The sequence below is a fragment of the Cynocephalus volans genome, chromosome 5, assembly GCF_027409185.1.
Source record: "Cynocephalus volans isolate mCynVol1 chromosome 5, mCynVol1.pri, whole genome shotgun sequence".
Taxonomy (NCBI): Eukaryota; Metazoa; Chordata; class Mammalia; order Dermoptera; family Cynocephalidae; genus Cynocephalus; species Cynocephalus volans.
This window is the reverse complement of record NC_084464.1, coordinates 4,997,876-6,151,308: the sequence shown is the minus strand read 5'-3', so window position 1 is coordinate 6,151,308 and position 1,153,433 is coordinate 4,997,876. Positions and strand designations below refer to the sequence as shown.

Sequence of the window (1,153,433 nt, the reverse complement as noted above, 5' to 3'; positions counted from 1 at the left end):
TATATTTTTTGATTGTTTTTTGGGGGGAGGCTGGCTGGTAAGGGGATCTGAACCGTTGACATCGTTCCTGGTGTTAGTGGGAATGTTTTTAAGCAGTCTAAAACATTTAGATTTAAAATGATTGCTCTTATGAATATTTACTGTTGACTCTCCTATCAAAAATATTTACTTCTGCTTGGTTTCCACTTAAGTTATAAATGCCTTTGAGGGCTTGAACTGGCTGGAATTACATCTGTGAATGTGTATTACAGTGCTTTCCAACTGGTCTGTACACAAATGTAAATTTATAAAAAAGTAAAATATCCATGGTGTTTACATGTGAAAGTATAGGAAATTCGTACTTTGTATCACAAAGGCTCTTGTTTGGAATTAACTGGTAACAATGTCCAGGTTCAAAGATTTGTATCTGGAAAAGATGAGTAGCAACTATTCTTATTGCATCAGTTGGAACAGTTCTCTGCAAGTCATCATTGTCATCATTGCTGTTATTCAAGTGTGGCTGCAGGAGGCAAAACTACAAAAACATACCTGGAACATAAGGAATAAACTGTTCGGTGACTGTATTAATTGCTTTTTCAGAAACAGTACATCACTTGCAATATTTAAACAGCTTACATAGGGAAGGGCTGCCCCCAATCAGTGAATTCCGTTTCTTTCACACTCATGCTTACTATGCTGTGTGCTACATTTCAGGTAGTGAATACCTGCTTTAAAAAATTTGAAATACGAGGAAGAAGACACAACAATCACAATTCCTTGAACTTAAGACAAGCGAACAGATATGATGTTGACGGAGGGGAGAGAGGAAGGGGGTAGGGAGGATTCGGGAAAGGGACACGAAAATCAATTACAATGTATATTGATAAAATAAAATAAAATTTAAAAAATTGAAATAAAAAACTCTGCTAGTATATTTTAAGATTTGTTGGAACAAAAAAAGCACCTCCTAACTTTCGAGCTTGATTCTACAATTACAGAAAGGTGGAGCCCAGCCCACACCTCTAGTGCAGCGCAGGGACTGTACTTTGCTTTCTCCCCAGTTCTGCTGCTCTGTGAGAACAGACACCTGCCTGCTTCACACGTGATGACGGCCAGAGCCATATGTCTGATAAAATGAACAGTCTCAAGTAGCTGGTTTGTTTGAGTTACAATGTTTAAATATTTTATTGGATTTATGGTGCCTTTATCACCATTGGACTCAGTCCCTCAGCAAACCAGTCATAACTGGTTGAAAAGGCTTGTTTCTGAGGTCATATCATCTTTTCCTTTTTTTTTTTTTTTTTGGCAGCTGGCCAGTACAGGGATCTGAACCCTTGATCTTGGTGTTACAAGACGGTGCTCTCCAGTTTCCAGGTTCCATCACAAGCACACTTCTTATCTGGAAATGACTGTATCCCTTAACAAAAAGTTTGTTTTTTCAAAATCAAGGAAAAATTGAATTGTAAATCTCTTAACGAAATATTATTAAAGATGATGGGTGAATCCATGTTCCACCTAAACCTCCACCAAAACTACAATAAAGGAATCTTTAAAAGTCATCCCATTTAAAAATGGGGAGAACAATGGCACCGTCATGCTGGAGGGTGGGACGATGGACAAGTGGTCACCGACTTGGCAAATCTAGTGGGGAAAGTGAAGAACCCGCCTGATCAGTATAGCAGGCATTGCAAAGTCTTGGAAGGTGGCAGAGGGTGGAGAAGTTAAGGAGATGGGTTCCCAGACACCCAAGCCACAGGAGGATCTCTGAACTGGAGGACCCAAGACAGAGCCGAGGGCTTAGGTACCACTTCAGTCAGATCAAGAGGGACGCATGCACACTGACTGACATATGATGCCTTGCTTCTTTATATGACACCCAGAACACAGGGAGCCATATTGAGACCAACTGACCCAGCAGGAGAACAGAAGAGTTTCTCTGGGGCTCTAATCAGCCCAAGAAGAAAGCCTGAAAGACGCTGACCTCCAGGGTTCTCAACAAGTAACACAGCAAGGATCAAAGTCAACGCCCCACCACCACGTGCTCAGAGCTTCTGATCTGCTTTCCAGTTCACACCTAAACATGAGGAACAACCGATACAAAAGATAGAGGCCAAAAGAAACAGGGAAAACAAAACATGGGAGGGAAGAGGGAGAAAATAAAAAAAATAATTTCATGTCCTCAAGGAGATAAGCAGCCACTAACCAAACAAGTATATAAACACAGGCTATCACACACAAAAAAAGGAACTTCAAGAGAACAAAAGTGAGCTCTTGAAAATTAAAAATGGGACGATGGCAATGAAGGAGTGAAAAGTTGAGGGAATCTAGAAACTAGAGCAAAAAGACAGAAAGGGTGAAAAATAAGAGACTGGTCCTGAGAGGGCCAACGTCCATAATGGGAGTTCAAGAGAGAGGGACCAGAGAAAACGGAGGGTGCAGGTGGGTAGGGGTGAGAGCTTGGGCCGTGTCACTGTGCCAAGTGCAAATCCTGCCTCCACGACTTATGAGCTCGCTGGTCCTGAGTAAGTTACTAAATCTTTCTGTACCCGTCTTGTGATCTTGAAAATGTAAATAATGGTACTCTGCTTACTTAGTTATTATGAGGATTCAAATAAGTGTCCATGCAAAGTGCTTAAAACCAAGGTGGTATACATTACATTCTCAATAAACGAAAGCCAACATGAACTCCTCTTTCACATATATGCACTACATACAATATGTCACCAAATTCTGTATTCATCATCAGACAACTTCTCACTATCTCGGCTGCCATGACCCTGGTCTGATCTACCTACCATCACCTCCCTGGACGCTGCAGATTCTGAGTTCCCCTCTCCTACACTTCCCTCCCTACTACCTAGTCTCAACACTGCAGCAAATATGATCTTTCTAAAATTTAAGTCCAATCATGACACTCTTTTGCTGGAAACCCTGAGTAAAAGCCAAAGTCCTTGCTATGACCAAAAAGGTCCCACGTGATCTGAAGCACCCCCCCCCGAGCTTGGCTTCTACCACCCCAGTTCCTCCACTCCAGTTACACTGGCTTCCTTACTGGACACTGAATCTGCCAAGCACCTTCCTCCCTTAGGGCCTTTGTACTTGATTCCCTCTGCCTGGAGTGATCTCTTCCCAGGCATCTGAACGGCACACTCACTTCCTCGAGTCCAATACCACCTTCTCAGTGGGTCTACTCTAACTAAAACTGCAACCACACCTCCCCACCTTTATCTCCATTCCGTGATTCATTATTTCCTCCTTAGCATGGCTTCTCCTTAGCATGGCATCTACCATTACCTGACATATTAACACATTGCTTTTCATACTACCTATTTCAGGATCACAGGGTTTTTTGTCTTTTGCTCACTGATGTGTTTCCAACATCAACAAGACTGCTTACATGAAGCAGGTACTCAATGTGCACTGAATGAATAATGTAAGAAACTTCCCCAGAACTGAAAGACAGGCGTTTCCAGATTGAAATGGTATACTAAGTGCCTAGGAAAACCACTGCAAAGTTTCACAACACCAGGAACAAAGATTTTTAAGTTGCAGAGGTTACAAACAGAAGATCACAAATCAGAACATCTTCATACCTCTCAACAGCAATGCAGGACAGAGGAAGACAGTGGACAATTTCTGACCTAGAATTTATTTCCAGCCAAACTATCAGAGAAGTCTGAAGGTAGAAAAAAGCATTTTCAGTCTTTCAAAGTCTAAAAATATTTTCCCTCCTATGCATCCTTGCTCCCTAAAGCTACTAATGGGTGTGTGCCACCTGGGCAAGAAAGCAAGCCCAGGATCCTGCAATGGAACATGGTGTGCGGGGAGAGGCAATGCTGGAGGGAGTCTCAGGACACCAGCCACGCACTACAGCACCCCCAGTCCAGATGCAAGAAGGGAGGCCCACGAGTGCTGACGAAGCCTCTGCAATGCACTGTCTCTCCAGCCTGATGAAACTACTAGATGTGTTGTACCAAAATAGTGGAATAAACCAAGAGGCAAGACATAACATCCAGGAAATAGGACTTCTCACCCAGGAGAAAGGCATAGCAAGCCCCAGGATGACAGAGGATCCCCAGGAGGGACCACACCAACGGGGGAAGAGAACTGACCCACTAGCTGAAGAGACCATCCTGTGTGAATGTGCACCGCATGGCAATGAAGGAGTTTGACAAGAATCAGCAGTAGGTATGACGAACACTAGCTGAGGGGGTGCGGCACAGGCAACTTCAGGAAACACAGAGTAAAACAGGAATCACTATGCAGAAACAGGAGCTGCAGGAGGAAACAAGGAAGTGCAGAGGGACAGGCAGGGGACCACTGGAATCTCACACAAGCCACTCAAAACTACGTGTGCGAATTCTTTAAAATCTCATAACTAATGTTCAGAAAGATACTCTGACTTTTCGTTAAGCTTTCCAGTCTTTTCACCTACGATGACTCTTCTTTCACAGTATTTACCTATCAAAATGCAATAGTGACGGATATTGGTACTTAGCATCCCAGGCGGGAAAAACATTAAAGAATTAGAGTACTTTGAAATAGTTTTATTGGCTCATAAGACCTTTGCATATAAAAAAAATACCCAAAACACTATGCAGTATTAAATCACAATTACATTTTTTTTACCAATCGAAACTACCCAGAATATACATTTTTTAAAGAAAAAAAAATCCTACAGAACTGAATTCTGAAATGACATTATGACTTAAATACTATGACAAAATAGATAATTCCTTATAACATTTATTCATTGCACAAAGCTGCCAGATATTTTCATAAGCATAACCATTGCACAGAGTGCAAATGAACACAATTTCAATGTTACACATTTAGTTGAAGTAACTGCTCCTCCACCTACGGAACTCTTATACTTCTAGCACAAAATGTTGGTCTGTTTTAACTTCCGCCAGGCAACCAACTTCACAATCCAGTTACTCTTTCTTTCTGGCCCTCCCTAAAAAAAGCAGCATCCTTCTGCTGTCACATCCTAAGAGAGTCAGCACCATCTTTGCTTGAAAAAATCAACTCCTCTCAACTCCTCGGGCAGGTACTCCTGATCCACAGGCTCGTTGTACATGGGGTTATACTTGTAGCCTTTGCCATAGCCCAGATCCTTCATCAGCCTGGTTGGTGCGTTCCTCAGGTGCAGGGGGACCGGGGGCAGAGGGTCCTGATGGTTCCTCAGGCAGGCCTTGACATTGTTGTAGGCATTATATACCTCAATGGACTTTGGGGCTCTGGCAAAATAGACTACACACTGGGCCAGAAGCACCTAGGAATGACACAGAAGGACACACTTACTAGGAAGGTGTCAGAAAGTTTCTGTTTCACAGAATATTCAAGGATAGATAGCTCTAGTTAATTCTTAAAAGATTCTCCTATGCTTTTATCATCCCCCCTTTTGCCTACAGCCTGGATAACCACCTATCATAGAGAGAAGAAATTCCTATGAAGCAAGAGGTAAACAAGACCACTGGCCTTTACTTATTTCTTTTAAACTGAATAACTTTTAACTAAATGAAATTTTTCTTAAACCCTAATATATGAAAGTATTTTAAAAAGGCCATGGAAAAATAGAATTGAAAAAATAATATGAATTCTTCCATGAACTGTCTCAAGACCCTCCATATAAAACAGAAGAATAGAAAGCTGCTCTACTTGGGGGTGAACTTGCAGAGGCTTCCTGTTCAGCTCCTTCAACTTTTCTGCCCCCTCCCCCAAAGCCTGGGGCACTTCCTCGGAACCCCAGGACTCCTGAGGACGGCTCAAAAATGTGAGCTCATTCATACCAAAGGTCTCATCTCTCTCTGGACATCTAAGATTCTATAATGGGAGTTCAAAAGCCAAGCAGCTTATTCAGTGGGCCCAATATATCAGTGGTGAAGAGGGGGACGTACATTCAAATCCACAAAGGGACAGAGACCGAGAAAGGAACTGATTTGCAAAGAACTGAGCTGATTACTTTACCTCACATTCGGGCATGCCTATAAAATGACAGCCTTGGTAGGCAGCAACTGCTTGTGTTAATGCAGACGGGTCTGCCAGACCTGCCACACACACAGAAAGACAAAGGAAAAGTTAAGTCATACTATCATTCTGATTTATCCATGTGCTGTTGCAACCTGAGACCATTACTGCTTGTAGACCTGGTGACCAAAACAATCCCAGTTAGCACAACAGATTGGCTTAACTCTGATCACGTTAAGTTATTCACGAAATATTTACTGAGCAGTTACTGTGTGGTGTCAAGAATTATTTCCTTGTGCATAAAAACTCTACATCTTCTAGGAAAAATAAGAGATGATGTAGAACAAACATAAAGAACAAAGGCCATGAAGACATTCACAAGGTTGCATTCATTAAAAACAAAACATTTAGTAAGACAAAAGAAAAATAAAGCTCGTCTGATCTTTTTCTTTAAATAGTGTCCAAAGTCTCCTACTTCTACTTTGGGAGCTGTCCAATGAAAACCCGCACACCTGACTGCAAAGCAAATTTAAAAGTGCCTCTTTTATTTCAATACTCTTAACAGCCACTTGTTAGTAAGAACATTCTTGAAGAGGAGACAGAAAATGGTGACTTTACGAACACAAACACTCAAAAGCACGTGCACACCACGGAATAAAAGACTGAGCTCACACATAAAGCCTTATCTTCTTCCACTGTCATGCCACCCCACCACATGAACCTGGGGCTGTGGGCCCCTCCATCACACTCACCTATGTCCTCGCTGGCAAACCTCACAAGCCTCCTGGCCACGTAGAGTGGGTCCTCTCCTCCCTCCAGCATCCGAGCCAACCAGTAGAGGGAGGCGTTCTGGTCCGAGCCCCGCATGGACTTGTGCAGGGCGGAGATGCAGTTGTAATGTTCTTCTCCTAGACACCACAAAGAGCACCACTCACACACGGCTCCCAGGAGGGGTACCTGAGCCACACCTTTATTTCAACCAGCTGATTGTAAGGAAGGAAAGATGAGGAGAGTGGGGTTTGACAGCTGTCCTCTAACTATGCTCCAACAGCAGGAGGTTGCAAATGCCATTTGTGTGAAATCCTGGAACATGTCCCAGCATGGTTCTCTGTGGGGCTGGGGTGCCTGTTTGGAAAACTAGATCACTCAGAAGAGAGGATGCTGCTGGAGAAACCTGTGGCTGTCCACATTGAGGGCACGCACAGACACTCAAGGTGAGGGGAAGGGAATATTCACTTTGAAAGGTGATCCTCCTAGACCACAGCAGGTAGGCCAGAGACAAGAGTGAATGGAGAGTGAGTCTCATGTCCTTGTTTCATCCTGTGCCCTCACTGTCTATTTGAGGAAAATTGACTATGGGCCTGGTTGTCGCCATTAGGATGGGGACTCAAGGGGCAAGGGGCAGCTGTTATAGCCCATTTGTTCCTAAAAGTCTTTCCCAGCTGCCTTTCTGATATCTGAGGCCTGTGGTCATTTAAAACTGCCTCTGCCAGCCTCGGCATGGGGACACCTGCATGGCAGGACCTCAGAAGGACTGACACACGAACTAGCAGCTCTCACCTGAAGGCACTGGAGCCCCGCTCTCTCACTACTTGGGCTTATCCCATTTTTTACCCTAGGTTCATATGGAAACAAAGCAGTGAAATGTGTTACAAAAAACATATTTAAGTGTGGAAAATTATAGCTAAACAATTTTCAGGAACTAGGCAGTGGCATGTGCAGACATTTCACTATTTTCTAACCATCCTCTCTTACTTAGGCTCAAGACAAGGGCACCCCCTCCTCACGAGGAGACAAAGGATGTCACTCTTATGAGCACTAGCCCTTCCAGAGAGGCACCTGGTCTATAAGTCAATGTCAACAATAATCCCGCGTCCTGCTGGGCACAGCTTTCAGGCCCTAGTAACAAATCCTGGCAGCTGACTGCACTGGTAAGATGACACTTGGTCTTCAGATGGAGAGGAGAGACAGTGACAAGATGCTGGCCTGCCAAAGGGGAAAGACCCCAAAGGCTGGTGGCCAGGCCCAAGGGACTCTGGCTTCCAAGGAGAACCAGGGCAGATCAATGGTGTCAGCCCAGATTTTTGTGGACAAACCAGGTGGTCCCTGTCTCAGGGCTTCCTTAGTGAAATCAGAATGCCATGGACACAGGCTGGGAAGGTGTCCTGCATGAAACTCACATGGTCTGGCCCACGCTCCCACCCTGCTGGCCTGGAGGTGGGGAGGAGGACTGGGGCGTGCTGGCCCGGCCAAATGCACAGGTATGAAAGGATGGAAATATCAACCTCTAGTCCACTTTCTGTCAACACAGGCTACTCATCCTCTGCCACCTTTACTGGGGTCAACATGAGGGACAATCCCACCAGCAGAGTGGGCAAGAGCATGGAACCAGGTAGTCAGGCCTGACCCCAAACTTACCAGCACTGTGGCCACAGCCAAGTTACTGATCCTCCCTATGTCTCAGGCTTCTTATCGGTAAAATGCAGATAGCAAGACCACCTACCTCACAGGGTTGCATGAAGAATACACACCTGGTACAGAGCAAGCACTACAAAAACACTGTATCAGTGTTAGATACTATGATTATTTGATGCTACCTTCTATTTTTGCTTTTACTACATATTGCTTTATAGCCTGAAATTTCACATTGTTATATAGAACCCTGATGTCAATGCATGGCAAAGAAGTTCTCATTTGGAAATCTCTGCACTTTGACGCAGAAACACCTGAACTCATTACTGGATCCTACGAGTGGGTAACTACATACTAGGGGACATTAAAAGAAATAATAAAAACTCTGGGAGTAGGGTCTTTGTCTCGACAGTTATAAAGAGGCAGAAGTGTATAAGCTAACAGGTTTCCAGGGCAATGCTTCTACCATCCCTGCTTATAGAACAAAGCCTGTAAGGGAACATCTCTCTAGCACCTCAGTTGTCCTGAAGAGTGTCTGCAGGAAGATGTGCAAAGTGCAGGGTTCTCACGGCTCTGGCACCATGTAGCTTCCACTACCGCAGCTCCTCCTGGGCAGCACAGAGATGGAGACAAGGGGGTCCCATGGCTCCTTTTGATGCAATGAGGGGCTCAGGAAGTAGGACTTCTGGTACTGGATACCTTCAATACCTGCTCTGCATGTACATGTGTGCGCATGTATGTGTGAGGGGTGACCACTCAGGAACAGGGCTGGCGTGGAGGCAAGCACAGACAGTAGGGAAGGACACTGTCTTGGTAGACAGTCTGACCTGGATTTGAGGATCAACCTTACCACTTGCTTTGTGAACCTAGGCAAATGTTGTCATCTGTAAAATGGGGATGACGTTAATAGCTATCTCCTAAGGTTGAGAATTTTTTAAAAAGTCTGTAAAATACTCAATAATTGACTGTTAGGGAATGTGATGCTATATGGATTTTAATTGACAATCTGATAACATGTGAAAGAATGGTCCCAGTCGGTACAGCCAAAATGAAGAGTCTCCTTTGGGACACTCACAAGAAGGGAGAAAGCCCAGGAACAATGGGGAGTCCAGCATTTGGGACTCTTTTTACCTCTTACAGTTTATTTTGTTTATATCTCCAATTTTCGTATTTGGCCAAAAGCAAATAGGGCTCTACAACTAGAATGTTTTACTTTTCAAACATTCATATGATACTCAAGAGCACCAGGGAGAGCTAGCCATCTGAGAAGGGCCTTGCTGAGAGGCACGTTCATGTCAGAATGCAGACAGGACTGTTTGGTCAATGTGTCAATGTGTCTTTAGCACTAATTAACAGCCTACACTACCATCAGCTGAGTGCATTGGGGCCAAAAAGCTTCAGCCAGTCTCCAAGGCTGTGCAGCGAGCGTGTTCACTCATGAAGAGGTGGTACCTAAGACCAAAGTCATTCTTAAACTCCTACACCCCCTTTTCTAACCAGTAAGAAGGACCCTCTGTCATCAGAAAATATTGTCAGTCTGGCACAGCCTATGCGAGATCTAGAATGTTCAATTATCAGCCTCCTTTTCTGGCATAGCTTTTAAAGGTGTGGAAAGTCTATTCCACAGTTACTGCCATAAGATTCCATCCAGAGTCACACAGATGCTCAAGCACCAGAAGTCCAGCCTAACCCACGGTACATTATCTTCATCTCTCACCTCTTTTATAAAAAGATGCAAATGTGCCACGCTTACGACACTTCATAATGCCAGGTCACAGATTTATTAATAAGAACTGTTATCAAATCTGGTATCTGTTAATACAATTCTATGCAAACAGATAAGTGCACACTATAAAATTAAATTTTTAAAAAATCTACTACAAAATGAAAGCATCATGATCCATGTATATTTAATTTTTAGTTTAGACTCAAGAAATTACGAATTTTAAGTCTCAAACTAATAAATCATTTATTGCAAAAATCCTCTTATTTACCACCATTACAAATGATCATAGAATTATTCACTGTCAATTGAATGCACCAGCTTTCAAAAGTGCTTGTGTTCTACAAGGTGCTACCAGAGAGTAATGGGAAATGATCTCACTACCTTATAAGACGAATGTGAAGCCTGCATTTGCAAACCCTAAAACTCCTCTTGATTCTTATTAGGCAGCTTCTGTTTTATGCTCTCTTCAGAAAGGTCAGGCCTGTATGGGAGGTTTATTAATTCTATTGCCAATTTGGAGACCCAACTGAGAACCATGGGCATGCTCAGGGCACCTGGATATAAGACTGTGTGCACTCACTCACTGCTCTAGTTTCACTTACCTGCTCGGTCATATAAAATGTGGGATCGCTGGAGGCCTTCCTTCACATCATTCTCAGTGATGAGAACTCTACTGGGAGAATAGGTTTGTCCACTCTTCTTACAGAACATCTTCCTAGAGCTTAACCTGGCCAGCACTGCCAGCTGCAGTCCATTCAACCCAGCTCGGGCATCCCCATCACTGAGGTAAGCCAGAGTGTCTACTGCTTTATCCTCTATGAACACGGAGGGCCTGCAACACAACAGTGTTAGTTACTGCCACGCTCAGGTTAAACGCTTCTCATTCTGTAGCAGGTGTTAGGAAACTATACTTCTCAGCAAGATCACTAAAAAACTATCTTAGTTCAAGGCTTTTTTGCCTTATTCCAAACTCACATTGTTAACGTGGTTAAGCATTATCAAGACTAACAACTAACCAGATCTTATGAGTGGCAAGGGTACTGCACTGTATTTTATGAGCCATGAGGGCATCTCACTGGACAAGTTCACACATATAAGCTTGTGTGAAGCAGAAGCTGAATGTCTGTTGACACATGATCTCTCTGGTTCTATGTAGCAGTGAAAACTATTAGAAACACTTGCACTTCATTACAGTGTATGGAAAACATGCTTCAAAGGCAGCCCACATCCTGAGGAAACAGGTACGCTTCTGCTGCTTTTCACACAGGGAAGAGATGGCATCGCATCAGAATGTTAGCTCTGAAAGGCTAATATTCCCTCACTTCACAAACGTCAAAGTGAGGGAACTGTGGCTCAATTCTCTCACTTTATAACCAACACACCAGGTCCCCAGTTACTTGCGCACAGCGAGACCTAGAAGCAGGTCTCTGGAATGTTGGCCCAGGCATTTTCAGAACTGCAGAAGGTCGCTCCAGAGTGCGTGCTAATCACATGAAATCTGCACAGGGGAGCAGAGACTTCGCAATCCAGGGAACTGATAATAAACGCTGCCAGAACTGAGCCAAGAGAGCCATGGAAGTCATCTGACCTCTCTCTGTATGTCAGGACTAAAATTTACAATCACATTTCTAAATATGGACCTTCATAAAGCAGGTCTGTGATTAGTTTTTAAGTCTGATTCAGCAGAATTTTCTGTTCCTACTTGAGGTAGACAATATATTTAAGACATTTTGTTATTTAGAGGTCTTACTCATTCCTTGTTGAGCTGCTACCTGCAAATGTGCAAAGTAAAACATAATTTTTCAAAGTTACAGTTCACCCATGTGATTACCAACCTTCAGCTGAAAATATCTACAGTAATTAATAAATCCATCAGGACTGTCCAAATCGGCTACTTAGAGAACATCGCATAGGTACCAACTGGGCTGGGCCGGGATAGGCTTCTGTAGGGGGGCCCAGCTTGTTTGCTGGGGTCAGTGCAGAATTACTTATTGGACTCCCACCCACACTACTTTGCTTGGTGAATAATGTGAATAACACCAATTTGTATTTCGTTCACAGAAAGATTTATTTCTAAAGTCTTAAAGATGCCTCATCATGCTCCCCTATTTACCAAAGCCAAGATTTCCAATTATTCATTGTGGGTCTCTCATCACTCATAGACACCTGGCTTGTCTTAGCTTTACAATGAACAACTCTCCTCGGTCTCACTGACAGCCTGGGCCCCAAAGCCATGGTTACAGGCTGGAGACCATCTTCCTTGTTCCTGATGGCAGGGTCCTCTCAGCAGAGACCTAACCAGAATACTCAACACACAGGCTGAGGCCACATCACTGGCACTTTGTAAAGTTTTCAGACCATTTCTCAAATGGAAGCTGTTTAGCAGATTTTCTGGAAAATGACTTAGAAGAAAATGACAGAATACATACCAAAGAAAATGTATAATGGAGGGACCAGCAGCAGAGGGGTGTGGCAACACACAATGTGCCAGAGGGGGAAGGAACACAGCTCAGTTACTGCACACTATCTCTGTGTGTTTGTGTGTGGGGGGGGGAGGGGTCGTCGTCAAGAGAACCAAAATTGCCTGAACATCTCATTTCTGCCTCGGAACTAATAAAAGCAAAGCTTTCCATCTTCTTAGAAAGCTTCCTAGCAACAAAATGCCTGCAGGATGATTGAGGGATGAAAAAAAGAATAAAAGCAGGTGCTCTAATCAATCCTAATTGACTGAACTATCCTATATTCTGAGCCCTGCATTGGGTTATTTGTTGGTTACGTTCATCATCTCTCTATCCCCACTAAATGTTAAACACCTCAAGGACAGGAATCATGTTTTATTCTTATCAGGGCACAGTAGAGAATAGGCATCCAATATTTTTGCACAATGAATGGTCTAACTTCAATTTTCTGACAATCTCAGAGTGAAACATTCACTTTAAAAAAATTATATAGGAAGTATAAAGAAAGAAAAAAATCCCTATCTTCACCACCTACAGATAACAACAGCTACTATGTCATTTGTTGAATTTCCTTTATGATCCACCCACTCATGCAACTGTGCACCTTACATACAATTTTTTAAACAAAATTGGGATCATACTGTGTATAGTTTCACATCCTTAACAACAAAATAATTGTCCAAAAAACAAGTAAACTATTCAGACCTCTGAATACTACTTTTTAAAAAACTGTACATTATATTAAATTTTAAGAATAGACATAGGGAGAAAAGTCATCTATTGCTAGACTATCTTAACATTAGTGTTTTAGTATACATCCCTTTCCTATGAATTTGTCTTTTATATGCATTTAGAAGCATGAAGTGCTCTTGGGGAAAGGACAAGATGGGTGGCTTTATCTACCCTGGTACTTACTATTTCCATTAGTCCTTGTACATAGTCAGGGGGCAGGCCTCATTAATTAGGAGCCAACTAGCAGACTGCTCCATAGACTTACAAAAAAGTATGCTGTGAATAAACCTTTAAAAATGGGCATGCATTCTATGTGGTTGGAAAACAGGGTCCCTCCTTTGATTGTGAAACTCCTAACAAAAGTACAAGTTGTTCTACTGTTCTGGTTGGCAGTCAGGGGGATGGGGGTGCTGCCACAGCAAAAGCCATCCAAACCTCCACTGCTCCTTTCTTCTTCCTCCACTTGGGTATAACTCACATTCCAAACTTCACCCCTGTCCAAAAGGAGAGAGTGTTTTTAAATCCAAGTGAATCTGTCAGCAATCCTGTGCAATAAAATGGGCTGCTGATGGAACCCACAATGGTCACACAGGAAATTACAAAATGAAATTCACTGTTCAGAACACTGTGAGTGTTCTAAAGGCTCTACTCATCACCAAATATACCCTGACCCTGTATGCTCAAGCTAAGTTTCAGAGTAATAAAACAGGATGTACTAAAATACCTTGAGACCTTAGAAGGGGAAGCAGATGAGAGAAGCCAGGCCAAGGACAAAGAAGTGAGGGGTATTTGTATTGACGTGTGCAAAATCCCTCAGCAAACAGTAACTATTACACAAAGTGTCTTAAAAAAGTGCTCCTACTCTAGAGAAGTTAACATTATTTTAAAATTTAAGCATAAACTTATAAAATGGTTTGCATTTGGAAATAACCTTCTAAAAGTAGAACAGAATTAAATGAGGTGAAATCCACTTTGGGGATAGAGTGCCCAAAATTTCATAGCATCCTACAAGGAAATACTCAATAGATAGTAAATTATGTTATTACAATGTAATAAAAAACTGTTCCATCATATGGAGGAAATACAGCTAAAATAAATGCATTGGAAAAACTCATTTTCCTAGTTAACAAGACCGGGAAACAAAACAGACTTAGAGAACCTCACTTTTCCAACTGAAGAGAAAAGCTTTGATCGTAACAGGGGAAGACAAGAAGCTTCCTCCTTCCCTTTTCTCTTCTAGGGCTTGGATCCTTCTGCACATTAATCTCCTGGTGGATGATATCAGGATTTGGAGAATACCACTTAGGTGGCTGATGTTTAAGTTGGAAGAGGAGTGAAGTAAATAAAAATGTACCTGTTATTTCATGTCAGAACAAAAGAATATATGTGGCTTGGCTAAACTCTTCCACTAAATTATAAACCAAACTCCGGGTATCTCTTTCACTAAGGACTACATGGTCAGAGTAACACGTTAGATGGTCAGGATAACAAGCTCTGTCCAGTGGTTCTCAACCAGGGATGTGCACCAGGTTAGAGAATTATCCTCAAACACAGATGTATACCTTGCCACAGATTTTCTAATTCCCAAATCTCCAGGGACAGACCCTGGTCATGTATATTTTCAAAATGTATTCCGGGTAAGTGTGATGTGCAGATCTGGTTAAAACATACTACTGCTGCATTACAGTTGAAACTCTTTTGTCCCTAATCAAATTAGTACAGAGTTGCCCTTACACAAAGAAGTGTATAGCAAAAGGTTGGAACGGCAACACTCACCAGTAGCACTCTCTTTTAACTTGGTGCCTAACTCCTTCTAGCAACTAAGGCAGCTTAGTAGTTAGCAACATGCCTTAAAAATGGGCTTCATCATGTTCAAGCTGGTGATCTTGGGCACATGCTAACCTTTTTTTGTCTCAGTTTCCTCATCTCATAAAAAGGAAGTACTGATACCTATTTTGCAGAGCTGTAGAGGTAAGACACACAGAATGCTCAGAGCAGTGCCCGCCATATCATGAGCACTCAATAATTTAGCTACTGTTATTATCAGTGATGAGTGTAATTAGACTGGCCAATAGCATATGTTTCCAGAATCTCAAATCTTCAGTGTCCAGCCCCAAACTCTGCTGCTTCTATGATAACCAGAATGAAAACAAAACAAAACCAAACTTATTTTCTCCATAAAGAAAGAACATATATTTCACAGATGATGTTATCTTTCTATTTAACCCCAAGGAAGCATATGTCTTTCCAAATTCACTATACCATATACCTGGCAGGGGGGTCAGCAGTGGATTGAATAATGACCCCAAAAGACGTTAAGTCCTAATCCCTGGAAACTGTGAATGTGACCTTACTGAGAAATAGGGTCTTTGCAGATATAACTTACTTAAGGATCTTGAGATGAGATCAATGACAAATGTCCTTACAAGACAGAAAAAGAGAAGACACAGGGAAACAAAGAAGGCCCTGTGAAGACAGAGGTGGAGACTGGAGTAAAGTGGCCACAAGCCAAAGAATGCCAGGAGCCACCAGATGCTGGAAGGAAGGACTCTCCCCCAGAGCCTCTGGAGAGAGCTGACACCTTGATTTTAGTCTTCTCGCTTGCAGAACTGTGAGAAGAAAGTCCTGTTGTTCTAAGCCACCAGTTTGTGGTAATTTGTTACAGCAGCCACAGGAAACTAATACAAGGTCCATGAGATCTATGTTTCTGGTTGTTGATGTTTTTATGGCATCATTTCAAGGGGCCTTTCTTCTTTGTGTTGTATATTAATTAAAATATATTAATGTACCTTTTTCTATATATTAAAACAGCTATATTAATGTACTATATTAATACGCCTTTTTTCTTTATAGTAAAACGCTTTTAAGATTATTAAAATTTACTTTATACCCAATCCATTCTTGCCAGTACCTTCTACTACTTTTATTTTTATTCCTTGGTAGAAAAGATTACTTTTGAGAAACAAGCAAAACAGTTTAAACTTTTATCAAAAAAGGAAAAAATCTGTAGTCATCATGTTTTGGGGCACCCCTCTCCAGATGATTACAGAAAAGCCCCAGACTCAGAGTGAAGCCATAGCACCTTACACAAGGGCAGACACCACTTCAACTCTCTCAAGCAACTCTTGGAACTTGGACTAGCTAAACAGTCAGTGGGCAATCACCATCTCTCATTTCACCCTCTTCATCTCCACAGACTTAGGCACTCTATCTGGTCCACAAACAATTGAGTCGTAGAAGTGTTTTTGAATATGCATATGTCTTATGATCTGAGAATCTACAATCCTTCAAGCAGCAAGTAGTGCAAGATGATTAAACACTAGTTCACTTTCTCATTTTCAGCAGCACAAGCTCATCATACCACGGAGCATGGATTTTGCTTCCTGGTCTCCAAAATCAACCCAGTATACAGATAGCATGCTTCACTGTTTGTATCATGGGATCAAAATGCTTTTAGAGAGCAAAATACATGAAAACTCTTGATCAGCCAGCCATGCAAACCAAAGGAACTGTGGCACAGATAATGAGCTTTCTACTCCATCCAGTTAAATTCTGCTCATCCCTCAAAACTCAACTCAGCATCCCCTTATCTAGGAGGAGAAACATTTGATTTTACACATTCTAGATGCTTCTTCTCTATACCCCACTGCCCCTGCACATAGCTTGATCACTGCATGGTACTGTAAGTTGATTTGCTCATTTCAGCCTTTATCACCCTGTACACTCTCTAAAGGCATTGGCACTTAGCCAATGCCTCAGGACCTTTAGTTTCGACCAAAGAAATAAATATAGGAGGACAATTAAAGAACACTTTTATCTTGCTCTAATGGGAATTTATCACATACATGTGTATCCTGTGTGAGATCTCACAATTCCTCAAGTCACAATCAAGAATGGTCTAAGTATCAGTTGATTAATTTCTAAATCCAGTGCCTTTGCTTGCTCATCCCTCCTCTTATGCATAGGTTCCAACAGCCTAGGGTTTCTCTGTAAATGTTCTACTTGCTATTTAGGGGACCAAAACATGACACAAGAATACAAATGCACACTCATAGCTTCCCAGAGAGAGAAAGTAATCATTTGGGGTTAAAAGTCTTTTCATCCAGCTAGGTTAGTGCAATCAAATCTGATTTATGAGCACAAAGATGTATAAACAGCTGATGCCAGTCAATAGGGATTTGAAAGTGAAATTTTAGCTGAAATAAATGAAAGACAACAAAATCCACTCTTAATTACCCATGGCACCTGTGGTGGCAGGTACTTCTACTATGAAATCACTTATAATGTAACTTAACTTATTTTCAGAGTTGCTAACAAGTAGACCAATTAATGGATCTAAGCTCAATACAGGTAATCTTTTTTACTTTTTTAAATACAGGCATTCTTTTATTTCACTCTGCTTGCTGATGAAAAGGGCAATAGTATTAAATACTATTTGATTTAATATCTGGCCAATTATTTCTTATATGCTGGACTATATAAAAAAATTAAACTAGTTCTCATATCGAAAGCTAGGATTTATTATTCACTAACCATTTACCATGCATATAATATAAGCTAGGCATATTGTGCTGGATGTTAGAGATATGAACAAGAAGAACAGGTTCCTGTCCTTCCAGCCCTCCCAGGAAGGCAGGAGACATAAAGAAATCTGAATTCTTTCACTGGATCCTCTCAAACTTTAATGTGTCTATAATCACCTGGGGCTCTTTTAAAGTACAGAAAGAAATCCTGCATTGTAAAAATGAGGATGAGTTCCATGGTTCTACTGCACATCTCCTGTCACTTACACTATGACTAGGGAGAAGGGAAAAACCTGAGGGTTTCTGAATAACTCATTCCCGGGAAGGATGACATAAATTAAATAAAAATGGCCCTAGATAAACAAAAATGCAGCATATAAAGCTGTGGACATCTTATGATAACCAGTTCACAGAAAAAAAATACACTGGAAAAATGTTAGGATTTTTTCTCCTTTCTCTTTCAATTTGTCTTTACCACATGGTTTGTTGAGCCTGTGATGAGAATTTTGTTAAGGGAAATCTGTGCTAGACACAAGGGGCTGGCAGGAGCCCCCTAGACCCTGACAGGCATCCAGCACACAATGGGCTCCTCAGTAGGAGCCCACCTGACTGATGCCAGCAGGTTCCATACTTCACTTTTAGCCACAGTTCTAATGGCTACCCCATCACAACTGTACTCTAAAATGAAGCAGCTCCGTTCTGTCCAGGGGTCTGTGGCCAAATGCTTCCAGTCTTTCACGAGGCACAGCAGAATCCTACAAGAGCAAATGGGAGAGGCAGACATACAGGGAGACTGTTGAAACCTAAACCCGGAGCCTGAAACTATGCCTTGTACTTTAATCCTCACAGAAAAGCGGCTCCAAAACTTGGCCCCAGGGCAGGCGTGAGCAGCTGGGGTCCACAGCAGGAGGCAGACGGCAACAGCCTCTCATCAGATCATGTGTGACTTCAGCCAACACATGAACAAAGGACATGGGAAGAAGATGTTCTAATACAAATAAAGGAAAACTTCTAACCCAAGGAGTCAGACTGATCGCCTGTCCTGTGCATTAATGAAGTCATGTGGTACTCATGGTATACAAGCAAATCACTAAGAGGAAAGGGACAGCCTTCAGTAGGTCATTTTCAGTCAAAATTCCTTTACTTTCATGGAATTGAGTTTAACTTTTTGAGTGTGCAGAAAGGTTTAAATAATTTTATGGTTACAGTTACGTTAATTTTCACTTAATGTTTTTAAAATTAGTAAACTATGGGAAAAAACAGAAATTGGAACCTGAGTACAAATCTCAAAAGTTTTGTTAAGTTGTCTAGAAATTTGTTCTATTCAATGAGGGGGATAAACCCTTTAAAATAATCAATAAGTCTTCCCATAAGTCTTCCAAGCTTTTAAAAAAATGTGCTAGGAAAAGAACGTTAAGCACAAAAGCAAACACCAAGAAGTAAAAGAACAAAGTAACATTGAAGCTTGAAGAATTATAGTCACACCCATAAAAGGCTGAAACTGCATCCTAAAAGAAAGGAAACGTTTGTGGAGAATCCTTGTTCCCATAACTGAACACTTCTCTCCTCTTTTGTTTCCATTGCTAGCAGATCACCGTTTCTTCCCTGTCCCCACCCTCTCACTGCGGATGCCCAGCCCCTTCTGGCCCCACGCCAGGGGATTCTCTGGCAGGAGTGTCCCCAGGACACTGCACACGGTCAACTTACTCAGAGCTGCTGTTGCTGCTATGGCTCAAAGAATCAGTGGGACGGCTGGAGTCCAGGACGTGTATTCCCAGTGAGTTGACCGCTCGCATTAAAACAGTCACCATTGCCTCTACTGGAAGCTTCTCAAGCACAATTACCCGACAGCGGCTCAGGAGAGCAGCATTGACCTGGAAGGAAGGGTTTTCAGTGGTTGCTCCAATTAGAGTGATCGTCCCACATTCCACGTGAGGAAGGAAAGTGTCCTAATCATGGGAGGAAAACAGAAGAAAATGATTCCAGTCAACAGCCACCTACAGAATCCTACGTAAGTTGGCTATCCATTCCTTCCTTTTTATCTTTAGTGTTCAGGAATAGCGGCTTTATAGTCACTGAATACTGATGTAACATTCAGAGGAGCCAGTGTCTAAGTCTGATCTCTTGTTGGTAGACTAACAGCTTTAAGTAGAATTCTAATTTAGTTTCAACATAAATGACTTTTTTACTTAGAAAAGCATCTTCTACCCAAGGCTGAAATGGCACACAACTTATACACAAAAGCTATTCATTTACAGAAGAGTAAAAAAACCACAAAAACATTAGTATTTCCAAAATCTCCTTCCTGTGCAAGTACTCAATGGTACTGTTATTCTTCCTGACAAACATGCTGAATATATAACTACCAGATTCTGTCTTATTTGGGGGAAATACTAAGATGAGTTAATAGAAACCCAGAATGCTAACATCCAGTCAGAACTCTAAAGGGTCTGTTTATTCAAAAAGATTTGAATCAGGAAAAAAAAAAAAGCTTAGCGGGGTTTTGTGAAATATTTCTACTTGTCATTAAATAGCTGCAGCAAAATATATCAAGGAAATAAGAATACCTGAAAAAAATTGTAATGTCTATATAGAAAAAAATCCAAGTGGCATTGGTTTATAAAAATAGTGTCCTTTTACTTTTATTTCACAAAGCCATTTAAATTAACAGTAATGATTAGATCTTGTAACATTTCAGCCTGATGAGAGCCTGAAGTCACAGAAGATAAAGACTCTAATTTTGAAAATAAAAAGTAATAGTTTATTGAGGAGAAATAAAAAACATTAAAACAACGATCTTAGAATCAAGTTAAACTGTTCACAATGACTCCTAATATTTGGAATAAAAATTTCTAAAAATTGGAAACCTGATCCAAAGCTACTTTTCTGATATGTATAGCTCAGGCATATACCAACCAATTCATTTGTCAGATAGAGAAAGCATTTTCTTGTCACCAAAAAACACTATGAAAAAGTGTGGGGAAATAGGCTGGAAAGTGATGATGCATTGACAAGCCTATGTTTCCTTGTAGACAAAGTTAATAATGACAACAAGTCCCTACCTTTCGTATGGTGCTTTATACTTTTCAAAGCGATTCCGCATACTTTATACTCTATTTGATGTTTGCAATGACCAAAACGTAGAAGGAAGTTAATATACCTGCTGAGATTTATTGAACCGATGAATCTCATCAATAAAAAGGATGGTTTTCCTTTTGAAAAAGCTCTTTTCATTTTGAGCTTGTTTTATGACATCTCGCACATCATTTGTCTTGGCATTTGTTGCAGACAATGTCACAAACCTTATGCTATGTTTCTTGCTATTGTTGGCAATGATGTGAGCCAGAGTGGTCTAGAAAAGAAGACACACACAGTTTGAAAAGCGGATCAGATGCAGAGTGACCAGCACTCATGGGCACTACCACAAACAGCATTAGCTCTATTTACCAAGCAACGTGAATTCTGAAGAATGCTTAGCAGCACAGATACAATCTGAAATACCATAGCACATTTTAAAAAATTTTTTAAAAAGTTATAAATAAAACAGGAAAGTATTTAATAACCTTTAGAATAATCCTGATCTTTTCTTCTTTGTCCCTAACGCCTTTTGATTCCTTTTTGGGGGACTCTTTAAGATCTTTGGAATCCCAGTAAAGAGCGGCTGTCTTGATTTAGCAGAGCCTGGGTGACAGCTGTGACCTCTCGCCAAAGAGAAAAGAAAATTCTTCCTCTTCTGGCCGAGAGAACATTGCTGCTGAAGGACCTAGGTGTAAGCACAGATAAAACTGGAAGCTCAGCAGAGCAGCTGAGAAAAGGAGAGTGAATGAGCCTTTGAGTTGGGAGACCAAAGACAACTACCTAGCATTTGAAATGACTGCATGCCACTTCTGAATGTCCACTCTAGGAGGAGAACAGCAGCACTTGGGTCATGTTAGCACTTACCATAAAACGAAGGAAAGATCTAAGGAAAACACTGTTCAGTACCTGGTATTTAACGGGAGCTCCATAAATACGAATATGCTGTTATTAATATTATTTTGTCAGCGTTATAGTGGTTAAGAATGACAATACAGAAAAAGGGAAGACTGCTTAATGAGGACAAATTTGCTCCTGAATGGAGAGGTGGCACCTTATTTTCTAAAAGTTGCATGGTGCCATTAGATATCATGCCTGCTTCTGTACCAAATCCCAGCCTACCTACTTTTTGAAATCAGGCTCCCATGTGACATATTCGTGGGCTTGTGACTACCACCAGCCACCTCACTGAACAGCCTGGCCCATTAAATCTCTCGCCTGGCATCTTTTCTGGAGCTTATCCACTCATTTATCTCCCTAGGAATCTTTTTTCTTGCCATCTGCGACCACCAAGAGCTTATTATCCATTCTCATGACCTTATGTAAAGACTTCACAGACAATTGCTAAGAATGTTACTGCTCAGTGTCCTAAATGGGGTAACAACAAAATCCACGGGGACGAAATCAACAACTCCACAACCATCACAAAATGTTATGGGACAGATCTGATTTACTACTGGCCAAAGGGAAAGCATAAGCACAAATAAGGCACAAAAAGAGCAAGACACATTCCAGGAACTGGAGTAAAGGGAGGCGTGGTTAAGTTGTGGGAGATGAAGCTGGAAAGAAAAACAGGAGTAAAATCATAAAAGCCCTTGTTCGTGGATGAAGGGGTCTGAACCTCGGCTGTCTTCTCCCTCTGCCCTCTTGCTATGGTCAAGAACAACCTGTATTTAAGTACCTCTTAGCCCTCTGTTTTTTCAGGCTTAACTCCTACACTTTTTCTCAAGCGTTCTTCCAATGACCTGTCTTCTAGACCCACAATATCCTAATTGCCCTCCTCTGGACTTGTGCTAATCCCCAACGAAGGTACACAGAACTGTACTGTTTCTTCTCTAAACTACAAGGCGTTATGCGAAAAGTTATGGAAACATGAGGTGAAAATGACTCGCAGAGAGGAGTTTTCATATTAGTCCTGTTAAACAAATACATTCTCAAGAATAAGTGAAAATCAGTCTGTTAGAATAAACCAACAACTACTGAGAGGGGAAGGAAGCACAACAGAAGTAAAAAGAATTTGTTTTTTTCAAAGCTGAACCCACATAGGTACAAATGCGATATATAAATGTTCCTTTAAGATTTTTGTCGCATGCTGTTTCCTTGAGAACTGGGTCACTAAAAGTTGGGGGGCGGGCGATGGAACACAAACGTACATCAAATCTAAGCGTCCACAGCTTCTTGTAAACCTATAAATTCAGACAGCTTCCTTTTGAAAACGACCAGCAAATGTGTCTTACGAATCTGGGGGGTGTGCCTTGTTCACGCCCATCACCGACTCCACCTGTGGACCAGACACTGCCCCAGTTCGGACGGTGTCTGCGCCGCAGGGCTTGCTACCCAGGCAGGCCGCGCGGATTTTTCGGGGGACGGCACTCGCCGCCCGTAAGAAGCACCCGCGGCTCTGGGACCGTTAGCTCCATCCACTCCCGGCCGTCGAGTTCAGACGCGGGAGCCCTTCGGCCAAGGCGGCACTCACCTTGCCGCAGCCTGGCGGCCCCCACAGGATGAGCGAGGGGATTTCGTTGGTCTCCAGGAGCGAGCGGAGCAGCGTCTCCTGCCCCACGGCCCTGCTCTGCCCGATGTAGTCCTGCAGCGTGTCGGGACGCATCTTGTCGGCCAGCGGCTTGCCCTCCAGCATCTGCCGGATCTCCTCGGCCGCCAGCGCCCGGGGGTGCGGGCGGCCCCCGCCGCTGGCCCCGAAGGCGGTGGCGGCGTCGGCAGCGTCCGCGTCCCAGTGCCCAGGGTCGTCCTCACCGTCCGCATCCGCGTCCCCATCGCCATCGCCCACCGCCTCCTCCTCCTCCTGCGCCTCCGCCTCGTCCCAGCTACGCGGAGACGCGCTCCCCGCCGCGGCGGCCGCGGCCGCCGGCCTCTTCCCCGACCCCTTCCTCCCGGGGCTGCTGGAGCGGGCCACCGGGAAGTCGGGGATGAGGCGGGCGCCGCTGGGCGTGGGCGGCGCGTCGTAGCTCTCCCGGCTCTCGGTCTCGCCGCCGTCGTCGGCCTCCTCGCCCTCGCCCTCGCTGCTCTCCGCCGCCGTCGGGGTGGCCGGCTGCTTCAGCGCCGAGCTCTCCGACAGCCGCCGCCTCTTGGCGCCGGGCGGCGACGGCCCCTTGGCCCGCTCCCCGGCGCGGTGCGGCCCGGCCGCGGGCTCCGCGTGCCCCGCGGGGTGCAGCAGCAGACAGCGGTCCAGGTGCGAGTTGATGTGCGCGGCGGGCATCATCTGCTGGCACACGGGGCACTGCACCTGGTGCAGCTGCGACAGGAAGGGGTCGTCTTCCGGCCCGCTCACCTCCATGGCGGCCGCCGACCTCGCCGGCGCCCGGCGCGGCCGCAGTAGCCCCTCAGCACGCCGAGGCCTCCGATGCCTGCCGTTAGGCCCCGCGTCGCGCGACCCTCGCTCTGGGAGTCGGCAGGACGCGCGCTGGCCGGGGGAGGGCGCCGCTCATGCCTCACGTCCGGAGCCCCCGCGTCGGCCCGCCCTCGGCCGGTCGCGGGTAACGCCACGCGCGGCCCGTCGGGAAATGTAGTCCGCGGCCCTTCCTCCAGGCCGCCGCGCACCCACGTCCGGCTCCACGAACCGCCTTCTCTGAGGGGCCGCTGGGGCGGGCGAGTTGCGCGTGCGCGAGGCTGTGCCGGGGGCGGGCCGGAAAGAGCGCAGCTGCTGGAATTTCGGGGACCGCGACGCCGGGGAGGAGCCTTGGGCCACGCGACTGGATTGGGGCGTGGAGAACGGCTTTCCAGGCTCTTCCCATCCGGGGAGCCTAACGGGCGTGGGGAGCAGCGCGAGGAGGCTGCGGCGGGTTGCTCGTAATGGAAGGGAAATTGGGGGAAAACCCCCACCAGGCTCCAACAGAAGACGGGACAGAGGACCTGAACAACAGAAAAAACAAAGTGCGCACGAGAAAAACGTTCCCCTCAGTAGTGGACAAAGGTAAATAAAGGGACCCCCCCCCCAACCCCTGTCCCCTGTTAGATCTGTTGGCTTTTTAGCCAACGGCCTTTTCTCTTGTCTGCCATTTAATAGTTGCAAATTGAGCACTGACGGCGGCGTTCTGTCTCCATAACAACGCAGTGATGGTAGGTAACCATTTCAAATTGCGTTGTAGTAGGGACAAAAAATGCCCACCATAATGGGAAGAACATCATTAAAATTTAAGTTGGTATTCTGCATCTTTGAATGTCTTACTATTTTCTGTGATTTTATTTTCTGCTTTTCTATAAACCTCCCTCTTTAAAAAATGTATCTTAAACATGCATTTTTGGTCATCAGAAGAGGAAAATGAATTGAGGGAGGGTGAAGGCTTTTCTCAAATTTGGCAAAAATGGAGTTTTCATTTCATCTCCTGCACAAGAGCATCTCGTTGAAAGTTATCCAAGAGCAAGCGCGTAAGGATTTTGTGAGCCTCTTCATATTGAGATGATTTTACGAAAACTAGAGTTAGAGAAAGGATAGTAACAAAGAAAGGGCACAGGACGCATTTTCAAAGTTAAAGCTGGCTGTATAGTATGTGTCCCAACCTCCTGCCATTGTACAAGGAGTGAAATCCGAGTTTTTGATGGTCTTGAGTATTCCTAACTAAAAATCTTAGGCCCAAAAATAAGATTAATAGAAAAGTTAAAGAAACATGAGTTAAGTTAATATATATTTCTTTGACCATCATACAGTTTGAAATTGTGCAAAATATAGAGGATCATGAGCTTTTATTACAGTCTTCTGTTTGTCTCCCAAAGCAACCACCCCAGGAACATCACAGAAGCAGCTATTTCTTTGAAAAGAGGCTAGAGCTTTCCTCAAAACAGGTTTTGAAGAAAAGTGTTTCTAAATTTGGATATGTAATAGACTACACTGATTTTGAACATTTATAGAAATATGGTGAGGGGTCTTCAAAAAATTTATGAAAATATTTGTATTATCTTTTAATTCTACTTTTCCACAGACTTTTTGAAGTACTTTTGTATATGGACACATGGTCGTCCTTAACCCATGCAAAAAATGTTCGAATAGTAACAAACTAGGCAACTGAAGTTTTTTGAATGTCTTTTTTTTTTTTTTTTAAATAGCGTAAGGCCTAAAATTTCTTTTCTGTAAATAATACATATTCATTGGGTTGGCCAGTTAGCTGAGCTGGTTATAGAGCACAGTGTTAAAGCACCAAGGTCAAAGGTTTGGATTCCCATACCAGCCAGCTGGCAAAAAAAAAAAAAAAACTTATGGTAAATAAAGTCATGGATAATCATTGTTAGTATTGTAGCACCTTTTTAAAGATTACACTGTGTACTTACATATTGATGTAAGTGGTTCTGTGTCCGTCTTTATTGTTACTTAATACATGTTTTCAAAAGTATTTGTTATGAGAAAATACTATGTAATATGGAGTAAAAATTAAAAGATACAACACATTTGTATTACAATCCTGCTTGCTTTTTATACATGTGCTTTACCCACATATAGTATATAAATAAGGAAAATAAGAAAAATGAAAAAATACAAAGAATTCTCCATGTTATGTATGTATATTTTACTCCCCTGGCCACGTTTGTGAATAGAGTTGAGCCGTTTGGATGTACTATGAGATGAAAATGCCACTGGAGTTAGACTTCAGGAATCTGGATCTGAGTTGGCCACAGTGTGACCTTGAGCAAGCTACTTAACTTCTTAGACTCAGTTTCCAAATCTAAAAGAGGATTAATTATCCTACTTCACAGTGTGTTGTGAGAATTAAATGAACTTAGAAATGTGAAAGTGTTTCGCACCTGGCACACAGTAGGCCCTCTGTTATTATTTCCTGAATTCCTTCTGTCTGAAATTCAGGGTTTTCTCCACTAGATGGTGATGGTAGATAAATAAGTGAATAAACCATGCCAGTGATGACCTTTCAAAAATCACCCCTCCTCTTATTTTGCTTTGCTAACCAAATTTAAACTTTCTTTTTGAATCAGTGTAAATACAAATAAATTTAAACTCTATTACAAGGTTACGGGAGATGAAATCAATGTAAACAAAAATTTAGACTTAATTTTTCTCACTGCTAATTGTTTTCATCTGGCCTTGGTGGTTTACTTTGATCTGTTTAACCATCTTCTTCTTGTCCTCCTTTCTCAGAGTCAGAATGTGGATGATGGATTTAGTGGTGACTCAAATAGACTCCTTGTTCAGTGACTACAGCTAGAGTCTCTGCATGGCTGCAGTGCCCAAGCACAGGTGTACCATAAGCCTTCTAGTGTTACCAAGTCTGTGGGCATCATCTTGCACCCTCATATTCATACCCAAGGTGTGTTGGACCCTGGAATCCAGTTGATCCCACATGACGTCATCCCTGCCGTCTTTAGTCACCTTTCTGAAAGTTAGCCCTGGGGTCATCTGGTTCCTCTCCCCTAACCCAACCTCATGCTCCTTTTCTTTCCTGACTTTCTCCTGCAGCCTCTGGAACCTATGCCACATTTCTCACTAAGTTTACACTAATACATTTTATACATTTTCTTGCTATTATAAGTAGGACCTTTTAATTGCTCTGTTTGCTTACTGGTTTCTTTTAGTATAAAAAGAAGTGCCTTGATTTTTATTAGTTTCTTTCATGTTTGGCCTTTTTTGTGAACTCTACTAGTTTTAAGTGATTTTCTATTGATACTTGTAGTATAATAAAGAATATATCTGATCTTTGTCCCTGGCTTCTGGCATAGATTTTCAGAATCCCTTGGGATTTCCTGAGTGATCGGAGTCCTTTTTTATGCTAATGAGGTGACTCCTGTTGGGCCCCTAGGGTTGGAGCTTGGAGCCAGCCAAATCTCTAGGGAGCAGTTGGGGACTGGAACTTGAGTTTAGTCATGTATCCAATGACTTAATTAATCATGCGTACATAATGAAAGCCTAATAAGAGCTTCCCGGTTGTGAACTCACTGATGTGCTGGGAGGGTGGCGTGCCTGGATTCCAAGAGCAGAGAGCATGGACGCTCTGTGTCTGGCGGCCTCCCAGGCCTCGCCCTGTGTGTCTCCTTTATAATAAAACTTTAGTTAAGTGTAGTGCTTTCAGTGAGTTCTGAGAGTTCTAATGAATTAGCCTGAAGGGTCATGGGAACCCCTGAATTGTAGCTTTTTGGTCAGAAGTGTGACTGGTTCCTGAGAGTTGTGGCTGGTGTCTGTAGTGGGGGCTATCCTGTGGAGGACTTTGCCTTTAGCCAGTGGGGTCTGGCATTAACTCTGGGTGGTTTAATGTCAGAATTGCATTATAGGACACCCAGTGGTGTCCGAATAATACTTTTACCTCTTCCATTCAAATACTAGGTATTGTTCGATTATTGGAGAAAGCAGGTCTCTTTATCTTATAAAGAGGAATGTGAAGTGACATTTGACAAAATTGTACTTCGATCACTGATTTTAAAAAACCTCTAGTAAAGTAGAAAAACAATCTCCTTAACACAGTTTTATTTTTTGCATCAAACCAGCAGCCATCACTATGTTTAATGGTGAAAAACACTAAAGATAGTTTTCATAAACTCTTGACCTTTGCATTATCCCTGCACGTCATGCATCTCACCATGGAGTACCTTCCCAGATCCCCACTGTGTCTGGGATACTATTTACCTTTCAGCCTAGAGATGTCCTTGTTAGCCTTCCCTGACCATCCAGACTGGTTTGGGGTGTCCTTAGCCATATGCTTGTTTGACACCCTGTGCTGTGGATTGATTGAATTGTGTCCCCAAAGTTCATATATTAGAAGCTTAATTCCCACTGTAGCTGCTGAGGGTGGGAAATCCTATTATCGTAATTGAAAGTTGGGGCATTGAAGAGGTGATTAGATTGTAGGACCATGCCATAGTAAATGGATTAAGAATGGTGGTCATGCCCATGGTTCTGAGGGCTTTAAAAGAAGAGTACATGAGAGGTTAGTCTCTCTTTGCTCCTCCATTTTCTGCCATGTGAGACACCTGGGTCACTGTCGCCACCACCAAGACCTTCACCACCAGATGGGTTTCCTGGACTTTGGACTTCCTAGCCTCTGAAACTGTAAACAATAAATTTTGTTTTCTTACAAATTACTCAGTTCCATGTGTTTTGTTATAAGCAACAGAAAGGGATTAATACACTTTGTCTACCCCTTGTAACTGTTACCTTGCTGTATTAGGTAGTTGCTAGTTTCCATGTGTGTTTCCACTCCTCCTGCCAACCTCCATTAGAGGATAGAGATTTTCACCTTGCACCCTCAGTGCCAGGCACTGTGCCTGACATGTAGTGGACACTTGGATGTGCTTTAATAGAATCAGTGAGTGAAACAACCAGACATGCTTAAAATGTAGGCTTAATTCATTTCTCCTAAGGCTTATGTTTGGAGCATTCTGTTTCTTCTGGGGAAACCACCTAAATGGGGCTTTTAGTTATGAAAAATTTAGATGAAAATTTTCTGTTGATTCAGAGATATTTTGAGAACCTTTCCAAAAAGAGAAAAAGAGAACATTTTTGGAACTGAGAATAAAATTGTCATGTAGGAAGAATGGAGAGTTGAGAGACGGATTTTAGTTGAGGAAAGAAGAGAAGGTAGAGAAGGCCGTGGCATCTGGTACCTTCTTGTTCATTGATCTGGATTTGAAACCCAGTGGTGAGAGGGCTGAAGACCAGGAGACAAACGAGCCATTCATGGGAGACTGGGCGTAAATAGTGTTGCTTCAGGATCTAGAAGACCTAGCAGCACTGCGTTGAAGATGAGGCCATATTCTGCAGCTCTACTCTGAGCTCCAGGAGCACCTGCTGGGTGGGTCTTGACCAGCAGCCTTCACTAAGTGAGGGTGACAGAAACCTGCGGGCGCACATGAGGGCTGCAGCCAACAGAATGGTGTGCAGCACAGGTAAGCACCTCTTTGAGGAATTCCCAGAAATAAGTAGGGTCTACGTTGGGAGCTGCTAAGTGAGTGCTTGGTAGAATGGAGTTAGTATAAAGGAGAATCTCAGAGACATTGTTAAGGCATTCAGAACTAATAGAGACATGAACGAATGGTGTCAAAATCTGAACATCCAGAAGAGAAAAAATGAACCTTCACCTCTATCTTATACCACGTGCAAAAATGAATTAAAGATGGGTCACAGGCCTTACTGTAACAGCTGATGCTATAAAGCTTCCACAAGCAAACATAGAAGAATATGTTCATGGCTTTGGGGCAGGTGATTTCTTAGAGTGGACACAAATAGCATTAACTATGAAAAAAGATAAATTTGACTCATCAAAACTTAAAAATACCTGCTTCTCAAAAGACAAACCACACACTGAGAGAAAATATTTGTAGTGCATATATCTGCACTGGACTTGTATCCAGAATACATTAGAACAGAAAAGACAGCCCAGAAACAAACATGGGCATTTGATACATAGCAAAGGTAGTCCTGCAAATTAGTGAGAAAAGGATAGACTTTTCATGAAATGATGCTGAAAAAATACATTTAAAAAATTGAACCTATTTTATATTGTAAGAAGTAAAATCATCTAAATATGAAAGGCAAATTATAAAGTATTATAAAATAATATAGAATAATTTCTTTATGATCTCGGTGTGGAGAAGGGAGGAAGGGTTTCTTTAAAAGATATAAAAAGATACTAGCCATAAAGGAAAAAATGTCTTACATAAAAATGAAGAGCTTCTATTTATTTATCAAATGATATCACAAAAAAGTGAAAACAAAGCACAGAGAGGGATGACACATCTGTAACACATTACTGTCAAGCACAGTATTTAGTATGTTTATTTTAAAAAGCCTACATAGCAATCAGAAAAATGATAGAAAATTTAATCAAAAAATGAATAAAGAACTTAAATATTTACTTTATAAAAGACAAAGATTGAATGTCCAATATGTATGTCAATGAGAAAGTCCTCAACCCTTTAGTAATCAGATAAATGTAATTTAAATAAAAAATGATATATTATTGTACACCCACTAGATTAGCAAAAATTAAAGTATTGTTAAAGATAGTAGAGCAACAGGAGCCTTTCTAGGTTGCTGGTGGGAGTATATATTGGTATGTACATTTAAATATACATCATGCGTACACAATATGTTCATAGCAGCTCCATTTATTTTGAAAATAAGCAAAATTTCCATCAATAGTAGAATAAATGCATAAATTTTATAATATTTATACAACAGAATATTACATAATAATGAAAACTAGCAGACAGCTATACACCCTATACACAGCAATATAATGAACCAAAGACAATTTTGACTGGAAAATAAAAACCAAGACACAAAATAATACAAACGGTATGAATACATACACAAATCCCAAACTGGCAAAACAAAGCTATATATTTAGAGTGCACATGTAAGTAGTAAAACTGCAAAGAAAATCAAGGAAATTATTACAAAAAAATTCAGATTAGTAATTCAAGAGGGGGAGGACACAGGAATAGGATTTGGGGTGTTGGCAATATTTTAGTTCGTTACTTGATGGTGTCTTTATGGGTGCTTATAATTATTTTTTAAACCATGCTTATAGTTTTACATATTTTCCACATGTATATTTCCCAATGAAAGAACAAAAATATTTTGACAGTAGCTGATCTTGCAGTGTGTATTAAGAAAAGAGATACTCGGGAATATTTTTTCTCTTTAGAATCCAAACTAAATTTTTCAGATGGTAATCTTTTTTTTAATGAGATTTGATAAAAATTGATAACAATAATAATACCAATAATAACATAAAGGCTGCCACTTACCAAGTCCCTCTGATGCATCAACTACTTTTATCTCATTTCTTATCCCTCAACAGCTCTGTAAAGTAAATGTTGTTATCCTCGTTTAGCAGATGAGAAAAACTGAGGCTCAGGAAGACTGAGCAACTGTTCTGAATTTACATGGGTAGTGAATCTCAAATTCAAATCTAGGCTGTCTTCAATTCCCACGAGTTTTCCATTAGGCTAGTCTCTGTATTGTAGCATTTATAAATAAATATATTTTAATGACAGCCTTTCATATCAGAAAGGAAGCACATGTTTATTTTAGAAAAATTGGTAACGCCAGAAAAACACAAACTATATTTGGCGTTAGCAATCTTATCTATTTTTCTAGTTCTGTATCTATCTGTATTATCATGCATCTGTATATTAGTAATGTATTTTATTTTAGTCAAAGTTGAGATCATACTGTTTATCCTCATACTATTCTATAATCTGCACTTTCCCCCCTAACTATAACATTGATTTTTTATATTGTTAAATATTCGACACATGACTAATGGAAGCATAGGTTTCTTTTTTATGGAAGTACCGTATCTGGTCAACCAACTGTTGTACTTAGGTTCTATTTCAGTGTTTTAAATGTAACCATGAATGTCATGATGTTATCTTCAAAGGTAATATTTTGTGTACAGTTCTATTCCTTTGAGGTAAAATTCTTAGAAATGCAATGGTGGCATCAAAGGGCATGGTCAATTGCCTTCCATAAAGATTAGAGCAATGTACATTGCTACGAGCAGTGCATGACAGCGTCCATCTGCCCTGTCCTCCCAGGCTTCATACACACTGGAAACGTGTTCTGGTAAGAACTGGGACTTACAATGCCTTTTGTCATTTTATCATCTGCAGTGGTCTTTTTTGCCCCTAAATTTTCCAATACTTTTGAGCATATAGAATAAATGCTAACAACCTTTTATGAACCATTACATAATAGACCAATTTATTTTCTACCTAAAAATACTGCTTTGCCTTTAATAGGATATAACATATCCCTAAGAGCACATGAAATTTTCACCCAGCTCCCCATCAGCCATTTATATGCTACATAATGCAGTAATGCAGTGTTTTTCTCTGTGGAAAATTCCTCCTCGGAACCTTGCATTCTTGGGAAAAGCAGGCCGACATTTGATCAGAAGAGCATGACTCGGGCTTTGCACTCCTGTAATTTCATGCCTTGTTACTATCAAAAGCTTTTCTAGCTTCTGAGATCCCCCTCCAATTTAGAAAGTAGGAAAGCATTCCTAAGAATGCAATATAAATATACTCTTCCTCCTGTTCCTAAAACTAAAACATGGTGATTCATGCTGTAGGATGAAATTTTTAAAAATTGGGCATAAACTCTCTCAGACTTTCCCCAATTGTTTAGAGTGGATAGTCTCAACAGTAACATGATTTTTACCTTGCAGCAAGCATTTTATTTTGCTCTTTTATTTTTAGGCTTAAAGAATCAATGGGCGGGAGATTCATATGGAGAATGGGGTAGGGGCAGAAAGAATTGTATGGTTTGGGTTGGAATTAGAAATATGAGTATAAACTCATAGTTTAAAAAATATATATATTTTCTAGCTCTGTCCACCGAAGGGACTAGAAGCAAAGAACACTCCCAATGCCCAGGTCTTGATTTCTAAATATCATTCTTCTCTAAAAGGAACCTGGGCTCCTTGAAGAAATGGTAGATCCTAGAAATAGGGCAGAAAAAGTACAGAAAGTAAGGAAGTGCTTAAAAAATAATAGTGACATGTCAAAAGTACTTAGGAGCTGGCTTGAAGGTGCTCACACTGGCCAAATCTGGGACACTTTGAGCATCAATATGAAGACTGTTGGGAGTGTACTTTAAAAAAAAAAAAAATCCGTGAGCTTATACTGATACAAAAAAAGGGAGGGGTTCAGGATGGGGATGGAAATTCTTTATAGAAGAATACCAGCTAACAAATGTAGAAGAGAGGTAGAATTAGAAAATCACTATTTCATAGTCACTGTGATAATTTATTCAGGCAAGAATAGATACTAAAAACACGGGGTGGTGGATTGTTGGAAAACAAGATACAAATTCCTACAAGTTACTTATCAATTATGAAGAGGAAAGAGTAACTTCACATTGGAGAAAACTGACACCTTGTTCCCTCTGAAATATCACACATGTTGTTATCTAGACATACATTAACTTAGTGACACATATTTACATTTTACAAAAAAGTGAAAAGGGATATAATTAGAGGGACAGTTAATGCAACCACTACAGAAGTAATGAACTAAAACATTATTTGATATTTCTAAAAGAGATTAATTTTTAAGTGACTGCATATTTTTATCTAGCTTTTTTAAGCCCTCCTATTTTATCTTCATTTCTTATTGCACAATATTAAGCAACTTACTGTCACTTGTAAATTCTAAGGGTCTGATATCAAACTGGGCTGTAAACATTTTGTAACATCATTATACTCTTTGCTCAAAGTATCCTATCTTCAAGCAGAAAATAAGAGACAGCAGTTATTTTTAAATTACCATTAATTTTCTATTGATTACAAAATCTTATAGTACGTGGTATTCTTGCCAGAAGAAGACAAGTGTGAGAGTCTTAATTCCCTTCCACTCACCATTTCCCCTTCCTTTTCTTTGGCCCCAGGTGACCCAGCAAGTTGGGTATAATTTTTGTCTCCTTGGATGCCAGCCTTGGTCACCTGGAACAGCTGGTTCAAACTGTTTAGTAGTACTTTTTTTCTTCTTTTAACAAGCTTACTTTTTATTAATCACATTATTCGGCTCTTTTTTCTTAATGACATTATTGAAGTATAATTTACATGTCGTAAAATTCACCCCTCTTAAGCATGCAATTCAGCGATATTTTAAGACATTTAATGAGTTGTACAGTCATCTGCCACAACACAGCATCTTAATCCTCATCTCTACTTCCAGCCCCGGGCAACCAACAGTCTAATTTCCATGTCAATAGATTTGCCTTTTCTGGACATAACATACAAATGGAATCATATAGTATGTGGTCTTTGGTTCTGGCTTTTTCATTTAACACAGTGTTTTTGTTCATCCACGTTGTAGCAAATATCAGTATTTTATTCCTTTTTGTTGCTGAGTAACATTCCATTACCACACTATGTTTTCCCTTTCACCAAACCAAGTCATGGGTGTTTAGGTTGTTTCCAGTTTGGGCTACTGTGAATAATGCTGCTATGAACATTCCTGCACAAAGATTTGTGTGTTCATACGTTTTCCTTTCTCTTGGGGTAGGCACCTAGTAGAAGAATTGCTAAGTCATATGGGAAATAACTTTTTAGAAATGGCTAAACTTTTCCAAAATACCTGAACCATTTCACATTCCCATCAGCATGTCCAATGAGGGTTCCAGTTTTTCCACATCCTCATAAACATTTGCTTTTCTTTCTCTGTCTTTTTTATAATAGCTCTTCTAGTGGGTGTGAAATGCTGTTTCCTTGTGATTTTAACTTGCGTCTCCCTGATGTCTAATTTTGAACATTTAAAAATATGCTTATTAACCATTTGTATATGTTCTTTGGTGAGAGTATTTTCAAATCTTTTGTACGTTTTTTAAATTGGGATGTTTGTCATCCTATTTTTGAGTTGTAAGAGTTTGTTGTATATTCTGAATACAGGACCTTTATCAAATATGTGATTTCACAGTGTTTTCTTCAAGTCTGTAGCTGGTTTGTTTATTTTCCTAATGGTGTCTTTTGAAGAGCAAACGTTTTGGATTTTAATGAAGTCCAATTTATCAAATTTTGCTTTTATAGATTGTACTCAGTAGTGCTTTCTAAAAGGAAGAAAATTTATTTATAATGTGGATAACAGGGATGCAGTAGCTTTTCATTTGCATTTTGGTATTTGGGATGATTGCTCTACTTTTGTGCGTAAATGTTGAAGAGGTCTTGTTGTTCTGGAAGCATGCATAATGCTGTGTGCACATAGAAACTACTACCATTATCCAGCCTGGTTTGAGTGCCAACCAGTAGACAGAGCTGTCGGTGATTCACCTTTGTGTGGCCCCTTTGAAAGCACAGTCTCTTACTCAGCTAATGGAAATGATTGTTTTTCATGGCTCTGTGAAATGCTGTTTTCCTGATGTTAATTTTTCTTTTTTTAAAGACGTCTAACTCCAAAATATCATGGAAATACTGGGAAAGTATTGCTGGGCCTGCTCATAGCCTTACTAATGAATTTTTCCAGGCGTACGAGCATCTTTAAGGCATTCAGAACATTCCGTGGGATCCTGAGGCTAGGTGGATAGACCATAATGAGTACGCATGTATCACCTGTTTTTTTTGTGGTCAAGTGTTGTACCAGGCTGCTTGTCTTCTCTGTCATCAGAAGCTGGGAACAGGGTGACTTAGCAGAACCAGACTACTGTTACCTTTTAGAAGACAAGTAGCATGGATTCTTTTAATCAACTTGTTTTTGAGAACAAATATACACAAAGATCATTTCCTCTCATGATTAATCAATAAGTATTTATTGAGTACGTATCGTGCACGGAAATATCTACATGTGGATGACTTCCAAATTTATATCTCCGATCTACACCCCTCCCCTGAACTCTAGATTTCTTTCTCCACAACCTATTCAACTTGAATGTTTAATGGGCTTGCCAAAAACTGAACTCCTGATCTTTCCCCCCAAGTTTGCCCGTCCCATGGCCTTCTCCATCTCAGTTAATGTCAACTCTGTCCTTTCAGTGCTCAGGAGAAAACTTGTAAAGTCATCCTTGTCTACTGTCTGTCTTTCATACCCCATGTCCAATCCATCACAAATGCTATTGGTTCTAATAGTAATGTGGAATCCTGCATGGGATTCTGAAACAGAAAAGAGACATTGGGGGGAAAAAACCAATAAAATGAAATACTGATTTCAGTTAATAATAATGTATCAACATTGGTGCATTAATGGTGACAAATGTACCATACCAACATAAGATGTTAAAAATAGGGGAAACGTAGTGCAGGGTATAGGGAAACTCTCTGAACTATCTTTACACCTTTTCTGTAGGTCTAAAACTACTCTAAAATAAAAAGTTTATTTGCGGAAAAGCAAAAGATTCTGTGGCCTCTGGCTCACTAGAGACTCTGGCTGGTTTCCTGAAGCTGAGGGAATGGAAAGTGTGGTTTTGCTGTTTTGGTGGTGTGGAGGATTGGTTGAATCAAAGCAGGCCACACACATTTTTCTTCTGGGGGTGGGATTTGTCACCTTATCAGTACTTTTACACAATTTAATTATACCAATAAAAAAACTGACCATAAGACAGTTCAGTCTTTTCATAATAATTTTGTCAGATAATTTATGTTTCACATGTCTGTAAGTTCTCTAATCTCGGAAAAATACTGAAGTTTTGTTCCTTAAAAAGATTTTTCTATAATTCTTTAAGTGCTACTTAAAATAGAAGCATGTATTTTTATTTTGTATGGAATACATTGATCTGAATTAAAAATAAGAACTTAGAAAAAAGGTGAGAGAGCGCTAGTGGCTGGTGTTGGGGTGGGGTGTAAAGGGGTCAATAAAGGTTCCACATAAGAGGTGACAACCAGCTGGGCCCTGAAGAATTGTAGGGTTATCTATAATGCTGATTCCTGTTCTGAGCAATCAAGGTTTTATGCCGCTTAAATCTAGGAATGCACTACTGTTACAATTGGGCAGGTGGTTTGTTTCCACACTAACTCCTTTTTCTTGGTCTGTGGCAGAAAACTAGGGGGAAGTCACAGTGTTGCTTACTTGTAAGGAGAGTTCATGAAAAATTCATCCCTGTTCTTCATACCTACCTGGATGCCTGTACCTTTGACCTATTCCTAGAGCCGTAAACAGCTGGAGACGTTGCAAATACCTTTAAGGATTGAGAAAGTTAAAGCAAACTTGTGCAAGTGCTTTTGGTAGATCTCCTATATTCCAGTGGGATGTGTTCAAAGTGTAAGATGGGCAAACAGAGGTGGCTGTGGGACTGTCACACTCAGAATCCTCCCAGCTGGGAATAAGCACTTAAATAATCATGAGTTTGAAAGGGGCAGGAGGGCCAGGCATGTGATTGCCAAGGACAAATCCAGCTTTGTAATTTTGATAGTGTTGCCACACTAATGAGAGGGAAAGGTGAAGGTGATATTTCATCGTGTTCCCAGTTCATCCTTTCCTTACCTGACCTCTGAAATGGAGCCATGGGCCTTGAAAAGCCTGGTGTCTAAAATTAATATTCTTCCCCATCTGACTAAGAAGGCAACAGCTGAGCAACATGAGATCAAAGACCATATTAGTTTAAACCGGGGCTCAAAGTGGCAGTTGAGAGAGGGAGGATACTTCCTCTCATAGTGACATTTGTCTTCTCAGAAGACTTACACTGACTGAGTAAAGACTTTCACCAGATAATTCCATAGTCAGTTTGAATTCTGCAAAATTTCCCTTTATCTGCTGGAAATTATATACTCTGCACTTGGAGTAGCTCAGACTTGAAGATGTCCTCGTATAAATGGTAATGACTTTAATTTTGTTTATTGTTATAACCTGTCAAATTTCCTTCTTTTCCTTTCTGTGTTGCCTTACATAACAAGTTGTACCAAACTTGAGGTTGAGCTTAACGTTTAATATTTCTTTGCAAAATTGTATGTCGCATCTAAACTTTTGTTTTAATGTGTTAATTTTTATGTGGCTTTCTAATCGAACCTGAGTGCCATCTGCAATTAAACATTATATTTTAATCATAGTTTGCCTTAGAAATAGCCATACGTCTGTTTCTTTATTTTAATGATTTTTTTAGGGCAATTTGAAGGGATGCTGATAATGATCTATAATGTATCTGTAGAGCTCTGGTTGATAGTATTTGCGTTTTGATTCTTTTCAATGTACTAAGCCACTTTTTATGTGGCTAAGTAGAATTTTGTAGAGCATTGAAATTTAAATACTTTGGAACTCAAGGGTATCATTTTACTATACGAGTTGACAAAATGAAAGATAAAATTTCACAGAGAGAATTACAGATGATTTTTAAGTTGAGAAAAAGCTCAAAGAAGCAATTTTCAGGAAATTTCCAGCAGGGGGCCTCACGAGTCAACCATGGGAAACTACCACAATGTCACGTCTCTTTTTATGTCTCTCTCCCTCTCTCCCTATATAGTCAAGTTATGTGTAGCTATATACTTCCATATGTATTTCTAGTATCAAAGCAGTATCATGGATTAGGTTCATTATTTAATTTGTGAAGAAAGTATTTCAAGGGGAGCACAAGGACCCTGAACTCCCTCCCTAGTATGTAGCTGTTCATGAAGTTACAAAGAAAGGTTATCTTCTCCGCTGGAGAGAGCTAGAAGGAAACAAATGTCTTTTAAAAAGTAAACACCAAACGTTTTAAGGTGTAGACAGAGAAGTGCTCTGGAAAAGGACTCCTTTGGTGGAGACCCCTCCCAAGAGGGAGGCAGAATTCCTGGGGGATGCACGAGAGACCCTTGCATGCTAAGTCCTTCCTGCAGGGATGCCAGGAGTAAAACCTGCAATCCAAATTAAACCGAACGATGCTTTTATTCTATATTTAAACTAGCCATTTGATATACATCTTATTGTATGTAATGAGGAAAATATTTACTCACCCACTGAAACTTGACATTGCTTCTTACTGTTTACTTTTGTAGGAAAAGTGAAAACCCTTTTTCCTTTCAATGCTCCAGCGTTGGAAATTTGATATGAATATTAGCATTTCTTTATCTAATTTTGGATCCTCTGTCCAGTTTAAATAGAAGAGACATCCAAATTCTCACTGGTCATTTTCCCAAAAGTCAAATATGTGAATAAGTGAAGAGAATTTTCTTTGTTTCCTTTCTTTACAGTCAAGAGAAAGGAGCACTGCAAAGTCATGACTGTGTCTTGATTTACAAACCGGAGACAGAGGGAGATGAAAACCACAGTTCAGACAGTAGCCTAATCGGATTCACCAGCAAGATGTTAAAAGTGAAGAGGCTGGAAGAAATCAACACGTGCTATAACAGCAACCAGCTGGAGAAAATGACCCTTTTTCAGTGCATGGAAAAGGTTGAAAAAGTGAAATGTTTTCTGGAAGAAAATTCTAGTGAACAGAATTCAAGAATTGGAAAGAACGAGGTAATTAGGCACTAATTTAGTCTCCTAAAAGGTATCGGTTCTATTTTAGCTTTTCTTGCACCGTGGAACTGTTTAACCCTTTTCAAATATTGTCTCATCACTTGTGTGTAGGATTAAGGGAAGTTTATGAATAGGTGAATTTCTATTTTCCTTCACTGAGAATTATGTGTGCGAAATATACGATTGAGTTTGCTAAGTAATTAGGAGGGCTTTGAATATGGATTTCTATCTACAGGCTACTCCACACTGTGGTTAGTGGCTTAGGAGTTACAGAGAGAGCTTGTGGCAACACACATTGAAGAAGAATCCTTTAAAATGATGGATTTGGGCTTGAAATTCACAGAAGCCTGCGAGGGGCACAATTGCGCTGTGGAAGAAGTTTCTAATATTCTCCAGACCTTGAGCTCCTCCCAGGGTAGGTGGCAGTAGAGAAGGGACAAAGCAAGACTTGCTGATGGCATGATGGTGGAACCCTGTGTCCTCCTCTGCACAGAATCAGAGCCCTCAGCCCAATTCCAGATGCTTGTTCTTTGGCAAGTTCCTAAATTCAACCAAGGGGTTGCCTCCTCTGAATAGCGGGATGATAGCTGCTGTGAAAATTAAGTATGATGCTGTGTACAAAGTGCTCGGCCTAGTACTGTCACCATAGTAAGCGTTTAGTAAATGTTAGCCAGCAGCGGTAGCAGCATCAGTTCCCTCTCCTGCCTCAGCTCAGTGAATTCCCGCTCGTCATCCACTGAAGTACAGCTTCTGCTCCAGGGCAGGCCTCGTGGCATTTGGCCCACGCCTTATTCTAGCGCATGTGATTGTTTTGAACGTGTTTATCACCTTTCCCTAGACAGAGTTCCTCAAGGTTGGGACCTTGTGTTACTTGCCCGAGCATTCTCAGTTGCTTTCCCAGTCACTGGCATGTAATAGGCATCCAAAGAATTTGTGGAATGAACAGATCTATTCAAGTGAATTCTGCATTCCGGTTGAGGGCTGGGAGTTATTATCTTTAATAATCAGGGCAAGTGATTCTTATTAGAAAGTTTTGGGAAACATCCTTTTTTGCCTAGTTACTATTATGAAAAACGCTATTCAGGTAGGATGGGCATTTCTAACCACACGATAGACAATGAATTAGACATAGTGTATATAAAAGGCCTAGGAGGCTTTTTATTCTAAGTGAATAAGGAATGACAAAATGTGTTGGAGAAAAGAAATGAGTCAGATTGAAATAGGTATCTTGAGACCTCCATTTTCTCTATAAATTAATATCTTGTTCAGTATAGACCAAAAAGAAATTTCTACAGGCAAAGTCTAGGTGAGACATAAAAGACTTTTTCTTTAGGGCTGTGAAAAGTACAGAGAAATCAACAGAAAGATTTTTTTTCTGTTCATTAATTTCTGTAGGATATGAAACACAAAAATATTCTTTTTGAATAATTTTGAAACCACCAAGTAACTGTAATAGTTTATGTGAATTTGATTATTTTTCATGCACTGTTTTTCTCCAAGTTCTGTGATACAATTTTTATAAATAGGCAACATCTTTAAAGAATGAGATAGTGCTAAGTTGGAACATAAACATTTTAGCGAGAGTTAGTTTTGTGATAACCAACTGCTCCAGAATCTTAGAAATCGATGATGTGGAAGTTTAATATTTTTAGGTTATTTTTGAGGGACAGACAGAATGGTGTGTCTACAAAAACCCTAAAAGATGTAAGCCTCATACCCCTTTATTTCCTGGGCCTCCTGGCTTCAGTCCCGCAGTTTATGCCATGTGGAAGGTAAGAAGGAATGACCAGTAGCTCCGTATTCTCGTTCGATTTCTTTTCTTTTTAACACGAGTCAAACTTCTTATTTGTACATTTCCTGTACTTGGAGCACTCTGTGATGACATTGTTGGCCTGAGGTTCTCTGCCAGAGTCCTTAGCTACCACACAAATGCAACCAACCACCTTACGTGGTTTTCCCTCTCTGTCAGTTGTACAGAGGCCCACCCATTCCCCTAGTGTCTTGTTACCCACCTTAATTAGGTTGACTTGGTGTTCAGCACAAAGGGTCTCCACCAACTTGACATACATAAGCTCGTCACAGTTGAATGCAAGCATGCAGAGATGGGCTTGGCGCTTGTCTAAGGCTTGGCAGCTTTGTGAACTCCACGTGCTAGCCCATCATGGATGAGGGCAGTCATCAGAACCTCTTGTAAAGCAGTATTAACATCCATCACACCTCCAGCAGCAGTGCGTTCCTCGGCCATGGCGGTGGGTTACGGGTGAATCTGAATCTTGAATGCACCCAAGCCTCTACCTCAGCAGGACTTGGTGTTTGCAGGGAAAGAGCCTCATTCAATTTCTTATTTGTGAGAAGGGCTCAGGCCCAGAGATGTCAGCAGTGAATTTCCCTGTTCCTCTCTCTGGCCAAGTGGCGAATGGGTGGGTACACGTGTCGGAGACACAGAGCTCTTCTCTCTGCGTTGGCCAAGGCCACACACTGGAGGTCCCACTTGCTCAGTCAGTGGGTGCCTGAGCAGCCAGCAGTCTTGGCAGGGGTGGGCGAGAGGTCATTCCAGCAGCTCAGATGTCTTCAGGTATGTAGACAGAGCTAAATTAACACGTCTCCATCTTCTGCTAGGGCCGCAATAAATCTTTACAGTAACTCTCTTTTCTCTCCAGGGACTATGAAAAAATGCTTGTCGATTTTCTCCACTTTCTCTCTTTGACTTTCTCTCTTTGAGAAGATTAGTACTGCTAATCCTAGTAGAAATATTCACCACAGTATGCTGAAAAGCATTTACTCTGAATTTCAGACACTCTGGAAATGGAAGCTTTGTTCTGGAAGCTTGCATTACAGTTTCTTTCTAGAAGGATTTTTATTCACCATTCCCAACAGGGGAAACATGGCATATAAATTTAATAATTTATGTCTGTTAAAATAGTTTGGTAAAACTCAGATTCTTTTTCTTTTGCTGCTCTTAACCAGATTTTTCTATTCCGTTTATTTTTCCTCATTGAATTTATTTTTAACTATCTTCTTGTTGAATTTATTAAATACTACACATTCTACTTTTCTTCTTTCTACTTAAGGCTTATTCTTTTAATTTTTCTATTTTCCTTTTTATTCTGTTTTCTCATGACTTTTCTCATTCTATTATTTTCCAAAGGGTGGTCAAAATCACCTGAATTCTACCTATAGTGTAGAATTTTTTAAGTTTTCAGCAGATAACCATATACCATAATAAACCAGATTTAAACATACATAGTATAGTGCTGAAATCAAGTAAAACTACAGCAAAAATTAATCTGACACGTGTAAGTGATGAGCTTAATAGCTACTATGTATATACCATTAAATTATAAATGATAAATGGTTCTCATAACTGTAATTAGTATTACTTTTGTACAACCAAATCCTGAGTTTTTCATTTGCCAGTTCTCTTGTACTTATAGAAACAGCCCTTGTGTTCCGTTTTCCTCAGATTCAATTTACTGTTTAATATAATCTCTCTCCCTTCCTCTTTCTCTCTCTCTCACACACGCACACACACACACTCCTACTTGCTCAAGGAAAGACAAAAGTGCCATATAATGTTCTCAGACAACCATTTGGCTCTGTCTGCTTCTCACTGCCTTCCCCAACATACCATACATACTCCTACTTCTTATGTCCAAGATGATCTGTGCTCACCTCCTTGGGCCTTGGTCTTCTCCACATTCTTGTACACCCCTAGTTACCTATCTTCCACCAAAAGTCATGGTCAGAAGTATAAAAGCTGTAGGACACAAGAGTGTGAATGATTGTCCTGAAGAAATATGTCAGCGTGGACCCCCACTCCACGTCTGTGCTTATAGGACTTCTTCTAAGTGGACTATTTCTGAATTTATCCTAATAACCCTCATTGATCTGTGTTTAAAAGTCTTGCTTATTAGGGAATAATTCTTTTTTAAAACTAGGTTTGAATTCTTTCATATCCCAAAGCTGTGGGGGGTAGAAATAAGGATGTCCCTAACAGCTGTGGGACCTCACAGCCCCTGGAATGTTTAAACGCCTGATACACATGCTGCGATGACCAAACAAAACAAAATATTTATCAACAGGATGTGCAAAAGAATAGAGTGGGTTGGAGTAAAGCATGGATCTCCCTATTTTGATTGCAGTTGGTGGATTTAATAGCAGGTGGCATTTCCTGACCAACTGCTATGAAATTGTATCATCAGTGGCACTCATAATGACTAAAACTTAGACTTCAAAATAACAAGGCTGAGGGTGGAGGTTTTGTGATTTTTTCAAGTTGTATTTCCCCACCCCGGCCCCTTTGCTCCTCACCCCTAAGAGCAAATGAAAGCTCCCTGGCGGTGGCCCAGTTACAGAGGTCAATGCCAGCTACAAAAGTGCTAATAGTCCTTGAACTGGGAACAAACATATTCGCATTGGTGTGAATTGTCACCAGTCAGGTCTCCCTCTGCCCTGCACCTGTTTCAGATCTGTCACACAAGGCCATCATGTTTTTCCTTTTAAAGAGGCAGATTATTTGTTGATCGTGTAATTGGACTCTGCAAGAACCCTCTGCAGTTCTGCAACACCCACTCCTCAGAGCAGAGCAGCGTGTGATGGTGCTTGGGAAGTGCTTGTGCTAGATTGGGGCAGGGCATGAGCATATAAGCCAAGTGGTGTCCACAGCTGCTCCCAGAGAATGGATGTAACGCTTAGAAGAAGAGACGTCTGGATTGTAGGTGGTGTGTGCCTTCTCTCATCTTCAGTTCTCTGGCGCCTGTTCCGGTCCGTGATGACACTGGGAGGCCACAGACAGGCTCCTGCTCTTGAGGATGCACAGGTAGTAAAATCACTTTTCACTAAGACAGATTCATTTTGCAGTTCTATTCGAATGTTTCCAAGCCCCCTGGGAGTGGTGCTTGCCAAAGGAAATGGAATGCATGCCCTGCTGAATCCTTGCCCAGGACTGCAATCTTAGGAAGGGTTGGGATAAGAATAGCGGCAAGTGGCACATTTCAACATTTCAAGCGCTGGCACCAACTTTTGGGAAACCTCGAGGCAGCCATTCCTGATACATATTAAAATTGGTGGTCTATTTTTGTTTGTGAGAGCTAAAAATAATAGTCTCCATTCTCCTATTTCTTATGTAACTTAATTACTAAAATGAAAGAAAGCATAAGCAAAACAACTTTTCTTCTTCTTAAGAAGTCTGTTGCAGACACAGCATCTGAAGAGTGACCAGCCCCTCTGAGCACAGCCTTCTGTGCTTTGTCCTTGGGGCCGCTGCCTGATCGAGCTTTTCAAGTGAGACCGTAGCTATTCCAGGAATAACTCAGTCAGGAAAACAGTAGAATTCTGGAAGAAGAGAAGTGATTACTATACTAAGGATTTTAGTGCTTTCTAAAAGAGGGTATTCCTATCTCAGAAACACAGCTCTTTCCACATATTTAATCCTTTTTCCAATTAGTGTATGGTAAGTTATTTTTAAAACAATGTAAGATAGTTTAGAAAATAATACAGAAAACAGTCTGAGTCATTGTTCCTTCTGAAGGTGGGTTTATGGTGGTGTTTCTCAATCTTTTTTATTATTGACAACCTCCTCCCAGAGACTTTTCAGGGTTTTCTTCCTAGTTGACCCTTACTGTGAAATTTTAATACCACAGACATACTATGTACCTGTTGATGCATTGTATGCATATCTGTGCTTTATACATAAAAAGAGTAAGCTTTATTCATCCCTCCCTCCCCCATAGAACCAATTTTCAACCCTTGGAGTGTTATCATTCCTCTTGACAATGCATGATTAAAAATTAAAAATTAAAATTAAAAATTTTTTTCTAAGGGATTGGATGCTATATTTCTATACCTGTGTATAAATGCCTTATTTATATCTTCTTCAACAAGAAAACACCAATTCAGCATTTTGGTGGTGTTTAGAGGACAGAGAGCTCCAGGAGTCAAGCTTACATAGTAGCCCTGAGCCTTTCCAGGGGACCCTGCCACAGTGCATATTTCTGTGACCATCAAGTCACATTCAGAGGAATTGCCGAATCTTGGAATGATTTGTCAATCTTTGATCTATCTTAGTTGAGGACAAGGTAGAAGAGATGGGGGAGAAAGATAGGAATAGAAATAGTTTTAAGAAATGTAAGACATCACAAAACATTATGACTGTCTTTTATGTCTGACCTAACATCGTGGTGAAGTCTCTGTTTTCAGACTTGGTTATTGTCCTCCAAGTGTTAATCATTTTTGGCTGTTTAACATATCTCCTACGGTAAATACTATGAGGACTTTCACCTTCCATGCGGAAAAGAATGTATTATTTCTCCTAAGCTATGAGAATGTAATCTTCATAGTATTTCCCAATGAAAAGGTCGACAATATATATATATGGGCTAATTAGGAGTATTGTGGATTTATATTTGAAAAAGTTTTTGTGACTTTTTAACTGTGAAGAAAATTTCTCTCAAATCAGATGTTACAACATATTCTCTTAGCTTGGTGCCTGAGACCAGGGCATGTGTGCAGGTAGTTTGTTTTGGGAATGACTATAGGGAATAGGTGTGGGGGTCTGGGGAGTGTGAAATAGGGAAGGTGGGGATCCCCAACAGGTCACCTTGCCAAGCTGATCGCTGCAGGCAGGGTGACCTCAGAGTTGCCCACCTGAGGACTGAAGGGAGCACTGATCTATAGGGCTGTCCCCGTGGGGTAAGTAACCCTCTGGCATTTTCAGTTGTATATGCGTAAATGCCAGTTCCTGAGGGGTCCTGAAGCAATGCCAGAGGACCCTCCTGGAGAGAAGGTGAGATGCAGTAGCCTTGTGGGGAAGCGCTTTCAGACAACACCTGTGTAGAGTTGGTTGCTACAGCAATGGCAAAGGTGGGCCAGGTGGTGTGTGGAAGACAACGGAGGACATGGAGAGGTGCACATATTCTGATGCATTTGAAGTCTCACTGTCAGCCTTTGAGGTGGGTACTATTATCTCCACCTTACAGACACAGCATGGTTCATTAACCTGCCCAAGTTCCACATGCAGCAAGATGGGGAGCTGAGCTTTGAACCCAGTGGCGGGTTGTGAGCTTGCTTCTAAGCCACCAGGGAGGATTGGCTACACACACCCAGCTTTGAGCTTCACAGTTAGATATCCTGTTAAAGATAGACTTAGCTTATAGTCCTGACTCTCCTACCTCAGGGGAGTTGTTTAAATTCTTTGCATAACAGTGTGCAGTCTGTTTCTTCAGCCCCACCTACCACATAGGGTTGCTCTCAGGGCCAAATAAAGTACTCTGTGTGTGTTAAAGTGCTTTGTAAAATGTAAAATGCTGTGTATTGTTGCTATTATTAGTATATTGTGCCTAAGTATCCTCAGGTTCTTATATGTTCATACATTGGAGACAGACAGCCTGTGTGGTGCCTGCTTGCATTTTGTATCAACTTTAGTGATTCTTTCAATCTCATTTACACTTTTTAATAGGGAAAAGGGTCTGATTTGCTAGTCCATCGATGGAGTTAGAAGGACGTGCTCATTAGGATACCAGAGTAAATCTGTAATATAATCCGTGACTCACGGCTTCATCCACTTGGGAATTCTGATGTGTGCAGGTTATTAATGGCATTTCCATAATGAATGGGATACTAAAGGCCTGTGCTCTGGCATATAGGTTGTGACTTAGAGATCAGGGACCTTAATGCTAGACCTTGAGAAAGCCTGGAATTTAGCTCACCCAAATCCTTCTTTGATGGGGGAACTCAAAGTTCCAAGAGAGGTTAAATGAACTTGCTTTAGATTCATTACATTGAGGGACTATGCTTTCTGAAAATGAGGATTTTCTTCCAAATGAGGCTTCCATGCTGCTTTGCACATTTTGTTCTGTCAGAGCCAGCCTTTGTTACAGAAGGGATAGGCAGTCCTGTGCACGGCCGCTGTCAAGGTTCCCTCGTTTTCCACGTTTCCCACAGCAGCTAACAGGGCAAGTTCTGGATCAGGCCACCCAGAGCCCAGCAGTTCAGCCAGGCCTACGGACCTCACGCCTCGGCTCCACCTCTTTCTGGTTTTGCATTCCAGCTGCCTAGCTTCCCTGCGCCCCAGGTTTCTCTTCCTCCAAGGAATGCTCACTCCCTAATGTCTTAGTCTGTTTTTTGTTGCTTATAATAGAATACCTGAAACTGAGTAATTTATAAGGTAACAATCTATTTCTTAAAGTTCTGGAGCATGGGAAGTCCAAGGTCAAGGTGGCACATCTCGTGAAGGCCTTCTTGCTGGTGGGGACTCTGCAAAGTACCAAGGCACAGAACATCACATGGTAAGAGGGCTGATTGTGCTAGCTCAGGTTTCTCTTCTTCTTCTTTTAAAGCTGCCAGTCCCACTCCCATGATAACCCATTAACCCATTATTCCATTAATCCGTGAATGGGTTAATCCATGAGGTAGAGTTCATGACCCAGTCACCTCTTAAAGGCTCCACCTCTTAATACTGCTACATTTGGAAGTAAGTTTCAATGTAAGTTTCAGGGACAAACATCCAAACCATAGCACCTAGCAGTCCCCTGAAGGCCTCAATTTGGGAACTGGGATTCTGAGCAGCTTGGAGCTCAGTTAGAAGACTCAAGTTGCGACAGGTGCAGAATTAATGCTCCTGTCAATGGCTCAGGTGTCAGGAAATTCTAAAAAAGGCAATGACTAGGCTAGAGGCCGGGGGTGTGTGAACCCAAGCTCTGACTTGTCTAGTTAACCTTTAGCTTCTAGTCTTTGCATCCCAATGTGAACAATGAACAAGGATGCAGACTGGGCCTGTTCTTACATTTTTTACACAGTTTAAGGCTAATACTAACTAAATTAGGATAAGGGGTAAGTGTAAAAGTGAATTACAAAGACAAGATTTTAATTTATAATGTATTTAGTCATCCTACATCAGAGTGTAAGTATTCATTTAACTCTTTATACCTAGATTCTATATTAATTTACTCAGTAAATAATTACTGAGCCCCTACTGCATGAAAGGCACCCTTTTTGTTCTGTACCTACTTTCTGGTAATGGTTGCCAAATATGATTCTGGTTTGGAGGGCAAGTACATGAAACCCAAAGACACAAGTAGTTTCACTTATTAATGGTTACTGATGGTCCCCAAAAGAGGAAGAACCTGATGAAACAAGATCGTTTCATTTATCTTTAGGATATGTATTCTGTTTGTGAAGTGCTCTTTTCCTTTATATAGAGATGTTTTATGTTAGGTGTCCCTTTAGACTACTTGGCAATCCCTAGTTATCTAGAAACTTAAAAACGTAATGATAAGAGTTAGGTCCTATTTCTGTTTAGCCTTCTACAATAAGCATGTTGAACTGATGTGATAACATAGATATATTCTTAAAGCCGTGTTTGTGTGTTACCCATTTAGGATTTATGCTTTTAACTTGGGTGTATTTATTTATTTACTTCCTTATTCTATTTGACAGATATGTAAATATTCCTCACTGTGTGCCAGACCTTGTTCTAAGTACTTTACAAATATGCACTCAAACCTTGTCAAGACCTCAGGAGGTCGGTACTCCCCTGATTGACTCTATGGATAATAAAAATGACCTCTAACGTTGATGTCGTGTTACTTGTCTTCCAGGCACTGTGCCAAGTACTTTCCATACAGTGTATGTTAACCTTCACAATGGCCCCACGAAGTTGATATAATCTCTGTTTTATAGTAAGTAAACTGAGCCTTAGCAACATTAGGAACTTGCCCAGAGTTGTGCAACTGTCTACCATGTTGTCTCTTTCTGAATGGATAAGCTGGCTCGACATATGAAACCGGTGCTTAGGTTTATTTGTAGAAATATTAGCTAGAATTTTTGTAAGTGACTTTATTTCTTAGAGCAGTTTTAGTTCCACAGCATAACTGAGAGGAAGGTGCAGAGATTTCCCATATACCCCCTGACCCCGCACATGCACAGCCTCCCCTACTATCAACATCCCCCACCAGAGTAGTGAATTTGTTACAAGTGACGAACCTACACTGATACATTATTATCACCCAGAGTCAGTAGTTCACATTAGAGTTGACTGTTGGTGGTGTGCATTCCATGCATTTGGACAAACATATAACGATATGTGCCCACTGTTATAGTAATTTAAAAATTAAAAATGTAAAAATGAAACGTTAAGTATTTCAAAATAAGCTGTTACCACTGATGAATTTTCTAGGGATAGTTTGTTTTATCTTCACATGATCTGAAATAAGTTTCAAATTTGAGGGTGGTTTGTTCAATTTCCTTACGCAAATACGGACAGACTGGATAGATAAAAACGTGCAGTTTCTCCGTCAGTGCAAATTGAAGTTCTTCTCTGGAACTGCGAGGTAACAGCGACCTCCAGTGGGTAGAAGTTGCAAAAGTGACTGCGGAGGCGCAGTGAAGTCGGGCATTTCGGGCTAATCCTCCTGATTGTTGAAACCAGGGTCAGCCCGTTCTCAGCCTTCCGTTCATGGACATAGGGGCAGCCAGGAAAGAGTACAGTGGAACTAATGATTTCCTCAAGCGTATATAATAAGGTTGGAAGATTACAAACTGAATGCTTTTTGTCAGCATGCTCTAAAATACTTTCTTGTTTTGCTCTACAATGCATTAATAGTTTCTACATGCTCAGTACTTCGTTAATTGTAATTAAGTATTGACTACTAATAGAATTGACATAGCACTAAAGATAGATCTGGAAGGTGGCTAATCCACAGGTTATCCTGTTTTTTCAGGTTTTCTACAGTATCACTTGGTATCTTGCAGTTTGCCTGCTCACATTTTGCCCAATGAGCAGCTTCAGTGTGAGACAGTTTTACTGTGCAGTCCAGTTTCACGTAAGACCACAAGCTTGAATTTCATTTCTGCCTCTTGCTACCTCTATGACACTGAACATATTATTTAGCCTTTCTCAGCCTCTTTCCTCATCTGGTGTTAATGATACAACCCCACAGGGTTACAGCATAAAGCAGTTATCACAGTGCTTGGCATAGAGTAAAGATAATTCAATAAACAAAACCATAAGCTTTTACTATTAATGGCAGCTAAACTTTTATACTACTCTGAGCATGTTTTTCCTGCTCAGAGCCCCACAGATCTAGTTTCCTAAAGGACTTTTCTCCTTTCATATCTCCTCACGCCTAATCTCTGTCTGTGGGTGGATGTGGCCACATATCCTGGTGCCTGGGCTGGGGTCTTCAGACATCCTGATGCTGTGCTGTCCTGTGCTGTGGACCCTGCTCCCTTCCCCATCATCACATCCTGTCAGATACCAAATCTGCGTGTGACTTCTTGAAATGTGCCTTACATCTCTCTTTTTCATTCTCTCTGGCAAGATGGCAACATGTGTTAGTTGCCCCCATTGCCATCTAAAGATGTGTACAGAATTACCATCAGAGACTGTAAAGACAGAAAACATAAACTCCATCCAGTCCACCACAAATAAGACACTCAGCTCTATCATCAAGGTCACACGTGTGAACATGCCATGGAAAATCAAAAGCACTGAGCACATGCTTATTGGCGGAATCGTATTACTCGATGTGCATAAGAATTTCGCTTCACATAAGAGAAGGCAGAGACTATTTATTCTATGAGACACACACTAAGCATGCCTCAGGAGCCAGGTGATGCGTGGCTATTTGAAGCCTGACACACAGAGAGAGATTTCAGATTTATTAACTCTGAAATCATGACAGTTTTTAAAAATTATCATCAGTATAACAAAAGGGCAGGAGAGATTCCTTGTTGTCCCAGCCAGAACCTTTGCCTCTTGACATTTCAAACGGTGAGCAACCAGACCTGACTCACCCAGCTGTTAGATGCCACAGCAGGAGCTACATGCTGCACCTTCCACTCTCTGTCCTTGTTCCCTGGGAGCCGTGTCTGGTCCCATGGTCAGAGGGCCACATGCAGTTTGTTACAGAGCTGTGTATTCTAATGAAACTAGCTGAGGATAAAGGGAAGAATGGAAAGTCACCAGGCATAACGTCTAGCTCCTAAGCTAGTCTGACATAAGATAATGACTTATAATTGAAGCCTATCAGAGTATACTTCCAGTTATTCTAATATCATGTTTCTGCATGATCAATATTATCTTATGTGGGACTATTAATATTATTCCCCAGCACATAATATTTGACATTTTCAGAGCAGGTTAGAATACTGAAGGCTCTGAGAGTATTCTATTGAAACAGCAACAACAAAACTCTTTTTAATGAAGCGCATGGGAAGCATTCAATAAATGTGAACTCATATCTGTAACATTATTAGTGTTATTACTTCTATTAAGAACTTTCAAAATTTGACCACTGAACTCTTCCGTTTCCTTACTCGCAATTAACATCTTAAGGAGCTATAAATTGTGCTTTGGGGAATGCTGGTTTAGTGTGAACTGATTATTGACTTTTGACCCAAACTTAAATCCTCGTGGGATCACTTATTAGTTGTGTGACTTTAGTTATTTAAATTTTCTGAGTTTTAATTCTTGGTTAATCAGATTGGTGTAATAATGCCAACCTTGAGGGATTATTGGATGGATTAAATTAGGTGATTGATCTGTTAATAAGTGTCTCGGTGCCTTTCCAGTTCTTTATTTTCCCCCACACCCTTCCTTATTCTCTCTCCTCTTCTATGCCTTTTGAAATCCTTTGAGGCCAGATTCAAATCCTGCCACAGTTGATTCCAGTCTGACCTCCCAGTTTGCATTGATTACATCATCCTTTAAACACACCGTTTAAATACACTAAGCCATGTGCGAGGATAGCTTTGGTGTCCTTTGTGATAATTACCATCACGAAGAGGTGTGGGCCTCTGCTCTGGAAAAAGCTGAAGCTGCCTCTCCACAGGCATAATTCCCTTATTTCTTTGTGTCCTTCACATGAGACATGTCCATTCTCCTTTGTGTACTAGTTATGACTAGTACATTTTAGGTATAACTTCTTATTTGAAATCTTAGAAGTGAGAATAAAGAATAATATACCTATTTCAAATATTTAAACAAAGTAATGAGGAGGGCCAGCCTCCATATAGCAGAATATTTGGAATAATATTGGGTTTGTATATTTTTCCCAAGAGCTTCCAAGAGGACATATTTGAGTGGGATTAAATCATTCCTAGACTGGCAGAATCAATTTCAAGAGGTCAGTGTGGTCTGACGTGCCCCAGCTCTCTTCATTTACCCCCAGATCAGAGTGTCAGCAAAAGAGAAAAAAGAAAACATCTGTAGTTCTAAGTGCTTTTCATCCCTTTCTGAAGAATAAGGCAGTCTAGTTCTCTTAAGTTGAAATTTGTTAACTTTTACCCTGAAATGGCTCTAATACAGAGAAAATTGTTTCTGATGATAGCCAAGACGTATTGCCCAGATTCTGGAGTCCCTCTTGTAACTATCTAAGAAAGAGTAACTTAATTTGAATAGTTTTTTGTTTGTTTGTTTTAGATATTCTACTCTTTGGCAGTTTCTATTTTATGTGAGAAGTAAAAATTCACCACAGACTCGCACCTTACTACTCAGAGTCGTCCATGCCTTGTCAGAGCCAGCATTGGCATTGCCTGGGAGCCTATTACAAATGCAGGATCTCAGGCCCTGCCCCTGACCTGCTGAATAGGAATCTGCATCTTAACAAGGTCCCTGGATGACCCATGTGCACATTAAAATATTTGTTACCTCCTGCAATTGAAAAATGTAGGGTTAACATTTACTCCAAAAAAATCACTGACAGAAAAATAAAGGTAACATTTACTACTGCGGTTGTGAATACATGAGTATGCTTACCTAAGTAATATACGTATATATGAAGGTACTTCGAAAAGTTCATCGAAAGATTCATATTAACTTTTTTTTTTTTAAAAGATGACTGGTAAGGGGCCTTGGTGTTATCAGCACCACACTCTCCCAAGTGAGCCACGGGACGGCCCTGCATATTAACTTTTAATTCTAGTTTTCCAGGAATTTTTTGAAGCATATATCGCAAATATATATGTGTGTGTTTGTGTGTGTGTGTGTAGTATGTATTTATGTATGTGTATATACATGTGTATATAGACACACACACATATATATATTCTCCCAGGGGTCTCTCAGGCTATTCCTTGGGAACCAGGCAGTATCCTTTCTTGAACATTTTAGGAGCATATTTTTGTTGATAAAATAAATATGTCTAATTATAGTTCTTTCCATTAGATTTCCCAGGCAGACAAAACACAGAACTTGTCCTGCGGCCAGTCAGATAAGCTGGAGTGAGTGGACATGTGAAGTGACAGCAAACCCTGCCCTCCTGAGAGGGTCACACTGGTCCCCTGGGAGGTGGGTCTGGACATCGAGTTCCTTGCCCATTTGAAAGGTGATGGCCCTCTGACAAGATACTTTGACAGATTCTGCATCGTGGAGATTCCTTGGTCTGCCCTTGTCGGCCAAGGAGCAGGTGTTTTAATTGAAAGCCATATGCTGAGCAAAGGAGCAATTCATGAGCTTTTATCTTGTAACTGAGTTATTTCTGCTAGGTGCTTGCTAGCATGGGTTTTCAAGCAGGAGTAGCTGAATCCCACTGCTTTCTAGTCGCCAGTTTTAGCATGGCTTGTGGTTCTCAAGTTCTCAGGGTCAAGTGGAAAGGTCACTGATGGCTGGAATTTGTGGGTCCATCTGTGCTTTGCCACTTATGTCAGATAAGTGACCTTGACTTTGAGCAAGTTGTGGGATTATGATATGTATTTATCGGGGATGAGAAGCACTGAAGATAAGAATCACCTGGGCTACTAGGTAAATATACAGATTTCCAGGCCCTTTTAGAACCACTAAAGCAGAATCCCTACGAGTGGAGTTTGGGAATCTGTGTTTTTAATAATTCTTCAGGGGTGCTTACGAGAAGTGAAATTAGCACTATTCAGGGAAGCCTCTCAGCTGCTGTCCAGCTCACTTTCTTTCTTCATCCCTCTAAACCTGCTCTTATCAGGAGATGCCAACTGGTAACTGTGAAGAAGATATGACGTCGCTGCTGGGGGTGATTAGGTTATAAAAATGCATTAAACTTTAAAATATTTGACCTCTTTCTGGACTGACTACTCATCACTCCTACCTCTTACAGTTCAATTAGTCTTGTGACCAGTTAAGTTTCCGTATCTGTAGAATGAGGCTGATGGTAACACCCACGTCTTAGATGGTTCCTTCTTCTGAGCAAACGCTATGTGCTTGCTAACTGATATTGTGGAATTTTTTTGCTCCTACTGTTGCTTACTTGGTTTCTGAGACTATCAGTTCATGGGAAATTGTGGGAACTATAGTTTTTAATGTACATATCTCCATTTCTGCCATAACTCTTTGCATCAGTTGCATTAAGACTGAAATAAGTAATGTTTTGTGGGATTAAAAATTTGGTTCTCTCACGTCTGGTTGAGTGAGAAAACCTTCCTCTGACAGAAGGTTAGCTTCTTTTACAGTCCGTAGAACAGATCTAAGATCATGTAGCTGAGGTAGCAAAAGCAGATTTGTGCATGATAATACCAACCGATGAAAAATAATTCAAAAAGAAGGGTATAGTACAATGGTTTAAAGAGGAATTGAGTTGAGAATCTTTTTGATCTGTGTGAAAGCAGGTAGAAGGGTCTTTCTCTGCCTGAATAATTATACTAATAAACCTTTCTTGAATGTACTTGAGAAACTGAATGAAATTCAACTCCAGTATTCTTGGCCCTAAGCACATCCACAAATAGATCAAGAGAGCAGATAGGGACAGAGGGTCAAGGAAGGTTGTAAGTGGAAGAATGTTTGGGAGGAACAGCCAAGACTAGGTGGAGTGAAGCCCAAACTTTTTGTAATGTGGAGTCACTCTCAGAAGAAACAAAGCACTAGTTCAGTCCCTTTGGCCTTTCCTGTAAAATCCTTTGGATTTTCACTTTTATTGCATTAATGGAAGATTCAGCATCCTCCCGTCGTGTCGGTCCCAACACCCTCCATAGCTTTACTAGGTCTCAGGATTCACTCTGGCACAGTATGGCATTCCTAGGATCATTGCAGAGCTGGCCAGTGAACTCTGGCAAGACGAGGGTCTACACAGGCAGACTCTGTGGCTGTCTGTGTGGGCCCAGGTGGGAGCTACTGTAAGCTGAAATACAAGGACTTGTTCTGTTCTGTTCAGGCCAAGTCAAGAGGATTTATTAAATGCTTCCTGAGTGCCCAGGTATCCACTAAGATCTACAGAGGAGGCCAAAGAAATGGAATTTACAGTGCGCATCGTGATTAGCTGTTAGACCTGTATAAATTTCTGTAGCTTGCTGAGTAGGTATCTGAAATATGAAGTTAGAGCTATTGCTCTCACCTGGGCTGCTGTTCAGGATAAATAGATGCTATGTATAAAATGCTTAGCACTGTGCCTGGTACAAAGTCAGCACTCAGTACATGGTAGCTAAAGTCATTATTAATATTACGGTTACCGTTACTGCCATGGTTTGAATATATCCCCCAAAGTTCATGTGTTGGAAACTTAGTCCCAGTACAACAGTGTTGAGAGGCGGGACCTTTAAGAGGTAATTAGGTTATGGTGGGAGTGGCTCCTGGTAAAAGGATAAATGCAGCCCCCTTTTCTTTATGAATTACTCAGTCTGTGGTATTCCACTAGAGCAACACAAAATGGAATAAGATAGTTACTCTAGAAGTTTAACATTTCATTGAGGTTGAAATGTGTAATTATATGAATTAGGAAGAAAACAAGACTGGGGAAATTCTTGCCTGAGTCTTGGAAACTGTAATCCTTCAGGTGCATTCTGCAGGTATAGGGCAGGCTGGTCCAGGCTGACTTCCAGGTCTGTTTAGGGCTTTCTCTACTCTCACTTAAGTTTATGCAGAAGTGGGGTCCCTGCACAGGCTGTCAGCCTGCTTGCCTGTTAGGACCTAACCACTGTGTAGAGGGATAATGTTAAGGCTATCTATTTTAATGGCTCCCCTCTTCTTGATGCCAGTTTTTCTTCAACAATCTACTTAAAACTCTAACTTCAAAGCCAAATGTCCGAGTCCTGATGTAATAAAGATAAACTAGGCATATAAAACTGGAATCACAGGAGTGGCATTTATTCATTTCACTGATATCCACTGAGCACGCAGTAGGTGGGTATTGAGTGGACGGGTGAGGGCAGTGGGATACAGAGGTAAATTAAAGGAAACAATCCCCCTCCCCACGGTCTTAAAAAGAAGTGAGGTGACTGAAAAGGATGAAAGAGTTAAGACAAGAGCAGGTGCTATAGGAGGCCAGAGCAAGGGATTTTGCCTAATATGTAGGGATTAAAGAAAGCCTCTTTAAGCAAGTGAAGTTTCAGTTTGCACCTGAAGGACGATCAAGGACTATAGCCAGGGCAGCATACAGGAGGCGCTCAATAAAGGCTCTGCAGGGAGTGGAGGAATGCAGCAAAGCAGAGAGACAAGAGTCCTGGGTGGCCGTGGGTCCGTGGCCAGGTGCCTTTTCAGACCTACCTGACTCGAGTCTAGAGAGTGGAGCCTCCTAGCCGGCCCCAGGGCCAAGACACCCAAGTGCAGACTGTTTCCATCCTTTTGACAGGTTCCATTTCCTGCTAATATTCCTACCATTTTTTTTTATCACCCCCAAAAGTTAATTCTGGCAGTTCCAGGCCTCATTCCTGGGACTTCTTAGAAATGAAATTATACTTGGTGCCGTTTCCCTTCCTTCTGAAATTACTGCTGCTATATTTTTAGTATGTTTTGGGGGAGTGAAAACCTCCAGTTTTCCATATAACCTCTTCTGATGACTACCCCTTTTAAATACTTTTTAAAAAGACTTTCCAGCCTGAATTAACTTTTCTGTAAGAAAAGGTCTTTCGTGGTTTATAAATTTTAATGCAGGATGCTAACTGCCAGGATATTCTTGGACCACAACCAGGGGTTTAAGCAGCCTCCCGTAACAGATGAAATGAGGCCAGCCTGAACTGCACCTGGACACAGTGGTCCTTTTATCCTTCACGTTCAAAGTCATGACACCTCCTGGTTTCAACCTTAGGATGTCAAGTTTTTTTGTGTGTGTTTTTTTTTTTTTTGACTCATTTCCTGGAAATAGGTCTTTGCTGTGCTAATGTATAATTTTTCATTTCATAATTTTTAAGGTGCATAAATTCTATATTTTTCCTCTTGCAAATAAGAAAAAACCATCAGGTTGTAGGAGGCCATCGTAAGTGTCTCCTCTGTCTTAAATAGTACAGGCCATTACTGTCCTGGATTTTTAAATATTTCATTAGCAAGAAGGAATTCCTACACTGCCCTATTCATTCCCTGTTCCTCCTCAGACACTGGACTGATTATTTTGGTTAAAAGTGCTGACTAAGAGAATGTTGCCTGAAAATTAGCCTCTTAAGTGAATGCCAGAGCCTTTAACCACTTAGAGACCTGCTCCTGTGGCTACTTAAAATCCCTTATTCAACACTGCAGTGAAAGAAAACTGGATTTTTGAGACTTAACTCCTTACCTGTGTTTTCTGTTTCCGTTCTTCACTTATGCTGGGCAATTCTCCTGGAATAGAGGGTCACTCCAAACTGGCAAAGTGCTTTTCTGCAAAATTAAAAAAGTTGTTCCCTCTGGGGTAGTAGCTTGATGGAGACATCCTTCTATATGTTCTGTGGGCTCACATCTTGGCCAGCTAAGAATGGAAGAAGAAAAAGTGCTCACAGGAGAAGAAAAAGACATCTCCTTGGGCTTAGCCAAGAGGGCATAAGCTTGCATTCAGCCCATTTGCCTCCTCAAAAGGCAGCTCTGTTCAGTGCACCACATGCTGCAGGTGGACGTCTTGCCTGAACACATCCCAGCACTTTGTTCTTAGCTAGCTGTTCACTCATTCTTGTTGAACCTCTGACATTTTATTCCAAAGACCCCAGATAATGCAGTTGTGAAAGAGGTATAGTGGGATTTTTGGCAAAGCAGTGCTTTGGGGTGAAAAGCTAGCATTTGAAGATCGCCATCTGTGTTTCCATCTGATTGGAAGTAAGAAGTTGTCTTGAGCCCACTGATCTTGTTGGGAAGGATTGCTCCAGTGGCCTTTCTTGGTTATGTAAATGAGAAGTAATTAGAGAAGCCACTGCCTCTGGGACTGGTTCTAACAGGTCTTTTGTAGTTTGTCAGAAACTTCTTTCCGAATGGTCTTGGTGAGTAAACGCTGAAAATGCCTCTGGGGAGAAGCTTCCTAGAAAGAAATGAAGTGAGACCTTCATCCCCTTCCCAGTGAGGTTCAAAGTTATTAAAACACATCTGATGAACTGAAGTCTGTAGTCTGGAAAGCATCCCCAGAGGCCTTGAGAGAGACTCCCATTGAGGGCACTGGCCTATGGCTGTAGGCAAGGTTTAAGGTAGGTTGCCAAAGATAATACAGGACCCCCAGTGAAATTTATTTTTTTGTTGTTGTTTAGTTTTGTTTTGTTTTTTGGTGGCTAGCTAGTACAGGGATTCGAACCCTTGACCTTGGTGCTATCACACTGTACCCAACTGAGCTAACTGGCTGGCCCCCCAGTGAAATTTGAATGTCACATAAATGATGGATCGGTTTTAGTCTAAATATTTCCATGTAATATTTAGGATATGCTTATATCAAAGAGTTATTCGTTGCTTATCTGGAAAGGCATCCTGTATTTCATTTGCATGGTAACAGGGTCACGGCCTGTAAGTAAGGCTGGCACATGAAGTGGGCGTTGTAATCGTGGCTTTGCATGAATGTGAACTAAAGAGCTGGAACCTTGCGAGCCTAAGTGTGAGCACAGTTGGTGGACTGTAACACAGGAGCAAGTGGGAACATCTTTTGAACCATTGCGTTGTGAAATAACTTCATTCTACTGCTGGGCACTATAATAGTGAAGTGGGGAGGCAGCAACAGAAAGCAGAGGTGCCGACCCCCGAGCCCTGTGGTGCACTGTTGATATTCTCCAGCTCCTTCCCCTAGGTTGGAAGCAGGGTAGCTTCTTGGGTGGGTGGATGAAGCAGGAGAAAGATGCCAGAGTCTGCTGATTGGGAGGTGGTTGCTTGACAGACTGTTAGGAAAATCAGGAAACAGCAAATGTGAATTTACTTGATTTCCAGGATGGGGAAGAGAAGCCTGCCGGGTGCAGAGGAATTTTGGTCACTGTGATAACCAGAACAGAAGAGAAATACCTTCTGTGGACCACCAGTTGTTTCCCAGCCTCAGACACAGCCTCAGCTGGAGTTCCAGCCTTGCTGGGAATGTCTGGAGAGCCAGGGGACGAGGGGGTATGAGGAACGTCCCAGAGAGAAAAGAATGCATTGCCGAGCAGGGACCCACAGCAGACGGGGTGAAACAGGAAGGGGCAGATGAGGCTAGAAATGTAGGTAGGCTCAAGGTCTCAGAGAACCTGATGAAATAGCTTTCATCTCCTTTAGGCTGGGAGTTTTTAAACCTTTTTTTTTTTTTTTTTTTAAATAAAAAGCTGTTTCTTCAGACTACACAGTGAGTTAAATAAATGACATAAAAGTGGTCTCTCCAGAAGGGCAAGGGCCCAAACCCCTCCCATTCTGCAGAAAACAGTAGGGTTTCACCACACCACCTATGTCTTACATAGAAAAATACCTTAAAACAAATACAAAGAAACCACGTGTACTGCAATGGGATTTGCTGCCTGATGGCTGATGCCATTTGTTGAGATTTTGCTTTCTAAACTGTGGTGCCTGGATCACCTTTAAAAATAAGGACATCAGCTCTGCTGCTTACTACCCCAGTGATCTTGGACTCATTACTTAAACTTTTCTGTGTCTAGGCTTACTCATGTGTAGGATGGGGGGAAATCGAGCACATAGAAGGTTGAGGGGAGCATTTAATAAGGGCCATGCCAGGGCCATACAAGCCTTCAGTAAGTGAAACCTGATAATAATAGTAATAATAATAATAATAACAATAATGAGATATGAACCAGTCCTGGTATTATTATTTTTTTGATTTTCTAGCCCCATTCCAGACTTATGAAATTAAAGCCTCTGATCCTTATGTTTAAGTGCAGCACTGACTGCTATTTCTGTGAAAGAACAGCTGTCCTTGGGGGCTTCCCCCTTCCTTATGCGAGGGGGTAGGGCTTGGGGCTGTACCTGAGACTCTGAAGGAGAAGGTAAAGCCTTGTAGTGCCGCTGCCCCCGGCTCCGGGGCAGCCCTTTTTCCTGGCATTTCTCTCATATTTCTCAACTTCCATTTAATGCTGAAGGCTTTGTGGGGCTTTCCAGGATCTTGCTCTTTCCTGGTTGCCAGAATCATAGAGTAGCAGAATCAAAATGTTTTATGTTTGAGGCTAACCATGGCTTTGTTCTGTTTTAATAGGTAGCAGCCTTTGATTTTCACTTAGTTAATGCAGCCAGTTCTTTAAGATTTGTGAAGAGTGACAAAGAGAACAGAAAGAGCAAATTACCCGTGCGCTTTGGGTCCCATTCTGCCTGCGTCTATACTTTCTGAAACCACGCAGAGGACTTTACAAGGACCACCTTTCAGATCACAGAATCTGTCACATTTACAATTTCAGAGTATTACGTATCACAAAATTGGTGCTTCCTGCTGTGACGTAATAGTGTGGGTTTAAGATATTTACATAGTAATTTGTTGTAGCCTGAGCTATCATTTGGTTAATTATAGAGTAGGCAAAGCTAGGGATTTGGGGGCTACTTTGGTTTGGGGTTCCTTGGAACCACTACTCCTTTTCACTAGGCTTTCTCTCAGCGCAGCACTCTACCAAGTGCGCCACGGGCTCGGCCCTCACTAGGCTTTCTCATCTTTGGTAGTGACCTGACAACTCTGGGCGTGGCTTTTGTCTTCTCTAAGTTGGAGTGAGTAATTTTCTCAATGGAATCAAGGAAGGGATTTGCTTAAGCAGGCACATAACACTGAGGTCTGATTTCACACCAGCTATTCACCTACAGTCTAAAAACACTTAAAACCATTTCCTGGCAAAATGACTATGGTTTTGTGTGCCCAGAGCTCCTTACCTCTTCTCACCTACTATGTCTTCTCTGCTTTTCATTACGTCTCTCTGTAACCTGAAACATTTTACATTTTTGCAATTCTGCCCTTGGAGAGTCTCAATACCATTTCTGGGCTTTGGTAAGCAATGTACATTTCTTAAGTACATTGGATATGTGGATTATTTCATAGCCATTTTAGAAATGCTTTAATGCCCCTTAACTCCGTGAGATGTCTGGTAATGTGTGCATCTGATGATGAGAGGAAGCCAGGAGAAAAGGACAGGCCATAGCCTTTAGCCACCGTTTGCTCCCTGGAAAACCCCTCAAAGTCAGTGTTGTAAAGATAAGAGACCAGGAGTGCTCACCTTGTTGTGTAAAAATAGACCTTCCAAATACTGAGCTCATTCCACATTGGACAGGCTCCTGAAGTAGAGGGTTCTTGGCTGGATGACCATATATCAGGGGTATTATAACAGTAGGGTCAATGAGATATACTCACACGCCCCTCCAAACTGTAGGAGTCTTTGAATTTTTTTTTTTTAAATATTGAATCCTAATGTGTTTTGAATTCTGATGTGTATGCCCCCAGGACACATGAGGTTATTTCAAAAAATGCTCTGCCTATCAGGTCCAACATCATACGTATCTACACCATATTCCCAATTATATATATTTTTAATATGCTTGAGTTGTATGTTTTATGACCTTTAACTTAGAAAATTGTATTTCTCAAGTTAATAAAACATGAGAATCACCATCTCATATGCTCTTTGTCATCATCACATTTGCTAATTCTCTATTTGTGTGGTGCTGTGCTACTACAGCACATAGAAACTTAAGATGGGCTAGGCTGGGATCTTGTGTTAACCCCATGATGATGAAATGGATTCCCTCAAGGTAACCTGCAAATAGTGAGCTTTGGAGTAGGTTCAAAGGTCTTGGTCTTTTTAGCAACTGAGCATAAAAGTCTAAAGGGTGAATTTCTGTAGTGTGATTTTTACTTGACAAAAAAAAGCTTTATTTTTTCCTTCATGATTTCCCTTATGGCCCTCACTGACCCTTCACACTTCCTTTATCCAGCACAGAGTGACAAAGATCCCTAAGTACCTTTCTCCAGGAGTTAGGGGTTGGTTTTTCCTCAGCTAGATGGAAGGTGGAAGAGCCCTTTCATAGCTCCTATAGATCTGAACCCTCTAGGATTGCTGTTGTTGTTTAACATGCCCCTACCCAGAGCAAAGCCCTGCTGGAACCTTAAGAGCAGGAACATCAGGAGACATGGGTTTTTGGTAATGATGACTAAGCAGTCATGGGATATGTGTACAGCTCATCTGCAGCCGATGCTGGCTGAGCAGAAGAAATGTCATTCTTGGTTGCAGGAGCCTGAAGGAGGACAAGATCATCTTTAAAATCAGCTATCAATAGAGCCAGTGTGAAAGGTTTCAGAAACTGACAAAATAACTTTGGGTATGAGACAACCAAGTTGTCTTAGAGCCCAGAAATAGTGAGGCTTCTAAGAGTGCTAACAACCTAATGAAGGGCGTCTGTCTAGCCAGAAATGACTGGAGCCAGAGTTACCCACAGTCCGACCACTTCCACCTGAGCTCTTATTGAAGATGCAAAAAGCCAAAACCATAAGTTTATGAGGTGCTCTGACTGGGCTGTGAGCGAAGAGGAAATATGGAAAATTGATTCTAAGTGAAAGAACAAACGTAGGCCCTGGGGTTCCACCGAGGGAGAGGGAACCTCAAGGTAACTCAGTAGGAAGGAGGTCACCCAGTTTGCATCGTTTGCATTTCGAAATATTTAAATGCTAAATTGCTTGAGCAAGTTTGCTTCAAATTAGATCTTAAAAATAAACTCTTCCTGATGTTCCACAAGGATGGGAAACAGAAAGGTTATGTTTAAAACCTTACTTAATCACCTTAATAATTATCAGCACTCATATATATATATATTTATATATATTTTTTTTAATTAAAGAAGTAAAATATGAGAAGTTGGTGTATCATTGAAAAAATGCCAGTTACTAAGTTGATACAATAGGGTCTCAAGTTGTCACACTAAAAACTGGGGCAACCCACTTGCAATTAAAATGTTTTATATAGAAAATGTATAAAATACTTTTACATAAACATCTTTATATTTTTTGTATTCATTATACATTTTCATAATTGAAAGAGTCATAAAGTTCTACAAAGCTTTTGGTGAGAAACAGCAGCCCCTACCCCTACCCTTTCTGTCCCCATTTCCCCCTCACCAGAAGTAAATATGTTTATTTGTTTCATCTGATTCTTTTGTTATTTACCTCCGTATGTATAAATAACATACATGTGTTCTTTTAACCTTCCATATTGAAGTGTTTATAATTGACTTCTGTAGAGAGAAAGATAAGGATTATGTCTCTTTCATCTTCCACCTCTAACACACACACACACACACACACACACACACACACACACACACACACACACCTTTTATATCCTGCTTCTTGCACCCTTTCTCCCGACATTGTTACATTATAATTTTTCGTTAAATAAAAGTTCAGCATTTCAATTATTGTGATTTTGAAAACATGATTCATGGCTGAGAGCAATGTAGAGCACTATTGTAAACTTTTATTTCTTGCTCAGTTTTTTCTTTTCCCTGGAGTTATTGATTGCCTTGATTTTAAAAAATTTGCTTATTTTTAAAAAACACATCACTGTTCTAAAAACAAACTGGATACTAATTGTCTAAGCCCTTTCCACATACCTTAAGATATATTAGATAGTCCATCAATTTTATCTTCTTGAATAAATTTCTCCTAGAGACTTCTGACCAATCTGGACTTTATTCCATTCTAGTGTATTGTTCTCTAAGCCTGAAGCACAGCTGATATCCTAGGATTTCCATTTCCCATCAGTCTGGAGAGACCCTCTCTCCCGTGTTGGATAGCCTGTTTCACTCCTTATTTAGATGAAATACATCTCCCAGTAGTTTCCTGAGAAATGATGGAGTAGTGTAATATTTTTGAGACCTTATATTTTTGAAAGTGTCTTTATTTTACACATATACTTGGATAATAGTTTCTGTGGCTATATAATTCTAGGTTGGAAATCATTTCTTTTCAGAGTTTGGAAGGCATTGCACCATTGTCTACTAGCTTTCATGTTGCTATCAAGATGCCCAGATAAGTTCAAAATCCTGATCCTTTGTATGTGACATATATTTTTTCTCTCTGTCAGTTTGTGAGACCTTTTGTTTTTCCTTTTAATTTATATAATTTTATGAAATTTTAAAATGATAGGCCTTGTATGGATGTTTCATCCATAGTGCCGGACATTTGCTGGGTTCTCACAACCTTCAGTCTGTGAAACTTTTCTTGGGCAATTTCATGTTCTCTTATTTTTGTTCTGGATCTCCTATTATTTGAATATTGGATCTTCTACTCTAGTTCTCTAAATTTCCTACTTTTCTTCTCTATATCTGGCTGCTCTCCTTTCAAGGAGACTTCTTTATTGTTGATGCTTTCTTTAAGTTTTCTTATCTATGATCATAGTCTTAATTTCCAAGAATTCTTTTTTTATTCTCTGAATGTTTCTTTTATATGATTTCTGTTCTTTTTACATAGATTTTATACATTTTCTTATTTCCCTGAGGATTTCGATGAGCATTTTTTTAAAGTTTTCTTTTCCCTGAATAATCTTTGTTTTCTCCAACTTGCTTTGTCTTGTTAATTTTAGTCTCTCTTTTTCACATGAGGGCAGTGGTCACCAACTTGTTTGTATAGTAGAGTCACCTGAGAAATATTTTAAAATCCCAATGTCCAGGCCAATTAAATTATAACCTCCAGGAATAGAGCATAGAGATCAGTATTTTTTGAAGCTTTCCAGGTGAGCATATGGGGATTCTGGGGTAATTCAAGTTGCTTCTTGACTTTCTCCTCTGTTGTTAATTTAAGATTTAGCTTTCTTGGCTCTGCCTAGTTATTTATTTGCCACTATGTTATTCCTATGCCACTTATTCATTTGCCTCCAGCTTCCAAAATTTTGTTACTGTTGTCTCCTCTCTTGTCTTTTTTGACTGTATGTATGTGTGTGTTTGTTATTTCACAAATCCCTTTTCTATTATTTTAGTCAAGTTTATAGAAGGAGCAGAGTTTGGGAAAAGGGTAGATAGGAGATGATACTTTGAGGAGGTGGGTTTTGAGCTGGAGTGGTCCTGCTGACATATATACAAATATACCGACTTTATTTGTTCAAAAGGGGCTACTAGCTTAATAACAACCCAAATCGTCTTTAAATACGAGACGACTGGCATCATAGTCAGTTACACAGTAAGACCTCATGTAGTCAAACTTTACTGTGACAATGGACTTAGTTAAAGTTTACCTTTGTTCTGTTTGGTAGGGAGAGAGTTCAATTGAAGAAATTAGTGTGTACAAGATTACATATTGGCTGTTAATCTGGGTAAGAGAAAATATTTAAGAATATTGTTAGAACTTAAGGTAGAAAGACAATCTAGCTCTGATTGTGAATGCTCCTTGTTGATGACCTGATATGACACACACTAGAATCACAGTTTGTTAGCTATTAACTTGTATTACTGAACAGACAGGACTCGAATAAAATTTAGCCTTCTTTTTAAGCAAATGTTATAATTTTTTTTTTTTTTTTACAGACTCCTCATCTATTTGTACTTGAAATTGTTGAGGGCTTACTCAACAGAAAGACAAATGATGAAATATAACATGTCATTTATAATGAATAAATCACTAAATACAGACAAGAAAGTCAAGGGCTATAAAATGCCATGCATTTTTACAGCCAGTTAATACTAAGTTATTTGGCACAGTCAGTCTTGTGGCTGGGTGGGAAATTAGTGTATTTAATTGCTTTCAACCTCAGAATTTTACCTGTGCAATGGTGGTCCTCCTTTAACTCTTTCAAGGACTGTTATAAACATGGATGGAGATGGGGCCTTAGCCTTCCTGGTCACTGAAGTGGTGCTGTTGTGTTTCTTTTTAATACTGCCCATGGCTCTTGTCGCCCCTCTCTCCCTCCCTCCCCTCCTGTCTGCCTGGCTTCCCTTTCCTTCCTTCCTTCCTTCCTTCCTTCCTCTGTCCTCCCCTCCCTCTTCTCTGTCTTTGTTTCATTCCTCCCTCCCTTTCTCCCTTCCTCACTGATAAACCCTCACTGTGCTGTTCTTCATGTGTGAGGCTGGCTGGAGTGTTTTTTCCCATGTGTGGGTGGATGTGACTCAAGAATGTAACCCAAGATTTAGCTGCACATCCTGCCCTTTGAAGAGTCTTTTTTTTATGAAGAGTTCTGGCTTTCACTAAGAAGTCTCAGGACTTTTGCTCAAAACGAACCTCCCATTTTCACTCACCCCTTGCTGGTATGGTCTGTCTGCAGTAGCCATCCAAAGTCATGCCAGTGGGAGGGTGGAGGGACAGCCACGTTGTGAGGCCACATTGTGAGAACTGGCCGTAGAAACGCAAATGAGACTAGTGACTTCCAGCCTTATCAAAAGTGAAAACTCTTTTAATGTAATAGAAAAAAGTTTATAGACTCCTTTTTGTTGAGAAGATACATAACTAATAGCTATTTTTGTACCACATCAGTCTAAACAAACATTTGAGCGATAGTCGTACATTTCAGGAGTGCTAATATTTAGTCAGTGTGTCAATTAGGAATTGTATGTAGCTTCTAGAAACAGAGACCTAACCATGGTGGATTAAAGGCATAAAGATTTAGGCCCTCGTAATAAAGAAGTCCAGGGGTATTGGTTTGTAGCCCAGGTCTTTGACATTTTCTGGCCTTTTCTTCATGGTCCCACAGTGGTTGCTAGACCTCCTGCCACATCTGCTTCTCCTGCAGCTGGAAGAAGGAAGGGTGATAGAAGGGCAAAAAGCTTTTTTTGAATTTTTTTTTCTTGTTTAATATTTATATATCAATGGTCACCCCATCTGCAAAGGAGGCTGAAGGACGTAGTTTTTCAGCAAAGTACATTATCCAGGTATCTGTTTGAACAGGAGATGGGAGAAGGCTATTGAAAAGGCCACTAGCGATCTATGACTTGCTCAGTTTATGACAATGCTGGGAGTGCATCTGGAACCATGGGTATAGCGGGGGTTCTCAGTGCATAGTTTGGAGACCACAGGGCTAGATGTCTAGGATTTTTTACCTGTCTAATATTCTAGGATTCCGTGAAGCTGACATCTTGGGATGCTGAGTTTAAAGCACCTCTCAAAGGAGGCAGCATGTAGCAGTGAACAGAGCACGGAATGTGGAGTCAGAAAACAGATCCAAATCCTGAACTCGGGCAAATTGCTTGACTTCTCAGAAGCTCAATTTTTCTCCTACAAAAATAAAATAATAATGTCTACTCACAGGTTTCTTGTAAGAATTGGATGAGTACATCTTAGTACAGCGTCTAAACATATAGGTGCTTACTCAATGTGACCTTGAGTTGAGGATCCCAAGGTTACAGTCTAACCTCAAATATGGGGACATTTGGGGAAATGTGACCTACTGGACCCTTACCTTTGAATCCCACCTAGTGGGTGCCAAACCGGACAGGTCATAGGTCATCTCCCAGTGCCAAACAGCCAGTGCTGTAAATTCCTTGGCCCCAGAAGCAGGTGTCAATTGGATTTCGAAAGGTGTGAGACCTGCTGCATACTGCATGTCTATGCTCTGGAGGTCTGCTTAGGGACCTGCTTTATATTTCAGGGTTTTCATTTTTTATACTAGCTCATTTACAGATGTTTGATCAGGTGTGAACTTCTACCAAGAAGACCATAAAAAAGAAATTTAACAAGGAAGTCTGAAATACCGTACGAAGGGTCAGACTTTACACAAATTACGTACTGGACTTGAAAAATGAACAAAGTTGCTCTTTCTTTTTCATTTCCTTGAGGCACCCCTGCAAGGAAAGTTCAAGAGTTCACATTGCCTGCAGTGGCTACCGACCTGCCTTTGCTCACACCGTTTCTTTCTCCTGAAATGTCCTTTCCCTCTTCTTCACCTGGCAACAATCTACTCATCTTTGAAGGCCGAGCTCAAGCAGCATCTTCGCTACAAAGCCTTGATAACCCAGGACCCAAGCAAAAGAAATCCCTCCTTTCCTGGTGTGATACCTGTCTCATGTCTTTACTGTAATAACGTCAGACGTTTATTGAGAGCTTGCTATGTGCCAGACACTGTTCTCAGTGTTTTACGTATATTCATTCATTCAATATTCATTAAAACCTCTGTAAGGTAGGAACTACTATGATCCTCATTTTACAGATGAAAGTTGAGGCACCGAAAGGTCGCCCATGATCACAAGTCTAAGAAACAGCCACATCAGGATTTGAACCCAGGTCCTTAACCAAGTATCATACACACAAAATGACTATTTTAATAACGTGTGTGTCAGTTTTCCGTATGAAATTATAAGAAGTTTTCTGTTAGGGCTCTGATTTACTCCTCTGAGCATAGCCAGCATTTTATCTTGAATAAATGAATGAATGTTTATACACACATACTAGCATGAGGTAACAAATTCAAACTACAGAAAACTCTAAAATGAAGAGAAAGTGCTCTGTGTTCCCAGTTCAAGTTTCTGTCTCCACAGTTAACACTGTTAATAGCTTCTTCCAGTTTTTTCCAGAAGTTTGAAGGTACATACTAGCATATATTTATGTTCCTTAAAGGATTTATTCAAACAAGATGACACAAACACATTCTGCTCCTTGCTAGTTCATACAGGTCTAAAGGAGATTATTTTCAGCCTATATATATTAAAAAAAAAAAACAGAGAAGGGATGATTTATGATATTTTGGTTAACGTTGATACCTTGAAAATTCCGTTGATTTCATGTCCATAAAAATTGTTGTTCTAACCACGTGGTAGTAACCTCAAATCCTTTGAGGAGGAGGGAAAGAAATGAGGAAAGAGATAATTATCTATCTTAACCAATGTGCTTGCCAATCACTAAAGGATTGTTCCTTTACTTTCTGTTATGCTACATTTACAAAGAAGTATTTACTGGAGTTAAAAACAAACAAACAAACAACCCCCCCCCCCCAAAAAAAAAAAAAAAACCAGGCAAGGGAGCAGAGAGCTTTGACCAGAGCTCTGTGGATTCAGGCAGCAGTCTTGGTAGCCTGGGTGGTGGCCATGCATAATAAACCATGAACTCCTGAGCCAGCACCAGAAAGGTTCCACAAATCTTGGGTTTTCCAAGCGACTTGAGTTTCACACATGTTTGAGTTCTTCAACTGTGCAAATATTTCATCTCCTTTTCTGGCAGGGAAAATGCTTTCATTTTCCATATGTTACAAACACACACCTCTCTCAGAAATGGGGAAAGAGCAAGAATTTGTATGGACATGAATCTGAAAAGAGCATATTTGTTAGCGATTTTGATCCTTACCTAGAAACCAGAAACTCAAAGTGGGACGAGATAGAGCTCATTCTTGGAAGTCAGCAGAGAGCTTTGACTCAGAAGCCCTTTGGGATAGGCTCTTTCCTCTTGATATGCAAAATCTGTGCTTAGGCCTTTCATGCAACAGGGAAATCTTAACAACACACTTTTCTCTGCCCCAAATTGTCTGAATCAGCCTACTCTTTCCTCAGAAAGGTCCCAAACAGCAACAAAGATGAAATTGGCTTTTATGACATTTTTTTTTAATTGTGATAAAATGCACATAACATAAAATTTTCCACTTTAACTATTTGCATTAAGTCCACTCATATTGCTGTGCAATCGTCACCACCTCTCATCTCCAGAACCTTTTCATCCTGTAAGGATTGAATTATGTCCCCCAAAACTCTTGAAGCTTGAATTGTGTCTCCCAAGTTTTATGTATTAGAAACTTGGCCCTCACTGTGACTGTTAAGAGGGTGAGAAATCCTATTACGGTAACTGAAAGGTGAGGTCTTGAAGAGGTGATTGGATTGTAGGACCATGCAGTAGTGAATGGATTAATAATGGTGGTCGGGGGTGTGGTTCTGAGGGCTCTAAAAGAAGAAAGAGAGTCTGTCTTTCTCTCTGCGCTCTGCTTCCACCGTCTTGCAATGTGAGACCCCTGGGCCATTGTCACCACCACCAGATGGACTTTGGACTTCCCAGCCTCAGAAACTGTAAGCAATAAATTTCATGTTTCTTTATGAAATACCCAGTTCCATGTATTTTGTTATAAACAACAGAAACAGACTGATACTCTCTGTACCCATTAAACAATAACTCCTAATTCTGGCAACCACATTCTGCTTTCTGTCTCTATGAATCTGATTACTCTTGGGTATCTCATATAAGTGGATTCATGTAGTATTTCTCTTTTTGTGTCTGGCTTATTTCACTCAGCGTAATGTTCTCAAGGTTCACCCATGTGTCAGAATTTCCTTCCTTTTTAAGGCTGAGTAATATTCCACTGTGTGTATGTACCACATTTTGTTTATACATTCATCTGTCAATGGACACTTGGATTGCTTCCACCTTTTGGTGACCATGAATAATGCTGTTATTCACATAGGTGTACAAGTAGCTCTTTGAGTTCCTGCTCTTGTTTTCTTGTGGATATAACCAGAAGTGGAATTGCTGGATCATATGGTAATTCTGTGTTTAATGTTTTTGAGGACCTGTCGAACTGTTCTCCATAGCAGCTGCACCATTCTGCATTCCCATCAACAGTGCACAAGGACTCCAATTTTTCCACATCCTTGCAAACACTTGTTATTTTCTTTTTTTTTTTTTTTGACAGTAGCCATGCTAATGGATGTAAGGTGATATCTAACTGTTGTTTGGGCTTGTATTATTTTTTTACCCAAGAAATATCATTTTTTTTATCGTGGTTTGGGGTGGGAATGGCCATGACTTATTTGTGTTTTGCAGAGGAATTTTTAAACAGCCAGATTCTCTACTGAATGGTAATTCAGGGCACATTTGCCAACCTATGCTTAGGCCTAAATATGGGATACGACCTTTAAAAGGTACTGGCTGCACCAGGCCCTGCTGGTCCTCAGTGACCTCTCCTGAGGACTCCTGACAGTTAAAGCCTGTCTGGACTTAGGGGGAAGGGAACTTGCTTTCTCTAACATAATGCCAGTGGCAGCTTTGTGTTAGCTGTTACATAAAAGGGAGAATGTTCTTCCAAGTGACAGAGTCAGGCATGGACACTCCTCCTATTTCAGCAGTGGTGACAAAGACTTGACACCGAGACACACACAGAGAGAACCCTCTCTTTTGGCAGTAGAGGAAAGACTCAGTGCCCCGCTCTGCCTTGCAGAACATGAAAATGCTTGTTTTTCCAAAAACACTTTCACATTTTTCTCTGTACCTTAGACTCACAATAATCTTTAGATATTATGAAAATTATGCCCATTTGGCAGAGAGATACACAGTCTTTGACATATTAAATGCCTTCGTCAAGGACACATGGTTGGTTAGCGGAAACGGGACTAGAACCCAGCATCTTGGCTATAGGCCAGTAATTGGTTTTGACAGAGATGATTCCATTCAGGAGTTAGCATTTCATGGATTTGAATAGCCAGCTATCTTCAGGACTTTTCAGGGCTAGGAGCAAGGTACTCTGCTGAGTGGTGGCCATCAGTTGTCTGTGTCTGGCCCTTTCTCCATTAAGTCTTGGTGTATTAAAGCCCAAGGCAGGGGCCAGGCTCCATGAGGAGAGGCACATCTCAGCTGCGTCTTCTTAACCTCAGTGGGTACCACTTAGTACCCCTCAGAACCAGCAGAGATGTGGTCTGGTTAATTCTGCTTAACTTAAGTTTAGAAACTATTGCTTATGACGTTCATGATCATTAAGACCAGCTTCTCAAAACATGAATGTCATAAACTAATGAATTTCCTGGGTTGTGCTGTTATTGTTGTTCTGCTTAGCACAAATCAGTGACCACTTGAAATTCCACATCACTGACAATGTCCTGTGAATGGCTGCTGGCTTTCTACTTGAGTTTAAATGGCCTGAAGTAGACACACAGGTCTGGCCAAGCCTGTGCTCCACCTTCTGGAATTTGCTAACCTAGGACCTGTGTGTCCGAGAGGGAACATGGATGCTCATGGGCACAGCTGGCGAATGCTGTCCACAGACAAAAGGGAACCACATTAGATTTATGGCTTCTCTCCAGAGATGCCATCCCTCAGCTCAGGTGGCCTCTGCTGAATATGAGCCCCAGAACATGATGAAGCTGTTGTTCCAGGGAAAGGAGTATCAGTGCTTGAGGGTTTTAAATTACATGGAGTATTAGTGGGAACATGGTGATGGTTTCTTTAAATAAACTAGTTAACAGTAGACTCTTCTCTGCTTTTAAAACAGAAGATGAGAAAACCTACTTCAAGTGGCCTACTCTGATATCTATTCTGATATTTATCTGTGTAATGTATGACTTGTATTTTCATGATTTATATTTTTACCTTTTGCAAGGATACCGTGATTAGAGGAAAGAACTTTAGTTACTCTGAAAAACATTTATCATCTGTATGTTTCTCTTTGGAATGAAATCCTCAGAGCCTACTTTAAAATTATATGAAGGTACTTGAAAAAGTTCGTGGAGAGATTCATATTAAGTTTCAATTCTGTTTTTTCATGAGCCTTTTGAAGTACCCTTGTCTATCTTAAAATTTGCCTTATTATATTTTTAGCCAAAGATACCCAACTTTAGCTTTCTTAGAAGTTGCTTTGAATTAGTAGATAGTGTTGCATATTATCTGTAGGCCTCAGATGCCCTTCCGAAGCTTCTTTGCACCTCGTAGTTTTTCAGTGCTGCCCTGTTAAAGCTCGTTCATGTGCTGTCCGGCCATTCCACGAGGCTGACACTCCATGACAAAGCTCATGAAAGATAAACAGAAAGTTGTCTTCCTGTGTCATAGTAATGCAAAGTGTTAAAATAAAAAGAGAGCCTTCCCCCCACTTCATTTCATCTTTTCTGAGCCACAGGCAAGAGGATTAGAGAACCACCTTAACATGAAGGTAGGGAGATGCTAGCACATTCAAAACAGTAACAAAAATTTGTAATGTGCGTTCACTAAGGAAATGTCATGCTAAACTCATCTTATTCCCTCTTGTCTTTGGCTACTAAACTAGCTAATGAGGGGAGTACCATGATTTAGATTAATTTCTGCAATCAAGTTTCTTACAATGTCCGTGTGAGAAATTCAGAGGCATGTAAACTGGATAACAAGAGCTGGGTGAAGTGTGGTTACTTAAAGAACCATGTTCAATATGCGTTAATTAATGCATCAGTACGAACCGGGAGTGATGGTTCTCAACATGTTTTCTGCTGCGGTGCACGTGGAGGGTGATGTTCCCATCCTGGACTCGTGTCCATGGTCGTGTGCACTTTATGCACAATCCATCAGACTGACCACAAGCTCACCCCACTCTCTCCCACTCAAGAAAACATCCCTGGAGACAAGTGAGTGCAAGAAACATTATAAGAATAAACTTGAAACCAGTGATTTGAAAAAAGAAAGCCTGGCAGATTTCAGTACCTTGGATATTATTGGTAACAAATTACTTGTGATACTGTAAGCTACCATAAGACAGTCTGTGCTGTGATGCAGCCCCTTGTCCCTCGGTTTCACCTCACCCTTCTAAACACTAGCTTTAGACAATACTAAAAGCTATGCTTCTGATCTCCTAAGGAACCACATGGCTTGAGAGCTTCTAAAAAATGCTGAAAGAAGACTGCAAGAGTAAGGTGTTATTCAAAACTGGAAGTGGTGTTCAGTGCCAGAATGCTTATAGATGAGGGAAGCTTTAAATCAGTATTTAAAAGTTGTTAATTTTAAAGAATGTACTTTGATACCTCCATATAAAGAAATTTATTTCTATAAGTCTTGCTCCGAATGGACATCTCTCATAAACAGAGATGTCAACATGGCCAGTTACTATTTAGTTAAATATTTTAATATTGTAAAGGGATGATTTCTTATTTTAATGAAGTATATATTCAAGTGTGGAAGATTTTATTTTATTTCAGCTCTGTATTGTTAGTTCCTTGAGGACAGAGAGAGTGTTTTGTTTATTTCTCTGTTGTCAAATCCTAGCACCTACCAACACACACTATTAAAGTTTGGCGAATTAAACTTTCACTAATCAAACCTGAGAGAATTATCTTGTTTGGGGCTATAGTATTCATTTTCCACTTAAGACAAGCTTTGTAAATTAGAAGGATAATATGCTAGTGAGATAACCTTAGGGCAGTTATTCTCAACCCTTGACTGAACATTAGAATCACTTAGGTTGCCAAAGAAAAATGGACAGGACACTAGTTAAAATGGAATTTCAGAGCAATGTTTCTCTGAATCCCCATTTGTTGTGCTCTGCTCACTTGTTGGATTCCTGGTGCCATTCCTGTGTCTAACCCCCAGGGCTTGCCATGGCTTTGAAGTCTGACGTGGGTGAGCCTCCTTCGTGAACTATGCCCAGTGGGAGGGTCCACGGCGCAGATCTGGGTCTGTCTTGCTCTAAGTGGGGCCCCATGCCTCATTGGCAGATCCACGAATAAGACCCAAGTGTCATAACAATACTGACGGAAATTGGAACAACAGGAAGACAAACCAGTTTGGGGTGTAAGATGTTGATGTGAAACAATGTTTTCTTTTTAATATTTAGAGTTCAAAATCCTTACAGGATGACCAGATGTTAGAATTTAGTAATCATTGGGTAATAGGAATAAAGACAGAATTTTGGAATGATTGGTATGGAGTTGAAAGAGCCAATGTGTTTTCCAAGAGGAATACATCTCAGTTCAGTGTTCACAGATGTCAAGTAGACTAGTAGACGGGAAGACTAATAGAGAGTTATGATGGCTAAAATAGGAAGAAAAGTCAAATAGTTTTCAGTTTCTGATGAAGCATAGACGATGAGTACCACTAACAAGACAAAATCTATAGCAGCCATGGTCAATTTGTTCTTATCAAGCTGAAGAAGTCAAATTATCTTCTAAGAGTATGGGGACAATTTGATAATACATACGTGGTTTGAGAAGGGAGGTTAAACTCCTTAGATTTTTTTAAGAAGTGCTATATCAGAGTTGCTCATTTAGAAAGAAACCAGATAGTATTTTTAAGGAAATAAGCTGTGTAGGAAAATATACTAAGATGTAGAAGCCAGAAGATGAAACCAGGCCTTCCTATAATATAAATTAAAGACCTCTGCATTGAGGGAACCACGTTCCTTCACGGGAACCAGAACTTTTAGTTATGAATTGGAGTGCAAAGTAAAAAGATTAAGTGGACTAAAAAGATTAAGTGGACTGGAACATAGAGTCCTGGACATAACCAGAACAACAGCCCTTGGGAGGAGTCGAGAGCTGCCAGAATCCTGAAGCACATTAGGAGTAACTGACTGACTTCTGGGCTACCTGAGACTACTGAGACTAATGGCTTAAATCGATGTAAGTATACTTTTTTTGAGATTAGATAGATCATTCCTTCTGCTTTGTTAGCAGAGGAAATGGCAAGGTGAGCCATAATTTCCCCCCCACAGCCAAAATGACAAGGCTACACTGTATGGCAAATCTGTGAAGTTAAACTGTGATAAGCAAAAATCAACTACTTGGCATACTCTGAAGAATCATTCACAAAACCATTGGAGAAGAATGTAACAAAATATAATGCTCAAAGGTATATTTTTTAAAATGGGGTTTTGATCAAGGAATATTACTCATAAGCACACATTTTTATTATTTCTAAGTTCAAGTATGTTTATAGATCTACTGTCAACTTTCACAAAGTTTAGTTTGGAGCTGGTGTTCTTTGATTATCACTTGAACTTAGTAAGGAAACTTACATTAACGTTATTAATTATTAGAGTAAAAAGAGGCAATGTGTTTCAATATAGGATCAAAACTAATACTATCAAAATTTCTATTTTTAAATTTTAATAAAGATATTAGATCACTGGGTAAAGGTCATATACCCTCCTTGAGTGTGAATTTGGTTGAATCAGTATTGTTGGGGCAACATTTTAATAAACATATGCTGCATACTTTAATAAAAGTATGCTGTTTCATTAAAAGCATATATCTGTATTATATAGTAAACTAGTCTTTGTTAGTTAGTCACTTGAAAAAGATACAGATTTTAGTATTTTGATTTGAGGGTTTTTTGCAGCTGGAGTCCCCATTTTACAAAATGTGATTTTTATAGGGGTTGTAATCCTCATTTGGTTCGTTTGTTTTAAAGTTCAAAAGAAAAACTGCATTTGACTTTGACATTTAGGGTCACAACTTATAGTAGAGAAAAATTTTGAGGTGATACTAACTAAAAGTAGAATTTATAAAATGTGCTTAATACTTTTTATAGCATCTACCTGGAAGCTGAACTAACTTATGTTTAAATAACACCACTTCTCTATTAGATAGAAGAAGTTTGTGCCAATATGATTAATTCTGTGGTGGTGAGTAGAAAATGAACAGCAAAGTAATAGCACGTGAAGAACTTTTCATGTTCAGATTTGACAGATGTTGCTATAGCAAGTTATGTATTTGTGTAAATGTGCTCCACCAATAATGAGATCAGTTTGAAAAATATATTGCTATATAACTGAATTAAATCAAAATGAAAAATTTTACAGTGATTGTTAAATGCCAAATTGAATGATCTCATTAAAAGTGAAATTCAAGTATATTTAGACTATTGCCTAAATTTTAATACATGAAAATAATGAGATATGACCAGAATAGTTTGAAAAACTTACTTTATTATTTTTTTTTTTGCATTTCTCATTTCACAATTTAGATTTATTTTCTAGAATTTGATGACATGGCTTAGGACACGAGTGTGAACTATGTAGTACCTCCCAATTAATGAAGGAAGAGAAAACATGTATTGTCCCATGTTGTTTTATGCAGGTATTTTGCTCATGAGATTTACTTCAGGTTGTTACCTTTCTGTATAAGTCAGCATTCACAAAGAAGAAAAAGTTCATTAAGCACTTTGAGAACGGCACAGCTGCATGTAGTAAACACAGATGGAGCACAGTTTTATATGAGGCTCCTAACTGAAAACAGACTTTAATTCAGTTCTTGGAATAGCCATAATTGAACTTTCCATCTGTGATGTGCGTTTCTGCTGCACAGGCCAGCTGTCAGTTCATCGTCGGCATGTATTTATTTATTGCTGCTCTGGGTGTAGTTCAGCAAACAGTCTGCATGAAGGAAGAAGAGCCAGTCTGCATTGCTGTTTGCTTCCCGTGGAAACCCATGCCCTGCAGGAAATACTGCTCTCCTGTCCTGCCATGGAGGATTCCAAGTGGGGCTCTCCACAAGTCAAGGAAGCCCCTCTGGTCCCTGTGCTGTCTAGCCTAAGGCTAAAGATTCTCTTTAGATACTTACTATGGGTGCTAATATAGTTTCCTTAATCCTGTCCATTATTATGTCTTTTTTTTAAAAAATCTTTTATTCAGGTATAATTGATATACAAAAAAATGCACGTTATCTATTTTGATGAGTTTGGACATATGCATAAACCTGTGGATAATGTAACCATGATCAAGGTACTGAATTTACCCATCACCTTCAAAAATTTCCTTGTGTTCTTCTGTAGGTTTTTTTTTTTTCTCCAAACAAACAAAAATAATCACTTTAGAGTTAACTTGACTAACAATGTACAGTATTTCTCACTATAGCAACCTAATAGCAAAACATAGATTAATGCTTATGCTTATACCAGTACATAATTAATCTATAATTGCCTACTTCTAAACATCATTGGAAACTAGTGTATAATAACAAATGGAATGTTGGGAACTACATGCACATTTGAAAAATGTGTTGTGATGGTTGGGTGTTTGATGAGAGAAAATAGAGACAGATTGTTTACTGCAATGTCCTATTACGTTTTTAAGGATGAAGGGGTGTGAAAAAAATCACCGGTATTATTTAGTGTTATCAACAGTCATCCCTTTTGGCAGAAACATTTTAAACATTAAAATCTCCTGTAATTAGGTGAAATCTCCTGTAATGAAGTAAAATCTCATTTTCTCATCTCCAGTTGAGCCGATGGGGCTACATGCTATTCAAGGTTTTTCAAATTTAAATAGATTATATGGTTTGAGATGTTTTTCTTTTCTTTGCCTTATCTTGAGCCTTTAAAATATTATGTTCTTTTGTGGTAAATTGTACAGTTGGGAATACAATCCAGTTACGTTTCTAACCCAGTAGTTTGCGAGGCAAACTTTCTGCATTATCTAAATTTCTTTCTAATATCTAATTTAAATCTGTGATGTTAAATCTAAGCTGACTTTTCAGATTCCTTTTTGTTCCACCTTCAGCCAGCATAGAAAATAAATATATGATTTCCGCAACAAGAAATGCTCCCTTTTTACTTTGTTTTGGTTTTGTTCACTGAATCAGCCATCTCCTGCCTTGAGAATAAGAGATTGTTATTTGAATCAGCAAATAAAGCACCCTGTTTAGAAGAGGGGAGAGGGTCATCGTCATGGCTGGCTGAGACCAGGCATTTGCAAGGAACTGGAGGGGCTCTGTCTCCTCTTCTCACCGTCTTTCCCGTGAGCTTACCCAAGTATGTCATTAGCTCTTCAGCTCCTTTGTGGATGGAGGCAAGATGGAAATAGACACGTGAGGCCATGACACATACTTTGTGAAATATTTCTTCACACCAGTTCAATATGTATACCTTGTAGGTCAGTGTGCATAGGAGCCACCTGGGGGTTGGTTGAAGCACAGATCCTGCCTGGGGGGTGGCGGGGAGGGGCTGAGAGTCTGCACTTCTAACAAGCTCTCAGGTGATGCTGCTGCAGCTGGTCCACAGACCCACTTTGAGTAGATAGGACCAGACAACTGAATGTTTGGGGCAGTCATAACTGGTTAGTTTTAATCTAGAGTTTTATTGCACATTCCAAGTTCAGAGGTTTTTAAGAGCTTTCCAACTACTCATTGCTTTTCAGAGGTGCTTTGCAGTGTGCTTGCAGTATTTCCTATACCGGGGAAGAAAGGTAAGCCATTAGGGGATTAAAGATTTCGGTCAGTGAGTCCCAGCTCCAATCTCTGAATGTCCCAGCAGCCTATGGGACCACACATCACCTCACCTTAGGAAACAACTACTTGCAAGCCTCTGCCAGCGTACGCCACCATAGGAGCCGGTCTGATGGGAGACGCTGAACTGAACTCATGCTCAGAGCAGTAGACAGGAGATGGAGTGATAAAAATGAACCTAAAGTAAAAATTAAAAAGCATACTGAGAACACCATGTGAAATGAGTGCTCTTAATACTGTCTGCGGCGGGAAGAAATCAAAGAGTTTTATTGGGTGGTGAAAAAACACTGTAAACTTCATGTGAAAACATTCCAAGATTTGGTCTTGTGTAGTCTAAAGGAAGAACTTTACTAAATAAGACTCATTTTAATCAAGTGGACGTAAAGGAGCTCTAATTCCATTTGACTTTCGTTGTTAACACACACGCACTGACGCTCTCAGCCTCTTAGTGGACTCGCTGCGCAGGTTTTGAAGTGCTCAAGTGCTGCTCCAGTGACAGATTCCCAAGAAGTCAAAAGCATGCCGTGATGTATGGTTTCCAGGGACGCTTTTGTGTCAAGTACTGTAGATAATTCTGTGCCCTGTCAGGCGGGGGTCCTCCACTTCAGCCTGAGTCCGCTCTCTTCTGCTCTCCTCTGTTTTAGTGAAGGAATTAAATCACTTCCAATTATTAAATTTTGACCAAGGCAGAAGTATTTCAGGCAAAGGACCAGAGGCATGGGTGGGAACATTGGCGTTTTTATTTGCTGCCCTCCCTGGCTGTCCCATAGATCACTTCGGAGGGGAGGGTCTGTGTTCCCAGGTCAGTATACTGTAGACTCATTCCTTCCCGTGGGGGGGGGGGGGGTGAGGAAGAGGCAGAGGTTTGCTGGATAATCCATCTCGGATAGGATCCAGGACCCTTGCTGGTGGGTGGGAGGACCAGGGATTCCAGTGTTATTACTGTCATTCCAAACTGTGGCCAGAGGGAGCCTGGCTGATAAGAACTAAGAAAAAAGGCCAGAGTGACCAGAGCCAACAGAGGTCATGGCTCCCAAGCCTTGCAGTACGTTACAATCACTGGGGTGTTGGTGGAGTTAAAAAAAAAATGCCAGTTTCCAGGCCCCACTCAAGACCAATTTTATTAGAATCCTTGGGGGTGGAGCCCAGGTATAAATAGTTTCAAACACTCCCCGGCTGGTGGAGAACCACATGTCAGAGCACAGGAGAGTTTGGGTAAGACAAGACAGGTGAGGAAGGTGGGGGCAGTGGGCAAGGCACTGGTAGTTTGAGTGGGAAAAATACAGCAGTTCCAAGACAGACAGCTCAGTATTTTCTGTCTGGGGAGGACTGGGAAGGTGGCAGGGGGAAGGAAATGAAAAACCCTGAGTCAGTTATAAGATGTCTTAGGTCAGTTCATCCATCACATATAAGATGGGGAAAAATAAAACCTATATTATCAAAGTACCCAATGGGACTACATATTTAAGTGAAGATTCTTAATTTGTTCATTTTAACTGGTCCTTTCCAAGGCCACAGAGACAGGCTGGATAGAAGAATGCAGGCGAGCAAGTCTTTGTGACGGTTTGCAGCTGTGATCCGCAGCCCGGCCCTGGTGGCGGCTGGGCAGGTGTCAGGGGTCGGCCGCTCTGCTCTGCGTCTCTGACCTCTGCCGCCACCATCAGTCAGTGGTCTTGTCAAACCTCCACAGGACCAAACAGATCACTCACATGGTTTTTGCCATGACAAGGGGGTTATCAGGATAAGAAAACTTGAAAGTGTATTTAAATTTAAAAAGTCTGTTGTCAACAAGGAATAACCAAATAGAGTAAGTTTGACCAATACTCTGTTCTACTCAGTCTTTTCTTGCTAGAAGAGGCTGTTGAATGGGTAGCACACTTTTTTTTTTATGCTGCTGCTCAATACATATTATAATAAAATAAAAATAAAATTATCCATGTATCTTCACTTGACAGATGGTCCAATAGACTTTCCTGAATCAGCATCTTTAACTCCAGGTCCTTTCCTTATATAGATCGTTGAAGAGTACTATTTACTTGGTTTCTGAATGGAGCACTGTTCACATAATTGGGGAGGCATCAAAAAGCTTTAATTTTCCTGGCAGGGTTATTTTCTCAGGTGACTGTGTGATTCTGCTTGATGTCATCATCAGCCCAGGGAGGATCCACTTACTGAGTTCTGAGGGCAAAGCAAACACTTTCCCTTCCTGGACTCGGTCAGCCAGATCCTGGCCTGCCTTCTACCATGCCAGTCCCCACAGACCATGAAACAGGTTGTGCTTTGTAAGAATTCCCTTTATTGGACTTCCGGGCGTTTTCTCGCTTAATGCACAGAGAACTTGAGTGTGTGCTGAGGATGAAGGGAAATAGGCATATTTTACAAATGATCTCTAAAATTATCCTCTGTGCTCAGGCAAGGAAATGTAGTCTTAATGTTTTCTTTTGCAAAGTTCTCTCTTTGCATTCTTTCATGATTGTTTACTTTTAGGATTTATTTTTTTCTCTCCCCCATTAGGAGCCTAATCAAAGTTTAATAAAGCCATTATAAATTGTTACAATTTTGTTTTTATGTTTTTAGGCATTAGGTTAAAATGACCAAAAAGTGTTCATCTCGGCTTATTCATAAGCAGTAATATGAAAAGCCATTACTCAGGGCACATAATTTATCTGGTTATATTGCATATGTGATGTAAAAAACATAATTTTCTGTAGCAACTATAATCCCCAAATGCAGGGCTGTGGATATCACTTAACATTGGTTAAATGAAGCAAAGAATGTGGGAAGCAGAGGCAGGGATGCGTTTGAGATGGTTCCCAGGGCAGCTGGCTTTTCAGTGATGCAGCCTGATGACAGAGCGTTCTCACGAGGACGGTACCATTCCTGAAAGCACTTCTCCCTTCCCTCGTCACACATCGCTTCTCCAAGCACTTTTAGAACCCTCACCCCACTGTTTGGTGCTAAGGAAACAAAGGCGAAGAGAAAGGTCCATATTCCAGTGGGGGGACAGACATGTTCACCAACAGTACAATAACACACAAGATGGTCACAATATCGTTGAAGTCTGGAGGAGGTGGGTACTATCTTAGCCTTTCTGTTTTTTAAGGTTAAATCCATTTTAGGATTGATTTTTTAGAATTGTTTTTTTACTGAATGGAAATGAAAGAGGGATTAGGCAAAGTTGTCCAGTTGAGTTAATTTTCTTTTCGGTTATTCCACCACTTTCAGGAGAAGTAGTTTTAATGTAGCACTGGGTCAGGTTTGTAGTATAGGACGAGAGTGAACTTGTGCCAGGCAGCCGAGCGCACCTGTGGACTGGCGTGGCCTTCCTTGTCAAGTCTGGATCCTGTTCCGGTAAGTGGAACTGCAAATGTAGACAAGAGCATGATGTGCTTACTTACAGTTGGTTCAGTCGTCAAAACAGGCTTTTGAGCAATGAATCCCGATCTCTTAGAAGCAGCACTTTGTAGGAGAAAAAGAGTTTGCAAGAATTGAGCTGATAGTTCTGATTATGTACTTGCCCTTGAACCTGCTAGTTAGAATGGTTCTTCTCCAAAACACATATTTCAGATAACCAGAATGTGAGAAATAATGTTATTTAGAATAAGTCTCTAAACTATTTTGATTTGGCACTGCTACCAGTAAAAGATTTTAAAGCATACTTCAATATATTCATTTATTTATTTATAAATTATATACATTGATAACCAGTATATATGTTTTTATATAACATAATATATGATAGATACTTTTATTCATGTGTCCAATTTAAAAAAATTTTTTTTGAAGTGTGAAGTTTTTGATTATTATCAGAAGAGTAATTACCAGCAAACTGCCACACTTATGGAGACAGCAACAGATGTGTGACAGCTGGGTTAACTAGAATGTCTGGTGGGCCTTGTTTTTTTGCATTTTTTTATATTGTGGTAAAACATATATTACATAAGAATTGCTGTATTAAGCATTTTTAGACAATGCTGTGCAATCACTACCTCTATTTCCAAAACTTTTTTGTCGTCCTAAACGTAGGTTCTGTACCCATTAGTCAGTGACTTCTCATTATCCCTTCCCCCCATTCCTGGTAATTTCTAATCTACTTCTATCTCTAAAAATGTTTTTTTCTTTGTAATTTACTTTTCCTTAATTGACTCATGATAATTATATATATATATATATTTATGGAGTACAATATGATATTTGGGTACATTGATACAGTGTGCAATGATCATATCAGGGTTTTTAGCATATCCATCACCTTGAACATTTGTCACCTCTTTGTGTTGGGAACATTCAACGTCTTCTCAACTAGCAACTTGAGGTTATACAGTAACTTGTTGTTGGCTGTAGTCTCCCTATATTGCTAAAGAATGCTAGATCTTATTCTTCCTATCTCTGTACCATTTTGTATGCATCCGATCTTATTAATGTATATTTAAAAATACATGTAAACTATAAATTTTAAAAGAATGGTGTCATAGTTTGGACTGCTATAGCAAATTCCATTGACAGGGGGTGGAGGTGGGGGTGAGGGGTGGGTGCTTAAACAGCAAGCATTTATTTCTCAGTTCCAGAGGCTGGGAAGTTCAAGATCAGGGTGCTGGCAGATCCAGTGTCTGGTGAGGGCTCACTTCCTGGTTTACAGATGGCTGTCTTCTCATTGTATTCTCACGTGGCAGAGCACAGAGAGCAAGCAAGCTTTCATGTCTGTCCTGAGAAGGACACTAACCCCATTAGTGAGCGCTTCACCCTCCTGACCTAATAGCCTCCCAAAGGCCCCACTTCCTAATACCATCTCATTGGGTGTCAGGATTTCAACCTGTGAATTTTGGGGGAACACAAACATTCAGACCATAAGAAATGGAGTAAATAGAAATGTGTACTAACATTTCCTTCACACTCCCCAAAAGTCCACTGCAGACACTCCCTGGTGACATATGCCCCACTTAGGAGGCCAGTCTAGTAAACCAGACAGGCAGAGAGAGCTGAACCGTGTTTTGAATACTTGAACATCTGGGCCTTGTCACCATTCTTCCCTGTGTCATCCTAAATCCACTGATAAATTATTATAAAATAAATTGGTAGATAATTACAAAGGAATCTATATGCAAATATATATATGTCTTAAGTCAATCGATAAATGTTGCATTTGAACGGGGTGAGGTCCTTAGATTCATCTCAGCCATCAGAGTGCATTCAGCGGAGGAGCCCTGATGAGGTCTGCGTCGTGTTAATGGGGGATACTGACTGGACTGGTTTCAGGAACTTCATGCTAAACAGCGCTTGTCATTTTGTGTAATCAGTAGAAAACACGTTTTGTTTTCAGACAACAAATAGGATGTATCTACAGACTTGTGCTTCCTATTTTAGAAACTACTATACCTAACTTGGAAATGCAAAGTAAAAACGCTTCATACTGCAGTTCACGAGGTTGCTGTCCAGAGACAGAAAAAGAGAAATGCAACTTCTGTTTATTAGAAATTCTTCAGTTCAAAGTTCCTCTAGATGTCAGTATTACATAAGGAAATGAAAATAGAATAGCCTGTGGCAATGAGTAAAGACCTTCTCGTATTATTTAAATGGTAAAACATGTGACATAATTGTGAAAGAAAAAAGAAACAAAAAAACCAGCCCTGTTTGGAAGCTGGTTTCTTCTGTTCCTCAGGATCAACAGCTTCTACTGTTGGTTAAGTCAGACTCTGCATCTGAAAAATGTTGGCTCAACATCTGGACATTTAACAGCTGACACTTAGATGGCCTGAGAGGCAAATGCTGATCAATCAGTGCTCCACGGAGTCTTATAGCCAGATTCTCAGTTTTACTTATTTCGATGGACTGAAATGGATTGATACACAAAAGTTTTCATCATTCAGTCCACATATGCTGTTACCATTGTGTTCGTGCCACACAGAATAAATCGAGAAGCACAATTGATACACCAGGAGTTTTCATTTCAAAAGAGAAGCATGGAAAGACAAATATCTCATGCGATTTGTTAAACTGTCTTTTATGAATAATATGGATATATACTTTCAAAATTGAACTTGAATTCTCTCTGTTTCTTTTTTTTTCTTTCTTGCCTCTCTTCCATGTTAATTCTCATCTTTTGACTAATAAATGTTTATCTCTTCACACTGCTTACTTTGTATTTTATGCTCTTCTGTCTCAATCTTCTTTCTTATGTCCTGTGGTGCCAACTACGTAGCAGATCTCAGTAGATATTAACAACATGACTTGGCTACAATCCTTCATTCTTTTTTGGAGAGATAGTAAAGTGTAGTTGTTTAGAGCACAGACTGAAGTAGGCAGCTAAGTTTGAATCCTGTCTCTACCACTTCCAAACTTTACAACCTTGGGAAACTACCTAATTTCATTTATAAAATGGGGTTAATAGCATCTATCCCAAAGGATTACTATGAGGAGAAATTGAGTTAATAACCTAAAATTCTTAGGACAGTGACTTATATGTGGTCTGTGCTCTAAACTACTTGATAGCTATCATAATTATCATCATCACCATCACCATCATCATCCTCACCACCATCACCATCACCATTACCATCATCATCACCATCACCATCACCATCACCATCATACCATCATCACCAACATCATCACCATCACCATCACCATCACCATCACCACCATCACCATCACCATCACCATCATCATCATCATCACCATCACCATCACCATCATACCATCATCATCATCACCATCACCATCACCATCACCATCATCACCAACATCATCACCATCACCATCATCATCCCCAACACCATCATCACCATCACCATCATACCATCATCATCACCATCATCATCACCATCACCATCATACCATCATCACCAGCACCATCACCATCACCATCATCATCCCCAACACCATCATCACCATCACCATCACCATCATACCATCATCACCATCACCATCACCACCATCACCATCATCACCACCATCACCACCGTCATCACCACCGTCACCACCACCATCACCACCATCATCACCATCATCATCACCACCATCACCACCATCACCATCATCATCACCATCATCGTCATACCATCATCATCATCACCCTCACCATCATCACCATCATCATCATCACCATCATCGTCATACCATCACCATCATCACCATCACCATCATCAACATCACCATCATCACCACCATCACCATCACCATCATCGTCATACCATCATCATCATCACCATCACCATCATCAACATCACCATCATCACCACCATCACCATCACCATCATCGTCATACCATCATCATCATCACCATCACCATCATCACCATCACCATCATCAACATCACCATCATCACCACCATCACCATCACCATCATCACCATCATCACCATCACCATCATCGTCATACCATCATCATCCTCACCATCACTATCAACATCACCATCATCACCATCATCATCACCATCACCATTGTACCATCATCATCATCACCATCATCACCACCATCACCATCACCATCATCACCAACATCATCACCATCATCATCACCAACATCATCACCAACATCATCATCACCATCATCATCACCATCATACCATCATCATCACCATCATCACCATCATACCATCATCACATCATACCATCATCATCACCATCATACCATCATCATCACCACCATCACCATCATCATCATCACCATCATCACAATCACCATCATCATCACCACTATCATCATCACCACCATCACCACCACTATCATCATCATCACCAACATCATCACCACCATCACCATCATCATCACCATCGTCATCACCACCATCACCACAATCACCATCACCATCATCAACATCACCATCACCACCACCATCACCACTACACCATCATCATCACCATCATCACCATCATCATCACCACCATCACCATCATCATCACCATCATCACCACCACCATCACCACTACACCACCGTCATCACCATCATCATCACCACCATCACCACTACACCACCATCATCACCATCATCATCATCACTATGTGCTGGTCTCTGGGCTAGGCACCAGGGAGTCAAAGATGAACCAAACAAAGCCCACAATCTTGTGGGAAATTGTCAAGAAAAAAAGAGTTCAATAAAGTGTTGTACGGGTTTCCAAGGGTGGGGGTATATGCTGAGTTCTAGCACAGAGGAGGGAACAACAAGTTTTGCCTGAGGAGACTGGAGGTCATTTCCCCTGCAGAAAGAAAAGTATGCATATGACATCCCTGCACTGTCACTCAAATGAGAAACTGAGGCTCTAATCTCCAACCTTAGTTTTCCACAGATGTACTAAACATGCCTCTTCTGTAAGGTCCCCATCTAAAAAAATGGAAATACTCTGAATGTGTAGAATTGCCCTGGGAATTGTTTAAAAGTACATTTGCAGTTTGTCTTGATACATACGCTCTGCACTTACGTGGTATTTCATGTTTGCAAATCACCCTAAGGCAAACTGCGTTCTGTTGCAAAGGGGGAGAAAAGACTGATTCTTTGGACATCCATACAGTTTCATTAATTTGTATTGGATAACTTTAGAATTTAGGGTAATTTGGGTGGGTTGGGCTAATTTTTACCTTTTACGTGGTGCTTCGAAAGGGTTTGCTTAGCTAATTAGAGAATCTAGTATTGTGAGAAGAATGTTTATCTACTTAGGAAAAGGGCCATCTGAACTAAGAAATGTAAAAGCTCCATTTATAAAGCTTGCTTTCATCTCCTACTTTCTGGTTTACAAAGCTCATTCACGTATATTCTCCCATTTTTATCTGATTTATATGTGAACCATATGGAGACATCTTAAACAGAGGCCAACGGTGACTTACACATCATCCTTCAATCTATTCATGAAGATGGGCTTTCTTCTACAAACGATGACAGAGTTTCACAGAATTTCTTTGAAAATAGTCCATTTGCTTTCAGATGCTGTAGGATATCATTAATTTAGACTGATCTGCCCTCACATTACTACTGTATTATTTTTTGTGGTTTTTTCCTTTTTTATGTTCAAATCATATAATATAGTGGCTCTCAACCTAGGGTGATTTTGCCCTGGGGAACATTTAGCAATCTTTGGAAACATTTTTGGTTGTCACAATTTGGAGGGAGGGTACTACTGGCATCTGGTGGATGGAGGCCAGGGATGCCCCTAAACAATCCTATGGGGCTAGTGATATTCCCTACAACAAAGAATTATTTAGCCCCAAGTGTCAGTAGTGCTGCGGTTGAGAAACTCTGATGTTTTATGTAACCTCAATTACTTAATTGTATACCCACAGGCAAAGGAGAAGGTGTGGTCAAACCCTGGCCTAAAGGAGAGAACACCTGTCAAAGGCGAAAGGACGTCAGCCCTCACAGGTAACATCTTTAGAAGACTAGATAATTATGGATAGAGAGAGTTCTGTTATAAAAGTCTTGTTGCTGCTATTAAGAGGAAGTTAAACCTTCATGAAGCCCTGCATAGGCAGAAGTGCTGTTTTTTTTAAATGCCTTTATTAGACTGGCTTTGGGTCCTACCACTTACAAACAAGAAAATCATTTGGAACCCAAGTATCAGCCAATTGGTCATACTTCCTTCTGGTTTGCTTTTAAAAGCTTATATCTGCTGATAAAAAAAGACCTGAATAGAGATGCCGTTATATGAAGCCAAAATTATACTGATCACATGCGTTCTCCATTAAAATATTCTGTGTCCTATGGTGGCTTCTAGAGAGATCTTCTCAGAAGAACCAACTCTCCTCTGAGAAAGAAAAGGTTAATAAATTCAACAAGAAAAATGATGAGAAGACGAACGCCTCTCTAGTTCAGAGACGTTTTGCCATATTTCATACAGAAAGACAAGATGAGGTAGAAGATTTTGCTCCAAGAAATTCCACAGAGCCAAGAGAGGATATAGACGGAAGAGACATTTCATGCGCAAAGAGCCTCAACAGACAAGAAAATCATAGTCTTGGAGGTGATAAGCAAACCACTGTGGATAAAAATGAATGTCCAGTGTTCAGAGGAGAGAAAAGTGGGCCTCGTTTTAAGGAAGATACTAGTGGAAGAGAAGCTGAGAAAAAAGGAAGATTGGCAACCGCGAGTGAAACAGAGTTGGACCAGTGTTCAAACGAAAGGCAGTACTTTGGTAAAGTTAGTGGTGATCAATTCCATGAAAGGTAGGGTCACAGCATTACACATCCACAGTCGATGCTCTTTGTAGATCTATGTGCCATTGCAATTTAAGGCCATATTGAAAGAATAAAAAGATTTAAAGCAATGATTTAGAACACGGTTTCCCCAGGTTATGTGGCTATTTCATGGCCATGTTTTCTTGCCATTATTTTTTCTTCCTGCCTGTGATATTTTCAGGCATTTTATTGTTTTCTTAGTCTTCTGCCAACTGCTAGACAAAGATGATGATTTTTAGTATTTACAGGAATCAGTATTTTTTAAAGATCAAGTGAAAAGTTTTTAATTTTAGCAATATAGAACACATCCTTCCTAAGGTTAAGAATTAAATAATGACTAGATTTATCTATAAGTTAAGAATTTAAATCTGAAAAAGTTTACCTACCCCATTATACATGACAGATTGGCTGTTTTCTCCCAAATATTGTGGTGATTAAGTAAGTAGATAATTGAGTGACTTTCTTCATCAACAGCAAAGTTTCACGTAGAAATTCACCTAATTTTGTAGCCAATTAAAATTAAATACTCCAGGTTTTGATGAATCACAGCATCTATTTGAAACAAAGAGTATCCAAACACCTGTGTGGTCTTTTTTAGGGATTTAATACATAATTCTTGTTTTATCTTTTAATAATATATTTGAAACCTAATCTTGGAGAAATCTAATTCTCCAAGAATTAAACATAAACACTAACAATTACTAAGAAAGGTCATCACCGCAAAGATTGCTTAGTAAGGTCAGGAGCTGCCGAAAAACGGAAATTAGGTCAGTTCTTCCACCCATAAAGATTTACTCTCGCTGCTGTTAATATTTTGAGAGATTATTGCTTCTTTTATTATGCTATAATTTAGTTATTTCTCTCTATAAAGAAAGGAAGTGAAAACGTTGAAGGTCAGATTAGTCGGGTATTAACAAAATGACTGCTTTTGCAAAGGGTCAGTGGACTAATGTGGGGTCACGCTGAGGTCACTGGGAAGAGTCTCTGGGATCTCGGTTATCTACACCCATTATGATGCTACTGAGATTTGAGGTGGGGAAGCGTACTGCCCCTTTTTGTCCCCAAATGCTGAAATGGTCAACTCTCTGTCATGGAGCTTATGTCCTCTTCACCAAAACACCATTTTAAGAAAGTATTAGTTCTAAGAATTTTGACCATCTGAAAATTTTCTCCTTGAAGCTTTGAGAGCTGCTACTGGGTTTTATTTTCCAGGTGTATCACCGGCGTAAAGACCGTTCCTATACCACGAATTCCAGGAAATTCAGCAGTAGGATCTTTTTTCCAGAATGCTGAACAAAGAGGGTACATTGGCAGCAGTAAGCGTAGAGTGACAGAGGGGTGCTTCATCAATGAGGACAGCAAAAAGAGCAGAGCAGACGTAGTGGGTACAGGTGAAGAACACGCATTCAAAAGGACAAAGCAAGACAGACGAGCCCAGAGGAGCTTACAGGGCAAACCCTGGGAGTCCGCTGGGATGAAGACCTCCAGAAAGCAAGACCTGGTGACCCCACTGGGTAGGAAATGCCTTTTGTTTTGGCCTTTCAAGGCTTCTTAACCTTCTTCAGCAAGCATTTCCAACTAAATTGCACTTAGTGTAACAGCCCGAAGGAGACATAATGCCATACTGATGGTGCGTGCCATTTGTGTGTTTAACTCAATCACTCTTTTTTTTTTTTAACTCTAAAGCAATGAATACCATCAAAATAATTCTGTCATGACTTCATTTTTTAGCTTATTTATGGTATAAGAGGTGAATGTCCATATCAAGTCAGATTCCCAGAGATTTATATTATCTGAATTCTTAAAATATATTAACACTTGACAGAGTAATTGGAACAAGAAGTGCTTAAGACATATGTCAAATTAATTTTTTAAAGCAAAGCTATTATCTACTCACCTTTCTTTGTATCCTCATTGTATGTGTGCAGTAGCTGCTTAATAAATGAATAAATGGAGAATAAATAGGTTCATGGCAAGCAAATTTTAGCAGCAGTTGTCATGGAAAAGTAAAAAGAATACTTGGGAGAAATATCATTGAGCAATTATGCATGGTAGAAGCGCTGCTGCTGTAGACCACAGTTCAAACACTTAAGATGGAAGGTGGAATGTGGGAGAAGTCTGACAGCTGTAGAACACACACTTACCTAGTTTTATTGAGTGTTTGATTTCCAGTCAGCCATGAAAAATTCATCTTTGTGCCTTAAATGTGTCTTAAGTAAAGCCTAAATCATTTTGGAAAGTAACATACAATATCAAACATTTCAATGACACAAAATGTTTCACTTTTTTTTCTCTCTGCTTTAATTAAAATAGCAGACTATATCAGTGGTGCTTTATAAAAAATGGATCAAACAATTTCTTACGTTTGAATTAAAATGGGCTCAGTCTTGGAAGTATTACTTTTTAAGACTGTACTGAGGTTGGAGATTTTCAACTATTTTGGCATTTCTAAAAGTGGTCCATCTTGAGCATGGTATGAACACTAGCTGAGTGGTCCTGACATTCTTTCTCAAAGATGTCAGATATCACCTTTATGAGTCACAGGTCTTAATATAAAATGAGAATTTATATTCCTGGGTTGTTAGGAATAAAGCAGAAGGCCTATTGTATTTTATTGCTAAATGAGCAAGTGTTTACTATGAGGCCCAATGCTTGCTGCCCCTGAGAAGTCTGACTGCTTGACAGATGGCCCTTCTTCTCTCACCTTCTAGATGATGTCCTGGCTCCTCCTGCCCCATTTGATCATCGTATTGTAACAGCCAAACAAGCAGCGGTCAACAGTTTTTATACTGTGAGCAAAACAGAAATTTTAGGAGGGTAAGTAATGCTCAATTTTAACAATCTTTCAGCCAAAAATGAGAGCTTCCAAAGAGACAGATCCTGAGGACTTCATACAGGTTTGCCATTCTCAGCCTGAGAACTAGAAACATCGTAAACAAATGTTTTAATAGATTTTAGCCATTTCTGAAAATTGTCACTGATGCCAGAAAGGTTGATGTGGTGACTAAACTCGGCATTTATTATCTGCTTTACTTCCCATGTTGTAATGTCTGAAAGTAAGTAAAACACAACATGAGTCACCAGAAGGTTTAGAAGCTGTCCAAAGCCATGGCATAACCACCAGGAGACAAGATGTAGAAACGAGTCAGTGTTGTGTATTCCTTGTGGCATGTATTAAATCTTCTTATCACTGTTGCTGGTTTTCCATTGACATTGTTACTTTATTAATTACTATTGTCCATTTCAATGCATTACTTTCTTCACTGAAAACCTTATTTGAGGGACATCCAAATGCACACTTGTCTCCCTAAAGAAGGAATAGTAAAGTCCAGCAGGGAGCAAATTCATTCTTTCCTCTTCTACTTCATTCATAATCTCCCTACGATATCTTATAGCTCAAAGCCTAAATTATAAAGCTTACTGCCATCAGCACGTCTATGTAAAATCGGAAGAGGAAAGCAGAACATGTACACACACGTATATACAATTTCCTTACATACACGTGGAAAACATGCACAGCCGTCAGGGCACAGGTTTCTGCAGTTGGTCGTTAATGTCCTTGTAAAGCCTCTTGTTCCTCTTCGCCTTCCGTATTCCTTTCACCCTCTACCACGTGGAACCGCCTGAAGTTTTTCTTCCTCAGCTGAGTGACCATAGAGAACTCCCCGTGAGACTGTATGATGGGCTGAGAGGGAAATGGGAATTCCAAACATGGACTGGCGCCACGGAAGTCTGAGGTATTTGGGTCCTCAGGGACTGCAGTGGCAAGCCAGCAACTGTTTCTCTAAAGGAGAATAGGTATTTGTAGAAGAAGCTTTGAAATAATTCCCAGGACTTGGGCTGCTTTTCCAGTCAAGGTTTGTCCTTTAAAACTTCCCTCGGCCTCTTCGGGCACCACTGGGTCTTCTTGGTTGTGCTGCAGTCTGGATCGGCTGCCGGTCATTGCTTGTTCTGGGCTCCACTCTAGCATCCATAATCCCCTCAGCAAGTCAGTTAGAGGAGCACCAGCGAATGTGCGTTGTTGCCTTCAAAATGCAAAGAGATCATCAAGTGCCGTCCCTCCTTTTTAGTGGTTGGAAATTCAAGATGCAGCAACTTATCTTTTACTTTTGGCAGAGATATTGCAACCTGCAAAGAGAGGCCCCTGAATTTTCCTGGAGTTCATCTCCTGCCCTGTGGCCTCTAGGGTGTTTATAATCCCTGATAATCATGTTCAGTTAGCATGAGGTTATTAGTCTGGTGGACGAGCATGAATCCTGTGAGGTGGCCTCAGCATTCAGGTCCTTTGCAGACTAAATCATGTGAGAGACCTAGAGAGTAGGGGTTGCAGGAAGACAGACAGTGATGAGGCGCCACTGCTGGGCCAGGAAGTTCTGGGGTCCATGGCTAATGAAGGGAAAAAAGCATTTTCTTAATCAACAGCCACATAGGAGGTACCTAGGGCAGTGTTTCTGTCCTACAGTAGAGAGTACATCTGGAGCGGTGGTTGGAATTGAAGTCACCACTTGGCTATGTTTACAGTAATTCAGTGTCATCCTCCAAGGTCCCTCTGCTTGTGCACTGCATGGGCAGCTGAGTTGAATGGGTTGTAGTAGCCGTCACTGCCTGTGCGTCTGTCATCTCTGCAGTCCTCCAGGAATGCAGCCTTCCGCAAGTTCACGGTGTTGTTAGGGAGGCTCCCCTTTTACTCCCTTCCACGAGAGTCACCATTGCACAGAGCAAAGATGTGTGTTCCATCTTTATTAAACAAGGAATCAAAGTAAGCAAATCAAATTTAAAAATTGTTTATGGGTGTGCATTTCTGTATGTGATCACATAATAAGCTGTCTTACAGAGTACATACAGCTTTATAGTCAAGCTAAACTGTCAAAAATCTCATAGACAACTATGAAAATATGTATTTTTGATTATATGTATCTATATGCATTATTATTATTACTTCTAATTTATTTATATGCAGTTTCTAAAAATAATTCAGTATCCCTGACCACAGGCTGTATTGTTCATATGCTGAGAAAGTCCAGCTTATTATATTCACACACATTCAGGAAGATTCCATTCTGTCTGTAACGGTGGTTCTCAGATTTTAGGGTGTATGTGATTCACGCAAGGAATGGTCTGAAAATGCAAATTCTGGGGCCTCACTCTGGATTCCTGCCTCAGTAGGTCTGGTTTCTTAACAACCCCTCATGTGATTCTGATGTGAGTGACCCACAACCACACCTTGCCAAATACTGTTCTAGCAGTTTATTGGATACAGTAGATGCATAAATAGGTTTGCTTATTCAAAACTCAAAAAGAGCACTGCGCAGGGCACCCTGCATTATCCACCTGAGCGACTGATGCTGGTTCCTGGCAGAGGACAGTGCCTCACGTCGTGCTTCCTCCTCTTTGACAGGGGGCGTTTTGGCCAGGTGCACAAGTGTGAAGAGAAAGGAACAGGCCTGAAGTTGGCAGCCAAGATCATTAAGACCAGAGGCACGAAGGACAAGGTAAAGGCCATGGGAGGTGACGTCTTCCTCCGTGTGCTGTTCTTTACCACACTAAAGCACCTTTCCCTCTTCTCAGGAGGATGTGAGGAATGAGATTAGCGTCATGAACCAGCTGGACCATGCGAACCTCATTCAGCTCTATGATGCCTTTGAGTCCAAGAATGACATCATCCTGGTCATGGAGTAGTAGGTGTCCCTTCCCGCTCCCCTCCCTCGCCCCTCCTCCCTAGCACTCAGGAGCACGTGGCTGCAGCCCTGTCCTGCCTCAGCAGGGCCAGAACAAAGCTCCATCCACCATTAATTCTGATTCACACCAATCACACAAGCACATCAGTTTCAGAAAGGGAACTACTTATGAATACGCATCTCTGTATGTGATTTTTGTTGATAAGTAGCAGGACAAAGTAGATCTGGCTTTGTATGTAGGCCATACTGGCCAAAAACAAGCTTAAATACTATCCTGGGCAACCTGGGAGAGAGTGGAGTCAGTTTTGAACTATACTTCGCGTTCAGTAAATTTGCTAATACAGGGTTTATGTCAAACTCTTGATGATTAGGGCTAAGTATCTTCACTTTAAAATGACCTTTATAAAAACTTAATGACTGGTTAATTAGAAAATGAGTAGTTCTGACTGACACTGAATCAGTATTGTGATTCAGTTTGTTTTTTCTTTTCATTTTGGATTTTGTTTATCACTGTACAGTAAGGCATTTTGGATAAAAAATTCCTAGCGTCAGCCACACAGAAGCACGTTATCACTGAGATTAGTCTGGGAACTTAAAGGGCTGAGACCCTAATAATCTTCAGTCAGTGTTTAGAATTCCCTCTCCCCGCTTCTCAGTGTCCTCTTGATCTTCGATATGTGTTGGAGAACAGGACACGTGGCCTCACCCGGAGCTGCACCTGCTGATGGTAGGGACTTTGAGACTTTCCATTTGTGAAACTGAAGGTCTATGAAATAAGGGCCTTCAACATAAGAATCGTCTCACCGAGATAGCAAAGGAGGCAGAGAAATTATTGCGCACACATATGTTTTTGGAAGAGTTTGAGGACCTTACACATGAAGTTGCTACAAGAAAAGAAAGTGGTGGTTGAGGAATCAAGACAAAGGGTTTCACTCCTCTTCTCTCTACAGTGTGGATGGTGGGGAGCTGTTCGACCGCATCATTGATGAAAACTACAGTTTGACCGAGTTTGACACCATCCTGTTCATCAAGCAGATATGTGAGGGGATAAGGCACATGCATCAGATGTACATTCTGCATTTGGACCTCAAGGTAAAGCCTGTTTTGTAGCATATGAGTGTAAATGCTTCCCCACCCCTCCCCTCACGCTGATCAGTGGGCCCTGTCGGATATTATATACCAGCTCAGGAAATTTGTACTGCCACTGGTTGCATTTTCATGAATTAATAAAAACCTGGATTCTTATCCTCATTTCCTCATTCCCAACTTCTGTTATCCTCTAATACGCATTTCCCATCTTTAAGGGCTACTATGCAGATTTTTGTAACATGCCTATGTTATAGAAATCTACAGGGCAGATAATTTCCCTAAAGGTTTAGAATGAAAACAGCTACCACCAGCCAGCAGTATCCTTATGGCATCTCTTTCATTATCAGGATAAGCAAGTGGGAGGATTTTAGCTAACTCAGAATCCCGTAGTAGTAGCCAAACTTTGCAGATCTCTAAGAATCCGCAGCACGCCAGAGTACTGAGTAGAAACCTATAAAGAACAGAACACAGGGCAGCCAGAGGGCTGCAGAAATGCGAAGGAGCAGAGAGGGTGGTGGGGTGGGAGCACCATGCTGGAAATGATGGAAAGCAAACATGGGAAGTCAGGTGCCTTCCTCTCTCCTCTTATTTATAGCCTTTATCTTATTTATCCCTTTTTATCTCTCTCTCATTATGAAATCCCTAGAATTGGACTATACGTAGTCCTAGTTATACCCAGTGAAAGACTCAAGCCCGATAAATAACCCTGATCAAGTCTAATATTAGGGCTAAGTATCATCAAGTGCATCTTCTTGTGTGGCTCAGTCATTTTACCATCTCCCTGTTTGCACAGCATGACAGTGAGATAAAATATATACTCTGTGTTACACACCAGCTATTGCAAGTCAGCAGGGATTGCACAGCTAAATAGATTTAGCCTCCTTACATAGGTTTCCACGGGCCTCTCTTCCTATGACTTGCCTCACTGCCTTGATTTATGTGCCTTGCCTTTCCCCTTCAGTTTTGAGTGGGAGGAGGGCAGGAGGAAGTGGTGTATAAAATGACAAAGTCAGGGGTTAGAAATCATTAGCAAAGCCCTTGGCTGTGAACTGAGTTTGATAATGTGAACTTTCATGGAGCGTTTTCATTGAGTGTAGATATTCTGCAGATATCCCTAGAGAGATTTGATTGGCAGCTGGAACTAGGAGCTGACCTATTGTAAGTCAAATGACTCCATATGTGGCTTCATAATGTTGACTGAGGACTTGCAGTGGGCAGTTTTAGTTATGGCTTGCATGCGAAGATAATAATAAAGGCAACAGCTGGATGGGCCATTAAGGACTAGCTTTTCAGAAAGCCCCTTGGAAGGAAAAGGGCCAAAAATATTGAGTGCTTGTCACTATATGGGGGAGATTATAGGTGACTTAAAAATGGTCTCCTTTATATTTTGTTTTCCAGATCTTATTCAATGAATGTTCTTTAATTTCATAATCATATAAAATTAACTTTTTGAAGTGCTTCAAAGCTGCTTCTTTACATTCTACAAACACATTTTTTGATGCCATAATATTCTTTGACAATTGGACAGCTTTATACATGATTGATCAGTTATTTAAGCATGAAACCAAATGTTCTTACATGGCACCCACTTTTTTATAAATGGTTTTTACTCACAGACATCTGTTTTAGAGATATTTTAGAAAAGGGCTTCCAAAGATATTATGCCTAGCCAAATGGACTATTGAGTATTGATAAGGAGACAGTACGTCATTTCATAAAGTGCTCCTGAGTTTCTGATCTCAGTTGAACCTCTTCTCCACCCAGACAGGTGGGGGAGTAGGGAGCCGTGATCCCACCTGAAGGACAGGGAAATGCAATGCCGGGCATTCAGCAACTTGTCTGATGTTCCCTTACCCCCACTCTTAAGGAAGAGTTGGGACTAAAGTTTAAAGAGTTCTTGGCTCTTCTTTAAAAGCCTTATTTCTCTTTTATGGATGACCTTGACTTTACATCAAATCCCTTATTTTTCCCAGACTCAGTTTTTCTATCCCAATAAGTGTAGTTACACTTGTAAGACATTCCATGAATGCTGAGTGGCAGTGCTACTACCCACAGTGTAAAGTCTTCCCGAAGTCTGACACAAACAGAACACTCAGTCAAGTTTTAGGCTTTGAGACCAAACTCAGCAAAACCTTGGAATTGCTGAGAATGAAGACTGACTAGGAAAGAAAAGCCTTCCTCTTACGTGCGACTTTCCCATAGACAAAGTGCAACGGGAAAATCTAGAGGTCGGGAATGTTCACATTATACTGCATATTCAGTGTGGTTGTTTAAATGAATCAGGCCATTTCTCTCAGAATTCATAAATCTTTGGGAAAAATATTCCTCCAAGAAGGGGAAATTCATACTTAATAATTTCAGGGGGACAGATGTCAAGTCTGAGCTGGCCTCCCCACCAGTCCATTTGGAAAGCACTGAAGCAGTCTCCTTTTCTTTCTCCCCTCAAGGAGGCCTCTGCCTGAACTCATGCATTATGGTAACTGTAAAACCATGGAAAGGGACAGGCAGAGTAATGCAAGGTTGGCAGGGTACCCACAACCTCACCCACCACATAATTAAAGGAGAAAATACCCACACAGACAAGCCAGCCCCAAAGTGAAAGGTCTGATATGTTTTTCCTGAGCATCGTTGTATTTTTAGTTGTGGTTCAAGGACAATTTGAGTGAATGATGGTTGTTTTTATTGCTAATGTGTCTCCTTCTCCTGGCAGCCTGAGAATATCCTGTGTGTGAATCGGGACACTAAACAAATAAAAATTATTGATTTCGGATTGGCCAGAAGGTATGTCTATTTGGACACAGGTGTGTGAATGGAGTTAGAAAACATGATGGGTGCTTTCTTCACAAAGATAAATCCGATGTGCTCCTTGGTTTCTTGCCCTCATTTAGAATTAATTTAACAAAAATTATGTTTAAGCTTACCTTGCTTAATTTGAGATTCGAGTGTTTAGAAGTTTCTACAATGCATGCAATGAAAAATATGAAAAATTAAAACCGAATGCAGTGAACTTTATTAAATTTGAAGCCATTAATTTAGGATTTGTAAGAGTTTGTCTTAGTCTTTTATATTTGCTCCAGCTGTACAGAGAAGATTTACTTTAAAAAACATTAATAGTATAAACAAGATTGCAAAGGGTTCTGGCACGCATAAGCTTCTTAAAAGAACAAAGAGTTCACATGGACACATTAACAATTCAGCACATAAGCAATGCATATAAAATGGATGTTATAAATTATTGCAGCATTTTTTTTATTCCTTAATCATGCTTATTCAAGCTGTCTTCATGTCAAGGACTGTATCAGTTTTCCTTTTGTCAAATTCTGTAATTAGATGTTCTAATTATTCTGAGTGGCTTTTCCCACAATAGTTTGAGATTACTAAGGTTTTATAGTATGAATTGTGACTCTTAAAACTCCAGGGACTTCCTTACAAGTTCTTGACAGTATCGATAAAATATGTGATTTCCTTTAAAGTCTATTTATTTGAAGTTCGCTGTACAGCTGAAGTTATTTTCCCACAGATTGCAGTTTTTCAATTTTCCATGAGTTTTGGTTTTTGATTGACGCTCTCCATCCTTCTGCTTTGTCTCCTAAATTTCAGATACAAACCCAGAGAGAAGCTGAAGGTGAACTTTGGAACCCCAGAATTTCTTGCCCCTGAAGTTGTGAACTATGATTTTGTTTCCTTTCCTACTGACATGTGGAGTGTGGGGGTCATCGCATATATGCTGTAAGCAGTTTACGGTCTCTCTGACACTCGTTCTCAACCTCCACACATATTCTATGAGGTTTTGCTATCTTGAATGAAAGCCCTAATTTGGGTCTTTTAAAAATAAATAAATACTGTTGCATATTCAGTTGCTTTCTAGGTTCTGTTTAATCCTGTGGGTGAAAGCATTGAATTCTTTCCCCATACGTCATCTGAAAAAGTAAATGTGTTCCTTCTTCACTAATCACTTTAACTCCTGAAGCCCTAAAAGCAAATTAAAAACAAAAAACAAAAAACATGTGTCCTGATCTCCTAAATGACTCATGCTAGCCTTACTCTTCAGAGGTGACATTCCTGGTGTGTGCTGAGTATGTGACAGCACTTCACCAGCTGTAAAGGGCTTGGGAAAGGAAATTGTACTGTTCTTTGAGATTCGTATTCGAGAGTAGCTGCTGTTGTCATGGCTGCAGTTGTTTATTTAGGCGTTGGGGTGTGGGAGGTCATTTTCTTGATTGTGATAATAGAATATAAATCACACTTCATTATGAGGTTATTTTCCTTCTCTCACTTTTAGATGACAGAACCAAAAAAGCAACCTGTCTGTAAAGGCTTTAAGGCTGTGTAAAAAACACTCACTCTGGATCCTGTGTCCTATAGACTTAGCGGTTTGTCCCCTTTCCTGGGTGATAATGACGCGGAGACGCTGAACAACATCCTAGCCTGCAGGTGGGACTTAGAGGAAGAAGAATTTCAGGACATCTCGGAGGAGGCCAGGGAGTTCATTTCGAAGCTTCTGATTAAGGAGAAGAGGTCAGTCAAGCTTGTCCTGCAGTCAGGGAGAAGGGGGTCACCAGGAAGCAATGTATACCTCCAGGGTAATTAGAATCCATTCCCTAGTCATATCTGCACTGTTATGCACAGTTGTAAATAGAAAGAGGTTTGATTCTCTTGACTCAGTCTGCTGAGGTCTGGGACTGCTTTGGTCATGAGACTTGAATGGGCTGTGAAAACTTCTCTGCTTCTGCCTTTAGAGACAAAGCTCTAGCGATCATGGGCTCCTGTGGGGCCTCAGCTGCCTCATACTCACAGCAAAGGGTTTGCGATATGTTATTTCTATGATCCCTTTCACCTCTACAGAGCACATACATGGCTCTCTGTAGCCGAATCCTTAACCATTTCATTTCAGAACCTACTGTGGGCAAGACTGTGCCAAGTGCTTTATAGACGTTATCTCTTTTAACACCACCCTCGACCCCCAACTCCATGAGGTAGTAGAAATTATCATTATTACTGTTTTATGGATGAGACTGTAAGTAGTTTGCCCATGACCACATGGCCAGTAAGTGGCAGAACTGGTACTTAAACACAAGTCCACCTTCCCCCAAGGCCACACACTAGCTGTTGTATATCACATGGCCTTCTATTTTCTCTCATGCCAAAACCACATTAATTCAAAATTCAGCAGATGAAGAAGAGCCATGCTGAAATACAGGGGCTTGTGTTTTAGAATTATAGAAGGGGAAGGACATTCTGATTTACCTGTCAAACACACTGTTTCAGGTGACTTTCTACATAAACTTTGTAATGGTAGATAGTATTTAAGATTTTGGGGGCCAATAATACTTGTTATATTGCTTTATTATCTTTATGGCTTTTAGGTCATTAATAAACATGACCACAAATCAACGGAAAGGAGTGTGCCATGGAGAGAAGGAGAAGCAGCATGGGTGATGGGTCTAGCACAGCGGCTGACAGGAGATTCTTTCCTGCAAGCGTTTAGTTGATCATCTACTATACACCAGGAAATGTGCCAGGCGTTGAGAATAGATGTATAAAGTCCCTGCCTTTTGTAACTCACGATCTAATGGAAGATATAGGCATTTTTAAGAAGATATAATGCAATGTGGTTAACACAAAGATAGGGCCAGGACCAAGTCCCTGAAAGGTGAGGAGGACTCAGCAGCCTGGGAGTGTCAGTCTGTGAGGAGGGCAGTAAACACATTGTCCTCTTTGTCCCTAGCCAAAAGGCACGATGACAGCCAAGGCTGTCACTATTATTTGCTCATTACTGTACCCCAGGCAGTGAAGAGATGGAAAGTGTCAACCCTATTCCATCTTTGGAGGATAAGAAACCCATTTGCTGAGAGCCTATCTTACATGTGTACTTTTTACGTGTCACCTTATTTAACCTCCAGATAATCCTGTGGTGTGCGGATCATCATTGCTGTTATTTTACAGATGAGGAAACTGAGGCTGAGCGCGTTGTAACAGACCCACGGCTAGTGCAGAGCAGACTCAGAGGCAGGCCCTGTGCTCTGCTCTCGGCTTCAGTCTGAGGCTTCGCTGGTCCCTAAGGAGCATCACGGGCACATTTGGGAGGAATGGCAGCTGGCTTAGTATTCAAGTCAACGCTTGGATGAAACTAAGGCCAAAGCCAAATATCACTACCATAGAATAAATTTCTGGGGTACAAAAATAAACTTGAAGTGTTATTAAAAGTTTAATTAGTATAGTGTTATGAACTTTTTAAGAGTCAGATTTTAAAAGTTTGACATTAGCGTGCAAGAATAATTACTTTTCGGCACTGTCAGCTATCGGAATGCTTCAGAGTCCAATACTGAAAATTTGGGATATTAAACAGAATCACATCCCAGCTGAGGTTGGTGGAGGTCGAAGAGTTTTTTAAAAATTACCTCTGCTGTTTAGTGTTCTATAATGGTGATGTTGCCAGCAAGTTCACCGAGCAAAGACTTATTTCCTCTTCAGGTCTTATGCTTAGAATATTTGTTATCTGATGAAACGACTGTGTTGGAGCAATCCTACTAACTGAAGCTCCGTGACTGCTTGAAACTACTTGATGTTTTTTGGAAGCAGACTTCAGATTGTTGCACTCACTCACAGTTTTTATTTTCAAAGGCTGTTTACTTTAATGTGATACATGTTAGCACAACAAACAAGTTTACAAAGCTTAGAATTAGAATATACCAAAATCTTTATTATTCTTCCTCATAGTTTTCTAAAATTATATAAACCTTTGTTAGCTCCAAAAGTGTATAGTTTCTTCATAAAGGTATCTAATGTATTCTCTCAATAACTATATTAACTCTATTTTGCTATTTGACTCTTCAGAACTTCTCAGTTCAAGAGTTAGTAATACTTAGTTTTCAAAAGTTTTAACATATAAATTGCTTTTGGATTCATCCAGAATCACTACAGCATTTTGTTCTTACAATAATAAGTGTATATTTATTCTTCACTGACTGATAGGAGTTCGATTTATGAAGCTCAGATGTTATATCACAAGAATGTTTACTTATCTTTGAAAGTAGATGCTCAGTTATTAACACGAATTTTGATTATTTGGCTTGTTTTTACCCTGATTGGATCTGGTGGTCACCTACACCGTCACTGATTACACACACTTCCAGAAAAAGCAGAATGGACAGTGAATTTAGCCCAGGCAGCAGCCAGAGTGGAGGCTGAGTGGCAGGTGCAGGCCTCCTTCAGAGAGTCCCTGCTGATGACCTTTTGTGCTTCCCTTTAGTTGGCGGATAAGTGCGAGTGAAGCTCTCAAACACCCCTGGCTGTCAGACCACAGGCTCCACAGCAGGCTCGGTGCACAGGTAACGGCTTCTCGTGGTCCTCTTCTCCTGTTTGCCTGTCTTTTGACGATCAGATGCTAGAGGAGTCCTAACCTTAAATGACATTCTTTCTAATTCCTTTTCTCACAGTCTTCAAATCTTGTGTTAGTTTTAAATTGCTTAAAATGCTTTTATGGAGCAGCTTGTATTTTTTTAAAAAAATGTAAATTATGTTGTTGAACAGAGTATTTTCAGCACAATTGTTTATTGTGTTTATTATTAGATCATTGTATCCGTTATAAAATGAGTTACATTATTGTACTATGCACACACACTTAAACACATGTGAGAATACTCTGGAAAGTTCATGGAAAAATTGAATTAAAAGATATTACGAATCCTTCCATGAACATTTTGAAGACCCCTCATATATTTAGCCTAGGCTATGTAAACATATAAAGTTTTGGAGAATATATTCTAATGTACATTTGGGAGAAATAGGCCCCCTTAAAACAGAATTTAGAATTCCAAATTCTGGCCTTACCTGATTTAGCCTGCTCTAGGCGACACATCTCAACTGTTATACTCAGCTTGGTCCAGATGTCTGTACGAGAATATATGTGAAGGAGACTCTTAGCAGAGACCAAAGACTGAGCATTCATTGAGGCTAACTGAGCCACGCTCTGTGATGCGTCCTGCAGTGGAGTCTGTCTACTCCCACTGCCTTCATTACCGTCTGTGGTCCAACTCCCTCCTCTTCTCCTTGGCACAGATTTCTTTCCTAAGCTTCAGGTCCACACACCCACCTGTGCACTAGATGGCTCCGCTCGTCTCCCTCACTCCGCCTCATCCCACCCTCAGCTGTCCTCCCAGCGAGGGGTGCCCACTGAGCGGCCCCAGCCAGCCCCGGGCATCCTCCTCCTTTCCTCCCTCCCCCTCAACCCCCATCTCATATTTAATTTAACGCCAAGTTCTGTACATCCTATCACCTCTGGCATCTGTCCGGTTCTTTCCGTCCCCGTGGTTGTCCTGGCCTGGGACGTCCTCTCCTGAATCATTACAATGGCCTCCTAACTGGCTTCTCTGCCTCCTTCATGTTGTCCCCGTCCAAATAATTGTGGATTATGTAAATGACACAGGAACAGATGTGTAACACTGCAGTAACTTTACTAGACACTTAGGGTGCTCGACTGGGCAGGGCACCCAGAGAGGCAATAAATAAGCAGCGTGGGCCCCAGGTCCCCGGCGCAGCCCAGTGCGCTACGCACTGGCACCCCCTGACTCTCCGCTCTGCTGCTCGTCCCCTCCGTGCCTGGGGTTGGAATGGAACTTTTTCACTGACCAACAAACCTTGGAATGACTATGCTTCAGGTACTCACTTTTTCCACATCCAGTTTTTATTGAAATTAACTTTACTTCTAAATTCAGAATCAGCACTGTTTTATTTGTGTCTGAATATACCTTTCCTTGATAATTGGTACTGATGTCAAGTAAAAATAGACTTATTACCTAGTTGGTACCTAAGCCAGACTACATAAACTGCTTATTAGGCTTACCAACCCATTTTGAGCCAATTTTCCAGCAATGTATTTTTATCCAAGCTTATTGGTGTCTAAATACACTTTGACGTGGTAGGACAATATAGAAACCACAGAAGATAATTAATGACATTATATAGTTTTAAAAGGGTTTAAAAATATTTTTAAGCCATATAACAACAACAGAAAAATCACCTTTTTTGTTATTCCATCCAACTCCTGGTTACCTGAGGTGAATAGATATTCAGGAATAGTGACAATTAAAAAAAATAAAAATTCCTTGTGTAAATCTAGTAATCATTAAAGTTATAATTATACAGCACTGTGCCAGGCACTGTTTTAACTGCTTTACAAAAATTAACTCATTTAATCCTCATACCAGCGCTGTGAAAGAGAACCTATTATTACCCATTACATTGATGAGGACACAGAGGACAGGGTGAGGTTCTGAGCCTGGGGCAGAGTGTCACCACTCTGTTGTCCTGCTATGCGGAGGGGCCTGAATGTTTCCAGAGCCGTTCCTGTACTGTACATTTTTGGCATTAATGAAAACCAATATTCAAATTTAACATAGTTGGCTTTTCAATAAAATATTGAGACTAAATTTTTCCAGAAGCTTTGTTTTTAGAATATCTTGGTTCTGATGTATTCTACAAGATTAAAATTTACCTTTGTGTTGAAATTTTAATTCTGGTGCAAAACTATTTACCATTTCAACCTGAATTCTATTTTTAAAGTCTTTTATACATTTTTATTTATCTATTGTTTCATGCTTAAGCGCACTTACTATTTCTTAACCCCGTGAGCACGCCTATGGCCAGTCACTAAATTTAAGAAGGATTTTTTTTTTCCTAGAAATCAAGGTCCTGAAGCTCTCTGCCTTCTGTGTTGTGCTAAAGGCAGCATGCAGTGGTCCCCAGCTTTCTTATTTCCGGTCCCTGCACATAATCCATCTTCCATCAGAAACAGCTCTCAACTGGGGTGGCAAAGCACTCCCAAACTATGACCCTAGTGAGCTTAGCAAGCACCGACTGCAGAATTAATCAATGCTTTGGGGCCGAGGAAGGAAACTGAACAAATCTGACATGGTTTCTTCCTTCCGATTCCCAGCACTACTTACTACCTTAGCTCATGCCCTTCTATTAATGAACTAATGAAATAACGCATGAGCTGATGTTCCACCTCCATTTACTCTCTTCTCTAATCCTTCAAATCATTATCTCCTCAACTATAACTCTGAGCATATTACTCCCTGATCAAAAAATCTTCATGCTTTCCGCATAGACCACACCAAACCAAGGCCAGCCCCCAGTCAAGGACTCCTCCCATATGTCCCCAACTCTCACTTCCAGCCTTGTGTTTTCTCCTCCTTCCAGGTCAGCCCAAATCCTAGTGGTTGTCTAAGGCCCATATTCCATGTCACCTCCTTTACGACAGCTTTACTCAGTCCCCAAACTGGAGGTTCTTTCTCAGTCTTCTTGAATCTCTCTGAGGCACTTAAATAAACTAGAGTAATCTACTAGATTAGAGAACTTCTGGAAGAAGCTGTTTCTGAGTCTGACTCATCTTTGTAGTCATTGTAGCCCAGTATCACAAGCATTGACACTTGCGCTTTATCAAAGTGAGTTTTGGCAAAATATACCTGGGTAAAAATTCAGTGTGATTAGGTCCTGAGCTGCTTGGCCCTGGCTGTAAGTGAGAAGGAAGGGTACTGAGGCCGGGGGCATTCAGGGAGAGGGGGACATGCTTGAGCCGGCCTCTGAGGGCCGGCCAGTGTTTCTGCCAGGTGTCTTTAGCAACTTAGGCTTCAAGAACTTCTCTTGAAGAGCATTTTCTACTCAGAAGCAAGTGATTGATTCTTCCAGTGTTCTCCTATCATAACTGATGAAAACGGCTCTAATCCTTCCAAAATGTCTTCTGGGTTTCCTAGAAGAAGAATTGCGGCTCTAATGCTCGGGACCTGGGGACCAAATAGTCTACAGAAGACACCCATTTGAAAGGTTAGTCTCGGGTTTTTCCTGCAGAGGTGTTTGTGCAAGCCTTCAGAGAGAGGAGGAAGAAAGGAACGCGGCGTTGTTGCACAGACGCAGGAAGCAGGGCAGTGTTTCGGCTGGTGGGCAGGGTCCTGAGATCAGACTGCTGTGCTCGCATCCTGGCTCTGCCATTTCCTAGCGGAGAAAGCACAGTTTCCTCATTGGTGGACCCGGGATAGTCTCACTCCCTAAGTTTATTGAGTGGCTCCAGTGAGATAATCCAAGCAAAGGCCTGAGACCAGGGCCTGGTACCTAAGGGGTACAGAATAATGAGCTCAGTAGGAGCCAGTAAGGAAACAGAAACTGTCTCAGGTAGTTCTTGCGAGAATTGTGTGAGATCAAAGAAAGTAATGCTGTATTTTGTACAGATGGAGAAACTGAGTCTCAGAGACTCAGAGACTAAATAAGTCACCCACGGCCATGCAGGTGTCTCTGAAGCGAAAGCCTGTGTTCTTTTCCTCCTCTGAGCTGCCTCTTGAACTTGACCCTCTCTCTGACCCCGAGGAACACCTCTCCATACAAACCCAGATATGTGCTCTCCACCCCACTTAGAGTTGGGTTGGCGTTATTAACAGATAGTTTTACACATCAATACCTGCTTTTATATCAATAATCTAGCTCAATATATGCCCTAAGTAATACCAGTGCACTTTTTATAGGGGACTTTTAGAAATCCCAACATTTATGTCCTTGTTTGGGGGCAATTGACCCTCCAGCAAGGCAGCTCCCTAATATTGAGCAGTAAGTCTACGGCTGTTTTTGCAGCTCAGTTTTAACAACTGTGAAGGATTTATGACATGCGAGTGTCTGTGTTCTTGCTGCCTGCTCGTCTTAGTCCTTTATTCTGATCTATATTTTTTTGAGCCTGAGGTTTTTATTTTTCTGTTTGACTGTATGTATTCTTGTAAGCTGCCTTGAATCTTTTGTAGAATGAGAGGGGGTAGAAATAAATCAGTACCTCATAATAAATGTCACACACCAGTGTTAGGAAAGCATTTGGCCTTTGCTGTAAGGGTTACTTCAGAGTCTATCACTTATTTAGAGATCTATGAAAAGTCAACAGGAAGGACTGTGCTTTTTACTTACAAAGACCATTCTTGTTTGTTAAAAATAGCAAGATATTACAGTTTTGAGAAGCATAGGAGGTAGTTTTATTTCTGTGACAACGTGGAGAAAGGAAGGACTCTCGTGTCCCCAGGCCTGGTTGATGGTGCTTAGCGAGGTGCCTTCGCCCTGAGCCATGAGCTCCCAGCTGCACAGGCAGCTGGGCCCATGACCTTTCCTCTCCCCTCCCTTGCCCTCTCTCCCAGAAGCAGTTTTGTCCTCAGCTACCACAAACCCCGTGGGTTTGCCACAAACCACCTTCCCACCATAAGAACTGGAGTGGCTTTTGAGGCCTGGTGGGAATGAATTCACTGGGTGACAGGGGTTGCATTCCAAGGCCAGCCTGTCGCCAGAATCTGGCAGGGAAGCAGGAGGAGGAAGTAGCAGTGGGAGGGCTAGAGTCCGTCCATGCCACAGTTGGTGCGTTGAACCCAATGCGATGGAAGACAGTGGCAGCCCAGGTAGTGACAGTTACGCAGAGGATGATGACGGAGGCATTTGGGCTGGTCACATGGGCACAGTTAGATACAACCTTTGCTGGAGTGGCTTCCTGAGCCCTGTCTGGACTTGGTCAGGTCTACTTCCTGACAGTCACTTGGGCTGGCTGCTGTCCTCTCGTGGACACAGAAACTTACCTGGGTCCCACCATAGGCCAAGAAAAATCGTTTCAGATCCACATGAACTGGATGTTTCCCAGTTTACTTTCTTACTTTTTAAAAAAAATTAAAACATAAATTTAAGATATTAACCCTAAGAGCAGTCTCATTTGAGAAGTTAAAAAAATAATTTTTCACAATAATATTCCCTGCCAGGGTGAAATGGGGTTTTTGGCAAGATATACTAGGAGTGAAACCAAATTTGAAATAATATTGATTTTAAAAATCTGGTGGTTGGAGATTATTCCTGTGGAAAAAGAGAGAGTTCCAGGCCCTATGAATAAAGCATAATCCATAATGTAAATTGAGGCATATAAATCTCCTCCAATTTGTCAGAGGTTTTTTGATGCATCAAAGAAATAGTCCAAATATCAGCCTTATGGTGTTTCATTTCTCGTTTCTTCTGTTGCAACTTTTGCCAGCCTACGAGACATAAATTTAGGGCACCTCCCCAGGTCCGTAGGGATGACGGAGGGCTGACGGAGGGCTGCGATGGTGTGTGGGCCCCAGGTCAGACGTGGCCGTAAAGCAAATGGAAGTACCCCATGCACGGCTGCGGGACTCTGACTCCTACCAAGCGGACGGGACAGATGGGCGACAGCAGCTTGACGAGCAGCTGTGCTTCAGATGAAACAAAGAGGCCTTGTCCTTTGCTACTGCAAATAGTACTAAAATATCTCTCATAAGCTAAAAAGAAAAAAAAGCCCAATTTTAGAGGGCTGGTAAGCAGTGAAATCCATCAAGAGGTTTATTTTTTTTCTCTCTCTCTCACATACACACTATGCATAAAAAAAAATTCATCTGTGGTTTTCCTAAGGGGCACAACCAACTAATTATAATTTTTAAAGCCCTGCTGAATTAACAAGATTCATATTTTGTTTGCTTTGCAGGAAAACTGCTGCGGTTGCTGCTGCTTTGAGAAGATTTTTGAGAAAATCAGCAGTTCTGATGCCCTGACCCCTAGGATGACTGTGGCAGGGGTAGCCCTCAGACTTGAACTTAGAGCGCCTCTGCCATGCTCAGGGGACCCAAGTGTCGGGGTCCCCGAGGGCACAGACACATCCCCACACCCCATGGCAACACACGTGGGGAAGATGTTTCCCTGCCACCTTGAGTTTCTTATTTTTATTTTTTGATCTTAGTCACGGAGGCAAGGGGTGCATTATGTCTGCCATTTCTCAGATTACTAAAGCAATCATACTTGAGATTTATTTGAGATTTTAAAACCTGGAGGATGCATTTAGAGGAAGAAAACTGCTTCCGGTCATTAACCTATGCCTTTCAAATGGGTGATCATATCGCCAGAACAAATTCTAAGTCTGGTGCAACCTTGAACACTTAGTTTCTAAGACTTTATCATTTTAATGTGATCGGAAATGAGGTGAATTCAATGGATAAATAATTTGCTTGCTGGAACATAAGCTTTCTTTGAATTCTGAGGCAAGAGGCACCAGACATTGTATCTTCCATTTATTCTGAATTGTCTCCCAAGCGCATCAGTTTCTCCCAGTAGTTGACTCTTTCTTCACGTTAGTGACATGCCTTTTCACAGTGCACTGCCTGCTCTCTTCTGATTGACAGTTCATCCCCATGAAACTCATGGTTCTGAGAGGCAGTGCCAAAGGTATCTGTTTATGGTTAGTCTTTAAAATTGCAACTTTTGGGGAAACGTCAACAGTCACAAGAGCTTTGCTCAAGCCCCAATTGTCAATGAGAAGGGATGGATCTTTGCCTCCTTGGGAAGGACAGTGCTTGGCTTCCAGTTTGGAAATGACTTGGTAGAATAGCACTCAAGTTTCTGGGTAAACGCAAACATTTTTGAAGATCAACAGCCTCACCTGTGCAGAGTCCTCAGGTGACTTGGTGGTCATGAAGAAGTGGCAGTCAGAAACCAAAGGTGAGGGGAGCTCTCTGCTCAGCTCACTTCTTGGACATGAGGTTGACCAGTGGAGGCTTCTTTTTCCTGAGCTCGGGTGCCATTTTATGACAGGTATTTGACAAGCTCTACTGTGGATGGTGTGTGGGACATTGGAAGGCACTGGGACATTTAAAGAGCAAAGCACGTGTGTCATTTCCTTATGAAGAAGAGACCCTGCAAAGCCCCTGTCATTCTCTGACACACTCCACACCTCGTGCCCCACTCAGTTTCGGAAGCGTTCCTCACATTTTCCATTTCCAAATAACTGCTTGTTGAGATCAGCTAGAATACTGCATTTATTTTTAGCCATAAGTCATTCTAGGCGACTGTTGTCACGACAGCAGTGAAAGGTCATAAGAATAACTTGGTGGCCACATCGGAGAGGGCAGATTTAATTTGCATTGGCTTTTTTCCATTATCTCTCATATCCACTTAATGAATCCTTACAGCGTGGCCAAGAATAATCCTTGTAGCATGCCCAAGAATACATGTGCAGCATTCTTATTCTCTTGTTTGAGGTACAGGGGAAGTAGAGATAGAAGAAATTGTGTAATTTACTGAAGGCTTCATGCCAGCTTCGTGGTCATGCAGTCTATAAAACTGGCTCTTTTCTAGCCTTTCTCTTACATTATGATGCATTTCTTTTTTCCTTTGGCCTATGCATTTATCCAAGGTTGGTTTCTTATGTTCCTGTTATGTGACTGTGCTTAAAATGTTTAATTTAGTTCCCTTAAACTCTCTCTCTCTCTCTCACACACACACACACACACACACACACACACACACACACATGCATGCAAAACCCTGTGACTGAAGTGTTATATTACTGTGCTGTCTTTAGCTGACGCTATTCATTGAATGTGGAAAAATACAAGCCAGTGCGTGCATTAATACTCAGACCGCAGAGAGCTGGCCTCACTCAGATGCTAAACAGGACACAAGGGTCTGATTTGAAACCCTGCATGGAAGGGCATTTTCTGTGCTGTGGCGTGTATTCTCTGATGGCTGTTGCAGGAGGTCTTTTGCATGACATGCAGCTTGCATCCAGCTTCCATTCTGATTCATGTCGGCAGATGAACTTTCTCCAGGCGCTGCCACCCATGGAAGAGACAGCTTAGGCCAAACACAGGAATGATTTCTTTGCCAAATTAGTCCACTGATGACCCTACAGTTAGTGGGGGTTTTTTTTGGGTTTTTTTTTTTTTTTTTTTTGAGGTTTAGAAATGAGAGTCTACTTTGAAAATGGATCTTGTTTGAATAAGTTAAATTTCCACATTTGGGTGGGACGGCGTCCCACACCAGCGGGGTGATTTTCCTATGAGAGTGGAGAGGAGCTGGCATTGCCGAGTTGATGATCACAGTCTGGAGTTGCGGGTGGGACGGGAGATGCTCAGCCCGTGCTCATCCCATCCCCTCACTCCACACCCACGTGTGGCTGCTGCAGCAGAGACAGGAACTTGGTAGACTGCCATTCTGAGGGGGAAAGGGGGCTTTGCAAAGCCCAGGAATCAAACCAGATGCAAGCGTGGGCTCAGAGAAGCTATTGTGATCAGTTTTTCCACGAAGCCATGGAGACGTGAGAGACTGTTTCTCCTCTGCCCTCTTAGTGGATGCTAGGGCTTCACTTACTCTCGCTAGGAAGTTCCCCGTTCCTTTAGCAAATGGAGGAAATGAGGCCTGGATTTGGCTCTTCCCACTGCCTAGAGAGAATGCACCTCACAGAGCCGTAAGGACAAAGCATGCCCATGCTCTCATTATTTGGAAGACACCAGCTCTGACCCAGAATCTGTTGCTATTGAAAAGCAGGGAGAAAAACGCTCATGCCCCGACTCGTTACGTAAAGACTTTGGAAGGGATTCTCACCTGATCTAAAACGGGGAAAAGACTTGTAGGTTGAAATTGGGTAACATTCATGTCTGTGGGGTACCGTGGGTTTGTTTTTAGTTGCTTTTTGTCTGACTTGATATTAATCCACTTTCCTCAAAAATGTAAATAGGCATGCTGCCATCGGTCTGGCATACTTTTGAAAGATGTATGAATACTTACATTTTCATTCATTTTACGGAAATTAGAATAGCAATCGTTTTCTCATTTTAGAATCCAAGTATGGATTTGAAACTAGGGAAACGAGACTGCTGCTGTTTATTTCATTCCTTTTTCGTCCCTTCTGCTCCCTCGCCGTTCCCCAGCCACTCTGCCGGGGCTGCTGGTTTGCATGCATGGGCTCCTTCAGGGTGGGCTGCGGGTCGACTGATGGACCTTGTTGGAAAATCCATCTGTAAACACGCGCGAGAGGAAGCAGCAGGGTCCCTCGAGGCTGTGTTCATCAGACCCAGCTCAGCGCTCTGTCCCTGGCCGTCCTGTCATCCCTGTGGGCTGCAGCATCACCTGGGCTCCCCTTCTCCATATCTGTGACACTCCTACCTTACTTCTGCTCCCTCTTTTTTTTTACTTCTTTTTTTTTTTCTTAAGTGAGAATCAAAGTCTGTCTTCTCATCCATTGCAATGGTCTTCTAGAGCCTTTTTAGATGAAAATGTTATTTCCAAAAGGCAAATTGCATTCTGACCTAAAGGAAAGTCGATGCTGGACTTACTAGATGTCTGGTTCCTGGATTAAGATGACTCCCTTGCACAGCTTGAAGTCTACCGTTTTCTCACATTGGAAGTGCCCCTTTTTCTCTTCCTCCGCTTTAGCGAGGCGTGCTTCGTGTGCGTGGTCTTTCTGTGGGCAGCTTCACCTTCCGTGAAGGCGTGTAACTCAACTACTGCTACCACCCAATCAAAAGAGCAGAAGACATTCAACACCTAAGTGTGCATGTGTTGACCTGTGGCTTTCACTGTCATCCCAGCTGACAGATGTCAGCAGGGCCTTCTGATGAGGTTCATGGATGTAGATAGGAAATAAAAATGGATTCATAATATGGTCATTGCGTATATTATGCATATTTGTTATTTCTGAACATAGTGTCATTCAGCTGTGCTTCTTTGCCTTATAAAGATGTGTAACAGTCATGTATATGGATTACATTGAGGAATAAATGCAGACCTTGTGTATCCTTTGTTGATGGGTTACATTATTCAGTGACGTGGACTTGGCAAGTGTAGTACAAACTTCCTCTTTTACGACAGGGTCCGATGTCAATTCCAGAGACAGAAGGAGCACGAGGTACCCTAAAGGAACCTCACACTTAGAGGGGCTCCAGCCCAGGCACACCGGCCAGCCTCATTGGGGAAAGTAACTCACCGATCTGAGAACATGGGGGTCATGGTGTACCAACACAAGGTTCAGGGTTTTTTCTTCCTATTGACACAAAAATATTGACTGAGATGCATGTAAAGTGTCTGGCGTCAGAACAGAGTTTAGTAAATTATCAAGGCAATTAGTCCAACCCCTTTCATGTGCCTTAGTGACTATTCCTAAGACACTGAAAAGTGCCTGCTTCAGAAGACCTACCACTAAAGAACTTCAGTAGGAAGCGGCCACCCCGTCCCTGGCCGCAGCATCACTTTCCGGGGTCAGTGTCTTGTCTGGAAATGTGACTGTTCAGCTCCCAGGCCCACAGGGGCACCTGCAGCAACAAACCCCCCACTTGGCTCAAGGTGGGCCTGCTGGGTTTTCCATGGCCTCTGTAGCAAGAAGGGGTGAGGGGTGCTGTGTTCTCACACAAAGAAATCCTGACCCTCTCTTAAACCTAGTCTCTTCCCAGGAACCTCTAGGCAAGGCATTCTGACTTCTTTCCTGAACAGGAAACCGTTGGCCCTTCAATATCTGTGCAAAATAGGTCCCAGCAGATGACTTCACCCTTTCCCAGGAATAGATTTTCAGAGGTAGAATTTCAGGGGCTGCAACTTGGAGATCAGAATCAGTCATCTTCTTCCTCCCCAGCCCTTCCCCTCACCCTCTCTGGGGGGAAAGTGGAGTGGGCCAGTGCCCCTCGCCATGCCCACAATGGGTGGGTGCCAAAACCCCTTCACTACTTCCCTACTTCCTGCTCAAAAGGGGACACCCCCCCCCCCGGATGATCCTGACCCATTAGTAAGTCAAGGGGTCCCTGCTGCTCCTGCTTCAGTAACTTCTTTCCACCACTCCTGATATAGGGCTTCCCCAAGAATGTGTACTCTCCAGACATCACTGTGACAAGTCAGGTCTCCTGAAAGATACTGGACTCTATGTAGCTGGCTCATGGCCACAACTGCACAGCTCAGGACCTCTGAGCTCCTCAAAGCTTACCCAGTTGTTTCTAGAGACCTCTGAAATATTCTTGCACTAGTCTAGAAACCAACATCCCAGGGACAGTGGCCTCTTCTGGCAGGATACCACCAAGGGCACCTCCCTGCTGCTACTCCAGTCCCCCTGATAGACACAGCTGCCCCTGCAGGGTGCTGGCTCTTAACACCTTCGAGAGGCCAGCCATCTAGGGAGCAGGACGCGGCATTTCCCGGAGCACCCATCACCCTAATGCTATGTGCAGTGTCACCCAGAAAGCTCGCCACTCAGTCTTAGCCTCGTTCTTGGACAGACCTCAGCGAACTGGGCCGTCACAACCATCAGGATCTTCTTGGGAGCATTAGAAACTTGCAGTAGTTAGAGATCAGTGAAGGCGATGGATCTTCCCCCAACCCTTATAACCTATCTCCTAGGTAGTATTTGGTACTATGAGAGCAAGGTTTGGGTTGAATTCTGCCAAACGCACAAATGATGATTAGTGGTACAGCCACCATTACACAAACTGTAGTGTCACCCAGTGAAGTCCCAGCTCTCTGGCCTTTTTTAGGCCCTCTGACAGTGCCTTGCCTAAAGATGTGACAGTATCTGTCCTGAGTGAGCCTTGTGATTTTGACTGCAAGATCCAGCTCTCTGGATGGATCAGATGACAAAGTCCTCTATTAATGGCTGAACACAGGACCCAATGGAATTCTAAGGCCTGGGGCCATTGCCAAGACTATAGGCTCCTGAGCTTGCTAGATTCTTATATTATTACATAAGAATTGTTATATTCTTATTCTTTATTTGAGAGTGCAAGTATCTGTACAGCATTCCTAGCCAATCCATGCACTTTAGACACTACTTTTTCACCAACTAAAAAAAACCAGTTTTAGCATCCATTATGCACATTTAAAACTCTTCTGGTATTGAACAGACCTAGGAGAACAGATTGTAAAACCCAGACTTCTTAAGCTAATTTTAAATGCTACCCACCAGCCTGAAGTGTACACTCTTGATTAGGTCATCATTCTTCAAACGTTAATTAACTTCTGTGCCAGAATGTTCTATAGTAAATCGCAGACAAAAATCTTCCTGCTCAGCTGCAGCATCTCACACGATCCTTCCTGAAAAGAGCTCGTAAGCTCTGCCTTTGGCCCCTCGTGTAGCAGTTGAAGAAAACACACATTCCTGGGAATGTGCCCCAGACCCTCTTCTTCTCGCTTCACTCCCACGAAGTCTTGCTCTGCTCCAAGACGCACATCTTGGCAAGTCCACCAGGCCTGTCTGAGTCCCTGAATTCCTGCCTGCTGTCTCTAGGACAGCTCTGCCTTACAGAGTCCACCAGTGCTAATGGGCCATCCCAGGATTAGTCAATGTGGGTGTTTCCGTCTCCCTCAACAGTCTAACGAAGTATGCCCTAGAGTAGACGTGGACCACAAAGGAGAGTCTCGCTGCTCCAGAGGACTAAGGGCCACACTCCTCCCTTGGAGAGGGATGGCCCTTCTGCGTCTGCATTCCTCTTGAAATTAAGATCCTGTAGCTTTCTGTGGAGAGTTGAACTACTAATAAGCAAACCCCTGCCTTACATAGCCGTCTGCTTCCTTCCTCTCCATCCCTCATCCCCAGTTTTGTTGTTGGGAGCAACACCTGGGACACACTCCTACTTCATACATCTCGCCAGCTCCCATCACTGGCTTCCTGGACTCCTGTCTTTTTCTCCCCCCACCATCCTGCACTTCAACAATTATTTCATTTGTAAAACACAAATTTAATCAGATCACTTTAAAGATTAGAAATGTAGGCTCAGAATTTTTTTTAATTCCTTAGTGTCATATTTAAGATCCTCATGTATTTATGTGGTTTACTTTAATTTTCAACATCATTTGCCACATTTTCCCCACCCCTCTCTACTCTAAAGACACAGGAACTATTCCCTAGGCCTCCAGCAGGGTCATAATATGGCTGCTTTGGCCAAAGTTGGCCTACAAATGTTTATCTTTTTGGACACCACCGTTGCTAAAAAGTTGGATTTGAATGCCTTTAGAACATTCAGGCTCTAATAAAGGGTCCAGACCACTTGTGGTGTTACATCTTCTGATCACAGCCAGTGCTATGAGAGAACATGCCTGGAGCTGGAGGATCCATCCCCAGATGACTCACGTGCACAAGCTGGCAGGTCCATGCTGTCCGTTGGCAGGAGACATCAGTTCCGTGCCAGGGGGCCTCCCATAGGGCTGGTCATGTGACACTGGCTTCTTGGAGCGAGTAATAAAGACTTAGATAAAGATCTCAATATCTTTTATGACCTACCCTCAGTAGCACTGACACTCCCTAATTTCCACAATGCCCTATTCAATGTGGGGGAGGGGGATTACATAAGGCACAAATAACAGGAAGTGAGAGTCATTGGGGACTATTTTGGGGGCTAATGACCATCATCCATCCTATGGCTCCCTACTGATACATGTCCCTCCCCCTGCAAAACACTCTCACCACCTCCAAATACCCCTCAACATACCGTTCTATTACAGCATCTGCTCAAAGTCAAGAATAGTATCTTCTAAATCAAGCCTAGTGGTGGGTGAGTCGTCTTGAGTAAAGTTCCTTAAGTGTGATCCTTGAGCATAGTTCCTCTTGATCCAAAGACATGTAAACTAAAGAGGAAAGTTATCTCTTCCCCACTATATACACACCTAACATACAATGGTGGAAAGGCAGAGGACAGTCACTAAAGATATTACTATTCAAAAAGAGGGAAAAGGAGCAATGTACAAGATTCCCTGGCTCATAGCAATTCTGAAATTCAGCAGGGCAAATGTTGGGAGTTCTTTGTTCAGGACTCAGTCTTGCTCCTTCCCAGGAACAATTCACCATGGCTCTCGGCTCCACCCTCTGAGATGTTCTTCCCTTCGATGAAAGCTAGTTGGTGCGTGCAGTCTGTAGGTTTCTCAGCTTACTTCCCGCCAGTGGAAGTTTGAGAGTGTCAAGTCCTCTTTCCTCTTGTGCTCTCTCTGCCTGTTTCACTGCAAGCCGGTGGTGATTTAGACAATACAGATCTTTTTAAAAGTTTATAGGTCTCCTGTGAATTTTATCGAGGTTCACCCCACTAGATAAAGATCACACCCACACATCTCTTCAAGATAAGCTTTTCTCTACCTTGGACTTCTGCTGGGCCTATTGAGGGCCAACACCCTTAAATATCTTAGAAGCCCTATTGTTTGAATGTTCCTCATCTTGGGAACAAGTATTTCTGAGGTCTGAACAAAGAATTTTAAACTCTTGGCTCATGATTAAGCCATGTTTTCTTCAGAGTGCTCTGGATTTGATCTTTATCTGGAAGCCGTTTCTTGATTGTAGCATCGTTCGCTGTCCAGAGAGTCTGGAATTTCAAAATACTTTTTCTGTTTAAAAGTTCGTCCTTCAGTTTATCTCTTTCTTCTTACATTATATTATAAGGAGCAAGAAGAAACCAGGAAACTCTTTCAGCACTCTCTGGAAATCTCCTTAGCTAGATCATGCCGTTTATTAGGTAACTTTCCTACTTTTCTCATTATTGCAGGTGACGTTGTTGCTAAACTATCTACCACTATACAGTATAACAAAGATCTTTTTTCGCTAGTTTCAAATAAGATTTTCTTCACTTTCCTTCAAGCTCTCACTCCCAGCCTTCTTCTTAAAGTCATCAGGATTTCATAAAACTCTCTGGCTTCTTCTCACCCACAGCCTGGCTCCACGGCCTTGTGCACCTGTCAGGCTTTTGTTATGGCAGTACTCGAGTGAGGACTGTCACCTTCTGACAACCCACTACGGAGGTCTGTTTATAATCCTGAAGCTTCGTGCATTTTCTTCTCTCTGTCTGAAGTGTTTTCCACTAATCTTGTCTACCTGACAAACAGCCACATCCCGCCATCGTCCCCAGCCCAGGGCAAAGTCCTGCTGTCCTTGACACATCCGCTAGAGGCTTCCCCAAATACTGTCAGTTCCAACTTAGGATTTTATTTTTGGCATAATTATCCTTTTCCTCCTGAGTCTCAACAGAGACATTTCGTGAATACATGTATCTTTATTTTGCTGCATTTGGAATGAAAGCATTTTAACACTAATAGCAAGACTTATTGAATAAGCTTCCAAAAATATTTAGAATCATGTTTTTCTTTTAATTTAGATTATTTTTTTGTTTTCCTTCCATGTCTCAAGAGATTGATGGCAAAAGGACACAATATGGTGAATAAATAAATTTTATTTTCCATGCGCATTTATAATTTAAAAATATTTTCTTTATATATATCCTGAAAAATATGTCAACGAGAGAAAACAATCCAACAAGGATGTTCATAATTCTTGCTAATTAATGACTGAACTTTTCCCCCCTCAATTATTTCACACACCTGTTCACAGTAAATTTCCTTGGCAATTTTTATATCATATTAATGCTGCCCAGAACTTGGACACGCACCTGAAGTTTTTCTGAATTTTAATTATTTTCAAATTAATTTTAATATTCTGGATAATTTTAAACTTACCCATATGTTTAATAAAATTGAACTGTATATTTCAAAAAATGATGAAGTTTTCTTAAGGTTTCAAAAGATAATGTATGGCCTGTTTTTATAAATGCGTTTGAAATAGTGTTTAGATATTCTCTCACTGGAAACATTCCTACTTGCCTCCAGTCTAATCATTCCATGATTACTTAGCAGTTTCTCTTGGGTGCAGCAGCTCACAGACTTCCAAGATGAGACGTGGCTTTTGCTACTCTGCCGAGCTCAGCTTCTGCCAGCTTCCCTTCAGTCAGATTACACAGCGTTGGTCACTGTTTTCCAGCAATGATTTTCGCTTTCCTTCTGCCTCACTCAACAGTCCTTTTGCTCTAGGTTGTGCTTCCTCACACATTGGGCTAGCATCCAAATGTTTTTTAAAACATCGAATGTTGTTTGGATAAGATACTTCACAACATCAAGACTTCACTAATACCATAAAGAGGAACAAATCAAATAATGATTGGTGCTAATGTGGCAATATATTGGGAATTATCCTCAAAATAATACTTTAATGTATAGGATAAGAGGAGGTCTTGTTTATACTGGCAAATGAGGTTTTCATTGGCTCACAACAAGCAGTAAACAGTGTTTACTGCTTAGCCTTTATATAGTAGTTTATATGCATAGTAACTTAATAGCCAGTTTTACTAGTTATTGGTAATTATTGTGTCATAACAGTACAGAGGTGGCTAGGGAACAAAAAAAATAGGTTTAGATGGGTATACATGGCACGCAGACTTTCTGACTTTAAAAATAATCAGTCATGATTCATACATGCACATATACCATACACACACATCCTAGACTTATAAACAGGTGGTTTATTGTCAAAGCAATGGAGAAAAATAAAATTAAGATCAAATAGTAACTCATTTAATCAATATGAACTTGACTGAAAGGACGAAACTCCTAGACCCATTTTTGCCTACTTGCTGTTTCCAATTTCTCTTTATTGCAATAGAGGCAGATGTAATGATAACCACCTGGAATTAATGGGATACATAAAATAATTAATGAGGTATTGAGGATACTTACTTTGAAGTATGCCAAAATCTTATACATTTGAATCACTGTTGTACTCAAAATAGTCATCCTCTATAGCTAGGCAATTATGCCAATCACGTGTTTTTTCTTTCTTCGTGAATGTTTGACATTCTTCTTCAGGAGCTGCCCTCTGATCCCGCCTCCATCGAGATCAATATGATTTCTTTAACCGTCCCCTAGTGCTTCGGCCAACCCTGGGACCGTTTAGCTTCGCCACTCACCGTATTCACTAATGCAACTCCAAATGACTTCTGCTTTCAAAAATTACACGCAACCTTCAAACTTAAAGAACTGCCATTATTCAAGACTTTTTTTTTTTTTTTTTTTTTTGAAACCTATGATGGATACCCGAAAAATTATTCCAGGAAAGTCCTGAAAGCGTTTGGAGATACCGTAGTGTAAGTGAACAGGTGTAACTCCGAGACATGCCCATGACGGTAGCCACGCCCATTTCGAATGCAGGTGTTTGCAGGTACGTGTTTCCCACAGCACAGCCTTAGCTGCACCTGTGTTTCCACTCGCTCTGGTTTCATTGTCGTTCTCATTCATCTCAAAGTGTTTTCTGATTTCCCTGTCATTTTTTTTTTTTTTTTTGACTCATTGGTTATTTAGGAGTGCGTTGCTTAATTTCCACATATTGGTGAGTTTTCCAAATTTACTCTTGTTATTGATCCCTAATTTAATCCCTTGGTGATCAGAGAACACTCTTTGTATGATTTCAATCTCTTAAAATTTATTGAGGCTTGTTTTGTAGCCCCACATATGATCTATCCTGGAGAACGGTCCGTGTGTGCTGGAGAAGAACGTGTATTCTGTTGTTCTTGTGTTTGCCATGACATTTGGGAAGTTTGCGGCCTTTATTTTTTAAATTATGATTTCTGCTCCCTCCCTCCTCCCTCTGGGACTCCCTTTAAGCATGCATTGGTGTGCTCGATGGAGTTTCACAGACATCTGCAGCTCTGCTCATTCTTCATTCTTTTTTCTTTCTGTTTCTCAGATTGGATAATCTCAACTGACCTATTTTCGAGTTCTCTCATACTTACTTCCACCAATTCAAATCTACTGTTGAACCCCTCTAGTGAAATTTTCCCTTCAGTTGTTGTAACTTTTCAACTCCAGAATCACTAATTTTTAAAAATAATTTCTGTCTCTGTATTAATATTCCCTATTTGGTGAGATATAATTCTCATACTTTAATTTTTTACACATGGCTTCCTTCGGTTCTTTAAATAAATTTGTAACAGCTATTCAAGAGTCTTCCTAGTAAGTCCCCAAATCTGACTTGCTCATGGACAATTTCTATTGAATGCTTTTGTCCCTTTTATAAGCCATACTTCCCTTTTTCTCTCATAGTCTCAATTTTTTGTTGAAAACTGGACATTTTAAATAATATAATGTGGTTAATCTAGAAATCAGATTCCTCCCTCCCCAGGGTTTGTTGCTGTTGCTGTTGATGATAAAGTCAGTTTAGTGACCTTCTTGGACTAATTCTGTAAAGTCTATATTCCCTGTCATATGTGGCCACTTAAGAAATAATTGGACAGATATTTTTCATAAATGTCTTGAATAGTACGTCTTCCACCCTTTGCTAAGGGGCTTTTTCTGTGTTTGGGGGAACACTTTAATGCAACAGCCATTGAGAACTCTGCCCTAGCCTTCACTTCCTGCTTTCATAGGGCCTCATGGTCCACCAGAGGTGAGAGGTGAGGGCCTTCTCAGGTATCTCCTATGCACGTGCACAGCACTGCACATGTGCATGACTTTCTAGGTCCCCTGAAATGTGTCAGAGCTTTTCAAAGCCTCCTATGAGCATCTCATTTTCCAGATCATCCTTTTAAGGTTTTATATTGCCATCTTCTTGTTTGCTCAACCTCAGGCAGTTGAGATGTTAAACAATCACCACTGGCTGTTTTGATAATGCCTCAGGGATAGGACTTTTATCACAGAGCAAGCTCTGAGTCAGATCACACAACAAGCCGTGCAAATGGGGATTTCCCAGGAAGCTGCCAGACAGGTCTCCTAGTGGTGATGCTTTCAGGGTGGAAATTTCTGAGGAATTTCAGATCCATCATGCCCCCAGTAGTGGCTGCTAGGCTGCTGGTTTGCAAGACTACCAAGGAGCTGGAGAGAAGAGAATGGGAGTAGGTCAAGTTAAATGCCACAAAGCTGACTGTTCTTATGATATTTTGCTGTTCTTGAATAAACATTCCTTGGATTGTTGTAAGCCTTTAGTTAATTTCCAGAGTTCTGAAAAAGCTGATTTTGACTTTTCCCAATGTTATTGGCTTTTTTACTATGGAGCAGTGCTATTCAGAAGTCCTTTTTCCATTATCCTGGGCCATGCCCATTTTGATGTTGTGAAAGGAGCTGGTTGCTCCTCCTCCTTTCCCAGACTTTCTTGCAGACCCAGTCCTGATGAATAGGGAACATGTATGCTGGAGTAGTGGTTTTCAATAGACAGTCGGGATTGTTTGTTTTCATTTTCAATCCATCTCAAACTGATACTTTTGTGAATTAAAATGAAAAATTAATTACTAACAAAATGAAATAGAAGTCCTAATTTGTCATTATTAGAATCAACAGACGGAAAGTTACACTTTAATATACAGAATAAACACAAAATAGGACATATGTACATATAGGCAACTCATAGAAAATACTTCATGTACTCATAATTTTAAGTTTTATTGAGATATAATTAATATACAACAAACTTTGCATACTTAAAGAGTACACTTTGATAAATTTTGACACATGTATATACCTGTGAAACTATCACCACAATCCAAATAATAATAAACATACTCGTCACCCCCGCCAAATTTCCTCAAGCTTCTATGTAAGCCTTTTTTATCTGCCCCTTTAGCTCACTCCCATATTTCAATACAGTACAAATACTAATGTTTTCTGTCACTATGAATTAGTTTTCATTTTCTAGGATTTCATGTAAATGAATCATATAGTATGTACTCATTTTCTGTCTGGCTCTTTTCACTCACGACAGCTATTTTGAAATTCATCTGTATTATGACAGCGGTTCATATTACTTGTATTGCTGAGCACTGACCACTGTATGGAGATACCCCCTTTTTAACGCATTCATTCACCTGTTGATGGACATTTGGGTTGTTTTCACACAAAGCTGCTGTGAACATTCGTGGACAAGTCTTTGTATAGACGTAAGCTTTCATTTTTCTTGGGTAAATACTCGGGAGTGGAATGGCTGAATCTTATGGTAGATGAATATTCAACCTCTTCAGAAACTGACAAACTGTTTTCCACATTAGCTGTGACATTTGACATTCCCACCAGTTTCTCCACATCTTTGCCAACACTTGGTATAATGAGCCTTTTAATTCTAGCCTTTCTGACAGAGGTGTAGAGGTATCTCACTGTGGTTTTAATTTTCATTTCCTAATGATTATTTGAGTACCTTTTTGTATGCTTAAGTCACATCCATATATCTTCTTCAGTGAAGTGTCTGGTACATTTTTGCCCCTTTTTACTGGGTTGTTTATTTTCGTATTATTGAGTTTTGAGAGAACTTGATATATTTTGGATATAGGTTCTTTGTAAGGTATACAATATGTGAATATTTTGTACCAATTTTTGGTTTTCTTTTAATTCTCTTAATGGTATCTTTCAAATGTCAGAACTTTTTTATTTCAAAGACAAATTTATCAACTTGTTCTTTTATGAATTATACTTTTAGTGTCATATCTAAGAAGTCTTTGCCTAACCCAAAGTCAGCAAGATTTTCTCCTGTGTTTCATTCTGAATGTTTTATTATTTTAAACTCTAAATTTAGGTTTATAATGCACTTTGAGTTAATTTTTGCATGTGGTGCAAGGTGTGTATAGAAGTTGTTTATTTATTTATCTAAAGATGTCTGATTGTTCTAGTACTATTGCAGGAAAAAAATATCCTCTCTGCATTGCACTGATTTTACCCTTTTGTCTAAAATCAGTTGAACTGGACTCTCTATTCTGTTCTATCAATCTATATCTATTTTGATGATAAGACTCACTGTCTTGATTGTTGGAATTTTACAATGTCTTGAAATCACTTATTATCTGTCTCCCCTAACTTTGTTCTTTTTCAAATTGTTGTGACTGTCCTATGTTCTTTACACTTCCATATGAATTTTTGAGTGAGTTTGTTAATTTCTACAAAGAACATCTGCAGGAGTTTAATTGGGATTGCATTTAATCTATAAGCTAATTTGGGGAGAATTGATATCTTAAAAATATTAAGTCTTTTGACACATAAACACAGTGTATTTATACATTTAATTAGATCTTCTCTAATTTCTCTCATCAGTGTTTAGTGGTTTTCAGTATTCAGGTCTTTCACTCTTTCTGTCAGGTTTTATCACTGAGCCTTTTGTTAATGGTATTGTAAATATATTTTTCAAATTTTAGTTTCTGATTGTTTATTGCTATTATAGAAATAAAATTGATTTTGTATGTCAATCATCTATCCTGCAACCTTGCTGAACTCAATAATTCTCATAGATTTGTGTATATTCTCTTGTATCTTCTACATACATGATCATGTCATCTGTGAATAAAGACAATTTTACTTATTTCCAACCTGAATGCCTTTTATTTCTTTTCTGCTCTTATTACACTGGCCGGAACATCTAGTACAATGACAAATAGAAGGGCTGAAGCAGACAGCCTTGTCTTGTTCCTGATCTTACAGCAAAGCATTCACTCTTTCCACATTTTAACATATGATATTAGCTGTTTTTTCATAGATGCCCTTTATGAGGTTGAGAAAGTTTCCTTCTATTCCTAGTTTTATGAGAGTTTTCACCAGTAATGTGCAATAGATTTTGTCAAATACTTTTTTCATCTATTATAGATGATCATATGGCTTTTCTTTTTTAGGTTATTATTATGGTGAATTATACCTATTGATGCTCAAATATTAAACCAATCTTTCATACCTGGTATAAACCCTAAGTTAGTCATGGTTTATTATCATTTTATCCTTTATTCTTGGAATCAATTGGTAAAATCTTACTTAGAATTTTTGTATCTATGCTTGTGAGAGATATTTATTCTGTGGTTTTGTTTAATGTCTTTTGGCTTCAGGATGTTGCCAGCCTCATAAAATAAATTGGTTACTATTTCCTCTTCAGTTTTCTGGAAGAGTTTGTGTGGTGTTGATATTACTTCTTCCTTAAACGTTTGGTGGAATTCACCAGTGAAGCCATTTTGCCAGACTTTTCTTTGTGGGAAGATTTTAAACTACGAGTTCAATACAATTTCTTTAATAGATGTAGAACTATTTGGGGTGTTCATTTCTTTTTGAATGAATCTTGGTAGTCAGAGTCTTTCAAGGAATTTAGCTGTTTCATCTAGATTTTTGACATAAAGTTGTTCATAAGATTCCCTGTGACCCTTGAATATCTGTAGAATCTGTGATGACGCCACCTCTCTCATTTCTGATTTATCTCTTGTCTCTTTTTCCCTGATCAATCTGACCTGAAGTTTATCAATTTTGTTGATCTTCTCAAGGAACTAGCTTTTGTTTTATTGTTTTCTCTATTAATTTTCTGTTTTCTATTTCACTGATTTCTGTCCTTATCTTTACTTTAGGTTCAGTTTGCTCCTTTTCCCCCCTAATTTGATAAGGAGAAAGGTTAGGCCACTGATTTAAAATTTTTTTTCTTAGCGCTAATGATGTTCCTAAGTACTGCTTTAGCAGGTAGACTGTGGTACAGAAGGGAAGCAACCCAGCATGCTTTGTAAAATAAAATACCCAGCAGTCTCCCAATAGCATGGCATACGGGATCCACTCCATGAGATATCCTTGCAGGCAAACTGCATCGACTCTTTCATGGCTATTCTCCTTTGGATACAATCCATGATAGGTTAGTGTTGCTGAGTTTTATGCTGTCATGTACCATATTAAAATGAGAATCTAATGTGGTGCCCAGAGAGGCAGTCTGGCCCAAGACAAGCAACTCAAGGAGATATTTAAGCATCAGTGCTTATGTGCGTGAAAGGTGCATCTGGTATACCATGTTCATAAGTATCATTATCAGCTGAGCAGATACTTTGTGCCTAGCATTTGCTAAGAGGTTTACCCTCATTATCTAATTTAATCTTCACAACAATCCTTGCAAAGTGATATGTCCTGCTATAATGCCAATTTTTCAGGTCAGGAAACCGAGTCTTCTACAGCTACATAATGTGTTGAAGGTCATTCAGTTAAGAAGTGGCCAAACACTTAAAGACTTTCTAACCCAAACACCACACTGGACCACTCCCTCACACTGCCTCCAATGCCTGTTCACAGCCCCCCTTGAGCATGTGGGGGCTGATCTGGTGCGGGTGGCATCAAAACATTGGGGTACAGGAGAGGCGATGTGAAAAGAACCCATTTGAGAAAGCATGAAAATCTCTCCATTATGAGAAATGCATCTTTCCCTGAGAGGTTACTGAGAAGATGTTCCTCTGACATAAATCATTGCACAATATTAGCTGTGGTCATAAAGGCAGCCAGCACCTACGTGTCACTTACAGCTTCATACAGAAACTCTTTATGCCTGTTTTCACTGGTATTATTTTCTGTTCTCTACGAACTCAACACACCTGCACCCATCCCCTGCCGCCCCCCCCCCCCCACACACACATGCTGTTTCACCCTCAGGGAAACTGTAAGCAAAGGTTGAGATAAATGATCACGGGTTCATAGGTAAAACATCAGAGTACAGCAAAGTTGGCTTAGGGATGAAAAATTGTTTAAACAGACACACACAACTGGGGATTCCTGTACATTGCCTTACACCTGCTGTTAAAGGCACAATTGTAAGTGGAAGACAGGGAAGCACATTTGGGATAACATAGTATCCCAGCCTCTTTCCTAGGCTAGGCCAGTGTTTACCAGACAATTATTCTTTGTGAACATGTCTGTGAGCTTGACTTATCAGATGCCTTTATCTACCATCTATATTTTACAATCAATCTGTTCATTCAAGATGAAAGTATTTCATTTTTTCTTTGCTTCTACTTCTAGTCTAAAGTGTTGTTCATATTTGTTGGCCATTCTGGAATTGTTTAAATTAGTGCAGATTTTTTATTGAGTGTCAGATAGACTCTGGGGATAGGCTGGCCTTGCAGTTACCCAAAGTGTTCAGCCAGGTCCTGGGAACTTGTGAGACAGGGGAATACCATTGTTAGTAAAAGGTTTTCGTTATTAAGTGCTTATCTGAGATCCCTCCCCTTGCCCTCTGATTTCCCCTCCATGAGCTGCTTGGGGTTTCGTTCTCCTCCTTTGGGAGGGCAAGAGTTTTGTTCCAGGATGTGAGCCTCTCAGAGAATTAGAGACATTTACTCAAAGCTCCAGGTGGAATGACCTTCATGGGGCAGGCGGGGCTGATATTTAAAAAATGGGGAAACCTGCCGATCCTTCCCTGTCTCCAAAGAAAAATTGTAAAAGCACAGATTATCTCTCAGGGCATTTGGTAAATGTCTGGTCACCCCTGGAGCTCTTAATACACACGTGCGTATTATGCACACCTATCCCAGGAATAAGGCTGGGGTATCAGATTGTCCCCAATGCACCTGGTCTCCCATTTAGATCTGGGGCCTTCATTGCAGGTGCGAGGCACAGGAAGTGGCCCCATCTTGCCTTGGAGGAATTGGAAACCATTAAAGTTAAACCTTCCCCACAAGTATGTTCATGAAGTGCTTGGTCTAGGTCTCAGGAGGAGAGGCATGTGGTAACAATGTCGCACCTCTGTTTCTTCCAGAGTTGGGGACATCTGCTCCATCACAGGGTCACAAAATCAGAGGGCCAGTGGCAACCCGGGGGTGTCTCCAAGTTGCCTCCCTGTCTTTGAGCAGCCCTGAGGAACACCTGAAGCATTTCATGGAGCAAATTCCCCACCCCACCCCTTCAGCTTCTCCTGGGTGACAGGTTTGCATGTCTTCCATCGGGAGGGCGGTCACTGCTGGCTGCCCACTTTGGCTCTGAAGCTGCAGCCAGCGCTGTGGCCCTTTGCCACCTGCATTCGGTACAGCTGTGGAGGCCGGTCCTGTGGCCACTCACCTGTGCAGCCCAGCTGTCCCCATTCCGCCCCAGGACTTCTCCTAAGCCCCAGAAGGAGCTTTGTCCAGGTGCACACGGCCCTGGCGTGGGGACCTCAATCAGTGGGAGCTGGGAGTCAGTGGGAAATGCCCAGCTCCCTGCCTTTGGAAAGGGGGGCATGTTCTCCACAGTTCCTCAGAAGACCCCAGCAGAGCTGAGCCCAGTTGCTCACTACAGTCCCCACATGTCACAGTCTCGGTTGGACTTTTCCTCTCTTTTGTCTTTCTCTCTCTGCCCCTCCCTCTGTTTCCTGGGTTGCTTTCCACGTAAACCACCCGCTTCCAAGTGTGTGTTTCAGGCTCTGCTTTCACAACAGCTCCAACTACAGCAGACCTGGCCCCAGCCTCTGGAGGCCGGGTCCGTGTGCGAACAAAATGGCCAGCTGGCTTGGCCACTTCAGCTGACCCTCCGCCTCTCGGTACGTGGAGGAGGAGGTCAGCCAGTGGTGACCTGGTTATGTGAATACGTTGGTGGTCTTGTATTTATTCTTGATGCAACGGGAGGTGAAGCATTGCCCCCTGCCACCAGTGTCTCCGCTGGATCTGAGGCTTGTTCCCCAACCCCCTTTCCTCAGGCCTGCTCCACCAGTTCTCCCTGGAAGGCTCCAGCCATCCCAGTGAGTGGCTAGGGCTCCCTGGAACAGGGAGGGTGTCTAAAAACCTCTCTGCCACTAGCCTGTTCCCTGAGCTCTGCCCCAAAGGGTTGACTTCACGGGCTGCTGTTGGAAGCAGAAGGCTCTTGCAGCCCCGCAGCTGCTCTGGCCAGTGCAAACGCTGCCGCCCCTTTAGAAAGCACAGAGGTGGTGCAGCCACGCCGAGACCCGTCCACCGAGTGCCCAGAAGTGGGTGGTGCTGGCCGCGGGTGGGTCAGCAGCACCACCTGCCCCAAGGACGGTGCCCTAATGACAGTGTAACATGGGTGTTGCGTGGGGAATAATCGGTTTAAAATTGTTTTCTAGCTTTATTGAGGCACTATTCACATTAATAAAATCCAGGCATTTAAGCGCACACACTCTACACACACACTGTAGTGCACAAAGTGATGAATTTGGGTAATTTTTATATGGAAGCCATCACCACAGTCTAGATATGGGACATTTCCGTTACCCTAAAGACGTCTTTGAGTCCCTCTAAAGATGACCCCCAGGTGAACAGCTGAGTGCCTTTATGCCACTGTAGCTTTACATTCTCCAGGCTTTTGTGTAACTGGAGTCGATCCATACGCGCGTGTAACTTTTTGTTTGACCTCCCCCACTTAGCGCGAGGAGTTTGAGCTCTGTCCACGTTGCTGCTCGTGTTAATACTTTGTCTCTTTCCATTGCTCAGTAATTTTCACTGTTGGGATATCCCAGACTCTGTTTATTCATTCAGCAGCTCATGTGCAGTTAAGTTGCTTCCTGTTCTTGGTTGTCTGAATAATGCTGCCATGAATGCTGGTGTTTGAGTCTTCGCATGGACATGTGATTCATTTCTCTCGGGTAAATATGTGGGTTTGGATTGCTGGGTCACATGTAACTGCATGTTTACCCTACTGCCAACACGGTTTTCCAGAGTGGTTGTACTGACCTGCTTTCCCACCAGCAGTGCGTGAGCTCCGTTGCTCCCATGCTTATCGACATGTGCTGTTGTCAATCTTTTTAACTTAGCCATTCTGGTGGGAGTGTGGTGCTATCTCAGTGTTTTAAATGTGCATTTCTCTGATGAATAATAATGTTGAGCAGCTTTTTATGTGCTTATTTTCCAGCTAATAATTGCTGCTAAGCAATATCCTAAAATATTCTTAAGGGATACACCCTCTCTAAGGTAGGTGTTATTATCCCTAATTTGCAGATGAAGATCTGAGGCCTACAGAGGATAAACGACTGGCCTGTGTTCCTTCTGGCAGAACTGGGGCTGAGGCCCCCTGAAACAGCATATTCTCCATGAGACCACATGTTCTCAATTGCTTGGAACACTGTTCTTGAAGGGTTTTGTAGATACATTAGTAATCTCAAATTGTGACAAACTGGTGGTGACTTTTGACATTAATATTTTGTCATACTTTGACATTAATAGTCAACTATTCAACATTGCCAAGTATTTCGTTCTTTTAAGCATCTCTACCAGGTTTAATAAATGGCACTGTCACATGCTTAATTAGTCAGTGCTGATGGCTTTCGTGCTGTGAAGTGTTCCCCTCCACCTACTTAGCCCACTCGGGGTTTGTAGGATGGAAGCCTCCCGTTTATCCCCCCTTGTCCTGGAGCAGGTGGAAAAGACCCCATGTCACTCAATTCCCCCTCCTCATTCATTTTGTCCCAAATGCTTTCTGCCCTGGCAGGGCCAGTCTGTTAACTAAAGGCTTAAAGCCCTGTGGGAATAAGTGCCTAATGTATACCTGTAAGCAGAGAGGCTAAAAACAGGACCTCCATGACACGAGAATCCTGCAGGGCACAGGGAGAAGGACGGGGTGGGGTGAAGTGCCAGTGCTACCTGCAGGAATAAAATGAAAGACCCGAAGCCATCGGGCTCCCGGGCCAGCCACTGGGAAACACGGACAGGAGCCAGCGGCAGGGGATGGTGTCGAGTGCCTAAGGGGGCAGTTTGAAGCGTTGGAACCACGGTGAAAAGAACCCTCCATCTTTCTTGATTCTCTGTTATCTCCTGAGCTTGTCATTTCTCCAACCTTGTCTATTTCCCTGTATTTTCTTTTTTTGTTGTTGTTAAAAGAAATTCTCTAAAACAAAAAAAGACTTGTAGACTTATTTTTAGGAGAAGTGTAGGAGAGAGGTCCTGGGAAATAGATAATCTTAGAAAAAGAGGAGCGGGATTTTAAAAGGCAAAAAGAAAATTAACTTTCTAGGACTTGAAGGAAGATGGAGATTCATACAGTGTGATTAGCACAGGAGAGTGGCCTGCCGCTCTGGGTGTGTGTGTATGCGCACAATGTGTACACGCATGCCCGTGGGGTGTGTGCGCCCGTGTGTGAGCACATGCACGTGTATGTGGAGTGTGTGCATGCTGAGGAGTGTGGGGAGGAGGGATCCAGTGTGAACACTCCAGAAAGACACCACTCCGGTTTTCATTGGTCATTTAGTAGTCAGAGCAAATTAATTCAGCCCATGTGTTGAGAGCGATCTTTAATGAGGAGAGAGGAGGAAAGTTCTAAGGTACAGAGTCCTTGGGAGGAGGCAGCTGGGTGAAAATGGGATTCACAAGACCGCACCCTCGGTTTCGGTTTTTGCATCGTTGCTGATGTATTTTGTGCTTTGCTTTATTTTGGAACTGCCTAAAAAGTCACGACTCTCTCAGAGATCAACTTCACTCTGCCCAAGTCAAAGAATCTTTGCTCCACTATTTCCTTTTCATTACCTGTCTGCACGACCAGATTAGCCCTGGAAAGTTGTGTCTGTCGCTGCGAGGCGGTGGCCTCCAGCCCGAGCAGCACATGGGAATCTGCCAGGCAGCGTTTGCGAATCCAGCCCACGGGGCTGGGGCAGCCTGGGCCTGGGGCTTTGAAGACCTGCGCAGGTGAGTCTCAGTGCGGCCAAGGTTGAGGAACACTGGCAGGAAAAGGAACAGAGGAGACAGCAGAGGTCATGGGGTCCTAGAGCCTAGGGGGCGCCTGCAGCAAAGAGGAAGGACGATAACTTCCACAGAGTCCCCTTGCTTGGTTTGTCACTCAGGAGTCGAGAGTGCCATACTGTCCCTAAGGCAGTTCCCATGACTGTGGGATCCTCTGCTCCCCAGCATCCCATTTACAGCCCCCTGCAAAGGGCAACACAGTACTGAAGCTCTGGCTGGTGAAGAGTTAATACAGGCTTTTCAGTAGGAAACCAAACGAGATGAATGTTGGGATGCAGAAAAGAAGCGATCCTTTCTTTTTATGTTGTTTTAAACATTCAAACGCCAAAGCAGGCGGATAAATTGTGGGAAGCTGTGCACATCTTCCAGCCACAGCAATAGTCTAGGGTTTTAAGTCTCTGGTACTTACAATAAAGTCATTTCAAATGCAAATAAAAAGCCAGTGATGAAGATGTTTAGAACAATCATGCTAGAGGCACCAACTCTCATGCAAAGTGCCTGAGAAAGTCAGATCATTGGCTATAAACAGGCTATATTTAGCTGATTTCCCATCTCAACTCATTCCCAGACCTAGGCAGGGCTATGTGGCTTCCCACTTGGTCATTTCTGTCTATCAGGGTTTTGTTCCCTTAAGCTCTCGGGTCCCTCCCTTTTCCCAGGCTCTCATGGAAGCCACTGTGTGGTTGCACATCAGCAGAGGACCCCACCTGATCGGGACGGCCACCAGCCCTGGGCGCGCTGGACCACGAGGCTGATGAGTCTAGGGTGTTGGAGCCTTGCAGTCCAGCCTGGCTGCTGCCACCCAGGAAGCCAACCAGGCCGCTGGCCGCATGGTCTCCGAGGCTCCCCAGAGTCTTGGTGTCCTCCCTCTGCTAACTCCCACTCTGTTCAGGTGGTGAGGACTGGAGAGGTGGGCTGGTGGGGGCAATGATGTGCAGGAAAAAGGGAGCGTCCCTGGGGAGGTGGGGTCACGTCTCAGGCCTGTGCTGAGTAGATCCTGACCTGCTAAGTCCACTAAGCTGCTTTCTTTTCTGAGAGACCAGAGGAAGAAACCACCTTTCTGTAAAACTGCTGGCAGAGGGCGTGATGGTCACGTTAATCAAAAGGAGGTGGTGGAACCGAACCGCCTCATGCCTGTCAGGACTGTTCTATCAAAAACCAGAAAACAGCAAGTGCCGACAAGGATGTGGAGAAACTGGAATACTTGGGCCCTGCCAGTGGGACTATAAAGTGATGCAGCCTCCGTGGACACAGGATGGAGGCTCTGCAAAAAAATGAAACATAGAGTTACCATACGATCCAGCAATTCCTCTTCTGGGCATGGACCCCAAAGAATTGAAAGCAGGGTCTTGAAGAGATATGTGTACACCCATGTTCACAGCAGCGTTATTCACAATAGCCAGAAGGTGGAAACAACCGGAGTTTCAGATAGATGGATGAACAAAATGTGCATCCATACAGTGGAATATTATTCAGCCTTAAACAGGAAGGAAATTCCGACACGTGCTACAACATGGATGAATCTTGAAGACATCATGCTAAGGGACATAAGCCAGTCACTGAAGGACAAATACTGTATGATTCCTCTTATATGAGGTACCTAGACTTGTCGTATTCACAGAGACAGAAAGTAGAATGGTGGTTGCCAGGGGCTGGGGGAATGGGGCGTTGGTGTTTAATGGATACAGAGCTTCAGTTTGGGAAGATGGAAAAGTCCTGGAGATGGACTGTGGTGACGGTTGTACAACACTGTGAATGTACTTAATGCCGCTGAACTGTGCACTTAAAAATGCTTAAGATGGTCAGTTTTATGTTAGGTGTATTTTACCATAATTTTACAAAAGAAGGCAGCTTTAAAACCAGTGAAAGATGAGCTCCTCTCAACCTGGAGGAGACCATCTCACACGTCACTCGGGGGACCCCTGCTCTCCCGAGCACACACATCACGGCATCCCCGGGGTGTCCAGTGTTCCCCAAGATCAACAGTGGGGAGAGTACCCAGTCTGTACCACAGTGTGGGCCTTCTGCACAATCTTTTTGTGTTTGTTTGGGTTTTACTTTTCTGAAATCTGATACTTAGAACTTCATTGGAAAACATCACTTGTTTCAGACTGATACTTCTATTTATCAGGCACTTATGCTTCAAAAAATAAAAGGTACACATTCGCTTTCATGTTTCCTTGAGTTTCTATTAATTTATTTAGGGGTAGATTTGATCCATAGTGTTCAGAGCACTTCCTACTCTGGAGCATCATAGCTACACATTTTTTTCCTACTTTACAGAAAGTAACTCTCATAAAGCTGTTCCCTTGAAAGAAGCTCAAAGTCCTTTACAAACGTCTATCTTATTAATCTTCCCTACACAATAATGCGGTAGAAAGGATTCCTCTAGTTTACGCAGAAACTGGGAGGGTTGAGGCTTCAAGATTACACAGCTGGGGGTGGAAAATGCCAGAAGGATACTCCTTCTTGGACCACACTACTCCACCCCAATTTCCAAGCTGCTAGACTCTTTCCTCAGCCTGCACTGGAGATATTTACAGTGAGTGGTTGAAACTGTCATGAAATGCCCTGGGAAAGACAGACCTCATCAAGTGTTCATCACATGTTCCACCCACCTCGTGGGGTTCTCACTGGGTTCGTGGATGAGCACAAGCCAGGCTTCTGTCTCACAGAGAACCTAAGTTCTGGGCTTAAATGTAAAGTACACGGTCTGAATCATTAAATATAAAACAGAGGCATTTTTTACTTAATGCAAAAGAAACACAGACTCCTCTTCCTCTGGGGTAGTTTCACAAGCATTTCTGACCAACAGTAACCCCCACTAACAGAGACAGCAATGGTTTAAACGTTTTGCTTATGAAAAGCAACGTTATAAAATGCCCTAAAAGGTCTGAGCTGCTTTTGCGAGCTTCTGAATTATTCGGAAATTCGGCTTGTTATCTGGGGACCCCCAAAAATTCATACTCTAAGTAAATGAGATTTTTATTTGGATTTTTTCTAGTATGCTCCTTCCTGGCCTCACTGATTCCGGGGAATTCTTTTCATTGCTCAATTAAGGTTTCTAGGGGATTAGTGGGAAAACTGCACAGTGCAGGAAGGCGCGGCACCCTCTGGCTCTGGCTCGGGCTGGCCACCAGAGGGCAGTGTTGCCATGCACTAGCCGCGCCGCTGCCGCCCCGGCGGGATACTGAACCGTTTCCAGCCTCCAGCGCGCGGCATTATTATTTTTTGATTTATAAAGCGCCATTCCTCAGCAGATTCCCCACCCCCCAGCCGCTTCGGAGAAAGCTCGCAGAAGCATTCACAAGCAAGGACAGCAACCCTGCAAAGCGTAAGGTGGGCCGATGGCAGCATACAGGTGGACATCTGGAAAGAAACCTGCTGACGGAAGGGCCTGGGGGCACCGGCAGCGCCAGGTGGGGAGGGGTCCGCAGCAGGGTGACACGTGTCCCTCCCCCCCCCCCCCCCCCCCCAGCAAGCAGGGAAAACAGCTCTGTGCAGTGGGGTGCGTGCATGAGTGTGTTCCCGTAAAAGACAGAGGGAACACCAACGTTGGATATTAGCAATCAAAACGTTCCGGCCCAGCCAAGACCTGCTGGGCCACGGTCGGTGCTTGCTCTCGGCCCAGCCCCGTGCCTGGCCCTCCGCGGGGCGGAACGTGCTCCCCGCTGATTAGGAGCCCATGCAAACCCACCGGCCCGGGCTGGGAATCGCTGGGTCCCAGAGCCTCTAAGCAGGGCGGAGGTTACAAATGGAACCTTTTAAAGGACAGACGAAAGAGATTATCGATATGGTGTGCTGGGACGTTGGGGAGGGGCGAGTCCTGAACCGGGGCAAATCGCGGGGAGAATGTGGATGGGATAATAACGAAGACGAAGAAGCTCGACGAAAGTGACACAGCTTTTGGAGTCAGTGAGAATGGGCAAGTTCCTGTGACACAAAGCAGGACAAAGAGGGCCAGACTGGAGCCCCCCTCGGCACAGGCCACGCCTCTGCTCCCCTGGTTCTAAGGCCTCCCCGTTTAGCAGGTGCAGGTGCTGCTGTATTTTAAGCAATCGTCCCAGCCATCTGGCAAAGTACCATTTTATTTACACAAGAACAGCATTTTGCTTTAGATAGAAAATCTCCCTCTGCTACAAAATTGCAAGCCCTGGGAAAAGTCCCCAAGAATGTTTGATGTCACCATAAAACAATAGCATGTTCCTTGAGATGGTAAAACAGTGCACAGAGCATGACAACAAGGAGAAGATGCTTGAAGCCCGAGAAGAGCGGATGGGCCGGCGGTGCCGGGTCGGAGGGTCGCAGAGAGAGACCTGCCCGGGAAACGTGTGATGACCCAACGGTGGGTCACCAGCCCTCGCAGGGATTTAAGCTAAAATGGAACAGACAGAAAAGCTGGCCGGGGATTTGTCTCCAGCTAACCTGTCGGCTTCTGGAAAAAGACTGATCACAAAGGCCGGGGGTGGGAGGAGAGAAGAAAATAAAGAACAAAGAGGGGCCTTGGCCGCGGGCACAGGTGGAGCGCTGGGCCAGCGTCCCGCTGGGGGCTGGTTTCGGTTGTGTAACGGCCGCCCCGATGTCATCCCTCAACAATGAGGGCTGGCAAGGGAGGGCACCAGCCTATTTTTGTCTCATGCATTTGTGGACTCTATTCAAAGGCTCCAGGATGCCAAGTTAAAATGGAAAGGGGTTGGAGTCACCACCACCTGGCCAGGGCCTCCTGGGTGGGACAGCCAGGGTGGGGTGGGTCACATGGGTGGCTTCATGTGGCTTCTCTGAGGGCTGAATTGCAGTTTGGCTGTGATGCTGAAACCTGAATGGGTGGAGACCGACATTGTCCTCGAGTGTCAGCGTCTCAAGGGCATTGGAGGGTGAGGTGGAACGTTCCCACCTCCAGCTCTCCTGGGGTAGACCGTGATGAGGGACAGTCAGCCTCCAACAGCGCCAACACCTCGCTCCTCAATTCTGTGACTCATTAGCTCTGCAAACCTGGTCTCCGAGTTCCCTGAAGTCCACTTGCTCAGCGGTCAATGCGGGAACTATTACTCCGTCTGCCTCTGAAGGGCAGAATGCCATGGCCGTGGCCGTGGCCGTGGAGATGGGCAGTCATATCACCTTTCTAATTCTTCCCTCTGGGCAGGAGGACCACAATCAGAGCTACTACTCAGCCTGGCTTCAAGACTGTTGTCACTCCTGACAATGCCATGGCAACAAGAGGAAGTACTGGAGTCGTTCGGGCACACACAGCTGGTGGGTGCCAAGACTTGAATGCAGGTCTCTCTTAGGCATCAGAGCCTGGGTTCTGTGTCCCTGTGCCTCACTGCTTCTTAGTCACACCCCATACCACATGAGAGATATTTTGTGAGACGAGGCTATAGAAAATACTGATTTGGGGCCAGGAAAAATTAACAGTGAGCAAGGCTTAATCTGTCTTAACCAACAACAAAAAGGTCCACACATCCACCCCCTGTACTGTGCTGACATGGCCTATCCCCTTCTTTTTGAAGTGTGTGTAAATAAACAAACCTGTGCTGGTCTGAACTCAAAGTTGAGTGGTTTAACCACATTTGGCATCCAGTCCAACCCATGAAAGCTGCTTTGTTTTTATTATTGAGTAAAAAAGTGTTCTAATTACAATATGCTTTTCTGAGTCAGGGAAGAGAGGTAAATTACTTGGCTATGAAGTGGTATTTGCGAAATCCCAGTGGAAGAGATTATAAATTGATTTTAATGCATGCTTACTAATGGTTTAATAATCTTAAAGAGAACTGACTGGGCTCTAAAAGTGAACAGAGAATTTTGATGGCAGGGTCTGTAAATGCTAATGTCCAAGGAGGTCAACAGATTCAATAATGAGACAGATGTTTCTAGGGGCGTGCATTAGTCAGGAAAAACAGGTCATGCTGCAGAAACAAATAAGCCCCAAGGTCACAGTTTACTTTTTGCTCATTAAAGGCCAGGCAGGGCAACTGTCTTCCCCAAGGTACACAGGGATCCAGGCCACTTCCATCTGGAGCTAGGCCACCTGGAGCACGTGGCTTCCGAGGTTGCTAAAGAGAGGGCCAGAGGATAGGAGGGAAGGTTTTAAGACCATGTTCTAATGCTGAAATTAAAGGTATTGTACCATTCAAGTAGAGTAAGAGCTAAGAGCCACTGTGCACATCAGATCTAATCATCACACTTGGAAATGTCTTTATTCTCTCTCAAATATATCAGCATATATTGGGATAATAGTTCCAGAATTTTGGAAGCAGAATTGAAGCCCGTGATGGTAAGGAAATGTCATTGGATTTAGGGTCCACCCTAATCCAGGATGACCTCGTCTCCAGATTCTGAACTTAATTACGTTCGCAAAGACTCTTTCCCAGTTATGTCATTTTCACGTGTTTGGGGGGGCACTATTCAACCCACTACAACCACCATCTAGAAAGAACAAATCTTAACGTCTTATCATGTGCACCCAATATATTTTTCATAACAAAAGTAAATATTGCTAATAAAAGTGAAGTCTTCTTTGTGCCCCTTCTTGGCCCATTCCTTCCTGTGCTACCCCCACTCTGTATCTCCCCAGAGGCCACCCCTCTGACATTTGACATGTAGCCTTCCAGTCCTTGTCTTTATATTTGTATGTACTTGTATTTTTTCATAACTGAAGCATAGTCATGTTTTATATTTTTAAAATTTACACAGTTGGCATCTGTTGCATACATTGCTAGGACTATTTTGTATATTCAACATTTTGTTTTCAAGAACAATTCAAGTGGAAAGACATAAAATTAATTTATTCATTTTAATGAATGTTTTGTACTCCATCATATAAATATGTCGCATTTTATTTATTGGCTCCATTCATGTTGGGAATTTAAATTGTGCTCATTTTTTTTTTTCTTACAAACGGTATGAGGTTACTTCAAAAAGTTCACGGAATAATAGTATTAAAAGATAAAATGAATCCTCCCATGAACTTTTTGAAGACCTCTCATATTAGTCAGGGTTCTCCAGAGAAACAGAACCAGTAGGATATGTGTATATCCTACTGATTAACCGAGAGAGAGAGAGAGAGAGAGAGAGATGTTAAGGAGTTGACTCCCAGCACTGTGGGGGCCGGCAAGTCCAAAACCCGCAGGGTGGGCCAGCGGGCTGGAGACTAGAAGAGCTGTAGTTGGAGTCTGAAGGCCCATCTACTGCAGAATTCCCTCTGTCCAGGGGGAGGTCAGTCTTTTTCTTAAGGCCTTCAACCAACTGGATGAGGTCCACCCACATCAGAGGGCAATCTACTTTACTGAGAGTCTACTGATTTAAATGTTAATCCCATCCCAAAAACACCTTCACAGCAACATCTAGAGCAGTGTCTGGCCAAGTATCTGGGTACCATGGCCCAGCCAAGCTGACTCACGAAATGAACCATCACACAAACCAACGTTTCAATCACGCCCTCACACGAGTTTTCTTCCTCTGGGAGAATGTTTTCAGACTGAGGGTCCTGAGCATTAACGAATCACAAAATAAATGTAGTGGGCTCTAACTGGCACTTTATGTTTGTAAATCGAACTTGATTCTTTAAATAAAAATGATTATTTTAGTATATAAATAATATGTGAGCACACATTCTTCGGGAAATATTCAAAACAGTATTAAAGAGCAAAGGACAAAAGTCAATGTCAGACTTGCAGAACACGGCAGTTTGAAGGGCGAGAAGGGGCACCCCGTCTTCTTACCGTGCACTTCCCTGATCCTGAGGAGCGGCAGCATTTCTTCAACTATTATTGAGTAACTGGGCTCCTGAGAATCACATTCTTCAAAGATCAAGCTGGAGTGGGGTCCCTTTTCCGGACCCGAGACAGCGTCTGTCCCCCGTCTTAGGAGCCGATACAGTCAGGGCCATTCCCGGCATGCTCAGGCCGGCGTACCCTGGCAGCCTCGGCTGGACAGGATCACTCACATCCTGTAGGATCCAACCCAAATAAGCAATCATCCTCCAGCTTCAAAAATCTGTTCCAGAACCTACTTCCACCCGCAGACACGTCAGACGCTGTCACCACCTGCCGTCTCCCTCCTGGCCCTCCCTGGGCACCGTATTCATCCATTTTTCTCTGGATCATTCAGTTCAGGGTCTCTCAACCTCAGTACTTCTGACATTCGGGGCTGAGTGACCCTGTTGTGGGACTGTCCTGTGCGTTGCAGGACGTTCATAGCTTCCCTGTCCTCTCCACACCAGATGCCAGGGGAACCCTCCCCCAGTACTGACAATCAAAAATGCCTCCAGACATTGCCAGATGTCCCCTGGAGGACAAAATAGCCCCCAACTGAGAAACACCAACTTAATTAAAACAATCAAAATAAAATACTGGTGGCAGTTACTCAAAGAAAATACTTGTCCACCCAGCAAATACTGAAACAGGAAGGAGAGAGCACTGGAAAGCATCACCTGCCTCACTGATTTAGTCCCTTCTAGGGCTGCCTGCTTTCTGGTTGCTCTAAACCTTTAGGTTCTGGCCAAGGCTTATTTCTCTGCCTGGGTACATATTTAGGAGGAATAATTTCACAAGTGAAATGTTATGGTCAAGACAAATTGAGAACAAATATGGAAAGAATCTGTCCTTTGTTTCTATGACAGGAAATGATAGTAACCTCAAAGTGAGTGTTGCTCAGTTTTCTGTCTCCTTAATTGAATTTTCTCTTTGGCTTTCGCAGTGGGAACTAGGCTACCAGATGTTGTTATTCCGTTTTGCCTTTTGATGTTAAGGGAAGCTTACAACCAAGATACACGGGACGAGGGTCTCCCTTATTCCCAGGTCAGAGACATGTCAATTGCTACAATCCGAGACTCAGTTAGGAGCCTGAAAGAAGGAAAAGTGTTTTCCAAAGTTCTGGAATGCACATCCTGGGTGCATTTACAGGATGTTTATGATCCTGCTCACAGGGAACCCTTCTCGGCATGGGGACTTGTCACTCAGTACAATTCTCACGAGTTCAGTTGTTATTGGTTTTCCTGCAGGAGATTAGGAAAGAGTGGACACCACACGCAAGTCCTCTGAAAGCAGAGAAAAAGCATTGCCCACATCCTGGTGGGAGGAGACGACACAGAACAACAAGAACAAGAGGGACAAAACACACCATCTCAAGACTTGAAACCCTCAGCAGCCTGAGGTTATCTGATGCATGGGGACAAAGAGCCACAGACACATCCTCCATCCCCGGGAGCAGCATTAGGACGCAGTGCAGCACTGGGTATGTCTAATGACGGCACTGAGTCACCAAGGAAAAGCTAATTTATGTTAAAAAGCTCGGTTCTGACAGATGGTGGTGAAGATTGCACAGCAGTACAAATGTACTTAATGCCACTGAACTGTACACTTAAAAGTGGTTGGGATGGTAAAAGTTATGTTTTGTATATTTTAGCACAATAAAAAAAAATGAGTTCATAAGATAGTTGGGAAGTTTGTAATATATATCAGGGAAAAAAGGAACCAAAATGGCTTTCATTTAAAATAAAAATGTGTTGCTTAAAGAGTTAAACAAAAGTTATCTTGATGATTCACTCACGAAGAGGCTCTGCTCTATCAAAGAAGCTCTATAAATAAGATGTCACTGGAACTAGTTCAAAAATAGTGAACAATCATATTCTAATAGAAAGAATTGAATGTCATGATTTTGGGGGACTGGGTTTTATTTTTACCTCTGACAATGAAATATGTCGGGTCTGCCGCTGGGGGACCGAACAGCCCTAGCCTGGTTCCTTTCGGTGGGCGAGCAAATGGCCCGGATTACTCTTTACCTCCGGTCCCCTTTGGAAGGACACGGGGAAGAGAGCCGTGAAGAGAGGTGAGCACAGCCGCCAGCCCCAACCAGCCCGGTTTAAAAGACACTCAGACGCGGCGGGGGTTCTGCCTAGCAGTTCCGTTTATTATCACACAAGCACTTGCTTTTTTATTTTTATTTTTATTTAATTTTATTTTATGTCTTTTTCGTGATCGGCACTTAGCCAGTGAGTGCACCGGCCATTCCCATATAGGATCCGAACCCGCGGCGTGAGCCTCGCTGCGCTCCCAGCGCCGCACTCTCCCGAGTGCGCCACAGGCTGGCCCCAAGCACTTGCTTTTAAAGGCAAATGGGGAAGGGAGGTTTTTACATCCTCCAGTCAGCTTAAAGGTTAGGAGAGCATGCATCCTGCCTCAATGCCTAGCTATTGCAACCACGCAGTGTTCACGAGCGCGGAAGCATGTATTTGGCCAATAAGGGCTAAGGCAAGGTTCCCGCAGACACCCCCACCCTACTTCCTCCTGGTGCCAGCGCCGTCTTAGGCTGCCACCTTAATACGCCCTTGTGGGCCCATAATGGCGCCGCTTGTAATGTCACTTAAGGTGGCGTTAGTTTTTAAGGCCCACAGAAATATAACTACAAATCTTGTGGTTTGATAATGGAACTTAAAAAAGAGTCCCATGCTCTATGGCTGGGCTCATGCTATGGCCGAGCGAGCCCAGCCCGGCCCCTCTGCTGAGTGTTGGCTTAAGGTTTCCACATGAGCAGCCAGGGGTGACGGACGAGTACACTTGCTGTCGGGATCGATAACAATGAACAGATTCCTGGTGGGAAGCCCTTAACGCGTGCAGCCCTCACAGGCCTCCGGAGTAACTGCTTTTATTCAGCAACACAACCATTTTAGGGTCTGTTGCAGCCATGATGACAGACACTGTTCGTCACGTTCCCAAGACCACACCAGGTTCATCCTAAGGCTTTGTGTCATGTCAAATGAGGAAGCTGGTCATTGCTTGCTGCTGCCTGGTCCTTATTCTCTAAGACATTCTGCTTTTCCAATTGAAATGGGAAGAAACCTGTAAGAAGGGCCGATGATTGACCAAGAGGTCATGCTGTGTTTGGAAACAGTTGATTTGTACAGATTACCTGCCATCCAGGTAACTTTTTTTTTTTTTCTTCAGTATTTGGAGGGACTTTGCATTAGCATTCTTACCTTAAGTTTTGGGGCACAGTGAGAACCCTAATGTTCTGTGAATGAGTCTGAAATAGATATTATTTGATGAGGGCAAGTAGATTCATCCAAATCTTCATTTCCTTCACTTGCAAATCTCAAAGTCCATTTCTCAGTGAGGATGAGGGAGCTACAAGAATAGGCAGACACCCTCCATCCATAGATAAGCAGAGTTTGGACAAGAGTTTGAAAATATCAGTTCGCTTGGGAGCTTTGGGCAGCCATCTGGGATGAAATTTTTGGAGGATAAAAAGGATTTTTCTGAATCATTTTCTTAGGAGGGAATTAACCACACCAATTTTAGTCTCGAACTTTCTAAATTATTTCTCAAAGCCTTTGGAGGCTTTTCAAACCAGTCTCAAAAGTTTTTGTAAAGTGGAAATGGCTCTGAAATCGCCTGGCCTAGTGAAGAGACCTGCACTAAATGGATAGGATGTGATGCGGTATTCTGAGAATTTGTTTGAATTTCAGGACTTGAACAAAAGCAGAATGGCCTTTTCCTGCCCTGACTTTAAAACAAAGAAAAGAGGAAAAGAAAAGGAGAAAAAAGTCTCCCCCAGAGATGCTTGAAAGAAACCACTCACATTTGCTAACTTCAAAAGAACAGAAAATCGACGAGAAGAGAAGAAAGTCACGATTAGAGGCCCCGGCCGCCGCAAAGATGGTGAGGACGGCGACACGGTGGTGAGGAAGCTGGGACCGCACACAGCTCTGAGCTGCGTTTTCACTCAGCATTTGCTTTAGCTCAGACTTCCCTGTAAGGAAGGATGAGGCAGAAATGCACCTGCACGGTCTGCAGGGTTCACTTTCCTTCTGCCATGTGCTTCTTTTCTCAGCTGTTCACAGTCAGGAACAGGACTAATCTCGGCAGGGTGGGAGGGTACTGTGAAGGCTGTTTCAGAGAAGTTCTGCACTGATGAAATACATGGTTGAGAGCCGAGATGCGTTTTTGCTATTTTTTATTAAACTAAAGGGCCACATTCAATGTATGGACAACTTTAACAGGGTGGAATTTCTGGGGGAAAGATCTGCACAGTTGCTTCCTGGGAGGCTCCAGGCATGGATGTTCACTCTGCAAAAATGTGAGTATATCACATTCCCCTGGGCAGAGGGTTTTTATTACCACCCTCTTTGGAATCCCACTCTACCCGCAAGCCCATTCAGCAGCATCAGGGAGCCACACTCAGCTCTTCTTTCAGGAGCAGGAAAGAAGGTTCCAGATTGGCCAAGCCTTGGACACAGAGACTTAGGGGATCTAAGGTTCCCTCTTCAACAAGGAGACCCCTCACAGCCCCTCACAATGAACAGGTGACCTGTACTCACTGCACCATCCATTGGAGTGCAGTCAGCTAGCTTGGACTGAGGTTCCACAGCTGGGGGACACCTGCTAACCCTGAATCTCATTTTAGACATGCATTAGAGGGGACGAAGCGCCCCACCTCTCACCTCCAGGCTGGGAGCACCTGTGCAATGGGGTCACGTGGAGCCATGGGGTCGGGGGCTGCATTGGCTATCACTGTCCCTGAGGCTTTTGCTGTCTTTGAAAGAAGGCCTCGTTGGATTCAGATCCTGAGAATCCCAGATGGCCATTTCTGGGAAAATCCAAAAAGCCCACCTTTCCCTTCTAATTGTATCCCGTACAGGCTAGCCAAATACATAACATAAAATATTCCATTTCTCAAAAGGAAGTCTTACATGTTGGGAAGAATGCACTATTTGATTTGACTTCATTTACAAAGCACTGTGACCCTTGGACTCCCTGGGAAAGTGAGCAGCCACCAGGGGACAGGCTGAATGAGCTCCATTCAGCTCTAGTAACCCACTGTTTGGCTTTGAACGTGCCTCAAGTTCTCTGAGCGCTTCTTTGCTCATCAGTAAAATCCAGAAACTGCTGTCCACAGCAGATGTGAAGTCACTGTCAACAGTCCACGAGAGATGGCCAAGCACAGAGCAGTGGCCCTAACCGATACTCCTGTCTTTCTCTGCCTTGTCTGCAGGGAGGCTGCCTCTGTAGAGTGGCCGACAGTGGCTCACGACATGGATATTGTTATCCTGGGTCCAGGCTCATAAAAGTTAGGAAGAGATGCAAGATTTTCAGTGATTGCTTTGATAAGATCCTTGAAAATTAAACTAGCCTCTGCTGTAGAGGCTGAACACTATTTCCAGGAGATCAGCAATGGAAATGATCAGTGTTCCTTTGTAAACCGGCATATTCTAACAGACACAGGAGACTAAGCAGAAGAAAGCACAAGTGCTTGTCTTTCCAGCCGTCCTCATGCATCCACCCCGTGATCCTCTCAAGAGCACACTCTCCTCTCCCCAGGGGCAGGGGAGGGTGCTTTCATCTTTCTTGAGGGAAAGGGCATTTGATGGGGTCTAGCCACTTTGCCAGGTGCCAGGCCCCCTCTGAAGGGCTGTGACATGCCTCCGCATAGCTTCCGGGCTCCTCTCCTCCCTCTGGTCCTGCCTCGCCCGGCCCCAACCTCTGCATTTCTCCCTTATCTGTCCACTGTAGTTGCTGTCAGACCCTTACAATTTCCTCTGTCACCCACGGGTACCATGCGCTCCCAGATCAACAGTGACCAGGTCACTCCCTGACACCTGAAGCCTAGAGGCCCTCCTCTGTCAGAGAGAGATGAGAAACTGAAATGTTCTGACCTCTCTCCCTGCACCGGCTCACAAGGATTCCATCCTCTTGTCCCATTCACTGACCCCAACCTCATAGCCCCCTTCGGGTGAGGAAAGGGCAAGGAAGAGGAACCAGCTGGTTAAGACACAGGACTTGGCCTTTTCTCTAATCACTAAGTGATTCTCTCACTCTTCTGCTGAAATTCAGCAAGAAGTTATTTTGAAGTCACGCCAGTAAAAGCTCGGAAACAGTGATGGGAGGTGCTGCTGGAAGCCTAGGACATAGCTCCATGCTGATTCTCTACTCCTCTTATTTATTTGCATGATCTGAACTAATGTCTCAGCTGTAATCTACACCACCCACCACCTAGGACGTTCCCAGAAATGTCCAGCAGGGGAGGGGCGGGGAAGGGGAGGAATGCTCCCAACTCTCCGGAAGGGTCTATTTCCAGACTGCCGCGGCCGACTCAGTAACCCACTTAGATGATCTCCTTGAAATAAGCAAAAACGGTCGGCAGCAAATCAAAGGAAAATACCCCAATTTTATTAGAGAATAGAATCTGTGGCTTTATCAGAGAGTTAAAATGTGTTAAAGAGTGAGTTAAAGTGTGAAGATGGGGTGTCCACTAACAGTGATCCAGTCTTTAAATTTCGATATTTTCTTCGTCCTGAATTTTTTTTTTTTTTGGCATTAATTTTGATCTTTAAAAACTATTACCTTAGCAAACTTAATTGCATATTACTAAGTGAAATAAGCCAGTCTAAAAAGGCTCCACACTGTATGATTCCAAGTACATGACACTCTGGAAAAGACAAAACTAAGGGGACATGGGATCCCTTCTGCAGCCTGCAGTATGTCTGGGAAATGGACTTGAGAAGACTGGCTCGAATTAGATCATCGTCATGTGTGATCCCAGCATGTGTTCACTGGAATTTGTGTTGCATGTAAGGCAGTCTTTCCTGTTGTGAATCTTCCTTTCTTTATGTCCACATATTTTGAAAAGTATGAATAAACATGAAATTTTAAAAGCTAAAAACAACAAAAGAACAAAACTAAGGAGATAGCTAAAACATCAGTAAAAAGTAAAAAGGGGAGGGGGAAGTATAAATAGAAGGAAGGGGGATAAACAAGATTTTATCTGATCAAAGAAGGTAAAAAAGAAAAGAAAAAAAGATTTCAGGGCAGTGACCCCATTCTGTGTGATACCGTAATGGTGGGTACACATCACTATACATTGTCCAAACCCACAGAATGTACAACACAGAGAATAAACCCTAATGTCAACTATAGATTCTGGGTGATGATGATGTGTCCCTGTCAGTTCACTGACTGTCACAAATGTGCCACGCTGGCAGGGGCTGTTGATTACGGGGGAGGCTGTGTATGTGTCTGGGCAGGGGGTGCATGGGGAAATCTCTGTAGCTTCTGCTCAGTTTTGCTGTGAATCTAAAACTGCCCTAAGAAAATAAAGTTCAGTGAAAACACTGCATTAAAATGTTATGTATCTGAGTTACTCATGAACGGGTGCAGAATCTCAGTTTTGCAAGATAAGAACTCCAGAGACAGATGCTGGTGATGGCTGCACAATCACGTGTACTTACTGCTGCTAAACTGCACACTTAACAGGGGTTAAGACGGTCACTCTTATGTTGTGTATGTCTCACTGCAATTAAAAAATGTTCTCGATGACTGAATTTTGGGGCATCCCCTTAAACACTGTACCTAAGGCAAGGGCCTCACCTGCCACCCCCAGTCCCAGCCGAATGCTTTTCAGCCTCTGCGAGGCAAGACTGCCGGTGCCACAGTGGAGAGCCAGCCCCGCACGGGAATCCCCCGTCTACGCTTCTTGTGGTCAACATGCTGTTTTGCTTTGTTTTTAAGACACCAAACCTTAAATGACAAAATATGGTTATAGAAATATCTCTTCCACCTTAAAACATATAAAGGACTCTCCTCTTTTAGACTTTCAGAGATAAAATGATTCTCCTATGTCTGGCTTACTTTTTATTTTATGTACATCAGAGATAGAGAACTAGAGCGAGTGAGAAGGAAGGAGAAAGACAAACAGAGCAGATATAAAGGTGGCCGTGTTTGGTTTCTACTGCAGAGTGCTCAAGCACCGCAGACGCGTGGCCGAAAGCACCATGCACTGATCATGTCAGTTTCTGCACAGCAGATGTCCACGCAGCAGGCTGCGTTCCCTGCTCAGGGTAAAGGCTGGAATCCAGGTGTCGGCTGGGCTGAGTACTCGTGTGTAGGTTCTGGGGGAAAAATCTGCTTCCAAGTTCATATTCACCGTCAGCAGAATTCAGTTCCTGAAGTTGTAGGACCGAAGGCCCCTTTTCTCGCCAGCAGTCAGTCAGCCGGGGTGCTCCCAGCAGTTAGAGGTCCCCGCATTCTTTGTCGTGTGGCCCTCCATCTTTAAGTTGGAGAGGCATCGAATCCTCCTCCTGCTTCCTCCATCCGTGACCCCCTCCACCTCAGACCCCTGCATGCAGGGCAAAGGGCTCATGCCGTTAGGTCAGGCCCCCAGGTAATCTCCCTATTTTAAGGTCAAGTGATTTGGGAACTTAGTTACACATGTCAAACCCTTTCACAGCAGCACTAAGATCTGTGTTGAATTGAATGACTGGGGGGGAGGGGCGGCACACACGAGGGGACAGATCTCTTGGGGCCTTTGAAATATCTTGGGCTTTGGGGTGAGCGGCTTTGGGGTCTCAAGTCCTGTGCTTGCTCTGTTCATGTGGCTAGCATGCCTCCCCTTGCTGATAGGCACGGAGAGCCCTGGAGCTATGGCAGCCGTGCCTCCAAGAGCAAGGGAACAGTGGATTCTGCCTCCCTTCCTGATCAGCGTGAACCTGCGCCAAGACCACCAGCACAGGTGATAATTGTGACAATTTTTTTCGAGATCAGATTACTGGCTGACCCTATCCCCTCCTGTCATACTCAGCCCCCCAGCCTTCCTCAGATGGAAATGATTTCCAGAACTTGAGTAACTATGCTCTGGAGGCCAAACCCTCCCTAGCTCGTTACAAATACCATTTGGCACCAATTCCTTCCTAATCTCAAAGCATGTGGTATATCTTAGTGACATTTGTGATTATTGCTCTGAGATATAGGTCATAGGTGCATATCATTCTAATGGAAATAGCACAAAAAGAAAGAAAAGAGTGTAGATTACCAAATTTGCAATTTGGGTTGGGAGTATTAACTAAAGTTTACTTTTGTTCTCTCCAAGGAGAAAGGCTATGTTAATCGTGCAAATATGGTAGAATATTCTGTCTACTAACAGTAATAAAATACTCTAAACAATTGAAAACCATTTCTATGTAATTCATGCATTGAGTGTAAATGTCTTCTTATTAAGTGAAGTTCCTGTTGCCCCCTGACTTCTTAGGTCCCAAGAAAGGGGGCTTATCCAGCTTGCTTCCTGAGTGGTTTATTTTGGATAAAATTGGCTACTAGCATCCAGAAAAAGAATAAGGAAACATTTTCTTTCCAAAAACAGGGTCTGGGGGGGTCACTTACGGTCCCTTCCCTCCTCCCCTCATCACCAGTGCCTCCTGGTATTGAGTCTATTGTCGTAAAGGCAGGAGGCCGACGCAGGTGCAAGTCTCACTGCTGGGTGGGCACAGCTTGGGCTTCACAGGTCTTTTGTTCAATCAGAAGAGCACACATGTGTCCCCCACTGCCCTCACTCCAGCTGACTTTTCCATTACTCCAGCTACTGAAGGCCCAGCCTTTTCTTCATAGTCATCTGTGTACTCCTGGCCCCTAAAACCCTGGGAAAGGAGGCCTTTTGGGGGGCAGATCCTTATTTCAAACTGTCAGTCTCATGCCAAAATATTCGCTAGAATTCTTCCAACTACTATGCTCAGAGTTTGCCTGTCTTACTGCTCTCTCCTCCCCCCCACCCCCTCCTCCTCGTCTGAGTCCCTCAGCCCTTTTGCCACTTCTGAAATGAGCCCCATTTTGATGAGCACTTTCTGGACCTCCCCCACCCTGTGATTTCATTATTTCTCTAGCCAATGGGTTTTCTCAGTTCGTCCTGGCTTCTCTTCCTTCTGTGACATTTTACTAGAGTCTCCGAGGTCCTCTGAAACTCTACCCGAAGTCTTTACCCTTCTGATGGGTTGGCATGTGGTTTAGAAAAGGGATAGTGGCATATCCATCCCTTACGGTCTCTCACTTGCTCAAATATCCCTAACGGGACTCATCAGGCTGGGGGCCCCAGAAGGATGGAGCATTTGGGCCACTGAGACCTTTGCCACCTCACCAAGACTCCTGGGCCCCTTTTGTGGCCCAAAAGCTGGAACCACTCAGCCATCCTGAAGGCCACAGGAGGTTGCACCCATTCCTTTCCAGCAGTTTTGATGTAAGGGACATTTGCTGCAGTATTTAAGAATTTAGTAGGAAATATCGTGAGCCTATGTCTAATGACTACTCTTGCTTGAAAGTAATAATACTGCATTTTTATGAGGCTATAATTCAGAATTTTCATTAATTTAAACCACCCTTTCTGCTAATTATTTGGAAACAATTCAATTTTTCCATGGTTTCCTAGCAACAGAATTTTCTGAAAACATTGATTGACCTCCGTTTGTATATGGTGTAGTGCTGGGTTACGGCAGGGTCTTTACATGTTACTGTCAACTTTTTACAAAGAATCCTGGGAAGTGTGCCACATTTAGACTTAAGAAAAGCAACTTTATCTTTTTACCTTCCTTTCAAGTAGAGTCATCTTACTTGCTAAGGACATGAACCAACTTGCTGTAGTTAGTTAAAGACGGCCACAGCTCTTTTCTGTCCCTTATATTGAGAAGGGGAATCCACTTTTCCTCTCTTAAAATCTGGGCTCCCATTAAGTTTGGGGGCAGTTTTTTAAAATTAATAGACGGCTTTTAGTGCAGTTTTAGCTTTACAGAAAGGTTAATCAGAAAGCAAACAGAGCTCTCACGTGCCCCTTTCCCCTGCCCACACCATCTCATTATTGCCTTAGTTTGCTGCTCTGGTTACCACCACGAGGCAGCACTGGGACATTATTACTAACTAAGGTCCACAGTTTACATCAGGGTTCACTCTTTGTGCTGTTATTCTGTGGGTTTTAGTAAATATGTAATGACATGTGTCCACAGTTACAGTATCAGACAGAGTGGTTTCACCGCCCTGGAAGTCCTCTGTGCTCCACCTTTTCGTCCCTCCCTACCCCTGAACCCCTGGAACCAGTGATCTTTTTAGTGTCTCCATAATTTTGTCTTCTCCTGAATTTCACAGAGTTGTACCCTTTTCAGATTAGCTTTTTTCACTTAGTAATATGCTTTTGAGGTTCGGGGGCAGTATTTTCATACAGCAACAGGTAACCAAAATAATTGATATATCAAGAAAATCAGTGTGTCGGTCACTTAGGTGACCGAATGGATTCCACACACACACTTTCATTAACTGAGTCAAGTTAACCACAAGGTGTAAGGACAGATTATTTCGTGACATTTCAGTAGTACTGGTGGTGTGTGAGGCACACGGCATGGTGTACAGCTTGTTCAGAAATAGAAAAAGTCAACTTCGCAACTATCGCCAGAGAACTCTCTCTAGCTTGGAACATGTTGGTCACTTCCTGTATGCCAGGCATAGTGCTTACCATCTCTCCCGCATTTTCTCAGTGCTCACAGTAACCACCTATTTCAAAGAGGAAACAGTGGGGGCCTGGAGAGCCTGCGTGTCAAATATCATATCTTCAGCAGGAGGCGATTGGGATTTGAGCCCAGGTTGGTCTGCTTCCAGAACCTCTGTGACTAACCCCAGGCCTCTTACTGAACATGTATAGAAAATATTATTATTTTGCATATCCATCAGTAGAGCTGAGGAATTGCTGAGCCCAGCTAGATCTTCAGCATGTAAGTTATTCTGGAAACTCTATCTGAGGTCTTGTGTTGTTCTAACATGGGTTTCCGCCCCTGGATAGGTCAGCTTGCTCCAGCTCTCCCTATCTGGTGCATTTCTGCTGCATGAACACACAATGAGGTCTAAGAGCTGGACAGAACAAAGCCCGAGAAAGTCCCCAAGCAGGCTCACTTCCTCAGGATGTTGTTTCCATTTAGAAATGTCTGGGCCCAATGTGCCAGCTCATGGTTTAGCTCCAGGCTCCCGAGTGCCCACATCCCCAGCTCTAGCACAGCGTGGTGCTCTTGAACTGCCCTCTCACAGAGCCATGCCCTTGCAGGGGCTGCTGCTCAATGGACACGAGTTTTTTCACCACTTCCCGCCTCAAACTAAACTCAGAGGCCTTTACGTATTCACTTATCCATCCGGCAGGCCTAAGCCTCTCTTTGTCTCAGACCCTGAAGGTATAAACAACCCTTAAAAAAACCACGAGTGCTGTCTTGAGGACAGATGGGGGCAGTGGTTGTGCGGGGACGGCTTGGTGACCTCTGTCTGTGGTCAGGGCAGGCTCACGAGAGTGGCAGTCTGCATCTGGTTACAAGGGACAGGAACAGTGGCACATCTGGCAAGCGCTGCACCGTCAGGTATGTCTGGAGCCTAAAATGTGTGGGAAGAATGGGAATATGGGACCGGAGAGGTAGTGGCTGGAGAGGAGGACGCGGACAGGAGAGGATGGGGTTCATGTACAATTAAGATATGAACTTGAGGAAGCGGAGTATTTGCACATTTAAACCTTTATTTCCACCCAGGATGTTTCAAAATTAATAAAAAATCTCCAGTTCTTGACTCCTACTCTTGTCCTTGAAATCATCATGAAACTCCTAACTGGCATGGTGTTAAACCGCTGCTTTTTCCTGGATACGCACACAAAAAAGTGCTCCTTTCCCTACAGATTCAGGAAGTTCAGTCGTTTCGAAACAGAAAAATTTAACTTTTAAAACAAAGAGTTTCCTTCATTGAGTTCAGAACCCAGGAAAGTCTGATGCGAGTCACTGGTCACAGGCACATCCTGACTCTGCCACTGACTTGAGGGTGGCCGTGGCAGGTCCCCTGAGCTTTCTGGGTTCCACTTACTCCACTCAGAAACTGGTAAAGTCGGGGCAGACAAACATTAAGATCTCTTCCAGTTCTTTAACTGAGTGGATGTCAAGTGCAACAAATTTATTGACCTAAACACTAAATGTCCTTGAGAATCAGTTGCTTTCCTGATTTATGGATAAGGTTTTCTATGTGTTACAGCCTTTTACCTAACTCAGAAATAGAAAAAGTCTAGTAGGGTAAAGCCAAGGCCCGTGTTCCAGGTATCCCAGCTACTGAATGGGAAACACTGGTGTGGTTAAACCTCTGTGGTGCTCGGTGGCAATGTCATTGTCACTATCACTTAGTGCATGGAGAGCCAAGGTCATGTGTCTCATTGCTTTCTTTTTAGCAAGAATGTCCTTTTCTGTTGTCACAATATCATATTCATTGACAAACAGGAAGTTACACGAAGTATATGCAAGCAGAATTGAGATTCTGGCTTAGCAGAGGAGATTTTAAACAGCAAAGTGGCTATAATAATAATTATAAAGTACGGTAAGGCTGATGGACTCTCATTTTTAAAATGGTATTTATTTTTCTAAGTCCCTTGAGGTTCTAGGAATCATTAACCAAGAGTCTATGAAATATTATTTCTTGTAGACACTCTGACATTTCAAGGTTCTGGTACCCAAGCTCATCCACGCGACAAACTGAAGGGAGAAGGGCTTCTGTTACGACCAAGAGCTTCCTACAAGCACTACTTAGTACAAGCACTGATTTATTACAGGATGGGGTGGTGAAATCTGCATTTTGCTCATGAGATTCTTTTACAATAGTAAAACCAGGGGGTTGCAGCTGAATTTGACTATTCTCAAGTAGAATATTTGTACTGTGAGAGTGAATTTGATTGATTACAGCAACAATGTAAAATAGCTCCAAAAATCTCTCTTCAGATTTATATTTTCAAAATATTCCTGAAATAGCATCTCCAGAGTTAATGTATCAGGAACATATTAATACTACATCTTAAATATTAGGGAGATCAAAATAAAAAAAGAATATGTAACTAGAATATCAAAGTAGACATTTTTGGCAGCTCTGATTTTCTTTTCTTTTGTTATTTTTAATCTGATGCATTATTGCATTTTGGGAGAGGAAACTTAACTGTTTTTTAAAAAGCTTAGTTTCCCAAAATCTTAAAATATTATGATCTGACAATTCTCAGACCACTGGTTCTTCCAATGGCCTCTGTAAACCATTTCATCTTGTATTTCTAACCCTTCTCAGCTGGAAATGGGATCACAAATAAACCTCATTAAGCCAGGGACTGTGTCTGGTTAACCATTTGTAGTAGGCAGAATAATGGTCCTAAAGATAGCCACAGCCTAGTTCCTGAAACCTGTGAATATGTTCCCTTAAATGGCAAAAGGGCCTTTGCAGGTGTACTTAAGGCCTCGCAATGGGGACATTATCCTGGATTACAGGGGTGAACCCCATGTAATCCTTCTAAGACAGAGGAAGGAGGGTCAGAGTCAGAGGAGGTGATGTGATGATAGAAGCGGAGGCTGAAATAATGGGATGGGAGGACTCCACCTGCCATTGCCAGCATTTCAGATGGAAGACACGGACCATGAGCCAAAGAATGCAGGTGGCCTTCAGATGCCGGAAAAGACTGTGAAGTGAATTCTCCCCTAGAGCCTCCAGAAGGAACACAACCCTGCTGACACCAGTGAGACCCATTTCAGACTTTGAACCTTCAGAACCGTAACACAACAGACTTACGTTGTTTTAGGCCACTAAGTTTGTGGTCATTTGCTACAGCAGCTACGGGAAACTAATACACCATTGTGCCCTCAGCATAGCCTAGTGCTGAGCATAGAATGTAAGCTCAATGTCTATCAAAAGAATATGTGGTCCAAAATAAAAGTCATACCTGACATGTGTATCTAACACACAGCAAGAGCTTTGCATAAATTACGTCATTCAATCATGACGAATCCCTCTGTGATAGATATTATTATTAACCTCATTTGAAGATGAGAGGACCAAGGTAAAAGGTGAGATGACCAGTCCAAACTCACACAGCGAGTAAGCATCAAGCTGGGATTTGCACTCAGGCATGATAGCAGAGAGGGTGCAGTGCAGGCTCTGGAACCAGACAGCCTAGGGTCTGCTCAGCTTCGGGCAGAGTGCTGCGCTTCTGTCTTCTCACTTATAACTTGAGGATAGTGACAGTGTCTGCCAGAGGTAAGTGAATTAGTACAAACAAAAATCATAGAACAGAATTTGAGACACAGTGAGGACTCTACAAGTATAAACGTTAACTATGATTATTACAAAGATAAGTCTGTAAAGAAAGTCTTGAGAACACAAGATGAGAGAACATGTGAAGCCACTTTGTATGTTCTAACGTGCAAGAGAAATGTTAATTGTCACTATTATTAATCGATCGTTGTTGTCACCATCTATTAGTAAGTTAGAAACTTATCCCCCATGATCAGGAAAATGCAATTTACAAAATTCAGAACTAAAACTGAAAATGTACGTAGGTCGCTTAGGGAAGAGGAGAGCACTGATCTCAAGCTACCTGATGAGCTTTTCTGGGGGATTTGGTTTTTGAACAGACTCCTGTTTACCACCAGCACCTCAGAAACAGAGTGACAACTGGGATGGAGCCCTGCTCCCCTCTTTCCCGCAGCCACTCAGCTGGCCCATGAGGGGCCACTGAACTGGGGCAGGGGTGTCATGGGGCCCTTTCCAGAGTATCAGCAGGTCCCAGATTCTCCTCAGGAAGAAATTAAGGTATGAAAACATTGCCAGTGACAAGCACAAAGTGGCCAGAGGCTACAGCAATGACACTGAGACTCAGAAGCATTTGTTGCCATGTAGAGCTTCTGGAGAGAAAATTGCTCATGTTGTTCCAGAAGCCCTATTATGGTAATCCACAAACATTTACACAGCTGTAAGTGAAAAAGGCTATCAAGAGAATGAGAAGACAAGCTACATTCAGGGAGAAAACATTTGCCAAAGACACATCTGCTAAAGAAGCATTGCACAAAATATACAAAGAATTCTTAAAACTCAACAATACGAAAACAACTCCACTGAAAAATGAGCCAAAGAACTTAACAGATTTCTCACCAGAGAAGACATACAGATGGCCAATAAGCATATGAGAAGATGCTCCACAGCATAGTCATCAGGGCAATGCAACTCGATATGAGTTATTACTACACACCTACTAGAATGTCCAAAATCCAGAACACTGATGACACTAAATGCTGGTGAGGATGTGAAGCAACTGGAACTCTCGCTCATTGCTGGAGAGTGCAGAACAGCACAGCCACTTTGGAAGACAATTTGACAGTTTCTTACAAAACTGAACATACTCTTATCATATGATCCAGCAATTGTGCTCCTTGGTATTAACCCAAAGGAGTTGAAAATGGATTTCTACACAAAAACCTGCACGTGGATGTTTATGGCAGCTTTATTCATAATTGCCAAAAGTTGGAAGCAACCAAGATGTCCTTCTGTAGGTGAATGAATGAACAAACTGTGGAATGATCAGACAATAGAATATTATTCAGTGTTAAAAAGAAATGAGTTACGGAGCCATGAAAAGACACAAAGGAACCCTAAATACATGTTGCTAAGTAAAAGAAGCCAATCTGAAAAGGCTACCTACCTATGGTGAGATTCTAACAAAATGACATTCTGGGAAAGGCAAAACTATGGAGACAGTAAAAAGATCAGTGGTCGCTAGAGGTTCAGGGGGAGCAAGGGGTGAATAGGAGGGGCACAGAGGATTGTAGGGCAGTGAGCCTACTCTGTGTGACACTACGGTGGTGGGTACATGTCAAAGCCCATAAAATGTTCACCACCAAGAAGAGCTCAACATTGCTGTGAACCTAAGACTGCTCTGAAAAATAAAGTCTTTTAAAAAGGCCATACCATTGTAATTTATACCCAGTCTCTGTTTGGGGGAGTCAGTAGGAAGAGACACACAAGAAAGCACAGTCTTGGAGAAAATGGAAAGAGCCCAAAAAACTTGGGCAAAGAAAGACTGAGGCCATACTTTATGAAAATAATAAAACAATCAAGTACTAAATTTACTTTTAAAGCTTAGACTTAAACTAAAACATCCATCTCTTTAACACTGGATTGTTTTGGTTGGTTGGTTGGTTTTATAAAGCATATCCCGGTAAGTGTATTTGCTTTGTACAAAGCATTGAATGAGGGTTGGCAAGCTGTTAGGTGCTACAGTGCAAGGAGAACGTGTAAACCACAGGGCCACTATTCTGATATTTTTAGTGTCATCGGTTTTCTCTCAAACCTCAGACATGTATCAACCATATTAAGCATTCAGCACATCAGATCTCTCGAGCAATGGCAGGACAATGGGTAGTAAAATTTGACACACTGAAAGGATCAAACACATCTTTCACAATTCAGGAACCTTCATAGCACAGAATTTATAAAATTATCCTACCTGCCTTCCCATAAAACTTCACGAAACTGTTCATAGATATTTCCAGCACACAAAGAACCACTAAGAATTCACGGCCTCTGCTGCCTTTCAGATGAGGCCCGTCTTCTTCCCTTGCATGGTTCCTTCAGGCAGCCTGACAGCACACCTTCTCTGTTAGATCAGAAGTGAGTGTTTTATTCTTCTCCACACTCTTGTCACTCCAGAACTAACCCTTCTCCTCTGTGGCTGGAAGGGTTCTGCGGGCTGCCCCCATCTACTGTCTGTCTCTGCGCATGCTCCTCCCCAGCCTTACGGATAGTCTGTCTATTCTACTTTAAAGATGCCAGCATAGGAAAACCTACGTCTGACCCTATTGTCCCTCCAACAATGGTCTCATATCCCAGTTCCTTTTCTTGTCTTTTAACAAAATTTTTTTAAGACAATCTATTCCTGTGTATATTGGTTTGTTTCTGTTGCTTATAACAGAATACTTGGAACTGGGTAATGTGTAAGAATACGAAATTTATTGCTTACAGTTTCAGAGGCTAGGAAGTTCAAAGTTCATGAAACACGTCTGGTGAGGGTCTTCTTGGCGGTGGCTTTACAGCAATGCAGGGGTCTCACATGGCAGAAAGTGGTGGAGCAGAGAGAGAGACTCTCATGTGCCCTCCTTTTAAGGCCCTCAAAACCACAGCCCTGACCACCATTATTAATGCATTCACTATGGTCCTACAATCCAATCACCCCTTCAATGCCCCACCTTTCAATTACCATAATAGGATTTCCCACCCTCTTAACACTGTCACAGTGGGGGCTAAGTTTCCAACACCTGGAACTTTGGGGGACACAATTTAAGCCGCAGTGAGTTGGGGGGGACATTCAATCCATAGCACTGTGCCATCTCAAGAAAACTATTCTTGATTAACCTTGTCCTTCAGCACACTAGACAGGTTTTGGTGTTTGGGTCTTTACTTATTCTATACTTAGTTTTCTCTCTAGTCTTATGTGAATGCGCGTGGGCTTCTCGCCCGAGCAAGTCACTGTTAGAGCTTCTGGATGGGATGATATTGCCTCGTGCTACGTATACCACAAATAAGCCAAACACTAAATGGACAACCTGCGTGGGCAGGCCAGTCTAGTTCACTCCTTACTGGACACCCAGTGCCCAGCACAGCGAGGGGCATCGGGACACTCCTGCTGCGTCAGCAAGTGACAAGAAGCACAGTTCCTGTGTGAGTGCATGAAAAGGCACGCTAGGCGCGTCGTTGTGTGATGATGTACATGACGCCAAAACAATCATTCTCTTTCATCGAAAACTCAGCTAAGTAAATAAAGTAGCCTTGGATTACAACCCAGAGTATAAAGTAAATATCCATGGACCCATGCTGATATCAACAAATGATTGAAGAAATAAATAAATGGGAGAAGAGAAAAATAAATCTGTGCAGAAAATTCCAAATAGTTTAGGTACAGATGCTGCCCTCCAGGAGGGGGCAGACCTCCCACCCCTTCCGTGTGGGCTGCACAGAGTGACTTCCTTCCAAAGAGGACAGTATGGAAAAGTGGGAAATGGAGTAACTTTTCTTCTAGGTGAATAGATTTTAGAATAAATTCTTAGAAAAATAACTTTGGGTCAAAGGGCATATGCATTTATAAATTTAATAGATATTGCCAAATTCCCTATAGAAGCTGAAATCAATATCTATCCCCATCAGCTTTTTATAAATGATGTTTTCCCTTACTCATTTGGCACCACAGAATATTATCCTTTAAAAAAAGAAAAAACAACAATCTGGAAATTGGAAAATGGAACCTCTGTATAGTTTAATTTGCATTTTAATTATTATGAATGAGAGTGATTATCTTCTCATCTATTTAAATTTCTGTGATCTTGTCTATAAACTGTCATTCTCCCAATTTGCTACTGGGGAGTTGGTCTGTTTCTTACTGACTTGTGGACGCTATTTTGGCATTCTGTGTATGAATTACAAATATTTGTCTGTTTTGTTGTCTTATGAAGGCTACCGTGATGTGGAATTTAGATTTATTGTCAACTGACTCTGTCTTGGATCCACTTAAGCACATTGTTTTTTAAATTAGAAGCAGTTGGTAATTTATACCGTTTCATCTCCTGGACTGACTTGGGGGACCACAGTGTAAGGAGTAGTCACACATAGTGTGATTTTTGATTCTTTTGGTAATGAGTAAGTCGGGATTGGGTTATCCTCCCATTTTGTAGAAGCTTTATGGAATGCCTGTAATCCTACCCATCAATTATAAAAATAGAATAATGGTGATAAATTTACATATTTGCTCCACATAAGCCCATCTTTATTACTCCAGCAAGATCTAAAGTTGGTTTACTAAAAAGCTTTGGTCAAAAAACAACAAGTTTATCTATACCTCCTGAATATAGATTTCATGGAACCGTTTGGTCCAAAGGGCAACAAAAATTCAATAAAATTTTCCAGAAAAAATATATGTAGTACTGCCCTTTCTTGGATTAAACAAGTGTCTGACTGCTGACTGACATGTCACGGGACATCACCAGCAGCTCTGTTCTCTGATGTTTGTCTGTCGGAGGTGTCTGGCTGAGCTTTGCAAAGGCGTCGTTCAGTAGCGTGTTCCCAGCAGCGAGACAGCAGAAAGGAAAAGTTATGGACGGCCTATCTGGTCAGGTCACAGGTGAGGGCATCTCACCTGCCATCCTGCTCTCTCCCTGCATCCAGGAGCCTCAGGTGACGTTGACCTTGGAGCCTTTGTAGCAGGCCCTCCATCCCCTCGGGGAATGCAGAGTTAACACTTTCAAAGTGGTTTTCTATTGTTAGAAAACGTGTGGCTTATCACGACACTAAAAAATGTCCAATGACTGGGATCACCCTCTTTGTCCTCTCCTGTGTGCCTTCAATTAGCTGAAGGAAAGCAAACCCACGGCTTTAGAACCCGAAATAGCTGGAGCAAAGTGACGCAGATCTCAGCGAGATGAAAGAGTGGAACCCAGAAGCCTAATTAAAAGCAACTGAGAAACCAGGATTGGATACAGAGTTTACTCACCTGAAAAAATAAACCGAGAGCTCCGGCAGGCTCTGCTGCGGGCTGTGGCGAGGGGCCGAGCGCTGCGCGCAGGTCACAGGAAGGACCCGCCCGGGGACACGGGGTCAGGGCCAGGTCAGCCGGCGCTGGAGCTGCGGGGGCCGCCGCACGGGAGCTGTCAACAGACAAGGGGCCCTCGTCCTGGGGGCAAGGGCGACATCACCCACCTTCCTTTCTATCTCGAAGTGTGCGTCATTGGTCACACAGCACCCCCCACCCCCTCCCCGATGTCCCAGGCTTCTTTTCATCCTCATCCTCACGTCGCCTTCTTCAGGTCAGAGCATTTCTGTACACTCAGCACGTGGATTGATTGTGACGGCAGGAGCTATCGAGGACTCACTGAAAGAATCAACCCCCCTTTACCAAGAGGAAAAATCTCGCGGTTTTGAGATAAATCAAGGCCCAATAAATGAGTCTCTTTCGTACATTGCGCGTTCCTAAGCCACAAATCAGCTCCGCCGATGGAACGCTGGCAAATGAAAACGGCTTTTGTCCCCTCGAAATGCAAGTGCCGTCCTGTCCAGGACTGGACTCGGAGGCAGGAGAAAGTCGTCTTGGTCCCTGACAGCGAGGGGTGGGAGGTGCGGAGTGTGGGAAGAGCTGCAGTGTCCCCAAGCGAGGGCGCTGGTTCTGCTACTGCGAGTCACTGAGACGCGGCACCGTCTCCGCAGCAGCCTGCGTGGGTCGCAGCCGCCTCTGCCCCACGCTGCGCTTCTGGGGCCCGAGCTCGGGGACACCAGCAGCGGGGACGTCAGCTACCCTTGCGCAGTGGGGGACGGGCTCCAGAAACAACAGTCCAGGGAGAGTCCTCTCCCTCAACACTGCTGCTGCAATCTCATAAAGGCTTTGGGGATACCAGGTGCCTCATGCTTTGCTGCGTGTTGCAGATAGGGCTTATAGGAAGTACTGAAGACGTGGCCCTTATCAGTGAGGAGCCAAGCACCTTCAAGAAACACTCACCACTGCTCCCAGAGTTCTAGTTCTGCTCTCAGTTTTCCCTCCCTCCCTCCCTCCCTCCCTCCCTCCCTTCCTTCCTTCCTTCCTTCCTTCCTTCCTTCCTTCCTTCCTTCCTTCCTTCCTTCCTTCCTTCCTTCCTTCCTTCCTTCCATCCATCCATCCATCCATCCATGAAGACAATCCTCTTTCCTGCTTCTATTTTTCCTGCCCCTGTTTCCCATCATGAAATGTCTCTGCCTGAAGCTTAGGGCCAGTGTTTAAAGATCGTCACCCTCTGTCCAGCACAACAGGAGGGCTACTTGCTCTGTCGAATGATTTTTTTGTTCTTGCTGTTTATTGTGGAGACCTCAACCAGTCATATTTCTCAGTACATTCTGCACAAGGCTCTTCTCTTCCTGTATTTTTCCCCTTTTATCCCTGATTTCACAGCTATTCCTCCATTCCTACCCCAGGCCCAGTGTAAGGCATTGTATATAAGCCTTTAAATAATTCAATAATCATGTATTCTTTTGATGAAATATATTGAGTTGTTTTGTATGTGTATGCGCCTTGACTTGCATAAATGGCATTGTGGTGTAAATTGCATCTTTTTCTCACTTTTGCTTCAAGGTCTATCCACGTTGTTGTGTGCATGTCTCATTACTTCCACTTGCTACATAGATCACCATGGTGCACACATGCCACACCAGCCTCTGCCACCGTGCTACCATGTACACCAGTGGTGGGGGGGAAGGACTACCCTCCAGGTAAAGGAGATAAAGAAGTCAGAATTACTTGTCCCAATAGGGACAGCTACATAAAGTACCAGATAACAAAACGGCAGTCCCTGTCCCTGAAAAAACTGATAACCCTGGTGGGAGGTAAACCGTTGCACTTAGGTCCCCTGCCATATGCCCACGTGGCTCCTGGGCTTCCCTTTATAGCACGTCACAGCTGTAATCGTACGGTTATCGGGTGATTATCAGTAAGTACCCGAGAGCTCCTAGGGGGCAGGACTCTGCTCCCTCATTTGCTGCTACGTCCCCAGCACGTGGCCTGTTGCCTGGGGAATAGGAAACGCTCTGTAGATCTTTATTGGATGAGCCTAGCAATTAGTGCTAAATTGATAATGATGATGATATAATGATTAAAGGCATGGGCATGGGAGTCAGACGAATGTAGAGTTCAGTCCTGACTGTACCACTGGGCAGTGCAGTCAACCTCTCTGAGTCGCCTGTCTCTGCTGGAAAATGAGATACCAGAGTTGCTAGGATGATTATGTGACATGATACGGACCGAATGGCTCACAGGGGATTCTGCACTTAGTAGGATCTCAAAAAAAACCAAGATATTTTCAACCCAACATAGTAGTCCTCCCTCATCCTTAGGCGATCTATTCCAGGATCCCCAGTGGGTGCCTGAAACTACAGATAGTACCAAACCTTATACGCATATATATATTTTTTTATCTGATAACCAAGACGGCTACTAAGTGACTGAGGGGAGTGTAGCCTATATAATGTGGAGATGCTAGGCAAAGGGGTGATTCACGTCCCAGGCAGGTAATGGCACGAGATCTCACCATGCTATCAGAACAGCATGTGATTTAAAACTTACGCATTTTTTATTTCTAGAATTTTCCATTTAATATTTTTGAACTGAGGCTGAACATGGGTAATGGAAACCATGGAAAGCAAAACCACAGATAGGGGTTGAGAAGGCTACTGTACCACAGTGGTTAAGCATCATGCATGTGCTACAGCAGTGTACACAAGGACCCAGGGTTAGAGGCACTCTGGGGATCGCAGGCATTAGAGTGGTCTTTTCCTTTGTGTGCAAGTGTGCTTAACGCAAATAGTAGCTAAAAGCAAAAGCAGTGGATGTAATGCTCTTAATAAATGGCCACAAAGAGAAAATTCAATATAGGATGCCATGGCTTACAGAATTAGGACCATGGGTTGCGAGGCTTGTCTCAGCAGCACCGGCCATTTCACAGCAGACTGAGAAATGCAGAAAAGACACTTACGGAAACAACCACAAGTGCCTACCTTGGGAATAAGAACCCAGAGGAATAGCCTTCAGTTATACCAGGTACTACAATGGACAGAACCTTATTTTCCCATTATTCATTGTTGGAGGGCTAGTCACATTATAGATGCTGAACAAAATTTGGAAGAAGCAAGAAAAGGAGATGGAGTAAGTAGAAAGCAGGACATGAAGTTCAAAGGTTTTCACCAGTACAGGGATCCACAAACTCCGGCCTGTGGGCCAAATGCAGCCCACAACCTGTTCTCATGGATAACCTTTTACTGGAACACAGCCACACCCACCTGCTTGTGGATTGTCTATGGCCACCTCCAAATGGCAGAGTTGAAGAGTGTGAGAGACCATCTGGCTCCACAGAGCTTAAAATATTTACTCATCCTGTACAGAAAAAGTTTGCTGACTCCTGGATGAGAAGGAGGGGGACAGAATATCATGTTTACAATAATTTAACAGTAAGCTGCGCACCTCAACAGGTCAGGTGACAGTCAGAGAGGAAATGAAGACCTAGAGAAGCAAAGTGTAACCTCCACATTTCTGATCTTTGTGGAGTGTGCATAAAGCAAATGTACTTCACAGGGTCTGGTTTTCCAAAGCCTCACAGCTTCAAATATTGACCTTGCAAAGGACAGGAAATTTTCCCCAGGCTATTGTTTCTGTTGTAAGATAAAGAAGTGTAACACAGCAAGGTTGCTGGCTCAAAGACAGACAAGTTACTGATTGATATGTAAAGATACTGGGAAATTGCTGTAAGAAGAGAATGTTTGCTAAAATCAAGCTTTTGTTGCAAATTGCATTATAGAATGTCTCCTTGCCTGTCTTACTGAATGTTACCAGTTTCTATTGTTAAACTTTTTAAATTGTGCTTAGCAAAAACCCCACCTATGTTCTTTTCCTGTAACTTCCTGGTCTGGAGAATAAATGCAGGAAAAGAACCCAAATTCAGGGTTAATTTCCCAAATGGAAGGAATGCCTTGCTCTTGAGGATTCCAGATTAACCCCTTTTTGGGGCTTCTCACTGCTCCGAAGAGATGGGCTTTGAGTAATCTTTGGTGGCCCCATCACCCAGGGGGCATCAAAAGGGGTGACAAATCTGTGGGAGGCAAAGCAACAGATCTTTACTAGTCTATACAAGAAGATTTTTTTTTTAACCTTTCAATATCCCAGTACACAGGCTCAGATCAGGTAACTCATTCCTGACAAAAGTTTGTTCACAAAGTCCGAGCAGAGGCCCTCGAGGTTCTCAACTCCTGACTTTCCACCACCCAGTAAAATCAAACAGACACAAGGAAACGGATATCTAAGGAACGTGAGCAGCTTCTTGGACGTTTAAACCACCAATTACTGACCTCTGTTCACAGCTAAGTGGCAGGACCTGTAATTTAGCTGCAAAACTGACATGAAATCTGACCTTGAGCACGTGGATCTTCCCTTTCAAATTCTCCAGCCCCCTTGGGTACATCTGTGAAAACAGTCCATGAAGGGCGGTGGACCTGAGACTGCTTCCCTCCAAAAATCCACCCTTACGCCAAGCTTGGCTTACAGGTTATGGCACCAGCGCTTACCACAAAAACACCCACAGAAACACCTTCTGTTACCAAGGTCTTTCTCTTATGAGAAAAAGAAGCAGAAACATTTGTTAAGGCACCCAAGAAAGAATTCAGATTAAGAGAGCAAAGAACTGAAGAGTGTGAATGTGGTTTGAATTCTTTCCTCCCTTTCAAGAATGAAATCTTTCCAGGCTTTATTTTCCTGAGCTTTAGAAAAGGGTGATGCTAACACCAACTACCCACAGTCATAGGGTCATCTAGAGGGTTACTGCTGGTCTTTCACGCCACTCTTGCTGAGCATTGCAATTTTTTATTGGGCCCCCAAAGCAGGGTCTTTGTTCATAGACTCTGCCGACGCCCCTCCTGCTGTCACACCTTCGTTATCTGAGGCCTTCTTTTAGCTCCCTGGAGACCCCTTCCTTCAGCCACTGGTGATGCAGGGTGTTGCCCCATAAGCCTCCCTCCCCACGTGCCATCCTCAGGGCCCCCATCTTGTGTGCGGCTCCTTCACTGTCTTCTACGAAGGATGGGCTCCTCAACCAGCAGGCTCCATGACAACCGCCTCCAGGCTTATTTCCTTAGGATGAATTTCAGGAAGAAGAATCGTTGGCCAAAGAATCTGTCTTTTACCTACTGACTTGCAGAAGCTTTTTATATTTAAAGGACACTGGTCCTATATCTGTAATATAGATGGCAAATATTTTTCTTTTTTGTGAAGTGACATTTTGCTTTGCTCAGGAGATTCACAGAATTTATCATTTATAGTCAGAGCTGTTGAAAATTTCGTTTACTGTCCCTGCCTTTGTGTTATTTTTAGAAAGGGCCTTTCAAACACCAAAATTACATAAATATTTACTTAAATTTCTTCTACTACTTGTAAGGTTTCATATTTAACATTTTATCTCTTTAATCCATCTGGAATTTATTTTAATACTTGGATTAAAGTAAAAAGCTTACTTAATTTTTTCCAGATAGGTAAGTAGTTTTCCCGGTACATTTAATAATCTTTTCTTTCCTTGCTCACATAAAATGCCCCATTTATCATATATTAAATAATTACATACACTCGTGCCTGTTTCTGAATTTCGTATGCTGTTCCTAAATCTGGTCAGCCTCTTTTTGCAGCCTAGCTATGTAGCATCCTAGTATCAATATGTGACAATAAAAGTAAACCCATCACCATTTTCAGATACTATTTTCAGTTTTTCTTAGTTATTCTCCCCCAGTTACTCCTCCAGCTGAAATTTGTAATCACTTTGCAAAGTTGAAAACATGGGTTGGGCTGCAACTGAGATGCATTGACATTTCTCATGCACTTACGTATCATTTACCCAGTCGTCCAACTTCCCGCCAGCAGCAGGATCCGTCTTTCCATTTAATCACCTCCTTTTCTAGCCACTCAATAAAGTTTTTAAGGGTTTTTTTTCCCTAAATATGTAACTCTTCTACATTTCCTCTTAAATTTAATTCATAGATATTTCTTACATTTTAAAGCTATTGTGAACATCTTTGCAATGCCGTTTAATTATTCCCAGTGTATTTGTTTTTTTAGCTTTCTGTTGTAGCTGGATGCCTCACTACAATTGCTAATTGTCTGAATATTGTAAGCAATATTCAACTAATTTCTTAGTATCTGTGCATAACTCTGAATTTCGTTACTTTAAGGATAAACGAAGTGCTGTCACCTCCCCAGTATTTATTCCTCTTAACACCCTCCTGTTTCTCAACAACAGTAGGCATGTGTGGTAATCACAAGCCTCTTTTTCCTGACTTTAATAGAATACTCCTTGTTTACACAGTTAATATGATGTTGAAACAGATATTCTTTATCATATTAAGGAAGTACCCGTGGTTATCTGAGAGTTTTTGCTGGAAATAAATGTTGAGATTTCCAAGTGCCTTTTGTCTGTCTACCGAGATCATTAGTGGGAGCTCCCGTGTTCATCTGCTTTGATTGAAAGATACAAACAGGTAACTACTATTAATCCACCTTAATTTTTAGAATAAATCCAATTTAATTGTGAGTTTATGCATTGATATTCAAAATTGATGTTTGCTTACGAATTTTTTTCCTTTTCTTATTTCTATTTGTTTTAAAATTACTTATTATTATTCCTTAAAAGTTTAAAGGACTTGTCCATAAAACAATTGATTTTGTAGGACTCTGGGGACAACTTTTCCCAATTTCTTCCACAGTATTGGTCTGTTCTAATCTTCTACATCTCTTTCTTCTTAATTCAACTGCATTCCAATTTTCCATTTTATTAGCACAGTTATGCACAATATAATTCTTTATCATAATATGATGTTCAAAATGTGAAAGCTTACCTCTTCAGTGTTCATAGATGTCTCAGTCAGTTTGGGCTGCTATAACAAAGTACCATAGACTGGGTGGCTTACAAATAATAGAAATTTATTTTTCACAGTGCTGGAGGCTGGGAAGTCCAAGATCAGGGTGCGGGCAGATCTGGTGTCTGGTGAGGGCTCTCTTTCTGGTTTGCAGATGACCATCTTCTTTTTGTATCTTCACATGGCAGAAGGAGAGCTAGAGAGCTCTCTGGGGCCCCTTTTATAAGAGCTCTAATCTCATCATGGGGACCCACTCTCATAACCTAATCACCTTCCAAAGGCCCTACCTCCTGACTCACACTGGAGGTGAGGATATCACAGCATCAATCTGTGGGCCTCGGGGCCTTGAGAAACCTGAGGAACCAGAGGGTTCTAGTAGCTTGGACATGTGCCTCAACTGCTTACAATGAAGATGGGGTGGTTTATGATGTGAAAGTCACACACAGCTTGTTGTAGCTGGGATGGCCCAGGCATGCCATGGTAACAAGCACAGTTTCTCATTCATGCTCCGCCTCTTACAGGGGTAAAGGCTGTGCTGGTCAAAGACCCTCAGGGTTCTGGGCAGACAGAGGCTTCCCCAGTCACCATGGACTGTGATAGGAGGTAAAGAAGCATGACCTGGCACTTACAGCTTCAGCCCAGAAGCAAAACACACCATGTTCACTCACATCCATTGGCCCAAACAAGGCTGGTGGCCATAGTCAACTCGGAGATGGTGGAGTACAAACTCACCACATGCTGGAAGTGAGGAAAACAGCCCCAATGACCACCATCCGCTCTGAAAGCCAGTGCCACTGCTCTACCATCTTGCCCAGAGTAATTCCCTCCAGCTCTGACTTCTGTGGCCCATGATTTGCCCCCTAAAGACAGTGGTATAGGAGGTTAGGGTTTCTGGAAGAGAAGAGGAGAAACATTCTGGGGGTGGGAAGGGCAGGAAGCTTTTTTGTGCTCATCAAATCACTCACCAGAAGTGACAGTTGGCTTTGCTAGGATGTGGCCATATGAGAAAGAAAACCGTGATCTTGGGTAAGTGTACGAACCGCAAACTTATCTAAGGAGGATTTTCACAGTAATAACTGCTGATATCATAACAGGAATTATTCACTGCAATAAAGAACATCCAGTGTTTTCCCGAGATGCAGAAGTGTGTGGCGCCCAGTTGTGTGGTCAGCACCAGTCCAGATGTTGTGGGAAGGTATTTTTTAGACGTGACTGACATCTACGTCAGTAGACTCTGAATAAAGCAGATCACCCTCTGTGATAGCGATGGGTCTCATCCAGTCAGCCGCAGGCCCTAAGAGAAAAGGCTGAGGCTTCCAGAAGAAGAAATTCAGTCTCAAGACTGCAACATCGACTTTCCTGATGAAGGTCCAGCCTGCCAGCTTGCCCTGCAGATTTCAGACTTGCAGGACTCCACCATCATATGAGCCAGTCCCTTAAAATAAATCTCTTTCGAGGGGGGGTGTGAAGACAGAGAGAGAGAGAGAGAGAGAGAGAGAGAGACTGAGACTGTTGGTTCTGTTTCTCTAGAGAACCTTGACTAATATAGGGAGAACCTTCAGGAGACAATTATTTCCTGTCCGTGAGACCACTCAGTAGAGAGGCTGTAGAGCAGTGCTTGATCTGGGCTTTTCTGGAAAATTTGATAAAAGCTAATGACTCTCTCCTCAGGGGGAAAAACCACACATATGCACGTGCACACGATGTTGTTTAGAGTTTCATTGACTTCATGGTCTCTGAAGTTTATTCCATCCTCTCTGAGTCTCACTGAACCGCGATCCTTCCAACCCTGCAATTCTAACAAAGTCGCCTCGTATCACTGGATGATAGAAGAATCTTTTTTGTCACCTCCCCCTAATCTGTGGTGACCGTGCAGTAGCCGGCACTGCACACAGGAGGGACGAGTGTGATGCTGAGTGTCATGAGGGTGGACTGCGGTGGCGCTGGCCCAGGCAGTAGCAGCAGGAGCAGCCTTGGGGAGCGGCCAGCCAGGGTCCTCCTCCCACGCAGCCACCGAGGCTGTGCCTGTGAAAAAGGAGTTGTCCTTTGCTGCCTGTAAGAGAAGTAGAAATAGTCAACCAGGACGAAAGAATGGTTTTAAATATTTGCATTGAAAAGAAAACGTCAGGATCAATCCTACCCACGGGTGGGGCCTTCACAGTATAGTCACAAAGGAGGGCACCAAAAGCTATCTGCTGTCCCTGCCGCCTGCTCAAAAATAGGCTCTGCCAAAATGGGGCACCTGGGCACTTAGGAAGGTCAGGGTCCCCTGTCACAACCGGGACTTGGGTAAAGCCACAATTCGCTGGGGCTGTGTGGCCGGAACGTGGGCACTCACCTGAGGTCGCCTTCTCTCTGACTACAGTGTTTGTGTCTCTGAAAGAGCGAACTCAAAGTGTCCTAAAGAGTCGTCCTAACAGTGCTCCTGAAACCCAAAGTGACGAGCCAGCTTCTTCTTCCTGATTCAAAGAAGTGGAGTGGAGACTGCTGGGGAGAGAACTGAGGTCTCCTCGTCGTTAGTACAGAACTAAACCCGTTTCCGAGGCTGACGTGTAACTGGCCCTTCTGTGGACTTTTTGATCCCCTCTAATTCCCTGTGTGTCTCGGAATATGTTGGATTTTGTTTTATTTTCTTAAACCAGTAACAGACCTCCAGTTTCCATTCACTTTATTTGAACAGCGTTTTTTTCTCTTAAGGAATACTGTTTCTGGAGCTGTTTCCATGTGAAGGAGGTGTGTGTGGTGCCGCAGGAAGCCACGTGTCCACGGCCCACCCGCTTCTCTCACTGGGGCGTGGCCTCAAATAAGAACCTGCTGCTGGCCAGGTCAGGCAAGCAGTTCCTGCGTGAGCAGTCAGCGTGGGGACTGTGGCCTCACACATCCCGATCCCTGCTCTTCCACAAACCCTCAGCCCAGAAGGGCCTGTCTCCCTTGTTAGCCTGCACAGGAGCCTGTGATTCTCCAGTGGAACACTTCTCACAACTGCAGTACAACAACTCACTACGTAGTTAATGGTTTAACTCTTGCCTGCACAGCTACGAGTTAGTCTCATGAACACATGACCAATCCAGGGTGGGCTTCACGAGTGAACGACCTGTGCAACTGCACAGGCCCCCGCTCAGGAGCGACCGTGCTGGTTAATGCTGTGCTGTCATGCTTTTGAAATTCTTAATAATTTCTGAACAAGAGACCCTGCAAGTTATGTAGCCGGCCCTGGACCTCAGTCTGTCTTGTTCTTTGATGTGTCCCAGCCCAGCACCTTGGCAGATTCTGGAAAGGGGGAAGATGACCACTGCTTCAGGCCAGGTTCTCAGGAAGCTGACTCTGAGATGGAGATTCACATGGAAATCCTTGGGGAGCCCTCCTGGGATAGCACCTGTGGTTGGGACCATCAGGGAACAAGCTTGGGCAGAGGGAGAGGGTGGGCTGATCAGGCATCACAAGGAAAGCACTCTGGGACAGAAGCACAGTCCTCGGCAAGGTGGCTCTCTTCATCGGTTCTCAGCTGGGGTGATTTTTCCCCTGGGAGACATGTGGCAACATCTGTGGGCGTTTTAGGTTGTCATGACTGAGGGGAGGGCATCTGGAGGGTGGAGGCCAGGGGTGCTGCTAAACATCCTCCAGTGCACAGAACAGCCTCCACAACAAAGAACGACCAGCTCCAAATGTCAGCAGCACAAGGTTGAGAACCCTGGCCAGGTGCGGGTCCGAGAGAGGATGAGGGCTGAGCTCCATGCAGGAGGCTCCCAGCAGCAGGCAGATGTGCCCTGCAGACTCATGGGGCCTCGGGGACAGCTCAGTAGCCCCTGAAGGGTAGCCTTGCATGGCCGGGCTGGGTGTCACAGACCAGCACCTCTCCCAAGAGCTGGGTGGTCTTATTTCCTGGGGGAACTTAAAGAGCAAGGAAGTAGGACAAACTTCAGCCCTGGCTGCTGCAAGGGGACTGGAGATGACAATGGATGTGTTCCATTCTAGATTCCCCTCACATTCAGCGGTTACCTCTGCTGGCCTTTGTGGCTTACCTAGTGGCACTGCTTCTCACTGCCAGGGCTGGGTGGGGCTGCCGTCCGAGCTTGGCTCACACTCGCACGCTGAGCCAGCCCGCTGAACAAATCTCGGCATTGTCCCTCACTCACCAGCTGGCCAGGCGCTCCAGGAGGGGTTGCGGGAGAGACACTCCTAAGTGTGGCAGGTGGCTGAGCGCCAGGCCCTGCTTCTGTGGCTCACCTGTGCCCTCCAGCCTTGCTCCCTCCTGGTTCCTCAAGTGTCACTTGCATGTTATGGTTGATGGCTTGGTTGGGCCCTCCAACCTCATGATGTGATGGATCTGATAGAACTCAGCTCATGATATGCAGCTCTGGCTTCAGGGTCACTTGGTGACAGTTTTGGCAATCCAGCTCTACCAGGGTCTAATAGCTCACCAGGAGCTGTTTTCCATGAAATGTTTAATTCTCTTCAGACGGCATGGCCTTGACCCAAGACCCTTGGGGACTGTGTTGTAATTCTCCTATTGGGGCTTGTCATGCATTCCACACAGCAGTTTCCCCACAGATACCTCCTATACCACAGAGTTTGCTAAGTTGTACAGCAAGTGGCAGGAGCACTTCCTTGTACCACAGCCTGCTCTGCACCCCACTCAAAGCTGAAGCCTTTGTGTTGCCTGATGTAGCTGATTTGAGATAGGAGGTGCTCAGTTTCCCTGGGTTCAGGTTTCAGGCCACTCCCCTGGGCCTCACACCCTTCCCCTAGGACTCAAACCCCTCCCCTGGGACTCAAAGCCCTCCCCTAGGTCCTGAGTTACTGTTGTTTGTTGCACCTGTTGTGGGCAGCAAGGCAGGAGGTGACCACGGGAGGCAGACATGTAATTTCAGTGGCTGAGCATGCTCAGCTGAAAGGAGTTTAATCCTTGAACCACCTTCCACTGGAGGCGCTAGAGAGCACTGAATATGTTCTAAGTATTTTTCAGTGTATATGTTAGAATTTGACCAATGAGGGCCGACCCCGTGGCACACTCCAAAGAGTGCAGCGCTGGGAGCGCAGTGACGTTCCCGCCGCAGGTTCGGATCCTATATAGGAATGGCCAGTGCACTCACTGGCTGAGCGCGGTGCAGAGGACACCAAGCCAAGGGTTGCGATCCCCTTACCAGTCACAAAAAAGACAAAAAAAAAAAAAAAAGAATTTGACCAATGAGCATGCTCCAAAGAGACTAACAGAGCACATGTAAGGCCCCATTACAAACCAGTCACATAAACTGGAATACCCCTTTAGTTAAATATTCATTGGATAGCATGAATATGTATAGAACAGCCAACTATAAAGTTGGAATCCAGGAAGAAGGTGGGGCTGCAGCTCACTCTCAAGCCAGCCTGCACTTTGTCTGTGAAGTGTCTACTTCTTTCTCTTTGCATTAACCGTGTTTTTGCTTTCTACTCCAACTCTGCTCTTGAATCCTTTCCTATGGTGGAGTCAAGAACCTGGTAGAGGACAGGGTCAAGGTCCAGCATCCAACCTCCCCAGACCCTCTCCCCTGGCATTGTATTGTATCCCTCAAAAAAGATGTGTCCAAGTCCTAAACCCCAGGACCTGTGAATATGACCTATTTAGAAATAAGGTCTTTGCAGATGTAGTTAAATTATGGATCCTGAGATGAGATCATTCTGGATTTAGGATGGGCTCTAAATTCAATGACAAATGTTCTTATAAGAAAAAGAGAGGGAGATTTGGAACACACAGAAATGCACAAGGAAAAGGTCATGTGAAGATGGAGGCAGAGATTGGAAAGATGCTTCCACAAACCAAGAAATACCAGGGGCTACCAGATGCTGGAAGAAAGGATCTCTCTCTAGAGAGAATAAAATTTTTGTGTGGTGGTCCTTAACTCTTCATGATTTATCTTCAGCAGGAGCACGGCCCTGTTGATACATTGATTTTAGACTTCTGGCCTCCACAACTCTGAGAGAACACAGGTCTGTTGTTTTAAGCCACCCACTTTGTGTCATATGTTACAGCAGACCTAGGAGACACTGCACTTGGTATGTGGGCCAGGTATGGAGTGTACTATCTCCAGAACCTCTTAGGCACCGTGCTACCTTCTTTGTGGTGGGAGATATCAGAAGCAATAGTGTGTCCTTAACTTTGGAGGGATGTCCTGGCATGCCCAGACCCCTGAATCCTAACATTTTTATTGTGTGATGGTCCTTAACTCATCATGATTTATCTCCCACCTTGTAGAGTGCATGTGTCTTACCATAGCCTCCAATACACTTGCCATATCTTGCTTGTCTGCTCTGATTAGCAGGAAGTCATCAGTACAGTGGGCCAGGGTCATGGTCTGCAGGTGTCTCTCAGACTGTATTATCACCAAGAGCAGAAGAGCTGTCATAGCTCTATGCAGAACCCTCATTTACTGTTGTCTGTTCCAAAGGAATGTGGATTGTTTCTGGTCCTCCATTAGGGATGGAAAAGAAGATCAATGGCTATACCGTTCATGTGCTTTTGCAAAAACGCCACGTCTGGCACAGCAGCTTCAACTGGGGTGATGGTTGTTGAAGTTGCAGTAGTCCGCTGCTGTTTTCCAGGACCCATCTCATTCTTCTGGGGAACAACTGGTGAATTAAATGGAGATTTGATCGTGGATTACCAACCCTACGTCCTTTAGCATTTTAAGGGTGGCACCCATCTCTGCCATTCACAGGGGATGCGGTATGTTTCTGATCTACTCTCTTCACTGGGGGAGGGGCCGAGCTTCAACCTGGCCCTATTGATACATGTTCCCCACTCTTGCGGCTTTTCCTCCACAAGCCAATGAACCTACGCAAGAGTGTGCCAATTATCACGCATGTCTATTCTAATTACATGCTCAGGGATGGGGAACATGACTATTGGCTGGACCTGTGGCCCCAGAGGACTCATGTGACTCTGGCCTGGGCCAGGATACTACTTAGTACCTGGCTTCCATATGCCCCATTCTATTGAGGGTGGTGAGCATCATGATATTTGGGATCACTGGGTATTAATGTCAACTTGGATCTGTGTCCAACCATCCTCAAAATATTTGGGCATTCCTTCCTGTTTCCCCAGTGGTCAGTGAACTGAGTAAACAGCCTTGCGCCCTTTTGGAGAAGGATGAGGAACATGTGCAGTCATGGTGTGTGTGAGGTCTCATCCAGGTGGCCTGGCCCTTCTTCTGTCAATATGCTCAGGTCTGGAAACTGGGCAAGGGGATCTCGACCTTTTATGGAAACAGCTGTCCTGAGCCTCCTGCTCACCCATCCTTGACATCTACTGGTTTACAGATGAAGTGATCCCGCTCTTGTTGCCGGCCCATTATTCTTGCCTCAGGACGTTGTCACCACCACAGCTGTCTGCAGGGCAGGCCTTCTGGCTGCCTCCCTAATCTCGCCACTCCTCAGGATAACTGACGCGCAATACTCTCACCTGGCCTCTGTTTTCAGGGCCTCGTCCCACTGTCATCAGGGAGCCCGGTTCTGTGACCACTTGTCCCAGGGTCTGCCCAGCCTGAGGAAGAAGGCTGCCACCGAGCTCCTCAGGGTTGTGGGCACGTTCCTCAGTGCTGAAGTGGGCAGAGACCCCTCACATCCCTCCTGCAGAACATGGTCATCTGGTGGGATTCCCGGTCTTGCCTAATCAAGCTGCCCCAGCAGGCCGCATTTCCTGAGCCTTCTGGGTTCGTTCCTCTACCACATGCTGTAGCAACATGGGCCTTTCTGCTTCCCTTGGTGTGGACCGTCGTTCTTTCCAGCTTCTGGTAGCATGTCAGCACTATCCCTGGGCTCCTGACAGGGTTCCAGATCTCACATCCTAGAGGGATCCTCCTGTCCCCAAAGTCCTCCTTATCTGTCTCCAGCTCTGGTTCCCTCAGCGTCTGGTCCCACATGTCCTCCCAATTCCTGCCACCACGATGGCTGGGTGGCAGCGACCCTAAGGAGGAGTTTCTTACCTGCTCTCACAGGCCCAGCACACCTCCAGCCAGGTTCTGGGGTGACTTAACCCTAGTTGGGGGTCTAGGGTGGCCAGAAGGGCAGGGAGGACAGATCCAAAGTGAACATGTGTGGTCTTACAGGGGAGAGACCTCTGCGTTGTCGTCACAAGGGGATGGTGCACTAGCCTTGGACAGGGAGAAGTGGGTTGTTTCTGTAGCCCAGAGGGTTCCAGGGATTTAAGATTTCCAAGTGCATCCACCCAAATGTCCCCACTATGACTTAGAGTCCCATTTCCCAAGCAGTTCCCTGACCCTGGCTCAGCAGACATGCTTAGTCTGAGAATTCAACTTTCTCTGGTCATTCTTATGTTCAGCTATGAACCTAGCATTCACCTGGTGCTCACCTCTTCTGCCCTTCAGCTGCAGGATGTGAGAGTCTCTCTACATTTTGCCAGGGAGGCCTCCAGCTCTCACACCCAGCCTTTCTCTGTTGAGTAATCTCTTTCAGTCTTTCCTTTGTTTTGTGAAGAATCTGTAGCTTCTGGAAATAGCCTTTCCATTCCACTGTCCTTATCATTTCCAGTTCCTCCATATATCTCAAACACTTGACACATTGGACCCTTTAGTGCCACTTTTTCTATCACTATGACATCCCTGTCACCACTGCCACCCTCTTCCAGAGGCCACCTACAGGGAATGCCAGGACTCTTGTGACCCGCAGCTGGGGACGCAGCTCTGGAGTCCTTGCAGCATCTGCTGCCTTGGATGACTCCTGGGGCCACAGCTACAGATGAAGGTCCCCGCGAGGAGGCCTCCAAGGCAGGTAGCATGCAGGAACTCACTAGGAAGCACCCTCGGGAGGAACAGACCCAACAGAGGACAGAGATCTAAGCCCACCCTAGGGGTGCTGCAGAGCTGGGGTGTCCTGTAGAGCTGCTTCAAATTGGAGGAAGGGGACCAAGCCTGAATACCCCACACCAAACGGTTATTTGGACACAGGCTGTCCCCAGTAAGAGGGCAGGGACCTTGAATGAGGTGGCTGTCTTTAGCTAAGAGCAGTATTGTAGAGGGCTAAGAGCTAAGCTCCGTCAGCCAGCAGCGCTGACAGCCACTTCTGGGCAGGTTGACACAACATCTGCTGCTGCTGCTACTGCTGCTTCTATCAGTCCCCACAAGTGCAGTGAGCTTAACATATAGTGTAAGGTAATGTAATGCAAGTAATATATATCATACATTGTTGTACATTATAATATACATGTAATACACATATCATTATACAGAACACATAAACATATAATTATATAATAAATAATTACTATTATTGTGTAATATATCATATATATTATAGAATTATGTATTATATATAATTACATGTAATTACCTAATTATATATGAAATTATATATAATACATAATTATATGCAATTATATAACATGATGCAAATAATATATATTACATGTTATAATATACATATATACTATAGAATACATAATTATATTAACGTAATTACATATAACGTAATTATTATAAATGATTATAAATTATATCATGATATATAATTAATATACTTACTATATATTATATATAATATATTATATATACATGTATATCATATGTATATTATACGTATATTATTGTATTTTACTGCATTTGTGAAAATTGATGTAAGTAGCAGTAGTAGAAGCTGTGTAATATCACATACTGCTGTGTAATAGTTATATGTATTATATTTTAAATTGTTAGGTGTCATATGTTATATCCCATTGACTTTTATTAATGAATATTTAATTATTATGAACCTGATCTTTCCAAGATCTTAGGATCAAGAATGTACTGGGTTGGCAGTAGAGTGACTGGCAACTTCATCTAATCTTAGCAGAATCAAAAGGAGCATCAGAACTTGTCCACCACCCCCACCGTCTCCATTCACTTTGGAGCTGGACTCTGGCAGGAAACACTGGGTCCCCCACAGGCCAAGCTCAGCTGGCTGTCAGCTGGAGCACAACTTTGCTCCTTCCAGACAGCCGTGCTGGCTCCAGCACTGGCAGCATGCAGCTGGGTGGTGGCCACAGAAGTCTGCCAGCTGCCACGCCCAGGCTCTCCTGGAGCCAGGGAAAGCACAACTTTATGGTCGCCAGCAATGACCTGAAGACCGCAGTTCTGAAACATGGTGCAGTCAGGTCTCAACACACGAGAGTGGAGCAGCTCTTCTCAAAGGCACTGATATTTGCCTCTACGAGGCATTGTGTGTGCAGGGTGGATAGATTTTTGTTTTAAGTTATTTTAATTTTTGTCTCTTGCAGATTTAGCATCTCAATTGTATTTTGCTTAGACAAATTGGGCTTTGTTCCCTCTGTGCTCTCTGGCTGAAAGACAGAGTGGCCAGAAGCTAGCCCAGAATTAAAGTTAGATAAAGAGCAGATCACAGTCCTGCTGATAACCAAGACTTTGCTAATTAATTTCTGGGCTTAGTTCTCTGGCACAAGGGAATGACTGTTTTATTTTAAGCTCATGGTGTGCCTAGGTCTCAAGCCTATCTAAGTTTTGCAGGTGTACCCAACAGTAAAACTTTGAAACTCTTGCCACCGCAGTCCCGGCAATGCCACCAGTGTCTCCAGTGCAGGCCACAGCGTGTTTCTCCCATTCTCATGTCTGCACCATGGGATGAGGCATAGGCCCTGCCCATACTGAGCCCTCCTGATAGTGGCAGCTGTAGAGCTGGGGCTCTTGTCGGAATCCTGCCAAAGTCGCCAATTGTAAAGCTACTCGACTATGCCAGTTGTTGAGCTAGGGCTGGGTCTGGAGCTCACAGACCCCTCACACACCAGGCTGGGTCGCCAGATCCCTTACACGCAGGTCTATGAGCTAGGTAACCAGCAAACAGGTCCTTGGAAGCCATAGGTTGGAAAGCATGGATGGTGGAGCAGCGTCTGACCGAGGTAGTGGCCAGCAAAGCCGCAGTGCTGCGCATGCACACTAACTCTGCCCACACACAACCTATTCACAGCAAATGCTCAGCAAGATTCTGAACATCTGAGGGGCCCTGACCATTTTCCTATATTTTCCCAACAATCCACCCTTCAGGGTCCCTCACTGTATAATCTAGACATTCAGAATCTTCCACGACATTCCCTTAGCAAGGATAAATGACCCTTACACTCACACATTACACATTCCATCCCAGTCCCAAAAGCCTTTAGCTTGTTGCAGCACCAACTCAAAAGTCCAAAGTCCAAAGTCTCCACTGAGATCAAAAGCAAAAGTCCTTCCAGCTGTGAACCTGTAAAGAGTCAAAAACAAGTTTATCTACTTCCATGATACAGTGGGACAGACACTGGGTACACAATCCCATTCCAGAAGGGAGAAATAGAAAGGAAAAACAGTCCCCAAACAAACCCAAAACCCAAACAAGGCAAACGTTAAGCACACTGGGGCATCTGGACCCATAAAGCATTTGGCAGCCTCGCTCCCACAGCTCCGCCAAGTGCAGCCCATTGAGCTGCCCTGGTCCCTGCAGCTTTTCCAGGCTGGTGCTACACATTGCCATCAGCCCCACAGTTCTGGGCTCCTGGTGGCAGTCCTACCATCCTGGCTCCACTAGACATTTCCTCAGTGGGGGTTCTCTGTGGGGGCTCGGACCCCACTTTTCTGCTCCACATTGCTCTGTAGATGACCTCCGCAGTAGCTCCACCGCTGCAGCAGGTCTCCGCCTGAGTCCCCCGGCTTTTCCATACATCTTGTGAAATCTAGGTGGAGGCTGCCATGCCTCCACTGCTCTCACACAATGCTGGCCTGCAAACTTCACACAACGTGAATGCCACCAAGGTTTTCGGCATTTTTTCCCCCGGAGGTGCTGAGGCAGGATTGCTCCAGCCAGAGAGGCTGGGATGCGGGCAACAGTTTGCCAAGGGCAATGACACCTCAGGTCTGTCCTCTGGGACAAACTCAGTTCTCCTAGGATGGGAGGGGTGCTCTCCCAAACTTCTCAAATGCCTTCAGGGCCTGTGATGGGTGGGGCACCCATCCAGACTTCTCAAATGCCTTTAGGCATTTTCCTCATTGTCCTAGTTTTTAGCATCTGGCTGCCTCACCACCAAGATAATGTCTTTAGCCAACAGTTTGTCTTCTTCACCCTCGCGGTTTTTCTCCTGCTCTCCATTTTTCTCTGCTTCTCTACCTCATGACCAGGCTGCAAACTTTATAAATCTTTATGCTCTGTTTCCCTTTTAAATTCTTGCTTTTGAATCACTTCAATCAGCTCGGTTTACACTGACTACTCACTCTATCTGAGGCAGTTTTTTGCAGCATTCACCCACAGTTCAAACAGCTGCATTTTCCCAGTCCATCAAGGAGTGGCTGTCCTGCCCTAGGGCATATCTGCAGCTCTTCTATAACTGCTGCCACCAAGACAGGTGCGTAGTAACAGAAGCTAACTTTTCCACCTTTTCACCAGGTGAAAACATACTTGATATTCTGCAGGGTCACCAATCCTTGGGTCATCTGCCCATCTGCATGTGGCACTCTTTTCTCAGGTTTATATGGCACCTGGCTGGCCATCGGGTTTAAGTGGCACCCTCCAAGCCTTCTGCCTTCAGATAAATGCAACATGCATTTACTGTATCATCTCTAAAGCATGTTACACTCTCCACCTCTAGGTCTCATAGTTGCAGTAGCCAGGGACTCTCCCTGTTTCTGCTGCTTTACTGTCTCAATTTCTCATGCACAAGAGGTCGTACCTGGAAACACACGGTTTCCCCCAACTCACCACTGGGTTCGTCATCTTCCCTGGTGTGAGAGGCAGGAGTGGCCAGTCACTCCATGTCATCCTCCAGGATAATCATCCTTGCTACCAACAACTCTGCTTCCTGCCACAAATCTCGATCTGTTTGCAGCATAGTTAGCAGGAGCCAGGCTCTGGTCAGCAGAAAAGTGGCCACCAGGCACCACATGCTCAAGGATAGTCACATTTCCTCCCCTCCCAAGGGGTTTTGCATTGTAGTACCTGGTCTATGCTGCCTTGCAGTACAGTGTGCAGCAACCAGATCCCAGTCAACAGGAAGGTGGCCATAGGGCACAACATGTCCAAAAGTAGCCACATTTCCTCCTTCTTCCAAGGGCTTTCGGCTCCTGTAACTGCTCAGAATCCTGTTGCAGACTACGCCAATTGTGGCACTCTATGACTGGGTCAATTGTCATGCTAGGGCTACTGTCAGAATCCTGCTCACAGCACCACTTGTCATGCTCTTTTACCTGCTGGTAATCCTGCCCTGACTGGGCCAATTGTCAAGCTACTTATCTCATTTGTGACACCATTTGTAAAGCTACTCAACTATGCTGGTTTTTGAGCTAGGGCTGGATCTGGAGCTCACAGACCCCTCAAGCCCATTGTCCAGACTGGGTCACAAATCCTTCACATGCCAGGCTGGGTCACCAGACCCCTCACACGCCAGGCTGGGCCACCAGACCCCTCACACACCACGCTGGGTCACCAGCCCCCTTACACACAGGTCTATGAGCTAGGTAACCTGCAAAAAGGTCCTTGGAAGCCGTGGGTTGGAAAGCATGGCTGCGAGGAGCAGCATCTGACCGAGGTAGTTGCCAGCAAAGCCACGGCGCTGCACAGGTGCACTAACTGCGCTCACACACAACCTATTCACAGCAAATGCTGGGAAAGATTCTGGACATCTGAGGGATCCTGATCATTTTCCTATATTTTCCCAACAGCAGCCAACATGGTTCCGAAAGCTGACATCTTTAAAGGCGTGTGTGACCCAGAGGGACAATCATTTATACTTCCTTCTCTGTTTGTGGGCTCAGTCTGACAAGACACTTGCACCAATAGCACAGGCCAGGATGCAAGCCTTCCCGTTTCCACCTCCCACCAACCTTGACCTCCCATTTGATACTGAGACCAAAACACTGAGCTGAGCTACAAGTCAAACCTCTACGACACTGAGTGACTAATTTTCCACCGTTCTTGATTGGTTTTGTTTTGTTGTTGCCGTTTTGTTTGGTTCTGCATTTTGGTAGAGGGACTGCCACTAAAGCATCCTTTTCTTCCTGTCTGGAGGAAGCTGAAGTCATTGCTCTCTCTACCCCAAATGTGCCTTTGTAATTGTTTTTCACCCCACTGCACAGGAGTCGTGGATTGCCAACTGGGTCTCAGGTTTGTTCATTGTGCTCGGGTTGGAGAGAAGGAGAGAGGGAGACGCCGGGATTTAGTGCAGAGAATTGTGGGGCAATTTCTGTAGCCATGCCCAGATTCTGACAATGGTGCACTTTAGAGATAGGAAAATAAATAAGGAAGAGACGAATAAATCCGAAGAGATAGTATCAGAGCCTCGGGGCTTGATCAAAACAATGGGACCAGCCGGAACTCTCAGTGAGTCCCAGACTGGGAAACCAGGTAGGGATTTGAGGGCTGGTTTTGCTTGTCCTTTCGTTTAGCTAAAATAATCTTAGAGTATTTTGGTTCATTTTTGTATCCTTAATTCCCTGTTACCGGTTTCTCCTTCAACTCTATCTTCAGTTCAGTTTTGTCTGAGGAGCAATGGTTCTGGAATTGCAACTCAGAAACAGAGGGAGTCTCTATGAATTTTGTGCCTCGTTCACACAAAGTCATCCAATGTCTGATGCCAAGCGCTTCGGTTTGGGATCTTCTCTGCCACTCTCCTTTCTTCTAGTTTCTTCTCACGTGGAGTCTGAAATCCTGCATCCAGGAGCTGTGCTTTCCCTATGGGCTGTTCTGTCCCTGAAGTCAAATCACATTATCCTGTCCTTCCTGAAGGTGATATTTGATTAAATGGCTGTGCCTCCTAGTAAGGCTCCCTCACCACCCCCCTGATTGGTGGCCCTTGCTCTTTTTCTCAGGGCCCACATCTCATCATTACCGATAATGAAGGCCCCATTCCTCCCTCCTCCCCAAACCCGGACACACCAGAAGTTCACTACCCCATGACTATTTACTCAGCTCCTGGTATTTGTCTAGCAGTGTGTGCATGTGTCTGGTGAGGGGAGGTGCTTCTGGGATAGAACACAGTAGAAAGATGTCATTGTCTTTGCCCTTCAGGAACTTACAATGGAATGAGGTAGACAAGATGGCCACATTGAAACAAACAGGAAAAATACGATAAAGGAGAATAAGAAAAAGTACAGCAACAACAGCAGAAATGTGTTGAGTGATTATTCATTAATTGCCAGGCACTGTACTGAGCACAGTGTGTGTGATATCCCACTTAATTCTCTCTACGTCCTTATAAGTTAGGAACTATGATTAGTCCCATCTCACAGATACGACAATGAAGTCTCTAAAATGTTAAGAGACTTGACCCAAATCACACAGCCACCACTTACAGGTGACATCTGGTTCTGGGGCTTAAACTTATAACCAAGCCAGTCCTTGCTGTTGGTGTAACAGAACTCAGAGCAGGTACAATTCAGGAGGGACCACGTGAGTCGGCGGCTGCACAGCTGAGCTGGGCTTCGGAAGATAAGCAGAGTTCAGAGGGACAAAGGCATTTCAGGAGGTGGCAAGAGGACGGAGTAAGTGCATGATGAAGAGGATACCAAATGCCAGGAAAGGAGGGATCAGGGGCTTGGACACAGAAGGCAGACACACACATGGACTGGACAGACACCAGCAGGCTCCAGGCCAGAGAGGCGATGTTGGCCTTGGCTTTGTCTTGGCAGAGGCTCAGGAGGCCCTGGAGCCGAGCAGTGCAGGTGACACCCTGAGCTGGGCTGGACTGGGCTGGTGTCTGCGGGGTGAAGCAATGAGAAATCCCTTGTTTATTCCAGTTTTGGTTTAGTTCTTTTCTTTTATGGTAACTTTAATTTTACTCACTTTTGTAAGCACTGACTTCAAAATTGTGACTCAGAAAGGTCAGAAAGAGAGACATCCAGAGACCGAGATCATCAGCAGGGCTGGGGACAGATTTGATATGAAGAAGAGAAAATCAAATGTTTCACAAAGGCCCTGCTCTGAGTGTCTGGAAGTGTGGTTTTGCCAACAGAACTGCCAACAGAGCCAGTGAGGGGGAGGATGACCTCAGTTTTGGATAATTTGAATCTGAGGTGACATCAGAAAGCCAAGTGGAGCAGTCCAGACAGCGGCCTGGGGTACAGTAAGAGGTCAGGGCCGAGGATCCAGACTTGTTATTTTCTCTCTCTTTATTTCCAGGAAGTTCCACACTACCATTTCCACACCCCCTTCTTTTTTATTTTCTGTTAAATGTGGCTACCATCTGGGCCCTCCCAATCCCCACACACTCTGGCACTGCCTACACAACCCTCCATCACAAGCTTGGTAAAACTGCCCACCCTGGGAAAGTGCTGCTGATTCCTTGCCAGAACATCTCTCCTGGGCAGCTCAGACTCCCCTGGTGCCGTGGGAGCGTGGCTCATTACGGATGGTCTGTCCAAACCCTGCTGTCTGCACAGAGGGGGCTCTGACTCTAGCGAGGTCTGGAATGATGCACTATCCCAGCAAGGTTGGCTGCCAAAATCTGAGCAGAAATATATGGTGACAGTTTCCATTCACAGATAATTTTGTGTGTGTGGCTGGCTGCTGGCTGGAAATGTGGATCCTGTCAGTACCACTGAACTCACTCTGAAAACACGGCTGCAATGTGTTACTGCACAGGCCAGCACTGGCCAGAGGCTGGGACCCAAGCCCTGGGGCGGTGGGAGCTGTGAACGCACTGGCGGAAACGTGGGCCCCATCACAAACACTTCATCCATTCAGCCCCCAGCCCGCAGAGGCTGGCAGGACCCCACAAAGCCTTTCAGTCCTGTGACCCCATGAATACACTTCCTGTGTTCCAAGGTTGCCACCATCTTCTCCAGCCCAGCGAAGGCTGGGATTCTGCTGTGGAAAGCGGATTAGAGAAACACGTTATTAAACAAAAATTATGGGAGGACTGTTTTGGACTGAGTTCCTACGCTGGGCACCAACAGACCAAACCAAAATGGAGTCACTCATGCTAAATGCCACTTAATCAAACTGAAGCTTTAAGGAAGCGGGTAGATCCCCAAACAGAGCAGTTTTTCCTGAAAACAGGAGATTACAGTCTAACCAAGTCAGCATAACAAGGAAGTCCCCTCAGCTTTAACCCTTATTAGAAAAAGTAACCTGAAGTAACCTGATGTTAACCAATTAGCTCTGTTCCTGTTGTTCTGTTTCGATGCTGCACCTTACAAAACCCACTGGTCTGCCGTGGCCCAGTGGGAGCCCTCATTCTACTTTATTCAAGGGATGCTGCCCTGATTTGTGAATTATGAATAAAAGCCAATTAGATCTGTAACTAAATTTGTTGTAATTTTGTCTCTTGGCAATGGGTTGGATTTGGTGACTTGGGTTGGAGGAGAGGGTGAGTGTGGCCTCTGTGAGTGAGGCCCCGTGGCCTCTCGGAGCAACATGTAGCTGCCCTGGCTGCAGGTTCGTCTAACCACACAGGACAACGAAACTCTGAAGCTGGAAGCAGCCCTAAAGTCATCCTGCACAGCCCGCTCCTTGTAAAGGTAAAACTTTGAAGCTCTGAAAAGATGTGTACCTTGTCCTAGCAGGAGTAGAAGAGAGAACTTCGACCCAAGTCTCTGGAATTCCTTATCTACCCCAACCCCTTTTCAAATTCTTCTCAGAATTAGGAAGTGAAGTTAACAATTTGTCAGAGGTGGGAGTTGCTTTATGAAATAGAACTTCAGATTTCTTGGTGGCACAGACACAGTGTCCCTCTCCTTTCTCAAAGTGCTGTGACTCCTCCCTGCCAGGCAGTTGACAAACAGCAGATGCTGTATTTTCTGAACTCTGTGAAGCAGGGTTTCAGGCAGAGTTCCAAGGCTGGTCAGTGTCTGCTCTCTTCAAGGCTGCAGCTGTGGCTCTAAGTGGCAAGAAACAGCTCATTCACATGTCCTCTTGTCACTTCTCTTCTCATCTACACAATCAAAGTATCAGATTAGGTGGCCTATAATGTTCTACCAAGCTCTCCAATGGTATTATATACATATAATCAAAGTGGACCTTTAGTCTCCTTGGGACGTCCTTACATGTGGCAGATCTTACACGTGATCACATTCAAGCAGGCAATGGTGGCAAAGGCCCTTGAACTCTGGTGGACTGTACATGGGCTGGACCTTTCTAGAGATCAGTGGGCCATGTGTATAAAGAAATTTTAAAATGGCGCATATATTTTTACCTTCTAAGAAACTATTCTGGGGAAATAATCTGAAGTACAAAAGATATATCTATATTTATTCTAACATTATTTAGAGAAGCAGAGAATTAGAAACAATTTAGTGTCCAAATTAGGATAGGATAGTGGTTAAATCAGCCATACCAGTAACATTACGCAGTTATAAGAAGCTATGTTTACAGAAAGTATCTGTGAGAAAAATATGCATATTATGTTACACATTAAATATAATATATTAAAGTAAACTTACAAAAGTCCTTATTTTTAGAAAAAAATCTATAATTTACATGTGAACTTTAAAAAACTGGAAATAAAAAATAGTAGTATTGGACATATCAGAAATTACAGATAATTTTTTTATTTTAAAAATTTCCTTTCATGAACATGTATATCTTTTATACTCAGAAAATAAACAATGGGGCAAAAATGACTCGATAGGACTCTGCTTCCAGGAAGATGGAGTAATGTACGACTAAATACCCTGAGCATGGCTAAATACCCTGGGCATTACATATATAGTGAATAAAAAGACTCTGAAAGATGGAGAAACGAAGGCAGACCAGTCGAGGACATCAAAACCCAATGAACAGCACAGTGATGAGTTCCCTAGGTTTTCTTTTTGTCTCATATATTCCAGTCTTGGAGCTACAGAAGCCAGGAACTCAGAAACATCAGCAGGCACAGGGGGAAAAAAAAAAAGAACCCCAACAAAAGCCTGCTCTCTCTAGCCAAAGAACCAGGAAAATGGCAGGTTAGCCAGACAGATACTTTTAGACAATAACCACTTTATTCCAGTGAAACACCACAGAAAAAACTTTGGTCCTACCCACACTAACCAAGGCCAAGTGGCAAACCCGGACTTTCACTCCCATGAAGCTGTAGTGAGTCCAATCCCCCACTGGGGTAGTGTCAGAGAAGACTGAGTGGGGAGCTGAGACTTTATTCTTGCTGGAGGGCAATGAGCCTCCTGATCCCCTGCCCCAGCTTCCCACAGTGCCAGTGAACATCACGTGGGGAACTTGGACTTCTACCCCCACCAATCAGCAATAAGGTGGTAGCTCTTTCCTGTCCCCTGTTGGAGCAGTGTCATAGAAAGCCAGCTAAAACAGAAGGGTTAAATATGATCCAGAGTCTCACAACATAATGCCCAAAATGTCCAGCCTAGATAAAAAAAAATCACTCATCCACTAAGAACAAGGAAAATCACAATTTGAGTGAAAAAAGACAATTATTAGATGCTGTATTAGTCTGGGTTCTCCAGAAAGACAGAATCAAAAGAATATGTTATAATTATATGAGAGGGATTTATGAGGGGAATTAGCTCACACGACTATGAAGAAAAGTCCCATTATAGGGCATCGATAAACTGGATGCTGGAAGCATGGCTCAGTCCAAGTCCAAAGGCCTCAAAACCAGGGGAGCTAGTGGTGATGTTGGTGTAAGTCCTGGAACCCAAAAGCTGAAGAGTCTCAAGCACTGATGTCCACAGACAGGAGAAAAGAGTGTATCCTAGCTCTAGCAGATCGAGAGAGGGCTTCACCTCTTTCCTCTGTCTTCTGTTTTCTCTGGACACCAAGCAGATTGGATGGTTCCCACCCACACTGAGAGTGGGTCTTTCCCACCTAGTCCATTCAGATTCTCATACTAATCTCTGCTGGAAACACCCTCCCAGACACACCTAAAAACATAGCTTTACCAGGTTTCTCAGCATTCCTTCATCTAACCAAGTTGACACCTAGAATTAACCTTCACAGATGCCCACACTGAGATTACAGAGATGTTAGAATGACCTGACAAAGATTTTAAAGCAGCCATGACAAAAATGCTTCAACAATAATTACAAACACTCTTGAAACAAATGAAAAAAAATTGTGTCAGAAAAGAAATTCTAAGCAAAGAAGAAGGTATAAAGAAGAGTCAAATAGAAATTTTAGAACTAAAATAATACAATAACCAAAATTTTAAAACTCAGTGGATGGCTCAACAGCAGAATAAATGGGACAAAGGAAAAAATCAGTAAAGTTGAAGACAGAACAGGAGAAATTTCCCAATCTAAACAACAGAAAGAGAATAGGCTAAAAAAAGAAAAAAAATCTAACATCAGAGTCCCAGAAGGAGAGGACAAAGAAAACAGTGCTGAAAAAGCACTTGAAGAATTAATGGCTAAAAATTTCTTAAATCTGGCAAAAGTTGTAAACCTACAGATTCACAAAGATGGGCAAATCTCAAACTGAATCAACCCAAAGAAATCCACACCAAGAAACTTCTAAAAACCAAAGACAGAAAAAAATCTTAAAAGCAGTAAGACAAAAAAACATTCAAATGTCATCAAATTTCTCTCATCAGAAACCATGGAAGCCAGAAGGAAGTGGCACAACATTTTTCAAGTGCCGAAATAAAAGAACTGTCAGCCCATAATCCTATACCTGGTGAAAGTGTTCTTCAGGTATGAAGGCAAAATATTTGCAGATGAAGGAAAATGAAGATAATTTGCCACCAGCAGATATACCCTGAAAGAATGGCTAGAGGATGGTTCTCTATCACTAAGGAAATAATAAAAATTTAAAAATAAGGAATATCAAACTATCAGTAAGGAAGAAAAAACAATTGAAAGAGTAAAATATAAGTGAATACAATACACTTTTCTTCTCTTGAGTTTTCTAAATTATATTTGATAACTGATATGGTTTGAAATGAATTTAGAAAAAATGTTTAAGACAATTATATCATAAATGGGGAAGGATAAAGGGACACAAAGAAAAGTCAGGTTTTTACACTTCACTTAAGCAGACTGTAATGTTATGTATATATAATTTAATGCCTAGAGTAACCATTAAAAACCTATACAAAGAGATACACTAAAAAACATTATAGATTAATCAAAATGTAAAGAATGTTTAAGAAACCCACTTGTGGTCTTAAATCACAAGTGTCCTTACGAAAGGGAGCCAGAGGGACGTTTGACACAGAAGGGAAGTAGGAGATGTGACAATGGAAGCAAGAGGTTGGAGTGGTGCACTTTGAAGATGGAGGAAGGAGTCGTAAGCCAAGGAATGCGAACAACTACCAGAAGCTGAAAGAGGCAAGAAAACAGATTCTCCCCTCACAGCCTCCAGAAGAAAACAGCCTTTTGATACCCTGACTTCAGCCCAGAGTGAGACCGATTTTAGACTTCTGTCCTCCAGGAAAGTAAGAGAATAAATTCATGTTTTGAGCCACTAAATTTGTGATAATTTGTTACAGCAGCAACAGGAAACTAATACACAGGCTTAATGAAATTACTACCAAAATCCTAACAAAATTTCTTTTAGATACAGATAAGTTTATCCTAAGTTTATGTAAAAAGGCAAAAAACTAAAATAAATAAAAACAATTTAAAAAATAAAAACTAAGTGGTATAAATCAGTCTACTCAATTTCGAGATTCATTAAATAGCTACAGTAATCAAGACTGTGCGGTATAGAGGAAGGGATAGGCACATAGATCAACGGAACACAATACGGAACACAGAAATTGATGCACACAAATATGCCCGATTGATTTTTGACAAAGGTGCAAAAACAATTCAATGAAAGAAGAACAGACCTTTTCAACAAATAATGCTGGAATAAGTGGATATCCATAGGCAAAAAAAAAAAAAAAAAAAAAAAATGAACCTTGACCTAACCCTCATAGTTTATACAAAAATTAATCAAAATGGATATCAAAAGGAGAGAACAGAACTGAGGCCACCAGAGGTGGGAAAGGGGGAGGGCGAGAGAGGTTAGTGAGAAATTGGTAAAGGGCCACAAAAAATAATCACCTTCTGTAATGCTCAATATGCTAATTATCCAGATGTGAGCATCACACATTGCACACAGGTATGGATATTCAGTGATGTACCCCACAGATATATCTGATCGATTATGTTTCAATAAATTTTTTTTAAAAAAGTCAAAATGGATCATAGTCTTAAATGTAAAGCTATAAAACTTTTAGAAAAAAAAATAGGAGAAAATCTTTGTGAACTAGGGGTAGGCAAAGACTTCTTAGACTTGGACACCAAAAGCATGTTTCATAAAATAAAAAAGTGATAACTTGGACTTCATCAAAACTAAAAACTTTTGCTATGTGAAACCCCTCTTAAGAGAATGAAAAGACAAGCTAAAGACTATGAGAAAATATTTTAAAAACCACATATCTGCCAAAGACTTGTGACTCATATCTATAAAGAACTCCCAAAACTCAACAGTAAAGAAATAAACAATAAAATTAGAAAGTGGGCAAAAGTCATGAGCAGACATTTCACAGAAGAGGATATATGGATCGCAAATAAGCTCATGAAAAGGTTTTGATATTATTAGCCACTAGGGAAATGTAAATTAAAACCACAATGAGATATCACCACACATCCATCAGCATGGCTAACATTAAAAATAGTGACAACATCAAATTCTGATGAGAAAGCAGAGAAACCGGATCATTCATACATCGCTGGTGGTAATGTAAAATGGTGCAGACATGTTGGAAAACGGTTTGGAAATTTGTTAAAAAATAAATATGCAACTATTTTACAACCTAGTGTAAGACTGGCCCGAAAGCACGAGTCTTACTTGTTGAGAAGGCTCATCTCGCAAAGACCATGAGACAGAGATCATTGCAATCGAGCAAGAGGTTTTTTTATTCCAGCATGCTGGGGTCACTCCGTCTTCAGGACAGAAGCGGCCCCAAGCTCTTAACACGAGCACTTTTTATACAGTTTGGTAGGCAGACTTTGACAACAGGATGCATTGTATACAGCTTATTGGTCACCTGAGGTGACTTTTAAATTCATTGGTGGCTTTCAGTGGGGTGGTATACAGATGAGGAACTGGGGAATTGCCCAACAGCCCACCCCTTGTGTGTTTAGGCCCTTCCCGGAACTGGGTGAACTTTGGGCAGTTTGGGAAGTCCTTCATCTGCCCTTACCAGAAAGTCCTACCCGCAGGGGCTTGTAAAATCTTGTGCAAGCTAATTACAGAAGCAGAAAAGCTAGTCAGTTAATATTTAAGGGTGGAGGAAGGGGTTCAGGTCCACACTAGCAAGTGCAGTTCTGAGTATTTATCTCAGAGAAATAAAAACTTATGTTCACATAAAAACCTGCATATGAATATTCACACAGCTTTATTCATAATAACCTCAAACTGTAAACATGGGTGTCCTTACATGGGTATATGTTTAAACAAACTGTGGTATATCCATATCATGGAATACTACTCAGCAATTAAAAAAACAACTATCAATATGTGCAACAATATAGATAAATCTCCAGACAATTAGAGTAAGTGAAAAATCCAATCCCCCAAATTTACATGCAGTATAATCCATTTATATAAAATTCTTGCAGTGACAAAGGTATAGAAATGGAGAACTGATTAGTGGTTGCCAGGGGTTAAGTGGATGTAAGTATAAAAGGGCAACATGAGAGATCCTTGCAGTGATGGAAATGTTCTATATCTGATGGTATCAATGTCAATATCCTGTTCATAAAATTGTTCCTTACAGTTTTGCAAGATGCTACCAATGGGAGATACTGGGTAAAGGGTACATGGGATCTCTGTTATTTCTTACAACTGCCTGTGAGTCTACAGTTATCCCCAAATCAAAAGTTTAAAACAAAGTCAAGATTTCCAGTTTCAGTTCTGACATGTAAAAACCTTGAAAGTCATCATTGTACCATTATATCAAGAAGAGGCTAAACAAACTGAAATCAACCACTTTTCTTGGGCTCACCAGAAAACTAAGGTTGCAGGGGAAACCACTACCCCAAAATCTTGAGAGGCAGGCACATCTAGAGAGACACAGCCAAGATTTACTCACTAGAGCAAAAGCTGCTGGAGTCATAAACTGATAGGCACACTTAAGTAGTAATTTTGATGGCTTAGTCGAGGCTGAACGTTAACTAGCATAATAGTGAGAAACTTCTGGGGGTTCTAGTCTTAGGGTGGCCACCACACTTTTATGGCTTTTACTTCCAAGGAATACATCAGTTTCTCATGGTTAAGATCTTAGTAAGATCCCTTCAAAGCTCTTGCACTGGGAGGGGAAGAGCAATCATAGTGACATAAACCCAGAGTCTTCTCCATAACAAAGATCTAATCTCTGGAGGAAAAGCCTTTGCCAGAGGCTTATCCTAGCTCTAGGAAAGAAATTCCTCCCATTTGAACCTCTCCAGCTTTCCTGTCTCACCTAAGGGGGATGAGGGGGAGAACACAGTCAATAGGAGTACAAAGTACAAATGTAATAAATTGAAACAGTTACAAACATGACAGGTGTATCAATAATCACATTAAATTGTGAATAATCTAGATATAATAATTAAAAGACAGAGATTATCAAAATGGATAAAAAATGAGACCCAAATAGATGTTGTCTACAAGAAATTCACTTTAAATACAAGGACTCAGATAGATTAAAAGTACAGAGAAAGATACATCATGCTAACATTAATCAAAAGAAAGCTCAAATAGCTATATTAATTTTATACAAATCAGACCAAGGAAGATTATCAGGGACAAGGAGGAGCATTACATAATGATAAAAAGGTCAATTCTTCAAGAAGACATAACAATCCTAAAAGTTCATGTGCCTAACAAAACATCATCAAAAAATACATGAGCCAAATGGGCAGAACCTACAGGAGAAATAGACAAAGCCACTATTATACCTGAAGACTTCAACAGTTCCCCATCAGTAACTGATCAATTAAGCAGGAGGTCAGTGCAGATATAGATGATCTGAACAGCACTATCAACCAACTTGATCTAGTTAACATGTACAGAAGACTCCATCCAGCAAAAGCAAAATACATATCCTTCTCACATGGAACATTCATCAAGACAGATGACACTCTGGGCCATGAAATACACTTTAACAAATTTAATAGAAAATAAATAATATAAAGTGTGCTCTCAGACACAGTGGAAATAAAATGGAAATCAATAACAGAAAAATAGCTGTAAAAATCCCTAAATACTTGAAAATTAAACAACATGCTTATGAATAACTGATGGGCCAAAGAAGTCTGAAGAGAAATTTAAAAATTTTTTTGAACTAAATGAAAAGGTATGTGAAAATACCACTTACCAATTTTGTGGGATGCAGTGAAAGTAGTGCTTAGAGGACAATTTATAGCATCAGTCATATATAATATGAACATATATTAGAAAACAAGAAAGTGCTAAAATCAACAACTTAAGATTCTATCTGTGAAAAGTAGAGAAAGAAGAACAAATTAAGCCTACAGCTAGCACTTCCTAACTCATTCTGAGGCCAATATTACCGTTATTCCAAAGCAAGATAAAGACATTACAAGAAAAGAAAACTACAGATTAATATCTTATGAGTATAAGCACAAAAATCCTCAACAAAATTTTAGTAAATCAAACTGGACAATGTATAAAAACAATTATACACCATGACCAAGTAGGATTTATTCCAGATATGCAAGGCTGGTTCAGTATTCAAAATGCAATTAATGTAACCCATCATATAAGTGTGCTAAATCATATGATCATATCATTTAACACAGAAAAGCATTTGATGAAATCCATTCATAATAAAAACACTCAGTGAACTAGGAATAAAGGAGAACTTCCTCACCAAAACTTCTACAGTTATCATAATACTTAATGGTGAGAAACTAGACATATCCCCCTAAGATCAGCACCAAGTCAAGGATGTCTTCTCTCACCACTTCTATTCTTCATGGTACTAGAAATTCTAGCTAGTGCAATAAGACAAGAAAAAGAAATAAGTAAAATAGTTGTTTTTTACAGAGCACATGATTGTCTGTGTAGAAGAACCCAAAGATTCTAAAAAATCAAATCAAAACAAAAAACCAAAAACTCTCCTGAAACTGATAAACAAATATATCAAGGTCACTGGATTAAAGGTCCACCTACAAAAGTCAGTTGCTTCTCTGCAATAAGCCATTGGAAATTGAAAAAAAAAAAAAAGCCTCACTTAATATAGCACCAACAAATAAAGTGCATAGGTATAAATCTACTACAACATGTACAGTATCTATATGCAGAAAACTATAAAACACTGGTACAAGAAATCAAAAAAGATCTAATAAATGGAGACGTATTCCATATTCATGGTTTGTTAAGATGTAAATTCTTCACAACTTGATAGATTAAATGTAATCCCAGTCTAAATCCCAGCAAGCTATTTTGTAGATTGTCAAACTGCTTCTACAATGTATATGGAAAAACAAAAGATCTAGAATAGCCAATGTAATACAAAAGAAATGCAAAGCTGGATGACTCAACTACCCAATTTCAAAACTTACTATAAAACCACAGTAATCAAAACAGCATGGTACTGGCAAAGAACAGACATACATATCAAAGGGACAAAACAGAGAACCCAGAAATAGACAGCTGATTTTTTACAAAGGAATAAAGGTAATTCAGTGGTAGGACAACAGTTTGTTCAATGAATGATGCTAGAACACTGGATGTCCATATGCAAAAAAGAAAAAGAACCTAAACACAGACCTTATCCCTTATACAAAAATTAACTCAAAATGAATCAGAGACCTAAATAAACAAATGCAAAATTATAAACCTTCTAGAAAAAAAATCGATGTGTCTTTGGATTGGTGATGAGTTTTCAGATACAACACCAAAAGTATGATCTATGAAAAAAAAATTGATGTTAGACTATTAAAATTAAAAACTTCTCTTCAAAAGACATTTTGAAGAGATTAAAAAACAAGCTACTGGCTGGGAGAAGGTATAGGTAAAACACATATCTGATAATGGAATGATAATCCAAAATACAAAGAACTGTTAAAATTCAACAATACAAAACAAACAATCCAATTTAAAAATGGGCAAAAGATCTGAACAGATACTTCACCAAAGATGATATGCAGATGGAAAATAAGCATATGAGAAGATGCACATTATTTGTCATTAGGTAAATGCAAATTAAAACAACAATTAGATATCACTTCATATCTATTTAAATAGCTAAAATTAAAAAAACACACAACAGCAATTGTTGGTGAGCCTGCAAAGCAAAAGGGACTGTCATTCATTGCTAGTGGGTGTGCAAATGTTCCAGCTACTTTGAAAGGCAGCTTGGCTGTTTCTTCCAAAGTGTATTAGTCCATTTCTGTTGCTTATAACAGAATGCCAAAAACTGGGTAATTTATCAAGAAATAAACAGTATTTCTTACAGTTTTGGAGGCCGGGAAGTTCAAAGTCCAGGGAACAATCTGGTGAGGGCCTTCTGCAAAAACTCAAGTGTGCCGCATGGCTAGAGTGGGCTGAGCAAGAGAGCTGAGCTTCTCACTGCTCTCCTTAAAAAGCCATCATAACTACTCCCATTACTCCATGAATGGATCATTCCATTCACTAGGGCACAGTTCTCACAATCCAATTACCTGTTAAAGGACCTACCTGTCAAATACCGTAATTGTATTGCCCACCCTTTTAGTACTGTCACAATGAAAGTCAAGATTCAATGAGTTTGGGGGGACATTCAATCCACAGCACAAAGCTCACAGTCTTACCAAATGATCTGGCAATTGCACTCCTACGTATTTATCCAGCTTATATGAAAACTTATGCCCACCCCAAAACCTGCACATGAATTATTATAGGAGCTTTATTTATAATTATCCCAAACTGGAAGAAACCAAGTTATCCTTCAATAGGAGAATGGTTAAACACACTGTGGTGTATCCATACAACAAAATACTACTCGGTGATTTAAATAAGAATGAGTTATCAAACTACAAAAAAGACATAGAAGAACGTTCAGTGCATATTTCCAGGTGAAAGATGCTAGCCTTAAAAGGCTACATACTGTATGATTCCATTTACCTGTCATTCTTTTTTTTTTTTTTTTTTGTCTTTTTGTGACCAGTAAGGGGATCGTAACCCTTGGCTTGGTGTTGCCCGCACCGCGCTCAGCCAGTGAGCGCACCGGCCATCCCTATATAGGATCCGAACCCGCGGTGGGAGTGCCACTGTGCTCCCAAGTGCTGCACTCTCCCGAGTGTGCCACGGGGCTGGCCCTACCTGTCATTCTTGAAAAGACCAAACTACAGAGATGATAAACAGATCAATGGTTTTGATGTCAGAGGTAGGGTCCAGGGCGGGGGGCCCAGTAGTTGGCTTCAACCCACCCAGTCCTCTTACCAGTTTCTTGACTCTGCCACAGGAAAGAATTCAAGGGAAGAGTCACAGCAGAAAGTGAGAACAAGTTTAATAAAATAGGTAAGAAATACAGGTTCCATGGAGAGAGTGTGGTATGCTCCAGGGACTGAGCAGGGCCCACACCAAGTTTAACACAAAAGTAAGTTCATTACAGGCATCAAGTCTAACACACAAGCAAGAAAAACATACTTAAAGTTCAGTACGAAGCACAGGCTGGCTCAAGAGGGTAAGCAGCTGCTTGCTGAAAGTAAGCTTAGCTACAAAGTAAAATATACACACCCCAACCAGGGAAGTGTGGGCTGCCTCCAGGAAAGGGAGCAACAACCTGCCTTCAGCTGGGACTCAGTTTTATAGCTTTTCTATCCAGTGAGTATTCAGTTAAGGGGGTGGTTCTCAGTTGTATGAACCAGAATGTTCTGTGCTCTCTATTGAGCATGCCCAGTCACTAGATTGTGTAAGCCAGGCCCCTGTTGTCTCATTTTCCCCATGTGGGTGCCAAAAATAGGTCTAACTGGCAACAGCAGCTTTCCTCCAGAGGAGAGCTCAGAGGAGGGGCCCTGAGGCCTCAGGGAGTGTCTGTAAACCCAGAGGCCTGTCCTGAAACTTGTGCCCAGGGAAACTGAGCACATCCTGTATCAGTTTGGGGCGGTGCAAGAGCTGAATAGGTGAAACAGATAACTTTTTTAGAGTTGTGAAACTATTCTAGTGGACAATGACACTATGCATTTGTCAAAACTTATAGAATTTTACGGCAGAAAGAGTGAATCTTAATGTATGCAATTAAAAAAAATCATTTAGTAGGTTGGGGGATCCTGTGATGAAATGTGGACTATGACAAAAGAATATAACTATATTACAAACGTGTAAAACAGCCCCACTGAGGGGGCCAGAGGGAAAAGGTGCTTACCTAAGTAACTTTGAAAATGAGTGGAGGATGTAAGACAAAAGGCAAAATGAACTGCACATGTGCACTGTACTCTAGTTGATAAGTTGTTTCCATGAAGGTATGGGTTAATAATTCTAAAACCACTATACATGTATTCTGGAATGGAGCAATTAAAAAAATAGATGACAGATGGTAGGAGTTCAGTTTTTCACTATTGGAGCGGGAGGTTATAGACAAGCAAGGTGAAGAGGTTAGAATGATATATTTGGTAATAGATTGAGTTGGAGACATTCGTATAAACCCATGTTTTGCTTAACATACATACAGATGGATATACATATATATAGTAATACTTACAGATATGTGCATGTACACAGGTTAGTACACACACATGTATTTCCTTGCTGTGTTAGCTGAGAGGGTCCAGAAGCAAGGACACCCCAGTGGCCATGAGCACCCCTAGTGCCCAGATCTTGGTTTCTACTTACCATCCTCCAATAAAAGGAACAAGGGATCCTTGGAGAAATGGCTGATTCTAGGACTGGGGCAGGAAATATACAAGATGATCTTGGGGCATCTATAATACCAGAAAATAGGAAGTGCTCAGAAATAAAACCCCCAACGATGGGATATGTCAAAGGGACTCAGGAGCCAAGTGAAAGAGCTCCAGTGGTCAAAGGCAGAACAATCTGAACAACAAAATAAATGAGGTAGTACTGGATTAGAACCCAAAGTATAAAATAAATATCCATAATTTCATACAGATGTAGATAAGTAATTGAATAAATAAATAATTGGGGGAGAAGGGACAAACATACTATGCGAGAAATTCCAAATAATTTATGTAGATACCCCACTGTCACAGAGGGAGAGCACAGCTGTTCCCTCCTTAAGCAGGGGCTGCACATAGTGACTTTCTTCCCAAGAGTACAGTAGAGAGAGCGGGAAAAATAGAGCAACTTTCCAGTAGAGAAACCTGACAAACACTGCACTAGCTGGGGATCCAGGTCAACCTCCTGGTGATAAGTCATGTGGCTAATATGTATCCTGGATGAGGTGTGATGGGAACAGCTCTTTACCTCTGTGGTGTTCCTCCCCCAGATCACTGGGGCTACCCAGTTCAATCAGGAGGAAAATATCAGACAGATCCCAGTCAAGGGTCCTTCTACAAAATACATGACCAGTACTCCTCAAAATAGTCAAGGTCATCTGAAACAAGGAAAGTCTAAGAACTGTCACAGTCAAAAGGGAGTGAAGGGAGACATGACATGTACTGTGGCGTCCTGGATGAGATCCTGGAACAGAGAAAAAAATTAGGTAAAAAGTGAGCAAATCTGAGTAAACTATGAACTTCATTAATAATGTATCAGTATTGGATTATTAATGGTGACAAATCTACCAGACTAATGTAAGATGTTAATATAGAGAAAATTGGGTGTGGGGCACATGGGGACTCTGTGCTATCTTCAGAACTTTTCTGTACATCTTAATCTATTCTATAATAGAAAGTTTATTAAATTTTTAAAAACTAAGCTATCCCTTTTCTGAAAAGGCTAATATTTGTTTATATTAAAGGTCAGCAAATAAGACAGCTTTTAATGGCAGATGATTACAAAGTTACAAGTTTGTTACAAAGGTAACAAATTATCTACCTATATCTATCTATCCTTTTAAGTTGTATTTCCAGCCTGATTCTGTGCTCAGGCACTCTGGTCAATGAGAAATGATCCCTGCCCTCAATAAACACAGATCTCTTTGACTTGCACCTGAGTTTCTACAACTGTGGGTGTTCAGGGTAAAAGTCATGCATGCTGCTCTTCTTTGCAAGGCCTTGGGACATAACCCAGCTATGTGGACACACACAGCATTCTAAGCCTGGAGTTTTACAGGTTTTTGTACTGTATTGTTTTTAACATATTGATTAGAATTTCAGAAATTTTCAGTCTGTGAGAGAACTAGCAGAAACCTTAGTCGCCTCAGTGCATCACACTGGTCTTCACGTCCAGCTCTCCGGTCAACATCCTGCATCGCTGAAGGCTGTGGAAATGTTGCAGTAAAGAGCCTTTTAATGCAACTAATATGGTTCTTACATTTCTATCACATTCTATTCCTTCCATGCCATTGGGACCCAGGGAATGTGGGGCAGCACCTAGCCATGCCTACCCCATTTTCATGACATGCAGTAGAAAGGTCTTCAAACTCTCTCCTGTGTCAGAACTCATCATTGGTCATTTGAGTAAGATTTTGTTTGAACAGTCCCTCTCATTTTTCCAGAAGGGAACCAAAACCTAGGGAGTGAAGAGCTTGGCTCTTGAGAGCCCAACGTGGCATCTCTTTCCAACCCTGCAATCAGTGGCGTCATGCTGGTAGCTTGAAACTGACCATGGTGGGAGCTTTACACCATGGAAATCAGCAAATGCCATCGATCGGGATTTCCTTGCCACCCCTCTCCTCCCAGTACCCCAGTTGTTAAACATTTACCAGCACACTTCTGCCAAGGGTCCACATCTAGCTTTACTCGAGGAAAGGAGTTCTGAATTTGTTGTGATAATGGCCTCGATATTCTAGCTAGAGTGAAATTTTTGAAAGGTGAATCTGATCCTGTGATTTACTTGCTTAAAATGCTTTCCATTGCTCTTAAGATAGAGGCCTTAACATGACTTCTAAGGCCCCAAATGCTTTGGCCTCTTTCTGTCTCTCTTGCTGGACCTCATCTAGGGTGGGTACTGCCAACTTTTTCCAGCAACCCTAGACTTCTTTCCATTCCCTGAATGCTCCATGCTCCCGTCTGCAGTGAGGTTTTTGCACACTCTGTACCCTTATGTGTAGGTTTTCCTGGGACTGTTCCAGTTTTAGCATGGAAGGCTCCACGTCCTGGAAACTCCTCTGACCCAGCAAAGCTACTGATGTGAGAGTGTTCTCTTCCTCAGCTCATCTTGCAATGCTCTGCTCAACCTCGGCTCAATACCGTCAAAATCCTCTATCCATTTCCTTCACCCAGACAATGTCACACACACCCCCATTACATGCTTTGATGACAAATCTACTTCATAGTACAATACTTACTGTAGTTTTAATTATAAATTCATTCTTGTGATTATTTGACTAACGTCTCTCTCTCCAACTGTACAGCCTGGGAGGGGGCCATGTCTGCTGTGCTTATCATAGCATCCCCAATGCCCAACACAGAGCCCAACGTCCTTGCTGAATAAATCAATGAATAACAGAACTCCCCATCTAGTGACCTTTTGCTGCGTGGTTACACCCCTGTGGACTGGAACACAGAACGGTTTGAGGGAGGGGCAGAGGAGCGTGGAAACGATGGCTCTTGCTGGGTGGAAAAGCAGAGGACCGAGGCTTAAAGGGGGAGGAAGGCTGCAGAGAGTTGGGAATGTCTCAGAACCAAATTTCTGCCTTCTTTACAGTTTGTGCCTTGATCAAGTCCCCAACATGGCACAACCTGTGCAGTTCAAGGTGTCAACACATGACCATGGTAGCTGGAAAGTCAAACACATGCTTTCATTTCTGGCAAGCTACACGCCTATTTGAGGCTTATCTTGTAATGCTTGATCCACCGCAATGTAATTGGAGTAGAAAAGCCTCTCATTTTAGAACCACAAACCAGCACTGAAGTCCATCATCCTTTGCACGGAAGGGGTGTGCAGCAGGAGCTCCAAGGCTGCCCCCACCGCTGTCGAAGACTGGAGCAACTCGCCCCCCAGCTGTGTTAGGCCCAGGCAAAGGCTCTGGAAAATGTAATCCCATGTACACTTTCAGTTTACTGACAACACTAATTAATTAGTGCTATGGTGGGAGCAGCAAACACTTTGTTTGAGGCTTATTTCTTCATCCATTTTCCATGTCCCCCAATTAGGCAACACTTGTGGGTGGGAAGTGCTTTTGCTTTTAAGGAATTGGTTAAAAATAAAAAGGATAATTTTGCATACTGCAAGGAAAAGCAGTCCCCCTCTCTGCCCAAACAATCACTTCATACATTCCCATTGCTGTCTGCTGGAATCACAGGAGATTATGCCAACTGGCAGCTGTGGGTGTGCATTTTTAACTCACTAGGGAGTGAGGCAAGGAAAACATTTTTGTAGGGCTGTTTAAAAATTATTTGCAAGGGAAACAATTAAAAAAATGTGTGGCCATTTTCTTGATGTTGAAGAAATGCTATATCCAACATCTAATTCCAGTGGGCCAATTTTCTCCTGCAAGATTTATGAAGCAAATGCTGCCAAGCAGACAGAAATCTAAATAGTAACATGTTTCACTTTAATAGAACTTTAACTTAATAAGAGTAATACCCAAAATACCCAGACAGTTTTATAGCATTCTAGTTATGGTATCTTGCTTTCCCTCCGGAGCCTTCGTGATGATAAATATGCTCTTGTACATCACCACCAGAAGCTGCCTGGTGAACAGCTGTCAGGATGGCCCTGGCTGGGCCTTCAATCTTCCAAAATTAATTGAAAATTCCATTTCTGGACAAGCACACATATCCCACATCTCTAGGGGGATACAATGGTCTCTACTTAGAAATTCCCACTACTTGTTTGGTAAATCTGAAGTTTGAGTATAACCTCTATACACACTGACAAGACACAGTTCGTTGTCAAACTCTTCTAACAAAGTTACGGGAAGGTTTTATTTTTGTTCTTCTTCTGGAAAGAGTACTTAAATGCAGTAGAGACCCTTTGTAAAATTGCAGATTGGGGGGGGGATGGACATTGATATTCTAATATATTATTGTCTCTGACTTTCCTCTAAGATTTTTTTCTATTTCAGGAACTAACGTTTGATCCACAGTGCACACGAATCATTGCAAGAAGGATCCCTGTTACAGGGGACTCTGCTGTAGTTCACAGCTGCAGCAAGGAAGTCTGTGTTTCAAACTATTTTAACTTTGCACTGATTCATACTTGGGCTGTATCTACTTCAAGATTGGCATGTTGGTGGCATTGTGCTGTTCCTGCCTCCACACAAGGAATCAATGGCAACCAATCAATCAAAACACCATTTCCTTTTGACACCTAATACAATCTCAGAATCTTCTCAACACAGGGCCCCAGAGAGCCACCACCAATCCATTAAATGAGCTCAGCATTGAGACCTTCCTACCACTCCCTGGTCTATCTATTTAGATCATTTAAACAAAACAAAACACATTACTCCCCAAAACAACAGGCATTTTGGGGAAAGACCTTTGTAATCCATTATTTAAAAAATAAACAGTTATTAATGCCTTATGTATCTCCACTACATGCTCCCGCTGTACTTAATTTAAGGTGCTAATGTTACTTATAACTTCATATTAAAGTGTGTCTTCCTTTTCTGCTGGGCTGAGTCTCTTGAATTCAGGGATATCAGGCTCCATCCCCAGTTCCAAGCATATGATAGGAATGTTGTTTATGCTCGGTAGATGCTCATTGACTGAATGGAAAGTTATTTTGATATTCCAACCATGTTCCAGAGTTCCTGGAAGAAAAACTAAAAGCTTTAGAGAGTCCAGGAAGCACTTCTGCTACAAGACAAAACCAGGGATGGAAAAACACAAGAGTAGAGTGTGGGCTTCCAGCACCTTAATTGCAATGAGAACCAAGAAACTGTCTCAAAGCGCGCTTGCTAACCCAAGGTTCATCCAAACTGGGGAATGCTTTGGTCAGCAAAAGTGGACAGGAAAACCTCCTGAGAACAAGCTGTCTCACAAGATTTCCGTTACCTGCTGCTTCCAGTCGAATTGAAAATCCCTCCGGGGCAGCCTTTCCAATGGTGGTTTTGGCACTTTTTCCCCCAGATGGAGCCCAGAAGTGCAGGAGTGCACAGAAATCAAATGTCCTGGGAGGGGACTTGACTAAATGTTTTCAAACCTCAGAAAAGGAAAAAGAAAAAATCAGTTCAGGTAGAGTTCAAGTTTTGGGGTCAAGCTTTACGCACCCCTGGGACTCTTTTGTAGTGGGGCCATTAACTTGCTCCTTGAAATCATACCCCGGAGAGCTTATCAAGAGCAACAGTGTTAGCTCCCAGCACTGCCCTTCTTTGTTTTGTGTGGTCCGTTTGTCACGGAGTGAACCCAGATTCTTGCTGGATTCTGTCTGCTGAAGGAAAAGGCGAGCCAAGTCACAGAAGAATTCAGCATTCATCCAGAGTCAGACGCTGTCTCTCCCTTCCACACTTCCTTCCACTTTCCTCTTGAAATCAGAACTTCAGAGGGCTGACCCTTGCACAGATCTGTTTTTCCTGCGGAGATAGTATCATTTCAAGCTGCTTTTTCACACGCAAACCTTTAAAGACTCTTGGTGACACGACCATCACCCTCCCGAGATGCTGACAGATGAAGCCGGAAAAAAAAAAAAAAAAAAACCCAGTCCTGCGTATATTTGAAAATGGAGCAATTCCATGATTTTTACCTAGTTTCGAGTACTTTCTCGATGTTATCCAGTGTGGTTGGCTTTAGAGATGAATTGCTATTTTTCTGATTAGGAAACCAGGCCTCATTTTCATTTGCATGCAAGAATAATTCATGAAATGACTCTAGAGACATCTTATCAGCCAGTTCACTGAGGGCCTCTCTCTCCAGCTCCCAACCCGTCCTCTCTTTGTGTGCTGCCTGCTTCTTGCTCTCTGAAAAGTTGTGAATTTTGTTTATTCTTTACACAAGAAGGCTAACATCATCCTCCAACTGCAGAAAAGCAGAATCATGACATTTCAGAGCAGGGCCTGCAAAATTTGCTGTAAAGGACCAGATAGTAAACATTTTCAGCTTTGCAGTCTCTGTGTCACAACTACTAAATGCTGCCGTTGAAAAAACAGCTATAGAAAATATACAAAAATATGGCATGAGTGTGTTCCAATAAAACTTTATTCATAAAACCCAGCTGTGGCTGGGTTGGGCCCTCCAGCCTAGTTTCCCCATCGCTGTTTTACTGGATTCAACCTCTGCTTGCTCATTCCACTCGTAGTTTTCAGTAAGGAAAAGTAATCGTGATGACAAATCACAGTTCCCAAGATGCTCACTAGCATCTAAATATAGGAATATTCTTCTTCTCTTTTTTATATCAAGTATTTACATATTTCATGTTCATTGGGGAATATTCTTAATAAGCAGGTGTTTCTGCTTGGCCACGTATCCTCCCGAGAGACCCCTGACTTGCTGCTCCCTTGCCCAGCCTGATGACATGAGAGCTGTTTTCAAGGCTTGACCTTGGAAAAAAGGGGCAAAAGTGTAAACATTTTTTATCTGAAGCCTCCAGGGAAATTTTAATTTGAATGGCTCACACCGAGGCATCCTCCCCCACCCCTTCCCTATTAGATACAAAACTTCCTTGTCCCCTGATCCTATTCATTTGGGACATAGGACGGTTTACATATTCAGAACTATCCAGTCTGAGCCTGGTCCAAGGAGCCATATGGGCCCTGCTAGAACCCACTGTCCCCACCAGGAGGAAGAGCAACAGAGGAGGTCAGCGAGAGGTCCGCACCGCCCCCGAACACGTGCAGAAACTATCTGATTGCACCCGTGGCTTTCATTAGGTTAACACACTGAGCACACTGAGCCAAACAGGTGAAACTGATTTCTGCCAGGCTTCCAGGGCCGGGGGCTGCCCGAGCAGAATGGGCTTTGTGTGAGAGGACCGGGATCCTTCTAGGTTGAACTTTGTGAGAAATTCAATTTGAGTGTGCACCCTTTTCACCTCTGAGGCAAGCCTGAGGCCACCTGAATCAAAACCAGATGGATTCTCAGGCCTAAAGACAACAAATAGCAGTTTGAATCCTGTCGGCAGAGGACCACCAGAGCAAGGGCTGGCCAGAAACGCAGCCACTTCTTTCTAGAACTCTGCCTTGATGCATATTAATGCTCACCAGATCTGGAGTCCAGCCCCAGCCCTTTTGCTACCCCTGACGCCCAAGAACATTGCATCATTGTGAACTGGTTATTTGAGACTGTTCAAGTGAAGCTGGGAGCGCCCTGCTCCTCCAGCCCCCCTTCCTCTGCAATGTGCCCCTCGCGGGGGCTGGTTTGTTTTGGCAGGGCCAGCAGGTGCCCTCCCTGCACTGAGATCTGAGCTCTGTCGGTGGTCAGTGGTGACCTGAAGTCTTGGGTGGCCGCCTTCACGCTCGCACTTCCCCGTCAGCTGATCCATCTACCACCCACACACTGGACGGTTCATGAGCTCAGAGATTCCTGAAGGAGGGAGCGTCAACCTTCCTGCCCCCATGTCCCACCAGCCTGGCCCCTGGAAGAGAACGGCTGGCCGCTTGGAAGTCTCAGGCTCTGCTTTTTCATCAACAATGAGGGAGGTGTGCATTTAAACATATGGTCTGTAAGACACTAGCTCCCTGCTGATCACTGAAATGGGGACTTGTAAACAAGTGATAATTTAGGTGTCTAGAAGTTTCTTGTAAAATCACCTTTGAATAGAGAAGACGGATCAACTGGTTATTTTTCAGAGACTAAGTTTGTTTGGGGACCTCAATCATATGAGCATCACCAGAGTGGGCCCTTTTCTCCTACCTGATCGTTAAAGTCCTGTGCATCACAGTGGAAGCCCAGGAGAGTCCTAAGCAGCCCAGGAAGTCACCAAGCAGCCCACTCCACTGCCATGAAAACAAAGCCGGGGGAGCCTGTGGGGGTGCCGGGCTTGGCTTTCATTTCTCTGATCAAGACGTCCATTCAGATTATGGAATAAAATCCCCCTGACTGACTTCCATCTATTTCCATAGCACTGCCCAAGCTCTGGCCTTAGTCCCACCTCTGGAAGTCATCGTGAGATTCCTGCTAACTGCCGAGTGAGTGAGCCCTGGGCCGGTGGACCGTGTGCAGGTGCAGTGTCCTTGCGGCCCACACATCCTGCTGCCGGCCTGGCCACCTGCTAGCTCTGCTCCTCCCGGGAGGGAGGACGTGGATGGAGTGGGAGGCTGTGCTCTCTCAGCCCCATTCACTGCATTGCAAGAAATGAGTGAGGGAAACAGAGTACCTTGCCCACCTGAGCAAGCAGAAAGTGCAGGTGCTGGTGACATCCAGAACAGGGGCAGGGATATGCCCGTAGCAGCTCCCTCCCCGCAGGCAAGGCTTCCGGTGGGTCTTGCCTACCATGAGGGATTTGCATTACAGTGGACTTGGACTCAACTGGAGTCATTTCTCGTGTGGGTATTACTGAATCTTGCCTTTGCACAGAGCATTTAACATCCTGCAGAATGACCAGTGGGCTGGAGAAAGGGGCAGGAAGTACAAGGGGCCACACAGAGGCTAGTCCTGCTTTCTGGTGAGCTGATGAAGTAAATTCATATGAAAGAGTTAACAGGTCTCTTTGTGGCTTATGACATTTGTTTAGTGCTTACCGCATGCCAGGTGCTCTGCTAAACACTGTACACACGTTACTCTAGTCTATTCTCACAGCAACTTTTATTATATCCACTCACACAGGAATAACTGAGGCATAAGGAAAGTGACGTGCCTAAGGTGGGGGAGCTGATGGGTGGGGAGGACGGAGCTGACTGGAGAGACCCACCCCCCAGCGGCCCAGCACCTCATCACACAGGTGTCCATCCAAAGCAGCCCAAGGTGCGGACCTGTTCTCTGTGATCAAGTTAGGGCACCAGGGGTAGGGGGAGTCCAAGATGCTGACCCAGGAGATGTAGGCACACTTCATATCGAAGACAGCAGGCACTCTCAGAATGGGAGCTTGAGCGTTGGAAGGAGACCATGCACACGCACGTGCAAACCCCCCAAAACAGGTCACTTTAGCAGCCTGTGGGGTCAGTAAGGAAGGAGGGGGGTAGCTGCTGAGACAATGGTCTTTCATCTACTTTCTCTCCCTTCTCTACATCTCCCCTCCTGACAGGGGTAAGGGGAAGGTTGTGGGGATGTTGAGGATGGAGAAATCGCATGTGGTGCTTTAAAATTAGAAGTCAGGTGGGGAATGTGGCAGTGCTTGCAGGATGGGCTGGGCAGGTCAAGGACCGAGTGTGTCTTGGCCTCCAGTGGCTCTCCAGCTCTGCCCCACACGCCTGGGAGCCCGCCAGGCCTCTAGGTTTGTTGGGAACAATGGCCATCAGGCCAGGCCCAACAATCCACCTGAGGTCAGCATGACCCAAGTCCCACATCCTGGGCAGACCACCACAGTGGTCATAGTGTGAGTTGAGGCCAATCCTGAAGTGTCCCTTAGTTCAAATATTTAACATCCCACTTAAGTTTCTAGTTTAAAATCTCGCTGTAACTTGTCCTCACAGGTCGAGTGGTGCATAAGGAGCTCAAATTTGGGGCAAGAAGAGAAACAAAAGGCAAAAACTGGCCTGTGGTTCTTGATCCTAGCTGCTCCTTGCAACCTCTAGAGGAAACGCTAAAGTATGCTGAGGATTGAGCCCAGATCCCTCGAGTCAGAGGCTCACTCATGGGACCCCAGCATTAGGCAATTTATTAAAGTGTCTATGCACAGGATCCTATTGTGCAGCCAGGTTAGGACCCCTCTGCCAGCAAGGGAATTGGGGGTGGGTGGGTCCTGTGAACAGCAGGCAGGAAGGACCCAGGCTAAACCTGAGCGTTAGGATGAAGAAAAGACTTGACTGGCCACAAATCACAGAACTTAGAAAATCTGATCTGGGGAACCCAAAGAGACCTATAGCCTGTGTGTTGTTTGGGGGATACTTTTTCTCTTTATTGATTAAAATTCAGTGCACTAATTAAAACAAGCTTCCTGTTTAACTACAAGTAGGAGGCATTCGCACCCTAACCAGCTTCAGAGAGTACCAATGACCCTATCGCGAGCAGCAGGGACAATGTCTTCTCTCAGGTGACCTGCTATTTTTTACTTTTGAAAGAAAGAAAAGGAAGGAGGGGTGGAAGGGAGGGAGGGAAAAAGAGTTTCCTCGTAGAAACTTGAACCAAGACGTCTCTAGAAACTAAATGAGGAGGTGAGCCCCAACGCTGGTGGCACGCGTTGTCCCTAAAGAACCTTTGAAGCAGCCACGTCTGGTAGCCTTTAAGAAAGCTGCAGAGAGTAGATTTTAGATGCTCTTACCACAAAAGAGGGGAAAAAAAAGGTAACTACGGAAGGTGAGCTGTGCTTTCAGGTGAGCAGGGTTCGATGCGCTGCAGGGAAGTCGCCGTCCACGGGGGGCGGGGGCTGCGAGTGATCAGAAGAGACGTGTGTTGGCTCCACCCAGATGGCCAAAGAGCCGAATTTGCTTTCGCCTTGTTTGAGACTCTTGTCAGATGTTGCTTGGAGAGGTAGCATGTGCCAGGAGGGGTTCTATGTACATTTTCTTTTTAAAAGTCTGTACTCTGCAAGATTCAAGTCGCCACAGTCACTCATCGTGGCTGAGTCAGAGGCGGAACCGGCAGTGTGTCGCCGTCATTCATTGCACCGCCCCGTCAGGCAGCGGTTACGCTGCACTTTACTTCTGCGGTGCATTTCACATTGCAGTAGTTCTCACCAAGGTTTTCTATTTAAAGGTTTCGCTGGGTAAAATTACAGAAGTAATTTAACAAGCTATCCACATTCGGAATGACAACCCACTGAACATGTCCGATTTTTTTTGTCACAGATAAAACTGAGATTCAGGAAAATTCAAGCTTTCAGTAGCGTTTACAGGTGTTTTCTGAGCTGGACTTTAGAAACTTGGGTCCCTGCGTTTGTGCTGTCTTTTCACCTGCAGAGCTGTTCCTCTTTATCTTCCCACGCACATCAACTCCATTTCGTTTTCAGTTTCTTTTTATTATTTTTAACCTTCTTATTTCACATTTTTATCCGTGCATATTTTTTGAATGAGAGTTTGAAGTGTCACTGATGAGAAGAAAATTCCTATTTTGGTCGTATGCCAGAGTTTGGACTTGCAGAATGTAATAAGGAAATAGTAGGGATTCTGTTATTTTAATTTTTAAATCTTTGTTTGTTGTTGTCCTTTTCAGTGAGATTATTACTGTCCCTAATATGTTTATCAACCATCTCAATCCTTTTTGTAAACAGGACATACATGTGTGCAGGCGAGTGTGTGTACTCAATTTTCAGGCTGATTTTTCTTCATAATATCTCTGTGAGGGGTGGGGGAAGAGTTATCTTCGTGTTCTGCAAGATGGACCTGAAACCAAGATTGGCTAATCAGTTACCATGTTCATGAAGGACCTTAGGGAAGCTGTGTAGCAGTGGGACTGTGAGGAGCCATCCAGTAATCAATAAATGAGGTCTTACTTAACTGTAAGAAGGTTTTATTATTTTCAACAGCAAAACTGAAATATCTGCCATGCCTAATATCCTGTTATTATGACTACCAAAAGATACCATGGCTGGAAAATGTTTTGTAAACTTCAAGTTACTATCGATTTGTGTATAAAATTATACATTATTATATATACATTTGTATATGTATGATAGTATATGTACACATACATATTTAAGTAATGCATTTTTACTAAAATTAGTGCTGAAATAATTTCATTTCAGAAAGAGCAGATGCATTTTCTAACTGACACAGGAGGAAAGTGTCTGGGGAGGCCCAACAGCCGGCATCAACCCACCCTGTATTCTTACCAGCTTGACTCCGCTACAGGAAAGAATTCAAGAGCAGAGTCACAGTAGAAGATCAAAACAGGTTGAATGTAACAGATAAGAAATACAGACTTCACAGAGAAAGTGCAGCCTAGCTCCAGAGACTGAGCAGGACTTACACCCAGTGTAATACAAAAGGGAGAAATACACACTTAAAGTTTAGTACAGAGCGCAGCCTGGCTCAGGAGAGTGAGCAGCCACTTGCCAAAAGTAAGCTTGATACACAAAAAACGCATACACACCGCAGACAGTGAAATGCAAGTTGGTCCCAGGAAAGTGACCAACAGCCTTGCCTTCTGCCAGGGTTCCACTTTTATATTTTGCTATCTAGTACATATTCATGAATATAATAAATATTTAATTAAGGGGTGTGGTTTCCAATTATGTAACATAGTCTTGCCCATGATCGGTTGTTCTCCTTTTAGGGCATGTTCATTGGTCAAATTCTATCATCTGTACTAGATGTATTCAAGAATATTCTGTGCTCCTTAGCACCTCTAGTAGACAGTCATTCAAAGGATAAACTCCACCTTACTGAGCATGCTCGGCTACTAGGGTTCTATAAGCCCATTCTAGCCAGCATGGCCATTCACTGGATTTGCATAAGTCAGCCCCCTAGGGTCTCCATTTCCCTGTGTTGATGCTGAAAATAGGTTTAACTAGCAATAGTAACTTTCCTCTAGGGGAGGACCTGGGGTGGGGGGGGGGTGCTGAGACCTTGGGGAGTGGCTTGAAAGCCAGAGGCATGTCCTGAAACCCAACCCACAGAAACTGAGTACCTCCTGTCTCATAACTTTGGTAAAAGCAAGTTTTTGCTCTAGGTCCCTTGAGACAATGTAACTGATTTTTAAGATAATTTTATGAGATTCTCATTTAAGTGAGAACTATTTAAGGAAAAAACAAATCTCAAGTACCTCCAATAAAAGATCACTGCAAGGAAAAAGCACATTTTATGAACATGAATAGGCTTCAAATTAATACTAGTCCTTCAAAGACATGTGGGATGAGATTACATTGCTGAAAATATTACTTTTTGTTTCAAGGGATAGTATACTTTCTCTCCCCTTTTCCCCTTAGTTTATGGAAGCCAGGAAACATAAGAAACCCTGAAAGAGAAGCTCAGTGATGCAAGGGTCCCGGGTCACTGTACAGATGCTGCCCTCGAAGGCGGGCTGAAGCAATGCCCGCCCACAGCTCTTCTCCAGTGTGGTACTGTTATTTTGAAAGACTTTTCTACTTCCTAGGAAACTACCATAAGAAAATAATCAGAATGTATACAAGATTTACATGCAAGGATAGTTATCAGAGTGTTGCTTAGAATTAACAATAGAAGTATGCTTAAATATATTTTTGTATGCATAGGTGCAGTCATTGATACAGTATTGTCAAAGAATGTTTATTAGTATGGTAAATACTTCATGCTGCAATGTTAGATGAAAAGGGTGAAATACAATATCAGAAATGCAATGATTCTGATTTTATAAAGGTATATGTGCACAGGGGAAAAAAAAGATTAAAAGAAATCATATCTAAGTAACACCCATGACTATGGTATTTAATGAGCCTGTTCTATGTGCTAGGACGTTGGATTTGGAAAGGAAGTGTAATGACTGGTCCCCACATTCAAGCAAAGCAGCAATGTTTTCCTACTGCTTAGATGGCCTGATGTGTGCCTCCTGAATAACTGTTTGTTGTGTAGTTGGGAGAAGGCAATGTTATTTCATTCCTCCAGAGGATGCTTCAAACTTTGCCATTATGCATTTTCACTCTGTCAGTTAGTTGGTATTCAAGCACTACTTAGTACTTGACCTTCCTAATTCTTTTAGTAAACTTTAAATGTACCCTCACAAATAAAAAAATGGCTTTTCCCCTCTATTTATAAATCACATAAAGCTAGTGTGGACAAGAGAATATCACAATCTCCAGTCTTTTAGCTGTCATAAATAAAGCTGAATTTGTTTAGTACATGTTACTATTCTGAATATATTAATACTAGATTGATCAAGATCACCCATGAATTAAAGTATTTATCCCAAACAATATACAAAAGTAGCCCACCATTTTTCCTAATACTTCCACTTCTTGGCACTCCTTGGGGTCCAGTCATTGATTCTGGATTCAGAATCAATGTCCTTTCTAATATTAGAGGTACGTGACAGTCCATAACAAAAACCCTCTCCCAACTTGTGACAAGTTTAAAAGTATCAAGAATATAAGTTAGTATTCAGTAACCTGGCAAAGCTGACAAATAAAATCTATGAGATGGATGCTTATAACAAATATTGCATTTATGAACAAAATCTTTTAAAAACTGTTTTTCCCTGTATATGCTAAACATTTTCCACTATGTACAATCATTATCACAGAGCTTCTCAAGTTTTGATGTGCACACAAATCCCCTGGGACCATGATGCAGATCTTAGGAGGTGTGGGGTCCTGAGAGTCTATATTCGAACAAGACCCCAGGTGATGCTGATGCTGCCGGTCCATGGACCACACTTTGAATAACAAGGATCTTTAGATTTATAGTGTAGAGAGAAATATGAGCATTGGAGGAAAATTCTGCACTATCAAAAAGAAAGAAATCTTCTTATAGGGCAAGATAATACATTCTTTGAGGTGTACGTGGGGACCTTGTCTTTGGCAGGCCAAGCATGGTAGGGTCACCGTTAAGCACACGAGTCTGCACATCACCAGGGCCTGGGGGTGGGAGTCACCGTGAATAAACATGGCTCAGCAGCCCACGCCTTGCAGGTGGGGTGTGAGAGCAGCGTGATTCAAACACAGCCAAGTGAGCTACGAAGTGTGACAATGCTTTGTGAAGTACAGTAAGAATGTTATCATCATCATTATTTGGCACGGTGTTCTGGTCCTGAGGCACAGTTTCAGCGGGTGTGGACAACGAAAGGCACTCCATTCCTATCCCAGAAAGCACCAGACGGCACTGAGGCTCCTCGCGGAAGGTTCCTTGGGGCAAGGCTGGGGGCGCGCTGCAGGGGAGGGGCGGACGGTCCCCACCGACTCTCTTGTCTTCCCCGCTTTTGTATCAGCTCACTTCTCCTTTGACTCCAGTCTCTGCCCGCATCCCTGTTCCTCCCCATGCCCCCATCCTTGCCCCAGCACAGAGCGAGTTTGCCCACAGGAGCTGGTTCAGCTGCTCGACCACACGCTTGCTCGCATGCACTCGGCAGCTTTCATTCGGCCTCACCCAGTGTCTCACTCCCTACCCGCCATGGAGCACAAAGTACACAGAAAATTTGCTCCTCTTAGCATCAGTCTTAAAAAAATAATAATAAATAAAACAGGGCTGGCTGCTCAGTGAGAACATGGTGCCAATAACACCAAGTTCCAGGGATCGGTCTCTGGTACCACCATCCGGCCACCAAGAAATAGATATAAATAAAACAGGCTGGCTTCTCCCATTCTATTCTAGATTTTCGCTTCATTCATCTGTCTATTTATCTATCTGTCTACACAGGTATGTGTGTATATGATATATATGAGGGGACTTCAGAAAGTTCAGAGATTCTTACTATCTTTTAACTCTATTTTTCACAAACTTTTTGAAGTATCCTCATATATGCATATTTTTTCTGCACTTACATTTTCCATGAGGTCGAAATTTCCCTGTCTTTGCTGCTGCATGTGGTTAGTGATGTTGTTTTATTTTATCTTGTTGCTTTTTTCCCGTGTTGTGGTTGATCTTGGACAGTTGGCATTAATTTGCCACTTCACTTGCTGCTGTTTGCTGGTCTGTCCACACTCTCATTGACCTACTATCACTACAAACAATTGTGTGCCCAAGAGCAGGAACTGTTTGATTTTTGTTTGTCTGTTTGAGTCTCTGATGGAAACTATTCAGAGGATGGAATTACCTTGCTTTTGACAACTCTCTTGAACTCTATCTCATTAGTTGTTCTGGAAACTGGGGAGAAGTAATTGGGCTTCAAAGTCCAAGTTATTATCAGTGGACTCTCAGCTAGAATCACAACAGAAAATTTCTGATCAAATGTTTAACCAATTGACCATAAGAAGTGCATATACTGGTACATTATTCCTCATTTAACATCTATCCAACAATTATTTATTGACCACGTACCGTGAGCAAGGAGCTTGGGTGCTGTGGTGAACTAGACACCATCTTGCCCCTGAAGGTGCTTGCAGCCCGTGTGTGTGTGTGTGCGTGCGTGCGTGTGTGTGTGCGTGCGTGCGTGTGTGTGTGTGCATGTGTGCGTGTGTGCGCGTGTGCGTGTTTGTGTGTGTGCGCGCGTGCGTGCATGTGTAAGGGAGAGTGCACACAAAATGGCACATCAAAGAACAGTAGAGATAAGTCTAGAGCACTGAGGGGCACCTAGGAGGGCACCTGGCCCAGTCTTGGAGGGTGGAGGAAGGCTTCCCACCAGAGTGGCACCTAAATCGAGTCCGGAAGCGTGAATCGGAATGTGGCCAGTGTAGGAGGAGTGAAAGTGCTTCGGTCAGAGGAAAATGCATGTCAAAGACCCGAGGTAGCTTGAGTGTGGGGTAGGAGCACCTGTGAGAGTCAACGTGGGGGAGGTAAGTGGAGACCAATCACCTCCCAGGCCCAAGTGCGAGCAGAAGCTCCGCGCCACGCTTCCATTAGGCACCTCTGTGGGAATAACAACCTCTGGAGTAGTCTTCTGTGGGTTGTTCACTGGTAGAACCTGAAATCCTCCAACCTTGTCTCCACCCCTCTTCTTCCTGCTCTGTGGCGTCATTGCGCAAGGCTCGAGCAGACCTCACAGGGTAGGTGTTGGACAGGAGAGGAGGGCTTGACCTCTCTCTCCACTGAAGCCATGAGCTCTTTGTGAAGTGTTTCTACCTCCAACTCAGAAAACATTCAAACACCAGGAGGCATTCAAACAAATGTTTTAGTAGATACCACACTCCTCTCTTCCATAGTAATGCAAGGACACGAAGGCCTCTTTCCTGTGGCCAGTGGTTTGGATTTGCAGATTTAGGCAAGCTTATGGAAAAGATCTGATGGGGCTGCTGGGATGGATTTCCAAATAAGCAAGTTCTTGTTAAAATGGAGCACAGTGATGTGGAGACCCACAACGTGATGAAAGAAGCGCAAGACAGCATCTGAAATGACCCAGTAGAGGGAGAATTGGGGCAGAGGTGATCGGCATCCCAGCTTTTGCTAATGTAACATGACTAGCCAAGTAAGAGAAGTCATTATAGAGAAAATGTGGAAGTCCAGCCAAGAGTTTGGGTGATGGAAAACTAAATATATATGAGACATAAAATTTTACAATACAGAGATTGTAGAATGACTGGATGTCTTTCATAGCGTAAGAACGCAGTTCAGTGGACCATCCCTTAGCTTATACTTTTGATTAAAACCATAAAAATCTATCTTAGAGATCCAAGCAAGAGTGTGCATACCTTAAATTCAAACATTCTACCATCTGGACCACTACTATTCTCATTTTCCTTCTACTTTTAATATAATTAAAGTAGCCATGGCCAAGCTAGAATTCTTGTATGTGGGCTTTGTACAGGAAATTCATAGAAATTAGAGATTTTTAAAGATTATTTAAGAGTTTGCCCATAGGATCATTTTCAAGGAAGACAGACCAGACTCAAACTTAGCCACAGTGCTTAGAGAAATGCTTGGGAAAATGACTATGAATGCATCTCGGTGCTGCCTACCTGGAGGGGCTGAAGGCTGAGTGGGGACAGACTGCAGCATGACCCACGTGAACAGTCCTGTGGCCAATCAGAAGCTGATTTGGAAGATTGAGCAGGAGGAGGTGAGCTGGAGAAAGGCTGGATGTGAGTCCTGGCTGGGGTCCTGTCCAGATGCTGCTATGCTCATTTCTACCTTGTCTGCTTCACTTACATCCACCTCCTAACTCAGCCAGAGCTGCAAGCACTCACGTAACTGCACTGGGCTAGATGACGAGAGAACGCCGAGGTTCGGAATGACTAACGCCAAGATCTGTCACACTAGAGAGCATTGTGGACCGTAACGAGAAGCCCAAAGGAATAAAAAAGTAAGAAAATAATAATCATGGTTATGAGGTGTTTAGCAAATTCAGATTTCCCGGATATGCTAAATAATAAAAATATTTCTCAAGACACATCTGCCCTAATAGGAAGGAATCTCATGGTTTTAAATCAATTGAGTTCAGTTCAACCAGCCTTTATTGAGATTCTCTTATATTTAAGGCACTGTAAAAAACAATGAGAATAAGCAGATGAATCACACATTGTCACACTGGTTACAATTCTGTCTCTCTCTTTCTCCAACATCAATGGAATGGCCACATTGAGAGAACAGCAAACATCAGCTGATTGCCAGCCCGAGGCCAGGCACTGTGCTAGGCCCTGAGGCTATGAAGTTTACTAAGACAAAGTTCTCACCCGCAGGAGCTCATAGGCTGTACGGCCATTGCTGTTTTTCTTCTGCTTTGTGAAGCACATAAATTCTCGGGATCAAAAGAATCATCATGCAGTGCAGGAATAAAACTCTGAAAGATGCTAAAACTAGTTCTAGCTATTTGGGAACCTGCACAAGGGAAGCAAACCATGTAGAAACGACAGAATTTCTAACACAGAGAAATGGAGAGACAAGAATGAGGAAAAACTCTCAGTCACTTCCTTAGCATTGACCTTTATGACAACGTATATATTCTGATTTGGCACACCTTCATCTTCTGTGGCTATTTTATTCCCTTGTATTCTAAATAAGGCTACAAGATTTAACATATATATGTATACACACACATATATGTATATATAGGAAATTACAGTTAAATTTAAATTCCAGATAAAGTTATTCATTCTTTATCCAATATTCAAATTCATCTCAGTGTTGTGAATTTTATCTGGTAACCCTGATTAGAAGTTAGCTGTGTGTTATAGGCAGGAGGCACTGAGTTCTGCAGCGGACCACCCTTACGTCTGAGCAAGCTCTCTGCTTGAAGCTCCCTCTGGATCCCTGCTTAAACTTAGCCTTGCTGTTCAAACTTATTTTATCTACATTTGATTTAAAGCCAAAAATCTCTGCCTGTTTCTTTGAAGAATTTTATTAGCTTTTTTTGAGTTTTTACCTAGATGTCTCTCATTGCTTTTCAATTTTCATTTGAACTCTGTCAGATTAATCAGTTCATCCTTGGACTTCTTTTCTTTTTTTTTTTTTTATTGAATCATAACTGATTATACATATTTCTAGGATTCAATGTTGACATATGTTGATCAAATGAATATTACTAGTATGTATATTGTTACAGATCGTATTCTTTATGCCCCTTGTCCAATCTCTCCCTATCCCTCTCACCCTCTTGCCTCCCACCACTGATAACCCTAGATTGCTTCTCTGCTTCTGAAAGAATAATGGTTACTCTGTTGATTTGTTGCCTAGATGACCTGTCCAATGCTGAGAGGTGTGTTCAGGTCCCCCAATATTATGATAGACCAGATGCTTCTTCTGTCACTCTGAAATGGGCTTTGTGGAGAGAGACATCCTCTTCTTTTCTTTGGTCTCTGCTGGTGACTCTCCTTGTGTCAATGCACTCCAGTGGCTGGTGGACCATCTGCATGGTGGTTGTGGCGTCTAGCCACTTTTCTGGCAGCCATGGCTACTGTGGTGGCTGTGGTGGGACACCCACATGGAGATGATGTTTTTGGCATACTCCTTGGTGCTGGTGATGTGCCTGGTTGTCGGGGGGTCCAGTCCCCAGTTCCATGCCCTGGGTCCCCAGGTGGGCCCCGAGGTGCTGGCAGTGTGCCTGGTTGTGGGGGGAGAGTCCAGTCCCTGGCTTGATGCCCTGGGTTCCTGGGTGAGGCCCCGAGGTGCTGGCAGTGTGGCTGGGGCAGAACTAATTTTTTGTCCTTTGCCTACTTTTAAAATGGGGGAACTTCCTGTGGGAAGCAGTATGTGAGCTGTGTGGTTGAGCTAAATTGGTGCTTTGCTGCTGTTTCCCTAGGGAAGACTTTTCGTGCAGCTCGGGGTTTAATGGTTGACCTTAGAAGTACTTCCAGCTCTCCAGAGACTGGGTGCACCTGGGTTGTGTAGAAACTCTGATCTGGGCCTGAATCTTTTCATCAAGGTGCACCCCATGCAATTCTGCATTCCCAACCAGTTTCCTCTGAGTTGTCCTGAGCTGATTGGGGGGCAGATCGGCTGTCCTTGCTGTGCCCCAGTGTTCCCCCAGTGTGTCTGTCTCCCCCACCTCCCATGCTCCAAACACTTCTCATGGGATGGGCTGTGTGCCAGTCCCTCGCGATGACTCATCGGCCTCTGAATGGCTCACCTTTTTCAGCTGTTGTGGCTCTTCACTCCTACGTGAGTCCACAGGAACCCTATTAGTGGTCTTGCTGTCCACCAAGGCCCTCTTCTCCCCTGCCACCTCCAAGTAACTCCATGTGAAGGGCACAGCTGTGGCTTTTGCCAGTTCCTGCTCCATGTGCTCAGCAGCTCCAGCCTTAAAGTGGCTGTGGCCCGAAATGCTCCGAGCAGTTTTTTCTTTCTCTCATCGTGGTTACTCTCGCCTTCATGAACTCTGTACGTCTTTCCTCCTCTTCCCCTGAGCTCCAGTGGCCCCAGCTTGGATGATGTTACATTTTTATAGTTGTAAATTGGTTGATTTGTGGGAGAGAGTGATGCTGGGGACTATCTATTCTGCCATCCTGACTGGAACCTCCTTGGACTTATTTTCTAAGAACTATTGGTACATGTGATCTATCTATCAGTGAGTTTTTGTCAGATGAGGCATTACATAGTAATTCTTGGAAAATTACTCATCATGGACCCAAATTTCTCTCTGGGAATGGCCTTCTCAGTATCATCCACCCCCCTGGTCACCTCTCGGCTTAGACATGGGCTCCTTGGGGAGGCAAAGCTTTGTGATAGGGGTGAGTGCCTTTACTTACCCCAATTAAAATCACCTGTTTCCTTGTCTGCCTCTCCTGAAGCAGTGGCCAATACCAGGTCACAGAGCACAGGGCAAAGGCTGTGTGACAGCGACACAGACATCTCTCCCTTATGTCAGAGAATGCCAATACATGATCTCAAATACACCCCTGAGGGTCATAAAGTATCAACAAGGTGAACCTCAAGAATGATGGCAAACAAAAAAAATTTATCTGAAAATAACAAAAATGTTTTTTCAAACTGAAAATTTCAAGAGCCCAGAAAAGTCATCAAAAACAACTGAAATTAAAAAAAAGAAAAGTATGCATAGGCACACGTGTGTGTCAGAGAATGAATTGGATCTAGGAATGACTGACTTTCTAGGGGAGCTTCTGAGCTGAGCACTTTCCCTGCATCGTGTCACTTATTCCTTACGAGGGCCCCAGGAAACAAATCTCGTTATCCACATGGAACAAACTAGGAAGTTGAGCAAATAACTTGGCCAAAGTCATACTAATAACTAAGTGGCTAAGCCAAGAGTTGAAAACTGGTGCTCTTAAACACTGTACTACACATAAAAGTAAAGAGAAGAAATGGGAAATATCAAGCAAGGTCAGGACTTTAAGAAGTGACTTGACTGTCACTGTCTGTCCGGAGTCCCTATGCCCAGCACTCACTGGACATTGATGGGTGCACAGGGAAGCAGTTCCTACCCAGTTCCACTCAGAGGACTGTGCGTAGTTCTATACTTTCCAGAAAAGTATTGGTAAAAACAAGAGACCTAAAAAAACCACAATTTGCCTTCTAGGAATCTAGAAAACTCAGGAAAAGCATCACTTAAAACATGAGAGTAGCTTAAACAGGAGTAATATTAATAAATTATTATATAATGTTATATTATGTAACCACATAAATGGTATTATTGAAAAACAGTAATGATATTAGAAAATGCTCTCATAATTAAGGGAAAATTTTCAGACTAAAAATTATATAATTATATAGTATTATAATTTTGTTATTTTTAAAGAACATATGCATATGTTTAGAAAAGAAATAGGAAAAAGTCCACAAAACATTAATAATGGCTACTCCTGAGTACTGTATCTACTAGTGATTTGTATTTTCTTCTTTAAATTTTTCTGCTTGTAATTAATATATTAATGATATAATTTTTAAAAAAGGACAAAGAAATAATAAATTTATGATAACTATTTTATGGGAATAATTCTTTGACTTCTTAACCCACAAAAGAAACAATATGAGCCTGGCCTGTTACCTCAGTTGGTTGGAGCACGATATTATAACACCAAGGTCAAGGGTTTGGACCCCCGAACCAGCTGGCTGCCAAAAAAAAAAAAAAAAGCAATAAAGGAAAAAGGAAAAACGATAAGGAAAACAGGAAAAAATTTGAAGTAAAGGTAATAGACAAAATTTTATTAATTGAATATAATTTGTAATAGTGAAACACTGGAAATAGTTCATATGGTCAATGATGGGGAAATTGTCATATTAATCATAATATATGAGTTTAGAGATGTTTCTAAACATCCCACAATCTAAGAATGTAAAGGTTTTGGAGATATATATCTATTTATATATCTCTATATATGTGACAGAGATGGAACGTGACCTTCAAAGCCTGAAATATTTGCTATCTGGCCCTTTATAGAAAAAGTTGGTCAACCCTTGCCATAAAATATTATGTACACATTAAATTAATAAAGATAAAGTCTCTGTGATAACAATATCAAAATGTACATATAAAATCACATTATGCAATATCACAAAATGAAAGAATACCTAAAGATTAGAAGAAACCAAAAATTCTGATAGCTCTTTTTTATTCATTCATTCACTATCGAATATTTTTGGAACACTTACTGTGTGCCAGACACTGTTTCAGCACATAAGAAACATCAATGAACAAAACAGACAAAAATTCCAGTCTCATGGAGCTTACATTCTAGCAGGAGAAAGGCAGACAGTAAGCAATGACTATTCAGTGTCCCTGACGGTAAGTGCTATGGAAAAGGTTTGTCGTCTAAGGACTGTAAATAGAATGGGTAACACACATCTCATTGAGAAAGTGAGGGATAGTCAAAACCCAGAAGGAGGGAGGGAAAGGTGTCGTTGATGTGGATTTTGGGCAGAAAGGCATTCCAAGCAGAGGCCCTGAGAATGGAGAATGCATGGGATGCTGAGGAGCAGCAGTAGAGCAACACACTGGACCTCGGTGAGCTAGAGAGGTGGCAGAGTGGGGCCAGACTACACAGGGGCCTTTGAAGACCTTTTCAATGTCTGGGAACAGGGTTTGAGCAGAGGAGTGACATAGTTGCTATGGTCTGAATGTGTCCCCCAAAGTTCATGTGTTGGAAACTTAATCCCCAGTGCAACAGTGTTGGGAGGTGATTAGTCATTATTGTGATTAATGTCATTATTGTGGGAGCGGGTCAGTTATTTGAGACAGTGGGTTTGTTATCAAATTGGGTTTAGCTCCCTCTTGCTCTCTCGCTGTCACCCTCTCTTGCTCTTCCACTCTGCCATGGGATGACACAGCACGAAGGCCCTTGCAAGATGCTGGCACCATGCTCTTGGGCTTCCCAGTCTCCAAAAGTGTGAGCCAAGTAAATTTCTGTTCGTTATGAACTACCCAGTCTGTGCTATTCTGTTATAGCAGCAGAAAATGGATTAAGACATGGTATGAGCCCCGTCTTGAAGGGATTGCTATGGCTGCTGTAAAAGTCAGAGACTATAGGGGCAAGGGTGGCACTAGGGATACCAGCTGGGGAAGCTACATACACGAGCCCAGAAAAGAAATCCACGGTGGTGGCTCAAATAGTTAGGAATGGTCAGATTCTGGATATATTCTGAAGGAAAGATAGAGCCAAAATGATTTCTTATGAGCGTATGCGGGTTGGAAGAGTCAAGAATAACACCAAAGTTTTTCACCTAAGCAACCGGAAGGATGGAGTTGCCAACTCACTAGATGGGGAAGACTCAGGATGGGGTTTGGGTTTTGATGTACTAAATTGGATCTATCTGTTAGAAGTTCAGGTGAAGTGTTATATATAGGTGTCTGGGGTTGTCAGCATATAGATCCAAGTCATCAGATCACCCAGGGGTAAATATAAATAAAGAAGAGAAGAGAACCAAAGGACCAAGCCACTCAAGATGTTGAGTGTCCCAGAAAAGAGGAACCTGCAAGAAAGACCAAGAAATCGTGGCAGACAGAAAGCCTGGAGTGTTCTGGAGGTCAAGGGCAGAAAGTGTGTCAAGGAGCAGGAAGTTGTCAATGGGTCAATGGAGGAGTCAGGTAATAGGACCGGGAATTCACCACTGAATTTAGCAATGTGGGCATCACTGGTGACCTTGACCAAGGAGCAGGTTTGGTTTAGCAGAGGGATGGTGGCAGAAGCCCACTTGGAGGAGCTTAGGAGGGAATGAGAAGACAAGAATTGGAAACAGCAAGTTAGCATTTCTGAGAGCTTTTCTTGCAAAAAAGAGCAGAAAATAGAACCATAGTTGTCATGAGAATTGGAGTCCAGAGAAAGATGTTTTTTTCTTTTTCGTTGCAAGAAATAATAGCATGCTCGCATGCTGATATGAATGGTCCAGTAGGCAGGAAAGCCAGATAGGAGCGTGACTGTGAGCTCATCCATGGTGACACTGAGCTTACCTGCATGTCAGAGACGTTGCTGTACGTAGGCATTTCTCACTTAATCCTTGTAATGACCTTTTGCAGGAGAAACTATTATTCCATTTGATAGATGAGGAAAGGGCCTTTGAAAGTTGCAGTAATTTCATAAATGGAGATATCATTCATGCCCAGCTCTGACTCAATGCCCTTATTTAATTCTTTTTTTTTAAAACCGTGGTGATAAAATATACATAGCATGAAATTTACCTTTTTAGTCATTTCTGAGCGTACAGTCCCGTGACATGAAGTACATTCACGTTGCTGTGCAGCCATCGCCGCCAGCCATCTCCAGCACGGCTTTATCTTCCAACATTGAAACTCTGTACCCATTAAACAATAACTCCCCATTTTCATTCTTTTAAATAAACAAATATATTTACAAAAACAAATTAGACTGTCTTAACTAAATGTAAACAGTTATTACATTAAAGGTACTAGGTTGAGGCATATTTTGGCAATATTGTTAAAATAAAAAATATTCATTAAAAAAACATTTTTTTTTTAATTGTGCACCAGGAGGACTGCCCTTCCATCTTGAGTGTTGAGATAAGATAAGGGAAGTAGCTGATATGAAAGCTCATTGAGCTCGCTCCCAGCATGAGAGGTCCCCCAGTTTCTTCCTGGGTCCCGAGGGTATTCAAAGGGCCAGACTGCGGGGTCCAGACACCCGGCTGCGTTCCCAGGACAGGTGAGAGTCAAGCTACACCTGCTCCACACAGAGTAGCATCACCATGTGGGGCCTGGGTGGTCAGTCTCACCCGCCCAGCCTCAGCTCAGTCTCCAAGAGCTTGACGGGGCTCTGGCTTCAGAACACTCCCGGCTTCACCTCAGCCCTGGGCTCAACTCCATCCTACTTGAGAGGTCAGGTCGCCTCCCCCGAGACCCTCAATAAATCTCCTCTCCTCGGAGGCCAGCAGGTCACTTTGGTGAGTCCTCAGCTTGCTGGAAATTCTTGCACAGGAAATGAGGACTCTTCCCAGGTGACCCTGGGTTAGAAGTAGAACAAGCAGAAGTATGGAGAGCAGCAAGACTTACATGATTTCCAGCCTAATTCCCTTCCCCAGGAGCTACTTTGAACAGCATCTGCAGCCTCATGTATTCATGTTCCAGAGCCTCCGGCTGCAGCGAGCTAACTTGGGGAGGAAAAACCATAAGACAAGAAAAGCACAAATAGAACACACATTTCGGTTCCAATACATAGAGCATTTTGGGGGGACCCAAGTTTTGAAGTGAAATATAAGAATACAACAACTTGAAGTGTTTTCCTCCATTTCTGCTTGTACGGTGGTGGAACAGCTGCTGTCGACTGTACCCAAAGCTGTACTAGATGACGCATAATGAAACCTGGGATTTCTACAGGAAGAAATAAGGGAAAAGTCTCAATTCACATCAAATACCTGGGTGATCACCACTTTCTCTTTTGAAAATGTTCATATTTTTAAAAACCTTTGCTGATTTTTTAGTAAGACCAGAAATAAGACATTTAATGTGGTTTATCTCCATAAATGTTTCTAGGCCAAGTGAAACAACCTATAACAGTTAATTTATTAAGCACTAACTCTGTCGGGCATTGTTCTAAGAATTTGACATGTATTAACTCGTTTAATCCCCATAACAATTCTATGGAATAAGTATTATTATGACCCATTGTGGCAGTTACTGAGCTATTATAACTTTAACTATGAACAACAACAACAAAAATCAATAACCTGAAAACGTGCTAAGTGAAAGAAGCTCGTCCCCGAAGCGGACGCACGGTGCGAGTGTCAGTGGCTGCCGGGGACCGGGGCGGGGTGCGGCGGGGCGCAGCGGCTGGTCGGGTTCCTTTCGGGGTGATGGAAATGTCCGCGGTGATGTTTGCACAACTCCGCGAATACGCCAGAAGCCATTGAACGGTACGTTTTAAAGGGAAGGATTTTATGGTATGTGAATTACGTGTCCGTAAAGATGCTTAGAAACACGCCGATTCCGGTCCCTGATCAGCTGCAGCTACAGGCGTGGCAGCAGCTGCACGCGCTGCACGCGGTCGCACAAACATTGCGACTGTGGGACGCGGGCTTTGGCGCAGGTAACGGTCTTTGAGCCGCAGCGCACTCGGGACCACGGCTCCGTGGCCGCAGCACGGACGGGGCGGCGGCTTCTGCTCACTCGGAGGCGGAGGCGACGCTGGAAACACGCGCTTGTGCCGAGAACAGCCCGGTCCTGCCGGCTGGAAACACGGAGCTGTTTTTGGTGTTGGAAAGAAACGTAAGCGGAAGAACGGGCCGGCTCGGCGGGGCGGCGCTCTCGGCCCCGGCCTCTGCTGTCCACGGCCCGCCGTCTGCTGTCCTCTGTCTGCTGTCCACTGTCCGCTGACCTCCACTGTCCACCCTCCGCTGTCTGCTGTCCACTGTCCTCTGTCCGCTGTCCACTGTCCGCCGTCTGCTGTCCTCTGTCTGCTGTCCACTGTCCGCTGGCCTCCACTGTCCACCCTCCGCTGTCCACTGTCCACCCTCTGCTGTTCGCCCTCCATTGTCCTCTGTCCACTGTCCGCTGTCCGCTGGCCTCCACTGTCCACCCTCCGCTGTTCGCCCTCCATTGTCCTCTGTCTGCTGTCCTCTGTCCACTGTCCGCTGGCCTCCACTGTGTCCACCCTCCGCTGTCTGCTGTCCACTGTCCTCTGTCCGCTGTCCACTGTCCGCCGTCCGCTGTCCTCTGTCCACCATCCACTGTCCGCCGTCTGCTGTCCTCTGTCCTCTGTCCACTGTCCGCTGGGCCTTACTGTCCATCCTCCACTGTCTGCTGTCCACTGTCCTCTGTCCGCCATCCACTGTCCACCGTCTGTTGTCCTCTGTCTCCTGTCCTCTGTCTGCTGTCCTCTGTCCACTGTCCGCTGGCCCCTACTGTCCATCCTCCACTGTCTGCTGTCCACTGTCCTCTGTCCGCTGGCCTCTACTGTCCACCCTCCGCTGTTTGTTTGCCCTCCGTTGTCCTCTGTCTCCTGCCCTCTGTCTGCTGCCCTCTGTCTCCTGCCCTCTGTCTGCTGTCCTCTGTCTGCTGTCCTCTGTCCACTGTCCGCTGGCCTCCACTGTCCACCCTCTGCTGTTTGCCCTCCATTGTCCTCTGTCTCCTGCCCTCTGTCTCCTGCCCTCTGTCTGCTGCCCTCTGTCTGCTGCCCTCTGTCTGCTGTCCTCTGTCTCCTGCCCTCTGTCTGCTGTCCACTGTCTGCCGTACGCTGTCCGCTGTCCGCAGACGGTCCACGGTGCCCGCAGAACTCCACAGATGCAGCGCAGCTCCTCCGGCGCATGCCGTGTTAGGCGCTGCCCACTGGGCTGGCCGGGGAGAGACCAGAGGAGCGAGGGGAAAGGAGGGATTTGCCCCTTCCGGATAGCTTTCTATCTGCATGCAGATCTTGCGAGGGTCACCCCAACACTTGTCAATCTGGAAGCTGCAGTTTCTTCCTGTAGTTTTCAAATTTGAGCTTTTTCTAATACTTTTTGAACCAGTGTCACTGCATTCCCTCTGAGTCACCAGCACCAGGTGGCTGCCGTCCCCTCCCTAGGGGTCTAGGGTCCATGCCAAAGGGACCCCTCCTCTCAACTCAGAGATGCTAGTGCCAGCCAAGTAGCAAATCCCCCTCACAGGTTTGTTTTGACTCTACATGACCTGTCATGTTACACCATGATGTAGCTGCTCCCCAGCCACACATGAAGAAATGGATTCATGTGGCAGCCATGGTCATGGTCATGTTTCCCTTAGATCTCTTCTTGAAGAAAATCTGCTGCAGGGAGCACAGTTGACTAACAGCCTCAAGCCACTGCCCCTTTAAATCCACCATGGTGGTTATGCCAAGGCCGTGTTTTCCCCAAGCTATGGCCAGCCATGACTGAGCATGACAGAAGTACTAAAGCTGGCCCATTCCTGCCAGAAATGGGATCCTTCCAATGGACTGAATTCTGTCTTTCACAAAATTCTTATGTCGAAGTTTTACCTTGCAGTACCTCAGACTGTGGCTTTATCTGGAAATAGAGTCATGGCAGATGTAATTAGTAACTTAAGACGAGGTCATTACTGGACCGTAATCCAGTATGACTGGTGTCCTTGTAAAAAGGGGAAATTGGGCAAAGAGACGCTCACAGAGGGAGAGCTGCCATGAAGCTGGAGGCAGAGATCAGTAAAAGGCGAAAGATTTATACGATCTGAAGAGAAACCAGAGTATAAGGAGGCAGAGATCAGATGATGCCTCTGTGAGCCAGCAAATACTGAAGACTGCCAGCAACCACCAGAGGCCAGGGAGGAGCCGGGAACAGACTCTCCCTCACACCCTCAGAAGGAAGCAGCACTGCTGACACCTTGACCTTGGACTCCCAGCTTCCCGACTGAGACAATACATTTCTGTTGTTTAAGCCCCAGCGTTTAGCAAGTTACAGCAGCCCTAGCAAGCTAATACAGGGCTCTTTCTCCAAGCTTCTAAATTTAATAATTCCAAACTTCGCCCTTTATTCTCTCAATCCTGGGGGTGGTAGCTGCTTCCCGCTGTTACTTTCTCTGTGATGTCTTACTTTTTTGTATTTACCTTTTGAGGTACCTAGTTAACAACTTTATACCAAGCTAAAGATTCTTTATTCTAAATTCTCTGTTCAAATACCTTGTGCACTTTCTTTTCTCCAGCTCAACTGAAGCATGATTGACAAATAAAAATTGTATATATTGAAAGCATACAACATGATGTTTTGATACATACATGCATTGTGAAATGATTGCCACAATCAAGCTAATTAACATATCTATCACTTCACATAGTTCTCTGTGTGTGTGTGTGTGTGTGTGGTGATAACACTTAAGATCTACTCTCTTATCAAATTTCAAATATATAATACATATTATTAACTGTAGTCACATGCTGTACATTAGGTCTCCAGAATGTTTTCATCTTATAACTGAAGTTTGCATCCTTTGACAAACATTTCATTTGCTCCCGCCCCCCAACCCTAATACCCCGGTAACTACCACTCTACTCTGTTTCCACGAGTTAGGCTGCTTTAGATTTGACATGTAAGTGCATCATCCAGTATTTGTCTGTCCATGCCTGGCTTATTTTGCTAAGCATAATGTCTTCTGGGTTCATCCATGTTGTTGCAAATGGCAGGATTTCCTTCTTTCTTAAGACTGAATAATATTTCATTATTTCTTTATTCATCCATGACGGACACTTAAGTGGTGTCTATATCTCGCCTATTGTGAATAATGCTGCAGTGAACGTGGGAGTGCAGATATTTCATCAAGATATTATTCTATCCAGATATCTTTGAAATACCTTATTTCCTTTAGATATATACCCAGAAGTAGTATTGCTGGATCATATGGTAGTTCTATTTTTAACTTTTTGAGAAACCTTTAAGTTGTTTTGCATAATGGCTGTGCCAACACACACAGTATATGAGTTTCCTTTTATCCACATGTTCACCAATACTTTTTATCTTTTGACTTTTTGATAATAGACTCTAAGAGGTATAAGGTGATATCTCACTGTGGTTTTGATTGAAGAAGACACAAATAAATAGAAAGATATCCCCATGTTTATAAGTTGGAAGAATTAATATTGTCAAGATGTTCATCCTACCTAAAGTGATCTACAGATTAAATGCAATCCCTATCAAAATTCCAATGAGAGTTTTCACAGAAATAGAAAAACAATCCTAAAATTTGTATGGAATCACAAAAGACCCCAAATAGCTAAAACAATGTTGAGCAAAAAGAGCAAAGCTAGAGGCATCATACTTGCTGATTTCAAATTACATTACAAAACTATGGTAATCAAAACAGTATGTTACTGACATAGAAACAGACACATAGATCAACAGAATAGAATAGAGAGTGAGAAATAAACCTGTGCATATACCATTAATGAATATTTGATAAATGCACCAAGAATACACACTCGGGAAATGATAGTATCTTCAATAAATGGTGTTGGGAAATACTGGATATCCACATGCAAAGGAACGAAATTGGACCTTTATCTTAGACCATACACAAAAATAAACTCAAAGTGAATTAAAGACTTAAGTGTAATACCTGAAGCTGTAAATTTTCTAGAAGAAAACATAGGGGGAAAGCTCCTTGACATTGTTTTTGGCAATAATTTTTTGGATATGACAACAAAAGCACAGGCAACAAAAACAAAAATAAACAAGTGGGATTATATCAAACTAAAAAGTCTTTGTACAATAAAGGAAACAACAAAATGAAAAGGCAATCTATGGAATAAGAAAAAATATTTGCAAACCATCTATCCAATAAGGAGTTAATACCCAAAATACATAAAAACTCATACCATTCAACCAAGAAAAAAAATAATAACCCAATTTAAAAATGGCAAAGAACCCAGATAGATATTTTTTCAAAGAAGACATACAAATAGCCAACAAGTATATTGTACTCAGCATCATGAACCATCAGGAATTTATGTTGAGCTCTAACGTGCTGAACATCACGAATCACCAGGGAAATGCAAATGTGTACTTTCTACCTCCTGACTGAACCTTGGCAGATATACTTAGTTTTCATCATAAGGAAACCAAGCATGGAGGAATTAAACAACTCTCCCAAAGTCAGAGACTAGTGAGTGCCACAGCTAGGGTGGTGTGACCCTAGAAGCCGTGCTCTTAACTACAACACATGACTGCATATCCACAAACTAAAAATCTGACTAAACAGATCACTACACATGGAAGATGTAAGATAGGATAATATCCTTTCCTTTCAAAGTGGATGACTGACTTCTTCTTTAACTAACTTCTTGTCTTAGTAGATATTTGTAATCTGCACCAGCTCAGGTCCTCAAAGAAGCAGAGAAAATCTTGGGCAAGCTGGTAAGGCTTTGAGCAAAAGAAAGACTGCCCATTGGAAGGATCCCATTTCTGGCAGGAATGGGCCAGCTTTAGTGCCTCTGCCATGCTCAGTCATGGTTGGCCATAGCTTGGGGAAAACACAGCCTCGGCATAACCACCGTGGTGGATTTAAAGGGGCAGTGGCTTGAGGTTATTAGTCAACTGTGCTCCCTGCAGCAGATTTTCTTCAAGAAGAGATCTAAGGGAAGCATGACCATGGCTGCCACATGAATCCATTTCTTCATGTGTGTCTGGGGAGCAGCTACACCATGGTTCCAAGGGCTATTCCTGAGAGGAGACTTAGAAGAGGGAGACGATTGGGATATGATTCTTAATTTTATGTGTCAACTTGACTGGGCCACAGGGTTCCCAGATTAAACATTATTTCTGGCTGTGTCTGTGAGATTAGTAAATGAGATCAGCATTTGAATCAGTGGACTCAGTAGATTGCCCTCCCCGATGTGAGTGGCCATCATCCAACCCATTGAGGGTCTGAATAGAACAAATGGCAGAGGAAGGAAGAATTCACTCCACTTTTTCCTGTCTCACCTTCTATTTTTCCACAAACTTTTTGAAGTACCTTTGTATACTCCTCATCCCTTCTCCCTCCATTCTAAATTCTCCTCACTCTCAGCTTCACATTGGCCAAGGTGGCCTTGGTGGCCTGGGGGTGGGACTCGAATCTTCATTTCATTTTTTAAAAAACTAATTAATTATTATTATTTTTATACATTCTAAGATGTTGTGGAGCTCTTGGTGGGGAGGGGGAGGGGAAAAGGAGAGGGGGATAGGAAGGGAGGTGGAGGAAGGGGGGTGTGGTCAAGGCCCGTGGCACCCCCCTCATTCTGGCTGGGGAGCCCAGGGGGCTTCTGGTCATCTCTCGGTCATGGCTGGGCTGGATTGGTACTTTGGGGGTCATGGCTGAGGCCCCCAGTGCCCCACTCTGGGAGTCTGGGGTGCTTCCAGTGGCAGCTTGATGGTTGTCACTGGGCTGGGTGCAGACATCAGGGGGCATGGCTGAGGCCCTTGGCCCCCACCACCCTGGCTTGGGAGCCCAGGGCACTTCCTGCAGCAGCTCTGTGGTTATCTCTGGGCTGGATGCAGATGTCGGGGAGGGGGGCATGGCTGAGGCCTTTGGCCCTCTCCCCACCCCAGCTTGGGAATCTGGGGGGCTTCTGGTCCTTCTAGGTTTTATAGGTGTTCTTTGGTGGTGTTAGAACTTTACTGGTTAATATCAGAACTTTGTCTTTGATCTGTGCTTATTTTGTTTTTCCTTTCAGTTCTGTGTTTGATTATTCACTATTCCCACTACTTAAACTCTACATTGGAACTAATTTGTTGTCCTTTGGTTACTTCTAAAGTGAGCAAACTTCCTGTGGGAACCAGCACTTGACCCTGTGCTTGAGCTGAATTGCTGCTTTGCTGCTGAGTGTTTAGGAAAGGCTTTTATGCAGCTAAGGTTTTAATTGTTGACCTTGTAAGCACTTCCGGGTCTTGTGAGGTCCATTACATCTGGGTTGTGTGGAAACTCTGGTTGGGGCCTGAGTCTTTTCAGGAAACTGCAACCCTTGCAGATCGGTATTCCTGACCAGTCTCCACTGAGTGGGCCTGTGCTGACTGGGGCAGATCAGCTGTCCTTGCTGTGCCCCAGTGTTCCCCTGGTATCCTCATCTCCCCTATCGCCCATACTCCAAACACTTCCCATGGGGTGGGCCATGTGCTGGTCCCTTGCGATGACTCACCAGCCTCTGAGTGGCTCCTTTTTTTCAGTTGCTGTGGCTCCTTGCTCTTACGTGGGTCCACAGGAACCCTGTTAGTGGTGTTGCTGGCCTGGGGGCCACCAAGGGCCTCTTCTTCCCTGCCGCCTCCAAGCAACTTCCTATGAAGGGCACAGCAGCAGGTTTCGCCAGCTCCTGCTCCATGTGCTCACCACCTCCAGCCTTGAAGCAGCGGGGCCTTGCAATGCTCGGAGTGATCCTTTGTTTCTCTCCTCGTGGCCTCTCCCGCCTTCATGAACTGTGTAGATCTCTCCTCTTCTTCCCCTGAGCTCCAGCATCAAACTGTCATTTCCAAGGCGTCTGAGCTCTTGGTTGTCATACCCTTCTCAGGTCAGGGTTTCTGCACATTTCCATTTGCAGTTACAACTGGGCACCTGAGAGGATGACCTGAGCTCTGAATGTACTCCGGGCGCCTCCACTGCGTAGCAGCAGCCCTTCCTCCCTTGCTGGGGAGACAGCACAGCACAAGGTCGCTCATGTGAGACTTATGCTGTGTCCTAAAGGATGGCACCCCATCCGTTCAGGGTTTCCTCTGAGCTCTTGCCTCAGTGTTGCCTTTAGTAGACTGCAGGGCTCTGCGAGGCCAGCTGCTTCTGGAGGGCATGGTAGTGACATAACCAGTGGCTGCCATCTGCACCTGCTTTGCTCTGAGGTGGGGCCCTGGTTGAATGTTACACTCTATGGGGTTCCATACCTGTGGGTCAGGCTTCTGAAAGCTCCTGGCTAGTGGTGCTGGCTGAGGCCCTGAGGCAGGAAAGGCAAATACCCATGTAAAGACAAACTTCTGGCCTTTCTGGGATGGAAGGGATCCAGGGTGGGTCTTGCCAGCAAGAGCCTGATTTCTCCTTGAGAAATAGTATCACATTAAGGGCTCAGCGCAGCTCTCTGCTGCTGGCAGTTTGGCCATTTGGAAGTAGCAGTAGCTAGACTGGCGTGTTAAGTGAGGACCAAGCCCTGGATCCCACTGTGACCACTCCACTCACCTGCCCGCTGCACTAGCTTCAAGCAGGCTGGTAACAAAGGATGGTCAGCCGGAACTGGTCAAGTCATTTGTCCACCTCTTCGGTGTATGATTTATGGTGGACACCAACATGTGATGTGAGATCTGATTTCTCTGTGCCCGCTCCCCAGCCACATACCTGACTTCAGATCTCCTCGTCTTTGATCTTGCCTTTCTTCTCCTCCCTTGCCCATGGCCAGCTGGTGGAGCCATTTGTCACTGCCCAAAAAACTGTACACTCCCATCTCAGACCACTTCTCCTTCCACACAAAAGGGACAAGCAAGCGTATATTCACAGCTCTGCCCACTGGGAGGCTTCTCTTTGCACTGCTTTGGGGCCACCTCTGAAAGTGACTGCAGTGCAGCCTCTGTCCATTTGGGGCTTGCACCCACATACCAAGTTGAACGTCTCTAACTGAGCTTCTCCTCCAGCTGGTCATGGAGGATCCCCACTGCCATATGAGCTGAGGGAGGGGTGTGGACAGCTATAGTTGGTCACACGCAGGTCTGGGCTCCCTGCTCATGCAGCTGGCTGTGCCCTCTGGTCCTTTTCAGGCTCCATCCCAGATGTACCATTTCCATCTGATGATGGGTTGGGCTGGGCCTGTTCAACCTTATGACACAGTGGGTCTGATGAGCCAGCTCGTGGTGGGCAGTCACCCCATGGTCAAGAGTTCCATTTATACCAGAGCCCAGCAACATGCCAGATGCTGACTCTCACAAGTTATGCGATGCTGCAGCGCAGGTGCAATTGGCATGGCCCCACTCCAGGACCCCAGAGACACAGTCTGATCCCTCTGCAGGGGTTAAACACAAATTCACACAACATCCAGCCCCACCGACACCTCTGACACCATAGGGTCTGCCAGATCAGAGGGCCCAAGTGGCAGGACTGAACGCTGCATCATGTGGACCTGTTTCGGGCCCCACTGAAAGCTGGCAGCCTTCCCTGCCATCCAGCACATGGGCCAGAGCATAGCCTAGGTGTGCAGGTTGCCTGTAGAACTCAGGGAGGCTGGCAGGCAGCCTGCTACCTTCCTCGTGCTTTGCACACAGGACGCCACAGGTTATCTGTTGCTTTGAGGGGGATATCTGAGCACCCTCCCGACCACTGGACCCCTAAAAACTTTACCCAAATAGCAACCCCTGAATTGTTCTATGATTTTTCCCCTACTCTTTGAAGCATATGTATCTTACCAAGGCCTCCAACATACTGGCCACCTGTCTCTGGTCCTGGCCCATCAGCATGATATCAGCAATTTAATGAATCAATAGGACATTTTGTAGGACATCCAGCAGTCCATATCTCCCTGGACAGATACAAGGGGCAGGAAAGCCAACACGGTTCTGGGACAAAATTATAAATGCATATTGCTGCCTATTTCATGTGAATACAAATGGTTTCTGATTCTTCTCTTATGAAGGAAATAGAAAACACATGCACCAAATCAATACCATGTACCTGAGGCCTTATGAATCTGCTCCAGCAATAATACCACATCCAGCCTCAGGATAGTACAATTGACCCTTGAACAATACAGGGAGTAGGGGAGCCAACCACAGTGCAGTCGAAAATCCACGTGTAACATTTGACTCCCCCAAAACTTAACTATTAATAGCCTATTGTTGACCATAAGCCTTACCAATAATATAAACAATTAACACATGTTTTGTAAGTTATATGTATTATATACTGTCTTCCTACAGTAAAGTAAGCTAGAGAAAAGACAATGTGAAAAAAGACAATGTTATTAAGAAAATCATAAGGAAAAGAAAAAATCATAAGGAAAAAAACCCACGTGTAAGTGACCCTCACGGTTCAGCCCCTGTTGTTCAGGGGTCAACTGTATTTGTGGAGCTACTACTTGGTTGAGCTTGGATAGTCTACTCAGACATGGAAAAGACAGAAAACTCATGCAAGTTCACATGGAAAATTCTTCCCAACATGATGTGGAAGTTTGCAAGATTAGCAATTGTTTGGTAAGGAAAACACGCATAGACGCTCGCTGACGCTAAAGCCCTGACACCGTCCCCATCCGTCCTTGGTGCGGGGCCCGCCTTCTATCCTGCTGGAGGGAATTCTCCATCAGAGCTTGCTACTCGGATGGCCGCTGACCACTTTTCTCTTTGCCTTTTCAGCAGGAACACTTGCCTTGTGTATGTCTGGTCACAGAGTTGCCTTGATAAAAACCATATGAAAATACCACAAAGCCAAAGGGCAATATTGTTACATCAAGCATGTTTGGTTGAAAATCTTGGTTTTAACATTTTTAAAAATATCTCTTCCTAAGGCACATGCTCCAAGTTCAGTCTACTTGATCCAGCCCCTTTCTCTGTGATAGCTCTAATCCAACAGTCAGAATACGGGTTTGTCATTTGATATCAATCACAACTGTAAGAAGGAGAAAGGCGACAAACTTAGATCAGATGACTTGTGGGTCAGGTTAGCACCAACCCTGAGGCGGCTCAGAGTCAGCGGCTTCCACACTCACAGAAAGGGCCCATCTCCTGTCTCCCAGCTGCCTCGATGACACAGGGGCCGCCTCACACTCTCCCAAGCTACCTCCCATTGTCCCAATGCCAGCTTCTTTCCTCTGCCAAGGGGAAAATTATTAGGTGCCAGCACATTCAATGATGGCTATTCAGTTGCACATGAAAATGTTCATTTTCTGTAACAGGCTCATTATTCTGGGAATGTAATTGGAGCCCAGACTGTTATGACCTCAGGAAATAGAATAAAACAAAGCTATGCAGAAATATTAGCTTTGCCCCAAAGCAGGACAGCCTTTTCCTCGAGGGGAAGAAGAGTCCATCACCTTCCTGTTCTCCCATAAACCTGCACATGGTTGGATCTGGGAACTTTAGAGGACTTCCAATCAAAAATATGTCATTGGCCCTGGGAAAACGGAAGCCTGTCAGCTTTTAGAGAACATCTACCGCCCTAGAGAAGTTTTTCTAGTGACCACTAAAACTTGGATTAAGCAAGAACTAGTCAAGGAAGATTTGTGTGTACAACAGGGAAGTTGTTTGGACGTAACTTATTTCCAGATATTATGATGACAAGTACTTAAAACCTTTAAAAAGTTGGAGGAAAATGAAGGGGAAGGGGTGAAAATTGAAGCCCATGTGAAAAGCCCACGTGAAACAAAATTATTAGACAAGACGACAGGAGTCCTATCCAGTTCTGACATTCTACTTCATGATGTCCATTATGCTTTTAAAAATTATTAATAACACGGAGTTTAACATAAATATAACACACTGTACACCCTTCAAATGCCAATGCAGGAATCTGGTTTGGTATTAATGATTTAGACTGGAAACTGTTCAACAAATGAGCCTAAAATAATTAGAAATGTTATCCCCTTCAAATGAGCAATGCTTAGGCTAATCTGGGACCTTAGTTTCAAGCCTCAGAAGAGCTGTATTCCAGAGACCTCATTTGAGTTCAGTTTCCCTTTTTGGAGAAAGATTTTATGGCCTCATGTGACTTTGTAAGAAGGACATCGTTATATGCACACACATACATATAAGCCATGTTTGAAATTTCTAATTTCAGCCTCTGAACAAAGACTATTTTGTAGTATAATAAGACATATTTACTAGTACTAAAGTGGCAGACTTATTGTAAATTTTACAACATTTAAAAATGCAATGGGATTTTTCAGACTGAAAATAATTTATAGCGCTTAGCATTTCACAGTTGGGTTAAAAACACAGAGCCAAGACCAACGATCCAATAGAAAAATGGGTAAAGGACATAAGCAGACAATTCACAGAAAGGGAAATATAATTATCTCTTAGACATAAGGAAAGATCCTCACTGCACTTATTACAAAAGAAATGCAAATTAAAACTATGCTGAAATGTAATTTCTCATAAACCAGATTGGCAAAAATCCAAACGTAGTTAATACTTACCGTTCACGACGCCACAGGGAAACAGGCATCCTCATATGTTGCTGGTGGGAGGGTGAATTGCTACAGCCCAGTGAAGGTCTGTTTGGCAATAACTATCAAGATTACAAATGTATATTACTCTTTAATGCAGGAATTCACTTCTGTAACTTTATCCTACAGATACACTTGGGCATGCAAAATGGCATGTATACAAAGTAGTGCACTGCAGCATTGCTGGTAACAGCAAAGGATTGGAAACATTCCAAATTTCCATTATGAGGGACTATTTAAATACAGTATGATACATGCAGTCACATTTTGAAAAGGGAGAGGCTGTCTATAAAATGACATGGAAAAATCTCCAGGTATACAATTTGTAAAAAATCAAAAAGAAAAATGAAAACAAAGCAAGGTGAAAAAACTGCATGCATAGTATGTTCCTTTGTGTAAAACTGAAAGGAGAGATAAGAATGCATAATTGTGTTTGCTAATATTTGGTTCAAAAACTCTAGAAAGATTCACAAGAAACCAACAAAAGTTTTATAGGAACGGGACAGATAGTGGATAAAGTAGGAGGAAGACTTTTTACTGAATAACTTTTCATATCTTTTTTATTTTTAAAACCACATGAATTGGTTACTAATCAAAAAGGTTAAGTAATTTAAAAAATACAGACATTAAGGAATAACTTTGTCAAAAAAATCAAAACTCCAAATATGTTTGATTTGGTTTATTTTGAGTTTATATTGCAATATAGTTACAATCACCTACTACAAATACCAGCATGCATTTTTTGGTGATTGAGTTTTTAAATGTTCTTTAAAATATACTTCTTATTCCTTTCTTAGGCCTACAGTTACCGGTGATGGATAAAGTTAGCTAAGAAATCATAAAGGTCCAGATAAAAATATCTTTATTACATAAATTGCAAGCAATATGCTCGATTCTTATTGCAGCAGCCTCCTCACCAGCTTCCATCCTGCCTTCCTTCAGTCCCTGCTCAACTCAGCAACCATAACTATCCAGCTAAACGTGTGAAAAAGATCTCATCAGTCTTCTGCTCAAAACCCTCTATTGGCTTTCCACCTTGCTCTCAGTAAAAGTTCTTGCAATGTTTACGAGGTCCTATGAAAGCACAGCAGCCCCCATCTCCTCCTATGCCAGGTGTCACTCTTGGCTCCAAGTGCACGCTTCTTTGCCTGCCACCTGATATTGAAGCAGGTCCCTGTTGATATGCTCCTGGCACAATGCCCAGCTTTGTCAGCAGAGGGCGCTGTGGGAGGAAGGGATGAAGCAGTAACCTTTTAAGTCCACAGCAAAGAGCAAGTGGTTCAGCATCCAGGTCATCTGATTCTAGAGCCTGCACTTTTAATCTTCTTGCTCTGCTGCTTCCCAATTGCAGTAGACAGTTAGGTAGTGGGTTAGGCTGTCTCCTCCAGTTGACAAGGGCCGTTACCAATATTATTTAGGCAAAGTATTTAACAAACTTTGAAATCATCTATCTGTAGCCTCATTCAGGTTGGGCTTTGACAGCTACCAAAAGACAGAGCTTCAATGTCTTGCGGGAATTCTGAGATGAGATGCCTACTCTTTGTTTCCATCTATAAGGTCTTTGTTGCAACCCTATCAGAAAAAGAAATGATGGGATCTACTCTATCTGTGGGTGATCTCTTCTGGCAAATATTAATGTAGGGATCTGTCCTAGAATGTGTCTGAGGATTGATTTCAAGCTTACTGGGTTCATAATTTCCAAAATTCAGCTATTATGCTTAAACAAGTAAACAAACGGGACCTTTCCGAGCTCCATTTTTCTGGTCCTACTGCTATTATGTTCCATGAGTTAACATAACAAAGTGATTCTGAAATTACATCACCAAGTTTTTTCAATAATCTGGATTTTCACCCATTCCTAATTTAATATTTTGCTAAATTTTTTAAAATAAAAATTCCAGTAGCTAATATCCCATAATAAAATACTAAAACATCCATAATCCTCAATTGCTTCTGATTTTTTAAAATTAGGTTATTTTCCTGATAGATGAATTTGTAACTGAGTTATCATTAAATTCAAGGTACTAATTTTGTTAAAAATCTATGGTGGCCTGGCTCAATCTAAGGCATCCTAGAGCTATCCTATGCTTTTGCTGTAATATTTACATGCCTTAAAATAAAATGTTGCCCTGTATTGATGAGTCTTCACATCTTCTAGAGAGTAGTTAGGTGGGGATGAGGCTAATGAAAGCCAGTGGCCCTTCGCCCTTCCTGGCCACTGTGTGCTCTGTGCAGTTAAGCGTTCTGAAGGCCCTGTGCTGATACATGCCCACCTTGTGACAAAATTCAACACCGGAGTCCAAGCCAAAGATGTGTTCATCTAAGTTATGGTGACAGTTGTGAGACATCACTCTTTCTTTATTTCCAGATTTCCCCCACATGAGCCTTCAAAGTTGGCCTTGTGCCTCTGCACAACATGTCAGGGCCAAGGAGTTGCTCTGAGCCCATCTGAACTAGAGATGGGATTACCTGTCAGACGTGGATTTTGCTGCCTTTGCAAACGAGTGTGTGGGAAAGAGTGGCACAGAGTGACAGTAAAAGCATAAATAACTAAGTGACAGACTCTTGAGGGTGAGAAGCAGAAGGTGTGAGGCTGCAGGGCTTAAAGCCCACGTGGTCAGCACTGGCTACTTCCCACTCGTGGGAGCTCACACGTAGTCACCTGCACATCCAGTGTCCCCGAGGTCCAAAGGTGAGCAGCTGCGAGAGAGCAGGAGCCAGAAGGCATCTTTCTCGGAAAGAAAACACTTCTTCGAGAGACATATGTCAGGAGACTGAGAAGGAGAAGGTAGAAGAGGAGGGGCTGAGAGGAAAGGGGAGAGATGGAAGAAGAGGGGAAGGAAGGGAATGAGTTTCCACCTGGGGTTAGAGGATCGGCCGTGAGTGAGGCCCTGTGGACAGCCTTTTGTTCTGGTTTGGTCTGGTTTGCTTTGTTTAAGGAGGTTCAAATATGTGCAGATGGAGAATTTTTTCTGAAAGATACTGCTGCCTAAACCGAATCCATTTTCTGAGACCTGGGGAAGCACACTTTATAGCAGGAATTTTAGTGCTATCATCATAAATTTAAAAGAATTAGGGTCATGTCTGTCCCTGGACTCGGTTGGTTTGTGTTTGCAGAACAGCTGTGCTGTAAAATATGCTCTCGAACACAGGTACTTTAAGGGTCAGGATCATGGAATTCACAAAGAAACACACTATAAAATGATGGAGTTTGCAGTCCCCAACCGTGATATAATGGTTCTGAATCTGCACCACGCAGCATAGCACCAACATTCACAGAGTAAGACCCACAGGAAACACGAGAAGAAATAAGCAGAAATCCATTGACAGCAGGTGACTCAGCTCCTGTTCTATCAAGCATGTGCACACACACACCACATAATACACAAGACATAAACAACAATTAACGAGGTAGTTCTAATTGCTATATATCAAACTCCATACCCTGAAATGAGAGAATGAATCTTTTTTCCAAATGTCCTAGTAAGAGTCACAAAAAATTGACTGTAGTCAGCCAGAAAGAAAACCTCGATACATATATTTTACAAATCAAAATGTAAAAATAACGTTTTCTGATCAAAATGCAGTAAATTGGGAATTAATAAAATTAGAAAACTAGAAAACAAAACAAACCATTTATCTAGAAATATTAAGACTCAATTCTTCAGTCACTGAAAAATCAGAATAAAAATTTCAAAATATTTGGAAAATAATGATCATGAAAATAATATGTATCAATATCTATGGGGTATAGTTAAAATAGTAGCTTTAGATATTATTAAAAAGAAAGTATGGAAAATGAGTAAAATAAGCATACAGTTTAAGAAGTCGGGAGAAAATACCAGAATGAACCTAAAAAAAGCAGAAAGAAGTCATTTCTATGGATAAAACCAGAAATGAATAAATTACAACAACAGAAAATCAATCATACCAATAAATAAACCCAAGTGTTGAATTTAGTAAAACTCATATCAAAAAACAGTAGAATAAATAAGGGGAGAAGTACAAATAAAAAAACTAGAAATAATAAAACAGGTAGAATAAATTTTTAAAATTTTAAGAGACTAATTTTAAAACGTCATACAAATAGATTTGTATTATCAAAATTGACCCCCAAATAGAAAAAATTTACTCAGACCAATTAATGCAGAAACATTGAAATTATTAAAGATCTTCCCGTAACTGCATCAAGTCTGGATAGTTTCACAGATTTCTACCAGACCTGAAGAAATAAGGAGCTCCAGTGATACTTAATTTGTTTCAGAGCATTAATGTTCGGTTTATGCAAGTAGCAGAACATGGATAACACAACTTTACAAAAATTATTACAAAAGAAAGCTATAGGCCAATTTTATCTATGAGTTCCCATGGAGAAAACATACACAGAGTGGTACACACAGGGCAAATGGCCCCACTGAGCAGAGTGCACTGGGGACACTCAGAGAGAAAGAGACAGACAGACAGACAGAACACGCTGGCAACGGTGCCGTCCCTACAGGTGTCTGGTGGAGCCAGACTGGAGACAGGGAAAGGAATCTTTGCTGATTGACTCTTGAATCGATGGGCTTTTATTTCACGTTACTAGAGAAGGACCAGGCTCTTACGTGGTATAACCAGGGGCCAAGATACAGTGTCGATGTGGTGCCATGGAATCCGGGTTTCAGCTCTATCCTGCCAGCCCAGGGGTCATGGACTGGGGAGGGGAAGCATCAGACCCTGCCCTGATGAGAAAGGGATCAAACCCTGGGCTATGGTTAATAAAGGAATAATGTAACAGCAGGACCTATTGTTGCATTTATGTTTGGAGAAATACCTTAAGCATGATCGGGAGGCGGGATCCACGCCTAGGAATTAACCAGAACTGATGCTGCAACACTGTACTGTAGCCAGTTTCCACGTAGCTTAGAAGACCAGCTCCCATTCTGGAGGCCAGATTTCAGGAGCTCAATCTTGGACAGATCAACCCTTAACTCTCAGTAAATAGAATCCAGAAAAACACTGAAAGAACACGGAGCGCCCACGTGTGCTGAGGTCCGAGCGCTTCTGCAGAACGCCCAGGGCAGCAGCCGGCGGCAGCGGAGCTCCGGGTGCGGAAGCGGTGGCCGCAGGTGGCCGCAGGTGGGCGAGGCTCACTGCTCACCGCACACGCTTTTGCAGTTTTTGACATTTTAACAAATCCATGCAAAATACTCATTAAGAGAGACAAAATCGCATGCAGCGGCCTCTTTCGTTCTCTGTTCTCCGAAGTGTCCGTGAGGACGGATGGTTCAGACGGGCGGTAGAGACGCACAGGTAGGGGGAATACCCGGTGCCGTCGCCGTCTCGCGCCTGGTGTCCCCGCTCAGCCCCGCTCCGCAGCCCGGCGAGGCCGCCTCTCCCTCCGCGCGCCGCCGCGCCTCGCGGGAGCCCGGGGACCCACGCAGGAGGGTGCGCGCCAGAGACCTGCGGCCCCTGCGGCCCCTGCCTGCCCCTGCCTGCCCCTGCGGCCCCTGCGGCCCCTGCCTGCCCCTGCCTGCCCCTGCCGCCGGTTACCCCCCTGGAGACAGACATCGGGCGCCCCGGTGCCCCGGCAGCAAGGCCTGAGTGGGGACCTGCCCCAGAGCCAGAGGCAGAGGCAGAGCCGGAGCCGGGCTCACCCTCGCAGCCCAGGTCTAGTGCGCCCCGGAGGACGCGCGCAGCCCCGCGTGCTGCTGCCTCCTAGCGGGGCGCCCCGGGCTTCGGAGCAGCGGATCCCAGGGCGAGGGCACGAGCGCAGGAACACCTTCTGGGACAGTTAGGCAGTGAATGCTGGTGGCCCCAAAGTTCAAATGTTGAAGGCCCAACCCCCAGTGTGGCTGTATTTGGAGTTGGGGTCTCTAAGGAAGTCATTAAGTTTCAATGAGGTCATAAGGGTGGGGCCCTGATCGGCCAGCATTAGCGTCCTTATAAGAAGAGACACTAGAGCCCCCAGCCCGCACCCCCTGACGCGCTGAGGAGGAAAGGTCATGTGAGCACACGGTGGGAAGGCTGCGCAGCTCCCCTGGAGCACACGGCCACCGGGGACCCAGGACACGGGACGAGCACCCAGTCTCTTTCTGCTCCCACCCGCTCTCTGGTATCCCACCGGTGTTGCTCGTTGGTCCAACCCAACTGAACCCCAGCCTCCCGGGACACAGAACAGCCACAAAGGGTGGAGCATAGATCTGAGCAGGTGGCCAGTAAAGGACAGCTAGCCCTGCCGCCATCCGCATCCGACGCTCGTCTGACTCTCACAGAGGGGTGTCTTTCCTTCAGAGATCGCCCGAGTGACAGAGTTTCCGGAGCTCGCTCCTGCTCCTTGTTCGTAAGGATGGATAGAACTTACTCTTCTGCTGGGTATGAACTAAAGTCACCGAGACGCTGAAGCGTGGTAAGGAGAACCCATGCATTATTAGGTCAGCAAAATCATCCAATGCATCTCCAAAAGTAAGTAAGAATTCAACAAGACCAAAGCAAAACAGAAAATAACAGGAAGGCGTTTTCTATGGGGGAATTGTTTGGACACCTTGAAAATCAGTATTGGCATGAGATGTTCACAAAAGCCAAATTCACTCAGGACAAATTCCATCATCCACGAAATAGGATTTCTGGGTTCCCTGCGGCTAGCACAGGCACAGGGATGAAACACAATGATGTTTGGGAAGTATTCAACTGTGAAGAACTAGGCACATATACGTTTATATTATTTGCTTACAGGTTCCAAAGAAATTGTTTAATTTACTCTTTTATCATACAAGTATTTAGTAAGAACCTACCATGATCCTAGGCTGCAGACATAAACATCACAAGTCCCAGCCCTCAAAGATATTATACTCGGATAAGTACAAGAGTCAGAAAACCATGGTCTGTGGGCCACAATCATCCTTATGGTTTCTAACAGCTTTTTTTTTAAGTCCAAAGAAGACTCATATTTTGTAACATGTAAAAATGATATGAAATGCCAATTTTATTATTCATAAATAAAGTTTTATTGGGACACAGCCATCTGCATTTGTTTATATATTCACTGTTGCTGGTTTGTGCTATAGCTGCAAAGTTAAGCAGTTGTTACAGAGACCAGATGGCCCACAAAACCTAAAGCAGTTATTATCTAGCCCTTTACGGGAAAGCATTGCTGCCCCTGGTCTAGTAGAAGAAGACGGATCTATAAACAAATAATTTCAACAAGCATAAGTCTACTTTGCATGGACGAAGTGAGGACAAAAAGCAGGAAGAAATTCCATCTGCTGGGGTAAGGGGTGGGAGGCGCAGGAAGAGGGGCTTGCCTTTAAGAGCAGACTGCACTGTCTACGCTGATACAAGCAGGACTTCTTCCAGAAAGTGTTCTTCTAGTGCTGATGGTGGGTTTATGCAGATGCCACCAAACGTTCATCCTTTTCCTGGGTCACAACACCCAGCACTCACTGGACTGCTGGATTCACAGAGGGCGGAACAATTTAAAGACAATGTAGAGACATTGTAGAGACTGCAGTGTAGCTGACTCACTCAGAAAGTGAAACCATGTCAACCTATGTACTTACTGCCATTGGGGCGCCACCAACTACACTAATTACCCATGGATAGAAATGGGGAATTCATGGTTAGAAGTTACTCAAAGAGGAAAAATAACAAAAAGAATTGGGTTGAAAATCACGGCCCCTACCTTGAAGGATACCTCTGAGAGCTTCAGGAAAGCCATCCCCTCCTCTCTGGAGGACTGAGACAAGAAGCTGCATCCGTGAAGGCCATCAAGGATGACAGCCTGGTGAGCAGCGCACCCTAGAGAGCAAGCCACAGGTCCCCAAGGAAATACCCATCGGAAGGCACGGCCTCCTGGGCAGGCCGCATGCACAACCTCACTTCCTCTCCCCAGAATCTGACAGCAAAAAGGCCATGCCACACACTGATGTGAGATGGACTAATGGTCCTGCCAGACGAGTGACTTTAGAGTGTTTGGTGTTGTTGACAGGGTCTCTCTTCCTCTCACCTCTTGCCACGTGTTAGCCACACCCTCTGGCTCACCAGGCTCAGGCTCGTGGTGACAGATGCTGGTTAGAGGACCTCCTGCTAGGACGTGGGAAGGACTCCCAAAGAAGAGCCTAAGGAAAGAGATAGGATCCTTGGTGATCAAGAGTGGTGAGTGGCCGTCCCCCGCAGCTCTCGTACATGCAATCAGAAGAGATCCCAAGCTGTTTGAAGCCTCCCGTCTTGTACCCGAGCTCTGAAGGACCAGCCATAGCCCACCTTTCTGCCATCTGGTCACTGCTAGTAAGCTGGGTCCCTGCATGGCAGCCGGCCAGCATTAATGGAGCAGAGGCACGGCTCTGTCCCCACACACTCCTGCCCAGGGGTCCTGGCCCATCTTCCCGATGCCTGGAAGAGCAAAGAGCTAAAGGAATCTTTGCACAGAGCTAAAGCTCATTTCTGTGTTCTGGAAGATAGGTTTCACCCTCATCCTCCTGATTCACGTGTATTATGCTCTTCAGGACCCCATGGCACTTTGACATGGGATTGTAAAGGAACCCCGCTTAGACCTGGTCCTTGCCTAAAAGGAGACAGCTAATTAGTAGCAGTGATAACTATTCTAAAGCATCTTACAGGTTTATAAGGCTTACATCCTATGTATCCTCACAATAATGCTGTGGGGAGAATCATTTCATTCCCACCTTACAGACAAGACAGCTGAGACCCAAAGAGGCAAAGTAACTTGCCCCAGATGCTTTAGCTAGTCAGCAGTGGAGCCAGAGTGTGGCCCGATCTGCCGAAGCAAAGTCCTCTGTGTTTCCTTGTCTGAGGCTGCCCAGAGACACACTGTGAAGAAAATCATCAGCTGAACTCAATACATTCTATGAGTTAGTATTAGAAGTTATTTGCTTAAGTCTATCTCCAAAGGGCAAGATTCTCGTTTGAGGAATAAGGACTAGGTGGAAAGTGAATAAAATAAACATAATGCTGCTCATTTCAAAAGTCTCGTATTTGTATCCCCAATCTGCTGCACTTTTGTGTTTTTCACTCACCGTATTTGGATATTCAGTACCACTGGATGCAAAAATGCACCACTATTTCTAATTTCCTCAGTAGGGTCCTCTAGCAGCTGATAATCAGAGAAACATCATCATGTAAGTTGGTAACTAGTATGAATTTAAATATTCTGTTAGCTAGGGAACTACCTAAAGCAAACTTGTGAGCTACTAACAATTTTCTTCAGAAATATCTGCAGTGAATGACTTAGCAATTATTATTATTATTGTTTTTTCATTTAAGAAATTCCACTAGAAGATTTAGATTCTGAAGTACGTAAGTATTTTAAAGCTTCCTTGTTTTTTAAATGCCATATGCCTTCTGTGAGTCAAAGAGCCACCTCAAAATGCAGGCTGCTTAAAAGCCTAAAGTGAGCAATGATACATGCCGTTCATTGACTGTGTGGAGACTCCACCAAGCACTTCAAATAACCGCACACGTTTAATTCCTGCTGCAACCTATGAGTCCGCCTACAGCTTTGTGGATGGGAAACCTAAGGACTGGTGTCTAAGGCAAAGGGACTTGTCCAAAAGCACACAGTTCTTAAGTGGCTGAGCTGGGATTCAAACTGCCCTGCCTGACCCTGAGGTTTGCAGGAGAAAGGTCAGTTCTTTGTCCACCTGTTCCCAAGGTGTCGCCATCCCCAGCAAGGCTCCCAATCTCCCTTTTTCTCATTATCTTCCACATACCAGCCAGGCACCCCACACCTCTTCTTTTTCCACATGAAGAGGAATGTTCTTTTCCCCTTTTATGTTCTGTTTCCACATGCACCCAGTGAAATCCCCTCTCGGGAATGATCTGCTAAACTTGCTGAGGGAATGGAAGTGCCCAGAGAGGATTAATGTGTTCTCTCTCTCTCGAGGTCGTCTAGTGGAGGACAAAGCCCTTGCCTGGCAACATTGAAAGCACAAGAGGGTGTGACTATGAAATTTCAGGCCTCAGTGAGCCAAGGGCAAAGTATCTGGAGAGGCAGGAAGATGCAGAAGTCACGCATTCAGACGGCTCCCACAGCTCACGCTGTCTTCTGTCACAGTGTCCTGTCCCACCTCTCTTACCCTCCCCGCACACCTAACGTACGAGGAATACAAACCTGCTTCCTTACCTGCTAGTAGAAGCCCTGAGTTAGTTTTAACAGACCCTTATGTAGTATTTACCACGTCAGACACTGTTTTTAAGCACTCGACAAATACTGATTCATTTAATTTTCGTATTAATCCTGTGAGGGAAGTGTTATTCCCATTTTACAAATAAAGACACGGAAGCACAAAGAGATTAAGTAACTTGCCCAGTGTTGAAAGGAGGTGACAGAATGGAAACTTGAGCCCAGGCAATCTACGGTCTTACTCCATTTTCATATTCACAGACAAGGCTAACCTTAGGTCTGGCAACCTCAGAGCAGAGTTTCCAAATGAATGAGTGATATGAGTGCAGTCCGTTGGGGGTGGAGAAGCCTTGATGCTGATATTAACCCGTTGAAACCAGTGAGATTGTTGTGGCGACTGTGGTTATATGCGGAAATTTCTCATAAGTACTATTAAAATTACAGAGTAAGTTCAGGGAGCTGGAGATGCCTCACTGATCCCAACTCTGGGCATTTTACAAAACCCTGAGACTCAGAAAACACTGTAAGCCCATGTGATACATTGTAACAAATATAAACATAATATGATATAAAAAATAAAGAACAGGACATGGTCCCTGTGTTCAAGGACTGCAATAGAGTTGGGAAGGTAAAGCAATCTACTAAACACAACACCAGCAACAAAAACCCACAAAAGACAACAGAGACGTGGGAAGGAAACACAACTACACAGACCGCGTCGAATTCCAGGCTGTTGGTAGGAATTTGAAACAGCTCTGCCAGGGAGGCCTTTCAGGACAGGGGACTCCCGGACCCTGAGAGTTGGGAACCCAGATGCTGTGCGGGGCTCCGGCTCCCCGTCCACCCATGACGGAAAGGCCAGTCCCTCATCCCACTGCCAACTTTTCTTGCATGTTCATTTCAGTCCTGGGGCGTTTTTGACAGGCAGCTGCAGACACGGGTGTTTATGAAGGTGGAGGAAGATGAGGGTGTTGGCGGTCGGGGCATGACTTTTACTTACAATTCCCCGTGACAGTTTTAATCCTATTGGCGCTCCTTACCTTACTCTTCAGAGAATTTTTATTCGTGAAAAACAGCAAATCATTCATCCCTGAAACACTGGATAGTTTTGTGACTCTGAGAGTATTATGGAAATTATAATGATAAGAAAACTCTGGGCCAAATTTAAGTTTTATGTGACTCTCCGAGAATTATATAGGATGGGAACCTGGCCCTTTGAGAGTTAAAACTATTGTAAGGTGGAGAAGGGCTAACGCTAAAGAGCCAGAGCGCATTAAATCATATCGGTAGTGCAATGATCTCTCAGCAAAGGCCCGCGGAGTGCAGGGTCAAGCTGGGGGTCGGAAGGATGGTTAGGGAAACAGGGTCCCCCTTGTTCAAATAAAGCAATCAGTTTAATATATACTGTAGGGAAAGGAGAGAAGGGAAGGGAAATTCCCCTTGTCAAATGTTGAACATTTAGAATACCGCTTATAGCAAAAGTAATAAGGCACTCTTCATGAAAAAATTGGCTGTATACCATGTCTAAGTGCAAACATGTGTGTTCTTTATGTCTTTAATTCATTTCGACTTCTGTTAGCTGGGAATATTTTTATGTGCATCCTCAGTCGTTCCCTTCCTCACTCAAACAAAAATGTGTCAGGGGGCAGGAATGGTGCCCATGGTTGCAAGCACATTTAGATACCATAAAACATTTAACGGCTCTTTCTAGTATGGTTAAGCCCCACCAAATGGCTAAACCAACTTTAATTTACAATTCACAGGCTGAAGCATTCAAAGGCCCATAATATTTTGCTGCTGCTAATTTATATCTCTTAGAGAGACATTAAATTTAAAATGGGCCATTTAGGAGTTCCAAAACCCCACATTCCTTTTTGTGAAATAAAGAACTAAAATATCTTTATTTCTAGGCGTTTACTTTCTTTGCCACAGAGGGGAGCAGTATTTCTTTGATAGTTTTAAAGGTCTTTGTTCCCTGTAGAGATTTCATAAATCACCTTGGAAAATAGGTGATTTTGATTCAACTGGTATCTAGAGTTTGTTTCTTACAAAAAGAATAAAAAAACAAGTTTCTGCAGTGATCCATACAACAACCTGGATGATTTTCAAAATATTATGCCAAAAAAGTATTTACTATATGACTTTATTTATCTGAAGTTCTAGAAGAAGAAAAATAATCTGTACTGAAAAAATATCAAAAGAGTGGGTTGTCTGGGTGGAAGGAGGAGAGATTGGCCTGGAGGGACGAGAGGGAACATTCTGGGGTGACGGCAATGTTTTAGGTCTTGCTCGGGGTTTGGATTACATATTCATCAAAACTCAGCGGATATACACTTAGGACGCACATTTCATTTTATGTTCATTGTATCTCAAAAGAAAAGAGTAAACAAATACAGAACTCTGGTTAAAGGTGTAATTAAGGAGAAGTGTACTGATGTCTGTAATTTACTCTGAAATGCATCCAAAAAATAAGAAGTGTTGATGGATGGAAAGATTTGAGATAAGACAAGTGTGGCAAACTTGTCTACTCTAAATGGTAGAGTCTAGGTACTGCATACATGAGGGTACTGCAAAAAGTTTGTAGAAAAGTTGAATTAAAAGATAATACAAATCCTTCTGTGAATCTTTTGAAGACCCTTCCCAAAGCTAGTCTCATAAAATTTTTTTAACTTTTTTGTGATAACGTGGAATCTCTCGTGATAATAAGTTGGGGAAAAAGTGAAAGAAGATACTATTAGCAATTAGGCCAGGAACACAGACCTTTGTTGGGAGTGTCTCAGACAAGCTTGAACATAGGGCCACCCCAGGCACAGGTAATCCTGACTCCTCCTTTAAACCCTCATCAAGGCCACTTTCATGGAATCAAGAAATGTATTTCCTCTGGATTATCTTATTTTAGTACAAAAGTACTAAAAGCTATGCAACTCCTTTTCCTCCAACATGGAACCTGGAGAACTTGTGCAGCAAAGGGTAGATGTAAAGTTAGTTTCGGGCTATGAGATGGGAGTGACTGTCTTAGGGCAGAGCAAACCAGAAGCCTTTGGAAAGAGGAAAGATTCAGTAAACCTGCTCTTTTTGCCCTTTTCCAGTCATTTGCCCCTTTTCCTTCCTTCATCTTCCTTCTTCCCACCTGGAGGTGCAGCAGCCGTTTTGCAACCATGAGGATGAAAACCCACACATCAAGGATGGCCAAGCAGGAAGACAGACAGAACCTAAATGTCAGCCCTGTTCCAGCTACACTGACACTTCTTGCTCCCTGACACAAATAAATTCCTTATTATTTAAACATGTTCAGGTTTTCTGTTACATTCAGCCAAACACATGCCTAACAGATATTCAGGGTGTCTTCAATTAGTTCTCAAAACATTTATGTTTTAATTCACATTAACTTGAACAACTCCTTGTGTTGAAACTTTGATTAGGAAGGCAGAAAGGTGGAATGCCACGCAACTAAAAAGTGGAAGGGGTCATGTAGACCAGATATGAGGGGGACTAAAAACGAATCAATACAGCCGTCTTTCCGGATCTGCAGGGGATTTGTTCCAGAACCCCATGGGTATCAAAATCCGCAGATGCTCATGTCTCTGAAATGAAATGTGAAGCACTTGTGTATAACCTATGCAAATCCTCCTGTACACCTTAAATCATCTCTAGATTGCTTATACAAGGCTACTTCAAAAAGTTCATGGAAAGATTCACATTATCTTTTAATTCTATTGTTCCACAAATTTTTCAACGTACCCTCATAGGCACTAGCAATGCTATGTGAATTGTTGTTATACTGTATTATTTTTTTGTATTGACTCTATTATTTTTATTGTTGTTGTGTTATTTTTTAGTGTTTTTCCCCCCCCCGGATATTTTTGAACTGAGGTTGATTGAATCCGTGGATGCAGAACCCGCGGATACTAAGGGACAACTATGTATGTCTTCCTGCTCCTCCTCTACCCTCCTAAACATTTTTGTACTGAATCTGGTTAAAAGAAACACAAAGAGCAGACTTGAAATGTAAAGAAGCTGTCCCTGAGAGCGTGATTCAGCAGTCTGGAAGGGGCTGTAGAAAGAACAGGGAAATTGTACTAAGCAGCTGGCCCTGGGGTCCGCTGATTGATTATGCACATGAGTATTTATGAGGACCTCAGGTGACTCTTCATTCCAACTTCCAGCCACCTACCTCCATTCCCAGTAGATGGCCACACCTGGTAGCCAAAGCTATATGGCCTTCCAAATGCCTGGGGTCTGGGGTAACTACGTGAACTGAGCCCAGGGACATGTTGGTGACAGTGGTGGGTAATCCCATCTGTATGCAGGGCTGAGAGTCACTAGGATATAGTAAACGAGGACAGCCACGGGAATTGCCATGACTTCCAACACCAGGGTCTTAGACAAGGCTTAAATCTAATAATTTGAGCAGAGTGAATTCACATTCTTCATGAAAACATAGAGGAGATTCAGATCTGCACCTCTTATGTTCCCAGAAACTGCTGGCTTCCTGCCCATGGCATATGTAAAACTTTAATCTGCTAAACTTTTTAAAAGGATGATTTCACTTAGCACTGGTATGTGGGACACTTTAAATAAAGGTCTTTCAACATCTCGTGATTAAGTATCACCGCATCATTGTGATACTGTTTAAGCTTCTGTCATAAGCAAGGCGGCAACACTGGGTGTGACGTAGGTGGCACTTGGCGGGACCACTGCAGGCACAGGACTGCCAGGAGGCGGCGTTCTGGGGCGCACATGGTGAATTTCACTGGACACTTGCTAATTGCAGAACCTAAAAAATACTGTAAACATCTTTTAAAGCCAAACCTTGCTCCACTTCAACAACTAATGTGACATGAGTGGCCTGTGAGTTTATAAATCTGGAAGTCACATTCGATCACGAGCCTGAAAGGGAGTTTACTTTCATGGCCAAACCTGTTTTCTGCTTAGGACAGGATTTTTTCAAATTGCTCATGAAAATTGCGATGCACAGATGGAAAATTACCAAGCACTGACTATTTCACTATGTGGTGATTATTTGGCCCTCTTTTGTTTTTGAAAATAGTAGCTTTGTTAAAAATAGAATATTTTATTTTTTAGCTTTAAAGTTCTTACCCTGCTTTAGTTACACACAAGGTTTAAAACAAGCATTTTATTCCAAGGAATGTACCTGCTTGAAATAGTTACAAGTGAACATGCTAATATTTACGTATCCAGTTTAATCATGCCAGCCATCACCCGAGCCTTGACCCGTGTGATTTAGTGGGCACAGAGCTGGCATGCTTGGATATCTGCGCAACCAGCACATCACACTCGAGAAGCTGAGTTCAGCACGATGCAAACATCTGCACAGGTGGGGCTTTGACTTGGTTGCCCTTTTTAACACTGATGTTCAGCACCCTTGGGATGTGGCTTCAGTTACGTGTGTTGCTCACATAAACCCAGACACTTTGCCACCTGCTCTCTGCAAGGTTTAAATACAAAGAAACACTGTCTCTCATCCACAATGTTAATTGGAAAAACAAATTAGAATATGTTTTATTGGTGTCTTAGAAATGCAAAAGGGGATTTTATTAATTAAAACTAAAGCACATGAAGGGCTCAGGAAACTATTCCTCCACACTGACCTCCTTCTCTTAATGTCCCCTTTTCATGCCAACTCCCCTAAACTTCTCTCCTACTTCTCTCCCGAACCTTCCACCATGTCAGTCTAAGCTGACCTTGCTGTCTCCCGCCTGCCTGTCCCTTCTCTTCTGCTGTGACTTTCTGGAAATCAGTCAACTCTTCCTGGATTCTCCAGCTTCACTGCTCTCTCATTACTTATCTCTGCCTGGTGAAGCTCAGAAGTGCAATTGGTTAGGACAGAATCCTCCTCATGTGATGGCGTGGGGGAAAGATGCAAGTACTCACATATCAATCACTTTCCTGTCATGCTTATATTGATGGGGATGAAGATTCTACAGTTAAAGGGAATATTCAAATGCTTGAAAAGTTTCTTTAGCCAAATTCCAATGTCTTTTCTAGGTAATCAGGACTAATAGTAAACCCCGAGACTGACAGACTGGAGTTAGTCGTTCATCCAGCTAACTTTTCTGACTGGCCTGAGGTGGCCAGGGTGACCTAGGGAAGGGAGGGGAAGGTGTTATCCTGTCTACCCTCATGTGACATAGAGGTACACGCAGCCATCCCCAACAGTCAGGAACAAGGCAACAACCACAATGGCCAAGCCATGGGTAGAATTACCTTCAGATCCATTCACAGATGTCTCAAGTCCGCCTTTTTGTTAAACCTTCCATCAGCTGGACTAAAATAGCTTATGTCTAGCCCCATGGATAACTCAGAAATACAAGGACCTTTCTTGGAGCTAATCCACAGCCTGGAGAAACTCCACAATGGACTACACAAGGTCTGCTCTCTGTGTGTGTGTGAGTGTGTGTGTGTGTGTGTGTGTGTGTGTGAGTGTGTGTGTGTGTGTGTGTGTGTGTGTGTGTGCGCACGCACGCTGGCCACTGCGGTATACAGGACCCCTCTATAGGGTTTACTTGGCCAATAGCTTGGGTAGTCATTTGCTTTTTTACTCCTCCTCCTTCCCCTGCACTGGAAACAGTGTAGATGCTCAGCAAAGGAAAAGGAGCAGAGTTGGGAACACACTTGGAGTATCATGTTTGCAGTTTCGTAAAATGCAGACAAGTCGTTGCTATGCGTGCTGGAGATGCCAGCGTGAGGCGCTAAGCATTTGATGCTATTAAGTGTTGGCCGCGGGTCAACTGCCCTCGGTTGACTTCCCAGCATGTCGTCTCATTATGTGTGCTTGAGCAGCCAGCTGATCTCTGCTGCCCTAATCTTTCTGTCATTAATGACTGGCCTTCATTCTGGCAGCTTTTTGGCTTGAAACTGAACACTTCTGACAAGTTCTGCAAAGATGAGAACTTAGCCAAGGGGCTCTTTTGTCAATTAAAACATGTCCCACAATTGCCATCAGGGGCTTTCCAGGGCTCATGAGGTTCCACTGCTGTCTGGACTTCAAGAGTAGAGTAAAAATGTAAGACGTTCTGAAGTCATTCCTTCAATCACAGGAAAGGCAAATTTCCACCAACTCACACAAATACTCGCGCTTCTGAAAGGAGACATGCACACGAGAAGGGCATTTCCCCATTTTCTCCATGAACGATTATCTGGTGACTTGGAATTATCTCGACAGCCAAAACAAATAAATCAGACCTAAGACCCACTTTGGGGTCTGAATTGTCCAAATTGGCTGTCTAAACAAGCTGCTAATTTAGAATGATTCTAATTCACAGGAAAATTGTTGAAACTTCTCCTTCAGCTGTTGAAAACTGGCCTCAAGTTTCTTAGTATTGTATTACACGGTGAATGCACAGACATGTTCCTTAAGCATAATGCACTTATTATTATATGGCAATGGGTGTGTGACTTAAATTTGATGGCAGTCTGAGATGGTTCTCCACGGCTTTTTGCACAATTCACAACTGTCTGTCTGGTATAAAACACCAGGCTTTGTTCTGATGGTCATTAAAAAAATTACTTGTTTTGCTCAGGTTATATTTCCCTTTTATGAGATGATTTAAGAATTTTAATAAGCTGTAATCCAGAAACTCTCAGGACATTCTTCGTGCTCTTCTGGGAAGAAGAAGCAAGAATGAACCTAGGGCTGAGACTGAATTATGTTCTGAAAACCTAAAGGCCAAGATATCGGTGCCAGAGTGGCTGATTTACAATATCACAAAATCCCCATGGACATGTAATCACTCCCTGTTTCCACCGGCTTTGTACATTTTGTGTAACTCGAGGATGTCAACACAGAGACAGAGAAGCAGCATAAGCACACGCTCGCAAGCCGAGGGCCTGCACCCAGGACTCAGGCCTCCACTTGAGAAACGACCCTGGATAGGGGCAAACTTTCACCTCTCGCAGGATGGGAGACCCATAGGCTTTCTGATCAACGGGTTTAGTTCAGGTGTGTAATGTGAAAGGCTTTGGGGAAAACCCACAGAAATCGTGAAGAATGAGCTGAGATGGCCGTGAGCTGAACTACTCTGGATTTCAAGACATTGCAGAGCTGGGTATTGTTCAAAGTTCTCCTCAAACCCGGAGTTCCCTAAATTTGTGGGAATTCTTTCTCTGAGAGAGCTCCAAGGTCACATATAACTGTAAGCCAAAAGACCAGGAAAACAGAAAAAGCAAGAAAGGGGATAAATCACCGAAATGTTAGAAAATTACCATATGCAGAATGCACTCCTGTCTTTGTTCTCTCCTTAAAATGGTGAAAAGGGGGGACTTAGGAGTTCTGGGTAAGTATTTTCAAAGTTAATTTCTGTAGAATCAAATTTTATTGATGATATTACAGATCCATTTACCAGAGTGAGTTTTTAGGTTTAGGTAATCTTTTAGGTTTGCTCTTCTAAGGCTGCTCTTAGCATAACCATTTCCCTATTTCTTATCTTGTCTAAATTAGGGCAAACCACAACGGGTAAGAGCATCTTAGTAATGCTCGAGGACTGAATGGTCAGGCTCTTCATGGGCACGGCGGCCACAAAAACACTGTTAGCAATTTCCTACTCAGTTAGGATTTCACCTATTTATACTATCAAGACAAACATATGGACAGCAAAAAGCTGTTTTCTTCCTCCCTGACTGAGAACCAGGAATTAGGGTCCTCAGTCCAGCAACAGGTACAATACGTCCGTCGATCTTGTCCACAGTCTGTGGCTAAACCCCCCAAAGCCTCACGCTGCACTCTGCTGGGAGGAATCCTGTCTCCTCTTAGAGGACTTGGCGCAGTTTGGACAGCAGAAAATGACTAAAAGGAATGCCGTATTTATTGGATGGCATAAACCTAGTAGTTTTCTTTTCCCATTAAAATGACAGTTTTCTACACTCTCGCCTAACTCTTCCAACCTTTCTTTACCGTTTGTCCCCTCTCTGATGGTCAACAGCTTAAGTCAGTGTTACGTATTATACAGTCAACACTGTAAAAAAGTATTCAGAAGATCCAAGACTCGCACAGAATTTACTCTGGGAAGAGTTTGGCACTTTGAAATCTAAATTTACCAGTTAATAATTTTTTTTGTTTTTTTAAAAAAAATCTGTTTTAGCAGGTTTTCAGATAAACAAACAAAATTGCAATTTAACCACTGATGGCTATCTTCTGATCAATCTAAATTTAAAATACATTAATTACATCTATCTATTCAAAGACAGTAGGTTGTTACAGAAAGAACTTATACGGTTCTACTGTTACTCCTTCCTCTTTCTTCACTTATGAATCTGTAAGGAAGTAACTTTATCTCTTTGGACCTCAGTGTTTTCATCTGTAAAATGGGAATATTATTACCTGGCTTCATAGGGCAATGTTTTATAAAATGAGTATTTATATGAACTGTCTTAGATGTACACATAAAATCTACCATTTTATTACTATATGAAGGCAAACTATTATTTTGCTAAACTTAAAAAAAAAATCATACTTTTCCTGCAGTTTTCTTAATGTCTTTTTCTTCTTGAAACAACCTGTCATCAGTATTCCTTCTTCTGGCTGGAAGTAGTTAGGAGGCCTGAACTTTATCATGGGATGGGAAGACTGTGGAGATGGGCGCTGGGCACGCTCATGAGCACGTGTCCTTGGACATGTCATGCATCCTCGTGAGCCTCACTTTCCTTACAGCGACTTCATCTCAGAAGACTTAGCAAGACAGCAAAGCGCCTGGCGTACAGCAGGCTTTCCATGGACACTACTGCATGTTCCTTTCTCCTCTGTCCTTCCCAAAGCCTCTTGCAACCACATGAGCGTCCCCCTCAGAGTGGGACATTTCACAGTGCTGGCGGCCACATGGGAGGGTGGCGGCCCCTGGTGGGTCCTGCTGATGAGGACACATTCTGACCGCTAACCACAGTTTCTACACAGAGCATCACTAACCACCCTGTGGGAGTCACTAACGCTGAAAGCCTCCCAAGGCAATTCCAGATCACGCAGATGTGAAACATTAGAGTAACATTTCAAAAAATCATTTCTAAATGTCTTTATCTCCCCAGATATACCCTGTCCTTGCTGTATGTCCTCTTCTGCAGCTGGCCATCAGAGCCACAGCGGGGGGCCACCCTCCTAGCCCCCCGGGGCCGGCCACAGCAGGCTCTCCCGCATCTCTCGCTGCCTTCCTCCTCTCTGGGAGGCCCCTTCTCCTGAAAGCCTCTTGCAGACAACACCGCAAGAGACCTCACCAGGAGATGCCCTCTCTGCTGTTGCTGGCTTAAATCCTGGCTCTTTAAGGCTCTGCCCAAATGTAACTCAGTATGACCCATGGGCAGAATGGTTATTTTTGGAAGGGCACTTCTGTTTGCTTTGGAGAAAACTCACCAGTGCTAGGAGTGACAAACACTTTTCCCTTCGCTCAACGATGTTTTCTTTGGGGCAATTTGGCAATAGCCAAATGTTTAGAGTGTTTTTAAAGGGTCAGCATGTGAGCCATACGTGGGAACTGTGCTGGGGTTTTCCTGTAAGCCCAAGAGAGGTTGATAAATGGGTCGGCTTGGAGGAAATCGAAGGGAGTTGCCAGCAGCACGGGGACGTTGGGTGGCCCTGCTTCACATTGTTACTGCAGGAAATGCAGAATCAAAACAGACTCAGACAGCACAGACCCTCGTGATGGATGGAGCACTAGGCTGAGCTCCCCATCATTCTGCCTGGACCCCCAGATAGCCTTCTGTGATGACTGACCTTCCCGCGAAGACATGACCCAGAAAGAGTATTGCACACACATCCCAGCATGTCGCTGTGAGCTCATCCTCGGTGGCCCCCTGCTTTCCAGTGGCAACGAAGGCTGTTGACGCATGCAGAGCTTCAGTTTGGGAAGAGGAAAAGTTCTGGAGGTGGACAGTGGTGATGGCTGCACAACACTGTGGATGTACTTAGTGCCACTGAACTTAAAGTGGCTCACGTAAAAATGGTTAAGTGGTAAATTTTATGTTATGTATATTAAAATGTCAGATTATGGTTTGTTCTTATGCCATTGGAATAGAACTCAAAATATTTCAGTATCAGAAAACATTTTAAATAGCAGTCATTCCAGCCGCATTGCAGGGCACAGTATTCTGATGTGATGTCAAGTGTTTTCCTCTACCATGCCTGTATCCCTCAAAATCAATCTATCTGTTCCTCATGTAGAAACACCTGCACAAGGGCTTTTTCTATACTAAGATAAGAATGGAAGAACCATCCATGGAGATGGCAGAAATAAGAGGATAAGTACATGCACAAGGTTTGGAGCTGGCGTTCTTCAGACAAATGCAACCAGCTATGCTCGACACCCAACACCTTGCTCTTGGAGATGGCCACATCCTGCTCTCTGGTGCTTCAGAGCTTGTCTGTCATTCAAACTTCTCAGGAGGCTGCTTAAAGTTACTACTTTCTGCTCAGAAATCCTCACAAAACTATTAGCTTATATTAAAGTAAGGACACTAAATTCTTTCCTAATGACAGAGCCATTCGAAGTGGCTAGTTTGAGACATACAGCTAACTTTACACCAGGGACATTTTATGGAGAAACTAGACCTAGCAATGCTTTCCTTAAGTGCTCCCTCAATTACCCCAGTGGGAGTTGCCCTGGGGCCATTGGGAAAGAAAGTCACACCAGTGAAAAGGAATGGTTTGCATTTTCCCTTTGCACCAGACCTCTAATGGCACACCCAGGACCAGCTGTCTTGCTTTTGAATTGTGGCAGCAAAAGACTGTCAATCATCACAGACAACAGCAGTAGAGCATCACATTTAAGAACCACCCTTCATCCCCTGAATGCTTGGCAACTGCCAAGAAATTATTTCAGCCACTACTCCTTCATGGTCTTGACAAATCTTGAAGTGATAGCTTCCCAACAGGGTGGCACCTGGGGAGGAATGATCACAGGCGTCACGTTTGCCAATGGAAGGGGGCACTCTCACAGCACTTTTGTTTACACGTTCCCACACGTGTTCACAAATTGCCAGCGTGGAGAAAATTGGTATAATTTTGTTTGATAGGTGAAAAACCGAGGCCATGAAAAACTGAGGCCATGAAGAACCAGGACTCCAGCCCAAATTCCATCTCCTAACTCAGTGCTTGCTCAGAAATGTGCATTCTAAAGTACCCTGGGGACTTTACTAACCCACAATTTTTCAGAGGATTTTGAGTTTTCCTGGGAAACCCTTGATTCGTCTTCAAGAAACTTCCTCAGGTGTTGCATCCAGTGTGGGGAAAGTGCTGGAAGGAAGAACACTTTTGTCTTTGATCCAGAAGCAGATGCTGAATGCCAGGCACTCCTCTGAGAGCAGGGAGGTTAAAGGCATTGCTGTGATGTACTTCTCTTGGGGACCACAGTGACAGTTACTGAATCCAGTGAGCACTTAGTGTGTGCCAAGCACTGTTCTCGCTCAAGTGCTTCACCTGCGGTCTCTCATCACATCCCACGACTGGGAAGAGGAGGCATGAGCCACAGAGAGGCTGGACAGCTTGCACAGCTTGAACCAGGCAGAGCCAGATTTGGAACACAAAGGGTGTAGCTTCAGGGTGCGACTTCCCAACCATTGCTGCGCCCAACTGGGGTTGCTCCTCAGACTGCATCTCCCACACGGGTGATGTAAGAGCACCTTTATTCATCCTCCCCACCATATCCTCACCCTTTGTACAGCAAGGAAGTGAGGGGACTCTCACACCCTCACACACACATGCTCACACACACGCACACACACACACACAGAGTTTCCTCCCCCTGGGAGCACGAGGAAGGACAGTGATGTGCGTGTGTGTGTGTGTGCGTGTGTGTGTGCGCGTGCACGTGCGTGCACCGTGTAAGCAGGGTCTTGGAAAGGAGCTAAAAGTGTAAAGACCTGGCCTCCACATGATTCTGCAGGTTATCCTACTTTATGGGACATCTCAGCTCTGACCTAGTCATAGCAGAAGTGGCGGACTTCTGGAATGTTTATTACTCCTCAAACCAGTGCTCACTCTGTCTTTTCTTTGTCTGTCTAACGCCATCTCATCCTTTGAGTCTCAGGCTGAATGTCCTTTCCTCTAGACAAGCTTTCAGTCTTCAAGTTCACGTAAGTCTCACTGTCACAAGGTGATGAACAGCAGACTGTTTGTAACCAGTGGGGGAGTGCCTGAGAAGTGAGAGGTTTGTGGGGTGGTGGGTCCAGTATGGGATACCTCAGAGGAGACTTGAACCCAGGGCCCCTCGCACCCCTGGTGCCTGGCACAGTCTCCAGCACCATAAACATCAGGAATGGAATGAACTCATGGCTAAGTGTGAACACAGCTTCCTCTGGCCTGTCACACACTATTTTGCATCTACAGTGACACTAAACTCTGGTGCATAAAGATCTTGGATTTCTTTATCCCCTTGTGTCAACTTTTGGCCAGAAGAGTGAAGGGTGGAGATTGTGTAACTGAGGAGGCAGTTGGGGCCACTGGGTCCTCCAGGACTCAAACAGAGTTGGCTAAGCCTCCGTCCCACATCCTGTGGGAAGTCCAGGGCCCTACCCAAGATTTCTGCAGGCTCCGTGGGGGTGACGTTCCCATGGTCACCTCTTCTCCCAATGTCCTGTACTCTCTCAGTCACAGCTAGCCTCCTGGAACGGTTCCCTCTCTCTGCTCCATGTCTGCCGGAACCTGGCCGTACACCTTCCCTTGATTTCACCGAAGGCCACTCACACGAGCTGGTGGGTATACAGGAGACATTACTTAAGCCTGAGGAAGATGCGGGTGGGGTGCCCGCCACACAAGGGCAGGCAACTCAAGGTGGACAGCGAGGCACCCCTCTCCCTGCCCCGCTCCATGGAGCGTCTGGTCGGCTGAGGTCTCCGCGATCTCTGGTCTCCTGCGTCGTGGAAACGTTTCCTCGCAGCTCTCTCCTGCTGCTGCTGCTGCTGTCCACCCCCAACATTCCGTCCTTGCCTAAAACCTGCAGCTCCTCCACCTCTTGGTTCTTTCCGGGCCCTTGCAGGCCATGCCCTGGTCTTCATAAACAAACGTGCCCATTTAGATACATTCCTAAGCAAAGTCAGTTCTTTCTAAGAGGGGGCTTCTGCAGTCAGTTCTTAAAGTAAGAGTTTCCCCTACATGTCCCTGCAGGAGTCATAAGGTCCCCGGCATAGAGAGGGGGTGGTGGACATGGGGCGAGACGTGTATGGCAGTCAGGCTGTGGACCCCAAGTAGCCCACATGGTACATGGCCAGACCAGATAGACACAGAGCCCTTCCAGTTGGTTTGTAAAATATCAAGCGCTTCACACGTGATGGTCACGGTAAGAGCTGGCCCTAAACGCAGCAGGAGTTGCCCGCACTCCAGTGCTCATTGCCTGGGGAAGACAACTGGGAAATGCAGTTTTGGGGCCAGTTCTGTGACACACTCATGAGGCCCCAGCGCCTTCATGGTGTTGCCAAGCCTGAGCACCAGGGATATGGAGGGTGACACTGAGGCCATAAGAGCCCTGGGTCTTTCCTTTGTGCTGGCCCCTCCTGCTGCCGTCACAGGAACGTGGTGAGCAGAGGCCACAGGACGGAAGCCTCTCCGCACTCATCCACCTCTGTTTTCTGTCAGGTCCTACCCAGCCATCAGTCAACACTTCACCGGTCTCAACACTCTAGGCACCATCGATTGCCTAATTTACATCCCCAATCCCCCCTTTCCTTCCCTACAGAATCCCCATTTTAATCCGGCATCTGCTCTACCCACAATGACATCACCTCCTGCCCCAATACTATAGTCTGAAGGTTTGTGTCCCCTAAAATTAGTATTTGAAACCTAATCCCTAGTGTGACAGTGTGTGGAGGCGAGGCCTCAGGGAGGTGACCAGGGGATTAGTGCTTGTATTAGTCCATTTCTGTTGCTTATAACAGAATACCTGAAAGTGGGTAATTTATAAGGAAATGAAATTTATTTCTTACAGTTTTAGAGGCTGGGAAATCCAAAATCCAGGGAACACCTCTGGTGAGGACCCTGTTCTTGGTGGTAACTCTGCAGAGACACAGAGTTTCACACGGTAAATGGATGAGCAAGAGAAAGCTAACCTGCTCACTTGCTGTCCTATCAAAGCCATAAGAACCATGTCCATGACCACCCGTTAAACCATCAATGGATTAATCCACTCAGGAGGGTACAGTCCTCACAATCTAATCACCGTTTCCAGGCCCCACCTTTCAATTACCGTAATAGGATTTCCCACCCTCTCAACACTGTTAACAGTGGGGATTAAGTTTCCGATCATGAACCTTTGGGGGACACATTTAACCCATAGCAATGCTCTTATGAGAGAGGCCCCAGAGAGACGTCTTGCCCTTTCTGCAATATGAGGACACAGAGAGAAGACACTATCTACGAAGAAAGCAGGATTCCACCAGACAATGAATCTGCTGAATTCCTGATCTCAAACTTCCCAGCCTCCACAACTGTGAGAAATAAATCTCTGTTGTTTATAAGCTGCCTAGTGTATGACATTTTGCTACAGCAGTTCAACAGACTAAGACACTCAGAGAAGTGACCGATCGAGACTACCTCCTTTGTCCCCATGAGGGGTTGATAAATGAAAGGAGCCTGCAGAGGGAGCATCTTTGACAGTCCCTACTCCTCGGGTGGCATCCATGTCTGGCAGGTGCTGGACTGAGCAGCCATCCTGAGCCACCGGAGGGTGGCAGGACAGGAGGGGGAATCTGGGTCCCTGATTACATCACTGATCTGCTGTTTCGAGAGATCATAAATTATTGGGTTGCTCAAGCCAATCGGAGCCAGAGATTTATGTCATTTATGACTGAAAGCAACTTCACTAGTACACACAGAGCACAAGAACTGTTTCTGAAGATATGTATTAGCTTATATCAGTGCCTCACCAGGAACAGTGGGAAGGAACGTTTTGGGGTTGTCATAATAATTGGCGGGGAGATGTCCTGAGATGTGTGGCACTACTCCACGAAATCATTATTTCACATTCTGCAAGATTCTAGAAAATTCTCTCATACAGCTATGGAGGTGAGAAGCCTGGTGATAACATTATATATGCCTAGAATCTAACTCCATCCTACAGACAAGCACAAAATATCTTTGCACAGGCTTCATGTACAGCTATCACATAAATCTGAGGACTTCTACTGTTGGAACAGTAACAAGACCTGAGCACAGTCTGGAAAGTCATCGCACAGACTGCAGAGCTGCTTATGGTGTTTGAGCCCCAAAGGCAGCCTGGAGGTATTTTTTCTCATTGATACTTGCATTCCTGATGATTCTCTCTACAAAGACACCCATCAACATTTTCACTACATCTCCTGATACAAAACTACCTGAGCATTCCATAACTGATCATTATACTGATTTTTAAAATATGTGTGTAGGTGGGTTATATTATCTATGAATTTATTACGTGGAGTGTTACAGAATACTTTCAAAAGGAGATGACGGTGGTAATGGTTCCAAAGGTAGACGTGTACAAACTGACCAAGTTGAACACATAAAATACGTACTACCCTTGTATCTCCATAAAGTTGAGGGAAAGGGCGTCTTGGTCTGAAAGGGTTGAAAGCCACTCGTTTAGATAATTGATGAGGACATTTCCAAATCCTAAAATTTCACAGAATCACATTACTGCTGTATGAAGAATCTTGGGTCACAAGCATAAACAGGTAAGCAACTTTCAGAGATTTATATCACCACAGAGGCACAGGTTGACCCCTTTCAGTTTGAATTTTTACTAAAGTAGAGAAGACACTTGATAAATATTGTCTGACTCAAGAGACTGGTCATTCTGGTGTGCATCTGATGCTACCAGACCATCTTCTTACTTTGCCAAAGATAAATTTCGGGAAATCTGAAAGTGAAAATCACTTTCAGATCCTCTCCACCTCGCCCCCAAATCTGATCCAATTTGCTTTATGAACTCTGTTACTATTCTGTTCAGTTTGTTTGTACTTAGAGATTGGTGTGTGGCAGACCCAGAGCCACTAGTGTGCTGGAGCTGGCTTGTACTGGCTCTCGAGAGAGACCATCAGGTGCTTCTCTTAAATCAGCCATGGAGGGAGCATTTACACCACAGAAATGGGCAAATGCTACAGACCAGGGCTTTTCACTCCTGAGAGCCAGTCGCTAAACATTTACCAGCACATCCCTGCCCAGAGCATGCCCAGACTGCAGCTGGAGGCACATAGGGTAGCGACTCTTGTTCAAAAACTTCACATAAATTGTAGCTTTGTTTTAAATATTAGAATCTGCTTCTCTTTTATCAGAAGACTGGGGACATAAAATGCGATCTTGACCTTTCTAGGAGTAGGTAAAATATCTCCAGATGGTCTGTGAAAAGGTGGGTAGCAGGAAGTAAAAATGTTGCCAAATGCACGTGTGCACGTGCATGTGTGCATGTGTGTGCGTGTGTGCACACGTGCGCACGTGCGTATGAAAGCTGGCTAGAAATCAAAGCTAATAAACTTTGGCTTCAACTAACAGGCCTGACATAAGTGGTATGGCTGCTGGAAGTTCATTAGCACCCTGTTACTGAACAGTGTTTGGCCGTGGGCTTGTTTTCCATTGGCAAGAGGGACTTAGGAATGAAACTGCCAGCTAGTTCTTTAGCCAACCAGATTAGCATCAGCATGCTCCACCTGAACCTGGTGCCTACACAGCCCTTTCAGTTAACACCTGGAAGTCTCCAGTACTTGCTGGGAAGCAGATGAAAAGATTCAGAGTTGGGGAAAACATGTTAAGGGGCTGGGCCTGGAGCTCACAAACAGAGACTCCGCAGCCCTGTGAGATGAAGTAAGCCACGTGTAGGGAGACAGGAGCCTGGAGTATAAATCACACTGACAAATACATCATTCTGTAGCCTGTAGACCTTCCCAGTCCAGGGAGAAGGCATAGAGACTCTCCAGGCATCTAGGATCTACCCAGGGTCCCAGGGAGTTTCCTGGTGGCCATGCCCAGGGTCCCCTCTGCACTCTTCTCATGGGTCTGTTTGGTGTGTCCTCACCACCCTGCAGGCACATTTGCCTGGTATGACTGTTCCCGCCAAGCACAAGCTGTCCTCGATCTCTCTCTCCACTCCACATCAAAACCCACTCCCAGAAAAACCATCGTCTAGTCACCCAGATCAGAGGAGACATCCATGCAATGTAGCAGTGTGCTGCTAGGGCCGAAGCATCGTGTGCGGTTCATCTCCACACGGTTCCTCAGCCTGGGTGAATTCTAGGTCCTGTGCTTGGCTGTGGAGTTGGCACATGTGAGGAATGTCTGGTTATTTTGCAGATACAACTGATTGGCTCCAGACAAAATCAAGCTCTCCTCTGAGTCTGATTTCTATAAATGATAAGTTTGTCTTTTTTCTGAGGGTTGGCAGCAAGAGGGGTGGCCTCTTAGGGACTGTGTTTCACTCAAAAGATACTGGAGGTGTAAAAAGAGAAGAGCAGAGAGCAGAAAACAAAACAGTGCACTTGACAAATAGGATTTGGACTATTTTTGCTCAGAAAAATTCCTTGGAAATAGAAAGTCAGAGCCATCTCTTCAGACACGACTTTGAGGGGAACATTAGACAGTGACTCAGGGAGAGAGTGGATGGATCTACTGATTGATGCCAAAACGGTCCCTTCTGTTTGCAATCAGCCCCGAGCAGTGGTACGTGGTAACACCTGGGTGGTTCTGAGCAGAGAGAACTCTGCCAAATTAAAGGACTAGGACCTCTTCATATACCTCCACTTCCACACACACCTGCTCAGGTGCCTTGAGGAACTTGTGTTCATCCACACAGCCCTTGAAATTGTTTAATCAGGATATTTTTAAATTTTGGTGGAGCACATAATGTTATTTGTCCTGGACCTTAGAAATGCCATATTATGATGAAAAAGCATAACACTACAAACTGGCCATTTGTTAGGTAAAATTAATATCTCAGTAAGTTCCAAAATTATAAATCATACAGGTCAAGTTTGTTTTCTGTGATATATGTATGTATTATATACATGCATATATATGTGTGTGTGTGTGTGTATGTGTATCAGAATTTTTAAAAGGTGAAATCACCGTGACATTTTTATTTTATTTTATTTACATCATTAACCAGTGAGAGAACCAGTAAGATGCTAATTACAACCAGTTCAAAATAGAATTCAACAGAGACAGAGAGACAATTAGAAATGTTGAAATGAACATACAAATAGATGCAAAATGTGTCGATATCCACGGATACAATAATTAATTGTGTCACCTCTGGACACAATTGTGCATTTCTTTGGCGAGGAATTACCTGCGTTACTGTGCAACTTCTTCAACATACGGAGTTCTACAATAGCTCAAAGATGATGAAGTCAGAGATAATTTGGAACAGTATGCTGCAAAGGACACCCAGTAATCTTTCTGACCATTTCAAACTTTTCAAAAAATTTTCAGTGTGTGTGTTTGTAATTTTTAATTGGATTTATGCATGCCTAGACAAAAACTTATTGTCAGAATAAGAAAAAACTCAGCAATAATCCTTTTGCTAATTTTGTTTTCATACATGTAAATACAACAAAGTCCTGTTCACATAAACAAGAAGATGGTAAGTGAAGGATTTGTGGAAGCTAAGTCACTCCATTGTTTGAATTTCTTCTGAGTTATATGCCAAAAATCACATCATGATCAATAATCAAAATTATTTTTAATGATCCATTGGCTGACAACCTAGTTAGGTCTTCCTTTAATTTTACTAAAAGCAAGGAAGTAATCTGACTTGTAATGTCCATAGAGTCATTTACATTCCCCACACCAGTGTTTTGAACAGTTCCCTGCTGCCCCAGGACTTTCCCATGCTAGGCAGTGCCCCTAACTCAGGAAGGGCCCACTTCCCTTCCCTACAACAGCAGAACAGAAAGCGAGGCTGGGGGGGTGGGGGGGTGGGAGCTGGCACTGTCACCGCAGGGCCTGGTGCACAGTAGGACTTTTAAAAGTTAACAACAAAAAGAATGAATGAATAGGTGTCAGACGTAGACTTACTATAAAACAGATAAAGCTCAAGTTTCAGGGCCCTTCACTGCATGGGCCCCTTCTGAGGGCCTGGGTGGACCCCCCAGGAAAGACCCCCCAGGAGCCTGTTTCTTAAGTGGTCCCCAACACTGTGTTCTCACGTTCATATGTAATAAAATTTCCAAAAATGAGACACTTTAACAGCAATGAATTAATGTCTTTTCCTTTCTTATTTTCCGTCCATCACATTTTACCTTGGTAGGGTTAGTTGGGACACTTGCAATCTAGTTAGAGGACAGCTGAGCTGGGGATATAACTAGTTTGGATCAAATGGTGTAAATTTATGTCATTTCCAGGCACTCTTCTGTACTGTTAGGTTATTGCTAATTATCCTAGTGTAGGGGTGGTTTCTAGGAATGTCCCTATTGCACACTTTGCAGACTCACCCGAAGATGCAGGGCCAAAGATAAAAGCAGGTCCTACAGCACCCAACCTGCACAGTGAGGGCGAAGCGAGGTCCAGCGTGAAGCGCTTCCTCCGGTCATCAGTCACATGTGCGCTATGTCTTCAATATCTCATCAAACCCAAAGCTCACTATGCTTTTTTTTTCTTTTTGGATAGGAGTAGCATATTTGATTAAATTTGAACACATTTTTACCGCAATTTAGAAAGATGAAACATTTTAGAAAAATAAATGAATCCTTAATTTGGATGTATATAAAGGGTGTCTTCTTTTGTCAAGCTTAAATTTATTAAAGAACGGAGAGAAAAATTCACCTTAAATTCAATGGAATATAAACAAAAATGGAAAAGATATGCAATGGAATTAATAGGAATTATTCTGATATGGAGAACTGAATTTTATCCAGAAAAAGTTCAGTTCATTCAGAAAGTAACTCATCAAAAGAGACAGATACATTCTGAGTCAAAATTATGAACAGGCCATTGGATTATTGGAAAACACAATTAATGAAGATGTAAGAATCTTATAAACACATTGGGGATAAGATTTAAATGTTTTCTTGATTTGACACAAATTAGTCACATCAATGAAAACAGCATAAAACTCATGAAAGTTTGCTGTGACAAGACACTGAGAAAACCAGCTAATACATCGCCATCAGTTAAAGGTTGCCTATGCTTAGTCACATGCAAAAAAACCCCCAAATGCCCTGAGATCTTACGGTTCCCATAAAGGAAAAGTTTTCCCATATTTTGGCAACAATCCTAAACTTTACATAATATGAACAATATTGAGTTGAAAAGTGAAAGTGAAAATGTTTCTAAACCTTCAATAACAAAAATAAAATTTTAATCAACCATAGTAGAAGAAAGTCTGAATCATCTTTCAGACTAGAAAACGGTGCTGTTGTGTCAGGAAGAGGTGGTCAGAGAGGGAACAGCCAAAATAGGTACGGAAAGGCGTTTTAGGGGTGTATCCGGCACTTAATGAATAATAAACTTTTTCTTTTAGATTTTGTGATTTAATGTACGTTTTAATTTTTTTACATTTCTGATTTATTTGGGAAGTTCTTAATCCCATTGTTTTCTGCGATATTGTGAAATAGATGTTTGGTCTTTTTCCAGTTTCCTGACATACTGCTCCTAAAACCCTTGCAATCTCCTGAGTGGTGTCTTTTCTATGCTAATGAGATGGCTGGGGGCCCTAGAGAGCCGCAGGGTGGGGGCTGGTTGCCAGGGGAGCCGACGCTGCCATTAGAGGGTTGGAACTTTCAGTCCCGCGCCCCCAGCCCCCATACTCCTCCCCCACCTCCAAGGAGGGGAGAGGGGCTGAATGTTGAGTTGATAAACCAATGACCAGTGACATCGTCAATCATGCCTACATAAGGAAGCTTCCATAAAAACCCAAAAGGACCGAGTTCTGGGGGCTTCTGGATAGCTGAACCCATTCCTGGAGGGTGACACGCGAGGGACAGCAGGACGCCCCACACCCCTTCCCCATACAGAGGTGCATACTCTGTGCATCTCCTCCATCTGGCTGTTCATCTGTGTCCTTTGTAACATCCTTTACAATAAATGGGTAAATGTAAGTGTCTCCCTGTGTTCTGTGAGCTGCCCTAACAAATTCATCACACTCCATGGAGGGGGTCATGGGAACCCCAATATATAGACGGTCAGTCAGAAGCACAGGCCACCACCTGTCACTGTGACTGGCATCTGAAGTGGAGGCAGTCTTGTGGGACTGAGCCCCCACCCTGTAGGATCTGACGCTATCTCCAGGTAGACAGTGTCAGAATTGAATTGAGTTAGAGGACACACCCGGCTGGTGTCCACTGCAGAATTGCTTGGTGTAGGGGGAACCTCCACACGTCTTGGGTCACAGAATTGTCCTGTGTTGTGAGAGTATAGTAGAAGAAAATAAATTTGTTTTTCCTATATCCTTACACTTCCAGAATTTCTTTTGCATATTCCTTCTTTCACAGATGTAAAACCTTATGACTATATATCTCCGTCTCTTACCACTCTTCTGTATTTTTCCATTCTTTGTCTCACCATGATTTATTCTATTTTCTTCTGACCTAAGATCCTGCTTACTAAATCTCTCCTCAATTGGAACTAACCTGCTGTTAAATCCATCCATCCAGCTCTTGATTTTGATTATTGAATTTTGGAGTTTTGGAATTTGCCTTTGGTTTTTGTAGCATGTACTGTAGCCTCCCACGTCTGCAAAATTCTTAATATTGTCTTTTATTTCCTTGAACATAGTAAGAGTGATTATATGAAAGTTTACATTTCTATTAAATTTTCCATTAAATTTTTCTATTTTTATTAACTTTTGTTTTTTATTTCTAGTAAAACTTGTAACTCCACTCTCTGGGGTCTGTGTGGGTCTGTTGCTATTTTTAGTTGTTTCAGTTGACATTTGCACATGTACTAAGAAGTCTAGTTTTTTTTTACTGTATGCTAGACTTTACAACCCAAAATTGTTTGTAGAAATAATTTGAGGCTCAGGTGCCGACAACATTGTGAATTACGCGGCTAGGTTCCAGAAGAGAGAATTGAGCCCAGAATCCGAGGTCCCTTTTTCTTTGGAGGCATCTGCCTGTCTCCGAGGGAAGATCTGAGAGGCTGCATGTGTGTGTGCTTGTGTGTGCATGCATGTGCCGTGCAACTGGGGCACAGGCCTTCAGGGCCCCAAATCCAAGTGAGCGGAGGATGTGGATGCACTAGGTTTGGGTTATAATTATATGGATCGCCACCACCTCCAGGTACGGTTAAATCTTTGCGGCCCTCCTGGTACATTTACAGGCCTCCAGGAATGTTCATAAAGCCCATGCTGCCGACGCACACAGCATGGTGACCCCAAAGTGCAGGTCACAGGTCACGTCACAGTCCAAACACACTCCATGGAGCCTGGCACTGGAAGTATGTGGGGAGGGGAGGAGAAACCAGGTTTGAAAAGGGTGAAGGCAGAGCCAGTCTGTGGGAAAGTTTTCCAAAGCTTACAGCTTACACAGGAAAGAAAGTTGATAGATGTTATCCAAAATTTGACAGCGCTAAAGTGTACATGCCATTATCAATGAGTTGCAAAACTGAAAGAAAATTTTCCAAACTACTGATAGGAAATAGATTTTGATCAGTTGTGCTAGAGGAAAGACTAAATTATCTCACCATATTCTCTACAGAAATATTACAAAGTTGTGGTCACAAGGAAAGGCAATCAAAGAATATGAAGCCCAAAATATAAGAAAAAGACTTAAAAGATGTGGGTTGGACAGTTAAGTAATAGAGATAACATTTCCCTGGATTTCATACTGTTTGTGGTATTTTGCAGGTTTTGAAAATTTGTAATTCATTGTGATTTATTTCATCTTTCTAAATGATAAAATTTTTATACTTTATTTTGTATTTCGTCATTTTTGAAAGAGGGCTCCCAAATTTTGCGAGCTTCAGGCCCCTCTCGGCCCGGATCTGTACCTGAGTGTGTTATAAAGCCTGCCTTCCGCTGAGGTATTTGAGAAGAGATTCTCTGTCTCTTGTCATGTCTCTTTTTCATGGATTTCATTTCAGGTATCTGTAAAATGAAGGAACTAACCTAAAGTTAGTTCTGGGATCTACTGCAGTTCTAAAGGCAGTGGCTCTCTGCTGCTGCAAATTGTAGAGGCAAGACTTAGGTAGGGCTTTATTCACTTCGACCTTGTAAAATGACATGTCATCGTTGGACAGATGAGGAAAAAAATGACCCAGAACGAAGAAAACCACATATACAACCGCAGAACTCCGACAAGGAGCAGATGATACGGAAATGGGAGGAGAAACAAAACGGCAGGCGGCCAACTTGTGCACACCCCAGGTCAAGGCATTGGGACACCTCACCGGGACCCACAGGGAAGGTGGCCGAGGCCGGCTTTGCAACTCTCGACCCAGCACCACCTCAGCGGCATAAAATACTTAACACTGAAGAAGACAGAAGAGAGGATTTGTTTGGACAAGGTTTTTAGAGTTCTGTGGCATTTTCTTTCCCTTTACCCAGAGGTTTACAGTTAGTATTCTTGTGTAGAAGTAGACCTTTTAATTATTAAAATTAAACTGTTTTGGTGACTAGAAATGACCAGAAGAGGTTGTTTTTTTTTTTTTTTAAAAATGTACTGTGATGAGAGAAATCACAGGACTTATCTCAGATTTTATCCAGGGTAAAGGAGAAGCCACATGGCTGGTTTGTGGGGCAGTCATAAAAAGGAATAAACGTGCTATACACTTGCCATTAATTTCCACTCTTAACTAAATTCTTTAAAGACACTAGAGACAGAAACGATATGTAAACTATACAGTGCTTTACAAATTTTTATTTGCTTTACATTGGCGATATGAGCCCATAGATTTCATGGATAAGTAAAATTTAGAAACATTTGAGAGGTCCATATTAGGTTGCCGAATCTTTGTTTTGCCAAGCAAAAACATTTTTTTAAATCCAACATCTAAAATCACTAACATTTCATAAGAGGAAGAAAAATTTTATACCAAAAAAGCAGGAAAAGATATAATGACATGCTATCAGAATAACAAACAGCACTAGAAATTTAATAAATTTAACTTTAAGGATGTTTACCTGATAAGTGTTTTTCCCCATAGATAAGTAAAAACTTTGTTACCTACCTGGGTGTGGGATCTGCAGGTTAAATGCTTTTGGGGGGCATTGCTTTGGTTGTGGCATTTCAACAAACAGAAACAAACATGATGGCCGTATCAGTATTTCGAAGCTATGTAAGTGCATAGGAACCACAAATCTCTTTTATTTTCTCACATAATAAATCAAAACATAGAGTCTGAACATCGCTCTCTGAAGTACTCCCTTCCTAGAATTGTCCGTGAACCCCAAAGATCGACTGGTTCTGGCAGCTCAAGAGAAAACCCCACCATCGCGCGCCTGCCATTGCTTCCACTGCCACATGGTGGTGCTGTTGAGGCTTGGTCCTGCGCAAACCAAAGGGCGGTGAAGGCCACCCAGGACATAAGGGGTCTTCAAGGCAGGGCAGCCCCTTCCTAAGATTGCTCGCCACTAAAAGTATGCTCTATTTGAGCTCCAAGGTTACAGCTCTTAAAGATACATTCTTTCATCTCACGTAGAGAGGAACTTTCCGGAAATCCCCCCTTTCTCCTTCAAGGTACAGGATTGGCAGCCTCTTCTCCATCTTGACCTCTCAGAAGGACTGGGTCAGATTTTCCTTTTAAACTTTCCAAACACAAACATGCTTGACGTATCCCCTCCCCGGACACTCAGATCTCCTTGCTGAAGAACCGCTGAGTGGCCCCGCCACACAGCAGATCCTTTCAGTGGTGGCCAGGTGATTGTCCCTAAGGCCGTCACTGCAGAAAGGCTGCCATCTCTCTGCAATATCCCCAGCAGCCCAGCTTATCCCTCTCCCCCGCCCACTCCCTCCCTCCCACCAAAGGTGTTGCTCTGGAAAGGATGCCCCTGTAAACTGCTAATCTCGGGTTACTTCCAAGGATGCCAAACAGCAACACTGGGCCACCTTTCAGAAATCCCAGTCCTGCTAGCAGGATTCCTCCAAATCACGACAGCCAGCACGCTTGCACCGGGCGCAGGTGCTGCAAAGGACCCTGCAGATGCGCAGTTCTGCAGCAGGGTGCAGCTCCAGCGCCTGTCCAGTGCAGCACGGCTACAGACAGCAACCGCCTATCCTCTCACTCAGGATTTACACAGATCTGGTTGCACTGTCAGGTGTCATTTGGTGCAGTGTGTCTGCCCCACACCCCTTGAGCATGGCCCACGTGTGGTGGCATCGAGCATGAGCAGGTGTTCACTCTGTAGACAGGGTGTCATGTCTCTGATAAACTTGCTGCCCAAGTCACACAACTAACCCTGGAGACCAGTGGGGGCCCTTTCTCAAAATGTGGTGATGTGTACCAGACAACACTAAGGACTGCTGGACTTCTTTTTCCTTCCATCCTGCACCCCTGAGCAATAGGCAGTCTGGCAAGCTGGTTTAGAGAGGTGACTCTCAGCGTGGCCCCTGTACCAGCAGCATCAGCATCACCTGGAAAATTGTTAGAGATGCAAATTATCAGACACTGCCCCAGACCCACTGAATCAGAAACTCGGGGTGGGGCCTCACTCTGCGTTCTTACAAGCCCTCCAGGGGATTCTGATGCTTGCTGACGTTTGAGAACCAATGGTCTAGGGCAGCATTTGGTAAACTTTTTCTGAAAAGGGCCAGATAGTTAATAAATATCTCAGGCTTGTGGACCATGTGGTCTCCGTCTCAGCTACTCAGCTCTGGTACTTGCGTAAGCAGCCATGGGCAGTATGCAAATGATAAAACTATATTTGTGGACAATGAAACTTGAATTTCATACCATTTTCTGTGTCATGAAATATCTGTCTTCTTTTAATTTTGTCAAACATATAAAAATGTAAAAACCATTCTTAGCTCTCAGACCATACAACAGGCATGAGGCTGTATTGACCCACAGGCCATCGTTTGTCCACCCCTGGTGTAGAGTTCAAACTGGATTGGAATCCTGGAGCTCCCCCCGGTAGGCAGGCAAGCTTGGGCGAATCACTTAGGCTGTGTGCCTCAGTGTCCTCAGATGTGAAATGGGACGAAACTAAAACCTGTATCATAGGGAGATTGTTAACATTGAATGACCAGCACATTTAATGTAGCCCTAGATAGGAGGCTTCTATTATTTTCATATCTGTGCATAATCTACCTCCTTCTTATTGTCAGATGTCCATGTCATGAGACATCTTGTTTCCCGCACTCCCCAGTGCCCTCCAAGAAGGGGCAGTAAGCATGACCACGCTTGCTCCTAAACACGAGAACCCTGGGCTCTGCGTGCAGGTGTCGGCAGTCAGCAGGGTGGCTCTGCCTCCCGGCGCTGCCCAGGCTGCCTGCTCTGCTTCTTCAGCGCCATTCTCTGTGACATGCCACAGCTCCAATTTAATGGTTTACAAAGTTGGACTGCCCTTTATTTATTGCTGGACCTGCAGGATGCCAAAAGCAATGTTTTGTATAATAGCAGGGGGGTGCCTGTGTGTGTGAGAGAGGGAGAACATGGCCAGCGAAAGTGACCAGAGGAGGAAACTGACAATTCCCATGCCGGGAAGTCACTGGGACAGTGAGAGAGAGCCTCGGCTGGGCATCTCGGGTGGTCGAGACGTGGAGCCAGGGCTGAGTCCCAGGCACATGAAAAGCACAGTGGTGGTCCTGGGCTGGGGACCGGGCACTGTGATGCCCACACTTGCACTGTGTCTGGGCACCCTTCTCCCACCGTGGCTCCTTCTGGGAGGCACGCCCCGTGCTCCAGAATGCTCCTAGCCCACTCCCGTCAGAATGTCAGCTCTCCCTCTGCTCCAGAGCCTCGGGCCCACGGGCGCGGGTGGCCGCGCTCTTCAGGCGGTAATAAACACTCACTTCCAAAGTAGGGCACCGTGTGGTTTACGTCCTAGGTAACCCGTTCTGGCTGTCCATGGCGTAAGATACTGAGACATGCTACAAGGGAAAATGTGAAGTATTTGCCTCCAGAATTTAAGCATTTTTGATGTAAGAGGCAGAGGGGAACAAAGTGTTTTTGCTGGTTCAACACTTCCCTACTTTCCTAAATAAAAAGTCAGAGTCTGATGCACAATACGAAATTCAGTGTCACACAGTTTATCTAGATATTAGCTCACTTATGGGTCACAAGAACTCCAAGAGGTGACTAATATTCTTTGCATTCACATCTGAATCCACAGAGGATCAATCGTGTTAACTAACTTTCCTGAGGCCCGCAAGCAGGTGGTGGAGGAGCAAGGCCAATGAACCTGAGCCAGAGAGGAGAGCCTCCAGAACCATCCATGCGGGAGAAAAGAAGAGGCGCCCCTGTAGACGGCAGCCCCGGGTAAGGGGAGCCCAAACACACTGCCAGAGAGATGATACATATTTACTCAATTGTCACATCTCTGTGGCTGTTTTAAAATTAATTTTCTCTTCTTAAGGCAAGCTTTCCAAAACAATGCTTTCCTTGTCTTCTAGTTACCATTTCTTAAGATCCTTGGTGACATTTCTTCCGTGGAGACAGCTAATAGGGTTGACATCTCGAGCCATTTCATCATGTGAGAGTCGAACATGGGTCTGTCCAGCCCGTCCTCAGAGGCACGTGCTCTGAGCCAATACGACATTTCCCTTCTCTTCCCTTTGACCCCAGCCTTGTCTCGACTGTCACTCTAGGTCAGCTCTGATTCCCCCATGCTCAGGCCGAGGTCCAGCTGAGCTCTCCGCAGCACCACCTAGACACAACGGAGGTGCGGGGTCCCAGCAGGTGGAGTCCCTAGCATGCCACCTGGGCTCCATTCTTTCCAAGTTGCCCAAAGGCTCTCTCTTTACCCTGGAGCATTTTTAAACGAACATGTGGACAAATACATAAACCTCCAGCAAAAGTCGGTGAAGAAGCCAAGCTGAGAGCAAGTGGCGAACGTGTCTCTCAAAGGTTAGGGTCAGACGCAGGCCACGAGCCCCAGAACTCAGGCGGCCAGTGTGGGGTGAAGCAGGTGCCTTGTTCCCGCTTCCTCAGCAGAGGCCAGCAGTGAGAGGACCCTGTCTGACGTCTGACTAGAACTTGTCCTCCAGATTCTTAATCGTCTTCCCGTACTCTGCACTCTTCTTTCAGACTCTGCAATCTGATACTCAATTTCATCCCAAATTCAGGGAAAATTCCCCCTTAAAGTTGCACCTCCCCCAGCCCCTTCTCCTTCCCTTTGTCCTCAGGTGGCGTTTGTCATTGTTACCGTTTCCATGACCCTTGAGATCTGACACTGTGAGAAAGGTTTGCCTGGGCTCATGCTCCTGACCCCCTTGGGAGGGCCCAGCCATGTCCCCTGCACTGGTCCCCCACAGACACTTGCACACTGGGGATGGTGTGTGCAGCGGCACCTCGTGTGAGGGACAATCAGCATGGCAGGGGGCGGGGGTCCCAGTTCCTCACTCCAGCAGGGATGCAGTGCTGACTCAGCCCTGCCAACTGTCCTTGTACGTCTTGCCTCCAAGTGTGTGAGTAAGATGCTTCCTTCAGCATTTTCCCCAGAGCTCAGGGAGGGAGAAAGAGAAAGATGAAGGACATTCGCCCTCTGGCCCTGCCCGGAGGCTTCGGCGGGCCTCCCGCTGGCAGCAGGATGACAGATGTCATCCCTCCCCTTGTGTGCAGGGGAGGCCGCCTTTGCCTGATTCTGTCCAGTTAGCAAAACAGGGGAGCTGCCAAGACAAACAGCCAAGGTATGAGAGTTAACAGCTAGCCATCACCGCAGCGCAAAGCGGACGACGAAAGGACACGTCGAGGATCGGGTGGGAACGGCGGGCCTGTGGCGCATTCTTTCCCAGTGGAAGGAAGACGGAGGTGGCCCAGCAGCAGTGTGGGACACTGCACCGGGGACGCAGGCGCTTCTCAGGGCCGGCAGAGGGGAAGGACCTCAGGGGGCCCCTGGGGGGTCAGGAGGCACATCTCACCCATCCAGAGCCAATGTTCCCTGCCACCCCCCACCAAAAAACAACATGGCTATTAATAGGTCATATCAAAAGAGCCCTTGTAGTTTATAATCACTTTCATCTGGCTTAGGGAAAGGCAACCATAAAATGTGTCTGGTGACTGCCGGCCCGAGAGGCAGGTTTACATTAGCTGGGACTCAGAGCGGCCTGGCCACTGACAGGCCGGGCAGAGGATGGTTTATGGTCTCTAATGCCTGTGCTGACACGGAGGATCGGGACAAGATTTATTTTATGCTCGGGCCATCACCGAACACTGAAAAGCAGTCATTACAAGCCAGATGACAACTGGAATGCAGTAATCACTTGAAGGAATATTTATTTGGGTTTTAAGTTTTTGGATGAATCTGGTTTTCAGAAAGTGAGGGACTGCTAGGAAGTCAGAGTAGGCCATTATTACATCCAAACCATTATACATCTGCTAGCCAATTATGTAATCCTATATGGAAAACATAACCAGAAAGTAGGATAAGCCCCAAGACCCGAAGGCTCATTATTCTAGGTCTCACCACCAGAACTTCATTTGCGGTCACTACACACCCTGAATATTATTAATGGACCAAAAAAACCAATTCTTGTAAAGGCTGGTCAATATCATTAAGTCCACAGCCCACTGTGACAGTGAATTTGAAGGAGTGGCAGTACGTATTAGATTACTTTTCTTCTGACTCATTCTACTGAATTTCAGGTGATAAAGTAGCAAAAATAGGGCTGGACATTTTTATTAAGCCCATTGTCAGCTGAAAGATTTCAATGAAGTTTCTATAAACACATCATCTTTTTACAGTAAAACCATCCCAAATGCTAACATTTCTGCTCTCCCGCACATCGTGCCTTACAATTAACTACATTTATTTGTGACATTTTTAATGGTTTTTGCTTCTTCCAGATCAGTAAAGGAGGTCGGGGGCAGATGACTGACACGCCACTATTTCTATAAAATATGGCATAACGTTTCCTGTATTATCTTCAGTCCATTCCGCCCCACTTAACTATCTTGTTTTTCCTTTCCAGAACCCTAAGCAAGCATTTTTCGGTGAGGATTTTTCTCCTCGGGAAAATCCATCATCTCACATGAGGGCCTGCTCTGATTCCCGCCTCTCCCGGCCGAGTGTGTGCAGAGCTGCGGTGGCCCTTACAGCCTGGTGACTGTCGTTCTGTGTCCACAGTGAGAAAATACAGTGAGCCGTTTGCCTGTGCAGACACATTTTTGAGCATATGTCATACCCCAGCAATGTTTTGCATGTTTTAAATGTACATGAACCATAATGAAAGGAGTGCGCCCTGTCTCTTCTGCATTACAAAGTGTCAAGTCCGTCAGTGCCAAGCCCTCCAGCGCATGCCGGGCTCCGGAGCTTCGGGGTGGGTCATGGCATCCTTGCGAGACAGCCAGCCAGACAGACAGACAGTGGACTGGAGGTGGCCGGGACAGTCCCTCCCACAGAAAGGATGGGAACAGCTGACATACTGCTAAACCCTCACGGGGCAGCTGCAGGAGGGCAGATCCAGGAGGCCCCACCAGGCAGGCCGCCCAGCCCCATCCTCACGGAGGCTTACAGGGAGGATCCCACGGCCGAGCCGCAAGGGCCGGGCTGCAGTTCACCTGTGGCGCCACCTCAAAACCAGAGCCCTCAGGGAGCTGCCCCAGCCTGCAGGCTCGCCCCGTCCCAGCACAGACCCGGGAGAGCACCAAGTCACCCCAGCTCTGTCCACACAGCCAAGCCAGCGAACCAACCTAAACGTCCATCAGCAGATGACTGGATAAGGAAAATGTGGTATATGCACGTCGTGGAATACTACTCAGCCCTGAAAACAATGAAATTCTGCCATTTGCAGCAACGTGGCTGGGCTTGGAGAAAATGATGCTGAGTGAAATAAGGCAGGCAGAGAGGGGAAAATACCACGTGTGCTCACCCACGGGTGCCAGCTAAGAGCGTTGATCTGATAGAGAGAGTAGAATGGTGGCTATAGAGACTGGGGGGGGAGGGAGGGTGGCCCAGGGGTACGACATCGTAGAGAGATGGGAAGCCTACAATCCAGTGTTCTGTGCAGTACCGGGAGGCTGCAGCCAGCAACAATTACTGTATAACTGCAAGTAGCTGGTCCAGAGGATGTTGGATGTTCCCAGCACAAGGAGCTGACAAGTGTTTGAGGTGATGGATATGGTAAATACTCTGATACCATCACTGGGGTAAAGGTACCCCAAGGTCATATTGTACTCCATAAATGTATATAATTACCACGGGTCAATTAAGAAAAAAATAAAAAGAAGAAATAATTCAGAGACAGAAGTAGATGAGAAGTCACCAGATGCAGGGGAAGAAATAATGAGAAATTATTGCTCAGTGGGTACAGAGTCTATGTTTACGATGATGAAAAAGGTTTAGAAATAGATAGAAGTAGTTGCACAGCACAGCGAACATGATTAATTCCACAACTGTATGTTTATAAATGCTTGGATGGCAATTCTTGTGTTATATATGTTTTATCACAATAACAAAAAAGGAAAGAAAAGAGGTTTCGAAAAGGAAAAAAATCATCTTGCTGTGTTTTTCTTCCAGGGCAATCCAATGTAAGGAATTCATTCAGCTTCTTATCTAAGAACCCTTCTTTTGATCACGTCAGTCATCAAAACCTTTCTAAGACGGTGTTTAATGCGAATGCATTAGGCAAACACAAACCCATATTCTTCTCCCATCAGAGCCACGATGTGGAGGTCCATGATCACGGCACTCAGGTCAGGCGGCCACTCCTGGTCACAAGCGCGGCACGCTGGGTCGCGCCAGGAGTCTTCAGCTCTGGCTCCCACAGATCCAGTCTGCATCGTCCAGGCACAGTGAGCCTCGGGAGGCCAGCCTGTGGGGGCCTCCCCGGTGGGCTCCCAGTCCTCTGACTTCTAGTTGGGAAAGGGGTCAAGGCATTTGTTCTCTCAGCTCCCTTCCTGAGGCTATGTCCCTTGAGCTAAGGTAACAATTCTTCTCAAGGTGGCTTCTCCACAGACTCGCCTTCAGCAGAATAATAGCTCCCGCTGTTCCTATCACTGTCACTTTCCTGTGCCCTCCTGTCAACTTCATCAGTGGTCCCCTCATCAAATCGCCCTCAAATTGTTATGATTTGACTTACATTTCTTGTGCAGACCCTGACTTGACCTGGGGTCTAGTGAGAAGCTCTGGTCAAGCACAAAATGGAGCCCCACACCCTATCCTGATTGTCCTGAGACTCAGAGATGCTCATGGCCCCAGACAAAAGTCTGGGCTGCCCTCCACTGTGGTCCACCAGGATTCCACAGAGCTAAGGGTCTTTTCTGGAAAGCTCTTGTCAAAGTCTCTGGTCGTCTGCCTCGTCGTTCTTGGTTGGTCTGCACTCGAGCACATGTATCTTTTTAGTCATTTCTTAAGTATACGTGTATGTTGAAATTCTCCTATTAGGATTCTGGAACAACAAAGGGCCTTGGTTTAAGGCCCTGATGAAAAAATTTTTCAGGCTCTCAGGCAGACTGGTGAAAACTCTCTAACCGCATTTTTATCAATGAGAGAATAATCAGGGTCTGGGGGCTGTGATTTGTACTAGCTTCCCCCCACCTGCCCCTTTACCCCATGTCCCCTCCTGGTCAGCACTGTTCAGGGCAGACAGAAAAAAAAAGGAAACTGGGTTTGGGAAGAGAAAGGGAGATAAAGTTTACAGCAAGGCTGCTGTATAGATTTTCAGAGTGAATTTGAGAAAGATGAAAGAAGCAGGGACAGGGTCAATACAGACCCTAAAACCATCCGGCTCCTCAGAGTGTATGGCCTTGTGTGCTGGCAGGAGAAGCCCCATATGGAGCACACCCAGAAGAAAAATGCATATTACTTTGCACTGTGTGCCATGAAGGAAAATAAAGACACGGCATCTCATAGGGACGGATGCAGAGGGAAATCCCGAGAAGTTGCCATTGAGTAAGGACTAACAAATGGGAAATAATTGTGTAGTCCCCACCACTATCAATGTAAGATGCGTTAAATGCTACTGATAATCTCTCTAGCTGGTGTTTAATCTCTATGGGTTCACTTTATAGGACAGATAACTTAGTAAGGGCTATTAACAATTATTCACAGTTCTAACACCCTGTATTAATTTCCTAGGGCTGCCATAACAAACTATCTCAAACTCGATGGCTTGAAACAACAGTGGTTTCTTCTCTCACAGTTCTGGAGGCCAGAAGTCAGAAGTCCAGGTGTTGGCTGGGTTGGTTCCTGCTAGAGGCCCTGAGAGATCATCTGTTCCAGGCCTCTCTCCCAGCTTCCAATGGTCACTGGCAATCCATGGCATTCCCTGGCCTGTAGTGGCATCTCTCCAGTCTCTGCCCCCATGGTGTTCTCCATGGGTCTGTCTGTGTCCATGTTTCCCTCTTCTTATAAGAACGCTAGTCACATTGGATTTAGAGTCTATCCTATCCCAGTCTGACCTCATCTTAACTTACTAACATCTGCAAAGACCCTATTTCCAAAAAAGGTCACAGTCACAGGTTCCAGGTAGACATAAATTTGGGGGGAACACTCTTCAATCCAGTATACCTCCTACAAGATTTTTCTCCATAACCTTAAGATTTAGTATGATTTTTTTCTCCCACATAGATGTCCAGAAGCATAATTCTTGTGTGTAATGAACCTTGAGTTGGAACAAGAATGTGAGTAGGGAGTGGAGAACAGGCTCTGGACCCTTCTCTGGTATGTGTAGCTCTTTGGTCCTAACTCAGCAGACAGGAGAACTAGTGGAGGAGGATCAGAGGACGGTTCCTGGTAACGCTGGCCGAGGTCCTCCAGCACAGTGAACTGGCTCATAAGCCTTGAGTGAAGAGTGTCCATAAAGGGAAAAATGCAGTGGGCTCATAACCAGGAAGAAACAGGCTTTCCCTGTGTTTTAAGAAGCTAATCAACACTTGCCAGTGGCTGACTTCCAGACAGCCCACAGAGCCCAGCTTGCAGGAGAGCACAGCATACAGGGGTAAAAACTGTGTAAAACTTGGCTTCAGTCTGTGATGCAAATTGTATGTCTGTCGTGCGTTTTCTCTGTCAGTTTTTCCTTTTTGTCAAAGTGCTTGTAGCAGGGCCTCCCAGGATGTGATGGCGGGACAGCCTGCAGATAGGAAAAGGGAGAGAGGCTGTTCTGTTCCAAGAAATGTGTTCTCAGTGGTGCTGAGCAGGAGCAAGCCAGGCCAAGGCGACAGCTGGAAACCTTCTCCTGGGGACCTGGAGAAGGGTGCAGCTAACTTGAGGACTACCACGGCATTGCCTGTCCTCGGACCTCTGTGTCGCTATGATTTAGTGCACCAGAATTTGCAAGGCCTGGTGACGTTCATGTAACTCTTTTGATTAATGATGATGCAAATAGGACTTTAGATTCAGATGACTATTGAATCCAGTACACAGAAAAGTGGAGGGTCTCCATTCATCATGGACACTTTTATTCTGTTAAAAGGCAACTCAGATCACTCAGTCCAGAGGAATGTGTGCTCAGAAATGCCCAAATTCACTCTATAATTTTGAGCAATCTATTTTAACATTTGATTCGTGACTAAAGAAGCTTTGAAATTTTGAAGGCAGTTAACTCTACTGCTTAACAGCTATAGCTGATGATAAAAACCCACAGTCCCAGTTCAACTCAAAGCAGAATGTATTTGCATAAAATGGTCCTTTTAAAAGTAGCAGCTGAAACGTGGTTATCAGGTTAGACCTGCTGTTCAAGTTGGAGATGGTTGCCTCCATAGGAACCCCTGAAAAGGGGAACCTGTGAAGTGGGAGTTGTTTCTGTAAGAATTGCATGTGTAACAGAGCTGAATTACCTTCTCTTTCAAAACAGCTTTGGTCAGGTGAGGTGCCATCCTGAACTGCGCTCCGACCGCAGGCTCTGCAGACTCCTCTCCACCTGGGCTCTCTAGCTGGCTGTGGGCACGTGCCAAGTGCAGGCTGACGTTCAGAAGAGGGTCACAGAGGCATCACCAGGGAAGCAAATGTGAAAAAGAAACGAACCAGGAAATTCGAATTGAGTGGAAAATACCCCCATTGGTCACTAATTTCATAGTGGAGTTGCAGCTCACCCACAGACAAGCTTCTGTATGAACACACCCTAGACGGTCCTCAGAAGGCCCCACACTGGACACATCTTCAGCCATTTCCTTCATTGTCGGAAGCATTGGTTTTGGTAGGACACCACGCAGAGGTGTTGACACGGGTCTGGTGGCATCTCTCCTTGATCTCTGGCCTCCCTCTCAGTTCACGGGACGCTCACACTGTGAGGAACACTTGGACTCACACCAACTGGCACACAGTGCTGCCGGGGCACCCACCTCCTCCTCCCTGTGCGTGTCGCTGATCCCAGAGCTTACCATCCTGTTTCTTTCTGCTGAGCTCCTAAAGGTGAATTCATAGAAGTGAAATGGGATTTTGATACAACTCCATACTGTTTCAAACAGACATCCCTCTCTGAGTGGTGACGCGTGAGGGCATGTACGCTTCTCCTGATGTACACGGTTAGTACACAATTAGTAGCTGCGTAGTTAATGCTGTTAGGTTTGCTGGGCCTGTGCACTTCGTGGGTAATGAATGAGCAGACCCACTTATGGTTATCGGTCTAAGAAGATTCAGAGTGGCAGAAACACATCTACAATTAAGACTAATGAACTTAAGTAAATCATCGGTTTTATGATAGCTCTAAATCTATAGGCTATAAATGATAAACATTTAAAGATATGTTTTATGAAAGATTATATTACTACAAGTTGGAGACAAGCAAGAACCAAATAAATGTCATCGGCCTGCAATAATGGAACTAATCAAATGTTGAAGATATACGAGTATATATATTTTTTTGTTGTTATTGGATACTGGGCTATAAAATAAACTCAAATGCAATTTTTTAACAAACTATTTTCAAACACCAAATAAATAACGATAAATTATGACCAATGGGAAAGTCCAGCAAAAGATTTTAGCAAATAAAAATAAAAAGAATAGAAGGCCTAGTGACAACTACAAGGTCACTTATTTTAAAATATTGCCATGTTAAAGCAAAGCATTATTAAATTACTGATGATTTTAAACAAATTCCTCATAGAAACAGATGGAAAGCATTGGCAAGCCTCCTGATCTTTATAGGATTCCCTGCTCCCCAAAAGCCATGGGAGAACCAAATACCCGTGTGGGCATTTTCTCAACTAGTTTGACAAGTGGCAATTCTTTTTTCCTCTTTCCCCAGCAAACTCCCCCTCACCCCTCTCTCTCAGGCAGGAGACAACAGTATAAATCTCATGGAAATCAACAGGATTGCCTCAAACACCAGTCAGAAGAGCTTGTGAGACCCAGCTGACCTATACCGAATAGAAACTACAAAATCAAAGACAAATCACAACTCCTCATTGAATCTGCAATATTAGAGTTTTATTCTTGGAGAGGAAAAAAACCCGACCATTTGCCAAAACATCCCTCCCTGGCCTCCTTCCACTGGGACTTCTTGTCCTAAGGAGGTAACTGGAGTGAGCTGAGAGCCCAGGCCCACCTGAGGGCTCCCTGCTGTGGGAGGGAGACAAGCTCTCCCATGGGAGGGCAGATCCACCCTCATCCAGAGAGGCCCAAACAGGAGCCAGGTCTGGACACTTGGACTGGGCCCACCTTTGAGTCCAGAGGCATAAACAGCTGTGTCAACTGTCTAAAGACAAAGAAACAAAATATGTTTCCTCGGAAATAGACCATTTGGGAGAAAAGCTGATTTGTCATAGGAATAGATTGATGCAAGGATTCTTAGCTTGTCACAGATGCAACCAGCTATTCGTGATCCATCCTGAAGTCAGTCCTCCCCTGGGATCACCAAAACCCCATTGTGCATGCACACAGGCACACACACGTGCACACATGCATGCACACACGCACACACATGTGCACACATGCATGCACACGTGCACACACACGCACACACACTCCGAGGCACATAAGCTGTGCTCCTTCTCGGGCGTACGAGTATCCTACAGCATCCGCACCTGCCCGGGCGCTGGGCATGGGGAGAGGCATGGTGTAGAGGAGGCTGCGGCAACTGATCATCAAACCCGAGGGGGCTCCTTTTTGGCCACTGCCAGCCCCCAGCACAGCACATCTTCCAGGCCACTCTGGACCTTCCTGGGATGTGCACCAACTCACTAGAGCAGGGTGTGCATGTGTGTGTGTGTGTTGTGTAGGGCCATGTGGACAGGAGCTATGAGCACTAGGTCAGGAACACCAGTCTTGTTTTTCCGTCCAAACCAAGCCAGAATTTAAATCCAGGTGTCCAGAGGGGCACGCAGGCCAAGCCACACACATCTGCCATAACCACCAGGGCTAGCTCCACTGCAGGCAGACATTCTGGGAACAGAAAAGGAAGCTCAGAGGAGAGAGTCCACCTTTGACATTCCCTGAATCCAAACCAGCGTGGCCCCAAGCTCCAAAATGGCTCCCTTGAGGGACACTTGTTTATCCGCGTGTTTGCATCCCTCCGTCTCCTCCTTTTTCCCCAAACCAGCAAAAAGGGACAAAGGACACTAAAAGCAGTGGCACATTCTTGCCATATTTCTCATCCATTAAGAACGAGGAAGAGTCAGGAATCTTGTGGGAAAGCCACTTCTCAAGAGATTTCTAACCAGATTTCTTAACGACAGTGGTCGGGAGCTTTTGCCTAAATTTTAGACAAGGTCTTAATTCCTGGTCGCTTGGCTGCTTAGATTTCAAATTCTTCTCAGGTTCACATCAATCATTCCAAGACAAGCAAAAACATTTCACATAGTAAAATGTGCTGGTTTTTAGCATTTCTTTGGTCTGAATGTATAAGACTTCTATGTCTTTGAGGAAAAACACATCTCCCAAAAAAGGCCTCGTGCTCTCTGCACTCCCTTTCTCTCTCTCTCTGTCTCTCTCTGTCCCCCTCGCTGTCCCCCGCTGCTCAGCTCTGCACCGGGCCTGCTCCCCCACTGCAGCCCAGACTTCGTCACTGAGCCACTGAACCAAGTGCACGCTAAACAGAGTGTGTGAGGAAACCACAGAAATGAAGACAATTAGGGTAAATAAGATCCAGTGATCAAATATAGCTAATTTGTATCCATAATATCTGGGAGTTACACAGTCTGCTTCAATTTGAAAGATATCTTCCAGACCACACTGTTTTTTTTTTTTCCACGGGGACTGCCTTTTGCTTTTAATTATTGAACCTTAAGAATTCTTGCTATAATTTGGGGTTAGCTTGTAATTCTTGAAGAAGAAAAAAATCGAGTCCATAAATCCTCCTATATCCCATCACTTCCAATAACAGGCTTCCGTGGCCAAACTCACCCCCAATTAGATGTGTTTTTCAGAGGGAGTGGGTGAACCGGGGCAGCAAAGCCCACAGCGAGCGTGGCCTCAAACAGAGCGGCTGAATAAAAACCCCTTGGCAAAGAGCCCTGGCTAAATAAATGCATAAAAATGCCTCAAAAATAGAATATGTCATGAGGAAAAAGTAAACTCTAAATAGCAAGGCTTCACCCTCAGAGATTTTGAGCACTCTTATGGTAAATGACAGTCAGGAGTTCAATGACCCGGTCCATCATTTAAGAAATGCATTCCGAGGCTCTGTCTTGGTCCCGCCCAGGTGTGCGGGGAGTACGGGGTCCTGCAGTGATGGTGACAGCAGTGGAGGAGGGGCTGCAGCCTGGGCCGTCCTGCCAACACGTGAGCATTTCACACGCTCCCCCTACGCTGTCAGCAGACGCCATCCATGAGCCTGCGACAGACACACTGCGCTGACCATGTCTTTTGTCTTCTGCACTCTGATGCTTCTGGAAATAGCAGACAGCTCCACTGCAAGCACACCTTTCACATGCAAACCAACCAGTTCACACCCCGACCACTCCGTCTCAAGCTCTCATGCACTGGGCCACCATGGCCCTGCCCTGGTCACCACATGGCCAGGTACTATACAGCCCCTGCACCCCAGAGCCACTGAAATTATCCAAACTGGCCCATGCTTTGCCCACACCTGCCTGCCCTGCCTCACCTGCTCCTTCCACAGAAGCCAGAACAGCGGCTCCTGCCTCTCTCCCTCCTCCTGACCGACCCTGGGGCTTCCCACGTGGCCCCCGATGGCATGGCATGTGTCCTCCTTCTGGGACCTGTGAATAAGAAGCTTTTTCAATGACAGTCACTTATTTGTTGGCCTCACCATACCTGAATAATAATAAAACCTACATTTTAAAACATAGGTGTTCCAGCCAGAAACATCAAAGATCCAGGAATTTATTTCTTAGGAAGAACAGGTTCATTTTTTAGCAATCCAACCAAGAAAAAAAAGTAAGGAGGAACAATAACATTCCAAATTTTAAAACATGAGATATTTTCCATGTATCAAATAGGCAATTATACATACACACACATACACACACACATTTGCAAGAGCCTGCTGTAGGAAAACGGACCCTCTCACAGACTGTTGTGGGAATGTTAGTAAGAACAACTTTTCTGGAAGGCTATTTGGCAAAAGTATTTAAAGCGTTAAAAATGTGCACACCCTTTGACCCAGAAATTCTACTTTTAGAAATACACCTGAGAGAAAAAAACTGCAAGACTTAGTAAAATGATTTTCCTGGAAGTGTTGTTTGTATTTGAAATAAGTGGGAGGGGGTGGATTAAATAACTAAATACCCACTAAAGGATGACTGGTGAAATAAGTAACAGTACACACACAGCACGGGGCCATCCCGCCATGAAGATGACGGGAAGCTTATTATGTGTTAACATGGAAAAATGTTCACAACAAAATTTTAAGTAAAAAAAAAAAGATATGACAGAGCAGCCTGAATAAGTCAACACAATTAAAAAACAGTTATGTCTAAATATGGAGCATCCCAATTAAAGACATGAGGACTTTATCACTATATGATCTGACAAGAAGAAAAACAGTTATTAACCAATATCTCTTTGAATCTCTTAAAATCACAAATCCCCCACCTCCAGCATCAGTGCATATGGAGAACAAGGTCAGCGCCCAGGGATCTGGGAAAGGTTATTGGGGCCTTAGGGACAGACATATAAAAGGACTGGAAAGGTATAGGCCAAAGCAAAAATAATGGTTATCTTTGAATGACAAAATTGTGGGTGTTTTCAAATTCTCTTGTTTTGCTTATTTGTATATCTTATGTTTCTATGATAAACATATCTCTTTTGCATAATAAAAAATATATACTTATAAAACATCTTTAAAACAGCCATTTCTAAGGTATGGCAAGAATGACAACTCAAAGAAAGTATTGATTTACCTCACTCAAGAGAATGCATCTTTCCATTTTCAGGACTATCAGGATTCCTTTAGGTCAGTTGGGCATAAGTCAGACCATGAGGACTGATGACAACCTGCTTTGCTGAATGACCACATATTCTAGGCCAAAGAACAGGGCGGAGTTTGGCAAGTGTGCCTGCTCTTTGGAAGTAAGACCCCCTGGGACAGGTCTAGCCTTTGAACTAGTCTCGCCTTTGAAAACAGTGGAGACCGACAGCTCGAGGTTTAAAGGAAAATCAACCTGACACAAAACAACAAGCAAACGTGGTTTCTAAGCACTGAAAAGATCGCCCTTTGTTAAACTCAGCAACACTGCGGAGCACCTCGTCTGTGCCAGGCGAGGCTGGGAGCTGAGCACAGGGGCAATGGAGCATCTTCTCACCTGGTGGGGCAGAGATTACAGAGGCCCCTGAAGGTATGAATGCAAGAAAGCCTAGACAAAACAGACACAGAGTCAGATTCCAGTGACTGCTGTGACAGTTAACCACTCTGAGCCTTGGTTGCCATATCTGCAAAATGTGGGTAATGACAAATATCCATTCGGATGCTTTGAGAACCACACCTATGAGGTGGTTAAGTCAGTTCTTATCTCATCATTTTTGCAAACTGTTCTACACCACAATGAAGGAATGGTTAGCAACTGCTGGACCCTGCTGCACAGCAGATCCAGCATTTTCACCGTATCACTTAAAATTGTTATTTCAACCAGCAACAATGCAAGAGGGCATAGTGCATGTTGAGCGTTAGTATCTGCACAGAGTTCTTGACAGTCTTCATTTGATCGTCTGCCATTTCCTAACAGCTACTCTTACAATGCTTTTATAAAGTATAACTGCTTGAGCTAGCCAAAAGAAGAATTTGTGACATGCTTGTCATATATCTTAACTGATTGTTTCTTCACAATTAAAAAAAATCAGAGATTGAATAATTAGCATAACAACTCTGTATCAATCCTTTTCTTGCCTCAATATCGGATCGTGCTTATTATTTTCTATCACATTTTTCTTGTGCACATTTAAGGAATTTTTAATTGCCTTGCAAACCTGATTCATCTTGTAGCTCTACAGACACTGGCCATTCAGTTACTACGCAGGAGTGAGAAACAATAGATATTTGGTGACTCGTCACAGAGTTCAAGATCCACTTTAAGCTCCTGGGATTGGCACATGAGGCTTCTTCACCGTGTCTGCTGACACTTGCTGCAGACGCAGGTCCAGAGAGAAGCAGGGGCAGCAGGTTCCCAGACAGGATAAGATGTGCAAGGGTTGCACAGGTGAGAGTCAATGGGAACAGGGAGCCAGGTGAGCCTGGGGGAGCCGTCGGTCGTGAAGCTGGTCTCACCCTGAGTGAAGGCTGTGGGAAGCCTCCTGGACCACTCTGTAGTCATGTCTCTGCAGGGCCATCAGGGAGTTGTCGAACCAAAGTTGCTGCTATGGTTGGAATGTGTCCCCCAACGTCTGTGTTGGGAACTTAATCCCCAATGGAACAGAGTTGGGAAGCGGGGACTAGTGTTGTTATTGCAGCCATGGGCTAGTGATCGAGACAGTGTTTTTGTTACACAAGTGAGTTCAGCCTCCTCTAGCTCTCTCACTGTCACCCTCTCTTGCCTGTCTGCTCTCCGACAAGGGACGACGGAGCAAGAAGGCCCTCGTCAAGATGCCAGCACCTTGATATTGGACTTCCCAGCCTCCAGAACTGTGAGAGATAAATTATTTTCTTTATGAATTACTCAGTCTGCAGTTTTCTGTTATGGCACAAAATGGACAAAGACAGCAGAGCAGAGGAGTCCGCTGGCTCCCGGGAAGGGGCTGCCTCAGAATCCCCGCCACTCAGTCATGGCCGGGAGGCAGCCTGTGGGAAGCTCAGAGCACAGGTGCAAGCACAGCTGTGGCTTTCAGAGCTAGCGGCTGGCCCTGCAGCCACCACACCTGCAGTGGGGACAGCTCACCATCCTCAAGCATTCATGCATCTGTGACTTCACCCTATGTCACTAGAGCACCCACAGCTACCACAAGATCTGCACAACACTTTAGTACGTGTGGCACTTCATACTTTTCAATACATGCCTGTGTTTTCTCCTCAACTAAATTCAGCAATGCCAACTAGGCACCGGGCACTGCGCTGGCTGCCCAAAGTGCATGAGCACGCGGCTGCCCTGGGACAGGGCCGGCCCAGCACGTGAGGTGCACATGGCCACCCCGGGAGGGGACAAGAGGTGAAGAGGTGGATGGAGCAGGAGCAGGAGCAGGCTGGAGGCACTGGAGCGTGAGGCAGGTTAAGCCAGGGTGTGTTCACGGAGCCAGAGGGGAAGAGGATGTTGAGGAAAAGCACTCGGTTGGCAGACAGATGAGAAGCCGTACACCTGCGTTGCAGGCAGGGAACACGTATCTCCATGACTGATGAGACCTGGAGACTGGTTTCTTTGCTTAAGTGCATGTGGGGTCAGGACCAGGGCTCAGTTCTGGGGCTCACTTTGTGAACTTGCCATCTAAGCATTCCTTTTCCCACTCATTACCCCTCACTCATTCATTGCTTTTATTGCCACAGCAACTCTGTGTCTTCCTGGGGTCTCCTCCTATCTCTTTCCCCAGCTTCCTCACCATGTCAGAGGTGCTACTGAAGCCCCGTCTACCAGGACAGATCACACAGCGTGGGTCTCGTCGTGTTCAGCAAGATCATAACTGAGCCTCCACCTGTCACGCACTGAGGTGCAGAAGGAATTCCAGAAATCACAGTATATGAGCTGAGAAACAGGCCTTCTTAGACAACCTTATTCATCCAGGGCCAACAGAACAGAAGGCACAGCTGCCCGTGAACTTCCCTGTGTTCACAGAGAGATGCACCAGACCACGGCACGATGGCACCTGCAGTAGGGGTCTGCCTTCCAGTGGAGGGATAGGGGTCTCCCTTTTCATAGGGTCATCATGGCCGAGCAGTCCTGTGAACGGAGGAAGAAACAGGCCACTCAGTGCCAGACAGTCTGGGTCTGAGGTGGCGGCTATTTACACGACTAAGCAGCTACGGCACAGCATCAGCTGCCCTGAACCCAGAGGTTTTAGGCGCCTGTAGGGAACTGCAGTCTTCCCTATGAGGCCTACAAGGCGAGGAGTCCCCAATCTTAAGGGAAGAAAAGCTCGAGGCAGCTCCTCTTACTGGAAAAACAGGGGACCCCTGGTACCAGAGAGTTTCTCAACCAGGCAACGCAAAGTCAGCCCCCACAACACTTTCAGACAAATTTGCTCATGGCACCACGGATCTGTAGCCAAAATCACTGTACTACACACATGACATGTGGCATTAAAAATGAGTGCTGGGTAAGTGGAATGGCTGTTCAGTACAGTGGAAAGAGCTTCAGCAAGTGAGCTTACGAGGCGAGGCTTCACACAAGAGAGAGTTTGATCAGGGCCTGAGGGGTAAGTAAGGTGTGGACATGTAGCGAGGTGGGCTAGGGCATTCCTAACTAAGACGGGAGTCTGAACCAAGGTCACAGAGGACAGAGAGGAGCAGGGAGCACGCACCGTATCAGTATCAGAATGCACCTGAAATACCCCACACTTGGATCAGCGTTGACCAGGAACCCTTTCCTCCTCAGCTTTCGTTACAGAACCTAGAAACACCATTCCCATCAGGTGGATTATAACACTGGTGAGTTACGCTTCGAGTGTGCTCGCTGGAGTCTGCTCTGCTGTTTTCATACAGTTCAGTCTTTTGTTCCATTGGAATCCAACAAATCTTTTTTTTTTTTTTAATTATTCTAGGCCTCAAAGTTTGCTACTTATTTAACATGGAAATCACCACAATGAAATTCTTTCTTCTTCCCAAATAAGTTGTTCTTCTCAGTTCAATTCAGAGGTTGGAATTTCAACTGCTCAACATTTGGGGGCAAGTTACCTGGTTTGGGGATGTCTCAGGATAAAGAACTTCTGGAACAAAACATCAGTTTCTAAATACTGACAAGGTATGTCTAACAAAAGTACTTTCTGCACAAGGGAGGATCTGTGGGCCTGAGCTGGGGGCCTCACACCCAGCATCCTCTCCCTGTTTGGGGACTCTGCAGCTGCCTTGTCACTCCAGCTGTGATGCAAGTGCTTCCAAATGACCCCCAATGTTTTCCTCTGCCTTATATTATTTGTCTTGAGGTAGACAGGGTGTTAAAGATAAGCCAAGCTTGGAACTGGAGTTGGAACCAAGTGTGACTAATCACCGGTCACTCGTGCAATGAATACCTTACCTCCCCACGCCAGAGCACGTCCTCCCTCACATGCTCTGTGGGGTCACATCCTGCTTTTCCTTACCCCATCCATCTCCGAGCAAATGCCTCCAGTGGATGGGCAGTCAGCTGGAGCCACTACACCCCTCTTGCAGTGCACAGTGTGCCACTGCACAGCCAGGCCGATCAGCGTGCACAGCCCTGGTGTCTGCGGTCTCCCCTGGTTGACACCTCATTTCCAGAGTATGTTCCTCTGCTCAGGTGAAAACCCAGGTTCTACTCTAAGCTCTGCCTCTAGCACACAGTGGGACTTTCCATAAGTCATGGGCATCTGTTTCCTTATCCATAAGAAAGTCGGCAAAGGTGAGGCACGCCACCCTCCCCACTTCTATGTCCCTGGCAGACGTCTGACCACTCATGTCCCGAGCTCCAGCATGAACTCAGAATCCTCCTCAACCCAGGGCTCTAGGCAACCACTGCCAGCCAACTACTATTGGCTTTTTTAGTAAAAAGTATATGCCATTCTGGACTCAACTTCCTTTCAGATCTGTCAGTCTATGACTACATTAAATGAATGCAACAGCAATATAGAATGCAGAACAGTGAGACAGACTGACCGATCCTGATCTATAGCCGTCTTTTTGTAGTTAACGTTAAGTGAAGGCTGATGTAATTTTTTTAAACCAGCACATACCTTCATTCGAAGCAAAATGCCTCTAAATTCAATGATGAAACTTGATGCTCTCTGAGCAGACAATAGAATTTCTTTGGTCTTATACTTTGCACCTGTTCCCAAATGAGGACTAGCTTTTTAAAAAAATTTTGTCTTAGCTCAGACGACTGATGTTCACTTACATTATGTAAGATCTTTTTCTTCCCGGTTGTAAATTTTACAAAATTTAAAACACTCAGATGACAAAGAGCTAATGACAAATCTTTCTTTGGTGAAATGAAGTAAATAGATCTAGGAGCCCATGCACATCTAAAAAAGGAGAACAAAGTCTTCTTTAAAAAAAAAAAAAAAGTCATCAAAAACTACCCAAAGCTAATGGCAGGAGCTTTAGGCTGAGGACTGCAGGACCTGAGGAATATAAAGGCTCACTGTGCTTCTGGCCTGTCTCAGACTCTGCCAGTTCACACGTGTCTTGCTCTGCAGGCCTCTGAGATCCTGAGGAGGGAGATCCTGCTTTACTCACCTCTAAATCCCTAGAGCCTGGGACGTCAACCAGCCAATCATGCATAAATGGTTTTTGAATAAATTTTGCCATTGCTCAGGACTTCAAGAAGCAGACTCGAAAATACATGGAGGTTTTAGAAGGCAGCCAGCACTCTGCCTGAAAAACATACTCATCATTATTGTGAAAAGATCCCAAGAATCATTTTTTTCTTGGACTTTTCCTGGAAAAGTGAGCTGGAATATAGCTCCCAGGCTTGACTACGGTTTCTGTGAGGCTGATCCAATCTGCTCCAGCGGGCACTCAATGCCCAGAGGCAATGGGGGACTGGTGGGGGACAGGTTCTTTGTAGAATCAATATCAGATGCTGCGACCATCCAGTCCTTGGCCTTGGGCAAAACACATAAACTTGAAATGGCAAAACCCCCAAGAAAGTTCATTAGAACATCTGGGCATCTTATCAGGATTTATCAAGCTTTCCAGAGTTGATCCAAGCCCCATTTTAATGAAAATCGCCTGTTGATGAGCGATTCATGCCAAGAATTTCTCCTTTTTTCTCGTCCTCCTCTCCTTCCCTCCCTGGCTTTGATTGCTGTAAAAGCTAATTCTGAAATGGTGAACGAGCTTTATATTTCTAGGTTGCTATATACACAGTTATCAAACGTGTGCTTAGATTAACCACTCGATGTCAACATAAAGTGAGTGCAGTGAACATCCATCAGCACAGCTTGAACTGGGGAATTCCACGAGGTTGAATTACCCTCTACTTTTGCAACTGGGTCCTCGGCCAAGACAACATAACCTTTCCGTCTTGATTTCTATAAGTAAGAAAGATCTTCATATGTTTTACTGATTTTTAAAATGGTAATTTTATACCAGTCACGTATTTCAATTAACTAATTGTTATTCCTCTGTACTTATGCCTTGAGATGACTTAACCCTAGAAGTTGCAATTACAAAATTAAAATAAATAACTGTATTCCAACAGAGTACTGCCCATCTATACAAATCAACAACCTTGGTTCATGGCCTTGGGGAAAAATAATGCTCTTTGAACAATCAAAATGCTATTACCGTAACATTACCATGCATTCCTTTATTTCCCTGCCCTGCCCTGACTCAGTATGTTTTGTTTTATAATTCCTTCATTTGCATGAATAAATTAGCTTATAATGGCAGTTGATGCGACAAAGAAACCAGCTGCAGTTGCAGGCTAAGAAAGGAACAATCTGACTTCAGGACTGGAAACTCTCAGAAAATTCTCAAGGGTCTAAAGATGGAAACTCAAGAGCCCCAGTGGTCTGGAACACGTAAAAGATGCCAGAAACTGGAAAGATAAGTTCAAACACAAGGACCTGAAAAGCCGTTGGGTGGTGGTAAACGGATTTTATGGGAGGCCATTGTTTTGGACTAGACTCCTGCACAAGGAGGCCGCACAGACCAGACCAAACCAGAATGGAGCCACGGTGCTAAGTGCCACGTAATAAAACTGAACTTTGAAATGAGACAGTTTAAAAAAAAAACAAAAAACACCAAAAAAAGGAGATTTTGGTCAACTAAAATTAGAATAATAATCAGAAGTTAAGGAAAGAAACTTTGAAACGACCAATCCACTTTTTGTCCTGTTTCCACTTTCTTCAGCACTTTTCTGCCCACCCATAATGCCACCTCCTCTGCTCGGCTCATCTGAACACTCATTCCATTTTACAGAAAGAGTTGTGGCTCTGTTTTAAAACCACAAATAAAAGCCAATTCTATCTTTAAACTAAATTTGTCGTACTTTTGTCTTTTGATAATGGGGTTAGCAGGAAGGGAGGATGAATATAGGCAGAGCACAGAGGATTTCCAGGGCAGTGACACTACTCTGTGTGACACTGTAATGGTGGGTACACATCACTATACATTTGTGCAAACCCACAGAATATACAATGCCAAGAGTGAATCCTAATGTCAACTATGGGCTATGGGTGACAATGTTGTGTCACTGAGGGCTCACTGATTGAAACAAATGTCCCACTCTGGCAGGGGATGCTACTAGTAGGGAGGCTGTGCGTGGCAGGAGCTGTACGCAGAATCTCTGTACTTTCTGCTGAATTTTGCTACAAACCTAAAACTGCTCTAAAAAATAAAGTCTATTTAAAAAAAAAAAAAAATCTCCTGACGGAATAAACCAAAAACATACCAAAAAAAAAAAAAAAAAGAAAAGAAAAGAAAAGAAAAAAGAATCAATACAAGTTTATATGGGAGACATGGCATTACCTGTACGGTAGGAGAGTTCTATTAAACGACATAAAAATGTAGTTCACTCACTCTTTCATGTATTTATTCAATAAATACTGAGTATAAAAGAAAGCCACCTGGTCGAGTAAATACAAAAATGTCCACTGAATTTAAAAATAAGATGAGGAATGGAGATCAGTAGATGACTAGATCTTATAGAGAAGTATCCACTGAAGAAAAACAGTGAAGTTCGGACTAAGAGTTCAAGGACACAGGCATGGATCAACCAGTATACATGGGTATATTTTGGTTTTGTTTTAAATTGCATTTGAAATATTATAAAGCATAGTTCTAATATTTTGAAAAAATACTGAAAATCACAGGGTATGGGGTTTTTCATTTCTAATTTCTGACTGAGGAGCACTCACACCTGATTGAAAGAATAACTTGGCATGCTCTTCAGCTACAACCCTATGACCAGACCAGACTTCCCTCATCCGAGAATTGAGCACTTGGTGTACTGATGGGGTGACACTATGCACCAGCAGGACCTCGAGAGAGCACTGCAGCCCTTGTCCCCACATCTCCAGTGAGCAGAGAATCTACAGCATGGGTAGTTGCTGACCAGAGTGTGCAATGGGATTCACATTTCCACAGCTGTGGGTTCAGCCTCTCACTGTCCACATGCAACAGAACAGTACCGGACCCTCCATTTGCAGATAACCAGCCTCAGAAGTAAGGCATTTGAGTCAGGTAAGAACATCTAACCAGGGGCTCTCTGCCAGCTTCCTGTTTGCTTCTTTAGCACATCATTCCTGATGACACTCAAGCTGCCACATGCATTCAGCCATTCACCTGGAGGTCTACACTACTTCTCCCACCAGATCCCAACACCCTATGGATGAGGTCTGAACATGGCACCGGGTATGCACTGCACAGTCAGCCCAAAAGGACCATAGGCCAGTATGGCATGGTGGTTAGATGAGGCATTTACAAAACTGTTTCTCCTTTGAGTCCCAGGAGAGGAGAGAGCATTCCCGGTTAGAGGCTAAGGCAGAGGAGTGCGATTCCCGACTCCTTAGGTTCCCTAAGAGGGGATGGAATTTCCACCACACTCCTCTGGAGGAAAACACAGAGGAGTCTTCTAGCTTCTCTCTGTCCCTCACTTCCTTGTCCTCAGAGAATAGGGATATTTGTTTAATTGGTTCATTTGGGAGAAGGCAACAGGGGCGAACAAGCCTCTGCCTTCCCCGGACTCTGCATCTGCAGACCCGGCCTGAGGGTCCTGCTCTGCTCTCTGTGTCTGGGGGGAGGGCTGGAGCTGTGCCTGAGGCTCGGGGGGAGCTTGACCAATTCAAGGGTTATTGACTTTAAAAGTCCTTGTGGCTGCTGGCCCAGCTGCACTGGCCAACAGAGCTGATAGTTTTTCATCTCTACTTGACTCTTGTAATTGCATCCAACCTCTGCTCACCCATGGGCAGACAGGATCCTAAAAGCCCAGCAGGGTAAGGCAGAGGATCAAAATCTGTGTTCAGGGAATGGGGTGGCCACAGGTCTCGCAGAAGTTGAGAGGCTCTCGTGTTCAAGGACCGACGAGTGCCCGGTCCTCCTCCCTGCTGTCTCTCTGGCCAATGGAGGGAGCTTCTGGTCCCCTCCTCTGCTTAGGGCCACTCGCCTTTTCTCATTATGCCTTATACTTGCATTCCTGTCTCCAACCTGTGGATCTAGTGCATGCCAAGCTGTCTGTTGACTGTTTTCATTTTATTCCCTCCTTTATTTTAAAACTCATTTTAGTATCTCACAACTAATGTATAAATATATTCTTCATTACAAAAATTTCAAATGCTACAAAGTGAGGATCCTACCTAAAGTTCCCCCCCAACCCCTCTCCAGAGCCCTGGTCCATTATTCTCTGAGAACCATGACCGCAAACATTTCCTGAAGGCCACAGGCAGGGGCCTCTGCAGCATACCTCTCCAGAACATGCTATTCGCCACCCTCTCTCCCACGGACCAGATTCAGCTTACTTGAAGCCCAATGTAGCTATAAATTAAAAGAAACATAGTGACCAAATGCAATGTACAGACCGTTTTTGGATCCGTGATTCAAACAACCCAACAGTACAATAATTAGAAGACATTGATGAGACCATTGGAAATGTGAGCAATGACTGGATATGGGATGATAATAGAAATCCCTGTTAATATTGTTGACATGTGATCATGGATTCATATCTTTATGTCAATGAGACCTTATCTTTTAGAGACATAATCTGAAAGCTTTATAAATAAAATTATATAAGGCCTGGGATTTGCTTCACAGTGGTAGTAGGTGAGGAGAGTGGGTGGGAGTAGGTGGAAACAAGATTGGCCGTGCATGGATAATTGTTGAAGCTGGCTGAGGGGTACCTGGAGGTTTGCTTTTGCATGTGCTTAGAATTTTCCATAATAAAGGTTTTTTAAAAAAAGAAGCACAAAGCTCTGGCTGAGTTTCACTGGCACAGTCCTGGGGGAACAAATCCATTCCGGCTGTCCTCGGGACCTATCAAGTTGGGTATGGCTGAAGGAAAGGGAGGGCTGGTGGCAGGTGTGGGCACGAACTGGGCTGAGAAGGGACTCAGGTAGTTGAGTGGCTCTGACCGTGTTCATTGAACTTGACTACTCTCTGCAGAACGCCAAGTCCAGTCGTGGACTTAGATGGAAAACATGAACGGCATCCTTTGCAATGACCCCTGCTTTGAGGTTCCTGTCATTTTATTGCAGGAGGAGGTTCCCACACTCTGACTTAATTCGAAACATTCCTGCACATCTCTTCCTCATTATGAAGAATGGAGAGCTGAAGGCTTAGAGACAGCACCGCTCCGTGACCGCACGGCGTGTGTCTGCCCTGGAATGCGGGTGTCCCAACCCACGTGACGCCGGAAGCAGATGGGGCTGAGCAGGGCTTAGGACTTTGCCCAGGAGTGAGGAGATGATTGGAATATTTACTTTGAAAAGTAGCCTCTGTAGATGGGAAATGATTAATTCACCATGAGGAATTTTATATTCTACAAGGTGATACCCTCAGGAAAGAAAGGGCCTCTGAGAAAACCAAACTGAGAAGGTCTCCCTTGGTGTCCCAGAACATCAAAGCCCTTCCCTCCCACACTCACTGACCCTGTGACTTCACAGAGGAAAGAGGCAGCCAGGAGGAAGGGAGAGGGGAAGAAGAAAATCCACTTTGCCTGCTTTGAAAACAATGTGAATCATCAAAAGACATTATCAAGAAAGTGAAATGACAACCTGCAGAATGGGAAAAAATATTTGGAAATCATATGTCTGATAAAGGTTTAATATCCAGAGTATATAAAGAACATCTACAACTCAACAACACAAAAATAAGCAACCCAATTTGAAAATGGGCAAAGGACTCAAGTGGATATTTCTTCAAAGAAGGCATACAAATGACCAATAAGCATATGAAAAGACGCCAGACGTCATTAGTCGCTAGGGAGACGCAGATCAAACCACAAGGAGATACCGTCTCATATCCACTAGGATGGCTATAATAAAAATAAAATAAAGCACAGAAAATAAATATTGGTGAAGATGTGGAGAAATCAGAACTCATACATTGCTGATGGGAATGTAAAAGGTGCAGCCACTATGGAAAACATATAGGTGTTCCTCAAAAAGTTAAACATAAAATTGCCACATGATCCAGCAATTCCACTTCTGGTTATATACCTCCGAAATTGAAATCAGGAACTCAAACAGATACTTGTATAGCCATATTCACATCAGCATTATTCATAAAAGACAAAAGGTAGAAACAACCCACATGTTAACCAGCAGATGAATGGTGTTATGTGCACAACGGCATACTGTTCAGTCATGGAAAGGAAGGAAATTCTGACACCTGCTACAGCTTGGATGAACGGTGAAAACACTATGTAAGTGCAATAAGACAGACACAAAAGGACAAATATTGTGTGATTGCATTTACATGAAATATCTAGAACAGGCAGATTCATAGGCAGAAAGTTGATTAGAGGTTAACGGGGGGACTAGGAAAGGGGGAAATGTAACTTATTGCTTAAAAACCATTAAGCAGAGTTTCTGTTTGGGGTGATGAACAAGTTTTGGAAAGAGATACGGTGACAGTTACACAACAACATTGTAAATATAATTAATGCCACTGAATCGCACACTTAAAATGGCATATTTTGTGTTACATCACCACAATTTTTTAAAATGAATAATGTAATATACAAAAACCATTGAATTGTACCCTTGAAATGGGTGAATTGTAAGGCATATGAATTACATCTCTGTAAAACTGAAAAATTTTTTTAAAAAATCTCACACAAACACAACCCGAAAAAAGTTGTTGATCATCACCAGTGTCCATGCTGATGTCCCCAAAGTTGTAGCTCCTGGAGGTGATGAAGCCTCCAGCACCCAGTGTTAAGTGAGGTGGCATTTCCAGTCACCAGCACAGTCACAAAGGCACCTCCTCACTCTCCGTGTCAGCCAAAACCAACCTGGGCCCATCCTGCGGATGCTGACGGGTGTGGCCTGGGGTCATCACACCGTCCCATGTTTCTGGGGAAAGGGCTCTTCTGGTGCCTACTCAGCCCCTCTGTCGAGGACATAGCCCAGCATGTGTAAAACCCACTTTGGGACCCTCTTGGTGAAGCTGGATGACCGAACGATTCACTAGTCCTTAAGCTGAGCACTAAGGGACAGCAGACACCTCCACCAAGAAGTGGCATCAGTCCCCCTCATGCAGAGCAGGCTGAGTCGGGAGGGGCCTGCCGTCCCACCCGGGCCACGCGGGGCCTCTCCAGCCTCTGGCCCGCCCCTGCTGCGGCCCAGGTCCACCCTCAGCACCCACGCCCTCGGGAACCTCGGAGCCACGCAGGACCCTGCAGCCTGGAAGCAGCCTCTGCCTCTTCCTGATGCCAACGCCCCCGCTGTTCCTAGTCTCAGTCCCCTGGGAGCTCATCTTTGAACACTCCCAAGACCCTCCACATCTGAGTTAGTTGGCCTGCCTTTGTGCACCTCTCTTTAGCACTGAACTCATATTCTCCTTGCCTGTCTCTCTTTCATCTGTGAAGTACCGCACCTGAGGACAGGGGCTGTCTGTTCATCTCTCTATCCCCATCGCTGGGCACAGTGGCTGGCATATAATATGTTCCCCGTGTTCGTTGAATGAATGGCAGAGCCATGGCATTGGACAACCCAGGCGACAACACTCAATTGAAGGGGACAGAGGGTGTTGCCTTCTCGTGGAATAGAAGTGGGCCCTGGAGCTGTAGGGCTGGGGGGCCTTGAATGACCACCTCTCTGTGTCCCTGTCAACTCAGCATTTCCCCACATGGGCTCACACCCTCTTAAGGTAGTGCACAGGGTGGGCTCTCCCCAGCTTTGAGACCAAGATGTCACTCATCCAAGACCCCCAACAATGACGCTTCATAAATAACCACTGGCCAGTCTTGGTCATGCCCATTCCTGCATCCTACTTTAGAGAAAGGGTCCTCCTTCACGCCTGTGTGTGTGGGGCGGGGGCAGCAGTGCCAAGGTGGAGAACTAACCGATTCCATTTCCTCCATCATCACACCAGTCTCTTCAAATTGCTTCATTTCTGATTTCAGTCAAAGCTACAAAAATAAACTATATTTTCCAATTTTCCATTTTCTGAATATTACATTCGTATGTGGGAAGCAATATTGGTGGTTGTGTTTCTATTTTTCCCTGAAATGTCTAGTGATCACTTTAATAATCTATGAAGTATATATAAAAGAGCCCCCCAATCAGAGAAGCTTAACAATAGTGGATTGTCAACCGTAACTCCTACCACGTATTCATATTCAAACCTGAAATTTTCCGCCAAGACTTCCAAATGCATCTTGGGGCCTTTGGCTAGCTCCAATTCGTGCTCCTTCATGCTAATATGGAAACTACAATCAACTGAACATTTATTGTTTTCTTTTTAGTAAATGAGTATGTGTTGGAGATTTTTTTTACTGCATAATAAAACCAACATAAAATGAATTTACTCCAGTGCTTCCTCACCCTTTAAAACTGTCATCCTCCCCTGCTTGTGCTATTCTTATTGGGCACGCTGCCCGGACCTTAACTAGGTTATCAGCTGGTGACAGCAGGCAGCGCGAGCCTCAGAGCCTCAGCCTAGCCTGAGTGTCCCACTGTCTGCCCGTTTGGGGTCTGCGTGGTGCTGATGGAGACCAGGATCAGTTTGCACCCCCAAGGGGGCTTGGCCACTGTGGATATTGCTTTTATAGACTCTGGTTGTTTCTGACTCTATGTTTTTTATTACATTCCTTTGCAATTCTAGCAGCTGTTTTTGTCAAGAGTCTTAATAAAGTTTGAACTGCTCAACGAACTTTATGGAAATTGGTCACAGAAGAAGTCTATGCGGCACCTTTCAGAAAACCAGAAGCCAAATTGCCCCTGGGCTGCATTTCCCAGTTAACAATAGTGACAAAATAAACCCAACAGTGTGGGTGAACGAGGATGGATTGGCAACCGATTTCTAACTAGATTTCCAGACTAGATTTCTAAGTGACTACCATCCACACACGGTTACTTCTTTAGCCCCGTTTACCACAAGTTATTAGAAACATTTGGCTGTATGACTCGGATCATGAAGATGCTTTAAGGACCTTTAAAGAGAGTCAACTCAAGCTTCTTGTTTTGCTTTGTTTTTGTTTCACGTTGCTTTTCAATTTTATAAAGCTAAGACTCAGAAGAATTAAACTCAGAGATGAGTTCTTCGGCCTACGAAAGAAAAATAAAGTGTTTGAGATACTATTAGTTTATTTCTCATTTAATTATAAAATACTGTTCCATTTTGCTAAGCACATTAATTTGGCCATGAAGTTAACTTGATTTGACGGTATCTGTACATACCAGTAAGGAACTCTAAACTTGTTCTAGACCTGCCTTGAATATAATGATTTCCCCTCCACATACCGGTGTTATGGAAGAACAGTTCACCAACAGACCAAAACTAACCGTTCCTCTATTTGGGGTGTGACTTCATACATTTCCATGAAGAAAACAGGTTCTAAAGGCAATAAAAAACCAAGTGTTTCAGGAGCCTTTGCCAGGTAGCTAAGCATCCACCATCCCAATTTCCTCTACAATGGGTCCTTTATGTAACGTCTCTTTGAAAATTAATTTTGCCACCAAAACTGAGAAGTTTAAAACAGAACGAGTTATGGGCAACACTGCAGCCAGTTGAAGTAAAATATTTATATACAGATGATTCAGTCCCCTTGGACTTGTGTAAAATGAAGAGGTTCAACTATAGGGTCTTTAAAGATTCTTGCACCTCTAATACCCCGACATTCTAGGACATGATGAGAATTCTAGAATGAAATGAGAAATCTGCCACAGCAGTGGTCACTGCCAACAGAACACTTTCACCATAGAATACGCAGACACTTCCAGCCTCCAGAAGCAGCTGACCCTCAGGGGCTGCTGGGTCAAGGTCAAACACGAACTGAAATGCACAGAGCCTGTGGCTCCAGGATCAGCACACAAATCAGCTTCTCTCTGGACTGTCGAGAACCGCATCTGATCTTGATGTGCTTTTGAGTGTCCGAATCTATCCCAACACAAAGGAGAGGAAAACTGTAATCACGGTGAGGGCCTTACATGCTTTGTGATGACATCATTATGAAACACTTGAGGTGATTTACAGCTCCGTTGTTAGCTACCATCAAGAGTGAGTGGACACTTCTTTATAGCACGCTGGCCATTTTGCAGAAAAATGTCCTGATTCCTATCAGTTACTTATGTTCTGATACCCTAACACCTGTGCTTCAAGTAGCAACGGAACCTGCCTCTGGTTAGGATGACCTCCTATAACTAACTGCCTTGTCTTCTGTCTGCGTTGCAGAAGCATGCATTTCCCTCACGGAGCAGTGGAGGGTGCTGCTGGACTTGGTGTGTCTGCACAGACCGGCCTCAGGGAAGTTCTCTTCTCTGAAGGGAAAGGGGCTCTTTCCCATAGTAATAGGAACATGATGTACGATAATGAAAACAATAACTACATCAACATGTTTTCCCCAGAAGTTTTTTTTTTTTTTTTTCCAGAGTGTGAATGTAAGGCTCTTAGCTTTAACATACTGAGATAAATGAATGGACTTCAGAGAAGTGTGGAAGGTATTGAAAACTACTTTCAAGATGAACATGGGCTTCCCAGACTTGGTAATTTGATGACTTTGACTACCGTATATTAAGAGTTTCATTACATGTCATTGTTCAGCAGTTTAAAGATAATATAACAGCAATAAAAATATAGCAAACAGCAAGATTAACATCTGGCCACAATCAGCCCAGTGTCATAAGACAGACTCCCTGACTGCGTTTCACAGGGCATGAGCCTGGCAAGAACGATAGAGAGACACACTTTGAAACTGAGTTATGACAGCTGAATATTATTTTCAAGCGCTGCACTTAAGATCTGGGCTGGGCCCTCCTGCACCCCTTCCCTGAAGTCTGACTCCAAAGACCCAATTCCTTTCTTGCCTTCCCCTTTCCCACAGAAAACTTCTGCTTCTATGTGACAATGCCTTTTTTGTAGTTTCTCACTAATCGGATACTGCTCCGTACCACACAGGTAACTTAATAAATCAATCTAAGAAACATAAGCATGCTTATAGCATGTTCAAAAGACTCTAGAACTGCAAGTAAGGAAGGCTGGCATTAGTTCAAGCCCACTTTCATAAACTCCTAGGAGGGCTGCCAGATAAAATATACGACACACAGTTAAATCTGAATTTCAGATAAACAACAAATAACTTTTTTAGTATAAGTATGTCCCATGCCATATTTGGGAAATATTTATGCTAAAAAATTATGGATTGTTATCTGAAATTCAAACTTAAATATGCTTCCTGTAATTCTGTTTGCTAAATATGTCAACCCTAACCCCTGGACACCAGAGACACACAAATTGAGAATAATGGTACTATACAGTCTCTACAGAATTTCAAGTTTAAAGTCCAACTTGCCTATGTTACATGAAGATATAAAGGAAAGCCTTTGAATTTACATACATTTAGAAACATGCCTTCTCTACATCTTTTAGAAGATAGAAGACAGGTTTTCTTTTCTCTCCTAACCTAGAGAGTATGCTGTTGCCAAAAGCCAAATGGAGATAATTTGGCTGATTAAATACTCTGTTTGATGGAAAACTCAGTTCAGGGAATAATGTCTCTGTGAAGTCAAGCTAACAGCTAACAACAGGATTCAGCCCAAGTCACACCAAATAAGAGTCAAAGACTCAGCGCCTCTTCTGCCAAACCCAGGGAGAAACCTGGGCCTGAGTGGGAACGGCCCGCCCCAGCGTGATCCCTTATGTCGCATCTGTGCTTCGTTCACTCTGCTCCCATCTTGGACATCTGAGCAAAAGATGCAGCTCTAGCTGCGTCCTGGTTTTTTTGCAGGAACAACCAAGCAGGTGCTGTGGAATGCTTAGCAGTAGGGGCTCCTACACTGGAAAGGGATAACAAACAAGGCTGTCCCCAGCAGACAGGAAAGTGAGGCACTGAGGGGTGCTCATAGACTTCAGACAAGGAGATGCAAGCACAGGAGACCTAAAACGCATCCCACTCTCTAGCTGCTGGTTGCCACTGGTCCCTTAGAAACCCAACGTAAGTGGCGAGGATGCAGAGAAAAGAAAACCCTTGCACACTGTAGGTGCGAATATAAATTAGTGCAGCTGTTATGGGAAACCACATGGGGGTTCCTCAAAAAACTAAAAATAGATGTACCATGTGATCCAGCAGTCTCACTTCTGGGTATGTGTATAAAGAATTTGAAGTAAGCATGTTTTTTGTTTGTTTTTATATTTTCTTTTTTTAAAATTTAAAATGTTTATTGAGACGTATTGATTATACATATTTGCACAGTTGTATTTCAGTACATGTTTACAATGTGTAGTGATCAAATCAGGGTAGTTAGCAAATTTATCATCATAAAAATGTATCATTTCTTTGTGATGAGAACATTTAAATCTCTTCTCTTCCAGCCATTTGATAATACACAGTAAATTATTTTTAATTATGGATGCCTAGCTCGACTGCACACCTATAGAACTATTCAATTACTAATTTTGTCTTGTAAACTTTATAAAGCAAGTTTATGGGTGCTATCTTAACATGGGAAACCCAAAACAAAATAATCAATCATATCTATTCATACCTCAAAACTTCTACCTAAGCTTCTTTAAAAAAAAAATAACGTCAAGTGATAAGGAACAACTTTAACACAAAGATTAACATCCTTAATGAAAAAAGAACTCTTAAAAATGAATTAGAAAACTCCAGGCATAAACGTGCTGAAGGACTTGAGCAGATAAGTCACACAACCCATAGAAACACTCATGTCTAATAAGTGGACTCTAAGACGTTGTTGGGGGGGGATTAGGGGGAACAGGGATAAGGCTCTCAGTCCCCCATCTCAGGGCCCCAGGGACAAATCTGAAGTAAGTATGTTGATGGGATGTCTTCACCTATGTTCACTGCAGAATTATTCACAATAGCCAAGATATGGAAGCAACCTAAGTATCCATCAATGGATGAATGGATAAAGAAATGTGGTCTATATACACAATGGAATAATATACAGCCTTAAAAAGGAAGGAAATCATGTCATTTGTGACAACATGGATGAACCTGGGGGACATTATGCTAAGTAAAATAAGCCAGGCACAGAGAGAAAAATACTGCATGATCTCACTTATATGTGGAATCTAAAACAGTCAAACTCATAGAACTAGAGAGTAGAAGGGTGGTTACCAGGGGCATGGGCCAGGGGATGGGGGGATTGGGGAGATGTTCGTCAAAGGGTACAAAATTTCAGTTAGACAGGAGAAATAAGCTTTTGAGATCTGCTGCATAGCGCAATGACTATAATCAATCATAATGTAATTATATGTTTCACAATTGCTGAGTCAATTTCAAGTGTTCTCACCATAAAAAAAAAAAAAGCATGTTCAGGATGAATACATTAATTGGCTTGATTTAATCATTCTATGTTGTGTACATATATCATAGCATCATGTTGTACCCTATAAATATATACCATTATAATTTGTTAATTAAAAATAAAAATACATTTAAAAAATGAGTACAAGAAAAAACCCACTTAAAAATAAAAGAGAAATGAAATTCTACTCTGGCTGCAAAAAAAAAAAAAAAATTGTTAATAAAAAAATTGCATATTTTCCTTAAAAAAAAAAAGGAGCCCAAGTCAATACCAGAGCAGCCCACGGACGGGGCAGAGGAAGCCTGCGGCACCGCCGCTACGCAGCAGCACGAATGAAGTCAGTACAGACTCCCCAAAACACCGCGGGTCAATCAATTGTGAATGAAGCAAAATTAAGTATATTTGAGCTCACTGCTGTAAGAGAGAACACCGCCTGGACAGAATCTTAGCAGAGTCTCAGAGCGGCCAAGTCAGAGCAGAACATTTATAGGGCTTTGGGCTCTGGGCTCAGGTCGCATCAGGCAGGTCTTTCAAGGCAAGGAAGGACAGGGACTGGGCGTCTAGGATTGGTGGACACAGAAAATGACTGTCTCGAAGTGAGTGTCGGGAAGCAAACTGTTGTTTTAACAAGCAAGCTGTTTGCCCAGGTGAGCAAACTATTTTCTCCAATAAATTGATTGTAGGAATTCCCTAAAGCAAACAATGAAATTAACTTTTGATTTGCGGCCTTATCTTTCCTGGGCAAAGTTTCCCTGGAACAAAACAACGAATTCATGTTGACGTAGGTGGTCTCAGTTCTCTCTCCACATGGCAACCTTTGGTTTCAGTTGAGCCCTGATATAGAATTACTACTTAATGAGCACCTACTGTATGCCAATCACTTTCTACACGTTTTTGTGTGTGAAGGTAGGTATGGGTATCCCCACCTATTGACAAAGACGCAAGTCTAAAAGATATTAAGTCGTTTGCAAAACCCTCTGGATTAATTATCATCTGAAAGAAAAAGATAGGACAGAAGCAATTCTTATCTGGCCTAAATAGAAACTGAGTCAAGTTGGAAAGTTTTGGCCAAAGTCTGCAACCCTATTGAATGACTCTAGGATAACATAGAAGATTGTGAAGTTTATTTCCCCTGACCTTTGTCTAGAATCTTTTCCTACTTTTTTATGCCCTTTCAGACACAGTCTGATTTGTGAACACTGTTAACCGCGTCTGCTCTACCTCCCTGTAAACTGAATGCTACGGACATCTTAAAAGCCAGCACCTCGGGCCCAGCTTTGGGCTCAGAAGGCTGCCTTTCCCCAGTGAGGACTTCATTTGAGGCATGAGAAACTATCACGTTACTTTTGTAAGGAATTAAATGGTCTGAGCATTGTCGCAACTTTTCTTTCCCAGTATAATCCATCAAAAATAGAGCCTAAATCATGACAACACCGAGTCCCAAATTTTCAAAGCAGGACATGAAATTATATCTCAGTGACTTCCTCTGACCCAAAAGAAAAATGCAAAGTTGGCCTTACTCGGTTTATCTTCACGTTAATCAGGAAGGAGGAGTGTGTCTAACACACTGAGCAGATTAATGCCGTTTTTCAACCTTTTCCTCACAATGTCAGGTGCCTCTGGAGCTTAAGTATTTGCTTAAATCATCGACTCCAGTGAGCTTACTCTCTGTATTTATTATGCTTTGCATGAAATAATATTGTAGGAGTTCCTATTTTTTAAATTCCATGCTACTATAAAATATACACTGGATCTATCACTATTTCACCAATCTGTTCATGACTTTGAAATCATAAATGGGTTAGCTTCAAACCTGCCTTTTCTGAGAAAAACAAGGTAAACTCTTTTTCATTTACTTTGGAAAGTGCTAGTTTCTTTGTTTTAAATACACAGCTCAGATTTATGGGGGTTTTTAAATAGGATTTTCTGATTTTCTTCTGCCTAGCCTGGACAGTCCTTTTCAGAAAACAGAACTGCTTTTGGACAAATGCTGATATCACAGATAAAAAGAGCATATAATTCTTTCTACAGGAGAGGGAAGATTTTCTTAGCTCTTAACAAGAACGGCAGCAATAGAATCTATCCAAGAAGTTTTAATTATCTACTTCAGCACGATGTTTTCATAATAAAGATAATTTAATTTTTAACTGATTACAAATTAAATATCTATCATAGTGTTGGGCCACATTTGCCTGAAGTAGATGGCCTAGGATTTGCCATTTTTTCTTTCTAAAGTAGACTATCCGGAGTTCATTCATGGGAGTGGGAGCAGACTTGATTTACACAGCTAGTACAGCAATGTGAACATGGGTGTGATATAAATTTGTAAATTATCAGCAACACTGAAGCTAGTTGAAATAAAATAGTTATATTTTGTCTGTTAAGATCAGCAAATAATTAGAATAGTTGATATACCTATTATTTCTACCCTGCCCAATCTAGAGGATCTCTTTACGACTAAATGGAGTCATACATTTTGAAACTATGATTAGTGTTACAAATAGCAAGTCATCAAAAATGCAACGATTTAGAACCGTGTTTCTCAACCTTTTATTCATCATCATACCCCGCAGGAGGCTCTTTCAGACATTATTTCCTCATCGATCCCCTATAAAATTTTAAAACCACAGATATAGTGTTTTTGTATTATATGTACAAGGGTACTTCAAAAAAGTTCATGGAAAAATAGAAGTAAAAGATGATACAAATCTTTCCATGAACTTTTTGAAAACCCTTTGTGTATCTTGTTATGACTTGTACATAAACAGAGGAAGATTTTTCTCGCACACACATACACACACACACACCCCAAAATCGACTTTTACTCCTTAGGAGAACTATTACTCTGGTTGATTTTGAGGATTTTAAAATGTAGAGGAAGATAATGGCTCCCAAATTCCCACTTGGGAAGAGGTTTGTTCCACCTTTCTTGAGGAGAGCCAAAAGAATGGGCCTAAATTAGGATAAATCCAAAATCACTTTCTGGGCATGGGTGGGGAAAGAAAAATCTTCAGTTCTGAGCTGATGTTTTTCCCCTGAAAATATTAGCTGTTCTCTAAGAGCTGTGAGTCTACTGCTGACTGAAAGAAAGTGCTGGCTTGTGGCGTGCAGCCCTGGGTGTGCGCGGCCCTGCGTGTGTGCGGCCCTGCGTGTGTGCACTGACATGCCTGACCATTTGTTTACTGTCACTCATGTGTTCTCTGACGGACTTAGCTGCCACACAAACTGCATGTTCAGAATTAAAGATTCAAAGATGAATAACACGCAACTTGAATTTTTTCATCCTGCTAAAGGAATCACAAATTTCAGAAGTAGTAAAAAAGTCAATAAATCTCCATAATCCAAGACACCTAGAATGTCTAAAGAAAGAAAGTGTACTGCTACCTATAGAAAGCAGGCGTGACACTCAGTGGCGGTGACTGCGAGCCACAGCTCAGTTGCACCGTGCGTGTGTGCAGAATGTTTCCATTTTTCCGAGCACACAGACCCACGGCCTCACTTTGGCCATCTACAAGTATGTTAACAAATCTGCCTTAAAACCAATTGGCTAATGTTTAAATTACAACTTCAAAGTGCCCAGAAAGGAAGAGTGAGATGGTGTCTTGCAGTGGTCAGCCTCTACTTTGAATTTAATTAAGTATTGCAACCATTTCAAGTTAAAATATTGGTTCCCAGATGGGGATGGGCATGGTTGGAGTTTCCAAACCCCTCGCCGGCTGCATTTGTTTTTCTCTCCAGCTGGTCTTGAACCTCAGCCACCACTTGCTTTAAAAGTTCCCTTTAACATCCATGATGTAGTGGGAGTACTCGCAGCTTTGGCAAGCCCCATGGTTCACTGAAAAGCAACTTTGCACTAGCACACCATTTATTTCTGAAATGCTGGCAAAGTTGAAAAAGGCTTTAACTCCACAAGGGGCCACATTTCTCTTCAGAAACATTGTCAACACAGGTAAAACAGCTGCGTGTAAATTAAGAGAAATTAGCTATTGAGTCAAATTCCTGTAGTGCAGGGATGATTTTCATTGACATAAACATATTCTAAAGTAATAAAAAGTAGTGTTTCCCCAATGAGATCCAGGGGCACTGATGATCGCGCATCTGTGATCTATCGTCCGTCCGAGGATGAGGAAGGATCACACCATCTCACTATTTGGCAGCTGCACTCTTGTTAATGAGGGGCTGGGGCTCCAGCAGTCCAGGAGTGGGAGGAAGGTTAGCGCAGGTGGAGATGGCAGGACAAATCACACACACATGACACCAAAATGGGAGCTGATGTCTGATGTTCTCCCACAGGATGGCCTGGCCGAACTTACCAGACGGTCTCCCTCTTCTCTGTGATTTAATAACTGCCAAGAGTATGGATATTGTGAGAGACAATTTTGAGGACGTAAGTGGAAGTATTGTAAGAAATCTGGAAAAAAGCAATTTGGGAAGCCCCTTTTCAACTAACTGAGAAAGAAAATATAGCCTTTCCATAAAATTCACTAGTAAGTCGGACTTTAAAATCGGCCACTGTCGATAAAATAATAATAATAGTAATACAAGGGTTTGCTTTGTACCAAGAGATGAGCTATCTGTGTTTACAAACAAGTATGTATCTCACTTGGTGTTTATTTCACAGTGGCTATTTCTATATTAAATTCTCTAGGAAATTCTACAGTGTGGGACGTTTTCCTGCTCTTTGCAGCAGACTGCGCATGCAGACGTCAGTTGTGTTGTGGAGCTAGCTTACACCAGTTCGCGAGAGGTGATTTTCAGGAATTTGCAAACAGGTTTAGTAAAACAGCCATTGTTAAAAAATAAATGATATAAACTTACAATTACATAAATTATATTAAAAACAAAGGTAATAAGCCCCATCCAGTGAGTTTTTTATTTCAGTTAGTGTGTTTTTCAGTTCTGTCTTTCCATTTGTTTCAAGTGTATCCACAATTGCTTTTTGGAACATTTTAGTGATAGTTTCTCTAATATCTTTGTCATATAATTCCAACGTCTGTGTTGTCTCATTAGTGTCTGTTGATTGCCTTTTGCCATCTGAGTTGAGATTTTTTAATTTTTACTATGCCAAGAAAGTTTGGGTTGTGTCCTAGACATTTTGACAATTTATGTTATGAAACTCTGCGTCTTGTTTAAATCCTGTGAAAAATGTTGATATTTTTATTACAGGAGACCATCAAAACGCTTAAGTTCCAACCCACCATCTCTGGTCTGTGGATTCCAGGTCAGATCAATTTTCAAGGCCTTTGCAATGTTGCTTGGATCTGTCCTGCTTGTGTGCTATGCAATGATTAGTCTGGGACCTAGATGGTGGTCTGTCTGTCATTTCAGTTCTCACAGTTCTCTGTGTGGTGAATGGAATCAGGTTCAATTATGTGCAGTGCAGGGGTGAGCCCAGGATTTCGTGAACAGCTTTCAAGGCTGCTTCCTCAAACTCCTCTCTCTCTGTGCTCTTGTGAGGACTTTCCCGTCCCCTGGGGCCCGCGTCTCATCATCCTTTTGAGCAGGTGGAACTTCCGCAGCTGCACACACATTCCAGGTGAGAGAACCGAAGGAAAAAGCGTAAACTCACTGCCAGGTCAGTGGCACTTTGAGTTCTGGTCTTCTCCCATCCACCTTCCACCACTTACTCTTCAGAGTCCTGGAACAGCAGCTCCACGCCTTCTCCCCTGGCTCCATAGCTCCATTCAGGGAGAGAGAAAGGGAGGAAGTCCCTGCAGCTTCTGCAGACCCACCTCCGCTCTGCCCTCTGAGGAAGGCTCCGTCTTTTCCTGATTTGTTTCCTTGAATGATTTCTTATAATTTACCATTTCCAGATTCCCCTTTACCTCATTCACTTGCCTCTGGATTTTCTCAAATTTGTTAAAGTGTGGTGCCCATCATACGGGACTATTACCTCCCTCAATCTGAATATTATAAATCTATTAACGCAGTTGAAAGTGTGTTTGTTTTTTCAGTAATTGCATTTTATTATTGGCTCAGACTAAATTTTTTGAAATCTCAGGTCTTTTGCATGTGAATAATGTCAGGTCTTTATCACATGACTGCATGTACAATATTTTCACCCAAATGCACATATTTAGAACTGTTCTATTATTTTTTACCTTATTGGCTCTAGTTTGTCATTCTTGCCTATTGGAGTGATTTGGAATTCTGATACCATTATCTATGCTATCGGTTATGTGTCTTAGCTTTATGTAGAGGGAATAGGTGCAAGTTTTACTATGTTCTAAGGGGCCTGGTAGAGTGGAAAGACTTTCAGAAGTTAAAGTCCATCTCTGCAACAGAAAGGACATTGTTGGGGGGGAGGAGGGGAGGGAGAAGGGAGGGAGGTTTTGGTGATGGGGAGCAATAATCAGCCACAATGTATATCGACAAAATAAAAAAAATAATAAAAATAAATAAATAAAAAATAAAGTCCATCTCTGCATCCTGACTGCAGTTGTAATCCCCTCCCACACACATCCCATTAGCTTTGCCTGAATATATTTATTCCCTAATTGTAGAAAGAGTTCAAGTTCTTTCCCTTGGAGCTCTTCTGCCCCATGCAAACAGGGGCTATGTCTGGACACATATTTCAAGGTGTAAGATGTCTAAGTAGACTTCTTTAGGCCAAAGCAGATGGATACCCTACAGTGGCTCAGCACTATGGCCCACCTGCTCCAGAGGAGTTTGAATTTGAGAAATAGCTACAGGACAGCTTTCCCACACAAGATATAGGACAGATAGTTGAATTGGCACTGAGAGAAAGAAGAAAAGAGAAAGGACGAGAAGAGGAAACATTGAAGGGAAAGAAAGGGAAGGGAGAGGGAAGAAAAGGAGGCAAGGATGGACCTGGAAGGGAGCAGCCTTCAGCCCAGCCTCACTGACTTTGGCCTGGGCTCCCGGTGGGGCCCACATCTGCTACACCTGCCCTGACAGAAGCTGGAATAGCAACACACAGATGCACAGCATGATCAGCATTGTCTCACCGTGCTGAGAAATCTTAGGAAAAAGCTCCAGAAATCCCATTGTCAGGGAAAGCAAACTGGGCAAAGGCGCCCTTTCCAGAACAAAAAATCTGGGGTCTGGAGGAAAGAATTACAGATCAATAAACCATGGTCCAGAAAAAGCAAAAAAGTGAATCCTGGAGAGAATTGAGAAAAATTTTATTTACGTAAAATTTCAAACATGCATTAAAACAGAATTATACAATAAACTTCTACATGCTAGCATGCAGCTTCAATAACAGTAAGCTCACGACCAGGCTGGTTTCACCTGAACCCTCACCTGGACCCTCCACCACCTCACCCAGCTGGATCATTTTGATGCAAATCCCAGAGCTCAGATCACACCATTTCCTTCATAATAGTTCGGTACGTAGGGGGAAGGCAAACTAGGGTAATTTGCTCTGAGAAATTGTGTATAAACTCCAAGGGAAAGGAAAACTTGCAAAAAGCAAATGTAATGCCACGAAAGAAGAACTTGAAGAGGCAAGTGGACAGGAAGAAGGGACTCATTCCTAGGCATTATTCTCAGATTTTGGTAATATTTTACTTTTTAAATAAGACATAAGATTCCGTTGCCTCTCCTTTTAAAAAAAGAAACACTACAGCAGAAACCAGACTGTTCTTAGAGAAACAAGACCAATATTGGGAGGAAAATCTAACTACCCCATATGGTTAAACATGAAAGAAATGTATTTGAGCAGCGTTGGTCCGTGGTGACAACACTTTTTAAAATATATGGGCCGTGACCATATTTTTAAAGTTTGTATTTATTTTGCTTCATTCCACGAGACGTAAACTGGGATATTCAGTTATAAAACAGCATTTTATTGCTTCTGGGTAATTCCCCAAGAGAGGAAAATAAAGTTTCTTTCTCCCCCCCAAAAAAGTGATAAATGTTTAATGAAACATCTAGACCTTTCCCCTTAAAGGTTTGGCATGACTTTCGAATATTTTTATAAGCATCTGATATCTTCCACCTGAATTTAGCTTATGAGTCAGAGTTCAGGTATGAATGTGGAAACAGGAGACGCAATGCTTGCTGCTCCCGAAACAGGATTTACTCTTCAGTTCAGGGAATTGCCCATCTAATGAGACTTCTGTCACTAGGAAGGCTCGTGGTTGCTCAGCCCCTCGGAAACTACAGATAAGGGCTTGAGATGTCAGTTTAGCTCAAATTGCTATGCTTATTTTCTCTTTCAGACACATCCACGCGCACAGTCCATAAAGGATTTTTCAGCATCAGGTGGTTTTTAAATCAATTAGTTCCAGAGAAATACAAAACAAACCAGGACAAATGCATGCGTTGTTCCTTAGAATACACAAAGATTTCCAAGCAAAAGAGAAAAAATCTTGGCAAGGTCCACTTAGAGTCTCACCGAACCATCCTCGATGGATTCGTGACCCGGGGCCCGACAGGCAGCTGTGCCCTCCCGGGCTGCAAGTGGCTGCACCCGCAGTGCCCGCTCCTTATGCAAAGTGCTACCTTTTTTCCCCTTCTTCCCTTTTATTTCCTGTCATGGTGTTATTCGCTGCCTTCTTTTTTTACCTCTGGTTTTCATTAAACATAAGTCAGAAGCAGAGACTGTAAATCTCTTCATGCTCGGTGCGGCTCCGAGGTCCCCAGGCCCCAGCCCCACCTCACGACTCCACTGCCAAAGCCACTGCGCCAGCCCCGGGGGAGGAGGGGAGGAGGCTTTCCTGCCCAGGGCCTGCTAACCTGAGCACACTTTCTCTTTCTCGGGTTTGTTTTCTCAGCTGGGGGTACACGCTCTGCTGCAGTTCCACCAGGTCCAGTGGAAAACAGCTTCCTCCAAGAACGAACGGTTCATTTTAAAGACGTGGTTTGAAACTAGGAAGAAGGGAGCTCAGTTATAGTTTGTGCCTAGCTTTCTCTGTTTTTCTTAGAACATGGATATATGAGCTGTGTACACAGTGCCTAGTTCACATTCCACCTGTAGCAACACCAGCCAAAGCAGACAAGGAAGGCTCCCTAGACGTTTCTCCACCCCTGTTACTACCTTCTTTCTTCCGCCATCACCCTATTTTCTACCAAACACACACACACACTCTCTCCACTGTCTATATCCCAAGGAAAAATACTGTGTCTTTTCCCAAAATATTTCAACCTTGCAATGTCCTGTGACTCATGGACTTTTCCTCCAGAGCCCCCAGCTCTTCACAGCAATTGGAATCCTTGTGACCCATCAGCACTCAAAACAAGGTTTTATTCATGCTTTTTCCCTCTAACCAAACATTAGCAAAAGTTGGTTCAAGAACCTACCTAACATCTTTTAACTGGGAGCTGAAGAGGAGAGAATCAAAGATGTTCAAGGCAACCTGAGAAGTGACCCACCTCCTTTCTCTGGGCACCCTACAAATGGGCCTCTTTCCTTTTATCTCATCTGTAAAATGGTCCTAGAGCTTGGGTAAAGAGCCCCCACCTGTCACGTAGTAAACACTTACCCAGGTCCCTTTCATTGAATAGAGGAAGATCAATATGAAGGGGAAATAAATGGGTGATTAGAGATGACACACCGACTTTGCAAGTCACCGACAGGGGAACCAGTTCCACCTGCCTTCAAGGTCACCAGCTGTAACTTACACCTATGCACAGGCAAGGGCTTGATGGCCTTTGGGTGTATCTAGTGGTAAGGTAAAAATGTCCCATTAACCAGCAGCGCTGCCCTAGGCCAAACCCAGAGGAGGTGTGCTGGAGTTGGTAATGCTGAATTCCTAGTCCAGGTGGCTCCTGTGTTGCAGATGGGAGGAGGCGAGGGGAAGAGTCTTTGTGCCTTACGTTCTCAAGGTTCGTTGAAACGTTTCAAGGAAAGAATGAAGCAAAAGATGAGACCACACAGGGAGAGAAGTGGGAAGGGGAGAGACAACGTTGACAAGGAGGACAGGGACTTCCCTGGGGATGGTGTGGCCGGCGCTTCCATGTGGCCATCACACCAGCTTCCAATTTCCAGTTGTCAAGATTCATCTCCCAGAAAAGTAAAAGCCGAAAAGAATGTGTGATCTTCTTGAGACCCCACAGTATCTCCAGATGTTTTGGGTTATTCTGTGGGGAGGGGAAAAGCCTAGGCCGAGAGAAGCAAATATGTTCATTCCCTGAAAGGAGGAAGGTCACCAAATGGGAACAGTTTCTACGCCTTGGAAGTTTCACATTTCAGCAAAAGGAGCCAGCAATAAGATATCATTTGTTAACTTTGCTAATCCATTAAGTGGATGTTGGACAACTGAGCTATTCTTTGGAACTCTCTGCTTTGTATCCCCTAACAAGGAAACAATGTCCTGCTGAGTTTAGGTGTAGTGTGTGCTAAGACGACATAAAACTTTCAGCAGCTTTAGATGAAGTTGATTTTTATTTTAGAGAACAGCACAGACTGAGTCAGTAGGAGCAAGAGAAAGCACGCCTTCCATCCCTCATCAGGAAATGCATTACTCGTAAATTACTGGGTGGTTTAAATGATTTACGGTGATTTTTATCAAATTTACCCCCAGAATATAGAGTTTGTAATTTTTTTCTTTTGTTGGTGGGGTTTTCTCCCTAAATGTAATATCTCAGAATTGTGGAAACTTTTTGAACCAAAAGCAGTGTTTGTGTCCCAGCTTCTCACTCTACTGATAAAAAAAAAACCCCGAGGCCCAGAAGGACGGTGAGCAGGTAGTTTAATGTGGAGGCACAGCCAGGGCTGGGAGCGCAGATGGTCTTCAGTAGCCCTGGGCACCACCACCAGGGTCACCCCGGCCACTCCAGGGCTGTCCACTGTCCACAATTTGTCTTGGCTTTGGCTTTAGGACAGCAGCTCTTTCTTTTCTACAAACATCCCTTCGATTAATGGTTTGAGCAAGGGCGAGGAGCAGGGGCACAGGGCCGGAGCCCTGGGCCAGATCCTTGTGAGCTGCGGTTCCTGGAAACCTGACCCCTGCAGAGCCTGGTTCTGCGTGACTTGCAGGTGATTCACCCAGACTGGCCAGAACCGGCAGCCGCACCACGCTTCCTCATTCCCACACATGGAACGGGGCATGGCAGGTAAAGACAGAGGGCGGATTGAAAGCACGGGCTGAAAGGCTCCCTTTCTTTGATTGCTGCTCTCCTGACGGTGACCCGTGGACTAGGAAGTGTGAGGTCAACAGGAGAGACAGGCTGACGCATGCAGCGAATCCGAGGCTGAACCACAGGCACGAAGCTGGGCTGGACCAGGAGCAGCTGTTGTTGTCACTGGGAGCCCCACCCGAGCCAGGGGTCACCAGCTCCTCCTCACACAGGCTTCCAATGGGCAAGCGCTGCTTTGCCTGGCCAACACGAACACCCACCTCTGCTGCTAACAGCACCTCCATTTTCCTGTGGGGACCCACTGGACCCCGGGCTCGGGCCTTCTGATGGGTGGCCTGACACCAGCTCCTAAGTGGGCTGGGGCAGGTTTCCACCTGCCCAGCCTCGTGATGGGCACAGGGCAGATATCATGAGCTGAGTCGGGCCAAAGAGACTCTGTCTGGGGAAGTTTGTTGGGGAGACAGGACAGAAGCTTCCTCCTTCTTCCAGAACTGCCAACTGTCACAGCAATGTGAGGCCAGAGCAAAGCCCACGGGCACAAAGGCAGAGCTCAGACAGAGAGGGCAGAGGAAGGGCAGACCAAGTCTAAATGACACCATCCCAGAGGCCTCTGGATTCAGTTGTGCCCAAGGTCACACCTGCTGCTCTTCAATTCCTCCCCTGTGTGCTGAAGTCAACAGTTACCTTCTGTCACTTGGTCACACTAACACGGGGTTCACCCTACCACTGCCCACACAGAGCCAGGGGAAAGAAGAGGGAAACTCCGAAGCAATCGCAAGTCCTGTCGAGAAGAGTGGACACCGTTGAGCCCGATCACATCGTGCCCTGCGTGAGCAGGACGGCTCCTCGCAGAGCGGCTCAGGAGCCTCACCTAGCGGGGAAGGTGCGACAGCGCCTGCTTGTGGTTTGTCCAATGCTCTGAATCGAGAGTGAACCGTGCGCCGGTACAGCGTGTGCAAGGACAGACCAAAGGGTAGGGAGAGGCCCCCTGACAGCCTCGGAGAAAAGACGGCCCTCGAGACCCCTTGCTGCTTGAGGCAGAAGAGGAGGCGCCGTGTGGGAAGGAGAGGGGTGAAGAGGTCAGCCTCAGAAGAGTTACGCTCTGAGCTGTCTGCAGGACACCCGAGTGGCGCTGTCTGACTGGCATGTGCACACACAACTCTTAAGGCAAGGACGGAAATACAGGCTGCAGATTCCAAATTTGGAGTCGACAACATTTGGGCAGTGGGGGGCAGGGGGCTCACTGAAACCACGGGCACAGACAGATGAGGCTACCCAGAGAAAAAGATGAGAGAGACAGACGACACAGCCAGCCCTTGTGGGGCAGCGACATGTGAAGGGCAGGCCTGAGGAGAGGGGACCAGGAAGGAAATGTCACCGGAGATGAGAAAGAGAGCGTTTCCAAAAATGAAAGCCATGGGCAAAATCAAATGCCACAGGGAGGTCAAAAGGTGGAGATGTTGGGAAATATCCCCTGGATTTGGTGACCTTCTGCAGAGCAGTTTCATCTGTGTGATGGTGGCATAAACCACGCCACACACAATGGGCCCCTCTCGCCTCTTCCTTCCCCGTGCCCGGTGCCTGTCTCTGCCTCTCCTCTTCATACTTACCTCTATGGCAGCATTTAGCACACGGCAGGGGAAACAGCCTTTCTACATTTTTCTCTCTTACTGGGCTATTAGCTCCCCCAGGCCAGGAATTCTGTACTGCTAATCTTTTTCTTTTAAGCTGTTGAATTCAGGTTTAACTTACATTGAGCAAAACGCACACATCTTAAGTACGCAGCTCAACCGATTTTTACCTAGTATCCACCTGTGTAACCTCCACATAGATCAAAATATAGATATTTCTAAGACCCTAGAACCCTACCTAGTGCCCCTTCCCAGTCAACATTATTCTCACCTCTGTCACCATAGGTTAGTTTTGCTGGTTTTGAACTTGCTATAAATGGAATCCTGAGTCTCTGCTCTTTAGAGATGTCTGTTTTTGCTCAATGTTCTGCCGTCCGGGTTGTCCCTCACGACCATCATCTGTTCCTGTACACTGCTGTGCATTGAGTGAATATGCCACAATCTATGCGTCTGTTCTTCTGTAGCAGGACATTTGAGTTGTTTCCACACTGTGGCTGGTGAGAATGCTGCAGTGAACACTCTGGTCCACGTCTTTTACTGGACGTAGAACTCATTTTTGGAGATAAACGCCCAAGCCCTGGGTCTGTCCTATTACCCTCCACTCTCAGTGCTTCTCCCCCCCACCCTATATATAGGGCCACTAGACACCTAATAAGTACAGATTGCCCTTGAAATCATAAGCAGCTTTTGCACAGATCTCTTATAGGATGTTACACTTACTGCCATTTAATAAGGTCTTTGGGGTATTATCAACAAAGATTTTTGGATCAATTCCCAAGTATGTGTATCAAAGCATAGGCCAAAAAGTTCAATTAGCAGAAGATGTAAGCCCCTCTACTTAAAGACGTCATAATGCAAGCTCAAATTGGTTGGAAAAAATAAATACAATTTCAGTAAATAAGGTAAACAGCCTCTGTAATGAACAAGACAGAATATGGAGACTTTGGTTTAAAGGAAGATGAAGATCTGCAGTTTTGCCAAGGGAAGGGATGAGGTATGTATTCTACCATAGGTAGGAATGACGTCTGCCTCAATGGAACTATTTTTGCACCAAAAATACCTTCGGGCCGAAACAAGACCTCAGCAGGTGCCTCAACAAATGCCTCAGGAACAAGATGGCAAGAAAGTAACCTTGCCCCTCGAGACACCACATTTTGTTTTTCTCATGCATACCTGCTTCGGTTTTCATGGTTAGAGGAAACAAATACTATGGGAAAGCCAGGAAGCATGAGAAGTCAGCTTTCATCACATGGAGAACTTGGCGTGGACGGTGCCAGGGCGGAGACCGCAGCTGCTCCCTCCTCTTCCTGCCCCCCAGATGGGCAGATCTGCCTACAAGCTTGGCCTGTGTTTGTGTGAACAGAAGCGAGATCTTACCTGAAAGACAAACAATGTGACTTCTGGTTTGGAGGGAAGCCTTTTTCTTAGTTCCGTTTCACTCCTTCTCTCAGCCCCCTGCCCAGCCCAATTGCCCGCAGGCACGACTCAAACCTGAACTTGAAGTCACTAGGATTTATCAGTGTTTTTCTAAGTATCTTTGTCCCCTGCCTATCTAGCTTAAACTACTAATACAAAATGATTAGAGAAATAATTTAGACAGAGGGTGCTGGTGGGGGTGAATTCAAGGTCATTCATTCCCCGTGGCTGGTGGCTGGTGGCTGGCAGACACAGATAAGAAATAGAGGACAAGTTGAAAAAGAAGTGAACACAAAGAGAGGATTGGCTCTTTCGGTTGCGTCTGCCCCAGAGGGTGCAAACGAATGTGTTTTCTCTCAACATCCTACACTTTTTCTCCATGGTCTCATATTAGTAATATAGAAAGTTTCAGTGGAAAACAGCCTGGAAAGAAAGAAAACTTTATGGAAAAGAATGGCATTGTTTTTGCCTTCAGTATAAGGATCTGTGGAACTGGTGATACTGGGCAGACAAGGGGAGTGAGTGGCCTGCTCGCCACTGCTGGGGATGCCAGCTTCCTGTGCCACCTGCCCTGGCAGTTCAGAAATCCCAGTGGGTATTTCCAAGGAGGCACCGGGCCAGAGTTCACAAATCCAGAACAACACGTACTCCGCATGCCACTGGGAAACAAAACGGGAATGTTGTCACTGTAATTGTATTTTCTTGTGGAACATTGGCCAAGTGTCCTGAAATATCCAGGACACTGTTGAATTTTAAATTGGTTCTTTCACTGTCTTGGCAAATTTACTCAAAAGTGTCAGGGTCACAACTATGTTTCAGGGTTTTGAATATGTATATGTACGATGTAAGTATGCAGGATGAAGGACAGGGAAGGAAGGCGCTGCAGAGGCTGTAAGAACCAACCCCACACCCAGGAAGCGCTCATCCCTCGAAGAATTGCTACTAACACACATGTCCCTGTTGCCAGCACCTTCTCCATACGCTGGGAACGCTGATTGTCAATGCACTATGTTTAGTTCCTGACTAGACATTCTTAGAAAATGTTACAGATCCAACAGGGGATAAAGTAGATGATAAATAAATAATTCTTATGTGACCTGATGATGCCCCCCCCCCCGCTGCCCTTTTCTTTTAGTATTTGCGGCCACATATGCTAAAAGTCTATTTCCTAAGGAATTAATCTTACTTAAGGAAAATACAGTTTCTACTATCATAAAAAAATTTATCTCTGACCACTGCCCCTTCTTTCCTGCTCCGTCCCTCTGTTCCCCAAGTGCAATAACGCCCCCATCTCATTGGAATGTCCAGCCCATCAATCCAGGCTTTGCACGGTCCACACTCATGTCCTGCCCTTTGAACCCATCAGTTTAAATGCACCTGTCATCCCTTCTTTGCACATTTCCCCAACTCGCTTGCTTCCTCTGGCTTGGTCATGTTTCTTTAACAAAAACACAATCTCAATTACATCTAACTCTCCAGAAACTTAATTCCGCCTTCCTGAGAAAATCAAAGCACTCAGAAGAGAACACCTATACTCACATGCCCCACCTACCCACCTTCCAGCACCTACACCCATGCATTCTGTCCCCTTACTTTACTGCAGAAAAATTTTACAGTCTCCTGCTAAAGCAAAGTCCTGTTTGTGCAGTGCATACATACCCTCCCGTCTCCTACCTCACCATTTTTCCCCATCACTGGGTCATTGCCATTACACAATCATGCTGCACTTCTCCCGTGTAAAAAAAAAAATCAATTGACTGCCACCATTTCCAGCTACCACCCCATTTCCTGGCTCTCCTTCGTAGCAAGATTTCTTAAAGAGTTGTCTATCATGCCTCTCCACTTTCTCTCCAGCCGGGTTCATCCCCCACCGCTCTGCTGGAACTGCTTTCTTCAAGGTCACTGCTGATCTTCAGGTTGCTGAGTTCAGCGGCGCATTTTCAGTTCTCACCTCACCCGACTCATCGGCAGCTTTGGAGGTTGCCGATCACTCCCTTCTTGATCCACTTTTCTCGCTTGGCTTTGGTGACTCACACTCTCTCTTTCTCTCTTGCTTCCCTGGCCCTTCCCTCCCCATCTCCTTTGCTGGTTCCCTCTGTCCCCTGACCTGGCATGCTGGAGCTCCCCAGAGCCTTGCCTTAATTGTCTCCCCTTCTCCCTTGACCTCCTTCCCCTGGAGATCTCATCCAGTCTCACAGCTGTAAACACGATCTACACCCCAGATCTCTCTCCCAGACTCCAGAAACCTAGTCCCCAGACCCTGTAGATGTCTAAAAAGCACCCCAACCTCAGTGTGTCTGAAACCAAGCTCATGATCTTCCCTTCCCAACCAGCAGCCTTTCCCATCTTGACTGATGGTGACCCATCTTTAGTGTTATCCATACTTCTTTCTTTCTCCTATTCTCCTTTCTCCTGTTCTTCCTACCCAACTGGGAATTCTGTTGGCTGTACGTTAAAAATATATCCAAGAGCAAACTCTTCTCACCACCTGCCCTGCTGCCATTGAGTCCAGCCCTGTCACCTGCAACCACATTCCCACAGGCTCCCTCCTTCTTCCCCTGCTCGCCTCGGTCTACTCTCCACACAAGAGCCAAAGTTACTCCCAGGAGATGTTCTGTGGATTATTCACTCTTGTGCTCAGCATGCTCAGATGGCTTCCTATCTCCCCATGAGCAAAAGCCGGTACCCCACCTCCCCGTGCTCCTGTTACTGCCTCTGCCCCTCATCACTCACCCTGCTCCGCTGCAGCTTCTCGAGCCCCTGCTCTTGCTCTGCCCGGCTCTCCACGCTGCCTAGACTGCACCTCCAGTCCTCCCGGCCTGACTCCCTCTTCCTTCCAACCCCGCACGGAGGCCCTTCTCTTTGACACTGCAGCCTGCCCCATCTGCACACTCCTCTACTCTCCCCACCCCACCCCCGTCTATTTTTCTTTAGTCATAGCCCTCATCACCTTCAAATTGATCATCTAATCCCCCAATTTATTATGTTTATTATCCGCCCCCTCCACTGGAATATGAGCTCTACAAGGGCAGGGTCTTTTTGGTTCTCTGTCATTCTTCAAACACTCAGAACAGCTTCTGCATGCCATAGGTGCCAAATAATTTGGAATGAACATACATCCATTGAGCCAGCTTTCTTGACTCACTAAACCAACTCTTCCTAAAGCTGTGTCTCTGGGCTTGTTAAAATGTAGAGTGGGTCTCACCGGAGTTAGGGACTCAGACTCTCTGGGAGTTAGGATGGGGCATCTGCACTTTTAACAAGCTCTGCAGGTGGTGCATATCCACGACACCCACAGGCCAAATCTCTCAGACTTTGGGATGTCAAATGTCTTTTCAAATGTCTTTTTAGCTTTTGGACCCTTTCTTCAAATGTCAGTCTACAAATTCCTGATAGTTCAGACAGTGGAGGTCTTTGGAAACTCTCCTTGTAGTGGCCTCTGAAGGGACAGGGTCAGTCTCCCCAAGGTTTCTGGTATAAAGTGTGGCTCAAAATTTCATTTAGGAAAGTTTTTCTAGGGTTAACTTTTTTAACTACTGAAACATAATCGATATTTGTGGGGTGCAGAGCTGAGTATCGATTCTTGTGTACAATATGTGGTGATCAAATCAGGATAATTAGTATACGCATCATTCCAAAATGTGACTCCACCTTGAAGGTGCTGACGTGTAAACTCCCCTCTGCAAATACAACCCTCCACTCTCTGCTGCCCGCTCCTATTCCCACCTCATCTGAGCAGGACACTCGCCCTCCTTCCCACTGCCGAGGTCACTGACTTCTGGCCTTTCTGACCCTATTCTCAACAGCCTCCTTCACTCTTGCACGTGGACCTTCTGCTGCCCTGGCCTGTACTAATTCCAGCCTGGATCACCCTGATTATCTCTTTTCTCCATTTCTCTTCCTCAGTTTCCCAAATAGTGCCAAAGGAAATGGCCCATGAGAAGTAGCTCCTTTGCAAATTCACATTTGAGCACACACTCCCTTGATCCCCTCCACTCTTTTACAGACCTTATTAATGTCTTTGCAGTTGCTGTTTCTGAAAATATGTCCTCAACCTAATGATGTCTTTCAAGATAATCCCTGTCATGCTCCTCATTCCATCTCCTCCCTTCTCCTCTGACACATTTCCTCTTTTGCACCTTCTACCTCTTTCCACCATCCTTACCCTTCAGCTTGAAAAAAAAAATATAAAAAAGAAAATGCATACAGTAAACACCCTCTGCCTCTGTGTTCCCTCAAGATTCTTGTTGTCTCACCTCTTTATTTCTACTCACCTCCAAACTTTGTGAAAATGTTCTGAATGACCATCACTACATCCTCACCTCCCATCTACTCTTGTCCAGTGAAAACTAACTTCTGTCCCTTGTCCTTTCAGGAAAATGCTTACTCAAAAATGAGAAATCTTACTTTCTCACTGAATCCCCAATACCTAGCCCCGTGACTCTCAAATATTTGTTGAAAAAGCCATTCTTAGTGATTTCCTAATTTCCAAATACAACCACCTTTGTCACTAAGCCTTGTCTCCCTGCCATTTGCTTGAGAGGTCTTATTAAAATACGTATAGATGTGGTAGACAGACCTTCCAGTGGCCTTCATGACCCTACCTCCTGGAGTTCATATGCATGTCCACCCCCTTGAGTAAGGATGGAAACTGTGACTTGCCTCTAACCAATAGAATATGGAAAAGGTGATGAAATGTCATTCCTATGACTGTTATGTAAGACTCCACCTTGCTAGTAGACTCTCTAGAATCTTGCTCTCCTTGCTGACTTTGAAAAAGTAAGTTGCCACGAATCCTATGGGAATAAGAAAATAAAATCTGCGCACAACCTAAGGGAGCTTGGAAGTACATTCTTCCTCAGTTGAGCCTCCAGACGAGAACACAGCCCAGCTGAAACCCTGATTGCAGTCATGCGAGACCCCGAGCAGGGACCCATAAAGCCATGCCCAGCCTCCTGACCCACAGAAACTGTAAAATAATGTGCGTTGTTTTAAGCTGCTAAATTTGTGGTAATTTGTTATGCAGCCTAGAAAATACATCAGATCACACCACTCTCAGGCTCAAACTCTCCAATAGCCTCCATTATATTCAGAAAAAAAGTCCAAAGTCCCTACCGTAGTCTGTAAGCTCTGCATAACCTGGCTACTACTCCTCTCCAGATGCATCTTCTTTCAGTTCTCCTCTGCAGCCACACTGGTCTTCACACTCTTTCTCAAATACCCACATCCATTTCTGCCTTGGGGCCTTTGCACATTGTTTCCCTTGTCTGGAGCTCTCCACCTCCAGATCTTCACATGGTTTACTCCTTCATTTTATTCAGGACTTTACTCAAATATCAGCTCCTCAAGGAATCCTCCCCAGTCCCCCACCCCTTATCAATACTTGAAATTAACTCAAAATTCACCAAAGACCTAAGCATAAGCCTAAAACCATAAAACTGTTAGAAGAAAACTAAGGGGGAAAATTTATGACATTAGATTTGGCAAGGACTTCCTGGATATGATACCAAAGTACAGGTAAAATTCAGAAATAGACAAATTAGTCTACATCAAAATTAAAAACTGTCAACAGAGTGAAAAGGCAACCTATGGAATGGGGGGAAATATTTGCAAATCGTATATCTGATAAGGGGTTAATATGCATAATTTATGAAGAATTCACACCCATTAGGATGGTTACTATCAAAAACAAAAACAGAAAATGACAAGTGTTGGTAAAAATTTAGAAAAACTGGAAACTTGTGCACTGTTGGTGGGATTCTAAAATGGTGCAGCCATTGTAGAGAACAGTATGGCAGCTCCTCAGAAAATTAAGAATAGAATTACCATATGGCCCAGTAATTCCACTGTTAGAACTATGTCAAAAGGAATCCAAAGGAAGGACTCAAACAAATATTTACACACTCGTGCTTATGTATAGAGCATTATTCACAACAACCAAAAGGTGAAAACAACTCAAGAGTCCATCAACACGGAACTGGACAAAGAATATTATTCAGCCTTAAAAAGGAAGGAAATTCTGACACATGCTGCAATGGATGAACCTTGAGGACGTTATGCTGAGTGACATAAATCAGCCACAGAAGGACAAATACTATGCGATTCCATTTATTTGAGGCACCTAGAGTCGTCCAATTCATAGAGACAGAAAGTAGAATGGGGGCTGCTAGGGCCTGGAGAAACAGGGAAATGGGAGTTAGTGTTTAATGCGTACAGAGTTTCAGTTTTGCAAGATGAAAAAGTTCTAGACATAGATGATAGTGATGGTGGCACAACAATGGGAATGTGCTTAACACCAATGAACTGTACACTTCAAAATGGTTAAAATGGTAAATTTTATGTTATGTGTATTTCACCACAATTATAAACAAAAAAGCAAGCAAACAAATAGCATTCGTGGGTAAAAAATCCATTCAAAGTACAAAATACCCCCAATGGATTCTAATGTAACAGGGTACCAAAAGTTCACTGATATTGTTCCAGGTTCTACATTACAACCAACCTTTAAAAACTATCATTTGTTTAATTTTTATAGACTCAAAGAAAAATATTTATAGTTATCCAAAAAGCTATTTAAATACTCCTCTTCTTTCAACTACTTATCTATATAAGAACAGATTTTCCTCATACATTTCAACCAAAACAATATTTTGCAACAGTTTAAATGCAGAGCAGATATGTCCAACTGTCTTCTGTTAAGCCAGACATGATAGAAATTTGCAAAAAAAATATAAAATGCCACTCTACGTACTGTTTTTTGTTTTAGAAAATATAGCCATTTTTCATAAAAATATGTCATTTATGTCAACATGTGATAGGTTAATTTTATATAAATTAATGAATGTTATTTTATGTATTTTACATGAATTAAATATTTTTAAAGTTGCTCAGTTTTAATTTCAGATGTGGTAAATATCTATAAATATACTTCACATAAAGAAAAGCTTTTTGGGGTTCTCAATAATCTTTAAGAGTGAAAAGGGGTACCTGAGACCAAAAAGTTTGAGAATTACTGATTTAGACCAATGCATTGCAAAAGATAAGACATTTAATCCTTTTCTGACTCTTCCGCCCTTGAAAGACTACAGTTTTAATTTAATAGATACAACTTAGATAATTCCATTCTGGGGGGCAGAAGTCTGAAATCAGGAGCATTGGGATGAAATGAAGGTGTTGGCAGGGCTGCACTCCCTTCAGAGCCTCAAGGGAGAATCTCTTTCCTGCTTCCAGCTTCTTGTGGCTGCCAGCATTCCATGGCTTGTGACAGCATTCCATGGCTTGTGACAGCATTCCATGGCTTGTGACCACATCCCTCCAGTCTCTGCCTGCATCTTGACATGGCCTTCTCCTCTCTTCTCTATGTGTGAAATCTCCCACTACCTCTCTTTTACAAGGACACATGGGATTGAATACCACTTTTTGACTTTACAGGTTGAGCAATTGTTTCATAATTATATTCATTGAATGAAGTCCAAACAGTGTCAGTAAGAAACAATTGATTTGTTCACAGTGTGCTTTTCTAGTTGTGGGGAAAATAGGATAATTTAGTCAGGCTCTCTGGGCTCAGGTCTGGTTGGGGGTGGAGCAGCACATTTCTTGTAAACAAGTTGTGTGTGGGTGGAGTTAGTGAGCATGAGCACCCATGTATCTTTTTAGTTTGCTGCTATTGCGTGTCCTTCAGTTTGTGAATCAGGGATGGCTGCAGAGCTGGTGTCTAAAAACAGAACATGTTTACTCTGCTTGCAGCTGCTCAGTTTTTCTTTGGACTTTGCCAGTAACAGTTGAGTTTCTGAGTTTCTCTGTGTACTGCTGAGCTATTAGATGTGTGTGTGCTGAATGAAGACTACTCTTTCTTCAATCAAGGCTCCAAGGACCTTTTTGCCAGTTACCTAGCTCGTAGACCTGCGTGTGAAGGGTTTGTGAACAGGCTCGAGGGGTCTGTGAGACCTAACACTGGCTCTACACTAGTCTTTTCTTAATTTCCAATAAAGGGATATCAGTAAGGGAACGGGTCTGGAGCCCACCAACACAGGTTTGAACCTCAGCCCCATCATTTCTAACTTATGTGCCCCCAAGAAAGTCAGCTGCTCCTTGTGCTCCAGTTTCCTCGTGTGTGAAATGAGGATGATGGCAACGCCCCCCCACTTGGGTCTGTTGTGAGTATAAAGGAGTCCGTGCTTGTAAAGTACTTAGAGTGGTGCCCAGCACATAGTGAGCATTATATAAATAACAGTTGTTGTTGTTATGATATGAACAAAGTTATGGCTTAGGGATTAGATCATTGGAACTGGAATTGATACCACTGGCATGATCGATATAGGCGAAGTAGACACAAGACACTGTTAAAAGTCACAAGACACTGGGACCTGGGTACCAACACGGCGTCACTTTGCATTCATTCAGTAGACACCTCACCTATTTTGCAGAGGTTTCCCTGACCAGCAGTTGTGCCCACCCACCCCAGGGGCATCCCACACAGCCCAGAGTCAGCAAATCACTGTGGGGGTTTTTTTTTTTTTTTTTCTCTTTCTTTTTCTTTCTTACTCTTTCTGAAAATGAATAGTATATATTTACAGAGGAAAAATAAGAGCATGTTTTCTGTGAATAGCCACATCATTTTTATTCCACTTCCTGTTTCCACCATTTAGAGTATTTATAAAGTTTCCATTTGGTCCTTTTTTTGGACAGACTGCTCGTTTGGAAAAAGTGGAGGCACAACAACTAAATGAAATGGAGCGCGGGGACCAGAAGCTGTGCGCAGCCTCACCCGCACTGCCCTGGCGCTGGACGGTGGCCGGAGCTGTGGCACTGGGCCTCAGCAGCAGCTGGTGCAGAACCAGCATTCAGACTTGCACAGAGCAGACAACACGCGGCACCCGGAGTCCTGCTCTCGCCTGGAATTCATTTGCAGGCATTACCATGTGTGTGTGAAGAGAGAGGCAGTTGCCCAGAAAACAGAGGATGGAAAATAAGGGTTATCGCAGACTGAATTAAATAGCTGTGTGGTTTCTATCCCGAAGGAATCCAGAAAGTGAAGGCTCTTAAAAAGCTGTCTCCAGATAGTCTCTAAAGACAACCTATTAGCAGAAATCAAGCCTACATAATACGAGTAGTGAAGTGACAGCAAGCCACAGAACGAAGGGAGAACGGTGACGACTGGACAGCAAGAGTGACAGTGCCTGTCTCTCAAGGCGCAGTGGCTTTCTGTGCCTGGAACAAATGATTCAGTGCATTTCCCAGAATGATTTTTCAAGCTGGCTTCTCTGCTGGATCTGAGACCAAACCCGTCCGTTTATAACATGTTAATTTCAGGGCAGAGTGAAAACCACTGATCCAGAGCTCGCCCAGAACCAAAATAGAGCGCACTCGCACAGGACGGCTTGGAGCCTGCCTGCTCAGGGCCCCTCTGGCTGAAAAGCGTTCCCTGCAGCTTGCAATTCCTCAAAGGAAAGTGCCTGCTTTTATGAAATCCCTGTGTGTTACATCAAGGGACACAGCTTGGTTCCTTTTTTTGTTGCTTATATTTAATCCGTCTGACCTTTAAGAAGAAAAAAGTCCCTCCTGAGTTGGCTCCCACCCCTGCCACCACAGAACAAGTGCCGGCAGCGCCTGCTGAAGTCATGCGGCGCACAGGCCCTTGCTCGTGGCAAAGCTTTTCTCCTTTTAAAAGCACCTCCGTGGTCATGGGTCGCACTGAGGCGACTGGAGGAGGTCTGACCTGCCCAGACAGCTCAGGGAAGGAGGCAAGTCCCTGCCCAAGGCGGACGTGTCGCATGAGGCTGGAGCCATGGGTGACGATGTGAATTGCCCCAGGATCCAGGAACTGCTCAACTTACAGAGGATCAGGAAAGGCCACCAAAATCGCCGTCAGGATGTGCAGCCGCGAGATGGCCTTGGAGGGGACCTGGAGGCCGTTGGTAAACAGGTGTTCGCACGTGCTCAGGTGCTCGAGCAGAAAGCACGTGGAAAGCACGCACATGCCCTTCTTGAGGTTTTATCCAGATGAGCAGTGTAAAAGTTGCAGCAAAGTATTTAGCCCCGTTAAGTAACTGAACCATTTATCATAGTAAAGGAAGGGAATTGGGGGTTAACGTACTTCTAAGTGTTTCATTCAAGGGAGAAAGATGAGGGAAAACACATAATATATCTTAGGAACAGTAATGTCCTGTTATTGTTTAAAACTTCTGGGACCTCATTAGAGCCTATGAAAACATCATCTGTACGTACTGAAAGGCAATAAATCTCCAATAGCCAAAAAAGAAAGTGGGCAAAGAGAGGGAAAGGAAAAGAGGGGAGAAAAAGAGGGAGAGGAGGAGAAACGTGAAACACAGAAGGAATTACCAGCTGTCTGTTGGTCCTTCCACCGAGCTGGGCGCCAGCAGGCTCCACGTTTGCCTGCCAGACAGCTTCCCAAAATGGGGGTGTGAATCTGGTGGCTTGATAAGGTAGGCGACTACGTTAAATATTTTAAAATAATTATCGACAATGAAAAGCTTAGGATAGATTTCGTGTCTCCTCATTTTTCATACGATAACCTCTCAGTGATCTCTGTTCCTTCCTTGGACACGGAAATTCCTTTTCATAAACTTCATCCTGGGACTAGAGTTGAGCCAATTCTGAATATTAAGCAGTAAAGGTTCAAGTTCCTCATCTTGGATGAACTAAACGTTGTCCCTATAGCCATTGTTATTGGCACTCAGCCAAGGAGCATCTTCCAGGCCAAATGCCTCTACAGGATTATAGGGACTGCACAGTTCATTTGTTCTCTAACAAAAGTGAAAAACAGTCACAGGTAATCAGCAACCATGTCCTTTTTGCAAAAAGGAATTACAGCTTCAGCAGTGAGCTCTGTGGCGTGTGTGGACAGTCGGAACCTGCACAGTAGTCACCTGAACAGAAAGCTGCCAACAGGGAAAAATCTCCGGACAAGTAGAGAGCACAGCACACTCTGTATTCAATAAATCATACCCTTTTTTCTGTGAAAGAGTTCCGTTGACTCCTCAACCGGCCAGTCTGTACGATGCTGCAAATTTCTCAATACCTGAGTGGCTTTTATGTGTGGAGAGGAAACTATACCGTTGTTTGTACGTTTTTATTGTCAATTGATTATTTTTTAAACACTTCACACTTCTCTAAATATTTACACACCATTTTCATTAACTTAACTATTAAATAAAAAGCCAAATTATCAAATAACTATTAAATAAAAAGGTGTGAATTTAGCAAATTTGATTCCTCTAAACATTTAAACATTGATTGATATAAAAAATTAATTGGACTCTTTCAAACATTTAGCGGGCATAAGTCTTATTAATGCTTTCTTTTCCCAAGTGCCTCTCTTTTAATTTGGGGAAAGAAAAAAAAATCCCAAAGTCCCAGTGGTAGAACAGGGTCACAGGCCCACTCCTTACCCAAAGTCTTTATTTTTTATTTTATTTTATTTTATTTTAGCATTTACTTGTACACATCTGTGGGGTGCAGTGCGTTGTCTCAGTACATGCATATGCCTGTACGATGATTCCCTTAGGGTAGACAGCATAGCTTTGTACCTGTTAGTCCACCTCTTTCTCCCCCACTCCCCCAGCCTCTGTTAACCATTATTCTACTCTACTTATATGAGAACCACTTTTTAAAAATTTGTTTTTAGATTCCACACGGAGTGATATCATGCAGTATTTGTCTTTCTGTGCCTGACTTACTTCACCTAACATGATGGTTTCAGCTCCATGTTGCTGCAAATGATATCATTTTTTTAAATAGCTGAGTAGTATTCCATTGTGTATATAATATCCCAGATTTTCTATCCATTCATCCATTGAGGGGCGTTTTGGTTGATGCCATCTTCTGGCTATTGTGGGTAATGTTCACGATCAACTTGGGAGTGCAGGTGTCTTTTTCATATATTGATTTCATTTCCTGTGGTCACATGCCCAATAGTGGGATAGCTGGATCGTATGATAGATCTATTTGTAGTTCTCTGAGGAACCTCCCTACCGTTTTCCACAGTGTCTGTACCAATTTACACTCCCACCAACAATCTAGGAGGGTTCCCTTTTCTCCACATCTGTGCCAGCATTTATTTTCTGTTTTGTTGATAGTAGCCATTCTAACTGGAGTCAGATGATAATTAGTTGGCTAATTAGTGAGTGAAAATCAGTTTGCTGTAAGTATGTGGCTTTAATTTGCATTTCACTGATGATGAGTGACTGTGAGAGTTTTTTCATGTGCTTGTTGGTCATTAGTATGTCTTCTTTTGAGAATTGTCTGTTCAGGTCCTTTGTCCATTTTTTTAATTGGGTTATTTGTTTGCTGTTGAGTTGTTTGAGTTCCCTATATATTCTGGATATCAGCCTTTTGTCTGATGTGGAGTCTGCAAACACTTTCTCCCATTCTGTACGATATTTCTTCACTTTGTTGATAGTGTCTCTTTCTGTGCAGAAGTCTTTCAATTTGATGCAGACCCATTTGTGTATTTTTCCTTTAGTGGCCTGTGCCTTTGTGATCTTGCTCAAAAAAGTGCTGCCCACTCCCATTTTATGTAGTGTTTCCCCTATGTTTTCTTCTAGTAGTTTCACAGTCTTTCGTTTAGATCTTTAATCCATTTTGAGTTGATTTTTGTGTATGGTGAGAGATACAGGTCTAGTTTCAGTCTTCTACTTATGGATATACAGTTTTCCCAGCACCGTTTGTTGAAGAGGCAGTCCTTCCCCACTGTGTATTCTTGGCATCTTTGTCAAAAATTAGTTTGCTGTAAGTATGTGGGTTGATTTCTGCATTCTCTATTCTGTTCCATTGGTCTCTTTGTCTGCTTTTATGCCAGTACATGCTGTCTGGGTTACTATCACTTTACAGTATATTTTGAAATCAGCAAATGTGATGTCTCCAACTTTGTTCTTTTTGTTCAAGATTGCTTTTGCTATAGAGGGTCTTTTGTGGTTCCATACAAATTTTAAGATCATTTTTTCTATTTCTATGAAGAATGTCATTGGTGTTTTGATAGAGATTGTGTTGAATGTGTAGATTGCATTGAGTAATATGGACATTTTGATGATGTTAATTCTTCCAACCCAAGAACATGGGATATCTTATTTGAGCCTTCAATTTTTCTCACTAACATTTTATAGTTTTCATTGTAGAGGTCTTTCACCTCCTTGGTTAAATTTACTCCTAGATATTTCATATTTTTTTAGTAGCTATTGTGAACAGGATTGCTTTTTTGATTTCTTCTTCAGCTTTTTCATTATTGGTGTATAGGAAGGCTATTGATTTTTGTGTGCTGATTTTGTATCCTGACACTGTACTGAATTCATATTAGTTCTAGTAATTTTTTGGTGGAGTCTTTAGGGTTTTCTATGTATCTGGTCAAGTCATCTGCAAATAGAGATAGTTTGACTTCCTCCTTTCCAATTTTTATGTCCCTGTATTGTTTTCTCTTGCCTTATTATGCTGGCTAAACTTTCCAGTACTGTTAGGAATGAGAGTGGGGAAAGTGGGAATCTTTGTCTTGTTCCAGATCTTAGAGAAGAAGCTTCCAACTTTTTGTGTGTGTGTGTGTGTCCATTCTGTATGATATTAGCTGTGGGTTTGTCATATGTGGCCTTTATTGTGTTGAGGCACATTCCTTCTATTCCTAATTTATTGAATGTTTTTATCATGAAGGGGTGTTGGGTTTTATCAAATGCTTTTTCTGCATCTATTGAAATTATGTTTTCTCCCCCTTTATTCTGTTGATGTAATATATCACATTTATTGATTTGCATATGTTGAACCATCCTTGCATCCCTGGGATGAGTCCCACTTGATCGTGCTATATGATTTTTTTACTGTGTTTCTGGATTCTGTTTGCTAATATTTTACTGAGGATCTTTGCACCTGTGTTCATTAGGGATATTGGTCTGTAGTTTTCTTTTTTTGTTTTTTGGGGTTTTTTTCCAGTTTTAGTATAAGGTTAATGATGGCCACGTAGGATGAGTTTGGACATGTTCCCTCCTCTTTAATTTTCTGGAAGAGTTTGAGAAGAATTGGTGTTAGTGCTTTAAATGTTTGGTAGAATTCGGCAGTGAAGCCATCTGGTCCTGGCGTATCTTTGTTGGGAGACTTTTTATTACAGCTTCAATCTCATTACTTGTTATTGGTCTCTAGGTTTTCTAGTTCTTCATGATTAAATCTTGGTAAGTTGTATGTGTCCAGGAAATTATCCATTTCTTCTAGGTTTTGCACTTTGTTTCCATATAGTTGTTTACAGTAGTCTCTGATGATCCTGTGTATTTCTGTGGTATCAGTTGTAATGTCTCCTTTTTCATTTCTGATTTTATTTACTTGAGTCTTCTCTCTTTTTTTTCTGTTAGTCTAGCTAAAGGTTTATCAATTTTGTTTATCTTTTTGAAGAAACAACTCTTTGTTTCATTAATCTTTTGTTTTTTTAATCTCTGATTTCTTCATTTCTCCTTTGATCTCTGTTCTCTCTCTCCTTCTACTGATTTTGGGTTTGGTTTATTCTTGTTTTTCCAGCTCCTTGAAGTGTAATGTTAGGTTGTTTATCTGAAGTCTTTCTTCTTTTGTAATGTAGGCATTTATTGCTATAAACTTCCCTCTTTGAACTGCTTTTGCTCTGTCCCATACATTCTGGTATGTTGTGTTTTCATTTTCATTTGTCTCCAGGAATTTTTTAATTTTCTTTTTGATTTCTTCTTTGACCCATTCATTGCTTAGGAGCATGTCATTTAATTTCCATTTATTCATACAGTTTCTAGTGTCCCTTTTGTTGTTGATTTCTAGCTTTATTCCATTGTGGTCAGAAAAGGTAGTTGATATGATTTCAATTTTTAAGAATTTGTTTAGACATGTTTTGAGACCTAACATATGGTCTGTTCTGGAGAAGGTTCCATGTGTTGCTGAGAAGAATGTGTATTCTGCAGCTGTTGGATGAAATGTTTTATACATATGTCCGTTAGGTCCCATTGGCCTAGAATAGAGATTAATTCTGATGTTTCCTGGTTAATTTTCTGCCTGGATGATCTGTCCTTGGCTGAAAGTGGAGTGTTAAAGTCCCCAACTATTATTGTGTTGGAGTCTACTTATCCCATTTGGTCTAATAATAATTGCTTTATATAACTGGGTGCTCCAGAATTGGGTGCACATATATTTAGAATTATTATATCCTCTTGTTTAATTGATCTCTTTATCATTATCATTGAACATAATGACCTTCCTTATCTTTTTTGACTTTCCTTGGCATGAAGTCTATCTTATCTAAGTATAGCTATCCTGCTCTTTTGTGTTTTCCATTTACATGAAATATCTTTTTCCATCCCTTCACTTTCAGACAGTGTGCGTCTTTATAGGTGAAGTGGGTTTTTTGTAGGCAGCATATTGTTGGTTCTCGTTTTATAATCCATTCAGCCACTCTGTATCTTTAAATTGGGGCATTTAATCTGTTTACATTTAAGGTTATTATTGATACATAAGGACTTGTGACTGCCATTTTGTTACCTTTTTCTGGTTGCTTTTTGACCCTTTTTTCCAATCTTACTGTCTTCCTTTGTGATTAAGTGGTTTTCTCTAGCAGTGCATTTTGATTTCTCACTATGTATTTTTGGTATGTCTCATAAATTTTTATGTTATGGTTACAATGAGCCTTACTAAAAACATAATACAGTTATAACAAATTACTTTAGACTAATAACAACTCAACTTTGATATCTAAGAAAAAAGAGAAAAACAAAGCCAACTTGACACTTTGGCATCATCCCTCCCTCTCCCACTTTTTGGCAATTTTTTGGTTCAAGTTACATCTTTTAATATTGCCCATCTCTCATATGTTTGTTGTATATGTCAGTGTATTGTTAAGGTTTGTCCTTTAGTCTTCGTACTAAGGATGTAAGTGGTTTATTCGCCACCCTCACCACACTGGAGTATTCTGAGGTTGTCTGTGCACTTACTTTACTAACGAATTATGCATCTTCAGATGTTTTCTTGTTGCTCCTTAGCATTGTCTTCTTTGAAATCAAATAACTCTAGCATTTCTTATAATACAGGTCTAGTGTTGATGAATTCCCTTAGCTTTTGTTAGTCTAGGAAAGACTTTATTTCTCATTCATATCTGAAAGTTAGTTTTGCTGGATACAGAATTCTTGGCTGACAGTCTTTTTCCTTCAGCATCCTGTTGTATGGGGTCTGGTATTTGAGAATTATAGTATTCCTTTGGTGATGTCATACTTCTTTCTTTATTTTTTTCATATTTCTAGTATCTCTATGTTGATCCCTCATCATCTGGTGGTTGTTTCTTCTATTACTCTGGGGTGGCTTTTCAGGAGGGACATTCCCTCCTATAGCTTTGTTTATCTTACCCATTGGGTGGGGTGTTTCGGTTTTGGTTCCAGGTAGATTCCATAGATTCAGTAGTTCTGGGTAGACTCAATTGTTCTAAGTAGACTCAATAGTTCTCAGTAGACTCAGTATTTCAAGGGGATGCTGGCAGCTACGTCTGTGGCTGGGGCTGCATGCATGGCTGGGCCCATGCAGATGAGTGGGGGCTGCGCAGGCAGTGGCTGGGGCTGCACAGGAAGCTGGATGTCTGGGCCCACATGTGGGGACAGGGCCACACAGTTTCTGTGGCAGCTGAGACTGCACCAGCTCCTTGATGGCTGGGCCCATGCAGGTAGATGGGGCCATGCTGGCAGCTGGGTGGTTTCGGCACAGTGATTCTCTAAGTCTGATCCCCTGACTGGCAATACCACCTGGGAATTTGGGAGAAATTAAAATTCTCTGGCTCTGTCTCAGAGCAATGGAATAGGAAACTCTCTGAGTAGGGTCCAGCAGTCTGTGTTTTCACAAGTTCACCCCTGTGACTCTGACACACACTGAAGTTTGTTGACCACTGTGGCAGCACCATCATCAAGCACGTTAGTCTTTATGTAGTCATCATATTAAAGGTGATAGTGAGGTTCCCCAAATTTTAAGATTACTGTTTCTTGGGGATGAAATCAGCAGGAATGAATGCTTACTGGAACAGTTTTGTCATGCTCAGAAATAACCCATCCTAAGAAAGGTGTGATGCATGTGTCAAAGAAGTCAAAGAACTGGGATGTAGTTGAGAAAACAACACTCTAAATCATCGAATTACAACTTACATCTAGAAGAATGAGTCTCAAAATAGAGCAATTGTGTAGGAAGAGAAGGAAGGAATAGAACAGGATTTTATGCAAGAGAATGAGAATTCTGGACACTAGCAAGGTTGTGTCTGCTCTGCCCAGGGACCAGCTGTCTCCTTCCTGCCCTTCACCCAAGCTGGTTATGCTGCTGGAGGAAATCATGCAAGAGCACAGATGAGTTCCACTATGACCTGCTGATTCTCAGCCTTGGCTGGGTCAAGGGTGGATTCTATCATGCTCCTACCTGCCCTTAATCTGGTGGTTCCTCCACCCTTTACAGAAGTTCTTTCCTGTGGTCTTGACTTTCCACAATTCATTACCCCATCCCCTGGCCCTTCACTCTCAAAAAGTGACCCTGCCCCCACTTCAGAGAGAAAATAAGTGGTCAGATCAGAAACCCCTCCAATTTCTATCACGAAACACACAGATGTAGCCTGCAAGCTTGCCCATTCTACCTCCTCCCTGTTGAAATGAAGCAGGTAACCCCCATCCTGCTCTAAGGCTAACACCTTCACCTGTGCCCTAGAGCCGCCCCTTCTGTGTCCAAAGGGATTTCCCTCTCAGGATTATCCCCTCTCATGCCTTTTGCTTCACTATCTCCTTCTATACAGGCTGATTTCCAACCACATATAAATGTACTCAAATCCCTCTTACTTTAAGCAAAAACTAACCTAGCCCCATATTTTCTCCAACTATTTTTATCCCTCTGGCTACTTGGCATTCTAGTATGAACCCTAGGTAGTCTCTACATTAAAAGAAATTCACAAGGTTCTACCAAGAAATATCTTTATTCGCTCCACCTGCTCATTCCAACCTGTTCTGTGGAGTTCGTCCTCGGCCTCCCCTGGAAGGAGGATTGGGCAAACACCATAGCTTATCTGCTCACATTTAATTGTAAGAATAAACAAGAATAGTCTTCTTGTATCCATCAGTGTGTCTGTTCCCTTGAAATAATCAAAACTCGGATGCTTTATTTAAAGCATCTCCCCTCTCTCAGCTGCATCCTGGTGGCCTTGGGGTGGGCAGGGGTCTCTTCTCTGTTTCTAAGCTTCGTGCCTCTGCTGCTGCTCCAGGAAGAAGAGCAGGGCCAGGGCGGGTCCAGCTGGGAGGCAGTGCCTTCACTTTCTGGATGTGCGCTCTGGCCTTAGGGACACTCACATCTGACTGTTTTTCTTGGAGTACATTCGCGGGTCCTTCAGTGACATTCTCTCACAAACGGCTCCCCACTTCCTCTGTTTGGCCACTCACGATTTCCCACTACGTCTTTGCTCCTGGTGTCCCAGTCAGCACAGACTCTCTCTGGTGGCGGCTCTGGCCCTACAGGCAGCCCTCTGTGCTGTGGAATCTGTTCACTCAAGACATTTATCTCCAACAGTAGGGTGAGCTAGAAACCCTAACGACCCAGCCCCCACTTCAGAAAAGAAAAATAAATGAAGCCTGGATAAATATGAAAAAAAGAAAATAACATTTTCATGAATCAGTGTGCCGGCAATAAAGTGAGGAGTCTATCTCACTTTGTAGGAACCATGAGTTTCCAGTTTCAAAGTAAGACATTGAGCCTGGGAACCAAGAAAAGTAAGCAAGATCCAAACCAGCCTTCACCCGAGACTATGTACTGAACTCTGATGACCTTCCGTTTTCATGTGAGAGCTACACAGTGACATGAGAGACAGGAAATTGAGCCCTGAGCCCACCCATGGTGGAGAGACTACCATATAAAGTGAGGCCCGTAATGTCTATAGCCTACGTAGAAGGGTAAATGGGAAATAAACTCAGAAAAGAAAGGGAGAGCAGGGAACATGCCTATTTTGAGAACGCTTATGGGTTTTCAGCTAATACACACTACCTTTGTGTTCTGAAAAATCACAGACAATTTAACTCAAGGTGGCCCCAAGTTGGTCATGCCCCCAGGCAACTAGTAGAAGAAATCTCATATACTCTCAAAAGGAGCCCAACTTCACACAAGTCTCAAAGAATTCCAACAGATGAAGTTTCAAGAAACATGAACACAGAAGGAAACAAGGTACTTTGAGCAAGAAGCAGCAGAACACACCACACACACACTCACACATACACACACCACATGCACACACAACACACACACACATAAATATGCATGCACACACACATACACATGCATCACACATATGCAAACACCACATACACACACATGCACCACACATACATGCCACACACACACACACACCCCACACACATACACAACACATACATATACACAACACATACATACAACACACACACAAACACAAACACACATATACACACCACACATACACACACTACATACACACTATACCTACATAAACATGCACACGTGCACACACATACATACACACACACACCACAAATAGAAACACACCACATACACACATGTACACACAACACACACATACACATGTAGCACACATGCATGTGCACACACACAGCGTATACACACACGTTGCAGATTGGGTCCTCTGGAAGCAGCCACAGGGCCAGAACTGGGAATACAAGATGTTTTTTAGAATCAGCAACTGTGAAAGGGAAGGGGAGAAAGCAAGATTAAGCAGAAGGAGAAAGTGATCGGCAATGCAGCTCTGACAAAACCTTGTCCAACCCAGCAGCAGAGAACACTGATAAGAATATTGTCCATCGGAGGTGGCCTGAGCCAGGTCCTGACACTCTCACTCAGTCCCCAGAGGCTACCTGCCAATCTCATTTCTTCCCACAGCTGGGCATCAACTCTTTCCTTAAAGAGTATATAGATGGCACATGTCTGTGTCAGATAGATATCAGAATAGATCAAGTAAGGATTTTAAATATAAATTAAAATATTAAATAAGCATAAAATTAAACTATATAAATATTTAAATATTTAATAAAATATATCAAATATCATATATATATAAAAATACTAAATTTTGATTTTATGTTCTATATATTTTATATAGAACTATAAAATGTATTTATATAAATATATTAATAGATACCAATTATCAAACAGAATATAAAATAAGTATTTTAATGTTTTTTTAAGATCTAAAAATTGTCTTAATTTTATTAGAAATATCAAAGCACAAATCCAAGAATCTCAATGAACCTCAAGAACATCTTGGCTCATTGTAGTCGAGAATATTCACTGCCTTCTCTTCAGAAAGTATGCATGCCAGAAGACATCTTTAATGAGCCAGGGGAAAAAAACTCAATCTAGAATTCTTTATCCAATCAAATTAACTTTTTTTTTTTTTTAGGGCCATTTCCGAATTCCTATTTAATATATTATTACTAAAAAACTATTATCTAAAACTAATACTTATTTTAATGTTTTAATAAATATTTCATTCTTTTAGAATTTTGAAAGTGACAAAGCACATTTGTAAAGAGAACCAAATTTGTAAAGTTTAGAACCTCTAGAAATGAAAATAATAATATTCAAGTTTAAAAATTCATGAGACATGTTAAACAGCAGATTAAGCACATCCAGAGAAAGAATTACTAAAGTAGAAAATAGACTTAAAGAAATCATTAAAACGCAGCCCAGGGAAACAAAGAGATGGAAGATAGAATGAAAAGACGTGACACGCACTTAAGAGTTCAGTAAGAGATAAGTGAGAGAGTAAAGAAGAGACTGTATTTAAAAAGATAATGATTGAGCTATTTCCAGACTTGTTGAAAGACTCAAACCCTCTGATTCTGGAAGCCAGACCAATTCCTTGTGGGATAAAAAAAGTCCAAAGGTAGACACATCATAAGTAAAACTGAAGGACATCGAAGACAAAGAGAAGGTTTTAAATGCAAGTCAGAGTGAAAAGACAGAAACCATCAAGGGCAAGGCATTATCTTGAAGGTTGACTTCTCATCAGCAATAATCAAAGCCAAAAGAGATTGGAATTTTTTTTTTTCAGTTTGCTGAAAGGAAATTGCTGTCATCCTACAACTCTATACCTAGTCAAATTATTTTTTCAAGAATGAGGAAAAAATAATAACCTTTTCAGACATTCGAAACCTGAGTTTGTCCCAACAGACCCTTACAAGCAGATATTCTAAAAAACACAAAAAGTACTAGCAATCAAAAAAACAGAGAAAATGCTTGATAATCTGAAAATGTAAAGCTTTCTTTCATTCAAAGATATCTTGAAGAGAGTGAGAGAACAAGGCAAAGAGTAAAAGAAGATACTTTTAACATGTATAACCCACAAAGTCTAGTATCCATAATATGTAAAGTGCTCCTACTAATAATTAACAAGAATATGACCACCCAGTAGAAAAATAGGCAATGAACTTGAACAGGCATTCCATACAACAGAAAATTCAAATGGGCAATAAACATATTTTTAGATGCCCAAATTGAATAGTAATCCAGGAAACAGAAACTAAAATCACAATAAGACACCACACCACTAGAGTGTCAAAAATTTTTAAGTTTGCTAATAATGTTGGCTGGGATGCGAAGCAACTGCAACTTTCATACACTGCTGCTGGGGATGTAAGCCAAGAACAGGTGGTTATGGAAGAGAAGAATAGGGGGGTTTCTTCAAATTGGGGGGTTTAAGACAGCATTTCTAAAAACACTTTAGCTGAGAATGAGAAGGAGTTGTTCAGACCAAGTAAATCCATGCAGAGAACAATTTGTAAAGAAGCCTGAATGGTAACCGCTTGGCATGTTTGAGGAACTGAAAGACAACCAGTGTGGCTGGGGCAGGGCAGCACCAGGCACATGGCCAGAACAGTACAGGACGAGGTTAAGGAGGCAGGCAGGGTCCTCCAGGTGTGCTTCAGGTTACCCTAAGGATTTTGATTATCATCCTAGGAAGCCATTAAAGGGTTTAACGAGCAAGGGAGTGACGTTATCCTATTTACATTTTTCAAAGATCACTCTGACCAATACTAGGAAAATGGGGTGGGAGTATGTGTGCACAGGAGCAGATACAGGGAAACCACTTAGGAGCCTTGGCAGTGATCCAGGTGATGATACCATAGCAGAGTCTAGGGGAAGCAGACAGGCTATGAGTATTTAGGAAGGAAAATCAACCAACCTTGGGGATGGTTTGGATGTGGTGGTGAAGAAAAAGGGAAATGTAAAGGATTACTACTGGTGTCTGGGGTCTGGCTTGCAAAACCCATTGCACTGTGGTGCCCTTCACTCAGACAGGAAACGCTGGAGGGGACAAGGTTGAATGTGGGCAGAGAGATGGTCAGCTCCAAGGTCAGTTCCATTTCATACCTGTTGATGTGGAGATGATTATTTGCCTCCAAGTGGACATGGAAAGGACACATTTGACATCAAGTTTGGATCCAGGGGCTCACACTGGGTCACAGGGGCCAATTGTCCACACCTCTCCCCAAATCTACATTCAATGACATCCTGTCAGTAGCTTGATATTGACCACAGTAAGAATATTTACACCATGGAAATGGGCGAGTGTGATGATTCAGGGCGTGTGGGATTTTTTCCTTTGGAGTACTTGTTGTTAAACATTGACCGGCCACCACTCTTTGGATCACAGAGAAGTCTGGTACAGAGATACAGAACTTGGGCATCATCACAAGGCAGCAGAAGGCTCTCAGCTGTGCTCCATTAAGCAGCAACACGTTGTCCACACAGAGCTGAAGGTCTTAGCAGAGTATTTGCTCATGCCATCCCCATAAAGCTGCCTCTTACCAATATACGAATGGCTGCCAGACTCTTTGGACAGGTTGGGCATGATTTTATAAGAAAAAGAGTGAAAAAGAAATGTTTGTCCAAAAACCCTCAGTTCTCCTGTTTGGCCTTGGAGTGGCAAGGAAGGGAGCACAGTGCTGCGGGTTTATGTGCATGGCCTCTGCTGCCCTCAGAGCCATTTGTGTTTGCTTCCTTAGGAGCTCCGTGGCCTGGCACCAGCCCTGCCTGCACCCAGCACCAGGTGGCAGGCCTCCTGCACCCAGCCCCTCGACCTGACATCAGGCACAAGCAAGCAGACACAAGCAAAGAGCCCTGCCCACGGCCTGTTTCCACCCGCAGCACTGTGCGCTTCCAGGCAGCGCATGGAAGCAGAGCTTAGGAAAACACAGTGGCCAAGGTGTCTGACAGCTGGAGCAGGACTAGTGGCTAATGCTGCTCAAGGAAGAGCTCACAGGGGCTGCAAAGCAGCAGCCAGACACGGCTCTGGGAATGGGGCCTGCCCGGGGAGGTCTCTCACAGCTGCAGAGATAACAGCTGTGACCAGGGGCAGGGAGCACCTTTCGCTGGTATAGAACTCCTAGCATTTTCACATATCGTTTCTTATTTCTTTTTTACAACGGTCTGTGGAATTCAAAGCACAAGTGTTACTCATCTTCCTCGATTTTACAAATGAAGTAACGAAGGTTCAGAAAGAACAGTTGCAACTATAGCGTTCCAGCCCCTTTAAATTAACACGGACCACCCAGCATCGCTGTGCTAGGACTGGGTAAAATTCATTCCAAGTGTTTCCCATTTATCTTCTAGCCAATGTCTTGTTGTTGGCAGCTCTGATTTCCTAAACTCCCTACCTTCCCAACCCTTCTCCTAGTTTGCATTCCAGGAAATGGTATATATATGTGCACATATAATGGAATATATAATTCTAAATACAATTGTGTCTATTAGTTAACAGTATATACTTTACCTACTGAAACATCTGAACAGACAGGCTGCTTTTCTATAAGATTGTAAGTAGAATTTCAAGGAGTATTTATCATATATGTGTTAACATGTATACATAAAAATATTTTTAAAAATAACTTCCTTCTGATTATAAAAATAATACATGGGTTCATATTATAAAATTTGGAAAAATAACTTTCTTCTGATTATAATATATTACATTTGCTCATACCTTTAGAAAATCAGGAATAAATTATCATTCATAATTAATATTAAAAAAATTGGTGCAGTGGAAACATCATTAGGATAAATATATAGCCTATCAAGATGGTGGTTATCTTGAAAGTATACTCATTTGCGTATGTAAGTAATGCTATTTACATATATAATGAATATTTATGTGCATGCATACTCATACATATATATTTTCAATCCTTCTCATCCTACAGAGTCTCCTCAATTCCCCTCCACCTTGTGTAAGAAGTAGCTGTGGGATTATAAAATACATAGTGACTATGGGAGCCAGTCTCTATGTTACCGCCAATGATCCTTGCCTCCTGGTATTACCCTCATGTGTAGTCCCCTTCCTGATACAGCAGCATAACTAATTAGACCTGTGTAACTAATAGGATATTCCTAAAGCTAAATAAAAAACATGTGCAGCCATGTAGGTGTGCCATCGTGGAAGCAGATCCTCTAGCCCCAGTCGAGCCTTCAGATGACAGCAGCCCCAAATGACATCTTGACTTCAACCCCATGAGACACCCTGAGCCAGAGCTAAACTGCTCCTGAATTGCTGACTCACAGAAACTGTGAATTAATAAATGTTTATTGTTGGTTTAAGCCACCAAGCTTTGGAGTAATTTATTATGCAGCAATAGATAACTAATATACAGTCTTTAAGCCAGACAGCCTAACTTAAATCTGTCCTCTATCACTTACTAGATAAGTGGCCTTGGGAAGCACATTTCATCTATTAGCTACAACTTTTTAAAAATAGAAATAGTATTACCTCCTCAAAGCATTGCTTTAAAGAGGAAATATGATCATATAACACAGAAGTGCTTAGCATAGGGCCAGCATTCTTTGGGTGACTAATTCATTTCAATTCACCCAGAACTTTCTCAGTGTCAGCACTGCAAGTCCAGGATCTGGGAAACTCCCTCAATCCCAGGCAGATTGAGAAGGTTGGTCACCCTAGTATTCATTGAAAATTGTATGAAGATGAAAAGCAAGAAAGTCTGGAAGCAATAGGTAGACTTAACCCACACCCCACTTGCCTACACAAAGAGAGACCCTGGCCACAAAATTGCATCTCCACATCTATGAGACCTGAGTTTCCAGGCTGTGGTAATAAAATAAAGTTGCACGTCTTAGACATCCTGCAGTGCCCCTGGAGACTCCTGGTCTGCTGGAGAATTCTGCTGCCTCCATCGCTCTGGTCTCACAGTGGAGTTTCCAGGGCTTCCTATGACCACCGTTCCTGAAGAATGGGACAGAGCCTGATCCACACCAGAAACGAGACCAGTCTAGAACATCTCACCATCCCATCCATCCCACAAGTGACCAGCTCCCTCTCCTCCTTCAGGTCTATGTGGAGAACTGCTCCCTCTTGGAAAGTGTCCCTACTCCCAGGGAGCTCCTTACGGTGCCCAGCACTTACCCTGGTGGTCCCGCACTCCAAGCTATATCAGAGTTGCCTCTTTGACTGTCTCTCCCCCATCACAAGCCGGCGAGCTGCTCGAGCTCAGGACTGTTCTTGGTCAGCCTTCTTTCCTCAGTGGGCTCCACGGTGCCTGCATCATCATAGATGCTCGATAAATAACTGCTGGTTCAATGAATAAATTCATGAAGACTGACATCTGGGAAGCAGAGTAAAATGCTCCTTTTTTCCCCTTGGAAGCTGAAGTTCACTCTACCTGATGAGCCAACAAAGGGAAGGGCAGGCAAGAGCCTAAGAGCTTATACTTGTACGGACCGCCCAGAGTGGAGGCGATTGTCAGCACTTTGGCAGGGGAGCACCTGTCCTGAGCCAAGGCCGGGTGCGGTGGTGACTGTGTCTAGACTGATCAAAGAAGTAAGAAGCAAGGATAAACTAGTGAGTCCTGAATGAGTTTTCTTTCTTTTGAAAAACAATATGACACAGGCCTGGACTGGGCCATGCGACAAACTCCAGCACTCATGGATTCTCTGCAATGGGGAGCTTGTGCCTCAGCCACGGTGTTGCCCTGTACCCCCAGACGACCACAGGTGCCTGCGGCAGCAGACTCGGGAACAGCACACTGGAGAAATCTTAGCAGGCAGGAGCAGAGGGGGCGGCCCTCTGGACAAGGGTGGGAAGCATGCGAGCGCGCGTCCTGCAACGGAGGCCTGTGGCTCCCAGCCAGGGGCCTACTTCATACATCATGTTCGTCATCAGAGACTGAGAAAAGGACGTCTTCCAGAACTCCCAGTCACCTCGACATCTGGTTTAGTGCTCTGTCAAGCAGCCCGAATAAAGTGACTTGCTACTTTCAAAATCAGGACAAAGTAAATAGAGAGGAAGAATGTTTTAACAAACAGACTTTGTTCCATCTGGTAAACAAGAAAAAGGCAAGCCCTGTGAAGGGCAGCGGCCCAGCGGGCAGCCTCAGTGCCTTTGGGGCGAGGGGAACACAATGCACCTGAGGCTCTGTGAGGGCTCATTCGCAGGACACTAAACAGGGAGGGAAGTGACTGCCGTTCGCGAGCTGGTTTTACTAGGAATTTGCTATTAGGTGGCTTCTATTTGGAAGCCAAGCACTGGACTGTACATGGCTCTCCACGACAGCTTATTACCAAAGCCCATAAAGTGTCAGGCTGAACGGCTGCGCAGCCCTGTAGTTAAGAGAAGGGAGCGAACATTAACTGAATGCCCTTGTGCTCTTACACACACTCTTTAATGTGATCCTTGCAGCCCAGCTGTGAGGAGGTACTATCACCCCAGCTCTATGAATTACACTAGGCAACTTAACCAAGTGCATACGCTAGTAAATTTCAGAGCCATGATCCAAACCCTGGACTCCTGCCATTGTTCAATAGCGAGCCATACTGCCTTTGGGCTGTGACCCCTGAACTGCCGTCTTATGCCACTCTTTGCACAAGGGCTGAATGCCTTTGGTTTCTTGTTCAATGGTGATTTCACTGGATCCATAGCCAGTCACAGCAGGCTATTGATCAGAGCGTTCTCAGGGAGCATAAACCTGCAGGCTAACCCCTCTGCTTCACCTTGCAATCCTGCCTGCTACCATATAGGGATTTAGTATGTTTTCCACAAGATAGAGCACCAAGGTGACGACATAAAACTCACACTCACTTATGCTTTTTTTGAAAATCCAAATTCCCCATCTGCTCACAGAGTCTTGTCTGGCATCAACCAGACAGAGTGATATCCTTACATTACAAAGTGGGTGCAGAGTTAGGGAAACAAATGGAATTTACAGTGGTAACCTTTCCTTGCCAGGAAAATCATCCAACTGAGGTTGGAAAACCAATCCTGAAGTCTTGGGTATTAATTGGACCCTTGGCCAAAGCCATCACTCTATCAGCCAATTAAGTCCTCAGAGCAGGAGCACACTGTCACCTGGAGCCAGTGCAGACGGCCTCAGCCCTGGTCACACACCATTTCTTTCCCTCTGCTGCCAAACCCACGATTTGCCCCTTTGTCTCCAGTGACTTGACTTTCCCTTCTTCAGTCTGCTGGCAAAATGAGAGGCTTTCAAAGCTCTCCCGGACCCAGCTACCCATGAGTATCAAAAAAGAAGCCATAGCGAGTTTATTGAAACTTGTGAAAAGCTGTGAATTTTCAACAGGGGCCCTTGAGAGGTTTGTGTTCTTCTGGAAGAGACAGAGAAGGGGAAACCGAGAGAAGCAGGCATTCTGGAGGCCAGCTGATGGGTTGAAATTGTGTAGACAACTTGCCAGCCTCTCACCATCTTTCTTTCCAATATGGAAAGACATACACATTCAGGACCTGCACTCTTTTCTGCTGTTTCTGTTCTCAGCATCATATTGCCTTGTATGTTCCAGTGACACTCATGTTTCCATGAGCATTCTCCGTCACTTGTGGGGGAGACACATAACAAATGCTCTAGTGTCCACTGGCTGTAGGTTGGAGTCCAGACTCTGTCCTTTTCTTGTTATAAAACCCTGGACAAGGAATTTAAACTCTCAAAACTTCCATGCTGTCAACCTTAGGCTGCCAAAAGGTTTAAATGAAAACTATTTCACACACAACACATAGGATGTCCTCAATAAATGTTAATAACTATTGTTATTGTTCTCTGCTGACCCTTTTTCCAAATCCTCCCCAATTAAATCAGACTCGCCTCAAAAAAAAAAAAAAGTATAAAATTGGACATTTCCGTGAGCCCCAAATCTGGATAATTATTTTCTAACCTAGACCAGTGGCAATCTTCTATTAGGATACACAAAGAAGAAGTTAAACTCTCTGGAGAGTCTGGTGAATTGGATAGTGTGGACGCTCAGCCCATGTATAAGAAGCAGAAAGTCTCTTTTGATATTTGACCAGGGAAATGGAAAACTGAGGCGATTGCAATTTTGACCAAAGAGAGCATGTTCACTTGAAATATCCCAAGTTTTGAGGAAAAAGTGAAGGCTTTTATAGATTTAACTATCTGGAAAATTGTGTCAGGCTCCCAGAGCACTGTAGACACTGGAGCAGTTCCCCAGAGCACACCATCCTCACGGCGGCCCAGAGACACACCAGCAACCAGTGGAAGATAGACTGAACTGGTAAGAAGCGAGGGGATCGTTCCCTGACTAACCCTTGTCAGTTCACAGGCCTGGCCGGAGCATGCAGCCATCAACCAACCGAGTGGTGGCACCACAGGGCAGTGTGTCAACGTGGTCTGGCTGCTGGAAACAAAGCCAAGTGTGATGTTCAGAAGCACAGGAAGTTTTCATTTGGGCTCTTCTGACATTATCCCTAACAGTTATCCCAGATTCAGGATGGCTGGCTTTGTCCAAGAATAATTGCGTGGCTACCACAATGACAATTCTTGCGGTAGCCTTGGAATTTTTCACTTCCAAGCCAAACATAAGGAGTATTATGAAAAAAAAAAAAAAATCATCCCTGTCCATTACACCTACATTCCATGACTTCCTTCATTAAAGTCCTTGACACATTCACATTTCTTGACGTGGTTCCCTTCCTCGCATTGGCCCTGACTGTTAAACCAACGATGACGATGGGAATGTCCATTCAAACATATATTTGTTGAGTTCCTGCAGCCCGAGTGACATGAGTGTACGTGAGGGGACCAGGCTAAGACTGCACACTGGGAAAACACATCAACACTGATAAGCTTGGAGTGCCCAGGGCCAAAGCAATTAGTCTACCATTAAGACCAAGGAATGTGCCAAAAACTTTGAGGACCTTAGCAGAAAAGATAGAAATTTATCTTCAAGGCAAAGAGACCCATTAAAGCGATGGCAAACTGTAAAATCAATCAAAAGAGATTCATAGTCATGCCGGGGGATACAGGTACCCCAACTGCCTCCTACTGTGCACAGCCTTGCCCCGCCGGTGCTCTATCTGCTGCCAGGTCAGCAGCCTCGCAACACCTTCTCTGCCCCATGCAGACCTGCTACCCATGCAGCCCTGCCCCCTGCATGGGTATAGTCTGTGTGGCATCTGTGGCCTCACACCTAGGGCAGGATGGACAGGACCTTGCTCCAGAGGTCATGAGTTCAGAGGGCCTAACCATAGCTTTTAAAGACTGCAATTTTAAAATTTGCTGCATTTACAAGTTGAAAACTCATGAGTTCTTTTAATATTATAGAAAAATAGTGTTAATAAAAATACCAACTGAAATAATAAAAGTAGGCTGTTACTCAGCTGTACCCATTGCTATCAACATCCGTGACAAGGCACCTGAAACACAAAGGCGATTGGAAGGTCTGTGTCATGCTCCCTGTCACAGCACCAAAGGGTAGGGTTGAGTTCTTAGAGCCCCTCTGCTAAGAGCCCTGGCCTGGGTCCTAGGGCCCAGGGCTGGGGCAGAGGACGCAGGTGGGTAACTATCGTCTCCATAGCTACCATTCCCAAACACTGGGTGCTAAGAGCTTCACCTCCGTTCACTCGGACAATCCCACCAACAACCTTATAGACCAATAGAGGCTACAGTCCAACCATTCCGTAGTGTCTATAGAGTAGGTCTTCTACTGTGCACATTTCACAAGTGAGGGTTCCAGGACTCCGACAGCTTCAGGTACCCTGCTGCAGTTAGAGTTCATATGTTGCCAGATGTGGGTCCAGAATCTGAGTGCAGATTGTTTGCTCACAAAACACCCGTCTTAAACACTATACCAGTGTGCCTCAAACTTTAACGTGCATTTGAGTCACCTGAGGAATCTTGTCCAGTGCAAGTTCTGATTCTGTAGATCCTGAGATTGATTCTAAGCTCCCTGGGGATGCGGATGCTGCAGGCCTTGGACCACACTTTGAGGAGTGAGATGCTACCTAGAACTCCCTCTTCTATGTCAAAGGAGTGCTCACAGTGAGAGAGAGAGAGAGAGAGAGAGAGAGAGAGAGAGAGAGAGAGAGAGGTGTAGGAAGGGAGAGAGTCAGCTTTCCTTCTGCAAACGTTATCCTGCGGGGAATGTATACCTGACAGTTAAGACACCCACAAGGTCGATAGCTTTCATCCATGAAAGCTCTTAGCTAGGAACTAAACTCAGGCTCTGTGTATCTATGTCATATATCTTTTCTGGAACACTTGAGCCTCAACAGATTGACCCAATTCTACATGTTAAGAAATCAGCCTCCAAGAGTAAGAACTGGTCAGTCTTTCAACCAAGATGCAACCTGAGGACACGGGGACACTCACGACTAGCGAGCTCAGAAGCCAGTGTGTGTTCCACTGCACGCACGGCGGGAAAGTGAAAGCTGCCGCCCTTTCAGGACACCCCAAGGTCGTCCAAGGTCACCCAAGACTCCTGGCTCTCATCTGGGAGTGGTGCCCACTTTTCTGGGGTATTTCCTCCCCCAGAGAGCTTTGTGGAGACGCTCCATGGGACATAAGTTTTATTCTCAATGAGAGCCGGGTGGGGGGTGACTCGCAAGTGCGGCTGGACACAGGGGTGCTATGGGGACATCGCGGCGCCCGCGGCGGCCCCACACGCACGACCGAAGTGACCCGGGAGCCCGCGCCGTGTCCCCGGAACCCTTTCCCGCATTCGGCTCCCCCTGCCTCCCTCGGGACACCCCCTGATCCCCACACTCGGAGCGCAGCCTGTGGCTGGAGAGTGGAGGGAGCGACAGTTCCATGAAATCGTCATCCACGGGTCTAGTCACTCGGCGAACACTTACGAGTGCGACTGTGTGCGAGGGACGTGCGAGGCCCCGGGGCTATGTGGATCAGCGTCGTACAGTCCCTGGGGGTGAGCAGAGACGTGCAATAAACGACAGTGACGGCAATGGCACGTCACTGAAGTGCAGTGACACAGGCTCGGAGGTGGGAGGGGACAGGAGTCCCGGGGTCATTGAGCAGCCGCCGTGTGCGGCGCCTGCACACGCTCCTGCCACCACGCTCCCCAGTCTCTCCGTGTACACGCGCTCGTCCGGAAACCGGGAGCAGCCCTGTGACAGACTGAGCTCAGCTGGGCGGCTCTTCTCAGCTGGAGGCCCCCTGCCGGGCTCCCGTCCCCTAAACTGAGGGAACCGCCCCTCGGCACGTCCTGACCCCTTCTGGGTCCACCGCCGAGCCGCCGAGCCAGGGAGGGGCGCGCTGCGTTCACCACGGGAGCCCCACACCTCACACCCCACACGCGCTTGTCCAAGGTGTGACAGCTCATGAGAGCTGAGGCTGAGATCCATACCCACGCCTGTCTCGTCCAAATTCACGGGGGTTCCCTCTGCTGTTACACACATTGCCTTGCTGAGGCTCTGCCTCGCTGAGGAGTGGCCCCCGGAAAGGGACCTTGACAAGGGCTTTCATCGCAGGAAAAGGGAAGAAAAGAGATCTCCAAGCATAAGAAATAGCACGTGCAAACACACAGGCGCCGTGACACAGGCTTTTCCATATCCCAAATTAGGAACCATGTGATAGTATTCATTCAAGAATAAAAGGAAATTACTACCGAGCAGTTACTTGTAATCATTTCCCTCCTCCTCCTCCACCTGTCTTCTGGCTCACTTTCCTGAATTAGATCTAGCTTGGTTGAACTCCCTCCTTGTAGTGGTAAAATGGTCAGTGGAAGTTCCAGGCTTTCACTGTCCTTTCTGCCAGTGTGCCCAGAAAAATCAGAGTCCCAGCTTTTACCCCCACATCCATGGGTATTTCCCAAAAGGTCTCTGATGAATCCAACTAGGTCTGTCATTTGTCTCAGACAAGCCCTCAGGGGCTGGCCCAAGTAATTGAGGCCCCAATAGAATTGCATGAAATGTGCTGATGGGGAATATGCACGCATGTGCACGCATGAGGAATATCTGTGCATGGGTGTGTGTGTGCATGCACAGCATGTGTGCACCTGTGTGCATGCAGGGCTGTGGGTTTGGGGTATGTTCAGGCAGTGTATCCATGTGTGTGCATGGGGGTACATGTGTGTGCATGCATGGGTGCAGTACATATGCACATGTATTTCTGTGTGTGCACACGAAGTGTGTGCACGGGATATGTGTACTTGTGTGCATAGGTGTATTGTGTGTGTGGGTGTATATGTGTGCAGGTATTGGGGTGAGGGGTGTGTGCAGACTGTGTGCATGTGTGAGTGCACGTGTATGTGGGTATGGGTGTATGCAGGAAGTATGTGTATAGGTGTCTGGGTAAGGGTGTGTGCATGTATGGATGCGTGGGTGGATGTGTGTGTGTAGCAGTGGGGTGGGGAGGAGGAGACTGTTTCCAGAAGAAAAAGAAGAGGTCTATTAGCAGCAAAGTGGAAGCAGGGTCCTGGTCAGTCACCTGATCAGAGCTATGTGTGAGGAACTCCCTGGGAAGGCAGAAAAGAGATGGAGTGGACAGGGGGCAGGAAAGGAGGGTCCAAGTAACTATAGGATGAAATGACAACTCCATCAGGGGCAATGGAGAGGAGGAGACAGGTGCAGGGATATTAAAGTGAGGCAGCACCTATTTCCAGGTGGGACATAAAACCCTCCAGGTGCTGGCTGAGGGGACATGATGTAGATTGAAATAAGGAATAATGGAATGAAAGCAGGTTTAGTTGGATGGCTTTGGCTTCCTGGTTTTGTTACTCTTAACACATTCTGACTTACTTATAAGTCAAAAGGTTATGCCTGAAAGGGACGTGTACATGCATATGCACACATGTGCAGTATCTGTGCATGTATGTGTGATATGTGATCAATAAATGACATTGTCATCAGAGCTGCTGTGTGGGAATCTACAACGCACAGTCCCCTTCTCTTTAGAGCTTGAGAACTAACACAGACAGCATTGACGAACACCCTGAGATGGCACAGACACAAACCCAACTTTGCTTTTAATATATATGTACATATGTTGATATCTATGTATATATGTAATAAAAGGGAGTACAGAAATCAAATACTGCCTCAAATTGAGAATGGTCAGAGTTTATTACTTTTTTTCAGTAAATAGGTAAATCCTTTTGAGAGTAGATGGGATAATTAAATTTGTATAATTAAATAAATAAGAACAGATTGGCAAAAACAGAGATACAGTGAGAAGACAGCATTGAGGATATTAAGAGGACAGATAGACAGACAGATAGATAATTCATTTCCTGTAGCCACCATAACAGATTGTCATAAACTGAACAACAGAAATCTATTCTCTCCCAGTTCTAGAGACTAGAAGTCAGAAATCAAGACGTCAACAAGGCCCTCTCCCTCCAGAGGCTCCAGGAGAGAATCTGTCCCTCACCTCTTTGAGGGTCTAGTGCTCCAGGTGTTCCTTGGCTTGTGGGTGCATCACTCCAATCTCAGTCTCTGTGATCACAGGGCCTTCTTCTCTCTGCCTGTCTCTTCTCTGTGTGTCTCTTATACAGACACTTGTCACTGGCTTTAGAACACACCCACCTAATCCAGTCTGGTCTCCTCATCTCAAGATCCTTAACTTGATTCCATCTGCAAAGATCGTTTTTCCAGATAAGGTCACATTCACAGGTTCTGGGGTCAGGGTGTGAACATACCTTTCCGAGGGCTCATCATTCAGCCCACTATAGGTAGACAGAAAATAGATATGCCTCCCAGTTATGTATCAGATTTTATGAAATTACCCCTGTGTCCAATTTTATTTTTCCCTTCTCTCAATTTTTTAACTGTTGCAACTTAAGTCACTGCAAGTCACCAATATTCATTTCACCATATCATTTTGGTCACAAGCTCACAATAGACTACTTTTTTAAAAAGATGATTGTTAAACCAGATGCCAGAACTTCACATGGGACACCCTATAATTCAAACCACAAGCCCCTCAGGCTATGTTTTAAGAAGGACAATCCTATAATAAAAATAGTGTGTATCGTTCTCCTTGACCTTCGCCAGGCTCAGGTGCAGAGAGACTCCATTACCTGTGAGCAGGCAAAGTTCTGGAACTTGTTTGGGTGGATGTAGAGTGAGTGCTTGCTTGAAATCTTCCTGCCAAGAGGTAGTCACCATGTCCACAGCCCCACAAGCACACAGTTCCAGAGACAGCCTGTCACATAGGAATGTCTATGGAAAATAGATTTTTAAGAGTATCCTTTATTCCTCATTGCTGAAAGAACTTCCAACAAAAAGTTATTTGCTTGGGCTGGTGGGAGAGGAAGACTGAAGTTTTTTTCTGTTTAATTTCCAAAATGCAAAGAGCCAAAAGAAAACTTTTGATTCCTTTTGCATCCCAGATTGGTCAGGGTGAAAGTTTGTTTCAATGAAAGCATATTAAATAGTGGCTTGGTTATTAGGCGGCATGCCCAGAAGAAAGGAAAAAAATGTAAAAAGGACTGGAAAAGTAAAAGAAGAGATTAAAAAAAGAAATTTGTAGCAGAATAATATTTAAATGTACAGTAGTTAGGTATAAAAAATATGCTTTTCATTTTACGTGATCAAACATCTCTCTTCATCAGTAACATCTCATTTTTCTTCCTTTCAGTGAAAATTCTGTGACTTGAGCTATAAAATAGCTAATAGCGTTTTTTGATGGCCATAAGCTAGACATATTTCCATCAATGTGCCAAAATAAAATGTAGATAAATTATCATTTTTATTTTTAGAAAGAATTAATGTAAGCCATCATACGTCTCTTTAGTATACCTAGCACAGCTACCGAAGCTTCCAGGGCCGTCCTCTCCAGGAGACGTCCTCACATCTGACCTACATCTGCTTGGTTGGAAAAGTTTCTGTTTCATTTTATTTTTCACTTTATGCTAATACTTTTTGGTTTTTCCAAATGTATTCTCAGGCTTTTTAAAATATATATTATGGCCTCAAGTAGTTCCATATTTATTCAAACATTGACTGACATAACCAAATTACATTAAGAACTAGAAAATGCTCCAAGCGAAAACCACCTTTACCTCTCTGGGGTTTGTTCCTGAATATTTCAGACAAAAAGAATTTTTTTTATTCCAAGAATCCATATAAGTATCTCAACATTTATCTTCATTTTTCTCCTTTGTGTTTCTGTTGAAAGCTTCTTTACTTAAAAAAATTTTTTGCAATACAGAACTCCTTTGAATAAAAATTCCATTAATAGTCCAGAATTATATATGAAATAAAGCGAACTAGGACTAGTATTATTCACTTATACTTACAGTTTAATACCATATTATTAAATTCTCAGTTCCTATTATTAAAGTGACATTTATATCCTGTTCAACTGCCTGAATAAAAAAAAAAATAATGGTCCTAAGAATCAAGATGCCCCAGTGCAGAGTAAACTATAATGCTTAAAATTAATTGCCTCTATTACTCAGCAAAAATACAAAGCATAATGTAAATGGTAAAGTTTGCAGGGAACAGCTGGAAGATACTGCCCTCTTGATAAAAGTTACCTTAATTGTCAAATAATTCGCAAGCCAGGATACCACTGTTTGAATTTTGCTTTTCTGTCCCATGGGCAATATTTCACTTTTCTGCATCTCGCTAATAAAGTTTCTCTCAGTTGTTTACTTACAGTTATTGCTGTCAGTTGCCAAACCAATAAAATACATAAAATGTATTATTTATCACAAGAAATCTGTGTGGTTTTATAGACATATATAGTAATTTTTCTGTGCATTTTATAGGTTCTGTAAACAATACTAAGTCTCTAAACATCTAAGACAGCTTCTGCCCTGAGAGCACCATTTCCCAGCTGTTACATTAAACATTAGTCACTACTTATTTGTAAGATTTTTAATTTCGAATGTTTTACACTGTACATTTATTTAATATTCTATGCAGTCTTCCAATTGGGTACCTACTGGGTGCCAGGTGCTATGTCAGGTCTTGGAGATAAATAAGATCTTAGCAGTTAGGCAGGACACATGTTTCCTGGTGTTGTAGACCGTGCAGCCTACCAGATGCTGAAACCTGAGCAGTGAAGACATACTTGAGGCTTTTACCCTAATGTCCACTTTTAACAGACACTCTTTACTCAGGAGCTCACAATGCCAACTGCCAAAACTAAAAGATAATAATAGGAAGATGCTTTGAAGAACATTAAGGACAGCAGGACAATCTAGGAGACAGAATCAGGTTCTGTCTACAGCAGACCAAGCGGATAGGAGGTAGGACCACTAGCAGCCTAACTTGTCTGATTTGCATACAGAATTGCAGACTTAATGATAATTACAGACATAAGTCCCTGACATACAATGGTCCCACTTATGATTTTTTGACTTTAGGATGGTGTGAAAGCATATATGCATTCTGTAGGAACCATACATCTACCACCCATAAAACCATTGTTTTTCATTTTCAATACAGTATTCAATAAATTACATGAGATATCCAATACTTTATTATAAACAGGCTTTGTGTTAGATAATTTTTGCTCAACTGTAGGCTAATGTGAGTGTTCTTACATGTTTAAGGTAGGCTGGGCTAAGCTATGATGTTTGGAAGGTTAGGTGTATTAAATGCACTTCAACTTAATGATATTTTCTACTTGCAATGGGGTTATCAGGACATAACCCCATCTAACTCATGGATATCTGTACATGATTACACGATAACAACATAATCAGCACTTCCATAGTGCTAGTTAGATGCAAATGAGATACATTAATATGTTAATACAGTTGATTCTTGTTATTAAAGGTCCACTAAATTAGCAAAGACCAAAGCTTTGCTCCTAGGAGAAATACAGGGCTAGGTTCCTACAAGCCTCTGGTCACAATATTTTCATCAGTCATTCAACATATAACCTTGTTTTGTGTGTGTTTCTGTTTAAAGACACCTTCTTTAATATACAGTCATGTGCAACCTAAGGCTATCTTGGTCAACAACAGACCATGTATACAAAAGCAGTTGGAGCAATAGGCTTTACCACATAGCCTGGGTATACAGTAGGCTACACCGTCTTGGTTTGTGTGAGTACACTCTGGTGTTCGAACAATGATGAAATTGCCTAATGCTGCATTTCTCAGAATGAATCCCCATCAAGTGACGCATGACTGTATACTGTTGATTCATTAACATTGAACTCAAGCCAACAGCATCATAACTCATGCCTAAAGGAAGCTTTTCGAACACATGCATTTTCTCTGTAAAACAATTCCTTGCACTTAGGAACACTAAACAGCACTTCAGCATTACACTTGGGGGCCATTTTATACGGTGAAATCACCAACAAAAAGCACAAAAGTGCAAAAAACATACATTAAATAGACCACAAAAAGGTCTCTTGCTTACAGTATGAGAGCTGAAACAAGAAGGCAGACCAATGTCCTGTTCTACCTCAGCTGGGACTGTGTACACTGGGCAACTTAAATTTCTTACTGTTCTGTGCATGTCCATGAATGACCACAAAAGTGCTGCAAGTGTTGATTTGGGGGTTACCAGTAAATTTTAGTGGGTAGGCAAATTTGCAAATATGAACAAGCAAATAATGAGTATCAACTGTATGTGAGACTATCGACACATTCTTAAACTTAATCATGAAATTTTTCAAATCTGCACAAAAGAGCTGTTATAAATATTTTGTCTATCTGGATCCCTTTTTTTAACATTACCTCTATGACCTACATATTTCAGGAGAAGATGGAAATGTGTGCTTGCTCTTTTCAAATAACACAAACATTAGCACATAGCCTGTCTGCTTTGCCCGGTTGAGTTCTTTGAAAATCAGTAATGAATAAAACCATGCTGAACATATTATAGTGAACAAACAGGAGATATAATGAAGCAGGACTGGTTGATACAAATATATGTAAAAGATAAGTCCTTTATTTGGGGGAAAAAAAAAACAACAGCGACAGGAATTAATAGGTGGAAAACAGAATTTATTCATCAAAGATATGTAAATTATATTTCATGTAAATTAGAGTCCTACGTGAGCCCAAAGTTAACAGCATCCAGCAGCTGCACATATTTGAAAGCATTTTGGTGGACTCTAGACAAGCGAACTAACGTACTGTAGAGAACCAACCAGAAAAAGCTGGCAAATTGCATAAGTGTCCTGGTTGGAAATATCACATGTGAACTCAAGTATGGGCTAGATGGGTATAAAATTACTGCTCTGAGAAATTACATAATCTTAAAAAAAAAAACCTCTTTACTCAAGAGTTCACAATACCGCTGGCCAAAACTAAAAGAAAATTATAATAATAATGATAAAAACCAAATTGGTAATAAAGCAAAAAAAAAAAAAATCCTTCTTTTTGGACAAAAAAAAATTTAAGAATTCTTTTTCTCTGTTTCACATTCATCTATTTTTAAACACTCTTCCACAAAATGTCACAGCATGGTAAGTACTGCCACCATAAAATCACAAACATGATTTCTAAGAAGTTTTGTTTTCAATCTCACACTCCTGAAACGGATACAGATACTGAAACATCCGCCTCCTGCACACGGATTTTAGAGCCTAGGCACACACTTCACCGACTTCCAGAGACTTAACCAAAGACCATTTGGACCACTTTTCCCTCTTCTATTCATGCCATTCTCCATACCAGGAAAACGTATCGTGTATCCTATCATTTGCCCAAAACCAATTTTTCCAAGTTTCATGGTCATCGTCTCTCTTATTCCTGGAACTGAACAGTCTTGCAAACTTTGCCAACAGTAACTCAGACTTGAGGCGAGTCACTTTCTAGACAAGGCTGTTTTTGACGACCAATGCCTGGCTTCCCAGCACTTCAGTGAGATGCTGCTGCCCGTGGCATGGATGGAGGCTGGAGTAGGTGCAGCCTCAATGATCCATTCCTGACCAGTCAGCAAAGGTGGAAGTAACTGGGATAGTGGTGTGGGTTTTTTTTTTTTTTGGGGGGGGGGGGGGTTAGGAAGCCAGGAACTAAACAGGAGACTGGCCACATGTTAAACATGTCTCTCTCTTACAGCACCAGGATGGGGGAGTGGTGGGAAGGACGTTAGGGAGAAGGAAGCCAGGATCAAATGAGGGTGGTTGGCTTTGTCCTCATCACCCCAGGGCTGGCTCACTTCTTGGACCATCCGATTTATCTTCATTTTTGGGGCAGTTGGCATTTGCCTGCAGCAAGGCATTCCTCAAATGATATGATGGAAGAACGTCTTCTATGTACATTATGACACTCAGCCACAGCCCTTGTTTCTTAATACACATAAGTAAAGACATCTTAAACTCCTCATTTAGCATAAAGCAATACACTGTGTGCTGACTGAAGACAGTAACTGTTGGGTTCTTTTTGCCTGGTTAATTTCAATGCAATGTATTTCTTCAGAGAATTAGCAGCCTCATTTCTAAAAAAGAGAATAGTAAAAGAAGAGCAGGTAGTGAGCCTATGACTTCAGCAAGGAACTGGCTGTCAAATTTAGAAGAATCATCTGCAGGTTACATGTTCCTTCTGAAAAGATCGGCAATAACTGATAGTTATTCATCCACTTTATTCATCCGGTTGGGTTATGTTTCTTGGTGACATTTTTACCTTGGTTTTAGAAACTGCAGAGTGTTCCAAGAGTGAATTCCTTATTCAAAAAAAATTTTAAATCAACTTTTGCTTCAATTTGGAGAAACTTTTCCTACCCAAATAAGAGATATCTATTTATGCATAATTACTGGGCACTGTTGATGCTGAAAAACTTTAGTAAAATTAGGAGTTTTTTTTTTAACTGAAAGAGAAATATTGTCATGATATTCATTCCCACTACCCCACTTATCTCTTTCACATTCCATATTCATTATTTCCTAAATTGCAGACACTGTGTACACCACACGCTGATCTTATATCTGGAGGATCCAAATACCACTTTTCTGACTCTGTGTGTGTGTGTGTGTGTGTGTGTGTGTGTGTGTGTGTGTGTGTGTGTGTGTGTGTGTGTGTGTGTGTTAGAAATGCATTTACTCTATCAGCTATGTCACTACCTTAATTGATTCCTAACATGGTTCAGTCATTCATACATGTAGGCATATGCATATGATATCTATGTCCTGTGTGTTTTTGCCATGTAGACAAAATCTGGACTTCATCTATCCAATTTGCTTCTCCTGAAGGTTCACTGGCCACAAGCTGGGTTCTGTTGCTCAGTCTTCCCACCCACTAGCGCTATTGAAAAAGCCATTCATACTGGCTCTGACTGCAGTGGGGAACGTGATACTCTAACTCCAGTTCAGCAGAGCATGTCCAGAACAGATGCACATTACCAGAGTGCAGGAAGGGCATCTGGCCAAGGGGAGCATGTGCACAGAGACAGGGGGCTCTTTCTAATGCGCCTGGGTACTTTTCTGGCCTCCCCCTCCCACCTTTTAGTTAGTAGTTAGCTTTTCCTTGTTAGAGTCTGCCTGCCTTGCTCCAGCCCAGATAATCAAGGACTATGAGAGGGATTTGCTCAGTCACTCTGTCATTTGCTCCTCTATTCAAGTAGTATCGTTGAGGGCCTACTGTGTGCCAGATAGTGTAGGCTCTAGGGACAGCACAGGCAGAAAACAGACGCACACTGTGCCTTCACAACTCCCACAGTTCAATGGGGAGACAGGCACTAACAAAACTATGAGCGATTAATTGATAAACTAGCATTGTAAAAACACAGAGCATGAAGAGAATAATATATTGTGTTTCCTGTGGCTCTTCCCCGGTGCTGTAGCCTAAAGGCCTTCTGGCACCCAAGATGCCACATATTCTACCTTAAGTTGCTGTAGCGCTGGAAAAATCAGTAAGAAATTCAGCAGGACTGAGGCCCTCTTGTAACTGTATTGCCTGTTCCAGCATCTAGGGCTCTAGGTATTAAATTCTAGTCATTTAGAAATCTGAAATCCTCTGTGTGACTTGATTAGTAACAATGCTTTACATATCTACAGTGCATTAGAGTTTGAAAGCACATTTATATACTGACCAAGTTGTTTTACAAACTTTAAAAAATTTTCTGGAACACAGCAGGATATTAACTAGTTATTTAGCCAGTTGATCTTCACAACCATCCAGTGAGACAGACAAGGCCTGGATTTTTTTCTAGATGAGGATATTGCAATTTCAAGGCTAAGTGATTAGTGCAAGTCTACACAGCCAAGAAGGGGCCAGGAGGCTTCCCATCCCACCAGTCACTTCTCTGCTTGGATTGTATGTTAGATTTTATTAGAGTGACACATGTTTGCATAACGTGGCCACTAGGTGACAACCATTCATTCATTTTTCTGCCCTTGTTTTTAGTGAAGTTGAGCAAGAAAAGACTGAAGAGCAAACAAGTGAAAGTGTGGACATTTAAATATAAATCTTTTTACATCACCTGAAAGGGAGGGAAGTAAACAGCCTGTTCCCTCCACGGATACGTGCCTTATTTATATTTACAACAGTATAAGTGTTATAACATCAACCCATTTTTCCCTGACAACATACAATGATTTAGTTAGAAGTTAGTGACATCAAGCAACTTTTTTGTTTTGTTACAAGAAGTACTCTGAGATGGGTCCTTGAGTTCCCATGACATCTTGCTGCCTTGATGTTTTTTGCAAGATCTATCCCAAACACGTGTACTGAGGCAGAAAGTTAGCTTGAGATCTCATGCAGCTATCTAAGAATTAAAGACCTAGTCAAAGCAATGGTCCTCAACATGAGTAAAATCAACAAAGAAGAATAAAACGAGCCTGCCAACGAGCCTCCAGCTGACACCTTGCACTGATCACGTTCTGTTTACGTGTATATCTGTGAGGAAAATGGAGTTAGTTCGGTCAGGCCCCCTCACCTTATATCCGGCTGGGTATGACTCAGCACATCGGTTGTAAACGTTTCATAAGAGTAGTGTTACTGCACATGCGCGCCCCGAATACTCCTGGTTCAGTGCACTACTGTGCACTTTTCGGTAAAAGACAGCGGCTCTGAACCGCTGGCCAGCGGAGCTCGCATCTGGAATAAAGCATGTCCACTTTGCCGGCGGCTACTCGGTTTTTCTTTTCAACTACCTGTCTCAGGACCTGCACAGGATGGGGCGGAAGGGTCTGTGACTCAGCCTGACAATATCGCACCAAAAAAGACAATGTTTGGCATTGAGAAAATGTAGTAGGAACAGCTATGAGTCTCATATACGTGTAAATTGTGTAAGATGATTTTTCAATGCTTGTTTAACCTATTACAGGTTTTGGGGGGTGGGGGTTGGGGTGTTTTTTAAGGCAGCTGGCTGTTATGAGGACTCAAACCCTTGACCTTGGTGTCATCAGCACCAGGCTCTAAACAACTGAACTAACCAGCCAGCCCTAACCTACTACAGGTTTCATCCTCTGTGATCCTCACTGTAAATAACTGTGTGGTAAGTTACTTGTCAAATGACATCACCACCTGTCCTACCTCAGAGGGTAACTGGGGAAATTAATAAAATTATACACATATTTACCTTTTATTTGTCTTGATCATCATTATCATCATCATCTTATTGGAACAGGTTACATAATGTCTGCAAGGATAATTTTAGCATTGATCATTTAAAATACGTTACATAAACTTTCGTATGTCATGGTGATACCAACCCTTTGTAGGCTGGCAAAGATTTATGGCTTATTAAATTGTTGGTCAGTCTGCACATGTTTACAAAAATCTGCTATGATCCAGGAATGCCCTTTTAATCCTTTTTCATAACTTTGCCCACTGTTCAGCACCTCCACACACCCAACCTCATTAAGGTACATCTTCTCCAAACTGCCTAGCATATAGCAGGTGCTTGATAAATATGAGTGTTGGAAGAAGGAATGGACAATCTTACACAACTGTCTCATGGCCCTGCTGCTGTGGGGAAAAGAAAATTCAAGTAACCAGTTGCCTTGCAGGTGTTAAGAATTTAACATTTTAAAGAGGCCTTTCTCATGAGGGCATTGTGTAAAACCCACAGGGACAACTGTAATCTGGGATTATCAAGACCAGCTCTGCAAATAATGAATCTGAGGTCAAGTTTGGTAAAAATTCCTATGCTGACCTCCTCTGAGAAACAGTAAAGGCTCTGAGATGTCCCACAGTTAACAAACCTGCTTAACAGTGCTTAAAAATGGAATTGACTGTAGGACCCTCCCTCCTTCCCTTCCTTCCTTATTTCCTCCTTCTATTTTCAGAGCACCTTGAAGACTATTTAAGGAACACTGTTGGGGGTAATTGTAATCTAACAAACAGAACTTGTCAAATGCAGAGGGGAGACATTTGGGTGCAGCGAAGCCTTCCGAGGGTCTCTCAGCAACTCCCATGCAGCTGTCTGCCTCCTCCTGTGCAGCAGGACAGTGCTTACCTCACAGGGTGTGAGGATTTGCTGAGTTACTGCATATAAAATGCTTAGAGCCGCACCTCGCACAGAGTGAGTACTCAGTAAATATGCACTAATGTCACCGTATTATTAATTACTAAGGTTAACCATAGGACTAGTCCTGAGTGAAGCTTCTTTGAAATGTTAACTGGAGTATATGTTCAAAACATTCTTCTTGGTGGCAAAGATTTTTGAATCAATAGATCAACTGGCTGACCCAGGGTATGCTATTTTTAATATTTTTTAGAATGACCTCTCTTACTGTTACTGGGTGGGTGGGCAGCTGTTTGCAATTAGAGCCATATATGTGGTCCGCAGGTATGCCAGGGTTGGGGAATCTTTTTGTGAAATGTTTTCAACTCACTTGCTGCCACATTGCACTGGGCCGCCAAACCACACCAAATGGAAATGTACTAAAAGAGCTGGGCAGAGAAAAGTGCTCCCTGAAAAACAGGAGTGACTCACGCTGGTAAAATATCATTGCCATGGTGACTCTTTCAACACACTGCCCAGCCTGGGGGCCGGCGCAGAGGGCACTTCCACGGACTGGCTGCTGGCCCTGGTTGAGAAGTTGGTTTTCCACAACGGCTTCTTATTTCTTGATTGGTGTGGCCAGAAGACAAGCTGGTGCTGGAAGGAAAGGCCCTCTGGGCTCCGCAGGGAAGGGGGTGACCTTTCCCGGATTGCTCCAGACCCCAAAACATAAACCTGCGGCCAAGGGCACCACAGCAGCGATGAAGAGTGTGGGGGGATGTTTTTGGTTTTATTTTGCTTTGTTTTACAATCACGAGGTATTACAACCAAGCAAATAGTCACATAAGAGATTTCTGGCAAACGCACCCTCTTTTCTTCGCTGAGAGCTGTCAGGCCTGGGATGCTGGGGAAGGGGCCGGGAGAGCCCCGCGTTGGGCTGGGCTCGGGGGCCTGAAACCCAGCCGCGTCCCCCACTGCGGCCACCTCCGTCCAGGCGCCGCCGCTGATCCCGCTGCTGGCTGTGTCTTTCCGAGGGGCCCGAGCTCCCCAGCCAGCTGCGCGTGTGTGCACCGAGCGTGCGGTGTGTGTGCCTGCACCTGCGTGTACGCGTGCGTTGGGTGTGTGTGGTGTGTGTACAAGGAGTAAATGCTCCTCGCACGAACAGGAAGCATTTCTGCCCCAAATGGTAACGCATTGCTATGCCACCCCCTGTGGTCACTGCCCGGGCCACAGTCCACCCCGACTCCCACCGCAGGAGAAGCTCGTCGCCCACCCGGCTGGCACACGCTGGAGACTAACAACGCCCACAAAGCAACCAGAAGTTGCCAGCTGGTGTTGCCCTATTTTGTACTATGCTGGCTATGTTGGTGACTGACAAATATTAAAATAGTATATCTACTTTTTTTTTTTTTTTACTACTTTTTCATCGCCTTGGAGCAAAGGAGGAAGAAATCGAGAAGAAAGGGAAAGCAGGGAGCGGAGAGGCAAGGTGGGAACGGGAAGAGAGACACACTGAAGACAGCAGGCGCTGTCGGCTGGCACGGCCTGCACGTGGCAGAGGAGCGACACCCTCTACCCACCCGGAAACGCAGAACAATCGCCTGAGTGTACCCAAGGATAAATGAATTAATTGCTCCAGAACTGTCATCACCCCCTCACTAACACATTCTCACCTGTGACATGTTGGCTGGCCCAGGTTTGCAGGTTCAAAGCCGGCTTTGTATACCCCTTCCCTTGTGAAATGTGCTGAATTTTCCCCACAAGCGCACTTTTACCTAATTGTTGCATGTTCTTGTGCTTAATGAGAATAACATGATACTTACGTAGAGAAGCCCCAGGTGTTCTGGAACAGAGGGCTTTCAGATAAGAGCTTCGAGGGGGCAGGGACATGACCACGGATCTAATCCGCCAGACACTGTGCCCAACTGCACAACCTCCCCGCCATCCCAATTTTCCTCAAGGTGAACCAAGTCAAATTATTATGATTGCCTAACAGTCGACTGGCATAAAAGACAGGAGTAAGCAACCAGAGGGCTTTTGCAGGTATGCTGGTTTCTCCATAAAATGCTGCACTAAATAAAATTCCAGCCTGTCTAGGGATTTTGAACATGTTCTATAGATTCATTCACAGGATGCTACAGCTAGAAGGGACTTTAGTGATCACCTAGTGCAAACACCTCAAGCCCAAATGTGTGACACGACTTGCCTGGGGAGCCTCAGCAGGTTGTAGAGACCCAGTCGTGACCTGCGCACCAGCTGCCACAGCACCCACCAAGTATACGTGTGCACTCGCGAGGAAGAGCGACGGTGAGCTGGCTCAGCACTGCTTCATCGCAGACTCATTTAATGAGGTACTTTTAAGTGAGCCGGTTTGCAAACCCCACCCCCAGCACCCTCTGTGCCAGCCCCAGGGAGAAGACCGTGCTTGGTTTGTCCTGAGTACAGATGCTCACAGCCATTAAGCGGGGTTTGCCCTGACAGATCTCGTTCAATAACACATTTCCTCTAAAACAAACCCTATGCAGGATGAGATACACTTTCCACTCTCGTCTGAGGGCATCTGTATCTAATTGGCCTAGATGAGGCAAGGGGAGAAAGTACCATTAAGGAACATTCTGAAACTTGAAATTAGGCATTTTTAAACTCCTATGAAATAGGTGCATATGAGTTTGTCTTGCCCATAGAAAGAAATATGAGAGCAAAGTTTCCTTCTTTGGGGGAAAGGAGAGATAGGTCAATGTATTACCAGCTCAGAGCGTAAGAGAGTTTGGCAAATACAGACTGATCTGTCTGCTTTACTACTTTTGAAATTATGTAGGAACAAGGTGGATGGGAAAGTGTACCCTCTTCCTGTGCTTGCTAAGAAAACGGTGTAGAATTGAATGTCAATGTACCTCAAGCAATGAACTATCCCAGAGATGATTTCCTCACATTTTAACGTGGACCTCAGGCCGGAAAAGAAGCTGAAAGGCAGTTTGCAAATCACACACATGTATGTGGCCAGTGTATCCACAGACATCTTCAACTTTTTCATTCCTCCATAATTTTTAATAAAGTACCTGAGCACATGCTCTGTATCCTTCCTGGAAGTGTCTTCCTATCCTCTTGGCTCATCCAGCTTCTACATGTACTTAAGGTCTCAGCCCAGATACATTTTTTTCCCAGATGAGTTTCCAGCTCCTGCTTTGCCCTGGGTTCCCCTATTGTGGGACCCCATGGTGTTCATCGTATCTCAGCACACTTGTGTAAAAGCCATTCGTCCTGCCAGCTTACCTGAGGTAGGAAGTGTGTTTGTCCTGTTCACAAACCCCCCAGCGCCTGGCAGAGTTCTTGGAGCTTGGAAAACGCTCAGCAAATATCTGTGGACAAATAGTAGATGCATAACCATTCTAGTGTCAGAGGCTACAGTATTCGAAATGCCTCTTTTCAAATTACAGGGAAAAAACGCCTTCTTTTCCTTCAGTCCTCTTTTTTTGACCACTTTCCTCCACTGAAGTCATTTTCTACAGAAACACAGGCATGCGGAAGGTAAGGCAAACTGGCTGCCGTTTGCATTGGCCTAGAATTGAACTTCAAATGTCCATGAAATAGGTGATACACAGGAGAGATGTCAAATTACCTTGAATCCAAGTCTTGAAATAAAATGGCCCCCCTAATTCTAGCTCCATGAACTGTGTCTGATTTGTTTTGGTTTTCAATAAAATTTTGTTAAATAATGTCCATTTTTCTTATAGACCAGGAAAGCATCTTTATATAACGTCAACATGTAAATTAGATAAAACATAGTTTACGTTCACCAATAAATTGTCCCCTCCTGTCTTAGTCTGTTTTGTGCAATGTAACAAAATTTCTGAGACTGGGTAATTTATAAAGAATGAAAATTTCTTTCTCACAGTTCTGGAGGCTGGGAAGTCCAAGATCAGGGTTCTTGTGAGGGCCTTCTTGCTACGTCTTCACATAGCTGAAGGTGGAAGGGCCAAAAAAGGACAAATTCCTCCCATCAAGTCCTTTTATAAGGGCATCTAATCCCATTCTTGAGAGAGAAGCTCTCGTGGCCTAATCACCTCTTAAAGGCCCCAGCTCTTAATACTGTCACACGGGCAACACCTGAATTTTGGACAGGACACATTCAAACCATAGCACCTCTAATTTAATGTCAGTGGCAAACTTCAGCATTAGGTAGTGTGAAGTGGCCTAAATTATTCCAGAAACAACCCATAATTGGTAAACCAATTCTGAGTCATTTGAATGGCTGCCCCCGTAACTCAGTACAACCCCTGGATATCAATGCCACCTTCTGCATTGGGCATTATGAGGGCACTAATGCCAGAAAATATTACTTGAATTGCAATGAGCCAATAAAAGAACAGAGCTTATCCAAAAAATCAAGGGTCAGCAAACATTTTCTGTGAAGAGCCAGATAGTCGATATTGTAGACTTTGCATGCCTTTTTGGTTTTTGCCACATTTACTCCACTTGCCAATGTAGTATGAAAGCAGCCATAGACTATATTTATATAAGTGGGCATGGCTGTGTTCCAATAAAACTTTATTTATAAAAACTGGTAGCAGGCTGTGTTTGGCCCACGGACCATAGCTTACCCACCCCTGGTCTAAACGATGCAGAACCAGGTGACAGCCAGACGATATAGCAGAGTGTTACAGGAAAACTTCCTGGTGGCTTGCATAGACAGAAATGAAGAATAGAATCATTTTTCAGAAGATGATAAAATGGTCATAATGAATTAAAAATAGGAGAAAAAAAGAACCTTAATAGTCAATACTATATTCACATTGAAAGCAGGGATTTGGTATAGAATCTATGTACTGATAAAGTTTATAAGTAAAGAGAGTTTATGAATCGCTTTATGGACTATACATACTTAAGTGTTATAGCACAAATAATTTGTTTAAACACTGGGGGATTGTATGAAAAACTGTTTTTCTTAAAAGAGGTTTTATACAGATGTTTCTCAGGGTTGAGAATCACTGGCCTAGATGAAACGTAGACTCTACCGACTCTCTTCAATACCAGGAAAGCTCGAGAACCAAAAGCACCACTGAAGTTTCAAAGACCAGCCTCCAGCAGAGAACTCCTCCAACACACTATTTGTGTGACCACAAAAACAGCTACACAATCTGAAGGGAGTCCTGATCAGGTATCTGATTTCCTTATGGCCCATTTCGTTTTGTTTTTTTGAGTTCAGCTAAAGTTTCCTTAGGTTTCAACATTTCAAACAGTGTTTCAGTCAACACAGAAGTGAACAAACACTCAGTCCTCAGAGTCTTTTTGAAAAGTATTACTGTTTATGAAGCCAAAACGTATGTGTGTGCATGTACGTACACACACGCATGTGCCACTAATAAATGAGCTTTTGTGATGCATGTTTGAAGTCTGCTTGGTTAGGGCCTCAGTATCCCCAAAGTTTTAATGTTTCACTATTAAGTATAATGTTTGCTGCTGTGGGTTTTTTGTAGAATCTTTATCAGATTAGGGAAGTTTGTATTTCTAGTTCGCTGGGAGTTTTTATCATGAAGGGGTGTTAAATTTTGTCCAATTTTTTTCCTTCATATGTCAAGATGATCATATGATTAACCTTTTTTTTCTAGTAATTAAATGAATTACATGGATTGATTCTCAAAAGTTAAATCACTCTGAGTTTCTAGAATAAACCACATCTGAACATGAATGTGTACTATCCTTTTTATACATCACTGGATTTAGTTTGCTAACATTTTGTTTGGGAATTTAGCACCTTGTAATTTTTCTGTCTTATAATGTCCTTGTTGGGATTGATATTCAGGGAGATGCCTCATAAAAAGAGAACGTGTTCTTTTTTTCTATGTTCTGGAAAGGTTTGTATAGCATTATTATTCTTTCTTAAATGTTTACAAGAATTGACCAGTGAAACCATCTGGGCCTAATTTTGTCTCATATGAAAGATCCTAGAAAACCTTACTTATTTCATCATAGTAGAGCACAAATCCACACAGATGTCAGATGATAGACTGAAGCTGTCATACACTATGCCTCTCAGTACTCACGCCTCACCCCATCCCAGCACCCCAGGGACCCCAATAAAGCATAGCACAGCTTTATTGAAAAGCCTCCCGCACATGCGCAACCACAGGCCAGCGGCAGAGCAGAGCTCAGCACACTGACATGTGCTCCTCTCGTCCTGTGCTCTAGGGGTCCAAACCTTGTAAGACCAGAAGTGCCAAGGGCCCCTGAGTCAGTCAATATAACCACACTCTGCTGGGGAAGCAACAACTGCAGGATCCCAGGACTTACTGCATCAGAGATTTTCCACGTGCTCACAGTGCCTGTGCATTTCAGGTGGGGCCTTGGTACGCTTTCCCCGAGCATCACGTGGCTGAGGGGGAGGAAGCAGGCAGGACTGGGTGCTGGCTCTCAGAGCTCCGGGGAAAGCGGCAAAGCACCTCCACTCCAGCTTCCTCAACCACAGCAGGAGGCATCCAACAGAGCTGGGACAGGGCAGTGTCCTCTGCATAGAGCCAGGTCTGCCTGTGGCCACTGGTCTGGACAGCTTGCACAAGCTGTCCAGGCCTCAGCTGGCTCACCTTCTATGGGAACAGAAACAGTAAGTTTGTCATAGGGGGCTCCTTTGCATTCAAGGTGCTGAGCACATAGTAAGCACTCGATGGCGTTAGCTAGTATTATCACTTCTCTTTGTGTGCAATAATTTTTAATGGGGGTGGGGAAGGTACAAAAGGAAAGAGAGAAAGAGCAGATCGCCAATCACTGTTCTAAAGATTTTGGGGTTTTAGGCAAAACAAAAGCACTTACCACCCTCACCACCCCAACACAAACACACACCCACACACACACACACGCACACGCACACATGAATGCTCGAGCACACGGGGACACTCACGGAGACACACACACACAGAACTTGGGGTCCTATGGAAGGATTCCTCAGCAAGTCTGGTGCTCCTGAATCCATCCTGTTTCCAGCCAGAATAACTGTATGGGCCCTGGATTACTTTGGGCCCCAGATGCCCCCTGAGTTTTAGGTGCTCGTCATAGGGGCCACAGCCTGGGGGTACTGGAGCAGTCTGTCTCCGACGGGAAAGTGTGGCTTTTGCTTCCACATGCGGTATTTCATTGATTTTGCAAAGAAACACCCAAAATACACTTTGTTGAATACCTCCCTCTAAGCCCTGTTCTGCTGTCGGTAGACGGGACATTTCTCTCTTTCTCCTCCAGTTAATATCCATATGTTCACTTTTCTTTCAGTGAAACAGCACTTCAGTTTCCTCTAGAGACTCCCCCTACCCCCCAACTCCCTGCTCTGGAGCTGGGCTGAGATTGTGCTAAATCCATCAATAGGTTCCAGGGACCTGGCTGCAGAGATCGCAGCCCACCTGAGGCAGTGGGGTCGGGCAGCTGTTTGCTGGGAGGCCCAGGAAACAGAAACATTCTCTCCCTTTAGAGGGGGTTACCAAAAGGAAATCCCTTTTCCTCTAAAGGATATGCTGCAAGGATGGGAGGCTGGCAGCTGCCACGGTCACCTCAGGGTCTCTAAATCTCAGCCCCGGTAACATTTAGACTGGATCATCCTTTGCTGTGGGGACTCTCCTGTGCATTGCGGGATGTCGAGCAGCATCCCTGGCCTCTACCCACGAGATGCCATAGCACCCCCCACAGTTGTGACAAGCAAAAATGTCTCCATACATTTCCAAATGTCCCCTGGCGGGGGATGGGGGGAGCTGAATAGCCCCAAGTTGAGAACCACTGCTTTATCTTAAAGCCAGTTCCAGCAGAGTGTTCTGTCCTTTGTAACAGAAACCTTTTACAAATACACGTGAGTTGTATCTTGTGATCGTCCCTTGGAAATATTTTAAAGTGGAAAACCATAAATTCAAATTCCTCCAGTGAGCCTCATTCGAATGTCATGGGTGCTTGTTTTTCACATACTTATTTTAAATAAATTAAAAACTTACTTTTGTTTATATGGCTCTAAAAACAAGAAAAGACTTGATCGACGTTGGAAGACCACCTTTGAAATACTGACCTGGTTTAAGTATCAAATATGGTTGGAAAAGAGAAACCGAGTTTTGAAAGATTACTCAAAACATAGGTTTTTAATTGGGACACAGATTTCAAGGAAATTATCGATCTGTACAAAAGAAAGAGCAAGATTAACAAAAGACCACAGTTACTATGCTCTCTGCTTTCTTAGAAATGACCAAGCTGACTATTTTGTGCTCTATTAGCAAAGAAATTAGGTCATTGCAGAGCAAGGCTAAGAAAAAAAATCAGCCCCAGTTACTGGTGGGGGACTACGTCTACATCACACACATCATGGACAGTCAATCATCAGATGTGGTGCTTCCGAGGAAGGGATGAGATCCTGGACCTACGCCATTCTGCTCTGCTGAGAGCAGTACCCACAGAGGGCCTGGCCTTTCTTGTTTCTCACAGCGTTCGGAGCATCCAGAACAGAGCCTGGCCCATGGTATTTACTGATCAATAAAAATGTGTTGACCAATTAGTGCTGAGACAAGCAGTTATCACTTCACATGTGCTCATGCTGATCACAGCAACTCAGATCCCATGCAGCACTGTCAGCTGAGTTTTCTGGACAAACATTTTCCTCTACTAAATTGCGTAGGTTCATTATTTCTTACAAGCATTACAAAATTATGCAAATGTAGGTAGAAAGTCCATTTTAAACAGCACAGAGCCAACCATGCACTTGAGAGGCATCTCCTCACTGGCAGGGGAGCTGGGCAGCAATCCTCAGTCATGGGGTGATGGGGGAAACTCAACCACCCCAGTGTCCGTCCCTGAGGAAGGGGGGCCTCCTGCACCTAGCACAGCCTCCAGCCCAGTCAGCTGGCAAGGGAAAAATACCGAAATGGCTGGGGTTCTTCTGCGGAAAAGGGGTTGGGAGCATTTTGGACAGTGCTTTGGAAAGCTGTAAAATGTAATGCAGTTCAGAGCACATGGTGTTTGATCAGACAGAGCCTCCTCTGCAGTGCCAAGACCCAGCTGAGGGCCTCAGAACTGCATACTGTGGGCTGGTGCTTGCCTTCACATGCGTGTGCGTGCTGTCGCATTCACTCAGGAGGAGAGCCAAGTTGCCAAGACGGGCATGGGGCGTGTGTGTACGTGCATGTCTGTGCACATGTGTGTACGTGTGTGTGCCGTGTGCATGTTTGTGTGTGTGCATATACATCTACATGTATGTGTGTGTGTGTGTGTGTGAATGCTGGCACACAGTACCTTCCATAGGACATTTATTTCTCAGAACATGAGACAACACTTTCCCATTTTATAAAATTGTCTTCTTAGTTCAAGTACATTTTCTCCACAGAATAATTGCCCTTTACAATTACAAACTGAGATCAGGGGTCACTAACTAATTTCTTTTTTACTTGAAAGATTATTTTCCAGATGAGTCACTTTTTTTGATTTCCAAAGAGGAGAAGTTGTTATCAGTGTATTAACTGGCTGATGGGACACAGGTGCTGTGCTTTGCTTAAACATATAGTGTGGAGGCTGCCAGACTTTGCTTGTTTGTTAATTTTTAACTTAATTTTGTTTGAATAGTTAGCACTTACTTGGAAATGATAACACAATTCAAAAGTGTATGTAGGGAAAAATTGAATGTCTCTCCTTCCCTCCTTAATTCTCCTGACCTCAGTTCCTTCCAGAGTGGTCCTCGGGCATTCACTGCTACCAGCCTTTTCCCCCTCTTTATGTACAAATGGGTGCTTAGACTGCTGCACTGCTGTGCACCTCACGCTGTCACCTCCCCATACACCTGCGAGGACACTCCATGTCAGTGCAGTTTCCTCATTTTTTTTCGTAGCTACAAAGTATTAGCATTTAAGATATTTCCAATTATTGGCTATTATAATTAATAATTTTGTAGATATGTTGTTTGCACGTGTGCAAGTATAGCTGCATAATAAAATCCTTGAAGTGGAATTTCTAGGTCAAAGTATATATAGTTTTGGTAGATAAGAACAAATTGCTCTCTATGGAGAACGTAATTGATTCACATTCCTTCCAGTGATCTATGAGACTTCCTGGGTTTTGTTTGTTTGTTTTGTTTTGTTTTTTTACTTTTTCTCCAACAAGGTATGTCAATCTTTCAAATCTTTGTCAATCTGATGGACAGAAAATAGTATTTCTGAGAAGTGCTGATGGGGGTGGGAGGCGAATAGATAAAACAAGACTGGCCACGAGTTAACACACACTGAAGCTGTGTAAGGCGTACAGGCCGGGGAGGCTCACTGCACTATTCTTTCTATTTTAATACAGATTTGAAGTTTGCCACAGTAAAAAGCTTAAAGAGCCATTTATTTGTATTTGCTTTTCTGGGTCCTGTCTATTCACATCTTTTTCCATTTTTTCTATCGTGTTGTTGAAACTTTTCTATTAGTTTATAAGGTGTAATTTAAATATTAGGGAAGTTAGCCCTTTGCTAGTGAGACAATTTCTAAATATTTTTCCTACTTTGTCCTTTAACTTTTGCACTTTCGGATTTTTAAAAAATATATTTGAGTTTAACAAACTTTGTTTTATGATTTCTGAGATTTGTATCGTAACTAGAAAGACCTTTCCCACTCCAGGATTATTTTTTAGGTTCTTGTATGCTCTGTCATAGTATTCAGTGTTTTCATGGTTTCTTTCTGTTTTGTTCGTTTACACTTAAAGCTTTGGTAGATCTATAATTTAAATGGAGCCAATATTTGAGCACAGGGGTCCAGTTTTATTCAGAAGTTTGTCCTGTTGTCCCAGCATTATCTCTTATATGATTCATCTATTCTTCATTGATTTCATCTCCCTTTTATAGCATACACTGAACCTCTGGAGGCGTTAGAGCCTGTTCATGGGCCGTGCCCCCCACAGTTTGTCAGGGATAGCTAAGACCCATGGCTTCTTTCTGTCATCCAGTTGCACTGGCTAGTTCCACCAGAACCTTGCTAAACAGTAATGGTAACTGGGTATCCCTGTTCCTGACCTTAATGGGGATACTTTGTATTTCCCCATTAAGCATGATGCTGGTTTAAGATTAAAATAGGTATCTTTTACTTTCAGGTAGTATCCAACTCCTGCTCATTTCTAAAACAACCTCAAAATCTCAGCGACTTAAACAAATAAATGTTGTTGTTCTAATCACTCAAATCACAGCCCAAGGTGGGTCGTGGAGGAGTGTGAGGACTCTGCTCCCTGTGGCCATTCAGAGACCCCTGCACCTTCCAGCTACTGGACTTACCAATCCCAGAGCCTATGGATTCTCTGCATCTGGATGGCAGAGAAGCAAAGAGAAATGGCCAATATCACTTCTTTCTGCATTGTTTTGGAAAGAACTCCTACCTACAAGAGAAGCTGAGCACTGCTGCCTGTTTTTGTGCCCAGGGAGGAAAAAGAGTTTGGTGAACGCACTGCTGTGTCCATTATTGCTATTATTTACTCCCCACTATGTGCATATTCACCTATATGTGCGCTTTTATGTGCATGCGAATGTAGTTTGCCAGCCAGGACTGGCTAGGTCTTTTTTTAAATTTATTTTTTATTGGAACATAGTTGATTGTACATATCTGTGGGGTACAGAGTTGAGTATCAATACCCGTGTGCAATACGTGATGCTCAAATCAGGGCAATTATTATATTCAACACTATATAATGTAATCATTTTTGTGGCCTTTTACAGATTCCTCCCCTACCTCCCCTCCACCACCACCACTTCCCACCTCTGGTAACCTCAGTTCTGTTCTCTCCTTTTGAAAGTTCAACATATTATTGTGATTGTTGTATCTTTTTTTGTTGTTAATTTTTTCGCTTCCACTTATGAGTGAGGACATGTGACATTTCTCTTTCTGTGCCTGGCTTATTTCACTTAACATGATTTTCTCTAAGTTCATCCATGTTGCTGTGAATGGCAGAATTTCATTCTTTTTTATGGCAGAGTAGTATTCCATTGTGTAGATATACCACATTTTCTTTATCCAGTCGTCTGATGATGGGCATTTAGGTTGGTTCCAACTCTTGGCTATTGTAAATCGAGCTGCAATAAACATGGGAGTGCAGGTATCCCTTCAAAATGATGATTCCCTTCCTCTGGGTACATACCCAGCAGTGGGATTGCTGGATCATATGGCAGTTCTATCTGTCGTTGTTTGAGGAACCTCCATACCGTTTTCCATAATGGCTGCACCAATTTATAGCCCCACCAACAGTGTAGGGGGGTCCTCTTTCCCCACATCCTCGCCAGCATTTGATATTCTCTATCTATCTGATAATAGCCATGGACTGGCTAGGTGATGCTGCAGTAACAAGCAACCTAAATGTCTCAGCTTATTTCTTACTAAGAATCTGTGTTTCCAATGCACAGGAGCAGTTCTGTACATCCTTGTCACTCAGGGGCCCAGACTAACGGAGGGATCATCTAACACTTGCTTCCAGGATTGCTGTGGCAGGTGAGTAAAAGGCTAGAAAATCAGACATCACATTGCATTGACCAAAGCAAGTCACCTGGCCATGATTGACTACCAGGGGAAAAGGAAATGCAGTTCTCCCGTGTGCTCGGATGTAGAGGCAAAACAGATGTGCATTAACTATGGAAGTACCCACCCCACTCGGTGTGCATAAAACTACAAACCTGTGTTCTAAAGACTATCTCACATCTAATCTGTGACTGTTTTCATACCCATAGACATATTCATGTGCAGTAGTTAGAAAACACTAAAATGCACCTCATCCCAGGAATGGGATAAGGAGTTGAAGAGATTGTTAAGGGCTGAGCCCGTGGCGCACTCGGTAGCGTGCTGCGCTAGCAGCGCGGCGACGCTCCCGCCGCCGCGGGTTCAGATCCTATATAAGGATGAGCGGTGCACTCCCTGGCTGAGCGCCGGTCACGGAAAAAAAAAAAAAAAAAAAAAAAAGAAGAGATTGTTAAAACCTTTTTCACCTGCGTGTATTCAGGGTTCCATATCAACAGTCAGCCCCTAAACTCAACATAGCCTGTCTAGAAAGAGTATATCTGCATTTGTTTATTGTAAAACTGATATATCAATCCTTAAATCTCACTAAAGCATTGCACAAATCTTCATTCCAGAGACTACTGTGGGTAAAGTTTTTATTTCAGTTGGAATCTGTCAAATACCACAGAGAGGCCAAAACTAAACTCTCTGTTAGCAAAGGTCAAGAACTGTGAAAATTAACTACACTATACAAAAAATCTTTTAATCTGTTACATTTTCAATAGCTTTCTCCCTTAAATTTTAGAAATAAATTACCCCTTTTTACTTTATGGACTATTGGGTACAAAGTATTACAAGAAAATATATATATATTCTAGGGAAATCAATCAACCTAGAAATATGAATTAAGTTCCTACTGTGTGCAACAGCACTTGGAATGTGGGTAATTTATTTTCCATCCCAGCCATTATTCAAGTTTCTAACCAGAACTTTATTGGTTCTTGATGGATCAGAACAGGTTGGCTTGAAACCTGAGCTGAAAGTGCGATTTGTGATGGCTTATCTTCCAGGATTTGTCACAAAGTAAGCATGGAGTGTATATTATAGAATAATTATCACCTGTCCATCAATTCCTTCCCCCATCAAACGGGGACCCTCCTTTTGAGAAAACCGGCAAAGGGGATCCGTCAATGCCCTCAGCGTGCAGGATCCGCCCCACGCTGCTGGGAGCGCTGCGAGGGCTGCCCCGTTTACTTTACATTTCCAGATCAAATCAGAAGCAGCTCGAGCCTCCACCTGCAGGTTGGCAGGAATTCCAGGATCACAAACGTGCACTTTCTTGTCCTCCTGGATCATCTAGGGATCCAGGAAGGCTCCACCACCAACTTCTTCCAAATGAGGGAAAGCCCTGGTGTCCCCCAGGCTGCCGCTTCCATTGCTGACCTGGTCCTCACTGCCACGCAGCACTGCAAGTCACTTGTTGCTCACTCATGCTGCAGCCAGGGGTCCTTCAAAAGAGAGGTGCTCGGCAGGTTCCTACACCCCCTGTCCTCCATCCACGGGGGCCCCCATCACCCGGCCTTCCAGGGCCATGGCTGTAAAGACCCGGCGCTTCCAGACTCCCTTCCTGCATCTGCATCCTCTTCCAAGTTCTCACCTCCTGGAGGTGCAAGCTTCAGAGCCTTCATGGACTCCACAGTGACCCCTCCTCTTCCCAGGCCTGAGGATACGCCCCCCCCATGACTGCTTTCCTTTTCAATCCCAGAAAGACAAAGGCTTTTTCCCTCTCCCCCCCACCCCCCTGCACTGTTGCCATGACGAACCTAGGTCTTTGAACTACCTGGCAAGCAGGAGGTCCTCCTCCCAGATGTTCCAGTGGCTCATTCTGTGGTCTTGAATCAGGGCCACAGCTCCCAGTTGTGAAAACCATGCATTGCACAACTTCAAGACTGGGATTGCTGGGTCGGAGAACAAATGCACACTTAATTTCACAAAGAAACTGACAGTTTTCCAGAATGACTATTCCAGTTTGCACACCCACTGGCAACACCCTGTCTCCCCACATCCTTGTCAACGCTTGAGTCATCCACCCATAAAGTGGTTTCTATTACTATTATTCCTAGAGCTGAACTCTTGGTGACACCGGGCTCTTCTCATTTATAGTCTGTCTTCGTCATGAACGGTTATGGTCTGAATGTTTGTGTCCCTCCAAAATTCATATGTCGAAATCCTAACCCCCAATGCGACAGTCTCCGGAGGTGGGGCCTTTGGGAGGCGATTAGTCATGTCAGTTACGAGGGCTCCACCCTCATGAATGGGATTAGCACCCTTGTAAGAAGAGAGAGCAGAGAGCTTTTGCTCTCTCGCTCTTGCTCACGCTCTGCCGTGTAAGGATATAACAAGAAGACAGCATCTACAAGCCAGGAAGAGAGTCCTACCCAACCCCATCATGCTGACCCTGTCACCTCCGGCTTCCAGCCTCCAGAACCATGAGAAATCGATGTTTGTTCTTTATACACAACTCAGACTATGGCAATGTTATTGCAGCCCAAACTGAGACAAGGACCGTAGTATTTGGAAATGTGCTTAATCCACGTGGCTTAATCCACGTGGAAATGTGCTTAATCTGAAGGATGCAAACAGTAGGTCGGGCCCCTCCCCGAATGCTAGTCCTTTGGAGGCGCTCGGAAGGCGCCCCCTCCTGGGGCCCGCAGCGCCCGTGTCCACAAGCCCCGCGCTGAATTCAGCCCAGCCTCACTTCGGCCAATCGTTTAAATTACGCGTATGGCAAACCTTTCTCATGCTGCAAGCCCTTACTCATTAACAGATGCTCAGGGGACGCCAGGCATTGCTCTACGTGCCGGGACGGAGCAGAGCAGATGGCAGAGGCCCCTCGTGGACTCGCCTCTCCTGGAGGTGATGCTGCTAGCGGTGCGCTGGGCCACAGTATTACAAAGTATATCTTCGTGGGCTGGACGTGGTAGAGCCATGAGCCCCTGAGAGACGGACAGGGTAGAGCCACCTGGTGGGGTCCGCGGGAGTCCGTTCTCTGAGGACACCGTGGCTCTCAGTCCTCGATGTTCTGGGCCTTCTTGCCCCTGCCCACCTTCCAAGCATGCAGCTCACCAGTGATGAGCACAGTGCAGACTCCAGGCTCTCCCGGGTGAGCAGAGAGAGGTGTCTGCCCTGACTCCTGTGCCAGTCTGAGGCCTCTCTCCTGGCTTGCCGTTGCCGTCTCCTCCCGGTGTCCTCCCTCTGTCACATGGTCCTCTCTCTGTGAGTGTTTGTATCTTCATCTCCTCTTCTTATAAGGTCACCAGCCACATTGGATTAGGGTCTACCCTAATGACCTCTGTAAAGACCCCATGTCCAAACATGATCTCATGTGAATTTGAGGGAAACACAACTCAGTCCACGACACAGAGAAAGCACAGGCCCACTAAATACATCTTCAAATCAACGGAGACTATCAGGTGTCAGAGGAAGGGATACAGCAGCAATACAAAATCACCCAAGCCAACAGCAAACTGGAAAGGAGCTCGTTTGAGCATTGTCAACTTTTATTTCCCTACGCCTTCCTCTGTTAACAGCAGAGAGGGGGCAGCTCAGTGGTAGTGGAGGAGTGGCCGCAGCCATGAGCAGAGCAAGTTTTAGTGACAATGGCAATCAGAACAGGATCTGAAGTCAGGAGAAGGTAAGGGCCCAATGCTCCTCTGTGACGCGATGGTAAAACACAGCTGATATCCTTGCAGATTCATAAAAGAGAATTAAGTGGAACGTTTCATCAAATGTTCTTGCCTGTTGCATAGAAGGACTGAATTCGTTTTGTGTATGAACCCAAAGGGCAGAACTGTGAGAGGTTAAAAAGATAAAGGGGGAGGGGGATTAAAAGCTGATGTCATGAAAAGCAGCAGCTGGTCCACACAGCTGCAAAGTGCAAAGGCCTCCTCCGAGATCCCCTGGGGTACGCCTTGCAGCCCAAGACCCAGCAAGGAGTCAGCCCCTAAGCAAGAGCACAGAGGCTGAGGTGCTCAGGTGGGTTGATGCTTTGGGGTAAGGGGTAAGTGCAGATGGAATAGAGGGTCCACATTAATGGTAAAATGACAGCCTACGTGGATCAAATTACATTAAACTGTCGTCAATCCCTCGTCGATCTTTTCCCCTCAGTTGGTATTTTTGAAGCAAATATTAACTCATAAATACCCTATTAGGCACTATCAAGAACTACCATGATCTACATAAGCTAAATCTTGACATTTCCTTTTCTACTTAATAGTACAATTCTGGTAGTGTGACTTAGAAATCAAGAAAAACAAACCAATCAAAATGCATGCATTTAACTGCTACAACTCAACAACAGTAACAAAAAACTCAATTAAAAAATGGCAAAGATTGAACAGACATTTCTCCAAAGATATACAAATGGCCAATAAGCACATGAAAAGATGTTCAACACCATTAATCATTAGGGATACGCAAATCAAAACCACAATGAGATACTTCACAGCCCCAAGAATGGCTATTATCAAAAAAATGAAAAGAAAGAAAAAAGAGGAAAATTACAAGTATTAGTGAGGATGTGGAAAAAATTGGAGCCCTGTGCATTGCCAGCAGGAATGTACAAATGTTGCAGCTGTTGTGGAAAACAGTTTGGTGGTTCCCCAAAAAGTTAAACATAGAATTACCGTATGATCCAGCAATTCCACTTCTGGGTATGTGCCCAAAATAAATGAAAGCAGAAATTCAAACAGACACTTGTACACCAATATTCATAGCAACATTAGTCATAACAGCCCCAAAGTGAAAGCAACCCAAGTGTTCATCAACAGATGAATGGGTAAACAAAACGTGGTGCTAGTAGAATATTATTCAGCCATAAATAGAAATAATAATATGATATATGCGACAACATGGATAAACCTTGGAAACATTATGCTAAAGAAACAAGCCAGACACAAAGGACAAATATTGTACGACTCCACTGTGTGGAGGACTAGAGTGGTCAGATTCATGGAGGCAGGAAGGAGAATGGGGCTGCCGGGGCTGGGGGAAGGGAACGGGGGGCTGGTGTCTAATGAACACAGAGTCTCAGCTGGGAAGGATGGAACAGTTTTGGGGATGGTTGGTGGTGACGGTGGCGCAACACTGTGAATGCACCTAATGCCACTGAACTGTACACTTAAAAGTCGTTAAAATGGTAAATTTTGTTATACACATGTCACCACAGTGTTGGAAGTCACTCTGCCGCTGTGTGGAGAAGAGGATGGAGGATGAGAAGCAAAAGGACCTGTGAGAAGCGACCACAGTAGTCCAGGCAAGAAACGGTGGCTTCTGTGAGAGTGGCGGCGGTGCTGGTGGGGACAAGGGCGCAGATTTGGAATAGTCCAACATTTCCCACTCAACTTCATTAATCTGTTCTTGAAAATCAGATGTTCTGCACAAAAATGCTGACAGCCTATTTTCTATTGTTTGTAAATGAAAAAAATTTACCCCACATTGCACAGCAACGCATAACCCACCAGCTTCCTAAAACACAACTGCAGCACAGTGAGGTGTCTGCATGTAAGCAACGAACTGTAATGTCGGGATGTAAAATGTTTAAACATCATTTCCTGATCTCCTAATTTGTTGTTATATGTCATATATTAATTTTATTTGTAGGCAGTAATATGTACAGTTTATATGCTTTTGACATAAACATTTTGTTTACAATGGGCCATGACAAATAACACACAGCAATGGATTCATTGGTTAGAAAAAAATGCAGACAGAAATTTAAAATACAAAATAAGGCTATTTCCTGTAATGAAGCAACAGCTTGCCATATTCGAAGCTTCCAGGGACTAGGGTGTAGACATCCCTGGGGGCCATTATTCCATCTCCTATGATTCTGAAAATGCTGGCAGGAAGAATGAAGAAAACATGAGCTCTTTGTGATGGTACTGAGCTGCGGAACCTGGGGTCTCTTACCTCTGAATTTCTTAGTATATGAAATAATAAATTTCCAAATTGTTTAAGCCAAATATATATATATAGTTAGTTAGTTAGTTAGTTAGTTAGTTAGTTAACTTTGTGGTTTTCCAACTGATATTAGCAACATTGTCATGCTATATAATTTTATGCCCTTGATAATTGTCATACTAAATTAAGAATGGCACTTGTGAATGCCAAAGTACCAGACTACAAATTCAGGTGAGTTACAGAAAAGGGCCCAGATACACAAGGAAAAAAATGCTGGTCTATGGACAATCTACCAAATTCTATGATCACTGCTTTGAAGCATTTAGAGCAAGAATATAATTATTGATCAAATAATTAAAACAATTAATCTTTGTTATTAAAGACTTCCTGTATATATTTAAAAGGAAAAATGCAGCCATTGGCTAGTCCACGCTATTTTAATGTGAAAATATAATATGCTAGCTTTTTCTAAATTTTCTCTAGAACAACTCGACGTCTCAGGAGTTCTTATTAATAAAACATTATGTTGCTTTAAGCAGAAAGGGGCTCTGGGGAGTGGCCCTGAATATAGGAAAAAGGCCAGGAAAGATCAGAGTCTGCTTGCTCAAAAAGAGGACGAAAAGAGCCCGTAAGTAGGAAAATAAGAATCACAGGGGGAAATACAATGGCGTCTTTTTCTTTGATCTCCCTGTCATTCTGTTTCTCATATGACCTAACACAGGGTTTGCCACAATAGGCTGTCAATAAACGGAACAGATAATGAATAACGAATGAACAAACGAAAAAACAAATGATTGAACAGGAGGGCTCATCATTTGGGGTCATTTCTTCAAGGGGTAATAAAGGAAATATGAGGTATTATTCAGGAGCATAAAGTTTTCAATCATTTATCTCCTCCTTCTCAAGCAATAGCAGCCACACTTTATCTCCGTACTTAAGCAGATTAATAGCTGCATGGAAAACTAAAGTCTTCTTGTGAAATTTTGATGAAGACCTTAATCTTGAAATCACATGGACTCTATCAGTTCTTATTTTGTATATTATATTCATCATGCATCTACACACAATATAAATTTTAAAAATATACAGACCCAAAAGATTGTTTTAAAACATGGTGGAAACAAAGTGGACCAATTAATATGTAAACAACACTCTAAAAAAAAAAAAAAAAAAAAGGTTTAGTTAATGCTGCATACGAGCACTCGTTCAATTAGGAAGCAGAGTCCAAGCACCCACTATTTATTTAAACCTACATCTCAGCCCTGACTCACTTAGAAACATATTTTGATGCTGTAGATGATTTCCTTGGCCATGCAGGGCCTCCATTTCCCCAACAAAAGAGAGTTGAATCAGGAGGCTGTGTGGTGCCTCCCAGTTCCAAACCCTGATACCATTATCTTGGTGAGTAGTAGTTTGGACTGATGGGTAAAATAGTCAAATGCCGAGCACTCCAGCTAGACTTTAACCACTACATAAGAAACTCTGGGCTGTTCTCCAAGAATCTTAAAACTTACTTAGAGTCTAAGGAGACAGAATTGCTGAAAATAAGTCATGTTGCCCTATGAATAGGAACCAAAATATGTTTTTAACCAAAATATTTTGTTTTTGTGCTCGTACAGACATGCTTTTAGTTATCTGCCCCAACTTTCAATATTATAAATGTGATTTTAAAGTCTAAAACCATAATTAATATGATGGTTTTTAATGTGATATTGCACTCAGCTTTTTATTGTTGTTATATGGGAGTTTTTTGTTTCATTTTTTAATTTGAAACTCTAAAATCTTGTCTAAGAATAAAGACTTCCTGTCTTTGAGCATATATGCTAAACTTCAAGTTACACGCTTTGGAAAATTTAATCGTGTTATCATCACTGTGTGTAGATTTAGGTACTTCAGCTGACACTTTTACATGGAGATTTCCCTAAATCAACCCTCCCCCATCACCACCACAACCACCTATTTTTAAAGAATGTGGCCCATTACAAGGAAACTAGCGTTGCTTACATATATTTTTTTCCAGGCAGCTCTCATAGTTTGCAAGCATTCTATTAAAAAACGAACACAAAATAGTTAGATGCAGCCACATTGCAGAGATAGTAGCAAAAACATTTGGTTCAACTAAATCAAATGTGTGGCTCAAACACATTTATTGAGAAGTAAATGTTTGCAGCTAAAGAGTATATACAGATATAAACATTAAAGCCTTTATGCTTAAATCATAACATAATTAAATCATAACACCATTAAAACAGTGCTCTTTTTCAATGAAGAACTGGTTCAAAGTACAAGAATCAGTAACCACGTTATAATCAGTCATTTTAAACTTCCCTTCCACCAGACATTTAATGAATGCTGCCAGCATGAAACACAATTGGTTGATGTAAGTTTCACCCTCTTTTCCTCAATATGTCCCGCTTTGCGTATATTTTTAAAAGAGGAAGACAAAAACGTGGGACCCAGGGGTATTTACAAAAGGAATTACTAGCACCACAAAGATTCATAACTCCCATAACTTTAAACGTGAGTAACTTGGAAGTCGTTTGTAGCTGCATGTGATGTCAATTCACATCCAGTCGTATCAAACAATAGCAGTCACACATAACGGCACATTTCTGTGAAAGCCATTCAAAAAATAAAAAATAAAAAGGAAAGAGATTGAATTTTGACATGATAGAGCTTTGCACCACCCTGCCGGGTGATTTATTTTTATTGCATAGTTTCTATTAAAAGGGATATTGACACAAATACCTTTCCTCAATTAAGCCAGCAGGTGGCAGTGTTGATTGCATACCAGAACTGCCTTAACCTGGCTGGAACTTATTGTTTCAAAAGAGTAATTCCCAAGAAATACAAATGAGTTCATCTTATCTGTGTTTTGAAACTTTCAAAGATATTATTCCATCCTATCAGAGACTACTGTGAACTCCCTTTGTAAAGCCCGGTGATCCATCTATTTCTCTTGGCTCCCTGTAGGGCATTCAAGAGATGGGACGTGTTTCATTTCCAAGTGTTAGTTAACCAAGGGATATGCACTATCTGTTTCACAGCTAGAAAAGCACCACTGTTTACCTCGCCTAGGACAGAGCTTGGCTACTGCGTGGGAACTTTTCTTTAAGCAGAATACAGGGCAGCTTGTGCATAAGAAAAACACAGGTTTATATTTGGAGTTAGAAACAAAATAGTTCAGGCTACTCTCAGATTAATTTATATACATACCCACTACAGTAATGCAAATCAGCGTCTTCCCACAAACTTCTTTTTAATTGTATTTCTTATTGTGTTTTTATTTAATGTGTCCTTATTTGTGTTTTTTTTTTAATTTGCTTACTAAATGGAACACTCTCTAACATGAGAACTTTGAATCACACCAAGATAAACTGAAATCGGTTATATTGTCAAAGACACTTTCATAAATACAAATACTACTATGTCATCTGAATAAAAATTTCTCATTGTTTTTCATTACCAGCTTTCAGGTTGCTCTCTGCACATTCCTCTCTATGGGCGTTGCTGAATGAGTTACTCATCTCTTTCCTACAGAGGAGTCTTGGCGAACTTTTCTTAAAGGGCCAGAGAGTAAATGTTTTAGGCTTTGGGGGCCAAGAGGTAAGTGGAGGATATTACAGGGCACTTACATAACCATTTAAAAATGTGAAAATCATTCTTAGCTCAAGAACAGTACAATACCCAGGGGCAGGCCAGATTTGGCTGAAGTTTGCCAACTAGCTTTTATAAAATAAACTCTATCATGGATGTATATATATATTTTCCAGCAAAATCCATAAAGACTGTCAGAAAGATAGACTCTCGCCCTGTATATTATGTTAAATTTCTCTCTTTAAAAAAGTTTCCTGTTTAAAGCCACATAGTAGAATTTGATACTAATCATTTATATTTTGTAGAACACATATTATTATCATTAAGAAATAAAAATCCTGGACATAAGATCAGAAAATTTGGTCCAAGAGACACTCGTGATACTGCCCAGTGGGCTGGGTGTGGTGATGGGGTGTGGGGGGAAATTGGGGCTGGAAAGAAGACAGCCAGAAACACCCACAAACTTAATGTTTAAGTTAAAACTTAAACATTAAAAACTTAATGTTTGATGACCCAATACTTTTCATTTAAGTTTATAATTTTTTGGAATCATGGGCCCTGTAGGTTTTCAAGAAGAGATCCCCCTTAATCTCAGACTTTGGACTGCCCAGTGAACCCTCCTGAGGCCAACACAAAGGAGCACTGGGGTTGGGCTGGTGCTGGTGTCTGTTTTCCCTGGAGATGTGAGGGAATAAGGGACTGATCTGTAGAACTAACTTGGGATGCCATGGAGTTTCTTTTCCTTCCCTTTCACCAGGCGCACAGGGTGTTTTGCCGAGTACATTAGCTGGTAGGAAAAGAATGACATAAAATAACAGCCCTACTTGATAATTATTTATCTTTGACTTTTGCAATATGTTCAAAAATATTCTCAAAAGCTTGCTTTTTAAAAATGAAGAAAAAGAACTTGTATACATCTCTCTGCAGTACTGGGCCCTGACCTCGAGCTTGGAGAGAGTAAGCAGCAGCCTAGAGAACTGCTGTGCCTGCCCAAGGCCACACAGCAAGAAGTGGCTGTGCCCAGCTTAAGTGCAGTCAGCCTGCTTATGAACAAACTGTCTAGTTCCAGGGGCAGGCCTAAAAGCAAGTTATTTTTCATTCAGTGAATGGGTCTTCGACTCACAAGATAAGGTTGAAACCCAAACTACTTTGAATGCCTTCTCACATTGTCCAGAAATCCAGTAAAACTGGGAATTAAGGTGTACAATTCTAACTACTGCAGGCAGGGTAAGGGGCAATGTATGGAGAGATGTGGGGGGTGGAAGTGCTCAGCCATCCTGCAGATGCCTAGGAACCTGAACCCTGCCACCTCTGGATAGGGGCCAGCCACACTGTGTCTGAGGGGCTCCAGTGACGGCACAGACCACCAGCGTGTCTCCTCCTTCCGTGCACTCAAAGGGCAGCCCCCAGAGAGACCAGGCATTTCAAAGCTGGACTCAACACCAACAACAGACCAATCCTTAAACATATAAATCCAAAAGCCTCTCGCATCTTTACATATAAACATACCCAACTGGTGCTTTATTATCAAGCCACAGCAGCCAGTGTTGTTTTAAAGATTTAGGGCTTCTACTTTATGGGATACTCTGTTACCCATAAAATAAATTTTTATCACAGAGGGGTATTTTCTCAGGGGGTTGCTGCTAAACTGCGTTACCCTTGGGCCCCCTAACGGGATGTCTAAATTCCAAGGGAACAGGACAGTTTTTATCCTACTGAATCATGCCACCTTGTAACCCACAACGTCAGCACCATTCAGCCTCTCCACTCCTTGACCCGTCTATTCCAGAAGGAAACAGGACAACGACTTTTTAAATTTTATATTACTTTTCTTAAAAAATTACATAGGAAAGCAGACAAATGCCAAAATTATGCCAAAAGCAATTTCAAACTAGCTTCTAGAAGGCAAATACAGAAACATTCCCTCCCCAAGCAGGTCATCTTCTTCCACAGCAGGGAGAGAATCTGCTGCTGCCAGTACAAGAACAGTCACGAGGGGCCCTAAAGCTGACCTCCATTACTTTGTACGGAATGTTCACGCAAACCATGGGGCTACAGCAGGGACAGCCAGTCACAGAGTTCCCCACTCCCTAGCCACTGGCCGGGCCAATCAGGGCCCATCCCAGAATTTCTTTAGCTGTGGATGTCCTGGAAAAACTTTCTCATCTTTGGTTGCAAGGTCCTTAAGAAGTGAGCTCAAACCTCCTAGGCTGACGCTGGCTCTGTGACGAAGCCTGTCTCGAGTAAAAGAGAGATGCAGAGAGAGGTAGAGAGACGAGAGAGGTCACTGGAGCAAGAGACAGAGACAGGAGAGAGGGGAGAGGGAGGAGAGGAGAGGAGCGGGGGGCCTGACAGCTCCAAGTCCCTGATCTCACCCCCTCTGGCTTCACCCTGGCCCTACCCAGTTAAGTAAAATGATGAACCTCTTCTTTTGCTTAAGCTAGTGTGACTTAGAATTTAGTCACTTGCAACCACAGAGTCGTGACTGAAGCAGAAACTGCTGCAGAGGCCGAGGTGGCCGCTGCTGTGACGCAGCAGTGTTGAGATGTTGGGGGACAGTAGTGTCACGCTCCAACCAAATGAAAGAGTGGAGTAAACTTTCCTCTGTGCTGTCTGTCCTGCAAAGCCCTGCGCTCGGGATCTGGCGTTGGGAGGGAGGCAGGCAGGGGCAGCACTGGTCTCTCCTGTGTGCCCCCGTGGGAGGGAAGGAGCCCGTGGAAGCAGGACGGGCGGGCTCCACCATCCTCGGGAGCAAGGACTGAGCAGCTTAGGTCAGCCAGCGTGCATGTGCTGCTGACCAGGACCAGGGTCAGGACCAGTGCAGACCAGGAGCACAACACAGGTTAGCCTGCCCCCGAGGAGCTTCGCCACAGAGAAGTCAGACACACAAACAGATCAACTCGGCATGGTCCAGCAAAGGGTCAGACCGGCGGGTGCTCAGGTGCCTGGGAGCCCAGGGAGGGCTCTTTAGTCTTCCCAGGACCCACTGCTGGGGATGGCACAGTGAGGCCTCAAGGGGACACGGAGCAAATAGGGCCAAGAGGTGGGAAATGGCCTGGCAGGTCAAGGGACCCTGCGCTGCATGGGCGCTTAGGGGCTCCCACCCTGGAATGGGAGTTAGGAAGGAGGCTGCCAGGCAGCGAGGCTGCTCCTGTTGGCACTGCGGAGACTTAACTGGGGGCGACGTTGGTCAGGTTCACGCAAGGGTGCAAGACAAGGCCAAGGCCAGGAGACGGGGTTCCTCTCTGGAGCACTGATGGGATGAAGGGAAAGAGCAAGAGGTGCCTTAACGGCAAAGGAGGATTTCCACGGTCTCCAGAGCTTTAGAGGAAGCGGAGAATGTGCCACGTCCCCACAGGCAGGGCTCCGAGGCCTGGGGGCTGAATGTGGCCTGCCCATGTCCTGTTTTGCCTGCAGTGTCAGTCTGTTGTTTTCAGTAAATCCGATGCTAACATTGAAAAACAAGCCTTTTCTGCAGAAAACGGGGATTCTGGCTTTAGTGCCCGAGTGCAGAGGGAACAGCGGGGCCTGCCCTCCTCCTTGACCACAGTCACCTGGGCCGAGGGGCCATGCTGGGCGCTCCAGACCAGGCTGGCTCCGGACCAGGCGGGCTCTGGGCCAGGCGGGCTCCCTCCCGTACCTGAGTCTGCTGGGGGCCAGAGCTGGCCACCTGCCCCACTGCACCAGAAACACGAGAGAAACCCACCCTGTACAGTCAGTGTGATGGTCTGGGGACATCGGAAATGCCCTCTCTTTCCAGAGCCGGGCTATGTTAATCAACCCAATTTATCCAACAGAAACGTAAGTCTCTCCTTTAAAATGCAAGGTTAGGGCATTCCATTAGCTGGCTACTGGGCTCCCCAATTTTTTGTTTCAAACTAAATTTTATGTTGGCATATAATTAGAAATATTTCTATTGGGATGCTGTATATACGCTATACTAGCTATTATCGAGAATAATATCTATCATTTTTCTCCCAAGTTTCAAAGTATTCTGTTAAAAGCTAAACCAAACTCCCCCCAAGCCTACATTGCTTGTGATCCTTACCTGGGGTCTGCATCAGACATAATGGAAGAGGCAAAGGTAGGGAGAAGCCAGAGCCAACACATCCTAACTGTGAATGGGGGAGTCTGCTGGACCTCAGGAAATGGTCCCTCTGGTGTGCATGTGATAGTACAACTCCATCTGCAGAGCAGGTCTCTCCCTACTAAATTCTCAGGGGTGGTGTCAGAGGGCAGGAGGGGCTCAAAGTTGTGGTTAAGGGCTGGGAGACTGGGAAAACCTGTGGGTTATTTGAAACACTGTTTACCTGCCTGTGTGCTGTGTTTATGCTGAGGAAGCGGTTGACCACAGGTGGAAGGGTTTAATGTAGAGAGAGTGTCTACCAGCAGTTAGTGAGAATAACCACCTGCGTTTGTAGTCAGTTTACCTCAGTGTTTAAGGGAGTGGCAGGATTTAGGCACTTTGTCCCTCTTCAGAGAACCTTCATTTTTGTTTTGTTCAGGTGGGGGGTGAGGTGTGTGCACACACATGTATGTGTATGTGTGTGTAAGATGGGATAATCGTTTGCCAGTTTACAAGGTATTCTGGTGTCCTTATCAGCAGATGAGGGGCTGCGGAGTGGGCCACTCAGCTGTTGATGTGCAGGGCCACCATTTATTTTAGATCCCTTCTAGTTTTTGTTCTAAAGCCTTTTCAACTTGCTCGGCGTCTGCCAGGTATTGTGTCCCATTCTGATTCTGTTCTCAAATTAGGACTTCAATTTTAGGTTCAACTTTGTTGACAAAATGAGATGAAAGGGCTGTTGTTACATCAGCACCTTCTTTAACACTCAGTGTTGTCCAAAGGTATTTCTAATCTATATCAAAAACCTACAGTTTCATCACTTTTGTTTGTTCGCATGATTAAATTATGGCCCATAACTCTCACCCTGCAGACCTTGGGGTCCCTTCTGGCTGCTCCCAGACAACCCATGTGGCTTTGCTGCAGCCCCTGTCATCCTGCAGTGGCCACACGGGCAGGAGGGAGGATGCTGGGACACCTGGAAGCCGGGAAATGGAAAAGAATGGAAGAGCAGAACATTGAAGATCAGTACAAAAGTCCTAGGACAACTCTAAGGAGTTACATGGTACAGAGGGTCTGTGAAAGTGCTGTAGGTGATTAATGTGGGAAAACCCTCAGCCAGGTTCCATGTTGTCATCTGAACAAGGAAACTCTTCCTGGAGTAAACCAAGGGAAAACAGTGTGCATGGAGAAGTCCTCATGTGTCATTCATCCCTTAATAGACGTATCAGGGCTCACACTGCTCACAAACCATGTGATTATCAGGAGTGTGGAGAGAGTCTATATAAATGTAAGAAATGTGGGAAAGCCTTCAGATATCACCACTCTTTTCAAATACATGAAAGGACTCACACCGGAGAGAAACTCTATGATTGTAAGCTACATGGGAAAGCCTTTGTTTCTCCTGTAAGCTTTTGAAGGCACATGGTAAAGCACACTGGAGACGGATCTTATAAATACAAGGTGATGGAGTTTGGATGTGTTGATCCCTCCAAAACTCATATGGAAATTTTATCTCCAATGTGGCAGTGTTAGAAACTGATTGAGTCATGGGGGCGGATCCCTCATGAATAGATTAATGCTCTCCCTGGGGGAGGGGGGATTAATGAGTGAGTTCTCGCTCTATTAGTTCCTGCAAGAGCTCGTTGCTTAAAAAGACCCTGGCACCTTCTCTCTCTCTCTTGCTTCCTCTCTCTTGCTTCTTCTCACCATGTGATCTGCTTGTACCCGCTGGCTGCCTGCCACTTTCTGCCATGAGTAGAAGCAGCCTGAGGCCTGTGCCAGATGCAGCTGTCCCAGAATCATAAGCCAAATAAACCTCTTTTCCTTATAAATTACCCAGTCTCAGGTATTTCTGTTATAGCAACACAAAATGGACTAAAACACAAGGTGTGTGGGAAAGCCTTTGCTCATTGTAGTTTTTTTCAAATTCATAAAAAAACACACATTGGAGAGAAACTCTAAGCAGTGTGGTAAAGCCTTCAGTTGTCCTAGTTTCCTTCAATATCATGAAAGCACTCACACTGGAGAAAAGCTCTATGAATGTAAAGAATGTGGGAAAGCATTCATTTGTCTCGCAAGCACTCAAAGTCACATGGTAACACACACTGGAGATGGACCTTACAAATGTAAGGTGTGTGGGAAAGTCTTTGTGCTCACAGGGCATTTCAAAGACATGAAAGGACTCACACTGGAGAGAAACCCTGTGAATGTAAGTAATGTGGGAAAGCCTTCAGTTGTTCAAGTTCTACTCAAAAACTTGAAAGGATTCACACTGGAGAGCAACCCTGCAAATATAAGGCATGTGGGAAAGCCTTCGGTTCTCATTGAAGTTGCATAAACACATGATACTGCACACTGGAGATGGACCTTATGAATGTAAGGTATGCGGGAAAATCTTTGCTTATTGCAGTTTATTTCAGACACATGAAAGAACACACTGGAGAGAAACCCTAAATAAATAAGGTGAGAAAGCTCTCATTATCACACAGCCTTTCTAGCACACATGAGAATGCATTGTGGAGAGAACCCATATAAATGTTTAGTGTATGGGAGAGACTTTAGTCATGCCAGTTCAGTTCAAAGCCATAAAAGGACACGCAGGGGAGAAGCCTCTTGAATACAAGCAATGTGCATGTGCAGAAGTTTTCAGCTGGCCTGCATGTAAGAATGTGGAAAATACAAGGAAGTTTGTAGTTTTAGCAAATATTTTAAAAGTCATGTGAAGACTCCTGATGTGGAGAAAACCTATAAATATGATTAATGAGAAGATCCTGATGCAAAGTAATAAGAGGTGTAGACAGCTCCAGAAAACACACAGCCTGAAGGAAGTTCTCTGGAATTTGTAAACATATTGTCTTTACCAGTGACTCCTTTAAGTAGCTCTCTGGACTATGGATTTCTAATTCTTACTCTTAAAAACTAATGTTGAGCTGACAATTCTGTAAGTACCATTTGGACATCAGATTCTGGGACTCGAGACCTCATTACTTTGGACCACAGCTGTTTGTGGGGTGTCTGTTTAACATCCTCTGAGAACTTTAAACTCCCTTTTATATTTTGCATTATTGTTTTCGTATTGTGGAGGTTGAGTGACATGATATGTCATGTGTCGTGTAACATGGAGCTCCTCCTGTTTAGAGAAAAGTTTATGGTCATCTGCACGGTGCTCGCCCATCATGGGTTTTCCCCAAGACTATAGTAATGTCTGTGCAAGTTCACTGTGGTTTCCCAGTTGAAACACCAAATGAGCTCTGAGCATTTAGAGATCAGTTATCCAAGGAAAACTTTAGATGAGCTGCAGACGTGCTTATCACTTTGAGTAATGTCCTAATTTAGAGAAAATGGTATATATTTGACATCCCCAAAGTGAGAAAATCTTAATGTCTTTTTAGAAGAAGAGCAGTTGGGAGCTCTGTGTTTCAGTGATCCATAAAGCCCCACATCCGTTTTGTTGTTCTCAGGTGTTGTTTCCATATGCTTAGACTTCAGCACATGTTATGAAGTGCGGGAGGGGGAGAGAACAGCTTTGTGTTTTATCGAAGAACAAAGGAAATCCAAAAAATAAATGAATAAAGTAAATTATGGCCCAACAGATTGTTATTGGAAACCTTTTAGGTATGGTTTTTAGTAGACTTTGGCCTACATTTTTGGCCTTTTTATGGCCTTCAGGTTTATTGTGGAAAGACAGATCCTCTGAGGCCCTTTCTGTGTCAGTCCAATTAGCTTTTAACATCCAGAATTTAGCATCTCAAGTTCTGACCAATACCAGTTAATATAGGTCAGATAACCCTGCATAATATGCCCCCAAAGGGATTCTAAATTGCTCTATGACTATTTGCTGTTCTGTGTGGGTTTAGGGATATCTTTAATCATAGCTCTTAATTCAACTCAGGTCCAAGGTTTAAATTCTACAGTTGCCTGCACACCTGGCTCACGGAAGTTTAGGAGACCTGTTTGGAAAAGGCAGAGGGTCTGGACAGGGGAAGATGAGGGAGGAGATGTGGAAAGAGATAAATCAGAAGAGGGGAAAGACCTGGATATGGGAAGGCAACTGGAGGGCAGTGTGGGGGGGTCTCCTAGGGAACTGAATCTAGTTAGTTCTTGCTTAAGTTTGTTGAGTTGCTCATTAGCTTAGGTCAAAGAATCTTTTAGTGAAACAATTGTTGATTTGGGATTATGTTTGGAAACCTCTGCATAACAATCAAAAAATGCTGCTTGTTGGGCCTGAGAAAAAGGATTCCCTTTCTTCTACTCAAATAAACAACTTTTTTTCAAATCAACTGTTCCTCAGGGTGACCGTTGAAGGTGCAAAATATACTTGGTAAAGTGACGCCATTTAGAAACACAGGCACAAAAGTTAGCACTGTGGTCAGAGCACAGGCAAGAAGCAGGGGTTTCTCCAGTAGAAGAGAGGATTTGGACTCAGACGACCCATGAGAGCTGGCGATGGCTGGTGGGAATGTGATGCTTGTGCACATCATGTCTCAGGCCCCAGTCTGAAACCTCCAAAAGCAGACCTGACAATCTGCAGCCCTAGCAGGCAGGAAACCAGAACGAGTGCTGTCTCTGGATGAAAGCCAGGCTCTCAAGATGCTAAATAGACAAGAACAGAGAACCTCATCTGGTTTCACTGGTGACCCACAGCAAAGCCCATCTGAGTAGATGCTGGTTCAGTGAGAACTGCAAACTCTGTGAAGCCAGCTCTCATGGCAGGTGTGTAAGGTCCAAGCCTGTGTCCTATCCTGTAATTCTCTTTCTTATGACAAACCACACTTTTAGACAGCACAGCACAGAACAGTAACGCAAAACATAGCAGAAGGGGATGAAAAATAATGGCCTGATTCAAAGGGTGCCAAAAATGGGAACTAATACCATTATTATTAGCAAAACCTGCAGAGCATGCCCAGGATCCTAGGCAAGAAGCTGAGGGCCACAGCTCTCACCCAAAAGCAGGCAAGAGAGCATGCTGAAAACACCACTTCCACACAGATGGCTCACCACAGCCACTGCCACAGCCACAGCTGCCGAAAAAGCAGCTCAGTGCCACAACATCAGCCACAGCCACCATGCAAGTGACCCACCAGACACTCAACTGCATTGATACAAGGAGAGTCACCAGCAGAGACCAGAAAAAGAAGAGGATGTCTGTATTAGTCTATTTTTGTGTTGCTAGAACAAAATACCCAAGACTGGGTAATTTATATTGAACAGAGATTTATTTGGCTCACAATTCTGGGTCAGTTACATCTGGCATGGGCCTCAGGTTGCTTCTACTCAGGGTGGAAAGTGACAGGCAGCCAGCAGGTACAAGCAGATCACATTGTGAGAGGGAGCAAGAGAGAGAGAGGAGGGAGGTGCCAGGGTCTTTTAAACAACCAGATCTCATGGAAACTAATAGAGCAAGAACTCACTCACTAACCCCATCCCTCAGAGATAGCATTAATCCATTCATGAGGGATCTGCCCCCAGACTAAAACAGTTCCCAACACTGCCACATCGGGATGAGATTTCCACATGAGTTCTGGGAAGACAATACATCCAAACTCCATCAATGACTCTCTCCTCAAAGCCCACTCTAGGGGCTGAGCCCGTGGCGCACTCGGTAGCGTGCTGCGTTAGCAGCGTGGCGACGCTCCCGCCGCGGGTTCGGATCCTATATAGGAATGGCCGGTGCACTCACTGGCTGAGTGCCGGTCACGAAAAAGACAAAAAAAAAAAAAGCCCAATCTAGAGCAACAGAAGAAGCAACTGCTCTTCTCATCAACTGGTCATCTGCTCAGATGACTAGACATCAACATATACTAGAAATACAAAAACTCAAGAAAATAATACATCACCAAAAGAATGCAGTAATTCTCAAATACCAGACCCTACAGAGCAGGAAAACCTTGAAATGACTGAAAAGGAATTCCAAGCAACAATCTTAAGGAAACTCAATGAGATATGAGAACACTCAGATCACATAATGAAATGAGAAAAAAAAAATCCAGGATATGAAGGAAGAAATTTACAAAGAGATTAATGCCTTAAAAAAGAATGTAGTAGAACTTATGGAACTGAAAGATTCACTCATGAAATAAAAAACAAAACCTATCTGTTTAAGCCAGACTAGAACAAGCAGAAGAAAGAATTTCTGAGCTTGAAGATAGCCTTTTCAAAATAACACAAGAAGATAAGAAAAAGGAAAAAATTTTTTTAAATGAAGGAAATCTAAGAGAGCTAGCAGACAACCTTAAGCTCACAAACATTTGAATCGTGGTTATTCCAGAAAGGGAGGAGAAAGGAAGAAACATTGAAAACCTACTCACTGAAATAATAACAAAAAACTTGCCTGATGTAGGGAAAGACACAGACCTTCAGATCCAAAAGGCTCAAAGATCCCCAAACAGATTCAACCCAAAAAGATCCTCTCCAAGACACATTACACTCAAACCAGCAAAGCTCAAAGACAAAAAGAGAATCTTAAAAGAAGCAAGAGAAAAGCATCAAGTCACCTATAAGGGAGCATCTATCAGACAAACAACAGATTTCTCAAAAACAAAACTCTACAGGCCAGAAGAAAAAGTGATGATATATTCAAAATACTAAAAGAAAAAAACTGCCAGCCAAGGATACTGTATCCAGCAAGGCTATTCTTCAGAGATGGGAGAAAAATAGTATGTTTTCAACACAAACAAAAGCTGTGGGAGTTCACCACCACATGACCAGCCCTACAAGAAATTCTCAAGAAAGTCTACAACTGGAATCCAAAAAATGATAGTTACTACCACAAATACACAAGAAAGAATAAAACCCACTGGTAGAACAAAAATGCAAACAAGAAAGAGAAAGAGACTAAATCTTACCACCACTGAAAGCCATAGTGACAATGTGATAATGCCTCTATTTTTTATTTAAATAATTTCATCTTGGTCAGTCTAGATAAAGGATTCCAAATTTTATTGATCTTTTTAAAGAATTAATTTTTGGTTTTGTTGATATTCTCTATTGTTTTTTAATTCCCTATTTCATATATTTCTGTTGTAATCTTTGTTATTTCCTACTTACATTTACTTCTGGTTTAGTTTGCTGTACTTTTTCTATTTTCTTAAAGTAGAAGTTTATATTACTGACTGAGGATTTCTCTTATTTTTAATATAGGTGTTTAGAAGTATAAATTTTCTTCTAAGCAGTGAATGAGCCCTGCATCTGGTAAGTTTTGATACGTTGTGCTTTGATCTTTATCTCAAAGTATTCTCTAATTTCCCTGTGATTTTTCTTTTTACTCATTATGTATGAGACTGTTGTTTAATTTCCACGCATTTGTGAATTTTCTAAATTTCCTTCTGTTAATGGGGTCAGAGAACATATTTTCTATGATCTTTGTCTTTTTTTTTTTTAAAAAAGGAAAAATTTAAATAAACAAAAGAAAGAATAATGTTTTGAGCTTTGGCCACATTATTGTCTTTATTGTACTTTATTTTTATTGTTGAGTTGTATTTCATTGTATGGATATACCACTATTTCTTTTTCTCTTCTCCTGTTGATGAGCATTTGGAGTGTTTCCATTTTTGATCCCTTATGAATAAAATTGCTATTAATGTTTTTATATATATTTTATATATATATATATATAAAATAAACACTCAGAAAACTAAGCAAAGGAAAAACAAGATAATAATTAATTCCAGCAAGAGTAGAAAGTTGTGCTTGAAAGGCAAAGAAAGCATAGTATGCAAGGGTACTTCAAAATGTTCATGGAAAGATCTGTATTGTCTTTTATTACAAATAAAAGATTATTATATTTTTTCATGAACATTTTGGAGTACTCACATATACATGGCTCAGTTTAATCATATGTTTCTTACATATTCATATCCATCTGAAGATTGACTAGTGACCAGAATTTCCATATGACTCTAATGGAAGTAGGAGGGATGGAAAAGTCTGCAAGAATGACAAATAGGAGTGTATGTGTGTGTGTTGGGGACCTGTGCAGCTGTGTGTGTGAAAGACAGTTCGATCCTCATCCTGCATAGCTGGAAGTCAATGAATCATGTCTAAAACTGAAAAATCAAGAAACAGCAACATAAGCATGTTTTCTAAAACTATACAGGTAGATATGGAAACAATCAGTTTGCCATGGGAACTGAGAAAAAGGAGGGGAAGGAGGCAGATGCTTTATTGAATGAAACTTAGCAAACTATTTGATTGTTTAAACTATGTGCATGTACAATTCTGATTTTGAATAATCATGGGAAAAGGTACTGTAGAATATGGACTATGACAGGGAAAATTACGTTTAAGAGAAAAGAGTTATAAAACTATTTGATGTACTCTTTGTTTTCTTTTTGTTGTTGTTGTTCTTTTTGTTTTTTTTAATTTTTATTTTGTTGATATACAATGTGGTTGATTATTGAGGCCCATCACCAAAACCTCCCTCCTTCCTCCCTCCCCTCCCTCCCACGCAACAATGTCCTTTCTGTTTCCTTGTCCTATCAACTTCAAGGAATTGTAGTTGTTATATCTTCTTCCCCCCCCCCCCAGTTTTTTTTTGTGTGGGTGTGTGTGGGTGTGTGATTTTATTTATTTATTTTTAGCTCCCACCAATAAGTGAGAACATGTGGTATTTCTTTTTCTGTGCCTGACTCGTTTCACTTAATATAATTCTCTCAAGGTCCATCCATGTTGTTGCAAATGGCAGTATTTCATTCGTTTTTATAGCTGAGTAGTATTCCATTGTGTAGATGTACCACATTTTCCGTATGCACTCATCCGATGATGGACATTTGGGCTGGTTCCAACTCTTGGCTATTGTAAAAAGTGCTGAAATGAAGATTGGGGAACAGGCTTTCTTGATTTCTCTTTCCGCATGTTCACTATTGGAGAAAAGAAATGCTACTGATTTTTGTGTGTTGATTTTGTATCCTGCTACTGTGCTGAAATCATTTATCAACTCCAAGAGTTTTTTTGTAGAGGCTTTAGGCTGTTCGATATATAGGATCATGTCATCTGCAAACAGGGACAGTTTGACTTCCTCTTTTCCAATCTGGATGCCCTTTATTTCCTTCTCTTCTCTGATTGCTCTGGCTAGTGCTTCCAACACTATGTTGAATAGGAGTGGTGAGAGTGGGCATCCTTGTCTGGTTCCTGTTCTTAAAGGAAAAGCTTTCAGCTTTTCCCCATTCAGGATGATATTGGCAGTGGGTTTGTCACATATGGCTTTAATTATGTTGAGATACTTTCCATCTATACCTAACTTATAGAGGGTCTTTGTCATGAATGAGTGTTGAATTTTATCAAATGGTTTTTCAGCATCTATAGAGATGATCATATGGTCCTTGTGTTTGAGTTTATTAATATGGTGTATCACATTTATTGATTTGCGTATGTTGAACCAACCTTGCATCCCTGGGATGAATCCCACTTGATCGTGGTGAATAATTTTACGTATGTGTTGCTGTATTCTGTTTGCTAGTATTTTAGTGAGGAATTTTGCATCTATATTCATCAAGGATATCAGCCTGTAGTTTTCTTTTTTGGTTATATCTTTTCCTGGTTTTGGTATCAGGATGATGTTTGCTTCATAGAATGAGTTTGGGAGATTTGCGTCTGTTTCAATCTTTTGGAATAGTTTGTAAAGAATTGGTGTCAATTCCTCTTTGAATGTCTGGTAAAATTCTGCTGTGAATCCATCTGGTCCTGGGCTTTTCTTTGTTGGGAGCCTTCTGATAACAGCTTCAATCTCCTTTATTGTTATTGGTCTGTTCAAATTTTCTATGTCTTCATGGTTCAGTTTTGGGAGCTTGTGTGTGTCCAGAAATTTATTCATTTCCTCCAGATTTTCAAACTTGTTGGCGTATAGTTGTTTATAGTAGTCTCGAATGATTCCTTGTATTTCAGCTGAATCAGTTGTAATATCACCTTTCTCATTGCTAATTTTTGTTATTTGAATCTTCTCTCTTCTTTTTTTTTTGTTAGCCATGCTAATGGTTTGTCAATTTTATTTATCTTTTCAAAAAACCAACTTTTTGATTCATTGATCTTTTGTATTGTTTTTTGGGTTTCAATTTCATTAAGTTCTGCTCTGATCTTCATGATTTCTTTCCGTCTGCTAACTTTAGGTTTGGATTGTTCTTGTTTTCTAGTTCTTTAAGGTGAAGTGTTAGGTTGTTCACTTGCCATCTTTCCATTCTTCTGAGGTGAGCATTTAATGCAATAAATTTTCCCCTTAATACTGCTTTTCCCATATCCCACAGGTTTGGGTATGATGTATCATTCTTTTCATTAGTTTCAATAAATATTTTGATTTCCTGCTTGATTTCTTCTTGAACCCATAGGTCATTAAGTAGAATGTTGTTTAATTTCCATGTGTTTGTATAGTTTCCAGAATTTCGTTTCTTATTGATTTCTAGTTTTAATCCATTGTGGTCTGAGAAAATACATGGGATAATTCCAATTTTTTTGAATTTGTTGAGACTTGATTTGTGACCTAATATGTGATCTATCCTGGAGAATGATCCATGTGCTGATGTGAAGGATGGAATGTTCTGTAGATATCTGCCAAGTCCGATTGGTCTAGAGTATTGTTTAGATCTTGTGTTTCTCTGCTGAATCTTTGCCTAGATGATCTGTCCAATATTGACAGTCGGGTGTTCAGGTCCCCTGCTATTATGGTATTAGTGTCTATTTCCTTCTTTAGGTCTAATAGAGTTTGTTTTATAAATCTGGCTGCTCCAACATTGGGTCCGTACATATTTATGATTGTTATGTCTTCTTGATGCATCAGTCCTTTTATCATTAAGTAGTGTCCCTCATTGTCTCTTTTTATGGTTTTTAGTTTAAAGTCTATTTTATCAGATATAAGAATAGCTACTCCAGCTCGTTTTTCTTTTTTGTTGACATGGTAAATCTTTTTCCATCCTTTCACTCTTAGTCTATGTGAGTCTTTATGGGTGAGGTGGGTCTCTTGTAGGCAGCATATAGTTGGGTCCTACTTTTTAATCCAGTCAGCCTGTCTGTGTCTTTTGATTGGGGAATTTAAGCCTTTTACACTAAGAGTTGTTATTGAAAGGTGTTGATATATTCCTGGGATTTTATTCGTTGTTTGGTTGTCTTAGGTGTCTTTTGTTCCTTGCTCTCTGATTTACTGTTTGTTTTTTGTGTTTGTTGGTTCCTTAGGTTGTAGATAGCGTTTTTGTTTCTTTGTTTTCTCTTCATGAATGCCATTTTTATTATACTAGTGGGTTTTGATTTTTCTTGGGTTTTTATGGCAGTGGTAGTTATTTTTCAGGAACCAAACCCAGTACTCCCTTGAGAATTTCTTGTAAGGGTGGTCGTGTGGTGGTGAACTCCTGCAGTTTTTGTTTGTCTGAGAAATATACTATTTGCCCTTCATTTCAGAAGGATAGCCTTGCAGGGTAGAGTATTCTTGGCTGGCAATCTTTGTCTTTTAGTATTTTGAATATATCATCCCATTCCTTTCTAGCTTTTAGTGTTTGTGATGAAAAGTCTGATTTTAGCCTGATTGGGGCTCCCTTATAGGTGATTTGACGCTTCTCTCTTGCAGCTTTTAAGATTCTCTCTTTGTCTCTGAGTTTTGCCAATTTGACTATAACACATCTTAGAGAAGGCCTTTTTGGGTTGAATACGTTTGGAGAACGTTGAGCTTCCTGGTCTGAAGATCTGTGATTTTTCCTATACCTGGGAAGTTTTCTGCCACTATTTTGTTGAATATGTTTTCAATGCAATCTCCATTTCCCTCCCCTTCTGGAATACCCATGACTCAGATATTTGAGCGCTTAAGGTTTTCTGATATCTCTCTCAGATTTTCTTCAATGTCTTTGATTCTTTTTTCTTTTTCTTTTTCTTTTTTTTTTTTTTTTTTTTTTTTTTGTCTGCTTGTGTTATTTCAAACAGCCCATCTTCAAGTTCAGAGGTTCTCTCTTCAACTTCTGCAAGCCTGTTGGTTAAACTCTCCATTGTGTTTTTTATTTTGCTGAATAACTTCTTCAGTTCGGCAAGTTCTGCTACACTTTTTTTCAGGACATTGATTTCCTTGTACATTTCCTCTTTCAGGTCCTATATACTTTTCCTCGTTTCATCATGATGTCTAGCTGAGTTTTCTTGTATTTCATTCAGTTTCCTTAGAATTATCACTTGAAATTCCTTGTCAGTCATTTCAAGGGCTTCTTGTTCTATAGGATCTAGAGTTTGAGATTTATTAACTTTTGGTGGTGTACTTTCTTGATTTTTTGTATTTCTGGTATCTTTTTTTTGATGTTTATTCATTGTGGCAGGGGGTTTCACAGTCCACAGGTTTGACACTATTGACTAACTAAGGTGTTCCTGTGGTTGCCAATTTCATATGGCTACCTCCGTGACTGCTCAGTTGGCCTCTAGTGCCTTGTGTGTGTGGTTGCCTTGGGTCTTGGGCCTCTCCGGGGAGCCACCTCTCTAGTCAGCTTGGACTCTGCTGGGCTGCTGGATCACGGGGCGGTACCACAGGGTGTGTGGTCTCTGCTGAGCTTCCACTTCCTGTGCTGGACTTCTCCCTGTTCTGTGCGCTCTGGCCCGGGCTGCTGGGATGCACCGAGGCACCACAGAGTGTGTGGCCTCTGCAGAGCTTCCCCTCCCCCTACAGGATGTCTCCCTGCTCTGTGCGCGCTAGGCCAGGCTTGGGATGGAGCCAGGTGGTGGCAGTGAAGCCTACCTGCTGCTAGATTGCGCGGCAGTGGCCCCCCCACAGGGTGTGTGGACTCTACGGAGGTTCTATTTCCCTTGCTGGATGTCTCTGTGCTCCATGCACCTTGGGCCGGGCTGCTGGTTCGCATGGCAGCAGTTTGGTCCCCGTGGAGTTCCCGCCTCCCCTGCTGGACGTCTCCCTTTTCTGAGCGCATTAGGCAGGGCTGGGGATGGATCCGGGTGCCTGCGGTGAAGCCTACCTGCTGGATCATGCATTGGCAGCCCCACAGGGTGAGTGGTTTCTGCCCAGTCTTCGCCTCCCTAGCTGGACGTCTCCCCACTTTGTGCACACTGGGCTGGGCTGGGAATGGAGCCGGGTGGCAGCGGTGAAGTCGACGTGCTGGATCTTGCAGTGGCGGCCCCGCGGGGTGTGTGTTTTCTCTGTGGTTTCTGATTTGAGCTTCAACCTGATCCTCTTTTGCTGGACACTGCTCCATACTATCCTCTTCCAGGGCTCTGAGTCTTCTTTTGATTCTTTGGAACCCAGTGCCCGGTGCTCTCTCTCTGCACCAGGGCTGCCCACCATCCCAATGCCAATGTCAACTGTTCAGAATTCAAATGGCAAACATCTGGGACCACTGGTTCAGAAGCATAAGCAGTGGCTCCTCCCATCCAGTAGAGTTCACTCATTCATATAAAGCACTTAGTATAGTGTCTGGCCCAAAGTAAGCCTATGCGAGGGTTACTCATATTTCGGATTTGCCAAAATTAAGCAAATGAAGCAAATGTTCTCTCTTGGACAGGAAGATCAGCTGTAGCTGTTTTCGGCTGTGTTTGCTCCTTGCTCTGGGGCTGTTCCAGTTGTCAGCTCTTCTTCCTGCTCCGCTCTGATGTACTCTTTGTAAAAAAAATTACATAATAGGTTTTTCTAGGTTTTAGAATTACAAGTTATTTCATGCAATGGCTCTGAATTATTAATTTATGAATATTCATGTGTTGGGTTTAATATATTTTTAGGTTTGTTATGGTAAGGTCTGACTTATTGGATATTGATGGTATGTTATAACTTTCTACGCTATTACTTTCCGTAAGTGCATGTTTCTTCAACCAGTGTTGTGCGACACAGTCATCTGACAACTAATTCTATTGGTTTACATGTAACACTGCTTTCTATAAGATAAACATTTTAATTAAAATGTTCATAAAGGAGAAACAAAACAAAGCAAAACCTGAGTACCAAACTGAGCATAAATAGCCAAGGAACTCAACACATAGAGAACACAGTTCATACCCAGTGCTGACTTAGTTCATCTGCACTGCGAGCAGCAGGGCACAAGGGGCCTTTGTGGGTAGCACACCTGGTTGAAGGTTGCGGTCCAGGCCAATAGGGAATCAGGATGTACCTCAGTGGGACCTCCACTGTAACTGTGGAGGTAATCAAAGACCAACCAAATGAGAAGAGCAAAGGCTATTTATTCAGAGATTGCTATAGCAAGGGAAGTCACTCATCTGGCAGAGATGTAAAGGCAGGCAGAGAGGTGGGGAAGCTTTAATAGTGGGGAAAGGGGAAAGATCCAGGTGTGCCCTGATTGGAAGCTGTTGGCATGGGGGAGCTGAGGCAGCTAACTAGGAGCAGGGCCTCCCATGTGATTGGTTAGGGGTGCATATTTGGCTTTCTCCAACTGATCCTTAGTTGAAAGTAGGGACAAATATTACAGAAGCTGTCGGTTATTAATCAAGTCCTGGCCCATTGGGGGCAATTGTTACAGAGATTACTGTTTGGCTTCCTGGACTGGTTACTGTAGAGGGTAGGTTGGCTTCCTGGGCTGGTTGCTGCAGGTTGTAGGTGAGAGTTCTATTTTTATATATGGCCTCGCCATCATCCATTGGGATGTTCAGTCTCTCAGCACATAGCCTTCAGCTCAGCAATTCCACTTCAGAAATTTGTCCTACATGGATGAAATGAGCCATGTACAAGGTTAGACATGGCAACATTGTTTTGATAGAAAACAAAAAAAGATTTAAAACAACCAAGACTTCCAAGACAGATGAGTGAGGGTACAGCCTTATAACAGAGTGCTAAGTACCTGTCCTAGTTATCTGCTGCAATGACAACATTCCTCACATGCCCGACCCTCTACTGCACTCTTAAGGGCTCAGAGCAAAATTTAGCTTTATTTATCTTTGTGTCCTCTCAATAAACATTTGTCATTTGAGAATGAAATACAGGTTACCTGTTCCTCTCCACCCAGGGTTTAGATTTCACTAAGAGAAAAACATATTTTGAGGAACAACTTTATTCTACCATGAATTTGGGTATTAAGCTATATTTACAGAAATAATATGGCTGTTTAAATTAAACAAGGTTCTTGGACATTATCTTAAAGAAGGGGTCAGCAGAGTTTCTCTCCAAGGGGCCAGATAGTAAATATTTGAGGGCAATATTGTATTTGTCACCTATTTCCTGTTGTTATTGTGTTGTTTTTCAAACAAACTGTAAACAAAATGTAAAACCTTCCTTAGTTCAAGTCACAAGCTAGAATTGGGGCCCACAGACCCCTGTCTAAGAGTGAAAGTTCTTTGACTTCTTTCTATTCTTAAGAGTCTGTTTTGGAGAAATATTTACGTATGAATATCTGTATTAGTCTGTTTCCATTGCTTATAACAAAATACATGGAATTGGATATTTTATAAAGAAAAACAAAATTTATCACGTATGGTTTCTGAGGCTGGCAAGTCCAAAGTCCGAGAGAGAGACAGGAACCACGCCCCTGACCACGATTTTTAATCCATTCACTACTGCACGGTCCTATAATCCAATTACCTCTTCAAGTCTCCACCTTCCAATTACCATAATAGGATTTCCCACCCTCTTAACAGTCACAGTGGGGGCTAAGTTTCTAATACATAAAACTTGGGAGACAATCCAAGCTTCAATGAGTTTTTGGGGAACATAATGCAATCCACTACAATATCTAAACATCATTGGAAGGGTAAAAAGTGGATTTTTTCAGGCAAAGAAACAATATGAGAGATTGAAGCGCCCACTGACACTTTAGAATCAGAATCACCTGGGTAACTTATTAAAACCCAGATTGCTGTGGGGTCCAAGTTTCCAAGGGACGCTAATGCTCCTTGTCCAGAACCACATTTTGACAACCACTGCTGTGGACAATGGAAGCCTCCAAGATTCCTATTTTGTGCACAATTTTTCCTTTGCTGTGTCATTAAGACTCTTCTCATCACTACAAGCAAAGCATTAATCCTCCTCCTAGCTGCCACTGTATTAGACTATTCATAGATGTCACACTGACAGTTCACAGTCCCACCCAACTCCAAGGACAAAAGGAGGAAAATGTTGTCAAACCAGTAGCACCCTCTGAGGAGCAGCTTGGAAAAGGAGTCCAGCAAGAATCTGGGAGTGTAATCCCTTTTGAATGGAGAACCTTCTGTACCTGCCCCTGAGGTAAGTGAGCACTGGTATTGAAGGCTGCTGACCTGAGAGGGCCAGAATGAATATAGTGACAGCCCCATCTTCAAGGGCTCCAAGATGGTTTGAGGTGCAGATCCTTTTTTGGTGGATTCAAGTGTTCGGTTTGGTTAGTTAACCTTTCTTAAGACAGCTAGCCACTTTTTACTATTGTCCTTACCACATTATATGTATATATTTCCCCTGGAGTCAAAAACCAGCTTATTTGTCTTTACGGAGTGAACACATGCTAAGACTTAGAACAGTACTGGCACATAACGTGTGCTATACAAGTCCCAGCAATTGCTATTATAATTCATAGCACCTAGCATAGGGCTGGGCACTTAGTAGGAGTTCAATAACTATTTTTGAAATGAATGAATAAACAAACAGTAGAACTCATGGTAATGAGCCCACTCCCCCAAAGGTCTTGTAGTTTCCCCACTATCCTTGCAAACACTAATAACTTGGGACGATCCAGACTGTGCGTGGCTGATTTTGGAAGAGGGCCCACCTCAGGAAGGTCTGAAGCCTACACCAGTCCTAACACTCACCCGAGGTGTTCCATGTGAGCTGAAGTTTCCCGTGAGGACAGGTACGCAACTCTACCAAGGAGAGGGTACCCCTCAGGTACCTCTGCCTGAAAGCACAGGTACAGGAAGCCGGTGGAGGGTTGTGTTTATGTTCTTAGCACCCTAGGTCATGGGTAGTATTTCCAGTTTAAACAGCCTGCAGGGGATGAGGGTAGGAGTGGGTGGAAGGAAGAAGCAAGAAATTTTTTAAAAAGCACGTTAAGTAGCAAATGGAGAGTGAATATTTCATTCACTTTCAGAAAGAGAAACGCAGAGGGAGCTCGTAGCAGGACTGTGTATCTGCTCAGAGAGAAAATTCTTAAAAAAAAAAAAAATGGAGGAGCCATCCTCACTTGTAGGGAGAAGAAAATAGGATTAGGAAATGACCAGGTAGAGTCACAGAGGATGCTGGAGATCAGCCATATGTAAATCATGGGACTTGAATACATAAAAGTCTTCATGGTCTCCCAATACCTTTAAACACAGAATATTTTTAGACAAAATCTTAACCACTTCCAAATTTTGTCAAGAGCACAAGTATGACATTACATTGATGACATCCTCCTGTGAGGATATTCATTTGACAGACTCATTTAAGACGTACTGAACACTCACAAAAAGAATGGGAACCTTTGCCCTACACACGTTGCAAGGCTCCACCACCTTGATTAAATTCCCCAAAATTATTTGGTAAGCCAAGAGCCATTCCATTTCTGACACTGTTAAGAAACAACTATTGACCCTTTCTACATCCTCATTAAAACAAGCTCAGTGTCTCTTGGGCCTTTTTGGATTCTGGAGGCAACATATTCCTCATTCACAAATTTTACCTAAGCCCACTCGTACTGTTACTCACAAATCAACTCACCTGAGATGGGGCTTCCCACAACAAACTGCAGTACAACAGGCATTGACATCAGTGTCCCTCCCACCCTCAGGCATTCCCCTAGGGGCTTTAGCAACCTCCTCTCACACTGCCTGCCATCTCTGGACCACCCAGAATGGCCGATAGTTGTCTGTGGGCTTCCAGTACAAGAAGCTGACCTCCTCAACCCCATGCTATATGCCGTTAGCGTGGGAATCGCTCACCACGTACTTGGCTCTCACGGAAATAAAGGTCCTCACAGGCCCTGAGCCCATGATACTCCTTTCCTAGCTGCCCAGTTGTGCCTTTGATGCTGGAAGAGAGGGCCTGGGAGGCCCAGTAGCCGGCCTCCACCCACCCCGTCCTCTTACCAGGTACTTGACTCCACCACAGGAAAGAGTTCAAGGGCAGAGTCACAGCAGAAAGTGAGAACAGGTTTAATGTAACGGACAAGAAATACAGACTTCACAGAGAAAATGCGGCATAGCTCCAGAGAAGAGTAGGGCCCACACCAAGTTTAACACAAAAGGAAGAAATTCACGCTTAAAGTTTAGTAGAGTGCAGGCTGGCTCAAGAGAGTGAGCAGCCACGTGCTAAAAGTAAGCTCAGCACAAAGTAAGGCACGCACACCTCGGCCAGCAAGGTGCACGTGAGCCCCAGGAAAGTGAGCAACAACCCGCCTTCTGCCAGGATTCGGCTTTTATACTTCCACTATATGATACATATTCATGAGATCTAATGAATATTCAATTAAGGGGGAGGTTCTCCGTTATGTAACATAGTCTCGCACATGCTCAGTTGGTCTCCCTTTGGAGCATGTTCATTGAGGCACTGAGGAGACGTTCTTTTTCCAGTCTCCACGGGTCTCTCTCCTTGGGTCAATGCAGTCAACTGTCCCGCAGGCTGCCTGTATGGTGGCTATGGCTGCTGCTATGGCATCGAGACACTCTTTTGGCAGCCATGGCTGTGACAGTGGCTGTGGTGGGCCACCCGTGCAAAAGTGGTGCTTTTAGTGTGCTCTCTTGCCTGTTTTCACGCAGGGGTACTGCCCTCAGCTCCTTGCCCTGCGCCCCAGGCATGCTCTCTTGCCTGCTTCCAGGCGGAGGCGGCTGTGGCCCTCAGCTCCTTGCCTAGGACCCTGGCTGTGCTCCGGGAGGTTACTATTTAATGGGTACAGAGTTCCTGCTTGGAATGGTGAAAAAGATGTGGAGATGGATGGGGATGATGGTTGTTCAACATTGTGAATGTACTTAATACCACTGATTTAGACACTTAAAAATTGCTAAAGTAGTGTATTTTATATTGTATATATATCTTAACCACAATAGTAAAAGAAAGAATGGCTATATTCACCGTAGAACAGAAAGTTGAAACTCATTTGTGACAGAGGGAAGTGAGATTCGCAGGTAAGCAGGCACTGGAGATTTGGGGGACGAGGTCTTCTTCACCATGACGTACCTCGGTGAGATGAAACAAGGTGACTATTTCACAGAAAAGAGTGAAAGCCTCTTCCACTTCACAGTAGAGGCATATGCATTTCTCCCACACGACCATACTAGACTAGAAAAGGAAAGTAATTCTCTAATGGCAAAATTCGTTTCATTTTAAATACCTCTGGGAAAAATAAGCAGCAGCTGTGAGTGAAAACATCCCATAACTCTTCTACTGCCCCACTGCTGTCCATAGTACAAGGATTATGCAATATTTAGTTAGCCTTGTACTTTACAATATTCATATTCTCTGTATCCTTGATTACTTTTGCCTACTTGATCTGTCAAAATATAAAAAACATTGTTAAAGTCTGCCACTACAGTACCTCTATCAATTGCTTCTTGTATATATGTTTATTCATTTTAATGCAATAATAGTAAAGGCAGAAAGATCCATGAAAGTTGTCTCCTGTATGTGGAATAATATTCTTGTCAGTTAGTTTTAAATTAACCTATTTTCCTATATATGGTAGTTGGCCTAGAATTCCACTTTGATTTTTTATTGCAAATCCTTTTTCTTTCTTATGTCAATATGACTAGTATTTTTAAGTTCTTTGTATCACTTTAAGTGTGCCACTTATGAAGAACACACAACTGGATTTTGACTTTTAATCCAATCTGTGTGTCTGTCTTTTAATAGAATTTTAATCGATCTATATTTATGGCAATAACTGATATGTTTAGTTTTATACTGACATCATGCTTGAGTTTTCTTTAACATTCTGCTTCTTTTCTTCTTGCGAGCAATGTTTTGAGTTTTTTAAAAGTTTTTTATTGTGAGTTATAACATAGAGGAAAGCAAAAATATGCAAAAGTTAATAAAGCAAATATTGCCACCTCCATAGTAGCCCCAAGTGGGCCAATGCCACTTCTAATCATAATCCTCTTCCATCCCAACCAGAGGAAACCACTATCATGACTTTTGCAATAATCACTTTCTTGCTTACAGTTTTCCATTTGTGTACACATCTCTAAATGATATAATTTAGTTTTGCCTGTTTATAAAATTATATAAACAGAATCATACTGAATATCTTTTTTGGTCTTACTTCTTTAACCTAACATTATATATGTAAGATTCATTTATATTATTATGTACAATTGTAGTTAATTTGTTTTTAATACTGCATTATACTCCATTGTACAAATATACCAAAATTAATTTATTAACATAGCAATACCAGCCTCTTTTGAGTATTATGTGCGTGGTGTATCTTTTTACTTCTTTTCCTTTTTAACCTCTCTGTACCTTATGTTTTGGAAGTGTTTCTTGTAGATACCGTGTAATTTGATTCTTGTGTTTTTGTGTTTTGTGTACTCTAATCTGGTAATCTCTGTCTTTCAGCAGGAATATTTAGTCCATTTACTTGTAATGTGATTAATTTATACTTGGACTTGAAGCTACTCTTTTCCACCTATTCAATGTTTCTTTTTTCTTCTTGCTTCTTTTGGAATATTTTTTATCATTCCATTTTTTCCTCTACTGGTTTCAGCATTGGATAATTTGATACTATTGTTTTCACAGTTATATTAGAAATAAAAAAATGAATACTTAACAAAGTCTGAAGTTATCCTCTTCCCGGATAATGCACAAACCTTAGAAAAAGTTGATTTCTTTACTTTCCTCCTGCTTTATATGTTATTGTCATGACTATTAAATCAATTTGTTTTTTCAATACCACTAGATATTATTATTTATTTTTCATTTAGATTTATCTAGATATTATTTGCTGTTCTTTATTCTTTCTTGTACATCAGCTCTTCCATTGGGATTATTTCCTTTTGCCTGAAGTACAAATGGTACCGGACTTATGATGGTTCAACATGAAATTTTTCAACTTTATGATGGTGAGGAAGTGATACACATTCAGTATGTTCCTCAATTTACAATGGGGTTACATCTTAATAAATCCATCGTAAGTTAAAAATATCATCTTACCATTTCTGTGAAGAATGTCACTGGTATTTTGAGGGGGATTGCATTGAATCTATAGATCACATTGGATAGTATGGACATTTTCACAATATTAACTCTTCCAATCCAAGAGCATGGAATAGCTTTCCATATCCTTTTGTCCTCTTTAATTTCTCTCAGCAGTGATTTGTAGTTCTTGTCATAGAGATCTTTCACGTCCTTGGTTAACTTTATTCCTAGGTTTTTTTTTTTTTTTTTTTTTTTTGGTGACTATTGTAATTATGCTAGCTTTCTTGATTTATTTTTCTGCTAGTTCATTGTTGGAGTATAAAATGCTACTGATTTTTGCATGTTGATTTTGTATCCTGCCATTTTCCTGAAATCATTTACCAACTCTAAGAGATTTTTGTAGAGACTTTAGGCTTCTCCATATATAGGATCATGTCATTGCAAACAGGGACAATTTGACTTCATCTTTTCCAATCTGGATGCCCCTTATTTCTTTCTCTTCCCTGATTACGCTGGCTAGTACTTTTAGTACTATCCAGAGTGGTGAGAGTGGAATGGGAGTGGTGAGAGTGGGCATCCTTGTCTTGGTCATGACATTCTTTATATAAATGGAAAAATCCTAACATTCATGTGGAACAACAAAAGATCCTGAATAGCCAAAGCAATGCTAAGCAAAATAAATAAATAAAGCTGGAGGCATAACACTACCAGACTTCAAATTATACTAAAAAGCTACAGTAACCAAAATAGCATGGTATTGGCATAAAAACATGGACCAGTGAAACAGAATTGAGAACCCAGAAATCAGCTTATAAACCTACAGCCATCTGATATTTGACAAAAGCACCAGGAATATACACTGGGGAAAAGACTTCATCTTTGATAAATGGTGCTGGGAAAATTGTATATCCATATGTAGAAGAATGAAACTAGACCATATACTAGTTTCTTACATATATGGTACCTCTCACAATATACCAAAATCAACTCAAAATGGATTAAAGAATTAAATATACATCCTGAAACTATAAAACTCCTAAAAGAAAACATAGAGGAAACACTTCAGGAAGTAGGACTGGGCATAGACTTTATGAATAAGATCCCAAAAGCACAGGCAACAAAATGAAAAATAAACAAATGGGATTACATCATACTAAAAAGCATCTGCACAACAAAAGAAACAATTAACAGAGTGAAAAGACAACCAACAGAGTGGGAAAAACATTTGCAAAATATGCATCCAACAAAGGATTAATATCCAGAATATATGAGAAAGTCAAAAAACTTCACAGTAAAAAAACAAGTAGCCCAGTAAAAAAATGGGCAAAGGAGCTGAATAGGCATTTCTCAAAGGAAGATATAAAAATGGCCAACAGATGTATGAAAAATGCTCAACATCACTCAGCATCGGGGAAATGCAAATCAAAACCACATTGAGATATCATCTCACTCCAGTTAGGCTGGCTATTATCAAAAAGACTGAGAATAACAAATGCTGGTGAGGATGCAGAGAGAGGGAAACCCTCTTACACTGTTGGTTGGACTGTAAGATGGTGCTGCCATTATGAAGTTTCCTCAAACAACTACAGATAGAACTGCCATATGACCCAGCTATCCCACTGCTGGGTTTATACCCAAAGGTACGGAAATCATCGTATCGAAGGGACACCTGTACTCCCATGTTGATTGCAGCTCTATTTACAATAGCCAAGACTTGGAACCAGCTGAAATGCCAATCATCAGATGAGTGGATAAGGAAAATGTGGTATTTTTACACCATGGAATACTACTCTGCTATAAAAAAGAATGAAATACTGCCATTCACAGCAACATGGATGAACTTAGAGAAAATTATGTTAAGTGAAATAAGCCAGGTGTCACCTCTCACAGAGTGACAGAGATGCAAAGGATGACTCAGAGCCCATGTACTCAGAGCAGTGAGAAGCCCGAGGGGACTGCACCAGGGAAAACTCCTTCAAGACAGGAGAGCCCAGGCACAGCCCCGAGTTAGTTTTTGATTCGGTTTTTATTGTAAAGACAAGAAAGTTACAGAAGAAACACAGGTGGTTAATCGATCATAGTGAAAACATAAACAAACTGGCTACATGACAATCTTCATGAAAGCAGGTGTAGTTTTAAATAGTTCAAGCAATGTACCATCAGAAGGAGTCATAAAACTAAGCTATGTGACTACAAAAAGAAACAATGAGATAATCACCAAAGAGCTTAACTCCCCAAAAAACTCAAAGAAACAGCTGAGGGTGAGATGTGGAACAGTCCCCCAAGCACTAACGAGCAGAATGTCCTTGAAGATTTTAGCTCACAGACTTTCCCAGCATCTAGGTTTGGCTGCACCAAGGGCAACTGCCCCAGAGCAATCACTCTTTGCTGTGCTTCAGTTCTCTTATCTACACCAAAGACTTTAGTCCTGTGAAAATTTTCTTGTCTTTCTTAATCTTAACATTTCTACGTGTTTTCCTAAAGGGTTGGGCTTTGGCCCCCTAAACTAGAGGCTTTGGCCTCCTAAACTACAGGATTTTGGTCCTCTAAACTACAGGCTTTGGCCTTCTGCACTAAGGATTTTGGTCCTGTGAAATACAAGTGTTTTAGTTCTATCTCATTAATAATTTCTTAGCCAATATCCTCCACAGCCAGGCACAGAAAGAGAAATACTGCATGTTCTCATTTATATGTGGGAGCTAATAAAAATAAATAAATAAACAAATAACAAAAATAGATACAACAATCACAATAATTTGTTGAGCTTTTTAAGAGAAGAGAACAGAACCGAGGTTGCCAGGGGTGTAAAGGGGTGGAGGGAAGGGCCATAAAAATCGATTACACTGTATAATGATAAATAAAGACCAATCAATCAATCAACTTATGATATTTTCAACTTACGATGGGTTTATTGGGAGGTAACGCCACCGTAAACTGAGGAGCATATGTATATCCATTAAAATTCCCTTTCCCTTTAGTGGGAGTCAGCTAAGAGTGAATTCTCAGTTTTTGTTTATCTGAAAATGTCTTTTTCAAGCTCATTTTTGAAAAGGTATTTTATTGTCAGTCACAGAATACAAAATTGGCAATTATTTTCTTTTAGCACATTGTCTTCTGGTTTAAACTGTTGCAGTTAAGAAGTTTGCTTTTCACTCTGTTAGTATTTTGAAAGTAATTGCTTTTAAGATTTTCTCTTTGTCTTTGGCTGCCATCGCTTTTGTTAGTATTTGTTATTTTACTGTGATGTTTATTTGAGGCTAGATGAAGACTTCTTTTTACTTCATGGGCCTTATCGTATTTGTGAATTGGTAGTCTCTCATTACTTCTACAAAATTCTCAGCCATCATCTCCTCAAATATTGCCACTTTTTCTCTGCTTCTTTGAAACTTTTATTCTCCATATCTGTTTTTGGTTTTTGTTTTTTGGGAGAGGGGCAGCTGGCCGGTACTGGGATCCAAACGCTGGACATTGGTGGACAGCACCACATTCTAACCAACTGAGCTAACCACCAGTCCTGTTCTCTACCAACTGAGCTAACCAGCCAGCCCTGTGCTCCACATCTTCTAATACTTCTTCCATAATTTGCATTTTTTTGTTTGTTTGTTTGATTCTCTATACTCCATTCTGGATAATTTGTTCTGACCTATCTTTCAGTTTAATAATTTTCTCTACAGTAGAGATGAATCCTCTGTTAAACACACCCCCCCCCCCAAAAATCTTAAAGTTCAGGGTTTTTTATTATCCATTTCTTGCTCTATTTCATTATTTTTTTAGATTTTCTAAGTGTTTTTTATAGGATTATATTTCTTGCATATATTTTTTCTTTAAACATAGTGAATATGATTGTTTTACAATCTATGACTGATAATTCACCCCCTAAAGCCTTTGCAAGTTTGTTTCTGAAAATGAATGCTTAGGCTATTTTTTTGCCCACATGTAGTACACTTGATTTATTATTGTGTGCTAGGCACTTTCCATGAAAAATTATTTGTGGAGATTTTTTTGAGGTCTAACATAAAAGATATCTTTACCCAGGTGCCTAGTGTCTCTACCAGTCCAGGAAGACTTTTTTTTTCCCTTTCACTTTTTAAGCAATGTTATTGAGATGTAAATTACATAAAACAGTTGCATACATTTTAATTATACATATCAGTGGCTTCTGGCAAATGTTTACAACTGTGTAACCACCACCAATGTCAAGTTATAGAATATTTTTCTTCCCATAAATTATCCTCGTACCCATTTGCAGTTCAGTCTTTCTCTTGCCCCCAATCCCAGGGAACTAATTTGCTATTTGTTGTTATAGATTAGTCTAGCCTGTTTTAGAATTTCAAATAAAAAGAATCATGCAATTTTTGCTCTTTTGTGTCTGCCTACTCTTATTCATCATAATATTTTTGAGATTCATCCATGTCGTTGTGTGTATCAGTAATTTCTTTTTTAAAATTTCTGTCTAGTAATTTATGATATGAACTTATCATATTTCTCATATAAACATATTTCTCAAAGGTAGGTTTCCCTGCCCTTCATACCACCCAGTGCAGCTTCAGGACAAGTTTTCTTGCAGATGCTTGGTGAGAGTTCACTTCTGACTTGCTTTACCTTTATGGTACAGCCCTTTTCACTCCATCTTAATGTGGAGAATGTCACCTCCTCTTAGGTGGAACAGAAGATTTGCTTTCTGTCACCTCCTGAGGATGTGAAAACAGAGATAAAGTTTATCAGATCAGCAAACGCCCTCAGAACCCAAGAGGCTTCTGTGCTCTGCTTCCCTTCCTGGGCTTCCATTTTCTGTTAGATTTTGGACTGGAAATTCCTTACATTTGGGCAGATTTTTGACAAGTTTAAGAAAACATCTTTGATATTTTATCCAAAATTTTATGTGTTTTCAGAAGGAGGGTTGGTTCCAATAACTTAATTCACATCAACAATTTGTTCTTTTCTTTCACCTCTGTGTTATATCAGAAGACTGATCTGTTTTGTATTTTACTCATGTTTCTAAATCATTCAGATTTTTATAGTGGATATGCATTCCACTCATAATCAGAAAAAAAAATATTTCCAATTTGAAAAGAAATCTAGTAGTGCTTATCTTTAAATTTTTCTGAAAACAAGCTGTACCTTATTTTCCTGCAAGTTCATCACGGAAAACTATGAGAAGTATTTTCCCTATTTCCTTTTAAAAAGCAAGCTACGCTGTGTATCTTGAAATCAGAGATGGGGTGAGGGCAAGGGTGGGCTACCCAGGGTAGCATGCACAAGACCAGAATAATTGTGATGGCTTGAAATGTGGCACCAGAAAAGATATGTTTAAGTCCTAACACCTCATACCTTATTTCCAAAATTAATTTGGACAAAGAGTCCTTGCTGACATAATTAATTAAGACAAGGTCATACTGGAGTAGGGTGGGCCTACTCCAACATTAATCCAATATGATCAATTCCTTATCAAAAGAGATAAGACAGAGACACACAGGGAGAACATCAAACGAAGATGAAGACAGAGATTGGAGGGATGCATCTACAAGCTCTGGGACACCAACAACCGTGAGCCATCAGAAGTAGAGGAGAGGCTTGGGTCACATTTTTCTTCACAGACCTCAGAAGGAACCAAACCAGCCATCACCTTTCTTTGGATTATAAACCTCCAGAGCCGTGAGAAAATAAATTTCTACTTTTTAAAGCCACCTAGTTTGTGGTACTTTGTTCTGGAAGCCCTAGGAAACTAACACACTAGTAGAGGGGAAAAGTGCTAGATTATTAGTTTGAGATCATGGAGTTATCTCATATATCATGCAATATATGCACCTAATTGCTGCGAAGCAACTTCTTACTTTTTATTCATATTTTAATCACGTATACATGTGCATTAGCCCATTTCTGTTGCTTATAACAAAATACACAGAACGGGGTGATTTATGAAGAAAACAAAATTTATTATTTACAGTTTCTGAGGCGGGGGAGTCCAAAGTCCAGGGAACACAGCTGGTGAAGTCTTGGTGGTGGTGGAAGGGTATTATATTGTGAAACTGGCAGAGCAGAGAGAGCAGGGAGAGAGCAAGACACTCGTCATGTTCTCCTTTTAAAGCCCTCCAAACCACCGTTTTTAGTCCATTTACTATTGCGTGGTCCTATAATTTAATCACCTATTCAAGGCCCCACCTTTCAATTACAATAATAGGATTTCCCACCTTCTTAACAGTCATGGTGGGGGCCAAGTTTCTAGTACACAAAACTTGGGGGACACAATTCAAGCTTCAGTGAGTTTGGGGGGGACATAATTCAATCCACTACAACATGTCAGAGAAAAACGGAATAAAATTTTTAGAGATCCTCCTTTTTAAACTTGGAAATTGACACACTTTTTCTTTTCGGTCCCTCAATTTTACACAGATATTTGTCTTCAGTTCTTACACTTCCATGGAAAGCCAGGTGTTTCCGATGGCAACTCCAGTACTGTCTGTGGTCCCTGATCTGGGATATTCCTGTCCATTACCATCTATGGCCAGCTTGAATGTGGATGTTGCAGTGTATTTCCAGTTTATAGAAATTACAGGGGCTAGAAGAACATAGTAAACAATAACATAGAGATGCAATCAGCCAAAACAAGAGTATTAGAATTTCTAGAGAGTGAATGATCCCATTTGTTCAATAAATACCTCTCAAGAAAAGTAAACGAAGAAGGGAGAACCTATAGCTTAAAAGAGACAAATGTAATAATCAAATGTAATGTGTGGATCTTATTTGGATCCCAACTGGAACAAATGATTAATAAACTAATATTTATGACAATCATAGAAATTTGAGTACCAATCGGAAATATTATATTGATAAGGAAGTTTTCTAAATTATTTAAGTTGGATAATGATATTGTAAATTTTTTAAAGAGTTGTTAATTTTTAGAGTTACAGTCTGTAATATTTATTGAATAACATATGGTACTAGGATTTACCTCAAAATCATCCAGTGTGGGGCAGGGCACGAGGGAGTTAATATAAAAGAAACAAGATTGTCCATGAGTTAATAAGTACTGAAGCTGGCAATGGATGCAAGTCGCTTCATAACTCTATTTGCTATAATTTTGAGTAGTTTTTTAAAAGTTTTATAGTAAAATATTTTTAAAAGCTCATTCTCTTGAATATTTCAGTGGCCATAGAGAAACAAAGCTGAAACAAGGGAACATTTAGAAGATTAAAAGTTAAGCATATGCGGGAGCTCAGGGGCGGTGGGCCCGGAACCTCCCAGTAGCCCCTTTTATCCCCTGCCACGGGATGAGCAAGAGAGGGAACCGGTAGGATGACTCCTGCCACCCTAGTGGCCAGGAGAGCCTGGAGGAAGGTGAGGATGCTGCCCGCCTATTCAGCCCCACAGAGAGACACTCAGACGCGGCAGGGGTTCCATCAAGCAGTTCCGTTTATTGTCACACAAGCACCTGCTTTTATAAGCATATGGCAAGGGGATTTCCTAACTTCAACCTATCATCTTAAAGGTCACGTGAACATGGATCTTGCTCTAATGCTTTGCGATTGCAACACGTGGTGAGCACGAGCGCGGAAATATCTTTTATCCAATAATTTTAAACTATGTTTTTCCTTGGTCATGCCCCGGCTGCTTCCGTCAGGCGCCATCCTTATCTCTCCTGTCCAGGCGAATGTTTTCAACAGATGACATACGTGTATGTGGGTGGGGTCATGGCTAGTTCTCTGCCCCGGGAGGAGGTGTGTGGCCTCAACGCCCCAACAAGCATATAAAAAAGATTCTGAAGAGTAATTAAATTTTACCAGAGGAAATTTGTTTAGGAAACTCAAATTACATATTTCACAGTCGGAACTGTAACTTAATTTTCAAATCTCCATTCTAAATTATCCAGGTAAGCCTATCGTGGAGTATTACATAAGCAATGGTAGATCTTATACACAGAATCAAGACTGTGTTTATACAGAAAAAATATTTATTATACTTTGTGCTTATTATTAATAATTTTTAAATATTGGCATTAGCAAAACAAATCTCTCAAGATAATCTCTCAAAAAATTTAACTATTGGGACAGTCCCCTCCCCAGCAGAAGGCAGGAGCAGGAGCCGAGGGAACTCAGCAGGAGGTGCAGGCAGCCTCCAGCCTGACAGAAAGCAGGAGCATGCCTGAAGACCACAGACCCCACCACTGCCACTAGCATTGCTTCCACATGGGTAGTCCGCCACAGCCACAGCCACTGTCAAACCCACTGCCACTACAAGGGTAGCTAGCTATCACAGCAGCAGCCATGGCCACCGTGCAGGTGGCCCACCAACCCCTTGACTGTATTGACACAAAGAGAGTCACCAGAGGAGTTCAGAGAAAGAGGAGGAAGTCTCTCCTCAAAGCCTATTCCAGAGTAGTAAAAGAAGCAACCGCTCTACCAGATGACCAGACATCAACATAGAGATACTAGAAATATGGGGGCATGGGGGCGGAGACCAAGAAAATATGACTCCTGCAAAAGAATACAGTAATTCTCAAGTACAGGATACCCTTGAAATGACTGAAAAGGAATTACGAGCAACAATCCTAAGAAAACTCAATGAGCTACGAGAAGACTCACTTAGACAACACACTGAAATGAGAAACAGTATCCAGGATATGATGGAGGGAATTTACAAAGCGGTCGATACTCTAAAAAAGAGCATAGCAGAACTCCTGGAACAGAAGGATTCATTCAAAGAAATAAAAAACACAACCAAGAGCTTAAGCAGCGGGCTAGAGCAAGCAGAAGAAAGAATTTCTGGTCTTGAAGATGGTCTTCTCAAAGTAACTAAGGCAGACCAAAAAAGAAAAAGAAAAGAATAAAGAATTTAAAAGATGAAGAAAACCTAAGAGAGCTAGCACACAACGTTAAGTGCATAAACATCCAAATCATGGGTGTTCCAGAAGAGGAGGAAAAAGGAAAAGACATGGAAAACCTATCCAAAAAAATAGTAATGGAAAACTTCCTAGGTGTAGGGAGAGGCACGTACCTTCAGACCCAAGAGGCTCAAAGATCCCCAAACAGATTCACCCCAAAAAGATCCTCTCCAAGACACATTATAGTCAAACCATAAAAGCTCAAAGACAAAGACAATCTTAAAAGAAGAAAGAAAAAAGCATCAAATCACCTTTAAGGGAGACCCTACCAGACTAATAGCAGACTTCTCAACATAAACTCTACAGGCCAGAACAGAGTGGGGATGATAAATACAAAATACTAAAAGAAAAAAAAACCCTGGCAGCCAAGAATACATATCCAACAAGGCTAACTTTAGAAATAAGGGATAAATAGAGTATTTCTCAGAAAAACAAAAGCTGTGGGAGTTCACAACCACATGACCAGTGCTATAAGAAATCTTCAAGAAGACCTGCATCTGAAATCCAAAAAACAATTATCAATATCGTGAATACACAAAAGAACAAAACCCTTTGGTAGAACAAAAATGCAAGCGAGAAAGAGAAAGAAATTAAATCTTACCACATTAAAAAACCAACAAACATCAAAGACAAACAATAAAAGAGGAAGAATTCAACAAAAGATATTTAAAGCATCCAAACAAAAATTGATAAAATGCCAGGAGTAAGACAATACTTATCAATAACAACCCTAAGTGTAAACAGATTAAATGCCCTGCTCAAAAGACAGACTTTGATTGCATTAAAAAGCTAGACCTAACTATATGCTGTCTTCAAGAGACTCACCTCACCTGTAAAGACACACACACAGTGAAGGGATGGAAAAAGATATACCACACAAATGGAAAGAAAAATGAGCAATAGTACCTAGTTTTATATTGGACAAATAGACTTTAAACTGAAAACCATTAAAATAGGCAAAGAAGGCCACCACTATATAATGATAAAGGGATCTATCCTTAAGAAGACTTAACAGTCATAAATATACATGCACCCAGGTATTTAAAGCAAAAACTATTAGGCTTACAGAAAACTATTAGGCCAATACAATAGTACTGGGAGACCTAAACACACTCTGTCATCATTGGACAGATCATCTACACCACAAATCAACAAAGGAAAAAAGGATTTAAGATACATTTGAGACCAAGTGGACTTGGCAGATATCTACAAAACATTTCATCTGACTACAGAATATATATTTTTCTCAACAGCATGAAACATTCTCCAACATAGACCACATGTTAAGTCACAGTCAAGTTTCAACAAATTTAGAAAAATTGAAATCATTTCAAATATCTTTTCAGACCACAATGAATTAAAACTAGAAATCAATAACAAGTAAAACTCTGGAAACTATAAAAATTCATGGAAATTAAACAACATGCCCCTGAATGACCTATGGGTCCAAGAAGATATTAAACAGGAAATCAAAAAAATTCTTGAAACTAATGAAAATAAAGACACATCATACAAAACCAGTGGGATACTGCAAAAGCAATACTAAGAGGGAAGTTTATTGTGATAAATACATCAAAAGAATAGAAAGATTTTAAATTAACAAACTAACACTACACTGAAAAGAACTGGAAAAACAAGAACAATCCAATCCAAAAAGTAGTAGACGAAAAGAAATACTTAAGATCAGAGCAGAACAAAATAAATTGAGGCCCAAAATATGATACAAAAGACCAATGGAAAAAAGTTGGTTTATTGAGAAGATAAACAAAATACACAACTCATTACCTAGACTAACTGAAAAAAAAGAAGAGTGAAAACCCAAATAACAAAAATCAGAAATGAAAACGAAGACATTATAACTGATACCACAGAAATACAAAGAATCATTAGAGATTATTATAAACAGCTATATAACAGATTTGAAAATCTGGAAGAAATGGATGAATTTTTGGACACATACAAACTACCAAGACTGAATCAAGAAGAAATTTCTTGTCCCTCTTCTGACTCAGTGCAGTACAATTGGGAGAACTTAGCTGTTAGCTGCTCCCCAGGAAGGGAAATAGAACACTGAAACACACATCCAGTGTACAGACTTCTGGGGGAGCTTCCTGAAATACTGACTTCTGTCCTGCTTGAATCCAAGCACTGAAAGGAAAGAGTGCCATGTTGGGGTCTGCTAAGAACAAAGGGGAACATCTAATTAGCAGAAGCTCGTTTATCATAGTTCTTCCTCCCAGCACAGCATGGAATGAGCAGAAGGAAACCCACAACTCCTGGCTTCTCCCTGGGGAGGGAAATAGTTGAAGCATGCATCCAACATTGTGGCTTTTTAGGGGCATGCCCAAGAGATTGTTTTTTGTCTCACCTGTCTTGTAGCCCTGCTGGGACCCAGCATGCTCTGGAAGCCTGGGGGCCCTCAAAAACAAAAGAAATCTTGGCAGTTTGTTTCTTCCCCTGAGGACCAGCAGTACAGCGAATAGAGGCTTATACATCTCAGTAATCTCTCCTTCATGGGGTGGGAGGGAGAAAGGAGTGCAGCATGTATTCAACATTTTGGCTTCCTAGGTAGCTACCTGAAGGACTGGTTTCTGTCTTGCTCAACTTGAATAGCTGACAGTACCTGCCAAACTCTAGAAGCCTGGGGGCTGTTGAGAACAAAAGAGCTGAGCACCTTGTGGCAGCTCCAGAGAGCCTGCAGTATCACGGATTGACACAAGAGAGAGCAAGAAATTCGGAGCACATGAGAAAGGAAACCAGCAAATCCCTCTGAGAATTTACACATGCAAGTTCAGAGAAGATGTATCCACATAAAAGGTTTGACAAGCCCACAGAATCTCTAGCCAGGCTGACTGGTGAAGGTCTTTCCCTGTACTAAATTAGTTTATAAATGTTGGGAGAGATGGCAAATGCATGGATCAACACAGAGCTACAAGGTGCATGAAGAAATAGGGTAATGTGGCCCAATCAAAAGACCAAAATAAATTTATAGAAACCAACTCTAAAAAATGGAGGTATATGAATTATCTGACAAAGAATTAAAAATAAGCATCATAAAGATGCTCAATGAGCTCAGGAAAACAATGCATGAACAAAATAATAATATCAACAGAGATTAAAAATATATTAAAAATAAAAGAACAAAATAAGTATTTTGGACCTGAAGAATGCAATAACTAAATTGAGAATGTATGAGAAGGTTTTGATAGCAGACTTGGTCAAGCAGGAAAAAAAAAATCAGCAAATTAAAAAACAGTGTATTTGAAATTATCCAGTCAAAGGAGCAAAAAGCAAAAAGAATGAAAAAGAGTAAAAAAGCCTAAGGGACGGGCCGAGCCTGTGGCGCACTCGGGAGAGTGTGGCGCTGGGAGCGCGGCGACGCTCCCGCCGCGGGTTCGGATCCTATATAGGAATGGCCGGTGCACTCACTGGCTGAGTACTGGTCATGAAAAAGACAAAAAAAAGCCTAAGGGACTTATGAGACATGATCAAGTGGACCAATAAATGCATTATGAAACTCTCAGAAGGAGAAGAGAGACAGAAAGGGTTAACGATTTACAATGGTTCAACTTACAATTGTTTGACTTTACCATGGTACAAAAGTGATACATTAAAAACTGTACTTTAAGTACCCATAAGCCATTATGTTTTTCACTTTCAATGTAGTATTCAATACATTATATGAGATATTCAACATTTCATTGTCAAATAAACTTTGTGTTAGATGATTTTGCCCAACCTCAGTCTAACGTAAGTATTCTGAACACATTTAAGATGAGCTAGTCTAACCTATGTTGTTCAGTAGGTTAGGTGTATTAAATGCATTTTCAACTTATGATATTTTCAACTTACAATAGGTTTATCCAGATGCAATCTCATCATAAGTCAAGGTATATCCATATAATTAAATTGTTAAAGGTTATGGACAAAAAGAAAATTTTGAAAGCAGCATGAGAAAAGCAACTCATCACCTACAAAGGAGCTGCTGTAAGAAGATAAACAGACTTCTCAACAAAAACCTTTCAGATCAGAAGGGAGTGGAATAATATATTCAAAGACCCAAAGAAAAAACTGAAAAGCTAGAATACTATATCCAGAAAAACTGTCCTTCAAAAATGGAGAGTTGCCCCACCTCCAGCCATACCAAGCAAGCAACAGAGCAAGCCCAGAGTCCTGAGGCTGCGGCCGAGAACCACCGCCCCCAACCACAAGAACATCTTAGAATGCATTTATTAGCCACATGTGTTTTTCTGGGTGTGTGACATGTCTGCTTCACTAAATTTCTAAGATTTTAATTCATTTTTAAGAGTTTAAGAGTTCTTTGTGTGTTAAGGATGTTAATCTTTGTGCATTAAATTTGTTCCTTATCAATTGACTTTAAATTCAGAAAAAACAAACAAACGAACAAAAAATGGAGAAGAAATGAAGACTCCCAGAACAACAAAAGCTGTAAGGATTTATCACCACAAGACCTGCCATATAAGAAATGCTAAAAGGGGTACTTTAATTGAAACAAAAGGATGCTAGACAGCAACACAATAATATATAAAAGCATAAAGCTTATTGGAAAATGTAAAAATATAGACAAATACGGAATATTGTAATGGGACATAAATCACTTGTAATTCTAGCATAGAAGTTAAAAGAAAAAGGTATTCAACTATAAAAATATGTTAATGGTACACATTATAAAAATGGAATTTGCAATATCAATAACAATTTACACACATATAACAATTACATCAAAAATGTAATTGAACTTAAGTTGTTATCAGCTTAAAATAGAATGTTATAACTATAAGATGTTTTTTGTAAGTCCTATGGTAAGCAAAAATAAAATACCTGAAAAAGATAGGAAAAAAATTAGAAAGGAGGTAAATCAGGTCATTACTACAAAAAAAAATCCACAAACACAAAGGAAGACAGCAAGAGAGGAAAAGGAACCAAAAGGTATAAGACAGAAAGTAATTAACAACAAGCAATAGTAAGTTTTTCTCTATCAGCAATTACACTAAAGGTAAAAGTGTTAAACTCCAAAATCAAATGATATAGAGTGACTAAATGGATTTTTAAATAATAGGCAATATCCAACTATATGATGTCTACAAGAGACTCACTTTAGGTTTAAGGACACATATAGACTCTAAGTAAAAGGATGAAGAAGATAACCACATAAATAAATGATAATGAGGGCCGGCCCCATGGTGCACTCGGGAGAATGCAGCGCTTAGGAGTGCAGCGGTGCTCCCGCCGCAGGTTTGGATCCTGTATAGGAATGGCTGGTGTGCTCACTGGCTGAGCACGGTGCGGGGGACACCACACTAAGGGTTGCGATCCCCTTACCGGTCACAAAAAGACAAAAAACAAAAAAAACAAACAAATAAATAAATGATAATGAAAAGAGAGCAGGGTGGCCATACCAATATCAGGTTAAATAGACTATAAGTCAAAAATGGTTACAAGAGACAAAGAAAGACATTATCTAATAATAACAGGGTCAATTTATTAAGAAGATATTAGAATAATAAATATACATAGACCTAATATCAGAGAACCCAGTGTATGAAGCAAACATTGCCAGAACAAAAAGGAGCAATAGAAAGCAACACAATAGTAGGAGATTCCAATACCCAGTTTTCAATAATGGATAAACCATCACCTAGACAAAAGATACATAAGGAAACAGAAGACTTGAATAACACTATAGAACAAATGGACCTAACATATATGGAACATCCCATCTAGCAGCAGACATTTTTTTCAAGTGCATATGAAACATTCCCCAGGATAGATCACATATTAGGTTACAAAACAAACCTTAACAAATTTAAGATAATTGAAATTATACCAAATGTCATTTCAGGCCACAATGTAATGAAACTAGAAATCAATGGCCAAAGAAAAACTGGAAAGTTCTCAAATACATAGAAATTAAACAACATACTCTTGAAGCACTTGTGATTCAAAAAGAAATTGAAATATAAATTAGAAAATATCTTGAGAATAACAAAAATAAAAACACAATCATGCATCATGGAATGTAGCAAAAGTAGTACTAAGAGGGAATTTTATAGTAGTAAACACATACAATAAGAAAGAAGAAATATCGCAAACAAACAACCTAACTTTACACTTCAAGGAATAAGAAAAGAAGAACAAACTAACTCCAAAATTTACAAAAGGAAGGAAATAATAGACATTAGAGCAGAAATAAATAAAATAGAGAAGAGAAAAACTACAGGAAAAAAAATCAACAAAAGTAAGAGTTCTTTTTAAAGGATCAGCAAAATTGACAAATCTTGAGCAAGATTAAGAAAAAAAGAAGACTCAAGTAAATAAAATTGGAGATAAAAGTGGAAACATTATGAGATAACACAGAAATAAAAAGTATTATAAGAGACTGTTATGAACAATTACATGCCAACAAATTGGATAACCTAGAAAAAATGGATAACTTCCTAGAAACATAAAACCTACCAAGATTGAATCATAATAAATAGAAAATCTAAACAGATCTAAAACTAGAAGGAGATTGAATCAGTAATAAAAAACCTCCTAACAAAGAAAAGCCCAGGACCATATGACTTCACTGGAGAATTCCACCAAAAATTGTAAAAAGAATTCATGCTAAATCCCTCTGTTGGGGTTCAGAGCCCAATACCCCAAAGAACATGGCCCCGTGACATGTTGAGTACTTTGAACTGAAGAAAACCAAAAGGGCCTCAGAATCAAGATCTTTCCGATCTTTTTCCGCCCTTCCTTTGCCTTGCTTTCCCTTTCCCCCAAGAAAGGCCACAGAAATTAGAACTCTTCTTCCCCAAGATGGGTCATAGAAACCAGAACCCCTTTTCTCCAAAGCCAGCCATAAAAACTAGAATTATTACTCTGATCTTCACCTGCCTCTCTGTGTGGGAGCTGGCCGTAAGAAATTCTCTGACCTACCATTGTCCAAGAATAGGCCATAAGACTGTCATTCCAGAAAGGGTCCTGATTTATAATTAGGAGGAAGGAATGTTGCACAGAGAGACCAAAAAGAATATGAACAGACAGGCCTTGCTGGGTGTTATGGTTTGAATGTATCCCCCAAATTTTATGTATTGTACTTCCCCAAATTCATATGTTGATAAGATAAGGTCATCAGGGTGGACCCCCATGATGGGACCGGGGGCTTTACAAGAAGAGGAAGACACACCTGCATGCCCTTGCCCTCTTGCCTTGGGGTGTTCTCCACTATGTTATGACGCAGCAATCAGGCCCTCACCAGGTGCTGGCACCACGCTCTTGAACTTCCCAGCCTCCAGAACTGTGAGCTAGCTAAATTTATTTTCTTTATAAATTTCCCAGTCTGTGGTATTCTGATATAGCAACAAAAAATGGACTAAGACACCGGGTTTTCCGCGTCTCAGTCTACAAGCATTAGATCATACATTTATCGTCCAATCATATTTCTACACAGTTGTCTATTCTTCATCAAATCTGAGCATAATAATAAACATTTTCCAGGGGTCTTTGTGTCTTTGTTCTGAAGACTTCTGTGTCACATAAAGCTTTAAATAAATAAATTTGTTATGCTTTTCTCTTATTAATCTGTTTTTGCCAGTTTCATTTCAGAGCAAGCAAGAAACACCAGGAGGGTTGAGGAAATTATTCCTCCCCTACACTTCTCAAACTCTTCCAAAAAAAAAGCTAAAGAGAACACTTCCAAACTCATTTCATGAAGCCAGAATTACCCTGATATCAAAGCCAGACAAAGACCCTTCAAGAAGAGAATACTAAAGAGGAATATCCCTGATGAATATAGATTAAGAATCCTCGACAAAATACTAGCAAACCAAATTCAACAGCACTCAAAATCCATTATACTCCATAACAATGTGGGATTTATTCCTGGCATGAAAGGATGATTTAACACACAAAAATGAATCAATGGAATACCCCACATGAACAGAACAAAGGACAAAAATAACATAATTATCTCCACAGATGCAGAAAAAGCATTAGACAATATTCAAAACACTTTCATGATAAAAACACTCAACGAAGTAGGAATAGAAGGAAATTACCTCAACGTAATAAAAATTTTTAAAAAAGAAAAGAAAAGCCCATAGTGAATATGACACTCAATGGTAGAAAGCTGAAAGCTTTTTCTCTAAGATCAGGAGTAATGCAAGCATGCTCACTGCCAACCCTTTCATTTCACATAGTACTGGAACCCTGATAGGGTTTGAATGTATGATCCCCCAAAGCTGATGTGGAAATCTGATCTCCAATGTGGCAGTGTTGGGAACTGTTTGAGTTACGGGGATGGATCTCTCATGAGTGGATGACTGCTCTCCCTGGAGGGTGGGGGTGGTGAGTGAGGTTCTTACCTGATCGCTGTTTTAAAAACCCTGGCACCTCCCCTCTCTCTCTCTCTTGCTTCCTCTCACCATGTAATCTTGTACCGGCCGGCTGCCTGCTGCTTTATGCCATGAGTAGAAGAAGCATGAGCCCTGCACCAGATGCAGCTGTCTCAGGGTCATAAGCCAAATAAACCTCCGTTCTTTATAAATTACCCAGTCTCAGGTATTCTGTTCTAGCAACACAAAAAACAAACTAATACAAACCCCTACCTAGAGAAACTGGGCGTGAAAAAATAATACAATGTATCCAAATCAGAAAGGAAGAGGGAAAATGATTTCTGTTTGCAGATGACATGATTTTATATGTAGAAAATCTTAAATATGCCACAGAAAAACTGTAAGAACTAATAAATTAATTCAGCAGTGTTGACTAAATTTTAGAAATCAAAGTTGCAGAATCAAGCTACAAAAATCAGTCACATTTCTATAAACTAACAATGAGCAATGCCAAAAAAAAATTACGAAAACAATCCCATTTACAACAGCAACAAGAAGAATAAAATAATTAAGGATAAACTTAACCAAGGGTGTGAAAGATTTGTATACTGAAAACGGTAAAACATTAACGAAAGAAGTCAAAGAAGACACAAATAAAGAGAAAGACTTCCTGTGTATACGGAGTGGAAGATTTAATACTGTTAAAACATTCATACTACCCAAAGCAATCTACAGATTCAATGCAATCCCAATCAAAATACCAATGGCATGTTTTGAGTAGAAAAAACAACCCTAAAATTCATATGGAATCACAAAGGCTAGCCAAAAACTACCTGAGCCTGAATAACCAAAGCAATCTTGAGAAGGGAGAACAAAGCTGGAGGCCTCACACTTCCTGAATTCAGAACATATTAGAAACGCTGTGGTAATCAAAAGAGTATGAGACTGGCATGAAGACAAAGGTAGGGCAATGGATCAGAATAAAGAGCCCAGAAATAAACCCATCCATATGTGGTTAAATGACCTTCAACAAGAGTGCCACGAGCATTCTACAGGGAATGGACAGTCTCTTTAACAAACGGTGATGGGAAAATTGGATATACATGTGCCAAAGAATAAAACTGCACCCTTATCATGTACCATACACAAAAATCAAATCAAAATGGATTAAAGACTTAAACTTAAGACCGAAAGCTATAAAATTCCTCAAAGAAAAAAAACATGGGAGAAAAGCTTCATGACATTGGGTTTGGCAATAATTCTTGGGCTTGATACCAAAAGCACAGTCAACAAAAGCAGTAATAAACAAGTGGGATTGTAACAAACTAAAGAGTTTCTGTACAGCATAGGAAACAATCAGCAGAACGACATGGCAACCTACAGACCAGAAGAAAGTATTTGCAATCACATATTTGATAAGGGATTAATATCCAAAATGTAGTTATGCACCACTTAACAACAGGGATATGTTCTGAGAAATGTGTCCTTAGGTAATTTTGTCATTGTGTGAATGTCATAGAGTGCACTTACACAAACCTAGATGGTATAGCCTCCTACACACCTAGGCAATAGGAGGGTATTTCAGGAAGTCCATGGAAAAGTAGAATTCAAAGGTAATATGAATCTTTCCACAAACTTTTTGAAGTACCTTCACATGGTATAGCCTATTGCAACGACCACCATTGTATACGCAGTCTGTCATTGATCTAAACATCCTTTATGCAGTGTATTATACAGCATTATGCACAAATAACCTGATTTTAAAATGGGCAAAGGACTTGAACAGACATATCTCCAAAGAAGGCACAAATCAGGTACATGTCAAGATGCTCAACATCATTAACCATCAGGGAAATGCAAACCAAAACCATGGTGAGATATCACTTCACACATGTTAGGATGGCCATTATCAAAAAAACAGAAAATAACAAGTGTTGGTGAGGATATGAAAAATTGGAAGCCTTGTCCACTGTTGGTGAGAAGGCAAGATGGTGCAGTTGCTATGGAAAGCAGTTCCATTTGGAGGTTCCTCAAAAAATAAAACAACAATTACAAAAATCAAAAATACAATCTAGCAATTTCACTTCTGGGTATTTCTCCAAAAGAATTAAAAACAGGATCTTGAAGATATATTTGTTCCCCCATGTTCACTGCAGCATTATTCACAAAATGGAAGCAACCTAAATGTTCATTGATGGATGAATGGATGAAGAAAATGTGGAATACACATACAATGGAACATGGTCCAGCCTTAAAAAGAAGGAAATCCTGTCATACACCATAACATGGATGAAGCTCGAGGACACTATAGTTAATGAAATAAGCCAGTCACAGAAGGACAAATACCATAAGATTCCACTTATGTGAGGTATCTAAAATAGTCAAACTCATAGAAGCAGAAAGTAGAATACTGGTTGCCAGGAAAGGGGCAGGGGAAAATAGGGAATTCCTATTAGTGGGTATAGAGTTTCAGTCATGCAAGACAAAAAATGTTTACAGATTTGCTGTACAGTCATGTGCATGTAGTTAACAATACTGTACTTTACACATAAAAACTTGTTAAGAGGGTAAACCTCACGTTATATGTTTTTTTTATCACAACAACAAAAATTTAGCTATTATGCTTGGCAAACATCCAAAAGTTCAACAAAAAACTGTTGACAACACTATGAGGAAACAGATGCTCATACATTGCTGACAGAAATGCAAAACTGTACATCCTGTATGAGTATCTGGCGATATTTGGCAATATTACATACATATTTCCTCTATACACCCTTTGACCCAGCAATCCTACTTTCAGGAATTTATCCTACTGACACACTGGCAAAGATATTAAAAGATATATGCACAAAGTGATTCATTGCAGGAATATCTGTAACACCAAAACCAGAACAGAAGGAAGTACTATGTGGCATTAAAAAGGAATGAGGAACATTTCCATTGTTATGGATTGGATGTCTATGTCCCCAAAATTCATATGTTGAGGCCCTAACCCCGAATGTGATGACATTTGGAGGTGAAGCCTTTGGGAGCTAATTAGGTCTAGACGGAGTCCATGAGATGGGGCCCCATGAAAAAATTAGTGTCCTTATAAGAAGAGAAAGAGAGATCAGAGTTCTTTCTCCCTTTGTGCCATATGAAAATACAGCTAGAAGATATCTCAGAATACCTTCTGCAAGCCAGGAAGAGGTTCCTCACCAGGATGAGTCTGCTGGCAGCATGATGTTGGACTTCCCAGCCTCCAGAACTGTGTGAAACAAATGCCTGTTGTTTAAGCCACCCAGTCTCTGGTATTTTGTTACAGCAGTCCAACTAAGTCATCCATATACTACTAGGGAGGGATCCTCAGAATATGTTGTTCGTGAGAAAAGCAAGATAGAGAAGAGCAGGTGTTGTATATTACTGTTATTCTAAGTAAGAGAATGGCATATGAATATATATATACTTCTTTAATTGAAAGATAAAGCATAATTTTTTAAATTGTTATTCTAGGAGAAGAGGAAAATAGTGCAGAGGAGATAGGGGTAGAAATCAGAAATTTAAAAATATATATCTGTATATTAGTTTTCTATTGCTGTGACAAATTATTACAAACTTAGTGGGTTAAACAATGCAAACTTTTTATCTCACAGTTCTGAAGTCCAACACAGGAGTTGCTGGGCTAAAGCCAAGGCTTTGGCAGGGCTGTGGAACCTGTGAGTATTTTCTTGCCTTTCTCAGCTTCCACATTTTTCTGGCTCGTTTCCCCTTCCTCCACGTTTAAAGCCAGTAACAGCTGAGTGCTTCTCACATTGCCGTCTCTCTGGTTCTTTCTCTTCTGATGCCAAATTCCACTTTTTAGAAAACTTGTAACTACATTGGGACCACCTGGGTAGTCCAGAATAATCTCCCTATTTTGAGGTCAGCTGATTAGCAACATTAATTCCATCAACAAGCTCAATTTGGCCTCATATATTCAGGAGTCCCACGGACTTGGATGCAGACATCTTTGGGGAGTCATTATTTTGCTTACTACAAACTGTCTGGTTTAATTGACTTTGGAATGGTGTGAATCTTTTACATGTATAGAAAAAAAGATAATTTTTTGAAGACCTCTACAAATTGAAAATAAAACGTAACAAATGAGATGAAATGTGTATCCAGTTGGAGACATAAACAAAGAGGATAAATATTCCAAGTGACTTTAAAACACAGTAATATCACTTCATCTGAAAAGGGATATACCCTAAAAAAATTTTTTTTTAAAAAAAGAACTGCAAAACAATTTTAACTATTTTCAGAAATTACATTGTTGGTGATAGTTAGTATCATTATTCTGAAACTGTTGTACATGTTGTGTGGGTTAAAGGAAATAAGTAACTATGTGATATTCTAATTATGTTTCTCAGTGTCCTTAAGAGCCATGGCTCACATTTGGGAAAAAGTAGATATAGATGTAAGCTCAGATAGGCTAAATAAAACCCTAGAGACATAAATTTGAATCAGAAGAATCAGCATCAACTCAAAAAGGCCTAGAAACAATGATCAGCCCAATGATAATGAGTCTTCCTGGAATTCTGACTGCAATTTCCCTGTATCATTTCCCACTAAAAGGAATCAGGGTCCGTTGGAAAAAATGGCTGATTTCATGTCTTGGGCAGGAAATGTTAAAGTCGAGTCTGAAAATAGAAACTCATCAAAGGCTACCTGCATTGTGTCAAAAGTACTCAGGAGCCAATGGAGAGACCAAAGGTGAGACAATATGAACTTCAAAAAGAAAAACATCAATTAATGAAACACAGCAAATATACCTAAACCCATAAATTCATAGATACTCAAAATAATAATGATAAGGAATGACAAAATTCAAGTATAGGGCTGGCTAGTTAGCTCAGTTCGTTAGAGCATGGTGCTGATAACACCAGGTTCCAGGATTTGATCCCTGTCCCAGTCAGCCACCAAAAAAAAAAAAAAAAAAAAATTAGACTATGACAGTTTTGCAACACCTCATAACACCTAAGGAATTTGTGCACGTAGGTATTGAGCCTCAACCACTGACCTCACACTCACAGAGACACACAAAAACACACACAAAGTCAAACATATTTTATGTGCTTCCTAATGGAGAGAAAATGTAACACACCTGTAAAATGTCTTGCTAAGAAAAGATTAGAGACTTAATGTGATCAAATCTTTAGACCCAATTGCCACTTTATAGGAAACTCAGAGGACAGAGGAACCTGTTAAACTACACCATGGAAATGCAATCAGAAAAGCCAGGGTATAGAAAGTTCTGTAAGACACAGACCCAATTGGTTTTACCCAAAAAATTCCAAGGAAAACAAAGAGATGAAGGAGAATCTTACATGTTTAAAAGAGACTTAGCATTTATGTTAACGTATTGTAATCTATGGATTTTATTTGGAGCCTGATTCAATAAAAAACAAAGGGTACTTATCTTTTAGAGATACATATTAAAATACTTATGAGTGAAATGATTGAATGCCTTGAACTTTCTTCAAAAAATACAGAGGAGAGGGAATAGGTGGCAGTATAGGTGAAATGAGATCAGTCATGGGTGATCATTGTTCAAACTAGGTGACAGGTGCACAAGAGTTCATTGTGCTACTCTACTTGCGTCTTAGTTCAGGCTGCTATAATAAAATACCATAGACCAGGTGACTTAAAAAACGAACATTTATTTCTCCCAGTTCTGGAGTCTGGAAAGTCCAAGATCAAAGTGACTTTGTGCCTGACGAGGTGCCAACAGATCCAGTGCCTGATGAAGGCTCTTTCTGTTTTGCCAGTCACAGTCTTCTCATTGGTCCTCACACCATGGAGGAAAAAGAGAAGCAGCAAGGTCTCTCTCCTGTCTATAATCCTCTCAAAGGGGCTTGTAGTGGATTGAACTGTGTCCCCCCAAAACTCCCTGAAGCTTGAATTGTGTCGCCCAATTTTTATGTATTAGAAATTTAGCCCCCACTGTGACTGTTAAGAGGGTGGAAAATCCTATTACGGTGATTGAAAGGTGGAGCCTTGAAGAGGTGATTGGATTGTAGGACCATGCAGGAGTGAATGGATTAAACATGGTGGTCAGAGGTGTGGTTCTGAGGACTTTAAAAGAAGAGGAGAGTCTCTCTCTCTCTCTCTCTCTCTCTCTCTCTCTCTCCCCCCTCCCCCTCTCCTCCCCTCCCCCTCTCCTCCCGTCCCCCCCTCTCCTCCCCCTCTCCCCTCCCCCCCTCCCCGTCCCTCCCCCCTCACCACCCCCTTCTCCTCCCCTCCCCCCTCCCCTCTGCCCTCTCTTCTCTCCCTCCCACAGTCTTGCAAATCTTGCAATGTGAGATCCCTGGGTCACTGTCGGCACCACCAGATGGCATGGAATAGAAAGATTAGCTGGCCTTGTTCCCCAAAGAGAAATTAATGCATGTGTTTTGGTTCCCTTGATGTCTTGCTCAAGATAAGGGCCACCTGGTTTAAATGAACCAGAAGTTTCTTTCTCCCTCACGTAGTTCTGGACTGGGATGGCAGCTCCAGGACCATCAGAGAACCAGCCTTCTTTCATCTTGTTTCTCTGCCATTCTGGACACACGATCTCTGCGTCAGTGTTCACACTGGCTTCTCAGGCTCTAGCCAGCAAGAAAGCAACGGTGAAAAATGGCATGCCTTTGTCTTTTTAGAGCAGTAACTAGCTAAATGATTCTTTGCATCAGGTAAAAAGTTCTAAGAATTTATTACCAATTTCAATAGAACCTAGAGGCCTGATATGCTGGCTTCCTCCTACAAAGTGGGAGGTTTCTCACATTTCCACCTTATGGCTAATATTTTCTGGTAGCAATAAAATCAAATTTCTCACTTTTTTTTTTTTTTTTTTCCAATAGTCTTTGCCAGGATGCAAGCAGAAACACACACTGGTATTCAAATAAAGCTCCTTCTGACATGGAAAATGGCAAGCCTTATCCCATAAAACTTCAAAACTGATCTAAAACTGGTATAAGAACTCCTAAAGCACTCTTACATCATTAAAAATGGAGGGTAAATGTTAAAATTAAATTTGTAAAGACCAAAGATATATGACATCTTTGCTTAGATGTCAATAAGCACGCTTCAGTTGTACCACGTTGCTGAAATGCGAGTATAACTGGGCTGGTGTTTGTATGTATACTTATGTGTGCTTTCTCCTGAATTCTCATTATCTTTAATTTTCTTGTTCCTGGAAAAGGCATACTCAGCCCTGAGGCTCGTTTTGTAATAAGATCTTTCCAAAGGTCTCTGGTTCAATGGCACTCAATAAATCTTTTAAAATAGTAAAATTGAAGGCAACAATTTTTAAAAGCCCCAGGACAATATCCTGTCTCACAAGCATTAGGATTAGTACTCAAGAAAGAGAATTTTTGTAAAACATGGGCAGAGCTCGGTGCAGTGTGCTTCTCTCCACTGGAAAAGGATTTCTAAGTCTGGAAGAGATTTCTAAGAGCTCACTCCCTAGTAAATAAGGCCAAAACTTTCTAAACAGGCTGATGATCAGGTTATTGTGGATAATCTGGTCCTTGATCCAGTAGTGATTCCCTACCATCAACAACTTGATGATGGGTAGGCTATAAGGAATCATAAAAAAAGATGTAATAGACGTTCCAGTCTCTTCTGGTGATATATACCTCGTTATTCCAGGCAAAGATGAGATATCCAGCTGTTAAAGTTTTCTGAATTTCAGAAGGGTAATAAAATGTTTACTTATAAGGAATACCTACTTGTGGGGAATCTTTTAAAGGAGAAATTAAATAAAATGATTTTGTTTCCTTAGAAACTTGAATTTGTCGGTTTCTAAAATGTGGGTAAGCCATATTTACTACTGTGGGGACCCATTTGGACCCCAGAGCAGCTATAAAGATTATTTTTAAATGAAAATATTTGAGCTACAGAAATGCAGAAATAAATCTTATCTGAACTTCTCTTATCTGATTATAGCAGACCCTCCCCAAAATACAGCTACCATGAATCCCCTCCAGGGAGTTTCCTGCTAGTTCAGCTGCCATGGAGACAGACTGTTTTTTTCTGTTAGCATCACATAGTCCAATAGTATTTTCCATACTTTCCCATTAGAACCCTAAACTCCACCTCCTTCACTCCCACCCTTATTAAGTTGGTATACAAACATACATATCTGGCTAGTCAGTGACTTGCTTGTTGCAGAGCAAGTCCCCCATGCGCGTGTAAATATCCCTGGGCTTTCTCCCTGTTAACCTGTGTATTGCCAGTTAATTCACAGGCCCCCAACCTCAAATGGTGGGGAAAGATCACCTCCCAACACTACCTAATCCTAAATCTCTAAGATTACTTGGCTTACAAAGACATAAATTGACGGTGGAGGGTGTCCGACAATAAAATTTAGACCTGAAGATATAAAATTAACTGTTTCAGGCTAAAACAGAGTAGGCTACCTATCTGGCTGGTAGCTTTAGCTTGATGTGGAAAATTTTGTATTGTCTCCAGCACTCTGGCTCTCAAGAGTTGTCCCAAACTAGACCTGAAGTTTGCTCTAGGAGGGTTATCAAATGTGATTTGTATTCAAGTGAATCCATTGAATTCATTTATTTATTCAACACTTAATGTGCCAGGTCTTGAGATAGGCAACTGGAAATCCAGAGAGTAAAAGACAGTTTTTACTTTTAAGGGTTATAGGTCTAAGAGGGGCTGGGGGGAAAACTGGCAAGAAAGAAAAGGACATTAGAATTTATAAGTGGAACATTACAGTGGGTGTGAGCCCATCAGAGGCATGGAACTCAGTGGTAAGGTAGCTGGAATGGGGGATGGGGTAGGAAAGAGGACAGAATTGTCCTCGGCCGAGAAAAAAGCACAAACAAAAATAATAAAATGGGAAAAACTACTTTTAGGAAACAGCAAGCATTTCAGTCAAACTAGAACGTACAGAATGGAAAGGAGAGGACAGGAGAGGAGAGAACACTAGATGATACTATCCAGGGCAGGGTCCACACAGTCTTTCGTGCAATACTAAGGAGTTGGAATTTCGACCTGAAGGCAATAGGGAGCTATTGAATGCTTTAGAGCAAAGGAGCAAAATTATGAGGTACATAATTTGAGAAGGCAGGTTAGCAAAGTTATGAAGAATGGATTAGAAGTGGGTGAGACCAAAAGAAGGGAAACCAGACAGAAAGTCTTACATTAAATCCATCAGGTGAAACTTTATGAGTGCTAGCATAAAAGTCCTTATTAATACAGTCAGCAGAAATAGGTAATGCAAGAAATACCCACATGAGGCCATTTACCTACACCCCATATGTTGCTTAGAGCTCTTTGCCAGTAGCTACAACTTTGCTACACAGATGGAAGCCACAGAGAAGTTGTGGGACGGAGGTTTGCAATCGGTGTCCCAGACTTTGGTGACTGGATGTAGACTTCAGCCAGTGTTCCACCATCTCGTGGAACTGCCTCCCCTTCAGCAACTTGATGAGCTGGTCGATAAGGCAGCTGCTATGTGACAGTCACAAACACAAAGGACAGTTTCTAGAGGCAGGGAGGGAGGGGGGTGGGGACAGGGAGCATCCTTGACTAGTGGGCATCGCAGGGGAAGAGCAGGAACCAGTCATTTGTGTGAGGGAGCCATCCGAGCATGGTTGACTTGATGTCCTGGTGGGCGGCTCCCCGCCCCAAGGACAGCCTCTGCAGCATCCCAGGCCGTGAGCTATGATTGTGGCACCCGCCTACATTCAGCCTCACAGCCAGCACCTGCTGCTTGACTTCCCACTCAGTCCTCAGCCATTCTCCCCATGCCTCTGCCTTTCCATGCAAGCGGAACTACAATAGGAGCAGAAATTCATATTGGGGGTATTAAAGAAAAAAATATCCAAATACTTGTTAACGATGGCAAAGCAGACTTTATTCAAGGGGGCCACAGCAATAGGTATAGGGACCACAGCAACGGGGTCTTGCAGTGGGGGAGAAAGATTGGATTCAACTCCAACTCCAACAAGAAGTGGGAATTTCAAACCAGGGAGGAGGTGGGGGTCTGTGGATGGAAAACTACTAAGAAGAAACGTCAAGGATAAGGGGGTTTCTGACTAAAGTAATTTGGTAGGATTATTGCTGAAGGCAGGCCAGGATGATAAGCTAAGAGGGTGGTCAGATACAAGAGTGAGAGATTTTTGCTTAAGTGACTCAGCAGGATTCTTGCTCAAGCTGGATTCTACAAAAACAGAAAGGCCAAGGCTGTGCCTAGGAAAGCCAAGGACTCAGAGGAGCCCAAGTGAATTTTTGGTCCAAGGAGAGAATCTTTGTCAGTTCGCCCTCTTCTTCAAGGAAAGAAGAGACTCTCTTCCTTCCTTTGAATAATATAAGTCCACTTCTTGTTTGGTTGTTGTTTCTTTTCATTAAAAACCATGCTGTGATTTGAATGAGTCACCACCCAAATTTAGGTGTTGCTAATGCAATAGTATTAACAGGCAGGGACTTTAGGAGGTGATTAGGCCATGGCGGCTCCTCTCTCGTGAACGGGATTGAGGCCCTTACAAAAGAGGCGTCACACACTGTTAGGTCGGCTTGCGCTTCTGCCTCCTGCCACGTGGGGACACAATGTTCCTCCCCTCCAGAGGACACAGCAACAAGGCACCATCGTGGAAGCAGAGCGCAGCCCTCTCCAGACACTGAACCTGCCAGCACCTTGATCTTGGACTGCCCAGCCTCCAGAACTGTGAGAAATAAATTTTTATTCTTTATAAATTACCCAGTCTCTGGTATTCTGTGAAAGCAGCCTGAACGGACTAAGACAGAACAGCTGAATCATCTGCCGAGACTGTGTACTAGAGGATATTTGCTAGATGGTGGAAACAGTAAGGCATTTAATGAGGGGACTTTCTATGAAATAAAAAAAACCCACAAAGGTTAATAGCTGAAACCCAGTTTTTTAGTCCAGAGGGCAGCCAGTCAAGAAAACATCTAAATGTTGGGTTCAAATCATGTGTATTTGTCTGGTTTTTTCTGTTGTTGTTGTTGCTATAACAGAATACCTGAAACTGAGTAATTTATAAAGAAAAGAGGTTTATTTGGCTCACAGTTCTGGGACAGCTGCATCTGCCCTGGGCCTCAGGCTGCTTCTACTCATGGTGGAAAATGGCAGGCAGCCAGCAGGTGCAAGGAGATGACATGGTGATAGGAAGCAAGAGAGAGAGAGAGAGCCTCTCATGAGCTTTCCTTTCAAAGCCCCCATAACCACACCTATGACCACCACTAAACCATCAATAGGTTAATCCACTCACTAGGGCATGGTCCTCACCATCTAATCACCTCTCCAAGGCCCCACCTTTCAATTACCATAGTAGGATTTCCACCCTCTTAACTCTGTCACAGTAGGGCTTAAGTTTCAGTTAGCTTTGCGGGGACATCCAATCCACAGCAGCATGTTTCGATGGAGGAATGAGGATGGCAGTTGCAATCTATTTTCCTGGTTTGCAGTTTGAACGTCTTTAGTGAGGGCACTGGGTGTTCTGGTGAATTTTCTGAGTGGCCCGCACAGCAGCAGGTACAAAGGCTGTCCATACATGATCTGTTAGGATGACTTCTTTGAAGTTTATATCAAGTTGTCCAGCTTCACCTTTTAGGGATTCATAAAACGGAAAGTTTTTCTTTTCAGTGATGCCAGGTCTGGAGAATGAGAAAAAAACTGAAAATGTTAGCTTGGATAATCATAGCCAGATACTGGGGGAAACTGGAAGAATTCAGGATCCAGTTCTATTTACAAGTAACAAAACCTCAAAGATAATGAACAGGACTAGAATCTAATAATGGGTGCATTATAGTTTTCTACTGAAACATAATTTCACTCTCTGCAGTTACTCCCATTTCTTTGAAACTGCTTCTGCCATTTTTTTCTATGTGATACCCTGCATTGCTGTAGAGCCAGCACCAAGAACAGGCCCTCACCAGATGTGTTCCCTGGACTTTGGACTTCCCAGCCTCCAAAACTGTAAGCAATAAATATTGTTTATTTACAAATTTTAAAAAAGAGATGAATTAGTTAGAAAAATAGGTATAGTGTCATTAAACTTGGCCTGATTATTCATTTAAGTGCAGCAAGAACAGTAATTGAACATATAGGCTTTTTCTGAGACTGATTTGCTGGGAACTTTTAATGATAAATCTCAGATTAGACTTTTAAAAGCCTCTCAAGGCTAGAAAGCCAAGCCAAGGACTTGCCATCAGACTTCACCTGCAATGTCTATAGATTTGGGTGAATTCCTTTCTTCCTGAGGTCCCCAAGTTATTCTGAGGGTCCTGGGCCTGCCAAGAACTGACATTTCTTACTGCCTGTGCATCCAGGAACACTTTAAGCCAGTTTTCCAATGGGGTAGGGGTTTACTGGCTTCATAAAGTCAATCTTAGTTTCTTAAAGCTGTCCAGTTATAACTGATTTCATGCACATTCTCAAATATGACATGCTATTGGTAAAATAATCAATATTTCCAATTTTGTCTCAGTACAAAGAGAACAGATTCTTATTGAATTTATATAAATAATTGACCTGGAAATAAGAATACTCGTTAGTAGTTTCCAAATTCTGAAGGGGTCTGGTAGGGAGAAAAAGTAGTTTTTCATTCTGTTTACAAATTTATAATCCACCAACTTGCTATAAACTATAGATAGCTTAAGAGAATACAGAAAAGGTTTACTTAAATCAAGAGCACAAACCACTAAAGAGCCAGCAATATTTTAGACAAAAAGTCACACAAATTATGACCATCCTCATAAATGTATTTAGTCCCATGTAATTAATTCCTGTTCTGCTTGATCTTGGGCTAGCAGTTATATGAACTCGTCCATTTCTTCATTAGAGTTCTGGCAATTCTTATCCAGTCCAATGGCATGATCTAAAAGTTATCAGAAACCTATCAGAGTCCTTCTCATGACTCTCCGTGAAGATGAAACACTTTAGATTATACTTGCTTGCAAAAACTTTCAGGAAAGCATCAGAGTAAAATGATTAACTGTGCAAATGACAATAGATTTAAAGTGGCTATGATTATGATGAGAGTTCACACTAATGATATTGACAGGGAAATGTGGTTATTGCTTTCACATACCTGATTTTAACATAGCTGAAATTATGACTGATAACGTTATACCAGACATGTCATGAACAGTGAGGGTACTGACAAATTTCCATGGACTTCATACAATTTTTGAAACATTTATACTGGGAACATTTACCCATACAAATATAAAACAGAGAAGGTAAAACATCACTTTTATTGGACAATGCTTCCCACATCATTCAACATATCAGATAAGCCTAATTAGTCTAATATTTCTCTTTTATGAGGTGAGAGATTTTTTCAGCAATAAGGGCTTGAGCCTAGGCAATGCAATAAGAACTCCCTGGAGAAACTTCATGGAAGGAGAAAAGGCAGAACTTGGTGTAAGGACCAGGTTGAGAGGAGAGGTAAACTTTTTTTTAATCAACCTCATTTGCTTGTGGGGTATTAGTCTTTTCTATTTTCTAATGTTTTATAAATTTTTTTCTAGAAATTGGTCTTTTTTTTTTCTTGTATATTTTAGAGTAAAGGTCATGCTGGCCTTACAAAAGAGTTGGGAAGTAGTCCTTCTTTCTATTTTCTAAAAGAGTTCAGGTAAGACTGTTGTTATTTATTCATTTAATATTTAGAAGAATTCACCAGTGAAACCACTGGGTCTGGAGGTTTATTTGTGTGGGGGTTTTAATTATGGATTTTCAATTTTAAAAATAGATATATAATTTTTTATTTCTCCTTGCATCTATTTTGGTAAGCTATATTTTTCTAGGGCTTTCTGAATTTTGACAAAATGTTAAATGGCATATAACTATTTACTATATTTCTTATTACCTATTCAATACCTATAGTGGAAATCTGTGTCTTCCCCTTCTATTCATAATGTCACTCTAAAGAATATATCAATTTTATTATTTCTTTTCACATAATACACTTTTGGTTTTGTTTGTTTTCACAGTTAAATGTTTGTTCTATAAATTTCTGTTCTTATATTTATTATTTCACTCCTTTTAATTGCACATAAATTTTAATACCCATAAGACATTAAATTATTGATTTACATGAACATTTATTTACATGTACCTTCATATTATCCCTTGCATTGGTCTCTATTACTTTTCTGTGTTTTCATGCTTCCGCATAGGATCATTCTTCTCTTGTCTAAAGAATTCCTTATAGTATTTCTTTTAGTTCACATCTGCTAGTGATAAATATTTTCAGTTTTGTTTTTCTAAAAATGTCTTCAATTTGCCTTCATTTCTGAAGAGTATTTTTGCCTGGTATAGAGTTTTTAGATTGACAGTTATTTTCTTTCAGCTCTGTTTAAATGTTATTCCATTGTCTCCCATCTTCCATTGTCCCAGTTGAGAAGTCAACTGTAAGTCTTTTGTTGCTTTTGCAGGTATAGTGCCTTTTTTATCTAGCTACTCTAAAGATTTTTATCTTTGGTTTTAACAGTTTAACTATAACTGTTTGGTTTAACAGTTTGACTATAATGTGCTGAAGTTGTATTTTTAAAAATTCATCCTGCTTTGGGTTTGTAGTCTTGAATCTGAGGCTTACTGTTTTTTATTAGTTTTAGATAATTTGCAGACATTATTTACTAAGATATTGCTTATGACCCATTTCTGTACTTTTCTCCTTTGGAGACCTCAAGTTCAAGAATATGTAATATACTCTTTTCTGTACTATCCACCATTTTTACTCATTATGCTTCAGCCTGCATATTTTGTGTTGACCTTTCTTCAAGCTAACTAATATTTTGGTCTTACATGGCTAATCTGCTGTTAAACTCATTTGGGTTCTTAATTTCAGATATTGTGTTTTTCAGTTCTAGTACTTCTATTTGTTTCTTTTTTTATGAACTCAGATTTCTAGTAAAACCTCCATTTTTGCTCTGTTACTCTGACATATTAATCATAGCTATGTTAAATTTCTTTTCTAATAATTCCAATATCTGGCTTTCCTTGGGACTGTTTTTATTACCTATTTTTTCTATTGTTCTTTTTCAATCATAAGGAATGCCATGCCTAGTAATTTTTTTTTAAATGTTACACATTGTATACAAAAATTTTTAGGGGTTTTAGATGACTTTATCTTTCTCCAGAGAAGGTTTACTCTTTCCTTTGCTAGTGGATAAAGTGAACAATTAATACTTTGTTCCAATTAGGGACTGAGGTGACTATAGGGTCAGTATACTTCTAGATCAACACTCACTCTTTGGGCATAGCATCCAGGTGCTCCATGTGAGGACCTACAAGGGCCTGATCTCTAATACTTCTCTTCTCAGCACTGAGTAACTACCAAAACCTTTGCTCTGCTTTTCAGAGGTTTTTAAATTTGGCCTCTAGCTGTCACCCCAGCACAAACTGAGAATTCAGCAAATGTCTTGAGGGAAATCTACCAGAGTATTGGGGTCAGTTTCTCACCTCTCTTTTCTTAAAAAAATCTAGCCTCTAAGTCTCTAATTTTGTGTTTCTAGTGTGAGACTGTGAAAAGCTCTGCTGGTTTTTCTGCCTTGTAGTAGCAATTTTCTCCCCAATTCCTTTGCCTGAATTCTTGGTCTCTTGCCCTGCACTCAGAATTTTAAAATGCCCTGAGGAAAAAATGGCCACATAATGTCAGCTCAGTTATCTATATGGTTCTCCTTTCTCCAAGAGTTTGTCTCCTTAATTCCTATTTGTCTCAGCAACTCTTTGATGCTTTCAAGCATATTTTTAAATATGTATTTATGTAACTTTTCTAGCTGTTCTTGGAGAAAGTATTGTTCAGTATAAGCTATTTCATCACACCTAAAAACTGGTTAGCTTTTTAAAACAAAAATGTTATTATATTCTGATCAGCTTGAGTTCCTTATTGCCTACAGAATAAAATCCAAATTCTTTACCAGGTCAGATGAGTTTTTGTTTGTTTGTTTGTTTGCTTTTTTACCACCTCATGTTTGCATAACTTTCTAGCCTCATCTCCTGCTGCTCCCTTTTATTCACCCTATAATTCAGTCAAATTGAACACTGTTCATCAATCTTCAAATACACCATGTTCTTTCACCTTTGTGAGCCATGCTATATTTCTTGCTAGAAATTCCCTTTTCCTTATCCTGAGTTACTACTGATCATCTTAAATGACACTTCCTCTATGAAGCTTTTGCCAGTGCTCTGAGACAAAGTGAGATGTTTCTTCCTTTATATGTCTATGTTGATGATGCTATTTTAGCATTTTCTTTGTTATATTTGTTAATGCATCTATCTTCTCCAATAGACTTTGAGATACTTGAAGGCAAGGGTGTGATATTGTTATTAATTGTATCCTCACTGTCCTGCATAATGCTTGGCTTAAGTCTAGGAATCCTCATTGTATACATTTTTCACCAAGAGCCATTGATTTTTTTTTTCTATCCATCATCCTAACCATTCCATTTTCCATTCTTACTTTCATAGCCAAACTTCTGCAACAAATGGTCTACAACTCTACATTAATTACCTCAATTTCCTCATCACGCAATATTTCTTCTAATACTGAAATTTGACAATCACCCTCACAACTTTACAGAAACAACACTCTTGAAATTCCCAATAATTTTCTTCTCATTGCATACTTTGCTGTAAAATAATTTCTATACAACTTATTTTTCTGACAGATCATCAAAAATTGATAGTGGAAATTTTGTGTCTGATTATATCACAAAACCTTACACTTACTAAGTCAGACAACTAATGAAGGCTATCTTCAAAGGTCCTACCAAAGTGCTATATCCTCTATGTCTTCTCTGTATCAGCTGACACTGATGACTATCTTTTTCTTCTAATCTATTCCTTCAGCCTGAGACAATACCCTAATCCAGCTCTATTCTACCTCCACTTCTGTGTGTTCAATCTTGTGGGAATGAAAGAGAATTCAAGAGGTAAATGGTAAAATAATATTATTGTATGTGGATAAGAAATGCCACTGTGGGTTTGACCATAAGAAAGCAACAGGGATTCCACCGCAATCACAGAGGTTTGCAGCTAGCTTAGCAATGGTCACAGGAAGTTTCAACCTTTCTAATATCCACAGCCATGAGGTAGGGGCTGAGGATATGAGCTGAACACTAGTCACAAGGATCAGGAGTAAATCAGGAGCCACTTGATCTCATAGCAGCTAGGCATGAAATTACCAACTGGAGCTCCTAGTCCTACCCAATTTATTCCCATGCCAGGATAGGTACTAGGATAGACTCTGGCCCAGTGTAAACTTCCCTAGATTTTCTTTTTCCTCTTATTCAAGCTGTGGGCATTCTCCCACATTATCTATTTTTATTCCTCTTCTCTTTCTATCACTTCTCTTCAAAATCTCATTTGCCTACCTGATTTCAATTATCAGCTCTCTGCAGATATCTTTATTTTGCTGCCTTCTATAGTCTTTGAGTCTATGTGATCACCAAATTTATATGCTAGCCTTATCCTTTCATTGAGGTGAGCCACATATTTCTAACTTCCTACTAAATATTATTATCCTGCAAAAATCCTCAATAAAATCCTAGCAAAATGAATTCAACAACACATCAAAAAGATTATACTCCATGATCAAGTGGGATTTATCCTTGGGATGCAAGGTGGGCTCGACATACACAAATCGATCAATGTGATATACCACATTAACAAAATCAAAGATAAAAGCCATGTGATTATCTCAATAGAAGCATAAAAGCATTTTACAAAGTTCAATATTCATTCATGATAAACACTCTAAACAAAATAGGAATAGAAGGAAATTTCCTCAACATAATGAAGTCCATTTAAGAAAAGCCTACAGCTAACATCATTGTCAATGGAGGCAAACTGAACGTTTTCCCTGTAAGATCCAGACAAAGCAAAAATGCCCACTCTTGCTACTTCTAGTTAACATAATACTGGAAGTACTAGCAAGAGCAATCAGACAAGAAAAAGGAATAAAAGATGTCGAAATGGAAGGAAGAAGTAAAATTATCCATGTTTGTAGATGACATAACCATTATATGCAGAAAACGATAAAGATGCCACCAAAAAAAAAAAAAACTATTAGAACTAATAAACAAATTCAGTGAAGTTATAGGATACAAAATCAACACATAAAAATCAGTTCTGTTCCTATACAACAATTACAAACTATCTGGAAGAATATTTCTAAAAATACCATTTACTATAGCATCAAAAAGAATAAAATGCTTAGGAATAAATTTAACCAAGAAAATGAAAGATTTATACACTAAAAACTATAAAACATTGATAATAGAAATTGAAGAATAAATGGAGAGCTATCCTGGGTTCATGGATTGGAAGAATTAACATTGTTGAAATATTTATACTACATAAAGCAATCTACAGATTCAATGTAATCCCTATCAAAATTACAATGACATTTTTCACAGAAATAGATAAAAACAATTCAAAAATTTGTGTGGAACCACAAAAGGCTCCAAACAGCCAAAGGAATCATGAGAAAAAAGAACAAAGTTAGAGGCATCACACTTCCTGATTTCCAATTATTGCAAAGTTATAGTCAAAACAGTATTGCATTGACATAAAAACAGTTACATAGACCAATGAAACAGAATAGAGAGCCCAGAAACAAACTTCCACATGGTCAACTAGTCTTTGACAAGGGTACCAAGACTACCCAGTGGAGAAAGGCAGCCTCTTCAATAAATGGTGCGGGGAAACTGGATATCTACATGCAAAAGAATGAAGTTGAACCCTTTTCTTAAACAATGTACAAAATAAACTAAAAATGGATTAAAGGCTTAAACATAAGACCTGAAACTGTAAAACTCCTAGAGTTTAGCTTAGGAGAAAAGCTCCTGGACATTGGCTTTGGGAATAACTTCTTGGATATGACACCAAAAGCACAGACAAGAAAAGCAAAAATAAACGAGTGGAACAAGATCAAACTAAAAAGCTCCTGTACACAGCAAAAGAAACAATCAACAAAATGTAAAGGCAACCTATGGATTGGGAGGAAATATTTGCAAACTATATATCTGAAAAGGAGTTAATATACAAAATATATAAGAAACCCATCAAACAACTCAATAGAAAAACAAACAATTTGATTTAAAAATAGGCAAAGGACCTGAATAGACATTTTTCTGAAGTAAGATATACAAATGGCTAACAGATATATGAAAAGGTGCTCAACATTACAAATCATCAGGGAAATGCAAATCAAAGCCACAGTGAGATATCACCTCACACCCGTTAGGATGGCTATGATCAAAAAGACAAGAGATAAGTGTTGGTGAAGATATGGAGAAAAGGGAACCCTTGTGCACTGTTGGTGGGAATATAAATTGGTACAGCCATTATGGAAAACAGTATGCGGACTCCTCAAAAAATTAAAAATAGGACTACCATATGATCCAGCAATTCCACTTCTAGGTACATACTCAAAGAAAATAAAATCACTACCTCAAAGAGATATCTGCACCTGTTACACCTCTCGTTGTGTAAGAGAGACACAAAAAGATTACTTAAAACAACATGAATGCCCAAAGGGACTGCACCTCAGCAACTCCTCTGTTAGAAGGAGAAAACTAGGTACAGCTCTGAGTAGGTTTTTGCTTCAGGTTTTATTGAAAAGACAAGGAAATTACAGGGAAAGAACAGATGGTTAATCAGTCATAGTAAGAACATAAAGAAATTGGCTATGTAACAATCTTCATCCAAGCATGCATGGTTCGAACCAGTTTAAACAATATGCCATCAAAAGAGTGATAAATTTAAGCTAGGTGACATGCAAAAAAAAACAATAAAACAATCGTCAAAGTGCCTGACTTCTCAGCTTAAAGCAAAATGTGGAAAAACCCCTATGTACTAACTAATCTATCAGAATGTCCTTGGAAATCTTAACTCACATATTTTCCCATCATTTAAGCTTTGTTGTATTAAGGGTTATTGACCTCAAAACAATCCCTGTTTAGTTTCAGTTCACTTGTTCACATTAAAGGCTTTAAACCTGTGTGAGTTTCCTTCTCACAAAATCTTCCAATGAACCCATTATATTAACAATCAGTGTATATAATCGCTCACCTAAATAGTGATTAGAATTGATTTGGTGGGCTCTTGCCCCTAGCTGTAGCTCTTGCCTCCTATCTGAGAACTTTTGTCCCATACATGCATTACCTAAAAACTCTATACTAAAAATCAACTGAGAATCAACATATACTTGATTAGAATTGATTCAGTGGGCTCTTGCCCCCTAGCTGTAGGCTCTTGCCTCCTATCTGAGGACTTTTGTCCCATACATGCATTACCTAAAAACCGTATCTAATAATAAAATAGGAATCAAAACTTCTAACCCTCTACATGCATTCCCATGTTCATTGCACCATTATTAACAATAGCCAATATATGGAAACAACCAGTGTCCATTGATGGATGAGTGGATAAAGAAATTGTGGTATATGCTATATACACAATGGAATATTATTCAGCCTTTAAAAAGGATACCCTACTATTTGTGACAACATGAAGGAACCAGGAGGACATTATGCTAAGTGAAACAAGCCAGACACTGAAAGAAAACTAGTGCATTATTTCACTTATATGTGGAAACTAAAAAAGTCAAATATATAGAAACAGAGGGTAGAACAGTGTTTGCCAGGGGAAGGAGCTGGGAAAATGGAAAGATGTCGGTCAAAGTTTACAAAATTGCAGTTATGTAGGATGAATAAGTCTAGAGATCTAATGTACAGCATGGCAACTATAGTTAATCATGCTGTATTGTATACTGAGAGATTTCTAAGAATAGATCTCAGGTGCTCACTACAAAAAAAGGGGGAATAACTATGTGAGGAGATGGACATGTTAATTTGCTTGACTGTAGTAACCATTTCACTGTGTATATGTAAATCAAAACATCGTGTTGTATATCTTAAAAAAATAAAATTTAAAAATTATCATCCCTTCAAAATCAGACTCATCATTTTCCTCCTCAAACTTCTCCTGACTTTCATATTTTGTTTAAAGTTTAACCAGTATGGGCTTTTGTTTCTCATCTGTAAGGTGGATTAATATTATTTTGCATACAGAGTTTTTGTGAGGTTGAGATATAAACTATGTAAAACACGTGCCAGAATACCTGGCACATCACTGGGGCTCAGTAAATGGTTCCTATCAGTAAGAATAATACATTTCTTCTCCTGGTCTTCTGAGCATTGAGATTCATGGTAACCCCCTCATTCCCTACATTCAATTATACCAAGCTTCACCAACTGCAAGGGTAAAATACCACTGGTAAATACCAAAGGTAAAAAATACCAAAGGTAAAAAGGCCTCATTCTCTGCTTCGAACTTCTTTTCTCCTACACTTTATTATGAATATTTTAAAACATACAGCAAAATAGAAAGAATTTTACTGCAAACATCCACCTAGGTTCCACCATGACCATGTTAACTATATTTGCTTTATCATATATCTCTTCATCCATCAATCCATTTTAGTTTTTGATACATTTCCAAGCAGATTACAGATGTCAGTACTCTTCTCTCTAAATACTTCAGTATGCAATCATTCACTACAGTTCCATATTTGGTTACAGTTTTTTCTTCTGTGATAAAACTTACTTATGTAATGCACAAATCTTATGTGGACTTTCACTGATTTTTGCAAATGAATATACCCTTTGAATCCAAATCCCTGTCAAGATAGAAAATATTACCATTACCTCAAACAGTTTTCTCATGCCCCATCCCAGTCAATCCCCACTTTTCCTCCCAAAAGCAAACACTGTTTTGATTTCTTTCCAATATAGACGAGTTTTGTCAGGCCCTTGTTAATTCACACCAACCTAGATTATTAAGTAAATCTTCTCATTAGTTTCCTACCTCACCTAGAATTTCTCTTTACCTATCATAATTTGCCGTTTATGCAGATGCTAAAATAATCTCCAAAGCACCGCTTTGTCATGCTACACCCCACCCCACCCCATTGCATAAATTCCTTGTTGCCTGGGAAGTCCAAACTGCAAACATTTCAGGCCTTTCCCAGGGTAGCCCCGGTCTATTTTTAGCTTCCTCTGCACCACTCCTGAAGAATAAAACTGAACCTCTCTCAAGGACTTGTACACCGCCTTGGGTTTAGTTAGTTGTGGAAAACTCGACTACAAACTCCTGGAAAACCCGAGCAGTATCCTAAGTATTTTTTATCACTACAATATGTAAGAATAGTACCTTGTACATAACTGGCAGCCGATAGATATTCATGGAATAAACTGATGATAAATTTTTTAAAGGGAATGAATGCGTTTTTAACTCTCTGACACTGCCCGGGCACTGACTTGGATTAGTTACATTTACTGTGTCTGTGTCATAAGAATGTGGCGAGGTAGCTGTGCACAATTCCCCAAGGAATCCTATAAAATTTAGGAATCAGAAAGAGAGACAGTCGGTGGGCAAGAAGGGAAAAAAAGAATCCTTTGACAGATTTTGATTAGGACTGTAAAGTGTCCTCTTACGCCACTGACGTGGAGATTGAACTCTTGATTTTTCTGCTAGTTCTCGTACTGACGTCGCCTGCAAGCGCAGGGCTGAGAGCCGTCGCAGGCGCAAGCGCAGGGCTGAGAGCCGTCGCAGGCGCAAGCGCAGGGCTGAGAGCCGTCGCAGGCGCAAGCGCAGGGCTGAGAGCCGTCGATCTCAACCTCGGCTGCTTCTAAGGAGCGTCCGGGGAGCTTTCGAACCTACCGACGCCCCGACTCCAGCCCCAGCGATTGTGATGCCATCGGTCTGGGGTTCCGAGTAGGCACTGGTGTGTTTCTAAAGCCCCCGCGTGATTGTCATGCGCAGTCATCACCGCTAGGTGCGCGGTTCTTCACACGCGCTCGGCTTCACCGAGCACCGCTGTTTAAGCGGATCCCACGGTTCTTTGTCCCTCGCTGCTTCCCATCGCGGCAGTGCCCCGCGGGGCGCATGCGCATCTTCCTCCCGCGCACGCCTGTCTGGAGGGACGCTCAGGTGGCTTTCAATGTCTTGTTGCCACGGAAGGGTATTCTTCGTCTACCATTGAAGAAAACTTCTTTACTGTTCTCAGCTGGAATCCAGATCTTTCACTCCCTTCAAAGCATACTTCTTCGAGTCTCAGAGCTTTTCCTTTAAGTTCGTTGCCAAATCTACTGTTAAATACAAATGTTAAATCATAATGCAAATGGATTTCCAGTCCAGTTGAACGTTATTATATCAAGTAACCCAGAATAGTTTTGGATTTTTTCCTCAATATAGTCTCTATTGTTTTGAATAATTGCATTCAAAGATTCAAATCACAACTCCACTAAGCATCTCCAACGAACCTCACTGTACCTCACTTTCCCAAGGTTAAAGTTTTTGCCATCACTTCTTAAATTTTGTCAGTACACAATAATATATTTTTTCACACAGCCCTTGTAGTTTTCCTGTTCCGGGTAAAAGTCACGACTTGGATCAGGAAAATTGCAATTGATGCCTGAGGCTTACCCTGTTTTCTCTCCAGCAACAGGCCTGACCTGTTGCAGGTGGGAAGTCTGCCATGGGGAGAGGCAGCAGGTTTCTTCCTTCCCTTTGTATCTTGGCTCCTACCCTTCCTCTGTGTCTCCTGTATCTTAAAGGAACACACATCTCTGTGGTGCCGTCCAAACCCTTTTTCTGGGTTTTGGGAGAGTTTAGACAATCTCTCCCCCCAGCATTTCCATGGGAAGAAATCAACCTCTCTCATAAAACATCAGCAATTTGCTCCAAAAATCCCCCTGAAATCTGCCTCAATCTCCACTTTTAGTGTTTTTCTTAATTTTAATTTATTTTTTTCATTGTGCATGTTTATGGGGTACAGTTTGTTTCAATACATGTATATATATTGTATAATGATCTAATCAGAATAGTTAGCATATCTATCACTAAACATTTATCATTTCTTGGTGGTTATAACATTCAAGATCCTCTTTTCTGGCTGTCTGGGTCCACTTTTGGTCATTGATACAGGTCATACGACCCCCATTCTAGAAAGGGTCCTGCCCCATGCCCAGGAGGAAGGAATGCTGCACAGAGAGATCGAGAAGCATCTGGACAGACAGGCCTCGCTGGGTTTCCCCACTGAGTCTATTAGTGTAGATCATACTTAACTAATCGCATTTCTACTCGGCTGTGCCTTCTTCATAGAACCTGAGCATAAATATGGACATTTTTCTCTATATCTCTGGGTCTTCATGTAAGAAAATAATCTAAGTGATTCATTTTCAGAAATGAGTCAGGCTCAGCCCGAAAGTTGTCTGACTGGCCCAGCCCATTCCTGGAGGGTTACTGAACAGGTTGAGCGCTTCTTGAGATGGTGATTAGTTAGTAGCCCCTGTCGTTTTCTTCATTCCCTGGTGTTTCTCCTTTCACCGGGTTTTAGTAGGCCTTTTTCACGGACTTGTCCTGAGCCCTCAGACAAATTTCTTACAAGGAGGTAATAAATCAGAGTAACAAATTTTAGGTGCTGTCCGGGAAGATTGTGTGCCCTGTAGTACTCAGCCAATGAGGAAGTGGGGCAAGGGACTTGCATATTAGGGAATAAATTGCTTGCTAAAGCCTTTTTCTGTGCATCTGTCCCATTCACAGACACCCAGACTTGCAAGGCTATAATTAAAGAGCATCTCACTTTACTGCACCTCACGTCTCTGTGGCCATCCTTTGGCATCGGATGGGTGAGGGCATTTCTCACACTTCATTCGGAAGGCTCCCATGTCATTAGAACTATGATGTAATGAAATGCCTTTTCTTCATATTAATTGGTGTTCATCAGGTGATTTTTCAGAGATCCTTCAGGGGAATGAAGGGGATATCGTCCCTTGAACCCTACTATACATTACCTGTCTTAGTTCAGACTGCTATAACAAATAGTCATAGTGTGCTTAAACAATAAACATTTATTTCTCAGTTTTGGAGGCCGGAATTTCGAGCTCAGGGCAACAGCCTGCTGGGGTTCTGGTGACAGCCTTCTTCCGAGTTGTGGACTGCTGACTTCCTGTATCTCACATAGTGGAAAGAGGGCCAGAGAGCTCTCAGGGGTCTACTTTATAAGGGCATTAATCCCATTTATGAGGGTAGAGCCTAATGAGGTAATTAGGTTCACTAATTAGGGTGGACCTAATTACCCCCTGAGAATTTTTCCTATGCTCTTACTCAGCAACAATCAACACAGAAGACTTCTGTGACCAAGTTAGGAGGCTTTCCTCCCACACATCAAGCAGGCAATCAGTCCTGCAACTGACACCAGCTTGGTGTCCTCTAATTCAGTTCAATTCCAATACTATCTACCTGGAGATAGCATCAGATTTCATGTCTTAAGGACTCAGTCCCCAAGACGGCTCCACTTCAGACACCAATTGCAAGTCTGGGCCTTTGACTGACTAGCTATAAATAGGGGTATCCATAACCCCCTCCTTGGATTTGATTAATTTGCTAGAGTGGCTCATGGGACTCAGGGAAACACATCCTTACGCCAGTTTATTACAAAGGATATTACAAAAGATACAGATGAAAGATGCACAGGGTGAGGTATGAGAAAGGTGCACAGAGCTTCCATGCCTTCCCCATGTGCGCCACCTTCCAGGATCCCTCACATGTTCTGCTATCCTAAAGTTCCCTTAACCCTAGAGGGTGGGAGTGGATCTTCTGGAAGCCTTATTATGTATGCATGATTGATTAAATAATTCAACTTAACCTTCAGCCCCTTCTCCCCTCCCCTGGGGTTGGGGGATGGGGCTAAAAGTTTCAACCCTCTGAACACTGGGGCTTAAAGTTCCAACCCACTGGCAACCAGCTCCCCATTCCATGGTATCTAGGGGCTTTCCATAAATTGCCTCTTTAATATAAGTTCAGGTGCATTTGAAAGGGCTTGTTGTAAATAAAAAGAGACTGTCTTTCACCTTTATTTGCTCAGGAGCTACTTTGGGAACCAAGGACAAAAGGCCAAATACTTTAACAAAATATATTCTGATTGTTCTAGACAGTTAGAAATTGACAAGGCTTATAGGAGCTAAGAGCCAGACAAAAATATATACATCATAATATCACACCTCCCAAAGGCCCCACCTCCTAATGCCATCACATTTTGGTTTAGGATTTCAATTTATGAGTTTTGGGAGGGTACATAAAAATTCAGTCCATAACACAATCAACATAGAAATAATGAAATGTTTTATATTCTTTTCTTTGCTTTTGGTACTAAGTCCTCAAAATCCACTGTGTATTTTACACTATGGCACATCTCAATTTAAACGAGCCATATTAAGTGCTCAATAGCCACAGGGAGCTAGTGCCTACTACAGGGGACCTTGGTGCTCTGAGTGTGGTCCCTGGCTGAGGAACACACAATCTCAGACTCACACAAGATCTACTGAATCATGATCTGCATGTGAACAGGACCCACTGGTGATACGGCTGCACACTACAGTTTGAGGAGCTCTGGTCTGGAGCATGCAGTCAGTCCTCAATAAAATCCCCATATCCTCCACCTTTCCCTGAACGTTCCTCCACCTTCCTGCTCTTACTGAAACCTGGCTGTGTCCTGAGCACACTACTTCCCCTGCTGCTGTTCAGTGGTGCCAGTGGGCCAAGGCAAGGCAGATGTCCTCCTGTTCCTCTCTGCCCTTGTGGCCTCCCTCCTTGCCACCTCCCCAGGGCCTCTCAGCAAATGACATTATCCACTTGCTCCCCTCGTTGCTGTCCTCGCCTGAGCCCTCACTCCTGGCTGTCTGTCTTTCCCACATGGCTCAGCAATTCCAATAGCTCATGACCCATCCAACGCCCCCACCCTTGGCTTCTTCCTCTCCTCCAAGAGCTTGTCTGCCACTCTTCCCCAGACACTTGCTCCTGTGATTCAACCTTAGACCTTCTCGTAACCAAAAATACCACAAAACCCTGTGTCCTCACTATCAGCCCGATTTCAAGCAACCACACTCCTGCCATGGTATGTTTCCTCCTTCCTCCTCCCAGCATTTCAACAGTCCTTCTACTGCACCAGGACCCACAATTCAGTTATAATAATGACATTTCGGTCAAAGGCAGACTGCACGTACAAGTGGTCCCATAAAGTTATAAGGGAGCTGGAAAATTCCTGTTGCCTAGTGACATGGTAAGGTCATAGCACAACGCATTACTCTCATGTTTGTGGTGATGCTGGTGCAAAGGAACCGACCATGGACTATGTTGGGGAGCAGTGCCCAGCTTACCCACAGGTGACCCTCCCAAAGGCAGCTCAGAATGTTAAGACAGAAACCCAAGCATTTGACTCATTAGGTCTGACTCCGGGCAAAAGGGTTGTTGTCTACTTTAGAATTCTTATATTTTTAAATAATCCCACCTGTCCCCATAGCAAAATAATAGTTAAGAACAGTTAGCTAACACTCCTGAGTGCTCGCTGAGTGCCAGCACAATCCCTACCTGTAATTTAATTTTCATAACTTTGTGGGGGTGGCATTATTCTAATTCCCATTTAACAGATGAGGAAAGTGAGGCACAGAGAGACTTAGTAGCATGATTAGAGGCCCACACTCATGCAACTAGTGACCAATATAGGTAGCAGGAAATTTCATTGCTGTTCTTTTTCATAATACATTTTCTCACAATGATAAAACCACCTAACAGTGCATTTCTCAGAACATATTCCCATAGTTAAGTGACACATGACTACATATTGGTTTGTCCACTGTCTCACTGTCTCTCACCCCCTCGTTTCTTCACTTCTCCCCTTGTTGTGGTTAATTCCACGGTTCATCATTAAAAGCTCTCTCCTCCATACACCCCCCTCTTCTCTCTTTTGGTCATACCTTCTTGGCAAGATCACCATCTTAGGTTGAATCCAGCTCTCTGCCTACCCCATGCCATTGAACATAACCCAAGAAAAACCTATGACTATGCTGACTGGTCTTGTTTTATTTTTTTAATCTTTTAAATTTGTTTCATCTTATTTTAAATACATGATAATTAATCAAGTGACCCCTTAGTGCTTCCAGGCAATTTCCCTAATCTATTCTCTCTTTTGTTCTCCTAGATGACTATCTCACCCCCGCTCCTCAAACTTTCAACACACCTGCCACATCCTCACTCTTGGTCACTGTCATGGTTAATTTTATATGTCAACTTGACTGGGTTAGTGGATGCCCAAATACCTTGTAAAGCATTTTTTCTGTGTGTGCACGTAAGGGTGTTTCCAGAAGAGATTGGCATTTGAATCAGTGCACTGAATAAAGAAGATCACCCTCACCAAGGTGGGCTGGTGTCATCCAGTCTGTTGAAGGCCCCATAGAACAAAAAGGCAGAGGAAGAACAAATTTTCTCTCTGCTCCAGAGGGAGATCCGTCTTCTCTTGCCCTCAGACATCAGCTCCTTGTTCTTAGGCCTTTGAGCTTGGATGAGATCTACACCACCTCTTACCTGAGCTTCCAGCTTGCACACAGTAGACTGTGAACTTCTCGGCCTCCACAGACATGTGAGCCAATTGCCGTAATAGATCTCTATGTGTCTACATACATCCTATGGGTTCTGTTTCTCTGGTGAACCCTGACTAATACAGCCAGTGACCTTACTTTCTATTTAACTGAGAAAAATGGAAGTAATTGGAAAAGAACTTCCGCAAGCCCGCACTACCACAAACCACTCATATCAACTGGTGCTCACATGCTGGGCCTTGTTACTATGGGTCAGTTGTCTAAGCTCCTAGTAGAGGTGACCTGTGCTTGTGTGCTCACTGGATGTCACCCCTGTTGTCTGTTCAAGGACCCTACTCCAGCAGACCTCCCTTCTCTCTCCTGCATCATCAGTTTGGTCCTTCCCACCGGATCATTCCCATACACTACAAATATGCTCTTCTTTACATGACCCCATGTCCACTCTTTGTTCCATTTCTTTCCTTCCCTTTACAGCAAAACTCCTCAAAAACTCCAACCCTTGCTATCTCCAATTCCTATCCACCTGTTCCCTCTTTGGCTTATACCAAGCACCACTCCAGTGAAACTGCTTTACCTTTTTGTTACTAAATCCAGTGGCCAATTCTCAGTCTTTATCTTATTTTAACATCTAGCAGAGTTACACATAGGGTTCACTCTCTCTTCTTTAAAACACTTTTTTTCTTGGCTTCCAGCACACAGCGTTCTCCCGACTTGTTGGCTATTCCTCACTTCTCCAACCTCTTCATGTGGGAAGACCTCAGATCCCAGATTACTCTTTTGTGTCTACGTTTGTTCTCTTTATATGTCATCTATGCGCTGACTGACTACTTTTACCTTGTATCTCCAGCCAGTTCCTCTCCCCTGACCCCCAGACTTAAGTGTCTTATGTCCTGCTTAATAGTTTCATGCAGATGCCTTTGGATGTCCAAAGCTGACCTCTTATCGCCCAAACCTGCTCCCTTCCAGTCTTCTCGATCTCAGTAATAGCAAGTTCACTGCCAAGCTCACTCGTGTAGCTGTTGACAGGCTTCAGTTCCTCACAGCAACCCACCATGCCATGTGGTCCTCTTCATGATGAGAGAGAGAGCGAGCATACCTCATGGAAGGTAAAAGACACGAGGTGGAAGCCACTGTATTAAGTCATTTATGTTGTTCAGAACAAAATACATGGAACTAGGTATTTCATAAAGAAAATGAAATTTATTGCTTGCAGTTACAGAGGCTAGGAAGTCCCAAGTTCAGGGAACACATCTGGTGAGGGTCTTGGTGGTGGTGACAGTGTCTCTTGGTGGAGCCAAGAGACAACAGAGAGAGAGAGAGAGAGAGAGAGAGGGAGAGGGACAGGGAGAGGGAGAGGGACAGGGAGAAGGAGGGGGGAGGGAGAGGGGGAGGGGGAGGGGGAGAGAGAGCCCCTCCTATCTCTCCTATTAAAGTCCTCAGAACCACGCCCCTGACCACCATTTTTAATCCATTCACTAGGGCATGGTCCTACAATCTAATCACCTCTTCAAGGCTCCACCTTTCAATTACCTTAATAGGATTTCCCACCCTTGACAGTCACAGTGAGGGCCAAGTTTCTGATACAGAAAACTTGGGGGACACAATTCAAGATTCAGTGAGTTTTGAGGGACATAATTCAATCCACTACAGCCAGTCTCAGAAGTCCCGTCCTGTCACTTGTATTGTTTTCTATTTGTTAAAAGACAGTTAATAGTTGCAGCCACACTCAGAGGGAAGGGATCATGCAAAGGAGGGAATCCCAGGAGCTGGGACCTTTGGGGCCACTGTGGAGGCTACCCGCTGCTGTGATCTTCGTGAGGACTGTCCCTCCCCAGCTCTCAGTGCTGCAGTCTTTCTGGTCTCTCTTCCGTCCTCTGTGGAGGCCAAGCATGCACTGCTCATCTATCTGATTACTCCCTCACTTCCTTTAGACTTCTGTTGAAATGTCACCTTTCCTGACCACACCATTTAAAATCACAATCCTCTACACTAACCTCCTGACACTCTCTACCTGCCTCTGCTCTATTTTTCTCAATAGCATTTACTGCTGTCTCACATATTAGCTCTTCTACTTTTTTTTCTAGCTCATTCCATTATAGAAATATACCTCCACTGACTCTTAGACCTTCAATTTTGAACTCCTTCTATAACTAAATGAGTGTGCTATTTAGAAGGTAAATCTGATGATTGTTGATTCACATCCTGAAGCTCTTTGGTGACTTTTTTCTTTTTTCAGTGGCTGGCTGGACAGGGATCCAAACCCTTGACCTTGGTGTTATAACCAATTGAATTAACTGGCCAGCCTCTTGGATGACTCTTGATTGCCTGGAGCAGTTGTCTTGCTAGGTGGGACAAGACCACTCCAGGGTACCCTGACCTCTAGAAGAACATTTAAAAATAAATAGGCTATGTAGCAGGTAATGTTTGTTCAATGACTATATCCCTTAGGACTTAACACTTCTGTATGCTCCAGCCCTTCCAACTCCATCTGTTTTTTTAAGAAAAATTCCACACGCCCTAACCATGCCAACAGCCCTCAACCAAGACTGACAGAACTGGGGTAAAATACCTCTCTGCTCTCTCAGCCTGGAGAGAGAACTGTGAGGTGCGCTCTATACCATTTCCAGGTTTTCCCACAGGATTAGGCTTGACAACATACTCTTTATTGGTTTCATCCCATACTTTCTTTCACTTTCTTACTCTCCTACTGGCATTGCCTGCACCTCCCCAATAAATTATTTGGATTCAAACCTGTCTCGGTATCTTCTTATGGGAGAATCCTAACCAAGATAGGGCATTTGGGGATTGCCACATGACTGGGGATCAGGAGCCTAAATGTCCTGCCATGCATGGGACAGTTCAACCCAGTGATGAATTGTCCCATCCAAAATGCCTTCTTATGCAAATAAGACCCTTCACTGTCTATTTTCTGCTTTCCTCTCCAGTCTCACTTTCAACCTGCCTTGTTAGATTCAATCCCTGGTTTTATCTTTGGATACTATTTTTGATGGTTCATGTTGTTTGTTTTTAGACCCTAAGTCTGTCATTCCAGATTAAATTCAGAATGGCAAAAAAGTGTAAAATACCATTCATTTATACCCACCTAAGTATAGTTCTGAGATCCATTCCTGTGAATGGTCTCGGTCCACTCTGGTGATCCTCATGGGGTCTCTGAGAGAATCTACAGACGTGGAAATCCTTAATGAAGCCACTGGGTCTAGCAGTGTCTCCCCACCACACTCTCCGAGTTGCTCTAGAATGGGATGCCCCTGATCTACTTTTGTAACTCAGGGTTTTCAAGGAGGCAGTAGAAGGTGCAGTATGATTGTGGAGTTACAGCCAATTGCCGATTCACTAAACCACATTATGTTATCCTTCGCTAATGCTTCATTTCATTCCACTTAATTTCATTACTGGAAGGTCAGGTAACAGAATGGTGCCCATGGCTTTGCTTCGCCCTGTCAAACTTTATGATCTTTCAACACCATCTAAGCCAGAATGCCTGAGATTTTTCTGATCCTGAAATTTGTGATAAGTATGGAGTCGGAGGTAAGGGCACTTTGAGTTTTACCTAGTTCCATTTCCTATTTTCCTGTTGTTCCTCCAGGAGAAAGGGTTTTCTCACTTCTCATCATAGATCTGTAATGAACCATGTAACACCCCTTCAGTAGCTCACTCCAACAGCTAACCCAGCATTAACAACCGGTAATCACCGTGCCTGGTATGCAGTAGGCACTCACAAATAATTGCCGAGGGAGGGCTGAATAAATAAAATGTTCAACAAAAATTTAAATTTAAGTCTTTTTTGTATTTCTTGGACTTTAGCAAAAAAGAAACTATTCAGCATTTTCTCAAAGCCCCTGATGAGACTCAAAGAGAACACTAAAGAAATCTTTCTCTTGGCAAGATGGCTTTTTAAAACTTTTAACAGGAGCCCTTGTTTTTGTTTCTTATTTTACAGTAATTCTGGTGACGAGTCTGTATCTTATGCAGGGAGGAATTCTGACTACAATAAGCTGAAAAATGTCTTCCAGGAATATGGAGTGAGGAAGAAGGAAGGACATTCCTAACCTTGAATGTCATAATCTGAAAGGATTAATTTTTAAGCTACCCTCATAAAACAGAAGTAATAGTAAGAAGGACAGCAATATCTGTTTCTCATCAAGATTCAATTTAGTAAGCATTTACTGAATATCTTTGCAATGTGTTCTGGGTGTGTTCAAAGAAGTAAAATGCACAGTCCTTCTGAGGAGCTGGTAACTTCAGAGGTTTCCTGCTTTCTCAACAGTGTGAATTAAGATCTCTGTTTTGATTTAGCATAACCCATGAAGGCTTTTGCAGGAAACACTAATTTCTAGTGTTTACTTGCCTTAGAGCTTTGAATCAAGAGGCAGAGAAAGGCAGTTAGGGAGGTGTGAAATTTTTTAACTGACCAAGAGTTTCCATTCACTTTGAATTCTCTTTCCATTTTGCTATTGCATGGTTTTGCTTTGCTTTGGTCTTTTTTTTTTTTTTTTTTGCCTCCTTTTTTCTAAATACTATCAACAGTTAATGCTGGATTCCAAAGAAGTTCACGTAAACTTTGCATATATAAATGGAATTCCAGCATAGCAGAGTAGAATGTATGCTATTGTGAGTAAATGCCTTGTAACTTTTTCCCTTTACTTTTTCCTATTGCTTTTTACTCTCCATGAATTCACCCTTTATGTGAATTTTTTCTTCAGGGATTTTTAAAAAGACAGGCAGCAGTTTTTATAAGTTGCAATAACCACTCTGAAATGACACATTTAACCAGAAACATTTACAAAATAGAAACATTTGAAAAGTATCCATTTTTCATACTTTGGGTGAAATTTATTTTTAGTTAATGTTATTCACTCAGCAATATATTTATTTGAACTCTTGTTGTTTAAATGCATGAACTTCCCTCTGCAGATGAGTTTAGTAGAATTTTTCAGGACTGACTTAGAAGATACAGAATAAGGAATAAGGAGATGTTTTGGTAACATTCTTAGCTCAGAATATCAACAAACAGTAGTAGTGTTTGGCCCAGTTTATGCTTTGGTTAATTTAAATTCTTGCTAATTAAAATGTGAAGGAAAACTTAGCTTAATCAGGAGGTATACCATACTTTTTATTATTAGAAGGGGCAAAAAAACTATAATTTTCTCCAGCACACTGAAATAGAGAGGGAGGAATAGAGAGGGAAGCATCTTCCTCCTGCGTAACTGTGAGGCGATTGCAAGGATGAGGTGGTTCCTGAGTTATGTAGCCAGCAAGGGCTACCATCTCAAATGTCCTTAATCCTCTGTGTGACATGACAAGAAATATATGTAAATATAAAATAATATAATATATAAATAGATCTGCACCAAGTTCCTGACACAGAACTCCTAACGACTTTATAGCTGCCTGAGTGCTGGGGTGACAGAAGCATCTTTTTGTTATAATATTTGGTCTTAGTCCCCCGTTTCTGACACACTGGCTTCTAAGACCCTTGGAATCTCTGGAGTGACAAGTGTCTTTTGTATGCTAATGAGAGGACCAGTAGGGGCTCCAGGGAGCTTCGGGATGGGAGGAGAGACCAAGGCATGATCAGAGCTGGGACTTCCAGCCCCACTCTCCAACTGCCAAGGAGAAGAGAAGGGCTGGAGATGGGATCAATTGCCAATGGCGGATGATTTAATCAATCATACCCACGTAATGAAGCCTGTATAAAAACCATTAATATCTTCTTTTTTCCCTACTGCCACCATCCTCCTGCCTTTGCCATCTTGAGACTCTTTTTCCTCTAATTATTGAGCCTAGCTACAGTCATCTCTGACAACATTGGTGATACTGAAAGAGAAAAAGGACAGGACATTTGTCGCCTTCCTATAGGCTGTGTCCTGTACTACCCTGGGGGGAAAAAGTTGGCTCGAAGCAGATGAGTCAGTAATTGGGCGACTACTTCCTCCCACCAGGGCACTTAGCGTGCTTCTCTTTCCCAGATGTGGCTTTGTTCATCTTTAGCTTGCACACGGCGGGTGCTCACTACATGCCTTTGACTGGCTGATGGTTTTCATCAGTCCCAGCTTTCATTCAAGGGGACAAGTGTCTTCCTGACTCTTCATAGGATGGTCTTACCTAGGCTCTACGCACATTCATACAGGTGAAAGAGCCAAGCCCCAGTAGCAGATTAGGACTCTGTGATCGGTATGTCTTATGCACTGGTCCTGCACATGAGTGAAGGCTCTATCCATCTGTATGAGGATTTCTAGAATCCGAGCATACCTATCCAAAGGGCCTCATACCCTTTCATTCCCTCCATGCCTCCCCAAGGCACACTGGTTCCTTAATCACTGGTGGGGAATCTTCATAGGATGGTCTTACCTAGGCTCTACGCACATTCATACAGGTGAAAGAGCCAAGCCCCAGTAGCAGATTAGGACTCTGTGATTGGTATGTCTTATGCACTGGTCCTGCACATGAGTGAAGGCTCTATCCATCTGTATGAGGATTTCTAGAATCCGAGCATACCTATCCAAAGGGCCTCATACCCTTTCATTCCCTCCATGCCTCCCCAAGGCACACTGGTTCCTTAATCACCAGTGGGGAATCCATCCCTTCGTTCTGCCTACATGTACACAGCTTGTCATAGATTAATAGAATGGCAGGTATTTTCACCCTATTGACTTCTTCACACAGCCAGCATGCTCCATTTACAACTGTGACAATCAAAAAGCTCTTTATCAAAAATCTGACTTAAGATGGTAGGTCTTGGGGCTGGCTGGTTAGCTTAGTTGGCTGCAATGTAGCCTTGTAACACCAAGGTCTGCAGGTTCAGATCTACATACTGGCCAGCTGCCAAAAAAAAAAAAAAAAAAATGATGGTAGGTCTTTGTCTAACATCAGCATTCAAGGCTTGATGAAATTTGTCTTTCTCTGCCTGGGCTGCCATAATAAGATACCACAGGCCTTAAACAACAGGATTTATTTTCTCTCAGTTTTAGAGGCAAGAAGTTTGAGATCAAGGTGCCAGAAAAGTTGGCCTCTGGTGAGGCCTCTCTTCCTGACTTGCAGGTGGCTGCCTTCTTACTGTGTCCTCACAGGGCCTTTCCTCTGTGTGGGTGCAGAGGGAGATAAAGACTCCAGAACTTTGGCATCTCTCTCTCTCTCTCCTTATAAGGACACCTAGTCCTACTGGATAGGGTCCACCTTTATAACCTCATTTAACCTTAGTTAAGGACTCCTTAAAGGGCCCATCTCTAAATATAGTCACCTTGGGGGTTTAGGGCTTCAATCTATAGATTTTGGGGGGATGCACTTCAATTCATAACAGGGTTATGAGGGACCAATCCAGACATTATGAATGTCCCCTTTCATCTTGGTTCCTGGACATTGACAATTACTCTTCTTACTTTTCATACACAAACACAAACAGTACTTAGGTATAAATCTAACAATATGAACAACCTCTATACAAGGAAAACTACAAAACCATGATGGAAGAAATTAAAGAACTAAATAAATGGACAGATATTCCATGTTCGGTAGTTGGAAGACTCAATTTTGTCAAGACATCACTTCTTCCCAACTTGATCTGTAGATTTAAAGCAATTCCAATCAAAATCCCGGCAACTTATTTTGTGGCTATTGACAAACTGTTTTTAGAGTTTATATGAGAAGACAGAAGACCTAGAATAGCCAACTCAGTATTGAAGGAGAAGAACAAAGTCCTGGGCTGACACTACCTGACTTCAAGACTTACAAGAAAGACACAGTATCCAGACAGTGTGCTATTGGCAAAAGAATAGACAAACAGATCAAAGGAACCAAATGGAGGAGTCCAGAAATAGACCCACATAAATATGGTCAACTGATCTCTGACCAAAGAGCAATGGCAATTCAGTGCAGAAAAGACAGTCTGTTGTCAGCAAACAGTGCTGCAAAAACCAGACATCCACATGCAAAAACCAACTCTAAATGGATCATAGACCTAAACCTAAAACGCACAATTATAAAACTCCCAGAAAATAACAGGAGGAAATCTAGATGACCTCAGATGGATGAAAACTTTTTCAATACAATGTCCCTTCCTGTTGAGAAATTTCCTTGAGGATCCTAAGATGGCGGTGGCTGTGGCGGTTGGCGCGGAGTAGCTGAGGTGGAAAAGGCGGCCACTGGGCCTTAGGCAGCTGGAAAACTTGTGGACCTTCCTCTTGCCATCTCTTAAGGGAGGACCGCTGCTGGTGGCCGGTCGTGGAGGCTGACTGCCACTTTGCCCTCGGCAGGAGAGGCTGCCTCGTTTACAGGCAACAGCTCTGAAGTATGGAGCAGGAAAAAAACTGTTTCTTAGCTGCAAAAGTGAGTCTCTAAACAGGGAACACGGAACTGGGGCCACTGTTGACGCTGCCAGGATCCCGGAGGCCAGGGCCGCGCTGAAGGCAGCCAGCTGCCCTATTCAGCATTCAAGGTTTCAGGCCGGCATAAAAGAAGATTCCTGGGAGCACCCGAGCCGCGCCACGGGACCGACTGAGCAGCCTGAGGCGGCGGAGGCCGAGAACGGGGACGGTGACAAAGCAGAGGCAGAGAGGGAGCCACCTGACCCCGCACAGCCCTGTGAGTTACCCCTGGCCCAGCCCTGCTCGGGGGACAGATGCCCGCCCGGCTTCTGCCTGCCCCACCGGGCCACTCACAGCCCTCGGGGCTGCCTCCATGTTCTCAGGTGGTGGCAGCTCCGGCCTGGCTCGGCCAAGCCTGTCCTCCTCTCCTGGCTGGGCTCCTCACTGAGCCTTCCCACTTGCTTGCCCCGGCGTGGGGCTTCCCAGGGCCTGCGGGCCGGCCTCCCCTCCCACTCCCTCTACGGTTCTCTGGTGGGGCTGGAGGCGTGGGGCGTCCCCGGCTAGCGTCGGGAGGGCAAGGAAGTACGGGTGGGGCCGACTGTCACTCCACCGCACCCTGGGCTCTGGCCCCGATAACTTCCTGTTACTGGGAGGCAGATACCATCTCTGTGGCCACCAGTTTGGAAAAACGCCTAACCAATTTCTGGTTAGGAATAGTGTGGTTGGAGAGTTCCCAAGTTTGCTTGAACCTGCCGGAGAGCTGACTGCGGGCGGGCACTGGACTCGGTCAACGCCAGGGGGATTCAAAGGTGAACCGTGTACTGTGGGCTCCTCCCCTGAGGAGCTCATGCTCTGGTGTGGGAGATAAGGCAAGTACACAAATAACCGTGATACCAGGAGGAAGGTGATAAGTCCCGAGAAAGATCTACACAGTGATACAAAGGCACCCAGAGTGACCAGTCATCTGCGCTTGGCAGAAACCTGGTAGACTTCCTGGGCAAGGCGGTGCTGAGCAGGGTCTTGAAGGCCCAGCTGATAGACTAGGGTTGCAGAAGACAAGTCCCAGCCCAGCCCAGTGCACACAGAGCGGGGAGATGTCTGGATAGGGAGGCAGAGACTCGGCAGAAACCACACACCCTGTGGGGTCGCCACTGCAAGATCCAACAGCCCGGGCCAGAGAGCACAGAACAGGGAGAAGTCCTGCATGGGAAGTGGAAGCTCAGCAGAGACCACACACCCTGTGGTACCGCCCCGTGATCCAGCAGCCCAGCAGAGTCCAAGCTGACCAGAGAGGTGGCACCCCGGAGAGGCCCAAGACCCGAGGCAACCATACACACAAGGCACTAGAGGCCAACTGAGCAGTCACGGAGGTAGCCATATCAAATTGGCAACCACAGCAACACCTTAGTTAGTCAAAAGTCTCAAACCGGTGGACTGTGAAACCCCCTGCCACAATGAATAAACATAAAAAAAAAAAAAGATACCAGAAATACAAAAAATCAAGAAAGTACACCACCAAAAGTTAATAAATCTCAAACTCTAGATCCTGTAGAACAAGAAGCCCTTGAAATAACTGACAAGGAATTTCGAGTGATAATTCTAAGGAAACTGAATGAGATACAAGAAAACTCAGCTAGACATCATGATGAAACGAGGAAAAGTATACAGGACCTGAAAGAGGAAATGTACAAGGAAATCAATGTCCTGAAAAAAAATGTAGCAGAACTTGCTGAACTGAAGAAGTTATTCAGCGAAATAAAACACACAACGAAGAGTTTAACCAGCAGGCTTGTCAAAGTTGAAGAGAGAACCTCTGAACTTGAAGATGGGCTGTTTGAAATAACACAAGCAGACAAAAAGAAAGAAAAAAGAATCAAAGACATTGAAGAAAATCTGAGAGAGATATCAGAAAACCTTAAGCACTCAAATATCTGAGTCATGGGTATCCCAGAAGGGGAGGAAAAGGGAGATTCCATTGAAAACATATTCAAAAAAATAGTGGCAGAAAACTTCCCAGGTATAGGAAAAATCACAGATCTTCAGATCCAGGAAGCTCAACGATTTCCAAACGTATTCAACCCAAAAAGGCCTTTCCAAGACATGTTATAGTCAAATTGGGAAAACTCAGAGACAAAGAGAGAATCTTAAAAGCTGCAAGAGAGAAGCGTCAAATCACCTATAAGGGAGCCCCAATCAGGCTAACATCAGACTTTTCATCACAAACCCTAAAAGCTAGAAAGGAATGGGATGATATTTTCAAAATACTAAAAGACAAAGATTGCCAGCCAAGAATACTCTACCCTGCAAGGCTATCCTTCCGAAATGAAGGGCAAATAGTATATTTCTCAGACAAAAAAAACTGCGGGAGTTCACTACCACACGACTACCCTTACAAGAAATCCTCAAGGGAGTACTGGGTTTGGTTCCTGAAAAGTAACTACCACTGCCATAAAAACCCAAGAAAAATCAAAACCCACTAGTATAATAAAAATGGCATTCATGAAGAGAAAACAAACAAACAAAAACGCTATCTACAACCTAAGGAACCAACAAACACAGAAACCAAACAGTAAATCAGAAAGCAAGGAACAAAAGACACCTAAGACAACCAAACAACCAATTAAAATGCTAGGAATAAATCAACACCTTTCAATAACAACTCTTAATGTAAAAGGCTTAAATTCCCCAATCAAAAGACACAGACTGGCTGACTGGATCAAAAAGCAGGACCCAACTATATTCTGCCTACAAGAGACCCACCTCACCCATAAAGATTCATATAGACTAAGAGTGAAAGGATGGAAAAAGATTTACCATGCAAACAGAAAAGAAAAACGAGCTGGAGTAGCTATTCTTATATCTGACAAAATAGACTTAAAACTAAAAACCATAAAAAGAGACAATGAGGGACACTACTTAATGATAAAAGGACTGATGCATCAAGAAGACATAACAATCATAAATAGGTATGCAACCAATGTTGGAGCAGCCAGATTTATAAAACAAACTCTATTAGACCTAAAGAAGGAAATAGACACTAATACCATAATAGCAGGGGACCTGAACACCCCACTGTCAATATTAGACAGATCATCTAGGCAAAGAATCACTAGAGAAACACAAGATCTAAACAATACTCTAGACCAATTAGAATTGGCAGATATCTACAGAACATTCCATCCAACAACCTCAGAATATTCATTCTTCTCATCAGCACTTGGATCATTCTCCAGGATAGATCACATATTAGGTCACAAATCAAGTCTTAATAAATTTTTTAAAAATGGAATTATCCCATGTATTATCTCAGACCACAATGGATTAAAACTAGAAATTAATAACAAACGAAACTCTGGCAACTATACAAACACATGGAAATTAAACAGCATTCAACTTAATGACAAGAAGAAATCAATCAGGAAATCAAAAAATTTCTTGAGACTAATGAAAATAATGATACATCATACCAAAACCTGTGGGATACTGCAAAAGCAGTATTAAGGGGGAAATTTATTGCATTAAATGCTCACCTCAGAAGAATGGAGAGATGGCAAGTGAACAACCTAACACTTCACCTTAAAGAACTAGAAAAACAAGAGCAATCCAAACCTAAAGTTAGCAGACAGAAAGAAATCATTAAGATCAGAGCAGAACTGAATGAAATTGAAACCCAAAAAACAATACAAAAGATCAATGAATCAAAAAGTTGGTTTTTTGAAAAGATAAATAAAATTCACAAACCATTAGCATGGCTAACAAAAAAAAGAAGAGAGAAGACTCAAATAACAAAAATTAGAAATGAAAAAGGCGATATTACAACTGATTCATCTGAAATACAAGGAATCATTCGAGACTACTGTAAACAACTATACACCAACAAATTTGAAAATCTGGAGGAAATGGATAAATTTCTGGACACACACAAGCTCCCAAAACTGAGCCATGAAGACGTAGAAAATCTGAACAGACCAATAACAGTAAAGGAGATTGAAGCTGTTATCAGAAGGCTCCCAACAAAGAAAAGCCCAGGACCAGATGGGTTCACAGCAGAATTTTACCAGACATTCAAAGAGGAATTGACCCCGATTCTTTACAAACTATTCCAAAAGATTGAAACAGACGCAAATCTCCCAAACTCATTCTATGAAGCAGACATCATCCTGATACCAAAACCAGGTAAAGATATAACCAAAAAAAGAAAACTACAGACCGATATCCTTGATGAATATAGATGCAAAAATCCTCACTAAAATACTAGCAAACAAAGTACAGCAACACATACGTAAAATTATTCACCACGATCAAGTGGGATTCATCCCAGGGATGCAAGGTTGGTTCAACATACGCAAATCAATAAATGTGATACACCATATTAATAAACTCAAACATAAGGACCATATGATCATCTCTATAGATGCTGAAAAAGCATTTGATAAAGTTCAGCACTCATTCATGACAAAGACCGTCTATAAGTTAGGTATAGAGGGAAAGTATCTCAACATAATTAAAACCATATATGCCAAACCCACTGCCAATATCATCCTGAATGGGGAAAAGCTGAAAGCTTTTCCTTTAAGAACAGGAACTAGAGGAGGTGAAAAATCTCTGTAATGAGAACTACAAACCACTGCTGAGAGAAATTAGAGAGGATACAAGAAGATGGAAAGATATCCCATGCTCTTGGATTGGAAGAATCAACATAGTGAAAATGTCCATACTACCCAAAGTGATATACAAATTCAATGCAATCCCCATCAAAATTCCAAAGACATTTTTCTCAGAAATGGAAAGAACTATCCACACATTTGTATGGAATAATAAAAGACCACGCATACCCAAAGCAATGCTGAGCAAAAAAAATAAAGCTGAAGGCATAACACTACCTGACTTTAAGCTATACTACAAAGCTATAATAACCAAAACAGTATGGTACTGGCATAAAAACAGACACACTGATCAATGGAACATAATAGAGAACCCAGAAATCAACCCACACACTTACTGCCATCTGATCTTTGACAAAGGCACCAAACCTATTCACTGGGGAAGGGACTGCCTCTTCAGCAAATGGTGCTGGGATAACTGGATATCCATATGCAGGAGAATGAAACTAGATCCATACCTCTCACCGTATACTAAAATCAACTCAAAATGGATTAAGGATTTAAATATACACCCTGAAACAATAAAACTTCTTAAAGAAAACATAGGAGAAACACTTCAGGAAATAGGACTGGACACAGACTTCATGAATACGACCCCAAAAGCACGGGCAACCAAAGGAAAAATAAACAGATGGGATTATATCAAACTAAAAAGCTTCTGCACAGCAAAAGAAACAATTAACAGAGTTAAAAGACAACCAACAGAGTGGGAGAAAATATTTGCAAAATATACATCTGACAAAGGATTAATATCCAGAATATATAAGGAACTCAAACAACTTTACAAGAAAAAAACAAGTAACCCAATTAAAAAATGGGCAAAAGAGCTAGGTAGGCATTTCTCTAAGGAAGATATACCAATGGCCAACAGACATATGAAAAAATGCTCAACATCACTCAGCATCCGGGAAATGTAAATCAAAACCACATTGAGATACCATCTAACCCCAGTTAGGATGGCTAAAATCCAAAAGACTCTGAATGATAAATGCTGGCGAGGTTGCGGAGAAAAAGGAACTCTCATACATTGTTGGTGGGACTGCAAAATGGTGCAGCCTTTATGGAAAATGGTATGGAGGTTCCTCAAACAATTGCAGATCAATCTGCCATACGACCCAGCTATCCCACTGCTGGGAATATACCCAGAGGAATGGAAATCATCAAGTCGAAGGTATACCTGTTCCCCAATGTTCATTGCAGCACTCTTTACAATAGCCAAGAGTTGGAACCAGCCCAAATGTCCATCATTGGATGAGTGGATACGGAAAATGTGGTACATCTACACAATGGAATTCTTCTCTGCCTAAAAACGAATGAAATACTGCCATTTGCAACAACATGGATGGACCTTGAGAGAATTATATTAAGTGAAACGAGTCAGGCACAGAAAGAGAAATACCACATGTTCTCACTTATTGGTGGGAGCTGAAAATTAATATATAAATTCACACACACACACACACACACACACACACACACACAAAAACCCGGGGGGGGGGGGAGGAAGAAGATATAACAAGCACAATTATTTGAAGTTGATACGACAAGCAAACAGAAAGGACATTGTTGGGGGGGAGGGAGTAGAGGGAGGAGGGAGGGAGGTTTTGGTGATGGGGAGCAATAATCAGCCACAATGTATATTGACAAAATAAAATTTTTAAAAAATGAAAAATAAAAATAAAAAAATAAATAAATACAATGTCAAAGGCATGATCCATGAGAGAAATGATTGATGAGCTGGATGTCATTAAAATTAGAATTTTCTGCTATGTCAAATGTTTAAAATACAATATTTTAATTAATGGTCCCCATCACTCCTACAAAGTAGATACCTCTACCCCCGTTTTCTTTAGAGAAGAGCAAACTGGGGATCAGCAAGGTTAAAGTAACTTGTAAAAGGTCACACCACTAGTAAGCAGAGTGTTGAGTTTCAATCTAATGTCAGAACCATTGCTCTTAATAATTATGCTACACAGACTGCTTCTGAAAAGAGCATTTAACTTTCGAAGTAATACTTTCTAAAGAAAATTTTATGCTCTGGAATGAATGTGAAGTTTTAAGGCCTTAAGATTTATCGCATGAGAAGGGAAGGGAGGAGGGGGGAGGGGGAGAGAGAGAGAGAGGGAGAGGTTGGTTTACATACAAATCTACAGCTAGATTGAACAGTAAGTTCTAGTGCTCTGTAGTGGTGCTAGGTGACTATAACTAACAATAACTTATTGCATATTTTCAAATGTCTAGAAGAAAGGAAGTCAAATGTTCTCAACACAAAGAAATGATAAATGCTTGTGGTGATGAATATACTAATTACCCTGACTCGATCATTACACATTGTATACATGTATTGAAATGTCAATCTGAACCCCATAAGTATATACAATTATTATGTGTCAATTTAAAAAGAAAAAAAAAAGATTTATTTCAAAAACAAGACAAAACTTCTGCTCTGTGAAAAATCTGTCAAGAGAATGAGAAGACAAGCCACAGACTGGGAGAAAATATTTGCAAAACACATATCTACAAATCAGAAAATCTTCAAACATTTGAAAAGATTATTAAAATACCCCACCCTTCTCGAACTACATACCTGAATGGGTCTGCACTTTATCCACCCACTTAAATCAGAGCTGCATAGGGCAGCAGACTGCACACGGAAGCACCTGTGAGAGTTCAGCTGCTGCTGTTGAGCCGGACACCAGTGAAGTTCACAAAGCATAAACTGATGCCACTCTGGGCCTCACTAAGTGTTTTTGCTTTGTTTTGTTTTAGAAAGTATGAACATTTTTCAACTAAAAAAAGTTGTAATGGTTTTGTTATTGATATTTTTAAATAAATTAATAAATAAATACTTTAAACATTTAAAAACACATATCTTATAAAAGATTGTTCTCTAAAATATACAAAGAATCCTTAAAACTCAATAATAAGGAATTAAAAAATGGGCAAAAGACATGAACAGATATCTCGCCAAAAAAAAAAAAAAAAGATATATAGGTGGCATATAAGCACATGAAAAGATGTTCAACATCATATGTCATTGGGGAAATGCAAACTAAAACAACAAAGAGATCACCTACACATCTCTCAGGATGGCCAAGATCCAGAGCACTGAGAGGACCAAATGCTGCTGAGGATGCAGCGCAGCAGGGAGGCTCATCCATCGCTGGTGTCACGCAGAATGGTACAGACACTTTGGAGGACCGTACGGCAGTTTCTTACAAAACCAAATGTACTCTTATCCTATGCTCTAGCAATCACACTCCTTGGCATTTATTTAAATGGGTTAAAAGCTTTTGTCCACACAAAATGTTCACATGCACGTTCATAGCAGACTTGTTCAGAATTGCCCAAGGTTGGAAGCCACCAAGATGTCCTTCAGTAGATGAATGGATAAATTAACTGTGGTGGATCCAGACAGTGGAATATTATTCAGTGCTAAAAAGAAATGAGCTATCAAGTCATGAAAAGATGTGGAAGAACCTTAAATGCATATTGCTAACTTAAAGAAGCTAATCTGAAAAAGCCACATACTGTGTGATTCCAACTATATACTGGAAAAAGCCACATACTGTGTGATTCCAACTATATACTGGAAAAAGGCACATACTGTGTGATTCCAACTATATACTGGAAAAAGCCACATCCTGTGTGATTCCAACTATATACTGGAAAAAGCCACATACTGTGTGATTCCAACTATATACTGGAAAAAGCCACATACTGAGTGATTCCAACTATTCTCCATAGTTTTGCCTTTTCCTTCTGCAAAAAGCAAAACTATGGAGAGAGTGACAAAACAAGTGGTTGCCAGGGGCTGGGGTGCAGAGGGATGAAAGGCAGGGCACAGAGGATTTTTAGGGCAGTGATGCTATTCTGTGTGATACTACAATGTTGGATTTGTGACATTACCTATTTGGCAAAATCCATGGAATGTACGGTACTGAGTGAATGCTAATATAAACTGTAGGCTTTGGGTGATGATGATGTGTGGTATAGACTCATTGATTGTAACAAATGCACCACTCTGGCGGGGGATGTTGATAGCAGAGGGGCTTGTGGGTGTGTTGGGGTAGGGGGTACACAGGGACCGTTTGTACTTTCTGCTCAGTTTTGCTGTGAACCTAAAACTGCTATAAAAAATAAACTCTATTTAAAATACAAGTAAGTATATATATTTAATTCCTTAAAATTTCATAACAGTACTAGAAAGCCAAGAGAGGTGGAACTAGCTTATTAGAAGAGAGAGGACTTTCGGGAGATGTAAAGAACAGATAATAGTGAAACTCAACACTGTGAAAATAAAAATCAAGATATAGGAACCAACGGTTTCCTCCTTTTTAGCAATAACCTATAGGAAGTATCAGGAAAAATATGTTCCCACTCACAATAGCAACATTAATTTTAAAACATTGGCATAAATCTAATATGAAAAATATAAGAGCTATATGACAAAAACATTAAAACTTTAAAGTCCTAAATAAATGGGTGAAAAACAATTCTATAAATATTAATATAAAATATAAAGATTTTATATTAATCTATAAATTCAGTATTATTCCTCCTCCCCCCATAAAATAACAGTGCAAAGAATCTGACAAGATAATTCTGATATTTTTAAAAAGAACATGCATAAAAATAGAAAAGAAATTATGAAAATGAAGAAACATAAAGATAAGAATATTATAATAAATATAAACTATTTGATAAAGCTATTATATTAAAAGAGTTTGATATTGAAAAAGGACATAGAGAATTTAACCAATGAGACAACTGAGAGTCTAGGAAAAAATTCATATATAAATTCCAATTCATAAAGATACAATAAAGTAAAATATCAAGTTAGGAGAGAAAGGATGTATTAATCAATAGGGTGACTTTGAGATTATTAATTGTCCATTTGAGAAAAAAATTTTATTATTTTTATACAAAAATACATATACAGAAGAAAATAAAAGGGCAGTTCTATAACTTTGCTGTGGGGAATATCTTTCTAAATAATGTCAGAAACAAAGTAAAATGAAAAGCAACTTAATGGGAGGAAATATTTGTAACATAAAATGACACAGTGTTAATATCTATCATACATATAAAGCTGCAACAAATCTATAAGATAAATAACCCAACAGAAAAATTCCTATCAAGGCAATTCAGAGAAAAGGCAGTATAAATGGTAAGATAACCATTTGAAGAGATGCTCAACTTTACTATTAATAACAAACATGCAAATGAAAACAAAATACCACTTTTTACCATCCAATTTTGAAGAATTCCGGAATGTACTCAGTGTTGGGAGTGGTCTGTGGACTCAGGCACCTTTATGCACTGTAAATGGAAATGTAAACTATGACACTTCTGTTGAAGCTTTGTTGAAGGCAGTTTGGCAGTATCCATCCTGACACACCCTGGGGTCCAGTACCTGGCATGTGCTATGCATACAATAACTACTTGTTGACTCGGTGCTCTGCCAATTATTTACTGAGTAACCTTTAGGCAATTGACTTAACTTCCCTGTGCTCCAACAGCCTTGTCAACGAAATGCGGACACTGTGCTTCCACCTTGCAGGGGTGTGAGGAATGCAGAAACAACCAATGCAGTGTTCCATCCAATGGCTGCCAAGTTGTAAGTGTTCAGCAGAGAAAAGACTTTGTTCTCTCCCACAGGCTTTTTCTGGCAACCCAAGAAAAATGCATTTCCTCGGAAACTTCACCCAGGTTCTTTTTACATTCTCCTTCCTCCTCATTCAGATTCCCAGATCTGCCCTTGGGCTCCTTTTTTGCTGCCAACACAGTTCATTAGAATCTTCCAACTGAGGGTGACGTTCATGGCCACATCAGTTCTTCAAGAGACTTGTCCATTGTGGGTTGAATTGAGTCCCCCCAAAAGATATGTTCAGATCTCTAGTACCTGTAATTGTGACCTTATTTGGAAGCAGGATCTTTGCAGATTAAGATTTTTTTTTTCTTTTGCAAGTTGTAGTGGGTTGAATAATGCCCCCTCACAACTTCCTGAAGCTTGAACTGTGTCCCCCAAGTTTTATGTATTAGAAACTTAGCCCCCACTGTGACTGTTAAGAGGATGGGAAATCCTATTACAATAATTGAAAGGTGGAGCCTTGAAGAGATGATTAGATTGTAGGACTGTGTGGTAGTGAATGGATTAAAAATGGTGGTCAGGGGTGTGGTTCTGAGGGCTTTAAAAGGACAGTACAAGAGGAATTGTCCCTCTCTGCTCTCTCTGCTTCCACTGTCTTGCAATGTGAGACCCCCGGGTCACTGTTGCCACCACCAGATGGACTTTGGACTCCCAGCCTCCTAAATTGTAAGCAATACATTTCATTTTCTTATAAATTACCCAGTTCTAAGTATTTTGTTATAAGCAACAGAAACAGACTAATACAGAAAATTGGTACCAGAGAAGTGGGGTGTTGCTTATAACAATACTTAAAAATGAGGGAATGGCTTTGGAATTGGGTATTGAGGAAAGGTTGGAGGAATTTGGAGGACTCAAGAAGACAAAAAGATGAGGGAAAGATTGGAGTCTTAGAGACTGGTTAGGTGGTGGCGAGCAGAATGCTGATAGAAATATACATAGTAAAGTCTATTCTGAGAAGGTCTCAGATGTAAATGAGAAGAGATTTATTGGAAACTGGGGCAAAGCTCACTCTTGCTGAGAACTTGCAAGGAAATTGGCTGCATTGTGTCCATGCCCAAGGACTTGGTGGAAGTTGGAACTTAGGAGTTGTGAACCAGAGCATTTGGCAGAAGAAATTTCTAAGCAGTAAAGCATTCAGGAAGCTGCATGGCTACTTGCAACAGCCTATGCTGAGTTAACAGCAGCAAAGGCACAACATAAAGCCAGACTTAAAAGGGAAGCAGAACGTAAAGATTTTGAAAATTTGCAGCCTGGCCATGTGGTAGAAAGCAGAGAGCATTTTCAGAAAAATCCAATGGTGCTAACAAGATTAGTACAAAGGAAAGGGATTACTAAGAGAAGGGGGGAAAGGCTCTGAAGGCATTGCAGAAGCCTCTGGGGCCAACCCTTCCATTCCAAAGGAAGACAAAATGATCTTGGGGAGCAGGCCTGAGGTGCCCTCCACAGGCTTACTGCTCAGGGCCACCTCGGGAAGCTGCTTCCCACACCAGCACCCCAACTGCTTTGGTTGCCCCATCTGTGTCTAAATTGGCCCCAGGTGTGGGTGGACCAGCAGCTTTGGAAAATACAAGCCAGAAGTATTGGCAGCATCCATGTGGCACTAGTTCTGCAAGCTCACAGAATGCCAGAGCTGGGAAGGCTTGGGAGCCTCCACCCTGGTTTCAAAGGATGTATGGAAAAGTCTCGGGGCCCAGGAAGAGATCTGTCTCAGGGGCGGTGTCATCACAGACAGCCTTCACTAGAGCAATGCTGAGTGGAAATGTGGGGTCCGAGTTGCAGCAAAGAAACCCTATCAGCATCATGTCTAGTGGAGCCATGAAAGCAGGACCTCCACGGAGACCCCAGACCTGTGGAGCTACCAGCCTGGAATGCCAGCCTGGGAGAGTGGAAGCATCAACTGAGACTGGGAAAGCCATGGGAGCGGAGCTGCCTGAGGACTTGGGGACCTAACCTCCACACCACCGTGCAGAGGATGTTGAATATGGACTCAAGGTACATAATTCATCAGCTTTGAGATTTAATGCCTGCCCTGCTGGGTTTTGGACTTGTTTGGAACCAGTTCCCCTTTCTTTTGGCCTATTTCTCCCTTTTGGAATGGGAATATGTACCCTGTGTTTGTCCCACCATTGTATCTTGGCAGTAGATAACCTATGTTGATTTCACAGAGGGGACTTGGAACTTTGGACTTCTGAGTTGAAAAAAGTTAAGACTTTGGGGATGAAACGAATGTATTGCTACGTGAAAAGGACATCAGTTTAGGGGCCAGGGGCAGAATGTAGTGGATTGAATTATGTCCCCCCAAAACTCACTGACGCTTCAGTTGTGTTCCCCTATTTTTATGTATTAGAAACTTAGCCCCCACTGTGACTGTTGGGAGGGTGGGAAATCCTATTATGCTAATTGAAAGGTGGAGGCTTGAAGAGGTGATTGGATTGTAGGACAGTGTAGTAGTGAATGGATTAAAAATGGTGGTCAGGGGTGTGGCTCTGAGGGCTTTAAAAGGACCTTGTATGAGGAACTCTCCCTCTCTGCTCTCTCTGCTCCCACCATCTTACAGTGTGAGACACCTGGGTCACTGTTGACACTACCAGATGGACTTTGGACTCCTGGCCTCTGAAACTCTAAGCCATAAATTATATTTTTCTTTGTAAATCACCCAGTTTCAGATATTTTGTTATAAGCAACAGTAACGGACTAATACCCAAGTTAAGATGAAATCCTCTTGGAGTAGGGTGGACCCCAAATCCAATACAACTGACATTTTTATAAAAAGAGGAAAATTTGGACACAAACACACACAGGGAGAACATGATGTGATGAAAGAGACAAAGATTCCTGATCCATCTACGTGCTAAGAAACCCCAGGGATTGTCAGCAACTGCCAGAAGCTAGGAGGAGGCAGGGAAGACCCTTCCCCAGAGCCTTCAGAGAGCGCTTGGCCCTGCTGACACCTTTACTTCTGGCCTCCAGAACTGTGAGAGAAGAAATTTTGGTTTTAACTCACCCAATCTGTGGTACATTGTTACAGCAGTCCTAGGAGACTGATACGCTGCCCCCAAAAGGGTCGTATGACTCTAATTCTGGGTTTGGTAATAATCTATGGAACAGATGGAGGCAAAAACAGGTTTTGGATAATTACGGATGAATCTCGTAAAACACGATCTTGGTTGTCCCGCTTCAAGCCAGGCTTAGAACGGGGGAGAGTGTTTGCCTTAGTCCGTTTTGTACTGCTAAATGGAATACCACCGACTGGGTAATTCATAAAGAACAGGAATTTATTTCTCACAGTTCTGGAAGTTGGAAAGTCTCAGATTAAGGTGCTGGCAGGTTCAGTTCCTGGCTCCAAGATGACACCTTGTTGCTACATCCTCCAGGGACCTCGTGTCCTCACATGGCAGAAGAGCAGAAGAGAGAGCGCACTCCCACAAGCCCTTGCTATGGTGGCATGAATCCATTCATAAGGGCAGAGCCCTCATGACCTGATGACCTCCCTCTAGGCCCTACCTCCCAATACTGTTGCACTGGGGATTAAGCTTCCAACAAATGAATTTTGGAGGGAACACATTCAAACCAGAGCAAGGTTTAAGGATTAGATGGGTAAAAAATAAAAAAAGTTCTAAGGCAACAAAAGACAAGCTGTTCTCTCGGGCCACCGGGTATCATGAAGGAAAGGTAAAGGGGTGGATTCCAACCACTCAGCTCCAAAGCCCCCAAATTTCCCTGGCAGGGTGCCAGATGATCACATGTTCTCAGTGGCCATTAACGTTCCTCTGCTGTGGCTGCCAGGTGCCTATCTTCTCCACAGCTTTGAGGCCTGGAGAGATATATCAATAAGAATGCAGTGAGTGGCAAGTGACAGAATACCCAGTAAAGTGGTTTAAAATATAAGGAACTTATTTTTCACATAGGAAGTTTAGAGGTAAGAAGTTTCAGACTGGTTACTTTAGTGGCTCGTTTATGTCAGGGTTCTGAGTTGCTTCTCTACAAGTTTTTGCTTTCCCCTCATAGTCACAGGATATCTGCTGCAACGCCAGGCACTGTCTTCAAAGAACAACACCAACAAGCAGAGAGGTGAGTTTGTTCTTGCTTATCTCTTTTCAGGGAAGAAAAGCCCTTTCCAGAAGCTCTGAGAGGCTCTCTCTTATGATCAGTCCTGGCCTCTCAGGTCTTGAGCTATCAGAGATAATGTACAACACATACCCATGGTTTGCCATGGTTACACGGTTTCAACGTGACTATGTGTGTTTGATGCTGGCTTTATTAAATAACCAGTGGACAATGAGCCAACATGGCATTGGTTGCTTAGTCAAAAATTGCACCTGGAATCTGCATATGGATCTAGGTGATATGCCTGTGAGAGGTAGTCTTTGAAATCATATATAGTAATTATGCTGATTTTCCAGGTTGATGTATTTTAAGTTTTAGTAGTTAATATAGTTAAGTTTTAACTGTCTCCACAAATGGCTCAGAGGATTCATGCTCTAGCATAGTCCCCACCCCTTGAATCTGGGCTGGCCTTGTGACTTGCTTTTGACAGTAGGATGTGACAGAAGACGCAGTGCATGGCTCCTGAACCTAGACCACACAGAGCCTTGCAGCCTCCCCCTGGGACTGTTGGAATGCTTACTCTTGTGAAGCCAGCTAACATGTGATCAGTCAACCACTCTGAGACTGCCACATGGACAGAGAGAAATGCCCAGTCAGACCTTAGCACCCCAGTCATCCCAACCCAGACACAAAACATGTGAGTGAACCAGTCATCTTGGACATCCAGACCAGTGTAGCCCTCAGCACATTCCAGCCCCATATGCCATCTGACATCCCAGGTAGCATTCACACCTGAGACCTGCCAACACACAGAACTATGGAAGATATTTTTGTTTAAATCACCAAATTTGGGGCTTCCAAAGAGGGGATGTAATAGAAAGACCCTAGGGTCAATAATTCCCACCTCCAGGTATTTATGCTTTCTTCCCTTGCATAAGCCCGAGAACCATAACTTCTAAATCAATAAAATACAGCAAAGGTGATGAAATGTCACTCCCTCCATCAGGTCGTGCTATGTAGGGCACCGTCTTAGCGCACTGGATCTCCTCACTGGTTTGATGGTGTGAGGGGCCATGTTGAGGAAGCACACACTGTAAGCTGCAGATGGCCCCTAGGACCCATGGCTGGCCTCTCTGACAGCTACCAAAAAGCCAGGGCCCTCAGTCACACATCCACAGTGGAACAGATTCTGCCACCCACCCAATGAACTTAGAAGCAGATTCTTCCCCTGTCAGGCCTCCAGATGGGAACACAGCCCAGCTGAAACCTTGATCACAGTCATGTGAGACCCTGGGCGGAGGACCCATAAAGTCATGCCCAGACTGCTGGTCCACAGAAACTGTGAGATAATAAACGTGTACTCTTTAAGGCTGCTAAGTTTGTGGTCATTTGTTATGCAGAATAGAAAACTGACATAAGGGGTGAGTGTATTTTGCATGAGGAAAGGATACGAATTGAGGTGACCCAAGGATGGCCTGAGGTAGCTATAGTTTTGAAGAGGCAGAAAGGCATGATACCTTTTCTCACCCATCGTAAGAGTCACAACCAACACTCCTATTAAAAAAAAGAAAAAAGACAGGTTAGCAAGTGGAAAACATAACAAATTTATTTAATCAAAGTTTTATGTGACATGGGAGCCTTCAGAAATGAATACCCAAAGACCTTGGGATTATGTTTAGGTTTAATGAGGGATGCACAGCCATACGTTCACATGTGAATAAATGAAAAGGTATAATCTATTGGTAATAGACCGTGGGGGAAAACCCAGCAAGGCCTGTCTGTTCAGATTCTTCTTGGCCTCTCTGTGTAGCATTTATTCCCCTGGGTATGGGGCAGAACCCTTCTGGAATGAGGATCTTCAAGGCAGAAGGGAGAGAGTGATATTTCTAGGTTTTATGGCTTGCTTTGGTGGAAAGCAGTTTTAGTTTCTATGGTCAGCCTTGGAGGTAAGGAGTTCTGGTTTCTATGACTCGCTTTGGGGTAGAAAGAGGGGTGGGAGACAGGAGAATAAGAGAAGGTCAGAAAGACCTTGCTTCTGAGGCCCTTCCAATCTCTTTTAGTTTGAAGTACGCAGCACGCCAGATACTTCAGAGTATCATGCTCTGAGCCCCTATAGTTTCCAAAGACGGCCACTATCAATTCCTTTTCTCTCTGTGCATTCATGCTGTTCTTGTTCCTTTGAGTTTGGACTGGTCTTGTTAGGTGTCTTAATTTGCATGATAGAATGTGATGGAAGTGATGTTCTGAGACCCCAAGCCTAGGTCATAAAGAGCCTTGTGGTTTCTTCCTGGGTCTTTCAGAACCCTACTCTTGGCAGCCCTGACCCACTGTGTAAACTGTCCTATGCTGAAGGGACCATGGGGAGAAGCTATGTAGAGAGGCCAGATGGAGGGGGGGCCTGGCCATCCCTCTCTTAGATCCCAGCTGAACCCAGCCTTCCCTGCCAAGGCACCAGACTGTGAATGAAGACTTTTTGATCCCTTTAAACCATAGTGGCCATCATCTGAATACCACCAAGTGATCCCAGCAGATATCACAAGGAGCAAAAGAACTGGCAAGCATAGCCCTGCCTGAATTACTGACCCACAGAATCAGGAGTAGTTTGTTACCCAGCAATCAGACAGGATCTCGTTGGATCTCACCCAGGAGAGGCAGAACACCATCAACACTACCAGGGGATATCTCCCATAGGAGGTAGGTAGGAGGGACTCAATAGTGGAATAACTTCACCCATCACATCTCAGTGGTGAGGGTTGCATCTCATGTCTGTGCCTAAGTCCTTCACTAACAAGGGGAGTGGAATTATCAGGATGGCTTGGACTAATCAGCATTCGCTGGTGCTCTTTTCACTGAACACTTGCTGGGAGTCAAGCCCGAGCATCTGCGGTAATGATTACTTGCTGCCATGGTCATCTTCTTGCCACAACTATCTCCACCGCTTGCTGGCGGCTGAAGGTTCTGTCCTAACCAGTGCTTACTGCTCTTTAGTGAGTTTCCCAGAGAAGCAGCTTGCTTTTTTAGTGCTTACAGTTCACTTTGAGAATTTGGGACAAAGTACCCCAGAGCTTCATCTGAGGACTATCTAGTAGTTTCATCCACTGTCATGTCGAAAGTGGGTCTTCTCACTAATGATTAGGGCACAAGCCAGGAAAGGGCCAGATTTTCTTTTTTCTTTTTTTTTTTTTAGGATCCGAACCTGCGGCCTTGGTGTTATCAGCACTACACTCTCCCGAGGGAGCCACGGGCTGACTCAGGGCCCAGATTTTCTTCAGAATTTTTCTATCCTAGGGTGAATTCTCTAAGGCATGCCTCCCAGAGGTTGACAGAAGCTCTCTCTTGGTTGGAAGAAGGCGACCATTTAAAAAATTCATTAGGATCCAAGTTCTCTTTACTGCTTCTCCTAGGAGGTCTAGCAAATTCTCTAATGCATAGGATTGTGGTACTTGCCTTTCTAATCCTAGGGTTTCTCCATTAGCTATGCAGATTAGGTCCTTGGCCAAGAGCTTTACGAGGCATCTAAGTATGAGAAGGAAGATTAGAAGCCATTACTAGTTGAAGTGGACTCAGCCCGCAGGAGCTTGAGATTTATGACAGCATCTTGAATATGTTAAACATATTAGAACAAAATGGTAAGGTTTCTCTAGCATTAGAGTGCTTAGAATTTAAAATGAGACCAATATCTTAACCTTGAAGTAATTTTGACATATTATAAGGATCAGACTAGTAGCTAGGAACTGGAAAGTTTCCTTAGGCAGTCAAGGTTGTTTTATTACCTCATCTAATTTAAACAGCAATGTTTTACTTCATTTCTAGTGTTTTATGTTATTGCAGATCCACTTTTATTGAGCAAGGAGGCTTTAAGAAATGTCACAGAGGGAGGAGTGGGCACGTATATGTTCTCAAATCCTGAGAGGAGAACGCTGAAAACAGGAGCCAAGGAAGACTTAAAGCTTTTCATACTTTTCCCCTCTGGGTTTGATGCCACTAATGGAAAAACAGTGTTGTGCTTCTTGAGAGGAGATTCTAATTAGACAGTACAGCAATGATTCCAAGGCTCTGCTCTCTGGGTTTCTGTGCATTGAGAAATTGAGATTACAAGAGTGGAAAACTTTTCCAATGAAACTTTCCTAATAAATAGTTCTAGCTTGAAAATCATTGGTCCTACCAAAAAAAAAAAAAAAAAAAAAAAGGAGCTAGACGCAAAGACCAAGTGACTCTAGGCACACATACATGCCCTGCTAGAGACAGAAGGACAGATAGGGTCCAGAACTCATCTCGTAATACTCATTCACCTGAAGGCAGAGAGCTGGAAAATTATATGAGTGAGGATGTAAGAGAAATAAACGTCTCCAGTTATTTTTGAATACTTTTTTCATTTTCTAAACATATCATCCAAAAAACTTACTACAGTGTGATTTCAATAGCAGCATGGTATATTCCAAAGTCGAGGTGATAGATTTCAGGAAGTGCCTAGGAATTTCAGAGCTCTCTCATTGCCTTCTTATTCTGTTTCTAAAACTCTGCTGCTTCTGCTACACACGCTAAGTAAGAAGAGTCATGCAATATAATTTTATTCAAGGGGAAAAGCGGGGATCTAACCTGTCTCATGTCTAACAGAGTTGGATTTTCTAAGATTTTATTCCAAAATCTAGTGCTTCTTTCCTACTTTTCCTCAACTAGAACACTGGTATAAATCTTGAAGTGAAAGGAAGGTAAAAAGGAAATGGTCTCTGCTTCTCCTCTGTATGCTTTCTGTTGCTCCAACCCTTTTCTATCAACCATATTCATACTCATATGACCATATGAGTCTTTGTTAAGAGCACTGAGTCTGGAGTTTGAGTCTTGTCTGTATACCATGTCAGTCAGGGCTTAGAGCTGGACGCAGAAACTGCTATAGGCTTTTCAAGCAGAAAGGGACTTAATGCAGGACATTCTATGTTTACAAAATCCTTGCATGAAAAGAGTTCAGCAGTTTTGAAAAACTAAACACATAATTACCACAGGACCCAGCAATTTCACCTTTGGGAAAAATGAAAACTTATGTTCACACAAAACCTGTACATGGATGTTCATAGCAGCTTTATTCCTAGCAGCCCTGAACTGGAAACAGCCCAGATATCTTTCTGTATTAGTTTGTTTTTGTGTTGCTATAACAGAATATTTGAGACAGGGCAATTTATAAAGTAAGAGTTTTGCTTGGCTTATGATTCTGGGAGCTGTGTCTGGTACAGGCCTCAGGCCACTTCCACTTAGGGAACTAATCCATTTCTGTGAGAGCTCACTTGACCCCCTGCCCCGGCATCCCCCAGGGAGGGCATTAATGTATTCATGAGGGATCTGCCTCCATGACCCAAACACCTCCCAACACTGCCACATTGGGGACCATATTTCAACATGAGCTTTGGGGGGACAAACATATTCAAACTATATCACCTTCAATGGGTGAATGGTTAAACTGTGGCAAATCTATACTATGGAATACTACTCAACAATAAAAATGAATGAACTATCGATACACAAAAAAAACTTAGATGAATCTCCAGGAAACTTAAATTGAGCAAAAAAAGCCAATCTCAAAAGATTACAAAGTGCATGATTCCATTTACACTTTTGAAATGACAAAATTTTAGAAATACAGGACAGATGAGTGGTCTCCAGGGGTTAGGGATAGAGGTGGGAAGAGGTAGTGTGGTTATAAAAGGACAACATGAGGCATACTTGCGGTTTTGGAACTCTTCAGCATTTTGACTGTGGTGGGGACATATGAGCATACACACGCAAATGCACACGAGTACAAAACCTGGGAAAATCTGAATAAGATTGGTGAATTACATCAATGTCAACATCCTGCTTGTGATATTGCACAATAGTTTTTGAAGACATGTCTGTATTATTTCTTACAAATCATTTGAATCTACAACTATCAGTTAAAAAGCTTTACAAGGGATGGAGAGACAGAAGTCAGAGGGCCCTCACTGGCTGATGATGTGACATACCACATAGCTGTATACCAGAACTTAGAAAACTGCACCTGCCCCTCCACCTGGAAACATGCAAGAGAGCATGCCAAAAACACCACTTTTGCACAGATGGCCCAGCATAGCCACTGCCACAGCCACAGCTGCAAAAAAGCAGCTCAATGCCACAGCAATAGTCACAGCCACCATGCAGATGGCCTGCTAGACTCTCAACTGGATTGACACAGGAGAGTCACTAGCAGAGACCAGAAAAAGAAGAGGACATCTCTCTCCTCAAAGCCCACTCCAGAGCGGTAGAAGAAGCAACTTCTCTACCACATGACCAGGTATCAACATAGAGATACTAGAAGTACGAAAACCCAAGAAAATAATACATCAACAAAAAAATACAGTAATTCTCAAATACCAGACCTCACAGAGCAGGAAATCCTTGCAATGACCAAAAAGGAATTCTGAGCAACAATCTTAAGGAAACTCACTGAGATATGAGAAGACTTAGTTAGACAACATAATGAAATGAGAAAAAAATTCCAGGATATGAAATAGGAAATTTGCAAATAGATTAATACCTTAAAAAAGAATGTAGCAGAACTCATGGAACTGAAAGATTAACTCAACAAAATAAAAAACACAACTGATAGCTTAAGTAGCAGATTAGAACAAGCATAAGAAAGAATTTCTGATCTTGAAGATAATCCTTTTGAAATAACCCAGGTGGACAAAAAAAAAAAAAAAAAAAAAAAGAAAGGAAAAAAGAATTTTTAAAAATGAAGAAAATCTAAGACAGCTAGCAGACAATCTTAAGTATTCAAATGATGGGTGTTCCAGAAGGGGAGGAGAAAGGAAAAGGCATTGAATGGAAAACCTATCAACAAAATAATAACTGAAAACTTCCCAAGTATAGGGAGAGACATGGACCTTCAGATCCAGAAGGTTCAAAGATTCCCAAATAGATTCAACCCAAAAAGATCCTCTCCAAGATACATTACAGTCAAACCAGCAAAGCTCAAAGACAAAAAGAGAATCTTAAAAGAAGCAAGAGAAAAGTGTCAAGTCACCTATAAGGGAGCCCCATCAGACTAACAGCAGACTTCTCAACAGAAACTCTACCGGCCAGAAGAAAAAGGGATGATATATTCAAAATTTTAAAAGAAAAAAACTGCCAGCCAAGAATATGGTATCCAGCAAGGCTATCCTTCAGAGATGAGGGAAAAATAGTGTATTTCCTAGACAAAGAAAAGCTGCAGGAGTTCACTACCACATGACCAACAGTATAAGAAATCTTCAAGGAAGTCCTGCATCTGGAATCTGAAAAACAACAATCACTATCACAAATACACAAGAAAGAACAAAATCCACCGGTAGAACAAAAATGCAAACGAGAAAGAAACTAAATCTTACCACCACAAAAAGCTATCCTGACAATGTACTAATGCCCCTGCTTTATTTCTGGTTTTCGTAATTTCAGTCTTCTTTTTTTTTTTTGGTCAGTCTCAATAAATGTTCGCAAATTTTGTTGATCTTTTTGAAGAATCAATTTTTGTTTTTTAATTCCCTATTTCATATATTTCTGTTGTAATCTTTGTTATTTCCTACTTACATCTGCTTTTGGTTTAGTTTGCTCTTCTTTTTCTATTTCCTTAAGGTAGAAGTTTACATTACTGACTGGAGATTTTTCTTATTTCTCATATAGGTGTTTACAAGTACAAATTTTCCTCTAAGCATTACATGAGCCCTGCATCCTATAAATTTTGATATGTTACCCTTTGATTTTATCTCAAAGTTCTCTGTAATTTACCTGATTTTTTTTTTTTTACACATTGTTTATCTAGGACAGTGTTGTTTAATTTCAACACATTTGTGAATTTTCTAAATTTTCTTCCATTATTGCAGTCAAAAAACATATTTTCTATAATCTAAGTCTTTTTAAATGTATTAAGACTTGTTTTGTGGCCAAAAAAAACAAAACCAGAAAGGAAACTGAAGCTCAGGGAGATAAAGTGACTTACCCAAGTCCCACAGCTGGTATGCAACTGCGAAGGCTTTGTTCTTCCCAGTAGGCCATGACACCTCTCAGTTGTCCTCAAGACCTACCAAATTACCCACTTCCCCAGCCCAGTCTCTACATCCTTATAGATTCTCCCTCCCTGGGAACTCCTGCTTCTATGAAGATGGCATCACCTTTCCTGCTGGTCCCATCACCTGCGTACACCTAGTGAACCCAGATCTGGAAGTTCTTGCAGACATCCCGAGTCCCTGCCCCTGTCACTGAGGGCACTGCTCTACCTGAGATCAACTCTTTAATTCTTAGTAAAGATTTGAGATGATTTACAGTGAAAGACACAAACAAAATACAACTGTTCAATGGAAATAGAAAATGAATACCATAAAACAGAGAAAAGAACAAATTTATTAACTTTGAGAGTCAAATTGCTGAGGCTGGCCAGTTAGCTCGGCTGGTTAGAGAGCAGTGTCATAACACCAACGTCAGGGGTTCAGATCCCTGTAGCAGCCAGCTACGGGGAAGAAAAAAAAAAAAAAGAGAGAGTCAAGTAGATAGCCAAAGGTTAAGTTTTCTTTGAAAAATAGCAGGATTCAAGGTTGTACATACATGTGGTTACCTCTATTTTTTGAATGTATACATAGTACAAAAGACTATTTAAAATTCTCTGAAAATACTAAAAAAAAGAAAAAAAAAGAAATTGGTTATTCTTGGAACTTTATTTTTCCATATGAATTTTACGGTCAGCTTATCAGGGTCCATGAAAACATGGTATCTGTTTATGTAACTATTTTTTGTTTTACAATAAAATGTTCAGATTTATGTTTATATATTTTATGCTTATTTTGTTAGATTTATTCCCAGGTTGCTCAAAGTTTATGCTGTATTGTGAATGAGATCTATACTTACATACAATTTCTAATTGATAGTTAGTGTTATATAGAAAATTTATTTAAAAAATATTTATTCAGAATCCTGCAATTTTGTTCATCTGTTATTAGTTCTAATGTTTTGTGTACATATATTTTCTATGCAAATATAGTCATCTGAAAGGTTTTATTTCTTTCTTATTTCTTTTCCTCAGAAATTTGCATTGTATAGGACCTTGCATTGTATAGGTGATCTTGTTTTTGCCCTGACTTTAAAGAGAATATTTGTATTTTACTTTTAAATCATTTATCACATTAAATCAACTGCATTTGAACACTAAAAAAAAAAGAGAGAGAAAAAAGAAAACTGCTCCAGCTGCCACATTGCTCCTGCCACCCCAATTGGCTTTCATACCCATGAAACTGGTGACTAGACCGAAACAAGCTGCCATAAACCCTCATGTCTGGTAGACCAGAAGTAGAGAGATGTCTTCTGTTTTACGTCCACCTGTCAACAGTGAGCAGGAATATATCTGTCTAGCAGAACTCAGCTTGCTTCCAATGTTAGATGCAAAATGGCTTGGGAAATACGTTTTTTAGCACTCGAATTCTTCCAAACAGAATATGAAATGGGGTTGGAGGAGCCAATCATAATATCTACCATACCGAGCCACTAGCCATGGGACCTTGGGTAAGTTTATTAGTCTTTCTGATCCTCAGTTTCTTCCCCTATAAAATAGGAATCATTATCATATTTACCTTCTAGAATTAACTGAGATACAACACTGTGTATGACACATCTTATATGCTTACTCAATCCAGGCTAGCCATTATCATTGTTTCTCCAATCTGAGGTATGGTGGAAGGAAGTGTTCTATAGGTGAAACACAAAGGAAAGAAGGATAAAAAAGGAGAGGAGATCACCTGGAGGGGAAGGCAGGGGAATTATTCTTGAATAATTGGCATCTCCTGAATGGCAAGAGATGGAAAATAGAGATGTGGAAAAAGTTATCCGACACATTAAGTACTGTATAGAATAGTTGACTTTTATCCAATTAGAGACCTTGGAGTTGGAGGCCTTGCCCTTGTCTGCATACTGTATATCTGTGTATTAATTTAAAGCATATTTACATGAAAACAAACGTAAGTTTTTAAGATAATCCACTAGATTTCAGAGACATTTCTTTCTTATAGCCAGTTTCTCTAAATGGTAGTGTTTACTTTCCTCTGCTTTAAGGGCCTCTTCACGCATCACTCTGAGACAGCCTCCTCTTGGTCCAACAAACATCTGTCTATTCAGTCACTCTCCTTATAGAATGCAAAGAAGAGAGGCAAGGTGTAAACACCAGACAAGTCTATCAATAAAGCTAAGGAATGTTCACAGGGGCCTGGGGGAGAGGGAGCTTTTTAATTGAATCCTGAGCTTTCCGGATTTGGGGATTCCAGGCCTGCAACACGTCTTGCATGTTATCTTGGGCACTGTCCTCATCACTCAGTTTGTAATTTGAAGTGACGGATCTGAGGTTATCTACCGGGGAGAGGAATATGCACACACAAGCAGAGCAGTGGAGATAAGTAAGTTTCCGCTTCTTCTCCAGATTCCAGCCAGCTGCTAAGGCACACATACCTGCTGTCCTCCCAGGGCCTGAGTCACCTCACGCCTTTCCCTGCTAAATGTGCAGCTGCCAAACGCTATCCAAATTCAACAGACACCAAGCTAGGACCCCACCTTGTGTGTCAATTATTTTCTTTGAAACCTGCCACGTCCAGGTTTACTGACCCTTGCAGTCGTTTCAACATTTCCTTATGCCGCACACGGCTGTGGCCAGAGACTTTGTTGTGCACCACCAGTGCTGAGCGAGAACACTCTGCCTCGAGTTACCTGGAACCTGGTGCCCAGCTCCAAGCCTAAGGGAAATGCCAGAAGAGCCAGACAGCGCGATAGGGGTGAGGCTAGTCCTGATCCACATCTGTGGCCCCATTTAGGGGCCGTGTAACGCTGGCGCCATTCAAGTAATGTAAAACCACACTTCTGTAACAGGTTTCCAGAAATTACTTATGAAAGTCGATGGCCCTGGCCCTGTGACGCCTGGATCTGGAGTTCAGGGCTTTTCTTAAGGGAAAGTCAGCCCATAGTTGCTCCCAGCATCCTCGGGTGACACTAGGATTCCTGGGAGACTCGGCAGGGCGGAGGGGAGGCCGTGCGGTGGAGGCCGGCCGCCGACGGTGCGCCCTGCACTCCGGCCCTGCGGACGACGGTGCGCGTGGCGATGCCGGTCTCCTTTCTCTTCCCGGAGGCCGCGGCGGCGGCGGCGGCGGCAGGCCCCGCCCCCCGCGCGCTCCCGCGCGGCCGCCGGCGAAGGGGCGTGGCGCGGCGTCGGCAGGGGCGGGGCCTGCCGCGGGCGCCACAGCGGCGGCGCGGGTTGACGCGGACGACGCGGCGCCGCCAGGCCGCACCCCGCCGCCCGCCGCCGGCCCGCCTCGGCCCGCCCCTGGCCCTCCCCTCCCGGCCTCCGCGCGCCCCTGTCATATTGTGGCGGCCGGCCGCGGCGCGCTCGTCCTCCCTGGCTGCACCCGGCAAGGCGGCTCGCGCGCGGGCACACCCCCACGTCCCCGCCGGCGCCCCGCTCCGCCGCGCTCCGCCCTGCCCTCGCCCGCCCGCCCTCCCTCGGGACATGGCTCACGCGTCGGCACGCTGCCCCAGCGCCCGGGGCTCCGGGGACGGCGAGATGGGCAAGCCCAGGAAGGTGGCGCTCATCACCGGCATCACCGGGCAGGTGAGTGCGGAGGCGGGGTGAGCCGGGCCTGTGGCCGTCCGGCACGTGTGCGCTCTCCCTCCGCTCGCTCGCGGCGTCCCGGAAGGTGTCTGCTGCCGGGAGGTCGGACCGAAAGGGTGGCTGGGCCCGTGTGCTGAACGCCCCACGGCTTCTGGCCCTCCTCGGGGGTGTGAGCGTGTGTTCGCACGGAGGTGCACCTCACGCTCGGGCAGGACTACCCTCTCACCTGTCGACCGGGTGACCGCAGCGCCTGTGTCTCCAAGCCCCCGAGGGCGCACCTGGACTCTCGTTTGCAGATCCTCCTGCCTGGAAAAGGAAAAGAACCGGTTATCAATAAATGCGAGTGTGGAATCCTGTTGCTTTATTTACCTGCTCACGTTTGGGAAGCAAGGAAAGGGGTGCTTTGCTAATTTGTTCTCCTCACCAAATTTCCGTGTAGAAAAGACAAAATGAAGTAATGCTGTGGAGTCACTGACTAGGACATTTTTAGGAAAAAGACCTCACTAAAACTTTTAAAAATCACACGATCTTCTGTGATTCATATTCACACATTTTGAAGTGTATCTGACAGACTGGTACAAAAGTGAGGCTAGGGTTTCATTTCCAAAGAAACAAGTTCCTTGAGTGAGGTAATCAGGAGGAGAATGCTGAAACCCCATATACAGGCTGAGCATGGCTAGTTTGTGACAGTCATCTCTTAGAGGATGAACCCCTCCAAGGATGTGATCACTGTGTCTTCTTAAGCTGTGTTGTTTTAGATTCATTGGTGATGAAATAATCGTGCCCAAGTATTGCTGTAGAAAAAAGTGCTGTGTGTGTTCTTGGATATCTCCTGGTGGTGGTCTATAACGCCAAAATAAAGATGATGGTAATAGCTAATGCATGTTGTGCTTGTTATGTTCCAGTCTCTCAAAGCTCTCTAGCATTAGAAAAAGAGAAGTTGAAATTGGTCAGGTATGGAGTGACAGTATATTAGACAATTTCAGCTATTGGATACCTGATTACTTTCTGGTTATTCATGAATCTTGCTTCGTTTAAGGTAATTGCGATAGACAAGTGTTTGAAAACTGGTAAGAGAGGTTGGTAGGGCAAGGATTTGAGGTTGAGGAAGAGAATTAAATTCACGCAGTAAGACCGGTGAGGGCCTACATACTGCTCTCTGTCTTTTCTAATGCTGGGGCCTTTCTACAGATGATTCCCCTTTTTCCAATTTCTGACTGTATCTGAAGTGCAAATGTTTACTAAGTTTATGTAATCTCTTGAAAGTAGAGATTTTTTTAGTATCATCTTAAATTAGTTAAGATGTTAATGGCTATATTGGTATGGCTTATACGAACTTAAATGACCAGCAGTGTGAATAAGTGCAGGTTAGAAATGGAACCTTATTAGCTCTTTGAGAGAAGTCGTTTGGCTGGTACTGAGTGGCCAGGAAGGTGTGGAAGTGGCCTCCCACTCTAGATTGTCCTGCAGGCTGCCATAGGGGTGTCTTGCTGAAACATCATGCTTAGCATGTGCCCGTGACTCCTTGACCAGAGTTTTTTGGCTCCCCACTTCATTTCCAACTTTAAAACCTGCTTGGCTTTTAGGTTCTTTTTAATCTCTGCCCCCGTGTTACTCACTTTCCTCCAACATCTGTCCTCTGCATCATCTCCTTACTTTTTGGGTGTTGCATTGTCTTCTGTAGCCCCTAGCACAGTGCTGAATTCTGTAGCTGCCACATAAACACTTCCTGATGGGATTTACTTCTGTTCTGTGCTTTTTATTTATCTTGTAGGACAGTGACCTGGGTATCAAGGATCTCTGGAGGACTGTGACATTAACGCAAGGGGTCTGAAAATCCATGCCTTCTTGTACATTTTCTTAATAATATTGGCTGAGAACTGACTAAGCTACTCACTCTGCTAAGCATTTCGTGTGTCCCTATCTAAGAGGCAGGTATAATTTTTATCCCCATTTTACACCTGGCTACATAAGGTTAAGTATGTTTCCTGAGGTCATGTACCTAATGAGTGTCAGAGCTGAGATCTGAAACTAGGAGGCAGACTCCAGAGCAGTTGCTCTAAGCCATTTTGTTATATTGCCTCTGTGGCAAGCCACATACATTAAATTACGAGAGAGAAAAGAAAGAAATTGTCTTATTCTAAGAAGAGGTCTTAGATTCAAGTGCCACTGTACTGGCACTTAGGGCTATCATGGCAGTTTTCTCAAGACGGGTTCTTAAATGGGTGGTCCCAAATTCCCACTTGAGAATAGTGCAGATGGCAGGATGTCCTATGCACTGTTGTATCTCTAATATATATTCTCAGGCTGCTTTTTCTAGCTTTCCCTCCCCTCCAATCTATTCTGGACACAGTAGTTGTGAATCCTTTTCCAAAGTGTGTGCATTAGTAAATCACCTTCAAAGGGATCCAGACTCTGGCTTTGCATTGCTGCCTCCAGGCCTCTACCCAAGGCTCACCTCTGCTGTCTAATGGTGCTCGTGGCTCTTGACTGCACTTGTGGAAGTGTTCGTGTTGTTCTCTGAATACTGTCACTACTTGTACCTCTTTGGAGTCATTATTTGTGGCTGAATGGCTTCACAAATCTAATTCGTTTTAACTTGATTAAAAGCCTCAGTGTTTTCAGACTAATCCTGCCAAATGCAGCCATTCCAGGAACTTTCTTTGTATTTATCTATATGCAATTCCTGTTGGTTTGTATTTGGATTTTAAACTGCTTTAAGGTAGAAATCTCATTTTCAGACTGTTTCAGCCTCACATGACTTTACCTAGTGGGCTTTGAAAAATGTTGACTTACCTTTTCCATTAGCAGATGCATCTTTACTGCCAGTCTGCAGAATGCAAGGTTTGTTTTGATGCTGCTGGGTAAATAAAGATATGTACTCTCTGCCCTCTAGGATACCATAGTCTTTGAGGAGCTTAAGACAATGCACATGAAGAAATCATGATTGCACAAGAATGTTAGGAGCCAAATGAGTAGTTCATCCAACCTGAGGACTCTGGGAGAAGTCATTGAATGCTGGAAATAGAAGCAGCTGCGTTTTGGGTGAATAGCATATGCAGGAATGTAGAGAGGGGAGAGTTTTGGGGGACAGTGAGGACAGATCTATAGTAATAATAGGCGGAACATTATTTTTTAGATATTATTTATATCACTTCCACAAAAAAATTTTGAGGTGGTTTCAACAAAAACAACATCAATGGACTATATAAAAAAAAATGAAAAAACCGAGGAGTATGCAATGAAGGCAGTGGAAAGATGGAAGTAGTATGCCAAAACCCACAGCTGGGGCAGCTGCTGTCAGTTGAGCATAAAATTTAGCTTTGACCTTCCTGAGAGTCAAGACAAGTGGATAGGTGAGTAAGAAATTTTATTAGTATTCAACTCTCACATAGATTTACTTTTAAACATGAGACTCAGAAAAACATGACACACGACATACTTAATAGTTTTTGAAAGAAGACAGAAGCATCTTTCTAGGATACTTTCATAACTCTCTATGAAAGGCAAAACACACTTTTTGGTAGGTAGAGACTTCAGAGTATTAAATGGTTAGAGTGTCGGTGGATTTTTTTCCTTTCAAATGTCAGTTGTCTCAAGCCAGTCTCTGCCAGGAGAGCAGCAAGTTGGAACTCTAGATTACTGTGTGCTGTGCACTGGGTGGGAAGAGAGCCTTGTACTCGGAACACGAAATGTGTCTGATAGTAGGGTTAATACTGGTGTTTAAGTGGGAAAGAATTTGACATGTTGAGGTCCTTCCCACCTGCCAGTAGTCCTAGATTTCTTTAGGAGGTGATTTAGATCTGGCTAAGCACTTAAAAAAGTACTAATTCAAGGTTCCAGACCACTGCACCATGAAGAATGGAAGACAAAGCATTGATCTTTAACATGGATAAGCTAGTCATGGTCACGAGGAGGTAACTTGTCTACAGGTGGAAGGCAGTAAAATGCAGGTAAGCTTCTCACATGTGGGAGGGGTGCACCTTTGACTTATCAAGGTTGGGTTATTTAAGCCATATTTTATTTCAAGATTTTATTTTGATGGTCTTATTTTTTATTTTCAGTAATTTCATAAGTTTCTTTTGAGCATATTCTGTCACAAAACAACCCTGGCCTTTAAAAAGAACACATGTAAAGTGGATAATCTGATTTACTAGAGTCACACAGTCTTCATCTTCTTCGTTTAAGAATTAATTTAGAATGTTAGAAAATGGAAATTCAGAATTGGCAGGAAGTATACCATCCCTTCCACAGATTTCCTTAACCTCTTTAAATAATGCTTCAGTTGAATTATAATAGCTGACAGGGACATTTCCTCTTATGGTTTTACTTTTCTAATATATATTCAGTTTTCCATGAATTTTTACATTCCAATATAGGTATCAGAATAGTCCCATATGTAGATGGAGATTTAGGGAAATGTGATGAGGTCCATTAAAATAAAGCCATTTGATTGGTAATGGCTATGGAACCCTGGAGCCAAGGCCGTATCCAGTTAAGGGAAAGATTGGTGATGTCTGCCTTGAAGAGGGACGGGAGTGATGGCACATGCGCTGTTTCTTTACAGGATTGTGAGGGCCAGCTGAGGAGAGGAAACGTGGTCTTAATCACTTACCTATCCTAGTATCTAACACAGCTGGTACAGGGTAGGTACACAAAATATTTGTCAATTAAAATTAATCTTTAGGTACTGATGTATTTTCTCTTGCAGAAAACTTGACTGGAAATTGTAGATGTCTGTATCCATGGGAATAAAATGTTATAATGCGGTCCTTGTTGGTTGGGTAAAGCGAGACATTGTCAGGGTACTGGGGAGAATTGGATACTATATACCTGACAGACAAGGTGAAGTTTGGGGAATGGAATGATTTGTGAGAACTTCATATTTAAAGGACTTGGAATATATACATTTAAGCGGAAAAGATAACATGTCCAGTTTTGCATGATAGATTTCTTACTGTTTTTGTGCTTATATTAACCACTGAATTTAAAAAATATTCCCTTGGCATACATGTTGGGATTTTAGAACTAGAGTTAGATTGCCATATTATATAGAGGACGAAAAGAGACTGAGAATGTGTGATTTTCCCAAGTCACACAGCAATTTAGTGCTAGAGTTATGATTGGACCCCCAGAGTCTTGTCTGGTTTTTCATTGATCTTTCCCTTGTCCTATGAGTCTGGTCAACACTAACAACAGGAAAGAGAGACTGCTATGAACCAGGCAAATTGGAGTGAAAGACTGTTAGTACAGTATTCTATAAAATTGAATAACAAATTAACATCTGAATGAGTCAGTTGAATCTATTTCAGTACTCAAGGAAAAACTAACTTTATGTTAACTTTATATAATGTTTAACATCTTATTTTAACAAAATATTTGCAGTTTGAAAAGATTGAGGGGCTTAGAATAATTAGGATTGGATCTACAAAGGAAAATTAACAAAATTATAGAGACTAAAGAAAAGGGTTACCTGTAGACAGCCCTTTCTTTAGAGCGCTTAAGCAGTCACCGTTCATTCAGGGCCATGTGTTGTCCTTGGCTGGTAGTTTGCCTCCTTGGCAGCCAGACTTATTTGCATGCTGCTTTGTCCGCTCGAGATCTGGGAAGACCCTGTGCTGCGCATCTTCATGTTTGGCTTCAGGACTTCAAGGATGATGTTGCGGGTGAGTTTTACTATTTCCCAACTTGATTTCTCACGTGGACTGAAATCATTCTTAATTGTCCTTGTGATCCTGAATGGCCTTCTGCGAGGTGTAGAGTCCTCAACTTGCCTGTCCTTTGAAGCAGCCTTTCCTGAACCTTTGTGAGACAAAAGTGATCACTAAATGTGATAAATAAACCAGAATTATTTGGCTGTGATTCCTTGTAAATAATCTGGTATAAGGGGTGAAGCAAAATGTTTGCCTTTCACCGGGATTCTGTGTACTTGGTAGATATATCTTTTTGCGGGGGAGCAGGGAGCTGGCCAGTATGGGGATCCAAACCCTTGACCTTGGTGTTAACAGCACCATGCTCTAATGAAGTGAGCTAACTGGCCGTTTATTTGGTAGATAATTATTTGGGGGGCAGGTACAGAAAAAAAGTTTACTGTGTGCCAGGCAGTGTGCCAAGCACTTTACATAAATTGTCTAATGTCACCCTAGGTGGCATGCGTTTTTGCTGTCTGTATTACATCAGATGAGGAAACCGTGACTTGGAGAATTAAAAACTTGCCTAAGGAACCTGGATGTACTGTTTTTTCAGGACCTTCTCTTGTGTGGCAAGTCAGACTAGTTCTGTTGGCCAGTTTGTACAACAAGTACAGTTTGTACTGTACAAGTTTGCTGCTCTCAAGAAATAAGTTGTTTTTAAAGGCTGCTGTGTATTTGAGAAGTGCTTTACCATGCCCATTGTGCAATATTAATATGATTAGCTTGTATATCTTAATAGAAGTCTGGATTAAGGGTGGACCAGGCAGGCAGGTGGAGGGCTATGTTCTTGAGGCTGGTGAAACCATAAGCATTTTTCTCATTTCCCCATTGACGGTTCTTATAGGTGAGAGATTACAATTTTTGGAGCAAAATGCTTTTCCCTGTCCATAAACCTCTGCTTCTTCTGACAAAGGGTCAAGAGCCAGTAGCCAATTAATGTGATCCTCAGGAGTAGTTAGGTACCTGGGGCTGCATGTAGCTTGGGTGGTGGGTTGTCTGGGTGAAAGTTATGCCTGGAGAGAGAGCCTCCCTGTGAGTCCTGAGAGCACACGGACAGTCCTAGTTCCCAGTGAGGTGGAGAGAGGCAGCTGAGAGGCTGGTACATGATTGTTTGGCTGCCACAAGTTGTTCTCAGCGACACACGCTGCTGCCTCCTGCATATGGATGTGAGTGTTATAGCTCCCAGATGCAGGTGCTTCCTGTGCCCTTAGGTAAGTTACTTCATTTTTCCAGTGCTTCTTTCCCTCTCTGTAGAGTGAGGTTTGTGCTTGCTGTCAAGGCCCAGGTTGGATTTTCCTTAGGAGACTCAGGATTCTCCTATTCCAGATTGTTGTAACCCATTATGTACAAAGAAGCCTGTCTAAGCCTGAAAATCTCTTGTCCTGCAAAAGGCTGTAGCAGATATTTTTGATCTGACTTTTCTTTTTGTGGGTTAGTTTTATCTGAAGAGATGCTTCCTCTATTTGAAGGTAGCCTTCTCTCTTCTCCCAATAAACACTGCATTTGGGCTACTGGCACTTCTTTCTCACCTCTCCTAAATTTCTAGGCAGCAACTTGTTTTGTTTTTAATGCTTAATTTATTTTTTTCCCAGTGACATCACGTTTTGATGCACATTATCCTGTGCTTAATGATAGAAGTAGTTATAATCATAATTAATTCATCCAACAAATGTCTGATTGCCAGTTATGTGTCAGGCACTGGGGACTAAATTACCATTGTTATGACATTTATGTACTAGTGATGCTGATGATGATAGTTATGGTAGATTACAATAATTAACATGTATTGAGCATTTATTTTGTGCTAGGCACTGTTCAAAGTGCTTTACATTTTGTTCAAAGCTTATTAATTGTTGAAGCCACAGAGCACTCCTGTGAGGTAGGTTTTCTTATCACTGAGTTGTCATTTGCAGGGACAGATTTCAAATGTAAATCTCAGTAATTTTGTTTTCTACTAAGTTTGTTTTTACTATCAACAAATAAATTCTAAGGAGAGGTAAACAAATTGTATATAAAATTTAAAAGACAAAGCATTTCAAAGAGTCTTTTGCAGTTGTGGAAAGGTGGATTATAGTAATGAAATAAGCCTGTATTAATTATTACATTATTTGCTCCCTGTTTTATTTTATTTGCTATATCATTTGGGTAATATCTTCAGTTAATTCTTTGGAGTGCCCATCTGACCGCTGCTAATCGTGCAAACTCCCTGAAGACTGGGACTCTGTCTTAGAGTGGAGAAGAATGAGTTAGTTTTCTAGGCCAACTTGGATTTGAATTATTACTTCTGAGCTGCATGGCTTTGGGCAAGTTACTTATCTTTTCTGCCAGGTTGGAAGAGTAATTCCTACCAAATAGGAAATAAGTCTGCCACATAGTAGGGGCCTTTGCCTAATTACTAAAATGGACCTTCCCTTCACAGTGTTAACAAAATAATAAAAGATTTCCTGACTTCAAGGAAAGGAAGTTGAGTATCGGGGTATTAATATTTAGCTTTGCTTTGCATGGGGAATCTATTATCCAGGGGCAGAAAATTCCGTAGTTTTTTGAATCAGCCATGAGCCTATAAAGTCTAGAGGCCAACAGATTTGATGTCCAGTGAGTCTTATAGACTGAATGTGCAAAGCAGATCTAGGAGCGGGTCTTATCTTCTCATATAAGAGGATTGTGGGCAGTGACTTCCACTCTTAAATCTTCCTTGCTCGGATTTGCAGTTCCGGGATGAGAGGTTTGGCATAATTGGAGATGAGAGATGTCTTGAGTACTGTCCTTCTTTGATCAAAGATTGTTATGTGGTGGGAAGGCTTACGTTACATGTAATTTAATTGAGAGAGCTCTGGACTAAGAATCAGAGGCCGGGTTTTAACACCAATTAATTGTATAGCCTTAAATTTTTCTGAGTCTGTCTCTTAACTCGTAACATGAAGGGATTACATGGTGATCTCTAAGGTCTGTTCGGAGTCTAAAGCACTGTGACTTTAGGATTGCATACTGAACTATAAATGATTATGTGTAAAATAAAAAAATTATATGTATAAATATGTTTAAGTAGTATTGTCATTTACTATCAGTTTCAAAGAAAAGGCCAATAGGATTTTTTTTTTTTTTTAGTGAAACCAATGAACTATTAACTTTAATGAATTTAAAATTAAGTGTGTAAACTAAGAAGAAATTCACTTGTAAGTTGTATTTTACTAGAATTTGTTTACAAGGTTAGAGTAGGAAATCTGAGCTATTCACCTTGGTAGGTCATATCAGATGAATGAAGTGCTTTTTGGTGAGGAAAGATTTTTTAAATTCCTGTTATTTTTTGTGGTAGAAATGAAATATATATAAACATTTGTATTTTGAGCCTAGAGTTTATATAAGTTGAGGTTTTATTCATTCAGCAAACATTTGTTGGTTTACTATGTGCTGAGGTAGGTGCTGGGGATACAGCAATGAATGAGATAGATAGGATTTTTGTCTTTAAGGAGCTGATAGTCTAGCGGGGGATAAGCAGTTAGACAGGAAGTTATACAGTGGTCGAGTGCTGTGATCATAATAAATTAATTACTGCATTACAAGAAGATCTGCCCGTAAATAAAAATGTTCTAAAATATCATTAATTCCACAGTTTAATTAAGCACCTCTTACCATGAAGTTTCAGGTTGTAAATGCCATGTTGTTAAGCGGTTTAGTTGTGAATCCTTTTTGTAGGAAGCCGAGCTGCTTAAGGACCACCTTTATGCTTTTTTATTCTTCTTTGATTTTTATTTATTTATTTTTTATTGGAACACAATTGATTGTGCATATTTGTGAGGTATGGCATTTGAATACCAATATGTAATGTTCAAATCAGGATAATTAGTATATTCAACATTATACAATGTAATCGATTTTCATGTACCTTTACCAATTCCTCCCTTACCCCCTACCCCTTATTCTTCTTTTAGACATAGAAATCTTTTGCAGAGTCTTGTATTCAGTGAAGCCTGGTTAAAGATGTTACTGTTTTCATTCTTATTTTCCTTACGAGTTATAGTTTCTGCCCTTAACATTTATTACAGTTGGAGGCTTTGCTAATTATTTGATCACGTGTATTTGTGTATACACAAGTGAATCGTAGACCAAGTGGAGAAGCATTTGATGAACTATCATCTTGTTGTGATGACATAATTTAGAAGGTGGGTCTACTGGTAGGCCAAATTTTTCTTTTTTGCCTATCATAGAAGGCCTGGAAAACCAGATGGAGGTGCTTGGACTTGATGAAATAAGCGGTATGGAGTTAAAGACACTGTATGTAACAAACAGAGTTTAGCCTTGGCTCAGGCTGAAACCTGAGCTCAAATCCTGCTTTCAAAAATTAGTGCATTAAAGAATGTCTGCCACTTTCTAGCTGAGTATTCCTAGGTAAGGTATCACCTTGAGGCTTTGTTTCCTCTTTAAAATGGATTTAATTATATTCACATCACAAATCAATGTGCAGATTAGAAATGATGATGGTAGTAATGCCTAGCACAGTGCCCAGCAGATACTGTTTATGAAATGACAGTTCTTGTTTGTTATGTACAACAAGTTCTCACGATGGGGAGGAATGCAACAAGGATGGAGAAAGAGTGTTTTAGAAATGCAGTTTAGGGAGGTATGCAGAATGAATTTGAGTAGTAAAAGAGTGGAGACAGGAAGTCCAGCTCTCGTAATTATGAGGGTGTGAGACAGAGGGTGCAAATAAGTGTGGAGGAGGAAAGGGAATCAAAGAGACCACAGTGCTTTGTGATCAGAACGTGAGAAAGGAAGTGTTGGAGGTCTCCACGTTGTTCTAAGTTTGGAGACCGGCCGTATGGTAGGAGGATAGTGAATTATTTTGTTCCTCTTGAGTCTGAAGTGAGGACATAACTATTCAAGTTCAGATAACAGGTGAGCTGTTGGAATGCAGGTGAGAGACACGGCCTCACTGCGTCATCTGGACAATGTGATCAACGGTCAGAGGTGACTGCTTTGGAGCGGGAAAGGTGTCCATGTTGCTCTGCTGTATTCTTAACCAGTCCTCTTTCCCATCTCCCAGACCTTTCTGTGGCTCCCACTTATCCGGCATCAAAACTAACATTTTCCCTTTAGTTTTATGATCGAAGTTAGGCAGGCTACTACCATGTACTTCAGTTTTCTCCTCCCTTCCTCCCTCCGTTCTTTATTTAGTAATAATTTGCATTTCCTAATGCCACGACCTTGTTTAAAATCCCACCAGCTTTCAGCTGGTCCCCCTTTTCTTCCTTCCTTGTGGAGTTTTTGGAATCTCACATTTTCAGACTAACAGGAAGCAAGGTGCTCATGTCCACTAACCATTCCCATACGAATTTAATACGTACGACACGAGTGGGTGAAGAGTGCTTGGAAGATAGTCTTGTAGGATTGTAATGTTATTGGCAGCGGGGCACCAGTTTGTCAAGCCTAGTCTTTGGCAAGCCAGTAAGCAGTTTTTCTGCCGAATCTTGTGACTTACCATAAAGTAGTAACCCAGTTGTTCATATAAATCTGCTCATTGAAATGACTCAGCTTTCCAGAATATGGTTTCGGTGCTCAATTAGGTAGAACTGAGTTACATAGAAATGAAATGAGATGATTTTGTACATAGTGACTTTTCTGAGGGGTGTTTACCTCATTTTTCTCAGACTGTTAATACTATGCCTTTTAAAAGTTTTATTACTACATGTGAATTTTAGGGGAATCTTTTCTCACACCTTCATGTTAATTTTTTTTAACTTCGCGTGTGAAAAAAATAAGGGTGTTTAGTAGGTATTTATATAAAGTATTTATTTATGCCCACTAATTACCCTACACTTGGAAAATGTACCATGAAAGCTTGATCATATTGTATATATTATTATGCTTGAGCTTTGGGTTTGATTACAGTGTGAATGAATTGTTTGGTCATGTTTAATGGAAACATGTTCCTTAATGCAGAGTGAAAAAAGCCTCTAATTTGCACACTTAGCAATCTTTTAAAATTAAAATGTGATTTCTTATGTTTCTTAGGAGGCACTCTATTTGTATAACTTTCCCAAAGGAAGTTGGTTTTTCACTAGTTCTTTGTTCAAACTGTTTTTTTTTTTTTATACCTATTCTTTAAAAAGGATGAATTGGAATTTTGCAGGCAGGTGCTAGTAGTATTTTTTGGTGATCTATATTCATATACACAAGCATATTTATTGTAGCTTACAGTGGAATCTCTCAAAATATAATCTCTTGGTTGCAAAAGACCTGCAGGTCACAATGCAAGTGTGGAATATACTACTGTTGGAGTGAACCTAGTCAAGGAGAAAGACAGTGGGAACTCTGCTTGTCAGTAGTTGTGGGAGGCCCAAGACTTCACGCTACTTGCAGTCTAATAAGTTAACTTCCTACAGTTTGGTGGATGATGGCAGAAGGCATAGTGCATCTCCTTGGTCAGAGACAAGGAGTTTATTACTCACAGCACAGCAGGCAGCATGAACTTCATGTTTGTGGCAGTTCTGTTTGTATAGAATTCTTTTACCCATAGGGGGGCAACACAGTAGTGTGTTTAGCTGGATGTTGCCCAAGCAGTAGGTAGGCACCAGCACTGAGAAAACCTGAGGTTAGGAAACCTCTATCTTATAAGGCTATTTGCTTTACAGGTGTCCTTGGAAAGTCAGTAACGAACAAAAGCTGTTGGTGCATCTACTCTTAAGACATGCAGAAACGGGAGAGACCCATGGAGAACTGCCTCCCAACACTTTTTGCTGTGTTATTGAAACTCACCAGTTTGACAGCACAGAGCAATTTTTCTCTTATTTCTCTGTGTAACTCTGTGGGGAGCTTGAGTTTCACTTTCGATTCCTTTTCTTCTTGCTTGAAAAACAAAATAAGACCTGGACTCAAGTGCTTACTGTGGAATGGATGACTGTGTGTTGCCTTGGGGAGGCATTTCATATTTGCTGCACGTGAGTGTATGTGACTGGGTAGTGAAGTAGGCTTGCCTGTGATGAAGCATTTAGTAAATTTAATCTGAAAGATTAGTCTCAGTTGGCCTGAAGAACCTCAGCTCAGAAGGACATTTTCCCAGCCCTGGAGAAGAACCCACATCCATGCTTCTCCTGAATGTGATCCTAATTGGATGATTCCAACTTAGTTGGCTTAGGACCTTCCCTTCCTTATTGGGCCCTTGTGTGAACACATACCATCACTTGTTTTTAATTTACTTACTGAGTGATTGTAAACTTCTTTCATTAATTTTAATGCTTTCTCTTGTTTCATTTTCTTTTTTTTTTTTTTGAGATTATTTATTTATTAATATTATTTTTTTTACATTCTATGATGTTGCAGAGCAGTTGGGGGAAGGGAAGAGGGGAAGGAGGAAGGAAATAGGGTGGGAGCAGGAGGAAGGAGAAGGAGTGGGGTTGAGGACTGTGACATCCCCCTCATTCCTGCAGGGGAGACCAGGGGGCTTCCAGCGGTGGCTTGGTCATTGCTGGGCTGGGTGCAGATGTCAGGGGGGTGTAGCTGAAGCCCTTGCCCCCCACAGCCCCAGCTTGGGAGAGACAAGGGCACTTCCTGCAGTAGCTCTGTAGTCATCGCTGAGTTCATTGTGGGTGTCGGGGGGCATGGCTGAGGCCCTCATCCCCCCAGTACTCTGGCTTGGGAGAGCCTGGGGCACTTCCTTTGGCAGCTCGATGGTCATCACTGGGCTGGTTGCTGGTGTCAGGGGTGTGGCTGAGGCCCTTGGCCCCCCACCACCCTGGGTCAGGAGAGCCCGGGGTGCTTCCTGCGGTGGCATGGTGGTCATCGCTGGGCTGGTTGCAGGGTCAACAGGGTGTGGCCAAGGCCCCCAGCCCTCGCCTGGTCTGGCTTGGTAGCCCAGGGGACTTCTGGTCCTTCTAGGTTTTATAGGTGTTCTTTGGTGATGTGAGACCTTTACTAGTTAATATCAAACTTGGTCTCTGATCTGTGGGTATTTTGTTTTTCTTCCAATTCTGTGTTGGATTATTCACTGTTTCTACCACTTAAACTCTGCGCTAGAACAAATTCGTTGTCCTTTGCTTACTTCTAAAATGGGGGAACTTTCTGTGGAGACCAGCACTTGAGCTCTGTGTTTGAGCTTAATTGTTGCTTTGCTGCTGATTCTCTGGGGAAGGCTTTTTGTGCATCTCAGGATTTAATGGTTGCCTTTATAGGTACTTCCAGGTCTTGTTTGATCTGGTACGCCTGGGTTGTGTAGAAACTCTGGTCTGGGCCTGAGTCTTTTCAGCAAACTGCATCCTCTGCATTTCTATATTCCTGACCAGTCTCCACTGAGTGGTCCTGCATTGAGTGGGGGGCAGATCAGCTCTCCTTGCTGTGCCCCAGTGTTCTCCTGCTGGGCCTGTCTCCCCCATTGCCTGTGCTCCAAACACTGCCCATGGAATGGGCCATGCACTGATCCCTTGCAATGACTCACTGGCCTCTTGAGTGGCTCCTTTTTTCTGTTGTTGTGGCCTCTCGCTCCTATGTGGGTCCATAGGAACCCTGTTAGTGGTCTTGCTGGACTGGGGGCCATCAAGGCCCTCTTCTCCCCTACAGCCTCCAAGTGACTTCATCCAAAGGGCACAGCAGCGGCTTTTGCTAGCTCCTGCTCTGTGTGATCACCAGCTCCAGCCTTTAAGCGGTTGGGGCTTAAAACAGTTAGAGCGGTTCTTTCTCTCATCATGGCTTCTTCCACCTTTGTGCACTCTGTAGGTCTCTCCTCCTCTTCCCTTGAGCTCTAGTGGCCCTAGCTTGGCTGTTGTTGCTTTTTAATAGTTGTAAATTGGTTGATTTGTGGGAGAGAGTGGTGCTGGCAACTTTCTATTCCGCCATCTTGACTGGAAGCTGATTGTGGGACAGCTGCATCTGGCGTGGGCCTCAGGCTGCTTCTACTCATACTGGAAAGTGGCAGGCAGCTGTAGAAGCAGATCACATTGCGAGAGGAAGCAAGCTCTTGTTTCATTTTCAAATCATACCCAATTTAAACTCTCTCAGCTTCATTTTGAGATTACTCATGTCATTTCTGAGAACGTTTATCTGGTGTCCATTGTGTGCTAATAGGCCCTGCCCTCAAAGTAAGAAAACTGTCTTTTCGTATTTTCTTAAAATTTCTCTAAGGTTTTGTTTTGATTTTCATGAGTTTTGATGTTATCATTAGAATAAAGTCTAGAAATTTGCATGTTTTTTTTAAAGAGAGTCTGCTTTTTGTGCTCAAGGAATGCTTTTTCCTAGGTAAGTGAGGCCTCATATCGTAGATAGGAAATGTTTTAGTCTGTTATGTGTTGCTATGACAGAAATACCCAAGACTGGGTAATTTATAAAGAACAGAGGTTTATTTGGCTTACAGTTCTGGGACAGCTGCATCTGGCACGGGCCTCCAGCTGCTTCTACTGGTGGAAAGCTGTAGGCAGCCTGCGGGTACAAGCAGATCACATGGCGAGAGGAAGCAAGAAAGAGAGAAGAGGTGCCAGGGTCTTTTAAACAAGCTCTCGGGGGAAGTAATAGAGCTAGAACTCACTCATTAATCTTCCCTCCCCCAGGGAGAGCATTAATCCATTCATGAGGGATCTGCCTCCATGACTCAAATTAGTTTCCAACACTGCCACAATGGGGATCAAATTTCCACATGAGTTTTGGAGGGGACAGCACATCCAAACTCCATCAAGAAGGAATAAGAAAGATTGTGAGAAGAGAATCAAAGGGCTTAGCTACTGATTGGGTTGTTGGATTGGGGAAACTAGGGGAGAAGTAAGAGTTTTTGTTTTGTTTGTTGTGTTTCTCCATGGTTGGTACCAGTGACATTCAGTTTGTCTATGTCCATTAGGCCATAGGGATTGTATTTCACTGGTGTATTCCTAGCACAGTGCCTAGAATCTGGAGTGTTCTCAACATATATTTGTTGAATGACATCTGGAGTTAATATCTCCTCCATAAAGATCCTGGAGGGAATATACTGCATAAAAAAAAGAATTTGGGAATGTAGGTGTGCAATATATCATACTTTAGAGCAAGATCAACAAACTGTAGCCCATGGACCAAATCCACTTGCCGTCTCTGTTTTTGTAAATAAAGTTTTATTGGAGCACAGCCACACCTATTTGTTTAGAGTTGAAAAGCTGCAACAGAGACCCTGTGGCTTGCAAGGCCTGAAATAAGATATTTTCAAATGGAAGAATGGACACAGAAGGGATGAGGATGAGATAGAAAATGTTCACATTTCAGGATTAGAAGTGAAGAAAGCAAGTGAGGGAGAAAGAAAGAGAACAGAGCACTGAGTAATATCATGGAATCTCAGGGAGGCCAGAGGTGTTTTTGTTGTGGTTTTGGTTTTGGTCATAAAATACACATAATGTAAAATTTACCATTAGTGATATTTAGTACATTCACAGTGTTGTACAACCATTAACCACTATCTAGTTTCAGAACATTTTTTATCACCCCAAAAGGAAAACCCATACCCATTAAGCAGTCATTCCCCATTCCCCTATCCTCTGTCAAACACTAATCTTCATTGTCTCTGTGGATTTCCCTATTCTGGATATTTCTTATAAATGGATCATATGATATATGGCCTTTTGTTTCTGGCATCTTTCACTTAGCATAATGTTTTCACAATTCATCCATGTTATAGCATGTGTCAGAACTTCATTCCTTTTTATGGCTGAGTAATATTCCATTGTTGTATATACCATATTTTGTTTATCCTTTCATCTTTTGATGGACATTTGGGTTGTTTCCACCTTTTGACTTATGTGAATAATGCTACAGTGAACCTTTATGTACAAGTATCTGTTTGAATACCTGTTTTTATTTCTTTTGGTTATATACCCTGTAGTGGTTTGTCAGTTTCCCTGGTACCATTTGATATTGAGCATCATAAAAGGTGTTTGGTAAGTATTAGTTACTTGGTTGTTTGAGATTTCATTTTTGGCCGTTTTCTTTGGCATGCAGGGCAGACTCCTTAGGCAGTTTCGTACCTCACAAAGAATATGTGCAGAGGCTGGTTGAGTCAGGTCCACAGTGAATCCTTGCAGCTCTGCAGAAACAGTACGCTTGGAAGAAAGGAGTATGCAAACCATTGATGTGTTGTTTCAGCTCTAACTTGGGGACCTGAAACCGAAATCAAGTTTTGGGGAGCACCTGGGCGGTGACAGATCTTGTGGTTTTGACCCTTTCTTATCTCCCTCTCTTTATCATGTTGACTTAGGCATCCAACACAACTGCTTTTGTGAGTTGGTCAGCTGGGGGCATATAGGGGGTGGGGGAGGGGAAACAATGTTAAATGTATTGAATGAATTTCTCAAGGTGGCTGGGAAGATTTTGGGGGTTGCTTTTGAGGGGAAGTGATGATACACATAATAGATTTTGCAAAGTTTTGCTTTTCTGACTTTAAATTTAAACCTTGAAAAGGAGAAATAGGAATTGGACAAGTATTGAAGTCCCTGTATTTTTTTTCCCTTCAGCTTTTTCGTGGATTTCAGTTGTTTTTCACTCTTCATCCATTTTGCTATTTTGACTAATTTAAGAAGTTTTAAATTATTTTAACTTATATAGTCTTTTCTTTCTGTTGAGTTGTCTTTTAATCCTTGCTGATGTTTGAACTTGTAGGTTTTGACCTGTTTAAGTATAATCAAAAGTTTATACTATTGCCAGACTGTTATTATGGGAATTTTGATTTTAATTGCTAAAAACAAGGGAGTGTTTTAAAAGGAATTCTTTTATGTAGACCAGGCAAATGATTGGGAGCACAACTGGAAATCTTAGAAGGTTCTCTATATAGGGCACAGTGGTTAGTGGAAGGCTTAGGGTTGGGTCCAAGAAACCTGAAATTACTACTTAGCTCTTTGAAGAGTGCAGATCACTTAACCTTTATGATAAGGGCTTTGGTTTTTCTTCTGTTAAAATATACATTTCAGGAAATAGATGTAAATGTACATAGAGAATAAAGGCATATAAATTTTTCTTTAGCTTTCTTAAGTTAAAATTTATAGAGTGTATAATGGAAACTAAAATATAGTAAGAACTTGACTAATGTGGACAATGTTTAATGTTTGGGTTTGGGAAGGGTTTCGGGAATTAATCCACTGGTAGAACTCTGAAGAGGAAGTCAGTTGTTGGTTCTACAGAGGGGTCTTCAGAGGAGGCTCACAAAGGCTGTGATGGGAGAGGCAGCAGTGTTGTTCCACAGTATCTTGGGATGTGGCAGCAGAGGCTGTTCCTCTGGGGCTGTAGGGAAGAGTGAGCCTTTGAGGTTTGCAAGGTGGAACCACATGCAGAATGAGTGGGTTGCAAGTTAGTCCTCTGCAGGTGGAATAACCAAGTGTGCTTTGAAAGGTTAATTTAACTTTATAACGACAGTTTTTGTTTTCTATTTAATTGCAGTAAGATTGTGTTAATAGGCAATTATTTTTGTCAGGGATGATTTGGGCAAAGTCTCCTTTTCTGATATCTGAATCTGGCTTTAGAATTGAGAGAAATGTGTTCTTCAAGGAAGAGAAGAACCAGATGAACATGTGGGTGATTCCTGACCTCAGTACTTACTGGGTACCGTGGGCAAACTTCTGAATCTCTCTGCAGCACTCTTACCCGTACCAGGAGGTAAGGAAGTGCTTTGCACGATGGCCTTCAGGGAACAGGTGTGTCATCATCCTGGAGGATTGCCTTGCTTTCTCCAGTCCAGACCAGATGCAGGCAGAGCCCTCCTTCCTGACAGCCAGTTGTCTGATGGCCCTTTTCCTGACCAGCCACCATTCGCAAGGGAGCCCTGTGGGAGGTGAAGCCACAGGAGTCCCTACCACTGGAAGTCCACTTTAGGGACCCTTACTGATCCTCTCTTTTCCTTCCCTTTTGTTGGGAAATCAGGGCCCTCACCTTGGGTCCAGGTGGGAGTTGTTCAGCATTCTTTGTAAGCAAATTGTGTGTGGGGGTGGGGGGGTGGGGGTGGGTGTGGAGTTAGTGCACATGTGCTCCAATGTATCTTTTTAGTTTTGTTGCTATTCATGTGTTCTTTAGAGAGAGAGAGGGAGAGAGAGAGAGAGAGAGGTAGAGAGGAATTTTAGTGAAGCAGGCAGGCGGGCATCTGCCTCAAACATCTGCCCGGCACAGTCATGCTTTCCAACCTATAGCTTCCAAAGACCTTTTGGCTGGTTACTTAGCTCATAGACCTGCGTGAAGGGGTCTGGTGACCCAACCTGGCGTGTGAGGGGTCTGGGTACCCAGCCTGGCATGTGAAGGGTTTGTGACCCAGTCTGTGAATGGGCTTGAGGGGTCTGTGAGCTCCAGACCCAGCCTTAACTTCACAATCGGCTCAGTCAGTGCAGGATTACCAGCAGGTAAAAGAGCCCGACAACTAGCATGGTCACCTAGCTTTATAATTGGCGTCACGAACAGGATTAAGAGCTAGACAGTTGGCGCTGTGAGGATTCCAGGCCTTAGCCTAGCCAGACACCCTTGCTTCCCACCCTCCGTTATACATAGCTGTGGTATAGTGTGTGTCTCCTGGTGCTCTGGTGGCTGAGAGCCTGGCTGTTCCCTTCTATTCCCCCATTGTCCACTGGAGCCTCATTTTACCCCATTCTGCAGATGTCATATCTGGATCCCACATGATGAAGCTGTCAGCAAAGAGTGCTGGGGCTAATTCTGGAAAGCAAAAGGAGCTCTACAGCACTGTCCAGTTGGAACTGAGAAAGCCATTCCGTGCAGCAAAAGCATTATTATGTCTTACTCTTAACCGTACATATCACGGGCTTCAGGAACTAAATTTGTGTTTAACTGAATGCTCTTCCAATGGAGAAATGGGCTACACATTTAAGTAACTGATGTCCAAGTGTATTTTTGGAAGGAGTTGCTGAAAAAGCACACCCTTTTGATCAGTTCGTATCACCAGTTCAAAAGCTTACCAAACTCAGGTCTAAGCAGACTGCCCTGAGGATGGGGAAGGGTTGCTTTCTTGATTGTACTCTGCAGTTATGTGGTCCACTCCTCTTAAAAGCAGTTTTACCTGCTGAGAAATGGGCTCAGCTCAATGCATATCATTTAAGATGGAGGTAGGGAGGGGTTGGAGTGGGCAGTGAAGGAAAAAGGGAGAGCTTGTGGAGGAGGAAAGGGGGAGAGGTAGAAAGTCCCAAAAGCACTGGGAAGCTTAGAAGGATGGTGCTGGCTCTTTAGTTTTCATTTGCCTCTGTCGGTGGATCCTTTGAGATCAGTGATGAGATGTCATAAACATTTAGTCCTGACTGACGTTCACGTCGATGCAGCCTTGCTGTGATCACTGCCAGCATTATTTTTTTTTCCATTGCTATGACTAACTTGTTACTGATTTCGCATCGCTGCTTTTTAGCAAATATTATTGGCCTAGAATTGGATATGGATCTTATATTGGGTCTGGAATCTTTTCTGAATGATTCTTTGGTTGTCAGCAAGTACTGGCTGAGTGCAAGGGATATAAGGGAATGTATTGAGGGGTTCAGGGTGAGGAGAATCTCAGCCTCAAGAGATCTCGCCAGGTTACTTGCTTAGCACCTCTTGAGCACTATTACAGTTGTCACAGACATTTGCTCTTATATTTTCATTCAAATGTTAGTTGTTTTTAATGGCTTTATGTTATTTTGAGTGAGATGATGTAATTTAGGGGCAATAAATACAAATAGAATCAGAGTTCATTAATTTTTGACACGTTACATGCAAACACTTAAAAAAATCCCTGTGATGTTTACTGAAGATTGCATTTTCAGATACACATATTCCATTTCTGCTTATCCTGATAGGGAGGTTATGACACCTTTGTTGTTGGGAATATTGCTCTCCTGTAGTTTTCAATTAACTTTGTTAATGATGTACTCAGTGAAAGCACCCTACTAACTTGATTAATATTTAAATTTAATTATAGTACATGGTAATGACAAAATTTAGTTGCACTTTTATTCTTATGGACAGTTATCATAGCTAAAATCCAACTCTTGGATCCAAATAGTAATCATGATCTCACAGGCCTCCTATAGCTCTGACAAATTCTTGCAGAATGTGTGAACTGCATTCTGGGTCTCTACTATAGAGGAGACTCTAACTTCATGGGTTTTATATTATTTCTATTCAAGAATCAGGATTCTGCACCCAAGGCTGGTTCTGAAAACAATCAAATATGTTGTTGGTGAGTGCTCAGAACAGGGTGAAAACTGGTAGATTGGAGAGGGAGAGTCCTCACCTGGCAGAAGGGCCAGGTTCTATCTGGATTTCCTCCTTGACTTTCTCTTCCTGAAAGTGTTATGTAGCTGCAGTGATAAGTTGGAAAGCTCTGGTAAACTGAGCACAGGGTGCAGATCTTGACTGCTAGCTTGCACCATGTGGGTCTCTTAGAAACTGTACCTTACGTAATTATTGTCCTCACCCCTCCTCTTTGTTTTCTCCCTCCCTCCTATTTCTTTCCTTTTACGGTTTTTTCCTTTTCTACCTGCTTCTCCCCTCCACCCCACGGCCCCCATTTTTTCCTTCTTCAGGTTAGACCTTCAGGGGTTGGAGTGGGAGCAGCTTATCATCTGGGGACAGAGGTCACATGCCCAGGAGGTAAGATTGGCCGTTGAGCTCTAATTGCAGAGTTTGCCCTCCTGCGGTTGACAGTGATTGCCTTGTGGGTGGTGACTGTGCCTCAGGAGATTTTAGAGAACAAACAGTGGAATCTTACTTAAATAGTTCTGGAAGGAGCATTAATGGTGTTCCTAGGTCATGGTCCAGATGGAAGCTGGCACTTTTCTGACTTATCTTTTCATTTCACCCTTGAAACATTTCCTTATTCTGCTCTACTCTAGGGTTTTGCAATCATTGCCTTCTGATCCCTAGCTTACTGAGTAATTACAGATGCTTTTCTACTTCCTTTGTGCTGTGAGATTGATCATCAGTGTTGGTTGGTCTATAGCAAACACACTGATCCGGATGCCGGCTGGAAAATCCTCATGGTTAGCAAATGATTCATCATTTGCAGAGAGCAGTTTAGGACCCACTTAAAATGAACCTCAGAAGAGAGCTGTGGTATAGGAGCAGGAGAAAGTACAAGTTATGGGCAGTTTGCTCTGTACCTCTGTCTTTAATAAAATCAATAGGATAAACGTTCGTTGTTAACCTCAGCCAGTGTCTGAAATTGTTCAGACACACCTGCGTTCAAATCTCTCCGCCAATCTGTAGTTCTTTGTCTTCGAACCAATTATTCAACCTCTCTGTGCCTCAGTTTTCTCTTTTTAAAATGAGGATAATAGTACTGCCTCCCTTGTATTTGAGTGTTAAAGGACACAGTGCATAACACATAATAAATACTCATTAATGTTTTACTACTAACCATACTGAACATTAGTCTGCCTTAACCCAGAATTCTTTTCCTGAAAATATGCTATAATTTTGATAGGAATAGTCAACTAACTATTCTTCGTATGTCCAAATAAACATGTTTTTATGAAGATACTTGGTGTTAGTTAACAAATGCTGTACTCATGATTTTTTCTTTGTTGGCATTCATTCTGAGACACAGTACCAAACTTGTATACAAAATATTTCTGATCACTTATCTTTTTCACTCCTATAGCTATAAAATTATATGTAAAATAACTAAGAACTACTCAATACACTCTTTTCAGAACAAATGTGTTTCTCCTGTAAGAAGCATCATTGAGATCCTTTATTCAGGAAGTGATTAGGTTGCAAATTGAGAATAGTTTCAGCATCATAACCCAAGTGAAAATGCCAGGTCATGTGAGTCTCATGACCAGGAGTCATTGTTACCCTAAGGTCTCTGCTTTAGAGAGCCCTGCAATGAAAGCTGAATTAAAAAGATGAAGTGTAGTAATCCAGCATCTGTGTCAATAGGGATGGACCATTTTTAGGGTTCTACAAAGGGCCGTCAGAAAAGCTACTCCTCTAATTATTCCTCTGGCCTTTGTTTCACAGCCCAGTGGCTTCAGTCACTTTGTCCACTTTCTCATCTCTTGGGGACTGTTCAATGTGCTGTATTCGGTTACTCTTGCCATCATACCCTAAAGCATTATTATCTAAGATCATCAATGGCCTTTCATGGCTAACCCAATTTAACTTCAGTCTTTGTCATACTTGCTTTGTTGGCACCTTTGGTCACTGCTGGGCACTTTTTTCGTGGCCTTCCATCTCCTGAAAGTTTTCCTGCTACCTCACTGGCAGTGCTTCCTTGTTCTGCCCACCTTTGAAGGGTGACGCATCTTAAGATACCATTCCTGTCTCTCTCTTCTACGCTAGGCACTTCGTGTTCATAGCTGCAGTACTTTGTTCTTGAGAGTTCCAAAACATTGTCTCCAGACCCTTAATTCCAAATGCCTCAACGTTCCCATGTAGGTATTTCACAGCTGTCTCGTACTCCACACGTCCAAAGATGAATTCATCTCTCCCTCCTATCATCTTTCTGTTTTTCCCCATCCTAATTCAGAGCAGCACTGCAATCCATTCAGGAACCTGTGTCAGAAATCTTGGAGTCACCCTATTCTCTTCTTCTTCCTTCAGCCCTCATGTCTTCACGAGCAAGTCTATTGATTTTACCCCAATAACATAGCTTTGGTAGCTGTTTCATCTCTGGTCCTCTCCTTCCTCAAATCGGTCCTCTTGTCCTGCCTAGGCTATTGCAGTAAGCTCCTACCCTCTCTCTTTTCTATTTAGTTGCTACTAATGAGTTCTAGCTAAAATGACCATCTGATCATGTCACTTCTGCTCCAACCCTTGGTGACTGTCTCTTGCCCCAGGAAGAAAGGTCAGTTCCCCAGCATCTAGGCCCTTTGTGACTAGCACTTTTCCTGACCTTGCACTACATGCCCTTCACTTCTGTGTGTGCACTTTGTACTCCAGCCATTTTGTACTACTGACAGTTTCTTGAAAATCACTGTATTAATCAGGGTTCTACAGAGAAACAGAGCCAGTAGGCTGTATGTCAACGGGGAGAGAGAGAGAGAGACAGAGACAGAGACAGAGACAGAGACAGAGATTAGATTATTTTAAGGAATTGGCCGACATGATTGTGGGGGCTGGCAAGTCTGAGTCTGCAGGGCAGGCTGGAGACCCAGAGAAGAGTTGCTGTTGCAGCCCCAATACAAAAGCCAGGCCTCTGGAGGCAGAATTCCTTCTTTTTCCAGGGAAAGGTCTTTGCCCGAGCGGATGAAGCCCACACACATTATGGTTGCTTTACTCAGAGTCTACTGATTTAAATTTTAATCACATATAATCTTCAACATCTTTACTTGTGTTTGACTAAAATCTGGGTACTACAGTCTAGCTAAGTTGACACAAAATTAACCATCACAGCATCTTTCTCAACTTTGCCTGTGTTTGTATCTCTCCAAGTTGCCCCCATACCTACCGTGGTGTCCACCGACTACCTGAAAACCCACCACTCATTTCTGTACCCAACTCACAGCCTGTCCTGATCTTCCCAACCAGTACAGCATTTCTTCCTGAGTGCTTGGTGATTACCTCTATTACAGTATAATGCCCTTGCTGTGAGTATTCTTAAATTGCCTGTCTTCCCTAGCAGAATCAAAGTGCCTCAAGGACAAAGTTTCTATTCTGTTCACATTCACCAAGGCTTCAGCACAGGTGTGCCTAATAATTATGTAATGAGTCAATGGATGAATGGAGAAGTTCTGGCCGAAGGGTCAGAGATAAGCAGTGAGAATGTAAGCAGTTGAGGAGGGAAGCAGAGATTTTGGAGCCATCTTGCAATGGAGGAATCACCAGTCACAGCAGCAGGGTGTGCTCTGGAATCCCTAGAGGAGCATTTAGAGATGTCATGGGAAGGTAGCTCTGCAGGCAGATTCAAGAGAGGATCAGAGGAAACCTCTGAGAAGCTCCAGAACTCAGTCCCGGAGCATACTTCTTACAGAGAATGCTGGCCTGATGATTTCCAGAGAACTTGTGGCTCTAATATACTGATTGGGTGACAGAATGCTAGAACTGTCGCTTGTGAGACTTCAGTGCATTGGATGCTCCCTACCGATCAACTCCATGCAAGGGAGCTCTGTCAGAAACATGTCTGACTGTTGTTTTCATTATCTAGGAGAATAATTTGGGTGGAATTACTGTATAATTTTTGTATTATTTAAGAAAGCCTGTCCCTTTATAGCCCTTCAACTTTCATTTTCTCTTTCTTCTTCTTAATGACCTGGCTGCCTCTTAAAGGGCAGCACTATGTTTCTTGCTTGCCCTGTTGGCAGTGGCTGTGGATTGGTTTCTTCTTATTCCCTTACACTATATGGCACATTCTGAAAGTGATTGTTTTTTTGTTTGTTTTGTTTTTGTTTGGGACTACTGTAATGTAAATAAAAGTTGCTAATTCTTTTACTCATATTGTAAAATTCACTACACTCACTTTGTTAAAGTAATGTATAAGATGGCACTATTTTTAATAATGTAATATTGTATTTAAGGGAGCTTGATGAATATAACAGGATAAAATGCAGTTGATATCAAACAGATGGATAAGTTGTGACACTATAGATGAGAACTGGAATTCTCGGTGAAGCCAGGAATAAAGGTGAGAGGTGATTTTGTGCCACAATTCTGTACAGCCTTTTTTAGGAGAAGGCCACAGTGTTGTCTTTAAGCGCTATTGCTGGCAGCAAGCAGAGGGAAATACAGTTGCTTGCATAACTTTATGGTATTTGAAGAGAACAAAAGTAACTGGTTGCTCAGGAGCAATATTCATGATACTCAAATCAGAGTGAAATTTTTTCCAAGTTCCGTGTTTAAGTGGGTGCCCGGAAGGTGTGGTCTGTTGACTGCTGTGGTTTGTACTCTATTTGTTCCTGGTTTGTGAATAGTACAGAAAATGAGAGTGAGTTTAGGAGCTTTTATAGCAAGTTGACATTCCTGTGACATTCAAGTGTGATCATTTTTCTAGCAATTCACTTTTAATTGTATTTTACAAAAGAACTACTTCTTTTGTGATGAATTAGAAATTTAAAATGACGACAATGGTAACAATTATTTCTTCACTGCAGACAGTTTGAGAAGCAGTGGTTTAGAGGATCCTGTGAAAGGTGATTAGTTGATAACATCCATACAGTAAATTCCATGTTGTCTTCTCATTTAACATATTGTCTTGTTGGCTTTTACTTAGATTTTGCTTTATCTTCATGTTTTATTTATTTTGTATTTATTTATTTATTTCTGCATGGGTAATACATTCACCTAATTTAAAATATAAAGATGCAAGTGGGTGTTAAGTTGAGTCTTCCTCCCAACTGCACCCTCCATGTCCCCTTTTGCTCTTCTCAGAGGAGCCACTTGTAGCCTGTTTCTTAGCTTTATTTTGGTATCAAAGAGTGGATATCCTCAGATAATCCTTTGTGAGAACTTCTTGAGCTTTGGGTAAGTATGGGGCTGCAGTGTAGACATGGGACTCTATTGTCAAGACTATTGAGTCTGTATTGCTGTTTTTATTTCACAGATGAAGAAAATTGAAACCCAGAGACCTTAAAGGGCCTAAGATCCCACCATTAGTAAATGACAGATTAATGAGCAACTGCAATTAGAATTTAGAACTGCAGTTTTCTTCCCCCCCGCCCACTGTGCTTCACTGACTACCGTAAATCAAAGGACTCCTATTTTCATCATATTTTGAGACACTCTTGAGTCCAGACAGTCTAAAAGGGCTTTCCTGAGTGAAATTTGTCCCCTTTTGTCAAGCTTTTACTTTGGATTATGGTTTTATGATTTCTAATTCTGTGAACAGAAATAGGTAGTGAGGGCACATGCTCCCTTTATTAAGTTCTAAAATATTGGGAAATAAAGAATGTGCAATAGGGGTAGTTTTAATTTCTTTGTCCGTGAGGTTCTTAAGTCACCTGGACAGGAAGTACCCTTAGGGAAGAGAAGTAAAAAATGACATGTACATACAGGGGAAATAACAAGAATAGCGATATTTTATTTTAAAAAATTTACAGCAATTTAAAAAAAATTGAATTAACTAATCAGAATTAACCACTTGTCTTACTTTTCAAGGGGGTGACAGACAACATGCTCTTATGGTCTGTTGTCAGAACCCATGTTGGACTGCACAAGTATAAAGGTACTTCACAAAGTCCGTGAAAAGTAGAATTAAAAGATAATACGAATCTTTCCGTGAACTTTTTTGGAGACTCCTTGTACAAGATGGTTGTAAGGTTATTCTCAAGTAGAAAGCCTAGTGTTTCTAATTAAGCTTCTAAAAAAGTTAATATAACTTTGATATAACTGAGAATGGTGAAGGTAAAAGAAAAAGAGTAAGCAGGCCCTTTCTAACACACAGGCTACCAAGGATTTTTTTTTAAAGCAATAACATTCTTTATAGTAATTTTATAGTTTTTATTCCCTTGCCAAATGTGAGTTTGGGGCAGTGCAATTTTCAGAGAATATACATTGTTTAACTCTAAATTTTAAGTGTTTGAGGGATGTCTTATAACTTGTATTATTATCTAAAAGGTGTTGTAATGTTCTTGAAATTTTGTCCCTTTGATTTTTGTTACTTTTACTTGTCAGCCAAAATTCTTTGAAAAGATAGTCCTGCAAATGCTTGCTGCCGAAGCAGTGTTTTGTGTAAGTTCGGGAGGATTCTAAATCGTTAACATGTTTATATGCTTCCCTACTTAAGTCCTTGAGAAAGACCTCTTTGAACTCTACCTTTCCCCAATAGAAAATAGCACTAGAGCCACTTAAGGAATTAATTTGTTGAGGTATTGCTATTTTAAAATTGAATCCATTTGTCTTGGATAGTATAACTTTTCTTTATCACATCACAAAATATCATATCTAGTTGGCTTTTTAATCAATTGAATAACAGAGAAATGTAACACAGTTTCTAAATTAGAAACAAATAGGTACTATAACATTAAAATTCCTTGCACAATTCTAATATATTTACTAACTTGAATGAACTGTAACTCAAAAGGGATGGGTTAAATTATTACCAATTGTTGAAAGTTTAGTTAAATTTCAGGTGATTAAACTGGGAAAAGTGATAGCAAAGTTGCATTTTTAGAATGCTTATGTATTATGTTCTCAAGAGTACTTGATTTTAGTTCCTATTTTGGCTTGCCTGAATGATAGAAGTAGTAAACTTGGTAGTCTTGTTTTCATGACTGCACTATGGACCAGGGATTCTAATCTGACACTTTGATTCCAGAGCTTGCATCCTCAAAATGCTATCCGTGGAAAATAGGAAGTATATTTTTGAAATATTCTCTACAAATTTGTTTATAATAGAAAGGATTCAGGAGCTAAAGTGGTCACCTTCAATAGCTAGAACACTCATTTATATGAAGCTTCCTGCTTCTCTGCAGTGTGGAACAATGATTACTTTTTTCTCCAATTAACAAGACAGAATATGTTACCTTCGTATATGTCAAGGCTATCTTGTTTATGAATCATTTCACATGAATCTACTGGTTTTTGGGTCCTCATGGGTAAGGAGAGTGTGTTCCATCTTCCTTTACCTGGCTCATGGCGGTAGCAGTGCACTAGGCACTAAGCTCACGTCCCTTGTATCATCTGAAACAGCTTAAGAATCTGCCTTAAGACTTGGATTAAACATTGTGGCAAATCATGTGTCTGAACCCTCCAAGATAGATTCCCTCCAGTTTCTAAATTATTTAATCTTACTGTATCCTTCACTTAAGACCACTTGTCTGATTTCTAGAGGTTTTAAATAAGTGCATATTTGATAAATCTAAATATAAGTGATATAAGCAGTAAAAGATTTTTTTTCAAATTCCATTCTTTAAGTATGTGTGTGTGCGTGCGTGCATTAGAGATGCATTATATGTAGGATTTGAATCATGGCTTTCATAGTTTTACTTGGCACCTGCAAACTCTTAGACAAGTGTGTTGGTGCCTGGTGTTATTGAGGCAGTCTTGGCTAATAGACACCTGTCTGTTGTGCAGGACTGCTCCCCCTGGAGGGGAAAGATAAGCTAGTTGGCCGGTTCAGGAATTAGAGCTGAGGAAATGTAAAACATCTGATTTGGAAGGGACTGTCTTATTCTGCAGTGCAGATGTATTTCCTTTCCTTATTTCCTTTATTTTTATCCACCACCCCCCCCGCCCAGTATATGTTAATTCAGTATGGGGCTACCAGTGATCTTATTTTGTCGCATAAGAACAAATAAAAACAAACCAAAAAAACCCCTGCCGCATACTAGTACTAACTATTGCCATCATTTAAAATAAAGGCTGTTTTAACATCAGAATAGTTAGGAAGTAATCTCAATAGTAGAAGATCTTGTAGGAAGTGTGGATATTGAGTTGTGGGCCTGTCTGACATTAATTATCTTGATTTCTTTTTTCATTTTGTAATGGCCTGGTGAACCCTTAGTCAGGGACCTGACTGTTAACATTTAAGAAGATGGACATCAAAAACAGTGATCTTGAAGTGATGGAAGGTGTTTCTAAAACTGAGCTTGAGGTTTAATTTAGTTTACTAAGATCCTTGCTTTCATCCTCAGGACAGAACCTCCTGGGTCAAGTTCGTGTCTGTGCCAGCAGCCAGACACATAGCTATTAACTGTGCCTTTGAGAATGTTAGATTGCCCTAACCCAAGACATCCTTATTTTTCCTTAAATGTAGATGGTGATAGTGAGTTTCCAGATAGATGTTTCATAGTTTTCTTAACATATCCCACTCACTGTACATGTCTTAGAATTCAGTTAATAACAGTTATTTAACAAAAACATTCAGGTTTTACTTGAAGAAAACTGTAAAAAATGGTCTTTCTAAAATTGTGGCTTCTCAAATTACCACATCTTAGGCATGTGATTTTCTAAAGTGCTTTTACTTTCCTTTGGGTATTTCAGTTGCACTGAGCTCTTCCACAGTCTGGGCTGTCATAAATCTGTGGGAAAATGCTTGGAACAATCCTGCAGACAGTTCTTTCTAAGCATCTAAGAAGATATGTGGCTATGATCAGTACCACCTGTCTGCAGCCCTGTAAAGCTGTGATAAGATTGTATGGACAGCCTGCATACAGCAGTGTATGGTTCTCGTGTGACTGCAAGAAATGTGGACTACTGGGGATCAAGAACAGCAGCTTCCATTTTCAGCTTTGTTACTGATTCAGTATTTATCCTTATGTGACTTGCTTAGCTCTTCTTCACAACAATTTTGTCATCTATAAAACTGGGGATGTTGAATGCTGATAAACTAGCCACGCTGTTCAGCCTTGATGCAGCTGGTGACTGAACAGGTCACCATCAAATGGGTAGGACTGTGACCTCCAGAGGGGAAGGAAAGATCTAATATGAAAACCACTTTTACTTTTGTGTAGTGATAGTTTGCTGATTGCTCTTAGGGATAGTATTCATTCCTTCAACAAGTATGTCTTGAACATCTGCTAGGTGCCAGGAGCAAACTGGTTCTAGGAACAGTGCAGAGAAGTTAATGAGCAATTGGAATGTGATATACATTCTGTATGTTTGGTTATAATTCTGAACTGTGTCATCATAGGCTCAGTATTTTGTTCTCTTTGTGGCATGGAGAGCCTATTAGTTGTTTACCATCCTTCCCTTCGTCCTAATAAACAAAGTCTCTGTATTATTTAAGGTCAGCTCTGTGCTTGTAATAAAAAAGGATTAAGAGATGACATTTTCTAGCTTCCTTAGAAGTTAGTGTTACTCTATGACTGAATTCTGGCTAATGAATGTAAGTCAAAGTGCTTTGTGGGACTTCTCAAAAGGCTGCTTAAAGGGAGTTGGGGGTCGAGAGATGTGTCCCCTCTGCCTATGCTTTTACCTTCTTTCTGCCTCCTGGTATGCAGATGTCTGGAGCTCCAGCAGCAATTTTGGATGATGAGGTAACCTGGAGGGTAGAAGACAGAAAGATAGAAGGAGCCTCAGATTATTGTTGACACAGTAATCAACATCCCTGGACTGGCTACCACCAGACTTATATGTGACATATGTTAGGTTCTAATTTATATGCAGCTTCACCTAATCCTAATAGACTAAGCACATATTTTCATGGTCATCTCTGACCTTGCAGCACAACTGTGAATGCCACCACCATGCAGGCTTCTAGGAGTGTGGTTTTTAAGTAGTTTACCAGTGTGCTTATTCTTCCTTTGTGACCCTGGTGACCTGATGGAGTAATTCCAGATTGCAGGTAAGACAGTCCTCAGATTAAGGGATATCATCTGTACTGTTTATGAACCAATGTACCTGGAAATACTTTAAAACAGTGGTTCTCAAAGCGTGCTCCCCAGATCGGCAGCACTGGCATCAACCTGGGAATTTGTTAGGACTCTTGGGGCTGTCTCCCAGACCTACTGAATCAGGACTCTAAGGGGTGGGCCCCAACAATCTGTGTTTTAATGAGTGACTTGAATGAAGGCTAAAGTTTAAGAACCACTGAAATATGATTTTCTATGTCTTGTCATTCAAACAAAGTGGTATATATAGGCTAATGAGTTTGGGCATGTGACAGTGGGCTGGTTAGATTTGAAGTTGATGAAAATGACCACTCAGACTCTGTTCAAGTTTTTTCTTCTTAATGGACAGATGAGCACGTCAAAATATACATGAATTTGTACAAGAGATAAAAATACCTGCAAGGGAGTGGGTACAACTCCTCAGTGCCTCCTAGTGCTTCCCTAAAGCATCCCTGGAACTTACCAGTCATTGCAGCCCACTCAGGGTGAGAACCTAATACTAAAGGAAGCAACACTTTGCTTGAATGGGACAACTGATTTCAGAATTGGATATCTGTGCTTTTTATGTTCTTTGTACTACCACTAAACTATTTCATTGAAAAGTGGACAAATTGCTTGAAAAAGACAACCTGCCCAAACTGGCTCACCATTAAACAGAACACGTCTAGTAATATATCTATTAAAATAAATTGATATCATTATGAAAACACACACACACACACACACACACACACACACACACACACACACACACACACACACACACACACACACACACACACAGCCCTCTGAAGGCTTAGACTGAGCAATGCAAAGGACTCAGCCAGGCGGTAAGAGCAGCAGGTGCAGAATAAGCCTTCTTGGTGAGATCTCTGTGTGTGCCAGGACCATATCATGTGGGACTTGGTAAGGCTTTTTGTGCATGTGTGATTCAGCAAGCCCATTCTGACTGCTGCATGGGAGATGGATTATAAAGGACAATACTGGAAGAAGGGAGAATATTTAGAATGCTGTTAGAATAGTTTGGTGACTTGGACTCGAGGACACGGTGAGAAGAGTTCAGCTTTGGAATGTATTTCGGAGAATGCATGGAATTTGATACAGGACTCAACTTGAGAGGACGAACTTTTTAGTGAGGGAGTTTTATGTGTAGACTACTGGTGACTTTAGCAGAGGATGAATAATAATATCTTAAATCACAGAACACACAACTCTGAGTTGGTTGCTTCAGCTCTGCCACTTATCAGTGTGGCTTTAGCCAGGTTATGCTGTATTTTCAACTTCCTCATTTATAATATGGTGATATTAACATCCATCTTGGAGATAACCAAGAGAGTTAGAAAAATTATGTTAAAGTGTTTTAAAACAGTATTGGCAGATAGTAAATACTCAATAACTATTAGTCATTACTAATTTCCTTTGTAAAACTTTATGCATAAAAGATTTCAATATTAGAAAAAGCTCTTGATCAAACCACACCTACTGCAGGTTGATTTCTGTTACAGAAACAAATGGTCATCATAGCGTTAGGCCTTATAGTAACACTGTAAGAGGTAACAGACAGATGGCTCCCACCACAAGCATGGGCTAAAAAAAGAGTGTTACAGTGAAGTTGTGGAGTTGTCTAAGCAGAATGCTACCTTTTGCCAGTAGAATAATGAGATAGATTATATGATAACCCCTGGTTTTCTAACCTGATCTAAAACCATCAGTGACAAAGGTAACCTGTCCACTAGGTCCAATAAAACTTTCTGGAATGACTGGAATGCTCTATTCTGCACTGTCTGAAATAGCAGCCACTAGCCACATGTAGTTATCAAGCATTTGAAATGTGATTAGTACAACTAACTGAATTTTAAATTTTATTTAATTTTAGTTAATTTACATTTAAGTAGCCACATGTGGCTAGTGGCTACTGTATTGGACAGCACAGTTCTAAAAAGCAAGTTCTGTAAATGCAGGGATTTTGTCTCATATCACTGTACCTAAAGGCCTAAGACAGCACTTGGCACATAAGCAATATTCAATAAATATTAGTTGAGTGAATCAAACATAAGGGATATATGCAGGCAACAAGTAAACTATGTCATTTCTGTTTTATCATTGCATTATAGTAGTAGAGGGATGAGATAGCACTGACCAAGATTTGGGTGGAGGAAGGGAGACTGCAGAGGGAGCAAGAATACTTCTTGATACAGAAATTACCTCTACCTACAGAAAGGCCAACATGAAGATGTCCAGGAAGATGACCTTTTGTTCTAGTCCGTTTTGTGTTGCCATAACAGAAATACCTGAGACTGGGTAATTTATAAAGAAGAGAGGTTTATTAGGCTTACGATTCTGGCACAGCTGCATCTGGCATGGGCCTCAGACTGCTTCTACTCATGGTGGAATGTGGCAGGCATCTGGTGGGTACAAGCAGATCACATGGCGAGAGGAAGCAAGAGAGAGAGAGAGTGTAGGTGCCAGGGTCTTTTTAAGCAATGAGCTCTCGCGGGAACTAATTGAGTGAGAACTCACTCATTAATACCCCTGCCCCCAGGGAGAGCATTAATCCATTCATGAGGGATCTGCCCCCATGACTCAATCAGTTTCCAACACTGCCACGTTGGAGATCAAATTTCCACATGAGTTGTGAAGGGGACAACACACCCAAACTCCATCACCTTTGTTACAGGCCAGTCCATAGCTCTGGTGATAGGAATATAATACATGATGTATACTTGGCACTTAGAGAAAATGGATTGGAAGATAAGCCTATAAGAACATAGACAACCTACGGTGCTAGGTTTGTAGTCACCCCAAACAAATTTCCTTAAGATCGTAAGTCACCCAAATTGAGGAAGTTTTGAAAGTTAGGTTGTTCAGAGATACCTCAACTTCGCTTAAAGGGAAAAATATTAAATGCTGATACATGTTGACCCACAGTAATTTTGTCTTGCTGATACTTTTTCTCATAAAATGCATTTATCTTCCTAAGGAATTGTGAGCATTTAAAGTTTTTCATTCCTTGTACTGTTGTGAAGGTGCTTCCCCATCCTCCCTCCTAGTCTACCTCACTGCAAGGCTTTTTATCAAAGTGCACCCATCTATGTAGAAACAAGGCAAAGCTGTTGGGATTAACCTAAACTACTTCTTTGGTATACTAGTTAGAATTTGTCTTAAAAACACAATTCATTATAGAGTTAACTACTTTCCCTAAATTACAGAAAACATTGTTTTAAAGAGTCACTTTAAAAAGTCTTGACACATAAAAATTGTAGTCTCAATGTCACAACAGAATTCACACTGGGCTTCCACAGTGGGCCTACTGTACTATGTCTAAAGAAACTTGGCACTGTGTTTAAGACTAAGTCAATAACAGGAACTCAACCATAAATGCCCTGGTTTCCTGCTAACACAGGGCGCTCAGCTGCTGACTGACTTGCACTAGGCAGGAGCACACCCATTTAAATAACAGCTGGCAGCAAAGCCTGACAGGGAAGGCGGCATTATTTTTAAATTGGGGAATTATTTTTCTTAAATTTCTTTTCATACATATTCTTTTCCAGTTTTAACATCATTTTTCATTTCAAAATTGAGTAAATGTCCTCAAAGTGACAGAAAAAAGTACATTGAATCAATAAATGTTAACTCCTTTCAGCCCCCCAGTGGCCTAAAATAACTCCAGTACATAAGCATCAGCCTTTTATTAATCAGACAAGTCTTCAAAAATGAGGAAAAGTAATTTATGTCGGCAGTATGATTAACAGGCTTCCTATGAACACACATTCCTTTAAAGTTAACAAGTATGTACCATTCAAGGCGCACCGAGAAAAGTACTTAGAAGCCTTTCAAGTGAAAATATAGCAGAATAGTCATGGCAAAAAGGGGGTGCACAGCCCCCATCCAGGCACTTTTGTTATTTGACTCAGGTGGCTTTCTGCAGACTCCATCAAGGGTAAAAGGCCAGGATTGCTTTTCTAGGATCGTGCCCATGATCTGGGACCTAGTTTGTTTCCTCCTTTGCCCCAGCCACTCTGTCGACTCCAGTTCAGAACCAGGGGCACAGCTAATCATTATTAGAGCAGCAGGGATTTCAGGGCAGAAGCAGCATATTCCATTCCGGTGAACTACATAAACTTGGTGCCATGTCAGACTCGGTAGCTCTTCCTGGGCCTCCGTTTGCCAGGACGTAGGCCACAAGTCCATTCTCTGAGCTTGTGGCTACCATGACTGTTCCCACCTCACCTGGGTCTGTCAGTTAACTCATTCCCATGCATCAACCAGTCTCCTCCTCCCAGACTAAGGCCATACAGACATTTCACTAGTGTCATAGAAAATTGTATCTCTTTTTTTTTTCTTAAAAAAAAAAAGAGAGAGAAACTGAGAAACTGATAATAGTATTACGTGACTGTGCTAAGTCCATATCTAAGTTACCCAGCACCAGCTAGATGCAACTCTCATTTTGCCATAATGTAATTATTTACTTAAGGTTATGTCAGTTAACAATAATAATGACTGACAGAGATAACACTGGAAAATACCCCATAATAGATGTTGAGTTGAGTGCAAACAAATGTTAGTATTTTTAAGTTTTTTCCTTAAAATGACTCTCTATAAGGCTTAATTAATAAGTTTTTATTGAAGCATAATTGATTATACATATTTTTTGGGTGCAGTGTTGACTATCATTATTTGTGTATAATATGTGATGATCAAATCAGTGTTATTAATGCGTTCATTATTACAAATCATAATTATTCTTCATGCCCCTTACCCAATTTCTCACTAACCCCTCTCTTCCTCTCCCTTTACCACCTCTAGAAACTGTAGATTTGTTCTCTCCTTCTGAAAGTTCAATGTATTTGTGGTCTGTCTTTCTTTCTGTCTTAGCATCTACTTATGAATGAGGACATGTAGTATTTCTCTTTTTGGGTCTGGCTTATTTCACTGAACATATTTTTCTCCAAGCTCATTCATATTGCTGCAAATGGCAGAATTTCATTCTTTTTTATGCTGGGTAGTATTCCATTGTGTGTGTGTGTGTGTGTTTGTACACACACCACATTTTCCTTATCCAGTTGTCCGTTGATGGACAATTAGGTTGGTTCCATATCTTGGCTATTGTAAATAGAGCTGCGATAAACATGGGAGTGCAGGTGTCTCTTTGACATGACGATTTCCATTCCTTTGGGTATATACCCAGCAGTGGATTGCTGGATTATATGGCAGTTCTATCTGTGGGTGTTTGAGAAACCTCCATATTGTTTACCATAATGGATGCACTAATTTACAGTCCCACCAACAGTGTAGGAAAGTTCTCCTTTCTTCACATCTTTGCCAGCATTTGTTATTCTCTGTCTTTTTGATAGTGGCCAGTCTACCTGGTGTGAGATGATACCTCAACGTGATTTAGATGTGCATTTCCCTGATGCCGAGTGATGTTGAATATTTCATGTGTCTGGTGGCCATTTGTATATCTTCCTTTGAGAAATGGCTATTCATCTCCTTTGCCCATTTTTAGATCAGGTTGCTTGCTTTTTTTTAATGTTGAGTTGTTTGAGTGTTGTATATTCTGGATATTAATCCCTTGTTGGATGCATAGTTTGCAAATATTTTCTCCCATTTTGTAGGTTGTCTTTTGCTCTGTTAATTGTTTCTTTTGCTGTGCAGAAAATTTTAGTTTGATATAATCTCATTTGTTTATTTTTTCTTTTGTCGACTGTGCTTTTGGGGTCTTATTCATAAAGTCTTTGCTCAGTCCTACTTCCTGAAGTATTTCCCTTATGTTTTCTTTTAGGAGTTTTATATTTCAGTCTTTAATACATTTTGAGTTGATTTAGGTATATGGTGAAAGGTATGGGTCTAGTTTCATTCTTCTACATATGGATGTCAGTTTTCCTAGCACTATTTATTGAAGAGGCAGTCTTCTCCCTAATGTATGTTCTTGGTGCCTTTGTCAAAGACCAGTAGGCTGTAAGTATGTGGGTTGATTTCTGGGTTCTCTGTTCTGGTCCATTGGTCTGAGTGTTTGTTTTTATGCCAGTACCAAGCTGTTCTGGTTACCATTGCATTGTAGTATAATTTGAAGTCAGGTGGTGTTATGCCTCTGGCTTTATTTTTTTGCTCAGAATTGCTTTGGCTATATGGGGTGTTTTGTTGTTCCATATGAATGTTAGGATTGTTTTTTCTATTTCTGTGAAGAATGTTATTTGTATTTTGATGGAGATTGCATTGAATCCGTAGATCACTTTGGGTAGTATGGACATTTTCACAATGTTAATTCTTCCAGTCCAGGAGTATGGGATTTCTTTCCATCTTTTTTTGTCCTCTTTAATTTGTTTAACAATGATTCGCAATTCTCATTGTAGAGATCTTTTATCCTTGGTTAAGTTGATTCCTAGGTATTTTATTTTTTTTGGTGACTATCATAAATGGGCTTGCTTTCTTGATTTCTTTTTCTGTTTGTTGGTGTATAAATACACTACTGATTTTTGCATGTTGATTTTGTATCTTGCAACTTTACTGAAATTGTTTATCACCTCTAAGAGTTTTTCGGTAGAGTCTTTCAGCTTTCTATATATAGAATCATGTCATCTGCAAACAGGGATAGTTTGACTGTCTTTTCCAGTCAGTATGCCCTTTATTTCTTTCTCTTGCCTAATTGCTCTGGCTAGTACTTGCAATACTATGTTAAATAGGAGTGGTGAGAGTGGACATCCTTGTCTGGTTCCCATTGTTAAAGGAAACGCTTTCAGCTTCTCCCGATTCAGGATGGTATTGGAGGTGGGTTTGTCATATACAGCTTTCATTGTGTTGAGATATTTTCCTTCTATGCCTAATTTCCTGAGAGTCTTTATCATGAAGGTTGTTGAATTTTGTCAAAGGCTTTTTCTTCATCTATTTAGATAATCATACAGTTTTTGTGTTTGATTTTGTTGATGTTGTGTATCATATTTATTGACTTGCATATGTTGAACCATCCTTGCATCCCTGGGAAGAATCTCACTTGATTGTGCTGTATCATTTTTTTTTTTTTAATGTGTTGCCATGTTCTGTTTGCTAATGTTCTACTGAGGATTTTTGTGTCTATTTTCATCAAAGATATTGCCCTATAGTTTTATTGTTCTGTGTATCTTTGTCAGGTTTTGGTATTAAGGTGATGCTGGCCTCATAGAGTGAGTTTGAGAGAAAGACCTGTGTTTCAATTTTTTGGAATAGTTTGAAGAGATGTGGTATTAATTCCTGTTGGAAGGTTTGGTAGGATTCAGTTGTAAAGCCATTTGGTCCTGGGTGTTTGTTGGGAGACGCTGATTGCTGCTTCAATTCCGTTGCTTGTTACTGGTCTCTGCTGGCTTTCTGTTTCTTCTTGGTTCAGTTTTGGAAGTTTGTATGTGTCCAGAAATTTATCCATGTCCTCTATGTTTTTAAATTTGTTGGTGTATAGTTGATTATAATAGTCTCTAATGATTGATTCTTTGTATTTATGTGGTATTGGATGTAACGTCTCCTTTTTCATTTCTGATTTTTGTATTTGTGTCTTCTCTCTTCTTTTTTAAGTCATCCTAGGTAATGGTGTGTCTATTTTGTTTATCTTCTCAAAAAACCAACTTTTTGTTTCATTGATCTTTTGTATGATTTTTGGGGTCTCTATTTCATTTAGTTTTGCTCTGATCTTAATTATTTCTTTCCATTGACTAATTTTGGGGTTGAATTGTTCTTATTTTTCTAGTTGTTTGAGGTGTGCCATTTGGTTGGTTGTTTGAGATCTTTCTATTATTTTGATGTTAGTGTTTATTGCAATAAACTTTCCTCTTAGTACTGCTTTTGCAGTATCCCACAGGTTTTAGTATGATGTGTCTCTATTTTCATTAGTTTTGAGAAATTTTTAAAATTTCTGGTTTAATTTCTTCTTTGACCCATAGGTTGTTCAGGAGCATGTTGTTTAATTTCCAGTATTTGTATAGTTTCCACAATGTTGCTTGTTATTGATTTCTAGTTCTAATTTGTTGTGGTCTGAAAAGATAATTGAAATGATTTCAGTTTTTCTAAATTTTTTGAGACTTGATTTGAGACTTAACATCTGATCTTTCCTGGAGAATGTTCCATGTGGTGATGAGAAGATTGTGTATTCTGTTTTTCTTGGATGAAATGTTCTGTAGATATCTGCCAAGTCCAGTTGGCCTAAAGTGTGGTTTAAATCCTGTTTCTCTGTTGGTTTGTTGCTTAGATGATCTGCCCAATTTTGGGAAAGGGGTATTCAGATCCCCAGCTATTATCATATTTTGTCTATCTCTTTCCTTAGGTGAAATGGTGTTTGCTTTACCTATCTGGGTGCACCAATGTTAGGTGCATATATATTTATGATTATTATGTCTTCTTGCTGGATAGATCCCTTCATCATTACATAGTGGACTTCTTTGTCTCTTTTTATAGTTTTTTGTTTAAAGTCTATTTTATCTGATAGAAAAATAGCTTCTCCTGCTCATTTTTGATTTCCATTTGTGTTGTATGTCTTTTTTCATTTCTTAACTATTAGTCTGTGTGTGTGTTTACAGTTGAGGTGAGTCTCTTATAGGCACCATACAATTGGGTCTAGCTTTTTAATCTAGTCAGCCAATATGTGTCTTTTTAGTGGGAATTTAATCCACTTACATTTAGGGTGTTATTGAAAGGCATCTTACTCCTGGTATTTTATCAATTTTCGTTTGGATGTTTTAAATATCTCATTTCTTTCCCTTTCATTGTTTGTGTTAGGTGATAAGATTTAGTTTCTTTTCTCTTTTTTGTTTGCATTTTTTGCTCTACCAATGACTTTCATTCATTTGTGTATTCATGGTAGTGATTATTATGTTTTTGGATCCCAGGTGCAGGACTTCCTTGAAGAGTTCTTGTAGGGCTGGTCATGTGGTGGTGAACACCTCTAGTTTTTATTTGTTTGGGAAATACACTATTTCTCCTTCCTTTCTGAAGGATAGCCTTGCTGAATATAGTATTTTTGGCTGGCAGTTTTTTTCTTTCAGTATTTTGAATATATCATCCCATTTTCTTCTGGCCTGTAGGGTTTCTGTTGAGAAGTTTTCTGTTAGTCTGATGGGGACTCCATTATAGGTGACTTAATGCTTTTCTCTTGCTGTTTTTAGAATTCTTTCTTTGTCTTTGAGTTTTGCTGGTTTGACTATCATGTGTCTTGGAGAGGACCTTTTTGGATTGAATATGTCTGGGGATCTTTGAGTTTTGTGATCTGAAGGTCCATGTCTCTCCCTACACCTGAGACGTTTTCTGCTGTTATTTCATTGATTGTGTCCTAAATAATTTTTCCTTTCTCCTCCTCTTCTGGAACACCCATGATTTGGATGTCTGTGCGCTTAAGGTTGTCTGTTACCTCTCTTAGATTTTCTTCATTTTTTAAAATTATTTTTTCTTTTTTATTATCCTCCTGAGTTATTTAAAGACACTGTCTTTAGGATCAGGCATCCTTTTTCCTGCTTGCTCTAGCATGCTGCTCAAGCTCTTAGTTGTGTTTTTTATTTCATCGAATGATTCCTTCAGTTCCTTGAGTTCTGCTACATTCTTTTTTAAGGTATTTTTCTCTTTGTAAATTTCCTCCTTCCTATCCCAGATAGTTTTTCTCAGTTCATTGTGTAATCTAACTGCATCTTCTTGTATCTCATTGAGTTTACTCAAGATTTTTACTTGGAATTCCTTTTCAGTCATTTCAAGGGTTTTCTGCTCTGGGGGGTCTGGTACTTGAGAGTTATTGTTTTCCTTTGGTGGTATCATATTTTCTTGTTTTCCCTTATTTCTAGTGTCTCTGTGTTCATGTCTGGTCATGTGGTAGAGCTGTTGCTTCTTCTCTTGCTCTCCTCTGATCTCTGCTGTTGAGTCTTCTTGTGTTAAAGCAGTTGAGTAGTAGTTAGTCTGCCTGCACAGCAGTAGCAGCTGCTCCTGTGGTAAGGCCACCCTTGTTGTGGTGGTGGCTGTGGCAGTGGCTTTGGTGGGCTGCCCATGTGGTATTGGTGGCTCCATATGTGGTGGGCTGCTCGCATAATGATGTTGGCTGCCTGGTGACACTGGTGGTGGTGCTACAGTAGTGGCCCCTGCAGCTGTTCCTGTAGTGGCCATGGGGTTACTTTGTGGCATCAACAGCTATGGCGGCTGCTGGTGTCTGTGGGTCTTGGTGACAATTGGGTTATATCATGGGGGTGGTAACAGTGCTTGTGGTTACAACTGCCTTCCTTACATCTGTGGTGTCTGCAGCAGCCTTGGGGTTACCTCATGGGGAGGGCAGTGGTGCTAGCAGCTGCATCTGCCTCCCTTGCATCTGCAGTGTCCACAGCGGCAGTGGGGTTACCTCATGGCGGCTTTAACCATCTCTTTTGCATCTGCAGTGTCCTTGGCAGCAGTGGGGACAAATACTTTGTATCTGCTCTGTATCTAGTACTATTTCTGTGTACTGCAGAAAAGTGGTTTAACCAGGTGATAAGGTTCCTTTTATTAAGGAGTTTATGCCTGAATGAAGAATAATGAAATAAATGAAGGTAATTTCAACAAATGATAAGTACTATGCAAATAATTTTAGGAGTAGAGATTGAATTGGGTATGGGGCTAGGGCTTTGTGTTAGATTGTTGGTGTCAGAAGGCCTTTTGCAGAGGTATCATAGGAGCTGAACGTGGAGAGAAGGAACCAGTCGCCTGGAGGTGTTTCAGGCAGCTGAAAAGGCAGTGCCAAGACCCTCAGTAGGTTGTATTCCAGCAAAAAAAAAAAAAAAGGCCTAGGTGGCTATAGTATACTGAAGGGAGAGAGCAGAGATTGGGGAAGGTAGAGAGCAGGACAGGGAGAGGAGCAATTTGAGGGCAGAAAGTAAGTAGGGGTTGTGTTGGATTTTGTAGGCCAGAGTGTTATTTACATTTTATTCCACTTGAAATGGGACAGCATCTGATTTACATTTTGTAAAGATCTCTGGCTGCCTATAAGTCATTGTGTCAGAAACTTAATTTATTTGGGGTTCCCGTTAAGGTCTAACAGAGAGCTTTCAATATAATACTTAATTTTTATTGCCATTGATAAAACTAGAATTCTTCGTTAAGTGAGTTTTAAGAAATTTTTCAATTATTTAATAAACAACACCATGTATTGTGGATGTGAAAGTTGAAAACACACAGTAAATCACTCTAAATATTTACACCATTATAACCAAGAAGAAATGAACAATGTTGGATTATCAAGTCTTTTTCTTTTGATGGCTGGCTGGTATGGGTATACGAACCCTTGACTTTGGCATTATCAACACCAACTCAGCTAACTGGCCAGCCATCTTTTATATGAAGCCAGTCTTTTATATGAAGTAGGAAATTACATTAAAAAAATTTTAGGGTAGGAAAATGAATAGATGGTTAGAACTTACAGATTCAGCAATGTGAATAAGGATACTGTGTTTCTTCTTTAGGATAGCAATAGCAAACTCTTGGTATAAGGATCACCATAGGTAAAGCGAAGAAAGCCATTACCACGCCTGAATTATCGACTTCATAAATGGTCCCTTTTCTGCCTCTTCCCGTTCTAACCAAGACTGGTCTTAAAGATAGCCCAGAGACACCTCCATAGATAGACTAGTAAAATTCCACTGATTTAAGATCCATGGTCTCTAACCTTTCTATTCCCAACACCATGAAGTTCAAAATACTTAGGTTTTCTTGAACTTGATGAGAAGCCTGATGTGGTATAGAAAAATAACAGTTCTAACATTTTCCAGTTTCACACAGAGAATCATAATTTTCTGATTTTATAAAATACCTGATAAAATAAAGTAAAATTTTCCTAACTCAGTTCTTATATGTAGCTCTACTTTTCTTTATAGCTCAGTTCCCTTGTCTTTTATGTGTTTAATTCAGTGATCTCTGGAACATGATTAAAAGTTTATATAACCTTGGACCTCTGGTCATTGAAGAGTCCCAGCATGCTTTCACATTTTATAAAAGAAAAATAAACAGAATGAAAGCTGTGTCATTGAAGGGGACACAAAATACATTAGTTTACGGCAAAGCCTTCAAAGCCTCTCTTCATATTTTGGACATATTTCATTTCCTAACAAATAGATTTTTCCTATTTTGAGGCAGGCAGTGATGATACACCTGTCAAGACTGCCCCTTCTTCAGATATTACATATATTTGTGTATGTGTACTTGTATATACATATCATGGGCAGGGAATTAACCCTTTAGCTTCTGGTATAAGTTCTGCGTTCCTTGTTACTTGTCTTATTGGCCCGTCCTAGTCTCCGCCTCTAGTGGCTGCTTATGTTAGTAATTCCCCACACCTTCTCATTATTTGGTCGCCGTGGGCTTGTGGGGCAGTGTGCATTATTTGCATAGTGCAGACGGGGAGAGGTTACTTTGTGCAGCACCTCCCCCACGGTATATGACAGAGCTGGGAATTGCCCAGGACTTCTGACTCTAATACCTGTGTTGTTTCTTTTTCTTTTTTGACAGTTTTTTTTATTGAAAGATAATTGATTATATATATTCGTGGGGTACAGAATCAAATATCAATACATGTGTACAATATGTGGTGATCAGTCCGGATAATGAGTGTACTCATGTTTACAAAACATAATCAGTCTTTGTGACCCTTAACTAATTTCTTGCCAACATCCCCTTCTTCCCACCTCTAATAACCATAGTTCTGTTTTCTCTTTTTTTTTGAAAGTTTATGTATTATTGTGATTGTTTCTTTCTTTTTTTCTTTTCATTTTCTTTATTTTAGCTCCCACTTACGAGTGAGGGCATGCAGTATTTCTCTTTCTGTGCTGGCTAATTTCACTTAACATAATTTTCTCTAAGTTCATTCATTTTGCTGTGAATGGCAGAATTTCATTATTTTTTTATGGCAGAGTAGTATTCCATTGTGTATATATACCACACTTACCTTATCCACTCCCATCTGTCAATGGACATTTAGGTTGATTCCAACTCTTGGCTATTGTAAATAGAGCTGCAATACATATGGGAGTACAGGTGTTCTTTGACATGATAATTTCCATTCCTCTAGGAATGTAACCAGCAGTGTAGCTGGGTGTATACCTAAAGAAAAATACCCAAAGGAATATACCCAGCTATACTTTAGGGATTGCTGGGTTGCATGGCAGTTCTATCTGCAGTTGTTTGAGGAACCTCCATACTGTTTTCCATAGTGGCTGCACTAATTTACAGTCCCACCAGTTGTGTAGGAGGGTTCACCTTTCTCCACATCCTTGCCAGCATTTGTTGTTCTCTGTCTTTTGGATAATGGCCCGCATAACTGGGGTGAGATGATATCTGCATGTGGCTTTGATTCTCATTTCCCTGGTGCTGAGGGACGCTGAGCATCTTCTCACGTATCTGGTGGCCCTCTGCACATCTTCCTTTGAGAAATGTCTATTCAGCTCCTTTGCCCATTTTTAAACTGGGTTACTTGTTTTCTTACTGTTGAGTTATTTGAATTCTTTGTATATTCTGGATATTAATCCTTTGTCAGATACATAGTTTGCAAATATTTTCTCCCATTCCGTGGTTTTTTTGCTCTGTTAGTTGTTTCTTTTGCTGTGCAGAAGCTTTTTAGCTTGATATAATCCCATTTATTTATTTTTTCTTTTGTTCCCTGTGTTGTTTCTTAATGACTTCTTGAAGAAATGATGGGAAGACTGCTACTAAAGTCTGCCTTTTGGCCCTGCAGTAGGGGCGCCTCCATGAGAAGGCTCCCGTCCCTGCTGTGCTCAGACTTCACATGAAAACTGTGCCATTGTTTCTGTTGCAATGCTGGCTGGGTCATGATGGCCCCTAGGTTTAGGAATTGTGGAAGATTAAAGCCATGTTGTTAGAGTGTTTCAGGGAAATGGGACACTGATTTGCATTGAGGAAAATGTAAAGCTCATGTCTCACTTTTTGATTTTTTCAGCAGCCCCAGAGCTTCTGTAGCCACAGTGCTTCCTCATGAAGGCAAAAGGTGCAGAACCAGGCAGCCCTTTTACGGGAAATGTCATCATTTTTACAGGCCTGGCCCTTGACGTGGTCGGGTTTAGCAACTTGTTTGAGACCACACAGGGAGCGGAGCTGGAGGAACAGCTGGCAACAAAGCTTCCTCCTTTCAGCCAAATGGTCTTTCCCTAAAACTATCTACCTTCCTCAGGAAACTAGTCTTTGAATAGCAGCCTACCCTCCACCGAGAACCTGGGCTGGAAGATGGAGAGAGGTTTCCACTGGGTGAGCTGTGTGGCCTTGAGTCACCGGGATGAGTCAGGAATGGGCAGCAGTCATCGGAATGGATGTGTGAGCTTGCTAATCGCATTTCTCTCTGACTTCACTGGCTCTTCACAGAAGAGATTACTGATGCTTAGAGAATGGAAGTTGCCTGTCCTAGGAAGGGTGTGGGACTGTTCTGCTGGAACAGAGGTTCACTGCCCTGGCCCTTTTATTAGTTAAAAGGCTTACATTGTCACTGGCTCTTTTGCAAGTATTCATTTAGAATCAAGTTTTATATAATCATCACCATCATCATCACTAGAATTGTATGGCTCTCATCTATTGCACTCTAGCTACTTAACTAGTATATTTGAAGCTACGGGCCTTTGGACATATTCTGCTTTTATAAAAATATGAGCACTCCAAGACTCCCTTTGGGAATTCTTTTGGTGGGTGTAATTTGATGTCAGACAGAGTTACAAAAATTGGTGTTCTGCAACTTTCCCCTTGGTGACAGAGCGTGCCTCATGTTTAACTTTTTCTGTTTTTAAACTATGTCTCTAAGCATCTATTACCACCTTGTTAACAGTTAAGACAGCATCCTTTAGAAAGTTAAATTTGCTCTGTACTGAACTAGCCAAGAGGTAAATAAACCACAGGCAAGCCGGCTTGTACTGTGTGATCTACAGTTTCTTTGAGTTTGTTTTGGATTCACTGTTTAGTGTAGATGTGGAACACTGCTGAAAAAACATAAAAAACAGTTCTAGAGACCTGCTATGGTAGATTTTCAGGAGTGCCTTCCATACTGAACTTTTTAACAGTGGTTCTTAGTGGAGTCATGCCTTGTGACCTACACTATTACTACATTTTGTAAGTGTGAATTCTCTTTGTTCTTGGTACTGAGAGTAAAACATGTAGATCCAATTAAAGGTTGTGTGCATAGCACAGTGTTTATCAGTGCAGTGAGGGAAATAAACCACCAGGTGGCTCAAGTACAAAGCCTTTGCATTGCATTTTTTAGTCCTTGATACTCACACCTAAGGTTTACATTTGCTTTGTACTTCAGAGAGACTGTTCAGTATAAACTATTTTAAGAATTTATTTATTTTTTTCACACAGTCTTAGAATGCTAAAGCAGAAAGTTGATTGTTTTGAATTGTCATTAACATTTACAAGTTTTTGAATACAAACGCGGTGTTTGCTTAGGCTGAAATAAGTGCCCAATTTTCATCTTGGAATGTTATGATACATTGTATATTTACATATTTATTTTGACATACATCTTCCATAGTTGCAAATAAAATGAATAGATATTTAATTTCACTTTTGAAATTTAAACTGTAAGCCTGGTTTATATTGTCTTAGTTTATACCTCACTGTTCAGAAAAAAAGAGGAGACACACAATACCTATGAAATCAACACATAATTTTTATGGACTTATTATTATTCCCCAAGAAGAACTTTAAAAACTTATTTTATTCCATGAAAAGATAGTTGCTATATAGATTCCCGTTTACATTAGGAGAAAAAGATTAAAATGCAAAAGTATTTGCTTTATTTTAGAATAAATGTGCAATAAAGTTCAAGTAAATTATCCCAGTTGCCCTTAGCAGACCAAGACATGGCATCTTAATTTTGGTTCTCATACTTTTTATTTTCAATCACAGAGTTCCTAGAATTGGAAATTTTTTCCTGATAAGCTTAAGGCATAATGGAAAATAAAACACTTTTTTCAAAAATTTAGTGTTCAGTTTCCTATTTGTCTAAGGTCTTCTTCCTTTTGCTTCAGAATTTTCAGACAAAGTCTTTAGGTTCTGTAACTTCTGTTAGAAGAGGGGGAACAAGGGAAAGAAGGTGAAGTTCAAGTGTTTTTTTCTTTGTACTAATTCTAGTTAAAGTGTTTGTTGAAGAAAAGATGAAATAAGTTTTTAAGAACATGTTTTAAAATTACTATGTTTTATTTACTCTTGTTAATTCCACCTAGAGTATTATTACCTCAGAAGGAAACCAAGGTCTTTATTGATATTATTAAAAATAATGTTTTTTTTTTCTTTCTAGTAAAAAAAAAATAAGTCTTTGATAATTCTGTAGACTGTTTGAGGAGTGATTGTGGCTCACAGAATAGCATTTGTGGAGCATCGCTACTGGACTTGGCCGGCAGCAGTATTCCTGTGTCTGCAAGTCGTACATTGACTGTGCTAACTTTGCCCTTTATACATGGTCATCCAAGTAGTAACGAAGCCTTCAACAACGGATCTTTGCTATGGTATTAATTTTTGTCAAGGAAATTGATGTGATTTTAAAGAACTGTCACGGTGTGTGAACTGGGTAGGGGAAGCTATTTGTGTGTTTTCCCCTCCCCCATGATTAGGAAAATAAAACAACCAAAAAGCGTGTGTGTGTGGCACGCTTTAATTCTAGTCATCTTCTATTTGTATTGGTGGCTTGGAACCTTTTTTTGTCATAATGATAAGGGAACTAGACATGTGAAACATGTTGATCGATAAAGGAAGTAAAATTGGTAGAAAATGCTTAAAGACATAATTTAGTGTTAATATTTTAGCTGTCATGTTTATTTATTGGTTTTAAACAACTATATATATGTGTGTGTGTTTAAAATATACTCCATGAGGAACTGACCTTTAAGAATCATGAAACATATGAGGGCACTTCAAAAAGCTCATGGAAAGATTCACATGATCTTTCAATTCTGTTCTTCCACAAACTTTTTGAAGTACCCTTGTATTTTCCCCAAGTTTCTTTTTAAAAAAATGTTTTAAAAACATTTTAAAACATTTTTTAAGAAAATGTTGCATTGTGAATATTTTAATGTCATTTCTTCCTTCTTTAATTTCCTTTTAAATTAGTTTTACTATATATGCTTATTCAGAAATTACTCATTTTTAAATTATAGAAATTTAAAAACTAAGCTTTGAATCCAAAGGAGCTCATGTATAGAGTACAGAAGCACCTGGATCAATAGATGCCTTTCTTTCTCATATACACGCAGTACAAACTGCTGACAATGCTGAGATTAAGTCAGGATCTCCTGAGGCATGGGAGCCATCTCACTTGACTTGCATCACGCTAAATTGAGAATGACAGGTAATATTAATAATGCCTTTTCCTCTATAGCACTTTCACTAAGCTTCCACTATTCTAGGGGTTCATGTGGCCGTTTCATGTGTATTTGCCACTTTTCTAGTCTTAAAATGAAATTCACGGATAACATATCTTAACTACACACATTATTTTAAAAAAAATCTATATAATGTTTTTATTACCACAAAAAAGGAAATAAAAAGAAACTTGTTTGCCAGGAGAGCCAATGTTTTAGTACACAGAGGTGTAGACACTGCTGCCCTCGAGCCTTTGATGGAGCTCTCCAAGGCCTGCACCTCCGTAGCATCCCCAAGCGTGGGACGGCCGCAGCCGCAGGCTGCCACAGGTGCTGGCAGTGGAGATTCAGTAAGCACTAGTGGTCTGCTCTTAGTGTCATCATTTTTGAAATGGTTGAATTTGGAATAAAATAGTAGTTCTTAATACATACTTTGTCCTGAATACAACTTTGGAATAAAGTAGTAATCCTTAACACATACTTTGCAACACATAGTTTGTGCCTGTGTAAAAAATGAGTTAGGTTCTATGCTCAATTATAAACAGGTTTTTTTTTTACCCACATGAGTATCCAACAAGACTTTAAAAAGTTGTGAGGAATGCAGGACAGTCTTTGGCTGTGTGGACTGTCCTGGGCATTCCTTGTCTCCACCCTCTCAGAGCCAGTAGCATCGTCCCTCAGTCACTGTGACAACCAAAATGCCTCCACAAATCCCTAAAGCCATCCTTAGGGCTGTGAGAGCCAATGGGTAAGCCCTAGCAAGGTACCACATGTCCATTCAGCAGCACCGTTAGGAACCTGCCTTGTGGCAGTCAGCGTTAGGTGCTGCAGAGCTGAGGTGAGCGGCACTTGTTTTCTTCCTAAGTGAGTACAGTCCCGTGCTCAAGAAAGCACATGTGCCATGTCAGGGAACGTGGGGTAACGTGGCCACAGGAGGGATCCAGAAAAACAATACCTGTGGATCATTTCAAAGATGAACTGTTTTCCTCCTGCCTTTATGTTGTCTCCTGTATTGCAGAAGCCCCTCGGGGTCCTGGCCAAGAGGCCACTGCCCTCAGGAGCACTGGGTGGGATTCCAGCTCTGCCCTCAGGAGAAGAGACCGAGAACTAAAACTAGATTTGTCCAAGCCTTGGTGTTGTCATCTGTAGAAGTGATGGTCATGAGACTACCTATGCAGTGGGATAACTGTGAGAATTATAGATTTTGTGTAAAGACAGCTCAATGTCTTATACGTAGTGAGTGCACAAAAAGTTGCCTTTTACTGTTTTTTTTTTTTTTAACAACAGAGAGAAAACAGTCCATCAGTAAATGGAATTAGGGTTACTCTAATACTAAACTACTTTGTTATTTTATTAGAAACATTTAAAAAATAAAATTCCTGCGGTTTGCAATGTCAGGTTTCCATTTCACATTTGCTCTTTTTTCCCATCTCTGGTTATTTTCTTCAGAAATAAAATATAAAATTTTTAAAAAAGCATTTTGTGCTTTTAATAAAAGTTGCAGGTTGAATGTTTTCCATTGGCTAAGTTGCCTGCCTGAGCTTAATGACCTCTGTGAGGTGGAAAAGGAGCTAGGAGTAGAGAGGACTCCGAGCAAGAAGTCTGCTGAAACATGTGCAAAGTGACCAACATCTGTAAAAGGTTCACGTTTCGTTACGTAAGTTGTCCCATAACCTCACTGCGCCTCATCCTTTAGAACAAAAGAACTGCTGCACATTACCATCAGCCTAGTAGTCATGAAGTCATGAGTTACATTGGTCACAAAAGTTTCAGCAGAATTGATCTTTGTGTTGTAGTAGTTGGTACTCGCAGTCCTCGACCATCAGTTATACAGCAGTTATATCAAAGCCATTCCCATAACCAGTGGAATACAGACGGAGAAAAAATTATTTTCAGGTGTGAAGGTATGTTTCCAATCCTCCAGAAAGGTGTACTAGTTCCATGTTCTGCAAGTTCCATCAAAATGAGCATGCTCTGGAAGCACACCCAGAACTATAAAGGCCGGAGATTATAGACTGCAAAGTGAGCAGAGTGCCAAGAGCAGTGGCCTCTACTCTTGGTTTCTAAATAATATGCATTCCTGGCCCTTCCCAGATCTATGTAGTCAGGATTTCTTAGGGTGGGGGCCAGGGGGTCTTGCTTTGAACAGGTTCCCCACCTGATTCTGATAACGATATGAATTTGGGAATCACCATAGGGATTGGAAAATTAACTCTCCAAAGACAGGACTAGCCTGCAGTTTTGATTGTCCATTTGATCTCTGTACCTGGATGCTCTCTCTAAGTCTCAAGGTCCACACGGCTAAATTCAAACATCTGCACTCCATCCTCTCCCCTCCCCCAACTCCTGGTTCTGTTATCAGCGTGACTTCACTCCCTGGTACCCAGGCTTGAAATACCAGTTTCCTTGGTATGGTTTTCTGCTTCCCTTTTTTCCTCAGACCAGTCAATCACCATGTGTTCTGTCTCTTCCCTGCATCACAAGCTTTGGCCATAATGGGCACTGGCTCTTCTCCTCCCTGTCTCCCGTCTCTCGAGTGCCCGCACTGAGTGTGGCATCCCCCTGCCTGTGGCCTCTCCTGTTGCTCTTCTGCTGTCCCTCCTAGCCCGGCTCCAGTTTCGTGTGCTCAAGGATGGCTTCCTGGGCCTCCTTCAGCAGATGTGCCCTTGCCCTCCTCTGAATCCTCTGCCGTGTGTTGCAGTTAATCAGTGATTGGCTTTTTGTTATTGGACATTAAACTCCTTGAGAACCAAGACTTGTCATCTTGACATCCCAGCAGCACTTAGTGAAGAACCGTGACCATGCTGCTAAGAACAAGAATTAAAATCTCTTACTACTTTTTCCTACCTCAGTAGTGAATCTATCCTTATCAAAATAGAACATTTTGCTTCTTGTTTTTTGTTTTAAATCTCAAGGGGGAGGTTGATTATGTGCCCAGCACAGGGCAGTTAGAGACGTCTCAGGTGAAGCACATGGAGAGGCTAAAAGCAGGTCCTGGTGCTGCTTTTATAGGCAGCTGGAAATTACCTTTGGTTTTGGAAGGAAGGTGCTAAATAGGAAAGCTAAAATTATTTGTTTAACCGTTAATGAGGTTCAGCTAGATTGGACTTTGCATCCAGTCTTTGTGTGAGAGAATTCTGAACATTTAGGCAAAAGAAATCCATAGCCAGTTGTATGCAGCGCAGGAGACTTTGTGCCCTCCCACTGCCCCCTCACTGTGAATCCTCCTCCTTGGGAGACACAGGCATGTTGCCTCCAAGAATGCGGCGGGCTGTCAGCCTGAAGATAGAACCAGCCTGAGGATAGGGTATTGGCTTGTCAGTTATTAACAGACTGGATTAGGCTAATCATAATGGGCCGGTCATTTCTGTACCAACCTGAAAGCTCTGCAGGGAGCCTGAAGACTTTACTTTTCTGCTTTCCTAGGCAAATTACTGTGGGTATTGTTTTTTAGGGTTTTAGAGGCAAAGAATTCTGAGATTTGAATCCACAATATTTTGCTCTTTAGTAATGGACTATACTGAAAACCCTTTTAATAACAATCCCTTTGAAGAAAACAATTTCAGCTTGAAAACCATTGCTCATTCCGTCCCAATGTGGACGCCCTTTTATATTGTCTGTTACAGTGAAAGAAAAGCAGAGGAAAGTCATAGCCTAGAGTTTAAACCTTTACTGTTTTACTTGCTTGGTATGTCATCTTATGCAAAGCTTTCTTAACTTAATTTTAAACCTCAGCCTTCTTTTCTGGAAAATGGGCATAGCGATGGTACTGCCCTCATAGGAGAAGATCTCATGGCAGATGAAATGAAATGGAGCGTAGCAAGCACCATCTCTCTCATAAGTGTTTTTCTAAACCGAACACTGGGAGGCATTTCCTGTGCTGCTTTCATTTTGCATTTTGTTGAAGAGCTTGGTACTTCTCCAAGGAGGAGTTTAGGTCTACATGGATAAGAGTCAAGCTTGTGACTGTAACACAGGTAAACCAAATCCACAGAATGATGAATACGTCAGGTGGGAAACAAAAGAATGAAACTTGTTTCTCAAGTCACAGGTCTTGTCACTGTGACTTTGTCCCAGACCAATAGGTGGAGGTAAGCAGAATCTGAAGGCATGTGGAGGCCCTTCCTTTGCTGAGACAGGAGTGCTTTACCAGCTGACGAGCTGGAGGCCCCTTTTTCTTAACCGGCTGCAGAGAGGGCCAGCTGAAACCAACTTATTCACCCATTTCTTCTGTGAACTTGGCTGATAAATGAATATCTCTGGTCCTAAATGTTGTTATTGTAAAATTTATAAAGCAGACACGTTATAGAAGAAAATACAAAATATGGTTACCTAGAGAGCAGGAAATATTTAAGGATGTTTTAATGATCTGGCAAAGCTTTAAAACATTTATTGTTTTAAAACAGAGTATCACTAACGTTTAATAGTAGATTCCACTTTTAGTTAAAAGTATCAAATTTATCACATATAACTTTATATATAAATATATGTACATATATACTTATTTGTGAAATGCGGCAAATACCCAAATAAAGACTTCTTTTAGATGTCTTTTTGGTTTAAAACACTAGCAACTGTAGAGTATTAGTACATATACACTCAGTAATTTCAGTCCCTCACCTTGAGTAGTCAGAATCTTGATAAGTGAAACTGTGTAGGTAGTTTTGTGGTTTTTAGTCCTTGCTTGACAGAATGGATTTTTTTCCTTTAAATTAGTAAACAAACCTAAACAATGGTCCTCAGTGTGTATTACAGCAAATGCTGGAAGGCAGCTGGAAGGAACACAAAAGACAGAGATGAAGTTCTTCTACTATGTTTAATTTATTATGGGAAGGCTAGCTAACACATTGTTTCTGTGGAAGTAAGAGATTCCCCCTCCATCTAGTTTGTTTCAGGTATTCACATGTTTAAAAAGTGTCCTTGGGGGCCAGCCCGTGGCTCACTCGGTAGAGTGCGGTGCTGATAACACCAAGGCCACGGGTTCGGATCCTATATAGGGATGGCCGGTTTGCTCACTGGCTGAGCGTGGTGCTGACAACACCAAGCCAAGGGTTGAGATCCCCTTACTGGTTGTCTTTAAAAAAAAGAAAAAAAAAAAAAAAAAAGTGTCCTTGGCCTCAGTTTGGTAGTTCGCTAAATTGAATAGGTAGACTTATGCCAGGTTCCATTAAATGGCACTTTTGCTATTTTTAAGGGATAGGCCCAGTCCTTGATTGCAATAACATAAACATCTTAAATGAGTTTTGAATTGCTGCACAAACAATATTCTAATAACATCGTACATTAAAACATTACAATGGTCCCCATAAGTTTTCAAAACGAGCAGCTTCCATTTTCCTACTTTCCTTTCTTGTTTCTGTCCTTATATGCACTTGGTTTTTACATGACCAAGCTCTTGGTCCCTAGTGCCAGTTTGGCTTTATTAGAAACACCTGGCAGTTTCAATGATCATGGCTTTTGTGATGTGAAGCCTAGTGTATGAAATAACACTGTATTTAATAGAATAAAATTCTAACAAATATGTGTTGTTATTCATTTTTTGACAAATAGTTACTAAACATCTCTGGTTCTCAGCTTTCTCATCTGTAAAATATGGAGAGTTTTTGGGAAGATGGTGAGTTGGCTGAGTGGGAGTGGAAAGATCATGAGCGTGTCCTAGAAACTCAGGTTGCCGTCCCAAATACGGTGGTTATGTCTGTAGGCCTGATGTGTCTGAATGAGACCTCAGTTTTAGCCACAAGGTGGTGAGACCTAAGGAAACTTGGGTTGTGTATTTAATAGGTATAACATCATCTTGGCTCTAGGGTGGCAATGCTGAGGCATTGATTATATTTGGGGAGAAATTCTGAGCGTTTTAACTGCTGATCTGGGATGTGGGCGAAAGAGCTTGCATGGAGGGTGGAGTAATGCCACTTAGTACACAACTTGTATTAACAGACTTAGTACACAACTTGTATTAACAGACTTAGTACACATCTTGGCCATTTAGTTGTGGAAAATAAGTAAGATGGCTGTTACGGTGTCGTTATTGTTGGCTCCAGACAGTGGCTGAAGGTGTTTAATTCTTCCACATTGTTGGAATCTCAAAGTTGGTATCTGAATGTGACCCTGGTTTAGAACTAATTTGATCAAAATATTTGGTCGCTGTATGAAATAAAGAATGTACAGTAAAGAGTACAACATTTTTGAGGAGAAAACAATGGTGCTCATGACCTTGAGAAGCACCGCGCTGAATCAGATCCATGCCAGTATGCTACAGCTGGCATCACAGGCATGTTTTGTAGGAGGGTGGTGGCATTATTCTTGATGTCAAATCTAAAAAAACTGCTTTGTAATATGAGTATATCACAACTTTCTTTTCTTGTTTCCTGGCTGGGTTGCATTCTTGTTTACCTCAGTGCTTAGCTAAGTGCCGAGCGTTTTTCAGAACCCAGGAAAAATCTTGGAGTCAGACCTGAGTTCAAATCCTGACTTTGCCGTATGGGCTTGACCAGTAGCCCACCCTCCCTGGGCCTCCCCATAGCATGTGAACTCCATGAGAGTAGGGATCCTTGTCTGTTTTGTTCATTGCCGCAGCTCCAGTGCCAGGTACAGGTAAACACATAAATGAACCGTGATTCTAGAATGTGCTAAGTGCGGTGCAGGGAATAAGCTTGGTGACGTTGCTAGAGAAGTGTCACAGTCTGATCTGCTGACAGCTGCGCTGGTTCACAATGGCTCACAATGGTATAAACATGGAAAATGAGAGATTCTTAGTAATGTAATGGAGAAATTTTTTGACCATTGATCCTGATAATTAAAATTTTAGGCTTATATTTTGTATGTTTTTCTTAAAATTGTATTTTAAAAATAAAATAATTTTTACTGTATTTTTACAAAAGAACAGTCTATGATAGATTGGGATGGAAAAAAAAATCAGTCCTTCACAGATAGTTTGAGAAGCGCTGTGCTGGAGAGTGACACAATGGAGACAGAATGGTAACTCTTTAGGTCAGGGGGGCTGCTGTGAAAATGAGATTTGCACTGACACTTAAACACATTGGGGAAGACCCTTCAAGGCAGGACAAACAGGTGCAAGGCCTCAAGGTGGCAAAAAGCCGGGTTAGTATGTTCTAACTAGGGCAGACTGGAAAGAGGCTAGGAGCATAATAAGTCAGAGAGTGGTAAGAGGTATGTGGAGGCGGGTGAGGGCCAGATCCTCTAGGGGATTATGGAATTGGTCACACGTTAAGGTTTTGTTCTAAGTGCCAGTTGTTCAGTGGAACTGGTGAGATCTCATAGTTTAAGAAGATCACTTCTGCTACATATGGATTTTAGGGGGTTAGGAGTGGAAGAAAATATACGAATTAGGAGTCTGTTATGGTAGTCCAGGCAAGATATGATGGGGGGATTGGACAGGATTATTATGGGCAGGGGAGATGGAGAAACACAGACCAATCTGTGTGATATTTTGAAATTGAACTGATAGGATTTTCTGATGGGTTGGATTTTGAGAATGAAAGAAAGGGAGGAGTCAAAGGTGAGTCCTAAGTGTCTCTATTATTTGGATGAGTAGAGATGCCATTTATTGAACAGAAAGAGACCCTTTTTGAGGAGAGAGGTGGGTGGGAATTGCACATGGAGAAGTACTAATTATATTCCTTATTCATATGTACCTTTTTTAATGAATCTTTTTAAAAGTGGAATTTCATAGATCTATCTGTCTTATGTACTATTGTTACAAATGACTTGGAGAGGAAATGCCTAATGAAGTAGGCTTCTTGGAGTCTCCAGCTGGCTTATCAAATATTTTGAAAACTCTCAGAATTCTCTGGAATTAATGGGAAGATTTATTCATATTAGCTATTATTTGTTCCAAAGTGGCATCCTGCTCTGTATTTATTTAGGCATGATTAATGTCTCAACTCTTTCCACAAAGGAAGACATTAGAAACTGTGGGCCATCACATACTTTTACATATTTAATTGTCCTTTATTTAAGGCAATGAGAGAAAAAGGGAAAATTCAGCTTTTCGTGCAAGCTTTTAAGTCCTGAACTTTGTTTTCCAAACCATTTTTATATTTGCTAACATCTTTTCTTTTCTTAGTAAATTCAAAAGATGAAAAAAGATCAAGATTTATAATCAAATTTGGGATTACCACACTGGACCTAGCCCCTGGTGAGGAAGACAGCTGAGAACACAGATTAGTTCTGGAGTATACCTTTATCTGCATTAGAGTCCTTCCAGAAAGATCCAGGTGTTTTTTATTTGGTCTGGGCTCTGTAAGGTGAGCTCTTGACCTTATTTTATTTCTGAGAGGGTTTCTTTGATATTTTGACATATGCCTTGACTTTGCACAACCTTTGGTATCTCTGCCCACACCCGCAGCCAGCCGATTGCCGACCCTCTGGCTTCCTTTGATTTCTGCCTACACCCCCGAGCAGTCCTGAAGTGCCTGGTTGCTGTCATTCACACCACAGACCCAGAAGAACTGCTTGGTTAATCCACCTGTAGTTAACTTGTGTTTCACCACTGGCTCTTGTCAAGAAATTGTGCTGCTGTAATGTCTCTTTCAGCTTTATGATCAGATGGGTGTATCACCCTAAATTTCATCTCTGTTTCTAAACGACGATTTTACTTACTTTTGCAGTGTCTTAGTCCGTTTGTGCTGCTATAACAAAATATCTCAGACTGGGTAATTTATGAACAGCAGAAGTTTATTTTGTGCATTCTGGAGGTTGGGAAGTGCAAGATAATGGTGCCGGCAGGACTGGTGTCTGGTGTGGGCTGCTCTCTTTGATGTGAGCTTCCAAGATGGTGCTTGTTGCTGTGTCCTCTGGAGGGGACAAATGCTATGTCCTCCATGGTGGAAGAGCAGAAGGGCAAGAGAGGACAACTCTCTCTGAAGTCTCTTTTATAAGGGCATTTATTCATTCAGGAGGGCAGAGCCTCGTGACTTAATCACTTTCCAAAAGGCCCCACCTCTTAATACCACCACAATGGGGATTAAGTTTTAGCACATGAATTTCATGGGACATTTAGGCCATAGCTGGCAGTTCATCATAATTTCAAGATTGAAAACAATTCAAATTTGAAAATTCATTTTTCAAAACAGAAAAAACAATTCAAAATTGTTTTTTCTGTTTTGCATAACTCTTTTGTACCTTGATAGTGCAACTTCTTGAAATCAAGTTTTAGAGATACTTTCAAGTTTCTTATTATGAAGACCAACTACCTCTTTCTACCAAAAGAGTATTGTTCTATATTATTTGTGCCATGTTTCATGGTCCTTATGATGCTTTTCTACATGTTGTATGGTGTTTTGCATGTATCGCTCATCCTTTTGAGTAGATGATAGTGTTCTTGAAGGCAGGAAGCATTCTTATTCATTGTTATATTCCACACAGAGAATAAAAATGTCTTTGCACAAAGTAGTTCTTCAATGGAAGAATGTTGAGAGATTTCAAATTATCCTGTGCTGATAATGGCATCTCTATTTTTCATACTTATTTGTGGTATAGACTATTTTTCAACAAACTGTTTCCAAGGATATATGTTTTGGCATCAGAACATCATTGCTAGCGGTGAAAGTTCAGGGATTCTGTATGTTCAAAGACATTGGAAAAGGGAAATTATATGAAAATTCTGTTAAATCCTGACTTACAGTGTCAACTGTGCTTTAGTTCATCTCACTGCCCAGTTTTTGTCTTCGTAGCTACTACTCCAAACCTATTGCACTTTCCTCATCTCTTCAGAGTTTGCCACAGACCCAACCCATTAGCCAGATACCGTTTTTTTTTTGTGGCTGCAGCCCATCCTTTGGTGAAACATACCTTCATCCCTTTAAAATCTCCCTGTGGTTTGATAGTCCCTCTCTTCTTTAGTCTCTGAACAGGAAAGCATGCTTCTTCCTTACCAAGGCTGGCCTTTCCGGAGCTGCATTCTAGATACCGAAAACTTTTCTTGCTGAATCGAGCTTTTCTTGCTGTATCCACATATACTTTGTGCCCTTTACTGTTTCTCTTTTCCCTACTTGCCTACAAATTTTCTGAGATGTTTCTCTCCTAAGAGATCTTTTCCTTTGCCTCTTTTACCTGATTACATTGCTTTCCTAACCCTCTGCTTGCCTTGATGGCCACACGTTTTCAAGGTGTGTCCTCCATGCTTGGCCTTTCAGCTGACCCTCTGTCCCTCCTTGGCCCTATACTGTAGCCTGTTTGCAGAGCTGCATGGAGCCCGAGTGCCAGGAGGTGCCACCCGTGGGGCGGGAAGGGTCTTCCGCAGTTGTTTTTAGGCCAACCTCCACTTTACTCCCTGGGGTTGCCTGGGGCGGGCTTCTGACAGGGAGCATGAAAGAGGAAGGATATCTCCTTGTGATTATTCTCTCCCACCTCTCTTCTTCCCATCATGCTGTTGTCCATGTGCCCTATCCACTACCCTAGCCAGCAGGTCATGTCTCTATACCTGGCCCTGGGTTAAGGCATTACGTGGTTTCTATGAGCTTTTCTCTGCTTCCTTCCTGGTCTCTTCTCACTTTACCCCTCATTTCCTCCAAATTAAGTTGTTTTACCAGATGCTGGGTTAGGAACTTCATGCTTTAATCCTTGCCCCATTTCACAGATGAAGTGCACACAGAGAAGTGGCCTGGCTGAACCCAACTAGCAGCACAGCTAGTAAGAGCCAGATGTCTGACTTCAAATCTGTTTTGTTGTTTGCCTGAAGTGCTTGAAATTCTTTCAATAGTGAGGTAAAATTTTAAGACACAGAATATGGGTAACATGTTTAAGAAAACTTCTAGTATGTAATTAATCAATAAATGTAGTGAATCAGAATCTATCCTGTCTTGATTCTATTTGTCAGCAGAAATAGAATTGTATCCTGGGTGGCTGATGTGGGGAGGCTGGTGCCACCTGAGTTGGAGGGTGCCGGTGTGCATTAGCTGTAGTCATGTCTGCCGGCTTCAGCCTCTGGAGGACAGATCAGAGGCGCTTTTGTGTGATGTGGTTATGCGCACGGGCAGCTTGTGGTGAACATCGAGACCTCCTGTTTCCTCATCAGCAAGTTGGGGGTAAAAAGAGAACACCTTATAAAATGGGGATAATAATAGTACTACAAGCTTATAGGGGTGTTCATGTATAACATGCTGAGAACATGTTTTAAGGACTACATAAGTGTTAGCTACAAAAATAATCATCACCCTAATTGTTAATAGATATTGGGTAGTTTATTTATGGCAATTTGAGAGGGGCACTATGCCTGTCTTTGCATGTGTGTTAAAACAAAAGCAGGCTTATTTCTCAGGAGCTCTGTTCCATGTGGGTTGGATAATGATGGTGTGAGTGTGATAGAAAAGTGGAACCTGAGTGGGCAGTTCACTGAGCGAAATGATGCAGCCACTGGTCCTGGTGCTCATCATACTGAAGTGCAATGCTGCTCTCTTTTTCTTCTGTCTGCATTAATTCCCTCAGGAATATCTGCATAGTAGTGAGTCCAGTGTCTCTTTGGCTTCACATTTTGTTACATGGAAACTTATTGTCCTCAAGGCCAAAGTCACATGTCTCCTTGGAAAAGAATCTCCTCTTTGAGTTCAGCAGTACTTTTGATTTAGTTCTGCCAAGCCCAGGAACCATGTTTTTGTTATTCTTAAACTACTTAAATTTGCTGAGCCTCTTAAAAGTTAATACTATTTTATCTACCGTAAACTTGCTATCCTTATACTGCTTAACATGTGCTGTTCTCTTTTTGAGTTAATGCTCTTTAAGTTAACTTATGTTAATAATCAAAACATCTCCTTTTTCAGGAAGCAAAAATGTGATTATTTCATAGGTTTCCAAACCTGTTAAACCATCAGACTCCTTGGGGATGTCTTTAAAATAATTGCTATATTCTGTGTTTCAAATTGTCAGCTCCCCTGATGACTACAGTGATGCACCAGGTTCTCTGGTGTGGAGACCTGGCCCCAAGTCCTTGATTCTTCTGCCCTCCTGGTCCAGGTTTCTCGCTGTTTCCTGTATTTTGTATATGTCATTGAGCCTTTAGAAACTAGGCACCTTTAAATTGTACTCCAGTTTGTTATATTGTTCTTTGACTATCTAAACAACACTTAAGATGAAAAATGAAATTAAAAAAAATTTAGGATGGTCATGCCCTTAAGACAGAAGAATCTTCTTTGTCCTGAAAATGTGAGATACTCTTCAGGTATAGTTAAAACAAAAAACAAAATGGGTCAATTTGAGCATGGAGTTCTAAACTTTTCTATGTAAGACCTGAGGATATCTTACAGGAAAAAGGGTATTCAAGTAAATTCTTTACGCTTTTTATTTTTGTTTTTTTTAGATTTTACAAATTTATTTTATTTTATTTTAATTTATCAATATACATTGATTTTCATGTCCCTTTACCAATTCCTCCTCTTCCTCCTTCCCTCCCCTCCCATCAACATCATATCTGTTCATTTGTCTTAACAAGTTCAAGGAATTGTTGTGATTGTTGTCTTCTTCCCCCCCACCCCTCGTTTGTATTTTTATTTTATTTTTTTGTTTTTTGTTTGACCGGTAAGGGGATCACAACCCTCAGCTTGGTGTCGCATGCACTGCGCTCAGCCAGTGAGTGCACCCGCCATCCCTATATAGGATCCGAACCTGCGGCCTTGGTGCTACCAGCGCTGCACTCTCTTGAGTGAGCCACGGGGCCGGCCCTACTCATTTATTTTTATTAGCTCCCACAAGTAAGTGAGAATGTGCAGCATTTCTCTTTCTGTGCCTGGCTTATTTAACTTAATATAATTTTCTGTAAGTCCATCCATGTTGCTGAGAATGGTAGTATTTCATTTTTTTTTTTTTATAGCAGAATAGTATTCCATTGTGTAGATATACCACATTTTCCTTATCCACTTATCTGGTAATGGGCATTTAGGCTGGTTCCAACTCTTGGCTATTGTAAGTAGCACTGCAATAAACATGAGAGTACAGGTATCCCTTCAACATGATGATTTCTATTCCTCTGGGTATATACCCAGTAGTGGGATAGCTGGGTCATATGGTAGATTTATCTGTAATTGTTTGAGGAAACTCCATACTGTTTTACATAAAGGCTGCACCCTTTTGCAGTCCCACCAACGGTGTAGGAGGGTTCCTCTTTCTCTGCATAAAAATATGGAACGCTTCATGAATTTGTGTGTCATCCTTGCACAGGGGCCATGTTAATCTTCTCTGTATCATTCTGATTTTAATATATGTGCTGCTGAAGCAAGCACTCTTTACACTTTTTAAAAAGTATATTTGCAGACATTTACTGATTTCATTCCCAAAACCTTTTGAAGTAGATCATGTATTTGTTCATATTTTTTGAAATTCAAGAACTCTGAGCCTCCAGCATCTAAGTGCAGAACCTTGCACACAGAAGATACTTAATAAATATTTATTGAATGAGTGAGACTTCCCAAGGTCATGTGACTAGTTACTGTTAGCCAGGAGCCTGTAATTCATCATAATATGATCCTAAGTCTCATAGTTCTACATAATAATTATAATGTATTGGGATCAGGAGTTGGAATCTTAACTTGGATCTTTGCTAGTTATATGGCCTTTGATCCATACTGGAACTCAGTTTGCTCCCAGGTTAATCTGCAGTGCCAACCTGCCCTTCCTAAATGAGAGTAAGTGTTACCCATTTCCTGACACTCTCAGGTGCTTGAGGAATGGTAGCAATTCCTAAAACTAATCTAATGAAATGTTAGCCTAAGACTCAGTGGGTGTGGAAACCGTCTGTTTTATGATCTCTGAATACAGGGTTTATTTCTCTTATGAAAACTGATACCATAGTAGTTCACAAACCTAGATATTTTCCTTTCCTCTTGATTATCAGGTCTGCAATCAACCACAACCTTTGTAGGTAATCAGGGGAATTAGTTTTCCTTACATAAATGATGTAAAATAGAACTTCCTGTTTGTACCACCTCTCTGTAACTTTGGTTTATGCCCACTCAGTTAGAATTAAAGTAATTATACTAAGAAAAATGGGTACATATTATACTGTCTTCTGTATCCCCAGACCCTACTTTTTGAGCCCTTTTAAACTCATGACTTTCTCTGCCTTGCTGCCTCTTTCCCTCCAGGCCTTCTATAAACATGGAAGCATTAATTAATGTTATCAATTCATCAGCTGGGTGCAGGTGGCCTGAAACTCGTTCATTCCGAAGCACGTTATCCTAAACTATGGAATTGAACTTTCTTACTGTGAATTAAAAATCTCCACCACTCCTTTCCCCTTTTTTGGATAAACTATAGGTGTCAGCAAGTAGGCAGGAAGGTTTTTGTTTGTTTAATACTGAAAGACTTTAAGGCTATACATTTTCTTTGGAGTATATCTGATTATATTTCCTAAGTATTGATAAGTAGTAGTCTTGTTATTTTTAAAATAACCTGTAATTACAGATTTCCTTTTTGATCCATGATTTACTTAGACCAATATTTTTAAATTTATAGTATTTTTTATTGTTTAAAATTAGTTACTAATTTTATAGCTTTGGAAATTGATAATAAAGCTTTGTGTGCAGTTTATGTTTGGAAATTTCTGAGGTTTTCTTTGTGGTCTAATATATCAATTTTTACAAATGTTGCATGGATGCTTAAAAGGAAAATATATTTTTTGTATGTGAGCACAAAGCCTGATATAAATTTATTAACTTTATCGGTTGTATAATTCTAATCCTCAGTGCTTATTTTCCTGTGGAATAGGTTGAACTGAGAGGTGCGTGCTCTTCTAATGATAGTAGATTTGGGGGGGGCAATTTTTCATGCACTTCTAATAATTTTTGCTTCTTATTCTTTTAATTCTTTCTATCCTTTTAATGCAATGATATTTGACACAGAGATTCATGATTATTATACGTCTTAATTATTTCCCACTTAATACATTTGTCTTGAATTCTACTTTGTGTTGTACTAATATTGCCGCTCCCTCTTATTTTTTTTCTGGTTGATATATACCCGATCCGGTTGTTTTGAGAGGGGGTGTCTTATTTTTTTCCCTGAGACCGTGTCTTTAATAGAGGGGAATTAAATTAATTTATAATGATAGTCATAACATTCTTATTTTTTGTTTTTAAAGTATTCTTGTCTTGTTGGGAGGTCTGGTTTTTTTAAAAATATATATATGTAGTCTTTTCTTTGATGTCTTCTATCCTGTTTGAGTGTATCCCTTTTTAATTCAGTAATCTGGGAAAGTGTTTCAAATTTGTCTGCCACATGGATTGTTTGCCCTTTATGGTGTTGGTTTTGGCCCTCACGGCTCTCAGTGTAAATTTGAATTCTTCTCTTGAAATTTTAGTTTCCCTCCTTATTTTGCTCATCTCTTTTTTTTTACTCTATCCTATTATCTTTCTACCTTAGCTGCTGCTTTCATTATGGCTGTTTGCATTTTTTTCATGTAAGTTTTTGTGCATTCTAATGAGGATATTGAAGAGTTTTCTGATACTTCCTTTGGGTCCTATGGTAGACTGTTTCAAAATATGTACTTCTGAGTTTTTAGGATGATGACCACGCTTTTATTTCCTGGCTATTCATCCACCTGCAGAAGTGCTGTTTTGTTTGTCAGTTTTATTTTTTCTGTATTAAGTCTGAATGTGTTTATTGAGTGTGTCCTGGGGATACAGAAATAAATAAGACAGACTGGTTTTCTGCATTTCTTTTTTCTGGATTTTGATTTTTCTCAATTCAGTTCATTCCATCTCCCTTATCATCAACATATCTGCCATTTCCTGGCATTTGTCTGTCAGGTGGTTGTGAGTTTTTGTCATTTTCTGTTGTCTTCATAGATGGATGGAAAGCTGAGAGAGTATGTCCTAGGTCTGCATATTATACTGTAGTCTGATGGGGAAACCTCTTGACGGATGCAAGACCTCTCAAAAGACATTAGACATGCATGGTTTGCTGTGAAAGAAAACCAGATTAATCCTCTTAGGCCTATTTGAGTAGGTGAGTGGTAGATCCAATCTTTGGTCCTTTTCTTGCCACCCTGGAGTGGACAGACTGGGTCACCTTTGGCTGTTGCAGACTAACCTGGTGGCTGTTGGGGGCCTAGGAGCCTGTGTGTGCTTTTGGAGCAGGTGTTTCCTAGCTGGAGCCTACCTGCCTCAAGTCTTTAACCTCTAGGATGGCATTTCTCCCACACCTGTGTTAGAATGACCAGATGAAATGGTTAAAATCCAGATTACTTGGCCCTACTCCAAACCTATTGAATCAGAATCTAGGAGACAGGGTGGGGCCTAGATTATTTTTAGCAAGCATACAAGATGATCTTTTTAACATTTTGTAATGGAAACTGTGGAAATATAAAAATAGAATAGTATTATGGACTCCACAAATCCATCATTTATCTTGCTTCAATAATTATCAGTATGTGGCTAGTCTTGTTTCATCTATACCTACCCTTTTATCTCTCCTTGATTATTTTGAAGCTAATCCCAGATATATGATTTATTTCATTTGTAAATATTACAGTATATATCTTTAAAAGATAAGGGCTCTATTAAAAAAAGTCCAATACTATTTATCGTGCCTTAAAAAATTAACAATTCCGTAATATTATAAAATATCCAATCATTATTTGCCTTTCTCTGATTAGCTCTATCTCTGGCACAGTTTGTTTGAATTAGAGTTTAAGTAAGGTCAGTACATTGAGAATAGTTTCCTTACCATTTCTTTTTGTTTGCTGTCTTGTTTTTTCATGAATTTGTTGTTGTTGTTGTTGAACAAATCAGATATATTGTGTTAGAGAGTTTCCCACATCTAGATTTCACTAATTGAAGCCCTGTGATATCATGTAAGGTGTATTATTTCCTTAGATGAATTGGTAGATAGATCTATAGGTTTGATTAGAATTGGGTTCTTTTTTTCCCTCCAGAAAACTTCAAAGATAGTGTTTTATACTTCAATCAGGAGGTACATAATGTCTGGTAATCTCTCTTTTTGTGGTGTTTTCAGCCAGTGATGTTCATTGTTTAGATCTATTAATTGGTTAAGGGTTGCAAATAGTGGTGTTCTGATTCTGTCATTCCTTCTTAATGGATCAGCTGGAATTTTATAAAAACAAAGGGAACTTCCTCTTATCAACTCTTTGGTTACCCTGAGTCACAGATCATATAGGAAAGATGGAGTAATTGCTTGATTTTTTAAAAAAATTTTTATTTACCAACTTTCAAATTAAGGGGGTGTTTTCTTAGTGTATTAGTCTGCTAGGGCTGCCATAACAAATACCACAGGCTGAATGGCTTAAACAGCTGAGGTTCATTTTCTCGCAGTTCTGGAGGCTGGAAGTCTGAGTCCAAGGTGTCAGCAGTTTGGTTTCTTCTTTTTTTTTTTTTTTTTTTTTTTTTAATTTTATTTTGTCGATATACATTGTAGCTGATTATTGCTCCCCATCACCAAAACCTCCCTCCCTTCTCCCTCCCCCCCTCCCCCCAACAATGTCCTTTCTGTTTGCTTGTCGTATCAACTTCAAATAATTGTGGTTGTTATATCTTCGACCCCCCCCCCCCCCCGGTTTCTGTGTGTGTGTGTGTGTGTGTGTGTGAATTTATATATTAATTTTTAGCTCCCTCCAATAAGTGAGAACATGTGGTATTTCTCTTTCTGTGCCTGACTTGTTTCACTTAATATAATTCTCTCAAGGTCCATCCATGTTGTTGCAAATGGCAGTATTTCATTCGTTTTTATAGCTGAGTAGTATTCCATTGTGTAGATGTACCACATTTTCCGTATCCACTCATCTGATGATGGGCATTTGGGCTGGTTCCAACTCTTGGCTATTGTAAAGAGTGCTGCGATGAACATTGGGGAACAGGTATACCTTCGACTTGATGATTTCCATTCCTCTGGGTATATTCCCAACAGTGGGATGGCTGGGTCGTATGGTAGATCTATTTGCAATTGTTTAAGGAACCTCCATACCATTTTCCATAGAGGCTGCACCATTTTGCAGTCCCACCAACAATGTATGAGAGTTCCTTTTTCTCCGCAGCCTCGCCAGCATTTATCGTTCATAGTCTTTTGGATTTTAGCCATCCTAACTGGGGTTAGATGGTATCTCAATGTGGTTTTGATTTGCATTTCCCGGATGCTGAGTGATGTTGAGCATTTTTTCATATGTCTGTTGGCCATTTGGATATCTTCCTTAGAAAAATGCCTACTTAGCTCTTTTGCCCATTTTTTAATTGGGTTGCTTGTTTTCTTCTTGTAAAGTTGTTTGAGTTCCTTATATATTCTGGATATTAATCCTTTGTCAGATGTATATTTTGCAAATATTTTCTCCCACTCTGTTGGTTGTCTTTTAACTCTGTTAATTGTTTCTTTTGCTGTGCAGAAGCTTTTTAGTTTGATATAATCCCATTTGTTTATTTTTCCTTTGGTTGCCCGTGCTTTTGGGGTCGTATTCATGAAGTCTGTGTCCAGGCCTATTTCCTGAAGTGTTTCTCCTATGTTTTCTTTAAGAAGTTTTATTGTCTCAGGGTGTATATTTAAATCCTTAATCCATTTTGAGTTGATTTTAGTATACGGTGAGAGGTATGGATCTAGTTTCATTCTCCTGCATATGGATATCCAGTTATCCCAGCACCACTTGCTGAAGAGGCAGTCCCTTCGCCAGTGAATAGGCTTGGTGCCTTTGTCAAAGATCAGATGGCAGTAAGTGTGTGGGTTGATTTCTGGATTCTCTATTCTATTCCATTGGTCAGTGTGTCTGTTTTTATGCCAGTACCATACTGTTTTGGTTATTATAGCTTTGTAGTATAGCTTAAAGTCAGGTAGTGTTCTGCCTCCAGCTTTATTTTTTTTGCTGAGCATTGCTTTGGCTATTCGTGGTCTTTTATTGTTCCATATAAATGTCTGAATAGTTTTTTCCATTTCTGAGAAAAATGTCTTTGGAATTTTGATGGGGATTGCGTTGAATTTGTATATCACTTTGGGTAGTATGGACATGTTCACTATGTTGATTCTTCCAATCCAAGAGCATGGAATATCTTTCCATCTTCTTGTATCCTCTCTAATTTCTCTCAGCAGTGGTTTGTAGTTCTCATTATAGAGATTTTTCACCTCCTTGGTTAACTCAATTCCTAAGTATTTTATTTTTTTGGTGGCTATTGTAAATGGGCAGGCTTTCTTGATTTCTCCTTCTGCATGTTCACTATTGGAGAAAAGAAATGCTACTGATTTTTGTGTGTTGATTTTGTATCCTGCTACTGTGCTGAGGTCATTTATCAATTCCAACAATTTTTTTGTAGAGGTTTTAGGCTGTTCGATATATAGGATCATGTCATCTGCAAACAGGGACAGTTTGACTTCATCTTTTCCAATCTGGATGCCCTTTATTTCCTTCTCTTCTCTGATTGCTCTGGCTAGTACTTCCAACACTATGTTGAATAGGAGTGGTGAGAGTGGGCATCCTTGTCTAGTTCCTGTTCTTAAAGGAAAAGCTTTTAGCTTTTCCCCATTCAGGATGATATTGGCAGTGGGTTTGGCATATATGGCTTTAATTATGTTGAGATACTTTCCCTCTATACCTAACTTATAGAGGGTCTTTATCATGAATGAGTGCTGAACTTTATCAAATGCTTTTTCAGCATCTATAGAGATGATCATATGGTCCTTGTGTTTGAGTTTATTAATATGGTGTATCACATTTATTGATTTGCGTATGTTGAACCAACCTTGCATCCCTGGGATGAATCCCACTTGATCGTGATGAATAATTTTTCGTATGTGTTGCTGTATTCTGTTTGCTAGTATTTTAGTGAGGATTTTTGCATCTATATTCATCAAGGATATCGGCCTGTAGTTTTCTTTTTTGGTTATATCTTTACCTGGTTTTGGTATCAGGATGATGTTTGCTTCATAGAATGAGTTTGGGAGATTTGCGAGCAGTTTGATTTCTTCTGAGGCTTCTCTCCCAGGCTTGTAGATGACCTTCTTCTCCCTCTGTCCTCATCTGGTTGTTTCTGGGTCTGTGTTCTCTGGATCCTCATCTTCTCTTCTTATAAGGACACCTGTAATATTGGATTAGGGCACATCCTAATGACCTAATTTTTCCTTACTTACCTCTTTGAAGGCCCTGTCCCCAAATACAGCCACTTTCTGAGGTGCTGGGGGTTACGAGATAAACATGTAAATTTTGAGGGGCAGGAGAAAAATTCAGCCCATAATATCTAGCCAGCATCCTATAAAAGTTGATTTTTTTATTTTTATTTTTTTTAAGTACTGTGATGAACACATTTCGTGTGTTTAATCCATTATAGTTATCTTCAATGATGCTCAAGTGTGTTCACTTGGGAGCTATTTAGGTTGCTCCTGAGTCCTTCAGATACAGCGCCAGTATTCTTGGATAGCTTTCTTGCTTCTGGGTGTGACAAGATATTCTAGACTTATCTTGCTACTTCACACCTGAATTAGAAATTTATTCCAGGAGTCCTGGCTTCTCTCAGTGGTGTCTGGTGCCAAGTGATACTGAAGTACACTAAGCTTGGCAACTCATGGCTGGGCCTTTTTATCACCATAATGTGGGGGGCACTATAGTTTAATGGTGAAGAGTGTGGGTCTGTAGATTCCTGTTGCTCAGATGCAACCTGGCTTCATTACTTGCGAGCTGTTTGACCTCGGGCAAGATTCCTAGTTTCTCCATGCCTCAGTTTAATCATCATACTCATTTCCTCATCTACTGTGTAAGCTCCATGAAGGCAAGTACTTCCCCCTGTATTGTTTACAGCTATATTTTGAGCACCTAGGACAGGGCCTGGCACATAGTTGGCACTTGATAAATATTTGTTAATGAATATATCTGTGAAATGACAATAATGGTAGTACTCTCTTTATAGGATAGTGGAATACTTACAGATAATGCTTATATAATGCTTGTAGCTGTCAAGAACTCCGAAGATTTTACCCTGCATGGAAGATGACAAGTTTCATGTGTGTGCTGGCAGAAGACATGAGACTCTTGGGTCAGAGATGGAGGACTTTATTACTCATGGCAGTAGCAGTAACCAAAGTATCACATTTTCTTGTTCTCATTTCCTGAGCCCCACTTCTCACAGGGCAATATGATGATGATAAGGTGAGATCTGTACATGCAGTGGGCAGGGTTATAGGAGAGGAACCCTGAGCTTAGGGAACCCAAATCTTTTAAAACAGACAGTAAGCAAACAATCCAGAGGGAGATACTCTCTCTGTCTTCTTAAGCTATTCACTCTACAAACGTCCTTGAAAAGATAGTTTGGGACAAAAGGGTAATCAGTGCCCCTCCTTGCAAGATGTGCAGAAACAGGAGAGACCCATGGAGAATTGTTTCCCAGCAAATAGCATTGATAGATATAGTCAATAAATATGGTCATTATGATAGATATGGTAACGATTCCCTTATTTTCTTTTTCCAACCTGAACATAAGGTTTCTTCTTACCTCCTTAATCTAATCCTTATGTAGGTGTTATCTTTCCATCTTTTGTTGCAAGACTCCTGGATGTATATTTTGTGATTTCTGGTGCATTCACCACAATTTTATTTGCTAATTTTGATGGCTTATTTAATTTTAAGTAAGAAATTGTAGTCCTGTATTCTGTGATCATCTTCTTTACATTATATTTTTAGGTTTTCTAGGGTATGGCTGAGCATGCCTGCTTCTTTCTTTCTTTTTTTTTTTTAAAGGAAGTTTTAGTGGAATTTATTTGATAGATTGGTAGATCCTGTTAGGAATGTTATTTTGTCTTGCCAAGGAGGTTCCACATTTGCCATGGTCTGAATGCTTTTGTGCCCTCAAATTCACATGTTGAAACCTAACCCCCAAGATGATGGTATTAGGAGGTGGGGCCTTTGGGAGATGATTAGATACAGAGCCCTTATCATGGGATTAGTGCCCTTGTAAGAGAGACCGCAGAGAGTTGTCTTGCCCTTTTTATTCCTGAGAGGATACAGTGAGAAGGCCCCATCTATGGACCAGAAAGTGGGCCTTCACTAGACATCAAATCTGCCAGTACCTTAATCTGAGTCTTCCCAGCCACCAGGACTGTGGAAATAAATATCTGTTGTTGTTTATAAGCTATCCAATTTATGGTGTTTTGTTAGAACAGCCTGACTGGACTAAGACAGTGTTGAACAAAGTACTTAAATTCTTTCTCCTTCCTCTCTTCCTCTTTTGTTGTTCTTGTTGTCTTTTTAATATGTGTAGGAACTCATCACTCCATTCAAGGCTCCTGAGACCCTTGAAACTCATGTGACAGTCTTATATGCTTTACTCCTGAGATTAAAAACACAGATCCTGAATTTGAGTTCACGAGTTCCTGAATTTACTTACTAATGTGTGTTTGTAATTTTTAGTACTACAATTTTGATTGACAGATATTAAATAGTAATTTTGTCAAACATATATATTTGTTTTTAGAATTTTGACTTCCAAAAAATGGGTGATTCTTTAATATAGTTATGCTTTTACTTAGTTTAGAATATACAGTAACAAGGTTAAAGGACTTAAGACAATCTGGAAGTCCCAATATTTTCTTAAAATTACGTGGGGAAAGTGGAATCCTCTTTTCTGTTATAACACCAGATAGTACATAGCCCTGTACTCTTCAAGCAGTAGTTGGGAGTCGAGTATTACTGACTGAATACGTAACTGAGTTCTCTCTGAATCTGTTTCTTGAGTCTGTAACTGAAGATTGTGTTCTGTTGCAGAAGTTGTGCAAGTTAAAAAATCTCAGATCTTGGTAAATATTTTATGAAAGTAAAGGGAGAAATAAGTTATTCTCAATGGCCTCTGTTTTCACAGAAGACTTAAAATTATATTGCTTTTTTTTTTTTCTGTCTGGTTGCTTTAAACTCTTATGTGGTGTTGTTGAGCAAGTTATTTCTTATGAGGACTTTTCAGCTGCTTTTTATATCAACTGCATTTTTGGTTAACTAGTAATGGTAACTTCTGTTTCATTGTTCAGTTTCTCAAAGTGCCTTCCAGTTTTTAACTTTTCCCTGATTTATGTTGGGCAGGTTTAACACTGTCTGTGTTTGAGGTTATCCTGGATATTAAGAAAATAAGTGAATTTTAGTGTCCCCCCACCGAAACTGGATTGTGGAGTCTTAAACAAAAATTCACAGATTCTCTCTGAATCCCAGTATCTTTTTTCAAATACTCTTTCTACCTATGACTTAAAACTTTCAGTATTTACATGATTTAATCCTCATTATCTACGTTGTATCTTGTCAATATGTCCAGATAGAACTAAAAATATCAGTTAATATTTTTGTTCTTTTGTTGGCTATGAAAACTTAGAAATACATGCAAATTGAGAGTGAACTTTTTTCCTTTAAAAATTCAAAAGTAGAGTTCCTCTTAGTAATTTCGACTTTGCCTACAATGCTTGTATTAAACTTATATTTAGAAACAGAGTCCTTATTTGGCATCTACTTTGCCCTGTTTGGGGAATTTCTTTTAAAATAAGCAGTTGATGTGTTCTGGCTAGTATTTGAAGAATGTAACTGATTCATTCAACTTCAGAAAGTACAGCAAAGGAAAGAAGTGTAGTAAAAATCTAAATTTGTGGTTTATGAAATGAAAGTGCAGTTAGGGCTTTTTCTGCAGTGTATCCTCTCTCTAATCAATATAAAAGTACAGTGTGCTAGTTATTTAATATTTATTTGTAATTCCTTAGGCTAAAAGCCAACATCTGATATTCAAATTATGTAAAATTTTGTGGCTCCACATTCTGAGGCTCACATTTTTTTTTGTAGTGAAATGACCTTTTTGCTTTGCTCCCAATTTCTTCTACTCATGGATCTCAGGCTTTGAAATGGTACAAGTGAGGCTGTCAGGTATAAAGGTAGTTTTGGTCTTGGATGCTATTTGGTAAATAACAAGCTTCCCAGTCTTCCCTCCCTGCAGTTTGCAGAACCTCAGAGAGCTGACGAGGGGAAGTGGAAAGAATTGGAATATGACTGTTGCTAATACATCTTTCCTTTTGAGGAAAGAGGAAAAAGAGCAAGTGAATGTAGAAAAAATAAAGGCAGAAGAGGCATCCTAGACAAATTTGTACCTACTTAGCATGAAATGACACCCACAAAGTAGAGCCATGGTATTGTCTTGCTTCCTGCCTCAGCATTGGCTGACATTTACCTTAAAGGATTTTGGACTAGGTGTGACCCTGTAAATGCTCTGATCAAGCCTCCTCAATCATTCAGTCATTTATTTGCTCATTGAGGAAGTACTCATCGACTGCCTACAGTATGAACCTAGCAATTTTACCGGGCATTGGAGATGCAAGGAGAAAAAGATAAGAATTTTGTTTCTAAGGAATTAATAGATTGATGAAGAGAACGGTATATATGGAACTTGGTAGAGTGAGATGTTGCTGAAATGGAAGTATGTGTAACTTGTGATCAGAGCAAGGAGACAAGAGCAGCTAGGAGAATTCTCAGAGGAGAAACGCTTGGGCTGAGTCCTTCCAGAGGGACTAGCTGGGGGAAGGCATTCCAGGTAGAGGCTTCATGCAAAGATGTGGAAGAGTGTATTACGTGTGAGGGAGTGGGGGAGGATGCATGGCAGGAAAGCAGGTAGAATGGGAAGGGTACTGTGTGTCTGCCTGTAGAACTAGGCTTTCTTTTGGTATGGGGGACTTATAAAGTTGAAGAGGGGTTGACTATGATCAGATCTGAATTTTGACATCATTCTGCTAGCTTTTAGAAGATCATTCTGGCAGACCATGTTCTGGATGAATTATTGTGGGAAATGAGATGACAGTCATAAATACCAGTAAGGAAACTAGCATAATAATTCAGATTAAGGATTATGAGGAGCTAGATTAGGTGGTATAGAGAGGATAAAGAAAATGGCTATGATAAGTATCAAGGAGACAGAATAGATAGAATTTATCAATTGATTGGAGGACATAAAGTGAGGCCTCTGGGATGACTTTCCCATTTTGTCTTAAGTGACTGGGTGGGTAGTGACACCATCAACTGCCTGGTCAACCAAATAAAATGCTGAAAAAGTCCAAGGAAGATAAGGTCTGAAAACATGTCCAGTAAATTAGGCATCTAGGAAGTTATTGGTGAATTCACTGAAATGGGAAAACCTAATTATTCAGTCACAATTTGGAATTGCTTGGGAGAAACAGTGCCTGGACGATGTTGTCGGAGTACTGGGCAGTTCTGATGATGCAACTGAAATTGGATCATTTTTATTTGTCGAGGCAACAGTCTGCTTTGGGATTTTCCTTGGTTTAGCTCAGTTGCCTGGGATTAGGAACAGAGAATGTAAACAACAGGCTGAAGAGAAAAGAGTGGATGGTTGGGGTTTTGCCCATGGGTGTGACAGGCTGGCAAGGTTGCAGGGTTTTGGGGTAATTGGGAGAACAGCCAGCATGGCCCACATTCTTACAGATGAAGAAACTGAGGCCCACTGATAGTGATTTATCCCAGCAGAAAGAGCACTGCTTTTGAAGTAAGATCTCTGTGACCTGGAAGAGTTATTTTAAAGTCTTTGTCCACATAATCTTCTTATCCTCCCATTCTAGATGAAGGAACTCAGAGCAGCTATTTGTGGGAGGTGGTTATTAGTAGCAGTATGAATAAGGTTCTGGAATTTAGAGTCAGATCTGAATTTGAATTTCAGATTTGGGACCTATACGAAGAAAACATTAAAATTGCAATTGTGTCTTTTAGTTTTAGGCTTCAAAACAGCGTGTGAGAATAGTCTCATTTTATAGATGAATGACCAGTATCAGAGAGTTAAAGTAAATTACCCAAGATCCCACATCTGAAATTCAAATTCAGATCTGACCTAAATCCTAGAGCCTTATTCATACTGCTACTTACCCACAGTAAATATAATAACATAATAAACGACTGCCAGTTTCTGTGCCTTGTCATTTTTACTATGGGTCATTGGGAGTAGTTGGGACTTTCTTTCCCTAAGAATGTTTCGGTAAGATATGTATAGAAATGGACTTGCTCTTATTTACTCTGCCTGGTCGTTGATATGATCTTGCAATCTTCATTTCTGCATAACGTTCTGCCAGTGTCTATATGAATATTCACGCCTTCCACTATCAAGGTACACAGCTATGCCAGTTGTTGGGTTGAGGCAATAGCTACGCTAAGCCAAAATGTTTCATTATTTTAGTTATACTAAGTTTCCATTTGTTTTGTCTGGGCTAGGGGTTAGGGCCCGTAGGCCCTTCAAACCCATTGTACAGACTGGGTCACAAACTTCTCACATGCCAGGCTGGGTCACCAGACTCCTCACACACAGGTCCATGTTAGGTAATTAGGAAAGATCCCTGGAGCCTTTAGACGACATGAGCTCAGTCCTCAGCAGTAGCAGCAGCTTACAGGTCCAGTGGTGGCAGTGGCCTCTTGGGACATTCTGGGGGCACTGGCAGCAACAGCTTGCAGCAACAGCGTCCAGCAGCAGTAGTGGCCTCCCTGTACCCCCCCTAGGGACATCCTGAGAGGTAGGGGGGGACCCGTGGATCAGAGCCACTCGTCCTTTATACTTGAGTCCATAACCCAGGACACCTGGGTGCACATGCACAATTACATTAGACAATAACCAAGGAACACCTGGGTGCACGTGCATATTTACATCAAATGCTTGGCGAGATTCTGAACATCTGAGGGGCCCTGACCATTTTCCTTCACCTTCCCTACATCCACTTTCAGGGACGTCCTTGAAGGACATTATGAAGGGAAATATTCCCAGTGGGTAGAACTTTGAGCATTGCACCTTTGCTTGGAAGGAGAAATGGCCAAATACAAAATTATATACCGGTTCGTGGGTAATGGCCATTGGTTTGGGTCAGAGACTTGGAAGGTTGGAAGGAACACGATTGGAAAATTGGTCAGATGGAAATTTGGGGAAGAGATATGTGGTTAGACCTCTCTAAATGGGCAAAAAAAGGTGAAAATATTTTGTCCCATGTGAATTCTCACCAAAGGGTGATCTCAGTAGAGGAGGAATTTTAATACAGGTTGAGTATCCATAATCTGAAAATCTGAAATCTGAAATGCTCTAAAATCCAAAACTTTTTGAGTGCCTACGTGATGCTCAAAGGAAGTGCTCTTTGGAGCATTTCAGATTTTTGGATTAGGAATGCTGAATCAATAAGTATAATGCAAATATCCCCAAATCCCCCTAAAATTTGAAATCTGGGACACTTTTGGTCCCAGCATTTTGGATAAGAGATACTCAATCTGTAATCAAGTGGGTAGTATAACCTTTTCTGGATACCAGTCAGCCTCTTTCCCTAGCCACCCCTGTTATCACCCAGTGGGCTCATGAGCAAAGTGGTCATGGTGGCAGAAACGGAGGTTATGCATGGTCTCAACAACATGGATTTACACTCATCAAAGCCAGTCTGGCTACAGCAACCATTGAGTGCTCAACTTGCTATTAGCAGAGATGAATACTGATTCCTTGTAATGGCACCATTCCCTAGGGTGATTAGCCAGCTTACCTGGTGGCAGGTTGTTTGCATTGGACCATTTCTGGCATGGAAGGAGCAGTGTTTTGTTCTTACTGGAATAGACACATATCATGGATATGGATTTGCTTTACCTGCATGCAGTGGTTTTGCCAAAACAAACATCTGTGGGCTCACAGAACGCCTTATTCACAGTCATGATACTCCACACAGCATTGCTTCTGATCAGGGTACTCACTTCACAGCAAATGAAGTGTGGCAGTGGGCCTAAGCTCATGTAATTCACTGGTCTTACCGTGTTGTCCACCATCCTGAAGCAGCTGGCTTGGTAGAATGGTAAAATGGCCTTTTGAAGACTCAGTTACCATGCCAGCTAGATGACAGTACCTTGCAGGGAGAAGGCAAGGTTTTCCAGAACCCTGTATATTCCCCGAATCAGCACCCAGTATATGGTGGTGTTTCTTCCATAGCTAAGATTAACGTACCTAAGAATCAAGGGGTGGAAATGGGAGTGGCACCACTTACCATTACCCCTAGAGACCCACAAGCAAACCTTTTGCTTCCTGTTCCCATGAAATTACGCTCTGCTGGCCTAGAGGTCTTAATTCCAGAGGAAGGAATCCTTCCACCAGCAGACACAACAGTGATTCCACTGAATTGGAAATTAAGTCTGCTGCCTTACCACTTTGGTCTCCTCATGCCTCTGAATCAACAGGCAAAGAAGGGAATTGTGGGTGCTCACTAGGGTGACTGATCCTGACTACCAAGGGGAAATTAGACAACTACTCTACGATGCAGGTAAGGAAGAGTATGTCTGGAACACAAGAGATCCTTTAGGGCATCTCTTAGTATTATCATGCCCTGGGCTTAAGGTTAATAGAAAACTACAACAAGCCAATCCAGTCAAGTCTATGAATGGCCCAGACCCTTCAGGAATAAAGGTTTGGGTCACCCCAACAGGTAAAGAACCACTACCAGCTGAGGTGCCTGCTGAAGGCAAAGGGAACACAGAATGCGCTGTGGAAGAAAGCAGTTTAAATACCAGCTGTGATCATGTGATCAGTTATGGAACTGAGGCCTGTAATTGTCATGAGTATTTCACTCTTATTTTGTTATGAATATGTTTGTGTATGTGTGTGTGTATGTATATAATATATAAAGTATATATGTATATATATCAAGCCGATATCTTTGTTTTCTTCCCTCTCTTATTCCCTTATAATGTAACATAAGATGTACTGACTTTACATCATACTATTTAACTAATACTAATTTCGTGTCACAGTATTTAAATTATGGGATACCAAGGAGAAAAGTAACATCACTCAAAGACTTTACCTCCTCATCTGGGGAACGGGTTAATGCATTTTTTGTTGTATGCAGGATAGTTGTAACATGTTAGGCAGAACGAAGACTCTTGTTATTGTCTTTATTTGCAGATTAAGTGTGGTTTAAGGAGATGTGTCTAGGTGCCAAGTTGAGGAGGGGTAGATATATGTATTAGTCTGTTTATGTTGCTTATAACAAAATACCTGAAACTGGGTGATTTATAAAGAAAAAGGAAATTTATTGCTTACAGTTTCTGAGGCTGAGAAGTCCAAAGACCATCTGGTGGTGGCAACAGCAACCCAGGGGTCTCACATTGCAAGATGGTGGAAGCAGAGAAAGCAGAGAGAGAGAGAGAGATTCTCCGATCAGAGAGCACTCAGAACCACACCCCTGACCACCATTTTTAATCCATTCCCTATGGCACAGTCCTACAATCCAATCACCTCCTCAAGGCTCCACCTTACAACTACCATATTAGGATTTCCCACCCTCCCAACAATCACAGTGCGGGCCAAGCTTCCAATACATAAAACTTATGGAACAGAGTTCAAGCTTCCGTGAGTTCTGGGGGGAAATAATTCAATCCACTACAATATATGATAGTTAATTTTATGTGTCAACTTTAGTAGGCTCCAGGGTGCACAGACTTTGGTCAAACATTATTTTGCATGTGTCTTTAGGGCGTTTCTGGATGAGATTAACATTTGAGTAGGTATACTGAATATAGCAGATTGCCCTCCCTAATGTTGGTGGGTATCATTCAATCCATTGAAGGCCTGAATAGAGCAAAAAAGGCTGACCCTCCTACAGTAAGAGGGAACTCCTCTTGCCTGACAGCCCTGGGTTCTTTTCCTTACTCAAATAGAAACATTGGCTCTTCTCGGGTCTTGAACCTGCCAGCTTTCATGCTGGAACTTACACCGTCATCTTCCCAACAGCAGATTCTTGGGTATTCACATGAGCCAATTCCTTATAATAAATCTTTTTACCTGCACACGCCCACCCACCCCGTTGGTTCTGTTTCTTTGGAGAACTGTGACTAATACGGCTATTTAGTTGCCTGTCCTTGACTTTGTGGGCCAGCTTGAGAATCCCACACGATATAAATAGGCATGGAAATCTGACTTTTCATTGGTAATTATTTTTCCGTCCTGGATTCAAGGCAGATGATGTAATTTCGTACACTTCTGGCAGGTAGGCAATTTTTATAGTCCCTGTTCACTGTTAGGACAGTTTGTTATTGTCACCTGGGCCACACACCATCATTCGATATTGTAAAAGTAACAACTAAGGCACATGTCATCCATCTTGATTGGACACCTCAAGAGCTAGCCCATACTCCCCTTATGACAGTTTCACATCAGCATCGAACTGGTGGGATCAATGGCAGAATTAGAGGCTGTCTAACTTGGTGGGCTGTTGCTCCTCTAATTTCTCATTTTTAGATGTGGTCCTAGAGCAGATGGGGTGATAAGGAGGGGTGGCCACAGGCTCATAGGATGGCAGGAATGAAGTGAAATGGCAGTTGCCCCACAACTTGGAGAGCAGGTGGGCACTCAGCCCTTGGGAAGCAGTACGGGCTGGAAGAGGTATGTATCACTATTGCTGTCTCGTCTCAGCCCAGGGCCACTTCCTACATGTTACTCATATCGTGGGTCTCAAATCTGGTCCTGTAGCAAGGCCCCAGGAAGGTGTGTGTGTGCTTGTTGGAATTTTAGGAGAACCTGTTGTGTTTGATTGTATCATTTGAACCAGGAATAATTTTACTAGCTATAAGTGTAACTATTTTAGGTGTGAAGCTTAAGATTCCTACCCTGAACACATGAGACTGGAGAAAGCAAAAACAAGATCTACTCTTTTCTGTTACAATTTCTGCTTGCTCTTAGCAGACAAATAGTTTCAAGCCCCGGAGGTATAAGAAAAAAATTATGGAAAAGAACTTTGGGAACAGATGTCTATTATTTGATCTTAGCTACAGAAAACTGCAGTCTTCATTTTTGGAACCCTGGTTCCATTAGAGGGAGAATTTGAGGACCACTGAACCTGTCTAGACAGGTCCTTTTCACCAGTGCAAAAACTGGCCTCCCTTCCCTGTGGCCTACTCAAGATTGTAGGGTCATGTAACTGGGGGTGGAAGCATGACTAGACCCCAGGTGCCCACACTGTTGGTCAGATGTTCTTTCCACTCTTTGGAAAAATGGACTTTTTAAAAATAGGCATGGAATGTATATCCTGGTGTGGCTCTTGAGCCAATTAGTCTCAAGAGGGTTTGCCTATGAAAGCAGTGACTTTATCAGACATAGACAACTTCCTGTGTCATTAAGATATTCCTTGGCAGAATATTATTTTTCTTGGTGAATATATTGTGGTAGAAAACACACACAGAGAGCCAGCTCTGTTTTTCCCAAGTGAATTAGCTGTATTGTAGCTTATCTGTGGCAGATCTTGCTTTTGAGTTTGACAGCGACTCCTGTCATTAGTGACTTGCTTGTATGAGGTCTTGGTTTTCTGTCCTTTCACTCAGACTTTTTAGCAGCCTAAGTCACAGCCAGCAATCTTTTGAAACCAAACCTGTAGCCCTTATTTTTGTTTCAGGGACAGTTTGGGGAATGGTAACTCTCCTTAAAGGGGTGATTTGGTTTCTCTGTTGTTGAGTCCTTTATCTTTTCACCAGCCTCAAGTGGGTTCTTGTTCTGACCTAGAGAAGTTGGTCTGAGGGTCACGGTGGGGAACTGAGGGCTCCACAGCCGCCTCTGGGTCAGTGCTTTCACAGCACGTCTTTGTTATGTTGAGAATGAATTTCCAGATCCTCAAGTGCACCCAAATGGAAACAAAGAACCTCAAAGAAACACCTCGAAGATTCCTCAGGGAAGCTATCTGTCTTCTGCTGAATTCATAAAATTTTGTGTCAGTACTCATAATGCGCAGGACAGTGGATATAGGAGGTGCTCTGTTAACACCTGCGATCACTCATGTCAGTCGTTACTATTTAAATAGCTTGTTTCAGTCCATGAGCAAAACTAACATATATATAGAATTAAAGATGAACTATATTTTAAAATTAGTATAATACTTTTGACAAAGTTTATTAAAAATGTTTCAAAGAGCTTCAAGGTGTATGGTCTTTGTTTATTCAGGTTGTGTTATTGTGAAAATACATATTTGGTCTTCGTCCATGTCTCCTGACATACAACTCCTAAAGTACTTAGAATCTCCAAGGTGATAAGAATCTTTTCCTATGCTGATGGTGGCTGGCAGCCCCTAGGTAGCTTCAGGGTGGGGGGCTGGTCACAGGAAACACCAAGGCAGGGCTTTTCAGTCCTACTCCTCAACGTGTGGTAGAAAGACTTTGGTTGTATTTTGTGAAGTGTCAATTTTTAAAAACTCAGGAAAAATGCAATCCATTTTTTTTTTTTTTTTTTGATATGGCCAAGTGTACCTATGATTGGTGGTATTTACCCAGAAAACGTAATTACTGATCCTCCTCCTATCTACCACACTTATTTTTGATGATTTCTTTTCCTGGCAGAGTTAACAACAATTCTTGATGTAAGCAGTTATGTGTCAGCAACAGCTAAGGACTTGGCTCACCTCCCTGCCTTTGGCAGTGTAAGGAACTAATTACGGTGGACATGCTGCGGGGGCATCGTTTATGCCACTTGGCAAAGGAAGAGCCACAGCGACCCATCTGGGTGTGCTGGTGAGTGAAGGTCAGGCAGACGGATGCACTTGCTGAGCCACCACCATGACTTCCCCCTTCTTCCGTTGTCCTGGAGAGAAGTCACAGCAACTATCATAGTAGCAATGATACTAGCCAGTGGATATCCACAGGGTCTTCAGTAAGGAGTGAGCAGTTTTGATCTGTGATTCTTACCAAGGTTGGAAGTTCCTATGTTGAGGTCCTCTGCAACATTATCATATCATTTAACTGATGGGAAGCACCTTTTTTTTGAGCTTGCCTAGAAATTTTGCTTCACGATTCTTTTTCATTTTCTAGAAAAAAACAATTATCGTAGGAATATTTACACTTTACTTTTGTGTTATAGTCTCATCATACTCTACAAAGTGTTTTCTTATTATAAATTAAGGAATTCCTCCCAGAGGAGTTATCTGAATGTCAACTGAGACAGCATGTTTTGGTTTCCATTATGTATACATAAAAGTTTTTTGTTGTTGTTGTTGCTGGTTTTTTTTTTTTTTTTTTTTTTTTTAGCATTGCTAGTACTATGAAAGGAAAAAAAATGTTGGAACTAGCAAGGTGATGAAAAGGCCACTGTTGGAGTTGAACGTGAAAGAATGATGCTTTCAAGAGGAGGGAAGTATTGATGTGGTTTTGGGGGCTGGGGTTTGTTTTTGTTTCAACTACCGTATTAGAGACAATAGTGAATCAGAACTGTATCAGGCAGGCAGGCATTAATGCCCATTTCCAAACAGAGATGTCTCTCTTAGATACACGGGGAAAGGCTAACATAGACCATCTATGTTTGTTCTGCTTCTCATTTTACCCTTGGGGAATGAAGGAATCCCGCTGAACAGAGCCAGCAGGAGTTTAAGCTGAAACACATAATTGTATTGGGTAATAAAGGAATTTAAAAATTCCTGTTTTTTCCTGTGGTTCTCTTTCACAAAACGGGCTCATGGTGAAATACTTTTGCAAGTGTTCGCATTCATGTCTGACTGGTGCAAGATGCCTAGTGACTTGTGGTTTCCTAATTACTAAAGCCCTAATTTGTTTGGCAGATCTCTCCTCTGTAGATTTCCTTTTGGCAGCGAAGATGTTTACTTACGTGACAAGATGGGCACTGGCATCTCTGGTCTAGTCGAGGCAGCATCTGGATGCTGAGATTGGCCATAGGATGGGTGGTCTTTTATGTTCATGTCAGCAAACTCGCTGTCCTTGGTCAGTGGGCTGGTACATAGATTTCTTAACACTTGCCTATTTCTTGGCTCACTTAAAATGAATCTGAGACTGGTAACTCGCATTCCACCACAAAAATTAGCATACCATAATACCTACACTCAGATAGAGGACAAAGAATTTGAATGCACTTGAGGGACTGTGTTAAGGGAGGTCTCTCTAGAACCTTGCTGCTTGAAGTATGGTTCACATATGAGCAACGTCCCCTGAGAGTCTGTGAGATGTGCTGAGTCTCTGGGTCTGGCCCATTCCCACCGAATTAGAACTTGCGTTTTAATGAGACATCAGGTAACTTGGATGCACAGTAAAGTTTGAGAATCTCTGCTCTAGAACATGTTGAGCCTGTAAAGGCAATCTGACTGTGATGTACTGCAGTTACAAGTGGAGTTTTAAGTGCATCTGTCAGTCATTGTGGTACTTTTCACAACAGCTGAATTCTTTTGGAATATGAAAGAATGAAAGTTTATTATATGTATAGCTACAGAAAAAAAATCTGAATTCATTCCGTGTTTTTTTCTAATAATAATTTGGTGATAGTTTTGTGTTCTCTTCTAAAAGTTTAGCAATGTATGCAGGGAAAACTGGCATTTGGTTCTCTTATTTAAAATGCTGACTGTTTTTTTGCTTCCTTCTCATTTTAACAGGTCATTGATATTTGGTGTGTGTAAAGAAAATAGAAGCATATTCAGAGTAGAAACTGAAAAGTTCTCCTGCACAGAGACAAAAATAATATCTTCCCCCAAACATATGTAACTTTTAAAAATAGTGATGTTTTGAATCTTAGTCTCTATTCTTTTTGGAATAAAAAGAAAGTAATTGACTTTATTGGTCATGTTATGAAATTTAAAAATTTTTGATTTTTTAAAAATCTAAAGTATCAATGCATTCTTGTTTTAATAGTTATCAAAGAAATATTCTAAGGCTATATTTTAAAAAACCATTGACTTTTTAGTTTGTTGTGAAAGTCAGTATTTGGTTGTATGTCTGATTCTCATTCATTTGCTCATTTTTCTCAACAGTTATTTATTGAGCATATGCTATGGGCTAATACTGTGTAAGGCAGTTCTTTGTTAGATTTTTTTTTTAAGTAAATGCTTTTTGTCAAGTTCACAGTAATAGTGATAGATAATTGCATTACCACAGAAAAATATTTTTGGAATGACTGACAATTTCTCTGTCCCTAGTTTTTTCCTTCACACTTTTGCCTTGAAATTATGACACACAACTTTCAAATATTGAGAAAACAGCTTTTAAGGAACTATAATATATTTAATTTTCCAAGCCCTGAATCAGAAAGTGGTGTCAACTGAAAAGATTTAAAGAAGAAAACACTATACCGTCTATTTATATTTTTCTTGATATTTAGCAAAACTTGTAAGGATCCTGCTTTCTTTGAATCATTAAAAATAATCATAATAATAACCCTAATACTCACAACTAAAAAATGCCAAAAATACTAATGGGCAATTCAAATTTTCTTTTGTCTTTGGTTTATATCTTTATACCTCAGTTTGATTTTATAAGTAGTTTAAGATCTTTTTTTCAAATTATGGCCATTATATCTGGTTTTATTTACATAATTTTGATCTGACATTTGTGAAGTCTTCACAACTTGATTAAAAAATACCTTTCCTCAGATACACTAATTCTTACCCTCCATCATGAGAAAGAACAAACAACATGATGGAGCTGTTGCTTAAGAGGAAATTGGCATTATGCATTTCTTGCCCTTCATTTTTCTTAAGGATGTGGTATCCCAAAGTGCTCTGTTAACAGGGAACTCCTGTGAACACGAAGCCTGAACTGAGAATTTAAAACAATTGTGTTATTATCTCTTGCTTGGGACACACTATTCTTCTCCTGTCAGTCAGATGCAATTAGGTTCAAATGTTGAGCTGTCATATATTGGTGGTAAGGAAATGAAATGATTCCTTTTAAGTGGAGGAACCTTTTCGGGAGAGGTCCCAAATAAGTTTGGGGCATTTGGTCCCAGGATTTAGCCGCAAAAGACATCCACCCAAATGCTTATTATCTTTCATGTCAATCTGTGAATCTACTTCATTTTTGGAAACTGTCCCGTTTTCTGGTTTCTTTATTAATTGTGTAGTTAGGGGAAACATCATTGTCTTTTTCGTAGTTTTTCAGCTCCTTTTCTGTTTTGCCTTTTAATTATAGCTCCTAGGAAATAGTAAAGATAAACTTGGTTGTAGATAATCTTTTAATTGGTAAGAACAAAAATCCTTCTAATTTGATATCATTTGCATTGTATCGTGTTGGGCACGTAGAAATCCTCATTTGAAGAAGTAAGTTTGTTTAGTTTGTTGACTTTTTTGAAGTTGTCAACATTTCTAAGTACTTGTGCCAGTGTTATGGATGACATGAGATGGCGTTTCCTTTGAAGAAGAGCCTTACCTTTGACTTGGAAAACATATTTTGAAGATAAATAAAGTATTACATATATTATGAGTTGAAAAAAGACAAAGAAATGTTATGAAAGAATTGATTAATCAGCCTCTTTAAGGTTAAGTATTAGGTTTAACCATATGAAATAGGTAAAGAAACTGTAGGTTAGCTGTTGAACACTGGAAATTTCATATATTTCAACTTATAATACTCTTTCGGAGTAGACTGGATTGGTCCAAGCTAAACTTTTTTTTTTTTTTTTTTTTTTGTGACATCTCCTCAATAAGAGGCTTTTATTGAACTAGACTTTTAGCAAAATAAAATTCATCACAGAATTGGGACCAGCCAGAAGTTCAGGTTCTTAGTGAAAAGTAGCTTGAAAAATCAAGCTGTTATCCTGATCATTCATATAATTGCATCTTTGTGCATATGTTTATTGATATGTTGTAATTATTAGTCTAATACTGCAAACCTAAGAATTAGTTAAGAAAACAAGGTTTGGGTGGCACCAGGAAGCGAGTGGCCTAAGTTTAGGTGGAAAAAAATCTTTTACTGAATTTCAGTTGGAAAAGAATTGGTGCTTGCTTGTGGTCACTGCCTTTCTTTCCTTTTTTATGTGCCAAAATCCAAATTATAGATTCTAACCACTTCCTAGTATCTTAATTTAATTTTGAATATGAGAGCTTTTTGAACATTAGTTTTGTGTATTAGTCAATGTAAGTTATTAACAGCAATCTGAACAGAAAAGAAAATTTACTTAATATTATTTTGATATTGAATAGAATTTCTGAAATAGAGGTAACAAAAGATTTCCCAAATAGGATTGTTGTATGTGTATTCACAAACCTTTTTTTTTTTTTTTTTTTTGAAGTTCAGAAAAATGTGGACTGGACCAACAGCTCAAGAAGAAAGACTAAATATACCTCATTCTGCCCCCCACCTTTGTGTCTAAAATCTACCATGAAACATCAAAATCTTTTTATTTAAATTTTCAGTAAATATGATTGTAATTTGGAGTTGTGTACATCATTGGGAAGAACAGTTAGGGAATGCTTACCTGTACAGATGTAAAAAGCAGCTTTAATACAGCCTTTCTTACATTTTATATAACACTATTGTATGGACAAGGCAAAGAACAAACTGTATTGAAAGTCTCTTTTGTCACATTTATCTCTAGTGTGTTATCCTCCCATCAGAGTACTGTTTTTGATGCATCTTTTCAGAAGTATTTTTATGCACATACCGATATATATCCTTTTAGAATCTGCATAAATGTTATATCCTACATAGAGTTCTGCCCCTTGTGGAATAAACATTCTTGTTCATGCACATGTATGTAACTTGTCATACATTTTTGAGTATATTCTTAGTGTAAAATTCTTAGCGGTGGAATTGCTGGGTCACAGGGTGTGTAAACTTCCAAATTGTTCTCTGCAAGTAGCTGTACCCATAGCCTATGAAAGCACTTGTGACAGGGGAATTTATGTAACTTTTTAGGTCTTGTAAATTCAACAGGTGAAAAGTATGGTATCTCATTTTGATTTATATTTATTTCATTTTGAGTAGGGGTCAGTATCTTTGCATGTATATTTACTTATAAGTCTGTTTATATATAAATTTTCTGTTAATTGACTGTCATCAACTGCCATTTTTCCTACTGTACTGATGGTTTGTTTACTTTTTTTATTAGACACATTCTTTGTATATATAGACATTAGTTCTTTTTTTCGTATTGAAGATAATTTATTTCCCTACAGTTTGTCGTTTGCTTTTTAATTTTTTGGTGTTTTTTGGCCTTACAGAAGGTTTTAGTTTTTAGTTTTAATCAGTCAAATTATCAGTCTTTTTCTTTATGACCTCTAAATTTTGTGTTCTGCTTAAAATATTCCCTGCTCTAAAATTGTAAATGCATTTATTCATGCTTTTTCTAGTATTTTTATGATTTCTTATTAAACCTTCGTTTGTTGTATCTGAAATTTATTTTGGTGTAAAGAATGAAGTAGGGCTGTAGCTTTATTTTTTTCCTAAAATCCTCTTTTCTAGCATCATTTATCAAATACCCATTTTTTCTCCGTTGGTTGAAAGATGCTACCTTTATCTTAGACTACATTTCTCTATATATTTGGGATCTGGATTTTAATTCCCTCATTGATTTCTTTCTGCTCTAATTATTGTATTTTTATGATACATAATTTTCATGACTAGCATTATTTTATCCCTATTAATCTTTTTCAGCATTTCCAGGTTATTCTTGCATGTTTATATGACTCTAACATATAATTTTGTCACCTTCTGGCCAAACCCCTGTAACTTCTCATTGAATCATGTTTAAGGTGGGTATCTTCATGATTTTGAATCTTCCAATCCAAGAGCAAGGATTATCTCTCAATATTTTAAAATATTTTCTGTTTATATATCTTAGGTGAGGTTAAAGTTTTCTTTATACATATGGTTCCTATTAATATCTTAACTCTATTTTTAAGTATCCAAATTTTGTTGTTAGTATGGGTATATACTTGTTGTTAGTAGAGGTATATACTTGTCAAATAGGTGTAATTTTCTTAAATATTATTATTTTAAAACTGGAAAACTCCTGATTTTGAATAATAATCTTGTAACCAGTTAACTTAATAAATTCTTGTCTTTTTAGGTATACAATTATATCATCTGCAAAATGATAATTTTTCCCTTCTCCTTTCTCATTTAGTTGCATTGGCTAGTAGCAGTAAACAGTTCTTTTAAATGCTTCCCAAATTGGCCAATAAAGTGACTTGAATGAATTAATTCGATTTTAAATAGCCATTTTAGAAAGGTATTCTTGAATTTAGTTTTCTGTTTACTAAAGGGACTTTAGACACCATTTTTAAAGAAATAAAGCCAAATTATAAGAAAATAAAAAAATATAGACTTAGGTATTTGTTTATTACGTTAATATTTTCACATTAGAGAATTGTCTTTGTTTATGCATTGACCTGCCAACTTGTATATGGTCTTCAGTTATGGTGTATTTTCTACCAGAAGATGTGAACTTTAATTTGAAAGCATAGTACAGATTAGCAAATAGCAGTTTATTGCTCAAAACTTTTGGTATGGTAACATGAAATATTTTAAAAGGGGTACATTTAAAAGTACTAGTTATATATTTTAATTTATCTTAGGAAAAGATTGTATACTCATTTCTAACATGTGTGTTTATGGTTGACATTTGCTTAGAATAAGGTTAAGTAAGGACAAATTGAATTGATTTAAAGAAAAATGTAAAAACAGTATACAGATATCTTAAAACTCTTAAAGAGTATGAGAAATTGATTGAAATATGGAAAACCCAGTTGTAGATTAATTTTGAAGTATGTAAGTTTTCAGAGATCAAGAGCCATTTTCTGTGTATATTGTTAATCGCAATGCATAGTAAATAATAATATTGGTGATAATACTGGAGATTATTTTGAGTAAGAGGTTACACTAAGAGCTTTTATGCATTACTTATATACTGATTACAGGAATTCATCTTCTTGGTGTTACAGTCTCAAGTTACACACACAGTTCATTAGCACCAGATTATATAGCTAGCATGTGACTGTCTTGCACATTTACTATAAACTTTGTTTACCCAGAATTCACTTTATTGCATTCATATTTACCTGAGAGAATTATTTTTGAAAGTTATACTTCCCTTTCAGGATCTTCAATGAAAATAAAATTAAATATTTTTAAGCTAGCTTTACCTTCTAGACAAATAAATAAAAATACACTGTCTCAGTACATCCTAGGATATTGCTCAGTTCAGGCATCTCTAAGGGAAATTTGCTAATGTAAAAGCAGTCCAATCACGTTCACATTCAAAATTTCCAAATATTTAAACTAGTTAAAAGCTGTGAACTTCAGCTGTTGTCTGTATAAATTTTTGTGGAATAGAGATCACTTATATTAGATATAACAAAATTAAAGACTGAGGTATTGATAGCACGTAGAAATATTAATCAACCAAAGCACTTTCTACCTAGTACATATTGTGAGGGATTGGAACTCAATTTATGGCCAGTATCTACAAAGTTTGCATAAACATCCAATCTTTTGAATATTCTTTAGTTACAATTATTGAGGATTCTTAATCTGAAATAATTGCTTCTTATAGGTAGAAATAATTTCAAGCCCTAATTTTATAGATGAAAAAACCATAGCTAAAAGAAGTCATTTTCCCACAGGACAATGTAATAAAAAGTAAAGTCAATCTGATGCTGGAATCCATATCCCTAGAATTCCATGGAGATAGTTTTGTATTGGTGGTAAAAGAAGGCTTTAGGGCCAGAGACATCCCACTCAGTGAACATTTTATTTCACCTTGATCAGAAGTTGTTCATTTCATTGTCATTCTATCATAGTCAGTTCCTTATACTGTTAATCTGTATATATCTGTTCTTATAGGAAAATCATTTGACAAGTACCCTATCTTCCATCATGTTATGTACTAGGTGGGATGAGTGGTTTTTGACAAAAATAATAAAAATTGTTACAAACTTTAAGAGTTCTGTTTTGTGGCAGTATTTTCAGGGCTCAACCTACGTAGCAAACCAAGGTAGAGAGTCTTCTAAGTATTACTTGTCATTTCTGAGATATAAGGTAATTTTGAGACACTTTAAAAAAAAAAAAAAAGCAGAAGAAAAAGAAACAGAAAACTCCTGAACCAAAAAACCTTGGGACTTAGTTAATGCGTACAACTCTGGTTGGGATCTGCTATGTATACTCAGTCTCTCCACAGCTTGTAAAGTCAGTTTAAAAATAGTCATAGTTGGGTTCTGTGGACCAGCAAATAGGAAAAGAAGGGAAAGCTGGAGGCATTTTGGAGAAATACACTTCAAAGTAATTTATTTTGACGCTTTTTAAATGCTTCTTTGTAAGTGCACCTTTAAATAGTAGGTCTGTTTCCTTGAATCCATGCAAGAGCATAAAATGGACTGGATTCAGGAGAACGGGCGTGGGAATATTTTCAGCTCTGTTACTGCTTGTGTTGGGACAGCTGCTCTACTCTGCACTGCATGATTTAATGGACGTACATTCGGGTGGCTTAAAAAAGCCATTCTGTGGTAGACACCTTACATAATCTTTACGTGCATGTTTATTGTGTGTGCCTGTTCATTGGAGTTTTGTGTTCATTAAATTGTCAACCTATTAGATTACCAAACAGAAGGAAACATGTATAAATGATGCAGTATTAAATGCCAGCAGTTTGGTTCAGAAAGAGAAAGATAAACACACCTTGTACTCCTTAGGTCTATTTTAATGAAATCACCTAAACTGATTATCTCTTCAAACCAAACCACTGGCTCGTCAATGATTTTTTTTTAATTAATAAGAAAATAATTATCTGCCTTTTTCCTATTAGCTAATTGTTCTGAGGTAAAGATCTTAACCACCTTAAACTGTCTGGGGTAACTCTAGGTGAGCAAAAGAACAGTTGTGTGTTTTTTCTTTCTTTCTGTATTTCATATTTCCAAGGTCTTCATTTCCTCACTGATGAAGTAATTAGAGTCAAGGACTCGATGGGCCCTTTCCAAGTCTAATTTGGAGAGGGGAGGGGAGCGGTGTTTTGATGGTGTCAGGGACGTCCAGCGTGACAGCAGTGCCTTAGATGTTGCATGAGAGGTGTGGATGCCCTCATGTTCGAGTGTGATGCATCTGAGGTGTGGATGCCCTCATGTTCGAGTGTGATGCATCTGAGGTGTGGATGCCCTCATGTTCGAGTGTGATGCATCTGAGGTGTGGATGCCCTCATGTTCGAGTGTGATGCGGTTGAGCGGTTTCTCACGGTCTTTTCTACTGTGTTCCTATACACTGGTCAATTGAGCGCCCCCACAGTTGTGAGCTTTTCATGAAGCACAGCTCCCTGAACTTCCCCTGTTTCACAGAGCTGATGCAGCACAGCAGGTTGTGATAGCAGGATTTGAGAACCTTCTGTCAGGACTATTAACTTCTTAGATGTGATGTAAACCCAGAGACCAGAGGGTGCTTTTAAGTCTCAGATTTATACTCTGCTGCCCTACTTATGGCTTTGAAGTACCTGTTGAATAACTGAATAGATCTATTAACTGGAGGTTTTCACACTACAAATCAGAATTTACCACACTTGGCTTAGTCACACCAGCATTTAATTTACTTTGGATCAGCCCCTCTAGCAAGGAACTTAAGGTTTTACTGCTCTAAAAATGCTTTTGAAAAGTTATTTACCTTGTTGCTCACTCAACATCTGACCCCCCCCCCCAAAAGTGAAAGTCATTCCAGGAATAGTAAAAATGTGTTTCAAAACACTGTACTGAAACAGGGAGTTTAATTCTATGATATGGGTGCCCCACTTTGAGAATGTCTCATATACAACAACATTTATGTAGAGAATTTTACACAGTATTCTTTTAAGTAGGGAATAGTCCTAACATATTTCAAATGTGAGTCAATATAAAAATATTTTGTTAAGACAACTTGTCAGCAACACATCTATTTCATTATGCATAAAATGTAACTACTTTTAGTTTCTAAGTTGCTGAATTATCTAGCATGCTCAGGGGAATTGCACTAAATTAAAACATTCACTAGGCTTGGATACATCTTTATATGTTTTTGAGACTCCTAGAGAAAAGTTCTGTTTTGTAGCATGATCTGCTTTGTAAGCGCATTAAGAATGAATCTCTGAGAAAAGTACAAGAATATTGCTGTTCTCACTTGATGGATGGTGATAGAATGTATGAGTGTGTGGGGAGGGGAGGGAGAAATTGATAAATGTCGCAGATCCAGAATGACGATCTGGGAATGATGCAGAGGTTTCCGATGTCTTAATGCCAGACTAGACATAATTAATGCTAAGGTTTCAAAATTATAGCAATTTGATGTCTAGGTCTTTCCTCCTCCATTTGGAATATTATCAAAATGTTCTTTTGGACCAAGTCACTGGAAACTTTAGGTTCAGAGTCTCATGCATCTTTTCTGGGCTGGCAACCAATGTCACGTACCAGTGAAATTAGGGACTCACAGCATGTGTGTGTGAGTGGGAGAAAACTAGTGTTGGTTTTCTGCTCTTGGCGTAGTATGCTGTGTCAGAGGTTTCAACGATTGCCATTTTGATTATCTTCATGATTTGTTTCAGACGATCACTTTCACATTTTTGCCAACTGTTAACTTTTTTGGGGTTCATCAAAACCAAACAGTTTTCTGAATAGTACTGTTTTTCTCTTCATCCTTTATACTTCATCCAGAATACTGCCCTTGACTCTAAAAATCATAAGAAAATAAATATTTTAAGTTTCAGAATCAGCTGGATAAGTGTAAGTCAAATGGGACTCCCGTGACCTTCAGTGTCAGTTAATGGTATATCAGGTGTATCAGCGACTGCCTCTTTGAAGTCTTCACACACATCCCCTCTACCAAGAATACCTCTCTCCTCTCCTCTACTAACGAACCTCCTTTATGTATTCAAAAGGTTGGCTCAAAATTACTCTTTGGGAAGGCTTTCTTGGCAGATTGTACCTGACACTGCTGTTCCATTTAGGAGGGAAAATGACATACTGTGTGAACACCTCTGTAGTAGAGGGCAGTCTGAGGAAAGATGAGGACACTTTTTCATGCCCTGGCACGAACCTGTTGTCTAGTTGAAGAACCAAGAAAACCCCCCAAACATCCACATTATAAAGACATTTGAGGGAGGGATGCAGAGAGGGTCATTGAAAAGCATGTGTGAGCGTGCAGAAATGTGAAGCGAAGAAAGAAGCCAGTCACACTTGATTGCTTGATGGAGCTGTGATGCTCTGCCTTCTCTGATACTATTGTAGAATCACAGAGCTTAGAGCTACAGTAGCCAGCAGAGCCTATGTAATCCAATTAAATTCCTGTTTTACATAACCACAGATTGCCTGCTGGATGTGTTCATCTGAGTATTTTGTTATTGCCTGAAACTCAAAATGCCTAGAACTAAGTGTTATCTTTTCCCACCAAACCAGCCCACATAATTTGTACCATTCTTCAGTCAACTTGAACCTTTCCTTCCTCTTACCCATGCTGGTGTTTTACAAATTCATTATCTTCACCCTTGTTTAGGAACTTAGCCACCTACTGTCTCTCAAGGGTATATCCTGCATGTTAGGGTGGGAGCAACTTCAATATTGGAAAATTATTGGCTGTTACCTCGTAAAGGGATTTTACCAATTTATAGTCTCGCCAGCAGTGTACAAGAATATGTTTTACTAACACATCTTTGCTAATAATTTATTTCGGTAGATTTTTAAACTTTGGCTGATCTAGTGGGTGTAAAATGTTATCTCATTGTGGTTTTAATTTGCATTTCCCAGCATCTTTCCTATGATTACTGGCAATGTGTGTTTCACCTTCTGTAACATACCTGCGCATGCACTTGTCGGTATTTCTGTTGCGTTGTGGTTTTTAACTTGATATTTAGGACTTCTTGATGTATCCTGAGTACTAAATGTTTCTGTTATGTATGTGCTGAGACTATACTTAGTACTTAATAAACCCTTGAGAAACCGAGCTAAAATGCAGATCTATTCATATTACATGTCATTATACACCTATTAAAAATTGGGGATTCTTACCCTGGCCCTTTAAGCCCCAGTCCTTGCTGTCATCTCCATTCTCATCAGGTATGCATTCCCAGGACCCTGGCTTCAGCCACATCAAGGAACTTGCAGCTAACTGGACTGGCCAGATTGCCTTTCCCTGGGTCAGTCCCTTTGCCAGGAAAGCCCTTCTTCCATCCTTATCCTCTTGCAAGTTTCTACATTTACTTTATTATCTACTTGAAGTGCTGCCTTTGCAGATCCTTTTCTAACCTTCTGGGTGTGTTCGCTGGGTCTCCTCTTGTCCACACTCTGTTCCTGGCTCTGATGTTGCACCATTGCTGCCCTGGGACCCAGCAGGCAAGTGGTTGAATGCTTGAAATCAGGTAGTCTGTTGGATTGTTTGTGTTTTTTATTTTCTTCATACTATGCTATTTTGACATCATAAAAATCTTTCTGGCTTGGGGGAGACTGTCCTTTTGGGTCTAGCCAGTTCTTCGAGGTGGCAAAGGCTCAGGTAGGAGCATGCCTTTGATAAGCAAACTAACCGGTCCAGAGCCAGACTCCTTCTGTCTGGGCCCTACACCCCAGGAGGTGATATTCCTCTGCCTTAATCATCCCAGGGCACAGTGCCAGGCAACTAGAGACCACCCATACAGCCCAAAGCCCTCCAAAATTAAAGTAGGCAGCCCTAAACTGTTCACCTTGCCCTGCCTTGCCTTTCCTGGAAACCCCAATGAAAGCTCTTGCCCCGGCTCTCCACTCACTCCTGCCCCTCCTGTCCTTCCTGCCTCTCCTGCCCCTGCCCACCCTGAGGCGTCCCATGTGGCCCTGTGTGGTGAGCCACTCTTCCAGTCTCTGGGACCTGTGAGGATAATGAACTTCATTATCCCGGGCCTCTCTTATGTCTGCTCTTGCAGCCGCACCATCACTTAAAAGCACACAGAGCATTGGTTTGCAATCTTCCCTTTGCCTCTTTCCATCTGTGCGACTTGACTTCACCTCCTCAAGATTTTCATTCTTCATTCTTAAAATTGGGACAACGATGGGATCCTACCTAAAGGGTTGTGCGGAAGGCTCGTGCTTATGGAATACTTCTCCTAGTGCTGCCTGTGGCAAATGTTGCCTTTTGTTTTTATTATTACCGTTACTGTTATTACACATATTGATGGACACAGCTCTCTAATCTATCTCACTGCCATTTCTTGAGGGGAAAGGCTTGTCTTTGTAACCCTAACACCTAGAATACTTAGAATGTCAACAGATGTCAGACACATGAATGAATGAATGAAGGAATGAATAAATGAAGGAAGGAAGGAATGAACGAAAGAAAAAATAAATATGGCAGGGAAGAATTGGAGCCCGGATGTGGAATGTTCCCATTAAAACATTTGTTTTTATTTGGTTAGGATCTTGGGAATAAGTGTGATAGTTAATGGAGAGCCTTTTCTCCTTTACTAAAAAGTTTAGGTTTAGTCAGATGGGCCTGTGGTTTCTAAATTGTGTTTTGAAGAGCCCTGGGTTGCCTGGATGCCCGGAGATGCCTCAAGGTTGGCTAAAGGGCTGGGGGCAAGGGTGTTGCACAGAGAGGAGTGGGAGGCCAAGTGCGTGGGAGGTACCTTGCCTCTCCCAAGTCCCTCCATAACTCACCGCCCTGAAGCCATACAGTTTTGTGGTACTGCCTTGCATAGATTTCTGCTTAGGGGTCATTGGAAAAGGAATTTGTTGGAGGCATAAATAAATAAAATAAATAAATTAAACAAACAACAACAACAACTTCGGGAGAGGCAATGGGAGTCGGCTTGATTTTTAAGTAAGGAGTAGCACAGCCAGTTTATGCTGGCGTGCTGAGTGTGTGACTGCCTACGTGCTGGAGGCAGGGAGACCAAGGGCTTTGCCCAGATGCAGTGGGTGGGGGTGAATGGCAGTGGTGAGTCTGGGAAGTGCTCTGGGGGAGGGGAGAGCCCTGTGGCCCTGGCAAGAAAGGGTCGCTGGGTCACCGGTGTTTCTTGACTGACAATGTGGGAGATGGGCCCCTTGGTATGCCATGTTTTGAAGAAAAGGAGGCCACACTGATTGATAACCATTTTGATATATAAGTTTCAGACAATGTCAGGACATTGGTGTATCTGCTGGAGACTTGGAAATCCAAGGACATGGAATTTTAATTTATGTATCAAGTATGTATTGCACACCAGCTACGTAACAGTGTTGGGCTGTGATGAGCAAAGCAGCTGGTGGTGCTGTCCTCATGGATCCTACAGTCCAGTGGGAGGCAAATAGTCCATCATCACTGCTGCAGATAAAGACATGCTGAGACCTTTCGACAGTAGCTAGGAAGGAAAAGGGCAGAGTGCTTGGAGTGTTCCTAACAGCAGGGATCTGACTTAGGCTGGAGGAATCAGGAAGGATTTTCTGAGGAAGTAATGGTTGAATTAGCACCTAGAATTATAGGTGAGCATGTGAGAGACGGGGTGGTCGGGAGAGTTTAGAAAGAAGGAGCAGGCTTCCTGAAGCCCAGGCAGGATGCATTATGGAGCCCAAAGAAGGCCAGTGTGGCGGGAAGGCAGATCACCTGTGAGGACTGGTCAGCCTCAAACCTGGGGGCTCCTGGCAGTTAACTAGACGTGCACAGAGCCCAGACTCTTTCTTTCAAAATTCACCTCCAGCCTTGCCTTGCCTTTTGGTTGCTGCTGTACTGATTCTTTTGGGTCTTGTGTTAGTCTGCTAGGGCTGCCATAACAAACTACCACAGACTGGGTGGTTTATACTGCAGACATTTATTATCTCAGAGTTCCATAGGCTGCAAGTTCGTGATCAAGGTATCTTCATAGGGCTGTGAGGGAGAATCTGTTCTATGTCTTTCACCTAGCTTCTGTTGGTTTGCTGGCAATCTTTGGTGTTCCTTAGCTTGTATTGTAGAAATACTGACCCATTTCTGCCCATCGTTTCGTGGCATTCTCCCTGTGTCCAAACTTCTTTTTATAAGGACACCAGCCATATTGGATTAGAGACAACCCTACTGTAGTATGACCTCATCTTAACTAATTACATCTGCAATGACCCTATTTCCAAATAAGGTCACATTCTGAGGTACTGGCCATTAGGGCTTCAATATATGACTTTTCAGGGCAACACAATTCAGCCTATAACAGGTTCTCTTTTTAGCCTGACATTGTTAAGTTTTTTTAAAAAATAGCCCCTCCTAATATGAACACGAACCTGCTGTCCTTTGTCTTAAGGCCTAGGGATGAAAACATAAAATTGAAACTGGCTGTCGTAAACATGCAGTAAAACTTAGATAATAAGGTCTTTGTTCGAGTGCCATAATTCACCTCTCTCTTATAAGAAAATACAAGTGCCCATTGTTGGGCATTAACTATTAGACAGTTGCTGCCTAATGGATATTATTAGCCTGAAACCAGTGGGACCCAAATTTGTGCTAGAGGAGGTGGATCAGAGAGAGAGAGGAGACAAGATTGGGTGGGTGGGAGGAGAGAAAGAGAGAAAACACAAGAGAGCATATGCAACCAAAGCCAAATGTAGACTTCCTGGCATGTAATTAGTGTTTGTAGAAGGTGCCAAGCCAGCAGCCTTGGAGACTGTGGTCCTGCTGGCCCTTTGTGGTCAGATATCCAGTTTTTAGACAGTGGCTTCCAGCCTACCTGGTCATCCTTCCTTTCCATCCTGTGGCTTCCCAAGCCAGGGGGCTATTGTCAATTCAAATAAACAATTTTTAAGTGGTATTAATTTTTTTCCCTCTTCAGCCTGCTTCAAATCCATATTCAACTACAGGTCAGTGTTAGCAGTTTTATGAAGGCTAAAATTCAGCTGGTGGGGCATCCATCTGTAGGCACGTAAGCTAGCAGCCTATTCTGGTGAGTTAGTTTATGTGCTGAATAGGTTATTAAATATTTTGAGTTTCACGCCTAGTTAATTTTTTTGTAAACAATATATTTTTAAAATTCTGTTATTATTTTAGCTCTGTATGTGGGTGTGACATACAGGTCTGTGGCCAGTTCTGGGCATGGAATCTTAGTGTTGAAGGAAGCTTACTGGTTTCTGGGGCCAGCTTCCTATCCAGTGTGGGTTTTTCCTCCTACAACAGTTTAAAAACTTGTCTTCCAGTCTCCACGAGAATATCCAGATTGACAAGGAATTTCTTACTGCAAATGTCCATGGACGGCTTCCTGTTGACCTAATCCCTCTCACCTTGACTATTTCATTTTTGACTTTTATTGATCCCGTCACGGTTCATTTTTTTGTTATATTTTAGCCCTTCACTTACTTGAAGATACTGCTATTTTGTTTCCCCTTTGAATACTGTTCTGTAGAAACAACACTTCTTTCATTCTTTTATGTCATTTCTCACTTGTCACCCTCTGAAGTCACTTTAGTTTGTCAGCATCCCTCATGACATGAATCGCTCCCAGAGGAGGTGGTTTCATCGAGGAACAGTACAGTATTGTTAGCTGGGGTGGCTAGCTCAGCTGCTCACACATTTTATTTCTCAAAGCAGTGTTTCTGCCACTTTGAAGCCACCCTGAATTCAGGGCCACAGGGTCCTAGATTCTTCTTACCCCAAAATGGTTGACTTCTTGCAACATTTCTCAAAAACCTTCAAAAGCTCTGTATTGTTGTTTGAATGAAGTTTAGACTTATTTACCTGAATTACATCCCTTCCAGAAAGTGTCTTGGGTCAGGATTTCCCAAACATTGTTCAAGGAATACTAGGTATGCCAAATGCTGGCAGGTGCTGGCTATTACCACCAGTACCCCCCCCCCCCATAGTGGAAAGTCTGTCATTAAATAAATTGGGAAACACTACTTACTAGATTCACCTCTTCACCTCTTGCTGATTTGCAAGGTACCTTTGCATACTAAAGGTTTTGAGAGGTCCTATAGTAACTATTAGTTTCCTATGGATGCTGTAGTGTATTACCACAAACTAAGTGGTTTAGAACAACAGTTTTTTCCTTTCACAGTTCTGGAAGTCCAAAATTAAGGTGTAGGTTAGCAGGGCTACACTCCCTTCAGAGGCATCTAGAAGAGAATCCGTTCCTCCCCTCTTCTAGCGTCTGGTGACTGTGGCGTTCCTTGGCTTGTGGCCTCATGCCCTAATCTCTGCTTCTGTGGTCACATGGCCTTCTCCTCTGTCTGTGTGAAATCTCCCACTTCATCTTTCTTGTAAGGACACTTGTGGCTTTGTAAGGACTTTTAGGGCCCACCCACATAATCCAGAATAATCTCCTCATTGCAAATTTAATCATGTCTGCAAGGCCTACTTTCCAATATAAGGGTAACATTCATGGGTTCCAGTGATTAGGACATGGCCATATCTCTGGGGCTGTTAATTTAGCCTGCCACAGTAGCTAAACAGCTGATTGCCTCTATTTGTTCAAGACTAAGCAGCACTTTGCTCACACTTCTAAACCTACCCTTTGCTGCCCCCAGTGCTTGTCTTGTTCATCTGCAGCAGTGATTTTTGCCACCAGCTCTTCTTTTCTGCTCTTTCATAGTGTCTTCCTGTGAGTCCTGACTTCCTTCTTTTAATTGCAGAGTAGTTTGGTGTATGTTTTTTAATGCACTCCTCATCTTTTGGCTCCTCTCTCATTAAACTCAGTGCCACTGTTGTACTTTGGGCAGTGTGGATTAGTGGGTAAGAGTCTCTGGAGTCAGACTGTCTGGATTGAAATCCCAGTTCCCCAGTTAATAGCTATGTGACTTTGGGTAAGTCACTTAATTGCCTTTGCCTAAGTTCCATTGTCAGAAATATGGGCATAATTAGAGTAGATACTTTAAGGAGTTGTGAGAATTACATAAATTAATAAATGTAAACTGCTGAGAACATGGCCTGTCTTTGCACGTCCAAAATGTTAGCCATAAGCCATACATATGTGGCTATCGAACAATTAAAATGTGGCTAATGAACATGAGGAAGTGAATTTTTAAGCTAGAATCAATACAAAATGTTTTTCTGTTAAACACAACTTTCTTGTTTTGGTAGAAGTACACTAACATTTAACATGCATTTTATACATAAACCACCATTCTTGCTGGTGTCAGCTCATTTATTCACTTTGAATAATTTTTTTCTGTGTTCTAACATTGCAGTGTGTATGTGAATATTTAATCAGACAGCGTAACTTATAGTGATAAATGTACATTGTCATTGGTAATTAAATTGAAATGTTTAATATTTTAATTAATATGTAATTAAAACTTTTTAGTTAAAATAAGTATGTACAAATTTTTGAATTTAAAATGAAGGTATGCTACTGCTGCAGAATTGAGAGCGGATGCAGAAACTAGTATTGTGATCAGGGCAGTGAAAACAAAACGAGACTAGGGATTTCATGATGAATGTCATTTGCAATTTGCTGTGCCACAGCAAAACCAAACAGCTGTTTGTTGTGTAAAAAAAATTTAAAGAGAATTAAGTGGGCAATATTAAGACATTTTCAACAAATCTGTAGTGGATTTGGTTAGAAATTTCCTCTCAAAGGTCAAGAAAGAATTGATGCAATTAGTTACTTGAAATCAGAATTTAATGTCCAACAAATTTAAATTTTTTAAGGTTGTGAGCTTGTAACTGTGGCCATCTATAAAATGGTTTAGATTCATGCAAAAAAGAGGAAATCATTTTTAGATGGAGAGATAGCAAAAGAAATTATTTTAGTTACCAAAATTTTATTAGAAAGTTATGAGAAAAGGCAAAAATATGTTTTACAAAAACTTAAAGATCTTTTATTAAGAAAATCATGACAAATAAGAAGCCATTTTTCAAAGTGACTTTGATTCTTGTAGTTTATGATTTAAAAATGAAGCCTGGGAGAAGGGACCCTGATTTTCTCGGTCATTATTTGGCTCCACATGTAAAGGAGCATGTTTCTACTGAAGGAGCCCTTAGTAGCCCCACAGAGTCCGATGACAGTTCTGGCCACTTTCATTCCACAACATGCTTTGCAGTTCACTGCTTTCTTCCCTAGTTTGCATTTCACTAACCCTAGCAGCCCGCTGATGTGGAGGATTCATGTTCCATTGCATGGTGGGGGGACAGAGGCTTCGAGAAGCAGTCTCTTTCCTGAGGTCACACAGCAGTAGGACACAGGTAGATTGCCTGTAGATTACATGACCTTTCTAACAGTATCAAAGATCAAAAGATTTGAAATTTGAAAAATTTCAAGTACTTTTCTTTAGGTAAGTTGTGCAATAATATGATTCACTGTCTAATACTTTATACCCTTCATCTCAGAGGACTTGAAATTTTATAAAGAAATATTATAAATTTATAGGCAAAAATACCATATCTGTGGCATAGGTATTTTCCAGTATTTTACATGTGTCAAAGAAGAATTTCAGATGGACACGAAAAGCCCACAAAATTGAGTTTTACCAGCTGAAACCTAGACACCATACCCAGTAACATCAACATTCTTTGTATTCACTAGCACCTCCGCTTGTCCTTGGTGACTTAGTCTTCCTACAACACTGTATCTGTCCTCAGGCCCTGAATATTTGTTAGCTTTGTTAGTTTTATTATCTGCAGGCTTCTGGGTAAGTACTTACAAGTTTCTGTATTTATACTTGTGTACATATGCTTGAATTTCGTCTTTCAGTGATTTTAAGTTACTCAGTTAACCTGTGTCTTTCTTCAGTGATTTACAATGTTTCTGCATGAAGGGGACTGTGTAGTTGCAGAGCAGATCTGAAATGCATCAGGGAGCCAATAAGTGACATTTCTATCATGACATGTTCATATTTTAAGAATGATCTTAACTGGATTATACTAATTAATTATATCCCTGAAAGAAATTGGGTTAAAAAGAACAAGAATATTTGTAAATAAATTCTGTGTGTAACTGACAGTGACATTTAATAGCAACCTGTTAAATGAATGTACAGTAAAATGAGGAAAGATACAGTCATCAATACTTGTGTATTCTTTTGTTATTTTTATGACCTTTTAAAGCCATAAACAAAAGGACATTTGTTTTGTCTTCCTGCCTTAGCCAGGACACAAATTATGAAAATGAATGCACAAGGAAGTGTTAATAAATCAGGTAGATACTAAAATTTCATAATTCTCTTTTCAATACTAGTTTTTTTCTTCCAAATTTAAAGTTTTTCATTAAGCATGGCCTTGAACACTGGACAAAGCACAGCTCTGTCTTAGAGTACCTGCAAAAAATCATTTCCTCTATAAATCATTTGAGTATTTAGAACTACGTAAGCATTATTTTGCAAAGAAACAGCCTTTAATTGTAGGGACTGTCACTTTGAGAGATAGTGAGAAAGGGGAAAGAAAAGGGAGATGAACTCTTTTCAAACTTTGTACAATTTTAATGCATACATATATATATACAGCTATTTATGCAAAGAAATTATTGTTTGAGCATACATTTTACTGGTAATTTATTATTAGCTTCCCTTACAGATTTATAAAAAATTTTTTTTAATTTTGTTTTTTGTTTTTGGTGGCTGGCCAGTACGGGATCCAAACTCTTGACCCCCCGGTGTTACAACACTGTGCTCTAACCAGCTGAACTAACTGGCCAGCCCACCCCCCCCAGCAGTTTTATACAAATCTGTATCAATGTACTTGGAGCCCTGAGTTATAAAAACTTTCAGCTAGTATACTGTTTTAAACTTGGAAGCAGTTATTCACACCAGCACTGAACTGGCCAGTTAGGCAGATCTTTAAAAGCATTTTGACAGGGATATGCTTCTTGTATTTCCTCTGTTTTTTCCCAACCTTGATTTTGTGCTCAACTATGGTGATTTATTTCTCCAGTATAGAAGAGGTCAGTGTGGTAGTATTTCATAGCTTTCCTTTCATCCCCAGAGTCTTGCCACCCTTTGTCCATGACTCACGCATCTGCTGGTGTTGCCTAATAGCAAAACGTTTTGACTAGCTGTACAGGTTACCTGCTTATTATTCTCATCCTGTCCACGTGTGAGTGTGCTGATGCGTGTGAAATCTGGAGGTCCCAGCCAGTGTTGAAGCATAACCCTATCTCGGCCAGGAAACGCCTGGTTTCCCAGATACTTCTCAGAGCAATAGGGCAGGGACTAAATCTCTTATTTCCTTCCTGTCCTTCTCCATTCCATAACACCTATGGCCCCAAGTAGGTGTTTGATATTCACTAATCAGCTTACTTTTCATTCTTAGTAAATTATATAGAAACCAAATATTATGTTAAAATATCTCCAGGCCCATCAAATTGCCATATAAATAATTCATTACAAATATACATAGTTTAAATCCTTGCTCTACCAACTAACTATTAGACCTCGGGCAAGTTACATAGTCTCAATTTGGCTCAGTTTCCTCATTTGTAAAATGGAGATAATACTAGTACCATCTACACAGGATTATCCTGAAGATTTAAAAAGGTAATGAATGTGGAACACCGAGCTTCCCGGCGCATACTGAGTGCTATTGTTGTTATGATTATCACATGTAGTAAAAGCAGGTCACACTAGGATTTTTTTTTTCCTCTGAAGAATAAAAACTTCAGCATGAGTGGCAAGAATGGGAGAAGAGAAATGGAAGTGGAAGAGAAAGAAAAATAGATGTTCAAACCAGAAGAGCATATATTAAAAAAAAAAAGAAAAGAAAAGAAAACCGATGGGACACGGTATTCCTTGTGGAGATGAGCAGGTAGACCCACCCACCACCCTTGGTGTGTTTCCATATTGTGTACCACCCAGCACACATGCAGGCTGTTGAAAAGTGCCTTTAGGTTTACTCTTGGGGCTTTTAAAACATTTCTTGGACTGTACGTGTAAGAGTATCTGTGTCTCCTAATCATTTAATTAAAAATTGTCTTTCTATACCTTATCAGTAACTGCTTCCTTTCTACCCGCTTGTTTTAAACACTTTAGACCTATTTTCCTTATAGTGTTTGCCTAAATTACAGAAATTTATTTTAGTATGTTAATGTTATTACAAATGTTAGGCTGTGCAGGTACCTGGAGTGCACATTTTGGCATTTGCATGCTTCCTTGCTCTTTAAGGGTTTCCAACAATCATTTGCAATTTGAAAGGAACACGTATTTTAAACTGTGTTGTTATAGGACTTCTGCCACTGAACATCTGCTAAAACGTATTTTGAAATACCAGTTTTTGAGTGGCTTTTATTGGGGATGAGAATTAGTCAACTTTATACATGTTATAGATACTTGTGAGAATAAACCAATTGACAAAACATAGCCTATTAGAAAAGTGGGTTAAGAATATAAAAGATAAGCATAAATAATTCCCCGAAGAAATAGTATGGTAAGGTCACAAACACCAACGTCTTCAGTCTTAATACTAATCAAAAAAAAAAAAGTTATGCTTTTTTTTTTAACCTATCAAATTGGGAAAAAATGTTTTTAAAATTAATCTTTTAGGTTATTTCTTTCCTCTGATTTTTTTTTTAATATGTAAATCTTTTTTTTTTTTTTTTTTTTTAACTGACTGTGGTCATGAAACTTAATATTTTAACCTTTTGAAATGGTGCATGTGTTGGGGGAAAGGATTCTGGATCATGGTGGACCTTTGTGTAGGATTACTGGAAGTATCTGGCCTCTTTCTAAAATGTCGATGTTAACCTTACACTCATCAGCACTTATTTGAAGGTATTGTGTTTGGCTATGAAGCCACACTTACTTTTCGATGTGCATAAGGTGTATGTGCAACCAGTGGACACCTGCTTGAAGTGCCCTGTTACTCACAGAGAGGGAAGGGGTACTTATGTATCTTAGCTGCTCGCACAATCCATTATTATTCAGAGGTTGTTGGTCATGTTTCTGGATTGCTGTGCTCCTCTCCACCAGGAGGTAAGTCAAAAGAAATGAAAGTTCTTTGGTGACAGCAGCTTTTATGGAGAAATACTTCAACTTTAAAGACTATGGGAGATGGGAGTTATTTGTATGTTTTAAATATCAATGGTGTCTTCATTTCCTTTCTACCAGTCAATCAGTGAATGATCACTCTACTGGTAAATTACGGGTTTTATTCTCATTCTTCATTCTGGTAACACTTCATTGTGTTTTTTAGTGCAAAATTCTGAGGGTTGGGAGTCCAGAGACCTGTTTTTTTATTTATTTATTTATTGGTGCAGTTTCTGCTACTTCCTAACTGTGTGACTGTATACTAAACATTTAACTGTTTTCAGTCTCAATTTCCTGATCTGTAAAATAAGAGAGGTGGATTAATTAATTAATACCCATAGTCTTTTGAGTTCTGGGAGTCTGACATTTTATCCATTGATTTGTGCTATATACATGAGCCAGTTGTAAATACTTTTTAAATATATTCTGCCCCTCTGGATTCCTCACACCACGGTGGTTAAATCATTGGAAGTTTTCATTTTGATCCAAAGCAGCATCCTCTGTTAATTATTGAAGTGTTTGTATCTCTCTTATTTGAAGGTACAGAATACAGATATTATAATTTTGATTAGCTGGAAAGATACTTTTAAAAAAGTAATTAGAATATATAGAGTTAAAGAACATAAAAGGCAGTGCAAATGATTACTTTCTCTTCTTACAGAAGAGATATTCTATTTCCTGATGCTTGAGATGATCTGAACAAAGAAATTCATTTTATCGGTGGCATGGTTTCTTTAGCCCAATACTACTTATCTTATCGTGTTCAAAGAAGCTGCCAAACGGTGCTTAAGCAGAAACATACAGTATGATTTGGCATGCGGTTCAGAGGGGCCAGGTTCTCAAATTGCACTTAAGAAAATTCCTTTTCATTTGCCCGTCTGGGCTATAAGTGCATCCACGTTGGAAGAGAGAAAAGAAATACTAGTCTCTCTTCACTGCAGGAAGGTGGACTGCCAGGCACATATGTGTTTGGATGGGGCAGGGTATGGATGTGAGGGTTGGTCAGTGCTTTGTCTAGCCATCTATGGCTATGGCAAAGAGGGAGAAACTTTCTGTGTTTCCTTCAGCTTTTTATAGGTGTGAAATTTTAGGTAGTTTTCATATCATAGTTAAAATATAATTCTATTAATTTCTGGAATTACTCCTAATTTTTATGTGATTCTATCTGGAACGTTTCTGAGTACTCCTTGAGAAGTGACGGTCCACCCCCTCTGAAGAACAAGATAGGCATGGGGCATACTGAAACCTGGCCCTTTTGGACCCTGGGCAGGGGCTCTGCCCCCTCAGCCCTACAGCCCGGCACACGTCCACCACCAGTCTGCGTCCACCTCCAAATTACACTGCACTGCTTCATGGTTTAAGTGCTCCAAACCAACACCTGGGAAATCTCAGGCACTGTATCCTTTCTCCCTCTTCTGTGCTCTGGAGTGCTCTAAAATTACATGACTTCTCTGGGTTTGGGTCACTTGATTAAAACTGGAAGCACTGTTTAATCCATAAAACACCCTATAATAGAAAATGACTAAATCAATTTAGTTTGAAAATGAATCCTTTATGGTCTTTTATTATTTTGTTGGGTTTTCACATGTTTGGGTAGGTCCCAGGTGGAGGAGGGTAAGGAAGGAGATTATTTCCTGGTTCAAAATAATGAAAGGACTTGGATCCTAGTGCAGGCTTTGTCTATAGTTAGTAGTGTGATATTAGGCAAGTTGGCTAACCTCACCATTGCCTCAGTTACCGGAGATGCCATGTGGCTGCTTACCTTCCTAGCTAAGCTCTTGGGATAGTAAGATAGGAAATATTTCTGTGTCTTGAAAATGTTAAAGCCATGGTGTTGCTTAAAACTGTAGGGCATTTAACATGAAATAGATACCCTTAGTAACCATGTGTAAAGTTAAATTTAAAAGGGTCACATTAGGACATTATCTTTTCAATTAAAATGTTTTTTGTAACAAGGATTGAACTGAGGCAGGAATTTATACCAGATTAATGGTGTTCGTAGTGAACCAGTTGGAGATTTAGTCTATTTATTCCTTGGGTTCAGAGGCATCAAGTGTTAGTTGCAAGTTCTCAGTTGCTGTGACATTTCAGTCATTAGTCAGATTGGAGCATTCTCTATCAGCCCTGTGCTTCAGGAGCAAGCGGAAACAACCATCCTGCTGGCTTGGTGGACGTCTGCCTGCTCAGATACTGTGTCTCCCCTGGAGTCCCCCAGGGGCCTGGGGAGAGGACGAGGGGGTGGGAGGAAGCTAGGCTCCCTGGGCCAGAGACCAGGAGCCTTGCTCGGCTCGTTTCCCACTCATTGTGCAGCTCGGGCCCTATCACTTGAGAGGCCTGGCAAGGAAGTGAGGAGGAAGCGGGTGCCACTGCTGGTTCAGAATGTTCCAGTGCGGTTGGAAAGTCTGAGAAGGGCCTGGGTGAGAAGAACAAGACCTTATTGACAGGGTTCAGTACTGGTCAGGTCTGTTTCACATCAGCTTTCTAAATAATCACAGCTCTCCCCACCCGAGGGGTCTACAGCATGCTCACCTCTGCTTTTTTTTTTTTTTTTTTCTTTTTTTTAAGCTTTCTATGCGACTATGGTAGAACACAAAGCACTTTAACTTTTTATTCCAGGAGAATTATAAAACATGAAAAATATAGTGCTGCCTGTTTCAAAATGACAAAAGCAAAACAACATTAGAACTTCATGTTTCCCAGGGCTTTCCAATCTACTGTCAAATTATTATTCTTGTTACAAATATTTTTCTGTTAAGCCATTTTCTCACTGATTGATGTGTAGCACTGCTGATTACTCTATCATTTGATGGTCGTGTAGGCTGACCTGGCTTATCCTGGTCTGAATGGGTCAGCTCGGACATTGGGTATGTAAAAACCACTCAAATTGTAAGATTGAGATGAAAAGGAATGTGCCAAACCGCTTCTCTTCTCCACATGAGTCTGTAACCAGAATATTTATGTCAAGAAGTCAGAAGAAAATCTGGAGGTTTTAATGAACCTCAAAATGTGTCCCTTGTATGCCTCGCCTTGTCATTCTGCCTGAATTTATGCATGTCTTCTGCATTAATGTAGTAAACACTCTCTTGGCAGCCCAGTCATTTTCAGGACCCATAGTGTGTCTCCAATTCCAGCTTTAGGTCAAGTGATGATAATAATAAGGCTTGCTTCATTTTTCTTTTTCCTGGAATATCTGCTAGGAACTTTTGAAGCTCAAAGGGATATTTTAAGCTTTTTGAAACTGAAGAAACCAAAGAAAACCCAAACTTCCCAAACAGCTTTTAAGCACACAAACTTCCAATAGTTGCAGCCTCCCGTTTTCATGTTTAAGTCTGGATGGGGTGGAGGGGGACCCCACACTTGGGCTAAAAGCAGAAGAGCAATTTCAGGATTGATTGCAAAATGTCTACCCAATGCATTTTCTGAGAGAGCCTGGTGACTTTTTGTAGCACCTCTAGAATGGTGATTTCTCAATTTTGACCTGTTAACAGTTTAGTTAGATGTCCTTCACACTTTCTTTCCCTGAAAGTGGCACATGAAATATTTCAGTTTAAATAAGAGACCCCTACCCAGAAATTTTTTAAAGAATTATTAAAAACTAGTTGAGAATCTCAATATTTAGTCAGACACCTTCATCCTAAAGTAGGAATTGACTACATGATTCAAGATTAATACAAATGAACTACTTACTATTTTATTAAAAAATGAATATCCTCCCTCTTTTAAAAGTTCTTATGTGGATGTGCATACATATGCAGTGCTAATACAAATGTGATCATATCCCTCCCTCCCCCCATAAAACCCTTCAAGCCCTTCAAGTGACTTTCCAGAATCCTTGGGTTAGTGGCAGCCAACTCCCTGCAGTGCCTGGAAGGCCGACCTCCCAGAGATGCTCACTTTCCTCCACTGCCGCTCCTGCCTTTTCCATTCTACTGTGGAGGCTTTATCCGTAGTGCTATTGCCCGTGTTCAGTGCCACCTCTCCACACTCGCCCTTCCCTCTCCCCAAGCCCCCTAACTCCCATGTCATCCCCTCCCAAGCAATTTCTATTTTATACCTTCTCCCCACCCCCAGAATTAGTAAAATTTCTGTTTGATGTTCCTAAGCACCAAGGCATTCTGCTTTGCACACATATTTTGTGTATTTCACACAGCTAGAAAGTGGCAAAACCTAAACACAAATCGTCTGAATTTGAGCTTCACGTTCTCTCTGTAGCTCCACATTACTTCCCTGGATTTCAGTTTCTTCCTCTGTCTTCCGTGGAGCTCAAATAAAATACCACTGCCCGTGGAAATGCTTTGTGTGTAGTGGAACATCAGGTAGTGTTTATCATCATGTTTAGTATTATTTTTATTTTGGTTGCCATGATTCTTAACTTAAGTTCACGTAACCTTTTAAATGCTTTTCTCAAAACTCAAGGTCATCTTTCTATAGCAGCCACAGTGGGTCTGATGATTTTCAATTTTCCTTCTCTCCCCAGGATGGTTCCTACTTGGCCGAGTTTCTGCTGGAGAAAGGCTACGAGGTGGGTGATGGACTGAGAATGCCGGCTCTCTGTGCCCGCTGCCCGCGTATGTTCTCCACTGAAACCAATAGCCAGGTTCTTAACAAAAGGCTGACTTGCCACTGCTAGCCAATCCAAGTGTACCTCTTTCTTTTCTAGGAAAAATACCTCAGCCACAGCATGAAGCCTCTTCTTGCATGCTCTGCATCTGCGGGTGCTGTGCGTCTGCAGTGCCTGTGCCTCGAGCTACACTGCAGCTGCCTGTACCAGCTGGGGAAGCAGTCCCTTGTGCAGGCCCGGGCTGTCCCATTATTAGGCTTAATTTATGATGTAATGAGTTACATAAAAAAGTCCCACTCACAGTGAAGTCACTTAATTCGGAAATTGCACAGAGCAATAAAAACCAATCTGATATTTGGCAAACTTGAATGAAAAATTTACACCTGGAGGTTTTTGCTTTCTAACAGGCTGTCATGTGTTTTATGGAAGCTAAAACGTCTGCATTTGCAGCTGGTGCTGCTGCACTTCGATGTTGATCTCTCCTCCTCCTTCAACATTTTCTCCTTTCCTTAAACAAGCGTTTTATATATTAAATTTGATATAGCTCAGTGGTTTTTTTTGTTTGTTTTTTAGAACATTTTCAGATATATACATGTATGTAAATTCATGCTATATAGAGAACAAAAATCTACACAGGGGCCCATATGCTCTGACCTACTTTGGGAATGTTTACACTAATAATTTTGGATTGTCTGTTTATTCCAGTTGTAGATACCTTGTTTAAAAAATGTGCTGTTGGCACAAATGGAAAAACAATAGGGAATTTGACATCTAAATGCTAACAGCATTAGAAGAAAAGGAAATTAATTTTCTGAGATTCTCGACTTTTAGACTTTAAGATGTAATAGCAGATGTGTTTAGCACTTTCTGTACCCTTATCTAATAGCCAGTTCTACATCTTGCGATAATGTCAAAATGAGACAAATTAATTATGAAAGTAGACATGCACACATAGAGAAATACATATTCTACAGAGCAGAGAGTTTTATAGTAGGTAATATGTAGCACAAAGAATTGGTTTTAGTGAAAGACTGATGCTTATTGAGGCTGGATTAACCTAACGCCTTAATAAATACTAAAAGGAAAGTTTTGCAAAAAGATGTCTGTACCATGTTTTGGATGTTTGGGAGCAGCTGAGAGGTGTTCGGTGGCTAGAGAGGCATTAGTGCTGTGGTTGTGTGGAGCTAGCTGAGCAGTAGTTGCTGCAGTTTTGAAGATCGAGGTGGCATATCAGAAGTGAGAGCTACTTCTAGTTGGATATGGGGGACTGAGACTGGAGATGAGGCTGGTGGCAACAGGCAGTGTCTGTATCTAGTCCAGAGGACAAGGGAGCATAGCAGTGTGCTGTGATAATGGGTGGACCAGTGACAGGGCCTGGGTTGTGTGGATGTTAACCATTCTCAGGCAGGAGGGGCAGTGGCACTGCGGTGCAGTGTAACTGGAAAAGGCCAGGATGAAGACATGCACGGCAAAGCTCCACTTAAGTGTCTTTCATTAAGGAACTGCCGGACTTCAGGAGACAAGTAGGATGAAAGAATTGAAAATAGATGCAATGAGAACCTAGGACTGTCTCGGGAGCTGGAAGTGTTTTCGTGACATTTGAAATTATAAAAGAGCAGTTTTGATTCTGATACAAAGACAGTAGAAGGCCCACTTGGCAAATTAAACTCCCACAGTTAATGGGAGGAATTTATCACTGAAACAATGATTGGTGTGAGAAGAAAGGTTTAGGAGTAAGATCTGTAAATTGATAGAAGGAGGCAGGATTGACAGTACAGGGAGAAGGGACAGAGCTACAAAGCATGAGCAGAAGTGAGTCCAGGGGAAATGTGAGCTTTGTACAGATAGTGGGAGTGAAAGGGTGTTTATCTGTATTATATCCAATTTTAGTAGCCTGCTGTCCTCAATTTTAAGAGATTGCTACAATTAGAGAATAAGCCATTAAGAGGAATCTGGTAGTGGAGCAGGCTTTATCTCTTTTTGCTTAAGTCAAAGTGAATGTTAGAGTGATTTTTCAAATTGGCTACATTAGAAAATTTCCAGAATTATCAGCTGCAGTCCCTGGTTCCTCAAGACCATGAACAAAATAATAGGCTTAGTAGATTGCATGAAGTAGGATGAAGGAGGGATATACCTGTCTACATCTGAACCCAGAGGGTCAACATCAGCAATTTTGGATGAGTACAGACTTCTAACTCAGCGGATTCTCAACCTATGGTGTGCATCAGAATCACCCAGAGGTCCTGCTGAGACACAGAAAGCTATTTTAGAGGTCTGGGAATTGTCCTTTCTAAGTTGTCCCTGGTTGCTGATACTGCTTGCCTGGCTACTGCAGATAGATAACCATTGCTACTGTAGGCTCATGTGAGATTGGGCAACTGATTTAATCATAAGGCAAAGGTGAATAAGGTGTCTTAAGACATTTTAATTTTGTGGGGCCTCACTTCTCCAAGCTGTCACATTACTTTGAATCTAATCTTTGTATAAGGAATGTCACAAAGATCAGAAACAACTGGAAACAGCATACTTGGGGACAGCAAAGTGGAAGCCAGGAATAGATAAACTGTGCAGAAAAGGCTTGATGCTGTGACTGAGGTGTTTTTCCTAGAAAAGAAAGAGGCACACTTGGATTGGCTAGCAGTGGCAAGTCAGCCTCTTGTTAAGGAGTTGGGGGGCATGGACTGTGTGGGACAGCAGCAGTCAGCTGCGGGGAAGCGAAGAGCAGAGCCAGTGTGGCAGACGCAGGTGACGAGCGACACGGGCAGGAACAAGCCCTATGTATGGAATTGGCACAGCACACTTAGATACACTCTTTTCCTTTTCTCTAGTCAAAAAGCAAAGTAAATGTACAGAAAGCTTAGCTAACCTTAAAGCAAAAATAGGCATTTGCTGATGACTGAAAAGGAATAGCTTATATTGATGGACTGGTTATTGTGGTTAATTATCTTGGGTGATCTCACATGCATTTAGATTCCTGAAGCCCTGGGGCCTGGCCATCCAATGTGCCCCTGAAATCCACACATCTGATCATGCTCTGAAAGAACCATTTAAAGTGAAAAAGGGAAAGATTGCTTTATTCCTGGTCCAGTTCTCATTGAGAAGAGATTCTATTTAAAGTTTTAAAGTGACAGTTTTTAATGTTGCTTGTTTCTTGAGTTTTGCTTAGGATTAAACATCAAGGAGAACATAAAGAGAATGGATCTATTACTCATTCATTCTGTTTTGGGGAGGACAACTCGCTGCTGCAGGGATCTGAACCCTTGACCTTGGTGCGATTGAGTACCAATAGGTGTCATCTCATGATGAGGAAAACCGAGAATTGTCAAGTTTTATGGAAAATCACACTTTAAATTCTTTATATACTTAATTCTACACATTGCTGAAGTGCAAGGGAGCACTCTCCTTTATGCCCCATTGACGAGCGCAGAGCAAGGGGGAGTGAACAAGATGGTCCACCACTGTGGCAAGAGAGCCCTTGGGCTCAGGCTCTAGGTGGCCTGGGTCTTAATCTTCCTCTGCCACTTGCTGGCCCTGTGGCCTGGGGCAAGTCACTTGCCCCCTCTAAGACTTTGTTTCCTTTTCTGTAAATGGACAGGATAGGCATAACTATCTCCTGAGGTTGTGAAAATTAGGTAAGACAGTACATGGAAAACACTCAGCCAGTAGAGCTCTGTGGGATTCACGGGATTCGGTTCGTCAGATACTGTGGCAGAGTGATGGTATCTGATGCTGACAGGCCTTTTGTCAGAATTTGTAGAAGCCTCCTTAGGCTGATTCGTTAATTAACATGACTGAAAAGCAGGCACGTTTTGTCGCCTAGGATGCAAGAGCTGTGCTCATTCCTTCCTATCATAAGGGAGAAAGGAAAATCGACAGAAGCGAAGCTTTACATGGAAGCACATTCTAGTTTCAAGGGCCTTCCCAGCACTATTGTTAGCAAATAAGCCAACAACATACTTTTGTACCCATTTTGTGCAAGTACGGAGGAAAACCAGAGAAATAAAAGACAAAGTTGAATCTTTTAAAAGCCAAAATTTATCTGGGAATGTATGAAAAAAATCTATCTTCAATAACTTGGTAGCAACTGCAATACAACATACCAGATTTTAAAATGAATAGTAGGTAAATTGTGGGTTTCCTGTCCAGGAAAGGAACTATAACCACCATCTCTGGTGTGGAGTATCAGAATAGAAAAGAGGTGGGATGTAAGGGTTGTTTGTTATCTCTTGGGAGGTTAGTTGTTAGAACATGGAGTTCCATTCCTTTCTTGGTCTGTGAGAATTCTTGAAATATTTTTTTCTGGGTTGTTGGTTATCCTAGAAGCCTTGATGCTTTGATTGAAAAAAAGGCAAAGCTTTTCATGGATTCCATTTTGAAACTATGAGTGTCAGCAGGCTTGACCAAGGCTACCTTTTGACACTAACAATAACTAGTTGTGTGGTCTCAAGCAGCGTCCTCGTTAGTAGAACAGGAATAATGATAGTAAGGTTGCTGAGAAGATCAAGTAATTTTTTTTTTTTTTTTTTGATCAGTAAGGGGATTGCAACCCTCAGCATGGTGTGGTCCACACCACGCTCAGCCAGTGAGCACACCGGCCATCCCTATATAGGATCCGAACCCGAGGCCTCGGTGCTACCAGCGCCGCACTCTCCCGAGCGAGCCACGGGGCCGGCCCAGATCAAGTAATTTAATGTCTATAAAGAATGGGGTCTTGGTCACTGCTGTATAAATGTTAGCTGTTGATATGACCTAGATAATGTATATATTTCAGAAGGTGGGTGGGTGGCATTAACCATCCCTAGGAAGCAACCTTTCCTCTCAGAGAAATCTAGACACTGAAGAATTTGGAATCCATTGGTAATAATTTTCTGTTTTCCTGTTCATAATAAATAAATAATAGGGCATTTCTACATCATATCTCCTAATTTGACTCTAGGTTTTGATGTCAAATCAACTTTATTCTGACATTGTGAGAACTTGAAATTTTCCTTTTCATCACCTAGTTAAAAGGGACATGAAATTTGTCAAAACACCCACTTCTGTTTAAGACCTCAGTTTTTCAGAATTATATTTTGTTTTTGATCTACTGTAATTTAATAATGATTTTAAGTTTATATAAAGTCAAATTCAGCTCTCTTATTTTTTCAGTTTGGTTTTCTAACCCCTCATCTCTTTTTCTCCTCAAATCCTTATAAAAACAAACAAAAAACCCTATCCACATCCCTTCTATAAAGAGAAAGCCTCTAATCTCAAATTCTTAACTAGATTATGCAGTTTGCACACATTTTGGCTTGACTTAAAGTTTGTATTTCACCTGTCTCAGAGGCAGACAGACTCAGCTTTCATTAGTTCTTAGAATAATACCTTCTGTCATGGATTAAGCATTTGGCAGGTCTCTCTTTCCCTGTATGTACATACCAAAAGTTGGGAGTGAGGGGAAATTAAAACACATTTTTTTATTTAACCCCCCCCCCCAAACCCACTAGTGCTTAATGCTTTTGGTTATAAGTGTGACAATAAGGTCCTGTGTTACTGATTTGCTGTAACTTTGTGTGGTTGTCCGATTTTCACTCTGAATCCATCAAGATCATTTAATATTTTTATCAAAGCTTTTTATGTCTGTGTAGTGGATATCTACATGACATTTCTCTGTGTTTTGGGCTGTTAGAATATGTGACACAGAATCTAGCTGTCAAGGGAAGATAGCCTAAATATCATTTTTGGGGGTCAAAATTAAATTATCTGTTTTTTGAACACAGGAATTCCTCTCTATCCAGTGAAACAAAGCACTTACATCTGAGAAATCTGTATTTCAGAAACAACTTTGGTGGTAGATACCAGTTTTGCTATATATATATATATGTACATATGTGAAATTGATTTTTATTACACAAAAATTAAGTTTGTAGAGCAGTTCAACTTTACAATTAAGTAACAATTTGAAAAATCGAAGACCATAAAGTGGAATAAATTCAATGCCTACTATTTGTGTTATATACTCCACTTCTAAATTAAGAAATGGGTATGTATAGCCAAATCTCAATTCAACGTTTCCTAGTTTTTAATGTCTGCCTCCTAAAATGTCAACCAAGTTTGTGATGTTCCTGTCTTAAAATATTTTCATGTTTCCCAACTTTTCTTGGGTTTAGTTCTTTTGGAAAATAGTGTTGACAAGTGCTTTTCTCTTTGGCTAAACAAACTAACCAACAGAATTAATTGTGGGTGTGTTGTATCCTTTGCAGAAGTCAATTTCCCATGTATGCCATATGAAATGACGATGACATTTCTTTCTGTTTGAAAGAAAGTCTTATGTGCTTGTAATTTCCCCCTTGCATTCGGAATATTTGAGTAATGCCAAGGATTAATTTTGGTTTGAAATAGACAGAAAACGATTGAGTTAAAATATAGAAGTGTATTCAGCTGCAAATGAACCTATCCAACATTAGAAGGAACACTTCTAAAATAAGTCAAGGATTAAAACTGCCACTAGTAGAACTGGAACTTGGGCAGCTGGTGACATAAGCTCGTGTTAGCATTGGCAGCACAAAGGGAGCAATCTTGACACAAGAAGGAAGTGGGGCCAGGACTGGAACAATTTCTCTTATGTGTCAGACACAAATAGTCTTTTCTTTGGTATCAGACAGGTATGCATTACTGTTCCAACGACTTCCCCCCACTGCACACACTTATCATGGTTAAGTCAAGATAAAAATTAAAAAAAAATTTTTTTTCTTCATTTGAGTTTTATTCATGTCTTAAATCTAGTAGTACATAAGTGTAGTCACCAGCCTCTGCTATTTAGCTTTCTGACATTTCCACATAGCTGCGTAATAGCAATTGCTCTTGATTTTATCTGTGGCTCCAGAAATATATATATATCTCATAGATGCAAAATGCAGTAACTCGGAGGACGCTGGAAAGATGTTGTGGCCTCATGCTCTGTGAATAGGCCACAAAGCTGTTTTACTGATACGGACTCCCGTAGTCTGTCTTCAGTTTCAAACGCAAGAGATATTTTTGTCAGCAGTAGGGCTGTGTGTGTGTGTGAGTGTGTGTGTGTGAGTGTGTGTGTGTGTGTGTGTGTGTGTGTGTGTGTGTGTGTGTGTGTGTGTGTGTGTGTGTTTGGAAAGGGAGACATTTGAGTATCTACAACTAAGCATGAAGTCACATAATTATCTAATTACTTTTGTTGAAATTGGCAGTAAAAACACTGGAGAAAGACAGAGGTAGGGTACTGGTAGGTTGTTGGGGAGAAAGTAACCTGTGGAACTATTTCTAATGATTTAAAAATAATGTTTATAAATACTTACATTTTTCATAAAGCTAAACATTATCAAAATAACTTATGAGTTGCTTATTAATCCTCAGTGCACATTTATAACTTACTTTTATCCTTCCACACTGTAAAAACTCAGGTCCATGGAATTGTACGGCGTTCCAGTTCGTTCAACACAGGTCGAATTGAGCATCTGTATAAGAACCCCCAGGCTCATATTGAAGGAAGTAAGTCATTTTCTTCTTCTAAAATCTCTTTCTATAATTTTCTATCTTCAGATAACGTGTTTTCAAATGTCATTTTTCTCAAGCCCATCAAGTCACAACTGTTTTTACCCATTGATTACTTACTGCATTGAGTACAATCTGTATGCTTTGAAAACTTTTGCTGCTTTCTTCTGTAGGTCATAGCGTCACTGGGGTTCAGCTGTTGCAGGGGTATTAGGCAGGTGACTTGGAAAGAACGAGGGAAGACATGCCTTTGATCAACCCTCTCCAGGTGTCCCTGTCTCCTCAAGCAAGAGTAGCTCCATATTGACAGAGTGCTCCTTTGCTTTTTTCATTTGGTGCAATTTAATCAAGTTAAACAATATTTGTACATTCAATTGATTTTTAAAATAATTTGTGAAGACAGGTCCAAAAACGGATGGCAATCAGAATTATATTTAAATTACTTTATAGATCATTGTCAACATTTGCAGTTGCTTTGCCATTTTTGTTAATAAATTTGTATGTACCTGTGCAGTTTACATAGCACAATTACAGTGTTTTCTCACTTAATCTTTATAGCAACACATGAGGTTGTTAGGGAGACCATTTTACAAATGAGGAAATGGAGGCAGAGAGAGGTTGTGACTTTATGAGGGTTACACACCATGAAGAAGGCAGAGCTGGGACTAGGAAACAGGGCTTTTTACCTTCAAGTTCAGCCTGCATTACTTGGCCAGTTTTTCCAGCCAGCAAGGACAATACAGTCAGCTTGTAAACCGTAAGTGATTTTGTTTTCGCCTGAGTATTTGAAGCCCCTGAATATTTGAGGGTTTGGGTTACTTACATAGGTAGTGATATTATCAGGAAGATGGTCTAGTTGTCTGCAGAAAAGGCTTTCACCTTAATGGTTAAGTCATTAAGTGCATCTTCCTTGAAAATTATCATTATTTTCATGCAAGATGCAGAACGGTACTGCCATTGGACCTAGATATAGATCAATATTGCATAAAAATAAGAAGGTTAAGTTAGCAAATTACCCTTCTACACATGTCAAAAAAAAAATAAGAAGGTTAAGTTAGCAAATTACCCTTCTACACATGTCAAATTGTTATACTAAAGAAATCAGAGTAAAGATCTGCTTAGATTTAAAAGTTGGAGGCCAATTTAAGAGGCCAGTTGTCCTTTAACCAATTATGCTACTATATCAGACATTTCATGGATAGCTTGAAGATTGATGTTTATAATGTACTTAAAATCGCTAGAGAAAAGTATCTGAACAAATATAGAATAGTTTTCAATATCATCAGTGTGTTATAGATTTCTTTAGAGTGTTTATACATTATTACAAGGTTTTCTTTGTCTGAATCTCACTCTTATATAACACATCTCACAACCAACTGGGACTCTATGTTAACTGGGTAACATCTGTCATGATATTATGATTTTTTAAAGAGTTCAATCTGAGTCTACCATTACAGATCTTTTACAACACAGGCAACATATATAAGTATCTTTCTACTACTTAGATTCTTTCAAGATTACAGCTATACTCTGTTGCTCCAGAACCATCAAATATAACATTTCCATTTGGACCCTGGTTTTCAGACTTTTAAAATATGCATTTGAATTTTATAAAATGGAATTTACGTTGTTTTTTTTCTATCTAATATTATGTTTTTGAATCCTAAAGACATGAAATTGCACTATGGTGATCTCACTGACAGTACCTGCCTTGTGAAGATCATTAATGATGTGAGGCCTACGGAGATCTACAACCTCGGAGCCCAGAGCCACGTCAAAGTGAGCCATTTACATTATCATGACTTCTCTGGCTGTGTTCCTATGTGCTCTGTATTTTACTTGTGTCTGTTGCTTCTCAAGACAATAATACAACCACTGGTCCTAGTATTTACGTTTAATCATCAATATTAGTTTGGGTATTAATCCTATTAGAAATACTAATAGATTTTTAAAAAGTGTATACTCTATTATTGGGCAATATAAAATAATCTTATTGCTAATGATGAAATAGCAGTGTTCAATTATTTTGGGTTGTTCCCTTGGTTGTATTTTCAGCCATGTCAAGTCACACTGTGAATGTAATGTTTTGTTAAAATTTTGGAAGACGTAACTCTATTTTAATATTAATTTTTGGTAGTGGCCATATTTCTGGCTGAGAGAGTAATACTTTTTTGGAATCCTAATAATATGTTAGAATTAGCTTAATTAGCTTTTTATTGTGAATACTAAAAATCACTGGAAGAAAAGCTCTTTTTAGCTTCTTTCCCCTCAGTGTGGTACAGCTCATGTTGATTTTTCCCATTATTCAGAGTCTCTGGTAGTTCGTGCGCCTCCCTTTAGTGTCTTTGTGGAATAACTTGCAGTAGCCTGCACAGCCACCCTCAGGGTTCCAGTGGTCTGCTTAATTCAGGTTTCTGCTGCTGTGTCCCTCTGCTCACTTGAGTAAGTGAGATCTGAAGCCAGGGGTCATATGAGTTCTATTTAGATTCCTATTCAATCAGGATGGTTAGCGGAGCTTAGAAATAAAAGCAAATAACTCTGTTTAAAAAGTTAAAAATAGTCCAGGAAATGGTCATTTTTGCTGTTTAATGACAAATACAATAGTCTTATTTCAGATAAATAGTCTTATTATTTAAGGCGATTTGCTGTTTCTCCATATCCTCAACTTTGCATACAATGGAAGTCAAATGCCTGTTTTATATACCTTTGCTAATTTAAGGAAGAAATTGTGAAACATGTCAAATGAAACTAGGTGGAGAACTTATTAAAAGAAACAGTGATAAACCCAGTCTTCTAATTGATAGCAAATTGAAAAACTGAATGTCAGTCCTCTTAATACCTTTTTCTCTAAAATGTTAACCTTGAAGGATGACTACATGTTGATCAATAAAGATACCTCTTATCTGCCTGTGATGTTTAGGGGAAAAAAAAAAGTTCCTTTCTTAATCTATGATGATTCTGTTTTATATCCAGGCTTAAAATTTGGTCTGTGGAAGTGATTAAGGTCTTTAGGTTAGAGCAGAGCTATTTTTCCTAAATGATTCTCAGTGTGTTTTCCCGTTTTGAAAGGGTCTCTTATGTGTACTGTGCTTGAGAGATTATCCCCCCTCTTTTCTATAGAGAAGTAGTGACTCTCTTTATCTCTCATGGAATGAAGACTTTTCTTTTACTCTAATTGAGGCAGTCCGTCTGTCTTCCACATTATAATTCATCTGGCTGCTTCTTGACCTTCCCGACCAGCCATGAAGAGTATCTTCCAGACAAAACAATATTTTGGAAGAATGCTTTGTTATTCAATTTCTGTTAGATTAAGAAGTTTCCTTTGTGATCATAGATAGTTTATCACTTCTAGAAGCTGTAAACTGGCATGGCGGTAAGATGCAGGAAATTTTATAAAGGTTTATTTATGGAAGGCCTTCCCCATGTCATTTTAGTATTAAATGAACCAGTCCTTTCCTTTCTCCAAAAAGTTTTTGTGGTTCAAAAAAAATGTTGTATTTTCCTTAGCTGTAGCGAGCATACTGAGGATTAGTTATCATCCTGGAGAGGCTGCACAGTAGATAATAGAGAGCACAGGAGATTGAGTCGATTCCTTCTAAGTTGCTATGCATGTGAAGTTGTCTGTTTTTATTGCATTTTGGCTGCTTCTCTGAAAGGTCAGTCAACTGGCAGGAATGATACTCAATTAAATAAGAATTTTGGTTTGTTAGGTCATATAACCCTTCAGCAAATATCTGTTGAGTGCATACCTCATCCAAGGTATCATGCGTGTTAAAGTAGAGGACAGAAAGACGCGTAAACTCTCCTCCTGTGGAGGGTTTCAACTTCAATAGGGGCGATTTGTGTAAATGCCTTCAAATCTTTAGAGGAGAGTGAGAGAAGTTTCCTTTGAGGGGATTGGGGACGGTGTCAAGGAGGAGTTGACACTGACTCTGGTTTTGAAGTATAGGGAGGATGTCGACGGACACCGCGGGAAGCCGACAGTTGAAATGGAGGTAAGCACATAAAGCCAAGAGGCAGAAGTGAGAAAATGTGGGGCGTGTTTGTAGCATGATGAGCATTTCAGATGAGCTGAGCAGAAGGAGCGTTGAGGAGGAAGGTGAGGTGAGGCCAGGAAGGAAGCTGGGCTGTGTCTGGGCAGCCTCACCACATTTTGAACAGGGCAGAAATATGTTCAGAGACGAGTTTTAGAGTTAAGAGTCTAGAGACAGGGCTTGAGAAAAGTTAGGAAGTTGTTGGACGAGGAAGGTGGCATGAGAAATGCGGGGGGCGGGGAAGGATGAATAGGGTGCCTGGTGGGGCTGGCTCCTGTGCACACCAGATGGGGTCACCAGGGACAGAAAGGGACAGCTGATACGTGGTGCTCAGGGGGCCAGACAGTTGATGGGACCATACGAGAAGCAGGTGTTCAAGGAGGGACTGTTGGAGTCAGGTAGGGCAAGTGGGGAGTTCCCTTTTGGCGACATTTTACTGGCAGTACTTGAAGGACATTCAGAAGAAGCAGATCATGAGGTAGTTTAAAATATGTTGTGAGATTTGAGAGAGATTGGGGATGCAGAGGTGTAAATCCAGCTCATGGAGTCCTTGAGAGGCCGAGTGGCAGCTGGAGAGAGAGAGGTAGAAGACTGAAGATCAAACCTTGGGGACATGCCTGTAGTTAGAAGGTGGGAGGAGGAAGAGTAGGGCTGATGATAGGCATGGAGGAGATGGAGGGGTAGGGGGTGAAGTTATGTTATGAAAGTCAAGAAATTGTGCCATTTCAAGTGAGTCTAGGGGAATGAGGACCAGAAAAAGGTCACTGGCTTTGGCAGTTAGGCTAGAGATGATTTGTGACTTTTATAAAGAGTATTTTAGCGATGTCACAGAAGGAAGTAGCCAGAGCACAGGGGGTCTAGAAGTTGAGGGTTATGAGGGAAGTGCAGATGGAGTGGATTCTTTCTTAGAAATTTTTTGGTAGAAGGATGAGAGGGAATATGGTAGATAACAGCTTACCTCAGCATCACCTGCAGGTTGCTGGGCCCGTCCCCAGAATCCCTGATTCCTTAGGTCTAGAGTGGGCTCTGAGAACTTGCATTTCTAGGACGTGTCCAGGTGATGCTGACTCTGGTCTGGGGACTTGGAGTGCCATTGCTCTAGTGTTTCAGGTTTCTTGGTTTATGCGTATGGAATATGTACCTTAGACCTCCTTCTTTTAAAGCATCAACTTTTGAGTTGATATAAAATAGTCCTGTTACTCTCCAGTTAATGACTATGTGAATTTTTAAAGCCCAAAACTACATCTACAATCAGGAATGACAAGAATGGAGTCAAGAGAATCTGATACATGTTTATGCCAAGGTTCTTCACATTCAGAAATCTTTTTTCTGAGCAGTGTGTCGCATGTGAGAATAAATACTTCTCAGGTACTCCTAGTATTTTAGAGAAATAAGGTGAATGAAAGCCACTGTTAGAATGTCCTTAAAATCCCATGATTCGTACTGTTATTCTGTGATCAAGGACAGGTTGATTCTCAGTCATGGACAGTGTTGGTCTGGGGAAGGTGGCTGGGATGTGGCTCCGGGTGGCAGCGGACTGCTCACCTGCCAGGTTGCTGGGGTACGCTGCTCTGTTCCCTTATCACTCCAAGGCTCTGCATATTGGGTTTCAGTTGTCTGCCTGTTTTTCTAGTAGCTTATTAGGGGATTAGGATGGAAAATACATATTTTATTACTCACAGTTAATTTCTCTGTTAGTTATGCAGGATTTATTTATCACATAGTCGTTGTATTCATAGACAATAGATTTTTATTAAGCAAAAAAGTTCTTTCTGACAGTGGAATGTTTGCAATAAGATTAATTAAATAAATTTCTTATTAGTTGGTGCTTTTTTGAAAGAAAGTTCTAATATTAGCACATCGTGTATTTATTTTGAATCTTTGATTTCTAGACGGGACATTGTGTTGGCTTCTCTTTGTGCAGATTAAAGTCTTCTATCACTCTCACTTCCAGTTAATTTGATGTGGGTTATGGTATGCTAAAAGTAAGGAAAATAAAATAATAGGAAGTTGGTCTGGTTTCCTGTAGGAAACCAATGAAGATGAAATTGGTTCTTGGAATAAACCCACAGCAGTCTGGGAAATACTGACTGAAGACATTTTTCTGAATCATAAACAGAAAAATTATGACTCATGAAGTGTAGGTCATTGAAAGGCTGATTTGATCTTATGTGGGAGCAAGTGAGAGATGATTGAAATGTACTAGTTATTAAAAGTAGTTAAAGCTAGCATGACAACATCATCCAAGTAGGAACAAATTATCCAATATGTAGTCCTACCCATTTTGATGAAAATGTTTTAGGAATCTGCTTTTTTGTTATTGTCTTTCTGTTTGTTTTATTTTTATTTTATTTTTTAACTATGTAAATAATAGTGTTTCTTACCTGTTCAGGATTCATTACTGTCATGATTTTGGGTTTGTTCATCATTTCTTGCAGCTTTTTTGATAATCTTACATCACTCTTGAAGTCATAGTGTTGGATGAGATCTTTCTGCACTGAACCTAGTCCAGTCTTACTCCCTCTTCTCTCACAACATCATGTTGGAATTGCCTTGATTTTTTTGAAGAAATGAAAATTATGCAATCACGGAATGTTAGAGCTGGAAAGAACTTTAGAAATAATTTGATATGGTTTTCATTTGTATAAATGAAGTCATCTGCACAAAGTCATACATCTGGTTACTGGCCAATCCAGGATTAGAATTCAGATCTTCATATTCTATAATTTACTTTAAAGATCATCCAAGAAAAGGACTATCTCTACTAGTGATAACTCTCATGTAAAATAGTCCTCACTGTAAGTTCTGTCTTCCCCACATATCTAAGTTTCTTCTTAAGCTCGTTTTCCCCTCCTTTTGTTTTTAATGGAGACAGAAAGTCACCTACTCTTCTCTTTTTGTTTTATTTTTTTATTTATTGAAACGTAGTTGATTGTACATACCTGTGGAGTACAGCATTGAATATCCATACCAGTGTGCAATATGTGATGCTCAAATCAGGATAATTAGTATGCTCAACATTACACAATGGAATCATTTTTTGTGGCCCTTTACCAGTTTCTTGTTAACTCTCCTCTCCCTCCCTCCCACCCCTTTCCACCTGTAGTGGTCTCAGTTCTGTTCTCTCCTTTTGAAAGTTCAACCAACTATTGTGACTGTTGTATCTTTCTTTTTAAAATTTTTTAAAATTTAAAATTTATTTGTTTATTTCTTTAGCTCCCACTTATGAGTGAGGATGTGTGATATTTCTCTTTCAGTGTCTGGCTTCTTTCACTTAATATAATTTTCTCTAAGTTCATCCAAGTTGCTGCGAATGGCAGAATTTTATTCTTTTTTATGGCAGAGTAGTATTCCATTGTGTATATATGACACGTTTTCCTTGTCTAGTTGTCTGTCGATGGACAGGCTACTGCAAATAGAGCTGTGATAAAAATGGTAGTGCAGGTATCCTTTTGACATGGAGATTTCCATTCCTTTGGGTATATACCCAGCAGTGGGATTCCTGGATCATATGGCAGTTTTATCTGTAGGCAGAAACCTCCATACTGTTTTCCGTAATGGCTGCACCAATTTACAGTCCCACCAACAGTGTAGGAGGGTTCCGCTTTCTGTGCATCCTCACTATCATTTGTTATTCTGTCTTTTTGATAATGGCCAGTCTAACTGGTGTGAGATGGCATCTCAATGTGGTTTTGATTTGCATTTCTCACATGCTGAGTGATGTTGAGCATACTTTCATGTGTCTCTTGGATCTTTGTATATATTCCTTTGAGAGATGCCTATTTAGCTCCTTTGCCCATTTTTTAATAGTATTACTTGTTAATTTACTAAGTTAAGTTCCTTGTATATTCTGGATATTAATCCCTTGTTGGATGCATAGTTTGCAAATATTTTCTACCATTTTGTAAGTTGTCTTTTTGCTCTGTTAATTGTTTCTTTTGCTGTGCAAAGCTTTTTAGTTTGATATAATCCCATTTGTTTATTTTTTATTTTGTTGCCTGTGCTTTTGGGGTCTTATTCATAAAGTTTTTGCCCAGTCTTACTTCCTGAAGTGTTTGTCTTATGTTTTCTTTTGGGAGTTTTATAATTTCAGGTCTTTTATATATTTGTCTTTAATCCATTTTGAGTTGATTTACGTATTTGGCAAGAGGTATGGGTCTAGTTTCATTCATCTACACATGGATGTCCAGTTTTCCCTGCACCATTTATTGAAGAGGAAGCTTTTTCCCCAATGTATGTTCTTGTTGCCTTTGTCAAAGATCATTTGGCTTATGTGGGTTGATTTCTGCATTCTCTATTCTGTTCCATTGGTCTGAGTACCTGTTTTTATGCCAGTACCATGCCGTTTTGGTTACTATAGCTTTGTAGTATAATTTGAAGTCAGGTAGTGTAATGCGTCTAGCTTTTTTTGTGTGTGTGCGCTTAGGATTGCTTTGGCTATTTGGCATCTTTTGTTGTTCTGTATAAATGTTAGGATTGTTTTTCATATTTCTGGGAAGGATGTCATTGGTATTTTGATGGGGATTGCATTGAATTTGTAGATTGCTTTGGGTAGTATGGACATTTTCACAATGTTAATTCTTCTAGTCCAAGAGCATGGAATGTCTTTCCATTGTTTTGTACCCTCTTAAATTTCTTTCAGCAGTGATTTGTAGTTCTCATTGTAGAGATCTTTCACCTCCCTCGTTAAATTGGTTTTTTTTTTTTTTTTTTTGATGACTTTTGTAAATGGGCTTGCTTTCTTGATTTCTTTTTCTGTTAATTTGTTATTGTAGTGTAAAACTGGTATTGCTTTTTGGGTGTTGATTTTGTATCCTGCAACTTTACTGAGATTGTTTGTCAGCTCTGAGAGTTTTTGGTAGAATCTTTAGGCTTTTCGATATATACGATCATGTCATCTGCAAACAGGGATATTTTGACTTCGTTGTTTCCAGTCTGGATGCCCCTTATTTCTTGCCTGATTGCTCTGGCTAGTACTTTCAATACTATGTTAAATAGGAGTGGTGAGAGTGGACATCCTTGTCTTGTTTCTGTTCAAGATGATATTGGCAGTAGGTTTATTGTATATGGCTTTTATTGTGTTGAAATACCTTCCTTCTCCACCTGATATGCTGAGAGTATCATGAAGGGATGTTGAATGTTGTCATATGCTTTATCTGCATCTATTAAGATAATCATATGGATTTTGTCCTTGGTTTTAGTGATGGTGTATTATATTTATTGACTTGCATATGTTGAACCAACCTTGCATCCCTGGGATGAATCCTACTTGATCATGTTGTATCATTTTTTTGATATGTTGCTGTGGTCTGTTTGCAGTATTTTGTTGAGTATTTTTGTGTCTATGTTCATCAGAGATATTGGTCTGTAGCTTTCTTTTTTTGTTGTATCTGCGTGGTTTCCATACTAGGGTGATGCTGGCCTCCTAGGACTAGTAGATGGAAAGAAATAAGATCAGAGCAGGACTAAATGAAGTAGAGACCCTCCAAATGATGCAAAAGATCAATGAAACAAAACCTTGATTTGTTGAGATGATAAAATAGATAAACTATTAGCTAGGCTAATTCAAAAAAGAAGAGAGAAGAACCAAATAACAAAAATCAGAAATGAAAAAGGAGACATTATAACTGATACCACAGAAATACAAAGAAGCATTAGACACTATTATAAATGACTGCATGCCAACAAATTTGAAAACCTGGAAGAAATGTATAAATTTCTGGATACATACAAACTACTGAGTCTGAACTGAGAAGAAATAGAAAACCTGAAAAGACAAATAACAGGTAGCGAGATTGAAGCATAATCAGCAGCCTCCCAACAAAGAAAAGCCCAGGACTGGACAGCTTTACTGCTGACAGCTTTACTACCAGACCTTTAAAGAGGAATCAATAGCAATTCTCTTCATACTATTCCAAAAAATTACAACAGAGGTCATTCTTCCAGACTCTTCTCTTTTTAGTTTTGAGAAGGATTTTCAAATCCCTTCTCAGTGTTAAAGACCGTATAATGTCTTCTTTAACTTTCTCTTATTCAAATTCAGTAACTCCATACTTTCTCCTCTCTTTTGATTATCTTCCTTGCTCTTCTTTTCAATTCTCTGCAAATTGTTTAATTTGTTTATTGACAGCTAGCAGTCATGCGTGCTGGAGGTAACCTGGGGCACGACTGAGTGGCGGAGCTGGAATTTCCTCCCACTGTTGTGTGGGACTGGTCAGCAGATTCTGAGCATGGAAGCCCAAAGGGGCCATGTCTAAACAGTCCTCCCGGAGGGATGTCCATCCAGCTCAGGAAGTTAATCAAGAAGCAGAGTTGATTGTGAGCCAAGGGTCTAGTGTAGTAGTGGCCAGGCACCAAGTTAAAATTGGGGAGATATGAGACATAAAAGCCACTTCAGGGAATGAAGTTGGGAATGAAAACAGGCATGGGAATTAAACCTGTGGCCCCTGGGAAAGGGCCCGAGTAATTTAATTACCTGAGTTAACTGTCATTTCCAGTGGCTTTTTCCTGATGGTTCTGAGAGTTGAAATTTATGGCTTGATAGCTAACCCCTAAATTCATCCCCAGGAAGCCCTAACCTCTTGGGGCTGCTCTAATTGAGGAGTGGTAGGCAGGTGACTAAATACATCAGGAGCCTTGCATTATTGTGTTGAAGGATGGGTGTCCTGGTTGAACATCTGCTTAGTGCCTGGCTAGCCTGATTATAGAACAAAACAAAATTGCAACAGTGCGGCCCTGTACTACATAATTGTAGCAAGGGTGGGGGTGGCCTATTAAAAACTCAGAGCAAACAGCAGAGAGGGACTGTTCTTCTGTGCTCTTGCTCATTCATTTATTTAGTTTGGATCTTTGGAAGCCTGAAGGGAAGGTGTGAGTAGAGCAGGAGAATGAGGAGTATGCAAAGAACATGGCTATTGCTATTAGAGGGAAAGGAAACCGTAAGAACCTCCTTATCTGCGGTGAGGGCCTGGCCCCACGGTCCACATGGTTGCATGTTAGAGATCATGGAGTCAGCCTGTGTGAGTACAACCGTCTACCTTTCTGCTCTGGCTGCTTCCTTTTACCAGTCCTTGTGACCACAGGGTGCATGCAGTGGGCTTACACTGGGACCAGTGTTGGAATAGACGACTGTGCCATGGGCAGAAGGGAGGAATATTCTCATGAGAGACTCTAGTGTAGGCAAGGGTTCTCAAATCAGGGTTCATATCAGAATTCCTGGGACACATTCTAAAACCTCACAGCCAGGTCTACCCCAAACCCTGGGCTTTGGGATTTTCCCTGGCTTCAAATCCTGGTCACTTTGGCAGGGTACTCAGCCTTTTGAGGCTTCGTGTTGTCATCTATGCGAAGAGCACCTACCTTAGGCATGGTTCCTTACACCATGATTCTGCCTGTGGGACCGTGCACTTGCACTTGACTGTAACTCTCTTTTCCTAGATACCACCCACCTCCTTCCCTTACCTACATCCAGCCTTTACTAGTCCAAAGCCAGCTTTTCAGCGAGGCCCTCCTGATTAATGGTGTGCATAGTAATCCTCCTGGGAGTGGTGCCCCTAGGCCATCCTGAGGGAGTAGGTCAGCAAGGAAGGCAGTAGACAGAGGGGAAAGGAAGTGCAGCTGTACCTTCTGCTTCCTCCAGTCTGCTGCCAGTGTGCCGTCCCCTCACAGTTGAGTCTGACATGAGGCAGACATCACTGCTGCTTCTGCCCAGGACTGGGGCCTGCAGTTTGCCTTAGTTGCTGTTCAAAATGATAGGCAAGAATGTTTTCCTCTTTCAAATGCCTGTAGTTTCCACCACTGAAATGTTAACTTACGACATATTCTAAAAGGGAAAATGATGTTTTGGACCTCTTGGCTTTTAGTATGTGGGCCATAGCATCCTAAGGTGGCAGAGATTTTGGCAGTGAGCCAGCTCAAGTCCTTATTTCACAAGTGCCAGCTCAGGACTTCAGCTGATCAATAGCCACTCTCTATCTGGTCTAGAAGCCAGATCCGATGCCATTCAGTTTTCTTGTTATACTGCTAAGCTGAGAAGACTGGGGCTGGGAGGAGGGGGTGTGTGGGTAAGGGGATGGTGTTGTTCTTTAACTAGGAGAGGGAGATACTGCAGGACGCTGATGTTTGAAGTTTCACTTCTCTTGTCATTCCTGCCATTTACTCCAGTGAAACAAAGTTTCAGTACTATAAGTTTGAATTAAAAACATTGTTTTTTCCTTGCTGGAGGGAACTGGTTATAATTGATACCATATGAATAGTGTTTGCAAAGCTAGGAAGATCCCCATATACAACAGTGCAAGGTGTAATGTTACTTAGCAGATCAGTGATATGAAAGTAAAATTAATATATAGGGAAAGTAGAAATCCACAGTTGTAACTCTTCAGGAGTTACAACCTTTTTGGTTAGGATACTACAGTTCATTTCAATATGAAATTTTTTATATCAAGTACTTATACTGTGCTGCGGTGTAAGTTTCCCTACAAGCTTTGGGAGGCTAATATTTGCTACTCATGGAATTAGAAGGATTGTTAGCTTGGTATTTGGAGTGAGCATGTTGTTCTTATTTGTATCATTATTTTTTTTAAGAAATTGCCATGTCAGTTTTATAACTATAATGTTAATTAACCTATTTTCCAAGATACAAAAATAAATATTTCTGTTCTAATACAGCAAATAATTTTTTTTGTCTACGTATTAGTGTACACAAATTCGAACTCCATATTGGGTCTTTGAAGATAACTTATTTTGCTTCAGCTGATATAGCCTTATATATTATATGAGGTTTAAAATTAATTGTTATATTGTCATGTGATTCTTAGATGTACTCACTCAGAGCAACATAAAATCGCTCTAGTTTGTTAGAAAACTATGAATGTTGAATAACAAAGATTCCTTATGAGCAGAATGCTTTACTTGATAAGGAGCAGTGAATGCAACTCTTGAGAACCTGACCATTAATTAGGTGTGTGTGCATTTAGACCTAACAACTGTGCGTACTGTAATGTCTGTTTCTGGAAAACGTAGCTGTCTTACAGGTGAAGTGCACAGGTGAAAGGGGCGAACACTGGATGCTTTTAATCTTGTAGATGATGGCGTGGGTGGAACAAACCTCCATACTCAATTGTGTTTTTGTAGAATTCTGCAACCCCATTTCTTTCAGATATTATCTCCTGTCTCTTCACCCGTGTGGACACAGTCCCCATTGTTTTTAATACAGTAGGTAACCACTTGTAGCTTATTACAGGGCAAAGTTGCAGTTGAAAATCTTTTTTATTTTATAATGTAATGTTTATGTTTACAGGGTGTAAACTCCACTAATTTAAATATGGCTAGTCAGTTCCCAAGGTACTGAGAGAGAAATTTAGCATTTTTTACCTTATATTCATGGAGGTGGGCAGGCGTGTACACTGTTTGTTGGTGGGTCCATGTGTGTCATCTGGCTCAAATTCTTAGAAACCTGTTACAGATTTGAGCAATTGAATTCAAATCTAAAACCACTTAAAGAGTCCTTTATAGTCCATTAAGAATTTATATGAGAGAGAACACTCTATGAAAGTTCTCCTCTCTCTGTGCAAACAGACTGTTCTGTTTTATTAGATCTAGGTGATATTGTAATTTTGATAAGAGCTAATAATGTTTGGAATTTCGTCTGTAATTAGTGGACCACACAAAGGAATATTTGTTGGGTTTTGCATTCATAACCTATATACAGTAGTAAATAGTGGATTGTTTACTAAATAAAATCCAAAGTACTAGTAATTTAGTATTGCAACAATTATTTTATACATATTAAGCTAAAGTTAATGTAAATAGCTAAGTGTACATGTTTACCTTAATAGCAATTTCTAAATGAATTTGTAAATGCAAATGGTGAACAAATAGTCAGTAAATATATTATGAGTGAAACATTCTGTTTTGAGCTTTTATTGATGAATAGAAACTGTTTTTAGGATTTTCAATTAGACTGGAATGTGTAATTTGCATAAAGTAAGATGTAGATATTAAATTTAAGGAATTAAACTTCTCTTTTAAAGACCTAGTAAAGCTTGGTATCAAATATGATTTGTGCTTTATCTTCTTTGTACAAGTGGAGTTTATAAAATTTGCTTTGTTCAGGTTGGATCCTTAAAGTTGGTATAGTAAGATACAATGAAACCTTTTCTAGTTCAAAGAAATTTAATCGCATAAGAATCTTTTCTATTAATTTCTACTATAAATAGTTAATTGGAAACCTTACCAATGCGAGAAAGAAATAAATTATATGGAAATTGTTCTAATGCATCAGATTTTTATTTTTTGAAAAATGGTCTAACATCAAAGATTAGTAGGTATCATTGCTACTCTTTTTTAAAGAAAACAGTCATATAATATATACAAGGTTTAGAGATGTTAATTTTAAAAATCGTCCACAGTGAATTTGAATTTGCTTTAATTACAGGAAACTGTATAAAGTCTTGGTTTGGCATATTAAAAACGTGAAGTTCATTGTTAGGATAACTTAGACTGAGAATTCCTTTAAAAATGTTGCATTTTAAGAGATTGGCTCAACTCGTACGTGATTATGGTATTGATGATTAAAATGAAGTGTTTACCAGAAATGAAGAATGTTGTATTGATATCAGTCATGCAGTTACTGTGAATGGCAAGTCAGTAGAGAAGCAGCAGATGGTTTGAGTTTTTATTTCATTGGGTACATCAGGGTAAAATCTTTTCCAGAGTCTCTTTCAGTGCCCATCTCTGTATATTTTATTGGTGCCAGTTTAACAGTAAAAAGTCTTTTAGAAATTAGTTGTATTGACAAAATAAATGTTTAAGGGACATTCTTCAGGACTATTAATGCACATCAGTAGTCTTAATTGTGAATAATTGATCTTTATCTTTACTGTGTGGATTATCTGTTGAAAGGTGTAGAGGACAGGTTTTGTTTGTTTGTTTTATCATTCCCATATGGCTCACACTGGAGTATTTTTTTGTTTGTTTGCTTTTTTGGGCACTGACGTTTGTCAGGACAATTCAGAGCCCGTATGGTCAGTACTAAAGGGGAGGCTGAGAGGCTTACTAGCATGTTCTGATAGACTTCTCCATCTTCTTTAGAAAATAAGTGTTTTGAGTATATGACAGAAGCTAGTTGATAGTTATATCACAATATTAGAGTTATTGGTTATTTAAATAATGTGAGTAAATTTTTTTTTATTTGTTTGCTTTGCATTTACTTTATATTAAATATTATGAGAGTGTTTTGGCTTTATGATAATTTATTTCATCTTATCATTTGGCAAGGTATTTAGATTGCCATTTTGCAAAAAATTAATTCATTTTATTGGAATTACTTAAGTGATTTAAAATTTCAACTTTTCTTTTAACCTTTTCTTTTTCAATAACTCCACCAAAATTGCCATATTAACCGAAATTTATCAATAGCAATAATTGAAAAAAACTACTGGCTATGTTAAATAATATGGTGTTAAATAATGAACCTTCGGTAATCTTTCAGTTTTATATATTTGCTTCACAGAGAAAGAAATAGAAATTCCTGATAAGCTTCTACATGTGGCTAAGGAAGCAAATTATTCCTGAAGCTTTTCCTTCTTCATCTATCTAGATTAGAGAGACATGATTCGTTTTGGAACAGAGGAAAGGTTTCTGGTGTGTGGAAGTGTTGTGCTCTTTTATACACATAGATGGCAGCAAAGTGTTACAGAGAAGTCAGCCTTGTCGTTATAATGAAGATGAGTGACAGTACAGACTGCCTTCGATCAGCATAGCTGCCTGTGTACCGTAGTTAAACACAAAATAAGAAAGAAAGCTACTATTGATAAGACAAGAGTATAGGAGAATGAAGGCTATGAGAAGCTATAATACACTGAATTTCTGGACAAGTCCCAGGTGGGAAAGCTTAATCTCTTAAGGTACGTCATCTATTCCAGTAAGGTGATTGAAATCAGCTAAGATAATATGCATGTCAAAATAAAGGGACGAAGGGCTCAGGGGTGGTAGGGCAAGAGGGAAGTAAAAGAGAAACTGTATGCAAGTTACAGCGGCAAGTAACCGCCTGCTGCCTGCGGGTGTTGTAGAGCTTGGCCTGCATGTCTCCTTTTTAGTTAACCAAGTTACAAGGAGGAAATGTCAGTCCACGAATCAGGCAAACATTCCATGGGAACATTTGCTCAAATGTCAGCATTTTAGAAAATAGAACTGCAGTCTATTATGGCCTAGTCCCCACACTGGATTTGCTATTAAATTCACAAGTACAAATGTATTTCTTCACAGTGCATTTGCAATTAATGAGTCATTTTATGTCTTAATTAGCGTTCCTAAATAATGACATACTCACTATAAAAGATGACAGTCATCATTATAATTAATATTTAATATGTATCTGTTTCTGAGGAATTTTCTGTGACTTCTCACAAATTTCCCAAGTAATTTTCAAGTTTTAGAACTTGGTGAAATCACAGACACAAGGATCTAGAGAAGTAGAATCATATTTATTAGAAACTGAGATATGGAAGTGAGTTATAAAACAAGCAATTTGTAACATGTCCAGAACAATCAAATCACCTCAGATCTTACTACTTATAAACATAATAAGGGCTTCTTAATACAACTAAAGTAATGGTAATGTTGTTCAGGAAAACATTTCCCCTACCCTTTAGTTTTTTTTTTTTTTTTTTTTAATCTACTCTCAGGCGATTTAGTACCACAGACTAATCTCTGTGTCACAAAACTGATTCTAAAGGTGTGTATAACAACTTGCTTAAATTCAGTATCTGGCAAGTCTCTCTTGTGACAGCAACTTATTTCTCACATAATTATTTTCTTAGTAAATTTGATATCTTAACAACCCCTTCCCTCATTTCTGAGTTCAAAAAATAACACTTAATATAATTTATTTCTCATACTTAATAAAGGCTTACTTGAGAGTATATTGCCGTTCACCTTCTAGCTGCTTTAACCAAGTGAGGTTAGAAGGGAATGTGGTTTGCAAGGGTGTAAGGTGGTTTCCAGCATAATTTGCTGTATACTGTAATGGGCCTCAATGTTGTTTTAATGAAGCATAAAACATTCTGGCAGCTGCTTGTTACTAATGAGTAAGTGGTTATAGTCTGTCATATCAGTAGGAAAAGAAGATACATATATATGTCAGTTTTAGGTTTTAAACAATCTGTTGTGTTAACTTCAATTTGTATGCACAGAAAGGTCTGTGTTACTCTAATTTTGTTAGTAGTATGGGCTGTGCAAAGACAAGAAGTCAGAAAAATTTGATTTCTAAACATAATTACTTTATAATTTTGTGGGGTTTCAATTTAATTAATTAAGTGGAGTTTTATAAGATGCACTGTCACCATCATAACATTTCTTAAAAGCAAAGTATAGAATGTTCAAACTTCTCTATAAATTGATTACTAAAATATCAAATATATTTGTTTAAGAGGTTTTATATTAACATATGCTGTTTAAAGACAGCTTTTAACCAGACTGTCATATGTTTTGCAGGTGACTGCATACTTTTTCTTTCACACTTTTAGCCCCTCTTTGGCAGTTGTTAGATTTAGACTGTGTGCTTTTTCTTAATGGGTAGTATCTTGCAGATTATTTATGTGACCTTTTCATTGCAACAGTTTTCATAAAAAGGACAGTATTGCAACACCACTTCCTCCAAGTGCTTGGCTTCAAAAGAATCATGTCTCAAGTAGACACCTCTGAGTGATTTGTTTTGCTTACTAACAGAAGAATGTTGTTTTAAAACTTTTTTTAAAATCAATATACTGATTTTCTTAAAATTAGCATATGAATTTTCCTTGATAATATTTTATAAATATTTTACACAAATAATTAAATGTTGAATAACTAATAAAAATTTCTCAATTTGTTTATACGTTTTAAATGGAGTTTTTAAAAGGATACACTTTATAAATAAGTTTTGATGTACTTTTTAAAGTAGAAAAACACATTTTATGTGAATTATAGAGGGTTTCAATATTTTATTGGCATCGTATAACCAATTTTAATTTATAGCGGTTTTACATTTGTTTATATAACCACATATTATGAAATTTAGATATTTGAAAAATTTCTGCTGTAGTATAATAGTTTAATACTTGTCTTTTTTGGTTTTCTTAATTATGCTAACTTTAATGTAACTAACTAAGTAGCATTCCAATAGGTCAGTAAAATAGAGTGCACGCTATTTGGAATTATACGATCCAAATATTTGTGTTTATAATTCTTAGCTGTTCTTTCTTATTATGCTGAAATTGTCCTTTCTTTTATCTGATATAAAATATTTAAAAATATATAGATATTTAAAAAATCATTTAAAGTTAGATGAGAGAGACTATAATCATAAAATGTATTTTCTCACATGGCCAATTGTTTTCATGAAGTATTAGTAATCAGTGGAAAAATTAACTGAGTGTGTACTTTCAGTAACAATTTTTTAGTAAAATCTTGATGTTTAAACAATCGCTTTTTAAAAAAGAAATCTCAATGTCAGCTCATCTGCTCATGAAATGTTTAATAGAAACATTGCTGATTAATTTTATCTTTTTTCATAATTGAATAGAGGTTGACAAAGAGTTTTGACTCATCTTACTCATTTTCTTGCATTCTTACAGAAAATACTATCACAATTGAAAACTTTCAGTAAAACAGCAACTACGAAGTGGTGAGATTTAACACTTGCCTTGACTTTTCAGGGACATTTCATTTTCCCCACTATAGTAATCCTATTCCAGATGTTAGCACGACATTTTGTGTAGTGTTCCTGTCACACGTTTGTTTGTTTTTAATATTCTTTCTATGATTGGATGCTATATGTAATGTTTCAGTTTCTCAGTGATACAGATTTTGTTGTTATCACGTTTTATTCGTAGTCTATGTCTGTATTAGTCTAACTAAAGACAAATGTTTGTTGCTGAGGATTAAATCCCTTACCGACTAACATGTAGTTTATTTAAATTATATCATGACTTTAGGCTTTTGTGACTAGAGCTTCATAAAATTAAATAAAATAGTTTGTTGCATATATAGATATCAGTGATAAAATATTGATTGTAACATTAGGACATTAGAAGAACACAAAAGTGGCCAATTTCTGAAAATTCACGCTATTTTTCTCAGGAATTTTTAATAAATCTAAAAGATAACTACAAGGTTGACACATGAACTAAGGATTTCATTATATTAGCAATTTATATGCATTTATTTAACTCAGTTTTAAATAAGTAATTATTTTATGATTTAAGCCTCATTGACTTAGTCTGTGATCGGTATATGGAAATGTAAAACCTAAATACTAGCACAGGGCATCTTTTCTCTGTGAGGAGAAATAAAGGGAATTCGAGTCATCATAGTCTTCACAGTTATGTAAACCAAAACTTCTGAACAAAGCACATGACCTCTCTGAGCCTCAGTTTCCTCATCTGTCAAATGGGATGTGAGGCTCTCCAAGATCTCTTTCAACTCTGAAATTCTATGGTGACATGGTTTGTTTCTGAAGTGGAATTATGCTCAGCAGTATAAATTGCGTCCTATCTAATGTAAACATGGTGTTAGTAAAACTTAAGGGTGAAAAGTTCGAACAATCTCTTTTAAAAACCGTATGTTTTGAAGAATTGATTGGCAGGTTTATGTATCTATTGGTTTTCTTGAGAAATATTTAAAATCCTTTTTTGAAGCAGGCTTATTAAACCTTTCCAAAAACTTAATGCTGAATAGTGGAAACTGTGGGATGGAAAAAGCATTATACTCCATTTTGTCAAAAAGTACAAGTTAGAGTGTTCTATAAGCCATTGGTCACACTGTTACCATGGGAATATCTTATCTAGAGAAAATTAGTATGTGAATATTTTCTATAAAATAGAAATTTGAATGATAAGTTAATTTTCTGAATAATACATGCTGATTTTTCTTACACGTAAATAAATACAAGTACATTTCCATAAATTGATTCTGTTAAGTTTAAAGTATATATTTGATTTGTAGGATAATAGACCAGTATTGGTGGCTCTACTAAATGTATGCTAAGGAAAGTTTATAAAACGAAATACAGTGGTTAAATGTAGATGGTGATTTTAGAGAACAAAAAGTGAAAGGTTTAAAAATCTGTTTTTAAAAGAGTACTATAATTTTTCTAGCACAGCCCAAATTCATCATCTGGCAGAAAAAATGTTAAAAGTTTTCACTTCCAAGGTGTTTATTTTTGGTTAATTTTTTATTTGAATAGGGAATTGTTATTATTTCTAGAGTTTGTAAAAGTCAAAGAAAAATACGTCATACTAATAAATTTTTTTTTCCTCTTAACTGTTACTGCATTTAAACCTTGCATTCCCAAGTGAAAGATTCCAACATCATAACTAACATAGATTCAGTTACTTTTAAGTTATTCAGATTCCATTTCCAATATAGTGGCACTTCATGCAGTCAAGGTGGCAAACTTGTTCCTAAGTTAGTTTTTTCAGCTTATTATCAGTCTTATTTTAGCCTCAGTGAAGACATTTCTAAGATACGTACCCTGTGCTTTTTATAAATTTCCTTATATATCTTGTGGAAATTCTAAAAGTTTTGCGCAGGGATTGCTGTGTCTGACTCAAATAATCATGTAAAAATTAGTTTTTTTTCCCACTTTTCTTATGTAAAATTACAGTAAGGATTTAAGAATTTGTTTCTAAATGAAGTTATAAGTTATGTACACATTTTTAGATTGGTCTTTATTCTTTGTTATCTATAACAAAAACAAAAAAATTCAAATAGATTATTTTCTTTGTGACTAAATTTTTATTATTTGAAGAGCAATTATAAAAATAACTTATGTGTAATTTTCTTAATATCTTAGTTTAGATTTTTTTACTAACATAATGAAGTATTTATTTTTATACTGTGTTTTCTTCTGCTTTCGGGAACGTATTGAAGTTTTTTGTTTTTTTTTGTTTTGTTTTGTTTTGGTTTTTTTTAAGCTGTGGCTCTAAATTTAGAAAGTACCTGAAAATTAATTATGGACTGTAATTAATGGCATCAGTTTATTTGAACTTTTTTTTGTTGTCACTATTCTAACCACGTAGACTGGTGACCACCTTGTTACAACGGGAAGATCCTAGTTTAATACCTTTGCTTTCTATATTAGATAACTGAATATCAAAGAAATTAAGTCTCGTACCTTGGGTTGCCCTAGGTCAAACAGCTAGATTACGGGAGACAGAACTGTAGGCTTTATTCAGAGCTAAATCTTCACTTCCCATTGCCTCTCACTTGCTTTGTCAAAGTGTGACATGGATGGATTGCTTGGAATTCTTTCAGAGCCTTTCCTGTGTCATAATGATGGCAGAGATTTCAAGCATTTGTCAGGGGCCACTAATACATGTTGTGACAGCAGTTTAAGGGGAAAAAAAGGTGGATTTATTACTAATAAAACATTAAAACTCTTATACGTAAAGCCAGACATAATTTACATTCAGTTCCACCCCTCCCTGCTTTACCTGTCTACTTTTGATTTAAGCTACCACCCTCTTTCTCTTCCCAGAAGCATTCATCCTGCTCCTCGCCATCCCCCACGCTGCCACCTCCTTTGTAGATAGGTGGTGACGCGGGGAGTTGTTAAAGGGCTTTGACTAGAACCATCTGTTTTACTCTCTCTCTCAGGAACAATAGACCAGGCATTATCCCATGGGGCTTGTATGTACAATTATAATCTATAATTTTATTTTACCTTTTATTAGGTAAAAATACAGAGTTTTCAGATTCCGAAAATCCAATGAACTGTAACAGACTCTTTTGGACTTCTGGGTAGTCTTGCAAATCTTTTGTTCATTTATTACCTGGAACTTGCAAACTTGTATGGTTTATTGTTCCTTTTCCTTTCAAATAGCATTATTTTCTTTATATTTTTTGCACAGCATGCTATTATTAAGATGATACTTGTTAAATTTACATATCTATTAATATATACACATTGTGTATCTGCCTTTAGTAAATATCTTGAAAAATACAACTTATTCTTTGACACTTAAATATATGGGCATTTTTAAATATAAAATTTGCAATCACTAACTTAAGTAGTCTCTAAATGTAGACACACAGCTAAAATAAAAAGTCAATGTTGGCTGTTTGTGTCATGTGTTCATTGTGATTTGTTTGGGATTTTAGTGAGGCAACTGTACTTTAGAACTGTTATCCATTTGTTGGAACTGGGAACCTCCCTGTTTGGCTCAGGTCAAGTAAGTTTTCACTGTTCCCAGGCTAGTGGGAATTGTTTTTTCCCCTTGCTTTTGATTAGTCCTAGAATTATCAAGTAATATGTGAATGTCACAGCTAGAGAGCCTTTAGAAATATTTTTTAGAACCTATTGAAACATTTTTTATGCATTGGTCTTAATGATTTTGAATTGCATTTTACTTACTAACAGCTGTTACTCAACTTGTCATTTTCCTTAAAATTGCAAACCATTGATATAGTGGTTTCCACTACATCAGTTAACATTAAGATTTTTATTTCTGAAACAGACACAATGAATGTTTTCCCTCACTGGGTTGTGCTTAAGCAGTGCTCGAGTTTGTAAATATGTTGTGTTTTCTTAAAAACAAATTCTGGTAAAGAAAGAAAAATAAGTTAAATATACTCATATGCTTTTGTTTGGGGATCATAAAATGTGCTTTATTTCTCTGTACAGTTGTTACTCTAAGATAACTAACTGAATGTGTAAAAATATTAATTTAGGAAACAAATTAGAGTAATCATTTTTAACTATAAAATGAATGTTTACTTCATTTCAGGGTTCTTTTTGTTTTCAGGTTCTGTAAATTAAAGGAGAGTTATAGAAATGTCATAGCCATATCTCTGGTTAATTAAGGGTTGGAACTTGCTTTTTAGGTTGTTAAACATTCTGGTGTTCCTTATTGTAAAATGCATTTACCTATCTTTTGTCCATTCGGTTCTTCAACCTTTCTTATTGCTGAGTTGTAGGAATTTCTATTAATCTTTTATCAGATTAAAAGATTTTTTTTTATCATATTTGTATGTTGCAAATATGTTATTCCAGTTTGTCACTTCTTTTCTAGCTTTGTCTGTGGTGTCCTTTGCAGAACATCGATATTAATTTTGTTAGAGTTGAGCCCCCCTCCCCTTTTTTTGTAGTGCTGTATGTGACTTGTTTGAGAAATCCTTTTTTGGATAACATACTTTCCACAATTGCTAGGAATCTTCATGTTAGATATATTATTGAAAGGATTCATAAACTAGATTGAGTCCAAATGAACTCCATAGTTCCTTCCAACTCTGTAATTCTAAGATTCCATTATGTTACAGACACATTAAAACTAATGTGCTGTGTAGTATAAAATATATACATTTGCAAGAAATAGGCTGGATTTCACTCATTATATGATACCACTGATTTTCAGATGCATCATTATTTTATGTACTGTTAGTAAAGGACCCGCTCTTTTGATTAAACTATGACACAGTTCTTTCTCACGTGTCATTAAACTTAACGTGAGTAATACCTGCAATGTGCACTATTTAACTGAAATAACAACAGCATGACCAGCAATGATCAGGTGTGCACTGGCCGGGCAAAGACAACTATAGCACCACTGCTGTCTGGCTGACCATGATTGTAAGGTACAATGTGAGAAAATGTTTCCTGTAGGATGTATGGCATTCTGTGCTGTGTTGTAAAGCTAGGTGCACATGTTTAGTGCTTTGGGGGAGTGTGCCATGTGCTCTGTGGTTTCCAAATTCCCAGAGGAAATAACCATTTGTCCTAAAAAGAAAATTCCGTAATAGAATCCTGCTTTGTTTTCAGTGTTGGTATAGTTGTGCTTCCCACACTGGACCTCAGTTGGTTTAACAAATCATGGAATCTACCACCTGGAAGAGATTTTATAAGTAGTCTATTCTTTTTTAAAAAAAATATATTTATTAATATTATTTTTTTTTTACATTCTAAGATGTTGTTGTGGAGCAGCTGGAGGGGAAGGGGAGAGAGCAAGGGGGAAGGAAATAGGACGGGAGGTGTAGGAAGGAGTGGGGACTTGGTTGAGACCATGGCACCGTCCTCATTCTGGCAGGGGAGTCCAGGGGGGTTCTGGCAGCAGCTTGGTGGTTGTTGCTGGGCTGGTTGTGGATGTTGGAGGAGGTGTGGCTGAGGCCCAAGGCCCTTCCCTCTCCCTGGCTTGGGAGCCCAGGGGCTTCCGTTTCTTCTAGGTTTTATAGATTTTTTTTGTGGTGTTAAACCTTTACTGGTTGATATCAAAATTTGTCTCAGATCTGTGGGTGTTTTGTTTTTTTCTTCCAGTTGTGTGTTGGATTATTCTCTGTTCCCTCCAGTTAAACTCTGCACTGGAGCTAATTTGTTGTCTTTTGCTTACTTCTAAAATGGGGAAACTTACTGTGGGGACCAGCACATGAGCCTTGTGGTTGAGCTAAATTGCTACTTTGCTGCTGCTTCTCTGGTGAAGGCTTTTTGTGCAGCTCAGGTTTTGATGGTTGACTTTGTATGTACTTCTGGGTCTTGTGAGGTCTGGTACATCCAGGTTGTGTGGTAACTCTGGTCTGGGTCTGTCTTTTTAGCAAACTGCACCCCCTGCAGTTCTATATTCCTGACCAGTCTCCACTGAGTGGGCCTGTGCTGATTGGGGGGCAGATTGGCTGTCCTTGCTGTGCCCCATTGTTCCCCTGGTGGACATGTCTCTCCCACCACCTATACTCCAAACACTTCCCATGGGATGGGCCATTGCTAGTCCCTTGCGATGACTCACTGGCCTCTGAGTGGCTCCCTTCTCCAGTTGTCTGTGGCCTCTTGCTCCTGTGTGGGTCCATGGGAACCTTGTTAGTGGTCTTGCTGGCCTGGGGGTCACTAAGGCCCTCTTCTCCCCTGCCACCTCCAAGCAGCTTTACAGGAAGGGCACAGCTGTGGCTTTTGCCAGCTCTTGCTCCGTGTGCTCACCAGCTCAAACCTTGAAGTGGCCAGGGCTCGAAATGGTGGGAGTGGTTCTTTTTCATTCATCATGGCTTCTCCTGCCTTCATGAACTCCGTAGGTCTCTCCTCTTTTTCCTCTGAGCTCTAGTGGCCCCAGTTTAGCTGCCGTTGCTTTTTTATAGTTATAAATTGATTTGTGGGAGAGAGTGATGCTGGGGACCATCTATTCAGCTATCTTGACCAGAAGCCCAAGCAGCATTGTCTACCCAAACATTCCAGGCCTCTAACCCTTTCACATAAGCCTCCTTAATCTCTCGACCTTAAAGACATCAAGTATTCAGGTCAGAGAATATTTTTCACTGACAGCCCTGCAGAAGGCAGGGGGCAGCCTCACTGCCAATCCAGCCCTATTATCTTTTATATGGTACAGGAATCATTTCTGTGGCTTCCTTGACTACATATACGAGTTCATGTATACTTCTGTCTCAGTACTCACCTCCAGTAATGAAGCTTCCTGTCTTTGCTAACAGCCCATTCTGTGTTTGGACTGCTTTCTTCTCACAAAATTCTTCTTTATTTTGAACCCAAATCTGCTTCTTTCCAAATTTGTATGCTGCGATTCTAGCTCTCCACAACCCCCGTATTATACCAAGTAGGACTGCTCCCCTTTTATATAACTTCTATTTAAAATTTTGAATATGGCCTTAAATCTGCTCCTTTTTCCCCAAGTGCTTATTTTATTAATGTTTCTTGTAGAAAGTGGTGCTTAGTACGGCATGTGGCACTTTGGGGGCCTACCTACTACCATCTTCTCTTTTTGTGCAGTCTAAAACCATACTTTCGTTATTGGCAGTCATACCATGCTGTGACAATTAAAATGGCTAAACTTTTTCAGATATTTGGCCTGTTATCTATTTACTTTTTGCCCTCCCCTTTTGTAGTTAACATATGGACCCAGTGGAGGGCTTCAGATTTACCTTTAAGTTGCCATCTCATAGATCTAGGTTAAATTTTCTTCAGTCTGTGTTGCCTTAGTCTGTTATACAATGTCCAATGCAATTGTAGTAATTTCTAGCATTGTCACTTTCTAGTGATCACAGCATGATTTCTAAGCATGTGTCCGTCTCACTGGTGTGTGTTGTGCCAGAGAGACTTGAGGAAAGAGCCCTTCATTAATTCAGTAGAATCTTGGCTGCAGAGGTACGTCGATGTTGGATTTCAGCTCCCTTTGGGAGTGGTCAGTTAGCTGGTTTAGAATCTCCCTGTCTCCTTACAAAAGCCTGTATTTTATTATCCTGTCTATAAGAATATGATGGAGAACTTTATCGAGTCTTCAAGATTGTTGGGAAATCATCATAGGATTGTTTCTTGAGAAATCTGTTTCCCACCATTAGCATTGTTTTTCCCATCATACCAGGTCTTTTCAAAGATTTTAAATGAAGTTTTGTTTTTAGATTATAAAAATAACATAGCATTGATGTAAATTTGGAAAACCAAAAAAAGTTACCTAAAATCTTAACACTGGAATCTACGTGTTGCTGGGTTTTTTTTTTTTGCTGTTTTTCTTTCTAGCCTGTTATTAAATATTTTTTAAATACACAAAATCATAATATGCATTCTATTGTGTATCTTTTTTAGAATTAAATTTTTATAAAACATTTCTTTTTGTTTGCAATAAACAACATTTCAATGGCTGCCTAATTTTACATGAGTCTTTTGCTTTGAAGAATTATGCAGAATAGTGATTTTTTAACTTTACGTTTATATGAATATTATACTTAATGCATTTTTCTTATTTGTTTGGATCCTCTCCCTGACTATCCACAATAGGTACTTTTACAGTCATTAACTACTACCACTAGTTTTAGCAGATTAGGTTGAATCTGTGCTGACCATATGAAATGCCCTGGATGTTTTTTGAAAAAGACAAATTAATGTTTTTTCTTTCTTATTATGCAAAAAATAGAATACATAATGCAGAAGATAAAAAAGGTTTTTGTTCTGTTTATTTGTAATTTTTTTCAAGGCTTTTTTCCCTCTGTCTTTTAAATATGAGAAAGAATGTGTTGTGGTCTTCTAGGCCTATTTTTTTTTAAAGTAGGGATTTCTGAAAGCCCAACAAGAATGACGGAGGCTAAATATGTTTGGATTTAATTTTTAGTCCATTTAGTTACATCTGGAAAGACTGGTCACATTGGAAATATTTGACTTGGTGGTGAGACTATAGGTTTCCTGCTTTGCATTACTTTTATAGTTTTGGCATATTTCAATGAGTAAGTTCAAAATAGAGCCTAGGAAAGAGAGTAATGAATAATTTTGTTTTGTAAATGTGTAATCTGATAACTATTGGCTTAATGTATTTGCTTCTCCATATTCCCTGATGGCCTTCCATTATCTGTCCTTATCCATCAAACGTTGTTTTATTTAGAATGTCATTTATATTCCTATTCAATTAAAGGTTATTCTTTTTTTCTGGATGTCTAAAATGCCCAGCTTATACCAATGTAGTTTCTGGATGAGCTTTTTGTGTTTACTCTGGGGAGAAATGCACTGGCTTCTGAGTCTTTCTATTTCTGTTCAAGATTACATTTACAGATCTCTTTTAGGGATTTCACAGACAGAACATCATCTTCTGTGTTCATTGCTAAGAGGCCTTAAACATGTCTCTGCATTTTCTAGTACCATAGAATCTCAGTCATCTAGCCTGACCCTGAGTTTGATATTTGAATATTATCTGCATTTCAAAATACATCTGCTGCCCACCACATGACAGGCACTAAAACTATACCAGGTACTACATAGGTGTCAGGAATATAAAGACAATTATGATTGTCCCTATCTTCCATTATCACACTTTATTGTAAGTAAATATTATGTAACAGAAGAACACAAGAAGTACTGCATGACCTGGGATGAGGGAATGATTCACTCTAAGGACCGGAGGGGTTTGGGAGAAAGGGTGGTGCCAGGGAAAACTACTGAAAGGGCTATGTTTGAGCTAGAATGATTGAAGTTATATTTTGCAAGGTGGTCGGAAAAGGGGACTGATTCAGAGGAAATAGCACAGCTGAGGCATGATTGTATGATGGTGCATAGATACTTAGTAAGGACTGACAAATGTACCCTCAGAGAGTGGTTTACTAGCCTGCTACTGCTAACTAGTCATGGCAGTCCATTCCATCCTCAAACAAACTCTAGTTGTAAACCCTGTAGCATATTTAATTAATATCCATTGTTTCTAGTTTTTTCCCTTGGGAATTCATGTAAAACAAATCTAGCTATTTTGTTACATTTCTACTCTCCAGATATTGGCAAAGGGTTATTATTTCTATGTCGACATCTTGCACCCTCAACCTTGCCCCAGCCTTCTCAGCTCAAGGTTATACAGCCCCGTTTCTTGTAGTTGTTCTTTCCATTATGTGGGTTCAAGGTCCTGTAATGCTCCTCCTGATTCTTGCCTGCCCAACACATCCCATTTGTCTTTATCCTTCTTAAGATGAAATGTTCAGAATTAAACACCTTATATTAGTTGGGGCCTGACTGGTGTGGAAAGAAAGAAGGCTGTCCGTTTCTTTGTTCTAGTGACCAACTCCTGTTTTTCAGACTAAGATTGTGAAAGCCTGTTTTGGTGACCATATCAAACTTTCTCACTGTCCAGTCACATTAAATATACTTAAACTGTACTTGTAGCCCATTATTACTTGGCATTTATTGAGATTCTGATAGTCCAGAAAAAACTGGATAGAATTTGAGTACTTAATAATGGAAAATGCAAGAATTAAGTTTCTTTCCCCTGAAGAGTTTTAATGTGTTTTGATCAGTTGAACTTGTTAAATGTATGCGCCTGTGTATTATACAGCTAATGGTATTTTGGATCTCCTTTTGATATGTGTTGGTTTCACATCTATCCAAACATCTGGTGAGGATATTTCAGACCACATTGGGTTTTCTATCAGCATACTTTAAAAGTAAGCAATTCCAGCTAAACATTATGAAGTCTTCTATACTGTAAACCAAGAAGCAATTTAGTTGGGAACTCAAAAGTGGAATGTAGAATGAAAATGAAATGAGATAAATTCCCCCTAGAGGCAGTCCACATTGTACACCCTGAAGGGATGAATGCTGATATTGTACATAAAGTGTGCTTTTATAAAAGCTTGGAATTTCCAAATATTTACCATGGCAGTGTTTTATACTCAAATCACATAATGAATATACTGTCATTTTTCCTTTTAGTTCTGTTAGGCTTATAGTTTGAACTAATAAGTGATGAGACCTTGAAACTTCAGCTAAATCTTTCTTTGATTCTCTAAAGCATATATTCTACTTCAGTTGTAGTGGAGTTGTTCAGATTATTTCATGCCGTTATAAACATAATACAAGTTCAAATATTTTAAAATATTTGTTTTAATTTGAGCTGGTATCAATATAAACCAAAGTACCATTCCCAAAACTTTTGGTTTTTATCCCACTGTAATTGAGACTGAGAAACAAGTTGGGTTTTTTTTGTTTGTTTGTTTTTGTTGTAATTGGAATCCTAGAAAGCAATATAAAACAGTTCATTTTATAAGCTTATGAGTTTTAAAAAATATGCTTCTGTTTATTCAGATTGAACTTTGCTTTGAAATTTTAAGAGTTTATTGATATTTAGAATGTACGTCATTAGGAGTATTTTCTATGTATTTGATGGTTGCTGGCCTAATGAAACTGTTTTTAGTGGTAAGTAACTTTGTTTATAACTATCAAATGAGTATGTTAATCTCAGTTTTGCAAATTCTTATTTTCTTCTAAGTGTAGAAATTTCTTATACTTGTTCTCTGCTCATTGCCTACAGATTTGGGACCAGGTATTTCCTTAGTTGACCACAATACTTTTGTGTATAGAGATTTGAATTCGTTGTTTTGTTCTATATCCAAGAATATTGTAAGCTAGATTATTTGGATCAAATCTTCTATTGAAAACAAGTAAAAATGCTGGATATAAAGTCCATTAAAATCTCTTTAAAATAATTGACGAACTAACAAGATAGTGAGTCCTTATCAGGCAAATACTTATGGGAAAGTCTGGGAGGTGAGCAACAAATTCATGCTGTTTTAATCCATTTTGCAGTCTGGAACTTCATTTAGACAGTTTTGTGATGAGGAGGACAAAAATCAAAAGGCTGCATCCTTCAGTTTAGGGTGAACTGTAAGTAAGCCCTCTTCTTTCCTCCAGGGGATTCCACAGGAAAATTGCTTCAGTGCTAAGCAGGGCCAAGGTGGAGGGGAATTCCTGAGAAGGTGTAATCACAGTAGGCTCTCAAGCATATTGTAATCCAAATACATATCACTTGGGTAGTCCAGAAAACTTTAAGCCTAGGATTTAGTTTTAGGAATTTAGGAACTCGTAGAGTCCCTAGGTTCCTGACAGAAGCTAACAAAATTCCTCTCTGGAGGAAGTTACCACAAATAAGACCCAATACTTATTTCCAAAGGCAGTGAGCAGCACATAGTAAAAAATAAGCAGGTACTCAAGGAAAAAGTAGTTTCTAATGAGAACTCTCTTCTTACATCTTCCCTTTTCTGCGTTGTGTGCTGCTTCTCTTTTTCCTTTTTCTTCTATTTTCTCTCTTCCTTACTGTCAACCCTCCCCTTTTCAGTTTTGTAGCTGTTTAGTGTATTTTCACTGAAAATGATCCTCTGCTTTGTAGACTCTCAACGTGTTTGTTTTTCATTCCCAGCGCTATTGTTAGGGTTAAGTCCTTCTTCATCATTTCACAAACAGGTTATTGTTAGAGACTTCTTGATGACTGTAATTTTATTTTTCTTCCCAAATTCAATAATAAATCAGGTTCAGGCAATTAAGTTCCTTCTCACAGTTGTTCAGTATGAAAATTCCAAAGCGTGAGATTTGATTTCCTGGTGATCTGGCCCTAGCTAAGAGGGCTGAAATATTGGCAGCTGGGGAAATGGCTGAGAACCATTTATTCATATGATTCATCCCATTCTAGATTACTGTATTATAAACTAATCTATAAGCTGTTTGAGGAATGAGAGTTCTTTTGTTTTGGTATTGTCAGTAGCTTTTCATATAGTGGTTTATTCCTAGCAGCTCTCCAATAGCTATTAACTGAATGAATTAATAACTAAGAGACGGCAGGTAACTGCAGGGAGCTGCCTCCTTTGGCGCACGTTGCCTCTATCAAGGATAAAGAAGGAAGGGCCTGCTCTGCTATGCCTGCTGTCACACTGTGGATTGCCCTTTGGCCTTTCTGTTTCTCAGTGTACCACCAGTGCCCTTAGAGTTATGCATCTTACCAGTATTCTGTGTTTCAGCTCTGTTGGTGGTGGAATTAAGGGAAACAGCAGTGTCAACGTAAACCATACTTAAGGAATGGCATGAGGCCTGGATTTTCTCCTCTTTCCAGGTGGAGTTTTTCATCTCTAGCATTAGATTCATGATCAGAAATGATCAGTTTTCACTATATGTAATTTCTAGAAAAAAACTGCAGTGTCCTTCATTTTAAGTAAGCCTTAGAAAATTGCAGTCTTTCAAAAAAGAAAAAGCAGGGAACTGTTTGTTTTATGCAACCCAAAGATTTTGGTTTTTTTTATTTTTGGTTTTTATATTATTAGCATATTCATTACTACAAATTATAATTTTTCTTTATGCTCTTTACCTGATCTATCACTCCACAAACCCTTTTCCCCTCCTCTCTCCCATCTCTAGTATCCTTAGGTTTGTTCTCTCCTTCTGAAAGTCCAACATATTGTTATGGTCTTTTCTTTCCTTCCTTCCTTCCTCCCTTCTCTCCCAGTTATGAGTGAGAACATATTTCTCTCTCCTTGTCTGGCTTATTTCACTTAACATAATTTTCTCCAGACTCATCCATGTTGCTGCAAATGGCAGAATTTCATTCCTTTTTATGACTGAGTAGTATTCTATTATATATATATACCATATTTTCCTTAGGCAGTTGTCCTTTGATGGACACTTAGATTAGTTCCATGTTTTGGCTATTGTAAATAGAGCTGCAATGAACATGGGAGTGCAGGTATCCCTTAGACATGATTATTTCCATTCCTTTGTATATATACCCAGTAGTGGGATTGCTGGATCATATGGTAGCTCTATCTACAGTTGTTTGAGGAAACTCCATACTGTTTTCCGCAATGGCTGTGCTAATTTACAGTCCAACAACAATGTAGAAGAGTTCACCTCCTGGCATCCTTGCCAGCATTTGTTATTCTTGGTCATTTTAATAATGGCCAGTCTAACTGGAGTGAGATGATATCTCGTTGTGGTTTTGATTTGCATTTCTCTGATGATTGGTGATGCTGAGCATTTTTTCCTGTATCTGCTGGCCATTTGTATGTCTTCCTTTGAAAAATGTCTATTCATCTCCTTTGCCCATTTTTAAATTGGATTATTTGTTTTTTTACCGTATAGTTGTTTGAGTTCTTTATATATTCTGGAAATTAATCCTTTCTCAGATGTATAGCTTGCAAATATTTTCTCCCATTCTGTAGGTTGTCTTTCTGCTCTGTTGATTGTTTCCTTTGCTGTGCAGAAGCTTTTTAGTTTGATATAATCCCATTTGTTTATTTTTTCTTTAGTTGCTTGTGCTTTGAGGGTCTTATTCATAAAGTCTTTGCCCAATCCTACTTCCTGAAGTGTTTCCCCTATGTTTTCCTTTAGTAAGATGTTATGGTTTTGGGTCTTATATTTAAGTATTTAACTTATTTTAAGGTGATTTTGTATATGGTTAGAGGTACAGGTCCAGTTTCATTCTTCTGCATATGGATGTCCAATTTTCCTAGCACCATTTATTGAAGAAGCAGTCTTTTCCCCAGTGTATGTTCTTGTTGTGTTTGTCAAAGATCAGTTGGCTGTAAATATGTGGGTCAACTCCCAGGTTTTCTTTTCTGTTCCACAGATCTGAATGTCAGTTTTTATGCCAGTACCATGCTGTTTTGGTTACAATAACTTTGTAATATAATTTGAAGTTGGGTAGTTTTATGCCTCTGGCTTTATTTTTATTTTGCTTGGGATTGCTTTGGCTATTCATGGTCTTTTGTTGTTCCATCTGAATGTTAGGATTGCTTTTTCTATTTCTGTGAAGAATGTCATTGGTATTTTGATAGGATTGCATTGAATCTGTAGATTGCTTTGGATAGAATGGACATTTTCACGAGGTTAATTCTTCCCATCCAGGAGCATGGCATGTCTTTCCACCTTTTTGTGTCCTCTTTAATTTCTTTCAGTAGTGATTTGTAGTTCTTATTACAGAGATCTTTCACCTTCTTTGTTAAATTCCTCGGTGTTTTATTTTTTTGGTGGCTATTGTAAATAAGCTTGCTTTCTTGATTTCTGTCTCTTCTAGTTCATTACTGGAGTGTAAAAATGCTAGTGATTTTTTGGTGTTGATTTTGTAACCTGCAACATTATAGAAATTGTTAGTCAGCTCTAAGAGCTTTTTGGTAGAATCTTTAGGTTTTTCTATATACAAGATCACTTCATCTGCAAACAGGGACAGATTGACTTCATCCTTTCCAATCCAGATGCCCTTTATTTCTTTCTCTTGCCTGATTGCTCTGGCTAGTACTTCCAATACTGTGTTAAATAGGAATGGTGAGAGTGAACATCCTCTTCTTTTGCTGAAAGCTTGATACTCAGGATGATATTGGTGATTGGTTTATCATAAATGGCTTTTATTGTGTTGAGATTTCCTTCTATACCTAATTTGCTGCGAGTCTTTATCATGAAGGGATTCTGAATTTTGTTGAATGCTTTTTCTGTATCCAGATAATCATATGTTTTTTGTCCTTGATTTTGTTGATATCGTGTATCCCATTTATTGACTTGCATATGTTGAACCATCCTTGCATCCCTGGGATAAATCCCACTTGACTATTGTCTATAAATTTTTTGATGTGTTGATGTATTCTGATTCCTAATTTTTTTTTGAGGATTTTTCTTTCTGTTCTCATCAAGGATATCAGCTTGTAATTTTCTTTTATTGTATCTTTATCAGGTTTTGGTATCAGGGTGAGGCTGGCATCATAGAATGAGTTTGGGAGAATGGATTCTGTTTTGATTTTTTGGAAAAGTTTGAAGAGAAGTGGTATTAATTCTTCTTTAAAGGTCTGATAGAATTCAGTTGTAAAGCCATCTGGTCCTGGGGTTTTCTTTGTTGGAAGATCACTGATTACTGCTTCAATCTCATTGCTTGTTATTCGTCTGTTCAGGTTTCCTATTTCTTCCTAGTTCAGTCTTGGTAGTTGGTATGTGTCCAGAATTTTATTCATTTCCTCCAGGTTTTCATGTTTGTTGGCATACAGTTGATTATAATAATCTCTAATTATTCTTCATATTTCTGTGGTATTGTTTGTAATGTCTCCCTTTTCATTTCTGATTTTTGTTATTTGGGTCTTCTTTTTCTTTGTTAACGTAGCTAATGGTTTGTCTATTTTAGTTATCTTTTCAAAAAACCAACTTTTTGTTTCATTGATCTTTTGTATCTTTTTTGGGGTCTTTATTTCATTTAGTTCTGCTCTGATCTTATTTCTTTCTGTCTACTACTTTCAGGATTGGATTGTTGTTGTTTTTCTAGTTCTTCCAGGTGGAGGGTTAGGTTGTTTATTTGAAGTCTTTCCATTCTTTTGATGTAAGCATATATTGCAATAAACTTCCCTGTTAATTCTGCTTTTTCAGTATCCCACAGGTTTTGGTATGATGCATCTTTATTTTCATTAGTTTCAAGAAATTTTTTGATTTTCTGTTTAATTTGTTCTTGGATTCATAGGTCATTCAGGAGTCTGATGTTTACTTTCCATGCATTTGTATAGTTTTCAGAGTTTTGTTTGTTATTGATTTCCAGTTTTAATTCATTGTGGTCTGAAAAGATACTTGGAATGATTTCAATTTTTTTAATTTGCTGAGACTTGATTTGTGACCTAACATGTGGTCTATCCTGGAGAATGTTCTATGTGGTGATGAGAAGAATGTGTACTCTGTAGTTATCGGATGAAATGTTCTGTAGATGTCTGCCAGTTCCAGTTGGTGTAAGGTGTAGTTTAAATCCTGTGTTTCTTTGTTGATTTGTTGCCTGGAAGATCTGTCTAATGCTGAGAGAGGGGTTTTCAGGTCACCTGCTATTATTGTGTTTGGGTCTATTTCTTTTTTTTAGGTCTAAGAGTGTTTGCTTTATATATCAAGTTGCTCCAGTGTTGGGTGCATACATATTTATGATTGTTATTTTGTCTAACTGGATTAGATCCCTTGTCATTATATAGTGGCCTTCTTTGTCTCTTTTTATGGTTTTTGGTTTAAAGTCTATTTGATATGAGAATAGCTACTCCTGCTCATTTTTCATTTCCATTTCCATAGTATATCTTTTTCCATCCCTTCATGTTTAGTCTGTGTGTGGCTTTATAGGTGAGGTGGGTCTCTTGAAGACAGCGTGTAGTTGGGTCCAGCTTTTTAATCCAGTCAGTCTGTGTCTTTTGAATGGGGAGTTTAATCCATTTACATTTAGAGTCGTTATTGACAAGTGTTGCTTTACTCCTGTCATTATGTTGTTTTTGTTTAGATGTTTAAAATTTCATTTGTTCCTCTCTTCCCCTTTTATTTTTCATCTTCAGTGTTAGTTGGATTTTTGAGGTGACATTATTTAGCTTTTGTTTCGTATTTGCATTTTGGTTTTAACAGCAGGTTTTGCTGTTTCTTGTGTATCCATGATAGTGATTATTGTTTTTCAGATTCTGGATGAAGGACTCCTTTGAGAATTTCTTGCAGGTCTAGTTATGTGGTAGGGAACTCCCATAATTTTTGTTTGTCTGGGTAATACACTATTTCTCCCTCATTTGTGAAGGATAACTTTTCTGGGTATAGAATTCTTGGTTGGCATTTTTTTCCTTTTAGTATTTTGAATATATAATCCCATTTTCTTCTTGCCTATAAGGTTTCAGTTGAGAATTCTGCTGTTATTGTTATGGAGTTTCCCTTATAGTTGCTTTTCTCTTGCTACCTTTAGAATTCTCTCTTTGTCTTTGAATTTTGCCAATTTGGCTGGATATATTTAGAGTTATAAAATATAAATATATATATAAATATATATATATTTAGAGGTATACATTATATTTCATACAAATGAACATAAAGCAGTACTAATATATGATTAGGTAAGGTAATCCTCAGTTGCCAACAATGCAAATAGTACTTTTTGGCGAAGTTCAATCTTTTCCACTTCATGACTTTAAGCAATAATCTCTTAAACCTGTTGTAACAGAGAGCTGCAGGGTTAAGTTATGACACGGGAAAAAGACCATGACCATTCTTAAAAATACATCTGTAGTTTGTTTGCATATTGTAATTCTTCTGGTTTAACTTAACATAGTATTAATATAATACATTCTTGGGGGAGGAGGAGGGAGGGTCTTGGAGAGGATCTTTTTGGATTCAATCTGTTTGGGGATCTTTGGGCTTCCTGGATTTGAAGGTCTGTATCTCTCCCTATACCTGGGAAGTTTTCTGTTATTATTTCCTTGAATAGGTTTTCAATGCCTTTTCCTTTCTCCTCCCCTTCTGGAATAGCCATGATTCTCGATATTTTTGTCCTTGAGGTTGTCTGCTAGCTGTTTTAGATTTTCTTCTTTTTCTTTTTTCCTTTTTTTTTTTATCTGCCTGGGTTATTTCAAAAAGACCATCTTTGAGGTCTGAATTTCTTTCTTCTGCTTGCTCTAGCCTGCTGCTCAAGTTTTCTGTTCTGTTTTTAGTTTCATTGAGTGAATTCCTCCATTCTAGGAGTTCTGCTACATTCTTTCGTAAGGTATAATCTCTTTTATTACTTTGCACACAAGTGTGAGTAGATTATATTACTTTGTACACAAGTAAAACCTGGAATTAACTGTTAAGTACAGAGGTCCTCTTTCAGCTCTTGAGGAGTTAAGAAAAACAAAGACCTTTCTTGTGTAAACAAAATATGTCAATGGAGTATATACAATAATGCCAGTAAGAATCAGAGGACACAAAACTTGGGCAATGTGGATAATCTACCTTGATTATAGGGCCTTCAAGCAATCTATTCTGGTGAAAAGAAAAACTTCTTTGATGTTAGTAATGTTTAAGAATAAATAGGCACACTGTGTTAGGTCTTGAGATAATTTAAATTCCAAAATTTATCTTTCAGCTCCATTGCACAGGCAGTGGCACTCAAGGAATACTAAAGTTTCATGTGGCTAAGTGCAAATGAATACAGTTCAATTAGCATAGCATTTACTGAGTGACTACTATTTCCAGGTACTGAGTAATCTGTCCTTAAATTTGAAAAGTGACAAGGAAATCATGGACCCCAATACAATTTCAGTTTCCTGTGTTGGAAATTTTCTTAATGAGACTATTTCTGCTAATATTGAGTTAAGAGAGAACTCATGGATACCCCAAAATTATTTATTTTACTGACACTGGGCTAAATTTCTCTCCTAAATATTATTACCAAACTTTCTTTCCTATAGATTATTACCACTACTGGTAGTTTGTTACATTTGCAAAGCCAAGTTCTCAGCTGGAGGAAATAAATCAATAATTGCGATGGCAGGAAGAAAGAAAAAGTGCCTATTTTTTTAATACACAAAAGAAATAATTTTAATTTCTTCAAATAGAATTGTAAGGACTGGCTATTAGTTTATTAAATGTCCTTTTACTCAGGGATCAAATTCTGACATCTTTCCTTTTCATTCTAATCTGTCCCATCAGAATTTCTGAGGATCCCCCAAGCCAATTCATTCAGTATCAGTTGTATATGAAGGACAATACCAAACATATGCTTGTAATGGGAATGGAAAAGACTTTATGAGGCTAAGGCACTCAAATCCTCATAAATTACATCTGCGGTAATAATTCTTTAGTACTTTAGCTCAACATTTCAACAAGTTTTTTATGTTAATATTTTATTTGGAGCAATATTGTGATTTTCCAAGTGATTTCTCTTATGGAAACTCTTGAGTCTATGAAGGACGCAGTCAAATATTTCAGAGCTTTTTTATTGCTCCAGACAGCAGCAAACACATGGCAACAATAATGTACTAAAAAGAAAACTATTATTGTCAGCCTGAACATTCTTTGTCAAAGCCCGTCTTTCATAATCTTGGCCGTAAAGGGCCTGGAAATGCATACTACCACCTCTTCATTGTGTTATTCTCTGCCAGCACACGGCCCAGAAGGGAAATAAAACACATTTAACTGATGTGCACAGGCAGAATGAAGTCTATCAACAACTTTCTGTAAAATGTCTATTACATGAATTGAAAAGAATGTAAATGCTAGGAAGCAGCTGTCTCCACTACTGAAGAAGTTTTGAATTCCCTGAGGTTTGGGGAGGAACAGCAGCATGCTGGTTACTCTTGGTGGGCTCTTCTCCTGACTTAAGAGGGACACTACCTTGCCAGTGTGTCTTGAAAGTGCTGGATCTCAGTAGAGTGTCTGTATTGTATTAGAATGAAGGGAACCCAAGATATGTGGGCCATAATTTTCTATTGTGTGAGACCAGGTGCTTCTTTGAGTGGTGCCTTAGAACAAAAGAAGTGTTGTTTCTAGTAGAGAGATAAAAAGAGGAAAGGGAACTCAGGTAGGGTTTCCATAGATTCTGCTAGCAATAGAGAGGTCAGTGCACATGCAGAAAGGGTTACTGCCTCAAGATGCACCATTTCTGAGTAAATGGTACTACAGAGATTGTTTTAGACTCTTTGTTAGGGAGAGTTCTTCCAGGTATCATGTCTGGAAGAAAAGATACTGTGTCTTTAAGGTAATGTCTATTTTTATGTAGGGTGACCAACCAAAGCCTGTAGAGTAAGAGTGACCCTAGCATAACTACTGTCATTCACTCTATGAATGACCCTATGCTGAGAGTTGTGTGCACACATTATTTTATTGAATAATTTCATTTAACCTATATTATATTCTTCATTTTATCGATAAGACAAGCTCAGTGAGGTTTCTTAAGTGTCTTAACGCCACAGAATTAGTGAAGGAGGGGAGAGCCTGCATTTGAATACAGGTCTACCTGACTCCAAAAATGTCTAAATTTCATGGTAGATTTTTCCTCTTCAGATGATATTGACATATAAAAAGGTAAGAGAAGTTAGAAGTAACAGCTTATGACTGCTAAAAGTGTTGTAATGTAAGATGTATAGGCAGTTAATTGAAGAATAATGTTCTTAGTTCAAAATTAAATGTTATAAGCAGAATTATTTACTTGGCTTAATGAGAAAACAAGCTTGATTGATATGCTAAGCTAGAAAGCTATAGGTGATATAGAAAAAAAAAGTGAGAGAATAATGAAAATAGTATGACCCATATTACAGATACCTAGGATGGTGATATAAAAGAAGGAGAAAGATGGAGTTATGGCCATGGGCCTGGGCATGGGCCTGGGGTTGTCGTAAAGATTTCTAAGCTAAGAAAAATAATTTTTTGCTTCTTAAAAGGAAGAGAGAATACTTAAAAATCTCATTGACATTGTTCAAGCATGGTTGTAGAAGAGGCAAACTTTTCTAAATGTAAATGTGTTCAGGGTATTTTCTCAAGCTTCATTTACTTTGCCTATTAAAATCTGGTATAACCTTGAAAAATGGTAGGGTTGCTGAATTTTGTACTGACTATTGAGTTTGGTTCTGGTTTTACACGACTAATTGCAAGGCTGGTTCTTTCACTTTAATAGTTTTAGAAAGTCTTTGATGAAGCCAGGGATGGCCCTTGCTGGTTTTCTCTAACTGTGTGTAAACCAACCCTCTTACTTCTGGAAAGTTGAATTCAAGAATTTTATTTGGATTATTTTATTATAGCTACTTGCTGTGAAATGAAGGGTGATGGACTAATCTAGGGTCTGGGAGCTGTTTTAGAGACTGGAAAATTGGACCTCCGTCTGCCCCTTGAACAAATAAGCAGCTTCTCAGATGTGAGCCCAATCATTTGATGCAAATGGGTATGTTTGTGGGGCTGCCTCTTGATCATTCATTTATTACAGTTTATGTGACTTAGAAAATCTCTTCCCTCCCTCAAACCTCCTAAATCCAGAATTGCAGATACCTCTACATTATAGTTATAGATACTTGGAAATCCATAAGCTTATATGAAACGTGTCCATGAGGGTGAAGGAAAAGGTTAAGTCACACATGGTCAAGTGTAAGTTTTATAATCTGACCTAAGACTTTAGCCAGGAATGTAAGTTACTTGCATTTACTTAAAATACAGAGTCTAGCACATAATTTTGCATAGAGGGCATTTGTTGGTTTGGTTTTCTCTACCAAGAACTGTCACTGAGACATATAATTTTGACTGACTGACATATGATTCATTATATCATTGAGTACTGACTTATGATTCAATATATATAATATATTCATTGAATACTGTTCATTTTAGCTTTAGCTGTTTCTTTCTATTCAAATCGAAGTAATTTCTGCTAATGTGGGATATTGGCATGCCTGTCCCCCAGTTAACTGGAATTTTTTGGTAAAAATAGACCTCCACTTGAGTGTATCTGTCAGGAATCAATAGCAAATGATAAATGTACTGTAATTTTAAAATTGATGATGGACTGACCCAATAAGTTGTCGTTACATTAAGAAAACTCAAATGTCATGAAGACTTATGAGAACTTGGAGACTTTATTGTAAAATCAAGGCAAATCAGTTTTCTGAGGGCATAGGCATTACCTTCAACTCCTAAGAGTCTAGAAGGTGTTTGGACCAATCTTTCAAAGCAGTTAGAATTAACCAAAGTGTCAGAAGAGATGTATGGTTAATACTCTGAAATGGCGTTTCAGTTGGAGTGAATCCGATTTAATTCTTCCTTCCTCAGTACTTAGTTTGGATTTTGTTCCTATGCCTGTCTCATGTGATTTTATAAACTGTTAGACTAACTCAGGATGTTTTCTGTTGGTTTTTGTATTTTCTTAAGGCTGGCATAGATACTTGAAGAGTTACAGATTATTTAATAATGCAAAACACCACTTTGGGGCAGTTAGTTTAGGAGGTTTTCTATTGTTTTGGATGATCTTGGCTCAACCAAGTTCAACCTATATGGATAGAAAAGTAGAGGTGTGATTAAGGAAGATATTAGCATTTATTAAGTGCCTGACTTTGTACAAGAAGTCTTCATATGTCAAAGGTATCTAATCTTGTATAGATTAAAAGCCACAGTACCTGTCCGATTTTACCCTTTGAGCCTAGATGTGCTAAGTGATTTGGAAAAATTATTTAAATTATTTATACTCAATTCTCTGAAAAAATTTTGAATACCTGCCTCTGTGTTTTATGAATGGTGATGTTAAGGGGGATTTTTTTAAAAAAAGAATTACAGAAAATGGGATTGTGTTTTTTTAAAAAAAGACATCTTGTTATGAAGAATGATTAGGTTTGAATCCTTGTCAGTAACAAGTTGTGTAATTGTGGGAAAGTCTTTTAACTACTTTGGGGCTCAATTTTATTATCTGTGAAATAAGGATATTGTGTTAAATAACATTTTCAAACTTTTTTTTTTCACTGCATCCCATAGTAAGAAATGTATTTCATATAGCATTCCAGCACACACATGTGTGTATTGAAAACAAAAGTTTTATGAAATAATACATGTTCTTACAATGTGTAATATATTCTTCATTTTTTAAAAATGTCATTCATGAAATTGATTGCATGACCCACAAACATCACTTTCAGTTTGAATAAAACTGAGTTAGATGTACCTTCAATTTTAGGATTTAAATTTGAGATTTAGGATTCAGTTTTACTATTTTTGACCAAAAAAAGCAAGTTGAATTTTTAGCAGTGTCAGGCTGTAACGTGGAGGGGAGGTGGTGGGTAGTGTGCGCCCTGAGATTTTGTGAGGAGAATTGGCAGATGGACCGCTGTGGTGTCTGATGTGCCAGGCCCTGCACAGCCGACCTGGCCAGCAGTGGGGACACTCTGCTTCCCAGCCTCTGCTGCTGACCGTGCCTTGCTATCACAGCACCTCATTCCTTGGAGCTGAAGTCCTCAGAACTCAGAAAGCAAGATTAGAGTAGCAGATTGCTCAGGAAAGAGCAGAGGTATGTAGCATTTACATCTGTGCTACCTGACTTTTTCTGATCCTGAAAAGAAAATATTTGAAGTGTGTCAGAAAAGTGGCTTGTGAATGAAACCTATGGTAAATGCTAATCAAGGGAAGGGTTCTTGGAAAGTACATGGGTTTTCTGTGTGTGTGTGTGAAAAGTGGGGAATGCATATTGTATCACGTGTCTTTTGATCTCATTAGTTTTCTTCATCTTGAATGTTATTAGTGTGCATACAATTTTTTTAAATGGGTGGGATGAACAGTAGAAATAGTTTTACATCATGCAAGAACATGAGGTTCGTTCTGCTTGCTTGTACTGCTCCTGGGAGGCAGAGCTTGAAGAGGGTGATACTTGAGAGCTCACCTTTTGATATGTGGATATCATTTTGCTCGGGAATTGGAAAGGGGAGAGCTCAGGAATAAGTATATCAATTTAGGACTTTCAAAGACCTCATTAGAAAAGATAGAAATGGGGGACCACTCACCTACCCTGAATTTTTCATAGCGAATATCATCTAAAAAGGAGATGAGGGCCCTAATTCAAATTCATAGTGTTAAGAGGCCTGCAGGAGTGAGTGGGTATCCTGTGGTGTGGATTATGGCCTGAGGCCTGTGCCTTTTGGGGTTGTTGTTGGTCTTATTGCTAAAAGGCAAATGCTAGTATATTTTGGCCCTCAAGGGCTGCCAAGGTCAGAGGAGTGAGCTATGGAGCTGGTTAAGTCTAAATGGTTAGGTGAAGGGTAGGTTCCAGGACAAAGACATCACAGAGCAGGAGGTGGTCTGGAGGAATCAAGAGGGCAGGTGCTCAGTGGCTTGTGTAGTTCCTCATGTGTTTGGGTGTTCAGGGAAAGGGGACAAGATCATCCAACTGAGCTGCACGGAGAGGGCACCTAGCAGCTGCTGGGACTGGGCCCTCACCAGTGTCCAGATCATTTGCCTGAGAAACCCTTTATGAAGTTCCTAGGGCACATTTCTCTGTCCTGAATTTTTTATTTTTTCCTGCACAGAAACTGTGATTTTACCATTATCTTTTTCTTCCTTCGGAAGTTTAGAAAATAGAACATGGATTTCTCACTGAGCATCTGATATCCTACAGTCTGTAAGAACACACTTTATAAATAAGGCTTTAATAATAATAATGTAATGGCCCTGTTAAGCAGGGGTACATTATGTATATCATCTCAATTTTACAGAAAAGTACGGCTCCTATTGATTATTTAGGTGAGCCATATGAAATTGCCACTTGTAGCTTCCAAATAGTTGAGTATTAGCAGTACTAAAAAGTTCAACTTACCCAGCAAGTGACAGAAGTAGCATTCGCACCCAGCTCTGATGACCCTCAAGCCCGCCTTTATTTTTTCCGCTGTTCTTTACCGGTTTTCGTGTGGCATTTACCCCATTCTGAAACCCCCCTAAGTGGGTAGTGTATATTGGCCAAAAGATACTGTCCCATCATGAAAGCACATTCTAGGTTGGCACTGAAAAACAGAAAAGTGAAGATCAAAAGGGACATCTAGTCCAATATATATGTTTTCCAAGTAAGAGGCTATTAAAGTTATTTTGCAGGGAGGAGTGATTTCAGTGTTTCCATTATAACTATTTCTAAGCTTTTACTGAAGGTGTTTTCCTTTAAATTTATTTACTGAATATTCATAGGATTAGAATCTGAAAGTACCATTTGACAAACACCAGTTAAAAAGCAGCCTTATAAAGGGGAATACCATTTTCCAAATACTAAATAAATTCCTTTCTTGTGAGTCTGCTGAGTGACTTCTTCCTAGCCTGCAGGCTGAAGCTCTCATCCTCCAGGATGCCATGATGGTGAAGAGTCACTGGATATGCATAGAAAAGGTGCCTCCCCCAGGCCAGAGTTATTCCCAAACTCTGGCGCACTTCGCACAGGAGTGATGTGGGTCATTGAATCTCAGATGGATAAAAAGAATATATGCAAAAAGAAAACAGTATATTAATAAAGAATATCTGAACCCAGAATAGAGAAAGGATACACACTCGTCTAATTTATACAGATAGAAATTCACAGATGTGTTTGTGATTTTACCAGCTGCAGCAATTTCAAATATTGAAATGGCATTTGGAACAGGAAGATAGGTTCAGATTAGAGTGTAATGAATAACCAAGTGAAAATGTCATTCTAGCAGCTTAGAGATACTTCATTGTGCTTGCCTCTGTTAAATCCTGGTGAAACGATCACGAAAGAGTGATGCCTGTTGTTCTTGGCTTTTATTGATTTTGTTCCATGCAGTGTGAAGGAACTACTCCTTGTCCTAAAGTGATGATATTGAAAGAAGATTGATTCTGGATGACTTCCAGTATCTTTCCTTAAACTTTAGTTTGCAGAAATTGTTCGCTCAAAAACAAAACCGTAATTCCCGTAATCCACTCCCTACTGCTATGAAACCAAAACTTACAGTTCAAGCTGTTAATATCTTGGAGAGAATTGGAAATACCAGCATTTTTGGAGCAATAATACTTTCATATTTGAATAGTTGAAGAATAAAAAAAGGTTAGGCAACCTAGCTTTGGACATCCTTACACTGTAGATACCTTAATTTTCTTCATATTAGTCATGAGTAACTGTTGGAACATTGAAGAATTATAATATTGAGGGTTGGTGGTAGAGCAGATTTCCCTCATTTTAGATTTTGAACATTTTATGGGATCTAAATTGTAGAAACAAAATAAGTTGCTTTTAAGATAAATTAATAGTAGCTTTGTTCTATGATGTGAATTTCCTATTGTGTAAAGGAAAAGTTAAATGTCTAAAACATAGAACATATCCATGTGTGGCACACATATGTGCACACACATGCATGCACACCCTCCTGCCTGGCATGCGCCTCTGACTCACAGGTTGATTTCTTCATTAATAAAAAGCTGTGCTACAAATCGATGGAAGGCCTTACGGTCATTTTTACTTGTTTTTGTCTTTTTGGCCTTAATGACAGTGTTTGCATTTTAAAGATGAAGAAAATGAGGCCGTGGCTTGCAATGTGAGCTGCCCTAGATTACGTTAAAATAAGAACCATAGGCGTAAGCAGCTTGAAACTGGACCATCTTTGGATTGGTATTCAGTCTTTACCATCACTTGCCATTTTGCTATCTCAGAAATTTCAGATATGGCTATGCTGTTGGCTGAATGGAGGTTTGGGGTTTGATGGTTCAGAATTTTGTTCTTTTTTTTAAATGTAAAGTATCCCATATTTTCATTATTTTTCATAGCTTCTCAGTCTTCAGTTTAATTATTGAGGAAGATGGAATGTTCATTCTTTGGTAGAGATGCAGCCTCTGCACATCTTTGGTATCCTATATTTACTTTGTTGTTCTTTCAGTCAATCCACATTTACTGAGCTCTTGCTGTTTATGAGGTAGCTGGGTGGGATATACCAGTGTAGACAACACTGTTTTCATCTTCTAGAAATTCATTATCTAGTAGGGCAGATGGGAAAGGAATTATGGAGGGCCTCACTAGGTCTGACTTGTCATCCTTCTGTTAATGGAATGAAAGGGATCTTTAAGATTTCTTAATTAAGTTCAACTTTCCAGAATAAGAAACCAAAAAGGTATGTAGAAAAAAAAAAAAAAAAAAAAAGGATAGCTGATATTCCTTGTGTGCTTTATATTAGAAATTTCTGATTTGGCTATTGAATTGGGTGTTTGTATTTGAGGTTTATAATTTTTGTTCTGACCTAGTTAACATCTGGGATGTGGGGTTGGTAGTGTGACCTTGCCGGGAAACTCAGACTCTTCAGAGCAACTTTGTATAAGTAGAGCAAGCCATTGAAAAAAGATAGGTACTTTGCCTCTGTCTGCTTTTTGGGAATCTGTTCTGATATTTTGGGGCCAATGGAGTCATTTCTGAAGTAAGGGTGTAGATTCTGTAGGTAGGCAAGAGTGAGGAAATGCTATATGAGTAACTGGTGTGCAGTAGAGGGAATGAATACCAGGAGAGCCAGTGAAGAATTTATCAAGCAGTATCCATGAGACACTGGTTCTATGATCCACACTCTGTTAGGAAACATTTGGACATGTCTGTGTTCAGAAATTGCAAGAACTGTGAACGGAGCAGGGAAGGAGCAGTGGGGCATGTAGGAGGAGATGCAGGTAAGATAAATTGAGTAGACACGTATGGTACTGGTGGGTATTTGGTGAATTTTGAGTGAATTATTTTTGTCTACAAGAATCCAAGGTTGAGGAAGGCCTGGAGCCCAAGAGTGCTGAAGAGGTAAGAGAATCAGGACTGAATAAAGCCTCCACATAAGAGAGCTGCAGGGGCATTTGTAGCCTCCTTTTGAGTTCACCTGACATTTGTCATATGGTGGTCTTAGTATTGATAATGTCTATAACTATATGTATATATAAAGAAGTGTTTTCAGTAGTATGTTTTAATACCTTTCTGGCCTTAGCTCTTGTGACTGCCTCCGTCAAATTGCGAGATCTTAAGTGACATAAGTTACTATATCATAATTTTGCTTTTCAAAATATTTTAATAATGGTTTTTCAGTAATTTGCTTTTCTTTGTAATTTTATGTGATTTATTTAGTATTTTTAAAAACATTATTGTGAGAAAGGACCCACAAGCTTCCTAGATCACCAGAGAGATCCATGGCACAGAAAAGGTACCCAGACACTGCCCTGGGGACTGCACTTCTGAGTCTCTGGCATGGTGGCTGCATATAGGTGCTGAATAGATACTGATGAATGACTTTCATAATCATCTTCTTCAGAGATTATATAATTAAAAAAGGAATGGCATATGGATAAACTCGTAGAGCTTCACCTTCCTCCACCATGAAAGGTGTGCATGTAATTGACTAAGTTTAACTCTCTTAGTTACCATCATATTCCAATAGTAAGTAGAGAGTTTGAGCGTGGTGTACCAGCACCTCCCTCGCTGCAATCTTCTCATCACTGAGAGGCGGTACTGGCAAAGGGGGTAAGGGGATGCTCTCAAGCCAGGACTGAAAGCCAGACTCTGTCACCTCCTAGGTGAGTGTGCTTGGACGAGGTATTTAACATTTTGTGTTTAAGTTTTCTTTCCTATAACATAGGATAATAATAGAAAAGAATATAAAAATTGTAGATACCTTATGATTATGGTATATGCTTGTAGAAAAATTGAATTAAGATGATTGGAGTGGTAAGAATATGTATTAATATTTTTTCTTCCCACTTTCTGTATAATATATATCTTAGTTTTACAGCATTTAAAATATATATCAGATATAAAAGACTGTCTCTTGCTGAATTGTTGGTAATGGAGTTGAAACCAAAATTTTCATGTATTAACTTGCTAAGATAGGAGTTTATTTTGAAGAAGTGTGACATGGTAACCTGGGAACCACTGCCTGCGAGCTGTTGAAGTACAGGTGTAGTGTGGCTCTCAGCACCATCTTATTCAGGGGTTATGTAATTGAAAAGGCCTTCTGTGTCTTCTTGTTCAATCCAATTCAAGCTCTGTCCCAATATCTCAGCACCTCTGTAAAGGTATTGCTTCGATTGGCTGTAACACTTCATTTGAACCATTATTGTAGCAATTAACAGGCTTTATAGTGACTGTTTAGAAATTATGTATTTAAAAGATAGAATGTGATGCAGATATGTAGGATGAACAATTCTAGAGAGAAAATGTGCAAGGCAAAAACTAGTCAGTAATATTTGGAATTGTATTGGGGATTTTTGCTAAAAGAGTAGATTTTAGGTGCTCTTGCCATGCACACACAAAAAGGAGGTAACTGTGAAAGGATGGGCATGTTAATTTGCTTGACGATGGTGACCAGTTCCCTATGTATGTATATCAAAACATCTTCTTGTGTGCCTTAAATAAATACAATAAAATGATAAAATGGAAATAAAGAATGTAAGCTTCTTGTTACAGATAAATTGAGTAGACACCTATGGTACTGGTGGGTGTTTGGTGAATTTTGAGTGAATTATTTTTGTCTACAATATGATAGACTATTTCCATTTGCAGGCTTTCTACTTTGCATGCAGCCTTTGATACTGTAATGTATTTCTTATTTTTGGAGAATTTTTACGTGTGTTGAAGTTGGTTGTCCCTGGGACACTTATTCATAGTCTTAATTCTGGAGTAACAGGATAATTTTTCTCCCTTTAAAACATTTGAAGAGCATCTCTGAGTCTTTGCTCTTCCCAGATGTACACGTGTGCTTCCTTCATGTGTTCCTCACCAGCCAGGGTCACATAGCCTCCCTGCCTCCCCGCCTCCCCGCCTCCCCGCCTCCCCACCTCCCCTCCTCCCCTCCTCCCCACCTCCTCGCCTCCCCGCCTCCCCTCCTCCCTGCCCCTCCTCCCCACCTCCCTGCCTCCCCACCTCCCCACCTCCCCCCCTCCCCGCCTCCCCACCTCCCTGCCTCCCCACCTCCCCATCTCCCCACCTCCTCCCCTCCCGTGCTCCTGGTGCCTCCCACTGTGCATACTGCTTCAGCTCAGCCATGGTGGGCTCTGGGACCCCGGCAGTGCAAGGGCCTACTGCAGTCCTGCAAGTCATAGTCCTGTACTTGTGCAGTCTGACATCTTTTCAGCTTTCTAAATCGCTATTCCTCTCTGTGGTAATTCATGTGAAGCTTGTGGGCAGCTGAATCTCTCTGGTCTGTAACACATGGATTGCTATCAAAACATGCCTCCTCTTTTCTCCATGTGGAAGTTTATGCAACTGTGAATGTCTGATATTATATATTTCCTTCCTTATTTTGCTACAAAATCCATTTAAAAAATTGTTTGATTGATTGATCAGCTTCCCTGCCTGCTCTGAAACCCAGAGAGGTAAAACAACATCACAACCACCTCATCTTCAAGAGCCTAGATTTTTCATGAATTTATAATTTGTTTTGATTTGTTCTGTTTTCCTCATCTATTTATCATGAGATTTCTATCAATCTGTAATCAAATAAACTTAAGAATTTTAATAGAAATTGTTTCCACCCAAATTTTAATTGTTATGCTTTCTTGATTTGCTGCTTCTGGGCTCTAAACAGGATTTCAGAGAAGAGTTTCAGGTCGATAGGGTATAGTGGTGCAGACCATGGGGTTGGGGCTAGATGGCCTGGCCTCAAGCCCTGCCTCTGCCTCTTGCTGGCTTTTGTGACCTTGGGCAAACCATTACCCTTTCTGTGCCTCAGTGTCCTTATTTATAACAGAGATAATAATAGTACCTATTTAATTGGGTTATTGTGAAGTTTACAGGAACATAAATGAAATGTTTAGAGTGACCCACTCCACCACAAGAAAAGCATGTTAGGAGGGAATATTGTGACATTCCTAAAGAATCAGCTGATGTGAAATCAGACTAGCTTTTCTGAAAGCTGGTGAAGAGGACTATCTTTTATCTCTCTGTGCCAGCTGCACTGGCCCAGCCCATCTACCCTTACCTCAGTATCAGGACTTGAGTCAGAAAGTTTAACCGTCGGCACAGGGCTGGAGAAACTTCAGTGGCTTAGGAAGAATGGGACAAAAGGGGGAGTTAATAAAGCTGGAGGAAATTTTTTGTAGGGAACAGAGCTGGGGAAGTGGGAGGGCGGCCCTGAGATCCTAGGCAGGGGAAGAAACAGGCTTTCCTTTCACATGGACAGAATGTCTCTGTCAGCCTGGCCCAGGGAAGAAAATGATGGGAAGGTATTCAGCAAAGAAGGACTTGCTGCAAGTAAGTGTGCTTGATTAAAATATATATATTTTTCTCTTTCTTTCTCCCTACTTTTCTTTTTTTAAAAAACTTTATTATTGTTTTTTACATTCTAAGACGTTGTTGCAGAGCAGTTGGGGTAGGGGGAGGGACTGGGGTCAGAGGAGAGGAAAGGGAGAAGGTGGGGGGAGGTGGCCCGTGGCTGGCTCCTTTGCTGGGCTGGGTGCAGATGTTGGATGGGCGGGACGTGGCCGAGGCCCTTGGCGCCCCCACCCAGCTCAGGAGCCAGGGGCTTCCTACAGCAGTGGGGTTGTCCCTCTCCCTCTACTTTTCTTCTCTTCTCTTGCACTCCCTTCACTTAGATTTTTTAAAACCTTCTCTTAGCCTTATTTCTTATCCTCTTTTCTAAAATACTTTTACTAAATTTTGACAAGCTGAAAAATATAGTAATTTTATGTATGAATTGTGATTATTAACTAAGTTTAATTTTTAAAACTAGAATACTGAAGTAGCTATCTAAGCTTGAATTGCCTTTAGTATCAATTTGATGTATGAAAACATAATTTATGACCGGGTCTATTTTTCAGGTGGTGGAAAATATGAGATCTATTCTTTGTGTCTTGAAACCATTTCACTGGGTGCTGTTTGTTGGTGTTTTAAATTTGTGAGATATCTTTCCACATGGTCTGAATTAATTATTCATTCTTGATACCTTTATTTGTAGATCACTTATTTATATAACTCAATTTGTCCATTACCTGGGCATATAGCTATACTAGTAACATCTGTTAATTCATGACTATTTTTGACCAGCCATGTTGGGAGCATTAAAAGTTTTATTCATTGCGTTCTTTTTAACTGCTGGAGTACTTCTAACCTTCAAACAGCTTTCCCCAGCTTGTTCTCTCAGCACATTTGACTGCAACAAAAGTGACTTTTGTCTGGTTATGGAAGTGGGCCAAATTATTTGACATAATGACAGGTGGGATATTATTTAGGGCTGTTGAGACACTGGGTTCCACAAGTGCTTTGTTCGCTTTTCCGACTGTGTTTTGACCTGCATGTTTCTGACAGCCATTGTGACATCAACCTCTTTTACTGAATTTGGAACATGCTTGCAAGAGCTAGCTTTATAAAGGTTTTAATTGCAGTGTTAGCAGTTTCTTAAACATTTTATGTCTTCATTTTTATTATAATTTGAATTTTAGTGGTGGTATTAGTGTTATAATTAGCATTTACTATGGTTTGGTCTTGTTTGTTTTTACATAGTTTCCCGTTATGAGAAATATAACCACTGTGTTTGTGGTTGTGAATATTTGTGCTTTTTGATCCCTTGGCCTTTTAGGTCAAGAATAGAATGCCTTGACATGTATTTATTTGCAAATTGAGGAAATACAACAAATTTCCACCACTTCAGGTAAATGAACTCTTTAAGAAATTAAAGGTCTTGGGCCGAGCCCGTGGCGCACTCGGTAGAGTGCTGCGCTGGGAGCGCGGCGACACTCCCGCCGCGGGTTCGGATCCTATATAAGGATGACCAGTGCACTCACTGGCTGAGTGCCGGTCACGAAAAAACGACAAAAAAAAAAAAAAAGAAATTAAAGGTCTTCCTTTTGCTCGTTGGATATCTTTAGTATCAGAAATATCAGAGGGTACTATTACAGCAGGAAGTGATGAAAAAATTTCGGCTGATCTCAACTTTTGAGGTATATTAAAATATTCTGCAGGGGTAGTGAGTTATCTTTCTTCCTTCCTTCCAATAAAAAGATGTGTGTTTGATACCTTGCAGGTTCCAGGCACTGTGCCCTGCATGGGGGAGGGAGCAAGGGGGCAGGCAGTGAGAATCCCAGTCCTCCTGGGCTTGTGTGCCACAGCCTGTATCCATGGCTTCTCAGGGCAAATGCCATGTTTACAGGATCCGACAAAAAACGAATTCTAAAGCAAACTGCTAGTAGTAATAGTTACTATTTATCAACGACGAGGTGCTTTGTAATTGTATATGGCATTTCTAACCTTCATAAGTGAGGAGGAGCTGTTAATATCCTCATTTTATAGGTAAGTGAATTAAGCTCAGAAAAATTAATTATTTTGCCCCAAATCACAGAGCTAGTGTTCGGAGTTTTAAAACTCCAGTCTATTTGTTGCCAGTTGATGGTTTCTATTATAACTCATTATCTTTCAATTTAGATTTTAGACTGACACGTTCATTGTTCTTAATATGAGATCAAGATATTGAGATTTAAAACTTGGTGATTTGGATCATTAATAAAGAAAATTTTTATTTTTGTAACTCTATTTTTGTTTTTTAAAATGAATGAAGGAAGAATGGTTGACCTTAAAATTTTACAAACACGTCTTTTTGAACAATTTCGGCATATATTCACTAAAGCGAAAGGATTGTTTTTCTTATTTTATTGCAGAGTGATATCTGTCACAATTCTTGGGATCTTCACACATATTCACATCAGTCCCAGTGATCCTAGGTGTATGAACTCCTTCTCAATTTTTGTCATAAATAGCAAGTATTCCAGGTCAACAGTACAAAACAATACCCAATATATTTATAATTTTGTTTTTGAGTTGGATCTACTTGTGTAGTTCTATGAGAATTCCTAATATATGGATATAATTTTGAATAGAGAAAATGACCCAGGAGAGTGCCTGCTGCTCACAGCCCCCTGCCTCTCAGGGGCCCTTCCAGCCCCAGAGGAGATGCTTCATGGGCTCAATGGAAGCTTCCCTCTCCTGTGGCCACAGATCGGAAAATGGCTTCATGGCCAGCAGCAGGGAATATTGCTGGCAGAGTGCTTTTTCTGGTTTCTTATGCTGATCTAGGCATAATTGTGGTTAAGAAGATATTGAGTGAATGATTAACATATAGTTCTTAATTTTATTCAGCTGCCAAACTCTTAGCACTAGGAAATAACCCAAGCCAACTACCTTGCTGTGGCTTAGGACTTCAGGTTTTAAAGTCAAAATGCATAATTATAATAACATTTGAAAGCTTTTAACATATTGTAAAGATAAAAAATGACTAATGAGATAGAATTTAAATCAACACATATTTCTTCCTCTATCCTCTTGTCTCCTATTGTATTTGGGGTTTGTGTTAGTCTGTTTTGTGTTGCTATAACAGATACATGGAACTGGGTGATTCATAAAGAAAAACAAAATTTATTGCTTACAGTTTCTGAGGCTGGGAGGTCCAAAGTCTATCTGGTGGTGGCGACAGTGGCTCGGGTCTCACATTGCAAGATGGTGGAAGCGGAGAGATCAGAGAGCTGACAGACAGACTCTCCTCTTTTAAAGCCCTCAGAACCACTCCCCGACCACCATTCCTAATCCGTCCACTACCGCAGGGTCCTACAATCCAATCACCTCTTCAAGGCTTCACCTTTAATTACCATAATAGGATTTCCTACCCTCTTAACAGTCACAGTGGGGGCTAAGTTTCTAGTACATAAAACGTGCAAGACAATTCAAGCCTCAGTCAGTGAGTTCTGGGAGGACATAATTCAATCCACAACAGGGTTGTAATAAGCATCTGTGATGATCATTCCAGTAGAGGTAGTTTCAAATAATATGGGTTGCCAACAACTTAGGATGGTTAATGCCGATTGATATATAATGTCATTTTCACTCTCCAGAGTAACAAACAACACTTGAGGATAGATTTGGGGAAACTACCAGTCCACAGGAAAATGCCTTCTTCCATTTCCAAAACTCCATAATGACTTCTTATTTGATGGCCTCTGTCTCAGAGGCATGAGGTTCAGGGAGGGATACAGGGTGTGAGTGAGGGTGGGTGGGTGCAGAAGGCAGTGGACAAGCAGTTGGTCAGTTCTATGAGGGTCTCCAGGGCCTGGCTCCACCCTCGTTTCCTGTCCCTCCCCCTCTACCCCTGGACTTCAGGCCATCAGGCACACTGCCCTTCTTGAGGACCCTGGGGCACACCAGCCTTACTCCCACCCCAGGGCCGTCTCCTCCCAGACCCTCTTCTCGGCTTGCTTCCTTCTTTAGGGTCTTTCTTAGAGGCCACCTTCTCAGTGAGGGGTTCCCTTACCCTGTTTGACTTGTAGTCTGCCCATAACCTAGCTCCATTCTCTGCTTTGATTTTTCTCCATAGCACTTATCACTATTGAACACACTCTATATTTTACCTATTTTGTTGTTTATTTTGTGTCCTACGCTAACGTGTAAGATCCACGAAGGCAGAGATTTAGTCCTTGTAGGTTCTTCTGGAATAGATGTACTAGAATGGTGACAGTCCACATCGTAGGCACTCAATCAATATTTTTTTGAATGAATGGATGAAGATTTTTATATAATTGTAGAACTTAGGAACTAGCTTCTTTTGTTTTGCTGGTTTCACCTGTGTTTATCAAGAGCCTGAAAACAAAATATGAATATTTAAGCTGTGCTTCCTGTTGGATATTTGTGGAGGTCTCTGCCCTAGCTTTTCTCATGAGTTAGAGCAGCAAGGTGGCTGGGGGGATGGCTGAGGAGCAGGTGCACACATAGGCATCTGGCTGCAGAATACCACGTGTTGTCCTCACGTGGGGAGGCTTGTCGTGTGGCCTCAGTCAACCTTTCACCTGTAAAACATGGGTTTTTATGTCACTGATGGCACTTCTATGGTTTAATGACTAGAAGAAACAGTTTAGAAAAAAGAGAAAATAGTCTCATGAAAAAATGAGGGATTTTTACTTCTATGTTCTTTTGTTCTTTTATTTTGAAAATGTGGTGTATTATATATTGTCATTTCAACTATAAAGCTTATTTTGTAAGTGTAAAAAAACTCAAAAGCCAGGCTGTAATAACAGTGTTGAAAATAGGACAGTCCTATTTTCTTTTTTTAAAAAATTTATATTTATTACTATACAAAATTTTCAGTCCAACACCTCTGAGCTTTGTCCTATCACTAATTATTTATTACATATTTGGTGTTGATAAATTTAAAATACATACAAGGATGAAATACGCTTTTTTCCTGTTAGGACTTGGACAGTAGTGTATTTTTATAGTCTTGCTAAATAAATGAGTAATTTTCCAGTGTATCACTTAAGAAAAGGGATAAAACTCTGAAATATTTTATATTTATCCTAACGATCAGATTTTCGGTGTGCCTCAGATTCAGAGGAAGTCATGGTTCTAATAAATTACACATTTTCAGATGTGACTCTCTGCTGGGTTCATAGAGAAACCCTGGGCATGATGGCATGTTTAATGGACATCCCTGCCAGCAGTTTAAGCTGAAATCCAGGGCCTTTAAAACAACTTTAAAATATGTGAGTGCATCTGTTCTAGTGGACAGAATGCTTTGAGGGTTGAAGGGGCCCCTTTGGTTTGTATGACAGTGTTAGAAAACCAGATTCTTCTCTTTTGAGTCCGTTGATTGATACTTGGACTTCCGAGCTTAGACATTGGTGGTTTCTACTCCACAAAGTGCTCTCCTGGCCTCCAGACCCCTTCACAGTGAACCTGAACGTGGTGGTTGGGGGTGTTCCTGAGCCTCTTTAGTGATATGGAACTCACTGCCTCTCAAGATGTTCCTTCCACCTTCAGACAGCTCTGTTTGAAAGTTCTTCCTATGCTCGTAACAAATATGTTATTAAACTTTTACCTCAGGAATAAGAAAATATTAAACCTTTGTTATACTTGACTTTTTTCCAGGTATGTCTATCCCGACAATATCATACAGTATGATTCAATATGATACTAATTATTATGGCCTATTGCTATTCCGCACTAAATCCTCCTGGCCTTGTCTGCAGTCCTTCCCAGACATGCTTTTGAGCCCGCCAGTGCCATCTTGGTCCTTCTCCATGAAACTTGCTCCAGTTGGCCCAGGCCTTGCTTTTGGTGTGGCACCTTGCCTGAATGCACAAACCAGGCATGGCTCACCAGGCTGCAGAGGGTGCAGTGGCTATGCTCCTCATCTCGGAAACACCTTCTATCTATATATAGCTACGATGCCATTAACTTCTTTGGGTAGTCAGTGTTATATTGTTGACATGTTGAGCTTCAGTTAATTAAAATCTGTTTTGTTTTCTTTTCCCTGCTTGTGTAGCAGTGAATTCACATCACCATCATGTTGTACTCGTGAGGCTCCTTGTGTTTGTGTTTTGAGCTGGTGTTTGGGTCTCTACATGTAGTGTTAGGTATAGACCTTGGTACCAGTGCTTTGATATCTTTTTCAGGGACATTATTTCTCAATATTAACCTCTCTTTCTAGCCTTCTGCCACTGAAATACTTGGTCCAAGACGTCCATGTAAAGACAGAGTAGGATGAGTCTGCGGTATACCCTGCTGTGCCTCTGGACCTGCTATGAATGTGTGACTATTTACATTTAAATTTTAATTAATTAAAGTATAGTGAAATTAAAAATTCAGCTCCTGAGTGGCACTAGCCACATGTTAAGTACCCCCTAGCCACGTGTGGTTATTGGACAGCATTGATATAGAATATCTCTGTCATTACACAGTGTGGCTCTCGTCTGATATTGATTCCTTAGCACTCTGAAAAGTGAAAAGAATGCCGTGAATTATTTTCCTGTATTTCCTCACTCCGATACCTTTAATTTTACTAAAGCAGATGATTAAAGTGACACATTTTTATTTGAGGGAATCAGCAGGTTTTAATGGCAGGGGTGTAATTTAATTTGTGTTTTGAGAGTAGATATTGGTGGAATTGTCAATATCTTGGGAAAATTGGGTAATACAGAAAAACATGAGTAATTCAGCATTACTGGGGATTAAGATGTGCAAAGTTTTGTAGTTAGTGAGGTACCTGGAAAAGGAAATTGTAGACACAACCAGGTTCTATTAAAAACACATGCGTATATGTGAAACACTGATGTAAGCATGAAGTGTGAACTGGAGGAGGGTGTTCATTTGTTTGTTCATTCTTTCAGTGCTTGTTTATAGGGTTTCTACTCTGTCCTGGCACCGAGCTGTGTAGAGACGACACCATCATGGGGTCTCTGCCCTGGAGGGGCTCAGTGATGAGTGGTGGAGATGCACCCAGAAGCCCGTCATTATAACATGCTGTGTGCTGTGGCTGAGATAGGGACGATGTCCTTAAGAAGCAAGGCCACTGGCCTGGGAAGGCATTACCGAGTGGGTAATTTCAGTCACTGAGGCAGAAATTTGACAAAGATGCTGACGTTTCATTCAAAAGCACTTTGTTTCATCTCCTCCATTTGCTGGGCACTTCCGTGTTTCATCTCACCGTGTATTAAATGTTCAGTGGTAATGCTGCATTTATGCAGGGACAGAAATTCCCTTTCTCTGCAATCCCAAACGCCAAAATAATAATTTTTTATTTTTAAAACTGTAATGAGGTTACATTAAGATCATACAACCTCTGTATGGGAACAGAACACATACACACACACAAACTGGGTTTTTCTTTACTCTCACAGCACAGTTGACAACACAAAAGACCAACTTCTGACTCCTGTGACCAAATGTGTGAGGAATTATCCTCACTAGCAAGCAAGCAATTACCCACTGGACACCAGTGGTTGTCCTCAAGTTTAATTCAGTTCTGACACAGTGCACTTGGAGATAGCTCCAGATCCCAGAGGTTTGTTCAGATGCTTCTCGGCCTTTTTGTGCAGTATTCCTTCTCTCTGTGTGGGCAGGGCCCCTCCTGAAATGGGGGTCTTAAGACCTACAATCAGCTAAGGTAGGTCAGAGAATTTCCTGCCTCGTAGAGAAAAAGGAGCAGGTGAAAGGAAGGCAGAAGGTCGGAGAGCAGCATGAGCCAGGAACCATGGACGAGCACCAGCATGTAAATATCATAATGCCCCAACATCAGAATACTTTTGATTGGTGTACAGGCAACTTTTTATTGCCTGGGTACAGATCACTGGTGGTAAGAGTAATGGAGAATGTATTGGTGGAAAAAATTAAGTAATCAGAAATAAGGTTGATTGGTCCTCAAGGCTGACCATGTGGTGCTGTCACTTTTGTAGCGTTAAAAGAGGTGCAGACTCCTATATTCTAACCCTGGAGGTTCTGATTCAATAAGTTTGGAGCTATTTCCTGGCATCTGTGGTTTTTTAAGCACCTGAAGGGATTCTGGTGAGCAGCCAGGGTTGAAAACCATTAGTTTCTTGTGTGGAATTTTGTAATAAAGAATAGATGCCAGGGCCGACCCCGTGGCGCACTCGGGAGAGTGCGGTGCTGGGAGCGCAGCGACGCTCCTGTCGTGGGTTCGGATCCTATATAAGGATGGCCAGTGCACTCACTGGCTGAGCGCCGTGCGGCCGGTCACAAAAAGACAAAAAGACAAAACAAACAAAAAAAAAGAATAGATGCCACATTTTGTCTCTGTGACGTGGAATGTCCCTCTCTTTCACCAGTCTGAGACTGACATATTCAAGCCCTATGGTATTGGTGAACATTTAAAGTTAATGAAATGGTGGAACTGATGGAGTTTGGATGTGTTGTCCCCTTCAAAACTCATGTGGAAATTTGATCTCGAATGTGGCGTTATTGGAAACTGATTGAGTCATGGGGGCGGATCCCTCATGAATGGATTAATGCTCTCCCTTGGGGAGGAGGGGTAGTGAGTGAGTTCTCGCTCTACTAGTTCCCACAAGAGCTGATTGTTTAAAGGACCCTGGCACCTCCTGTCTCTCTCTCTTGCTTCCTCTCCGGCCATGTGATCTGCTTGTACCCACCAGCTGCCTGCCACTTTTCCACCATGAGTAGAAGCAGCCTGAGGCCTGTGCCAGATGCAGCTGTCCCAGAATCGTAAGCCAAATAAACCTCTCTTCTTTATATATTACCCAGTCTCAGGTAATTCTGTTATAGCAACACAAAATGGACTAATACAAGAACCCAAGAAAAATAGCAGCAGTAATGTACAGTGGCTAACATCAAGAATTCTGAGGCCAGCTTGCCTGTCTTTGAGTCCTGCCTCACCACTGACAACCTCTGTGACTTCAGACTGTGTGGACCTCAATTTCTTCATCTGAAAACTGAGGATAGTATCTGTAAAAAAATTTTATATATCTTATAGGACTTAGTTTGGATGAAAGGAGTTAGTAATATATGTGCCTCATTTAGTTGATTCTAAGAGGTACGTTACCACCTTTGAAATCAGGAGGTGATAAGCGATACAAAGTTCTTGTTCACTTGGCAACACTATTTCTTCCTGTGTGGTACATAGAATAGGGGTGTGTCTTAACAACTGATGATGACTTAGAGTCATTTATTTTATAAAGTGCAATGATTAGATGCATTAGTTTTTGTTTTAATAAAATAGAATGCCTTAGTCTCTTCTGTAAACTTAATAATTGTGGTGATGATTATAATTTAAAAGAATTATTGGGCACTTCCATGTGTCAGGGCCAGTGATAAGGATTTAGTCTTTATAGCAGTAATAATAGTACGTATTTTTTAGATGATTATGAGGCAGCTAGAAAATCACAAAACCAGGATCGAAACATGTTTGACTCCAAAACTCAGCCTGTTAACCACTGTGCTATACTGACTATCCTAATATTTAATCTAAAGAGCTATGGTTAATCCTCAAAGTTAGTTAATTTTTAGGTAATATGGCAAGAAATATATGAACTGAGGGAAGACTGAATTAATGTTCCCCCTTCATCAACAACTTAGCCCTACATGCTAACATGACTACCTACAAGGCTGAGCAGAGAAATGGTTGAGAAAGAAAATAATTTGACATCCTTGAGGCAAGATTCTGGACAGTGGAAATACCAGAGCACCGTAGCAGACTTGACAGCATGTAGAAAGACTGAATATGATGCAGTCAGAAGTGGACCATGTAACCGTGGGTAGTTGTCTTTATTGCTGGCTCTCAGTACATTGACCAGTGGAGGTGTGTTTTCTTTGTATTTATCCTGCTTGGGGTTTGCTGACCTTTGTGAATCTATAATTTTTGACTTTTACCCTATTGGGGAAATATAGTTGTTCTGCCCTATTCTTTTTTTTCTTTCTTTTTTTCCCTTCCTGGGAGTCCAGTTACAGGAGTATTTTAAAATTATCCCATAGATTCCTAAGATCCTTCATTTTACTCTGTTTTGTTCTCTTTGTCCCTTTGATAATTTCTACTGCTCTCTCTCCAATATCACTGACCCTTTCCTCATCACCAATCTGCTGCCGAGCCCATTTGCTGCTTAACAGAGCCCATTTTATTTCAATATGATGTTTTTTAGGTCTAGAACTTTTATGTAGTTCTTTTTTATAATAGGTTTAATTTCTCTGATATTTCTTTTCATTCGTCATGAGTGTATTTTCTTTTATAGTCTTGATCAGAGTTGCAGTAGCTGCTTGAAAACCCTTGTCTGCCAACTGCAACATCTGCGTCATCTCAGGGTCAGTCTTTGGTTGTCTTATTTTTTGAGAATGGGTAATGTTTTCTTTTCTGGATTCTGTTACATTCCTCCCAACAGTGGAGAGTTTTCTTGCTTTTGTTTTTGCAAAAAATTATTTTGGACTACTCAAACTGCAAACTCAGTCTCCTGGATGGTAACTCAAATCACACTTCAGTTCTTTTAGTTTTCACCTGGTGTATAATAGGTCTGCCAGAGATTTGGGCAGAATTCATACACAGAATTTATACATCATTTTCTGTCTCTATTGGGATTCCCTGTTACTTTCAACTTCATTACCAGCAGCTGTGGTTGCCTTAACCTTTGTCCTTAGCTTCTTCAAGCCAGTTAAGACAGTTTGAGATTCTATTTGAGATTTTGGTACATTTGGAGCCTGCAAATTCATATAAAATAGGAAATTCACCTAGAGTCATGCCTTTTTCTTTAGTCCAGGTTTCAGCTCCCATCCAGACTCTCTCTGCTGTCAGATGTCTTTAGGTAGTTGTGTTTTGTTTTTGCTTTCTTTTTGTTGTTGTTTGTTAGTTTTTAGATGTTGTTAGAGGTATATAGCTACTACACGTGGGCAGTTCAAAAAATAGGCTTTTTTTCCCTTTGAAAGAGGATTATTCTAGAATGCTTACTTTTTACTACCTGCAAATGTTTCTTGTGAAGGAGACATGCATAAAGGTTACATTTTATGCTGAAAGAATAGTGAAATTTCTGCTTTCTGACATGCCAGAATATAGTTTTACAGCCCTCGCTTCCTTCTCCTTGAGAACTGAATGAACTTCGGGCACTTTGGTGTCTTTTATGAGTGTAATTTATTCTGAATTTTGAATGAGAGCATTTCATGTGCTTCTTGGAGAAATTAGAATATTTTCTTTAATATATTGAAATATTTGCTCTACTAATAAATAAAGTTACTAGCTTTCATAAATCAAGTATATAAACTTTCATTTGGAGGGGAGACCTACATATAAGTAGTTCATTCTAGTGTAAATTGTGCATATAATTGGAGGAAAAGTAAATTCTGATTAATTTACTTAGATAATTACTCAACTGTTTATTTGGTTTTCATAATGTTAACTGAATTAACAATGCATATCTACTGTAGAAATATTTTATCTTGAGTTAGTCTGTAATTATAGTTACAAAAATCAAGATTTTTTGCTTGCATCTATCAAAACTGAAAAACTTTTTTTCTCAAGGTGTTTAATCTCATATTTCTCAAAATTACATGCTATGAAATTTTAGTCTGTTGAATAAGTACCTTATGATATTAGAAATGTGTACCTCACTTTTCTACAGTTTTCTCAAATTTGAACTATTATGCAAATATTTGATAGGACATCTATAAAAAATTCTTAAGTATAAGTAAGGATGTGGAAAATAATAATGAAAAATGTAAAAATTTTAATTTGTTTTTGTATTTTTTTTTTTTTTTGGCTAGTTGGTTTAGAATCTTTTGAAATGCCTCATGCTAGCCTGCATTGCGTGTGTGTGTGTGTGTGTGTGTGTGTTTGTGTGTATTCCTAGAATTTAATTATATTAATTTTTATGTATTATTTCTTAATTCTTTGTACTTCTACTTTGTCATGACTGGACATGGAAATTATATTTTCAAATGGAATCTCTGTAAGACCATTGATTTTTAAAGATTATAGAATGCTTATACAGTATATTTTTATGACAATGTTTTTAAATTTAAATTTCTAAATATTTCAGACTGTCATGTAATATATGTATATAGATGTTTTGGGAAAAAGTGAAAAAATGTTTTCTTATAAAGATTATTCAATTTTGGAAATTAACTATTCTTCAGCAATTTCTTGTCATTTAAAACTGGAGATAAAAAAAAAAGTCAAGAAATGGTATGAAAGGATGCATCAGCTGCAAGGAGCAGAAACCCCAACTAAAAGTCCCCTAAACAATGAGAAGTATATAAGCTGGTATAACAGGAAGTGTGGACACAGGGCCAGGTCAGTAGTGACAGTTTGAAGGGAGAATCCTTCTATCTATTGGTTTGGCCTGACAGCCTTATTTGTATTAGCTTGGTTCTAGGGATGGTTACCTCATTGTCACAAAGTGGCTGCCATAGCTCCAGACGTTGGGTTTTCTTCTGCAAATGTCACTTTATTAGAGGGTGAAACCTTTTCCTGATGTTTCCTTCTGTTTCATTTGCCAGGGAAATAGAATTACAAGAATTACTTGCATCAAGCATAATTTATTCTCCTGGTCTAGACCCTGTGTTCCTGACCACCTGGGAGAGTGAATAGCAGAACAAAATTAAGACTCTGCCTGACATGGAGGAAGGGGAGTAGGCTGGAGACTGTTGTTTTCACACACAGATTTTTATAAACCAAAGACTTTTCAGTTCTTTGAAAGACCCATAGTCTCTCTTGCCTCCAGGACGTTGACATTGCTGTGTGGATTTTTTTACCCCCGTCTTTACCCAACAGACTCTTTCTCATCCTTTAACTCCCAACTTGAGTATAACTTCTTTGGGAAAGGCTTCCTAAATATCAGAAAAAACAGGGACTTTAAAGCAAAAAGTACCACTACACATAAAGAAAGAAGTGTACTTTATTATGATAAAGGTTCAGTTCCCAGGAATAGAAGACAATTCCAAATTTGTCTGAACTTTACAACCTAGCATTAAACTATATCCAGCATGTTTTAGTACGTTTTGTGTTGCTATAATGGAAATACCTGAGACTGGGTAATTTATAAGGAACAGAGGTTTATTTGGCTTACGATTCTGGGACAGCTGCATCTGGCACGGGCCTTAGGCTGCTTCTGCTCATGGCGGAAAGTGGCAGGCAGCCAGTGGGTACAAGCAGATCACATGGCAAGAGGAAGCAAGAGAGAGAGAGAGAGGAGGTGCCAGGGTCCTTTAAACTATCAGCTCTCACAGGAACTAGTAGAGTGAGAACTCACTCACTACCCTTCCTCCCCCAGGGAGAGCACTAATCCATTCATGAGGGATCCGTCCCCATGACTCAATCAGTTTCCAGCACTGCCACATTGGGGATCAAAATTCCACATGAGTTTTGGAGGGGACAACACATCCAAACTCCATCACAGCAGAAGTTGACTGAACTAAAAGGCAAAATAGGCAAATCACTGTTATAGTAGGAGATTTTAGCTCACTTTTTTTAGTAACTGCTAGAAGCAGACAAAAAAAAAATACGTAAGAATTAAACATGATTAATTCACTTTAGCTAATTGATAAATCATGTAGCTCAGTATATAATTAGGTCCAGTTAAATGGAATCATTCTTACATATGTCAGTATTCTTCCAAGGAACATAAAAATAGGGATTACTCCCCAGCTCATTTTATGAAGCAATATAACTTCATTAGTACAAGTTCATTAGAGTATTAAGAGAAAGGGTCATTACAGGCCAATCTCACTTGTAAACCTTCATACAAAAAAACCCTGCAAACCAAAGCCAACCATACATAATACTAATATAGCATTAGATAATTGAGTTTATTCCAAGAATGTAAGGATGGTTTAACATTTTAAAATCAGTTAGCGTATTTCACCATATTATTTACATAAAGAAGAAGAATGTGTGATTCTCTTAGTAGAAACAAAATTATTTGATAATAAGGAAACTTTAAAAATCTGCTGTAGTGTATAAGTTAGTTTCCTACTGTTGCTCTAACAAATTATCACTAACTTAGTGATTAAAACAACAGAAATTTATTATCTTCTGTAGGTCAGAAATTCAAAATGGGTCTCAATGGGCTGAAATTAAGGTGTTAACAATGCTGTTTCTTTTGGAGGCTCTAGGGGAGAATTTGTTTCTTTGGCTTGTACAGAATCTAGAGGCTGCCTACATTCTTGGTTTGTGGCCCCCATCACTCTGACCTCTGCTTCTATCATTGCATCTTCTCTGACTCTGATTCTCCTGCCTTTCTCTTTCCTTTAAAAGGACCCCAGTGATTACATTGGGCTCACCTAGATAATCTAGGTCAGGCATCCCATCTCAAGATCTTTAATCACATACACAAAGTCCCTTTTGCTATAAGATATGACATATGTACAGGTTCTGAGGGTTAGGACATGGACATCTTTGGAGGACCATTTGTCTGCCTAGTACAGCCCAGCTAAGAAAAGCATACAGAGATCTTTATACTTAATTATGAAAATCCTTTTGATATAAGGATTGAGACAAGGTTGCTCACTAACACCATATCTATTTTGCATTGTAATGGAGGACATACCCAAAGCGGTTAGGCAAATAAGTAAACAAATAAACAAAATATGATCTTGGAAAGGGAGAAAGCTGCCTTATTATTAGCAGATAAATATGATTGTGGACAAAGGCAATTCCAAAAGAATCTATAGATAAATTATTGGAATTAATAAGTAATTTTAGGAGTTATCTTAACTTGGGCTACTGTAACAAAATGCCATAGAATGGGTGGCTAAACAACAACATTAAACTAATTTTTTTTTACACTTCTGGAGGCTGGGGAGTCCCAGGATCAAGACAAATTTGGTCCCTGATGAGGGCTCTCTTCCTGGCTTGCAGACAGACACCATCTTGCTGTATCCTCACACGGCAGGGGGGGGGCGGGGAGGGAGAGAGAGAGAGAAAGAGCGTGCATGTGCAAGCTCCCTACTGTGTTTGCTTATAAGGGCACTAATGCCATCATGACAGCCTTACTTTCTTGCCTCATCTATCCCTACTTTCCTCACCCAAACCCCATCTCCAATTACCATCATATTGGTATTTTGTGCAGGACACAAATATTCATTTTGGTAAGAATGTTGGTAGATGCAAAGTTAATACAGTGGATAAAGTCAGTTGTGTTTGTATACAACATCAGCAAACAAAACAGAAATTGAAAAGATATTGCTTACAATAGCATAAAAATATCAAATACATGTAGTGAAAATTATGTAAGATTACAAAAGGAAAAAATATTATTGATAAGAAATTACAGAAGGCACAAACAAAAGGATGTTGGTAGGAAGATTCCATGTCATTAAAATAGATTCTCCCTTAATTCATCTATAGATGTATAAGCAGTCCAGCAGATTTATGTGTGGGTGTGTAAATTGATAAGCTGATCCCCAAATTTATATGGGAATTCAAAGGAGTAAGAATCACCACTACACTCTTGAAGGAAAATATTAGCATGGTGGGAAGAATTGCTTTGTTGATTAAGATTTATTTTAAGTAATGCTAATGAAAATAGTGAGGCACTGGCCTAAGAATAACAGGTAGACAAGTGGACCAGAGTACTAAGGACTTCGTGCAGAACCTTGGAAAGACTCATCTTTTTCACTAGTTATGCTGTGTCAATGTGGAAAAAAAATCTTATACCATGTGTAACAATTCTACAGGGATTATAGATGTGAACGTGAAAGGAAGAATAATTAATCATCCAGATCATAATATAGTGGAATACTTTCATAACTCAGGGTAGAGAAAGATTTCTTACACAGGACATAAAAAGCTTAACCTGATTTGTTGTTTGATCTTTGCAGTTTGAAAGATTTCAGTGCTTTTGTCTATCAGAGACTATTAGCAAGTGAGAACGTATAAACTTGAAGAATGATAGTACTGACTTCTTGGATACTAGTTTTAAGAGTATTTGTTCCATACACTTTTAGTGCTGTTAGTGTGAACACAAGGGTATAAGCATTGAGGCAGCATTGATATAGCTTCATCTGAAAGGTATCTGGGACGAAAGTCCAGTTAAACTTTGATACCCAGTTTTCTAACACTACATGTAGTTAGCCCCATGGAATTATCTTTGTAGGTAACAGTGCGTTTTAAAAAATATTCAATATGTATAATTTTACTTTATGAAATTTTATTCTTAAAAATTGTGAGTGATTTGACTATAATTCAGTTTTAAAAAATTATGCCAGGCACCTGGCTGTTGTAGAGCAACTCCACACTAAATTTGCTTTCCACAGTGTAGATGTCCCTCTGTGACCCCAGTAATCTTGCTCGTTCCCACTCCTTTAGTTCATTGTTTGGTAAAGTTACAGTGGTTAATTCAGTTTATAAGGATACTGCCAGAGTTGTGTGCTCACAATTCTTAATATAACAAACTATACAAGACAGTCTAAAGAGAATTGCCAAAAGATTTGTGTTCTGATGGATTATATCAAATGTCAATTACAGTATGACTATAATGTAAGGTGTGAATTGAGTATTGGTTTTAGTACATTCAGGCTGCTTCTGACTTCTTAGTGTCTGGAACTTTTCCAAACAAAACTGAAAAGTGAAATTTGTACTCAATATAGTCGGGGTTTTTAATATCCCTATGTGTGCATGAGCGTGCTTCTGTGCTACACACATTCATGAGTGTGCACAAGTAGAAAAATATTTTTGCTTGAATGTAACACTAATTCCTCAAACCCCCATTTAGCATTTAATGTAAGGAATATGATGGATATGGGGGATACTTTTAGTCTTGCGATTACTGACCATGTTTCTTTATCACTCTACCCCAACAAACATGAAACACGTGTCAGAAAATGAGCAGACTAGTGCTACTTTAATCAACTAGCATACAAATATAGGACACCTGGACATTAGACCAGCTCCTGAGCGAGATTGATGTGCAAATTCAAGAACATTGTGGAGGAAGTTTTTGTCTGTGGTATTTAAGACAGCAATTTGTAAATGTGTTATCTTTTAGGTTTGATTAATGAATATTTTCCATGATCTAGTTATTCCATATGAAGATCAAAATGGTATTGTTCTAAATCAATGTATTTAAAGAAATCTGTCAGTTTTAAGCATTTGAATCATGTAAATTTTATAAAACAAATTGGTTTGTCTAGTTTTGGGGGTTTATAGTTTTCAAAAGAAAGCAGTCTTAATATATGGATGTTGTTTTAAATGAACTGTAGTTTTCATCCACATCTCATGGTCTTACAGTGAATGTTTACAAAACAAAGGTGGTTAATTTGAAATTTTTTGACTAGGGCTGGCTCTTCTTTATTTCAGAGCTCAGCTTGGTTAAGGACATTATGACATTTAAGAATACTACAGGAAAGGTTAACTGCCCCCCACTCCAACCACTGCCACTACCACTGTGTACAACAACATGGCTTTTAACTTTCTGCATGAAAAACAGAAATCAAAACTTCAGGAACTGGTTATCTTGACCTAACAATAGCTTTATAGTTATAAATCATGCTGAAATTTTATCATTAAACAAGAAAGAATAATAACTTTTGACAGCTGAGTATTAACTGTAGCTCGAGAGGAACAGGAGAAAGAACCTGAAAAAAAATAAAGGAAGTAATAGATATAAAATCATTAAGCAGTGATGTATAGAAACAACAGAATTGATGAATTTAAAATATGGTTATTGATTGACAGCACGAATCACAAAAAAAAGGAGAGAAGAAATGAATACCTGTTATAAGAAATGAGAAATGAAATCTCTTTTAGAGAGGAGAATTTTAGGCCGGCCCCGTGGCGCACTCGGGAGAGTGCAGCGCTTGGGAACACAGAGAGGAGAATTTTTAGATGTAGGGATTTTAAATTTTTGATAGATAATATGGAAAAATTAGTGAAATGAATTTTACAGGAAAATATAAATTATTAAAATTGATCCAAGAAGATCTAAATAGATTAGTGACCACAGAAGTAACAAATGTAAAAAATAGTAACAGTTGTAAAAAAAAAAAAGTCCCGAAAGGCTTTTTCTCTAGATGATTTTATAATCCTTTATTGAACGGACGATTCTCATGCCATTTCACTTTTGGGGAGCTTCGATAAAGATGAAATGGTTCCTAATTGAATCGTGAAGTTAGCAAAGGCCTGAAAAAAAATCAAAAAAGAAAAATTATAGGCTAAAAAGTCTCAAAATTAAAAAAAAACTCTTTTGAAACCATCAACTGACCTATTTAACCATAAAACACTCAAGTGTTACTACTAAAAATGGCCTTTCCTATGTTTGCTTTGACAGTCTTCTGCACTTAAAAACAGGTTTATTTTTTATCTCATAGGTAAGAGTGTAAGCTAGCACTGTTTCATAGATATATATGTAATTTAGAATTTTCTGGTAGCCATATTAAAAAATTAAAAAGAAACAGGAAAAACCAATTTTAATAGTATATTTTATTTAATCTGAAATATCGTTTAACGTACGGCAGTAGCCACGTTTCAGGTGTTCGTTTGTCACCTGTGGCTGCCCTCTGGGTAGCTCAGGTGTAAACTGTTTAGTTCAGTGCAGCTCTCCCTGCTCTGTCCACAGCACTCTGCTGTTGCTTCTCCTCTGCGTCTCTCCAGCTCCATCCAGCTGACCATGATGTTAAGTCCGCTGAGATAAAATGGGGAAGGGAACTAAGATTTTATGAGGTGTACGTGGGTATGTTTTCCATAAGATTTCTTGAATTCATAAAATTTGGAGGAGCCTTGTTAAAGCACAGAACAAGAAAGGATTTTTGGATGGTGTTGCAACCTCGTGTTGGACAGGGAGAAGGTTCGACTTGTGAAGCCAAGTAAGCTAGCTCTAGAGGACAGCTGTCCGTGTGGGCAAAGCTCTCTGAGTCTCCTTGGGTGAATGTGTTGAGTGACAGCAGTAAACCTGTGCTTGCTGTTATGCCCCTTTGTCTTCAGGTCACTCTTTGCGACACATGAGTCTTGATCAAACCTCAGAGAGCTCCAGAAACTCTATCCTAGCTGTAATGCTGTCTTTACTAGTAGTTTAGTGAACCAAGGGAACTTATAAAAAAGTGTCACATGGGTGATTGATTTAGCAAAGTGAAGGCTGATTATGACATAAATAGTTGGGGGGGTGTGTGTGTGTGTGTGAGTGACACTGTAATTCATATAGTGTCTTAATGTGAGGAAGAGTCCAGGTGAAAAGCAAGCAATGACAGTATTCAACAAGCTTTGTTCGTTACCACTGACTCTTTTAAAGATATTAAATTTCCTATATTTTTGATTTGTTTTGATAATGATGAGGGATTTGAATCTGATAGCTAATACCTCGGAAAATAGGCTCTGAGGACATCTACATTAGAATCATCTGGGATCCATATTCAAAATTCAGGTTCCTAAATTCTAAGCCAGATTTTTAAAATTGGAATATCAATTGACGAGACCCATAAATCTGTTTTAGAATAATTTCCCCATGTAATTCTCATGCTGTAAGGTGTAGAAAGAGGTGTACAAAATGTGAAGGCAGCTCTGGGCACAGCATGGAGGGTGGATGGGGTTAGGAGGGCAAGTGTGCAGTGCGGGTGGGGAGGGAGGAAGAAGTGGGCTTCAGAGACGCTTTGGAAATAGAGCAGAGACAAATCAGCTCCTGGGCAGTAAGAGGAAGAAAGGAGTCTAGGATGTTTCCCTATCCATTGTGGATAATTTCTAACATTTTTTTTTTCATTTCCTTAATTGTTGAATACTTCAAAGTATTTACTATTCGAGGTAATGATTGTTAAAGTTGAGTAGAGCAGATGGGAACACTTATGTATGTAAGCCCATGTAACATTCAAACAAGTAAACTTTAAACATTTTCCTTACTGCCTCTTCTAAAATTATAAGTCATTATGTCATGATTTTCTACTTTTATCTCATGTTATCTCCTTCAGAAAAACATCTCAGTTATTAATCAGGTGTTTGGCCCAAATTTTAAGTGACACCACTTCCATCAAAGTGAGCTGCTGGGAGGGTTGGGCATGGTGCAGCACATGTGTGTTCGGAACGTGGGAAAACGTTGCATTTGTGGGCGACATCGTCACCTCTGGTTTTGGACACACAGTTTTTTTCAAAAAAAGGCATTCTTTACTTTCCTTGTCTTCACTGCTAGTTGTAGCATACTTTCTACCACTCTTACCTGAAACTTCTCTAGTAGTTCCCAAATTTGTATATTTTTATAAAACTCATACTGATATAAAATTAGTTTTAAAAAAAGTCTCAAGCTATATGTTCAATAGACACCCCTGCGCCCTACTGCACTTCTGACCCCACCTCTCCATGACCCCACTTCCCCCCAGCCCCGGCGCCTCCCTCTGACCCCTGCATTCCCCTGACCCCCACCTCTACCTGCTCTCACCTCTCCTTTGGGCCCAAGGATGGGAGGGTGAGGATCAGAGATTGGATCAAATGTCTGTGGCATATGTTAGTGGACAATGTTTTAAAAGTTGAAACAGTTCAATGGTTTGTTTTCCTTAAGCTCAGTCAAAATTGCCTTGGTGTCAAAATGGCTCTGTAAAAATGTCTCAGGAAAAATTGGTTAATTAAATAGTCCCAGATAAATGTCATGGATGCTGTTACAGTTATTTGTGGTCCATCAGTTAATGCACCACTCTCCAGGCAACTGCAATAGTCACATTTTCTTGCATTTCATTTTTTCATTCATAACTTTCTCTTTTTTTTTGCCTACATATTGCAGCACTCTTTAAGACATTCATTTCTCTAATCTTTTTTTCACCTTTTATAGCAGACTTTGTAGTTATTAGAAATTCTGTCTAGATACACAGGTACACATGCATATGCACATTTTTTATACACATGTATATGTGTTTGTACATGATACAGTGTCCTTTTGAGCATTTGTCAGCTTTCCACCTTAGAACCACAGAGCAAGAATTCTGCAAGTAAAGTTGCCTCTGCATGGGAGAAAAAGTAGTATCTTTTCTCACCCATTGCAAAGCTCATGGCTGAGGCCCCTATAACAAAAGAGAGATAAATGAGAGAAAAGCATAAGATTTTATTTGGTGTAAGTTTTACATGACACAGAAGCCTTTAGAAATGAAGACCCAAAGAAACAGGGAAACCTGTGTATTTTTCTGTTAAGTTTGATGAAGAAGTGGATAGTCATGGAGAAATATGATTGGAGGACAAAGGGTGTAATGTAATGTTAGTAAATTGCAGGGTGTTGGTGGGGGCCTTAGCAGATTCTTCTCTGTGTCCCTGTGTCTTCGCAGATAAGGATGTTCAGGGGAGAAGGGCAAGGGGAAGGTGAGATTGACCTTCCTGCTTCTGCTGTTTTCTCATATTTTAGGAAAGTGTGTCCTAAGCCACATCACCTCCTATCACCTTTGATTCCACCTGATAGAGTCCTCTATGGCTTTTACAAACTGCTATATTTTACTTCAAAGATTAATGTACATCTCTGCTAGAAAAGAACATATGAATGATGAATAAAGATAATATTCTTAATGTGTTTGCTATAAAGAACAATCTTTTGTGATAGCAAGTAAGCCAAGTAGATCATATAACTGTTCTGAATAGTAACCAGTCTCTAATTTCACATGCTCACCGATTCTTTAAAAAGTGTGCTTATAAAATTATGTTTCCTTAAGCAGGGTTTCAGCCAAATGGATGATATGCATACCACTTGGTGCTGAGGAATATTGATGAATGTCCCCATCGGCCCAGCGTGGCTGATGAGCCCCTGACTTAAATCCTTCTGTGGGCATGGTGGCCACATCTGCCCCCAACCACACCCCCTTCTTTGTAGAGAGGTACAGGTGTGGTCTTCTGTGTCCTCTCATTTACGTGGTGAGGAGCCACTCAGCTCAGAGAAAGTCTGTTAACAGAATTGAAGTCCTCCAGTCTACAAAACATTTAGAAATCTAAATGTTCTCGAAGGAAAGTGTTGGTTAAAGTTAGTGTGGGATTCTGTTGCCCCTGCCCCCTACCTTTAATTAGCAACTGTGTCCAATGGTGCTTAGTAGTTGAAACTCCAAATTAACCACGTTTTTTTTTAAACTTCAAATTTCATTTTGTTAATAAAAGTTGGAGGAAAATTTATGTCCATGTGTGACTCGGGAGTCACTGATCCGTTGAGCATATTTCATGGGGAGTGTTTTCTTTAATGTTCTACTTCTAGTAGGAGTTTGAATTGGGAAAAATACTTTTGAGTAAAGTTTTATGAAGAGGTGTTTTCTTGCAGTTTTAAAAAATATATATTTGTTTTCCTGTATGAACAGGATATTGCTTTGACATATCAAAGAATTGGACTTGCTGCTAACTGAAAGAACGCTGAAGCCTGCGGGCCCAGTGGAGGCTGGGGACCAGGAGTGAATTCGCTAAAGCATCGGCTCACAGACAAGCGTGCATTCATTCCTGAGAGCGGCCCTCTGGCAGTCTTTCTAGCTTTTGCCAGTATGGCTTGCTTATCAAAGCACTTTATCGGCAGGGAAGGGATGTGGGTTAACCACTTCACTTAGCATTAGCGTCCCAGCTCGAAGTCTGTCAGCAAACAGCTGCTTTTCAGCATGCACGCCCTGTCCTGTGCAGCTGATGCAGGGCTGGGGACAAAACCAGCTTTGTGTCAGATGGAGGGAGCAGGAGGGGTTGGTCTTCAGTGAAAAGTGGCTGAGCCCAACTTCAACTTCAGGCTTTAATTTATAAGCGTTCTTTGGTGAGCCAGGTCACCCCCTCTCCCTTTATTTCAAAGTTCAAGATTAACTTTGAAAGTATGGCTTTCCAAGGCAGGTAAACTATAGATACATTGTGGCAAGGAATGGTTAAAACATTTATCTTTGTAAACCACTGTGGTGGTGCTTGTGGCACCTTTGTCTCTGTCACTTTCCCCCTCTCTTCTCTATTTCCCCTGCTCTCGTCTTCATTTACTTTTTGTCTTCATTTCAGACTACTTTAGAAATAATGTGTAAGTTACCAACAAGTTTTAGATCTTAGTGGTAAGGAAAGGCCAGCTTTAGTGTTTGTAAACACTAGAGAGCAGCAGAACCAAATCCCAAGCAAACAGTTTCTTCTCCTCACAAAATCCAGGCCCTCTTTGTTATACCACAACTTAATCTGTAGAATCTACCCCTCCTACAAAAAAGAAAAAAGTAGTTGGTTGTTGAACGATGTCACAGATATTCATTCAGGTTTCTTGCCCTGGCCCACAAGGTAGGATTGCACCACTCTGCCCATCTGAACTCAGACTTATGTAAAGCCAGCGTCAACCCCCCCCGCCCCCACCACCACACACTCATTGTTATGGAAGCTCGTGTCAAGATGCCACCTCTCTGTCCAGGATGAGCAGAACCTCCATGACTGGCTGACTTGTGAGGGATGTGCAGTGTGAGCCAGCACGTTTTGGTGGGGATGTTTTATTGAAGCTTCTGGTTACCACCATGACACAGCTTTTGACTGATTCCACAAAGTAGGAATTTATAGCATTTTCATCTCTCTCCTAACTCCTTTACTTTTTACAAAGAGCAGGGCTCAGAAGGGGTATGCTGCAAGGACTGAGAAGTGAGGGTGAAGTCGAAGTGGCACAGACCGCACGGGAGCGCAGGCTTCCCAAGTGTTGGTGACCAGCTTGGCTGATTGAACCGTCTCCCCAGCTATGTAAGCGGAGATGCCTTTATTGGACAAGTATTGTTGATGGTCACAGTGCTACTGAGGGCTCTTTCTTTTTATCTCATGAGTTTAGGTTGTTCTTACCTCACTGTCTTTCTGCTTCCAGAAAATAACTCCAGGTAGAACAGAAGTAGAAATTGAGGCATCTAGTGAGTACTTAAAATCTTACTTATGAATGTGTATTTTGTGGCTCGAGATACCGTAAGATAAGCTAGCCCACATTAATTTGGGGAATACTGCTTACCTTGAAAGTTTCACAGTATACTCTTACATTAGCATAGCAAAGGCTCTGAAGTCTTTCAGTAAAGCAGATTGTTTTATGTTGTTTATGGTCTATTTTTCCTGTAGAGTACTGTTCGTGAGGATAGTCACTTACTCTCAGTATATCCTATATTTACTAACTGACATTTATGGGAAGAGAATTATCATTAATCAGCATATATGTTCGTGTTGTTTAACACTCTCTTGGCATTTTGCCTGGAGCCTGGCTTATTTGGAATAGACAAATACTAGAATGGACAACGCCAGTAACGTCTGTCTGCCTGGGATGGACAGCTGAGGCCTAGAACAGTCCATGTTAATAGTGATCCCTGAGACAGACTTTCCCGTGTGGGGCATAGCATAGATTTCTAGGTACCAGTAAGCAATAAGCTCTGAAAAGTAATGGTTTTGTTTCCAGTTAGCAAACATATTAAAGAATCAACAAGCTAGTTTATTCCTGAGAAGTGCATTTATGAAACACAACTTGATAATCTGTTATACTGATATATTTAGATCTTTATCCAGCTAAGACCTAATTTATCAACACTTTGTTATCTTAAATACTTTACACAAAAGGGTCATAAATCCTCCTTAAAAAGGCTTTATTTCACCATTTAATTAAGTCTCCCTGATTTCCATCATTGACTTTAAAAGGGAGTTCAGGGTTGAGTTGATTTTCATTAGGTACACAAATTCTTACATTAAATTAAAGCTGGGCGAAGGGAGAGCAGTCATCTGACTCTCAGTGGCACAGTAAATTGAAGGCCGATACAGTACCCCAGGCCAGCCTGGCCCATGACATGATATTACTCGTGGTGAGAAGATTTTTAATACTCTTTTACTCTATAATTCTATGGTGTTTTCTGTTTCCTAGAGAACTTGATTATGGGTAGTAATACTGATGTGATTGACAGAAACTCAAGCTTTTATTTTGTACAGGGTCCTTAGATAAGCATGACAGGGGATACAGAATTGAGTAAGGCTGGCCAGCTAGCTCAGTTGGTTAGAGCATGGTGCTGATAACACCAAGGTCCAGGATTCTATCCCTAGACTGGCCAGCTGCCTAAACCAAAAAAGAATACAGAAGTGAATAGGATGGTTTGGTGGAATTACAAGATAGAGGCATGAGTAAAATGTAAAATAGAAAGTAATTGCCATTTGAGGCACAGCTGTGGGAGTTAAGAGTAACGGGTGACTCCTTGAAAATAAAGGAAGACATATTCCGAGTTGGCCTTGAAGGATGGATAAGCTTTGAACTTTGGGAGATGGGGAGAAGGGCATCCAGTAGGTCAAGCAAAGCATTCAGAACCACCAAGGAGAAAAAGCTTGGCACACGAGGGGAGAGCAGTTAATCTGACCCCTCTGCTGATGAATGGTGTCTCACAGCGAGGCCTGTCCTGTGTATCGTATAACCTGCGTGAGGCTGTCTGAGATGAGACAGTGGTCAAGGGAGTGTTCGAGATAGGAATTGTGGAGCCATGTGATGCTGTATATGTAAAGAATTTTATTCAGCTACAAGTTACAGAATCCTTGAAACAGCTGAAGTCAATTTGTTTTTCTCATGTAGCAGGAGTCTGGAGAAGGGAGGCCAGTTGTGGAGTGTTAGCTGGTGTGAGAGCTGCTTCTGCTTTCCACTTCTGTTTTCTGTTTTGCCATCCTCAGCCTGGGCTGTCCTTCTCACCATCTCAAGATGGTTGTTTCACCTTGGGCATCGTGCCCACATTCTGGGCAGGAGAAAGGATTGGTTGGTTTCTCATTTCTGCCTCTGCATTTGTTCTGTTTCAGTAACACGTCATGTAGGCTCTGAAAAACTTCACTGTGAGAATATAAGAATGAGAAAGACAAATGATTTCTCAGTATTGTGTGATAATAGTTTTAACTTTCCAGCCTCCTAGAAGTGTCTGGACACCCTCAGGAGTTCACAGACCACACTTTGAGTACTGTTGCTCTAGATCACTGGCCTGTGGGCCAGTGCCACGCTAGGTGAGTGGTGCTACATTTTTATCCCAGCTCTGTTGACATATAATTCACATGCTACACATCTCACCTGTTTAAAGTGTACAGTTCAGTGGCTCAGTATATTCACAGAGTTGTGCCACCATCCCCACAGTGAACTTTAGAGCACTGTCATGACTCTCCATTTCTCTGCTGTGCCCCAGTCCCTGGCAGCCACTTATGTGCTTCGTCTCCACAGTTTCCCATTCTGGACATTTCATATAAATAGAACCACACAATATTTAATCTTTTGTGACCGGCAGTTGTTACTTTTTTAAAGGGTTATAAAAGAAAAACCACAAAGAATAATATACAACAGAGATGGTATATGGCCTGGAAAACTTAAAATATTTACTGTCTGACCCTTAACAGAAATGTTTGCTAACCCCTGCTAACCCCTGTTATAGAATATCAATGCACATGTTTGATTGGAAATATATATTTGAACATGTATTTCTTATATACACATACATATGCATATGCACAAATACATATATTGATAAACTGCATACCTTTAATCCTGTACCTATCTACTTGATGTATTATAAATCATTCAACTCAAAAATTGGATGCGATAAATATAAATATAAAACTTTTAATTTTTTTCCCCATATCCCTGTGGACCAATATATATGCCTCTTAAGGGGTACATATTCTGCTCTGTGTCATTTATTCCAAAATATTGATTTACAAATAGGCTGTATTAAAAATATCTTTGGGGCCGAGCCCCTGGCGCACTCGGGAGAGTGCGGCGCTGGGAGCTAAGCGACGCTCCCGCTGCGGGTTCGGATCCTATATAGGAATGGCCGGTGCACTCACTGGCTGAGTGCCGGTCACGAAAAAGACAAAAAAAAAGAAAAATATCTTTGCATTTGTCAAAAAAAATTTCTAGGCCTCCACCTCAGAGCTACTGAAACAGATTCTCTCGAAGTTGAACACAAAAATGTACATTTTGGTAAGTTGCCCCAGTGATCTGCTGTGCAGCCTAATCTAGGGACCACTGCTCTCTGCCTTCCAGCTCTAAGGTGTCATGTGTAGGCCCGCCACGGCACAGGTGGTGCACTGGAAGCAGTGGCACTGAACATCCAATAGTTTAAAACAGAGGAAATTTACTTCCAGAAGTCTTCTTATATCCTGAAAGCATTCTTTTAAGAATTAGATTTATTCTTATCAATCAAACATTGCCATTTTCTCCTTAGAAAGTACACTACATAAGGTTTAAGAAAACAGAATCTGATTTCGTGATAAAATGAAGGGTTTATTCCACGGCTGGCCAGTTTCCTTGTGTATCTTTTCCAGAGACCATGGAAAGGTTTCCTTAGGCTCTAGGACAAAAATAATTGAGACCCCCCCCCCCATCAAATAATATGACAGTTTTTGAAGGAAATATTACTCTAGCTTATCAATTTAAGGCAGTATAATGTGATTCTTTGGGAACTTCTCTGTGAGTTCTTTTAACTGCATGATTGGGTTTGTGGTATCTTCCAGCAATTATTATTTATTGAGTCATGAGTCATCAGATTGTTGATTCAGTGATTATGCAGTTATTATTTCATTGTCATATGGTTTGGCCTAAACTATATGTGAAGTAAATATCAACTTAAAATAATCTGGGATGGAAACTACTTGGAATGTGAAGACCTCAATCTTTTCTTTTCCTGCGAGGTAATTCTTGAATGGTTTGCACGATTTAATATACTTTTTCTTAAGAATAGATACCTGTTACTTAGTTTAACTACTTGTTACATGAATTTTATTTTATCTTATTTGCATTTTTATGACTTCTAATTTAGAATTTTAAAATGAAATTTGAAAAGTCCCAAATTGGTGTTAAAATTTTTCTTTGCACCCTCTTGGAGGAATCAGTGAGTTATGTAGCAGATCAGTAAGACGGACAATGTAGTGTCTGTCCAGGTAGTCTTATTCCAAGTGCTCCCTCTGCTCTATGCTGTGACTCTGTGGAAGACATTTCAGCTAGCTGAGGATTAGCAGTTTTATAACGATGAGTGGAGATACTACCACTAATTATGCTGTTGGTTAAATCAGACTTCCTGTGAGCAAGTCACCTTTTTCTTCTTTGCCTGTGTATATGTTTTTATTTTTGTAAGCTTCCTAAGGACAGGAATCTTTGTTTTATTCTCTTATATATACCTGAGTACCTAAAATAATGCTTTCCACATAGAAGGCACTCAATAAATATTTAGCAAGTAAGTGGATTCCAGATCTCATTTTGAAAAGGATTTAAGGAGATTTAAGGATTGGGAGGATACATATAATATGCCAAGAGAAAGATGGTATCAAGAATGAGATTAGTGTATATACAGATCACATAAATGAAATTCAGTAGATTTCTTGAGAATGGTTGAAGATTTGACCCTGAGATTTCCAGCTGTACAGGACTCTGTAGCAAGAAGATAAAAGGGAAATTAGATTTGCTGTCTCTTAAGGCATCCTTGACCTGGGTCACTTTCCTTTAAAATGCTTGACATGATTACAAGAGAGACTGAGGAATAGCTGTGTGTATTCAGTATGAACCTGTCATCAGCACGAGACAGACAGTTCACAGTACAGTACGTATCTTCCAGATGATGAGCTAGTGGCAGCTAAATCACAGATGAAGGACAACTGAATATTATCTTTTGCTGAGATTTTATTCCACTCTTTGATTGTCAAGAGGTCCTAATATCGGTGCTTGTTCTATGTGTATCTTTGTGTGTGTACATTTTCAATAATAAGTCCTGATTATACAATTATGTATTTTCAGCATAGTTAAGAGTAAGAGGAAATTAGACAGTGATAAAAGTGGCTAATAATTTTTTCAGAAACCATTTCAATAAAATGTTAATTATTTTTTCAAACTCTTAAAACCGCTGAGGCAGGGAAGTGGTGACCATGGGCCTAAAATTTTCTAAAGTTATGACTTAGTTTCTAGAATGTAGAAGTGACAGGAGAGCATGTGAAGCATGTAGGATTAAGATGTCTCACCACTCACTTCCACGTGTGCTCTGCTCCTTAGCTGCCTGGCTGCCGTCGCGTTCAGTGTCACACGCCAGGAGTGCTCCAACCCTGTTTTCTGTGCCTCAGCCTTGTTCCCTCCCCAGGTATCCCCATAGCTTTCTTCTTCACCCTCTTCACGGGACTCAAATGTCATATTATCAGTGAGACCATCTCTGGTCACCCTGCCTAAAATTGTACCCCCACCACACCTTGACACACACTGTCTCTCTTTCACTTGATTTTTTCCCTAAGCATTTACCACTAGCCTGTTATCAGGTTAACTCTATGAGGGCATGCATTTTTGTCTGCCTGTTTCAATATTCTATCTTCAGTGCCTAGAATACCTGGAAAACAGACGAGGCTGGGAAATTTGTTGAATAAATGAATTCCCGGCTTTTGCGAAATCAGGCAGTGCTAAGCATGGTGGCACTCCTGTGTGGAGGCCCTCAGCCTGGCCAAAACAGCAGAAAGGGAAAAGACCTCCCTAGTTCATTGCTTCTCTGAGGAACTTGTATGAAATGCAAAATCTTGGGTTCCACCACAGAACTACTGTAGCAGTACGTGCATTTTTAATAGGGTGATTCCTTTATGCACCTGAAAGTTGGAGAAGCACTGTTCCAGGTTACCCTGGCCTGCACCTGGCCTGCTTTGCTTATTTACATTGCATGCTTGCCCCTGCAGGCATGTGAATTTGTGGCCCCGGTGTAGAAGTAATGTGATCGTTGTTATGTGTGAGAGAGCTGACACAGTAATAACCGATTTTGTTTGTAGTGAAGGAATAAGAGAAAGCCCTTGTGTTGGTGTTGAGTCACAAGGATAATACTCACATTCTAGGTGTTTCACACGTTAGTGAAACATGGGCTATGTACCACCACTGTGTCTCCGAGCAATATGTGCTGACCTACAGCATTTCACATTTTTGTGAACCACTTATAACAGTTTTACTGTGTTTGTCTAACGCATATTGCCTTGTATGGAGCCAGTACGTATTTTGGCAAGTGTATTACTTTTCAAAAATATCCATTACCTTCACCATCAGAAAGTAATTGTTCCAAGGGAACTGTTATAGTGAGTCTTATAAATTCTTCTTTACATACATGTCGTTGATCCCCAGAGAGTATTAGAGCCCTTGAGACTTATTGTGGTCAGGTCTGTTGTACAAACTGCTTGCTGCAAATTTTTAGGAAATTTTAGACATAAAATCATTGTATATTCATTTTATGGATATAGGAGCTAGGTCCATGTGCAATAGAACTTGGGACAGCATTTGAAGTTGTGTGCCTTGGCTTAACCTGTCCCTACAAATTCTCAGATGCTGAAATAAGAACAGCAAAATATCCTTTAGGCATTTTACAGGCACCAGGTTAACATTTGCCTCAGTTATCTTTTTCTCGGCTTTCGAATCTGACAGTATCACCTCTACACACAACTTTAAGATAATGTGGGTATATAAGAGAGGTCTTCAAAAAGTTCACAGAAAGATTCATATTATCTTTTAGTTCTATTTTTCGGCGAACTTTTTGAAAGATCCTCTTATTTACTGTTGTTCACTTTTTATTTTGAAATGATCTTTTAAGAAGTCCAGACCAAAGGTGCACAGACTTTTGTGGAGGAGACAGACAATAACCCACAACGCTGGGGATGCTGCCCTGGCTCAGTGTGCTGTGGATGGTGGGGGTGTGTCAGATCTTCGTGTGGGCACCTGCTTCCTTCTCCTCCTGTCTGCACAGCTCTGTCATCTCATGGGGAAAAAATGCAATGGCTGGATAGAATGCATGTGGCCTGTTTTACAGTTGAGGATTGACCAGGACCTCAGTAAAATCCTTATGAGGCCCCAAGCATAGAAAATGGTATTCCATGCTACTCCCCAACCCCAACATGTATTTCAAAATGACACAAAATTTAGTTCATATTTAAATTAAAGTAGCTTCTTTGAAATATTTTGTTGACAAAATTCTCAATAAATTTGTTGAAGATAAACTTTTTCTTTTTTGGGGCGACACACGGAATCCTGAGCATGTACTTAGCCCGTTATGTCATCCAGCAGGGAGTTACCCTCAGATCCCTCTAGAACATAGTTAAAGATTATTTCATAATAGAAGTGGTGATTGACACAATTCTGGTAGAATGAGCAAAGTGTTTTCTAGGCTTATAGAGTTTGCCACTTACACGGTGAGGAGAGGTTGGGCTGGCCTATGTGTGCAGTTTGTAAAATGGAGGTAATTCTTGTAAATTACTAATACTCTGGACAATTTGCAGTTAGTTTTGCCAGGTAGGTAATTCATTTGCTTTTACATATCTTTTAGTTGAGGTGTTAAGAAAGGGCAAAATGCCCCGAGGATGATCTGTAGGTGGTGAGAAGGAATGAGAGGGGAGTCAGAGGCAGGGCAAGCTGACAAGTTGGATTGAGTAATTAAATAAAGATTACAGTTTATTTGAATGTAGTTGAAAAATGTGAGAGAGAGAGAGATACAGACAGACACAGACAGGGAGAGATGGTGTGGCCAAAGTTAAGAGTAAATTAATATTTGTTAGGGTATCGATTGGATATATTTTCTTTCTTGAAAGAGAACCAACTTTAACAAAATGTTTTACAGTTCTTAAACATAAACTATAAACCATTTTTTAAAAAGTTATGGCAAAGGTCTTAAGAAATCTCTGCCTTTTCATTCCCTCTGGTTAAAAAAAAAAAAAAAAATCACACAGCAAAGTCATCTATCTTGTATAATTATCCTCATAAAACCTCCAAAGTATGCTTCTCTCCCAAAACATTATTGGCGTTGATCCTGGCGTACAATCATCACACCAGTAATTACAGCTCTTAACTGGAATATAGTCATCAGTATTTACTAGCCTCTATTATGAACACATAAATCATTTAATAAAACAGTGAGTGGACACATTACTTGTCGCTTTGTTGATGTTAGTCATTCTCTGCGGGTATTCTACATGAAAGTTAAAGCAGTCTGAGGCTCTTTTTGTAGACTGTGCTTATCATTAATAGAAAGCAGCATGTGTGCATCCTGCAAACCCATTTCCTTATTTAAAGTGGGCATCCTTCCTCTACTGAGATGTGCTTCCTCTTTTATTACAGTACTGAGGACCAAGCCTTTGTAAACCCTTAAAGGCACATCCCTTCCAAATGACCTTTTGTCCTGAGCAGCTAAGATGTATTGTTTAGTCCACTCAGAATTACATGGGGTGTCCTAGGAATTTTTGTTTTGGTTAATTATATTTGGAAATGTGTCATTTTTTCCTATTATAAAGCATAAATGAAAGTCCAGTCAAATTGATTTTAAAGTTCTGGTAGATGAGATAATTGCAGAGGGTAAATGATTTAGGGTTTAAAAATATTTTTACCTTTTCTCCACTTAGAGAAACACAAAACATACTTAAGTTCAAGTGAGTGATCTTTTCTGAGCTTCCTCTTATAAGGGTATTTTATATCCATGCCATACACTAAGCAATCTTTTTTTTTATTGATTATGCTACACGGATTGAGAGTCTGCTTGAATAAAAGTAGTATTCTTTTTACACTTAAAGATATTTGTTAAAAGAAGCTAAAATACATTTCTAAAGCAGAATTTATTGAAATATATAAGATATTGTTTTACAAATTGGATTTTAAAAACTAAGTTCTCTAATATAGCTGTCTTTAAGGGTGTTCTGTCACCAAAAGTTCTTTTTTTTTCTTTAAAGACTTGAAGTTTTTAAAAAATCTCTGCCCAAAGAACTATAGACACTAAAATTTTTCTTAAGAGTGAAAAGTGTAGGAGAAAACGACTCTGCAGTGGTAATAAATTTATATGGTATATCATGACAGAAAGCCAATTTGATTAATATGACAAAACAAAACCTCAGTTTTCTTCTACTGTACATGTTCAGATATACAGATAATTTTCTGAAGTGTTCACTTTTCATTATAAATCTATCTTTAATAAAATGAACTGTTTTCATAAACTTTATGAAACATAAATTTATGGCTTCTTGCTTTGTCTTATGACATGCCATTTGCCCTGTTTTCCAATAAGTGTCATGTCCTCTGCTCTCTTCCTATTGACCTGTGTTTGCTTCTGGAAGAATCTTCTGCCTTTTAGTTGCCGTGTTCAGAGATCAGTGACTTCTGTTGTTGATTCTTACTAATACTCCAAATATGCTTATCATTATGTTGATCGTTCCTATTGTAGACCCTAACACTTTTCTTCTGGACTTGCATGTTTTTTTTTCTTATAAGAATTTCCGCCTTAGTTTCTGCATATCTTATTTATTCAAATACAAATCATCTTTTCCAAACCTTGTTTTTTAAAAAAGTCTCCTCAGCCCTCTACTGAGCATACTAAAAGTCAAAGGAAAGGGAAAAACAATTACACCCTTGGTGTCAGAGCTTTCCACCTACTGGGCTCTCCTGCTGTGACTGCCTTGTTTTCTCCCAGCACCTTCACTGTCGCACACAGCCCTGGCTAGCACAGGGGCTCCCGCCTTCCGCATACCCATGGTTGCTCTCCAGGAACGCTGCTCTCTCTTCATTAGATTGGAATAGCTCAGCTTCCAGACTGCTGACATGAAGCCATTGTAGACCAAATTCTCTTGTTTTGTACTCTCTTTTCTGCTTCCAGCTCTTAGTTTACCATTATATTTTTGCTTATATGCACGGCAATATGTATTTCATAATTTCTGGGGGATTTTTTAGTATGTTTTCTCTGACCTTATTATCTTATTTCTTATATGATCCGTATTCTTCCTTCAAAAAATGTACTCACTTCATTTCCTATTTCTTGATAACATCTCAGTATTAGTACAAAGGGCTTCACATATGCAATATTCAGTAAACTGATGAAGAAGCAACACCGATGTTAAAAAGTAGCTAATTTAGACTTAATTAGTAGGTACTAACATCCCACTTACCTGCTGGCCAGGCCACTGACGGCCTCATCCACAGACGCTGGGTCCTGTGAAGTTCACTTTGCTGAGTATCCATAGGCTTTATCTGAAGTGACTTTATCAGTCACTGGGAAAAAGTGCAAGGAAATATTGAGAGTGGCAGTGAGCAGTTTAGGAAATGTTAATACTACAATTAAACATATTGTTGATAATGTGTACAAATCATACAAAGTACAAAACTGAGATTCACAACAAGTTTGCATCTGTAGCCAGTGACGTAGAAAATAAAAATGATGACTCAGATGCTAGTGGTTTTGAATGCCATGTCCTCGTTTGCTAAGAAAAATGGTCTATGCATAAAACCTTCTTTTTGTGTTTTGTGTATAAATTGCAAAGGTCTTTTTTTGCATGACTTTGTGTTTGAAAAAGTTCTTTTTATCCTTGTTTTTCAGTTCGTTAAGTCCATGATGCATACTAAAGATATTTGTACAAGGGCCGGGGAAGCGGAAGAAATGGAGCCTAGCAATTGGGGGGGGAAGGTGTGTGCTTGGGAACCGAGGCTGGAGGAGCCTCTTGAGTCTGAAGTGAGATAAGGAGACAGCCACATGGCCAGGAAGCCCAGGGGGTCTCTGGCCCACAACCAGGTGGTGGCCCTTTGACCTCCCTTTGCCTTTTGAGCACTATTCTTGGTGGACGGCTATTGAACTAAAGTAATTGTGCTGAGGGCTAAACCTTTTACATTAGAAAAAAAAAGTAAAACTTGAGCATTTGAGCAAAAGGAGCATGTGATCTTAAAATTAGTTTAAAAAGTTATTTTGTCATGTCAAAAAATTCTAAGGATCATGTAGCAGTTAAAAAACTTTTTTTTTCTTTTTTAAAAGATGTGATATCTTAGTGTAAGGGAAACTTTACAATTTAAAATGTGACTGGAAAAATCATCTAATTTACAGAGCTGATTATTTATTCAAGCCCATTTCATATGTAGTTTCTTAGGTTAAGAAAGAACTTGGTCATTTTTTTTTTTTCTTTTCCATTTTGTGTTCTCCAAACACTGACTTCAGCTTGAAGCATGTTTTCAGATTACCAGAGAACGTCTCGACTGAGCAGCAGGCTACGTGGTGTACGTCTTTATTCATTCACGTATAGACCCAAGGGTTAAGGTACAAACAGTGGAGAGAACTTTCTTCTCATTTTTCATGCAGCATGTTAGTTTAATTTACGTGGCTAATAATAAGATGTGAGAAGTTAAGTGAATGGTTAATTTGAAATTTTTTTATAAAACAAAATAAATCCTCATTTGTGTGTGTGTGCATGTGCACGTTACAGGTTCTAAATATTTATTTCCATAGGCCCTAAGCTCTTGACATGGCCATTTTATCCTGGCCATTTAATAGGTTCTCATTAAATATTTATCAGACACATACACACAAACCCCATCATCATCATCATCATCATCAGACTGAGAGAACTAATAGTTTAGGTTTTTGAGTTTGTCTAGTGTCTCTTTATGTCAGACCTTAATTTATGGGATTAATAACATGTGGATACAAGTGGAAACAAATTAGATTTCTTTTCAAAATGAAAATAATCAATTTTAATGTCTTCTATTTTCTTTGGGTTATTTTGTTCTGTTTTTTCTTCCATTGAATATTAAGCTCATTTTAGTATCTTTCTAAGTGATTGCGTTGAGGATTATGATATTCTTACAATCTCTTATTAAAATCTCTTGCTGTCATTGTGGATTTATCTATTTCGTTCTTGTATGAATATCATATCTTTTTGGCAGATGGTTTTACCAGTATATAGTATACTTTTTTATTCTTGTTAATACTGGAATTAAAAAAAAGGATTAATATTGCTAAATCAACTTTCTTTTTATAACTAGTTGCTTGGGATTTCTTTATCTACTCCTAATATTTTCAGTCATTTCATGTCCATTTGCTTTTAGTTTATATTTATAAGTAATAATTAGATTTTTAAAACTTCAATCTTATTGTCTCTGACTTTCATAGGGAATTAATGTGTTTATATTTATTGCTATTTTTAATATATAAGTGCTATTTCTATCTTGTTAATTTGTGTTTTCCACTCACTTTTTCTTTTCTTCTCTTTTTTTCTTCTTTCCTGCCTTTGGCTGGTTTGATTGAACTTTATTTTTCTCAGCTACTGGTTCAGAATTTATACTTTCTCTTGTATTCTTTTTGTTGTTATGCTTAATTTTAGTGTGCTTACTTCATGAAGTCTAAATCTAATTGACAGTTCTCATTACTTCCTCAGAACATTCTAACTCTGATCTGCTGTCTCTCGTGTTTTAACATATTGCTTACCAGTAATTTAATTCTACCCTGTTTGCGTATCTTTCAATTTAATCATTGTTATTTTTGTTGTTTTAAATATGGCTTGCAGTTGTTTAGATCTGTCCATGTGCCTATCAGTTTCTTTACTCACCATGACTTCTTCCATCCTGCTCATGTTTTTTGAGTTTTGCTTCCTTCCTGTTAAAGTATGTCCTTCAGTGATAGTTTCATTGAAGGTGTGTGAGTTATAAACTTTCTACCTTTGTCAAAATTCTAAATTGGCAGTAATTTTCTCTTAGTAATATGAAAATATTCTGATGTCTCATGCTGTTTGTGTTTGCTATTGGTGTGATTGTTACTCCTTTGTAAGTGGTGTCTGTCTCTTATTTGAAGATTTTTTTTTTCTTTGATTTTTATGTTCCTCAGTTTCATTACAGTATATCTAGATGTAGACTAATCTTGGGTGGAAGTCATTGTCTTCCTTTAACCTGAGCATTTGTGGTTTTCTTTGGTTCTGGAAAATTCTCAGCCATTATCTCCTTGATGATTGCCTCCCCGACATTTTATCTATTTCTTTCCTATGCAACTTCTATTACACACAGTTTAGAGCTTCTCAGCCTCCCTTCCATGTCTTCAAGACTCTCTTTCATCTATTTTTAACTTTTTGGGGTTTCGTGCTGCATTTTGGTTGATATTCTCAGCTCTTTCAGACCCTCATTCAGTTCTCTATTCGGCTATGTCTTGTTCTACTACTCAGCCTATCCACTGATTCCTTTTGTTATCATTTGGGTAACTATATGACATTTCTGTTTACTGCTTCCTTCAAATTCACCCTTTCTTACCTGTGGCTTTACTTCCTTTTTCTATCTTTTTGAATATTTCAAATATGCTTATGAGAGTCCTTTACATTCTCCTGTTTTTGGCTCTCGGAGTACATGTTCTGTGTCACACCGCTGTCTGTCTATGTCTAGCGTAGCTGCAGAAGGGCCCCTGAAGAGGGGTTTCATATTGGCATCTTCAAGGCTCCACAGGTTCCACCAGTTTCAAACAACTTTTTTTTTTATGTTTTGAATACTGAAAATTATAGGATAGAACAGTTTACCCAACAAATAATTATTATGAGGAAGAGAAGTCCTGTTCTGTTGTAACTTGTGACCATACTCATTAATGACACATTTAAAAGAGGTTCAAGTATATATAAAGATGGCAGAAGAAACTTTATTCTAAAGTCTAAATGAATACGAGTTTAATTTTGACAGCAGTAAGTATATATTTAGGTAGTTACCACTATTTTTAATGCTGCTGTAATTTACATATGAGTTTGAGTATAGATTTTAGTGTAATGTAAAATGAAATTCAAGTTGGCTATTTGAAAAATGCCTCAAACACCTCTGGAAACCCAATTTGACAACCATTTACCTAGATTCTAGGACCTACATCAATATTGCCTGACATTGTTTACCAAGGATGCCCGGTGTCTGTATATTTAAGGAAATCAATTATAGAAATCAATTATTTGTGATTTTAAAAACCTACTAATTAGTGAATTTAGATTTAACACACAGTTCTTAAAATTCAAGAGCCTGAATAGTTTTATTATTCCTCAGATGAAAAGCTTGTTAGAGTTTCGGGTGTTCTCTGTGTGTGTTCTAAAGCTTCAATGTTATTTGCCTAGAATGCTTTCTAATTCACTGATTTCCAAATTACTGACATAAAAAGTAAAATCTTACTTCTTTTTGGAGTGCTGTTCTTCTGTTTAGTCAAATATACACACTCAATAGAATGATATTAAAAAATATGTATTTTATTCTAAAGTTTTTTTTTGCATTAGCACCTATGGTATACATAATAACAAATATTGTGTAGCTAAGGAGTTCAGTTTTGTACTGTGTTAAATGTGGTGGTGACTTTTATTTTGTAATGTGCATTATTGCTAGCAGATTTAACAAGTGATCTCATTTATGATTTTAACCCCTCCTCTTTGTTAAAAATTTAAATTCTAAAAATTATTGAAGCCTGGTGTTATTTTAAATATTGTGTAGCATCACCATGCTGCTTGTTATGTTATGAATCTCAAAAATGCTTAACAATACCAGAAAAATGCCACAAAAGTATCACTTGGCTTTCAGAGCATGAGCTGGTGTCAGTTGGGGGTTAAGAGCTACTGTTCCTGTGCATGTGTTCTATACATTTAGTACCTTGATGATTTGTCCTTCATATTCTGGCTGATCTGTTGGCTTTAAACCCATGAGATTTTCTTTAAATTTTGCTCCACTTTGGTTTCTTTGGACCCCATTTCCTTTCTTTCTGGCATCGCATCTTCCTGGTTTTGGTTTAGCTTATATGTGTTGTCTGTACTATCTTTCCATACCCTGTTGCTTTGCTGAGGCTTAGGGAGCCTGTCAGGCTACAAAAGTCAGGTTTCAATGAAAAGCATTCCTCATCTCACGGTCCAGCTTTTCTCATCTTTTGGCTTAATAGGATTACACAAGGGCCATTTGATGGCGGGCCTGCTGTGTTAGCAATTTAATGATGTTAAGAAAGAGACAGTGGCCACGTCTTAATGGGACTGCCATTTCCCAGCCTCTGAATCAAGACCATCTTTTTTCTCTGTCTTTTGTTCTCCCCAAGCCCCCCAGTGAATTGGATGGTTCCTACCCACATTGAGGGCAAGTCTTTGCCACCCAATCCACTCAGACTCTCATACTAATCTCTGCTGGAAACACCATCACGGACACACCTAAAAAGATAGCTTTACCAGGTTTCTTGGCATTCCTTAATCTAATCAAGTTGATACTTAGAATTAACCTTCACAAGTTCACCCCTTGTCACCTTGGTGTCCATACTAATCCTTAAATCACACTTAATCTTCAAATGGTACAATAAGATAATAGTTTCACCTAACATGATACGACTATCCTGCGTACAACTGAAACACATTAATCCCTTTCCCTGAAGAGGAGGTAAAGTCCTTAGATGATATTTACCCTTCTCCCAATATCCCATAACTTAAAATTGCAAATACTATGAGGTAAGGTTAACGATATTTAAAAGTTGGTATAAAGTCAGTAAGTCTCATGGTACATGATAAAGAATAAGAGGAACAAAAACAAAGATAATTGCTTAATGTGTGTACAGTATACAGACATAGAGACTTACTCTTAACACAACAGTGAGAACAATTACAACCCTGGTTTCTGTAACTGGTCACGTGGTCGAAGCTGGTATTTATAACTTCCGTCTTCTACTATTCATTCTGTATTCCCTTTCCCTTCAGCAACACCTCACCTGGTCGTGGTTCTTTACCTGGTGGAGTAACCCAAACCTTCATCCCTGAAGATTCCAGGCCATTCATAGTCTTGCCTGAATTTGGTTGTTGTAATTTTCCATTGATCTTAATCACAGGGCATGGAAGTACTAAGAGACGTCCTAATACAGGAGATCCTGTATTCTAGGTATAATCTTCCTTACCTCCATTGTGAAGTAGTAGTCCAACTCCTCCTTGCTAGTCTGGGTCAGTCACCCCAGCCAACACAGTAACTCCTTTCTTAGCCTGTTGACTCAGAGGCATGAGGAGCCCAAAGTGGCCAAGTGGCAGCCTTAACTTACAGTTCAGTGGGATCGTTTTTGTGTCTCTTGATGGAAGCATTCTTCCCTCTGGAACCAAGGCCTCTAGACCAGCAGACATAAAGCTATGGGGACAGGAAGCAAAAAATTTTGCTAGTAGGTCCCTAAGGGTAATGGTGAGTGGTACCACTTCTGTTTCCACCCCTTAATTCCTAGACCTATGCGAGAAACAGTATGGTAGAAACAGTACCATATATTGGGTGCTGAGTTAGAGCATATACAACCTTCTGGAGAACTTTGCCCAAGCCCTGCAGGGTATTGTCACCTAACTGGTGCTGTAACTATGACTGAAAAAGGCCATTCCACCATTCTGTCAGACTGGCTGCTTCAGGATGATGGGGAATATGGTAAGACCAGTGAATTTCATGAGCATGAGCCCATTGCTGCACTACTTTAGCTGTAAAGTGAGTTCCTTGGCCAGAAGTAATGCTGTGTGGAATGCCATGATGGTGAATAAGGCTTTCTGTGAGTCCCTGGATGGTACTTTTGGCTGAAGCGTTTTGTGCTGGGAAGGCAAATCCATACCCAGAGTAAGTGTCTATTCCAGTAAGGACAAAACACTACCCCTTCTATGATGGGAGCAGTCCAGTTTACTCAACCTGCCGCCCGGTGGCTGACTGATCACCATTTAACCAGGCTCTACAACATTCCAAACTTTCCCTGGTTTTCTTGCCTTCTAAACTTTCACCAGCATCTAGGCCTTTTCTAGCTTTGCGTTCTAATGCCTGCCCTGCTGGGTTTGGGACTTGTCTGGGACCTATTAAACATTTCTCTTGGCCTATTTCTCCCCTTTGGAGTGGGAATATGTACCCTATGTTTGTACCACCATACTATCTTGGAAGTCGACAACTTGTTTTGAATTTCACAGATGGGACTTTAAACTTTGGACTTCTCAGTTGAAAAAAGTTAAGACTTTGGGGATGAAATGAAAGTATTTCTATGTGAAAAGGATATGCGTTTGGGGGGGCTGGGGCAGAATGTTATGGATTGAATTATGCCCCCCCAAAACTCACTGAAGCTTGAATTGTGTCTCCTAAGTTTTATGTGTTGGAAACTTGGTCCCCACTGTGACTGTTAATAGGGTGGGAAATCCTATAACGGTAATTGAAAGGTGGGGCCTTGAAGAGGTGATTAGATTGTAGGATCTTGTAGTGAATGGATTAATAATGGTGGTCAGGGGCATGGTTCTGAGGGCTTGAAAAGAGTCCCTCTCTTGTTCTCTCTGCACCACCATTTTCACAATATGATACCTTGCCATCACTGTCGCCACCACCAAGACCCTCACCAGATGTATTCCCCAGACTTTGGACTTCCTAGCTCTGAAACTGTAACCAATAAATTTCATTTTCTTTCAGATCACCCATTTCCAGGTATTTTGTTATAAGCAACAGAAACGGACTAATACACTGTTTCTAATGATTGGACTCCTCAAGTTTTAGGACTAAGCGTTTAAATACTCATATCATGTCTCTTGATTGTTAGGAAAAAGGCACCTAGCTTTCTTAATCTGTTGATTTACTATTTTAGTGGTCTTAAGACCACTATAACTAGAGTCTGAGCTGTTGACCGCTACTGTTTTTGTTTCAGAATTAGGTGGCTATACATTCTTCTCTTGCATTTCTAAATTTTAGGTTCAGTAGATAAAGAAGATCAGCATTTGGCTCCTTGACGTGGCTGGTTATAAATAGACCGGAAAATAGCAACAAGCTGGGCTGCTGATTTACTAATGGCCCCTTTCAAATACTTAAAAGCAAATGATTCATCAAATAGAATCACTACAAGCAGAAACCTGCCAATTTGTAGAATTTGACTCCTCCTAATCAGAATAAGGCAACAGGATGTTGAGTTCCTGCTCTGCACCTGATTAAAGCCAAATGCAGGAGGAGCAGCTGGGAGCAGGAGGAAGCTCAAGGCAGTCTCAGCTGGGGGCAGATCAGCTACAGAAATTCAGAGGAAAGTGATTTAAAAACCTTCCACATATGTTTTATTTTCCAGATATGCTTAGTAGATAAGCACATATTTAGCCTCGGGTTTAAATGTTTTAAAGCAACACTCCATATACTATTTAAGGAAAACAATAAATCTATTGATGTATGGTTTAAGCAAATTTCTTCCTGTGTGAGTAGATGTGCTATTTTCAGATAATTCTGTCATCCTAATTTTGCCAAATTCTCTCTTTAGACGTTTATTTTAACCATTAAAACAATTACTCTCCTCACTAATACTAAATGTTAATGATTTCCCACACTGAATTTCTATTTTATTAAGCATTTTTTGCCATTAAGGGCTCTCTGATTTTGATTTTTTAAAAAATATATATGTCTGGATTCATTATAGTATTGTTTCATGATGTATTAAAGTATTGCAAAATGTATTATCTATAGTTATTTTAATGTTTTTACAAAGTTAAGCTAAAAGTCTGCTTCCCTAAATATACATTTTTTTAAAAAATTGGAAGTATTCTTTCTGCCTCCCCTAGTAGAATTGACAAAGTATTAAAAATTAAGACTATTTTTATATTATTTTAGTTTCTAAATCTTGCTGTTTTTTGTATGTTATCTCTGATATTTGTCATATGTATTTTATTTATTTACCCCTAAATTATAACCTTTAGGCATACATACTGAATGTTGGCTTATAAATAGTATCTACGAAACTTCAGAAATAATTGTTATACATACCTTTTTTATTCCCAAGGATAACCACCTCAAAATATCATTTTCTTGAGATAAATATCTTGAATGTATACAGCATCAGTCATATATGTATACAAACTCCTAAGACTCATAGCAGTTTTCTGGACTTTTGCTGGTTTAAGATTTTAGGTTAAACACATAGTTTTAAATATCAAGAGCCAGACAAAGGCATCACAAGAAAAAAATATATACCAACATATCTCTTTTAAATAGGTGCAGAAATCCTAAACAAAATATTCACAGATTGAATCTGATAACATGTAAAAAATATTACACACCACGACCAAGTGGGATTTAATCTCAGGAATGCGAAGTCGGTTTCATATACAAAATTTGACTAATGTAATACTGTATATCAATAGATTAAAGGACAAAAACCACATAATCATTTCAGAAGACAGAAAAAAATTGACATTTGAAAAAAATCCAGCACTCTTTCATGTTAATGCTTAACAAACTAGTAATAGAAGAGAACTTCCTGAACCTGGGGAAGGGCATCTGTGAAAAAAACCACAGCTAACGTCATACTTAATACTGTAAGATTGGCCCCCTAAGACAAGGAATAAGAGAAGGTTGTGGGCTCTTTCCACTTCTATTTAGCATTGCATGGAGGTTCTAGATAGGATAATTAGGCAAGAAAAAAAGAGAAAAGGCAATCACATTGGAAAGGAAGAAGTTAAACTATATTTGGAGATGATGTGTGTTGTGTATAAATGATCCTGAGGAATACACTAAAAATTATGATGGTTGATGAGTGAGTTCAGAAAAGATTCAGGATACAAGATCTATATACAAAAATTATTTATATTTTTATACACCGCCAGTGGGCAATATAAGCACATGAAAACATTATTAAACGTCAGGGAAATACAAATCAAAACCACGACAAGATGCTACTTTACATCTACTAGGATATCTATAATCAAAAAGACAGTACCAAGTGCTGGTGACATTGTGGAGAAACTGGAATGACAGTATATACTGCTGGTGTGAATGTATAAATGGTATAGCCACTTTGGAAAACAGTCTTTAAATGTGGAGTTATCTTGTGACCCAGCAATTTTGTTCCTAGATATATACCTGAAATTAAAATGTATATCTATACAAAAACCTGTATGTGAATGTTCATAGAGGCATTATTCATAATAGCCAAAAGTTGGAAACAACCCAAGTGTCTATCTACTGATGAATAGATAAATAAAATGTACATCTATAGAATGGATTATTATTCAGTTAAAAACAAAGGAATGAAGTACTTGTTCATGTTACAACATGTATGAACTTTGAAAGCATGATGCTAAGTAAAAAAGCCAGTTAGTATAGACCACAAGTTATATAATTCATTTACATGAAGTGTCCAGAATAGGCTAATCTACAAAGACAAAAAGTTAATTAGTGGTTGCCTAGGGTTGGGGGCTTGGGGAGAACTGGCTAGTGATTGCTAAAGGGCATAGGGTTTCTTTTTGTGCTGATAAAAATATTGTAAAATGAACTGTTTGATGGTTGCACACCTCTGTGTATACTAAAAACTATTGAATTGTACACTTTAAATGGGTGAATTATATGATATGTGAATTACATCTCAATAAAACTGCTACCAAAAGTATAGACATACCTCTCAGCTATTTATGTTTAGATATGAATTCAATTGTGGAGTCAATCTAATTCTATTCTAAAATCATTACAGTAAACCTTAAAGTTTAAGGCAGATTATATGTCAGACTGTTGCTAGTAGATACAGGTGGTTAAAATTAATAATCTGAGAAAACAAAGGTTATACAGAAGTGTAGCCGAAGATTCAGTGAGGAAACAGAAGCTGTAAAGGATTTTATGGGTGGCAAGTAGGGCAGAGAAGGCTGTGGGTGGCGTAAGTGATATTTTGCATTCATTAAACTTTTTAAATTCAAAAATTAATTTTATTATTGAAAATAGGAAGAGAGATAAGCTTAATTCTTTATCAAGTGTACCTGCAGCGTAATCAGTTTTCTTCAGCACTGTTTGAATGGTGACCTGGTGACAATATAGTCCAATGTTATGTTTGGTTTTTCTAGTAATGTAAGGACACCCACTTTAAGTGTTAGACCTGGGACCTGAAGCTGGGATGTAATGGCCCTTGTGCACTTTGCACACGACCCCTTGTTTTCTGTACATCACCCACGAATGTGTGTTTATCCATTTTATTCCTGTGCCTATTAGGCCTTTCCTTAACCCCCATCCTTACAAGTCTGAACCCTGTTTCTTCCTCTACTTTAAGTTATAATACTACCTGCTTTTCACAGAATCGTTTCCTGACCACCCTAATGCTAAGTAACAAATCATTTTGTAGACTCAAAGTTATTTTCTTTGTACCCTTCTTCTTACTGTTGTTTTTAAAAATAACTTCCCCACTTGTTTTAAAGCCAGTGTATTACTTCTTATATGAAGTATAATATCTGTCTGACTTTTATATTCAATCCATCTCCAGTGTATATTATAAAGTTGTGTTAAAAAACTGAATGAATCAGTACAATAAATAGCCAAAGGTGTACTGTGTTTCTGTTGTACCTTTTTATTACGTGTGTTCCCACATGTTCATGTAGTTTCTTTTCTGACATTTTGGAAAAGGAATTAAAGATTGTTGTTTACCTGGACTCTCTAGACCAGACCTGTTTTGGATTAACAGAATTTCTAGATGGATATCTTTCTAGGTTGATATCTTAACTGCAATGCAGCATGACTAAGGTTGAAAAAAATGTTTTAACATGGTAACACATGTATATGTGGTCACTGGTACTTGTTGAAATAGGCATTTCAGGGGGCCTTTGCCTCAGCCACTTTATCAGCAAGACTAGCATGTATACGAGGGCACTTCAAAACTATGGAAAAATAGAATTAAAAGACAATACAAATCTTTCCATGAACTTTTTGAAGTACCCTCATATTTATATTTATGTATTTAATACCCTCACTGGGGTCTGGATCAAGTATATTAATATATGTTAAGTCAAATGCATGACTATTTGCACCTAAATGATACAATGAGTTGTTACAGATAGCTTCATTTGGTTTAGATCAGTTTTTTGCAACAACACAAATTCAAATCAGGTAAAACATCATTGCTGAATTAGTTTATGTGGATAAAAAACTTTTTGGATTTAACAGCTTTGTGGATTTTTGAGTGGAGTTTTAGGATTTTGGACTGTATTTCCTGATGGTAACTAGTACCTGTTTAACATAATCATGTAACATAGAGTTGAACCTGAAATAGTGTTTGAATTTGATGAATTAAGAAGACATGTACTCATATTTTTTGCTTTGTTAATACACAAAAATGCAGTTCAATAAAATTTCCAATTGCTCATTGCTAGTATTTAAAAATAAAATAGACTTTTTATTTTTACATTTGATCCTATTCACTGTTACCATGCTAAATTGATTAGTATAAGTTCGAGTAAGATTTTGGAAATTAGGATTTTTTTGCATATACAATCATAATCATATTGTGTGCAAATAAAGTTTTACTTCTTTCTAATCAGTATACATTTATTTATTAATTGTGCTTATTATTATTGATGCATTGGCTAGGACCTCCCATACAATGCTGAATCAAAATTATGAAAGAGGTTAGATGTCTTTGCTTCATTTCTGATCTTAGGTGGAAATTGTTCAGCATTTCACCATTTTGATGTGAGTAGATTTTTCACTGTTTCTAGTGTGCTGAGAATTTTTTTAAAATCATAAATGGGTATTGAATTTTCTCCAGTTTTTTTCTGCATCTTTTGAGATTATTGTATATTTTTTCTTTAATCTGTTTATATGATGAATTAGATTAATATTAAACCAACCTCATATTCCTGACATAGATCCCGCCTGATTTTGATGTGAATCTTTGTTATATATTGTGTATTCAATATGATAATATTTTGTTTAGGACTTCTTGAGACTATATTCATAAAGGATTTTGGTCTGCCTTTGTCTGGTTTTGGTTGTGCTGGCCTCTTGACATGAATTGGGAAATGTTCCCCTCCTCTTTTTTGTGATATAGTTTATGTAAGATTTATGTTATTTCTTCCATGTATGTTGTATAGAACTTACTAAAGTCCATAGTTTACGTTAGGGTTCACTCTTCGTGTTATACAGTTCTGTGTGTTTTGACAAATGTATGATGTCTGGTATCCATTATAGTACCATATTAAATAAATTTATAGGTCACCTGATAATACTCTGTGCTTCATCTATTTATCCCTTCCCCTTACCTCGAACCCTTAGTAACCATTCTTTTTACTCTCTCTATAGTTTTACCTTTTCCAAAAGATCATATAGTAGGAATCGTGCAATATGTAGCCTTTTCAGACTGGCTTCTTTCACCAAGCAACATGCATGTAACATTTCTCTGCATCTTTTCATGGCTTGATAGCTCATTTCTTTTTATTGCTGAATAATGTTCCATTGTGTGGATATACCATAGCTTATCCATTCACCAGTTGAAGTACATTTTTGTTGCTTCCAGTTTTGGTGATTATTAATCAAGCATCCATAAATATTCATGTGCAGGTTTTTGTGTGGATATAAGTTTTCAGCTCAATTGCTGTTTGGAGGGTGTGGTAACATGTACAATTCTACTGGTAGGGATGAAGACCACATTCTTAAATTTCCATTCCTAATTGACTTTAGCAGCTTTTATCACACTCTTAATATTCATTTTCCCTTTATATGTTTAGTATATTCTCCTTTATTTCTGATTTTTTGGGTTCAGAGTAAATCTCTGCTGCTGGATTTATCTCTTTCTTAGACCTGCCTTATCCCACTCTGACCTGTTTGTGCTTTTAACTTATCAGTGCCTTTTATAAGAACTTTACAATCCTTTAATTAAATTTAAGATGCCAAGGCTTAATTTAAGATTCTCTTTAAGTCCTCTTAGATTGTATTTCCTTTTCCCTTCTTTTTCTCCTGCTGTTCTTCTCTCCCCTGTTTTCCTTTCTTCCTTGGGTTCTTTCTTTTGCTTCATACCTGACTCTCTATTAAAAGAGGAGAGGCTTCAGGTAGAGTTCCTTTTTATTCTGCCTTTCAAAACCCACTGCAGTGCCTGTCTCCTTCATTAATTCTTCTTCTTTTTTTTTAAGAATACTAAAGTTAAAAGTCCTGTGGAATATTAGAGCCAGCAAATCCTCTGAACCCTCCATACTTGTGATTATTTGTCCTTCTCTTAACATGTAAAAAGCAGAAAAATAGCTTCTTTTATGCTGTTATTTCAAGAGGTAAAATCTTCCCATACGTAGTGGCTGAGGCCTTGCTTTCTAGTTGGCTGTCCCTGTGATGTCACTTATCTGGATACTGGCCAGTAATAACCTGATTTGAAGTGTTCTGCTCACGATTCTCTTCTGCCTCAGGCCCTGGTTACCATACGCATTTACCTTCATCTCATCTCTATCATGATGAAAATCCCCCAGTGTGTTTCATAACATCGTTCAACATTTTGGAAGAATCACTGAGGTGGCACAGTCTGTTTTTCTATATCCTTGGGAGTCTTTCTTGCCTTAAGTAGTGATGTTCTGTGTCTGCATATATCCATGAGCTGTGTGAAGCTACTGGTTTCTGCAGGAAAGATGATTTTAAAGTCACCCTGGAAAACAGAATGAAATAGGTTTTTTAATTATAAAAAAGATGAGTTATGGAAATTCAGACAGTTGGGGGAGGGGGGATGCCACCTGTTATCCAATGTATGTGTTTACCTAGTCCCAGCTTTAAATGATTAATGAGCTCTCTTAGCTATCATCACAGAGAGTTACTGGGTACTATTTAAAATATGTGGGTACTTCAAAGAGTTCATGGAAAGGTTCATATTATCTTTTAATTCTACTTTTCCATGAACTTTTTGAAGTACTTTCATAAATGATACAGGATTGAAAGGTTCCCTGTGCCAAGATCTAATGTATTTGTGAAACAGATCCCCCTGCCTTCTAAAAAGCTTATCTCTGTTTCATTATAAAAAATTCCATGGGCTTCAAGTTCAGAGTCTTGGATTCTAGTGTGGCTTTGCCAGCAATTAATTATAGGACCTAAGATCTCTGAAGTGAAGTTTTCTAAACCATTTGTTCCCAAATCTGGCCATACATTTAAAGTTCCCAGGCCATACCCCTCAGGTGTCTGATTTCATAGGTCTAATGTGGGACTTGGGTAGCTATAAGAAGTCATCTGTCTAAGTAGTGCCCTTTCTCTGTTGAGAGTTGGCTTGTTACTTCTTCTCCATGGTTTCATTGAGTGTCAATGAGGAAAGACAGTGTAGAGTACTCAGGATGTATGAATGTATACATAGGGAGTTTAGTTTGGGGGGGACAAAAGGTCCAAAATATGTTACCAAATGTGACTGGCCAGGTCAGTCAAGAAGTGGAAGGAACTAAGTACAAACTTAAACATTTTCCTGATTTAAATTAGAATAATACCCACCTCATTGAATTGTTATGAAGATTAAGTGAAATGCTGGATATGAAATAGTGACAGTAATAACAGCTAGCACTTACGTCTTGCTTCCTATTTTTATTTTTACAAACTTGGTTACCAATTCAGCAACTTACTTTTCATACAGTAATTGGTGAAGTGGGTAAGACAGAACACAGAAGCCAAAACACAAAACTGGAAAATGAGTGGCCTACTAAGTGTCTAACAAACTGAGTGCCTTGGAGCACACACTGACTCCATCTTAGGGTGGAAGAACTTCCAGCAGGGTTCCTAGGAGCACGAAGCACTGATCAATGTCTGAGATTCATTAACAGCTAATGTATTTTGGTCTTTTTTTCTAAATGAGCCCTTTTCTACAATCCTGGTCTGTATACATGGCTTAAGCAAAGGCAAGCTAAGCATCTTAGTATTTAGTTTGTTGTCTATGAGATTGCTCCTCTTTTTGTCCCACAATGTAAAATAGTAGCATTTCAGTCACTTTTCAACGAGCTCCATCGTGACCTGGCAGCTTTTCAGCTCGCGGGTAGAAGCGCTGAGTAGTGTTTGAAGTGTGCAGCCAGGGGACACGTTGATGATCCCACCCACTATGTCATCGTGTCCCAGAGTGCATCCCATAATGTATTAACTCCTTTCAGTGAAGAAAAAAGCATCATAAGTAAAGGTGAGAAGTGTTGGTTTAAATAGCTACAAACCGATCTCTCTCTCTATATATATATAATAAAAAAATATTTTTTTTATGAAAAGTGAATATAAGAAACAATCTTAATGAGAACATTTTATACTCATTAAAGTGATGTTAAAAATAGTTTTCTACTGAAATTTAGTGCCAAGAAAATGTTTCTTTCTTATGAAGGACTGATATGTGTGCTGTTAATTAAACGATGAGAATGATGATATGGTTTCTCATCTAGTTATTATACTTTCTTTCTTTCTTTCTTTTTTTTTAATCTTTTTTTGTGAACGGCCGCACCATGCTCAGCCAGTGAGCGCACCGGCCATCCCTATATAGGATCCGAACCTGCGGTGGGAGCACTGTTGCGCTCCCAGTGCCGTACTCTCCTGAGTGCACCACGGGGTCGGCCCATTATACTTTATATCTAAAGTGTTTTGGGTGTAAATCAAGTACAAATTAGAAATATTTTTTTGAAAAAGTATTTTGGAAGTAGATGGAGTAGAAATTATAAATCTTAAAATATTCTGAAATTAAACAAAATAATAAAATACATATAATACATGCATTTGTAATACATGGTGGTAAGTATTTAAGTTTTGATATTTAATTTACAGATGACTGCCCCAAAATTTGTGTAACCAAATACCCAATGAAAGGACGAGTCAATACCAGTTGACGATCCACCGGAGAGAGCTCGTTTATTAGGCGGCACACACACATATATATAGGGCTTCTGGGGAAGGCTGATTGGCTTAAAATACAATCCCTACTTAGAGGGCAACCAGCGCCATGATGGGGTGTGGCCGAGAAGGACTTATGTGATCAGGGTGTGATCCCTTGGGGCATTTGGGTTCTTACATTCCTCCCTTTTTCTTGTCCTAGGAAAGGGGACGTTGAAGTCATCGAGCTACTTCCTGCTGAACTGGGGCGTTGTGGGGGGGGCAAAGGGAGGAAGGTACATAAATACCCATTATGAAACCCCAAAGGAGGGTGGAGAAACAAGTAATTTCAAAAGGGGAAAAGTCCATAAATGTTCCTTGAAGCCACAAGTCGAATATGCACCGGTTCCATTGTTCATAGTTGGAGACTGGAGGGAGCAGCCAGGCGTCAGTGGCGAGGGCGTGTAGGAATGTGTTCCCTCTGTAAGGTGGTGTCTCTTCAGCATCGGCTGAGGCGCTCACGAGATGAGGCGGGGGGTTCATCAGTACCTAGAAGCTGGTAGTTTCTAAGCAAAAGCTGGTTAAAGGCCTGATTAGAGATTTTTCCCACTTGGGTTTGAAGAAACCTAATGATGCAGGGCAAGAAAAGGCAGGTTATGAGGATAATGATTAGAGGTCCCAAAACGGGCCAAATCCAAGTTAGGATAGGGTTTAAGATAAAAGAAGAAAAGGGGTTAGAACTGGATGTGGTTCGTAGGCTGGAAGCTAAGTCGGTGAGTTTGATGATGTTTGTTTCTACTAGACCGGATTCATTGATATAATAACAGCATTCTTCCCCAAGGAGGATGCAAGTACCTCCTTTTTCTGCAGTGAGGAGGTCTAGTGCTCTGCGGTTTTGGAGGGTGACCTGAGCTAAAGAGGTGATCTGTCTCTGTAGAGAGGAAAGAGATTCGGCAGTGGAGGTCAGAGCCCCTTCAAGTTTAGCATTGATGTCTTTGACCGCCCATAAACTGTGTCCTAAGGCTCCTCCCGACAGGCCGGCTCCTACCGCTGATGTTGTTAGGGAAATACCAACCATGATCGGGAGGAAGGCGGCCCTTTTTTGCCTTGAGGGGGGATGAAGAAGATGGAACAGTTCTGAACTGGTGTACAGAGTGAGTTGAGGGACGATGGTGACAAGAAGGCATGGGGCAGTAAGATTAGGCAGGATGGAGGTAGAGAGGGTTCCATTGCACCAGAAGAAAGAGCCTGGTGGGGCAATGGTGTGGTTATAAATGGTTGAGGAAGGGAAACGTTTAAGGGGACAGCTGCCAGGAGTGGTCGCATGAGAGAAAACAATTTCCAGGAGAGAGAGAGAAAGATGAGTGTTTCAGAAATGATCTGTTGCTAGGTGTAAATGGGTGACCCTGGGGAGCTAGCAGAGGGGCCTGAAAGCTCCCTGGGTGAAATGAAAAGAACAGGAGAAGGCCAAGGAGAAGGTTCATGTCTCCGGAATTTGGGGTAAGGCTGAGGTCCGGGATAGGCGGAGTTTGAAAGGGTCGGTAGGATGAGGGATACACTTCAAAGAATGGTGTGTTAAGTTCTTTTGCAGCTTGTTATTGGAGTTCTCGGTGGCCGAGGGCGGATCCTGAGTGTAAGGCTTCAGCCTGGAAATATGATGACAGGACATGGGCCTTCCCACTTAGGGGTTAGGGGGAGTTTTAGGTTCTGGGGAAGTGTAGAATACTAATTGGCCTGGGCTGAGTGAAAGGTTATTTTTGGAAAGTGACGGATCTGGAAGTAACCAGTCCTGGTACTTCCATAATTCGGTGTGAAGGTGGGAGAGCAAGGGTAAAGCCATGGTGGGTGGTATGGGTCCTTCAGTTGCTGTGATCCCCGGGGGTAGGAGGGGCCTACCATACATGACTTCAAAAGGGGAAAGATTGGAGGGCTTTTTTGGGAGAGCTCTGGTCTTGAGTAGAGCGAGAGGTAGAAGACGGACCCAATCAAGGTGTAATTCCAGAGACAATTTAGTTAGTATGGTTCTCTCTACCTTTCCAGATGCCTGAGGTCGGTAAGGGCAATGTAGGTGCCAGGGGAGAGAGAGTGACTGGGAGAGTTTTTGTATTATCTGGGCGGTAAATTCAGGTCCATTGTCAGATTGAATGGAAGTGGGCATCCCAAATCGTGGGATGATTTGGGAAAGGAGAGTCTGGGCTATGGTGGAGGCCTTTTTATTGGATGTTGGGAATGCCTCTACCCATCCTGAAAAGGTATCAACAAACACCAAGAGGTATTTGAGGCGCCGGACGGAAGGCATGTGTGTAAAATCGACTTGCCAGTCGGCCGCGGGTGTGAGACCTCTGGCCTGGTGGGAGGGGTATGGCCCAGGTTTGAGAGGGGTGTTAGGATTGGTACACTGGCAGATTGTGCATGAGGAGGAAATTTTTTGTAAGAGGGCTTTGTCAGATGGGGTGACTGAGAAGAAGGCTTGTAAAAACTGGGATAAAGCTTGGGGGCTAGAGTGAAACAGGTCATGGAGCAAGCGAAAGAGAGAGGACTTATCATCATTAGGCGGTTGAGGAGAAAACCAAGGTAGGTTACAGACGGCAAGGAGATTTGGGCCTTGGCAGGGGACACTCGATATCCCTTACCGGGTAGGAAGTTAAGCAAATGGGCAGTGTCAGCTTGGGATTGTTCCCGTGAAGGACTGCATAGAACGAGATCGTCCACATATTGTAATAAAGTGGACTCTGGATGGTTTAAGTGAAAAGATTTGAGGTCCTGTGCTAGGGTCTGCCCGAAAATATGAGGGCTATCCCGAAATCCCTGTGGCAGGACCGTCCAAGTGAGTTGTTTGGAGTGGCGGGAGTGGGGGTCAGTCCATGTGGACCCCCAGTCCAAGAGGGGATCAGTCCATGCAAAAATGTCCTGAGTATCGGTTTCCAGGGGTATGGAAAAGAAGGCATCTTTTAAGTCCAGAACCGAGAAATGGGTAGAGGTTGCTGGGACCTTGGAAAGAAGAGTGTATGGATTTGAGATGAAAGGCACCATTAGGTTTTTTTACAGCGAGTATGGGAGTATTGAAAGGGGAGCGAGTGGGATGGAGATACCCCTCTTTTAATAGGTCCTGAATGATGGGGCTTAACCCGAGGAGGGCTGTTGTGGTCCTGACAAATATATTTGGAGGGGTCTTTTAGTTTTATGTGTACAGGGGAACACTGGGCCAGAGCGGGGATGGCAGTGTCCCAAACTGTGGGGTTAACAGGGTGCATTAGCATGGGTAAGGACTTCTTTGGAGGGGTGGAATTAGTAGGATCTTGGGCTTGAACTAGCACTAGGAGGAAGGAAACAGGGGAAGAGGAAGAGGACAGGGGCAAAGTAATGGAGACTTGAAGCCGTGCTAGAATGTCCTGACCCAACAAGGGGACGGGGCATTGTGGCATGGCTAGAAAGGAATGGGAGAAAACAGATTGAGTGCCTTGAAGGCAGCAGGTTCAAAGAGGGGGTTTTGGGGGAAAGATTTGTTTACCTCCTACCCCGACTATAGGAGAGCTGCTGGAGGTGGTGGGGCCTTTATATTCCCTTAGGACCGAAAAGGTGGCTCCAGTGTCCAGGAGGAAAGATATTGGGTGGCCGTCCACAACCATGGATACCCTGGGCTCCTGCTTTGTTATAGAGATGGTCGGGAAGGGCCCAAGGCTCCTTCAGTCCTCCTCAGCGAGGCCCACCATAGGTGGTGTCCACGGTTTGGGGGACTGAGGGGCAGTTGGTCCCTCACCCCTTCGGGCAACGGGGCAATCAGATCCCCAATGTCCCTTCTTTTTGCATTTTGGACAAGGAGTGGTGGGTAGCCTGGGGGTGGGGCAAGCCTTTGCCCAATGCCCTTCCTTTCCACATTTAAAGCAGGCTCCAGGTGGAGGCTTAGAGGTGGAGGCTGTGGGAGGGCGCCCAGGGGGTTTGATAAGCTGGGCCAACATCTGGAAGTTGGTGTGGTCAGCCTTTTGTTTTTGACGTTCTTTTTCCTCCTCCCGATTATGAAAAGCCTTGAAGGCCACTGACAGGATTTCGGTCTGAGGGGTTGCAGGACCCTGCTCTAATTTTTTAAGTTTAGTTTTAATGTCGGGGTAGGATTGGGCCAGGAAATAGGTCATAAGGACATGCCGGCCATCTTCTGAGTTGGGGGTCTAAGTGTATTGTTGAAAGGCCTGAGTTAATCTATTGAGGAACTCGGAGGGAGTTTCCTCCTTTTTTTGGACAATTTCTTGAATTTTTTGGAAATTGACGACCTTGCGAGCCGATTTTTTGAGGCCAATTATTAAGCAAGAGGCAAAACGGTCTTGAGCCTGGATTCCCTGGGCTGTGTTATAATCCCAATTAGGTTCCTGTTCTGGTACTGCTTGGGGGCCTGGCGGGTGATTCGGATTGGTACGATGGGTGTCAGTGGCATGGGTTTGGGCTGTATCCCAGACCCTGCGACGTTCCTCGGGGAGGAGGGTATTGGCTAGGAGCATGAAGATGTCATGATGTGTGAGGCTGTAGGCCTGCAGGATCCATTGGAATTCTTTAATGTAGGTGGTAGGGTCAGTAGAGAAAGAGCCTAGTCTTTTTTCTAATTCTGTAAGGTCAGCTAGGGAAAAGGGAACATGGACCCTAACTACTCCTTCAACCCCAGCTACCTCACATAGTGGGGCGATTGTTAAAGGAGTGGGGGGTGGTCCTCGGGAACGGGTGAAAGGGGGGCTTAGTGGGTCAGGAGTAGGGGAGGGTAAAGACGGAGGAGTGGATGGCGCAGGAGGTGCAGAAGGTGACGTGGATGACGGGGGAGGAGGAGCGGACGCCGGAGGCGCTGGGGGAGGAGGAGGTCAGTAGGGTGGGGGTTCATCAGCAGGGTCGAAGGTGGAAGAATCGAGGGGTGACTGTGAAGAGGGTTTACAGGCTAAAAGGACTTGAGAGGGAGCACAGGAGGAGCAGAGGGCAGGGTTAGGGGATCTCCTTCCATTTTTTTAGGCGCTGGCAGTAGTTAAAGAGGTCTCGTAGAATGTTAGGATCTAGTGTGCCCTCAGAGGGCCATGTGTTTCGATTATCTAAAGGATAATAAGGCCAATCTTGTGTACAGAATTTGGTGAGGAGTTTGGGCTCAATATCTGGCCTGAGGGAAAGGTTGCTGAGGTTTTTCAGAAGGCACTGAAGTGGAGAGTCCTCTAGGGAGGAGGAGGAAGCGCCCATTCTGGTCTCTTAATGGGAATTTAGACAGAAATCGGACAGAGATTAGTGATAAGACAGATCCTTCGGCTGGTTGGGAAAGGCGGGATCCTAGAGGGCGTCCTCAGTAGGTCACGTCAGTCCCGGCAGGTTCAGGTACGAACCAGGAGGAGAGAAGGGAGGTGTGGGTCGTCACCCAGACCTCCACTTCTCTAGGGCAAAAGCCCGGTGCCTGAAGGAACCTAGCGCTAGGAATTTCTGGTTGGGTCCCGGACCCAGGAAGTGGAGAGAGACGGAAATCGGACAGAGATTAGAAGAGAGTGGTGGACAAGAAGGAGAAAGAGAGAAGGAGAGAACAGAATGGGGCTTTTAACCTCCAAAAATGAAAGTAAAAGTTTACCGGGGCTTTGGAACCTGTTATAGTTTGGGAATTTATGGTGTTGGTGAAGACCATGGTGGGGTGGGGTATGGGCGTTAGGGGCTACAGGATGATCTAGACTCCCTGTGGTAGCCTGAAAAAGGGCTGGTGTCCTTTAGGAAATTGGGCTTACCTAATGATGAGCCGGTGGTGAGCGGAAGGAGCCAGCGCCGAAAAGAATGGACGAGGGTGGACCATCAATTGTGAGTGGTGGAAGGGAGGCCGGTCCTGGCGGGACGGAGTTCCCGAGGGGCGACTTGGAAAGTGCTGCCGCTGCGATTCGAAAAGTGTCGACTCTCGAGAGAAGCTCCATCCCGGGTTTCGGCACCAAATGAAAGGATGAGTCGATACCAGTTGACGATCCACGGGAGAGAGCTCGTTTATTAGGCGGCACACACACACCCAAGAAATGAGGATATACCCACTGTCACAGTTGAATTAAATGCTGTGCTGTGTGGGCACTTTATAATATCATCCAGTCCATTTTGAAGAGGTAGAAGGTTGTTTTCAACAGTGCAAATGACTTTCAACTTCAAAAGCAAAAAGATGAAAAATTCAGGCTCTTTTATGAGAAAACTAAGTAAATTTGAGAACATGGTGAGGAAACAGTTTCAAGCTATGGAATATCCTTTAATGGAAAAGAAAAAGCTAGAAATAGCAAGAGGAATAGTTACGTGAATGGCTAAATTTCTTAGAGAATTTTTCATTTTAAATAACTGGAAAAAGCATGTTCTTCAGAAATGCACATGCTTAGAATTGTGAAAGAATGTCATTTTTTAATTGGGGAAAAGCTCATGGTGTATTATAATGATATTATTTGCTGTTGGTCCTGTTAGGTCATTCAGCAGCATGCTTTTCATTCCTCACACACACACATACAAAAAACTAAAAGCTCTTGGGGGTGTGGTTTCATGGGATAATTGCATGCTGAGGGAATCTGAGACACAGCCTTGAAGCTATCAAAGGATGAGATTTTTGCACAATTACTCCACTGCATCAAAACGTGCTTAAATCAGTCTGTGTGTTTTAGAGTAATTTATTTTTTACTGTAGCTATAAGACTACAAAGGGTGGTGTATATGAAACTTGCTTTTATCTTGTTTCTCTTTCTGTATTCCTGAGAAAAATTATAAGAGAGAAGATTATATATAACAGATTGCTGTTTTCTTCCTACATAAAAATATACACTAAGCATATTGCTCAAAACACTTTTGCATTAGAAGGCATACTATTTGCAGCTTGCCATGGAAATAGCTCCCCTGACTGCTATGAACACTGTTATTAAAAAACTTTGTGCACTTTGGGTTCATGTAAATTAATGTAAAGGTCAGAGTGTTCTAAAGTAATTTTGTGATGATTTATTTTGGGGAGAGCTAACTAGCTTGCTTGCTTTTTTATTATAGAATGGAAAAGGTGGAAATTATTAATGGACAGACATAGTAGAATGATGCTGAAAAGTGGGTTTCCAGTTAATATAGAGTACGTAGATAATTAGAATACAAATAATCTGTAAAATATTCGTTTTTAGGTATCAATAAATAAAAATTCTGTTTTGTGGCAGTTGCTAAGAAATGTGTTACTGTGAGCAGAGATTTAGAGCCTAGGTCTTTCTCCTTCACTCCTGAAACCAATGGATTTGATGATTTCTACATTTCTGTTGGTGCAACTGAGTGAATGGAAGTGAGAGACGTTCAGCTGGACACAGCTGGGCAAGCCCAGAAGATGCTTGAATTGGAGATGAGGATTTGGAGGACATTTGTGTATTAAGTGGTAACTAAATGTGAAGAAGTCAGTCTGATAGAGGGAGTTCTGTGGGGAAAAAAAGCTAGCCTTTGGGAACACCAAGAGTTAGTTAAGGGTGTCTTGGTTGAAAAGAGTCTAGTTAGGAGCAATCAGAGAAGTAGGAGGACAAATGGGAGTTGGTGATGTACAGAAGCCAAGGGAAGGAGTGTGTTTCAAGAAGCATGGCGCAGCCGCAACGCATCAGATGCGGTCAGAGGAGCAGCATGTGGTGCTGACGGTCCCGCTGAGTCTGGAAACCGTACGTAGGAAGGTTGTGCCAGCTGGTGTATCCCTGTGGCTTTCTCCATAAGGCTGAACACACTGGGTTTAGGGATGGAGAAGACAAGTGGTCAGGTTCAAGTTGGATTAATGGAAGATCAAGAAATGGAGGGATTGGTTCTGCTAGCGAGAGTGAAGTGGTGAACTGTGGGAGTTAGGCTTTCCTTGGTGTTACCAAAATTTCTGACAGAAAATAAGCCAACAAAAACTAAAACCATTAAACTAGATTTCACATGTCAGATTGCCACCAGTTGATTTAGGCTGTAACTCCAGTCTGTGTCCGTTCTACCTTTTCCCTTTCAGACTTGTTGTTTTTTCAGGGGTAAATGGCCATATGGACTAGAATTTTCTTACCTGTATCTTGGACCGTACAGGTGAATGCCCTGAATCCTAGTGATACTTACCATCTTTCATGACACCTTGTATTTTGAGGTAATTTAAATCTTATTAATTCAAGCTCCATTGAGTCAGAATTTGAGCTATTCCAGACCCACGCCTTATTAAAATGCACCATAACAGTCTCTTTAAAAAGTTTTGTTAAACAAACTAATAATGCAAACAAGATTTTAGTGAGAATGTTCAAACTACTTAAAACAAGATTTTGTTGAGGTTTCAAGATGGCGGCGGCTGCGGCGGCTGGCGCGGAGTAGCTGAGGTGGAAAAGGTGGCCACTGGGCCTCAGGCAGCCGGGAAACTTGTGGACCTTTCTCTGGCCATCTCTTAAGGGAGGACTGCTGCTGCTGGCCGGTCGTGGGGGCTCAACGCCACTTTGCCCCCGGCAGGAGAGGCTGCCTCATTTACAGGCAACAGCTTTGAAGTGTGGAGCAGGAAAAGAACTGATTCTTAGCTGCAAAAGCGAGTCTTGAAACAGGGAACACGGCGCCAGGGCTGCTGTGGATGCAGCCAGGATCCCGGAGGCTGGGGCCGCACTGAAGGCGGCCAGCTGCCCTATCCAGGATTCGAGGTTTCAGGCCGGCATTAAAGAAGACTCCTGGGAGCGCCCGAGCGGCGCCGCGACTGAACAGCCCGAGGCGGCAGCGCCGAGAACACGGAAGGCAACAAACCAGAGACAGAGCGAGCGCCCGACCTGGCACAGCACTGTGAGTGATCCCTGGCAAAGCTCTGTTCGGGGGGTGGATGCCCACCCGGCTCCCCGCCTGCACCACCAGGCCACTCATTGCCCCGGTGCTGCCTCCATTTTCCCAGGTGCGGGCAGCTCCGCCCTGCTCGGCCATCACTGAGCCCTCCCACTTGCTTGGCCTGGCGCGGGGCTTTCCGGACCCTGCGGGCCGACCTCCTCTCCCACTCCCTCCACGGTTCTCTGGCAGGGCTGGGGGTGTGGGGCGTCCCGACCAGTTTTGGGAGGGCTAGGAAGTACGGGCGGGCCGACTGTCACTCCACCACACCCTGGACTCCGGCCCCGGTAAACTTCCTGTTACTGGGAGGCAGATACCATCTCTGCGACCACCAGTTTGGAAAAAAGCCTAACGAATTTCTGGTAGGGAATAGTGTGGTAGGAGAGTTCCCAGGTCTGCTTGAACCTGCCGGAGAGCAGGCTGCAGGCGGGCACTAGATTCGGTTTATACCGGGGGGATACAAAGGTGAACAAGACCCGAGAAAGATCTACACAGTGCTACAAAGGCACCCAGAGAGACCGGTCGTCTGTGCCTAGCAGAAACCTGGTAGACTTCCTGGGCGAGGCGGTGCTGAGCAGGGTCTTGAAGGCCCAGCTGATAGACGAGGGGTGCAGAAGACACGCCCCAACCCAGCACAGTGTGCACAGAGGGGGGAGACGTGCGGCCAGGGAGGCGGAGACTCGACAGAAACCACACACCCGGTGGGGTCGCCACTGCACGATCTAACAGCCTGGGCCAGAGCACACTGAACGGGGAGAAGTCCTGTACAGAAAGTGAAAGCTCAACAGAGATCACACACCCTGTGGTACGTGATCCACCAGCCCAGCAGAGTACAAGCTGACCAGAAAGGTGGCTCCCCGGAGAAGCCCAAGACCCGAGGCAACCACACACACAAGACACTAGAGGCCAACTGAGCAGTCACGGCGGGAGCCATACCAAATTGGCAACCACAGCAACATCCTAGTTAGTCATTAGTCTTAAACCGGTGGACTGTGAAACCCCCTGCCACAATGAATAAACACCAAAAAAAAGACACCAGAAATACAAAAAATCAAGAAAGTACACCACCAAAAGTTAATAAATCTCATACTCTAGATCCTATAGAACAAGAAGCCCTTGAAATAACTGATAAGGAATTTCGAGTGATAATTCTAAGGAAACTGAATGAGATACAAGAAAACTCAGCTAGACATCATGATGAAATGAGGAAAAGTATACAGGATCTGAAAGAGGAAATATACAAGGAAATCAATGTCCTGAAAAAAAATGTAGCAGAACTTGCTGAACTGAAGAAGTTATTCAGCGAAATAAAAAACACAACGGAGAGTTTAACCAGCAGGCTTGTCGAAGTTGAAGAGAGAACCTCTGAACTTGAAGATGGGCTGTTTGAAATAACACAAGCAGACAAAAACAAAGAAAAAAGAATCAAGGACATGGAAGAAAATCTGAGAGAGATATCAGACAACCTCAAGCGCTCAAATATCCGAGTCATGGGTATTCCAGAAGGGAAGGAAAAAGGAGATTCCATTGAAAACATATTCAACAAAATAGTGGCAGAAAACTTCCCAGGTATAGGAAAAATCACAGACCTTCAGATCCAGGAAGCTCAACGATCTCCAAACGTATTCAACCCAAAAAGGCCTTCTCCAAGACATGTCATAGTCAAATTGGCAAAACTCAGAGACAAAGAGAGAATCTTAAAAGCTGCAAGAGAGAAGCGTCAAATCACCTATAAGGGAGCCCCAATCAGGTTAACATCAGACTTCTCATCACAAACCCTAAAAGCTAGAAAGGAATGGGATGATATTTTCAAAATACTAAAAGACAAAGATTGCCAGCCAAGAATACTCTACCCTGCAAGGCTATCCTTCCGAAATGAGGGGCAAATAGTATATTTCTCAGACAAACAAAAACTGCGGGAGTTCACTACCACAAGACCACCCTTACAAGAAATCCTCAAGGGAGTACTGGGTTTGGTTCCTGAAAAATAACTACCACTGCCATAAAAACCTAAGAAAAATCTAAACCCGCTAGTACAATAAAAATGGCATTCATGAAGAGAAAACAAGCTAACAAAAACACTATCTACAATCTAAGGAACCAACAAACAAAGAAACCAAACAGTAAATCAGAAAGCAAGGAACAAAAGACACCTAAGACAACCAAACAACCAATAAAATGCTAAGAATAAATCAACACCTTTCAATAACAACTCTTAATGTTAAAGGCTTAAATTCCCCAATTAAAAGACACAGACTGGCTGACTGGATCAAAAAGCAGGACCCAACTATATGCTGCCTACAAGAGACCCACCTCACCCATAAAGATTCACACAGACTAAGAGTAAAAGGATGGAAAAAGATTTACCATGCAAACAGAAAAGAAAAACGAGCTGGAGTGGCTATTCTTATATCTGACAAAATAGACTTTAAACTAAAAACCATAAAAAGAGACAATGAGGGACACTACTTAATGATAAAAGGACTGATCCATAAAGAAGACATAACAATCATAAATATGTACGCACCCAATGTTGGAGCAGCCAGATTTATAAAACAAACTCTATTAGACCTAAAGAAGGAAATAGACACTAATACCATAATAGCAGGGGACCTGAACACTCCACTGTCAATATTAGACAGATCATCTAGGCAAAGAATCAGTAGAGAAACACAAGATCTAAACAAGACTCTAGACCAATTGGAATTGGCAGATATCTACAGAACATTCCACCCAACAACCTCAGAATATTCATTCTTCTCATCAGCACATGGATCATTCTCCAGGATAGATCACATATTAGGTCACAAATCAAGTCTCAATAAATTCAAAAAAATTGGAATTATCCCATGTATCTTCTCAGACCACAATGGATTAAAACTAGAAATTAATAACAAACAAAACTCTGGAAACTATACAAACACATGGAAATTAAACAGCATTCTACTTAATGACATATGGGTCCAAGAAGAAATCAAGCAGGAAATCAAAAAGTTTATTGAAACTAATGAAAACAATGATACATCATACCAAAACCTGTGGGATACTGCAAAAGCAGTATTGAGGGGAAAATTTATTGCATTAAATGCTCACTTCAGAAGAATGGAAAGATGGCAAGTGAACAACCTAACACTTCACCTTAAAGAACTAGAAAAACAAGAACAATCCAATCCTAAAGTTAGCAGACGGAAAGAAATCATTAAGATCAGAGCAGAACTGAATGAAATTGAAAACCAAAAAACAATTCAAAAGATCAACGAATCAAAAAGTTGGTTTTTTGAAAAGATAAATAAAATTGACAAACCATTAGCATGGCTAACAAAAAAAAGAAGAGAGAAGACTCAAATAACAAAAATTAGAAATGAAAAAGGCGATATTACAACTGATTCATCTGAAATACAAGCAATCATTCGAGACTACTATAAACAACTATACGCCAACAAATTTGAAAATCTGGAGGAAATGGATAAATTTCTGGACACACACAAGCTCCCAAAACTGAACCGTGAAGACGTAGAAAATTTGAACAGACCAATAACAATAAAGGAGATTGAAGCTGTTATCAGAAGGCTCCCAACAAAGAAAAGCCCAGGACCAGATGGATTCACAGCAGAATTTTACCAAACATTCAAAGAGGAATTGACACCGATTCTTTACAAACTATTCCAAAAGATTGAAACGGACGCAAATCTCCCAAACTCATTCTATGAAGCAAACATCATCCTGATACCAAAACCAGGTAAAGATATAACCAAAAAAGAAAACTACAGGCCGATATCCTTGATGAATATAGATGCAAAAATCCTCACTAAAATACTAGCAAACAGAATACAGCAACACATACAAAAAATTATTCATCACGATCAAGTGGGATTCATCCCAGGGATGCAAGGTTGGTTCAACATACGCAAATCAATAAATGTGATACACCATATTAATAAACTCAAACACAAGGACCATATGATCATCTCTATAGATGCTGAAAAAGCATTTGATAAAGTTCAGCACTCATTCATGACAAAGACCCTCTATAAGTTAGGTATAGAGGGAAAGTATCTCAACATAATTAAAGCCATATATGACAAACCCACTGCCAATATCATCCTGAATGGGGAAAAGCTGAAAGCTTTTCCTTTAAGAACAGGCACTAGACAAGGATGCCCACTCTCACCACTCCTATTCAACATAGTGTTGGAAGTACTAGCCAGAGCAATCAGAGAAGAGAAGGAAATAAAGGGCATCCAGATTGGAAAAGATGAAGTCAAACTGTCCCTGTTTGCAGATGACATGATCCTATATATCGAACAGCCTAAAACCTCTACAAAAAAACTGTTGGAATTGATAAATGATTTCAGCACAGTAGCAGGATACAAAATCAACACACAAAAATCAGTAGCATTTCTTTTCTCCAATAGTGAACATGCAGAAGGAGAAATCAAGAAAGCCTGCCCATTTACAATAGCCACCAAAAAAATAAAATACTTAGGAATTGAGTTAACCAAGGAGGTGAAAAATCTCTATAATGAGAACTACAAACCACTGCTGAGAGAAATTAGAGAGGATACAAGAAGATGGAAAGATATCCCATGCTCTTGGATTGGAAGAATCAACATAGTGAAAATGTCCATACTACCCAAAGTGATATACAAATTCAATGCAATCCCCATCAAAATTCCAAAGACATTTTTCTCAGAAATGGAAAAAACTATTCAGACATTTATATGGAACAATAAAAGACCACGAATAGCCAAAGCAATGCTCAGCAAAAAAAATAAAGCTGGAGGCATAACACTACCTGACTTTAAGCTATAATAACCAAAACGGTATGGTACTGGCATAAAAACAGACACACTGACCAATGGAATAGAATAGAGAATCCAGAAATCAACCCACACACTTACTGCCATCTGATCTTTGACAAAGGCACCAAGCCTATTCACTGGGGAAGGGACTGCCTCTTCAGCAAATGGTGCTGGGATAACTGGATATCCATATGCAGGAGAATGAAACTAGATTCATACCTCTCACCATATACTAAAATCAACTCAAAATGGATTAAGGATTTAAATATACACCCTGAGACAATAAAACTTCTTAAAGAAAACATAGGAGAAACACTTCAGGAAATAGGACTGGACACAGACTTCATGAATACGACCCCAAAAGCACGGGCAACCAAAGGAAAAATAAACAAATGGGATTATATCAAACTAAAAAGCTTCTGCACAGCAAAAGAAACAATTAACAGAGTTAAAAGACAACCAACAGAGTGGGAGAAAATATTTGCAAAATATACATCTGACAAAGGATTAATATCCAGAATATATAAGGAACTCAAACAACTTTACAAGAAGAAAACAAGCAACCCAATTAAAAAATGGGCAAAAGAGCTAAGTAGGCATTTCTCTAAGGAAGATATCCAAATGGCCAACAGACATATGAAAAAATGCTCAACATCACTCAGCATCCGGGAAATGCAAATCAAAACCACATTGAGATACCATCTAACCCCAGTTAGGATGGCTAAAATCCAAAAGACTATGAACGATAAATGCTGGCGAGGCTGCGGAGAAAAAGGAACTCTCATACATTGTTGGTGGGACTGCAAAATGGTGCAGCCTCTATGGAAAATGGTATGGAGGTTCCTTAAACAATTGCAAATAGATCTACCATACGACCCAGCCATCCCATTGTTGGGAATATACCCAGAGGAATGGAAATCATCAAGTCGAAGGTATACCTGTTCCCCAATGTTCATCGCAGCACTCTTTACAATAGCCAAGAGTTGGAACCAGCCCAAATGCCCATCATCAGATGAGTGGATACGGAAAATGTGGTACATCTACACAATGGAATACTACTCAGCTATAAAAACGAATGAAATACTGCCATTTGCAACAACATGGATGGACCTCGAGAGAATTATATTAAGTGAAACAAGTCAGGCACAGAAAGAGAAATACCACATGTTCTCACTTATTGGTGGGAGCTAAAAATTAATATATAAATTCACACACACACATACACACACACACACACAAACGGGGGGGGTAAGAAGATATAACAACCACAATTATTTGAAGTTGATACAACAAACAAACAGAAAGGACATGGTTGGGGGGGAGGGGGGGAGGGAGAAGGGAGGGAGGTTTTGGTGATGGGGAGCATTAATCAGCTACAATGTATATCGACAAAATAAAATTAAAAAAAAAAAAAAAACAAGATTTTGTTTATAAGCACCCTTAAGGGACTTCATAAGTACTCGGGAAATTCTCACTTACTTATAAACTGTCTATGCACTCATTGCAAATCACCCTTATCTTGTTTTTAAATCTATGGTTTGATACTGTGTAAGGTTTTATTAGTTTAATTCCAGTTGCTATATTTTATAGACAGTTTTCAGCGGCTAATGTCAAATATTAGCTGAAATTATTTTCTAAAGAGAGTATTAAATCCAAACATAAGAAATCCACTTAAAACTTGCTTAAAATAGGGTCTGTCTTTGTACTGCCATAGTCCTTATTTACTCACTACTGCTTTCTCCCTGTACAATTTTAAGAATTGTAGGTAGGTGAATTGTTCAGGATTACTTTCCAGTTCCAGTTCTTACAGAACCGTAAGTCTAGAATTTCAGCATCAGCCACAAGGCCCAGTGATAGTTCACAAGTCTTCAGTCAACAGGAATATCAGACCTACCCCAGGAGGGGGTCCTTGTATCAAGTCTCAGTGTCTAGCAGCTCTCAGGCTGTCAGTTACCTAGTATGATATCTGGTATCATCTGGAAGGATTTAAGATGAGAGAAACTTTTATTTTCATAAATTAGTTAATATTATAGTAAATTACTTTGTAATTGTAGAATTTTTGAAAACATCTAAATTCTGTTCTCAAATTTTGAGTTGTTTTGAAGTAGTAACAAACAGGTAGCTCGTGATTTCCACTGAGCCCTATACCCAGAAGAAGTGCTCTTGAAACTTTGCTGCTTTAAATCTATAGCTGTCCTTTTAGGGAGTAGAAATTATATGACTAATAAATACTTTCAAAATTGTTGGTCTAATGAAAGGGGGCTTGCCCTGTAGCCTTTTGGCTATGGGCGTACTCTAAAAGGTTTAATAAATAATTTTAAATATAGAGATATACACCCAGATAAATTTTATTTCATTAACCTCTGAGTGCTTTGTACGCTTTCAAAGAGAAGGGCCTCTGGGTCATAAGAGAGGAAGCTGTGGAAGATTTAACTATGTAGTATGCAGAGCAGGATGTTTTGTGAATGTACCATCAGGTCTTAATATAACATGTGGTAGATGTCTAAATGTCAAAATGGAAATATCTGTGTTGGATCTTTGCCAGAAATTTAGGGCAAACTTGTTGGGCAAACACAGCATTGGGAAAGGGATCATAATAAACAAGATTTTGGTGCAATAGCAGCTTAAAGTAATGGGCCCTGGCCCTAGCCTGGGACAGTGCTTTCCCTGACCTTTGGAAGGTGTCTGCTTATTCCTGAGATGATCTTATCGCTCCCCATTGCAAAGCAGGTTTTAGAATTCAGGGATTTGCTAAATTCTGTTATATTACAATTTGACTATTTTGAGGTTGTAAGGCAAGTATTTTATGATTGAGGAAAATGATAGGTCCTGTGTAGCTCCTCATTCCTAGCCAGTCTCTCTAAGAAGTGTCCTTGGAATTTGCTGCTGCTGCCACTTGGAAATTTCTGCTTTAATTTTTGTCACAGATTGTTATGAGGAGTGGGTGCAGCATAAATGACAAGAGCTTTCTAAATTTATGGTTTGATGGGCAGAGTGCTTACACTGGTCATTTAGTTTGGCAGTACTTTGACTCATGGGAATTTTAAGTAAATTATTTTATTTATGGCTTCTTAATTTGCAAAATTGAAATATGTACTCTCTCCTTACCTCATAGGAATATAAAGAATATTAATAAGATAACATCTAAAACCTCAGTAGGGTTCTGATGCCACATAGTATATGGTGTCATCTTCATTGTCCATGAGCAGCATTAGCATCATGGCTCTCTCTCTGTACCTGTATTAATCATGACAAAGCAGCAAATCATCCCATGTATGGACTCTGCTTTTCACTCTGACATTCCTTCACGAGTATGTTAGCTTAGGACACATGTACTTTGTTACCATGTACTCTGTCATAGAAGATGGTCTTGAATTCAACAAGGCTCTACATGTGCAGACAGTAACTCTTCATGTTAAATGTATTTTTTTTTTCCTGACTGTTGGTAGTTGGAAAATAGTTTTTAAAAAAATCACAACAAAATAACCTGTACCCCAAGGACTTTTCCACACCCAGGTAAGACTTATAGAATTTTCTGGCACTATTTTAAAGTACCATCTAATTTGTGATGTGACAAGAATTCTCTGAGTTTGGGATCCTTTTTAAGTGTAATGCTTTGAAGGTGCTAGACACTCTACGAGTAGATGTTGAATTTGATTTTATTCTCTAACTGTAGTATTTATGATTTCTTTTATAGTGCTAAAAAATAATCTCTCTCATGTATGGATTTGAGGCTCAGAAATCGGTGATGTTCCTCTGATGTAGTTAGAAATTATTTATGAAATAGACCTGTATGGCCTAGAGCCTTCTTCAACATTTAAGTCCCTAAAATTAGTGTAGGGTGGGATTTTGTAACAAGATATTTTCAATTTAAGTAATAAATAATAGTGACGTTGAAAGAACTCTTCAACTTCAGATTAATGCCTTTTCATATATTCAATGCCAGTTCCTAAAAGATTTCTCAATGGTAAAGAGAAAAAAAGATTATGGAAAACATTATGAAAAATATTGAAGTTGGAATATTTTTAGTAGTATGTTTTCATTTGTAGTTCATTCTCTAACTATATCCCTCATCCATCCTACCGTATCTTCATAACCTTTGTCACCAACTGGTATACAATTTTTATTGATTATCTCCTTCCAGTAGGACAGAAGAGCTGCGAGGGCAAGGACACTGTCTTTCCCCCACCACTGTTTAACATATGGTAGGTACTCAACAGTATTTGTTGAAAGAAGGAATGAGTAAACCCTTGGTTCCAGAAGATGGTGGAGCAAAGAAAGTGTCATCTTAGAATTTTATATAAATCTAATTTTCCCTTCAAGATCATTTTTAAATAAAATTTTAAAAAGAACTTTTAAACAGAACTCTGGGTATTCAGCACCTTTACATTTCCTCTTGGAAACCATTTGAGAACATAATTCAGCCAACAGATTGATAAAGCAAAATAAATAAAATTGGAATGGCGAAACCATAATAAAAGGAACTGGTAGTAAACAGTGAATCAATTTAAATATAAAACTAAGGCTTTGCTCCATTTAAGTTTTATATGTGGTATGAGGTAAGGGTCCAACTTTATTCTTTTGCATGTAGCTGTTCAGTTGTCCCGAACGAGTGTTGAAAAGACTATTCTTTCCCCATTGATGGTCTTGGCACGCTCGTTGAAAATCAGTTGATATAACACATGGTTTTATTTCTGGACTCTCAGTTCCATTCCATTGATTTATATATGTATCCTTATGCCAGTACAGTACTTTCTTGATTACAACAGTAATATAGTAAATTTAGAATTTGTGAAGTGTGAATCCTCCAGGTTTGTTCTTCTTTTTCAGATTGTTTTGACTATTCTGGATCCTTTGCAGTTCTATAAATTTTAGAATCAACTCATCATTGTCAAAGACTACATTTAAGACTTAAAACTATAAAACTCTTAGAAGAAGACATAGGGGTAAATCTTCATATCTCGAGTTTGTTAATGGATTTTTAGATATGACACCAAAAGCACAAGCAACAAAGGACAAATTGATAAATTGGATTTTATCAAAGTTAGAAACTTTTGTGCTTCAAAAGGTACTATGAAAAAAGTGAAGGGCAACTCACAGTATTGGAGAAACTATTTGCAAATCATATATCTGATAATTGATATATCTAGAATGTATAAAAACCTTATAACTGAATAATAAAAAGACAAATAACCCAATTAAAATAGTGGGCAAATGATCTGAGCAGACATTTCTCAAAGAAAAAGATATACAAATGGCCAATAAGCACATGAAAAGATGCTCAAAATCATCAGTCATCAGGGAAATGCAAATCAAAACAGGGTGTACCCATAAGGATGGGTAAAGTCAGTCAAAAAAGACAAGTGTTGGTGAAGAAGTTGAGAATTGGAATGCTCTTACACTGATGGTAGGAATGTAAAATAGTGCAGCCGCTTTTGGAAACAGCCTGTGGTTACTTGAAGAAAGAGATATTGTGTGATCCGGCAATTCCACTCTCAAGTGTCCACCCAAGAGAAGTGAAAGCATAGGTTCACACAAAAACTTGTACAAGAATGTTGATAGTGTTGTTTGTAGTAGCTAAATTATGGAAACAATCCAAATACCCATTACCTGGTGAATGGATAAACAAAATGTGTTATACATTGGTAAACAATGGAGTATTATTAGGCCATAAAAAGGAATAAAGTACTGATACATGCTACCATATGTATGATCCTTAAAAACATTATCCTAAGTGAAAGAAAGCATCTGTAAAAGACCACATTTGCATGAAGTGTCCAAAGTTGGCATTAGAGACATAAAGCAGGTTAATGTTTGCTTGCGGGTGGGGAGGGCTAGGGGGATAGAGGTTAGAGAAGTGACTGCTAATAGATGCAGGGTTTCTTCTGAGATGGTTAAAATGTTCTGAAATTGAACGTGATGGTGGTCGCAAAATCTGTCAGTATACTAAAAACCATTGAATTGTGCACTTGAAATAGGGAATTGTAAATTATATCTCAAATTGTGAATATGTGAGTATCTCAAAGCTGATATAAAAGAAATGCTGAACTATGGCTACAGATTAAAATGTCAATGTTAACTATGTGAAAAGAAAGAAAGAAAAGAAGTGATATCATTTAACAAAATTGAGAGAGAGGGTTTCCTTATCTTTTGTAGCATGTTACCCTTGGCTTTTAAGTCTGTAAGTGAGCTGGCTCTTGGTCACATTTACCTCATCTCTGTCCAGCAACATTAACATCTTTGTTCTGGCATTCACCAAAGCCTCTGCATTTCTGTACCCCGCACGTGGAACACTCTTCCCCCAGATATGTGTATGATCTGTTCTCCCATGCATTTAGATCTTCATTCACTCAATGCCTGAGCAAAGAGGCCTTCTGTGACCACCTTGTATGCTTGTCACCATCTTCTCCCTTACTGTACTTACAGAGTCAGTACTGTGTAGTGGAGAGCACAGCTTCAGAGCCAGACTTCCTGAGTTTGATTCCTGGATATGCTGCTCATAAGCTGTGTGCTTTGGCCAAACAACTTAACCTTTCTGTGGCACAGTTTCCATGTCTGTAATTAAGGCAATAATTGTATCTGCTTTTTTTTTTTTTTTATTCTGACTGGTAAGAGGATCACAACCCCTGGCACAGTGTTGTCTGCACCACGCTCAGCCAGCTAGTGCACCGGCCATCCCTATATAGAATCCAAACTGCAGCCTTGGAGCTCCCAGTGCTGCAATCTCCCGAGTGAGCCACAGGGCCGGCCCTGTATCTGTTTTGTAGAGTAGTCATGAGGATTAAATGAGTTGATATAGGCAAAGCTTTGAGAATGATGCCTGGCATGTGGACAGTGTTCTCTAAGTGTTACCTGTAACTCTTATTATCTGATGCTTTCCCCAACTTGAATATAAGCTGCATGAGGGCAGGGACTTTATATGTTTTGCTCACTACAGTATTCCCTGTGCCTGGAGTAATAACTGGCACATAGTAGGCACACAATAAAAACATGCTGAATGAGTGAACTTTGTTTGATCATCCTGTCTTTGAACTCTTATTTTATTGACATCATGTTCTTAGTATGAAACACTTGGTAAAGAAAAAATTATTTTAAAAAATAATAAAAAATGATCTTAACACATGTTAAAATGGTGAGGAATTTATTAAAGTCTATTACAATAGGGGAGAGAGATTGTTCTCAACTCCTAATAGAACAAGGACAAATGGAGATTTATTGCCAAGGAGTAGCGTGGGGGGTCACTGGATGGAAAATTACTAAGAGGGGACATCAAGGATAGGGGGACTCTTGCTAAACTGATTTACCAGGATTCTTGCTGAAGGCAGGCTTAGGTGAACAGATATCAAGGGTTGGAGAAGAGAAATTTGTTTAGATATCAAGGGTGATCAGACATCATGGATGGGGGGATTCTTGCTAAACTGACTTAGCAGGTTCTTGCTACAGCTGGACTGGGCAGGCCAAAGATAGGGCCTAAGATGAGCCCTGGTTGAAAAGAGGTCCCAGGGGAGCTTGTCTAAAGATCGATGAAAGAGATAGTTTTTGCCACACTCATGATGACTTTTTTATGTTCCTTGGGTTATGTTCTTTCTTTCATCTCTTGTTTCTGTGCTGTAATATTCACTCACTCACTCCCTGAGGGGGTTGCATGAGTTTCGTTTCTTTGTTTTGTTCTTAAGACATCTGGGGAACCAGCTTTATCCTACCATCTTTACCCAGAGGTTGTATAAACCTATATAAAAGATGTTAGAGAAGATGAAAGATTCCTAACAGAGAGGATACATAAGAAGAAATACTTGTAATGTAATGAGGAAGCTAGTGTTTAATGACTATATCTATCAGCTTCCGAGCCCCTAAGAGAACTTAATCAAGTGTAGTTGGAGTCAGCATGGGTGCTTGTTCAGAGCTAATCCAGAAACTTACTCGTCTCTGTTTTGGGTGCTTTCTGCATAAAGTAAACTAGTGTTATGTATCAGTTTGTCAGATATTCTAGATTTGTGAGTTAGGCAAAACCACATGGTGGGGTGAGGTACAAGTTTGAATTCTGGCACATCACCTTACTAGTGGTATGATCTAAGGCAAGTTCCTTAAATTCTCTGACCCTCAAGAACGTCTTTGATAAAATTCACTATCAACTTTACAGAGTTGGTGTACAGATTAAGTGAGATGCTGGCACCTCGTGCTTACCTGCTGAGTAGCTAATACTTGTAGCTCTACTTGTCACTATAGTAGGATTCAACTGCAGTTCTTAATAACACTTAATATGATAGGAGTTATACACAAAGAGGTGCGGTAAGGGGAAAATAAAGATTTTGAAAGATGGTCTGTTCTGGTGTATTGGGTGATAAAAGGGTAAAAGGGGTCTGTAGTAGTTGTAGTGGGGATATTTGGGATTTTAGTGGGAAATAAAGTTGAAGTGTTAAATTGGAGATCAATTGTTGTAGGCTTTAAAAGCTGTTTTCAAATTTGTGTGGTCAACTGTGGATAGCTCTTCGGGGTGTTGAATAAGACAAGACACGAAGCAGGACAGGTGACGGTCAGGAAGACCTGTGGTGAGACTGGAGGGAGCAAGGCTGATGGAAGCATCAAAGAGCCTGTGGGAAGCAGACCTCAAAGTGGCGTGAAATAGAATGATGCACGGATTTAGTAGCAGATTTAACCACATATAAATAAATGTTTCTGCTCATAAAATATACATACTGCAAAATATTAAATTATTAATGCACACCTTAAAGTTTTAAATTTTCATGTATGTAGGCAAAAAACACAATTGGTTTTTCTTTCTTAACACTATACCTGTCACTATTCTTGTCTGGCACTTAGTGGGCCCTTTATCCTTAGGGAAGTTTTCCATTCAGTTGACTGTTCCTTCTCCTTCATCTTTTCAATTTCACAGCTGTGGGATCTCCTGGATATGGCATTTATATTTCTCATTTGTTCTGTCATTATCTTTCCTCTACATTCTGGAAGATTACTTTTGTTTGATCTTCTAAATGAAGATTCTGATGTTAGAAGAAACAAATGAACATCCTCCATGTTAAGACGTGGAGGTCTCCAGTGCGTATGTTTCCTAAGCAGCTGGGAGTTAATTTCCTGAGCTCTTCCCCGGTCCTCAGTTGCTCTCTATTTTGCGGTCACCTTGTCCTGCCTCTGAGGTACAATATCTTCAGGTCTCCCTAAAGGTCCGGAGGAGGGCTGTTCTCTCTACTCACACAGCTTGGCTCCTGCTCCTGTTTTAGATGCTGATCTCCCTCCAGTGTTCAGTGACTCTTCCTGGTCTGCTCATTCTTATAAAGAGAGGTGGAAACTGACCAATGTTGGCAGTTGGCAAGTGCCCCTCGCAGCAGATGTGGGAGTTTCTTTTTGTTCTCTGTGAGGGGGCCTCTGCCCACCAAATGGTCAGTGGGGATGAGCTCCACAGGGGTCCACAGGCCAAAAGGTAGCCTTCCCTTCCGGGTGTGTCTTCTAAGAACAGACACGAAGGTCACAACCCCTCTAGGAAGACATCACAGGATGTTTGTAGTACATGTTCTGTTTCTGCACATTGGTGATTTGTGTTCAAAGTACAAGTCCTAGAGTCATGAAGTGTTCATAAGAAAACCGTCAATAACTGGGACCTTATATCTTCCTCAAAGCTTAAGAAACAGCATCAGAACCAGTTTTGTATCTCCCAGCACTTTTGCTCTCTACCCCAAACCCTCCTCTCCCTGTCTGTCAAAGCAGGTTGAGTAGCTCTGGCAGATGATGAGAATCAGCAGGCATGAATCCTCAGCTGACCGTGGAGTACCTGGGGCTGTTCCCTTAAAGACTTCCTTGGAAAAGACTGGCATCTCCTTCCTTGGTTGGAAGTCTGTTCCAGTAGCATGGCAAAAGTTGTTTGTTGTCTCCCTATTTCTGTTCTCCCTTCTGAGTAATGGAGTTCTCGGTTTTTATTTGCGTACATGTCCTTCCACAATAACTACATTTTCCAGCTCTCCTTATAGCTAGATGTGGATATATGACTACATTCTAAAAAACTGATTTCAAGTAGGAATGATGTGTGCAGTTGCTTGGCAGAATCTACAAGGGGGAAGGTAAAGAATTCTCTTGATAAGAAGGTGGATGTGATGGCAGGAGTTCTGGCAGCTATTTTGGACCAAGGGAGGCCATATGATGCCAATAGTGGAGCAACAGATAGAAAAAAAATAAGGTTCCTCACAGTCGTGGGGATACCACACTAGCCCCTTCTGTCTATCAGTAGACTTACATAAGTGAAAGAGAAATGAACTTCTTGATTAAGCTTCCCTTTTCTGGCTTTTCTGTCACTCTCATATGAGCCCAATTCTGACTAATAGAGGAAGTGTGCCAAAGCAGAGAAGAGAGCTGGAGAGAGATGGCAGGGCAGAAAGCAAGGATAGCAGTGGAACAGCTGCCTCTTGCTGGTATACTACCCAGGAAGACCAGACCCTCAGTGAGAAAACCCCAACAGTGGGACCCTGTAGGGGGTGCTGCTGGAAGCAATTGTTGATGGGCAGGGAATGTGTCAGAAGAGACTGCCCACAGCCAGATTTCTTCCTTAGGGAGCTGTACAATATTACAGCTTCCTCTGTTCCAGGCTCCTGCAGAACTAACTCCAGCAAACCGTGCCTGAGTCAGCATGTTCCACTCACCCCCAATTGATCCAGCTGGTCCTTGTTAGGCAAAGAAGCAGAGATCACCAAAAAGAAGGAAATTATTACCCCATGCAGTTAAACAGCACCAGGAAGAGGTGTTCCTGGAACCAGGTACTGCTTCTCTCTCCAGTCAAAGGTGCAGGATTGGGAGGAGGGATCTGAGTAGAGAGCATGGTTCTTGCCAGCTACAGGTCCTGAGCTACAAGACTGGCCTACATTGGAGCAGGAGTTAGAAAATTAGAGTGATGACACATGAGAGTAACCAGGGAGTTCTAGAGCCTGCCCACATGTAGTTGAGAGTTCTGCTAAAGGGGAGGAGTGTTTGACATGTACAGTTGGGGGCAGTGGTGGAAGAATAATTAAGTGTTTCCTGTTTGTATTTTCCCAAGGACAGGATCTTCAGTAAGCCAGTTATGCAGGTACCTATTGAAATATTGGTGGGGGTGGGAGTTGAATTATTTTTGTTTGTTTTCTCTAAGACAAGACAGGAGTGGAACACAATAGCCAGCCACTGTGTATCTGTGGGCTTGATAGAGTCCCTCAGTCTGTTGGTTTTCTCCCTACCTGTGCTCCTCCCTTTCTGCCCCTGTTGGGAAGATCTGTGGACAGGTTAGGGCTGGACTCGCAGGCTGCCTGAGTCTAGTCAGAGCTGTAGCTAGTAGGGAAATGGGCTGAAAGTCAGGTGGAGGTGGGGAGCGGCAGGGGTCTCCCTATCCCCTCTACATCACTGTGCTCCCCTGTCCCCCATAATAAACTATCTATGGCACTTCCCCTCTACCCCCATTATTTAGTGAGCTGTCCTTTCCAGCATCACAGTGGCAGCCACTCTGTTTTTCCCTGCCTGCTATGTACAGCCAGATTGCTGCTTTTCTGGGTTTGCAGGTTTCTAGCGATATGTGAGGTGACTTCGTATAAGGCCCTGCCTCTGTCTATGTTGTGTCAATACTAGCTCAGCATTGATTATTTTTGTGTGATCAGTCTGATTATACATACTTTATAGTGTTCAAAAATTCTGTACTTTTCCTTTGTTGAATGTGCCTTTTTTTTTTTGCTTTTTATTTTATTTTTTTAAGTTTATTTATTAATACTATTTTTTTATATTTTATGATGTTGCAGAACAGTTGGGGGGGAGGGGAAGAGGGGAAGGAGGAAGGAAATAGGGAGAAGGAAGAAGGAGGAGGGATGGGGTTGAGGCCTGTGGCACCCCCTCATTCCTGTAGGGGAGACCAGGGGGCTTCCAGCAGCATCTTGGTCAATGCTGGCCTGTGTGCAGATGTCAGGAGGTGTGGCTGAAGCCCTTGCCCTCCCATCGCCCCAGCTCGGGAGCCTGGGGCACTTCTTGTGGTGGCTCAGTGGTTGTCGCTGGGCTGGTTGTGGGTGTTGGGGTGTGTGGCCAAGGCCCCCAGCCCCCCACCACCCTGGCTCAGGAGAGCTCGGGACTCTTCCTGAGGCAGCTTGGTGGTTGTTGCTGGGCTGGTTGCGGGTGTTGGGGGGGAGGGTGAGGCCCTTGGACCCGCTGCCCTGGCTTGGGAGAGCCTGGGGCACTTCCTGTGTCTGTTTGGTGATCATTGCTGGGCTGGTTGTGGTTGTCTGAGGGGGTGTGGCCAAGGCCTTCAGCCCCTCACCACCCCCTACCATCCCAGCTTGGGAGAGCCCGGGGCACTACCTGCGGTGGCTTGGTGGTTGTCAGTGGTCTGGTTGTGGGTACTGGGGGCATGGCTGAGGCCCCCAGTCCTCCCTCCTCCCTGGCTTGGTAGCCCAGGGGAATTCTGGTCCTTCTAGGTTTTATAGGTGTTCTTTGGTGATGTGAGAACTAGTTACTGTCAAACTTTGTCTCTGGTCTGTGGGTATTTTGTTTTTTCTTCCAGTTCTGTGTTGGATTATTCACTGTTCCTACCACTTAAACTCTGCAGTGGAACTAATTTGTTGTCCTTTGCCTACTTCTAAAATGGGGGAACTTCCTGTTGGAACCAGCACTTGAGCTCTGTGATTGAGCTAAATCGTTACTTTGCTGCTGATTCCCTGGGGAAGGCTTTTTGTGTAGATCAGGTTTTAATGGTTGACTTTATAGGTGCTTCCAGCTCTTGTGAGATCCAGTATACCTGGGTTGTGTAGAAACTCTAGTCTGGGCCTGAGTTTTTTCACCAAACTGCACCCCATGCAATTCTATATTCCTGACCAGTCTCCACTGAGTGGTCCTGCACTGATTGGGGTGCCAGTCAGCTGTCCTTGCTGTGTCCCAGTGTTCTCCCGGTGGGCCTGTCTCCCTCACCATCCATACCCCGAACACTTCCCACGGGATGGGCCGTGTGCTGGTCCCTTACAATGACTCACCCGCCTCTGAGTGGCTCCTTCTTTTCAGTTGTTGTGGCTCCTCTCTCCTATGTGGGTCTACGTAACACTATTAGTAGTCCTGCTGGCCTGGGAGCCACCAAGGCCTTCTTCTCCCCTGCTGACTCCAAGCAACTTCATCCAAAGGGCACAGCTATGGCTTTTGCCAGCTCCTGCTCTGTATGTTTAGCAGCTCCAGCCTCGAAGTGGCTGGGGATTGAAATGGTCAGAGTGGTACTTTCTTTCTCTCATCATGGCTTTTCCCACCTTCATGCACTCTGTAGGTCTCTCTTCCTCTTCTGAGCTCTAGCAACCCCAGCTTGGCTATTGTTGCTTTTTAATAGTTGTAAATTGGTTGATTTGTGGTAGAGAGTGACGCTGATGATTGTCTGTTCTGTCATCTTGACCTTCATTAGCCCAAATGTTCCCTTTTCTGTTTTCTACTGCTGCTATTGTTACTTTTCTTAGTTTTATGTTGCTTTGGTGATTTCAATATGATTTTTTTTTTTTTTAAAGATGACCGGTAAGGGGATCTTAACCCTTGGCTTGGTGTTGTCAGCACCACGCTCAGCCAGCGAGCTAACCAGCCATCCCTATATAGGATCCGAACCTGTGGCCTTGGTGTTATCAGCACCACACTCTCCTGAGTGAGCCGTGGGCTGGCCCTTCCATATGATTTTTTAAAGTTGGAGAGGTAAATGAGAATGATCACCTTTTCTTCTTTAAAGCGGAGTTCCCTCCGTGTCTTTGAGTGCTATTTCTTCTGTGTGCCCTTAGCCCCAAGCTGTCCAGTGACAATCTGTCTTCTGTTGCAGCTCAGCTTAAATGCCACCTCCTTCTTGAAGCCCCAGGCTCCCCAGGGCAGATTTACTCACTTGACTCCCTCTTCTGTGCTTATAATTTCTCCATAGATCTGATTGTGCATTAAATAGTTGTTAATATTATTTCTTTGCATGTATGTGTCCCGGATATATCATGGGTTCCTTCATGAAAGTTTGCACTTCATTCATTTTTCTGTTCCAAACTCTTCACAGTGCCTGACCTGGGAAAATGTTCCATAAACGTCTGTTGAAGAAGTATTTATGGTTTGCCTTTTTGATGCTTTGTGAACATTAAAAGCCTACAAATGATGGAATATAGCAAATCATATCCCTCATGGGAGCACTGAAACACTAAAAATTATTTTCAGAAATGCTGTTGATACTACCTAAGAGTGCAGCATTCTGCCTTCATGTACTAACTTTATATAATGGTTGAACCTATATTTGTTTTCCTTGAGGAGAGATTGTTGGAAAGGTATTTGTGAGTGTGTGTGTGTGTGTGTGTGTGTTTGTGTGTTTAGACACATGATAATCCAAATGGTTTTTAGTGTAAAAAGAACAAAAAAATAGATAATGTATGTCTTGGTAGCCAATGAATCTGAGTACAAATCCAAGGAACAAGAAAATAATACAGATTCTTTATTATACTGTGTACTTATAAAACTAGTTCTTACATTTCTCCTTTATAAATTTCCCCATACATTGCTACAGCAAAGCAGTCACTATACGGTTGAGCATCCCTAGTCTGAAAATCTGAAATCTAAAATGCTACAAAATCCCAAACTTTTTGAGTACCAACATGATGCTTAAAGGAAATGCTCACTGGAGAATTTTGGATTTTAGATTTTTGTATTAGGGATGCTCAACTGGTTATGTATATGCAAATATTCCAAAATCTGAAATTCAAAACACTTCTGACCCTAAGCATGTGGGGTAAGAGATACTCAGCCTGTAGCAGAACATGTCAAAGGTTACTGTCTTCATTTCCTTCGAGGGCTAAAAAAATGTTTTCAAACCAGGACCTTATGGTTACTGTGACTATATGACAGTGGTGGAAGGTGTGGTGTGACTGCTCAGAAGTGGGCAGAGCTCCATGGAACAGTGATTCTTCTCGTCAGTCACTTTGGCACTGGGAGAATATAGGAAATGGGCAGCTAGAGCTAGCTTTCTAGAGAAGAATCCACTGAAATTCCAGACACAGCTAATGAGAAATAAAGGTTTTCTTCAACTTGTACAAACCTCTTTTGCCCTTTTCTTTTTAGAGAAGGAGCCATTAATAATTGGGACCTGTAGAATAAATTTTTTAAAATGCTCTAATGTTAGCTTTAACTTAAACCTCTGCAAACATTAATAAAATAGTTTTCTGATAACATTTGAGAATGAACTACCAAGAGATAGTGAACTATGGTTCTGAAGAGAGAGAGAGAGAGAGAGAGAGAGAGAGAGAGAGAGAGAGAGAGAAAGAAAGCCTCCATCAGTTCATTTTTGTTTCTAGCTTGAGGATGATCCTTTACTTTTTGTGGTAAGATCTTCTTTTGGATCACTTGCCTTCAACAGAAGTAAAATGAGCATCTCTCATGTGCCAGGCCTCTGCAGAGGTGCTGGCCATAACCACATGGAAGAGTTGTAGACCGTGCTCAGGGAGTCCACAGATCAGAAGGGTGTAGGGACTTAAATTAAAATTGATAATGTAATATGAAAAGCAGTACAGGAGGAGTGACCTAATCCAGTTCCTGGGATTGAGGGACTATCAAAAGAAGGATGAGTTGGTCAGAAATTCACCATGTAAACAAGACAGCAATGGAACACACAAACAGAACTGTGAGCAGCCCTAGAAGCGAGAGAGAGGACCATGGCCCGCTGGAGAAGCAGGAGTAGAAGGGCTGTGTGCACAGTGCAGTGCAGCCCTGGTTGGGGCAGGGGTGGTCGTGTGGTGATGGAGGTGGGCTCTACCCCGGCACAAGAGAACTTGGGCCTCATTCTGTAGGACAGCAGCTGGACAGCCTGCTCATGTTTGTGATGCTGGGTTGCGTTCCTTGTAATCGATCTTTACTTTTACTCATGAAATATTATAGACGAAGACCTCTTAAAAACTCTCTGTGCTGTCTGTGTGGGGGATCTGCTGGGCAAGACAGAGCTGGTGACAGGAATGCCCATAGAGGCCTGTTTGTCTCTTGCAGGGTTTTGTGCTTATACAATTATTGAGCACCTACTCTAGGGCAGGCACTGTTCTAAGTGCTTGGGAGCCATCAGGGAACAAGGTAGGTGCTGGTGCAGAGTATGCTCACGTGGCAAGATGCACAGTAATCCCAAGTAAACAGCCAACAGGCAGCAGGTTATGTGTTCTTTTAGGAAGGGTAGATCCTGTAGGCCGAGGGGATTGGGATTGCTGGGCGGAGTAGAAAGGGCATGGGTGGTGGGACCTTGGTAAGATGGTAACATTTGAGCAGTGAGTTGAATAAAGTGAAGGGTATTAGCCATGCAGATTTCTAGGCTACACAAAGCCCTAGGGTCAGGGATGTGCCTGACATGTCCAGGAACAACATGGAGGCTGGTGTGGATGAATGGTTGAGAGACTTGGCCTGGGAAAATGGCAGTGGGAATGGAGAAGACCTCAAGTTTTAGGCTGAAGAAGAGGAGAGAGGTGTCCACGATGATCAGCTGTTGAAGTGAGATGGAGATCACTGATCACAAAGGTCTGAGGCTTGGCAGGTCAGTCAGATGAGCTTTCAGACAGGTTGAGATTGGGGGGCATGTAGAGCACCCAGGTAAGGGCCATTCGATTGCACAGTGTGATTCTGGAGTTCAGCAGCGAGTGCCAGGCTAGGAATACCTCTGCGGGGAGACTGGAAAACTGAGGGGGGTGCAGTCATCTTTTGGTGGGAGTAGTGTGCAAGGAGAAAGGGCTGGAAGTGCATGCTCGGTGAGTTGGTTTCCTAGGGCTGCTGTGACAAAGGACCACACACTGAGTGGCTCGAACAAAGAAATTTATAGTCTCACAGTTCTGGGTGCGAGAAGTCCAAATCAAGATGTCAGCGGAGAGTCCTTCCTTGCCTCTTCCCAGCTTTGGGAGTTTGCACCATCTTCGGCTTGCCCTGCCTTGCAGCCGTGCAACTCCAGTCTCTCCCTTCATCACCATGTGGCCTTCTCCCTGTGTCTCCATCTGTGTCTGTTCTCCTCTTCTCATAAGGACACCAGTCACAGTGGTTAGGGGCCCACCCCACTCCTGTGTTCATCTTAACTAATCACGTCTGCAAACACCTTGATTACAAACAAGATCACATTCCAAAGTACTGGTGATTAGGACTTCAACATACCCTCTTTGGGGGACACAATTCAGCCCCTAACACTGGGGCTGGACTTGGCAGTTAGGGCTGCCACTGGTGACCTCCTAAGAGCCAGTCACATGAGACCAGCAGTTATTGGTGGTTAAGAAGAGAAACAGCAACTGAGAAGGCATTTGATAATGAAGCAAAGTGGGGCTGGGCTGTGGTGTGCAGAGCAGCACAGCTCCAAGGAGAGAGGTGGCATTTTAGTGCGGGCACTTGAACGTGTTTAGGGGACAAGAGGACACGAGGGGTTCTGGCATGGGGGAAAATCAGCCCTGGAAAGGAACAGGCCACTCCTCCTGAGAGAGGCAGAAAGGAGGGACTAAAGGAGTTTGTCGGTGTAGAGTAAGACAGTAAGACAGAAAAAGAACACTTATGCTCTGTTTGCTAGGCAAGGTAGGGATAGGCTGCTGGAGAATAAGAGAAACAGGAAAGGGTGGGAATGTTGAGAGGGGTGGTAGGGAACACAAAAAGGAGCTAAATAAAAATATGTGAAGTGATTAAATGCTAGTCTAGTAAAGACTGATTTACTAATGTTGACATCAAGTTTATAATGCCCACTGAGGCTCATTCATCTGCAGCGAAGAGGTTAGAGTGGAAGAAAAAACAGAAACAAGTGATAAGAAGTTGTGACTTGTTGGGGGTTAGATTCTAGAATTAGTGAAAATACGGTTCATTAGTTAGACAGCAGGGAACAAGCCAGATTACCAAAAGGAAGTAGAGAACATCTGAGCAAACAGCCAAGTCAGTAGGGAATTTTCTTCACTCCAAAATGTGGCAAAGAGGTCACAGTGGAAGGCCAAATGGGGAAGGAGCCAGCAGGACGGGATGATGACAGCAGTGGCCAACAGTTCTTAAGTACCTACTGTGGGAAAGCTTCACAGTGGCCTTGGAGGGTGGGTCATATTTGTGTCCCTCTTTTACAGATGAGGAAACTGAGGCACAGAAAGGTTCAGTAACATGTCCAAAGTTGTATTACTGCTGAGAAGTAGAGCTGGGCATGGTCCCAAGTGTATATCTTCAACCCGCCATGTCCCATGCTCTCAAGACCAAGGAGGGCAGGGCTGGCCTGGACAGGGATGAGAGAGGGCAACTGGCCAGAAGTGTGTGCCCTAGGAAGTGTTTGTAAATTGTCAGATGAGGGACAGAGGAGGGTAGGATTAGAGAGGAATGACTGGAAGGAGATGTGCCAGTTTGTCTCACTTCTCTTGTTGGCAAGGGGAGAAGCAGCCCCTGCCCAGTGGCCAGTGTCGGCCCTACACGTCTCTGGCCCTGCAGCCTTGGGAAGCAGCTTCCAGTAGTCTACCCGACCATACTGGTAACACTCTTGAGATGCAGTTTTTATGTATCCCAATTTAAGAAATGGTTAAATGTAGGGGGAGAGATACCTCTAAAGTCAAGCATATGTGTTGGAAATATGCTTTTCTTTGTGCTGATTTTGACAGGAGACCGTGACGGAGCTGCCAGCATCTCTTCAGGTCTGCAGATAATAAGCAAGGCTCATAACTGTGCTTCTCTCCACTCCTCACCCCTGCACTTGTGCTCAGGGACCCTCTGACCTCTTGTTTGTGAGCTGGGGTCCCCACACTTAGCAGGAAAGGTTGGGCAAGTGGCATGGAGTCAGGTAATGGAAGGCCTTGGCATCTAGAGTGAACAAGCTAAAACTTACCCTAAAATCTGTATGAAAGCATCAGTAGCTTCTGGACAAAAACAGTGTCTTAGCAACCATTTGCAAGTAGTGTGCTTTTGGAGCTGGAAAGGGAAGAAACAGGCTCTAGGGGTATTTAGGAGGTGTTTTCATAAACTAGCCCTCAGGTAGTGAATGGCAGCAGTTTAAGAGGAGAGGCTCTTCCAGAACTTGTGTCGTGTGCTCCCCTCTAGGTAACAGTTTCTTCTCATTCTTTTTGTTCTTTTGGTGAGAACTAAAAATCATATCTCAGTTTTTATATATTTTTTGTTTCAGAGTGGTATGATAGGGTGATTCTTCTGTGAGATGTGTATCAAAAAAGATTTATTTTTATTGTACATTATGTAAAAGAATCTCAAAGACTTTTATAAGTCATTAAGCTCTGATATAGATTCATATATTCTTATTTTATAAGTTGTTAAGCTCTGATATAGATTCATAGGACAGAAAAATGCTACTCACCCGTGTGACAGCAGGAAAAGCATACGTGGAGGTGTGGACGTGGGGGCTGGACAGCTCCATGTACATGGCCCAGCCCCAGTGCTGGGCCACTGCGCTCAGCTCTTCATTTATACTTTGCTTATTCTAGTAAGTGCATTTGTGTACATTTGTTCACTCATTAGCTCTAAGTGTTACATGCTGCCTCACTTGTAACCATAGGGCAATTTCTGCAGGAGGACTGTCATCACAGGAAGGCAGGACAGTGAGCAGTGTCACAGGACCGCAGAGGTTCCCTTCCTCTACTGAGTGGAAAGAAAACCCTGCAAGGTGGACTTGGTGCTGGCTCTAAACACCCCTTTCCCTGCCTACATAGGAACACAGGTACATTGAGGTTCCAAGCTTTATGTCTCTACTGTACTAGTGAAAGTCAATTCCATATTTCTTTCCCTGAATCTGCTCCCCCTTGAGACTCCACTGCATGCACCTTCACTTACGAGTATGCTTACCATGCCCAGGACTCTAAATTCAAGGTTTTTAACTTTTCAGAATTCATGCATTCTTTCTAAAGGGTAAAATGTTTTTAAAATATTCAGAGCCTTAAGGCTTATTAAGAAAAGTTAACATGTATATTAGGAAAACAAAGAATAACCTCAAATGAGAAAATTTGTAAATAATAAGAAAAAAATCTGAAGGTAACTAATTTTTAGTGTGTTGATTGTTCTTTTTGACATTTTCTACTACTTGGGGTTTAAGACTAAATTAATTAATGAAGAGAGTGTGTAAAAGCATACATAATGTACGTGGCATTTTAATTCCTATCTGGTCTGTGTTTGTCGTAAAAATAGGAAGGAAACAACTTCAACTCTATACATTAGGTTTTTTAAGTTTCTGATTTTGTCAATTCAAGCAGCATAATTATGGAAGAGTTAGCCTCAAACACACTAAAATGTTTGAGATTGGTATTTTGCATCTGCTTCATAAATGGAAGCTTCTTTTGTTTTCTTAGATAACTCTTAAACACCTCCATTTCTGGTGTGATAATCAGAGTAGCATGAATTTTGGACACCCTTGGGTATATTTTTTCACAGCATAATATAGGTGCTTCCGTCAATTTTTTCTTATTTTCTTTTTGTTCTCTGAAACTTAATCCTTCTTTAACTTTCTTTGGTGGTACTTTGCCCATCACGAACAGCCTTCTTTTTCTTTTCTTTTCTCTTCACATTCAGTAAACACTGCTGTGCATTTAACCTTGTGCCAGGCCCGAGGAGACTCTGGGGATGCAGTGAGGCCTGAGCCTCTGGCCTGTAGTGACCACGAGGACAGGTGGCAGCAGCAGGACGCACAGGAAGTGCATAGGAGCTTCTCGTTCTGCCTGTACCGTGTGGTGGTTAAGCACAGAGCACGAAGCCACTTAGTGTGGGAGAAAACGTTCACAAATGCTTCTGTGTGCCCAAGAATTAGTCATTAATGTTAACAGTCATAGCTTTGGCACAATGAGAATTATTGTATTAGATTATTTATGCTCTCTTTTAGACAGTAGGGTAGCATTTTAGAAATACAGTCAAATGCCGCATAGCGATGTTTCGGTCAACAATGGACCATGTATATGACGGTGGTCCCATAAGATTATAATAGAGCTGAAAAGTTTGCCATGGCTGTTGTGAAGCCGTGCACCACAGTACTCATGTGTTTGTGGGGAGGTGGGCTAGGAGCAGTAGGCTGTACCATATAGCCTAGGGCGTGGCAGGCTGTACCGTCTAGGTTTGTGTGAGTGCACTGTGATCGACTGACTAATGGCGCTTTTCTCAGAATTATCCCCATTATAAAGCAACATGACTGTATAAAGGATTAAAAGGTTCCAATATCGTTGATCTTTGGTTATCCAGAAAAGCAATTCATTACCTCATAAGGTACCTTCCTGCTGAAATAAATGTTTCTAGTTGATGGAGAGCTGAAGCAGCTGACTGTTCTGTGACTCTCCCTGACACACGTGTTCTGAGAGAGACAGGAGGAAAGCCTGGGGTTGGTGAGCCGCCTTTATCCGTCACACACGTAACACAGTCACCTCTGTCCTTCTCCGTGAAAGCCTGTGCCCTTCACTTCTGTCTTCCCGTCCTCCCTCCCCGGTTTGTTGTGGCAGGGCCCCGGGGAGAAGTTAGTCATCAACCAAGCCACTCGTCATCCAAGGCACTCAGAGCCTATCTTTTTTTCAAAGACTAGACAAAGTCTGTTGGACCCTTCCACGTTCCCTGAATGTTCTTTCTCTTTAATTTAAATGTAAAGTGTCACTCTGGGGGACAATACTAATGGGTGTAAGCAGAGCTTTTCTTCTTTGGGGACCTCTGGGTTCCCTTCTCACCTAGAGCAAAGCTTTGACCTTGTGCTGTCTTTTTTCCGTCACCTGGACCACAGCCAAGCCTGGCCATCATGATGCTGGGGTTTGCACAGGCCACCCCCTCCATCTCAGCCTCTGTACCACCCACTGCCTTCATCCTCACACCGAGGGTATGCCTGTTTCTTAGTGCTCGGGTTTCCCTTTTTCAAACTGATCCACTTCTTTTCTTGCCCCTTTTGTACATTAGACTTTTTTAAAAGTGTTGCATTAACCTGTAGGTGGTAACTTGTAGGATTTTCCTGTGTTTCCACACCCCCTCAACCTTCCTCTGTGTCACTGTTGTCATGTGGAGTGAACTTTCGTAAACTTTCTCCATTTCCATCCCCAGGAACATGATTGTAAGAAAATTCTGAGCTGATGACCTGCTCTACTCTGAGTCCTTCTCAAGCCTCAGAAACTTCCAGCCTTTAGGAGGGTCACCCTCTCTGTCCTCACTGCCCACTACTCCTAGTGGCACTGTTCACAAGTGCAGCTTGCCCAGGTCTTTGTGAAGCTTTCCTTAAGGTATTTTTTTTTTTTTCTTAACCTGTATTATATTTTCTTTTCCATGCCATTGATCTACATCCTATCCCTCCCTCAAACCTAGATAACAAACATTTACAATATTTCAAAATCTATTTCTCATTTAAAAATATTGATTTACTTTGTTTTGTTCTTAGACATTGACAGCCTTTAAGCCTATCAGCGTAGTGATTATGCTCTGATTGCATATTCGTGTAGTACAAAATAATTCTTTGTTGTTACACATAGGACATACCATTATTGCAGATAGCATATGTGTTCCAGAAATCCACATGAAGGGGTATTCTGCCAGGGAAGAGCATTCTTGAGGGGTGAGATGGACAGGGAGCCCAAACTGGAGAGGCTCCAAATTGAAGGGCGAGGAAGCTCTTTCATCCTAAAGGGTTGTAGCCCTAAAGGGAAGAGATGAGGGTGAGATTGGGCTAGGAAAGGGGAGGGGGCAGTTGGCAGTTGGGGATGTATTATTACATTCTCTCCTTTTAAAATTACATTTGTATATTTATTTTTGTGTTCTGAATCAAATATGCTTATGTAATAGCCAAGTCACAATATTACGTCTGTAAGAAAACATCTGAATCATAAGAATCCATTCTAAAAATATACTCTTATAGGCAACCTGATTCCTAATCATAGCCACCTGTTTTTAGAAAATGTGAAGCATCATCTTTGAATTATATTGCATGGAAAGGTTATGTCACCAGCCCTGTACATCTAGCTGTGGTCACAGAAGATGTCAGTGTAAAGAACATGTGTGCACGTGTCAGTGAGGGTCTGCTTGTTTTCCTCGTATTACTATTTTCTCCCTACTGTTAATTCCAGCTCCACTACTTATTAACTGTGACCATAGGTAAGCTTCTTCATTGCTCTGGGCTTCAATTTTTCCAGATGTGGAATAGAACGGTTGTGTCTGACTCATAGACTGGCACAACACTTAACTGGATGGGTGCTTGTAGAGCGCTCAGCCATGTGCCTGGCACATAGCGAGTCTCAGACACGTACACTTACTGTGTTCTACTATGACTACTGCTACTTCTGTGCCTGCTCTATTTCTATTATTGCATTTAATTCTTCTGCTCAGCGAAACCTCACTTCACTTAAAAGTGCAACCCAACATCCCCCATTTCCATTCCCTGCTTTATTTTTCACCGTACTGCTCATCACTGTCAAACTTCCTGTATGTTTAACTTGTTCATATTGTCTCTTTTCTTCTCATCTCACTAGAATGCAAGCTCTATGGGGCAGTGATTTTTTGCTTGTTCCATTCACTACTGTATTCTTGTGCCTCAAACAGTGCAAGGGCCTTACGAGTGTCTCTATTAATATGTATTGAGTGAACAAAAAATAGTTAAACTATCAAGTGATAGTTTTGCAAATATTGTGGCTCAGTGTATCTGAAGCAAAAAGTGAAAGTAAAATAAAACGGGAGAAAATTCTGTACCTGTTATATCCCACAACTTTCAGTGAGCTTTAAATTTGAGTATATTTTAAGTGTGTATATGTAAATAGAAAGGAACAAAAAAGTTGAAAAAGGTTTCAAAGATTACTTTCCCACATTTAGTCTCACTCTTCTTTTTCCTTTGATACAAATAAGGAAAAAATGAATGGGCTATCTTTTTACATCTTTGTAGTTACGTTCTCTGGTGATTTCTCACATCCGTTAACTTCTGAGTAGCAGTGAAGCTTCTAGCACAGCTGCATCTGGCTTGTGTAAGCAAACTCATGAGCACACTGCCATATCACTCACCATGCAGGGTACCATGTTGCTTCAAACAGCAAAACCTTTTCTGGCTCAGTTGCTGGTTTATTATGCTTACGCAGTGTGCAGTAAAGAGAGTAGTGCTTACAATGTTGAAAAAGTGTTGTACCGTGTATTGCTTCTTTGCTTATTTGCTATCATTCTACTCCCTTGTCCACCCAGCCCCTTTCTTTTAAATTCTCTGTAGCTTAAAGCTAAAAAGTTTTGAATAGTGGGTTAGAGATTATCCTGAAAGATAAATTGCTTTTACCAAATATCCCTGAGAGCTCCCCAGACCATTAAATTAATAGCAGTGAATGGAGAGATAAGCAAAACTAATGCCAAGATTAAAGTTTTGTGACAGACGTTTAGAGTCATCCTGATTCTCGCCGTCTCATGAGATCACTCCCATTACCCCTTGTTTCGTTTTCATATTGTAGTGTTCATTTATGTAAAGTCTACTTTCATAGAGAAGTTTGAAGATAACCTATTAATACAACTTTGTGATTATATAGCACCATATTCTTAGGAACTTAAGGCAACTTTCTTAGCTATTTAATTCTTAATATATTTTCTGCTCTGTTTAAGGTGAAATACTAGGTTTCATAGGGAAAGCAAAAACAAATGGTTGAAACTTTTTACAAATGCAAGTTCTGGGTCATTGTCGATGGTGAATTTAGAAGCCTCATTAGTTTTTTCTCTGTTGCTACACAGTGTATCAGTGTCTGGCATTAATGGAGGTAAACTGTTTTCATATTATACCTGTCCAAACTGCACCAGTACTTCCCTGGGTAGTCAATCTGGGAAGAACCAAGAGTAATTTCAGGTAGAGAAAGCAGGTAACAACATCTCATTTGACTTCAGAAAACTCCCAGGGATAGTCATTTTCTCAGTTGTTTTTAAGAACACAAAAAAGAACATCACTACCTGTGATTCAAGACCTTGTCATATTGTAATAAATCTTAAAGGAAAATGATGTTCTTTTGAATAAAAGAAATGTTGACACTTGAAATTATGGGCACCCACTGGTTTTCTGGGTCATCCATTTTCCAGTGGTCATAAATATGCCAGTGTACCAAGCTAATCTCCGTGTATCATGATGTCATGGAGGAGTAAAGTGGTTCTACTTACAATGTGGAAAATAGCGTTTCCCAAATACTGCCAGTGCCAGGTGCAAATTCCAACTCATCCATCTTCCTCCAGGGTAATTTTCAAGATTAGGAAACTTCTTCCTCCTTTCAGTTCTCGAAGATCCCAGTTTTGGTAGTCTCACTCTTTCTCATTTGATTAGCAGTTATTCTTCCTTCTCTCACCGCCTCTCTTCGCTAAACTTGTACGTTTTCAGGTTCCTGATACTGTGCTATAGATATTGAGGGTTGTAGGACACAAGTGTTCACAGAACATGCCCATTCATTTGGCATCTGTTCTTTCAGCTGTGAGTTTCTAGGTGTGTTTTCTAAAGACTTGTGCCTTTCCTCAGTCCTCATATTTTTGGTTTTGCTGGCTGTGTGACTTATTCCCTGAATTTTATTTGATCCTTTGGGTCTATTTTGATCTGTTCTTACTTCATTTTGAGCTGGTTTAAAAAATGATTTCTTGTTTTTAGCTGATGTTATTTTTTTCCTTGGTCTCTATTTTAAAGTTATTGATAGAGATGTAGTTTAAAATCATTTTCAGAATGTTATCTTGTTTTCATTTCCTCTAGTGTAAATTCTTCCTTTAGTTGTAGATCTTGTTGGTTTTCTTTCTCAAAGTTACTATCCTTTTTTAAAAATTTGGTTTGCAAGACTGTATTAAACAGGAACCCTACCCCATTCCCCATTTTTATCCCATATTGTTAACAGATTTGTGGTTGTCACCAACCAGCTTCTAGATATTCCAGTCCAGAACCAGTTCTATATTGGTGGCTTAGAGTTTCCATCTAGCTCTCATACTGGAAATCTGTCAGGCTGGATCACAGATCCCTCTGCCCCTTCCTGTGCAGATCGCATGAGTCAGGTAGTTGAAAGAACAACCGAGTAGCCGCAGGCAAAGTAGACGTGCTTTATTTCAGATGTGAGCTCTGCTGGCCAGCAGTTCAGAGCTGCTGTCTTCTATACGGAAAGTACACGATAGCGGCAACATGCGAAGGGGTACACGGGCGCACACGCCCGCCAACACTACTCTTAAGTAACTTTTTTACAATGGATGTGCTGAATCATACACAGCCGGATATAAGGCGAGAGGGCCTAACCAAACTAACCCCATTTTCCTCACAAAATCTCTCAGGTCTGCTTAGTGGAAAGCCAGCAGACACCTTGGAGTGGATCCTCGCATGAAGCTTTGTCTGCTGCCATATGCCGCTGTTTTAGACATTTTGCTTTGTGAAAACAAACAAAAAATTCATAGTTTTTGGGCTGCCAGAAGCAGCTTTTTTCATGTTCCTTTCAAAGGCTGGGAAATTCTGCCTCAGCCCTTGGTCTCAAGCAGCAAGCGTGGCTCAAGGTTGCCACCTCCGCCAGTTCCAGCCTTGAACATCAACAGCTTTGCAGCCTTAGCTTCACTTCCTGCTTTGTGTTGCAATAGCTTCTGTTGTTTTGGGTCAGGCGTACATAGCCACATCTTTTTAATTTTCTCAGTTTAAATTTCATCATTGCTATGCTTAAGAGTTGCAGTAATGGGGAGTTGTGTCCTTAAAATGTGGCCACATATTCCCCATGTTGGCTTGAATTATTTAAGCTAAGGTATGTGAACTTCATCTGAAAGCTCTGGGAGCTATTCCACTTTTAGAAGGGTGTGGTGTGATTGGAGCATACATTTTAGAAAGATAATGCTGGTAGTGTAGAACATGGATTGTAGAAAGTCCAGAGATCCCAGGGGGCCCGTTTGAAGGGTATTACAATAGGGCAGAGGGTCATGCGAGATCCAAGGTGTTGGGGGGTAGATTTATAAAGAGTCTGAGATCAGCAGGAGTCACAGTGTCCTGGGGACGTCCACATGTCCTGTCCTTACCCTCAGGGCCAGCCTTGTTTCCTGCTTATGCCTCTCATTGTATATAACATTGAGAGTTGGTTTTCCTTACATCGCCTGACGCTAAATCAGTGTTTGCTAGATACTGCATGATATCCTCAATTACGTAGAAGAATCAGGGCTGGAAAGGACTTTAATATTTAGGAGAAAGAAACTGAGGCATAGAGAAGCTGGTTTCTTTGCCTGTTGCTTATTGGAAAAATAAGGACTAGAGCCCTAGAGTTTTGGTTAATTGTCATAAATAACTTCCTATGTCAGGTTTTTTCTTGTTTTTCATTCATCAGTCACACATACAAAGTATCTTTTCCCTTACCCAGTGGAATTACTTTCATAGCAAATTTGTGTTTTTCTGTCTCTGAGAAGTCACAAGTGCTAATTCTTTGCGTGTTTGTTGTTGTTTTGTTAAACTCCAACTTGGACAGTGACTGTTTCGCTCTTTTGCTTTGCAATTACTTTCTTTCCCTCATTTCCTCTGTTTGGCTGCAGTGCGGTTGGCGCAGGCATAATCCCGCACTCTCTTGTCCTCCCGAGCCCTGCTGGCCTCCCATCAGCTCACAGATCTCAAGGAAATAGACGTCGACCCACACGGCAGCAGTGCAATCACTGCAATGTTCAAAAGAGAATGAGACGTTTATCCTGCTCCATGTGACCTATGCTTTCCTGTAAAATCTAAATTTTGCATTGCACAGCAATCTCAATATGAAAAAAAACCCTAAAAACACAGCATTTGGTTTTTTTCCATTTTGACAGTATATGGCAGTTACCTTCTGGTATACCTTTTGTTGTTGTAGAAAGAGACTACATTAAATAAAAAAGTTTAATACTACCAAACATTAATACTAAAAGCATTAATAATAGTATATATACTATTATTATTAATGTTTTCCTCTTAGCTAATACCTTCATATCATATGTGTACATCAGGTTTATTACATCATTGTAGAAATAATTCCTCATTAAAACTCAAACATGGAATTTAGAAAAAGTCATCTAGAGAGGATGAGGCCCTTTGAAACCACTGTCTTTTTCTGAGGATACTGGCCATTTTTGGTGATACTGAAACAGTTTGCTTTTATTTGTTCGTTCTCTCAAGAAACACTACTGAATACCTGTTGTGTCCCGTGCTCTGATTTAGCCACACAGTGTTGAACACGATGGAGAAAGCTCCTGTTATTAACTTTGCTTCTAAAATTCATGGTTTCTTTGATGCATAATTTGCTTTTAAATAGAATGAGTTGCTCCAAATGGAGGAGATTAAGCCAATTGTTCTTGAAATATCACTCAGTTGAAGACAGACTTCTATTTTGTTAATTTACCATTTTATCAAACTTAAACAAAAGGTATGCCTTCATTCAAGTCTTCTGGACTCTTAATGAACTTGTCTATGATCTCTCTATCCATATCCTTTATTATTTTACAAAGCCTTAGTCATTGTACCTACTTCCTGGCTTAGAGTTCACAAACCAAAGAAATCTAACTTTTTTCAACCCTTTCTTTATGTGATAGCTGCTCTGTTTCCTTGAACATGTTTCTTGTGCTCCAGATATGCGCTGAGTTCCAGATGACTTTCTTAAATTGTGATTACCAGGACTTCACAGCCTCACCCAGGCATGCAAGAACCACAGTGCTTTCTGCTCTGTTTATTCTTTTTGGTGAGATTTCTTGGCCTTTTAGCTTCAGGCCAAGGCCTGGCATCTTCAGGAAACTCTGAGGATATTTAGAACTCTGGATTATGAGTCCAATCATCTACCCCCCCCCCCCCCCCCCACTCCCGGCCCTTGTTTTAAATGCATTGTCTTCAAATGATCCAATTTGAAGTTTCTTGCCATTTTTCAAGTCCTTTAGGTGGTCCCAAGAGATCTTGCAGTTTATTATTCCTAATGTGAGTTTCTACTTTCCTGGAAAACCATTGGAACCTTTGGAGGTTTTCATAGTGCTCTCTCTTTCCTACATTGTTTTCAAAACATTAAATAAGAACAATCCCTAAACTAGCCACTGCCAGGGTCTACCTCTTATATTTTGCTCTTCCAGCTTATATGTTTTTATTCCTACTTTTAGTTTTCTGTCTAAAAGTTCCTGATTGTGGTGAGTTAGGACATGCTGGCTGTGGAGCAGGGAGCCCACTGGACAGGATATTTTCCTAGTCTCAGAGTACATGTGATTGCTTTCTTAAGTGCACCTTGTTATGGTATTTATCAAGGCCTTGACAACCTGCGTGGATTATATCCATGGGTTTCTCCCTCAGCCTTCCTTGCCCATGTGCTTATTTATCCCTGAAAGGATTTTGCAAAATAGCGATGCAGTATCGACTCTCACAAAGCCACTTACTTTCTGCCACGGCATTATCTTTATTTATTGATTCTGCCCATTGCCATAGACTTTGCTTGACTTTTCCCTATGGAAATGATATCCAACAATAGCCTGGCGATTTGAGTTCCCCTCCAGTGTGACCATCAGTTACCTTTTTATGGACTGAAGTCCCGTTAGTAGTCTACTGGCATTTTCATCATAGTGCATGTAGTTCTACAGATCAATCATGACTTATTGGATCACTTGAATCACTGTTCTAGTGATTCATCTACATTTTAGTTTGTCTGTTAGTTCTAGAGACACCTTGGTGTTTGCCACTGTTCCTGTGTAACTGTTTAAAATGGCAGTTTGAAAATTGGCACCTCCTTATGTCTACCACAGCAAGCATAGAGAGCTTCCCACAGCTGTCTCTCTCAGGCCTCTGCCCCCGTGCCTGCATCTCCCAGCAGCCTTCTCTCTCTGCCTAGGGTTGCCCTTCTTATTGACTTTGAATTTCTGCCCTCAAACTCCACCTGTCTTTCCTTGATCATTAATTTTATTCCATTTTGATGAAGGCATCTTTTACCCTATTTTCCCTCTTTTGCTTGCCAGTTTGCCACATGGTTCTCATTTGTTTTGAGTTCCTGGTTTTTCTTTCCAGGGTTTCCAATAAAATATTTTTAACAAAACATGTGGGTCTCTCATGAGGGGTGCTTATTTTGAAAAGCCTTTTGTACATTTCTCTCATGGCTTAGGTATTTTTTCCTTAATATTCCTTCTAAAATTGATTCACTATATGCTATTTTGGGTAGAGAGCAGACAAGAGAAATAGAGGCAAGGAAGGAGGGACAACAGCTTACTACCCACGTACCATGGTATTGCTTTGCCTCTTATTTTGTGACTCACTCACAAACACATGCATGTGCAGTCGCCAGCGGGATGAAGCGCCCTAAACTGAGCCATTTGTCCTGCCTCAAAGCTTTAGCTCTGCTTCTGTCTTAAATGAACTCTTCCAGAGTGGATTGTTGAAATCTCCACTATTGCAGTCTCAGTCCATGTTGTAGTTTCTCAGAGTCATTGAACCATTTCAGCAAATTCTCATTTTTTTGTCATGTTGTCTGTTAAGTAAGGAATGATTAGCTATTTAGATCCTAAGGTAAGTGCTCTGTTCCTACTTTAATGTTATGCTAGTGGCCATTGCAAATGTAATTATAGTAGTCATAAAAGGAAAGTAAACTTTGTAATCATGAAGTCTATAAGATGTTTGCTATGTTTCATCCCCTTTATACACAGCTGAAGTAACTTTTCATTATTTTGTCTGTACATTGAGTACCCCCATATTACCATAATCTGAGTGGTAACTGGCTGGCAACAAACATTAAATCTCCTCATCATTTCTGGATTACCTTCAACAAATATTTTTAATCCCTTGGTTTAATATTCTGAGGCCCTTGGCTAAGTACCCCTGATATAATTAATCCCTCTATTTACTCCTGTGCCATCAACCTCTGTCAACAGAGAGCCTGGGGAATGTTAGCTCATTTCGGTATATTTATGATCAAAATGAGAAGATCAAAGTTATAAAAATTGTAAAATACATTTCAAAGCTATTTGATTGTTTATTTTTTGATTTATATGTACAACTTTAGGGTCACATTAACGCCTTAGTGTATTTATGTACTTTTGAAACTTTGTCATTGAGGTCAGGAATCTATTGAATGATTCAGACCATAGAACAATTGATTATGCAACAATAAGGCTTTTAGGTTATATACATCCATAATTTAAAACGGCTGGTGAGAACTTACTAACGTGGTTGGATATAGTGGTGACAGAAATTCTGGGGCTTCTCTCCTTTAAGCAAATCCCACAATGCTGAAACTCGGTCACTATCTTTTGGTAGAGAGGAGACATTCTTAACCTTTCTTATGCTATGGCCTCTTTCAGCAGTCTGATGAAGCCTATGGATATTCTCAGAATAACATTTTTAAAAGTGTAGAACAAAATACTTAGAATTACAAAAGAAACTGACTCTATCAGTATGTGAATATATTTAAAAGCCAGGTTTGTGAAATAGTAATGTGCCATAACACGTGATAGCACAAGACCTGGCCATGGGCCTAGGAACCTCTGGAACTTCAAAGCCGGGATGGCACGGGGGCACTTGGAGGTGCCTGCAGTAACTGCTCTCTTGTCAAAGAGGCAGCATCTCCGTTGGTAGTGCTGTCGCTGCTGAGGGCTGTGGCCCACATTCAGAATGAAGGGTGCTCTCAATTTCAGACAGAACTTAGTGAAGGTGGGGATGTGTGTTTGTCCTGTCCGAATCCATGTGCCACCCTGAATTCTATTTGTGGATCCCACGGATCCTTGGTTAAGTACCCCTGATGTAATTAATTTGATTAGGTAAGCTGACTTGTGACTTCCATTCATTTGTGAAGAATCTCTGTCTTGCTCCAGAAAAACTAGATAGTTACTGTGGTACCATTTTCTCTTGTTTAAATCATGACAGATTTTTCTGCGTTTATCACCAGCTGATACACCTCTGTACAACAGGCAGAGAAAAGATGTCCGATTTGGCTAATTTCTGATAATTGGAGTCACAAAGTGTTTTTAAATTAATGTTTTCTATAAAACCAGGAGACTTAGTCTAATATTTATTTTGAACTAATTTTAATTAACTAAAACTAATTAACATTTGTTTTAAACTTAGTTAATATTTGCTTTAATTGAGAAAGTAGGAAAGACATTAAGGAATGGGACCAGAGGTCCTTGGAGGATGTGGAAAGTGGCAAAGAATTGTGACCAAGGAGTTATCACTAAGTGGGAAAAACAACTCCCCACGTTTTAGAAGTGAAGAGTCTCAAGCTGAAGGCATGTCCCTGGGGCAGCTCATCTCCCTTTCGGTGTCGGTGAGTGAAAGGAGCTCGCAGATCTGGCAAGGGACTGCAGTGTGGTTGGCCTTCTGGAGCAGGAGTTGAGCCCTTACAGCAGAACTGTAGGATGCTCTGTGAGTAGAGCACCCCGTGTGTTTTCTACTCTGATTAGTGAAAGTTTCAATTTGCCTTTGTGGCTAAAAATGTAAACTCATTAAAAAAATCAATACCATTCATTCAACAAATATTTTTGTGTCCATAATTTACCTTGAGCATACAAAGGCAAACAAAGATGTCACATTTGTTTAGTCTGGCTAGAATTCATCACTGTGCTGGAGTAACAACCACATAATTGTATGATGTTCCAAACTGTAATTGTAAGTTTTTTTGAACAAGAATATAATTCCATTAGAATGAGGAAAAATCATATCATAAAAATACCAAAGCCATGAAAATTGGGTTAAGGGGAGTGAGGAATAAAAGTTTCTGAATGTAGAGCTGGGCCTTGGGCTGGGCTGGGGCAGCGAGCACTGAAGCTGGGAGTGCAATGCACAGTGAGAAGCCTGGCAGAGGGGTGCTGTCCTCTGCTCCAGAGCCGTAGCTGGCTCCCCAGTGCCTGCTCAACAGACCACAGACTGGCATATATGGCCGACTCCAGAGTAACCTCTAGTACATTTACATAAACACAGGACTCTGTATTCCCCACACGTGGCCAGTGCATTTGTCTCTCCTTTTGTTCATGCTGAGCCCGCCCCACCCCCATTATTATGCCTCACATCCCCTCTCTCCACTTCTTTGGGTGGCTGTCTCCTCCGTGGGCCCTTCTTTGTTCTGTCCCTGTCATCTGTCCCTCCTTTAAGTCTCTATCCCCTACACCCACACCCACACTTCATCACCATCTCAGCACACCTCTTAGAAACCCCATGGCCTCCCTTTTGTAGCCTCTTGGAGCCTCTTTCTAATCTGCACAAAACAGGCAGGCACAGAGGGGTCAGGGTTCTGCTTTGTTTCACCTTTGTGTTTCCTGCAATCTGACCTGCTGCCTCTTATGGTGGCAGCACCCTCTTGATGCCCTTCCTGCCCGCTGAGCTCCAGCCATTCTAGATCCACAACTGGCTGACTCCTGGCCAGCTCTGGAAAAACGTTTGCATCTGGTCCCAGCTGCTAAGTGAATGTCTGCTTTACTGAGCTCCTGCTGACTGGGAGAGACTGATTCAGGATGGAAAGTGATGTTTTATCATCGTTACTCTCATTGACTAATAACTTTCACTTGCAGAACAGCAGTAAACAGTGCAGCTGCCTGTGTGGTCTTAGGCATTTCCAGCTCACTGTATCATGAGGCTCCTCACGTATCTGTGAAATCAAGTTAGAGGAAGCGTTTTTCTGGTCTCTGGTTATCTTTTATCACATTTAGTTCTTTTGCAGACAGATCTCTCTTTTGAAGCAACATTTGTAGTTAGGAAACTCTGGCTCATTCATTGAGATTTTAAAAATGGAATTTGCTTCATATGTAGAGTTTGTTTCATTATTAATTTTATAATAAGGTCATTGGGGGATTATGTGCCTAAACTTAAGACTCAATGCCATCTGATTCATTGAAGTAATGATTCTTGAGTACTTTCTGGTGACAGGCACTCTTCTGAGTGGCAGGAACAATGAGAAAGAAAGAGAGAGAGAGGAAACATTCTAACTAAGTAGGTTAAGAAAAATGTATTGATAACAATGACAGTTAAAATGTTATTTATATTAGATGATTACAAGAGAACATAAACCATGTCCCATTAGCAGAGTGGTTTACCATGTGGTGGTGACTGTAGTGTTCGCATTTTTTATCTATTAAAAATGGTCACTGAAATTGAATCCTAGAGGTCAGAAATGTCACATGTTGTAATTCTTTACCCAGGAAGCACAGCAAATAACATTCCAGCTCCTGAACCCAGGATCTTGGATAGTCCCTGAGAAACCATTCTGGAGCTCTCCATGAGGTCCACCCCTCTTCACTTCAGACAGAGAGAGGGGGAGGAAGGGAGGAAGGAAAAAAGAAAAAAGGTTAGGGAGGGAGGGAACCTGTGTCCTCACTGAGCTCCCAGGCTTGCTACACAGGTGAAGATGTGAGCATGCAGAGTCGACTGTGGGGGGCACTCTGAAGTGAAGCAGGCCAGGACAGGATGCGGTGAAGGCAGGTATTCCAGGTGACCAGGTGGGGAGGTTCTGGGAAGAGGGGCCCGGGCAAAGTGTTGTGCGCTGTGGGAAGAGCAAACACCCAGGCTTGAGCTGGGACTGGGGAGGAGGCAGGGAGGAAGTCAGGCTGGAGAGGCCAAATCATGAGAAACTCGGAGGCCACAGTGTGGAGCCACAAGGGTCTGGAGAGGCAAATAGCATATGTCACAAGTCACTTTGCCTATCTTTAAATTCCTCCCTATGTTCTTTCTTGTTGTTTCAGCTGAAAAGCCTGAAAGAGGTTTGGCTTTATTCATTAATTTATTATGAACTTCTCTTCTGCTGTGTTTGAAATGTTTTCCCTTACTGAAATTATTTAACTACTTTTTCCCAATTTGCTTATACTTTAGAAAATAATAATTCTTTTAACATTTGTAGGATACTTAAATATATATTTCATTTAATTTCTTACAAAGAAATAGAAGTTGTCTTCAAATGGCTTTTCATTTTAAAATTTCAGGTGTATTTCTACCTCTGTGCCATTCTAGGGGATTCCATGGTGAGCAGGAACAGGCAAGGGCCTGCCCTGTGAAGCTTACAGTCTAGCACAGTGCATGGGGGTTGGGGGGTGATTTTTGTCATCATGCGCCCCAGCTCTTGCTTTCAGTAGATTTCACCCTTTAATCATACTTTTCTTTAGTACATGAAGAGAAAGCACGAGGAGGAACCCAGGTGGCACTGCTGGTGAACTGCTCACACTGGATGCCCTCTGGTTACAGGAGCAGCTCGCCTGCTCTGACCTCCAAACTGTAGACGGCAGATGAAGGTCTGTTCCCTGAGGGTTCCCATTTTGAGGCAAAAACTAGTCCTGGGGCAGCAGTGTGAGAAAGTTAGGAACATGCCCTCCCCCACCCCCGTGGTTTCTCAGGGACTATCCAAGATCCTGGGTTCAGGAGCTGGAATGTTATTTGCTGTGCTTCCTGGGTAAAGAATTACAACATGTGGCATTTCTGACCTCAAGGATTCAATTTCAGTGACCATTTTTAATAGATAAAAAATGTGAACACTACAGTCACCACCACATGGCAAACCACTCTGCTAATGGGACATGGTTTATGTTCTCTTGTAATCATCTAATATAAATAACATTTTAACTGTCATTGTTATCAATACTTTTTTTTAACCTACTTAGTTAGAATGCCTCCTTCCATGTCTGTTTAATTTTCATGAAGTTATAAAATTAACATGTAGTTATAATGCCTTTGAAGGGGTAAAAGGGCTTTAAAGACGATGGAGAATTATCATTATTATAGTCTAAGAGAATTCTCTTTTACTCTGAATTCTGAATCTTTATATAGTGTAACTGTTAAACCTTTGACATAATTGTTATGGTAAAGCTTTGAAATTTATAATCTTATCTGTCTTGTCCTTTGAAGTCTGACCTATTATTTCAGTGATATTAAATTATCAACCTTCTTCTGTCATTCTGATAGCCCATTTTCTTTTGTACTTGTTTTTGTATTTTAATTTTGATATTTGTATATTTGACATTTAAATTCCTCATTAGTTTACATGCTGCATTCAGTCATTGGGCAAATACTGTGCCAAGCACTTTCAGGCACGGGAGACACTCCAGAAACAAGACAAAACCCTGTCCTCATGAAGCATACATTTTAATACATAAGAAAATAGATAAAATAGAAGATTAAAATGAAGAATGAAGGAAGCAGGATAAAGCGTGGATAAAGACAGAGATGATAGCCTTGGATTTTTTTAAAGAGGGAGGAAGGGAGACCTGCAGGGAAGGAGGTGGTAAAGAGCACACACATACGGAAGGGAAGGCCAGGGAAAGGCTCCAGGCAGGGACAGGCTGGCCAGAAAGGCTGGATCATAGTGAGGGAAGCGGGTGATAGGTAGTGACGTGGAGAGGGACCATGCAGAACTAGTGAGAGGCCACTGTACTAGTTCTAGGGAAGGTGATGGTGGCCCATGACAGGGCATGGGGCAGAAGTGGTGAGAATGGTTACATTTCTATGGACTGTGAAGGAAAGAGGAGGCAGAGTGGTTTCTAGATTTGTTCTGAATGGGTGCTATTTACAGAAAGGGAGGGGCCAAGGGAAGAACTTTGGGGCCAGCTCACTGTGAGATGGTATTGGGCACATCGAGTAGACGAGGAATGGTGGCCCTGGAGGTGAACCTTTGGTGCTCTCTGCACAAAGATGGTGACCTAGGACTGGATGACCCAACTGGAGGGGGAATGGGAGGAGAAAAAGCTCAGTGCTGAGCCCCTGTGCTGGAACAGGGATGCAGGGACCTGGCAGGACCTGGCACGAGAGCCTGGAGAGCCTGGCCCGTGAACTGCAAGAATGTGGGAATCCGGGAGCCAAGTGAAGAAAAGGGGAGTCAGGCAGTATTTTGTAGGCCTGAGGTTTTAAAAAATTCATTTATTTCTGTCAGTCTGATTTTTTGTTCTTCTTATTAGGTACAATATGTTTCTACTCTTAACTAAGTCTCCATTGCCTCTGAAAATGCAGCTCTCTTCTTGTGATTGAAAACATACTCCATTGTCAGCCTGCAGTATTGAAAAGATGCAGTAAAAAATAATGACAAAAGCCAAAAAAATTACTCATTTCATCTCCCAGTTATAACTATGGTTTAATTCAGGGGTCGGAAAGCTACTTCTGTAAAGGTCCAGATAGTAAATATTTTCAGCTTTATGGGTAATATGTTCTGTGTCTCAGCTGTTCAACTCTGCTGTTATAGCCTGAAAGCAACTATAGGAGACATGTAAACAAATGTGTGTGGCTGTGTTCCTATAAAACTTTATCACAAAAACAGGTGGTAGGCCACATTTGGCCTGTGGATTACAGTTTTCTGGACCCTGATGTTTTAGTGGATTTTAGAATCATACTTATAACCTTATAACCTTTAGAGGTTGATGAAGCTATAAAGTACTCTTCTGATTTAAAAAAAAAATAAAAGAAACCACTTAATTTGTAACTTTATATTGTAAACAGTCTGCGAACAGTTAGATTTTATCAGCCAATCTTATCCTGCAGCATTTTGAATATCATGCATATGCTTCATTTTTAATGTAGTTACTTAACAGTCTGCAGACATGCAGCCATCTTCCCCGTATCTTCCCCTGCCTCATTTACTGTCTTCAGCCTAACTGCTTTTAATCCTTACCCATGAGTTATGTCCTCTGAATAACAACCTACTACTTACGTAAATTGGATTCTCTAGCATAAGTAAAAGCTTCTAAGTTGGACAAACTTTCTTTATTCTGCATTGTAATGATTGAGGTGTTTGGTTCACCATGAATATAACATATGTGTATATAATGCATGGAGTATATAACATTCACCGTGAGCATAATAAGTGGCTCCACCACTGGCTGTAGCTTCTCTGTCTAGTTCAAGTGCTTACCTGTTCTCAGGATTAAGTAATATACACATGTAAAATGCTTAGAATGATGTTTGCCTCATACTGAGTTCTTAAAAATACTACCTGTTCTTTTCATGTAGCTGTTTAGGCATCACATATATAAATGAAAAAGTAGCCAAGGAAAGAGAAAAAAGCCACAACATCTCTTTGCTGTTCAAACTTGACTGCAAATAATTGAAAAAGACTTGGAAAAGACTGCAAATACTATTGGATATAAACTTATACCTAAAATAGTTTAAGTACTGGCTTAACAGATATGTAGTGTTAGAAAGGATCTTAAAGATCATCTATTTCAGGATTTCTTAATCTGCAACCCATAAAATCCCCAGAAACTGTAGGCAACATTTTGTTTGTGTGCACCTACACACACATGCTTGTGTGCAGTTTTATTTCTCTTTAGAGCATCAGATTTTTGTGAGACACCTCTCAGAGGTCTGAGTCTGGGCATGGCTGACACCTGCTTCCATCGTGAGCACCATACAGTCATGGAGACCCACTGTGGGTTCCAGCTCTGTTGCTCCTGGACAGTGGGATTTACAGCAGTTGCATCTCTCTGAACCGCGGGACCTGGCTTTTGTTTCCCCTAGAATTGTTAGGAAGTTTGAACAAGAGCATTTTTAAATTGTGAAGTATCACATAAAAGTATAATTGTTAAGGTGAGGAAACTATGCTCAGAGAGAGCAATGAAGGGGTCTGCCAACAGTTACCACCAGTGGTCCCAGAGCACTGATACCCCTCTCCTGAGGTCTTCTCAGTATGCTGCCCCCTCAACATGGGGCCACAGCTTTCTCTGAGAACAAAAAGTCCTAGTGCCAAGACCATTCAACTGGGAAAGAATAGCCTTTTCAGCAAATGGTGCTGGGACAACTGATATTCATCTGTAAACAATGAAGTTGAACTCTAACCATATAAAAAAATGAACTCAAAATGTGTCATAGAACTAAGTGTAAGAGATAAAACAATAAAACTCTTAGAATAAAACATAAGAGTAAATTGTCATGATCTTGGGTTAAGCAAAGCACAAGTGACAAAAGAAATTGGAGATGAATTGGAATTTTGTGCTTCATGGGACACCATGAAGAAAGTGAAAAGACAGTCATCATAATGGGTGAAAAAATTGCAAGTTATGTATCTGATAAGTGACTTGTATCCAGAATATATGAAGAAGTTTTACAATTCAGTAACTAAAAGACAAGTAGCCCAATTTAAAAACAGACAAAGGATTCAAATACACATTTCTGCAAAGAGATACAAACTGCCAATAAGAACATGAAAAGATGTTCAACATCATTAGTCATCAGGAAAATGCAAATCAAAACCACAGTGACATACCACTTCACACCACTATCATGACTATAATCAAAAAGACAGACCACAACAAGTATTTGGTAGGATGTGGAGAAATTGAAACCCTTATGCATTGCTGGTGAGAATGTAAAATGATGCAGCCGATTTGGAAAACAGTATGGCAGTTCCTCAGAATATTAAACGTAGTGTTACCATATGACCCAGCAACTTCAATCCTAGGTATATATTTAAGAGAAATGAAAGCATGATAAATGATTCTTCACAAGATGGCAGAATAGATGGTCCCTAGCATCACTCTCTCCCATAAATCAACCAATTTACAACTATTAAAAAGCAACGACAGCCAAGCTGGGGCTGCTAGAGCTCAGGGGACGAGGAGAGACCTACGGAGCGCATGAAGGCAGGAGAAGCCACGATGAGAGAAAGAAGGGACTGCTCCCACCATTTTGAGCCCTGGCTGCTTCCAGGCTGGCCCTGCTGAGCACACGGAGCAAGAGCTGGCAAAAGTTGTGTTTGTGCCCGTCTATAAAGTTGCTGGGAGGCGGCAGGGGAGAAGATGGCCTTGGCCCCTAGGCAAGCAAGACCACTAACAGGGTTCCTGTGGATCCACAGAGGAATGAGGAGCCACAGACAACTGAAAAAAGGAGCCACACAGAGGCCGGTGAGTCATTGCAAAGAACTGGTGCATGGCCTGTCCCATGGGAAGTGTTTGGAGTGCAGGCAGTGGGGGAGATGGGCCCACCAGGGAAACACTGGGGCACAGCATGGACATGATCTATCCCCCAGTCAGTGCAGGCCCACTCTGTGTAGACTGGTCATGGATACAGAACTGCAGGGGGTGCAATTTGCTGAAAAGACTCAGGCCCAGACTAGAGGTTCCACACAACCCAGGTGCACTGGCCTCATGAGACCTGGAAGTACATACAAGGTCAACCATTAAAACCTAAGCTGCACAAAACGCCTTCCTCAGGGAATCAGCAGCAATAAAGCAATTTATCTCAACTACAGAGCTCCTAAGCCAGGGAGTAGGGAGGGCCAAGGACCTCAGCTCTCCCCCGCCTGCCCTCCACACGCACCCCAGCGATGACCACCAAGCAGCTGCAGGAAGCTTCCCAGGCTCCCAAGCTGGGGCAGTGGGGGGAGCTGAGAGCCATTAGCCACGCCCCTCCCCCAACATCCACAACCAGCCCAGTGATGACCACCAAGCCTCCACAGGAAGCACCCTGGGCTCCCGAGCCGGGGCAATGATGGGGCTGATGGCCTCAGCCATGCACCCCTGGCATCCACAACCAGCCCAGCAATGAGCACCGAGCTGCCACAGGAAGCCCCCTGTGTTCCTGACCTGGGGTGGTGGGGGGCTGAGGGCTTTAGCCACACCCCTCTAACATTTGAATCCAACCCAGGAACGACCCAGCAGGCATTGGAAGCCCCCTGGTCTCCCCTGATGGAATGAGAGGGTGGCCATGTGCCTTGATCACACCCCCCTGTTTCCCCCTCTTCCCACCCTGTTCCCCCCCCCCCAATTTGCTCTGCAACAATATCTTAGAATGAGACATAGAACCGGGGGAAGCTGAACCCAGCTGCAGCTAGGTAGGCTGTCACTGCTGCTGGCACCCTGCCGGGGTCCTGAGGGCTGAAGCCCGGGGAAGCTGAACCCTGCCGCAACTAGGTAGGCTGTCACTGCTGCTGGCACCCCGCCGGGGTCCTGAGGGCTGAAGCCCGGGGAAGCTGAACCCAGCCACAACTAGGTAGGCTGTGTGCACTGCCCCAGGTCCTGCTGGGGTCCTGAGGCATGGACCTGGAAGAAGCTGAATCCAGCCACAACCAGGTAAAGAGCACAGCAAAAACTCCATTTTCACACAGGTACCCACCATAGCCACTGTAATTGCCATGGCTGCCGCAAAAATGGCCAGTCTCTATAGTAGCAGTCACAGCCACTGTGCAGATAGTATGCCAGACTCTCAACTACATTGACACGAGGTGAGGCACCAGTGGAGACCAGAACAAAAAAAGAAGGAGAGGTCCTCTCTCTCCACAAAACACACTCCAGAGTAACAGAAGAATCATCTGGTTTACAGTAATAGGGGAGGACTTGATCACACGTGTCTGAGCATTGCAGAGATTATCTGGGCAACAGATCAACAGAGGAACAGTTAATCTATCAGATGGAGAGAACAAATCTACGGTTATTAGAGGGAAGAGGGGGAAAGGGAAGAGGGGAGGGGAGACATTGGATATTGGATGAGGGGCATAAAGAATAAGTATGGTTTATAACAGTGAATATGCTATTAAAAATAAATTAAAAACAAAAAAGAAAGCAAGCATGATAAATGAAAGAAGCCAGTCACAAAAGGCCACACACCTATACACCTGCTGCCTCCTCCCAAATATATTTTTTCTGGGGGTATTGATGGGTGGTACTGGGATCCAGATCCTTGTCCTTGGTGTTATAACACCACACCCCAACCAGATGCATAGAGGCAGAAAGTAGATTAATGGCTGTTGGAATGGGAGTTGGAGACTAGGGAGTGACTGCTAATGGGTATGGAGTTTCTTTCTGGGTGATGAAAATGTTCTGGAATTAGATGGTGGTGAATTGTAAAATTTAAAAGGGTGAATTTTATGGTATGTAAATGATATCTCAATAAACTGTTTTTACAAAAGAAGAAAATGGTCTCAAATCTGCTTTCGCATTTGAAAGATTGTGGGTGAAGTATACTCTTTTTCTTTATTTCATGGCTGCCATGTGAGCTTTACTCACAGGTCTGAGCGATGAGTGAGTCGGGTCCTGGTTGAGCAATTGCCTAAGTTCCCTAAATACCTTCTGCATATACAAGGCCACAGCTTCTGCTCAGGGGACACTCAGGACCAGGCCATGATGAAGGTCAGTGGCCTTACTCACCCCAAAGAGGGTTTTTTTCCAGGTGAAGATTGAAGTCATTCACTCGGTAGCAGGAGAATAGTGTTTGCATTGTGCCCAGCTGTGTTCAGCCTCTGAATAAACCCATGACAAAGATTATCAGTCTCCTTATTTTAAAAGATTTAATTTAGGTTAATTTGTTCATTATTTGTAGAGATAATTTAAGAAAAAAGCATATCAGTTACGTTTACTTAAAAAAATACTTTAAGGGGCCGAGCCCGTGGCGCACTTGGTAGAGTGCTGCGCTGGGAGCGCGGCGACGCTCCCGCCGCAGGTTCGGATCCTATATAGGACTGACCGTCGGTGCACTCACTGGCTGAGTGCCGGTCATGAAAAAATGACAAAAAAAAAAAAAAAAAAAAAAAAAAAAAAAAATACTTTAAGGAACTGCGCAATATTGAATTAATTCTGAACACCCTCTTAGAAGTTAGTCAATTCATACATATATTAGCTAGTGTCTAGTCAGTTCATATATATATATATATATATATATTAGCTAGTGTCTTGCTGCATGCGCTGTACCTCATAATAAAAGAAGATTATGTATACATGTAATATACTGCAAAATCATCATTGTATCTTAATTTAAAATAGAGGGCTGGCTGGTCAGCTTAGTTGATTAGAGCATGGCATTGTTACACCAAGGTCAAGGGTTCGGATCCCTGTACCAGCCAGCCACCAAAAAACAAGCAAAATAGAAAATAAAACATCCTTTAAAAAAATTAACTGTGTTCTAAAGCACATGTTCTCAAGCTTCTCTGTGGACATAAATCAATTGGGAATCATTAAAAATGTGAACTTCCTGGGCCCTTCCCCCAGGAAATTGGCTCAAACTGAATTTTTAAGGAACACCCCAAAGGATTCTGAAGAACACAGGTTTGCCCTATGATAAATGGTGCTCTAGGGACTCTGGCCTTGAATTAGGAGGCAATATAAGGGTGGTTAAAGTATTCTTCACAGTACCATAGGTAATTTATAAGTATTAAGATATTTTCCAGCAATTTGATATAAGAAATAGATGACATCCACACTCTTATTCTGCTATTAGAAAATAGGACTATTTTCTTCCCAACATGACACTTAACAGTGTGTGACATCATAGTCCCTGTAACCCAGCCAACATCTCTGTGCTGTTACCCAGTAATGTAGCGCTGTCTGCCCTCTCTTTCCAGATTTCTTTTGACTTAGCTGAGTATACTGCGGATGTTGACGGGGTCGGCACTTTACGGCTTCTGGATGCAGTTAAGACCTGTGGCCTTATCAACTCTGTGAAGTTCTACCAAGCCTCAACAAGTGAACTTTATGGGAAGGTGCAAGAAATACCCCAGAAGGAGACCACCCCTTTTTATCCTCGGTCACCCTATGGTGAGAATGGGTGGGCACCATTGTGCGTGCTCGACACTCTCTGTGGGTGTGGGGGCATGTGTTTCTGCTCCCATTCTGCTGCTGTCTCACAGCCGAAGTCACTTGGGTGTGAGATTAGCATTAAGATAGACTCAAGTGACTAGACTTGTTGAGAAGCATACCTTTATACGTTGCTGACTACAGGTATTTGCTGCTATTGCCTCCGGGGTGAGATTAACACCTCACTTCACCAGTCTGTGTTCATTCAACCCTTCCATGCAGATCAATTTAAAAGGAAAATTAGACCCAACATGATTCTCTTTCTGAACTGTTGTGAGATTATGTTGAAGTGATTAGGTTTCATGATTTTTATTTCCCCAGTGAAACTTTCTCTGAGCTCAAACTTAAAAAAAAAAAGACCATTGTATCTAACATATTTATGAAGAGAATATTCACTAAAGATTTCAGTGGTAAAGTTTGTAAACAGTCTGAATGTTAAGATCCCCAATTTTTCCTTTTTGATTCCTTAAAACAAAGGAAATAAGACCTAAGAAAGGTCAGCTTGATACATTCACACACTATAGTTGAATCAATTAGGCAGTGAAAAAACAAGCTGTGGGTGTGACAAAAGTAAGAGACTCAAATATTTTCTTGTGAACATGATTAATTGTCATAGGAACGTTTATTTTGTCTTTGGCTTTTGATTTATATTTTTTTCTATTTTGATACATTACAAATTATAATTTTTGCAGATTGTTATCATTTAAGATGAGTGAAAATCACTGTCTTTTTAAATAAACCTCATTGCTTTTAAAAAATTATTCCAATAGGGGCAGCAAAACTCTATGCCTACTGGATCGTGGTGAACTTCCGTGAGGCATATAATCTCTTTGCAGTGAATGGCATTCTCTTCAATCATGAGAGTCCCAGAAGAGGTGAGTCACCATATCAAAAAGAGAATTTCAGACTTGAACAATAACAAAAAGATGTGCGTATATTCTGCATATGTACCATAGAGACTCTGCAAATGTTGACATCCATATCTAACTATTATGAATGTCAGAGGTGGTACGTGAAGGAACATAAATACAGCCTTCATGGCTTACCACATTTGTAGAGCTTTTTAATTCAACATGAAAAACTGAACATTATTCCATTTTTACCATTTTCATTAGTAGGTCTTATCAACTGTGTTTTCAATCTAAGTATTAGAAAGTTTCCATGTGAATGCAAAAGAATAAATAATAAATTATTGGTTGTTTCTGGAAGTTACTCCTATTCACATAGACTCAATTTGTAGAATCTATACTATTTTTTTACTTTGAATCAGTTGGATATTCAGTGTTCTTTCTTCACATTCCATTAAACAGACTCCTGCAAGTTACTGTGCTTCTAGTGAGTATTTTAAAATCAATTTGAAAATTAGTTCTTATATTTAGAAGCCCTGTCAGTTTTTGTCAGAAAGCTGTATTTGTTTGTATTGGCTTGTTGCGTTTTCATAGCTGTTGATGAGACTGTAGCAGTATTCTAGCTCTCCTGTTCCCAGTATTAGGTTTTAAATATGAAAATATGTATACCCATCATTACTTCTAATTTACTAAAGCATGAGAAGTTTGTACAAAGCTTGCACATTCTTTACCAAGTATAAATTATCTGTATAATCTGATACCGAGAAGTTTTATTAAATTTCGCTGTCATTTAGTCTTTTAGTCTGAGAATAAGTCCAATGTTATAAATTGTTTCATGCACAACCATTTAGTGATGCTTATAACTGTTTCAGTGAAATTTTATGTGACTATATAGCCACCTAATTAAACCAACAAGTCATGAAGAAAGATTAAAGTGACAGGTTGTACCTTTAGCGTCAGTACATTTTTATTTTATAATTGCTTAAGTTAAAATTTCCCATGATGGACTGTTAAAGCACAGGAACCTCTCTGTTGCCCAAAAGGAAAACAAGTTAGCAAGCAGCCAGAAGTGTTTCTTTACTTTCCTGGTTCTGGGTTTCATTAATTAGAGAAAAAGGAAAAGGAAGATCCTAGCTGTCCTTACCTGCAGTGTTTGTATGCCGGCTGTTCAAGGAGTCTGTTCAGTGAACGAAGGTCCCGCCTCATTTGTCACAAACATGTTCATACACATTGTTTAGGTTTCTGTATTCTTACCTCCTCAACTTTTCTACCTCAAAAAAATAAATAAAAGTTAATTGTGGATCAGGTTAGGATAGGGAAAAGCGTTCTTGAGTTGGAGACTAAGATGGTAACTTTGCATATAACTTCTCCCAGTCCTCTATTTGTGTACCTTGTAATGAGAACTAATTTTTTGTCTTTGTTGACATTAATCATTTTCTTTAAAAAAAAAAAATTAAAAATTAATACTACTTCTTTATTTAAAAGAAAATATTAGAGCAGGGTATAAGGGTAAATGAGAAAGTTCTCTTTCTCATACTAACTCCCAGCCCTATGTCCAGGCCCATGTCGGAAGTGCTCCATGTCTCTTCAGACATGCAAAGAGGAGGTTATCCTATACGTATTGCTTTACAGCTTAGGTCTCCTGTTGAATGTTTGTTGAGAACTTGTTCTTGTAGCACACACTGTTTTGTTTTGTTTTATTGTATAACAAGAAATCAATGGTATCCAATTTTTTACTCCATTTATATAATTAAATAATGGAAAAATATAGAAGTATATGTGAAAATGATGTTAATACTTTCTTTAATACAATATCTAATACTTAATATTTATAGCATTTCTTGAAACTTGAAAATTAGTTTTCATATTATATTAATCTGACAGTAATGTTGTTTTGCCAAGATTGTTTTCTAAGGAGACTTCTTTGCCAGACTGAGAATTCCTTAATAGCAGGACTATGTTGTATTAAATCTCCAGCTTCAAAATAGTGCCTAACTGCTAATAAGCATTCAGTAAATATTTTTAAATAAATGAATGAATGGACATCTCATGTTTCAATAGAACTTTGCTGACTTCTAAACTAGGTGGTCTGAATTAGAGAACCGGAGGAATTTATAGTATAGTTCTAAATAAATATTTTTATTGATTTCATGCATACACTAATTAAAGCTAACAAACTATTTTGAAGTAAAGATTCAGGCTGACATGTGTTAATAAACAGATAAAGTTAATTTTTAATTAATAGTCTTAGTTTGTTTATCTACAATTTGCTGTGATACTTTTTTTTAAGGTTGGTTGATCAGTTCTACATCAGTCCCCTTATGCCCTGTTATCACAGGGAACACTTTTTTCTAGATGATGCAGTGGTAAATCTCAGTGTAGTCCAAGGTATACAGTCCTAAGCGCTTGATTAGTAGAGCCCAAGCTGATGCAGTTTTTAGGGGACACATTCTTTCTCTAGTGAAAAATCGTTAACAAGTTCCTTTTTGATTGCACGAATAGTATTCCATGAGAATTTCTGACTTTAAAAAATGTGGAAGAAGTATTTTTTAATATAAAGATATTCTAGACCAGAGGTTAGCAAACTCTGGCTCATGGGCCAAATCCAGCTCACCAACCTATTTTTGTAAATAAAGTTTTACTGGAACACAGCCAGACTCATTTGTTTACATATTGTCTATGGTTGCTTTCACACTAGAGTCCTGTAACCTGCAAAGCCTAAAATATTTCGTGTCTGGGCCTTTAAGAAAACATTTGCTGGCACCAGTTGTAGTCAGATCCGCAACATCCAAGAAACTTTTCATTTGGGTTTATCATGGGTCTCTTTCAAGGTAGCAAGGTAGTATTTGAAAGAAAGATTTCCAACAAACGTTGAAGGCAAGGAGTCAATGGTTACCAGTCTTTCAGCAGAATTCCTGAAATATTTTGATCAGTTGGGGTTCTGTTGTCCTTTACTGCTGTACTCAAGTGACCAAGTGCTGTAAAGTAAAGCTAATTGTCAGCGAGGTAGGGAACCAAACAAGCTTGTGGCTGACCAAAGGTCTTAGCATAGTTCGTCACAGCAGCTCCAGCTCCTGAGTTTTGACATTTTCTCATCATGTTTTTGACTGTCTAAGGAGTTTTTTCTCCATTCCAATAGTTTTTGGTTTTCTTTTTTCCTTTCCTTTTTTTTTTTTTTTTTTGAAGACTTCATTTACTTCAGTTTTCTCTTTAAATATGTATGTTTTGTTTTGAGAACTTTATAATACATCTAGAGATAGCTGGAATGACCTGGGTTAGCATAAAATCAACAGTTGGAAACTGCTGATTTAGAGAATAAAGCCGATAATCTAATGACTTGGCCTCTCTGTCAGTCAGCCGTTCAGTTAGTTTTTCAATGAAAACAAGATGATTGATATACTCATGACTTAGGTTTGCTTTTTATAAAATGCAGGCACTTTAGTAATATTTAGTACAAATTAATAATGAATAATAGTTAAAATTTTAGAATTATATGTTCATAAGACATGAAAATATATATTAGCATATGTTTTGTGAATAACTATTACTATGTATTATATACTGATATTCACAGATATTAACAAAGTGATTTTAATCATGAGCACTGTTTTTTAAAATAAATATAGCATTTATTTTTAAATTAAGAGTAAATGCTTTATTTTATGAATAAATTGCACAGAACTGAATGTGTATCTGAAAAACTTTTTCCTCTCATGTTATTTCTCCAACCTTATAATTCTGTATCCAGCTGGTTGTTTTATTTACATATCTCTGTATTTGTATTTACATAAACACAATGTTCTGTTTGCCACAAATGTGGCTATGGTGACACCTTTCTACTGGAAACACAGATGTGTATATGAGGAGTCTTCAGAAAGTTCGTGGAAAGATTCACAAACTTTTAATTCCATATTTACATGAACTTTTTGAAGTACCCTTGTATTCTCCATTTAGGAGAAAAAGTTTTGTTTATTATCTAGAACTATTTAATTTCTGTGAGGAAATCAACACATACAAAATTTTTTTTACCTTTGTTGCTAAATTTCTTTGAAAAGGAAGGCAGTTAATAAGACTGATATCATAAAGATGTTAATTTATATAAGTTAAACTAATGAAAAAATACTGAGAGATTTTTGATTACTTTCAAATAGCTCGTAAATAAGGATATTAGTTCTTTTCAAGTATATTATTTACAATAATAAAATCTACTTTGAAATTTAAGATTATTCTACACAGAAAGAGGTCAGTTTAAGAAGGAGGTCAATTTTCTAGTCTTTCAAGGCGGATGTTTTCTTATTTGATTCCTCTTGGTCTTTCGAGCGTTAGGGAAATTCTGGGCAATGTAGTGACTGGTGCTTCCAGAACGGACTGAAGAGGTAGTGTCTGGCTGACTGAGCCTACCTCGCGGGCCGTTAGTTTACCAGCAGTGAGTCACACGCAGTGACTGGCATCATCCCTGTGTCCCTCTAGCCTGAGTAAGAAGTCACACTCCACACCGACTGAGTGTGTCTTCCATTGTCCTCCTACTCTTCCTCTTCTCTTTTTTAAAGTGCTTACGAATGGAACATTTGCTCAGCTCTGGGTAAAGTGTTATCCCTTGTCAGTAGGTTTTGTCCTTTTCTTTCTCCTTCTGTGGTTGCCTGACCCCTGCGCAGCGTCCTCTTCTACTCACCGCGTGTAACTGTGCTGCTGCTGCTCCGTGACCACGGGGCCTGGTCCAGGGCTCCACTGCCACCTCTTCCCCCAGGACCTCCTCAGCTGCTGGGCTCTCTGCTTTCTGTAGAATTCTACGAGAGCCCACTAAATACCACCAAGAGGCTGGCGTGTGTGCTCATCTTATTTCGTGTTTCATTCTTGGTCAAGAAGGATTTTTTATCATTTCCTAGCTGAGGAACCAGAGTAATTTGGCCATCATCATCATCATCAAGCATTTGATGTAGTGATTTCGTACCTTCAAGGTACTTTTAGAGGCATTGTGATGAACTCGTTTAACTTACACATTTCTTTATGCATAATAAAAATTCGTACTTACTTCTATCTTTTTACAATTTTTTATTTTTAAAAATGTATATGAACTCATTCGATACTGTTCTTTCTTGGAAAAGCTGATTCACATCAGCTGTACGTGTTCATCAGTGAAGAGACGTCCGAGTCATCAACCTAACTGATGTCAGCATGGGGATGGGGGTAACCTAAACATTGTTCATTGTCGTGGAAATAGCGTATATTTGAATTTTCGAGTGGAAACTGGAGCAAATCAAGCCATGTGAGGCAGAGAGAAAACGTGGACTTCACAGTGAATTAAATGGAGAAGTTGGAAATTTCGTGTCTCAATTGCCCTTATCTTTTGTAAAAGACATTAATTAGTTTGGTTAAAGGCAATATTCCCTTCAGATGGTTAGCAGAAGTAATCACAAGAAAACATCAGTTTTATAATGTTAAAATAATAATGTGATATGAAGCAAATAATTTATCTTGAGTATCATCAAGAAGTTGGCAATTAGAAGAAATAGAACTAATATAAAGTATATTTAAAATCATGTGGCAATAAGAAGATTTAATAAAGTACCTTAAATATATCCATAATTAACAGTTTGAGAGTACCACAAATGGATGGTGTACCACCATTGTTTAGATATTGAGCCATTTTTAGATGATACAGCACATTCCTCTAAATACGGGCTTCATAAGAAATCATATATCAGTCTAAACATAGTATTCGCCTGACCAAGAGAATCTGACATTTTAAGGTTCATGAACTTGTGGTTTTGAGTTTTAGTCTTGAGCATTTCTTTTAGCCGCCAAGTGTTTTACTTTGTAAAATGTCTAACTATGATTACTATCATAAATTAAATCTTCAGGTTTTTTAACTGTAATTCATGTAAGAATTACATAGTAATCATAGATCATATTTTTCCTTTCAGTTTTTCTAGATACAGTTCTTTGTTGCTGTAAAGATAAGATTAATATTCTCAACTGGGGGTGGGGGAATGAGAGGTGGGGAGAGGGTGACTTTGCCTCCCAGAGGACATGTGGCAATGGCTGGTTGTCACAACTGAGGAGGGGGCTGCTCCTGGCATCTGGTAGGTAGAGGCCAGGGACGCTACTGAACGTCCTGCAATGCACAGGACAGCCCCCATAACAAAGAATCATCTAGTCCAAAACATTGATAGTGGAGAGAGTGAGAAACCCTGCTCTACAATTTCACCCTGCAAAATATTGTCACAGAATCTACAAGAATGTCATTTTTAGGAATTGGATCTCACTTTTCTTTATGTATCACTTTTACTTTGCAATAAATCCATCATAGAGCTTTAGCAAACACTTACCTGAACACAGGAGAAAAACACTCTGATTTAAGCAGTTCCTTGTGAAGCTCTTTAGGCCTCAGGTGTCTAGTCTACTGTCAGTCAGACCCGATTCAGGGCAGTCCGGAGAGCAGAGTTGAGATCTCAGGACTCTCCTCATAACTGGAGACTGGATCTTCACATTAGTGACCCACTGACCCACAGAGCCAAGTCAGGGTGTGTCTGGAACCCTCCCTTGCCTCTAAAATCAATGAACATGTTTACCTTCTTTTATTAGTTATAACAAGAACAAATATTTCCTTTGGGAATGAGCTGTAGAGTCTATGTTCTGGCTTTGGTATAAAGCAGCCGTTAAAACTGATTCAAGATTATCATTTAACGCAAAGGATTACAGTGATATTAGTGTGTGAGGTTTACTGTATATGAAGATTTTCTTTTAATGTGTCTAGAATTCATAGATATGTTAGTGCTTTAGGGGATAATAGAATGCATGATAGAAATTAAATAACTAAAACTTGTTTTTATTTAATCAAAATAAACAGAAAGTACTCTATGTATAAATAGTACATATATATGTGTAAATAAAAATCTTTTAGAAAGCTACCAAGTTAGTGTTTGTCAATTTGACTAGCAAATTCAAATTCATGCTGCTGTGGATACATCAAGAAATAAGTAAACCAATATCAAGCACCTCAATATTTATATTTCTGTCTGTCAAAGGTGCTTTGTGATTTTTTTAGATGAGCACCAGAGCCTTATTGAAAAAATTTAGCTGCCCATTGTGAAATCAGAGGATGAAGTAATCTCCTGTTAGAGTTCAGTAGAGCATTATAGGTTTTACACAATACCATTTTGTCTGTTCATAAATGGTTAGATTGTTGGCCACTACCTTTGGACCTACCAGGTTCTGGGTGGCCTTTCTGGTTGGAGCACAAAGTGACATCATCTGGTTTACTATTGCATTTGTAAACTATGATACTTCACAGATGACACATATACTTGGTGATCACAAAGCTGTCTGGCCCATGTTATTCTCTGTGGAGAGATGAGGTGTAATTGCTTAAACATGAAAGACTTTTGAAGCAGTACTTGGTCTAATGGAGGTGGTTATTACCACCAAACCAATGAAGTCCCCTCCCACCTACTGAGGTGAGACTTCAGGAACTGTTAAATTGAATTCAAGTTTGTTTTTTTTTAATGTTTCATAATTTATGTGACATTTATATTTGAAATCCAACTTATGACTGTCTGATCTCACATAGCACAACTCCCTGCCGTATAGCCAGGCAGTGTACATAGAGACCTTGGCTACTCACCAGCTCTGTGCATTTGGGCAGAGTACTTACTCAGACTCCAGTGTCCTCATCCACATGTGGAGAGGGTGGTCATGCCCACCTGTCAGGGGCATTGTGAAGATCACCTGCCTTATCAGCCCACTGTGCAGGAGAATGTATGTGGAAAAGACTGATACAGTGCCTGGTCCTTTTCCTCCTCTTTTCTTTCCTCTTCCTGTATTTTCAGTGCTGGGTCCTAGAGTATTAGTTTCTTTACTCCTCCCTTTTTAATGAAACACCTGTTGGAGTCAGCTCTGTTAGTGGGATTCTGGTGGTAGCTGGTGTTAGACTAGGACAGTGAGAAATGTGAATGCAATAGGGCCTGCCAACTAGAGATGGTCTTGAACAAAAAACCAAGAATATATCAGAGATATTTACAGATGAACAGAGTAGTCACTGAGTTGCAAAAAGATAAAATGTAAGTGGTATTGAAGAATTGCTGGGATCACAAAAAAAGCCATTTACAAATGAGTTTCTGGCAGGTAAACCAGTCAACATTTGAATTAGGGGAATCAGAAAAAGATGATGAATGAAAGGATTATGGATAAATACCAAAGGCCTTTGAAAGACCCTTGAAAAAATTAATGAAACCCTCAAATATTTTTTAAAATGATTCACGTATTTTTATTAATGGCCCCATGAAAATCTTACATGAAGTACATACAGTTTTGTCAAAAAATTGCAAACCAGATAAAAGCAAACACTTTATTTTTTGGCTATACTAATGGGAAACACATAGATAAAGTTATAATTTAAATTTTATTAATTATAAGATGAATTATAATTTTTTTGAAATGATATTTTGATGTTTTTTTTCAAAATTTAGTTTGAGTCAGAGCTTTCTTTTTCACCATTTTTTATGGAATTTTGTTTTCACCTTTAATTGGCTCAAAGAAGGATTCAGAAGTACTGAACTTGGATTCAATCCGGGTTCCACCACTTACTAGATGAGTGACTGTTGGCAAGTTTCTCTCTCTCTGAGCCATAATTTTCTCTTCTGTAAAATGGGAGAGTAATAGTCTTCACATAGGGTTGTTATAAAAAGTACAGGAAATAGCGTAAGTGAAGTTGTGAGTACATTGTTATTACCACTCCTGCTTCTAATGTCCCACCTACAGAAGTAGCATCAGTTTGTGCTCCCCACAATTTAAAATGTGATAATAGTAAATGGGAATAGAAAAGGGGAAAATGAGTAAAGGGATTGGCGACTTGTATTTTCCGTGGGCATCTTGTTTCTCCTGAGCTAAAGAGTTAAGCTTTCAACTCTTGGTAAATGATACTTGAAGTAGATATGACCTGAGAAAGTAATACACAGGATACTGAGCATGAAGTGTTAGGAGAATAATGGTCTCTGCTTCTGTTGTTCATGGGATGTTTAAGTCCCAGGTGTTGTTATATAGACATTCCTGGTATGGACAGATCCTAATGATGGGTAGAGTAAAAAAGTTCCCAGAGTGAGTAAAATTTTATGTTAAAGGTTTATTTCTGCCTTCTTTCTTCTTTTTTATTTCTGCTAGTAAGTTTAAGATTTCTTAAAAGGTGCTAAAGCAGGATGTACATGAGGATAACTAGCCCATTAGGGGATGCAATTAAGGAAGTGAAAACATATTCCGATCACAAAGAAACCCTTCCTGGCAGTGAAAAAGGCAGGTTTGCCGCATGACTTTCCCAGTGGGATGGGGGAAGCCCCCATGTGCACGTGATGTTAAAGAAGGTGGGGAGAGAGACACAGGAAACAGCTAAAGCCTGGCCCGGGTGCCTCTTAGGGTCCTAACAGTTCATTTGTAAAAAGGAACAAACCTTTCTGGGGGGAGGAGATAGGTGTTTCTCAGAAGAGCACTGATGGATTTTATTGTAGGAAGATAAAATGTGTGTTGCTGAGAACCATGTGTGTGGCCATAGGACTGTGCATGCTCAGGAATTCGCTGTGGACATTTAATCTGAAGGGCTAGACATTGAGGAATGTTTCCTAAATCCACAAACAGGGAAATATTCCTTATAGGAAGCAAATATAAGACAGGAAACTGAAAATATGAAAAGAGAAGACAATCTACTCTTTTGGGCCAAACACTAAAATGAGCTAATATACCATATGTGAAAAATGGCATATATGCTTCTTTCTAAACAGTGAGCTGGAGAACTTGCTCGACACTGCTGAACACTGCTATGTTAATTAAGATTGATGATTATGAGAATGATAATGCTTTTCTGGACTGGATTTAGGGGCTGGGTATTGCAGGAGCTGAAATGTGCCTCAGGAGCTCTATGGTGCCTCTGCCCCAGGGAGGGCCACCTACACACCCCCAGGGATGGTCGTGGCCATCTACTCTGAAGCCTTACCCAGCTGGTGTCCGCAGCGGCTGTGCCCGCCACGCACCGCTTCTGTGCTTCAGCTGAGTGACCACTCCCTGCAGCCTGCTTCTCCCAAATCCTCGGACAGCTGTGTGATGTTTTCAGCATATCTCTTTTTCCTCAGCTGTGTTCTAAGTGCTTGTAAGATCGGAATTTTAAAACACAAATCCTTCTTGAGAAGTTTGGAGTGCTCTTGAGCTAATAGCTTATATTTTTAAAAAGTTTCAGCTTGTAGAGCTGTTAGTGATATTGGTAATGATGATGATAGCATTTAGTTGGCCCTGGACATGTGCCAGGCACTCTTTTTCATTTGTCTCTGTTAATCTTCATGATAAAACTCTGAAGCAGGTACGGCTATACCCGTTGCATAGCTGAGCAGGCAGGAGTTTAGAGGGGAGGGTCCCTTCCCACAGTGAGGGGCGAGGCGTGAGCCCGGGTGGCGTGACTCATGTTGTCTGTCATGCCCGTGGTGACTGTCCCTTAGGTTGTGTGCTCCTGAACTGGCCTGTCCCTCCTATCACATTTCATTTCCCAGAGTGAGCTAGTTCCAGTCACATCAGCCCCTTTTCCTGACCCTCAGTTTTTCCTCAAGATGTTTACTCCTGTTTGATGCTTTGTTGCTGCTTCTTTCCCTTCCTGGTTTTTTGTTTGTTTGTTTGTTTGCTAAATCCTAAATTTAATTATTGAAAAATGTGAAATAATGGAGCAAGGTATGGAAGCAAGACTTTCACCTAAATTTCATCGCATAGTTGACATAGAAACTAGAACTATCATGTAACTGAGTCTGTTAACGTAGAGAAACTGTGTTTCATGGTATTTAGTTTATAAAAAGTGTCTTGTGAGTACCATATCAATGATACTGTTGAATGACAGATATCTTCCTTTTTCAGAATTCTTTATGTTGTTTATGTATTTTCTGTGCTTGTTTAATCCTTTTATTTTCTTGATTTTGTTGACAATATTTGTTCTTAGCTGATTTGAAGAATATTGGGTTTTGCAGCTCCAAGACATTGTTTCCATATACATCAGACAAGGAACTCAGCAGCTGTGTGTGCAGACTGTAAAATTCAAGGCGAGGCTCCTAGGGTGAAAAAAAACTTTTTTGTGAGATAGATTAGTTCTTTGCATGTTACAGTGTAGTGTCAGCATATCTTAAAAACATCTTGTCTAGCACTGACCAAATGCTTTATTTGCTCATTACCTAATTTTCAGAAAGTGAAACTTATGCTTCCCTCCGCAGTGCAGGGCAGGCACAATACTGTCACTGCCATGAGGAGCCACAGGGGTGTGGTCCTGTGTGCTCATGCATCTCCCTAGGCCTTGGGTGAGAACCCCACAAAGATAAGGAACCTCAAGAAAGTACAGATATTATTCATGGAGAGAGACTAAGTAACGAGGAAGAAAGCCATAGTCTCCCTTCCTTGTGTTTTTCATTCCTTTTTGTTACATCTTCCATATCAGCTGTGGCAGTGTTCGCTGACTGGCGCACGGTACTTACTGTCTTCTTTTGTTTCTGATTATTCTTGATCTTGGAGTCTGACCCTTCTTGAAACACCGTTTGAAGTGCAGGTCAGGCCTTAAGCAGCAGTTGACACAGACGAGACAGTGTCGTGCGCTCCCCTTGGTAAGTGCCATTTGTGTTCGTTCCTTTTCAGGGTGTTGCACGTATTTTCTTTTCTTTGACAGGACAGATTAACAGAAACTATGTCCTGAAAGCCAAGCAAGGTATTGTGGAAGGAGACAGAAATGCCTCATGTTATTTATAGATATTGGTCTTGCCCTAATTTTCTATCAGATGCTGAATTTGAATCAGAGGCTTTTTGGAGATTGTCTTATTTTATGCTGGGATGTATACAAGCCAGTACTATTTTTTAAAAAGTTACTTTGAACATGAAATTTATATGAAGATGCCCTGCTTTACTTTTTCACTGTCACTACACTCCGAGTCAAGATGGAAGCTAACGAGAAATTTTAACCCCCGAGGTTTAAATATGAGCGATGTCAAGTAGAAGAGCACACACTGCGTTCTGTGAAGTAGCTCCGCCAGTTCCGAGACAAAGCCCAAATGTGACTCTGAACGATGTGGGACAGGCCTTTTTAAGAAATACTAATAAGTCATTTCTACAAAGAGGAGTTGACTTCAACAGATGATGTACATATCTCTATATTATTCCCCTGAGGTTTTCATGATTTTATGTATTGACTGTATTGAATTTGATACTCTCTCCTGACAAAAAGGTTGATCCTTCTCTATTATGTCCCTTCTCCACCCCCCACCTCTTCTCCTAGATTTAAAAGTAGTATACAGGTGTCCTTACCAACACAACAGCAGAGAAGAAGCTCTGTGATGTGTCAGAAGACAGACAAGCTGCACAGGATGACCAGATAACTTTTTTGTCATTAACTGGCATCTGTGATATTAGGTAATATTGCTTACTAGTGTGCATGTCCCTGAAAAACAAACATACCAGTTTAAGACTCTAATCTTTCCTGAGAGTCTGGCATTATGGCAGAAGAAATAATAGAACTAGGCTCAGTATATGCTAAATTTATTACTGTTTAAACTGTGAAATAGCCCTGCTTTCTACCCTCCATCTTCAGAAAACTGAATATCTATCATGTATTGGGCACCATAGTAGACACTGGTGTTTGTCTTTGAACAGCTCACAACTGAGGTCAGTAAACCAGAAATTACAGTGGAGTATAGTGAGAGTGGGTAGACTGTACAGGGGCAGTGAGAAGCACAGAAGAGAGACAGCTCACCCCTCACCGGGGGCGGACTCAGGAAATCCTCCCACTGCAGTGATACTTTAAGTGCCAGGCAGTTGGGTAGCAAAACGCAGATACGGATGTTCCTCATGAAGAGAAGGGGGTGTCCGGAGAAGGCGAAGAGACCTGCACTTGCTGCTTGATCTGCACACAGTGGGATGTGGCTGGAGGGAACTGTGAGAGGCACGGGCAGGAGGGCATTCTGGGGAGGTGGCAGAGGACAGATCACACAGGAGTCTTCTGGCCTGTTCTGCCATTTATAGCCATTGACGAAAGAGAGGGTCGTGGTTGGATTTGTATTTAGAAACCATACCTTTTTTGGACAGATTTTGGAGGGAAAGAGACTCAGGTAGAGAAAAGCATCAGGTAGCCATGCCAGTAATCCAGAAAAGAACATAGGGGCCTGGACCACATGGAATTGTTCATTGAGTTGGGACTTGTGCATCTGTCAGGACTCTGGGTTTAGAAATGGCAAGTGCTCACAGAAGGCTTAAGCAAAATAATTGAAGATAGACAGTGGTTGTACAGGTGTTGCTCAGGTGTGGAAACAGCAGGAGTGTCTGATTTCAGGCACAGCTAGAACCAGAAACTCAGGTATCTTCAGAGTTCTCCTTCTTTGTCTCTCATCTTTTCAAGCCAGTTTATTTAGTGAAGCCAGAACTAGGGTCACTGCCAGTTTGTCTCACCACCCCAGAGGGAGAGAGTTTTCTCTCTCCAATTCACTGAGAAGATCCCTAGAGAAGGGCTGTACTTGGCCTGCCTTGACCGGATGCTCACGACCTCAGCCAATCACTGCAGCCAGGAGAGTGTGGCTCTTTGAGAGAGCTCAGGTTAGGCTGTCCTCGTGATTAATCAGTGCAGTCAGAGTGGCAGCGGGAGACTGCTCCCTTTAGGACCACATGATGAGGGAAAGAACACGGCAGTGACCTTTGTGTGAGTCTGCAAGGTAGGTAGCCACCCCAGCTGTGGTCTTCTAGAGGCCGGATTAGGAGTGTTTGAGGAGAGTCAGTAGCAGTTGATGAGCAGCTGACTGTGGGAAGAATGAGAAAGGAGTCAAAGGGGACTGAGTTGCATTCGCCAAGCAGTGACCTGCAGACAGCCATGTCCACCAGGGTGAGGGGAGACAGGACCAAGGAAGGCTGACTGGTGAGTGATGCCCAGGCAGTGGGCATTGGCGGGAGCTGGAGGGCACAGCCAGGACAGGTGTGTGGTGGCTCAGCCCTCCGAGGCCACAGCACGGCACGAGAGAGTGGGTAGAGAATGGTTTGAGGTTTGGCAACATTGTGAAGTGGAACCACTGGGAGCGAATTCAGGACATTAGCCACAAAATGGCCCAGGCGATGAATCGTGATGAGGAAAGGAAGGAAGTACAGGCTGGGACTGAGCAGTCACACTGGGGTTCCCCTGGGTGTGTGCAGGACAGAGGAGGTGGGACTGTGAGCCCCCACCATGCTGCTGGAGGTGGGGGCTGACTTGTGTAGTGGGGGAACAGCAGCCCTCAGATGGGAGCATCGGGACACTCTCCCCGCACATGTGCTGTCCCTGCCCTCTTTCCTGTGCCTGGGCTGAGCCATCTGTCTGTCCACTAGCTCCTTCCTGAGGACTTGGCACCAGCAGTCTTCACCCCTGTCCTGGATCAGTTTCTCCCTCATCACTAGATCTTTCCCTTCAGCATGCGAAGATGCTGCTTTCTCTCCCATCTTGCAGTACAGTCCTCTCAGTCTCACCCCTTCTCTGCCTCACAGCAGTGTGCTCAGGCGTCTGCTCGTTGTCTCTGAAATCCTGCCTCCATCTCTCTGGAGCCCTCTCCTCCCCTGTGATTTCATTCTCAGTCCTGGGAAGTTCTCTGATCAGGGTCCCCACTCACCTTGGTGCTGCATACCCTGTGGTCACTTCTCCGTCGGTCTTCAGTCTTCTGACCTGCCAGATTTCTCCCTCCTGGGGGGGGCTTTGCAGACCTCAGGGTCCCTGCACACTCGAGCTTTCCCTCAGCCTCATGCTTCCCCTTTTCAGTCTTCTGTACCGTGTGCTCCCCATCTGTTTGACGTCTAAACGCTGCAGTGTCAGCAGGTGTGGTCCTTGGACTGTTTCTGTGTTCTCGCTCACTTTTCTCTTGTGGCTGTGTCAGGACTTGGAATACCATGCACACATGTATGGTTCCCAAATATGTGCTTCTAGAAGGCCAGGTTCGTAGATTCTCCCTGACTTTAGGTGAAGTCTCACCCCTGTCTCACCATGGTTTAACTATTTTACGTTCATTAGTTCCCTGATATTTTGGTCAGTGTATCAAATGAATAGAGACACTTAAAATAACAGTGTATCTGTGGTAGCGTTTACAAATAAATTCGTTTTGACTCTGTGGGATTTTGTCTTTGTCAAGGTTGTTTTGTTTGACTGAGGTAGTGGTCTCAACATGAGTAGTTTTGTCTCCCAAAGGGAAGCAGAAAGCCTGTAGTTCCTGGTTGCCATAATGAAAGGGGTGCTACTGGCATGTAGTGGGTGAAAGCCAGGGATGTTCCTAAATACTCTGTGATGCACAGGACAGGCCCCAAATTGTCAATAGAGCCAAAGCTGAGAAACCCTGGAATGAGAATTTATGAATTTGAATTATCTAACTATCAATGAAAATGCAGTGAATATTTGATGGAAACAACAAAGTAGTTTGAGCCCCTTTCTTTAAACACATATTTATAAGTAGTTGCCAAAAGGAGGTAGCTATCCCCAACAAATGCACATTGTGAAGTGTCCTCTTTTAAGCCTGAGATTCCTTTAAACATGCCCATGGATTTTGAGTACCTGCAGTTAAATAGTGTTGCTCTTGGCAGGGCTTGGTGAGCAAATGAGGTATGATCTCTCTGATCTCAGTAGTCTGCTCAGTCAGCCATGACCTTCTCAGTGTCTCTTCTTTCTACACCCTGTCTGCACCGAGCCATGGCCCAGGCCGTTCTCAGTGGGGTGGCCAGAGATTACTACAGGGGAAAAACACAGGGCCCCAGGGAGGAGGTTCATATGGGGTTCAGGGTAAATTGGAATGATGTCTGTTTTGCAATGAATATCATCCAAATTGTTTTTGTACTTCATCTAACTCCAAAAATCTTTAAATCAAAAGCTTTTGGATGAAGCACAGGGCAATGGAGTAGAATTTTTATTAGAGCAACAGTGGTTACTTCAAATACTGTTAATGATGCTGACGGATACATTTTACGTATATGTGTATGTATGCATGCACATACAAAATCATGTGTGCCTGTACGTATACAAACAATAGCAATTGCCACACGCTCAGAGTTACATTGTTGCTTAGAGGTTAGACTGCATAATTTTAGGGCCACAGGAAATACGCGTTTGAAAAGGAAGTGATTTTGTGTAAGGTGGGAGGTGGCAGAAGCGTCCCGAAGGACGAGGTGTTGCCTCCCTTCCCTCCACGACACCCTCAGAGCATGCCCTGTGTTGCATTTCATCTTTGAAAAAAATCCCTGTTGAAGTAATACATCGTGGAAAAGATTGTGTTTTAATGGCTGATGAAATTGTTTAATAAGTCTGCTACTCTATGTTTTAGAGGCTACTCAGTTGTCTCCAGTTTCATGCTGGTAATTTAAGGGATATGTTTTATGAATTTTGTCAGTTCTTTTCCTTTAGCTTTTAGTATGGAAAATACTTCACTACGGGGATGTGATGTTAGTGTACTTATGATGTTATAGTAGAAAGTTTAAGTTAACAAGAACTGTGTGTGTAAATGCACACACACACACATTGGTGTAAGGATTAGACATTAGAACAAAGCCAGGAAATTAGGAATTTGGCTTGGGTTCTGCATCTGAGCCCCTCCTGGTGCGTCGGTGCTGGGAAGGTCTCCCAGCAGTCTTGATCATCTGTCTTCACAGGAAGTGAGGCCCACTGTGACGGGTAGAACAAAGACAAGATGATGTTATGATTCAGAATTTCTTAAGGAGAAAATGTAGTTTGCCTGGTATGTGAAAAAAGTCATTACAAATTATTATATTTGAGTCAGATGATGTGAGCAAAAAAATGAGACAAATTTTAGATTTATATGTATATTTTTACATACATATGTACACACATGTTCCATATAAAATAAAGCAAAAATCAAATTTTTCTGCATGCCTAAAGTGAAAATAAAAATAAATATGTTGGGGTGGTACAGTTATCCACATTACATCCAGATGTGCAGACCAAATGTAGTTTCTTTATCTCTCTACATGTGTCTTCATCTTCCTGCGGGTTCTTCTCCTGCTGGCAGGTGCGGGGTACTAGGAGCCCTAGATGGTGTCCAATCACTCTCTCTTAGGATGCGTTAACTTTCATAGGCCTCTGGGGAACACCCAGCCTCTTTGGTCAATAGATTGTAACAGGTGGAGAGCAGAACCTCGTTAACCTGTCAGTTCTGGTTTACCAGAGGATCCCTGGTGTTAGTGTCCCCCGACTCCCAGCAGAATCAAAGACTGACCTTCTCCAGAGGAAAACATTCTCATGGATGTCTCCTGATCTCCAGCAGATTAAGATTGCTAAATATGAACTCTTATCAAATGCTCAAGGAAACAAACGACGGTCAATCAGGGTCAGCAGAAATAACAAATAAGAAATTAGTCCCCAGGAACTTCAAACAATGCACCATTTATGTTTTCTCATGTATCTCAAATATTCTAACCCTCGGCTTTCATAGTGGGTTGGGTGGTAGCCCCTAGAAAGATATGTGCACATCTTAGTTCTTGGAACTTGTGAATTTGACCTTATTTAGAAAAAGGGTCCTTGCAGATATATTTAAATTAAGGATCTTGACATGAAGAGATCATCCTGGATTATCAGGGTAGGCCCTAAATCCAATGACAAGTGTCAGGCAAAGACACAGACACACAGAGGACGGAAGCAGAGATTGTAATGATATGACCACAAGCCAGGGAATGCCTGGAGCCATCAGATACTGAAAAAGGCAGGAAGGACCATGGCCCTCTTTGGATTGCAGACTTTAGAATTGTGCGACAATAAATTATTGTTAAGTCACCTAGTCTGTGGTAGTTTGTTATACAGTCCTTAAGGACCTCATACAATCCTTAAAGGTTAATTTATACTTTTTTTCAAAAAGAACAAATTAAATTAAAAAGGCAGTAACATGTCTCCTATAGCAATGCTGGAGCTACTTTTTCTAGTTTCCCCTTGTTTCTCTTCAAGTTGGCATCTACAAATGTGGGGCACAGATGTGGCTTATTTGACCTTGTGTTCACAGAGGGGACCAGAGTGTCCCCAGGCCCATGTGGTGCACTCTGAATGCCTTCTGTTCTCAGCTGCGGAGTTGCTGGTATGAGTTACTCCCTTGCCCAGTGGCCATGGATGTGGGACTAGTCCCCGGCCTGGCCCCTCCTGGTGTCTGCTGCTAACTTTCACCGCTGCTGAGCTTCTCTTTCCCTTGGCTCCTGGAGAGAGTGAGCTTCACTCCTAGGTGGTCTCACCTCCACGCCTCAACTTGAGGGCACCCTTCCCTCCCCACCTCCGGACCACCTCCGGGTCCCGTGGCCAGCCTCTGGCTCCCTTGCCATACTTGTGTCCCATGGGAGAATCTCGCTTCAGTGCTTAGCATACGTTGGTGCAGCTGTCCCAGCTCTGTCTGGGTGACATCTGAAAGAGATCTCTTCATATCCTCCAACATGAAATAGGGTGAAGGCTCCTCTTCTCAGAGAGTTCCTCAATCTGCTTGCTTAACTTAGGTCATCCCACATGCTTTGGCCCAAAGAGGATAGATGGAAACACCACAGGCTCCCCTCCCCCCTCTCCTCATTTCCTGCTCCACTGGCCTGGACAGGGTGGACTGGGGACCCCTCTTTCTACTTCTCCTTTCTCCCAGGATACAGGCCCCGTGCCTGATTGTCATAACCCAAAGGGCACATCACCTGTGGGAGAAACTTTGGGCTGTGACTGCTTGGCTTGTGATACACTTAAATTATTTAGAAGTTTATTTTTTCCATGAAGCCTGTGTTCAAACTTACTGTTTTGTTACAGAATCCTATTTCAAATGATGGGATGAATATTAACTGTTTCTTTTAGAATTTCTGATGTGGCACTTCTAATCTTTCCCTAACCTTGGGCTTACTATGTAGAAGGTCATGTAAAGAGAAATGCAAAATGAAAAAAAAAAAAGCCTTACAATTTTAAAACATTTATCACAATCAAAATATCTAGAACAGCAAACATTTATAACTAATAGGGATACAGCCTTTGAAATTTACTCATTTGACTTGTAGTGTGGATTATGATCCCATTTCATAGATAAGACAACTGAGAACTTAAAGCACTTACTTAAGATAATAGCACTGATAAAAGCAACAGATTATAAATAACTAATGTAGCTAATGTAGTGTGTTAGCCTAAGTTCTCGTATTCCACCTGGAAGATCTTGTCCTTCGTCTCAGCGTGGATGTTAAAACCGAAGCCTGTTTCCACGTCCTGAGACATCCTTCCATTCTTACTCCCAGTGCAGACTCCTCGCTGCCCACCATGATGTGTGCTCTGGAGTTCCCTGTCTACGTGGGGATTTCCTTTTATTTTTTGGTGGCTCAGCTTTGGATTTAAAGAAATAATAATAATACTATATTCAGCATATGTTGATTTTTTTAAATTTCAAACTATTTTAATATTTACTTGTACATATTTGTGGGTTACAATAGGTTTCAATACATGCATATGCTGCACAATGATTCATTTAGGGTGAATAGCATAGTTTGTACTGTTAGTCAAACACTTCTCCACCCCCCCAACCCCCGTCGTTGGTGTTCTTTAATGCAGCAGTTTTTCCCATCTGCTATATTGCCTGAACAGAGTTCGGTTCTTTGAATTCTGTCAATGCTAACAAAACCCATCATCAGTTTTAGCTCTCCTTAGACTCAAAGTCTTCTTAATTGGTCAGTCAGTCTCTTTCTTATCTGTACATTTATGTAGGCACTCTTTTTCCTAGGTTAATGATTTATATTGAAAGACTAACCTGAAATTATTCAAGAAATGTTTATTAATGCTTTCTGTGTAACTGTCCATATGCTTCCTTTTGACAGTGGCTGTTTATTTAGATCTATTCACAACCTCAGAGTTTTAAAATTACAGAATTAAGAGACATAGTCATAAAAGAACTAAAAAATCTGAACTTTTCATTGAGACTTAACTATATATACCATTAACATTTTAATGTAATAATTATAATAATGGTTAACATTCATTGAGTATGTGGTAATCATATAACCTGGGTTTTCTCATTTAAACATCAAACCTACCAATTAAGAACTATTATTATCCTTATTTTACAAAGACAGGATAATATTCCTTACATTGCTGTAGTGACTAATGTTCTACAGTGCCATTTCATCTACATTGGTTTACCCTGTGGTTTGGCATGGCAGATACTAGTGTGCAGGCAGTTGACAGAGGATACTGTAATGTCAGAGCTGTTATGGTTTATGCACAGTAACACAGCAGTAACTGACAGAACGGGCCTTCGTTCGCCTCATTGATCTAACTTTTCTTAGTCCTCTTCCTACCTAGGGCCTTCTAGTTTAAGGCTCTTAGAAATCAAGTATGTATTTAAAATAGTTGTGGATACTTTTATCCACATGTGTTATAATTCACAGCTACTTAAGCCATCTCACTGGAAGAGGGACACTTCTGCATCGCCCTGTGGGTCGGTGAAAACAGCGCAAGGCTGCAAACAAGGGGGACAGGCTCGAGTCAGGCCTGCCCTCTCGTCCTGGCTGTGGGCAGCCGTTCAGCTTCTCTGCACCTCTCCTCCTTCACCTCACATTGGGGATGGTTGGACAAAGTGACCTCTCAGGTCTCAGCCCTCATGTTTTATGGTTTTATATAGTTCTTCCCTAAAAACAGCACTCACACGAGTAAAAAGAGGAAAGTGAATTTAAAAAGAAATAATTTTAAGCCTCTCCTAAGAATTAACTATTGAAACATATGGTTGCAAAAACAATGTTTAAAATTAATCTGAAAATGAAATTAAGAAAACAGTTCCATATAATAACATCAGCAAGAATAAAGTATTTATGAATAAATTTAACAAAAGAAGTGAAAAAAATTTTCTCTGGGAACTACTAAATATTGTTGAAAGAAATTTAAAAAGAACTAAAATGGAATGACATCCTGTGTTCATGGATTGGAAGACATAATATTGTTAGGATGGAAATAGAACATATATTGATGTACAGATTCAGCACAATCTCTATCAGAATCCCACTTGGCATTTTTGCAGAAATCAACAAGCTGATTCTAAAAGTCGTATGGATATTCAAGGAACCAAGAATAGCTAAAACAACCTTAGCAAAGAACAAAGTTGGAAATCTCATCTTTCCTCACTTTAAAACTTACCACAAAGCTGTAGTAATCAAGACCATGTGGTACAGGCATAGAATAGACATAAAGATCAGTGGAATATAATTGAACGTCCGAAATAAACCCTTGCATGTATGATTAACTGATTTTTGAGGAAGTTGCCAAGACAATTCAATGGGAAAAGAATAACCTTTTCAACAAATAGTTTGGACCCTTTCATCACACCATCCACAAAACTTAACTAGAAATGGATAAAAGATCCAAATATAAGAATAAAAACTATAAAATTCATAAAAGAAAATACAGGTGTAAGTCTTCATGAACTTAGGTTAGACAAAGTGTTCTTATATATGACACCAAAAGCACATGCTACAAAATCAAAAATAGACAAATTGGACTTTCAAAATTAAAACACTTTTAATGCTTCAAAGGGCGCTATTAAGAGAGTGAAAAGACAGCCTACAGAATGAGAGAAAATATTTGCAATTTAGATATCTGATTAGGGACTTGGATCCAGAATATATAAAGAGCTCTTACAACTCTGTAATAAAAAGAAAACCCAATTAAAAATGGGCAGAGGATCTGAATAGACATTTCTTCGAAGAAAATATCAAATGGTCAATAAGCACATGAAAAGATAGGTGCTCGATGTTATTAATCAGAGAAATGCTAATCAAAACCACAATAGATACCACTAGGTACTCACTAGTATGACTATAGTCAAAAGGAGAGACCATAGCACATGTTGGGGAGGGTATGGAGAGCTTGGAAGTCCACCTCACTGCTGTGGGAGCCTAGAGTGGTGCAGACACTGTGGAGAACAGTCTGTGCTTCCTAAGTAGGTCAAACGTGGAGCTACCATGTGACCCAGTAACTCCACTCGTAGACATGTACCGAAAAGACATTAACACATATATCCACACAAAGACTTGTGTACAGATGTCTAAAGCAGCATTATTTAGCAAAAAGATGGAAACAACCCATGTCTATCTGCTAATGAATGGATAAAGAAAGTGTGGCAAATCATACGAAAGAATATTATTTAGCTGTAAAAAAGGAATGATGTACGATTCAAGGTACGACCTGGAAATGTCTATCTTTATTTCAACATGGAGCCTTGAAAATGTTATGCTAAGCGAAAGAAACCAGTCACAAAAGACGAGATTTTGAATGATTCCATTTATATGAGGTGTTCTGAACAGGCGACTCTATAGTGATAAGGTGTAAATGAGTGGATACCAAGGGTCAGGGAGCTCGGGGAGAAATGGCGAGTGACTACTAAAAGGTACAGCATTTCTTTCTGGGGTGATGGAAATGTTCTAAAGTTGATCGTTGTAATGTCTGTACAACTCTGTGAATACACTAAAAGCCATTAAAGCATGTACTTTAAATGGGCAAGTTGTATGGTATGTGAATTATACCTTAATATAGCTGTTCTAAATAGTAACATTTAAAATTAAGATTTAAGAACTAGAAGTTTTAATTAATTTTGGCTAGTTATTCAAGATAACATTTGGATCCACATAAGAAAGGATGCTCTTGGCAGTGTGACATTCAAAGTCCTGGTAATGTACGAGCCTGGGCTTTGTAGTCAAATGGCTCTTGATTTGAATCCTGCTTTAGAATGGCCAGTTTACAGAGCTTCTCTGCATCTCAGCGTCTTCATGTACAAAATGGGGGTAATAACAGTTCTTAGCCTATGGGTTGCTCTGAAAAGTAAATGAGTGGCCCCATCTAGATAGCGCAGTACCAGCAGTGACGGCCATCGTGGGAGGGGCCCTAGTCCTTGGAGGGCTGTGGTAGGGTTAGAGGAGAAAGGCCCTTTCCTGCTCTTTGCACAGGCTGTTCCTTCTTCCTGAAGTACTGTCTTGTCTCCCAGACTGTTTAATCCCCTCATGACTTCTCCAGGAGACTGAATTCAGGCTCCTTTTGTGGCAAACATTTCCAGACTGCGTTGGGCAGCCGAGTTGATGGCCCCAGCTGTCTCCCTCCTGGCACACCTATCCTGTTGCTTCTGTTCAGAGCTGGTTGATTGGCTCGTCTTGCCCTGTCTGCGATGCCTGAGGTCTGAGGCTGCTGCTTCACTCCCGAATCTCAGAGCCCATCTTGACGCTTGCGCTTGGTGGGTGCTCAGTTAAAACTGGTTGAAAGAAATGCTCCCACTGGAACTCCTGAACATTAGCTTACTAGTAAATAGGATAAGCTGAACTATTTTATGTTGGGAAGGTTTTCCAATAATTTGGCATCACTAGTTTACCTAGTACTGTACACCTTGAGATGATAGTGTAGTCTTGACATTGAAATAAAGATAGACATCAGAACACATAAATTTAATTATAAATTTAAATGTTATTGTTACAAGTCACTAGAAAATAGAAAATAAAAAATTTGTTACTTAGTAATAGATTAAGAAGAATTATGTCTAATAAATATTTCTTCATTTTGAAAGCTCTCTTTTGAAGGACCTCTGTGTGTTTTATAAACTGCTTTGGAAAATTAAAACTTTGGATTTCTTAATGTATCCTATGAATTGCTAAGAGAAGTTGAAAACTTGCATTTCCATGGTAGTTCCATTGTATTTCTTTATGATATGGCATTGGTATAAATGCGTGAATGTATACTGAGTTTGTATGGTAAGTGAATCTTGTATGTGTTTGAACTTGTGCTAGGCCATATTCTTGCCAAAATTTAGAAAGCCTGTGTAGAAATATTCCCCTTATTCCTGTGCCAGTTCTCCAGAAGCCAGAAGCTTTCATCATATTTGCCTCCCTGCTTCATCTGTGAAAGAACAAAGGGAAAGTTATTGATATTTGATAAATTATGATGTTAATGTATCTAAACTGAATGAAGCCATTATTAACCAGCTCACATGTATATTATTACCTTGAGAAGTGGGCATCAAGCAGTGTTCTCTGATAACTTTACCTAGACACAGGGGCTCAGGTAAAATTGTCTTAGAAGTGCCTTTTCATTTTGTCCTTCTTTGTGGTCTTTTACATGTGGATAGAGGCTTTTATTAAAGACCAGAGAACATTAAAACATTTCAGTACTTTCTTCAATGTATGGCGCCTTTTATCCAATCATTTGAAAATATTAATGGAAAATTCAGGAGCCCATTTCTGCAGATAACATGTAAGTGAAGTTGGAATGTGGCCTTGCAGTAAATATAGTACTAAGAAACTTTTGACTTGGAACCATGTCATACTTTGCATTTGGATGGCTATGTAGGTTTCTAAATGAGTGATCACCACTTATTTTGTTAAGAGAAAGGCAGCCCAGATAAATTTCTTTTTTGTTTCCTTTAACTAGCTATACCTGTGAACTAAGTTACTTTCCCCTCTCTCCCCATTGGCCCCCAAATAGCTTTATTAATAGGAATATGTGATGTTTTTGTTCTTAAAAAAAAATCAGGGTGGTCTTAGATGTCTGTCTTCCATTCCCTTTATACAACCTTTCGAATTTTCTGTTTAAAAACTGGCATTCTGATAGCTTTTCTTTGGCCTACTGCCTGGGTTGCATATTGAAGTAGAAAATTAGGAATGTTAAGATATCCCTGAAAGAAAAATGTTTGTTATGAAAGTAGAGCTGATATGACACTTAGAATTAGAGCTTCTTAACTTAAATGACAGTTAATGATCTTTTTTTCTTTTTCTTTTCTTTTATTATTTTAAAGGAGGGGTGGGGGTGTTGGAAAATGAAAGAAATGCCCAGAGGCTGAGATTGGATTTGGTTCACCAAACTGTTAAATGTCAAATATACTCCACTGATAATACGTCTTTTGTCTCTTTTAGGAGCTAATTTTGTTACTCGAAAAATTAGCCGGTCGGTAGCTAAGATTTACCTTGGACAGCTGGAATGTTTCAGTTTGGGAAACCTGGATGCCAAGCGAGATTGGGGCCATGCCAAGGACTATGTCGAGGTAGGAACTCATTCATTCTTAAAAGTACCTGGATCAGTTGATGTTTTCAATGCCAGGCCTATACTGAAAAGGAAGGCCTAGAGGTGGTGGCATGCACACTTTTGCTAATGCAGATTTGTTTAAACTCATACTACTTTCAGTTTAAGGCTTGATGGTTCAGGAGTACACATGGTTTACACTGAATGTTAATTGAAAACGGTAATCTTTCACAAATTTTTAAAATTTATTTAAAGCAAAGGTGCTAGTTGGTGTTTCGGATGATGGATGGGTAGATGGATAGAAAAACCGTTTGAATGGCGCTCTTCCTCACTTTCTAACGCTTCTGACCCTGCGCCCTTTCTTTTACCTCCTGCCTCTGCCCTGCCCAATACACACCTGACTAACTGTGAAAGACTTTGGGGGGTATATAAGTACTGGTTCTCAGATCTGCAAGAAATGCTACCTAATTCAAATTTGTATAATCTAAGACCTTCAGATTTATACTATTCTACTCAATTTCTCTAAGAGTGGTATTCTTACAGAACTTTTGGTTTCTGCTCCTCAAGAGTCTGATTATTACACCACACACTTCTTAAAGTGTGACGTTGCACTCCCATGAGCTTTGCCCACTAAATAGAGAGAGAAAGAGAGAGAGATGTTAATAATGATACTATTGCAGGGTAATGGATATAGTGAACGGGAAAATCAGATTTTTACCCTTAGGATTCCTATGTGTGTTGTTTTGGTTTTGGTTACATATGTTATATGTACAAATAGTGTGATTTTTTTTTTTTTTTAAATAAACAAACGGTTACATTTTACTTTGCCCTGATTAGCATGCTTTTAAATCTCGATGTTGGTTCTGTGGCCAGACAGGAACTATTATGGTAGTGACATTGTCCTTTCCCCTGGAGTTGCTTGTCCTTATTCAGGTGCTCACAGATTTCTCGTGCTCATGTGACTGTTTTCCGTCTGGAATGATTTCTGCCTGGGACACTGGATCTTGTTCATTGACGCGATTCAAAAAGAAACTTGAACCTTTACAAAAGAAAGCAAACACGTAGTTCACTTGCTAAAGGAGAGGTTAGCTTCACCCATGTTTTTGTTTTTGTTTATAACAATTTAAAAAGTGTGTGTACTTGAACACCTGATACTGATTCATATTATGGACAAAAAAAATTATTCCAATTTTAAATTTTGAAGAGTGCAATATTTAGATCCTTTAAATATGTTCTTCTAAGTTGTAATTGCAAAAGAAGCATTTTATGGCAGTAGTTCTTAGATATATTTTAAAAACTCTACTTTTGAAAATATACAGGTCTACACTTCTAGAAATTATAAGTAGGAGAAAGGAGATGTTGACAGGAGAAGTTGAAACTTCTTTTGTCTTACCTAAATGGCCTTATCTACTGAATAATATGATGCAAGTTTTATAAATATAAATACATTATTTTCTCAGTAATCTCATTTTGTTGTATAGCCTTCTAGCTATCTGCATATACTTAGAGTTATATAGAAGACTGTATAGGTAGGCACTCCTCTCTATCCAAACTTTTCTCCAAATTCAGGAACCAGCAGATTAAATTTCATTCTATTTTATTTGATTTTTTTGCACTTGGGCAAAAAATAAGTTTGTATTGGAACTCAGAAATCAAACAGATTTTGATAGTGAGGGAAAAGCTATACCAAAATATTGATAGTTCTTGTTACTGGTTATATATATATTTTATTTCTGGTTTTTGTGTTTTCCATAGATTTGAAATGAACATGTGTAAACCTATGCAGCTGGCATGGGCGGGGGGGGGGAATGCAGGAGACACATTTTAAAAATAGACCAAAAAAATCCAACAAAAATAAATAAGATTGTTAAATAAGTAAAAATATGTAAGTAATGAGAAAATCATTTGCGAGCTACTAGATCTGGAAGAAGGGCCCCTATTATTATCCCACACCTCAAATGCCAGTGTTAACACTGCTATGAGGTACAGCCCAGATCTTGGCTCAAAGAACCCACATTTGGATTCATATAAAATAGAAATATTTCATAAACATTTTGGCTCAAACACTTCAAAATGGTCATCCCAAACAGCCATTTTTATGATTGCTTGACAAGATGGTGTTGGTACAGCAAACACAGAATCCAAAATATCCACACAAGAGTAAGACATGTAGCCTTTTAATAAATATGTGAAATTGTCAGATTCTATAGACACACACACTTGCAAAGTTGTCATTCTCCCTGGCATCCAAGACTTGACTTGTTCCACAGTACAGGTGGGTTTTGTGTATTAAGGATTCTCCTGGGATTCTAGCAGGTTGAGATGTAGGAATGCATGTGTTCTGAAATCTAAATTTTTCCATTTCTGAAAACGTACTGTTACTAAGAACTCATAGTCTACTACTCTCCACTTTAAGAAATATTACCACTCCTTGCAATTCTAAATGTATTAGAGCAAGGTTACGTCAGGGATTTATGACTAAAAGTAAATTTGTTGCCCAGACTGAAGTCAACAATCATAAAAATGAAGAGAGAGAAGCATTGTTTGTTTAAGACACATCTGCATCCTGACACTGTAATCAGCTTTAGAATAAAGAAATGTTTGCATGTGTAGATCAAACAAGTCATAATAATATTTCACTGACCCGCGTTTTAACTATATAATCTGTCTTATGTATACACAATAATATTGGCAAATCTTTAGATTAAGTGACTTACACATTTTTACTTGTAGAAAATTTCGCTGATGCAGAGTAGAGACATCTTCTGCCCGTGCTGTGAGGTGGGGTGCAGGTGACCACAGTGTGCCAGTGAATTGCTCCTTGGCCTTAGACAAGTGGTTATATCTCAAGTTACCCATCTATGAAAAGGATATAATAACAACCCTGTAAAAAAAATTAGCAGTAATGTGCTATAGGTACATGACTAGAGTCCACCTCTGTCTTGTAAATATTTTTGCAACAATTTATACAAAGTCATTTCCGGTTTCTGATTCTGATTCATTAACACCCACTTATAGTCTTACTTCCTAGATCAAAATGCTTTAAAAATTATTTGAATGGGTAAGAAGTATTTCAGCTTTTGAAGAAAGAATATAAAAACTGTATTAAATTATATTGTACTGTACTTCAGAATAAATAGATCATAGGCTGTTATATCTTTTCCAATATTTTATTATAAACATTTCTAAACATACAGAATAATTGAATAAATTTTACTGTGAACACCCATATACCCGCCACCCAGCTTCTATAACTAATGTCTACAATTACTGTTGTATTTTGAAAAAAACCCTACTATTTAAATAATTGCTATAATACTAATGGCTCACAGCTGTAAATACTCAATTTACACAAACACACATTATCAAAACTTGCATTTCTTATGGGATATAGTTACCAACTCAAACTTTTAAAATACTTTCATCTTCTTAAATATTTACCCGACCCCTCCACAACCTATTTTCATGCCTGCCTTCCCTCACATGCATTAAAGCAACCCCTGGTGTTCATGAGAACATGCTGGGGCAGGCATGCCATCCATATTCAAGCAAGCTCTTGAATGTGACTTGTCAAGCTGTCAGCATTGTAGCAGTGGTGGCACCTTCTCAGGCAGGCATCGTTCATTCAACGTATATTCTGTTGAGTATCTACCATGATCATGGTTGTAGTTGCTACAAATGAAAGTCTTCCAAGCTTTGTCCAAAGCCCAATAAACCTGGAAAATACTATATTGCACAAAGTTAAACAGATTTCTTTATTGCAGGACTGACTTCCCAAATCTTATAATATGTGATTGTGCACTAGGTCAGCTAAGATTGATACAGGGTTTCCCAAACTTATTTGATCTTGGAACCCTTTGAGTGAAAAATAAGTATTAACATCTAGCAGTCCAAAGTTGAGAAATGGTGCTTCAGTAAAACGTATGGTAACAGTTTGGTTAACAAGATCCCACTGCAAACCCACTTTGATAAAAATATCTGGAATAAAACTGTAGCCAGAAAATATTGAGAGAAACTCTAATTGATAAAGGCTGAGCCAGAAATATCGATAAGCTTTTACTGCTCACAAGAGGGTCCCTTGCTCTTGGGAGACACAGGTAATCAAGAGACTTAAGTTCGTGCTCTTTCCAGGACTTGGCAAAAGCTATTTATAAAGTGGCAAGAGGTTTTCCTGCCAATAGCTGACCCCACAGATGCTGCTGACGAGTTCTGCTGGTCCAGAGGCAGTCCAGGGGATATTCAGATCATTAGTGTTAGGCTTTGTAGTTCATCTGAATTGAACATCCTAGTTCCCCACCTTTGGGGGGGCGGGGCAGGGAGCACATACTGAGTGGCAATAAAGCTACTTTTAGAAATAAAAACAATTCCTGAATGTTGAGCACTTAGTATGTGCCAGAAACTTTACCGAGGACTTTATATATGCGTTATCTTACATAATAGGCACAACAATCCTGAAAGGGAGATAGTATGTCCTCCTTTTATGGATGGAGGAACTGGGCGTTAGAGTTTCAGGGACATATTTGCCCAAAGCTGCAGCCAGTGAAGGTGAATGAAGCCAGAACTCCAGCGCAGGCCTGAAGCCCAAGTCATGCTCATAACTTTTAATTTATATTGATGTGAGGGGAGTGGGGCCATTAGCAGTAGGATCTGGGTAACATTCCATTTCCAGGGAGACAGAAAATTGAGCTTCTCTCCCTTTTTACTCTTCCTGCTATTTATGGTCCAAGAGGAAGAGAAATATCTGGTATTTAAGAGTCTGGCTGAGAAAGCTGTCAGGTCTTGCTGAACCTGTGATATTGGCTGTATCAGGCAAAGATGGAAAGGCTGTGTTGGGGGAAAGTGTGTAGTTAGGTCTCCATTCCTCTCTGTCCGGTGTCCTCTAATGAACTAACCTTCATAGCAGCTTTCCGTTCTCAGCTGATACAGAGACCTGGGGAAAGTGGGGGAGCCCCTGACAGAGGAGTAGACTGTAGACAGAGCTGGGGAGACTGACCATTGTTTCCATTCCTTTCTTTCCCATCTGTCAGTCTGCTGCTAGCCTTTTGCGTCCTGTGTTACACAAATCTGGAAGGAAAAGATGCCATTTAAACTTCCTAAGATCTTATTTAAGGGAAGTTTGCTTGTTGCAACATTGCCATCAGCAAGCTTTTTCCATATGCAGGAGAGTAGCATATAAAAGTAGCATCTTCCTGTGTTTCAGTTATCTAATGTGTTAATGGTGCCAGAATCAGTTCTTTAGTAAGACCTTTCTTAACAGAAAGAGAGAGTGAGGTTGTACTCGTGAGTTGACAGTGGGAAAGACAAACTAGGATTCTGTTGAGAGCTCTCTGTTGAGAGCTCTTAACAGCATCATTCCTGCCTTTATAGTACAGTGGAAGGCATTATATAAATATCTGCAGAGAGTTCTTGGGGGAGTTTCCCAGAAAATCTATTCTAATAGAATTTTTTGTCAATGGACTTTTAGTTAGGGCATTAGGTCAATAGTAGGATTTCTACTCACTCCAGGAGTCTAATCCCATATTTTTACTTAGGAGTCTGAGATGTTCTTGCTTGGAAGGAAAATACATCAGTGGCTTGCTCATTGAATGTGTTGTAATACTCATTGATTTTTCTTTTTGACTTTTTATATTGTTTATATTGATTTTTCATATTGAAGTATCGACTATTGTTTCCTATTGGGAGGAAAAGTCTTCTAACCTTCTAGGGGGCTGTTTAATACAGTCTTTGGAAAATGAAGAAAAAAAATGAAAGAAAGAAAGGAAAATAACTAAATAAATAGTCTCTCCTTTACATGATGGTTTCTGTGTTGTTTCTAACAAACCAAACATTTACTGAAAGGCAACTCAAGGGCCTAAATTAACAAAGAAAAAGGAAATAGTCTTATTGCAGGAAAAAAAGGCTTGTGACAGTCTCCTGTGTCTCTGAAACCTACAACGTTTAGACTAAGCAACCATTCCTGTTGTAAGAGTGTGCTCTTCACAGCCAAGAGAAGAAGAAATCCCATTTTTTTGATCTGGCTGTGGAAAACTCATAACAAATTCTGTTTTTCATTTCCTCTTTTGCTCTTCTTTATTCTTTCATCTGTGGTTGTGCTTTAAATGTTTTACAGCAAACTTAAGTTTTCAGTGTATTTTAAAGAATAAGCTAAGAAAAATACAGAAAGTCACAGTTTCCTGTTTCACCTGTGCGGGTCTTGCGTGGTTGGGAGTGACATCACAAGAGTGGCGTGCCCCCGACCAGACGCCACAGGCCCTGCCTAAGTCATCTTAATGACAGACGCCTGTACTGTCCACATTTCTAGGATGAATTATTTGTCAGGTTTTCATCCACAGATAATTTAGAAACATGAGCGTGAGTGCGTTTTCAGATCACATTTTCAGTTTGATGCTGTCCATATTTAATTGAGCATATAACATCATATTAGAAAAGCAGCTCTTGGTGCATGTGTGTGTCTGCACACATGTAGAGTGGATGGAAATGCACACAGAATGGAGTTGCATATTCAGTAGGCACAGTGCCTGTGGACGTGGGTTATGAAACTGCATAAATGCCAGTTATGTTCTAATGGGTAGCAATTAACCACATTAAGGTGGAAGCTTGTACTCCACCCTTCAGTCACTCCCATGGATGTGAAGTGTCATCATACCTTGTGGATTATGAAGTGACCCTTTGTACCCAGGAACGTTGTGGTTCAAGTCCTGAGAACAGAAGTCCTACAGAAACATTGTGAAAAGTTTCTTTTCCCACTTAGATCATGATACTCACTTTTCCATTCACTGAGTACATGAGATTCCCTAAGCTTTCTTCTTCCACTTCCTGGTCTGCCCTTCCTCTTTGTGCCTGAGCAGTGGTCCTCCTGTCCCATCCTCTCTGTCCCATCCTTGTCCTCAGCTGTCTCTTTATTCACTGGTATCTCCCACTTTATGTAGATTTCCACCGACAGATGAAAACTGTTTAATTTTAATAACAAGAGTATTCCTGTGATATGGACGTAATTAAAAATATATCTTCTAAGTTTAGATATGATTTTCCTTATAGAAATGCTTCATTTTTACACTAATGCACACTGGAAGGGACTGCAAAAAAGTATTTGCAGTCAAGGCAGTCTTTCTCTTATTTTCATGTGCTCCATGTACATGATCACCATAAATTAATCTCTCTCTCTCTCTCTCTCTTGCTCTCTCGCTTGCACTGGCCCGTGCAACAGGCTAAAAGTCAAAATCCTTGCTTTTACAGTCATTCTGAAGTACCGTGTGGCTTTATCTTACTTATTGGCACCTTTATTGCAGGAAATTATTTACTAAAATTATGTATTTTGTCCTCACAGAGCCCTGGTGGCGAGGCCTGTGTCTCTGCTTTGTCCATTTCCAGACCAGTTGGAGCCCAGGGTCCAGATTCTCAGGCTCCCCCTTGGGGGACCTCTAATACAAAAGTGTTAACTTTGCCTTTGCATCCAAAGCCACAAAGTGAAAAACCTTTTCCAAGTTAAATGCTCCCTAAAGCAAAGAAACACATTTTATTTTCTGCTCCTGTTTACTCCATGCTAGAAGACATCTCTTTGGCTTATTTTCTGCAAAGGAATCATAGCAGTGAAGTCACAAAGATTCCCCTTATCCTTTTTTCTCAAGTAAAGATAAACATTTGATCCCTTCTCTATGTTGTATTATTGGCATTTTTAAGATCTGTTATTTCTTTTTCTTCCTGTTGAATTTAGTAAAGCAGGGTAATTGTTGGCTTTAAAAGCAATTTGATCCTGAAGTCTCTGTGATGGATGTCATGGTGGCCCATCGTGCAGGTTGTCTGATTGCCCAGGGCAGCATTGGTGAGACCAGGTGACACGGAGTCGGGATGTGCAGGAATGAGGCGCTTGGCATTCTGACTTGCTAGTGAAATAACTTCAGAATAAATAGGCTAGTAACTTTGTTCCATGTCCCACTCTGTGCCTCATTGTAGCCAAAGAATACTCAAAAGTCACTGTCTTCTTGGGATCAAATTTCCAAAGGGTTTTCGACCTCTTAGAGTTGCTTCAGAAACTGTTAATGTACCATGCACACAAGCTAAATATGCCCCACATGGATACATTTGGGGTACAATTAAGTGAAGGTCCTATTTTCATTTTACAAAAGAAAAAGAATGGGTTTTCTGCTAAGCCCAGTAGGTTCACAAATACAGTTGTACTGTATTTACAGAAGCAGAATTATCTAAAGGCAAAATCGAGAAATCCTTTGAGAAATTGTCTTTGCACTGTTGGTTTAAGCCTCATATGGAAATTATTAGTGGAGTTCTCAAAGAAAGAGGTGAAATTACTCCTTGGATAGCTTCTCTAAGTACCTCAGAGTTATGTAAAATATTTGAGATCACTTTTGCTATTTTTTTCTCATGATATAGAGAGAATGGTTGGGCTGAAATCATTACTGTTCATTACTTCCTACAGAATCTGTAAGTAGTGAGACCTCTGAGGATAAGGTCAGTCCCCGACTGCCATAGCTGCAATGTTGCTGCTTATCTCTTGTCAGTCTCTTGGGGAAGCTTCTTGAAGGCAGGACCTGGATCTTATTCCTCTGTCTTTAGTCTCGCCCCCCCCCCCCCCACTCGTCTGGTAAATATTTGAATCAACTCTCCTCATCTGATCATTTCTTTATAAAACTTATCAAAATTAAATATGTATATTATGAAATGAATTTCATTCCTTTTACTATTAACAGATGTTTACTTAGCATTAACACATTTCCCACTGAACATGACTTTACTCTTAGGCAGAGTTGTGATGGATTTACTTGATTTCAGCTTAATGTTTTCAAGCACATTTCTGTCTGGTGCAGCCCATAAAGGAAAGTGAGACGTGCCCATGTATTCTCACACGGTGGCCAATTTCTCTAGATTCTACTACTATTAGACATTATTCCTGTTTTTAAAAGAAGAATATATGAGCAGATAGAAAAATAGAAAGACAGAATGATACTCTGGCCCTGATTTATGAAAGAAAATTTAAAAGTTACAAAATAACATTAGTTTAGAAGATCAAGTACCCCTGGGTGTGCCTGATGACATTCACATCAGCTCATTCAGAAACATCTTTACTTACATGATCATTACTCTATTTCCTCTCAGTTTTCAAGGGTGTCATTTGTTAGAGGATTCTTCTAGGTAGAGCCAGATTTTTATCACAGATTCTATTGTTATGGAAAACCTTCAGATTTTTCATTCCTTCCCCTCTCACCTTCTTATCCTGCCTCCCCATCCATAGCCCCACCAACACGCATGTGCGCACACGTGCACACACACACACACACACACACACACACACACACACAGCACTTTCTAGTAATGGGACTTTGTTAGGAGTGACCATTGTTAGGAGAGCAGGAATTACCATTTGTAGTTTTCATATGTAAAGGCTGACTTTGAAGGGAAAAACTCTTGTGTGTGAAGGGAAAAACTCTTGTGTGAAGTCTTGTCGGGCCCTGAGCAGTGGGTTCCAGCCCTGCACCACTGACTTTTCAGTGCAATGTCTTACTATGATTCTGTGCTAAGTGTTTGGAAAATAGAATAGTTTGGTCAGGGCCCTTGCCTCAGGTCCAGTTGGGTGTGGTTCAGCATCCTTCGTAAGCAAATTGTGTGTGTGCATGTGAAGTTAGTGCACATGTGCACCAGTGTATCTTTTTAGTTTTGTTGCTATTCTTGTGTTCTTCTACAGAGAGAGAGAGAGAAAGAGAGAGAGAGAGAAGAGAGTAGTTTTAGTGAAGCAGGTGGGAGGGTGTCGGCCTTGGGCGTCCGCCCCATGCAGCCATGCTTTCCGACCTATAGCTTCCAAGGACCTTTTGGCCAGTTACCTAGCTCATAGATCTGCGTGAAGGGGTCTGGTGATCCAACCTGGCATGTGATGGGTCTGGGGACCCAGCCTGGCATGTGAAGGGTTTGTGACCCAGTCCGTGAATGGGCTTGAGGGGTCTGTGGGCTCCAGACCCAGCCTTAGCTTGAGAATCGGCCCAGTTGGTGCAGGATTACTGGCAGGTAAAAGAGCCCAACAACTAGCGTGGTCACCTACCTTTACAATTGGCGTCACCAACAGGATTAAGAGCTAGACACTAAGTTTCTGGGTTTATTTTTTGGTATACTTAGCTATTTTTGTGAGATTTTTAAAGCCATTTTTTTCCACTGACTTCAAAATGTGTACTTCTTACTAGGAATTACAAGTAGACTAGCACTTTTACTACTGGCCTTCCATGGTGTCTCCTCATTCTGTGAAACAACTGCCATATGAGAAATTGAGTGAGACAGAAACTAAAACATAGGAAGAGCCAAAAGTTCAAAGGCCAGGCCTTGTGTCTAAATAGGAGAACTTCCTCTGCAGTAAGTATTAATTTAATAGTTGTACAATCATATAATTTGAAGAAGATATCAACTCTGTACAGGAAATACAAGCTTAACAGAAATCATTTCATTTGATCCTTATCTTCAAAAAAACTGAAGTGAGAAGTTGGAAGAAGTGGCACAGGCAGTTTACATTCCATTGTCTTTTGTCGGTGGCAGCTGAAAGCTTCATTGTAATGAACTATCTGCCAGGCATTTTGGGAAACCAAAGCATTACTGAGTGGCTGGGCCGAATGAGTCATCTATTAAAATTATCCCTAATGAATTACTGGTTTGCTTGTTTAATTGCACAAGGTAAAGGGCTCTGAGATTTTAGAAGTCTAGTGGGGCTGAGAGAACTTTCATTGACTTAGTTAAGCATTTCAGCAGAATCTTTCCTAACTCCCTGCACCCTGACACTGCCTCCCTTCTCTCTCTCTTCCTCCCTCCCTCCCTGCCTCTTCCTTTCCTCCCTCTCCCCCCTGCACCCGTTTCAGCTCCCCTGTGCTCCCTTTCTCTCCCAGGTAGTATGTGGGGAACAGTATCAAAATTACTTCAGAGCATCTGTAATAGGGTTTTGCACAACGAAGTCCCCCTTAAAGCGGGATGAGCGGTTCGTGGTATGTCCTCTTTCACTTTACACTGTGCCTTTCTGTGTTATCAACATTGGTTGCTGTGTGGATAGGGATATGTTGTGAATAAGAGGCTGCTAGTCTTCCTTTTTTTTTTTTCCTACAGCTATGTTTTCTATATAGAATGGAATATCAAAAACATCATGATAAAAGGGCTAAACTACATAAAAATCATGATTATATGTGAGTTTGTATTAAAAACATTTAATGACAGTTTTTATTCCAGCAACAGGGCCCAGATCTCAGGCACAGCTAAGCTTCCACCTGTGAAGCTTGTTTGAGTGGTGGCTGGGCAGTCTGTGTCTGAATAACCTCCCAGAATGGCCCTTTATTTGTGAACAGCTCTAATTGTCAGTTTTGTTGTTTTAAAGAAAAAGCCGTTCCTGAATCTAAAATACCAAGTTTAAGACCTTAGTGAGTACCAAAAATGTATAAACTACCTGACACTTTTGCAAGCTTACTTTCACAAAAGTCTCGTGAAATAAGTGCTGTTATCCTGTTTTTTTCTAGTTTTTCCTAGAAGCAGAAACTAAGATGTAGAGAGAGAAAATCACTGAGTGTGGCTCAGACAGGGCCTCCAGTTCTGCTCTTTGCTGAGTGCCTGCTCTGCTCGCCTTTGATGTGCTCTCCCCACCGCCCACATTGCTGCCAGAATCACCTTTCTGAAATGCAGATACAATCATATCATTTCTCCTTAAAAACCATCAGTGTCTCCACCACAGAATAAACAGCGGTGTCTGGAGTGTGGCGTTCTAGGCCTGGGACAGGGTCCCCATCTCTCCTCCTCTGAAGCTCTCTGCTCCAGCTCCCGAGAGAGGCCTTTCTCAGGGATCAGCCTCTTTTGATCCTCCTCTCCCAGCCACTTAACTGAAGAGCTGGCCATTTCATTTACATCCCTGTGGCTCACACCTCTGAGCTGATCCCATTTTATAGCCCCAGTGTCCCTCACTGTGCTTTGAACATGGATGTGTAGTGCATGTGTATCAAATGACTACCTGGGAAAGTGAATGAACACAAACCAGGTCGACCTCATTGATTCTTTTAATTTAGGTGCTGGCCAGTTAGCTCGTTCACTTGGTTAGAGCCTGGTGCTGATATCACCAAGGTCTAGGGTTTGTTTGGATCCCTGTACAGGCCAGCCACCAAAAAATATATAAACTGTATTAACTTTATATATCATCCCGTCTAGCCCCTTCATGTGGCAGGTGAAGCAGTTCATTATTCAGACATATTGACTTCAGATAAGGCAGATGATTCAGAATCCAAAGTTTGCTTGTGGCCTTTCTCCTACACCAGCCATCAGATCACATGACCTATGGGCATGCCCTGTGATGTGTTTAACCTCCGCTGAGGACACGGTCATCCCCAATGTTCACACGTCAGTCGGGAGGGGTGCAAAAAGTTCAGGGGCAAGCAATGGCCGTCTGCTACATGACTCACAGATGCCAGGGCCAAGGTCTCTAGCATCATCCTGACCTTTCTCATGGTCTCATGATCCCAAGGTGACCACATCTCTGGTCATCCTGCACACCCTCTGCCCAAACCTAGGCTGAAGAGGGTGGCCAGTGTCAGGGAAGAGAAAGCCACAGAATTCCAGTCACCATCACTCACCTTTCATTAGCTAGAGCTGTGTTGAATGGGCCCTGTGCTGGAAGGGGGGTCAAGCAGACAGGTGTGGAGCTTCGTGGACTCAAGCTGAGGAAGGAAAGACAGTGGGGGCTGCAAGAGAAACATTCAGTCTTTGCCATGCTAAGGCAGTGGCTCTGGGAGACATGTGTCTGAGGCCGGGTGCTGGTGCAGCTCTGCAGTCTCCCAGCACAGTGGTGGGCTGAAGGAAGGCGGAGCATTCAGGTTCTTCCCCTTGGAGCAGGCTCGGGCAGCTGTCAGGTGTGCCCCGTGTGTGGAATGAATGCTATTGTGAATAACCATGTTAAACTAATGAGTAAGAGGCCAGAGTATAGAGCATAGTTACTTCAGACTCTGTTTTCGGTTCCCATGGGGAAAAAAAAAAAAGTTTTAATGGAAATTTGCAGATGCTCCATGTAAAATGAATCATATGCTATTGGCTTCCAAAATTTTGCAACAGTACCTAAATAGGATAGTTAGTAGCTTTTCTCCCCAACAGTAATACACAAGAAAGGATGAAACCCACTGGTAGAACGAAAATTCAAATTAGAACCAGAAAGAAACTAAATCTTATGACCACAAAAAACCAACAAACATCAAAGACAAACAATAAAACAGGGCAGTAAAATGGGAAGAAAGGAATGAAAGATATTTAAAACATAAAATCAATAAAATGCCAGAAGTAAGATATTACCTTTTAGTAAGAATCCTAAGTGTCAATGGATTGAACTCCCTGCTCAAAAGGCACAGACTGACAGATTGGATTAAAAAGCTAGAACCCAACTATATGCTGTCTTCAAGAGACTCACTTCACCTGAAAAGACACACACAAACTTAATAGTGAAGGGATGGAAGAAGATATACCATGCAAATGGAAACCAAAAACGAGCAAGAGGAGCTATTCTTATATCAGAAGATACAGACTTTAAAACAAAAAAGCATGAAAAGAGACAAGGCCACTATATAATGATAAAAGGATCTATCCAGCACGAAGACATAATGATCATAAATATATATGCAAGCAATACCAGAACAACCATATATATAAAGCAAACACTATTAGGCATAAAGAAAGAGATGGACCCCAATACGATAATAGTAGGGGACCTGAACACCCCTTTGGCAATAATGGACAGATCATCTAGGCAACAAATCAACAGAGAAACACAGGATTTAAACTACACCTTAGACAAATTGGACCTGGCAGATATCTACAGAACATTTCATCCAACAACTACAGAATATACATTCTACTCATCAGCACATGGAACATTCTCCAGGATAGGCCATATGTTAGGTCACAAATCAAGTCTCAGCAAATTTTTAAAAATCGAAATAATTTTAAGTATTTTTTCAGACTAAAATGGATTGAAACTAGAAATCAATAACAAGTGAAACTCAGGAAACTATACAGACACAGAAATTTAAACAGCATGCTTTTGAACAACCTATGGGTCCAAGAAGAAATTAATCTTGAAACTGACAAAAATAAAGACACATCATACCAGAACCTGTGGGTTACTGCAAAGGTAGTACTACAAAGGAAGTTTATTGCAATAAATGCTTACATCAAAAAACCAGAAAGATTTCAAGTAAACAACTTAACTCTACACCTCAAAGAACTAGAAAAACAATAGTAATCCAATCTCAAAATTAGTAGACAGAAGTAAATAATTAAGATCAGAGCAGAACTAAATGAAATAGGGACCCCAAAAATGATACAAAAAATCAATGAAACAAAAAGTTCACTTTTTGAGAAGATAAACTAAATAGACCAGCCATTAGTTAGGCTAACTAAAAAAAGAAGAGAGAAGACCCAAATTACAAAAATCAGAAATTAAAAAGGAGACATTACAACTGATACCACCAAAATACAATGAATCACAGAATTAGAGACTACAGTGAATTACAGATTATACAAATGAATCAAATACAAAATAAATTAATGAATTAAATTGAATAAATTAAAAAATAAATTAATACATTAAATGAATTATATGCAAAATACAATGAATTGGAGACTATAATAAAGAAATCTATGTCAACAAATCTGAAAACCTGGAGGAAATGGATAAATTTTTGGACACATACACACTACCAAGACTAAACCAAGAAGAAATAGAAAACCTGTACAGACCAGTAACAAGCAGTAAGACCAAAGAAGTAATCAGCAGTCTCCCAACAAAGAAGAGTCCAGGACTGGATGGCTTTACTGCTGAATTCTACCAAACTTTTAAAGAGGAATTAATACCAATTCTATTCAAACTATTCCCCAAAATTGAAACAGAGGCCATTCTCCCAAACTTATTCTATAAGGCCCGCATCACCCTGATACCAAAAACAGACAAAAATACAACAACAACAAAAAAAACTACAGGCCAATTGCTCTGATGAACATAGATGCAAAAATTCTCAACAAAATACTAGCAATCAGAATACAGCAACACATCAAAGAAATTATACACCATGATCAATTGGGATTCATCCCAGGGATGTAAGGATGGTTCAACATATGCAAGTCAATAAGTATGATGCACCACATCAACAAAATCAAGGACAAAAACTATACAATTATCTAAATAGACAGAGAAAAAGCATCTGACAAAATTCAACATCCCTTCATGATAAAGACTCAGCCAATTAGGTATAGAAGGAAATTATCTCAATACAATAAAAGCCATTTACAACAAACCAATTGCCAATATCATCCTGAATTGGGAAAAGCTAAGAGCTTTTCCTTTAAGAACAGGAACAAAACAAGGATGCCCACTCTCACCACTCCCGATTAATACAGTATTGGAAGTACTAGCCATAGCAATCAAGCAAGAGAAAGAAATAAAAGACATCTAGATTGGAAAAGAAGAAGTGAAACTGTCCCTGTTTGCAATGACATGATCTGATACATAGAAAAACCTGAAGACAACTCTTAGAGCTGATGAACAGTTTAATTTCTTTTTTTTTTTTTACTTTATTTATTTATTTATTTTCTCAATTTTATTTTGTCGATATACAATGTGGTTGATTATTGTGGCCCTTTACCGAAACCCCCCTCCCTCCTCCCTCTCCCCCCTCCCACCCAACAATGTCCTTTCTGTTTTCTTGTCGTATCAACTTCAAGGAATTGTAGTTGTTATGTCATCTTCCCCCCCCCTGGTTTTTGTGTGTGTGTGTGTGTGAATTTATTTATTTAGGGATGGCCGGTTTGCTCACTGGCTGAGCGAGGTGCTGAGAACAGTTTAATTTCAGTCAAGTTGCAGGATGCAAAAGCAGCATGCAAAAAGCAATAAATAGCATTTTTATTCTCCAATAACAAACTAGCAGAAAAAGAAATCAAGGAAGCAAGCCCATTTACAATAGTCATAAAAAAAACAAAATACCTAGGAATCAATTTAACCAAGCAGGCTAAAACCTCTACAGCGAGAACTAAAAATCACTGTTGAAAGAAATTAAAGAGGACATAAAAAGATGGAAAGACATTCCATGCTCTTGGATTGGAAGAATGAACATTGTGAAAATGTCCATACTACCCAAAGCAATCCACAGATTCAATGCAGTCCCCATCAATATACCAATGACATTCATCACAGACATAAATGAAACAACCCTAACATTCATATGGGACAACAAAAGAACCTGAATAGCAAAAGCAGTCCTGAGCAAAAAATAAAATAAAATAAAGCCAGAGGCATTATACTACCTGACTTGAAATTACACTGCAAACCGAAACAGCAAGATATTGGTATAAAAACAGACACTCAGACCAATGGAACAGAATAGAGAACCCAGACATAAACCCACATACTTACAGCTAACTGATCTTTGACAAGAGCAAAGGGGCATACACTGGGGAAAGTACTGCCTCTTCAATAAGTGGTGCTGGGAAAACTGGACATCCATGTGTAGAAGAATGAAACTAGACCTGTATCTCTCACCATATACTAAGAGCAGCTCAAAATGGATTAAAGACTTGTATATAAAACCCAAAACTATAAAACTGCAAAAAGAAAACATAGGAGAAGTAATTCAGTAAGTAGGAATAGGCAAAGACTTTGTGAACAAAACCCCAAAAGCACAGGCAGCAAAAGGAAAAATAGACAAATGGGATTATATCAAACTAAAAATCTTCAGAGCAAAGGAAACAGTTAACAGAGTGAAAAGATAACCACAGATGGGAGAAAATATTTGCAAACTATACATCCAACAAGGGATTAATATCTAGAATATATTCAAACAACCCAATAGTAGAAAAACAAGTAACCCAATTAAAAAATGGGCAAAGGAGCTGAATAGGCATTTCTCAAAGGAAGATATACAAATGGCCAAGAGACACATGAAAAAATGCTCAACATCACTAAGCATCAAGGAAATGCAGATCAAGATCACATTAAAATATCATCTTATGCCAGTTAGACCAGCCAGTATCAAGAAGACAGAGTATACCAAATGCTGGCTAGAATGTGGAAAAAGGAGAACTCTTCTACACTGTTGGTGGGACTGTAAATTGGTGCAGCCACTGTGGAAAACAACATGGAGGTTCTTCAAACAACTGCAGATAGAACTGCCATGCAATGCAGCAATCCCATTGCTGGCTATATACCCAAAGGAATGGAAATCATCATGCCAAGGGGATACCTGCACTCCCATGATTATTACAGCTCTATTTACAATAGCCAAAAGTTGGAACCAACCTAAATGTTCCTAAACGGATGACTGGATAAGGAAAATGTGACATATATGCACAGTGGAATACTACTCTGCCATAAAAGTAATGACATTCTGCCATTTGCAGCAACGTGGATGAATTTAGAGAACATATGTTAAGTGAAATAAGCCAGGCACAGAAAGAGAAATACTGCATGTCCTCACTCATAAGTGGGAGCTAAAAAAATAAACAAATAAATGAAAAAAGAAAGAAAGATACAGTAATCACAATAATTGGTTGAACTTTCGAAAGGAGAGAACAGAACTGAGGCCAACAGAGGTGGGAAAGGGGTGGGGGGGTAGGGAAAAATTGGGAAAAGGCCACTAAATAATGTTTATGTTGTGTAATGATTCAAGAAAAGAAAGAAAGAAAGAAAATGACTCAGATCTGTGGGATAGATCTACTGTACTGCCTTTCCTTCTCTTTGCCCTTACATCTATTTACTGATGTAGATGGGAACGTAATGTAAAACTAATCCTGTCTTATTTAAATAACTCTTTCTGTTGGCTTTTCTTTTTACCATATCTGCATTTTTTGTGTTTGACCTGTTAGTACTTTTTTGGTTTTATAAAGAAAAAAAAAGTGCTTCCCTCAGCAGAACCATCTGGCTTCGTTTCCTGTTCCTCAGCAACTATATATGTATTCTAGCAAGGCCACCCCTGTGGCTTTCTGAGTGGTGTTGTTACACTGGTGGTCTTAGAATTCAACTGCAGTCATGGAAAACTTATTCTATAGACTTCTTTCAAGCCTGAGTTTCCAAAGTGAAAAAAATGCATATTATTGTCATTTTTGACATAGCATTACTTTTTTCCTTGTAACTAGAATATAGTCTTTTAAAAACAACTACACTGTTCTATTCTTTGAGGAAGGAAACTTGCCTGTAAAATGTCTTTTATGTAGTGGGCTATCAAATTTGCATGGCTGCACACTGAGGCTAGTGTGAGATATAATCGAGACATGCTTACCACATCAAGTTTTCTCAAAGGGTCAATTAACAACAATGAAGGATTGAATTAACAGTAAATAATAACAACAATAAGTAAATGAAATAACAAGGACTCTGTACACAGTTATTTGTGTGGAAGCAGTAAGATAAATCTAATTTTGAGAGGTAGTTTGTAATGCTGCTTTGGGCTTTCAGTGTTGGCAAAGAAGATCAACTGGTCATGGGGCATATTTCCACAGAGGTGTGTGCACAATGTTGAATTTCTGCTTTTTTATGTTACAGCATTCCACGGATTTAAAAATTTTCTGACCAAATGGGCACTTATTTTTCATTTTATGAAATACTCCTTTTTAATGTAACATCTTTCCTTTTAGAAACAAACATCCAAAGTGTTTTGTTTATGTATGTGTATGTGTATGTGTTTCTTTCTTTTTTTTTTTCCAGTCTGATCACATCCCACAGCCAGCCCAGATACTTGGACACAAGCTAGAGAGAGAGGACAACCTGATGGTGGTTTTTTTTCTCTTTCTCTCTCTCTCTCTCTCTCTTTTTTTTTTTTTGGTATTTCATTCATCAACCAGTAGGCACTACGTTTCACATTTGGATAAGACTGTGTTTTATGCCTGTTTGTACTGAAGCCTTTCAGTTTTTACTGCATAAAGATAATGTTAAGTGCTTAACCTCGTGCTTACCAAATAGGAAGAACTCTTAAGAAGTTGGAAACCTCTCCACAATCCTTTGATCAGATCATATCTTTTTAGTGATCAGGAATGATAAACTTTCCCTAAGTTTGAAAAAGTTTTAAAAATGTAACCTCAGACATTATGATGATGATGATGATGATGATGATGATGATGATGATGATGAAGATGAAGGGGCTAGAGACACTGAAAGGAACTCTGCACCAGAAGATTCAGTTATTTGACGTGTTTTTCCCCTAGGCTAGTCTGTGCTCCCTCAAAGACCTTGCTTAGTCTGAATGCTGCTTGAAGGTGTGCAGAGTTGAAGGGAATGCTCGTTTTTAATTTTAGAAGAAGGAAAAAAGTTAAAAACTGAGGCTAGTAAAAGTTAATGAGGAACATTTAAATCCTTCAGTGGTTCAATTTATGTTGCAAGTCAGAATGGTTAATGCCATAATTATATGTGTGTGGCAGCATCCTCTCTGCTGTAATTCTTCTCCCTTGAAAGGGAGCCAGTACCACATGGAAGGCACGCCACACTCTTGTGATTACTGTTCATTCTTTTCACACATTCCATGGTTTTTTTTTTCTAAATGGGGAAAGATCAAGCACAAGGAAATTAAAATATAAAGGTCTATTTTCCCTGCCATTTTTTTTCCCTGTTTGACAGATTACTGAATAAAATATAGTTATCAGCAAAGTGACCATTACTAACTGTCTCTTTGTGCTTAAAAATTTATTTTGGGATGGGAGACATTCCCCAAACCCAGAGGGTACACTTAATATGCCAGTTTTCATTTGAGAAGAATTACTTTTCAGTTGTAGGTGTTTTGGGATGTAGCCTGTCTCAACATCCAGTATTAATGGTCCAAAGATAGAACAGCTGAACTTTCTGACTGGCCTTCTTTGGGAGATATTAGCATGTCCCTGGAGACAGTTTCTCTAGCTCTGGTTACTCGAATCAGCATGTAGGGAAAGCTTATTACTTTTAGAAACATTACTCTTGGAGGGCTCTGTCTATTACCCACATCAAATGTGTGGTGCACATTGCTGTTTTCTTTACATTAGAAATGTGCTGGACCCTCAGTCTGTATGAGAACAGATCTCCCATCAGAGCACCTTGAAAGGGGTACTTCAGTCACTGGGAGGAATAAATAAGCCAGGCTGTCTTCATGCAACAGCAGCAACTGTTATAGAATGAGCCTGTCTGCAAGTGCAGTGAACTTTCTTGTGATGATTTAATTAATTAATTGCCCTTTCTTCAGAGTTCCCAGAGATTTTTCTTAAAAGCACAGTATCCATTTTTCTGTAGTAATTTTTAAAGTTAATTCTTATCCAGAGAAAAACCTCTATCATATATTTCCTAGAGGGCATTAGCCTCATCCCTTATTATTATTAAAAGCGTATATGTACGTATGCTGTATATACACTTGTGGAATTAATCTCTAAACAGAACATGAAGTCCTGCTCATTCGTAACTACTCTTTTCTCGGTCTGGAGGCTGTTTGTGGTGAGTGTGGTGATTGCGTGGCCTGAACAAACAGGGTCTTGTGCTGGGGGAAGAGCGTCCCTCTTGCTCTGCTTTGGGTCTTCAACCTTGTGCCGCTACTTCCTAAGCCTCAAGCAGATCCATTCCCCACTCCAGATCTTCACGCCCTAATCTTCAAAGTGAGGGGGCGAGAGTGCTATGTAGTCTGATTCATTATCTGAGAATATGATTCTAGCTTAATAAATCCTTTTTTCAGACAAGCATTATTTATCATCTAGTATAAAATTTATGTTTTAAAATATCTGCTAACAATATAGTGTTCTGTAATGCAGAGTATGATTTCTTGTTTTATTTAACATGGTGAAATCCCTAAGTGAAGCAAATCATTTATGCAGCCCAATGTCATTCTTTTTTTTTTTTCAATTTTCATCAGTTATTCTGGGCTAGTTTACGATAATATCTATTTCTTTTTACATACCAGAATAAGAGATGCTGTAGAAAGAACTCTGCGGTGGAAATACAATTCAAGCTACACATGCAAGCCATATAATTTTACATAATTTTAACTTTTCTAGTAATCACACAGAAAAAAAGTAAAAAGAAACAGGTAACATTAAATTTAATAATATTTTACTTAACTCAGTACCTTCCACATATTATCATTTAAACATGTAAAAAATATAAAAAATTATCAAGAGATTTTACGTTCTTTTTTTTCTGTACTAAGTCTTCAAAATCCAGTGTATATTTAATACTTCACAACACATCTCAGCGCTGACCAGCCACATTCTAGGCCTCGTTTCAAGATAGCCTCTATCATAGTGAACACTGCAATGGGATTATAGGTCTCTCTTTATTTCAAGTTGCATGTTCTAAACCCAGTGTCCACAGTTAAAGAATCCTGAAGAAGGGAAGCCATGCAAAAAGAAAACCGAGATGCTCATATGGTATAATCTTTTTGGATAACACCTCACTGACCCTTATCCTGTCCCGTAGATTAGTTGATGGGGCTACAGCCACGCAGTCCTACACACTAGGAGCAAGCGGATGACTCTTCCCTGTCTCCATCCAGAGGGACAGTTCTCCGGGAGGCTGTGGAGTAGCTGCAGGAGGCTGTGCACTACACACAGATGAACACCTTCCACCTTATGGAGTAGAGATCGCCGTGGGGGAAGAGCAGCCATACCAGAGTCACCTGGAGGACTCCTGGGCACCAGTCAAAAGGAAAGTTTATGCTTCACAGCAAGATCCTGTTGCAATCCAGAGAATCCCAGAATGTTTAAAAGGGACCTAAGAAAGCATTTAGTTGTTGATACGTAACAACAGAGCATATACCTTTGGGCCTTTGATTTAGGCTAGTTAGAGTCTTTCAGACAGGTAATTCAGAAGCAGAGGGAATTTCACTTGTCAAGTGGAATTCTGGAAAAACTTCGGCTTTGGTCTAAGAATTCATTTCATGGAGAGCATTCTGGCTTCACCTTTCTATGTGGCTTATCCCTCACTTAATTCCAAAGACTGCCAAACTTCACTGGTTACAAAAACCCAAAGTCTTTGTTTGAAAGAGACTTCATTAAGACTTATGTTGTGCTCTTGTTATTCTTAGTGGCAGCAATGCAGATAAATTAAATGTTTGCAGCTTTACTGGTGTGACTAATGTCCTGAGTTCGGGGGTAGATCCTGTGTTGTCCTTTCCATTTCTACAGCTTCTTTTTCTAAATATCTCAAAGCATTTTTCTGAACAAGATGTATAGTTATTCTAATTATAGAGATGTGGCTGTTTTAGCTCCCGTAAGGCTAAAATGGCTCGCCTTTTGGGTCAGCCATGAGTCAGGGGCAAACCTGGGATTTTTACCCAGGACTCCCAATTCTTGGATTCCTGCCCTAATCTTTAGCTATTAAAAAATATAAAGAAGCAGAATACAACAGACTCCTGCAGTACATGTCTGGCTGTCTGTGAGCAAATAGCCAGGGAAGGTCTATACTACTGCTCCATCTCTGTTGCGGAATCTTTGAGACCAGGAGCAGCATTCATGCCTTGGATTCTGCGTGTCTGTCTGAGGACAGAGTGATGATCAGAAGTACGTCAAGAGGAGGAAAGAAGTTTGGTGGAGCAGAGCGATGGACTTTCCATGACCTTTTTACTCCTTAGCTGGAATGATGACATTAGAGTAGACATCATCTTTATTGAAGTTTATATTGTAACCCAAATTAAATGTATCTCAAATTTTTTGATTCTAATAAATATTTTTTACCAGGAGAAATTCAGAACAAAATGTTGAGTGACTCCCAGGCATCAGTCAAAAGGAAGGTTTTTTACCTCACAGCAAGGTCTTGCTGCAATCCAGAGAATCCCAGAATTTTTAAAAAGGACCTAAGAAAGCATTTAGTTTGTTACTATAGGATTATCCATAAGGACAGAACATATACCCTCGGGTCTTTGATTTAGGCTAGACAGTCCTTATAACTATTTTTTCAGACAGGTAATTCAGAAGTAGATGGAACATCAATTGGTTAAGCTTTTAAGTGAAAAGATAAGTACAGGAATCTATAAAAAATTGTATGCTTGGCTCACTTATTGGTCAGTTATTTTTCCTAATATATAGGCATACAACTTACTATTTATTATAACCCCCTATTACCTTAAAACTTTCTTTGTGCTCTGTGAAATGTGTGTCAGTTCCATGGAGGCCTAGCCGAATTCCCAGGGAAGAAGATTTGCATGCTAGTTCTGCTACAGACTTGCTCTTTGCTGTTCAATGAGTCACTGACATTTGCTCTATGAAATTATTGGCCTGTTCATCTGGGGAAAAAAAATAGAGTTTATATCACCTACGTTGTTTCATTACTGTACTAGCTCAAAATGAGTATCAATCAGTTTTGGATGTTAAACAAAACTTATTTTTAAATATTTTTAGAAAATTACCTCTATTAATAGGTCATAGTATATTGCTTTGTGCCAGGTTTGTTTTAATTCTGAAGTTCAGCTTTGAAAATTGGTACACAGGACTGTGTGGATTTGATTTGCTGGAGCCTGTGCACTGGCTTCCCATCTTCCCCTCTCTGACACATGGAGCTTTAAAACATGTGAGTCTGTGCGTGGGTGGGTTACCGTCAGTGTAGACACACATACACACACATAGGCATGCACAGCCATCCTACCGAAAAGCCAGCGATCAAGTGGGGAGAGAACGCGCATGCAGAACAGAAATGATGTTAGGGCGTGTGCTTGCAGGTACAGACACATGGACCTGTCATCCTCAACCCTCATCTTCCTGTTCACAAACTGACAGAAAACCAAGGAATCCTGGCAGCATAGGGACCACAGCTTTGTATTGTGTCAGAGCCTGTGCTCAGGCAGAGGGGCGTATACACTGGCTCCTCCTCCTCCAGCTGGGGCTGTGTGCAGAGAGCCTCTGCAGTGGGTCTTCTGCCTCCTTCCTGCTGTCTGAAGTGTCTTTAAGGAGCAGGTGGCTGGTGAGAAGAACCTTGTGGCCTGTGCTGTGGGTAAGCTGGGATCCCTGGGAATAGGGACCCTTGGCCTGCTGGTTTGTGATTGGAAGGCAGCTCCAGGAGGGGCAGAGCTCCTAGTCCTTGGCTTGGTCTCCCTCCCTGCTCTCCAGCACAGAGGCCTCTGGAGCTGCAGGAAACTCCCTGGTGTGCAGAACCAGGACTGCTAGGCCTCAGAGGTCTTGTGAATGCCCAGATTTCTCACCAGTGGCTCCACAGCCTCCGTCCCTCTTCAGAATCTCTTTGAGAAACTAGAGTGTTGTAGAAATGTGAAAGGAGTTTGATTTCCAAAATCAGTGAATAAATGTATTCAGGTGACTTTGACTTTAGGTTTAAAAAAAATAGGCAATAAAAATTAAACTATGTAAAATATGCAGACTTGAATGACACAATAGTTGCATCTTATTGTGCAATTGTTGACTTTTTTATTTACAGAAGTTAGTGTTTTGGTGTGGGCTAAATAGCACCAAAGAATCTGCGGGATTCTATAGATTTCACAGTGTGAAGGCACACCCCACGCTTAGAACTCGCTTACTGAGTCCTGGCACAACACCCCTCAAAGCTGGCACGTGATTATTTGCAGGAATGGGGAATGGACCACCCACAAGATGGTTTATATACATATGCATGTTGTCATGAAGCCAGCTTTGAAATATGATAGCACTTCTCTGAGGTCCCTCACGTGTTGCTCAACCTTTAAATCTAGTCACAGAACTAACAATTACATAAATACTTGTCACAAGTGTCACTCATTCAGTGGTTTTAGGTAAAGATTATTGTATCTTTAGGAAAAGCCATTCTGTATGGATCTGTGAAGAAAGACTCAGTGAGTACTTTTCATTTCCAGATGAGCGCGGCAGGTGGCACTGGCTCATAGCTACCTGGGAGTTCCTTCTCAGAGACCCCTGCACCCGTGTTCGCACACACCCTGTGGGGTCCTTCCCCCAGCATCCACAGCTGTGTATTGGCACTCCATGCAAGGACACAGGTTCCTGTGAGGTCCTCACCACTGGTACCACCAGCCTGTGTCCTGAGCACCAGGGTGCCCATGGCCAGTGTAGTCAGAGCTTTACGAGCCTTTCCCCTGGTGCTCATGGCAGCCCTGCAGAGTAAGTGTGTGGTCCTCGCTCTGCCCAGGAAGGAACGGGAGCTCGGCTTGGTTGAGTCGCTTGTCCAGAGCACATCCGGCTGGGCGGCTGTGGTGGAGCTGGAGTCTGGGTGTTGCGGGGCCAAGCTTGTGCTCTTCCCCTGCTGGGCCGTGCTGCCTCTGCCGCCCTTTCTGCCTTTGTCCCCTGCCCTCTGTCTTCCCTCTTCTTTCTTTTGCAACTTATTTTTCCTACTGTTATCTCTCTTTTAGGGGCTTAGCTTTGCCCCTAATGATTGCTGACATTTATCCTTTGTCAGCCATGTGCTCCTTGTGATGCTGGGATAGGTCCATCCCAGGCACTCAGTCTGTCACCACCACCCTGCCCCTGGAAGGGAGAAGGGGCTCCGTCAGCAGAGATCTGGGATGGGGGCTCCTGCTGTGTGCCAGGCATTACGCTAGGCCCAGTGGAGGCTGTAGAGAGGTGTCAACTGGATGTTAACTGTGGGCCCCAACTTGGCGAGGTGCAGAGGATGGGGTCGGAGTGCGGAGGGCATGAAGGTCAGCATTCTCACCAGCTCGTGCTCCAGGACCTGCAGAGCGCACAAGGCCTCAGTCAGGAAAGCCTGCACTGGACACAAACAGATCCATTAGTTCAGTTGTTCAACTCTTCTGTCTTTGCTTAATCAAGTAACTTTGCCTTCTTTTGACTTATTCTGTCTGCCTGAAAAAAGGAAATCTGCCCTTATTTAGTGGGCCAAAGGTTGCTGGTGTTTCTTAGGAGGGAAGCTGTTCTGGAGGACTCCCAGCCACTCCCCTTGTTCTTGAGGACAGCTCTCAGGGAGGACAGCTCTCAGGGAGGACAGCTCTCAGGGAGGACAGCCAGGCAGTGCAGACCGCCCCCCGCCCCCCCATGCAAATGAGAGCCCTGATTAAAACACTAACCCCCGCAGGGACTTGTCCTTTTCCCAGCGATAAGCCTGGGGCTTCCTACCCTGCCGCAATCAACAGGCTGTCTCAGGAGCCATTTTCTCTCATCCATGATTGTGTTTATTGTGCTTTGTAGAATTTCATGTCATTTAAATCTTAGGTTTTTGTAAACGGCTTTCTCAGAGGCCGTGCTCCTCTGAACCGCTTGTCCCTTGGCCCTCGGAGTCTGGAGGTCCTGTCCTGACATCACGTGCTCGACACTCAACAGCGCTTTTTTGTTCTGAGCTGCCCTCCTCCCCAAAGCTGAAATAAATCAAAGGTGGTTGAGACTCAGTCGCAATAAATCAAGACCTGTCCAGAACTGGAGCCTGCCCAGTCAAAATGTCATAGCTTGGCTTTCACTGAGGATTAATTAAAGGCCTGATATAAAGCCCAGATGTGCTTCAGGAGAGTAGCAAGCTGCCTGGTGGCTGCATCTCCCCAGGCTTCTGCCCACCCAAGAATATGGAGGAGGAGGCCGGGAAAGGCATCCAGGACGGGAGGGCCCCAGGGGGAAGGAGGCGCCTATCAGCGCATCTGGGTGGACTTTATCTATTTGAAGAAAATAGGACAAGCTTTCCAACAAGGCAAAATGTATCTATGTGTGCCAGGCGACATGTATACTGTACTTAAAAGGAAGGAGAATATAATAGATCAGAAGTTGTGTTTTATTTGAGGAGACAAGAAAATGAACCAAGTAAGGGAGGTTTCATTGTTCAAAAAAATAAAATGTAGTGAGATTAATACCTGGTTCACAGTGAGTTTATAAATTTTTTAGACCAAAGAAGCTGTATTGATAAAACACTTTTGAGGTGTTTTTATTCACAGAAAACTGAATTAAAAAGAGAGAGCTTTTGGATTAGGATTTACTGCCAGTTATTCCTTTAGTCCTACGTGATTCCACATAACCGTCCAAAAATGGGTACTCAACTAAATCCCCATTTTCCCTGCATGAAAATGAATGTGCAGCACGAACTAACCCTCCACATGTACAAAGAAAATACTGCTTTGAAATAGAAAACAAGACATAACTTTGAATTCAAACCATGCAGAGTAACCATGTTGTATGACTTTAAACTTAAAATTTACCACTGTTTGTAGAAGTTTGATTCTGAAGTTAGGAAGAAAAAGACACCATCAAAGACTAATGCATCAGCAGTCTTTTCTTGTGGTAATGTGTACACTTACCTTACTGAATGTCTGAAAATCAGCTATTAGAGATTTTATAAATACAACAGAGTGAACCTCCTGATTGCTGTGCAACCTATAACAGATAATTGGTCCTAATAACTGGAATATTTTAATAGGAAAAATAAGGCTCTTTGTGGCTAGGAGAGCTTGCTATTTTCCACCTCCATATCTTTATATTAACATTAAGTTTTTATCAATAGAAAATGCAGCTTTTCCCAGAATGTCAGATTTCCTCACAATGTTACATTGATATCTAAATTCTAGACATGAAAATTTAGTTTCTTATAAACTTAATGAAATAACATATGCATTAAACAGATGTAAGAGAAATGTTGTGGTTTAACTTGAGTGATCTGCATGTTTTTATCTACTGTATGACCCAAGTATTTAAATGTTTGATTATATCCATTTTGAAGGATTTTTTTTTCCCACTGACCTTTTAGTGGCCACATTATAAGTGATCGTATATAGGTTCTTAGTTTTTTTTTTTTTTAGCTTATAATCTGCTTGTCGTTGAAGTAGCCATTTGTATAGACTTCAACATACCTGTGCAATTTCTCAGAAACAGTAATTTCAGCTGTTTTCCAGAGGATCTGCTACACATTTCTATTGAAATTACTAAAGACTGATATATCATTTTGGTTGTTAAGGATCTAACAGCATGATATTTTGTTTTCTAGGGTCTCTCCTCAAGGACCCCTTATTTATTTTAATCAATAATCTAGGAAAAATAATTTACTGAAAATATACATTTCCATTAGTTCAGATAATGTTTCCAGAAGGTTGCTTTATTGCTTAGTCCATAAGTAACTTTTCTATTTAGCATTGCCTTTTATTCTGTATTTTAATTTTAATTACACTGAGTAGAGATGAACGGCCTAGGGCATTGTGTCTCCAGAGTGAGGACCAGGTTTAAGAGTCAGGAAATGTAGAGAAGTCAGCCTTCCCTATTGCCCGTTTTAAATATTCTTAAATACTCAACTCTCAGTATACTGACTTTCTTTACATGCCTCTAGAACTTTAAGCCAGGCGACATTTGGTAAATGGCATAGCATGTGATACTTCCCCTCAGATTTTTTAATCCATTGGGTTGTTTTTCCGTATTTCAGTTTTGGAGTATTTTCATTTTTAAATAAAACTTAAGTCTTTCGAGCAGCCTCGGTAGCCCTTCTCCCTGTCTCGTTTTTTGTTCACGCGGCCTCCACAGCTGTACTTATCACTCAGTTGTTTATGTGTCTGCCTCTCTGGCAAGAATGGTGTGCCTCATTGGGTTTCTCCAGTGTCTAACTCAGTAACAAGCACGTGGCATGAACTCAGTATGTGCCAACTGACTGAATGGGCAAGGGCTGGCATGTGTCTTTTCTGACCCCTGTGGACGATTTAGTGCGTCATTGCCATGTGTATCAGAGGCCACAGTGGATTTCTCTGACAGCCCTACAAAACCAGCCCTGCGGGGAAGAGCAGCAGAGTTCCCCCAGCACGTGAAGCATTTTTGGAGTATGTGTTAACTCTTTCTGTTTGGGTGCCATTTGGCCGTGGAAAAAGTAATATGTGATTCTCAACTGACCTGAAGGAGTTACTGCAATTCCCTAAAATAGGTGGACTGGTTCCTAGAATAATCTTTTTCATCATGTAGTTTTCCTCCCATGTATTTTAATCACGGTGAGGTAAAAAGCTGACTTAGCAGACCAAAGTATGGTTTTGGTAAATGTGAGCACAGGCACCATCACAACTAACACTGCTTTTTGCCTGCAAGAACATCTTATTAACATGCCCCAGTAGTAACATGTTGTTAAAATCCAGAAAAAATCTGACTTTAAGAGCTTGCTGTGGTCAAAATCAGAACTATCTTCCCCCGTTGAGGAAGGAGATGTCGTAGTTAGCTCAGGCGGTCTGTAGCCCGGAGTGCTGGGCACGGGTGGCGACTCCAGGCCTACTTGCCCTCAGGGGCTGGGAGCTGAGGAACCAGGCCCCACGTCTCCAGCCCTGGGCTCACTGGGAAACCGGGGAGGGCTCCGAGGGGCTGCTCGGGCTCTGCTGCCGGCGCTTTTTCTGACTAATGGTGATTGTTGCTGAAGACACTTTTCTTGCTAATAAATATATAGGGAAATGGCCTAGCAAGGGAAAAGGGTTCCATGATCACTTTACCTTTTCCCTGGCATAGCCACGAGTTAGTATAACATATGTCAGCATAACTGAGCCATCTAAACACTCCTCAAGTCATACAACATAGAGCACTGTTTTTGGAGTTAAGACAGCCTGCATTTTCAGAGTATAACACTGTAGACTAGAAGTTACACTTAGAAGTTGTCTGCTCTAATCAGATATGAAAATGAAGACCGGAAGAAGTCCGGCTTATCCGGTGTTACACAGCCAGAACCTAAAGAAGACCCACTACCTTCTGGGCTACTGGTTTTTCCTTTGAACTATTCCAAACTGCTGCTTATTGTCACTATTTGAAAGATTGGTAGAAGTTGGCCATAAAACTTCTGATTAGTTTCTGAAAATATATCAAGCTGTGTGCTCATGATATGTGTACTTTTTTATTTGTACATTATACTTCGATGTAAATTATTTTAAAAACTTAATGATTTATGAAATTTGACACTGTACCTACCAGCACAGGTTCGTTATGAACACATTAAATAATAATAAATGCTTAACTTTTTAAGTTGAGGAGGTGGTTATAAAAAGATGGATTTGATTGCCACTTTGTGTTATGTGCTAAAATATCAAATATTTTAAAGTTTTTCCCTTCATTTATTGTTGACAGTCCTCATTGTAGACTCTGTATGATGAAAGTATTAGATTGTTGAATTTTTGAAACACCTGCTCAGGAACTGCTCTCACTCGGGTGGTTGCACGTCCCCGTGTAGGAACCCCGAGGAGGTCACCCGCAGTGCCAGCCTCTGTCCTGCCTCCCCCAAATGGAGGCCCTGTCTGTTGAAAACGGCTTCAGAGTGCCTTCTTTGGCACACACAGGGCTCCCTACTCCTCAAAGCTCTCCTTATTAGGGAAAGGACATTTTATGTAGAAAATAGAGGGACTTGAACTTTCGATGTTAGCTAAACACACGTGGGTGGACTGTGAATTTTCTCCAGTGACTGACGACAGGGTGCCTCTCACAGGTTTCCACGTGGCCTTAGAGAAGTGACTGTTCTCTTTGCCCTGCATCTCAACTGATGCTGCCTTTAATAAAGATTAGGTCATGTTTACAAAACAGTCTGAGCTAAGGTTCTACTGAACCCTTAGGAGATGGTTTTTAGGCTTTGAAATTTAATAATTTTTAATAGTAAACTTATCAAAACTTCAACTTTCTTCCATCATTTCCTGGAATGGCTCACAGGTTTTCTGTCTTGGTTTAGTGCAGCTGTAACACTGGGTTTTCTTGGGGGTGGCCTTCTCTCTTTAATGGAGGCTGTTCCTTCGCAATCTCACAGGTTGCCGTTATCCCTCTTTGCCACATCAAGCATTGTACCCACTGCTCACTTTACTTCCTCTCAACATAGCCAAGATGCATAGGGACCCTGGTCTTAAATTTTCTAATAATAAAGTTAGATATGATTAATCATGCCAGTGCATCAGTATTGGATCCAAGAATTCAGAAAAAATATAACATTGTTAACACTTAAATCTGCCACTGTAAGTAAGAATATAGCTGGGAGAATAAAAATAACACCAGAGATGACTGTCTCTGGTTATTTACCAGGTACCTGGCATGTTCATGACAGATGTCTTGTGAGCTCCCTTGGGAGATGGAGTGGATGGATGGAGAAAAGGAGGAGGAAGGAGAAAGGAAGCTTCCTTCTAACTCTCCTCTCCCATTGCCACTGCTAGTGTTGCTGGACAAGAGGAGCATTGATGAGGAATGAAAAGTCCATGAAGCACTCCTATGGACATTATTTCAGTTCTTTACTTTCATGACATTTATCACAATTGTAATGAATTCATTATTTGTGTAATCCACGTTGATCTTCTCATTCACTATATTCTAAGCTCCATTAGGACATGGGTGGTGTCTGTCCTGTCCATCTGAAATCCCCAGCCCCTGGCACAGTTCCTGGTCCAGCACAGGCCAGCCATAATATCTCTTAAATCAGTGGCTGATGGGATTTGATTCTCATGGCATCCCCACCTCAAGTGTGACTCCCCTGGGAAGTTGCACTCTTTCCCAAGCTCCCGTTGCTTGCTGTTCTTCATTTTGTAGGTGACAGGACACATGTAATTAGTTGTTCGAAGTCTTTCTTTCCGTGCCAGACTGTGAGGTTCAGGTGTGCTTGACCTGTCTGTGATCCTTCATCGCTGAGACCCTAGGGACGTAGGAACAAGTTAATTAATGCTCAGTACACAAGGAGGGTGGACAGTTATTCTGCCTGTTTCATAAAAAAGGAGGTTGGACCGTAGAGAGTGAACAGGCTGACTGTGATCGCATGGCATGTGCTGAACCGTCACTGGTGCTGGGCTCTCAGTTGCGCGGCGCATGTTTTCTCACCTACTACCCTGACTGCTCTCAAGAAGGCTGTTTCCAGGTCTGAGGGAGACATCTGGAGCCTGGAGGAAGGGTGTCTGGAAGTAAGGTTTAGCAGTAGTGCTGATGCTCTCTACATGTCTTTCAGGGATAGGCAACAGAACCCCAACAAAAGTCCAAGACTGAGGTGCACTCACCTAGGGCATTCCTGGCACCCTAAGTTCCTTCAGGAATTCCTCAATGGAATGGCCCGCACCCAACCCCCATCTATCTTGCAAGTGATCTCTTCTGCAGAGTTGCTGGGTGAGCGTGCCTCCTGGCTATCACAGACTCTCGTCCCCCAGTAGACTTCACCTGCCCAAAGCAGTCACGGGGCAGAGTGGTGCTTCCGTGGGAGTGAAGAGACTTTATGCTGATGTGCACATACTCTGCTGCAGGAGCCATCAGGCAGTAGTCATTCATTCGCTCGTCTTTTCATTCACCAAACACGTGCTGGGGATCCACCCTGTGAAAAATTATTTTTCCTTTTAGTAGCTTAGCATCTAGGGGAATGGAAATTGATGGCATTGGTACAGCCGAGCATTGAGGAAGGCTTCCGAAGGCCTTGAAATGAGGTCTTCCAGAAGGCATCAGCCTTTGGGGGGATGCAAAGGAGGCCTTAGCTAGGAGTTAGAAGATAAGGGTTTAATCTTGACTTTGTCTCTGTTTAGTGAAGCAACTTTGGGAACAAAAACCATTCACGCCCATGAGCATGAGTTTTCTCATCTTAAAGTGGAGCGAACTAGGTGTTTTCTAAAGTGTCTTGCAATTCTAATTTTTAAAGCCCCAAATAATGTAACTTAGAAAGTTTCTTTAGTAAGTTTTGTTGTAGACCAAAGCAAGGGGAAAGGCCTGGTGGTTTCTTGTGGGGCAGGGTCTGATGCCCAGTGACACACGTGAGCAAAAGAGGCAGCAGGAGGCACAATAGGTGTCCGGCATGGTGGGTGGCCATGGCTGAATCCAGCCTGTGGAGACATCACATATCCTCAGGTGCCAGGAGGTTCTCTGTGATGAAGGCTCTCTAGGGATCATTCACTGTTGGACTGGTCGAGAGCACTCTCATGAAGAAGTGTGGCATTGTCCTCTGACAGCACTATCTATGCACTTTCGCATTAAAACCCTAAAGGGTCTTTCTTTTTAGGGTATGTGAATTCTTTGTATATATGTATTTGGAAATGTGTCCCAGGTGGTGGGGAAGAAACTATGCAACCATGTGATTTATAGAAATATGTACTTTGAAACTAGATGTTTTAGGGAGTCCAAGTTCATTTTACAAAAGGACTCACAGCAGGGTGCTTTGAAATGGTGAGCTCTCTCAGTACAGTAAAAACATAAAGCGATACTCTTTTGATTTATACACACTTTCAAAGCCCACATCCCTTGCCTCTCTCTGTGCCTCATATGATGTGTCAGACTTTCATGAAATTTAAAGCACCCCATTTTGATGTAAAAACATCTAGTTGCCTAAGAAAAGAAAGCATCATGCCCTAGGAATTGCTTACCAAACTTGTCTTGCAATACTGTCCTTGACAGAAGGCATCCCACTTCAGTAATTACAGACTTAGTGGCCTGTGAGCCTGTCCCTCACCTGCGCTTTTCACCCGTAGAGTGGCTCTGGGCCCAGGTTCTAGAGCCAGACAGACACCCTCGTCTCCTCTGCATGTGGGGGTGATTTAAAGCTGCAGGTGAAACTCAGCTGTTCTCCGGAAACTTTCTCTCCCCAAGTTGTACCATCTTCTAGCAATCTGCTTTTTGTTTGAATTTTTGTAACATTTGCCATCTTTGTCCTGCAGCAAAAATTCATCTGAATTCTCACTTAAAAACAATGATAAGGCTAGGAAGGCAGCCTCATTCCAGCAACCATAAGACACTTCCCATTAAATTTCTGAAGACTTGTATTTCTTTAATTCTCATCAGAAGACAAGCATTAAAAATGCAAAACTGTGGGCCAGCCCCGTGGCTCACTCGGTAGAGTGCGGTGAAGCCGAGGCCGTGGCTTCAGATCCTATGTAGGGATGGCCGGTGCGCTCACTGGCTGAGCGTCGTGCGGACTACACCAAGCCCAGGGTTACGATCTCCTTACCGGTAAAAAAAAAAAAAAAAAAAAAAAAATGCAAAACTATGACAACAGAGTAGTTTTTAGTTGGAATTTTTGGGAAACTTTATGTTTTGTTTATATGTACAAATTATACAGTAAACAGTCTAGGTTTGGTTGTATATAATTATTTTTAGATGCATGATTTGGATAAATCACAATAGTTAAAAATTGGAAATCCACAAGTTTACACTTACTCCCTTTATAAAAAGTAATTTATTCAGTAACACAGATACATTGTACATGGTTCAAACAGTTTTTCATTCATGTTGATATGTGAAAAGTTCATTTTTTCTAAGACTTCCATTTTTTAATACTAAAATACTGGTATTTCGTTTTACTTTTCTTTTTTTTAACAATTAGAGCACGTTTTTCTTCATTGTATTCTGAATAGTTTATAGTTACCCTTTGAGTCTATTGCTGTGTTTTTAGGCATTTTTAACATTTTATCATACCTGTAAAACCGTAAACTTTTAATATGGATAAGCATGCCTGAAGTTAAGCACATTGAAGTCGTATGTCATATATTATATGAAATGCATACAATTTTTGTGATAATTCTAAACATAAAGTGGTCAAATCAGAGAAGATTTCTTCACTAAATCACTGCTGTGCTGTGAATGTTTGTCCCCTCCAAAGCTCCTGTGGACGCTGATCCCCACTGTGGTAGTGTTGAGAGGTAGGGCCTTTGGGAAGTGATTGGATTGTGAAGGCTGTGCCCTCGTGAATGGATGAATCCGTTCATGGATTAATGGATTGATGGGTTAATGGATGAGTGAGTTATTATGGGAGGGGCACTGGTGGCTTTGTAAGAAGAGCAAGTGAGCACATTAACACATGCTTTTGCCCTGTCACCATGTGATGCCCTGTACCACCCTGGGACTCTACAGAGAGTCCCCACCAAGAAAAGGGCCCTCACCAGATGTGCCCCTTGGACCTTGGACTTTCCAGCCCTAGAACTGTAAAAAGTAAATTTCTTTATAGATTACCCAGTTTCAAGTATTCAGTTATAAGTGACAGAAAATGGACTAATACAATCACCTTTCTTCTATACATCATGTTTTCAAAAGTCAACTCTTTGCATGCATTGTTTATGTTAATTCCTTATAATACCTTTTTAATGTACACTAGATGGGACAGAAATACTTTCTCTAGAGCCAAACAAATTCAAACTCAATTTAAAAGTTAAGCTATGAAAACAATTTATTAGTTTCTTTTTGACTTTTGGTACTTGAATTTGTAGGAGAAAGTTTTCAAATTTTTCATATTTTAGTAGTATATAGGCAAGTTATAAAAGGAGGGGTAGAAAGTATATGCAAAAAGTATATTTGCATTTTTTCTCTGGATTATTTTCATGGACATTTTAAATGCAAAAACATTTAAAAGAATACTACTAAAACTAGCTTAAAATTTTTATTCAATATGTGGTGTCATCTGTTCTACAGACAGAACTGTTTAGTGACCATGTTGTTTTAATGCATTACAGTAATGGACCTTGAAGGGTTTCCAATACTAGTCCTAGTCAACGTTGATTAAAAAAATATCATCCGGAGTTTCTCTCAAACCCTAGTCCCTTTCATAATGGTTCACCCCAGAAGAATTTTTTCCCCTTTGTAGATATTTATGTGTCCCAAATTCTCTGATATGGTATGCTGAAAAAGGTTTCAGAGCACGGGTTCTTTTCCTTACAGTCTGCAGCTGGGCCCTTGTCTGCCTTCTCTCTCCTTAGGACCCAGGATGCTCTTGCCCTAAGATTTTGGGAACACCCTCCCTGCTCACTTTCATGGGATGCATGTTCAAATGGCATGTCTATGATTTGTGACCAAGTGACCCAAGATTTTCAGTGGAGAAATGGGAGCATAGACATCTGGGGTATATCAGACTTGGAAGGCGGGGTTAGGTCGGCTAGCTTTGTCAGGTTGGGATTTCAGCAGTCCCAGTGATGGTTCAGAAACTGCTTGATGCAAACCCCCCTACTCAGGGCTGGCTCCCTGGTCTGTGTGGTGAAGCCCAAACTCCTCCTTGGCTGATAGTCCTCATTCTGCGTGGCCCGCCCTGACTTCGCTTTCCAGCATGGCTTGTCCATGAGAACATCTTGATCCCATGGACAGAAGGGATTTTCCTCTTCCAAGCTTGCACAGCACATTACCAGCACCCTGTCCTGCTTTATACTGTGGTGGTCTTTTCTGCTGCCTGCTTCACCCCTGCTAGGCTTTGTCCTAGAGTGCAAGGGTCATGGCTGAGTTATCTCTGTGCCTCTGTAGTGCCTACCAGGTTTTGTGCTTGCCAGTTGATCTTCAGTAAAGTTTGATGAGTGAATGTGTGTGACCTCTTGTATCCTTAATCCTCTGTTGATGCTAACTGATCACAACTGGCCTGAAGTGTATGTGAAATGGTAGTCCCGTCATGGTAGGGTTACCAGATTTAGCAAACAAAAATATAGGATGCTCAGTTAAATCTGAAATTCAGTTAAACAATGAATAATTTTTAGTGAGTGTCCAAAATACTGCATGAGAATATTTATACTAAAAATTTATTCACTACCGATCTGAAATTCAAATTTAACTGGCACCCTGCTTTTATCTGGCACCCCTGTGGCCTTGGCTAAGGTGACACCCAGGCTAATTCTGTTATCCAAAACTCACCCCAGAGGCAATCTAGTTACATACTTCAGATTTATGGTGTTGAATTAAGACACAAACAATCCTGGCAGAAGGCACACCTGCATGTTTTTGTTAACAGATAGTGCCTTAACAGAAATTCATCAACTCTCGTGAGGTTCTGCCCCACACTGTGTGCTGTGCCATTCACATGGATTGCGAGGTGTCCTCACAGTGGCGAGGGAGCCCGCTCTGAGGGAAGGTCTGTGGGGAAGCAGACGGACAGTGACCCAGTGTGGCGAGCACCTGTGGGAATGAGCGTGTCCTTGGGCAGCCTGCTCTGGCCTCTGGATCGCAGCTCTGTCCGAGTCGAGATCTTCCAGGAATTGCGTGTAGCTCATTTGAGGAGATAGCAGAAACCCATTGCAGCTCGTGGGAAAGGCTTATGGTGGCTCGAGGTAAGGCGAAGACAAAAACGTGGGTAATTTCAGTGAGAGTGAGAATCACGTCCAGAATCGTTGAAGTGATTCTCTCAAATTCAGTTTTCTTGGTCCTAATCTCCTGCTTCTCTGGGCTGCTCCTTCTCTTTCCCACCACGTTCCTTTAATGGTATCTTTTACGTGGGAGTGTAAACTTCTGCGTTGTGTAAGCCTGAGTTTTTTCAGGTTTCCTGCTCTTATAGCTGAACCCAGACCTAGCAAACAGAAACCACTTGATGTTAAGCAGGGTGCGGTCATTTGATCTGTGCTGTGAAGATCACACTTACTTCCATGGGGACTGCGGGTGAGAGCGGCACACGTGGAACCAGGACGGCCAGCAGAGAAGCTCGCCCGCGCTGCTGTGGTGGAGCTGGCCGATGGCGGTAGCAGAGATGAGGAGAGGAGCAGGCTCACTGAAGTATTTGCAGGTAAAACTGGGGAGACTTGAAGAGGGATTGAATATGGGAATGAGGGATACGCGGAATTGTCTGTCAGGTTTCGTTTGCTTCGGCTGGTTGGATGGTGGCACTATTTCTGAGGCAGTGACAGTTGGGGGAGACGTGGACTAGTGTTAAGAGTAAATGAATATGTCCCAAAGGCCTTAGTTCAGTGCTTCTCTCAAGGGAGGAATTTTGCTCCCAGGGCACATTTGATAACATCTGGAGGTGTTTTGAGTTGGCACAACGGGGGGAGGGAGAGGGCATAGACATCTAGTGGGTCAAGGTCAGGGATGCTGCGAAACATCCTCCAGTTCAGCCCCAAATGTCGGCAGTGCCAAGTTTGGAAAACTCTGGCTTAGCTTCCATCCCATGGGGAATCTGCCTCCAAGTCAAGTTCCCTGCTTCCCCAGCTCTGCTTGTGCCTTTTTTGTGGCTCCTAGGACATTCCTCTCCGACCGTCACTTTAATTTTCCATATCCCTCGTTAGATTGTGCTCCTTGAGGTCAGGAAACATGAATTACTCAGCTTTGTGTCCTCGGTCCCTGCACTGTGGCTCAGTAAGTAAGTTGAGTAGAAGAACGGATGAAGAGAGAAACGAGTGGCAGAAAACACTAGTGGCAGATTTTGCCTCCCCTTAAGTTTTAAGCTTCGGTCAGCTCTGTATCAGTCTCTGCATCTGGTGGTTCTGATGAGAAACACAGAGAGGAGCCAGTGGAGAGTAAACCAAGAACTGTGTGCAAGAACCAATGGGCCACGGCACTGGCTTCAGACAGACACTAGATAATTGGCATGTGAGTTCATTTTGTTATTTATTTCTACTCTATGTTAACTAGAATTTATATAGGAGAAGGTGAAAGGAATAATTATTTAAAGCACTGCTGCCCAGTAGAAAACTCCACAGTGATAGAAATGTTCTGTATCAGCACTGTTCAGTACAGTAGCCACTGGCTGCACATGGCTATTGAGCACTCGAAGTGTGTTAGTTTAATGTACACTTAACTGGTCATATGTGGTCAGTGGTTACCATAGTGGACAGTATGGATCCGAAGTCTCTTTTTAGGCTGACCTACTACACATGATGGTCCTGGGAATGTTTTGTTAATCTTATCAAGGCTCATTTTGCACAGAGAAAAATGACAATTAACACAAAGTTTTTTTTTTTTTTTTTTTTTTTTTTTTTGTCTTTTTGTGACCGGCCGCACCACGAGTGCACCGGCCATCCTTATATAGGATCCGAACCCGCGGTGGGAGCACTGCTGCGCTCCCAGCGCCGCACTCTCCCAAGTGCGCCACGGGGTCGGCCCTAACACAAAGTTTTAAAAAATGAAAAACAGTGCTGTGGAGAAACAGTCCATTTTTCCAGGAGACCCTAATGTTTTGAGTCAAGTCGCATGCTTATGGCAGATGGAAGGCAGGCTTAGCAGGGCAATCACTGAAAACAGTGACAGGTAGATGAGGCACCACCAGCAGGCATTCCCCAGACTCACAGCCCGTGGAATAAAATTACTCCAGGTGCTATGCCACAACAATGTGGTGTGAGGACTCCTTGAATCTTCCTGACCTTTGAACAGGTTTGAAGTATGCCATGTTCAAATGGGAATGAATATAAATTAATTCCAGAAGAGATCAAACTTGTTAATAAATTATAGAGCCTAATGGGGAGAAAAGAGCATCTTTTATTTGGAATTTACTTTGAGGGGGTGTGATTTTTTTTTTTTCTTAGTAAGATTTTTAATTGGTAGTAAATAAAGTAAAATCCCATACCTCAACCAACACGTTTACTGAATGCCTATTGCTGTGAGCCCAATATCAGTAGGCACTGGGGGCATATTTAAGAGAACTGTTTACCGCCAAACTCTGTGGAGCTCACAGTTTTTTGTATAAAACATTATTTTTTAAAAATATGATTTTTTTCATTCCTATACTGTTTCTCTCTAATGCTTTTGGCAAAATAGCCTGTGGTATTTGATATATGTTTATTGTCTTACTGGATATCTGATTGTGGAAATAAAGCAATAGGTGTAACATCTTACTTTCTATGTAATAAGAAAAATTTAGGGGAAAATGAGACAAATGAGTGTTACCACTTTGAATCTGTAAAGAAAGCACTAAGCAGTATTATAGGTATTTAATATCATTATTCATTCCTGTTCTATTAATGTCTTAATATTATTGAATGTTTTATTATTAAAATTAGATGATTACTTAAGGAAGGGAAAATTTTCCACAACCACATGATTTTAATAGGACAACCTATATTAATACTATTCTGTTTAATACCTATAAGTACCTAATATAAAATATAATATAAACACCCGTACTATAAAATATTAATTATGCCTCTGATATAAAAACCCTTCTGCTTGTAACTATGCCATCCTTCCTCCAGTGGAATTCCCTTTGGCATTTCTCAGAGTGGCAGTAAGATCAGATTAGAACTGTGAGTAAAATATTATTGCAATCAGTTTAGGCATTAGGCTTATAAATTGATCAGTAATTTTTCAAGAACATGATAGGTCATGATTTCATTTCTTTGAAGAAAACTGTGATAGCTAAGATGAAGAGATATATTTATTTTTGTGTCAGGTTTTCTGTGATTAGTTAATTAAATATGGTCATCAGTTCGAGTGACTGCTTGTCTCTCAGCTGCCCTCCATCCTTGCACTGCAGTAAGAAGCCAGGCTGGGTCTTTCCTGACGCAGAAGCGCCTCCTGCCAGGGGTTCCCTGGGTGAGGAATGAAGCCAAAGGTCTCCTTTTGTACAAAGGGTCATGGAAGGTCAAGCATTTTTCAGTGTATTCTTTAAAGGCTTGGTTGAGCTAATTTAATTTCTTATGTTCATTAATTCCTCTCCCTCCACCTCCACCCCCTCTGAATAAACGGTCCTTCACACGAATCCAATTTAGCTTCAATACACCTTATTCACGCTGCCTTTTATTGCAGGCCACATTCCAGCCAGCTGCAGGGCTGCTCGGCTGCCTCAGGTTTCCCGATTTAGCCCTGGAAATGATTTCAGCATGGCAAAAACTTCACTGGCCATTTTGGAAAACAGGGTTCAATTTGCGAAGAAAGCCCAAAATGGCAACTGAGAATGGGAACGAGGATGGAGAAGGTTGGGGCTGGGAAGCATGGAGAGAGGAGATAAGAAATCCTCTCCCGACCCTCCTTGCTCATCCCATCGGGCCCCTGCCTTCTCACGGAGGCGGGGTGGGAGGAGGTGGGTGGGGAGCTGACACTGGAGTCCTGCGCCTTTGTCCCCTCCTTGGGACTTTTCTCCTGGCCCTGGTTTAACTGCGGGACTGCTATAAACAGAGGGCTAGGGTGGAGCTCTGCACACACAGCTGGAGGGGCCCAGACAGCAGTGGCCAAGAGGAGCTTTTAGTGCAGAATCGCAGGGTCTTATCTGGGAGTGGCCATGGGAAAGGGAGACTGTGTGCCGCTGTGAGTGAGGGCCATGTCTAATCCAGGCAGGCCAGGACATCGCCTGCTGCGCTTACTCGGCTGGAGCAAAAAAAATAACAACACTTCCCTTCTACCAACGCCATTGAACTTAAGCCACCCTGCTAAATTTGAGTGTGTCTCTTAGATCCAAAAGCCATTTTAAAGTAGTTCATATGTGATGTTAAAGGGTTAATTAAAAATGGATTTGTGTGGGCTTTGGTGAAAGATATGTCATTAAAATGCACGCAGGCAGATTCTAGATTCCCACAGCTGATTGACATCAAGTCTGCGGAGGGCATATTTCTAGGTAAAGGTTGTGTGTAATTGCTTTTCTCTTTGGGTGTATACTTCATTCTCCCAAGAGAAAGGAAATGTCATGTTTAAATATGAGCATACTTTAATAACAGGTGCTACTTATATCTCTGCTATGTTGCTTCTGTTATATTGAGTTTGTGATATCAAAATAAGCAAGTTTACTGTTAATAGTTTTTTCTTCAGAGAACACTAAATTTTGAACAATTTCAAAAGTCTCATACCTTCAGAAGTTAACCTGTGATAACAGTTAATTGTGCAGCCGTATCGTTAAGGCATAGCTACTGAATGTTCACAGTTCTCTGGCTTCACTGGCCGTTTCAGCATCTAGAAGAGGTGTTGACGATTTCGTGTAACTTCGGCTGATGCCATTGCTTGGGCTCCGCATCTTCATCTGTTATCCTAGCCGGGTGGTTCTCAAACTGCCTGTGTGCATAGGAATTGCCCGGAAGTGTTGTTAAAACACTGATTTTGGCCATTACCCTCAGAATGTTCCATTTAGTAGGTCTGGGTGGGTCCCAAGAATGTGCATTTTTCACAAGTTCCCTGGCATTGCTGAGGCTGCTGCTCTCGCTGCCGCACTTTGAGAACTGCTGTCCTGTCCTGTCCATTCATCCTCATCCTGACCCAACAATAAGGAAAAGGTAACCAAGTTTTAAAAATCAGCCTCTCCTGCTAAATCAATACATCAAATATTTGTACTAAGTTGACAGTTTCTCTGAAATAACTTGAAAGTTTTCTAATCCTCCAGGACTGTCCCTAACATTTTTCCAAATTAGCACAACCTATTCTAGAAGTTCAGGGATTAGGCTAAGAATATGAGTGGACCCTTGCTCTTAACACAGCCATTCACAGCACCAGTTTATTTCACATCCCGGTCCATTAGGCTCCTCTGCCTTGACCATTAGAGGTATGATAGCTTGCATTTGTGCCAGGTGAGATATCGATTTATTTCTCAGTTCTCCTGAAGACAACAGTAGTGAGGCTTTGATTTAGTACAATGGCATTGACACTGGGAAGGATAAATGAAAGCAAATTCTAGAAGTGGAAACAACATAGTTTAATGAGTGCTTGTGCATGGGAGACAAAGGAAAGGAAAGAATCAGAGATGACTTTGTGTATTATACCAGGAGAATAGATGGCAATACCATAAGAAAAAAAAAAGTGAGGAGCTGGCTTTGGGAAAGTAAGGTTTGATTTTAAAATTATTAGCCCATACATTAATGATTGATTGGTTTTCAATACAGGTACCAAGACAAATCAATAGGGAAAGAACCTTATACCATACATAAAATTTAACTCACAATGAACTCAAAATGGACCATAGCCCTAAATGTAAGTGCTAAGACTATCACTCTTAGCAGAAAACACAAGAGAAAGTCTGACCTTTAATTAGGCCAAGACTTCTTAGATATGACACCTAAACACAAGTAACAAAAGAAAAATAGATAAATTGGACTTCATCAAAGCTAAAATCTTGGGCCTCATAGGACACCAGCAAAAAAGTGAAAACATTTGCAAATCATATGTATGATAAGGGACTAGTATCCAGAATATATAAAGAATACTTACAATTCGATTATAAAAAGACAATTAAAAATAGGCAAAGTATTGAATAGACATTTTTTCAAAGAAGATATTCAGATGATTAATAAGTACATGAAAAGATGTGCAACATCATTAGTCATTAAAGAAATGCATATCAAAACCACAGGGAAATACTACTATGCCCACTGGAATGGCTATAATCAAAAAGGCAGACCATAACAAATACTGGTGAGAACGTGGAACTCTTATGTATTGAAACTGTAAAATGGCTCAGTGACTTTGTAAAACATTTTGGCAGTTTATCAAAATGTTCCACATAGGTACATACCAAGAGAAATGAAAATACATGTCCACACAAAAACGTGCACAGGAAATTCACAATAAAATAAACTCTGGATCCAGGTATTATAGCCATTTAGTACCCCATCCCTGTTTCTAGCAACATTACTCACAATAGCCCCAAAGTGGAACTTTTGGTGGAATAATGTCCACCAGCTGATGAATAGGTAAACAAAATGTGGTCAGTCCATACTATGGCATATCATTCAACCATAAAAAGAAGTACTGATTCATGCTACAACATGGATGAACTTGAAAACATTATGCTAAGTGAAAGGTAGCCTTGAAAGGCAACAAGTATGATTCCATTTATATGAAATGTCAAGAACAGAGAAATCCACAGAGACTGTGGGCTGAGGCCCAGGGATGGAGAATGACTGCTAGTGGGTACAGTGTTTCTTTTCAGGGTGATGAAATGTTCTGAACTTAGCTTGCGGTGTTGTTTGTACAACTCTGTGACTACTGAAATCCATTGAATTGTACACTCCAAATGGGTGACTTTTATTGTATCTTAATTATATATCAATGATGTTTTTTAAAAAGTAATGAAAATATTAATCTTAAGAAACCAAGAGTTCATGCAAGTATTAAGTCTAGAGGATGTCTGAAACTTGGGAGGGAGGTCTGGGCCAGAGGGAAACATGTGATGCTCCTTGCATGAAGGAGTAGGTGAAGCCGTGGAAGTGAATCAGGTGTCCAGGGAGACAAACAAGGGGAATAGTGACTGTCTGAAGGCAGAACCTGAGAACACAGCTCTTTCTTTAAGGACCAGGAAGAAGTCAGATGAAGAACGGTCTAAGAGATAAGGAGGGAACCAGGTGGCACAGAATAGTGGAAGTGAAGTGGAGAGGCAGGTGCATAGAGGAGGCAGTAACCAAAGGACATGCTGTGGAATGACCAAACATGCCACTGACTTTGGTGTTGGGAGGTGGCAGTTTTTCACTTAAGTACAATGAAGGTGAAAGCCAGACACAAAGTTATAATGAGTGCCTGCAGAATGAGGGAAGGCTCAAGGAAGGTAGTATTGACTAGTCTTTCAAGAAGTTTGGGTGGAAAAAGAAGAAATTGCTGAGGGTTGAAGGAAGGTTTTGTTGTTGATGATGTAATTACATTGTTTAGAAAGGGCAAATCCTAAGCTTTAGAGGCAGAGGGAAAGGCACCAGTAGAGAGGATGATCAATAGTGAAGCAGAGCAGAAGAAAATTCACAATAAAATAAACTCTGGATCCAGGTATTATAGCCATTTAGTACCCCACCCCTGCCTGCACAGCCCCTTCTTCCCATTTTGGAGATAGGCAAAAACTGCAGTGTAAAAAAAAAATTTTTTTTTAACTCAATGAAAAATATACCTACAGACATTGATAATTTGTAATTTTTTAAAACATGTTTCCAGATCTGTGGCCTTTCTGATACTTGGGTTTCTTCCCTGCGAGATGCCCCGTGGTACGATGAGCTCAGAGTCCAGCACTGCCTCTTACAAGCTTTGGCACCATTTTGTAAACCTCTCCAAGAATGTTTTCTCATCTCTAAAATGGTTGTAATAATATCTACTTGCACAGTTTTTGTTAGGATTATTGAAAAGGTATTGTTGAATAATGTAGCTGCTAAATAATTGGTAAAGGACAAGGCCCTGGAATAGAATCTCATGGGTTCCAGTCCGGAACAAGTTGCTTACCCTCTCTACGCCTTTGTTTTCTCATCTGTGAAATGGCTGTGATAAAGGTAGTTACCTCGTGTGGTTGTTCAGATGAGTAAATGTGAAAATGTGTGTAAGTACAGAGCCTGACACATAGTGAGTTTGCCTAATAATTTGCTGCTACTCAGAGTAAACGTGCTAAGGACAAAAAAAAAAAGGAAAAAATTTTGCCAGTTTTTAGTGAGAGTTAACTGATAAGAATGAGCTGTACTGGTTTGACCATTTATTCAAATTAAAACCTAAAGCTGCTGTGATAAAGTTTACCATTTGCTAAAAGAGTCAAATCTGATCTCTTATTACAGTAGCCAGACAGTATTACCTCTGACATGGAAACTTTAGTTTTTTTTCTCTCAGTTACGGGTGCTGATAAATATAATAAAATAAACATTGTTTTTATTTTTCGTTTTTTCATTTTTTTGGTTTTGGTTTTTAAAAAAAGGGTTATTAACTAAAATGAAGTAATTAAGGTGATCATCGTTCACTGTCAAACTCCTAGATCAGAGTAAGATAGACTAACGAATAATCTTAAGAGTACATTTTCTTATTCAGGATGCTGTGTATGAAGTATCTATCCGATCTATAGGCCTCTGTAAATGAAATGGCTTAATAATGTAAAGTCTACTTGTCTTCACAACAACAGGGTCTCTAATTTATGTTTACCTTTCTATCTCTGATACGTGATGAAGTTATTTGATTTATTGTAGAATAAAATCTGTGCCATTTCTGGTCATTATCATTTTTCCATTAATATTTTAGGGCTTGTTACAGTAAAATTCCAACAGAATTACACAACTGAGAAAGAATGATTTGATAGGTTCTAGAAGTATGTACCCTAATGGATTTCTGACGGAGAGTGCACTTGATGGCAATGTGCTATAAGTTCTTGAAGTTGGAAATTAATGTTATATTTTTAGGGGACATTCTTGGCATTGCTTTTACCTTTTGGGAGGAGGGGAGGAGGTATATCATAACTTTTCTTCTTTTCTTAGACAAATGACCAAGTAGGAAATTTTTTATAAATTACAGAACATTCAGTTTGAATAGTGAGCTGTGATTGCCAGCTCAGTTGCTTTGTTTTTCCCTGCCCTTTGCATCCTGCAGTCAGCAGTAATCAGAGCAGCATGGGAACCACTCTCAGTCTGTGTCAGTGCAGTCCAGTGGGTTCAGAAGTCTCCTTTGTTTTGGGATGTGGAACAAGAGGAAAGGGTGAAACTGGCTTTGCTGCCTGCAGCTAGACAGTGTTGCGGGGCCCTAGGCTGACCCGCAGATGTAGTGGTTTAAACAAGTCTGTGAACCTCACTCTTCAGAACAACAGAGAAGCAGTGTCTCCTGGTAGATGGTAACATAGGAGGACAGAACGGATGGAAAACGTCACGGGGGACACAGGCATCCCCATGGGCTGACAAGGTGGGCTCTCTGCCCTTGGACACCTAGGGAGCCTCAGAGGCCAGGGAACAATTGCCCCATCACTTTCCATGGTGACCCTTATAAACTAGAACAGTCTTTCAACACAAAAACACGTGAAAACACGGCTTTGTCCCTTTGCCTTTGTAGTTTCCAGGCAGTGTCAGTGTCAGTTTAGATGTATCCCTCCATTTTTCCTGCTTGTCCTTGGTATGAGAAAGTGGCGTTAAGTTTAAATACTTGACTTCTCTACTTGGATTTGCGGACACATTAATTTGATATATGATGAAGATAAACAAGCAGAACCAGAGAGTGAGTGGGAGAATACACTTATTCTAAGATAGCTTTTCTTTTTCAACTTCAAAATGAGAAATAATTATATTTATCTCTGTAGCATGGAGATAACTAGGCTGTAAATTAATTTCCATGCAGTCTTTTCTAATAAATTACAGAGTTTTACTCTTTTCCAGAATCAGAAGTCCAATATGGTGTCTCTGGGTCAAGTGCTCTGAGCCTTCTGACCCTATTTCTTAATAACAAGGGCTTTGTCCCCTTAAGCCCATAAATTATTTGAAACATTCTTTTAACTTCTCAGAGGAGAGGTGCCAGATTGCTTAAATAACCCTGTTTTATCAGGGTTCTACTTTCATTTTTCACTGGTTTCAATGTAGTTTCCTCCTCTGTAGTTAAATCAGCATTTCAAAATTTAACACTGAGTAGGGAGCTTATAGATAAATGATAGAACTTTGTGGCTTAAATAGATAAATTGTGGGCCACTGCAGGAGATAAATGACTTCTATCCATGCAGTTTAGAAGTGATCAGCTACAAGGTCAAGCAGCTCAGGGCACCATAGCTTAACACACTTTTTAAATGAGTAAATCATTGCCAACTGGTGTGTTCATAATTTAACTCTTTTTTTGTTATATACTGTTCATGGATTACGCCCCCAAAAAGCAAGTGAGGTACCCTAAGGGCCAGAAGGGGACTGGGAACATTTACAAATGAGCATGACACTAATGTGAACCAATGGATTATTTGCATTCCACTGCTTCAGTTATCACTTAATGGCTGCAGGCTCTGATGGCAAGCCTGTGGACTGCGTTATGTTAGCCTCAAAAATAAAGGCTAATATCAGCGATGTTTTCACATTCCCCACCATATTTGGTAAATCATACTAGCTTAGCCCCTTAAGGACTGCCAAGAGTCTTGTTGGCAAAAATGCCACTTTGGTGAAGACATCCCCGACCACTGGTCCTATTTGTAGACTTTCCTTGGCTGATGCTGCATCACTTCCTCCCCAGAGTGCTGGGGTTTGTACTTTTATTAAATGTGATCACTTGAGTTTTATATGAATTTCCCTCCCATATCATGTTTTCCTTTGTGGGCTGTGTTTTGATCTTAATTCTCCCAAAGGAAGTTTTCGACTAGATAAGTTTAACAAATGGCTGTATTGATCTGCTTTTCACATACTTGACTGGGTGCTGGAGACCAGTCGGTGGGAAAAGTAAGATAGCTGGAATGGAAGGAAAATGACTAATTCAAGTTCCTACATGTAGTTTGATCATGGCTCTTTTTCCTTAAATTGAGGCCCTTGCTCTAATTATAATTCCATTAAGTCAAAATCTTTACTGATTGAAAATTGTATACTAAATATTACTTAGGTGGCTATGTTCCATTCATGTTCATGTGTAAGTGGGAGAAAAATTCTCTTTAGGTACCAGGGGAGCTGACTTAAAGGTCCTGTATCCACTCCCTAAATAAGTGTGTATCTAGGTGCAAGTTAAAGACTCACCTGAATTTTTTTTCAGTAAGACAGGGTTTTAGAGTGATAGATCATATATCCGAGTGTCTTTCTAGCTTTAACAATTTATCATTTTGTAATATACATACAAGAGTACTTCAAAAAGTTTGTGGAAAAATAGAATTAAAAAATAATACTAATCTTACCATGAACTTTTTGAATACCCCTTGTATGTGGAAAGTTCTTTTTATTATTTAGTCTTTAAGATGTTTAATTTTTTTATTATCGACTTTTAAAATCCATTGACCAATGTATGAAAAATTTAGATTAATGAATAATTGTGATTTATATAAAATTATGTTCTTAAGAAATTAAGGTCTTACATGTGTGATTATTTTTAATGTCACAAATTGCATATGTGTAAAAAGAATCATCCTTTTCTCCAGGTAATGGCTTGTACTACTTCCAGCATAGCTACTATGTTATGAGCTCCTACAAGGAGCCATTTAAATTATTATACACACAATTTCATCTAATCCTCATGACAATCCATCATGATACGTAGTATTAGCTCTGTTTTACAGGTGGAAAAAACTGGAGCTAAGCCCAAGAGGTATAGAGACAGGAATTCTGAACCGGATAACCCATGATTTTTTTATTCTGTCATGTTGCCTTATCCTTATAAATTCATTCTTGGACATCATCAGATAATGACATCAAGAGAATATGATAAAGCATTTAAACATCCTATCTATAGCCATGTTAGTAATTATTAAATAATCAGCAGCAAGAATTGTGTTAGGATTCTCTTAATCACTGACTGCTAAGTATTGCTAACGGTTTGAGTTTCTTAAGATTGAATTTTAGAGATCTTTTCCCTTCCTAAGTCCATATGTAGAGTCCTTCATTTCATTATTTTTATCTCTTTTTTTAATTGATCCTATGTCATGATCATTCTAATTGCAAAGTATTGGTTCTTTCAGTCAACTTGTCATCCTACCCTAAGAGCACCTCTGATTACACTTTGGTTTCATTGCAGTCTTCTATTCATATTTGAGTGTACATGTTTAAGCTTACATGTGTGCAAATACATATGTATATCCTCATGTGTGCTCAGCTAAACTGGGGATGATTTAAACTATAACCAATATTTGTATTTCTAAGTAACATTATATCTCCATTTTAAAAAGCCAGTTAAATAGCTCTTTGGTCAGCCTCACTGTGCGTGAGTTTTCTCTGCCTCCAGTTCTGAGGGACCAAGGGCTCTAGAGAATTCTCAGACTCCTGCTGCCTGGTAAATATGCTTAATTTAGACAGTTTAAACTGTTTGTTCCAGTTTGAAAATGCCAGACCATGTTTTTAAACAAATGCCTTCCTTGGTTGATTTAGAAAAGATGTTCTAAAAATAAAATACTCACCATAATAAACCTACTTGTATGTATACTCAAAAATAATCATTTTGGGGCCGAGCCCGTGGCGCACTCGGGAGAGTGCGGCGCTGGGAGCGTGGAGACGCTCCTGCCGCGGGTTCGGATCCTATATAGGAATGGCTGGTGCACTCACTGGCTGAGTGCCCGTCACGAAAAAGACAAAAATAATAATAATAATCATCATCATCATCATTTTGATTATCTTTTGTGGACAAAGGTTCATTGAGATAGGACCTTATCTTGGAAAAGACTCTATTGACTTTTACTGTAGCTTGCAGGACTTTGAATCGCACTGCTGTCTGTGGCTCTGGAGGTTTGTCTTCCTTCTTCTACTGGAAATTCTTAGCAGATCTCTTGCCGACTGTTGGTTGACTTGCCAGGTCTTGAGTGATGTCTTCTGCTTCATCCTGCTGTGCATCTTGCAGGAAAGCAGAGGCTCTTGATCATTTGCGTAATCTGACTCCTGTTATTTCCAGTCAACTCAGTAGGATTTCTGGGATGCGAGTTGGAGCAGTCCTGCTGAAAAACCAGGATGAGAGATGAGAGGATTGCTGGTAACAGAACAGGCATTTTTGGTAGATTAATTTATTTCATTTACCTGGATCTTATTGTAATCATGTTTTTGCAGTTTTAAGTAGAGCACATTTTCTATTCAGATTCACTCCTTTGACCACATCAGTACTGTCCTTGCAAGGCTGTGTGGCAGAGATTTAAGAGGATATGCTTTAGGATGTGTTCAAAATCACTTCAACCTGTACTCAGCCTTCTTTTTCCTAGAAAGTTAATCATTTTAACTTCTCATCTCTCTTTTTAAATCTTGTTAAGTTTGATTTTTCAAGACAAGGGCTTGGCTGCAGATGGGTTAAAATATAGTATGTTATAGTGTATAAAATAAAATAATATTATAGCTTCTCTTTTTATTTTATCTGCTTATTTGTTTCTTCCATGTTCCCAAGTTTGTTGTCTGTATTGCTGGTCCCATTTCTGCAGGAAAAGGCTGATTTTCTACTTGTTTGGTCTTTTTTATTTCTGTGTGCTCCACCTTTCCTCCTGCATTTTTTAAAACAACAGTTGACTATCTCCTTTACTAAGAACCAAAAATAGTTCATGTTAAAATTTCCCCTTTTTTTCTTCTCACAAATATACTTCAGGAATGATTTTACCTTTGGTGCAGTCTAATATTTTCAAGACAACATGATGTTCTTTTTTTGTTTCTTTATCCTTGATTTCTATTTTCATATTTCATCAACAATTGATATCCTTCTTTCTAGGTTAATTTTTCTACTAAGTTCCCAATAGCAGTACATATTTACTATTTGTCTCATTGCTCACCTGAGTACATATAGAGACCTTGTCATGAGTAGGCAGTGTTTGAGATTTCCATCTGGATATGGGACATTGTTTCCACTGCTGGAAGTTATCTTTGTTTCTGAAGATTTTCGAAGTATGTTAATGGAATTTAGTTGGAATTGGGAAAATACTAGCATTAACCATATTGCCTTCTGCCTTTGCACGGAGAGTCACCATGTAAGTGCACACTTCCTGGTTACCCTGGCAGAAATAATGAACTCTAGCAGCTGGTTGGATGTCGTTACTTGCATTGTTAGGTAAAGCAAGAGTACTAAGCAATATTGGGTAATACAAGAGCAGTAAGCCCCCAACTTGGCCCAGTTAAGTTTTTTAAAATTTCTTGTAACAGTAGGACACTTGGGCATCTCTTCCTCCTCTTCAGTCTCACGCTCGGCTTTCCCAGCCCTGTACTAGGAACTCTGCCGGAGAGTGAGCATCTCACTTACTGTCCTTCACTCTCCTCCACTTGTCTACTCGGGTACCTGTTGAATAATAAATTCAAGGTATTCTGGTGCTTGCTTCGGCACATATACTAAAATTGGAACGATGCAGAGAAGATTAGCATGGCCCTTGCACATGGGTGACACACAAATTTGTGAAGCGTTCCATGTTTTTTAAGTGAAATAAGCCAGATAAGGAAAGCGAAATACTGGGTGCAAAGAAGGAAGGAAGGAATGGAAGGAAGGAGGGAGGGAAGGACGGAGGCAGGAGGAAGGACACTACGTTGAACTTACAGGAGAGAGCAAACCTAAGGATACTAGAGATGGGAGAGAAGAGGGAGAGAGGGAGCTTAGGGAACTATAGGTCAGGTAAAGAGCATAAAGATAAATTACTATTTGTAATAATGAATATGCTGGTAATAAATAATAAAATTAAAAAAAAAAATTCAAGGTATTCTCTCCCCTTATGTTTACCAAGTTCTGTGCACATCTCACATGAAGAGTGAGGTCATATGTTCTTGAAGCAAAATAAGTAGTACCTCTTTGGAGCCTTAAATACAGTGTCAGGTTAAAAAATGTTGTCGTGCTACAAGGACTGTGCGTCTAATGGCTACAACAGGTTTCCGTCTCTCAGAATGCTGTGCAAGATCTCATACACAATATTTAGCTCAGACCTCACTCTACATGCAGATAGTTTAGAGATGTTAACAGATTTCAGAATTGAAAAACTGAAGCCACCCATTGTGTGGTTGATCTGGCAGGAATCAGTGGACCAGTCTGTTAGCATGTTTACCAGCCAGTACTAGGGATTTTGCTGCTTAAACACAGAGAAGTAAAAATGAGAGAAAATCTATAGTGAAAGGTCTTTATGTTATCTCAATATGAAAAGATCTCTGGTAACATGCTGAGAAATAATAATAAATTCTGTTTTCAAAAAATATTTAGTTTTTTACTTGGCTCATAATTGGGTTGTACTTAACCTAAAAATGCCCGTGTTAGTTCATATTGACCCATATTTGCTCTGAAGTCACTTGAAATTTACTCGCCCAGCCAGATTGCTTCCTTAGCAGGTCAGTATCCAGCCTACCCAAGGTGTGCATTTCAAAACTTTCCGAGAATTCTGAGAAATTCCACCTCCTCTCTTGGTAGCCAGTGTTGTGTTTTGTCTCTCTTGTAGTCAATTCCTTCTCACTTCTATCTAAATGTTTTCCCCTGAATTGTACCCAATTCCTGTTTCAATAGAAAGTAACCAGTTAATTGCTTTCTCTTTCATGAACATAACAAAATTTTAGAAGTAATCCTTGAATTCTCCTTTTTTCCCTTTTTCTTTGTTCACAGCTTTTTATAAACATTAATTTAGCAAATATTTCTTAAATACCAACCACTTATTGAGACTATTGTTTCTCACTGGAGGTGGATGACAAAATAGTACGACAGAATCTCTGACCTCACGGGGCCCGCTGTGTGCAAAGAAACATGCTCATGAAAACCACATGGAGGTGGTGGTGAGTGTGATGATAGCTCTGGGCCCACGTGTATTTAGAAAAAGTTAGGGCTGTTTCAAACCCTAGGTTATATCATTTGCTCTCTTAAGTATATATCTACTGTGAAAATCTTCATTCTTTTAGAGTCTTCTAAATTTTTTTTTAAGTGCTATTCTCATATATCTAATTATTTACTTGGCTCTCCACTAGATTCTGCAGAAATTAGAATCTATTTATACATCAATTCATATTTCTAGGGATGGAATAATATCTGTTAAGAGCATTAACATGTTCATTTGCATTCTACATCTCACACTACTATAAACGTAACTTTTTCACAAAAGCAGAGTCCTGCGTGGCCAGCAGAAATAGAAGAGCTCAGCTGCACAGGAATAAATGTCATGTGTCCAAGTCTGTGCACTCCAGGGCACAACTGTAGAGCCAGGAATTCCCCCATGGCTGCTGGTTACATTTCTGAGGGTTAACGTATCACATTATCCTTTAGAACACCCATGGTTATAAAAATGGAAGGATGTCCCTGGGGAATAAATTAATGTAGATTGTTTTGCCTAGCTATCTTAAGGACTTTTAAGAGAGATAATATTTCTGCATACAGTCATGTTACAGCTACTGGGAACACAGATGTAGCCAGTCACAATGCCAGCAGAGCTGAAGACAGCAAGTAAAGGTGGCTAACCTGTTAGTCCCAACAGTTTGCTCCGAGTAGCAAAAGTATTTTGCTTATAGATCTTATAGTCAGTGTAATTTTACTCTCCAAACAGAGCATCCTTCAGAAAATGTGAAACTCCTCTACACCCCACATCCTGAGATATACGTGATAAATCCCCCATGCCAGGTGGTCAACAAAACAGTGCACCTGCCAACCTTCTTAGTCTTTAAATCTCTCTCAGTACAAGGGTACTTCACAAAGTCCATGGACAGATTTGTATTATCTTTCACTCCTGTTTTTCCATGAACTCTTTGAAGTGCCCATGTACATTACAAATGACTTGGATGTGTCTTCGTTGCACTTTTTTTTTCCCTCCAAAGTGTGCTTTTATTTAGAGTATCCAGGGTCTAAAGTAAATGGGAGAGTTGACAGAAGAAGGAGGTGTACCTTCAGTCTTTCCCCTTTTCAGGCCCCTTTTATTTTTTCCATCAGTAGTTCTGCTGAACATCTGGGAATCCACTGCAAACTGAGACCACTCTTCTGTGGCTCTGGCTGTGAGACTTAAGAAATGTTGTGTGAGTCCAGCCCCTCCCAGCACAGGCAGGAGGTGACAGTCAGCTCCAGTGGGGCAGCTCCCCTGAGGGGAAGGAAAGGCCAGTCCTGCCGTCCATCAGCATGTCAGGAACCAGAGCTGGAGGCTGCTCTTGTCTGTTATTCTGAGAGGACCACGGCTCTGAAACAAAGTGGGAGCAGAGTGTTGTATCACTCTGGCATTTTAGCCGTGACTGTCCCCAGTGCGCTTTTCCTACATGTTCACTTTTTCTGTGGGAAGAAGTAAGGATGATTAGAGAACCCTTTTATGTAGGAGAATTAATTACCTTCTTTTTCACTAGAAATCAAAAAAGAAGGAAAGCATTTGGTTTCATGTTATATTCCAAATAAGTTTGTTGAATGAATGCATAGAAACGTCCTTAATAATACCTAACATTTATATTGTGTCAGAGTTTCCAGAAAGCTTTCTCTTGAGTAACCTTTCATCAGTCCCCACAGTAGCACCAGTTTATATGGAGTATTATTATTCCCATTTTAAGTGAGAGAGATGAAGATCTCGGAAGTTCAGAAATGGTCCAGGAGGCAGATAAGAACCTGCATCCTCTACTCCAACCTGCTCTGTTTTTCAGCTCAGCCTCACGCCATGGCCTCTCAATCATCTGGGCGTAGGTTTGCTCCTTTCACAAGCCATCGCATTTGTTTTCAGAGTCTGGTCATTATGCCATGCCCTCAAGAGGATTACATCCTTAGGTTAAAGAATGTATAAATCAATAAATGGTTTCTTTTATGTTTCACTTCAAACATCCTTTTCACATTCAGCTCCTGAGCATAACAGAAAACACAGTTAGAAGGTGTTCTTAGCCTTACTAACATGGAATTCTTTTTATTTTTTAAAATGAAGATATAGTAGAAGACTGCATAAGATTACTTACGCCCTCGTGTTTTAAAACATGTAATTAACAATGTACTAATCTTATTTTGAGCCAGTTTTACTTTATCAAGTTTACTTTGGCATAATATTTGACAATAGAAGTTGTGAAAATATTTGGCAATACTACAAGAAAAAAAACCATTGAAAATATCTTGAGATATGACATAGTGACTTTAAGAATAATGATAGGGGTATTATCATCTGACAGTTTCTTAAGGTTTTGAATCTACCCTTGTACTTCTGGTGTTTGAAGGTTTTGAGACAGTGGAGTAGTATGTGTGGGGTGTGTGTGTGTATGTGTTAACTAAATGACTAAATCGTTTCTATAACATATTTTGTGGCACTTACATACCTTAAAACAATCCTTTTAATTCCAATACTCAGAGATTGTGTTGATGCATATCCTTTGTGTGTGTGTCTAAGTAAACAGAAAAAAAGATTGTAATATAAAATATATTTGGTCAAGTAAAAGTTATTCAGATATTTTCTATAGCTAAAATTTGAATTATACACATCAGTTGATGTTCTCTTACGTTAATTCAAATTCATTAATGGTAAAGGTCTTCTTTGAATAGAACTCTATTGGATATTCTTACACTATTTTACCATTTAGTATTCTTTTTATTTTGAATTTTAAAAATGCTCCAAAATAGGTAACCTCAAATATGAGACAGTCCTATGTTTTCCAAATGAGAAGAAACAAAAAATGTTCTAGGCCAACTAAATATTTAAACATTTAGGAATGTGGACAAAATGGTCAAATAATTATAAATATTTAATTTGCTCAATTAATTACACATACATATTTAAAATAACATTAAAATATTTCCAAATATTGGGATTTTTCCTACTCACATTTTATAAAACAATTTTATTCAGATTCTTCAACACATGTTTGACATTGCTGTCTCTATACTGTGAGACACTTTATGAATCATGTGCTCCAGAGCACATTTTCAGGCAGGGCTTTTGAATCCATCGCTGGTGCTGCTGCAGGAAATCTATCCCAAGCCACCAGTCTTCAGTGCATAGCATGAGGACATCTGCTATTTCATTCATCCTGTGGATATATATATAGGGTCATGCTCCCCCTAGCCTCCTAGTATATTGCTTTTTAGAGTGTTTTTTAAAGGGTTGTTGACATCAAACTCTTAAAATTATCAAATCATACCCATAATGATTACAGCTCTTGTTTGCAGAGGATTCTCTCACTTGACCTTTGAAGCATAGAAACTAGGACTGATTGATGTTGTTTCAAACTAACATGTTCTCCCTCTCCCTCCACTTCCCAGCATGGTACATAGTTGTTCAAAATATTACAATTAAGAGGCTGCCCCATACAACATGGCATTTTATTAGTTCTTGAATATAAGGTGACTCCCTCTTTGCTAAGGGGTATTGGGAGGGAGACTTGAAAGTTTAAACCACAACTTAAAAAAAAACTTTCCACTGTTCTTTCTGTATCACCTATTGATTTTCACATTTCTTTTCTTAAGCTTTTCTATGTAACCAAAATAACAAACTTGGAATTCCACCAAGCCAAAGGGAAAAACTAAAACTAACATCAGGGACAGAGTGACTCCTAGCACTGGAGGTGGGTTCCTTCTGCAAGATGCCCCTGCAGCGTGGCTCTGACACAGCTGTGGCTGTTGGGAAATGGGGAAGCACAGTCAATTAATGGGTCCATGTGAATAAAGCGAGGGTATGGTACGAGAGGATTTGACGAGTTCTGGTGGTCACCGGGACTTTTGAAGAGACTGACTTGTTTTTTCTCAGTGAATCATGGTCCCATCCAAACAAGGTTGGGCGTTGTGTTTTCCATCTGTCACCAACCTCTCCTATTGATTAAGCCTTTCTTTCACCGAGCTGGCCTTACTGACGTACTCGAAACCACAGATAAGGAGGTAGGACCTTTACCGCTTAAAAATAAGTACATTGCTTTGGTGTTTGGGTCTCTCAGCATTTATACAGTAAACATCTTCAACCTTATGTCTTCTGTAATCCTTCCCTCTTAGTGCCATTTTCTTGAGTACTGCCTGAACGTTGCGGACAACAATAAAATTACCCAGTGAGTCAGCTGGTATTTTATTTCTGTGTCTAAGCTTATCATGTTCCCTGTTTGCAGGGGAAAATGTGTCCCCAAAATAGGCATCCCTCTGGGAAGTCGTTGCTCAAAATTGAAAAGTTTAGTTGTGGCATTGCGCTCTTCTTCCAAAGGTGGGGCAGGTGGCTGGCAGTGGAATTAAGGGTGTGGATGTGGATCCGGTCCAAGTAAAAACTTCCTGAAGGAAAAGTGGTGGGAGGAGGCCCCAATGCAGAGCAGCCTCTGGCATGCACAGTTAATGTTGCAATGCATGATGGTAATCCTTAAGACTTACATAGATAACCCTTTTCATCTTCAAGCATCTTACCAACATTGAGTTAGTTCCTTCACCCAAAACCCATGTGAGAGAGGTTTTTATTGTCTTCACATTGCCTGTGAAGACCCTGAGACTGAGTTGGAGTAAGCAACTTGCGAAAAGCCAGTAGGCTGTTCCTCATCTTCTCGGGTCTCTGTCTTTCCTCTCCTGGGAAAGAACTCACATAGACCCACGAAGGTGTGGGGATTTCAGCAGTTCCCAGAAACCTGTGTGATGCAAGAATCTAATGCCACTTGTTGCTCTTGAAAATGCCATGGCTTCTGACCCTTCGGCTCTGTGGCTGCTCAGGACAGCAAAGCACAGATTGAAAACTTGTAAACAGCTGTGGGGGCTGGGCAGGCGAAGTGTAACAGAATAGGCTGCCAAATTCTTGACTGCCATATGTGCTGTGTAATACTTGTCATCTCAAGTGAGTCATTAAAAGGTTTCCCCTTAATGGGGCTTTGAAGTGCTGGGACAGCTTGAGCGCATCTATAAATTGCCACAAACAGCCCTCTGACTGAGTTAGCTAATTGCTTGCTCTTTGACTTATTAGGATCAACTGAGTTAAATAATTTGTCACATGTGTGGCTCCTAATAAATAATGTGACTAGCCAGTTTGTGAGCTGATTTGGTGATATATTGTACCCCTGTTGGATGTTGTCACATGTAGCTAGCAAATGTGGGCTATTGTGTCCATAGGACTATCATATCCCTGCAGAAAGAATAAGTTCTGACAGACTAATTTGAGGAAAAATGTTAAAGGAGTCTAGTTACAAATAAATGTGTACACTTCTGCAACCTTTCCATAAAGCATGAATCATCATTTTTCTTGGAAATCAGGCACATATATCATGCAAGTTCATAGGCAAAAGAATATAAATAATAAGTATGGAATTATTACAGTACTGTGGACTGAATTATTACAGTTAAAATATTATCTATTCCCTTTGTGAAAATAACGATCCCTGCCAGCCTGCCTGATGGCTGTCTTCGGGGCAGCTCAGCACTGCATTCAGGCTGGCACTGATGCAGAGGGTGATAACTGGGAGAGAGATTAATTTTAAGAGGGGATCTGGGAAGATAATTATCCAGTCTTAGGGGAGGGAGGATGCTTTGCTAGCCAGCAGTTAGAATTAAGTGCTTCATTTGCCCAGTAAACAATGTGGTGCCTAGAGGTGCTCACAGCATCACACAGAATGAAGATGGTGCCAGCACATCTGGGCTGGCCGGCTTTCGTATCAGTGTGATATATTTGTGCCCATTCAGGAAAAACAAGGAAAGAAAAGAAAGGCTAGTAGCGTGCCATGTTGTTGTTAGTCTTACTATGGACTATGTTCATGTAGAATAATAAGAAAACATTTTCTTGCTATGTGACTAATAAGAAAGGAATTGAGCTGTTTGTAACTGTTTTTAAAAGGTCCTTATGAGACTACATCATAATTGGCTTTCCTTATTATTAACAGCAGCAGCTTAGACAGCAGTTTTATTGTATTTTGCATGGAACAAGTGTGTCTAAAACAAGTATGTCTAAAACAAGGATCATTATGCTTTTCTTTTATAGAATTGGTAGATGAGTAGATGAATCTTTTTGCAATTTTATGAAGAAGTTATTTCTATAACAAGGAAAATAGGAAAAGTCCAGCTTACCAAAGGTTTCTTTCAGCTTTTTATTTCAGGGAATGCCACTCACAATTATTTATTTGTGCTTCCCAAAGTACTCCATTGAAATAATAATAGCCTCAACTAGTACTTTTTATGGCAATTTTTAAAATTAAAATATTGCGTTTTCTGTACATGTCACTTCTAAATTAATGTTCTTTTGCTGTTTTCTCTAATGACCTATTCTTTTTCTCTCTTTGAATATGTTTACTTAGGGTTTTAATATATCTCTATGCTTGCACATTATCACTGAGACAACAGGCAATAAAAATGCCAGAAAGTCTCAAACAGTGAGGCCAGAAGTCACAAACAGGTCCCAGCTGGAGGCTCCCCCACCTCCTTTCTCCCTTGCCCCTCCCTTTTCCTGGCTAACCCTGGTCCTCTTTAACACGTGGTACTTGTAAACTCTCCTGGTGGATGTTCAGAGTAATTAGATCATGGTTTAAAAGTGTGCAGGGTTGGGGAAGGGGTATGGATGATTGTGTTCAGTTTGGAAAGGAGAGGAATTTACTCTCCCATTAGGGGAAACCACCCAAACCTGGATTTGATTCATATGCAAAGTAGCAACTGTCTGCAGTGAACTCAGACATTCTTCCAGCATATGAAACAAGGGACATTTGTAGTTCCGTGGGCCCTGTTCATGTTTACTTTTGCTTACGTTATTTAGTTGGTAAAATGTATCATTTCTGCCTTTTGTGAGAAGTGGTATAAAGAAAAATAAAACTTTACTCTCAATGTGGCTTAATTTAACTAACAGTGTGTGTTTTACATTTGTTTTGAATACTATACCTAAGTGACTTGTTAAACTTCATAGGTGTGTCTTGGGTGTAACGAAAATAATTATTCTATTAAAAGGAGTATGTGTAAGGAAGAGTGTATTTCAAGATATTTATCTCAAGGTAACTGGCACCAAACTAAATGTTTCCCTTCCCTTAAAAGACAAAATGTGCTGAGACTGTATCACAAAGCCAGTCTGAGGTTTCCTGAATCACAGGTGAAGGGCCACAGTGATGATTTGGCTTGGATTGTTTTTCAGCTGTGCTGTGCATGTGTGGGGGGCGGGGGCATTGAGCTTGTGGGTTGATTGGTGCAAACACATCTTCTGCTTCTAAGGGTTGAGTGCATCATTGCTGCTGGAGCCCAGGCTCGTCTCATGTCCTAGTTTTCTTATCCTGTCCTCTGACAGTGTCTGCAGAGTTCACTTCTCTATGCAGATCTGCCATACCCATCACAGGTGTCATCCAGAATTGAGGAGGAAGGAAACACGGGAAGAAACCAGCATTGATTTCACTGCTTATTCCTGAAGAAAAACTACAATAAAGTGGCCACTGAGTTAAACCCTTCCAACTCAAGTGCCAGAGACGGCATGCTGGCAGAAACACAGCCATGGGGAGCTGCTTGTCCTGGCCTTGCTCTCCCCCTGCCCAGAAAAGCGGGTACCATGGCCGGGGTGGTGGTGGGAGTGCGTGGCAGGCAGGCAGGCAGGCGTGGTCTTATGGCACCTCACTCGCACCCACCCTGGGGCAGAAGACCCCCTCTGGGGCACATTAGTCTAAATGGCTGCCCTCTCCCATGCCAGAGTGTGAGGAAATGTCCCAAGCTGTCCACTGTGCTTATTATAGTCGTGCATCCAGGAGGGAGAGCAGGGAGCAGTGGGGGCAAGACACCTCCTGTCCTCAGCAGGCCCTCCTCAGAGCCCGAGAGGGGAAATCACCTGCCAAAAGTTCCTTTCCTGCAGGGTGACAGTGCTGAACATTGGCTCCGTGCAGGTTTCTTTTTCTGCAGTCTCAGTTTATTTTTTCTTTTAACCTTAAATGGTTTTTTTCTGCCTATAAATGATTCTGCTGTCTACTTTCCTCCCCTGCCGAGAAGCAGGGATGCAATGGTCCCAGATTTTTCATTGTTCTAACCATGTCAGAAACGTTACTGCCTGAACATCTAAAAGCTGTGGCTGTCTTAGGGAGATAGCACAGTTTTGTACCCATTAGTCTACCACTCCTCCTCCCTGTCCTCCTCCCCTCCTGGCCTCCAGTAAACAGTAGTCTACTCTCTACTTCTGGAGAATTCCACCTAGGAGTGATATCATGAGGTATTGGCCATTCTGTGCCTAACTGACTTCACTTAACATGATGGTTTCCAGTTCCATCCATGTTGCTGCAAGTGATAGGATATTATTTCTTTTTATGGCTGAGTACAGTATTCCATCGTGTATATACACCATGGCTTTTTTATCCATTCATCGGCTGATGCGCATTTAGGTTGATGCCATTTCTTGGCTATTGTGAATAGAGCTGTGATGAACAACACATGGACCCCACAAAAACTGTACATGTAAATGTCAATAAATAAAATCAAAGCTATGGCTTTCACACAGATCAAAAATTCCCAATATCTAAATTCCAGACATTCACCAGGAAGCAAGCTCTTGACAGCCCTTCAGGTTGTGCTTAGAGTGAGTCTGAAATCATTGCTGTTGAAAGAATGACACCATGCCAGCCTCTGCTTTCTAAACCCTATGTCTGCCCCAGGTTAGGTCACCATGGAGAAACATTCCTGCCCACCTGTGCTTTAGCTCCTCGCGCAGAATGGCCTGCCTAGTTGTGCTGGATGCTTGGCCTTGTATTTAGGGGTGCTGTTTAAAAAACAATAACAAAGGAACACGTTAGCACACCAACACACTTGGAAAACTTTCCCAGTTGTGCTGCTCAGGGTCCATGTATGGGAATTCATGCATCTAGTGCCAGAGAAAAGCATTTCTGAAGAACTAGTATTTTTCTTACGTCCAAGCAGTATGAACTGTATAACCCAGCAGGCTCCCTGCTTGCTCCAGCTGCCCCGTCTGCTGAGAGACTGAAAGAAGCTGGGTGCTCATAAGCTTCCACTGTCTCACTCAGAGCCCTGGTGCCTTTCCCCACTGTCACAATCCCTATTTTTATTTATTTATTTTTTTGCACTTCATTATTTCAGTTGTAGGTATTCCCATTGCAAGATGTCTGAAATCATTTCTAGAAGGAAAGTGAATATAAATTATGGGTAATTAATTAAAAATAAGCATTTTAAATTAAAATATACATAAAGAATCTACTCCTGATTTTAAATAACATACAAATATTGCTTTATAAGATTCTGAGTTATAGAACTACTTTACCTGAATATTGAGCCTCTGAATTCGCAATCATATGTGATATATTCTACACATTCTAGAGCGACTAAACATGTGTTAGTAACCTTTGTAGCACAGTGCACTGGAAAGAGTCCTAAATTTGAATTCAGAGATTTAGGAGTGAATCCCAACTCTGCCGTTTTGGACACCTCTGAGATAAAATTTATAATTAGTAAAATTCTTAAACTCAAAGAATCTTAAAAATTATTAAATGAAGTAAGGAATGTAGAAATTCCTACCTCAGTGCTCTGCAAAATAGTGGCTCTCAATTTCCTTCCATCCTTTTTTTTCGCCCTGGATTAGAGGAAACCTTGTGATAAAGAGTGCACAGTTTATGAAACTACGTGTATTCAGTACAAATCAGTGCTGTCTTCCTTGGGTCATCTGTATTTTACCCCATATTTACTTCAGCAATATATAAAAATATTTCCCGGGTTACCTGATTAACCATTTAGAAAAGACTGGTGAATAAACTCAGTGGGCAGGCATTTACTGATGGCAAAACAGCTACTGAGAGGAAAGGTTGAGGTTTAGGACCCTCCCTTCCTAGGAGTGGGGAGAAACCCCCAGCCACAGACATGAGGGCCACCTGCAGGAAACAGGGTAGTATGTTACCTGTGCCTCCAAAAATTCTGCCTTCTGTTGTCAGTGTTCCTGAATGTGTGTTTTCCTCATAATTTTACCTCTCAACCAATTTTAACTTTTGTTCTGATTTGTTCTCTCAGACTTTTCTTTTGATTTACTGTTATTAAACGTCTTAGTCGTGCTTATTAATAATTCAAAGTTGCTCAAGCAATAGAGGGAAAATTCCTCTTATCTCCTTATTCTCCAGGATAAGTGTCCACTTGTTCCTAAGGGATCATTTTGGCGGGACCGTCTCTTGCAGTGCTTAGGGAGCTTTTAGGGTTCCAGTTTTTGGCTGAGTGGGTGCAAGTTAGTTGGCAGGTGTTAGGATGTAAAGTGCGGTGGGGGTCTTTGTCCACAGTGTGGCAAAATCCAGATGAATGGATTCTAGATTTGTCAAAATTATTTCTGTCTGTATTTGCCCATAAACTATCAGATTTATTGATACCTTGGTAAACTCATGCCTGATTGCTTGTCTTACCCTGTGGTAGTATAAATAAAATGTCTTGGTTAACATTTCATGGGGGGGAACTTTCTTCACAGATTACTTTAATGATTACTTTATGAGACTTATTTAACCACTTTTTATATAATCCTTTTTGACCCTATTAGCATGTCCTTTAAGAAAATGCAGTATGTAAACATTTTAACCTTTAAAACTGTCACAATTTTCAGCTGTCTCAAGTTCAGAATAGTTTCTGCATTTATTAAAAACTGCACCAGAATTAATTTAATCAGAAGGGAACAAAAATAATCTTTGTAAATTATTGTAAATTGGGATATGTAACTAAATATATGCATGCAATTTGTCAGGAGGATATTTTTTGCATAAACCAAAAGACAACACTAATTCTTTTAACTTTTTTGTTGTTAATTAAAAAGTTAACAAAATAATCACAGTATTATAAACTAAAAAGTATACTTATGTTGTCATTCTGTGAGTGTGGTGTGTATTGATTTTCCTTCCTGGAAAGGACATGAGCAAATCACACTGTGTGTGCTGGTGACAAAGCTGGGAGGTTTCCTGGGATTGCCGTGTGGCGAGTGTACCCTCGCAGGTTCAGCAGCCTCTGCTCACAGAGCAGGCTCTCCACTGGTTCCTGGGGTGACGATCGTGCAGTATGGCCCAGAGCTCTTACCCAAACAGCTCATCGTATTACATTTTCAAAAATTAAAAATAAGACCTGTAGGTTATAATTCCTAGTATTTTTGAAGCTGAAAAATTTTTTTCCTGGTCTCAGCAGTTTTAATTGTTGAACTTCAGTAAGCAATTCAGAGTGACCCATTGAATTGACTGCTGGTCAGGAGTAAACTGAGACTCACCCCTTTAGTAAATAGAAAACCAAACGATTAGCAGCTGAATTAGCTCTTACAACTAACTACCTGCTTTCTGTAAGGCACTCAGTAGCTCCAACCACTTAACATTTTTAAGCCTTTTTTTCCTTCTATAACGTAAACTCTGTGAAGCTCAGGCCTTTTTAAAACGTGTACCCTTCGCTAAGTAAGCTCAATACAATAGAATCTTTGTTCTTTGCAGCATTGTGTATTCATATATGTATATACACATATGCACTGTCTCATATTTATCTGGTCTGGAATAAGCATTAATCTTTAATTACTATATAAACATTTTAAACAGGTGTGGAATAACTGCAGTCTCAAGAAAGCAGTGTTTATCTCCTCGCTGCCTGATGGCGTCGGCCCCACCGCCTGACAGCTTCCACCTCCCTGCGCCTGAGGTGGGAGCGAGAGGTGGTGGGTAAAGGGCAAAGAAATGCCCCAAATCCCACATGAATCAGAAATTTCCAGTTATAAATTATGCACCACCATAACATCCTTTTTACCACAGTTTGCCAGCCAGGAATTGAATTAGGGGTACTTTATAGCAGAAAGATGTGTTTTTCTGTCTTGGTGGGGTGGACAGAGGGTTGGGGGTTGTGTATACATCTATGTGTTTTGTTCTTCCTGTGGGTTGTGCACTCTCGGCCGCGTTTTCTGGGGCTGTGCACGGAGCCTGTGGTGTGAGGAGATATAAAGCAGCGTTTTCTAGCTGCCTCTGGAAACAATGCGGGTCTGTTAACACGAGCTGCGGCCTCTGCGCTCCGCCTCGCTGGCCCGGCGGCTGGGGAGCCCCAGTTCAAAGCCACTGGTCTCCAAGAGCTTTCCTTCAGCCTCATTTGTGCTTCTCTAACCGCCTTTTTTCTTTCTTTCCTTTTTTTCTTTTCTTTTTTTTTTTTACTTAAACCTTTTGAGTTCTCCTTGTTTGGTGGGGAACTGAGCAGTGACTTTTTATAATTAGATTTAAGTTAATCAAATGAAGACTTGCATATCTTTTAATGTCATTTAATCTCTCTCTCTTCCTCTTCCCCTGTGGTTTTTATCACCCTAGCCTAACATGTTGTATAATTCCCCCCATTTTTGCCTAATACCAGAATTTCCAGTTTGAACAAATAGAGGACAACAGGTATTTTTAGCAATTTTTGTTTTTCTTTGAAATAAAAACAGCTCAATTCTGTACTAGGCTTTACACCAAGTAGTTGTAATCATCCTAGTACTTTTTCTGCTCTTACAAACCAACTAGGTTGGAGAAGAGAAAAAGGAGATATGAAATAAAAAAGTTCTATAATCAAGGACAAAATGAGGAAGAAAAGGTTGAAAATAAACCCTTAGTTGAGAAATATTTCTTACAGAAAGCAGTCTATGTCTGTGGTTAGTGCCAGCTGATCAGATGAGGATATTTTGGTCAATTTAAAATGATAGTGCTGTGAAGAGCGAGGTGATGAAGAGTGGACTGGGGAACCCAGATGATGGAGTTTCTATCCTCCAGCAGTCAAAATTTAAACATTCCTTCTTGTTCAGTCAAAACTTACAAATGAACCATGAAAACAAGGCAAAGGAGGCAGCGAGTTAGAGACCGTTTTTGACACTCAGCATTGTAAACTCTGGACACCATGTGCAGTTGGGCACTGCTCAGGGTCGTCCTGTGCTTCTGGGCTGCAGGGAGGTCAGCAGAGCAGCGCCAGGAGTTGGCAGCTCAGCCTTGCGTCTGACTGGGGGAGGGGATCGGGTTTCCAATTTGTCAGGCTAAAGGCGGGGGGTGGTGTGCGGCGGATCTGGTTCTGATTTTTAAGTGGTGTTAGAGAGGTCAAGGTTCACATTTTTTCCATTTTATCCTGAGTTCATCACCAGCAAACCTGCCTTCGCCACACTAGTCAACACTCCTAAATGAATGAAGACCAGAAATGGGGGGCGCAGGTTGTCCCCTCCCCGGTATGTGCTAGGATCTACTCCATAGGTGGAAAGTTCATGTCATTGTACAGTGGCCCTTGCCTCGTAGTTTTGACTAGTAGTCTGATTAAAGTGCCCAGTGAACATTTCTTATTTATAGTAAAAATAAATAATTCAGTAATTTTAATCTTTGAAAATAGGAATTTTGAGTGCTGTTTTATTAATTTATTTTTCCTTTGTCACAGTTCTTTATATTTTCATTTCTGTTTTTTAAAAAGTGCTGTTAGGAACTACTTTATGTAAAAATACATGCTATTGAAATTCCTTTTTTTCTAATACAGAAGTTAACAGTAGCTTCCCAAGTCTTTGAAAAGATTAATCCAAATATCATTCCTATGTAGTGATACCAGTAAATAAAGAGAAAAATTTATAGAGAAAACTCTTTTGATATTTGTTTTATCTCCTTGAAATTGTTTTTTGAACTAATGATAAACTAGAAAGTGCATTTCTTATTTTTGTAAAAAGTTATTTAAATATTTATCAATAGAATGTTATGACCTAACCCTCTTGATAATTTAATTTTATCAATTGAAAATGGTCAGCTTTTTCCCTGCTGGTTTATTAGCTAAGTTGTTTGAAATTGGTTAATGTCTTTTGAAATGACACACACTAGAAAATACTCAAATATGTTATAAAACTTGGGGTTTTCTTTATTTTGAGATAAACACAATAACTGAATTTTGGTGATTTGCGATTTGCTAAAATACAGATATGAAGGAATATACGTATGTGAGGTGTTTGCATTTTATTGGTAAATAATATGCCTTGCAATAGTGGAAAAGATAAAGTGCTTTATAGATTATCAAACTGCTTCATTGTTTAGACACATATTAACATGTTCTTCTTGTGTGATATAAAGCAAACATGTAAACCTGTCTGTATCTTTAAATATGTATTTAATTTATAAGATTTAAAAGAAGCTTGTAGGAAGTGTCAGAACCTTTATTATTATTACTATTAATAAAATAAAATACCTTATTCTCATGTTTTTTTAAAAAAAGAAAAAGCTAGCCAGGTACTTCATATAAATTTGGAGGTGTTGAATAAAATTACTAGGAGGCCTTTTCTCCCTATATTGGAAAACACACACACACACACACACACACACACACACACACACACACACACACACACACACACACACACACACACACACACAATGTTTTTCTGTGTTTAGAAGTTCTATATAAGGAATTGATGTGTGGACCCTTTACATAATACCTTGCAGTTTTACAGACAAGTGTTTGTGGGTGCTGTTTCCAGTTCCACTCTCCTTACACACAAAAATGTACTTAAATAAGAAAAATATACTCTCTAATGTGAAATCCAAAAACATTTTCTTTTTTACTTGCTAGAATTTTTCCTATGGTGAGTTTTCCTCAACATATTAGAAGAAACTAATGACTATGTATGATTTTAATTCCTCCTAAGAGCTAATTGATTTTGTTAATTCATTAAGATCCCCTCCAACTCCCTTACGTCACACAGGTAATAAAGGCATTGAACCAAAAATTTTTTCTTCCTATTCTGCAGGATTAAAAATGCAAGCATTATCTCTTACATATTAAAGAATGGAATAATGTAATTAGCTTCTAAACAGTTAATACTCATAATGAATTATCTGTACTTTCAGTATTTAACTTCTGTAATTTTAGGGATGTTTTCTCTGTGTTTTATGTAAGTTCTTTGTGCAGGTTTCAAATTTGGAAAAGAGATAATGCTGCTTGGAAAGACGTTTAACAGTGTTATAAACATTGTATGCATAAAAATCACAGCTCTTCTCCAATAGGTTTTATATGATGCCCATTATTTTATCCTGAAGAAGAATATAGCTCACTGGTACAAAATAATAACAAGTCCACAATTTTTTACTTAGGGAAATATTTTATGAATAAAATGTTATGTTTTCAAGTTAATTTGACAGGGTTGTCAATCTAGGATATCGCTGAGTGCAGGTGGAAAATATTCTTTGGCAGAGACTAATCAGTGCAAGCTCTAGCAAGTTGTGGAAATATATCAATCACAGAACCCCCTCATGAAAGATTTTAGTGTTTGTTAACCTTGGTCTAGCTAATGTGAAGAATTTTTTTGAGACACACACTTGGTACACTCAGCAAATTCCTTTGATGGCTTGATGCGCCACACCTCGCACTTAGTACAGCGGGGGTGTGTGCTGCTAATGTGCTGTGGTGGTGGTGGTGGTGTCCAGGGAGCCTGAGGCTGCAGCAGGACTCCGTCTTTTCCTACTGCCCCTTATTCAAGGTGTGTCTATGTAAAGGCAGAACCATTGTTTTAGTTTAAAATATTAAACAAAATAATTTTTATTTCTATTTCAGTACTTATGGATCACCCACAGCCTCTATAATAAATACATGAGCTTAAGTCATAAACAAAACATTTTTATTGGTCTGGTTTAGGAAGGATAAGTCCTAATGTAGAAGTATCTGTCCTTTCATCATCATCTCCCTTCCTGTTAAAGTTATTTTTGAGTTAAATACTCAAAAGTTTAAAATCTATCCAAAACTTGGAAAATGGTTGAAGCGAATGTTCTCTCTGAAGCTCTTTCATTATTTTACTGTTTTGTAATCTCATTGTTCTCTGTTCCTAAACTTCATACCCACTTTTCAGTTTGGATTTTAGTGAAAATAGTTTTCAGTGTAATAGATAATATATATTTTGTTTTTGTAATCTAGACTTTTTCGGGAGTGAAGTCAGAAAAGACAGAGTGTGTTTATCAGACCCTAGACTCACCTGTGACTGGGGCCTGACATGCATCTGTGCAAAAAAGAGGGCCACGACTACCCATCAGGAGGCTGACGGAAGGCCAGATCACTCTTAGGCAGTTAACCAATTTCTCTCTGACCCATGGGATACCTGCTGGTTTTTTCATTTTTTAGGGGAGAAACAGCAGTGATGACCTTTAGCCACTGACATTTCTGCTTCATGCCCTGAAATTAGAGGAATTTGATCAGCCTGGTTAGTGCTAACAACCCTGTAGGCTGGTATTCCCAGAAGAAGAGGCTCTCTCCTGATTTCCCCCAAAATGCAGGACCCAAATGCTTACCCTACTGGCTGCATGGGAAAATGAAACCTCCCTGCCTTCACCAGATGCACTATGCTAGAGCAGCCCTTCCTGGTTCCTAGACCCTGGGATCCTCAATCCTGTTTGTTCATTATGCGAACTTTGTTTTGTTTAAATGTGTTTCATCATCTCTTCCCATATTTATACATGTGTATCCTCCTAGAATGAACACTAACTCAACACATGAATGTGAGCCAGGACTTCAGAGATGTCAGTCTGGTTTCATGCTCCGTCGCTTACTGAGGGTGCCTTCACCTTGTGTGCATTTCACCCTCCAGGTGATTTGTGAAACTTTTCTCCAGTGATCTAGTGCAAAAGCAGGCATCTTTTTTAGTTTAACAGTACACTAACCGGAAGGCAGAAAAAAGACAGATCTTGTTTCTGTAAATTACGTTCTTGAATTCAGAAGTGTGATATTTCATTGCCCCAGTGGTGGGCTCTGGGCCAAGGTGCATAAATGTGAGTCCACTGGTAACTGACCAGCAGCTAGTAGAGCAGAATGAGGAAAGGCACCTTGCTCATGTGGCATAATCACTGTGAAAGTAGAAACGCTCAGGTTCCTGTCTCCTTCCCATCAGGATTTGCTTGCTGTACAACAGCAAGTTGGAGAACTTCATAACTTATTTAACCTCCTAAAAGTACCCCTGGGTATTGTCTTCCTTGTGAAGTTTCTGAAATCCAAACCTGTGGACCAGGCCCTCTTTTCACTCACCGCTGACACCATAAGAAGGCTGGCTCCCTCCACCTTTTTGGGGGGCACCATATGTATATTAGTGAAAAATATCAGCTGTGTTGTTTTTGAAGTCAGATTTACTGAGGTGTTACTTATATACAGTTAAATTCACCCTTTCTAGCATATAGTTCTATGATTTTTTAAAACTCCACAGAGTTGTGTAACCACCACCCTAATCAAGATATAGAACAGTCCGTCACCCACAAGATTCCTGAGCCTCCTCATGGTCTGTTTTCTCCCCTCCAACCCTGTAATCACGCAGTAATCTGTTTTCTGCTCCTACAGTTCATCCTTTTACAGAATAAAAAATATATATAAATGAGATTATACAACAGGTAACTTGAAGTCAGGTTTCTTTCACTCAGCGTGGGATTTATCATCGTTGTTTATATCAGTAGGTCATTCCTTTTTTATTGCTGAATAGTAGTCTGTTGAATGGGTCAACTTTTCTTTAACTGAAAAAAATGACAGAACTTCCTTATAACCTTTTTATTATATATCAGATTTATATGTATACCCAGCGTTTTAAATTACATCGATTAATACAGTCAATGAAAATACAGTGAAATACAGTGGTTAGTTTTGAATTCCTATATTTTATTTTTTTAACACCATTGTTATATAGGAGTTTTTTTTGTTTTGTTTTTACTGTTATTTTCTCCATTTCTTTTCCTCACTACAATATAAAGTCCAGAAGGCCAGTGAAAAACAGGACAGTCTTCAGGCTGATATAGAGATCAACCTGTATTGCAGGCTTCCAGTGTGATCATATTAATATAAGATTTTCTAATCTTTTAAAATTTTTACTTAATTTGTACTTTCATGAAATAAATACTGAATGTGTGTGAAAGTACTTAATAAGTGAGTTCAGATGTTTGTTCTTCAGCTATAATCCAGTGTTCTGATTCACGATTCAAATGTGACTGTTATAAGACCTGTAGAAATCACCTGGACTGGCCCTGATTTCTGTAGAAGGGAATCTCAGCAGATGCTGCAGCCACTCAGCTGTCCATTCCGTAGGAGGGCAGACCGCTGCCTCCATGCATTGGTCCAGGGCTGTGAGTCCAGACACTCTCCATCTCTTCTTCTGAGGCTTCTGGTCTTTCACAAACCATTTGAAAGAAAGCAAGGGTATTAGGATCATTACTCCTTGACTGAAAAAATAAAAAGCAGGCAAAGTTTTGAAGTTTAGCATCATAATGAGGCATAGACTTATTAAGGTAATTAGATTTGTTTCATTGCACTTTTAGTGGCCGTTACAGCTAAAATGTTGCAGTTTTACACCTAATTGAATTAATTTATTGTTGTAAATTCTACTATATTTTATCTGAGATACTACTATACAGCCTCGACTAATTTGACCTTCTGCCTAAGAATTTTTTTGTTTTATTTGTTCTCTGCCATGAGGGTCATTTTAGTGAGTAATTTGTAGAGGGCCATTGTCCAAGCAGGGACATTTGAAGACATTATTTCTGTCAGCAGCACCGAAACAGCACAGGGGTTCATAGTTAGAATCCTGTTTTCTGATGAGGTATCAATATTCACCGTCAGTCTCCTAGGTAAGTGCTGTGTTGGGATGTCAGCAAGAACCATGTGTCAGTATGCAAGTCAGCGAGTCATGGCCCGGGAGCCAGGGCTAGCCTGTAGTGCCGTTTCTGTGCAAAGCTCATAAAGTGCAAACCTGTGAACCCGAGGGCAGACCACGTCTCCTCATCCTGAGAATCTGACCTCAGTGCTTCTGATTTCATCTCAGTCCTGTGCAAAAAAACGAAAAAAAAAAAAAACCCACCAAAAAAGGGGCACTGAAATATGACTGACATTTTCCCCTTTAATGTGCCCTGCCAATGCTTGTAAATGATCTAAAACCATTAAAATCCTCTTTAAAAGTTGATGAATAGATTTTAACCTCCCATGTAGGCAGCAAAGAAGAAGAACAAAAATTGTCATTTTTGATGAGTTGTCATAAGATCAACTGATGATTCTTACTGTTAGTGATCCCAGGAAGGTCTACAAAAATGTTACAGTGTCTCTTTAAACCTGCCAGTGAGAACGATTATGGGAATTATGATTTCGGCTCTGGGTGTCTGAAATAAACATTTGAATTTTCTCTTCTCTCTGTCCTTTATGTTTCTTGCCTGTTTTTGTCCCTATTCTGTAATATACAGTGACTTCTCAGCAAAAATGACAACAAAAAAAAGTAATTGGAAATAAGTAAAATCTAAACCAAACTATAGTGTGAAGTAGCAGAAAAAAATGAAATGGAAATCTAGTGACAAGCAAAGTATTGTTATTGAAAGGTTTTGGAAAAAAAGCCTCTTTCACTTTGCTGGCCCAGTTAGGAAGTTTGGTCCCTGGTACAAAGCCATACAGCTGCACACAATATAAAGTAAGGTTAACAGCATATTTGGTGCATTTATAACTTCCCTAGGGCATTTTAACATTAAAAATAGTGATTGTTAACCCGGTCCATCTGAACTTAAATATGAGCTTACATTGCAAGAAATGAGGGGTAACGTCTAAGCACTTTTCTCTACGTTTTATTATTCTTTTAAGATTTTACATTATGGCTCCTTTTTGTCTGTTTTTATATGTTTTATTCGACATACTGAGATACTCGGAGTCATAGACAGATTGGCTCTCCCAACCCTCATCTCTGTAACTTTACTCTTATATAGTGTGACATAGATCTTCACAAATATAATACAAGCTTTACTCTTATATAGGGTGATGCTGATCTTCACAAATAAGTGCACACACTACTCCTACATGGTGTGACATAGATGTTCATGAATAGACACAAGCTTATGGTGGATGTGGCAGTAATCTTAGAATGGGTCCTTTGAATTTTTCAAAATGATTCTTGTAGATGACTGCCTTAGTGTACTTTGATTGTAATCACAGAAATGCAAATTCTAACAGTGGCAACTTCTAGACTGTCAAAATAGTTGCAGCCATATTTATGACTTTTATTGATAAACAACCAAGATATCTGCACACAGACCATGGCTCAGTTCTGCTATAAAATACAATGAATAACACAAATACATTTCATTATATTCCAAGTAATGCAAAAAAGGTAGAGACCTCCATCTTCTCAGTGCTTAGGGACATTTGCATTCTGCTTGGCAGTTCTCAGACTCACAAATAGGAAGCAAATATATCTAACCTTAAGAGTCATCCTGATAAAAAGAAGTTTAGGAGCACTTTCCCCTGAATTAGCCCCTACTGTGACCCTAAAGTCAACCAACTATTAGCCAGAGCCAAACCACAATTTCTAAGGTGTAAAAAGCTAACTGGGACACTGGAACAGAGAACCACGGTCCCTCAGCCTGGCAGATCCAGCATAAGCTTGCCACAGAGTCACTGTCTCTGTAGTCTCCGGGCCTCGTTTACTGTGTGTGAACATTGGAAACTGTTGCCCGAGGATTCCTGTGCTTCCTGTCATGATGGCTGGAACTAAATTTAGCATAGAGACTGACCAGTGATTTCTTGAAATGTGAAAACATCAAGACCCAGTTGTATTTACTGCAAAGAAGGTCACGTGAATGCTTTCCTCTGTACCATTTCTAAGGCCTAATGTACGTCCTGAGTTTGTAATGTACTCACTATTTTCTGAACACAAGCGTGAGGGGTATGTCAGGACAAGTGGGGATACCAGTGCTGGTGCTGCCGTGTGTGTGCGCGCGTGTGCACCTACATTCTGGTCCTTCCCTCTGGAAAGCCCAGTGAGAGGCAGAAATCCATTAGCATGTGGAGCAACTGTGCATGCTGGCACCGAGCTCATTTGTTTATTAGTTTCTTACATTATGAGTGTGATGAAAAACTCGAACTCACAAGCCATCTTCCCTGGAATGGTTTTTAATATTTTTGCCCTCTCCCTTCATGGCACATAAGAATTGATGTCTCTCGCTCCCAAGACAGTAATAAGGAATGAGTCTCTTCACTTCCACGTGGCTCTGTAGGGAGTGAAGGGGTTGGTCACTAGGAAGGAATATCAAACTATGCAGCCTCATAAGGAGTTCTTCTACACTAAGCTCTTCTAAGCTAGCTGTTGGGCTCAGAGTGCAGCCCCTCCCAGTTGAACTCTGTTGGAAGAAAGAGGCTGTGCTCGGCTGCATTTTGTCCACACGAGCCACAGCTGTCGTGCTGTGGGCAGCATGCCAAGACAGCCTATCTTTAGCAAAGTTGGGGCATCCCCATCATAAAGTGCATGGAGTCAGCTGCAGCTGCAGACTATTAAAATGCAAATTGGGCAAGTAGGTTAGCTCTCAGCCATTTGAAGAGCTGTTGTCTGCATCAGTGGCGGAGTTTGGCACTCCAGATGGTAGCTAATAATGTTTCCAGGGCCAGGAGGAGTTTTCTGATTTATGGAAGTAAAGGGTGCTGAGTTGTAAGTAGGAATAGATACAGGCAACCTCTTGCAGATAGGTCAGGATGCAGCTTTCTGTGACATGGCAGCAGACCCAGGTGAATTATAAAGAATTTTCATTTTCACCAAAATCAGGAGATTAAAAAGTGAAGGTATTTAAAACACACATACACCACCATTATCACCATCACCACTGACAACTAACATGTTTGATCCTCACTAGCCATAGCTCCGAAATACAAAACTGATCCCTGAGGCAGTCTGTACGCTTACAGGGAGGTTTGAATTTCCCAAAATATTCAAGTGTTCATTATTCAGCCGTTCAGAATTCTGAAAGATGTTGAAATTATTGTGGAAGGTTTTGTAGTTGAGAAATTAGACACACAGTGTGTATGAATATATGTTTATCCATTCTCACCTTCAGGACCTACCCACAGTGTGCATGCATACGTTCATACATACGTGTTTGTGTGTATGTGTGTGTTGTAGTCGTAGTAGATTTTTTTTTTTAAAAAAGGAGAATAGATTATATAGTGCCTAAAATTTGTTGAAAAGATCAATTTAAATTCCATTTTCAAAAGTTTCCATTTCTGGAAGAGTAAATTTCTGTGTATCTTTTCCTGAAAAATATTGTTTCTTTGTCAGCCTGCTAGTCAACCTCCTGCTATCACACTGTATTTTGGTAAACAAAAGTAACATTTTCCTTGCTTTGTCCAGTTAAATATTTTGCTCAACAAGTCCTTCTGTACTTCTTCCTCTATGTGACCTCATTTGTCACTCCCTTGGAACAACTGTCTAGATAGCAAATAAAGAAAATCATGTACTGTCTTGACACTTTCGGAGAGTGCTGCCAACCATTTCTGAACTTGCAAATTCTGGGTTCTATGGTGGTCTCTATTCCAGAATAGACCTCTGTTCTTTTCAGTATGAACTGATGAATCAACGCCCAGCCTCCAGCTTCTTGCTCTTGTACTCTTTCTTTGCTGAGCAGGCCTTCCCCTCAATGATAGAAATAAAGTTTGAGTCACTTGACTAATGGTTTGAGCAAATGGACGGCACCTGGAGAAGACATTGATGCTCGCGGCTGATGACAGGACTGGGGCTCTCCTGTGAATGTTTTCAGTCTGTGTTTTCCCTGTGCTTTCCCCTGGGAGACCTTCAGGGTCCAAAAGCCACCTGATATCTTTCTTCACACAAGGTGTGCAGATTGATTATTTGACCAATAGACAGAGTATGGGATTTAGCTATGTATTTGTCATAGGTAAGCAAAGTGAATGAAGAAAGATTTTTTGGTTTTTGGTGGCTGGCCAATATAGGGATCAAGACCTACGTGTTATCAGCATCAGAAAAAAAGTTTTTTAAATGCCAAGTGAGGGCCAACTATAAATGAGGCACTTTTGGGTTTGTTTTTTTTTTTCAGACAGCTACACACTCCAGCCCCACAGCCTTCCCCCTCTCTCTAAGGAAAACACAGAAAATAGCCATCAGATCATAGCACCCAGCCAATTATTTCCCATTTTCCTTTTTCTTTTTTCTAATTATCTCTGTGCTTTAGAAGTTATCCCTTGACAAGAAAGTATGATAATAAAGGAAATAATCTAGGATAATTAATCTGAGATCATGAAGTGTCTCCTCTCCTCTAAACTTAAAAAGAAAAAAAGAAAACAAAGAAACGGACACTTCAGGGCACCAGGCATGAGGCTATTCCTGAAGGCAGACCCTCCGCCTGCTAGGCTGTAGGTCTGTGGACAGCTCTGTACCCCATCACCCCTGCACTGTGAGGATTGCTGTGCAGTGGGCACTGACTGCTCTACTCAGCAGCAGCCCTGGCCTCTGCCGACTCCACACGACCCCAGCTGTGACAACCACAGTGTCACCAGAAGTGGCCAAATATCCCTGGGGGACAGAAGCACCCCCACCTGAAAATTGCTGCTCTAGAAGGATGGATGGGGGCTAGATAGTGCTGAAGGACAATATTAACAGGTGATATTGGAAGTTTGTCATTAGACTGTTGTGTTTTGGTTTTTACAAGCACAGGATCTGCGTTTTAAAGCCTGAAATCCTAATATGGTACATGGTATTTTTGCCCTTGATTTCAATAAAGTGATGCCATCAAGTAAGCTCAACACCAGAGGCCTTATCCATACACACAGACGTATATTTACCTTTCCCTAAGTGGTTACTGCACATCTCCATATGGTTAATTAAAAATGCAGCTTTTAAGACAAGTGCATATTCCAGTTTTACAGAATGAAATTATTTTGCTACCAAATTTTGTCTGGGTGTGAATTTTTACAACTGCGATAATAATCCTTGAAAAGAGATTTTTATAATGGAAATGCTGACACAACCTTAGCTACCCTGCTTCAAATGGCATCATTGTATTATTCCACTCTTGACTGTGTCCGTGTTCTGAAAACAGTGGTGGCATTGTCTGCCTCTGAATGGTGCTAACAGGCTGAGGAGGGGAAGGGTTTGGCAGTGATATCAGAGTTAGGGAAATAACTTAAAATAAAAAATACACCTTGCATGCATGACTCATTCATTCAACTCAGGGGATTTTCTGAAATGAATAAGTAGGATTGATCCACATAGGAGTTATGTGTTGCACCACATTTGGGTAAGTCAGTCTGATAATAATGCCTTTTGGTTACATCTTCCAGACTATCTTAACTGAGTTGTGAACTGCTAGAACGATTGCCCTATCAGAAATGTTCCCATTAGTAATTACTTCACTGCAGTCTAACTTAATGCTTGAATTTTTTGGTGGCCCTGTAGCTCCAAACAGTGATACGGACAACTTGAAATGCTTTTGTCTTGCCCCATACACATGGTCATCCAAGTGCATGTATGAACACACACACATACACGGTTCTCTTGCTTTCTGCCTTCGTGCTTTGTGCGTGGTGTGGGCAATACTGCGTGTCTCAGATGCTTTTCGGAGTTTCCTGTGTACACTTGGTGAGGAGAAAGGAGAAGAATGGGAGGACTTGTCTTTTAGCAAAGCCCACCTACATTTCCTCTTTCTCTCAGCAAGGGCAGATATGAGAACATGCTCCAAGATATAAACAGACGTCAAGGCTGATCCCACTTCTCACAGTCCTACCATTCCCAGGGACAGAAAAAATAGCTCAGGGCAGTTAGTCACAAAAGTCCAGAGAAAAAAATGAGAATAAGAAAAATGAAATGCTAAATTATCAAAGCAAGAATTGTGAGAAAACACATCTTTTTTAATGAAGGGAAAAGCTGTGGAAAATAAAATAGTGAAATTGTCCTTTTAAACTGGTTTGCTGTTTGGCACAGGGCAGCAAATGTATCACTGTATCTAGAATGGAAAGACTACTACAGTTTTTTCCACATACATCTTGACTTCCATTTTTTAGTTTACTCGTTAAGCAAAAAAACTTTTGTTGTTTTAGAAACGCACTTGAAAGGTGTTGACCAAAAGGAAGCCCTGGCGAACCCATTGTCTGAGTGCAAGGTCGTGGTGTGCAGACTGCACACGTGGAGTCCTTCCTTCATTTGGAAGGCCTTGTGTAGTGCTGGAGGCCTGTGGCTTCACAGAAAGTGCAGAGTGAACACACAACCATGGTTTCCAGCTGCCTCCAAAACTGTGCTGGTTGGAGTAACCGTTATAGAAAGGACATATTTAGAGCATTTGCTATGGGCCAAATTAGAGTGGAAGGCACTGTCTAGAAACACACATTCCCTGTCTCCCTCTCTGGTTCTCTTCAAAGCCCACTGCATGATTCAGTGTCTCGAAGTTTCTTTACCTTCCGCTATCTCAACTACTGTCCATAAAGGGCGTGGGGACAATGCTCCCATCGGTTATAGAAACAGACCAGGTGATGATAGGACACACGTGTGCGTGTGCTCTTAGGGTCTGTTGATAGCCTATTTTTTTCTCATTTGTAAGTGTTAATCTCCACAAATAAAAGGCATTGTTTGGAGAAAGAAACACTGTCACCTCAGATTGCCATTAAAAGCATTTCATGTTCTATGGATAGTTCTTAATTTGAGCTTCTCTTTTTCTTAACTGTTATTTTTAAAAAATAGAAGGTTAAGTGGTAAAATCCAGGGTTAGGGAAAGTTCTCTGGCACTTCTGTACGGGTGATCACTCCATCATTAGTTGGCCCATATTTATAGCCCTACAAACACAGTTCCCTATTAAATGCCTGTGTTCTGCCATTCAGTGTGGGGTCTGCTGTACAGTATGTGTATTTTCAAGCAATTAGATAGCAGCGTAGGCAAGAAGTGAATTCCCACCCTGAAGGTCCTAACTTTAATACGGTATTTTATTTCTAGTAAGCCCTTTTAATATGCATATATTTTTTTTGCCAAATGGCATTTAAATATTTAAATGATCAGCAAACACCGAAAACTTATTTCCTGTTGCAGTAAAGTACATGTTTTCTTAGTCTTCCAACTCTCCACGTTAATAATAATTTAAAAGGTTGGAAGACAGCCTTAATTGCAACTAATTACTTGGCCTTTCCCCTCATTGTTTGGAACAAACACACATGTTTTTTAAATATCTTATCCAGAGTGTCTGATATTCCAGTCTTTTTTTTTTTTTTAAGTTTATCTAATGTGTAAGAAAGAGCATTTGACTGATGGAACATCCCCATCCATAGCCCCTCCAGTAAATCTCCTGAAGTCCTTAACCTTGTACGGCCTGCTTGATAGAGCGTTTGCTGTTCTTCATAGTCTGTTATCCCTGGGCTTGGCTTTCCGTGTAATAAAGTACTAAAAATCTCGTTGAGTAGGATCAACTTGGGTGTTCTGCGGTTTGCATGGTGGTTGTTATGCCTAATTCCCACAGCAGAGAGGGGAGGCAGAGGGAGCATCATAAAGAAAAGAGTCAGGGGCTGCCAGCTGGGGCCGCCCGCCCTACGAACAGGTTTGGGTAATAGCAGTATTTCTAGAAGGGAGGGCAGTGACACTTAAGTGAGGTGGGTCTGAGGAAGCAGTTGCCGTCTGGATCCAATAATGGATCATTGACTGCGTCTGGAATAGATCGCCGGATGAGTGGAGTGAACTCTTACCCTGCTGGGAGCTTTTCTGCTGTGCGCTCTGTGCTTATTAGCCTCCTAGCCCTCGTTTGACCCTGTTCCCTTTTTAAATTAATGCATCTCCAATTCCCTAATCTAGACTTTTTTTTTTTTTAATCTCATGTTTCTTTGTTTCACCCAATTTGAGGAAATAGCTGAGGAGTTTTCAACTGTTTACCCAGAGGCAAAATTAACAGGTGCATTCGTGGTTATTGTAAGGCTCATCAAATCCACTGAAGGCCTGGCCCATTTCCAGTTCTGATAAACAAGCCAACATTGTAAATTAATTGAAAACTGACAAAGATAAAAAACAGTATTTAGTGGCCCAGATAAAAGCTTTACTTTGTGCATGCAGAGGGGCCTAACTACAACACGTATTTTGACACTTATGTCCACAGTAATGAGTTTCTAATGAACAGAACCTGGGTAATAGAAACTGAAGCTAAACCAAAAAGAGCCCACTTTTAACACAGTCTGGGAATGTATTTACATCCGATAGCAGCTTGGCACAAGGAAGAAACTATTCAGAAGTCTGGCCAGATGTTTGCTGCCAGTTTATGCCTTTATTTGGAGGTAGTTAGCAGAAGGCCATGAGCCTACATCAGAAGGATTAGTAAGAAAGTCCACCAGGAGGAGGAGGAGGTCTCTGATATTCTGCATTGGAACACATAAGGATCATTTACAGGGAAACGAATGGTATTTCACATGCAGTGAATGTCTTCAGGTACAAAAGCTCTGTAAGACCTAACTTCCTTCTTGTGAAAAACAAACTTCGTAATTAGTAAAGAACGCTCACTTTTTCTGAGCAATTCTAGCTCCACGAAAGGGTTTTGAAAAGTTCTTTGTTAGGTAGAAGGGATTGCAAAACTGTGTCGTAATAGTGCTGTTGCTGCTGCTGTTTTATGTAGTGAGGCAAAGAGCTTCCATCTGAATTGCTGATCCTCCGGACATAATGGGGTAATTCTTATAGTATCCTCTTTAGAGTGGGGAGGTTATAATAAAGATTTAGGAAATTCAAATTCAGGGAAAGCCACAGTAACAGTGATTCTAGGGTTTGTTGCTGCCATTATAGAGTTATTTCATTCCATATAGTTTGAGAACATTCACTGGGTGTTCACACGTGGTTCACAAATAAGAAGCCTTTATGTTTTTGTGCTTTTTAGCAAGTCAACAGAGTTTTCTGGGTCTGCTGAGTGAAAGAAATAATAGTGTTATTTATGTCTTTACCCTGTATCACCTCCTTTAAGAAAGATTATCAGAGACGGGAGGTCGCTGTATTCCTACACCCCAGTGTCGTTCACTCACCGGCACGGGTGGCCTGTAGATGCGACCGTGGAACAGTTTTATGTACATGCTTATAGTGATCATATTCCTTTATGAACCCCCAGGTTTTTTCCTGAAATGTAGCATTTTTTTACTCAGTGTTTATTAAGCATCTAGCATAGGTCTCCAGTGTGCCTGATACACATTAGTTGCTTACTGAGTATTTGCTTAACAATTATTTAATCGACAAGTAACTAAATCACAGGAAGAAAGAAACATGCTTAGAACCTACACTGACAGGTCTAGGCCAGTAGTTCTCAATCAGTGGCAATTTGCCCCCCCACCCCACCCCACCCCAGGAACTTTTGGCAATGTCCGGAGGCAGTTTTGATTGTTATAACTGTGGGATGGAGGGGCAGGGAGGGGTAAGTGCTCCTGGCATCTACTGGGTTGAGGCCAGGGATGCTGCTAAACATCCTACAGTGTACAGGACAGCACCCACAACAAAGAACTATTTGGGCCCAAATGCCAATAGTGCTGCTGCTGAAAAACCACTCTAGCAGAAGAGACATTTAACTCACTCAGCCTTACCCATCAGCCCTCTTCGCCATACTGAACACACCCTCCTAAGTGATTCCTCCAGTCTCAGGGTTTCAACAGCTGTTTGTCTTCATCCCAGACTTCTCCCTGAGTCCTACCCTGTACAGCCCTGCCCTCTGGACATTCCCACCCTGGTATCTAAAATGCTTTCTAGCATAGAGCATCCAAAATGGAATTCACCATCTTTCCCCCAAGCATTTGCTTACAGCACTCTCCTGGGCACACACTTAGCACTGACAAAAATAAAGCTTTTTTAAATCAAATAACGTATGTGACCCAAGTCAGTGTCAAGAGAGGTAGCAGGAGTTCCGAGTAAGAATAACCTGCTTCCTGCTTCAAGGGTAGCGAGGAGTTGGGTGTGGTGGGAGGCTGAGGATCCATGGAGATTTTGCAGAGGAGGTGGCATTTGAGCTGGGTGTGAAACAGAAGTAGAATTTAGACAGTTGGGATTTGGGGTGGAAGGAACAGCCGAGCAGAGGCACAGAGGCTGGAAAGTAAGGCTGTGAGCAGGGACTACATGGTGGAGCACTCCTGACTCCAGAGTTATGCACTTGATGGTGGTAGTGGACGATGAAATGGGAAGACACATTGGTGAGAAGTCTGCAGTCACTCTGTAGGCAGTGGGGAGCCGTGAAGGTGGGACATTGACAAGGACACTAAACTAATAGCAGTGCCTGGACCCCCACTGCCTCCCACCTTGCATTCTTCAAGTCTCACGTCAGTGACACTTCCTCAGAGAGGCTTCCCCACATCTGAGGCTGTGCTCATGCCTGCACAACACACGCCATGGGGCCTCACACTTCTCCATAGGTCGTGCCCCACTCTTGCCCCCTCCTAAAGTGCTGATCTTCCTCTGAGACTATGCATTCTCACCATGTCTGTCTTGGCCTACTCAAACACCCAGACCAGCACAAACCAGAATTTCAGCCCTGGTTGACAGAGATGTTGCCCAGGTTGACACTGTGAAATTTAGCAACTAATTAATATTGGGGCAGAGTTAAAGAAGGAACTGAGAATGACTGCAAGGTCTTAAGCCTTCCTACCAGGAGGCATGTGGAAAGCAAGCCGAGGACCCTATTGGACATGCTGAGATTGAAGTGCTGGCTGGTACCAGTGTGGATAGATTTAGCCAGCATGGGAAACGTGGAAGAAAACTAGGGATGCAGACTTAGATGTGAAAGTCAGCTGAAGTGGTGATATTTAAAACCTGAGACAAACTGAACAGACTTCTGCTATTTTGATCTTCTGAACGCTGCCAAGAATGGAGATTTCATTTCACTGCCCCCATCATCTTTCGCACCATCTTCTGGATTTCTACAAGAACATTTACCCTCTCTCCAATAAAAGGTATATAATATTGCTTATTACATACATCTTACTGATTTCATCTGCTTTTTTTCTGTATCTTATTATTAGCAATAGTCTTTTCCACCTTTAATGCTTGCCGTCAATTGTTTTGTAAGTTTTTGCCTTCAGTTTAGTACAGTTCATACTGATAAATTTGATACATCCTAAAAGATATGAGTTGAAAATACTCTAACTTTTAAAAAATATCTGTTTGATTGCTCTCCTGGGGTTTTGCTGTGTGGCAGATGTGCTCTGGCTTCTGGCCACATCTCTAACTTCACTTACTCTCTTCACTGAGAGTGTCCCTCCCTTGTGCTCTGCCTTGCCCGGCCCTAGTTTTAACAATTCAGTGGAGGAAATAGAGGTTGCAGTCTTGGCTTTCAAAGAATGTAAAGGATATCTTCCAAACTCTCTTTCCCCAGCCCTTCCAGACTCAAAACATTTTCTCATCTTTCCTGCTCTCTACAGAGAGAAACTTATTATTTTTTATAAACTATAGTTCACCATAACCCAATGTTGTAGTAGTTTTGTTTCTTTTTATTGACTTTGAGAATTTGGAGATAAAAGGGGCATTAGAAATCATGGTGTCTGGCCTCCTACCCCGACTCCCCAACTCATGTTATCAAGGAGACCACAAGACACTTGGCTGCACGGAACTCACACACTGCAGGCCTGGCGTTCAGACCTTCCCTGTGGTGTCCTTGTGCGTGAATGCTGTGGTGGGGACTCAGCATTCAAAAGAAGGGAGCCCTGCGAAGAGGTTAAGATAATAAAGAGCAACCTGAGAAGGCCTCAAATTTGTTAGACATCTGTTTAACATTTTTAAGCAATGAGTGGTTGGCTAATAAACAAAATTATGGACCACAATGTTATTCTGCTATAATCTTCTATATGCATTTTCTGTGAGATCTACATTTACGTATGTGTTTATATGTGTGGTGTGTGTACATGTGTATAGCTATGTTCATCATTGACAAACGGTGCAAAGAGAACTTAGATGTACTTTTCTCCCCAAAAAAGCATAAGTACAATCTTGAGTATGGGATACTAAACTGTGACCATGAAATCCATTACACTTTCTGCCATTAACTCAGTCTCTCATCTTATATAAGTCACTTGTCTTACTCTAATGTATAATAAAGAAATCATTAGAGTCAGATGATGACATTGACAGATTACCTCAATCTCAGATGTAAAGTGCTATGTGACACGAAAACAATTTGTCTTGCCATTATTTCAGATGTTTCTACTTTTCCTCTGTAACCAGAGTCACATTTCATAATCGGGTGGAACATAAGCAAAATATTAAGAATACATGATTTAAATGCATCGAGCTTTAGCAACGTTTACTGACTAGTACAGTAAAACCTAAAGATATTCTTCTGAGACCAAATTTCCATTTTGTTTGAAGAGGGCCACTTAATTTAGTCATTTTCCATGTACATAAAGCAATATTCCCTTAAGATTACAAGTGCAATTCTCTGTTGTTAATTTTTTCTACTTAATTGAGGTTTTCTGAGAAGCTAACCTATTTATAAAAGTATGTATTTGGACTTGGGCCAAAAGTTATTTTGAAATGTACTTTATTAATGCCACTAAAAGTTACTAGACAGATACAGCTTGTACATTCATCTTCTTTGTCATAATTGCAGACCAAATGATTTTAAAAAGCAAAAAAAAAAAGACTGCTAAAATCAGATGTTTTTTTCACATCCCTCAAGAAAAAAGGCATAGGTTGTTTCTTGGTATAAAAAAAAAAGATGAGGCTATTTTTAGCCTTAAGTAACAGAAAATTTGAATCAAATTTGCCTTGCTCTGACATCTGACTGTTGGCTGATCCAGTCGTCCAGGACCTTCTCTCTGCTATCACAGGCTGGTCCGCATCATGGCTGAAGGTCAGCTGTCTTCCCAGAAATTTCCGGCAGGCCTTTTCTGTCACCTCCCTGGGTAGAGGGGCATTGTGTACCCTTTACTGAGCTGTTTGCTGGTCAGATGAGTGGGATTGCTCTGGTTGTCCTAGACTAGATCTGTGGGCAGCTCCCGGAGGCACAAGGGTGAAGATGAACACGCAAGCCATAGTAGGGTCCTCTTAGGTAGGGAGAAGGTGGGAGTGCACTCTGGCCACTACAACACAGCCACCACAGAAGACTTCTCGGAGGAGGAGGTGTTTGTGCTGAGTTTTGAAAAAGAAGTATAGTTAGGAGAAGGTGAGGAAGAGATCTGCAGTTGACGGAGCAGGATATGCAGAAAGTTCAGAAGGGTGAAATAACGTGATCTTCTGGGGTGCACACCTGTGGAGAGTGAGCAGAGAGATGCAGGAGGAGCCGGAGGAGCAGCCTCTGTGCCCTGCCCAAGTCAGGTGCCGTTCCCAATTGTGGGAGTGTCCAGACCAGATGCGAGGAAGGTCCTGAATTATGGCAGTGGTAGGGAGAATGGAGAGGAAGTGGTGTTTGAGAAATACGTTCTGAGGTAGTGCTGCAGGACTCGCTGGCCAGCGGGGCACGAAGAGTGGAGGAAGGAGTCTAGTGATGGAGCCCATCAAGCCCTGGGCCTTCAGCCACGAGGGCCCCCGGCGTCGGGGCCCTTCCCCATGGTCAGTCTCCTCCCTCTCTCCCTCTCTGTCTGTGTCACACGCACATACACACCTGTATGTCAGAGGGAAAATTTCTACGGCAGTGACATTGAAGCACAAATAGGGACACATATGCGAAATAGCAATGGTTACTTTGTCCTCACCTCCACTCTAATGTTGATAGCTTCCCCGTCGCAGTTTTTGGAAATATTTTAGATGAACAATCCCAGTTGTTTGAGGATGCAAAAAAGTAGCTCTTTAAAAAAATGATTCAGTGATTTCTTGTTAGTGGTGACACTGATATTTAGTAAGAATCAGTCATTTCAAAACCCTCAGCATTTGAGTATCAACTACTTGTGACTTTGTTGGGTTCCATACAAGTTTCACTTTGCAGGTATATTTTGGGAGGAAACATACTGTTTTCCACTATCATGTTTCTTACAAATGACTGAAATATGCTCAGTCAACCTCCTCCCTGGATGAAGTTCACCTTTGAACTAAGACCAAACTGAAAACAAGGAACACCTTGAAATATTATGGGATGTTCTGAAAGCGAGGGATTACAGGTGAAGGAGACTGTTTGATTTTTAGCGCTTCCAGCACGTTAGCACTCCTTAAAGATAAATACCCATGACTTACCAGCCTTGTTCTTTTACTACTTAGGATCTTTTTACATCACTAAAAATGAAAATAATTCCAGAGACCTTAAAATGTGTATCATATTCCGTCTCTGCTACCTAAATTCTCTATACTGTTTGTCCCGTGTGTCAACCTTACGGAAACATGAGGAAATTCAACTCATAGATTTGTGACTTGTGTCGTGCATGCAGTGTGGCTTGATGGCACAGCAGCCTGCCCCCATGAAGCAGCAAGCAACTGTCAGATGCACCCGTGCCAGTCTGCTGCACAGGCATTCACCCAGCCCGAGCGTTTTTGCTGAGATTGTGAGCAAGACCACACGTTATGGCCATTCTACAGATTCCCCCTTTTTTTAAGTCCAGCTGATTTACATGCTGGTCTCCTTTCAGAAAACAGGCTTCTGGATCAGCCGGCCACCAGATCAGCCGGCCACCAGAGCCTAGAGCCTCCACTCAGTGTTCTACTTGGAAGGGCAGCTGACCCAGACTTTGGTTTCTTAAAGTAGCCAAAAATTAGCATCTGGCTCTAATTTAGACTCAGCTTTCGGGCTCCCCACTAGCAGCAAATACTTCTCTTATTCTCTTTCCTCTCTTACTCTGACGGGGCAGGGGAGGGGCAGGGTTGTATTCCAGCCATATATGCTTCTGTTTTTCTGGCCCCGACTCTCTCGCTTCCAGTAACATTCTTCCGGAATGTACAAACTTAACTGACATTTCTGGTTGCTTTGTTTGCCTTTGTAAGCTGTTTTTATGACTGCCATGTTTAGTGAACGCCCATTTGAAATGTTACTGAGAGCCTACTGTGTGCAGGCACGTTGGGTGTGTTCTGCATGTGGCTAGGGCAGACAGAGCAGGAGGGTGCTGGTATCGTTCCTGAAGTGAAGACCCGGGTGCACATCCAGGTGTGAAGTCTTACAAAGTCTCAGGAGAACAGCGTCTGTTTATGTTTTTAAATTGTGAATTGCCTAATGAGGGCCTTTCCCAGTGTTTTGGATTAAAGTACACTTTTAAAATGCTAGCATCTGAAGAGCACGTACTTTATGTACAGTCCTCCCTCTGTATCTGTAGGTTCCACATCCATGGATTCAACCAACCACAGATAAAAAATACTACAAAACAAAAAATTCTGTCTGTACTGAACATGTACAGGCTTTTTCCCCTTGTTATTCCCTAAACAATACAGTATAACAACTACTTACATAGTTTTACATTCCATTAGGTATTACAAGTAATTTAGAGATGATGTAAAGTATACAGGAGATGTGTGTAGGTTATATGAAAATAGTACACCATTTTATATGAGGGACTTGAGAATCTGCAGATTATGGTGTCCTTAGGAAGTCCTGGAACCTGTCATTCTTGGATACAGAGGGATGACTCTACTGGATGCCATGGGAGTTTTATGCCAGGGTAGAAAAAACATAGTCCCTGACTCCCAGTGCTTCCATCTAGGCATCTGCTGACTAGGAAAACTCCGGGAAGTTTAAAAAATACACTTCCCAAATCACACCTCAATAAAGCTGATTTCAAACAAATGAACGGAAACAGTTTCAAAATATCCCTTTCATGATTGGTAGCTGAAGATGAAATGGGTTCTGAAGTGACCCCACAAAGGCTCAGTGGGCTGGCCCCAGCCACTCAGCCTGCCGCCTGCTTGTCACACCGTCGGGGGACTCCTGACTGCTAGCCCACCCTTCTCCTTCCATGGGAGCAGCTGGGGACAAGTGCTGTGAGCTTTGCCTGAAGAGCTCATTGGGGAACAACATGATTTTATTTCCAGCTCCAGGATGAAGATTACATCAGTTGGATTGGATATTCTGACTTGGAATTGACTGGAGTGGTCAGAATGATGGATCTGAGATATATTTGAAGGGATAATTGTACACAACCAGTTTAAAAGCTGGTAAATATTTAAGGGTCAGGGGTTAAATGTCAAAGCTATAGCACTTGGGCTCAGCTCCATAAAGTATCAAGAATGGCTGCTAATTAAATCCAGGGTATATTTTACCAAAGGGAAATAAATTTGACAGCTAACAACCAATACTGGATTACCACCTTACAGAGGTTAGGGATCATGCTAGTAATTGTAGGTGGTTTATAGTTTTTAACCCAGTACTAATCGGGAAGATGATTGCTTACAGTTACAGATTACCACACTAAACAAAGTTGTCTTGTGAGCCTAAAATAGTATTACCAAAAGGCATTATATCTGGGTCCCTTGGCTCACTTTTTGTTTAAAAGTAAATGCCCTATGGCTGTCACAGAGCAAATCACTAAAACAAATGTAGTCAAAAGACATGCTCAATTTTTTTCCTGAGGTGGAAATTTTCTCTGTGATTAATAATTACCAACCAATGCTGTAGCCAACTATGAAATTAGATGAATTGGATTTCCAAACCAGTACAGCAAATTGAAGGCAAAAAAAAAGTCAGCTGAAGTTATAATAGTTGCTTTCCTAGTCACGTGCTTGTCGTTATACTTGGGTAACGCAGTCTCTTAAATTCAGCATTCTTATATGGGCATGTAATTTGGACGCTACTTTGGATGCCCCACCTCAGGGAAAAAGCTATTTACCTTAAGATGAGATATGCCTTATGAGCACTAAGCAAACAGAGTAATTGTAATATTTTAATAGCTATGTTTACATGCAGATCTTGAGATTATTTCTGCATTAGGTGATTTATAGGACTATATTAAGTAAATCACACTTGGAATGCTGTTCCAAAGGATGAGTCACAAAACATTGCCATTTCCCCTTTCTCCTTTCAAAAGAGAGCTCCAAGGGAAAGAGACAGAAAAGGAATTCCTCTACTCCCCATACTAGTCTTAGTCCGAATCAAGAGATCATCCCATTTAAGTTAGCTCAGCTGTTTTTGATGTTTTATTTCCAGTACTATGTCTGTTTAAAATAAAATTGCCTAACCTGAAATTTTAGAGATAAATTTATGTGGAAACAAAAAAAATAGCCAAAGCCATTATAGAAAACGTCGTCATCCCTAATACTCCAGCTTCTGCAGGCTGAACTAATTACTGCATAATCTTTACTCGAGGTATTGGTTAAATCAATTAAGTTGTTAGGAGTAATTTCAGTAATGCCAGTGTTTGAGAGAACTACATAGTAAACATGATTCACCTTAATTAGACTTTTAAATTCTGAGGCCTATCTAAGTCTGGAGCTATGTACTCTATTTTGAATCTCTCTGTATTCACTTAGTTGTAAAGGGAAATTTTTTAATATGTCTGGCTCTAAGTAATTAGCTTGCAAATTTGTAATGTGAGATGTCGTAGGAGCTGAGTTGGGGAAGGAGAGCAAAGCCTCCTCCCTTTTCATTTTATTAGCTTTTCCTGTATCTGGAGACTTCCTGCAAGGATGGAACATTCCTTTAAGTTCAACTCGTGGGAGGTTTGCACCGATCAAATAAAATGCCTCCAGACAGGTACCTGCCACTGACCTTTATGCACCTTTTGCCCTTAAAAAAAAAGCAATGCTTTTCTTTGTCATGCCTTTCAGAGTGCTTGGTGGACAGCTGAGCCTGTGGGATGGCTGAGCTGTGTCTCCCAGTCCTCCTGTCTTCTCCCTGGGAGGCCTGGGTCTCCTTCCTCTGGAAGCTGGATGCTGAGCTGCAGATCCTGTCCAGACCTGTGGGAAAGGGCACAAACCCCAGCCATTCATCCAGTGCCTTTCCCACTCACAGGGGAAGGAACTCCCGGCAGGAAGGCTTCATTAGCCTGAAAGAATATCATGCCTTCGCTTTAACTCTTTGGCTCCTATGGCAGTGAGTGCAGTATTCACATTTCAGATGTTGAAGTTCTTTCTTAAGAGAGTCATCAGTGCTGGCTCCCATAGAGAATTTTCCCAGTAACTTCCTTTATCAGACAAGGGTTGATCATAATGCCTTCCTGCCCATAGAAAATTCAGGTTTTTGTTATGGGGGTCCATCACACTGTGATCAGGGCTTTGAGTAATTCCATTAAACATCATGTATGCAAGTAACAGATTATGAGGCTAAAAGGTCCCATTATAGTGGAATCTGAATCTTGATTAAAAGGTAATTTGTTTAGGGCTTTCCATTCTTCAAAGACTGCATTTACCTAATTTTATGTAACTTACTTTATGTTATTTAAAAATGGCCATCACCACCACCCCACCCCCCCCACCCGCTGGAAAAGAGCTCACTTTCTCTCCACCCGCCCCCCTGCCCTTCTGTAAATGCAGAAAAAAAATCACCACGATAATGACATCCAATTATAATAAACATTTAACAATCTTGTGCTTTCCTAGGTTTATCTTATCATCTGAACATGTGGTGAGCCCAAGTAGGTTCTGTCTTTTCCCTAAGGTGCAATATTTCTACACTTTTTAATGCAATTTAGGTTTTATTTTTTAAGTCTTACAATGACACATTTGAACATTCTGAAAATTAAATCTTGTATGAACCTAATTGCGAGAGTTAACGGAAACTGAACAAATGAAATACAAAGACTTCCACTTCCTGTGAGTGAGTTCTTAGCCTTCTCCCAAACTCTCTCTATTGTAAACTTAAAACAGAGTCTTATCAGCAAGTAACATAAAGTAGCAGCTGGATATCATTAAATCCCTCTGTCTAAGCTATTCTTCTTCATTACCTTTTTCCTGACAGCTCTTGCTCTGCACAGAAAATGTAACTTTGTGATAGAGATTTATGTAACTCAGGTGTCTTCCATTCTGAATGCAGGCTTGGCTACAGAAGAATGAGGAGTTTGCAAGAGTTCATAGAATTTTATAAGAAGAAAAGGGTGAATTCTACGAAGTTCAGTGAAGAAACACATGCTAATGTAACCAGTTCATCAACCACTTTTACCCAATCTCCTTTTTACAGGCTATTTTCATAATAAGAATTTTTTTTCAAACTGAAATAGCTAGTAGATTTCATTATACCAATGGAAGGATATTAGCTCTTTTATCACAAAATGCTTTGCAGATTAAGTGAAACTCTAAAATGTCCCTACCTAGTAATTAGTAGAAAACACTGTGACAGACATTTAACCATAAACACATGTTATAACAAGCAAGGCAGATGCCTTTTTCAGTTTAGTGAAATAATGTAGCAGTTGTTAAATTGTTGGTGATATGGTAACATACGTATGCCAATATCTGAGCACTTTAATTTGGCCTCTGCTGGCTTTTGTATATCAAATTCTGAGTTCAGGTTTAGGTATTTTTCTTTCAGTGACTCAACAAAACCACTAGGAAAAGCGGCTTGAATCTATTTGGCATCATAAGATACTAGGGAATGAAAAAAAATGTTAAAAAAAATAAAGCAAGTGAAAAAGTCCCTAATGACCTTCTTGAATATTAAATTGATAGCCTCTTCTTTTCTTGATATAGTCATTTTTTTGCCAGTTTACTAAATTGATATCTTAAAGAATGATTGTACTCAAAAAGTGCATATAATTTTATTCATGATTTCTCACAATTAACTATTCAAATGATATGTATGCCCACCTACCTGCACTTATTATTTGAATTAGAAATACAAAAAAGTCTAATAACTTAGCAAATAGTTGATTCATCATGCCTAAAAGGACATAAACCTAATTTAGTAATTTAAATGTGAATGTTACTGGGGTTATTATTATTTCCTAATGACATACCTCCTTATATTTTAACATTGTTTCACGTTATTTTCTGTAAAAGCAGAATAAAAAATCTCCACATTTGACATAGCCACTCCCTGCAAAGAATGCTGCTCCCAGTTAGGAATTCACTTCCACCGCTGTGAGGACAGAGTGTAGACTGCTGCTCCGGATTCCAGCTAGGGTCAGCGTAAACCACCTGCACGCTGTGCCCAGCCATCCCTCCCCGTGTGCTCTTCACCTGGCTGAGCAGCCAGCTGAGGAGTCCCATCCTCAAGGAGACCTTCCCTGACAGTGTCCCTGCCCAGCGCAGGACCTGTGCCCAGCTGCTCGTATCACGCACCCTGTTTGAGCACTTAGCATTCATGTGGTACTCCCTCTTTTTCTCCCTCTCCTTCAGTAGAGAACTAATAATGTGTCTGAATAAAAAATAATTAAATTATGATAAATCTATAATATGGTTTGTTTGCAGTTGTAGAAAAGTACAAGAACATTCTCCACGAAATTGAAATGCCTTTAAGAGAGGTTAAGTTAAATAAACAAGATCAGAATAGTGTGTATAGCGTAGTATTAAGAAGATGGGCGGGGAGAATAAGAGTGTTACTGGGATTGCCTGGTTGGGGAGGACGAGGGACTGAGCAGACGGGTTTGCATGGACTGGATGGAAACAGTGCAGTATATGTCTTGTTAGTTTTTGAGGTTTTAACCACATGAATGCAATATCTGGTTTTTTAAAAATGAGTTATTCTGGAATCATTGCATATGATATAGTTTAATAAGAAATTTCCCTTCACACAATACTCTGTAAGAACAGAGTAATCTCCTATTCATACTAGAACTGCATTAAAAACCGAATACTGGCGCTTAAACCAAATCTTGCAAAAGACTGTAAATAAAAGATTTTGTTGTGTTTTGCTCTTTCGCAAAAGAGGGAGTTGCTGACTCTCCACATAGATGTCATGCACAAAGAAATGATGGATCCCAACTGGAGCCAACAGACAGAAGATGTATCATGGTGCCTCTGACATTCCGTAACCCCGGAGCCCCCTGGAGCCCCCCAGAGCCCCTGGCCCTCAGAGCAATTTCTCAGGGAATTGCAGCCTTGTAGGTCTGGGTCTGGGTCTGTCCTGCCAGATGGAAGTCAGTATCTTAAAATAGCCCCAATTTTTTTCCCCAGCACTGAGAACATTTTTAATGGAATCTCTTTTAGATTTAAATGTTTTTTAACCTTCAATGGACCCTTAATGAAACCTTGCAGAATATCTTTCATTTTCTTGCTAATTGAGAAAATTAATATCAGCTGGTTTAACTTCAAAGCATGCCAAAAATTTTAACCTGCAAATTTGTAACTTTCCATTTCAATTTTAACTACTAGATTTTAAAATACTAATCCCTAATAATTTTTATTTAATTTTTTTTGTAAATTTTAGCCCAAACCTAAGCTCTGCTTTGATTCAGTTATGTTTTTATATGCATGTCTTTGTTTTTGAATGAATAAGGATACTGGAATTGTGGATTTGATGGAATGTAGGCATTGTGATTTTAAGGAGAGCATATTTCCTATTTAGACGTTGACTAGAAATTGAGAAAAGCTAACCAACAGCTTCTTAATTTACTTTGTTTATTTAATGAGCAATTTGAATTTAGTGTTAATTTTTGCCTCCATAAATTACCTTACTCTTAAATGATGAAGATTTTCAACCCACTGCCTTTCCATCTGAAAACTATTTTTTAAACAATCTCAGTTATAGTTTTAAACTTTGCTGGGAGAACTAGGTCATCCAAAATATGTGTGGGGTGTGAAGTTTTGTTTTCTGCACAAAGATTTGTCATGAGTCTAAACATTTCTCTCTCAAGTAATTTACCGTTTAATTACATGTGTTACGTTCCCTCAGGAAGGAGGAGGAGAACAGAAAGGCAGAAAAGTCCAAAAAACAAGTTTTTTAATCTGTACTGCATTCAGGATTTAGATTTCACCTTATAAAGTTTTTATTACGGTGTCCTCCTCCCCTCAGTGTGCCATGAAATAGTGAATCGCTCTCGTTGGCCTCCGAGGACAGACGCTGTTCTCATGTTTTATCCCGACACCTTGGAGATGAGCTTTCCATATGAAGGAAGGGAGGACATCTGATGCGCCCAGTGTTGTTCTGGGCCTCCCCTTTTCTGGAAGTCACTGACACATGTCGTTTTGGCATCGAAGCCCAGTGGGAGGTGACATTTGGCTGATTCCCCTGCTGATCAATGTGCCTGAGGGTCCATGCCACCCTTTGGCCCCTTCCAGTGCGTTAGTTATAAAAAAGGAGGCTTTTTCATATGCTCTACTGCTGGGCACAGGTCCAGCGGCGCCAGCAACTTTCCGTCCTTTGTATGAGTGATCAGAGGCCAGCCCCAAGGAGCTGACAGTGGCTGTGCCCAGTGCTACTAACGATCTTCAGCAGCTGAAGACTTCCTTCCTCGTGTGGCCTGAACATTTTTGCTGGGTAAATGTGTGATTTGGAAAGTCACCACAGAGACACAGCCGGATAAAGTGCATTGTGTGCCTCGCTAGTCCCCTGCTGGGGTTTTTGCTGAAGCTCATCGGGTCTGTTGCAGACGAAGCACAACTTAAATGAGAGAAAATGAAAAGTTTACTTTGTTGTGAAAGGCTTTTTACAAATGTGCTTTCTGAAATGTGACAGCCTCACTTTGTAGTTCTTTTTGGTAGACTGTTTTTAAGACCAGAGAGTCTTTGGCTCTCTCCTACCTTCACCTTTTCTTTTGCATGTTTTCATCATGAACAGCTGAGTTACTGCTTGTGTGATATGCACAGAAGGCAGTAGGTGGCCGTTTCACAACGGCCATCATTGTGTCTGCATGTCCCTCAAGATAGAAAAAAGTCATCCCTTCAACCATAGGGTCAAACGCTACAAAGAAAAATTATCCTCTAAGGAGTTTTATATTCTGCACCCTGACCTTCCCTTAGTTCTAACCAAACCATGGAAGATCGTAGTTTTCATATATTTATCACATTTCTGAAGATATTTTCAAAATCATCTTGTGGCTATTTGTTCTTGGACAGATCAACTGTGACCATAAAGAAACTTTTCCTTAGAATTATTTATTTACAAAGACTCTTGCACGGAGATAGAAATGGGGAGGGTAAAAGTCACTGAAACTACTCTGTGGTCTTTATACCTTGATTTTATAGAAACCTCATAATAGATGGTTAGTGTGTGCTTGAACTAGGCTGCCACAGATCAAACATCTGTTTTTCAGTGTGCTAGCTTGCCCTGGCAAATACCTCTAGAAGCAGACTTCAGCTCCTCAAATTAATAATTCCTACAGGTGTGTAAAGAGCTTTCAAGATTTCACCAAAAACCTAAAAAGGGTAGGAACATTTTTATTCAGATGAATACTGAGAAAGCTGTAATAGAAGACTTTCTTTTGGCTAACCCTGAGTGAAATGGCATTCTACAGTGTTTTTATTTTATTAAATGATGCTTATGAGATTTATAATTCTCTTTGATGTGAGTTCTTCCCTAGTCCATTTGCTGAAAACTTTATAACAATACCTAAAATAATTAAATAAAATTAAAATCAGCATCTGTTTAGTGCTTTGCAGATCACAGAAACTTTCCCTTCACCCATCCTTGTAAAGCAGGAATAATTATTTTGATTCCTCATTTTACTAAAGAAACTGAGAAATGGCACATTAGTAAGCGGCAGATCCAGAGTTTAAGGCCCTGTATTGCCTATTGCAAATGGCAGAAGGGACACAGCCACTGAATTCTCCTTTGGTTTCAGAAGAGGAGGACTTCATCCTATGTCCAGGAGGCCAGTGTGGCCAGTGGAATGATTTAGAGGAAAGAAAACCATTGATTTCTTCTAATCCTATAAATGACAGTAATGCCTTTTTAGTCAGTCAGGAAACAATTTACAAATGGCCTTAACAGACTATCTCTGCCGGCTCATTCTGATTGGGAAACTTTTTTTTTTTTTGGCAGCTGGCCAGTTCAGGGATCCAAACCCCATGACCTTGGTGTTCCCAGCACCATGCTTTCCCAAGTGAGCTCACTGGCCAGCCTGATTTGGAAAAATCGAGCCTGCATCTGTATTGGCAAAATAAAGCCAACAGAATCACCATTTTTATGTTTGCGGAATTGCTTTTGAAGAACAATAAAAAAATCATAATGCTTTCGGCAAATAGTTTTCTAGATATGAGGGAAAGGGGCTTCATTTTCTGGAGTGTTTGGGTAAATTTTAACACGTCAGTGTAAAAAATAGACACTCTCAAAGAGGTTCAATAGTCATCTCTATTTCTTATCTCTGAAATGCCTTGGTATAGTACAGGGGATTCAATTATATGTCAATATCAGACATTAATATCTTGTTTAATAATTAAGTATAGATTTCTGAACAGGTACCACATATAGTTTATCATTCACTTATGTTCTAGGCAAAAATATATCACAGTATATTTATTGTTAGCTTTTTAAAAAATTTAACTAGAGAAGAGTTTTAACTTTGTTAGAATGGAAAATGCTCATTTCTTAGGCTTTTCTTCTGTCTCCCCTTCCTCTCTTTACTCATAAACATACACTGAATCCCTGTGGAGTACCAGGCACTGCGACTGTTCATATGGATTACAGAGGTAAATCAATGAACTCCTTCTCGTTGGGATGCTTAGGGTCTGGAACAACGCTTCTCAATCAGGGACAGTGTCTGGAGATGTTTTTGGTTGTCACTACTGGGAATATGCTGTTGACACCTAGTGAGTAGAGGCTGCTAAGCATCCTAAAACACATAGGACAGACCTCATAGTAAAGAATTATTTGACAGAAAATGTCAGTAGTGCTGAGGTTAAACATGCTGGTCTAGAATACCTCTTCTGAATAGAACTTTATGTGGTGATGGGTATGTTCTGTATCTGTACTATCCCAAATGGTAGCCACTGGCCATGTGGATTTTGAGCACTCGAATTGTGGATAGTGTAAATGAGGAACTGAATTTTAAATTTTATTTAATTTTGATTACTTTGAATTAAAAAGCCACTAATGGCTACCATATTGGATAATCCCATACTAAAAGAAGAGACTAATGAGTTAACCACTGATTACCCCTTTATGCAAGATAGCTTTTTTTTTTTTTTTCCCTGGGTGGCCAGCCGGTCTGGGGATCCAAACCCTTGACTTTGGCATTGTAACACCATTCTCTAACCTACTGAGCTAATGGCCAGCCCTATGTGAGATAACTCTTAAAGCCAAGACTCATGAGAGGAGTTATGAGAACACACAAATAAGAAATCTGAATTAGGTTGAGGCAAGAGGGGGGCTTTCCAGGAACATAGTACACAGAGGGTGATTTAGGGTGAGGGTTGAAGAATTAAAAAGTACCATACATGCCTCTATGTAAACTGGCTTGGAATATAAGATGGTGCAAGATGATTTCCCCACCTACCTAATGAGAAGAGTCACTAAAAAAAAGAAAAAAATCTGGTGGAGGGGGGCAACATGAATAAATAACCTTTTAGGGGAAAATATCTACTTGTAATTTTTAATTTGTTTCAATTTAGTTATGCAAATACTTAAAATTATACCATCAACACACTACATTTTTTCCAATCTTGCATTTTCTGAAACAAATTTTTTCCTGAAAGATTGGAAATCCACCTCTTCAGTTTCAACTTCACTGCTGGCATGGCTGCTTTTCATCACTAGAGTCCCTGAGTCATCTACAGAGTTTCCCAGAACACATGGGTTCACTTCCATTCAAGCTGTTAGAGATACACCACTTTTAAAATCTGCATAGGGTACTGTCCTTGGAAAATTTATCCCATATTACAAGTACCCTCTTGCATAACAGTTGGGTTAGGTATTTTTTTCCCCTCTTACCATTTATGTATGTATTCCTGAAATCCCCAGGATAACTACCTGTGTATTGCTTTTTCAGCCGATCTTTAAAAGACTTGTTTTCATTGTCTAACATTTGCAATTATGAGGTCATGTGTTCAGGAATACCTACTACACCTTTGTTAAATTTCTTTCCCTCCTTTGCTACAAGTCTATCAGTTCACCTCTGTATTGACCTTCAGAAGTAACATTGAGTGTGGTCTTTGTAGGCTGTTGAATCTTCCTTAAAGAATACTGTGGTGTTCCAAGTACAGTCATTGAGAGAATGACCCATAATGTGAGAGGTCTTTTTTAAGGGTTTGAAGATAAGGTAGGACTCCAGTTCAGGTAAGTGGAGTGACAGATGCATATGTTTCTACTACTCATTAGGCTCCATTAAAAAGATAGTAAAAGGATAAAAGATTTATATGCCCATAATATCAAAAAGAAGAGTAGATGATGGATTTTAACTAATTTCAGGAAGACAGAGAAGTTCAAAGAATTTTAACAGACTAAGCAAAATAGAAGTTGTTTAAAACAGCACTTCTCAAATCTTGACATAGTGGGGATTCAGACGTGGCTGAGATTCTGTGTTCCTGACAAGGTGCCTAGGTAACGCAGATGCTGCTGATCCAGGGACATGCTGAGGATCAAGGGCCTAGAAGACATGGGGACGGAGCCTGTCTACCCAGAGAACAGAGAGAAACTTTACACTAGGAGTTGACACATACCATAGAGGGCACAAGTCACTTGCAGGCCTGAGATCGGGGGACTGACTAAGGATCTGCATAAGAAATGCCTGAACAGGCCTGCTTTCCCTGAAAAATAAGACTTTTTTGTCTGTAATATCTGAGTAAGCTCCCTGGGTAGAACCAGCATAGCTGAGGTGGTTTGGATTCCCCAAACTAAGCATTCATTGTCTGGTCTTTGGGGATGGGGGGTCCTCAATATAATAGCTGACTTCCTACTCACCCTAAAACAAAGCACATTATCAGTCAGCACAGTTTCATATAGAGCCCTCCAATTTAGCTTTCCCCTTTCTTCATTTCTAATTTGTCCACAGAGAGATTCAAAAGGACGCTGCTTCCACAAAACAAGAATTGAGGACTATAAAAAAGCAACAATCAGGGGACAAGAGAGTACTTGAATATTGAAAATATAAGTGCGAAAATAAAATTTTTAATAGGATGGTGGACAGGTAAAGCTAAAACTATGCCATGGCATAAAGCAAAAAAGATGAAGAAATAGAAAATAGGGGAAAAAGATAAAAGGCATAGGGGATAAATTCTTAGAGGTCCAATTTCTGATTAAAAGTCACAGGAGAAAAATCCCCAGAGTTCTCAGAGGGCCATGAGCCTCTTGGTTGAGAGTGCCTGCGAAAGTTGATGAAGATGAACAAGAGCAGTCCTTCCAGATGTTCAGCATTGTGGAGTTCCAAAAGACCAGGAATGAAGGCAAGGCCAGAAAAGTAAACACAGGCCACCTACAACCACGCAAGAATCAGACTAGCATCAGAACTTCCTCTCAGCAACAAAGGTAAACCTTCAAAATTCTGAGGGGAAAATTATATTTAATCTAGTTTTCCTTATCCAGCCACGCTGTCAATCAGTGGGAAGGCTGAAGTCAGTTTTGAGACATCCCTGTCCTCTACCCATGATGGAGCTCGGATGTTTTTGTCCCCCAAAATTCATGTGGAAATTTTATCCCCAATGTGGCATTGCTGGGAACAGTTTGGTCATGGAGGCAGATCCCTTATGAATGGATTAATGCTCTCACTGGGGGGTGAGGTAGTGAATGAGTTCTCACTTTATGAGTTCCTGGGAGAGCTGGTTGCTTAAAAGACCCTGGCACTTCCTCTTTTTCTCTCTTGCTTCCTCTCGCCATGTGATCTGTTTGTACCTTCCGGCTGCCTGCCACTTTCCGCCATGAGTAGAAGCAGCCTGAGGCCCACGCCAGATGCAGCTGTCCCAGAACTATGAGCCAAATAAATCTCTGTTCTTTATGAATTACCCAGTCTCAGGTATTTCTGTTGTAGCAGCACAAAAGAAGGACTAATACAACCCATAACTCCAGCAAAATAGGGGAGAGAGCCCCAAAACAGAAATGTGTGATACAGTAAACGATAGAACTAACACAGGTATCTAATGAAAAGAAACCCTGATCTGGTAGCTGTGATTCAAGCCTGTTAACTGATCAGTACAGATGAGAATATAGTCAGTTACAAGAAGAACGTGTTTCAGATAGAATGTCATGAAGTCCACGCAATAGATAAATTAAGTTAGATAATTAATGATGTAAGGGTTGTGGTGATATTTTATCACTTGCTAAACAAGAAACTGTTGGAGAAACAGAAGCCCAGATAGTTGTGGTCCAAGTATGTAACAAACTCTAAGAGAATTCACTTTTTGAAACTTTGTTTTAGAAAATTCAAACATACGAAATTAGACAGTATAGCATAATGAACTCTCAAGTACCTATCACCCACCCTCAACAATTTATCAACTATATTTCATCTATACCTCTACCTACTCCTTTCATCTTACATTATTTTGAAGCAAAACCAGGCATGATATTCCACTTGATTTTAATGCTAGCAGTATTATTGTCTTGATGGGCACAGTTCCTGCGTGGCACCCTGGAATCCTAGGGAAAGAAGTATAATCAGAGCACAGTAAATGGCTCTACCAAGAGCGCTATTTGCATGGCTATTACAATGCAAAATTGTTTTTTGGTTTCAAGTTTTCAGATTCAAATTATGACAGAGTGTGGGCTGCTTAATTATGAGGATAGAACAAAATGCAAATGTTACCCACTGGACAATGAAAAATTGGAAGGTAGAAGTGTATGAGAGGAGAGATAACGTTATGGCCTTTGTTGTACATTCTGAAACCTCTGCTCACCATTGTTGGGAAAGGTTTTTGGTTCCTATCTCTCCTACCAGCGACTTTGGTGATCATCTGAAGGGGGAAAAAACTCAGTTATTTGAGCCATTAAGTTCATTTCGTTAAAATATTTTTTATTTTACTACAAATCCCTGAGTCATTTACAGCTATTCTATTTATACTTCTAGACTTAATCAATTATATTGACCCCTTTATTCACTTGTTTATTTTGAGTATGTAAGTTTTGGATAGAATTCTAATACACCTCCATTAGGAGTATATCCCCTACTGGCATACCAAGGTTAGATGACACATCTACTTCTTCCTATACTCAAAGAAGCATAACCAAGTGTGGCGATAAAACCCTGAATATGCTCAGGTTTAGTTTTCTTGATCATTTACAAAATTCAGTACAATTATTCATAGATATCATGTGAGTCATCTGATGTAGTTTGGATGTGTTGTCCCCTCCAAAACTCGCGGAAATTTGATTTCCAATGTGGTAGTGTTGGAAATTAATTGAGTCACGGGGGTGGATCCCTCATGAATGGATTAATGCTCTCCCTGGGGGAGGAGGGGTAGTGAGTGAGTTCTCGCTCTATTAGTTCCCACGAGAGCTCATTGTTTAAAAAGACCCTGGCACCTCCTCTCTCTCTCTTGCTTCCTCTCACCATGTGATCTGCTCGTACCCACCGGCTACCTGCCACTTTCTGCCATGAGTAGAAGCAGCCTGAGGCCCACGCCAGATGCAGCTGTCCCAGAATTGTAAGCCAAGTAAACTTCATTCCTTTATAAATTACCCAGTCTCAGGTATTTCTGTTATAGCAACACAAAACGGACTAAAACATCATCTAAAAACATATTGCATCCAACTGGATTCACAACTCCTTATTCGAAAATGGTTGTTCTTAGGTGTACTCCATCATTACATACTTTTGCCAAAGGATAGAACCAGTGAGAGATGTACATGAATCCTTCATTTTCTTTAAGAGATATGTTCAAAGATTATTAATACTGATATGAGGAAACTCCTGAGCTAGTACCATGAGATGCATATGATTAAAAATAATCTAATTTGAATTTATACCAATCTTTAAAGCTTCATCCCCATTCTTTCTGTTATTGATATCATATATTACATCTTTATACATTGTGTGCCCAGTTACATAGATTAATAATTGTTTTTTATATGCTCATCTTTTAAATCACATACAAAACAAAAAGTAGGGTTACAAACCAAAATTACAATAATACTCACTTTAATAATGGCTCATTGTTTATTCACCTGGCATGGTGAGAGGTGGGGATGTGGTGCTATTTTTCAAAACACAGGGGCCTGCAGGAGTCGAGGCACAGAGGCTTTTAAAAAAAGGTGTAGACATATTCAGGGAATGTGAATAGTTAATTGAGGATGAAGGAGAGAGCAGAGTTGAAAATAAGGCTGCGGGGGGAAGTGAGTGTTGTTGTGGAAAGTGTGGAAGTGTGCCCCTGCATTCCTCAGCCTTGCTTTGTCAAGTTGCATGGAGATGCGTTGCGTTCACAGGGAGTGTGACATGAATTGCAGCCTCTGGACTTACGTGACAGTGGCTGCCCTGGACAGGGAAACAGTCAGGAGGCAAAATTGTCACATAGTTCCAGCATCCTGGACTAATGGGGTAGTGGTGGAAACAGACGAGAACCTTGCAGAGAAGCCTCCAACTTGTGGCTAGCTGGAGTGGTTGGGCGAGGGAGAATGGAGCATCTCAGAGATGGCAGGATGGTGATACCATAACCAAATAGGTGACACAGGAGAAGTGGCTTTCTCAGGAGGAGGCAGATAATGCGGCGGGCTTGCGTTTGAAGGACTGGTGGCGGTGGGAACACCCAAGTGGAGGTGCTCACTCCCGCTATCGGAAATGGCCGTGCTGGGGTGGAAAAGAAGAGGGGATCAGGTTGTGTTTTGTTTTTGAGTCATACATCACTTTCTATGAGCATTTAAATTATCAACCAAAAAAATGCACATTTTTATTCATATATTTTAACGTAATTTCAGGAGACTAATGGACGCTCTGAAGTCCATCCCTGGACCTTCTCTATACCTAGGTTAAAGATCCTTAGGCTAGAAACACAGGTATTTGAAGCCATATTAGTGGATGAATTCACTGAAAAATAGTATGTAAAAGGAAAAGAAAGGGAGATGGGGTCACAACTTTAGGAAATGTCGAAATTCAGGGGCAAGGAAGACAAAGGAGAGGAGGAGGAGGAGGAGGAACCCTGGTGTTAGAACTGTGCCTTAGGAGTCAGCTGTGTTTAAAACGACACAGTCGGGAAGATGGGATCTGAAAAACTTCCATTTGTTTATTGCTGTTTGATATTACCAGTCTCATTTTTACAAAGAACTGCATGAGAAGAGGCTAGATTTTAAATTGAAACGTTGATGGTGAGAAATTACAAATAATAAATTAGAAATAATATAGAATTTTAGTTTGATGTCAAAATATATAGTAGGTATTTTTTCCCCACTAATTTCTGACCCAAGAAAAAAGTAATCAAACAATGAGTAGGTACCTACTGTGTTAGGTTCTAGAGGGTATTTAAATATAAACATTAGGTAATTTATATGTATTCTGCAAATAAATTTTATTTGTAAATGAGATTTGCCAAATATTTTACATACTTCTGGTATCCATACCAAATCTTTTTAATGAGCTCTAAATTTAAAAAGTACCAAAAGTCACTGAAGTTGAGAGGATGTTTGGAAAGAAGGAAATCTTGTGGTATAAATGACCCAGATACACATTATTTTCACCATGGTGTAACTAGGTTGAAATATTTTTCTATTGCATTTAGTATTTGGGGAAAAGCCTGCTTATTTCTTCTCTTAGACTTCTCTTTGTCAGGGAAATATTTATAGTAAAATGCACACAGGCAAATACTTTTTACATTATAGATCATTTTACATTAAATATTATTTTTAAAATTTCATTTCATTACATTATAGGTCATTTTAAAAATTAACAATATTTAACTAGTTAAAATATTAAAAAGGCATTTTACTGAAGTAAAAATACATTATTGTAATCTAACTTGGCATCTAATGTGGCATCTAAAAGCAAATCTCTGAGAATCTGAATAAATTTCAAACATGCTTCTCTTTTTGGTATATTTTTGTACTCTTCACAGATTCCAAAACATAACAGATAATTCTGTTTCTCCTTTTACCTTCTCTTCTATCTATTGGAAAGTTAACTATTAAGTAATTTTCTAATTTTGTTCATCTACAAATATATCGATATTTTTCTTAAACTATCTCATGACTATGTTTTGTTCCCACGATTTTTTTCTGCTCTTTAAATTTGTCGAATTATTACTGGTTTATAGTCTTTATCTGTATTTTTTCCCCTCTTTTTCATCTTAAGGAAATCACTTCCTGTGAAAATAATCAGAGCACTGTCAGGATTACCAGGAATATGTGCCCTAAATCTTACCCCAATTCTTCTCAGAATGATGAGTTTCTTAATGTGTTTGGACTTTAAAATATAGCTAAGGTTTTGAGTTTCCAAATGCATTCACATTAATAATTTTATAATGTTTATATTTTTAAATGGGAGAATACGAGTTGGGTCAGAAACCTTGCCTTCTCCCTGCGTGCTCTGGCTTAGTGATGTGTGGCACCATTTCATCATGCAGAACTCAAGGAACAAGAAGTCAGTTGTCACAGCCGTCTGTTTCCTGGTAGTTTTACACACCAGAAACTGAAATCTGAGAATGGCACTTGAAGGAAAACAAAGAGCTTTACAGTATTTTTTTTTTTCTTTTCAGGAAAACACACAGAAGCTAATTTTAGCTTCTTGATCAAATTGACCCAGGCTTTAACCGTGGCAAACGTTACCACAACACACTTCCAACAGACAATAGTTTGCATACCAACATCACACTGGAAACAGATGTGCATGCAGAATTGGCCCTTTTCCCCCTCCTAAGACTGAGCCTGCCACTGTAGTGAAAGCTGAAATGTGGTTCTTCCTAATTGGGGAAAAAACTGGATCTTCTTTCAAATTTTAGACTATAAGCTTTCATGACTTCTTTAAAAATTTATTATGTCACAGTTATGTTTTGACCAGAGTTTCAAAATATCATTCACTAGAGAAACATCTCTTGGCTTCAGCATGATTTTTATCCTAGGGAAAAAAAATAAAAAAGAATAAATTGCTAACAGCTGCATTATTCATGAATGATGGTTACACAGTTTATATATTAAAACATTTGGAATGTGAACAATTACCTCTCTTACTTTCTCACTAAGTCTCCTATAGTTTATATAAACTGTGTTTTTATTACCAAAGATGTGTCAGTCTCACCCCTCGTGCCTGCCTGTCCTTGCCTGGCAGCTCGCTCCCTGCAGTGGTCACAGTGGCTGTGCTGGTCCCGTCACCAGCACCTGGCAGTGCTGAGGCTCATGCCAAATGGAGCCTCCAGCTCAGAAGAAGCCAGGAGGTTTTTATTTTCTCAGTTTAGGATTATTTAGTATAGGCTGTTCTTGGAACCTCTGGGAGACCCACTAACTTCTGAATTGCTGGAGAGTTTTCCCCGTTTTTGCTGGGAGACAAGAAACAAATGTCCTTGAGCAATGAAAAAGAATGTTTCCAGTCTCATTTGCTGTAATGATTGCTTCTCTCAAGGTATCCTTTCACTCTAGATGGCTGTAATTGGGTGTAATGTATGTGTCCCTATATAAAGTTCATGTGTGAAAGGCACAATGAGGTAGTGTTTTGTGAGCACTTTTCATAACTTTTTAAAAAATTCCTGTTTGGAACATGGGCTCTACGACTTCCCTGAAGTCCCAAAGCAGGGACCTGACAATTGGGTCTGAGCTAGAACCCCATTCCTACCAGTGCAGAACTACCCAGTGATCAAGCACAGAGATCTCTGTGTTCATATGGCTTATAGCCAGAGTAGCTGATAATTCATATTTGTAAAATATGAATTTAGGGGAATGTATTTTTTTTAAAGCTTCAGACTTACCATTACAGAATTTTAGAAATTAGATAAACTTATTCTTCAGTGCATAAGTGAGTTGTTCCCTCTCTTTAAAACATTCTTCTCTCTCTAAAAACATGAACACTGCTTATCTCTCTAAATAGAATTAACATCTAAATAGAATTTTAAGATTCTATTTAAAATGATAATGCATCTGTATGGGATTACATCTGTATGGAATGCATTAAGTAAATAGATCTTAGACTGATGTAATAATAGATAATTGCATATTAAATATATTATATGCAAAAAATTCTAAATTTTATAGGGTGTGTAAGAAATCATTGGCTAGATGTCCATACCATAATATTGTTTCTTATATTTGCAAGTTAACAACCAATAGCTACGGTTGAACTTTGTGAAGGGAATTTAAACTATTTTTCTGGAATTTTTGTTGGACTGCCAAAGGGAGAAAGTTCTCATTGGATTTTGATTGTGAAATTCAGTGCTTTTTGTGTATGTTTTTATTACCAAGGGATTCTTTATCCACATTTTATTTTTTCGTAATAAAATTCATGTCTCTTCTTTCGGTACACATGAATAGCAGGTAACTACCCTAAGTACTTTTTACCCATTTACAATTTATATTAAATGTGTTTTCAAGATTTTAAGTTCCATTTCAGTAATGCTGGGTTAAAGACATGTAGCTTATAAAGTATAACAACAGTGAGAAAATGCACAGTGTTGTAAAATAATGGTTGTGTTATCAGAGCTTTTATATTAGTTCCAGACAGAAGTTGTTGTGTGATATATGTATTTATTGTTGTGCACATTGCCCTAATAAACACTCAAAATTATAGTAATACTTTGTGCTTAGGATGAACATTCCTAATTTATATCATACTATTTTATTTTCTTTAATGTTTTTACTATTACAGTGGAGCAGTGAGATTAACGTTACCCCAAAGCATCAACCTGGCATATTCTGTCTCTATGAGAAACCTAACCCAAAGTACAGATTTTTAAATGGATATAAAGAAATATCTTTCAAGGAACAGACCTCTTCCACACGACTTTCCTGATACGATAAGTTACAGCTCAGTACTTTTACATAAAATAATGGAACCCATTGAATAGATACATCTTGAGTTTATTAAAGTAAGCACCTACTGATTGCAGGGCACAACACTAGGGTTTTACCTGCATTAACTTTTTGTTTCTCTCAGTAAGGTGAGTGGGATTAGCTGGAGACAAATAGGGGTGAAGTGACTTACCCCAGGCCACATAAGTGATAAGTACTGGATCTGGGATTCACACCCAGGCTTCCTGATGAATTCCAAATATACCACTTATTTTGATGACCTCGTGTATGCGTATATATGGGTGTGTGTGTATATGCGTACATGCATATATATGTGCTTGTGGTAGGATTTCTCCCCCAGATAGTCAACATTTCTTCTCCCACTTGCTCAAGAGAGAAAACTAATAAATTTAGAGAAACCTAACTTTCAGTCATTAGAACAATCTGTCCTTGATATTCTAATTTTTTAAAATCAATCAGCTATACCTTGTCTTGGCTAACAAATTTTAATTTACCCAGGTAAGTTTCCAAGAAATGTAACAAATCCAGGGGATATATTTATTTTTAGTAATATTAATACTCATTGTCATATTTATGCCATAAATATGTATTCTTGCATCAATGTGCATTCAGATGATGTATTTACATTCTTCAGTAGTCTGTACTTTCTGTAGTTTTCTGTTGGGTTAGTGATTATGGGTATATTTTTAAGACCAACTCTGTATTTCAGAAAACTAAATGGTAGACTCATTTTTTTTTCCTTTTTAAGCCTTTTACAGCATTATTATTTTTCTTTCTTTTGCAGTTTTCCTTTAAAAGAAAAGAAAGAAAGAATGTTATTCTTTTGTAATCTCCTTTTTGATGTACCTGGCATGAGTTGCTTTTTCTCCTATTAACCAGGTTTTCACCTCCTTCCTGAGGTGTAGCCCCTTTGATGTGTTGAGAGAGCCAGGGTGAACAGCATGCTGGTTGTAGACTACCCACAAAGCCAAGGGGTGCTCCTGAGCCAGCTTCATCAGGAGTTGCTTGTCCCCAGAAGGACAGAGCAGTTAAATTGTTTGTTCTGCTGCAGAGTAAATGGCCTACTGAGAGCTTGTTGGTGCTTTTATATGCTTTTATGGTTAATGCTTTCAGTGACCCATGTTATAAAGTAAACCATAACTACTTCTGTAAGCATGTTACAGTAGTAAAGCAAAACTGTATATTCCTAGATATTTATATCACTTCACTCAAACCCTCGGCGTGAAACTCGGGGAGAAAAAAAAAAGATTTCTTCTCAAACATTGCAGTGAGAAACTCAATTTAAGATCCTTGGCAATCTTATGTATAGGCTTTCTTACATGATTGTAGAATAACATGTTATTATACGTGGGGGAAGAATAGTTCTTTTGTTGGCTGCATTACATTTTGTGGTGAAATTGGAGAAAACAAATCATTAAGGAAGTCTATTTTGGTTCAAGACATTACACACTTATGACGAGTCTGTTTTTTAACCTTGCCAAGTTAAAGGAAGATTCAGACCCATTTGTATTGAAACAGGAAGGCATGTTCTAGATGGCAATCCATCAGTAGCATCGTGTGTGTGTGTGTGTGTGTGTGAGAGTGAGTGTGTGTGCGTGTGTGTGTGCGCGAGTGTGTGCGCGTGTGTGTGCACGAGTGTGTGTGTGCACGCGCGTGTGTGTGTGCACGAGTGTGTATGTGTGCGCATGTGTGTGTGCGCACGCGCGCGTGTGTGTGTGAAGGAGAGCATTAAATGTATTAAATATATATGTGTGAGTACCAGCTTATACACACTCATGCTGCTTTTCTTAGGAATGGTCACTGCTCATTACTAATGACCGGTTTTCTAGATACTGCTCTAGAAGAAAGTAAAATATGTTTTCTGGATGAAATGTTAACCTCTGATAACCCCACCCAGACCTGCTTTCCTCTGGCAGTTTCCCCAGTCTTCCAAAACTCTTTCACGCCCCCCCATTGAAACTCCCATTGAGCAGTGCCTTATGGTCGGCAGACTAAAAGAAAAACTTTCATATCTTTAAAAAGCCCATGTCTGTGTGTTTGTATCCATGAGCTAAAAAAAAGGTATGTAAAGAAGTACACCAAACTTCGGACATTGGTTAACTAGTTGAATTCAACATTGGTTGAAAGGAGTGGAGAAAGTCTGTTGATTATATACAGTTCTGTGTTCTTGGATTAATTACAATGAGAATGTTTTACTTCATATTAAAGTTATTAAAAATTAGAAAACATAGCAAAATGGTTTACACTATACTATGAATTACCAACAGTCTACCATGTTACCTCTCAGTAATAACCTGTATTTTAGTAGAGGATGTTGTTGTTGTATATGAATAAATCTAATGGTGGTATTTTGTGGGGTCACCATGGTATAGTCATCAGAGAACACCTGAGCTTTGGAATGTGACAAAATTGGAATCCAGTCATTGCTCACTCTTTATTTGGGGTGATTTAAGATAGCTAAATAAGCTGGCTGAACCTCAGTTTTCTCATCAGTATATCATAAAAGTGCCATTTACGTAAGGTGAAACAAAGATGACTGGAGATAATTAAAGCTGCTAGCACATAGTCGATCTTCCATAAATACCACCTGGAACGTTGCCAAGCACACAGTATGCTCTCATAAATGCTGAGGGAATGGATAAATGAATGAATAGTTGTTTCTCCTACACACTCTCCCATTGCCCAGTCCTACCACCCGTGGGGTCAGATTGAGGCCAGGAGCTCAGTGCCCTCGCAGGTGGGACAGTGAGCATTCTTGCTTCCCCAGCCTTTCATTGTCACGACCTGGATTGCTAGCAAGCACAGCATATTAGAGGTGAGAAATGTATTTGGTGTCATGAATGAAGGCATTTTTTTTTTCAGCTGAATTTCTTTCTTTTCCTCTTTATTTTGCAATGTTCTGTTAGCCTACATTTTCTCATGAAATAAATCCGGAAGAATGAAAACAAGGCTTGCCTTCAATGTCAGGTGTAACACAGGCTGAGGCCCGTCAGGAAGAGCAGAGCTCATTCCAGCATGCTATCCTCAGAGCTGGCCTTGGCCTTTCTACTGCTGCTGTTCTTCTTCATTAAAAGAAGAAACAAAGAGGAAAGAAAGGAACTGCAAGGCCCGTCCCTTGCCTTGTGTGGATGGGAGTGGGCTTATGTAAAAATCTCACTTTAGCAACCTTATGGATTCTTCTTAATAAAAGATGTTTGACAGCATGTGGCCTACACAAAGGAGAAAACAAACAAAATTCAGATTATTTTTCTTTTGGTTTTCCAAGAAATGGATTATTCCATGGCCTTATTCACCAAGTGGAAGGTTCCCTTTCAAGTCCACAGAGGGCTGCCCGTGTTCAGATGCCTGTTCACATGTGATCAGTAAGGTTGAGACCAAAATAGCCTTCACTTAGAATTTATCAGCAAAAATAAAGGCACTGGAATTTCCTACCTTAACTATTTTTCTCCAGAAGTAAATAAGTTATCTAATGTTAACCTGTCAAAATATCACTTGTTCTATACGTTTGCATATAATAGCTTGTTGAGGTAAAAATGTTTTGAGGTAAAAAAATCTAAAATGATCTAAAGTATTTCAGCATATAGAGGGTATACGTGGGGGATTTAGCCCACAGCAGAATTTATTTCATCTTAAATACGGTATTTTATTATAACATGATCATATATATTTTGTCGCAGAATTTATGATGTTTTATTGCATGTCTGTTGTCCCCAGATGTGACCTGTTTCTTCACATTTGATTTAAAATAAACACCTTTCTTTTCTTAGTACAGGTCAGTTAAATCAGAACTGTTCATACTATCATTTAATTGAAAATTTAAACATCAGGAAATTTTACAAATTCATAAAATAAATGTTAGTAGTTTAATTGGTTTTATATACAGAAGTTTAGAGACTGAATTACAAAGCAGAATTGTTTCATGTAAGTGAATTTTGAATATATATTATTTGGAATCTAATGATATAATTAAGTGTGAATATATAATTTAAAATTATTATTTATCAAATATGTATATCACATTCATGTGATATTTCTTCATAAAAACATGAAATGCCTTCAAATTAAATCTGTCATCTTCCGCTTTAGAATTCTTTAAAACTATAGACATTAAGTTGCTCTTTTATATTGTCCTACATTATTTAAGTTTTCATAATATCCCACACGTGTTTAAATCGCTCTTTTGCCTCACATGGCACATCCACAAACTTAGAAAATACTGCTTGGGTGGTCCCTGAATGTTCCAAAGGCGGCTGCGCTCTTTTTCTCTGGGTACCCTTATCTTGGGTATTAATGTTGAAAACATTGTAAGACTTCTCATGATGTTTCGATAGGTAGTCTTTCTTGTCCCCAAATGTACACCTCTTCTAGAAAGAAAGAAACAACAGCCCTCTTGTTGTGGTCCTTTGAGTGTGGGATTCTTCTCCCCGTTGTGGAGAAAGTGCCTGTAAACCTCCCCAGCTTTGCTAGCTGAAAACATTCCTACAGGATAGCAGCCGCAGCGGATTTAATCAGACCCTTATACTAGCACCAACATTCTGATTTGGGTTAAAGTTGTATGGTTGATCTTAGTTTTTCTTATCAGCATGTTAGACTCTGCTGAAATGAAGATGGAAACAACGAGGACGAACAGGCTCCAGGTGGCCTTGAATGTTGTACTCCACTATGAAGTACAGCACAGCTTCCAGATTTTCAGAATGTACTCACCTGAAGCAATTAGGTTTTATAATTCAGTCTCTACATTTCTTTATAGGAAATCAGATATTACTGTTTATGTTAAATAATGCATGGAATTTATTCTGTGGGTTTGTTCCTCCTAATATTTCAGTTTCCAATTATTAAAAAAAAAAAATAGGATAAGCAATTCTGTACTTAGCTGATCTGTGCTAAGAAAAATCTAAAAGGAGTTTTTGTTTTAAATCTTATGTGGAGAGCACAAATTAGCAGAGGCATTATTACTAAAGGAAAAGTCAGTGAATTTCTTCTTTTCTCTTACTCGAAGTTCTTAAGTGTCTCGTGGGAGTGTTGTAATCCTTGGAAAGATGCTCTTATTAAAGCCTCTGGAGCTCTCTCTGTTTTTTCAACCGTGCATTATTAGCAATCTAGAACTAATTACTCCCAAAGCACCACTTTAGGTATTTTATGGTTCTCTTTGTCTCCTGGGACATCATGTAAAGTTTTCAGATGAAAAAAGAAGCCCCCCCAAAACACTGTCTTTTTCTCAAGTCAGATGAGATAGGAACGGCTCAAGAATAGCAGTTTCTACACCTGATCCTACACATGATCTTAGCCAAAAGGCCGAGAAGCGATAGTTTCTAAAGTAACCTCACTCTGACTGTTGAGCACCGGATTTCTCTTCCCTAAAGAATCCTTTAATGTAATTAGCTTAGAATAAAACAGTTTTTATTCTTTCCCAAGATTCTTGAAAACATATGCTGACTCAGTATCTCATTTTAGAAGCACGTGGTTACAAAGGATCATCGAGAAGATAAAGCAAGGGAAGCTCTAGCAAAGACACCATTCTGTTCCCAGTGCACATTCTATTTGTGCTGGAGTCTGAGGAGTTTACATCAAAGGGGGCTTTTTTCCCTCTCAAAAACATAAAAAAAGAGAGTCTGCCTCCCTCCCAATAAATCTGAGGATTTATACCAAGGGACCCCAAGCCTGGCTGTCCGTCTGCAGGAGCACTGCAGCTCCCTCAGCCCCAGCTGGCAGGCCACCTGGTCCAGTCGATGGGGTTGGGCACTGGGACCTGCTGCCTGCCTTCCTGGTCTCCTCTCTGTCCCTGTCTCCTCCTTGCGTTCTCCCCCCACCCCCCGCGCCTTTCTCATCCTCTCCTTGCCTCCTTTCCTCCCTTTCCTCTGGCCTTTCTTCTTTTTCTCCCTTGTATCCTCCTCCTGAAATTCCTAGAAGATTCTCCAGCTGCCAACAATGGAAACCTTTGGTTTTCTCTACTTCTCTAAATTCACCATTAGCCACAGAAAGTATAGAGCCCTCAGTAAATAGTCCTGTGGTCCCAGTTTGTCAACTCACATCATGTGAGTCATGTGCTCTTCTCATGTGCTCTTCATATCAGTTGCTGAGAGGACTGGGTGTCCTCTTGGTGTACCTGCACTTTCAGTCCTGTGTGTTTTTGCTGATCCTGTGTTCCCCACTGGACTACGCACCCTCTTTCTGATTTGTGAACTCTATATATTCTACATGGTCTTCAGCTAAAATGTTTCTTCTGTGAACTTTGCGGCAGCCCGCTTTTTGTACCATTCAAAATGAATCCCTCCCTCCATTGTGCTTCCATAATGTTATGTGCAGATCTGTATTCTAGCATTTATCAGATCTTAGTTATAAGTTAAATCACAGATCTTCTTGACTGTGGTTTCTATGACAGCAGAAAAGTATTATTTTTATATATCCAGCACTGTACCTAGAATAAGTAGGTGCACAGCAAACATTACTTGAATAAGTATCAGAGCTTCCAATTGTAAAATTATGGAAGCAGAGCACTATAAAATTAGGTACTTAATTTCAGGTAGGTTTGTGTTAAATATACAAAGATAATTCTGTGGACATAGTCTGTACTTTAATGGACAATCAGACTTACTCAGAAAATGGCAGATGCAGAATAGCAATAGTAAACCAGTGTGATACTGTCATTAAACACTGAGTGCCTACTGTGTACAGTGACAGTAGGGGATTAGCTATATTTGTATGTTCCAACACAGCACAAAGGTTGTGCCTGTGGATGTTCCAAATGTATGTTGTAACAGGAAGCAAGGCACCTCTTTCTTTCTAGTAAGCCCCCAAAAGCATTGTAGAGCTCTTCAGTTAAAAAAAAGAAAGAAAATGTTTGGAGTATCAAAGTATTTTTGGTTATTACAGAAATACAATTTTATTTTATTTTATTGAACATAAATGATTGTACATATCTGTGGAGTACAGTGTTGAACATAAATACCTGTGTGCAATATATGATGCTCAAAGCAGGATAATCAGTCTATTCAATAGTACACAGTGTAATCATTTGTTGTGGCTCTTTACCAATTTCTCACTAATCCTCCCTCCCCCACCCCCTTTCCCACCTCTGTTGGCCTCAGTTCTGTTCTCTCCTTTTGAATGTTCAATGAATTATTGTGGTTGTTGTATCTTTCTTTCTTTCTTTTTTTATTTGTTTATTTTTTTAGCTCCCACCTATGTGTGAAGACGTACGGTATTTCTCTTTCTGTGCCTGGCTTATTTCACTTAACAGATGTTCTCTAAGTTCATCCACGTTGCTGCAAATGGCAGAATGTCATTCTTTTTATGGCTGAGTAGTATCCCATTGTGTGTATATGTCACATTTTCCTTATCCAGTCGTCCCGTCCATGGAGGGACATTTAGGTTGGCTCCAACTCTTGGCTATCATAAATAGAGCTGCAATAAACATGGGAATGTAGGTATCCTTTCGATATGATGATTCCCATTCCTTGAGTATATACCCAGCTATACTTTAGGGATTGCTGGATCGTATGGCAGTTCAACCTCTAGTTGTTTGAGGAGCCTCCATACTGTTTTCCATAGTGGCTGCACCAATTTACAGTGCCACCAACAGTGTAGAAGAGTTCCCCTTTCTTCACATCCTCACCAGCATTTGTTATTCTTAGTCTTTTTGATAGTGGCCACTGTAACAAGGGTGAAATGATATCTCAATGTGGTTTTGATTGGCATTTCCCTGGTGCTTAGTGATGTTGAGCATTTTTTCATGTATCTTTTGGCCTATATCTATTTGTATATTTCATATATCTATTTGTATATCTTCCTTTGAGAAATTCCTGTTCAGCTCTTTTGCCCATTTTTTAACTGGGTTACTTGTATTTTTTTTTACTATTAAGTTGTTTGAGTTCCCTGTATATTCTGGATATTAGTCCCTTGTCAGATGCATAGTTCACAGATATTTTCTCCCATTCTGTAGGTTGTCTTTTCACTCTGTTAATTCTTTCTTTTGCTGTGCAGAAACTATTTAGTTTGATATAATTCCATTTATTATTCTTTTGTTGCCTGTGCTTTTGGGGTCTTGTTCATACAGTCTTTGACCAGTCCCGCTTCCTGAAGTGTTTCCCCTGCGTTTTCAATGACATTCTTCACAGAAATAGAAAAAAAAAATCCTAACATTCATATGGAATAACAAAAGTCCCTGAATAACCAAAGCAATCCAGAGCAAAAGAAATAAAGCTGGAGGCATAACACTACCTGATGTCAAATTGTACTACAAAGCAATAGTAACCAAAACATCATGGTACTGGCATTAAAATAGACACTCGGACCAATGGAACATATTAGAGAACACAGCAGTCAACTCATATACTTACACCCAACTGATCTTTGACAAAGGCAACAAGAACATATGCTGGGGAGAAGACTGCCTCTTCAATAAATAGTGCTGGAAAATGGACATCCATATGTAGAAGAATGAAACTAGACCTGTACCTCTCACCATTTACAAAAATCAACTCAAAGTGGATGAAAGACTTACATATAAGACCTGAAATTATAAAACCCCTATCAGAAATAAAATATTATATGTTGAAGATACATTAAAATGAAAGAATCTGCTATAATTAAAAGTGGTGCTTATTTCTTTCATTTATTCAAGGTATTTTTAATCAACTGTGCAAGATGCCTTAGAGAGTTGTAACAAACATGAATAAAGCTGATAGTACTTACATGACTTGTTTGTCAAACTTCATATCATCATACTGAATATTAGAAAATACCTCAAGACCATGTTCTTAGATGGTTTCTATGAAAGCAGACATATTTCTCTTTGACAGAGGCAAGAGATTTTAAATAATTTCATCATTTCAACCTGAGAGAGAAGTGAGAATTTGCCTAGTACAGCATTGTCTTTGCAGTCAAAGTAATGAAGAGACCAAAGAAGATTTTAAAATGTATCCTTTCAACATGGAACAAATAATCAAGATTCTATTTCATGTTATCAGAATCTTTCTAAAACCATTACAAATCATCCTACAGATACTGGAGGGGAAGAAAAACTCACAATGAAAGGAGAGAGCAGGCGATCAAGACTGAAAAACAAAATATATCTGCTCCTGCCTAAGCTATCACTGAATGAATGCCTTCCCTCTCCACAGAAAAGATCATCCCTTCCGCAAAGATACATTTTTAGTTTCCATGACTGCTTTGTTTAAAAGGTAAAAATGTTTAACTTTTATCATTAAATGGTGTTACAATGAAATTAGCCGTTGTGCTGAAAGAGTAATCTTTCAGAATGCCAGTCTGATCTTGTATTTTCTCCTTCCCACCTCCCAGTCAGTTCCCTGACAGGTCAGGCTCTCATGCCTCTTCTACCCACCCTGTTCCATCTGTCAGGAAAACTCCCCCTCCATCATCGTCTACCACCCGCATTTCCTCTACTGTGCACCCTCCCATGCTAGGGGACCTGTCCCATGACAGCACACAGTGACACACTGTGACAAGCTGATTTAACCAACTCCCTCTTCTCCAGAATGTGAGCTCCTCCAGGGCAGGCAAGGCTGTGCCATATTAATTTCTATAGCCCAGCCCCTGGCCCACGGGCTAGCATGCAGAAACTGCTCAGTATGTTATAACCACATTTAAAAATTAATATTAGTTATTAAAAAATAATCTTCCAAGGTTTGTCTCTGTGACCCGGTTAAATACCAGTGTTTACCCCTTGATGTATTCACATAAGACTGTGGATGTAAAATATATTTGAGTTTGAAATACACTTGAAAGGCTAACCCTTTGAAGTCACAGGTGAGAGTTCAGTTACGGTAATGCAGTGCCCACATGTCAGCACAAACGCTCCGTGAATGGTTGTTGCACCATGTTCCTTCCACTCCCCCCCAAAGAGAGAAGATTCTCTTTTCAGGATCTTAATCCTGTTCTGTTCTAAGGATTTCAGAATTCTTTCACTAGCCCTCTTCTTTGTCACTAGTTCTTTAATTTACACATTTAGTTGGCTGGTTTCTATTACTCAGCCTACAAATCTGTCCTATGTCTTCTCCTTTGAGTAATTTATAACCTCCATAAAATGCCACGTAAAGGCACTTTTTTTACATTTTTGAGTAATGGTGAGAAAGAATTGCCCTGGGAATCAAAAATCCAATGAGTCATAGATTATTTTCTTATTTATGACCAGAGAGTGGTCATTGACAATATTTGGCAATTTTACAGCTATGAACCTAGGCTATTGTGCTTTAGAATGTAATTTATTAAGCATATAAAACTCTTACTGGTAATGGGTCCTGTTAAATCTGGGGAACCACGTGAGCTATAGGCCGTACAGCTGTGGGAGTTCCGTAGTAGCCACATACATCTCGGATGTCTGCACCCTAATATTTTACACTTACTTCATGGTTTTATTTATTCAGTTGCCTTTATATTCTTGATTGGATTCTGACCAACCATTTTGGTTTAAGGAGTCATCAGCTTTGAGTAGTGAGGGAAAAGCCTGGAGAAAATAAAATGAATTTTTGTTGAAAAAACATAAATCCCTCTTTCATTAGATATGACATTTAGTAAATCCAGGCTGTAAAGAAACACCAGATGTATGCATTAGTGGAAAATACTGATGTAAAATCATCTTTGAGAAAGAAAAAGACAAGGACCTAAAACTTCATTAAATATACCTGGTAGAGAGCCATAGATACAGATACAGAGATAGGTAAGTATATCTATATGTGTATATAGATACACACACACACACACACACACACACACACACACAACATGCACTAGTGCAGACAGACATAAGTGAGCGAGCTTAGGAATTCTTTTTTGAAATTACTCATTTGTTTCAGTAGTATTGTGTAATGTGAGCTTCAGTTTAATAATTAATGGAATTCCAGCCACCCTTACCTTTTAAAGAAAAGAAAAATCTTGAAATTCTCAACCAAGTAAGTTGATCTTTTTCTAAATAGTAATGTTAGGCAGCAGTTTTTAAAAATATTTTTTTAGCTGGAAATGTGCCTCCTTTGGTGTAATTATTGTATGTGTATATCTGACAACATCCAGGATTAGAGAAATTCACTAATATACTTAACAGTATGAAACACTTTCAAAGAGTTGAATCTAAATTCAAGCTCCAAATATTGGTCAACAAAAAAATCCCAAGAATGTTCCTTTTGAAAGTAAGTTCTGGATGTTTACCCCTAGCTATTCATTCCACAAGTAATTTATTCAGCCTCGCCGTACTTATTGCCTCGTGTCTCTGGATAGAATAGAGGTGGGTAAAAAAGACGTCAGTATGTATAGTAGAGGTGGAATAATAAAAATGAGAGTAGAAGGAAGTGAAACCAATTGTGTGCCCTTCAGGCCTGCTAAGCCCTGTCTGGGCTCTCACTGCCATTTTGTGCTGTGTTGTAATTTCCCATTTACTTTTCTGACTCCCTGATTAAACTAAGAGCTTCCTGCTGTGTATTTTATCAACTGTGTGCGCACAGTTCCTAACATGGGATCTAGTAGCAGGAACATGCTTGAATGAGTGAACCGGTTACTGCCCTGCTGGTTTTGATCGGATTTCTCAGTATAAATGATTGTCCTTAGTGAGAAAATTATTAGGTTCTTGCCTTTTCTTTATTAGTTTCTAGAGTCCTTTATACAGTATAGAAACGAAGCCCTCTGCTAGTTCATGTATACCATGAGGACTTTCTCTGGGTTTCTCTGTGGGTTGCCTCTTCACTTTCTTAAAGGTCTCTTTTGATGAGCAGTATTTGTCATCAAGTCCAGTTATCATTATTTTATTTTATGATTAGTCATTTTTGTGTCCTCCTTAAGAAATTTTTGCCTATTCCGTGGTTATGAAGATATTCCATTTTTCTTCAAGAAGAAACAGTAGTTTTAGTTTTTGCATTTATGTCTGTGATCTTCCTCAAGGTAGTTTTGTGTATGATGTGAGGTAGATTCTTTCCTTTCCATCTGGATATCCAGTTGCTCTAGAAACCTACTGAAAACACCTTCCTTTTCCCTGATGAATTGCTTTGGTACCTTTGCTCACTTAAAAATTAGAATAGTAGATGCATTTTTAAAATTCCTTCTTTCATCCATGAATTCTTCTAATGAATTCTGATGAGGTATGGCCATTATAAAAACAGGTGAAAATATAGTGCCTGCTCTCAGGGCTTACAGTCCATGGGTCTACCCTTTGATTAAGATTGAAGCAGTCAGGGGTTGTACAGGTGAGTAAAAAACCTGTCGTTGTGAGCAGAAGATCTCTGTTGGTAAATCTCACTGCCTTTAATCTGTTCTTTGAATTTTAAAAATAAACATTGTGATGAAAACAAAACAAGTATAATACTGAAAATGCTTTTCCAAAGCACACAAATTGCCTCCTCCCTTCCCTCCACCATATTGAGATTAACTTATCTAAATGAAGAAAAGTGGGTTATATTTATATCATCAGGATAAATATCAGTCAATTTTCAAGACTGGAGTGGTTAAACAATGACATTTCTTTGTAGTAAACCTGACCGCATGCATACAGACTCAACAGTGGCTGTCAACTCAGAGAGAACCAATAGCTGATTACTGATGTTGAGTGGATTTATGGTTCTGTTTTTCAGAGATATTGTTTAAAGAAAATCCTATGCTCTGATGATAAATATCAATCTGTGAAAATATCCAAAGAGCATCTTCCCTGTTTTGAAATCTAAGTATCCGAAATTCTAACCTCGGGAAATTCAGGTCCATCGCTGCAATAGTGGAAGGCTATAGTGCCAAATAATGAAGTGTATAAAGTTGGAAATAATGTTTCCAAAGCCCTGATTAGTTCAGTTACAAAAGGACCTATCAGACTTAGGTCTCAATTAAGTTCATGTGTGCATGCGCCCATGCGCAGGATGGAGCACCTGTGCCCAAATCCAGTCTTTTTCTGACTTGAATTACACTGACAACATATACTCTAAGAGAATCTGCCTTTCAAATCCAAAACTGAGTTTTCAATTTGTAAGAACTTGTAGTAGTATTCAGTATTTTAAATAGCCTGTGACAAGCAAATACTAGGACCTATTTTTTAAGTGGGAATAAGTCTTTTCTAAGCCCTAAAGTTGGTTTTTGGATGGTTAAAAACTTCCTCCAGGGCCGGCCCCGTGGCTCACTCAGGAGAGTGCGGCGCTGGTAGCGCCGAGGCTGCGGGTTCGGATCCTATATAGGGATGGCGGGTGCGCTTGCTGGCTGAGCTTGGTGTGGCCGACACTGTGCAAAGGGTTGCGATCTTCTTACTGGTCCAAAAAAAAAAAAATACTTCCTCCAATGTATGAGAGATTAATTTGGAGCATAATTGGTTACCCACATACATTTTTATATACATACCACAGTCAGTGATCTGCATTTTCATGTAAATTGAAACTGCACAATAGAGTAACCCCAAACTGGAAACAACCTAAATATCCCATAACAGAGTTTCTCAAACAATTTTTGTTTCAGAACCCCCTTTATACTCTTAAATTATCAAGGATACCAATGCACTTTTGCTTATGTGGATTATATCTATCAACCATATTAGCAAGTAAAACTGAGACGTTTAAAAGCTATTTATTAATTAACTTAAAAACAAGATGGTAACATAAATAACACATTTTTATGAAAAATGGCTGCATTTTCCCAAACAAACCAAAAAATAAAAAAGTAGAGTGGCATTGTTTTACAATTTCGAAAATCTCATTAATGTCTGGATTAATAGAAGACAGTTGGGTTCTCTTATCAGCTTCAACATTCAGTCTCTTGCAGTGTCACAAGTCAGGTAGCTTCTAGAGAATTCCTGTGTATATACTGCTGAGAGAATAAGAGTGACAAAGGAATGAGGTCATAATATTGTCAGAACGATAATTTTGCCCTTGCAGACCAATGAAAGGGTCTCAGGGACCTTCAGGGGTCTCCAGGCCATAATTTGAGAACTGCTGCCCTGTGCTATTGGGATGCTTATGTGAACTACATTAGAGCAGTCCAGCAGAATACCATGTAATCCTGTAAAATGGCATGTATGTGGAGCCTGCCAATACATCCAAATAAATTTTTAATAATATATGTTCCTCCTATGCAGAAAACAGTTTTAAATATTTATAATTATATATAATAATATTTATAATATTTAAATACAAGTAGAACACAGAGGGAAAATAAAGATAAAGCATCAATATCAGACCCTTCTTAAATCTGTACTTAATAAAAGCAAACAACTTAGCATTGAACCATCTCAAACAGCTGAATAAGTTATCTTATGGAAATCTAATGGTATAATGATAGAGCTGTAAGTTCTGTGTGACTGAAGAGAGACCCATCCACTCCAAAAATGAGGTGCCGCAGGGAAGAAAGCTGACATTCTGTGACAGACAGTGAGATACCTGTCTTCCTTTCTCTTTGAGATGGAAAGCCACTCAACTGCTTCAGAAGGTTGGCTACAGGATACCTAGAGACCAGTGTTTCAAACAAAAGCCTTAATTCTGTTGACGTGCTTGGGAAAATATTCCACTGAGATCCTAAAGTTCTATGCCTTCATGTTTGGCAGAGATATGACTTTAGCCTAGGAAATATTAAAGGTAATGTATTTCAGCTGCCATTGAAAATGAGCCTATGATTTAAAGATTTTTAGAAAAACGCAAAATAGAATAAACACATTGCTGCCATGTAAAAATGTATCTATTGATCAGGATTAGAAGTGAGTTTTTAGTGAGTTTTTAGTAAGTTTTTAGAATTTTGTTTGCTGGGTTCTTTCCTTCTATAAAGGTTAGTATATAATGAGGTTTATAATTTGAAATGAAAGTGTATACAATTCATGATTAATAAGAGATAGAAGTGTTCTGTGGTAGCAGGGGAACTTGCCACATGGCGTGATTGGTTGGCTGAGAGGACCAGAATGCGCTGAAGTTCTGGTTCACTGGCAAAATTAGCAAAAAGCCAGCATTTTTACACAAAATCCCAGAAGTGACAGAGAGAAAAGCCAAGTGGAAGTGGAAGTGGAGGTGGCAGAGGTCACAGTTATTGGTGGTGGGGGACGAGCTTGTGAGATGGCTGAGGCGGTGCTGGATGTGCCCCGTGGGCATCTGGCCCCGCTGGCGGCTGTGACTTGAAACTGAAGGGAAGCGTGTGGCGTTGCAAAGGCTTCCACTAGAACCACATTAGTGTGCGAAAGCTGAGACCCTCCAAGGAGCCAGTGAGCACTGGCAAGCTGCATAAAGGGTTGTATTGTTTCTGCTTCTTTAGAGCAAGTGAATTTATGAGCCAAATTGACCATAAAGCATTTAAAGAATGAAGACAATAAAGTAAACAACTGGCAAAGTAATGGTTAAAGTTCCATCTCGAATTTGAAGTCAACTTATGCTTGTAATCTGCTTTCTTCTCCTGGTGTATGGTCAAGTTTTACCTTCCTCTAATTGAAACCCCTAGGATTTTGGCACTTTTTTCAAAATATGTACTAAAACTCAGAGACACTAAATTACACCTGTGAGCTTAAAGCAGCAAAAATAATTTACTGACCTTCTTCACCCCTTCAATTGCAGCAAGCTCTTTACTCTGTATTTCCTGTGCCTCAAGTGTGTGGAGAGTTCGTTTTTTTACTTCTGAACCTCTCCTCCACTCTCTCCCACCTCATTTCCCCTCAGTGTAACCAAATACTTTCAGCAACTGGAGGCCCATACAATCTTGTTAACTTAAAAGTTTTCCTACAGATTTATTGACCCAGCAGAGTTAAACAGGGCAAGTGTTGATCAGCGCCTCTCAGGTATTTCTTTAATTATTGGCCTGGCATCGCTAGGGCCTAGTAAAAATTTGTAATGTGAGTTAGTAATAAAGTAACCATTTTATTTATCTATCTATCTATCTATCTATCTATCTATCTATCTATCTATCTATCTATTTATTTATTTATTGTGGGTAGGGAGCATTTTGGTTTTTCTAAGGAGAGCCTCTACCTTTTGCCATAAATTATAGCCTTGATAATACTGTGGTTGGACAATAATGTCTACAGGGCTGCTTGCTGAAAGAGATTAAACTGTAATTAAACTACACTATGAGTAACGAGGGATGGAAAAAAAGAGAAAAAAACCTGTGGTTTTCATAAAGCAGAAAAGAAATACACTGACTGGTGTTTACAGCCCAGAGACATTTTTTGCCTTCTGGACTACAAAACAGTCTTATTTTCAGCCAGCCAAGGTTTTGCAAGAATGCCATATCAATCCCACAGTTCTGTTCTTTGAAATAATTGCACCAAGCTGGTCCCAAATCAGCAGTAACTAACTGAAAAGCAGGAGGGAAACATTTCTCAAACATACAGTGCCGATGAAATTTGCCATAACACTATGAATTATGTAGGCTGCCTGCATGAAGTTCCATATAATGGGAAGAAAGAATTTAACTAGATCCTAATTGAACATATAGCTACATAATATCCTTTTGTTTAGGCTCAAAAATGGATTTTTAAAACCTCCTTATCAGTGCAGCTATTAAAGGTTGTGGTCTTCAGCTATCAGTCTCCGATCAGCACAGGTAGTGCACCTCACCTTCTGAGGAAGTGCGCTTGGAGCCAGCTGGAGCAGGAGAAATGTAGGAGCTGGAGAAAGTCGTAATTGAAACAGGCGACTGCTTTAGTACAGACAGGAAATAAAAGGAAGACTGGCCCTCCAATGGATTAAATTAGATGTTTCAAATTCAGACAGTATCAGGAAAAAGAAGACTTATGTTAGAGGGGGAAAAAGGTAACAGTAAGTTCATTCAGCTGAGTGCACCCTCCTCCCCTCATAACACATGTTTTTGCTGGAATCTCACTGTGCTGCCCTGTAGGGCAGACTCGCCCTGGCCTCTCTGCTGCCAAACAACAGCAGAGCAGGTCCCTGTGTTAATGTCACACTATCCTCTCCCTCCTGCCCTCTCCTTTTCAGAGGCCTTTGGTATTCTATTTCCGTAAATTAGGCATGAAATTATGTTGGGCTGAGGATACACGATTTCAGCTGTTTTGTAGTTGGAAAGGAAAATCTTTTAGACCTAAAGCAAAAACATTTTTTAAATATACTTCCTGCCTGTTAGTTTGAGATATGCCTATTATAGAAAATGCTTGCTTTGTAAAACCTCTCTTTTTACTTTTTGATCTCACAGAATTCTGTCTTGTCCTTCATTTCAAGCAACATTTTATTAAGTACTAACTGTATATAAGGCCCTGGGCCAACTGGTGCATGTATATTTGTACATTCATTAAGACAATATTAATTTATGTGCAATTCAAATTCTCAAGTGAAGACTTGCACTTTTGATCAAATATTTTAGGAATCAGACTTTATTTTGCATTGCAGTAATCTACTGAAACTATTTCAGCATTTTCTCTCCACTTATGTGGTACTACATGTCAATTTTTCTATCGAAGCAAATTTGGCCTTTATTTAACATAATTTGCTTAAATATCCAGCTCTAAAGTTTATTACTGACAATGCCTGAGACATTGCTTTTTAAGGTCAGACCCTCTTAGCATTATAGTATCCAGTGTCATTTATATATGGGGGGAGGGTAGCATTAGATGAGGTGTTCTCTCTGATATGTACAAGTATATAAACACGTTGCAAAATTCGACAAGCTAAAAGATACTGTAGTTCTCTATTGTCCCCTGATGAAAGCTGGTAAAGTTAAACATCACTATACAGCAAGTGGATAGAATTCCAACTTTAAAGGTTGAAAATGCCTTTCTTTTCTATTCTGTGAGGCTCTTTGTGTGCATAAACCATAGTCTTGGAGAATGTGGGGCTTCTGCCCAGGGCCGCCTGCCAGAGCAGTGCCTCCTTTGCTCAGGTGTGCTCACTGTTTTAGCTTCTTGAATTAAGCCCTGGGAAAATTCCTATGCAAACATCTGCTTCATTTGCCCTGCCTCTCCAGGGAGGGGGATGCATCATGTGAGTGGGTTTTGCATGGAAAACGTTGTGGGCTACTTCCACTCCAGCTGGACAGCTGTATACAGCTATAAACCTTTACTGCTGTATTAAGGTTCTATTCAAAGGGTATAAATCTCTGATATTCATGGTCCAACAAAGCTGTTACTAATTACCTATCTACTGAATAGCTACCAGGATTGTCAGCTTGAACAATAACAAAAATCTATGCACTAAGTATTCAACAAAGCAACATTCACGTTTATATAAAGAGCATAGCTTGCATTTTTATAACTCAAAGGAACAAACTAGAAATGTATAATTGTACACCTGCCCACCCCACCCCCATCACCTTTCATAGCTCCCTCACAGGAAGCATATTTCTCCATTCCTGAAAGGTAATTTCAACATGGGTCTCAAAGAATGAGGACATTTTACAGAGAACTCTGGTTTCTAATCTTCAGGACAGGCTGTTGTAATCACTAGTTCTCATAGTCAGGGTTGAATTGTTCCATGGAATACTTGGAAGCAAATTGTGTCCTCAATATCACTTTTCAGCAGCCCAAGGATGAAGTGGTGGCAGCCTGCTGCTGAGATCTGTCGCATCCACAGCCTTAAGGCAGGACACACCCTCCAGGAATCACCAGTTGCAAGGGCTGCCTCCTTCAGCAGTTCTTCCCAGAAGTTTGTGCCGACACCTTGGCCTCTTTAGGTATGACCGTTCATGGAGGCCTGGGTGCATGTCTGTGCATTCAGATGCAAAACCACATCCATTTGTTGGAGGTGCTTGATAGGGCTGTGCCTGTTTTACCCAGGTCTTGAGGAGTTAATGATCAGTGTGCAGTGCCCTAAAGAAGTGGACATGAATAGGAACCATAAGAACAGTGTGCTAGCCCTTTTATAGATGTCATCTCCTTTTGGCCTCATAGGATCCCTCCTGAAAAGGGTTGGTATTATGGTCCACTTTTTACAAATGAATAAACCGAGGCTTAGAGACTCTAAGGAATTTACCAGTATCAGTACAACCTGTATTTGGAGTTGCTAGGATTCACACCCAGAGTTCTCAGAACTGGAAGCCTCTTTATTTCTGTGTATCACATTATTTTAAACTAGACCTTATTTACTTTGAAAACCTAGATTCTATTTCAGGAGACCCTGTTATCTAGAAGAAGTAGTTTCAGAGGCCAGCCACCATCTGGGCGTCATCAAGCATCCCTAGTCAAGGTGGAAGGGAGGGAGGGACGGGTGGGCCCTGTGCAGGTGAGTACGTGGTCATTCATCTCTGCCCCGGGACTCCTGCTGTCTTCCTCAGCAGCCAATCTCTGAATCACTGAGACCAGCTAGTTGTGATTTTTATTTGGAAAAAAAAAAGACACTGAGATATGAATCACCTACTGTAGTAGCCCTTGGAGAGTTTGTTAATCCAAATGAATCTCCAACCAACGTATTGTATGGTGAGGTGCCGGAGTAGTGGGTGGGTTTTCCTGTCTGCTCAAAGAGGGAGTTCCCAAACTAGTGTATCAAGGAATAAAGTATATGGAGTTTGTTTAGTAGGATGTAACCCTGAAATCAACAGTTGTATGTGAATGATGACACATAGCATTAAGTGGGTAGAATACACATATATCCAAGAATTGTCTTCTATGTGGTCTCCAAGTTTCATTCTCTTTCCCTCCCCAGCCCCCACCAGTGTCTCATACTTTCCCTCCTTGCCGTCCTTCTTTCCATGTTAGGGTCATGTGACTTCTGTTATTCTAGATTGTGACAAAGTAGGGAAGGAGAACCAGAGCCCTATTTTCCTGCTTTCCTTAGCCTATTTTGATGATAATGAAGACCTTCGTACTTAAAAGTATATATTGATCACAGATGTTCTATTTAAAAAAATACTCTCAGCAGAGTTATCACAATTTGCAAATGAGAACTAGTCCAAATGTAAGTGTCTTAAGTGCACTTGGCTGAGAATCCACATGTGCCACCTCACCCTTTCTCAAAAGGTGCTGGGTTGCTAAGGCTTAGGCCCTCTTGAATATACATGGCCTGCTCCACTATCAAGACCACTCACTTTTATCATTGGAGATTTAATCATGATAAATTTGGCATTTTAAAGAGAACCCATTTTTTATTATATGAACATGGAGGGGAAGAAGGAGAGGACAGCAGCCCCTTCTGCCAGTGAGGACGCTGGGCCTGGCCACTCCCCACACGCAGCCCTCCCCACACCAGCTCCCCGGCCCTCCAGCTCCAGTCCCTTCCGTCACTCATCTTTGACCTACACGATATCCTGGGGATTTGTAGGAGTAAAGGTTTTGAAAGTTCGTATTTGAAAATAACTAATGGTGATTGAAATGCCTTTTTGCTGGCTCCTGAAGTATTTACCGGTCCTAGACACTGTAAGTGTGACTGAAGTGAGTTGGAGTTTTTAAGTTATTTGTGTCCAGCTTACTGCCTTACTAAATTCACATGACTACTTCCAATAAGTAAGAAGCATGTTGTGAAGCAAGCAGAATGCAGGTTAGTGTGGCCACTGATGTGTCATAGCCTGCAGTTCACACCCCCCAGTGTAGGTGTCAACAATGCCATCTCCTACTCTGCAACTGTACAGTGTGCCAAAACCAGAAAATGGGATCCGATTGCAAGGAAGGTGCTGGCAAAACAGAGCTTTATGGTGCTTGGTTCTGCTTGACATTTAGGGGACATTCACTTGGAGGACTCCCAAATCTGTAATACACCAAGAGAAGGAATGCTTTCTTTTGGAGATTCAGTGGGTTGCTGGCTGCGGAGAGAATTATAAGGCCCTTCTGATCACAGGGAGACCCACACTGCTGCCTCCACATGCTCCTCAATCCCATTCCAGCTGCACGTTAGGCTGGGTTCTGTTCCAGAGCCTCCCACACAGTGGGTTTGCACAAGACTCAGTGGTTCTGCAGGTTCTGCTGTCACCTGATAAGAGTTAGGTACAGAAAAATTTTCTTAATATGTCTTCTAAAATCTGGTTTCTTTTAAAATTACCCATGACAGTCACTTATTTGAAAATCATAACACAGTCAGTGATAGCTTCTAAATCCTTAATATTTTTCCCTTAAGATGTGAGTGTGTGTGTGTGTCTGATTGCTATATAATTAAAAGTACACTCATAAATAAATCAAAATTTAGGCAAGATTGATTTCCTTCAGTATGCAGTTACAGTTAATGAAATTTCTAGAACTATGGAGCAAGTGCCTGTCTGAAGCTGGTACAAACTGAGACTGAAACCAAAACTTGGAAAATGTGAAAACTTTGTGTCCTTTAACTACTTTGTTCAAGAATTGCAGGAGGGTGTTTTTCAGTAGTACTTTTGAGTATATAAAGCCAGGAAATAACTATGTGACATTCCTAGCATTAGAACAAAAAAAGTGAGTCAGAGACAAAGCTGAAACAGAAAATTAGACTGCCCTCCCTGTCGTCAAAGCACAAGTACCCCACATGTTAGCAGACCTGTCCTCTTATGTGCAAGGCATGGGATTCGGTGCTTACAGAGAGGCCCTCTAGGCCGTGCTCACAGCGGCTCCCAGTTGTACAGCTTCCTTTATATTCTATGCCAGTGATGTCCCTTGAGCATAATTTCAGAGCATCACCTTGAGAACCAGATCTCCTGGGTTCGGATACTGGCTCTGCCACTTTCTAGCTGTGAAATACTGGGCAAGTCTGTTAAGATCTTTCTACTTCAGTTTTTTCATTTGTAAAATGAAAATAACAATAGTACTTAATACGATTCCAGTGGAGAATTAAACACATTAATACATGTAATGTGCCTGGAACTGTGAATATTTAAAAATGTCAGTAACTATGATGAGGACAATGATGGTGATGTTGACAGTATTGACGTGCACTTGCCACCATGTTTTGCGTCATACAAATCAAGACATCACAAAATACTTCCTCAAGAGGAGATTTCAGTTTTGTAGAAAATCGTCATAGATAGAGGCAAGTCTATTATAATATTCATGACCTAAACTAAAGAGGCAGTAAGATAATTCTTTTTACCTTTTTATCCAACATGGAATTTTCACATACACCTGTGCTTGTATCATGCTAGTTATAAAATTTAAATTATCCTTCAGCACAGCAGAACCATGAAATGATTATCTGTTGTGCATACAGTAACACCATTCTTCCTATTTTCTTGAGACCTTTGAATAAACATTTCTCATTAGAAGCAGTATAACTTTTTTCTGACTTATTATTAGTGAATAGGTAAAGAATCCCTAGGAACATATCAAATGAATAAAAATCACTTCAGTTTGAGGAAGTCAGATCTTTACTAAGTGCTGAGGAAGGGAAATCTTACTCTGCTTCCTCAAGTTTTTTGCTACTAAGAGAAAGTGAACATTTGGATGGGAAACAAAGCAAATTAATATTTTATGTTTTCTATTTTTAAGTGAAGTGAGGGAGTAAATCAGTGAATAATAATGTTGCTAAAGGAACAAATATACATAGGAGTTCAGTATTTCAAAGTTGAAATAAAATTTGAGGATTGTGATTTGAGAAGTTATAGTATCCCAAGGAAACTTCCCGAAACCGTATCAAATCTGAAATCCCTAGCATGGCCTGATCATTAAGAGCATTTGGGGAGCTTTATAAAATTACAGGTTCCTAGGCTCCTCTCCAGTTTACCTAATTGCAATCTGCAGGAGTGAGGCCTGAGAATTTGTAATTTTTTAAAGCATAAGGAATTCAAAATACACATGGTGAGAGTGTAGTTTATAACCTAGACCAGCTTCATTTTTCATCCTGTTTTTTGAAAATCCATCTTACTGAAAATAACAAATTCCTTACTTTTCTTCCTATGTGTATTTTTCCTACACATCTTCCTGCATAAGATAAAATGACCAGGATCCCAGTTCTCCGTAAGAGTACGTGGAGGAGTTGTGAAGCTGAGTGCCAGCATTCCAGAGTCTCTCCCCAGAGCCCTGTCCATGTCTCACTGCCACAGAGCCCTCCTGGGTCCCATGGCAATTGTTTCATAGAGGAGCATACACGGCTGTGATGCCACTTCCTCCTCAGCTACGGACGTCCTGCTAATTTGGTGGAGTACGTAGAAAGGAGGGGACTGGCCAGGCCCTGCCTTTGTGCCTCCTCTGGCTCCACTGGCAGTCAGGGCACTGTAAATGCAGATTATGTATATGCTTATGAAAATTATTAACATTCATTTGAGGGCCTCTTTAGGGTCACATTGCAAATGTTTATTGAATATCTTTAAAGAGATGTTTAAGTTGAATGTGCTAAAACGAGGATGACTTAATGTGTGAACTACTTGCAGAATAAGAACATCTGTTGACGTGTTCTTAAGTTGCTGCGCTCATTCCACTACTGAAGCATTTCATTTGAACTTCATGTTTTGACATTTTTGATCTGTAAATTCTATTTGAATTCAAGCCATAGTTCTTAATGATTTTCCTATTTGTCAGTGCATGATTATTATTCTTAAATCTGTATGTTGTTGCTCAGCTTTTAATTGTTCTCCAGTAAGTAAATACAGTTTATGAGATATGTGTAGATCCTCTTTCTAAGAGAGCCGATATAAAAGGTATACACACACACATGCACACATACATACATACACACACACATGCATACATATATGTGGAAAAAGAAACTGGGATATTCAGAAGAAAAATTAGTAGACTCTACCCAGTTGCTTAAGCCATAAGACTAATATTGTGCGCATTTGTGTAATTTTGATGCCTTGTTGGATGATAATCAATCTATAAAATAATTTGGGCAGTATTACCAATATTCAGAGTTGATAGGAAACTTTCAAAATGATATTTAATTATTCCTTCAACCTAAGACAATAGTGTAAATGCTACTCTTTTACGAAGTCTAACTGAGACCAGACTCTCCTAAGACTCCTGCATTTCCTGCAGCTTCTTGGTGCAAAATGTGACCTCTAACTCTGTCGTTAGACATAGGGCCATCATAGTTGGCCATTCCATGGTTTCAACAACCAAATGCCCAGCTCTCTGTATAATGCCAGTTTACTTTCCCTGTGATTTCTGCTAATGTAACTTCTTTGTTTATTTAAGAGTTTTGCACCACCTCAGCATTTACATGGCACTGCAGTTTTTAAAGTTTTTTTTTCAATGAATTGATCTTAGAGAATATCTTAAATTGAGAAGTCCTTAGAGTAGAATAGATATAAAGAAGTAGGATTTGGAATGCACTTAATTCATTGTAGAAATCTCCCTGGATTTACTGTTAAAAAATAAAAAAATAAAAAATAAAAAGCCCAGTAGGTGTTGGCACAGCATTGGAAAGGTAGCTGGTAAGTTCATTTCAAATGGTTAGGTTAAACTTCTCACATAGATCTAAATGTTATATTGTGTTATTGTTTTTCTTTTTTTTTTTTCTTCCTTCTCATTAAACATGCCCTCCTGATATAATCGTTCACTGCCCCACTCTTTGTTTAGAATTATCTCTTTCTCTAGTCTCCTGTGCATTTACAACTAAGCCATTTGCACTTAAGCATGTAAAGCCCTTGCTGTCATTTCACTTTCTGCCATAGTTGGGGACTTCTTGTCCCACTAAACCCAGGCATGTTATACTTTAAACTGAGTAAAGGCATCTCTTCATTTTTGGCCCCAAACTGTCAAACTTTCTGTTCTTTGAAGTCTTGGTTATTTGGGAGAAGCTCTGAGACTTGAGAAATACTGGCAGAGAATTTGTGTGTATTCAGGAATACTAAGCAAAATGAGAGACCAGAATTCCAGGTGACCATAACATTGCAGAGCATGAAGGGAAAGGATAGTAATTATCGCCCAGGGATAACTTCCTTTGGCATTTTACAGTAGGAAGTCTAGCTGCCTTCACAAGAAACTATCTATTACCTCTGCTCGTGAGGCACCCCAGCCTTCACCTGGGGTGGTTCAGAAGCATCCAGGTGTCCTGGAATTGACACCATTCACTTGATACAAGGATAGACTCATTTAACTTCATGGACATCATAAGGTCATAAGTCAGATTTTCATTTCATAAATTCACAGAAAGAGGTTATTTATAGTTCCCACCCTGGTTCAGACCTAGTATATCAGTTTATCTGAATTTCTTGTAACTATTCTGAAGTCAGCTGGAACTCTTAGGCTCATCATATAACTCATGTCTGTATCCCTGGAATAGCTTCAAGTGTTCCTAAAGCCACCCTAGAGGGCTTAGTCATTTTATCATGGGTTCTGAGACCATCACAGAACACAGGACATCTGGGAACTTATAGTGACCCAGCAAAATGCACCACAGTGCCCCCAAAGGAGACCTTAAGAAATTGTTTGTTGAGAGTGGAAGAGATCCCTATTGGGAGCGAGTGTAGACAGAGAATGGTCATCAAGAAAGGGGTGAAGATTAAAGATATGAGAACTAGACGATATGTCGAAGAGCGCAAGCATTTAGTAAGAATTCTGCAGTGAGAAGAGATGGAAAATAGAAGGAGATTATCAAATAAATATTTGAAGAAAATTTCTCAGAACCAAAGAATACGAATCTTGAGATTGCAAAGGCTGCGTGCATGTCCAGCCCAGTGGATGAACAAAGACTCTATGAGAGGACATTGTCTTGATACTTGAACACTGGGGCTAAAGAGAAGATCCTAAACATTTCCAGGAGGGCAGATTTTAGACAAATGATCAGGTATAGATATGACATTGTATCAACATTAGGATGAGAAGCCAATGAAGCAAAGCCTTCTAAATTTTGGAAGTTATTTTTAATCTGAAATTCTAAACCCAGTCAAGATATTAACAGATGTTTTCAAACATGCATCATTTTTAAAGTCATTATCCTACATTCACTTTTCTGAGAAAGCTATTGTAGGGTATACTTCACCAAAGCTAGGTAGTAAACCAAAAAAGATGAAGGTATAACATTCAGAAGTAGGGGCTCCAGCACAGAGGGAGGAGAAGCAAGCTCTCAGGATGACAGCAAAGGAAGCCCCAGGAAGACAACAGCAGGCCTGTATCAGACAGCCCAGTGGGAGGTAGAGGGCTTCAGGAGGGACGTCTGCCAAGGGATGGAAGGGAACCAGGAAGACAACAGTGGCGGGCCTGGGTCCAACGGCCCAGTGGGAGGTAGAGAGCTTCAGGAGGGACGTCTCCCAGTGGAAGGAAGGGAACCAGTCAATTCTCTGACAGGTTTGAGGCCATGGAAAAGTATATTGAAATGTGATTTATAGAGAGTTGGAGTGTGTGAGAAAACTGATATACAAGGAAAACAAATCACATGAAAAAACCCCAACAGTTATTAAGTCTGATGGGGAGAGGAGATGGCTTTTTAAAGAAGGGAGTGAAATCATGATACATTAGTTGATTCAGGAGTGAATATTTACTGAGAAATTAATAATGTCTACCATGAATATAGACTTATATTTTTATATATTTTTTATACTTTATATATTTTCAATTTCAAAAATTGAAAAGTAATTATGGAGAGGAAGTGGGGTAAAAATATGTAAATATGCTAAGTCTCCTAATGCTCTAAAGGAGGTCAGTAGTTAGTGCCTCAAATAGATTAGTCAGGAGATAACAGAATAGTCATATCATTTAGCAAACTGTTACAAGTGTTTTAACAGATAGGGGACTCTAGAGGGTGTGGCAAGGTGGGAGTAACAAGAATTAGGAGTTTCTGTTTTTTATTATAAGTGTTTTAGTAGTATTTGACTTTTTATACTATTTATACTTTCTTTTTTTTTTTGCGGCTGGCTTGTATGGGGATCTGAACCCTTGACTTTGGTGTTACACATAATATTTTGATCAGGTAAAAAATTAATTTAAAAAGAAATATAATTTGTATGTTACAGACAGTAGTAAAATTAAAAAATATATTCAGCTTTCATCTTTACTAAAATCACCAATATGCACATTGTATTCTAGGAATAGGAAGTAAGATGTTAATTTTGTTTATCTAGAGAAAGAAGGAGGGATAGAATTGTACTAGTTTCTTATCGCTGTTGTAACAAACTACCACAAACTCAGTGGTTTAAAACAGCACTTCTGTGGACTGAATTATGTCTCCCCAAAGTTCATATGGTGAAGTCGTAACTCCCAGTATGATGGTATTTGTAGACAGGGCCTTTGGAAGAGCAATAGATTTAGATGATATCATAGTTAGTGTCCTTGTAAGATGAGGAAGAGACACCAGAGCACTCGGGCCACGTGAGGACACAGCGAGAAGACAGCCACCATCTACAAACCAGGAAGAAGGTCCTCACGAGAAAATGACCAGACTGGCACCATGATTTCAGAATTCCAGGCTTCAGAACTGTGGAAAAATAAATTTCTGTGTTTAAGCCACAGAATACAAGGATACTTCAAAAAGTTCACAGAAAAACAGAATTAAAAGATACTATGGATCTTTCCATGAACTCTCTGAAGACCCCTCATACATGGTATTGTGTTGTGGCAACCTGAGCAGACGAAGACAAGCACAGATTTATCATCTTACAGTTCTGAAGTCAGAAGTCCACGTGGGTCGCACGGGCTGAAGTCTGTCAGCCTTCTGGAGTCTCTGGGGGAGAATCAGCTTGCTCGTTCTCCTGCTTCTAGCGGCCACCTGCATTCCTTGGCTTATGGTCCCTTCCTCTGGCTAAGAAGCACATCTCCATCCCCTGCTTCCATCACCACTTCACCCTCTCTGCCTTCTCTGGACTCCCACCCGCCTCTGATAGTCCTGTGATCATGTCAGGCCCACCCAGACAACCAGGGTCATCTCCCAGGCTGAAGATTCCTGATCACATCCACAAAACCCCATCACCGTGTAAGGTGACATAATCACTGGTAGGGGACCAGGGCTTGGCTGTCTTTGTGGGGCGTTATTCAGCCTACCACGAGAGGTAGAGAGGCAGCAGCAGAGGATCTTCACACCTAACCCACTTAAACCCATTTAAAACCACATATTCTTTCTTATATTCAAATATAGATGAAAATTCAAATTTAATTTCAGTAATAACTACTATTGAAAACCTTGATATTTTGGAAAATTTGGAAGCGGTATAGAAAATGTACATTATGAAACTGTCTTATTTAAAACAGGTAGCTTAGATAAGCCAATGGCAGTTAAGAGTTTAGGTGCTAGAAGCAAACAACTAAGTATAAAAGCCAATTCCACCACTTCTGTGTGAGTGTGGATAAGTTACTCAGCCTCACTAAATTCAGTTTGCTTATGTGTAAAACAAAGAAAACAATAATAGCTACCTTGCCGGGTTGTTGTAAGATCACACCTAACATATGACGCATTGCAGCACAATAAATGTGAGCTCTTATGTATTATTATAATGTTATTATTATTATTATGACTGCTACTACTACCACCACTAACTATTTGCTCATCCTCTTCTAGACAAGAGGGTCTTGTCAAATAACCCCTAACCCCTGAAAGTTTAATTTTGAGCTGTCATAGAAGTGAGGCTGTTTATGTCAGGATTTGTCACTGAGTAGGACTGACAAGATTGTTGACAGAAAGAGTGAGGTTTTCAGGATTACCTTGAAAATGGGAGAATCATTTCATCAAAAATAATGGGAACTTCATTAGCAATAAGTGCTGAGTCATATATTTAAGAACAGAAAAATGTATCTTTATGAATACAATATGGAGAAAGAATGATAAAATATACCAGACTGAATCACAAATAATTTTAATGATGGAAGCTAACATATGTGTGGTGCTATTTAAACAAGAGTGGGACTATATGCCACTCTTTTTAATGCTAGCATATATATTTAGCTTTGTTGCCAGCAGTAAGATGCAATTAGAAAATTTCTTTGTCCAGGTATATCTAACTTGTATAATAAAGAATTTGACTGGCCTTTGTCCTGGTTCCTGGGAGGAAGACTCAATTTTTGGAAGTTCTCAAGTAATAGGAGTGTCTCTGTTATTCAAGGTTGGCCCCTAGGTGGTTTCAGGACGCAGGCTGGCCAGGCCAGAAAGACCATCCTCATGCTTAGAGGATCGGGACTCTGAGCCACAAGAGGTCAGCCCAATCTCCTGACCCTTGGGAGGGGAGGGGGCTGGAGATTGAGTTTGACCGTGTGGCTGAGGGTTCAATCAATCACGTAATGAAACCCCAGTAAGAGCTCTGGGTACGATGCTCCACACTGGTGTAGTGGGAGGGTGGCACACCTCGAGCACACAGAGCTTTGTCTCTGGAGCCCTCCCAGACCATGCCCCAGTGTCCCTTCGCTCAGGCCAGTCCTGAGTTGTATCCTGTGTAATAAAACTGTTGTTGTACGTGTAACCGTTTCCTGAGTTGTGTGAGTCATTCTGGCAAATTATCAGACCTGAGGTGGTTCTGGCAACCCCCAGATTTGTAGCCAGTTGGTTAGAAGTGCAGATGGCCTGGGTACCCCCAAACTTGAGACTGACATCAGAAGTGAGGGCTGTGCCCTTTAATCTGTGGTCTTTAACACTGACTCCAGGTGCTTAGCATCAGAATTGTGTTGTAGTGTTACACTAACATGTTGAGGGAAATGAAAAGACATCCAGAAATCTAAGACAATTAATTAAAATCAAACATGGCTTTTGAAAGAGTTAAGATTATTTGAGTTAAAATATAGACTGGTAAGTTCCATCAACAGCATTTGGATTCTTGGATACTTCTTAACAAGCTAGATTGAAGGTTGGTCCTAAGATAGAAGCTTCTGGAAGAAGAGAATTCTGACAATGGCTCTTACTCTTTTCTCTGAAATCATGAACTCGTCATCTGTAGGCCTTATTTTTCCCCCTTGATTGCTGGTTGAATACCAGAAACTACCTCTTTCCTGTCTCTACCATTTCTCATCAGATCTTCTCTGGCATTTCTGCCAGGAAACCCGAGGATAGCCACGCCATGCCTGTGGGCTCTTAGGAACCATCATAAAAGCCCCCCAAATGAGGCATTCTTGTGCTGCTGAATGCTTTTTAGTGTTGAAGAATTGAAGCATCCAGTGGAGTACACAGTAACACATAAGGCATTTGTTATCTGTGTTACTTGCTCTGGATCCTTCGGGCAGCCCTGTTCCTCCACCTCCCTGGCGTGAATTCTAATCGCTCTCCCACCTGTGGCCTTCTTGTCTCCCAGTCCTTGCCTCTGTCTCTCTTACGTGTGACTCATGGTTTCCTCTCTGTGCCTGCTCTGGCTTGCTTGCCAAGCCTTTCCTCCTTGCCTGTTCTAACCTCTGTGCATTAATATTCCACTCTGACATCTGGGCAACTGAGACGAAGGGGAAGCAACCTGCCGAGGTTGCACGGTGAGCATGTGGCAGGCTGGGCCCCAGCCTGTCTGCCTGGAGGCTGCCTTCTCTCCACTCTCCCACACTGCTCCCACCACCCCACCTCTGTTACCAGGTGGAAGTCTGCATTTCAATCCTGTACACGCTCCACTTGGACAAATGATGCGTTGGCCACTGAAACCTCAGGGTTAAGAAGTTTACGGAAGAGTGTGTGTGCGCCACAAAAAAATAAAAAATGCTAAACACGTTTTTCTTTTCTCTATCACTCTTTTCAGGCAGCTAATGAAATTTATTTAGGCTATATTTCTACTCTAGAGTCTACATTCTTTTTTAGGTATCCAGGAAAATATCTTTATACCTTCTCCACCTTAAAAATATTTCAAGTATCCGAGGCTTGCTCTCCTTCCTTTTTCATGTATTTGGATAAAGACTTTACATATTAATTTTTTGCAATAAAAAAAAGTAGAACCAGTTAATGTTAAAGAAAAAAAAAAATCCAAAGGAACATCTCAAGACCTGTTTCTTCTCTTATTATAAGTGAAATTCCCGTTAGTGGCAGCCAGACTGAACGGCAATAGAGAATGGGGCCTCGTGTTCTGAGATGGACTTATCACATGGTTAGCAGCTGGGATTTATGTGGAGACTCATTAAATAAAACAGCAGTGGCAGCTACCTCCTGCTGCAGTACATTTGGAGGTACAGTACCTGAGTTTTTCCAATGCTAGCTGGTCTTTTATACTTTGTTTTATGTCTCTCTCATTTTTTTGACTGTTCTTGACATTTTCTGACCTCCCAGTACTTTTATTATTATTTTTATTGCTACTATAACAATGATAACTTAAGGGTCTGATTTATATGATGGCAACATAGCCAAGGGGGAGATTAAGGCATACCCAAAAAACATGCAGTAAATGTTCAAGTCTATTAGCCTTTCATTTTTATTAAGTGGGAAACTGTAGTTTTGTTTTGACACAAATGAGTTTGGAGAGGCATGAGTAACTACAGGATTGCATCCATGAATGGTGACTGGGTGGAGCAATGGCAGACAGTGCAGCGTGTCTGTAGCGTAGACACCATGACACAATAGCTCCCTCAGTTTCATTTCGTGTTTTTGAATAACGGTGTTCTTTTTTATTTTCCGTTGTAATTATAATTTTCAACTTACAATAATAATAAAAATGCCACAGTTATTGACAGATTTCCTTAATTTTAATAATTTCACCATTTAATTGACTCCTTTGAGAGATGCCAGACCTCCTCTCACAACAGAAGCCCATCACCCAAGAGGGTGGGTAGCACTGCTCTGAGCTTCCTGGCCCAAAGGCTGTCAGCCTCTGCTGTGCTCAGCCTGTGGGAAGAAGATGGCCCAGGTCCCATTCCAGGCAGCACCTGAACAATCACCCCCTTGCCGACAGGTGAGGGTGTGGCCCCTGAGCTGGGATGCTGAGGCCTCTCCTGCCCACAAAGCCCCTCCACCTGTCCTTGCTGTGTGGCTAGCTTCTGTTTGAATCTTTGCATTCCACTCCCCCGGGCTCAGATCCTTGTCTCTCCCCTGGCCTGCTGGACTGGGGTTTGGGCTGGTGACTGCCACAGTCACTTCCTGAGCTCTCCTCTTCCTAGGCTCCAGACAGTCTCCGTCTTTCTGGATCACAGTTATCAGCCTCATTGATGGCTGTGACTTAATGAATTTTGGTGAACTGAATTGAACTTATACTGTTGCTTCATTGTTTGCTTGACCATTTTTGTGGACTTATTAAAATAACATCATTTTGAGCAGCAGGGATTGTTTGACCTGAGCATCAGTAAAGAGCTTTCCAACAGCTTCACAGCTCCAAATTCTCAGACAGCACCATAACATCCTGCTGAAATAGTAGTACACTGGTTTTAGGCGGATTTTTTTCCTTTACTACTGTCATATTTAACATCTCACTCTTTATCTAATGTCTCAGCTTTCTGGCTAAGAACCATCTCTGCTGGACCTCTTCACCTCCTTCATCAGCACTTGTATTTGGCTTTATTTCCAGGAGCATTTTTCACAAAGGAAATTTCATCCCTTCATGGGAGTGAGTGAATTCTGAATGGTGAGCAGAGATCAGAGCCCTTCTGGAATTCACGAGATGCTCAGCTCTGTCAAGTCACTACAACAGATTGTAGTTATAAAAATGGCCACAGCCATATTTATAGTCTCATACACTCTTCCAGAACTTTACCACTCCCCTATCAACATGTGGAGCCTCTTTCTCCTGCCCTGGACATTAAGGGGAGAGGGAGACTTCATGATTGCCTCAATGTAAAGGATATGGCAGAGCTGGTGCTGAGGGGAGGTCATGAAAGGCACACAGGTCCCACCTGGCTCACTCTCATGGGCTGCTTACCTGTGGGATCCAGTCACAGTCCTGTGAGGAAGCCCACGTTGGCCCACGTGGAGAGGGCCATGTGGAAAGGAACGGGCTAATGGCCAGCAGTCAACACTAACCTGCAGACACGGGAGTGAACCAGCTTTCCAATGAGTTTGGCCTCCAGCCTTGGCATTTTCCAGCTCAGGCCCTAGACAGCAATTCTATCCAGATTGCTTGCCCAAAGAACACATGAGCATAAAAATTGGCTATTTTTGGCCACTTAGTTTTTGGGGAAATTTGTTACTCAGCTGTAGTGAACTTAACATTCATTAGAGGACCAGTTTCTACAAACCAGCCTCGCAGATTCATACCTAACACAGTCACACAGTTGTCACATCACAGACCTGTGTGTGCCCTCCAAGAGTAAAAATGCTGGGCTCCATACCCACCCATGCCCAGACTGCCGCACCTGGACCAGGGTTGCCTTTGCCTTCTCCTGGACGAAGCTAGTCAGTATTGGATCTCTGGGAAGATGAAGGAACTTGAAAATGAACATGTGATTGGCCCTGATTGAGGAAAACAGAATGGGGGCTTGGACAGTGCCAGCCTTCTACCGAACCATTCTCCTTTGCATTGTTGCGGACGCAGTTGCTCAGTCTGAAATGGTGTTTCCCGGAGTCTCTTGCATCTAGGCCGGTTGGTTCCTGTTTAGAGCAGAATGACGTGTTGCTTCTGCGCCTTTGTCCCCCTCTTCTGCCCTGCTCAGTGACTCGAAGAGAAGTCTGTGAGCCCCTAAGGAGTGGAAAGATCCACAAGTTGAGAGGACCCTGGTCCCTGAGCCAGTACGTGAAACACGGTCTTTAAATACCCAATTGAATTGAGGAGAACAAGAACAGAGAGGGGGTTTCATTGTGTGAAAACTTTGCTGTCTAGCTCTGTAGCCAGTAGCACATGCAGCTGTTGAGCACGTGGACTGAAGCTAGTCTGAACTAGCCTAGGATGCTGTAAATGTAAAGTACACACAGGATTTCAAAGATTACCCCCCAGAAAGTAAATTATCACATTAATTTTTTATGTAAATTACAAGCTGAAATGATGTTTTGGATATATTAAGTTAAGTAAAATTTATTTCACCTATTTCTTTTCTTCTTTTTTTTTTGTGTGTGTGTGTGGCTGGCTGGTATGAGGATCTGAACCCCTGACCCTTGACCTTGGTGTTACAACATTGTGCTGTAACCAACTGAGCTGAACGACCAGCCCTCTTTTATTTTTCTAATGTGGCTGCTAGAAAATTTAAAATTACATTTGCAGCTGACATTGTATTTTTGTGTGAGGATGTTGTGTGGAGACATTGAGATGTGAGGGTTCACCTGTCACAGCAGGTGTGCTGTACCTGAGCAGGTACAGTAGTGCTGTTCAAAAGTGTGCTGGTGTGTGGTCTCACAGACCAATCACCAAAATAATACTATGGCGTTTTCTTAGAAATTGATTGCTCCAGACTGAAATGTCATCCACATTGTTAAATCTTAAAAGTAAGTATTTCTTAGCATAGTTTTTCTGTGCTGTCATTCAGGAATAAGAAAATTCTACAAAATACCATTGTGGGATTCAGTTGCCTTAGTCGTGGTCAAATTACTCTCGATAAGGAAATGAAGCCTTGTGATATAACCCGTTAGAATTATATATAACATTATGACTTTCATCTGATAAAAATATTTTTTCTTGCTACTTAGAATTTTTTTAACCCACTATCTATATCTTTGCTTTTATTTATTTACATTCTATGCTAAGGATTTATTAAGAATACAAATAACAATATGATTTAATCTTGTTTTTCAATTATGAACCATCTGGATTTGTTACAGCCAGACAAAGAGCTTCATGAATTATATCCCAGCCCTGTTTGGCTAATATGACCCTCTGCTAGAAAATAACAGGTCAATTTCTTAGGATTTGGAGGGATTAAGGTAGCTTTATCCAGCCTATTTTTATGTTAATCCTTGCCTTATTAGACTAAAAAGTCATTCTTTATGCTTTTTGAGAGAAATTTGTTATAACATTATTTCTATATCAAAACTACTCTAAAAAACTCTCTCAAAAACTTTTCCTTTCTGCATGTTTTATGAATAGTAATGTTCAAAAATAGATTTGCATAATTTTAATTGTGCAATTTTAATTGCTGGTATGCTACAGCAATTCATTATTCAGAACTGCAAAGGCATGTCTGTCACAGATCAGAGAATGAAATCATTCTGCTGTACATATAACCCAAAGAATATTTGGCTGCTGTGTGGTCAGTTTCAGTTTCATCCAAAAGAAACATAAACTTAACTCCATAGAAGCACTCAAAAATGGTTTTATTCTTTTCTGTAGTCTCCAGCAGAGGTGGCAGAGGGGCATCAATCACATAACACAGAGCATGAGTCTGAAAGTTCCTCTTCACCCATCTTTGTCCCCAAATGTCTCCAGTTTTTAATCCGTCACCACCCCAGACACTCTAACATTCCAGCCAGATCCACCGCCTCCTCTCTCCCCCTCTAGCTCTGGCCTCTCTGCTCTCCTTTCAGCACCAGACAGTCCTAGGATCAGACAAACATTGAACATCCTCAGGCAGGGAAATGGGAGGGAGGTTTGTGAAGATTTACAAATTAACTGTTCTGCTCTCTGCCATATATCATTATGCTTATAAATTTTAAAAAATGGACAGTTATAAATAGCCCACTTGTAACATACAAAATACAACTTTTATTACAGTAGGTTTAATTTCCTAATGTTTTGCTGCTCTTAGGGCCCTAACTAAAGCTGAGAAGTTCCTGTGTCTTTGTTTTTTCTGGACTGGCCCATTTAGCCTAACAACCTACCCAGTTATCACAAATTTATAGACGTGCAAGGGACAGGGCTTCCTAAGTTACCCAAACTAACCTTAACATCTTTTCTGTCACTAAGTACCAAAGAGTTTGTGGCCTTTTAGTGTGTGCATTCGAAGCTTATTAATGTGAATGAGTAAGCTTCGTCATCACATAGCTTGTACCTAATGTTTTCAAATTTCTCTCTACTGTGTATTTTCACTAGTAGTAAAATTGCCACCTCTTAAAATGGCAAAGTTGTATTTATTCCAGCAGGGTTTTTTTTTGTTTTTTGGTGGCTGGCAGTATTCCAGCAGATTATCATTACCTGTGTAAAATATCATGGCTTCTCTTAAAGATCAAGGAAAAGTTAACTTTATGCAATATGCCTTTTATTATTTAAATTCACAAACTTTATTCAGATTTTGTCTTGCAAAGAGTAAGAGAAACACGCTCCTCTGGATTAATTTGAATGTGTGGATCCTGACTTCAATATTTAGTGTTTTTCTAATATTTGTTGAGTCAGGCATTAGGGATACAGTCATCAACAGATCACCATGTTGTCCTCAGCAGATGTACAGTTTTGGGGGGAATACCCAAGTGAGTAGATAATTAAAATATTAGAGTTCATTAAGAATTGTGCCAACACGCCTTGTGACCTCAAGAGCAAGACTTCCCAAAGGAAGGGATGTCAGGTGCTTTGAGTTGAGTGATCAATTCCTATTTGATGTTTGATCTTGAGGTTTGACGTTCAGAGCCCAGTTCCCCAGTTACTCCCTCATTAAGCAAGGTTTTTTGTTTGTTTTTAACCTCTGTGATCCTTTCTTGACAGAGAACTAGCAATGCCTCACTTATGGCCTTGCTCTGAGAGTTCGCCAGGTTAACATGTGGTGTGGGTAGTGCTTGGTGCATTGCAAGCATTTAGTAAAATTATCTTATAAATCTTTTATTTCATTTTCATCTGTGCTGCAATTTCACCCTTATTCATTCCTTCCTAAGAATTCCTAATAGTTGTCTTTGCCAAGATTGAGTTAAAATCAGTTAAAATCAGTAAGCTATAAGAATCAGACAGTTAGCCAGGAGTCTCTTGATAAAGATCATTCATCCACCTATGGGTAATGTAAAATTTGTGTTTGATGGTCCCATTTGCTCTAAGTTCAGGTTTTTATTGGTCCTAATAAAGTTTGGTCTTAAGGCATGGACTTGGAAGATATTATTAGAAGGTTAAGGGTTTGGAGCTATTTGTGGATTCTAGTGAGATAATAAGAAAGTTAGCTACTTGTCCTTACTGAAGATTAAATAAGAAAATGAATGTTCACAAAGCTTGAATTGCAAATTAGTACTCATATGTTTGGTTATGTGCATCCGGAAACAGTGACTCTTAGAGCACAGGTAGGTTTAGGTGTGATGGTTTGGGTGTTTTATTTTTCCTTCTTGCTTTTTTTAAATACATGTAACTGGGTCCTTTCCTAGAAATTTATTTTAGGCTAAGTTGGAATAAGGAAGTAAATGAAAGAATTTAACCAAATTCTGTGAGTTGGAACTAAAGTGAGCCAATTCCCCACCCTATCCTCCCCCTTGCAGTTTCAATAGAATTCCATTGAAAATTTTACTCATAATAAAATCAGTTGTATTTCAAGCCTGCCTTAAGACTTTCGGATCCTTTTGATATCCAAGCACAACAGCCGGTTGCTATGCAGTCTGTTGAACTTGGCAGCAAGGAGTAGGGGCCGGAGTTTGTGTTTGAAGTTAGCCCATTCCACCCCTGCTCATCAATATTTCAGGACAACTGGGATTCTCTGAAAATCAACTTTTGCGGAAAAAAAAAAAAAAAAAAGGTTGGTTTGAGAGGATTGCGCCACTACTAAATTATTATTCCTACAATACTATAAAATTGTACAAAGGCCCCACAACCATTAACAGTATTGGAATTTGGTGACATCTTTCAGTATGAAGTTGAAAGGAAAGGAAGTTATGACCAGCAGAGTTTGTTCCAGAGGATACTCACAGTGGGATGCTGTTCTCTTAACTGACAATTCAGTGGGGTTCAAGGCCGGCCACGTGGAATAGCTGCCACCATATTTTACACAAGGTGACAGCCTGGGAGCACGTGTGGCAGGGGACAGCAGAGAGAACCAGGCCCTAGCGCTTGGCCTTCCAACACTGGCACTCAGTCCCACCTGAGGCTGAGCGGGGTGGAACCCTCAAGGAAGCAGAGTCAGCTTGAGGAGCAGCGAGTTGGGGGCCCACACAAGGCCCCAAGTCTCATGATGCCAGAAATCCGTGCCCAAAAGAATGAGCAACAGAGTCTGGGAGCCGGTGGCAGGCCTGTGTGCCAGGCGAGGACCACTAGCAGTAGCAGGCACCCCAGACAAAGGACCATGAGACAGGGGCCAGCCAGGATGCAGGGACCCTTCTAGGAGAGCCCACCTTGGGTCCCTGACGACGAGCCTGTTTTCTAACCAGCATCTCACAGATCACGTGATTTCCCTCCTCAGGCAGTACATGTGAATTTGATCATTTTGCAGCCAGATCGTTTTTGTTGCAGAGAAAAACTCAACTTCCCCCAGATATTCTTCAAACTCAAATTGTGTTCAGAATGAGATGTGAAAGGAAAAGAAAAATCTGGTTCTAGTTTTTAAAATTTAATGTTTGGCTCCTTGATATGATGGTTCTAAATTTATGCTCGAAGAAAAAGATGTGGAGAGACGAAGCTGCGTCACAACGTTCCCACCGGCTTTGTGCTCATGAGCCGTGGGCACAGTTCAGCCTCTCTGATTAAAAGGAAATGCCACCTTGGCATGTTTTAATGCACAACAAGATGGCGAGGTCCTCCTCTGAGTCATGGAGCCCTTGAACCACTGTTGGGGTGTGAGTGAGACGTGCAGCCTGGGGAGGTGACAGTGAGCTGTTCCATGCTGGTGCCAAGTGAACACGGGCACAGGATGGGCAGAGTAGTGACAGGCAGCCTGTTCGCAGGCCTGGCGTGCAGTGTCCCAGCTCTTGGCAGCCAGGCAGCTGGGGAGCAGGTACGGAAGGCAACAGTTTGCAGCTGGCCACCCCAGGCTCCTGGTGCATTGGAGCTGAATATTACAGGCTGTCTTGAGGCAGAGAACTGGAGACCTTTCTTTCCCTGCCTACCACAGGCCACTGGAGATAGTCCCTGGGAAGCCACAGGCCACCTTGCCAGTGTCCAAGCTGCTTATGGTCATAGCAGCTGTTGCCATTATTGAGTGCATTCTGTGTGTCTCCGCCACACTAAATACTGTAATTTAATCCTAACAAGAATCTCTGTGATACTACATGGCATTATCCCCATTTTACAGATGAGGAGAGTAGGACTCAGAGAAGTAAGTGATTTGCCCAAAGTCACACATTTCTAAAGGATTAGAAATTGTTATTTAGAAAACAAAATATTTATTCGTCTATACCAAATATACTTCCCATAGCGTAGCTTTTCATGTACACCAATGACAGGCTGCACACGGTGGAAGTGTGCAAATATGCATCTCTCTTTCTGTCTTTGGCATCCATCACCAACTCTTCTGAAGGTGTGCCTATTTGTGGCTCCTGGCCTTAGGCAGCTATTTGGTGGCATGTGTCCTCAAAAAACCAAACAGATTTGGAATCACCCTGTGCTTATGGAGGTCTGAAACCAACTGCGGCCGGACTCTCAGAAATGTGACTCTACTCAGCAGCTTTGGTACCAGCCCAGTTGTGTCTGTTGTTTGCTAAAATATGCCTGATATTCCAGTTGCAGGGCTGGCTCCCCATCAGGGTCCCAAGCAATTAAAATACGAATACTTAACATAATTAACTCTGTGGTCCTTAGTAAATTACAGAAGAAGCTGAATTTGACCAATGGTATTTTTATTTTACCTCTCTCGATTGGAGGGTAGATTAGTGCACATCTTTGGGCTCTGCTTGCCCGGCTGCTCACGTGCCGTTCTTGCGGGATGCTTCCTTCCTGTCAGAGGACACTCCTTTTCACACAGACGTGCACTGTTGAAGAAGATGAGGACTCAGTCAGAAACTTTCCTTCCAGAGACATCATCTCTAGAAGCGTCTCAAGTCACTCACGCACAGTTCCACTTAGTAGTAAATGTGGAGAGGGGTTGGAGGAGGAGGGCTGTTAACTCACCTGATCTATGACCTGGGGCCTTCACGAATTCATCTGGAAGCCAATGGAGCACTTCCAGCTCCAGAAGCACTATGGTTGTCCTTGCTCAGGAAACTGTGTCATCAGGATGGTGCTGGAAGGGTCAGAACTGGGAGCACTGGGGGATGAGAGACCCACCTGTGAAGTTTCCAGCAAGTGGCATCTTGGATCTTTAATGAGAGCTTCTGGAGAAAGGCCATCCCCATACCCAGAGGCGTGTGGACAGTGGTGATCACCTCTGGTCTAATTTGTAAACAGAGTGCAGCTCTTTTCCCTCGAACGCCCCTGAGAGCCCCTTGTCCTCACTCCCACCCTGGCCAGGGCTGGTCCGGGGAACAGCCTGGGAGGCCGCCAGCCCCATGAAGTGATGGGGCAGGCCTTTGAATGGCCAAGCACAGCAATAAGAAACCTGAACTGGGAGGGCAGCAGGGGTGTTGGGGTTGGAAAAACATTTTCAGGCATTTTTCTGCCGTTACAGAAAAAACAAGAAAATGCAAGGGGCCAAGTTCTGACTGTGGATGGAGCTGGTACAGCCCTGGCCCTCACTGGTCAGGCCGCTGCTGTCGATGCGCTTTGAGGTCTGAGCTACAGACGTCAGCAGGCTTTTTCCTGGCTGGCAGGAAGGGAAAGTTCCCTCCAATGACAGACAAAAATAATGGATTTGGGGCAAGTCTAGGCCTTCAGAGGTTATAATGAAAATTAATGGAGGGCCATGTTATCTAATGTTGCTCTAGTCCTGTAGTTTGGGACATTGGGCTAAATTTCTGTTTTATGGCATGTCTCACAAGCTAACCTATTTTAGATGTTGGAACTCTCCACGCTGGCGCGAGTTCCAGGTCAGGAAACCTGCCCCTCCTCTTGAATTGCACAGCGCCTCACCGTCCTTGGTGCGGGGCCTGCTGCTCTGCTCGTCTGCTGCCTCTACTGGACCTTCCACACCAGCCCATTCATCTTTCAGGTGTTACAATAATTGACTTCAATCAGTGCTCCATTATCCTAAACAGGCAATTATCCACATTGTCACTTTTGCATTTGCTCTTTTGACCCAGGGGTCACAGAGGCCCCAGTGTAACAGAATCCAACAAAATTATTCCCTTACCTGTCATATAAATAGTCATCCCAGCAAAATGAGACCCAAGGGGGCTTTTCGTGAGGTGTTGAGAAGGCCAGTCTAACTCGATCCTTTATTCAGCTCTTTAAGGAATGCAGTACTGTTTTGGCACTCTATCAAAATAAAACAAAGTTCCATTTTTCAGCTCCTTTTTTTAATGCGTGCACCCCTGAGCTTACAAATGCTTCTTTGTGGCCCTCTTTATTGAAATTTCCATTCAGCTCTTCCATCTGTTAGCTGTGTTTACCTCTATTTCTAAGGAAAGAATTCAGCATTTCACCTTTATTTGGGGTGTAAGGTCATAAAACTGTCTGGATTATTTCAGCTATATTTATACCAAACTTAATATTGCTTCTTTAACAGGTTTAAAGCTTTTAATTCCCTGGTTCATTATTCACAGTGAACAGTCTGAAGAGAACAGCTTATGTTTTATAATGAAGAACCATTTCATACCTTCTTGCTGTACTATCCCTATTTGATCCCCCAAAGAAGAAAGTGTTCCACAAAAGTGAATTTCATCCAGGGGACTCTAATCTAACTCTAGTCCTGTCCCTACCCATGGCTGCTGAGTGCACATTGTTGCATTCCAGGGGCAGAGACTTGCTCAACATTTGCCTTTTTCCTAGAAATATTAATGTTATTATGATCTTGGAAAACTCTTATAAGAGTGATGGCATCATACCCGCTGTTGACGTGGAGTCTCCCAGATGGAGCATGCATGTATGTATTTTTTTTTTTTTTAATTTCTCAAAACAAAATGACTTCAGCCTTCAGCAATAAATTTGGAAGTATATCAAGAAGAAATATAGAAATAATATAAAAATCCAAGCACGTCATTTTTCTTTCTAGAATTGCCACATCAAAAAAACAGTTTCACACGTTCCCCATGTTCCTATGTATTTTAGCATAATTTGTTTAAAGAAAGGCAACAACTGTCCCATGATTTTCCAAATTCAAAGGAAATAGAGAAACAGTATTTATTCATTGCCTTCCCGTGAATGATTGAGAAAAGTCTGCATCTTCTTGATCCTGGTGTGTCGTCAGCTCCAGATTTCAAATTGTGGTGGTGTTCAGGGTACAGATGGATGCAGGCGCTGAGTCTGAGTCCAGCCAGTTTACTTCCTGGCTGCCCGTGTTCTTCCTTGGTGGTGGCAGGCAAAGGCCTGTGCAGGCATAGCAGGGAGGTGACACCACACACGCTGGAGTGCCCAGGAGAACATGACCCTAAGACTCACATGCTTCTGGCTCCCCTTTTATATTTCTCAAAAACAAACTGTTCTTTTTCACCATAAAGACAGAAAATAATAAATACTCTTTTAATAAGATTTAGAGAATTTGAAGGAAAAAAATACCTCTCACTTAGAGACAGCCATCTGTTGCTCATATTTTTGAAAATCATAGGATGATTTCTCCATATTCTAAGGAACAACATTTTGAACTGTAAGCAATGCAAGTTTCTAGAGAAGAAAAGTGGGTTGCTTCCTTTCATCTCATTTGACAGCAACATGGAGGATATCTGACGAGATGCTGCCTCCCTCTAACACTGGATTCCTGGAGCAGGGCCTCAGGCCAGCCGTGAATCGCTTCATATACACAGGCATCAGTGTGCTGTGTTTGACCCCTGCTGAACATAAGGTCAAGGATGCTTCAGGGTATTGTGGACTCATGTCTAGTGCAGATACCATTCTTATAGGCATCTTCTATTTGTGTATTTGTGATAATTTTCTAGCAGGTGACCCTAAGATGTCTTATGGTATCAATCAAGATATTAATATAGTTTTTCAACAGAGTAAAAGGAAAAGTCATCTTTTTCTAATACATGCGGAGATGCCCTTTGAGCTGGCAGCCACTCTGTATAACTGATGGTGACTGTGTGGTGGTTGTCTTAATTAAGATCTGCACAGTCTTGGCCCTTCACCTATCTCCAAAACTATGCTGGTAGATGTGAGAACGTTGTGCAACTGAAGAAGATGGAAACATAAAGATGAGTCATGGGGTCTTTCTGTGATTGCCCGTGAAACTCCCCACCTTCAAACCGGACATCCACTTGCTAGCATAATTCTCCAGCTCTTCTGAAGAGCCTCACTTTGCATCTCTATGTTGTTTTATTATTGCTTTTCTTAACAATCATATTAGGTGTCACAGATTTTAATTAAGTAGTTGTCTCTAACAGACTTATCCTTTGGAAGAAGCCAAATATGAGGCCGTCTAGTGGCCTCGATTTGGAAATCCCTGGTCCCCTTCGCCTACCCTCAGGAATGCACATTCTTCTGATCTCAAAGACATTCCTCATTAGTCAGTCCTGGCATTGCCTCTAACCAACTGCTTACCTTTACCTCTCTGAAACTTGGCTCCTTTTCCTCAATCTATGGTCTTCTAAGGTCTTCTGATCTTCTGAAATTATATGCATCTCTGATTTAATCAGAGTGGCACGTAGAATGAACAATAACTACAATAATGAAGTATGAAATTTTGCTTCTTTATAAGCACAAAGGAAACTTTAGAAGCTGTTCCTTTTTTCATTTGAGTCAAGTCATTTCCACCTTGACATGAGTTGGCATGCCTTTTTCTGAACCAGAACTTGCTGCACATGTGTTTTCAATGTGGACATAGCCTGAACCATCTTTCCTAGATATTCGGTGAGACAGAGCACAGAGTGTGTGTGTTCATGGGTACGCTTGGCTGTGTCTGCACATTTACACACAGCCATCATTTGGGGATGCTGATGGGCTCTAATCCCCTTTAATAACGTAGTGAGAGATTGCATCATGTTTTGTTTTACAAAATATGAAAACTATCTGCAGCTGTGAAGGAATAACCCTCATAATTCATCTGAGAGCCTGCCTCTCTTGCTTGGGGGACATACTCCATATCTCATGTCAACTCATTGTTCTGTGTGTCTTGCATGGATGCAGAAAGATCGCATGATAGATGCTGCAAAAGAAGGATGTTATTTCCACCAGCGGGGGAGGTTAAAACCTGTGACGTGGGTGATGAGCCACAGGTGAGGCAGTGTATCTCTCCACACCAGATAATATGCTCTGCTTTATTCTGCAGCTATATCTATATTAACAATGCAGCTAAGAGAAGAGATGAGGGAAGCAGAATTCTTGTGGTTTGATCCATTTATTTATAAGGACTTTTGTCCAGTGCATTCACTGCTTTTGGGGAATTTTGCAAGAAGCAACAATGGCCATGGCCATCTCCTTTCAAGATTTTCTTTAACTCATTTTTTATATGTCATTCTAATGTTGGCTTCAAATAGTTTCTCTCATTTCTATGCTTTATATTGAAGCTACCACTCAAAAATTCATTTTACTTTCTATTTCTAAAAAATGTGCAGTGCATGGTATCTTGAACTTTTGATGCAATAATAAATGTTTGAAGTCTGAGATACTCATAACTGTTCATGGATTTGATATTTCTTAAAAACAAGCCTGCACCCTTTCATCTTAAACTCTCTGTGCTTCCCAAGGAGACTGATGTCTTGATTAACTCTTTCCTTCTTGGAATCAAGTGTGACTACCTCTGTAGTCGTTTCTTCCCCACATTCTCTCAAGGGCAATGAAACAGAATTCGTATGTCAGATGCTGCACATGAAGAACTCGACCAGGCCATCCAATTGCAGCATAAGATGCCCAACACAAGCTCCCAGCCGAAAGCTGGCCTGTTCCAGAGGGAGTCACCCTCTTCCTCTGCCCATGCGGCAAAGCCCTCACACCACGTGCACTCACATGGCCCTCGGGTGCACACACACCTGTTCAGGTGGCAGCTCTCTTTCTCCCTTGGTACCACTCTGCTTATTGTACTGCCTGGGTACCTGGAAACCTTTTGTGAAACAGTTTAGCACAAATACTTATTTCATGCCCAACAGTTTGACATTGTTGAGTGCTAAACATTCTAAGCAGTGGACAGAGCTTTTATTAATAGTCCTGTTAATAGAACAGAGTTATATTTGAGGAATTACAACTTCAGTAGATGCTGATAGTCTCAAGGGATATCATCATTATTGAGAAAGACCTTGGTTAAACCAAATAGCTTAGATACTTCTCTCAAGTAGTACACTTCTCTTGAAGTTAAAATAGAGGACCCTGAATTTCCCCTGCTTTTTCTGTCATCCATTGAGATGGCCGAAGCCCTCCTTGCGAGGGTCCCCTCTGTCCTTGCCATTTGCTTTAACCTTGATGTTTGAGCCTAGTGTTTGCAAACAAAGAATGTGATTTTTCTTTTTTTTTTTATGGGGTATAGTGCACTATTTCTTTTTTTTAAATTTATCAATATACAATGTAGTTGATTTCCTGTCTCTTTACCAATTCCTCTTTTCCTCCTCCCTCTCCCCCCCATCAACATCATATCCGTTCACTTGTCTTAAGAACTTCAAGGAATTGTTGTGATTGTTGTGTCTTCTCCCTGCCCACCCCCAATTATTTATTTGTATATTTATTTATTTATTTATTTATTTTTAGTTCCCACAAATAAGTGAGAACATGCAGTATTTCTCTTTCTGTACCCATATTTCACTTAATATAATTTTCTCTAAGTCCATCGGTGTTGTTGCAAATTGTAGTATTTCATTCTTTTTTATAGCAGAGTAGTATTCCATTGTGTAGATGTACCACAGTTTCCTTAGCCACTCATCTGCTGATGGACATTTGAGCTGGTTCCAACTCTTAGCTATTGTAAATAGGGCTGCAATAAACATGGAAGTACAGGTATCCCTTTGACATGATGATTTCCATTTCTCTGGATATATACCCAGCAGTGGAATAGCTGGGTCATATGGTATATCTATCTGTAGTTGTTTGTGGAGCCTTCATACCATTTTCCATATAGGCTGCACCATTTTGCACCAACAGTGTAGGAGGGTTCCTTTTTCTCCACATTCTCACCAACATTTGTCATTCTCAGTCTTTTGGATATCAGCCATCCTAACTGGAGTGAGATGGTATCTCAAAGTGGTTTTGATTTGCATTTCCCAAATGCTGAGTGAGGTTGAGCATTTTTTCATGTGTCTGTTGGCCATTCATATATCATCCTTTTGAGAAATGCCTATTCAGCTCCTTTGCCCATTTTTTAATTGGGTTACTTGTTTTTTTGCTGTAAAGTTGTTTGAGTTCCTTGTATATTCTGGATATAATCCTTTGTCAGATGTACATTTTGCAGATATTTTCTCCTACTCTGTTGGTTGTCTTTTCACTTTGTTAATTGTCTCTTTTGCTGTGCAGAAGCTTTTTAGTTTGATATAATCTCATTTGTTTATTTTTCCTTTGGTTGCCTGTGCTTTTGGGGTCGTATTCATGAAGTTTGTACCCAATCTTACTTCCTGGAGTGCTTTGTCTATGTTTTCTTTGAGGAGTTTTATTGTTCCTGGATGTATATTTAATTCTTTAATCCATCTTGAGTTAATTTTGGTATGTGGTGAGAGGTACAGGTCTAATTTCATTCTCCTACCTATGAATATCCAGTTTTCCCAGCACCATTTGCTGAAGAGGCAGTCTCTTCCCCAGTGTGTATACTTGGTGCCTTTGTCAAATATCAGATGGCTGTAGGTGTATGGGTTGATTTCTGGATTCTTTGTTCTATTCCATTGATCCGTGTATCTGTTTTTATGCCAGTACCATGCTGTTTTGGTTATTATAGCTTTGTAGTATAGTTTAAAGTCAGGTAGTGTTATGCCTCCAGCTTTTTTTTTTTTGCTTAGGATTGTTTTGGCTACTCATAGTCTTTTTTCCTTCCATATAAATGTTAGGATAGTTTTTTTTTCCATTTCTGAGAAAAATGTCACTGGAATTTTGATAGGGATTGTATATCACTTTGGGTAGTATGTACATTTTCACAATGTTAATTCTTCCAATCCAAGAGCATGGGATATCTTTCCATCTTCTTGTGTCCTCTTTAATTTCTCTCAACAGTGGTTTGTAGTTCTCATCATAGAGTTTTTTCACATGCTTGGTTAACTTTATTCCTAAGTATTTTATTTTTTTTGATGCTATTGTGAATGGGCAAGCTTTCTTAATTTCTTTAAGCATGTTCACTGTTGGAGTATAGAAATACTACTGATTTTTGTGTGTTGATTTTGTGTCCTGCAACTTTGCTGAAATCATTTATCAACTCCAAGAGTTTTTTTTGTAGAGGCTTTAGGCTGTTCGATATATAGGATCATGTCATCTGCAAACAGGGATAGTTTGACTTCATCTTTTCCAATCTGGATGCCCTTTATTTCCTTCTCTTCTTTGATTGCTCTGGCTAGTACTTCCAACACTATGTTGAATAGGAGTGGTGAGAGTGGGCATCCTTGTCTAGTTCCTGTTCTTAAGGGAAATTTTTCCCATTCAGTATGATATTGGGAGTGGGCTTATCATATATGGCTTTAATTATGTTGAGATACTTTCCATTGATACCCAACTTCTAGAAAATCTTTGTCATAAACGAATGTTGAATTTTGTCAAATGCTTTTTCAGCATCTGTAGAGATGACCATGTGCTTTTTGTCTTTGCTTTTATTGATGTGGTGTATCACATTTATTGATTGGTGTATGTTGAACCAACCTCGCATCCCTGGGATGAATCCCACTTGATCGTGTTGTATAATTTTGTGTATGTGTTTCTGTATCTGTTAGCTAGTATTTTATTGAGGACTTTTGCATCTATATTCATCAAAGATTAGTCCCAGCTAGTGATGATCAAAAACTTCCCTGTGTGGTCTTTTTACCTACTATTTTGCTCTGAAACATACATCCCAGTTTATACATTAGGCATTTCAAAAAGTAACACATAGTAATGTTTTCGATAAAACTCTCCTTCCAGAAACTAGTTGTTACTGACAAGCTGCCGCTTGCAGGGAGGTGGAGAGGAAGTAAAGAGTATTTAAGTCCATACTCCTTGTCCACTTCCCCCTTTGGTACGGTCCTAGACCCCTACCATGTGTTCTCATGCAGGGCTTTCCCCACAGCCACCAGCTTACATGCAGAGTTATTATAAACTGGTTCCCAGGGAGCTTTCGTGTTCTGTTCAGTCTAGATAATCCAGTTCATGACAGTGGATGATGCAGTGCACCAGATTGGCACCTCTGTCCTCTGAATCTCTGTGCAGGCTTTTTTCATTTTGATTGAAGACCTAAGTGTAATTTGTAATGTTTACCAGTCTCTTAGGATGCAGTCCAAATACTCACCCACTGACATTTTTTGCCCTTTTTGCATTTGAAAGTTGCCTTTCTTTTTATGGACAGATTCAAATTACCAGCACAGATGTCTTGTTTTTCACTGGGGGTAGAAAGGACCGACTCAGGAAATTATGTACAGCAATATTTCTCCACACGTACTACAAGCACTTCCCAAGTATAAAGAACATATTTTTCTTTTTCCTTAGCATATTCCTTCCTTGTCCCACCCTCAGGAGTAAAAGAAGAAGAAAAAAAAAAGCGTTGGGTTTTGATTGTGGTATTCAATTCATTGTCTCCTGCTTCATTTTCCTTAGAGCAGTAATTGAAAATGTTATGAGATTCTGGAGATTACAAAAGGGCAGTGTGTACCCCAACACATTTTGTTTTAACTCAAACTTCATTAGAACAGATGGCGTTCTTGCAGTCCCTGCGAGCCCAGCCCTCACTGAGGCTGCGGGCTCCACTCGCATGGCTCTTTTTTCTATTGCTGTGAAGTCAGCAAACTCTCTTTGCCTGTGCTTTCTGTTCTTTTCTACACTGTCAAGTTTCTCCGAAGATGAGTAGCCTTCTTGTTGTATGTTCACATTTCCCAGATAGCTCTTCTCTTTTTTCTTTTCTTGAATTTTTACAATTTTCATAGAGTCAGGCTCGAACATACCATATCAGAAGATGCTGGTAATATAGGACACTGTCCTAGCTGGACATATCAGATGCTATAAAACTGTCAGTTTTCAGGCAGATCACTTTTTCCTTCTGTCACTGTGTGGCTGACGATCAATGAGCTTCTCTCATCCATTGTGTCCTCACAGGTGAAAGGAAAACAATAAGTCCCGCACATTTAACTCCGGGCTTTGCCATGAGGATCAAATGACATTTTGTAAAACAAACAGTGCTACGTAGGACATTTGCATCTAATTTACTCAGAAAGAGTGGCATTATTGGTACGAATTATGATCCACTGCTATGTGCCAGCCACTGTTGTAAGCACTTTACAGTCATTTTCTCATTTAATTTTTTTTTAAACCTGCAAAGAGGCATTGATATCCTTATTTTACAGCTGAAGTGACTTGCCTAGCATCCCCGTCATTAAGTCACAGGGCTGGGATTCAAACCAGGGTCTGTCTGAGTCCCAGGCTTTCCTCAAAGTTTCTCTCCAAAACCTAAGTTAGGAAGAATAAAAAAGACATAAGAAGCCCCACACAGCCAGACTTAGTGGGGTGCAGGTGGAACTGAACGTGGTTTGCCTGATTGTCCAGCAGCTGGCATGCTCCAGATTAATACTCCTTCAGGCTTAAGTGTCTTAGCTCCAAAATAATATGATGCTTGAGTACCAGGAAGAAGCAGGTATTTTAGCATAAGTAAGAAATAAGTGGGCTTTGGGCCGACCCCATGGCTCACTCGGGAGAGTGCGGCGCTGGGAGCGCAGCAGCGCTCCCGCCGCGGGTTCGGATCCTATATAGGGATGGCCGGTGTGCTCACTGGCTGAGCGCAGTCACAAAAAAAAAAAAAAAAAAAAGAAAGAAGTGGGCTTCAAAAGTGACTATATTGTATAAACATTTTGCTTATTTAATTTAGTTTATTTTGTTTTATTTATGTATACTATAAAACAAATACAGAATACATAAGTAAATCATTATTTTGCATAGATCAAAAATGTCTGGGATTGCATGAAATGGGAAAAAAAGTAACGCTTTATGTAAAGTCACAGGCAGAGCTCCATGCTACGCTGTCTAGCAAATGCTTATTCAATTATTACCTTGATAGTTTTACTCTTTATTGAGTCACCATTTAAAAAATATTTCCAGAACAGTTGACTGGATACTTTTGGTATTTAGATTCCAATTAAATGATCTTCTCTCCTCACTAAGACCATTATGGATGCTTCTGTTTAAATTTCTCTGCCATCTCGCTCTCACTTTCCTGGTACACATTTTTGCTTTACTACTCAATGGTTGGCTCTCAACACAGGAAGGCAAGTTTGACTTCACAAAACCAACAACTGACATTTGCACAGTGGTTTACCACTTACAAAGCCAGCACTGTTCGCTCACATTGTCTCCCTCCCCATACTGTGGGGTCATGTCAGAGGACTCCAGATCACTGAGGAGGAAGCTGCCGGCCCCGAAGCATTTTGAGCAGTCGTGTGGACAGTGTCTGTGGTTTCATCCTGTATCTGCTCTGTAGTCATGTTCTCCACTGCCAGGACTGTATTGGACATTTCCTTGTGTCCCACACAACTTTTAGTGCAGTGATTTAAACTTGGCCTTCAGAAAAGTGTGTAGGACGGACACATGAATGGGTGGGAGACGAGTGCACACTGTGGCCTCTTTGCTGTAAATCAAAATGTCCTGAACTAGGGTCTGAAGATGTCTATAAATCTCCTGAACTCTTAGGCAAAAATGTGCCCATGCACACTCACACATATGTGTATTTTTCAGGGAAGAAGGGTATTCTCATTTTTCACCAAATTCTCAAATGGGTCCATGACTCAAATAAAGTTAATAACCACTGCTTTAAGAAATTAGATAGGTAGCTACAAACTGTTTTAAGATTTTATTTAGCATTCATACCAAAAGATAGAAATTGTCAGAAAGTTAGATTTAATCTCTGTATTACCTACAGGATATCAACATTTTATGTCTGAGCTAATTGTTTTTGGCTTGTTAGAGCTTAAAACTAAAGAGGTTGAATCTTGGGGTTTATGTCTTCCTAATGCCAGGTTAATAGCTTGGTTCTGTGGCCAAGGATTTCACTGAGTCCCGTCAACCAACTTGGAAATGCACTTGATGGGTTAAGAAAAAGAAAGGCAGAGAATTACAGTACGCCAGTTAGTTTCATCACTGTGTTTCCATATCATTGTGTATTTATAGCTTCTGTGTGAATGTAACTTGTACTTTAACTGAGAAGTAACTCACCTCGGGCTAAAATATCATTTTCTTTATTTCCCCCAGCTTTGAGAGAGCTTCTTAACCCAATGTTTGACATTTAGGAATTTTATTTACTCACAAATTAGGTTACATCCCTTCTGCTACCCTAGGTGTCTCTGAGAGGAGCACCTTTTTTTCTCCACTAACCCCATGCTGGGATACAGTATGTGTTCAGTTAGTGTCAGTCATTGTTGTGAAGCTGCATTGAAATAGCTGGAGGCTTATTACACAGAATCAAATCATTACCTTAAAATACAGGACTTTTCTAGGAACTGATTACATCAGTGGATAACTTGAAGTATAATATATTAGCAATAATTTTTATTGCGAGTTCTTTGCTGTCTATAGAATATAGTATAATCAGACAGAGGAAGCCATTATCCCTCATCCTGCACATAGTATTCTATATATTTTATCTCTTACAGTCGTCAAGGAATATTAAAAGGAATCCAGAATGAAAAATGTCTAAAAGTGCACAAAAATGAGAAATACAAGCATAACTCTCTTAGTCTGTAAGATATCAATAGATGAGTAATAGTTATAATAGTTTTGAAGTGCCAGTTTACACAAATCATAAATATTCAGAAGAAACAGGTTTTTTAAAAATCAAAGCAAACATTATCTACATTATGAGATAGTAGCTAACAAATATACATTCGGCAAATAATTAGTAAACATAGGACTTCCTTAGTTGAAGCCCAACACTTCTAAGATATGCATTCGAGCTTGAGTTCTTTAATATCTTAATTATCATATTTTGTAGACAACTAGCTACATTGATACCTTTTCTGTAGCTATCCTTTCAATTAGATTTTTTAGAAGCAAATGATAAAATCATCATCCTTGCACTTTTCATTATACTATCATTGTATGTATTTACAATGTATTCTTTCAAATATTTGTAGATATAATAGAAAGCATGTCTCCATGGCATTGTATGCCTTACTAAATTGACATTAGATATTCCCGTGTTTACACACATACATATGGTTAATGACTCATGTTACATATTAAAGTTTCCTGTTTCCTGATTTAAAATATATTTAAAGGCCGAAGTACTGAAATGTTTATTTTTGACCTCTGGATCTTCTGCTTCATATAGTAACACATAAACAGGCCAAATACGTATTTTACCACCACCAAACCCACTTTTTATCTTTATTGTGAAACTAAGGCTTGGTCAGCTGGGGTCTAGTTGTACACGTACCATAGCTGGCGTTACAGTCGGTGAACTGTCTCAGAGAGAAGAGTCAAAATACAAACACTGAACATTTCTGCAGCAGCTTAGAGCTGGATTAACTTGGATCACCCAGTCTTCTGCTTTTAATGAAATTCTCTCCCTTGGATTTTCATGTTTGGGAGAGAGTCCAAAGTTATCTCATGCTAATTTAGTTAGGCAGTGCCCTCCGGGGATGTCACAGGCTTCCCTGACCTCTCCACAGAGAGATTCAGGGAAGGGATGAGGAGAATTAAACATTCCTGAGAAATTGGAAAGCAGCAACCCCCCGAGAATTTGCAGCAAAACTCGCTCCAGACTCGGCTGCCAGAGACTCAAGTCACCTTTTCAGCACTTACTTGACGTCTCTCTCAGTCCCATCTGGCTTGACTCAGAGGTCAGTCTGGGGACTGGGGAGAGGTGGCAGCTCAGAGAAGAATTCAGAGGCGGTCCAGCAACAGCACATTCTGGTTTTGTCGTTTGTTGTTATCTGAAGTACATCCAAAAAGATGGACAGAGCATAAGGTTGGAGTAGTGCTGGGCTGTCTGGTTTGTTGTTGTTGTTGTTGTTTTTCTCCTAACACAAAATTTACTTTAGATGAACTGGTATTTTCATTTCTCAAATAATAAGTTCCCTGATTTTTGACAACTGATTAAGGGTTGTTGTCTTTATTATATAGGACCTCTGTGACTAATTATTATATAATTATATTAGCTATTTTACAAAGGATGTCTTGTGCATTTAATGAAATTGGGGGGGTGGAAAATATGGTTTTGAAATCATATTCCCATTGTGGCTTACATTTCCTAAATGAAGAATTTTAGAAAAGTAAAAAAACAATAGTATTACTTAATCTTGGACCTATATTGTAAACAAATCTAAGAAGCCACATTTTATAGTTTATCCATTTTATTTTCTGCTGAACTGAATAAACTTCAGTGTGCCTTGAAGTGAAGGTGTGAGAAGAAGGCTTGGGGATCCGTGCGTAATTTTACACTTACATCAGATTCCTCAAGAAAGAACAACTCTCACCTTTAGGCCAGACCACTAAATTGACAGGCCTAACATACCAGATCTTGCCCCTTGGTAGGCTCTGTTTAGTCCAGTCAGATGTTTCAGCCAACAGTTAAAATTTGAGAGGCTTTTGTTTTTTAATATTAACTCAATTTTTAGCTTATCAAATGTGTGACTTCTCTTGTGTAACAGAGGATGTGGTGAGACTGGTTCTGCATCCCTGTGTGAGACAGTCTGCTGGAGCAGGGCACTCATTGTGCCTCGAGATGGGGGGACTCCACAGGCCACGTGAGGTGAACCCAGCTGGGGGCCCTGGTGTTGCAGAGTTCTCTGCTTTAGTTCCTTTTCCTGGTAGCATGTGAAAGAAATAAATTACTTTTCAAAGTAAGGTACTTTGTTCACTAGAGAGTTATTCCTAATTTCTGTGTAAAAGCAAATATGTGAATGTAAACTCATTTCTTCATTGGCTTACATTATGGTCTTCAAGATGCTCTTCTTCTCCATGGTGACCTAAAAAGAGACTTGGCCTGGAAAATGGAAGACGTGGGTTCTAAGGCTGGGCGTGTCTCCAGCCATCTGGACCGTGTCTTGGGACCCCAGTTTCCTTATCCCTAAAACCCAAACGAACTTGCCAGCTCTCAAAAGTTCTGTGATCTTTACTCCTGTTCAATTTCCAGTGATTTGCAAGTTTCCTAACTTCCCCTAGCTTCTTTGTCAAAAAAGAAAAAAATCATAGTCAAGCATTTTGATGCACTGAGAGAAGATTGTATTTAAAAAGAACATGCAGGGAATCACTTTGTAAGGATAAGAATCATTATGTACTTCAAATACTCACCCTCCTGTTCCACAGACATAGTTTTCATATAGTGCAGCCAGTCTGACCACTGTTGCAGAGGACATTTGCAGTCGGTAGCTGAAGCAGAGGGAGGTACAAGAGAAGCAAGTATGTTTCAAAGGACCCAGGCGAGAGGCTTCCACATCTTCAACCCTTGGTGTTAGGGCTAACCAGTGGTCCCGTGCTGAGTCTGGGAAATGTCCTCCCAAGGCCCTCTCACTCTCCTGCTGCTCCCTAAACCTTCCCTGGTGTGCTGAAGGAGTTAAAGGGCTCTGAGCCCTAACCCACTATTGGGGAGTGTCTTGGGCACTGGAGAGAATCTGGCACAGGATGTGTTTTCATGGAACTGCTTATCAAAACTAAGCTTCTGCCGTTTCATTAGACAGGGTAGATTGGGTGGAAAACTGGCCCAGGGACCAGGAAATTTGCCTTCTGTTCCTGCTCGGCCGCTGCATGACCCTGTTGCAGGTCAGTCTTCCAAGCATGTCTCAGTTTCTCCATCTGTAAAAATGGATGTTTCTACACTGGGGAAACTATGACCAATGAATATTTTGGTGGGGGTTCCCTCCTGTCTAGCTCCTTCTTATCTGTCTGCGGGGCTTTACAGACCACTGCCCTCTCTCACTGCCTCTTCCCCCCTAACCTTCCTGTTAACTCTATGCCCAGCTCTAAGAAGAGAAGCATTGGCGCTGGGAGTTCTCTCTGCCAAAATAAACAGTAAAGTTTGGAAACGTTTAGACCAAAATAATTAGGAAAATAATGTATCGAATAAAGGATGGCATTAGAATTACTATTATGCGTAAGTTAGATTCTGTTTCCAAAAAGCACAATCTCCAGTTAACTGATTTGTTTTAAAAGGGTTTTGGTTTTGGTTTTGGTTTTGTTTAGTTTGTTTAAATCTTCTGATCACTCCTAAGTTCAGCCTCCACTTATGGGTTTTTATTCTTCATTGTGAAGTCATGTTGGAAAAAAAACTTTGTCAACAGCTGTTTACTATTTAGGAACACTATTAAACAAAAGAACACTATTTAACAATAATTAATGAAGCTAACTATCCAGAAAGACAGTTTCTCTGAAATATCTACCTGTATAATGAAAATTTATTTTCTTGAAATGATAGAAACCCACGTGTAAGACAAATACATAAATTGCCAGGATTTTTATGCTCTCTCAAAACTTGAATATAACGAACCTATTTTGGGCAGGGAATCAGAAATTCTTATGGATGGAAATGTTGAATCCCCAGATTCCGTTCTAAAACACATCTTTAAAAAGAATTAGTGCTCTGAAAAATGCTGTGTTTTTATGTTTGGTATGATAACAGCCCATGGAATTATCACATCATATCTTGATTATCGCTATGGAGCACTGATCTCTTAGGCATTAACACAGGAACTTTCTCCAATAATGTTATCATTTATAATAGCAATAACGTCTTGTAAATCACAAAGGGCTTTCAATATGCTCATATTATCTGATGGGATACCTAAAACCTTGTAGCCTGTGTGAGAAAATCAAGGGTGGAGTAAGTTAAGTTGTCTAGTGCACTATCCTGTACAGTGGCAGGGCCCGGAGTCTTAGGACTTCATTCTGAGTTCTTTTCACTATGTAACATTAAGACTGTCCTTTATCACTGCCTATTTTCCTGTCAAAAACAAAAAGAAAGAAAAACTTCATTTGGAAAGATGAATAAACATATAAGGCCGTCGTCTCTTGCTTCTGGGACTCTCAGCTCTCACACCCCGCACACGGGTTTTCGTTCTGAGCGTGTGTTTTTGCATTCACTCTCACAGCCCACCCCCAGCTTGTATAAAAGGACACATGAGATCACGGGAAGGCCTCCTAAGCTACCAGCACTGCGTTTAGTGTGGTGAACCAGATAATTTCAAACAAAGAAGCAAACACACACAACCTGTCTACACTACTTTGCTTGTAAGCTCCAGCCCAGGAAAGTGGTGGAGTTGAAGCCGAGGACATGTGGCAGGCCCTGGACGTGCGCCTGCTCTCTTCCCTGCAGACCCTCCCCCGGGCCGGGGTCAGGAAGCGAGGGTCTCGGCTCCAGATATTACAGTTTCAGCGAGTGGTGCTGCGTCCTCCAAGGGAGCTGCACCTCTGTGCCCCCAGCGGGGTGTACTTCTGAGCAGGGGGTGTTCGCACTCATCCATTTTCCCAGTGGTCCCAGCAGAGTTCAGAACTGGCCTAACACTGGGTGGGAGACAGAAGTGAGTCGTGTTGCCTCATAGGTCTTCACGCTATGTGGTGGCTGGGACGTGCCGTTGCCCCCACACCAAACCTGAAGTCCATTTCACTGTCAGAAGCACAATAGCAGATTTGTTTTTCCATTGCTGCTTTTCCTGGAGTCAGTCACACACAGGGCAGTCTGTGTGTGAAAGAAAAGAGAAAGGAAGGAGCAATTGTGTAACTGTCGTATGGTCAAGAGTGTTCATTCTCGCACTGACCACGCTCTTTAGTGTCCATCCACACACAGTCTGCAGGCCTAGCCAGATAGTGAGGACAGGGCACTGGAGCAGGGGCTTATCACGTGGCAGCCAGTTAACTCTCGGGCAGACACTGGCTTTTATCTCTGTGCCCTTGGAGAAATGATTTAGTAAATGTCTCTCTCCAAGACCTAATTCACTGATTCTTCAGTCTGCTGTGTGTGCTGTCACTAGACTCAGAACTGGATTTGTTTTTCATTTTTGGTGAAGAGTGTGCATTCTGGAGGATGCCTCAGAACAATGCAGCTGGCCTAATGGGGAAGACGCTTTTGTCTGTGGTCATGTGTCTGACGACCAAGCAGGCCGCATTTGCCAGCGTCTCAGAACATGCCTGAAGCTCTGGCAGCACAGGTCACTCTCGCCCATCTCGTTGTCCCTTCTGTGATCTTAGAATTTAGTGGAAATGGAAACTAAAGATTGAGCAGAAAGTAGGATCACCACATGTATTTACCAGCTTATTTTCAAGAGCAGTAAAAGTATACTAAATATTCTGCCTTCACACTTGGTATTACTTTAGAATTACCAGCTTTTTAAAATATAAATTTATGATTTGGGGAATAAATGTTCAATAGCTGTTCTTTGATGTTATTCATTTATAAACAAAATGATCAACATTCCCTAAGGCATCCAAGCAAAGAAAAAAAATAGAGGAACACATTTAAAATTTAGGTTTGAAATTTTATCAGGTTGAAGTTTTCTGAATGCTCTTAATAAGCACAGTGCAGTGAAAACACTGTGAGGTTCTCTGGAAAACGAACAGGTATGAAGGTGGCGGGCTTGCTATGCTTTGTTTTGGAGACCAAGCATGTCGCCCATGTTCCTGGGAAGGTTCAAAGCATGAAGCTAACATCTGCCTTTTCATAAACACCACCTTCCGAGTGCTCTTTCTCTGAAGGTTGGAGGCTGAAAGAATGAAGCCCAAATCCTCTCCGGGCCAAGAGTTGCATCATCAGCCCTTATGTGATCAATAGGTACATTGTGGTGGTTATTCCAGAGCTGATTAACTTAGATGTCTACAAGCCAGCACTTGACTTGAAAGGCTGGTCAGGCTGCTGGCGGTGGGAGCGTGGCCTCTGCCAGCCTGCCTGGTGCAGCCGGGGCCGCTCACTCCCACTGCGGCCTGGCACGGCCTGCAGTTTCGATGTGAGCTGCCTGCGGCTGGGACTGCGCTTCCGTGGAAGGCATCTTGTCTTTTCATGGGGTCCTAATGGCAGGGTCACTAGTGTTAAGAAGGGAAAAATAGAATTGAAAACTGCATCAGACACCTGGTTGTGGACACTTCAACTTGAAAGAGAAAATGTGGTAGCTTTATTTTTCTGAATAATTGAGATAAATGCAAACAATTATAAGCAGCTAAGCACTTAATGATGAAATGAAGAAAGGCATAACTTAATAAAAATTGCCCATATGTTTCTCAGTTCATTGTTGAAATACACTGTTTTTTGGCTTTTCTGTAACTGGTATATATCACATTGTCTTTTAACTCATGTCAGGATCTTAAAACTTCCTCTGAGAGTTTTTGTATTCCTTCTCGCAAACTTCTTGTTTCATTTTTAGGGAAATGGATTCTTAAAGTTGAAGTAGAGTTTTGCTGTATCTGATGTTACTTTTAATTTCACCAATTGTGGGGTAGATAAACCATTGCGTACTTGCAAAAAAAAAGTTGGCAGGAAAGCTGGATATGTTAAAGGCTCTTGGTTTTCATTGTGAGTGAGATTTCCCAACTGAGTGTCTCTGTTTTATTTTGCCTCTGGCTAACATCTGAAGATCAGTAATAAAGCTCTATGCAAATACTTTCATGTATTAAAAGAACAATATTTTGACACTCATTGACACAAGCAAAAAAATACAACACTAAATTAGTGTTCAGGAAAACAATAAAGACATTGTTCATTCACATGAAACGAATGTGAAAAATGTTGTGTTATATTAACAGAAAAAGTTGCTCCTCAGAACTTGACCTTTAGCATTTGCCTAGATGACATTACTTATGGTGTTGCGTAGTAATAGACAAATTTTTTTTAACAATCTTGAGCAGTCATTGATACTTGTCAGACTACTCAAATTTTAGTTACCAAAAAGTAAATGTTCATTCTCTAGAGTCTGATAATTTAAGTTTCTCTAAAGAATATTTAAAAACATTTTTTGGATATTCTAGAATTTTTAAATACTTGTTAAGTTAAATATTTTGAAAATGTTAATTTATCGTAGGCTTGTTTTTCTACTTGTTTTTTCTAGATTTCTTTGTTTCTTTCTTTGTTTCTTTTTTTTTTTCCCCCGGTGGCTGGCCAGCGCAGAGAATCAAATCCTGGACCTTGGTGTTATCAGGACCACACACTAACCAACTGAGCTAATTGGCCAGGGCTTTTTTTAAATTTTGAAGCTAATGTCTTATGTTATATAGACTTGATTTAAAAACCTCTCTTGACCATCTGTGTGTTATTAAAATAATTGAACTTCTAGGAGCACTCTTGATTTTTATTTTAAATCTTGGAGAATACGAAGAGGCTTTTTATTTAGTTTTCAGTAGTGTAGACAGGCCTTTTAAGGGGTAGGGGTTCTCTAAATTATTGTGTGTGTGTATATATGGTGGAATTTCTTTCCTCCTCTGTCACTACACTCACATATTACTGTGACAGTCAATGTTTTCTGAATGTACCTGGCTTCTCTTTTCACCTGTGCTGATCAAGGACATTGTAGAATCAGCATCTAGGAAGCTGTGGTGACAACAGACATATCACAGTCACAGGCAAGACCAAGTCACTGAGAATGATCTGACCACCCGAAAGAACAAAGCTCATACACTGTTGACAGTGGGATATTTTTATATTTAGCAAACAAAAATTACAGGAAGAATGGTTAAATCTTATTCTATTAAGCATATTTTTAAGCCTACTGAGTAGAAGAGCGACTTTCAACCTGACCTCCTAATTTTTGTGAATGAGGACGTGGTGAGGAAACACCTGAAATGAGTTTTGGTGAAGCAGTCGAACCACTCAGTTCCCAGATGCAAAGACTGTGCGTGTCCTAGCCCCCTGTCTTCGGTGACCACTGCAGCGAGGGTCATGAGTTGCTGACATGCAGGTGTGGACCCTCTGTGCCCCCCCGCCTCCTCTCTCACCAGCACCTCCCCATCGGCTGTGCCTGTTCTGCTGCCAGCTGAGCACGTGGCAGTCTTCCCTACTGGCCTCTGCAGTCACAGTAGTGCTACATGCCCCTTGGTGCTGCCCTCTAAGCACTGAGCACAGAGCCAGTATGTGACTGCTCGTGTAGACTCATCAGTCCGCAATTCTTGTTTGGTCTCCAGCTGTCTGCATCTGAGCTTGTTGGCACAAGGAGCAGAAACCAACTCAAAGAAATTCAAGAAGAAAGGGATTTATCATAAGGAGCCTTGGGATACTTCACAGGAGTGGGGAAGCAAGGTTTGCTTTTCTCTGTGTCTGTGTCTCTCTCCCCTCCCTCCTGTTCAAGCCTTTTCCCTCTCCCCTACCCACCTCGGTCTCCTCCATGAGGCCTCCCCTTACCATCTGTGGCTCTGCCCCTGAAGGACAGTCTCACAACTCCATGCTCAGCACTGTCCTGCTGGCTCCGTCTCTGTGTCTCTTACACAGATGTCTTTGCGATTCTGGTTGGCCCAGAATACAGGTCTCCATCCATGATAAGGGCCTGGGGGGAGGGGTCAAGAGTCACAGGGGCAGGTCTCCTGATTTAAATATAGCTGCCTTGATTCACCCCTTCAGCAAGAGCCGTGGGTGGGGCTAGTCTTATTTTAAAAAGGTTTTAGAGAGGAACCATGCTTGATGGCCCCCAAATACTACATGGAGCCTATGCCCCAGAAGTTCTTTCTTAAACCAGATATTGGACTTTTTACAGCCCCTTTTCCTGAATAAATGTTGGAAGTCCTGGGCTAGGCAGATTGTCTGCCTTGCCTGTCCCTGCATGGTGTGCCCTAGACTCTAGCGCAGTGCCTGATGCCTAGCAGACACTCCATAAATATTTACTGACTGCCTGGTCAGGTCCCCAGGTTTGCTCACAGAAGTCCATGTGGCTATTCCTCAGCACTATTTCTGTAGGAAACAAGGTTTCTGTGGGAAAGTGCATTCCTAGACACGGCCATCAGGAAAATGCATGTTAGCAGAACTCAGTGGGAAGAACATGAGAAGGGCGTTCGAGAGTCTAGTCCCCGCTCTGGCACTCAGCAGCTGAGTGACTCCAGGCGAGCCACTTTATCTCTCCAGTTTGATTTGCTTCATCTTTAAAATGAATTGAAATGAATGAGAAGACTCCGAGGCCCCTTCCAGCTGTAAAATTCTGTGGCTCTGACTAACAGAATCAGAATTTAATTCACTCTTCCCCATCAGTCTTTCCTCCCCGTGCCTTTTATGGGTGCAAGAGCTTGGTCGTGGAGATGAACTAGTTGCTCCCAGGCACCAATAACTCTCTCCAGCTACGTATTGCCATTGTCATCATCATCCTGAGGATAAATGATAGTTCCTGAACACTTCCTACATCCCAAGCACTGTTCCCAGGCACTTCACATACATTAACTAGTTTAATCCCCAAAACAACCCCATAAGGTAGGTGGTATTATTCTCATTTTACTGAGGCACTGAAGATTAAGTAACTCACCAGAAGTTGTCAAGTAAATGGGGGGGCTGGGGCCTAAACACCAGCTGCAGGCCTGAGCTCTAGCCACTACAGAGGTTCTCAGTGTGGTTCCCAGGCCAGGAGCCCCAGCTTCTCCCAGGAAGCGGTGGCAAATGCAGACTCTCTGGCTTCACCCCAGGCCTGTTGAATCAGAGACTGGGGCTAGAGGGGGCCAGGAATCCATGTTCTAACCTTCCAGGTGATTCTAACACACACTAAAATTTGAGAACTCCTGCCTCCTTTCTTCAGCATTACACTTTACCAAACCCATATGCACTCGCTAGGTGTTTACTCCCAGGCATTCCAGCCGGGGCGAGTGGAGTGGTGTGGATGCCATTGGTGGAGCAATGAGGTGCGCACTCAGATGTCAAACAAACATCTGCGTGAATCAGAAGCTAGTCGCGCTGCTTTTTAAGCTCACTCTCTCCTAGCTGTTGTCACTGTGAACTCTGAAGGAGGGAGAAGGGGGTTACTCCTCCAGGTGTGCAATGGAGACGAGGAGGAAGCCTCCTCTGTGTAGCCCCAGCAGGTCGAGCAAACAGGACAAGGGTGGTGTGTTGTGTTGTCAGGTCCCCTGTCCTTACTTAACACAAAGCCAGCTTTTTAGCCCTGCATGGCCTACCGCAGTAGACACCAGCCACATGTGGCTACTAAGCACCCAAAGTGTGGCTCTTCTGAATTGAGATGTGCCTTAAGTGCAAATTACAGGCTGGACATTGAAGACTTAGTGCATAGAAAAGGATTGTGAAATATTTCAATAATTAATATTTTAAATTGAAATGATAACATACTGGATATATTGAGTTAAGTAAAGCATTAAAAGTTTCTTTTTAAATTTTTATTTTACCTAGTAGAAAATTTTAAATTACATATGTGGCTTACATCATATTTCTATTGGACAGTGCTGTTTTAGGATAGTCTGGTAAGGTACTGTGTACATCTGTCCTGTGTAATATGATGCGTATATAGTTTTTATTTACTGATAACAGTAATTGTCAACACTGGAACTGAGAGACCTATGGTGGGGGATTATCCAAGGGAGCATAGAACCAGCTCGGTTTTTGGATTCCTAAGGTATGAGTCAGACCAAGAGGCAGAATCAGATGGTTAGCATGGGTTTGAAGGATCAGGTCATAGAATGGTCAGAGCTGGCTTCCCAGGAACAGGTTTAGGCAGCAGGGCCAGAAACCATGAGCAGGGAGATGTACAATCAGGTGGTCATGAGTGTAAAGAAACTTCCTCATGCATGCCCAGAGCTTTATATTCCTGCTGGGCCAGGAACTAATTCTAGAATGGCTTACCTGGGTATTCAAGTGGGAGCAGGTAATTGGAAACACCTGGCTGAGGTGGGTGGCTGGGTTCGCTCCAGGAAACAACTACTTCTGGGAAGTATGTTGTCACAGCACTGATGCTAGGGCCAAGTGAGAGCATTTGTTAAATTATAGTGACCCAAAAGTGAGCTTCCGTTTTCCAGGTGTCAATCTGTGAATTATTTTTCCCCTCATAGAAACCTATCACTGTACAGTGTTAAAGATAGATGCAGCTTTGAGTAGAAACTGCAAGCTGAAACAATAATGCTTATATTAAAGAGCAATATAGTAATTTCATTGCTGTATTGAAGCAGTCAGCCGGCATTGTTGTCATCATGAGATAGCCCTTTGTGGTACATTTTTTTCTAGACAAGGTGTAACCCTCCCACACTGCACGCCCTTCTGCAGTGTGACTTTACCACTCCTCCCATAAGGGGGGAGAGTCTGTTTCCCTTTTGTTTGAATGAACCTGTAACCAGTAGTATGTGGAGGAAGTGACATACGGCCAAGGCCTTATGAGGCTTTGCAGCTTCTGTTTTGTCATCTTGGAAGCAGTCACCGTGTAAGAAAGCTTGGGCGAGACTGACAAGTGGTAGGAGAACTGCGTGGGGAACTGAGGTGCATGCAGCACCAAGCATCAGACCTGTCAGGGAGGCCACTGTGGTCTCACAGCCCCAGGCAGGCCTCTGTGGCCAACACCATAGGGAGCAGAGATGAGCCTTCCACTGATTCCTCCTGAATTTCTGACTCACAGAACCATGAGCAATTACAAGGTTGCAGCCATTAAGTTTTGGGGTGGTTTATTAAGCAGCAATAGATAAATGAAACAACCTTCATTTGTATGTGCATTTTTCATTAAGATTCTTTCGTGCATTGTTTACATGGTCACTTAACTTTGGGGTACATATAATTGCTTTAAGATAGTTATTTATGCACTCATTCAGAATATATTATGCTGATCACTATATCCAGCACATTATACAAGTTTAATCCTTTTGAGACATCATGCTTTAAAAATGAAAATATAGAGAAATATCAATTTTATTTTTTATGGAGCAATACCAATTTTATTAATACACAATGAGAAATATCGCAGTTAAGGTGCTTAATCTTTTGATTAATTTATTCTCTTCTGCACTTTTAGTATATGAGAAGCCAAATTATAATTACATGGTTACTTGATAACATGGATATACAGAGAACAAGAGGTGTCAATTTTATTTATTTTTATGTTTTGTATTTTTATTGAAACACAATTGATTATACATATTTGTGGGGTACAGAGTTGACTGTGAATACTTGTGTAAAATATGTGATCAAATCAGGATAATTAACATATTTGTCATTACAAGATGTAATCATTCTTTGTGTTGGTTAACCAGCTTCTCACCGATGCCGCTCCTCTCCCCCTTTTGCTCCTATAGTAACCACAGTTCTGTTCTCTCTCTTTCTCTCTCCTCCCACTTATGAGTGAGGACATGCAGTATTTCTCTGTTGTGCTTGGCTTATTTCACTCAACATAATTTTCTCCAAGCTGCGAATGGCAGAATTACATTCTTTTTTTATGGCTGAGTAATATTCCATTGTGTATATATACCACATTTTCCAGTTGTCCATTGATGGACATTTAGGTTGGTTCCATAACTTGCCTATCATAAATAGAGCTTCAATAAACATGAAAGTGCAAGTATCCCTTCAACATGATGATTTCCATTCCTTTGGGTATATGCCCAGCAGTGGGATTGCTGGATCATATGGCAGTTCTACCTGCAGTTGTGTGAGGAACCTCCATACTGTTTTCCATAGTGGCTGCACTAATTTACAGTCCCACCAACAGTGTAGGAGTGTTCCCCTTTCTCCACATCGTTGCCAGCATTTGTTTTTTGATAATAGCCATTGTAACTGGGTTGAGATGATGTCTCAAAGTGGTCTTGATTTGCAGAGAAATATTATTTTTAAATGACTGAATAAGGACATTGTCTTTCAACATTCCTTCTTTGAAACCCTCTGAAATCAAGAAAAAGAATAAGGTATAGCAAAAAGAAAACCGAAGTTTCATTGTAACAATGAGATTGGCCATGACTTGAATTATAAGGTATTAAGAATTTGAGACAGATACCATGAAATTTGGAGAAAAATAAGGGAGAGTGCTAGGAATCAAACATACAGGCTGTGGATTTCACTCAAAATAATTTCAGTCGTAAAAGGCCTACAAAATAATCTTACAGAGAAGTGGAGAATATCCTTATAGACACTCATGTTTACACTGCAGAGGGGCAGCAAGATGCTGCTCCAGGGGAAGCCAGTTTTACCTTCTGTGGCACAGTCCACACTGCAGATTGTGATCTGGGGCAAAGGCCAGGGGAAAGCAATCATCACCAGGTAGCACTGTTGCAGCCCTGTGGTCTATGAGCTATTCTGTGAGCCACACTAACCAGCTAAATGCTGAGAAATTGTGGCAGCCAAGTCCTGGGGCAGAGGATGTAATGCGTTTGGTGAGCGTTTTGAGAGGAGTCTGAACTGAAGCTGCAGGCTGCCCACAGGGCAGTGTCCTGCTCTTCCTCATAAGATTTTCAGCAAACAGCCAGCCTCGTTTAAGTATAATAATAATTAGAAAGGGACTGCCCCAGAATCTATGCCTCGGTGGGCATGGGGAGAGAATTGCAAGGAGGAGAAAAAGAGCATAAGCAAAACAGGTGAGCAGTACATATCATAAGGAGTGTTATTTAAAAAAAAAATATATAGCTGGAGCTTGGGTACTTGTTCTCCATAGATTCAAAGAAAGTACAGGCAACACGTTTTTGTTAAGTTGCTTAAGCAAAGGTGGGCAGATTACAGTGCAAGGTTAATAAATGTTTCACTGAGCACAGTCGTGCCCATTTGTTTCCATATTGTCCATGGCTATTTCATTCTACAACAGCAGAGACAAATAGCTGTGATGGAGACCATATAGATCACAGACCTAAAATATCTACTATCTGGTCCTTTAAGAATAAAGTTTGCTGTCGCCCAGCTCAAATAAAATATCTAAAAGAGATAAAAAAGTAAGTTGGTAGTGATCAGGAAACATATGGAAGAGAAAAAGGAAATTATTACAGAAATTGAAACCAAAGTTTAAAATAAATGTTACTAAAAACAATCAGGTCTAATAGGCTGGAGGAAACTACATAAAAAGGGAGAAAAACGTGAAAGTAAATGGATAGGAGATGATAGATATCGAAGATAGAGCAAAAGATATAACATATGCATAATTGGTGTGCCTGGAAAAGAAATGGAACAAATAGAAGAGATAATATATACTCAAAAATAAGTGGAAGAAATAAATGTATAACTAGAACCTGCATATTGAAAGAGCAGATGATATCCCAGAAAAATTGATTCAGAATGATTAACATAAGACTAGGAGCTTTTAAGTTTTACATTGTTTCCAGGGAAGACAAAAATTAACCCCAATATTGGAATTTGCCAATTGCTGTGCCTGGCTAGAGTAAAAGGATAAAGGGCAAAGCAAATCTTGACATAGCTTCTTTCTTTCAGTACATGTGGTGTCAGTGTTGAATGATATGTTAGCAAAAAAAAGAAGAGCTCTATAGCTTTATAAATTGTGTTCTATTATTTTTACTGCTTTTATTAGTTTATTATATAGTTATTTTTCCTGCTTAATAATTTTGTAACATTAAAATGTCCAAAAGACCCTTAATGAAAGGAATCCACATGCCACAGTATTTTTGCCCATAAAGAAAATTAATAGATTGAGAGGACCATCTCCAGACTTTGGTTTTATGCTAGTTGATTTTGTTAATGTGAATTTATTTGTTTTAAGTAGGTCATTTGATACTTGTTTCCCAACTATGCAAGAGTAAGGGATATTCTCCCAGGCTAACTCTGAGACTGACCCTACATGGGTCTCAGAAAGCATAAGTCCTGGCCTCCTACAAGACTACGTGAGGTCCTGACCCAAACTGTAAATACCAGGCTGTCATCATGAACACAGCTACTCAATAAAGCTTAAAGATAATATGTGTGTGAATGGATCCACACTTGGCACCCTTTATTTGGAATTTTAATTTCCATTTGTTCAAATTCGCATGATTTTTATTAGAATTATTTCTTAGACTTTCTCCCCTGAAATATATATACGAGCGTACTTCAAAAATTTCATAGAAAGATTTGTATTATCTTTCCATTCTATTTTTCCACAAACTTTTTGAAGTACCCTCATGTACATTTGGTCCTGTTTTAAGATGACTTTTCTCACAGTGGCATGTGAAGCACACAGCACAAGGCTGAGAGTGCAGCAGTCACACACACAGTTAAACCTAACCTTGATTAACAGATCTTGTTATTCATGGATGCCAGCTCGGTTAATAAGTGCTCGTGGCTTGGACACTGGAGGTTAATGGCGAGCTGGAAGCAACTGCAGAATCCAGAATTTTAAGACAAACATGCATCACACCCCAGAAGGCATGCATGGAATCAGGTGTAGTCAGTCAGCTGTGGTGTGTACTCTGGGTGTTGTCCTTCACCGGTGCAGCTGTGAACAGCCAGCCACGCTGGCAACTCATCAAGCAGAGAGGAGCGGCCCCACGCCACGGCCTCGTGAGCCAAGTAGGAGACAGTGAGAGAGGGGTGTTTTTATTTGGAATTTTTAAGTTAAAGTTTCATTTTGACTTCTCTAAATTAAATTTGTAGAACAGATAGGTTAATTATATCTGTACAAGACAGCACGTGTCCAAATTTAACTAATGTTTGTACCCCTCTCAACCTGGCCATCAAATGTGAATGGTATGGAGTCAGATTTCCCTTAAACTTAATGTGCCTTCCAAGCAAAATGAATGCAAGACATGATTTGAAAACTGTCCTGTTCATTTGCTATTAAGGGATATTTTTATGTTGAAGAGTCTGAAGCCCTGGTACATTCCTTAACTGACTTTCTTCCCTGTGGGATGGATTAAAAAGCAGATTTTTTTTATATGCACTGGTAATCAGGTCAGGACTGAAAGTAAATAAGCATCTGAGGAAGTGGATAAGCCAGTCACATCCTCAGGGGCACTGAAGGAATGTGGGAACACTCCGTCATCTTCCCCCCTCATTCCTTGAGAGACAGAGAGAAGCTTGGCATCTAAAATGTGTCGCCTCAAAACTGTTTCTCTAGTCAGACGCCATGCTGGGTGGTGATTCGATACAGACTGCGACCTGGCCATGTCAGGGGTCGTGTGGTCCAGCATGTGAACAGGAAGGTGAGAACGGGAGCACCTTTGCCTCAGTGTGCCATCCATCAGAGGAGAAACGGAGCAGATCGACGTGTGCAGCTGGGGACGAGGCGAGTGGCTGGTCCTGCTCACACAGGGCCTTTGTCTGCCGGCCGCGATCTAGCGTTGCGACGGATGCCCTCGGCCTCGGCTTTGTGGCAAATTGCTAACCCATTATCACACCAGAACACAGGATCATTTATCTTCTAATCCAGAGTGTCACCTGTTCTTCATTTACCAGTCAATAACCATTAATTATGCTCAGTGGAAATTTAAACAAAGCCCTTTCCTTCTGTTAAAACCAGTAAACTATTCAGTAATAACAAATAAATCTGGACTTGTATACCCTTTCCCTTCCCATTCCCAGACTGGAGTCTGGTACAATATGAACTTTAGAGGAAATGCCTAGAAATTGATAGGTCAAAGGCCACAGATAGTCTGATGTAGAAGCAAAGAGTAGATCCTTGCCTCTCCCAGATTCCTGTCGGGAATGCATCAAGCACCAGGGACCCATGCCCGTGCTTACAGCCATCCACCATTAACCAGCAGTCACACTTTCTCCTGTCACTTTCAGCAAGCCCTTGCTTTCTTTCACATAGATAAAAATAGGATTTTTTTTTTGAGACCATTCTAGCACAACAAAGTGTTTCTAAAGAAATAAAATAAGCTGAGTGGTTCTGAAAGCCCTATTTGAAATATTATTTTTAGAATGGAAATTAGAGTCAAATACATTTAAGTGTATTTACCCTGTTACATCTAATCCCTCAGAAAAACGTTCAAATAGAAATTCTGGCCAGAAACGTAATTTACATTTTCCTAAAAACTCTGGAAGTATTTTGATGAAAGCCAAAACAAATTTGTGTGTTCACTTGTGTGCATGTGCCTGGATACACACGTGTGGCCACTTGGGTGAGGTGGGAGGGTCAGCTTAGTTGGGAACGGTGGCCAAAGAGAAGACTCAGTCCCAGGGAAGCCACCATGCTGTGTGTGCTGGTCACAGGGAAACCCACGTGTTATACTATACTTCATTTCAACTGCTAGACTTGGGACTCTGGTACAGGATCTAGAGGGAGAGGTCAGCATTCCCCGATGAGGGGAGAGGGTATTCCAGATCATGCTTCTCATGCAGGCACAGACCCACAAGAAGAGGCCACCCAAACCAGGCATCTGCTAGTGCACATGGGCACTTCATGACAAAGGCTCTGGGTATGGGTTCAGCTACCAGGGCCTGGACTATACTACAAACCTCACTCCTCTTGGCCCCCAGCATTTAACAGCATGCAGGGAGCCACTAGGCTACTGTAGACTCCATCTGCTTTGAAACTAACTTTATTAGTAGTAGTATAACATTCAAAAAGTTGTGACTAAATTCATCAACCATGATCTCTTAATGCTAAATGAAACTGCAGCTATTTCATTAATGTGAGCAAAACTGTCTCATAGCCAAGACTACTCATCTGTCATTTACTTTACAGTGTATCACTGACTTGAAACTTGCCGTTGTCCCAGACAGCATGCCACATCTACAAGGCATGTAAAATTGCCCAAAGTCTCATTTTTCATGGAACAGATATATGAGTTAAATCAAACAACTTCAAGTAAAATGGAAATATATACATGTACATTTTATTTGACTTTTTAGGAAGTTGCCACAAATTCAGATGAATAAAGAAGTATTAAACTTGGTTGGTGGCATTTTCTAAGTGAAAATAGGCTGGCTCATTGACTTCAGCAACCTGTTTTTCAGCTTATCCAATAGCAGCTAGGGAGACAGCAACCAAAATAGTTTTCTTTAAATATCAGAACAATGGTTCAGTGCATGTAACATTGGGGACTGTGTTATAATGAAGTGTGCCTATTCTTTTTCCTATTTTATTTTATGAAGTGGGTGGGAATGATGAAAAAAAAAATTGTTTCTTTTTCTTTTTTTTTGCTTTGCTCTGTCTTAAAGAGACATGTTCCTGTTGGATACCCACTACAACTAATTTTTTAAAAATCTGTATCTCCTATTTTGTAAAAAAAACAACCTTATAATTAATGTGCAATTATAAGCTGTGGAAACTGTAGGCTTGCATGCTATTGATAAACACACTTCCGGGCTGGCCGGTTAGCTCAGTTGGTTAGAGCACGATGTTGTAACACCAAGGTCAAGGGTTGAGATCCCCATACCAGCCAGCCACCAAAAAAAAAAAGAGAGAGAGATAAATAAACATGCTTCAAACTGAGTGGAGCCAAGCACTGATGGCTGTCCTAGTTTGCGTGCGGGATGCGCAGCTGCATCTTTGCTCAGCCAGACTCCGCATTCCCACTGAGAAAGTGCACCTGCACGGCACATCCATTTCGATCATGGCAGGGGGGTTGAGCACCCGACCTGGAAATGCTGCGTCGTGAAACCCTTAACTCTGATGTAAATGTTTTCATTTGCTTCTCGGACAACTATATTTAAGTGGTAGTATTCTCCACTACCTGGTTTTTTCATTAATGATTCTTGTTTCTTTTGACTTTTTTTTTTTTTCTTTTTGGCAGCTGGCTGGTGAGGGATCCGAACCCTCGACCTTGGTGTTACAACACTGTACTCTGACAAACTGAGCTAACCAGCCAGCCCTATTTTGCCTTTTACTTGGTAAATTTTCAATTTTATTGTTAAGAAATTGGTTCTACTTTTGAGGACAGACATCTGGCTTCAAACTATTTTTCCTTGCCTGCCATCTATGATATAAAGGAAAATTAGACAATGCTTTCAGAATGGTTCTTTTCATAAATACACTACAAAAAGGTTATTTGCCACATATAGTGCTCAACATCATGTTCCTCTAAATCGTGGTCCAAGGACCTGCTGCATGAGAATCCCCTGGGATGTTGAAGGTAAAGATTCCTAAGACAAATTCTCCAGGCCTCCTGAGTCCACACGTCTGTGACTGTGGCCTGTCTGTCCATACCAAGATGTTCCCCGGGTGATTCTGATGCACACTGAAGTTTGAGAACCACTGCTGTAGTGATTAGAATATTGTATTAAATTCATGCTTGTTTTCTAGCTGTACTTGTTCACATTCATTTACGTGCACTTGATAAAATAGTATTTCCAAAGTGGCTGCTGAGTGTGACTTTCACGTGGATTTGCCTCTCTTTGTCTGTAGGCTATGTGGCTGATGTTGCAGAATGATGAGCCGGAGGACTTTGTCATAGCTACTGGTGAAGTCCACAGTGTCCGGGAGTTTGTGGAGAAGTCATTTCTGCACATTGGAAAAACCATTGTGTAAGTGAGTCTGCGGGCTGGCTGCTGCTCATTCAGCAGACGTGTCCCAGCAGGTGTGCACCTGGGCCTGCGGTTCTGCTCACTGTGCGTGTTGTCTTCTCTGTGAAGCGGCACGCAGAGGTTCGGTGTGGAGCGGGGACTTGTTCCTCAGCATGCCTGTCCCCACTTACACCATACCGCAAGTGTTTGTCGGCGTCTGAAGCAAGTCCTTTCAAATTTTATTTTATTTTTCTTATTTGTTTAATGTTTTTCATATTCATGTATTTTTAATTTTTATTTTACTTTTGTTTTTTAAGTTTTAAATGTTTTATCACAGTATAAGTGCCTTTTACTGTGATTTTTTTTTTTTTTTTTTTTTTTTTTTTGTCGTTTTTTCGTGACCGGCACTCAGCCAGTGAGTGCACCGGTCCGTCCTATATAGGATCCGAACCCGAGGCGGGAGGGTCGCCGCGCTCCCAGCGCAGCACTCTACCAAGAGCGCCACGGGCTCGGCCCTTTACTGTGATTTTACTGTGGCCAATTCTACCCTTACCAGATCAATGTGATAACATTCAACCTTTTTTAATACTTTTACTTTGTATACTTGAAATTTGAAAAAATCAAAAACTTACAGCAAAGTTTCAAGAACGTTATAAACCATCCTCTTTTCTCTGAACCATTGAGAATGAGTTGCTGACCTGACACCCCATCACCCTGAACTTTTGTATGTATTTCCTACAAACAGTGGCATTCTCCTACATGAACGTAACACAGCCGTCAAGCTCAGGAAATTCACAGTGATCAGTTAAGACCATCTAATCCTGCGATCCCGTGTGAGTTTTGGCAGTGGGGCCAGTGCTGCACCTTATGCCAAAGTGATCTGGGTGATTGCTGCGCACCACATTTACTTGCTGCACTGCACAAATCTTGAGGTCGGATTTGTATTGGGATATTTGAAAGATTTGTGGGAAATCATTATAGAAGAAGTGTTCTTGTTTTGTTTTATTGCAAATATAGGTAACATAAAATATACCATTTTAACCATTTTTAAGTACACAATTCAGTGGCATTAAGCACATTCACAATGTTAGGCAACCATTACCACTATCCATTTTTGAGAACTTTTTCATCACCCAGACAGAAACTCTGTACTCGTTAAATAATTTCTCATCTCCCCTCCCCCAGCACCTTGTAAGCTCTATTTTACTTTTCCATTTCTGTAAATTTGCATATTCTAGGTACCGCATATAATTGGAATCTTGCAATAATTTATCCTTTTGTGTCTGGCTTATTTCACTTAGCATAATGTTTTCAAAGTTTATCCATGCTATAGTATTTCAATCCTTTTTTAAGGCTGAATAATAATCCATTGTATGTATATATATACACATACATCTTGTTTATCTATTTATCTGTTGATAACGGGTTGTTTCCACCTCTTGCTATGGTGAATAACGCTGCTATGAACATGCATATACAAATATCAGTTTGAGTCCCTGCTTTTAGGGGTTTTTTTGGTACATACTTAGGAGTGGAATTTCCAGGTCGTATGGTAATTCTGTTTATCTTTTTGAGTAACCATAAAACTGTTTTCCAAGATTCATTTTTAAAAGATAAGAAAGGGCTTCTACTTCTAGCCATGGTGGAATAATAGAAAACAGATTTATCCTTCTATAAAACTAGAAAACTAGGAACAATATAGGAAACAACTACTTTAGGCATTGGACATCAGGCAGTGCAGGACTGTGATCCCTGATAGGAAAGAAATAAATGAGGTGAGCCCTGCAACCACCCTGGCTTTCTTCCTGGAGGCACAGTCTGGACCATAGAGCACAGAACGGGAACTCCAAACAGAGAACTGCCTTGCTGAGTCGAGGAGGCAGAGACCAGAATTCAGAGAGTTTGAGGTACAGCTGCACTTTGTGGGGCAGAGTTCCAGAAAGGCAGAATATAAAAGGGAAAGAGCTCCAGAAATCTACACAGGGGTCGCATTGAGTCTTTTGTTAAATAACATACATGTCTGTAAGGAACTCCACAAACTTGGGAAGAATTACCTGGGAGCTGGCAGCTGAATGTTTCTTGGAACTCACCTAAGACTGGAAGGCATTCAGGTTTCAGCCAGCCGTAATGGAGAGCCCTTCCTGATCTCTCAGAGAATGCGGTTCAGATGCCAGAAGGGACATGCCTCAGAAATGGGGCTCATCCCTAAAGTAAAGGCTACTCTAGACGCAGGCCAAGGAAGTTTAAGTACAAGTCTCAAAATTGGTCTTTAAGTACAAGACCAAATTGGACACAAATAACTTAGCTTCCTGTCATTACTAACTCCAAGAATCTTCAAAGGAAGACAGAAAATTTAGATACTCAACAACATAAAATTCACAATGTTTTGTATTCAGTTAAAAACTAATAAGCATGTCCAGAAGCAGGAAAACATGGCTCATAACCAGGAGAAAACTCAATGAAAAAAACAGATGAGGAATAATAAAGATGATATGAGCACACAAGGACATTCAAATAACTGTTATAACTATGTTCAAGTATTTCAAGAAAGATATGTACATATTGAAGAGAGGGAGGGAAAATATATAAAAAGAACCAGATGGAACTCCTAAAAATGAAAAATATCTGAAATGAAAAATTCACTGTTGGCATTGAGAGCAGATTAGATACTGCAGAAGAAAAAACTAGTGAACTTCTAGATATAATAGAAATGATCCAAGATGAAGCACAGGCAAAGACTGGGGGGGTGGGGGTGGAAAAAACGAATGTTCTTAGGACCTGTGACACAGTTATCAAACAAGACAGCATATGTGTAATGGGACCCGGTGGGGAGAGGGGTACAGAAGAATTAATTAATTGCATGTTTTTCCCGAATTTGATGGAAACAATAAAATCACAGACCCAAGAGGCATAATAAACCCCAAGCAGAATAAGCACAAAGCAAGTCACACTGATCTACCTCAGAATAAAAATACTGAAAATAAGTGCTAATGAGAAAATCTTAAAAGCAGCCAGAAAAGAAAGATAATTATTTACAGAGGAACAAATACAAGTAGAAGAAAGGTTTTTTTGTCAGAAAATATTGGAGAAATAGACAAATAAATTTTCTAGTTGGATTACTTTATCACTCCTCTCTGTAACTGACAGTGAAGTAGACCAAAAAAAAAAAAAAAAAGTCATTTAGGATATAGAATCATTTAGGATATGATAAGCCTACATGACCTAATTAACATTATAAAACATCACCTATTAGCCAGAAACAGCATAATATACATTCTTTTCAGGTGTACCTGAAACATGCACCAAGGTAGACCATAATCTGTGCCATAAAAGAAGTCTCCATAAATTTCAAAGAATTAAAATTATAAGAGTATATTTTCTGACCAAAATGAAATTAAATTAGAAGTCAATAACAGAAAAATATCAAAAATCCCCAAATGTTTGGATACTAAACCACACACTTCTAAATAACTCACAGATCAATGAAGAAATTGCAAGGGAAATTATAATATATTTTAAACCGAGTGAAAATGAAAACAGTGTATCAAAATTTGTGGGGTACAGCTAAAGTAATGCTTAAAGAGAAATTTGTGGCTTTGAATGTTAATATTAAAAAAGAAAGTTCCCAGGCCAGTTATCTAATCTTCCGTTAGAGGCTAGTAAAAGAAGGGCTAACTAAACACACAGCCAGCAGAAGGAAAAAAATAATAAAGTAAAAATAGAGAGCAATGAAATAGAAAACAGAAAAGCAGTAGAGAATATAAAAGTGACTGAAACCTTGATAAACCTCTATCCAGACTGATCAGGATAAAAAAGAGAAGACACAAATTATGAGTATTAGAAATGAAAGAAGGAATATCACTATAAATCCTTCAGACATTATGTAAGGGAATATTATGAACAACTTTTCGCCAGTTTGTCAAATTAGAGGAGATGGATAAATTCCGTGAGAGACAGAATTGCCAAAACTTTCTCAAGAAAAAATAGAAATGTCAATAGTTCTATATATGTTAAACTGAATTTCACTGATGATTTCTAGCAGTCATTTAAGGAAGAAAATAATATTCTTCCTAAATACGTTTAGAAGAGAGAACATTTCCCAACTCATTTTATGAGGCCAAAGTTACCCTGGTACTAAAAACAAAGACATTATCGTAAGAAAAGAAATCTGTAGCTAGTATTTCACATGACATAGAAACAAAAATCACTAACAAAATATTAGCAAATTGAATTTAGAAGTATCTAAAAAGTTGATATACCATGACCAAGAAAGATTTACCCCAAAAATGCAAAGTTGGTTTAACATTTGAAAATCAGTGTAATTCATCATATTAAGAAAACAAAGGAGAAAAACAAAATAATTTTTTTCAATAGATGCAGAAAAAGCATTTGACAAGATTCAACAATGATTTATTTTTTAAAAAATAGGGCTGTCCAGTTAGGTCAGTTGGTTAGAGCATGGTACTGATAACATGAAGGTCCAGGGTTCAATCCCTGTACCAGCCCTACCAAAAAAAGAAAAAGGATCACTCCTTTTCAACATTGTCCTGGAGATCTTGACCAAAAATAAAACAAGAAAAAAAAAATTAAAGAAAGAAATATATCTGCCTTTACTCAAAGATGTCATGATAGCAAACATAAAAAACCTACAATCAACAATTCAAAAAGCTACTAGAACTAAAAGGCATATGAGGGTACTTCAGAAAGTTTGTGGAAAAATAGAATTAAAAGATGATACAAATCTTTCCATGAACTTTTTGAAGTACCCTTGTATTTAGCAATGTCACAGGATGCAAGATCTATACATAAAAATCAACTGTATTTCTATGTATACCAATGAACAATTGGAAATTGAAATTAGAAAATAGCTCTTACAGTAGAACAAAAAAATGTGAAATACTTAGGGATGAATTTGATAAAATATATGAAAAATTTATACACTAAAATCTAGAAGACATTGATGAGAGAAATCATAAAAGCCCTAAATAAATGGAGAAATACACCATGTTCTTGGATTAAAGGACTGAATGTTAATAAGATGTTGATTCTCTTCGAATCTATAGATTCAGTGCAATCCCAATCAAATTCACAGGCTTTTTATTAATAGATATTGACAGGCTGGGGTGGAGGACACTGAGGTCCTCAGCCACACCTCCCCAACGTCTGCATCCAGCCCAGCAACAACTAACAGGTTGCTGCCAGAAGTGCCCCAGGCTCAGACATGCACCCCCAACATCCACATCCAGCCGAGCAACAACCACTGAGCCACCACCAGAAGTGCCCCAGGCTCCCAAGCTGAAGTGGTGGAGAGCTGAGGGCCTCAGTCACACCCCCCTGACATCTGTGTCCAGCCCAGTGACAACCACCAGGCCGCTGCTGGAAGTGCCCTGGGCTCTCGAGCTGGGGTGTAGGGGGCCGAGAGCCTCAGCCATGTCCCCCTGATGTCTGCATCCAGCCCAGCCACAACCAAGCTGCTGCCAGAAGCTCCCCTGCTGGAATGAGAGAGGTGCCACAGGCCTCTACCATGGCCCCCTCCCCCCTTCCTCGTCACTTTCAACTAATAGTGCTGAAACAACAGATATCTCATGACAAAGATTAATTGAAATGGAACATAGATCTAAATGGAAAAGCTAGAACTAAAAACTGCTAGATGAAAACATAGGAGAAAAACTTCACAAGCTTGGGGTAGGCAAAGATTTCCTAGGTTGTTTTGTTATTATTGAGGTTTCATGTTTTTATGTTTTGCAGAAATAGTCTCCCAGTCTATGGATTACCTTTTCAGTTTCTTAACAGTGCCTTTAAAATAGCAAAATTTAAAATTTCCATGTAGTTTAATTTCTCACTTTTTATGGCTTTTTGTGGTATGTGCATTTGTTTGCACTGAATATATAAATCAACTTGGGGTGAAGGCAAGGGTTTCTTAAGGACAACAAAAGCAAGAATTGTGAAATTTTAAAAAATAGATAAAATTAATAGCATAATTAAAAACCTCTGCTTTTTGAAAGTGACCATTAAGAAAATAAAAATTCATCCACAGTTTGAGAAAAATAAGTGTGGTGCGTATATCTGACCAAATACTTGTATCTAGAATGTGAAAGAGCTCCTATAACTCAACAATTTGAAGACAACTGAAAAAATGGCAAAATTTTGAACAAATACTTCATACAAGAAAACATACAAATGGCCATTAAGCTTATGAAAAGAAGCTCGGCATGATTAGTCACTTGGGAAATGTACATGTAAACCATAATGCGATACCGCTACACTCCCTTTGGGATGGCTAGAAGGAAAAAGACCGTCAGTGCCATCAGTGTTGATGGGGGTGTAGAGTGACTAGAACCCTCACACATGACTGGCTAGAGGAGCGGGGCTGCCATTCTGGAAACAGGTTGGCTTTCTTATAAAATTAAATCTATATTTACCATATGACTAGCAATTCTAGACACCAGAGAAAAATGAAAACATGTATCCACATAGAGCCTTATATATGAATATGCACAGCAGCTTTATTTCTAATAAAACTTTACTTCCCCCAGTGTCTAATCAACCAATATACAGGTAATTAAATGGGCTGTATCCATACAGTGGAATACTCTACTCAGTAATGAGAAGGCATAAACTACCAACGCCTGTAACAACATGGATGAATCTTAAAATCACTGTGCTTAGTGCAAGAAGTCAGACACAGAAGAGTGCAGACTGTGTGATCCTATTTATGTGATCTTCCAGGAAAGACTAATTTGTAGTGATAGAAAACCGATCAGTGGTTGCCTGAACACGATTGGGGTGAAAGGCCATTAAATACATGAAAAGGTGCTCAACATGAGCAGTCTAGGAAATGCACATTTTAAAAAAAAATTTTTTTTCTTTTTATTTATTTATTTTTAAATTTTATTTTGTCGATATACATTGTGGCTGATTATTGTTGCCCGTCACCAAAACCCCCCTCCCTCCTCCCTTTCCCCCTCCCCCTCACCAATGTCCCCTCTGTTTGCTTGTTGTGTCAACTTCAAGTAATTGTGGTTCTTATATCTTCTTCCCCCCCCCCGCGGTTTTGTTTTGTGTGTGTGTGTGTGTGTGTGTGTGTGTGTGTGTGTGAATTTATATATTAATTTTTAGCTCCCACCAATAAGTGAGAACATGTGGTATTTCTCTTTCTGTGCCTGACTCGTTTCACTTAATATAATTCTCTCAAGGTCTATCCATGTTGTTGCAAATGGCAGTTCGTTTTTATAGCTGAGTAGTATTCCATTGTGTAGATGTACCACATTTTCCGTATCCACTCATCTGATGATGGACATTTGGGCTGGTTCCAACTCTTGGCTATTGTAAAGAGTGCTGCGATGAACACTGAGGAATGGTATACCTTCGACTTGATGATTTCCATTCCTCTGGGTATATTCCCAACAGTGGGATAGCTGGGTCGTATGGTAGATCTATCTGCAATTGTTTGAGGAACCTCCATACCATTTTCCATAGAGGCTGCACCATTTTGCAGTCCCACCAGCAATGTATGAGAGTTCCTTTTTCTCCGCAACCTCGTCAGCATTTATCGTTCAGAGTCTTTTGGATTTTAGCCATCCTAACTGGGGTGAGATGGTATCTCAGTGTAGTTTTTATTTGCATTTCCTGGATGCTGAGTGATGGTGAGCATTTTTTAACATGTCTGTTGGCCATTTGTATATCTTCCTTAGAGAAATGCCTACTTAGCTCTTTTGCCCATTTTTGAATTGGGTTGCTTGTTTTCTTCTTGTAAAGCTGTTTGAGTTCCTTATATATTCTGGATATTAATCCTTTGTCAGATGTATATTTTGCAAATATTTTCTCCCACTCTGTTGGTTGTCTTTTAACTCTGTTAATTGTTTCTTTTGCTGTGCAGAAGCTTTTTAGTTTGATGTAATCCCATTTGTTTATTTTTCCTTTGGTTGCCCGTGCTTTTGGGATCGTATTCATGAAGTCTGTGTCCAGTCCTATTTCCTGAAGTGTTTCTCCTATGTTTTCTTTAAGAAGTTTTATTGTTTCAGGGTGTATATTTAAATCCTTAATCCATTTTGAGTTGATTTTAGTATACGGTGAGAGGTATGGATCTAGTTTCATTCTCCTGCATATGGATATCCAGTTATCCCAGCACCATTTGCTGAAGAGGCAGTCCCTTCCCCAGTGAATAGGCTTGGTGCCTTTGTCAAAGATCAGATGGCAGTAAGTGTGTGGGTTGATTTCTGGATTCTCTGTTCTATTCCATTGGTCAGTGTGTCTGTTTTTATGCCAGTACCATACTGTTTTGGTTATTATAGCTTTGTAGTATAGCTTAAAGTCAGGTAGTGTTATGCCTCCAGCTTTATTTTTTTTGCTCAGCATTGCTTTGGCTATGTGTGGTCTTTTATTATTCCATATAAATGTCTGGATAGTTCTTTCCATTTCTGAGAAAAATGTCTTTGGAATTTTGATGGGGATTGCATTGAATTTGTATATCACTTTGGGTAGTATGGACATGTTCACTATGTTGATTCTTCCAATCCAAGAGCATGGGATATCTTTCCATCTTCTTGTATCCTCTCTAATTTCTCTCAGCAGTGGTTTGTAGTTCTCATTATAGAGATTTTTCACCTCCTTGGTTAACTCAATTCCTAAGTATTTTATTTTTTTGGTGGCTATTGTAAATGGGCAGGCTTTCTTGATTTCTCTTTCTGCATGTTCACTATTGGATAAAAGAATTGCTACTGATTTTTGTGTGTTGACTTTGTATCCTGCTACTGTGCTGAAATCATTTATCAATTCCAAGAGTTTTTTTGTAGAGGTTTTAGGCTATTCGATATATAGGATCATGTCATCTGTAAACAGGGACAGTTTGACTACATCTTTTCCAATCTGGATGCCCTTTATTTCCTTCTCTTCTCTGATTGCTCTGGCTAGTACTTCCAACACTATGTTGAATAGGAGTGGTGAGAGTGAGCATCCTTGTCTAGTTCCTTTTCTTAAAAGAAAAGCTTTCATCTTTTCCCCATTCAGGATGATGTTGGCAGCAGGTTTGTCATATAAGGCTTTAATTATGTTGAGATACTTTCCCTCTATACCTAACTTATAGAGGGTCTTTGTCATGAATGAATGTTGAACTTTATCAAATGCTTTTTCAGCATCTATAGAGATGATCATATGGTCCTTGTGTTTGACTTTATTAATATGGTGTATCACATTTATTGATTTGCATATGTTGAACCAACCTTGCATCCCTGGGATGAATCCCACTTGATCGTGATGAATAATTTTACGTATATGTTGCTGTATTCTGTTTGCTAGTATTTTAGTGAGGATTTTTGCATCTATATTCATCAAGGATATCGGCCTGTAGTTTTCTTTTTTGGTTAAATCTTTACCTGGTTTTGGTATCAGGATGATGTTTACTTCATAGAATGAGTTTGGGAGATTTGCGTCTGTTTCAATCTTTTGGAATAGTTTGTAAAGAATCGTTGTCAATTCCTCTTTGAATGTTTGGTAAAATTCTGCTGTGAATCCATCTGGTCCTGGGCTTTTCTTCGTTGGGAGCCTTCTGATAACAGCTTCAATCTCCTTTATTGTTATTGGTCTGTTCAAATTTTCTGTGTCTTCATGGTTCAGTTTTGGGAGCTTGTGTGTGTCCAGAAATTTATCCATTTCCTCCAAATTTTCAAATTTGTTGGCGTATAGTTGTTTATAGTAGTCTTGAATGATTCCTTGTATTTCAGATGAATCAGTTGTAATATCGCCTTTTTCATTTCTAATTTTTGTTATTTGAGTCTTCTCCTTTTTTTGTTAGCCATGCAAATGGTTTGTCAATTTTATTTATCTTTTCAAAAAACCGACTTTTCATTCATTGATCTTTTGAATTGTTTTTTGGTTTTCAATTTCATTCAGTTCTGCTCTGATCTTAATGATTTCTTTCCGTCTGCTAACTTTAGGTTTGGATTGTTCTTGTTTTTCTAGTTCTTTAAGGTGAAGTGTTAGGTTGTTCACTTGCCATCTTTCTATTCTTCTGAGGTGAGCATTTAATGCAATAAATTTCCCCCTTAATACTGCTTTTGCAGTATCCCACAGGTTTTGGTATGATGTATCATTATTTTCATTAGTTTCAATAAATTTTTTGATTTCCTGCTTGATTTCTTCTTGGACCCATATGTCATTAAGTAGAATGCTGTTTAATTTCCATGTGTTTGTATAGTTTCCAGAGTTTTGTTTGTTATTAATTTCTAGTTTTAATCCATTGTGGTCTGAGAAAATACATGGGATAATTCCAAGTTTTTGAATTTATTGAGACTTGATTTGTGACCTAATATGTGATCTATCCTGGAGAATGATCCATGTGCTGATGAGAAGAATGAATATTCTGAGGTTGTTGGATGGAATGTTCTGTAGATATCCGCCCAGTCCAATTGGTCTAGAGTATTGTTTAGATCTTGTGTTTCTCTACTGATTCTTTGCCTAGATGATCTGTCTAATATTGACAGTGGGGTGTTCAGGTCCCCTGCTATTATGGTATTAGTGTCTATTTCCTTCTTTAGGTCCAATAGAGTTTGTTTTATAAATCTGGCTGCTCCAACATTGGGTGCATACATATTTATGATTGTTATGTCTTCTTGATGGATCAGTCCTTTAATCATTAAGTAGTGTCCCTCATTGTCTTTTTTTATGGTTTTTAGTTTAAAGTCTGTTTTGTCAGATATAAGAATAGCTACTCCAGCTCGTTTTTCTTTTCTGTTTGCATGGTAAATCTTTTTCCATCCTTTCACTCTTAGTCTATGTGAATCTTTATGGGTGAGGTGGGTCTCTTGTAGGCAGCATATAGTTGGGTCCTCCTTTTAGATCCAGTCAGCCAGTCTGTGTCTTTTGATTGGGGAATTTAAGCCTTTTACATTAAGAGTTGTTATTGAAAGGTGTTGATTTATTCCTAGCATTTTATTGGTTGTTTGGTTGTCTTAGGTGTCTTTTGTTCCTTGCTTTCTGATTTACTGTTTGGTTTCTGTGTTTGTTGGTTCCTTAGTTTGTAGATAGCGTTTTTCTTTGCTTGTTTTCTCTTCATGAATGCCATTTTTATTATACTAGTGGGTTTTGATTTTTCTTGGGTTTTTCTGGCAGTGGTAGTTATTTTTCAGGAACCAAACCCAGTACTCCCTTGAGGATTTCTTGTAAGGGTGGTTGTGTGGTAGTGAACTCCCGCAGTTTTTGTTTGTCTGAGAAATATACTATTTGCCCTTCATTTCGGAAGGATAGCCTTGCAGGGTAGAGTATTTTTGGCTTGCAATCTTTGTCTTTTAGTATTTTGAAGATATCATCCCATTCCTTTCTAGCTTTTAGGGTTTGTGATGAAAAGTCTGATGTTAGCCTGATTGGGGCTCCCTTATAGGTGATTTGACGCTTCTCTCTTGCAGCTTTTAAGATTCTCTCTTTGTCTCTGAGTTTTGCCAATTTGACTATAACATGTCTTGGAGAAGGCCTTTTTGGGTTGAATACGTTTGGAGATTGTTGAGCTTCCTGGATCTGAAGATCTGTGATTTTTCCTATACCTGGGAAGTTTTCTGCCACTATTTTGTTAAATATGTTTTCAATGGAATCTCCATTTTCCTCCCCTTCTGGAATACCCATGACTCGGATATTTGAGCGCTTAAGGTTGTCTGATATCTCTCTCAGATTTTCTTCAATGTCTTTGATTCTTTTTTCTTTCTTTTTGTCTGCTTGTGTTATTTGAAACAGCCCATCTTCAAGTTCAGAGGTTCTCTCTTCAACTTCGACAAGCCTGCTGGTTAAACTCTCCGTTGTGTTTTTTATTTCGCTGAATAACTTCTTCAGTTCAGCAAGTTCTGCTACATTTTTTTTCAGGACATTGATTTCCTTGTACATTTCCTCTTTCAGGTCCTGTGTACTTTTCCTCATTTCATCATGATGTCTAGCTGTGTTTTCTTGTATCTCATTCAGTTTCCTTAGAATTATCACTCGAAATTCCTTGTCAGTCATTTCAAGGGCTTCTTGTTCTATAGGATCTAGAGTTTGAGATTTATTAACTTTTGGTGGTGTACTTTCTTGATTTTTTGTATTTCTGGTATCTTTTTTTTGATGTTTATTCATTTCACAGTCCACCGGTTTGAGACTAATGACTAACTAGGATGTTGCTGTGGTTGCCAATTTCATATGGCTACCTCCGTGACTGCTCAGTTGGCCTCTAGTGCCTTGTGTGTATGGTTGCCTTGGGTCTTGGGCCTCTCCAGGGAGCCACCTCTCTGGTCGGCTTGGACTCTACTGGGCTGGTGGATCACGTACCACAGGGTGTGTGATCTCTGCTGAGCTTTCACTTCCCATGCAGGACTTCTCCCTGTTCCGTGTGCTCTGGCCCGGGCTGTTGGATCGTGCAGTGGCGACCCTACTGGTTGTGTGGTTTCTGTCGAGTCTCCGCCTCCCTAGCCGGATGTCTCCCCACTCTGTGCTCACTGGGCTGGGCTGGGACGTGTCTTCTGCAACCCTCATCTATCAGCTGGGCCTTCAAGACCCTGCTCGGCAGCACCTCGCCCAGGAAGTCTACCAGGTTTCTGCTAGGCACAGACGACCGGTCGCTCTGGGTGCCTTTGTAGCACTGTGTAGGTCTTTCTCGGGACTTATCACCTTCCTCCTGGTATCGCGGTTATTTGTGTACTTGTCTTATCTCCCACACCAGAGCGTGAGCTCCTCGGGGGAGGAGCGCGCAGCACACGGTTCACCTTTGTATCCCCCCGTTGCGGACCGAGTCTGGTGCCCGCCCGCAGTCAGCTCTCCAGCAGGTTCAAGCGGACTTGGGAACTCTCCAACCACACTATTCCTAACCAGAAATCAGTTAGGCGTTTTTCCAAAATGGTGGCCACAGAGATGGTATCTGCCTCCCAGTAACAGGAAGTTTACCGGGAGCCAGAGCCCAGGGTGCGGTGGAGTGACAGTCGGCCCCGCCCGTACTTTCTTGCCCTCCCGAGGCTGGCCGGGGACGCCTCACGCCACCAGCGCCGCCAGAGAACCGCGGAGGGAGTGGGAGGTGAGGCCAGCCCGCAGGCCCCGGGAAGCCCTGCGCCTGGGCAAGCAAGTGGGAAGGCTAAGTGAGGAGCTGAGCCAGGTGAGGAGGACAGGCTTGGCTGAGCCGGGCCGGAGCTGCCACCACCTGAGAAAATGGAGGCAGCCCCAGGGGCGGTGTGTGGCCCAGTGATGCAGGCGGAAGCCGGGCGGGCGTCAGCCTCCCCGAGCAGGGCTGGGTCGGGGGTCACTCACAGGGCTGTGCCAGGTTGGGTGCTCACTCTCTGCCTCTGTTTTGTCGCCTTCCCCGTTCTCGGCTCCCGCCACCTCGGGCTGCTCAGTCGGTCCCGCGGCGTGGCTCGGGCACTCCCAGGAATCTTCTTTTTTTTTTTTTGTCGTTTTTTCGTGACCGGCACTCAGCCAGTGAGTGCACTGGTCATTCTTATATAGGATCCGAACCCGCGGCGGGAGCGTCGCCGCGCTCCCAGCGCAGCACTCTACCGAGTGCGCCATGGGCTCGGCCCCCAGGAATCTTCTTTTATGCTGGCCTGAAACCTCGAATCCTGAATAAGGCAGCTGGCCACCTTCAGCGCAGCCCCGGCCTCCGGGATCCTGGCTGCATCCACAGCAGCCCTGGCGCCATGTTCCCTGTTTCGAGACTCGCTTTTGCAGCTAAGAAACAGTTCTTTTCCTGCTCCATACTGCAAAGCTGTTGTCTATAAACAAGGCAGCCTCTCCTGCCGGGGGCAAAGTGGCGGTCAGCCCCCACGACCGGCCACCAGCAGCCGTCCTCCCTTATGAGATGGCAAGAGGAAGGTCCACCAGTTTCCCGGCTGCCTTAGGCCCAGTGGCCGCCTTTTCCACCTCAGCTACTCTGCGCCAACCGCCGCAGCCACCGCCATCTTGAAACTCCGGAAATGCGCATTTGAACACACGTTTATACATAGGTGAGAGACTGGGAAAGGCACAAGGGAATCTTTTGGGGTGGTGGAAATGTTTTACATCTTGATTGTGATGATGCATTTTTCAAAACAAGGAAAACAAGGAACTTTAGCTGGCTATCATCAAGGAAATGTTTAAGTAAATTTGATAGTTTGGTACACAACTATTAAAAATAATGCTTATGAGGGATTTAAATAACATGAAATACGGTTATGACTACATGAAATGAAAACAGCAAACAAAAAATACAGGCTAAAGCATGCCGACGGTTTTCAAGATGGCGGTGGCTGCGGCGGTTGGCGCGGAGTAGCTGAGGTGGAAAAGGCGGCCACTGGGCCTCAGGCAGCCGGGAAACTGGTGGACCTTCCTCTTGCCATCTCTTAAGGGAGGACCGCTGCTGCTGGCCGGTCGTGGGGGCGGACCGCCACTTTGCCCCCGGCAGGAGAGGCTGCCTCACTTACAGGCAACAGCTTTGAAGTGTGGAGCAGGAAAAGAACTGTTTCTTAGCTGCAAAAGCGAGTCTCTAAACAGGGAACACGGCGCCAGGGCTGCTGTGGATGCAGCCAGGATCCCGGAGGCTGGGGCCGCACTGAAGGCGGCCAGCTGCCCTATTCAGGATTCGAGGTTTCAGGCCGGCATTAAAGAAGATTCCTGGGAGCGCCCGAACCGTGCCGCAACTGAACAGCCCGAGGCGGCAGCGGCCGAGAACGGGGAAGGCGACAAGCCAGAGACAGAGAGTGAGCACCCGACCTGGCACAACCCTGTGAGTGACCCCTTGGCCCAGCTCTGTTCGGGGGGCGGATGCCCACCCGGCTCCCGCCTGCACCACCAGGCCACTCACCGCCCCGGTGCTGCCTCCATTTTCCCAGGTGTGGGCAGCTCCGCCCGGCTCGGCCATCACTGAGCCTTCCCACTTGCTTGGCCCTGCGCGGGGCTTTCCGGAGCCTGCAGGCGGCCTCCCCTCCCACTCCCTCCGCGGTTCTCTGGCGAGTTGGTGGCGGGGGGCGTCCCCGGCCAGTGTCGGGAGGGCAAGGCAGTACGGGCGGGCCGACTGTCACTCCACCACACCCTGGACTCCGGCCCCCGGTAAACTTCCTGTTACTGGGAGGCAGATACCATCTCTGCGGCCACCAGTTTGGAAAAAAGCCTAACGAATTTCTGGTTGGGAATAGTGTGGTAGGAGAGTTCCCAGGTCCGCTTGAACCTGCTGGAGAGCAGGCTGCAGGCGGGCGCTAGACTTGGTTTATACCGGGGGGATACAAAGGTGAACAAGACCTGAGAAAGCTCTACATAGTGCTACAAAGGCACCCAGAGAGACCGGTCGTCTGTGCCTAGCAGAAACCTGGTAGACTTCCTGGGCGAGGCGGTGCCAAGCAGGGTCTGTAAGGCCCAGCTGATAGACGAGGGGTGCAGAAGACACGCCCCAGCCCAGCACAGTGCGCACAGAGTGGGGAGATGTGCGGCCAGGGAGGCAGAGACTCGACAGAAACAATACACCCTGTGGGGTCGCCACTGCACGATCTAACCGCCTGGGCCAGAGCACACGGAACGGGGAGAAGTCCTGTACAGGAATTGAAAGCTCAACAGAGATCACACACCCTGTGGTACGTGATCCACCAGCCCAGCAGAGTCCAAGCTGACCAGAGAGGTGGCTCCCCGGAGAGGCCCAAGACCCGAGGCAACCACACACACAAGGTACTAGAGGCCAACTGAGCAGCCACGGAGGTAGCCATATGAAATTGGCAACCACAGCAACATCCTAGTTAGTCATTAGTCTCAAACCGGTGCACTGTGAAACCCCCGGCCACAATGAATAAACATCAAAAAAAAGATACCAGAAATACAAAAAATCAAGAAAGTACACCACCAAAAGTTAATAAATCTCAAACTCTAGATCCTATAGAACAAGAAGCCCTTCAAATGACTGACAAGGAATTTCGAGTGATAATTCTAAGGAAACTGAATGAGATACAAGAAAACTCAGCTAGACATCATGATGAAATGAGGAAAAGTATACAGGATCTGAAAGAGGAAATATACAAGGAAATCAATGTCCTGAAAAAAATGTAGCAGAACTTGCTGAACTGAAGAAGTTATTCAGCGAAATAAAAAACACAATGGAGAGTTTAACCAGCAGGCTTGTCGAAGTTGAAGAGAGAACCTCTGAACTTGAAGATGGGCTGTTTCAAATAACACAAGCAGACAAAAAGAAAGAAAAAAGAATCAAGGACATGGAAGAAAATCTGAGAGAGATATCAGACAACCTTAAGCGCTCAAATATCCGAGTCATGGGTATTCCAGAAGGGGAGGTAAATGGAGATTCCATTGAAAACATATTCAAAAAAATAGTGGCAGAAAACTTCCCAGGTATAGGAAAAGTCACAGATCTTCAGATCCAGGAAGCTCAACGATCTCCAAACGTATTCAACCCAAAAAGGCCTTCTCCAAGACATGTTATAGTCAAAATGGCAAAACTCAGAGACAAAGAGAGAATCTTAAAAGCTGCAAGAGAGAAGCATCAAATCACCTATAAGGGAGCCCCTATCAGGTTAACATCAGACTTTTCATCACAAACCCTAAAAGCTAGAAAGGAATGGGATGAAATTTTCAAAATACTGAAAGACAAAGATTGCCAGCCAAGAATACTCTACCCTGCAAGGCTATCCTTCCGAAATGAGGGGCAAATAGTATATTTCTCAGACAAACAAAAACTGCGGGAGTTCACTACCACACGACCACCCTTACAAGAAATCCTCAAGGGAGTACTGGGTTTGGTTCCTGAAAAATAACTACCACTACCATAAAAACCCAAGAAAAATCTAAACCCACTAGTATAATAAAAATGGCATTCATGAAGAGAAAACAAGCAAAGAAAAACGCTATCTACAACCTAAGGAACCAACAAACAAAGAAACCAAACAGTAAATCAGAAAGCAAGGAACAAAAGACACCTAAGACAGGCTAAAGCATGCCTCCAAAAGATTAGAGGAAAATACCCAAAAAATTCAAGAACGGCAGCTTCTATATGGTGGCATTATGGGTGACTTTTGGTTTTCTAGCATATGCTTTACTCCATTTCCCAAATTCTGTAATGAACTTGTGTGCTTTTATAGTAAGACATCACCTTAAACACTGTTTTTAAAATTAGGGATAGTTATACAATTGAAGCTCTAAATAAATTTCTCTTTTGAAGAGCCATTTTCTCATCAGATAATGTTCTAATTTCAGTCACCAAGTCATCCTTCTGTCCTATAGTCCCAGGAGCTTAATGGCTATTTTTTGACCTTGCATAGTCTTTCCCAAACTGGGATGCTATTCCAGAAGATGTATAAGGGATATTTCATGTCTAATTTATTTAGAAAATACTACATATTATAACCCCTTCTTGGAAAATCACCAAGCACCATAGCATGTTAAAAAGTCTACAGTAAAGAAGATGTTTAACTATGCTTAACCAAGCATTTTCCAAGCTTAATTTTTAGATTTATGTTACAATTGTGCACAAGCAACAGTATTCTCTGGATCACTCACTGGAAATTTTCTTCTGTCATTCAAAAAGGAAGCAGGTATTTAGTATATCTGACTTTTCCCTCTCTTCCTATGGTAGGACGTGTCATTGCTGGTTTCTCCTTTAGTAGAGAAAGCCCAGTAATGCAGGTCAGTCAGTTTCACTCAAGGCTATTTCCAATTCCAGGCAGTGAGATCTTTTGAAAGTTTTATCAACCTCTATTTTGTTTCAAATGACAGACTAAACCACAACAGCTTTTAGTGGTATATTAAAAATTGCCTTTGAATGGTATACAAAATTTCGGTGAAATAAAAAAAATTTCTTCTTCTTCCAGAAAAGAAAGATGGATGTAAGGAGCTGATAGTTCTAGATGAACAAAGACCTCACACTCTATTCCTTTAATTAGAGTCTTCTGAGTGACAGCATATCATGTCGGTGGCTGTTACCACCCCTACTGCAGAATAGTGCCCTTCTGTACGTCCAGAACCTGTCTCAGGTTTTTGTGCACCGTATCAGTGGAGTTGAAGGTGCAGAACATTTACAATGCAAATTCTTCATAATTTGTCCAAAAATGTAAATTTACTTATATAGGCCAGATAATAAAATCACAATGGTTTTGTGAATGCTGTCTGCAATTTGTGTCTCGTTGTTTGTTTCTTTTCAATGTCCTTCCTCTGGATATTCTTGGGCCCCACACGTCAGCATACCGATCTCAGGTGCAAGAGCAGAGGAGACGCAGCAGTGCCTGTGTCAGGGCTCAGGCTTTTCTCGTGCCTCAGCTATGACTTCTGATGGTCTCAGAGCCTTTACTGGGAGCAGTGTGCTCAGTCAGAAACCAAGCAGAAATGGACAAAGAAACACACTAGGATCAGAACAAATCTTAGTAGGCTAAGGATAGGATTGCAACTCTGATTACAGCTGGAGGAAACATGCTTCTATAGAACTTCTGCAGTGTATGCTTCCTTTTCCCAAGGATGCTACTTTATGTCATGACTCGGTCAATTCCATTCCTAAGTCATTCCTCCTTGTCTGCACAGAATGTGGCGTATCATGGTTAAAAGCACAGGTATAGTGCCACGCTTCCTAGGTGAATCCCAGGGCAGTCATTTATCCTTTCTGTAAAATGGGGACAGTAAGAATACCTATCCCACAGGAATGAGGTGAGGATTAAATGGGTTAAGATTAGGTAAAGCACCCAGTACAGTGCCTGACACGTTCTAGGCTCCATGAAAGTGTTTGCTTTTAATGAAGTGGGTAATTGATTGAAAATGACATTTGTCAACACTGAATACACAGGATAAAGGAAATATGGAAACAGTGAAGTTGGGCAACTGATTGTATGTTTGGGGACAAGAAACAGTAAAGAAAATTCACCAACATCTTATGCCTGCATGACGAAAAGGAACTGAACAGAGACCCTTAGCAGGGACAGGCAGGAGGACGAGCAAGCTTGTTGCAGATCCAGTGAAAAGGCTCATCCCCTCTAACACCTGACTCCTTCTGAGAAGTACTGGGCCGTTATCAGAGTTAGGACACCTTTTTGCTTAATCCATCTTCTGTAGGGCAGTGTTTCTCAAACTTTCATATGCGTGAATCACTTGGGAATCTTTTAAAAATGCAGATTCTGAATCAGTAGGTCTGAATGGGGCCTGAGATTCTGAATTCTAGCAAGATCCCAGGGGATGCTGATGCTGCAGGTCCAGGAACCACACTTTGAATAGGAAGACCTGGGAGAATTATTGAACCTCAAGTTTAAAATGAACGTGGACAATTACCTGTATCACTTTCTGTCTTGTTTTTAGTCATTTGTGATTTTATCTTCCCTGATAGGCTAGAGAGACAGTTGGCTCCCTAAGGGCAGAGTGTGGTGTCTGATTCCTTTCTGCACCTTTCATTGTGCCTAGCACAGTGTCAGATGTCTGGTAAATAAATAGACACTTTAATGAATCAATAATGGAAATAAAATTTTTGGAAGTTGGGAAATTTGATTTTAGGGTTTTTGGGGTGGAGCTTCCCATGACAGCAGGTCAATGGCACCTGCAATCAGTTTAGCTCTTTTCCTTGTTTTGTGTTCTGTTCCTCATGTCTCCAGAATTCATAAGGTTATTTAAATGCTAGTTGAATTGAACTGCAATTAAATTGAATTTATCATCTGATAAATGGAGGTAAAGAGTTCTCTGGACTATCTGTTTCTGCCATTAATAAATTAAGGAATGCTCTCAGATGAGTTGAAGTCATCAAAAAGCAAATTCCCCCTAAACCACAGTACCTCTCCAAGCTCCCTGAGTGCCCCCCGCCCTTTTGGGTCTACAATTATAAGCAATTGAGACAGGATTCCGTCTCCTTTCTAGTGTGTCCTCAGTGCTCACAACAGCGGCCCACTGTAGGTGCTCCATAAATATGAGGGGACTTCAAAAATGTCCTGGAAAAATGGAATTAAAAGATAATATGCATCTTTCCATGAACTTTTTGAAGACCCCCATACTTACTTAGCTGAGCCCAAATGGATAACCCCAAAGCCAGCTTGTATAGATAATCCTTCCAAGAATGGCATTGTCACCCTAATTTCCCTGGTTAACATGATAGACTCTCGTGTGGTGGTGACAGCTCTAGAGAAGCCACGTGCTTCCTCTGTAGAAGGCTCCTGAGGCTGTCTTACTAAGAAGAGGTGATAAGGACCAGAATTCACTGACGGCATGGAGAGGGAGGGGGGGTTAATTCAAGGGAGACTTAGAATCAACAGGATTTGATGAACAATGGGATACGGAGGGTGAAGGAGACCAAGGTTTCTAGCTTGACTAGTGACACCATCAAGCAAGATAGAAAACTTTCTGCTCTCAACATTTTTACCTGTTATGCTTTGTGCGCTTAGATGAAGGTTATAGATATTTTCTCTTTGCTTCTGCACTTTTTCTACAACCTCATATTACATGACTCTTCCAAATCAGACACACTAATCAATATCTAGAACATTCGCACATGAGCTGTTTTAAGATCTGTTGTCTCTTCCCATTTCTGCTACTGTTTTTGAAAACATCTGTTGTGGTGTTCACTGCTTTTGCTTGGCAAATGTTTCCGTCTATCTATTTAGAATGAACACAAATATTCCCTCTTGAAATCTTTTACATTCAGGTAATTTTTGCCTTGAATTTATTAGAAAATAGCCCATTAATTTGAGTTTGAGTTAGAAAGTATTCAGGGAAGCAGATCAATACAACATGCAATTCTGGTAAAATTTAAGGTGATGTTTGTTAATTAAATTCCCATGCGGCCACTTGTATTGAGAAGACAGCCTCATTACAGCAGCTGTTTCTTCCAAGAGCATCCCAGGGCGTCTGTCTGTTTGGAGGAAGTTGCCTTGTTGGGGCTCTTCTTGGTGTTGTTTTGTTTTTCACTTTCCCATCAGTTTATTACAAAGTAATGTGAAAAGGAAACACTTTTCTCCTACAATTAAAATGATAGTAGGATTAAACCAAACAGGCGAGTACTTGTCTTGACTGATTTTCTGTCATTAATCTTGCTAAATTTGGGGGAGAGAGTTGTAAGAATTGTCTGCGACCATCTGAGAACCAACAGCTGCTGCAGAGGGGTCAGGGAGATGTTTCAGTTCAGGCAGTGGAAACATTTTTCATAGTTTGTGGTACTGTATTTACATTTTCAATAAAATGAACAAGGGCAAAATTATTATGCATTAAAAAAGAAAGTCATTTCTAAAATCCTCCTGGCTGAGATAACAAGCCATTTTGTGCTCATGCACGTTTCTCCCTAAGTGGACATTGGTTCCTGGTGGGTGGAGTTTCTGAACCCTGGGCCCTGAGCCTGAGCCTTCAGAGGACGATCCTGAGGAACACGCATAAGAGGGAAGGCCACCAGTACAGGCTCCAGGGTGCAAATCAGGTGTCCCTATGGCTAGTGTGGCTGCTGCAAGGCGTTCCTCCAGAGTCTGCTGAGCCTATGGCTGCGTCAGGTTGTGCTGTGAAAGAAGTACCCTTCCAGACAGTCATTGTTGACAAACAGAATTCTCACAGAACCCGATTCTGAGGGATCTGTGTAGGGCAAACTCAGGAGAAGGACAATCACTGTGGCTCTGCACTTTCCCTTGTAGAGAAATTTCATACCTTTAAATGTTCAGACACCTTTGAGCCCTCTGATAGCTTTAACTCCCACCCCAACAACTTGCTGAATCCTTCTTGATGTCTGTACTGTCCAACCAAGTAGAGTGAAGTCTGTGAGACTGAGTGATGGAAATGTCTCACCTTCACTCATGATCACTCAGAATCTGCCACTGGAGCTAAACAAACCATCACTGCAAGAAAACCTGTATAGAAGAGCCTGTTCCCGAGTGTAGGTACTGTGAAGACTTGCTGTACATACTCTAAGTGGACTCAGGCCTTCAAAAGTACCCACATTCTATTTAGCCAGAATAAACAGATTGGACTTTTCATATGAGCATCAGGTCACCCTTCAAAGGGTCTCTCTCCCCCTCTTCCTCTCTTCTTCTTCTGCTTCACCCCCCTCCCTCCTACCTCCTCTGTCTCCCTCTGGAAATCGAAGCCCTACTATCATTTACATTTATAAACTTCTAAGATACTTGGATTTTTGAACCCATAAAAAACAAAATACTATATCCTAAAGTGATGTGTAACTATATTGAAACAGCAGGCTTTTGAATTATTAACATGTATAAGATCTAATTTGAGCCCTGATGTTATGCTGTGTTGTGGCGTCTGAGATAACCCTCAATCCATTTCATATGCAGTTGATCAGTTCTCTAGGTAGCAGGTCAGTTTAGTTCTTAACTAAGGATCTTTTAGATCCTCATAATAACTGTGGCCTTTATAATTACCTAATTAAACAGCCAGCACAGTACCTAACACATAATAGATGCTCAATAAATGTGCACTCTGCCCACCTCATTTTCTGTCAAAGCCAAACTCATCAAAGAAATTAAAAGACATTTCTTACCCTTGAGAAGTGTAGACTCTAATTGGGTGATGATAAAAACACATAATTTACAAATATGAACACATAGATGATGGCATTGTGCAAATGTATTGTATCAGTACTGAAGTAATAGCACCATGATCCAGATTGGAGTGATGTCTGTAGAAAGGTGGATGTAAGCTGGCCCTTGCCCAAAGTGAGAGATGTAGATGATAGTTACAAAGAAGGAGAGCATTCCAAGTGGGTGGCATGGCATGAGAAAGGCATGGAGGCAGGAACTGTGTGTGGGTGCTGGACAGGCTCATGAGGTAGTCTGGACCAGCCCAGCCACATTGGGGCCTCTCAAGAGACAGCTGCTCCTGCTATTTCCTCTGCTTCCCCTCGCCACTGCCCACTCACCTTCAGGTTTCAGCTTGAGCATCCTCCCTCTGGCCAGCACTATCACCTCCAACAAGTCTGTGCTAGGTGCCCTGTCCTGTGCTCTGACAGCGCCCTGCCTCCCTGCCATCATTCGCTCACTAGAGTGGGGTGGCCTCCAGACTCCAAGCTCCTTAAGGACAGAGGCCATGCCTAACTTACTCATGCCTGTCTCCTCAGCACCTGGCTCAGCTCAGTGGCTGACACTCAGTGGGTGCTCCGTGGAGACTTGTAGGGGTGGGAGGAAGGGAGATGGATAGATACGCTTGTGCAGGTAGAGGAGGTGCAGATGCGGAAGGCCAGAACTGTGGCTCGGACGCCACAGGGAGGTGGAGCACCAGTCCTCAAACACCGCCTCCTCACCGAGGCCCTGCAGGAAGGCCTCCAGACGTTTTACTTTCTCCTGTAGAGAGGGAGGAACTCTGTCTGTATCCTTTCGGGGTGCCTAGTATGCCCCTGCTGAGTTTAAATAAATAAATAAAAATAAAGCAGGCGGCTAGAACACATTTAGCAATCCATGTAAGTATAACATAGAAACACCAGGGCTCATTTAAGTCATATGTTTGAAAATTCTTTCACTGCCCTTTTAACAGCTGAGGAGAGCCATCTCTGGTCTTTTTAAAAAATTATTTGATCTCCTGAGCCACCCTCAGTAGGCACCACCACACAATATGTTTTCCATTGAGTTCATCATACCAGTCTGATTTCCTAGAGAAAAAGCAAAGGAAGAGACAATTTGAAAGTAGACTCTCTCTGTTGGATAGTTTCTCAGTGATACTGAGAAGAAGAAACAAGGAAGGACAATATTGACCAGTTGACAATTCTTACTGAAAACTGTTTGGCAAGGCCTTCCCATAAAAATGACGGTGTCTTGTAAGAGGGCGCCACACCCGCTCAGTTTGCTCCAGCCGTGGGAAGGAGAGGTTGTGTGAGCCCTGCACTGTGCAGTCAGAAGCCTCGCTTTGCAGTAACACCTTGTCCCCATGTGGCCTTCTGCAAATTGTTCAGCTCTCTAAACTTCTTTTCCCCCATTTGTAAACTGCAGATTATACTACCTGCCTGACTCTTGGTGTAAGGATTCAGCAATTAACATTCATAAGGGCCCCATGATGTAGAATGCACAGAATAAATGTAGGTTTGATCTTAAGAATTGTTTCTACATGAACAGCTGTGTAATGGGCTTAAATTTTACATTTTTTGTTAGAGTTGATTATTCTGTAACCACACTGCTACAGCTAGGCTTACTGCTGCAAGAAATCCCTTTACTTAAGAACAATTATCATTATTTCGAATTATTTGTTCAGCTCTATTTTTTTTTCTTTTTTCTTGTTCTCTCTTTCTGGAAATCCTACTGTACTTCATTACACTCATTTCCCTGATTATTTTGGTATTCACCTCCATGCTTCCAAATGACATGTTGTTATTGCAGGTTCTTGATTTTTCCCTTGTAGGCATTATTATTGTTCTCTTATTCGAGAAGAGAGTTTATTCTCTTTTCCTCCCCCTGCCCCCCCCCCCATTCTCTTAACACTGTACTGTTAAATTTTAATTTTCGTTTAGCTCCGTATTTAGTGTTCATCTTGTCTGATGAACGGTACCCATTCCAGTAAACCATGAGGTCACTGTAAGAAGTGCATTGCCCTTGCCCCATCAGGTCTAATGGTCCCCTGAACTTGAGTTAAATGGCTGGCTTTGCTATTGTTCCTTAAAAGGTTTCCTAGTTGAGTAGATTTCAATAGCACCTCTTCTTGCCTTACCATGCTAGATTCTGTTGTTCCTCAGTGATTTCTGTTCCTATTTAATGCTTATGTGGAGCCAAGAATGAATTTCAAAAATTGAGTTATACAGGATCCCTGCTCAGTGAGCTGTTGATCTAAATTAGTGGTAGTAATTCCTGTTAATTAGCCGAATCCTCTACTCCCTCTCAAGCTATTGTCATCTCATTAACGATGCAGCTCTGCTTTGAGTCATAACATTACTTGTTAGGACAAGTTAGCTGTTACCTTTTACTTGTTAATACAAGTGTTTCATGTATTGTTGTAACTGAATGTTTCTGGCTCTTGGCCGAAACTTTTGCTTACTGCCCTCATGCAGACCTGGAGCAAATTATAAAATGGTTTTTGCCAACTCGGTTCTGCTTTGAGCCATTTCCTGGTTACATTTGATTATTCAGTGTGGCTGTATTAATTGCAGAGGGCAATGCCATGCCCCCAGAGACTGTTTTGACTGTAGGCAGGCATTTGCAAGACGGAATCCCAGCAGAAGTGTTTGGACAGCAGCAAGAAAGGCTTGTGGGAGCTCGTTCCTCGAAGTGCAAAGTAGTGTTAAACCCCAATCTGACTCCAGGGGGTATTTAATAAACCCCTTAGAGCAGGAAAGCCCCTTCCTTTAGCCTTTTACCATTTCAACTAGTGTTACAAATCCCAAATGTTAGTCTATGACTAGCCAAGCAATCGGAGAGAATCAGTAGCAGACACTAAAATTCACGCAGTCCGGCCAGGCAACCTGTTGGTATAAATAGGAATTAAATGCTTTCCTTGAGTTGACAGTGAAGAGATACCATTAATCACCAGCTAAAGTAGGGGTGGGCCACTGTGGCCTGCAGCCCAAATCCCATCTGAGTCTGCTTTTCCTACTGTCCTTGAGGTAAGAAAGGTTTTTCCAATTTTAAAGAATGGTTTAAAAGAAAGAAAAAAAAGGCAACAATGAGGGGGAAAAAAAAGAGGAGGAGGAGAAAGGAAGACTGTGTAACAGAGAGACTGTGTGCAATCTATGAAGCTTAAAGTACTAACTACCAGGCTCTCTACAGAAAATGCTTGCAGACCCCGGTCTAAAGACCCTACTGGCTTGGATTCATTTCTTTCCTGACCCGCATACTCCATTACCAATCACAGAAAGCTCTCCAAGTCTTTACCAATGCTTTAACAATTTAAATATGTACATGTGTTTGTGTGTGATTTCAAAAAGAAATTGAAGGAGATAGATTTGAATCACCAGTTCTCAAGTTTGTGACATCCGAGGAGATTTACCAGCATGGAGGACAGTGGGCTGTATATGTACACATAAGTCAGCATGGCCCATCATAGACTACATACCCACCGAAACATGGAGAGAACAGTTAGCAAAATGGTGAAGAGTGTTTCTGTTAATCCTTCGGCTTAGTTGGAGATACCGGCATGAAGCTGTCTGCTGAACCCATTTCTCCGTGAAGAATGAAATGTGAGCAAAAACAAGGCGAGAGCATGCCTGTGAAATGCAGACACCCTCTCATTTACTGAGGCCCAATCAAATAAAAGGTTACACTTAAGTAAACTTTAGAATTAGATAGGATTTGTTTTTGTTTTTGTTTTGACAACAGCAACCAATCATCCTCCCTTGCTGTGGATATTACCCAATATTTGGTCTTTAAGCATTTTCAGTCTCCAAACTCCAAAACATCCACATACCATTTTCACATGGATTTTCCCAAAATTTACCTCCCTTGCTTTGAAGTTTTCACCTGTACACAACCTGTCAAATTGATCTAATCAGCAGCAAGAAAGAAATTAAACCAAATAAATTACCAAATACCCCTTTTCAAGTTAATTATTTAATTTAAAAGTCATGGGAAAATGACCAATTGTACAGCATTATATTCTTCAATATATTGTGCTGTAATTCTCTGTGTTATAGGACATTTTTCATTTTGCCCTAAGTCCACTGGCAAATTCAGCACACTAATAAACTGATCATTCCTCTGGCAATGTTTCTCCTTTGCTATCAAGAAGAGATTTGATAGAACATTCAGGTGTTTTGTCAGAAATAAAGCTTGTGAAGCCAGTTTACGTCTCCAGTACTTAACCCATTCCAAAATATAATCGTGATCGACATTTAATGTTCACCTTCAGTGGCACCTGTGACTCACACAGCCAACTCATTAATTGAATATTCCTTCTTCCCTTTGATCCCTGCTGTGACTCTGATCCAGGGAGCACACAGAATTGTCCTGTGTTCACAGGATTCCTCTCCAGCTGATAAAGTCAAATTAAGTCATACTTTTTGATTTCTTTTCTTCTTTTGCTGAAAATTTTCATTTGTAAAAATAACTCAAATTATATTGTCGGGATGTTAGATTGTAGAAATCCTGAGGTCAATATCAGACCAGTGGCTTCATTTATAAAACATGAGAACATAAAATGGACCAGTAGAACCTTATCAAGAAGCTGGACTTGAAGCTTCTGAGTGTGTCCTGTGCAGTGTGGATTTGGGGAGTCACTACCAGGAGCCTCACTGATGTCAACTGTGGATATCTCAGGAAGAACACTCAAGTCCAAATAACATCCTAGCTTAGTTAGAGGAGGTCAAGGTAGAGAGAGGCTGGTGTCCCCTCTCTTAGCAGGAAGAGAGCAATTAGTTGTGCACTCTTTGGAGGTTCAATCATCTGAGATTTATTAGTGAGGCCATGCTGACTGGGAGAGCAGGGGAGCTTTTGTATGATACAGGGACGAATTGAATGGTTAATCAGGGTATGAAACTCACTCCCAAATGGAATGCATTGAATGGACACTAAACATTCCTGAAACTACAAATGGAAGAAAAAAATAAAAGAAGGAGGGACAAAAGGTGTGAATTAATTCATAACAATTGACTTTATCAAGAATGGTCTAAAGAAGTGCAAGATCTTTGAAATCCCTAAAAGTTGTCCCTTTTCTTTTTCTGGCTAATCTGTTTACTTCTAAAGTCTCACTTCTGTATTTATCATGGGTTTATTAAAAAATCTACCCTTTCAAAACAGATCTGGAAAGGCTTTGAAGGGCACTGTCACTCTAATGACATGTTAAGTGTCAGCTGAGCTTCTGCAGTTAATGAGCTTGCGCTTTGCTACAGGGAGAAGCCTGAGGGGGCTGCCGTTTGGCCACACACTCCCGAGCAATTAGAGACTGATTGCGAGTTTCTCTTCTTTGCAGGTGGGAAGGAAAGGATGAAAATGAAGTGGGCAGATGTAAAGAGACTGGCAAAGTGCACGTGACTGTGGATCTCAAGTACTACCGACCAACCGAAGTGGTAAGGACTCCCTCAACCCAGCGCACAGCCGCTGGCTGGGGAGGGGCTCTCATGGGATGCCTGTGCCAGGCTTCACAGGCTCTTTGGCATCCTTCAGTGGGCATTTCCCAAGCCAGAACAAGAGTGAGTTAAATTTGAGATACCATTCTCACCACAAAATCCATTGCTTTATAAAGGAAAATAATAGTAAAACATACCCAAGGAAACAGAAGTGGAGACTCATATCATAGGCAAATCTCACCATGTTAGTCTCCTGTTCTGATGACTGATCTGTCTACAGGATGTCTGACTTACAACACTCTCGAGGACCTGCAGGATCTCTGGGATCTGGGGAGCCTGCCCGCCTACCTCTTCAGCTGTCCCTGAGCACACACACATCTAAGCCATAAATGGTCTCTCATACATTTCTGTTAAGACTCAGCTCAGGTACCACCCTGTCTATGAAGCTTTTCTGACCAATATACCACTACCACTGAAATTTCTGCTGCTTCCTTTGTATCCACATTGTATGCTATTCATGATTATGTTATAGTTCCTATTATAATCATTTGTTTACATGTCTTTCTCCCCTTACCAAACTGTGAATTCTTTGAGGATAGGGAATTTTTTTTTTTTTTTTTTTTATATCTTAGCCTATAACAGGTAGGTGCTTAATAAGTATCGGCTGGTTGATAGATGAATGGATGAATTTCTAAATACAGAAGCTCCTGTATTGAGAAATGACCTGTAGATTGTTAGAACATAATCTCCTACTTTCCTAAATCTATAAAGATGCCTAGGTTGGTGTTATGGCTCTCATGTGGTCCTCTCTCACTAGGCTGACAAAACTCAATGTATTAAATCTTCCTAAAGATAATAGCAGCATCTTCAGAGAGAAATGTTCAAAAGTAATGGTTACTTTAATGCAGTGTGCATTAACTGTGAAAATGGAATACTTTTGAACCTGTTTTCCCTGTGTTTGAACCAAACTTCTATCTGTTGTATGACCTTCCAAAGATTAGGGAACCCCGGTGAAGAGAGATTGAAAGTGGGCATGTCGTCTTTACCACCCTTTAGAATGCCTTGTTCCAAACGGAAGAAAAAACTGTATTTCAGGCACTCTTATGCACAGGAGGAAATAAGAAGGAAAGGAAGTAACGAGTCCTTGGGAGAGGTAGGGCTGGGGAGTCTGGCCATTGTCCCTGCGCAGGGCGTAGCCAGTGCTTGACACAGGGAACAATTGTTCCCAGTGCTGATGGAGGGTGGGTGTGCCTAGGAGAGGATGTGCCCTGTTCTGGGGGGAGGAAGACTCCAGTCACTCTGCTGCTGACGCAGCAAGGACTGCTGGCCAGAGCCAGGCCGTGCTGCCGTTTGTTCCCTGTCCCACAAGGTGCCACAGGGTGTCACTTTGCTGGAACATTACACAGGTCACACACATGGGCACATGCATTACTGGGCCCACAAACAAAAACGGTCATCTCGAAGTGGGAAATTTACTAAGCCAGTAGAACCCTCAATTCTTACAACTCATACATGGCTCTTTCTCCAACACGAAAATAGTTTCAAAAGCTAGGAAGTCATTAAGAATGGCTTGTCTGTCATTCTTACTTAGGCAAGGTGTGGAGTTGATAAGGACACGGAACAAAGGAATTGGCTGAACAGGAAGAGGACCCCCAGACTAACACGACTGCTCTTGAATGCACAGGGACCCCCTTTCTGGCCACATCACTGCATCCCTCCCTCTCTTTTGTTCATTCAGTGCTGTCCTCATACCTGTCCTCCAGCTCTCTTGACACCAGCATTGCTGGAATATCAGAGTGGTGTCTGGTTTCATATGCTCGCTTTATTTTTCCACCCATCTATGTCTCTGCAGGGATTCCTGTACTGCCTGATTTTTGGATCTTGAACTGTATTTCATCTTTCTAAGCCTCTAGGCTGTGTTAATTTCATTCACTTCACTTCAACTTAGTATTCCACTGGGCAAGCTTTTCTTGTATAGTGAGACTAAACTTTTAACCTCATTCCTCAAAACAAGTTTTCCTAAAACTTGGATCAACTTGACAGCCCTCTGTTGAGTTGCCTCAGGGATGATGCCATTCTTCCAGTTGAAAGGTGACCAGAACTGGAGACTACGTTGTGAACGAGCTTTTACTTAGGTGTGGGACCCTAACAGCCAACAGCATGTAGAGTCATTCTACAGAGGCCTGAGAAGCACCAAGCTTCTCTGAGATCTCATCACTCAGTGAAAGGTAGACATGGAATTCTCCCATGTCTAAATTGTGCCCTTCCCTTCTCAGTGCCTCAGTTTATCCTGCATGTACCAGAGGCTTCTTTTCATTCTGCCTAGGTTTCTATCAAAGTTTGTTCTCTTGATCAGCTCTGGTCATCTATCCCCCAAGATCTTCAGCACATAGGGACACTCAAAGCCAAAAGCATAAATCAGATCTTCTGAAAGTCAAATGGTTCCAGAGTGACTGATAGAAAGAAAATACCATAAAGAAAATTTGGGGAAAAAAAAAAGTGGTGAGGACAAAGAACACCCATATCCTAAAGTAAAACTAGAGGGAAAGAGACTCAGACTAGTTTTAAGAGAGGCCCTTTTCTCAACAAATGCAGGTGCAAGCCTGAAAGAGGCCACCAAGGATTCCGTATAGGGCATATTTCTACATGGCTGATATTTTTTTTCCTCATTGATTTAGCCACCATGAAACCTTAGATCCTGCTTCTGCACCAACATGAAAAGCCTTGAAAGTTTTTGTTCTGGACTAAGGATTCCAGCATCCAATTAGAGCTGAACTGAGCCATGTTTTTTGGTATTCTACCTATGGGTTTCCTTTGGATGTTCAGGAGTTCTGCTCCTGCAGAGAGCTGAAAATGAAAATCAGAGTTGATCCTGAAAATTAGACTTTAAGTTTCACATTACCCTTGATGAATTATAGTATTTGGTGATGGCAATATGAATACTTGAGTTCTATGCTGCTTAAGACTCTTGCCTTGTGTATGGTTTTCTATACATACGTATGTTGACAGTTTGCATTCATTCTGGAGAGGAAGTAGTATTGTGCTTAAATGTGGGCGCTTGGGCCAGACTGCCTGTGTTCCGAATCTGTCAATTACTGGCTGTGTGATCTTAGGCAAGTTACTTAACTTCTCAGTGCCTCTGTTTCCTCATCCTTAAAAATGGGGTTAATAATAGAACTTCTTTCAGAGAGTTGTTGGAGAATTAGCAGAGTCAGTTATATGAAGTGCTTATTAGTACAGTGTCTGGTACACAGTAAATACCCAATATTGCTGTTTTTGTTGTTATTTATTTATTCATTCATTCACTAAACATTTATCAAACACTGTGCTAGACCCTAGGGATACAGTGATTAAACAGACAGACACAATCCCCACCCTCATGGAGATGCAGATACAGAGGTGATACCAGTTCCTGGAGTCTAGTACCTCTGGAACACTACGATGACATCATTGATGAATTGTATGGATTAACCAGTTAAAAGTAGATAACAGGATAATCAGGGCTTCTAGCCAACATTAATATGTACCTTTTTAAATGCTTGTTTTATCTCAGTTTTAATCCCTTCTGATCCTCTTTCTGAAAGTTCAATACCTATTCAGTAATAAGAAAATATAGTATAAATAGAAGAAAATTGATACTGACCTATTACTTAATTTTAAATAACCACAAAGATATCTTTTTATTTGAGAACTTTTAATTTGGAAAATTCACATAGTAGGGATTAATGAAATATCCATTCTAATGTGCCAAATTTTTAACCACATCAAATGGTCACTCCACTAAAAAAGAAAAAGCCAAGATTTTTTTTTTTCCATGTAATAAACAAAAATCACTATTTTTTTCTGCAAAACACTTAAGAAAATGGGATGGGGGATACATTCACAGATTAAAATCAAGTGTTTTCCACGAAAAATATCTTGGTTTAAGCTCTACTAGCTGATAATTTGCTAAAGTTTTTGCTCTACCGTTTGTCTTTACCGTTCATTTTTGTTCCCATTGTATTTCTGCGATCCTCAGTTGTGACTGGTTTTTGTTTTATTTACTTAGATATCTTATATTTATTCTTAATTTGTGTAGATATAAGAAAAATCGTGGGTTAAAATCTAGAATTAAGAAAGCATTAACTTCAATGAAGTCCAACAAGCTAGTTAAAACAACACCTGTCTCCAGTAAAAACATGTGGCCTGTTTCTAATCAAATTACCATATGCTTGTTGAGTTGCCCCTCGCCCGTCCCCCCACAAACTCTCCCTAATATTTTTCTGTAAATGATGTTAAGTTAAATGGCCTGTAATTGCTTGCTGTATCTTCTAGCCCTGTTTAGAATAATGCTATGTAACTCCTTCCAGACCTCAGGAATCTGATCTGTCATTAGAGGACTTGTACAAATACCTACTAGAGCTTCCCTCACTCTGTGTCTGTGCATGGGGTGGTGAAAAGCCCCTGACGTGTTCCCCAGGCTGGCCTTTTGTCCTGAAGCTGTCCCCCTTTTCTCCCATGGCTGTTCTCACCACTGTCTCACACTTCCCCTCCCCACCAAAGCAGGAAATGATATCGCCCTACTGTGTCCCGTCATCTGTAGAAGCCAGTCCGTCTCTCTCAGCCTGATCCTTCTGACCTCTGAGGCTCTAATCCTCCCCCCACGTCTGCTCTTCTTTGTTCCTTTCTCTGACTGGTGGGGGCCGGGGTCAGAGCATGCGGAGAGAGCAGATTGAGGGCAGGTGCCTTGCTCCCTGCAGTCCTGGACCTGTAAAAGGAGAAGCTGCTCATTCTGTAAGGTCTCTTCACATTGTACTATCCCGACATATCTGCTTTCATAACGTCAGGCCACGGTGGTGTGGAATGCTGTCACCAATGCCTCTTCATGATGCTTCCGCTTTTGCAGTTATTCTCTGAACTTCTTGATACTTGTATTTTATAAATAATTTATATCTCTAAATCACTGTTTATGTATTTTAAGCCTCCCTCTTAGGCTGCTCATACTAATCTTTATATCCTTCCTTAATCACATTGGCCTTTCCTGCCCTTTTCCTTCCTTGGACTTAACCAAGAGAGATTTAAGTTTCAGTCTCTCCAGCGGATTCTCAAATATTCCACTGTGTGTTTTCCATACTCCATAGGATCCCATACAAACCCCCACAGGCATGTAACTATCCTCCCGGAGCCTGTGATCCTTCCCCAGCCATTGTCCCCCCTCGAGAGTATTTCATAGCTAATGAAATAGTAATTATGTACTGGTTATAATGCCCCCAATTTCCTCCCGTTTTTTCCTTGAAGGTCCTTTTCTTATGAACAGATCTGGATTAGAATGATGTCATTAAAGACTCAAAAATCTTTATTACTACATATATCATAGCTATATACCTTCCCTTATTTAAAAATATTTTTTGTATTTATCCTTAAGACTCTCTGGTATCCTTAATGCAGATGCCTTCATTACTTGCATTGCTAGGGAATTCTTATAGAATCTGTACCTTTTTTCAAAAAAGCCATCCAGCTAATAACTATCCTCATTTATAGTCATAGTCTTGACCTCTTGACATCTACCAAATAATTTCCAAAATCTTTTTATCATCTTAGAAATTTGTTTTAGCATCTGCAGCTGCTTTCCTTAGGAAGAACAATTAGTAGTGGAGTTTAGCTTACACCTAAACTAGGTCTGATGTAGCTCATCCAAAGCGTAGAATTACTTATGAGAGATCCGTCCGTCACTAATGCCATTACCTGTTCTGTCTTTATTTTCATCTCGGCCAGTGAGATATATAATCTGGAATTTTAAAAATCTCTATTTGCTGGTGGTTTTTTTGTGTTTGTTTGTTTTAACACGTCAACAGTACTCTTCCTGTTCTATCAAGCTATATCTATCTTCTAAAATAACTATAATTCAAACCTCTCTGTTCATGAGGATGACATAGGCAATACCGTCTATGGTTTCCTTCCTTCACCCTGTTTTGCCTTGTGCTCCCAATAAGGCTAGTTATTCTTCACCAAATTTGATTTTTTTCCTAGCACACTTTTCACTTGGAAACAGTTGCTCTCCAGACATTAAATATTCTGAGTCTACCAAAATGTAGTCACATACATCTGCTTTGGGTATCACTCTACCTTTACCTCGTGCTGGACGCCTCCTCTTGCCTCACTCTCCACTCCCCTGAGTCATACCAGACTGGTTTCTTCATTCTCTGTGACATCAACTAGCAAAGTGGAGAACTCATCTGGCTGCTTCTGTCATAAACCTCTGAGATGATGTACCCACAGCTGATGGCCTTACTGTCTAGCTTAGTGGCTTTGATCTGCCTCGTAGATGGTTATTCTTAGGGTGCTTGGCCTGCCGATAAGTACCTGGTTTCATTCAGCTGCTGTTCAGAAATAGGAACTCTCCTTAATAGCAAAATGTAGTTAGTACATTTTGTGCTGTGATACATTTGCTAGTTTCCTGGATAAGTCAGGTGAGCACTGCTTCATGAAAACCTGATGTAAGAATATCCAAACTCAAAAATAAGTAGATGTGTAGGTACTAAAAGATTCTCTAGTTTTTATAATTTATTACAAGAATCCTTTAGATAATACATTCACTATATACATTGAAAAATATAATTCTGATTTCCCTTTTAATTTCTCAGAATTATATCAGTATATGTAAAAATAATATATCTCACATGATTGAAGTCTTAGAGATTCACTTCAAAAAGAATGTTTATTGAATTCCTTCCATGGAGTAAGTCCCAGTCTAACACCAAGAAATATAAGGATGGATGAAATGAGGTCATTGTCCAAGAGTAACTGTCAGACAAATGGCAGGGGAGTGGCTATGAAGCTGCTGGGACAGTCCAGGGAGTGTATAAGGGGCTGACTGAGCCAAGGCAGTGAAAGATGCCAGGATGTGCAGAGATAGAGACCACAGGATGACAGATCGGATGGCAGAGAGGTGTGTGGAAGAGCAGCCCATGCCACGCCAGGCATGACTCCAGGTTTTGAGGCTGCACAGTGGAGGGTGGTGGGGAGATGATGGTGCTGTAACCCAGGTCAGAGGTCTCAGCACAGGATGTGGCCTGCAGAGGTGTTGAGGACTCCTGTAACATCTGTGGTGCCTTGGGAATATCTGTGTAGCAATATCAAGGAGGCAGTGGAGCTGGAGGCCCGTGTAGAGGAAGGAGGTCAGGTCTAGGGTTAGATGTGCAAGAGGTGAGAGTTGAGGCCCTGAGTTAAGCTCCCCAAGAGAGCAGTTTCATGGGAAAAGAAGATCGTGCACAGGGAGTTAGTAATAAAGCCAAGCAATTTTGAATTCCAGGAGTTAAGTCTCAGAGACACATTTTGAAAAAGTGGATGAAGAATTCACAGAATCCACAAACTAAGCTCTTTTATCCAAGAGCCACAGGGCCAGACTAGAGTGTCTTCCTGCCCTAGGTCACTATTCCCTGCCTTCAGGCTCCTTCAAGATTTAAAGGGTAATACCAAAGAGTTTACACAAACTGGCAGATGATTGCTATATCTCAATCCAGACAAAACTGAGTTTCATAGGCAAGTAGAGACCCCATTTCAAATTGATATGACTGGAAGTCAAGTTGCAAAGCATTTTAGAATTCTTAAAGATGAAAGGGCTGTGTAAGTATAAGGAACTTTGTGCTGCATATTGTCATTTTTATTAGCATCATCGTTATTAATTGTTATCATCATCATCATCATATACTCCTGTGAAATCATTAGTTATCAAAAGACATTTTCTGAAAGGATACTTTGGGCTCTTCAAGTCCTGAGATTTTCTTTTCTTCAAATATTTATTTTGTTTTCTACCTATACAATCTCATGCAGAAAAAGTTATATGCTACTGAGTGCTGCCAGCTCCGTACTTCTTGATCTAGTGGTAGAAATGATAATCGTGGTGGCACGTAGGGACTTGTTGAATTGGTGATACTGTCTTCTGATTCTGCCTAAACTTAATGTTTCTAGGGGCTATAACCCCTGAAATCCAGCAAGTTCTATGGCTGTTCCTGGAACTTTGGTACCCCCTGACAGGCCAGCAAGCAGCCGCCTCTCTCTGGAGAAGACACTAGGCCATCATCCACTTTTGTACTTATCTGCCAGCCACCTTTCCACTCCTATCTCAGAAGTCTTCCTACAAAACCTATCTTTGTACTTGTTCCACAGAGCAGCTGAATGTCACTCTTTACAGTCTGAAATCTATGTTGGTTTCCTATTGCTTCTGTAACAAAATTTCACAAATTTAGCAGCTTAAAACTACCCATATTTATCACCTTGCAAATCTGGAGGTCAGAAGTCAAATCGAATTCCACTGGGTATTGGCAGAGTCGTGTTCCTTCTGGAGCTTCCAGGGTTCTTGGGCTGTAAGGTTTCCTTTTGGCCAAGAGTACCAAATCTGTCACTTTGAACCATTTCTGGACCATTGTGTTTTCTTTCACTTGGAAAACACATTGTTAATCACTTTGAGAAGAGAAAAGAAATGGGAGACTCTGGCTCATCATCCATTTAAAGTTTCATAATGTACAAACTCAAAAAACACCAGCCATATGAATTTGGACAGCTGGAAGGGAGACAGACCACGCTAAAGTCTGAGGGAACACCGGCAGAGGGAATATAACGGGCTTCCTAATGAAGGGGAGTTTTAGAGTCGGGCTTTGGAAAGACTTGTAGTTGAAAGAGAATTGGGGTATCAGGGGGTGTCTCCAGTGGGCAGCAGGAGCTGTGGGAGTGAACCGCAGCATGTGGAGAGACATAAGGCTGGGACTCTGTCACTGGACGAGGGCAGGCCCAGTTGAGCAGCCCTGTGCAGTGAGGGTGGCAGAGGCAAAGTCACCACGCCCTGCCCTGGCCGGGTCTTCCCTCCGTGTTCGCTGCCACCCCTCAGCCCGCCTTTATTCTTACGTTCCCCTTCCTTCCTGCCTTGTCTCTTCCTGGATTCTCCTTCATTTTTACCTTCTCTTTCTTCCCTTCTTTTTTCTTGTTGTCATGAATCTTAAAACTAATTGTGTCCCCTTACCTGTTCCATTAAGTTAGTTAAACAAGTTCCATGTTTGAAACAAGTTCTTAAACAGTTTCCAGCTGTTTGAGTGATGAAAAGGCAGAGTCAGGAGTAGGGAGGGCCTTGCTTTCATAAGAGAGATTTGTTTATATCATAAACATGGATCCTTAACAGTCATTCCAAGAAGACCAACCTAAAGATGCTTTTTATTTATTTATTTATTTTACCTATTCTTCAACTTCATAATGAAATGCTTCCCTATTTTCCAGTGATTTTGTTGAGAATGAAATTAATTCTATGTGTAAACGTTTCTTAGTGGTATTTAGAAAGATACTGTATGTTTTAAATTCAGGTTGTTTTCTATTATTTTTTGAAAGTAGGTCAGCAGAAAAAACGTACCTAACATCACCATCTAAAACCAGTTGTTTGAACTTGTGGGAATATGTCAAATTTTCTCTAAGGCAAGTTAATAAGATGCATTTGTCTCTGGATCAGTTTTAGTTTTGGAAGATTAGAAAGTGCTATATTAAAAAAAAAAAAAAAAAGAAAGTGCTATATTCCCTTACTGAAATTCCAAAATTTAAAAGAAAATGTAGTGATAATTTGCATATGTCCTACTGGCTTGCATTGTAAATTTAAAAATATTTAATTCCCAACTCTCAGGCTTTTGTAAGTCGTTTTAAAGCTCCTAACCTCTTGACTTCAGTCTTTGCCACTATAACATGACAGTGAATGTTTTTCTACCCATCTCAGTGGACACACTGAAGAAACGGATGATTAGTTTCAAGACCCTGTACAAATGTCAGCTGCTGGGGAAGCCTGCCCCACTCATCCAGGCAAGGTCAGCACTGTCCTCCTGGAGTACTTGTCCCATTGTCTTGTGATGTGTCATTTCCCCCTGGGATCTTGGGGTTAGAGTGATATCAGGTGGCCTTGGATGATAGAGCCTGGCATGCAGCAGGGGTGGACAGCAGACACATGTCCACATCACTTAGCAGGCGTTCTCATGCTTTCCAGCCAGCTTTAGTATAGCCAAGACTACTCAAAGCAGTGTATTAAACTGTGATAAAATTCTAAATACCCAAAACATAGCAGTCATAGTTGTGCTCTTTTCTTTCTACTTGAGATTTTTTGGCAAGATGAGTGGTAAGTTCATTCATACATCCAACCTTTAAAAACATTCTTACTCCATTTCTGTTCTTTTATCTTTGTATGTCCTTTTTCACTGTTTTTTTTTTTTTCACTTTCTGCCCCTTTCTTTATCTCCCCATGTTTTTGCAGACATTCTCCTTTTTTCCAACTTTTCTGAGACTTGTTTTCATAGGCCTGCCTGTTTCCCCACTTCTCTCCCTGCAGGCTTCTCTTTAATCTCTCCCAGCCGACTCACTCGAGCTCTGGGCACCAGAGTTGTCGCCTGCTTCCTATGATAGGAAGAGCTAGTGGTGGTGGTAGACCCCCAGAGAAAGGGGCCCTGGCATCCACAGCGTGCTGCGTACACACTGTGTGAAAAGCCGCATGGTGTCTTTGAAGTCTGAAGAAAGTATACCTGCCAAACGGAGGCTTTTCCAGCTCTGAGCCTGGAGGAAGAAATGCCCCGTGGGCAGCGACCATCTTTCCTGACTCTGACACTGTGCTTGTGGCCAAGTGTCATCCTGCACAGGAGGCACTTCGCCCATCGCACATGTTGCTTTGCTATTCTCTCTCTAAAACTTTCTGAATAAAAAGATGAAGTATCAGCCAGTGAATGGCTTTGGTGGCTGACATCTTTACTACGGGACCCAAATGCAAAGAATCTAAATGTATGATTGTGTAAGATTGGTGACAGTTATGTAGAACAATGTTTTTTAAATTGCTCGATTAAGTGTTCGGCATATGGAGATCTTCCTAGTAAGGCTTGCAGTGTCTTCCTCTTTGTGCCCCCATTTGGTGAAAAAGTCAGTCACATGCCCTGCGATAGGCTTTGGACACACTTTCTAAGACGGGTATCAAAAAAGAAAAGCACAGTTTTCTTTAATATTATCTTCACCACATGAAGAGCAATGGCCTGAGTATGGCTCCCTTCTAAAAATTTTAACTTATAGTGAGGACGTGAAGAGATAAGCGTCTACTGGCCCATAAATTAGACGAACAGGAAAAAGAGAGACGATGTGGATCGAACAGGTGCGAGTTTTCCCTCGAGCCCCTCGCGCTCGGCGCTGCCGTGGCGGCTGCGGTGGCCGCTGCGGTGGCACAGAGCGGCCGTGTCCGGGCAACCTGCGTGAGTCCACCCACAGCCTCTTTCCTATTGGCCGGTTGAGACGCCGCCTCCCTGCATCAGCACCGCCCACAGGGCACGCGGGGTCGCTGCACGAGGACAGTGGACGCGCCGGGCCACGGCGCCGGGACAACCGCCAACGGGTCCCGAGAGACGTGAAGCGGCGACGCACAGGAGTCCAGGAGAGAGCTGGGGCGTCTCTTCCCGTGGGGAGAGTGTTTCAGCCCCAGAGGGCGCAGCTTCCGTCGCGGTTTGTTTCACGTCCTCGTGAAAAGGCTGGCGCACCCCCGTCGTTCAGGTTCATAAACGGGAAACGGTCGGCCGCCTCCACCAGCATCCACCCCGGGTCCGCCGCGCTGCTTCCCGTCTGTCAGCCTCACGTCGGTGACTCGGCTCCTCCGCGTGCTCCTGCGCACGGGCCTGTCGCTCCTTCAGGGTGTCCTGCCGCGGAAGCCCCTTGCACCTGGGCTGCGTTGCCCCCGGCACTGACGAGCCAGTGTCAAGCTTCCGATTCACATCACGCTGTCCTCAGCCCTCCTCCAAGTAAATAATATTTATATTGTTCTGCCACCAGCCGCTCTCGAAATCCAGACTTAACCCATTGCTTACTAGAAATAATCTCCTTTCCTTTTCTGCTTTCTGCCTTTTCCATGTTGCTTTTTTTTCTTTTTTTTAAGAATCCAGTCTTTTTTCTTTCTTCCTTTTCTCCATCGTTCTAATTTCTTCAGACAGTTGAACTTTATTTCTGAGACCTTTGTACTCTGTGGTCAGCATTGGACACTTCAAAGTAAAGTGTGTATTTGTTTGAAAAGTGAGGTTGATGGTAACTCATTGTTTCTTCTGCGTCTTCTCTCCCTGTGAGTGACATTTTACGCTCCAGCCACAGCAACAGGTAATAGGAATGTGCTTTTTTGCAGTTATTGTGTTTATGTAAACCATTGGCAATAATATTAGTTTATTCATCTGAAGAAAACCAGGGAAAACACTTAAGTCACAGTAACTAGGAGTTAAGATAGAACACATTTGAAAGGTCTACATTTGACTATCTACATCTTCAACTTTACACATCATCTCAGTTTCCCTATCTTCTAAATGAAGGATGATTACGAAAAACTTCACAAAAGTAGTGGGAGGTTAAATTAGTGTTTGTGAAACATGTTGAAATCTTATGATTAGAGATACCATATTATTGCACACTGATGTGATTACTATCAAAGAAAAGAACTCCTCAAACAAGGAGTCTGGATTAATCTGACTGAATTATCCAGCATTTTCTCTATCTGTTGTAAAGCCCCAAACCTCTAATCTCTTGCAGTTTTCTCTCTTGATCCTAGAGGCTGTTTACATGTGTTGGAGAGGGTTAGAGAGCAGGGCACGGTCATGGAATCACAAGAGAGAAGTGCCAGATGTTAGTAGGAGCTCAGAGGAGGGACTGGACTAGGTGTGCAGGTGTATTCTGCTGGTGACTGACTGTGCAGCAAAGCCTCCCAGCGGGTGCCGGTTGGCTGACACATCGCACCAGCCCCAAAGCTCATGGTGACATTTACTGTGCTGGAAAACAGTCCCTCCACCAGCTCATCTCATATAGCCTGCAGGGACTTTGATTCATGCCACACAGAATCTGCCTGGAAAGTTGGCTTTCCACAAGTTTCCCAAGTCACTTAGGGGATGGGGAAGGGGTGCACAGAAGTCACAGAGGCAAAGACAGACTGAGAGCACAGAGATAAGCCAGTGGATTGAAAAGCCATACCTAATCTTGGTGTGTGTGGAAATTGCAGAGGAATACCCCCAAACCACAGGCCACATATACAACAAAAGTGCAAAGTGGCAGAATGGGTTTCTCATTTTTTCCCCACTGATACGTTTCATTCCGACTGTAAGAGAGCCGTTGTAGGTTTCCCAAATGTTCTTAGAGACACGACCAGCGACCTGTTCACTCAAGCAATACTACTTACTACCTTAAGCAGAATTGTGGGCCTATTTTGTTAAGCGTGGCTACCTTAGTCCATGGTTCTTAAGCCTGTCCTCATCCTCACAGCATTGAGCAGCAGTCTGTGGGACTGCAAGACTCCGTGGGGATCCTGAGGCCACCAGGTGTGAGGCCAGCTGGGCGTTCGTAGCTGGTGGCAGCCACACCCTTGGTCTGCTGTCAGGGAGTGATGCAGACAGTTCAGTTGTCCCTAACCTTTTTGGTTTCATTAACCTCTTCAGGAATCAGATGAAAGCTGATTCTTCCCAAGGGAAAACTGCTCAGAATACCATCAAACTGCAGTGCAAAGTCAGCTGTTTCTTCTCCAGTCTCAAGTTTTTGCTTGGCTTGGAGTATTTTTTATAGGCTTATTTATTTTCTAAATGCTCATTTGAATAATTAAAAGTTTAATTTATATAATCTCTGATGCTATGTAGTCACCCCTTCACCAGTCTCACATGGGTGCTTTGGAAGAGGTTGATGCCTTCTCCTCCCCAACAGGACGCACAGGCCTTTCACCCCTGGGAGTGGGGGTGGGACGTTCGGAGGACTCACACATTGAACTTGGCAGTGTCACTAGATCTTTTGTCGGTTAAAGTTGAATTGATGGTAGAAATGGAGAAGTCAAGATTTTGTGCCAAGATAGCCTCAGCTTCCCCAGTCCCATCCTCATGGAGCTCCAGGTTCCAGGGGGCACATACATCTAAAGAGAACTTCAGAGGTTACCTTGCTGTGTCTATGCAGACATGTTTTGGTTCTCCTGTGGCACTGCCCTGACATAGTTCTCAAATAGCCTGAAGCTCTGTCACATCTGACACCACAGCCTGTTTATCCCATGCCAGGTACAGAGCAGGTGGCCACTGAATGTTTGATGATTGACTGAATGCCGCCGGTACACGTGGAAAAGAAAATCAGCCAGCTGTCATAGGTGTCTGATCAATCAGCATGATTGATTTTCTTTACCAGATCAATGACTGACTAGATCTGCTGTGTTCTCAGCCATAACGTGGTTAAGCTTCTCGGGAATATGCATATATACAAATGTTTTTCTCAGTCTGATGAAGGGTGGTAATTTAAACAGAGTTTGGAGACAAAGTTGGCCTGACAGGCAGAGTGGAGGTAAACAGCCTTCCTTCCACAGGAGCAATGTTGACAATCAGTGATTCTTGGGAAGCATCCAGCTGTAGCATGGGCTCTGACTTCAGGGACTTAGGCAATATGAAAACAATTTGTTAAGATCTGAAGTCATTTACATTAAGTGGTTTGGAGTTTTATGTTATCATTTTATATACATATGTAATTTTTATTGACCGTTTCCAAAGTAATTCTGCAGTTAAGCCAAAAGCTGCTGCATGAGGTAGAATCACCTCATTCAGTGTTAGGCGCTCTGGCCCAGTTGAGCTGGGCAGGTTTACAACCAAAGGACCATGTTCATTGAGAGAAGAGACATTTTCTCTCTCCCCATACTTCAGGTTCTGGTTTTTGGACGTAACTCTCAGTCTCAACTCTAAATCCTAGTTACAGCATTAATTCTGGATAAATTCCTCTTTTTCCTTTACTCTCTAGTGTAAGCAGCCATCTCAACAGCTGTGTAAGGAACAGAGAGGAGCCAAGGCTGCGGCCTGTGTCCCTTGTCCTCTCCTCTTTGCTTCTGTGATGATCAGCTGAAAACTTTGAGGGCTTCTGCCTGGTCCTTGGGACAGGCAGCAAGTCACCTTTGCCACCGTTTCAGAGGTGTGAGGTGTCTACGGCTGGTCATCTCCAGGATTTCTCTAGCACAGAGCCTCACTGTCATTTCCTCCAGCTGCAAGGGAGTGTTATCTTCACTGTCCTCATTTCAGGTGAGGAAACTGGGCCACCAAGAGGCCGAGTGACCTGCCCAAGTTCACGCTGTGCGGTAGTGGCTCAGCCGGTTTCCAGGCTTTGGCTCCCCATTAAGCCTCCCTCCCTGTCCTCCGGGATCATGTGCTCTGTGTCACTGAAAACTCTGCCCTCCTGCCCCTTGACCTTCAGGGATGCCTGCTCTTGGGCTTTGCTAGCCAGGCCCCTCAGCTCTGCACTAGCAGGGCTGCTGGCCTCCAACTCTGAATGTCTCCCCCTGCCCCTCATCAGCATGGCTGCTTTTTGTGCCGTCAGTGCATTTGCATCTACAGAGTGGCCTGGAACTATAACCTGCAGTCAGAGACCTGCTGCTGTGTTCAGGGATGTAAACCTGACATGCCTACCTGCGGAGCTGAGGCTATGTGAACATTCGTAGGCCATCAGGGAACCAAGCGTGGAGCCTCTAAAGAATTCTTTGGGAGTGGCAAGGATCAGGGCCCACCGCATCGCCTGACAATGGCTCTTTGTCCTTTTAGTGTGTGACTGGCACACATTCACTTACCAGATGAAGGTACTCTGGTTTACATTGAAAAGAAAAGCCAAAGCCGTGAGTTGCAACATGTGCAGATGTGACCCCACTGGCCTTTTGCTTTTTCAGGTAACAGTGCTCAAAGGAAAGGAATGTTATCAAGGCCCAAAGGGCCCACCTGGCCATCTCTGGCCTTTCTTTAATATGCCCTTGGGATTCTTAGAATAGAGAAAATTTTAGTTTAAAAGGAATATTCTGCTAATGAGTTTATAATAGGCATAGTTCGAGGAAAACCCAAATCTACTTTTCCCAAGAACTAAATCATGTTATCCACCAGTTACCTGATATGATGGGGGTCTCTCCCTAATACTTTCTTCAGACCTAAACTCTATTCTTAATATCATAGTTCATTGCATAATAATGGATTTATCCCTGAGCAGTTCAGATTTGGACCTACCCACATGGCATGTTTGTCCTCATTGCTGTGACTGTATTAACAACTCCCCTGGAGGGGTTCCAACACAGGCCCACCCCTCGGGTCCCTCCTTTCACTCCTCTTCTGCCCTTTAGCTTCTCTGAACACGCTTCACTGCTGACTGGGAATGCTGCCTCGCAAAGGAGTGACATGACAGGTGTCAGCAACATTGCTGCCTTCTAGATGTTCCCTTCCTGCCTTTGAGATCTGTAAGGACGTCGTGTTGTCTCTCTGCTTTTCTGTGCACAATGAACAAGTGTCTGGCTCTTGACAGCCCTGTGAGCCCTTGGAGGCTGTGCATGGGCACCACTCCCACTTGGTACTTCTGGGTGTTTCTTCTCTACGCCATTAAAATTGCAAGAGCAGTTTGTTCTTTTTTCATTTATTTATTCTTTTCCTTATTTCAGAAGTTGTTTAAGAAAATTTAATTGTCCATGTGAATATTAAGAGTACAACCCATTTTGTGAACTTTTTAGTGCACTAACAGATTTGGAACTTGAAAACAGTTTTCCCAGAAAGCAAGTTCTAAATGAACTTACTTAATGGGGAACCAGGCCTGTCAACAGAAATCTGTTTTCCAATAACATTTCTGAAGTACTAATAAAAATATCTTAACGGCACCTAGTTGCCATATATAAAATTGTTTTCTAGGGATGTGCATGGGCCGAGTCCCACATCTGGATGCTGATAACAGTTGTCTTTCAGGAAGATTGAGGTAGGTGGGCAAGGACAGGAGGCCGGTGAGCTCCTCTCCCAGGCCTGTGTATGGCCACTCTGTTTGAGGGCTGCTGGGGAGACCACCTCTGTCCGGTGCCCCACCCTAGACAGCCCTGGGGGTAGGAGGGCTGCTCTGGAGCAGGGCCTTTGGACAAGTTGTTCTCTCATTGCTTCTGTCCGCTACGTGGCTGTTCATTCTACCATTAAAGCTTTTCCTCCCACTTCTATGAGACCGAGAAGTGTTTTTAAGCAATACATAGGTACATAGATGGACAGATAAATATTCTTAAAAATCAAAATCTTTTCAGCCCACGTTTTGATCTTGAAACCTTATGACTTCGTTTTGCTTTCATAAAGTCAAATAAAAAGTATGGTTAGCAGAGATGTGGTTCCGGTGGGCACAATGGAGATGTAATTTTAATTCCTTCTATTCCGAACCAATAATAATATTGAAATTTTGGGTAAACAACATTTGAGAGGCACTGAAACTTGAGATTCACTTAACTGCTAAAATACTACTCTGTTATCCACAAACCACCTTTTATAAATGTTTCCATGCCCAGTTCAGTTGACAGCAAGAGATTTTGGAAAGTTATAAGCTAGGAACCAGCAAAAGATGCCAAGTGCTTCCTCGCCTTCCCTAACATATTGGCATGAGAGTTTGCCTTTAATGTGATTTCCTCCAGGTTCAGAGATCTGTTAGCATAATGTCCAACCAAAGGGGGTGATTGAGCAGGGTGCTTGAAACTGACAGAGAGGGGCACAGCCATTAAAAATGCTTTTATTCAGACTATGGCACAGCTTAAGCAAATGTCTGACCTAAAGTGTTGAGTGAAAAAAGAAGTATAGAATGTGTACAAACAGTGTAATCACAACCATGTAAGAAACCCGTCCGCCCTCCTGGTGCTCCAGGCGCGGCTGCAGCACTGTGGTGTTGCCTGGCCTGTGGGGCTCTCGCCGCGGTCAGTATTCTCCAAATGTTTGCTGATGCACACGTGTTACTTACGAAAGACTAAGGAGCCTTGTAAGTTGGACGCTCTTTTCCACAGTCAGGAGAGAGACAAGCCCCAGGAAAGAGGCCCACGGGCCACGGGGTAGAACAAGTGAGCACAAGGCCGCAAGCCCGCGACTTCAGTGTTCCCCACCGCCCCCACCTCTAATCTGTTTCCTGAGCGCCCCCGAGGCACCCCTTGCCTCCCACTTATACTCCTGCCTCAGCCTCCCACCTGCCTCGAGCTCCTCCTCAGACTCGTCAGCTGCCAGGCCCTTCGCAGATCCGACCCACCCTTCCCGGCTTGGCCCCTAGTGCCAGGTCTTACAAGGCCCACCCTTCCCCGCCAGCCCTGGGTGACTGGGTGCCCTGCTGGCCCCCAGGACTAGACAGTCGTTCCCAACCCCTCCAGGTCCCAAACTCTGTCCAAGATGCTTCTGCTCCTTTCTCAGGTCTCAGGGTTAGTGGTGCTTCCTCTGGAAACTCCCAACTTCCCAGGAGTGAATGAGGCCTTCCCTCTTGCGCACCTTGTGACATCTGCACTTACTGCAGCATGACATCTGCAGTCCCTTGTCCACAATTCCAAACCCTAAGAGCTCAGAGGAAATCAAGGCTTTTCTCATAACCCATTTGGCTTGAAAAATCTGACCTGAACTGATACCAGACTTTTTACAGTCTGTGTTTTTATTATTTAGTGTGAATATTCATACATTTTTCTGAAGGAATATTCATATGTTTGATTATGGGGTGCTGCCCAGATGTTGCTGGGGGTGTTCAGAAAGATGGGGTTCACTGTTCAACTATTGAGAGTGAAAGGGGGCGCTGGCCAGATGCAGCACCAAGAGGAGTCTAATCTGGGCCTGTCCCAGCAGACCAGGGCAGATGTCCACCCGGTCTTCCTACTAAAACATCAATTCCATGTGCTCCCCAAAAGCTTTGCAAAGGGACTTCACGCCTGTGTTCTGATTGCTGGTTTGTGTATCTGTTTCTGCCTTTATATTTTAAGCTCTTGAAGTATAGGGAAAGTGTTTTGTTCCATTTGTAGCCCCAGTGCCTTGCCTGGTGTGTAGTAAGCTATCAATACTTACTAGTTGAATTGAACTTAAATAGTCATCACTTTATCTTTTGGTGGCTTTTAATAATTGTCTATAGAACTAGCATCTCGTCACCAAAAATCATTGAGCTATTGATGTAGGAAACTTCCGTGTGGTCCTTGTTGAGCATTTTAACCATGAATATTATCATTAAATGCTCTAATACCAAGACCATTTGATGATCCCGTTTTAAAGATACTTTTTAGGGAGAACAAGTGTGTAATCAGTGCCGCCACCCCCACCCCAAACAATAGAACAAGGACCGTCATAGGCAGATGGCCCTAATCTTAGCCCACAAGCAAGCTTCATGCAGACATGGGCTATGTTTAATTTATTTACTTCCTATTTGTTCATTTCTCACACATAGAAATAACAACAGAAACAAAATTCCAGCAGGCAGCATGTACTGAGCACACACTACGTACTGGGCTCTACTCTCAGCCCTCCTGGTGCGTTTTCCCATTTAATCTTTTCAGAGCCATCACAAGGCAATATTTTTATCCTCCCCACTCACCTGTCCTGGCCCTCTTCCTTACTCGGGTGTTCCTCTGATTTCTCAAAGTTTTTTTCTACTTGGTCTTGCCGCCTTCATCCTCTGCCTTCAACAGACCGTGTCGTGTAGATCTTCTGTACGGACCTTCCTTCGCATCGGCACATGCCTGCCCCGCTACCTGCAGTGGCTCCCTATGGGGCCCTTACTCTTTTGCCATCCTTGAGGGTTCTCCAGAATCTCACTTCCCTGTTGATACACATATCCTCTGTACCAGGCAGGGCCATCCCTTTACTCCCACAATAATCCATCCCCTCATACCTGGCATCTTCTGTGCCTTTACTGAGGTTGGTCCTACCCCCCAGAATGCTCGTTCTTTTGATTGCTCTGTTGTATTTACAGCCAGCATCGCCCAATTTGGTCCTGTAGACAACCTGCATTGTTGACTCATCGTATCATCTGTGTTGATCTTGTCCCCTTAGCAAAAATGTTAATTTGTTGGAGTCAAGAACCATGTCCTGTCTTGCTGTTGAATCTTCCACAGTGCCTGTCACTGTGGCAGGCAAATGCTAGGCTAGGTGATGAAGATGGTGATTGATGAGCCTTAGAAAGTCAGGTGCACAGACTTTCAGAAACACATGTCTACCACATTCTTAAATTTATTTTACAAGAAGCCTGTGTCAAAGGTGAAAGAAAAGGAAAAGAGAAATATGACAACTTTAAGTCCTACATGAGGATCAGATTGTAGAAAAGACACAACCCAACAGCACTGCGCATGGAAAAAGCCTCGGCACTGTAGTCGTCGTAAGCTTGGGGCGAACCTCAGCATGTCGTGGGAACCTCGAGCATGCAGTTCAGTCTTGGCTGCTTTCATGGCAATATGATACTCAGGAGGTGAATGCAGGTATGGGGCAGGACACCTTGACAGAGATGCAGACACATCTGGGGACAGTGGCCGGTATGCTGCCCCGCTGCTTTACTGGGGAGTGAGGAAGAGGGCTGTATTGCAACATAGTTTGAATGGACTTCCACCCAGTATGGAAGAAGCAATATACAAAGCAACTTTTAGAAAAAAAAAAATTTTTGTTTGAATGCAAGTCTCTGCTTGAGCTACAGGCTCCTCTTTGGTATGACAAGACAGGTTTGGATATGTTGTATTGTCACTTCAGGGTGGAACTGGAGATAAGAAAGGTGAACTCAGGTAGCAACTGCCTGCCTCAAGAATATTTACAAACTATCAGTTAAAGCATCTGCTCTCCCTGAGAGAGAGAAGACAAAGGGGACGCTCCCCCCAACACCCGTGCCAGCTCACATTTCCCTGCCATGCCCTGTGCCCTGCACGGAGGAGTTACCGCCACCACATGCACTGTCCTCACTGTGCTTCAGGAAGACTTCAACATCCTCAGCCAAAGCACAGCGGGCAGCTGTGACCCGGGGTGTGCACCTTATTTAGCGCTTCACTCTGTCTTCGCATGTATGGGCTCTGGTCCAGCCACGTTAGGAAATCCTCTGTGGATAGTGATCTGGAACACAAAAACCAGCAGTCAGAAGTCAGCAGCACTGAGCATCTCTCTTCTTCGCATGGACTGGGGCGGAGTTGCCCCAGAGGTGAAGCTGTCTTTCATGGAGAAGTGATCTCCCCTGACTGAGGTCAGGGTCACCAGAAGGGCAGCAAGGTCGCGCAATTATCTGCAATTCAGTGCTTAAATGCATCAGCCTAGAAACCTGCAGAAAGCTTCCTGCAGACGCCCTGGGGTCTCCCCAGCATTCACTACAGGTGGGCCCACCCTCATCCATGGTGCTGTTGGTGCCACCGTAGCTGGGGACCCAGGGAGGGACGGAGAACCAGCGTGCACTGTGGCTTCTCTCAGAGGCATCTTTGTCTTCTTCCCTGAGGGATGAAACTCGGTGCCATCACTTGTCCCTTTTTAGTGCTCCTCTCTCTACCCTCCTCACCATTCTTCCACCACCACAGGAAATTATAAAACGTGACCAGGATCCACGTTCTCAGGAAAGGGTTTAGCGCATTAAGCTTTTCAGTGTGCATAGGGTGTTTCTGATGAAGAGTTTGGGTAAAAAAGCAGAAGGCCCTCTAATGTCTTAGTCCTGGCTCTGCCACCAGCTAGGTATGTGTTTTCTAAGCTTTGCTCTGACTATAAAGCCAAGGAGCCATACCTGGAGTTTGTATTGCTCTAAATGTCTTTAATTCTATTAAAGGATCTCTGGCAGGGCCTGAGTCAAGCTGCATCTTTATGGAAAGTCAGACACAGGCCACTCTTATCGAAACTTAAGATTGTGTCAGGCATTGCTGAGAAAACAGTCAGCTTTGGCCATGTTGGGTTGTGGCACCTCTCTCTGGAATCTATCTGGTCTTAAAGGGAGCGTCCCAGTTTCAAGTCCAATAACACCCTGGAGAGCCGTGCATCATTTAAGAATCTCTCATAACCCCTTCTCAAAAATTTTGGACATCTGATATTTTATAACGTCATATCTGCCTGTGAAAGGCAAACTCCTGTGTTTGTGAGTCAGCTTTTGGCTACTTAGGAATAACTGTTCCTCTTTCTATTAGAACATATTTTGCTCCAAATAAAATTATTTGTCATGCCCACATTAGTAAACAAAAATAATTAGTTCTGAGGAATTTACTTTATTTTTTAAAAATTTATTTTGTTATTATTACTTTACATTCTAAGATGTTGTGGCAGAGCACTTGGGGGGAGGGGAAGAGGGGGAGGGAGGGAGGGGGAGGAACAAGGGGGCCATGGTCGATACCCATGGCACTCCCCTCATTACGGCAGGAGAGCCCAGGGGGCTTCTGGTGGCAGATTGGTCATGGCTAGGCTGGATGTGGACTTCAGCGGGGCATGGTTGAGGCCCTCAGCCCTCCCCCCACCCTGGCATGGGATCCGGGGGGCTTCTGGTCCTTCTAGGTTTTATAGATATTCTTTGGTGGTGTCAGACCTTTACTGGTTAAGATCAGAACTTTTGTCTCTGATCTGTGGGTTGTTTGTTTTTTTCTTTCAGTTCTGTGTTGGATTATTCATTATTCTCACCCCTTAAACTCTGCACTGGAACTAATTTGTTGTTTTTTGGGAGAAAATGGGGGAACGTCCTGTGAGGACCAGCACTTGGGCCCTCTGGTTGAGCTAAATTGCTGCTTTGCTACTGATTCCCTGGGGAAGGCTTTTTGTGCAGCTCAGGTTTTAATTATTGACCTTGTAAGCACTTCCCGGTCGCGTGAGATCTGGTATACCTGGGTTGTGTGGTAAGTCTGGTCTGGGCCTGAGTCTTTTCAGCAAAGTGCACCCCCTGCAGTTCTATATTCCTAACCATTCTCCACTGAGTGGTCCTGTGCTGATTGGAGGGCAGATCAGCTGTCCTTGCTGTGCCCCAGTGCTCCCCTGGTGGGCCTGTCTCCCTCACCACCTGTGCTCCAAACACTTCCCATAGGACAGGCCATGCACAGGTCTGTTGTGATGACTCACTGGCCTCTGAGTGGCTCCTTCTTTCGGTTGTCTGTGGTCCCTCACTCCTATGTTGGTCTACAGGAACCTACCTGTTAGTGGTCTTGCTGGCCTGGGAGCCACCAAGGTCCTCTTCACCCCTCAGTCTCCAGGCAATTTCATATGAAGGGCAAAGCAGCGGCTTTTGCCGGCTCTTGCTCCATGTGCTCTCCAGGGCCAGCCTAGAAGTAGTCAGGCCTCAAAATGGTCAGAGCTGTCCTTTCTTCTTTTCATCATGGCTTCTCCTGCCTTCATGAACTCTGTAGGTCTCTCCTCCTCTTCTCCTGAGTTCTAGCAGCCCCAGCTTGGCTGTCATTGCTTTTTAATAGCTGTAAATTGGTTGATTGTGGGAGAGAGTGACACAGGAGACCATCTATTCCACCATCTTGATCAGAAGTCTAAGTAATTTACTTTTAAATGTACAGAAATGGAAGACACATTTATAGAAGTGTGGAAAGGAAGAAATTTATTTATAGACAAATTTATTACATAATTGATATTTATATATAATTTGAAAGACCTCTGCCCCAGTGACCTTAGGTTTGGTGGCCTAATGTAAGAAAATAAAATATAATAAATTATCTTATTTTTAATTTTGTCATCTCAGACCAAGATATTAATCTCTCAAAAATTTGAACATATATCCTTTAAATTATACAGACTCATCTTTAAGTTCAAACATTGCCCTAGTTAAGGAATGAAGTTGCCTTGTTGAGAGACTGTCAAGAGTAGATGCCAGTGGTACCTCTGAAAACTCATGGGCAGACAGTATTCCATGAGCTCGGGAGCAGGCCTGCTACAGAGATGCTGGGGCTAAAGCACGGAACTTCTGTCATTTTTATTTCATTTTCTATGGAAAGAAAACATTGTGTGTACACCGTGAACCATTCACCAGTGAAAGAAAGATAACCTGTACTTTTTAATAATAAACACAATTCGTGTGAGGAATTGGGGTCAGTTGGTTAATTATAAACCAAGGCTTACCACAAATACAGTTTATCCCTTTGGACAGAATGATGTACTCCACTGTAAGGGCAGGGATGGAGCGGGTGGAGAGGGAGGGAAAATGGACTTAACAAAGGCATGGACTTTAAATATGGCGGGGGGGGGTGGTTTACAATGGATTACCTAATGCCTTCTGAACCCAGACTTTTTAAGAGTCACTGGTTGGTTGGTTACCTGGCAGTATCACCAGCCAAGCTGGCTTCCTGGGATTTTGTACTTTGCTATTCTGATTTATGAATAGGATAATTTACAACTGACCGTTCTTCTTGACTCCTGCCACTTTTTGTCAGTTTTCTTTTAAAGTACAGTCTGGGTCTCAGATTTCCAGGACAGGGGCTGGGGTGGATCTCTGAGTCTCGGCATCTTGGTGCCTGGCGAGCCTCTGCTCAGCCTGGACTCCCAGTGCCAGGTCAATGGACGGGCGCTGGCAAGTTGCACTGACACCTTAAGGTCTTCTTTCTTTGTCCCTCATGTAGTACATTCATCAGACAAAAGAGCTCACGTCTCTAAGACACCAAAAATAGGCCCCATTGTCCTCTGTTGCCATCTTTCTCCTCAAATCAGTGTCCCCAGTACCCAGGTAGTCTTCAATTCATCCTTTCTTAGCCACCCCTAAGAATTTAACATGTGATGTACAATCCTTCCTGTGCACTTTGTGATTCTGCTCAGAGTGACTAGGAGCCAGAAGATCTTAGATCTGCTTTCATCCTCTAAGGGAGAAATTAATGATGTACAGAAACTAATAATTTGGAGTTTAAAAAAACTGTTCCAGGCTGTCCCTTCCCCTCCTACTTTAAGTGGTTCTGGGGAGCTCCATTTGATCTGAATGTAAAATTCAATTTTCTTCTGCTGACTGCTGTGACTATATGAAAGTAGAATTAAGGAACTACAAATTTTTTTCCAAGAAGCATGATAATAAAATTCAGAATAAAAATAAATCTTTGAAAGAGTAGTTGCAGATAAAGGTGAGAAGTTTTCATAAATAATAATAAAATTCCTCACACACAGATGAATTAGAAAGAGCATGATGACTTTTCCTCAAAGCAGTGTTCTTTCTCCTGCGCTGCTACGCATCCTCACATTTCTGCCATATTACATTCAAGGGATTTCAAGTTCAACAGTCGCTTCTGATTGAGAGTCTCTGAATGGATGGACAAACTCAGTAAGCTGAGGTGGATCTAGTGTTTTGTGGGAGTTCATACATCTGGGGGCTTCTGTTGTAGAAAAAGGCTAACTTTTACAGATTTCCTACAGAAGCAGATGTGACCTGTTGCCAGGCCTGGCCTGGACCTGCAAACTGAAGGTGCTCAAGCCTGGTGGCCTCAGGCCAGCTGCCTCTGTGCATGCTCCTTAGTGCTGCCCCTGATCTCTGTGGTGGGCTGACCAGTGTCCCCACCCCCAAGGAATCCCCTGTCCAAATGCCAGAGCCTATGATTATGTCACTTTACATTGCAAAGAGACTGCACATGGGACTGAGTTGAGGATCCTGAGAAGGAGAGATGGTTGTGTATTATCCAGGTGGCCCTCATTGTAATCCCAGAGTCCTAAGAGGAAGGCAGGAGGGTCAGAGCCAGAGGAGGAGACGTGAGGACGGAGCTGGGGTCACAGAGAGGTGAGGAGGGGCTGGGAACCCTGGCCGTGGGACAGGCGAGGGACGGGGTCAGCTGTGCCCAGCGCAGAGCTGTGAAGAGGATGGACGTGATGTTTCTGCACGCTGGGTGGGTCCCTTCCAGACACCCCTGCTGCGCCCCAGGCCCTGTCCCCACAAGTCCCTCGCAGCCCTCCCCTCTGGCTGCTTTTCCTTCTCCCCACCCCCATTTTAAAAATTTTTTCTTCTTTTCTTTCCATTCCCAAAACATAAACCCTGGGCTCATTTCCCAGCTGGATGCCACCCCCTCTTCTCCGGTCTGGTCTTCACAACCCCTCAGCCTCTCCATGGTGAGTGGGGCGGGCTGTGCAGCCATCGGAGGGTCTGGCCAGGGAGACAGGTAGAGCCTAGAGAGCATTTACATCATCTTTTTATAAAGGTCCGAGCTGCCCATCCAGTTTTGCTTGAAAGTGGAGACTGGGAGTTTTTGTCATCCCGTGGTTGTAGATTGCTGTGAACGTAAGCTGCGAATCCTGGCACTGCCTATTCAGAATACTTTTGGAATTTCCATTTGGCCAGGTGATGAGAAAGCATTCACAGTCCTAAGGAGGAACTTATCTGCTCCTTCCTGAGGAAATATGTGCTCCCACCAAAAACAAAAAAACAAAAAAGGGAAATCAGGCCCAGGAGTGCCACAGAGGCAGCACCTCGGCCCTGACACTGTCCTCCATCCCTGAGTTGCCGCACACGAGGGAGCCCAGCTTGGAGGCGTCAGTACCAGGCTCCTCTGTGCTCATTGCTTTCCCACTTCAATCCCAAATTTGCGGACTTGACTTAAAGCGGTGGTCCTGAGTCAACTCATCCCCCGGCCATCTCACTGCCTTATTCAGGAGGTTGGCGATTCTGTGTGTTTTTCTAATAAGCAAAGTCCCCAGAGATAAAAGAAGGTACCACAAAGTACGTGACTCTTCCTGGAAACAGAAGAGAAGACTCCACTGAGCTTGTTTTCAGGGAGAGAGGGTGTTCTTCCTGATGCACGTGCGTGCGTGCATGTGTGTGCATGTGTGAGTGTGTGTATGTGTGTAAGGCACAGAGGTGGGGGCACTCCAGGGAAACTGAGTTTGCATTTAAAAAAATCTCGGTTCCAACTTCGTAGGTGTTGACCACCCATCCCAGGCCTCATCTCCACTAATATTTTACATGAATATCATATATGAATACTGCAATGCATGTATATGTGTATATACACAAAGCTAAAGTATACATTAACCGAGATAAACTGTGTTTGCGAGAGCTTTAATCTCCCCAGGAGGCTGTTGTTGCTGGAGTCAGGCCACAGACACCAGCTGAGGGTAGGAAATTAGACTCTGGTGTTCAGGGGTGGGGAGGAATCCCTCTTTATTTACCCTTTTCTTTTCAGAACACACACATAAATAGCATTCACATATGGCCACAAATATTGTGCTATGTATGGCTTGCCCCTAAGGATGCCTTTGTTGTCCGTGTGTTGCGCTCTGGAGACACCTTACACTTGACAGTCTCTAAGCAGGAGGTGGGCTCCTGTGGGACAAGGGAACAGGAAGCACTTTCATCATGCTCCCCGGTTCAGTCTGAGCAGAGATGCAAGTGAGCAAGGACGTTAGAGGACTCCTTGTCTCATGAACTTTCTTGGTTTTGGTTCTGCTCAGCATCCAGTCTGACTTCTGCTTGTAGTCCAGAGCGGGGATTCTCACACTTAGCCAGCATCAGAATCACAAAGAGGTCTTGTTAAAACCCAGATTTGTGGGCCTCTTTGCTGCAGTTTCAGACTCACAAGCTGTGGCATGGTGTCCCCAGATCTGTTATTCTAACAAGTTCTCAGGTAATGCTGATGCTGTTCGCTTGGCTGGGGGAACATACTTTGAGAATCACTGGTTTAGAACACGGGGTTGCAGTAGTCCATGGTGTTTGCACTGTTTTCTATTAAGGAACAGCTTATAAGAAGTAGGTTTTCAGTTTTTTTGTTTTATTACTAGTTCACTATCATTGGAGGGGGTGACCAGCTACCCCGGTTTGCTAGGACTGAGGTGGTCCTCAGGTCACAGGACTTCTAATGCTGAAACTGGGAAGTTCTGGGCAACACCTTAATTATTGATCCAGCTTCCCAACCTGCTTTATCAGCATCACCAGTGTCTAGCTCAGCAGGCCCATTTCAGATGGTTGCCCCCACCCCATTGAAAGGGCTGTGAGTGTGCTGCCCTTGGATTTCATAGGACATTAAGGGTTTGAGTGACACCTGCCATCAAAGCACAGATCTTTAGAGATGTTAATTATACCTCATGAGGAGTATGTAGGAATCACAGCTGCCACAGTCTTGAGTGACTCCTGTGCTGTTGGGCATCTCCTGTGTGACTGACACACCACTCTGAGTCTTCTGTGCACTAGCTTGTTTTGTTCTCACTGCAGCCCTACCAGGAAATTATCATTTCCATCTTCCAAAGACAGATGCTTAAAGATGCCATTATTTACCCCCAGGGTCACAGATCTTGTAAGTGGCACAGCTATAGGCCAAACACTCGTTATTTTATCATATGACTCTAAAGAATGTTAAAGCTGAGTCTTTTTATTGTGGCCACATGCTCTTGTAACCACTCATGTTGTTTTACTCTGTAGGAGACAAAGCCATTCTACAGTGGAAGGCAGTGGACTTAGCTGGCATCAGGATGCCTATACTTTGGTCCCCCTTCTTCCAGCTACTAGCTATTTAAATTGGACCACATCACCTTTTATCTCTTCGAGCCCCGTGTTCCTCATCTGTGAAATGGGCATAATAATGCCTGCCTTTCCTTCTGCCTTAGCTCATCTTGAGGAGGAATAGAAATGATGTGAAGCTGTTGGTAACCTGTCAAAGTGCTGTCCAAGTGTGCGCGTACTTATTAAACCTTCTGTTATCCCAAAAGAAAGATTTGACAAAACTTGAGGAATATTTGTTTAAGTGGAGGAGAAACAAAGCAACCGAAGTAGCCAAAGTTAGCAAAGAACAGAAGAAAATTCTCAGAGGTAAATGGTTCTTCAGCTGGTTTTACAAGACTTAGCAACTTGCACAACCCGGCCTGTGCTCAGGGAGAGCCGCTCTCTTTGGGAAATGTTCTTTTTCGAGACCAGATCACAGTTGTGCGGTGGAAGGCCAGGCCAAAGCTGTCACTTCCTTGTGTCTGAGGGTCTCATAATATCGCATTACGGTTGTTTTCTTTTTGCTTACAACATGAGGAACCCTGGAGCGCTGAAGTGGGTCATGGAGCAGAACCACGCTCTTTTGCACGTGTTTGCTGCTGCCTCTCCTGTGCCTCTCTTTCCCTCCATTTTTCTGCGTGTGTGCATACATGTGGCTACCCACAGCTTCATCATCACTGCTGGTACACGTGGATGACCAGGTCCTCTCATGCCCCTTGTTCTTGTCATCAAGGATCTGCCTTAAAAAGAAAAGGAAAGGAAAGAAAGTGTGTGATGCTTTCTATTGGGTTCAGCTAACTCGTGGAGCCCCAGGCTTCATCTTGGCACTCTTTGCTGTCTTGGCTGTGTCACTGGGTTCCAGGCTCTAAATCGAGCCAGGAGAATACATGGGACTCAGACCAGGAGGTGCCAGCATCTCAGAGTGACAGGACGAGGTTCCTTAGCACAGAGACTATACAGGGGAGCACACAATGGCTGCTCACAGCCTTGGGGGTTCTGCCAAGAGCAGTCACCAGACTCCATTTGTCATGGCCACATGTCGATGTCACTGTTAAGAAAGGACTGACAGGGTGGACGTTGTCTACTACCCTCTGTAATTACCAATATCTAGTGTTCAGAAAATCTGTTCTCTATGTGTCACTGTCACCCCTTACTCTTCTGAAATAGAACACATAATTGAACCATTCATATGAAAAATATTGCACTTCTAGGCCAGGATTCTAGTAGTCTCTTCATTAAGATACCTACAATTTTGAAGAGGGTATTACTGATGTGAGGCCTCAAAGGGAATTATATTTCACGCTACTGTTTGAAAGCTACTCACTGGTTTGAGTTTTTGTAGAAGGTTCAGAAATCCATTTATTCTAAGACTAACTCACTGTGGAGATCTGTAACCCTTATCAGAAACAAGAATCCTAAGCACAGTGCCATCCACATCACTCATTGCACTGGCAGTGCCATGTGGATGCGCTGTCTTCTTTCATTGTTGGCTGCAGTTGTCGATCACAGTAAATGACCAGCCTCTCACTTTCACCTTCAGCAGTTTTTTTTTTTTTTTTTAATGAAAGAAGTATGAATCTGTTCTCTGCCTCTTTTTTAATTCAAAAGAGGGACAGAATTAACAGGAAAACAAAAAGTTCTACTTGAAGTGGCATCCTACTCTATGGAATTGTAAAGAGGCATTCTTCACCCCCAGAGCATTAGATATAGTCATACTCATGAAGCAGAGTTTGCCTTAAGTCTTAACGTACTCAAACTAGGTAGGATCTATAAAAGCAATAGATATTTTTTATTTGAACAGATATATGTCCTAATTTAAAAATTGTTAAAAATTGGTTTATTGCTGCAATAAATGTTCAAAATGTTTGAGCTTTTTCTAAGTTTATGTTATATTCATGGCATAATTGTACATTCACTAGATTGTGAGTGGATGAGAGATTTTATTCTGCCGACCCTCACTGATTCCATTTCTACCTCTCACCATCCTACTAAACCAGATCTAATTCCCGGGGTACTGTGGGGAAAACAAATGTGTGCAGACACATGTATGTGCACACACATGGAATTAACATATCATTAGAAAAACATGTTTGATCTTAGTATAATACAATGGGTTTTTTTTAACAAGCATATATGAAATAGCAAAAGCCTGGCACTACCATTTACTAGCTGTGTGACCTTGGACACATCACCTACCTCTCTGAGCCTCAGTTTCTACTGCTGTAAAATACAGACTGTAATGCCTTTATTTTAGGGTTGTTGGAATAATAAAATGCAATAATGACACATGGTAGGTACCCAGTAAATGACACTACCATTTTAGTGATTTTAACATGCAAACCTTTTCATTTTTAACAACCCTAAAATTGAGATTCATCCTACAATTGCTGGCATCTAAAACAATTAATGGTCATAGTTTAAAGTGCAGGTTTTTCTTTCTTAGGGGTAAATAAAATAACGGTACCTCTTACAGCCAGTGCATCTTAGAATCAGTGAAATAAAGTAATTGTTACCATTATGGCTTGTCAAGTCATCACAGGAGCTGCCATACAATTCCATGTTTTAATAATGCTACCATCACTCCAACATAGTTTTTGTATTATAAGATCTTCTCTTCAGTGCATTCAAAAGTGCAGTAAGTGAGAACACAGACTCTGGAATCGGGCAAACTTAGTTTCAACTCTCATTTCTTTTCCTTACTAGCTTATATAATATTGGGCAAATTACTCACCTCTCCAAGTCTGTTTCCTCATATACAAAATGGGAATAAAAGCATTTACTTTATAAGATTGTTACAAAGATTAAAATGAGATAATGTACATAAAACACAGCATAGTATGTGCAGAGTATGTAGTACACACTCAGTAAATGATAAGAGGGAAAACAAACTAGTAACCATGCTTGCTAGTAACATCCTTTGCCATTTTATTTGATTTTCCTGAAATAAGCAAAAGTAATCCAAAGTCAGCCTTTGCCAGGCTGATAGCCACGTTGTGTGATAAAAACTAAGCATGGAGGATGTCCACTTCCAGGCAAGATGGAGTGACAGGGACCAGATTTACCTTCCTGCTCCAAAGAAGACAAAACAGAAAATACAAAATAACAAAAAAATGATTTTCAGTACACTGGATATCAGGCCACAGAGGACAGTGATCTCTGAGAAGCAGGAAACAAATGAGGTGAGCCCTTTCATTGTCCTGGCTCACTGCTCAGAGAGTTAACAACATGCCCCACAAGAACAAGAGGCAGTCAGAGCCCAGCAGCCTTCATATGTTGAGAGGACAGAAATGAGTGTTCAGGGAGGCAAGACTGGCAAGAGAATGCAGGACTAAGGAGGAGAGGAGAGCAGAGAATTGTGCTGATTGCACCTGAGATTGCAGAGGTCCCCTGGAGTACTGAGGAGCGTGCTGATTAGCAAGCGCCTGTGAGTGAGGTAGCTAAGCCTGGGGAAGAATTGCTCAAAAGGATGAGAGGAAACAGTACTGAGTGCCCACACCAGGCTTGGAGCACTTCCTGTTCCCACCAGCCAGACAGGAAAAGTTCAATATCCACAGGGCAGTGAATGGTTAGGGTTTAGAAAGGTCTTGCCTCTGCAGCCTAGATTGGACACTGCTCCATACCTGCCTAACAAATCATAAAAGGAAGACCCAAAAGGACCACACTGCTTCCAAGCAACTCGACTATGTCCCAGAACGAAGCTCAAGAGTATTTATGGGAATACAAAAATACCTACCACCCCAAAAGATAAATTTCATAATTTACAGCATCCAACCAAAAATTACCAAGCCTACAAAGAAGCAGGAAAATATATCCCCTAATGAAGAGAAAAAGAATCAGTCAAAACCAACCCAGAATTGACACAGATGTTAGCGTTAGTGGCAGGGACATTAAACCAATTTTTAGAAGCCTATTCCATATGTTAAGAAAGTTAGTTAAAGGAAGATATAAAGAGGACACTCAAATTGAACTTACAGAGATGAAATCTTTAATGTCTGGCATGAAAATTGTGTAGGGTAGAATTAATGGCTTATTAGACATTACAAAGGAAAGAATAGTGACCTTGAAGATATAGCAATAGGAGCTATCCAAAACGAAAGCAACAAAAAGAGAACTTTCCAAATAATGAATCGGTTCTGGGGGACAACTTCAAGTGCCCTGAAGTACATGTAATTGGAGTCCCTGAAAAAGAAGGGAGGACAGAAAAGATAATTGAAGAAATAATGACTAAAGTTTTTCAAAATTTTTTGAAAACTATAAACAAAAAATCCAAGAAGCTCAACAAATGCCAAGTACAAGAAACATGGAGAAAACAGCACTGAATCAAACAGCACAAAACCAGCGAAAAAGAGAAAATGTTAAAGGCAGCCAGAGAAAAAGGGCTGGATACATATGTAGGGACAAAGATAAGGATGGAACTCTTTATTGTGTCTCAATTATAAACCTTAGCAAAGCTGCTAAAGCAAAACGAATTTTAAAATACTGTAACTATGCCATATAAAACTGGTTTTCTAATGTAACTAGTAGACAGGCAGTTCCCAATGAGACACTCTAGACGTATTTTGAACCAAGACTGGTAGAAGTATTATTCGACTTTCAAGATTTCTTTAAAAGTAACAGCGCTCAGTTCATTTGTATATGTAAATGTGTGCCCAGTTTTATGATAACGAAAGCAATCTTATTACTTGGTGATCATGCTTTGTAGATTACCTATATGGATTTCAACCTGGTTCTTTGCTGTTGAAAGCACATTTGAATATTCATGTAAGATTAAGCCAGGTATGGTCCACTTAAGGAAATCATGGCTCTTGTTTATTACAATTTTTCATAATACATTTATGAAGTGCTCATTTGCATGATACTTCAATATATTATAAATCCTGTTCTCTAGTAGCTTGCAGTCTAAGACAACCCTCAAATTAGACTTGTAGACAATGGAAGCCAATTTGGATTAAAAAAAAAAAACCCAAAAAAACAAACAAACCATGGAAAGTGAAGCAGTTATGGGACACAAAAGTAAAAGGAGAAAGGTGTGTGTGTCCGTCAGTGATGGGCTTGACACTGGAATTTCAAGGTACCTGTGCAGGGTTGCCAAGAACATATTTACTGCTAATATCCAGCATCTTATATCAGAAGATACAAATGTATCTAATTCAAAGAGGTGGGTGTCATTTTTAACATTATATGTCTATTTCAAGTCTATATTGGCTGTGATTCCAGGGAGTGTCCCTCAATTGCTACATTGCAAGATGACATTAGTCATGAGACAAGTCATTCAGAGAATAAAAAGTTACTTTATAATAGCTAGTGAAAGCTCTTAAGTATTCATTGCCAGGTAGTTTTAAAGGCCTACACTTAAGCAATTTTATGGGCTCTCTCGTGTTGTGTTTGCAGTGCTGGGCGTGGGCAAAGTCCAATGAAGAGAATGGGGAAGGGGCTGATGAATCCCACCCAAGCCTTTCCTCCTGCATCTCTTCAATTGTTAAAAACACATGGCCGACACAGTCAACAGCTCAGCTTGATAAAAAGACCAAATACTTGTCTGTCTGTGTAACAGGCTAGTAGTGCCAATGATGGCACAAGAGTTACAGTTTCAGAGCATCGGTTTTCAATGCAATCGTCATAACAAGACCATTCTATAAAAAAGTAATCTTTACAGCAGTGGTGTTACAAATATACATTCTATGATGTCAGTTTTAGGTGATCTCTAGGGCAAATGACAGTATGTTAAAGTCCTATCATTTATTTCTCTTCTAAAACTTATGTGTGTGTGTGAAGAGCTGACATTTTTTTTCATAAACATGCATTCCTCGAATAGATGCCAGAAGTTGGAAAAGTCATCACCCCAAAAATCTGCATATACCTCAAAAGTGTTAGTTGGCTGTCTTTACAGAATTGCTACTTTATCCCACAGCGTGCCCATAATGGAGACCATTACAGCAGTATCTTTAGCATAAGCTAAACTGTGTAGGAGTACAGAGTCCCCAGGCAAATCCTCCCTTTTCGGCTAGTATTTAAGATTGAAATCTCATGAGGGCTGGGGTGGACTTGTGGTTCAGCAACTAAAGATGTGCTTTGAAGAGCACAGACAGGTCTCAGAGAAGAATCCCAAGAGGATGTGGAAACACACACAGATGTTAGACGGCACAGGGAACTGAATCACTTAACTGCTGGAAGCAGACCCACTTGGGAGAAGGAATCAGCGCTTTGGACGTGGGACTGTATTTTGCCTGACACTTCCCACCCATGCAACCCTACCAAGCTTGTGGATTCCTTCGAGCCTTTTTCTTCATCTGTGCAATGGGGATAATACCTGCCTTTGAGCTTCTGTGACTGTTAGAAATAATCTGCCTGACACATAGTGGGTGCTCTGCACACGTCATGGTTATTTTTGCTGAACCCCTGGAACCTCAAAGTCAACTTTGACCTCCCAAACACACCCCACATCTTATCTATCTGCAAACTCTGTCACTCTCCTTTGGACATAAATCCAGAATCCAGCCACATCTTGCCACCTCCCCTGACCCTCCTCAGACTGAGCCGCCATCTGCCTGCCATGGGTTCTTCCGGGAGCACCCTCACAGCTCCTGCTCCTCCCCCTCCATTCTCAAGACAACAGCCAGAGTGGCCCTTCTAAATTACCTCTCGCCCAAAACCTCCTGTGGCTTTCCATCTCACTCAAAATGAAATCCTAAGTTCTCCATAACCTGCCCCCTCCTACCTACTCTCCTGAACATGCTGATCCTTCGACTTCACCTGGGGGTGCTGACACCTGCTCCTCCCCCAGGAAGCTGCAGGGCAGGGTTGCCCTTCCTCGTCAGTCTCTGCATCTAAAGACCTCAGTGGAGCAGCAGCCCCCATCTCACACCTGCGCCTGCCTTTCTTATCTCCCTCCCACTAGAACGTAAGCTGATGGGCCGGACCCTGTGCACTGTGCTGGTGACTATCTCCCTGCTCTTGAGGACGGTGCCTGGAACACAGAGGTGCTTGGTGACTGCTGAGTGGATGAGTTAGTTTTGACCCCTACACTGTTGAGGGAGAGGCCTGGCATGCAGTGCAGAGAGTTCTGAGCTGACATTCAGAACACCTGGGGCCTGAATTCAAGTCCTGACCTTGATACTTACCAGCTGTCTGACCTTAGGCAACGTCTTACACGTAGCACATAGGCCTCTTTCCCCTTCCCTGTACGAGACGGAAGCCTGGGCCACTGGAGCTGAAGCGTGGGCTGTTTAGTTTTCTGTTACAGGGGAACTTTCAATCAGCGAGGAGAGTAAGCCCTGGAGAAGCTGCTGATGTAGGCAAGGACGTCTGTCTGGGGCTTTACAGATGGTAGCTCCTCTTGTCCTGGAAAATACTGTAGTTGTGATTTTGCCTGAAACGGGGGATGGAGTTCCAGTCCTACCTGTGATTCCAAACATTTTTTAATCTTCCTTTACTTTAAGTAAATATTGTTAGGGATGGAGGAAATGAAGTTTTGCAATATTTCAACAGATGGCGCTGCTGGTAGCTATTATCTGACTATAAGATAAATGTAAGCTTTACTAATTTCAGTAATCTAATTTTTAAAAAAAATTTATTGCATCCTGGGATGATACATTAATTTGTTGTCCTTTGTCTTACAAATACTGTACCTCAGAGTAGTTTTAACCTTTCTGTATAGCAATGCCAGCCCTGAAACACGGGTTAGCTCAATTTCAAAAGTTGCCTACATTAATGTGTCCTGCACTTTCACCTAGTGCTGTCATGAAAAATATGCCAGAATGGTTTCCTTAGAGGAAAAGAGAAGATCAATGGCATGTAACACACTACAGTCCATTTTGGCCTATGGCATAAATACAAACCAACCTGGAGGATCAGTTTACCTGGATACCTTAAATAGGTAGAAACATTTTCTCAAATGGCTACACGTACGAAGAGAAACACTGCGATTAATCACTGGGCACAGAGAGATGCACGCCTACCATAGTCTGAGGAGCAGATGCTACAGAGAACGACAGCCAGAGTGTCAGGAGATCCCGTTGACACTTACTCATCAGCTCTTTCCACCCTGACCAACATTTCCAGCTGGTCTTCCAGCAAGATCGTTTTAATTATGCAGCCATGCACTTGCTTCTGGGTGTGGTTTCCCTGATTGCATACTTAAGCACGGATTGCAAATACTTGGCAGGGTTCCTCCCTCTGTGGGAACCAGACAAGTCATAACACCAACTGAGCACTCTACACTGTTGTGCAGGAAAGAGGCCGCGTCATCTCGGGTTTCAGAGTACAGGGGATGGGAAACTTGCTTCAGCTCTGGGCTCCTCTCAGCCTGCGCCTCCAGCCGGGAAAGGGTTTGGAATGAGGGCTGCACACTCCTCTCCTCCCACTGTCTTTGTGCAGGACCCACAACCAACAAGAACCCGCCGAAAGCTTTCCGTGGTGGAGTGACTTTTTGTCTCAGAAAATCACCCTCTGTCCTCTGCTTGATCACACGGTCACCCAGGATGGGAAAGAGACATTAAGATTCAGCATGCCCCTCTGTGCCAAAAGAAGTCTTCAATGTTGATATTGAAGAACTTACTGATAAGCTTAAGAAGATTGTCCCAAATTGTTAGCGTTTAAAAACTTTGAAATGTTATTAATTAGTGAAGGCAAGAAATGCACAGTGAAGCAGCCATACTCTTAATCTTTAACTTGAGACTAAAATGTCCACCCCCTGCCCTCCCAGCTCCTGTCTGTCATCTTCACTCCATTTGTCCTGTGGAAGGTCAGGTCCCCGCTGCAGCCTGCCACCTGCGCTCAGCACCAAGAGTAATTTACCTTTTTACTTTAGGAGCAGTGCTCCTGTGTCACTTCTTATCCAAATGTTTCATGGGGGTTTACAAATGTTAATTAAGTCTCACTACCTTTCTTCTTCTTCTTCTTTTTTTTTGGTGACTGGCTGGTACAGAAATCTGAACTCATGGTTTTGGGGTTATAAAGCTGCAGTTTAACCAACTGAGATAAACAGCCAGCTGCTTTCTAAAGGACAGTTTTGTGTCAGAAGTACTTGGAAGAGAGAAGCAGCACTGAAGCCTAAGGCCAGAGTGGCTTTGGTGACAGGTGACATTACCACAGATAGGCCCAGGGCTACAATTCTGAATGACAACCAACAGGAAGGGGATCAACACTTTACTGCATATATGAGGGCGCTTCTACCAGTTTGTGGGAAAATAGCATCAAAAGATAGTATGAATCTTTCCATGAATTTTTTGAAGTACCTGCGTATTTACTTGGTGCCAGGTCCTGGCCTGGTTTAACCCCCAGCTTTAGTGAGGTGTAATTTATTTAAAATAAAAATCACCGACTTTCAATGTACAATTGGTGAGTTTTCGCGGTATATACAGTTGCATAACCATCAACACCGCCAAGATGTAGTACATTTTCAGCACCCCAGAAAGTTCTCTTCTCCCCCTTGCGGCCAGTCCCTTCTCAACACTGCACTTCTTGTGTGTTACCCTAAGTTATCCTTTTCTAGAATGTCATATAATAGAACGTTCATTATGTGTCTTTCATATTTGACTTCTTTCACCTACCATAATGTCTTTGAGATTCACCCGCGATCTTAGGCATATCAGTAGCTTGTTCCTTTTTATTGCTGAGTGGTGCTCCATCATACGGATATAATAACATCTGTGCGTTCACCACCTGAAGGCCATTTGGGTTGTTTCCTTTTGGGATGGTATGAATGTTGCTCTGTGAGCATTCACATGCAAGGTTTGTGCAGACATGTTTTCACTCCTCTTGGATAAATACTTGTGAGTAGGATTGCTGGTTCATATGGGACGTGTATTTTTAACTTTATAAGACATTGCCAAACTCTTTTCCAAAGTTGCTATGCCATTTTGCGTTTCTACCAGCAACACATGAGACTTCCTTACCCCCCATCCTGGTATTCACATATTATCCCAGATAATCCTCACGGCAGCACTAGGAAGTTAGGTGCTATTGTTGTTCTTCTCATTTTACAGACGAGGAAACTGAGGCCTGGAGAGAATACATGACTTTTGTGAAGTGCACAGGTAATAGATGGTGGATTCAGGTCTGTTAGTGCCAAAAACCCACACCCTTTCTATTGCAAAACTTTCTGTACTTAAAGTTAGAAAAACTTATGTTGATAATCTAGAGGATTGTAGGACAGGTGCAGTATGGTTAGTTATATGTCAGAAGCCATTTATAACTCATGAGTTATAAATACAAAGTTGAACATGTACATTAATTAGCCGAAAAACAAGTTTAGAGAAAACACAAGCGAGACAAAAACAGCTATCATATCTAAAGCTCCCCCCACACCCCATCAATGTATTATGTCACTCCTATGTGATAAGCAACCCCCAGTCTTGAAAGCCATGAGGGTTAATGGCCACATCCCATTTGCTGAAGTTGGGAGAAAATCCAGCACCAGAGCCAGGATTCCTGGGCCTCCAACATTGGCCTTCCTGCTAGAATTTCTTGAGTTAAAATAACTCCTCTTTTGTGACAGGTCTTAAGGCAGATCTCCTAAGGCCTTTAACACCAGAGCCATCAGTGGGGTAAAATGTGTGCTGTAGGAGCAATCACAAAGAGACAGGAGATTGATGCAGTCAGCACAGTGAGGTTTCCACACGTTCCCCACGAGTGTGGCTCTTGCCTTCTCTCCTTGGCCCATCCAGAGGTCTCAAATTGGGGGCCTCTAGGACCAACCCAGCCAATAAAGGTGCTTCCTTTAATTGAATTTAAGTATCGGCACATTTCACACAAAAATCCAGATTTCTGCTTCTGAAAACCTGTCGATGCTGGGTGCACATTCCCTCGCTGATGTCGTCTGCCTGCTTGCCTGGCCCAGGGGCATCTGTGGCCCTGGTCCTCATAATCTGCAAAGACACTAGAGAAGCCAGAGAGTGCAAGCACAAATCCCTTTCGTCTGAGAGTCTTCGTCTGTGAACCTGACCAGGAGTGCCACCGGCTTGGCTGCCACTGGCTGCCAGTTTGGTGGGGTGGGGGTGGGGGTAGGGGCGGAGCTAGTTTGGGCTTTCCAGTACTGCTGGCTTTTTCCTATGTAAAGGTGTGACGTTACAGGATGTGCAAAGATCTTTTGGACATAGACCCCTTTGTCTCTTTTTTTCACATTTGTCTTAGAACAAATTATGGAACAAAATTAATGAATCTTATCAAATTACTCACAATTGCATCTGCTTGGGGAGGTAAAACGTAGGTGGTTAGCAAATGTCAAAGTTTGGGAAGAAAAGAACATTTCATAAGGCTAGACATTTGGAATACTAAAGGCTGGAAGGTTTGCAGGTGAAGGGGCTGTAACTTGGAGGCAGGTCTTCTAAGTCTGAATCACATAATCTCTCCATATTAAAAAAGAAAAAGGAGAAATTTCCCTGCAAACACATGAAATCATTTTTTGAAAATCAGATTCACAATATTCTCTTTATTTGCCTTTGAGAACTTTATCATGGTGGTTGTTGGTGGGATCTGATGGCCCCTTCACAGCCGGGCCGCCCGGGGGCCGGCAGGGCACCTCCTCACTGCTGAAAGCCCCTGCCCCCCATTGCGGCTGCTCCTCTGTGCACCCACATCTACTGCCTGGTCCTCCTCAGCGCAGCTGCACTCTAGTTTTTGTCTTTGTCCTGAGTGTAGAACCTTTTTAAATTTATTCTAAACACCACAGGGCTACTTTCTTCCTGTGCCATTTTGGGACACTGCATGCTAGAACACAGCAGACTGAAAAATAAATGACTTATCCAACCATGTGACAGAATTTGCAGTGTGATGTCATGCATGTCAGTCAAGCAGAAACTTTTGTCATAATCCAACAAGTACTAGCATGTCTGGGTAGCAGGACACTGCCAAGAGGCAGGTGTGCAGACACATTTCTGTCTTGCATCGACACTCCCTATGCCCATCACCTCTGTGTGAGTGTGTTGCGCACATGTGTGTATGTGTATGAGTGTGCATACATGTGTATACATGTATGTATCTGTGTATGTATGTATGTGAGTGTGTGTGTGCTTGCTTCTTTGACTTTAGCCTCCTTCCTAAGGAGGCTGCAGTAAATGTGAACTGTCTGAGAGAACAGACCAATTTTTAAATTATCTCTGACCCACTTATGTGACTTTTCTTTAGGAAACACCATCCAGGGTAATTTGTCATGAAAAGCAGCTTTTCAGGGCAGTTATATCAGTTTCAGAAACAACAGACACTCTTGGATACCTGCTGGGCGCCAGGCTCTGTTGTAATGAGACACCTTTGCAGACTCACTTCTGTAGTTTGGGCATAGGTGGTTGCCGGGAGGCCATCGTGTGGCTGACAGCTCAAGAGCTGCACCTAGAGCCTGCACCATTGATGGCACTTCTGACTCGAGGGGCTCACAGTGTGGTGTTGCTTGGCCTGGCACAGCTCCCCAGGGAGGGAGGCCAGAAGGCAGGCACCATTCCCAGTGTGAGAAGTCAAGCCACGGGGCAGTCGGAGCTGGAGCCTGGCCTGAGCCCCAGGTTGTAGGGCACTTTGGAAGGCAGAGAGGTGAGAGGAGAAACCGCAATCCAGGTAAAAGGATTCTGATGCTTGGGGTGGGACCCCAAAACATTTACATCCCGCAGTGAGTCAGGCCCCCATTTATTCACCGTTGCTCACCTTCCTACCTGTCCTGTTCATTAACTTGACTATTCAGAGCCATGTTTTGTCACTTTGAAAGATGCTGGAAGGAGACAGGTTGATGAAGGGCGCACACGTCAAGAATTCGTGCTAGCCACAGAGAAATGCCTCATGAGTAATGTTGAACCCTGAGGCCCAGTGACATGGGTCAGTTGAGTATCTGGATGTTAACGTGTGCAGTATATTCACTTAGGCAGTGACCAATTCCTCTTTGTGACCAACTGGAAATGTAATATACAAAGCAAGCGTAATTTCAGCTTATAACACCTAGCTGAATGTGTGAAATTACAGACTAGTTGAAATTAATGATCAATTTGGCAGGTATTTGCACAATATGGCTATGGTTTATCCATGCGTGACATCCAAGAACAATATATTCCATTGTCAATCTTTTATTTTGTTTTCTTTCTTTTTTTTTTTTTCTTGTCTCCAGGAGACCAATTAATTGTTCAAAGGTAATATATAGAGGAGATTTCAAGAGCATTTACTTTGGCACAGTCTCTGCCCCTTTGTGGTCTGGCTAACAATAAAGCTAAAATTTGTTTTGTAATGACGGTTCCAGTTGGACTGGAATCCCTTTGAAGTTGCTGCAGTTTGCTGTTATGAGAGCTCAAGATATTATTTGACTGCAATAAAATACTCTCCGAGTATTATCAAAATATGGTACACACTGAACTGTAGCAACTTGCAGTGAGCAGACCCCCCCAGGTGAGGCCCTATGCGAGGAGCACATAGCACATGATGAGCTTTTCTCTACATCCATTGAGTAGCCAGTCACAACTTCACGGGCCACTCCTGGATCTGAAGCTCCTTGCAAGGTCGATACCAGCAAGTGTGGAGAACAGAGACTAAACCTGAACAAAGTGGACACATTCACCAGGGCACACTTGCCTGGCCTGATAAGTAAGGGAGAACATCATGCCAGTTTTTGTAAGGGTTCAGCTTCTCAACTCTTGCATCAGCTGACCTAAATTATTTAATGATGCTGTCACCTCTAAATAAATATAGTCATTGTCCTGGTCTCTATATTTTAAAACTCCTTCCCACCCACCCCCACATCCTGGAACAATCCATATGCTTCAGTAGAAGAGGGCGTCACGGAGCTATTTGCACAGGTTTGGATCCAGTGCCAAAGCTAGGCTTCACACGGGTGACTGCTCCTCCAAGATATACCTGTCTCTAGTACATAGTGCAGAAGTATTTGATAACCACCATCTGTCTGCTCTCAACGCAGGATTCACAAGCAAAATGGTGTCTTCCTTTGTTTGCATAGTGAGTGTGTGTGTGTGTGTGTGTGTGAGAGAGAGAGAGAGAGAGAAAGAGAGAATATTCTGTGTGTGTGTGTGCTCACACATGTTTGGGGTTATATAAATCTTCTGAGAAGCAATTTTTATCTAGGGTTGTTTTGGTAAATGGCACTCATCTAATCGATTAGTTTACTGTCAGAATCATATTCCAAGTATCAGAATGTGCTCTGGTGGGTGCTTGTTTAAGACAAACAATGATATCCTGGTAGTGTTTAGCAACACAGCTGACTGGGCTGTTTTCCATTGCTTGTCTAAATGAAAACCTTCAAAGTTATTTTTTATGATAAGTTTAAATGATCAAAAGAGATGAATGAAAATATATTTTGGCACAGGGAAATCTCTCCTTACAGGAATTTATAAATTTGTCATGTGGGAAGATAATTACAAAATTTATTTTAATCTTTTACCTCTGACTGAATCTTAAGTTAAAATATTCTACCTGGTACCCCCTCTGGTTTTTGCTGCTACCCCTGCCTAATGTGTTACCTCTCCATGCTTGATATGAGTTGCATTTGGCTGAGGAAAAAAAAAAATTAAAGGTCATTGAACTCACTCCCAGTTCCAGCCCAACACGTAAGGAGCGAGGAAGCCATCACTCCCCCCTCAAGATAAGAAGAAAGATGAACAATCAGAAAATCAGCAGCTCTTCCTAGGTCCATTAGAGAATCAAGGCCATAGGCAAACCACTGCCCCCAAAATTGGAGAGGTAGGTGAACACACAGAAGCAGAGTTTCCCAGAAGCGGAAACTGCCACTGGAGCCACCACCAGGTAGGCACACTTGAAGGGCAGTTGACTAATTGCTGTGTATTGAGTGTGGACTAGCTCGAGGGATCAAAACTACACACGGCCAAGGAAAGAAACAGTGAGTTTGGAGATGTGTCAGTAGAAACTTCCAAAACCAAAAAGCAAAGAGAAAAACGAATGAAGAAAACAGGAACAGAATATCCAGGACAATTACAAAAGATGTCACATATGCATAGTAGGAATGGCAGAATGAGAATAAAGAGAGGAGGAATAAAAGAAATATCTGAAGGGAAAATAGCTGAGAATTTTCCAACTACATGTTGTGTACAAGAAACCCACTTTAAATTAAAGACATAGATAGATTAAAAGTAAAAATATGGAGAACACCCCATGGGTCGAAGCTAACAGTAACCAAAAGAAAACTGGAATATTTGTACTAATTTCAGACAAGGAAGACTTCAGAACAGAAAATTATCAGGGATAAAAAAGGACGTTACATAATGATAAAGGGGTGAATTCACCAAGAGGACATAACAATCCTTGGTACATACGCACCTAACAATGGAGTATCAAAATACATGAGGCAAAAGCTGATCAAACCACAAAGAGAAATAGACAAATCCCCTATTATAGTCGTAGACTTCAATACCCCTTTATCAGTAATAGATCCACCGGGCAGGAAATAAGGAAGGATATAGTTGAACTGAATATCACCCATCAATCAAGTGGATCTAATTGACATTTATAGAAGAGTCCATCCAATGATGGCAGAAAACACGTTCTTCTCAAGTTCTCATGAAATACCCACATTCGGCCATAAAATGCACCTTAACAAATTTAAAAGAATAGAAATTATTTGAACTGTGCTATCAGACCACAGTAGAATTGAACCAGAAATCAATAACATAAAAATAGCTGGAAAAATCCAAAAATATTTGTTGAGTAAATAACACACTTCTAAGTAATGCATTGGTCAAAGAAGTATCAAGATAAATTTTTAAATATTTTTAAATAAATTAAAATGAAAATAAAACTAATCAAAAGTTGTGGGACACTGCAAAAGCAGCATTTGGAGGAAAATCTATACCATTGAATGCATATATTAGAAAAGAAAAGCATCTAAAGTCAATAATCTAAGCTTCTACCTTAGGAAACTAGAAAAAAAGAACAGCAAATTGAATCCAGAGTAAGCAGAAGAAAAAAATAATAATAAAAACTAGAACAGAAATCAATAAAAATAAAAACAGGGAACTAATAGAGAAAATCAGCAAACCAAAAACTTGTTCTTTAAAAGATCAGTAAAATTGATAAACCTCTAGCCAGGCTAACTAAGGAAAAAAGAAGACACAAATTACAAATATCAAAAATGAGAAAGGTGCCATCACTATTAATCCTATGGGTAATAAAAGGATAACAAAGGAATATTATGAACAACTTTTCCCACAAATTTCATAACTTAGGTGAAATGGACCAATTCCTTGAAAGACATAATATACCAAAACTCACACAAGAAGAAAAAAATAATCTGAATAGGCCTATATCTATTACATTGAATTAACAATTAATAACCTTTCAAAAGAGAAAGCACCAAGCTAGATGGTTTCAGTGGTGAATTCTACAAAACATTTAAGAAATTATATCAATTCTCTACAGACTCTTCCAGGACATAGAAGCAGGCAGAAACTTCTATGAGGCAGCATTACCCTAATTTTACCAAAACCAGACAAAGAAAGGAAAATTACAGACCAATATCTCTCATGAACATAGATGTAGAAATTTCCAACAGGATATTAGCAAATGAAATTGAACTATGTATAAGAAGAATTACACATTATGACCAAACAGGTTTTATTCCAGGTATGCAGGGCTGATTCATCATTAGAAAATCAGTTAATGTAACTCATCCGATCAACAGACTGAAGAAAACCATAAGCATATCAAGGGATATAAAAAAAAGCATTTAACAAAATCAAACACCTGTTCATGATTTTTTTTAAAAAACTCTCAACAGATTAGGAATATAGGGAACCTTCCTTAACTTGATAGAGAACACCTACAGAAAAACCTACAGCTAACATTACACCTAACGGTGAGAAACTAGATGCTTTTCCTCTAAGGTCAGGAACAAGGCAAGGCTGTCCCTTCTCACCACTGCTATTCAGCATTGTACTGGAGCTCCTTGCTAATACAATAATATAAGAAAAGAAGTAAAAGGCATGAAGTTTGGGAAGGAAGAAATAACACTGTCTTTATTCACAGATGACATGATGGTCTATGTAGAAAATCCCAAAGAGTCAATGACAACAAAAAAATTCGTAATTCATGAAAACTGGAAGCAAGCAGGACATCTTTCCATAGGTAAATGGATAAACTGTGGTCCATTCATACAGTGGGGTATTATTCAGTGACAAAAAGAAAGGAGTGATCAAGCCACGAAAAGAGGTGGCGGAACCTTAAATGTATATTGCTAAGTGAAAGAAGCCAGTCTGAAAAGGCTGCATAGTGTATGATTCCAACTGTTGAACATTCTGGAAAAGGCAACGCTGTGAAGACAGTAAAAACATCAGTGGTTGCCTGGGGTTTAGGGGAAAGGAAGGGAGGAATGAATGGGATAGAGCACCGGGGTTTTTTCAGGCAGGGAAACTGCTCTATGTGAGACTGTGACGGTGAATACGTGACATCAGACATTTGTCAAAACCCATAGAACTGTGTAAGACAGAGAGAACCCTAATGCAAACTATGGGCTTTGATAATAATGCATCAGTGTTAGTTAATCAATTGTAACAAATACAACACTCTCAGACGAGGTGTTCGTAATAGGGGGAATTGTGCAGGGGGAGAGGGAGTGTATGGGACTTTGTACTGTCTGTGTAATTTTTCTGTAAAGCTAAAACTATGCTCTGAAAAATTAAGTTTATTAAAAAAAAATAAGCCCTTTGGTAATCTAAGTCAGACTGAGAAACGGAGAGTTTTATCATGCCAAAGAGTTGTGGGGAGGGGAAGGGGTGATGTCCTGACCACTTTGCCTACAGTGTCCGGGAACTAAGCAGCCATGGGTTTGTGCAGGCGTCAGCCTGCTGAGGCTGAGCAGGCTGGACGGCCTGGGAGGCTAGAGAGAAAATAGACTTGGTATTAGTGATGGCCCGAAACTGGAGAGGCCTCTCTGAAATCCTAAACCTCATTTATTTTCACCAAAGTTCAAGACACTGGTGGGCCTGCTTGATCCTCTGCCAGCTGCTGTTGGCTGATCGATGGTTTGTTTCATGCTGTGTTTGAAAATATGGAATTAGAAATTGGGTGGTATGTTCTGAATCCCTGCTGAAATGCCTGGCTGGGGTTGGGGGTAGTGCAGAGCCAGCAATAAGTTGTCTTTCCTGACACGTCCAGAGAGGATGCCAGGGACAGCGTTCTCTCCAGCCCTGTGACGTCTCTGGCTTCTGGGACCAGCAGGGCTCAGAAAGCATCTCAGGGCAATTTCCTAAGAAAGGGTCAGAAGAGCACAGCATGAGACAGGGACCCTAACCATAAAGAAATTAACCACAGAAATTTGCATCACCACTGTCCCATTGCCTGATGAGGTGCATGGATTCTGCTGAGGCCCCTGCGAAGGTCCTCAGCTGTGATGAAATAGGTCTCTCTACACTCCGTGTGAGCCGTCTGCTGTCTGTCATTTCTTGGGATCCTCTTAATCAATTTTAGGATTATCTCCTGGCATCAGATTTTGCTTGTTAAAGAAACCAGCATTGTAAAATGCCTCTTTTTACACTAATCTTAAAGATGTAAACAGTGGCAGAGAATGTTAGACATGGATCTAGGCATTTCAGAGAGACTTTTGTTACTAAGAATGATTTCTACTGCGGGAGCTACACCAAACGCTTGTACTATGCATATTTACACACGCGCGCACACACACACACACACACACACACACAGGCCGCCAGGCTTCCTTGTCCCGCTCACCTCCCCTCTCTCCCGCTGCTCCTGTACCCTCGCTGCCAGCCGCCCCTGCCCGGTGCTCTCCTACACTCTTGCCAACCCATCTGCTTGCTCATTCGTGCATCATGACTTGGGCACCACACTGCATCTGTCATTTGGGAAGGCGTAGCCTAGAAGGGGCTTCAAGTTTGCCCATACCTCTCAAATTACCCCATGCCCATCATCCCTGAAGCCAGACCAAAATGTAGTTGTCCTAGTGACTATGGGCATTGTCTAAGCCAGGACAAAATGTTCTTTCATAGAAATACAGTGAGGAAGTGTGTGCTGATACTGTGTCTGTGATTTTGCTTATTTAAAATTTATCTTATACATATTTAGGAAGGTACAAAATCCTTGCCTCTCAAATCTCAGAATGATGTCATTAATTCCATGTTTCTGTTTATTTACTTGTTGGTTTATGTTTATAGACGTTTGCGACTATATAAGCTTAGAAAATAAGAATGCCTTTATTAAAAGTAGCCTTTTATTTTGGGGGGGTGTTTTTGGCTTGATCCGATGAGCAAGCCATTCACCTCCTGGTCCTTGTGTTGTGTCATAGGAGAATCACCCAGCAGGAAAGCTGTCTCCAGTTGCTTGCCCTGAATGGGGCATCGAATGAGAAGCAGCCTTTTGAACACAGGCACCAATATGAATGGTCTGTAAACTCCTAATCGGGAGTGATAAGCCTGCCACTAGGCTCCAACAGGCTGGCTTCTTTGTAGGTCACAGGTTGCTAAGGAAGGTAAGCTCCCTGCCGCTGATTGACATTGCGGAGCAGTTGCGCTGTTCTGGGGCCTTCACAAGGTACTGTGGTTTGCAGGGGAGCTGCTGCCAGATCCTCGCCCCGGGTCTGCAGACTCAGGCCTTCTGAAGGCCCCCGTGGTTGCTGGGAGTTGAGCAACATGGAAATGAGCTTCGTTGTCTAGAATTTTGAAAAGTCCTGCAGCTATGTGGTGACAGCAAACCTGAGCAGAAGTCGCCGGGCGAGTGAGGAGTGATGAACAGCTCAAGAGAGGCGTGGCTCCCTGACTGCAGCCTCGCAGCGAGAGTTTTCGTGTTTTCAGAATGCAGACGCAGCTTTTTTAAGATGCACTAGGTACTTACCCCAGGCCATGGTTTGACCTGCGGATGACTTCAGCTTTTGGAACCATGGAATGCAGAATGAAAACTAAAAATATAGCTGCAGACGAAAGACACGAGGAGATGGCTATCTCGCTGGTACCACTGAACTATCACCTTAGAGAGTATGAGTCTATTAACTTCTCACTTTAACTGTCCTTGTTCATCGTAAAACCACTCAGAAAATATTTTAGCTTTTCATACTAATGTATTTTTCTCTATCTTATCCCAGACAAACCGATTCTATTTAAATATCTGAGCTGCTCATTAATTGAGAAAAGCCCAGTTGCCAGTCACAGCCCCTCAGAAACACAAAGTCCACATTCCAGCATGTGTTCCATTGAGTGAGAAAGGTTTGTCTAATTACCAGAAAGTTTCCCAAAGCATTCTCTTCTCACGTTTAGTGGAGGGGGAAAGGACAAACAGAAGCACTTGATTTTGAAAGAGCTCTTCTGACCTGAGGTGGGAAGAGCATGACTGCTGGAGTGTGTGCAGCGCTTGTGAACGGGGACCTGCCTTCTCGCCTCTGGTCCTCGTCACCACCATCTACCACCCGCTTGCTCCGAATCCCGGGCAGGCAACACCGCGGCGAGGCTTGCCAGGCCGTCTCACGGCGAGCGGGGCTGTGGCGGTGTCGTGCATTTGCACAGCTCTCTCTCGATCCTCCCAGGAGACTCGATGGCTCTAGACGCACTGTGCAAGATCTCCCCTCCTTTGTGACACTGAGGGACATTCCCTAGGAGCCTACCAAGCCCCTCTTGACCATCTCCATCCTCTAGGAAGCTTCTGTGGTCTTTGTAGTCAGTCAGCCATCATGGGACAGGTACTGACAGGTGTCAGTGTCAAACCCCGGCTTCTGCGTGGAGGCTTCAGCACACACTGTGAAGTGCTACAGAAACTGATGACCTCATTTTCAACACCCCCATTTTAATAGTGAAACACACAATGTATCCTTTCTCTTTATTTACCTGACAGAGGAAGGCATTATTCACAAAGTACATTTTTTTCTCTAAACAGATGTTTCATACATTTGTTGAATCCTAAAGAAAGGAAGAGCCTTAAAGGTTTTTGCTTCTGAAATGCATCCCAGAGCCAACATGTGCCTTAGAAGCGTAGAATCAGAAGTGTAGAGCCTAAAATAGCCTGAGGTGCTATCTCCTCTGAGTGCACACTTGCATGAGGAGGCTGAGCCCAAAGAGGCTCCTGAAACTGCCAAAAAGTACCCCCAACTGTGACAGCAGCCGAGCCTAGACCCGGGCCTTCCCAAGGCCTGCTTCTGCACTCCCTCCCATTATCAATGAAATAAGTGTCTTTTCTGTCTCCTCCTTCTGGAGAGAAGAATTATAGTTCTTTTCATCAGACTAGCAAGACATTTGACAGTGTTTTCTTAGACCTCAGTATTAGATTTGAGGTTGCAGAGATTTCTTCACTAGTTACAACATCCTTGATTGGAGGTAGAAGGAGATTCCTGTCCCGCTGGTGACTCTTCAGTCATTCTGGAGTGTCAGGGTTAGTATGAAAACCTCTTGGCAGCTCACTGGCTTTGTTGTCCTGAGCTGATACCTTGGTACTTGTCTGATTTGGCAAAAATCAGATGTGTGTTGATTTGTCTAATTACGCATCTTTACACATGTTCTTTATTATTATTATTATTATTTATGAATATTCGTGGGATACAAAGCTGATTGTCACCACTCATGCCCAAGATGTGATGGCCAGATCCATACTGGCAGCATGCCCATTACCACAGATTGTGATTATACCCCATGTCCCACACCCAATTATCCCGATCTCCCTCCCCAGCGCCCTTTCCCCCCCACTCCACTTTGTATCCCAAGGAATGTTCTCTCCCTCTGCAAGTCCAACGCACCACTGTGATCTTTCTCTCCTTCCTTCTTTCTCTCTTAGCTCCCACTTGTGAGCGAGCACATGTGGTATTTATCCCTCTGTGCTTTGCTTATTTCACTCAACATAAGTTTCTCCAAGCTCATCCATGTTGTTGCAAATGGGAGAATTCCATTCTTTTTTATGGCAGAGTAGTATTCCATGGTTTACACATATTCTAAGAAACTTTATTTGTAAATCCACAGCATTTTTTCCCTTAATGGAGAATGTTCTGTTTCAATGTTTGGGTTCCTTTTTTTTCCCCCCCTATTCTCTTAAAATATTTTTTAAATTCACAATTTATAATTCAAAAATATTTCTTATCTTACTATTTATCCAAGTAATTTCTATATGAGTTTATAAGTCTTAACAATCATATATTTATTTGCTCACCAATGTCCTATTTTAGCATATTAACAGAAAGTAACAATATCCTTCTTATTCGGAAGCTAAGCCACAAAGTGACTGAATAATCTTTTTATACAAAGCAAAAAATAAATAAAAGTAAACACACACTTCCAAGGTTGGCCTTCTCTTTTGAAATAGCCTTACATTGATTTATTTACAAAGCAATATATTCCTACATTCTGCAGAACACCTAAGTTTCATTCCTTTGAAATATTAATAAATGACAATGCCATGTTACTTATTAAGGGTCACCACCTTCATTTATCCTGAGGCATGTGCACGGGCCAGACTTTCTTTACGGGGATGTGAGTGACAACCTGATGCGGAAGGAATTATAATAGCATGATCTGATTTTTGAATAGGGACAGGGTCCCCATTTTCATTCGAAACTTAACCAGGACCGTAAATATGTTCAAGTATGTTCAATTCCTCTTAAAATGTCCAAGTTACTGATGCACAGGACACTTTTTTTCATTTTTCATTAGAATGGCCACCTTAAACGTTTGAGAAAGAAGAAAAATCTAATAAAAATATGTCACTTAAAAAAATGCAGAAGTGTTTTGGACCAACTCCTACCCATTCCTATGCTGCCATTACACTACCTAGTCTTCAGAAAGGACTGTCACCATCAATTTTTCATTTTTAAAGGATTTTAATTCTTTCAGCATGTTCATATGGTTTTATAAAGCCCCAGATACCCAGCAAATCCCCTTGGTGTTGTAAGACAAGATTGCTGTTAAAAAATGTTTAGGCTTACTCAGCTGCTTCTCACCGCTGACTTCACGAGGAGCTCTGGGAAATGGTGTTTATACTAAGCTTAAATTGATAGGGCAAGTTTAATGCAATCGGGTCAAAGGTACAACTGCTTAGCTGGTCTCATCAACCACTCAGGTTTCAGCATGGGTTTATAAAGAGAGGTCTGTAATGATAACATCTGGCTGCTTGAGCGTGACTGCGTTTTGCCTACCATGATTGAATGGAATTTAATGGTGGGGAGGAGAAAACGTAGGGCAATTTCATTCTTGAATTATGGTTCCAAATAGATAAGGCAAAATGGCAGACTTTGATGCATCTTGGTCTGGCCATCAAGCAATTTGTGGAGCAGACTTGCTTCTTCTGTCCCCACTCCACCACCCTCAACACACCCGTCCCGCTGAGTCATGCGACAGTGTGGGCACAGCTGTGACGGGCTCACATTAGTCTGTGTTCCTGCTCTTTGGTGTTATACCTCTTGCTCTGAGGTACTTGGGCTCAGCAGAAAATACTGTGACCTTCCCCCAGGATGCTCCATAAATGACTGGGAGAGTTGATTATATCGACTGCTAGATAGAAGGTGAATAGAAGGCTAGTGCCCAGCTGAGTTCCTGTTGTCAAAGAAAAGAGATGAAATAAGTTCCTAATCTCCACCATCATTTCAGTTAGCTTATTTAGGGCCAAGGACACGGTGACCTTGAGGACTGAAAATGTAAATGTGTCGCGTCAGCTATGGACATTATAGGAGATGCCCGCTATACAACTCCTCTAGTGAGGGAACAATTTACATCTTCCTGCAGGATCCCAAAGGTCCTTTACATTCTGTGCAAACTCAATAAATTAAGAATCACACCACCATCATATCAAAAGCTGACCATGTAAGTATAATTTCATGTTGCTTAAGGTATTTTAAAGTCTTCCTGACTTTACCTTTGATTGTTGAGTGCCTGTATAACTTTTAATTTGCAAGAACTTCCTTAATATAAACAAGTAGGAAGACAAACACTCAAGAGGGATTTACCTCCTGGGTACAATAGACTGAGAGAAGAAGGTTTGTTTCTCTGACGCTTAGCACTTACATATTTGCTCCACAAACAGGAAAGTGTTCTTGGCCTTGGTGCATCTTCAGGACCAATAGGAGAGACCAAAGAAGCCTTCGCTTCTTTGTCCGTCATGTGGGGCAGATGCCTGATTACTTACCTACTGCATACTTATCCCTGTGGCTAACGCAGATCAAAAGTGACGTATGTGAAAATCGCTCTGTGTACTTGAAGTGCCACCTGAACGGAAGTGTCACTATCGCTCCTCCATTGACGTTGCACCGAAATTAGAGATACAATCTCCAGGAGGAAATATCCTACCTGTTTAGGACTCAACTTGATATACCAAATCCAGACATACCAAACAGACATATTATGATGATACTTAGACAGTAGTGCTTACCTGAGTCCCGTAGAGCAGGCGTCCTCATGACATTTAAGACAAACTTGTGTGCACAGGCTCTGTGAAGCAGCACTGTGTGCCATTCTCTGTCATCCTGCCATTGCCCATTGAAGCAGGATCACTTGGCCATGAGGGAGAGGAAGGGAGGCCCTATGCTCTGGCCCTAAAACGGTGGGGAACCAAGACATCAAAAACAGCAGCAAAATGTTCTGCCCTGCACATATCTCTGTCAGATATGCCTACCCTAGAAGAAAAATGGGAGAAAGTAATGTCTTATAATGTGAACCTAAGATAAGTCTTTATTCTCTGTTGCACTAACAATCCAAGGGTCTGTCTCTCTTCTCTTTTTACATTAATATTTCATTATCTCTTTTGATTCCCAGGCTGGCCCATTACTTATCATGCACTTGGCATTGAAACCCTTTAAAGTAATCATGATTATACATTTTGTGCCCTTAAAAGCAGAAGCCACATTTGAATACAGTGGTCAAAGATAAACTGTCAACTGCCAGTTCTACGAATCATGCTCCGTCCGAGGGTGTGAGAGATGTGCAAAGCCAGCTGTACATGCAGAAGGATACATGCATTACACAGCACATGTGTCATGTGTAAGTGACCTGATGAACACTAAGTAAAATATGTTAATGCTACAGTTAGGATGATTTTAAATTCAGTTTCAAAATGTTTTTACTGCCATATACCATGAGTACCAGTGATGTAAAAAAAGAAGAAAAAACAACTCTACCCATATGTGCAGCCTCTTTAGTGCAATATAATCACTAGGATTTTCCAAATTAAATATTATGCTTCAATATTAAATATTAGCATCTCCCCCAATTGTTAAGCCAGAAATATGGCTGACCAGGGCATAGTTTACACAAGGCTCAAACACTTTATGTCCAAGTCACGCATTAAGTCACTTCTTACCAGTCTGGCTCATACATGGAAGGGTGTTGCCCACACCCTCTTTATGTGCTTGTTTGTGTTGTAAATGCAAAGACTGGCCAGGCACAGCAGACGGAGCATGCTCAGGAGAACCGGACACTTGCTCCCCTCAGGTCTCTCTAAGGAGAAGGGATTCCCTTCTGCTGGGGGAGAAGATTCTCAGCCTTCCATATGAGTCAACAAGGAAGTTATAAGAATCTCTTCAGCCTCTCTGTTGATGACACAGATAGTAGGGGTTAGAGGGGGGCAGGCAGGTGAGGCGGGGTCCTCAGGGTAAAGGAGACACACAGGCCATCCAGACATCTCTGGGGCTAGCAGGTTGGCCCAGACTTTTATTGGTTTTGATCAAAGGCTGATAAAAAATTCAAGTAGTGAAGAGCAGATTTTTAATATTCAAAAGAAATTAAAAAGATCCCGAGTTGTTTTTTGGGATAAGAATAGGTAATATTTCAGAATTAGTTTGATAAAGAAGAATCACCAAAGTAAAATTGGCCTGGGTTACTTTTTTTTCTTATTGTAAGCAACCTTTAGCCTAATTATTGTAATGAAATTATATATCATAGGTGGTACATGCAATTTATTTGTTGGATAAATGTAATCATTTATTCAAAAAATTTTTACGGGGGGGTTACTATGTGTTTAGCACTGCTCTAGTCCCTGGAGATACAAAGTCACCTACTCCTAGGATGCTTACATTCTAATGGGAGGACCCATACTGCGAATACGGGAAGAACATGTCGAGTGGAGATACCATGAGGAGAGATACAGCAGGGTGCAGGCTGATGCAGGAAGGACTCTCTAGCAAAGAGGCATATAGCAGAGCCATGAGGGAAGTGAAGGAGCAGACCACACAGATCTTCAGGGGTTACAGACGAAGGGAATGCCCGTGCAAAGGCCCTGCAGCAGGTGTGTGCTGTGCCAACGTGCCTGGCACAGAGGGAGCAAGCCTGGAGGAGGGGGGGACACGCCCCTTTGGTCACAGATGACACACTTGGGGTTCTCTGGTGAGTGAGAAGGGGATTTCTGGGGTTGCCTTCACAGGAGGAGGGCTGAAGTGTGACCGGCATCCATAAAAACATCACTTGGCTCTGTGGGGAGAACTCTGTGGGGCGACGGTGGACGCAGGGAGAAAGGAACTTGGTTTCCTACTATTCTAGAAGAGATGATAGCTAAAATTTCTTCCAGGGAGCTTTGGGAAGTTTCAATTAAACGGGTCAGAACAGGAGGCAATGTGGGGTGCTTTGGTGGAGGAGGCCCCACAGTTGAGACCGAAGGGGCTCAGAATGGAAAGCAGCGACTGCTGTTTCCGAGCCAGCCCCTCACCACCACTTCCATGTGTGACATCTGCACAGGTCTCCACCCCTCCGCCCTCCTGTCCCAGCCTTCATAACAGAGATTTCAAAGATGTCCCAGTTGGAATTTCTCTCCCTTTCCTTTTCCAGTGCCCGCTCTAGAAAAGCTACAAGATGCTAAGAAAAGCTACAGTCTGATACTAAATATCATATTTCAGCGGTGGGTTCTATGAGAAATTCTATTTTAGGTTTGATATCTCCCTAAAGGAGATCAGAGAAAGAAATGTCATGTTTGAAAGGAAAGGGTCATACCTCTCTTAACGATATCCAGAAAGGTGGAAAATAGAAAGCTTTTAGTAAAGTAAACAAATGCAAACCTACATCCTCATTTTAACAGTCTCGTTGTGAGAATTCATAGCCTGTGGAAGTTTTGCTTCTTTTGCTCATTCGTGCATCCAACCAAGTGGCACTCCTGCCAGTGACCACCGCAGCACCCTGGCAGGAGAGCACACGAATGCGGCACAACAGTGAGCCCCAGCTTCGTTTCCCTCAGTTAGCTGGGGAAGTGTCGGCATGGTTTTGTTCAATTTATCCTTCTTCAAAAGTCAAGGCATTTTCCTTGGCTTTCATGACAGTATGTTTAGGTTAACATAAACCAGTCAGTGTGACATATGTGCCACCGCTTCTCCTCGGATGTTCAGTGAGTTACCCCGAGAGGGTCAGACTAGATTCTTAAGAATGTGTTGCCAGAGACGCACAGGGCCTGGGCTGCCCCTCCGTCCCGGGACCCTGCCCACTTCCCCGAGACTGCCGTGAAGTCATCCACGCTGCCTCTTTGTATTTGTACGGGAGCATAATCCTGGGGGGCCGAGTTACCAGTCACCCAGGCCGCAGGTTCTGGAACTCACAGCTGGGCACCCAGCTCACCTGGTACAGCTGTCATTCTTACAGCCAAGTCCAGATGTGCAGCTTCTCCCAGCTCTTCCTGGAGGCCTTTCTGCCATGTCGCTGACTGTGGTGCCCAGAGTCCCTGCCTGTCTTGGATGGTGTGGGATGATTGTCACCATCCAGATCTGGGTTTGATGCCAACTCAGCCTGAAAACTGACCTTTGTTACCTCAATTTCCCAGTCTCCATGTGAGGATAAACATGAAGTGATACTCACCAGTGGAACTGATTCGAGGATTAACAAGTGAATGTTGTAAAGTTCCTGGTACACAGAAGGCACTCAAACAGTGCTGGTTCTCATCCTCCTCTGCAGCCCCAGGTTCCTTCCAGCCACCCGGCTCTTCTGTGTCCCCACCCCCACTCCCAGTTCTCCCGTGCTCCACTCTGTCCTCGGTGCCTTCCCATCTCCCCAGACGCTCAGACGAGAGGCCCCTCCTGCCCATGTGTGCTCTTTCCCTCCATTTCCTCCTCCCTCAGTCACCTTCCCCTTAGCTGTGATGTCTGACTGTCCCAGCTGCCTGGCCTACCGGGACCTTCCCTTCTAGCCACACCTGTCAGTGGGCCTCTGCAAGGGGCAGGGGACACAAAGGCAGAGGGCCCTCGCTCCCTTTCACTGCAGCTGGACACAGCCGTGGATTTGCTAGAGGACACATGCTCTCTCTCCCAGTCCAACTTATCAACTATTCTGGGTTTGAATGTGATCAGGAGGAGCGGGACAGGCCCAGAGACAGCCTGCAGACCTGCCTGCTCGGACAGCTCGTCAGCAGGTCTCCTGCAACCACAGGCCCACGTGCAGCACAGGCTGGGGACGGGGCGCCTGCTGAGCCCAGCACAAGCACAGCTGCGCACGCGTCAGATCAGGTGCTTCTAATTTACGTTCCCAGACCCACTCTGGGCTTGTGTGGCTTCAAGCAAGCCACTTAACCTGTTTCCTTATATGTGAAATGGAGATAATAATACTTAACGACATCACAGGGTGTAGTGTATATTAATTAATTAATGTTTGTAAAGTGCTTTGAAGATGCAAAGCTGCTTAAGTGTTTAAGGATTCTGATGATGGTCCTTGCTTATTATTAGAACCTTCCCAGGTTCCTGGACCATCACTCACTAAGACTAAGATCTCATAGCACCTGCTGTGCAGTCCACTCGGGGATCTAAGGCACTACCCATGAGAAGTTAATCCAGATAGGTTTATAATTTGAAAAAGATGTCAGTGAAGCCTGTGCCCTAACTTCAGGCCAGGTGCGGGGCTACCTAGCAATTTTCCAGAAGCCAGGAGGACCGCACCAAGGAATTTGCTGCAAACGGTGCTCTTCATAATTGCTTTCATCTTCTACGTGGTGCTGCTCGGATGCAGACTGAAAACTCCTGGCTGGGACTTGCGGTCTCCGCAGCCACATCTCAAGGTCGAGCTGGGAGAAAATGGAGGCCATCTGGAGTGGCCAGCACCGATTCATTTACACGTCATGGCACTGTGCTGAAATCAGTGAGAATCTCTAACCCCCGTCTTGTCGGCAGCCTCGGAAACGTGCCAGGTGCCGTGTGTGGATACTCTTTCCTCCCGTCTGGTGTGGCCGCGTCTGTTTTAACAGACGAGGTGGGATTTGGATTTTGGATTTGTCAGCCTGTCGTGTCGTATGCCTGTATCTCACAGACCAAATACATGGGTTGAACTCAGATACTAGGCAGCCAATGATCCATTCCCAAATCTTGTTAGAGATGCGGCTGTTGGCCAGGTGACCTAGGAAGTGAGCAGAGCAGACTACACCCCAGCATTTAGCAGCTGTGATCACACTCTGCCTGACGACTGTACCCTAAGGCATGATTCCTGTGCATTTTTCTCATGTACATACAACTTCATTTTCTCTATGTGTGCACGACATGCCACACATGACCCCTCTACAGCCTTTTCTTCCCCAGCCTCTCTGGAGAAATGCATCCTTTCTGGAGAAATGCAGTATTTTCAAGGTTTCAGAAAGCTGAAATGGCTTCCTTAGTTTTTCTGGGTACGTTGTGTTGTTTACATTTCTTTTGGATGTTGGGTGCTATAAACCCAACAACACTGTGAACCCCACTCTTCAAAGATTTGTATAAAGAATTAACTTTCAAGATTTTCAAACTTCTATAGCTGAAGTCCTAAGCTTTACCCTAAAAAAATTATCCTGGTCCCATTAGGACCCTTGAAATTTAATTGGCACTTGGGCTGGTGGCTTTACCCTGCCCATCCCAGGGTTATTACCCCAGATGTGAGTAGCGAGGGCTTTCCAGGCGTGCTCTAGCAAGGAAGTACGAGCATGCACACGGACCAGCAAACTCATCGTTTTCTTCAAGGTGTTACTTAAGTATCTGATTTAAGTCCTTCGGCATGGAAGAACAATGTGACGCCACATTTAGGGCATTCAACCAAGCAAACTCTGCCCGTACAGAATGTACCCATCTGGGCCATCGAGACTTCCTTTTGGGGTACACCACAGACAGCCCAAGTTTAAAGGAGACTCACTTCTATGGGTTCACGTATGTTAACTTGCTGGGGAAATAAATTGGGTTTAAATGGATATTACTGGGTTTTTTTAAAAAGGGACACTGCATACCAACTGTGATCATCTTTTTGTCAGAAGCTATCTTCAGTTTCCCAAATAAGTCTTTTTCAAGTGATTTGGTATTCTTAAAGGCCTTTTAAAGTTTACTGTGATAAATTGTGAGAGTGAAAATTGTCTACTCCCTTAAATAGATTTATTACAACTAGACCCTTATGTAGGCTTGGAGGAAGACCAGTGAGAGAGGAATCTACTCTGATCTTGTTGCCACCTCAGGGGCACCTGCCCGTTGGCCACCCATGGGCTTTCTGTCACCTCCTGCCAACCTCGTCCTCTCCGTCCACCCCTGCCATCCCTTTGCTGGTCTGGGCAGGCACCATGGGCGCAGTTCGTTGCTATAGCACCTAATCATGCCCAAGGCCGGGTGCGTAGGCTGTGATTGAGAGGGTCACCAGGACTTAATGCGCACAAGACAGGCCCTTCACAAGATGGCCTTGGTCTGAGAGATGTGTTTTAGTTTAAACGGCTGTCCCCATGGGAGCTTATTGGGGTGAAGATGTTCTAAAATTGATATAGGATGATAGTTGCACAACTTGGTACAGTTTCTAAAGGCTAATGAATCGTAGTTGAAATGTACAACCTGGAACAACAAAGATGTAAAAAAAAAAAAAAAAAATCCTGCCCTCAAAGTACCCCCCGTTCCTGCCCCACCCAGCAGTGGGCTTTCCAAGCCTCCCTCCCACCTGATGTGGTACACCTTGGGCATCCCCAGGGAGGCTGGGCACAATCAGCTTTGCTCCTTAATGAGGAGTTTGTCACTGGCTCACACGGCAGCCTTTCCACTCCCAAGGCTGTTACGAGAAAGTTGTTTTATTTTGTTTTTTCTATTAAACTAACACCTGCCTGCGTGTAACTTTTACATTTATCTACTACCTGTAGTAGTGGGTCAGGTATTTGGGGTCAGCTCGCAGGTACCCACCCCAGGCCAGGTTCTCTCCTCTAAGCAAAGTCTCACTGCACTTCCTGTCCCTCGCCAGGGTGACACTGCCACACTGGCATGTGAGCAGTCCAGATGCTGGCCTCCCAGGCCACGTCTGCAAGAGGAAAACTGGACTAGATGCTCTCTCAGGCTGTAAACGTTCCAGATTCTATGTTTTGAGACAAAGAATTACAAATGTATGTGTTGATTTCATTTTTACCTTACACTAAAAGTTTTTTTTTTAAATGTTACTCTTAAAGTATTCTTTTAAAAAAGAATGCAGTTAGCCATTCAGAGATGATTTTTTTCTTCGTGATCAGCAGACTTCATGTGATTTAATATATCATAAGATAGATGAAACATTGGATAAAGCTGGAGCACTTGCCTTTCACCTGTCCCATGATGCCTGTGACACACTCGCCTCGTCTTTGCACAAGGTGTCTGTGACTCTGGCCTCTGCTGGGGAGGGCTGAATGGCTAGCAGCAGCAGGCCTCCACATACCTTCTGCAGTGGAGTCTGAGTGGAAATGCTGGAAGCAAAAGGAGAGTTCACAAATTGTAGCTTCAGCTTTGAAACAAGAACAAGTTAGAGAGTCCTTATTAGAGAGCAACTGCTGTGTGATATTTGGAATTTTCACCTGAACTCCCATGAAGAGAGAGTGTCGTGTATACCTTCAACATGAAGGACAGTAAGACCCCAAGTGAGGGGAAAACAGATGACCTGCCACATAATGTCTCTTCATTTAGAATTCAGAGGCACGTTTTCTACATAATCATTCAGGATCTATTTGCAAACACACACCCCTTGCAACCTCAGCCTCTGAGTGGTTCCATGAGAATGCTCCAGAACTGCTGGATACCAGCACTTACAGAGCAGGACTGAAGAGAGAGGCCAGCCTCCTGGCCTGGTGGCCCACTACTGCCCACAATGCTCACCTGCATTTAAACAGGGAGAGGGGTTCACAGTGTAAGTGCGTGATTTTTTTTTTTTTTGGCTGAGTTCTTTGTTGCAGGAATCTTTTTAGGAGCAAAGAATAAAATTAGTGGAAGAGAATTTTGCTTAACTCTCTGGTAAGAGAAGAAGTGAGGGGGATAGGAATGCGTGAGCATGGGCACCTGCCCTCCACTGTCATTTCCGATGGGACGTTCCACAGATGGTCGCTGCTCCTGAAGGAATACTAAGGACAGGAAATCTGGTCTCGCTTCACAAACTCGGTAGTGAAAGAGCCGTGTGAATACCAGTTAATAAATGCCTAGGTCTGTTTTTAACAATGGAGGGTATCAGTGTCCTGCTTGAAAGCATTCCTAAGCTAGTCGCTCTTGTAAAATAATACAGAAAACTGACATTTTTATTGTGACACGAGTTACCATCCAGCGGCTATCTGCTGGCTCATCTGGTTTTTATGATCCGCGATCTAGCTATCATTTCGAGACTGGACCAGCCACCTTCAGGCTCGGCCTGTCTCATCTCAGTGCCTGCCAAGTGGTTACGTGCCACTGCCAGCGCTGAGGTTGAGGGGCCTGTGCAGGCCTGTGCCGGTCCAGCTCAGCCACGCTTTGCCCACCGGCTCCTGCACTGGCTTCCTCCCCTCAAACCTCACTTTCGGCTCTGCCTCAGGAAGAACATCTGTGAAGCAGAGACTCCACCAGGCCTGTGGGACCCATCATTTTGGGCTTCACGCTTGACAAGAATCTGGTGGCATCAAAGATCCTGGGTGAGGATTTCCTGGTCAGATATCATGAATCAGTCAGGAGGGCCAGGCTCTCAAGAAGCCGATAGCTGTCTGTCCTGTGGCAAGGCAAACCCTCTCAGCTGTCCTCCTCTGCAACTGGACAGGGGGCCCTGGGAGGTACTGCAGCCCCCATCCCTGGCGAGGCCTCCAGCATGGTGCTCTGGGAGGCCAGACTTCACTCTTCCTGGTGAAGGTGATCATAAAGTTTGCTTCCTGGCAGGGGCCACTTGAAGAGACCCTCAGCCCATCTCCAACACAGTGTACATTTTGGGCTGTGAGTCCTTTGCCCAGTAGTATCTCCAGTGGAAAGAGGCACGCTTGCAGCCAGGAGCAACACCCAGACCCGGAAGGTGTGAACCTGTGTTCCCCAGTCAGGTCAGTCCTGCCTGACCCACTGTACTGACTCACCATGTACAAAGCCGTTTGCAAATTTCACCTCATTGAGACCAAATTTGTGATTCGTGGTGGTAAATCTGTCCGGGGAACAGAGTGAAAGAAAAAAGTGGGGCAAAACCATTTTTCCAAAATGAATAAATTGCTTCCTCATTGACAAAAAGAACCAAAATGGATGAATCTGGGTCCAATTTAGCAATGTAAGTTGTGACTGGCTGTGGAGGTAGTGACTTTCTCTCCTGAATTGCACAGCTGGGCAGCCCCATTGCCTTCAGACCCCTCCTGTCTTAGTCCGTGCTTCAAGTGAGTCAGGGCTAGAGGGGCAAAACTGAGTTCATAGAGACGTGATGACAACACTGCCAAAGCTCAGACATCGGTGGCAGCAGACCACTGACTCACAGGCATTGATCTCTGCCTTAGAAAGTCTTAATTAACCCTACCTGGAAAACTGGCTAAGTTGTCTTGGAAAATTAATTTTACTAGTTTAGATAGTCAACCTGCATAAGTAAGTGAAAAAAAGAAGAGGTTCAAAGTAATGCATTTGGCAGATGCTGTCATCGAGCTGGGGCTGTGGAGGTCGACGTCCTGGGCTCCAGTGCCAGCTCACCCCCACCATCTTGGGTGACCCCGGTCACATCACTTTCCTCCCTGTGTCTCAGCCTCCTCATGTGCACACTTGGCCGCAGGGTCTACATGACATAAAGACATGACCCTGACTCTGAGGACATTGTCCTTAACATGTGCCATATACCATGGCCAAGTAAAAAACTCCAAATTGTTGAATCTGGGGATGTATAGGATGCTCTTTTTTCTACTGTTGTGTAAAAAATGTTGAAGGCTTTCAACCTAAAAAAGAAAATCTAATGTAAATACTTTACATAAGTAAGAAAATTTTCCAATTAAAAAAGGAATATATACACATCAGTTAAACATGAAATTCTTTAATAAGTAGCCTTAGAAATTTAAGAAAAGGATAATCAAAGCCCGTGTATTCATCCCTCCACTTTTAAAAAGTTCAGTTTGTTGAGTTTCCATGATGTAACCAGCACGGTGCCAGGTGCTCATGGTAAGATTAAGGCTCAGATACCCGCAAAGAAGCAACTCCAGTGTGATGCTTTTGTAAGTGCTCTCTTAAAAAGATACTTTTTATTTTTTTGAAAAGATAAAGGAGAGTTAGAGGTTAAGCATAGTGATGATTTATTTATTTATTTTTGAGTATTGGTGGAGTATATTTTTATGTTAGGTGTGTCAAACACACCTAACATAAAATTTACCATCTTAACCATTTCAAGTATTTCTATCCATGTTGTAGCATGTGTCAGAATTTCCTTCCTTTTTCAGACTAAATAATATTTCATTGTACGTATATACTACATTCTGTTATCCATTCATCCATCAGTGGACTCTTGGGTTGCCTCCACATTTTGGCTATTTTAAGTGTTGTTGCTATAAATATGGGTGTACAAATGTGTGTTTGAAACTCTGCTTTCAATTCTTTTGGTTATAAACCCAGAAGTGGAATTGCTGGATCATATGGTAATTCTATTTTTAATTTTGAGTGGAACTGTCGTGATGTTTTCCATAATGGCTGTACAATTTTACATTCCAATCAACAGTGCACAAGTGTTCTAATTTCTCCACATCCTCAGCAACACTTGTTCTGTTTGGGGTTTTTGATAGTAGCCATCCTGATGGGTGTTGCATGACATCTCATCATGGTTTTGATTTGCATTTCCCTAATGAGTAGTGATGTTGACCATCTATTCATTTGCTTGTTGGCCATTTGTATATCTTCTTTGGAGATATTCGGTATTTTGCCCATTTTTATATCAGGTTATTTGTCTTTGGTTGTTGTTGAGTTACAGGAGTTCTTTATATGTCCAGATATTAACCCCTTATCAAGATATATGATTTCCAAATATTTTCTTTCATTGTATAGGTTGCCTCTTTACTCTGTTGATTGTGTCCATTGATGCACAGAAGTTTTAAGTTCTGATGTAGTCCATTTTATCTGTTTTTACTTTTGATGCCTGGGCTTTTGGTGTCATATCCAAGAAATCATTGCTAAATTCAGTGTCATGAAGCTTTTCTCCTGTGTTTCCTTCTAAGAGTTTTATGGTTTTAGGACTTACATTTAGGTATTCAATTCATTTTGAGTTAATTTTTCTATATGGTGTAAGGTAAAGGTCCAACTTCATTGTTTTGCATGTGGATATCCGGTTTTCCCAGTACCATTTGTTGAAAAGACTATTCTTTCTCCCTTGTGTGGTGTTGGCACCCTTGTTGAAAATCAGTTGACCGTGTGAGAGGGTTTGTTTCTGGGCTCTCTATCCCATCCACTGGTCCATATGTCTGTCTGGGTGCTGTGGTAGGTTTTGAAATCAGGTAGTGTGAGGCCGGCAATTTTGCTTTTCCTTTACAAGATAACTTTGGCCATCAGAGTCTCTTGAGATTATAAATAAATTTTAGGGTGGGTTTCTATTTCTGCAAAAACCAGCACTGGAATTTTGATAGGGATTAGACTGAATCTGCAGATCACCTTGGGTAGTGACCTCCTCTACCCAACAACAGTTAGTCTTCCAGCCCACAAGCACAGGGTGTCCCTGTATTTTTGTCTCTAGCACTTGTTTTTGAAGGCTCATTATAAGCACAGCCACCCTCTTTAGTAATGAAAAAAAGAAAATTCAACTTTTTCCTTTAGCAGCTTATGGCTCATTTTTTTTTTTTTAAGTTTTATTTTGTCGATATACATTGTGGCTGATTATTGCTCTCCATCACCAAAACCTCCCTCCCTTCTCCCTCCCCCCCTCCCCCACAACAATGTCCTTTCTGTTTGCTTGTCGTATCACCTTCAAGTAATTGTGGTTGTTATATCTTCTTCCCCCCCCCCCCGGTTTTTTTTTGTGTGTGTGTGTGTGTGTGTGTTAATTTATATATTAATTTTTAGCTCCAACAAATAAGTGAGAACATGTGGTATTTCTCTTTCTGTGCCTGACTTGTTTCACTTAATATAATTCTCTCAAGGTCCATCCATGTTGTTGCAAATGGCAGTATTTCATTCATTTTTATAGCTGAGTAGTATTCCATTGTGTAGATGTACCACATTTTCCGTATCCACTCATCTGATGATGGACATTTGGGCTGGTTCCAACTCTTGGCTATTGTAAAGAGTGCTGCGATGAACATTGGGGAACAGGTATACCTTCGACTTGATGATTTCCATTCCTCTGGGTATATTCCCAACAGTGGGATAGCTGGGTCGTATGGTAGATCTATCTGCAATTGTTTGAGGAACCTCCATACCATTTTCCATAGAGGCTGCACCATTTTGCAGTCCCACCAACAATGTATGAGAGTTCCTTTTTCTCCGCAACCTCGCCAGCGTTTATCGTTCAGAGTCTTTTGGATTTTAGCCATCCTAACTGGGGTTAGATGGTATCTCAATGTGGTTTTGATTTGCATTTCCCGGATGCTGAGTGATGTTGAGCATTTTTTCATATGTCTGTTGGCCATTTGTATATCTTCCTTAGAGAAATGCCTACTTAGCTCTTTTGCCCATTTTTTAATTGGGTTGCTTGTTTTCTTCTTGTAAAGTTGTTTGAGTTCCTTATATATTCTGGATATTAATCCTTTGTCAGATGTATATTTTGCAAATATATTCTCCCACTCTGTTGGTTGTCTTTTAACTCTGTTAATTGTTTCTTTTGCTGTGCAGAAGCTTTTTAGTTTGATATAATCCCATTTGTTTATTTTTCCTTTGGTTGCCCGTGCTTTTGGGGCCGTATTCATGAAGTCTGTGTCCAGTCCTATTTCCTGAAGTGTTTCTCCTATGTTTTCTTTAAGAAGTTTTATTGTTTCAGGGTGTATATTTAAATCCTTAATCCATTTTGAGTTGATTTTAGTATACGGTGAGAGGTATGGATCTAGTTTCATTCTCCTGCATATGGATATCCAGTTATCCCAGCACCATTTGCTGAAGAGACAGTCCCTTCCCCAGTGAATAGGCTTGGTGCCTTTGTCAAAGATCAGATGGAAGTAAGTGTGTGGGTTGATTTCTGGATTCTCTGTTCTATTCCATTGGTCAGTGTGTCTGTTTTTATGCCAGTACCATACTGTTTTGGTTATTATAGCTTTGTAGTATAGCTTAAAGTCAGGTAGTGTTATGCCTCCAGCTTTATTTTTTTTGCTCAGCATTGCTTTGGCTATGCGTGGTCTTTTATTATTCCATATAAATGTCTGGAAAGTTTTTTCCATTTCTGAGAAAAATGTCTTTGGAATTTTGATGGGGATTGCATTGAATTTGTATATCACTTTGGGTAGTATGGACATGTTCACTATGTTGATTCTTCCAATCCAAGAGCATGGGATATCTTTCCATCTTCTTGTATCCTCTCTAATTTCTCTCAGCAGTGGTTTGTAGTTCTCATTATAGAGATTTTTCACCTCCTTGGTTAACTCAATTCCTAAGTATTTTATTTTTTTGGTGGCTATTGTAAATGGGCAGGCTTTCTTGATTTCTCGTTCTGCATGTTCACTAGTGGAGAAAAGAAATGCTACTGATTTTTGTGTGTTGATTTTGTATCCTGCTACTGTGCTGAAATCATTTATCAATTCCAAGAGTGTTTTTGTAGAGGTTTTAGGCTGTTCGGTATATAGGATCATGTCATCTGCGAACAGGGACAGTTTGACTTCATCTTTTCCAATCTGGATGCCCTTTATTTCCTTCTCTTCTCTGATTGCTCTGGCTAGTACTTCCAACACTATGTTGAATAGGAGTGGTGAGAGTGGGCATCCTTGTCTAGTTCCTGTTCTTAAAGGAAAAGCTTTCAGCTTTTCCCCATTCAGGATGATATTGGCAGTGGGTTTGGCATATATTTTCCCTGTATACCTAACTTATAGAGGGTCTTTGTCATGAATGAGTGCTGAACTTTATCAAATGCTTTTTCAGCATCTATAGAGATGATCATATGGTCCTTGTGTTTGAGTTTAGTAATATGGTGTATCACATTTATTGATTTGCGTATGTTGAACCAACCTTGCATCCCTGGGATGAATCCCACTTGATCGTGATGAATAATTTTACATATGTGTTGCTGTATTCTGTTTGCTAGTATTTTAGTGAGGATTTTTGCATCTATATTCATCAAGGATATCAGCCTGTAGTTTTCTTTTTTGGTTATATCTTTACCTGGTTTTCATATCAGGATGATGTTTGCTTCATAGAATGAGTTTGGGAGACTTGCGTCCATTTCAATCTTTTGGAATAGTTTGTAAAGAATCGGTGTCAATTCCTCTTTGAATGTTTGGTAAAATTCTGCTGTGAATCCATCTGGTCCTGGGCTTTTCTTTGTTGGGAGCCTTCTGATAACAGCTTCAATCTCCTTTATTGTTATTGGTCTGTTCAAATTTTCTGTGTCTTCATGGTTCAGTTTTGGGAGCTTGTGTGTGTCCAGAAATTTATCCATTTCCTCCAGATTTTCAAATTTGTTGGCATATAGTTGTTTATAGTAGTCTCGAATGATTCCTTGTATTTCAGATGAATCAGTTGTAATATTGCCTTTTTCATTTCTAATTTTGGTTATTTGAGTCTGGCTCATTTAAACAATAAGACAACTTGTACGAATGAGTCAAGAGCATACCTGGAAAGTGACACCCGTGCCTTGAGCGAGGCCACAGGGGTCTGAGGAGAGAGTCGTGTCTCTGTCCTCTGTGAGGCTGCCAGCATCAGGGCCTGTCAGAGACTGACGGGAGTGGCACAAGCCAGGTGTCCTGTACGTTGGCGACCTGGGTGACTACAAGTAGCCTGGAAAGCCAAAATACAAAGCAGGCAAGCCTATGGATCAAGGGGGCCCTTAGACAGACATGGGCAACCTAGGGAGGGCAGGAAGAAGGCCAGGGCAGCACCGTGTGCCCAGCAGCCTGCACACATCCAGCAAGCAGAGGAAGGACAGACCTTAAACAGAGACTGAGCTGGCCAAAAAATAAAATAAAATTCATGATCATCTTAGAAGCTTTCTACTGATCTCAGATCTCCTGGTTCTGCCTAGACAAAGCTTAGACGAATGTTTGCTCTGCATCACCGTCAGAGGGAAGAACGCCGAACAAGGCACTTCCATTTCCCCGGTGTGCGGAGCAGAGGACAGCCAGTTGAGTGTGTGAGGTCGAAGTTCATGGTTTCTTCTGTAATGCACGCTTGGAAGACAAGGCGCTTGTGCAGCTGCACATTTAGAGCAGGAAGGGAGAATTAGTACTGCCGCTCTGCTGGTGCCAGGCCTCAGGGCCTGCACACACGGGATCTTGTTCACTTCTTTGCAACTCTGTGGGGTAGGGATTGTGGTCTCCATCTAAAGACGAAGAAGTCAGCACAGAGATCATCTCAGAGATGGTAAAAACTGAACAGTCACATATGTGTGACACCAGCTACAGGCCCACACCTGCATCTGCTTTCTACCAGGTCAGAGATGGAGGGAGGAGTACAAGCATGTCTGGCGTTAGCCAAACCTATGGCTTCAGACCTCCTGGACCAGATGAGCCGAGTGTGTCCTGAGCCCTTGGCACTGATCCCCACAACTGCTCTACCTCAAGGAGGGTGTGCATGCCACATAGTTGAAGTTCTGGTGACATGGGACCCAGAAATCAAGGCTCACAAAATACCTGAGATGCGAGCTCCAGGAGAACACCTGCCTCCCTTCTCTGTTCTTTGCCTAGAAGGCCTAGAAATGCCAGTCCCAGGACCGCAGGCGCAGGATAGCACATAGGAGGAGCTTAACAAAGCACACCAGACTGTTTCCTCAGACAGCCCGACTTTGAGAACTCTTCCTAACCTGCGCGGCAGGTGTTAGCTGAAGACATGGTGAGAAGGAACCATGTGGGTGAGTGTTGTGCTGCCTGAAAGCCACAGTGGGCACAGGGCTGCCCATCTGATTAGGTATGAGCACAGCGCTGCGTCTTGCTGGTGGTGAGGCCCCATGTGGCTGTAACCATTCAGATGAGCTGCTCAGAGGGGAGAGGAAACTTGCCGAACAACAAGCCTAGTTTTTACCCCAAGAAGGGTCCAAGAAAACCACTCACCTGTCTCATTGCAGAGATGGCCCTGCCTCCCCAGCGGGCATGGCAGGGTTGCTGGGTATTTTTCTGTTTCATTCTTCTGTTCACTTTTCAGTCTAACAAGACCGCTGTTATTCTTTAAAGCCATTAATCAATAGACAATAAGAGTTAAGAGGGTGTTTCCTCTCTGCTTGGTAATTAAAATGAAAAAAGCATTAGTGGGAGAATCTTTTGAGTGTTTCTGGTTCTGCCTGGTTATTAATGACTGTGGCATATTTCATGCATTGTTTCAAGTGGGTGCCACAGTAACAGGCAAAATGATGGGACACTCTGGAAGGGTGCAACAGCACCTAAAGGAGCCTCTTGCATTTTTAAAGAAAGAAACTAGCATATAATTAACTGGTTGGTTTTCTTCTTGGCATGAGTTGAGACAGAAGAGAGCTATTAGGGCCACGTGCAAAAGTTAATCATCTCCGCCTTTGCCAGGCTCCCGCCGTCTTGAGAGTTGACATGACACTCTCTGTGCTACAGGTGCAGTTGCTGGCAGTGTTGACACCAGCGTCCACAGGACAGATGGACCATACTGCTGAGAGAGGTCTCGGCAGCTAAATCCAGCATCACCACTTTGCAGCTGAAGAACTTGAGGTCCACGGCAGGTGTTTGTTGCCCAAGGCCTGACATCTGGGTAGTCACTTGGGCAGTTACATTCAGAAAGTGAGGTTCAGATTCACTGGCCAGCACGCACGCAGGAAAGTTCCATTCTGCTCCCTTATAGCTCTCTGACAGATGGATTCAGAAAACTCTATGAAACCAGGCACTAGGCACCCACATAAAGGAACAAGACATGTTAGAACTGTTTTCTCAAAGAGCCATTAGGAGCTTGATATCTAAGAGATATCTTTGAAGTACAGTAAAAACGTCTTTATTGGAGAAGGATGCAATAAACTTTTCTTCAAAAATAAGAGAGTTTTCAAAGAAACTGGGGTAAGTGGCCTTGTGTTTGAGAATGCATTGGAATGTAGTGACAGGGAAAATGCCCTTTGGCCTGCACATAATGAAGATGTAGTGATTAGGGCCAGAACATTGGGGTCTTTTGCATTTGTAGCTTGTGTAATGCGCTTTCATGTTCCAAGATGCAGTAATAGATGATTTCAATTCCTCTAGGAATCTTAGTTTAATGGGTGTATTATTAGAAAAATTAAAGTATATTAATAAATATGCTCCAAAAGAGGCTGGATGCACATTACGGATATTCTTGGCAGAGGTATAAAGTATTAAATAATAGTGATTAAGAAATTAGTTATTCTCACCTCCTGAATTTGAAATACAGGCAAATCATTGACCTCTGAGACTGAGTTTTCCCATCTATTAAGAAGAGTTAATGACGTGCACTTGAAACATGGGGTGGAGTGAGTCAAAGCAAGACTGTATAAAACCCCACAGGAGGAATAAGCTCATTTCTACCTAGTACCAAGTTTACTTCCTGAGAGTGCACCACAGTGTTATCCTAAACAGGACCCTCATGGCTAGAACAGGTTAGTGTGTCCCCAGCCCTGTGGACCGAGCCTGATGGCATGTGATTTGCAACCCAAAGCTTAGTGTGTGAATAATATTTCGAGTAAAGTATTATGTCAGTACTTCTTTAAAAATGAAAATTGTAATTTTGTGTATCTTATAAGGTTGCCTTAAAAATAAGCTCACGTTCTCTTTATTTCTGATTCTGTGTACCGTTGCCCTTCCAACCATTAAGTCTGGAAATTTACAGCAATAAATTCAAATAAGAGCTCTGAGGAGAAGGCCATTTATGTTTTGGATCCTGTATCAGAAAGGTGTCTGCGACAGCCAGCAGGAAAACAGGAGGCAGCGGGCCAGTGGTCACTACCACGCTTCTACAATTAGACCAATAAAACAGCCATTTTGCAAAAACGATTCAGTCAAAATTGTTCATAGCTACAACATTTAATTATTTGGGAGTGGTAATTGGCTATAGGACCTATGAATTAAAGTGTTAGGGAGCTGACAGATGAGATAGTTCTCCATGCCAAGCCACTTTGCATTTTTATCGAGATGGCAAGAGCCATGCTTGTCCTTACGTGGAGGAAATTTAGTTGCATATTCTTAGCATGTGTTCAAAATGATTTCTCGCTACAATAGCAAGGAAGAGGGTTTGGCAGAACTGATGCTTGTTCTGTTTTTCTCACATGAATTATGGTAGCATTGTGTTGCTAGCTGTGAAATTAAGCCATACTTTATGAAGCAGCCCTTATGGTGGTGTGAAAGTAATCTTCGGAGCCTCCTGTGTTACTGAACACAGCTCCACAGGCAGCTTCAGTAAGTGAGCACTCAGAAAGCACAACATTGGAGAGAAAGGTCTCCACAACAAGGTAGATGCTGAAATGTCCAGATATGTTAGAGGCGTGAAATTCCATGTAGCATAACTTGCCCTGATACTCTTCCACACAGACAACTACATGGCTCGTCTTGTATGAGGATGCATGAACCTTTGCCCAGATGACAGAACCCCAGACCTGTTCTCATCAAATCAGGAGAAAGAGCTTTAAACAAGGAATGTGGTCACTCTTTCAAGAGATCTATTTTGAGCATTCACTGAATAGGTACTAGGCTGTGAATGGTGTAGATTACAAATAAGACAACATTCTTTTACTGTTGAGAAGATCCTGTAGGTACTGGACTCCTGAACATCAGGGATATGGGACTATGCCTCACGTGCAAGATAAGCCAAGGCCCTCCAGGGTTCAAATGCAAACTGGATAGCTAGGATCGGTGTGCTCTGGGAGGAGGTGGCATAAGGCTAGCCCTGGAGGACAGGTACAGTGATGGCAGGTGCAGATGGAGAGAAGGGCATTCCAGGAAGAAGGAACGCTTGTCCTTCCGCACCCCGGCCTGAGAAGGGGTCCGTGATTCTCAGGACTCCACCCAGACACTCCCTCCTCTGTAGAGCATTATCTGCCCCACACAGGGGACCCACCTTGCCTTCCCTTTTCCTTCCCACTGTACCTAATAACTACCCCATATGTGTCTCGTCATGCTGAAGTGCAGTCACTGGCTTATGTGTCTGTGTCCCCTCCTGCTCTGTGTGCAGCTGGAGGTATTTCAGTCACCAAAGTATCATCCACATGGATGCTTCCAGATCTTTCAGACTGCTGAGGACACACTGTTTTCAAAATTCAAAAAATAACAATAATAAAAGCTGTTTGAATTCCTTGTCCCACATATGCAGCAGGAAACCCAGTGTCTCTCCAGCACTTCTGAGAATGACCTGGCTCCGCTGAAATACCAACCTTTGCTCAGGATGTCCCGCATCTTCCGTCTCCCGTATCACATAGCAAATAAGATGATCTGTTATTTCAAGGACTTGGTAGAGGGCTTACATCTTATCTAATAAACCACTTTAAAGCTGTGTAGTAGACAAGCCCATCCTGGAAGGTCTCTGGTCACTGTGTCTTGCAGAACACTGGTCCACTGAGCTCCCTCCCTCTCCCTCTGCCACCTGCCCAGCTCCCCGGTCAGCTCTCATCACCTTTATGCAAAGCAGTTCAACCCTTTCTTCCTTGGCGTCAGCCCAGCCAGGGCAGGGAAGGGGCAGGAAACTTGACCTCCTGTGCCCAAGCGGGCTGGCAAGATGGTCTTCTGGAGAGAGACTGACTGAGACTAACAGGCTCCCTCGGACCTGGCTGTGGACCTGCCTCCCCACCTCGCCCCCTCCCACTGTTAGCTGGGTGTGTCCAGCACCTAGGACCTGGAGTGTGGCAGGCATTTGATTAATGCTTCTTTAGTGAGTTTCTAGATATGCAGAGGCGGGGGAGTCCTCAGCCTGTGCTGGTTCCTGATTAACCCAACTTGTCCTGAAGGTACAATACGGTTGGAAAGGAATGGGAAACTGGACACGTAGGTTGGGATCAAATTGTCAAAGATACTGAAAGTCAGGGTGAGAGTCTGGATTTTATTTGGCAAGTAATCGAAGTTCCTGACTGGGGGAATGTCACAGAAGAGCTCTGGGAGGAAGGAGCAGGGTCCCAGGAAAAACAGGGACCCCAGAGCAGGGGTCTGTGAAGGAGGAGGATGCTATCAGTGTCCCAGTGCCTGCTCTCCAAGAGCTTGGGCCAAGTGCAGGAGACACTGGAAAAGATCTGGGAATGATGTGGGCAGAATATAGAAGGAGCTAAAGTTGACCAAGGTTTTACGTAAACCTAGCTGATGGGGGTGGGTGGGGGAAGGGAACAGGGCTATTTAGTTAGGGGAAAGTATATTGACCTCAGTTTTAAACATCCCTTCATCCGCTAAACCAATACTGATCGAGTGCCTACTGCATGCCAGGCCCATGGCAGGCCCTGAACATAGAGGCACGTCAGGCAGACACAGCTTACGTCCTAGGTAGACAGCCAGCAGGGCAGTGAATCTGTTGACAAGATAATTACAGACTGTGAGGAAGGCTTCAAGGAAATGTGGAGGGCACCATGATAGACGCAGGGTCCTGTGTGGAGAGATGACTTACATGGAGGGCTCTCTGTAGACACGGTGGCTCCAAGGTGCTAGGGGGCACTGAGCTGCAGCCAGAGACGGTGGCGTCCTTGTAGAGAGGTGGTAGTTGAAATCCTGGGCAGAACAGCCACTCCCAGAGGGAGCCTGCAGAAAGCCACGAGCAGAACCTTGGCCTTGGAGAGTAGGAGAGGAGTGAGGGAGGCGAGAGAGGGTAGCGGGGAAAGCAGGAGGGGCTGCATGCAGAGCGACTGAGCAGTGCTGCCTGCCGTCAGGGGGGCTTCTGTGGCGATGCTCCACACGGCTGTGTGCAGGAGGCCATGCTGGCCACTGTGGTCACTGAAGTTGGCACCACACAGTATCCACCCACAGGGAGCTTTCATTCCACTTGGGACAAGAACAGGATGTAGGAGCCAAGCAGGCCAAGTGTGCATCTCATCCTGCTGTGCCCCACCCACTATCTCTGTGACTATCTAGGCCTGTCACTCACAAAGCTTCGGCATCCTTCTCTGCACAGTGGAGGTGACCGCTAGTGCCTGGACACTGGGAAGAGTTGGTGTGAGAGACTCAAAGCCTGCGGTGTGGGCGTAGAGGAGGTGGTGGTGGCCGCTGTAGGTGGGCCATGCACATTCAGTTACAGGTCCCAGGGAAGCTTTTGCAGAGCCTGTGGCCCTGGGGCAGCCGTGGTACTGTGAAAGGCACAAGCACCTTGGTCTGTACAAGCCCTGGCTCTGTGGTCATCAGCAAACCTCTCAACTCCCCTGAGGTCCTCCTCTTCACTGTAAATCAGGGACCTTGGGGTCACCTTCCTCCAGGTAGCAGGGATTCAAGCAGCAGCCAGTGGGAGAATGTCTGCCCCTTGTACCCTACAGGAGATGCTCAGAGACGGTTATTAACCCAAGCATGAATTTCATCTTTTAAAGTGGAGAGAACTTTAACCAGGGCCCCAGGGAAGGTAGGAAGAGAGGCAGGAGCAGAGTGCAGGGACAGAGCGCCAGGACAGAGCCCTGGCCTCTCCGGGTTCAGTCCCCCGCCCTGTGGGGGGCTGTTGATGGGAATGGTGAGGAGAAGGCAGGAAGGCTGGGGCCTGTTGAGGGCAGGTTTGGATGCCTGGCAGAAGGGCATGGAGGTGGCCATTTGCCAGGTCAGCTGACAGGCCCTGAGTCACCACCGCAGTTCTGGGCACTGGGACAGAATGGCCACGGTTCACACTTCCCCTCGAGACAGGGTCAGGGGTCACCTGGTGGGGAGGGCCTTCCTGGGCTGGGTCCCCAGGCCGGAAGCCGTAGGCCGAGGGAGCTGCAGGCAGGAGGAGCAGTGAGGGCCCAGCCCCACGTGTGCCCAGGTCAGTGTCGGGAGCAAGTCAGGATGGGAGCTCTGGTGAGGGCTCAGCCTCCGCGCACCTCTCCTCTTTCCCCCGACAGGCAGTCCAGGGAGGATAAGCAGCTCGGGAGCCTCCTGGAGATGGCAGTGAGGGAAGCAGGGGCCTCGGGGCGGCCAGGTGCAGGAGGTGGCCATCAGGTGCTGTATGAAGGAGGGAGGCCACTTTTCCATGAAATGCTCATTGTGTACCCCGAAATGGGCTAGGTCCCGGGGCACAAAGCTGAGAAGACCCTGTCCCTGCCCTCAGAGCACTGTTTCTGGGGGCTCCCTCTGAGACTGATCCGTTCAGCCTGGCTGAGGCTCCACAGCTCCACTTTTCACAGACTGCACAGAATGTGTGGAGAATCCCTGATTCCTCCGAGGAGGCCAAGGGGGCAAAAGCAATGGGACAAGAAGGGAGGATGCCCACTTCGTTGGCAGGCGCCCGTGCCGCAGCTGCACGTCCACGCCGTAGAGCTGGCGAGGCCCCAGGAGCAGCTATTTAAAAGTGGGAAAAAATTAAGTGGCAGGAAAATAAGGCAAACCTCAGGGAAGAGAGGACTGCGCGAGGGGAAAGGAGAGGGGGTTGCGTGAGGCCCAGCTGTTAGGAGCAGAGACCGAGCCCCATCCTGGGCACAGCTCACTTCCTGTGCGACTCAGAGACAAATTCACAATGTCGTCCACGGAACCTCATTCTCCAGCCTGGAGGACAAAGGCCAGGTTGACCTTCACCTTAGGGAAAGTTGGGGTTCATTTTCTCTCTGACAAAAATCAAAATTTTCAGGCAGACCAGAGTAACAGTGACAGAACTGATGACTTCGGGATAGGCTTAAAGATAGAAGCTGCCCAGATTTCAGCAGAAATGAAGCTTGCTACTGGCCACTGCAACCACTGAGCATGATTTCCAAGCAGAGGCAGGACAGGAAAGAAAGGCTGTGTGACTGGGAGCCCACAGGGGGGACAGGAAGTCCTGAAGGAGCAGGGAGACAAGGGCCTTCCTGAGTGTCCCAGGGAGCATATTGACGCGTCTCCCTGTTCAGGACAAGAAGTGTGCCTGGGTTGTTTGCACGCCCCTGTCATGAAGGCAGGCCCGAGATAGTGGAGGAGCCCCAGGACACAGGACAGATACTAAGCGGAAGGCTGACAGTATGTAAAAGCCTTTATTGTAAACTAATTGAGTACTTCAGAAGGAAGGGAGAGAGGGGAGAGGGACGGAAGAGAGAAACCGCCCAGGAGAGATGAGCAGCAGCAGTTGGTGCTGTAGCTGCAGCTCTGAGTCTGCCGGGGTGGCTAAGGGGCCTTTTCCACATCTGCCCCAGGCCCGCCTCCGTGCTCTTCTCAGTGCTAAGCATGGAGCCGCCTGAGAAAGATCAAAGTGGACTTTCAGGTTCTGCCACAGGCTCAGGTCAGACAGGCACTTGCTGAGCTGCACAGCTCCCTGCCCTTCTGCAAGTCATTGCCCTTCTTTGACAGAGAGGAGATAAATCTCTTCTCCTGAAAGATTTGCTCCATTCCGTGACCCAGGCAGTGCCTCCCCACAGCACTTTCTAAGTGCCATCAATTGGCAGAGAATATTTCTCTCCATATATCTTTGCCAGTGTGGTGACATGAACATAGGTTGTTCTTGAGAAACACAAAAATATCAGCCCCTGACTTGCATTCCCCCAGAACTCTGGGGCACAGAGAAATGGATGGAACCCAAGTGAGCCCCAGTGGTTCCTCTCAGGCCTTGTAGGCTTTGGACAGGGTGTCCCAGGACGTCCTAAAGTGAATTCAATCCAATCACCAGCATTGGGATGGCTACCAGGTTCCCTAAGGAAGCCCCAAGTCCACCTGCAGGCAGAAAATTTGAGAGTGCCCAGAGGAAAAAACATCCAGGGATCTTTCCTGACGATGCTGTATCATTACATCCTGAGTTTCTGCCACCTGCAACAGTGTCCCTCACCCCAGCCTCACAGATTTCTGACCAGCTCCTCAGGCCCTGAGCTCAGCTGCTCCTCCATCTGCAATGCTTTTCCCCAGGCCTCCCACAGCTGTTGGTCAGGACTCTGCTGAAATATCACCGTGTCAGCGCGCCCGACTCCCCATTACCCAATTTTAATTTTTTTATAGCTACCTGTTTTCTCCTCTCTTGTTTTTTACTGCCAGTACCCAACAGTGGGACATGAGCTCCCCTCTTATTGCCCTGGAGCAGTGCTGTGGAGGTGCAAAGGTGTGTTCCTGAGACCACACCCAGAGGCAGCCTGCCCTGTTGTTCCTAAGGGTGCATTCTCTCCAGTCACCCAAAGGGCTTGGCCATAGCTGAGTGGTGCACCTGCCCACCCATACGGGGTCAGCAGCAGAGAGCAGGTCCGCAGAGAAGGAGGGCAGGTGGGCGTGAAGTGGAGAAAGGGGGCTGAGGCTGGAGGAGGATGTGGGCGGAGTGAGCCCATGTGCAGGGCCTTATAGCAGATAGGCACACTGCACCTGCAGGCTGTGGCATGAATGAGGACACTGAATGAGACTGACCCAGGAAATGGTGAATCTAGAATTTCAGCCTCAGTCTCTCTGACTCTATACCTGTGTGCTTTTTTACATGGGTACAATTTAGATAAATGAGGAGAAGGAGGAAGAATATCCCAGGTCACAAGGACCTAACTGTCTGCAGATGTCTGGACCTCAAGGGTTTGCATAGGGGAGTGTTGGGCAGCAATGTTGCAGAACGAGTAATACAGGAGACCTGAATGTCCACTCACCAGGTCTGACTTGATTCTCTAGGCTGTGGTAGAGCCGTCACAGTGCACCCTGCCAGCAGTCGTTATTTATTGAGTGCCTACTCAACTTATCGTTGGTATATATAATTCAACAGGTTTACAAATGAAGAAATTGAGAACCAATAAGGTTCAGTAGCAGAACTGGGGTTCAGCTCAGATCCAACTCCAACATTCGTTCTGAGCTGGCGCCAACTGCTGTGCACTTGGGGCCCACACCCAGCAGGAGACAGAGAGATCCACGCCTCGCTGAGCCGTACCAAACACTGCAGGGAAGACCCTCAACACACGTATGCCCTAGAATGCTTGTTCCTGTGTCCACACTGCGCACCCTGGCTCGTTGCCTTCCTGTCTCCTGCTCTTTCTTCATGGCCCAGCTCAGAGAACTTCCACTCTGGCAAGCATTTCTCCAGTCTTAGGGCCTCACTAGGAAGGCAGCTTAATCCTACCACTTTTCCCAGTGGGAAAATGTTCGCCAAATCATCCCACTGTTTATTTCTGCAAGTGCTTCATTCAGTGGCACACTTCACACAGGCACTGGCCAGGCCTCCTGCAGGGCGCGCTCTCCTTCCCCCTGCTGTCCCTCGTGAAGCGCCATCCTTCTTGCTGTGCCCTACACTCATCGCAATCCCATTGTCTGTCACCCTGCTCTCTGTCACTTACCCCATGCATGAGGCACAGGTCAGATAGTGCCATCTCCTTGCTAGTCTCTACCGCTGACCTTGAGCTTCTGGGGCAGGTGTGCAAATGAATGAATGTTGCCAGTATTAAATCAGAAAATAGATCGCAGGGTCCTTTTTAAATGGTAAAGTGTTCCACGGCTGTTATTTTTGTGATATTTATTGCCATAATTACTACTATTACTAGGGTGCTGATAAATTGAGGTATCCCTTTCTTTCTGAACTCTCACTGTCCAAACTCAGGAACTAAGTGGATTTAGGAAAAGTCTTTAGATACAGCGTGGTCTTCTTCACTCTCCAGACCCTGAAGCAGAAAAGATCCGCACCCTGAGGAGCAGTTGTACTTCTGTTAGTAGTAGTTATGCTGGTGGCATAAATAAGACCCAGACCATTCTTTCTAATTCTGTGAGTTGAAATCTTTTCATAGGAAGGGGTCAGATACTGAGCAAAGGTCCTGTGGAAGCTTCCCAAACTCCAGAATTCCCGTATAAGGCAGCTCTTAATAATCAGTGCAGTCCTATGAAGAAGCGATTCCTTGAAGAATCAGTCCCCAAACCCAGTTCTGCCAGAGGACATCCACTGGGAGTCTCAGGGCCTCGCAGTGTCAGGGGACATAGAGAGAAGAGAACCCCTCCCCGCGCAGAAAGCCCGCTGGTCTGTGCTTTAGCTGTGCATAGACAGAAAGTCCAGTATCATGACCGTTCCTGGTGGGACTTGAGGAATTCGTAGTTGTTTTTGAGGAAGCTACCTTCATCACATTAACCAAATCAAAGACGCTTTCTCTTCAGCCAAGGTTCCCTCTGTGAACCGTTCATCTCCAGCTGAAGGAAACAGTGAGGTTGTCTTTGCTCTGGAGTCCAAGGCTGCCCCTAGCTTCTTCATAGAGTGCCGCTTTGACCAGGAGAAGCCCTCTGCTCCTCCAGCCCGGGAGCGCTGCGTGCCCTGCCCCTTGTCCTGACCCTCAGCTGTCCACTCCTCCTCCTGCTCCAGTCTAAGTGTGCAAGTAGTCCGCCTGCAGCACGAGTGTTGCCAGGACTCTGCCGAGTGAACGCACGTCCTCTTTCTCCTGTCCACGTCTTTAACGGGTTCTCATCCTTGTCGAGCGTGCCTGCCTGGTGGTGCATCCATCCTGTTGTCCTCAACTGTCGGCTCACAGAACTGTGGACAGAAGACCCCTGTGGGAGGCAGTCTAGACTCGTGCACTAGTGACCTACTCTTTGGAGTCAGACAGACCTGGATTTAAATCCAGGCCCCGCCACAAAGTGGCAACAGCCAACTTACCTCAGTTTCCTTCCCTACTGTGTCAGATTGTTGGAAGGTTAAACAATGTGGAGTATGCAGCACAGAGAAGGCCCCATAAATAGATGCTGTCATTGTGGCTCTACAGGATCCCAGCTCCTCCACCCCTAAACCGGTCAAGAACCCGTCCTAAACAGCTGGGAAGGTCGGAGGGGTGGCTCCCGGCCCACTGCCGAGTGAACCTCGCTGGGAGTCTCTGAGGAGAGGCTTCCTGGCCCAGCAGCAGTCTCCAGCAAACCAGGCCACTTGAGTATGATTCTGAGTCAGTGGAGAACTTGTTTCCCCGCTTTTGCCATTATTGATTTACACGTGCTTCAGTGATGCGCTTCACGCAGGTCCGTAAGGTACCACGCGTGTCCACTTTACAGCCACGAGATAGCATGAGCACTCAGAGAGCCTGACTTGTCACCGATACCAGCTCCCAGAATGCCCAGGCAGGCGTGCTCTCATCGGGGGCATTTAAAGCACTAGTTCCCCCAGGGCTCGTTTAGCCCCAGTACCAAAATCAGGCCTCCACCCTCCGGCCACCTGCCCCACACTAGTGTTGTCTACTTGGAGCTGGCCAGGAAGCTCGTGGCCAGTGGCGGGGCTCAGATCAGATGCCTGTACAGGCCTTACCTAGCAGGAGTGCAGGAAGCCAGGGCCAGGAGAAGCCTGTCCACCACCCTCTGCCACCTGACTGCACTAAATCAGCCAGCTCCCCCGGCCACCCAGCTTGACTCAAACTCAGTGTTGAAACTGAGCCAGGCCAAGCCCAGCTGGAGGGGAATATTGGTCCCACCACAGTGCTGCCACTGCTGCCACAGAACAATGCCGGGGTCAGCTCCAGAGATGCAGTGAGGGGCCTGAGGCCTGGGGACAGGCCCAGAGTGCTGTGCCCTGAGAAGATAAGGCATGGGCAGGCCTTCTGGAGGACTGATGGGGCAGTTAAGAAATCAAACTTATGAGGGCATAATGGGTGTCATGCGAGCTCCCAGTGTGGCAGTGAGTGGCCTGTCTCCTAGGCTGATGGTGTCAGGCCATGCTCTGAGTCCCCAGCCGGGGGGCTTGTCCCTCCACGGAGGTCAGTCACATCAGCACCAAGCTTCAGGCAATCTTCAGAGTGGCCAAAGAGGTTGTGCTGGGCTGTGCTGCTCACTCGAGTCTGACCCCGTGAACAGCCTTCCTGCGTGCACTGCTGGGAGAGTAGTAAAATGAAGAGAAAGTAACTTTAGGCTGAGTCCAAGTCTTCATTTTTGCCAGCCGTCAGCCTCAGACTAGCGCTCTGTCAGCCTGGCTAAACCTTCGTAACATCTTTCTTCCCCAGAAGTCAACAATCCCAAGACCTTCAGAGTTGGCATTGCTTTGCACAGATAGGCCTGCCTTCTACACCAGCAGGCTTTTATAGAGTTGGTGTGGCCGGAATCGTAGGACCATCCTAGGCCCTAGTCCGCCCTTGTCCCTCTCTCCTGTGTTTATTGACAGAGCACGTCATGCACATCAAAGAGGAGGCTCCTGCTTGGTGGTTTTATCAAATTGCAGAGCCAGAGAAGCAATGGAGAGATGGATTCCTCATGGGATGAGGAACTCAACCCCTTATTTCCTCTGACATTTTGGGGCTCTCTTCCCTGTCGGCTCTTAGCTGCCTTTGCTATTAGGAATGAGGCTGCAGTGGCACAGTACTCTGGAAATACTGCATAGAAGTGCCGGTGAGGAAAAGGTGCTGGCGGAACAGCAGTGTCCTGAGACAGGCCCGGAACCTGGAGGGAAGAGCGGGTCGCAGGTCGGTGCAGCAGTGGTGTGGCTGGGTTTGGCACCACTCCCATGGCTGGGGCTTCTGGTAACAAGTGTGGCTTTTATCTTCCTGCAAACAATAATTTCTCACATTTGGATAGGGCTGCCATCTGCAAAGCATTTCCACACACACTGAAGTGTGATTTTAGGCACGCCAGCAGAGTATGAACCAAACTTCTGCTCTATCGGTGACATGAATTCCATGCTCCTTATGGGACGCCGTGGAGCTCAGATACTGTCCTTGTCGGTGAGGCAGCTCAGAGGACGAACAAAGGCACCTGCCCAGGCGACCATGCAGAGTGTCGCACTCAAGAGTCCCCCCACAAAGCATTCATCAAAGTCAGCCTGATTATTTTCCACTGCATTTTCCTGAAAGGATGTTATGATTTTCTAGATGTTTGGTGGCTGGCGATAAATCAGGCTTTTATGATGTCATGTGAAAGGCCACCTCTTGGACTTCCTCCCGCCATGAGCGGGAGATGGAAGTGGGATGTGTTGTGGGGCGCAGTGCGCACAGCTCGCCTTAACCCTGTCCCTGCCGGTCCCAAGGCCTGGCAGAGGCTGTCCACCGGCCAGGGTCACGGAAGGAGGTGAGCAGCTCGCCGCGGCCAGCCCTCCACAAGGACACAGCCCAGGATGTGGGAATGAGCTGTGTTCTCAGAGTTGAGCAAACTTCCTCAGCTGAGAGGCTCTGGCCTCAAATCAAGATTCAGAACAAGGAAATGCATTCCATGGGATGATATGAGAGAGTGCAGGTAATGTTAGGAAAGTGACCTTCTGAAAGAGTCCCTGTTTTATACTCACAAAAGTGAGAGGCATCCTTGGAAAGGACGGCTGTTTGATGTCGTGAGGTTGTGGTGAGGGTGACACCCAGACTTTGCTGGCAGCTTTGTAAATTCATAGGGTGCCTTTGAAAGCAATGAAAAGGTTCTCTCACTCAAGCCACTATCCTAGGAGTTCTCTGTGTGTCCTCCTGCCCTTGTCCCCACATTGGGTCCATCAGCTGGTCCTTTTCTGATCCTCTCCGGAACAGGGAGTTGACCTGTCTTTCCATCGCTGCATTCCCAACACCCCTTCCTGGCCCATGCCTCCACTATCTCTTACCAGGTCTGTGGTAGCAGTCCCTTAGCTGGCCTCCTCTTCCACACTGCCTCCTCTCTAATTTAGTGCACCAGCCACAGTCATCTTTGAAAATGGCCACCAGAGCAGATGCCCCCAGAAAAAAACCCAACTCCGTATTTTATGTACTAGGCTGGTAAAGGACTAATTTTAAAGTAAAGCAGGTTCTCTGTCTATAGATGAGTGGACCTTTACACAACACACACGGACACAGAGACACACAGAGTATGGTAAAAAAAACATTTTAAAAACTCAAGCAAGGTTCAGAGCTTTGTCCCATCCTCTTGAGAACTGATGGGGAAGGAGGAGGCTTCCCAGCCAGCGAGGGCAGCTCAGAGGTGCAGCTCCGCTTCAGCCAGGAGGAAGTGAAGGGGGCGGGGAGCATCGTCTCAGGAGCTCTCAGACACTGACCATGTCCTTCCTCATTTGCCCAGCGGGTGCCCGAGCAGCACGGCCAGGTTCCTGTCCTCTTGCCTCAGGAGTCGCTGGCTCCTGCACCGCATGAGTCTGGCTGGGCGCAGTCATGACTCCACTGCAGTAGCCTGGACCTAAGCCCCGCACAGATGCCAGGCATTTGTAGGTTGGGTGGCCCCAACACATCAAAGAGTGGCAGATGTTTTAGGGGAAGAGGAGACAGCGATGCATTAGAGTTGGGGCATGCAAGGCAAAAATAACTCATCTACCTTTTAAAAATACACAGCTAGAAGTCAGTCCCATTCTCACTTTCAGAGATAACATTGGCATCACAAAATTGGGCTTCTGAACTCCATCACATTGAGCTAGCCAGCTTTTTAACTGTGGCCTACAGGCTGCAGATGCTCTAAAGGACACTTGGTATGACTAGAGAATCAAGTCTTATGTCCACATGCTTTTGCTGGGAAAGGCCTGGGCCCTGTGTCAGGGACCAACCAGGAGACCGACACGATCTGCCTTTTTGTTCCTCTGCAACCTCGTCATGGCTTCTCTCCCCCTCGCTCACCACATCCAGACACAGTGGCCTTTTCTCCACCCCTCAGATATGGCGTGCTGCTCCCTCAAGGCCTTTGCTCCTGTGGTGTCCCCAAGAGGCCTTCTTACCCCAGCTCTTCCTGTGACTGGCTCCTCGTCATTCAGTCTCTGACCACGTGTCACTTCTGTGGAAGGCCTTCACCCAGCCAGAGTAAAGTGGCCCCCCACTACCCAGCAGGTCAGCCGCTGGGCTGTCTTCTCCCTGGCACTCCCAGAAGCTGATGCTGTCTTATTCATGGCTCTGTGTGCCCTTCTGGGCTCTCCCCACTAGAACAGAAGCTCTGTGACAGCCAAGGCCTGTCTTGTCCATGGTTGCTTCCCCCATGCCTAAAGCAGTAAATGTCTGGCAACAAACAAGAAATGTTTGCAATAATTGGGGGAAAGAAGAATATTCCAGTTACAACTATTCAGAAAATGATGATCTGAAATTAGAAGAAGTTGGGTTGGGCTGCAGAGTGAAAGTAGCATAGAAGCATCAGAGAAAAACCAGAAGACAGCCCACTTACAAAGATTGCATCTTCACCATGACATCCTACAAGAAATGGAAAGGACAGTTTTTCCTACGTCTTATTGACAGAAGGAGTAATAGCCAGCCTCAACAGAAAACGTGTGCAGGATGAAGTAGAAATGGTGCTAGCTACTTTTCATGTGTAATCACAATTTCTCAGAACAACCCTGCATGATAGGCAGTGCTTTCTCCATTTTAAAGATTCAAAACCTGATGCTCAGGGATGTTAAGAAACAGCTAAGTGGTTGAGCCAATATATGAATCCAGTCTCTCCAGCCATCTCTTTGTGTTGGGTGTGGTGTCTAAGAAATTTTTTTATTGAGATATAATTTACATACAGTGAAAAACATAGATGTTAACTCACAGTTCAGTCAGTTTTGACAAATGCACACACATGTAATCTACACTCCTAACAATATAAAGAACGTCTCATCACTCCAGAAACTCCCCTCATGCACCTTCCCAGTCAGCGCCCTCCCTGTAACCACTGATCTTGTTTCTAGCACTGTAGATGAGTTTGCCTATTCTAGAACCTGACATATATCAAATCATACAGTATGTATTCTTCTGCGTCAGCCTCCTTCATCCAGCATTGCAGCGTGCTGATATTGCCACATATCAATGTGATCTTTATTATGTAGAGACCCCTTTGGCAGTCAAATTTATGTGTATAAAGTGTATTGTTTACCGTAGTTCCTAAGGAGGGTTTTGTCCTGTTGAGCATTGTGACTGCTGGACTAAGAGTCAGAAATTCTGGCTTCTAGTCCAGAACCCTACCACTAGGTGGCTTGTGACATTAATCACGTTATTTGGCTTAAATATCTCCACAGATACATTTACGTATAAGACTCTTTTCCTCTCATGAAGATATGAAAGAAAGAATGCCAAGTAACCATGTAATGTAGATGCACGACAGCCTGGTACAACTCCCTACTAAGCATGATAATGGGGAGCCAGATGAGTGGATAAATAAAACCATAGAAAACCTAAAGGTTCATCCTAATGCCCATCTTTTCTCTGTGCCTTTGAAAACACTAGCAAACATCACAGTAGCTGTCTTAATTTTTCCTTCCACATAAAAGTTTGGCCAGAAAAACAGCCCAAAATCAAGAACTTAGATGTGGTCGGTTGCCTGGCTAGTCCTAAGACTTTCTTAGGAAGTCCCTGGGAGGATGAATGTCTGGATGAATATGTGGGTGTACCTTTGAATGACCCTGTTAGGTCACTTCTCTTTGGGTTGGGGAGGGGGTGTCTGGCTGGCTAGATATATGGCTGATTGAGGTGAGGTTTCTTGATTGGAGGACCTAATGTACTATATAAGTTGAAAAAAGCCCCAAAGAAAAAACATCGCATCCATATTGTAGGGGAATTCGTATTATTTACAATACTCTTTAGTGGTGATGCTCAAAGCAGGGCGGGGGGCATTTTCTAAAAGGTGGGGTAGATTTCCTAACACACTAGAAGGAAACAAGCTTAAGGAAAATTGCCTTCATCCTGTGCAGTCCAGGATCCCCTGTAGCCTGAGTCGGCCTTCCTGGATGAGAAGGTGTGGGCTAAAGATAAGCCAGATAACAGAGTTCGGCTTTTACCTCCACAGAACTTGTACAGAACTTTCATCTCTAGGAAAGAAGCCACCTGAGCCAGATCCGAGATCTCCTGTGTTGTATCTTGAATGTGATTGTCTTGAGGTTTAATTAGCTGATGTCTATAAAGTGCTTTGAGGGCAGAAAGTACTAAGTGGCAAAAGAAAAGCAGCCTGAATCTTGCATCTAGAGTGCCACTTGCCAGTCATGTCACGGCAGTCCTTAATCAGTCCACTTAAAGGTGCTTTATCTCCTTTCCTCGGGGTTTGTGCCACCTCCTACCAGCATGGCACATCTTTACACCTTAATCCAGTTATTAACAGTAACCAGTAATTTCCTACAAAGATGTTGCTGGCTTTGAAGCCTGGAATGCTGAGGTCACTAACAATCTTATCTCCCTTTCATTAAATGGCCCCTGGATTACAACTGTGAGTCAGTGCCCCCCCCCAGCCCCCATTAGCTGGTCAGAGTGAAGATCATTGAAGTACTCAGAACCAAGAGGGCTCCGGTTCCAGTCATTCAACGAGCTGGCTGCAGGTCGATGCTACTATAAGCACCAGAGATTAAGAAAGAAATAAAGCTAACCAAAAAGTTAATTCCATGGTTGCAATTATAGATGTAGAACAGGTACGGGAGACATAGTACCTTATAAATGTGTGTGATGCAAGACGATATCCTCAAAGCGTTATATGCTTATTTTCTTTAAAGCAACGTATTAGACACCTACCTGTGAGTAGGCAGCTCCCCAAAAGCTACTCTGCACAGCTTCTGAGAAATGCTTTCCTGTGCTCAGTCGGCAGACCAGCACCTGGTTGATAGAGCAGGCCCCAAAGTCCCACAGGGCTAGACAGGGCAGGACGGGACTGGCAGTGGCAGTGTTCCTGGGGGTGGGCGCTACTCTGAAGGTGCCCTGCTCCTCCGCCCCAGTCAAAGGCTGGGTGGCCAGCAGGCAGCCAGCTGGGGAAGCCTCCTGTGAAGCCTGCTGTGTAGGGAGAGGAGCTGAGCCTCAGTGTGGCATGGGTGGCACAGGGCACCAGTGTCCCCTTCCACAGGGGAGAGTGGGCCCCTGCCTCATCGCCACCTCTCTCAAGCATGTCTGCCTGAAGGAGCTTTCTCCAGAACTTTTTTTTGTTTTTAATTTAATTTAATTTTATTTTATTTTATTTCTCAAAATACATTGTACTTGATTTTCATGCCCTTTTACCCATTCCTCTCCACCCCCTCACCAGGACGTTTTTTAAAACTCTATTTAAAAGGAAATTAATATGCTTAAATCCTGTATTTCCCCTAAATAACTATGTTGCCTATGTAGCTCATAGATCCCTTTTTGCCTAACTACATTTCTCTTTTTTTGCTAACCATTTTAAAAATATATAAATGAGGGAAAAGATGCATCTATATGTAGGCTGCATTATAAATGCCATTAGGTTCTTTTTTTATGACATACACTTTTAAAAAATTTTCTTACCTCACTTATGCTTTATCGACCCACGAGGAAGACAATGTCCTCTTTCACTTTCCGAGAACGCTCTAGCACGCTAGCTAGGCTTTTCTGTTAGTGTCCAGCGCATACACATAGAGAGATGTATTTCTTGCCTTTTGTTTAGTAGCTCTTAATAACTGCTGATTCCAAATAGAAAATTCTACCAGTTAAGAATAAGTGGCTCCCCCCACCCAGAAAAACAGGATCAGTGAAAGGGTCACAGGATCCTAAGACCCCCTTAGGCACCATCCAGGAGGACAGGAAGGCACATCCTGAGTCAGAACTAACAGGGCTCATGTGCAAGGCCACCAGCAGAGGTGACAGTGGTGACAGTGTGAGCGCCCAGTGGTGTTTTAGTCCATGGCAAATGTGCCGATTGCCACCCAGCAGCCTCTGCACAGGTGGCTGAGGAAGGGACACGGTGCAGGGCCTGCTCGCTGGCTTCTCTGCTGGCTGCTTTATTTCCACCATCAGTGTGCGCTGACTGACTTGATTTCCCTGAGGCTGCACCCGTGCTGCTTGAGCTCTGCCGGTGCTGTCAGCCCTGCTGATGGAGGGTCCCACCGAGCCCTCGTCCTGAGCAGACGAGACAGCCTGCTGTTTTCTGATTGTCCCTTATCACCCCTTGTCCTGGAGCAGAGGCCTGGCTGCCAGTTCCACTTGTGCTGATGTACAGCAGGAAAGGGGAAGAGAGAGGGGAAACGCTCATTACTGTCGTTACCGCCACTGCATTTCTCACTGCTCTGAGATCCGCCTTCCCCCTTTGGGAAGGATTAAACCGAAGGATAAATTCATGAGCACGTGAGAGTTTAAACTGCTCCCGGTAAGAGAGATGGTGTATTGCAGACCTTCCGGGGGACCTTCAGACTCCGTTTTTTGCTTTTTCCGAGTCTTACTCTCTGCTGCCTGCCTGTCTTGAATCTTGACTGGGATATTCTGTGCACTTTAAAACTTTTTCCTGAGTTTTGTTTTTTGGGAGTTTTTTTTGTTTGTTTTTAGCAGTTCTGTCTTTCTAAAAAGAAGCACTACCTCTAGACAGATTAAAGCTGTCCCTCTCTACACTAGCATAGAGTTAGATCAGGAACCAAGTTAGTCGACATTCTTCTATTCCCTTGGAACCTGAGCTTTTCCTCAGTTTTGCTTTTCTAAGAAAAGTCGAAGGAAAGAAATGAATTTATCAAGTGCCACTCACAGTTCCATGTCTTAAATTCCTGAAGATGTTTTTATCAGTCTTGGTTTTCTTTCTTCACATCCGCTGTCCATACACCTGCTCCTTATTTATCGCACTGAAGAGTCAATTTCTTTCAATAGGTACATTAAAAATTTAACAGCATCTTGCCAAGATACCTCACACTCCTGAAATGTTTCTCCACCTAAACACATGTTCTTTGCAAACCTTACAAGCAGACGTGTTGAGGAAACGTAGTATCCCACACATAGTTTGAACTAAATATTAAACTTTCCGAAAGCAAACTCGGTGAGAAAGGGAGAAAACAAAATGAGACCGTGACCTTGAAAAAGTTACCTTATGGGATATGATCTATTTAATAGCATTCCCCACAATGATTTTAGGGAAGGGGGGGCAGGTATCAAAGGGATTTAATAGGTTACAGAATGACCAAAATACAACTGCGGGGGGAAGAAAAACTAACCCGTGTCATTTATGGATGTGTTGTTGCCTGGATGGACAGGAAGAGGTGCCCAGGAGATTTGAGGCATGGTAACCACAGTTAGGGTAGAAGATAGCGGACAGTGTGGTCTCTCCTTTTCTGGATTTTACGTTAACTACTGTGGGCTGAGGAACTGGCTTAATGACTTTTCCAGGATTTGGTCTGGCTCTTTATCAGTTCACTATTACAAGAACATAAGCCAGGAAAGCCTGAGAAATTGGTGCAGGAAAACATGCCCTCCTACCACTCTCCTCTTTGCAACTCTGCCCATCATGTAGAGCCCGCAAGGTCTGTGCCTGGATGACACGGTCACAGGGCAGGTCCTACAGGTCACATGCAGAGACCACAGTCAGGGAGTCAGAGAAAAATGAAGGGGGGGGGGTGTCTGGACGTGGACATTTTTTCTCTTTTCTCTTGCTGTTTTGGTGATGTAAAATGCTCAGTTAAACCTAATTGAATTTGACAATAATAAATTACATATTGAAACCATATAGTGCACCTAAGGAACGGCAATGAAAACAGTGAAGACACCAGAAGCCAGAGTTCAGGAAATGTCATATTCACATAGAAATGCTTTAAATTTTTCTCAGAGCTTTATTGTCTCTTTTTTCAAGAAATGTTCCAGACCACCCAGTGCACAAAGTCCTTTTTGGAAACTGTACATAAAATCATCATTTTAATTCAGCTTTTGCCCCTGTTGTCAGACAATGGCTATAAGCCTATAAATGAAGCAGGAACTGAGCTGTCAAGAAAGAAGAAAAGATAGATGAACTGATCCTTCTCTCTTGTCCTTAGAGCTGGTCACACCCTAGTGGAGGGGACTCTATGGAAGTTCAGAAGTTTTTAAAAGAGAGTTGCATACAAAAGCCTTACGTTTTCCTCTTGCCCCTGCTGCTCCACGCACCCGAGTCGATGGCAGTTCTAATCTTCTTTGTAAGCACGTGGTTTCCACGGTCTGATTTCTCTTCAGACTGGAGGAAGCCTTCCTTAAAGGAGTGTTTCCATGTCCTGTCCTCACAGCAGAGCTGCGTGCACTCTGCCACACAGGCCTTCCCACGGTACCCGTTGAGTATGTCTTGTGCCCAAAACCTTGCAGAGTGATCCATTTACTGTATCTTTTCTATAAATGACACAACTGGAAGAAAGAAATTCCTTCAGGAAGTTAAGTATGCCAGCAGATGGGATATTCTTACCTTTCCTTAAAAGTTGACTGGGGCACAAGCATACTGACTGGTCTGAATGTCAGCTCAGTAGCACTGGCATAGAGAGCCGCTGTTTTATTCTGATGGGACCTCATTCTGTTCTTCCCAAGGTCTCCCGCTCTAATTAAATTTCAGGGAGACAGAGCCTTGGCAGAAGGTTAAAGGAAGCTGCTAGACAGCAGTGTAGGAGCTGGGCTCAAAGCTAAATTGGGAAGTTTCACTGGGTCCGTCTCTGGTTTCAATGAAATGCTTTTACCGCACATGATAGCAATGTGTGTTGCTAAGCTTCTGAAAACCATTTTTCTTCTTCCTTAATTGTAGTTCCTTGGTTGTTTTTATATTATGAGCTACTTGTAGAAAAATACAGGAAACATAATTACAATACAAAGCTCCCTTTCCCAAGCCTACTGAGATCATTAGAAGCCAAAATGGGTTTTAGGGTTTTGCTAACTACAAGTTCACAGCCATGAATTGCATCCTATCCCGTACTGGTTGACTTTCAGCCAGTGCTATGTGATTAAACAATAACCATGTCTCTCCAAGCCCTGTAGCTGCTAGAGGACTGAGGGAGGGGAGGGACAGGGCTTTATGACTCCATATTGCACAGCTTCCTCTGGGAAAAAAGAATGAATATCTTTGTGTGACACTCAATAGTAAAACAGAAGCATTGTAGAAGTATATACAAGATTACTGAGGGGAAGGAAAGAGATATTACTTTGCTTACCCACTTGTAGTGCCATCTCCATGTAGCAGTGTCTTAAATTGCTAATTACTAATGTTTGTATCCTACTTTTCCCAAAGAATCTGTATATAGACTTTTAGGGATAGCAGAAATAACTTGTTTTACTGTTACTAACACCCTGAGGAGGAAATCAGTACTTCAGTGTATTGTGAAATGCAGATCCTTTGAAAAAGCAGTGATGGATGATTGAGAATGTGTGCAGACAGTCCAGAGTAGAACCCAGACAGCTCCGCAGTGGAGGCGCGCCCAGCGGCCAGTGCAAGCAGGGCCGCCCCCGCCCTTCCCGACCTTTCCCATCAGAACCTAGAACAAATTCTTCTTGCCTGCCAAGTTTCAGGGGAGTCTGAATAAAATAAGCAGGAAAGCCTTTAAATTGCAGCTTGATTATCTGTAACTTTCACTCATGTAACTGGTTTTAGACTGTTCTTTAATAGTTTATGTAGCAAAAGTAGAGTATCTTAATGGAGTATTCATCAGCTTTAAAGATCGGCTGTTTGTATACTGCCTTCACATTCTCCAGTTGATTTTGAGGATTCAGGTCTTACGCACTATTTGATGAATACTTTTGTGAATGGAAAAGCTAAATGTTTATCTAACTTCTAAACATGATGCATGTCAAAGTCTTTTTCTTGTCTTTTTTCCCCTTTAACCCCGCCTTCTTCCCTTCCTCCCTTTCTTCACCCTTTGTTCTATTTTGCAACTCCTCTTGAAATTCTCATCTCAATCTTCAACCAAGTTAGTCTTCAGAGAGCTTAAGAAAGAATCGGGGAGTGAAGGCTGAGATGTAGGATTACTAGTTTCCTTTTAGCCAGTCCTTTCAAGAAAGTCTCTCAAATGGATGGAAATGCACTGCCTCTGTTTTCCTAAAACTCTACACAGGCCCTGGTGTGTCTGTTTCTCTCCGTGCACGGGTAGAGCTGAGCAGGCAGACGGTGAGAGTCACTGGCCTCCTTTATATTTGGATAAGGCCCTGTCGCATGGGATGCGGAACTCAAGTGTCCCGCAAATGGCAGCCCCTGCTCTTGTGCAGGCGCTGGAGATTCTTTTGAAAGTTAACTACATGGCGCACCGGAGCCGTCAGGGAACACCAGGGGAAGGAAGGCACTCCAAGAAGAAGCTGCAGGGTGCTCTGGAGAGCAAACTGCTGGGTGCAGCTGGTTAGTGGGCTGTGAAGTGCAGTGGGTCAAGATCAGCCTTTTCTAAAGAATAGAACAGAATAGAATAGACAGTGTGTGGTGGCCCTTGACTGTGAGGGTAAGTATTGCTTCGTGAAGCTTCAGTTTCGTTTTATGAGTGTGTGGCTGTGCTGGAGGCAACGTGAACTGTCTTCACTGTGGGTCAGAAAAGCTCGAAGCCGCCGCCCGGGAAGAATTGCGCTGGGCCGCGGGCCCGGGAATCAACACCCCGAGCTCCATTGGGAAGAGGGGCGCAAGGCTCCCACCGCCGCAGGGTCCTCTGGGTCCCGGGTCCTCGCCCCTCCACGTGGCTGGTGGCTTCGGGTAGAAAGTGAGCGCCCCGGAGTCGCCAGGGGCCGGGGGCGGGGGCCTGTGACTTACTCACTTCTAGTGTAGCCTGAGAAGCGCAGTAACTCGAAACAGTTCTCACAGTAGCGTCCTGACAACTTAATGCAAAAGAACAAAAAAGTCGTTAAGAGTCAGTGAGACGCGGTGCGGAGAGGGGGGTGGACGGGAGGCGGTGGCTGGTGACAGCTGGGGACGGGTCGCTGTCACGGTCCTCAGTGGCCTGCACCGCGCATTCTTAACCTTCTCCTGATTTACGGCTCCGAGAGCCGCCACCGAACGTGCCCGGCGGGGACCGAGAGACGGCGCGCGGGCCGACCGCAGCCGGACGGAGAGGGGACCCGCGGCCGGGGACGCGCCGCCCGCGACCCCCGCCTGACTTCCCCCCTCCCCCTCCCAGGACTTTCTGCAAGGAGACTGCACCAAAGCGAAACAGAAGCTCAACTGGAAGCCCCGGGTCGCCTTTGACGTAAGTGACGCTTTCACGGTGGACCCGCCGGCCCGCTCGCTGCGGGCTGCAGGGCGGCGGCTCTCGGGGCGAGGCCCGCAGTGCCCGAGGCCAGAGGCCGGGAGGGCGGGCGTGCAGGGCGTGCGGGGCGGTGGGCGGGTGCGCCAGGCCGGCAGAAGCTCCTCCCCCACCGCCCCCGTGTCTGGGTCGCAGGAGCTGGTGAAGGAGATGGTGCACGCGGACGTGGAGCTCATGAGGACCAACCCCAACGCCTGAGCGCGGCCGCACAGCCCGGCGCCGCCGCCCGCCCGCGCGCCGGGGGACTCGTAGCAGCCAGGACGTGACACTCCGGGGTTCGGACCGCTTTGCTTCTGTCGAAGATTCCTCTCAGTGGTTTAATGAAATCAGGATGTTTTAATCACATATTCACTTTACTTGGAATTATGTCGTTAGGCAACAAATTGTGGGGCCTTCGAATTGCTTTTTTCTCTTCTTATTAAAAATGGCCTTTCTGTGAACTAGCATTAAAAGGGGCAGTGTCGGTGTCTGCATTTTCTCCAAGTTATAAAAGCAGCTATAGGGGTCCCAGAACAAAAACACCAAAATCCATGCCTCGGGAGGAAGCCCCTGCTGGGGAGACCCCTGCGAGGCCCAAGCCCCCTCCTATCCTGCCTGGGACATTTCTTTCCCCTCCTGGTGACAATAAGCCACTCTTGAAACTGAGTTCTTACAGATAAGAGGCATTCACACCCCCTCTGGTCTCTGCTATAATTAGAACCCACCAGAGTCAACCATCTCAAAAGAAAGCTTAAGAAATGGGGGAGAGGGGAAGAAGAAACTTGAAGGTAAGTAAATATTGTTGGAACATTCTGTGCCAAAGCCCCTGGGTTACCCAGAGGTCTCTGAGCCCATGCCTTTCCTTGTGGTCTAGAGTCTTCCACACAGTGTTTATTTCCAACCCCTTCTCATCAGTACTAGATTACTTTTTAAATCTAATTTTGATTTATTCATTCATCCAATTTATATGAAGTACCTAATATGTAGACATTGTGCTATGCACTTGAACTACATCAGCATTAATTAGAAATTATAATAAAGAGGTTTCAGGCCCAGCCTCAGATCACTTGATCCAGTTTCAGTGAGTGCACATCATTTAGGTGGCCTGGGCATGACCACAGGTATGTGCTCCTGAGCTGTGTACAGCTACAGGTAGGTAAACACAAACATGCAGATCACCCACAGGCAGCAAGCAAGGATTTGTGTACAGGTGTATACCTCTGCATGAAATGCAATATTTTGCCCTAGAGTGAATTAGGTCAGGAATCTTCTCTCCCTCACTCCGAATTCCAAGCAAAATAAAACTTTATAGCAAATGGAATTCCAGCCTTTGCACATGCGTGTGTGAGTGTGTGTGAACTATTTCTGAACAGGCAGGTTTATGATCTGGGGGAGGACCTAGGCTCCAACGGCTGGCAAAGGAGAGAGGGCTCTTTGTGTGGCAGCCCTAGTCGCTGCTAAAGCACGCTGGCCAGGGGCGGCCTCAGCCTCCACGGAGCAGAACTGGGGCAGCCTGAGCTGGCCCACCCGGTTCTCAGAAGCTGCCCCAGGATCCCTTCTCCCCACTCCCAAGCGGGATGCTGCTAATTGGAAACAGATGGTCCCTGGGAGGCCGGGCCTCTAGGACTGGGCAGGCTGGTAGGCACACACAAATACTACTCACACACACTGTCACACACAGGCACACACTCAGACTCAAATACATTCAAATACAAATACAAACAAACATGCCATTTCACACAGTCACACAAATACAAACACAACTCACAAACTCACAAAAACACGGTCACACACAAATCTTACAAATAATCACATTCCCCTTACCCTTCACCCTAATGGACAGGCACCCCATCTCTGGCCACTTGAACCCCCCATCCCATGCCCAGGAGAGGCCATTCCAGGGCTTACAGTGGCCCCATTTAATTCAATGTTTTGTGGCTTTTCTAGCCCAAAGCCATAATAAGCTCCTCAGTGAAGATCAGGTGAGATTCTACTCAGGTGCTAACTGGGACTCCGGTGGAGGCTTATTAATATTAAATTATACTCCAAATGGACTGAGCATCAGCTTTTGAAAGAAGCAAGAAGTATTTTTCGTTGCAACATTCTCACTATTCCTGAACCCTCAATCACTGCGTGTGTGTGTGTGTGTGTGTGTGTGTGTTTAAAAGAAAAAGAACAGATTTGCTGTATTATTTCTTCTTTCTGTGCTGTGAGAGTCTCATTTGGACATCCTTCAAGAAGATTCTTATTAAAGGGTTTCTTGTATCTTAAATCTCAACTCGATTTCAGTGAACTTATTTTTTTCTGCTTTGCAAACTTTCCTCTTTTTTCCTGGCCTGCAAACTTTGGCTATTCACTTTACGTGTTGTAAAACATCTTCTGCCTTGGTTTTTTGGTAAAAACTAAGAAAGTTAAACTTTCAGTTCACTCAACTACGATATCAAAGCAGCAGACACACTTGTGCACCAGATGAAAGACGCGGTGCCTAGCAGCTCCACTTTCCATCTGACCAGCCTTCCAGAGACCCTGTCCTGGGCTCCATCGACTGCCCTTTATCTTTAAGGAATTAAGAGCGAAGTAGGCCCAGCATAATGAACCTGTCTCCCCTCTGCAGCCATTTGGGGTCCAGGCACGGCAGTGCAGGCTGCGCGACCTTAAGGGAAGTGGCCAAGTGCTGCGGCAGCAGATAGCACTGCGCACAGATGGCTTCTTAGGAAGCCCCACTGCGGGCCTGGATCATGAGCCAGGAGAGCTGTAGGTCCGGGCTTGTAATCCTTACAGAAATTGCTCTGGGCTCCTTTTCGTCCCTTTTAATCGCCTTTACCAACACCAACCGCCACGAACGCCGTGGAACCGCTGGCATGCTGGCAAATGTGACATTTGCTGTGTTATTAAAACTCGGAGTAGAAGGCAACGCTTTAAAATTTCATTTTAAAACAATAACCTTCAATGTATTGTTTTAGAAATAACTTTCTAAGCCCCCCACCCCCAAAGTCTCAAAGCACCCCAGGCACCTTATCTGTATTTGAGAATTCCAATCGGGTATTCTTAGTTTCGAGGAGTATTTTCCTCTACCTGTGCCGCAGCCTGATGGGTCAGCCGATGGCATGGCCAGGGCGGGTGGGGTAGGGTTCCCATCCGGGTTTTACAAAAAGGTTGTGTCTGTGTGTGTGTGGACGTGTCTTACAAACACACCTGCACGTCCCAACATGCTGCCCGCACCTATCCCAAACTGTGGCTTTTCAGCACTGGGGGCGCTGAGAATTTTCACAAGTAGCAGAGACAACTGGGACACAAAGCGGTTTCCGTCCCGCGCAGCTCGAGTTTCCCACCGTCCACAGTGTGCTTTGGGAACACAGGAGTCTGAACCCGATTTCTTCCGGGAGTCGGAAGAGGCGCCGCCGGTGCCTTCCGCCAAGCGGGCCCTGGCCTCGCTCCCTTCCCCGCGCACACGTTTTCAGGGAGTGTCATCGGGGTCATTACCCGCCACCGGACCTCGAGGCGCTTCGCTGATCCCGACCCGCGAGGCCGGCCAGGCTCTGCTCGGCTCCAGGCCGCCACCGCCACCCTCAGGCCCGAGCTGTGAGGCTTCGTCCTGCGGGGCGCGCCGGGAGTGTCCTCTGTCCCCAAAGACCCAAGGTCCCCGGTACGAATACGACGGCAGGGCCACACCCTATCGTCGCCGGCCCGAGCGTCTCTGCTGGAAGCGACGACCGCAGCCTGACCCCAGGCCCCGCTGCCACTCCCCGGCTCCCGCCCTGGCTCCGGGGTCAGGGGTCACGCACAGCAGACGCCCCGTTCTCAGCCGCCCCTTTTACGTCTGAATTCGCGGCCAAGTGCCCGCCTGGGTGCGCGGCCGACGTGCACAGCCCCCGGCACTGAGACCACTTCGCTGCCGCGGTGGAGAACCCCGACGGCGCGGGCAGAGGCCGGGGCTGGCCCGCGCACCCCGCTCACTAGCTCTGCGGCCGCGGTCTCGGGACTTCCGGGCTTCGGCCTCGATGGACCCGGCCGGGCGCGGGGCCCCCGACCGCCGGCGCCGCGCAAGTGCGCATGCGCCGGCCGCGCGTCCCTCGGCGCGGTCCCTGGCGGCGCACGTGTCCGGCGCCCGCGGCCTCGCGCTCCGCAGCCCCGAGCTCCGGCGGAGGGCCCGGCGGTGACAAAGCGCTGTCGGGCATAAACGCAAAGCCCTCACCGCCTGCAGCCCCGGCCTCTGTCGTGCGCCACTGCGCCCCCGGACGCGCCAGAGCTCCAGGGCAGGCGGGCCGGCCGGCGAGCGGAGGAGCAGCTCGAACCCGGGCGACCCCGGACCCGGCCGGCCGGGCAGGAAACCGCACAGCCCGAGGCCCGGGCCGGGGTGGCGGGCCGCGGGCGACGGAATGTATATTTGGAAGGGGTCAGGACCTCGGCCGCAGTCTGGCTTTTTATGGCGAGGAAGCCGACTGGGAAGGGCCTTCTGGCGAGGCTTTCCTGTTGTGCCACTTTCCCCGGCAGCGCCTGGCTGCACCCGGCAGGGAGGAGGCGTTTTCCCTTCCCGGTGGCTCTGCGGACTCGGCTCTGGGGTCGGGCGGCGCTTAGGCCGCCCAGGAACCAGCCGGCAAATGCAGAGCAATGTCACATTATACCCCTGTCGCCAGACGCGCTGCCCTGCAGCTCCCAGATAGTCTGTCGGACCCGAGCGGGAGTAGGGGGCGGGCGCGCGGGAAGCCCCCGCAGGGATCCGGGACCGGTGACCCAGGGCGTCGGCCCCTCGAGTTCTCTGTGGGGATTTCTAGCACCACTGGCCTTGGCCGTGGGGACCGCCGTGGGGCCTCTTCCCCCGAGCTCTCCCCGGGACACTTCGGGCGGAGGCTCCTGCGGCGCCCCCTCGCCTCCGGGTTAGCCCACGCTTTTCCTCTCCGGCTGCTGCGAGACCCGGCCTTGTCCGCGGGTGTCCTTCGTGGGTGACAATAATAAAAAAATCATCTTCCGAATCGCGAGAAAACTCCGGGCCCCGTTTCGGCCCCGCGGTCACCGCTGTCCTGGGTGCCCAGGCTCCGAAAAGGCCCCGCGGCCGGCCCCAGCCCGTGCGTGAACCTCGGGCTGCGGATTCGGCCCGGCCTGGGGGCCCGCGGCGACCCTCGCGCGCGCTGGGCTCCGGGGACAGGCCTCCGGGGGCCCTCCTGCGCACCTCCTTCGCTGATTTTGCTCTACTTGGAGGACAGTTTTCGTTTTTCCTCTACCAGGAGATTTTAAAGAATCCGATCGCTGGAAGTACATGTGCCCCCCACCCCTGTCCGCTTTGCACGTCTGTAGCCATTAACAAGCCCCGCACAGCCTCAATGACCTGGTTATATACTGAAGGAAATGCGGAGGCCTTAAGAGTTAATGGCGCTAAATGTGCTGGTTTTCCTGCTTTTTCCCTGGGGTCGATAATGGGGGGGGGGGATGTCTGTCTTCTCTTTCTCGCTCTTTCCCTTTCCCCCCATCTCTTGATCTAAGTCGTCCCCAAAGCCCTCCAGCAAACCCCTTCATTTCCCAATTCCGAGTTCCTCGTTTCTGCCTGAGTCCCTCTCCGGAGCTTGAGCCTCCTCTGTGTCTCTAGGCCTGCCGCGGGTCCCACCACCCAGGTCAAGCGAGAGGTCTCACTGCCCGGCCCTGGCCGCTCTCGCTGGGCTCACAAATTGCTCGCCCACGCCCACCCAAGTAGAGCCAAGCTGTGTTGACTTAGGGGGCAAAGGAACAGCCCACCCAGGCCCTTCCTGGGAGGAACCTGTAGGGGCAGATGGGGGGAGAGAGGGTGGGCAGCCTAGTCCAAATGACGTGTGGAGACCAGCAAGCTTGGAGCAGCCCTTGGACAGGCCAGAAAAATAAAATGAAGATGCTCTTTGGGAGAAGAAAAGGAGGCCTCATCCAGAAGGGCAAAGGTCCCGGGGAAGGACCACTGAGGCTTGCAGGTCAACCTCCCCACCCCAGGCGGAGAGATTCTGAGCTGGCGGCGGTGCTAGGCCCTGTCTCTATCCGGACCAGCATACCCCGACTCTCCTCTCTCCACAGTACAGGCTGGGGCCTATATGTAAGGAAATTCCAGATCCTACCGCATTTCCTATAATATGCTCAATATGCTGCAAATTTAAAATCAGTGAGGGAAAAAATCAAGTAAACAACGAAAAAATAATATAAAACAGAGGTTTCTTTGGAGCAGGATAAGATGGGAAAGGGGCACAACAAAGGTCTTAAGTCGAGCCTTATGCTCTCTGAACCTTATTTTGGTTTCCAATAAGGCGGACATGGTACATTTTGCTCAATTTTCCACTCCTAATCACGTTGAGAACGTTCGTGGAGAAGCAGCTCTCATTCTCCTGAATGGATGTTGGAGCTGGAATTCATTTAATTAAGTGTTGTTCCTTTCCCAAGCGGACTTGCACCTGGAACCTGCCAGTTCTGCTCCCGTGTGGCCCCAGGTCTGTGCGAGGCCTGGGCACAATCTCAGGGTCATGGCCACATCTGGTCCGTCCCCCAGACAGCTCAGAAGAGGGTGGGCATGTGGGCCGCCAGAGGTGGCAAGCTGGGAGTGGGGACATCCGTGAGAAACTTCAGGGCCCCAAGACCTTCTGTAGGGAACATAGAGGAGAAAGATGGAAGACAGAGAGGAAAAGAGACTCAAAGCCTCACCGACCTTGATGCTTATGTCAGATTTACACTCAAAAAGAAGGAGATGGAAGGGGGTGGGAATCAGATCCCCAAAATTCCAGCTATGAAGATAGAGCCCAAACAGCAAGGGAAGACATTCTGTTTAGGTGAGAGTGAAAATGCCATTAATAAAAGCTCATTTCAGGGAACCTTTTGGCTGTGCATAAATCAAAATAGGAGATTTCAGAAAAGTGAGGTTCCTGAAGCTGACATTTAGGGTCTCACAGCAAATCTCTATGGGGTGCTCTTCCTGCCGCCACCCCCATTGTCTGAATAAATTAGACTTCCCTTGTTAGGAGCTCTCCTGACCCTGCAACCTCCTCGCCTTCACCAGCACCCCCAGCTTGGTGGGGTGAGGACTCTGACACTGCCCCTTGGTCCCTTTTCTCCCCACACCCCAATCTCTCTGCTCGGCTGAAGAATAACTTTCCACTCAGAGTCATATTCCATCCTGCCTGGCCAGCTTTATTACTTGGCTACCATCAATCTTGTCCCTAACACGACATTTGTTTATGCCCGGGTGGGAAGGGATAATGGCTTCATGAACTGGCCATGAAATGAGTACAGAGGAGCAGAAAGAGAAGGCCTTGAGACACCAGGCAGGGCCCCATGGTAGGAGACTCTGAGCTAGGCTCAGAAGTAAATGGGGCCCCTCTGGAAGATGTGGGGTGGGAGTAGAGGGAAATTCACTCCAACCGGCCATGCCTTGCTTCAGTTACCACTAACAGCGTTGGAGAACACTGGTGTGGGTACCCCAGGCAGGCTGGCTAGGCCTCCTGAACCAAGAGAGGGTTCAGGGCCTCTCAGGTTTTGGACCACTGGGAACACAACTGATGGCCCTCCACCTTAAAAACTGAGACACCCCCCGCACCAACCCCCCAAGTGAACAGGATGGAAAAATAAAACTTCTACGTTGCTTCCTCACCTATCAAAGTTAGGGGAAGTCAAATAGGGCTATAAGGCAGTGTTGTTTCCTAACCCTTGTTTCTAAGCCGGCAGCAAACAGCCAAGAGCCTACAGGCCACCAGTACAATCGAGCCTTATTCCTCAGTAAACATCGATTATTAATGACACAAACTGTGTGGAACGATAAATTGTAAAATGCATGCTTGTTTGCATGCAGCCTGGTTAAAAAAAAAAAAAAAATGCCTGCTAACTACAGAACCCTGGAAAACAGCACGCGTTCCTCCCACACGTGCAATATGCCAAATGCAAGATTTTATATGGCATGTAACACGCTGGCATTATAGCTCATGGTATAAATTGCTAAGAAAATAAATGCACCCACTTCTGCATAAAGGACAAAATACTTATTATCCTAAAGCTTTTCCACAGAGGCTATTTTCAAAATTAGCCAGTTCTCCAATCCTGAGTCCTGCCTGCTATCGCAGGCTAGAATCAGAGCATACTGGCTATTAGTTAAAATATCAAGGAATTTGTCAGAATATTTCACAGAAAAATTATCCTTATTGCTAAGAGAGTACAAATCAAACGTGCAAACCTCCAATAAATTAGTTGTTCCAGGTTAAATAAGGTTGGCAGAAGTTGGTTTTTCTTAAATTCGATATGAGAATCCAAAATCAAATACATTGATAGTAAAAGACATTGCATACACGTGGTTTTAAAAATCGGAATGAGCAGAACATCTCTCCTTCCACTCAAACATAGCTTCTAAAATATTATGCAGGCAACTCGCTCAGAAATTACTTCCTCTACGTACGCATAACACAAACACACAAACACATTCCTGGACATATTTATTTTCCGTGCCTAATCTTCACGCATTCGAATGGAAGAGGGTAAAAGTTCGCTAAGAAGAGGTCCTAGGGCCAGCCGGGAAGGAGCGCGGCGAGGGGCGCGTGGCGGCCGCTGCAGCCGGGGCAGCGCACTCGCGCCCGGTCCCTTCTCCTGCCGCGGGGACTCAGGGCCCAGCAAGGAAGGGCCAGGGGCGCCCGCTGTCCACTCCGCACCCTGGCCACTCGGGAAGGGACCTCGGCCGGGAGGGAACCGGCCCTGTCCCCCGCCCTGGGCATCCGGCAGCCCGCCCCTCCCTCGCTGGCCTCGCCGGGCCGCAGCCCAGCCCTGGGAGCGGCGCGACCGAGCAGGGAGCCCGGCGCCGTCTCCAGGCTCGAGCCGGGCCTAGGCCCCGGGCTGGCTGCGGCCGCCACGTCCTCAGGGCCGCACAGCACGTGGGCCGCGAACACGCCGAGCCCGCCGCCCGCCCGAGGCCGCAGCCCCGCCGGGGAGGCCGCCCGGGGCCCGGCGCGGCCCGGGTGCTGCTGCTGCTGCTGCTGCTGCTGCCAGCGCGCGGTTCCGACCCGCGGCCGCCGAGGCTGCGCCGAGGCTGCGCCGAGGCTGCGGGCTGGCGCGGGGCGCGCTGTCACCGTGAGCGATGGAGCGCCTCTGACCTTTCCACCCCGGCTGGGCCCCTAAGCACACGTGGGCGTCAGAAGCACGGCGGCCCGCGAGGGCACAGGGCCGGCTGCGGCCGCGCAGCGCCGGGCGGAGTGGCGGGTCGCGGGCTGCCCCGGCCCCGCTCCCCCACGCGCCTGCCCTCGGCCGCTGTCCCCTCGGCGCGCTCTTCCCGGCACCCTGACCACCCTGCGGTTAACCCATCGAACCCGACAGAGGGCTCCTTTGAGTCTATTTATTTTCTGCCCAAACAACTTATTTCGGGAGCAGGAGAGCGGGAATCCGGGGCGGGGGCAGGCGTGGGGGGAGGAAGGACCCCAAACGCAAGCAGAAGCCGGCGGGGCCGCGGCGGGTAATTACAGCTAATTAGCCCGGGAGCGTTTCCGTCGGGGAGCGGCGTCCCGGACGGAGGCCGGCGTCGGGCCGGGCGCGCCTCGGAAGGGCTCGGGCCGCGGAGAAACGCCCCCGCTGGAAAGCCGGGGCCGGCCACGGGTCTGCGCTCGCCGCCCCCCACCCCAGAAGTCGAGAACGTTACCGTCTCCTGCTGCCCGAGCTGCCCGGCCTCGGGGTCGGCCATCCCGTCCCAGGCGACAGGGCCGGGGGTCACCCGCTGCCTCTCCCAGCTCCGGCCACCGGACCCTTTGTCCGCAAATCCGGGCTCCACGCGCGCTCGGCTCCCCAGAGTGGAGCCATGCAGCAGCTCCACCCGATCTGTAGGTCGTTACCTTCCCCCACCGCCGCCCAGAAAGGGGTAACCCTAGGAAGCTCGAGGCAGCCCCGGGACCCAGGGCTGCGACAGCCGAGCGACACTGAGGCGCAGCAGTGAGGCCAGCCCCAGCCGGCCTGACCCGAGGAGACACCCCCGCCAGCCAGCGTCGCTGCCATCTTCCCCGGCTATTAGGTTACGACTCTGGGGGAGGGGACCGAGCGAATCAGAGGCCACGTAAGGCAGTTTTTGACTGAAATTCGAGTGTATTTATTTGCAGCAATCCTTTAACAATGATCAGATTTTAACAAGCAACAGCAATTACTGCTTAAGTGTTGCCTCTAGATAGGAGCAGCAGATAGCAGGAAACTGTATTATCTCGAAAACAAACTGAAAGGCCCTGAATGTCTGTAATCAAATCGCCATCTCCCCAAAGTCTGATTGACAGGACAGATCACCCCAAGATAATGAATTTATTACATTTCCTGGGTTATTTACAAAGGGGGGAGGGCCAATCCGGATTGCCCCCTAGGTTTAACTGTGAATTAACAAGAAACATGGGTTTAAAAAGAAACCACCCTAGACTAAAATGTTCTGCTCTTCTCTCCTTCCTTTTTGTTGCTTTAAATATTTTTCAAAAGTAATTGTTCTACAAACATATCCTCTAAAATAGTTTCCCAAAGATTAAATATCCCTTTCCAACCCGCAATATATATTTTCTTAAAAAATCAATCCTTCTATGGAATACATGAAGGACTGTAAATGTGGATGAGTTATATACATACATTTAAAAACTGGTTTACGTTTTCCTCTTACAAAGGACAGAAGTTAATAGGAAAAACATCTATTCAGCATCTGGCTCACAGAGATGTATAAAACGCATCACTATTTTCTCTGGGACACACAAGCCAAACACTGACCTGAGGCGCATCCGCGTCCCCGCACCACACAGGTATCACTGTGGTAAGAACGCTGCTGATTCATGGGCTTAAAATTTCCAAATCAAGTCTGTCATTACTGAGAAAAACATATTTGTTTATATGCCAACTCAGATCTGTTTAGGAAACATCTCTTCACTAAGTACAAAGCAAGCTGACTATATAGTACACTTTGCAGAAGATGCTACAGGAAAAACACCTAAACAAAAAGACTTTTAGTGGAATTTGACATGGGATAGTCAGAGGGTTTCATCATTTTTCAGAGATTTAGGTGGAGAATAGGTAACTTCTATGTTTTATCTCTGACAAGTTTTAAATGTTAAAACTGTATTAAAAGTTAAAATGTTAAAAGGCTGTATTAAAGTATCCAGACATATAGGTCTCATTCAAACTGAATGGCAATTTATTAATAAACAATGAATATGTTCAACAACAACAAAAAAGATGATAGAATAAGATTAATACAGTTTCCCTTTTTATAATGAGAAAAAAAGCACAATTTTAAGTTTCAGGCAATTTAACGTCAGGGTTTGGAAACACTTTCTGGCGTTTGGTCCACGACATCCAACTACAAATTAAAAATAAATTACTATGTTGCAATTTACATTTTAAAACAAGTCCGTGAATAAAAAGAAAGCGATTTTCATATATGGGGACTTTCCCCCTCCTTTCAACATAGGATAAAACAATATGTTACAGGTGAGAGGCCAGGAAGGCAGGGCAAGGGGAGGGGAGAGGGCAGGAGGAAAGCGGGTCTCTGAAAAGCAAGAGGAAACTTACGTGTTATCTGGAGTAACACTGTCCTTTAATAAACCATGATTTTGTTGTCTCTGTACACAATAGTTTACGGTTTTGTTTATTTAGGTAAGGCAAAGTAGAGGTGGCTCTGAATTAATCTTTTAAGAAAATAGAGTTTCTTTGTGCTGGTGAGCTGAATTTTTGGAGGGATTCTGTTCTTTGGTGCGAGCGCTGAATGTCTCTCAAGTTTTTTAAGTAGGACTTTTTTAGTTTCGATTTTGCATTGCTGGGTTCCTTTGGCTGTTCCCGTTTTGGGGTTCGGTTCGGTTCGGCTTTGACGGTGCTGGCGGGGGTGGGGGGGTCAAAACTTGCTGCAGTCGTAGACGAAAGCCCCGGACGTGCGGTACAGAGACTGGCTGGAGGGAAAGCCCATCTGACAGCTACTACTTCCATTCACGGGAGAGTTGTTCAAGCCGATGCGCTGCGACTCGAACATCTCGCGCACCGAGTGGAAGTTCTGCTGCTGGCCGGGGTAGCCCGCGGCCGCCGCCGCCGCCGCCGCGCTCGCCAAGTGCCCCAGGTCTCCACCCGCTTGGTTCAGGTACCACGAGGTGAGCCGGCCTTGGTGGGCCGCAGGATGGTGGCCGGCCTCCTGGCCGCCCCCACCGCCGCCGCCGTGACTCAGGGACGACGAGCTGCTGCTGGTGACCGGAGGCAGAGAGTAGTCGGGCAGGGAGTCGTCCACGGCTGAGCCGCCCGCGCCTCCGGGCGCGCCCTGCAAGTGGCCGCCGCGCTCGCCGGCCGCGTACAGGCTCATGGCCTGCAGGTTGCAGTGGTAGGTCCCGGCGCCGCCCGCGCCCCCCGAGCCGCCGCCGCCGCCGCCGCCGCCGCCCGAGCTGCCTGCGCTGGAGCTCTGGCTGCAGGGGGAGCTGTAGAGGGAGCTCTGGCCCGGCGAGTAGGCGCCCAGCGCCAGCGGGGGTGCGATGCCCGCGCGCGAGGACGCGGCGGCCGAGGCCAGGAGGCCCGAGCTGAGCTCCGCGGCCGCGCCCTGCGGCGACCCCCGCAGCGACGTCATGATGTTGTCCACGCTGAAGCCCTGGCTGTGGTGCGGCGGCGCGGGCTGCGCGGGCGGCGGCGGCGCGGGCTCCGCGCCGTCCAGGCTCAGCGGCCGCGCCGACGGCAGGCTGCCCGGGGGGCTGCTCCCGCTCGACAGGCTGCTGCTGCTGCTGTCGGGGCTTTCGATTTTGGGCACGGCGGCGGCGCTGCCGCTGGCCAGGGCGGCGGCCGGGGACAGGGGCTGGGGCGGCGAGGGGCACGTACCGTTCTCGGTCTTGATGTCCTGGATGCGCACGGGCGGCGGCTGCGCTCCGGCCGCGCCGACCTCGGCCTGCTCCGGCGGCGCGGGCGGGGGCTGGCGGCCCGGCGGCGGCGGCTCCTTGAGGAGCAGCCGGTCTTTCTCCTCCTTGTCCTTCACCGCGTCCTTCTTCTTGAAGCGCCGCCGCCGCCGCAGGAAGCTGCCGTTCTCGAACATGTTGTAGGAGTCCGGGTCGAGCGTCCAGTAGCTGCCCTTGCCCGGCTTCTTGTCGTCGCGGGGCACCTTGACGAAGCACTCGTTGAGCGAGAGGTTGTGGCGGATGCTGTTCTGCCAGCCCTGCTTATTGTCCCGGTAGAAGGGGAAGCGGTCCATGATGAACTGGTAGATGCCGTTGAGCGTGATCTTCTTGTCCGGGGCGTTCTGGATGGCCATGGTGATGAGCGCGATGTAGCTGTAGGGCGGCTTCACCATGTCCTTGGGCTGCGGCTGCGGCGTGTAGGGCCCGTAGGCGCGCGCCATGCCGGCCGGGTACTGCTCGGCGTGCGCCGGGTGCGAGTACACGCTCATGGGGGCCGGCATGGCGGTGTAGCCGCCCCCGGCCGCCGCCGCCGCCGCGCGGTAGTAGCTCTGCTCGCCGCCGAGGTAGGGCACCACTCCCAGGGAGTTGGGGCTGGACACGGAGTAGCGCGCCTGCATGGCCCCCGCTCGCCGCCGCCGCCGCCGCCGCCGCCCACCCGCGCTCGGGCCGGGCCGCGCCGCGCCGGCCGCCGCGTCCGAGTCCGGGCCCCGCCGCGCTGCTCCGAGGCTCGGCCGCCGCCGCCTCCCCGCGCTCGCGCGGCTCCTCCGGCCACCTCGGGGCCCGCGTCGGCCGCGGGGGGGGGTCGCCGCAAGAGAAGGCCGGGCGAGGACGCGGCGCGCCGCCGAGGAGGACCCCGCGGAGCGACTTCCAGGCGCGAACGGGAGGCAGGAGTCAAAAGTGGAAAACAAGAAGGCGCCCGCTCGCCGCACCCCTGCGCCTGCCAGGAGGCTCTGCCCCGGCTGCCGGCGGAGGCGGCCAGACGACCAGGGGCGGGGGGCAGCGCGCCGGCCGCCTTCCCGGGCCCCGCGTCACCTTTTCTCAGCCTCGCGCGCGCGGCCGCTTAAGGAAGCATCGGGAAAACTTCGGAACTTTTGAGCATCCGTCACCCAGGCGAGGACTTTTTTACGCAGTTACATTTTTTTCCGGGCAGCGGAGCCCCGCCCCGCCCCGGCGGCGGCAGCCAATGGGAGGCGAGAACCGCCTCTGAATGAGCCGGAGGCCGAGCCCGGCCGGCCCGCGCCCCGCAGCCGGAGGACCGCGGGCTGACCACACGCGCGCCGGCCGCCCGCGCCCCGCGCCCCGCGCCCGCGCCCCTGCCCCTGCCCCTGCCCGCGCCCGCAGGCGCTTCGCCCGCGGCGTCCCCACCCCCTCCGGGGCCCGCACGGCCTCCCGCCGCCGACCCTCCTCACGGGCGCCCGTTGTCCCCGCAGACTTCCTGGGTCCTCCTGGCCCCCAAGCGGACCCTCCGTGCACCGCTCCCAGGCGTCTCCCGAGGCCTCGACCCGCGGCCGTGTGGCCGGCTCCAGCGCCGGGGCTTCCCGGGCCTCTCCTCCCCTCTGCCCACCCCCCAGTCCTGTCCGCCGGTCTCGCTAGGCTCAAGGCTGTCTCCCGCTTCTCCCCCCCTGGGGACTCTCCTGTCCCGAACTCGGTCACCCAGGGCACGGTTTTGAGGCCTCATTCGCAGCCGTGTTCCGTTCCTGCTGGCGGAGAAGGCGTTTGTGGCCCCACCTCGCCCCCCTCCCCGGCCCCTCCCCAAGACAAGTAAGACGGCAGATTCCCAGCCCCGCGGGGACTCGAGGACGGTCGTTCGTCCGGGTAGGCCGCGCCCGCCCCACCGCGGGCCGCCCCGCTCCAACGCCCCGTGGTCCTGGACGGCCCGAGGGTGCGGGCGGCGCGAGCTGCGGGGCCGGACGGCTGCCCCGTGCTCCCCACGCTCGCCCGTGAGGGTCCCGCCGGGCACGTTTCGGCTCAGAGGAGGGGTCAGGCTGCGGGCTCGGTGACATTAGCAGGTGTGATGACAAGAAGCAATAAATCCGTCCAAGAGCTGAACGCTTCCCCAGGCCAGTCTCCGTCAGCCCAGGCGCGGGGCTGCCGGCTCGCAGCGGTCACGGCTGGGCTTGGGGGAATGTTCAGATCGCAGGCGCACGGCAGCTCCAGGGTTCCGGGGTGAAGAGCGCAGGAGGACCCCCCACTCCCCGTGCCGCCGCCTGAGACTTGCCGTCTCTGGGTGACTGGAGCGGGATGGGAAGCAGAAAAGAAATGAGAAGGAAAGGAAGGAGGAGCAGGCAAGGGACGGGCCTCGCTCTGCCTGCAGCGCGATTCTGAACTTCAGCGACTCTGGAAAAGACCCTCCCCGAACTGAACACTAGGTCCTTTACCAGAAGCTCCCCCGATTTCTGACCATCCTTAACTCCAAGGACATGTCGGGGGCCCCTTTTGGCTTCCCCGCTCAAAACCCGGCTTTCTCGCTTTTGCACCAAAATTCTAATTGCACCTTCACTTAGATGGCAAGGACGCGCTGACTGTGTAGCAAGCACAGCTCCGTGTCAGTTGAACATTAAAATTATTGTCTTTCAAAACAGACGTTTGCACGGAGGACCTGCTACTTCTAAAATTAGCCCTTTTTGCCCCGGGGGTGGGTGACCGGAAGATCTGAATCTCGACGCAGCTGCGTCCTGGCCTGCCGTGCCTTTGGGGCACTTGAGACTCCTTTTCCAGGTTGTCCGCAAGGCCAAGCTACTGGTGGGTTAGAAGAAACACCAGTCTTTGTCAGCAGGAGGCTCAGGACTTGGTGGTTTCTAAAGACATTTGGTTAGGGGGTTGGGGAGGGAGATGAACCCCCCCGAAAAGTGAATTCGTGTCCAACTTCCAGCCCTGCGCCCTGACCACCTTGTCAGCCCCCATGGCCAGGGCCGAGGCGTTAAGCAGCCCTCTGGCTCAAGCCTGAAGACAGTTAGGAAAGTGGTCTCCCTGAACGCCTCCGCACTTGGTGAATTCGGTCTTCACGCGTTTGCACTGCTAGAGCTGCGCAGATGAACGCAGCGATTAGCCACTCGTTTGCTTTCCGAGTGCGGGAAATGCCAGAGGGCCCTGGGCTTTGCAATAGACAGCTGTGTGCCGCCGTCTTGCCCGTGCCCTCCAATCCACGGTCTCCTGCCCTCTCCACCCCCTCCTTCCCCCTTCATCAGCCCAGCAAAGTGTAAACAACTCATTATACAAATTGCAGATCGATCAACAGCAGTGTTCTCATTTCTCTGCTTTGACTATAAAAGTGGCCCTTGTGAAATTGGTATCTGGCATACGAAAAAAAAGTGGAGGGGTGCAGCTTTAGAAAGATCAACTTTCCACTGGTTTAGCTCTGGATATTCGCCAGGAAAAGATATTTGCATTTGTGTTTTATAAGCTTATTCGGAAGCAAACTTCCAGTAAACGGCTCGATTGTATTTCAAGCACTTATTTTGTTATTATTAGTGGCATTTGAACATTAAGACGCAGACATGAAATCTTCAGGGGAACAGGTTAAACTTTTTATTTTTGCGTTGAAGTTTTTGATGCCCCTTTCTGCTGCTCCATGGGGTAATTCAATCGTCCGTCTCTCCCACAACCCTTGACTCAGTTGGCAGAAACGCCCCAGCGGGAACCCTTCGACTTCTTTCCTGACACCTCGCGTACTTGCAGCCTGAAGGCCCCGCAGGCGACAGCGGTAGTGGACGTTGGGTGGAACTGTCGTTTGGCCAACACTCCTCCCCTCATCCCCGCCCTGACCCTCCAGGCGGGATTGCAGTTCCCGGGGCCCGCCGAAGGGTTCTGAGCTCTGAGGAGGGGGCATGACGTCAAAGCGATGTTCCCAACAAGGCCTCCCAGGGCGCCTACTGCAGAAAAGCACCAGCAAGGGGGGATATGGCGAGCGCTCCAGGAAATGCCCGGATTGGGGACGCGGTGACACCACAGGAATGTGTATTGGGGGGTGCCCTAATGCGGGTCACTAGGAGCCAGCAGGAGCTCTTCTTCCTTTTCCTTTCAAGTAGAGGGAGTGGGATTGGGGTGAGGGCCCCCGAGTCCAGAAAATAACTCCCGAGGGGCGTGAGATCAGCCTATGCTGGGCGGATTGTCCTTCCTGTGAGGGAACACTCGGTCACCGTCTGTGCCCCACCAGCCCAGACCGGCTGAGTCGCTTCTATGACGTGCCTCTGGCTTCTCCGCGCCCTGGAAGCTGACCCGTCCCGTCGGGGGGCTGGGACGCCCGCGTTGCCGGCTGCGGGGGCCCAGGCTGGTCCAGGAAAGGCGGACTCCGAAGATGAAGGCAGGGGCTCCTCCCGCTCAGCACACTGCGGTGATTTCTGGGGGGCTCTGCACACCCGGGGGGGACAGGCACGTCCGCAGCCGTCCTGGCATCTCCCCCGTCGCTGCGGGGTTGTGACAAAGGGGAAGATTAAGGCAATTATCCCGACAACAACGCGACTGGAAAATTCCCCACTAAGCTGCCATCACAAGCAATGGAAGCAAAGTCCGTTTGGGGGTGTCTTTGACCTACTCGAATAGTTGTCTGCGTTCTCCACTTGGCCTCACCAGCCTAGAGCGGAAGCCCAGGGACAGGGGCGGGTATCCTAGTGTCAGTACCGTTATTCGTTACCGACTGGCAGGCTGGCAGGTCGCGGTTGTCCTCGGTGTGACTTTCAGCGGAGAGAGGAGGCGGGGACCAAACGTCTGGGTGGCCAGGACTCTGCACGAACCGACTTCCCCCTCCTTTCTTAGCTGGGGGCGTAGGGGGAGAGGCTCTGTTAACGCGGCCCCCGCTCCAGCCGCTCCTTAGTGGAAACGTGCCTTCCACACACGGAAAGAGTGTTTGTTCCTAGACGGGGTTAAAGGCAGAGTGATCCGTACTCACCGTCTACGTGACTGAATTAATCGGACGGTCGCCTTCCTAGGGACGGCTCTCCACGAGTGCTTTGTACGATGGGACAATTTAATGTCATCTCTCAGGTGCCCAGGACGGGCCGTCCCCCTAACTTAGGTAGCGAGCCGACACGTGCTTGCTGCGACGCGGGTCGGCCCACCTGTCGCTCCTCTGCAGGGAAGCGTGTCCGGGGCTCAGAGCCCAGCGGAGCAGCAGGGAGGGGACCAGGGCACGCGGGAAGTGACTCCTTAGCATTGGTGCCTGGCTCCAAAACACCTAGGGCTCCTTTGTCCAGACAGAGGTAGACGGAGATCAAACTGTCACCTTTATTAAAAATCCGAGATCAAAAGAAAATTCGGAAAGGGGTGTATGGAGGAAAGGGCGAGCTGTGTGCGCCCGCGCGTGTTTCCCCTCATCCCGGTCCCCAGCTGACCCTGGGCGGCCGCCGCACCCCCGGGCCTGGAAGGGCACAGGCCGCGCCGCCTCCCAACCGCGGCTCACCCGGGGCGCGCGTGGCGCAGGGCCGGGCGGCCCCCGGGTTCCCGAGAGCAGCCAGAGCCTGCGGGGTGGGGCGGGGGCGCCGGCGTCGCAGGCCGGAGGGCTCGGGCGCCTTCCGGGGCTGGGGCGGCAAGTGCGCCCCGCAGCGACGCGCCTCGGCTGCGGCTTGGGACGACAGGCTTTGATCCGCGGACGGAGCCACAGACAGCTCCGGAACCGCAGGCGGGGCAGGCCGGCTGCACCGGACCCAGACGCGGGGCTGCGCGAGCCTCTGTGCCGGCCCCCGAGGGCGCCTTGGCGGAGCCCGAGCCGCGGCGCCCGCGGCCCCTCCGCGTGCCGGGAGGCCTGAGCTCCGGGCCGCCCCTCCCAGCGCCCCTCGCCCTGGCCCGGGGCGTCCAGCCGCGCGGACTCCTGCCGTGCCGAAGGCGCCTCGGCCCCGCCGGCCGGACACTGCGGGGAGCGGCCGGGCCCGGGCGGGAGCCGGGTGTTTGCGCCTCCCAGGGCAGGGACGCGGCCGGCACCTGACTCGGTGCGACGGGCCTCCCCGGAGCGCCTCTGGCTCGACGCCGCCGCCGGTGCTCGCCTGCTGGTCTGCGGCAGGAGGCGGCGGTCCGGGCCGCTGCTGCCCTCCACAGGCTTCCTGCCTCGGCCCCGCGAGCGCGGGCAGAGAGGGCGGGAAGGCGCTTGCCCGGCCGGGCCTGGGGTCCCCGGCTGTGGGGCGCAGGCCGGTCGGCGCCTCCCGAGCCGGGGACCGCGGGCCTCTCGGGGCGCCCGCACTGGGCACTGCGCGGGCTCCGAGCGCCCCCTGTCGCCCGCGGCCTCATCTCCGCGGCGCCTCTGCCCGCTCGGGCCGTGCCTTAGGGACCCTCCCCTGGGACGGGGGTCTGTGGGGAAGGGGGCCTTGGGGAAGACCACGACGCTAGAGTGGGCCCCGCAGGGTCTGGCTCCTTGTTCTCGCACCTGCGTGCTCACTCACCCAAGGTCCAGACGAAAATAGTCCCATCGGGGAGACCTCAGACTCCCAGCTACAGGCCAGAGAAGCTTGTTCGTGGAGCCGGAGGTGACCTGACACCAGGGCTTTCGACCACGGCTACACATTCCTTCCAGGAGGCGCTTTTAATTGATGCACACGTTACAGAAAAAGCAAGGCCGCTTCATCAAGTGAATTACACTCTGGGAGATGCCAAGGAATGTATGCACTAGCAGCCAGGTTTGCCAATAAAAGTTACAAATAAAGACTGCTGGTTTCCAGGAAAATACACTTCTGTTTTTTAACCGCTCCTTAGTCTTAATTACCAAAAACTGAACCTCCAAAAGACCGGTTTAGAAAACGGGACTAGCGAGTGCCAGTGACGGTGGCTGCTAGAGAGGTCTCACACCCCCACACGCCTTTACATTCCCCAAAGTCGCTGCACAGAACACAGACCATGCACACCCACGGCTTTACCCGTAGAGAGGCTCGCCAGTATTTACATACACAGCAGACACAGGCACAGGCCCACGCTGGCACGCAGAGAGGCCTGCATGTAGATGAGTGCTGTTTCGTTTGCAAAAGCAAAGATATAAGAAAAGACAAACTAAGGCAAACAGGCAAATTTCCACAGAATATTAAATAGGAGTAAATGTGTGCAAGGAACATAGTCACTTGCTCCATAGTATTTAACTATGATTGCCCTAAGAATTTTTTTTTAAGGCTAATAGTTGACTGGGTTAAACTATAAATTAAGGCAATTCCAGATGGTTCCCTTTTGCCTGGGTCACAAAGACGCCAGTTGGAAGTAGAAAATCTACTCACTGAATGGGGTAGCTATTTTTCCTCCCCAAAGCTTGGTTTGGAGCAGAGTGTGAGTAGCAACGAAAGGTGAATTTGTTTGAGGTATTTCTCTATTCTTAAGCACAACACTAATAACCACGGTCATAAGGATAGACAGGACACATGGAGCAGTTGTTCCGTCGTCATCCAGCTGAACGCTCTAAATAACCATTTCATTTAATCATCCAAGGGCCCTGACATGGATACTATGATCTGCATCTTATATGTAAGGAAACTGAAGCTAACAGAGAATAAATAACTAGCCCAAGGTTACTAGCCCTCACAATTTTACTTTGCTCTGTCTCATTCAATCTAAGGCACCCTCTATAATACGGTACATTATTTATGTGCCACTAAGACAGGAAAAAGTTAAATTAGTATGTATCTTAAGTGGTAAGCCTCATCTCTATTTCAGATGTTAAAATGTAAACAACAAAAAAGTGCATTTCAGATCAGTGATACATTTACTAATTTAATTAATCAATAAATACATGGAGGCCTTCTCTGGGTTTGGCACTATTCTAGCAGCAGGGTACGTAACAGAACACCCTTTACAGGACATGTATGTGAAGGCAAATACTAGTAACTATGAGAAGGGCGTTCATCCACATCAATCCTTGAATCTATTATGCATGTGTAAATATATTTGACTTGCACCAGGCTGGTTCAGAGATGCTCACGCTAGTGACAAGAGGGAAGATGGAGTACATGCATGCACAGAGAAATGCTGTGTACTGGGGCACTGACTTCCTGCATGAGCAAAGACAGGTCCTGCTGGCGGCTGCATGCTCTCTCTTCTTACTTGCCGTCTGGTGATTCCTCTCTTCCATTTAGTTCCCCCCAGGAAGATCCTCCTGGAAACCCAGTGAATGAAGAAGACATGATCTTTCCCTCTCCCTCTAGGGTGTCCCTGCCCTTACACTCAGCTCCAGCCCCTGCTTCCACAGGACCTTGCAAGCTAGGAAAGCGCAGGACACTGGGAGGGAACAGGAGCATTTCCTCTCTGTTCCCATCACAGAATTCAGGCAGAGAAGGCTTGGGAGGGATGGGGCAATAGAAGGCAGGTTTCAAGCTTTGGCTCACCTTCAGGACCGTATGCCAGAACTATCCAGAAGTCATCTAAGTCAAGCCCTTGGAATTACAGAGAGGGACAGTGAGGCTCACAGGAGAGAGATAGCCCATGCTGAGTCCTGGCTCCCACCTGGGACTAGCCCAGCTCTTCCCCAGTGCCTGACCCTGGCTCCTGAGCCTGCAGTCCCACCAAGGCCCTAGTGTCTAATGCAGTGGAGGCCTTTAACAAGGTTGGCAGGCAGGGTCAGGGTGGGGGAGCAAGGTAGATAAGCAGAGGGCAGCAGGGCCTTTTTCCCTTTGGATAATCCCTCCCCTGCCAAACCAGGGCTTGGTCTGGGCCTAAAAGAGTGATCCAAAGGCCATGGGGTGGGGGCTGAGGAGGAAGCACCTAGGAGCACAGAGACAGAGGAGGTCCTAAGTCCCCAGCCAGGCCTGGGGCAGGAGCCCACTGCCTCTCTGAAGGTGCTTGGCCACCAAGGGGCAAGCAAGGGGCTATGCTTTCCTAGGGGCCCCTCTGCTGACAAGTCCCAGCTGTGGTGGGGGCATATCCCCTCTGCTGGTGGCCAGCTCAGGCAGTGGGCATGGAGGCCCAGACTCCCTGGGGAGCGCCCCAGCCCCCACCGGCCCCAGTCCCAGCCCGGCGACAGTCTGGGACTGTCCTGCTTCTCTTCAAGCCCGGCCGGTTGGGGCGTCTGGTCTCCCTTTGTCTTTGCCCCCGCGTGGGGAGGAAGGTTCTTTTAAAGGCCGGGCTGTTGTGTTCACACAGGCGCACGCACGTAATCCTGAGCCAGGGCCTGTGTTTAGTCTAGCTCGCTGACGTCCTTCCTGAACAGATGGGAAGAGGAAACGATTCTCTTAGCCGTTTTTGCCTCCACTGTACCCTGGCCCATCCATCATTCTCTCACCTACCGTCGCCAGGATGGCAAAGTATTCGCTGACTGTTCAGCAGCAGAAAGTCCCGGGCTGGGTCAGGGACATTCTGCCACCACCCACCCACGTGTGTGTCTCCTTCCTTGAACACAAAGGTTTACATTATTGGATAGCCCTATGGTGAAACAGGCACCAGATTAGATAAGGTGAAATCACATTTTTATAAGGTGCCAGTATCATCCACGAGACGTTCTCCTATTTGTGAGAGATGTGCTCCTCTGTGAAAGACAGCACATCCCCGCAGTGTGACCCGTGTGACTCGTGTGCGGGAGAGCGAGCAGCCGCTCCAAGCTGCTGGCTCCTGGGAACGGCCCTGCCGGCCGGGCTCAGTCGCTCTGCTTTGTGCCAGGTCGCTCTGTGCAGTACCTGCTGCCGTCTGAAGAAACACGCCATAGCAGTTGCATTGTTTGCCTTTATGGGCATTTGCTATCAAAGATGATTTGTTAGGCGTATTTGTTTTAGTAAGGAACCCGTCCAAAGGCGGGCAGACGTGTCACTGGGAAAATGTTCTGGCAGGAGTGGGACAGGGGTTTTACACAATAGGAAAACAAATAGGACTCCACCCTGCTCGCATCAAGGCAGACACATTCACATGTTTTGTGTCATGTCAGCCCCACTGTCTGCGGTCTGCTGGCAGCAGGGGTAGTTTTCTCGTGGATGTCGCTGCCCTGGGTCCCGGCTGTCCCTTCTGGAGTGGGCTCGGCTCGTGGTCCGGCCCTGCCCTCTCCAGCGTGTCTTTGGATGGTTTAAAAGGAGGGCAAGGGCACTGCGGGCACATCTCCTTCTGCTTTTAAGTGAAATCTGAGAAAACAGTATCGCGTATTCCTCCTGAGTTTGGCAATTTTAAATTTCCCTCGATCGTGAATTAAATGGAGTAAAATAAACACGTTCTGTTACTCTTTTCTCCCTTCTCGTTGGTTTGTACATCAGCTTCCCTGATGGTATCTGCACAGCTCTGCTGATTTCAAGGAGATTCAATTATCAGATGGTGTTGACAGTCTGCTGTAAATCTCATAAAAGGACAGTTGTGCTTCACTTTCTGACTGTGCCAGGCGTTTTCCTAGTGGGTTCGTGGAACCCAGAGAGCGTCCCCCGGCAGATCAGAGTCATGAACACAGGCCAAGTGCGGCGTCTCAGTTCTCAGCAATGACCCTTTCAAAACGAGGTTCTCTGATAGGCCCAGGTTTGCTTTTCCAGTATTCGCATAACTTTCAGTTTTATCCACCAGACAAACAGATATTGCAAGTGGCTACACTGGTGAAGAAGAACATGATGGATGCATAATTTGTTCTTTCTCTTAGGAGAAGTTTATGGGATTTTGAATAGTTCACTCTAATGCATGTCTTGGTGAAGTCTCTCATCCGCCCCCACTCTGCCCCGTTTCTGGTCATTTAATATTATTTTAAAAATCTGGAGATAGGTGGGGGTGGGGGGATGAGAGGAAACAGGAGAACGGAGTGGGGTTAGAAGGAAATCCAACCGAGCTCCAAAGCTTTGGAGAAAAACTGCGAGGAGTCTTCTGCTGATAACACTTTCTCTTAAAAAGCATGGGCAGTGATTAGTTTTTACTGTTGTTCAAGCGTGCTTCCTCGTTTTCCTTTTTAAAGACATGCCCGAGCTTTAACATTTCGGTGAGACGCTGCCCCGAGGCAGGGGCCGCAGGCGACGGTGGGCAGCAGGGGACCTGCAGGCCTCGGGCCTTTCCCACGCCGCCTGCCGGCCGGGGGTCCCCAGGATCAGCTCCTGGCCTGGCAGAAGGAGTGTGACAGGTATGGGGCCACTCCTTCAGTGCTGTGACCTAGCGGTCCCTATGCGGAGCTGGGGGTCTGCCTGGTTCCATTTCTGTCCATGGTCAGTACTCACCAGGGAAGGCTCCCCCCACCCGCCTGGAAGCAGATAATACACAGGACGAAGTGCAGGCAAGAGCCAGTGGGAAAAAATAACCTCTCCCAGTTATTTCAACGGAACGAAATGGTTGAGCTCTCCAAGCACAATCTGGGAGAAACGAAACCTTCCCCACTTAAGGTCCAGCCTCGTCGACAGCGATGATCGTGGGGGGACTGGGGCTGGCACCCGGGCAGCCAACACTTTGGCCACCCACTGCAAAGCCCTGGTGCACCAATCAGGCACACGGGCCAGCTCGAGGTGCTTAGCGGTACCTCAGTTTACCTCTTTTTAAAGGAGAGAATATCTGTCTCAAAAGCTGAAAGAGGATTTTTATAAGATGATCTCAATGGAGAACCTTCGGACTGCCTTTGAAAACGAAACTGTGTCAATACAGGAAATGAAAAAGCGAGGATTATAAACAGTAGATGAGAAGATGTAGCAGTGCTCTGAAGTGCCAGCGAACGTCCCTGGAGTTCACTGGCCACGCTCTACCCTGACGAGCCCACGCTGGCAGAAGCTGCGTCCAAGTCTGATTCTGTTCAGGAAGGAAGTCGCAGTCAGGGGGCTGGCAGCCTGGTGGAGGGAGGGTCCCACCAGGGGAAGGGGCCTCGGAGCGCGCCCTCAGAGTGCCTCCTGCCTCCACCTCCCTGTCCCTAGTGCTTTGTCCGTGAAGCATCTCACTGAGCTTTAGCAGAGAACGCATTACAGAACAAAGCACAGACAGCTATGAAGTCTAGGGAAAATAGTCCTTTACATATTGCAGTGGATATTTAGATTTGAAAACATTCATGAATTGCTAGCATACAAAATATGCTATTTTACTCCAGTGTGAGTCAGGTGTTAAACACAAGCGGGGTTTTTAAATTGTGAAATATTCGAAGCCAACTAAATGTCCCTTAATAAAAACATCAACTTAACTGGGTCACATAAGAGACTGGTGATGAGGACTTAGCCACGTACGGAACAGTGAGCTTCTGATGGATTCATCTGGACAAGGACAGGCGAAGAAAATACAGAATGAGAATGACTGTCAGGGTCATGGGAAGATACTTTCTTCTGTGTCCACATTTCTTTAATGTATGATTGTGTAGGTTTTAAAATTACAAAGGGGGAAAACGGAATTTGGAAAAACATGGTTTGGGATTTGAGGTATCAGATCACATGCGGAGAACCTCTCAGAAAGTCCCCCATGAACCAGGGTGACACAGGCAGAGGCGTGGGAAGAGAGGAATGCGGTGTTGGTGGGGGAAGGAGAGGTGTAAATGGCCCAGAGTAATTTGGTGAGAGGAAGAGATAAACAAGGGGCCTAAAGCTCCTGGGAAGGCAAAGAAGGAAAGCCTCTGCTGCTCCCAAGACTGTGGGCATCGAGTTTCACGCAAAGCCCTTTATTTCCCTCTCGTCTGATGTTATCTCACCTTTAGAATGGTAAATCGTTTATGTAACATTTGCTGATTCACAAAATGAAGGTGCTGAGAATTAACATGAACACGGAGTAGGGGGTGCTGCTCAGGCGACCCAAGCTTCAGGGAGTGTGGATTTCCCCTGTCATCTTGCATGAATCTTATCTCTGGGGCTTGTCAAGCGGGAAGTGTGGAGGCAGGGAGGGGGTGGCGGCAGGAGCTGCAGAGGCAGGGGGCTGGCAGGGGGAGGGCGGGCTGCTGAGGCTGCTCTGCTGGTTTTTCTGGGGTGTGTGTGTGTGTGTGTGTGTGTGTGCGCGCGCGCGCGTGTGTGTGTGCGTGTGTGTGTGTGTGTGTGTGTGTGTGTGGACCTGTGTGTGTGTGGACCTGTGTGTGTGTGGACCTGGGAGCCTCGAGGGCAAATAGCTCTGGCTTCCCCAGTGAGAGAATTTTCATGCGGACTAGTCTCTTGACAAGCTGCCTATTGGAGCTTCACTCTGCACGCTGTTACCAGGGAGGAAGAGCCTGTGTTGTTATGTGACATCAGCCTTGAACAGAAGAGAGGTTCCAAGAAGAGGAAGGGATGAGAAGAGAATCAAGCAGATCACGTGTTTAGTGATGGCCAAGACGATGTCTGTTGTCCTTTAGCACTTACAGAGAAGAAATCATTTTTTAAAATCCACTATCAGTTTACTTGCCACATACCAAAAGCAATCAGCGATGTTTTATTTGGAGTTACAAATTAAAGATAGATGCCATATTTTGTACTTATTTGTTACAAATTTAGTTGTTAAGGCTTTTTCTGCAGTGTTCTCTTGTGATTGGACCTTGGTTTGGAAGACTGGAACTAGGGGTCTTAATTATTTCTCAACTTCATAAGAATGTCTTAACAAAAGTTATTTCCGACCCTTCCCACTCCTTTTTTTATATTTTCTTTTTTTCCCAGGAATCCAGGCTGTGGGTCCTTCAAGGTGCCAGTGTTCAGGGACAGTGATGGGGCTCTCTTGCCATCTAGTGGCAAGAGAGGAGAAGTGCACTTTTCAGAGGTTTCTCTGAAAAGCCAAGGTGTTTTCACACCAGCAAGGTGAGCTGCGTTTGCCAGGTAAAGTCCTTGCACTGCATGACTGAGTATTTGCAAGCCAAGAGCCTTCCCACCAGATCTGGAGTGGTAATATGCTGCATGGGCTTTGCTGCTGGGTTCTTAGAATGACTACAGCTCATTAGGTAGAGAGAAAAGCTGAATGCCATGGTATCAATTTGAGGTCTGTTTTGGTGGGCCTATGGTAGGTAAAAATGCCCTAAAGGAACTTGGATTCCCTTGCATTTCGGTTGGTCCTCTCCATCTCCAAATCCAAATGAATCCCTGAGCAACAGCCAAGGCCTGGAAGATTCAATCCGTGTGTGCAGTCACACGGATCTGCAGACAGCTGTGAGGGCTGCACATCATAAACTTGGGCTAACATTATCTCCTAAACTAATTTTGACCACTTTGTGATCCCTTCTTAAAGAAGTCCACTGAACCAAGCTGCGCCTTTGTTTGGTGCCCCATGGTATGCTTCAGTCATGGGGGAGAGGGGTTGGGGAGGAACGCGCTGTTCTTTGTGAAGTTCAGGCTGCACAAGCAGGTGAGTTTTAGCGAGGAGTATGTGTAGAAGTTAAGGAGCCAGAAGCTGTGTTCCTCGAAACTATCCTTACTCAGGTGCCTGCTGAAAGTCTGTGTGGGGCATGTGGACCCCAGGGTAGAGCCCCTGCCCACACTGTGGTGTCAGAGAGGATATCTGAGAGAGGAAAAGGACATTATCACTGTACCTGGGTGTGAGTACCTGCTGTGGGGGAGGCAGGCCTGCACTCAGAGGAGCCGTGCACCCTTGCCAGCTGGAACTGTGGCAAGGGCTGCCCTACCGGCCGTCCTGAGCAGTAGCCACAGGCTAAAGGGGGCTCCTTTGGGACCCCAATCCAGCTGGCTGATGTTTTCTCATCATCCTGGTGCTTTAGATTTGGACGTGTGACCTAAAAATCCAGCCCTTGGGGAGACCTCAATTATGGTTCCCATGAAGGGCCACAGGGGGCCCAAGTAACTATGAAACAAAGCGTCCTCAGCTGTCCCGGATGATTCCCGGGCATACTGTGGAGCTCACCTACATCTGAGTGGTTGAGTTCATCTTTCCTGGCCATTGGCTTGCTCAGCACAGTCTCCCCAGTAACGCTTCTTAAGCCCCAGCACTACTGTGTGGGCCTGTCCCCAGGCAGACCCTGCCTTTTCTATGCCTGGCCTTGGTGGCAGCGGTGGTGCTGCACTGACTGGGGAGTGGGGTACAGAGCGTCAAAGTAAGTCTGCCCTGTGAGAAGGCTGGACTTCCAGCGGAGGTTTTGGGGTGCCCGTTCTGCACTTCAGACTCTGAGTCCCAGAGCTCTCTTTGGTAGCATAGGGGCCCTGATTTGGGCACTGTGGCCTGAGCTATCCATGTCACCACATGCTTGTGAGCATCAGTTGGGGGCTCATACAGAGACCAGCTTTGATCATGTGGCATCTGCTCCCTTCCTTTGTGGCCTGTGGCCCAAGCCGATACCAAAAGTCTGAGTCTCAGGGCGGGAGGAGAGCTGCTGGGTGAGTCTGATGGGAAGGAGCCCGAGGTGATGGGTGGGGCATGGCTGTGTCAGGCAAGACACTCCTGGGCATCAGGAGGTGGGCCCCAGGGGTGTGGGACCTCCACAGACTGTCCCTGACCAGGTACTGCCTGCGTGAAGTTACATGAAACGTCTTTATGAGCTGGGGGAGCATGTGATTTGTTCTGGAAGAACATAAGCTTCGTTGTTTTCCTGCAGCTGTGCACTGCTCTCAGCTTGGTCTCTCTACGACAAACCTTGAGTCACACTCAAATGGAAACTTTATATGTGGTACTTTCTCAGCCTTGGGTTTTCACTTTGACAGACGTGTAACTCACCACGAAAGATCAGGGCTAAGTCAGCTGCATCTTAACAGGGAGAGTCCCAGCAAGAAAGCAAGTGTGTCTTGTGGACCGTCTCAGAAGCTGCAACAAAGCCAGTGGCCAGGTTGACCTGCACTCGCCGGTAATCTCTTTCTTGGCCAGACAGTCATTTTTTGTGCCTTTGTCTGGCTTTTCTTTTTTTGGTAGGACGGCAAAATGAAAACCACTTTTATAAATGATCATGTCACACACACACACACACACACACACACACACACACACACACACACACACTATCTGGATTCACTCATGAAAGCCACGCAAATTTTGTGGCTTTTGGCTACCAAGCAGATTCAGGTGACAGCGAGACGGCAGCCAGTCAAGTCAGGGACGCTTCTGTTTCCCAAAACTGCATCCCAGGAAACTACTTTTGTTAAAATTCCAAGTGAAGAAAGAAAACCCTCCAGGCACCCGCCTCCTCATTTGTTTCTTTCCCAAAGGAAAGTCTTTTCCTTTTCTTGGCTGCAGTCCTTTTCCCTATGGGGGAGCAAACGGGACCTGCTGTCTTTGCCAGCAGGTGGGGCCGGCGGGACTCCCCGAGGGCACCTACCTGGACTTCCTTCCCGGGAAACAGGACACGGGTCTCCATCTCCTCCGAGGCTAGCTCTTCCAGACAAAGATGACAGGGTTTGAGCTCCTTTGAAACACGGCAGGTCAGCACAGGTGCCAGAGGTGGTGGGAGCAGCCTCTGCAGGACTTCCAGAAAACTAGCCCAAGGAGGAAAAGCTCTTCCTCAGACTGATGAGGCCGAAAATGCTGATTTGGGCCTGTTTTTCTCATGCCCATTGTGTGTTTTTATAAGCCAAGCAAACCCCCCTGTGAATTACTTCACTCCTTGCAAACGCTCAGCACAGCCTTCAAAACCGCCCAGGGATCTTTTCATCAGTTCAAAGGAAAAATGTACTAATTCAGTCTACGAGCACGTCTCTTTATAGCTATAGAATATTCTCATGTCATGCAATGCGCACGCTGCACCTGGGGGGTGGGGCACGGTGATACGGGCTGGTTTTCTTTTTTTTTTTTATTGTTGTGTATTTTCCACTGAGTATAATTTAAAATCAGACTTGGTTGTAACCTTCTGCTCATGGGCTAAGTCTAGAAGCATGCAACTTAAAAAGATTGAACAAGATCAATGTAGCTGAGGATTTTTTTTGTGTGTGTGTGAGTGTGTGTGTGTGTGTGTGTGTGTGTGTGTGTGTGTGTGTGTGGAGAGGGCAGAGAGAGTGTGCTGGTAGGGAAGAGAATCATAGACCTTGAAGTTTTCTTCCATCAGAACTGAATGTGGGCCACTTGGGCACTGTGGGACTCTAAGACGGCTGAACTGTGGCAACTGATATTGTCTGTGACTCTGTCTTTGTGGACCCTACACACTAGCAAGTCCCTTTGAAGTTAATGGAAGTTGTGTGGCCCGGCCTAGCACATAGCTGGGGGTGACAGGAGCCAATGTATAGTGAAATGGACTTCATGAGGAATGATCTCCTCGATTCTGTACAGAAAAGAGTGAAGTCACAGTGAGAAAAAATGTCCAGTTACGCTGGCAGATCTCCATAAGGTTGCCTGATGTTTAAACACAGCAGATCTCCACTTAAAGTCAGCCGAGGAGGGAGCAGTGTTTTAGAGCGGCGGACCCCTGGAGTGAGTGAAATTTCGCCTTCCACGGCATCATCTGGTTGTTCGATTCAACTAGGAGTCGAACACAATTTTACTGAGGGTAGGAGTCCAGGAGAATGGACTCACACCGAGCGCAGAGCCCACAGCTGGCTGAAGGTTTAATGCAGACATGATGTTTGCTGTGTGCTGCGCCAGAGAGGACCAAGGACAGCTGGCTGCTGCTGGTCCCGATGCCACCCAGAGGCTTGGCACCTGTGGTACCTAGACTCATAGGTAGCTCGTTCCCCTTCCTCAGAGTATCCTGTTCAACTTCCGTAAGACTTTTTCTTGAGGGGAACTTTGCTCATTGCCACCCACGTTTAACACTTGATTCTTATTTTTTCCGTAGTTATGTTCTAGAAAGTCACCGCAATCCCTGAATTAGTGGACACTGAACTGTTGCTCCTAAAGGAAGTCCAGACTTAGGTTCTGCAAGCCTCTGATGATATTTTCAGCAGCCCATCAATACATAACTGTGATTTATGTGTGTTTCTGTTTAAAGACACCTTATGTAATAAATGTCGTTGATTCATTAATGTTGAACTCGCAGCCAGCAGCACTGTCACTTGTGCCTGGATGAAGTTTGTCTTACACACCTATGTTCTCCATAAGGACATGCAGCCTTCTGTGCTTAGAAACGTAGGGCACACTGGAGTCCTATGATTGGGGACCATTTTAAACAGCAGAACCACCAACAGAAAGCACAGGAGTGTGAGCCCGGGCACGGCACAGACCTGTGCACAGTGTGAGAGCTGGAGCCCGGGGGCAGAGAGCTGCGCTGCTCAGTGGGGCTCGCGTGTGCCAGCAACTCACATCTTGCTGTTCTGCACGTGTCTACGCGTGACTGCGAAAGCAGAGAGAACACTGATTCTTGGGTGACAAATAAATTTTAATGAGTGGGAGAATTGGGTAAATATGGAATCCATGAGTACTGAGGACTGACATGTATTGATAAAACCAATATGCATTTTCAAGATCTGTTGATTCTGGGTAATGGTTGACTCCTGGTAATTTAGTTTTGGGTTTTATCCAATGCCAAAACATTTAGAAAATTAGCTGCATTTATACAGTGTGTTGTTAATGAAGACCCGGGATTTTGGAACTTGCTGTTTGCCCTTCTCTCTCTAGGAGGCAGTGAGTGGCACATCTCCAGGGTGCCCTTCGCACCCATCCAAAAATCACCGCCAAACACCTTCTGCATGTCCGGGTATGACTGGCCCTAATTTTAAGCCTCATCGACCAGTCAACAATCATACAGTTTCAGGATGTCCTGAAGACCAGAATTTCATTACTTTTGAACTATGAATATGACTGTGCTCAATGTATCAGGAGTAGAAAATGTCACTTGGGTGTGGTGTTTTTGCCCTTTTGGGCTTTATTATGGAAAAAAAATTCAAGTAAAGGATTTCTTTCAGGTGTCCTTTTCACATTTTCATGAAACAAAAGGTTTATTAACCTTTTTCAAAGTGAGACTATGAAGCTGTCCTTATAGGTCACCATTCCCTAAACCAAGTGCCACAGAACACCAGTAATATGAGCTATGCAATTGGATAAACTTGGGAAATTCTGAGCAAGGACAAACTTGTTTCTCTACCGCACACCTTGTCAGAGCTTTTAGGAGCTAATGTCCTTTTTGAAATTCCATGAGGTATGGAGTATGCCCCTCACAGAGGTGACAGCGGAATGATCTCCCGGACCAGTGTTCTCAGGGCTCCTTTTTTGCAGACACAGTAGGGACTGGTTGGTGCGCGGAATATGCAGGGAGTGTCCAAGCTGAGGTGCCACCTCTGGTGCTTGGCTCGTGTGTGGCTTCCCTAGTGGACAGAGGGAGCAGCTGGGAGGCAGACCCCGGTGGAAGTGAAAACACTCTCCTGTTGTTCTGGGTGAATGAAATCCTGCTGTCCCTCCTTCCTCTTTCACTACATATTGGGGGACCACTCCTGGTTTAAGGTGCTGGAACAGGCATGCTGCTTTCTCACCTGTGCTTTTGCAAGAAACAGTCATTAACCACCATCTGTGAACAGACGCCGTGCCTATGTGGACAAAGATGAACGTGGCTTCGAGCCGCCAAAAGGAGAAAGAAACTCACAGCAACTTCCCTTTGATCTTGTTTTTCGTGGCGTGTTGACAATCATCTCAACCTCACTTACCAAATGCAAATATTTCAGGAGGTGCCTCACAGAAAGTCACTGCTCCTTAACCCCACTGAGCACAAGTGGGACCGATACCAGGCTAGTGACGACGCTGTTGAGATACCGTAGCTCTCCTTTCTCCATTCACATTCCTCATGTAACGACACATTTTCGAAGTTGCCCCAAAGTGGGCTTGTTGAGGACAGGTGATCAGTTGATCGGGGCTCTTAATGTGCTGGCTTTATTTTGTGTAGTTGGAGACTGGACGTGGGTCATCTCTGTACACGAGGAAAAACATGATGGTGCTGTTGTTAAACATCTATTATGTGCCAGACACCGTGCCACGTGCTAGGGGACATGGTAAATGAGATCTAGTTTCTGTCCCAGTTGAAAGAAGAACTTGCATTTATCATTGAATAGTAACAATTACAGCTCCCATTTCTCAAATATCCGCCCTGCGCCAGGCACCGAGCCTGAACTTCGCGTGTTTGCTCTGCACACTAGCTCTGATGGTGCTGTCGGTGTCTGGGACAGAGATGATGATGACAATAATTGTGGGGATTAAATGAAAGTATAAAGCACCTGATAGAGTCTGCCTCATGCAGAGGAAAAATAGCTTTTTTTGTTGCCATTGTAATCATAACATAACACAGGACAGCATCTGCTGCTGCTTATCTCGGTCTTCCCAGGACCTGGCCCAGAACAGACGCTCCATAAATGTTTGTTAAACAAACAATGACGTCGACTGAAAGAAGAAACCGCGATTGACTACCCAGCAAGACGCAGTAGATGTGAGGCCACTATTGTGCTCTTGGTTGTTAGAAGAATTTTTCATTTTGCTCATTTGGGGAACTAATTACACCTGCAAAGTGAAGTAGAGAACTGAGTCAGTTTGTCAGATAAACCAAGCCAGTGGCTTTATCTAGGTAATTCAGGCACAAATATTTGGGGGTCACATATTATCGGAAAACGGCCTTCACTTCTCTATTTCACACTGCGTATTGGGATGTTCTGGAATATTACAAACTCTTTTCATGAACTTAATGACAAATGTGTTCTGATGAGTGTGTAGCAAGGATTATCACGGTATTCTGAGCAGGCAAGGTGGAAAGGAGATGCTTTAGGAGATGCACATAGGTTTTTCTGTAAAGTTATAGTATATGATACTTTCACAAAGGTCAGTTAACATAAGCTCACACGTACCTTCACGGGACGTAATCTTGCAGCTGCCACGCTAGGTGGGCCGAGTCCCGCTTCCTTGGGGACCTACGCCTGAGCACAGACGGTAGAACCAGGGCTCCCCGTGTTAACAGGAGCCAATGTCTTGTTACAGTGATCTACGGACCCTCATTCCCCAGCTCCTTCATTCGCTTGCTCATAACTTTCTGCCAAATTCTTTGGGGCTGAAGCTTTTATTTTCTGGAGCTGGGCCATGTCTGCCCAAAGGTAAATTTTCCTGGAGAGTTTCTGCCAGAGTTATTAAGCCTTTCTTGAGTCAATGAATAAAAGAAATTCTTCATTTGAATTGGTTGGCTTCAGTTCTAAAGAAATTCAAAACTTAGCCCAGTCACCTAGAGATGTTTTCCCTCTTCCTCTCTCTCTCTCTCTCTCTCTCACACACACACACACACTACACACCCACCAACACTCAAACCTACAGTGCACACCCAACAGCATTCGTATACTCAGACACACACCCAATACACTCAGTGACTTACATGCACACGCATGCAAACCCACACACTCTCATGCACCCAACACAATCACACACTCAAACACAGACCCACGCATGCACACAACCAGTACACACCCATACACTCTCATACACCCAACACATTCACACACCACACACACACACACACACACACACATCCAATACATATCCGACACACACACACACACACACACACACACATCCAATACATATCTGACACACAGACACACACATCCAACACACACATCCAACACACACACATACCCACACAAGACCTATGTCTCAGTCTAGACTATGCAAAAACAATCCTGAACTACGGGTCATTTTCCCTTGGGGGGACCAGAGGCTCTCCCCACTTGGTGATACGTGACAAGAGAGGGAAACTGGGGGAGCAGACAGACTCCTGAGACCATAATAATTTTTCAGCACACAGAAAGGCATGTGCAGCTCCACAATTAGGAATGTGGCATCTGAACAGGAAAGGAAACTTTAAGGGCATGGCTAGCACAGCAGCAGGAGTGAGGTTGAATCCTGGCCATGTCACCAAATGATCCTGCTGTAGAGGGCCGGGGATGCACACCTCTGGCCCTCCAGGGTCTTCTTGGTCACCATGAGCGATCCAGTCAGTCCTCAGATATCTTGATCCTTGCCACTCCCATTCTGGTCACAAAGGAGCTGTGTTTTTACACTGGTAAGAAAAAATCACCCTGGGAAACAAGAAGAAGGAGGAAGACATTTGGCTGGAGTTGTGGTGAAGGGAGGTGACAGCCTGCCCTAGTGTCCTCCACCTGTGACACTCGATTGATTAGAAGGGCTCGTCAAAAGCTAGGGTCAGTAGCAACTGTCATCTCCAGTTTTCTAGGTAAAAATGTGCTGGCCTTGATGAACTAAGTGACTCAGTCAGAGCTCTGGTTCTGGAAGAGCTACCACCAGAACTAACAGCCTATATTGTTTGTATGTTTTACTTTTTTACAGGCCTTTTGACAACATGACAACCTCTTCCTAGGGGCTCTGAATAATAAGTTGACAGTGCATTATCTGGTTTGGGAAAATCTAAAATCTCTAGTTTTCTGTTTTAAGTTTGTTTTTTCTTTGCTGTCTGCTTTTATTTTGCAAAAGGAAAACAGAAAAGTTAAAGTCATGGGAGAAAAAAGGCCAAAGAATTTAGGAAGATAAACTGAAGAAAGAAAGAAAAGGTGGAGGTTGGTTTGTTCCAGGGGGCACCTTGCTGGCACAGCAGGGTGTTCACCAGGAATTCAGGGATCTGGTGCCAGGTGTGTCCCCTGGGTGGGAACTGAGAAGGCAGAGAATGGCCTGACCCACAGCTGTCATGGGGCAGGGAGAATTGGGTGATGGCTCAGGACCAATGCTTGGAGGTCCCTGCTCTGCCTGCACTGAGCAGCGGCCAGGGCCGGCGCAGCGTATGGGGACTGGACTTTGCCACAGCCGCTCTGAAGGACCCCGAGGAAACATCCTCTTTTCCACAGACACTTGCCCTCGGGCTGCGTGTGCTCTTTACTGGACGCTTTGTTCTCTTCCAAGTGGTTTCTTTTAACCTGATTTCACCTGCACGAAAGTGCACAGTAGGGTGTCAGGATTTGGGGAGGTTGGGGAGACACTCACTGGGGTTCCCAGCCTCTGTCCCCACCATGTCACCTCCTTGGGCAGCATAGCAGACCAGGAGCGCATCTCCACAGGTAGCTACATTCTGCAGAATATTCTGTGTTTGTGACAGAGACCAGCTTCTGGGAGAGGGCGGTGGATTTCAAATGGATCCTACAGTTCCCTGCGCATACTATAGGCATTTGCAACACTTGGCTTTTCTGTCTGGTGCACAGTCATTTTGTGTGGCCTGGCATCTGGGTGGCTCGGAGGGTGTGGATGTGTTTTGGGTTGGTTTTTTGGATGAGACCCATGTGTAGCGATGCATATCCCCTCCCTGACTGAACATCAGCCAACACCCTTGCCCTGTTGACTTTCTCACCATACTTGTTTATGAATTATCTGGAAAGGTGATTGTCTGAGCTTACGGAGACAGAGAGTACCCAGAGGCACCTGGAGAAGCCGGGGGCTGCGTATCCACAAGCTTTCCTGTGGCAGGGCTCATGAGACAACGTAGAGAAAACCCGTTTCTAGTTACCCAAAGAAGTGTTTGTTTTTGTTTGGTTTTTTTGCTCTGAACTGTTGAGGTTAGTTCTTTACATGGGCCAAATTCACCAGGTCAAAAGTTGGCTTGTTATTTTGCACAACTTAAAAGAGATGACCAAGGTTATGTAGAATGTTGGGAACAAAAGTTTTGACCAGACAGCACAGAGAATAATCTTCAAATAACCATTAAGAAATCTTTATTTAAAAATCAGAAGAAGTCCTTCAGTATTTTCTCTCTCTTTTTCTCTTAAATCAAATTTCGTTGCTTGAATAGGCACAACATAAACATGGTTTAAATAGAAAAAAGACATAAAAAGGTAGACACTGAGAAATCTAACATCCATCCAGGTCCAAGCCCCCCCCCCCAATGTAACTACTTTTATTAGTTTTTTTTGGGTGGGGTGGGGGGTGAACATGTGCATTCATTATAAAAATATAAAGACATTTAAAAAAATTTTAGTTTTCTCCTTTTCATAACCAAAAACACCTTGATTTTTTACCTAAACATTGTGCCCTGTTGGTCTCTCCTTAGTACACAGGGTGCTTCTCTTTTAGAGCTGCCTGGTGTTTTCTGGGGTGGATAATGCACAGTTTATGGAACTAGTCACCTATAGATGGATATTTGTGTTGTGGCTTTACTGTAACAGACAATGACTCACCTGTGTCGTTCTGTACTTGGACTCGCATACATGCAGGAGTCAGATTGCTAGTCAAAGGGCAACTGCATTTATAATTCTGATAGATATAAAATCTCTCTCTACCGGCTTTTTACCACCTTGCCCTCCTGCCAGCAATGTCTGGGAGTCCCCATTTCCTCACAGCCTTGCCAGCCTGACATGTTGACCAGCTTCTGGGTTTTTGCCAATCTGATAGTTGAGAAATGTTATCTTGGTGCAGTTTAATTTGAATTTCCTTTGAATGAGATTGCACATTTTTTTGTGTATTCATATTTCTTTTCCTGTAAACTATTTCTTCCTTGGCCCATTTTCCTATCGGCTTATTGGAATTTTTCTTCTTGATTTGTAGAAGATCTTTATGCATTAGGAAGATTAAAACCCTTGTTTATGAGTTACCAATAGTTTTCCTTGTTTGTCATTTGTCTTTTGACTTTGATGATGGTGCATTTTTTCAACTTTCTGTTATGAATAAATAAATCATTGAAAGAACAGTGTGATCATCAGATGTAATTCACCCCCTACATTCAAAAATTGACAGCGATTTCCACGTTTGCCTTCCCTCTGTGTGCACTTGTGTGTGCGAGTGTGTCCTCAGGGACAAGGACCTCAGCATGCGCCTCCTAAAAATAAGGACATTTTCTTTCACAATCCACGTAATTCCCTAATGTCATCTAGTATCCATACTTTGTGTGGTGTTTTGCCATATAGACGTTTTTTATTTTGATATGTTTAGATTAACCAATTTCTCCATCTTTTTTTTTTTTTAATGGCTATAGAATTTTTGAGTCTTAGTTAAAAAGATCTCCCTGTTCAAGGTTTAAAAAAAGGTATCTGCTCTTGAATTTTTCTAGTACTTTTTATGCGTTCATTTTCTTACATTTAAATCCGTGATACTTTTGAAGTTTATTCTGGCATATTCCGCGGCGGTTGGATCCAGTTTACCTTTTTCCAAACGGCTACCTGGTTATACCAGCCTCTTTCATTTTTTTAATGTGAATCCTGGTGCACATGTGCACGTATTTTTGTTAGGCGTGTCCCTGAGTGTGCAGTTATTGGGCCCTAGGTATCTGCGCTGTCGTCGATGTCACCGGTGGTCCACACTCCCAGGAGCATGACTTCCCCTCTTCCACACCTTGACTGGAAGCATGTGCCAGCTCCAGCTTTCCTGCCCTCTCTCTCTCTCTGGACGGTCCCTCTTTCACCAGCTTAAAAGCTACATCATAAGGGAGATGACAGTGGCTTTAGCCATTGTCTTCGGTGCGCGGTCACACCTGAAGGGTTGGAGTCAGTGAGACTGGGCGTGGGGAAGAGGCAGAAGTGGGGAGGACGCCTGCGGGAGCCGGGCGGCTTGGAGACTGAGCTGGTGGCAGCGCTTGCTCATCTTGGAGTGTTTCCTGCATCAGGCTGAAGTCGCTCATCTCTGCTGGTGGCTCAGGCCACCGATGCAGCTGCATCATTGTGAACCAGCCCCCGACCGAGGGAGGGCTCTGGAGACCTCCTGCCTCCTCGGGTGTCCCGGGCACCTCTGGGCAGACAGGGACCCCTAAGGCCCTTGGGGTCCTGTGCCTCCTCTCTGTTGTCTCTTAGGACTTCTGCCCTCTTCCACTCCTCTCCCGAATCTCTCCTGTACCCTCTCTGATCTTGTCTGCCACCTGCTCCTTTCACACAAGGTGAGCAGGATGCTCAGGTGACAGGAAGAGGGCAAGGCCCCTGGGGGTCATGTGGGCTGCAGCACGGCAGCATGTCCCAAGCACAGGGGTGGCCTGCTGCCGGCACACACAGGCCCAGCACTGGGATGTCTGCCACGCGACTGCTCCTGCCCCTGGCCCATCCATGTCCACGGTCACCAGAGGTTCTGTTCCAGGTCCTTATGTCACCAGTGGCCACAGAGGGATGGACCCACACCCTACAAAACCTAAATTACAGAAGAATGCCCTTGCTTGTGAAGACTCCAGTGTCAGAAAAGTGAACGTAGGTTCTGAAAATCCTGATGGGATCACAGCCTCCTGGGGCGGGAGGTTCCTCCGCGGTCCCCTTTGGTGACAGCACAGTGTGCACTTCCAGTTCAGTTGCCACTAAATCACGGCTGCTACCGCCTCCTCATGCACTGGCCAACGGCCTGCTCTCTACACTGGTTTCATCACTTAGTATAAAATTGTAGCCTGTTGTTTTCAGTCAGCAGAATTTAAAACTCATGATCGCTCTCCCCAGCGGCCAGGGGCAGCAAGAGTAATCCATCTCTAAACTGCCATATTTGTGTCCCTAAAAGCCACTTTTCCTCAGATCATTGATTTCAAAGCTAGAAAATGGCAGGTAATCTCCCATATCTTTTTGCATCTTTTTTTTTTTTTTTTTTTTTTTTATCTGGAGTAAGAGGTTGTGCATTTCAGGGAAGGACAGGTCTGCATGGCTGAGGGTGGAGCAGTGTAGGAATGTTAAGAATAAGGAAGACCAGGGAACTTATGCAGCTGAGCGGGGAGGACGGACAGCTGACCTCCCCGGGGCACAGCCTAGGCCTCTGCCCGAGCTGCCTGTGTGGCTCCAGGCTGAGGAAGAGCTCAGGCGCGAGGACGAGATGGGGGTGAGGGGCAGTGACCCCAGCAAAGGTCCCCCAGCCACCATGGAAGCTCTCCCCCCGAGCCAGGCTGCTGTCTTCGGGGCTCGTTTGTAGAGCCACTCACACCTTCAGGGTGACCTGTCTGATTATCCCACTGTCCTCCTGGCTGGAGAAGCTGCTATTATGGAAGGCCATTGAGAATCGCTGCAGCAGGGAGAGCAGGAGGAAGGAAGGTACAGGAAGGAGAGGAGAGAAAAGAGGAGGAAGGGCTCGATGCCAGGTGGGTGCAGAGAGGGGAGCACACCGACACCACCTGGGGTGCTTTCTCTACCCTACCCACGGGGCCTGCTTCTGTCTGAGCCTGTCCTTCCTCCGTGGGATGGCGTCTCTGACAGTTGACTTTGCTAATCCCAGTCCAGGGAGGCCAGCAGCCTTGGGCCCTGGAAGTTTCAGGTTATAAATATACTGTTGGCTCTTTGGCCACGAGCCCAGGTGTGGTCTGCAGCTGCCCAGGTCCTGGTCCTGGGAAGAATGGAAGCCTTTTTCATGGGGGAGACCTTGTGACTATTTTTAGGTGGCTCCTGCCCCAGTCGACTCCAACTCTGCACCTCCTCTGTGTGTAAGCTGCGACCCTCTCTCTGCGCTCGACCCTTTGCAGCCTGTAACTCATCTTTGTGGCTCCTTCCTGGAAGGCTTCCAATGTCTCAATACGCTTCTGAACTTGGGGTGATCCAGATTGTCTGCGGTCTTCACATGGGGCTGAACCGAGGTCGGGATCTGCAGAATAAAGAGAGCCTTGTGAGCTCCCAAGCCCTGGTGTTTTGCCTCTTTGTGTGCACTCAGTGTGTTATGCGTTTTCTTAAAATCCTTTCTGTGACTATATTACCTCATATATTTATAAGGACTTTGCTATTCACTGATACACCCAGGCCTTTCCTGGAACCCTGCTTTTCCCCGTCATCTTCCCATTGTTCCACTGCATCAGCCACAAGAGCAGAAATTAATGAATAATGTGGCCTCTGTCCTTTGCAGGGGGCTCTGATGTGGCAATAAGGTGTGTTCTTCCCAGGCAAAGACATGTCCAACACAGGGTCTTTTTCAGTCTGGGGGATGATGCACCTCAGGCCAAAATCTCTTTGCCTATTGGGGCTGCTAAACTCAGGCTGCAAAATCTTTCTAGAAATTAAAAAGACTGAGTTCTGATTTCAGAATTCAGAGGTCTGCTAGCCCCATCATCAACTTCTCTTCAGTCTTTTCTGCCCGTTTCTCTCAGGATATTATCTGATTTTTTCTGCCTCTTGCAAATTACAAGGTAAAATCATGGGGTCTTAGAGCCAGAGGACTGCTAGGGATGAATTTTAGGGACCAGGCATCTGAGCCCCAAAGGAGTTATGCCCTGACCACCACCATGGTTAGTTGCTTGTGGACTGGACCAGAACCCATGGAGCATGAGCTTTCCTGGCCATTTGTCCAAACAGCTAATAAATGATCAATGGATCTGGACATAAGTGAGAACTAGCTGGGCGTTTTCCCCAAATGTTTCATCCTCAATTTATGAATAGGGAATTTGTATGATTTTTCCAGCGTGTGGCTGCTAGGCTTACACTTGTCATACCCAGCCTAGCCTTTGTGGAAAGGACTGTGGTCAAAATCTGACTGATTCATCAATGGATTTATGGCCTGTTCAAAGCCCACATAGGAGATGGAAAGAACCAGGGTCCGTCTGTGACAACAGCAGGATTTATTTGGAATGACATGGTTACCATGGAGGGACTCACTATAATTCGTTGGATACAAGATTTTTGCAACTGTGGAATTTTGGACATGCGGCATTATTGTTTTTGGAGAGATGGTGGAATACCCCACTCAATGATCAGTTGTACTTGGATGAGTAATAAATTCCTGCAGAGAAATGCAGAGAACAGAATGGCCGGCTTTCTTCCTGAAAATACTGGACGGCGGCTCAGGCCCGCTCTTCCCAGCTTCTCGCTGGTTTTTCCTTGTGGTTCCTTTTTTGAGTTGTTCAAAACCTGGATGTTCTGCATGAAATAATAAGACATGTATGTAAAAAGCCATCCCATGGGTGGCTTTTGAAGTCAGGCTGTTTGCACCCAAGCTCTGGCTTCACTTCCAGAGGCTGGAAGTCACTGTCCAGATCTGGGCGCGTGGACGACTCTGGGTCTCTGCGGCTGTCACTGCCTCGGCCCTCCGGGTTCGCTGCTCCCTTTTCCAGGGACATATCGACACGCATGGTCTCCAAGGTTGTCTTTGTCCTTCCTGGTGCAGCCGTTTCTTATGCCGTGAAGCCCACACTGTGCAAAAGTAACGTTGGGCTGGGCCGGCCCCGTGGCTCACTCGGGAGAGTGCGGCGCTGGGAGCGCCTGAGGCCGCGGGTTCGGATCCTATATAGGGATGGCTGGTGCACCCACTGGCTGAGTGCGGTGCGGACGACACCAAGACAAGGGTTGCGATCCCCTTACCGCTGTGCACAGCCGTCGGGGGCAGCCCTCCGCTGGGCCTACGGTCTCCTCCACTGGCTCTTTGCTAGTGGTTCGAGCGGGGCTGAGGATGCGCCTTAGGGAATTTTCGCAGAGGAATCTGAAGGGTATTGAAAGTTCTGCATCTCACTTGCTCCCCGCCCTCCAGAACAGGGCGCTGCAGCTCAGAAGCTCCCGTGGCCCGGCCTGGCCTGTGTGGGTGGGGACGGGACCCTTCCCCAGGGGCGGGACTCTCAGCCCCAGCGGGCTGTCGCCACGGGGAGGTGGGTCCAGGGTGGCCTCTTCAGATTACCAGAGAGGAGATGGGAATCGAGGTTTGTAAATGCGATGCCTTTGGAAGGGGGGCAACTGACTCTACTCTTCCCAAAACAAAACGGAACAACAACAAAAGCCTTGAGAGCCAAACAAGACCACCTGGGGTCTGTTTTCCTCCTTGGGGTCACTAGTTTTCTCTAGAATCCCTGCACGGTGCCAGCTGGTCATTCTGGAAGGGCTGTGTCTTAGGTCACTGGGAGTTCAGTTGCCAGGAAGTTATCTGCAGAGCAATGACCGAGTGTGAGTCTGCCTGTCTCGTTCTCCAACCTCTCTTTCCATCATCACCAGGACTGGTTGTTCTGCAGGTCATCTCATTAACCGACCTCAAAGAAACACACAGTCAAAGCCCAGGCTTGTTCCTAAAACGACAGCATGGTAGAATTTGAGAGCTGAGGGTCCATGAAGTCAGGTGTAAGTCCAAGTGTGAAAGTGCTGTAGAAATCATTAGTAAATTGCAAATGTCAGTATCCATCTATGTTCACAGCTGCAGGGCTGTGTATGGAATTTTCCTATCTGTAGGGGTCTCTGTCCTGTACAATGGTTTTGCCACCTCTGGTTGTATTTTTGTGGTAGGAGGGACCCTGGGCTTGCGAACTGACCTCAAACATAGCATTTATGATCTTTTTCATGTCTAGGTTTTCTAAATCCTGGGCCGTGAACCTTCAGCACTGTGGGTCATGACTAAATATTAAAAACGAAGTTTTAATTTCCTTTCCCATTGGGGCCACAAGTTCGGAGAAAACAAGGCCGGCGGGCGGTTCACTGGCAACCTCCTCTGCTCAGACCTCGCCCACGAAGCCTGATGAAATGTGCACTTTAATCATCAAAACTGCCTTGCAGATTGTGGGGAGCCGCAGGCCTGCTTTCCCATCACAGCAAGGCCAACCTTTCATTCCCAGCGAGCCGAGCACAGACAGTGCTGTCTTCCTGCATTGGCTGAGGTCTGGGTGTGAAGAAACATTTCAAAACAGGGTGTCCGGATTTGCCGGTTTTGGAAAGAGAACACGTGGTGTTACTGGAATCCATTTCTTTGCAAAAAGAAGCAACCCTGAGCGCATAGTCTCCGTGGGCCTCAGGGGGGGAGTCAGTGTTATGACTGGGCTGAGGATGCAGTGGGCTGGCTCCCAACCTGGAGGTGCTTTGGGGGTTTTGGCTCTCTCTCAGATAGGGCAGAATTATTGCCTGAAACTTCTAGTTTCCCAGGTAGAAATGCTATCTCCTGTGAGAACGCACTCAGGAGGTTCTTTCCCTCTGTCTTTTCACTTTGCTGCTTACAGCTTGAAGCTGCGGAGGAACTGTCAGCTGCGTGTGTTTTCCAAAAACCAGACTTGTGCTTTTAAACCTTTCCCAGGGGATCACCGGGCCACAGTCTGCATTAGCTGTGAGGTGACATGGCTCGGTGGGTTGACAAAGAGCCTGGGAACTGGGAGGTTGTGAGTTTTATAGTCCCCACTCCACTCCATCCCCAAAGCCCTCTGGGGCTGTTAAGGGACTGGGTTCCCACACCTACCCACACCTACAGAGAGGGGACGTGCCAGGGGAGGGGACCAGAGAGGGAGCCTGCTGCCCAGAGGCCCGGGGAGGGCTTCAGGCTGCTGTGTTAGTGGGTGGTCCTTGCCCTCACACTACAGGGCAAGCCTAGGGCCTTAACACAGCTCTGCCCTGAGAAACTGGCCAGCATTCATGTAGAGATAAAATCTGTGAAGGGGATTAGGAGGCAGGGAGCTCAGGTTTATTGAGCTTCTAGGCAGGGACTATGATTAACACTTTAAGGTGCAGGAAGGAGAGACCTAGTGAACGCAAATGCTAAGTCGTCCCTCTTCCCTCTTAGCGTATTCCAGTCACTTAAAAGAGCCTCAGAGCAATTCTACTAGAAAGGTACTGTTGTGTCTTTTTTACAAATGAGAATCTTGAGACTCCTGGAGGTTTAGTGCTGCACTCCAGGACACCTAGCTGGTAAAGGCTGAGACTTGGTCCCAGGTCCTCCAGATCCTAAGGCCTCTGCATTTTCCCTATCAGAACTGCCTTTCTAGAGCCATCGAAGAGATTTTATGAACCAAAAGTATCTCATCATGATCTGATAAAGGAACCCATCATTCATAATTGAAAGTGTCCCAGCACGTGGAGACTGTGGCCATCAGATGATTATGGGAAAGGGATAGGGCGGGGCCCACTGTAAGTGCAAGGTCTGGTGGGGTCCAGCTGAGAGTGGATGCCTTGGGGCAGTCGTGAGAGCCCGAAACCCAAAACGATGATGGGAGAGCCACATTTACTTAAAGAAACTTTTTCCTGCAAACCAGAGACAGAGAGCAAACACCCGACCTGGCACAGCACTGTGAGTGATCCCTGGCACAGCTCTGTTCGGGGGGTGGATGCCCACGCGGCTCCCGCCTGCACCACCAGGCCACTCACCGCCCGGTGCTGCCTCCATTTTCCCAGGTGCGGGCAGCTCCGCCCTGCTCGGCCATCACTGAGCCCAATTGCTTGGCCCTGCGCGGGGCTTTTTTGGAGCCTGCGGACCGGTCTCCGCTCCCACTCCCTCCGCGGTTCTCTGGCAGGGCTGGGGGCATGGGGCGTCCCGACCAGTGTTGGGAGGGCAAGGAAGTACGAGTGGCCGGGCGGGCCGACTGTCACTCCACCACACCCTGGACTCCGGCCCCGGTAAACTTCCTGTTACTGGGAGGCAGATACCATCTCTGCGACCACCAGTTTGGAAAAAAGCCTAACGAATTTCTGGTTGGGAATAGTGTGGTAGGAGAGTTCCCAGGTCCGCTTGAACCTGCCGGAGAGCAGGCTGCAGGCGGGCACTAGACTCGGTTTATACCGGGGGGATACAAAGGTGAACAAGACCCGAGAAAGATCTACACAGTGCTACAAAGGCACCCAGAGAGACCGGTCGTCTGTGCCTAGCAGAAACCTAGTAGACTTCCTGGGCGAGGCGGTGCTGAGCAGGGTCTTGAAGGCCCAGCTGATAGACGAGGGGTGCAGAAGACACACCCCAGCCCAGCACAGTGTGCACAGAGGGGGGAGACGTGCGGCCAGGGAGGTGGAGACTCGACAGAAACCACACACCCGGTGGGGTCGCCACTGCACGATCTAACAGCCTGGGCCAGAGCACACGGAACGGGGAGAAGTCCTGCACAGGAAGTGAAAGCTCAACAGAGATCACACACCCTGTGGTACATGATCCACCAGCCCAGCAGAGTCCAAGCTGACCAGAAAGGTGGATCCCCGGAGAAGCCCAAGACCCGAGGCAACCACACACACAAGACACTAGAGGCCAACTGAGCAGTCACGGCGGGAGCCATACCAAATTGGCAACCACAGCAACATCCTAGTTAGTCATTAGTCTCAAACCGGTGGACTGTGAAACCCCCTGCCACAATGAATAAACACCAAAAAAAAGACACCAGAAATACAAAAAATCAAGAAAGTACACCACCAAAAGTTAATAAATCTCATACTCTAGATCCTATAGAACAAGAAGCCCTTGAAATAACTGACAAGGAATTTCGAGTGATAATTCTAAGGAAACTGAATGAGATACAAGAAAACTCAGCTAGACATCATGATGAAATGAGGAAAAGTATACAGGATCTGAAAGAGGAAATATACAAGGAAATCAATGTCCTGAAAAAAAATGTAGCAGAACTTGCTGAACTGAAGAAGTTATTCAGCGAAATAAAAAACACAACGGAGAGTTTAACCAGCAGGCTTGTCGAAGTTGAAGAGAGAACCTCTGAACTTGAAGATGGGCTGTTTGAAATAACACAAGCAGACAAAAAGAAAGAAAAAAGAATCAAGGACATGGAAGAAAATCTTAGAGAGATATCAGACAACCTCAAGCGCTCAAATATCCGAGTCATGGGTATTCCAGAAGGGGAGGAAAATGGAGATTCCATTGAAAACATATTCAACAAAATAGTGGCAGAAAACTTCCCAGGTATAGGAAAAATCACAGATCTTCAGATCCAGGAAGCTCAACGATCTCCAAACGTATTCAACCCAAAAAGGCCTTCTCCAAGACATGTCATAGTCAAATTGGCAAAACTCAGAGACAAAGAGAGAATCTTAAAAGCTGCAAGAGAGAAGCGTCAAATCACCTATAAGGGAGCCCCAATCAGGTTAACATCAGACTTTTCATCACAAACCCTAAAAGCTAGAAAGGAATGGGATGATATTTTCAAAATACTAAAAGACAAAGATTGCCAGCCAAGAATACTCTACCCTGCAAGGCTATCCTTCCGAAATGAGGGGCAAATAGTATATTTCTCAGACAAACAAAAACTGCGGGAGTTCACTACCACACGACCACCCTTACAAGAAATCCTCAAGGGAGTACTGGGTTTGGTTCCTGAAAAATAACTACCACTGCCATAAAAACCCAAGAAAAATCTAAACCCGCTAGTACAATAAAAATGGCATTCATGAAGAGAAAACAAGCTAACAAAAACACTATCTACAACCTAAGGAACCAACAAACAAAGAAACCAAACAGTAAATCAGAAAGCAAGGATCAAAAGACACCTAAGACAACCAAACATCCAATAAAATGCTAGGAATAAATCAACACCTTTCAATAACAACTCTTAATGTTAAAGGCTTAAATTCCCCAATTAAAAGACACAGACTGGCTGACTGGATCAAAAAGCAGGACCCAACTATATGCTGCCTACAAGAGACCCACCTCACCCATAAAGATTCACACAGACGAAGAGTGAAAGGATGGAAAAAGATTTACCATGCAAACAGAAAAGAAAAACGAGCTGGAGTAGCTATTCTTATATCTGACAAAATAGACTTTAAACTAAAAACCATAAAAAGAGACAATGAGGGACACTACTTAATGATAAAAGGACTGATCCATCAAGAAGCCATAACAATCATAAATATGTACGCACCCAATGTTGGAGCAGCCAGATTTATAAAACAAACTCTATTAGACCTAAAGAAGGAAATAGACACTAATACCATAATAGCAGGGGACCTGAACACTCCACTGTCAATATTAGACAGATCATCTAGGCAAAGAATCAGTAGAGAAACACAAGATCTAAACAAGACTCTAGACCAATTCGAATTGGCAGATATCTACAGAACATTCCACCCAACAATCTCAGAATGTTCATTCTTCTCAGCAGCACATGGATCATTCTCCAGGATAGAGCACATATTAGGTCACAAATCAAGTCTCAATAAATTCAAAAAAATTGGAATTATCCCATGTATCTTCTCAGACCACAATGGATTAAAACTAGAAATTAATAACAAACAAAACTCTGGAAACTATACAAACACATGGAAATTAAACAGCATTCTACTTAATGACATATGGGTCCAAGAAGAAATCAAGCAGGAAATCAAAAAGTTTATTGAAACTAATGAAAACAATGATACATCATACCAAAACCTGTGGGATACTGCAAAAGCAGTATTGAGGGGAAAATTTATTGCATTAAATGCTCACTTCAGAAGAACAGAAAGATGGCAAGTGAACAACCTAACACTTCACCTTAAAGAACTAGAAAAACAAGAACAATCCAAACCTAAAGTTAGCAGACAGAAAGAAATCATTAAGATCAGAGCAGAACTGAATGAAATTGAAAACCAAAAAACAATTCAAAAGATCAACGAATCAAAAAGTTGGTTTTTTGAAAAGATAAATAAAATAGACAAACCATTAGCATGGCTAACAAAAAAAAGAAGAGAGAAGACTCAAATAACAAAAATTAGAAATGAAAAAGGCGATATTACAACTGATTCATCTGAAATACAAGGAATCATTCGAGACTACTATAAACAACTATACGCCAACAAATTTGAAAATCTGGAGGAAATGGATAAATTTCTGGACACACACAAGCTCCCAAAACTGAACCGTGAAGACGTAGAAAATTTGAACAGACCAATAACAATAAAGGAGATGGAAGCTGTTATCAGAAGGCTCCCAACAAAGAAAAGCCCAGGACCAGATGGATTCACAGCAGAATTTTACCAAACATTCAAAGAGGAATTGACACCGATTCTTTACAAACTATTCCAAAAGATTGAAATGGACGAAAATCTCCCAAACTCATTCTTTGAAGCAAACATCATCCTGATACCAAAACCAGGTTAAGATATAACCAAAAAAGAAAACTACAGGCCGATATCCTTGATGAATATAGATGCAAAAATCCTCACTAAAATACTAGCAAACAGAATACAGCAACACATACATAAAATTATTCATCACGATCAAGTGGGATTCATCCCAGGGATGCAAGGTTGGTTCAACATACGCAAATCAATAAATGTGATACACCATATTAATAAACTCAAACGCAAGGACCATATGATCATCTCTATAGATGCTGAAAAAGCATTTGATAAAGTTCAGCACTCATTCATGACAAAGACCCTCTATAAGTTAGGTATAGAGGGAAAGTATCTCAACATAATTAAAGCCATATATGCCAAACCCACTGCCAATATCATCCTGAATGGGGAAAAGCTGAAAGCTTTTCCTTTAAGAACAGGAACTAGACAAGGATGCCCACTCTCACCACTCCTATTCAACATAGTGTTGGAAGTACTAGCCAGAGCAATCAGAGAAGAGAAGGAAATAAAGGGCATCCAGATTGGAAAAGATGAAGTCAAACTGTCCCTGTTTGCAGATGACATGATCCTCTATATCGAACAGCCTAAAACCTCTACAAAAAAACTGTTGGAATTGATAAATGATTTCAGCACAGTAGCAGGATACAAAATCAACACACAAAAATCAGTAGCATTTCTTTTCTCCAATAGTGAACATGCAGAAGGAGAAATCAAGAAAGCCTGCCCATTTACAATAGTCACCAAAAAAATAAAATACTTAGGAATTGAGTTAACCAAGGAGGTGAAAAATCTCTATAATGAGAACTACAAACCACTGCTGAGAGAAATTAGAGAGGATACAAGAAGATGGAAAGATATTCCATGCTCTTGGATTGGAAGAATCAACATAGTGAACATGTCCATACTACCCAAAGTGATATACAAATTCAACGCAATCCCCATCAAAATTCCAAAGACATTTTTCTCAGAAATGGAAAAAACTATTCAGACATTTATATGGAACAATAAAAGACCACGAATAGCCAAAGCAATGCTGAGCAAAAAAAATAAAGCTGGAGGCATAACACTACCTGACTTTAAGCTATACTACAAAGCTATAATAACCAAAACAGTATGGTACGGGCATAAAAACAGACACACTGACCAATGGAATAGAATAGAGAATCCAGAAATCAACCCACACACTTACTGCCATCTGATCTTTGACAAAGGCACCAAGCCTATTCACTGGGGAAGGGACTGCCTCTTCAGCAAGTGGTGCTGGGATAACTGGATATTGATATACAGGAGAATGAAACTAGATCCATACCTCTCACCGTATACTAAAATCAACTCAAAATGGATTAAGGATTTAAATATACACCCTGAAACAATAAAACTTCTTAAAGAAAACATAGGAGAAACACTTCAGGAAATAGGACTGGACACAGACTTCATGAATACGACCCCAAAAGCACGGGCAACCAAAGGAAAAATAAACAAATGGGATTATATCAAACTAAAAAGCTTCTGCACAGCAAAAGAAACAATTAACAGAGTTAAAAGACAACCAACAGAGTGGGAGAAAATATTTGCAAAATATACATCTGACAAAGGATTAATATCCAGAATATATAAGGAACTCAAACAACTTTACAAGAAGAAAACAAGCAACCCAATTCAAAAATGGGCAAAAGAGCTAAGTAGGCATTTCTCTAAGGAAGATATACAAATGGCCAACAGACATATGAAAAAATGCTCAACATCACTCAGCGTCCGGGAAATGCAAATCAAAACCACATTGAGATACCATCTAACCCCAGTTAGGATGGCTAAAATCCAAAAGACTATGAACGATAAATGCTGGCGAGGCTGCGGAGAAAAAGGAACTCTCATACATTGTTGGTGGGACTGCAAAATGGTGCAGCCTCTATGGAAAATGGTATGGAGGTTCCTCAAACAATTGCAAATAGATCTACCATACGACCCAGCCATCCCACTGTTGGGAATATACCCAGAGGAATGGAAATCATCAAGTCGAAGGTATACCTGTTCCCCAATGTTCATCGCAGCACTCTTTACAATAGCCAAGACTTGGAAACAGCCCAAATGCCCATCATCAGATGAGTGGATACAGAAAATGTGGTACATCTACACAATGGAATACTACTCAGCTATAAAAACGAATGAAATACTGCCATTTGCAACAACATGGATGGACCTTGAGAGAATTATATTAAGTGAAACAAGTCAGACACAGAAAGAGAAATACCACATGTTCTCACTTATTGGAGGGAGCTAAAAATTAATATATAAATTCACACACACACACACACACACACACAAACTGGGGGAGGGGGAAGAAGATATAACAACCACAATTATTTGAAGTTGATACGACAAGCAAACAGAAAGGACATTGTTGGGGGGAGGGGGGGAGGGAGAAGGGAGGGAGGTTTTGGTGATGGGGAGCAATAATCACCTACAATGTATATCGACAAAATAAAATTTAAATAAATAAATAAATAAATAAATAAATAAATAAATAAATAAAAGAAACTTTTTCCTGTTCCAGGCCATGAGGTCTGACCCAGGACTGAAGATGGGCAAGATCTGGGACTAGCTGGTGCAATGTTGCTTTACTTTGGTTTGCTCCTGAAGCAGGAAATAGCAGTGAAAAGAATACAGATGAGACGGGTGCGGATGGTGACAGGGCTCAGCGCTGTGCCAGAGGTCGCTGATGCTGGTAGCCTGTTTGGCTTGGGCTGTCTGCCACTCCAGAGGAACGGTGACCCATGTGCTCCCTGCCTTTTATATTTCCAGCCACAGAAGCATCAGAAATAGCAGATACAGCCATAGAAGGCAACAAACGCTCTGCTCCTCAAGGAGCTGTGTCCCCTGAGCCTAGTCTGAGGGGCATGGGCTTACTGCAGAGCCGGTGCCAGGCTGCCTCCTGTGGTTTGGGCCCAGGAGTTTCCCTGTGATGTCTGCTGGGGCTTTCCGGGAGCAGGCCCGGATGTGCCCGCACGCCATCAGGAGACCCAACATTTCACCCAGACGTTGCAACCTGGCGGCCTGCAGGTTGGATTCGTTCTGTGGATGTGTTTGGCTGGATCCACACAGTGTTTTCAAATATTCTGAGTCATTATTTTAAACATCAGGAATTTTACAATGAAAGCTTGGATTTCGAGCTTCTGTTCCAAAAGTCAGAAGATCTTGCTCCTGCGTTCAATATTGCTCCTGCGTTCCACGTGACAGTCAGTGGTGGGAAGCCCCTCCCAGCCCAGTGACAGGTATGAACATGTCCACAGATGGTGATCGGTCAGAAAGGGGGCAGAGGGGCAGAGGCAGGGCAGGGAAGCACCTGCCCCTGCCCGCTCACCTTGACCTCTGTGTGGAGCAGATCTTTAGCCTATTTGACTCTAATCCCATTAAGTATTTGCATTTTTAAATAACACCCCTTGCTTTGATCCTTTGCTCACCAAACAAACTCCCAATTATAATTCAGCTGCACCACCACACCACCTTGAATGAGAGAAGCTACAGTGACAGTTGTCATTATAAATCAACGAGCTGCTCTTTGGTCATTCATGTGTCTCTCGTGGGGTTCTTTGTGTTGACCAAGTCAGGTTTGAGAACCCATGAGGATGAGCACCAGATCTCTGGAGTGTGGTGAGCTCAGCCAGATAAACCCCATCTTGTGAAACTCACCAGCCCCTGCCTCATGGTATCCCTTCCTCTTAGCAATTGCAACTGTAGGTTCAGGGGCCTGAGGTGCCTTGATAAAACTGCTCTAACTCATGCGAGCTCACTGAGCTGCACAATTCCCCAGCATGATGGCAAGTGGTCCTGGGTTTTCCCTGCATCTCACAGGGCTCTTGTTAATTTCTCCATGCTGATCAATATGTTTAAGAAACAGAAACAAGTCTGAGTGCAGAGCTATTACTGGAACACATTCTGAATGTTTCCCCCTTGTTCCAGTTATCTATTCCTGTGTAATAACCCGCCCCTAACTTAGTGGCATTAACAGCCATTTTATTATGCTGACAGGTTCTGTGGGTAAGATTTTGGATGGGGCACAGCAGGGACTGCTCATATCTGTTGCACAATGTCTGATGCCTTAGCTGAGCAGCTGGGGATTTGGATGTTTGGAGCTGACACCTGGACTGGGATAGCTTGGTGGCTGGGTTCAGCTGGGTCTAGCTGGGTCTAGCTGGGTCTCTCCATGTGGTTTGAGCTTCCTCATAGCATGGCAGCCTCAGGATAGTCAAACTTCTTACCAAATGGCTGTATTAGTCCATTTCTGTTGCTTATAACAAAACACCTGGAACTGGGTAATTTATAAAAAAATGAAATTTATCACTTACAGTTTTGGAGGCTGGGAAATCCAAAGTCTAGGGAACACATCTTTTGAGGATCTTTGTGATGGTGACAGGGACTCAAGGGTCTCACATGGAAGAAATGGTGGAGTAACAAAAGAGACTAAACTCCTCATTCACTCTCCTTTTAATGCCACCAGAACCACGCCCCTGACCACCATTATTAATCCACTTACTACTGCATGGTCCTATGATCTAATCACCTCTTCAAGACCCCACCTTTTAATTACCATAATAGGATTTCCCACTCTCTTAACATTGTCAGAATGGGGGCCAAGTTTTGGGGGAACACTCAATCCAAGGCAATGGCTGAGGACTCCTTACAGCAAGTCTTCATCCAACAATACAGAGCCTGCACAGTACTTTATGGTCTAGCTTTGAAATTGCTTATTTTTATTGTTTGTATTTTAAAATAAAAAGCATATTCCAATACAGATTTGGAATGGAATAAAAGTAATTTTATCTCTCCCTTCATCTTTTTGTACACTATTTTTTTAATATTCTTCTCTAAGAATCATTATGCTTACTGGGCATGCACTTCTGTATCTGTGGATTCAGGTCTGGAGTGGTGGTCTGAGGAACTCCACAGACCTGTTCCCTAACAAAACAACTGTAATTGATGAAAACTGTTTTTCAAAATCCCCAACCATTTAAAATATTTGGATGTTGTTCTAAGACTTTAGAGTAAATTAACAAACATTTATTCAAGAACCTTGGCTAGATCTCAGTAAGAAGATCAAGAGTCTGTGGCCACCCACTCAAGCCACCACCTGCTCCCCTATCAGCTCAGCACCATGGCAGCTACACTCTAGCTGGGCACGCCCAAGAACACAGGGCTTCCTCTCCTCCAGCTTTCAGTCAAGCGTAACCATATTTCCCCAGGAGGAGCAGACTGCCAGCATTGCTCATCTTGTCAAATTCTGTGCTGAACAGGCTAAATTTCAGATGAGTGTGGCTGAGGTAAATGACTCCGTCCCTCCACCCAGCTCCCATTCATAGGGTGGAAGTTCTGCTCCACATGTGACAGGCTAAGAACACTGGGGCCCTGATTGCCCTTATTTCAGATCACTTTGAGGGCAGAAGTTCATTACTGGGTAAAGACCAGGAGCTACTGCCCCTGTCCAGCATGCTGCTCATAAAGACAGATTGTTGCTCAGAGCAAAACAGTCCACTCTCCTTGCTCCTAGCTCTGGAGCAGTGAGCAGAGATTTTGCCTGGCGGAAGAGGTGGACCTTAAGAACAGAGAGCTCTGAAGCTCTCCCCAAATGAACTGACTTTACTTACAACAGAATGTGGGGAAGTGAAAGCCTAAGGGAGCTCTTAAAAACATTAGAGAGGGCCGAGCCCGTGGCGCACTTGGTAGAGTGCTGCGCTGGGAGCGCGGCGACTCTCCCGCCGCGGTTCGGACCCCATATAGGAATGACCAGTGCGCTCACTGGCTGAGTGCTGGTCACGAAAAAGACAAAAAAAAAAAAAAAAAAAAAACAAAAAAAACATTAGAGATTTTGGTGTAAGCAATTAAGAGGTGGCTGGCAGCTCCATGAGAGCAACAAGCTAAATTGTACGGTAGCCAAATTATCAGAGAGAACCAGAGAAAGAGACAGCTAAGAAGGGCACTCTGCAGTAAAAAACCAACGACAACAAAAGAATTCAAAGACTAGCCCCAAAAACTACCCCTGCAAAGGTTCCTGAACTTAATTGACTGAGACTATGGAGCAATTTATGCACCCAGGCATTATAAAAACAGAGCAATCAACAGCAATTAGTACAGTCTAATAGCTGGGTGTGATGTCAACAGAGGCAGGCAGCTTACAGATAGATCAGGTAAGGAAACAGTGAAAAAGAGCCCTGCTGAAGCCGCTGTCATCTCACAGTGACTGTGCACATGCTCAAGGCTGTGATTTTTAAGGAGCAACATCAGAGACTTTACACTGCGGGGGAAGTAGACTTCACTCAAGTAGGCGAGTTAAATCTCTAAACAAGTAAACAACAACAATCCCCAGAGAGAGGGCAAAATTGCCATCCTGAGTCACTGTATTACCTAAAATGTCCAGTTTTCAACAAAAAATTATGATATGAAAATAAACGACAATGTGACCCATCCACAGGGGGAAAAAAGCAGGTAACAAACTGTTGTCAGAGGGCTCAGATGGCAGGTTTAACAAACAGAAACGTCAAAACATTTATTACAAATATGAGAGTACTTCAAAAACTTCATTATCTTGGCAGTTATCTACAGAACATTCCATCCAACAACCTCAGAATATTCATTCTTCTCATCAGCACATGGATCATTCTCCAGGATAGATCACATGTTAGGTCACAAATCAAGTCTCAACAAATTCAAAAAAATTGGAATTATCCCATGTATTTTCTCAGACCACAATGGATTAAAACTAGAAATCAATAACAAACGAAATTCTGGAAACTGTACAAACACATGGAAATTAAACAGCATTCTACTTAATGACATATGGGTCCAAGAAGAAATCAAGCAGGAAATCAAAACATTTGTTGAAACTAATGAAAATAATGATGCATCATACCAAAACCTGTGGGATACTGCAAAAGCAGTACTAAGGGGGAAATTTATTGCATTAAATGCTCACCTCAGAAGAATGGAAAAATGGCAAGTGAACAACCTAACACTTCACCTTAAAGAACTAGAAAAACAAGAACAATCCAAACCTAAAGTCAGCAGACGGAAAGAAATCATTAAGATCAGAGCAGAACTTAATGAAACTGAAACCCAAAAAACAATACAAAAGATCAATGAATCAAAAAGTTGTTTTTTTGAAAAGATAAATAAAATTGACAAACCATTAGCATGGCTAACAAAAAAAAGAAGAGAAAAGATTCAAATAACAAAAATTAGAAAGGAAAAAGGTGATATTACAACTGATTCATCTGAAATACAAGGAATCATTTGAGACTACTATAAACAACTACACACCAACAAATTTGAAAGTCTGGAGGAAATGGATAAACTTCTGGACACACACAAGCTCCCAAAACGGAGCCATGAAGACGTAGAAAATCTGAACAGACCAATAACAATAAAGGAGATTGAAACTGTTATCAGAAGGCGCCCAACAAAGGAAAGCCCAGGACCAGATGGATTCACAGCAGAATTTTACCAAACATTCAAACAGGAATCGACACCGATTCTTTACAAACTATTCCAAAAGATTGAAACAGACACAAATATCCCAAACTCATTCTATGAAGCAAACATCATCCGGATACAAAACCAGGTAAAGATATAATCAAAAAAGAAAACTACAGGCCGATATCCTTGATGAATATAGATGCAAAAATCCTCACTAAAATACTAGCAAACAGAATACAGCAACACATACATAAAATTATTCACCACGATCAAGTGGGATTCATCCCAGGGATGCAAGGTTGATTCAACATATGCAAATCAATAAATGTGATACACCATATTAATAAAATCAAACACAAGGACCATATGATCATCTCTATAGATGCTGAAAAAGCATTTGATAAAATTCAACATTCATTCATGACAAAGACCCTCTATAAGTTAGGTATAGAGGGAAAGTATCTCAACATAATTAAAACCATATATGATAAACCCACTGCCAATATCATCCTGAATGGGGAAAAGCTGAAAGCTTTTCCTTTAAGAACAGGAACTAGACAATGATGCCCACTCTCACTACTCCTATTCAACATAGTGTTGGAAGTACTAGCCAGAGCAATCAGAGAAGAGAAGGAAATAAAGGGCATCCAGACTGGAAAAGATGGAGTCAAACTGTCCCTGTTTGCAGATGACATGATCCTATATATCGAACAGCCTAAAGCCTCTCCAAAAAACTGTTGGAATTGATAAATGATTTCAGCACAGTAGCAGGATACAAAATCAACAAAAATCAGTAGCATTTCTATTCTTCAATAGTGAACATGCAGAAAGGGAAATCAAAAAAGCTTGCCATTTACAACAGCCACCAAAAAAATTAAATACTTAGGAATTGAGTTAACCAAGGAGGTGAAAAATCTCTATAATGAGAACTACAAACCACTGCTGAGAGAAATTAGAGAGAATACAAGAAGCTGGAAAGATATCCCATGCTCTTGGATTAGATGAATCAACATAGTGAAAATATCCATACTACCCAAAGTGATATACAAATTCAATGCAATCCCCATCAAAATTCCAATGACATTTTTCTCAGAAATGGAAAGAACTATCTAGACATTTATATGGAACAACAAAAGACCACGCATAGCCAAAGCAACACTGAGCAAAAAAAGTAAAGCAGGAGGCATAACACTACCTGACTTTAAACTATACTACAAAGCTATAATAACAAAAACAGTATAGTACGGGCATAAAAACAGACACACTGATCAATGGAATAGAATAGAGAATCCAGAAATCAACCCACACACTTACAGCCATCTGATCTTTGAGAAATGACCAAGCCTATACACTGGGGAAGAGACTGCCTCTTTAGCAAATGGTGCTGGGAGAACTGGATATCAATATGCAGGAGAATGAAACTAGACCCATACCTTTCACCACACACTAAACTCAACTGAAAATGGATTAAAGAATTAAATATACACCCTGAAACAATATAATTTCTTAATGAAAACATAGGAGAAACACTTCAGGAAGTAGGACTGGACATAGGCTTCATGAATATGACCCCAAAAGCACAGACAACCAAAGGAAAAATAAACAAAAGGGATTATATCAAACTGAAGAGCTTCTGCACAGCAAAAGAAACAATTAACAGAGTTAAAAGACAACCAACAGAGTGGGAGAAAATATTTGCAAAATATACATCTGACAAAGGATTAATATCCAGAATATACAAGGAACTCAAACAACTTTACAAGAAAAAAACAAGCAACCCAATTTAAAAATGGGCAAAAGAGCTAAGTAGGCATTCTCTAAGGAAGATATACAAATGGCCAACAGACATAGGAAAATATGCTCAACATCACTCAGCATTCAGGAAATGCAAATCAAAACTACACTGAGATACCATCTAACCCCAGTTAGGATGGCTAAAACCCAAAAGACTCTGAACGATAAATGCTGACAAGGTTGCGGAGAAAAAGGAACTCTCATACATTGTTGGTCGGACTGCAAAATGGTGCAGCCTATGGAAAATGGTATGGAGGTTCCTCAAACAATTACAGATTGATCTACCATATGACCCAGCTATCCCACTGTTGGGAATATACCCAGAGGAATGGAAATCATCAAGTTGAAGGTAAACCTGTTCCCCAATGTTCATCGCAGCACTCTTTACAATAGCCAAGAGTTGGAACCAGCCCAAATGTCCATCATTGGATGAGTGGATATGGAAAATGTGGTATATCTACACAATGGAATACTACTCAGCTATAAAAAAGAATGAAACACTGCCATTTGCAACAACATGGATGGACCTTGAGAGAATTATATTAAGTGAAACAAGTCAGGCAGAGAAAGAGAAATACCACATTTTCTCACTTATAGGTAGGAGCTAAAAATAAATAAATAAATTCACACACACACACACACACACACACACACACACACACACACACACACACACACAAAAGAAAAAAAAAAAAACCGGGGGGGAAGAAGACATAACAATTACAATTCCTTGAAGTTGATATGGCAAGTGAACAGAAAGGACATTGTTGCGGGGGAGGGCGGAGAGGGGGTAGGGAGGGAGGTTTCAGTAATGGGCCACAATAATCAACCACATTGTATATTGGCAAAATAAAATAAAAATAAATAAATAAATAAAATGCTGGCTAATAATAATAAAAAAGTTCATTAAAATATTTGTATTGTATTTTAATTCTATTTTTCCACAAACTTTTTGAAGTATCCTTGTATATTTAAAGAACTAAAGAACTCATGCTTAAGGAAGTAAAGGAAGATATAATGATGTTGTCTCATCAAATGGAAAACATCAATAAAGAGATAGAAATTATAAAAAAGATCCAAATGGAAAACCTGGAGTCGAAATGTGCAATAACTAAAGTGAAAAATTAGCTAGTGAAACTGTGAATGGTAGATTTAAATGGCCAGAAAAAAAGAATACAGATTAATAAACACTCAATCTAAAAAATAAAGGGGTTAAAAAATAAAAATGAATAGAGCCTTAGAGAATGTGGAACACCATAAAGTTCACCACTTTACATGGTGATTGTACAAGAAGGAGAGGAAAGAAGCAGAAAAAATATTCAAAGAAACAATGGCTTGAACTCACCACATTTGATGAAAAACATTAATGTACACATCCAAGAACCTCAACAAACTCCAAGTAGGACAAATGCAATCAGATCCATACTCAGACACATATTAAGAATAGTGAACCCCAAAAGAATTAACAGTTGACTTCTCATTAGAAACAATGGTGGCCAGAAGGCAATGGGATGACATATTCAAAGTGCTGAAAGAAAAATGTCAACCAAGAATCTTATACTCAGCAAAACTGTCTTTCTAAAAAAGAAGATACAATAAAAATATTCCCAGATAAATGAAAACAGAGAGTTTTCATTGCTAGAAGACCTACCTCACAAGTAATACTAAAGGGAAAATTTTCAAGCTTAGAGCAAGTGACCCCAGATCAAATTTTGAATTCACATGAAAAAACAAAGGGCACAGTAAAGGTAAGTATGTAATTATAAAAGACACTACAAATGCATATTCTCCTTCCTTCTCTTATTTAAAAAGCAGTGGTATAAAACAGTATGTATATAATTGTATTGTTGAGCCGATAACGTATAGAAACGTAATATATTTGACTAGAATAGTACAAAGGGAGTGATTGTGAGCAAAGATGTATTAATGTAAGGAAATAATACCAGATGATGACTGGAACCCACAAGATTCCACAAATGAAAGATTAATATAACAAATTCTATAATTATAAACTTGCTCTCCTTTCTTCTCTTAACTTCTTTAAAAGACATAAAATTATATAATGTAATAATTATAAAAATGTACTGCTGGGTGTGTAATACACATAGAAATAGTATATATAATAATAATAGCACAAAGAAAAGGGGGAAAGAATAGACCTATGTAGAAGTAACACTTCTATATCTCCCTGAAATTAAGTTAATATAATTCTGAAGTAGATTCTGATAAGGTGTATATGATAAACCCTAGAAAAACTACTAAGAAAATAACTCAGAAAAGTAGTGAAAAAAATCACTGAAAGAATTAAAATGTTACACACACAAAAATTCACTGAATGCAAAAGAAAGAGTGAAAGAGAAATAAAGGAACAAGACGAGCTATATAGAAACAAAAAGCAAAATGGCAGACGTAAATACAGCAATTTTAATAATAACATTAAATGTGAATGGATTAAACCATCCATTTAAAAAGCTAAAATTCTCAGACTGAATACAAAATAAAAATCTAACTATATGCCATCTTCAGGAGACACAGTTTAGAATCAAAGATACAAATAGGTTGAAAGTAAAAGGATGAAAAAAATATGTGTCAGGCAGACAGTATCCGTAAGAAAGCTGCAGTGGTTAGGCTAGTATCAGACGAAACAGACTTTAAAACAAAAAAAGTTGCTGGAGATAAAGACAGACATTTTATATAGATACGATCTATTGGGAAGATATAATAATTATAAACACATACTCACCTAACAATAAAACCTCCCAAACACATGAAGCAAAAACTGAGAACTGAAAGTAGAAGTAATCGATAATGGATAGACCTAGGCAGCTTAATAAGAAAGCAGAAGTCTTGAACAACATTATAAGCCAACTAGATCTAACAGATCACTGCATCCAATAACAGCAGAATACACATTCCTCTCACATGTACATAGAACATTCTCCAGAACAGACCATATGCTAGGCCACAAAGCAAACCCCAGTAAATTTAAAAGGATAAAAATCATACAAAGCGTATTCTCTAACTATAATGGAATGAAACTATAAATCAATAACAGAGAATTTGAAAAATTTAGAAATAGGTGGAAATGAAACCCCAAAATTACCAATAAGTCAATGCAGAAATCACAAGGGGAAATTACAAAATACTTAGAGATGAATGAAAATGAAGACACAACATACCAAAACATATGGGATGTAGCTAAAACAGTGTTTACAGGGTGCATAATATTGCTGTTAAAGACGAAAAAAAGATCAACAGCCTAAGCTTCTATCTTAAGACACTGGAGAAAGAAGAGAAAATTAAACCTAAGAAAAAGGAAGTAAATAATGAAGATTTGAGTAGGTATTAAATGAAGTAGAGAATAGAAAAACAATAGAGAAAGTGAACAAACCAAAAGTTGTTTCTTTGAAAAGATCAACAAAATTGAAAAATCTCAACTACTCTGACAAAGAAAAAGAGAGAAAACTCAAATTACTAAAGTAAGGAATGAAAGAGGGGACAAAACCACTGACCTTACAAACTGTATGCTGACAAATTCAATAAACTTAGAGGAAATGGACATATTTCTAGGAAGTTCACACTACTAAAACTGATTAAAAAAGAAATAGATAATCTGAATAAACCTATAAAAAGTAAAGAGATTGAATTAGAATTTAAAAACTTCCCACAAAGGAAAACCCGGGCCCAGAAGGTTTCACATCTTAATTATCCAAATATTTAAAGTAGAGTTAATACGTCCAAGAAGAAATCAAGCAGGAAATCAAAAAATTTATTGAAACTACTGAAAACAATGATACATCATACCAAAACCTGTGGGATACTGCAAAAGCAGTATTGAGGGGGAAATTTATTGCATTAAACGCTCACTTCAGAAGAATTGGAAAGACGGCAAGTGAACAACCTAACACTTCACCTTAAAGAACTAGAAAAACAAGAACAATCCAAACCTAAAGTTAGCAGACGGAAAGAAATCATTAAGATCAGAGCAGAACTGAATGAAATTGAAACCCAAAAAACAATTCAAAAGATCAACGAATCAAAAAGTTGGTTTTTTGAAAAGATAAATAAAATTGACAAACCATTAGCATGGCTAACAAAAAAAAGAAGAGAGAAGACTCAAATAACAAAAATTAGAAATGAAAAAGGCGATATTACAACTGATTCATGTGAAATACAAGGAATCATTCGAGACTACTATAAACAACTATACGCCAACCAATTTGAAAATCTGGAGGAAATGGATAAATTTCTGGACACACACAAGCTCCCAAAACTGAACCATGAAGACGTAGAAAATTTGAACAGACCAATAACAATAAAGGAGATGGAAGCTGTTATCAGAAGGCTCCCAACAAAGAAAAGCCCAGGACCAGATGGATTCACAGCAGAATTTTACCAAACATTCAAAGAGGAATCGACACCGATTCTTTACAAACTATTCCAAAAGATTGAAACGGACGCAAATCTCCCAAACGCATTCTATGAAGCAAACATCATCCTGATACCAAAACCAGGTAAAGATATAATCAAAAAAGAAAACTACAGGCCGATATCCTTGATGAATATAGATGCAAAAATACTAAATACTAGCAAACAGAATACAGCAACACATACATAAAATTATTCATCACGATCAAGTGGGATTCATCCCAGGGATGCAAGGTTGATTCAACATATGCAAATCAATAAATGTGATACACCATATTACTAAACTCAAACACAAGGACCATATGATCATCTCTATAGATGCTGAAAAAGCATTTGATAAAGTTCAGCACTCATTCATGACAAAGACCCTCTATAAGTTAGGTATAGAGGGAAAGTATCTCAACATAATTAAAGCCATATATGCCAAACCCACTGCCAATATCATCCTGAATGGGGAAAAGCTGAAAGCTTTTCCTTTAAGAACAGGAACTAGACAAGGAGGCCCACTCTCACCACTCCTATTCAACATAGTGTTGGAAGTACTAGCCAGAGCAATCAGAGAAGAGAAGGAAATAAAGGGCATCCAGATTGGAAAAGATGAAGTCAAACTGTCCCTGTTTGCAGATGACATGATCCTATATATGGAACAGCCTAAATCCTCTACAAAAAAACTCTTGGAGGTGATAAATGATTTCAGCACAGTAGCAGGATACAAAATCAACACACAAAAATCAGTAGCATTTCTTTTCTCCAATAGTGAACATGCAGAAGGAGAAATCAAGAAAGCCTGCCCATTTACAATAGCCACCAAAAAAATAAAATACTTAGGAATTGAGTTAACCAAGAAGGTGAAAAATCTCTATAATGAGAACTACAAACCACTGCTGAGAGAAATTAGAGAGGATACAAGAAGATGGAAAGGTATCCCATGGTCTTGGATTGGAAGAATCAACATAGTGAAAATGTCCATACTACCCAAAGTGATATACAAATTCAATGCAATCCCCATCAAAATTCCAATGACATTTTTCTCAGAAATGGAAAGAACTATCCAGACATTTATATGGAACAATAAAAGACCACGCATAGCCAAAGCAATGCTGAGCAAAAAAAAATAAAGCTGGAGGCATAATACTACCTGACTTTAAGCTATACTACAAAGCTATAATAACGAAAACAGTATGGTACGGGCATAAAAACAGACACACTGACAAATGGAATAAAATAGAGAATCCAGAAATCAACCCACACACTTACTGCCATCTGATCTTTGACAAAGGCACCAAGCCTATTCACTGGGGAAGGGACTGCCTCTTCAGCAAATGGTGCTGGGATAACTGGATATCCATATGCAGGAGAATGAAACTAGATCCATACCTCTCACCGTATACTGAAATCAACTCAAAGTGGATTAAGGATTTAAATATACACCCTGAAACAATAAAACTTCTTAAAGAAAACATAGGAGAAACACTTCAGGAAATAGGACTGGGCACAGACTTCATGAATATGACCCCAAAAGCACGGGCAGCCAAAGGAAAAATAAACAAATGGGATTATATGAAACTAAAAAGCTTCTGCACAGCAAAAGAAACAATTAACAGAGTTAAAAGACAACCAACAGAGTGGGAGAAAATATTTGCAAAATATACATCTGACAAAGGATTAATATCCAGAATATATAAGGAACTCAAACAACTTTACAAGAAGAAAACAAGCAACCCAATTAAAAAATGGGCAAAAGAGCTAAGTAGGCATTTCTCTAAGGAAGATATACAAATGGCCAACAGACAGATGAAAAAATGCTCAACATCACTCAGCATCCGGGAAATGCAAATCAAAACCACACTGAGATACCGTCTAACCCCAGTTAGGATGGCTAAAATCCAAAAGACCCTGAACGATAAATGCTGGCGAAGTTGCAGAGAAAAAGGAACTCTCATACATTGTTGGTGGGACTGCAAAATGGTGCAGCCTGTATGCAAAATGGTATGGAGGTTCCTCAAACAATTGCAGATAGATCTACCATACGACCCAGCTATCCCACTGTTTGGAATATACCCAGAGGAATGGAAATCATCAAGTCGAAGGTATACCTGTTTCCCAATGTTCATTGCAGCACTCTTTACAATAGCCAAGAGTTGGAACCAGCCCAAATGTCCATCATCAGATGAGTGGATACAGAAAATGTGGTACATCTACACAATGGAATACTACTCAGCTATAAAAACGAATGAAATACTGCCATTTGCAACAACATGTATGGACATTGAGAGAATTATATTAAGTGAAACAAGTCAGGCAGAGAAAGAGAAATACCACGTTCTCACTTATTGGTAGGAGCTAAAAATTAATATATAAATTCACACACACACACACACACACACACACACACACACACACACACACACACACACACACAAAAAAAAAAAAAAAAAAAAAAAAACCGGGGTGGGGGGGAAGAAGATATAACAACCACAATTACTTGAAGTTGATACGACAAGCAAACAGAAAGGACATTGTTGGGGGGAGGGGGGAGGGAGAAGGGAGGGAGGTTTTGGTGATGGGGAGCAATAATCAGCCACCATGTATATCGACAAAATAAAATTATTAAAAAAAAAAAAAGAGTTAATACAACAGTGAACAACTTATTCTACAGGGTCAGTATTACCCTGATACCAAAACCAGACAAAGAAATCATAAGAAAGGAAAACAATAATCCAATATCTCTTATGCATATAAATGCAAAATCCTTAACAAAATAACCACAAACTGAATCCACGACATAGAAAAAAAAAAACAGATTATTCAGCATGACTAAGTGGGATTTATCCTATGCATATTGGCTTAATATAAAAACTCTATTAATGTGATACACCATATCAATGGAATGAAAGGCAAAAGCATGTGATTGTTTCAATAGATGCAGATAAAACGTTTTACAAAATCCAGTACCTCTTCATAATAAAAAATACTCAAAAATTTAGGAATAGAAGGGAACTTCTTCAACCTGATAAAGAACATCTATGAAAACTGCACAGCTAACACTGTACTTAATGGTGAAAGACTGAATATCTTCCCCCTAAGATCAGGAACAAGGCTAAGATGTCCACTATTGTCACTTCTATTCAGCATTATACTGGAGGTTCTCGCTAGAGCAATTAAGCAAGAAAAAGAAATAAAAGGTACTCAGATTGAGAAGGAAGAACTGAAACTATGTCTGTTTTCAGATGGCATGATTTTATACATAGAAAATCCTAGGATTTTCTATATATAGAAAAACTATTATTATAAACCAGTTCAGCAGGACTGCATAATACAAAATAAATTATATTTCTATGCACTAGGAATGAACAATCGAAAGATGAAATTTGAAAAACAATTCCATTTACAATAGCCTCAAGAACTATAAAATACTTAGGAATAAATTCACAAAAGCAGTTAAAAATTTACATACTGAAAGTACTTTAAGACTATTGAAAAAATTAAAGATTTGAATAAATTTGAAGACATCCAATGTTTATGGATCAGAAAATTTAATATTGTTAAAATGATAATACCCCCCCCCCACATTGACCTACAGAGTCAAAGCAATTTGTATCGTAATCTCAGCTGACTTGTTTGTAGAAATTGACAAGCTGATTCTAAAGTTTATATGAAAATTCACAGGATTCACAATAAACAAAGCATTCCTGGAAAAGAAGAACAAAGTTGGAGGACTCACACTTTGAAATTAGGTTTTAAAATCTACTACAGTAATCAAGACAATGTGGTATTGGCACAAGGATAGACATGCAGATCGATAGAGTAGGATTGAGAGCCCACAAATAAACTGTCACATTCACAGTGAATTGATTTTCAATAACTGTGTCAAGACAATTCAATGGGGGAAAATAGTCATTTCAACAAATGGTGCTGGGATCACTGGATATCCACGTGCTTTATTCTTTTGAATAAAGTTGGGCCCCTTGTTACACCATACACAAAATAATTAACTCAAAACGGCATGTAGATCTAAATGTAAGAGATAAAACCACAAAACTGAGGAAAATATAAAATAAAAGAGTAAATTTTTATGAGTTTGAGTTAGGCAGAGATTATTTAGATATGACACCAAAAGCACAAGCAACAAAAGAAAAAATAGATACATTGGATGTCATCAAAATTTAAAACTTTTAAAACATTTATTTATTTTTTTTAATGGACACATTGTAATCATACATTCTTATGGGGTACAGTCTGATGTTTTGATGCATGTGTATGTTGTATAATGATTGTGTCAGGGTAGTTAATACATTCATCACCTCATGCATTTATCATTTCTTTGTGGCAAAAACATTCAAAAGCCTCTCTTCTACCTATTATGTAATATACAAAAGTGTTAACTGTAGTCACTCTACTGTGAAATAGAACAACAGAAATTATTCCTCCTATCTAATTGTAATCGTACCCATTGGCCAGCCTCTCTTTGCTTTCCCTTTCTCTCTCCCCTCCCCTGTCTCCGGTAACCACTGTTCTACTGCCTGTTTCTATATCAAATTTATCTGTATTTTTTTAGATTCCACATATGAATGAGATCACGTGGTGTTTGCTTTTCTGTGCCTGGCTTACTTCGCTTAGCATAATGACCTCCAAGTTCATCCATGTTGCTGCAAATGACAGAATTTTGTTCTTTTTTTATGGCTGTGTAGTATTCCATTGTGTATATATACCACGTTGTTTTTTATCCATTCATCCATTGTTGACCACTTAGGTTGATTCCATACCTTGGCTATTGTAAATTGTGCTGCAATAAACACGGGAGTACAGATATCTCTTCAGGATATTAACTTCATTTCCTTTGGGTATATACCCAGTAGTGGGATGGCTGGATCATATGGTAGTTTTATTTTTAACTTTTTGAGGAACCTTCATACTGCTTTCCATAATGGCTGCACTAGTTTACACTCTCACCAACAACGTGCAAATGCTTCCTTTTCTCCACATCCTCACCAATACTTACTTTCTCTCATCTTTTTGATATTAGCCATTCTAACTGGAGTGAGGTGACATCTCATGGTTGTTTTGATTTACATTCCCCTGATGATTAGTGATGTTCAGCATTTTTTCCTGTGCCTGTTGGCCATTTGTACGTCTCCTTTTGAGAAATGCCTGTTAATATCCTTTGCCCATTTCTCAGTTGGGTTATTTGTTTTGTTTGTTTGTTTACCATTAAGTTCCTTATATATTCTTGATATTAACCCCTTGTCAGATGTGTAGTTTGCAAATATTTTCTCCCATTCTGTAGGTTGTCTCTTCACTCTGTTAATAGTTTCCTTTGATGTGATTTTTAGTTTGATCTAATCCCGTTTGTCTATTTTTGTTTTTATTGCTTGTGCTTTTGAAGTCATTTAGAAAGTTCTTACTCAGCCCCATGTCATGGATTATTTCTCTATGTTTTCTTCTAGCAGTTTCATAGTTTTGAGGTTTACGTTTAAACATTTAACCCATTTTGAGTTGATTTTTGTATATGGTGAGAGGTAGGAGTTTAGTCTCATCATTCTGCATGTGGACATCCAGTTTTCCCAGCACCGTTTCCTGAAGAGACTGTCTTTTCCCCAATATATACTCGTGGAAACTTTGTCAAAGATCAGTTGGCTGTAGGTGTGTAAATTTATTTCTGGGCACTTTATTCTGTTCCACTGATCTATGTGTCTGTTTTTATGCCAGTACCATGCAGTTTGGGTAACTATAACCAAACTTTGTAGTATAATTTGAAGTCAAGTAGTATGATGCCTCTAACTTTGTGCATTTTTCTCAAGATTGCTTTGAGGCTATTCAGGGTCATTTTTGGTTCCATGTGATTTTTATGATTGTCTTTTCTATTTCAGTGAAGATATCATTGGTATTTGGTAAAGGGATTGCATTAAATCTGTAGGTTGCTTTGGGTAGAATAGCCATTTTAATAACAGTCATTCTTCCAATCCATGAACATGGGATATCTTTCCATTTATTTATGTCTTCTTTGATTTCTTTTTTTAAAGTTTTGCAGTTTTCACTGTACAGGTCTTTTACCTCCTTGGTTAAGTTTATTCCCAGGTATTTTATTTTTTGTAGTTACTGTAAAAGTAATTGTTTTCTTGACTGCTTTTTCAGATAGTTCACTATTAATACATAGAAATGCTGCTGGGGCTGGCCGATTAGCTCAGTTGGTTAGAGTGTGGTGCTAATAACACCAAGATCCAGGGTTCAATCCCTGTACTGGCCTGCCACCAAAAAGAAAGAAATGCTACTGACTTTTTAATGTTGATTTTGTATTCTGCAAATTTACTGAATTCTTTTATTAGTTCTAATGGTGTTTTGGTGGAGTCTTTAGGGTTTTCTATATGTAAGATCATGTTGTCTGCAAACAGGGACAGTTTGACTTCTTCCTTTCCAATTTGGATGCCTTTTATTTCTTTTTCTCATCTAATTGCTCTGGCTTCCAGTACCATGTTAAATAGAAGTGGTGAAAAGTGGGTGTCCTTTTCTTATTCCTGATCTAAGAGGAAAAGCTTTTAGCTTTTCCTTATTCAGTATGATATTAGCTGTGTGTTTATCATATACGGCCTTTGTTGTATTGAGGTACATAGCTTCAACGCCTAGTTTGTTACATTTTTATCATGAAGGAATGTAGAATTTGTCAAATGCTTTT

The 1,153,433-nt window shown here is 41.9% G+C and overlaps 4 protein-coding genes, 1 long non-coding RNA gene, 2 other non-coding genes and 1 pseudogene across 11 annotated transcripts; 4 read left to right on the top strand and 4 right to left on the bottom strand.

The window, feature by feature from the left end:
- Window positions 1–4,709: 4,709 nt before the first annotated feature.
- On the bottom strand, window positions 4,710–24,419 carry WRNIP1 (WRN helicase interacting protein 1). Its single transcript, XM_063097314.1, has 7 exons — window positions 23,353–24,419; window positions 20,962–21,153; window positions 19,509–19,750; window positions 10,690–10,919; window positions 6,702–6,857; window positions 5,950–6,029; window positions 4,710–5,254 (listed from the first exon to the last, which is right to left on the bottom strand). The coding sequence occupies exons 1-7, from the start codon at window positions 24,169–24,171 to the stop codon at window positions 4,979–4,981; spliced, it is 1,995 nt and encodes a 664-aa protein (XP_062953384.1). The 5' UTR covers window positions 24,172–24,419; the 3' UTR covers window positions 4,710–4,978.
- A 12-nt stretch (window positions 24,420–24,431) lies between these two features.
- Window positions 24,432–27,455, top strand: LOC134378309 (uncharacterized). Its single transcript, XR_010023625.1, has 3 exons — window positions 24,432–24,807; window positions 24,901–24,953; window positions 26,980–27,455. It is a non-coding gene; the product is annotated as an uncharacterized LOC134378309 (long non-coding RNA).
- A 10,432-nt stretch (window positions 27,456–37,887) lies between these two features.
- Window positions 37,888–114,139, top strand: MYLK4 (myosin light chain kinase family member 4). Of its 5 annotated transcripts, XM_063096920.1 has the most exons (15): window positions 37,888–38,082; window positions 39,431–39,701; window positions 88,888–88,966; window positions 89,319–89,766; window positions 90,991–91,292; window positions 92,490–92,595; window positions 95,177–95,270; window positions 95,347–95,456; window positions 96,407–96,548; window positions 99,256–99,326; window positions 100,146–100,274; window positions 100,911–101,063; window positions 103,798–103,876; window positions 107,303–107,372; window positions 110,056–114,139. In XM_063096920.1, the coding sequence occupies exons 1-14, from the start codon at window positions 38,066–38,068 to the stop codon at window positions 107,345–107,347; spliced, it is 2,046 nt and encodes a 681-aa protein (XP_062952990.1). In that variant the 5' UTR covers window positions 37,888–38,065; the 3' UTR covers window positions 107,348–107,372; window positions 110,056–114,139. The 5 variants fall into 5 exon arrangements, with proteins under 5 accessions (XP_062952990.1, XP_062952995.1, XP_062952993.1 ...); XM_063096921.1 differs by lacking the exons at window positions 37,888–38,082; window positions 39,431–39,701 and adding an exon at window positions 44,319–44,520; XM_063096925.1 differs by lacking the exons at window positions 89,319–89,766; window positions 90,991–91,292.
- On the bottom strand, window positions 41,525–41,946 carry LOC134377657 (small ribosomal subunit protein eS12-like; annotated as a pseudogene).
- A 375,945-nt stretch (window positions 114,140–490,084) lies between the features above and the next one.
- GMDS (GDP-mannose 4,6-dehydratase) lies at window positions 490,085–1,085,382 on the top strand. The gene is made up of 11 exons (XM_063097816.1): window positions 490,085–490,186; window positions 598,377–598,421; window positions 605,876–605,963; window positions 607,636–607,745; window positions 762,516–762,708; window positions 763,518–763,622; window positions 788,487–788,614; window positions 964,992–965,110; window positions 992,849–992,945; window positions 1,084,834–1,084,902; window positions 1,085,095–1,085,382. Exons 1-11 carry the CDS (start codon window positions 490,085–490,087, stop codon window positions 1,085,155–1,085,157), a joined length of 1,119 nt encoding a protein of 372 aa, XP_062953886.1. The 3' UTR covers window positions 1,085,158–1,085,382.
- LOC134379321 (U6 spliceosomal RNA) lies at window positions 551,504–551,610 on the bottom strand. Its single transcript, XR_010023725.1, has one exon. It is a non-coding gene; the product is annotated as a U6 spliceosomal RNA (small nuclear RNA).
- On the top strand, window positions 839,664–839,767 carry LOC134379324 (U6 spliceosomal RNA). The gene has a single exon (XR_010023728.1). It is a non-coding gene; the product is annotated as a U6 spliceosomal RNA (small nuclear RNA).
- Window positions 1,085,383–1,096,182: 10,800 nt separating the features above from the next.
- On the bottom strand, window positions 1,096,183–1,098,415 carry FOXC1 (forkhead box C1). Its single transcript, XM_063097949.1, has one exon. The coding sequence runs from the start codon at window positions 1,098,413–1,098,415 to the stop codon at window positions 1,096,766–1,096,768; it is 1,650 nt and encodes a 549-aa protein (XP_062954019.1). The 3' UTR covers window positions 1,096,183–1,096,765.
- Between the last annotated feature and the right edge of the window lie 55,018 nt (window positions 1,098,416–1,153,433).

What these genes read in the sequence shown, in the direction of transcription:
- MYLK4 (XM_063096920.1), top strand. An exon ending in AAGGACGTCAGCCCTCACAG is followed by an intron (nt 88,967 to 89,318) that starts GTAACATCTTTA and finishes GGTGGCTTCTAG; the next exon opens with AGAGATCTTCTCAGAAGAAC. An exon ending in GGTGATCAATTCCATGAAAG is followed by an intron (nt 89,767 to 90,990) that starts GTAGGGTCACAG and finishes TTTATTTTCCAG; the next exon opens with GTGTATCACCGGCGTAAAGA.
- FOXC1 (XM_063097949.1), bottom strand. Translation starts at nt 1,098,415, where the DNA reads ATGCAGGCGCGCTACTCCGTGTCCAGCCCCAACTCCCTGGGAGTGGTG.
- GMDS (XM_063097816.1), top strand. Translation starts at nt 490,085, where the DNA reads ATGGCTCACGCGTCGGCACGCTGCCCCAGCGCCCGGGGCTCCGGGGAC. An exon ending in ATGCCAAGGACTATGTCGAG is followed by an intron (nt 788,615 to 964,991) that starts GTAGGAACTCAT and finishes CTTTGTCTGTAG; the next exon opens with GCTATGTGGCTGATGTTGCA. An exon ending in ACTACCGACCAACCGAAGTG is followed by an intron (nt 992,946 to 1,084,833) that starts GTAAGGACTCCC and finishes TCCCCCTCCCAG; the next exon opens with GACTTTCTGCAAGGAGACTG.
- WRNIP1 (XM_063097314.1), bottom strand. Translation starts at nt 24,171, where the DNA reads ATGGAGGTGAGCGGGCCGGAAGACGACCCCTTCCTGTCGCAGCTGCAC. An exon ending in CATTTTATATGACCGAGCAG is followed by an intron (nt 6,858 to 10,689) that starts GTAAGTGAAACT and finishes TGTGGTGTCTAG; the next exon opens with GAGAAGAACATTACAACTGC. An exon ending in TAGGCATGCCCGAATGTGAG is followed by an intron (nt 5,255 to 5,949) that starts GTAAAGTAATCA and finishes TGTCATTCCTAG; the next exon opens with GTGCTTCTGGCCCAGTGTGT.